Source organism: Narcine bancroftii, chromosome 1 (assembly GCF_036971445.1).
Source record: "Narcine bancroftii isolate sNarBan1 chromosome 1, sNarBan1.hap1, whole genome shotgun sequence".
NCBI classification, from domain to species: Eukaryota; Metazoa; Chordata; class Chondrichthyes; order Torpediniformes; family Narcinidae; genus Narcine; species Narcine bancroftii.
Window position 1 is genome coordinate 70304925 of NC_091469.1, and position 1153433 is coordinate 71458357.

The following is a 1153433-nucleotide window of genomic DNA, read 5'->3' on the forward strand; positions in this document are numbered from 1 at the left end:
TGTACATGTTTGTTATAAATCTTTTAATTATCAATTGGTAACAATTGAAATAGGTATTGTATGCTTGGGAAGATATTCATTTTAATGCAGTTTACCCTTCCTATCAGTGTTAGTGGTAAATCTTTCTAATGTTCTAAGTCATCTTGTAATTTCTTCATTAATGGCTGATAATTTAATTTGTATAGATGGCCTAGATTATTATCTCGTTGAATACCTAGGTATCGGATTGCTCGTGTTTGCCATTTAAATGGTGATTCTTTCTTAAACTTTGTGAAATCCGCATTATTCATTGGCATCTCTTCACTTTTATTTGCATTGATCTTGTACCCTGATACTTGTCCATATTCCTTCATTTTCTTATATAATTCTTTTATTGATAATTCTGGTTCTGTTAACTATACTATGATGACATCTGCAAATAGATTGATTTTATATTCCTTCTCTTTTATTTTTATCCCTCTTATTTTCTGTTCTTATCAGTTCTGCTAATGGTTCGATAGCTAACACGAACAGTGAGGGAGATAGTGGACATCTCTGCCTTGTTGATCTGCTTAATTTAAATTGGTTTGATATATATCCATTTACTGTCACCTTCACCAATAGTCATTTATATAATGCTTTGATCCAATTAATATATTTCTCTGGTAGGTTGAACCTCTGTAGTAATGAATAAACAATTCCATTCTACTCTGTCAAAAGCTTTCTCTGCGTCTAAGGCAACCGTCGCTGTTGGTGTCTTGTTTCCTTGTACTGCATGGATTAAGTCCGTTGTTCGTCTTTTCTTTTTTTTTCTTTTTTTTAAATTTTTTTATTTTTCACACCATAAATCACATTAGCCATGATATACACTTTTTCTTTTTCACACATATACAGTGACTTTTTCTCCTCCCTCCTCCCAAGCCACCCCCCACCCCCCCCCCCCTCTCATCCATTTTAGGTATACAATCTAGGTTGCATTAAACCAGTCAGACAATGTTGTCATTCAACAAAAATACACCAGAAATTCTACTGAGTCCATTCTTTTCTTTCCTTCTCCTTCCATCAACTTAGGTAATGTTTGTCCACGGTAGGTTTTCGCTATTGTATTTAATGTAAGGAGCCATTTTATATTTTGTTTATCTTCTCTTTCCGTTTTTCCATCATTACCTTTCCTCCTTTTCCATTTCTGTTTTCTTATTTTAAACTCTTTATAAGACAACATTCCTACAACATCCAACATTTTCCTTATTCTCCTATTTATATCTTCTTTGTCCCCAATCTCCCCTTCCCCTCCTGAGTTGTCCTTTATCCCTTGTCGGACAACCACATCTCCCCTCTCCATTTGGGTTTGCGAATCCACTCGCAAGCGTCAACTGATTTTGCAGTGACCGCTATTTCCCCCCACCCAGCCCCCCCAGAAAAGATTTCACTTTTCATATGTCACAAAGGTCACTCTTTTAATTCCCTCCTTATTCTCTCTATTCCATTACCTTCCCTTATTAATTCTTGTCTATACTATCTATATTTTCCTCTAAGTACAGATACATTCATGTATGCACATTGTCTCTATTCACTCTTATACCTCTTTACCCGCATACATATCAATCGTGATCATTTTTACTCTCATTACCTGTCTTCATCCCTCAGTCTATTTTTGTAATTGTTCTGCAAATTTTCGTGCTTCTTCTGGATCCGAGAATAGTCTGTTTTGTTGTCCTGGAATAAATATTTTCAATACCGCTGGATGCTTTAGTATAAATTTATACCCTTTCTTCCATAAAATCGCCTTTGCTGTATTGAACTCTTTTCTCTTCTTTAGGAGTTCAAAACTTATATCTGGATAAATGAAGATTTTTTGCCCTTTATACTCCAGTGGTTTGTTGCCCTCTCTTACTTTTTCCATTGTCTTCTCCAGTACCTTTTCTCTTGTAGTATATCTTAGGAATTTTACTAAAATAGATCTTGGTTTTTGTTGTGGTTGTGGTTTAGAGGCCAATGCTCTATGTGCCCTTTCTATTTCCATTTCTTGCTGTAGTTCTGGACATCCTAGGGTCTTAGGGATCCAATCTTTTATAAACTCCCTCATATTCTTGCCTTCTTCATCTTCCTTAAGGCCCACTATCTTTATGTTATTTCTTCTGTTATAATTTTCCATTATATCTATTTTCTGAGCTAACAGCTCTTGTGTCTCTTTAGTTTTTTTATTAGATTCCTCCAATTTCTTTTTTAAGTCTTCTACCTCCATTTCTGCTGCTACTGCCCGCTCTTCCATCTTGACCATTTTCTTTCCCATTTCTGTTAAGGTCATATCTATTTTATTCACTTTCTCTTCTGTGTTGTTTATTCTTCTTCTTAAATCATTAAATTCCTGTGTTTGCCATTCTTTAAATGACTCCATGTATCCTCTAACAAGAGAAAGTATATCCTTTACCTTGCCTTTCCCTTCTTCTATTTCACTGTACTCTTCCTCTTCTTCTTCCTCTGGGTTGGCCATCTGTTGTTTCTTTGTTGCCCTTTTCTTCTCTTCTTTCTTGTTTTCATTGTCTTCTGTGGTCTCTTCTTGCTGCAGGTGTTCTGCAGCTGTCGTTGCCGGCTGTGGAGATCGACTCCCCAGCTGGTCCCCCCTCCCGTCGGTGTGTTTTTTTCATGCGCATCGCGCATGCGCGATTGCGCACTTTTACTCGGCTCTGCGAGCCATTTTTGTAGTCCTATTTCTACCTACCTGAGGAAGCAGGCTTCTCTCTCCACAGCGGGCCTCTTCGGACAGGTAAGGCCTTCTCCTTCTTCCTCCGTTGTCTTCTCTTCCTCTCTTCTTACCGTTGATTTTGATTTTTCTTTTTTTGTCGCCATCTTCTTTCCACCTTTATACTCACTTTTCTTTAACTTTTTTTTCTGTGCCTTTGTATTTTCTCTTGTTTTTCCCGACTTTTCTGGAGAGTGCTGGAGTTCACCGTCCGGCCACTACTCCATCACGTGACTCCTCGTCGTTGTTCGTCTTTTCTTAATAAATCCCATTTGATCTAGTTTTACTATTTTTGGTACACAGTCGGCCAATCTGTTTGCTAAAAGTTTAACTATTATCTTATAATCTGTGTTAAGTAGAGATATTGGTCTATATGATGCTGGTGTTAGTGGATCTTTCCCCATCTTTGGTATTACTGTAATTATTGCTGTTTTACATGAATCTGACATGTTTTGTGTTTCTTCAATCTGGTTCATTACTTCCAGGAGAGGAGGAATTAAAAAGTCTTCAAATGTTTTATAGAATTCTATTGCAAGTCCATCCTCTCCTGGCGTTTTATTGTTCGGTAGTTTTTTTAATATATCCTCTATTTCCTCTATTTGAAATGGTTTTATTAATTTGTTTTCCTCCTCTTCTTGCAATTTTGGTAGTTCAATTTTAGCTAGAAACTCATCTATTTTGTCTTCTTTCCTTTCATTCTCAGTTCAATACAATTGCTCGTAGAATTCCTTGAAGTTTTCATTGATCTCCGTTGGGTTATATGTAATTTGTTTGTCCCTTTTCCTTGATGTTAATACCGTTCTTTTACTTTGTTCTGTTTTAAGCTGCCAAGCTAGTATTTTGTGCGTTTTTTTCTCCTAGTTCATAATACTTCTGTTTTGTCTTCATTATGTCTTCTCCACCTTATATGTTTGTAGTGTTTCATGTTTTATTTTTTTGACTGCCAATTCTCTTCTTTTTGTTGTATTTTCCTTTATTGCTAATTCTTTTTCTGTACTTGCTATTTCCCTTTCCAACTGTTCTATTTCCCGATTGTAGTCCTTCTTCATCTTAGTTACATAACTTATTATCTGCCCTCTGATGAACGCTTTCATTGCATCCCATAGTATAAACTTATCTTTCACTGATTCCGTATTTATTTCAAAGTACATTTTAATTTGTCCCTCAATGAATTCTCTAAAATCCTGCCTTTTAAGTAGCATGGAGTTTAATCTCCATCTATACGTTCTCGGTGGGATCTCCTCCAGCTCTATTGCTAATAACATGGGTGCGTGATCTGATAACAATCTAGCTTTATATTCCGTTTTTCTAACTCTCCCTTGGTTGTGGGCTGACAACAGGAACAGGTCTATCCTTGAGAATATTTTATGTCTACCCGAATAATATGAGTATTCCTTCTCCTTTGCGTGTTGTCTTCTCCATATATCCAAAAGTTGCATTTCCTGCATTGATTTATGAAGCATAAATTTGGTTACTTTGTTCTTTCTGCTAGTCTTTTTTCCAGTTTTATCCATCTTTGAGTCCAAATTAAGGTTAAAGTTGTTTCTCCTCCCCCCCCCCCCCCCATCAGTATATTTCCCTGTGTATCTGCAGTCTTTAAAAAGATATCTTGCATAAATTTTTGATCTTCTTCATTGGGTGCATATACATTGAGCAAATTCCAAAATTCTGAATATATCTGACACTTAATCATTACATACCTCCCTGCTGGATCTATTATTTCCTCCTCTATTTTGATTGGTACATTTTTATTGATTAATATAGTTACTCCTCTGGCTTTTGAATTATATGATGCTGCCGTTACGTGCCCTACCCAGTCTGTCCTTAATTTCTTGTGTTCCACTTCAGTTAGATGTGTTTCCTGCACGAATGTTATATCAATTTTTTCTTTCTTCAGTAAATTTAACAGTCTCTTCCTTTTCATTTGGTTATGTATTCCATTAATATTTATAGTCATGTAGTTCAACATGGCCATTTCATACTTTGTTTACCTCTCACCACCTTTCCCCCATATCCATTTCTGTTTTCTTTTTTTGAACACTCTGTAAGACAACACTTCTAAAACATAAGATATTTCCACTATTCCCACATCTAAAATTCCCTTAACCCCACTGTCCCCCCTTCTCTGAGTTGCCCCTGTCCCTTGCCGGGCAACCACAACTCCCCTCTTCATTTGGATTGCGAACCCGCTTGCAAGCGTCAACTGATTTCGCAGTGACTGTTATTTTCTCCCACCCAACCCCTTCCAGAAAGACTTTTATCTTCACATATAACAAAGCCCCCCCCATACTTCCTTTCTTCCCTTTTCTTCCCCTCCTTAGTTCTTATACATTATTTTTCTTCTTTATATGAAGTTTGTCGTCATTCTTGTTCTTGTTATATCTCCATCTCTCTTTCTGTTTTGCAGGCGTTCTGCAAATTCTCGTGCTTTCTCCGGATCTGAGAACAGTCTGCTTTGCTGCCCCGGGATAACTATTTTAAGCATTGCTGGATATCTTAACATAAATTTATAGCCTTTCTTCCATAGGATCAATTTTGCTGCGTTAAACTCCTTCCTCTTCTTCAGGAGCTCAAACGTGTCTGGGTAGAAAATTTTTTTTTGACCTTTGTATTCCAGTGGCTTTTTGTCTTTAATTTTTTTCATTGCTTTCTCCAATATATTTTCTCTTCGTATATCTCAGGAATTTTACAAAAATGGATCTTGGTGTTTGTTGTGACTCTGGTTTTGGGGCTAATGTTCTGTGTGCCCTTTCTATTTCCATTCCTTCCTGCATTTTTGGCATTCCCAGGACCTTGTGGATCCATTCTTTTATAAATTCTTTCATATCTTTGCCTTCTTCATCTTCCTTAAGGCCCACTATCTTTATATTGTTTCTCCTATTACAGTTTTCCATTATATCCATCTTCTGTCTTTCTTTAACTCTTTTATCAGATTCTTCTAATTTCCTTTTTAAGTTATCCACTTCCATTTCTATGGCTTTTCTCGTTCTTCCACCTTGTCTACTCTTTTCCCTATTTCTGTCATGACCAGCTCTAATCTACTCACTTTTTCTTCTGTACCTTTTATTCTTCTTTTTATTTCACTAAATTCTTGTGTCAGCCATTCTTTTAATGCTTCCATATATTCTTGAATTTTTTTTAATCTATGTACTGTCCATTCCCTTTATCTTCTATTTCTCTGTGCAGAGCTTGATGTTCTCCTTCTTCTTCTTCTGTGTCTGCTCTTGGGTTTTTGTCTTCTACTTCTCTTCCTTGTATCTGTGTCTCTTCTGACTTACTTGTTGGGCTGTTTGTCTCAATTTGTTGGGTATTTTTTTTATGATGTCTTGATGTTAGTCCTCTTCTTCTGGGCTGGTTATCTGTTTGTCTCTGGTTTCCTTTTTTCTTTCTCATCCCTCCCATTCCTCTTATTTTTTGTATCTTCCTGCTGGGAGCCCCGCTGTCGGGTCTTTATCAGCTGGTCCCCCCTCCCGTCGGTATTGTCTTTGTCATGCATGGTTGTGCACCTCTGTTTGGCTCCGTGAGCCATCTTTGCAGTCCTGTGTTCAGTGGGTTGCGACCCTGCAGGGTTTCCACTTACCTCAGGGTGTGGGCTCCACTTTCCATGGCGGATCCCTGCTTCTTCGTACAAGTAAACCCTTCACATTTCTCTTCCAGCGTCTTTCCTTCTTTTCTTCCCATTGTTTTTGGTTTTTCTTTCTTTGGTGCCATTTCCTCCCTAACTTTATTTTTTATTTGTGGTGATTTGTGTGTCTGGGGCTTTGCTTTTTCTTCACTTTTTTCCTTCTTTTCTGAAGAGGGCTGGTATTCTCCTACTGGCCACCACTCCATCACGTGACCGTGCCTGTTGTGTACTCTTGAAAGATCTTCGACCTACACTGTTAACTTTGTTTCTCTTTCTGCAGATGCACTCTGGTGAGTGTTTCCAGCAGTTTCTATTTTTATTTTAGGTTTCCAGCATCTGCAGATTTTAATTTTCAGGTTGTGTGTTATTGTGTGGATTGGAGCTGTAGGTACTAGAAGGTAATTCAGAAAATAAGTGGGGTTTGATTTTAGGTTGGCAATGCAGATGTGTCCATAGGATCTGAACTCCTTAAATTCCCTCATGCCAATGAAAGGAATCACTGGAGATTTTCTGTCACCAAGTTACCCATTGCTCAAGCAGCCAACTTTATTTTACCTTTCAGAACATTTCTTGCTGGGTTCATTTCAGAACTGTCGGCTGGGCAAATGACATTTTCTACATCTATCATTTCAATGTAGACCTTGTATAGCTTCAGTTACATGGGACAACAATTTTTTTTCCAAGAGGTATGCTTCCTGAAAAAAAATTGGGGATTATGAAAAACCAATCTAGTTCAAGCTGAACACGAAGATAATTTCAGATTTGTCATAACACGTAGGAAGTTGGAGAAACATGAACTTCTATTGAATTTAGCAGGTTTTATCGCATAATGTACCTCTGAGCCAAGCTCTCAAGTTGACCGCCCATGTTGCACAACGAATGTGTGGAGTCCGAGGTTTATCTTGGTCACTATTTTACAACCAAAGTAGAGCTCATAGGTTTTCTAAGTAAGTGCAGTCATGCTTTGTCTTTGAGTCTTAAGTGTATACTCGCCACAGATGTAACAATGCATTGTATCTGTTGCGACATTGAGACATTTTTGCTGAAAACAATAAATGATATTATTAAATTCACCCACTATGCTATTGCCTAACCGACATGTGCATCAACATAGATTCAGTCTAGATCAATGTAATGCAAAGCTTCTGAATAGGTGAGCTGCTTTTATAGCCTGTCTGCATCTATCCTGACTAAGTATGTCCAGGCCTAAGACACTATTTGTGTAGCACCTGCACTGAGTGCAGGCCTAGGTATGCTTGGACTTCCTTTGTGATCAATATACCAGTAGACTTAAAATATGACAGGAAATCACAAAAATAGGTTATTTTTTTAAAAATGGTAAATGATAGGAAAATTTTAAGGCGATTTTTGTGATCAGCAGTCCGAAATCCATAAAATACACCTGTGTTCAGGAAGCTAAATCTTCGTTGTCCAGAATTATTAGATACAGTGTAAAATTATTGATTTATTTGCCAATCTAAAACACTCAAAATGTATTAAATGAAAAAAATATTTTAATTTTCTTGCTATTTTAATTGTTCTATTTTAATATCTGTTGTTCCCATTAAGAATATTTAACGAGGCGAGTGGCCGAAGATTTTTGGCCAAATTGGTTAGAATGTTTTCAATCTAAAAAAAATCTGAGACCCAACCTTGTAATCGTAGATAATTTTTCTCGTAGGAAATGTGCAATGATGATCCCCGTATAACACACATGTCAAACTCAGGCCCGCGGGCCAAATTTGGCCTGTGATATAATAATATTTGGCCCGCAAGATCATATCAAATATGTATTAGAGCTGGCCCGCTGGCTACCATGCTAGTATAGCGCATGCACAGCTAATACAACAAATCCCAGAATGCTTTGCAAATGCATTGGCGTCAGCCCGCTAATCGCCCCCACCTCCTCTCTTTACTTTCATTAGCATCTGTGACCTGTCGCCGAACTCACATGCAATAAACCCCTTACGAAAAATGGCCAAACGAAAGACAGAAAACAGGACCTTTCAAGACAGGTGGGAGGCAAACTCTGTCCCCAGAGTTTGATGAACTTGCATCTAAGAAGAGATGCCAAGTATCTGGTTTAGACCCAGGTGCATCAGAGTAAATCACAGTGTATGCTTGGATTAATATTTTCTTTGGTTAACTTTGGACTGTTCATAGTTGAAAGATTGGATTTTCATTGAAGCAAGTTGGTTTTTTTTGACTTGTTGGCTTGTGGAAAAAAAATACATTTAAAAGGAGCTTAAAGGCTATAGAGAAATATTATTTATTGAATATTTTATTTCTCATTTGTTAATGCTTCTTCTGGAAAGCGTTTAACCAAAACTATTATTAAACATTTATTTTAATAAGAAAAAGTTTAACATTACATATGTTGAAAGAAGAGAAAACATGTAGATGTTGTTGAAAATTTTCAATGAATATTTAGTTTGGCCCACGACTTAGTCCAAGGTTTTAATTTTGGCCCTCTTTGAATTTGAGTTTGACACCCCTGCCGTATAACAATAAAGGGTGATATTCAATGAATAGGTCAGCGGAAGCCACAAGAAATTGAGTGCGGCCCGGCAGCCGATTGGTGTTTGTGACAGGTATTGGCCCGGCAGCCGATTGGTGTTTGTGACAGGTATTGATTGTGACGTTGACTGAACCCAGCCAGACCCAGTCTCAGTTGCGCATTTGGAGGGACACCAGTTGGGTAAGAAATTTTAGGAGTGCGACTTTCTTGCTTTTGTTCTGAAGTAGTTTCCCAGAGAATATGGGGTTCCCTTTACCCCTGCATGTTTCGCATGGCTATTTATTTGTTCTTCCACTTGTGTAATTGTCTGGAAGAGTTAAAAACAGTTCTTTACTCACCTCTCGAACTTCTCTTTTGTTCCAACTCAATTAAAAATCCCAGTGAGAGAGAAGTTTTTAATATTCATCAGTTCAAATGTATTTGAAGTAAAACTGAGTAAATCGTGTTAGGCTGAGAGAAGAGGTCTATGTCATTGTTAAACCTTGGAAACCCTGACGATTAGGGCAATTCTATGACAGCACAAGCGTCCCCATTGATCTTCGGTTGCTTGGACCTCATCGTCCGCGTTGGCACTGGTTTCACGGGCCGGAAGTGCCTTCAGCTGTGCTTTTTTTAAAACAAAATCACGCTATTATTCGCTTCTGTAGGATATACTGCTCTCTCCACTGCCGAAAAGTTGACTTTTTTTCCCCCTCTCATTGATATTGCTGCCTCTTCAAGCAGACCGTGCATGGTAGCGCTGAGCAATGCAATCGTCATGCGGGTGGGCCAGAAGAAACGCGCTCTCAAAAGTCTCTGTGATCCTGAGAGGCATCTCATTCAATTGCCACATTATCCCCCAATAATTAAAAAAAAGTTGAACAATTTGAAGGTTAACAACATTACCGCATATCCTAATTATTGCTCCCTCGCACATTCTCCTCTGAAGTCTTCAACTACTTTGGTAACAGATGCAAGTCTAATATCATAAATGATGTACTCCACTCTTTCCATTAATTCATAGAGGTTAAAAACTATCAACAGGCAACACCTTGCACCTAAAATTCACATTCTACCAAAGAACATCCTGTAAAAACAGCAAACTATTTTATTCAAGATTCCTTTATTGTCATGTAATAAAACAGTTCTAATATGACACAAAATTTGCTTTAGACAGATTACCCATCAGCAGAAATTGCCGAGCATCTCCTACACTCAGATAAAGAGCAGCAAAAGAGCCCCTCATGTCACTGAGTGTCAATGGTCTCGACTCCAGTGCTTCCACAGGCTCCATTGTCACAGTCCAAATTAGTGGCCACCCGAACTCCAGATCTGAACCTCTGACATGATCAGAAAATGCCCTCTCAAATCCCGTTCCGATATCTGGTACTCCCTTCAGTTGTTCCGTAGCCTGGTGTGAGTGTTTTGACCGCAGTGGCCAGCAGCCTGCAAGGGTTCCTCACTCGAGCCACCTGTGTGCTCTTCAGCCGCAGAGCTGCTCACTGGTCAGCTGCTGTGGTCACCGTCCCATGGGTGATCACCTCTGTTTCACCTTCTCAAACAGATTGGTCTCCCCTAACCTGATGCCCTGTGCCAGTCCTCTGCTTTCTCAGAGTCTAATCTACCAAGGTTGCTGCCGAATACAGGCGCTGCCATCTCGGGCCCAGACCCTGTAATTGCAGGATTTTTAAAATAAATTACCACTGGCTGTTTTAACAGGCCTTTTAAATCCTAATCGGAGCCATGGATAGTTGGACTGGGCTGTTGAATCCTGTGGAGGAGCTTATACTGTATTCTGATATAATTCAATCATTTTTAGGATTTTTAAAAAAAATTATCTATACTTCTGTTACAACAAAACCATTTCACACCAGCGTGTTGATAACATTAATCTGTTCATTCATTTAAGGACCTTCTTAGTTATATAGAACTTGCCAAATATTTATTCTGTGGACATAGTGGGTGGAGTAAAAATTTATATTCCTTAATGATTATTATTTGCAGAATTAATCTTAACTCAAAGATAATTTCAGGCAGGAAGTAAGCATATCAAATGTGGTTTTATAAGATGAAAGGGTATTATTATTGGGAGAAATTTGGTACATAGTACATCTACTTCATATAATATGTTTCTGTACACATTCCTTCCTAAAATTTTAAGGTTTTCTTCAGCCAGAGGGCTCCTAACTATCCTTCACTTCCCCAGCTATTGAGCGCAAATTATTTGGCTGACCCTCACAGCCCTCCCTGATCATCTGCCCAACTAATTCTTCTGATGTCCTTCCCTCTGTAATCAGTTCTCTCTCTGACCCACAGGAACATTTTTCTAATTGTTAAGTATGCAGTTGATGTAGGATTGAGACATTTCATTATTTCTGGAATAAAAGCAGAATATTTCAAAATTATTTATCAGGGCAGGTGGCATCTATGGAGAAAGAAAAAAAGGTAATGTCACCCCCTCAGTGCCACTGCCGCTGCCCCTCTTGCCCACGCCCCCCTTTGCCAGTGTGCATCTGGAATACTGTCCATAAAATTATTTCATTAATCTTTTGCAGTGTCTGTAATTACTCAGAAAGACTATATAAAACACAGTTCAACAAAATAGGTGTGTTGAATTATGGTGGTACCTTTGGTGGTTTCAGGGAGAGCTGTCAAAGTACTGAGTGAATGACGAAAATCACATCAGGAGAGCAGATGGGTTATCCACAAGACATTCCGCAGTTTTAGCCAAATCATCTGACCTGCCCATGGGATGCTGGGTCAGTTTCTGCTGGCATTTCCATGACCTTTGTGCCAGCAGGTAGCTGGACTGATGGAATCACTGGCTGTGGAATGACCATCCTACGGCTGCTCAATGGTTCCTCACCACGATGTATTTGGTTTCTTGACACATGACCAAATAAGTGGGGATTGAATTTTTGACAGTCAGTTTTTGTTCATTGTTCAGCTTACAAATGACACTACTTCATCACCTTCAGCTACATTCTACAATGGAAAACTAATTGGGCACAAGGTGCATTTTAATATCCACCACGTACATCCTTTCTTAAATGAAGAGCCCAAAATTGCTCACAGTACTCCAAGTGAGGAATTGCCAGATCACCAGTGCTTTGTAAATCTTCACAACCCTGCTCTTGTATTCTATTTCTCTTGAAATGAATGCCAGCATTGCATTTGTCTTCTTCACCGCCGACTCAACCTACAAGTTTACCTTCCTGTACGAGGATGCCCAGGACCTCTTCAGCTGGGAATTTTCATTTTTTTCCATTTAGAAAATAGTTTGTTTATTTTTTTGATCAAAGTGACTGACCGTACACCTTCTGACATTGTATTTCATTTGCCACTTGTTTGCCCATTTTCCTTATCTGTCTAAGTTCTTCTGCAACCTCCCTGTTTCCTCAACACTATCTGTTCCTCCACCTACCATTGTATCATTGGCAAAATCTAAATCATTAATATACAACATAAAAAGAAGTGGTTCCTACACTGGCCCCTGAGGTGTAACTGGCAGCCAACCAGAATATGATCCCTGTATTCCAATTTTCTGCTTCCTGGCAATCAGCCAATGCTCTACCCATGCTAGTCTGTTTTCTGTTATATCAGGCTCTTATTTTGACAAAGTGCCTCATGTATGGCACCTTGTTAAAAGGCTTCGGAAAATACAATTGCAAAACATCCACTGCGTCTCCTTTACCTAGCCTACTTACCTCCTTTATCGAGCCAATTAAAGACTTGTGTTTCCTGTATTTAGTTGTATTATTGCTAGTGGAAAAATGGTGCCAGATTGGCTTTACTTTTCATTTCCTGCGTGAAGAAGCCCTCGGATTACTCAACAGCTTTGAACCTGAGTGGCTTCCAATGTCCTGTGGTGACCATCCTGCACAGAATTGTGTTCTGCAAGCAGGGAGTTAGCTTCAGGCAGCATGTTCTCAGGCTGTGCCCACAAGCATCTGATGAGTATTTTTTTTAAAAACATGCTGACCAGGTAAATCAAACATTAATGAAAATTGAGAAGAAAAATAACTTTAAAAAAACAGCTTAATTTACCATGTTAATGAAGTTTGGCGACATACAGTATTCTAATAACAGATACATTAGCAATGACATAAAGCAGAGGGGCCTGGTAATAAAATGTATGGATCCTCAGCTCAGCTTGTGCTGGACTCTATGTTGGTGTGCAGGAGTTGAATGTGCTTACACATGATGGAACTTATTCCAAAAAATAGCATAATTATAATGTTACTGTGTACATGCATAAATAACACAAACTGATTTTCTTTTATACATTGTACTTTTTGGAACCTACCACATAATAACCCAAGAAACATTTAAATTACTCAAAACTAATTCCATTAAGTACTTTGAAGATCTTTGTTGCAAGACTGCCTGAAGAGGGCGCACAAAATCAGTGAACTGGTGCAGACTCGAAAGGCCAACGTGACCTTTTTCCGCTCCGTAAATGGTTATATGGTTAAGACGTCAATGGTAGTAGAAACATTGCTCCAGGACACCATTCCAGACTCAGCGATCCAGCTGGTTGACCTTATTGCCTTCAGAGCAGACAGATATACTGCTGCTTCTGGCAAGACTCGAGGAGGGGGACTGTACATTTACATCAATGAGAACTGGTGCACCAATGTCTCTGTTGTGAAGACCTTCTACTTAGCAGAGATAGTGTACCTGTTGGTGAAATGCAGACCTCTCTACCAGCCTAGGGAATTCTCAGCCATGCTGATTGACGCAGTCTGCGTTCCGTGTTCGGCTAATGAGGGTGAAGCCATGAAGGAGCTTTAGAGTGCCATCTATGAAGCCTAGACTTCCCACCCTGATGGAGCCATGATTGTTGCCAGCGACTTCAATTACACCAACCTGAAAACCGTCTTATCACGGTTTCAGCAGCATATAAACTTCGCCACGAGAGAGAACACCCTGGATCGAATATCCCTCCACCTTTGTTATGTGGAACACATAACTGTCTTTCTAACCCCAATGTACAGACCACTGGCAAAGCAAACTAGGTCAGTTCTCAGGGAGATCAGGACAGGGTGGGGGGGGGGGGGGGGGCGGGCATAGCAACATTGCAAGACTGCTTTGAGACCAAGGAATAGAGCTTTTTCAGGGAAGCACCACCTACAACGGTCACTTAAACATAGAGGAGTATGTGAGCTCAGTGACTGGCTACATCAGCCAATGCATTGAGGATGTCTCCAAGATTAAATGCTTTACAACCAGGGCTAACCAGAAACCATGGTTAGATGCAGAGGTCCAGGCCCTTCTCAGAGCTCGTGATCCTGCCTTCAGGACAGGGTGTAGGATAGCACTAAGATCAGCCAAGGCTGAACTCTCCCATGCAATTTGGAAGGCAAAGCAAGGTTACACACAGAAGATCCATAGAGAGCAGTGAGACACCGACGACAAGGGATTAAGATATTACAGATCACAAGTCAACCTTGCGAATTAAGGACAAAGACACCTACCTTCCGGACAGACTGAACATCATCTATGTTTGATGAAAAGAAAAGGATGATACCAAGGAAAGCTCTGTGTCCCTGTAATGATTGGGTCCCCTGCATAATCGCAGGTGAAGTGAGAAAAACCCTATCCATGGTGAACCTACACAAGACGATGGGACAAGACCACATGCCAGGTGAGGGGTACTGAAGGACTGAGCAGACCAATTGATGGAGGTCTTCAAGGACATTTTCAGCACCTCACTGCAGCAGTCTAACAGGGTTCAAGACAACCACCATCATCCCGGTACCCAAGAGGGTGACAATAACAGGCCTCAATGACTACTGCCTGTGGCACTGAACACCATTATGAAATGCTTCAAGCATCTGGTGATGGAACACATCAAAGCACATCTCTTAGAGATGCTGGATTCATTTCAATTTGCCTATAGAAGAAACCATTCCACAGATGATGGTATAGCCTTGTCACTTCACTTCGTCCTGGCCCACCTGGAGAATGACGCTTTATACGCTAGGCTGTTGTTCATTGACTTCAGCTCGGTGTTTAAAACTATCATTCCTCAGAAGCTGGTGAAGAAGCAGTCTTTGCTGAGGCTCCACACTCCTCTTTGGAACTGGATCCTGGACTTTCTTTCAGAAAGACCAGTCTGTCTGGGTTGGTAGCAGAATATTGAGCACCATCACGCTGAGCAATGGCCCACCTCAGGGCTGTGTGCTTAGCCAACGCCTGATCACACTGCTGACTCATGACTCCATTGCCAGATCCAGCTCCAACAATGTCATCAAGTTTGCAGATGATGTAACAGAAGTTGGCCTCATCGGCAGCAACGATGAATTGCACTACAGAGAAGATGGGAAAAATCTGGTGAAATGCTGTGAGAGTAACAACCTTGAGTGTCAATGTGGACAAGGCAAATGAGATGATTGTGGACTTCAGGAGGACCAGGAATGACCACCCTCCACTACACATCTACAACTCTCTAATAGAAAGAGTGGAGAGCACCAAGTTCCTTTGAGTTCACTTACTATTATTGTGGACACTCACTATCTCCTCACTTGCCAGGAAGGCGCAACAGTGACTGCATTTCCTGAGAAGACTGAAGCAGACAAAGCTACTGGCCACCATTATATCCACCTTCTATAGGAGCTTTATCGAGAGTGTGTTGTAGTTGCTGCAGAGAAATGTATCGGAGGTCAATCCACAGGACCATAAGAATGGCAGAGAGGATCACCGGAGTTTCCTTCTCCACTCCACCTTCTCCTCCCCCCCCCCAAAAAAATCAATGTGATCTACCAGGATCATTGTCTGAAGAGGGCACACAAAATCTTTAAGGTCCCTTTCATCCAGCACACAGCATCTTTCAGCTGCTCCTGTCAGAGAAAAGATACAGGAGGATCAGAGCCAGCATCACCAGGCTGAGGAACAGCTTCTTCCCATGGGCAATGAGAATGCTGAATGACCAAAGGATCTGCTCACACTAACCATCCGAGACTCTCATGTACACAAAACAATATTTATTTATTTTTCTAAATATAGTACTTGTTCTGGATGTGTGTTATGGTTGTTCTTTATATTTTTGTACCAGAGATTGTCGAGTGGTACTTGTACAATCAGATGACAATCGACTTGACTTGTATTTTAATTGCATACTACATCATTGCTTAGCAACATATTTGTTGCTTAAAAATAATTTGATGTAATTAGATCATGTTTCAAAATTATTGGAAAATGTTCTAAGAGATCGGATATTCAATTATTTGGATAGCCAGGGCCAATTGGGGATTGTCAATATGGCTTTATATATGGTAGATTGTGTTTACCCAATCTTATAGACTTTTTCAAGAAAGTTACAAGGAAAGTTGATGATGGGAAGGCTGTAGATGTTGTCTACAAGGTCCCGCATGAGAGGTTAGTCAGAAAGGTTCAAACATTAGGTATTCATGGTGACGTTGTGAATTGGATTCGACAAAGGCTGGATGAGATAAGCCAGAGAGTAGTGGTGGATGATTGCTCAACACATTCGAGGCCTGTGACTAGTGGTGTGCCTCATGGATTGGTACTGAGACCATTGTTGTTTGTCATCTATATGGATGATAATGTGGTAAATTGGATTAGTAAATTTGCAGATGACCCTAAGATTGGAGGTATTTTGTACAGTGAAGATTTTCAAAGTTTGCAGAGGGATCTGGACCAGCTGCTAAAGTGGTTTGAAAAATAGCAGATGGCATTTAATGCAGACAAGTATGAGGTGTTGAATTTTGGAAGGACTAACCAAGAAAGGAGATTCACGGTGAATGGCCAGACACTGAAGAATCAGGTGGAACGGAGGGATTTGGGAATGCAGGTACATAATTCCCTGAAAGTGGCCTCACAGGTGGGTAGGGTTGTAAAGAAAGGTTTTGGCATATTGGCCTTCATAAATCAAAGTATTGAGTATAGGAGTTGGGATGTTATGGTAAAGTTGTATAAAACATTGATGAGAGCAATTCTGGAATATTGTTTGCAGTTTTGGGTCACTTAAATACAGGAAAGCTATCAATAAGATAGAGAGAGTGCAGAGAAGATTTATTAGGATGTTGCTTGAACTTTAGGGCCTGAGTTACAGGGAAAGGTGAAACAAGTTAGGACTTTATTCCCTCAAGCGTAGAAGAATGAGGGGTGATTTGATAGAGGTATTTGAATTATGAGGGAGATAGTAAAAATGTAGATGAGCTTTTTCTATTGAGGGTGGGTGAGCTTAAAATGAGAGGACATGGGTTAAGGGCAAAAGGGGAAAAGTTTAGTGGAACATGAGGGTGAAGTGGTGGATGCAGGTTCGATTTTAATATTTAAGGGAAATTTGGACAGGTATATGGATGGGAGAGGTATGGAGGGCTAAGGACTGAGTGCAGGTCAGTGGGACTAGGAAAGAAAAAATGATTCATCACAGACTAGAGGGGCTGAAGTGACATGTTTCTGTAATTTCTTACAAGTCCAGAGGACTCCAAAACCCATCAGCAATAGAAATTCACCATGACAAATGGTTACTTAAACAAAAGTTGCTTTTAATTTTCTTTAAACATAAAAAATAGAATGAAACTTTAACTTATTACTATTAACTTCACCTAACTTAACACCCTTCTAATTCTAAGCACAGGTATATGTTCAGGAAAGTTCTTTGATTCACAGTCCAATCTCACTTCTCACTCCTTCAAGTTCACTAGTATCAGACAATTCTTATACTGTGCACAGAATTTAATGAATTTTTGCCAGGCTCTGGTGCTGAAAGGTAAATGGTTACCACACAGAAAGGTTCTAGTTGGTTTCAGAAAGAGAGATTTGTTGCTCATTGGACAAACACAAACTGATTCCCTCCGATCAGCCACTTCAGTGTCTTGCTGAAGAAAGTTGCCCCATCATGGGTTTTCCAAATGATAACCTCTTCCAGGTCACCACAAAGTTCATTTCAGGAGAAACACTCTAATGAGCCATTTCCTCTTGTAAGGACCACAAGGGTTTTGAACAGGCTGAACTCAGAACTACAACCCATCTTCAAAATGGGATTTCTCAAACTGAATTCTCTCTCTCTCTGTTTGCAACACCACATGAACCCTCTTAGAAAAGCAATTTGCAACCAGACAGATTAGGCCCTTTCAAGTGGCTGAACACCACAATGTAAAGTCGCATATTCTCCTCCATGCGGCTAAAGACATAGTCACCTGAATCCTCCGAAAGCGCCTCTGAGGCGCCAACACCAACCCTCCTCAGGGAGGGATAATCGGTAGAGTGCTGGGCTCTGTTGAGGCACCTGTATATGCAGCCGCTGTAAGCGGCCACCTGGAGGTGGGCTGATGTCTCTATCAGCCAGCGACCCAACTCACTGCTGCCTGACAGCCCCCCGCCACACAACCTGACAGACATACTCCCTGCTGCCTGACAGCCATCCCCTGCCCGGGTGGCTGGTGGGGGAACATCAGGGCATGGGCAGCCGGCGGGGGTGTGGCCAGTGCAGGTTGTCACAGCCCGGCTGGTCGCTGCTGCACCATGGCCACTCTCTGTGGCTCTAAATGCAGCATAGTAATGGCAGTCTTCCCTATCCATAATCCCCATGCAGCTGGAACTGTATGGGAAACACTGAATGGTTCCACCTGCATGGGGAATTATGGGTAGGGATGATGGCCATTGCTATGTCACATATTTATTATAGGTGGTGCTGCAGCACCAGTCATCCCACCTCCATCAGATCTGGAGGCTCTCCGAGGCACCTCTGGATATGAATAGGCCCTTTCAGGTGGACCAGGCAACGCTGCCAGCAGACTTTCAGGGCTGCTTGAAAGGTGAGTCTGCAAGATAAGATCTGCTTCTGCCGCCACCCTCAAGGCAGAGGGTCCACCTGAAAGGGCCTACTGCTGGTACTGGAATTAGTTTCTGCTTGGGGATCTGTTGCTTTAAAGACAATAGTTCATTTATTCCACACATCAGTCCAATTAACACCTACTTGTGAAGTCTCCATAGGCAATCTTCAAAGTTTCTGTGGAGTCACTGTGGACACGGTCTCTTTCAGCAAAGCTCTTGCATTTTAAATGAATGTCCTTTTAGCCCTTTTCAGATAGCCAAAAAGTGGAGATGTAAAAGCGGAGAAACTCCGCCAAAACACATAATCACATACATTTCTGAATGTGTAGAGGCGGTCTCCGAGCTGCGTATTCCAACCCCTCTTTGAGAGGGATAATCTCTTCAGCGCAGCCTTCCACCGATCAATCTGAATGTACAGCCGTGTTAAGCAGCTATTTAGGGACAGGCTGATGATGCCGTCAGTCCGCGACCCACCTCCCCACTTACCCCTCTCCCTCCAAGTCAAACAGCGGGGGCTGTCAGCAAGGACCATTGGGGCAGCGGGGGCTGTCAGTGGGGACTGTCGGAGCATCTAGGGCTGTCAGTGGGGACCGTCAGGGCAGCTGGAGCTGTCAGCGGAGGCCGGCTAGGCAGCAGAAGCCGTCAGGGGGCAGCCTGTACGGGCTGGGATAGCCACACTGGGCCACTTCGGCCTTCGGAGCCACTCTCTGTGGCTCAAAATGTGGCAGAGGAATGGCTATCATAATCCCCCACGCAACTGAAACTGTTCTGGGAACCATAGAGTGTTTTCAGCAGCATGGGGGAATTATGGGTAGGGAAGACAGCCATTGCTCTGCACATATTGATGATGGGTGGCACTACGTTACCAGTTGCCTCACCTCTGTCAGATCCAGCGGGCGCTACAAGGCGCCTCTGGATATGAATGGGACGCTGGAGCAGCCTTTTAGAGCTGCTGTCGAAAGGTAAGTTCCCATTTTTCTATCCACTCCATAGCCAGTCTAAAGGTGAAATGTTAATGTCTGTTTGTGAAGTGACCTACACTAAACCTCCCACAATCTATCTCTTTTGAGACATATTAATATATAATATAAAATATTAGGATACCCTACAACAGCTGTAATTGTACGGTTCTATTTATTTAAAGTTTTGATATTTTGGCTTCTATCAGGTAGAAGCTAATATGCATGTACAGATCTTTATTGAACATTGTGTAAATAATTAAAATGTTGACATAAAGTGTGCTTTCTGATTCATTGCATGAGATCTGTGAAAATTATTTTATCTGACTGCCTCATCAATTAGCTTCATGACATCCTGGGATTCCTTTGAAATGGTACATGAGAATAATGCATAAAAGGGATGCCTTCACCACAAATCATTAGATCTATGGAGAATTTTCTTTAAAGTTATGCTATAACAAAATAAAATGCTTCAGTTGCTAGAAATCAATAGTAAACAATGTGGTTGCAAGATTAGCAAGCACTTCAACATCTATTTTGGAAGAAGCAGAGCTGATACTTCATGTTCTGAAACTACTTTTTCTTTCTCCACTGATCCAGCTTGATTTGTTAATATTTCTAGCACATGGTTTTGTTTCACTAATTGCTTCACTTATTGCTGATTGGAAATTCTGTGCCTTTATATGGAAGGTATCCTTGATTATCAATGGAATCATGTAAAATGTTGTTAATATATTCACTGGAACATATGGAAGCAGACATTCTGGTAGCAGTTTTAGATTGGTTTGTCCTAAATCCATTTATTGATATAAAATTTCATATTTCTGGGTTATTTAAATGAGAATTGGATATTTAGCTCAAAAATTACAATTTTTCACCTTGTTAAAATCTGTTGCTTTTTGTTAATCCAAACACTCATGATTCAGTTCATTTTGAATTATAAATCTGACTTGGCTATTTATTCATAATTTTCAGTCATTATCTATAAGCGATACTGCCAATTTAAAAAAAATCAATAACCCCCCCCCCCCCACCCCCATTAATGCTGTTTGACCTCCCTCCTTTTCCCCCCGCCCCTCCCCACTGAAGATCCAGGTTGTTTCTTTGCTCCAAATTGCTCAGTCTCTTGTGTCTCCAAAAGAAAAAAAATGGCTGATTTTCTTTTATTTTGCTGAGACAATAGTGATGGAGCAATTCATTCACAGAATGAATAAATTCATTATACAGTAATTGAATGAATTAATAGTGCAAACAAATTTTCATTAACCTTTTGTGTTCTACTGATTTTATATTGGTTGCTTTCTGAAGAGGAACTGTTAAACACCTATCAATTACTGAACACTTACTCAATATTGAAATGAATGGAAATAAAGTGGAAGAGAACAGTAAAGAGAACTCAGAAAATGAATATTCCTCTTTTAGGGTAAGAATCCCACTGGATAACAATAATATACATTAATGTAGCTTCAAGGCCTAATATTTATTGTCTTTTGCATAGTGTGTTATGAAAGTCTTGGCTTTTAAACCCTAGCTTTAAAAGTAGCTTTATTCAGTTGTGTTGTTTGAACATTGGATGGGAAGAGTTAATATTACCCAGGAAACGTAGTTTTCACAACCGCTTTCAAAATGACCAATACTTCCCTAGTAACTGCTGCATTCAGAAGAGCAAAATTTCCTTACTTCCTTGTTGGATAACAATTAAACAGATGGAACTACGTAGAAACGATAATCAACTGCTCCAGATGGTTGATAAACTCTGTCTTGGTGATGTGTTGGCATTATGCTCATTTTAGAATCCCAAGGAAGCATTTACATCTCTAATTGTAATGAGTATGTGATTCCCATCCAAACCAGAAATTTGCTGTCAACATACTGGTTTTGCAAAAAAACTGGTGTTCTGGCCACGTGCCTAAAATAAATACTATACTCACATCTTTATATTTCCAAAAAAATATTCGATTGCCCTGAATGAAAACCGAAAGTGGAAACATTAAATGAATTATCGGTTAATGGTTTCCTCTGGGGAAATTGTGTACTCAAGCAAGCAAATTACAACAGCTTAAAGTACTAAATCATAGTTTGTCTTAAAAACTATCTATCAAAAGACAAGAAATTAAAATAAGAAATTAGTGTGTTTAATTCTTTAGAAATATATAATCATAATGCATCTGCTATTCAATCAATACAGCAGATGCATCTCTTTTTTGGGCTTGAGTTCAGCCTGTTCAAAACCCTTGTGGTCCTTACAAGAGGATATGATATGAAAGTTGATAGTCAAGTACATAAATCCAATTTACAGATGCATGTAACTTCTTACTTGCTGTACCATTTATTTGTACCAGTGCTAGTGTATTTTTATGATGAACAAACATAAATTTCACCTTGTTTCTAGGGCCACATCCTCACTTCCCCCTTAATTTCTATTTCGGCCCTGAGGTTTTTTTTAAATGGCTTGTTTTGTACTACAGATAAAAAAATGTCTGGTTAATTTGCATGAGTTACACGAGTTTAAGTGTGGACAATTTTGAGCAAACATTTTATAAATAAGAGAATAAAATATGTTCAAAAGTCATAGAAGATAAACTGTCATCAAAAGATATGAATACCCAATCTGTTGAGTAGTGACAACTCCTGTCATTACCTCCATTTTATTGATGTTGCTTAAAATAGAAATAGAAATGCCAAAGATGCTGTGGCGGTGGGGAGGGGAAATAGTATGAAAATGAGAGGTTATTCTCAGAGGTGTAGATGCATTGAAATTCTTATTTGCTGCTGCCACACGGTGACAACATTAGTATAAATTAAAGTCACCACAATATGCCATGAGACAGAGAGATCTTAAAAATAAATCTATAACTATTAAAGTTGCAATTAGTGCAAAATAATGTTTCAATGGTACAGACAGATCCTTTGGAGGTTTCTGGAGTAATTTGCAGAAAGGGTTAGAGTACTTTGGGAAGGTTTAAGAAAATGATAGTTATTGGAAAAACATTGAAGTTCCTGAAGGGCAAAAAGAGATTGTGACCAGCGTGTTGAAGGTTTTTTGTGATGTTGGCTGCCTACTTGATATAAGTATCTTCAATGAAAGGTTTATCACTTACTGCAGCCTTTTGCATTCCTGAGCATTAGAATTTCTCAACCAGACCGTGATCCAACCAGCCAGTATCTTTTCCACAGCACATAAAAAATTCAACAGAGTATTCACGACATGCCAAATCTCCTGACCTCTGAGAATGTAGGGGGTTTAGTGTGCTGCCTTCATGAGGTCAAAATGTGCTGATTCTGGGAGAGGTCCTTTGATCCGTGGACTCCCAGGAACTTGAAGAGACTAATCATATCACCATCCCACTGATGAAGATAGGTGTGTGGTCCTCAACCTCCCTATAATAATAAGCTTGTTGGTTTTGATGTCATTGAAAGATTGTTGTTCTGGGATCACCCAATCCAGTTTTCTATCTCCATCCTACATTTTGACTCATCATTACCCAGTATTTGCCCAACCATGGTGGTGTCAACAGCAAATTTATAGATTGCATTGGAGTTCAATTTGCTTTGTAATCATTAGTATAGTTCACCAGTATAACCTGTCTTTTGACATGAAAACGAGTCAAAGCTCATCAAGAAAGCTAAAGTTCTCACTGCACTGGGTCAATAGTAGTTATAGCGTGAACAAAAGCTCTCATGACTGGAGGGAGAACATATGCTTTTATTAGCTTGTAACTGAGGGTAGGGTCTTGCAGTGATCTTCACAGGGGCGCAGGGTTTAGACAGGAAACCAGGGTTATATATCTGTAGATGGAGCAGAGCCAGCCATCAGTATAACACACCACCAGTGAATCTCAGTTCACTGCATTCACCTCTTCCTGCAGAATTTAGGGTCATTGATTCAGAAAAAAAAACAATTATTTACAAATTTAAGCAAACTTGATGTCTGGAGATCCTGGTGGAGTGCCTAAGAATGGGAGGGCATTGGATTCCTTGAGACTCCTGGTCCCCTTGTAGGGGAGGAGTGGTGGGGGGATGCACTTTCCTCCTGAACTGGATTCCCTGAGGTCCTGACTGGGGGTGGTGGGAATGAGCTCCGTGGCTCGCAGGGCATTTGAGGCAATGGATCCTCTGCTCCAACCATGGTGGTGTCAACAGCAAATTTATAGATTGCATTGGAGTTGATGGAGACAGTGTTCTCTCTGCCATCTGGGTACTCCACATAGGTGTACGTGGGATTGGCGTGGAGCAGTTTCACCCTTTACACCAGGGGGTTAGTCTTGCTTGCTTCCTGAGAAGGACTGGACCAGGAGTTGTAAGCCAGGTTGAGAGTGTAGTTCACGATTTCTTTCGAAATTGAATAGGAGCTCGTGAGGAGTAGCATTGGTCTCAGTACATTGTAGTGACTGGATGGAATGGAGTGCCATAGGAAGGATTTCTGGAAGGCCTCTCAACTTCAGGGCTAGTTTGGTAGCCTTCCAGACTGTGGCATTTTCCTTTTCAACCTGCCTGTTGCCCTGGGGATTGTAGCTCGTAGTCCTGATGGATGCGATGCCCCTTGCATCACTCATAAAGGATGAGCCCAGTCGCTATGAATATAGTTGGGATACCCAATCAGGGCAAAAATGGAATCTAGGACCTTTATGACTGACGAAGTGGACGTGTCTGGACATGGAATGGCGAACGGGAGGCGGGAATACTCATCAATGATAGAGAGGAAGAAAGTGTTCCCATTCGTGGAGGGGAGAGGTCCCTCAAGATTGACACTGAACTATTCGAAGGGCCTGGATGACTTGACCAGGTGTGCCTTTGCAGGGTGGTAGAAGTATGGCTTGCACTCTGCGCAGACCTGGCAAGACCTGGTCATTTCCATGACATCTTCCATGGAGTACGGCAGATTGTACGCCTTGACAAAATGAGCCAGAGCTTATTATGCAGAGACTGCAGTTGACCGGTGTGTGCAGAGGCACAGCTTCCTCTGGATAAGGCATCTGGAGGGTTATTAAGCGCTCCTGGCCAATAGGCAATGTCATAATTGTAGGTGGAGAGCTTGATTCTCCACCTAGCAATTTTGTTATTTTTTATTTTTCCCCTCTTGACATTATTAAACGTGAATGTGACAGAGCGCTAGTCAGTGAGGACCGTAAATTTCCTACCAGCCAGGTAGTGTCTCCAGTGCCTCACAGCTTCTACAATTGCTTGAGCCTCATTTTCCACAGAGGGTTTCTGGAGCTTGTGGCCTTGCAATGTCCGAGAAAAGAATGCAACAGGCCTGGTTGAAGGTAGCGGCCAGGATTACGTCCGAAACGTCGCTTTCCACTTGGATAGGTACATTCTTGTCCACCGTGTGCATGGCAGCTTTCACAAAGTGATTTCTGGGGTAGTTAAAAGCCATTTGGGCTTCAGCCATGGGGAAGAATAGTGGCTTTTAAGAGAGTGTGAAACTTATCAGCATGTTGAGGGATCCACTGGGCGTAATATGAGAAAAATCCCAGGCATCTCCTCAAAGCCTTTGTGGTTCTGGGAATGGGGAGGTCTAACAGGGGACACATCCTATCAGGATCGAGGCCAATGATGCCATTCTCTACCACGCAGCCAAGGATAGGCAGACATTTAATCCTGAACATACACTTGCTAGAGTTATGTGAGGTTCAGGGCTTTTGCCGCGTGGAGAAAGCTCTGGAGGTTGGCGTCATGGTCTTGCAAGGTATGGCCACAGAAGGTGACGTTATCGAGGTAGGGGAAGGTAGCCTTCAACCCATACTCATCTACCAATCTGCCCATCTGTCTCTGGAAGATAGGAACCCCATTAGTAATACCGAAAGGGACCCTCTGGAATCGATAGAGATGACCGTTAGCCTCAAATGCCATATATGGATGGTCCTCAGAACAGATTGGCAGCTGGTGATAAGCAGCTTTCAGGTCGATGGTCGAATAGACCCAAAACTGTGCAATATCATTTACCGTGTTCACAATTTGAAGGAGGGGGTATGCGTCCAGAAGCATGTACCGATTAATGGTTTGGCTATAGTCAATTACTAGCCTGGACTTGTTTTTCCCTTTTATCAGTACCACTTGCGCTCTCCACAGGCTGGTGCTAGATTCGATTATACCTTTATCAAGCAGATGTTGTGTCTCAGACTGTATGAAATCTTGGTTTGCTGTGCTGTAGCTCCTGCTCTTGGTAGCAATAGTTTACAGTCAGAGAGAGGACGGATTCAGGAAGAGAGGTGGGGAGGGGGTTGTGCGGTCTATGTTCAGTGTGGAAAGGCTGCATGTGGGTTCTGATTTTAGAGGTCCTCCGTTCTGAACCGTTACAGGGAGAGAGGACCAGAATACTCCAAGGTCACGCTTTTAAGGTGACACAGGAAGTCCAGACCCTACAGCACCAGAGCACACAATTCATCAAGTACATTGTTGTTTGGGTTCGTGTAGGTCCTACAGGTTAAGAACCAGACCAAAGTTGAGGTACAAAGTCCACATTTATTTTGGGGATGCAAACTGAACAACAGGGTCAATATGCTAGGCAAACCTATACACACATACACACACAATACACAAGGGGTAAATGTACACTTTGGATAACAAGGGAGAAACCGACAGAAGACTGGGGTAAATTACATGAACATATACATTCAGCAGTCAGGATCAAGGCGATACTACGTGCCCCCATCCCTTGACCAGTAGGGACATGGCTCTTGCTTCTTAACCTCGGGACTCACCCCAACCCAGTGTGGAAGGTGCTTTTTACGTGCCACGAGGAGTCCAAAAGAGGCACATGGTCCTTTATAGTTCTGCAGGCAGTATTGGCTGGGCCCCATTGGCTGCTGTGGCCAATGGCTTGAAGCCGAGTGCAGGGGCTCAGCAGGGGTCAGCCAATTAGGTGAAGGCCAAGGCTGAGTCTGGACAGGCTGCCTGGACTGAAGCACCTGGTGATTTTGGAGGACTAATTGTAAGGGTCACCTTGATGGCTTGGGGTGAGTCTTTAACCTTGATTGGCAGGTAATATGTCCTTCGAACAGGAGCACAGCAGCACCACCAAGTGGTGGACACTGCCTCTCCATTACAAACATACAGGTGTATCTTACAAAATTCCCCCCCTTCAAACGACAAATGTACTATACAATGTTGTTGAATATGCGTAGAATGTGACTGAGATGCAAGGAATATGCGATAACTGGAAGGATACATCTTTAGGTTGTATTCTTGTACAGTCCATGAGTCTATGAAGCTTTCAGTAGAGCCTGTGTCGATGTAGGTATTTAATGGAATGTTCATTTACCTTCACAGTCACAATGGAGTCCCTGAGCAGGTGAGATCTGTCCTGATTTAGAATCATCGTGGCTAGGACCTGAGACTCCATATTCCTCACTCAAGTGGCCCCCACTGTCCTGGGGTGCCCATGGGTAAGATGGTGTCGACCTCATGGCATGGTAAGGTGGCCACCCTCCTTCCTCTTCTGATGATGATAGCGCTGAGTTTGAATTTGAGTCGTGGCAAGATGGCCGCCAAGCCTTTCGTGCTGTTTTCTCACTGCCACCCTCCGTTGGCGGGTAGCGCCGCAAGTGGGTTTGGATGAATTTGAGGCAGACGGCTTGGGGCTGGAATCGGATCCAGGAGCAGAGCAGGCCGCAGACTTCCCCAGGCTTTCTCTCGCATGGCAAAACCTTACCCAATGTCCTTTCTTGCCACAGCTGGAACACATTGTGTCTTTAACCAGGCAAAGCGATTGGCAATGCTGGCTCTTGCCACAGAAAAAGCACTCCCCAGCTCGGGAGCGCTCACTAGCATGGGAAGCGGCAGCTGTTAGGGCTGGGGTAGTGGAAGCAGCTGGTCCTTGGAAGGGGTCACCTGGGTGAGCGAGCTTGCTGGCTTCAAGGTCGTTGTTCTCGAGCTTGGCCTGTTCCAATGATTTGGCCAGTTCAATGTGGCTAGCCAGGCCCTTCTTGCCCGACTCGAGCATGTATCTCGAGTGGGACCCCGCGACTAGAGTGTCCCGGATCTATTCTTCTTCACAGACGTGGCCTGTAGCCACTTTGTATTTGTACTTTTTGGCTACAGATCCAGCAGGTAGTCATCAATGGCCTCTCCTGGCTGTTGGTGATGTAGAGCGAGTCAATGCCTCGCTAGGACCTCATTTTGGAACTTCAGGTACTGAGCCTGCAAAGCCTTGATGGCAGCATCATATGTAGTGCAGTCCCTGATGATTGCATATCCTTTCATTCTTACCCACGAAACGAGTGCTGACCTCCTGAGTTCATCGGTGTAGAAGACATCTCTGATTGCATTCAGGTAGGCCTGGAAGCAGTCTAGCCAGTACATGAACTCCTCAGCTGCATTGGGGGATAGAGAGTCTATCAGCAGCATGCCTGTCTTCAGTAGCGCTTCCATCGTTCAGGGAATAAGCTAATAAAATTGTAGTGTGAATAAAAGATCTCACAACTGGAAGGAGAGCATATGCTTTTATTAGCTTATAACTAAGGGTAGAGTCTTACAGTGATCTTCAGAGGGGCTCAGGGTTTAGCCAGGGTTATATATGCATGGATTGGGGTGGAGGCAGCCATCAGTATAACACACCACCAATGAATCTCAGTTTGACAGCATCGAGTCCACGCTGCTGAAGATCCAGCTGCGCTGGATGGGTCACGTCTCCAGAATGGAGGACCATCGCCTTCCCAAGATCGTGTTATATGGCGAGCTCTCCACTGGCCACCGTGACAGAGGTGCACCAAAGAAAAGGTACAAGGACTGCCTAAAGAAATCTCGGTGCCTGCCACATTGACCACCGCCAGTGGGCTGATAACGCCTCAAACCGTGCATCTTGGCGCCTCACAGTTTGGCGGGCGGCAACCTCCTTTGAAGAAGACCGCAGAGCCCACCTCACTGACAAAAGGCAAAGGAGGAAAAACCCAACACCCAACCCCAACCAACCAATTTTCCCCTGCAACCGCTGCAATCGTGTCTGCCTGTCCCGCATCGGACTTGTCAGCCACAAACGAGCCTGCAGCTGACGTGGACTTTTTACCCCCTCCATAAATCTTCGTCTGCGAAGCCAAGCCAAAGAGAGAATATATATAGTATATATAATGTCTGTGAGTATTTTTTATATATATCTATCATATATATACACACACAATATACATGTATACTGTGTGTATAAGTGTACAGTGTACATATGCATACGTATATGTATATATATGTGTCAAACATGATGTCCAAATGAAACTAAAACTTTGCTGTTGCACCTGATTAACATCCTTCCAACCCTTTCATATTTGTGTTGATCTCGAAGTCTCTTAAGTGTCACAGTTGTAACTGCTTCCACCACCTCTTCCCCATCAGCTTAAACTTTAAAGCCTATAACATACTCCCTATGGGAAATTGGTCAAGAAGAATTGCTTGGCATTCACGATATGGTAGTAAATTGGATTGGATACCGACTTTGCAGGAGAAGGCAGAGTGTGGTCGTAGATGATTTCCTCCATGACTAGAGGCCTACAACTCGTGTGTGCCTCAGGGATTGGTGCTGGGCCCATTGCTGTTTGTCATCTATATCAACAATCTGAATGATAATGTGGTAAACTGGATCAGCAAATTTTCAGATGACACTAATGTTAGGGGTGTAGTGGAGAGTGAGGAAGGCTTTCAAAGCTTGCAGTGGGATCTGGATCAGTTGGAAAAATGTGCTGCAAAATGGCAGATGGAATTTAATGCAGACACGTGAGTCATGTTGCACTTTGGGAGGATAAACCAGGGTAGGACATGCATGATAAATGGTAGGACACTGAGGAGTGCAGTAGAGCAGAGGGATCTGGGAATACAGATACAGAATTCCCTGAAAGTGGCATCACAGGGTAGATAGGGGAGTAAAGAGAGCTTTAGGCACAATGGCCTTCTTAAATCAATGTCTTGAGTACAGGAGTTGGGTTGATTTTTTTGAAAATTTTATTTATTAATCATGGTCTATCAATAAAAAATACAAATAAAGGAAAACATGAAGTAAACATGATATTTTTGTAAATATACCCCTCTATAACCCCCCAACCCACCTCTAAACTACCCCATAAAAAAATAAAAAAAGGAATTAACATATATTTATAATCATATACTTTACGCCATGGAGGAACTCCATCCAGGAAAAGAAAAAAAGATATACTACCGTATGTCTAAACCCATATGTTTCTTATATGGGTTCCATGTCTTAATAAAAAAGGAATAATTATCACGTAAATTATAAGTTATCTTTTCCAATGGAATACAAGATCTCAACTCTATATGCCATCTCTGCAGACTCAATTCAATATCATTCTTCCAAGTAATCACTATTCATTTTCTAGCCACTGCCAATGCTAAACGAATAGATGCAATTTGAAATTTCTCTAATTTTAACCCCAAAGTCAATGTCGAACTATATCCCAACAAAAATAACATCAGATCAAGTTCAAGTTTTAACTTAAAATCTTCCAAAAATACCATAATCCTACACCAAAAAGGTTTCATCTTTTCATAAAGCCATACTGAGTGCAAAAAGGAACCAACCTCTTTACCACATCAAAAACACAGGTCCGAAGAACTAAATCTGTATTTCTTTAACTTCTCAGGAGTTAAATAAAGCTGATGTAAAAAATTATAATGAACTAATCTATATTCTCACGTTTATTAATTTAGTTACACTATCTTCACACATAGTCATCCATTCTTACTGAGATATTGAAATAGACAAATCGTTCTTCCATTTATTTTTTGTTTTTAATAAATCCAATTTAGTCATTTAATGTTGTAATAAAGCATTTTTCCCCCGTCAGTAAGTAAAATTTCAAATTTAGTTCACTTAGGTAACCTTAACTCACATCCGAGATTCTCTAATAACAAAGCACAAACTTGATAATATGCAAACAATGTCTTCAACATAATTCCAAATTTTTCTTTGTCTATTAAATGACAAAAAACCCCAGCTTCATAACAGTTTCCTACAGACTTAATACCTTTCTATTCCCAGAGTTTCAAATACTGATTATTCATTGAAAAAGGAAACAATTCTGATACAATAGAGTCTTAGCTGAAAATTTGCCTTTAGTTCCCACAATTTGATCCCTGTTATGCCATATCTCCATTAAATGTTTTAACACAGGTAAATTATAATTTTGCAAAAGACAAGGATTCCATTTGTAAAAGAGTTGGGTTGTTGTGGTAAAGTTGTAAAGGGCCAGCTTTGGAGTATTGTGTGCAGATTGGTCACCTAACTGGAGGAAAAATATCAATAAGATTGAAAGAATGCAAAGAACATTTACAAATATGTTGCTGGGACCCGAGGAGCTGAGTTACAAGTAAAGGTTAAACAGGTTAGGACCTTATTCCCTGGAGCATCAGAGAATGAGGAGAGATTTGACTGAAGTACCTGTATTTTGTGAGGGGTAGTGAAAGGGTAAATGCAAGTCGGCTTTTTTTTACTGATGTTGGGTGAGACAAGAACTAGAGGATGTGGGTTAGGGGTGAAAAAATATTTAAGTGAACAGTAGGGGGCCTCATTCACTCGGGGTAGTGAGAGTGTGGAATGAACTATCAGAAGTGATGATGCTTGTTTGAATACAACATTTAAGAGAAGATTGGATAAATACGTGGATGGGAGGGGTATGAAGGACAAAAGTATGGGTATTGGAAACGCAATCTTCGCAATGGTTATGGTATGAATGACAAATAAACACGACCTGACTTGACTAGTTGATGGGTCTAGATGGAATAATTTGGCATGGACTAAAAGGCGTGTTTCTATGGTTAAATGCATATCTCTAGTGTGTGACTCTTTAGCCCCGTGGTTTAAAAAAAAAATGTCCACTCTGATTTTGTACACCTCCATCAGGGCACCCCTTAATCTCATAAGTGGCAGAGAAAGGAACCCAAGTTTGTCACTCCTGTTCCTATAATTCATTCCCTCTAAACCTTGCAACAACCTCTTCCATGCTCTATCCAAAGCCTCCACATTCTTCCTGGGGTTACTAGAATTGCACACATTATTACAAGTGTGGCCTAATCAAAATTGCTACTATCTGACCTTTTTTTTATATACTCAGAGCTCTGCCAATTAAGTCTATCATTTCATACACGTTCTTTTCCAACCTTGCTAATTGTAATTGTGCGGCACTTTCAATGAGCTATGAACATGAAGCCTCAGATTCCTCTCCACATCAACACTTGTAGCTCTACGAAGTGCAACAGCTCATATTTGTTTGGATTAAACTCCATTTGGTTGGTGGAATTGTGGACAGTGTAGAGGGTTAATAAAGAATACAACATGATAGAGATAATTTACAAATATGGGCAAAGAAATGACAAACATATATTTGCCTATGAATATGTCCCAACACTGATCCCTGTGGAGCACCAGCTTTGTTCTATTTGAGACTTTTGTCAAGAAAAGTTAAACATTGAGCCAAAGAATGCTTAAAAACATCTTGTAGAAGTCTAGGAGTAATTAATCAAAAAGCTTTAAGATGCAAATTGATGAATTTTGGAGTAAAATGTATAATTGTAATACAAGTGCATGTTTTCCAGATATTTGGATTAGTTGCCAGCTAACAAAATACAATAGAGTTGCTTTAGAATGTAACAGTTGGTAAAAATGATTAGATCATCATGATACTTGATCTCCAAGATTTTAGTTAATGGAAACATTGTTTATTTTCTTGATTGTATTTCCTTTAGGTATTAGACTTATTGCTCGCCATTGAACAGTTAACAACAGAACAAACAAAGCCTTACAGTGGACAGAAACATGTAGCAAAACCAGAGAAGGCCCTGCTACTTATTTCAGAGAAACCAACTACCAATCAAAGCCATCTTATCATAGATGAGAAATCAATGGGATACAGAACTATTGGATCTGGTTCAACTATAAAGTGTCCTCAACGAAGCACCTTTGAATGCAACATGAGTGCTTCTAAAATGTATAAAAATCCTCAGACCACACAAAAATCAAAGCTTGTATATAATTGGTTCACCAAACCCGAAGTACATAACCAAGCTGATCGGGGGATTAAGCAACCAACAAAAATGATTATGGTCAATTCATTTGATAGACCTCTAGCACAATCTCTCTCAATACCATTTTCACAAAAAAAAAGTAGGAAAAATGAGCTCTCTCTTAATAAAGCATATTCACTTCGAAGCCCTTTTTTGAACATCAAATTATCACCATTTCGTTTACACATTCAACAGTCATCACTGACAGGTAAACATGAGATTAATTTTCCTTTCTTGCTCCCCTTAATAAGGTATCACACAGATGCAACAGACAAAATCTAAGATACCTGATTTGTGGGTTTAAGTAACTGTATCTCATCTCCTTTTCTTTACCATAAGAAAAAGTTCTGTATTCCAGCTTTGTGCATGCTGTTTTAAATATGGTTAACCATTCTCTTCAAACTAATGTATCAGTTTCAGTTCTGTAGTTTTCATGCTAATGTAATAATACATTCTATAAAATCTCTTCTGCTATTTATACAAGTGCTATAATGAAATTTGATGATCACAACCCTTGAGAAATTAAAAATTTGTACCAATTCATTAATGGACTGGATCAGCAATGAAGTATTTGTAGTTATGATCAAAATGTCCCTTAGCTTAAAAGATCTCAACATTGGAACAACACTAATTGATTTTCAAACTTGCAGTACATACATTTGGGCAGAATAAATCAATGCTTCTCCATTGTTGGGTTAATGAGGGAAAATCTTGTAATCGATTTTTTTTTAATGAGGTCAGTACACTGTATATAAGCAATGACTGCTTTATGGAACCAAAGCATATGATCAAGCAAAATCACAAATTGTGAAATATTGACTTAATTGTACACAGAATATCCACCAATTTCTTTCAAGTGAGTAGTGCTGCAGTATAAAGCTATACATGTAATGATAGTAATCGTAGTTGCAAGGCAACTAGTAATGCCTGTCACCATGGGCTGACACAGACCTTGTGACACACAGTATGTTGGATCTGTAATGGAGGCTGCAACTTCATGGCATGCCTCATGGTGCTGTTTACAACAACTTTTTTAAAAATTTGTCACACTATAAACCATACTGACCAAAATACATAGACATTTTTCTCTTGAATATATACAGTGTCATTTTCTCTCCTTTTTCCCCCTCCCTTCCCTCCCTCCCTCACCCCCCCTTCCCATTTATTTAAAGTTCAATCTATAAGACACATTAAAGCCGTTAAACAATGTCGTCACATAATAAAAATAAACAAGAATTTTACTGAGTCAGTTCATTTTGTTGTCTTCTCCTTCTGTCATTTTAGGTGGTGGAGGTCCGTGGTAGGATTTCTCTATTGTGTTTCATGTATGGCTCCCATATTTGTTCAAATATTGTGATGTTATTTCTTAAATTATATGTTATTTTTTCTAATGGAATACATTTATTTATTTCTATGTACCATTGTTGTATTCTCAAGTTGTCTTCTGATTTCCAGGTTGACATAATACATTTTTTGCTACAGCTAAGGCTATCATAATAAATCTTTTTTGTGCTCCATCCAAATCAAGTCCAAATTCTTTATTTCTTATATTACTTAGAAGGAAGATCTCTGTTTTTTTTTGGTATATTGCTTTTTGGGATTTTATTTAATATCTGGTTTAGATCTTCCAAAAAATTTTTCACTTTCTCACATGCCCAAATTGCATGTACTGTTGTTCCCATTTCCTTTTTACAGTGAAAACATCTGTCTGATACTGTTGGGTCCCATTTATTTAACTTTTGGGGTGTGATGTATAGCCTGTGTAAACAATTATATTGTATAATGCATAACCTTGTGTTTATTGTATTTCTCATAGTTCCGGAGCATAGCTTTTCACATGTTTCATTCTTTATCTTTATGTTTAGATCTTGTTCCCATTTTTGTTTAGGTTTACAGTTTGTTTCGTCGTTCTCCTTTTCTTGCATTTTGATGTACATGTTATAAATTTTTAAATTATCATTATGTCTGTAATCACATATTCAAAGTTGCTTCCTTCTGGTAACCTCAGACTGTTTCCCAATTTGTCCTTAAAGTAGGTTTTCAGTTGGTGGTATGCAAACATTGTATCATGAATTATATTATATTTGTCCTTCATTTGTTCAAAAGATAATAATTTATTTTCCGAAAAACAATTTTCTATTCTTTTGATCCTTTTTCTCTCACATTCCCTGAAGGAAAGGTTATTTATTGTGAAAGGGATTAGTTGATTTTGTGTCAATATTAATTTTGGTAGTTGATAATTTATTTTATTCCTTTCTACGTGAATCTTCTTCCAAATGTTGAGCAGATGGTGCAATACTGGTGAATTCCTATGTTGCACCAATTTTTCATCCCACTTATATAATATATGTTCAGGTATCTTCTCCCCTGTTTTATCTAGCTCTAATCTGGTCCAATCTGGTTTTTCCCTTGTTTGATAAAAATCTGATAGGTATCTTAATTGTACTGCTCTATAATAATTCTTAAAGTTTGGTAGTTGTAAGCCTCCTTGTTTGTACCATTCTGTTAATTTATCTAGTGCTATCCTCGGTTTCCCCCCTTTCCATAAGAATTTCCTTATTATTTTCTTTAGCTCCTTGAAGAATTTGTCTGTTAGGTTAATTGGTAATGATTGAAATAGGTATTGTATCCTTGGGAAGATGTTCATTTTAATACAGTTTATCCTTCCTATCAGTGTTAGTGGTAAGTCTTTCCAGTGCTCTAAGTCGTCTTGTAATTTTTTTCATTAATGGCTGATAATTTAGTTTATATAGATGGCCGAGATTATTATTTAGTTGTATATCTAGGTATCAAATTGGTTGTTTGCCATCTAAATGGTGATTCTTTCTTAAACTTTGTGAAATTCGCATTATTCATTGGCATTGCTTCACTTTTATTTTCATTGATCTTGTACCCCAATACTTCTCCATGTTCCTTCAATTTCTTATGTAGTTCTTTTATTGATATTTCTGGTTGTGTTAAGTATATTATAATGTCATTTGCAAATAGATTTATTTTATATTCCTTCTCTTTTATTTTTATCCCTCATTTTATTTTCAGTTCTTATTAGTTCTGCTAGTGGTTCTATAGCTAACACGAACAGTGAGGGAGATAGTGGACATCCCTGCCTTGTTGATCTACTTAATTTAAATTGATTTGATACATATCCATTTACTGTCACTTTCGCCAATGGTCCCTTATATAATGCTTTAATCCAATTAATATATTTCTCTGGTAGGTTGAATTTTTGTAGTACTTTGAATAAATAATTCCATTCTACTCTGTCAAAGGCTATCTCTGCGTCTAAAGCAACCGCTACTGTTGGAGTTTTGTTTCCTTATACCGCATGGATTGTTAATGAATTTACAGATATTGTCCGTTGTTCGTCTTTTTTTAATAAATCCAGTTTGGTCTAGTTTTACTATTTTTGGTACACAGTCAGCCAATCTGTTTGCTAATAGTTTAGCTATTATCTTATAATCTGTGTTAAGCAGGGATATTGGTCTATACAATGCTGGTGTTAGTGGATCTTTCCCCATCTTTGGTATTACTGTAATTATTGCTGTTTTGCATGAATCTGGTATGTTTTGTGTTTTTTCAATCTGGTTCATTACTTCCAGCAGAGGAGGAATTAATAAGTCTTTAAATGTTTTATAGAATTCTATTGGGAGTCCATCCTCTTCCGGTGTTTTATTGTTCGGTAGTTTTTTTAATATCTCCTGTATTTCTTCTATTTCAAATGGTTTTATTAATTTATTTTGCTCCACTGTTTGCAATTTCGGTAGTTCAATTTTAGTTAGAAATTCACCTATTTTGTCTTCTTTCCCTTCATTTTTAGTTTGATATAGTTGTTTGTAGAATTCCCTGAAGTTTTCGTTGATCTCCATTGGGTTATATGTAATTTGTTTTTCCTTTTTCCTTGATGCCAATACTGTTCTTTTAGTTTGTTCTGTCTTAAGCTGCCACGCTAGTATTTTGTGCACTTTTTCTCCTGTCTTCATTGTGTTCTTCTCCACCTTATATGTTTGTAGTGTTTCATATTTTATTTTTTTGTCTGTCAATTCTCTTCTTTTAGTTGTATCTTCCTTTATTGCTAATTCTTTTTCTGTGTTTGTTATTTCCCTTTCCAATTTTTCTATTTCTCGATTGTAGTCCTTCTTCATCTTAGTTTCATAACTTATTATCTGTCCTCTGATGAATGTTTTCATTGCGTCCCATAGTATAAATTTATTTTTCACTGATTCCGTATTTATTTCAAAGTACATTTTAATTTGTCCCTCAATTAATTCTCTAAAATCCTGTCTTTTAAGTAGCATGGAGTTTAATCTCCATCTATACATGGAGAGAAAAAGGATCAAAAGAATAGAAAATTGTTTTTCGGGAAATAAATTATTATCTTTTGAACAAATGAAGGACAAATATATTTATATTATATTGGATTTGTGAATCCCCTCGCAAGAGTCAACTGATTTCGCAGTGACTGTTATTCTTCCCCACCTAGCCCCCCCAGAAAAGATTTTAATCTTCATATATAACAAAGCTCACTCTCTTAATTCCCTCCTTACTTCCTTTCTTCCCTTTCTATCCCTTCTTAGTTCTTACTTATCCTTTATTCTTCTTTATATATAGTTTGTTGTCATTTTTGTTCTTGTTACATCTCTTCATCTCTCTGTCTGTTTTGTAGGTGTTCTGTAAATTTTCGTACTTTTTCCAGATCCGAGAAATGTTTGCTTTGCTGCCCCGGGATAACTATTTTAAGCACCGCTGGATATTTAAAAATAAATTTATAACCTTTTTTCCATATGGTCGATTTTGCTGCGTTAAACTCCTTCCTCTTCTTCAGGAGTTCAAAATTTATGTCTGGGTAGAAATTTTTTTTTGACCTTTGTATTCCAGTGGTTTTTTGTCTTACAACAACTTTAAAGTAGATAACCTTTTCCTTCATCCATGTGTTGTCTAAGAACGCACATACGAATACAAGATGAAACAATACACAGACATGATCTATGAAATTCCAAGCCATCATGTTTAATTAAGTTTAATAAGTTGTTTTGGGCATATCCTTGAATTTGTTGGTGGTGGAGATTGGCCGGTGTTTGGAGCTGTATGTTTGCAAATTGGCTGTATAACTTCTGTAGAAAATTGGAGGAAAAAATTCATCTTTCAGAAAAATTATTTGTAACAATTTTGAGATCCATGGAGGAAAATTCCAGAATTATTCCCTAAACTATGGTGTTTATATTTACTTTCAGGGGCTCTGCGCCATGAACCCTTTATTGACTTAATGGATTTGCAGTTGAAGCTATACAAAAGATCTATGAGCAGAAGGGCTTCTGAAGTGGTAACAGAAAAATCGGAATGTTTATTAAAGCCCATTCCAATAGGAAGAAAGGATCAAGGTGCACTTCCTGTTCCTTTGATTTGTAAAGGTAATAAGTATATAGAAAAGTTTTAAGAGTACAAATCTGTCCTGATCTTTCTATTATTTGACCAGATAATAAATTATGGTCCTTTAGAAATCTGAATTGCCTGCTGAATTTCTTCTTATTTGAAACCAAGGGAAATTACATGCACCTATGGTCTGTTTTATAATATTAGTGAGATTTTTATCTGGGAGTATCCAGTTACAGACTGTCTTTTTAACACTTGTGTTTGGAAACATTTGATTTATAGAAGAATAAATGAAATGTTCATACCAAAAACAACCCATGTTTGATTTTAGTGTAAGCCAAATAAACTGATCTCAGCCAGCAAAGTAGCAATGTAACATAGCCTTCAATCCTTCAACTTGGAAATATAAAATTGCCTTAGTGTTTGCAATTGATGATTATACAGTGATACAAGCTTTTTGTAAAAGTTTGAGGATGGGTCTATTTCAATTGTAATGTTACCAACTACAAATAAAATTTCTCTTAAATACGTGCTGTAAAGGAGGAATTAATTTTAACTCATCCTGTGTAAAGTCAGATGGATTGTAGTATAAGACTATAAGCAAAATCATTCCCTTCTTCACCAAATTTCTCATAACAAAAGTGAAGATTTAATGTTTTACAGTCCTTCTACTTCTATTGTGTGTGTTGGTTAAGCAGTGACCTGTTGTATCAAATGGCTTCTAAATCATTCTCAAACATTTTCTTGAGATTAAACCTGTCTCATCTAGAGAGGTCTTCAGATTCCTAGGGGTTATTATCACTCCCTTCATCTTAAAACTGTATGAAGGCATTTATGGAAACTTACTGAAGGAAATAAAGCCAGATATGTTCAGATGGGAGATTCTCCCCTTATCATTAATTGGTAGAATTGAAACTGTCCGAATGAATGTTTTGCCCTAACTGCTCATTTTTATTCCAATCTTTTCCAGTAGGAATTAAACTTGGCTGGCTATTAGGAAAAAAAAACTAAACTGTGACGGAGTATATAGGTATATTTTTGGGAGATAAATTAGGAAAGGTTTGTTAGATTAGGTCACATACAAACACTTTAAAACAGATTTTATTTAAAATACTGGAGCTCTGCTAATGCTAGACATATCGGCTCCACAGTCTTTGCAAGAGCTTTGGAGAGTGCCCATGAGATTTCACTAATGGATTGTTGTTTGCAAAAAGGCAATAGATGAAAGATCTTGTCAGAGCCACCTTCTGTCTGGAAGAGAACTTGCTGTTCAAAGAGGGTCATGTGGTTTTGCAAGCAGAGAGTCAAACAGGCTTTATCTCTAAGAGAGAGACACACACAGAGATCACTTCTACAGTGTTACAGTCAGTAACAGCAGCTGGGACTGGAACAGGACAAGCTGGCAAGCTTGTGGAAAGCCCCATTTGGAAGACGGCCTGGTCAAAGCTTTTGTGGTTCATGCTGACCTGAAAGAAAGAGGTTATCATCTGGAGAACCCTGAAGGAGCAAGTTTCGTTAGCAAGACACTGAAGTGGCTGATGGAAGTACATCAGTTGTGGATGTCCTGGAACAACAAATCTCTCTCTGAAAACCGACAAGAACCTCCCTGAGCGGTAACTATTTATCTTTCAAGCACCAAGGCCTGGTGAACTTTATAAATGTTAAATTCTGTACACAGTATAAGAATTGCCTGCAACCAGTGAATTTGGAGGAATGAGAAGTGAGATTGGACTGTGAACCAAATAACTTTTCTGAACTTACACACACACATTACATACACGTGCGCTTAGAATTAGAAGGGGGTTAAGTTAGGTTAGTTAAGTTAAAGTGTGATTCTGTTTTAATGTTTAAAGATAATTAAAAGCAACTTTTTAAGTAATCATTTGTCTTGGTGAATATCCATTGCTGCTGCGTTTATGGGTCCTCTGGGCTCGTAACAAAACCTTTTTAACACTATATCTAGGGCATTAAAAATAGTAGCTATCCCTGAATCCCTACCTGGAAAAGTAGATAATAGTTTTAGAAAATGGGCAGCTAAAGGGCTAACTATTGTGGTCAGCTTTTTTTTTGGGGGGGGGGGACTTTGAAATCATATGAACATCTTCAGAAAGAATTTGGTTTGTCAGGGTGGATTTTTTTAGATTTATTCAAGTGCGCCACTACCTACAGACACGAGCAAATTGGGAGCAGATTTGTAAAATATCATCTATGCTAGAAAAGATTTTCATGTTGACTATGGAGGGAGTGATAAAGAAGAACCTGATAGCTCACTTATACAGTTGGCTTCAAGATAATGTAACAGAAAACACTATAGAAATAAAACAGAAATAGGAATTAGAAATAAATATTTATATTACAGATGAAATATGGGAAAAAACATGTCTGAATAGTCACAAGTTAACAAGAAGACTCCTCATGTGTTGGTGAGATACAGTCGCACCTCAGAATTATGCTGGAGAGATTGTGGGAAGATTGGCGATCATACCTATATTTTTTGGGACTGTCCCAAACTATATCGGTATTGGAGAGATATTCCGATGAAAATTAAGTAAAAATCATGGGGGATGACCTACCTTTGGAGCCAGCATATTTTATATTGGGAGTGACTCCAGAAGATAGAAATACCAAAAACCAGGCATGTTTACTTAGGGTGTTGCTGTTGATCACAAAGGTGACTACAGTATTATAGAGAAATGTTAAACCACCCACTGTCCAACAACGGAGGGAAAGATTAAAAGTGTATATCTGATGGAAAGCATAACAGCTAAACTCCAACTAAGGGCTAATGTTTTCAACATCAAGTGGTCAACTCGAATAAGATAGATTGATGCGCTGTATACCTCCGTTATGTGATTTATGTATTTTGTTTGTATGCTCACATGATATGACTGCATATGGAAATAAAAGTTACATTTAAAAAAACTGCCTCAAATATCAGTAACACAAAATTGACAAAAAAAACCTACCAATAGTAAAACATGAGTCTTGATGACCTTGATAAAGGGCTCAAGCCCAAAACATCAGTTATGTACCTTTTTCTCTGATATATAAAGTACACTATTTGACCTGCTGAGTTTCTCAAGCATTGTGTTTTTACAAAATCCTACCAATGTTGATTATTTGAAATAAAAGCATATTATGCCCCCCTCAGAAAGGATATACAGGCCATTGAGTGAGACCAACAAAGATTCTCTGGACTGATTCCTGGAACACTGTGGCTATAGTAACAATTACTTTTTATACCATTTTCTAAGAATAGTTAAAACCAATTGCTCCTATTTATTGCACTGTCATTTAAATTTTAGACATACAGCACTGTAACAGGCCATTTTGGCCTACGAGTCTATGCCACCCAATTAACCAACACCACCAGTACGTTTCAAACAGTGGGAGGAAACCGGAGCCCCTGGGGAAAACCCACACAGACACAGGGAGAACATACAAACTTCTTACAGACAGCATGGGGTTCAAACCCAGGTCCCAATAGCTGGCACTGTAAAGGCATTGTACTGAATGGTAAACTAACCATGCTCCCTGTGATATTGCTTGTGACGTTGACTTCATCAGTAACAAAAGTCTCAAATTTTCCAAACATAAGAATCTGAAACAATTTATAATGTGTTTGACTCTGCATATAGGAGCCCCCTTTTTCCCCCCAAAAAAATGGCCTCAAAAGCCACCCTGGGTCCTATACTGGAAGGTGACATTTTAGTGCCGCCATTTTGGACAAGAAGCCTTTCTCTCAGGTGGCCCGTGCTTTCCAAAGTTACTGCCACCGCTCACTTGAATGCCCACGCTCTCCCTCCTTCCTGCCCGGTTGTGCTCTTCCTCCCTCCCACTCGCTTGCTCTCTCCAACAGTGCTTTGAGGGGAATGCAGGGCCTTGATGATCAGCCTTTGTTTGATGAGCACCAACCCCCAAGTAAATTGTATGAGGTGCAGGGGTGGGTGGCAGTGAGTATGTGCCCTTCAGCCCTCGATGTTGTGCCGGCTCATATATTCCTTTTTTTAAAAAAAGTACTAAACCCTCCCTACCTTGTAACCCTCTATTTTTCTTACATCCATGTGCCTGTCTAAGAGTCTCTTAAATGCCCCTAATGTTTCAGCCTCAACCACCATCCCTGCCAAGGCATTCCAGGCACCAACAACTCTGTTTTAAAAAAAAATTTACCTCTGATGTATCCCCTGAACTTCTCTCCCTTAACTTCATACTCATGTCCTCTGGTGTTTGCTGATTTTGCCCTTGGAAACAGCCTATGATTATGCCTCTCATAATCTTGTAGACCTCTTATCAAGTTTCCTCTCATTCTTCTATGCTCCAAAGAGAAATGTTCCAGCTCTGCTAACCTTGCCTTTAAGGCTTGTTTTCCAATCCAGGCAACATCTTTGTAAATCTCCTCTGAAGCCTCTCCATAGCTTCCACATCCTTCCTATAATGAGGTGACCAGAACTGAACCACATGTGGTCTGTTTTGACCTCTCTTGAACTCAATTCCATAGGCCTTTTTAACTATCCTATCAACCCATGTGGCAACCTTTGAGGAATGCATGATTTTGAATCCCAAGGTCCCACTGTTCATTCACACTCTTAAGTAACCAATCAATAACCCAGTATTCAGCCTTCTGGTTTGTCCTTCCCAAATGCATGATCTCACACTTCTCCATTTGAAATCTATCCACTTCTCTGCCCAACTCTGCATCTGAACTTACTGGCCCATCCTTCTGCCTCTTCATCTAGGTCATTTATAAAAATCGCAAAGAGCAAGGGTCCCAGAATGGATCCTTGCAGTGCTCCACCAGTCACTGACATCTAGGCAGAATAGTTCCCTTCCACTACTATTCTCTGCTTTCTTCCTAAAAGCCAATTTTTTATCTGCACAGCCAAGGTTCCATGGATTCCATGCCTCATGATTTTCTGGAGGGGTCTCTCATGGGGGATCTTGTCAAATGCCTTGCTAAAATCCATGTAGACCACTGATACGCTGTTGGTCAGAAGCAAACACACAAAAGACTGTATAACATGCTTTATTTGATGTAAAACTCCACAGAGCCAGCTGTGAGAGTGTGCTGCTGTGAACTCTGAGAGTGACTTTGAAGGGCTGGCTCAGGCTTATATCCTGGAGGGTGATTGACACCCAACCAGGTGGTCCATTCAGGATGGCTGATTGACAGCTAGCCAGGTGTTGTCTTGTCTCCATGCTCTTCTGCAGTAGGCCAGTGGTGTACCTCCACAATCACCCCTTTCTTTAAAATTGACCGGGGGGGGGGGGGGAGGGAGTTGCAGTAAAAGCCCCAACAATATTTATAAATAGTCATGTGATGGAGTAGTGGCTGGTCGAGTGGAACCAGTCCTCTCCAGAGAAAAGAAAAAAAAGTTTGAAAAAAACAGAACTCAATAAACATAAAATACAGGAAGAGATAGATAAAGTTACAAAGAAGAGACAGAAGATGGCACCCAAAAGAGAAAAAGTAAGAATAACAGAGTAAAGGGAAGAAGGTTAAATCACTGGAGAAGAAAGAAGAAGGCCTTACCTGCACGTCGGAGCAGAGATCCACCGTGGAGAGGAGTGGCTGATCTCCGATGTTGGCGAGTCCTCAGAGGAACAGTGTCCTCCCTACTGACAAACTTCAAAAATGGCTCTCAGAGCCAAGAAGAGGTGCACAACTGCGCGTGCGTGAAGAGTTGTGCATACACAGTGTGCAAGTAAAAGAAAAGGTTAACGCCGGTGGGAGGGGGACTCAGCTGATGAGCAGCCAGCTGAGAGACACCCAGTATCGGGGCGTTCGGCTGGGGGAAGCAAACAAGAAAGAAGAGTGGTGAGAAAGAGAATGAAGGGCGGAAAGAGGATGAGCGGCAACAGGGCGACTGGCAGGGGGATGACCTGCGGCAGGAGGCCCAGCAAGGATACAGAAGCAGCTCACCAGAGAAGGATGAAGAAACACAGATACAGAGAAGAGAAGAAGATGACACAGACATAGATGCAGACACAGAAGAAGAGGAGGAAGACCACCAAGAATTTCAAAGGAAAGTAGAAGGACAAAATTTAGATAAAGCCTTTTTTGAAGAACAAATGAGGTAATTAAAAGAATGGCTATCATGAGAATTTAGTTCATTCAAAAGAAAAATGAAAAGAGCTGAAGACAGAATGCAAAGTTTAGAGTTGGTCATGACTGAAATAGGGAAAAGAGTAGAAAATGTGGAGGAACGAAAGCTGCTGTAGAAATGGAGATAAATAGTTTAAGAGGGAAGTTGGAAGAGAGTGAAAAAAAATTAGAGACACAAGATTTATTGTCACAAAAAAATGACGTATTGGAAAACTACGGTTGGCGAAACAACATAAAAATAGTGGGCCTGAAAGAAAGCAAAGAAGGGTCAGATATGAAGGAACTTATAAAAGGATGGATCCTGAAGGTGTTGGGAATGACAGATTCACATGAAGAAATTGAAATCGAAAGGGCCCATAGAGCACTAGTACAGAAACAGCCACCACATCAAAAACCGAGATCCATATTGGTAAAACTTTTAAGATATACGACAAGAGAGAACATACCAGAGCAGGCAAGAAAGAAGGTTAGAAAAGACAATAAGCCATTGGAATATAAAGGAACAAAAAATATTTTTTTACCCGGACATAAGCTTTGAACTTTTAAAGAAGAGGAAGGAACTCAACACAGCAAAAATAATCTTATGGAAGAAAGGATATAACTTTATATTAAGACATCCATCAGTACTCAAAGTATTTATTCCTGGGAAACAGAATAGACTGTTTTCAGACCTAAAGAAAGCCCAAGAATTTGCTGAACATTTGCAGAACAGGAGAAGAGAGGAGGAGGAGTGACAAGATGGAAGACCGGCAAGAAAATATACAAAAATATGTAAAAATATAAAGTAAAGATAATGTATATATAAAGATTTAAAGATGGATAAGAGAAGGGGAAGAAGGGGGGGGGGAGAAGAGAGAGCCTTGTTATATGTATATTCAGGCAGAAAAGAAGTGAAAATAAAGATATAAGATAGCCACGTTGGACTATATGACTATAAACATTAATGGAATATATAACCAAGTTTAAGTGTATTGCTTTGGAAAAAAAAATCACATATAATTTAAAAGACAAAGTAACAATGTTTGAAAAAACCTGGGAACCATATATGGAACATAACACAAAGAGCAGGCCTTGGACCACCACCACCTAAAATGATGATAAGATTAACACAATCAGATTTAATGTGTATAAGTAGATGATGCATCTTTTTTGTTTGTATTCCTTTTGTATAAAGATATTGTTTTATTGTATTTTAAATGTTCAATATTTACTGTTTTTGTAGGGGGTGGGAAGGGGGAAGGGAGAGATGGGGGGAAAAAAAGAGAAAATGTCTCTGTGAATATTTAAAGAGATGCATCTGTAAATATATTGGTTGATATGGTTCATAGTGCAATAAATAAAGAATTACAAAAAAACCCCAATATTTATAAATTAAGACGGTCCGGCGGCTGTCGGAGTCTCTGCGACCATCGCAGGACTGGCTCCTGGTCACTGGTCAGTGAGGGTGTGGGAGGGCTGGTGGCATCTGTGATATCCTGCTTGATGTGCATGAAGGCTGCCTGCGGCCTTGGGTGGGAGGGGAAATGTGGTGTCCTGGGCCAGTGGGTGGACCTTGTCTGAGAAGCGGGGAACCCACTGGGAGTAATAAGAGAATAAGCCAAGGCACCTACGGAGGGGCACCTCCATTAATGGGTGCATCCGTTCTGGATCTGGGCTGATGGCACCATGTGCCATGATGTACCCCAGGATGGTGAGGCAGGTGGTGCTGAACCCACACTTCTCTTTGTTGTGCGTTAGGTTCAGCTCCTCAGCCATCCGGAGAAATTTCTCCAGGTTGGCATATTGGTCCTGCTGGTCGTGGCCGCAGATGGTGTGGGAAAGTCACCTTTAGCTTGTGCCGGTCTACCATTTGATCCATCTCTTGCTGGAAGACAGAGACCCCATACAGAACCCGACGGAACTGGTACAGGCGCCTGTCCGCCTCGAAGATGGTATAGGGCTTGTCCCGCGGGTGGATAGGGAGTTGGTGATAGGCCAACTTCAGGTCAATTGTGGAGAAGACCCAGTAATGGGCTATCTCGTTGACCATGTCAGCTATCCTTGGTAAGGGGTAGGTGTCCAGGTGGGTGTACCGGTTGATGGTCTGGCTGTAGTCCATGACAATCCTCGGCTTTGACCACGAGGACTTGGGCTCTCCAAGGGCTGTTACTGGGCTCTATGACACCTTACGCCAGAAGCCGCTGTACCTCCGCCCTGATGAACTCTTTGTCCTCTGTGCAATAGCGCCTACTTCTCGCAGCTATCAGCTAGCAATCTGGTGTGAGAAGAGGCGTGAGGGACGATGCGCAGGGTGGAAGAGGACGCAGGTTGGCCGAGGCTGGTTAGAAGGCATGCTGTGGAGTGTGAGTGGGGGTAGGGGCCCACCGAAGGCGAGGATGATGCTCTGCAGGTGGCACTGGAAGTCTAAACCCAGGAGGACTGGGGTGCAGAGTTTGAGCATGACCAGGAGCCTGAACCCAGTGTGTTTCTCCCCCCCCCTGCAGTCAGATCGTTCGAGCAGCGCCTGAGGTTACGATAGTCCGGTCCTTGGTGGCGAAGGTAATAAAGAAGGTGGTGGGGTGGATTTTTAGCTTTAGTGAGTGGACCACGCTCGGGTGAATGAAACTCTCGGTGCTGCCACTATCAATTAGGCACTTTGTTAAATGACCATTGATCTGAATATCCATCATGGAGTGCCCGAGGTTGTGAGGAACATTCCTGGTCAGGGTGGTGGCTGCTAGGACCACCTTGGGGTCTGAGTCATCGTTTCCTGACAGTGGAGGTGAGGTGTGGTAGTTGGAGTCTACTGCAGACATTGTGAGAGGTAAGTGTTGACCGGAGGTGCTCTCCATAGTCGTGGGGTGGTTGGCGGTGTCCAGAGGCATGGGGTGCGTCAGTAGGATGGCCTGGTCACCGCCCATGTTGTCCACGTCATCATCGCTGGAAGCGTAGGGGGGGGTCCTTGGTGACGGCGGCATCCGTTTCAGTCTGGCCCAAGATGGCAGCGCCGCGTGGGAGGTTGAGGTATGGCTGGCCTTCTTCTCCAGCTTCGCTTGGTGCGTCGGGGAAAGTGACATCACTCTGCTGGCTGTCAGAGAGGGTGACGTCATCATGGCCGGCAGACGTGATGTCATTCTGTAGACTGGAAAGTAAGGTGGTTGAAGTCTTCAGCAGGAGGCGCTGGTGAGAGCGAGGGCTAGGCGCATGGCGCACACGTGGTTATCGTTGCCGCTGAGGCTGGAAGTTGGGTCACCGGAGCTGGGGAGGCTGGAAGTGGCTGCTAAGGCAATGGCGTTGCCCAGCAATCGCACATGGTGGGGGCTGTGAGTGGGGGGAACATCTTAGAGGGCCGCTGAGCTGCCGGCTGGCTTTTAGAGGCATACCTTCGCAAAGTGGCCTTTCTTGCAATACTGGGATTTGCCCGGGCAGTGTTGGTGCAATCGGCGATTGGACCCACACCGGGACCCACAGTACTTACAGGGGTGCTGGGCACCCGCAGCAGCGAAGTTTTCTTCCCCAGCTTGATCCAGGGCCACAGCAGCTGATAGGGCTGACCACTAAGAGGGCTGAGGGAGCCTGGCATTGAAGGCTGCCTCCAGGGTTCGTACTACCTCCACTGTTTTGGCCAGAGTAGATATTTTCTTCTGTTCTGCCTGGTGGCCCTCGCACATATCCCTCATATGAAGTGTCCCTGATAAGTCTCTCGACCTCCCTTTTGCTTACCCCGGGGTCAGCCAGACAACATCGGGCCAACTCACACAGGGCTCCCATGTAGGACTCAGCCACCTCCCCAGGTTGTTGGGCTCTGATACTCAGGAGGTACCTTGCAAAGACCACGTTTGTGGGAGGTTTGTTCGTGGCCTCGAGGGTGCCCATCGCTACCAAGTACCCAGTGCAGTCTTTGAGAGCCTGGAAGGCTCGGAGACCCAGCTTGGATTGGAGTAAGAGATTAGTCTCTTTCGATTGGAGTCCAGGTTGTCGTCAGCATGAGCCTCGATGATCGCTTTGACTGTGTGCCTCTAGATCTCAAAGCGTATTTGTGCTTCCGGATGGCATTGGTCGATTTTGAGGCTCCTTGCGCTCAGGAGCTTTTCCATAGCAGCTTGTAATTTTTTTTTTTGAAGACTTTATTTAAAATTTTATAACATGAATACAATAGAGAATTACATTTAAAGAAAAAAAAATAAAATAGTATGATTACAATATTACATCAGAAAACTACACAAAATAACCCCCCCCCGTTAATTGTAACACAATATTAATAGTCTAACTTAAAATTAGTCCAACCCTCCCCCCCCCCAAAATAAAGAGTGAAGAGTTAATAAAATTAACAATATTATATATGGAAAAAAATACCCACTTACAAAAAAAGAGATAAAACTTAACCTAAAAAAAATTCTAACAAAAAAAAATTGTCAATACTAAAATATCTCGCTTAAACATATATTTAAATCAAACTTAAATGCATATAATTAGCAAACTCAGCTTGTAATATTTTATGTCGAATAAATTGTGGTGCGCTGTCAGTCAGAAGCAAACACACAAAATCAAAAGACTGTACAACAGGCTTTATTCGCTGTAAAACTCCATAGAGCCAGCTGTGAGCGTGTGCTGCTATCTGCTGTGATCTCTGAGAGTGACTTCGAAGGGGTGGCTGAGGCTTATATCCTGGAGGGTGATTGACACCCGACCAGGTGGGGCTTTGTTCATTCTGATTAACAGCCAGCCACGTTTTGTCTTCTGCAGGGTCAGAGGTTGCCCCCTGCAGTAGGTGTACCATCACAACCACATCTACCACCCTATCCTCATCAGATTCTTTTGTTACCTCCTCAAAAAACTCTATTAGACTCGTGAGACATGGCCTTCCCTTCACTGATTATCCTTGAGTAAACTGTACTTCTCCAACTGGTCATAGATCATATCCTTAAGAATCCTCTCCAATAGTTTGCACACCTCAGATGTCTATAATTCCCAGCATTCTCCCTGTTACCTTTTTTAAACAAGGGGACTACATTTGCCATTCTCCAATCCTCTGGCACCTCCCATGTGGCCAAAGAGGATTCAAAGATAATAGCCAAGACCCCAGCTATCTTTTCTCCCACTTCCCACAGCAGCCTGGGGTATATCACATCTGACCCCAGGGACTTATCTTGATGTTTTTACCAAGATCCAACACTTCCTTTTCCTTAATCTCCACATTGTTCAGCACACAGGTCTGCTCAATTTCAATTTCACCGTGATTAAGGTCCTTTTCTCTACGGAATACTGATGCAAAATATTCATTCAGGACCTCCCTAACTTCCTCTGCCTCCAGGCACATGTTGCTTCCTTTATTCTTTAAAGCTCCCCCACCTTCATTCTAATCATCCTTGTGTTCTCCATATATGCATAGAACACCTTGTCAGAATAAAAACAATGAGTGAGAAATTCAACATTCCCCAAAATGAACATTTTTTTTTGTTTGGCTCCACACAGAAGTTTAAGTAACAAGATTTCGGCACATTGTGCTGATACAGGTTAGGAATTGATAAATGGACAGAAAGCAGAGTGGGAATAAATGTATTCTTCTCAGGTTGACAGGCTCTGATTAGTTGGGCATCATGAAAAGCTGTGCTCCTTTTATTCAAGGTGTAGGTCACTGATTTTTTTCCCAGGTTTGAAGATGACATAATTGTAGGTGGGATTGTGGGTACAGAGGAGGATGTAAAGAAGCTTTAAGGGGATATAGACAAGCCGAGAGAGTGCATAAGAACACTGCAAACAAAATGTAAACTGAAAAAATGTACGATCATCCACACGAAAGAAAAACATGTTTTGTTAATGGGTGAAAGAATAGGTAGTGTTGATGTTCAAAAGGATCAAATGCACAATGCCAATGTGCAAGTAATTCTGAAGCAAATGGTATGTCAGCTTTCATTATCAGAGGTTTTATTACAGGGTTGTACATGTATTATTGCAATTAATTAGGGCTCAGTAAGAGTACACCTAGAATGTTGTGGAGTATTTTGATCTCCTTACTGAAGACATCATGTTCACCCCAAAGGGAAAGGCTCCAAAGATTCAATAAATGGTTTCAGGGATGGTGGAGTTGCCATCTCAGAGTTGAATTAACCTGTGCTTCTGCAACTTTCAATTGTAGAGAATTCAAAAGATTCACCATCCTCTGATAAATAGGTTTCTCCTCAGATTGGGTACAGAACAATTTAAAGGGGAAGGGAGAACAGTCAGAAATTGGAGTATATTGGTACTAATGACATCAATGGAAAGAGATGAATTCTTGCATGGTGAATTTAGGGAGTTAGAAAGGTATAAAATAAGACCATATGAGTGCTAATCTTGAGATTACTCAATGCCACATGCAAGTGAGGATAGAAGTAGGTGGGCAGAAGGATGAATGCCTGGCTAAACAAATAGGGAGTAATAGATAAATACTTTGGCATTCAGATAATCTAGAGATAATGGTGGAAAATAGCAATGAATTGGAAGATTATCAAATAATAATCTGCATGAATGGCATAGCAAGATCAAAGATCCTACTCCTGTTCCTATTTCTTGTGTTCTTATATTATGAATTTGCATTGCCATTTCTCCCTGTTGCACAATTAGTACATCATTTATGAGTACCATAAGGTTATGATCTTAACATAAATAATAAAGGATCAAAAAAGTGCAACATGTGGGAAGGAAAATGGATTTGTGAATTGCCACAAATGACGTCCTGATTTGAACAAAACAATTCAATCTATTGTTTATGATGTTGCATTTGACACCAATTGCCCATTAAAATTGTCTCAGGAAGATTTATTTAGTAATTAAGTTTACATTATTTTAGTATTAAAATGAATCTAAAATGAAAATGAAATACTAGATCTCTGGTTCTATAATGAACATGACAGAAAAAGGCCTTGTGTGTATTCAAGTGCAAGTGTAATTTTAATTAAGGATTAAATGATTATTTACTAATACCAGACTTCCAAGTATGATTCTAGATATGTGGGGGTGTTCCAATGAATGCTTGTGTTAGATAGGTTTTGAAATAAAGTTCAACCATTTTTTCTTTAAATTTCCAAAATTCATTTAAATCTAATTTATACTTCTTGCTTCAACCTCTGTTGAGATTTCACTGATTGAGAATGTTGTTTATCACAAATGCTCTCTGAAGAGCATAAAGATGAGAGTAAATGGATCACCATTTACTATTAATGCTGAATTTCTGAAGATTTCTGTATACAGTATTTATGCCCTTCAATTGGACATTGAGTCCCACTATGAAGTGAAGCCTTTAGTACATGAAAGTACAATAGACATTGTTTCCTCAAGCAGCTGGGTCTGTGTCAGTTGGCTTCAGCCTGACGTTGGAGACCAGCATATGGAGCTCTATTGTGGCTTGAGTTTGCATTTAATTTTGAACAGTCTGAATATCTAACCTGTGCTGTTGTCAAAAGGAATGTGGTTTCAACTGGAGTTGACTTGTGTGAGAAGCATTTTACTATGGAGTGTAACTGAGGGAGGGGGATATTGTGCACTGTTTCAGAAGGCATACCAAACTGAGACATTGACAGTTTTCTCATTTGAATGTTGAAATTCTGTGGCATTCTGAGAACAGTAAGGGAGTTTAAAATTCATCCAAATTCTGGAATAAAAAGTTGATCTTGTTTTTCTTTGAGGGAACACGTTGTGTAAAATTTGGCAGTTGGGTTTCTTAAACTGCATCATTAACTACAGTACATGTCTCCTTAGGATTTTGGAACTCATAAAACACCTTGCAGCTTCTAAAGAAAGGCATTTCTTTGAATGGCCTTACCTGATGGCCCCTTTTTGAACATTGTAGCCATTATTTTTTTCTTTGCTGGGTCTTTGTGTTTCTTAACATTTAGTATTGTTTCTACAAAATCAATTTGTTACTTCCTAAAGGACAGTTTTTAAAGTATACCACTGTGTAAGACTGTGTTTCAAAACTGTTAATTCCCAACACTTGAAAAAAGTGGATTATAGGTTAAATGGCTTTTCTCATCTCTATGTATTCACAGTATTTCCCTGCTGGTTCTTGTCAAACTGTTGACCACAAACAATTGGTGGTAATATACAGGCTGGGACTTATTGCCCTGTGGCATAGGAGGCTAAGGAGTAAATTTATAGAGGTTTATAAAATCATGAGGTGTAGATAAGGTGAATGATTACAGTCTTTTTCCCAGGATGGAGAGAACCAAGAGGCATACATTAAAATGGGAAATGACTCCAGGGACAAAGTTTGCATGAAGACAGTGGTGGTAGATCTATGGAATTGGATGTCAGAGAAAGCTGTAGATACAATTGAGCTGTTTAAAAGACATTTAGATATATACTTGAATAGGAAAGGTTTAAAGGAATATAGGCTAATTTAAGGCAAAAGGCTTGAATGGATGACATTGTCAAAATGGGCTGAAGCACCTTTTTCCATTCTGTGTAGTTCTGTGACTTTAAGATCAGTCACAGAGCATGGAAACAGACTCTTCAGCTCACTAAACCCAGGCTGATCACCATGCACTGATCAACATCAAACCAACACAAATCCCACTTTATTCTCCCTCATTCCACATAGGGCAGCATGGTTGGTGTAGAGGTTAGCACAATGCCTTTTCAGTGCCAGTGATCAGATCATGGGTTTGGATCCATACTATCAGTAAGGAATTTGTACATTCTCCCAGTGTCTGCGTGGATTTTCCTCAGGGGCTCCGGTTTCCTCTCACCATTCAAAGTGTACCGGGGGTGTAGGTTAATTGGGTATAAATTGGACTTGTGAGCCGAAATGGCCTGTGACCATCCTGTATGTCAAAAGTTATAATTTTTCAAATCCCTATCAACTTCCCAGAGGCAGTTTGCAGTGGCCAATTTGTCAAGGGGTGTTGGGGGTGGGGGGAAACACCCATGCAGTCACAGGCAAAGTGTGCAAACTTCACATAGCAACTCAACTAGCTTCACCAACTATTCATGGGTTTCTGGGCTGTAAAATACTTCTAATTTCATCCTGGCATATATAATGAGTTTTTGTTGGAAATGTAATTTTTTCCCTTTGTAATAATCTTCAATATCATTCTTGCTTCCACTTTCCAATAAACCACCTATACCCAACTATACCTCAGCTCATCTGCTTAAAACTGGGCTCACCAGGTGTCCCATATATACAGCACATGCCCTGTATTTAATTATTTTGCCCTGTGACTTGCATTGACTTTATCAGGATGCCTTAAACGTGCTGCATTAGTTTTTTTTTAAATAAACTGCAAAACTCAGCAGTTTAGAGCAGTACGATTTGGAATTTTCAATAATTTTATTTGTACAATTTGAATTTTACTTCATTAAAACTAAAACATTATTTAACTCCACTATTACGTTGAAGGAAGTCACCTAAAGACAGGAAGTATTTGCAACATGTATGAACTTGTTCGAAATCGCAGCCAATGATCTCAGCCAGCCAGTCAGCGTGTTAGTAATGTGTTTGCAGTTGTTATTGATGGATCGGTGAAATAACCAGGCTTTATTTTTTTTCAATTCTTGCATTGGTAAGCTAGCAAAATATTTTTAATTTGTGTTTTGTAATTTAACCCCAACACGCCAAAATGTAAGTGTAAATTTCATGATGAATTCTCTGAAGAATGGACATTTATTAAACAAGGGAAACGTTGTTTTGAAGCTCTTTGTGGAGTATGTAATTGTTCATTCAATATCTAAAATGGAGGGAAGTTGGATATAAAGCAGCATATACAAACAACGAAGCACACAAGATGTAGGCTTTCTGTGACTAGAAAAGAAACTGATAAAATAACAGATTTCTTGATTAGGAGAAATACAGGAGAAGAAGATAAAAATAATAACTGTAGAAGTTGTAATGGCCTTCCACACTGTTCATCATCATCAGTCATTCAACTCAAATGACTGTATGAACATACTTCTACAGGAAGCATTTTATGATTCTAAAATTGCATCCAAATTTTCAAGTGTCAGGACAAAATTTACTGCACAAGTTAAAAAATATATATCTTTCTTTCTTTGGCTTGGCTTCGTGGACGAAGATTTATGGAGGGGTAATGTCCACGTCAGCTGCAGGCTCGTTTGTGGCTGACAAGTCCGATGCGGGACAGGCAGACACGGTTGCAAGGGAAAATTGGTGGGTTGGGGTTGGGTGTTGGGTTTTTCCTCCTTTGTCTTTTGTCAGTGAGGTGGGCTCTGTGGTCTTCTTCCAAGGAGGTTTCTGCCCGCCGAACTGTGAGGCGCCAAGATGCACGGTTTGAGGCGATATCAGCCCACTGGCGGTGGTCAATGTGGCAGGCACCAAGAGATTTCTTTAGGCAGTCCTTGTACCTCTTCTTCCTCTTACAGCACAGAACAGGCCAGTTCGGTCCTACTAGTCCATGCCGTAACAAATCCCCACTCTCCTAGTCCCACTGACCAGCACCTGGTCCATACCCCTCCAGTCCTTTCCTCTCCATGTAACTATCCAGTCTTTCCTTAAATGCAACCAATGATCCCGCCTCAACCACGTCTGCCGGAAGCTCATTCCACATCCCTACCACCCTTTGCGTAAAGAAATTTCCCCTCATGTACCCCTTATAATTTTCCCCCTTCAATTTTAAACCATGGCCTCTAGTTTGAATCTTCCCCACTCTTAAATGAAAAAGCCTATCCACATTTACTCTGTCTGTCCCTTTTAAAATCTTAAACACCTCTATCAAGTCCCCCCTCAATCTCCTAAGCTCCAGAGAAAAAAAGCCCCAGTCTACAACCTTTCCCTGTAACTCAAACCTTGAAATCCTGTCAACATTCTCGTGAACCTTCTCTGCACTCTCTCTATTTTGTTTATATCTTTCCTATAATTTGGTGACCAAAACTGTACATAGTACTCCAAATTTGGCCTCACCAATGCCTTGTACAATTTCATCATAACCTCCCTACTCTTGAATTCAATACTCCGATTTATGAAGGCCAACATTCCAAATGCCTTCTTCACCACACCATCTACCTGAGTATCAGCCTTGAGGGTACTATTTACCATCACTCCGAAATCCCTTTGTTGCTCTGCACATCTCAATAGCCTATCATTCAATGCATATGACCTATTTAGATTTGCCTTTCCAAAATGTAACACCTCACACTTATCTGTATTAAATTCCATCAGCCATTTCTCAGCCCACACTTCCAGCCTTCCTAAATCACCTTTTAATCTATGGTAATCTTCCTCACTGTCCACAACACCACCAATCTTTGTATTATCTGCAAACTTGCTTATCCAATTCTCTACCCCTACTTCCAGATCGTTAATATATATAACAAACAATAGTGGACCGAGGACCGATCCCTGAGGAATTCCACTAGTCACTGGCCTCCAATTAGACAAACAATTTTCTACCACTACTCTCTGACACCTCCCATCCAACCATTGCTGAATCCATTTCACTACCTCCTTATTTATACCTAATGCCTCCACCTTTTTTCCTAACCTCCTGTGAGGAACTTTGTCAAAAGCTTTACTAAAGTCTAAATAGACAACATCCACAGCTTTCCCTTCATCAACCTTTTTTGTAACCCCCTCGAAAAACTCAATCAGGTTTGTCAAGCATGATCTACCCCTGACAAAACCATGCTGATTACTCCCTATCAATCCCTGTACCTCCAAATATTTGTAAATAGCTCCATATACCATGGCAGAGATTGTCAAAGATATAAATGCCTCATCTTTTTTATGGCATATCCATGGATGCAAAGAACATCAATGAAGAAAAAAAATTCCCTTCAATTGTGCTTTTTCTCCCTAAGAAAAAGGCTTTCTGATAAAACTGTTGCGATTAAAATCCCTTTTAGATGAGACCTCAGAAATTATAGCAAGCTTTTGCAGAGAAATTCTTATTGAGTTAGGAGTTAACAAGAAAAATTGTACAACTTTTGCTAAGATAATACAAATACTAATTTTGGTGGATATTTGCATAAAGGTGTGAACAATGACTATTCAAAGTTGAAGTAAAGCATGAATGATTCTGTGGAAGGCGTTGGCTGTCCCACTCATATTCTGCATCGTGCTGCTCAAACCGCATCTGATGATCTTTCTATTGACGTTGAAGTAATTGTCATGAACTTGTTTTCCTACTTCAGCATTTATACTGTTCAAACTGAGTGATTAAAGGATTTTGTTGACATTCGGTATTCTTCAGTTCTCTCGCATTCTAAAACCCATTGGGTCTCTTTAATAAACGCAGTTGAGAGAATCGTCAGTTTATTTGAAGCACTGAAATTCTGAAGAAAAGGTTCAGAAAATTCTTGTTGACTTTTTCAATAATAAATTGAGCAAGGCCTATTTATTTCTTGTTCACAGTTTTTAAATAACTTTTTAGCAATAGGATTATACAAAATGAAAAAAGAGCAAGCAGCATTATTGAAGTACTTCATTACTTAAAGGAACTTGTTAATTGCGTAAAAGAAAGAATTGATGAAAAGTTTATCTCTTTAAGTGCCAAGGCAACATTACTTTTGAACAAAAAAAATTCCAACTTGAAATGGATAATTATTACGGCACTTGCCATAACTATCTTTTGAGATGGATTTCATCTCTTGGAGAATTCGATACTTTTACATGGATGTTAGTAAATACTCTTCCTGCATGGGAACAAGTGGAATCATCATGTGTAGTGTTAAAAAAGGGAGTAAAAATCGATGACTATGTTCCTTTTCTTCAGTGGACAACATTTAAAAAATTAGTTGATCAAGAGATGCAATGTAATCCCAAAGAATGGAAAAGTAAGTTATGCCATGAAATATGGTATTCTTTGCTTCCCCTTCAACACACTAAATTTGAAAAGCAATTCTCCAAGTTTTTAATTTCATGCAAGTACATGTTCAACATACCTGCTCATAATGTTGAGAGTGTTTTCTTATTCAATGGACAAGAGAACGAAATAAGTTGGATGCGACAACAGCAGAAGCTGTGTTATAATAATAAATGGAACATAGACTGTCAGTGCAAGGAATTTTATAAGCAAGTTCTACAAAACAAGGACCTGTTAAGGAGAGCAAATTATCAGTGAAATATAATTAAAGGTATGGCATTGAAATACATGACATATTTTAATTGGATAAGAAATGAATATTTTGGTAACAGGGTCTGGCCTGCATAAAGTTAACATGATTAAATTTTTTATTTAATCTAGATGACCGTGCTACCAATATTTTTTAGTATACTAGTTTTTCCCGTGTAGTAATATTATTTTATCTCAAATATGGAAATTAGAAATAATTTGATTTTAAATTTGAACAGGGTGTACTGTATTTCTATTTGGCAAATCAAGTGACCCTAGATTACTTTCACGTTTGAAAACAGTCATTTTTAACATATTTACACATTCTTTTAGTACAATTTTCTTCTGAGATTCAAATACAATATCAATTTACTTGTAATTCCCCTCCCTCCTCTCCAACATAAAAAAAACCAAAACAACTAAAGAGACAGAAAAAAGAAAAATTCAGCGTACCACCAGTCTTTTTAATCTACTTCCAATCTTTGAGGTGCTTCACTGCTGTTGTTTTTACATGTTTTATCAGACTTTTAGATCTGTGAGCTGTTATTATAACTGGGCACCAAAGTACTCTAGATAAGGATGCCATATTTTGGCAAAAGTGTCATATTTATTTCTTAAATTATATGTTATCATCTCCATGAGCACACAGTTATGCATCTCCATGGAGCATCAAGTGATGAGTAGGGGGAAGTTGGACTTCCAGGTGATCGCAATACATTTTTTTGCTACCGACAGGGTAATATCTAATTTGAAATTTTGTTAATTTTCTGTCCATGTCCACTATGTTTCCCAATAAATACAACTAGGGGTCCAGCGGGAAGTCTGCTCCCATAATCCTAATGAATATATTAGATAATTCAAGTCAAAAGAGTCTCACCTACATACAGGTCCATGTGGAGTGCCAATTTCTAACCCACACCTGAAGCCCATTTCCGGTTTTCCTTTATACAATTTTTGTGGGTAATCCTAGCTTAAAACTAGCAATTCCACTTTTATTTCTCGCTTTGACTATTCCAGTGCTCTTTTTTAAAATCAACCATCAATAAACTTGAACTCATCTAATGCTACACTGCTTGAGTCCTAGCTCACTCAACCAGTTACCCTTCACCACATGCTTTCCAATGCCTTAAATTTAAATTGTCATGAATGTTTCCAAATGCTTCCACAGTCTCACTTCCCTCCATCTCTGTAACTTCTTCCAATTCTGTGATTATCTCTTCTTCTCTTCTTCATCCACATTTCTGGCCACATGCAGATCCTTGATTTTAATTGACCACTGCCATCCATGTCTTCTGCTGCCTATGTTGTATGCTCTGAAATTCATCTCCTAAATCACTCCACCTCTTCAGTGTAAATACACATTTTAAGGCAATCCTTATTGGCCAAGCTTTTACTCACCTATCCAAAATCTTTTGTTAGCTTGGTGTCAAATTTTGTTTTGCAATGCTCATGATGCTTTATTATGCCAATGGTATTACACAGATATGGCACTTTCACTTTGACTTGGCTTCTACTTAACAGGATATGTATCATGTTCAAATAATTTAAAGAAATGTAGTAAACATCCTGCATACTAATCATATTTTTAATATCTGCCACATGAGAAAATACAAATGATTTTTGCTCAAGTTTCAGAAACCCTGATTATCAGCTGTCATTGGGATTTTGGTTTCTTCATCTCTGCCCAGGATTGAAATCAAAGATTTAAATTTTGATTTGTATGATCCGATTAGCATCATTTGCTATGGAGAAGCAGAAATTCTCAACAACAACTTTAAAACCACACTGTTTCAATCATGAACTTTCATTTGGTTAACTTTCTGTCAGTTGTGATTCGGGCTCATGAGAACAGAAAAAATAGGCACTTAAATGTTCAGTATTCTTTGTTGCACTTTTCCTGCATCAGTATCAGTTATAATTCCTTATATTCTTCAAACTTCCCTAACCGAATCTAAAAACAGAAATCACAACAAATGAACGACAGCTTGTAATTACACTTTGTAGTCTATGTTGGCATACTCTGTTAATTCTTGACTCAGTTTATTAATGTTGGACTGAATTTTTATTCAACCTTTTTATTCCAGGTAGATATGGGCCCTCATTTAAACTTGCGGCACTTTCAGATGGCCTAAATCCCCCGATGTAAATCCGGATATTATACCCATATGCGGCAGTCAGGATGCCACTTAAAAGGGCAGGAGGCAAATGCGAGGCGATCTTTGTAACCCTCCTCAGGGAGGGATAATCGCTGGAGCACTGAGGCCCCCCACCCCGGCACATGAATGCCGGCGCGGCCTGTCCCCATACTGATCCCGCTGCCCTGCTCTCTCCTCACAGCCCTATATCAGTCCCCACACTGTGGGGTGGCCAGCGCAGGCTGTCCCAACTCCGACAGCCAGCCGTCCCAACCCTGACAGCCCGAAGGGACAGGAGCCGGAGTGCGCTCTGAGGCGCCTCCCGTGAAGCTGTCCCTTTCAGGTGGCCAGCGCTGAAAGCGCTGTGGAATGACCATTCCACAGGTCTGAATCCGCTTCTGCAGGCGCGTTCTTGGCGGAGAATGCACCTGAAGAAGCCTTCAGAGTCATTAGTTGTTCAGCATTCTATGGAGGAACAAAATTTGTAAGATTACATTCACAGTAGCAATGAAATGTTACCTATTTACATAAATGATATCTGTACCTCTTCAGTGAATGAAAATTAACCAGCAATGCCAAAACTAAAAAAAAACCCTGCAAATCTGAAAAAAAATAGAAAATGCTGGAAACGCAACGCAACTAGAAAGAGAATTTCAGAAGCAAAGCTTGTTTGGAGGATGGCTAATAGTAGAGGAGAGATTGAATTCAACTAGGTGATGTCTTTGAGCAAACAATGAGATGCTGCAGGAAGTATTCAATGGGCGAGGTAGCAGCCACCATGAGTAGAACGGGTCGGTCAACGTTTCGTGTCGTGTCATCTCATTAATTTATAAAGCCTTTACCTTTCTGGCGTTTGCGTTTATATTTTTTGAAGCCAGATTTCAATTTCCTCAAGCCTTTGAAACATCCTTCAGCCACGCATTTTGCAGTCGGGAGGCTGCCTGCGCCAATCCCGTGGCGGAGGAGGGGCGACGGTCCGCAGGTGCTCGCCCGAGGACCAGAGTTCTTTGCCGCTGCCTCCCCGTTCAGTCTCGCGCCAAAGCTTCACCCCCTCCTCCCTCTGGCGATCGTTGGCTCGGGTTCTCTCCCGCTGCCGGACACCGAAGCGCAGGAGCCAGAGCGCTTTCCGCTGATGGTGGGCCTGGGGAACGGGCGGCGCAATGCGCGCTCGACGCCGCTCTTCTTCCTGATGCTGACGCTGGTCGCGTGCCTGGCCTTCTTCCTCAGCTACTGGGTGTCGAGTTCGCGCGGCGCCGAGCTGCAGGCGCGGATCGTCGCCCTGGACGCCAAGCTGCGGCGCGAGGACGCCAGGAGCAGAACCGCCGAGCTGGAGAAGTACCAGCTGCAAGTACAACTGCAGAACCAGCTCGAGAGCCAGCAGAAGATGATTGGGGAGCTGGAACAAATGCAACAACAGCAAATCCAGTCTGAAGCCAGGGTTTGCAATGACGACAAGGTGATTACTAATGGGAGGGAGTAAACGTCTGGCAAAGGGAGAAGGAGAGGAATAAAAACAGATGATGGAAAATAATGCATAAAAGCTGCAGGTGCTGGAATCTTGAGTCGATTTTAAAAAAAATGCAGGTCAGACAGGGTCGCTGTGGCCGGGCAACTCAGTGGGTCAGACAGCTTCTGTGGGGGAAAGAGATGGTCAGTCGTTCACTTTGATAACTTTTCACCAGAGTTAACTTTTCAGGGAAGCAGTTTCTTCCCATGTCATTTGATGCCCTTTACATACAGCAGTCTGTCCAGCGATTGGATTTCTCCAGCTTTCAGTGCAGAGAATTCCACAGATTTCTTCATCTCAGATACTGGAAACTCTTCCCTACCCTGAATGTCCAATGATAAGAAAACACGTGTGGCCAGTTTGCCTGGTTCTAGATTCCCTCCTTATAATCATCCTGTCACGCACTGGGTTTGTTTTAATGAGATTCTAAACTCGAGAATAGTGACCTAGTTTATCAATCCTCTCCCTGCCATCCCACTAATCAATCTGGTGAGAGAGACTTTGATGCACTTCCTCTATTGCAAGTATACTCTTCATTGGGTCAGGTGATCAAAACTCCTCACAGTAATCCATGTGTGATCTTACTAAGGCTTTGTATGATTGTAGGAAAGTAGCATTGCTGCGGTGAACTCAGTCTCTTGGAGTGGAGGCCAACACCATTTTTAACTTAACTGCTCGCTACCTCTCGTTTGCTACATGAATTTTTTTTTGTTTTCAAATGATTTTTCCCTTTTATAACTTCAAGTTGACTGTCTAATTATCCTGCTAACATTGCATCCTTCAGAATGGACTGACATATAGTTACCTATTTTCTTTCTTTTCCTTTAAACATCAGGGTTACATTTGCCTCCTCATGCACAGGGACCACAATTTATCAATTTTGGAAGATGTTTACTATCTCCACATGTACCACTGTTCATATTCTGGAATACATGTTATGTGCTGGGAATTTATTGGCCTTTGATTTCTCCATTTGTTAACTTTCCTTTTCAGCTTTTCTGGGAAATTGATTGTTCTCTGAACAATTAAAATAGCTTGCTGCAATTGCTACTGGGTGACTTGAATAACATCCTGTTTTATGATGTCAGATTTTTAAATATTTCTCACCACCCTAAATTTCCAATGACAAGAGAACAAGTGTTGCCAGTTTGCCTGGTTCTATATCCCCTCCTTATAATCATCCTGACGTGCACTGTGGATGTTTTAATGAGATATTATCTCATTCTTCTAAACTCCAGTGAATGCTGATGCAGTTTATCCAATCTCTCCCTGCCATCAATCTTTGATGCATTTTCTCTATCACAAATTGCTTCTTCATTGAGTAAGGAGATCTAATGCCACACAATAATCCATGTGTGATTTCACTAATCACTAATTGTAGGAAAACATCCTTGCCAGTGAATGGTTCTTCATGATTTTTCAAATGCTTTTTCTCTTGTATATCCTCATGTTGACTTTGTCTAATCATCTTAATATTTTCTAAGTGTCCTATTTTAAGAATAAACAGACATTTTTCCATGTTATATGGATTAGGCTAATATGCCTATAGTTACCAATTTTCTTTATTTCCCTTTAAATATCAGGGTTACATTTGCCTCCCTCTAATGTGCAGGACATTAGGTGTAGTGGTTAGTGCAATGCCTTTACAATGCCAATGATTGGGACTGGGGTTCGAACCCCACATTGTTGTCTGTATGCTCTCCCTGTGTCTTTGTTTTCACTGGGGCTCTGGTTTCCTCCCATTGTTCAAAACATACTGAGGATTTTGGTTAATTAGGTGTAAATTGGGTGGTATGGACTTGTAGGCTGAAGTGGACTGTTTCTGTGCTATATGTCTAAATTTAAAATTGCTACAAGGAACTTGGAAAAAATATCCTGCTTTATGGTGTCGGATTTGTTTAAAAAAAAAGATATATAACATGATGGAGTAGTGGCCGGTAGGAGAACACCGGCCATCTCCAGAAAAGAAGGAAAAAAGTAAAGAAAAAGCAAAGCCACAGAAACACAAACCACAACAAATAAAAAATAAAGGTGTGGAGAAAATGGCACCAAAGAAAGAAAAGCCAAAAACAACGGGAAGTAAAGAAGGAAAGACGTCAGAAGAGAAAGGTGAAGGCCTTACCTGTACGAAGAAGCAGGGACCCGCAGTGGAGAGAGGAGCCCACTCCCTGAGGTCAGTGGAAACCCCGAAGGGTCGCGACCCACCGAGCGCAGGACTACAAGGATGGCTCACGGAGCCAAATAGAGGTGCACGATGTGCACGACAGACACAACACCGACAGGAGGGTGGACCAGCTGTGGAGTGGAAGTCCACAGCTTGAACAGTTGAGTAAGACCCGACAGGAGGGCTCCCAGCAGGAAGATACAGAAAATAACTGGAATGAGAGGGAGGAGAATGAAAAAAGAAAATCAGAGACTCAACAGATGACCAGCCCAGAGGAAGAGGACCAACATCAAGACACCATTAAGAAAAAAAAAACCCAGCAAACTGAGACAAACAGCTCAACAAGAAAGTTAGAAGAGACACAGATGCAAGAAAGAGAGGTAGAGGACACAGGTCCTGGAGTGGACTCAGGGGAAGAGGAGGGAGAACATCAAGCAATGCACAGAGAAATAGAAGATAAAGGGAATGGACTGTACAAAGATAAGAAATTTTTTGAAGAATATATGGAATCAGTAAAAGAATGGGAGACACGAGAATTTAATGAAATGAAAAGAAGAAAAAAAGGTACAGAAGAAAAAGTGAGTAGATTAGAGATGGTAATGACAGAAATAGGGAAAAGAGTAGACAAGGTGGAAGAATGAGAAACAACCATAGAAATGGAAGTCGACGACTTAAAAAGGAAATTAGAAGAATCTGATAAAAAGTTAAAGAAACACAGGAGTTGTTAGCTCAGAAGATGGATATAATGGAAAACTATAATAGGAGAAACAATATAAAGATAGTGTACCTTAAGGAAGATGAAGAAGGCAAAGATATGAAAGAATTTATGAAAGAATGGATCCCCAGGGTCCTAGAAATTCCAGAATTACAGGAAGGAATGGAAATAGAAAGGGCACACAGAACATTAGCCCCTAAACTACAGCTACAACAAAAATTCAGTAAAATTCCTGAGATATACGACAAGAGAAAATATATTGGAGAAGGGAATGAAAAAAATAAGAGAAGACAAAAAGCCACTGGAATACAAAGGTCAAAAAAAATTTTTCTACCCAGACATAAGTTTTGAGCTCCTGAAGAAGAGGAAGGAGTTTTTTTTTTTTTTTTAATTTTTCACACCATAAATCACAATAGCCATGATATACACTTTTTCTTTTTCACACATTTACAGTGACTTTTTCTCCCCCCACCCTCCCTCCTCCCAAGCCACCCCCCCACCCCCCCCCCCCCCATCCATTTTAGGTATACAATCTAGGTTGCATTAATTCAGTCAGACAATGTTGTCATTCAACAAAAATACACCAGAAATTCTACTGAGTCCATTCTTTTCTTTTCTTCTCCTTCCATCAACTTAGGTAATGTTTGTTCCCGGTAGGTTTTCGCTATTGTATTTAATGTAAGGCTCCCATACTTGTTCGAATATTTCAATATTATTTCTTAAACTATATGTTATTTTTTCTAATGGAATACATTTATTCATTTCTATATACCATTGTTGTATTTTCAAATTATCTTCCAATTTCCAGGTTGACATAATACATTTTTTTGCTACGGCTAGGGCTATCTTAACAAATCTTTTTTGTGCATCTTCCAAGTCAATTCCAAATTCTTTATTTTTTATGTTACTTAGGAGAAAGATCTCTGGATTCTTTGGTATATTGTTTTCTGTTATTTTATTTAATATCTGATTGAGATCATCCCAAAATTTTTCTATTCTCTCACATGTCCAGATTGCATGAATTGTTGTTCCCCTTTCTTTTTTACATCGAAAACATCTATCAGATACTGTTGGGTCCCATTTATTTAACTTTTGCGGTGTAATGTATAGTCTGTGTAACCAATTATATTGTATCATACGCAGCCTCGTATTTATTGTATTTCTCATCGTTCCAGAACATAATTTCTCCCATGTTTCCTTTTTTATCTTTATATTTAAATCTTGTTCCCATTTTTGTTTAGTTTTACCATTTGTTTCCTCATTCTCCTTTTCTTGCAGTTTGATATACATATTTGTTATAAATCTTTTGATTAACATTGTATCTGTAATCACATATTCAAGGTTATTTCCCTCTGGTAAACTCAAATTGCTTCCTAATTTATCTTTCAAGTAGGATCTCAGTTGGTAATATGCCAGCGCTGTATCTCCAGTTATATTGTACTTATCTCTCATTTGTTCAAAGGATAAAAATCTACTTCCTGAAAAACAATTTTCTAATCTTTTAATCCCTTTTTTTTCCCATTTTCTAAAGGAAAGGTTGTCTATTGTAAAAGGGAGTAGCTTATTTTGCGTCAATATTAGTTTTGGTATTTGATAATTTGTTTTATTTCTTTCTACATGAATCTTCTTCCATATATTGAGGAGATGGTGTAATACTGGTGAAGTTCTATGTTGTACCAATTTTTCGTCCCATTTATATAATATGTGTTCAGGTATCTTTTCCCCTATTTTATCTAATTCTAGTCTCGTCCAGTCTGGTTTTTCCCTTGTTTGATAAAAATCTGATAGGTACCTTAATTGTGCGGCTCTATAATAATTTTTGAAGTTTGGCAATTGTAAGCCTCCTTGTTTATACCATTCTGTTAATTTATCTAGTGCTATCCTCGGTTTCCCCCCTCTCCATAAAAATCTCCTTATTATTTTCTTTAACTCTTTGAAGAATTTTTCTGTCAGTTGTATTGGCAATGCCTGAAATAAGTATAGTATCCTTGGAAAAATGTTCATTTTAATACAGTTTATCCTTCCTATCAGTGTTAGCTCTTTCCAATGCTCTAAATCGTCCTGTAATTTTTTCATTAGTGGATTGTAATTGAGTTTATATAATTGGCCTAGATTTTTGTTTATTTGCACACCTAGGTATCTTATTGCCTGCATTTGCCATCTGAATGGGGATTCCTCCTTAAATTTTGAGAAATCCGCGTTATTCATAGGCATTGCTTCACTTTTATTTACGTTTATCTTGTATCCCGACACTTCTCCATATTCCTTCAATTTCTTATATAGTTCTTTTATTGATAGTTCTGGTTCTGTTAAGTACACTATCACATCATCCGCAAATAGACTGATTTTATATTCCCTGTCTTTTATTTTTATTCCTTTTATATTATTATCTATTCTTATCGATTCTGCTAGTGGTTCTATAGCTAGCGCAAACAATAATGGTGATAGTGGGCATCCCTGCCGCGTTGACCTGCTTAAGTTAAATTGCTTTGATACATGTCCATTTACTGTCACTTTTGCTAACGGTCCCTTATATAATGCTTTAATCCAATTAATATACTTCTCCGGTAAACTGAATTTTTGCAATACTTTGAACAAGTAATTCCATTCTACTCTGTCGAAGGCCTTCTCTGCGTCTAAAGCAACTGCTACTGCCGGTGCTTTATTTCCTTCTACTGCATGAATTAAGTTAATAAATTTACAGATATTGTCTGTTGTGCGTCTTTTTTTTGATAAATCCAGTTTGGTCTAAATCTACCATTTTCGGTACCTGTTCTGCTAATCTGTTTGCTAATAGTTTAGCTATTATCTTATAATCTGTGTTTAGCAGAGATATTGGTCTATATGACGCTGGTGAGAGTGGATCTTTCCCTTGTTTTAGTATCACTGTAATTATCGCTGTTTTACATGAATCTGGTAAGTTTTGTGTCTCATCAGTCTGGTTGATTACATCCAGGAGGGGCGGTATTATTAGATCTTTAAATGTTTTGTAGAATTCTATTGGGAGTCCATCCTCTCCTGGTGTCTTATTATTTGGTAAATTTTTTATTATCTCTTGTATTTCTACTGTTCCAAATGGTTCTGTTAATTTATTTTGTTCCTCTATTTGTAGTTTTGGTAGTTCAATTTTAGTCAAAAATTCATCTATTTTCCCTTCTTTCCCTTCATTTTCAGTTCGGTATAATTGTTCATAGAATTCTCTGAAGTTTTCCTTAATTTCTTTTGGATTATATGTAATTTGTTTGTCTTTTTTCCTTGTTGCCAATACCATTTTCTTAGTTTGCTCTGTCTTAAGCTGCCATGCTAAGATTTTGTGTGTTTTTTCACCTAGTTCATAATATTTCTGTTTTGTCTTCATTATATTCTTCTCCACCTTATATGTTTGTAATGTTTCATATTTTATTTTTTTATCCGCCAATTCTCTTCTTTTGGTTGTATCTTCCTTTATTGCTAATTTTTTTTCTATGTTTATTATTTCCCTTTCCAACTGTTCTGTTTCCTGATTACAGTCCTTCTTCATCTTGGTTGCATAACTTATTATTTGTCCTCTAATGAATGCTTTCATTGCGTCCCATAGTATAAACTTATCTTCCACTGATTCCGTATTTACTTCAAAGTACATTTTTAATTGTTTTTCAATAAATTCTCTAAAATCCTGTCTTTTAAGTAGCATGGGGTTTAATCTCCATCTATACATTCTTGGAGGGATGTCCTCTAGCTTTACTGTCAGTATTAAGGGTGAATGGTCCGATAGCATTCTCGCTTTATATTCTGTTTTTCTTACTCTATCCTGCATACTAGCTGATAACAAAAATAGGTCTATTCTTGAGTATGTTTTATGTCTAGTCGAGTAGTATGAGTATTCCTTTTCTTTTGGGTTTTGTTTCCTCCATATGTCCACAAGTTTCATTTCTTGCATTGATTTAATTATAAATTTGGTTACTTTGTTCTTCCTGTTAATTTTTTTCCCCGTTTTATCCATATTTGGATCCAAATTCAGATTGAAATCCCCTCCTATTAGTATGTTCCCTTGTGTATTAGCTACCTTCAAAAAGATATCTTGCATAAACTTTTGATCTTCTTCGTTAGGTGAATATATATTAAGTAGATTCCAAAGCTCCGAATATATCTGACATTTTATCATAACATATCTCCCTGCTGGATCTATTATTTCCTCTTCTATTTTAAATGGCACATTTTTGCTAATTAATATAGCCACTCAAGAAGAGGAAGGAGTTTAACGCAGCAAAATTGATCCTATGGAAGAAAGGCTATAAATTTATGTTAAGATATCCAGCGGTGCTTAAAATAGTTATCCCGGGACAGCAAAGCAGACTGTTCTCGGATCTGGAAAAAGCACGAGAATTTGCAGAACGCCTGCAAAATAGAAAGAGAGATGGAGATGCAACAAGAACAAGAATGACGACAAACTTCATATAAAGAAGAAGAATAAAGTAAGAACTAAGAAGGGGAAGAAAGGAAGTAAGGGGGGAATTAAGAGAGTGAGCTTTGTTATATGTGAAGATAAAAGTCTTCTGGAGGGGGCTGGGTGGGAGGGAATGACAGTCACTGCGAAATAAGTTGACACTTGAGAGCGGGTTCGCAATCCAAATGGAGAGGGGAGATGTGGTTGCCCGACAAGGGACAAGGGCCAACTCAGAGAGGAGAGGGACATTTGGGGTTAAGGGAATTTTAGATGCGGGAATAGTGGAATTATTTTATGTTTTAGAAGTGTTGTCTTAAAATGTGTTCAAAAAAAGAAAACAAATGGATAAGGAGGAAAGGTGGTGATGAGGAAGCGGAAAGGAAACGTAAACAAAGTATAAAATGGCCATGTTGAACTATATGACTTTAAATATTAACGGAATACATAACCAAATGAAAAGGAAGAGGCTGTTAAATTTACTGAAGAAAGAAAAAATTGATATTGCATTCGTGCAAGAAACACATCTAACTGAAGTGGAACACAAGAAATTAAGGAGAGATTGGGTAGGGCACGTAACGGCAGCATCATATAATTCAAAAGTCAGAGGAGTAACTATATTAATCAATAAAAATGTACCAATCAAAATAGAGGAGGAAATAATAGATCCAGCAGGGAAGTATGTAATGATAAAGTGTCAGATATATTCAGAATTTTGGAATTTGCTCAATGTATATGCACCTAATAAGAAGGTCAAAAATTTATGCAAGATATCTTTTTGAAGATTGCAGATACGCAAGGGAATGTACTGATAGGAGGGGACTTTAACCTTAATTTGGACTCAAAGATGGATAAAACTGGAAAAAAGACTAGCAAAAAGAATAAAGTTACCAAATTTATGGTTAAATCGATGCAGGAAATGCAACTTTTGGATATATGGAGGAGACAACACCCAAAGGAGAAGGAATACTCATATTATTCGGGTAGACACAAAACATACTCAAGGATAGACCTATTCCTGTTGTCAGCCCACATCCAAGGGAGAGTTAGGAAAACGAAATATAAAGCTAGATTGTTATCGGATCACTCACCCCTGTTATTGGCAATAGAGCTGGAGGACATCCCACAGAGAACGTATAGATGGAGATTAAACTCCATGCTACTTAAAAGACAGGATTTTAGAGAATTCATTGAGCGACAAATTAAAATGTACTTTGAAATAAATACGGAATCAGTGAAAGATAAGATGCAATGAAAGCGTTCATCAGAGGGCAGATAATAAGTTATGTAACTAAGATGAAGAAGGACTACAATCAGGAAATAGAACAGTTGGAAAGGGAAATAGCAAGTACAGAAAAAGAATTAGCAATAAAGGAAGATGCAACAAAAATAAGAGAATTGGCGGGCAAAAAAAATAAAACATGAAACACTACAAACATATAAGGTGGAGAAGACATGATGAAGACAAAACAGAAGTATTATGAGCTAGGAGAAAAAACGCATAAAATACTAGCTTGGCAGCTTAAGACAGAACAAACTAAAAGAACGGTATTGGCATCAAGGAAAAAGGACAAACAAATTAGATATTACCCATCGGAGATCAATGAAAACTTCAGGAATTCTATGAGCAACTATATTGAACTAAGTACGAAGGGAAAGAAGACAAAATAGATGAATTTCTAGCTAAAATTGAACTACCAAAATTGCAAGAAGAGGAGCAAAATAAATTAATAAAATCATTTGAAATAGAGGAAATACAGGATATATTAAAAAAAACTACCGAACAATAAAACACCGGGAGAGGATGGACTCCCAATAGAATTCTATAAAACATTTAAAGACTTATTAATTCCTCCACTCCTGGAAGTAATGAACCAGATTGAAGAAACACAAAACATGCCAGATTCATGCAAAACAGCAATAATTACAGTCGTACTAAAGACGGGGAAAGATCCACTAACACCAGCATCGTATAGACCAATATCTCTACTTAACACAGATTATAAGATAATAGCTAAACTATTAGCAAACAGATTGGTTGACTGTGTACCAAAAATAGTAAAACTAGATCAAACTGGATTTATTAAGAAAAGACGAACAACGGACAATATCTGTAAGTTCATTAACTTAATCCATGCAGTACAAGGAAACAAGATGCCAATGAGGGCGGTTGCGTTAGACGCAGAGAAAGCCTTTGACAGAGTAGAATGGAATTATTTATTCAAAGTACTACAGAGGTTCAACCTACCAGAGAAATATATTAATTGAATTAAAACATTATATAAGGGACCATTGGCGAAAGTGACAGTAAATGGATATATATCAAACCAATTTAAATTAAGCTAACAACTAGGCGGGGATGTCCACTATCTCCGTCACTGTTCGCTTTAGCTATAGAACCACTGGCAGAACTGATAAAACAGAAAATAAAATAAGAGGGATAAAAATAAAAGAGAAGGAATATAAAATCAGTGTATTTGCAGATGATGTCATAGTATACTTAACAGAACCAGAAATATCAATAAAAGAATTACATAAGAAATTGAAGGAATATGGAGAAGTATCGGGGTACATGATCAACGCAAATAAAAGTGAAGCAATGCCAATGAATAATGCGGATATCACAAAGTTTAAGAAAGAATTACCATTTAGATGGCAAACACAAGCAATTCGATACCTAGGTATACAACTAGATAATAATCTAGACCATCTATACAAACTAAATTATCAGCCATTAATGAAGAAATTACAAGACGACTTAGAACATTGGAAAGACTTACCACTAACACTGATAGGAAGGGTAAATTGTATTAAAATGAATATCTTCCCAAGGATACAATGCCTATTTCAATCATTACCAATTCACCTAACAGAGAAATTCTTCAAGGAGCTAAAGTAAATAATAAGGAAATTCTTATGGAAAGGGGGGACACCGAGGATAGCGCTAGATAAATTAACAGAATGGTACAAACAAGGGGCCTTACAGCTACCAAACTTTAAGAATTATTATAGAGCAGTACAATTAAGATACCTATCAATTTTTATCAAACAAGGGAAAAACCAGATTGGACCAGATTAGAGGTAGAAAAAATAGGGGATAAGGTACCAGAACAATAACTATATAAGTGGGATGAAAAGCTGGTGCAACATAGGAGTTCACCAGTACTGTACCATCTGCTCAACATTTGGAAGAAGATTCACATAGAATGGAATAAAACAAATGATCAATTACCAAAATTAATATTGATGCAAAATCAGCTAATCCCTTTCACAATAGATAACCTTTCCTTTAGAGAATGGGAGAGAAAAGAGATCAAAAGAATAGAAAATTGTTTTTCGTGAAATAAATTATTATCTTTTGAATAAATGAAGGACAAATATGGTATAACTCACGGTACAATGTTTGCATATCACCAACTGAAAGCCTACTTGAAGGACAAATTGGGAAACAGTCTGAGGTTACCAGAAGGAAGCAATTTTGAATATGTGATTACAGACACAATGATAATTAAAAGATTTATAACAAACATGTACATCAAACGGCAAGAGAAAGAGAACAAGGAAACAAGCTGTAAACCTAAACAAAAATGGGAACAAGATCTAAACATAAAATAAAGAATGAAACATGGGAAAAGCTATGCTCCGGAACTATGAGAAATACAATAAACACGAGGTTACGGATGATACAATATAATTGGTTACACAGGCCCAAAAGTTAAATAAATGGGACCAACAGTATCGGACAGATGTTTTTGCTGTAAGAAGGAAACGGGAACAACAGTACATGCAATTTGGGCATGTGAGAAAGTGGAAAAGTTTTGGGAAGATCTAAACTTGGTATTAAATAAAATCACAAAAAGCAACATACCAAAAAATCCAGAGATTTTTCTTCTAAGTAATATAAGAAGTAATGAACTTGGACTCGATTTGGATGGAGCACAAAAAAGATTTATTATGATAGCCTTAGCTGTAGCTAAGGCTACAGCTGTAGCCTAAAGCTGTAGGAAATTAGAAGATAGCCTGAGAATACAGCAATGTTACATAGAAATGAATAAATGTATTCCATTGGAAAAAATAACATATAATTTAAGAAATAACATCACAGTAATGGAACAAATTTGGGAACCATACATGGAACACAACAGAGAAGTCCTACCATGGACCTCCACTGCCTAAAATGACAGAAGGAGAAGACAACGAAATGAACTGACCCAGTATGTAAAAATAGAAGACACAAATTTCTTGTTTACTTTCATTGTGTGATGACATTTTTTAATGGGTTTAATGTATCATGTAGGTTGAATGTTGAGTGAGTGGCGGGGGTGGGGGGGTGGTGAAGGAGGGACGGAAGGGAGGGGTGGGGGGGAAAGGGGAGAAAATGAGACTATATTCATTAGGGAAATATCTGTGCGTATTTTGGTCAGTATGGTTCATAGAGTGAAAAATAAAAAATTTAAAAAACCCAAAAAGATATAGACAGGATTAAATGTAAATCACAAAAATCTCTAAATACCATGGTTGAAGTAAAATCACAAAATGCTGGAGAAGCTCAGTAGGTCAAACAATGTCTTTTATGTAGCAAAGGTAAAGATGCAGAACCAACATTTCTATCTTGAGCCCTTCATCAAAGTATTAAAAAAATGCTTGCAAACGTCTGAACAAAAGAGTAAGGGAGGGAAAGGGGAATGGCATAGGCAGGGGATGATAGGTGGAGAAAGGGGATAGCAGCAATGAGGTGTTGTTCCTCCAATTTGCGGGTGGTCTGGAAGGGATAGTACACAAGACCATGGACAGACGTGAGTGTGGGATTGAGACTCGGAATTGAAATCGTTGGCTATTGGGAGGTCACTGATGTTGAGAAGAGGTGCTCAGTGAAGCGATTCTCAATCTGCAACCGGTCTCTCCAATGTAGAGAATGCCACAAAGGGTGGACCGGATGCAGTTAATAAGTTCTCTGGATGTACAAGTGAATTTTTGCTTGACTTGAAAGGCCTTTTTGGGGCTCCGGACCATGGTGAGTGAGGAGGTCTGGGCGCAAGTGTTGCACCTCCTGCTGGCACAGGGGAAGGTACCTGGGGTGTGATGGGTGGGAAGGGCACGAGGGAATCCCGGAGAGAACATCCCTGTGGAAAGCCGAGAGGGAAGGAGAAGGAAAAATATGTGTGGTGGTGGGATCCTGTAATAAATGCCAGAAATTCTTGCAGAGAATGTGTTGGATGTGGAGGCTGGTGGGGTGGTAGGTGAGGATGAGGGAGGAGGGGTTCTATGTTTGTTGCATCTGGGGGCAGAGAGGGCCAGGGCAGATGAATGGGAGTGGTGGAGGGGAAACCACTTTTGTGGAAGAAGGCAGACATTTTGGAAGATCTGGGCTGGAAGACCTCATCTGGGGAACAGATGCGACAGAGATGGAGAAATTGAGAGAAGGGATGGAATCTTTTCAGTAGACAGGGTGTGAGGAAGTGTAGTCAAGGTAGTTGTAGGAGTTGGAGGATTTGTAATATATATCGGTGACCAGCTTGTCTCCCAAGATGGAGACAGAGATCCAGGAAGAGAAAAGAGTTATCGGAGATGGACCAGGTGAGTTTGCAATCAGGATGGAAGTTTTCCATGAAGTGGATAAGCTCATTGCGAGCGCATGAGGCAGCTCTGATCTTGTCATCGATATATAAGAGGAAGAGTTAAGGAGGTCTTTCCTGTGTAGGCTTGCAGCATGGATTGCTCCACAAAGCCCACAAACACTCATGGCCACTCCTTTGATTTGGAGGTAGTGGAATGAGTAAAAGGAGAAGTTGTTTAGAATGAGGGCAAGTTCTTCCAGGTGGAGGAGGGAGGTGATAGAGGATGACTGGTAGGGCCTTTGGTCCAGGAAGAAGCAAAGTGCTTTCAGGCCTTCTGTGTAGGGGATAGAGGTATAAAGGGATTGGACAACCATTGTGAAGATGAGGCATTCTGATTCAGGGAATCTGAAATCATTGAGGAGATGGATAGCATGTGAGGTGTCGTGAATGTAGGTAGAGAGGGATTGGACTAGGGGAGAAAAGATAGAGTCAAGGTAAGGTAAAACTAGTTCAGTGGTGCAGGAGCAGGTAGAAACAATTGGTGTGCTCAGATGGTTAGGTTTGTGTTTTTTGGGTAGAAGGTAGAAACGGGAAGTGCGGGCATGGGAGAGAATGAGGTTGGTGGCTGTGGAGGGGAGGTGACTAGAGAAGATGAGGTTGGAGAAGATTCTCAGTGGCTTGATGTGTAGTGGTGGGGTCCTGTGGGTGGGGTTGATAGGAGGAGGTGTCTGAGAGCTGTCTATTATCCTCAGCAAAGTAAAGGTCAGTGCACCATGTAGAGTTGGGTGGAGAAGAGGCAGGTGAAGTTCAGTTTGGATTAGCATGAGGTGATGCATTTGGGAAGATCAAACAAGAAGGCTGAGTACAGGGTTAATGGTTGGATACTTAACACTGTGGAGGAACAGAGAGACCTTGGAGTCCAAATCCAAGGTTGCAGCACAATTTGATAGTTGAGAAGGCCTATGGGATTTTTAAGCAATTGCTCTGGTGTCAATAGAATTGGCCCTTTGTGTTTAAAAAAAAAACTGCAGTAGTATAAAAAAGACTTCAATAGTGTACTTAATTGAATAAAAGAGACAATACATATTTTAAAAAATTATTAAAATAAGGATAAATACTGGAATAGTGCTTTTGTGATATCCGAGCAGTCTATGATTAGTGCAACAAGAGAGCTGTTGGAAAGAAACTGTTCTTGGATCTAAATGTGCTGGTTGTCAAGTTCAGAAGGTAGCGGTGAGAAGAAGTTGTGACCAGAGCGATGGAGATCCTTTATGATGTTCACTACCTTCAGTGGCTGGTAGGTCAGAGACTGTGACATAACTGGCAATGTTTGCTATCCAATGAAGCTGTCTGAGTTTCTGGTCATTTGAATTCCCAAACCAGACAGTGCACCTGTAGAAGTTTGACGACATGCCAAATCTCTTCATTCTCCTTTAGAAATTGAGGTGTTGGTTTGCGTTGTTTTCCGGTTTCCTCAATATGCTAGCTCCAGAAAAGGTTTTCCAAAATATGGATTACCAGGAACTTGAAGGTTCTAACCCTCTCCACCTCCATTCCATCAATGTAGACAGATCCCTTGGCTTCTCCTTCCTCAAGTCAACAATATCTTGGTGATGTTGTTTTGACACCACCCAACCAGATTCTCAATCTCCATTCTGTATTCGAATGCGTCATTTCCAGTAATTCAGCCAACAATGGTGATGTCGTCAGCAAATTTGCAGATCAATCTGGAGCTGAATTTGGCAACGTAGCCATGAGTGTAGAACAGGGGTGGCCAAACTTTTTTAGTTGTGGGCCACATATAGAAAAATATAAGGAGTCATGGGCCAAAGAACATTAACCCTGGAAGTTTTTAACCAGTTACACTGCAGGAAAAATTGTGTTTTTAGTCCAGAAAACTCGAGTGCCCTCAAATATTCATTTTCTATCAAAATTACTATATGACACTACTGGAGTTTAATTGTTGACATTATAGTAGTTTATTAATGTGCTCACATATTACAGTAGGCATTTCTCTGCCTGCTGCTCTTAAATTTAATTTAAATGAAAACAATGAAACTCTTTAAAACTCTCATTCAATAAGCAGTGCAAAATAAAAAGCCGGGTGCAAAATAACAACAGGAGCAATGATCAAGAAAGGGTCATTCCTCCACAACTCTCAGTGAATACAGTTCATGGCCCAAGTGTCCACTTTAATGATTATGATTGCAATGTGTCAACCTGTAGATGGGCTATTAAAGATAGACTGTTAAAGTTAACAGGTTCCTTACAATTCAAACAAACACACTTCCCCTTGACTTCTGTGAAAAAGTATTCTTTTTCACACCGTGTCTGAAATTTTTGGCACTCCTTTGCTATTTTCTGTCTTTTCGGTTCCTCCAAGTTTTATCAACTGAGGCAAACGTTTTCATTGTGAGCAACATTTCAATGGTTGGTTTAGTATTGTTCAAAATGACTATGTTCTAATGGGTCATATTCCATTTTATTTTTAAAATTCACCCTGGGCCACTTAAAAATGGGCAACAGCCACAATTGTCCTGTTACCATCACTTTGAAAGAGAGTGTGAAGGGGAGATGATGTTGCTGATGAAGAAGTTGAGGATCCTGTTGCAGAGGGATGAACTGAGTTCCAGATCCTTTAGTGCGGTCATTTGTTGGAAAGATTGTGTTGACCGCTGAGCTATAGTCAATGTACAACCACTGTGGTCAAGGTAATCTAACACCTAGTGGAGGGCTAACAAGATGGCATCTACACTTGATCTGTTGTGACCATAGGTGAATGGAAGTACGTCAGAGTTCAAATTTATTGTCAGAGTACATACATCATACATCCCTGGGATTCTTTTCCCTGCAGGCTGGGCAGAATTTTTAATTATCTGTAACTGTTAACTGTACTCAAGAAGGAAGATGTGTATAAAAAGAGAAGCAAACTGCAGTACAGAAAAGGATAAATGTTCAGTGATAAGTAATGTGCAAAGCAAGAGTCCTTAAATGTGACTTTGAGTCTGTTGTTTTGGAGTCTGATGGTGGAGGGTTAGCAACTATTTCTGATCTTGCTGGTACAAGTCTTGTGGCACCTATACCTCTTTCCTGATTGCAGTAGTGAGAACAGAGCACATGTGAAAGCAGTGTTCAATGTAGATTTTCTTGATAGTGGGGAGAATTTTGCCTTTGATTTACTGGCCAGTGTCCACTACATTTTGCAGATCTTTTTGCTGTTATCAGTGGCCCTGTACCTGGCCATGATGCAGCCAGTCAACATGTTGTAGAAGTTTCCGATGTCATATTGAACCTCCGCAAATCCATGAGGAAGAAGAGGCTCTGATATGCTTTCTTCACGATAACATTGTTACAGGCCCAGAGGAACCCAAAACCTAGCAGCAATAGATATTCACCAAGACAAATGGTTACTTAAACAAAAATTGCTTTTTTCTTTTTTCTTTCTTTGGCTTGGCTTCGCGGACGAAGATTTATGGAGGGGGTAAAAGTCCACGTCAGCTGCAGGCTCGTTTGTGGCTGACAAGTCCGATGCGGGACAGGCAGACACGGTTGCAGCGGCTGCAGGGGAAAATTGGTTGGTTGGGGTTGGGTGTTGGGTTTTTCCTCCTTTGCCTTTTGTCAGTGAGGTGGGCTCTGCGGTCTTCTTCAAAGGAGGTTGCTGCCCGCCAAACTGTGAGGCGCCAAGATGCACGGTTTGAGGCGATATCAGCCCACTGGCGGTGGACAATGTGGCAGGCACCAAGAGATTTCTTTAGGCAGTCCTTGTACCTTTTCTTTGGTGCACCTCTGTCACGGTGGCCAGTGGAGAGCTCGCCATATAACAGGATCTTGGGAAGGCGATGGTCCTCCATTCTGGAGACGTGACCCATCCAGCGCAGCTGGATCTTCAGCAGCGTGGACTCGATGCTGTCGACCTCTGCCATCTCGAGTACTTCGACGTTAGGGATGAAAGCGCTCCAATGGATGTTGAGGATGGAGCGGAGACAACGCTGGTGTAAGCGTTCTAGGAGCCGTAGGAGGACCCATGATTCGGAGCCGAACAGGAGTGTGGGTATGACAACGGCTCTGTATACGCTTATCTTTGTGAGGTTTTTCAGTTGGTTGTTTTTCCAGACTCTTTTGTGTAGTCTTCCAAAGGCACTATTTGCCTTGGCGAGTCTGTTGTCTATCTCATTGTCGATCCTTGCATCTGATGAAATGGTGCAGCCGAGATAGGTAAACTGGTTGACCGTTTTGAGTTTTGTGTGCCCGATGGAGATGTGGGGGGGCTGGTAGTCATGGTGGGGAGCTGGCTGATGGAGGACCTCAGTTTTCTTTTAATTATCTTTAAATATGAAAATAGGATCAAACTTTATCTTATCACTATTAACTGAACTAACCTAACTTAACCCCCTTCTAATTCTAAGCATATGTAAGTTCAGAAAAGTTATTTGATTCACAGTCCAATCTCACTTCTCATTCCTCCAAGTTCACTGGTTGCAGGCAATTCTTATACTGTGCACAGAATTTAACATTTATGAATTTCACCAGGTTTTGGTGTTTGAAAGGTAAATGATTACCGCTCAGGAAGGTTCTTGTCGGTTTTCAGAGAGAGTTTTGTTGTTCCTGGACACAAACTGATCCCTTTTAATCAGCCACGTCAGTGTCTTTCTAAAGAAACTTGCCCCATCAGGGTTTTCCAGATGTTAACCTCTTTCTTTCAGGTCATCACAGAGTTCCTTTTTGTTTCTCTTATTTCAAGTGGAACATTAGGCAGCCAGTCGTCTCCTCTTGTATGGACCACAAGGTGGAATTAAGCACTCACATCCCGTCTTCCAAATGGGGTTTTTCCACAAGCTTGCCAGCTTTTCCTGTTCCAGTTCCAGCTTCTGCTGCTGAAAGTGTATATGCAGAACTGAATTTCCTCTTCTCCCCCCCTCAAAGAAAAGCCTGAGTTTTCTCTCTGCTTGCAAACCACATGACCCTCCTAGATCAGCAACTTCCACTCAGACAAACTGCAGCTCCAAACCTAATCCTTCGAGTTCTTTCATCTGTGGCTTTTCATAACCACAATCCATTCAGAGCTAGCCAGTTTAGCTTGAGCAGAGCTCCAGTATTTTAAATGAGAACTGTTTTTAGTGTTTGTATGTGACCTACACTAAAAAAAACCTGCCACACTTTATCTCCCAAACTCATATCTATATGCAATATAAAATACAACATATTCTGTCACATTAATTAATATGGAATAAAGCATGAAAGATTGCAGACACTATGATTGTAGTAAAAACATAAAAATGCCAGAGGAACTCAGCAGTTCTCGCAATGTCCATAGGAGTTGGAAGATAGATTATTGACATTTTGAGTCTGAGTCCTTCCTCAGGGTGTGAGCAAAAAGCAGGCAAGTGGTCCATATTAAAAAAAAATAGTGAAAAGGGAAGAATGGGAGGGGAGGAGTACAAACCAACAGAAAACTGTGTTAATTGGATATGATAAGAGGCCTGGACATAGGAAAGGTGAGAATTGATAGTGGGAAATGGGATTGGTTTTGGCTCTGTTAAAAGAGAGAGAGAGAGAGAGAGAGAGAGAGAGAGGTGGAGGAAAGGAACAAGGAAAAGTCGAGAGGTGGGGTTAGTGGAAGCCAGAGAAGTCTATGTTAATGGCATCTTGTTGGTGGTTGCCCAGGTGGAATATGACATGTTTTTCCTCAAATTTGCGAGTGGTCTTAGCTTGGCAGTGCTTGAGACCACGGACAGACTTGTCGGCAAGGGAATTGGGTGGAGATTCCCATTGCACACACTTTGAGGAAGACCTCAAATATCGGTAAGACAGTGTCCTCCATAATGTTTGGGACAAAGACACTTTTTTTCTTTATTTTCCCCTGTGCTCCACGGTGTTAAATTTGTAATCACACAATACATGTGATTAAAGTGCACATTCCCAATTTTAAAGAATATTTGTGTACATTTTGGTTTGAGCATGTAGAAATTACAGCACTTTTACATAGTCCCCTTATTTCAGGGCACCCATAGTATTTGGGACATAAAAATGGCATGTATATAAAGTAGTCATGTTTAGTACTTTGTTGCATATCCTTTCATACAATGACTGCTTAGTCTAATTCAAAGATATCACCAGGTGCTAAGTATCTTCTCTGGCGATGCTCTGCCAGGCCTCTTGTGCAGCCACTTCAACTTCTGCTTGTTCCCTTAAGTTTTCTCTTAAGTATATGGAAGGTATGTTCAATTGTATTTAGATTGGGTGACTGACTTGGCCCTTCAAGAATTTAGTTTTTAGCTTTGAAAAACTCTTGTTGCTTTAGCAATGTGTTTTGGACCATTGTCTTGATGAAGGATGAAGTGTCATCCAATGAATTTGGAGATATTTGCTTGAACTTGACCAGATAAGATGTTCCTATACACCTCAGAATTAACTTTGCTGCTGCCATCAGCAGTTACATCATCAATGAAGGTAAGTGTGCCAGTACCTGTGGCAGCCATACATGCCCAGGCTATAACACCAAGTTTGACAGATGAGGTGGTATGTTTTGGATCTTGGACAGTTCCTTTATGTTTCCACACTTTGGTCTTGCCACTCTAATACAAGTTGATCTTGGTGATCTGTCCACAAGGCATTTTTTTTTCAGAATTCTGCAGGTTCTTTTAAATACTTCTTGGCAAACTGTAATCTGGTCATCTTGTTTCTGTGGTTCTCTAGTGGTTTGCATCTTGAAGTGTAGTGTCTGTTTTTCTGTTCATGACAGTAGTCATTGACACATCCACATCTGCCTCCTGACAAGTATTTCTGATCTACTGGATAGATGTTTGGCGATTTTTCTTCATTACGATGTGAATTATTGTGGCATCAGCAATGGAGGTCTTCCTTGACCTACCAGTCCCTCTACGATTACTGAGCTCACCAGTACTCTCTTTCTTCTTAATCTTCCAAACAATTGATTTTGGTAATTGTAAGGTTGGGTGATGTCCCTTACTGGTTTATTCTTATTTTTCAGTCTCATAATGGCTTCTTTGACTTTCATTGGCACAACTTTGGTCCTTCTGTTGAAGAATTGCAACTACAGACTCCAAAGGTGATCAAAGGCTTAGAAGCAAGCCTAGCTCTCTTATGCCTGCACCAATGAAGCAATAAAGTATATCTGAGTCATCACAAATGTCTGTGAAGCCAAATGTTCTAAATATTATGGTGCCTTGAAATGGGCAAACTATGTATAAAAAATGCTGTAATTTTGACATAGTCAAACCAAATGTACACAAATAACTTTGAATATAATATGGAATGTGCGCTTTAATTACATGTGAATTGCTTGGTTACAAAATTAAAACTGGAGCACAGGGGCAAATAAAGGAAAAATGTGTCCTAAACATTATGGAGGACACTATATATCTTTCTATGGATTCTGTGAGATGTGCTGAGCTCCTCCAGCATTTCTGTGCTTTTACATTAATTTGTCTGATGGGCCCAGGAAAAGTCTTCCAAGATGGTGACTCCCAGAAATTTAAATTTGGTCACCCTCTTCACCTCTAATTTCCCCCAATGATCACAGGATCGAACACCTCTGTTTTTTCCTTCTTAAAGCCTACAATTGGCTCCTTGGTTTAGGTGACGTTGAATGAAAGATTGTAATAGTTCACGATTCAGCCAAGTTTTCAATCTCCCTCCTATATGCTGACTCAGTACACCTTTTTTACGCAGCCCACAACTGTGGTATTATCAGCAAAGTTGTAAATAGTGCAGTTGTCGTACCGAGCCACACAGTCATAAGTGGAAAGCGAACAGAGCAGGGGGCTAAGGTACTGGTGAAGATTGTAGAGGAGATGTTTTTGCTAATCCTCACTGATTTGGATCTGGAGAAGAGGAAATCCAGTATCCAATTACGGAGTGGGATATTGAGGCCTAAGTCTTTGAGTTTGCTGATCAGAGTTTTGAGAGGATGATTGTGTTGAATGCCTAACTGTAGACAATGAAGAGCATCCTGATGTATGCAACTTTGCAGTCCAGGTTTTCTAAGGTTTTGTGCAGAGCCAGTGAGATGTAATCTGCCATTGACCTGTTGCTGGGGTGGCAGGAGATGATATGCTTCAACACCAGCCTCTTAAAACTCTTCATCACTGTGGATGTGAGTGCCACTGGTTGACAGACATTTAGACAAGTTACCACACTCTTCTTGAACACTGGTATGATTGAGGCCTGTTTGAAACAGATGGGTACCATGTCTTGTTGGAGTGAGATGTTGAAGATATCCATGAAAACATTGATTTTCAGGACTCAAGTGATTATTCAAGCCAGACTGGATACTTGGACTCATTCTCCTAGGCAGCCCTCACATCATCTTCAGATACTGCCAGTAGAGGATCATCAGAGGAGATAGGGATGCACAATGGTTCTTCCTTGTTCCAGTGGTCACATTGGGTATAGAGGGCATTTGCTCACTCCTATTGCACCAGATGTAGTTTTGTAGAAAATTATGTCATTTAGATCCTGCCACAGCTGTCTTTTATCCTTTGTTGTTTCCGTTCTCGTACTGAATCTCCACTTTACCCAGAAGATGGCTTTCTATAGGTCATATCTGCTTTTTGTGTAGTGTACTGAATCTCTGGACTTAAATATCTGTGTCCTGGCTCTCACCATGTTTTGGATTTTACTGTTCATCCAGAGATCAGAGTTGATTTGCTCCATAACCGACTTCTCAAAGCACTTCATAACAGGAGACTTAGTGCTACTGTCTTTGAGGTCCTTCTCAGGCACAGAATAATTCAAGTCCTTTTGATGCATTCTTGCTGCATCTCAGTCTGACTTGATCTTGGGTTCAAGACTTGCACCTGTCATTCTAGTATAATGCTGATGCAATGGTTTGGGTGCCCGACCCTCCCCTGCCTTCCATGTGGATGTAAAAGATCCCATGGCACTAGAAGTAATAGAATTTTTTCTCATTTATATTTCTGTTAAACAGCAAACAAAAACATGATATGACTCATTGCATTACTGGTTGAAGGATTTTGTTTAGAGCAAATATGCTGATGTGTTTTAATTGGTAATAATAAGGATCTTTGTCTGAAGAGGACTTGCAAAATCGTTAAGGACCACTACCACCCCTACACAGCATCTTCCAGCTACTCCCATCAGGAAAGAGCTACAGAAGTATCAGAGCCTGAACCCCCTAGGCTGAGAAACAATTTCTTCCCACGGGCAGTGAGACTGCTGAATGATTGATGAGCTGCTCATACATTCCCTCTGAGATGCTCCCGCAGTATTCATTTAATTATTTATTCATTTTTATACAGTGACACCCCGGGGATCTGGCATCTATGGCGATTGGAGGGTGCAGATAAGTGTATTTTCCTGTTTCTTGAGACTTACTTTTACAGTGCCTAACTAAAACTTAACTGTTACCTCATGATCCGCTGATTTCTGCTCATCAGACAATATAATACACGGATACTGTGGCGAATTTGAATCTGCTAAGTCAGACATTTGAAAAAGAACACTGCGCGCCTCAATATACATCTACTTGTGGAACTCCTTTCCTTTTACTTGCAACATAGGTCCTGATATGTAACCACCTTCTGACCTTTTGAAATTAAACCATTCAAAAAGAGTCTGATAGAGTAAGTCCATTTTGGAGGTATGACGAGTGCGACGCCACTCAACACTTATTGGTGTTGAGCTTTATATAAAACTTATTAATTTTCTGAGACTGGGCCTTAATTTCGTAGATGGATGATGAGTCAATGTTAAATTCCTCCCTAAGCATTGTATGACTTTCACCTTTTTCCATTCTCTTACCTTCCTCCACCTTCTGCTTTAGGGTAAGCACCACATATCTTCGCCTGCCTGGTTGTTTTTGTTGCATCATGGTAATGGTTAGGGGGAAAGTTTGTCCAAAATAATATCCTGTGAAACGGAATCTTTGTTTACGTTGGTCATAAGTCTGGAATTGGTTTCAAGTGTTTCCTGGCATGTGAGTGGGGGATTGGCAAACTAACGGCAAGACTCACCAATTTTAATCTTGTGTATTTTTTACCTATTATTTTATTCTTATTTATTTTAAGTTTTAATTTTACTGGTTGCTTGAATTTGGTATACCAGGGGCTTTACTGTGTATGTACTGCATATAAATCCCTTGTAAATATGTGCTATATGATGTGTTTGCATGTTCTTACACCGAGGACCGAAGGACACTATTTCGTCCATTTGTACTTAGTACAAGTTGGATGATAATAATAAACGAATGTAAAGTGTTTTACATTTTGAGGTTGTGAAAAGTGCTGAATAAAAATTAATTCCATGATTGCTGAAGGATTCCCAATAGATATGCTACTCACTTGTATGTTTTAATAGAAAATGTTCAGCATGTAGTGGTACGCTTGGAGGGAGTGGGCAGAACCAGCGCTAACAGCTCCTGTCTTGTGACAGCTAGAAACAACAGCCTCCCATCTACTGGCAACTAGCCACTAAAGTCATGAGGAATAGTGACTCAGCAGCACCCGTAGATCTACTGAGAAACCCTGGCCTACTCAATGTAGCTTTGTCATGAGGTTGTTAGCACTTCAGATGTCATGATGCCAGGTCAGATGTGTGTCTATATTAAGCCAGATAACACTAATAAATCCTCTTCTCTTCACTGGCTGACATCTTCAGGTGTGATCTCATTATTTCAGACCCCAATGGGTCTAGCCAGTAGTTAGACCCTATAACGGACATGCTCAACGGCAACATGCCAACGAACCAGCCTTAAATAACAGACATCCTCAATGGCCAAGCTCAAATTAATTTGCTACAGCAACACGCCAGTGAGACAGCAATAAATAATTGACACACTCGAGGGTCACTCTGCAAGCCCAAGCTCAAATCCCTTGCAGCAACAAGCAGCTTACTTGCACTAACCCTCCAGTGAGCCAGGAACAAATGATGGATCGCCTGACCCAGCTGAACCTATTTTGCACTGCTCCGGTCAACCGTAGCTATGAATGTCTGCAAATCAATTAGTGTCACATCATGTCAGCAAATAAATAACCAGGAGACTAGTTGCTCTTCCCTTCACGGTCGACCGAATGAACAGCAAGGGGTGTCGTAGAAGGTAACTGATTGTACGATTGAAAGACTGTTTTACAACCTACTCACTCTCTTTGGTGACTCGGAGTAGGCCAAGCTGTTGTCTAGTGTGCCACGTGAACACTGCAACAAGTCTGGCCAACAAGTTGCAAGGTCAGGGGAACACTTATCAGCAACATTTTAAACTGCAGACATCAAAAGGCTGTGTGTTTTTGCTTGACACAGCATAGAATTAATGTGTCAATTTTTCCAGAATATTACCGCACCCTGAACTCCATTACGCTGAAGTGGTCGTTTATCAGCAAGTTGTCTGCAGCCTCAACAGAGACATTTAAAACTTGCCTGTTCAAAGATCTCAGCAGCAGTGATGGGAGGGAACATCCCCCATGTTTCACCAACTTCTCTCAAAGACCACTTGACCTGGGGTCGACCAGCAACCCTTCCTCGAGAGAAGAAGCCCGCAATCCAGGGGAAAACCACTCACTCCCCCACGGCAAGATCACGCAACCCAGAGGGTAGCCAGCCACCTCCCAATGGAAGTTTTGTGATCCAAATATTAGCCTGCGAACTAAAGGATAAAAAAAGCTGCCTGTCAATGATGCCACTGAGACCTTTTCCTGCTGACAAGGCAGATTGTAATAGATTTTCAGTTACTCGCTCAGTACAACATTGCCCGTCGTTGATGCTGCTGTGACATTTTCCTGCCAACCAGGCAGATAGTACAGGTTTTTCAGTCCCAGCACAGCACTGCTCAACAGAGTACAGCTTGGCCAGCCAGCAGACTTCCAGCAGCAATAGACTATTGCTCAGCACAGCGCCACCTGTCAACTCCTGTATGACACTACAGATATTAAGCAGCAATGGATAGTCACTCTGCAGAGCTCCTGTGTGTCATTGCAGACTTTAGCTGCTACTTGACTTTCTGCAGTTAACTCTTTCCTACCAGATGTTGAGATTAGCACTACAGACTCTCACAATTACCAACAACCTGCTTACAGTATGAACTTTCAGTTTTGGTAATGTATTTCAAATGTTTGCAACTGTTCTGGATTTCTCATGTACCTTAACTGTAATTATCTGTAATCAACTGACTTTTTGCAACTGTCGGTGATTACCTTTTGCATACATTAAGTGTCTCACATGATTCCTACTGTATTTATTTGTGTTGTCAATAATTGTTTGCGGCTTTCTACTTGATTAAACCCTGTTAAGATGTACGTAGATATCACTTCCTTCCCCCGGCAGCCTTCATACACGATGCTCCAGCAAGTCGGTTTTCGCTCTCCCTGCTCGGTTCTATGGTGGAACATCCGCTCTAATTTGGAACTGCTGAGCAGTTGGTTGCTTACCGCTAGTTCTGGGGTGGTAGTTGAGTAGTGGTACGCTTGGAGGAAGTGGGCAGAACTAGCACTAACAGCTCCTGTCTTGTGACAGCTAGATACAACAGCAACATGACGGCATATGGAAGCACAAACATCACCTGCCACAAGAACTAGATTTGTTATTTTACAGCAGGAAAAGAGGTGGTGAGAACTACAGGAAATCTTGCAATAGTGACCAAATTATCCAGTGAACACATTAACTTCTAGTGCTAATTGAGGGTAATAATTATTGCTCTATTGGGAGGAATGAAAATTGAGGAAGATGTTGCAAAATGAGATTGTAATGATTTGTTGAATGAGACTGCAGTGAACAGAATTTTGTTTGTCAATTCATGTAACAAATACCATTTCAAATTCTTGCTTTTGGACTTTTTTTAAAAGGAACATCTGAAGAGGAATATTACAAGTAGCACAAAGATTATACAGACACTGCAAGGTAAATCAATTCTTCATAATAAAATGCAGTTCAGAATGTCCCTGATTGTTTTATCATTAAAGAGGGATGACTTTATGGAAAAAGTGCATTAGTTTATTTGAAGTTGACAAGAGGTGCTGTTAGTGATGTTAAGATTTTGTGGGTAAAAGAAGTTTTTGTTTTGATTTTCAGTGCAATGCATTTATGTAAGATTTTGTACAGCATGCTAGTAAATAGCAGCAAAGCTGATTAAATGTGTGAACACTATTCACATCTGAATTGGCAAAATCCTGTAATAATCAATAAATAGGCAAATTTAGTAAAACAAAATTGTAGGTAAAAGTTAGTTTAACATTTTGTAAATACCTATGAATTCAAATACTGTATGTAATTTTAGGCCCTTTCAGGTGGACCCTCCGCCTTGAGCGGATCTTAACTTGCGGACTCACCTTTCAGATGGCAGCTCAAAAGGCCCTTCATATCTAGAGGCGCCTCATAGCGCCTCCGGATCTGATGGAGGTGGGGCGACTGGTGCCGCAGCACCACCCGTCATAAATATGCGGCATAACAATGGCCGTCTTCCGTACCCATAAACCCCTAACGCAGGTGGAACCGCTCTGTGTTTTCCACAACAGTTCCAGCTGCGTTGAGAATTATGGGTAGGGAAGACCGCCATTGCTAGGCCACATTTTGAGCCACAGAGAGCAGCCCCAGTGCAGACGTGGGTAGCCGGGCAGTGATAGCCCCCACCGGCTCTCCCCCGACAGCCACCCCTGCCCCAACGCCAGCCACCTCTGCCCCATGGCCATCCCTGCCCTGACATTCCCCGCTGGCTGCCCCTGCCCCAACGGACCCCGCCGACCTCCTCTCCCGAGTGGGGCGGGGGCTGTCAGGTGGCAGGGCTGGGGACTGTAATGCAGCGGGGAGTTGGGTCGCCGGCTGATCGAGTTATCAGCTCACCTCCAGGCAGTCGCTTATAACAGCTGCACATTCAGGTGTGTCGGTGGAGCACGGTACTCTGCCGACTATCCCTCCCGGAGAAGGGTTGGCGTCGGCGCCTCGGAGGCATTTCTGCTGCATTCAGGTGAGTATGTCTTGAGCTGCAAGAGGTGAGATTATGTGGGCTTTACACTGGGGTGTTCAGGCCACCTGAAAGGGCCTTTTGTCTACTTCAATTAAATGGTAGATTTATGTGACATGACCTGTTAATTTTCTTTATGATTCCTATTTTATCAGAACAATTTCAACAATTGCAAAAGGATTATGGAGCAATAAATCAAAAGTTACAGGAGATGCAGAAAAAGTTAACTTACGACATGTAAGTATGTAAATCCTCCAAAACAAAAAAATCATATTATGTCATCGCACTAGGCAGACAGTAAGCGAAAGAACCACGCAGAGTCGAAAGTGAGTTGAACTAACTGACTTTAATAGAACTTTCGCGAGCGCTTAAATCCCTCGGAATCCAATCATACTTCCGTCTCACAGGATTTTTAAGATCAGAGTCGCTAGGCTGTGGGCTTGCCCTGATCTCAGAGCTCTCACAGCCTGATCTGCTGTGTACTTGCTCATGACTCAGTGAGCTTGTTCACCTGTTGTGTGGGTGAGCTGCCACATGACCGCCCACCCCAGAATCAGAATTAGGAGGAGAAGATGTGGAATCCACAACCAACATCTCTAGTCTTTTTGGGTGGGCAATCTCATCAGCGCGGGGGTGGCACAGTCACAGGGTGTTCCAGGTCTAAGTGCACCAGCTTGAAACAGTCAATGGTGAAGGTCTCCTTATGGCCGCTCATGTCAAGGACACATGTAGTTCAGTCTGATGCACACCTTGTACAAGAGTGGAGTCCAGTGCATGCCCCTGCAGATGAAGATGTGGTCATACTCCCAGAGGTCCTTTGCAAAGGAAGGTGTTGGGCTGTGGCCCAAGGTTGGGACAGGAGGCACTGCTGCAGGTGTCTCCTCTGTGCCAACTGCTGCTGGCACAAACTCGTCTGGAACCGTTAGTAGGACACCATATACCAACTGCTGAAGACATGGCTGTCTTCTTTGGGAGTTGTATCAAGAAGCATCCATGGGAGCTCATCCATCCAATCCGGACCTCGGAGGCACACCATCAGGGCTGAATTCAGGTGCTGGTGGAAAAGCTCTACCAGGCTGTTGGACTGCAGATGGTAGATCATGGTGTGGTGCAGCTGGGTCCCGAGTAGCTGTGCTAGTGCCGACCATAGGCTGGACGTGAACTGCAACTTCACGCCCTGCCCCCCCCCCCCCCCCAACCATCTGAGGTGATGTTGGCAGGCAGTCAGAAACGTGCAATCCAGCTTGCAATGAGGGCTCTGGTGTTGGACTCAGGACCTGTCGGTGAGCAGTATGGCTCTGGCCACCTGGTGAACCTGTTGACCATGGAGAAATAGCTGGAACCGAACTGAAGTGGGGTGGTGTGCGTGTCATATGTGCGAATTCTGCTGTTGTTAGCAGTGGTGATCACTGGTCCTGATTTCCTGGCATGGGTGTTGTGGTTTGGGAGGGAGGGGCAAAACGCTAACCTCCGCTCCTTTACCTACGAGGAACATTCGTCCAGAGGGTCGGTCCCATAAGTAAAGGAGGTTATTGTATTGGCCAGCCGCCATAGCCATTAATGATGGCCGGCCCTGGTATTTCCTGGAAAAGAACAGGGTGGGTGGCAATGTGGTGGTTTAAAAACACCAACGGCTTTGTCTGTGGCATGGGGAAGGCCCAGGCCTTGAGGTATGATGCAGCAACTTGGTCGATGGAAGCCCCACCATGCTGCTTGGTGTGCCACAGGATATCTGTGCAGGTCGCTACTTCGCATGAATCACTGCAATCATTGTCAGTGATGAGGAGTGTGAGAAACAGCTCACTGATGAAGTAATTTCTCAGTCAGTCGGTGAAGCGATATAACCTTTTATTCAACGTTCTTGCAAGAGTGGGTGTCCTTTAGAGAAGGCACACTCACTGATACTCAACAACCTTTTTTTATACATTTCTTTGTGTTAATTACCACTCCTTTGTTAATTTGATTGGTTAGTTAACTGAGTAATTGATAGGTTAGTTTAACCTATCAAAAGCTGTTCCTCTCTCGTCTTAAAGCCCGCTCTTGTTTACTTCTCCCATTCCCATGAGTTTTGCGACCCCCAACTCTTATTTATTCATATCCTTATTTGGTATGATGCTTTGTCACATGTTCCCATTCTTTCGCAGTTTTTTGATACATCAAGTTGGCCTCGCCTGCGATCTCTTGTAGCAACTGTACTTCTTTTGTATTCTAGCAGACCGCACCCCCCCCCTCTCTCACGTCTCGTCTCTGTCCAGCCATTGTTAGCACTGATGGTTACATTTTGCTGAAACAGCTCTTGGGATAATTCTCTCAAGGAGTCAGCTATCTTCTGGCATCTGCTCGAGAAAGACTAGTTTGTACAGTAAACGTGGCTTATGGCTGTCTGCTAATGCCAGTATCTCGTTCATTAGGGCTGATGGCACGCGGTCGCCTAGGCTGTCCATATGGAGTAACTGTGCTGCGCACTCACAGGAGCGCCTTGTTTCATACCTGTCCATAACCGGTGGTTGGTGTAGGAAGTCGATGATGTGGCCTGCTGTTACCTGGTTGAGTGAACCGACCACATAGTAGTACTTTGTGGTGTCCGAGATGATTTGCCTGAACTAGAATTGGGCTTCAAACTATTCAAACCAGACCTGTGGCAGTGAGGTCCAGAAAGTCGGCAGTTTCAGTGAAACTGCATTCTGTGTGCTTGAGTTAGTCATCATTGCGTCCAAATGCCAATGTGGTCGCACTAGGCAGGCAGTGAGCGAAAGAACCACACAGAGTTAAAAGTGAGTTGAACCAACTGACTTTGATAGAACTCTCACATGTGTTTAAATCCCTTGGAACCCGATGATGATTGTGAACCCTGGGACCTTTATGATGTCAGTCGCTAAGCTGTGAGCTTGCCTCGCACTCGGAGCTCTCAAAATCAGATCTGACGTGGACTTGCCTGCGACTCCGTAAGCCAGTTTGCCTGTTGCGTGGGCGAGCCGCCACAATTTACAGCTTTTATTGTGAGAAATATCTAGAATCAAAAAACATAATACCTTCAATGTAGAAAATCTGAGTCTCTCCATAGAACGCTGACTAAAAATTGACATTTAGTTTTAATATAAAAACACAATGCTAGAAAAACTCAGCTGGTCAAATAGTTTACTTTATAGAGAAAAGATAGATACATAACCAATGTTTTGGACTTGAACCCTTTATCGTGGTACTTTTCTAATTTTAATTTTAGATTTAATCTGGCTTGTTAGCATATTTCATGGTTTTGGTACTTGCTATGTGCTGCATTAAAAAGGTTAATGATGCACATGTAATGTGTACAGACTAATCTCCCCCTCCTCCTTCCTGCAGTTATACAAATAATCTTGGAATTGTGATGTATTTACAAAGAAGTTAGAAATTGACTGTTTCCATGAAAGTTTATCATTTAAATAGGATTCAGTGACTAATTACCAGCAAAATTTCTGATTTTTTTTTTAAATTTAGTACTCAGTGCAGTAATCAAATAAATGATCAAAAAGAATTGTATGAAGAACAGATTAAGAAGCTAAACAAGAGACTTGCTGATGCCATAAAGTCACAGGCTGAAAACAGAAGCACTGAAGCAACTAAGCAGACCAAGTTACTGGTAAAATAATCATTATTAATCCATTGATTGCATCCTTGATATACAAGTTGTTTTGGGGGGGGGGGGAGTGGGCAGAATGGTAGTTGTTTACTTTTTCTCTCTTTGCCTCAATAAATACATTTAAAATTAGAAACTCTAGAGTTATTATTTTATTTTATTTGAATAATGGTATATTTGTCATTAAGCAGCCTAATGAATCTGACAAAATTAAAATTCATATATTTGTGTGTACAATAAAGATTTTAGATTAGAAGACAAAAATCTTGAGATGCCTATAATAATAAAATGCATTGGTGAAATGTAAGGATATTTCAGTTAGCCTCTCGATTAATTGATGGTGAAAACTTATCCTGAAATATTGGACGCAGTGTGCACAGTGGCAGAAATCTGTTTTTCTGCAGCTTTTAGGAATTTTTTTAGCTGTCTGTTCATCATCTTTGGAATTGCAGTGCAGGGGGAGGGGAACCAGAATGTTGGAGCAGTTAGTGAGAGGGAGGAGGATAAAGGTCATGTGAGGACCGCATGTATAGACACAAATCAAAGGTTTGTACGTGATAGTAATTTTCTCAGGTGTATTTATTTTAATGCAGGAGTATTGTTAGGAAGGCTGTCGAGTTTAGGGCATGGATTGACACGTGTGATTATGACATTGGTTGTAGGAGGGGCAGGACTGACATCTTAATGTTTCAGGGTTCCATTGCTTCAGATATGGTAGAGGGGGAGGGATGAAAGAGGGAGGAATGGCATTGCTAGTTAGGGAAAATATCTTAGTTGTGCAAAGTCAGGACAGCTAAGAGGACGTCTCTACAGAGGCCATATGGATGTAGTTGATGAACAGGAAAGGAGTGACCACACTGATAGGGTTGTATTATAGACTACCAAATGATCAGAGAGAATTGGAGGAGCAAATCTGTAGAGAGATAGCAGACCGATGTAAGAAGCAGAGCGTTGTGATAGTCGGAGATTTTAACATCCCAAATATTGACTGGAATTCCCATACTGTAAAAGGGCTGGATGGCTTTGAGTTTGTGAAATGTGTTCAGGAAAGTTTTCTTTTTCTTTCCTTTTAAAATATTTTTATTAAGCTTAACAAAAACCCTTTACACAAGGTATACTAATGATAACATAAATCAAATCGTATCATATACATATCAATTGTAAATTAGAAACATAACCATAATTATTACATAATTTATTTTGTTCAGAACATCAAATTCTATAATTATAATAATTAAACAATTAAATCATAACTCATACTAAGTCTAAAAATAATATTGAATTGGAAACATTTCTAAATCAATATATAGAGGTACCAACAAGAGAGGATGCAGTACTTGATCTGTGTATGTGTAGGTGAACATTTTGGGTCCAGTGACCATAATGTCATTAGCTTCAAGTTAATTATGGAAGGGGGGGGACATCACGTGATGCTCTAGGGTTAGTACGTGGAACCTAACCCTCCTAGAAAATCTTTTTTAAAAAAAAAAAGTTAAATTAAGCAATTTCTGAACAATAAAAGCTATTGAAGTACATTTAAATACAATACTTTTAAACATATCTCCAAAAAAAAGAGAAAACATCTGCTACCTTACCTGGAGCCTGATGCAATGAGAAGACAAGAGACTTGATGCCTACCATTGGTGAGAAGCAGGGAGCTAGTGTTCGAGCTGCTCCCGAGTGAGTGATCGTCTGGAGGGACCTTCTTTTGATGTCGCTGCCCCGCAGCGATGGAGAGATGGCGTCCAAGAAGGAACCGGAAGTGCATGCCTTCAGTGATGCCATCAGTGGAAGAAGAATCAGGCTCACAGCCATCTAGCAGCGAAGACGCTGAAGATCAAGAAGGAGAGCAGCAGCAGGAAGAAGAGGTAATGAAAAAAGAAGTTAAAATTGTTAAAAAGCAGAACCAAGAGTAAGGGTAAAGATATATCTAACAATGAGTTATTGTCAGATGTAAAGGGAGAAATAAAGTACGTTTTGGAGATTGTTAACAAAAGATGAAAAAAATTGGACAAATTAGAAGGTTCAATGATAAAAAAATGCAAGAAGATATGCAACATGTGGAAGACAGTGACTATAGTAGAAGATACTACCACTGTTTTAACTGTGGAGAATAAGAAGTTACAGCAAAAGGTTGATATATTGGAAAATTTTAGTAGGAGAAACAATATCAAGGTCTTAAAGAAGAAATTTAAAAAAAAAGCCCTAATTGGCTTCTTTTCAGAATGGTTTCCTGAAATGTTGGGAGCTGGTCATTTTGAGTATCCTATAGATATTGAAAGAGCACATAGAGCTCTTAAACCAAAACTGCTTCCAACTCAAAATCCACGATCTGTGTTAATTAAATTTCTTTGATACTGAGATAAAGAGATTTTATCTTTGGTAGCAGAAAAGGTAAGATTAACAGGAGGCCCACTTGAGTATGAAGGGGGCCAAAGTTTTGTTTTATGCTGATATATGTGCAGATTTATTAAAAAAGAAGAGAATTTAATCCGGTTAAGCAGATTTTATTACACCAGCCAGCGACCTTGAAGATCTTCATACCTAATGGAGAAGCTTTGTGGAAGGTAAAGAATTTGCACAGAATCTTCCAGGAGCTCAGAAGAAGTGAAGAATAAGAAAATTTGTTGATGTTTTTGTTTCTTTGATGGATTTAATTCCTTTGGAATTTTTTAATAAGGCAAAGTAATTTAGAATATTGTGAACTAATATTTTTTAAATTTTTATTATCTTTGTTTAGTCTATGGGTTTTAAATAAACTTTTAAGTAGATTTAAAGAATGAAAGGAAAATATACCGTTGGGGTTCGGGAGGGTAGGAGGTTCTGACTTATATTGGATTTTGTGTCTCTGGTCACGCCCCGTAAAATAGAGGGAGGTGGTGTTGGACTTTATTATTGCAACACCTATTGGGGAGGGTTCATTTTGTTTATATATAGTTACAAGTTTGGATATATGTATACTTGCATTTTCTTTCTATTTCTTTATATCTGGATTGCTGAGGAGTTATGTGTAGGCACGCTGGGTTTGGAATGATACGGTTGTGGGAGGAAGGTTCACAGACAGGCGAAGGAAATAGTGGTCTATTAAGATGAGTAATACAGTCAAATTTGTAAATTATAATGTTAATGGGTTAAACGGACATGTGAAAAGGAAAAGAGTATTAACACATATGAAGAAGATGGGAGTAGATATAGCTTTTTTGCAAGAATTTCATTTAACTGAAAAAAAAACCATTTGAAATTAAGAGAGATTGGATTGGACATTTAGTAGCTTATTTTAACTCTAAGGAAAATGGTGTGGCAATTTTAGTGAAAAGGCATATTCCAATTAAAATACAAAATGTGGTAATCCTGTTGGGAGATGTGTGATGGTGCATTGTCAAATATTTTTGGAATTATGGATTATTCTGAACCTGACTGCACCAAATGTAGATGATGAGATTTAATCAAGAAACTTCTTTGAATTTAGCAGATCCGTATGACAATATTTTGATAGGAGGAGACTTAAATTTTTGTTTAGACCCAATTTTAGATAGAACTAAAAGAGGAGTAGTAAGAACTAAAGCAACAAAAGCTGCATTGGTAATAATGAGGGATTTGCATTTAATAGATGTATGGATGAAAATTCATCCCAGAGAAAGATTTTTTTAAAATTCAAATAAACATGATTCTTATTGATTTATTTTTAATTATGCACAAGTACAAAGTAGGATATTAGATGTTGAATATAAAACAAGAATTTTATCTGATCACTCACCTTTGATGACTATTATAATGCCAGATAAAGAGAAAACGATGTATAGATGGAGATTGAATTCAATATTAATAAAAAAGGTTTTTGTGATTTTATTAGAGGATAAATTATGTTTCACCTCTAAAATTAAGAAAGATTATTTAAAAGAGGTAGCTCAAATGGAGCAAAAAATAAAGGTGTTGGAAAAGATCTTAAGAAGCTAAGTTCCAGAGATAAATGTAGGCAACTAATTAATAAAATCTTCAATGTAACACATTCCAAACTTATAGAATGGAAAAAAATGATTACAAGAACTAAACAGAGGTATTATGAATTAGGTAAACAAGCACAGAAAGAACTAGCATGGCAATTGAAATCAGAACAGGCTTCAAGAATGATTAATGCAATTAAAATGATTTGAATGTGATTAGTTATAAACCTTGAGAAATAAATCTTTAAAAACTTTTATTCTAAACGATATAGCTCAGAGTCTTTAAAAGCCGATAATAAAATAGACATTTATCTGGAATAAATTTACCTCGGTTGAATATGGAAGAACAAACAGAATTGAGTGCATGTTTTACACAATTAGAGGCAAAGGAGGCAATTAGTTCATTACAAAGTAATAAATCCCCGGAGGAAGATGGTTTTCTACCTTAATTTTATAAAAAATTTAAACACTTAATGATTCCTGTTTTTATGGAAATATTAGCTTAAACATCAATGACTCACTTTTCCAGACTAATTTCAACATCAATAATTATTGTAATACCAAAAAAAAATCATTTAAAACTTTCATTTTATAGACCTATCTCATTATTAAATTAAGATTATAAATACCTGAGAAAATATTGACGAATAGAATTATTAAATTATTGCCGTAATTAATAAACATGAATCTGACATGTTTTGTGAAAAAGAGACAATTGGCAGACAATGTGACTAGGTTAATCAGTATTATACATTTAGCACAAAGAAGGAAAGATTTGAGTGTTGCAAAGGTTCTAGATGCAGAAAAAGCATTTGATAGATTGGAGTGCGACTTTCTGTTTAAAGTGTTAGATAAATTTGGGTTTGGTCAATCTTTTATAAACTGGATTAAGGCACTATATAACAACCCTAAAGCAAAAGTAGTAACTAATGGACAAATGCCAGTTCCATTTCAGTTGGCGAAATCTAGCAGACAAGGCTGTTTTTTATCCCCAACTCTGTTCATTTTAGCTATAGAGTCACTTGTGGAGGTAATTAGGAGTGATTTAGAAATTACGGAGTTCAAGGTCTTCCAGGAAGAATATAAAATTAATTAATGTTTTAATATATAGGTACATGATCCTTTATCCAGACATCTAAAATCCGGAAAGCTCCAAAATCCAGCAAGTGGGGAAGAGAGGCGGCAGCGCGAGTCAGGCGGGCTGGGGGGATAGACAGCAGGGCGACTGGACGGGAATGGGGGGAGACGGCAGGGTGACTGGAAGGGGGTGGGGGAGGATACGGCAGCACAATTCGGGTGGATTTAAATCTGGCTTTCTGAAATCTGGAAAAATCTGAAATTTGGAACACTCTATCCCCCAAGGGTTCCGGATGAAGGATTGTGTACCTGTATCGTGACAGAACAAGAGATTTCTATATGGAAATTACATTTAAATTTGGAAGAATATGGGAAGATTTCAGGTTATAAAATAAATTGGGATACAAACAAAGACATTAAGCTACCATCTATAAACAAATCTGAAAAAGAGACTATTCCTTTAACTTTCCAAAAAGAGAAGACTTGAGCAATTGCAAACAAAAAAAAATCCTGAAATACTGATGATAAATGTGGCAAAAAAGAAAACTCCTTAATTAGAGTGTAGAAAGTGCCATTTATCAACCAGTCCATAATCTAACAAAGAAGAATTGATTAAGGTATCAGATTTATTAGGCAGCATCGGATTTGAAGAGGATCTGTCAATTAATTGGTTAAGGCAGTAGTTTAAGTCTCTGCCCATAAGCAGCATGTATTTGTTCAAACTCAGCAGGAAAGCAAACACCCGCCTAAAAAATTCTGGATCATCAACATTCAGTGTGTACATATTAATCAGAACAACTTTCTGATTACACAGTGCACTGTAACTATTAAAAATCTACCAGTAGGATATGTAATTGTATTAAAATGTACAAAGGGAACATTAGAGCCAATAAAAATTGATACACCTCTTATTTTATACTGAGATGAAGAGTGAATTACCAAACTCTTCCAAAACTTTAAAAAATAAAGCTATGCTTGTCCTCTTTATGAATGCGAGTGGACCATTTTAAACATTTTAAAAACCTTTTTACGTTTAGCTGGGTGATTCCAGCTGTTAATATTAAAAGAAAGCAAATTATAAGTCTTTACATCCATATTTAAAATCATTTTAATAACTATAAAATAACATATTTAATGAGCATGTGCAGACTACATTAGAAAGAAGGCAGTAAACTCTGGCTTAGATGAGAACATCAAAATAATGCAGATAGCAATATCTTCTCAAGGTTGCCCACTGAACAGTCCTTCCCCCTCCCCCCCCCCCCGCCAAAGCCCTGGAAAAAAAAATCTATCCTGGAGAAGGACAGCATGCTACAGATACTAACCCTTAACCTAGGTCTCCAACTGGCAGGACTCCAAGATTAAAACTAATGTTTGTGCCCACAATAGTAAGGCAAAACAAACTAATAGAATTTTAAAATAAAGGCAGGTTGGACTATCTTTAAAAAAAAATGATGAAACACAGCTTCCATTTTGAATTCATCAAGTAAACTTTAGTAAAAGAAACCATAATCCATGAATTGAAAATGCAGTGAAGATTTGATCATTATTGTATGCACCAGTTATTATGTTGAGGAGATTAAGGAAACAATAGGATGTTGGACACGGCGGGGCTGCCTTGTGTTATGACTGGTGTAGCATTGGTTGCAAAAATACAAACAAGGATCAGTACTGAAAGCCAGTCAATGCTACACTAGCCATAACCCAAGGCAGCCCCCCAGCTCGTTCCAGCTCAGTTGTTGATCAAGGTGTTTTAGGCTGAGAGTAGGCATGATAAAGGTATATAATGTTAGTCATATGGTAGGTAGAGTCTGTTCCTCATGGTGGGGTGTCTGAGTAGAGGACATGAGTTTGAGGTTAGATGGAGAAGGTTGAAGGGAGCAGTGGTATTTGGAATTATCTTCCAGAGGAGATAGTGGAGGTGGGAATGGGAACAACAATAAGGGGTATCTGAACAGATAATTGAATAAGAAAGGCAGAAGTATCTGGAGAAAATGCAGGTAAGTGGAATTTGTATGGATCAGCTTGATGGTCAGCATGGACGTCTGGATTCTATGGTGTCTAACTTTGTTAAATTGCTTCTTACCCATGCTCTCTAAACAATGTGTGGTCAGAATGGAAGTGAAATTGCATCTCATTAATGTAGTATAAACTAAACAGTATAGGTTTCTTTCACAGTTATCAGTAGAGCCAAGGAACCCATGTTCCACATAATGGTTTTTCCACCTGAGCTTGTACCATTAAAATATGTGTGTAGCACATCTGTCTGTTCCACAATCTTTTACATCTTTTTACTATTTAGAATAGATTCTCCTTCATTCAAAATTCATCTAGTTCTTTCTAAAATGTACATTATGCAAAAACATCTTTTCTTGACATTGTGTGATTTGCAGAACAATTTATTTTTTGAGGATGATAAAATAACACCATCAGGAAATTATATTCAGAAATAGAGTAGCTGATTGAAATAGCAATACTGTATCATTAGATAAAAAGGCTTATTATTTTCTAAGAATATAAAATTACAAGTTTTGTTTTCTCTTCCTGCCCCTCCATGTACTTCAGAACAGATAGAATGTGGCTACTGTTAAAGTTGCTGAATCTCTAATTTTTACTGTTTAGCAGAAAGATCCATCAGATGACAAGTCCCAGTTTTCAGAAGGAAGTAATCTCACAAACAAGTCAGATGTTAAAAGCAATGAAGTTGTTAACTCTACAAAGTTTGTATCAGAACTCCAAAGTAGCAAGTTAGCCAGTACAGGTGAGAATTTTCAAATATGCATTTCCAACATCCCATTGTATCTTTTAATCCTGTAAATATATATTTATATATATTTGGGTTTTCTGTTGATTGATGTACATTGGTTTAACTATTTTTAAATGTTGATCTAATGCTTTCTTGCTTGAAACTGTTTCCTGACTTTCGTTCTGTTCTAATTTGATCAATGAAATAAAATTGTGGTTTACTGTTACATCAACTGCAGGAAAATATCTTAAATATATTGGTATCTAGTGATCGTGTAATTCTTCCATACATTTTCAAGATTTTGGCTCAGGCTTGTCATAGAAGAATAAGAGCATTTCTGATATCTGTCATCCAATCTGCTAATGAATGAGATTTAACTTGTTAAAAACAAATAATTAAGCAATTCAAATTGCTATAGTTTAACTGATTTGGCACTTACAAATGAATCTCTTTCCCTTCACCATAGTCATGTTGTGGTAAATTTGCATTTATCTGCAAGAGTTGATAATTAAGTTAACACAAATCTGTTTTGCAGGTTCTCTTGAAGATGTAAACAGAATTGTTGTTAACAATGAAAAAGGTAAAGGTTCCATTATTGTCAAGTAATACTACATTTAAAATGTAACATATATGAAATTCTTTAACTTTTGTCTACCGTAAGGCAGACAGACAGTCACCACTTTGCCCAGTATCCATCAAAGAAACATACAGGACCTGGTGTTCCTAGGCGGTCTCCCCTCAAGTACTGACCAGTCCTGAGCCTGCTAAGCTTCTGAGTTAGGAGAATCTCAGGTGTATTCAGGCTATTACGTGTAGTGAAAAAGAGGTTTAGTATGATTATCCGTTGTGATACAAATCATGAATGGATTATGGTGAGGAGTTGATAATCTATTAGTAATATATGTGACATTAATTGCAGTACAAGTATACACTGCTTTATAAATACTCGAATTACAAAAATTTGCTTTTATGAAAAATGTAAGCCGTTATAGAGGCTGTGCATGCATCTCAAGCAGCTCCTTCCTGGGAATTACACCCAGCCAGCATCATGGCTTTGAACTGTGTCTGTGAGCATCTGTGCTGTATCTCGACTTAATGTGCATTTGTTAGCAGGATGTGTCCCAAGGTATTGGAAAAGCCTAAGAAAGTTCATAAGGGTGTTATACTTACCATAAAACTGGAGAGAATTAAGCCTTTGGGTTGTGGTGAACAAAATAAAGACATTGTGTGTGCGTTGAACCTGCCTGCATCCACTATTCGTACTATTTACACGCAGAGATTAAAAAAATCTTGAAGGCTGTTGAAGTTATCATTGGTTCTGCTTGCAACAAAGTGATCTCTTTTGGTCAACATCCAGCAATGGAGAAAATGGAAAGTCTATTGCTTGAATGGATTGATGGGTGTACAATGCCAAGTGTTTCATTAAGCTATCTTATATTTAAGGAAAAATCAGTCACTCCTTTTCATAAGCTGAAACAGAAAGCACTGGACCATGGTGATGAAAATGTTCCAACCGTGGAATTTAAAGGTAGTCATGGATGGTTTGATCGATTTTTGAGGTGAGGGCAGCTTTGTAGCTTAAAGATTACTGGAGAGAGTGCTTCAGTTGATGCTGAAGCTGCCGAAAAGTTCACAGAAAAACTGAAGAAAATAATCACGAAAGGTGCTTATTCGTATAAACAACTGCTCAACTGTGATGAAACTGCATTTTATTGGAAAAGATTGCCGAGCGAGTCATTCATCTCGATGGAAGAAATGGAAGCTGAGGAACACAAGACATCGAAGGATAGGTTTACCCTAATGCTTATATTTAATGCCACTGGTGATACTGTTCTTAGGCCTCTAAAAGGCATTGATAAGAATACACTTCCTGTTGTGTTTCATTCACATCCAAGCAGTTGGAACACACGTGATTTTCTCTGAGTACATGAGTGGATATGTTAGTCCTTTTGTTGAAAGATACTGTAGAAAAATTTCATTAATGATAGATGTCTTGTGATTGTCGATAATTATGCTGCTCATCCAATAGAGTATGGTGATAACATTCATGTTGTGTTCTTACTGCCGAATACAACATTGTTGCTGCAACTATGTGACCAAGGCCTAATAGTCACAATTAAGGCTTACTACATGCAAAATGTGACACTTTTTTGTGAAGACCCATTGACAAAGAGGGAAACTGAAGCATCTTTGCAAGTGATCTGGAAAGACTACATTATAAAATTGCAATCAGCACCTTGGAGATGCTCTCAATAGGCTAACAGTCTCAATAAGAAATGGTGTTTGGAGGAAATTGTCCCAAAGCAGTGAATGATTTTAAAGGCTTCGAACCAACAATAAATATGGAAATAGTGAATCTGGCTAAGGAGGTTAGTTTTGTGGAAGTTGATAAAGATGATTTTGAAGAGGTTTTGGCATCCCATGACCAAGAACTGACAGATGAAGACCTGAGTGTAAGAGGAAAGGAACAAATCAAAACCGAACGCAATAGTGAACGGCCCGAAAGTGAAGTCATCCAGGAACTGAACGTGAAGCACTTGCGTGTGAATTTTGCTACAATTGACAATGCTGCAATAATTGGAGAAAAGTATGACTTTAATTTTGAAAGGGCAAGTAGGTTTTGAGCAACTTTACTGGATGCTTTGAGTGCTTACAAAGAAGTGTATGATAAAAAACATGAGGCTAAGCAGTCAAGCATACTGTCATATTTCAAGACTTCCTCACCAGCCACATCACCACAGCAGATGATGAACTTTGACCTTCGACATTGAGGCAGGCAGTCATGGAAGGTGTAGATGTTAAGTGACTTGACAGATTCAGACGACCATAAGATATCAATAGATGACCCTATTCCTTTCTCTCCCCAACCTCCAAAGACTCAGCCTAACCACACTGTATATACATTATTTCTCCGTTATAGGCTGTGTATTAATCATATCATTCCTGCTTTTAATAAATGTTAGTTATTTTGTTTTATATGTTATTTGGTAGATTATTTTTTGAATCTGGGAACGCTCAAAAAATTTTCCCATAGAAATCAATGGTTATTGGTTCTTCACGTTTTGCCATTTCAGCTAAAGAAAGGCTCAGTAGTTTTGTGAAGTGGGGTAATTCATGCTGCTCAGGTTCCACTTTAATCAGATTCACTATTTTTGAAATAAGCTTACCTTTAATTTAAATATTGTTGGCATTCAGAAATTGTTGGATGCCACTTTAGCAAATACTCAATTGTTACAAATATTCTTCCTCAACTGAGGTTTTGGATGAAGGAAGATTTCTTCATTAGTGAATAATGTATTTGAGGCAGGGTAGAAATTCCTTTCTTCATCTAGCAAATTGTGATAAATTATTTACTGACACCTCGCAATTCACAAAATATTGCGATGTGTTGGTGCAAAAGAGATTTACTAATTATAAAGCATTTTGAAATAATGAGCAAGCACAAGATCTCTTATTTTTTTTATTATTCTCCTTTATTTGTCACAACTGGATTGACAATTTGTTCTCAAAGAATTTGTGGAATGGTTTATCTCCCCAAGATAATAAGACCACGAGGCGTAGGAGCAGATTCATCTCATCAAATCTGCTTTGTCATTCGATTCATGGCTGATGTATTTGTACTCTCAATTCTGTTTTCCTGTCTTCTCCCCATAACCTTTGATATCTTTACTAATCAATAACCAATCAGCCTCTGCTTTAAATATACCCAATGTCTTTGCCTCCACTGTTGACAATTCCACAGATTCACCACCCTCTGGCTGAAGAAATTTTTCTTCCTCTTTATTCTAAAGGGACATTATTTTAATGTTGTCCCTGATGATCCTAGATTCTCACATGAGGAAAACATCTTTGCCATGTCCACACTATCCTGCCCTTTCAATATTTGGTAGGTTTCAGTGAGATTCCCTCCCACCATCCTTTTGAATTTTACAAATATCTTCCCTGAGCCATCAAACACCTCTCATACATTAACCCACTTATCCCTGGGATCATTCTTGTAAACCTCTGGACTCTCTTCAATACCACCATATTTTTCCTTAGATATTGGGTCCAAAATTGCTCACGAACTCCAAATGTAGTCTGACCAATGCCTTATAAAGACTCAATATAACATCTTTGATATTTATGTTCCTTTGAAATGAATTCTTACATTGCATTTCCTTTCCCACTGCTGACTAAGCTTTCATGTTTACCTTCTGGGGAATCCTTCACTAGGACTTCCAAGTCCCTTTTGGACCTCTGCTTTCTGTATTCTTTCCCTATTTAGAAAATAATCAACTTCTTTATTTCTTCTACCCAGGTGCATTACCATACTTAAACAGCTTTTAAGAAGGTGCTCCTAACCTACCATCATGTCTCCTTTAACACCAGGGGATACAGCACTATAGATCTTTGTAACACTACCATCAATGATGCCTTCCATTTCATTCAGTGCCCTCTCTTTCTAAAGTTAGATCACCTGGCTGTGATGGTCCTTCCTGCATTTTTTGTAGCTAAAGAGCATGGAACCAGCAGTGAAGATTGTACAAAGATGGTCTGGAGAGCCAGAAGAGTGGCTTTGCTATTGTCTGGAATCAGTGCAACATTCAAGGCATCGGTGGAAGATCTGATGAATATGCCACAGTAGTTATTGACTTTGTCAGGAAATGCACGGATGAGTGTGTTCTGATAAGGGCTACCCCAGTATATCCTATTCCGAAGCCAAACTGCTGAAGACCAGTGGAGTTTAGGATGGAAGTTTCAGAGAGATCCAGAAAGACCAGATACAAACTCTAGAAGGTCATCAACAATGCAGAGACAATCCCAGACTAACCTGGAGTCTCAGACAGAAGAATGATGGCTGTGGCAGGGCTTGCACACCATTACATCCTCTAAGGTGAAACAAGGCCTGATCATCAACTGTAATGCACCTCTTCTGGGTGACCTCACTGCATTCCATTCTCACTTTGAAGGAGAAAATAATAAAGAACCCTCGTGAGTCCTCACGCCCCTCAGTAACTTTGTGCTCCTAATCTCAGGTGCTGATGTGAACATTCAGGAGGTTGAATCCATGGAAAGCATGGTGTACCTGGCCTTGTCCTTAAACCTGTGCGAACCAACTGGCTGAAGTTTTAATGAGCATTTTAATCTCTTGTTGAAGAGCATCCATCATTCTAGTGTCCAAGAAGATCAATTTAATGCACCTCAGTGACTATTAACCAGTGGCACTGTGTCTAGCAGGATGAAATGCTTTGAAGATGTTGGTAATGATCCGAATCAACTCTTTGTCAAGAAGGACCTGGACCTATGCCAAATCACCTATCACCATAATAGGTCCAGAGCAGATGCCACCTCGCTTACCCTCCACTCTGCAGTAGATCACCTTGGCCATAGAAATACCTATATCAGGCTGTTTTGTTCATTGACTATAGCTTAGCATTCAACAGCATCATACATGCAAAACTTATGACCAAGCTAAAGGATCTGGGACTCTGTTCATCCTTATGCAATTGGATCTGAATTTTCCTCATTGGCAGTCCCCAATCAGTGTGGATTGACAACATCACCTCTTCCACACTTGACCACCTACACAGGCACCTCAAAACTGCGCAGCCATGTTCAGTTATAACTTAATCTATAAACTTACTGATGACAACACTGTTGTTGGCCAAATAGAATGTAGTGGAAGGTGTACTGACCTGCTGCATCACGGTCTGGTATGGAAATACCAATGACTCGAGCATAAAGCCCTCCAAAAGGTAGTGAACACAGCCCAGCACATCACAAACAAAACCCTCCCCGCTCTTGAGTACATCAACAGTGAACACTGCTGCCGGAGAGCAGCAGCAATCATCAAAGACCATCACCATCCAGCACACACTCTTCTATCGCTGCTTTGATGAGCCACAAGACTCGCATCACTAGGTTCAGGAACACATGCTACCTTTCCACCATCAGACTCCTCAATGACAAACTCAGTCAGAGATTATTTCACTGGAAAAGTTAGTTCTGAGGAAAATCAGTCTCCATAGGGATATATGGGCCGACTAAACAAGGTGGCAGATAGATTTTGGTTAGAAAACACAAGTTGTGCATTTTTTGTAGAAAAGATTGAAAAATATTCAAAACTCTGGGAGGTGAGCATTTAATGTTCCACTGAGAGGTCTTGTTGACAGTTCATGACATATAATGTGAAATGCAGACAGCAAGCAGTAAGAAGATAAAATTGTCTTTATTGCAAGTTTACAGTTGGATCGAGGTAGAGAGCTCACATTGGTTCTATCTTAAAGAATATAATTGACTTGGGTTGTAATTCTGTGGATTGATTCCTGAGATGTTTAGAAAAGTGTTTAGCAGAATGAAAGAGATACCAGATTCTGTGGGGTATGATCAAGGAGATGCTAAAATAATATTTCCAGCATTTAAAGAATCTATAATTGGAGGATATAAGTCAGCATGGTTAGTGTAGCAGTTAGCGGAACACTGTTGCAGCCCCAGTGACCTGGGTTCGAATCTGGTGTTGTCTGTAAGGAGTTTGTATATTCTCTATATCTACTTGTGTTTCCTCTGGTTTCCTCCCACCATTCAAAATGTACCGGGGTTGTAGTCATTTGGGTGTAATTGGGCAGCATGAGCTTATGGGCTGAAAGGGCCTGTTACTGTGCTGTATGTCTACATTTAAAATTAAGTCTTTGATTAGGGGTAGATTGGAGATAAAGATACATTTCTTTATGCAGAGAGTTGCCACTGTTTGGAATTCTCTCACCCACAGGGTTGTATGTGCTTGAATCTTTAGTAATGAGGTCAACCTTTATTTCCTTCATTTAGGAAATAGAGCCGGTAAAAGTGGACAAGACACATAATCGGTCATGATGTTGAATGATGGAAGCAGGCCAAACCCTGTTAATCATGTTTCTATTGCTGACCTATTGAAATGTGATTGCAGCTTCTGACATTGTACATTTACAATCTGTTTCAATCAGTGTTTCCCTTGGATATATCGTATATTTCAGTGTACAAGTCAAGTCGTGAAACCCCAAAAAATCTCTTAAAAAATGAGGGTCGACTTGTATGCCAGATATACTTTTGAGACCTTAAATTGGAGACCTCACAATCCAATCTGCACTGCTCTGGCGTAAAAGTTGACCCTGGAAAAACCAATTTGGGATATGTTGACCCTCGAAAAAACAAAAAAGACAATTAGCACCCTTCAAAATTGCTATCATTATCCAAAAACAACACATTTAGAACCCTTCAAAATCATTCTTGCTATCAACTGAAGCAAAGATGGTGACAACCACATCCATACTCTCACTGTTTAAACAGTCATCATATGGATCCCAGTATGTATCTGATGAGGTGGTTTCAGCTTCTTTGTCAGTGTCCCACAATAAATTATCTTTCGTGCCATCAATTTTTAAATGCTTTTATCACAGTCTTCTTTAACTTTGTCCCATGCCTTGAGCTCGAAGTTACACAGCATATCAAGTGTTGCAACACACATTGCCCCGCCTTTTATAAATGACTTCTGCACTCGACGTCCATGTATTCCATTTCTTGTGCACATGGTCTTTGAATGGCTTGTTCAAGCAAACATTGAGAGGTTGCAATATAGATGTCAAACCACCCGGGATAACTGCCATGTAAGTACTATGCAGTGCTAATCTACTGTTAGTGTTCTCAGTTAAGTGGCTACAAAATATATCCCAGACCAGCAAACCCTGTTCTTTGCGTAAACCACCTGGTCGCCTTTTCCGCACATTGTCTATCTATAGATATACACTATTTTCATCCATCCATCCTTTTTCATGAAAATGTACAAAAAGTATGTGCAGAAAATTTTATTTTTGGTTTAATTTTGCATTTGAAGATTACTATGGATCTTAACTTTGTCCCATTGGCCATGCACAAAAACACTACAGTAAACCTTGTCCTTTCATGGCCTGTACTTCTGGTTTGCGCAGTTTTAACGCCTTTCCACTTCAAGCCTATCATGTTGAAATTCATGGAGGTTTCATCCATGTTTCCAATATTTGTCAATGCAAACTAATGTTTCTGCCAGTTCTGTATAACAAACTGGTGAAAACTTGCAACTTTATGATCAAGATCTTTTGGTAGTTTGTGCAATTTTTGTTTTTTTGGCATAACACCAGATTTTTCCTGTTCATGAAACGATTGCACCAGCCTACTGTAGCCTCAAAATCATCACCAAGGTCTGGGTGTGACTGCCCACTGAAGTGCATATGTTCTTATTTTATTTCAGGTGACCATGTAACAATTTTGCCTCTGTTCACGTACCCATATTGCAATTTGATTTTCCAACTCCGACCAACAAGTGTTTCCTTTTCTCAAAGAACATTGCCTTTTGGTGATGTTTCATAAAGTCTCTTCTTTCTACCTTCAATCTCTTTCCAACTTCTCATGTACATCAAATTTTCTTGCAGCAGTGCAGTTGTTAATTTTGGCCATTTCTATCACTTTCAACTTAAAGCTCGCTTCTTTTTTTTGTCATGTGCTGCGTTTGGTTGATGGACCCTCCATGATAGCAATCACCTCCATCCAGCCAATGCCCAGCAGATCAATACATGCGCTCTATGGGGATCAACATATACACTGGTCAGTGGCCCATCTCACTCATCACAAGCTTTGGGTTATACGCCGGTCAACGGGGCACCTCAGGCAGCCAGAAAATTGGGGTCGACTTGTACATTGGATATACCATAAAATTAGGCTGAACAGGGAGGGGCGGCAGGGAGAAATCTTATACGCCAAAATATATGGTATTTTAATTTTACCACAATAAATTCACCATTCTGCAAACATTAAATATTGAGATTCATAAGGGTTCAGGTAATACCATGGGAGAAAGATGGCATCTTGAGACTGACAAGTGATTTTGTTGAAACAATTCTTTGAGATCTTTATGGGAAGTTGCTGGATGACTTTCTCCTGACTTGTTTGGAAAGATGTGAGGTTTGTCACTTGGATATAGAGAAAATGAGATGTCGTCACCTAATATGATGTAGAGCCTCAGTCTTTGGATATTTTCTAGATTTTCTAGATTCTATTTGGATATTTTCTAAAGGAATTGAAGATGAGGATGGTACAAAAAAAATGGCATGAAGGTAAAAGAAACTTTTTTGATGGCAAAATGGAAGAAAGTGCTGAAAGGCTGCCTGCTACTTCTCATGTGTTTCAAGTGCAGTTTCTAAATTTTGTGAGAAATATTTTTATAATTTCAATGTTTTGTCATTCATGTCTGAACTTCTGAAATTTCATTTTGCATTTTTTCTTAAATTTAAGATGCAGGTGAAAATAATCATGGGGATGCGTTGAACCAGAAAAACACAGATCAGAGTAGGAATGCTGATAACCAAGCTACTGAATCACACAATAAAGAAGGTATCTAAATAAAACCTTTTTTTTTCAAAAATAAGTGCATAATGTGAATTTCTTTTTCCATTTGTTTGCACGTGTATAATAAGTCAATCCTCTACATAATTCTTGTTAGTAAATTACAGGCCATTCTCCTGTCATTAGTGACTGTTTATGGCCTTAGCATGGTTAAAGTTTTTTCTACCACATAGCACTCCAGCACAGAAACTGGTCCCTTGATCCACCTAGTCCATGCCAAACTATTTTTCTGCCAAGTCCCATCGACCTGCACCATTGCCCTGCATATCCCTCCCATCCATGTACTGAACCAAGTTTCTCTTAAATTTTGAAATCAAACTTGCATTCATCATCTCTGCTGGCAGCTCATTCCATGTTCTCCCTACCCTCTGAGTAAAGATGTTCCCCTCAAACATTTTACCATTTACCCATGTCCCTTATTTCTTAGATGAGATTTTAGTGGGAAAAGCCCGTTTCCATTTACCTTCTCTATATTCCTCATAATTTTGTATACCTCTATAAAATCTCCCTCATTCCCTGATGCTCCAGAGAATAAAGACCTAACCTTTTCAACCTTTCTCCACAACTTAGGTCCTCAAGTCTTGACAACATCCTTGTAGATTTTCTCTGCACTCTCCTGCAGGTAGGTAACCATATTTGCTTGAAACATTCCAAATTTGGCCTCACCAATGTCTTATGCCACTTCAACATAACATCCCAACTCCTGTACTCAGAACTTTGAATTATGAAGGCCAATGTGCCAAAAGCTCTTTACTACTCTGTCATTCTATGTCCCTACTCAAGGGAGTATGTATTTGTATTGCCAGATCCCTTCGCTCTATTGCACTCTGTGTAAGTTCTACTCTGATTTGTCTTCCCAAAGTTCAACATCTCACACTTGACTGCACTTAATTCCATCTGCCATTTTGTTGCCCATTTTTCTAGTTGGTCCAGGTCTGGCTGCAAGCTTTGACAGCCTTCCTCGCTGTCACAAGTTTGCTTTGATAAAGACATGGTTCATCCTCTATGCAAAAAACATTTAAAAACAGTTTTCTATATTTTGTTTTAACTGTTTTTGTTGTTCCAGTTATATTTTACATTAATCCTGTGTATTTTTAAAATTTAGTGTGATGTGAAGATGTGAAAAGAATTTTTGAATAAAATGAAGATCAGAACAGGAAATAAATACCGTGAACAAGACTGCTTGAAAGTAATTGGGTAATTTATTTATTAATATTGCACTTTTTAGTAACTAAAAATTGTGCGGTGGTCTATATCAAAATAGACCAAATTTATATTAAGGACAATGTCTGTATGGACAGGGTATGGGTCTTTTAATTAAGTACGAACTATTAAACAACAATCCAGGTTTAATTTGTACTGTAGATATAATTGAGAATGCTCTAAAATATTAACTGTTTTTAAATGGTGATTATTTTGCACTCCTCAGTGGCAGCCTTACTGTAGAATGCAATAGTTCGTGCATATTTCAACTCTACCTTCAATCCAGTTAAAGTTTACTTTTATCAACAGTCCAGAAATGTAAGGAGATGTGCAACTTCAGTACAGGTTTATATTAGTGGTGTGGTTAAACTGTCTGTCTCTTTTAGTTGGTGGGGTTTTAATGAAAAAAATGTCAAATAATTACTTTTTAATCCTGCCAATAACAGAAAATATAATTGAATACCTATCGCGAAAAATAATTAATGCAATTCTCTCTGCTTGTGTCCGAACACTGGAATTAGGATTTGTTTTTACATTTATCCTCCACTCTGGAGCACCCAATTATAACATAGCATGTGAATATCATAGCACATCTTTTCAATCCCCCTCGATATCTGTTCACTGAAAATTACATTTTCAACATCTAAAATAAAAATGCAACTTAACTGTGAGGCCAAATCTGCACAACCAAAGAGGTGGCTTGTTTAATGTTTACTGATAATATTCACTTTTTCTGTGAGAACTGAATATTTAATTCAAAATAAAAAGGACGATTGCTTCGTTTTGTTTACTTGTTTTAATTTTGCAGATGAAGACAATTCTGATGAAAGCAAAAGCCCAACATGATTTTTATTTTCCCCATTCCCCCCCCCCCCCCCCCAATTTTTGAAGCACATTTTTCTGTTTTGAGGGAGAGGGAATCTTGTTTACAAAGGATGACTTTTGGGTTGGAGTAAGTACCTTAGTTTTTTTCCTGCCATTGTAACAGCACATTCTTTGCCAGTATGCTGTACAGCTAGGGTACATTTATGATTTTTGTTGATTTAAAAACAATTTGTTCATTTGAAGGTTTTTCTCCTCATTTAATTTGAACAAGATTTTGTAATTAGTCCTCACTGAGTTGGTTACATTTCTTTTTCCAGGTAGCTGCTAAAATATATGTTCACCTTTAAGCACTTTGTGGAATTGGGTAGCTCCTTTTCAATGATAATTTAATGTTGAATTTCATATTTCCACTTCTGAATTCTGCAACTACACTATCCTTCACAAATGATTACTTAAATGAAGCAGGACCACTTTGTGATTCCGTCATCCCTTGTACCTTGTAACCACAAGAGATACAACAGTAGACATGAAAGCCTGCAGATGCCAGAATCTGGAGTAACAATCTGCTGGAGGAAGTCAGTAGGTCAAGAAGCATTAGTGGGAGAAAAAGTAGACAAGATTTTACTTTTGTGGTGTGAATTGCCTTTGCTGCTCATCTTTCATCCATGACAGCACATTGAAATATGATATTGCTAATTACTATGCTCTTGTTCTGTAAAAATATAAGAACTTGTGTGAATTTGCATTCTCACACCATACAGATGGAGTTGTTCAATAATTAAAACACTGACAAAGCAGTCCTCAGGATCAATACAAAATGGTAACTTCGATGTGGATTCCAGCTTTTTGTTGTGATTCAAGAGTATTTTCCCTACCCCGTGCAAAGAGAATACTTTGCAGATATTATTGGTACCTGGCAAGAATGGTGAGGACACTTAAAAAGTTATATTTTTATTCAGATCACAATATTAATACAGTACAACAGCATATATAAAGAACTTGAGCCTCCTGATTCTGAAACACTTGAGCCATAGCAGGAACAGTACATTTTAATGTGTTAATTAGTTCATTACACGAGAGGGTTCTTGGCATACAAATTATATTAACTTGACCACTGGAAAATATTTGTGAATTGAGAAATCAAATTCTGGAGGAACCTGAAATTTAAGAAAAAAACAAAACTTGTAAAAATCACAATGTTGGAGAAACTCAGCAGATCCAACAGTGTACTTTATATAGCAAAGATAAAGAAACATAAGTAATGTTTCAAGGTATGTTGCTTGTACGCACATTTTCAGAAATTGCACATATTCACAGTGTAGAATTGTTTTGTACACTTGTATTGCACTCTTTAGCCAATGTAACCTGTCTATCCAACTGGCTGAACTTTACACAAAGGTACTGCTTTAGTTACCTTACTCACCCTTCTGCCTTGCCCACCACCAGTCATCTTCAAAAGATAAGGGCAGATCAAGGGTACTGTTTTATGGACTGAGTAATCACTGTTAAATGGCCGTAAGGAACTTGGATTGAGCTACCTCAAACTATTGCATTCTGTTTTCATGCTGGCTAGTTTGATGACACAAGAGTGTTCCCCATGTTACTGTGAATTTGGATCTGCAAAAAACCACCTGATTAGGCTAACTGGTGTGATTTTCCCCGAAGTACAACAATTTGTCAATCACAGTTTAAATTTTTAGCGCCAGCTGCAATGTTTTGGACATGAACTTCTATCTTTAGATCTTTCGCTTAGGGCTCTAGCTTGCTAGTCCATTGATTTTGCTTGTAAGATTCTGTATACAAATATGGATTTCAAAACAAACCACTCTACTGGTGACTATTCTAATGCAATGGTATGTGAACAGTTTTGAGCATGACCCAGTTGATCTGTAGACATTTTTGGATATTGCACAATGTTAGCATAGTACCAGAATATCTATAGAACATTTTCCATAACTGTTAAAGTAGTTCTGAGAACTTTTCCCCACAAGTTCTTTTGAGTTATAGCGAGGATGCCCAATGGTTAATGTAAATACATTGCAAATTTTCAACCTTCTACGTCCACCCATGAAGATTTGCATGACAAAAATATTAATGGAAAGCTTCAACAGCACGAGTGCATTTGTTTTTCCCAATGATGTGCAAGAAAGTGTAAAATTTGAAATGGTGTGGGAAAATAATCAGTAGAAGTCTCCAAAATGAGACTTTTTTAAAAAAAAGCAGTGAAAATGGATAACTGGAATAATTTTTGAAAATAACTCTTCTGCTACTGAAAAAGTTAAAGTTTTAACATTTTCACATATTTACCTGGGGACTGGGACCTGTATCTGCAGGCCCAGTGATAAAAGAAACCTACATACTTTGTATTACTCACAAGATCTACATTTTGATTGAACCCATAGATTAAAAAAAACAGCATAATCTGAGGTGTTTTTTAAATATACATACTTATGAAATTTTTTCTCAGTTTTCGAGTGTGGTAAATCTATTCACATAAGGATTTTCAGATCCAGCATGTACAATTGATATCATGAAAAGTTCAGAATAATTTATGCAGTGTAAAGATCATTGTCCAACAAGAGTTTTAGATGCCAAATAAAGTGCCCTCACACAGGTGGTTCCCACTAGCTTGATGTGACCTGTTGAAAATCTAATTTTACAGTTTGTGGCACCTCAAACACAATTTTTTTGTTTCATAGACCATTAGGTCTCACTGATGCAGGTACATTAAGGAAGACAGGAGCATGTTAGGCAATCAACCTTTGCTTGAATTTTCTTACTGGCAGCAAGGAAACCCCTTTCATTGATAGCAAACCAAAGACTGAATTTTTTGAGTAAAATCTAGTGGTCTGTAGGGATCACACTTTAAAGTGTCACACTTTTCCCACTTTAAAATTCTATTATGTACTTCTAGTATGGATGCAACATTTTGTATTTGCCCCTCTCCATCCAACAAATTTTATCTTAGACAAGAAACAGCAAAAATATACACAAAAAAATCATGACGTGCATAGAATTGCTTACAAAAGGAAGAGTTCTTCCTGCAGGTACAGAAATTGTAATAGATATTGTCAGCTGAAGATTTTGTATGGTCAATTAATACTCTGTTGAATAACCTACATATGGATATTTGATCAAAAGAACGTCAATTCTGCATGTTCAAGCAACAAACTGCAAGTTTCAATTAGTCATTTGGAACTCCACAAAACTATACTTCACCTAACTCGTGGACCAAGGTCAATCGCAGCACCTTTGTACTATTTACATAGAATATGCTGGAAACATCAGCATATTGTTTCTTTTACCACAGATGCTACTTAGAATCAAGACTTTTTGGTTAATGACCCTCTATTCGGAAGGGTGTGGTCATGCAGGTGTGTTTTGGTTGAGTTCTCCGTGAAGAGAATGGTAAATAGATGGTCATAACTTAAATCAAGATTTTCTTTATCAAAAATGGATATAGCAAGTACAAAGAAGCCAAAGCAGCCAAGAACAAAGACTGAAGAAGCTCTTATTCAACCAGGAACATCAGGTGAAAGTGAGCTGTGCAAAAATGGCAACGGGACTGGCAGAATCAGGTAAAAATGGAGAGTCAGGCCAAGAACTGAGCATCATCCTGGAAAAAATGGAGAATATGAGTAACCGATTCATAAGTGTTGAAATGCAACTCTCTTCTAGGGAAAGCACGATGGAAGAGAGATGAACAGTTGTATTCCTATGGAAAAAAAAATGACTTAAAATCTAAAGAACAAATATGATGCATTTAACTATGGCAACCATATTTTGATTATATAGGGGCCTAAATATAAAAAGGTGCTACTATTATAAAAATGTTACCTCCCCAATGAAGATTTTTTTAAAAACCCAACTATAAGCCCTGACGGTATACGGATTTATACTGGGAAGGGGTTGTTGTGTAAGAAATAAAGTTATATACAAATACTTATATATTTTGAAAATGGAAAATTTTGATATGTATATTTATGGAAAAAAATAAAATATTTTTAAAAAAAGAGAGATTCTTTATTAGTAGCAGGGTATTTGACCTGAAATCTTAGCTCTGTTTCTCTTTTCACAGATGCTACTGGATTTATCAAATATTTCCAGCATTTTATATTTGTAATTCAGATTTTCATTTATTTTCCAGTTGTTATATCAACCCAACACAGACCACAAATTAACCCCATTCTCCTCCCTTCTGCTGATAACCTTAGATGCCCTTACTAATCAAGAGTTCAAAAAGCAGAGGATCAAAGGGACTTAGGAGACCTTGTGCAAGATTCCATAAAGGTTAACTTGTAGATTGAGTCAGTAGTAAGGAAGGCAAATGCAAACATGAACTTTCATTCTGAGAGGACTGGAATATTAAAACCAATGATGTAATGCTGACATTTGAAGTATTATGAGCAGCTTTGGTCCCCATTGCTCAGTTTGGAGTTTTGCCACAGACAGCTGTGGAGGACAACTCATTAGGTATATTTAAGGCAGAGGTTGGATTATTTTTGGTAATGATCCTCTTTGAAACTAAAGGAAATTTACTCTAATGAATATTTCTTCTATTTTAGTTGGTTTATGTGACAATCATTCTCAATGCATTTATTATAGTATTGTTAGAATTTACCTTGGATTCTTTCTTGTGGCCTCCTGCAAGTAACTTCATCACCACAATGTTAGGTTTTGCAACCTTTAAAATTTTTTTTACCTGAAAAGTGAAATTCCACAAGTCACAGAACAAAATAACAAATAAGCACATCTAATAAAAATGGCATAAATTAAACTGAGCATTATCAGTGTATCAAACTACTGCAAGATGAAGACACATCTAAAATATTTTTCAGTGTCTAAACACGACTAATTGAGAAAAAAAAAACATTTAATTCAAAGCACAAGTATTCTGCAGTCTTCCATACCTCATTATCTGGATTCGGGATATTCTCCAGTATCATCTTGGCTTGTTGGAAGTGCTTACTGGCTGCTATGTACAGGTCAGAAGATTGAGGAGGTGGAGTGTATTTGTTTAGGTCAGACATTTCCTATTTGACAGAATTTTAAAATGCTTCAGAATGTAGATAATTGAGAAAATAAATCTTTGTTTAATTAATGTTATTCAATTACAAATTTGAACACCAGGACTGAACTCTGAAACAAGATGGGATAAGGATCACAAATCAAAATAATAGCATGTCTGGACATATGACCACTGCAACAAGACTAGGATGAGTGGGTGACCCCTATTAGTGAATCATACACTGCACTTGGGACTCCGGTTTCCAATGGCAGTGTCTGATGGTGCTGTAATTTAATCAATCTGTGCAACCTCCTAACTGTAAGCCCCGAAAATACAGATGAAAAACAGTAAGTTTTCATTTATTTTACTTTTAAAAACAAAAAAAATTAAGAAAAAGTTTTTTTTAATTAATGAAAGCAATATTAATTGTATTGAAATGTGGGGCATTATAAACTCTTACAAAGCCTTATCCATGTTGATTGAAGGCCTATTAGTGTGTTCCAGGAACAAGGCTACAGCAGTTAGCTGGGAAAGATACTAGCATGGATATACAATTGGCTGATTGGGAGAAAGCAAAGAGTTGAATAAAAGGGGCCTTTTCTGGCTGGCCACCAGTGACTAGTGGTGTTCTGTAGGAGTCATTGTTGGGACAGTTACTTTCTACATTGTTTGTAAATGGTTTAGATGACAAAATTGATGACTTTATAGCCAAATTAATAAGTGATAGGAAAACGGGTGAAGGGGCAGGACATGTAGTATGTCGAGGGACTGGATAGGTTGGGAGAATGAACAAAAGAAGTGGCAGATAGAATAAAGCTTAGGAACGTGCATGATCGTGCACTTGGGTAGAAGGAATAAAGAAGTTGACTATTTTCTAAATGGGGAGAGGATTCAAAAAGCAGAGGATCAAAGGGACTTAGGAGACCTTGTGCAAGATTCCATAAAGGTTAACTTGTAGATTGAGTCAGTAGTAAGGAAGGCAAATGCAAACGTGAACTTTCATTCTGAGAGGACTGGAATATTAAAACCAATGATGTAATGCTGACATTTGAAGTATTATGAGCAGCTTTGGTCCCCATTGCTCAGGAAGGGTGTGCCGATGTAGGAGACGATCCAGAGATTTAGGAGAATGATTGCAGGGGTGACAGAGTTAACATGAGTAGTGTTTGATGGCTCTATGCCTGTACCCACTGGAGTTTAGAAGGATGCGGGAGGATATCATCTAAACATTCAAAATTTTGAAAGGGCTTGATAGAATCGATGTGGAGATGTTTCCAGTAGTGGCAGAGTTTTGGACATGAGGGCACAACCTCCAGAATAAAAGGATAGAGGAGAAATTTCTTCAGTCAGTGCTAGTAATCTATTGAATTCATTGCCACAGACAGCTGTGGAGGACAACTCATTAGGTATATTTAAGGCAGAGGTTGATAGTTTCTTGATTAGTAAGGGCATCTAAGGTTATCAGGAGAAGGGAGGAGAATGGGGTTAAAAGGAAAAATTGCATCAACCAATAATTTTAATGGTGGTGCAGACTCAATGCTGCTCTTGGACTAGTTGATAAAGCCTCACTACAATGGCTCTGCAATCATGAGACTTGTTGGGAGTGGAGGGAGGAATAAATAAGTATGATCAGTGTTGAGGAAGATGGCTTGATTACCTATGGAGTGAATTCAACCTTTATTTGTGCACATCTCCATTCTAGAAATTGTGAATGACATGAAAAGCAATAAAAAATTATATGTAAATGTACCGCGTGTTTTGGCCCATGAGCACCCATGTTTGTAACATGGGAGGAAATTTGATCATCCAGTGGAAACCTATGCGGTCATGGGGAGAATGTACAAAAATTCCTCGCCGACAGTGTGAGATTAGAACTCAGGGCAATGGGATGAACCGCTTTGCTAACTGGAATAATTTAAATTCCAAATCTGCTTTGGTGGGATTTGAATTTGGGTCTGTGAATTGTCATTGGTGTGGGCATGTTGGGCCAAAGGGCCTGTTTCCATGCTTTACAACTTAACAATGAGCCACAATTATAAATAAAAAAAAGCCAGAAAGAAATCAGAAAAAGAAAATCCACAAGAAAAATGCTTCAAAGACTAAATTAAACAGAGCATTATCGTATCTTTAGTGATGCCTCCAATAATAACTGAACCAAATATTCTTGTAACTTCCACAATTAATAGTAAATTACATAACCTGCACATTAAACCAACAATTCTTGGTTCTCACCTTGAACTGTAAATAGTGTACTGGTGGTGGAGTAAGAACACCATTGAAAGGAGCAAATCTATGTTCATATCGAACCTGTTCACTATCCAGCTCAAATTTCGGCTTTCTCACTTTTCCATCCATATCAAATGCTATCATTGTCTGTATCACACAATAAAAGTGGAAAAATGCAAGTAATTCAAATTTTAAAAATGTGACTGAACATGACCAACTTTTCATATAATGGAAAACAATGGAAGTCAATTAAATTAAATGCATTACATGCCTTAATATTACTTGGTGAAATTGGATGGTAAACTGGTATAGATCTACATATTCGATACCATCAACGTATCATGAATAATCAATTTTTAATTCATAATGCTATATTCTACCAGCACTTGACACTTTATCCACACATTTTATTTTTTATTCTATTTTGCCTTCAGTATATTCAGAGTTCCCTTAATTTAATTCCACTTTTACCTATCCACCATTTCAGTGCTGCAGCATTCTATATAGAGGTCATGTCCCAGCCTCCAACACTTCAGGGAGAAAAATGTCAGCCTTTCCAGTCTTTCATTATTCAGCCCTCTACTCCTGGCAATATTCTTGTGATGACATCCTTCCAAATGTGGGACAACCACAACTGCACACGATGCACTCCAAGTGTGGCAGCATTTCATTGTACTTACTTCCACTGACTGGTAGGATGGAATGTTGCACTCATTGATATTGACTGGTGTTCAATTGCCACATCATACAAACCTATTTCAGCTGCTTTTGGATAGGTGATTTTGCTTACATGGGAGTCCTGAAATCAAGTTCTGACTCAGAACTTGCACAGAAACTGAACATAGACTGACATGATAGGAAAGATGTGTTCAGGCTTGAACAAACCTTGCCCCCCCCCCCCCTCCAAAATCCTTTTTCAGTCACCAAAGCCCACCTCTAACTTTGCTAGCTGTTATATTGAAGTTTAAAATCAGAATCAAGCATTTTGAAAAATAATAATAAATAAGAAAGCTTGCATTCTCTGCAGTCCTGCTGAACTGATGAGTTCAGGATTCTGAGCTGGGAATTTGAGCAAGACTTCACCCATAACTGTGACTTGGGAATTTGTTACAATTTAAACAATAATTTGAGGACTTACGCAGCACTGAAGTGAGCAAAAGCCAAAGCAGTTGTGTTCCAGCAAGACAGCACCATTATCAAGGTAAGTGACACAGCTTCAAGATCAGGGTGAATATATTTAGGATGGAGATAACGAGGAACTATAGTGAATGTGGAATTCTCTGCCCAAGGAAGCACTGGAGATTGCCTCATTAAATACATTTAAGACACAGTTAAACTGGTAGGGTCACCCATGGTGATGAGGTTGAGGGTGAGGTCCCTGACAAAGAGCAATCCAACCAAGTCCTCAATGGTGGTACAGATGGATGAAGTTATTCTGAACTCAACGGCTGTGAAGATGGATGAAGGCTGCAACAAATCCATTGCTCCAATCGTCATGGTTTCCATGCCATTGGAATTAGTTGTTCGATTTGTGAACTATCATGTGCTTCTTAGAGTGCAACATCAAGTACACATTAAATAAATATGTGCACGGGAGTCTTTGGTCTATCTGATTGAAGGCCATCACTCTTGACCTCGAGGGATAGCCTTGATGACAACGAGACAACAAATTTCTGCACTGTGGGTGAATCAAAGGTAATGGGGAAAAGGCAGGAAGGTGGAGCTGTGCCCATGGCCAGATCATCTATCCTGGAGCAGGCTTCTGGGCTAAATGTTCTGTTTTTGCTCCTATTTCTTTTGTCAAATTCTGTGGCTCAAGCTAAAAGTGGTCTCTGTGCAGTTCATATTCTGGCACCTATGTCAACAACCCATAGCAGATGTGCAACGCCAATTGTTCAATGAAAGGCATTTTTTTGGGCAAGGATGATGTTTTCTTCTCTATATCTAAATTATTAGGCTTTTTAATCTGCACTTGCAAACTCTTCTTGCTTTACTGAACTATATAAACCTCATAAGTAATTATGAGAGAGTGCACAGAACCTTAACAAAACAGATTTTAAAATAAAAACATGCTCACCTTATACATTCCAGCACACATATTATGATAAGCCTGGCTCAAAGTGATTTCTTTGCTTAGTGGGCGAACTGTAAGACAAAGAAAGAAAATTAAATGCAAATCAAACATGTAATTCTTCAGTTCATAGCCTTGATTTATTTTTGAGGCTATCAATGTCTTGAAAGATTATACATTTACATTCCACAGTTTTATTTTCCAAATTAAGAGGCAGGATATCACTTAAAAAGACAAGTCGAAATTTGCATTAACTTACTGCAGAATTATACCCAAATGGAAGGCAAAACGAGAACTGATTTTAAATACCTTTCTTCTTTTTCTTTGTCTTTTTGCTGCTCCGCCCTTTCTGTTGTTCTTCCACAATCCGTTCTTCTGCCATTTGAGAGGAATCGGCACGACTCAGTGTTGATATCAACCAAGCATACAGGAATTCTGAAAGGTACCTGAAGAACAGAATGAACAAATATTTTATAAAAAAGAACAAGGATGTCTTTTGGGATACTTGATCAAAATTAAACAGTGAAAAAAATATACAAGAACTAATTTAAAAAGGAGCAATTGTACTAATCAGTTAGTGTTAAATGAATTTCATATATTTTCTTATAAACAAAAATTGTTCCAGCCGTCATACAAGATGCAAACAAAAGGATCACAAACTGGAAATTACAATAGATTGGAATGCATTATGACCAAAATTGGACGATTACATTTCAATTTCATAGTTTGTTCAATGTGCAAAGGTTATTGTGAATATTGAAATGAGGAAGTAAATAAAAATGTAAGACATTTATTTTCCAAAATGTAAAGTCACTCATCTTTAATGAAACTTTTTTTTCCCAGGTAACTTCTTAAAAATTATGGCATCTACAATGGTACTTTAGCCAGCAACTTTCAAGACAATGAAAAAATACATACATTTATTCAAAATAAACTCTGTTGAACTAGATTTAATAAAACAAATTGAAAAAGAAATATTCTTGAATATCTCATACTGATTTTCTGCATACATGAATGTAGGGAGAATGCAATTTTGAGGACTTTAGGCTTTGCTTCAAGAGGCTTCGGTTAGAGAAGGTGGAAACAAAGCTCTGGTAAGTTTATTATTAATTATGCTTTGTCCTTTCATTTATGCCAAGGTAAAGCAGTTCAAATGGCAACAGGGTTAGTAGAATGTTTGTGAGATGTAGGAATTCTGAGGGATTTGCCATCTACCGGACAGCTACATATGCATGATCTGCATTGAGATGCTTACAGACCGTGTTAAGGAACTGGAGCTGCAGCTCGATGACCTTCAGCTTGTACAGGAGAATGAAGAGTTTATGAAGAGCTAAGGAAGCTTGGTGACTGTCAGGAGAGCAAAAGGAAAGGCAAGAGGGCAGGTAGTGCAGGGTATCCCTTTGGCCATTCCCTTCAAAATAAGTATACAGTTTTGGATATTGTTTGGTGGGGGAGGGGGAAATGACCTATCAGGGCAAAGCCACAGTGATCTGGTCTCTGACAATGAGCTGGCCCTAAGGCTCAGAAGGAAAGGAGGGAGAAAAGGAGAGCAGTAGTGATAGAGAATTCAGTAGTTAGAGGGACAGACAGGAGATTCCAAGAACATGAAAGTTACACCTAAATGGTTTGCTGCCTCCCAGGTGCCAGGGTCAGAGATATCTCAGATCAGGTCTATGGCATCCTGAAAAGGGAGGGCAAACATCAAGAATTCATGGTACATATTGGTATCACTTACTTAGATAGGAAAAGGGATGAGGTCCTGAATGGACAATACAGAGTGCTAGGTAAAAATCTGAAAGACAGGACCTCAAGGGTAATAATCTCATGATCACTTACCATGCCATATGCCAGTGAGGGTAAGAATAGGATGATATGGCAGTAGAATGCGTGGCTAAAGAGGGCATGGGTTCTGATTTCTGGATCTTTGGGATTTCTTCTGGGGAAGGTACAATCTGTACAAAAAGGACAGGGTTCGCTTGAACTGGAAGGGGACCAACATCCTGGCAGAAAGGTTTGTTAAAGCTGTTGGGGAGAGGAATGGAAAACAGAATGATAGGGCAGAGAATAGAGCACATGGTATAAAGATTGAAGCAATGTTCAGTGAGTTTGTGAGGAAGGACAGGCAGAGGAGGGAGCATAAATGCAATCATTTGGAGGGTTTGAAATGTGTTTATTTCAATGATACAAACAGGATTTAGGCAGGATGCAGAGTTGGGTGGAGAATTGGCAGATGGAGTTCAATCTGGATAAGTGTGAAGTGATGCATTTTGGAAGATCTTATTTGAAGGTGGAGTACATGGCTAATGGCAGGATTCTTAATAGTGTGGAAGAACAGGAACTTTGGGGTCCAAATCCATAGATCTCTCAAGGTTGCCGCAAAGGTGGATAGGGTAGCTAAGAAGGTTTATGGTATGCTAGCCTTCATTAGTAGGGGGATTGAGTTTAAGAGTTGGGAAGTAATGTTGCAAGTAACACTTGGAGTATTGTATTCAGATCTGGCTACCTTGTTACAGAAAGGATGTGGAAGCTATGGAGAGAGTGCAGAGATTTACCAGGATGTTGCTTAGTTGGAGAGCGTGTCTTATAAGGCAAGGTTAATAGAGCTAAGGCTTTTGTCTTTGGTGTGAAGAAGGCTGAGAGGCGACTTAATAGAGGTTTTTAAGATTATGACAGGCATAGATAGGATGGACAGCCAGCACCTTTTTTTCCCCAGGGCAAAGTAGCAAATAACAGAGGACACCTGCACAAGGTGAGAGGAGGAAAATTTAAGGAAGACATCAGCTGTTATGGATTTTTCATTTTTACACATTAGTGGGTGCCTGGAATGCATTGCCAGGGTGATGGTGGAAGCTGGTACAATAGAGACATTTAAAAAAACTCTTGGACAGGCACATAGTTGCAAGAAAAATATAAAGTTATGGATGTGACATAGGGAAGGTTTAGATTTTGAGTAAGTTTATATAGGTCGGCACAACATCGTGGGCCAAAAGGCCTGAACAGTGCTGTAATGTTCTAAGCCATAAGCATTTTTTTAGGATGAAGTTCAGATCATAGGATCTCCTGAAGTAGTTGCATAATACCACCTATAATTGTACAATTTGCACACTTCTATGATTAGTTAACTTTTCCTACCAGTACACATAGTAGTACTCATGCATGCTGTAAAGTTCCAATTCAAAACCACTCAACAGGTACTGGATCATGATCCGAAGGTTATGGTAAAGGATCCAGGTGCCTAAACATGCAAGATGTTGCCTTTGTGGCTCCTGCTTTAATAACATGCTGTGGAGTGCTGCATCCACCTTCTCAGCCTGCAAAAAGAGTTCATTTATAAATTAAATTATAATCCAGCATCTTGTCTGATATTTTCCTCATTCCAATGTATGGAATAATAACTTCAGACAACAGTTTGAGACAACCTCAATCCCTTAGCTAAATCCCAAATCTAATCTCTGATTATTTGAAAGAATCATTTATTACCTAATTAAAAACTTTCTATTACCTCTTGCATCCTTTCCCTTTCAAAATCTGTTTTCTATATTCCCTATGCTTTTACATGTGAGAAGATTGCCTCAATCTCTTGTTTGGTTAACAGTAGCATCTGCAGATTATGTATCACACCATATGAAAGAACTGGACACTTCAGACCAATTTGAATCACCTGGAAGAACTATTACAGTCATTCGATTACATCTTGGAACCCTTACTTGTGTCTCCTGTAATTGCAGCTTCTGTAGGAAGCACTTTTTTTGAGAGAATGACTAAGGGTGCTTTGGAACAGATGGAGGAAATTTTAAATGTTGCGTTATTAAACCTGTCTGCTCTGGTAGTATGAAGATGAATTAGTAATCCAGCTGCAGCTGAATGAATGGCCCCCTGACCTGAAAACATGTTTGAGAAGTGTGTATGACTGACCCTGTCCCAAGTGACTCAGTGTAAATAATAAAGGAGTGAATGATGATTGGGTAAATCTTGTCTGCAAGTACAAAGGAGGAAATAAGGTCAAGCTCAGTGTGGAGGATAGACCAGAAAATAAACTGAACTTGCCTGATTAAATATTTTGTAATAATTATACTTTTCATCACTAATATTCCATGTGGGGGATTTTTCAGTCCTTGTGTTCAATTTTCTTTTTTTTAAAAAATAAATAATTAATGTTCAGATTAAATATTCATTGGCTGATTAATTCTCGAAAAAGAACAGCTACGATGAAGTTCGTTGTCAGATTAAGTGGTATTTTAAAGGAATCATATCTTTAGATGAGATGTCAAACTAATCCTGTATATTCAAACTGTCGGAAATAAAATAAAAACTACAGCACCATTCCCGAGAATAATTTACCCCCTCAGCCAATAATATTATGATATAGAACATTACAAGACAGAAACAGACCCATTCAGCCCTTCTAGTCTGGGCTGAACCATTTATTTTTGCCTTGTCCCACTGACCTGCACCTAGTCCATAGCCCTCCATACCTCTCCTATTCATGTACCTGTCCAAATTCTTCTTAAATGTTAAAATTGAGCCCGCATTTACCACCTCAGCTAGCAGCTCATTCCACTACTCTCTGTGTGAAGAAGTTTCCTCCTTATGTTACTCCTAAACTTTACCCTTTTCACTGTTAACCCAGGTCCTCTGGTTTGTATCTCACCTACCCTCAGTAGATAAAGTCTATTTGGATTTAGCCTATACCTCTCATAATTTTGTATACCTCTATCAAATCTCCCCTCATTTTTCTGCACTCCAGGGAATAAAGTCCTAACCTGTTTAACCTTTCCCTGTAACTCAGTTCCTTAAATCCTGGCAACATCCTAGTAAATCTTCTCTGCACTCTCTCTTTCTCATTGCTATCTTTCCTGTAATTAGGTGACCCAAAGCTGCACACAATACTTCAAAATTGGCCTCACCAATGTCTTATACAACTTTACCATAACATCCCAACTCCTATACTCAGTACTTCGATTTATGAAGGCCAATATGCCAAAAGTTCTCTTTACAACCCTATCCACCCATGACACCACTTTCAGGGAATTGTGTATCTGTGTTCCCAAATTCCTCTGTTCTATCACACTCCTCAGTGCCCTACCATTTACCATGTATGTCCTTTCTTGGTTTGTCCTTCCAAAATGCAACACCTCACATTTGTCTGTATTAAATTCTATCTGCCATTTTTCATCCCATTTTTCCAGCTGGTCCAGAACCCTTTGCAAACTTTGAAAATGTTCTTCACTGTTCACAACACCTCCAATCTTAGTGTCATCTGATCCAATTTACCACATTATCATCCACATCATAGATACAGATGACAAACAACAATGGTCCCAGCACCAATTGCCGAGGTAGACCACTAGTCACAGATCTCCAGTTTGAGAAGCAGTCATCCACCACTACTTTCTGGCTTCTCCTGTCCAGACATTGTCGAATCCAGTTCATGATTTCACCATGAATACCTAGCATCTGAACCTTCCTAACTAACCTCGCATGTGGGACATTGTCAAAGGCCTTACTAAAGTCCATGTGGACAACATCCATAGCCTTTTCGTCATCAGTTTCCTGGTAACCTTCTCAAAAAACAGTGATTAGTTAAACACGACCTGCCACACACAAAGCCATGTTGACTATCCTTAATCAGTTCCTGGCCATCTAAATAATTGTACATTCGATCACTTAGGACACCTTCCAATAATTTACCTACTACTGGCGTCAGGCTCACCAGCCTATGGACCCAGGGTTACTTTTGGAGCCTTTTTTAAACAATGGAACAATGTGAGCTACCTTCCAATCCTCGGGCATCACACCCCTGACTAAAGAGCCCTACAATTTCTAGACTAGCCTCCCTCAAAGTCTGAGGAGCTATCTTGTCAGACCCTGGTGATTTATCTACCTTTATTTGCTTTAAGACAGAAAGCACTTCCTCCTCCTGAATCTGTATAGGTTCTGTGACCTCATTGCTTGTTTTCCTTATTTCCCACAACTCTGTGCCCACTTCCTGAGTAAATACTGATGAAAAAAAAATTAAGATCTCCACCATCTCTTTTGGGTCCATATAAAGCTGACCACTCTGATCTTCAAGGGGACCAATTTTCCTTTTGCTCTTAATATAACTGTAGAAGCCCTTAGGATTTACCTTCACATTGTCTGCTAAAGCAACCTCATGTCTTCTTTTAGCCTTCCTGATTTCTTTCTTGAGGTTTTTCTTGCATTTTTTTTTATACTCCTCAAATTTCTTATTTGCACCTCCCTCTTCTTCTGAACCAGATCCCCAATATCTCTCAAAAATGAAGGTTCCCTATGCCTGCTAACCTTACCTTTAATCCTGACAGGAAAATACAAACTCTGTACTCTCAAAATTTCACCTTTGAATGTACTCCACTTAACTCACACATTCTTGCCCGAAAACAACATCCCAATGCAAGCATTCTAGATCCTTTCTCGTTTTCTCAAAATTGGCCTTTCCCCAATATAGAATCTCAACCTGATGCCTAGACCTATCATTCTCCATAATTAACTTGAAACGAATGGTATAATGATCACTGCACCCAAAATGTTCCCCTACACATACTTCTGTCATCCGGCCTGTCTCATTCCCTAATAGAAGATCAAGTATTTCATTAACTTAATTGCTATTTACTGTATGAGGTCTTGCTGAGGGAATATTGGTTATTGCATTCTTTTTTAGCAGGGGTGGCCAACCTTTTAATTTTTAATTTAGATAGCAAAGTAACAGGCCATTTTGGCCCACAAATCCGTGGGTTAATTGAGTGGCACGGACTCGTGGGCCAATGGCCTGTTATTGTGCTGTGTGTCTAAATTAAAAATTAAAAGGTTGGCCACCGCTGCCTAGCAACAACAGTTTGCTTTGAGTTATCCAGAGGTCATGAAAGACTTTTTAAAATTCCTTTTGGTTTTATATTTTATGGAAAATACCTCATCCTGCAGAGTGGAAAATTCCTCTAGAATGTGGCCTAGTTTATCTCTCTGTCTCGCTCTATTGTGTCCATGAATCTGGATCAAACTGCAAAAAGGCTGCAAACAAAGGAAAACAATACATTAATTGTCTGATCTAAAGCAGACCCTATAATACTCTTAACATTACAGGGAGGAAAGAATCCTCCACTTTTGGAATCTGAGGATTTGAATTCCCACAGAATGGCAGAGTTTTCTCTTTCGATCTATAATTTTTAAAATAAAGCCAATAAACTGTAACTGTTCTGTTAGATTTTACACTTTGCAATTTCATTAAAGTTCTCTTCCATACAAAACCACCTCTATCCAAGAGATGGAAATGACACCTACCTTGTGTTCTACTGATTTAAAATCAGAGTTATACAGCATGTATACAAGCTCTTCAGCCCAATTTGTCCATGCTGACCAAATTGTTCATCTGAGGTCGTCCACTTGGCTGTACTTGGTCCATAGCCCTCTAACCTTTTGCTGTCCTGTACAAATATCTTTTAAGTATCCTTGTAAGTAAACCTCCCATGCTTCATGAAAAAAATGTCTTAAGCTCTCCTTATAACTCAAGTTCTCTAATCCCCAGTAACATCTTTATGTATCTTTTCTTCACCCTTCCAGTTAATGGCATCCTTCCTGTAAGCAAGGTCAGGACTGCAACAGTATTCTCAGTGTGCCCTTACCAACATGTTGGGCAGCTTTTATGTGATGTCCAAGCTCCTGTACTCGATGCCCTGACCAACAAGGGCAAGGATGCAAAATTCCTTTTGCTGCCCCTATCAGACTATTTCAATGAATGTTAGTGCTTCATTTTATTTTAAAATTTTTAATTAAAAAAAAATTTAGACAGGCCATTTAGGCCCACAAGTCTGTGCCACCCAATTTACACCCCTTTAAACTACATCCCTGGTATATTTTGAACAGTGGGAGGAAACCGGAGCCCCCACAGAAAATCCACATAGATACGGGGAGAATGGTAAAACTCCTTACAGACAGCGTGGGTTTCAAACCCATGTCCGGTCCCCCAATCACTGGTGCTGAAAAGGCTTGCACTAACCACACTGCTCTAAGGAAATAAAATTATGGCTACAGGACTGAGCTTCCAATGGAGATCTCCACCATAGCCCTGGAAGCCTACAGGAATGACCCTCTGATTTGCATCTCCACCTCAACTCCAGCGACCTACCTCTGACACAAACTCTCAATCTGGCTCCAGTGACCCATAGGACCAAGCCTCCATGGTGAACTCTCACACTGGCCACTATCACCTGCCCCTTGGATCCTTCCTACTCTCCATCTTTTGATCCACCGCATCCTCTTCCCCATCCCCGACACCATTCACCCCATTGAATAGCCCACCTCCCAAAAAAAACTTCTGCCTGGTCTTTATCATCCCCTCCAACCTTCCCCTTTCAGCAAGTGAACTCTGTTCTCAGTAGAGGCCTCACCTTTGCTCCCTTTCCCTCATACCTCAATGAGTTCTGCGCATGCCATGATGTCGATCTCTACTTCTGCCAGCTCCATCTCCGTGCCCACTTCAACAACCAGGACTCTCCACCCCTCACTACAGACCCCTTCTCCCGCTTTAAACCTTCCTCCTTCTGGACACCTCATTCCAGCCTTCTGCATACTCTGGACCTTTACATTTCCAATGGCCGCCAAGACATAAATCATCTGGACTTTACCATTCCCCTCACTCATTCAAATCTCACCCTTTTGGAAAGCCTTGTCCTCCACTTTCTCTGGACTAATCTCAAACTCACCAAACCCGCAGACAAGGATGGTGCTATTCTGGTCTGGTACACTGACTTTCATCTGTCCAAACCCAGGTGACAATTCTCAGGCACCACCTCTTACTTACCCCTTCAACATAACCCCACCAGAGGGGAGATGTGGTTGCCCGGCAAGGAACAAGGGGCAACTCAGAGGGGAGGGGGGGACATTTGGGGTTAAGGAAATTTTAGATGTGGGAATAGTGGACATATTTTATGTTTTAGAAGTGTTGTCTTACTGTGTGTTAAAAAAAAACAGAAATGGATAAGGAGGAAAGGTGATGATGAGGAAGCGGAAATGAAAGGTAAACAAAGTATGAAATGGCCATGTTGAACTATATGACTATAAATAGTAACGGAATACATAACCAAATGAAAAGGAAGAGGCTGTTAAATTTACTGAAGAAAGAAAAAATTGATATAGCATTCGTGCAAGAAACACATCTAACTGAAGTGGAACACAAGAAATTAAGGAGAGATTGGGTAGGGCATGTAACGGCAGCATCATATAATTCAAAAGCCAGAGGTGTAGCTATATTAATCAATAAAAATGTACCAATCAAAATAGAGGAGGAAATAATAGATCCAGCAGGGAGCTATGTAATGATAAAGTGTCAGATATATTCAGAATTTTGGAATTTGCTCAATGTATATGCACCTAATGAAGAGGATCAAAAATTTATGCAAGATATCTTTTTGAAGATTGCAGATACGCAGGGGAATATACTAATAGGAAGGACTTTAACCTTAATTTAGACTCAAAGATGGATAAAACTGGAAAAAAGACTATCAGAAAGAACAAAGTAACCAAATTTATGGTTAAATCGATGCAGGAAATGCAACTTTTGGATATATGGAGGAGACAAAACCCAAAGGAGAAGAAATACTCGTATTATTCGGGTAGACATAAAACATACTCAAGGATAGACCTGTTCCTGTTGTCAGCCCACATCCAAGGGAGAATTAGGAAAACGGAATAAAGCTAGATTGTTATTGGATCACTCACCCCTGTTATTAGCAATAGAGCTGGAGGACATCCCACCGAGAACATATAGATGGAAATTAAACTCCATGCTACATAAAAGACAGGATTTTAGAGAATTCATTGAGCGACAAATTAAAATGTACTTTGAAATAAATACAGAATCAGTGAAAGATAAGTTTATACTATGGGACGCAATGAAAGCGTTCATCAGAGGACAGATAATAAGTTATGTAACTAAGATGAAGAAGGACTACAATCGGGAAATAGAACAGCTGGAAAGGGAAATAGCAAGTACAGAAAAAGAATTAGCAATAAGGGAAAATACAACAAAAAGAAGAGAATTGGCAGACAAAAAATAAAATATGAAGTACTACAAACATACAAGGTGGAGAAGAACATAAAGAAGACAAAACAGAAGTATTATGAGCGAGGAGAAAAAAACGCACAAAATACTAGCTTGGCAGCTTAAGACAGAACAAACTAAAAGAATGGTATTGGCATCAAGGAAAAAGGACAAACAAATTACATATAACCCAACGGAGATCAATGAAAACTTCAAGGAATTCTATGAGCAACTATATCAAACTGAGAACGAAGGGTAATTAGACAAAATAGATGAGTTTCTAGCTAAAATTGAACTACCGAAATTGCAAGAAGAGGAGCAAAATAAATTAATAAAACCATTTGAAATAGAGGAAATACAGGATATATTAAAAAAACTACCGAACAATAAAATGCCAGGAGAGGATGGACTCCCAATAGAATTCTATAAAACATTTAAAGACTTATTAATTCCTCCTCTCCTGGAAGTAAGGAACCAGATTGAAGAAACACAAAACATGCCAGATTCATGCAAAACAGCAATAATTACAGTAATACCAAAGACGGGGAAAGATCCACTAACACCAGCATCGTGTAGACCAATATCTCTATTTAACACAGATTATAAGATAATATCTAAACTATTAGCAAACAGATTGGCTGACTGTGTACCAAAAATAGTAAAACTAGATCAAACTGGATTTATTACGAAAAGACGAACAACGGACAATATCTGCAAGTTCATTAACTTAATCCACGCAGTACAAGGAAACAAGATGCCAACAGTGGCGGTTGCCTTAGATGCAGAGAAAGCCTTTGACAGAGTAGAATGGAATTATTTATTCAAAGTACTACAGAGGTTCAACCTACCAGAGAAATATATTAATTGGATTAAAGAATTATATAAGGGACCATTGGCAAAGGTGACAGTAAATGGATATATAATCAAACCAATTTAAATTATGCAGATCAACTGGGCAGGGATGTCCACTATCTCCCTCACTGTTCGCGTTAGCTATAGAAGCACTGGCAGAACTGATAAAAACAGAAAATAAAATAAGAGGGATAAAAATAAAAGAGAAGGAATATAAAATCAGTCATAGTATAAAATGATGTCATAGTATACATAACAGAACCACAAATATCAATAAAAGAATTACATAAGAAATTGAAGGAATATGGAGAAGTATCGGGGTACAAGATCAACGCAAATAAAAGTGAAGCAATACCAATGAATAATGCGGATTTCACAAAGTTTAAGAAAGAATCACCATTTAGATGATAAACACAAGCAATTCGATACCTAGGTATACAACTAGATAATAATCTAGGCCATCTATACAAACTAAATTATCAGCCATTAATGAAGAAATTACAAGACGACTTAGAACATTGGAAAGACTTGCCACTAACACTGATAGGAAGGGTAAATTGTATTAAAATGTATATCTTCCCAAGGATACAATATCTATTTCAATCATTACCAATTCACCTAACAGAGAAATTCTTCAAGGAGCTAAAGAAAATAATAAGGAAATTCCTATGGAAAGGGGGGGGGGGGGGGAACTGAGATAGCGCTAGATAAATTAACAGAATGGTACAAACAAGGGGCCTTACAGCTACCAAATTTTAAGAATTATTATAGAGCAGCACAATTAAGATACCTATCAGATTTTTATCAAACAAGGGAAAAACCAAATTAGAGCTAGATAAAATAGGGGAGAAGGTACCTGAACATATACTATATAGGTGGGATGAAAAGCTGGTACAACATAGGAATTCACCAGTACTGCACCATCTGCTCAACATTTCACAATAGATAACCTTTCCTTTAGAGAATGGAAGAGAAAAGGGATCAAAAGAATAGAAAATTGTTTTTTGGGAAATAAATTATTATCTTTTGAACAAATGAAGGACAAATATGGTATAACTCACGGTAAATGTTTGCATACCACCAATTGAAAACCTACTTGAAGAACAAATTGGGAAACAGGCTGAGGTTACCAGAAGGAAGCAACTTTGAATATGTGATTACAGACACAATGATAATTAAAAGATTTATAACAAACATGTACATCAAACTGCAAGAGAAAGAGAATGAGGAAACAAGCTGTAAACCCAAACAAAAATGGGAACAAGATCAAAACATAAAGATAAAGAATGAAACATAGGAAAAGCTATGCTCCGGAACTATGAGAAATACAATAAACACGAGGTTACGCATGATACAATATAATTGGTTACACAGGCTATGCACCACGCTCCAAAAGTTAAATAAATGGGACCCAACAGTATCAGACAGATGTTTTCGCTGTAAGAAGGAAACAGGAACAACAGTACATGCAATTTGGGCATGTGAGAAAGTGGAAAAGTTTTGGGAAGATCTAAACCAGGTATTAAATAAAATCACAAAAAGCAACATACCAAAAAATCCAGAGATCTTTCTTCTAAGTAATATAAGAAGTAAAGAACTTGGACTCGATTTGGATGGAGCACAAAAAAAGATTTATGATAGCCTTAGCTGTAGAAAAAAAATGTATTATGTCAACCTGGAAATTAGAACACAGCCTGAGAATACAGCAATGGTACATAGAAATGAATAAATGTATTCTATTGGAAAAAATAACATATAATTTAAGAATAACATCACAGTATTCGAACAAATTTGGGAACCGTACATGGAACACAACAGAGAAGTCCTACTGTGGACCTCCACCGCCTAAAATGACAGAAGGAGAAGAAGACGAAATGAACTTACCCAGTATGTAAAAGTAGAAGACACAAATTTCTTGTTTATTTTCATTGTGTGATGACATTGTTTAATGTATCATATAGGTTGAACGTTGAGTGGGTGGGAAGGGGGGCGGTGAAGGAGGAAGGGAAGGGAAGGAGGAAAAAAAGTCACACTGTGTATATTCAAGAGGGAAATGTTTGTGTGTATTTTGGTCAGTATGGTTCATAGTGTGAAAAACAAAAATTAAAAAAAAACATAACCCCACCCAAACTCACACACTATCTCTGAACTCATCACTTCTGGTGATCTCCATTGCACAGCCTCCAACCTCATTGTTTCTCAACCCTGCACTGCCCAATTCTATCCCCTACCCAAGATTCACAAACCCAATTGTCCCAGCAGACCCATTGTTTCCATGTGCCCTTGCCCAACCAATCTGTTACATGTATAGTTACCTCAACTCCATTTTGACCCTCCTGGCCCAGTCACTCCCACCTACATCTGTGATACTTCATATGTCCTGCACCACTTCAACAATTTTCAGTTCCCTGATCTGGACCACCTCATCTTTACCATGGACATCCAATCACTATATATCTCCATCCCCATACTGAAGAGCTTGAAGCCCTTCGTTTCCTTCTCATCAACACACTTAACAAGTCCCCCTTCACCATTGGCTGGAAGAATTTGTCCTCAATTAATTTTTCCTTTGACTTTTTCCAAGTCAAAGGGATAGCGATGGATACCAGCATGGGCCTCAGCTATACTTGCCTTTTTGTTGGCTACATGGAGAAATCCATCTTACAAGCCTACACAGGCAAGCATTCTCAACTCTTCCTCTGCTACATCGACAACTATTTTGATGCTGCCTCATGTCCCTGATGAGCTCATTGACTTTACTCATTTTGCTGCCAACTTCCTCTCTGACCACAAATTCACTTGGTCCATCTCTAGCAATACTCTCCCCTTTCTCGATCTCTTTGTCTCCATCTCAAGATGCAAACTCTCAGACATTTTCTACAAACCCACCAACTCCCACAGATATCTCAACTACATCTCTTCACACCCTGTCCCCTGTAAAGATTAAATTTGTTTCTCTCAATTCCTTAGCCTCCGTCACATCTGCTCCAGGACGGTCTTCCATGCCATATCACCTGAGATGTCCTTCCAAGAATGTAATTTTCCCTCTTCCACCATCGGTTCAACCCTCACCCACTTATCTCCTTTACTGGCACATCTGCTTTGGTCCCCTCAGCTCCTACATGTCCTAACCCAACACCCTGCCAGCCTCCACATCCATTTCCACCATCTACTACATGATCCCACCACCAAATATATTTTCCCTTCTCCGCCTTCCGCAGGGACTGCTCCTTCCATAACTCCCTCATCCACTCCTTCCTTTCCACCAATTGCTTCATTGGCACTTACTCCTGTGACCACAGGAAGTATTCCACTTGCCCCCATAACTCCTCCCTCCACCATTTGGGGTGCCAAACAGTCCTTCCAAGTGAAGCAACACTTTACTTGTGAATCTACAGGGGTCATTTACCGTATCTGGTGCTTCCGCTGTGTTCTCCTGTACATCAGAAGACTGGGAGATCGCTTCGTTGAGCACCTTAGCTCAGAATGCCGCAATTGCATGGATCTCCCAGAGGCCACCCATTTCAATTCCCCATCCCATTCCCTTGCTGACACATCTGTGCATGGTCTCATGCTCTGCCAGAGTGAGATTGCCTGCAAATTGGAGGAACAGCACCTCATATTCCGTCTGGGCACCCTCCAACTGGATGGTATTAACATAGACTTCTCTGCTTTCCATTACCTGCACCGCACCCCCACCCCCACCAAGCTCAGCATTCACAGAACCAACCCTCCCTCTATCAATTCTAATCTTCACTCTCCTGTCTTCCTTTCCATATCCAATTAATACCTTTTATCTGTTAACCTGTGCTCTTCCCCCACCTTTCTTTACTTGTCCCATCCTTTTAATTCAGGCACCTGTTTGCTTTATACTCACATCTTGAAGGTTTCAGGGCCAAAGTGTTAGTTATATATCTTTACCTCCTATGAACACTGCAAGACCTTCCAAGTTCCTCCAGCATTTCTGTTTTTACATAAAATAAGAACTCACGGGATAAATTTACTCAACAGATTAATGCAGAGTACAGATCATGATGTTCTCAACTTTATGTCTGGTCTGTGCCACTAATATTTGCCTCATCTAATTAAGACCAGTAAGGTGGGGAAAATGGCTAATTCCTGCTTTTCACACCAATCTACAGATTTCTGCTGGATAACCACATATGAAATTTAGATTTCAGAATGAACTTGGTCGCGATTTCTTGCCATCCTCCCACATATTACTCTTCCCTTGCATGACAACCACACCCCCATATAAAACAACTGTTCATTAACCTTCATGGTTTACCTATTTTCTTCAAGTACAAGTGTAAAGAGCAAAGGAAGGAACAACAAACATTTAGGGAAAAAATGGGAAAAGAACAACAGGACAGAGTTCTTAGTTATAATTATGAAAATATGAACTTGGAAATAGTCTGCAAATGTCCATTACCAGATATTCCAAGTGAAATGATTTACTTACCCGTACACAGTGAGTAACAAATGAGTCAATGTAATCCTTAGCTTGATGATTATTATAAAGACAACACCTGAAATTATCACAAAGGTGCAAGATTAGTGACAGTACATTTATTTTCACAATTAAGGAATATTTAAATTGCTAAAATAAAGGAGATCCAATGATGCAGTAGCTGGGTACACTGTGCAGGATGGAAAGGATTCCACAAGGAATTCCGTGAAGAATTTACATTCTCCCCGCATTCTTTTTGCCTCAATACAGTTGCTGGCTTAATTAATACAGAATTAATCCAAGTATAACAAAAAAAACAGCTATGCAGCAAACAACGGCACTGAGGAGCATAAACAAACATAATCTGTTTAATTTATATCCAGGTATATTTATCCTTTAGCCTTGGAACATGATAAAAAGAGGAGCAAGGATAGTGTAATTTGGGCACATTCCACAATAACCATTTACTAACATGCCTATAGTGTATGACTTGTGTTTTTGGCACATAAATACATTTCAATACATCATCTATTTGATTAGAGGAAGTGGTTAAGTGATCATTTTCACACTGAAGAAGTAATGAGCAGCATGTCAAAATACAGAAATTTGGAACAAAAACAGAAAATGTTTGGAATGTTCAGCAACTCTTGCAGAATCTATAGAAAGAAAAAAAAGGAGTTCAACATTTTAACTCTGTGTTTTTCATTAGAACAGAGAAATAAAAAAATAAAGTGAACCTATCTACATACCAAAGAACAAAGTCAGCTAGTTTAGATGATGAGCAATTGAACATTGCACAGCTGAAAGGAATAAAAAATATAGATACTGGAAATCTGAAATGCTTAGCACGCTGACAAGCATCTTCACCTGAAATGTTAACAGTTGCTTTCACAGAAGCAGGCTGACTGACTTTATTTCCAAACATTTTCTATTTTTGTTCTGAGCTAAAATGTGTATATAGAATCAGAATTTATTGTCTTGAACATGTAACAAAATTTTTTTTGCAACAGCATCACAGAGCAAACATTTATATAAACACAAAAAATGAATAAAAATATACTTTATATGATTGCAATAAATGAACATTTAAAATCATTAGATGATGGAACTCTTTTAATACAGTAAGAATTAGAGTATTCATTCAGTATGCAACTCGTGTTAGAAAGTGTGAGAAATACAGTTCTTTACTCACTTGGATGAAAGGACAGGAGGACTGACAAAGTATCTCAGAGCATCTTTGATCATATCCTGCATCAAATGTGTACCAAATACCTTCTTATTATCCACCAAGAAAGTTGCCTGTAAAATAAATATCACGATATATGTCTGTTCCTAGAAATGATAATTTTTAGTTTTAAGAACATCACTGAATCATGGAAAATTGATGGAGGAGTCAGCCATTCAGCCCTTCAAAAAGACCATGGTTAATTATACAACAGTACCCTATTCCTACTTCCTCTCTGTACTCCTTTAGCCAGTAGGGTGACATCTAACACCCCTCTGAATATATCTAATTAACTGGCCTCAACAACTAGTGCCACAGTCACTTCACAGCAGCTGCAATCTCACTGGCTCTCCATTCAGCCCCAGATCACCTGGCTAACAGCAACAAGTACAACAGGCTGCTTTATACTGACTACAGCTCAGCTTCCAACACTGTCATCCTCTCAGTATTGGTCATCAAACTTCAAAACCTGGGCTTCAGCACCTCTGAAATTGGATCCTTGACTTCCTCATCAGAAGACCAGTCAGTACAAATTGGAAACTGACAATCAGCACAGGCTCACCTCAAGAATGAATGCATAGCCCACTTCTCTTACTCTCTCTACACTCATGACCCTGTGGCTAGGCACAATTCAAATGCTATCTACAAATTTGCTGAAGACATCAAGTAGTCAGCAGAATCACAGACAGCCATGAGGAAAAGCGTACAGGAGTGAGATAGATCGGTGGTTGAGTAGTGTCAACAACCTTGCACTCAACATTAGCAAAACTAAGGAACTGACTGTGGACTTCAGGATGGGGAAAAATCAGGAAAACCAGTGCTCAATCGCATCAGCAATGGAAAGGGTTAAGAACTTCAAATTCCTGGGTGTCAACATCTCTGAAGATCTATCCATGTCTATGCAATCCTGAAGAAGGCTTGCCACTGGCTATACTTAGTGAGGATTTTGAGGAGACTCTTGCAAATTTCAACAGGTACACCGTGGAGAGTATTCTGACTGGTTACATCACTGTCTGGTATGGAGCTGCAAGACAGCTAAAGACCACAGAGAGTTGTACACTTGGCCAGCACCATCATGGGCATCAGTCTTCACTCCATTAAGGACATTTACAGAAGTGGTGTCCTTTCCTTAAGGACCTTCACCACTCAGGCCATACCCTCTTCTCACTGCTACCATAGGAAGGAGGTACAAGAACCTGCTCACGAGCACCGAAAGACATAAAAACAACTTCTTCCCCTCTGCCATCAGATTTCTGAATGGAGAATGAACCACAGCTGCAAACTCACTTTTTTTTGCACTATTATTTAAAATTTAATTTACAACATTTTGCATTTCTTATGCTGTGACAAAACAACATATTTATTGACATGTTTGTGACAATAAATTCTGATTCCGAACTTTGTGGTAGGGAGCTCCACAAGTTCACAGCTCTCTGAGAGAAGAGGTTTCTCCTCATCTTATTCCTAAGTAGCTTTCCCCTTATCCATACACTGGACTTCCCTAATATTTCCTGTATCTAACCTGTATCCCCAACATTTCCTGTATCCTGTCAGAATTTCAAACATTTCAATAAGATCACTTCTCGTTCTTCTGAATTCCAATGCTTATAACAAGATATTTCAGTTGAATACTCATAATCACAATTTATTAATTGGAACTTTTAAAATGTGCAAATGCATTTATTGTTAAAATTTATCTAAAAAAAAATCCAATGTAAACAGTTTAGTATTACAGTAAACGCCCTGTTATCTGGAATTCAAGCAACCGGCAAAAAAAAGGAAAATAAATAAATTTTAAAAATAAAATAGAAGAAAAAATTAAATCAAAGTCTAAAATTGCGAATGTAAATGTTCTCTGAAGTAATACATAAATCTTTGGTGATATTGGAAGCAAATATTCAACCAGTGGTGTTCCTTGCTCACTGCAGCTGTTTGAATAAAATTGTGTTTGAATAAAATGGCATTGCCCCAGGTGAAGAGTTGGTTGATGCTGCTTAGTTGGAGTGACTCTTCTCCTTATCCGTGCTTAGTAAGAATCTTTATTTTGATATTATTACTTGTATTAGTAAGGCTTTATCTGTAAATTTGGGGGAAGGGGAGTTAATTATCTACATTGTTCATCTTTCAAGTGGGTCTGTGGAGAGTGAGGAACATGCAGATGCAGCGATGGTTAAATGTTTTCAAATAATGTGACTGCAAAAAAAAATGCTTTAATGTTTATATACTGTATTCATGCAAGTGCTTTGTTTAGTATAAGTATAGTATTTTTATCTTTTAAACTATTTATTCATAATGCACAAGTATCAAATAATTGGAACACTCACTTATCCAGCATCTATCAATCCCCATGGGTGCTGGATATTTAATCTTGTATGTGTGAGTTCTTAGGTAAAGCATGGATGAAGGAAAAGGTTCTTTACTTTAAAGTTGTTGTAAACAGCATATGAGGCACGCCATGAGGCTCCAAGCCTCCATTACAGATCTTACATACTGTGTCTCCTGCTCTGTGTCAGCCCCGGCTGGCAGCCAAGTATAACCAAATGGTAAGGCATTGCTAGTTGCATTGCAACCATGATCACTATCATTATACTGGATACCAGGGGTTTTATTGCATTATGATGTACAAAAGCCAGAGGCCCTTAATGAAAATGTACATCATGCAAATAAAAAGGAAATAAAGACACTTCAAAACTGAAAAGAATCATACACACCTGCAACAAAGATCTTGAAAGAACACAAGGTGACTGTTCACTAAATTCACAGAAGAAGTCCTACAAAATAAAATGTTATTTAAAACCACTAATAAACCAATAAACTGTCGTGTAAAAAAATATTTAAATATATCTTAAGCATTTTATTTTAAAACATAGGCATACAGCACGATAACTGGCCATTTTGGCCCACAAATCCGTGCCTCCCAATTTACATCCAATTAACTTACACCCCCGGTACATTTTGAATGTTTCAATATGGTAATAGCATTGCTGTTGTTGACTAGCTTTCTGGAAAATACAGAATTCTTCCAAAGAAGTTGATGTATATTATTTCCACTATTTCTAAAATAACAAAAAATGCTGGAAATTGACTGGAGATATCCAGTACGTGTGGAGAGGTTTAGTTATTGAATTAACAATAAAGTTTCTTCAAGAGTTCAATCCAAAGTAACATTTACTGTTATTTTACCTGCTGTTGCTGTGTTGTGAGCCAACGTTATTGAAAGAAAGAATGGTGCCATGTGTGACAGAATATATAGATATGATTTTGGGGGAAACATTGGGAAGGGTTTGTTAGACTAGGTCACATACAAACACTTTAAAACAGACCTTATTTAAAATACTGGAGCATTTCCCCCTGCTTGACATATTGGGGCCAATAGTCTTTGCAAGAGCTTTGGAGAGTGCCCAAGAGACTTCACTAATGGATTGTTGTTTACAAAAAGGCACCAGATGAAAGATCGTCAGAGCTGCAGTTTGTCTGGAGCTGTTCTAAGAGGGTCATGTGGTTTTGCAAGCAGAGAAAGTCAAACAGGCTTTCTCTCTCAGAGAGAGAGAGAGAGAGAGAAGAGAAGAGAGAGAGAGAGAGAGAGAGAGAGAGAGAGAGAGAGAGAGATATCACTTCTACAATGTTACAGTCAGCAACAGCAGTAGGGACTGGAACAGGACAATCTGGCAAGCTTGTGGAAAACCCCATTTGAAAGATGGGTTGTGAGTGCTTAATTCCACCTTGTGGTCTGTACAAGAGGAGAAGACTGGCTGCCTAATGTTTCACTTGAAATAAGAGAAACAAAAAGGAACTCTGTGATGACCTGAAAGAAAGAGGTTATCATCTGGAAAACCCTGATGGGGCAAGCTTCTTTGGAAAGACACTGATGTGGCTGATTAAAAAGGATCAGCTTGTGTCCAGGAACAACAAAACTCTCTCTGAAAACTGACAAGAACCTTCCTGAGTGGTAACCATTTACCTTTCAAACACCAAAGCCTGGTGAAATTCATAAATGTTAAATTCTGTGCACAGTATAAGAATTGCTTGCAACCAGTGAACTTGGAAGAATGAGAAGTGAGATTGGACTGTGAACCAAAGAACTTTTCTGAACTTACACACACATTACATACATGTGCGCTTAGAATTAGAAGGGGGTTGATAGGTTAAGTAAGTCAATAGTGGTAAGTTAAAGTGTGATTCTGTTTTCATGTTTAAAGATAATTGAAAGCAACTTTTGTTTAAGTAACCATTTGTCTTGGTGAATATCTATTGCAGCTGGGTTTATGGGTCCTCTGAGCTTGTAACACATGTGACACCAGGATAAAGGAAACCTTGACAGAAGTAGGAATTAAGCAATGTTGTTTGTGTTTATGTTATAAAGCTGATTCAAGTATCTGCCAGCAGTTGGGATTGAGGAAGAAAATTAAAATAAAACTGGTGTAGTAGCATTTGCATAAAAAAAGATATTTTCCTTCCCTACCCTCAACCTTATCTACTGGATTTAGTAGGTTTTAATCTACATACGTAGAACTTATGTTCATGTAGTTCATTTTTGACTAAACTAACATAGTGCATTTGAGTGTGCCTTTCCTTCAGCTTCTTAAATCAAATGCCATAAACATTTTGAAGTTGAGAGCAAAATGTCAGGTGCTTGGAGCTTTATATGAGCAATTGTACCACTATTCAATCCATGATGGTCCAGGTTAGTCTCAGTTGATGCTGAAATCAACTAACAGTCAATAAATAAAAACACAAAACTGGAGAAACGTAGTTCTGGTCAAACAGAGTACTTTATATTGAAAGATAAAGATACATAATCAACATTTCAGGCTTGAACACTTCATCAAGGTAATGATGTTTGACCTGCAGAGTTTCACCAGCATTGTGTTTTTGCTTCAATCACGGTGTCTGCAGACTTTGTTTTTTAACTGAATGGACAATAAATGACAGGGTTTTTAAGTTGGATTATAAACAATAGAAAGCTTGCACTTACCAAAATATTATGCAGGTTTGTCAAGTTGACAACTTCACATATTGTTTTTATTCGTTCCATAAGTTTAGCAAAATAGTTAACCATATCCTCCCGTTTTATGATTTTTGCATAGCGTGGAAAAGTTGGAGGTAGCAGTCTCTGATTGACCAGAGGCTCAAATCCCATCATTATAGGGTGATCTATCAAACAGAAGTGTAAAAGTTATAGTGTTTTCTTCCTTTGAAAATATATAGAGAAGCCTTAGAAACAGAAACCTGCCGGACCAGGTCAAGGTCTCCTGCACAAAGCGTTGGGGTTTTAATCACGGTTATTTAGGATCAACAAACTGAGATATATGCATATTTACGTGTGGCATACGAGCTAAGCAGGCCTAGAACTCATGAACCAAATGATGTGTTATAGTAATTTTACATCACGTATCATGAGTCAAAAATATGCATAAAACACATGCATATGAGCTGAATGCATCAGATAATTTTCTTCAAGTATCCCAGTTTCCAATTCAGGCAAAGAAAATGGTTATGATTGGTTCAACATTATTTCATTCTTTGTAATGAAATAGGATACCTCTCTGAAACAAAACAGAAAAAGAACAGTTTTTCTTGGCATGCCAGCATTTTTCTGTATCCTTTTCAGCAAAAGAGAATAGTTTTAGGAATTTGATATGTAATTATAAAAAATAATTATCTTGTTACCTCCTTTAGTGGTATCATTTTGGGCCTGAATACCATGGTGGGTGGAGTTTTGTATAGCAGGTAGAAGATCTGCAGCTTGGGTCATAAGCTTCTGAGCTTCACTTACTGCACTCATCTAGTAAAATAACAAAAAATTAACTGTACCAAATCAGTTTTCAATGGGTAATCTTTCACTTTTAAGCAAAGTTTGTGATAGCATTGATCTTTTCTAAAACAATTCTATGCAGTACATTACTGACAATGAAGAAACTCTGCCTTCTATGCAAATGTGACCATGCTGTTATTTTTCATAGGAAGTAGGAACAGGAGTAGGCCAAAAATGGCCCATCGAGCCTGCTCCGCCATTCAATACGATCATGGCTGATCTAACTGATGACCTAACTCCACCTATCTGCCTTCTCTCCATATCCCCTAATTCCACTATCATGTAAAAATTTATCTAACCAAATTTTAAATATATCTAATGAAGCAGCCTCAACCGCTTCCCTGCATAGAGAATTCCAAACATTCACTACTCTCTGGGAAAAACTATTTTTCCTCATCTCTGTCCTAAATCTACTCCCCTGAATCTTGAGACTGTGTCCTCTCGCTTTAGTTTACCCGGCCAGCTCAAAAAACCTCCCTACATCTATGCTATCCATACCCTTCATAATCCATATGTTTCTATAAGATCTCCTCTCATTCTTCTGAACTCAAGCAAATACAATCCTAGACGATTTAATCTTTCATCATAAGTCAACCCCTTCATCCCAGGGATCAACCTAGTAAAGACCATCTCCAAAGCCAGTATATCCTTCCTCAAATATGGAGACCAGAACTGGACTCAGTACTCCAGGTGCGGTCTCACCAGTACCTTATACAGTTGCAACATTACCTCCCTACTCCTGAATTCAACTCCTCTAGCGATGAAGGCCAACATTCCATTTGCCTTCTTAATAACCTGCTGCACCTGCAACCTAACTTTTTGCAATTAGTTTATGTAACTAATTACATCCTTAGTTGGGAGGGTTTAAATCTTCAACTTCCATGCTCTATCTGCACAAAATCTAGTTGAGTTCAAAATTTTTGAATTATTTATTGATTCCCACCCCTACCTTTGGCTCTGCAGCTTCAGTATGACAGAAATGTTAACTTTTAAATAAAATTTCCTGTTCATTTTACTGCAATAATAAATGTAAAGTTCAATTAAAATACAAAAAAATTGACATGTCCAGCTCTGCAATTTATTAAATTTAGCACAAACACTTAAGAACAAATTAAAAAAAAAATTTTGGTGTCCCTCAACACTAAAACTTCAAACTTTCATGACTCCAAGTCTCTATGGAGACCCAACAGGAAATAAAACCCTCTGCCCAATAAACACATCCTTAAACAAAAACTTGAAACAATAAACACTGACATGAACCACCTTTTTTAAAAAAAAAGCCCTGGATTTTTTTTTCCCCCTCGGTCAAAAATGGCAGTGTCCTCTGCTTGGCAGCTCAGACCACAAGGGTTGCAGGTTCTGGGGGAGTAGCAGACTGGCTCAGAACATCAGATCAGGAGAACAAGATCCTGCCAAGAAGATGTCTGGGAGAGGATCCTGCATGGCAGGAGATAACAGCAGCAGACCGACGAGAGGCTCAGCAATTGAAGGGCTCTCAAAAGGCCACTGGTGGGAACCAGACATCGGGTCAGGGATGCTTGAAAGTGCCCTAGCGAGCAGAATTCCTGATCGCTATTGGGGTTCAGAAACAGGGGCTGATGAGTTCGACTTGGATGCCTCAAGTTCAGCTTCATCGTTGGACTGGACGAGAGACCGTGCCACTGTGGGGATTACGGGAGAGCTGGAGGTGGTGATATCCGAGGAGGTGGCGGAATCAATGGGCACTCAATGTCTCTGAATTGACGTTATTTTTCTCATCTTTCTTGTCTTGATATTGGCATTTCTTTGTGTTTTCAGGGCAAACAAAGAGAAATACTGTGTACATGACAATAAAGAAATTTTCAACAAAAAACATTTCAAGCCACTCAAAGTTCTGGCCTTAATTTAAGGCATCAAATCTTTGCTCCCAGAACTAATTTTATGAATTTACCTCTGAGTATCAAGGGGGTCACAATGTTTCTTTTACATTAGTTGTTATTTTTTGGCAGGAGATCAAAGTCTTGTCAGACACAAAACACTGGTATTTTCTTTTGGATGCCTCTGTCAGACTTGCTGGATAGTATTTAGAATTGGAATGGAGTTGATAACAAATTTTACAAATTCTAAAACCTACTCCGCTCAAATTCTAGTAATTCATAAAGAAGGTTCACCAAACTAACTTAATGATTTGTCCCTTTTGACAAGCCCCTACTTGCATTTTCAATACAAGATAATGAGCCTGCATGTTCTAATAAAGCATGCACCACTATAATTTCGAGGAGGTCTACGTCAAGCAAAATATGAAACATTTGCAAAATCTGCATCAAAATGTCCAATCCCAAAATAGTTTGCAGACACTCATGGTTAATTGGAAAAAATTCCAGAAATTAATATATTGGTTACGTTGAAAAAGTTCGACAAGGGGGATACTTCTTACCTCTTTCTTTGTGAAAGTAATCAGAGCAGTCAGTAGCAACCGAGTAAACTTCATCCTGCTGTAAACTGCTGTGCACTGTTGATGCTGCAATATTAAGGGTGATTGCATTAGAATACAAAGCACAATTCAGGAAGGAAGCGAACAGCAAGCTTCTTCATTCCATCTGCCTCTTTCTAAGTTTAAAAAGACGCTACAATTTATATTTATGAATGGATTTGAAAGTAAGCACTTCCTCTACTGCAGCACAATTTTACATTTCAGATCTCAGATTTATTGTCAAAGCACATACATGACATCACCATACAACTCTGAAATTCTTTTTCTGCGGGGTGAGGCATGTTAAGTCTGCTTTGTTCATGAATGAGTGAGTCAAACACCAGACTGAGTCGAAATCAAGGTTCTTTGTTCTTTATTGCCGGATTGTAACACTTGCAACTAACAGTGTTAGTTGGAGAAGGCGCATTCTGCCGTTATCAGCAAGTGGTGTTTTTTTTATACCTCAGGATACGTACTTAGTAAATTATCATACCATGACATTGTCCAATGAATAAACTTTTGCTATCCTTCTCTTAGTCTGCTGCACATCATTCTTGTTAGTGCAAAGCTTATCTTGAGTGTACAAGGTCACATCTGCATTCTGTTACTCCTTAGTACTGGGTGACTCCTTCTCCGGTCCCATCTCATGATGTTTTTATCTTACAGGCAGAATTACCATTTATTGGTGTGCAAAAGAAAACTGTACACAGCGTATACATATAAACAAATAAAACTCGAAACAGGTAACAAATGAAAACAAACTGACTGGGCAACACAGAGAATTTAAAAAAATTAATAAAGTGCACAAGTAAGAGTCCTTAAATGAGTCCCTGATAAAGTTTGTTGTTAAGGTGTCTGATGGTAGAGGGGTAGCAGCTGTTCCTGAACCTATGGCACCTGTACCTCTTTTCTTTCCTAATGGCAGCAGCGTGTGCTGGGTGGCATGGATCCTTGATGATTGCTGTTGCTCCCCAACGGTAGTGTTCCCTGAAGATGTTCTTGATAGTGAGAAGGATTTTGCCTGCGATGTCCTGGGCTGTATCCACCACCTTTTGCAGGGCTTTACGCTCAGGGGTATTGGTGTCTCCATACCAGATTGTGATGTAGCTGGTCAGCACATTATTGTCGTACTGAGTTGCACAGCCATAGGTGTAAAGTGAGTACAGCAGGGGGCTAGGAACACAGCCCTATGGTGGTCCGGTACTGATGGAGATTGTGGAGGAGGTGTTCTTGCCAATCCTCACTGAATATGATCTGGAGATGAGGAAATCAAGGATCCAATTACACAATGGGGTGTTGGGTCCCAGGCCTTGGAGTTTGCTGGTCAATTTTGAGGGGATGATAGTGTTAAATGCTGAACTTTTGTCGATAAAGAGCATCCTGATGAATGTATCTTTACTATCCAGATGTTCCAAGGCTTTGTATGGAGCCACTGAGTTGACATTCGCTATAGATGTGTTGCTACGATAGGTGAAGTGGAACGTATTCATGTCACCGCTCAACAGGATCTGAAATGCTTCAACACCAGCCTTCCAAAACATTTCATCACTGTGGATAGTAATTTAGACAAGTTACCACACTCTTCTTGAACACTGATACGAATGATGCCTGTTTGAAGATATCTGTGAATACATTGGTAATTTGGTCAGCACAAGGTTTTCAATACTCGGCCAGGTTCTCCATCCAGGCTGAATACTTTCCTTGGATTCAGTCTCCTAAAGAAAGCATGCACATCATCCTCAGATACAGACAGGATGGGATTATCAGGGGATGTGGGGATGCAGAGGGCTGGTTCTTCGCTTACTGTCATCAAATTGGGAATAGAAGTCATTGAGTTCCTCTGGGAGAGCTTTGCCGTCTGCTACTTTACTTGATTTGGTTTTGTAGCAGGTTATGGCATTTAGGCCCTGCCACAGCTGTCCCTCGTGGTTTCCATTTACACTCTCCACTTCACCCAAGAGATAGTTTTTCGCGAGTCTTACCTGATCCTTCTCTGTTGATCTGGATCTCTGGACTTAAATGTCTGTGATCTGGCTCTCAGCATGTTCCAGATTTCATTGTTCATCCAGGGCTTCTGGTTGGGGAAAACCCTGAACTATTTGGAGGGGACAAACTGATCCACAGCTGTTTTCATAAAGTCTGTGACAGCCCTGGTGTAATCATTCAGATCCTTAGCTGAGTCCTTGAACACTGCCCAGTCCACTGACTTGAGGAAGTCCTGTAACTATTCTTCAGCCTCCTGTGACCACCTTCCAGCTGACCTGATCTCTGGAGCCTCTCTTTTTAGGCTCTGTCTGTATGAAGGCAGAATTATTACATTATAGCAATAATTACATTAAATTCTACCTTGCAACATTTATTCCATGAATTGGATTCTCTTTCATTGTTAATTTTAGCCCTTCTACCTGATTTTTATTAATGGTTATAAATCAATAATTTAAGATGCAAAAATCAATTTAGTTTTAAGGTTGTAAATTATCCAATGAAAAGTCTGCTCCCTGGTTTCCTTTTGTTTTTCTCATGTACAACTTAGATTCAATATATCGTATTTCCTCGTGTACCACAGGTAAAATATGTGCTCTACACCAATATGCGGGTAGAGCACAGAAACAGGCTGTTTGGTCCATAACATCCATGCCGTCCATTGTACCTATCTGCACTAATCTCATTTACCCACTTGATTCATAGCCTCCTTTAATTTGGTGATTCACATACTTGTCTGGGTGCTTCTCAAATGTTGTGAGAGTACCTGCCTCATTCATCTTCAAGTGGTGCAGTCCAGATTCCAACCATATTCCTGAAACATTTCCTCCTCAGATCCTTCTCCCTTTCACCTTAAATCTATGCCTTCTTAGACACATAAAACACAGGAAAAATATATTTACTATCTACCTCATCAACTCCTATCATAATTTTATACATGTATCAGGTCAACCCTTCAGCCCCATCAAATACAAATCAAACTATCAGATTTCAGTTCTAGTCTTTCCTTACAAATGAGACACTCCATCCTGATTACTTCCTCTCGCCCTCTGCAGCACATCCTGGATGGGTGCATCCAATACTCCAGGTATGACCTAACCAAAATGTAAAATGATGTTCTATATTCCATGCCACAGTTAATGAAGGCAAGCACATGCCATCATTTTTATCCTCAAATCCTTTTGTTCATGAATACTCTCTGTTTATTATTCATGCCCTGCTTTGGTTTTCCTTCCCAAGTTGCATCACCTCATATTTTAGTGAGAATTAAATTCCTTTTGCCATTGTTCCTCTAATTTTCCAGCTGATCTATGGCATGTTGTAGCTTTAAATAACCTTCATTATCTTAAGAGTGCCAATTTTTTTTAATCATTTCCAAACTTACTTATCATACCTGCTACCTTCACATCCATGTCTTTATTGCACATCACAAAGGCTCCAGAACAGATCCAATGTGGTCGATCACCATCCTCTGCCTCCTGAACAGTCAAAGGATCAGTCATGACATTTGATTTTTGTTGCCCTTCCAAAAGGCCCATATCTCACTTTCGTCTTCTCTCTGCCACTCTCTGAAAAGTATTTTATTGAGAAAGCATGGAACTATTTTCCAATCACTCCAGAACCCTGAACAACTATTCAAACGTATATTAAGAAAGTTCCATTATTTTCTGAATGCATTTGGGTACCATTGATTAAAGCAATATTTGAAGAACAGAAGCATCCTTAATGTTTTCAAAACTTTATGACCAGAAATTACAGAAAATAATGCTGTAAGAGCATCGAAACTCTAAAGAATGCATTTATTTTGTCCTAATTCAGAATACTACCTGCTGTACAAAAACATTATAAAGTAAAACCCCTGGTATTCGGCACCATGGCGATTAGTAGATGCCGAATAAGTGTATTTTCCAGTTTCTTGAGATTGTGTATTGTATGATTGGCGAACTAATGGTGAGGCACGCCAATTTTAAACCCGTATTTTTTATTTTCTACCATATTTTTTGCCGGTTGCTTAAATTCCGGATAACAGAGGTTTTACTGTATACTGAATTCATCTTGAGGACTGACATATGCTTACTTCTAGTTCAACCTCTGGATTACGCTCTTCCCCTTGTCGACTCCTGGTGCTCTGCCAGAGAAGAAAGACAAACATTGGCAGCATGGATAGCATTGTGGTTAGCGCAATGCTGGTATAGCGCCAGCAATCAGGATCGAGGTTTGAACCTCGCGCTCTCTATAAGGAGTTTGTACGTTCTTCTCATGCCTGCGTGGCTTTCCTCTGAGAGCTTTGGTTTCCTCCCACTATTCAAAATGTACCAGGATTGTAGGTCAATTGGGTGTAATTGGGCCGCATGGACTCGTGGGCTGAAATGGCCTGTTGCCGTGCTGTATGTCTAAATTTAAATTTTAAAATGTCAAGTTTAAATTAATCATAATGTAAAACTGGAGACATCTTTTTCTTCTTAAACTTTTATCCACAACAAAGGTATTCCCACACTTCATTAAAATTTTGAATCTCTGGAAATTTCAGGAAGTAACAGATTTTTATGCAAATTAAATCAAACATTTATACAAGAGCTTATGCAAAATTCTAGTTTCAAGATGAAGTTTAATTTGATGAATACGTCCTTAGACTTCAAGTTTTACCCATAGTTTTAAATTAATATTTAATATATTGTAGCGGCGCGCATCTATTGTAGCGAACCGGCCTGCTTGTATTGCCGCGCTGGCAGGGCAGCTGCAGGAAGATGGCGTCGTCGGGGCTTGCTGATTGCCTCATGGCTTAGGCCACAGCTCACGCCCTGGGCAACATGATGTCACCACCGCGCGGGGCGAAACTCCCATTGGCTTTAAAGGGGCCCATGTGAAATTCAAATAAATAGTTCGACTGAAATCTCCACTGTGTCCTGTTTCTGTGTGTGTAGCAGCCGCTACATTGGTGACCCTGCAGAGCCAATACGTTATCTGGTCTCCAACCATGGATTCGACGACAATCAGCGCTGTGGCTGTGAAACTACCCCCCTTTTGGACCCATCGACCTCACACATGGTACGGACAGGCGGAAGCGCAGTTTCACCTCAGACAGATCACCTCTGACTCCACTATGTTCTACCATGTGGTGAGTGCCCTCGATGAAGAAACCGCAGCCAGAGTGGACGACCTGATCTACGATCCACCAGAGGAGGGCAAGTATGTCGCCCTCAAAGCCCTCCTCCTCGGCACCTTCGGTATCTCTCGTTGGCAGCACGCGGCCAGGCTGATGCACCTCGATGGCCTGGGGGACAGATCCCTGTCCGCTCTAATGGATGAGATTCTCGCACTGGCAAAAGGCCACAAACCCTGCCTGATGTTTGAACAACCCTTCTTGGAACAAATGCTGGAAGACATCCAACTCCTATTGGCAGACAAGGATTTCTTGGACCCACCCCGGAAGGTTGCAGCTGTTAGAACCAAACAGGAGAACGAGGCTGCCATGAATCAGGTCACCCGCCCAGGACTCAGCCTACCACAGCCCTCCCCCAGGCAGAAGCCAGAAGAGCACCAAACCATCTGGTGTTTCTACCACCAACGCTGGGGAGCCCAAGCCCACAAATACCGACAGCCCTGCTCATACCAGGGAAACGACTAGGCCAGCCGCCGCTGTGGCGATGGCTAGCCACACGAACAGCCTCCTGCATGTGGTCGACAAAATCAGTGGATGGCATTTCCTGCGGGACACCAGAGCGGAGTTGAGCATGCTTCCCCCAACCGCCCTCGAATCCCGCACGAGAACACGAGGCCCAACCCTGCGGGCAACGAACGGCACCAACATAAAGACCTTCGGCACGTGAAGCATCCAGTTACACCTTGTGCAAGATAAGTACCTCTGGAAGTTCCTGCTGGCTACTGTGGGCACTGCGCTGCTGGGAGCCGATTTCCTTCGGGCGCACAGTCTGGTGATAGACCTTAAGGGCAAGAGACTCGTACACGTCCGCACCTTCCAGACCCTCTGACTCGAGTCTTCCAGCGCACATGGCCCAGGGATAGCCATCATCTGTACACCCAAAAATAAGTAATCCCATATCTTGGACGAGTTCCCCACCATCCTACAGACACAATTCACTGCCACTATGCCTCAGCATGGTGTCCGCCACCACATTGTCACACAGGCCCCCCCCACTCCACACCAAGGCCAGACGACTGCCGCCAGAGAAGCATCAGCTTGCGAAAGAGGAGTTCTCCCACCTCCAGGAACTCAGCATAGTCCGCAGGTCGGAGAGCCAGTGGGCCTCTCCCCTGCTTAAGGTTCCAAAGGCCTCTGGGGGTTGATGCCAGTGTGGGGACTACTGCCTGCTCAACGATGCAACCACACCTGACTGATACCCCATCCCCCATATACAAGACTTCACGGCCAACTTACAAGGCACTATGGTTTTCTTGAAGGTCAACTTGGTGAGGGGCTACTACCAAATCCCTGTCCACCTGGATGATATTGGCAAAACCACCATCATCACCCTGTTCGGCCTTTTCGAATTCCTGCGGATGCCTTTTGGTCTGAAGAACGTAGCCCAAACGTTCCAGCGGCTCATGGACGCAGTGGGTAGAGTCCTGGATTTCATGTTCATTTAACTCGACGATATTTTCATCACCAGTTGAGATCACAACGAGCACAAGATCCATCTCCGCGCACTGTTCGCCTGTGTAGCAGAATTTGGCCTCACTGTCAACGTGGCCAAATGCCAGTTCGGGAAGGAGTCGTTACAGTTTCTGAGCCATACCATCTCTGTGGTTGGGGAAGCACCATCACAGGACAAGGTCAAGGCCATACAGCAGTTCCCCAAGACGGACAACCTCAAGGGCCTGCAGGAGTTCACCGGGATGGTTAAATTCTACCACTATTTCATCCCGGGGGCCGCCCGCATAATGCACCCACTGTTCGTCCTAATCTTGGTAAAACGAAAGACTCTCAAGTGGACAAAGGAGGCCGTAACAGCTTTTGCCCAAACCAAAAATGCCCTCACTAGCCCCACCCTACTGGCCCACCCACGGCCTGACGCCCACACAGCTCTCTCGGTGGATGCGTCCACCACAGACATCGGAGGCATCTTCGAGCAATCGGTCAAAGGACAGTGGTGCCTGCCAGTGTTCTTCAGCCAGCACCTCCGACCTCCCGAGCTGAAATACAGTGCCTTCGACAGGAAGCTCCTGGCCCTGTACCTCTCCATCAGGCACTTCCGCTCCTTTCTAGAGGCCAGGCCTGTCACTGCCTTCACAAACCATAAGCCACTCACATAGGCCCTCGCCATGGCAAAGGACCTTTGGTCAATGCACCAGCAGCGGCACCTTTCCTACGTCTCGGAGTTCACCACCGACATCCGACACTGGGCGGGTAAGGACTATGTCGTTACCGAACGCATTCTCCAGACTCACCATCCACAACTTACCCCCTGGCCTGAACTACACCCAATTAGCTCAGGCCCAGAGAGGGGATGAAGAGATGCAGGCTTTCCGAACTACCATCACTGGCCTGTGCCTCAAGGACCTGAAGCTAACGGGCAGCCACGACACGCTACTGTGAGACATCTCAACCAGCTCACCGCACCCAGTAGTCCCCCCCCACAATGGAGGTGAGGTATTTCGAATGGTCCATGATCAGGCCCACCTCTCCGTCAAGGCATCAGTACGCATCGCATGGTGGCGGAATGTTTCATCTGGCATGGATTAAAAAACAAGTGGCCCAGATGGCAAGGAATTGTACACACTGCCAAGCTTCTAAAGTCCAGCCATGTCAGAGCCCCCATATGACCTGCCAGTCAGAAGGTTCGACCATATCCACATTGACATAGTGGCCCCCCATGTCCAGGGATGCCCACTACCTCCTGACTATGGTTGACCGAACGACAAGGTGGCCAGAGACACTTCCACCGAGACCTGCATCAGAGCCTTGCTTGCTAACTGGGTCGCCCGGTTCAGCGTCCCAGCTCTTATGACCAACAACAGGGGCGCCCAGTTCACCTCCACCCTCTGGGTGCAACTGGCAAACCGCCTGGGGATCAAGCTCCACCACACCACAGCTCATCATCCCCAGGCCAACAGACTCGTGGAGCATTTCCATCAGCACCTCAAGGCGACTCTCATGGCGCGCCTCAAAAGACCCAATTGGGCAGACGAACTGCCGTGGGTCCTGCTTGGCATTCGAACGGCCCCAAAGGAGGATCTCCAGGTTTCATCTGCGGAACTCATCTATGTTCACCGTTGTCACTGCCAGGAGAGTTCTTCGGGAGGGGCGCAGAATCTGGAGATGAGAACCCAACCCTCCTTGCAGTCCTCCGCAACAGGCTTGCCTCGCTGGCACCCCCACCACCAACCCACCATGGCAAACATCCGTTGAACATTCCCAAGGAGCTGGCCTCAGTGGATTTCATTTACGTCTAGCATGGCCTGCACTCCACCCCCCTGCAGCGCCCATACGAGGGCCTGTACAAGGTCCTACACTGGTCGGTAAAGACTTTTACCCTGGACATTGGGGGCAGGGAGGAGTTATTCACGTTTGACAGGCAGAAGCCGGCGCATGTGGACTTAGATCAACCCGTGAGAAAAGCCCAACCTAAGCGAAGGAGTCAGCCTCCCAAGCGTTCCAGGGGGTGGGGGGGAGGGCTTGTGTGGCGGCACATATCTCTTGTAGCGAACTGGCCCCACTTGTATTGCCGCACTGGTGGGGCACCTGCATGAAGATGGCGCCGTCAGGGCTTGCTGATTGCCTTATGGCTTAGGCCACAGCTCACGCCCTGAGCAACGTGATGATGTCACCGCCGCGCAGGGTGGAACTCCCGTTGGCCTTAAAGAGGTGAGTGCGAAATTCAAATAAACAGTTCAACTGAAATCTCCACTATGTCCTGTGGTGTGTTTTTGTGTGTGTAGCAGCTGCTACAAATAGATAATAATTTACTTTTGAGAGCAATGAAGGGTGGATTCTGACAAACAGGATCTATCAGCATTTGAAAAGACAATGTCTGATTTGGGTCAGAATAACTTTGTGAGACTATGTACACAAATTTTATAGTTATTTTGAAGAGATGTTGAAAGGATTGATGAGGGCACAATGATAGATGTTATCTACATAGACTTTAGCAAAACCTTTGGAAATTCCCACATGGCAACTAGTCCAGAAGGTCAATTTGAATGAGATCTAGGGTGAGTTGGCCAATTGGATATAGAATTGGCTTGAAGTAGGAGTCAGAAGATGGTAGTAGAGGGTTGCTACTCAATTTACAGGCCTGTGATCAGTGATTGTGCCACAGGGATTGAGGCTGCGTCCACTGTTGTTGTTCTATATTAACCATTTGGATGAGAAAGCCATTGACATGAGTTGAAGGGCCTATTTCTGTACTGTAAAAACCTAGGAGTATTTTATTTTGTATTATTGTTGTACTTTATCTTTCACATATTGATCTTAGTAGATCAAATTTCCTGTAGGCAGCAGGGTGTGAGCTTTACAAAGAGATGCAATCGCCAACATACAGATGAAATCATAACATGATTTCCACTTTGTTTCTGAAAGACTCATTTCATTTTCTCTAGAGTCTTCCTTCACACTGCCCTACTGATACAAATTTTGGAGTTGGCTTTATTAACATTTCATATCCTTTGGGGATTTCTAAAACATTCACAATTTTGGGGTGTTGTTACTCCGCTTGTTAAAATGATCATCCTTTCAATTAATTGGTTTTCAATTTTATTTTGGCAATCTGCTGAATCATTGTTTAGTGTTTTTGTTTCATAATAAATTCATATTTTTAATAAATATAATTATTTCTTTGCTTGTTTTGTTCTTAATCTATGCAATTATGTATTATATATGAATGCTAAATTAAAACATAATGCTTTACACACTTGAATTAAATTACCTTCACTCTTCTTTGCAAATCATCTTCTACATCTTTCAACATGCCTGGAGATAGAATTTAATAAAAGCTGAAAAACATCAGTTTATGAAGATCAAAAAGCCTCTGTCATAAATCACAGTACATAAACAGTAGTCCCACATGGATTTATTGTGCCTTAAAAGCACTTTGTTCTTTATTAAATTTTAGTTCTCTTCCATTTCATTCAGCGCATTGAGCTAATAATATGCATTTGATTCATCATAAAATAGAATTGCAATGGCTTTAATTTTGAAAGTATTCATTGTTAACAGAGGAAGTTATAATAACTTGAATAACTTAAAGCAATTGGATCACATATAATACACAGGTGTCAGTGCTGCGTAATTGCTCAGCAAAAGAAAGTGCAAGATGTTCCTTCCATCCGATAGCCTGCAGATCACCCTTGGGCAACGTGTAGTATCCGTTTAGCCTCCCAATCAATATCACATGAAGCCACGGATTGCAGATGGTGGATGGTTTTACAAACAGATTCTACAAATTGGAATTTATAGTTGTAAAACTAAAAACGCTGGACAGATGAATCTGTTGATCAATGGGCAGGGTTACCCATCCAGTATGGACACTGCAACTGAAGAAGGCAATGGGAAACCACTTCACTATTTTCCCTTGCATAAAGATGAACTCTACATCAACTACAGTCTCAGCTCAAAGATAGAGCCTTGATTAAAGAAGAGGCAACAACTACAATTTGGGTCAGAGATTGTGACAGATGGAGAGACACGATTGCGTACATTGAGTGGCAAGGCACGCAAATGGATAATACTAATATTTTGCCATTTTGCATTCCCATTGTACTTTTCTCCATCTCTGCCTGCATGAGAGACAGTTTTTACATTCACTGATCTTTATTGCAGCTAAATAAAACTTTGATTAAGCCATATTTGGAATATTGTGCGCAATTCTGGTTGTGAAGGATGTGAAGGCTTTGGAAAGGGTACAGGAAAGGGTACCATGTTGACTGGTTTAGAGCGCATGAGATATGGGTAGAAGTTTGATAACCTTAGGTTGAGTGTAAGAGGCTGAGGGATGACCTGATAGAAGTTTATAAAACCATGAAAAGCATCAGACTGCCAGAACCTTGTCAACAGGCTACAAGTGTCAAACACTAGAGAACATGTGTTTAACAAATTTTGTTTCCCAGGAGATGTCCAAACTCCTGGGAACAGAGCTCCATCACACGACTGCTTATCACCCACAGTCCATCTGCACCAAAAATCGGCCCTCATGGTGCGCCTCAAGGGTCCGAATTGGTTGGTTGAGCTACCCTTGGTGCTCCTAGGGATCCGCATGGCCCCCAAAGATGACTTGCGTGCCTCAACTACCAAGTTGCTTTACGCAGAGGCCCTCACCATCCCAGGTCAGTTCCTTCCCACTCCCATTGGCCCAACCCAAGACAAAGAAGCTACACTCATGAGCATATGGAAGAAACTGGGTTCCCTTGCTCCTCCTCCACCCTCATGGCATGGTCAGCCTCCCACTCATAGGCACAATTTAATGTCTTGTGCTTATGTCTTTGCACACAAGGGTGGTCACAGAGCACTTTTTCAATGTTCCTACGAGGGACCCTAAGAGTGCTTTGCAGAACAAGTTTCACTTTTGCCTTAGATATCGGGGTCGGGGAGGAACTTTTCACAGTGGACCGCCTGAAGCTGGCTCATTTGGATGAGACCTAGCCAATCCAAGTACAACAACCAGCATACAGAGGCAGGCCTCCAAAGCACCAGGATGCCACCGGTGCGGTTCTGTAGCAACGCACAACTATGCTGTGACAAACCAGCCCCGCTTGTTACACGTGTTCAGCGGGGCAGTCGCAACAAAGATGACAACAAGCATCCATCTCTTCCACTCCAGAACAGAAATTGGCATGTGTTTTTGTGTCAACATGACACAAGTGGCGGGACGTATGCGCGGTCCAACTGCCGGCCTAATAAGCGAGCGCGCAAAGTTTGAATAAGCATTCTGTGTGACACTTAAGCTAACGGCCTGGATCTCCATTCTGTACAACCACTCTCTCACAACGCACCATAATACCATGTAATACCCCTTTTTGTTATTTTCAGTTAAGATCATGTTTGAGAGATAAGTTAGGACCAACAATGTTTTTGCCTAGTTTTACTGAGGTAGAACTTCTTATTTGAAGTGGGATTGTAAAAAAAATTATTTCTTTGATATATTCATTATACAAGCAGGAAATCCTAAATTAGGATTATATAGATCTAGGCAGAGATGGGAAATAGATTTGAATATTATAACAGATCAACAAATGTGGGAAAATTTATGTAGGGATTGAATAACTAATTCTAATAATGCAAGATGTAGTTTAGTTCAATACAATGTTTACATCAATTGTATCTTACACCACAGAAGATGAACAGATTGAAATCAGATTTGTCAGATCAATGTTTTAGCTGATGTTAAGATGTCAGACCTTTCATACATTCAACATGATTTTGTCCCAATGCGAGACCTTTTTGGGTGACTATATTTAACTTTTTGGAACAAGTTACAGGAGTTGTTTTTCCACTAAATCCAAATTTATTTTTATTAGAAAATATTGAAGGTACAATTCCTAAATTGAAATTTGTTAAATTAGCATTACTAGTAGCAAGAAAATGTATTGCAATTACTTGGAAATCGGATACTTCTTTAAGTGTGCCAAGGTGGCATGCTGAAATTCAACGTTGTATTCCTTCGGTAAAAAATTACTTATAATTTAGGAAATAAATACCATGTTTTTTTTTTAATTTGGTGCCTGTATACTCAAATAATGGGATTAAATTTGTAGTGATATACTTCTTATCCCTCTAGAATCCCTCGGGATTCTCCTCTGAATGTTTATGTTAGAACTAATGATTTGCACTGGACGACATCTCTCTGCTATACCTATAAAGTTTTTTAAGTTCGTATTTTTTTTTGTCAAGGCACATTTCTCCTCACCAAATGTGATGACCCAGAAAACAAAATTTGGTTTGTTTGTGATGCGAATCCCAAAGCAGATTGGCTGTGAAGTGGAAGACATTCAAGTTAATCCAACCGACAACTTCCCATATGACAAGCTGCTATTTTGGAGTGAACTCAACCTTCCAAGTATTTTCACATTGCTGAACACAGCCTAGGCAACAGAAACCCATCACATATGCTGAGAAGATGGTGCAAGCTGGCTGGAGAAATATGGAAGCAGAAATTCCTTTGCTGTTGGCCTCCGAGAATTCAAGGACATCTGGTGTTTTTCTGGTATCCACCCTCAATGAATTAGCGAGATACACTGATCTCATTATGTCCACAACCTCTGCAAAGCAGCCAGAGGCTGGTGGGAGAAAAAACAAGCTGTAACAACAGGCTACAGCCAACACCTAGTCAGCAGAAGATGACTAAGCTCGAGCAGCAAATGGCAGTACTCAGTGGACGTCCAGGCTTTAGCACCAAATGAACTACCCCATTTCCAGCCTAATTGGAATCATGTGGGTTGGGGATACAGAAGTGATGGGCAGTGTCTGTCTTTGAAGCACAGGAAATTTGGCACTGCAGCCTGGTCATGTCAGCCACCTTGTGACTTCCATAAATGGCAACCAGAAACAACGGCATGGAAACAGAGGCAGCTACTGCTTGTACAATTCAGCCATTGTCTTTTCCTCAAAGACAGTCTATCGGGTGTTCATTTCTTGTCGATTCTGTTGTAGAAATTTCTGTGGACCCTCCAAATGCTCAAGAGTGCAGACACCCTAATATGTCATGTGTTCTGTCTGCCTCAAACGATTCTCATATTTAGACATATGGACAGAGGTCACTCTTGTTGGATTTTGGTCTCAGTAAGCCATTTTGGTGGGTTTTTGTAGTCACAAATGTAATGAATTCAATTGTGAGAGTGGATTTTCTGTCACATTTTTCCCTGCTGGTGGTTTTGGATTACTGTGTTGTGGACTGCAGCAATGCCAATTGGTTTGTGAATGCAGCTGAAACATTCTAGCGGTTTATAGCCAACACTCTTTTGTATACCTACATTGACGATACTCTTGTGGTAAACACTGATGAAGAGGAACACAAGGACCATCTTATGACACGGTTTTAGATTCTAGTTTTGTTCGCATGCACCTGGACTTGATCATTCCACTTCTATCATCAAAAGGATACACATCTACTCACTTGTGAGGACCAAGCAACCAGGTGTCAGGAGGCCATTCCAAACACCAACATCTCTGCGGATAGTCTGTTACTTGGGCATTCGTTGATCATTGGATTCCAGTTTTTGTTGTTCCAGGCACCATTACGATGGACCAAGCGTCTCAGTTCGAGTCGGTGCTATTCCAAGCTCACACTGATCTTTTGGGCACCACACGGAGTCAGTCCATAGCCTACCATCTGCAAGCCAATGGCCTCGTTGAACTTTTCCACCATCAATTGAAAGCAGTATTGACAGTGGGTGGCAATGCGTCTCTATGGAGTGAGCGTGTGTGACACTGGTGTATGGCACCACACCGACTCTGCCTGGCGAATTTGTTGATCCGTGTACAGTGACTGCACTAAATGAACCATCTAATTATGTCGATTGCCTATGGGAACTATGTGGTTACTCAGACCAACATCTACCTGACATGCATCAACTGCAGTGTATGTGCCGGATGATTTACAACACTGCACACATGCGTTCGCTCGACATGATGCTGTTCACTGACTACATCAGCCTGTTTACCAAGGCCCTTATGAGGTCATACAATGTCACTCAAAAGACTTTGTGATCTGCGGAATGGGAAGGCTGACTCAGTCTCCATTGACCGTGTAAAGCCAGCATATATCGACGATCCGCTTTCTTCGTCACTACCAACACCAAAGAAACAGTTGGATCCCTGCCAGTCGTATCATCCATTGCCTGCCTTGCAGTCCCAGACTAAGTCGGGCTGGATTATCAGCCCTCTAGACTGTTATGTAGTGGGACAGATCCAGTCAGTCATCATCTTACATGGCTAGGGGGCTGTCGTGGCTGCAGTTGCATACTTATGAAGGTCAGGAGTAGAGCCAGTCCCTGCTGGTGGAGCCTCCATAGCAAGGTGCAATATCACTGGCCCTCCACTCAGCTCTGGACCACCTCAAAAACAATAATTCATACATATAGTTACTCTTCAATACCATTATTCCCTCAGTGCTGGTCAAGAAGCTACAAACTCTAGGCCTCTGTACCCTCTCTGCAACTGGATCCTTGCCTTTCTCATTGGAAGACCACAGTCAGAACAAATTGGAAACAACGTCTCCTCCTCACTGATCATCAACATGTGTGCTTAGTCACTGCTCTACTCGCAAAACGCCCATGACTGAGTGACCAGGCACAATTTCAAAGCCAACTATAAGTTTTCTGACAACACCAGTTGTTGGCAGAATCACAAATGGCAATGAGGAAGTGTACAGGAGGAAAATAAATCAACTCGTTGAATGGTGTAATGATAACGACCTTGCACTCAAGGTCAGCAAAGCCAAGGAGATGATCGTGGACTTCAGGAGGAAGTTAGGGAAACATGATCCAGTTCTCATCGAGGGCTCAGTAGTTGAGAGGGTCAAGAACTTCAAATTTCTGGGTGCCAAGGATCTGTCCTGGAGCCATCATGTTGATGCAATCACAAAGAAGGCTATACTTAGGCATCTGAGGAGATTTGGCATGTCACCAGAGACTCTTGTAAACTTCTACAAGTGTACCATGGAGAGTATTCTGACCAGTTGCATCAGAGCTTGTTATGGAGGTGCCAACTCTCAGGATAAGAATAAACTCCAGAGGGTTGTTAACTCGGCCTGAGATATCCCAGGCACCAGTCCTCACTCCATCGAGGACATCTACGTGTGGCGGTGTCTTTGAAAAAGCAGCCTCTATCCTCAAAGACCCCCACCACCCAGGCCATGTGCTCTTCACTCTGCTGCCATCGGGAAAAAGGTACAGAAGCCTAAAGACGAGCACTCAGCGGCACAAGGACAGTCTCTTCCCTGCTGCCATCAGATTCCTGAATGATCAATTGTTTTATGAACCCAGACCCTGTCTTACTTCTTGTGCACTGTTATTATTTTTTTATATAATGATGTAGTAAGATGATACAAAATGAATGTAGAACCATGAGACTGCAGCAAAACTCCAAGTTTCATGACAATGAATTCTGATTCTGGTGACATATCTGGGCTGACTCACAAATGAACTAATGTGCAGGCACAGGTCAGAAAGAGTGCGAACTGCATCGTGGACCAAGCGCATGTGTAGGGTCATAGGAGGAGAAGATTAGGAGCACTGCGGTCACCTGCATTGTAGAGAACCAATGTAAAGGGCAGGGGGCTTTGGTGAGAGGTGTTTTATTGGAAGAAGAGTGATTGTTTTTGGAGAAGAATAAAAACGGTCAATGCCATTTCTGTGCTGAAGAAAGAGTAGCAGGTTTAAGATTAAGTTTTTTTTTCATTTGTAATGTTCATGTTCTTTAACCTGAAGTCCATACACCACTGACGGAACTGCATTTTAGAAAAGTTACCATTTTCAGAAGAGAAAGCAAGACGGAAAAATAAAATGTAATTTTCAGCAGGTTACATATAATTGGAAGACTACACAAAAGAGTCTGGAAAAACAACCAACTGAAAAACCTCACAAAGATAAGCGTATACAGAGCCGTTGTCATACCCACACTCCTGTTCGGCTGCGAATCATGGGTCCTCTACCGGCACCACCTACGGCTCCTAGAACGCTTCCACCAGCGTTGTCTCCGCTCCATCCTCAACATCCATTGGAGCGCTTTCATCCCTAACGTCGAAGTACTCGAGATGGCAGAGGTCGACAGCATCGAGTCCACGCTGCTGAAGATCCAGCTGCGCTGGATGGGTCACGTCTCCAGAATGGAGGACCATCGCCTTCCCAAGATCGTGTTATATGGCGAGCTCTCCACTGGCCACCGTGACAGAGGTGCACCAAAGAAAAGGTACAAGGACTGCCTAAAGAAATCTCTTGGTGCCTGCCACATTGACCACCGCCAGTGGGCTGATAACGCCTCAAACCGTGCATCTTGGCGCCTCACAGTTTGGCGGGCAGCAACCTCCTTTGAAGAAGACCGCAGAGCCTACCTCACTGACAAAAGGCAAAGGAGGAAAAACCCAACACCCAACCCCAACCAACCAATTTTCCCCTGCAACCGCTGCAATCGTGTCTGCCTGTCCCGCATCGGACTTGTCAGCCACAAACGAGCCTGCAGCTGACGTGGACTTTTTACCCCCTCCATAAATCTTCGTCCGCGAAGCCAAGCAAAGACATATAATTCAAACCTGTTCTGTAACCATCATTGAACATTGTTCCACTCTTCTCTTACCCCAATTATAAAATCTGAATGGCAATCCAAGATTTCTGATCGTTATAATTATTATGATAACCTTTTATCCCAGTCTAATGGAAACAATAATTCAAACCTCAGATGTAACATTGAATAAAATGTAAAAGCCATGATTGTGTAATTTACAGATAACAAAGAAAAAGTCATTGATAATTGCAGACAACAATATCCAGCATAGACCAGTAAAGCAGCAAGTGCTAATTGATTTAAGGAAGCAGAAGGTTATGCTTTTGCAGTATACAATCAAGACAAAAGGCATACACAATAATGGCCAGAACCTGTTAAGTGTAGAGGAACAGAGGGAACCAGGGACTCATATCCAAAGATTCCAGAAAGAAGCAAGATAAAGGCAAGTGTTTCAGAATGGATGTGGGATATTTTAATTTATTAACCAAGAAACAGAACATAGAAAACAGAAGGATTCTTCTAGAACTCCATGAGAACAGTAATTTTACTATTAGATGACAAGTGAACTTTTTTCTGTTTTAAGAAGAAAGTACAAGAAGACATTCAAAATGATGTGGCTAGGACTGGAGAATTGTACTTATGGAGAAAGAATAGAAATAATTTAATCGTGGTGTATAAAATTGTTTGGGCACCAGAGTGTAAGGAAGAATCTATTTAACCTAAGAGACATTAATAGTTGGGCAAAGGTTAAAATGGAGAAGAGTTGAGGAAAAAAAAAACTTTGGAAGTCTGAATACACTCGTGTGTATCTATAGAGAATGGGATGCGTACCAAATATGGTATAACCATAAAATTAAGGATTGAGAGCTAGAAAGCGAGATTAGGCAGGCTACCTTCTTTTTGGGGTGGTATGATGGGCCAAATAGCCTCCATCTGTTCAATAAAGATTAAGATAGGCTAATATTTTACAAAATAGCAGATTTAAGATTTTTTTTCATTTGTTTAGATTTTTACAAAATAGTAATTAAGATGAAAATCTTTTGACACAACAGGCATTACAAGTTAGAAAACAAATCTGTAAATATTATGCCAACAATTTTAAAAGAAAAATGCTCACCTGTAACTCTCAGATCTGTGACATTATTGGCCATCTTAAAACCATAAGTCATTGACTGAAAATCCTCCTGAAAACACAAATAAAACATGCCTCTGTTATTGATTCCAGCAATATGTATTGCTCAACTTTTCACCTCCAGTGTAACACGACTTTCACAACAATTTCTTCCTTTTGAGAGAATTTCAAAAGAGGAAAATCATCAGTTAATTATCTTTTATAATAGAAGAAAACCAGTAAATGCTGAAACCAATTAACAGATCAGATAGCAAATGTGGATGTAAATAGTTTAATGTTTCAAGTTGATGACTGCTCGTCAAAAGTGAGAAACATCAGAAATAAAGGAAGTTTTAAATTGAAGAAAAAAGTAGGTAGAGCAAACATGCAGCTCCGGACCTAATCTTCCAAGTTCATTCATCTGTTGCTTTCCAAAACAATAATCCATAACTCCACAGCAGGTCCAATTAACACCTACTTGTTGTGAAGTCCTTATAAGTATTCTTAAAAGTTTTTGCAAAGGCACCTGGAGTGTGGACTGTCTGGCTTGAGCAGAGCTCTAGTATTTTAAATGGTCTGTTTTGAAGTGCTTGTATGTGACCTACACTAAAAAACCTGCCACCATTTATCTCATTTAAAATATATCTATATACAATATAAAATATAGCATAATCTGTCACAAATGCTGCAATCTTTCACTGCATCTTACAAGTATAATGGTTGAATATGCCAAAGAATGAAGTTAAGGATGCAATGTGAGGAGAGGACCTCAATACCATCGCTATGACTCGAGATAGTGCCAAGAAAACCAGTGGTTGAAAAGCACACAGGTCCTCTTGTTCTAATAGAGTGCACATAGGTGTTGTGTGTGGAGGAAATATGGCCTACCTGCCTGTCTGGAATATGTGTATTACTGGTGGTCACGTTTCCTCCCCTTCTGGAACTTATTCGAAAGTCACTTCACCTGTCAATCAGGGTTGGACTCTGGCCCCCCATTAGCGCACACCTTGCCATTGGCTACTTTAAAATCACCTAGGGTCATTATTGGCTAGAAGCACAGATTAGCACGGTACATAAACACCAATGCACAGCACATTCTTTCTCTCTGCCTCTTGATCCAAGCCCCAGATATTACTAGAATTGTCGTGGGTAAGTTGTGCACTACACTGAAGCTGCGCCATAGATCAATACTTGCAGAGAGCTGCAAGCCCCATTGATCAGGGAACCAGATGCATGTGTGAGTGGGTTGAGTATGGGTTTACTATTGTCGGAGTCCAACCAAAGTCAGAAGTGAATGTCTATATCGCCATTTGTGAAATTGTGATTGAATACCATTTAACGTTCTCCCCTGTTTATTTCCCATATATTTTCAAAAGTTATGCGTGATTGTAACACTTGTGTCCAGACTCATTTCTCTGTTAACCCACCAGACCCAATACGCTTCTCAACTCAACAAAAGGGTACTGAAAGAAATGGTAGTCATAGCATATTCCTTTGTGGTAATTTCCCAAAATTCTCTGTACAGGACCTGGTGGATTGGAAGACAGTCACGCCACTGCTTTTAAAAAAATGTAAACAAAGTCCAATTTATTTATCGTTTGTAGTCAGAAAAAATGTTGGAAACGAAAAAGGAACAAATACCAAGACATCTGGGAAGTGTTCCATCAGGCAGACGCAGCATGGATTAATAAAGGGCGGGTCTTGTTTGACATATTGTATGTACTGAAGTTCTTTGATGATAAAATGAGCTCACTGGATAGAGGGAAGCAGGTGGATGTTATATACTTGGATTACCAGAAAGCCTTTGATAAAGTGCCTCAAAAGGATATCTACAAGATCATGAAGTTGGGTAATGTAATAGCTTCAACAGAGGATTAGTTAAAATAAATGAGCATTTCTCTGGTTGGCAATCAGTGATGAGTGCTGTAGTGGGTCAGTGGTCAGGCAGTAACTGTTCACCAGATACATTAATGATTTGTTAGAGTATGAAAGTTTGCTAAAGGCATGAAGTTAAGTGGAAAACCAAATTGAGCAAAAGATCTAGAGTCTGCAGAGAGATTTATAGATATCTTAAGGGAGTCGGCAAGGATCTCACAGATCGAGGTCATGTACTTTGGAAGGAAAAAAAATCAGCTTATTATTTAAATGATTAAAGAATGCAGCATGCTGTTGGGCAGAGACACTGTTGGTTTTCAAGTGCAACAGATTATCAAGAAGGAAAATGGAATATTGGAGCGCACTATTAAAAGGATTGAATTTACAAGTTCACTAGTTGATTCAAGAGATGAGCGGACTGGTCTTTGAGAAGAGATCTAGTTACCTCAGAGTAGACTCAGGAATTCAGAAGAATGAGAGGGGATCTTATAGAAACATACAAAATAATACAGCCAGAAAAGGGATTTACACTGGTAGGTGAGACTAGAACCAGGGGACATAGCTCAGGATTCAGTGGACTAGATTTAGGATGGAGATGAAGGGGAACTGCTTTTTCCCCCAATAGCAGGGAGTCTGTGGAATTCTCTTCCCAAGGAAGCAGCAGAGGCTGCCTCATTAAATTTAGTTATATAGATTTTTGCATGGAAGTGGAATTAAGATTTATGGGGAAATGGCAAGTTGGTGAAGCTGTGTCCATAGCCAGATCAGCCCTGATTTTATTAATAGAGAAGGTTCAATGGACCAAATCTTTATAAACATTCAAAAGGTCCACTCGTAATCTCTGATGCTCCAGGGAAAAAACTCTCAGCTTTCCCAGGGCAGGAATAGTAAGCACCAGACAAGATGTGTACAAAGTGAAGTTTAGGGAAGACATCAGGTGTTTTTTTTTATATAAACACAGAGTTGTGGTTGCCTGGAATGCCCTGCCAAGGATGGTGGTGGAGGCTGAAACATTACGCCCTTTTAAGAGACTCTTATACAGAAAAATAGAGGGTTATGGGTTAAGGAGGATTTAATATTTTTTAAGGTATAGGTCAGCACAACATAAGAGGGCTGAATGGCCTATACAGTGCTGCAGTCTTCTATGTTCTATGTTCTCCAGCGGTCCTGCTGCAGTCCATGTAGACAACAGTATTACCCTGGCCTTAATCTTCTTGGCCATCTCTTTATAAAAAAAAACTCATTCAAGTTTATGAGATGTTATTTTCCATGCACAAAGCCTTGCTAATTATCCCTAAATAGTCCTTGTCTTTCCAAATGCATGCTCAACCAATTATAGTCATTTTAAAATAAAGGCACAGCATCAGTTAATATACAAGTTACTCTGTTTCTGGGCCATGAAAGTTTTTATCAAGAATCAACTGATGAAGGAGAAGGGCAACTGGTTCATTGTCCTGCTGTTTATTCATACTTTGGTGCAGGAAACATAACATATGCCTACTTCTGAGAAGATTGCTGACCATGCCCAAGGGACATTTTGATCTCCTGTTTGATAACTAATCACGTTATTAATTTCCAGTCTTAAAATGACAAAATAACCTTGTTTAGTTGCATCTCATGCATTAAATATCAAGGTTCCTCAACAGGTGAAAGTTAATTTAAACTTTTGGAGAAATATATTGTGGAAAAATTATCCAATGGCAAGTTATTATTCTTACCTCTTCAAAGACTGCTGCTTTATTAACCTTTTCTCTGGCAATGTCACATATCTTTAAGATTCCAAGAGCAAAAGCTTTCATTGTAGAATCTTCTATTAAGTCTGGATTGTGAACATAAAGGCACGTGAAGACTGTCTGGGCTAAAGAATGCCCTTCTAGCCATGTTATCTGTTAAAAGAAACAATTACCTAAGATTTCAACATAAACTGATATTTAATGCAATACAATAAATAACACAACATTCAGTCGTTTTTTTTTCCTATTGCAGAAAAAGCTAACATCACATACCTGAAAATTACTCTAATTCAAATGAATTAAACTGAGTGGTTGGTCAAAAAGAACCTAAACTTTGAAAGTACAGTTGTCGGAAAAAAAAATCCCCCTCCCCCTACTGAGGTGAATATCAACAAGTTGTAAAAGATTCTATGAATAAATAAAACACCAATTTTTAACCAATTCAGACTTTTATTTAAAAAAAAATGTGCTTATTGAGTGAGAATTTGTTTGCATCTTAAAGAACACACCTAAAAATTCAAATCTCTTGGTAAAATCGTTAAAGACTCCAGTTAGCAAAATGCTTTGAAGCGATAAATATTCTGAGAAAACAAAGGAAATGGATCTTGTAGCCATATAGTTAGCAGTTAAACTTCTACAGAGCATGGTGGGAAAAAAAAGGAAGCTTTGCACTACAACCTGTTTACTCTGAAAACTATGTGAACAAGACAACTGAATACCCAATTACCTTGTGTTAAGGGGCTAAAGCACAAAAAAAACCTAATAGGAGAATACTGAAGCAAATGTATCCAGTTTACACAACCCTTGAAAAATTATCTTAGAACTAGGAGGTCTTGAGCCTGGTATGGGGAAAATTATGTAACTAGAAGTGGTGGAAGACCACATGATGTACCTTCAGCTTAAAGGAATGACAAAAGAAGTGACAAGTTAACAACTTTGCAAGTCATGAGGAGAGGGCAGGACAAAAATCAACCCAAATTGGGATAGAAGGGTTCTGAAAACATGAATGAAAGAACATTGAGCATATGGACAACATCAGAACAATCACAGAAGGAAGACATTGAGTTTGGAACTCATTTGAAGGCTGCAGAAAGTGATCTTTGCTAGTTCATATTGCATTATGGATATCCAAGTCAAAGTTGCATGTTTTGAGATTTAATGCCATAAGCAGCATGCCAGAACAATAAATTAAAGGCAAAAACATTAAGTTACAAGTTATAGTGAATTTCCAAAAACCTTTGAATCCAGTTTCATTAAAGATCAAATTGTACCTAATATTTCAGTTTTATTTCATTGTTTGACACATCAGTTTACACTCTCTAGAGGAAAGAGGATCAACCACCTTAAATGATTAGATTTAAAACAGAATTAAGTGAGTGGAGTAAACAGCACATAAAAGTGACACAATGAAAATGGTAAGCAGAAATATAGGCCTGATGTCTAGCTCCTTAAATGTCAAATGGGTTTTAATCGGACTCCAGGTAATATTTCCAAGTCTAGATACCATTTTATTTTTCAGTTACGGTTTTTAAAAAAAATGATTTTTTTTTTAAAAATGAGAGAACAGAAAGCTATGGAATGACTAAAAAGCTTAAAGATGTAGGTAAATTGTTAGAATCCATGGTTTGGCAATGATGTTAACTGGAATGCATAAATTTGCAATAATTACAATAAAAATTGAAGGGAAGCAGGTGTAAAAAATAATATAGTCATAAAAAAAAATTAAACAGTCTTGGGGCGGGGCGGGGGGACACAAAGAAAATCATATAAAAAGCCTCTAAGAAAAACAAAATCAAACTTACCAAGCAACAGAAGCAGGTGTCTATTATGCCTATAAGTTCAGGCAAAGTTAGGCCCTTAATTGTAATTGTTCCATCCTTTAATAAGAAACAAAAGTAAATGTTACTACTAAAGAAATTAGCCATTTAAATACAAACTTCAGGGAGGGAAGCTGCATGCTGAAAAGAAAGACTTTTCCAGGACTTTCCCTGTATGTGGGGGATTGAAATTGGCAGGATTAGTTGAAAAACATTCAAACAAAATGATGGCTTGTACAGGAAATTTATCAGATCTGATTGTTGCGAGCTGATTGAAATGTGGTGCTTCTGGAGCTGATAGTTTCATCAGTGCATCCCTCTGTGTAGCTAGAAATAGGAAATTGTTACAATGACAAAAAATTAACCTCAATTGGATTCCCACCGGAGATTTATCATTGCTGAATGGATTTTTGTAAGTTGAGTCCTTTATAAATCTAGACACTGAATCACTATAGAAGATGCTTTACTTTCAGCTGTTGCAAGTACAATGCTGACTAACATCGATTTTAAGACACAAGCTGCTGAAGACATTAAATCTGTAGCAAAAAAAACAACTGCACTCTTGAAGGGGGGGGGGGAAGAGGGTAAGAAGGGGGCTTCTCAAACGCAGCATCTCACCAGGTTCCACTTGACCATCCTCCTCCAAGGCAACAATGATTGTCGGAAGATGGCAGCATTGAATAAGATGGGCTTCACCCTCAGCTCAGGCTTTGGCATGGTCACAGGTGCCAACAGTTTCAAGGAATCATGACCAGAGGTCAAGAAGGTACAATGAAGGTCAGGCAAGTAGCTACAGGAACTTGAAATCAAGTGTTGGAACCAGAATTCAAGAAGATACAGAGGGCAAGAAGGGCTCCCAAGGGGCTGAAGGCTTCCTGATCATATTGGAGGTTTGGATTCAGAATTTGAATTGCCAGTGGCTTGACTAGGAGTCTGAGGAGTCCGTGAGACTGCAGGAACGCTGGAGAGGATTCCACTGGCACTCAGTACCTCTGAAGAGACTTGCGTTTGCTTCTCTTTCTCTTATTGTTAGGGACGCTGGTCAATGCTCATGGCAACTCCTTACCTTGGGCAGACAAAAGCTGAAGTATATCATGCATTTTACATTTTTATGTATTATTACATGACAATGAAAGGAGCCTTGATACTTCCTTATTTTGCAAAATGGCACTGAAGTGTGGGGACTCTTAGTAAGCTTTAAAATGGCAAGCAAAAGAAAGCTTTTCATTGTATTTCAGTATACAGTGCCCTCCATAATGTTTGGGACAGACTCTTTTCTCTTTTACTTGCCTTTGTGCATCACAGTTTAAATTTGTAATCAAACAATTCACATATGATGAAAGTGCACATTCTAGATTTTAGTCAAGGTGATGTGTGTACATTTTGGTTTGACCATATAGAAATTTTAAGACTTTTTATACATAGTTCCCTCATTTCAGGGCACTATATTTGGGTCAGAGGTATGGATTTTATAGTAGTCATGTTTAATACTTTGTTGCATGCCTCTTGCATCCAATGACTGCTTGAAGTCTGTGATTCATGGACATCACCAGGTGTTGAGCAACTTCTCTGGTGAAGCTCTGCTGGGCCTCTACTGCAGTCATCTTCAGCTCCTGTTTGTTTTGGTGGCTTGCCCCTGATGTTTTCTCTTCAGTATTTGGAAGGCATGCTCAATTGCATTTAGATTAGGTGACTGAATTGGCCATTCAAGAATTTTACAGTTTTTAAACTTTGAAAAATTCCTTTGCTGCTTTAGTAGTGTGTTTGAGATCATTACCTTGCTGTAGGATGAAGCACCGTCCAATGAGTTTGGAGGCATTTGCTTCAACTTGACCAGATAAGATGTTTCTACACACCTCAGAATTAATTTTGCTGCTGCCATCAGCAGTTACATCATCAATGAAGATAAGTGCACCAGTACCTTTGGCAGCCAAGCCATTACAGCTCCACCACCATGTTTCTCAGATGAGGTGGTAGGCTTTGGATCTTGGGCAGTTCCTTTATACCTCCACACTTTGCACTTGCCATCACACTGATACAGGTTAATCTTGGTCTCGTCTGTCCACAAGACTTTTTTTCCAGAATTCTGCAGGCTCTTTTAAATACTTCTTGGCAAACTGTAATCTTGCCATCCTGTTTCTGTGGCTAACTAATAGTTTGCATCTTGCAGTTTAGCCTCTGTATTTCTGCTCTTGAAGTCTTCTGCAAACATTAATCATTGACACATCCACACCTGCCTCCAGAAGAGTTTCTGATCAGTCAGAGAACGGTTTGGGGATTTTTCTTCATTATGATGAGAATTCTTCTGTAATCATCAGTGGTCTTCCTTGACCTACCAGTCCTTTTGCAAATACTGAGCTCACCTGTTCACTCTTTCTTCTCAATGAAGCCCCAAAGTGTTGATTTCAGTAATCCTTAAGGTTTGAGCAAAGTCTCTTACTGTTTTATTCTTGTTCTTTAGCCTCAAAATGGCTTTTTTTGATTTGCATTGGCACAACTCTGGTCCACATGTTGAAAAATGGAAAATACAGACTCAAAAGGTGATCAAAGGCTTATAAGCAAACCTAGTTCTCTTATACCTGCACCAATTAACAAATTAAACATACCTGAGTAATCACAAGCACCTGTGAAGCCAAATGTTGTGGTGCTCTGAAATGTGGAACTATATATTAAAAGTGCTGCAGTGTCTACATGGTCAAACCAAAATGTATACAAATAATTTTTAATAAAATTTGAAATGTGAACATTAATTATATCTGAATTGTTTGATTACAAATTGAAAACTGTGGAGCACAGGGCGAATAAGGGAAAAAAGTATATTTGTTTCAAGCATCATGGAAGGTACTGTATGTGACAATAATAAACAAATCTAAAATTCTATAAACATTTGGGTAAATATCTCAAGTGGAAAGGGAATAAATTGAGTCAAGAACCCATTGTTAACATTTTATTGTGATTGCCACCTCTCTTTTGATTTAATTAACAAATGATATTAACATTACAATCTTAATAGGTGAATCACCAAAAAGTTTCTTTGGGTGCAGATGACAACTTCCTGTTTTGTCCTCGCAAGGTAACAGAAGTGGTCTCCTAGAAAACCATCACTCTGGGCAGGAGGAGTTGTTGGATCAGAAAAAAAAGTGGAGCACAAGGGAGGAAAGGAGAGGGGTGATAATGACACTTCACAAAGCCTCTCAGACTTTCACGACAAATGAGGTTAGAGGAACATGTGTCACAGGGACACAAAGCTGATATTGTATTGCAGTAGGGAAATTCTAGGTAGTTGTTAGAGTTGGCTATTAGGTCAGCACAATACTGTGGGCTGAAGGGCCTGGGCTGTAGATTTTTATATTTACCCATTATGAAAAGTACAACTTCAAACTTAATTACAAGTGCAGTAAAACTCCTATGGGGATTGGTAGATGCCAAATACGATACTTACACTGAACAAACTTCACTTACATGAATGTATAAACCTCAAAACATTTTACTTTATTTTCAGTCACATTCTTTGAAAACATTTAACCATCACTGGCTCTGCAGGTTCCTCCCCCTCCATGGAGCTGCCCGAAATATGAACAATAACATTATGGATAATTAATTTTTTAAAATGTTAGATATACAGCACAGTAAGAAGCAATTTCAGCCCACTTGTCGATGCCGCCCAATTTATACCCAATTAATCTACACCCCCAGTACATTTCAAATGATGGGAGAAAACCAGAGCCCTGGGAAAAACTCATGCTGACACAGGGAGAACGTACAAATTCCACACATACAGCGTGGGATTCAAACCTCAGTGCCGAACTCTAGCACTGAAAAAGCATGCCGCCAACCACTACACCAATCATGGCGCCACCCCTCCCCAAAGTTTACTGACAAAGCCTCTGGCCAGGAGACTCTTACTAAACAGGTATAAGAAGACTCTTTAAGCCAGTCACCCCAATGCAAGCGGCATCAACCCACTTTTCATCCTGGTGACACCATTGAATAAAGTTGTATGAAACAGCTCCTATGAGCAAAGCATAACCAAAAGACTTTACTGTCTGAACATTTGCTCCCATCTTCAATGGTTTGCGTTACTTCAGAGAATATTTACCTTTACAATTTTAAACTTATGTATTTCTTATCTATCATTTTATTCTTATTTATTTTAATTTTAAAAATGTATTTTCCTTTTTTCCCCCCAGTTGCTTGAGGCTGCTGTTTTTTTGAATTCTGGACACAAGGGATTTTACTGTATTATGGAACTGATGAACATTAGTTTCAAATAATAATGAATCATTTTTCCAAATATTTCTAAAATTGTGCTGAAAAATTTAAAGCCTATGAGCGTAACATTTCTTACTTATCTGTAAACTTAACTTTAAATTTAACCCCACTATGAGCAAATGTAAAGAGTGTGAGTTTGTGTAATTAAAGTCCCACACTGAAAAGTCAATTCTTAAAACTTCATTTTAGTCTTGCTTGAAGGTCTTAAATGCTCAGTTCAGAAATAATTATAAAAACACTTTTAAACATTATATCTTCAGGCCTCTTTTATCACAATTCTTTTGATAAGATATCTTAACAGATATTCTATAAATAGAAATGAGCATCTTTTGAGTAACCAATGTACCTCCTATGAAAATGAGAATACAATTCCTGTCTTCCCAGGATCAAATCTTTTTACTGAAGATTTTGGAATCTGTATTCCATACGAAGAATTTGCCCCCTTTTCAAAGAGTCAGCGAATGTGGCTATTGTCTTCCATGATGAATTTATAAACCCACACAAATATTAAACAAAGTGGCTATTTTCTTCCACAATTAATTCACAAACCCAGGAAAAGGTTAAACGAAGTGGCTGTACAAAAATGGACCCAGTAGAATTATGTCCTCTTTTCCAAAGAGACAGCAAAGTGGTCTTTCTTATTTCAAAAGCCACTTATTTTGTGTTCCCCTTTTTCCAGGAGTAACACACAATAGTACCTATTCTGGTTACTATAATTCAACCTGATCTTTCACAAGGTTCCAACCCCTATGTGTCACAGGGTTTTGACTTCTGTACTCTCCAAACTGAACTTGCTCTCTCATTTCGATAATATATTTCCAGTGAAGTGAGGTCGCTATGGCTACAGCTAGGATATAGCCCTAAGGCTGTAGCTTGAATCTGCAGGAGAAGAAATACACACACACACACACACACACACACACACACACACACACACACACACACACACACATCAGTGGAGTGTATTCAACACTGAGTTTATTCAGTGGCAGCTCTGCCCTTTATAGTCAGCTTGGTCATGTCACCTCCAGCTGAGCGGGCCAGCTGCCAATTGGTTACCTCAGATGCAAATTGGCCCCCCTGCGATCTACCAACAGTGATTAGCCAGTTTCGCTGCTCTGCCGATTGCCGCATTCAACAGCCATTTCCGGTGTCTGCCCAAGGCCCATTTTTCATGTCACTTGGTGTGTGACATCATTTCTGTTTTTGAAGCTCATAAGGTCTTTTGACACAAATGTGCTAAATAAGCTGATGTCCATTTATGTCTCTGAGAAGTCTGCTTTTCTCAGAACTAAAATGGGTGTGAGTTTATACAGGTGCTTCTGAACTAATACCTATTGTTTCCAATATCTCAAGAAATATCATAAATCCTTTGCGTCTTCTTGACTCTAACTTCAATCAGCATACATTTTCATCTCAAACTGTCTTCTGTCCTCTATCTCAATGCTAATGTGTTGTTTTTGTACCCCTATAACCATATTCAACCATTAACTTATTAAACCATATATGAATAAAATAAAGTTTTAACATTAAACTAAGGATTCATATTAACACAAATCCGTTACAATATCATGGAGCAAATGGAACAATTAGCACTGTAAAAATAGCAATTTACTTTCATGGATTTTCCAAAGTGAAACAGATTAAGTGAAAGTTGGAAAAGTTATTTAAAATGAGAAGCTAATCACTTTATTCAAGTAAGAGATATTGAGTATGTTTTTTTTTTGAAATGCATAAAGTCAATATGTTAATAATTCTTCTTCTTTGGCTTGGCTTTGCGGACGAAGATTTATGGAGGGGTATGTCCACGTCTGCTGCAGGCTCGTTGGTGACTGACAAGTCCGATGCGGGACAGGCAGGCACAGTTGCAGCGGTTGCAAGGGAAAATTGGTTGGTTGGGGTTGGGTGTTTCCTCCTTTGTCTTTTGTCAGTGAGGTGGGCTCTGCGGTCTTCTTCAAAGGAGGTTGCTGCCCACCAAACTGTGAGGCGCCAAGATGCACGGTTGGAGGCGATATCAGCCCACTGGCGGTGGTCAATGTGGCAGGCACCAAGAGATTTCTTTAAGCAGTCCTTGTACCTCTTCTTTGGTGCACCTCTCTCGGTGGCCAGTGGAGAGCTCGCCATAGAACATGATCTTGGGAAGGCGATGGTCCTCCATTATGGAGATGTGACCCACCCAGCACAGTTGGGTCTTCAGCAGCATGGATTCGATGCTTGCGGACTCTGCCAGCTTGAGTACTTTGATGTTGGTGATGAAGTCATTCCAATGAATGTTGAGGATGGAGCGGAGACAGCGCTGATGGAAGCGTTCTAGGAGCCGTAGAGGACCCATGATTTGGAGCCGAACAGGAGCGTGGGTATGACAACGACTCTGTACACGCTGATCTTTGTGTGTTTCTTCAGGTGGTTGTTTTTCCAGACTCTTTTGTGTAGTCTTCCAAAGGCGCTATTTGCCTTGGCAAGTCTGTTGTCTATCTCTTTATCGATCCTTGCATCAGATGAAATTCTAGGACCTACAAAAAGGTCAAGTTACATTGTCTTTTGTGGCACCTGGGTGATCCCCATGCGTGAAGTGGACCAGATGGTATGCTGTGGGGTTATAGAGAAACTACATTTTAAGTAGGTGTACAGATTAGATCTCTGAATCAGAAGGATTTACTTGCCTTCGGGATGGTGCTCTATACTTTAGGTAGTCAGGGACCAAGGATTCCAAACAGCCAGTAGCATTTTTTGACAACATCCTTGAATCTTTACCCCTGTCCATTAAGTAATATCTTACTGTGATAGAGCAGGGAATAGAGTATCTGTTTTGGGAGTCTAGTTCAGGCACACCAATAACAAAGCCTATTGAATAGAGCAGATAGAATATAATTAGGGTATGTTGGCCTGGGAGAAGGTACCAGTTGTTTTGCTTATTCTACTTGTGGAATTGAAGCATTATGGAAAAACAGCAGAGCTTGAAATGCCTTTTGAAAGATCATTGCTGCCAATAGACTCCTTTTTATTCAGGGTTTGATGTCTTGTTCTTCTGACACTTCTTGTTTCCTCAGAAGGTCAAGTGTTGAGCTGGTGCATGGAATGCTATGAAGAATTGATTCCTAAGATTTGAGAAATGGTCTAAGAATAGAATGAGCGCACTGGTATTTTGCCTCCCTGCCCAGGGTCAAACCAACAGCTACACTCTATCCTGGTAAGTCTCCTTTGCTACCAGGATAGAGAGAGGATTTTACAGGTGGCAGCAGTGGGTGTGAAGGCTGGGGTGGGGGGTCCCGGTGGAATATGAGGGGCAGAAGATTTTATTATACCCAGACATAAACGTGGAACTATTGAAAAGCAGGAGGGAATTTGACCCAATTAGAAAGACCCTTAAACAAAAAAGAATCAAGTTTACTGTCCTTCACCTGGCTTGTAAGAACCCTGCCACTGCTTCGGGATTAAATGTAAATGTAAATAAGGTGGAAAGAGGGAATCAAGGGAAAGATGGTCTGTGAATATTGTAATCGTGAGGCATATGAGGGGGATGTGTTTTTTTTCCCCCCCACACTGTTAATGTTTAAAGATGAATGTATATTAGAAGTAAGAATGAATAAGGGGAGCTCAAGGAAAGGGAGGGTACAAGTGGTAGATGGGTGCATTAGGCACATCTCAAAATGGCAGTGGGATGGGCACCAATAGCTTGGTTATTGGTCCCTGGGGGTAAAGAAAAATTGGAACGGGGGAAAAAGAGGAGGGAGGAATATATAGATTGTTTTTCGTTTTGCTATCGAGGTAAATTAATTGAGGGTACTTTCAGTTGTACAAGGGTGGGGGGATAAATCCAGACTCGGTATGTTACATGAATGCTAAAAAAGATTATAATGTTTGTTTGACAAGTCTATGAAAATTAAAATGAAATTTTTGAAATTGATTTGGTAAGTGTTCAGCGTTTTACCACAACATTAATGTTTATTGTCAGAGGATTGTGTTGTATAGTGAGATTAGGCTGGTGGATTTGCAGATGCTGAACACAAAATTGATCTTCAAGTATAATTCAATGATACCTTGGGAGCTTGACCTTGCATCTTCTGCATTCTGCAGCTGACTATCAAGTGGTGACACAGAAGTGGAGGTGACACACATGAATAGTTTCCTGTTAGGTGGAATAGTTCCACTAGTGAAAAGCTCATTGGATGAGAGTTGCAAAATTCTTTGACACCAGAAGCAACCAAGAGTGGCTGCATTATTTATCGTTAGTTAGGATCACATCTTGAATGCCATTATGAAACAAGTGCAAAATGAATATAACTTCCTTCTGGCATCCAAAAATGGAGTAGGATGCTCCAGAGTTGCTCTTTATTGATAAGAGTCAAAGTTTTCAGTGAGATTGAAAAAGGCTATAATGGCCCTTCTACTAAACCTTTGGGTTCTGGGGATTAATGAGCTCAGGATTCTGTCTCTTATTCAAATTAATGAAGACAGTCTCATTATTTTGGGCTAATTTCAACTCAATCTGCCCCACTGTCTCAATGCATTCCATCACCACAATCTTAAAAAAAAAACTAAATGGGCACATACACTCACTACTCTTCAGATATGAGCTGATGAGCTCATACAAATCCACATAAAAGTTAAAACTATCTATTAAAACCTTGTTACAGCCTTCTCTATCCTTCATACTCTTACATTTTATGATTTGACCATGAACTAGAACAAATAATTAATCACTAATGTTACAGCGTCCAGAGGACCCCTAAAACCAGCAGCAATAGATATGCACCACAACACAGGGTTACTTAAAAAGTAGTTTTTAATTATATTTGAAGAAGAAAACAGAATTAAACTTTAACTTATTACTTAACCCACTACTTAATCCCCCCTCTAATACGAAGCGCAGGTGTGTGTAATGTATATTTAAGATCAGAAAAGTTCTTTGGATCACAGTCCAATCTCACTGGTTGCAGGCAATTCTTGTTCTGTGCACAGAAGTTAGCATTAACAAAGTTCACCAGTCTTTCGTGTTTAACAGGTTACCAACGGCAAATGGTTATCACTCAGGAGGGTTCTTGCTGGTTTTCAGAGAGAGATTCCTTTTCCAGGACATCCGCAGCTAATTCCTTCTCAATCAGTCTTGCTCATAAAACCTGCCCCCTTCAGGGTTCTCCAGATGATCCTCTTTCTTTCAGGTCACCTTTCACACCGCCAGCCTTCTCCTTTGACCAGGCAGCCTTCCAAAGTTTGCCAGCTTGTCCCTCTGGAACAGATTTCTGTCTCTTTCCTCTCTGTTTCACACCCCTCCCTCTCTGAGAGCAAAACTGTTCTCCCCTGCCTAGAAAGATCACATGCTCTCCCAGGCAAGCTGCTGTCGACACTTTGTGCCTCCTGCAAAAAGCATTCTGCAAAAGTCCTGCAAATTTTCTGTGTTTTAAAATGTGTGTGCATGCAAGCTGCTCTAACAATTCCTCCCAAACCACCTCTAAATACTCTGTCACACTAACCAGCACTAGGTGCATTTGGTTTTGACCTGCCATAGAAAATACAGAAGGGCCTACAATAAATCGAAATAAGAGGCAAATGGAACATATCGAGTTTCAGATACTACTTTGGCACCTCTGTTCCAATCAGGGCCACACAACTTTCACCTATACAAAAATATGAATGTAACTCTCCTCAAGAGCATTGAACAAATACAAGAATTAAGTAACTGCTGCTGAAAGTTAGCCACACAAATTCCTACTAACTGAAGGGGGCTTGGGTGTCTGTGTAAAGAGAATCCACATTAATGTTTTGGCCAGACCTGTTGAATGTTTCTAGTATTTTAGGTTTTTAATGACAGACTTCCCACATTTGCATTTTATAGAACTTTTATTTACACGAGAACTGCACAAATGGGGCTAAAATAATGGTAATTACAAAAAAAGTGCCAAACCTTGACTGCTTGCTCAAAGTTGAACACCTTACGATTAACTTGGTTACCAATCATTCCTGCATCCATTTTTGGATCCATCATTTCAATCGCTGACATAGCTTCAAATAGGCCAAAGCTGAAAAAATATCATTTCAAAGATACAGAATTACTATTTTGTTCAGCAGAAATAAATTCTAGTAAACACATATTGAATATTCCTCCCATTGTAGAACGCATTCACACGAGACATGATTAATCTTTTATGTTCTTTATTTAATCTAAAATGGTTCTACTGTGCCCCACAATACAAAGCTATTATCTGACGTCACATGCATTCCATAACACTCTTTCCACCCCGCCCCAAACACAAAAAACCTAAAATTAAATTAAGAATACCAACAATACAAGTCAGTGGCAACAAACAGATTACTAACACGGTACTTCTCAATCAATCATGTAACATAGTCCTTCTAAAGTAACAGAGGACACTTCTCGCATTTTAGATCTCCTTGCAATGGAAGACTTGGACTTTCTGACTTCTCAGGAGGACCCTTTGGTCTTCCTGTGGAAACTCCCGGTCTCACAGGAGAAAGTACCATTTCCTCATTGGCTGACCCTAGAGATTGGGTAGTTACTGTTGGGATGTCTGGTCGTGGCTCATCACTCTCCTGTGTACCCAATGGCAAGGGTATCTCTGGAACTGGTAATGGGGGTCAGATCCAATGTCTCCTCATTTGCTTAAACCCACTCTGGATCTGGTGTGTCAAAGAGATCATGCATCTCAGAAATGGACCTCGTAGTATCTATTGCTCTCAATTGGTTGATCTGTCATTTCCTTATCATTTCTCCCACCAGTACAGAATATGAACATGGGTTCAATCTTTTCAGAAGCATTCCTCTTATCCAGGTTTCTTTATTCTCTCAGTAATCTCTCATCAATACTTGTCCAACTTCTAGAGTTCTGGTTTGTTTACCAAGAGGTGCGGATTGTTGGAAATGAAGCCCCACATTTGGGTGCACCACAGAGAGTATAATTCTCAAGTTGCATCCAAACAGCAGTTCTACCAGCATGCGTTTTGTTGTAGAGTGCGGGATTGTCCTGTATGATAATAGAAAATTTGCGTTCCTGAGATGCTACATTATGTTCAATGACTTCTGGCCCTTCATGGCTTTTTAAAAAGTCTGTATAAAGTATTCCGCTGCTCCACTGGTACTTGAATGATAGGGTGTCTTTTTTGTTGTTGCAGGAATTGGTTGAAAGCATCAAACACAAATTGTGGTCCATTGTTGGACACCAGTACTGTACATTGCAAAAATATTCCTTAGACTCTCAATTCTTTTTTCTGCAGTTACTATCCACATTTGGGATACCATAGGCTATTTGGAGTGTGCATCTACCACAATCAGAATTTTTTTTCCCAGAAATGGACTGGCAAAAATCGATATGAATTCGGTGCCAGAGGTGTGAAGGCCATTTCCAGGAGTTAGCTTTGGTTTGAGGTGCTTTAGTTTTCATTTCTTGCCAAATGTGACATCTTCTCATGGTCTGTTCAATGTCCATGACTACTGATGGCCACTAGACATGCATGCACGCTAGGAACTTCATTCAAACCATCCCTGGATGATTGTTGTGGAGATCAGCTAACATGATTGATTGCCATTTCTTCAAAATGATTGTTCTTGTTCCCCACAATAAACAATCTTCTTCAATCAATATCTCGTTGCATTGCATACAAGGTTTTAATTCAGGCCAAATCGTCTTGACTTCGGGCCATCCTTTTAACGTGAAGTACAGCATCTTTGGTAGGGTCGCTTCATTTCAAATCTTGATTAATGGCTCTGGTCTCTGCTGTCTGGTTGATCAATCTTTCTATTTGTTCTGTTTCTGGTAGAGGTAAGCATGATGAAGCATCCACATGGCAGGTTTCCTTCCCTGGACTATGTTTTAAATCATTATCATATGCTGCAAGCTGTATTATCCATCTTTGAATTATTGTGGCCACTAGTACCAGAATGCCTTTCTTCAGGCCCAAGATTGAACTCAGTTGCTTGTTGTCTGTCACTAAGGTGAACTTTCTACCATATGGGTATTGATGGATTCTTTTGACACAAAAATTATGGCCAGTTCTTGTTTTTCTAGTTGTGCATAATTCCGTTCACAGGGTGTTAAAGAGCAAGAAGTGGAAGATACAGGTTGTTCTTTTTATTTTAAAAAAATGACAATACTGTTCCTAAACCCACTGGTGATGCATCAACTGCCAGGGCCACTTCTTTGCCTGGGTCATATTGAAAGAGAAATTATCTTTAAGGGTCAGCATTTTCTTCAACCACTTGAAACCACTTCCACCACCTTGTCCTCTTCAGACACACTTAGGTCATTGCTTGGACTTTGTTGGAACTTTCCCCTTCTTCTTTGAAGTTCTTTACCTTGTCTATTTTATTTCTCAACCTGATTTCCCTTCTTGGGGTGATCCTCTTTATGTTTATTTTCCCTTTTCTTTGGGCTCTGGTCTTAATGTTCCCCTCTTTGTAGAATAGGTAACATTTGGCATTTTTGAAGGAACAGTTATCCGGACTGTGATTAACTTTTCCGCAGCGGAAACATTTTCAGCATTCCATTTTGTTTATTTGATGTTCCCGCTGCTCTCCTTATATAATACCCTGGTTGCAGTTGGCTGTTTCTAAACTCAGTGTTATTTCTTGTGCAGCTTCAATGTCTAATCGTCTTTTACTCAGTAATCATTGTTGAGCATTGTGGTCGGCCAAACCGATGACCACCATGTCCTTTAAGGCTTTCCAAACTCACAGATTTTCGATAACCTACACAATTCAGCCATATATTGGTTCACAGTTTCACTTGGTTTCTGCTTTGTAGTCCAAAACTGGTATCTTTCTGCCATCACTATTGGTCTTGGGGACAGATTTTCTCCCACTAGGGCACACAAAGCTATATACAACATAGAATCTGGGCACTGCTAGGGATTTTAATCAGGCTATATGTCCTGTTTTCTATCTCCCTTAGAAATGTCTGTTTTCTTAAATTGCCCTCTGTATCTCTTCTTCCCTGAGCAGTACAGAACAAATCGAATCTTTCAATATACTCATCCCAGTTTTCTGATTCCTTGTACTCTTCAAAACACCCTTCTGCCATTTTTTGGCTTCTCCTTTGTTTCACTGTGAATGAGCTTCGGCAGCTCAAGGTCATTGTAGATTCAGTTTAAATTCTTCTATTCTCACCCACTGGCATTTGGAGTATGAGGTAACATTTTTTTTTCCCTCGTTGCCAATTTTTTGTATATTCCTCCCATTGTAGAACACACTCACACGAGACGTGGTTAATCCTTTCTGTTCTTGATTTAATCTAAAATAGTTCTATGATGTCACACAAAACAAAGCTGTTATCTGATGTCACACATGCGTGTTCCACAGCAACATGCAAAATAAAAACACCAATGGATTGCTATTCAGCAATTTTTAAAGCAGTGCCAGGAATTCATGAATTTCAGTGATTTAAACTGAAAAATTAATAGTTCTAAATAACTAAAATAACCGTAAATGCAATTAAAATGTCATCATACTTACAGTTTGTCATGAAGTAATTCACCCAACTTAAGTTCTAAAGTAAAACAGATTTGAAATTAATTTATTTTCTGCTGCTTTTCTCTCCAATGTAGATAATAGCTGAACATATAAACTTTATAATAAATTATAAACATACTGACATATTGTCTTGTCATTACATCTTTACCATGGTGTACATGACGAACTAAATTTAACCGCATCATCAACAGTATAGAGGCATCTGGATTTGTTTCACGCAGATGCCATTACAGTGTACAGTCAGCCTAAGTCCACAATCAGGACCTGCCTGGACACTACAATGAAGCAGTTTGACACCCAATGTAGAATACATTTTCATCCACATCATAAATTGCTAAAGAATTACTAAAAGATTTTTGATGTTCTAATTTAGCTTTGCTATGAAGGTGAAATAACTCAGACAATGCTAAGCTTTATTAAAAATGAATGCTATACATAATATTTGTGCTTTAGGACCATCGCCTTCCCAAGATCGTGTTATATGGCAAGCTCTCCACTGGCCACCGAGACAGAGGTGCACCAAAGAAGAGGTACAAGGACTGCTTAAAGAAATCTCTTGGTGCCTGCCACATTGACCACTGCCAGTGGGCTGATATCGCCTCCAACCGTGCATCTTGGCGCTTCACAGTTCGGTGGGCTGCAACCTCCTTTGAGGAAGACCGCAGAGCCCACCTCACTGACAAAAGACAAAGGAGGAAAAACCCAACACCCAACCCCAACCAACCAATTTTCCCTTGCAACCGCTGCAACCATGCTTGCCTGTCCCGCATCGGACTTGTCAGTCACCAACAAGCCTGCAGCAGATGTGGACATACCCCTCCATAAATCTTCATCCGCAAAGCCAAGCCAAAGAGTCATATATTTTGGTACAGAAATCTCAAAGGAGATTTTACCTTCAACAAATTTGCCTTAATTCTTTGAAACATCAAAAACTAGTTTACTCAATCGCTCCTCACATTACACCATTGCCATCCCAGATGCAGCACACTTTAAACTCTAAATCTAAACTGACAGAAACTTCAAAATTTACATCTTTTCCTCAGTGTATTCAAAGTTGATAGAACCACAGAAAACTGCAGCACAGTGATTTAATAAAATCTTTAGATTTGAGGTATCATCTTCAATGCTGCAGTGCACCATTATAATGTACACCACTAAAGCACCACTGCAATGTCAAAAAAAAAATTTCAGTGGATGAAATTGTTAACTTATTCCAATCCCCTTATAGCTTTTTAAGAGGGGGAAAAAAAAATCAGTTTTTGAATATTTGGTCTTGTAGGGAGATTGTAAACATTGAAAGGGTCAATTATGAAAGGGGTCAATTAATGTCATTTGAGCAATAAATATGCTATACCACATAATACTCTTTTTTGTTATTTTCAAGTAAGAGGATATTTAAGGGATAAGCTTGGACCAACTGTGTTTTTAACCTAGAATTACTGAAGTCGAATTTCTTATTATGAGAGGAATTGTTTAAAATATTTACTCCTATGATATATTCATTTTTACAAGCAGGAACTCCTAAACAAGGACTTCATAGATCTTGACAGAGACTGAAAACAGATTTGAATATTACAATTGATCAATAAATATGGGAAGATTTATGCAAGGATTGTATGACTAATACTATTAATGTTAGATATAGATTAATCCAATATTTTTTTTACATCATCTATATCTCACACCACAGAAATTGAATAGATTGAAATCAGATTTGTCTTTTCAATGTTTTAGATGTGGTGCAGATATAGGATCTTATTTTTACATTCAACTTGGTCTTGTCCCAATGCAAGGCCTTTTTGGACAGATTTACAATATTTTTTGGAACAAGTTACAGGAATTGTCTTTCCGCAAAGTCCTAATTTATTTTTATTAGAAAATATTAAAGGTACAAGACCTAAATTACATCTTTGGGTATGTTAAGGTGGCATGCAGAGATTCAAATTTGTATTCATTTAGAAAAAAAATACATATAATTTGTGAAATAAGTATTTTATGTTCATGCAAATTTGGTATCCATACACCCAAATAATGGGATTAAATTTGTAATGATATCCTGCGAGATTCTCCTCTGAGTGGTTATGCAGAATTTGGAGATATGTGTTGGATGATGCTTCTCTATGCAATACAATTTTTTTTTTCCAATTCTTTCTTTTCTTTCTCTTTTTAAAAAATATTTACTGATTTCTAATAAGTATATTATCATTCTTAAGTTGGGGAGGGGGAGGGGAGGTTGGGTGGGATGGGGTGAAAACCATCATGTAACTTTATTTTGGTTCTTATGAAATCTGTATTATTACATTAATTATCATTATAACGTATGGAAAATGTTTAAATAAAATATTCAGAGAAAAATAATTATACAAGGCAATTTTTAAAATGTGCAGCACACGCCCTTTGGCCCAGTGTGTACACTATTTTTCTAGAGGTTTCAATAGCCAAATCCACACGAGGTTATTATTCTAGCATCCTGTACATAAATCAAAAATGAACAAGGCTTGCTAAATAAAACTTTGGGCAGTTTTTAAATAAAAGCATTATACTTTATTCTGAATACTAAGATAGAAGTAATTTAAAAAATTATAATTTAAAGAAATTTAAAACCAAATCAACTATTTGACCTATAAAAATGAACAATAAAATGGGATTACTTTTATCCCATTGTGTTCTTGTTTATTTGGAAGACGAAGAAGAGTAAAACAAAACAATAATAATAGTGTTAATTTTCTATATTAAAACATAAGGGCATGAAATCCTTCTGAAACACTGTGCTTTTACCAAAAGCATTCAAGATTCCAGTAGTGCATTTTTTAAATAATTGTACATTAAGAACTTTTGGTTGGATTAACAAAAACAGAACATTGAGAAATTTCTGGGAAAGGGGAACTCTAAAGAATAGATCAGCCATTCTCAACCTTTTTTTGGCTATGGCCCCCTTAAAATTTATGGGCCCCGTTTCCTGTGAAGCAGTCAAGTTTAGTTGGTTTCTTCCATACTTCTATGCTACCAATTACATAAAAACAAAAAAAAAAATATGATTTCAGTCCGTATAGTCCCCGTTTAGAATGGCTGATTTGATCCATTTTTCTATTTACAGGAGACTTTCATGTTTTATTACAGTAGTTACTTGAAACAGAAACATACTTTACCTTTACAGCAATCTTTGAATTCCTTAGTAATGTCTACCCAGTTCGTATTACTTTTTTCCATCTTTTCTGAGATGCCAAGCCCCCAGCCAACATCATCTTCATCTAAAGATGCTTTTGTGACCATGGTAACTGGAGATCAAATTATATAAATGCAAACTAAATTAGTCCCATTTCATCAGATTACCCCAACCTAGCTGAAACTTCGACATCTTTGAAAGTCAAGTGAAAAGTAGTGAAGTTTTTACACAAGACTTCCAGAGGTAATATCAATTATGAATATAAACAGTACTGTCACTTTATTATTCATAGCAAAAGAACTAACATTAAAGTTTAAACATTCAGATATTAATACATATAAAACATTTTGTATGGAGTGAATCAGGAAGTCCGCAGTGTTCTTTCAAGTGTAGGTCTTGGTTATTGCCATGTCTTGGAAAGATGAAGTGGAGTTAAATTTAACTCGATGGCATAATGAGTTGAAGTCGTGTATTTATATGGAGAAAATAACACATAATTTACATAATAATTATGATTTTTTTAAAGATGTGGACACCTTGTATGAAGAATATGAATTCAGTAATATTGTAAATTACTGAATGTTTTTGTTTAATTTTAATGCTTCCCTTGAGGAATCTGTTGTGGGAGGGGATGGGTTTGTTTTATTGTTTTATTATTAGATTGCTTATTCTGTAAAAGTCTGTTTATTCTTATTGAAAAATATTAAATAAATTTTTAAAAAAGTGTAGGTCTTGGTTCTGAATCTAGCTTAGAAGAGATAAAAATAAAAGCTAAAAATGCTGGGAATACATAGGTCAGGTCAATTAAATATAATGAAACAGACTAATGTTTGAGGTCTGAGAACTTTCATCAGAACTGTGAAGAATAAAAATAAGCTCGGTTTCAATACCTTTGAAGATGAGTGGAACAGGAAATATCTGACAGAATAAAACAAACGAGTTAATATGGCAGTTCGAATCAGTTTATACTTATTTTAAACTGTGTTATGGTTTGCTAATAGCAAGGTTGTGGGAAATGACCAAGAATCCAAAATAGTTTGGATTATTACTCTATAAAGGGAAAGGAAAATATTGCGCCAATATCACAGGATGGCAAAAATGGCCATTTCTGTTCTCAACAGAAAGTATGAGCAAATTTTATAAAGTTGGAGAATTGCATATTGAGAACAAAATGCTGTAATGTATCTGGGCAGAAGATGTGGTGTTGTTCCTCATGCTTGCTTTGGGTCTCATTGTACCAGCTCTTAAGACCATAAATGTGTCAGAGTGGGAATAGGACAGGGAATTAAAGTGGCAGGTGACAATAATCTCAGCATCACTTCTGTGGACTGAATACAGACGGTCTGCAAAGCAATCACCCAACTCGAATTTGCTTTCTCTAATGCACAAGCAATCACAAGGTGAACACCAAATACAGTACACTAACTTGGAAGTACAAGTGAATTGCTGCTTCGAATGGAAAGACCATTTGAGACCCTGAATGGAAGGAAAGGAAAAGACCATTTGCAAAAAATAAATTATTGCTATGTTGATTGAATTAGTCTCACCCGAACAGAGACGTTCATTTTTTAAAAATCTATTCTTCCCTACTACTGAACACTAACTCTCCCAGATCTGCTGATGGATTTGGTTCTTTCCACCAATTAAGCCTGATCTGCTGAGATTTTCTGCATTCATTCCAGATTTTCAGTATTGGCAGTTCAATAAAATCTCTTGACGAGGTCCTATTTCTGGCAAGGGTACAAAATGCCGGAATTTGATGAAAATCTTCTCAACAAGGTTTCAATTTCTGCACAAAGCTACTCAAAAATTCCAAGGAAACTGGGAATCTCACTTGTACATTGTCATTATGATGGCTGATGAAGGAAATCGTGTTGGTGCTTATAGATTGCTCATTAAGACTTGAACCTATACTTAGCTCTACACAAACCCCTGAAACCCTTGACTGCAAAGATGCATACATCAGGATGCTCTTTATTGACTACAGTTCAGCATTCAACACCATCACCCCCTCGAAACTGATAAGCAAACTCCAAGATCTGGGCCTCAATACCCCACTGTGTAATTGAATCCTGAATTCCCTCACCTCAAGAGCCCAGTGAGGATTGATAACAACATCTCTACAATCACATCAGTACCAGAGAACTACTCAATTTATACCTATGACTGTGTGGCTCAGTACAATAATAGCAACATTTTAAAATGTGCAAATTTGTACAAAAGGGGGTGTTGAGTCATCATTCAGAAGGGAGAATGAAAACTTGGTTGAATTGTGTACTAACAACATCCTCGCACTCAATATCTCCAAAACCAACACACTAACTGATGTCCTCCAATCAGTCACTTCAGTGCTTTGCAAAAGAAACTTTCCCTATCATGGGATTTACAAATAATAACCTCTTCTTCCACGTCACCAAAGAGTTCCTCTTGTTTCCCTTATTTCAGGAGAAACACTCTAGCCAATTATTTCCTCTCATAAGGACCACAAGGGTTTTGAACAGGCTGAACTCAGAACTCACAATCTGTCTTCAAAACGTGCTTTTTCAACAAGCCTGCCAGCTTGCCATTTTGCAGTCTCAATTGCTACTGTAGAACTGACTTCTCTCTCTCTCTTTCTGCCATTGCAGTTCCGGCCTCTGCCTGGAGACCAGCTATAGGGCGGATCGAAAATCTGGAATTTACCATTCAGTTTGCAGCCCAAAAAGGCTGCTCCAGAGTCCCATTCAAAGGAGAGGAGCCTTGTAGCGCCCTCTGGATCCCTGTGGAGGTGGGCTGACTGGTGCCATGGCGCCACTTGTCATCAACACGCGGCAGAGCAATGGCCATCTTCCCTACCCATAATCCCCCACACAGCTGAAACCGCTCTATGGTTCCCAGAAGAGTTCCAGCTGTGTGGGGGATTATGGGTAGGGAAGGTGGCCATTACTCTGCTGCATTTGGAGCCACAGAGAATGGCCCCAAAAGGCGAAGCAGCCCAGTGTGACTGTCCCAACCCACACCCGTGGTCCCCACTGCTCCAACTGCTCCTGCTGCCCCACCAGTCCCCACTGCCCTGAGGGCTCCCCACTGCCCCTAACTTGGAGGGAGAGGGGTGAGTGGGGAAATGAGTCGCAGGCTGACGGCATCATCAGCCTGGCCCCAAACAGCCGCCTAGCACAGCTGCCAATTCAGATTGATCGGTGGAGGGCTACGCTGCGGAGATTATACCTCTCGGAGATGGGTTGGATTATGCGGCTCAGAGAGGTAGGTCATTATGCGTTTTGGCAATTTTCTCCGCCTTCACATCCCGAATTTTGGGCTATCTGAAGTGGCCTTCTGAGAAAAATCCTGTTCTTTCCTCTCTCTGTAAAAACCAAAACCTCTCGCAAGGCTCCTGTATCGAACCCAAAGGACCCCAAGCCCAGCAGCAATAAACATTCACCAAGACAAGTGGTTTTTAAAACAAAAGTTATTTTGAATCAACTTTAAACATGAAAACAGAATCAAACTTTAATTTATCTCTCTACTTAACTAACCCAAATTAACCCCTTTCTAATTCAAAGCGGACGTAAATGTAATGTGTGTAAATTTAAGAAAAGTTCTTTGGTTCACAGTTCAATCTCACTTCTCCTTCTTCCAAATTCTCTGGATGCAGGCAATCTTTATACTGTATAAAGTATAATGTATAAAGTTCACCAGGCTTTGGTGCTCGAAAGGTAAATGTTTACCGCTCAGGAAGGTTCTTGCAGGGTTTGCAGAGAGAGATACGTTGTTCAGGATTTCCACAACTGAGGTACCACCATTAGTCACCTCAATGTCTCGCTGATGAAACTCGCCCCATCAGGGTTTTCCAGATGGTAACTTCTTTCTTCAAGCTACCACAGAAACATCAGACAGACAGCACTTCCAGCCATCCACTGCTTTGGAACTTTGTTTCCAACCAGCTCTTCCTTGCTTGTTTCAGCCTTGACTGTTCAGTCTCTTTTCAGTGTCACACACACTAGCTGAGAGGGCTTGTTTTTCTCTCCCTCTCTCACTCTCTCTCTCCCCAACTGAGACTGCCAGAAAGTCCATGTGACTCTCACTTGCAAAACCCCTCACCTTCTTCAGCATACAACAGGAGTTCTTCTCCTTTTGGTCAAGCAGTTGCCTTAAGTAAACAAAACCCAAGAGTGACCTTTCTGTGCACTCTGTCAAAACCCTTGAAAAGAGCTTCCAACAGCCAGAGTGTCTCCCAGTCCATTCATTTAATGACATCATTTCAATTAACACCTACTTGTGAAATGTGCTTAGCATTCTCCATTCTTTCTGCAATGTTATTGAATATGAACTCTTCAGTCTTTCAAATAAGATCTGTTTTAAAATGTGTGTGTGAGAGAGGAGTAAAACTGATATAAAAATATGAAGATGAGGAAACTAGTATAGATATATGTGTAATGAATAAAGCCAGTATGAATAGGATAAGAATAGATATTAGAATGTAGGAAGTAAAGTTAGTCTGAATAAGATAAGGGTCTTCTAGCCTTTTAGACAGAATCAGCAAGTTCACCAGTATGAATAAGATAAGGATAGATAATAGATAATAGAATGTAGGAAGTAAAGTTAGTCTGAATAAGATAAGGTCTTCTAGCCTTAGACAGAATGAGCAAGTTCTGCATGTAAGAAGTTAGTCAGCCCTGAGAGTCAGGAAGGTGTGAATAAGGACAGTGACATGATGGGACACCCACAAGATAACCCCTGGTCCTCCAAGTTCACAGAAACAGCTGGAGCAGCCTTTTTGGGCTGCAAACTGAATGGTAGGCAGACAGGATTGCCTAATGCCAAACTCATCCAGGAATAAACTGTATAAAAGTTGGGTGAGCCCCAGTATGTGTGTGTATTCCCAGGGTAAGGGGAAGCACCCAACTTTGCATTGTGGTATAATAAATGTTCTTTGTTCTCAATTTTTGTCTCGAGCAATTTCTGTGAAGGTACTTCTGTTTCTAACATGTGTATGTATGTAATCCACGAATCTTACCAAAATCCCAAATATTTTTAATCCATTACACTCCAAACCCAATCTTTGAAAGATCTTATCAGCACTTGAGCCTGGACCTTTCCAGAGCAGATCCATTGTCTTTTGCAAAGCCAACCAGAGCCTGAATGTTTAGCTTCAGCAAGCTCTTGCATTTTAAATGAGATGTCTTTTGTGAAGTGTTTCTCTGTTTGTGAAGTGACCTACACTAAATCCCCCCCCATAATATCTTTTAAAGACACATTTATCCATAATCATAATAATATAAATTGTAACACAATAAACTCAGATTCATTTAAGAACACTTACTTTGCACATTATTCATTACTGAATTTTTTTCTATATTGCACTTTGTACTTCCCTCTTGTTTACATTTCGCTCTTTTGTATACTGTACACATTTTTTCTTGAATAGTTTTTTTTGCACTACTGATAAATAGAAAGAAATTCTGCCTCACGCACAGGAAAAAGAATCTCAGGGTTATATGTGATGTCATGCATGTACTTCGACAATAAATCAGAATTTTGACTCAAGAGAGAGATTCAATGTTCAACTTAATCTGTTAAGATTCAAAATACTGACATATTTTGAAAAGTGTCCAATAGATCTTTAAAATTATTGTGGATTCCAAACGTCAATTGAGTGGCTCCATTCTCAACTGTACTACCAAACTGCACAATGTAATTTTTCAAACATATTCTTCATTCACATTGTGTTTGTGGTCTCACTTTCAAATTGTAGCAAGGATGCAAATGTTGTCAGATTAACATGGAATGGAAAAAAATGTATATTTTAAGATTAAAAGGAGAAAAATAGAAGAACAAAACAAAAGCACTGGATCACATATCGCTGATCTGATCTTGGTTGTAATCTTGCTATCTCTCTTTGTACTGCAAACAATTCCATAAATAAGAACACACACATTACTGAGGCATGCTCTCACTAATGCCCTAACCAGATGATACCATGTGTTGGAACCAAGGGGTTGTAATCATGGAAAATACTATTCATTATGTATTCATTAATCCATTACTATGTAACAATTTACCATGAAAGATCTCAACAGTGAAGACGCTGTTTACATCCGGTACCGCACGGATGGCAGTCTCTTCAATCTGAGGCGCCTGCAAGCTCACACCAAGACACAAGAGAAACTTGTCCGTGAACTACTCTTCGCAGACGATGCCGCTTTAGTTGCCCATTCAGAGCCAGCTCTTCAGCGCTTGACGTCCTGCTTTGCGGAAACTGCCAAAATGTTTGGCCTGGAAGTCAGCCTGAAGAAAACTGAGGTCCTCCATCAGCCAGCTCCCCACCATGGCTACCAGCCCCCCCACATCTCCATCGGGCACACAAAACTCAAAACGGTCAACCAGTTTACCTATCTCGGCTGCACCATTTCATCAGATGCAAGGATTGACAATGAGATAGACAACAGACTCGCCAAGGCAAATAGCGCCTTTGGAAGACTACACAAAAGAATCTGGAAAAACAACCAACTGAAAAACCTCACAAAGATAAGCGTATACAGAGCCGTTGTCATACCCACACTCCTGTTCGGCTCCGAATCATGGGTCCTCTACCGGCATCACCTACGGCTCCTAGAACGCTTCCACCAGCGTTGTCTCTGCTCCATCCTCAACATTCATTGGAGCGTTTTCATCCCTAACGTCGAAGTACTCGAGATGGCAGAGGTCGACAGCATCGAGTCCACGCTGCTGAAGACCCAGCTGCGCTGGGTGGGTCACGTCTCCAGAATGGAGGACCATCGCCTTCCCAAGATCGTGTTATATGGCGAGCTCTCTACTGGCCACCGTGACAGAGGTGCACCAAAGAAAAGGTACAAGGACTGCCTAAAGAAATCTCTTGGTGCCTGCCACATTGACCACCGCCAGTGGGCTGATATCGCCTCAAACCGTGCATCTTGGCGCCTCACAGTTTGGCGGGCAGCAACCTCCTTTGAAGAAGACCGCAGAGCCCACCTCACTGACAAAAGGCAAAGGAGGAAAAACCCAACACCCAACCCCAACCAACCAATTTTCCTCTGCAGCCGCTGCAACCGTGTCTGCCTGTCCCGCATCGGACTTGTCAGCCACAAACGAGCCTGCAGCTGACGTGGACTTTTACCCCCTCCATAAATCTTCGTCCGCGAAGCCAAGCCAAAGAAGAAGAAGAAGAAGAAGACTGTTTAAGGGAAATATTAATGCAATTAAGTAACAGGCCAGTGACAGGAAGATAAGTGTATTGCAAGGATAAGTGATAAGAGTACCATGACTGAGAATGTCAGAGACAAATAAAATGGATAAACCAATTTTGTAGGAATCATAAGGGTACACGGGAGGTGTTGATTAGAACAGAAGACTATGGCCAGATGAGAACAAAGAAATAATTAGAAATATCTGGGGTATAAATTGACTTTTGATCAAAACAACAGGATGTTCTGGCCTTGGGGATTAAGATAAGAGGTCTACACCATAGATAATTGCAGAGCAGGAAATAAATGCTTGAGATAAATCTTATGCAAGGAGTCTATCAAAGAAAGCCAACTCTTGGTCAATGTAACAATGTTGATCTATATAGACAGAAGAGACTGGACAGTTGGAGTCAGTGTTGGGGAATAGCTCACCGAGCAGGTGACCTATGAACTAATGACTGAACCAGAGCCCTGTTAAGCTTTATTCTTGTACTATGTAATAAACTGATTGTGAAACCGAATACCTTCTCCTATCACTTCATTCAACAAGCACGCTGGACTCAGACGACACATAGATCAAATTGAGGGTAGGGTAAAGCCAGAGTCCGACACATGTTAGAAAGTGTACTGATTAACTATTCTTTCAAGAACAAGTAGTTTGAAAATTTGCACTTTCTAGATTCAAACATTTACTAGGTGAGGTTCCAAATGGCTCCATGTACATCCTCAAAGGAGGTGGAAAGCAACATCAGAATTCTATAAAAATGGCTCTTCACTGTTTCTTTGAAGAGTCACTAGAATCCACTGATATCTTGGCAATGTATTCTTGTCAACTCACAAAAACTCAATAGTGTTGTTAGATGATGGGATTTGGATATCGAGGAATAAGTGGCTAGTACAGGAGAGTAAAACGGAGTGAAAAGATCAGTATCATCATATTGAACTGTTACAGGTTTTAGGGGTTGGTTAGCTTTGTTCTACTTTATTTCTTATATTGCTGATGTCACAGTGTAACCATTAGGTATGTTAATGTTTCCTGCTCATTACAACTGCAACAACTCGTCCAATATTCCCCCCCCCCCCCCAAAAGCCTTGCAATTAGATCCTTTTAAAAAAAAACCAATTACTTCCCCAATACTATCAAACCAACTGTCATGCAATCTACTTTTTCCTCTCCCATCTCTTTTGAATAGCATGGTTACTTTGACTCACTTCTAATTCATTCCAGAATCTAGAATGGTGTAGATCAGCCATTCTCAGCCTTTTAAGACTCTGCTTGAAGTTTATGGCCCCCTTTCCTGGGAAGCAGTCATGTTTTAATTGGTTTATTCTGTACTTCTCTCCTACCAACTACATAAAACATTTTTTAAAAATTATGATTTCAGTCTGTGTGCCCCCCCCACCCCCCCCACCTCCAACCCCTGCCTTAAAATGTGCTGGGACCCTGTTGAGAATAGCTGGTTGAAATGAACAAAACCAAATGCAGCATGCACTCTTTTCTTGAAATCCCGGGATTTACTCCATTATATCCAGGGTGTCTGTCAGGTTCTAAGTCCCTTAAAATGTCTCCACATAACTTTAAAAAAAAACCCATTACTAACATCAATTACTTCAAAAGAACTTTGGTTTGTAGCAAGTCTGCCATTCTCTACAAGATTATGAGAGGCATAGATAGGGTGGGCTGCCTGCACCTTCTTTATGGGGTGACAGTAGCAAATGCTAGAGGGCATTTTTATAAGGTGATGGGAAGAAAGTTTAAGGGGAGACGTCAAGCTAAATTTTTTTTATACATATGTATACACACACACACATAGAGTGTAATGGGTGCCTGGAATGCATTGCCAGGAGTGTTGGTGAAAGCTGATACAATAGGGACATTTAAAAGACTCTTCGACCAGCACATGGATGCAAGAAAAAAAGGGTTATGCTTGTGAGGTAGGAAGGTTTTTGTAGGTTGGCACAACATTGTGGGGCAAAGAGCCTGTTCTACACTGTAATGTTCAATGCTCTCTCCAAAGAATACAGCATCAGTGTAGGTGGCCATTTATTTATTTTGCTTTATAGATTGTCCTGTTTCTACCTCTAGACGAACTACATTTACTTCTGCTCATTTTAAGACATTTCTTTTTACATTACTTTTATTCCATAGTCTATCTCTAATAACTTTTTGTCATCCTCTTTTTAAAATAAAACATTTAAATCCTGTGGCACCTTACTTGTTCTTTGAAATTTTTCTCATTTGCCATGGTTGTACGGTTTCCAATTGTATTTTATTTCTCACTGATTGAAATCATAAACCAAAGGCTCATGCAATTCTACTGTTAAAACCAACAACATACACAACTGATAATATTTTCAAAGATATGTAACATACACAGAGTTTGTGCAAGTCTATGATAAAAATATAAACAAAGATTAAAAAAGGCATATTTTAGTCACTTTACTCAAAACAATTATAGTAAACATTCTCTATATTGGTATCTCGGGTGTCAACAGCAGAGATTACAAAGTCTCTACTGCTTGAGAGTTTTGATGCCACATGCTCATTAGAAAAAAGAAAATTCCCAAGCATTTGAAAGAATGTGTTGGAGGGGAGTCCGGGACGAGGGAGGGAAAGGGGGGAGGGAGAGTCCGGGACGAGGGAGGGAAAGGGGGAGGGAGAGTCCGGGACGAGGGAGGGAAAGGGGGAGGGAGAGTCCGGGACGAGGGAGGGAAAGGGGGAGGGAGAGTCCGGGACGAGGGAGGGAGAGTCCGGGACGAGGGAGGGAAAGGGGGAGGGAGAGTCCGGGACGAGGGAGGGAAAGGGGGAGGGAGAGTCCGGGACGAGGGAGGGAAAGGGGGAGGGAGAGTCCGGGACGAGGGAGGGAAAGGGGGAGGGAGAGTCCGGGACGAGGGAGGGAAAGGGGGAGGGAGAGTCCGGGACGAGGGAGGGAAAGGGGGAGGGAGAGTCCGGGACGAGGGAGGGAAAGGGGGAGGGAGAGTCCGGGACGAGGGAGGGAAAGGGGGAGGGAGAGTCCGGGACGAGGGAGGGAAAGGGGGAGGGAGAGTCCGGGACGAGGGAGGGAAAGGGGGAGGGAGAGTCCGGGACGAGGGAGGGAAAGGGGGAGGGAGAGTCCGGGACGAGGGAGGGAAAGGGGGAGGGAGAGTCCGGGACGAGGGAGGGAAAGGGGGAGGGAGAGTCCGGGACGAGGGAGGGAAAGGGGGAGGGAGAGTCCGGGACGAGGGAGGGAAAGGGGGAGGGAGAGTCCGGGACGAGGGAGGGAAAGGGGGAGGGAGAGTCCGGGACGAGGGAGGGAAAGGGGGAGGGAGAGTCCGGGACGAGGGAGGGAAAGGGGGAGGGAGAGTCCGGGACGAGGGAGGGAAAGGGGGAGGGAGAGTCCGGGACGAGGGAGGGAAAGGGGGAGGGAGAGTCCGGGACGAGGGAGGGAAAGGGGGAGGGAGAGTCCGGGACGAGGGAGGGAAAGGGGGAGGGAGAGTCCGGGACGAGGGAGGGAAAGGGGGAGGGAGAGTCCGGGACGAGGGAGGGGAAGGGGGGGAGCCCGGAACGAGGGAGGGAAGGGGGGGAGCCCGGAACGAGGGAGGGAAGGGGGGGAGCCCGGAACGAGGGAGGGAAGGGGGGGAGCCCGGAACGAGGGAGGGAAGGGGGGGAGCCCGGAACGAGGGAGGGAAGGGGGGGAGCCCGGAACGAGGGAGGGAAGGGGGGAGCCCGGAACGAGGGAGGGAAGGGGGGAGCCCGGAACGAGGGAGGGAAGGGGGGAGCCCGGAACGAGGGAGGGAAGGGGGGGAGCCCGGAACGAGGGAGGGAGGGGGGGAGCCCGGAACGAGGGAGGGAAGGGGGGGAGCCCGGAACGAGGGAGGGAAGGGGGGGTGCCCGGAACGAGGGAGGGAAGGGGGGGAGCCCGGAACGAGGGAGGGAAGGGGGGGAGCCCGGAACGAGGGAGGGAAGGGGGGGAGCCCGGAACGAGGGAGGGAAGGGGGGGAGCCCGGAACGAGGGAGGGAAGGGGGGGAGCCCGGAACGAGGGAGGGAAGGGGGGGAGCCCGGAACGAGGGAGGGAAGGGGGGAGCCCGGAACGAGGGAGGGAAGGGGGGGAGCCCGGAACGAGGGAGGGAAGGGGGGGGAGCCCGGAACGAGGGAGGGAAGGGGGGGAGCCCGGAACGAGGGAGGGAAGGGGGGGAGCCCGGAACCAGGGAGGGAAGGGGGGGAGCCCGGAACCAGGGAGGGAAGGGGGGGAGCCCGGAACGAGGGAGGGAAGGGGGGGAGCCCGGAACGAGGGAGGGAAGGGGGGGAGCCCGGAACGAGGGAGGGAAGGGGGGGAGCCCGGAACGAGGGAGGGAAGGGGGGGAGCCCGGGAGGGAAGGGGGGGTCCGGAACGAGGGAGGGAAGGGGGGGGTCCGGAACGAGGGAGGGAAGGGGGCGGTCAGGAATGAGGGAGGGAAGGGGGCGGTCAGGAACGAGGGAGGGAAGGGGGCGGTCAGGAACGAGGGAGGGAAGGGGGTTCCGGAACGAGGGAGGGAAGGGGGCGGTCCGGAACGAGGGAGGGAAGGGCGCGGTCCGGAACGAGGGAGGGAAGGGCGCGGTCCGGAACGAGGGAGGGAAGGGCGCGGTCCGGAACGAGGGAGGGAAAGGGCGCGGTCCGGAACGAGGGAGGGAAGGGCGCGGTCCGGAACGAGGGATGGAAGGGGGTTCCGGAACGAGGGAGGGAAGGGGGGATCCGGAACGAGGGAGGGAAGGGGGGTCCAGAATGAGGGAGGGAAGGGAGCGGGGAGTCCATAATGAGGGAGGGAAGGGGGTGGAGTCCATAATGAGGGAGGGAAGGGGGTGGAGTCCATAATGAGGGAGGGAAGGGGGAGGAGTCCATAATGAGGGAGGGAAGGGGGAGGAGTCCATAATGAGGGAGGGAAGGGGGAGGAGTCCATAATGAGGGAGGGAAGGGGGAGGAGTCCATAATGAGGGAGGGAAGGGGGAGGAGTCCATAATGAGGGAGGGAAGGGGAGGAGTCCATAATGAGGGAGGGAAGGGGGAGGAGTCCATAATGAGGGAGGGAAGGGGGAGTCTGGAATATGGGAAGGGCGGGGGGGAGGGTCGAGGAGAGCCTGGAATGGAGGGGGGGGGGTGGTGGGCGGGTAGAGGGGAATCACAGACAGCAAGTAATGGGCAAGCCATTTAAATGACAAAAAAAGGAAAGCAAAGAGAATTTTTTGAAATTCTCAACTCTAGATGCTGTGAAAACAAGTAATTGATTACTTTCAGGATGGAATTGATGAATTTCTCAATGCTAGAGCCATTAATGAATAGGGGTATAGTGCAAAGATTTGAAGTTGTAATTCATATATCTTGTTAAATGAGAATTAAGGCGCTAGTTCCATTATTTCGATACTTTTATTTAATCTAGAGACAGTGTTTTCATAAAACAATGGCACCTCTCAGAAATGATGATCAGTTAATCATATAAAATTTGCAATTCCTTAATTGAAATTTATAACAGTAATCTATTATAATGAAATACTAATCTTTGAACATGTTTCCATAACAAGTTATATTTTTGTCATTACCTTATAGAATGGGCAATTTTATAAATTAAAGCATATTCATGGCATCACCCACACATTTCATAGACACGAGTATAAAGTTAAGGCGAATCAATATGTCACGACGTCTGTCTTGAATAGGCGTTTCTCTCGGTTGGTATGGCTATATAATTTCAAAGTCATTTGAAAACATTACCTTACAGAGAAGCTGCTTTAATTCATCAGCCCGATCAGCGTGAAGCCATGTTGAGTTCAACCCACTCCGTCCGGCAATCAGCTGTCGCACTGTTTGCTGGGAAATGTAGTCCGGCGAAAGCAGTGTTCACCATTCCTAAATCTGGCCAACCACAGGAAGAACGTCAAATCCCATCAGACTATATGTTCGCGGAGAATCGTCGGCAATTATCGCGAGGTTTGTCCGGGGAGCCCGAGGTCAGAGCCTATTTCCGACAGCAAATGACGTTATGAGATTAATATTTCCAGCCTTCTCTGTTGGGAATTGTTGAAATCATTCGTCATAGAAATTACGTATTCATTGGTATGAGAAAAAAATATAAATTGTGTTTTGGTCAACCTATTGATTTACAGACACTGCTTGAGAGTCGGGGAACGAGAGCCCACTGCTGGCGCCCACTTGGCTAACATTGTGACTGGCCGTTGAGATAGTTCAAATCACTACCCTACTTTAGTATTAGTATTGTTAGGAATTAAAGTACCTTTAAAGAAATTGCTCGAGACAAAAATTGAGAACAAAGAACATTTATTACTACAACAATGCAAAGTTGGGTGCTTCCCCTTACCCTGGGAATACACACACATACTGGGGCTCACCCAACTTTTATACAGTCAATTTCAGTATCAGAATGCCCTCCCCCTTACATTCTTCTGCCCCCTGGATGGGTTTGGCATAGGTAATTCTTCCTGCCTACGTGCAGTTTCAGTACACTTGGAGGACCAGGGGGTATCCTGTGGGTGCCCCATCATGTCATTGTCCTTATTCACACCTTCCTGATTCTCTGGGCTACAGTCTCTTAATATGCAGAGTTGACTCATTCTATCTAGGGTTGGCTAATTTCATATGTATAAATCTGTGTATGGTTAGCTAATTAGAAATGTATGACTTGGTACTTCTGTCCAGGGCTAGGAGACCCTTATCTGATCCAGACTACCTCAACTTCCTACATTCTATTGTACCTTACCATTCCTTATCTTAGTCCTATGGTCTTGTCACAAAGGATAGAAGATTCTTATGTTAATCGTGCTGACTCTGCTTTCCTGCATCCTAAGCCCCAAACTTATCCTGTTTGAACTGGTTACAGCCATTTTACTGATGAACTTTAGTTTCTTCCATGTTCATAATTTTAGATCAATTTTCCCATCTCTCACAATCCTCACTTTTCTTTTAGATCAGTAATACTGATCTTTCACCATGATCAGTGTTACTGATCTTTGGTTACTAGTGTCAGTGTGACTGATCCCCCCCCCCCCCCCCCTCCTCACTTTTCTTTTAGATCAGTAACACTGATCTTTCAAGTGTAAGGTGTAGTTTTACCCAGCTGGTCAATAACCGAATTGTAATGTCTGTGTAAAGTCTTTAGGTAGGGGAGCACCATGAAGGTCAGGGGAGTGAGTCCAGCTGCTTATTAGGGTTTGGAGTATCAGGCTCCAGTTCTCAGTAAAGAGTCTAGTCCATCCCATACGTTGAAATATTGAAGCAGTGTCTTTGAAGCACACGACCTTTGTAAGTGTTGTCCCGACGAAGTCTGTGAGAGGCGCTGCCTTCAGTAGCGAACAAGTAGCAGTCTATGAGAAGCGCTGCCTTCAGCAGCGAACGAGTAGCAGTCTATGAGAAGCGCTGCCTTCAGCAGCGAACGAGTAGCAGTCTATGAGAAGCGCTGCCTTCAGCAGCGAACGAGTAGCAGTCTATGAGAAGCGCTGCCTTCAGCAGCGAACGAGTAGCAGTAGTCAGGCGGTTCCGTTTGATTGTGGCTCGTATCTGATGTCCTCTTCAGCCCTGAACCCTAGGGCCACCGATCTCCGAAGGCTGTTTGGAGCCTGATATTAAAGTGTCAAGCAGCTCACGTTGTTGGAAACTGGTGCTCCCTTTCATGGGGTGATGAAAAGTGACCAAGCAGGGGGGGGATTGTTTCTTGTGATTTAACTGTGTGTTGCAGCTTGTCTGCTAACATTAGCATATATATCATTGAACTTGTGAGTTGCAGCCTGTCTGTGTACATTAGCATATGTATTAACTCTCTCTCTCTCTGTTACATGTACAATGCTGACTACCATTCTGTCTGTCTTTGTCCCACCATGTCCTTTGTGCTATCGCTTCAAAACTCCTGTCTTTAATACCTGTGTAGGCTATGATACAAATTAGATGTACTCCACTAAAGCTGTTTAATTCCCCTGGTCCGTATTGGGATCCCTTATATCCCATTATGATTATACATTAAATCTATGCCCTGTCTACATTCTAAAGGAGCTGAATTGTAACCTCTGCTGCCCCTATTCCAGGGGGGCTTAAAACATTAACGAACAATATTCCAAAGAAATTAGTAAACAACAATGAACAATACATGTAAAGCTCATTAAAAACAGCATTAAAATACAATAAGAACTGAATAAAGCACAATAAATGTAAAGCTCATTGAAAACTGCAATAAAATACAATAAGAACTGAATAAAACACAATAAATGTAAAGCTCATTGAAAACTGCAATAAAATACAATAAGAACTGAATAAAACACAATAAATGTAAAGCTCATTGAAAACTGCAATAAAATACAATAAGAACTGAATAAAACCACAATAAATGTCAAGCTCATTGAAAACTGCAATAAAATACAACAATAACTGAATAATCAAAAGACAAGTAAAATACAACAATAACTGAATAAACCATTAAAGAAACGAAAAAAATGTTAAATTACGGCACTTTGTAACAATCTGACTTTCCTTTGTGTTAGTGTAAAAATTGTAAAATGAAACACAAACCATATTTGCATGGGTTTTGAATATGTTAGACCTTATTAAAATGCAGTTGGAGCTGCTTGTCTGTATGGGACACAACCCTCCAATTTGTTAGAGTGAGTACATAACAGACATTGCAGCACAAGAGCCCCTGCAAGAGAACTTGAAACATATTCAACCTTTAGTTCTGCCTTAAGTAAAATGCCTTGTGCCACAGCTCACAGGAGCTGGCCTTATTTAAAACAGTCTGTAAAACAGGCACCAAAAAAAAGTTAAAGATGTTCTTATGAAGATTGCACACACAATAATTTAAGTACAGGCTAGTTTCTATTATATTCCACTTAAAAGTTCTGCTGCATGAATCCTGGAGCTTGTGGAGTCATTATTGAATCAAGAAATATTGGTACCATGCCAATCTCATTCTAACATGCCAATTTCTCCAGTCCTTAAGTCAAGATGTACTGAATAGCATCCGGTACAAGATCTGTGAGTTCTTAATGATATTATTATTCTTATGCACCCAATTGTTCTGAACTATGCCACCAATTTAAATCATATTCCACCTATTGCAGTACTCACACAGCACCATAGACCAGTTCGCAGGTTTATTTCTCCATTAAGCTGAATCCAGTTGCGCAGGGTTTACCTCCGTGATTATTTACAATGTAACTTCCGCACTACCGGATTTAAATATAAACCTGATGAATGGGGGAAAGTTATCATGAATTAAATAACAGTGGCAATACAGAGAAATTGTGCTGAGGCATTAATTTCACTCCAGAGGAAAATGCACCAGAGAAATGAATGATTAAACTTATAGGAATCCCCATAGGAATCCCCAGAGGTATCTTTATTCTCCAGAGGTGGGTGATCTTTAAACTCACGGACCTTGACTGCTGAATGTGTAGAAGAAATGTATTAAATGTGTTGATAGGGCTCCATACCTCTTTCTTTTTCTTTGGCTTGGCTTCGCGGACGAAGATTTATGGAGGGGGTAAAAAGTCCACGTCAGCTGCAGGCTCGTTTGTGGCTGACCAGTCCGATGCGGGACAGGCAGACACGATTGCAGCGGTTGCAAGGGAAAATTGGTTGCTTGGGGTTGGGTGTTGGGTTTTTCCTCCTTTGCCTTTTGTCAGTGAGGTGGGCTCTGCGGTCTTCTTCAAAGGAGGCTGCTGCCCGCCAAACTGTGAGGCGCCAAGATGCACGGTTTGAGGCGTTATCAGCCCACTGGCGGTGGTCAATGTGGCAGGCACCAAGAGATTTCTTTAGGCAGTCCTTGTACCTTTTCTTTGGTGCACCTCTGTCACGGTGGCCAGTGGAGAGCTCGCCATATAATACGATCTTGGGAAGGCGATGGTCCTCCATTCTGGAGACGTGACCCATCCAGCGCAGCTGGATCTTCAGCAGCGTGGACTCGATGCTGTCGACCTCTGCCATCTCGAGTACCTCGACGTTAGGGGTGTGAGCGCTCCAATGGATGTTGAGGATGGAGCGGAGACAACGCTGGTGGAAGCGTTCTAGGAGCCGTAGGTGGTGCCGGTAGAGGACCCATGATTCGGAGCCGAACAGGAGTGTGGGTATGACAACGGCTCTGTATACGCTTATCTTTGTCAGGTTTTTCAGTTGGTTGTTTTTCCAGACTCTTTTGTGTAGTCTTCCAAAGGCGCTATTTGCCTTGGCGAGTCTGTTGTCTATCTCATTGTCGATCCTTGCATCTGATGAAATGGTGCAGCCGAGATAGGTAAACTGGTTGACCGTTTTGAGTTTTGTGTGCCCGATGGAGATGTGGGGGGGCTGGTAGTCATGGTGGGGAGCTGGCTGATGGAGGACCTCAGTTTTCTTCAGGCTGACTTCCAGGCCAAACATTTTGGCAGTTTCCGCAAAGCAGGACGTCAAGCGCTGAAGAGCTGGCTCTGAATGGGCAACTAAAGCGGCATCATCTGCAAAGAGTAGTTCACGGACAAGTTTCTCTTGTGTCTTGGTGTGAGCTTGCAGGCGCCTCAGATTGAAGAGACTGCCATCCGTGCGGTACCGGATGTAAACAGCGTCTTCATTGTTGGGGTCTTTCATGGCTTGGTTCAGCATCATGCTGAAGAAGATTGAAAAGAGGGTTGGTGCGAGAACACAGCCTTGCTTCACGCCATTGTTAATGGAGAAGGGTTCAGAGAGCTCATTGCTGTATCTGACCCGACCTTGTTGGTTTTCGTGCAGTTGGATAATCATGTTGAGGAACTTTGGGGGACATCCGATGCGCTCTAGTATTTGCCAAAGCCCTTTCCTGCTCACGGTGTCGAAGGCTTTGGTGAGGTCAACAAAGGTGATGTAGAGTCCTTTGTTTTGTTCTCTGCACTTTTCTTGGAGCTGTCTGAGGGCAAAGACCATGTCAGTGGTTCCTCTGTTTGCGCGAAAGCCGCACTGTGATTCTGGGAGAATATTCTCAGCGACACTAGGTATTATTCTATTTAGTAGAATCCTAGCGAAGATTTTGCCTGCAATGGAGAGCAACGTGATTCCCCTGTAGTTTGAGCAGTCTGATTTCTCGCCTTTGTTTTTGTACAGGGTGATGATGGTGGCATCACGAAGATCCTGAGGCAGTTTACCTTGGTCCCAACAAAGCTTGAAAAACTCATGCAGTTTGGCATGCAGAGTTTTGCCGCCAGCCTTCCAGACTTCTGGGGGGATTCCATCCATACCTGCTGCTTTGCCACTTTTCAGTTGTTCGATTGCCTTATATGTCTCATCCAGGGTGGGAACCTCATCCAGCTCTAGCCTTAGGGGCTGTTAACTGCAAGACAAGAGCCTGAAGCCTCAATTTCAAGTGCCACAGTGCACTTAAAGGGACATGCACACTCCCCCTTCAACTGGCTGATCCAGCCACTTTACACATCAGATCCTTTCTTTATCTCACATACACTTAAAGTTAAGATGTATAGAACTCACCCTATTTGCGCAAACATTTCTCCCTGCAAATGTTATAACATCACTCAACTCTCAGGTACTCCCTGTGCAAAATCACATTTAAATACAATTTATTTCATAAATTGGAATTAACTGGTAGTTAAATTCGCTAATTCTACAGTATTGAAAAACGATCATTTATGACATTTAATTTTTAGCATGAATTTTAATCAATATTGGTCAGTGACTGAAGTGGGAAGTCGTGATTTATGAAATTATCTCTGGTCTCTACTCTCCCACTCCCTGCACTTCTCCCAACATTCAGGAGCTGGCACACAGTCCCTGCCTTTTTTTTTTCATGTTACTCATCTACTATTCCTTTAACTGCTTGCATCAAAATGTTAGCCTTTGCTTTCTGCTTATCCTCAGATGTCTGGACAAATGCTTTTTGTGTGATCTGTAGAAGCTGGGTTATTCCCTGCTCATGCCAATTTTCTGTCTTTTGTAATTTTCTCTTAATGTCTGGGGCTGAGTTGGTAACAAAACCTGTTAGTACCAATTGTTCCCCTGCTGGGGATTCTATGTCGAGACCCCCATATTGTATATATATATGGTCCCAAAAATTGGTCTAACTGTTCAGCACATCCCTGGGGATCTTCTATCAGGGAGGTCAGTTCTTTCTTAAAGTTACACACTTCAGTACTGGTCAGGGGCACATTTACGAAACCGAGACCCTCTCTCATGGGAACTTCCCGCAGTGGTCTCATCCAATTGGTTTCTGGCTTATTAGGTCTGGGTTCCTGCTCCCTGGGAAATGAATCAAAGGGTTCTGCCCTTTCTTCCTGAAGAGTCTCACGCTGTTCTGAATTAAAGTTACCTCTCTCTCCTGCCAACAGAGGTGGTAATCGAGTGCTTTGTGAGCAAGTTATCATACCACTCCTGCTCTCTTCTCTCTTCTCTAGTGGTGGGGGAGGTGGGGAAGGTGCAGAAGGGTAGGTCATAGGAGGGGAAGGAAAGATAGGAGCTGGCATAGGAGGAACATAGGGTGGAGGGAGGGAATGTAACACATCCCAACCCTGTGATTCAGGGACAAGAGGTTCCTCCTCTCTCTTATCCCTGGATTCTTTCTCATTCAAAACCAGCTGTTCAATGGATCCCTTGAGCCAGCAGGCTGCATATTCCCTGCTCTCAACATTGTCTTTCTGGTTTTGATAGAGCCATAGGTTCAAAGCTTTACATATCCATTCATCCTCGGATCCGAATTTTGGCCAGTACACGGAGCTCCCTTTAACCGGGTATCCCACCCATTCATTACAACAATACCTGACCGTCGTCAGTTTGTCTTTACCGCGGGTCTTTCCTGTGCCCCACTCAGATAACATCATCCCAAGCGGGCTGTACGTAGCTATCTGGTGGTCACGTCCTGTGTCAGGACTCTCATCTCTACTGCCCGCTATTCCCATACTTAGGAACAAGTAAAATACTCTTACCGAGTTCTGGCAGTACTGCTCTAGCGCGCGTCCTTCCGCCGTTTGTTCTCAATGCCTCTTCTCGGATATCACTCGCTTCTTCCACTGACCAGCCACCCGTCGCCCGTGAGTCCAGCTGAATCAGCCGGGGTGCACCTACTCTCGTCGTCGGGGTACTCTGTCAGTGGAGGGAGTGTGATCCCGGACGAGCCCCCATTTGTTAGGAATTAAAGTACCTTTAAAGAAATTGCTCGAGACAAAAATTGAGAACAAAGAACATTTATTACTACAACAATGCAAAGTTGGGTGCTTCCCCTTACCCTGGGAATACACACACATACTGGGGCTCACCCAACTTTTATACAGTCAATTTCAGTATCAGAATGCCCTCCCCCTTACATTCTTCTGCCCCCTGGATGGGTTTGGCATAGGTAATTCTTCCTGCCTACGTGCAGTTTCAGTACACTTGGAGGACCAGGGGGTATCCTGTGGGTGCCCCATCATGTCATTGTCCTTATTCACACCTTCCTGATTCTCTGGGCTACAGTCTCTTAATATGCAGAGTTGACTCATTCTATCTAGGGTTGGCTAATTTCATATGTATAAATCTGTGTATGGTTAGCTAATTAGAAATGTATGACTTGGTACTTCTGTCCAGGGCTAGGAGACCCTTATCTGATCCAGACTACCTCAACTTCCTACATTCTATTGTACCTTACCATTCCTTATCTTAGTCCTATGGTCTTGTCACAAAGGATAGAAGATTCTTATGTTAATCGTGCTGACTCTGCTTTCCTGCATCCTAAGCCCCAAACTTATCCTGTTTGAACTGGTTACAGCCATTTTACTGATGAACTTTAGTTTCTTCCATGTTCATAATTTTAGATCAATTTTCCCATCTCTCACAGTATTGGGGTCGTAAATGAACATTGCACTTTTTAAAAGTAACCTTATTCACTTAAAGTCACGCAGGGTTATCAAAAGGTAGCTGCATAATGAGGTAGAGCACTTTGATCAATTGGGAGAGGAAGGAGGACTTCATTTCTGTGCTATTCTCGACCTCAGTCACCAGGAGTTCTGTTATCGATCACCTCAGAGAATCATGAACTCATAGAAAAGTATTATCAGAAGGCGAGCATTCTGCCCCTCATGTCCATTCGGAAAAATATTAATGTATGTGATTAAATATATTTATAGTTGGCCATATATGATAGGAATTCAGCCTGCTGCCATAAAGTCTTTGTAGCCAACCATTTCAATTCTGCGTCCCACTCCCATACTGTCAATGGGCTTATGTACACGTAAAATGGAGGACCAACACCTGATTTTCCATCTGGGCACTCTCCAGCCAGATAGCATTGTGAGAGATGGGAAAATTGATCTAAAATTATGAACATGGAAGAAACTAAAGTTCATCAGTAAATGGCTGTAACCAGTACAAACAGGATAAGCTTGGGGGTTAGGATGCAGGAAAGCAGAGTCAGCACGATTAACATAAGAATCTTCTAGTCTTTGTGACAAGACCATAAGACTAAGATAAGGAGTGGTAAGGAACAATAGAATGTAGGAAGTTGAGGTAGTCTGGATCAGATAAGGGTCTCCTAGCCCTGGACAGAAGTACCAAGTCCTACATATCTAATTAGCTAACCATACACAGATTTATACATATGAAATTAGCCAACCCTAGATAGAATGAGTCAACTCTGCATATCAAGAGACTGTAGCCCCGAGAATCAGGAAGGTGTGAATAAGGACAATAACATGAAGGGACACCGACAGGATACCCCTGGTCCTCCAAGTGTACTGAAACTGCTCGTAGGCAGGAAGGATTACCTATGCCCAACCCATCCAGGGGGCAGAAGAATGTAAGGGGGGGAGGGCACTCTGATACTGAAATTGACTGTATAAAAGTTGGGTGAGCCCCAGTGTGTGTGTGTATTCCCAGGGTAAGGGGAAGCACCCAACTTTGCATTGTTGTAGTAATAAATGTTCTTTGTTCTCAATTTTTGTCTCGAGCAATTTCTTTAAAGGTACTTTAATTTCTAACAAATGGGTGCTCGTCCGGGATCACACTCCCTCCACTGACAGAGTACCCCGACGACGAGAGTAGGTGCACCCTGGCTGATTCAGCTGGACTCACGGGCGACGGGTGGCTGGTCAGTGGAAGAAGCGAGTGATATCCGAGAAGAGGCATTGAGAACAAACGACGGAAGGAAGCGCGCTAGAGCATTGCTACTGGAACTCGGTAAGAGTAATTTTACTTGTTTATAAGTATGGGAATAATGAGTAGCAAGGAAGAGAGTCCTGGTTCAGGATGTGAACACCAGATAGCTACGTACAGCCCGCTTGGGTTGATGTTATCTGAGTGGGGCACAGGAAAGACCTGTGGGAAAGACAAACTGACAATGGTCAGGTATTGTTGTATTGAATGGGTTAAATACCCGGTTAAAGGGAGCTCCGTGTACTGGCCAAAATTCGGATCCGAGGATGAATGGATGTGTAAAGCTTTGAACCTATGGCTCTATCAAAACCAGAAAGACAATGTTGAGAGCAGGGAATATGCAGCCTGCTGGCTCAAGGGATCCATTGAACAGCTGGTTTTGAATGAGAAAGAATTCAGGGATAAGAGAGAGGAGGAACCTTTTGTCCCTGAATCACAGGGTTGGGATGTGTTACATTCCCTCCCTCCACCTTATGTTCCTCCTATGCCGGCTCCTATCTTTCCTTCCCCTCCTATGACCTACCCTTCTGCACCTTCCCCACCTCCCCCACCACTAGAGAAGAGAGAAGAGATCAGGAGTGGTATGATAACTTGCTCACAAAGCACTCGATTACCACCTCTGTTGACAGGAGAGAGAGGTAACTTTAATTCAGAACAGCGTGAGACTCTTCAGGAAGAAAGGGCAGAACCCTTTGATTCATTTCCCAGGGAGCAGGAACCCAGACCTAATAAGCCAGAAACCAATTGGATGAGACCACTGCGGGAAGTTCCCATGGGAGAGGGTCTCGGTTTCGTAAATGTGCCCCTGACCAGTACTGAAGTGTGTAACTTTAAGAAAGAACTGACCTTCCTGACAGAAGATCCCCAGGGATGTGCCGAACAGTTAAGACCAATTTTTGGGACCAAATATATATACAATATGGGGGTCTCGACATAGAATCCCCAGCAGGGGAACAATTGGTACTAACAGGTTTTGTTACCAACTCAGCCCCAGACATTAGGAGAAAATTACAAAAGACAGAAAATTGGCATGAGCAGGGAATAACCCAGCTTCTACAGATCACACAAAAAGCATTTGTCCAGACATCTGAGGATAAGCAGAAAGCAAAGGCTAACATTTTGATGCAAGCAGTTAAAGTAATAGTAGATGAGTAACATGGAAAAGGCAGGGACTGTGTGCCAGCTCCTGAATGTTGGGAGAAGCGTCGGGAGTGGGAGAGTAGAGACCAGAGATAATTTCATAAATCACGACTTCCCACTTCAGTCACTGACCAATATTGATTAAAATTCATGCTAAAAATTAAATGTCATAAATGATAGTTTTTCAATACTGTAGAATTAGCAAATTTAACTACCAGTTAATTCCAATTTATGAAATAAATTGTATTCAAATGTGATTTTGCACAGGGAGTACCTGAGAGTTGTGATGTTATAACATTTGCAGGGAGAAATGTTTGCGCAAATAGGGTGGGTTCGACACATCTTATTTTAAGTGTATGTAAGATAAAGAAAGGATCTGATGTGTAAAGTGGCTGGATCAGCCAGTTGAAGGGGGAGTGTGCATGTCCCTTTAAGTGCACTGTGGCACTTGAAATTGAGGCTTCAGGCTCTTGTCTTGCAGTTAGAGGTATTTCTTCTACACATTCAGCAGTCAAGGTCCGTGAGTTTAAAGATCACCCACCTCTGGAGAATAAAGATACCTCTGGGGATTCCTATGGGGATTCCTATAAGTTTAATCATTCATTTCTCTGGTGCATTTTCCTCCGGAGTGAAATTAATGCCTCAGCACAATTTCTCTGTATTGCCGCTGTTATTTAATTCATGATAACTTTCCCCATTCATCAGGTTTATATTTAAATCCGGTAGTGTGGAAGTTACATTGTAAATAATCACGGAGGTAAACCCTGCGCGACTGGATTCAGCTTAATGGAGAAATAAACCTGCGAACTGGTCTATGGTGGTGTGTGAGTACTGCAATAGGTGGAATATGATTTAAATTGGTGGCATCGTTCAGAACAATTGGGCGCATAGGAATAATAGCATTAATTACTCACAGATCTTGTACCTGATACTATTCACTACGTCCCGGCTTCAGGACTGGGAAATTGGCATGGTACAGAGAAATTGGCATGGCACCAATATTTCTTGATTAAGATTTTTTTCAACTTATGCTGGGTCTGCTGGAACGCAACCCTATCGTAAATTGAGGAGCACCTGTGATGTTCTTCTATCTAAAGCCAGCTTTAGATAAACTCTTATCATTCTGACAAATCCAGGTCTAAGTCTAATTTTCCTCCAGCCTTTGAGCAAGCGCTTCCACTGCTGCATCTTACTGATCACCTCCTCACCAATGAATCAGAAGACCATGGTGTATGGCACTCACTGCACAAGCAGTCTGAAAATGTGTACAAGCCTGTTCAACTTCATTTTACAAAATCAACAATCGGTTCCAGGCTCCCCAATGCTCTCTGTGGAGAGAAAATTGCCAGATTTTTACCCTTTTAATGCCCTTGGTTATGTTTGCCTCTTCTCAAAGATTACATGGCTGCACAGAGGAGCAAGGCTGAAAGTGCCTTGAAGTAATCTGTTGGCTACACTTGTGACCTTTAGTCAGAAAATGCATGGGCTCTTGTCTCACTTTGGGTAGTGCAGCGGTTAGTTCAACTATATTACAGTGGCACTGATGAGTACATGGATGTGAGGGGGTTGGAGGGTTATGGGCAGGGAGTAGGTAGGTGGAACTAGTTGGAGTTTCATGTAAATCGGTGCGGACTAGAAGGGCCAACAATATGGCCTGTTTCCGTACTGTTATTGCTATATGGTTATTATATGGAATATGGTTGTGAGCTGTGGCACAAGGCATTTTACTTAAGGCAGAACTAAAGGTTGAATATGTTTCAAGTTCTCTTGCAGAGGCTCTTGTGCTACAATGTCTGTTATGTACTCTAACAAATTGGAGGGTTGTGCCCCATACAGACAAGCAGCTCCAACTGCATTTTAATAAGGTCTAACATATTCAAAACCCATGCAAATATGGTTTGTGTTTCATTTAAAAATTTTTACACTAACACAAAGGAAAGTCAGATTGTTATTCATTTTATTAAAATCTAGTGATTGGTTATATGTAAAAGCATGGCAAGAGGATCAACTAAAACCTGCCTGGGATGGTCCCTGCTGTGTACTTTTAATTACAGACACCGCAGTAAGAACAAGAGAGAAAGGCTGGACCCACATTCAAAGAATTAAACCAGCTTCTGAACCACAACATCACGACACACAGATTCAACCCTCAACCTGGCGTGCAGTTCCTCATCCTTCAGACCTGAAACTTACACTGCGCCGTGACAACGTGCCGTAATGTTACATTTATTGTTGTATTTTTTAACTGTTTATACATTTATTGTTGTATTTTTAACTGTTTATTTTTTTAACTGTTTATTCATTTATTGGGGTATTGTTTGTTAACTGTTTATGTCACTTCATTACTCGCTATGTTTTAAGTCCTCCTGGAATAGGGGCAGCAGAGGTTACAATTGTGCTCCTTTAGAATGTAGACAGGGCATAGATTTAATGTCTAGTCATAGTGGGGTATGGGTTAACAAGGGATTCCAGTACGGACCAGGGGAACTGAACAGCTTTAGTGGAGTACATTTAATTTGTATCTTAGCCTACACAGGTATTAAAGACAGGAGTTTTGAGGCGATAGCACAAAAGACATGGTGGGACAAAGACAGACAGAATGGTAGTCAGGATTGTACATGTAGCAGAGAGAGAGAGTTAATACATATGCTAATGTACACAGACAGGCTGCAACTCACAAGTTCAATGATACATATGCTAATGTTAGCAGACAAGCTGCAACACACAGTTAAATCACAAGAAATAATCCCCCCCCAGCTTGGTCACTTTTCATCACCCTGTGAAGGGGAGCACCAGTTACCAACAACGTGAGCTGCTTGACACTTTAATATCAGGCTCCAGACAGCCTTCGGAGATCGGTGGCCCTAGGGTTCGGGGCTGAAGAGGACATCAGATACTAGCCACAATTCAACGGAACCGCCTGACTACTGCTACTCGTTCGCTGCTGAAGGCAGCGTTTCTCACAGACTGCTACTCGTTCGCTGCTGAAGGCAGCGTTTCTCACAGACTTCGTCAGGACAATGCTTACAAAAGTCGGGTGGTTAAAAGACACTGCTTCAATGTTTCAACGTGAATCTGCCCATGCCCATGTTCAGACGTGGCAACTTCGGACTGATGTGGGATGGACTAGACTCTTTACTGAGAACTGGAGCCTGATACTCACAACCCTAATAAGCAGCTGGACTCGCTACTCTGACCTTCATGGTGCTCCCCTACCTAAAGACTTTACACAGGTGTTACATTTCGGTTATTGACCAGCTGGGTAAAACTACACCTTACACTTGAAAGATCAGTATTACTGATCTAAAAGAAAAGTGAGGAAGGGGGGGGGGGGGGGGAATCAGTCACACTGACACTAGTAACCAAAGATCAGTAACACTGATCATGGTGAAAGATCAGTATTACTGATCTAAAAGAAAAGTGAGGATTGTGAGAGATGGGAAAATTGATCTAAAATTATGAACATGGAAGAAACTAAAGTTCATCAGTAAATGGCTGTAACCAGTACAAACAGGATAAGCTTGGGGGTTAGGATGCAGGAAAGCAGAGTCAGCACGATTAACATAAGAATCTTCTAGTCTTTGTGACAAGACCATAAGACTAAGATAAGGAGTGGTAAGGAACAATAGAATGTAGGAAGTTGAGGTAGTCTGGATCAGATAAGGGTCTCCTAGCCCTGGACAGAAGTACCAAGTCCTACATATCTAATTAGCTAACCATACACAGATTTATACATATGAAATTAGCCAACCCTAGATAGAATGAGTCAACTCTGCATATCAAGAGACTGTAGCCCCGAGAATCAGAAAGGTGTGAATAAGGACAATAACATGAAGGGACACCGACAGGATACCCCTGGTCCTCCAAGTGTACTGAAACTGCACGTAGGCAGGAAGGATTACCTATGCCCAACCCATCCAGGGGGCAGAAGAATGTAAGGGGGGAGGGCACTCTGATACTGAAATTGACTGTATAAAAGTTGGGTGAGCCCCAGTGTGTGTGTGTATTCCCAGGGTAAGGGGAAGCACCCAACTTTGCATTGTTGTAGTAATAAATGTTCTTTGTTCTCAATTTTTGTCTCGAGCAATTTCTTTAAAGGTACTTTAATTTCTAACAGCATTAACTGACTTTTCTGGTTTCTGCTAACCTGGTCTCCCTTCCCCCTCAGCTCTCCACTCACCCAGCCATCCCTCCTTCCCTTGATTGCTGCTGTGGCCTTCCTGCTTTTGCAACCACGCCTCCCCCATCACCTTTTAATTTGGACGTCTGCTGACATTTTTCCATGCCTTGATGAAGGGCTCAAGTTCGAAACGGCAGTTATGTATGCTTGACCTGCTGAGTTTCTGCAGTATGGTGTTTTTATTTCAACTACGATGTCTGCAGATTTTCATGTTTTACCTCGTCTCTGTAGCCAGTTCAGTTCCAAAATGCTGTGGGTCTGATCTACGGGTTAACTAATTGTCTGCAGTAATGTAGATGAACTTGTGTTTGTGAAATACACGGTTTGTTTGTTCCACATGTGTTAAACAGTACATGTCGATCTGTTGGGTCACTTTGTGCAGTGCGTGTCCTGAGGTGGTGGAACAATGAAATCTTTGTACTGTTACAAATAACCAAATGTAATAATTATTCACATTCCAAATGTTACTCGTTTTAGAGAGAGAGAATACTGAGAAATAAAGTTACTAAGAGAAAAAAATTCCTGTGAAACTAATGATGAGTAACAGTTTAAATTGTGGACATTTTTGCATAGCATAGATCCGTGTCTGCACTGAGTTAAGGGGTGATTTTTTTCCCTTGATCATTGTATGTACCATTTCATTGTGTATGTGTGTATATATTTTGTTTCCAAGTTCATTATTAATTGTCCGCTATTTCTGTAAACTGTGTGCGTGTGTGTGCTGCATCAGTTACGATTTTTCCACTCATGCCTCTGTAAATAAAATCCTTCACCTAAAAAAAACTGTGTTCAGAGTCTTTGCCTTTGAGACCTACCAAACCTGTTTCCTCATTCACAGCAGTACCCTTGACACCTACCAGGTTATGCAGAAGTTCCACTTGCACCCACATGTCCTCTGTCATCACCACTTGGGACCCAAAACAATCCTTCCAAGTGAAGCAACATTTAACGTGAATCTGTAGGGGCCATTGTAGTGTGTGGAGAAAGCATAGCCTCCCTGCCTGTCTGGAATATATGCAGTGCAAGTGGTCATGTATCTTCCCTGTCTGAAACTCATTCAGAAGTCACATCACCTGTCAGTCAAGTTAGGATTCTGGGCACTAATTAGTGCACACCTTGCCATTGGCTAATTTAAATCACCTAGGTTCATCATTTGCAGGAAGCATAGATTAGCACTGTATTTAGCACCAGCACAGAGCACATTTGCACTCTTTGCCTCATGGTCCAAGCCCCGGATGCTGCTCCATGACAGGTCACTACTGTGGACATCATGGGTAAGGTGTGTGCTACACTGAAGCTGAGCTGTAGTATTGCAATAGATCAGTACTTGCAGTAGAGCTGCACCCCTGTTGATCAAGGAACCGGGAGTGTGTGCAAGAGTCCCTGTTTATAATGTGTGAGCAGGGTCAAATATAGGTTTACCAGGGTCTGAGTCCAACTGATGTCCAAGATGAATGTCTGTATCATCGCTTACGTGAATGAATAATTGTTTACTGTTTAACATTCTCCCCTGTTTGTTAATAAAAGTTGCATGTGATTGTTACACTTGTGTCCAGTCTCATCTCTCTTTGAACCCACCGACCCTGATTCTCTTCTCAACGCAACAATGGGCACTGCGAACAAAGTTCAAAGAGTTACGACTAGACACACGGAGTTTTAACAATGTGGGGGTGGGAGATTATTTGTGAGTGTGGGTGTCCTGTTGGGTGCATGGTTTATTATGTATCTGCTCACCAGAGGGGGCAGCAGGTCACCCACAAATAGGGAAGGGACCCTGGGGCCGAGTATAAAATCCTTGGGTGGACCGATGACTGTCAGGGGTTCATATGGTAGGTGGCATGGCTGGCAAGCTATGCCAGTCGATTGCATTGACAGGTTTGACCCCTGTGGGCAGAAGATAGAGCACCATGTGGTCTCCTTTTTGAAGGAATTGGGCTTTCCTGGGACCAGGGAGAGTAGTAGCTCTATGGCTACTAGTATCCCCACTGAGGTGCCACTAGGATACCACCTTGGAATTAAGCAGGCAATGTGCTCAGAACATAGAGCAGATAGAATCTGTGACCATTGAGTGTGGGTCCATGCAAAAGACACATGAAAGCAAAGTACATTGAAGCTGTGTGGAATAATGTGGTCCCTGTTCCATAGGATGAAGGACAGGGATCCTGGTGGATTTGCTCAGCAGTCCTGTTGCACCCAGGTGGCCCAAGGGCCATTTATCCCAGTGGAAAAGGGGAATACCAGTGCTGGATGGTGCAAGTCAAGACTGAGACCGAAAACACAATAATTTCCGGGAATCCAGCAGGGTGAAGGGGTCCCGATGTCAATATAGAGGGACTAGGGGGTTCCATCTTCCCTGCTGGGGAAGTCACTCTCCTGTTCTTCATTGGTAACAAGCCACCCACCCATTCCTGGTTCAAGTAGCAGCCTCCCCCGAGTGCATTCTTGAAATGAATGTACTCAAGGGGCAGTCACTGTGAACCAGAAAGGGGAAATTCACCTTTTGGGTCGCCCAGGCAACCAGTGTCATCAGGGCAGCTAAATGGACTCCCCTTGTCATTCCCTCTCCCTCCCAGGTAGTTTGCACTCATTGCCCCATGGTATCTGATACTGGTGGGTGCAAACTACCTGGGAGGGAGAGGGAATGACAAGGGGAGTCCATTTAGCTGCCCTGATGACACTGGTTGCCTGGGCGACCCAAAAGGTGAATTTCCCCTTTCTGGTTCACAGTGACTGCCCCGAATACATTCTCCACGGGGAGGTGGGTGAGGGTGATAAGACCCATTGTATCCCCCTACAACATCCCAGTCTGGCCCGCCTAAAAAAAAAGGCACTTGGTGAATGACTATTGATTATTGTAAATTAAATAAATTCGCCCCCTCCCCCTTACCTCGGCCACTGCTTGGTCACATTGGTGGAGGATATCACAGTATGCCGTGGACTACCTCACCAAAGCATTCTTTTCCATCCCTTTAAGCCCCAACTCCCCAAGATCAGTTCACCTTCACCTGGGGTGGAATGCAATATACCTTTTCCCACCTACCCCAGGATATGTCCACAATCCCACCCTCTGCCACAGGTTAATAGCCTTCGATTTTAAAAAACATTGCATTTCCCCCCAATATCAATGTAATCCAGGGACCCACACAAGAGACTGTGACACTGGCTCCTCAATCATGGCTGGGCGATCAACAGGGCCACAGCCAGATGGACCTCTTCCTGGGAATCCAATGGCACTTGGAACAGAGGGATATCCTGGAGATGATGAGAAATAAAATCATCATACACTAGTGCCCACCAACAAGGCTGAAACACAAAGCTTTGTTGGACTTTTGGGCTACTGATGGCAGCACATTCCACACCTCACCATGCTGCTGTGTCTGCTGTATGCCGTCTCCAGGAAGATCACCTTTCACTGGGGCCCTGAACAGCAGCTAGCCTTTGAGATGGCAAAAGAAGCCATGGAGCACGCGCTGTTGCTAGCCTCCCAACAAAGTGGAGTCATCTTCAAATTCTAGGTCTCAGCCACCACCACAACAGTTGATTGGAGCCTATGGCAAAAAAAAATCAATGGCTGTAGAGTTCCACTCGGCTTCTGGATGAAATCCCTACCTGAGCCCACCTCCAATGCAAGGTCACTACTGTGGACTTTGCAGGAAGTGTTGTGGGCAAGGTATGCACTACACTGAAGCTGAGTGATAGATCAATACTTGCAGTAGAGCCACACCCCTGTTGATCAGGGAACCGGGAGTATGTGTAAGAATCCGTTTTAGTGTGTGAGCGGGGTCGAATATAGGTTTACAATTGTTTGAGCCCAACTGATGTCAGAGATGAATGTCTGTATCGTCGTTTACGTGAATTAGTAATATCGTACCATTCTAATGTTCTCCCATTTGTTTCCCATGTGTTAACAAAAGTTGCGTATGATTGTAACACTTGTGTCCAGAGTCGTCTCTCAGTGAACCCACCAAACCTGATGCTCTTCTCAACATAAGTCATCTACTGCATTGTCGTCACTATATCAGAGATTGTTGAGTAAATAAATACATTTAAAAATAAACAGTTTTAAATAAAAGTTTAATATTGTAAATGATCTCCAAAGCCACATACAACCCATCGATGAAGATAGGAGCAAATAGTCAGCCCCACCACAGCAGCTGTTTGAACAAAGTTTCAATGAAGTTGTGTTTGAATAAAATGGCAGCATCCAGGATGAAGAGCCGGCCGATGCTCCTCGCTGGTGAGGCAATTCTCCCAAAATATCTCCCTATTCCTGTCTAGTAAGGGTATTAATTTTTATTAGTATATTATTAAATATGTCAGTAAGGCTTTATCTGTAAACTTAGGAGGGGGGTGGGGGGGAAGGTTAATTATGACACCGGTACAGTCAGTGCCAGCAATGGGGTTCAAATTTAAAGGAAGGTGCGCTGAGGGTCTGACTGGGATACTTGTATTGAGTGTCAGTGTGAGGGGAGGAGGTTAATTATGATAATGGTACGGTTAGCGTCATGGCTAGTGCAATGCTGTTATAATGCCAGCGACCGGGGTTTGAATTTACATTTTGTAAGTTATGCGAATTCGCTGATTAGAGTGAACTCTACATAATTAAAGACTACAACACGGACCCCCAAGTCTTGAATGCATCGGTACTCTTCAAGCAGTGGGTGAAGTGTTTTAACAATTTCCTCGACGGCACTGCGGAGATGGTGGACTCGGTCGAAAAGAAGCTCAAGATCCTTCAGTCACGAGTTGGCCAGAAGGCCTATCTGACCATCCAAGGCAGCGCGACCTACACCGAGGCAATGGCTGAGCTGCGGGCGCTGTATAAGCAGAAAATGAATGTGGTTTACTCCCGTTACCTGCTGGCGTCCCAGAAACAACAGCCTGGTGAGTCCATTGAAGAGTACGTCCGGTCCCTGGTCACACTGGGAAAAGACTGTTTGGGGGGCTCCCATGGGCCCAGAGATGATATCGCTTACCCAGTGAGTGGAAGAGCTGATCAAAGACGCCTGGGTGTCGGGGTTGAGGTTGGACTACATCTGGCAAAGACTCTTCGAGGAGGACCTGCTCTCTCTCAAAAAGGCTATTGACTTGATCAGAACTCTGGACTCGGCCCAGCACCATGCATTGTTGATCGCGGGCAGAAGCGGGCCAACTGTGTATATTCCACCACGAGGGCCATTGGCCTGAGGCTCCGCGTCGGGTATCAGTGACCTGACCACGGCTGCAATCACGCCGACCACATTGGCGAGATGCAACTTCTGCGGGCAGGACAAGCATACGAGGCGCCTCTGCCCCACGAAAGAAGCAACATGCTCAGGCTGTGGAAAGAACAGCCACTATCAAAATGTCTGCAGGTCCTGATCGCAGCCTGCGTGTGCGGTGAGGGGAGCGCCGTCTTACTGGCCACTGCTCCCAACCTCGGCATCTCGGCCTACCACTCCAGTGATGTCATTTCCAACTGCCACGACTCCACTTCCACCTTCATCCGATGCTGCGTGGTCAACATGGAGGTTACTATCTTGGGCGGGCCTCCCCGCCGATGAAGAAACACCAGTCCTCGCTTCAGTGACACTGAACTCAATGATGCAGATCAAGGTGAATGGGCATAAAACAAACTGTCTTTTTGATAGCGGCAGTACGGAAAGTTTCGTACACCCCCACGTGGTCCAGACTCTCCCTCTCTCCATCCCAGTCCGACCCATGACCAGGATAGTTTCAATGGCAGCAAGAGACCAATAGACGAGAATCTGGGGGTATTGTGTAGTGTCGCTGACGGTCGGAGTGGGGGGGGAGGGATGTTATAGCAACTTTGTGTTATTAATTATGCCCTGCCTCTTCGCACCAATCCTGCTAGGCCTTGACTTTCAGAGTCAGTTTAGGAGCGTGGCAATGGCATTCAGAGGCCCAAAACCACCATTGGCCCTTAGGTCCAAGAATTTGCCAGTGTTCTGCTGCCAGGACGTCTTGCCCGAAGCTCTCCACATCATCCAGTCGTTACTGTGCACCACTATTAACACTACCTCGCATGAACAGCTCTTTTTGCATCCCTCTCTGGCTGATGACCCCAGGGCCGGTTCACCTTCAGAGGCACGTCAGAGACCATAAGACAGATACACTGGTTGAAGTGGTGCACTTCATACATGCAAACCCTCAAAACACATTTGTGAGGTACCTGGATGGCCACGAGCACACTGTGCCCATACGAGACCTAGCAAGGGCCAGAGACCCCGAGACTGCCTTGTCGCCTGCTGACCACACCCTGACCACATCCATGCATGGCCCTGGAGTCCAAGCTGCCTGTTCTGCAGCCGGACATCCAGGCCTCTACCCGTCATGCAGCTGTGGAGGACCCACTAGCACTCCAGGAGTCCACCTCCAGCACCCGAACCCCCACAGTTCCTGCAGCGGACACTGCCCCGTTAGCCATCTCTCCAGAGGAGCGCTGTATGGACATGCCCGTTCCCGGAAGTCTGGCAGTCAGAGGAGGCCGTCTGTGCGGCTCAACCTCTAGCTGGTGGGGACGTCCACTTCTCCCATCATTTTGTGCATTGATGGTTGAGTTCTGCTGTATTGTCGCTTTGTTAAATTGCCGCTGCTTTGCCTCCGGGTTTTGTCGTTTACCGATGGGTTCTTTTTTTTTAAAAAGGGGGGTGAATGTGGTCATATGATTATATGCACTGGCTGGCCCAGTCTTCGGATGTCTCCCTGCCTTAGCTCCTCCCTTAGTCCTGCCCATGTGGCCCCGGGCCATAAAGGTCGAGTCCCCTCTCCTTCCCACTCATTTTCCTAGCCTGGACCCTGGCCAGCAGTCTCTAGCTCAATAAAGCCTATCGTTCCCCTCAGTCTTCTGTCTGCGTCATTATTGGGCCTACCGAGAGCGCCCAACAATGTATATGAAAAATGACATAGAACCTTAACAACTAATGGCTCTTCTGACAATTCAGCATTTACGTACAGAGTGCTCAGTTGTCAGGCCTTGATGGACTTTGAAACTGTTAGTTCAGAAACTTGCTTGATATTATTTAACAAAAATGAAAGTTTAATGGATATCTTTTTAACAAACCATTTTGAAAAACCTTTGCATACCCTTGTCAATAGCACTGTAACACCAACCTCCAAGTAGATGATAAAGAGTCAAAGGAACTCCAATTTATAGGAAGGTGACTCATCTCCTTGAGCATTTTTCAGGTATGTCATGTACATAATAATCAAAAAGAAATTGGAGAAAATACACTGTGAGAGTAAGACAGAGTGAAATACTAAAACAAATGGTGAAAGCTTTGACACATATATAAAACGAAAGACCTGTAAATGTAAATACTGGTCCCTAAGGATGAGACTTGTGAATTAATAATGGGATATGAGAAAATGGCAGAAACTTTGAATAGGTATTTTGCTTTTTAAAAACAATAAAAGACATTAAAACATTTCAATAATCGTGGTAAATCTTGGGGGAAAAACATATAAGGAGGAACTTAAAAGCCCAGGAACAGTAAAGCCCCCAGAAAGAGGTTCAATGTTGGAAACCTGCAGTCAGACGAAGCGAGAGCAAACTTCCAGGCAAACCTCAAAGCAAAGCTCGACGATGCAACCCGCCTCACGGACCCGTCCCCTGAAACCCTCTGGGATCAGTTGAAGACTACCATACTGCAATCCACTGAAGAGGTACTGGGCTTCTCCTCCAGGAAAAACAAGGACTGGTTTGACGAAAACAGCCAGGAAATCCAGGAGCTGCTGGCAAAGAAGCGAGCTGCCCACCAGGCTCACCTTACAAAGCCGTCCTGTCCAGAGAAGAAACAAGCCTTCCGTCGCGCATGCAGCCATCTTCAGCGCAAACTCCGGGAGTGGTGGACTAGCCTCGCCAAACGAACCAAGCTCAGCGCGGACATTGGCGACTTCAGGGGTTTCTACGAGGCTCTAAAGGCTGTGTACGGCCCCTCACCCCAAGTCCAAAGCCCGCTGCGCAGCTCAGACGGCAAAGTCCTCCTCAGCGACAAGATCTCCATCCTCAACCGATGGTCAGAACACTTCCACTCTCTTTTCAGTGCCAACCGCTCAGTCCAAGATTCCGCCCTGCTCCAGCTCCCTCAACAGCCCCTAAGGCTAGAGCTGGATGAGGTCCTCACCCTGGATGAGACATATAAGGCAATCGAACAACTGAAAAGTGGCAAAGCAGCAGGTATGGATGGAATCCCCCCAGAGGTCTGGAAGGCTGGCGGCAAAACTCTGCATGCCAAACTGCATGAGTTTTTCAAGCTTTGTTGGGACCAAGGAAAACTGCCTCAGGATCTTCGTGATGCCACCATCATCACCCTGTACAAAAACAAAGGCGAGAAATCAGACTGCTCAAACTACAGGGGAATCACGCTGCTCTCCATTGCAGGCAAAATCTTCGCTAGGATTCTACTAAATAGAATAATACCTAGTGTCGCCGAGAATATTCTCCCAGAATCACAGTGCGGCTTTCGCGCAAACAGAGGAACTACTGACATGGTCTTTGCCCTCAGACAGCTCCAAGAAAAGTGCAGAGAACAAAACAAAGGACTCTACATCACCTTTGTTGACCTCACCAAAGCCTTCGACACCGTGAGCAGGAAAGGGCTTTGGCAAATACTAGAGCGCATCGGATGTCCCCCAAAGTTCCTCAACATGATTATCCAACTGCACGAAAACCAACAAGGTCGGGTCAGATACAGCAATTAGCTCTCTGAACCCTTCTCCATTAACAATGGCGTGAAGCAAGGCTGTGTTCTCTCACCAACCCTCTTTTCAATCTTCTTCAGCATGATGCTGAACCAAGCCATGAAAGACCCCAACAATGAAGACGCTGTTTACATCCGGTACCGCACGGATGGCAGTCTCTTCAATCTGAGGCGCCTGCAAGCTCACACCAAGACACAAGAGAAACTTGTCCGTGAACTACTCTTTGCAGATGATGCCGCTTTAGTTGCCCATTCAGAGCCAGCTCTTCAGCGCTTGACGTCCTGCTTTGCGGAAACTGCCAAAATGTTTGGCCTGGAAGTCAGCCTGAAGAAAACTGAGGTCCTCCATCAGCCAGCTCCCCACCATGACTACCAGCCCCCCCACATCTCCATCGGGCACACAAAACTCAAAACGGTCAACCAGTTTACCTATCTCGGCTGCACCACTTCATCAGATGCAAGGATCAACAATGAGATAGACAACAGACTCGCCAAGGCAAATAGCGCCTTTGGAAGACTACACAAAAGAGTCTGGAAAAACAACCAACTGAAAAACCTCACAAAGATAAGCGTATACAGAGCCGTTGTCATACCCGCACTCCTGTTCGGCTCCGAATCATGGGTCCTCTACCGGCATCACCTACGGCTCCTAGAACGCTTCCACCAGCGTTGTCTCCGCTCCATCCTCAACATCCATTGGAGCGCTTTCATCCCTAATGTCGAAGTACTTGAGATGGCAGAGGTCGACAGCATCGAGTCCACGCTGCTGAAGATCCAGCTGCGCTGGGTGGGTCACGACTCCAGAATGGAGGACCATCGCCTTCCCAAGATCGTGTTATATGGCGAGCTCTCCACTGGCCACTGTGACAGAGGTGCACCAAAGAAAAGGTACAAGGACTGCCTAAAGAAATCTCTTGGTGCCTGCCACATTGACCACCACCAGTGGGCTGATATCGCCTCAAACCGTGCATCTTGGCGCCTCACAGTTTGGCGGGCAGCAACCTCCTTTGAAGAAGACCGCAGAGCCCACCTCACTGACAAAAGGCAAAGGAGGAAAGACCCAACACCCAACCCCAACCAACCAATTTTCCCCTGCAGCCGCTGCAACCGTGTCTGTCTGTCTCACATCGGACTTGTCAGCCACAAACGAACCTGCAGCTGACGTGGATTTTTACCCACTCCATAAATCTTCGTCCGTGAAGCCAAGCCAAAGATGAGAAAATGGCAGAAACTTTGAATAGGTATTTTGCTTTTTAAAAACAATAAAAGACATTAAAACATTTCAATAATCGTGGTAAATCTTGGGGGAAAAACATATAAGGAGGAACTTAAAAAGAACTACTATCCGCAGAGAAAAACTACTTGGAAATAGTTAATGCAGCAAAATACTAACAGGGTGCCTGCACCAATTTGCCTGAGGCTTGGAGTGTGAAAAGGCTGCAGGGAAGTGAGATGCATTAGTTGTGGTCATCCAAAATTTCCTTGGTTCTGGAGAATTATCAGCATATTATAAAACTGCAAGTGTAATGCCCCGCTTAAAGAATGAAAAGTGATAGAAGCAAGATGCTGGCTTAGTAAGTCTGGCACCTGTAATTGAGGAAAGTGCTGAAACCTTTAAAGAAGAAGCAGAAGAACAATTAAAAATTCTGAATAATCTCAAGTAGAGTGTCAGTTTATGAATGGAAAATTGTGTTTAACCAATTTGAGTGCTTTTTGAGGAGGTAAAGAAGAACCAATATTTGCAATGCATTTAGATTCCCAAAAGGCATTCAAAAAATACAGTATGAAGAGCTCATACAATAGGAGTATATTTCTTTATAGAAGATTAACTAACTCAGTGGTTCTCAACCTTTTTTTCCACTCACATTCCACCTTCAGTAATCCCTTACTAACCACAGAGCACCTAATGCATCCTATGTGAGTGGAAAAAAGGTTGAGACCACTGGACGAAAGAAAATAACAGAAGATGACAGTTGGCAAACTATTTAGTGGAATGTCACAGGACTCAGTGGTGGTCATTAACGATCTATATTAACGATTGCGGTATTGTCGCATGTTTGCTGAGGATACAAGGATAGTTGGAAAGAAGTTGTGAGCATGCAAACGAACAATAAGAGGGTACAGAGACATTAATCAAGTGGACAAAAATTGGCAGATAAAGTGGTGACATGTGACGTTAACCACTTTGCAGGAAGAAAACAAAATATTGTAGTGGGCTGTGCTGATCCACAAGCAAACCAGGTCATGGGGGTGCAGGTTCACTTGGGGCTGAGAGCCCCAAGACATTGACAGCATTGACTGATGACACAATGGTCCCGGGGACAGAAAAGAATCATGGGGGATAAGCTCACATGGGAGTTTCAGTAAAATCAGTTAAACCGATTACTCGGTCTTTGCTTGCTACATTTGGTGACCCCACAGCCCAAATTGGCAAATTTGGACCTCACAATGAATGATGCTAATGCAGTCTTGCAGTCTCTTTGAAGCTGCCTACATTCTGGACCTCACAACCTGTTGTCTAGTTCCAGCGGGCTGAGGCTGTTTCATTGTAGGCAAATCACAGCTGATGCCACAAAATACTATTACGTGGTCAGTTTGCTAGACCAGGATACTGCCAGCAGGATTGTTGAATTCCTGCACTGAAGACAGGAATGAGGCACTCAAAGTGTTCCTCATAAGCTCTTTCAGGCTCTCCCACCATGAGTGAGCAGCGAGACTGTTGCATATGTACAGCCTGGGTGGCTGCACACCATCCACCACATGAGCGACATGCTGGCTCTGATGGACGGTCACAAACCCTGCCTGCTCTTTGAGCAGATATTCCTAGAATAGATGCCAGAAGACATTCACCTGCTCCTGACTGACAAAGATGACTTTGGCGACCCTTGCGGGTTGGGTTGCCTGAGCCATCGACCAATGACAGGCTAAGCAGCGTGCTGGGCCTGCTATCGACTATGTTGCTATGTCACAGACCAATCAATATGGCGGAGCAGCCATCAATTAGGTTAATGCATCACACCAGAGTGCCGGAGGGAAAGTCGAATACAGCTGGGAACAGCTCAGAGAAGGAAAGGTGGTGCTACTACTATCAGCACTGAGGTTCTGCTGACCACTTTGTTTGCATCCGGGAAACGCCTTGGCTGGCCATCGTTGATGGCTATGACAGTTGGCTGTAGAGACAGCCTGCTCCAACTTTGGGACCAGCATTCTGGTCAGCCTTTCCTGGTTGACACGGGAGCAGAGATCAGCTTATTGCCTCCCATGAGTCAGAACACTCGTGCCAGAAAGCTGGGAGGCTTGCCTTGCTGTGGCTAATGGCGGGAATACCCGAATATATAGAGTGCGGACCATCTTTCTGGAATTCGGCTCCTGCCAGTTTAAATGGATCTTCACACTGACAGATGTATCGCAACCCCTGCTGGGCACAGACTTCTCTTCTGTGGACCTGAAAGGGCACCACTTAGTGAACTCTAAGACCTTCCAGTTCTTCGCCCTATGCGTGGTCACTCTACTGGCACCTCATCTTGATTCGGTGACTTTCTTTCACAATGCTTACACAAAGATCCTGGGGTTATTGGGATACTGGCGACGCCATATTCCACACTTGGCATTGCTTTTATGTCCTCTATATAAGGTTACCCAAAAGAAAACAGACTTTGTATGGGGTGACGATCAGGAAATGGCATTCCAGTCTGCCAAGCAGGTTATTCTTCAGGCCCTGCCCATTGCTTCCCGCATCCCAGATACCCCCTACGAACTACAGGTCTCCATTACTGATGATGTGGCCTCCTGGAGCCTCTGGCAGAAACACGAGGGCCGCCGAGTCCCACTGGGATTCTGGTCACGTATCATGCCTGAGGCTGCCACTCGTTATTCTGCCTTTGAACAGTTACCAGCCTGTTACTGGGCCCTGCAGGAAACTGAAAGAATGACAGGCGATGCAGATGTTCAATTGCGACCTGCACTTCCAATAATGAACTGGGTCCTGGCTAATGACGCTAATCTAAAGATCGGGCGGGCTCAGCAGTCTTCTATTGTTAAATGGAAGTGGTATATTCAGAGTTGTGCAACCAGAGGGCCTGAAGGGGTGGGCCGCATACACGAACAGGTGGCTGATCTTCCGTCTCGTCATGAGGACGTTGAACCCGCCTTGCCCCCTCCCCTACCCCCTTCACCAGTTCAGTGGGGTAAACCATATGATTCGCTCATTCCAGCAGAACAAGAGGATGCCTGGTTTACTACTGATGGTAGCAGCCGGTGGGTGCAAGGAAAGCAGAAGTGGAAGGCAGTGGCTTACCATCCCAGGTCAGGAACTCACTTATTGGAGGAGGGGGATGGTGGCTCCAGTCAGTATGCTGAGTTGAAGATAGTCACTTTACCACTAGACCCCCATGATCACCCTCTTCACTTGTTTACTGATTCCTGGGCTGTGGCTAAAGGACTAGTGGTATGGATGTCTGATTGGGAAAAGAACGACTGGCTGATACATGACCGTCCAGTATGGGGCAAAGAGCTGTGGCAGCTGTTGTGAGATGCTTCCCATCATCGTGAGATAACCATATATCACGTTGATGCCCATACCAATGTGACGACGAACATGGCACAACATAATGCAGTAGCAGATCAGCTTGCCACTATCAGCCGCGCCGATACTGTCCCCCTGGCTCGATGGGCACACGAACAGAGTGGCCATTTGTGGGAGAAGGGATCAGCTATTTGGGCACATACACATGCCTTACCCGTCCATCAGGATGATGTCCGCATGGTCGTGCGTACATGCCCAGCATGCCAGCTTGTGAAGTCCCGCACCATTCCTCCTGGTCTGCATGGCCGAATAAGACGGGGAGATCGCTCAGCTGCAGTCTGGCAAATTGATTACAGAGGCCCCATGCCAGACTGTATGAGTAAACGTTACGTTCTAGTAATGGTTGACACCTTTTCGGGCCTGGTTTTTGCTTTTCCCACCAAGTCAGCTGACCAAGCTAGCACTATCCAAGGACTAAACCATTTAATTTCTCGTTATGATGTACCAGAAGAAATTCAGTCTGATAATGGCTCACACTTCTCCAGGAAGGCAATCTGACAACAGTATCTTATGGGCCCACCATATTCCTTATTACCCACAGGCTGCCGGGTTAGATGAACGAATGAATGGCTTACTGAAGGAACAAATTCATTTGTTAACACCACTGGGGATCCTGAAGGGGTGGTGCCATGTGCTGCAGCAGGCAGTCAACAATTTGAATCATCGCCCTTTGAAGGGAGGTACACCTTTCCACCGACTTCTTCACACTTCTAAACTACAGCCTATTCCAGAGGAAAAACAGTCATTGCCTCCCATTCCCGAGCCAGAGAATGCTGGACAAAAGGTATGGGTGGCACCATCAGGTAGTGGCCCTCCTGTAAAAGGGGAAATAGTGACACCTGCCCAGGGTAACACTCGGTGGGTTGCTATTGAGGGACAGGATGATTTAGTTTGTTTAAATACTGAACGCTTACGGTATCGTGAGTGACATATGTCAGGCTTCTTTGTTCCAGATCCTCCGTCTTGTGCTCCTGCTGATCTGGCTTAACAGCTGCTTTGGTGCCAGCAATTGGATTTGTAATGTCAAGGACGTTCCGAGGGAGTTGCCCATGGGGGACACCAATGAGGTCCTCGGTCACTTGCCTCAACTGCAGCTTATATAAATATGTTATTGCCGGGCATGGTTCCTTTATTCTGTTTGTGGATGGACCAACTGAAGAAGTTGATCCCTACTTCTGTGATGGTCGTTTTTGTACCCGCTTTTTGTCTTGTAATAACTCTGCACCACCTGTCACTAAATGGTGGGAGGATTCCGGTTCTGTGGAGGGTTGGTTGTCTAGTTCACCATCTAATATTCCTTCAGATTTGTCTGACAATTCCTTTCTCCATGTTTCCTATGCGTTCGCTCACCGATTGAATATATCTGATTGTTGGATTTGTACCATAGGCTCTTTGCATACCGGTATAGGCATTCCCATGATCCCCATTCCTTTCACCCGAAAGGAGGTTGCTGCCTGGAAATATTTTGATCCATCCAAAGGCAGGGTTCACATTGATGTTAATAAGCCTGTGCCTGAGGAGGCCCGGTTCTTTAGTCTGTGAAATTTTGGGTATTTTTCAAGGATGGCATATTTCTACCCCACCTTATATCACACCCCCCTATTTTATTGTTTCTCAACATGTGAAGGGCTCTATCTGCTTTTGTAAGTTCCCCGATAAGTCTGTTGATGCATTGGGATACAGTGACTGTCTGGCATATTCCCCTTTTATTTCCAAGCACCCTATGAATGGGGTTTGTGGGTCTCGTGCCTTTGCGTGGTTACCCCTTACCTGGGGTGGTTGCTGCTATTTGGCATACACCGTCCCCTACCTGCATCATATTTCCCGTTTACAGGATCATCCCTCGCTTATGCGTATGTCCCCTGTTCTTCAGCATAGATGTGCCCTCTCAGGTGCTGAGATTTTCTTTGGCGCCTTGATCCCAGGTTATGGCGTTATTCGTATTTCCCAAGAGGTTCACAAATTATATGATCTTAATGAGTTCTATTGCCAATGAGACATCCTTCGCCCTTTCGTCTGTCAGTCAGGGCCTTAATGACCTTAATCATGAGGTCTCTGCTGTCAGGACAGTGGCTTTACAGAATCGTATGGCCCTGGATTTTCTTTTAGCAAAACAGGGTGGCACGTGTGCTGTTGTCGGTTCTGAATGTTGTTCATATGTATCTGCCCTGATGAAGTCTCTGTCTGCGGCGCAATAGTGCCTACTTCTGGCAGCCATCAGCTTGCAGTCTGATGTGAGGTGTGAGAAGAGGGCAGGAGGGGCGATGTGCAGCATGGAGAGGCTGCAGGTTGGCCAGGGCTGGTTGAACGGCGCATTGTGGAGCGTGAGTGGGAGTACGGGCCCCCTGAAGGAGAGGGTGATGCTCTGCAGGTGGCATTGGAAGTATAAGCCCAGGAGGACTGGGGAGCAGAGTTTGGGCATGACCAGGAGCCTGAACCCAGTGTATGTCTCCCTGCCCACCACAGTCAGAGCGGCAGAGCAGCACCCGAGGGTATTAATAGTTCGGACCTGGGTGGCAAAGGCGATAGAGAAGGTGGTGGGGTGGATTTTGAATTTTAGGGAGTGGGCCACGCTCGGGTGAATAAAGTTCTCGGTGCTGCCACTGTTGATTAGGCACTTTGTTACCTGCCCATTGATTTTGATGTCTATCATGGAGCACCTGAGGCTGTGAGGGATGTCTCTGGTCAGTTTGGTGGCTGCAAGAACCATCTCGGGGTCTGAGTCGTCATTCCCAATGGCAGAGATGAGTTGCAGCCGGCAGCATCCTCTACAGGCATGGGGTGCGTCGCAAGAGGTGAGTGTTAGCCAGTGGCGCTCTCCGTAGGCGTGGGGTGCAGTGAGTGGTGATCGACGCATCCAGAGGCGTGTTGTGCATTGGGTGGCGATTGGCAGCGACTGGAGGTGTGGGGTGCATCAGTAGGGCGGCCTGGTCATCATCGTTGTTGGTGCTGTGCTTGTTGTAGGCCTGGGAGGGCCCAGGTGGCTGTGGAGCCTGCGCCTGCCTGGCACAAGACGGCAGCACCTTGTGGGGGTGCATGGCAGCAGCATGGCTGGCCTTCCTCCCGACTGCGCTGGTTGCGCCAGGGAAGTGACGTCATACCGTCGGCTGTCAGTGCTGGGTGGCAGAAGTGACGTCACTTCTATCAGTGGCAGCCAGTAGACCGAAAGTGGCATCATTCTAGTCCGTGGATGTGGCGTCTTAGCGGGGTGGTGCTGGCATGGTCAAGGGCTGGTCTGAGCGCATGGCGAGCACGTGGCGATCGTTGTCGGCAAGGACAGAAGTAGGGCTGCTGAGGTTGGGGACACCAGAAGTTGCTGCGGGGGCAATGGCGTCAACTGGAAATCACACGTGGCCTGGACCGGGTGGGAGGGGGCCTGGTAGAAAAGGGCAGCTGAGCTGCCGGCAGACTTTGAAAGTCATACTTTAGCGAAATGGCCTTCCTTGCCACATCTTGAGCAGTACTGATTTCTGGCTGGGCAGTTTTGGCGCCATCGTCTATTTGACCCACACTGGAACCCACAGTACTTACAAGGGCGTGGGGTGCCCATAGCAGTGATGTTTTCATCCAGCATCTGGTTTTGGGCCACAGCTGCAATCTGTGCTGACCATGTGGAGACCTGGGGAAGCCTGGTGTGCAGGACTGCTGCTTCCAGGGCTTGGACTATCTCCACTGTTTGGCCAGGGAGTAAATATTGTCCTCCAGCAGCTTCTGCCTGATGGCTCTCGAGCGTAGACCCCAGTTGAAAGCATCCCTAATTAACTTTTCGACCTCCCTAGGTTCTACCAGGCACGGTTGGTCTAACTCACATAGGGCTCCCAGGTAGGACTCAGCTGTCTCTCCGGGCTGCTGGGCATGAATACTCAGAGGGTACCTTGCGACGACCACGTCTGTGGGAGGTTTGTACATGGTTTCTAGGGTGTTAATTACTTCAGAGTACTCAGTGCAGTCTTTGAAGGTCTGGAAGACTCTGGGACCCAGCTTCGAGTTGAGTAAGACGAGCCTTTTCCTGTTGGAGTCTAGGATGTCGTCGGCGTGTGCCTCAAAGATCGCTCCGACTCTGTGCTTCCAGATTTCAAAGCATGCCTGTGCTTCTGGATGACATGGGTTGACTTCAAGGCTCCCAGCGCTCAGGAGCTTCTCCATTACAGCTTCAAATTTTGTGTGGAATAAATTGTGATGTGCTATCAAGCAGAAAAGCAGACACAAAACATAGTCAGTTCAACAGGCTATATTCCAGACAAACTTCCACAGAGCTGGCTGTGAGAGTAGTGCTGACGTTGATGGGCCGGATGTAGCTTATATCCCGGAGGGTGATTTGCAGCTGACCAGTTGGGGCCTGGTCCATTCAGGTCAGCTGATTGACAGCCGGCCAGGTGTTGCCTTGTCCTCCAGTGCTCTTCCTGCAGGTACACAGGTTGCCCCCTGCAGTAGTCTAGAAGTGTATCACCACAGCTGGAGAAACTCAGCAGGTCAAACAGTGTCGTTTATGTAGCAAAGGCAGAGATACATAACTGATGTTTCAGGCTTGAGCCCTTCAAAGTATGAGAAAATGTCGGTGAGCGTCAGAACAAAAGAGTGGGAGGGGGAAGTGAGTGCCAGGGAAGATGAAAGGTGGAGAAAGGAGGGAGGGGAAGCAGCACTGAATGGGGGGGGGGGGGAAGCAGGGCTGCATAAGTCAAAGAACTGAAAAGGCAGGAAATGGGGGAGGGGGAAGAAAAGGCAAGCAGGTTTAATGGAAAGCAGTAACGTGAATGTTCATGCCATCTGGCTGGAGGGTGCCCAGACAGAAAATAAGGTGTTGTTTCTCTAAACTGCAGGTGGTCAGGGTGGGACTGTACACAAGGCCATGGACAGACATGTAAGTGTGGAAGTTTCTCCTGGAATTGAAATGGTTGGCTACTGTAAGGTCGCTCTGTTTGCGAACGGAGTGGAGGTGCTGAGCAAAGCCATGTCCCAGTCTGCAACTGGTCTCTCCTGCCCTGCTACCCCCTACCAATCTTTTGTTCTGATGCCCACCGGCATTTTCTCATACTTTGCTAAAGTGCTCATACTCAAAATGTCAGTTAAGTATTCTGCCTTTGACCTGCTGAGTTTCTCCAGCATTACATGTTGTTACTTCCTTCCAAGGTGGAAGCTATACGCAGGTTGGCCTGGACTTCCACAGTTAAAGGGTTGCAGGAAATTTTAGGCATGATAAATTTCTACCATTGCTTTCTATCAGTGGCAGCCAGGATCATGCAGCTGCTCTTCAAACTACTTTCCAGCCACCAGCCCAAGGACCTGGAGTGGAACAAGGAGGCGACTGCACCTTTTGACAAAGCAAAAGATGTGTTGGCCAATGCCACCATGCTTATGCACCCACAAGTCAACTTGCCCCTGGCCCTCATGCTTGATGTGTCAAGCTTGGCCAGAGGCTGCATCCTGGAGCAGCTGGTCGATAGGAGTTGGAAGTCTCCTGTCTTTTTCAGTTGGCAGTTCAAGCCACCTGAGCAGAAATACAGTGCTTTCGATCTATAACTCTTGGCCCTTTACTTTTTCATCTGCCATTTCTGGTACTTCCTGGAAGGAAGGGATTTCACTGTTTTCATGGACCACAAGCCCGATATTCACCTTTGCTAAGAGGTCGGATCCGTGGTCTTCAAGACAACATCTCGGAATGCATCACTATCATCAGGCACATTGCAGGCGAGGGCAATCTCATGGCAGATACACTCTCCCATATGTCCATTCAATTGATCAGCTCTTTGGCTCCTGAGATAGACTACTTCAATCTGGTAGCAGTGCAGCAACAGGACGTTGAGATACCACCTACTGTACTGCCATTTCAGAGTTCAAACTGGAGAAGGTGAGGTTTGGATCTTCTGGGGCAATGCTTCGCTGCGATGTATCCACCAGACAGCCAAGACCCATCATATCGGTGGTTTGGAGGTATTTTGTTTATAACACTATTCATGGCTTACGTAAATTCACTTCAAAACTATTCTTCCAGGTGCAAATATTACTTTGTGTACTTGTTATGGGTCAGGAGGCCATTCGGTCTATCATATTCATGCTGACTCCTCACAGAGCAATCCCAAAAGCCCCTTTTGCCTCTTCAATTATTCTGCCTCCTATATTTATCATCCCCTTTTGCCACTAAATGAAATTAAACGATAATTAACAGTAGTCAATTCCTTATTTCAAAGATTCAACTTATCTTTGAGATACGGGAGGAAAATTAGATTACTGAATGGAAACCCAGTTGGTCATGAGGATGATGTGCAAACTCTACAGAGTCAGCATCTGAGGGGAGGATCAAATTCGGGCTGATGGATTCATGAAACAGCAGCACCAACTGCTGCACTGGCATCTATAATCTAAGTCATAAAATATTGGCTACAGCTAGTTGGGTAACCAATAACTGGTGTAAATTCATCTGTTGTTGGGGTCTTGTTTTAGTTTATTTTAAGCATTTTTTTTCACAAAAGCTTTTAATTTGCACCAAACTCAACGTCACTGGGTGTGGATATGATTACCAAAAAATGGACTGAAAACAGTCAATTGAAATAAAGAAAAGAGAAATCATCAAAGAGAAGAAAGTGAAATTTCATTCAGTGGTGGAGGGGTGGGGAACAGCCACAACTGGACATCCATAGAAGCAGAGAAATGGACAGAGCTTGCTAAAGCAAAAAAAAATTATTTCAGTACTGAGATCTTCACACAGGAGACATTCTTGGAATAAACTGGGGATAGGAAATAAATGTACAAAATCATTATGCATGTTATGATTTTTGAATAATAATGTATACAAAGAGGAATAAACTACTATATTATTAGAAGTGTTGAAAATCTTGGTTTTGATAATTTATTAGATTTTTGTCACTGTCTCTGCTGACCAGGGTTTGCCCAGCCAGCTCGTGAGAATTACAGTTTTCTCCGCCACCACAGCATGAATCTCCCAGTGGCCACCCATTTCAATTCCCCGTCCCATTCCCTTACTCACATGACTGTCCATGGTCTCATGCACTGCCAGACTTAGACCACCCACAAATTGGAGGAACAAAACCCCATCTTCTGTCTCAGCCTGAACACCCTTTAACCAGATGGCATTAACATTAATTTCTTTGGCTTTGTGGTGTGCTGTTCGACAGAATCAGACACACGAGGTAAAGACAGAACAACAGGCTTTAATCCACAAAAGCCTCCACAGAACCAAGATGGCTGTGGCTGCAACAACTCAATGTGAGGCCTCGGGAGGCCGGCGCAGGCTTATATCCCGGAGGGTGATTGACACCCGACCAGGAGGGGCTTGATCCATTCATCCCAAATGATTGGCAGCCGGTCAGGTGTGGTCCTGTCCCCTTAGACTCCTGCAGGTCCAGAGGTTGCCCTCTGCAGTAGGCCGGCAGTTCACTCCTGCAGGTCCAGAGGTTGCCCCCTGCAGTAGGCTGGTGGTTCACTCCTGCAGGTCCAGAGGTTGCCCCCTGCAGTAGGCTGGTGCTACACTCTGCAGGTCCAGAAGTTGCCCCCTGCAGTAGGCCGGTGGTACACTCCTGCAGGTCCAGAGGTTGACCCCTGCAGTAGGATGGTGGTTCACTCCTGCAGGTCCAGAGGTTGCCCCCTGCAGTAGGCTGGTGCTACACTCTGCAGGTCCAGAAGTTGCCCCCTGCAGTAGGATGGTGGTACACTCTGCAGGTCCAGAGGTTGCCCCCTGCAGTAGGATGGTGGTGTACCACCCCTCCCTTTCTTCTTTCCCGTGGGCTTAGTCCAGTTCTAGTCTCTCTCTTCCCTCCATCTCCTTTCACAAGGTGTTTTTATGCCGCGCCTCTGCTTCGAGGCCTGCTTTGAATGTGGATAAAAAAAAACTTAAACCTACCTGTTTATGGAGCAGCCCTAAAAGGCTCCTGCAGCGATGCTTTTACACAGAGCGGCGCCTCGATGCCATTGTCTGGCTCCGCTGTGGGCGCGGCAACTGTTGCCATCGCTTGTGGCCATCTTCCCTACCCATAATCCCCCAGGCGGCTGCAACAGCTCTCCATTTCCCAAAACGGTTTCAGCTGGGTGAGGAATTAGGAGTAGGGCAGACGACCCTTGGTCTGCTGCGTATTGAGCCGCTCGTGCCGATGAGCGACCCCGAAGGCCAAAGGGGCCCGAGTGAAGTTCCAGAGGCTGGAATGACCAGTGGGGCTGTCACAGCCCGCTCCGGTCACCACTGATGGCCCCCCGGGCAGCCGCCCCTTCTCTAAGGGGGTCATGGAGGGAGAGGGAGGGGGTGAGTCAGTGAATGGGGTCGTGGGCGCGACATCATCAGCCCGCCCTGAGCCCGCCGCTTGCAGCGGATGGACCTTTCTGCAGCGGGGCGGAGAGCCACGCTCCTCCTCTTGCACTACCTTGGGGAGGTGTTGGGAGTCGCCGCCTTCCAGCCGCTGACCATTTTTCAAGGTGGGGGTACTCCTTTACATTCGGATTCTTTTGCTTTCTAAAAGGCCCGACAGAGTCAAAATCAGTTCTCACCTCTCATCATATCCTGGATTCCGCTTCACCGATCAACGCTGCTCGACCGGCTGAGTTCCTCCAGCATTTCTAGTTTTACAATATAACTCACCCAAGTCACTTGTTATCCTAAAGGGGTTTGCAACGTTAGCACGTTAAGGTGGCCACTATGTCATTGCAGGGGACGTTCAGTGAGGACTAAACGATACAACTACGTTTGCTATTAAATCGACTGAATTTGCCCCCTATCGTGGTGGGCCACGGAATTTGGGATTAACAGTCCCCAGCCATTAAAAAAAAAGTCCAATAACGCCCGCTCCAGTCTCGATATCCATTCCCCGCGGGTAGAAACACCTCGCATTGGGTTCGATCTGACCCTGAGCGTCGCAAGCGCGCGCGGTCGGGGAGGGGAGGGGAGGGGGAGGGGGAGGGGGAGGGGAGGGGGAGGGGGGGAGGGGGGGGGCGAGGGGGGGAGGGGGAGGGGGGGAGGGGGAGGGGGGGAGGGGGAGGGGGGGAGGGGGAGGGGGGGAGGGGGAGGGGGGGAGGGGGAGGGGGGGAGGGGGAGGGGGGGAGGGGGAGGGGGGGAGGGGGAGGGGGGGAGGGGGAGGGGGGGAGGGGGAGGGGGGAAGGGGAGGGGGGAGAGGGGGAGGGGGGGAGGGGAAGGGGGGGAGGGGGAGGGGGGAAGGGGAGGGGGGAGAGGGGGAGGGGGGGAGGGGAAGGGGGGGAGGGGGAGGGGGGAAGGGGAGGGGGGAAGGGGGAGGGGGGAAGGGGAGGGGGGAAGGGGAAGGGGGGGGATTTTCTGGGGCTTCCGCCGCCGCGAGGTGGCGCTGACTCGGAAACGCGCTGGGGGAGGCGTCCGCGTCAGAACAGCTGGGTTCCGTCGCATTCGGTCGACCGCAGTTCCTCGTTGGAAGCGCAGCGCAGGAGGAGGAAGAAGGCAGCCACGGTCGGCATTGAGTGGACCGGGTGGACAGTTGCCTTACCATGAAATCGATGCCTTCCAAAACTTGGTGAGCCAGAGCAAGGTAGATAAATTATGAGGAAGGGAAGGAGGTGGAGTGAGATAAGGTCAAATCATGGGAACTGACTCGAATAGAACTCAAATGTTTGCAAGGACCGATTGTATGTTCTATATTCAGTGCCATAGCGACGAGCCTCTTCTGCTTCATCTTGGGCAGCGTCTTAAAAATGCTGACTGGTGGTCAGGCCCCGTTGTCTGCTCACTTGCCTGAGCTTTACTCTCAAGCCACAGGAAACCCCGGATCAATGTGGATTGTGATTGCATTAGCTTAAAATGTACATCGGAAGCATGGAAGCCAAACAATTCTAAATCCTAGCCTAGTTTATGTTTCACATTTGTCAAAATATGTCAATGTTGTCAAAGCTTGTGCATTGCACGGAGGGGATAGAGAGCGCTGTTGGAGTTGTGCACCTCCGGGAATTGCAAGCAAGTACAACGTGTTTAGAGGACGAGGGGATTCTTTAAGTCCTGTTAAAAGACCAAACTTGGTTGAATTTACTGCAGTCGCTATTATTGCAGCCATAAATTGATAGGGTTTTGTTTTCAGCTGTATTTGAATACCTGGGTTCAAGCCAATATGAATGCCTCTATGATTCGTGCTTAAAAGCTAATCAATCATAACATAGCCTGTTTGCTAATGTTAACGATTTAAATATTGAATTCGTAGAAAACATTGAGAATTTCTCCTTCGCAATCGGTTGTTCTTCAAGGATGTCATTAACAAAGAACCTCAAATTAATGATCATAAAACATTTTAAATAAAAGTAATGACCATTTAAAGCGTATTTTAATTGTACAATTTGAATGGTTTCAGTATTTATTTTTTTATGATTGGTTGTATTCACCGTGCAAAAATATTGAACAAAACCAGCAAGATGAAGTCTGGAAACCACCATGCTAAGAATCCACCTTATTTTCTGGAAGAAGGTCCCAGTGGTTCTCAACCTTTTTCTTTCCACTCATACACCACTTTAAGTATTCCCTATGCCATGGGTGTTCTGTGATTAGTAAGAGATTGCTTCGGTGGTATGTGGGTGGAAAGAAAAGGTTTGAAAACTACTGTTTTAATTGTACCTCATTGACTCGTTATGTGCAGTTTCATGACTCCAAAGGAAATGGGCCAATGACAATTTTTCTCAAGCAAAATATTTCCATAACAATTGGGTCTAGAGCAGTGATTCTCAACCTTCCCTTCCCACTTACATACCACCTTATTAATCACAGAACAACTATGGCATACTTAAAGTGGTATGTGAGTAGAAAGAAAAAAGTTTTGAGAACCATTGATAAGCAAAAAGTGTTTTCCTGCCCCTCTGCAAGAAAAGAAACAAGGACAACAGCAACAGACTTTTTTTTTTACAATATGCAGTTGAACAGAGAATGTACAGCCAGCTACTCACTGGGGTTAATGAATTATGGTGTTTGTACTCTCTTCCAGCATCCATCCTTTCCTTAGCCCTATTAAAAGGTTCAAAGATATATAAAACATTAAAGGTACGTTTTGCCCACAACAGGTTGAAATATAATTTGCAGAGTATATTTCTTGCAGTATGATAGTGGCCTTTAATCAAAATCCATACATTGACTATTAATATTGTGGATTTGTGATTCCTATTGAAGGCAAACATTGATTTTTGAAATCAAATTGTGGACACCGACAAAAATATATCATACATATTATAGTTTTAAAATGTTCCTGAACAAAGACTAAGGAGGTTTATTTCATATTAGTTGAACAAATTATTGTTAATATTAGCTTTTACAGTAATAAGCTAACAGTATGCACGATGTTAACATTTTAAAGGAAGATTTGGTTGTAATGTATTTTTTTATAAATCACCCTCTGAAAGTTGAATCATTTAGGGCATTTATGCATTTTCTTCACAATCGAACATTTCAACCCATGAGAAATTTAAATTGATCATGAACTATAAGTTCTGATTTGAGATTTTGACATACAAAAGGAGGGCGGGCAAAGATATGGCTTGTCCCATAATGACCTAAAAAGGAGTAAGGATGCTAAATCTGAAATAAAAAAAACAAGATGCTGAAAATAACCTTTTATTAGTGCTCTGGTGCAACTTGTATTTTGTACTACTTGTAGTGAGCAAGACCTAAAGTGTTTCACCAGAGCTTTACCATATGTGACAGTAGGGCAGATGATCAAAAGCTTGGTAAAAGTTGTGTGTGTAAGCTATGTTATGGAAGAGAATTCTGTAGCAAAGGACTTTTGACAACTAAAGACATGACTTACAGAATGGCGGAGTAGTCCATTCAGAGATGTTTGAGGTCAGAGTTGGTGAAAATCACCAGCATTGGGGAAGATTATAGAGATACTGAGTGGTGAGACAATGGAGCAGGTTGAAAACAAAGATGAGGATTTTAAATGAAGCAAGGTATAATGGATATTGTTGAATCAAGGAACTGCAGTAGCGCAGTTTTTTTTTAAAAAAAGAGTGATATTGGCAAAGGTGAAAATTTCAGCAGAAAATGAGTGGAGGTGGAATGTTGATTGGCATTGTCATGAAGGTAGAAATGTGATTTTAGTCATTAATATCCAACTTAGGTTCAAATATGAGAGTGGTTCACGATCAAGACACTTGCTATTGAAAGGGATGGAATCAGTAGCTAAGGAATGGAGTTTCTGACAAAAACGATGAGGAATATTTTATTCTTTCTGATAGTTCATTTCTGCTCATCCATTTAGTATTTGAAGCAGTGAAGAGGTTAGGATAAGTGATGTTGAGAGCATGTTGGTGTAGAGGTCCAAAATGATACCAAGCATTTGTCTGTTGCTAAAAGCTTGGAGTTGAGAATAAAACTGGCAAATAGCTGCAAGGTATATATTGAATTTTATATCAATATATACTATCAATATATGATAGTTTATATCGTTAAACTATCATAATGCTATTGGATAGAATGGATAAAGTTTCTTTATTTTCAAGATTAGCCATAATGTCTGCTGCTTTTCAAAACAGCACTTCATATTGAAGATGTGCTTCAGCATATTTTGAAATTCAACACTTTCCTTTCTGGTTGCTTGCTGGACATAGGAATTCCAACCATTACTGTTCCCTGTTTTTTTTTAGCTACTAGCAGGATACCTGGTGTTGCCTGGGAAATAAAACACTCAGTTGTTGATGATATGTTTGAAACAAAATACCCAAAAAACCATGGTAATTCTGCATAAATTGTCCCTTACCTGTCTGGAGGCCTGAGGACTGAGACGGGTGTATCATTGCTATTCGGTTTCCTGCTGCCTGCTTCTTGCATGTCTGGAAGCATCAATAGTGAGGCGAGACTATGTTCCTCTTTTGTCTCTTGCTTTCTCCTTTGTCTAACTCTACAGGTTTGTGAAGAGTTTCTGCCATTGTTGCTTCGCTCTTTTGGGCCCATATTAAACTGGGTTTGGTATCTGAGTGTCCATTGATGCACAGCATTGTAACTAATTGATGTGTCACTGGTGCAAGTTCAATTTCTTTTTTAAACTTTTGAACTTCATATGACGTTAAAGGTCAATCTGGTCATGACATTGAGCATCAAATGTTTCCACAATTATAATAAACAGCAACGCAAGTCAGTGCAAGCTGGTCAAAAAACACTTGAATATAATGACTTTCAATATGGTCATGACATTTAGCATCAAATGTTACCCTTACTGAACCTCCTTGGACACTTCTAGAGATCTTCATATTGATTTCCATGGAGATCAGACAAACATACATACATGCACAAATATATATAAAGATGAGCTAATATGAATAAAATAAATAAGGCAAGAAATGCACAGCAGGTTCACCAGGATTTGTGGAGAAAGTAATGGAAAATAATTTGGCTAGAACTGAGCAACATGGACTTTCTGGACCCACCAATGTTTTGTAACTTCTGAGCTACTGGTTAATACAATCCCAACTCAAGGCGGTGAGGCCGGTTTTATTGTCACATCGTTCAGTAAAGTAGAATCATCATTGAGGTGATGGTGGAGTGGGGAATGGTCAGAACAAGTGTAGTTGCAAAATTTGTGACCACAACTAAACCCCACTCTACAGGCTTTGCTGATAGTCAGAGCTGTTGTGGGCCCACAAACATGCAAAAATGATTACATATTAATTAATTAGACTTAATGACATTTCTAAATATTTAAACATCAATTTAAATCTTTCATCACTTTTAAATAATCAAAAAACATTAAAACCAACCAAATTAATTAAAGGAAATTGCAATTGTATCCAATGCAGTTCATGAAGAATTTCTACTCTGCAGAAGCATTTCATGTCATAGAGTTTTGTAACATGGAAACAGGCCCTTCAGCCCAATTTATCCATGTTGAGTTACCTGTTAGCCCCATTTTCCTACATTTGACCGATATCCCTACAAACATTGAAGTAGGAACATGGTTTGTAGGGATATCAGTCAAATGCAGGAAAATGGGGCAAACAGGTAACTCAACATGGATAAATTGGGATGAAGGGCCTGTTTTAAACATTGTGTTTGCACCTACTTCTGCCACATTCCCTGGCAGCCCATTCTAAATACCTACCACCATTTATGTGAAAAAGATGCCCATTAGGTTCCCTATAAAACTTTCTCCTTTCACTTTAAATCTTTGCCCTCTAGTTTTAGACTCTCCTCCCCTTGGGAAGGTGGGGGGGGGGGGGGTGGTGGAACTACGACTATTTATCTTATCTATTCCACTCATGATTTTCTATACCTCTGTAAAGTCCACTCCTCAGCCTTTTGTGCTCGAGGAAAAAAGTGGCAGCCTATCTAGCTCCCCTTGTAATTCAAGTCCTCCACTCCTGACGACATTCTTGAAAAGCTTTTCTGTACCCCCTTGCAGCTTATTGCCACCTTTCCTGCAGCAAGATGACCAGAACTGCACTTGATATTTCTGTATGTTTTTTTAATGAGGCTCTGGACAGAAGCACGGTCTGGAAATATCCAGAGAAGGTCGTCGAGCCATCTGTTTCCATGCAAGTCACATACACCTGGCACTTGTGAGGGAAAGTTCAACATTTGTGTGTGGAGTTGCTATTGTTTCCAGCAAATTCCAGTTCAGTGTTTCAAGCTGACGACCTTCCATTAGAACTGGCTATTCATTTGGAAGAGAAAGGTACAGTAAGAAAGCATCAACAGTTTGGAAACAAAATGCAGTATTAAACATAGTTCCAACAACTAGAGCAATTGGAATCTAACTGGTGACCATAATTTTATTTTATGTATGGTAATACTGGCAGTGAATTGAAACCGATCACAATTATATCTGAAGTATTGCTTTAAAGTTTGAATTTTGAATAAAATTGATCTTTAATGTACAAGAATTTAATGCTTTATTTTTTGGTACATAAAATCATTACACTTAATTGATCTTAAATTTCAACACCAAATACATCTTGTTTACTTGGAAGTGGTATTAAAACAATATTTTTTTGTTGGGATTCAGTGCATTTTGAAGAAACAAAAAAACAGTTTATCCATAAAAAAGAGATAAGCAGAATGCCAAAAGCAAAGTGCAGATGCTGAAAATACTTGGGGGGGGGGGGGGGGGTGGGGGGAGGGGAGAAGAAGAAAACATTGGGTCAGTGTGGTGCGCTGTTGTTCAGAAGCAAACACACAAAACCTAAAGACTGTAGAACAGGCTTTATTCGACCTAAACTTCCACAGAGCCAGCTGTGAGGAGAGCTGCTGTAAACTCTGTGTCTTCGAAGGGCCGGCTCAGGCTTATATCCCAGAGGGTGATTGACACCCGACCGGTTGGTGGTTGGTCTATTAAAGTCGGCTGATTGACATCCGGCCAGGTGTTGTCTTGTCCCCATGCTCTTCTGCAGGTACAGAGGTTTCCCCCTGGGGTAGGCCAGTGGTGTACCCCCACATTCACCCCCTTTAAAATTGTCCCTGGGGAGGGGAGGTTGCAGTAAAGAGCCCCAAAACATTTATACGCAGTATTTACAGATTGATATGGTCCAGCGGCCGTCGGATTCTCTGCCACCGTCACAGAACTGGCTGCTGGTCACTGGTCCGTGAGGGTGTGCGGGGGCTGGAGGCAGGGACTGGAGCGGCTGGCATGGTGCAGCACGGAGGAGTAGCTGGGTGGGCCGGGGTTAAGGTGTGTGTATCGCATCGGATGGGCGGGGGGATGGTTCGTCCTGCACGGTTGTAGTAAGTCCTTGGTGCCCAAGGAAGTCTTGAGTGCCCCACAGCTATCCAGGGTTGGGGGTGTGTGTCAGGCCGGTGTGGTCCTGGGCTGGAGGATGCTGTGCTGTGGTGGGTGCTTCTGCTGGTGCCAGGTCCCTGGTTGAGACGATGTCCTCCCTGCTGCTGCTGAATCTAATGTAGGCATCATTGTGGTTCGAGTGTAGGAGGAACACCTGCTCAACCAGTGATTTGGCCTTGTGTGCTCACACGTGTCTTCGTAGGAGCACCGGTCCCGGAGATGCGAGCCATGTTGCGAGAGACGTTTCCGTCACCGATCTCCTGGGGAATGAAAACAGGCATTTGTGAGGGGTCTTGTTGGTAGCCAAGCAAAGGAGTGACCTGATGGCATGGAGTGCATCCTGCCAGTACTCTATGGACTATCCCTTTGACTTAAGGGTCAGGAGAACTGCCTTCCAGATTACCCCGTGTTTGCGTTCCACTTGCCCATTACTTCTTGGGTTGTCACCAGTCGTGCGACAAGATGCAATGCTCCTTGCTGTCAGGTACTGGCGTAGTTCCTCATGAGGCTAGACTCCGGTCACTGTGGATAAATGCGGGGTAGCCAAACATGGTGAAGATCTGTGTCGGTGGCCGTGGAGGTGTCTGGGCAAGGGATAGCAAAAGGGAAGCGGGAGTACTCATCTATGACCGTGAGGAAATAGACATTCCGATTTATGAAGGCAGGGGCCCCTTGAAGTCCATACTGAGTTGCTCAAAGGGCGAAGTAGCCTTCACAACATGAGCCTGGGGTGGGTGGAAAAAGCGAGGTTTGCATTCCACACAGACTTGGCATGCCTCGGTCATGGTCCTGACATCCCTGACGGTGTATGGGATGTTCCGGGACTTGATAAAATGGTATAAGTGGGTGACGCCCAGGTGACAAAGGGGCTCGTGCAGGGCCTGCAGCTGGTCATCGTGGAGCGATGCGGAAGTCCAGGAGAGGGCATCGGGGGAGTAGTTAAGCTTCCCCAGGTGATACTGGATGTCGTAGCTGTACATTGCCAGCTCGACTCTCCAGCGCAAGATCTTGTTGTTGATCTTGCCCCTGTGGGTGGTGTTGAACATGAACGCCATTGCCTGCTAGTTGGTGAGAAGGGTGAACCTCCTGCTGGCCAAGTAGTGGTGCCAGTGGTGGACTGCTTCCATGATCACCTGGGCCTCCTTTTCAATGGCAGAGTGCCCTAGCTCGGAGTTGTGGAGGGTCCTGGAGAAGGCGGCGACCGGGCGCCCCACCCCTTGGTTAAGGGTAGCAGCGAGGGCTACATCAGAGGTATCGCTCTCCACCTGGAAAAGGGAGTCCACGTCTGCGGCATGCATTGTGGTATCTGCAACGAGCTGCCTGATGCGCATGAATGCCACCTACGCCTTGGGTGGGAGCAGGAAAGTGGTGCTGAACACGCACTTCTCTTTGTTGTCAGTGAGGTTTAACTCCTCGGTCGTCCGGAGAAATTTCTCCAGGTTTACATTGTGGCCCTGCTGGTCGTGGCCGCAGATGGTGACATTATCCAGATACGGGAAAGTCCCCTTTAGCTTGTGCCGCCAGTCTACCATCTGATCCATCCCCTGCTGGAAGACAGAGACCCCATTCATGACCCCAAACGGAACTCGGTGGAACTGGTACAGATGCCCTTCCTCCTCTAAGGGCTTGTCCAACGGGTGGATGGGGATAGGCTGACTTCAGGTCAATTGTGGAGAAGACCCAGTAGCGGGCTATCTCGTTGACCATGTTGGCTATCCTCGGTAAGGGGTGTACCAGTTGATGGTCTGGCTGTAATCCATGACAATCCTCGGCTTGCTTCTCCCTTTGACCACTAGGACTTGGGCTCTCCAAAGGCTGTTGCTGGGCTCTATGACACCTTTCGCCAGAAGCTGCCGCACCTCTGCCCTGATGAAGTCTCTGTCCATGGCGCAATAGTGCCTACTTCTGGCGGCTATCTGCTTGCAGTCTGGCGTGAGGTGTGAGAAGAGTGCGAGAGGAGTGATGCGCAGCATGGAGAGGCTGCAGGTTGGCAGGGGCTGGTTGGACGGCATGCTGTGGAGGATAAGAGGATAGGGCCACAGCAGCTGAATGTGCTGACCACGCAGAGGCCTGAGGAAGCCTGTAGTCGAAGACTTCAGTGTGCAGGGCTGCTGCCTCCAGGGTTCAGACTGCCTCCACTGTTTTGGGCAGGGAGTAGGTATTGTCCTCCAGCAGCTTCTGCCTGATGGCCCTCGTGCGTAGCCCTCTCTGATCGGCCTCTTGAATTCTCTTTCATTTATCCCAGTTTCAGCCAGACAAGGTTGGACCAACTCACGCAGGGCCCCCAGGTAGGACTCTGCTGTCTCCCTGGGTAGTTGGGCGTGGATACTCAGGAGGTACCTTACACAGACTACATTTGTGGAAGGTTTATATATGGTCTTGAGGGTGTTCATCGCTTCCGAGTACCCGGTGAAGTCTTTGAGTGCCTGGAAGGCTCGGGGACCCAGCTTGGATCAGAGTTAGATGAGCCTCTTTTGATCGGAGTCCAGGATGTCGTCGGCGTGAGCCTCGATGATCGCTTTGACTCTGTGCTTCCAGATCTCGAAGTGTGTTTGTGCTTCTGGGTGGCATGGGTTGATTTCGAGGCTCCTGGCGCTCAGGAGCTTTTCCATAGCAGCTTTAAGAATTTGCGTTGAATAAATTGTGGTGCGCTGTCGGTTTAGAAGCAAACATACAAAACCTAAAGACTGTACAACAGGGTTTATTCGACATAAACTTCCACAGAGCCAGCTGTGAGGAGAGCTGCTATAAACTCTGAGAGTATCTTCAAAGGGCTGGCTCAGGCTTGTATCCCGCAGGGTGTTTGACACCCGACTGGGTGGGGGTTGGTCTATTCAGGTCGGCTGATTGACAGCCGGCCAGGTGTTGTCTTTTCCCCATGCTCTTCTGTAGGTTCAGAGATTTCCCCCTGCAGTAGGCTAGTGGTGTTACACCACAGTCAGGCAGAATCTTTATGGGGTGGAAGAGTGGGAGCGAAAACTACAGTTTCAGTGAATTACCTTGATTACCATGATTAGCAAGTTTGTGGATGATGTGAAAGTTCCTGGTATTGTAGATGGTGAAGATGTTTGCCAAAGTTGCAGCAAGATTTTGATCAGGTGGGCAAAGTTTGATAGAATTTAATACAGAGGTGTTGGTGAGGTGTTGCATTTTGGGAGATCTAACATGGGTAGGAGCTACACAGTAAATGATTGGGATCTGGGGCCGTTGTAGAGTTGTGAGACCTAGGATTATTATAGGTGTTGAGTACCTTGAAAATGGCATCACAGGTGGATAGGGTGCGCAAAAAGGCTTTCAGCATGTTGGATTTCATCAGTCAGGGTACCAAGTACTGGAGTTATGAGATCATGTTGGAGTCGTAGAAGATGTTGGTGAGGCCCCATTTGAAGCATTGTGTTCAGTTTTGGTAGGAAAGATGTTGTCAAGTTGGAGAGGGCACAGAGAAGAATTATGAGTGTGGTGCCAAGACTTGGGGACCTGAGCTTTAGGGAGAGGTTGAGCAGGTTGGGTTTTATTCCTTGGAGGATGGTGAATGATCTAATGGAAGGATACAAAAGTATGAATAAAATAGATTGGGTGAACACAGAGTCTTTTGCTCAGAGTCGGGGGATCTGTTACCAGAGGATGTAGGTTTAATGTGTAGAGGCTGGGGGGTGGGGGGGGGGGGGTGGGGGGTGGTGGGTGTGGGGTGTGGTGGGAGAGATTTAATAGGAACATGAGGGGTATTTTTTTTTTACACACAAGGTGCTGAGTGTATGGAACAGGCTGCCCAAGGAGCTAGATGGAGGCAGGTACTACTGCAATGTTTAAGAAAAAGTTGAATAGGTACAGGGATTAGATGCCTTTTGAGGATTATGGGCTAAACACAGGCAGGTGGGACTAGTGTGGGTCGTGGAGGACAAGTTAGGCTGAAGCGATCTTCATTTATAACTAAGTTGCACAGCAAGGAAAGTGGTGTGGTGTAAGAGTACAGAAGGGGGAACAAAAGCATGGCCCGTTATAGGTAGAGATCAGGAAAGAATAATTCATGCAATTGCTGGTGGAGCTGACTGAAATAGGGTATTAAAATTGCATCTCTTTGGATGAGATGAATGAAATCAGAAATACCAGAAGAAAAGAGAAAAAATGCTGCTGGAAATGTAGCATTCAAATGTGAACAAAATGAAAGGTCAATTTCTATTCCTATCATCTTAAAGGTGGCATTCAAAAAAAAGTAATAGGAGAATCCTGGGAATCATAGACCAATGATACTTGCATCAGTGGTGGGCAAACTTGGAGAGGATTCATAAGGACAGGATTTAATGAACATTTAGAGAATTATAGTCATCTCAGTGAATAGTCAGCATGGTTTTGTGAGGGTCAGGTCATCCATCAAGAGCTGAATCAAGTTTTCTGAGGAAGTAACAAAATAAATTTATGAAGATTAGGGAGGAAGTATAGGTGTACTTAGATTTTGGTAAGGCATTTGACAAGATCCCCCATAGAAAACACTTTCACAAAGTCATTAGGCATGGAACCTTGGCTGTGTGGATTTGGAATTGGCTTGCCTGTAGAAAGCAGAGGATAGTAGTAGATGGAACATATTCTGCCTGGAGGTCAGTGACTAGTGGAATTCTGCAGTGATCTGGTACCCCTGCTCTTCGTCATTTTTATAAATAACCTGGACGAAGAAGTAGAATGATGGATCAGTAAATTTTTTTTTTAATTAATTTTTTTATTTTTCACACCATAAATCACAATAGCCATGATATACACTTTTTCTTTTCCACACATTTACAGTGAATTTTTCTCCCCCCCCCTCCCTCCTCCCAAGCCACCCCCCCACCCCCCCTCTCATCCATTTTAGGTATACAATCTAGGTTGCATTAATTCAGTCAGACAATGTTGTCATTCAACAAAAATACACCAGAAATTCTACTGAGTCCATTCTTTTCTTTTCTTCTCCTTCCATCAACTTAGGTAATGTTTGTTCCCGGTAGGTTTTCGCTATTGTATTTAATGTAAGGCTCCCATACTTGTTCGAATGTTTCAATATTATTTCTTAAACTATATGTTATTTTTTCTAATGGAATACATTTATTCATTTCTATATACCATTGTTGTATTTTCAAATTATCTTCCAATTTCCAGGTTGACATAATACATTTTTTTGCTACGGCTAGGGCTATCTTAACAAATCTTTTTTGTGCATCCTCCAAGTCAATTCCAAATTCTTTATTTTTTATGTTACTTAGGAGAAAGATCTCTGGATTCTTTGGTATATTGTTTTCTGTTATTTTATTTAATATCTGATTGAGATCATCCCAAAATTTCTCTACTCTCTCACATGTCCAGATTGCATGAATTGTCGTTCCCCTTTCTTTTTTACATCGAAAACATCTATCAGATACTGTTGGGTCCCATTTATTTAACTTTTGCGGTGTAATGTATAGTCTGTGTAACCAATTATATTGTATCATACGCAGCCTCGTATTTATTGTATTTCTCATCGTTCCAGTACATAATTTCTCCCATGTTTCCTTTTTTATCTTTATATTTAAATCTTGTTCCCATTTTTGTTTAGTTTTACCATTTGTTTCCTCATTCTCCTTTTCTTGCAGTTTGATATACATATTTGTTATAAATCTTTTGATTAACATTGTATCTGTAATCACATATTCAAGGTTACTTCCCTCTGGTAAACTCAAATTGCTTCCTAATTTATCTTTCAAGTAGGATCTCAGTTGGTAATATGCCAGTGCTGTATCTCCAGTTATATTGTACTTATCTCTCATTTGTTCAAAGGATAAGAATCTACTTCCTGAAAAACAATTTTCTATTCTTTTAATCCCTTTTTTTCCCCATTTTCTAAAGGAAAGGTTGTCTATTGTAAAAGGGAGTAGCTTATTTTGCGTCAATATTAGTTTTGGTATTTGATAATTTATTTTATTTCTTTCTACATGAATCTTCTTCCATATATTGAGGAGATGGTGTAATACTGGAGAAGTTCTATGTTGTACCAATTTTTCGTCCCATTTATATAATGTGTGTTCAGGTATCTTTTCCCCTATTTTATCTAATTCTAGTCTCGTCCAGTCTGGTTTTTCCCTTGTTTGATAAAAATCTGATAGGTACCTTAATTGTGCGGCTCTATAATAATTTTTGAAGTTTGGCAATTGTAAGCCTCCTTGTTTATACCATTCTGTTAATTTATCTAGTGCTATCCTCGGTTTCCCCCCTCTCCATAAAAATCTCCTTATTATTTTCTTTAACTCTTTGAAGAATTTTTCTGTCAGTTGTATTGGCAATGCCTGAAATAAGTATAGTATCCTTGGAAAAATGTTCATTTTAATACAGTTTATCCTTCCTATCAGTGTTAGTGGTAGCTCTTTCCAATGCTCTAAATCGTCCTGTAATTTTTTCATTAGTGGATTGTAATTGAGTTTATATAATTGGCCTAGATTTTTGTTTATTTGCACACCTAGGTATCTTATTGCCTGCGTTTGCCATCTGAATGGGGATTCCTCCTTAAATTTTGAGAAATCCGCGTTATTCATAGGCATTGCTTCACTTTTATTTACGTTTATCTTGTATCCCGACACTTCTCCATATTCCTTCAATTTCTTATATAGTTCTTTTATTGATAGTTCTGGTTCTGTTAAGTACACTATCACATCATCCGCAAATAGACTGATTTTATATTCCCTGTCTTTTATTTTTATTCCTTTTATATTATTATCTATTCTTATCGATTCTGCTAGTGGTTCTATAGCTAGCGCAAACAATAATGGTGATAGTGGGCATCCCTGCCGCGTTGACCGGCTTAAGTTAAATTGCTTTGATACATGTCCATTTACTGTCACTTTTGCTAACGGTCCCTCATATAATGCTTTAATCCAATTAATATACTTCTCCGGTAAACTGAATTTTTGCAATACTTTGAACAAGTAATTCCATTCTACTCTGTCGAAGGCCTTCTCTGCGTCTAAAGCAACTGCTACTGCCGGTGTTTTATTTCCTTCCACTGCATGAATTAAGTTAATAAATTTACAAATATTGTCTGTTGTGCGTCTTTTTTTGATAAATCCAGTTTGGTCTAAATTTACCATTTTTGGTACCTGTTCTGCTAATCTGTTTGCTAATAGTTTAGCTATTATCTTATAATCTGTGTTTAGCAGAGATATTGGTCTATATGACGCTGGTGAGAGTGGATCTTTCTCTTGTTTTAGTATCACTGTAATTATTGCTGTTTTACATGAATCTGGTAAGTTTTGTGTCTCATCGATCTGGTTGATTACATCCAGGAGGGGCGGTATTATTAGATCCTCTCCTGGTGTCTTATTATTTGGTAAATTTTTTATTATCTCTTGTATTTCTACTGTTCCAAATGGTTCTGTTAATTTATTTTGTTCCTCTATTTGTAGTTTTGGTAGTTCAATTTTAGTCAAAAATTCATCTATTTTCCCTTCTTTCCCTTCGTTTTCAGTTCGGTATAATTGTTCATAGAATTCTCTGAAGTTTTCCTTAATTTCTTTTGGATTATATGTAATTTGTTTGTCTTTTTTCCTTGTTGCCAATACTATTTTCTTAGTTTGCTCTGTCTTAAGCTGCCATGCTAAGATTTTGTGTGTTTTTTCACCTAGTTCATAATATTTCTGTTTTGTCTTCATTATATTCTTCTCCACCTTATATGTTTGTAATGTTTCATATTTTATTTTTTTATCCGCCAATTCTCTTCTTTTCGTTGTATCTTCCTTTTTTGCTAATTTTTTTTCTATGTTTATTATTTCCCTTTCCAACTGCTCTGTTTCCTGATTATAGTCCTTCTTCATCTTGGTTGCATAACTTATTATTTGTCCTCTAATGAATGCTTTCATTGCGTCCCATAGTATAAACTTATCTTCCACTGATTCCGTATTTACTTCAAAGTACATTTTTAATTGTTTTTCAATAAATTCTCTAAAATCTTGTCTTTTAAGTAGCATGGGGTTTAATCTCCATCTATACATTCTTGGAGGGATGTCCTCTAGCTCTATTGCCAATAACAGGGGTGAGTGGTCCGATAATAGTCTAGCTTTATATTCCGTTTTCCTAACTCTCCCTTGAATGTGGGCTGATAACAGGAATAGGTCTATCCTTGAGTATGTTTTATGTCTAGTCGAGTAGTATGAGTATTCCTTTTCTTTTGGGTTTTGTTTCCTCCATATGTCCACAAGTTTCATTTCTTGCATTGATTTAATTATAAATTTGGTTACTTTGTTCTTGCTGTTAATTTTTTTCCCCGTTTTATCCATATTTGGATCCAAATTCAGATTGAAATCCCCTCCTATTAGTATGTTCCCTTGTGTATTAGCTACCTTCAAAAAGATATCTTGCATAAACTTTTGATCTTCTTCGTTAGGTGAATATATATTAAGTAGATTCCAAAGCTCCGAATATATCTGACATTTTATCATAACATATCTCCCTGCTGGATCTATTATTTCCTCTTCTATTTTAAATGGCACATTTTTGCTAATTAATATAGCCACTCCTCTTGCTTTTGAATTATACGATGCTGCTGTTACATGTCCTACCCAATCTCTCTTTAATTTCTTGTGCTCCAATTCAGTTAAGTGTGTTTCTTGGACAAATGCTATATCTATTTTTTCCTTTTTCAGTAAATTTAGTAGTTTCTTCCTTTTAATTTGGTTATGTATTCCATTAATATTTAGAGTCATATACTTCAGCGTAGCCATTTTATATTTTGTTTATCTTCTCTTTCCGTTTTTCCATCATTACCTTTCCTCCTTTTCCATTTCTGTTTTCTTATTTTCAACTCTTTACCAGACAACATTCCTACAACATCCAACATTTTCCTTATTCTCCTATTTCTATCTTCTTTATCCCCAATCTCCCCTTCCCCTCCTGAGTTGTCCTTTATCCCTTGTCGGACAACCACATCTCCCTTCTCCATTTGGATTTGCGAATCCACTCGCAAGCGTCAACTGATTTTGCAGTGACCGCTCTTTTCCCCCACCCAGCCCCCCCCAGAAAAGATTTCACTTTTTATATGTCACAAAGGTCACTCTTTTAATTCCCTCCTTATTCTCTCTATTCCCTTACCTTCCCTTATTAATTCTTATCTATACTATCTATGTTTTCCTCTAATTACAGATACTTTCACGTATGCCCATTGTCTCTATTCACTCTTATACCTCTTTACCCGCATACATATCAATCGTGGTCATTTTTACCCTCATTACCCGTCTTCATCCCTCAGTCTATTTTTGTTTTTACCCACATACATATCAATCGTGATCATTTTTGCTCTCATTACCCGTTTTCATCCCTCAGTCTATTTTTGTAATTGTTCTGCAAATTTTCGTGCTTCTTCTGGATCCGAGAACAGTCTGTTTTGTTGTCCTGGAATAAATATTTTCAATACCGCAAGATGCTTCAGTGTAAATTTATATCCTTTCTTCCATAAAATCGCTTTTGCTGTATTGAACTCTTTTCTCTTCTTTAGGAGTTCAAAGCTTATATCTGGATAAATGAAGATTTTTTGCCCTTTATACTCCAGTGGTTTGTTGCCCTCTCTTACTTTTTCCATTGTCTTCTCCAGTACCTTTTCTCTTGTAGTATATCTTAGGAATTTTACTACAATAGATCTTGGTTTTTGTTGTGGTTGTGGTTTAGGGGCCAATGCTCTATGTGCCCTTTCTATTTCCATTTCTTGCTGTAGTTCTGGACATCCTAGGGCCTTAGGGATCCATTCTTTTATAAACTGGATCAGTAAATTTGAAGATGACACAAAGGTTGGAGGTGTTGTGGATATTGTAGAAGGTTGTCAGGTTACATCTGGGTACAGATAGAATGCAGAGTTGGGAGGAAATGTGGCAGATGGAGTTCATACTGGATATGCAACAAGTGAAGCATTTTGAACATTCAGTGGCAGAATCTTAACAGAACCTTCAGGGGCCTTGGGGTCTAAATCCATTGATCTCTCAAGATTGCCATGCAGGTTGATATGGTAGTTAAGAAGGCTTATGGTATGCTGGCCTTCATTAGGCAGGGGATTGAATTCAGGAGTTGTGAGGTAATGTTGCAGCTCTATAAAACTCTCTGGTTAGACCACACTTCAAATATTGTGTTCAGTTCTGGTTGTCTCATTGCAGGAAGAACGTGGAAGCTTTGGAGAAGGTGCAGAGGAGATTTACTGGGATGTTGCCTGGATTGGAGAATATGTCTTAAGAGGCAAGATTTACATATCTTGGGCTTTTCTCTTTGGAATGAAGGATGATGAGAGGTGACTTAATAGAGGTCAATAAGATTATCAAAAGCATACATAGGATGGTCAGCGAACACTTTTTTCCAGGGCAACTGTAGCAAATAACAGAGGACATCTTTATAAGGTGAGTGGTAGAAAGTTTAGGGGAGTCATCAGGGGCAATTTTTTTACACCATGAGTAGTGGGTTCCTGCAGTGCATTGCCAGGATTGGTGGTGGAGGCTGTACAATAGAGACATTTAAAGACTCTTAGACACACAAATGGCTGCAAGAAAAGTAGTGGGTTATGGGTGTGAGGTATGAAAGGTTAAATTTGATCACCAGAACATCATGGGCCGAAGAGCCTTGTTCTGTGTTCCATGAGGGGAAAGATACAGAACAAGTCAGATACTTTCTCTGAGGGAAGTGAAGAAAATTGGTAGCCTCGTAACTAATCTCATACTAGTGAAAGAAAGAAGCATAAACTCAGATGTCATCCTTGTACCTTCTAAGATGGTACTGTTAAAGAGAAGAATTAACTTTGGGGGGGGGGGGGATTGCAGTGTTACACAGTTGGAATAAGTTATTAACAATTGTGTTTGACAGTATAAAGTGTTGGAAAATTGCATGAAAGAGACAACTTCATGTTGCTTTTCATGTTTTGCTATGTGAATTTCCATGTTTTGAAAATGTGCCCTTTCTTTCTCCTTTTAATGTTTATTATTTCAAAAAATGATGCTAAAACAATCTCTGACAGACTTCATACACCTTTAAGCAAAATAATCAGAAATGCTCATTCAAATCATTTTAGAAACTTGTGTTTCCGCTTTATAATCAGTGAAGTTTTGGCTTTATTACATTTGTGAAATATGATTTTGTATGTAAGAACATTTAAAAAAAACAAAAGCAGAGGTCTGCAATTTGGCTCTCCTATCTCCCTACTCTACCATTCAGTAAAATCATGAGCTGATCTTGTACCTCAGCATCATACTTCTTGTTTTCTTTCTTTTTCTTTCTTTGACGGCTTCGCGGATGAAGATTTAAGGAGGGGGTAAAAGTCCACGTCAGCTGCAGGCTCGTTTGTGGCTGACAAGTCCGATGCAGGAATGGCAGACACGGTTGCAGAGGTTGCAAGGGAAAATTGGTTGGTTGGGTGTTGGGTTTTTCCTCCTTTGTCTTTTGTCAGTGAGGTGGGCTCTGCGGTCTTCTTCAAAGGAGGTTGCTGCCCACTGAACTATGAGGCGCCAAGATGCACGGTTTGAGGTGATATCAGCCCACTGGCGGTGGTCAATGTGGCAGGCACCAAGAGATTTCTTTAGGCAGTCCTTGTACCTCTTCTTTGGTGCACCTCTGTCATGGTGGCCAGTGGAGAGCTTGCCATATAACACGATCTTGGGAAGGCGATGGTCCTCCATTCTGGAGATGTGACCTACCCAGCGCAGTTTGATCTTCAGCAGCATGGATTCGATGCTGTCGGCCTCTGCCATCTTGAGTACTTCGATGTTTACCACAGTATTAAAATACTGAACATTTTTATTTCAATCCTGAATGCTAAACTCCTTTAGTCTGTGACCCTTTGTTCTAAACAACCTAGCAAAGACTAAATATTATCTCTATATTTACCCTATTAGCCTTTAAAAAAAATTGTTGCAATCAGCTCTCAATATTTTTCAACTCTAGCATTGAATTTGCTTAATTTTACTTCATAAAACAAGCCCATCATCCCAGGAATCTGGTGAATCTTTACTGCACTTTCACATTGGATGAATGTGTACACAGTATTCCAGATGTGGCTTCACCAGAAACGATATACTGTAATTAGAATAGGATATTTCTGTTCTTGCGCTCAAATCTTTGAATAATTGCCAACGTCACGTTTGTTTTCCCAGTCGCTTGGTTTTCCTGCACTTCAACTTTTCATGAGTTCATGTACAAGGACATGCAGCTCCCTCTGAATATTCATTTTAATCTACTATTTGCATTATAAATGCCAAACTTTCATTTATTGAACATCAGTTCAATGCTGGTGCATTTCTAGACAAAATCCCCTTCTTTGTCCCATCTAATTTCATTATTCCCCATTTAGGCCAAGACCAATTAATCTTTTCTGACCTCTTCTATAGCCTATGTTTCACACTAGAAATTGTCAAATATGTCAAACCTGCATGACAAGCAAATTATAACAACATTTTTTTTAAAGAAAGCAAAATAATGTGAACTCTGGAAGTCAGAAATAAAAGCACAAAATATTAGTGATATCCACAGAACAAGTAGTATTCTTGGAAAAATAAATAAAATTGTCATTCAGATCATTAATCTTCAGTTCTGGCAAAAAGCTGATGAGTTTTAATTTACAAGGACACGTACACAGGAAAGAGTAGAAGGTGATTGGGTGAAGGATACAAATGTTTGGTTTATCAAATGTTGATTAAAATTCATAGTTGCTTACAGAATAAAAATAATTTGTCTAATTGTACAGTGCTGTCTTTGGGTCTACCATATTTGGTAATCCAGGTAGAGGTGAACAGCATTCTTCATTTATGACTGACAAGTTAAGATTAATTTCTCATTTACTGAAGTGTTTGTCATCCAACTGCATACTTTAGTTTGATGTACTCATGTGTTAGAATACAACTCAGTTCTCCATTATAAAAGTTCATGACTTCTACTGTGCATTCCTGTGGATACACACGTTTATGAATGAAATTTGCATCTCGCAAACCTCCTTACTACTTTATACTCTCAACTGTCCAGCATCCATGGGGAATGAGAATGCCAGTTGTGTGAACATACATGTGAATTGCCTTAAAAAATCTACTTGAGTATTCTATCAGAAACTCACTGGCGTCACTAGGGGGGGAGTGTGGACCACACTGGGTGACACCATTGGAGGGGGTGACCTCAAAATGACTAAATTTTTGTGCATTTTTTCAGCAGAAATCTTTTATATTTAAAAAAAAATCCCTGTAGTTAGTTATAAGGATAAAAACATTTTTTTGTAAGCCCAGCCATGGCCGATGCTAGGAATTGCGGGGCCCAATTAGAAAATTGATAGCGGGGCCTCTACTCTACAAAAGTCGAAAATGATGTTTTATATTTCATGTAGTGTGCCAGTCTTAGCCAAAAAGCATTAAATGCTTGATATACTAAATATTGAAAGACAATATGAAAGTTTTCATTTTTTAATACAAGTTAAGACAATTACAGACATACTGTTTATGCAGGTCTTTTAGAAACAGACTTTTCTGGCTTTTTTATTTGCAAAATCTTTCAAAATAATTTCAAAGTCAATGGTTTTAGTAATGTCATTTTCTATAGATAGCATCGCCAAATTGTTTAGACTCTCTTGTGAAATTGTTGACCGTAAGTATGTTTTAATCAGTTTTAGTTCTGAAAAACTTCTTTCGCCCGATGCGACTGTTACGGGCATTGTTAAGTAAATCCTCAAAGCAATAAAAACTTTAGGAAATGCTGTGAATCGATTGTTTACTACCAGGTATTCAAACAGAGCTCGAGGCTTAACGACACTGAAGGGAAGAAAAGTTTTCAGAACTTCAAGTTCTTCGGCTAACCGATAACCATCCACATCTTTAGTTGTTCCAGTAACTACCCCTCCATCAGTTCTCTGTTTTAGTATGGTGTCAGTTAAAGCTGCTTCAAGGTCTGCTGTGTGTTTCCTTATTTCCGCCTTTTGTAAGCTCTGAAGGTTATTTAAAAATCCAAATAATTTTACATGGCTTTTAAGCTGCTTAAATCTAGCCTCTAAATATTGAATAGCTTTGTCTAGCACTAAGCTGAAGCACTGAACTCTGTAGGCTTCTTTTGGATCATCTAAAGCTTGATCTTTTGTCTCATATGAAAACATTCTCTTCCTTCTATATAGTTTTTTTTCTTGAAATTGTCTAAACTCCAATGGTAATTCAACAGCTTCAGCCAATTCATTTGTGCCTATTAGGACATCATTAAAACTGCCCTCTCTATAAATTCTTAGCCATGATTCAAATTCAATTCAAATTCAGCTTTATTGTCATTGTACAAGTTATACAACGAGATTAAAAAGACAGCCTTTGTTCCTTGCTTACATAGTTAACTTTAAAAAGTACTTCATGCCAAAATATCAAAGAAACTAAAAATTTGTAGTCTTTTAGCTGGTTTGCTAAAGATTCAGCTTTTGCTTTTACCTTGGGCTCATCTGTTATCTCTGATATTTTCACAAGTGCATCATATACTTCTCCAACCTGATAACGAATAGCTTTAACACTATCAATCTGACACTCCCACCTTGTGTTGGTCAAGGATTTCACTGATAACCCAGGTACATGTTTGTTAAAAACTGCCCACCTCTTAATTGATGCTGAGAACAATATGTAGATCCTTTGCAAGATCCCGAGTCAAAGGTTATAATTGTGACATGTACAGGGTACAAAGAAAGTTCGAGATTGAATTATCCTTCAACAGTCATGCTTGTACTCCAGATGTGTGACCTTTCATGTTGCTACCGTTGTCATAACCTTGGCCTTGAATGTCTTTCACCTCTAAATTTAATTCCTTCAGTGTGTTTAATAATGTTTTCTATAAATCTTCTCCTGTGCTACTTTCAACCTGCATAAACTTTATGAAATGTTCATGAACACCTGAAGGATCCAAGTTACCATCAGACACATACCTGATCATTAGAAACATTTGACTCATATCAGATGTACAGTCTAAAATTATGACGTAGTACTTAGTTGCTTTTACACGTTTCAGTATCTCATTCAAAACCGCTGTAGCCATAAAGTCTAGTAGTTAATTCTGAGTATCTTTTCCTAAACAGTGATTATGAATTTTGTGGGTTTTGACTTTTCACAAATGTTCTTCAAGAACAGGGTCAAACTTATCAAACAGCTCAACAAGACATAAAAAGTTTCCATTATGTACACTCTCATTACCAACTTTTTCCTCTGTTCCTCTAAATGCTAGATTTCTCTTAGCAAGAAACTACGCTATTGCTACTAGCCTTTTGAATACTTGCTGCCAGTGCTTTGCATGTTCATTGATGATTATTTCAAGTTCTTTGTCAATTGTCTGTCCACTACAAAGTCTTTGGTGTAACTCCCAGAAACTCCATGTGGCTTCCAAATGGTTTTTAGAATTTTCATGCTCACACAACCTTGTCTGAAGATTAGACCAGATGTTGAATCCACTTGTTGATAAAGCACTGGTTGTGTTCTTACTACAAAGTTTACAATAAAAGCAATAAATTCTATCAGCAGACAGAGTATATAATCCAAAGTCTTTCAACACACTCCCCATTTGAAAGTTTCCTCTTAAAGTGAAACTTTGAAAAACACAATCCCTTTTCATTTTGTGGAAAGTTGTTCACTGGAATAGGAGGACCTTTCATTGTTAAATGATCTCTTACATTTTGATGTATATATGCTGGCCAGTTGGCTGGGTAATCATAAATGTTAATTACAACTGTACTCATGGATGATCTATCATTGCGTGACGTTTGGGCTTGGTCTTTTTTGGCTATAAATGGACTTTCAGCTTTGGCACTGTCTTCTGGTGTATTGAGATCGTCTTCAATTTGATTCACAGCTGCGTCATCCTTTTCTAACTTGTTATCAATTTCATCATTGTATTCATCAACTCTAATTGGACTCAAGGCTGTATTGTCATTTTCTGAAATGTTTTTGTTTTCTTCATCCTCAATACATGGGCGCTTCAAAGATGGAGTGACAAGGAATTTTCATTTTCACCTACCTTAGCCTTGGCCAGTGCTCGTTTCTGGTTGCCGCTTAAATACTTATGCCCTTTGTCTCTATCTCTGCTTGTGCTTGCCATGTAAAATGACATATAAATTTTAAGCTGCAAATTCTCTGGGCTATATTTTTAAGGTAAAAAAGGTAAAAGAAGTATATTTTAAAATGTTTAGACTTAAAATTACACAAAAAACTTGACGTTATCAATTTGTTATAAAATTGGACTCGACATCCAACAGTGGAACAATGTTGTCATCGTCGTTGGTACAACGTAATAAACCAACGTCAATCCCACGTCATTTTGCTAGTTAGCTTTACATTGTTCCAACGTCAGCTGCTGACCTTGGAACAACGCACCCAACTCTCAACTTGTGAACGCCACAGAACAGCAAAACAAGCGACCGATTCTGGATTTGTTGAATGACGACAACTTCGAATAAGGTAAGAATTGCCTTTTTTTTAGTATCGTTAGGTTAGTATGGTCAGGTTAGTTAAGTTAGTTAGTTAAGGTTACATTCCAGAATGGGGGGGGGGGATGCACTTTAATTTTGCAGTTTTGTTGAGCTGATTTTCTAGTCAAATGTCTAATGCTAGTTTGTCGCTAGATATTTGGTTAGAAAATTGGTGGAAAATCTGATGCGTGTGATGGATGAAATTCGCCCCCGAAGAAAACAATTTCTGCATGGTCAAGCTAAACTGCACCTGTTCCAAATCACCAAAAATATGAAATAGGCTATATTAAGGCCTGGCAGTGAAATAGCATAGTTAGTAACAGTAGCCTAGTACTATTTTGATACTAAATCAAACCACTGCAAAATTATGAAACAATAACAGAGGCAGCCTTGCTAAGAATATCTGGATCTTGTAAAGATGAATAACCCCGAGATGTACAGTACATGCCCCTAGAGCTGAATAACCTTATAAACCAGCTCGTAAGTTATTCATCTTTACAAGACCCGAATATCCGAACCAATTCCATCTACAATTGCTAACATTGTCAGAAATTCTACCCTTAGGGCCTAGGCTATTTACATTTAGGCTAACTGCTTAAGCCCCTAGCCTACTATAGGCTAGGCCTTAGGCTAGCTTGACGCTATCTCAATCTCATATTAAAGTACAAGTTCTCTTATTGATTAGCCTATAGTCTGTTTTGATCTTGATAATAATAAGAGATGCTTCATCAGCTCCGGAATACATCTATCTTACTGGGTGAAATGAATACGAAACATGAAATTTTTGGCTAGGGAGACAAAGGAGGCCTATAGCCAGTAATTTAATCAAAGACATATTTCCTAAAAATATTTCACTGAGATAATACAATCAATTAGGGGCAATAACTTCACAAGTTCACTGACAAATCCCTCAGTTTATAAGGGCAAGAGTATTATTATTTTCTTACCAGTTTAAACGAAGTCCGTCACAGTGTTCTCTGCTCAAGGCCTGGGCTCAAACACGTGCACGGGTCCCCCTTGAGGTGTGGGGCCCAATTTGATCAAATTGGTCAAATAGGCTTAAAACTGGCCCTGAGCCCAGCTTGTATGTATCAATATGCCTACAAGGCTAAAACTATGCTAATTTACTTTTTGAACCTTCTAATGTGCTCTGGTCAGAGCTGTCATTATTACCCAATTACAATGACACTTCGAATCACGTGCTTTCGTCTGCTCGCGCTACAAGCACGCACCTTTGTTTTTGTTGTTGCTGGTCTTTTTAAAGTCGCTGCTTTTGTCAAATTTTCTGGTGTTTTAGCTATAATTTGGTAATTAGTATTTGTGAACCTTTGTTAATAACCTTTTTGAGAATGAAGTAGTAATTTAAGAAAAAGAAAGAGAAAAATCAAAAAAGGTTTCCGCTCAGTTAATAATATTGTAATTTAATGTAGAAAGATTTTACAAAACAATTTTGTTGTTAGTATTCATATAATTGAAGAAATATTACATTTAAGCAACATTAAAATCAACATAATTTTGATGTAGTTCTTAAATGCTTTTATTTTGAATTCTATAAACCTTACCACATTTTCACTTTAACCACATGAAACTATGTAAGTGTAAATACATTAAGGCTGTGCATATGATGTTGTAATTTTTAATTTTGCTAGTTGTTTATCTCACTACTATTGCCATTACATTCAATGATTTACAAGAATTGTGATTTACAAGTAACATTAGTACAAAAACATTACTAAGGATTCTGTATGGTCTGGTACTGGAGGGGTCACCATGAGTTACCACAATGGATGACACCAACCCTAGTGATGCCACTGCATAAGCTTCCAAATATATCACTGAACTATATGTCATCTTACCCTTTTTAAAATAATGTTTTAACAGTGCAATTCTAATATTTTAGGGCATAAGTGCTAATATATGATATAGCAAAAGTATGTCAAATGATTGCACTTGCTCGAAGTGCCAAATCTTTGAAGAAGATATTGCTGCTAATCAATCTACAACTGCACTGCCCTTGTGCATGCTTTCTTTTGACATGTGCTGTGTGTAATATTTGATGTTAACAGTTTGAGATTTTTTTTAAAGCAAAATAATCTCATCTAGGCTTTGCATAAACTTTTGCATGTAGGCTAGGCTACTATGTAAATCACAATTCTAAACTTTTGCATGTAGGCTAAACTACCATGTAAATCACAATTCTAAACTTTTGCATGTAGGCTAGGCTACCATGTAAATCACAATTCTAAACTTTTGCATGTAGGCTAGGCTACCATGTAAATCACAATTCTAAACTTTTGCATGTAGTCTAGGCTACCATGTAAATCACAATTCTAAACTTTTGCATGTAGGCTAGGCTACCATGTAAATCACAATTCTAAACTTTTGCATGTAGGCTAGGCTACCATGTAAATCACAATTCTAAACTTTTGCATGTAGGCTAGGCTACCATGTAAATCACAATTCTAAACTTTTGCATGTAGGCTAGGCTACCATGTAAATCACAATTCTAAACTTTTGCATGTAGGCTAGGCTACCATGTAAATCACAATTCTAAACTTTTGCATGTAGGCTAGGCTACTATGTAAATCACAATTCTAAGTGTCAAAATGGCATTGTGATTTACTGTATATACTCTTGAGTTTGAAGGAACCACACTGGCGATGTGCTGCTGGTGACTCAAGGCAATGAACCTATGGAGGCTGTGGGCTGCTGGAGACTGCAGTCAAGGGACTCGCACCAGGCTGTGGATTGTTGGAAACTGGCTCGAATCTGGTCGAAGGGGTACCAGTATCAGAACTGGGATGCGAGAAGGGTTCTTAATCGTATTGGAGGTTTGGATCTGGAGCCCACGTTGTTGATGGTTTGGACTGGACCCTGTGTGGCTGCGAAGGCTGTGGGAGCACTGAGGTGCATCCATTGACACTTGGTGACTGAAAGGAACTCTTCTTTTTTACTGACTGTCAGAGGCGCATCAGGCAATTTCTGTAGTTGGCAAATCTGTCTGCCTTAGATCAGACAAATGGAATTTAGTGTAATATAACACTTTTTATTACATGACAATAAATTGAATCTTGAAGTTTGTAATCGCCAAATTTTTTGCACCATTTCTTGGAGCCAAAATAAAGCGGGGGGGGGGGGGTTGACTTTTACATGGGCCAAACATGTAGCTGTGGCATTCTGGCCTTGGGAACTCTGATGGCTTGGACTTGTTGGCAAGTCTGCGGCCGGGGCATTGGGAGTTCGGATATGTGGGTGGATGGGGAATCAGGAGTTTGGACGTGTGATTGACTGGAGTGAGGATCCACAGTTGGGAGCTCGGATGGCAGCCAGGGTGTCGGGAATTCTGATGCGTGGGCTGCTGGGGTGTCAGGAGTTCATATGCGCAGGTGACCAGGATAGCTATCTGTGATCGAGAGCATGGATGGGCAGATGGCTGGGGTGAGAACCCACAGTCAGCAGTTTGGATGGGCGGGCAGCCGCGATGAGAATCTGTGGTCAGGAACTCTGGAGGGCAAGTAGCCAGGGCAAAAGTCCACTGACAGGACTTCTGGAGCTCCGATGGGTGGGCGGTCGTGGCCAAAAATGGGGGGGAGGTGGGTGGGTCGACTTGTACAAAATCACCTGAGTCAACTAATATCTGGTATCAATGATTACACAAATATGAACAGTATTTGCTGTGTTCAGGTTACTCTATTGGTATTTCATCAGTTTAAACAGTTTAACTTTTGTGCAATTTCAAATTTACATAAAATATTAATTGTTTAATATTCTTACAATTTTTTATTAGTTTCATGAGAATTCTGGATGCATGAATAACAGATAAACAAATTTACTGTATTTGGCTTTGAAGCAGCATTAACAGTATTCTCATTGACCCATGTTGTCTGAGTTCCTATTTGTGGGGAGAAGTCAAAATATTTTTAGTGGGGGGGAAAAGTATATCAACAAAATTTAACTAAGAATATGGGAACTGGTTTCCATAGAGTGTATAATAGACACGAGCACAAATGCCTTATCCTTGATACTACTGTCATAAAGTAGCTGAGTGATTGGTGTTTTTGGAATGGTGCCAGCAGTTGTTTGGAGTGGAGTTTATAATTTATAGAGCTTGATCATTTCGTGTTTTATTACAGCCATTTGCACCGATTGTGTGATCAAATTGAAGATATCTGTTCATTGAGTCCTGATGCCAGGTGATGGCATGGAAATGAATGCGTGATTGCAAATCTATTGTGATTTCAGGAGTAGTACTGGTTTGACCTGCACTAAATTTTATGAGACATGGCTGAAGCATAGGCTGGTACTGGTAAGAGGGTGGAATTTTAGTTTAATTACTTGAAATAAATCATCTGAATTTCAGGCCCAGATGCTTGAAGTAATCTAGTCTAATGGTGAACTGTGTAGATGACAATTGGAACTATACAAAGATCCTCAGTGGGGGAAACAGCCATTTTGTTTTTGAAGATACCCGTCCCTATTCTCAGCCCTGAGTTTTGCTGACGCATTGACCAAGGAAACAACATTTAAATTTAGAACCTTAGTGAGTTCATAAATATTATAGAAATATGGAACAAAGAATGCTAAAATCTGTGGATAATTAATGCATGTGACACGACTGTTCTTCCAATCTAAGTTTAGTTGGAGACTAATTTTGGTACTTAAGTTGATTGAATAAATACTTTCCCCACTTACATCAAAATAGAATGGAAATCTTTAGTGATATTTTCCCAAATTAGCAGCTATTTCCATAACCTTTAAAATGTTGGATCATTGAATACCTCGGTCTATGTTGGTATATAAACAAGATATTGAAAATACAGGTGCCTAACTTTTATCTTGGTTTCCAAACACCACCAACCTCCAAAAACTGGCACTTTTTTTCAGTAGATGACATTACACATAAGAACCTTTAAAATGTTGGATCATTGAATACCTCGGTCTATGTTGGTATATAAACAAGATATTGAAAATACAGGTGCCTAACTTTTATCTTGGTTTCCAAACACCACCAACCTCCAAAAACTGGCACTTTTTTTCAGTAGATGACATTACACATAAGTATCATTAATTTCCTGTAATAAATTTTCTGTTTTCAAAGGGAGACCCTCCCCAGTCCCTGTTATCCCCCTTCCACGCCCCTGTGAACGCCCTCTCTTACCTTCGGTGGAAAGGTGACCCTTGGCCCCCAGCACCCGGTGGAAAAGAAACAGGTGGCGACTGACTCAGTGCGGGAGCAATGGCTGTCTTCCTTACCCATAATCCTCCATGCAGCCAGAACCGCTCTGGCATTGGCTGAGCGGTTCCAGTTGTGTGGGAGATTATGGATAACGAAGACAACCATTTTACCCGCATTGAGCTGTTGCCACGATCTGGTGTGGCACTCCGTAAACTCTTGCAAAACTGCACCTCTATTGGGAGTTAGATTGGGGGTGGGTGGGCAATGGACAGTGATGCGCTGGGGTGTGCCTGAGGACTGCCCAGTCGAGCGGGTGGAGTGTCTGAAAGCCACCAGTGCTCAGCTCCCCTCAGCACTTGGCTCCACCGCCCCAAAGCCCTGCTCCTTCTGCAGTTCTGCACCTTGTGTCTTACCTTCTGCCCCACTTGGCCTCTGACTCTGAGCAGCTGACACTGGCTGACTTTTTGGTCAAGCTCCCTGGCCACCCCATCGCTTCCAATCACCACCTGATTCGTGCTGGTTGAAAGCCTCCTGTATGGTGCACAGTTAACCACCACTCAGTCTGGTCAGCAACCCCGTCCTCGCCTGTGCTCAGCCTGGCCTAGGGAACAAAATATTCTGGTACCAGCCCGGTGGGTGGGGGGGGGGGGCATAGTCATGGCGTCTAGGAGCAAGGCATTTGCTTAAAGGGTCCAAAATCAAAATGATTCCAAAATCCGCAAAATTCTGAACAACGGCAGGCGTGCAGTCCCAATGATCTTGGATTAAAGGTTAGGCACCTGTAGACATTAAATTTACAGCATTGCTTAGAAGTTCACCTTACACATTTTTAAATGTACAGCAGGGTAAACAGGACCTTTTGGTTTACAAACTGTTTTTCCTCATAATTAGGTCAAATACCTTATTCACACTCCAAGAAGCTTTCTGTGAAAGTATGAAACCAAGAATGATTAGTATGTATCACTTCAGGCGCACTTAGTCATTTAGATAGAACGTTTTCCAGTCCAGAAAAAATGAATATGTTGGTTTTAAAGTTGCTTCTCTATTCAAGCATTATTCAGCTGCAAGGTAGAATCAAATGGCTAAAATGTCCAGTAGTTGAGGAAACATTTGACAATCAGTAAAGATTATTCCCAAGTTTTCTTTTTCCAAGAAATAAGATCCACCATGTCATAGTTTTCAGATTACATTCCTTGTAAATCTTTTATACAAAATCATTACAATGTCTCTAACCATTGCGATATATCAAATGTGGTCAAACCAAAGTTTGATCTAAGTTTTTGATCTAAACTCTAGAGCTATTTTTTTTTTAAACTGTGCTGCTTGTAATGATTTGCACAGCTGTATCCCCAAATCATTTGGTTCATTGTTCCAAATTCTTGAAATCACCAAAATTTAGGTGATTTTATTTTTTTGCCAAAATATGTTTGATGCTGGACTCCTGCCCCTGAATATAGGCATTCTGTTCAGAATTCTACATAGGAGATTACGAGATAGATGAAAAATGAGGTCAAAGAATGTGCTTAAAGCTGCCTGGAAGTGTTGCCAGAGCTGCTGGAGTGTTCATGGACATATGCAATCTCTCACTGCAGCTGTCAGAGGTTCTCACCTGCTTCAAAAGGGCATCAATCATCCTGGTGGCCAAAAAGTGTTAAGTGAGCTACTTCAGCCCAGTAACACTCACATCTGCTGTGATGAATTGCTTTAAGAGGTTGGTCATGGGCAGAATTAACACATACCTAAGTAAAGATCTGGAATAGGAAGACCACAGTTAGTATGAATTGGAAACAACATCTCCTCCTCACTGACTATCAACACAGATGCACTCATGAATGTGTGCTTAGCCCACTGCTCTACTCACTATACACACACATGACTGGCCGGGTACAATTCCATTGCTGTCTACAAATTTGCTGATAACTTCTCGGTTGTTGACAGAATCGTAGACTGCAATGAGCGAGATAGATCAGCTACTTGAGCGGTGTTACAACAACCATCTTACACTCAATGTTAACAAACCCAACGTTTTGTGGAATTCAGGAGGAAATCAGGAGAGCACGAACCAGTCCTCATCAAGGGGTCAGCAGTGGAGAGTGTCAAGAACTTAAAATTCCTGGGTATCAACTTCTCAGAGGATCTGTCTTGCAGCATCCATATCAATGTAATCATGAAGAAGGCTTGCCAGTGGCTATCCTTTGTGAGGAATTTGTGGTGATTCGGTATGTCACCGAAGACTCTTGAAAACCTCTACAGGTGTACTGTGGAGAGCATTCTGGCTGGTTGCATCACTGTTTGTTGCGGAGGTGCCATGCTCAGGACAATAGAATACTTTCTAGAATTGTTAGTTTGGCCTGTGACATCACAGACATCAATCTTCACTCCATTGTGGACACCTACAAGAGACGGTGTCTTAAGAAAGCACCTTCTACCCTCATATATCCCCAACCACCCAGGCCATTACCTCTTCACTCTAACCATTGGGGGAAAAAAATTACAGGAGCCTGAAGACGAGGATTCAGCAGCTGAAGGACATCTTCTTCCCCTCTGCTGTCAGACTCCTGAATGAATAATGAATCACGGACACTGCCTTACTTTGACATTTTCTTTTTCTTTCACTATTTTTATTTATATTGCAGGGTGGTTTATATATGCACCGTGATGCTGCTATAAAACAAGAAATTTCATGATAATAAATTCTAATTCTGAAAAACATACCTTCTGACCATTCAAAGTGGTGAAGGAGTATTTGGGATGATATTAAGTACTTTGAAGCATGTGGAAGAAGAGAGGCACACTCTCTCATAAACTACCCACTCAGCTGCCCTGGCGACCATTCCTTGCCTTGCCTGAGAAAGAGTCTGCAGTTCCCAAAATGGCCAAGTTAACCATCTCTGAAACCAACAAAACTAGGTTGAAAGCAAATCCTTCTCATCCCCGAAGGAGTACCTCGAAAAGAAGATTAGACCAAATGCCCTCTAGAAATTTAGATATTTGGACAGTGCAATGCCCACGTCTGTTGAGGGTGAGGTGATACAAGTTTACAAAATTATGAGAGTTATTGATAGGGGATCTTTTTCCCCCAGAGTTAACATTTCTGATTCCAGAGGGCATGTGTTTAAGGTGGAGAGGGAATGCGCAGTGTAGGGAGATTAGAGGATGTGTGTGGCAAGTTTTTTTTTCCATCACCACACAGAGTGGGAAGTGTCTGGGATAGGCTGCTAAGAGTACTTATGGAATCAGATACATTGATAGCAGTTAAGAGGTTTCTCAATAGATGATGAATATTCAGGGAATACAGGAATATGCATCAGGTGCAAAAAATGAAGTTTTAGTTTAAATTGGGCATCAGGTTTGTGCAGATGTGGGCTGAAGGGTCTGTTCCTGTGCTACGATATAATGTTAGATCTATCTTCTTTTCAAATAGCTTTTCCTTTTGAAAGAAATGCTCGCTCTTCAATATTTTCTTTTAGTTTCTAATTTTTATTTTTTCGCCTTTTATGTTTGATTTTTGTTAACTTTCCTATCATCAAATCTAAGCTCTCTTGTTAAAAGTTCTCTAGATGTGTTCCATCTCCTTTAAAATCTTTAGCCAAATGTTGTATGCAAGTGTATGGAATGGAAGGACAAAAAAGGAATTGAGAAAATTCTCAAAATGTTGCACAAATTCAGATTAAAATAAGAGGATATAGTACTGCAGTAATTCTAATTGCTTTTGCTGTAATAAAATTGCAATGCATATTATATTGAAGGAAAAGATTTTATTATAGAGGATGAATAATTCATGAGATAGACTTTGATGAGATTGTTTTCTGCTTCAGTTACATGAGCATGTGAATGCTAAGCACTCCAGTTAATTATTCAAAGGGGAAAGCATCATGATCTCTTGAAGCAAATTATTTTAAATTGCCATCTTAATGGAATTAATTGGAAATACACACCTTTGTACTGTTCAGAACCAGGGGAGCATAGAGACATTTCAGATAATTCTTTTGACTGTTCTTTTGTATGTATTAATGGTTTATTGTCCAGTTTATTAGCTGCTTTAAGTATAGTTTTAATTGTTTTATCATAGTTCTTATCATATAAGCTTTTAATCAAGTGAAAAACGCCAAGCTACTTTAGAAAGGACTTTTTAGTGAATGAGTTAAAACAATGGTGTCTCCATGGTGTCCAGGTGATTATAAAGGAAGATGGTCACAATATTTAGTCAAAAGAATTAGGATCATTGATTCATTAATGAATAAAAGACTATTTAGTCAAAAAAATTTGGGATTATTGAGTTGTTAGTCAATAAAATGAACTAGAAGACAGAATTGAAGTCATAGAAAGTTGGAAGTTGGATTTGGAAGAGAAGACTAGAATGATTGAGCTCTGTTTAGAGCAGTTTGATAAAGGAGGAACGAACACCAACAGTACCAAGACCATTGAAGAAGTGGTGGGCCATTGGAAGTTCCTTTTGTATGTTTATTACAAATGAGAACACAGTTTGGTGCAGTTGCTGCTTGTCTATGAGGACTCTCTTGGTGTTCGAGAGATTGTTATGCAAGTTTGCTGTCTGAGTCCGACAATCAACTGAATGGAGAAAGCAGCATCTATAGCTGCTCAGGAACTATGTGTCGAGAAGATGAAGATAATGGAACCTATAGAGAAGGGGTGTCAAACTCAAATTCACAGAGGGCCAAAATTAAAAACTTGGACTAAGTCGAGGGCCGAACTAAATACTTATTGAAAGTTTTCAACAACATCTGCATGTTTTCTCTTCTTTCAACATATGTAATGTTAAACTTTTTCTTATTAAAATAAATGTTTAATAATAGTTTTGGATAAACTTTCTAGAAGCATTAAAAATGAGAAATAAAATATTCAATAAATAATATTTCTCTATAGAGGATTTGTCAAATGTTGCTAGTGTGCTGTCGAATAGTAAAATCTGAGGGCTATTGAGAATGTGGGAGAATAACATGATTCCTGAAACAATCAAATGGGTGACTGATTGTGGGCATGAACTCTAGCAGGGTTATTTGCCATGCCCTTTTTCCATTGGTACAGATATCCTTTGATTTGCACACTTTTCAAGTTTTATGCCTAATGAGCTTGTATCCAGGTGCAGGACCATTTTTAACCAGGAATATATTTATCACTGTGACATGAAACTATTGGAAGATCGTTTTATCCTGAGATTAAAGTTCATAATACTTACTCAGGCCTGTGTGGGGGAGGGCGGGGTTTGCGGGCGATCGGGTTGGACAACGACAGTGCGGAGGCATCGGCTCTCGCTGCAGGGCGGCATCTCGGCGGATCAGCGGCCCCGTCACCGTGAGTCGCGGGTTGGCCTGCGGCAGGGAGGGGGAGTGGGCAACGGTCCTGGCGAGGTCAGGCCCCCCCTGAGTTTCTGCCGGACCCCCCTTGACCTGCTGAGTTTCTCCAGGACCCCCCTTGACCTGCTGAGTTTCTCCAGGACCCCCCTTGACCTGCTGAGTTTCTCCCGGACCCCCCTTGACCTGCTGAGTTTCTCCCGGACCTCCCTTGACCTGCTGAGTTTCTCCTGGATCCCCCTTTGATCTGCTGAGTTTCTCCCGGACCCCCCTTGACCTGCTGAGTTTCTCCCGGACCTCCCTTGACCTGCTGAGTTTCTCCCGGACCCCCCTTGACCTGCTGTTTCTCCCGGACCCCCTCCCCTTGACCTTCTGAGTTTCTCCCGGACCCCTCCCCCTTGACCTGCTGAGTTTCTCTCGGACCCCCCTTTGACCTGCTGAGTTTCTCCCGGATCCCCCTTTGACCTGCTGAGTTTCTCCCGGATCCCCCTTTGACCTACTGAGATTCTCCTGGACCCCCCTTGACCTGCTGAGTTTCTCCCGGACCTCCCTTGACCTGCTGAGTTTCTCCCGGACCCCCTTTTCTTTCCGTGCCGGTGTCCCAGGACCTTTCCAGGGCAGTCTCCGCACTCAGGACCGCGCTGGGATCCCGGTCAGCGGTGGAGGAGCAGGTGAGCGCGGCTAATCCCGATCCAGCCCACGCCACTCCCGAGATTGGCGGGGGGTTCCACCCTACCTGCCCGACCAGCCTCGCTCTCCACATGTACTCCGGGCACCCGCTGCTGGTCCGGTGGGAAGGCGCAGGGCGGCCGGCGGTCGGTGCCCCCATCGCCCGGCGGGGAGCCCCAATCTTCCCTCCGGCATCACGACTCCATCTGCAGCTCCAAGAAACACTGTGCCACTGGGGTTCCGGGCGCTGGGAAGCGGCCTTGGCTTCCCCTGACACCGGCGAGGCGCGCTGCGGTGGGGGGATTGGGCGGGGGGACACGACAGCGTGTTTATAAAACCACCCACCACTACTTTTCAAGGAGCAGGGTTTTTCTCTCTCTCTCTCACCCTGGGACACAGCGGTTACTGTGCATACGCTATACTGGCGCGGCGGCCAGCGGGCCACCTCTAATACATTTTTGATATGATCTTGCGGGCCAAATATAATTATATCGCGGGTCAAATTTGGCCCGCGGGCCAGAGTTTGACGTGTGCTATAGAGGAAATGAAAAGTCACCAATTAGTGTAAAATGGAAACAAAATGATTCTTCAAGCAATACTGAGGGAGTATATAGATAAGAAGAAGGTTACAGTTGTTAGGGATACAAATCCCACAGAATTACTGCAAAAACCATTAATAGAAAATGAGATCAACCACAAGAAAGTGGCTGAAGCTGTACCACAGGATACTGGTGTGGAGGATGAGTGATCTAAAATGGATTCAGGATCAGATATTAAGGCAACATCTGATGTATAGGACAGATATTTCCAGCAGGAGAAGCAAGAGGAGTTCTAGAACAGGCTTCAGAGTTTAAAGTATTGAATTTGTGCGTTTAAAGATTCAAGTGATACGGCAGCTCTTAAAGTAGAAAAAAAAACAATGCTTCAGTTTAAATTGGACTTAGAAGATAAGGAGGAGCAGATAAGAATAATACTGGTATGGCGGCAACAAGAAGAGGAGCTACAGGAGGCGCAATAATGGAGAGAAGGGAAGCAGCTGCGGATGGAAAAGGAGCTACAGGAGGAGCAGCTATGAATGGTGGAAATGCTGCTAAAACGACAAAGAAAGCAACTGGAACTGGGCAAAAAAATGCTGTGAATGAGGCCAGGTCACAGGCACTGGAAGGCTCAGTGGTATGTGGTGCTCAAAGTAAATTAAATCAAAAGCATCGAGTTTTGAGGAAAGACTTCAGAAAAAAGAAAATATTAAATACCAAAGCTGAGCAAGTGCTACAATCACAACATTTGTTTGGTCCTGAAATAGACAGGTCTAGGCATAGAGATGAGCCAATGATAGACCACATGACATTCTTGGTCATGAACCAGGCAGGTTAAGGCATGGACCTGAGCCAAAACAAAACAACCCTTTCTCCCTCCCCTCCCTTTTTCCAATATAAATCCACACACATTTATGTCGATCATAAAAAAAAACTCAATGGGAAGTCAAAGGCTATTTTAACAAGTGAAATTTGGAGTTTAGTTAATTTATTGCTTATTTTAATAAAGTTGCCCAAAAGATAAAGATAATATTTCAGTAATATCCTGTCCAAAAGGTCTCACCTTCACATATGACCATGTAGCATGTAAAAACGTTCCTATTTCTGTTCCACACCTAAAGCACATCTCCAATATTTCAGATTTTGATTTATGCAACTTCTGTGGTGTGAGAGATAATTGGTGTAGGAAATTAATCCCTATCTTGGTTTTATAATTGATATTGTGCTATTCAAACATCATTCAGACCAACATCTTTCCATTATTGCAACACCTAGATCTGAATCCCATTGCTCTTGCTCTCTGTCTAAACCTGGTTTTGAACTTTCATTCTTGAGAGAATAGTATATCTTAGTTATAAATTTAGGTGTTTTCCCCAACCAAATAATCAAAGCAAGACATATGTGGTAAATGGGAGGGCATTGAAGAATGCAGTGGAGCAGATCTTTCTGCTCCACTGCATTCTTCAATGCCCTCCCATTTACCACTGTGAGAGATGAGAAAAACTGACATTGCAATATGAACATGAAGAAATGAAGAAAATAAAATTGATACATAAGTAAATGAATGAAGCCAGTGCAAACAACATGAGACATGGATATTAGAAGGCAGGAAGCTGACACTGTCTGAGTAAGATAAGAATCTCCTACACCAGCAAGTTCACTGAATGAAGGAGAGAAGGACAGACAATTGAGAATAGAAGTAGAGTTAGTCTGAACGAGATAAGGGTCTCCAAGCCCCAGATAGAATTAGCAAGGCTTGCATAAATAATTAGAAGACCTTAGATAGTATTAGCAAGTTATACATATATAATTAGTAAGCCATACAACAGATTTTTCAAGTATGCATATTTAACTAGTAAACCCTAGACAAGATTAACGAACCCTGCAGATGAAGGGACTGTAGCCCTGAGAGTCGGGAAGGTGTGAATAGGGACAAGGGCTAGGATGTGAATAAGGACAATGGGAATAGTGGCGCTCTAGTCACTTCATCAGGAGTGCTGGTAACTGCCTCTGCAACATCATCAGGTCTCTCAGTTTCAGCATCTCGTATTGGCCTTTCAACCTCTTCGCTCGATGTATTTCTGGACTGGTACCTTTTTACACCTGAGACATTTCTCTTATACAGGACTCCAGTCGGAGACTTGAGTGTCACCATACTGCCACTTCTGGATACGACAGAATAGAGTTGATGGTAATAAGGTGTATCTAGCTTGCCACCAGTTTCATGTCTCACTAGAATATTATTTCCTGGCATGATGTCTGAGTACTTGGCTCCACGTTTTGAATCAGTGTACAGCTTTGCTGCACCTTTCTTTTCAGCATCGTGGTCCTTCATCTCCTGGTCGTCTCGGATTTCCTTTATTTCTGGCATTTTTTTGCGGATTTTTCTCCCAAAAAATGCTTCTGCAGGACTTTTTCCAGTGGTTGCATGAGGCATTGCTCGATAGACAGCCACATAAGATAGCAATGCTTCTCGCCAATTTTGTCCTTCTGCGTGTGCAATCCTCAATCGTTTTTCAATGGACTGATTTTGTCTCTCTACTTCCCCGTTGGCTTGCGGCCATTTCAGAGTTACTTTATGATGGTGGATACCTGTGGTCCTCATGTATTCCGCAAATGTCTCTGAAATGAATTGTGGACCATTGTCAGAGTATAATGTAACAACAGGTAATCCATATCTTGCGAATATCTCTGCTAACGCTTGTATTGTTTTTTCAGTGGTTGTGGACTTCAACACCACGTACTCATAGTATCTGCTGTAGTAATCTATCACTACCATAATTGATTCACCCGTCGGTAAAGGTCCAAGAAAATCAACAGCTACGTCGATCCATGGTCCTGTCGGAAGTAGCGTACTCCGGATCGGTTCTGGCGGATTACTCCTACTTGTGATTTGACATCCATGACAAGTTTTAACAAATCTCTCTGCGTCTTTATCACAACTTGGCCACCATACCTTAGTCCTGAGGTTTTGCTTGGTACCAACAATACCTAGGTGTCCTTCATGCGCTAAGGATACAATCTTCGGTCTCAATCTTTACGGTATCACCAATCTGCGACCTCTTAATACACACTGTCCGATGCAACAAAGTTCGTCTCTAATGGGAATGTAAGCCTTGTGAGTACACTTGTCCCATTGTCCACTCTGTATGCATTCTCTTACGTCCATGAGTTCTGGATCACGTTCGGATTCTCTCTCAACTTCCTTCGTAGTCACAGCTTTCGGTGTCGCCTGAATAGCTACGAAGCATACAAAGCTCTCTGTTTCTGTTCCCAATTCTGACTTGGATTGTGGACCACCATCCTTCACCAATCTGGACAGCGGATCTGCAATGTTTGCTTTCCCTGCAATGTGGATTACTTTATATTTGTAGGGTTGTAGTCTGAGTACCCATCTCTCTATTCTGGCACATGGTTTGGATCGAGGTGCATAGATCACCTCTAATGGCTTATGATCTGTGATGAGTTCAAATTCAATGCCGTATAAATATGCATGGAACCTCTCACAGGCCCATACAAGTCCGAGTGCTTCTTTCTCTGTCTGAGAGTATCTTCTTTCCACATCTGATAACGATCTGCTGGCATAGGCAATGATTCTTGGTCCTCCATCATGCATCTGGACCAACACGGCTCCTAAACCAACTGGGCTGGCATCCGCTATGACTTTGGTTGATGCCGCCGGATTGTAATATCCAAGAGTTTTTGCATCTGTCAGGCTCTGCTTCAGCGCTGTGAACGCTTTCTTCTGCTCAGATCCAAAATGAAATGGTACACCTTTCCTGGTTAGTTTCCTTAGTGGTTCTGCCACTGTAGCAAAATTAGGAATGAACTTTGCACAAAAATTGACCAATCCCAGGAAATTCCTCACCTCTGTTGCGTTCTGAGGTGCACGTGCCTCTTCAATAGCTTTCACCTTGGCCTCTGCAGGGTTTAGTCCTTCCCGTGTAAGTCTGTGTCCCATGAAGTCCATTTCTGACACACCGAACTGGCACTTGTTTCCATTCACAGTAAGGCCTGCCTCATGTAGTCTTGATAGTACACGCCTCAACCGTTTGTCATGCTCTTCCTTCGTTGGTGCATGGACTATGATGTTGTCAGAAATGTTGGCAACTCCAGGAATGCCTTGAATCACTCGATGGATTTCATACTGGTAGATCTCTGAAGCTGCATTAATTCCAAATGATAGTCTCTTGTAACGATACAATCCACAGTGAGTCACAAATGTTGTCACATCTCGGGAACCTGGATCCAGCTCTAATTGATGATAGCCCCATTTCAGATCAATTTTTGAGAATACCTTGCTGGTAGTTAGTTCTTGAAGTATTTCCTCCACTGTTGGTATAGGGTGTCGTTCTCTAACTATAGCTTCATTGGCCATTCTCATGTCAACACATAGTCTTATGTCACCCTTTGGTTTGGGCACAATCACTACTGGACTGACCCATTGTATCGAATGTTCCACAGGTTCAATAATGTCTTGTTCGATCAATTCTTTAATTTTGGCTTCGACTTTCCCACGAAGTCCAAACGGAGTTCGGCGCATTGGTTGTGCCTTGGGTTTGACCGTTTCATCTACCGCTAGCTTCAATTGTCGACCTTTCAGCTTTCCTACTCCTTGGAAGACTGCGGGGAATTCTTGCTTCATATCCTCGTATGACTGAATTGAATTGACACAAGCTCCAATATGAAGTATTGCCAGGTCTTGCGCTGTGCTTCTACTCAGCAATGGTTCTCCTCTCTCTTCTATGACCATAAACTCTGCTTCGGTGTACTTATCTCCAGCTTCAACAGTTGCAGTAAAACATCCAATGGTCTGCAATGGCCTGGTTGCTGTGTATGGATACAGTTTCTTGGAACACTTCTTTGAGGTACAGATGATCTTTTTCCTTTTCAACTTCTCCCATAAATGTCGATCAATCACATTACTGTCACTGCCTGAGTCTACAATGACCTGCACTGTCACTCCACCAATGATCACTGGGACCTTCTCATGATGTACTTCATTCAACGTAAATTGGTAACAACTCTGTTCCTCCTGGGTATCATCATTGTCACCGTCTATCTGGCGAATGGTATCTTTCTTTCCAGGATACTTTCCTTTCCCCCAGGCTTTGCCTTTGGAAGTTGTACTCTTCCTCTTCTGGTCTGTATTGGATTTGCTTTTGCACTTCTTTGCAAAAGTGCAAAGAAGTGCCCCAAAAGTACTAAGCCAAAGAGAAAATTCTTATCACCTTGAAGTTGTCTGCAATCCTCTGTAATCTTGTTTAGTCTTTAATTTTCTTCAAGCTTCTTTCATCCTCGTCGCCAATGTTACATTTGTGGCCCGAAATGTGAAGTTAATAAAACATTAAACACTAGATTATCAGGTAAACTTCTTAGTGTCTTTTTATTCTCCGGTTTCCTTTGTTCTCCTGCTTGTGTTCTTATCTCTCTCTCATACCACGTGACTTCCGGTAGATCTCATACATATTCATTATCATGACATCAGGGTCCGCCAGTCCTGAGGCCACTCTTGCACCACTCCCTTTTGGGCTTTCACTCATATTCCTGACTGGGTAGTAACATCCTCTGCTTTTGTTTTCTGCTGCCTTGGTCTCTTGATACTTGCTTTGTCCATTTTTTTTAGGTGAAAACATTCTTAATTTTAAAATTTTAACTGACTTTTTGATACTTTTCATGGAGAGATCAATCAAAACACGTCTGCCACGTCCCCGCTAGCTTTGTATGTATAAAAGAAACATTCAATTTTGAGTTTGCTTTTGTACTGTTAAGAACCAGGGGAGCATAGAGCCAGTCCAGATAATACTTTTGTTCGAATTAATGTTTTATTGCCCATTTTATTAACTTTTTTAAGTATAGTTTTAATTGTTTTAACATCGTTCTTATCGTATAAAGTTCTAATAAACAGTGAAAAACTCCAAGCTACTTTAGAATGGATTTTTCATTTATAAAGGATTATAAAGGAAGATAATTGTTATAATACGAGTGTGTGTGTGTGTGTGTGTGTGTGTGTGTGTGTGTGTGTGTGTGTGTGTGTGTGTGTGTGTGTGTGTGTGTGTGTGTGTGTGTGTGTGTGTGTGCAGTGCCCTCCATAATGTTTTGGAAAATACATTTTTTTTTTATTTGCCCCTGTCCCTCACAGTTTTAAATTTGTAATGAAACAATTTATGTTATTAAAGTGCATATTCCAGATTTTATTCAAGATTATTTGTATACATTTTGGGTTGACCCTGTAGAAATTACAGCACTTTTTATACATAGTTCTCCCATTTCAAGGCACCATAATGTTTGGGCCATTTGGCTTCACGTGTTTTTGATTACTCAGGTAGGTTTAATTACTTTATGGATGCAGGTGTAAGAGAGCTCAGCTTGCTTCTTGAATCTGAAAAATTATGAAAAATTCATACTTAAAAGGGGTGTTCTTCCCCTTTATTCCTAATACTCCTCGCATTGAAATAGGCACACTTCAAACCCTCTTACTATCTATCTTTGCTTTGTCCCCTGCCTTCCTTCCTCACAAACTCAGAAAACATAGCATCATGTTTTTGTCCTTCTACTCTAATCTCTGCCCTTACATTCTGATTCCCACACCCCTGCCAAACTCATTTAAACCCTCCCCAACACCTCTACCAATCTTCCCACCAGGATATTGGTCCCTTTCCAGTTCAGGTGCTGCTCGTCCTTTTTGAAAAAGTCAGACCTTTCCCCAGAAGAGATCCCAATGATCCAGAAATCTGACCCATGCCCCTTGCACCAACTTTTCAGCCATGCATTCATCTGCTACATTTTCCTCTTCCTACCCTCTCTAGAGTGTGGCAAAGGCAGCAATCTTGATAATTCAACCCTTGAGGTCCTGCTTTTTAACTTCTTTCCTAACTTCCTATATATATTCCCTCTTCAGGACCTCATCCCTACTCCTATCTATGTAATTGGTCCTCACGTGGACCATGACAATTGGCTCCTCAAACCTCCCCTCATGCCCCCCACCCCCAAGAATCAATGAACTCAATCAGAGACATTCCCGATGCTGGCACCTGGGACGCAACATATCATCTGGGAGCCTCCATTTCATTCACCAAACCTATCTGCTCTCTTAACCAATGTGACCCTAGTTACCACAGCTCTCCTCCCCCTTTCCTTCTGAACCGGTGAGCCAGCCTCAGAGCCAGAGACATGACCACATCGACTTGTCCCTGATAGATTTTCCCCCTCCCCCAACAGTATCTATTGACAGTATTCTTGTCAATAGGAATGGCCACTGGTGTCCGTGCTGTGCACTGTCTGCCTCTTCCCCTTCCCTCTACTAACAGTCACCTAGTTACCAGTCTCCTTCCTTTTAGGGGTGGCTATCTCCCTGAAGCCCTTCTCTATAACTATCTTGGCCTCCTGAATGATCCGGAGTTCATCCAGCTCAAGCTTCCTATCACAGTCTCACAGGATCCTATCACAGTCTCACAGGAGCTGTGCTGGATGCACCTCATGGAGGTATAATCATCAGGGACAATCATGTTGTCTCAGATTTCCCACATCCTGCACCTGGAGCATTCCACTGTCCTAGCTTTCTACAATAACTCTTCCTACCTTAAAACCAAAGACCTTTCCTTCTTGAAATCCTGCTCGTACTCAGCCTTGTGAGGCAAACGTTGTGACTCAGAACCTCTTACTCCAACTCCTACACTGGGCCACTCATTCTTTAGCTTCCACTCCTTCTTTTTGTCCCGCTAATTATCTCAAGTACTAACTCCCACAAATCACGCTCTGTTTAACCCTTCAATTGCCATCCTCGCTCTTTTTAAAACACACTCAACTCACTTGGTTCCCTGCACTCTTCGCGAGTCTTTCACTCCTCTTGCCAAGTTGGTCTGGAGGTCGCAATGTCCCAAGGTTCCAATCTGCGCTCTTTTTAAAACACACTCACCTCAGCTGGTTCCCTGTACTCTCTGCACTCCCAAGTCCTTCATTCTTCCTCTTGCCATGTCAGATCTGAGGTCACAAAAGTCCTCATTTCATGTCTACCCCTGCCTCCTGAAGAGTGTTTCTGATCTGTCGGACTTGTATTTTGGGATTTTTCTTCATTATGATGAGAATTTTTCTGCCACCGGCAGTGCAGGTCTTCCATGGAATACCAGTCCTTTTGTGATTATTGAGCTCACCTATACGCTTATCATTTTATTCTCGCTTTCAGCCTCATAATGGTTTCTTTGATTTTTCATTGGCACAACTCTGGTCCTCGTGTTGATAAATGATAACTACAGGCTCCAAAGTTGATAAAAGCTTAGAAGCCAGCCCAGCTCTCTTCTGCCTGCAAGAATGAAGCAATGAAACATTCCTGAGTAATCACAAACATCTGTGGAAAAAAAAGTCTCCCAAATATGCCCTGAAATGGGGGAACTCGGTATAAAAAGTGCTGTAATTTCCACATGGTTAAACTAAAATGTATTCAAATAACCTTAAATAAAATCTGGAATGTGCACTTTAATTACATATGAATTGCTTGATTACAAATTAAAAACTGGAGCACAGGGGCAAATAAAGGGAAAAAAAAACTGTGTCTTTGTCCCAAACATTATGGAGGGCACTGTACATATGCAGATCCATATTTCACTGAAATGGAGGAGTTCATAAAAGAAACAATTGTGGCTGTATTGAGGATTTGTGCCTACTTGTAATCTCATAAATAGTGGATAATGTAAAAGTAAATGTCATCATATTTTTAATTGTGTAGGTTTTTCTAAAAATGAGATGCAGGAAGAATTATAGATGAATTTTCACAAGTTTTAATTTTTTCAATAACAAAAGAAACAAACAAGTGGCAAAATATGCTGAGCCTGCTGCATTTAGGATTTAATCTGAAGATGACTATTTAGCATGACAAAGGGATTTCAGTCTGCATGGATAAATTGGTCTGAAGAGCCCTTTTCAGTGCAGTCTATAAAAATGTCTCCGAGCAAGATGTGATATCAGATTAATTGCTGCTATGGAGGAATACATCTTTTGGAGTTATGATTTAAGTTTGTTTGTCAGTTAAGTGCTCCAGTTGTGGGATGTGGGAAATCAGAGACAGCACAGCTGTTCCTGATGACTACACCTGCAAAAGGTGCATCCAATTGCTTATAATGAGTGACTGTGTTAGGGAGCTTGAGCTGCAATTGGATGAACTGAGGATCATAAGGGAAGCAGATGCAGTGATAGAGAAGAGTTACAGGAAGACAGTCACCCCTAGAAGGCAGGAGTCAGGGAATTGGGTGACTGTGAGGAAGGGAGGGAGAGTGCCTGCGCAGAGTACCCCTGTGGAAGTGCCACTCAGCATCATGTATTCGGCATTGGATACTGCTGGGGGGAACAGCCTACCAGGGACGAGTCGTGGGGCCAGGTCTCTGGCACAGGGGCTGCCCCTGAGGTTCAGAAGGGAATGAGAGATAAGAACAGGATACTTGTAGTTGGGGACTCATTAGTCAGAGAGACAGATAGAAGGTTTGTGGGATGAGATCGGGGATCTAGGTTGGTCTGTTGCCTCCCTGGTGCCAAGGTCAGGGATATCTCTGATCGAGTTCATAGCATTCTTCAAGGGGAAGGAGAACAGCCAGAAGTCGTGGTCCTTGTGGGGACCAATGACTTAGTTAGAAGTGGGAATGAGGTCCTGAAACAGGATTATGTGGAATTAGGTAGGAAGTTAAAAAACAGGACCTCCAAGGTAGTAATCTCTGGATTGCTGTCGGTGCCACGTGCTACAAATAGGAGGATGTGGAGGATGAATGCGTGGCTAAAGAGATGGTGCAGGGGGCAAGGGATAAAATTTCTGGATCATTGGGATCTCTTCTGGGGAAGGTCGGACCTGTACAAAAGGGACGGACTCCACTTGAACTGGAGGGGGACCAATGTGCTGGCGAGCAGATTTGCTAGAGCTGTGGGGGAAGGTTTAAACTAGTTTGGCAGGGGAGTGGGGAACAGAGTGTGAGAGCAGTGTCAAGGGAGCATGGCCACCTAGATAGGAATAATAACGATAACAAAGGTAGGATGAAGATTAGAGTAAAAGGTAGAAAAGAGAATATAGGTGAGGGTCATTCTCTGAAATGCATATATTTTAATGCAAGAAGCATAGAGAACAAGGTAGATGAGCTTAGAGCATGGACAGATACTTGGGGTCATGATATTGTGGCAATTAGTGAGACCTGGCTACAGGAGGGGCAGGACTGGCAACTTAATATTCCAGGATACATTTGTTTTAGATGTGATAGAGCAGGGGGTAAAAAAGGGGGAGGAGTTGCTCTGCTTGTTAAGGTGAGGTGGCAGGATGGTCTGGAGGGATCGTCCAGTGAGGCTGTTTGGGTGGAATTGAGGGGTGAAGGAGGCATGAAGGTGCTAATAGGGGTGTATTACAGACCACCAAATGGGCCAAGAAAATTAGAGGAACAAATGTAGGGAGATAATGTGTATGTGTGAGAATCATAAGGTAGTGATCAGGGGGCGTGGCAAGATGGCGTAAGGATCAGACGTTCCTTCCAGTCCTCTCCTGACTCTATCTTATTGTTTTGTCTAGAAATGCCCGTTAAAATTCTTTAAAAGTTTAGATAACTTCAGTGCTGTTAATTTAACTTCTGTCGGTACAATTGGTGAAAAAGAGCAAAAAAAAACGACAACAGATCATCAAAAAACTACATTTTCTAAAAGTTCAAGTTTTGGAGCCTACCTACAGGAAAAACATCGAGACTCAGCCTGAAATGGATCCCAGGAGAGAGATACAGCTTTCGGATGTAGAGATTAATGTTACATCGGTAGAGCCCCCTAAAGAGGGCGCCAAACAGCCTTTAGAACAAAGAGTTATTCAGGTTCGTACATGTGCAGTAGCATCTGACGGCAATGATTTGAATGAACGATTTGTGAATCTTGAATCTAAATTATCTTATACAATGCAGGGATTATCTAAGATTATGACTGAACTTGGTACTAGGTTTAATACTCTGGTGAAAATACATTCTCAACAGATGGCTGAGTTTGAAGCTTTTAAGCTTGAAGTGAGAGATAAATTTAATTCGTGTGAAGAAGATATAGACGAAATACGGGATCAAGTTTTTGATGTGACCAAAAGGGTCGAAGACTTACAAACTCAAAATAAAAATTTGGTGAAAAAGATTGATTATTTGGAAAACCAATCCAGACAGAACAATATAAAGATTATTGGTTTGCCGGAAGGTATGGAGGGACCAGACCCAAGAAAATTTTTTACTGAATGGATTCCACAGGTGCTGGGTCAAGAACATTTCCCGGAAGGTATAATACTGGAACGTGCTCATAGAGCCTTGCGTAAAAGACCTATTTCAGGTCAAAGTCCAAGACCTGTTTTGGTTCGTTGCTTGAATTATTACGACAGAGAAATAATTTTACGAGTGGCTATTAGAAATGCACAACAGAGAAAATCACCCTTAATGATTCAAAATAATCGAGTTTTCTTCTATGCGGATTTGAGTCAAGAAGTTATGTTCCAACAACGGGAATTCAATCCTGCTAAAGAGTTGTGGAAGAAAAGTTACAAGGCAACCTTTAGATATCCAGTTGTTTTGAAGGTTTTCCAAGATGGTTGCCAACCAAAGTTCTTTGATTCTTCAAAGGAAGCTATAGCATTTGCTCAAGAGCTGCCAATTATTCAGTTTCAACAGAGACATAGTCCGCCGCGATCTCTAAGGAGACAAGAGATGGAAGAAAAGAGCCGTGCTCCAAGAAGGAATGGTTGTAATGGTGACTCGGTAGTTAGAGTTGATTTTAAAAAAAAAGAGTTGTCCTTTTTCTAATGTTTTTTTTAAAAAAAAAAGGAATATTAAATAATGATGATGTTAGTTTAAGATGAAGTGAGAGTTGGGGGAGAGAACTGGATAGGCACTATTTCCTGAAAGTCATCTGCTATGTGTGAGTTATCTCACACCCATTTTTTTTTGGGAGTTACCGCATTGCGCGGTTTAGACGGGAGGGGGTATTTTTAACCTCCTACCCGTTTTCTTTTTTTCTTTTTTTTGTATTATTAGATTAAAGAGTGAAGGGGTTTTTTTTTGTTTAAATATTAAAAAAAAGCATAAGAAAGTATTTGATTGTTTAAAAAACTAAAAATTGATGTGGTTTTTTTTGTAAAGTTTATTCAGTAGATAAGGAATATTTGAAATTTAAATGTGAATGGGATGGATACGTTTTTAATATTTTTTCTTTAACTTTAAGGTGAAAGGAGTGGTAATTCTGATGTATATTATTTTGCTATTTTAGTTATAGAACGAAGGGAATAATGGTGAAAGTTATAAATTGAATTGTACAATTCTTAATGAGGCTTGAATTTTGTTTGTGGTTTATACTCCATTTGTTGAAGATATAGATTTTGTTGTAGATGTGTTTTTATTATTTGGATATCTGAATTTTAACGTAATGATTGGGGATATTTAAATGTGGTATTGGAGCTTTTATTGGATAACTATTCAAGAGTAAAAGGGAAAAATGGTGGAAGAGTACTAAAATTGAATTGTACAATGTTTAATGAGGTTTGAATTTTGTTTTAAGATGGTGGTTTATGTGACTAATATGATGATAGATTTGAAGTTAGTTGATATTTGGTGAATGTTTATCTCTATAGAGAAAGTTTTTTTTCCCATTTTTTTTCATGCTACAATTTTTTTTAAGAATTGATTATTGTTTAAGAATTTTTGATAGATAATGTTACTAACTTTACTAATTTTTTATATTAATTAACCCCGTTTGTGAAATATATGCATTTAAGTTTGATTTAAATGTTTTTTTAAGTATTAATTACTTTTCTTTTTGTTAGTATTTTAATCGGTTATGTTTTTGTTGTTTTTTTTTTGTAAGTGGTTTTTTTTCTCACATATTATTAACTTTATTAATTCTTCACTCTTTATTTTTGGGGGGAAAGGGGGGTTTGGACTAATTTGAGTTGGGTTATTAATGTGTAATAATTATTGGGGAGGGTATAGTTTATTTAGATTACGGATACTGTATTGTAATTTTTATTATTCTTAATTTTTTTTAATGTAATCCTATATGTTATTCATGTTATAAAATTTTAAATAAAGTTTTAAAAAAAAAAATAAGATAGTGATCATGGGAGATTTTAACTTCCCTCACATTGATTGGGATACCCATACAGTTAGAGGGCTGGATGGGCTAGAGTTCATTAAATGTGTTCAAGATTGTTTTCTAAATCAATTAGTAGAAGAACCGACTCGGGACAGTGTAATACTAGATCTCCTGTTAGGGAATGAGCTAGGTCAGGTATCGGACATGAATGTTGGAGAACAAATTGGGTCTAGTGATCATAACTCTGTTAGTTTTCGGGTAGTTTTAGGGAAGAGCAAGGAGGGGCCTAAAGTTGAGGTTCTGGATTGGAGAAGAGCAAATTTCGAAGGAATAAGGAGGGATTTAGGGAGTATTGAGTGGGACAGGATATTTTCAGGTAAAGATGTAAATGAAAAATGGAGGATATTCAAAAAAGAAATTTTGAGGGTAGAGAATAGATATGTCCCAGTGAGGATTAAAGGAAAGGCTGGAAGTCATAGGGAGGCTTGGTTTTTGAGGAATATTGGAAATTTGATTAGGAGAAAAAGGGAGGTGTACAAGAGGTATAAAGAGCAGGGAGCTGAGAGTTTGAAGGAGGACTACAAGGAGTATAGAAAGAATCTTAAAAAAGAAATTAGAAAGGCCAAAAAAAAAGGCACGAAGAGGCTTTGGCAGACAGAGTAAAAATAAATCCAAAGGGTTTCTATAGTACATTAAAACTAAAAGATTAGTGAGGGATAAAATTGGACCCCTTGTAGATAGTGAAGGTAGGCTGAGTGAGAAGTCAGAGGAAATGGGGGAAATTTTGAATGATTTCTTTGCCTCAGTATTCTCTAGGGAAAAAAAATATTGAACCAGTTGAAGTAAAGAAAAATAGTGGGGAGGTCATGAAGCATATAAGGATAACTGAGGAGGTAGTGATGGCTGTGTTGAAAAAGATAAAGGTGGATAAATCTCCAGGACTGGACAAAATATTCCCAAAGACACTCAGGGAGGCTTGTGGACAAATAGTGGGGCCATTAACAGAGATATTTAGGATGCCACTGGTCACGGGGATAGTGCCAAAGGATTGGAGGGTGGCGCATGTGGTTCCGCTGTTTAAGAAAGGGTCCAAATGTAAACCTGGGAATTATAGGCCCGTGAGTCTGACGTCTGTGGTGGGTAAGTTGATGGAAAGTGTTCTGAGGGATGGTATTTATAAATATTTGGAGGTACAGGGATTTCTAGGATGTTGCCTGGACTTCAGGAAAGGTTAAACAGGGATTGCTGACTTTCCAAGGAGTAGGAGACGTAGACAGAGTCCATAGAGGGGAAGGAAGTTTTTATTGTGTTCAGAGCTGCATTCACTACTTCCTGTAGTTGAAAACTATCTTGGGGAAAACAGCTCCAAAACCATGTTGGGATGCATCCAGCAAGTCTGCTTTCAATGCTGCACCTGTAGAGGTTGTTGAAGAAGCATGAGGACAAGCTGATTTTCCCTCGTCTTCTAAGAAAATAGATGTGGTGCACTTTCTTGAACATCAGGTAACACTGGACAGTGATGATTTTGGTCTCTGAGCACTTGTGTATATTTTATTGATTGTGGGATGCAGATGACAAAAATTACTTTAGTTTTTCTACCACACCCTTTTTTTTAGCTATAACCTAATTTTGTGATATCCTGTCATATTTTAAGTCTACTTCAAGGATACAGCATGTCATTGAAAATTAATTTTCTGCATTTTCACTTGGAAAATGCTGATCTTGGTGCACTCAGTGACCAACATGATGAAAGATTTCATCAGGACATTGCAACCATGGAAAAGAGATATCAGGGCAACAGGACTCTGACACGAGAGTCATCAGATGCTGAGTACAAACTAAAAGCAGCAGCAAAACATTTTTAGGTCAATTGAACTAATGCAATATGTCAGCATCTTTATGGGATTAAACATGCTAAATTCAATAAAACTTAATGTTTCTCCAGCTTCTTGCGTGATGCAGCAAATCTGAAATTATCTTTGTGTTCAGCTTAAAGTTGTCCATCCCTTTTTTCCAGAAAACAATCCTTTTGAAAAAAATTGTTGACCAGTATAATTAGAGATATTTGTTGCTTAGAAGGTGAAGCTCTTTCAATCTTATTGCCATTGATGTGGATAGTAGTGTGGATAGATAATATCTTGTTGATATTGAGAGAAAAGTTGTTATTTTGGCACCACGCCAGTAGTCAGTCACTCTCCTTTACTTCATCTCATTGTTACCTGATCTTGGCTTACAACTAGTGTTGGTGAGTTTGAATTTTGAAGTTGGAATGGTATTTGGCTGTACAGTCATGGGTGTAGAGGGAGTATAGTTGTGGACTAAGTATAGTCGTGGGTGTAGAAGGAGTATAGCTGTGGACTAAGTATAGTCGTGGGTGTAGAAGGAGTATAGTTGTGGACTAAGTATAGTCGTGGGTGTAGAAGGAGTATAGCTGTGGACTAAGTATAGTCGTGGGTGTAGAAGGAGTATAGCTGTGGACTAAGTATAGTCGTGGGTGTAGAAGGAGTATAGTTGTGGACTAAGTATAGTCGTGGGTGTAGAAGGAGTATAGCTGTGGACTAAGTATAGTCGTGGGTGTAGAAGGAGTATAGCTGTTATAATCGTGGGTGTAGAAGGAGTATAGCTGTGGACTAAGTATAGTCGTGGGTGTAGAAGGAGTATAGCTGTGGACTAAGTATAGTCGTGGGTGTAGAAGGAGTATAGCTGTGGACTAAGTATAGTCGTGGGTGTAGAAGGAGTATAGCTGTGGACTGAGTACACATCCTTGAAGGGTGCTGCTGTTAAGTATGATTATGGAGGAGATTTTGTTACCCATCTCTTCACTGATTGTAGTCTGTTAGGATACGGTTGCAGAGGGAGACGCCGAGGTCTAGATCCTGAAGTTTGTGAATTCATTTACTGGGGATTATGGTATTGAAGACAAAACTCTAGTTTATGAACAGTAGGCTGATATGTCCTTGTCATCCAGTTGTGCAGGGAAATGACATCTGCTGTGGATCTTTTTGGAGATTTGGCAAATTAAAATGGGCCAAGCCTCACTGGAAGCCTAAAGTTGATGTGAGTCATGACCAGTTTCTCATAGCAGTTCCTGCTGGTGAATAACAGCCAATGGTTGGTAGTTATTTAGACCCGTTGTTCTTTTCTTTGGTACTGGTGTATGGGAATTGGGGACAATGACATTGAAGGGAGAGGTTAAAAATATCCGTGAATATATCCACCAGTTGATCTGCACAAGCTGTCATTTAACATCCCGAGATTCTGTCTGGTTCAATCACTTTTCGTGGGTTCATCCGGCAGAAGACCAACCTGACTTCAGCAGGTGCAGTAGCATTTGTAGTAGTTGATGTGGATGTCATCTCCTCGATGGTCGAAGTCAACAAAGAACATATTGAGCTCATTATGGCATTGCACTAATATATGTTTGGGGTTTTCTTGATTTCCATGTAAGCATGTGTCCCCTGCCTTAGATGCCATTTGTCTGTATTGTTCATTTGGGACTTGAGCTTCCCTGATGGACTTGCAAAGATGGTACTTAGATTTCTTATTGAAGGCCAGATTTCCTGACTTGAATACCTCTAACCTGGCTTTCAGCAGGGAGTCGAGTTCGCCATTGATTGATGGGGAACACCTTTATCAACTTGGTCACATTTTTCTACATTCTTACTGATGAAGTTGATGATGGCTATGGTATTGATATAGGTTGTTGACTGTCTACAACTCAAAACTGTTACATAGGATGTCATCTATCTCCTTAGACTATTGTTGAACGACTTTCACCACTAGGCCCAACTTCCTCAGCTTCTGCTGGCGATCTGACTTGCCTAAATGCGGGCATTGGATGGATTGGTTGCCATTCTTTATAGTTGTGTCACGGTGGTCTAGGGTGTTTGGACCTCTGGTGGGCAGGTGTCATGTGAAATGAACTTGCATAGGATGCTTTAAAAGCCTAGTTGCAGGTATACCAAATTTTCATGTTTAAATTGATTGGGATAATCAAATTAACATTCTAGTTTGCTGAACTTCTGTACGTGAACCAGCAATTTATTTGCATGTTTCTTTATTTTCAGTTTATTTCAGTTTGGTTCTGATAGAAAAGCTTATCACCTTCACTTCTGAACTGAATTTTTTGAAACTGTAAAAACTTCAATAAATTTTCATTTATGTCTGTGATGGATTATGAAGTGGTTCCATATCTATTTGAATAGTCATTTAAGAAGGAAAGATGGGAAACAAAGATAGAATGGGTTTGAGTACCTGGGGAAAAATATAAAACCAGCCTAAGACAAAATCTCTAATTATTGTTTTCATTTAAGACCCAGGGTTGGAGCAGTTATTGTTTCCATATTCATTCATTCATGAGGCATGGACATAATTGACAATGCTTACAGTTATTGACCATTTGCAGTTCCTCCAGAATTGAGATTGTCACCTCTCAACTACATTGGCAGGTCTAGAATTGCACGTGGATCAGACTGGCAGATTTCTTTCCCTAAGGACCTCAGTAAACCAAATGGAATTTTGTGACAATCTAGTAGTCCCATGGTCATGATTGTTGCCACTAGCTTTATTTAATTCAATGCAAAGATGGTACTTAAATTTCTTATTGAAGGCCAGATTTCCTGACTTGAACCTGGCTTTCAGCAGGGAGTCGAGTTCGCTGTTGATTGATGGGGAACACCTTTATCAACTTGGTCACATTTTTCGACATTCTTACTGATGAAGTTGATAATGGCTATGATATTGATATAGGTTGTTGACTGTCTACAACTCCGATTCAGTTCCTATTTTTAAATTAAATCTCTTGGTCTCCAGATGCTAACTACTTTGTAGCAATGTGTCTTGTTAATGCTTGATGATTATTAATATTGGACAAAAACACAGAAATGCTGGAATAAGTCAGCAGGTCTCGCATAGGAGGTAAAGATATATAACCAATGTTTCGTACCTGAGCCCTTCTTCAAAGTATGAGCAAAAATCAGACGGGCACCTGAATTAAAAGGAAGGTCAGGGGAAGGATTGAAAAACAAAAGTCTGCCAATGCTGTGATTGTAGTAAAAATACACCTTAATGCTGGCCAGCCTTGCAGCGTCTACAGGTGGTAAAGCTATATTGCTGACATTTTGAACCTGAGCCATTCCAAGGAATAAACAAAGAAAAAGACTGTGCTATCTGGGGAGGAGTCCAGTCCAACAAAAGATGTTAATTGGATATGACAAGGAGAGAGGTGAGAATTGATTTTGGCAGTGTGAAACAGGACAGAGGGAAAAGAGAGTGAGTTGTGGAAAGGTATGGGGGAAGAGGGGGGTGGGTTTAACAAAAGCCAGAGGAGTCGATGTGCCATCTGGTTGGAGGGTGCCCAGACAGAAGAAGTGTTGTTCCTTCAATTTATGGGGTGGTCTTAGTCTGGCAGTGCATGAGACCATGGACAAACATATCAGCAAGGGAATGGGATGGAGAATTGAAATCTCCACTGCAATAGTGGATAGAGCCAAAGTGCTCAACAAAGCAATTTTCTAGTCTTTCTCTAGTCTGTCAGACAGACCAACAGAAAAAATGTGTTAATTGGATATATGGGTAGAATGATAGGAAAGAGGAAAGGTGAGAATTGATGGGGGGGGGGTGGGTGGGTAATTGGCTATGTGAATGCAGAGCTGGGGAAATGAGAGGGAAAAGGAAAAGAGAGGGGCAGAGCAAGAGGAAAGGAGGGACAGATGGGGAGGAAAGGGGTGTGTGCTAATGGAAACCAGAGTCGTCAATATTAATGCCATCCTGTTGGAGGGTGCCCAGATGGGCGATAAGGTGTTTTCCTCCAGATTGCAGTGGTCTCAGTCTGGCAATGCACGAGACCAGGGAAAAACATGTCAGTATGGGAATGGGGCAGGTAATTGAAATGGGTAGCTAATGGGAGATCCATGCTATGCCAGTGGACAGAGCTAAGGCTCAATGAAGCAATCTCCCAATCTGTGTCCAGTTCCTCTGATGTAGGGGAGACTACAGTGGGTGCACCAGATTCAGTAGATGACCCCTGTAGATTGACTTGAAAGGACTGTTTGAGGCCCCAAATGGTAATAAGGGAGGCACAAGTGGAGCACCTCTTGAGGTCACAGGTGTAGGAACAATGAGTGACAAGGGAGGAGTGGATGAGGGAGACCTGGAGGGACCAGCCTTTGCAGAAGGTGGAAATGGCAGATGAGGGAAAAATGTGTCTGGTGCTGCAATCACATAGTAGATGGCCAAAATGGCGGATGCCCAAACTGGTGGGATAGTAAGTGAGAACAACGGGGAAATCCTGTACTTGTGCGTGGGGGCAGAGGGGGTTAGGACTAGTGGTGTGCATCAGGGATCAGTTCTGGGACCATTATTCTATGTTGTTTGTCTGTATCAATGATATGGATGATAATGTGATAAATTTGATCAGCAAGCTTGCAGATCACTCAACGATTGGAGGCATTGTGGAAAGCGAGGAAGGTTTTCAATGCTTGCAGAGGGATCTGGGCCAGCTGGAAAAATGGGATGAAAAATGGCAGATGGAATTTCATATAGACAAGTGTGAGGTGTTGCATTTTGGAAGAACAAATTAAGAAAGGGTATACACTAAAGGGTAGGATACTGAGGAGTGCGGTAGAACAGAGGGATCTGGAAATATGGGTAATTCCCTGAAAGTGCATCACAGTTAGATAGGGTTGTAAAGAGTGCTTGCGGCATATTGGCTTATAACTCAAAGTATTGAGTATAGAAATTGGGATGTTATGGTAAAGTTGTATAAGACATTGGTGAGGCCAAATCTGGAGTACTGTGTGCAGTTTTGGTCATCTAACTACAGGAAAGCTATCAATAAGATAGAAAAGGTGCAGAGAAGATTTTCTAGGATGTTGCCTGGACTTCAGGAAAGGTTAAACAGGTTAGGACTTTATTCCCTGGAGGATAGAAGAATGAGGGGAAAATTGATAGAGGTATTTAAAGAGGTGGATAGACAGATTAAATGAAAGTAGGCTTTTCCACAGAGGGTAGGTGAGATACAAACTAGGGGGCATGGGTTATAGGAGAAAGCTTAGGGGAAATGTTTTGGGGGAACTTCGTCACACAGGGAGTGATGGGAGTGTGGAACAAGCTGCCTGCTGAAGTGGTGAATGCAAGCTCAATTTTAACATTTAACATAAATTTAAACAGGTACGTGTATGGGAGAGTAACAGAGAGCAATGAACTAAGTGCCAGGTCTGTGGGACAAGGCAGTAAAATGATTCGCACAGACCAGAAAGGCTGAAGTGGGCTGTTTCTGTGCTGTAGTGTTCTATGGTTCTAAGTTAGGCAGCATCTATAGGAAGAGAAATAGAGTTAAAGTTAACTGAATTAACATTTTGATCCTGTTTAACAGTTCCTTTTTTTCCACAGAAGCTGTCTGACCTGCTGAATGTTCTTAGTACTTTCTGTTTTTCATTCAGATTGTCAGCATTTGTAATTTTTTTTGATTCTCATGTTCTGCAAAATGTTTGGCTTCCAACTCAGACGGTGAAAAATAACACCAATTCGTATCATTCTACAATAAATATTGAAGTGCTTGAAAGTCAATAATTTCATCTTCATGCAATTGAAAAGGAGAAAAACAAATATAATGAGCAGATCAAATATGATGATTAAACAGCCCCATGAAGATGGAATTGGCATACAGGAAGAAAGTATCACATGAAATCATTAAATCACTTACTTTGCATCTCAAAATCTATTGGATACATCCAATTCATTTTTCCTTACTAATTATCAAAATCAAAAATATCCAAATAACTATTAAATTTCACAACATGATTATTTGATTGATGGCAACTACAGGCCAACACAATAATTTTAATGCATACCAAATAAAATCAGGTCTTTGGATAGAAAATTATTTAAAAATCCCAAGTCAATTTATACAGAGAAGCAAGCAACACTGCACCTTAAATGATTTGCTGTCTTACATTAGTAATAATTGACCAATTCATTGGCATTATTTCATGAATCTTAAGTCAAATGGTTCAATGTTCCAAACAAACATTTATGTGCTTTTTTTTTAAAAAAGAAACTTGTTTAATAAAAAGTGCAAGTTATGAAGGATTCTCCTTTAGTTTATGACTTGTGTTCCTGAGGATTATGGTCATGTATAGGTATCTAGGCATAAAGGTATATTTTCTGTCCAAAGAGCTGGCCACATCTGCTCCAGACTGTCAGGTTAATGCTGTGGATGGACACTACCGGCTACTACTGAACACTTAATTTTATAGATCAGTGGTTCTCAACTTTTTTCCACTCACATACCACTTTAAGTATTCCCTATGCCATAGGTGCTCTGCGATTAGTAAGGGATTGCTTAAGGTGGTATGTGGGTGGAAAGAAAAAAGTTAAAGAAAAACCACTGTTATAGATGGCCTATTTTTTTTTGTTTTTGATTATTTTAGCACATTTCATAAGTTGAGGGAGATAAGATAACATGGGGCAGTTGACTTGACAAATTTACTTCCAACTTGCATACATGTCATGGTGTCAAATGAACTTAAAAAGAATGTTTGGAGACTATCACAGTACACACACACTGTACGTTTGATGTGGCAACAGTCCTGGGTCTCATTTTCCACGCATTTTATTCGGTATCAGAAATTCTACAAAACTGAAGTCAAACCTGACAAAGGAAGAGAAAAAGAATGCTTGGAAAAATCTATAAAGTTTAAAATGAAAGTGTACAATGGCAGTGATTTAAAGGAATATTTTTTTAATTTTCATTTGGAATGTTTGCACCCAAAATGACCATTCAATGTCTATAATGATATTAACAAACAAAATGGTTTGCATTTGGCAGACAGGACAGTTAAACCAATAAAAAAAAACCTTTCACTAGAAATTAGATTTATATGAATCAAATACAAAAGACAGTTAAATCCCTTACAATGCTTTAACAGTTCCTCACACATATGTCCTCACCCATCTATCTTTAGGTGCATTTGTTCACAATAACATTTGTGAAAGTGACCACCAAATAATCTTTGTGGAGATAAAGTCCTTTCCTCACACCAAGGCATAAACTCAAAACAGATCTGGCAGCCAAGAGAAATGCCAGGGATGGCCAACCTTTTAATTTTTAATTTAGATTTATAGCATGTTAACAGGCTATTTCAGCCCTACGAGAATGTACTGAGGGTATAGGTTAATTGGGTGGCATAGACTGATGGGCCATAATGGCCTGTTACAGGTTGAACCTCTATTATCCACCGCTCTGTGGTTCAGCATGTTTTGAATCTGCTGCCATTACAGACAGCGCAGGACTTGAACCCCAGTTCCGATTGCTGGCGCTGTAAAGGTTGAATCTGCTCTGATCGGGTCTAGGGTTCAAGTCCTGCACTGTCTGTAAGTAGATTGTACTAACGGCGTCAGATTCAACCTTTTCAGTGCAAGTGATCAGGACCAGGGTTTGAGTCCCACGCTGTAGTAAGGAGTTTGTACTAATGTTCTGATCACTGGTGCTGTAAAAATGTTGCGCTAACTGCTCTGCTAACTGTGCTGCCCCACAGTATTATTTCCTGTTTTAAGCTTTATTCTGCCTTTAATATGTTTACATATGGGGTCCCCATAGGGGACAATTTTTGTTTTCCGGCTTTTTCTGTGTGCCACCAATGGCCAGATCCCAATGTCGTTGGATTAAGGACATGCAACTTGTACCTTGCTGTATTTCTAAATTAAAAATTAAAATGTTGGCCACCCCTGGACTGTAGATTATCAGCGGCAGCAGAAATATACACCACCATTTGGTTCAATGAAGGGATATACCAGGATCAACTGATATGCAAAACAGGACAATGTGCATGCTATACAGCGAAAATAAGATGTAAATAGAGCAAAGAAATCTCACAACCAATGGATTAGATCAAATCTGCAATTGTATCATTTTCAGTTATAAATGATTGTGGACCATAAATATATAAAAGTAAATTACAGGAATATTCCACCCCTTGCATTTATTTTGCTTCCTCCTACCTATGTCATTGGTACCAATGTGTACCACAGCTTCTCACAGATTGTCCTTCCCACCCCCCCCCCCCCCCCTGCAAAAATGTTGTGCACTCGATCTGAGACATCCCTGATCTGGGTACCTGGGAAGCAACATATCATTCAGGAATCTTGTCCTTAGTCTTAGATCCTCCTGTCTGTTTGTTTCTGATACCTCTCTCTTTCCTTGACCTCAAAGCCTCCATCTCGTGTGACAAGCAATCTGTAAATATCTATTACAAAGCCACTGAATCTCACAGCTACCTGGATTACTTCTCTTCCATCTCATCCTTTACAAGAACCCCATCTCTTTCTCACAATCATTTTGCTGCATGATGTTTCCCGGATGAGGCCTTCCACTCCAGGACATCCGAAATGTCATCTTTGTATAATAAATGTGGATTTCCTCCTTGTGATCCCTTCACAAGCATCTTCTCCACTTTGCATATCTGCCCTTCCCCAAAGCAGGCCAAAGATTGTCACTATGGTCCTCACTTTTCAACCCATCAGCATCCGCATGTGACAATTTTTTCCCTGACACTTCTTCCTCCTTCAACGTGATCCCACTACCACATCCTCTCTTCCTTTATCAGCTTTTCGCAGAATTAAATCACTCCAAGACACTACTCTGCTCTCCCACCCACCCTTCCACCCCCTTTAAGATTTCCTGCTGCAATAGCACAAGGTGCAAAACTTGTCCCTCAATCTCCTCCATCCAGGGCCATAGACCATTTGCTTCACCTGCACATTGTCAAACCTGATCTTCTGTATTCCTCTACATTGACGAGACCAAATGCAGATTGGGTCACCACTTCACTGAACACCTACGCTCTGTTTATGGGTCTAAATAAATTGCCTGTAGCCAACCATTTTAATCCCCTGACCACTCCTGCAATGACATGTCTGTCCTTGCCCTCATCTATGGTCAGAGTGAGGCTAAACGTAAACTTGGCTGCTGCCACTTCCTTCCATTAGGTCATTCTCCCCAACAGTGTCCAAAATAGCTCCCAGAGGCAATGTGCTATCCACATTCACGCTGTCAAGGCCCATCTCAATGCCCCCCACAATGCTCTTCTCTAACTTCATGCCACTTTATTATTAGCAATTCAATGAGTTGCTTCTGGAACTTTTGACCCATTATATATTCTCTGCAAATTCAAGTCAACTACTTAGTGAAAGGTAAGATGTCCAGTAAATGTCACAAATTAACTTTAGATTTATTGGTACTATTGGTAGCTTTCATGATTTTTATTTCAAACCACCAAGTTTATCCATATTTTATTGCATTTAGGCTCAGAGGTTTAACTCTTGGTTGTCTGAAGATAGTTATATATCAAATGATCATAAAATAATGTTTTTCAGGAAGTGTTTTTCAGAATGAAGTATCTAATTTTCAAACAACCCACAATCACAGATATAAAATCAGTTTGAAATATTTCATTACAACTTTGTACTAATAATTCTCAACTCAACATAGCTTATTCAGAACACAAAAGATAATGAAAATGAGAGAAAGAAAAGCTACAAGGTGAGAAAATAGAAGATAGATGAAGAAAGAAAAAAAAACAAGAAAAAGAATCAAAGCAAAAAAAAAGATAAGAATAAATGAGAGAGATTTTAATTTGTATATGATCATAAACAAATTATTATCACTATCAAAAACCATAGAACAGTGCAGCAGGGAAACAGGCCCTTCAGTCCATCTCTGCTAAACTAACATTCCACTTGGTTCCATCGAGACCATTGTCCTCCATATGATGACATTAAAAATATTTTCAGCAATCACTGCAAAATCTTCCACTGTAAAACAGATACAGAAAACTCAGAAGTAAAAAGAGTAACAGCAGGAGGTAAATGGATTACATGTAAAGCCAAGACTGCCCCTTAGAAACCAATGCTGCCAGTACCACGTAACTAGTCAACTAAAATTAGCTGAACTGTTATCATGCAACCCCACTTCATAGATACAATTTCTAATACATTCTATAACATTGTTGGCTGTCAGAGATGTCAGTACAACTGAAAGGCAGCCAGCAGTATGTCTGGGCAGCTTCCAACTAGATGGCTTTTAGTTTCTGTTAGCTCCCCTCCCTTCTTTTCTCTAGCTCTGTTTCTCTTTTCCCTAACTATTTTCCCAAGCTCTGCATTCACAAAGCCCCCACCCCCCCATCAATTCTCACATTTCCTCTCTCCTGTTCTATCCCCATTCAATTAACACTTTTTGTCTTAATTCATGCACCTGCCTGCTTTTTATTCTCTCATACCTTGAAGAAGGGTTCTGGCGCGAAAAATGGTAATAGTACCTCCTATGGATTCTGGGAGACCTGCTCTTCTGAGTTCCTCCACCACTTCTGCGTTTTCACCACAATCTCAGTGTCTGCAGACTTTAGTGTTTCACTTCATTGATATTGGATAGTCCATAGATTATAAACAAACTAGTTGGTCATGCAGAACCATTGTAAATCATAATTATTTATCTAAACTATGAAGTTCCATCCAGTAACAATTGCTGCTCTTCTAAAGGGCATACAAAATTTCAATGTTGCAAATGATTGCAAAAAATTTTTTGTCAAAAGGCTGGTAGTCTTGGTCCAATGCAGTGGAGTTCCTAAATACTCAGTATTGAATTAACTGATTTCTGTGTGGCAGTTGCACTGCAACTACAATTATCACCAGAATATAAAACCACTTTATTAGGATTGGTAAATCAAAATTTACATCTGTGATTTCTGCAGTATAATTGCTGGCTGAGTTGTAAGCCGGTAAGCGCTGTCCGGTATGCCGGAATGTCAGGGTCTGCTTGCTGCGTATCTGCCAGGACCGTGTAGTCAATGCCAGGGGTAGGGTGGTGCACTGTCAAGATAGCCAGATGGGATAGGGTGTCGGCCACCACATTGGATTTGCTGGCTTTGTGTTCAATGTTCATTATAAATTCATAAATGTAGGACAGTGTTGCTGTTACCTGGCTGACCATGGATCTGATACCTTACTGAAGGTGAAGGTAAGGGGTTTGTGGTACATGTAAGTTTTGAACTTCCTGCCCTTCAGGAAGTAACGAAAGTGCCAAATTGCCAGATATCAAAGGCACTGTAGTTGAGCTCTGGTGGCGTGAGGTGCTTACTGAAAAAGGCCAGTTGTTCCCATTATCAGCTGCCAATTGGTTACCTCAGATGCCCGAGTCCTGATTGGGGCCCCTTGTGATTCACCGGCAGTGATTGGTCAGTTTCACCGCTCTGCCGGCGGCCTATGGAAACAAGCATTTCAGTCTTCACAGTTGCCGCGTTCGATGGCCATTTTCTGTGTCAGTAGAATAAAAATTTGTAAATGCAAAAGATACGAGTCAGACAATTTAATTGAGGTGAAGTTATAAAGTAAGAAAGTGAGTTATAAATCACCCCATAACATCTGGAATTTTATTTCTGAGTTATTAACTGAATAATGAATCTTTTTCCATATTCAAACAAGTCTCGATGGCACACAACCACTGATCATGAGTAGCTGGGATATTATCCTTCGCATGCTCGGCAAAAGAGATAGCACGACTCCGAATCAAAGACAAAGAAAAATCGTTCCCTCCTATTATACCAAAGAGGGACACCAAAGAGTTCGGTATTAAATCTATATTTTTTTTGACAAGTATAGAACACCTTGCCAGTATTTTTTCTAGACTAGGGCAAATTCAGAACCTATGAATTAATGATGCTTCTCCACTCTTACAGGGATTCGTAACAGAGTAAAAGTGAGACAAATTAACCTTAGACATATGTGCTCTATGTACTACCTTAAATTGTAATAAACAATGATGGGCACCTAACGAAGAGCTACTTACCAATTTAAAAATTATGCCCCAATTCACATCCAATATAGTCAAAATTAAATCCTATTTGCAAGCATTTTTAATTTTAGCTAATGAAGTCTGATTATAAATAATAGATATTAATCCTTTACGAGAAGACATTAAATTAAAAAAACTCATTTACAAAATTTGATTCAAACTCTCTTGGAAAATCAGATAATTGTGATTCAAGAAAATGCCAGACTTGCAAATATCTAAAAAATTGAGATTTGGACAGGTTACATTTAGCAGAAAGCTGCTCAAATGATGCAAAATATCCATCAATGAACATTCCTTAAAACTAACTACCTTCTCTATACCATCTCTGAAAAGTAGCATCATGTAAAGAGGATGAAAAAAATTATTGGATACGATAGGGCTTGAAAGAGAGTAATTACGAAATGCAAAATGTTAAATAACTTAGTTGAAAATGGAAGTGAAAAGCTAAGAAGCGCTAAATTAGAAAAAGTTTTTGTTTTGGTGGTGGTGGTGGGGGGAGGGGGGGAGGAATACAGCTTCATTGATATCCATATTGGGCGGTCAGAATTATTGTGAAAACAGGATCAAAACATAAGACTTTTTTGTATATTGATTTCCCATTAGTAAAATCTAAAGTTAGACAGAGCCATTCTACCATCTCTGTTAGATCTCTGTGGAAGAACTTTATTAAGGAAAGGATGTTTTTCCTTCCATATGTAAGGCAATATAGCCAAGTAAATCCAAAAATGATTTAGGAACAAAAATTGAAACAGATTGAAAAAGATATAAAAAATTTAGGTAAAATATTCATTTTAATCGAATTTTAATGCGGCCAACTAAAGTTGTGGACAAAGGTGACCATTGGGACAAAGGATGCTTCCCTTGTTTAAGCACAGCAAGGTAATTCTCCTTAAAAAGATATTTATGATTCTTTGTTATTGTAATACCAAGATAGGTAAATTGATTTTTAACAGTCTTAAAAGGAGAAGCATCATACAATGCTGCAGGAAGAATTCAATGGAAGAAGATCACTTTTATGCACATTCAATTTATATCCTTAAAATTTACTGAATTGTGAAAGTAATGATATAATATGGGAGAGGGAGGCAACTGGATCTGAGATGAAAATAAAAGATCATCTGCATAAAGGGAAACCTTGTGTTCAATCCCTTTCTTCTGTATCCCCAGGATGTCATTACACTCACAAAATGCAATTGTCAATGGTTCAATCACCAGATCAAATAATAAAGGACTTAATGGGCATCCTTGACAAGTGCCACATTGCACATTGAAAGGCTGATATTGTTGTAAATTAGTAAGAATTGTGGTGGATGGCCATAAGTACAATAATTTAACCCATGTAATAAATTCAGGACCAAAATTTTAAAAATTCAATGGTTGTAAATAGATGTACCCATTCTATTCAATCAAAAGCTTTTACTGCATCCAATGAAAGATACACTCAGGAGATTTGCCAGAGGGCAAGTGCATAATATTCATTAAGCGATATATATTAAAATGGGAATATCGTTTTAATAAACACCAGCTGATCTTCAAAAATAACTGACTGTAAGATGTTTTCCATCCTATCGGTTAAAATTTTAGCCAAAATGTTAGCATCAACATTCAGTAAGGAAATTGGTCTAAAGGAGAACATTCGGTTGTGTCTTCACCTTTCTTTGCAATTAAAGATACGTAAGCCACATTAAATGAATCTGGAAGCTTACCCTGTTTAAACAAATCTACAAATACCACATTCAAGTGGGGTGTGAGGAATTGAGAAAATAATTAAAAAAAAATTCCACAGGATACCCATTGGGTCCAGGAGGCTTTCCAGATTGTAATGAGGAAATAGCAACCATTTTTTCCTGTTGCGAGTAGATTCATCCAGTCATATTTGACTATCTGAAAAAAATGTTGATATTCATTCTAAATAATCCTTCATTTGTAGTGCTGGACACAGCCAAGAAAGACTCAGCCACCACATTGAAAGTCGTTAATGACTGTTTTTATTCAAATTCAGCACGTGCCCCTTTAAGGGCAGCATGAGCTCAGTCATCTCATGCATTGTGACATCATAATTGCTGCCCCAGGCGTATACTGGGCAGGAGACTTTTTTTAAAAATTTTTTATTTTTCACACTGTGAACCATATCAACCAAAATACATGCAAACATTTTCCTCTTAAATATACACAGTGGTATTTTCTCCTCCCCCTACCTTCCCTCCCCCCTTCCCACCCCCCTCCAAAACCAATAAATATTCAACATATACAATAAAATAAAACCATTAAACAATGTCATCACACAATGAAAAATAAACAAGATCAAGTCATTTTGTCGTCTTATCATTTTAGGGGGTAGAGGACTGAGGCAAGTCCTCTCTGTTATGTTCCATGTACAGTTCCCAAATTTGTTTAAATAATGTGACTTTATTTTTTAAATTATATGTTATTTTTTCCAATGGAATACATTTATTCATTTCCTTGTACCATTGCTGTATTCTCAGGCTCTTCCAATTTCCAAGTTGACATTATACATTTTTTTGCTATTGCTAAGGCTATCATAATAAATCTTTTTTTTGTGCTTCATCCAGTTTGAGGCCTAATTCCTTACTTCTTATGTTACTTAGAAGAAAGATTTCTGGATTTTTTGGTATGTTGTTTTTTGTGATTTTATTGAATATCTGATTTATATCTTCCCAAAACTTTTTCACTTTCTCACATGCCCAAATTGCATGTACTGTTGTTCCCATTTCCTTCTTACAGCGAAAACATCTATCTGATAACGTTGGATCCCATTTTTTTTTTAACTTTTGGGGCGTGATATATAACCTGTGTAACCAATTATACTGTATCATGCATTACCTTATGTTTATTATATTCTTCATAGTTCCAGAGCATAATTTTTCCCATGTTTCATTTTTTATCTTTGTTTAAATCTTTTTCCCACTTTTGTTTGGGTTTATAGCTTATTTCATCATTTTCCTTATCTTGCAGCTTGATGTACATGTTCGTTTTAAATCTTTTGATTATCATTGTGTCTGTAATCGCATATTCAAAGCTGCTTCCTTCTGGTAATCTCAGTCTGTTTCCCAATTTATCCTTTAAGTAGGCTTTCAGTTGATGGTTTGCAAACATTGTACCATGAGTTATTCCATATTTGTACTTCAGTTGTTTAAATGTTAATAAATTATTTCCCAAAAAACAATTTTCTAATCTTTTAATTCCTTTACTCACCTATTCTCTAAAGGAAAGGTTATCTATTGAGAAAGGGATTAGCTGATTTTGCATCAATAATAATTTTGGTAGTTGATAATTTGTTTTTTTTCCTTTCTAAGTGAATCTTCTTCCATATATTGAGTAAATGATGCAATACTGGTGACCTTTTATATCGTAACAGCTTTTCATCCATGTTACGGTACCTTCTCCCCTATTTTATCTAGCTTTATCTTAGTCCAATCTGGTTTTTCCCTTGTCTGATAAAAATCTGATAAATACCTTAATTGTGCTGCTCTATAATAATTTTTAAAGTTTGGTAACTGTAAACCACCTTGGTTTGGTTTATTAAACCATTTCTCTGTTAAGGGAATTGGTAACGATTGAAATAAGTATTGTATCCTTGGGAAGACATTTATTTTAATGCAATTTACCCTCCCTATCAACGTTAGCGGTAATTCTTTCCAATGTTCTAAGTCTTCCTGCCATTTCTTTATTAGTGGCTGATAATTTAGTTTGTACAAATGGCTTAAATTATTATCTAACCTAATACCTAGGTATTGGATTGCTTGTGTTTGCCATTTAAATGGTGATTCTTTTTTAAATTCTGGGTAATCCACATTACTCATTGGCATAATTTCACTTTTATTTGCATTGATCTTGAACCCCAATATTTCTCCATACTCCTTCAATTTCTTTTTTTTTAAACTTTATTTATTCGTTCAAAAAAAATAGTACATAACATACAACAATTAACCATAAACATGAGTGTTATTTTTTATATATAGAAATGAAAAAAAAGAGAAAAGAAAAGAAAAGAACCCCCATCCCTTCAGCCAACTCTCCTAAGGAGAGCCATAAAGAAAGAAAAAAGAAAAAATATAAAAAAAATTAAACATACATATTAAGATTTAATCAATATAAATTGAAATGTAAATATTCTGAGTATAACAACTACTTATTAATAAAAAAACTATAATGATTTAGCTTGGCCAATAATGAATGATGTGCTCTGTCAAGCTCCGGTGGTGTCGGAAACATCTTGTCCCCAAACACCGTTACCAACAAATCAGATAAAAATTTAGTAAGCGTACCAGTTTCAGTATTTTCAGCTGCCTATAATACTCAGGTTCTGTCACCATTTCGACTCTCCAAATCACTAATTCTTGCCGTTGGGCCCTCCTTGTTGTCTTCCATATGGCAGACCTAGTTGTTCAGATCCATTAAAGTAGATTCTACCAAGGTCAAAGGTTCACCTTGTTCTTCTGCAGAACGACAAACCTGTGGAAGTCAATTTTCCAGCCAAAAGCCTATCATCTAGATACTTAAATCCTGCATTGATAAATTCTTTGATTTGTACTAGTGCTTCAGAGGAGCCCTCAGTAATCGGCTTTGCCTGTGGATTAGCTGGAGTTTATTGTTTCTTTCCATTTTTTCCACTTTTGCTGATCTTTCCAGCTCTTGTGTCCATTTCAGAGAAAATGCAATTTGACATCACTTCCAAAGTTATTAAAAAAAGTAAACAGGGAAAAAATGTATACCAAAGGTATGGAGCTGTGATAGAGATGCCCACTCCATATTACACTCGAACCGGAAGTCCATCAAACATATAACCATAACCATGTAACCATTTATGGAGTGGAAACAGGCCATGTTGGCCTTTCAAGTCCGCACTGGTTCACTGATTTTGTGCGCCCTCTTCAGGCATTGGTGATTTTAAGTGTAGTGTATCTTTGAGAATTTTAACATTTATCCATAGGTACTATGTACTTTGGATGTGAAATCTCATTTTAAAATATTCAAAAACATTGGCTGTGTGGGAGAAGCCAGTGAGTGGCCGTGGACAATTACTTATCAGACTGGAGGCCTGTGACTAGTGGTGTGCTGCAGGGATCGGTCTGGAACCAGCGTAGCTTGTCATCAAGATCCACAATTTGGACAACAATGTGGTGATTGGATCAGCAAGTTTGCAGACAATACTCAGATCAGAAGCGTTGTGGACAGCAAGGAAGGTTTTCAAAGCTTGAAGAGGGATCTGGACCAGCTGGAATAAACAGCAAATGGAATTTAACATGAACAACTGTGAGGTGTTGCGTTTTGAAGGACAAACCATGAAAAGACGGTGAACGGTCGGGCACTAAGGAGTGCGGTAGAACAGAGGGAACTGGGAAACATCTTGAATTAAAATTTTTGAGGATGTTCTTTCGGAAAGTATACTCTTCTCAGTTTGACTTTTTAAATCAAGCTGTAATTATATCTATTACCCAGTTAGAAATGGGGTCAAATTTCATATTCGAGTCCTTGATCAAAAATCCATATATAGGAGGATCCACAAAGCAACATGACTTGAAGAAAGTAGTTTGAAGCAGTAAAGGAAACTTTACAGGCAACTGAGTACACAACTTGTGAAGCTCAGTAGTATCTCTGTGGTCCAATTTGCTGCCCAGATTGATACAAAACAAGTGACCTACAGCAATTTAACAACACAATCAACTTTACTGGATTGGTTGGGAATTGGAAGAATTGTGTTCTTGGCCTGAGGAATGAAAGGATCTCATGTGGAAAAATAGGATGTGTTTTGTGTTCTTCTTAGTGTTTAATTTCACTTTTTTTTTGCCTTGCGTCCATTCTATATCTGTTTGACATAGAAGGACAATATAAATTTTATGATCTTTTCATGATCTAACCTTGAATTTTAATATGTCAAATCAGTTGTAATATAATAGAGGAAAAACATGAAAGTCTGCAGGCACTGTGTTTGAAGTAAAAGCACAATTCTGGAGAAACTAACTAGATCAAATAGTGTACTTTATATGGTATAGATGTTGAGTTCATTCAACTTTACTGATGGCTTCCTGTGAGCCATTCAAAAATGGAATGTGTGCACCATGAAATAATGAATGATTCATTTTGCTGGAGGATAAACATGTTTTCTTACAAAACCTCAATTATGACCAATCCGAGTTGTTGATTGAAGATGTCTGGAATTCTAATATATCTGCTGTACAGGAAAAGGGAATCCAGACTATTGTTCATGTGGTTGTATTGCCATGTTTCAATTAAGTGACCAAGAATACATTTGGAAGCAGGCTTTCAAGCTTGACCTCTGGGATGTAAACAGAATATAACTTGTAAATGGAATCAAGTTGATGATTTGTTTTTTGTAAAACTGTGATGAAGACAAAGCAGGAGACCAAAGGCGAGTTAGCTCACACCTATGAAAAGGAAAATGTTAGAAACTATCATCATTAAAGATGCTTAAGCAGTAATATGCCAAAGTCAACACAGTTTTGTAAAAGAAGATTCATGATTGACCAATTTATTGGAGCTCTGCAAAAATAACAGAACAGATAGATGTATTAAAATTTCCAGATGGCTTTTAATTATTGTGGACAATAGAAGCTCATGGTAATGCATTGGCTTTGAAAGAAGATTGGCTTGCTAACAGAGGAAAACGTTTTCTACAGTGATCAGTTTTGGGGCCTACACTTTATTTAGTTTTGTATAAAGTATTTGAATGTGATTGCTAAATTTGCCAATGATGCACAGAAAAGAAAGAAAACAAGTTGGGGATTCCTTGTATCATCTTCGCAAAACAATATAGATAAGTGAATGGCAAATATGTGTTAAATTGCATATATTGTGAGAAAATATAAAATTACCCATTTTGGCTGGAAAAAGTAATAAGAATACTGACTAAATTGTGAAAGGATACAAAAGAACCTGGATGTCCCAATAAATGATACACAAAATGCCAGCGTACAAGTCGAGTAAAGAATTAAGAGAGCTAAAAAAAAATGCTCTGGTTTATTGCTGGGTAAATTAAATACAAAAACAGGGAGTTTATGCCTCAGCTATTCAGAGGAAATAGAGTCATGGATTTTCAAGGCCAGGGAGATAGATCCTTTATAATGAAGTGTGGGAAATCAGAATGTCGAATTGAGATTGCAATCAATTCTCTTGTAATTTTAAGAAATAGTGGAAGAGTTCTGAGTCCTAATTAGTATTCATGTATATGCATTTAAAAATAATGCAATAAACTTGACATTATTTGTTGTTTTATTCTGATTTCTTCTTTATGGAAATGTTTTCAGATTCTATGAAATGGCAAAGTGAAAGAGGAATTTTACTCAAGATGAACAAAGTCAAAGTATCGACAGAAAAGGGGTAAGCATATTTAAGATGGACACACAGAAAATTTTTAAAGACAAAATAATGTTAGTTTGTATAATGTGTGTATGCTTGCATATTATTATTCACAGACTTGCTTATTAAAACTGCATATGCAAAGATTCTTCAGACATGTAGCCCTTTCACCTGTACCATCATGCAAACTTCATTTAACCATTTCTAGTCCTTTCATTGTATAATTCATCAAAATGTTAGTCATGAAAGATGAAAATTATCCAGATTAGGAGATCAAAAATGCACACAACACTCAATGTCACCAAGGCCTTGTATAACTGGAGTCAGACTTCTTTGCCTCTATATTTCAAACTTCATGCTGTTTGCTTTATTTACCACCTGCTGTACCTGCATTTTAATCTTCAATGACTGTGCCACAACACTCATCTTTCATTCTACCTCTCCTTTTCCTAATTTCTTTTTTTTTTATTTTTAATTTTTTTATTTTTCACACCATAAATCACGTTAGCCATGATATACACTTTTACTTTTTCACACATATACAGTGACTTTTTCTCCCCCCCCCCTCCTCCCAACTCACCCCCCCACTCCCCCCTCTCATCCATTTTAGGTATACAATCTAGGTTGCATTAATTCAGTCAGACAATGTTGTCATTCAACAAAAATACACCAGAAATTCTACTGAGTCCATTCTTTTCTTCTCTTCTCCTTCCATCAACTTAGGTAATGTTTGTTCCCGGTAGGTTTTCGCTATTGTATTTAATGTAAGGCTCCCATACTTGTTCGAATATTTCAATATTATTTCTTAAACTATATGTTATTTTTTCTAATGGAATACATTTATTCATTTCTATATACCATTGTTGTATTTTCAAATTATCTTCCAATTTCCAGGTTGACATAATACATTTTTTTGCTACGGCTAGGGCTATCTTAACAAATCTTTTTTGTGCATCCTCCAAGTCAATTCCAAATTCTTTATTTTTTATGTTACTTAGGAGAAAGATCTCTGGATTCTTTGGTATATTGTTTTCTGTTATTTTATTTAATATCTGATTGAGATCATCCCAAAATTTTTCTACTTTCTCACATGTCCAGATTGCATGAATTGTTGTTCCCCTTTCTTTTTTACATCGAAAACATCTATCAGATACTGTTAGGTCCCATTTATTTAACTTTTGCGGTGTAATGTATAGTCTGTGTAACCAATTATATTGTATCATACGCAGCCTCGTATTTATTGTATTTCTCATCGTTCCAGAACATAATTTCTCCCATGTTTCCTTTTTTATCTTTATATTTAAATCTTGTTCCCATTTTTGTTTAGTTTTACCATTTGTTTCCTTATTCTCCTTTTCTTGCAGTTTAATATACATATTTGTTATAAATCTTTTGATTAACATGTATCTGTAATCACATATTCAAGGTTACTTCCCTCTGGTAAACTCAAATTGCTTCCTAATTTATCTTTCAAGTAGGATCTCAGTTGGTAATATGCCAGCGCTGTATCTCCAGTTATATTGTACTTATCTCTCATTTGTTCAAAGGATAAGAATCTACTTCCTGAAAAACAATTTTCTATTCTTTTAATCCCTTTTTTTTCCCATTTTCTAAAGGAAAGGTTTTCTATTGTAAAAGGGAGTAGCTTATTTTGCGTCAATATTAGTTTTGGTAATTGATAATTTGTTTTATTTCTTTCTACATGAATCTTTTTCCAAATATTGAGGAGATGGTGTAATACTGGAGAAGTTCTATGTTGTACCAATTTTTCGTCCCATTTATATAATATGTGTTCAGGTATCTTTTCCCCTATTTTATCTAATTCTAATCTCGTCCAGTCTGGTTTTTCCCTTGTTTGATAAAAATCTGATAGGTATCTTAATTGTGCGGCTCTATAATAATTTTTGAAGTTTGGCAGTTGTAAGCCTCCTTGTTTGTACCATTCTGTTAATTTATCTAGTGCTATCCTCGGTTTCCCCCCTCTCCATAAAAATTTCCTTATTATTTTCTTTAACTCTTTGAAGAATTTTTCTGTCAGTTGTATTGGCAATACCTGAAATAAGTATAGTATCCTTGGAAAAGTGTTCATTTTAATACAGTTTATCCTTCCTATCAGTGTTAGTGGTAGCTCTTTCCAATGCTCTAAATCGTCCTGTAATTTTTTCATTAGTGGATTGTAATTGAGTTTATATAATTGGCCTAGATTTTTGTTTATTTGTACACCTAGGTATCTTATTGCCTGCGTTTGCCATCTGAATGGGGATTCCTTCTTAAATTTTGAGAAATCCGCGTTATTCATAGGCATTGCTTCACTTTTATTTACGTTTATCTTGTATCCCGACACTTCTCCATATTCCTTCAATTTCTTATATAATTCTTTTATTGATAGTTCTGGTTCTGTTAAGTACACTATCACATCATCCGCAAATAGACTGATTTTATATTCCCTGTCTTTTATTTTTATTCCTTTTATATTATTATCTATTCTTATCAATTCTGCTAGTGGTTCTATAGCTAGCGCAAACAATAACGGTGATAGTGGGCATCCCTGCCGCGTTGACCTGCTTAAGTTAAATTGCTTTGATACATGTCCATTTACTGTCACTTTCGCTAACGGTCCCTTATATAATGCTTTAATCCAATTAATATACTTCTCCGGTAAACTGAATTTTTGCAATACTTTGAACAAATAATTCCATTCTACTCTGTCGAAGGCCTTCTCTGCGTCTAAAGCAACTGCTACTGCAGGTGCTTTATTTCCTTCTACTGCATGAATTAAGTTAATAAATTTACAAATATTGTCTGTTGTGCGTCTTTTTTTGATAAATCCAGTTTGGTCTAAATTTACCATTTTCGGTACCTGTTCTGCTAATCTGTTTGCTAATAGTTTAGCTATTATCTTATAATCTGTGTTTAGCAAAGATATTGGTCTATATGACGCTGGTGAGAGTGGATCTTTCCCTTGTTTTAGTATCACTGTAATTATTGCTGTTTTACATGAATCTGGTAAGTTTTGTGTCTCATCAATCTGGTTGATTACATCCAGGAGGGGCGGTATTAATAGGTCTTTAAATGTTTTGTAGAATTCTATTGGGAGTCCATCCTCTCCTGGTGTCTTATTATTTGGTAATTTTTTTATTATCTCTTGTATTTCTACTGTTCCAAATGGTTCTGTTAATTTATTTTGTTCCTCTATTTGTAGTTTTGGTAGTTCCATTTTAGTCAAAAATTCATCTATTTTCCCTTCTTTCCCTTCGTTTTCAGTTCGGTATAATTGTTCATAGAATTCTCTGAAGTTTTCCTTAATTTCTTTCGGATTATATGTAACTTGTTTGTCTTTTTTCCTTGTTGCCAATACCATTTTCTTAGTTTGCTCTGTCTTAAGCTGCCATGCTAAGATTTTGTGTGTTTTTTCACCTAGTTCATAATATTTCTGTTTTGTTTTCATTGTATTCTTCTCCACCTTATATGTTTGTAATGTTTCATATTTTATTTTTTTATCCGCCAATTCTCTTCTTTTAGTTGTATCTTCCTTCATTGCTAATTTTTTTTCTATGTTTACTATTTCCCTTTCCAACTGCTCTGTTTCCTGATTGTAGTCCTTCTTCATCTTGGTTACATAACTTATTATTTGCCCTCTAATGAATGCTTTCATTGCGTCCCATAGTATAAACTTATCTTCCACTGATTCCGTATTTACTTCAAAATACATTTTTAATTGTTTTTCAATAAATTCTCTAAAATCCTGTCTTTTAAGTAGCATGGGGTTTAATCTCCATCTATAAATTCTTGGAGGGATGTCCTCTAGCTTTACTGTCAGTATTAAGGGTGAATGGTCCGATAGCATTCTCACTTTATATTCTGTTTTTCTTACTCTATCCTGCATACTAGCTGATAACAAAAATAGGTCTATTCTTGAGTATGTTTTATGTCTAGTCGAGTAGTATGAGTATTCCTTTTCTTTTGGGTTTTGTTTCCTCCATATGTCCACAAGTTTCATTTCTTGCATTGATTTAATTATAAATTTGGTTACTTTGTTTTTCCTGTTAATTTTTTTCCCCGTTTTATCCATATTTGGATCCAAATTCAGATTGAAATCCCCTCCTATTAGTATGTTCCCTTGCGTATTAGCTACCTTCAAAAAGATATCTTGCATAAACTTTTGATCTTCTTCGTTAGGTGAATATATATTGAGTAGATTCCAATGCTCCGAATATATCTGACATTTTATCATAACATATCTCCCTGCTGGATCTATTATTTCCTCTTCTATTTTAAATGGCACATTTTTGCTAATTAATATAGCCACTCCTCTTGCTTTTGAATTATACGATGCTGCTGTTACATGTCCTACCCAATCTCTCTTTAATTTCTTGTGCTCCAATTCAGTTAAGTGTGTTTCTTGGACAAATGCTATATCTGTTTTTTCCTTTTTCAGTAAATTTAGTAGTTTCTTCCTTTTAATTTGGTTATGTATTCCATTAATATTTAAAGTCATATAGTTCAGCGTAGCCATTTTATATTTTGTTTATCTTCTCTTTCCGTTTTTCCATCATTACCTTTCCTCCTTTTCCATTTCTGTTTTCTTATTTTCAACTCTTTACAAGACAACATTCCTACAACATCCAACATTTTCCTTATTCTCCTATTTCTATCTTCTTTATCCCCAATCTCCCCTTCCCCTCCTGAGTTGTCCTTTATCCCTTGTCGGACAACCACATCTCCCCTCTCCATTTGGATTTGCGAATCCACTCGCAACCGTCAACTGATTTTGCAGTGACCGCTATTTTCCCCCACCCAGCCCCCCCCAGAAAAGATTTCACTTTTCATATGTCACAAAGGTCACTCTTTTAATTCCCTCCTTATTCTCTCTATTCCATTACCTTCCCTTATTAATTCTTGTCTATACTATCTATATTTTCCTCTAATTACAGATACATTCACGTATGCACATTGTCTCTATTCACTCTTATACCTCTTTACCCGCATACATATCAATCGTGGTCATTTTTACCCTCATTACCCGTCTTCATCCCTCAGTCTATTTTTGTCTTTACCCACATACATATCAATCGTGATCATTTTTACTCTCATTACCCGTCTTCATCCCTCAGTCTATTTTTGTAATTGTTCTGCAAATTTTCGTGCTTCTTCTGGATCCGAGAATAGTCTGTTTTGTTGTCCTGGAATAAATATTTTCAATACCGCAGGATGCTTCAGTATAAATTTATACCCTTTCTTCCATAAAATCGCCTTTGCTGTATTGAACTCCTTTCTCTTCTTTAGGAGTTCAAAACTTATATCTGGATAAATGAAGATTTTTTGCCCTTTATATTCCAGTGGTTTGTTGCCCTGTCTTACTTTTTCCATTGCCTTCTCCAGTACCTTTTCTCTTGTAGTATATCTTAGGAATTTTACTACAATAGATCTTGGTTTTTGTTGTGGTTGTGGTTTAGAGGCCAATGCTCTATGTGCCCTTTCTATTTCCATTTCTTGCTGTAGTTCTGGACATCCTAGGGTCTTAGGGATCCACTCTTTTATAAACTCCCTCATATTCTTGCCTTCTTCATCTTCCTTAAGGCCCACTATCTTTATGTTATTTCTTCTGTTATAATTTTCCATTATATCTATTTTTTGAGCTAGTAGTTCTTGTGTCTCTTTAGATTTTTTATTAGATTCCTCCAATTTCTTTAAGTCTTCTACCTCCATTTCTGCTGCTACTGCCCGTTCTTCCATCTTGTCCATTTTTTTCCCCATTTCTGTTAAGGTCATATCTATTTTATTCACTTTCTCTTCTGTGTTGTTTATTCTTCTTCTTAAATCATTGAATTCCTGTGTTTGCCATTCTTTAAATGACTCCATGTATCCTCTAACAAGAGAAAGTATATCCTTTACCTTGCCTTTCCCTTCATCTATTTCACTGTATTCTTCCTCTTCTTCTTCCTCTGGGTTGGCCATCTGTTGTTTCTTTGTTGCCCTTTCCTTCTCTTCTTTCTTGTTTTCATTGTTTTCTGTGGTCTCTTCTTGCTGCAGGTGTTCTGCAGCTGACGTTGCCGGCTGTGGAGATCGACTCCCCAGCTGGTCCCCCCTCCCGTCGGTGTGTTATTTTTCATGCGCATCGCGCATGCGCGAGGAGTCGCGCATGCGCGTTTGCGCACTATTACTCGGCTCTGCGAGCCATTGTTGTAGTTCTTTTTCTACCGACCTGAGGATGCGGGCTCCTCTCTCCACAGCGGGCTTCTTCGGACAGGTAAGGCCTTCACCTTTTTCCTCCGTTGTCTTCTCTTCCTCTCTTCTTTCCATTGATTTTGATTTTTCTTTTTTGTCTCCATCTTCTTTCCACCTTTATACTCACTTTTCTTTAACTTTTATTTCTGTGCCTTTGTATTTTCTCTTGTTTTTCCCGACTTTTCTGGAGAGGGCTGGAGTTCTCCGTCCGGCCACTACTCCTCTTCTTTTTCCTAATTTCTTGACGTTAAAACAATTTATCTTCTTGCTGTTGTCACCAAAGTGGATAAATTCACACTTATCTACATTATAGTACATTCAATGCTCTATTCAAGAAATGAGAGAGCCAAATGTAGGGAGCTATAAATTTAGCCTTGGTCTCGCCAATGTGCCAGCACCCAATATAACTGTCTTTAATGGCAATGGTAGAAATGACCATTACAGAGTTATTGTGTAGACCATCTTCATATGGATACATATTAAGTTGTATTGCTCTACAAGCGCACTAAATCTGATATGAGGAACAATTTTTTTGGAGTGAACAACTGACATTCCTTAGTTGCTGTGACCTTGAACAATAGGAGTAGAAATGTAGGCCCTACAATCTTCATGGCTTAATATATTCCTCACTTCACTATTAAGTTTAATTTTATTTGTCACAACCTATCTAGTACAGTGAGAAGAGTTCTTCTGGAAACCAATCATCAAGTAATCGCTAGTCTTGCACACAGCCATGTATAGAGCACAATTTACAGAGTATAGGATTACAATGGAAAGGAAGATCAATTAACATAAGGGCACTGTTATGTCATTCATTCACGAGCCTGATGGCTGCAGGGAAGAAATTATCTTTATGCCTGTTGGAGCATAATTTCATATTCTTCAACCTTCTCCTGAAGAAAGAAGGGAGAAGAGAGTGTGTTTAGGGTATAATGGATTATTCACTATGCTGGCTGCCTTTCCTAGGCAATGGAGGATGTAGATAAATCGAAGGAGGGGAGAGAAAGTTTAATTATGTTCTGAGCTGCATTTACTGCCTCTGTCATTTCTTCTGATCTTGAGCAGAGCAGCTCCCACATCATGCTTGGATGCATTTTGATGGTACACCTGCAGACATTGTTGAACGACGGGGGAACATGCTGAACTTAGTCTTAAAGAAAGTAGAGGCATTGGTGCACTTTCGTGATCATCAAATCAATGTGCTTGTCCCAGGTCAGATCATTGGAGATATTTATTCCAAAGAACTTGAAGCTATCTACTCTCTCAACTTCGGTGCCAATAATGTGGACGGGGCTATGGACTCTTCCCTCTCTTCTGAGGCAGTAATCATCGCCTTCATCATATTCACATTGAGAGAGGTTGTTATCTTGGAACAATAACTTCATACATTTTCTCTTTCCTGTATTCCAACATCGTTATTTGATACTTGCCCCCCTATTATAGCATTATTGACAAATTTGCTCTCATGCCAGTTCATTACCCCTATTCATTGAGAACAGCAGAAGGGCTTGCCAGGAATGGCACCAGGATTATGCTATAATCTAATGTGTGATTCTTTGGCTCATTATGTTGTCATGATGTAGTTTGCTTGTCCTATTGATGAAACCAGATGCCTTTTGTGATGAGTGTGCTTCTACCATTTTGTCAAGAGAAGAACTCCAGTGGAGTCTTTCCTTCTTCCTTGCTAATCATCCTGCCAATACCTTATGGTCCTCATCCTGGTGTTGATACCAAGACTTTTTCAAGGCCTGTCTTGAAATCCCCCTTGTCTGAATTTTCCAGGGTGATGGTTGTAGTATGTTGGTTACATTTTAGACTGAATTGAAGAGTCATAAGCCATCTCATACTTTGTTTACATCTCATTTCCGCTTCCTCACCACCACCTTTCCCCTTTTCCCCATTTCCATTTCTCAGTTTTCTTTTTTTGAACGCACTATATGAAACACTTCTAAAACATAAAATATTTCAACCATTCCCACATCTAAAATTCCCTTAACCCCAAGTGTCCCCCCCCCCCCCCCCTTCTGAGTTGCCCCTTGTCCCTTGCCGGGCAACCACAATTCCCCTCTCCATTTGAACTGTGAACCCATTCGCAAGTGTCAACTGATTTCACAGTGACTCTTATTCTCTCCCACCCAACCCCCTCCAGAAAAGACGTTTATCTTCACATTACAACAAAGCTCCCCCTCTTTTCTCTTTTTCTTTTAATTTTTTTTAACCCCTCCTCTTTTTTCCCCCCTTCTCCCTTACTTCCCTTTCCTTCCCTCCTTTAGTTCTTACTTATACATTATTTTAACTTCTTTACATGTAGTTTGTCATCGTTCTTTGTTCTTGTTACATCTCTTCATCTATCTTTCTGTCTTGCAGGCATTCTGCAAATTCTCATGCTTTCTCCGGATCAGAGAACAGTCTGTTTTGCTGCCCTGGGATAACTAAGCACCGCTGGATATCTTAACATAAATTTATAGCCATTCTTCCATAGGATCGATTTTGCTGCTTTAAACTCCTTCCTCTTCTTTAGGAGCTCAAAACTTATGCCTGGGTAGAAAAAAATATTTTGACCTTTGTATTCCAGTGGTTTTTTGTCTTCTCTAATTTTATTCATTGCCTTCTCCAATATATTTTCTCTTGTCGTGTATCAGAAATTTTTCTAAAACAGATCTTGTTTTTTATTGTGACTGTGGTTTCGGGGCTAATGATCTGTGTGCCCTTTCTATTTCCATTCCTTTGTGCATTTCTGGCATTCCCAGGACTTTTAGGATCCATTCTTTTATAAATTCTTTCATATCTTTATCTTCTTCATCTTCCTTAAGGCCCACTATCTTTATATTGTTTCGCCTACTATAGTTTTCCATTATATCCATCTTCTGAGCTAACAACTCCTGTGTTTCTTTAACTTTTTTATCACTCTCTTCCAACTTTCTTTTTAAGTCGTTCACTTCCATTTCTACCGCCATTACACGTTCTTCCACATTTTCTAATCCTTTCCCTACATCTGTTATGACCATCTCTAATCTACTCACTTTTTCTTCTGTACTTTTTATTTTGCTTTTCGTTTCACTAAATTCCAGTGGCAACCATTCTTTTAATGCTTTCATTTGTTCTTGAAATTTTTTAAAATCTATGTACTGTCCATTCATTTTACCTCCTATTCCTCTGTGCTGTCTTCTCCTCCTCCTCCTCCTCCTCTGCCGCCACCACCGCTGCTGCTGCTCTTTGGTTTGTGTCTTCTATTTCTCTTCCTTGTATCTGTGTCTCATGTGACTTTCTTGTTGAGCTGCTTGTCTCAGTTTGTTGGGTTTTTTTTCCCCACGGTTTCTTGATGTTGGTCCTCATCTTCTGGGCTGGTTATCTGTTGTGTCTCTTGCTTCCTTTTTTCTTTCTCACCCCTCCCGTTCCCGTTGCTTTCTTTATCTTCCAGCTGGGAGCCCTGCTGTTGGGCCTCTCTCAGCTGTTCGTGCTGTGGAATTTCACTCCACAGCTGGTCCCCCCCTCCCGTCGGTGTTCTCTTTGTCGTGCACAGTTGCGCACCTGTTTGGCTCCGTGAGTCATTTTTGCAGTCCTGCGGTCAGTGGGTCGTGACCCTGCAGGGTCTCCACTAACCTCGGGGAGCGGGCTCCTCTTTCCATGGCGGGTCCCTGCTTTTTCGTGCAGGTAAGGCCTTCTCCTTTCTCTTCCGGCGTCTTTCTTTCTTTTCTTCCCGTTGTTTTTGGCTTTTCTTTCTTTGGTGCCTTTTTCTCCACACCTTTATTTTTTATTTGTTGTGATCTGTGTGTCTGGAGTTTTGCTTTTTCTTCACTTTTTTCCTTCTTTTCTGGAGAGGGCTGGTATTCTAAAACTGGTATTCATGTGACTCCCTCCTGCTATGAAAGAATTCTATGGCTTATAAATCTGATAAAAGCAAAGATTTCACATATGCAGATATGTCTGCAGATTTTATTTCTAGCTTCTGAAGTTTTTTTGTATTTTTAAAAATGACTATGCGTAATATATTTGTGGCAGGTTTTTAGCCACTTGAGTCATGTTGAATATATGCCTGAGCAGAGTGTAAAGGTTAAAATCTTGTGTTTTGATTCTTAGTTAATTTTGTGCCTGTTTGTAGTGATTGTGATGTAATATGTCAACATCTAACTGTTTTCATTCAACCAGATGTGAAGGAAGCGTGAGCATGAGAAATTTTTCTTTGAATTGTGTATCTCTTTAAAGTTATGGTATTTCTTTAAGCTAGTATCTCTATATATCTTTCATATCATTATACAATAAATGCTTTGTAATTGACCGTTATGAAAGTCTTAATGCAAAGCTATTTTTATCAATGAATTAAAACTACATAAAGTAACAACCAGAGAGTTTGATTTCTTGGATTAAAGAGATTGTAATTTGGGATATCGTAGCTCACGCTTTGGAAGATGATAGTTTGAAATTACAGTATATTAGAAGAAGGAAAGTGTTGTGTATATTTTAATTCAAAGAAAAATTTAATTGTGAACTTAATTTGGAAGAAAAGCTCGTAAAATTTGTCTAAAAGAATTAGCAACTTGATTTAAAGTCCAGAGGCATCCACGCTGTAACAACAAAATATTCTAGAAATGTTGGGAAACTGTCTGTGAATTGCGCAGTTTGAAATTGAGCCAAAAGCTGGCCAGACACCTGCGACCTTGAAAGGATAAGACAGAGCCCTGGCAGCTGAATTGGCATGAAGCCCAGAATATGTTCCTATAAACATTAAACAGCCAGATAAGAAAACTTGTATAGAGCCACACAGAGACAAGCCAACCATCAGCAACTCCTTTAAAGGGACAAACTCTGATACAAAATTTGTTTACAGTTCCCAGGAACCAGAGAAACCAGGGCAGAAGCCAGGTTGCAGTGTGAAGAACCCAAGATGGATAAGAAGAAGTCTCATTGGGCTAACGACCTTGAGCAAATAGCTCCTCTTAAAGAACTGTTTGTGAGTTGAGCCACCAAGGTGGACTGACAATGCTTGGCAGGAGGTTGGAGCCAGTAGTTAAAGAAGAAGTGGCTTCAACTAGCAAGCAAGAAGGAGACTCTGTCAAGACACTGCAGGCTTTATTCACTGGCTTAAAAATTAGTGGAACTGGAACAGATGAATGTATGTCGCAAAGTCCCATAGGTGCTGTATCAAGCGAAATGCAGAAGAGAGACTCAATTAGTGGTATCTGAAAGTTCAGATGTGAATCCAGATGATAGCATTTCCAAGGTTATAAGCACAGGAAGATCTTCAAAGGCATCTATAGCAAGTACAGCATCGCATGCTTCAAGCATATCAGCTATGCATGCTCAGGCCCAAGCAGACTTGGCTACTATCTGTGCACAGCAACAGTGGTTGGAGAAAAGATATCCTTTAGAGGATTAAGAAGCTGAAATTAGGAATCAGCAACTGAAGTTACAAATGGGTAGTGAAGAACAAAATAGATTATTGAATAGAGAAAAGACTAGAGCTTGAGGAACAATATGCTATGAATATGGCCAAAGTGAAAGCATTAGCTCAGGCTTCTACAAGATTTTGTCACTTAAAGTGAAATACCCAAGGGGATAGCACCTAACCTTCCAGCAGAGCATGGGTAACACAGCCACAAGAAAAAAATATACTTGAGCAAGGAGCCACCGGTGTCACTGCTAGTGCTCCAATGACAATGACCAATCCTATGGAAAGAGCTAGCAACATTCAATCTCTCCAGAGTGCACAATATATGGATCTTCCCGAAAAGAGGGTATTTCAAAAACGTTCAACCATTCGAGTTGATGACTCTTCATATTGCTGGAGAACCAGCTACAAGTCAAGAATTCCCATCAATGCCATTACTTACAACCTAAGGATACCCATCAATGCCATCACTTACAACTCAAGGTCCTACATTTATGGCACCAGCATTGCCATTACTTAAAATTCAAGGCCCTACACCTATGGCACCAGCTCAAGATCCATATTCTCCATTCACCTCAAGACAACCAGTTGCAAGCCATGGTTGACAAGACAAAATAAAATCTCTGCTATGTTACAGCGCAGCAACAAGGTTCATACGATTTTCCTAAGAAGGAAATTCCAGTTTTTAATGGAGATCCATTACAATATCTGACATTTATGAAATCCTTTTAACATCACATTAAAAGTAATAAAAATGCTAAAGATCGTCTTTTTTACTTCGAACGGTATACTGGAGGAGTTAAAAGGCAAAATAATTATTGCATCATCATTAAGGTGATGAACATAAAATTGTAAGAGCCCACATAGACAAGATTCTTTCTTGGTCAGCAATAAAATCAGAGGACACAAAGGGTTTACAAGCATATCCACTCTTTCTGATAAAAGGTTGTAACACAATGGGAAGTAGTGCATATTTGCAAGTTAATTTGTTGATTATTATAAACAAATTCCCTTATAAGATGAGGAATTATGGAGAACCAAAATTGCAGGGCTTAAGATTCTTTCTGGGAGGGACACCACTTTTGAGGATGTTGTACAATTTTTGGAATGGCATGTGCATGTTAACACTGTACTGGTATTTGTAAATATTAAGGATAGTTCAATAGTTCCTAAAGATGTAAAAAGGTCTAAGTCATTGTCTCAACAGAAACTGCTGTGTCAGATATAAGCACAAGAAAGAACAAGGAAACAAAGGAGAAGGAAGATCAAATTGTCCAGGAAAGCTGTTTGTATTGCAAAGAACAACATGCTTTAGAAAAAATGTTCACGATTGGAGAAAAAGTCGCATGATGAGAAATTAATCATTTTAAAGAAGAATGGAATATGTTTTGGCTGCTTGTGTAAAGAATACATCAGCAAAACTTGTAATATGCGACACAGCCGTGATATATGCAGTTTAAAGCATCCCAAGTCACTCAACGAAGTCAAGTTCAAAACAATCTGAATCCAAGACTTTAGAGATAGTCAAAGTCAGCTTTGGTTCAGACAAACAGTCTTAATGGGGGCAGTGACAAAGCTCTCTGAATAATTTCTATGCAGGTTAAAGCTAAATAGGGGAGCTTCATACTGAAGACTTATGCATTTCTTGATCCAGGAAGTACCACATCATTTTGTACTGTTAAATTAATGAATAAACTTAATCTTCATGGAAAAAATATCACCGATCTTATTGAAGACAATGAATAATGAAAGGAACATTGAAACTAAAATAGTTTCAGGTTTAGAAATTTCTGGATTGAATAGCTGGTGAATAAGGAGAATATTCCATATCAGGATGATATCAGACAGAGGGCTCATCTAAAATATGTTTGTTTACCTAAGATTGATGCCAAGATTGAGATGCTAATCAGATTAGATATACCAAAAGCTCTCGAACCTCTGAAAGCAATAAAGAGTTAAAATAACAGAGCTTATGCTGTGAATGGACGATTAACGGACCATTGGGTGGAAAAATGATCGGGAGACGTTGAATGTGAATTTCAACGGAATTTCAGTTGTGAAACTTAATGATCTGTGGGAACAAAAGTTTAAAATTGATTTTCCTGAATGTCTTTCCTGAATTCAAGAACCTTCAAAGGAGGACAAGCAGTTTCTGGATTTAGTTTCAAATTCTGTAAAACATGCTGATGGTCATTACTGTATACCATTCCCTTTGAAGAAAAGGGAAATTTGTATGTCAGATAATGAAATTATTGCAGAACAGCATATGCTGAATTTAAAGAGAAAATTCAAGAGAATTTCTTCCATTCATTTGGAATATGCAAATGTCATGTTGGACATGATAGCCAAGGATTATGTACAAAAAGTATCAGAAGATATCTTGGAATGTAAAAATGGTAGAAAATGGTATTTACTTAATCGTGGAGTTAAAAATCCACAAAAGAAGAAACTCTGCGTAGAATTTTATTTTGGAGCATCATTTCAAGGAGTTACATTGAATTCTCAATTTCTTCAAGGTCCAGACTTAACCAGTACTTTAATGGGTGTTCTGATAAGATTTTCTAAAGAGCCTATTGCTGCAGATATTGAAGCCATGTTTCATCAAGTAAAAGCACCATCAGAAGATGGTGATTTTTTTTATCGATTGTTATGGTGGCCTAAAGGAGATCTGTAATAAAGAAGTTTGTTTCTTCCTTACAAAATGGATTAGCAACAGTTGAGATGTATTGACTGTTATTCATGAGGCATAAAGAGTGAAGGAAATAAAACATCTTGATTTAGATTATGATGTTCTACCTGTCGAAAGAATTCTAGGAGTGCAATGGTGTGTTCAATCTGATGTTTTCAAGTTCAATTGTTTTGAAAGAACAGCCTTTAACAAGAAGAGGTATTCTTTCGATTGTAAGTTTAATATATGATCCTTTGGGAATAATGGCACAGGTAGTATTAATAGTCAAGAAAATTCTGCAAGAATTGTGCAAAAGAAAATTTGGATAGTATGAAACTATACCAGAATCCATCGCACAGGATTGGATAAATTGGATTGAGAGACTTAAAATGTTAGAAAACTTTGAAGTCAACAGATGTTTTAAACCAGAAGACTTTGGAATTGCCACATTTGCTCAGTTACACCACTTTGCTGATGCAAGTGAAGGTGGTTTTGATACTGTCAGTTATTTAGTACTGTGAAATAGCCAAGAGCAAGTACATTGTGGATTTGTAATGGGAAAACCTAGAATGGCTCCATTAAAGCCAGTCCCTATACTTCGAATGGAATTGACTGCCACTACTATGGCGAGCAAAATGGACACTGTGTTAAGAAGGGAATTACAGATGGAGTTAACAGACTCCATGTTTTGGACTGATAGTACATCAGTGCTTAAATCCATTAATAACAAAACCACAAGGTTTTGTACCTCTGTAACTAACAGAGTTGATGAAATCGAAAAGGTTTCACATGCTAATCAATGGAGATATGTAAAAACAGTGGATAATCCAGCTGACATGGCTTCATGAGGATCAAAAGTTCAATCTTTTCTGAAAAGAGCCAACACATGGGTGTCTGTTCCTCAGTTTCTTTCACAATCTCAAGAAGATTGACTTAAAAATCTGGAAGAATTAAAAGAAATTTCAATGGAGCATCCTGAAATCCAAAGCACTAATGTAAACACTATTCAAATATCTAATGAAAATGGTCCGATCACTTTATTAATATACTATCACTCTTTCATTTGAAAAAGGTAGTAGCGTGGATTCTGAGATTAAAAACTATGCTTTTAAATCGTGTCAAGAAAGAGAATCTGAAGACTCAAATGTTGTTACCTAACATTCGATGAGTTGAAGAATGCTGAATTGGAGATAATTTGTTTTTGTCAGAAAAAGGCATTTGATAATGAGATATCAAATTTCAAAAAAGATAATTATGCAAGACACAGATGAAAACAAGTGCAATTTATTGCAGATTTATTTTGGAAAGGATGGATTAAAGAATAACTTTCATTATTACGAGAGACAAAAATGATCTAAAGCTAAATTCAATTTTGTATGTGGAGAGATTGTAATTATTATGGATGATCAAGAAATTTTTGGTTGCTAGGGAAAACCATGGATACAATTCCAAACAAGAAAGGTTTCGTTCAGCAAGTCTGGTTACTTAAATAGACCTATTACTATAATCTGTCTTTTACAGGAAGCTGAAAGTTTTGATTTCTAATCTTATATTTTCTATATTTACTTGTTCTTTTGTATAGATTATCTATTAACCATTAATGCCTATTATACAGGGGGATTATAGAAAAAAAGAAATTATAGTTTATTCGTCTCATCTGATCCAATACTGCTTAATGTTTTGATCTTCTGACCTAATTGACTATTATATGGTCTCCAATGTTAATTGAAGAAAAACTTCAGGATATTACTTTACTGAAAAAAATTAATTTTGTGATTTTTTTTGCTGGATGTCATGGACCATTTAATTTATAATGGGCATTACATTTAAGGAACCGAATACTGTTGTGAAATTTGTAGCCCTAAGCAATGGTTTGAAGCTGTTTTGTGATGTAGCTGGCCTTTGTGACATCATAACAATGGAGATATTTACAAATTTCCACTTGTCTTATTTTTCCACATAAGTATGATAGTTGATTACCCTTGTATGGTAGGCTGAGGAATACTGTTGGTAGATGGAGGACAACAGGACCACACCTGATGAGATGTACAGTAAAATTGCAGATAAATGTTGTATTTAGAAGTTTGGAAATCTTATAGTTCAGAATTATAATCACTATACCAGTGCTGGTGGAAGAAATCCAGGAGTCTTAAAGTTGTGGATGATTTCAGCTACTGATAGTAGACTTCCTAAATGTGTAAGGCCATCCACATATGGAAGTTAAATAATGCAGATTTACAGAATAGTACATCTTCTCATTTGTTCCTTGGGAATTGTTGTTTGGGAATTTAAAACTTGACTGTGGATGTGAAAGGAACACATCTGAACGTTATTGTTCAGATCCAAAGTACAAAATTAAGACTCTTCAAGACGACATGTACTTGATTTTTTTCAAAGGTTCTAATTACCTATTTTTCAACTAATTATTTTTTATTGCCTTCAGAAATTCTCGTATTCAGAGTCTACTCGCCCAGTTGGAGAAGCTGAATTCAGAGGGGCCATTGCAGGATGTAGAGAATGGCCGTTATGTCACTTACAAACTTCTGCATCTGGCTCAGACTCAAGGTAATATTGAAAGGTTATTACATTTGTACTTGCTAATTTTCAAATATTATATATTTAATTACAAAATTGTAACCTTAAATGGTGAAAGGCCAGTAAATTGTATATGTACACTAACTACTCACCATGATGTATGTGCTTGTAGGGGTTCAAATGTATTTCATACTCACAAGCAGTCCGTTTGTGGCTTTGTGATTTTAACATATTTTTATGCTGTCTCCTAGCAACATCTTTGAGCCAGGGTCATAGCAGGTCTCTGAGCTTGTTGGAGAGATAGGCTTTTAGTTTTAGTTTTCTTATGGCTGCGAAATGGAGGACACAGAATGCTCCAACATTATTTCCTATTGACTATTTAACAACGTTTAAAAGGCATCTAACAAAATTTAATGGATGTAATAAAGTTTAGCAACTTACAATAACATTAACAATGTTTCTTATCACTTAATAAAGTTTGGAAAACTTAACTTTCAAATTTGTTTGAATGAGGCTCGACAAAAACAAGATTCTTTTATCCTCTAAATGACTATAATGGAAAGTAGTCGTTACTACTGGAAATTGGATTTGGAATTTGAATTGGATTGATTCAGCTCAGTAGAGCTTTTAGAACTCTTGGAGATGCAATTGTTAACAGTAGGATCAAGGCCTTTGGAAGCGGCAAGCCTTACTTAAGGATTCCTTCTGTGTGTTTATTCCAAATTTGAACACAGTTTGGAGAAATAGCCGCTTGTCCTTTGAGGACTGTTTTGGGTTTGGAGTTATTATTAAGCTTGGTGCCTAAGAACCAGGCGGTTAGCTGGATGGATAAGGATAATATGGCAGTCGCCGCTGAAATTGGTGCCCCTGAGGAGCGACGTATCGAGAAGGTGAAGGTCAAGGAACTGAGAGAAGAATTATACAACATCAGGACTTGGATACAAGTGAAAACAAAACTGCTCTTCAAATAAGACTGAAAGAGGCAAGAGAAGCAGAGAAGGTTTTGATTGCTGGGAATACAAACCCCACAGAATTACAACAAAAAGCATCAACAGAATTTAAGATCAGCCACGAGGAAATCGCTGAAGATGTGTCACAAGCTGGTGGTGAAGAAGATGAAGATGCAAAGGATGTGCAATTCCAACTAGAGAAAAAGTCAGATATTAAGGCAATATCTGACATACCATATGATGTACCACTAAGTGATAGTGTGTCGAATTCTGGAAGCAGAAGAAGCACAAGAAGTTCCAGATTAAGCTTCGGAGCTTCCTGTACTTCAAGTACTGCATCTGCATGTTTAAAGGTTCAAGCTGACGTGGCCATTCTTAAATTGGAACAAGAATTGCTTCAAAATATGTTGGCTTTAGAAGAGCAGGAGGAGTAGATACGAAGGGGGGAGGTGCAGCTAAAGAGCTGAAAGGAATGTCTGAAACTGGAAACATAAATTGCTGTTAATAAAGCCAGGACGAAGGCACTAGAAGACTCAGAGGAATCTGGTATTCGAAGTAAATTATCTAAAGCATTTAACGTTATGGAGTCACATTTTGAGGAAGGATTACAGAAAAAGAAAATATTTTATACCAAGGCAGAGCCATTGCCACGGTTACGAAAGATGTATGTACCCAAACAAATCATGTTAACGCACAGTGGTGCCAAACCCTAGCAATGACCACAGTGGACAGAGATGTGAGCCAAATACCATCTTTCGATGCAGAATACTTGATGCTCCCATCAGGTAACAGAAATCCAGGTGAATGAAGTAATGTATGCTCAGGCAAGATGAAATGGCTGCATTGTTAATCCAGTTACAGTCTCTTCTCTCCCCCAGAGAGAGATTCAAGTTTTTAATGGTGACCCACTTCAGTTCCAAGTGTTCATGAGAAGTTTAGAACACAGTATTGAAGTAAGAGCCAACACTCAGAGGATTGTCTATATTATTTGGAACAGTTCACGAGAAGACGACCAAAAGAACTTGTAAGGAGTTGCTGTCTTGGGTAAACTTATACCTTTCATTTTGTTCATTTTAGATTGGTCACAGTGTTTGAGCTACCGAAAGAAAATAGACACACACACCAAGAGCAGTTCAGTTTATACAAATGTTTATTACTAATTCAAAAGCTGATTTCACACTATAATATGCAAGCCCTTCCCAACTATACTTATCAACGCTTGGACTGGTCCCAGCTGCCGAAGCGAGGCAACGACTGCACACTTGTAGTAGGTTGTCAGGGCGTTGGTAGCAGCTTCTCCACCTCCCCCGACTGGGACGTTGTTCGGACTCTGGCTGTTCTTCCTTCTTGACAAGGGATGTTCCCACCCCTCGGAGAGTCTAAACTTCAGCAGCAGGACCACAGGCTTATATACCCCAAAAACAATTAATCATGCGCCTACTCCTTCTAATATTTGTCAGTCAAAATCAAAACTGAACATTACATTCTACAATTTAGAAGATTAATTATTATGGAACCAGGATGTTATGATTTCCTGGTTTATCTCGTAGATACAAAGACTTATTAAAACTTCTCGAGCAAAACAGGTTGTGACCAATTCGTCAATTTCAGAGTGTTGCATTTGACAACTGCTTTCCCTGGGCCTCACAGTAGAATTCCATCAAAGTGTATCTTCAGATAAGTCCCCATGGCTGAGTTTAATTACATCTGCTAGTTCTGAAAGTAAGGTGACCTGCGTGTGGACCCAGTGTCGTTAGTTCCACATAAGCAAAAAGCATCTGAGTACATGGTTTTAATCCTCCATTACAGTTGCCATCATGTGCCTCTGATGGAGGGATTTGAAAGGCCTAAGTCTTTACTAAAGAAGCATTTTGGCATAAAATTGCTACAGCTTATTACAGAAGACTCATGGCCGTCAGTAAAATTGGATGACATGAAAGTTCCATAAGCTTATGCCCTGTTTCTAAGAGGATGTTGCAATATCGTGGCTGAGATCGGCCATCTACAAGAACTGGACATGTCTACTAATATGCTAATCATTTAAAATAAAATACCCTACCAGATGAGAGAACTATAGAGAAGTTCAGTTGTTGAATACCAGAAAAAAATATGATCAAATGGCTGCTTTTATAGATTTGGTGGAGTTCATTGAACTCTGTGGACGTTGTCACAGATCCAGTGTATGGAATTATCAAAGGCACTCAGACAGTAAGTAAAGAAGTTGAAAAGTCCAAATCATACCCTAAACCAAAGTTGGAAAAAAGTACATTTGACACCTCCGTGGCAGTTTCAGATAAAGAAATGAAGGAAAAGGTAAGTTTGCCGCTGTGAAGTAATGTTTGTTCTGTAAAGGTAAGCATTGCTCTGGAAAAGTGTACACAGTTGGACAAAAAGACCATAGTGAGAAAAATGCTTTTCTGAAGGAAAATAGAGTATGTTTTGATTGTTCGTGTAAAGGACACTAGCAAAATCTGCAAAAAGTGACTCAGCTACGATGTATGCAGTCAAAAGCTTTCCAAAATGCTACACATCTTCTCGGAAAAAAAGAATGCAGAAAAGTAACAAACAGCAAGAAAAGAAGCAGATGAAACCAGTGCTGTAGCCTCAGTACAGAAAAATGGTTTTACTGAGGCCAGTGAGAACAACTGCAAACTTTTAAATGTACCTGTACAACCCTAATGCAATAGAGCATACTTATGCATTTCTTGACCCAGGAAGCACTGCATCATTTTGTACCGTGCGGCTAATTAACAAGGAAGAAGGTCAAAATTTTATTGAAAACGATGTCAAGTTAAAATAACGGAAAACAGTGTTATTTTGGGCTTAGAGATTGTTGGATAGTAATGATTTTTGTGAACTCTAGGCGTATACATTCGGAAAACTATGCCTGAGCTTAAAAGAAACATCCTACATCAAAATGACGAACTGTGGACGCATTTGAAGAATGTTATTTTATGTGAAATCAACTGAGATTAAGTTACTGGTTAGTACCAAAAACTTTGGAACCATAAGGAGTGGGAGATGGACCTTATACTCTCAAAACTATACTTAGTTGGATGATTAATGGACCATTAGGAGGAAAAAATGAAGTTCAGGACCAGTCAGCTATAAGTGTCAACAAGATATCAATTGTTAAACTTGATGAGCTACGGGAGTGACAGTTCAAGAATGATCTTCCTGGGTGCCCCAGGGATGAACAAGAAACTTCAAGGGAAGAACAGCTGTTTTTGGATTTGGTCTCAAAATCTGCCAAGCTAGTTAATGATCATTATTGCATTGGATAACCTTTAAATAAAAAGGAATATTGCATGCCTGATAATAGAAGCATTGTCGAACAACGTATACTGAATTTAAAGAGAAGAAGATCATTCCTTTCATTCAGATTACACCAACTGCATGTCTGACATGATGATTAAAGGTTATGCAGAGAAAGTACTGTCAAGATAATGAATATGTATGAGATGTACCGGAAGTCACGTGGTATGAGAGAGAGATAAGAGCACAAGCAGGAGAACAAAGGAAACTGGAAAATAAAGACACTGAGAAGTTTACATGATAAAACTTGTGTTCGATGTTTTATTAACTTCACATTTCGGGCCACAAATGTGACATTGGCGACGAGGATGAAAGAAGCTTGAAGAAAATTAAAGACTAAAGAAGATTACAGAGGATTAAACAGACAACTTCAAGGTGATAAGAATTTTCTCTTTGACTCAGTATTTTGGGGCTGGAATATTTCCTCATGGCTGGGACAGACGGTGGCTTTCTAACACATAGTGGAATTGCTCATTTTGACCCAACGGGTGATGCAAGCACTGTAAGTGTGAAGTGGAAGGCATGGCTGGAAGAATTTGAATCCTACGCCAACAGTCGTGGCCTATTTCTAGATACCGGTACAGTTGAACAAAAAGCGCAGAGAAGGGCGTTACTTCTTTTCACTGCTGGTCCCGCAGTTCGGGAAACATTTAAGACACTTTTGAATACTGGAAGAAAGGATGAGTACCGGAAAGCGGTAGATGCATTAAATGCACACTATGTAGTGACACCGAATGCTACATTTCAACGCCATTTGTTTCGGAGAACGAGACAAGAAGATGGCCAGACAATTGCTCAGTACGTGACGAGACTACGCCAGCTAGCTGTTGGATGCAATTACATGCCAGCTGATTTGGACAACCAATTACTGGATCAAGTTGTACAGCACTGCAGATCAGATAAACTCAGAAGACGTCTATTGGAAAGAGGGAGTGAGTTGGAACTCACCGATGCTTTAGCCATTGCTGCTGCATTAGAGGCTGTTGAAGGGCAATTTCATACCATGACCCTGAAAGACAACTCAAGCCAGCAAGTTAAGAGGCTCTCACATCGCCATAATCAGCCAAGATATACGTCGACACAGGACGTGGAGTGTTATCGATGTGGAAAACGAGGTCACTTTGGAAAAGACCCATATTGCCCGGCCAAAGGCAAAGTTTGCAGAAAGTGTGGAGGTAAGGACCACTTTGCAAAGAAGTGCAAAAGCAAGTCCAATGCAGACCAGAAGAGGAAGAGTACAACTTCCAAAGGCAAAGTCTGGGGGAAAGGAAAGTATCCTGGAAAGAAAGATACCATCCGCCAGATAGACGGTGACGATGATGATACCCAGGAGGGACAGAGTTGTTACCAATTTACGTTGAGTGAAGTACATCATGAGAAGGTCCCAGTGATCATTGGTGGAATGACAGTGCAGGTCATTGTAGACTCAGGCAGTGACAGTAATGTGATTGATCGACATTTATGGGAGAAGTTGAAAAGGAAAAAGATCATCTGTACCTCAAAGAAGTGTTCCAAGAAACTGTATCCATACACAGCAACCAAGCCATTGCAGGCCATTGGATGTTTTACTGCAACTGTTGAAGCTGGAGATAAGTACACCGAAGCAGAGTTTATGGTCTTAGAAGAGAAGGGAGAACCATTGCTGAGTAGAAGCACAGCGCAAGACCTGGCAATACTTTATATTGGAGCTTGTGTCAATTCAGTTCAGTCATACGAGGATATGAAGCAAGAATTCCCCGCAGTCTTCCAAGGAGTAGGAAAGCTGAAAGGTCGACAATTGAAGCTAGCGGTAGATGAAACGGTCAAACCCAAGGCACAACCAATGCGCCGAACTCCGTTTGGACTTCGTGGGAAAGTCGAAGCCAAAATTAAAGAATTGATCGAACAAGACATTATTGAACCGGTGGAACATTCGACACAATGGGTCAGACCCGTAGTGATTGTGCCCAAACCAAAGGGTGACATAAGACTATGTGTTGACATGAGAATGGCCAATGAAGCTATAATTAGAGAACGACACCCTATACCAACAGTGGAGGAAGTACTTCAAGAACTAACCACCAGCAAGATATTCTCAAAAATTGATCTGAAATGGGGCTATCATCAATTAGAGCTGGATCCAGGTTCCCGAGATGTAACAACATTTGTGACTCACTGTGGATTGTATCGTTACAAGAGACTATCATTTGGAATTAATGCAGCTTCGGAGATCTACCAATATGAAATCCGTCGAGTGATTCAAGGCATTCCTGGAGTTGCCAACATTTCTGATGACATCATAGTCCATGCTCCAACTAAGGAAGAGCATGACAAACGGTTGAGGTGTGTACTATCTAGACTACAGGAGGCAGGCTTTACCATGAATGGAAACAAGTGCCAGTTCGGTGTGTCAGAAATGGACTTCATGGGACACAGACTTACACGGGAAGGACTAAACCCTGCAGAGGCCAAGGTGAAAGCTATTGAAGAGGCACGTGCACCTCAGAACACAACAGAGGTGAGGAGTTTCCTGGGATTGGTCAATTTTTGTGCAAAGTTCATTCCTAATTTCGCTACAGTGGCAGAACCACTAAGGAAACTAACCAGGAAAGGTGTACCATTTCATTTTGGATCTGAGCAGAAGAAAGCATTCACAGCGCTGAAGCAAAGCCTGACAGATGAAAATACTCTTGGATATTACGATCCGGTGGCATCAACCAAAGTCATAGCGGATGCCAGCCCGGTTGGTTTAGGAGCCGTGTTGGTCCAGATGCATGATGGAGGACCAAGAATCATTGCCTATGCCAGCAGATCGTTATCAGATGTGGAAAGAAGATACTCTCAGACAGAGAAAGAAGCACTCGGACTTGTATGGGCCTGTGAGAGGTTCCATGCATATTTATACGGCATTGAATTTGAACTCATCACAGATCATAAGCCATTAGAGGTGATCTATGCACCTAGATCCAAACCATGTGCCAGAATAGAGAGATGGGTACTCAGACTACAACCCTACAAATATAAAGTAATCCACATTGCAGGGAAAGCAAACGTTGCAGATCCGCTGTCCAGATTGGTGAAGGATGGAGGTCCACAATCCAAGTCAGAATTGGGAACAGAAACAGAGAGCTTTGTACGCTTCGTAGCTATTCAGTCGACACCAAAAGCTGTGACTACGAAGGAAGTCGAGAGAGAATCCAAACGTGATCCAGAACTCATGGAAGTAAGAGAATGCACACAGAGTGGACAATGGGACAAGTGTACTCACAAGGCTTACATTCCCATTAGAGATGAACTTTGTTGCATCGGACAGTGTGTATTAAGAGGTTGCAGATTGGTGATTCCGCAAAGATTGAGACCGAAGATCGTATCCTTAGCGCATGAAGGACACCTAGGTATTGTTGGTACCAAGCAAAACCTCAGGACCAAGGTATGGTGGCCAGGTTGTGATAAAGACGCAGAGAAATTTGTTAAAACTTGTCACGGATGTCAAATCACAAGTAGGAGTAATCCGCCAGAACCGATCCGGAGTACGCAACTCCCGACAGGACCATGGATCGACGTAGCTGTTGATTTTCTTGGACCTTTACCGACGGGTGAATCAATTATGGTAGTGATAGATTACTACAGCAGATACTATGAGTACGTGGTGTTGAAGTCCACAACCACTGAAAAAACAATACAAGCGTTAGCAGAGATATTCGCAAGATATGGATTACCTGTTGTTACATTATACTCTGACAATGGTCCACAATTCATTTCAGAGACATTTGCGGAATACATGAGGACCACAGGTATCCACCATCATAAAGTAACTCCGAAATGGCCGCAAGCCAACGGAGAAGTAGAGAGACAAAATCAGTCCATTGAGAAACGATTGAGGATTGCACACGCTGAAGGACAAAATTGGCAAGAAGCATTGCTATCTTATGTGGCTGTCTATCGAGCAACGCCTCATGCAACCACTGGAAAAAGTCCTGCAGAAGTTTTTTTTGGGAGAAAAAACCGCACAAAAATGCCAGAAATAAAGGAAATCCGAGACGACCAGGAGATGAGGGACCACGATGCTGAAAAGAAAGGTGCAGCAAAGCTGTACACAGATTCGAAACGTGGAGGCAAGTACTCAGACATCATGCTAGGAGATAATGTTCTAGTGAGGTATGAAACTGGTGGTAAGCTAGACACACCTTATTACCATCAACCCTATACTGTCGTATCCAGAAGTGGCAGTATGGTGACAGTCAAGTCTCCGACTGGAGTCCTGTATAAGAGAAATGTATCAGGTGTAAAAAGGTACCAGTCCAGAGATACATCGAGCGAAGAGGTTGAAAGGCCAATACGAGATGCTGAAACTGAGAGACCTGATGATGTTACCAGCACTCCTGATGAAGTGACTAGAGCGCCAGAAACACCCGAAGCCGTGGTGAGCAGTATTTTCGACGCGGAGAGTGAACAACCGAGAAGCGACGACAATATCGCAGGCAGGCCGAAACGAAACCGGAAAGCGCCCAAACGATACGAAGACTTTGTGCCATAGTTTTAATAAGAACTTTGGGACAGTATTTTAATCTTATATCATAAAGTGCATGTATGAGTGCTGCAGGAAGTAAATTTTATGTGGTTGAGTTATAGTATTACCATTAGTTACGATGTTTGTATGTTTCCGAGGGATATTGGTAAGTGAAGGTAAAGTTTATTTCTGATTAAAGGAGGGATGTCATGATAATGAATATGTATGAGATGTACCGGAAGTCACGTGGTAGGAGAGAGAGATAAGAGCACAAGCAGTAGAACAAAGGAAACTGGAAAATAAAGACACTGAGAAGTTTACATGATAAAACTTGTGTTCGATGTTTTATTAACTTCACATTTCGGGACACAAATGTGACAAGTACCATCTTGCAATGTACTGATGGCAAAAATGGTACTTACCACACCATGGAGTTTTGCATCTACAAAAGAAAAAAAAACTCTGAGTCGTATTTTAAATGAGGTGCAAATTTTCAGGGAGTTTCACTAAATTCCCAGCTCTTATGGCGTTTTGATCTGATCAGTACATTGATGGGTGTCTTAACTAGATTTTGCAAAAGACCTGTCGTCATTACTGCAGACGTTGAAGCAATGTTCCATCAGGTGAAAGAACCGAATAAAGACAGTGACTTGTTATGATTCAGTTGGTGGCCTGATGGGAGCTACAGACAGAACATGGTGGAATACAGAATGACAGGGCATCTATTTGGAGTAACTTCATCACCAAGTTATGCGAATTTTGCCCTTAGGAAGTGTGCTGAGGTCAATATGGAACAATTTAGCTCTCAAGCTATATGCACCATCAAGAATAACTTCTATGTGGATGACTCTCTCACTTCTGCAGCTACAGAAGAAGATGCAATAATTCTTTATCATGAATTGCAAGTGATCTGTATCAAGGGAGGCTTTCTGCTTAACCAAATGGATAAGTATCATGTGTTGGCTGCCTTACTTGAAACAGAGGGAGCAAAAGAAATGAAGAATCTGGACTTGACCATGACAACCTTCCTGTGGAGAGTGTGTTAATTAGTGTACAGTGGTGTGTTCAATGTGACGTTTTTAAGTTCAAAATCATTTTGAGGGACCGACTTCTCACAAGAAGGTGGATTCTGTCAATATTCAGTTCAATATAGGAGTATTGGCACCAGTTGTCCTGATTGCCAAGAAGATCCTGCAAGATTTGTGTTGTAAAAGGATTGGATGGGATGATGAAATAACAGAATACGTGTTGGAATCGGGATCTTCAAGATTGACAGATATTTCAAATCCATAAATTTTGGAACTGTGACATCTACTCATTTGCTGATGCATGTGAAGACGTTTATGTGACTGTTAGTTACCTGTTACTGCATGATAACAAGGATCACGTACATTGTGGATTTGCAATAGGAAAGGCCAAAGTGGCTCAATTAAAACAAGCCACTATCCCATGAATGGAGTTGAAGGCTGCTACCATGGCAAGCAGAATGGACACAATGTTGAAAAGAGAGTTGCAGATAGAACTAACGGACTCCATATTTTGGACAGATAGCACCTCTGTGCTCAAATACATCAACATAAAACTAAAGGTTTCAAAATTGCGTGGCTAACAGATTCACTGAAATTGTAAAGTCTCATGTCCAATACAGTGGAGATATGTTAACACAGTTCACAATCCTGCCGATCTGGCTTACAGAGGTTTGAAAGTGAAGTCTTTTCTGAAGAAAGAAATGTGGGTGTCTGGGCCTCAGAAAGAATGGCCTAAAAATCCTGATAAATTAAAAGAAATCTTACCAAAGGACCCTGAAATCAGGAGCAAGTCTGCAAATGGATCCAGTTACCCACTTAATCCATTACTTCTCATCTTGGAATCATTTGAAAAAGGCAACAGCATGGATCCTCAGACTTAAAAGATTGCTTCTGAATCATAGCAGAAAGAAAAATCAAACAAGCTGTTCTTGCTCAGCCTCATCTCAATAACATCCAACAAAAAGATCTACCACAAAAAGAGACAGGAGATCTTGAGACTCAAGAAAACAGAGCTCTCACAATTGAAGAACTGGCTAATGTTGAGAAGGAAATAATCTGGATTTGCCAGAGGAAGAAATTTTCAGATGAAATTTCAAGTCTGAGAAAGGGAATGAATATTAAATTAAGCCACATTTGTAAACTCAACCCCATTCTGGACAATGGTTGTATTAAGATTTGGGGTGGGGGGAGGGTGACTTAGCAGAGCAGCAATGCTAGAAGAGATGAAACATTCTTCATGCTGGCCAAGGATCTTTACATCTTTGATTTGATTCTTAGGCATATGCATGAAGAGGTGGGCCGTAGTGGTTGCAGCCATATATTATCCAATCCACGCCAAAAATATTGGATTCCTGGTGCCACCAGGTCAATCAGAAAAATTATGTCAACATTTATTATTTGTCAGCATATAAATATTCCTCCTGGACAACAGCAGATGGCAGATTTGCCCCTGGACAGAGTCTCTCCTGATGAACCTCCATTCACGTCTGTCGGAGTTGTTTATTTTGGACACTTTGGAGTAAAGTATGGAAGGAGTTTCGTGAAATGCTACAGTGTTATTTTCACATGTTTAGTTATAAGAGCAATTCACATCAAAGTGGCATCATTACTTGACCCAGACTCCTTCATTAATGCCCTTCGGCATTTTATTGCCAGGTGTAGTCAGGTAAAAGAACTACGATGTGACAATGATACTAACTTTGTGGGGGCTCATCACTAATTGAGGAAAGTGCTTATGGACTGGAATCAAGGTCAGATTCATGGTTAACTAATCCAGGAAGGAATCAGTTGGATCTTCCATTCCCATGCTGGCTCACACCATGTAAGTGTATTGGGAAAGATTGATTAGATAAGTGTGAAAAGGTCTCAATTCTATCCTAGATGGATAGAATCTTCGCACAGTTTTACATGAAGTTGAAACTATCCTCAACATTGTCCAATTACTAAGACTTCTACAGATCAAAATTACCTAGAAGCATTTACTCCAAACTATCTTCTGGTCCTTAAAACTAAGCCTTTGATGCCACTGGGGCTGTTTCATAAGGAAGATGTGTGTGTGTGTGTGTGTGTGTGTGAGTGTGTATATGTATGTATATGCATATATATATATATATATATATATATATATATATATGTATATATATATACATATATGTTTATATGTGTATATGTATATATATGTATATGTATATATGTGTATATGTATGTATATATGTATGTGTATATGTATATATATGTGTGTGTATATATATGTATATACATATACACACACACACACATATATATATGCATATATATATATATATATATATATATATATGCTCACTGAGGTGGAAGCAGGTGCAATTTATATCAGATTTCTTCTGGAAAAGATGGAGGAAAGAATATCTTCCACTGTTGCAGGAGCAACAGATATGGCCTAAGATTAGATACAATGTCATGCTCAGGGATGTTGTTATCATCATGGACAATTCAGCGCCTCAAAATTCTTGGTTGATGGGGAAGATTGTTGATACCAATCAGGACAAAAGGGGACAAAGGACCAATTACCAAAATCTGTCTTTTTCAAGAGGCAGAAACATTACTGTATACTATGTTTGATTTTCTTTTTCTTTTTTATGGTAATTATTTTTTTAAAAACATAATGGTTAGGGATAGGTATTGTAGGGGTTAAAATCTTTTTCATGCTTGCAAGCAGTCTCTTTGTGGTTTTGTTTAAAATATTTTTGTGCTTTCTCCGCAACATCTTTGAGCCAAGGAATCTTGGTTTGTTAGAGAGAGAAGGCTTTTAGTTTTAGTTTTCTTTAGCTCTGCACAATGGGAAACACAGGATGTTCTGGCATTATTTCCTATTGACCATCTCGCAATGTTTTAATGGCATCTAATAACATTTAATGGCTTGTTACAACATTTAGAAACTTATAATAACGTTAGCAATGTTTAATATCTAATAAACTGGAAAACTCAACTTTAGTAGAAATTGGTTTGAACGAGTCATAGACAACAAAATTCTTTTATCCTCCAAATGACTATAATGGAAAGTAGTCACTACAATGAAACAAATACCATTTCAATCATTGTACTCTACATAAGACAGACGGTATAACATAATTAACCTGTTCAATTTAGACCTTGGTGGTAATGGAATTGGAGATTTTTCAGACTATTAGATGTTATTTACATTAATATTCCAACACAACTTAATTAACTTTTTAAAGATGTGCAGTAGAATAATAAATGTTCCAGTAAACTTTGTAAGTTTGAAGAGATGAAGCAAGCAAGGCCCTGATAAGTTTCAAGAGAGTGTAGGAAACAGAACCAGCTGAGGTTCAAGTGAATGTGGGAATCAGGCCTACTGTGCGCAAAAGAGAGTAAGATCTAGATATTGAAAGATCAGGATTTTCCAAGTAATTGGATACTGTATCAATTTTTAGACTTTTACTGCTTGCTAATATTAATCTTGCAGGAAGGGCAGATGTATTTTCTTTACAAAAAAACAAAAAACAAAACAATGTCTCCCCCCCCCCCCACTTTCACAGTATGAAACCACACACCATCAGAACTCACATTTATGTTGATCATCAAGAATCCTACATTGGGAAGTCGCTTGTATTTATTCTTCAGCAGCATTTATTATCCTTTTTATTATATTTATATTTACAACTGAGCCCCTACATGATTCAAATATGGCTGCCATATCTTAATAAATATGCCATATTTGTTCTTTAAGTTGTATGTAACTTTTTTCTATGGGTATGCAACTATTCATCTCAGCAGTCCCTTGTGCTATATAGAGAGGGGAATCAGATTTCCAAGTAATTGCAATACATTTCTTAGCCACTGCTTAAGCTATTTTAACAAGTGAAATTTGGAATTTAGTTAATTAATTGTTTATTTCAATGAAGTTGCCCAAAAGATAAAGCTCTGGTACCTCCATTGAAGACCACCCCGTTATTGTTAATATTTCAGTAATATCTTGACAGAAAGGTCTCACCTTCACACCCGACCATGTAGCATGTAAAAATATTCTTATTTCTGACCCATACCTAAAACACATCCCTGATATTTGAGATTTTGATTTATGCACTTCTGTGGAGTGCAATATAATTGGTGTAGGAAATTATATTGCAGTAATCCGTATCCTGCATTTATAATTGATGTCATGCTATCCAAACACCAATCAGTCCAACATCTTTTCATTATTGCAACACCTAGATCCAACTCCATCTCTCTCTTGATCTCTGTAAACATAGTTTCACACTTTCATTCTGGACAGCATAGTACATAGTTATAAATTTAGGTGTATTCCTCAGCCAAATCATTCGTTCCATTTCACTAATTTCAAGTGGGGCTAGACTTGGCCTCCATTTTTCTCTTACGAATGATCTTAGCTGTAGAAAACAAAAGAAAGACCTGTTAAGTACTCCATATTTATTTCTTAATTGTTCAAAGGACATAAGATATCCCTCCACATAACAGTCAACAATATATCTTATTCCTTTATCATACCATGAATTCAATATTTTGTTACCCAGATTCATAGTCAGGAACACATTTTTACACATTGATGTTCTTAATGATCTACCTGCTTTTTTTCCCAATACACATTTATTTCTTGCCATATTCTAATCATATATATTAATATAGGGTTATCTGTTTTTTGTTAATAACTTAACAAAGAACTTAAGTTCTTCACTGTTTCTTCTTCAATTGAATTCAATCCCATTTGGATCCAATAAAGGGGACTGTCTTTAAAAAAGGTTGCTTGTGCCGATAAATAATATTTCTTAAAGTCCAGAAGTCTAAGTCTACCCAATTTATATTCCCATGTTAGCTTTTCCAATGAAATGCTCTGCATTTTGTTATTCCATAAAAAATTGCCTTATATAATAATTCAATAATTTAAATAAAATTTTAGGTGATGCAATAGGCAACAATTTGAAAAAAAAACTTAATCTTGGTATCACATTTTAATACAATTTACTCTTCCCACTAAAGTAATCAGCAGGTCTTTCCATTTCTGTAAATCGTTCTCTATTTTTTCTAAGAGAGGAATGTAATTAATTTTTTTTTAAGTTCTGTAAGTTGTTATCTGTCATTATTCCTAAATATTTGATTCCATTTATCTTCTATTTAAATCTACTACCTTTTTTGATATCTTTTGTAATCAAAATATTTCAATGGCATAATTTCACTCCTGTCCATATTTATTTTATAACCTGATATTCTTCCACATTTTTCTAATGTTGTTCATAATTTTTTCAAGGATTCAGCCAGGACAGACAAATATAATCAGAAAATAAACTAATTTTATGTTCTTCCTGCCTAACTTTGAAGCCTTTAAGGTCCGAATCTCTTCTTATAATCTCTGCCAGTGGTTCAATTGCTAGGATAAAAGTGCCAGAGACTGAGGACTCCCCTGTCTTCTTGATCTACTCAAATGAAAAACTGCAGACATCTGATTGTTTGTTATAATTTTGGCTTGTAGTTTATGGCAAAGAGTTCTAATCCAGTTTATAAATTTTCTACCTATACCAAAATTTTCAATGTTTTAAATAAGAAAGATCATTCTAATCGATCAAATGCTTTTTCTGCATCTGGAGATGCTTGGATTATGCTTGGATTCAACTTTGATTTTGGGATATGTATTATATTAAATAATCTACCTAAACTTTTTGAAGAATGTCTTCCTTTGACAAATCGCACCTGATCTGTATGTATTAATTTTTTTCCCAGTCTATTAACTAATGCCTTTGCCAATATTTTAAATCAGCATTTAGGAGCGATATGGGTCTGTATGATGAAGTTTTTAATGGGTTTCTACCTTTCTTCGGTAGCACTGTAATTATAGCAGTTGAGAAATATTTCGGGAGGGTCTGGGTCTCCACCATCTGGTATGATACATCGATCATAAGAGTTAGCAATAATTTTTTTGTTGAACTTGGGAGGAAACCTGGGAGGAAACCCTGGAGATTTGTTTGCTTGTAAAGAATCCAAGGCCTTCTTGATTTCTTGTGAAAGAGGTGTCTACATCAATTTGTTCTCTATTTTCTAATTTTGTAAGTTCAGTATTAGTAAAAAATTTTCATCTAATAGTTCTGATTTATGTAGTTTCATATAATACTGTCTAAAAGTATTATATATTTCTTTTTGATTATATGTTATAATATCGGCCTCTGTTTTTATTGCATTTATCATTCTAGATGACTCCTCTGCCTTTAATTGCCAAGATAAGACTTTATGAGTTAATAAGACTTAATATTTTTATTTAGGTTTTAATTTTTTTATACATTTGTAATTGTGTTATATTTCAATTTTTATTTTCTAACAGTCCATATTTTTCTTGTCTCCTTGTTCTCTGATATTCTTTTTCCAATTTCGCTATATATTTCTCTAGACCATCTAGTTCTGCAGCATAGTTTCTCTTACGATTTTTTGTATGGGAAATAATTTGTCCTCTTAGATAAGCTTTAAGTGTATCCCATATTAGAAAGCTATTATCAGTAGAAGAATGATTGGTTTCATAAAATAGTTCTCTCTGTCTCTTAATAAACTCTAAATGTACTTCCTTTTCAGCAGTGTGGCATTGAGACCCCATCTGTATACATTTTCTTGTTTTTCTATTATTGCAATAGTTAAAGTTAATGGTGAATGATCTGATAGAAGTCTCACGAGATACTCCATTTTTTTACCACTCTACTTTTTAACTGGGCAGACATTAAAAACAAATCAATCCTTGTATGTAAATCATGTACCCTTGAGTAGAATGATTAGTTTCTTTCAACAGGTTAAGCTTCCTCCATATATCAATCTGATTTAAATTCTTCATAAATGATAATGTCATTTTTGCAGCTTTTGCTTTTGTCACTGTTCTGGCTGATTTATGCAGTATTGGATCTGGACAGAAATTGAAGTCTCCTCCAACCAATATATTTTGTCTTCCCTCTGCTGTGTTTAAAAATATATATTTCATAAAGGCTTTCATCATCATAATCTGGTGCATAGATATTCATAAACATTTATGATTCTGCATAAATTTTACAATGTGCCATTGCAAATCTGACTTGGTCAATCAGTGTCTCTTCTATTATTATTGGTATATTTTTATTACTTAGAATTGTGATGGATTATATTTTATATTATATATAGATATGTTTTAGAAGGAGATGATTGTGGGAGTAGTGTAGCTCACAAACACTTCACAAAACAGATCTCATTTAATATGCAAGAGCTTTGCTGAAAGTGAGTCATGCAGGTACTAAGAGCCTTTGCAAAGACAATAAAACAAGGAGACATCTTTGCTAAAGAATTTCAAAAGCAAGTGTAAATGGATTATTGTTTTGAAAGCAACAGAAGAATGGACTCAGAAGTTTGGATCCAGTGCCACAATCTCTCTGGATGCAGTTTGCTGTTCTATGAAGGTCATGTGGTTTTGCAAGCCGAGAGAGAGAGAGAGCGAGAGAGAGAGAGAGAGAGAGAGAGAAAGAATTGGTTTCTGCAGCATGGTAAGACGGCAGCTTGTTGAAACCCAATTTTGAAGACAGGTTGTGAGTTCTGAGTTTAGCCTGTTGACAACTTTTGTGACCCATACAAGAGGAAATGGCTGGGTAGAGCTTTTCATCTGAAATAAGGGAAGCAAAAGGAACTCTGTGGGAACCTGCAGAAGAAAAGGTTATTTGGAAAATCCTGATGGGGCTAGTTTCTTTGGCAAGACACTGAAGTGGCTGATTGGAGGGTATCAGTTTATGTGTGTCCAATGAGCAACAAATCTCTCTCTGAAACCGTCAAGAACCTTCCTGAGTGGTAACCATTTAAGCACCAGAGCTTGTTGAACATTCATAAATGATAAATTCTGTGCACAGTATAAGAATTGCCTGATACTGGTGAACTTGGAGGAGTGAGAAGTGTGATTGGACTGTGAATCAAAGAATTTTTCTGAACTTATATATATTACATACATGTGTGCTTAGAATTAGAAGGGGATTACGTTAGGTTAAGTTAATAACAATAAGTTAAAGTTTGATCCTGTTTTTATGTTTCAGGAAAATTCAAAACAACTTTTGTTTAAGTAACCATTTGTCTTGGCGAATTTCTATTGCTGCTGGGTTTTGGGGTCAGCTGGGCCCGTAACATTATCGATACTCCTCTTGCTTTTGAGCCAAATGAAGACAAAATTACTTGTCCCACCCATCCTCTTTAATTTTGCATGTTCCGATTTGATAAGATGCATTTCTTGTCAAAGGACTATATCTGCCTTTAATTTTTTTTAGGTGTGCCCAGACCCACCTCCTCTTCACCTTCCTGTTTTTTCCATTAACATTAAGGATAATAAATTTTAATGTTCTATTCATATTGATTGTTAAAACAAATATTGTTTAACACTATAACATTTTCGATTGTTTAAATAATACAGTAATCTTTCCCCTTTTAAAAAAAAACATATACAATCTCTTTGCCCTCATGGTGACATAAACAGGAAACACCGAAAGCTCACAAAAAATTCCCACTGATTCTCTCAAGGATGAAGAACCCCTCCCTTTAGTGCCATCTTTTATAGATACTCTTCTTTAGGCACCATCCTTAGAACGGAATCTCCACCCTGCTGGTATTTTTCTCAAGTTTTCTCTCTTTTCTGAGCTCTCCATGAACATTTCATAAAAGTTTACTTTTCAACAATAAATATGTTTTTTTTTTAATTGCCACCTTTACTTAGTCCCATTGTAAAAATTCTTCACAGTCTTCCTCTTTGGCAGTCTTAGTCTTTTCATAAACTTCTCCGGAAGTCTTCCATCTCATTCTTAGTCTTGAAAAATTATTGATTACCTTCAACTACTTCGACCCTCAGGGTTGCAGGGTGTATCATCGAATATTTCAAGTTTTTGGAACGCATTTGTCTTTTTACATTATCAAACTCCTTCCTTTGATTAAGAAAGTAGGACTAAAATCTTGGCAGACCATTATTTTTCTTAGAGTTATTCATATGCTGCTCCTAGAATTGTCTCCTGTTCTCGGTAATTCAAAAGTCTTACCAGGACCGATCGTTGATCGCTGGTTCTCTTGATCCGAGGGTCCACTGTGCCTTTTCAATATGCAGTTTTTCTCTGAATTTGTCTTCTCCCAGCACTTGTATCTATGTTTCAAACAAGTTCACTGGATTCCTTCTTTCAGTCCAATAATTTGGATGTTATTTCATCTGCTAAAATTCTCCATGTGGTCGATCTTGTCCAGTAGACCTTGTCTGTCTGACTCCCATTTCTTCGCATCTTTCTCTATAGCTTTTGTGTGTTTACCAAATCTGTTTCTGCTTGGGTTGTTCTTTCCATTAAGTCTTCAACGATTTCTTTAATTTCAGTCATCCTTTCCATCATTGTCTCTCATTACATTTTCAACACCAACAAATCAGTTACGTGAGTTTTTCCATTTTCTCTAGGATAATATTTAGTTCTTGCTCCGACTCCCCAGCTCTGCCAGGTTCCACCGGTCCCAAGGCTACTTTTGCGCTGTTGCCGTTCGGGTTTTTGCTCAATGTAGAGTTCTTCATTTTTTGTTCTCCACTGCCTTGGTTTCTTAGTAGTTGTTTTCTCCAATTTTTAATAAAAAATTTCTTAATTTTAAAGTTTTAACTGTCTTTTTTATATTCTTCATGGAGCACTTAATCTAAACACATCTGTCTCCACGCCCTACCTTGCAGGCATTTTTCTAACATTTATATACACATCAGACTTAAATAATTTATGCCTGACTGTTTTCCATTGGCTAATATGCAATTTATTTTTTTTGTAAAATGAATAAAGTAATTGGGTTACTGTAGTGGGTTGCACGCGAGCACAGCAAAAGAACTGAGGCAGCCGGCTGTGAGCTCGTTTTACACAACTGATTTACTTTGAAGTTCACGCTGCAGCTTTTAAGGACATCCAGAGCTCGCCCCTTGTGTACTGGAACTCGCGTCACGCTGACGTATATGCGTACGCGTATTTCCGGTCTGTACCAGAAGAGAAGGACCCATGTCGCTGGTTCACCACTGCAATTATGTATGCCGCCATGTTACACTGAATTATATGGAAACTTCTCATAAGAGAAGTATTGTAGCTCAGGTTTAAATGCCTAGCTGAGACTCTTTTATGGTTTGAAAAAGGTCTTAAAGGTCACCAATGCCTTTTAAAAAAGTTTATGAATTAAAAATTCTTCATCTTTTTTTGTGGACTTTCCTAGAAAGACAAATTATTTATTTGAAATGTGTTATGTGTTAGAGCATTGATTTATCATGTCTTTATGCATTTTTTTCTCTAAAATGTATTTTATTATTATAAACTTGTTATGCGTCGGCTTGATGTCTTTTCATTACTAAGTTCTATGCAGCATTTAAAAATGGTATCAGTTGCAAACTTGTCAGTTGTAATTGTACTATTGTTCCACTGGGTGGCTATATCCACAAATCAGTGACACCACATTTTCCTCTATTTAAAATAGAGGAAAAGGAAAGTGAATTAGATAGGCTAAGAAACAGATTTTGAATGTTGCCCCATTACTTTCTCTGACTCCTTTCTGCTTCTCTCTTTCTTCTTTTCCTTTTCTCCTTTTTCTTCCTCCAGTGCTTTCTTTTTGATATCTGTGTTTCTTGCCTCATAACCAATCTATTGTGTGGTGCTGGTTCCTTTCCTTTCTCAGGATTGGGGAGTATTTTCCTCTGGTCCTTGATACAGTTAACTCCTAATCAGCAATGAACCATTGATGTTCAAGCAAAGGCGTTTAGCCTATGCAGTTTGGTTGAAAGCCACATCATTGCGTATATGATCCATGCATTGAAGGACTATTTTGTTTTAGTCACTCCCAGATGACTAGGTTGATATCAGAAGACATTGCCTTCCAATGATGTAGCCAGTGGCAAAATCCTTTGGAAAATATCAGTTAGATGAAATATTTTTCTCAATAAGAATGAAATCCCTTTCAGTATACCAAATGGTGGATTTTTTAAATCCATAGATTTTGAAATGTGCTGAAACATCCCACACAAATAAGTGAAGGAATTGGTCTTTTTTGTAAAATTTGTGATTTCTCTAATTTGTGTAATCATCTCAAGTGTTAGACTTGAAGATGTTTTTGGTTGTAATTTATAAATCAACATTTGCAGATGCTCATACCCTCAATAGGAAAATGTACACTTATACAGGCCATAGTCTCTATAGTTAACATACAAAACAAGGAAATGTTGGTACACATCATACAGCTCTTGACATCTCATTCACAATAATGAGTTAAGTCTAATATAAAAAAGTTGATCACAACTTAGTTTTAAATATTTTGAATACAAAATAAACAGTTTGGAATAGTTTATTTATATATTTTGCTGTCTATATATTAAATGTATGACACCAATGTTGTTGAGGAAATGTGTTAACAGAAATGCTTGAAACTATTTTCTACTTGAGCTGGAATGAGGTAATGTTTGGAGGCAAGTTGGTGGTGTTGGTATGAAAGTGCACATTGATTTTATTTATAATTTCTACTGGGAATATATATTGAATTAGTTTGGTCAAAAATAAATTAAATGTTTTAAGAATATAATCAAGAGTTGCCTTTCAGTTGCACTGACATCTCTGACAGCCAACAGTGTTACAGACTATATTAGAAATTGTATCTATGAAGTGGGGTTGCATGACGAAGGTTCATCTAATTTTACTTGACTGGTTATTGATACTGGCATTGGTTTCTAAGGGGCAGTCTTGGCTTTATACATAACCCATTTACCTCCTGCTGTTACAGTTTTTACTTCTGAGTTTGCTGCATCAATTTAGCACAACTGTTTTCCAAATCCAGTGGAAGATTTTGCAGTGATTGCTGAAAATATTTTTAATGTCAACATATTGGAGGACAACGGTCTAGATGCAGGTCAATGGGATCAAGTGGAATGTTAGTTTGGCAGAGACTAGATGGACTGAAGGGCCTGTTTCCCTGCTGCACTGTTCTATAGTTCTTGATAGTGATAATAATTTATTTATGATCATGTACAAAATAAAATCTCTCATTTATTCTTCCTTTCTTTTTCTGCTTTGATTCTTTTTCTTTTTTTTTATTCCCTTTCTTTCTTTATCTAGCTTCCATTTTCTCTCTTTGTAGCTTTCTTTCTCTCTCATTTATTTTGTATTTTCGCTGTTCTCTCCTGAATAAGGTACTTTGAATTGAGAATTATTAGTACAAAGTTGCGATGAAATATTTCAAACTGGTTTTGAATCTGTGATTGTGGGTTGTTTGAAACTGAGACACTTTTGCATTTCCTGAAAAACATGATCTTTTGATCTATAACTTCAGCCAACCAAGAGCTAAATCTCTCAGCCTAAATGCAATGAAATATGTATAAACATGATGGGTTGAAATAAAAATCATGAAAGCTAGCAATTTGTACCAAAACATCTAAAGTTGATTTGTGACATTCACTGGACATCTTCACTATGTAGAGACTTGTATTTGCAGAGTTTATATAATGGGTCAAAAATTCCAGAGTCAACTCATTGAATTGCTAACAATAAAGTGGCATGAAGTTATAGAAGAGCATTGACAGGGTGAATATGGATAGTATGTTGCCTCTGACCACTATTTTACCTATTTTACATCAAGGAGCTATTTTGGACACTGTTGGGGAGGATGACCAAATGGAAGGAAGTGGCAGCAGCCAAGTTTGCATTTAGCCCCACTCTGACCATGGATGATGGCAATGACAGACATACCATTGCAGGAGTGGTCAGGGGATTAAAATGGTTGGCTACAGGATGTTTGTTTAGACCCATAAACAGCGTAGATGTTTGGTGAAGTGGTCACCCAATCTGCATTTGGTCTCGTCAATGTAGAGGAGGCCCCACCAAGTTCATGGAATATGGTAGATCAGGTTTGACAATGTGCAGGTGAAGTTGATGGTCTATCTGTGGCCCTGGATGGAAGAGAGGGAGGAAATTGAGGGACAAGTTTTGCACCTTCTGTGGAAGGGTAAGTGGGGGCGGGGGAATGAAGAGCAGAGTAAAGTGTCTTGGAGTGATTTAATTCTGCGAAAAGCTGATAAAGATAAAGAGGAGAGAATGTGATAGTGGGATCACGCTGAAGGTGGAAGAAGTGTCAGGTGTCGCAGGTGGAGGCTGATGGGTTGAAAAGTGAGGACCATAGTGACCGTCTTTGGCCTGCTTTGGGGAAGGGAGGGAAGGGCAGATGTGGAAGGTGGAGGAGATGCATGTGAAGGTATCATAAGAAGGAAATCCATGTTTATTATAGAAAGATGGCATTTCGGATGTCCTGGAGTGGAAGGCCTCATCCAGGAAACATCATGCAGCAAAACGATTATGAGAAAGAGATTAGGCCTTCATAAAGGAAGGGATGGAAGAGAAGAAATCCAGGTAGCTGTGAGAGTCAGTGGCTTTGTAATATTCACAGATAGTTTGTCCCATGAGATGGAGACAGTGAGGTCAAGGTCAGAGAGAGAGGTATCAGAAACCAACTGACAAGCGATTCTAATGGCAAGACTCCTGAATGGTACCCAGATCAGGGATGTCTCAGATTGAGCGCACAACATTTCTAATGGGGGGAGGGCATGCTGCGACAAGTTGTTGTACCAATGACGGAGGTAGGAAGTGGGATGAAATCCTGCAAAATAAATGTAGGGAGTAGAATATTCCTGTATCTCTGTTTTCATTTTATATATTTATGGTCCAAAATCATTTGCAACTGAATATGATACAATTGCAGACTTGATCTGATCTGTTGGTTGTGAGATTGCTTAGCTCTACCTCTTATTTTTGCTATGTAAAATGCTTATTTTCCTGTTTTGCATCTTCATCGGAGACCTTTCTTAGATTTTAGTTTTATCTGGTGTTGATTCTACTATATCCTCTCATTGAAGCAAGTGATGTAGACTATCAACAGCAGCAGAAATATACAACAACCACCTCTGGCATTTCTCTTGGCTGCCAGATCTGTTTTGAGCTTATCCCATTTAACATGATTCCCTTCCTTGTTGTGAGGTAGGGACTTGGTCTCCATGAAGGTTATATTGTGGTCACTTTCGCAGATGTTATTGTGAACAAATGCAACTAAATGTAGTTGGGTGAGGACATATGTGTGAGGAACTGTTAAAGCATTGTAGGGGAATTGGCCTGCTTTGTGAGGTTTGTTCTTCAATATTTTTTTTTACTGTCTTTTGTATTTGACTCATATTGCATCTAATTTCTGGTGGAAAGATTTTTTAAATTGGTTTAACTGTCCTGTCTGCCAAATGCAAACCATTTTGTTTGTTAAAATCATTATAGACATTGAATGGTCATTTTGGGTGCAAAGATTCAAAATGTGAATAATAAAAATTCCTTTAAATCACTTCTATTGTACACTTTCATTTTAAACTTTATAGTTTTTTCCAAGCATTCTTTTTCTCTTCCTTTGTCAGGTTTGACTTCAGTTTTGTAGAATTTCTGATACCAAATAAAATGCGTGGAAAATGAGACCCAGGACTGTTGCCTCATCAAACGTACAGTGTGTGATAGTCTTTGAACATTCTTTTTAAGTTCATTTGGCTCCATGGCACGGTATGCAAGTCAGAAATAAATTTATTGAGTCAACTGCCCCATATAGGTTGCTGAGTTATCTTATCTCCCTCACTTTATGAAATGTGCTAAGATAATCAAAAACAAATAAAATAGGCCATCTATAACAGTGGTTCTCAACCTTTTTCTTTCCACCCACATACCACCTTAAGCAATCCCTTACTAATCACAGAGCACCTATGACATAGGAATACTGTGAGTGGAAAAAAAAGTTGAGAACCACTGATCTACAAAATGAAATGTTCAGTAGTAGCCGGTAGTATGCATCCACAGCATTAACCCGACAGTCTGGAGCAGATATGGCCAGCTCTTTGGACAGAAAGTATACCTTTATGCCTAGATACCTAAACATGACCATACCCCTCAGGAACACAAGTCATAAACTAAAGGAGAATCCTTCATAACTTGCACTTTTTATTAAACAAGTTTCTTTTTTTAAAAAAAAGCACATAAATGTTTGTTTGGAACATTGAACCATTTGACTTGAGACGCATGAAATAATGTCAATGAATTGGTCAATTATTACTAATGTAAGACTGCAAAACATTTAAGGTGCAGTGTTGCTTGCTTCTCTGTATAAATTGACTTGGGATTTTTAAATAGCTTTCTGTCCAGAGACCTGATTTTATTTGGTATGCATTTAAATTATTTGTGTTTGCTTGTAGTTACCATCAATCCAATATTCATGTTTGAAATTGATGAGTTATTTGGATATTTTTGATTTTTGTAATTAGTATGGAAAAAATGAATTGGATGCATCCAATAGATTTTGAGATGCAAAGTCAGTGATTTAATGATTTCATGTGATATTTGCTTCCTGTATGCCAATTCCATCTTCATGGGGCTGTTTAATCATCATATTTGATCTGCTCATTATATTTGTTTTTCTCCTTTTCAATTGCATGAAGATGAAATTATTGTTTTCCAAGCATTATATTTGATGTGGTCAAATGAAATTCATCAGTATTTATTTTAGAATGATATGAATTGTGCTATTTTTTCACCGCCTGAGTTGGGATCCAAACATTTTGCAGAACATGAAAATTGAAAAAAAATTGCAGATGTTGACATTCTGAATGAAAACAGAAAATTCTAGGAACATTCAGCAGGTCAGAGGAATCATTAAAAAGGATCAAAATGTTCATTCGGTTAAGTTTTAATTGATTTATCTTCCCATAGATGCTGCCTAACTTAGAACCATAGAACACTACAGAACAGAAGCAGTCCCCTTTAGCCCTTGTAGTCTGGACCAAATCATTTTACTGCCTCGTCCTACTGACCTGGCACCCAGTCCATTGCTCTCCGTACCTCTCCCATACATGTACCTGTTTAAATTTATGTTAAATGTGAAAAATGAGCCTGCGTTCACCACTTCAGCAGGCAGCTTGTTCCACACTCCCATCACTCTCTGTGTGACGAAGTTACCCTGAAACATTTTCCCTAAACTTTCTCCCTTAACCCACATCCTTTGGTTTGTATCTCACCTACCCTCTGTGGAAAACCTTACTTACATTTAATCTGTCTATCCATCTCTTTATTTTAAATACCTCTATCAAATCTCCCCTTATTTTTATATGCTCCAGGAAATAAAAGACCTAACCTGTTCAACCTTTTCCTATAACTCAGTACTTGAAGTTCAGGGCAACATCCTTGTAAATCTCTGCACTCTTTCAATATTATTGATAACTTTCCTGCAGTTAGGTGATGAAAAATGCATACAATACTCCAGATTTGGTCTCACCAATATCATATACAACTTTACCATAACATCTCAACTCCTATACTCTATACTTTGAGTTATAAAGCCAATATGCCACAAGCTCTCTTTATAACCTATAAATATAGAATTATCTATATTTCCAGATCCCTCTGTTCTACTGCACTCCTCAGTCCCTTAACATTTAATGTGTATATCCTTTCTTCATTTGTTCTTCCAAAATTTAACACTTCACACTTGTCTGCATTAAATTCCATCTACCATTTTTAAGCCCATTTTTCTAGCTGGTCCAGATCCCTCTGCAAGCTTTGAAAATCTTCCTCATTGTCCATAACACCTTCAATCTTTGTGTCATCTTCTAACTCGATGATCCAGTTTACCACATTATCATGCAAATCATTGATATAGTTGACAAATAACAATGGTCCCAGTACCGATCATTGAGGCGCACCATTAGTCACAGGCCTCCAATCTGAGAAGCAATCATCTACCTCTTCTCTCTGGATTCTCCCGTCCAGACAATTCACTACTTTACCATGAATACCGAGTGTCTGTATCCTCCTGGCTAACCTCCCATGTGGGGCCTTGTCAAAGGCATCACTAAATTCCACATTGACAATATCCACATCCTTTTTATTCATCAACATTCCTGGTACCCTCCTCGAAAAAAGTGGTAAAACACAACGTACCACATACAAAGCCATGTTGACTATCCCTAATTAGTTCTGGCTATCCAAAAAATTGAATATTCGATCTCTCAGAACACCTTCCAATAATTTACCTACTACTGACGTCAGGCTCACTGGCCTATAATTTCCAGGGTTACTTTCGGAACCTTTTTTAAATGATGGAACATCAAGCGCTACCTGCCAATCATCTGATATCACACCCGTAGGTAAGGACTTTTGAAATATTTCTGTCAGAGCCTCCCTCAAAGTCCGATGGAAAATCTTGTCAGCCCTCCTCTTTAATCTGTATAAATTCCATGACCTCACTGCTGGTTTTCAGATTTCAGATTTATTGTCAGAGTATATACATGACATCACATACAACCTTGAGATTCTTTTACCTGTGGTCATGCAAGCATTGCAGCTAAAAAACTCTACAAAGCGTAAACATGTTAACAAACAAACAGCTGCAAGTAGACAATGAATTCAAACAAACTGTGCAACAGAATAAAAATGAAAATCAATAAAGTGCACAACTAAGATTCCTTAAATGAGTCTCTGATTGAGTTTGTTGAAGAGTCTGATGGTGGAGGGGTAGCAGCTGTTCCTGAACCTGGTGGTGTGAGTCTTGTGACACCTTTCCTGATGGCAGCAGCCAGAACAGTTTGTGTTAGGTGGTGTGTGGTTTTCCTCACTACTCTCAACTCTGTGCCAGTTTTCTGAGTGAATATTGATGCAAAAAAACAAGAACTCCCCTATCTCTTTTGGCTCCATGCATAGCCAACCACTTTGATCTTCAAGGGGATCAATCTTGTCCCTTACTATCATTTTGCTCTTAATATACCTGGAGAAACCCTTAGGATTTTCCTTCACATTTTCTGCCAAAGCAACCTCATGTCTTCTTTTAGCCTTCCTGATTTCTTTCTCGAGGTTTTTCTTGCATTGTTTATACTCAAGTACCTCATTTGCTCTGTGTTGCGTCTCCCTGCTATACACCTCTCTCTTCTTCTGAACCAGATCCCTAATATCCCTCGAAAACCAAAGTTCCCTATGCCTGTTAACTTTGCCTTTAATCCTGACAGGAGCATACAAACTCTGAACACACAAAATTTCACTTTTGAAGGTCTTGCACGTGCCTCGCACATCCTTGCCTTAAAACAACTCATCCTAATCCATGCATTCTAGATCCTTTCTCATTTCCTCAAACTACTGCTGTGTTTCCAGCAGTTTCTATTTTTTCCTTTGTAGAAGATGGCTGAAAAATGTCACAAATCTCTTGGCAAAAGAAGCATGAAACTGCTTCAACTGTGTGTCTCTTAGCTTTGCAGGTTATATGATTCATTACTAGGTGCTCATACAATCAGGAGCCCATGTAAAACAATGGAGTAGCTATTGTAATAAATTTTTCCTTTGCTCAGATTGCTTTTTACCTCCTTTGTCCCAACCAAGAACAATATTTGTTGTATAAAACTTGCAACCGTACTGGTTCATAGATTGCTGATGGTTGCATATGTGTGTATAAATATGTAAATGAGCCATGTTTGTCTATTATATTACCATATTGCGCATGTGATGCTAACATATTTTCTATTGTTGGTCTGCAAGAATTTATTTTCTCAACTGAGATCATTATCTTAAATGAAATTTGGCCCGCGATATAATTATATTTGGCCCGCAAGATCATATCAAAAATGTATTAGAGGTGGCCCGCTGGCCACCGCGCCAATATAGCGCATGCACAGTAACCGCTGTGTCCCAGGGTGAGAGAGAGAGAGAGAGAAAAATCCTGGTCCTTGAAAAGTAGTGGTGGGTGGTTTTATAAACACGCTGTCGTGTCCCCCTGCCCACCCCCCCCACCGCATCGCGGCCTGGCCGGTGTCAGGGGAAGCCAAGGCCGCTTCCCAGCGCCCGGAACCCCAGTGGCACAGCGTTTCTTGGAGCTGCAGATGGAGTCGGGACGCCGGAGGGAAGATTGGGGCTCCCCGCCGGGCGATGGGAGCGCCGGCCGCCCTGCGGCTTCCCACCGGACCAGCGACGGGTGCCCGGAGTACACGTGGAGAGCGAGGCTGGTCGGGCAGGCAGGGTGGAACCCCCCGCCAATCTCGGGAGTGGCGTGGGCTGGATCGGGATTAGCCGTGCTCACCTGCTCCTCCACCGCTAACCGGGATCCCAGCGCGGTCCTGAGCGCGGAGATTGCCCTGGAAAGGTCCTGGGACACCGGCACGGAAAGAAAAGCGGGTCCGGGAGAAACTGAGCAGGTCAAGGGGGGTCCGGGAGAAACTCAGCAGGTCAAGGGAGGTCCGGGAGAAACTCAGCAGGTCAAGGGGGGTCCGGGAGAAACTCAGCAGTCAAAGGGGGATGCGGGAGAAACTCGGCAGGTCAAAGGGGGATCCGGGAGAAACTCAGCAGGTCAAGGGAGGTCCGGGAGAAACTCAGCAGGTCAAGGGGGGTCCGGGAGAAACTCAGCAGGTCAAGGGGGGTCCGGCAGAAACTCAGCAGGTCAAGGGGGGTCCGGGAGAAACTCAGCAGGTCAAGGGGGGTCCGGCAGAAACTCAGCAGGTCAAGGGGGGTCCGGGAGAAACTCAGCAGGTCAAGGGGGGTCCGGCAGAAACTCAGGGGGGGGGGGGGCTGACCTCGCCAGGACCGTTGCCCACTGCCCCTCCCTGCCGCAGGCCGACCCGCGACTCACGGTGACGGGGCCGCTGATCCGCCGAGATGCCGCCCTGCAGCGAGAGCCGATGCCCACGCACTGTCGTTGTCCAACCCGATCGCTCGCAAACCCCGCCCTCCCGCACACAGGCCTGAGTAAGTATTATGAACTTTAATCTCAGGATAAAACGATCTTCCAATAGTTTCATGTCACAGTGATAAATATATTCCTGGTTAAAAATGGTCCTGCACCTGGATACAAGCTCATTAGGCATAAAACTTGAAAAGTGTGTAAATCAAAGGATATCTGTACCAATGGAAAAAGGGCATGGCAAATAACCCTGCTAGAGTTCATGCCCACAATCAGTCACCCATTTGATTGTTTCAGGAATCATGTTATTCTCCCACAATCTCAATAGCCCTCAGATTTTACTATTTGACAGCACACTAGCAACATTTGACAAATCCTCTATAGAGAAATATTATTTATTGAATATTTTATTTCTCATTTGTTAATGCTTCTGGAAAGAGTTTATCCAAAAGTATTATTAAACATTTATTTTAATAAGAAAAAGTTTAACATTACATATGTTGAAAGAAGATAAAACATGCAGATGTTGTTGAAAATTTTCAATAAATATTTAGTTCGGCCCTCGAATTAGTCCAAGTTTTTAATTTTGGCCCTCCGTGAATTTGAGTTTGACACCCCTGAGCTAGATGATTACTCTCTAAAAACTGAAAAATTGCATATTATTTTGCATTTAAACCAGCATTGAATTGGTCACAGTTGAAGTTGACTAAAAGAATAAAATGAAAAGTGTTATGTGCAGGACCAATAAAATTCAAGCTTATCCCTATCAGGCAGGTAACAGCAGCCCACTCAATTGGCACTTTATCACTCCTTTTAAACAATTATTCCCTTGACTGAAGTCTGCACCATGCACAAAATATGCCACATTTACTCGCCTGGCTTCTCCAATAGCACTTCCCAAGCCTGTAACCTCCACCACTAAGAAGAACAAATGTGGCAGGTTTGTGGGAAGAATCATTCAAACATGTCCCTTCCAAGTTGTGCATCACCTTGCTAAAATGTATTGCTGGGTCTACTCCTGATTCAGCGGGACAATGGGAGAACTTTTACTGCAGTGATTCAAGATAGTGCTTGCTTCCACGTTGTGAAGAGAATTAAGGATGGGTAATAAATGTTGGCCTTGCCAGTGACTTCCACAGTATGAAAAATTATAAAAATAAATTCAGCTTCTGTTGTCTCTGATTTAAATTTTTGTTATTCCTCATCCTAGAATACTAATCCAATCCTTTATGATGTAATTTCTGTGTTATATTCACAGATCTCCCTGTTAATTGTTGCTGGTAGATACCTTAGCCCCTATTCTCTAGAATTCACTTTCTAAATCTCTCCAACCTAACAAATATTTTCAATGTGACAAATAAACATAATGAGAATATATTTAATCAAACATTTAGTCCCTTCTCACATCTTTCCTCCCTTTATAAATTACCCTGAGTTGTTAGCAGCTCCAAAGATGTAAATACTAATTGTTTTTGTTCTCTAACTACAGAGAAATTAAGCATGAAGACAAGTCCACTCACTATATACACCTGCTGGTCCAATCCCTAGTTTGTGTATAGGGCTGACATACTGTTGAGTTGGCATCACATGGTCCATAAAGTAATAAATCCAGACCAAGATCACAGAGGGTTAAGTGCTTTCTTTTCTGTAATTGATACCAACTTTTGCAAAATTGAACTCTCTGAAATTATTCTTTGATATTTTTGGAGAAGACTGTGGCTAAGTCATGGAAGTTTGGAATCGATTGATACTATACAAGCTCTTATTTGGAGTTTCCAGAGGAAAAACTTTGCGTCATTAAATTATCTGTTAATTGGCATTACAACCAGCTGTTTGGGTGGTGTTAAAGGAATGTTTTCATCAGACAATACAGCCATCAACAAACATCATGCCACATATCCTGATGCCTTCTCAGTCATTGGCGGAGACTTCAATCAGGCTTCGTTAAAGAAGGTACTCCTAAGCTTCCACCAGCATGTCTCCTGCAACTTCAGGGAATCGAACACACTCGGCCACTTCTACCCTTCTACCAAGGATGCCTACTGCTTCATTCCACACCAGAACTTTGGAAAGCTGGGCTCCTCCTTCCTACACACAGGCAGAAACTGAAGAGCAACGGGAGAAAAGATTGTATGGATATTGTATGGGGAGGTAGAAAAGCAACTCTGACTGGAGTTGGTAGACTGAACCATTTTCAAGAACTCAGCTGCAGATCCGAATGAATATTGCCACAGTGGTTACCAACTTTATCAGGAAATGAGTGGATGTGTGTTCCCACTGAGACTATCTGGGTGTATCCTAACCAGAATTCATGGATGAATTAAGCAATCCACAAACTAGATTTGTGACATTCTGAAACATACAGAAAGAACAGGTACAACCTCTGGAAAGCCATCACCAATGTGAAAAAATCAATTCCGTACCAAGCTGGAATCTCAGCCAGATTCTCGCAGTTCTGCCAGGACTTGCACGCTATCACATCCGATGAGGTTAAAAAAGGTAGTATCATTAATTATGATACATTTCTTTCTGATAAGCTTACTGCCTTATGTGTTCATTTTCAAAGGAAAAACAGTGAAGAGCCTTTGTGAGCTCCCAGTCGCCGGGGACTCTATGCTCCCAGTTTCTGAAGCAGATGTGAGAAGATTCCTAATGAGGGTAAATCTTTGGAAAGCAACCATCCCAGATAGTGGGATTGCTTCGATCATCCATGAATTCTGGTTAGGATACACCCAGATAGTCTCAGTGGGAATACATATTCACTCATTTCCTGATAAAGTTGGTAACCACTGTGGCAATATTCATTCGGATCTGCAGCTGAGTTCTTGAACATGGTCCAGTCTACCAACTCCAGTCAGAGTTGCTTTTCTGCCTCCCCATACAATATCCATACAGTCTTTTCACCTGTTGTTCTTCAGTTTCTGCCTGTGTGTAGGAAGGAGGAGCACAGCCAGGTGCCCCAGCTTTCCAAAGTTCTGATGTGGAATGAAGCAGTAGGCATGCCCCTGAATCATGCACACTACTGGCAGTTTTTCATCCGCTCACTGCTGGTCCCCACTTACTTCAGGACATCTATTATATCAGTGCCCAAGAAGAGCCAGCCATTGCTGAGGCAATGATCAGCTGCTGGCACATGCATCTACTGTGATGACGTGCTTTGAGTGGTTGGTTATGGAGAAAATCAGCTCTTGTTTCATGAAAGACCTGAACTTGTTTCAATTCACCTATTGTCATAACGGGCCAATAGAAGATGCCATCTCGCTGGCCCTCCACTCTGTTTTAGATCTCCCAGAAGCACCTACATCAGCTGTTATTGACAATAGTTTCTTGCTGCTTCAACGAGCTGAAGCTGATGGCTGGAAGACTATGAAAACCAGTGAGGGGAATCATTGCTGTCTGTTGTGTTAGAGTGAACTTTGTCCTGCAGGGCGGTGTTCAGTAACATTGAGTTGCCTTTGCCCTGCAGGATGGGTGGGTAGAATTTTCTTTACTCCTCTTGAAGAGTTTGTTAGCATGGAAACATGATAATGACATTTCTCCTGGAACTGAAACCCACCGAGTGTTTCCCAGTCCCCGAGCAACTACCTGCCCCTTTCTGGGTGGACCTTGTGGCTGCTGCACCCATATCCTACCAGACTCCTCAAGTTTCTGAAGATTAACTCCATCTACCTTTCTCTGTCCCATGGTCTAGAAAACGGGACCTCCTCACTGTGTGGTGAGGTGTGAATTAAGATGGTCCATTGCTTCTTGCAGCAATGGACAACACCCCTTGAGCGTGTTGTTGGGTGTCAGCATGTGCAGCATTTGCTTGAAGAGACCGTTCATTCATTCATTTAATTAACCTTGATTCTTGTAGTGGAAGGGGATGTGCAACAGCCACAAGATACCAGCCTCTTGTCACCCTGTTTTGTATTTTAAACCCCATAAAATGTGAGTCTTGTTTGGACTGTACCTCTGATGGTGTTCCATAAATGGAGGAGAGGTACTTCAGTCCCTGAATGTTGTTGTTCTGGTCTGCCCACACAGGGCACCGCCGCCAGGATACCAGATTAGGTGTCCACCTTAGTCAGTATGAAGACCTTTTTCTTTTGGCGTTGGAGAGGGCCAACGTAGTCTACTTGACAGACTTGGCCTGCTCCCGTGCCACATCAATTATGCCCCTGTATTCCCATTGGCTAGCCCCACGGTTTGATCTGCTGGCATGTAAAGCAATTATCTATTGCTATCCGCACTCGATCCTGGGTTAGGGGCACTCCCTAAGCTCTCTGCCCACTGTCGGATCCTGTCAAACCCCAGGTGACCTCTCTTTCTGTGGGATTATTTTGCCAGGGCACTGTATCTACATCATTGGAGCAAACAGAGGCTGTGCAGATTTGCACTGCTTGGTCCACGGAGACCATGTTACTGTGGGCATCCAGATGATAGACCATGAGTGCCCTGTGCCCAGCCTGCTCCTAGATGTACCTCCAGTGCTGCTAACCCCACAATGGGTGATTGCAGATCTCTCACCCCGTATCTTTCCATGGAGGCATCCAAACTGCCATCCCATTCACCACTGCCCATGAATCCATTTAGATACAGAGTCGACCAATCATTGATTTAATTGCGAGCGCTACCACAGCCAGCTCGTGGGCTGGCTGGATCCCACCACCCCTTCCTAATTTAGGGGGTACTGCTGCCTGGGTGTAGTGCTGCCACTTACCATAAATGCTTCCCTTTTTTCATCAACTGGAGCCATCTGTGAACAATGCTTGCTTCTTTTCCTCTTTGGTGAGAGAGTGACGGCTGACTCTAGTATATAGAGGAAGGATTGACGGTGGGAAGGGGATTGTGACTCTCGGGGATGGACATGACTTTCTCATGCACCCTGCTGATTCCTTCTGGCCCTGCCTCTTCCTAGTTGGCAATATACCACTGCCTAGGGAAAACGCTGCGTGCTTCCCTCTTTGTGGATGGCATCAGAGGATTTAATCCACCACATAATGATCAGATGAGGCCAGTGTATAATGGTCTTATTGGCCATTGGGTGCTCCGTGGTGAGGAGAGCGAAATAGCATGCCAGGTGCTGTTCTTCAACATGCTATAGCAGAAGGCGGGCTCAGGGAGTGTCTTTATCCAGAAGCTGAGTGGAACTCTACAGCCATTAATTTTCTGCCAGATGCTCCATTTGGCTGTTGTGGTGGTGATGGTGGCGGTGGCTGAGACCTGGAGTTTAAAGGGGACTCTGGCCTATTGGGAGGCTAGCAGCAGTGCTTGCTCCACAGCTTGTTTTGTGGTCTTGAACGTAGCTGCTGCTCAGGGCTTCAGTGGAATGTCGTCTTCTTCCTGAAGACAACAAACAGCAGGCACAGCAGCCTGGTAATGATGGGGCATGTGCTGTCAGTAGCCGATGAAATTCTGTGTTTCTGCTGTGTTGGTGGAAACTGCTGTATCTAAAATCTTATTTTGTGACACCTCCGGGATATCCCCCTGGCCTGAGTGCCATTGAATTCCCAGGAAGAGAACTGTCTGGCTGGGACCCTATATTGATCACCCAGCCACGAGCACAGAGCTCGGAGACGAGGGAGTCCAGAGCTTCTGCTACTGTCTCCTCTATGTGGCCCGTCTGACTGGGACCCTATACTTTCTCCCGATTGATCAACCAGCCATGAGCATGGAGCTCAAAGATTAGGGAATCCAGTGCCTCTACTACTATCTCCTCCATTGGGCCCTGGATTAGAGTGTCATCAGTGTAATGACTTACATCGATGTTGGGTGGAGGGCCATATTTTTAGTTCACGGGCTATTCAGCTATGGCAGAAGGTGGGACTATGGAGATATCCCTGGGGTAGGTGACAAAAAGTGCATTGTGTCCCACCTCATGTGAAAGCACATGATCCTGGGAGTTAGGGCTTAAAGGGTTAGAGAAGAATGCATTGGCAGTCCACCACAGCATACCAGAGTTCATTGTCCCTGCCTGCGATATCCTTGACCAACGTGACCACATCGGGAACGGATGCAGTGGGGGGGGGGGGGGGGGGTAGGAGAGGTGAATTAATTTAATTTGTGGTAGTCTATTGTCATGCGCCACATGCCGTTTTCTCTAACAGATGGGGCAGACTGGGCCATTGTAAGGGGACACAGCGGGCCTGATCACTCCCTCATGGAGGAGGGCATCAATCACTTCCGCAATCTCATTGCCTCCCAGCCCAGCATTGATACTGATGGGTGTAGACTGCTCGGGGTGTGGGAGGGGGGTGGAATGACAAAGGGAGTCCATTTGGCCTCCCTGATGACAATGGTTGCCTGGGCAACCCCAAATGTAAACTTTCCCCTTACTGGTTCTAAGTGACTGCCCCTTGAGCACATTCATTCTGAGAATGCACTTTGGGGAGGCTGCTGCCAGGAGCAGTATGGGGTGGGGAGTTTCCCTTCGATGGAGAAGCGGAGAGTGACCTCTCTGGCAGAGAAGATGGAGCCCCCTAGCCCCTCTATACTAACCTTGGGCCCCCTCCACCCCTCAGAATTCCTGGAGATAATTTTATGCTCAGCCCCAATGTTGACTAATGCTGGCTATTTCCCTTTTCCTAATGGGCAGCTACTGGGATAAATAGCCTCTGGTCACCCAGGTGGGACAGGACTGTTGTATGGATCTGTTGGGGTCCCTGGCCTCCATCCGATGGAAGGGAATTGTTCCACGGGGCAGAGATTGTCTAGTGTGATTGTATGCCTTTGTTGGCAATTTCCTGTCACACCAGGGAAATAATCTCTGCTCTGAGGGCAACAGAAGCCACCTCAGGTAAGGGAGAAGCAGTAGGCTGCACAGTGGGGGTTGCAGTAGGCTGCACAGTGGGGGTTGCAGTAGGCTGCACAGTGGGGAGTGTAGGTTTTCATGGCTTTTTTTCCTGCAGTACTCCTGCCACATCGCGGCCATGGCTGGGGTTTTTTTTTCTTTCTTTGGCTTGGCTTCGCGGACGAAGATTTATGGAGGGGGTAAAAAGTCCACGTCAGCTGCAGGCTCGTTTGTGGCTGACCAGTCCGATGCGGGACAGGCAGACACGATTGCAGCGGTTGCAAGGGAAAATTGGTTGGTTGGGGTTGGGTGTTGGGTTTTTCCTCCTTTGCCTTTTGTCAGTGAGGTGGGCTCTGCGGTCTTCTTCAAAGGAGGCTGCTGCCCGCCAAACTGAGGCGCCAAGATGCACGGTTTGAGGCGTTATCAGCCCACTGGCGGTGGTCAATGTGGCAGGCACCAAGAGATTTCTTTAGGCAGTCCTTGTACCTTTTCTTTGGTGCACCTCTGTCACGGTGGCCAGTGGAGAGCTCGCCATATAATACGATCTTGGGAAGGCGATGGTCCTCCATTCTGGAGACGTGACCCATCCAGCGCAGCTGGATCTTCAGCAGCGTGGACTCGATGCTGTCGACCTCTGCCATCTCGAGTACCTCGACGTTAGGGGTGTGAGCGCTCCAATGGATGTTGAGGATGGAGCGGAGACAACGCTGGTGGAAGCATTCTAGGAGCCGTAGGTGGTGCCGGTAGAGGACCCATGATTCGGAGCCGAACAGGAGTGTGGGTATGACAACGGCTCTGTATACGCTTATCTTTGTGAGGTTTTTCAGTTGGTTGTTTTTCCAGACTCTTTTGTGTAGTCTTCCAAAGGCGCTATTTGCCTTGGCGAGTCTGTTGTCTATCTCATTGTCGATCCTTGCATCTGATGAAATGGTGCAGCCGAGATAGGTAAACTGGTTGACCGTTTTGAGTTTTGTGTGCCCGATGGAGATGTGGGGGGGCTGGTAGTCATGGTGGGGAGCTGGCTGATGGAGGACCTCAGTTTTCTTCAGGCTGACTTCCAGGCCAAACATTTTGGCAGTTTCCGCAAAGCAGAACGTCAAGCGCTGAAGAGCTGGCTCTGAATGGGCAACTAAAGCGGCATCATCTGCAAAGAGTAGTTCACGGACAAGTTTCTCTTGTGTCTTGGTGTGAGCTTGCAGGCGCCTCAGATTGAAGAGACTGCCATCCGTGCGGTACCGGATGTAAACAGCGTCTTCATTGTTGGGGTCTTTCATGGCTTGGTTCAGCATCATGCTGAAGGTAGTGATGCCATATATGCGGGCACAGTCTACACCAGCATATGTTAGGGCATAATACATGTCCCTACCATTCTTGCCATCACTGCCTTAATTCCACGCAGCGAACCTGTGTGGGTACCACCTTAGTGGGTGTTTCCCATTGTAAGTGTTCTAGCCCATCCAGAAGGGCAATGACTTTCTGGATGTTTTTGCCCGTTTCTGGTCCCATCAAGGGCAAGACGATTCCTCTAAGGTTGGGGCGGATGATGGTGACTAGATGCCCCTCCAAGATGGAGGTTACCAGGACATCCTCAAGGAGGTTGCACCAGGGAGCTCCATTAAGGTCCCATTCCTTAATGACCCTCATGCCCTAGCTGACAGTGCCACTGCAGTTGTCTTACTCTAAAAGTGTAGGGAATCTAAAAGTGTAGGGAACCTGAACACTGCAGTCATCACCCAGTCCCACAAAGTGGTCCCGTCATTGATCTCTTCAGATGGCATCCACAGAGAGTTGTGTCCAGACTGCTGGCCTCTAGGTGAGAGAGGCGAATATTGGGGGGATGGGGTGGCCCTCGTCTCACAGTCAGAGTAGCTATGTAGCTAAATGCTCATCCAACCGCTGGTGGTATCTGTCCACCAGCCCCCCCATCCCCCACCCCCAACTCCTTGGAGGTGTATTGCTGGGTCTCTACCATCTCATATTAGTTACTCACCTGTCCGCTCGGACCCTCTCCATTCTCAGCAATCACCCCATTGTGGAAGGTCAACATGGGGGATCTTCATGGCGGGTCTAGGACCATGTGGTTACTGGCCAAGCTTACAAGGTCTCTGGGACGTGGGTGGGAGTGTGTAATCGGACTCTGCCTCCTCAAAGTCATCATTGTCTAGTCACACATCCCCATCTCCCAACCACACATCAGTCTCTTCCTGCACATGATGATGGTTCTGATGTTTACAGGATCAACCTATCAGCGGGATTGGCAGCCTGCCTGAAGCTGCCGTGCTTTGACTAGCTGGCGGGCAGCTTCAGTGTACCTAGCCTCCAAGATGCGCCCTGGCAGCAGGGACCCGTGATGGGGCTTTAGTGATTCAATCTGTTCATCTTCCCGAGCGCCTTGATTACTTAAATAGGATGTGATAGCCCACTGACGCCTAAGTAGGGATATCAGTAATCATAAGGCTCCCCCAATGACTCCCCCTTGTCTCGGGAAACCGCGATTCCTCCTCAAGGGAGACCACGTAATGGCCTATCTTCTCACCGTGGGGGTCCAGCCTGTTGATCCAGTCAATTGGCTTGGTATGGCTTGCCAGACACACTGCCAAACAGCTGAACCCCTGACAGTAGTTGGTCCATCTGGGTATTTTATAATGTGACCCTCTGGTTCCTTTACTAGTTGTGGGTCACCTCCTGCTGACCCACAACTGTTGGTGAGCGGTACAGAATAACACATGGACTTAACAGGACACACATGCACACACTAGCACAATCTCCCACGTGGCTAATCCTTCAGTTGAATCCAGCCGAAACTCTTTGAACCCTGCTTGCAGCTCCAATTGTTGTGTTTGGAAGATTGGTGGGTTCACAGAGAGACGAGTCTGGATACAAGTGTTACAATCAAAGGTAACTTTAATGAACACACAGGAGACAAACGGGAAGAGTTAAACAATATTTAATTACTCTACTAATAAAGAACTATATAGACATTCACATCAGACCCAGGTTGAACACCAATACCAGTAGCCACCTATCTTCTACATGCTCACGCACGTGTACACAGTCACAGACAGACTTTCAAACACACTCCCAATTTCCTGTACCAACGGGAGTGCAGCTCTCTGCAAGCACTGATCTATTGCATTACTATGGCTCAACTTTAAGTGCAGCTATGTCCACAATAGCGACCTGGCGTAAAGTGATGTCCGGGACTTGGATCATGAGGCAGAGAGAAAGAAATATGCTATGCATCCAATGTTTTATAGAGTTCTGAGCTGCCCCCCTCCCTTCATCGCATTCATCTCGCCAATGTACAATCTCAGGAGAATAGAATTGAAGACCTAAGGGCAGATTGCTGTATCAGAGGGACATGAGGAATTGCTGCATGCTCTGCTCTACAAAGGCGTGGCTCACCTCCAACTCTCATAATGGACTCCATCACCCTGGTCACAACCTATTCTCGCTGCTATCTTTGGGAACCTGAGGACCAGCACCTCTAGATTGTTTATCCATTATCTATTCCCTTCTACCCCAACCATAAATTACTTCTGGACCCTAAAAAGACTTGGCTTTTTACATGAACTGCACCAGTGAATATTTATGTGTATCTGGATATATATTTATTAACTTTTTTCATACTGGGGGAATTTAATATATACTTTAGTAGATGTTGTATCTTGCGTACTTGTTTGGCTACAGTGACAGTTTTGGTACTTATGTGTGTGGTGCTTCTGCGTATGACAATAAAAGTCAATCATTATTATTGATGCATATTTCAATGTTATATTTGGAAGCATGTAGAGGCAAGAAAACTGAAGTTATTCTATGGGTTTAATATTTAAACATTTTGTACAGTCCTTCAAGACCACACTACAAACCTATTTATAAAAAAAAAGCCATTGGCTAATTCAGTCACTTGTCTCAATTCTCCAAAGAAATAATGGGTTTTGAATATATGTCCCACCTAAATGAAATATGTTGAATTTAAATAGCGATCTGCTTTGTTTACATCAGGGAGAGATAGTTATGGCAACTTACCATTCTCATGTCCCACTGCATGAACTTGTTTATGTTATGGGAAATTTGAAATGCAATCTATAGATAGTGCATAGTTATTAACATTCAACGTAGGGTGCACTGTTACTTTACCAATTTCGTGTCCTTATTTACTGTGAAATTGGAGGAGTTATGTTTAAAAATGTGCTCTTAAAATTCAAATAGCATTGGAAGAATGATCATGATAATCTGCAAGTAGAGGTTAAAATTAAATCAGGTTTATTTACATTCTTAATCTTTCTGAGGAAAAATAGGTGAACAAGTTTGTGAAGCAGTATTCATAGGTTCTATTAGTATAGTCCCCCTACTTATAATGCATATGTTAATCCTATCTGCATTGAAAATGTTCATTCAGAATGGCTTTAAGTCTGTGTATTCAGGCAGTGTTTCATTCACACAAACTAATTGACAGTTTTTAATCTGCTTGTGTTTTGTCCAGCAGAATTCCCTTTCTCAGTCCTACAAGTGTCAGGTAGGATTCTGTTTTGGAATTAATTTTAGTGATTGCATAGCATCAGGTTTTTAAGACAATCTGGTATTATAATTCACCTTATTTGTCAGAGTTTTCTGTCAATTCTGAATTTGGGAATGAGAAAACTGAATTGATGACATGTTTGTAATGTACCATTTGAGATTATGTGTAGGTATAGGGTAATGTCATTAAAAATAGAGACTGTAATGATGAGTGCTAGTTCAAAGGCAAAAAAAAAGAGATTATATTCAGCTTTATTTTGCCAATGTTCTAATATATTGAGTGAACCGAATGATTGGAGATTTACAAATCAAACCATATATTGTTTAAAGGAGCAACATCTGCAGAAGGGGTAGATGCATTCAAGTTTTGACCTTTTCATGAAAACCTTTTCTGGAAAATGATAATGTACAAATTGTTAACTTTTTTCTAAGAGCATTTTCTGGACACTGGAGACCCTGCGTTACAGGGTTGGAGGTGGATTTTCATTCCTAGAAAAAGATCCACATTGTGATTTTCCATGACAAGAAGCCACGTCGACTGAGCAGATGTAAAGAAATGCATGTTGAATTAATTTTTTTAACATATTCTGCAAGAACGAATTTTATTCCATAACTCAAATTTTAGGTAGTGATTTGTGAATTCAGTCAAGGCAACTTTCCATTACCTGAATAATGCAGGGGGTTGCCAGTATATTATTTTTAATCTGTCAAGTCTCAGTTACTTTGCTGGTATTGAATAGTCAGTAGTACACTTTGCTTTGTAGGATTAATTCATGTGACGAGCCATTTGGATTTGAGAATCCAATCAATATGTTTTGAAATCACAGGTTTTTTAAAGATAAATATTATTAAAAGTTCTTAATACTTTTGCATTCAATTGCTAAAATTGGTAATATGTTTAATATTTGTATTAAATAAGATACATTGGTAATAATTAGAGTTCAACTTCAGCAATTGCAGTTATCGCATTTGTTGCAATTTGTATTTTGCTGTCATTATTTCATGCACATTAACATACTCATTCCATATTTTTAAAGCACATTTTAATGCAAAATCAAAAACTGTTGGGTGCAGGTTGTACTTTTTAACAATTTAAAAATGCTTCCTTCCTTGGAAATGAAAGAACATAATTAAAATCCCCTTTATGCGTTGATCCACGAGTAAACCCTAATTCAGGTGCCTTAACATCACAGTTCTTATATAAACTGCCATGTGTTCATCAATTTGTGGCAATTTCCAAACAGTTGGTTATCTGTTTGTGCAAGATAATTTCCAAGGGTTATTGCTATAACTTAGAAGTCAGATACTGATTTGGGAATGGATAGGTGGCATGAAGAAGTTCTGACATTTGAGAAAATAACTTATAATTTAAGAGATAAATATCATAAATTTTGTAAAATATGGAGCCCATATTTATAAATTGCTGGTATTAAAATTTAAATGAATCTCAAGCATACCCTTTAATATGTTTAAAGGTATTGGAAAGTGAAGTGTTCTTGTTGTGGTTTTCTTGTCCTTTTGTTAAATTTTGTAGGGGGTTGGGGAGGGCGATGGGTGGTTTATAGGAGGTTTTTTCTTTCTTTTGTATTTCTTTACTCTTTTTATTTTTTATAAAATACCACATGTATTTGGATTAAGTTTGAAATACTGTAATATGTTTGCTAAGTGGTTTTATTTAAAAAAAAAGATAATTACCAAGGGTTGATCTCTGTGCAGTAATTACACTGCTTAATAATTATCAATCAATTATCAAATAAAATCCTACCCTTCTTACCATGATCTACTAGTCGAAGAAACTTTAATTAGAACTATCATCTGTCACAGATAGAGCTGAAGTAATACAGAATTCTTAGAGAGCTGCAGAGGTTGGGCGGAAACTTTTTAAATATTTGTTTCTTTGGTTGAGGGTCCATGTTATGATAGATGAATGGTGCAAGTTGGAGTTCAGGCAGTAAGGATTGGAGGAGATATCAGGGTGGCTAAGTGGGCATTGAGGTAAAAGAGATTTCATGTGTCTTGGTTGAGGGTTTCACAAGAAGGAAGTGTATTGCAGAAACAAGTGGTGATATTACTGAGGCACTGTATATTTGTGAAGGTACATAGACAAAAACTCAGTTTGAGATAATTTTGGGGTAAATAAAGTATAAAGATAGAGTGAGAGGTGTGGTCTAGGATCAAAATAGAACTATGGCAAGTGTACAGGATTAATGATAGGGGAGGTTGCAAACATGATGGTTCAACATTCAATGGTGAATTTTGGAAAAAGGCTCACAGTCCAAAGATTTGAGCTAGGAGGAGTCACGTGATGCAATGGCTGAGATAGCTGCTTACTACAATGCTCCACGCCTGTGGTATATAATTATCCTAATCTATTACAGTTGCAGCTCTAAACTGTTACCGTTTGTGTAAGATGTCAAAACAACTTAAGATACGACTTCTGGAGATATTAAGAGGCATTTGAGATTACAGTGCTCTGGGCAGGAGGCTTTGAATCAAAATTTCGGAGGTCCGTTGTTTGGGGGGAGAACAGCAGGAGGTGAAAGATGACTTGGCTGGCATATATGTGGCTTTGAAAAAATTCTTAGATGACCTGGTAGGCCTTGAAGGCTGTACTATAATGTCAGTGGAGTCAAAGCTATCAACGCTGATAGATAGGTTTGCAGAGGGTTCACTATCTAGAAGCGATGGCTAGTGAACGAGGTTAACCCATTGGCTATCAAAGTGGACATTGAACAGCTAACAGATAAATTGGAGGACTTGGGGAACTGTAATCGGCGCAACAATCTCTGATTCATCAGCATTCCAGAGGTAAAGGAGGAGAAGGATAAACTAGTCTCGGAGCTTGTCAGTAATTGGGAAAGAAATCTGGAAATAGAATATGCACACAGCACTGGGACCTGGACCCAGTACCATACGGGTATTTTATAATCTGACCCCGGGGTTCTTTACTAGTTGTGGGTCACCTCCTCCTGGGGCCATTGGTGAGCAGATACAGACCCAGTGCCGGAGATAGGCCTTGGCCTATCCTAGTAAGATTTTGAAGGTCAATGGATCAAGATTTGGTGCTGTGAGTGGCGAGGGTCAAGGACAAGTTTTCCCAGGACAATAATCACGTTATGATTTTCCCAGACTTTTCAACACCCACACAAGTAAAGTGAGGAATGTTTAAAGAATGTAAGAAGATTCTTCGCGGGTGGAATGTGAACTTTGCAGTGGCTTACCCAGCCAAGCTAAGAATACAAACCAAGGATGGCTTTAAGCTTTTTGACTGTCCATATAAAGCAAGAAAATTTATTGAGGAGATTTAGTCAAACTACATTAGTTTTATTCGAGCAAGATGTGAGTCGGGTTATGTTTGTTAATTTAAAAAGAAATCTTGCCAAATTGTTCTGAAGCTACCTTATCCTCATTAGGGTTGACTCTAAAATTGTACCACCATAGTTTCTGAGCAGTTTCGTGGACCATAATTCTTTGTAGATTGAATGTTGGCTGTGATTTGTAGCCACTGTGGCGCGTGGGAGAATTTTATGCGCCATTTTGTTACTTTTCAGTTTAAACGCGGATTGACGAGTCAGTGTCAAAATATTGTGATGTTTTTGTTTGTCTTAATCACCCCAGAGGTCTGGAAGGCTGGCGGCAAAACTCTGCATGTCAAACTGCATGAGTTTTTCAAGCTTTGTTGGGACCAAGGAAAACTGCCTCAGGACCTTCGTGATGCCATCATCATCACCCTGTACAAAAACAAAGGTGAAAAATTAGACTGCTCAAACTACTGGGGAATCACGCTGCTCTCCATTGCAGGCAAAATCTTCGCTAGGATTCTCCTAAATAGAATAATACCTAGTGTCGCTGAGAATATTCTCCCAGAATCACAGTGCGGCTTTTGCGCAAACAGAGGAACTACTGACATGGTCTTTGCCCTCAGACAGCTCCAAGAAAAGTGCAGGGAACAAAACAAAGGACTCTACATCACCTTTGTTGACCTCACCAAAGCCTTCGACACCGTGAGCAGGAAAGGGCTTTGGCAAATACTAGAGCGCATCGGATGCCCCCCAAAGTTCCTCAACATGCTTATCCAACTGCACGAAAACCAACAAGGTCGGGTCAGATACAGCAATGAGCTCTCTGAACCCTTCTCCATTAACAATGGCGTGAAGCAAGGCTGTGTTCTCGCACCAACCCTCTTTTGAATCTACTTCAGCATGATGCTGAACCAAGCCATGAAAGACCTCAAAAATGAAGACGCTGTTTACATCCGGTACCGCACGGATGGCAGTCTCTTCAATCTGAGGCGCCTGCAAGCTCACACCAAGACACAAGAGAAACTTGTTCGTGAACTACTCTTTGCAGACGATGCCGCTTTAGTTGCCCATTCAGAGCCAGCTCTTCAGCACTTGACGTCCTGTTTTGCGGAAACTGCCAAAATGTTTGGCCTGGAAGTCAGCCTGAAGAAAACTGAGGTCCTCCATCAGCCAGCTCCCCACCTTGACTACCAGACCCCCACATCTCCATCGGGCACACAAAACTCAAAACGGTCAACCAGTTTACCTATCTCGGCTGCACCATTTCATCAGATGCAAGGATCGACAACGAGATAGACAACAGACTCGCCAAGGCAAATAGCGCCTTTGGAAGACTACACAAAAGAGTCTGGAAAAACAACCAACTGAAAAACCTCACAAAGATAAGCGTATACAGAGCCATTGTCATACCCACACTCCTGTTCGGCTCCGAATCATGGGTCCTCTACCGGCATCACCTACGGCTCCTAGAACGCTTCCACCAGCGTTGTCTCCGCTCCATCCTCAACATTCATTGGAGCGCCTTCATCCCTAACATCGAAGTACTCGAGATGGCAGAGGCCGACAGCATCGAGTCCACGCTGCTGAAGATCCAGCTGCGCTGGGTGAGTCACGTCTCCAGAATGGAGGACCATCGCCTTCCCAAGATCGTATTACATGGCGAGCTCTCCACTGGCCACCGTGACAGAGGTGCACCAAAGAAGAGGTACAAGGACTGCCTAAAGAAATCTCTTAGTCCATGCCACATTGACCACCGCCAGTGGGCTGATATCGCCTCAAACCGTACATCTTGGCGCATCACAGTTCGGCAGGCATCAACCTCCTTTGAAGAAGACCGCAGAGCCCACCTCACTGACAAAAGACAAAGGAGGAAAAACCCAACACCCAACCCAACCAACCAATTTTCCCCTGCAACCGCTGCAACCGTGTCTGCCTGTCCCGCATCGGACTTGTCAGCCACAAACGAGCCTGCAACTGACGTGGACATTTACCCCCTCCATAAATCTTCGTCCACGAAGCCAAGCCAAAGAAGAAAGAATTGTGACTTCTCTTAATTCAGACAAAATATGTTCTCCTCTGAAAAGGAGAAAAGAAATGAATAAGCTTAGGAGACAAAAATGGGATGTGGTATTTTTACAGGAAACATTTATCAGCAGAGGGATCAGTAAAGCTACTGCGTGGTTTTATATATAATTTTTTACAGTACAGGGTTAACTAAGAGCAGTGGTATTATAACACTTAATAGACAGCTGCTGTTTAGATGTGAGAAACAGATCAAAAGTGAAGCAGGGAGAATTTTTATTATTTTGGCAGAAAAACAGAAGCAACATATTATTTTAGCAAACATATTCACCTAATATAAAAATTGCAGGCTTTTTTCTGGAACTTGAAAGAAAACTACACTCTCCTGGAGTTTATGACATCATACTTGGGGGAGATTTTAATTGGTAATGGATCCAACCATTAACCATAGTAAGATATTATCTAGAACCTCAAAATCCACTGTGATGGTACAAAAAAATTGTAAGGCCCTCAGGCTTGAAGATGTTTAGCACCTTATGAATCCCAGTGAGAGGGAGTATACTTTTTTTCTTCAGATCATAAAACTTATACAAGGATTAATTTCTTTCTTATTATCACAAGGTAACTTACCCAGTTGGTGTTTCAATGTGCAATTGGTAATATAATATCAGATCATGCTTGGGTTTGTCTCAAGACAGTACCTCAGTATAAGAGAATACAGTCACATAAATGGAGATTTAATTCATTCTTGTTACAAGATTCAATATTTAGACAAGCTATGGGACGTCATATCAAGGAGTATTTGGAGTTAAAAACACCTATGGCCTCTTTGGCAGGGATTAATGGGGAACTCCTGAAGGCAGTTCTGAGGTAATATACTATTCAACATATATTAAAAATAAGTCATAAAATTACAAATTTAGAAAATAAAACATATTGAGACAAAATTGAAGCAGCAGATGTCATCCAATGACTTGAGAGAACTAACACAGCTGAAATATCAATACAATCTAATATTATTCCAGAAAGTAGAATTCTGGCTCTTTAGGGCAAGACAAAGGCAATTTAATCAGGGGAGAAGGCAAGGCGTATAAAACAGAGAGAATCAATTATGGGTTTATGCAGCCACTGCGGAATGGAAAATTTTTGAAAATTTCCCATAACGCACACTGTTTAAAAAGTTTGGAATTGAAATGAGAGATTCATTCCATTCCAAATTTTTTCCTGCAGCAGCCCTAGACATTTTTGTGGACTGCCTACAGTCTAAACTGAACTTTAGGCTGTCCGCTGTGTGACATAATTCACTAACTTCAAAATTCATTAAAATATTCACCTGTCATCTGACCACCTCCGCCTTGTGTCCGGCGCACCTTCTCACCAGCTCCCGGCTGCAGAGCTCTCTCTTGGGGTGACTGGTGGGGGAGGGAGAGAGGGAATAGGGGAGGCAGATCGTTGCAGGCTTGCAGCACTGCCTGAATCCCCTGCATTGCAGAAACTCCCTTCCCCCAGGAAACCACTCCCCCGGCAAACAAGGGCTTTCATTGCTTATTGCAATATATTTAAATTTTTGAAAACAGTCGAGGAACAATCAAAAACAAGGGCTTTTGGTAAATTATAATGATATATATTTATTATATTTATTGTAAGTTTAATTACATATAATGGAATCACAATCACAGTAATTGCCAACTTTCCTGTAACTATGTAGCAGTTTGTGTTTTTTTTAAAAGTGAGGTAGATGGAGCAGTTTCTGGAACACCAGGCATTGTAGGTAATGTGAACACAATCGCCCTCTTGTGGATCTGCAGAGACCAAGAGCTTGTTAAATGTCCTCCACAACAACAGGGGAATAAAACAGAACCTGTTCAAAATTATTGTTGCAGGGATGCAGTGGTAGTGATGACCTGGGAGGAGCAGGACAGGAGAGATGCAGGAACTGCCTGAGGAGAGTGGGACTAGGTTGTTAGAGACCAGGATAGTGGTAAGAAATTAGCCCAAAACTGGTGTCCCTGTGAGGAGGGGAACAGGAGAGGCAAACTCCCCCTTGCACATGATGGGGGTGAGGGTAGAACGGCATAGGTGATTTTTTTTTGTTGGTGAATTAATTTTGGTGAATTTACCTGTAACCATCTGCAACAATGGGCTAAATGAATAGTACAACATCGACGCTGGGACACTGTAAGTCGCATGCAGGGTTTACGTTAGAGATGACGTCAATGCACTTCCATGCTGCGAAATTACTGCAACTCAGGTATTCCTTCCTGTGTGAATGGCCATTCTGGTAGGTAAGTGTGAAAAATGTTGACAGGAAATTATTGCAGTGGCTGTATAAAAACCACAAATGTCTATCATCCCAGCTATTAGATCAGCAACTGGTGATATTTTGATGACACCTACATTTATTAATGATGCATTTCAAGAGTTATAGTTCTAGTGAGGACAAAATTGATAGTTTTCTGAGGCCATTAAGGTTCCTAAGTTTACGAAAAAAACAATACCTTGATTCTGCTATAATATTGGAAGAAATTATATCAATGATTAAGATGTTACCTACTGGGAAAGCTCCTGATCCTGATGGATTTACTGTGGAATTTTTTAAATGCTATCCGGAGGTAGTGGCCCCACTACTGTTGAATATGTATAATGAGTCTATAGAAGTAATTTGCCCCCTACTTTATCACAAATGCTAATTACGTTGATTCTGAAAGAAGGTAAAGACCCGTGTGAGTGTAAAAATTATAGACCAATTCCCCTAATTCCATTGGATGAGAAAATCTTATCAAAGATTCTTACAAACCATTTAGATACTGTAATAACATGCTTGATACAGTGATCAGGTGAGAATTATTAGGGGCTGTAGCTCATCTGACTATCAGGTGTCTCGTGAATATTATGTGGTCGGTGGCCAAAAAACAATCACCTATAACAGCTATTTCACTTGATGCTGAAAAAGCATTTGATCAGGTGCATTGGAGATATTTGTTTAAGATTCTTCAGTTTTTTTGAATTTGGACCCATATTTTAAAAATGGATTAGATTGTTATATAATGGCCCTGAGGCAGCAGTCCCAACAAGGTTCCCCACTTCCCCAATGTTGCTCTATCTAGCTTTGGAATCCCTGGCAGTAGCTATTAGAACTTTGCAGGGATATCTGTGGGAGCTCAGGTTCATAAACTGATGCCTTATGCAGATGATACCTTATTATTTGAGTGAGACCCCGGTCAGTCGCTGCCATGTCTACTGAATGTTATAAGTCTTATTCTAGATTCTCAGGTTATAAGGTTAATTGGACAATATCAGAAGCATTTATCATTGAATGCATATTGCCCCCTGTATCTGCTTTTTACCCAGACCAATAACCAAATAAGGGTATACTATATTTAAGTATTCAATTTCCCCTCCCCCCCCGCCCAACTGGAGGATTTAGTAAAAGTAAATTTTGATCTGTTATTGCAGAAAATTCAATGTAATGTCATCATTGTACTTGTCAGTGTCGGGAAAAGTAAATGCCTTGAAGATGAATAGTATTCCAAAGGTTAATTACTTGTTCCAGTCGTTACCAGTCCAAATCCTTTTAACATATTTTAAACAATTTGATAAAATAATTAACACATTTATTTGGACTGGTAAATGGAGATGCTTGGAACCTGATAAATTACAATTGCCAGTTGAAAGGGGGGCTGAAGTTTGACAAAGTTAATGTACTATTATTATACTTTTACTCTTAAGCATTTATCACATTGGTCTCTCCCTTCGGAGAGAGCATCTCCTTGGTCTGATCTTCCTCCTATCCCTCCATTACAATGTTTGTCTATTAAGTTGCCTCCTGAGACAAGATCTCACCCAATCATATTGCATATGCATTTGTTCTGGAATAAATTAGCCATATTATTTAAATTTAATTCATATTTGAACAAAGCCTCGAAAATTTGGATGAATCCAAAGTTGTGTATTGATAAGTCCCCTTTTTTCTAGAGGGAATGGTAGGGGAAAGGTATATTTAAATTGGGAGACCTTTATAATGGTGACAGTTTAAAATCTTTTAATCAACTAATCCAACAGTACGATATCTCTATGTCACAATCTTGGAGATATCTTCAGCTGCGTCATGTGCTATGTACAACTTTTGGTTCTACACAGCAACCTCAATAAGTTGTTACGATACTGTCTACTGTACTGGCTGCATATGGCAAAGGTCACATTTTATTATTCAAGCTTAACACAAATCTTTGGATAAACTCTGTTGGGTCTGAGTGTGGTTTTTGAGAAGGAAGATTGGGACAAAATTTGTAAAAAATATCAAAATAACATCAAGACCTGAGAGTGTGTGAGGGGAGTCACGTGATGGAGTAGTGGCCGGTCGGGGAACTCCAGTCCTCTCCAGAAAAGTTAAAAAAAGATAGAGAAAAAACAAAGGCACAAACTTAAAAACTAAAACAAAGTGAAAGTAAAAGTGTGAAGACAATGGCAGCGAAGAAAGAAAAACCAAAAACAACGGGAAGAAAAGAAGAAGGAAAGACGTCGGAAGAAGGTGAAGGCCTTACCTGTCCGAAGAGGCCCGCCGCGGAGAGAGAAGCCCGCTCCCACAGGTCAGTGGAGGTCCCAGGCTCGGGACTACAAAAATGGCTCGCAGAGCCGAGTAAAAGTGCGCGATGCGCATGAAAAAAAAATACACTGACGGGAGGGGGGAACAGCTGCGGAGTCGATCTCCACAGCTGAGAGAGACACCTGAAGCACAGCAGCAGGTGCAGAACACAGACAATAACGACAACAAGAAAGAAGAGGGTAAAAAGAAAACAAGGAAACAACAGATGGTCAATCCAGAGGAAGAAGAAGAAGAACAGAAAGAAGTGGAAGAAGAAGAGAAAGGCAAGACAATGGATGTATCTTTTTTTAAAGAATATATGGAATCAGTGAAAGAATGGCAATTACAAGAATTTGATGAGATAAAAAGAATTAAGAATGCAGAAGAAAGAATGAATAAAATGGAAGTGGCCATATCAGAATTGGCAAAAAGAGTGGAAAATATGGAAAAACGAGAAACATTTGTAGATATGGAAGTAAAAGACTTAAAAGAGAAATTAGAAGAATCTAATAAAAAAGCTAAAGAAGATAGATATGATAGAAAACTATAATAGAAGAAATAATATAAAGATAGTGGGCCTTAAGGAAGATGAAGAAGGCAAGAATATGAGAGAATTTATAAAAGATTGGATCCCCAGGGTCCTGGGAAGACCAGAATTACAGGAAGAAATGGAAATAGAGAGGGCACATAGAACTTTAGCCCCGAAACCACAACCGCAGCAAAAACCAAGATCCATTTTAGTAAAATTCTTAAGATATACAACAAGAGAAAATATATTGGAGAAAGCAATGAAGAAAGTAAGAGAGGACAAAAAGCCACTGGAATATAAAGGTCAAAAAAATTTTTTCTATCCAGACATAAGTTTTGAACTCCTGAAGAAGAGGAAGGAGTTCAATACAGCGAAAATGATCTTATGGAAAAAAGGATATAAATTTATGTTAAGGTACCCAGCGGTACTTAAAATAATTATTCCAGGGCAACAAAACAGACTATTCTCAGATCCAGAGGAAGCAAGGAAATTTGCAGAACAACTACAAAACAAGCAGAGAGATGAAGACATGTAATAAGAGTAAAAATGACCACGATCTATATGTATGTGTGTAAAGGGGTATATGTGTGTATATATATAGTGTGCATACATGAATGTATCCGTATTTAGAGGAAAATATATAGAGTATAGACAAGAATTAATAAGGGAGGGAAATGGAATAGAGGGAATAAGGTGGGAATTAAAAGAGTGACCTTTGTTACATATGAAAATTGAAATCTTTTCTGGGGGGGGCTGGGTGGGGAGGAGTTACGGTCACTGCAAAATCAGCTGACGTTTGCGAGTGAATTCGCAAATCCAAATGGAGAGGGGAGATGTGGTTGTCCGACAAGGGATAAAGGACAATTCAGGAGGGGGAGGGGAGATTGGGGTTAAAGAAGTTTTAAATAGGAGAATAGGGAAAATGTTTGATGTTTTAGAAATGTTGTCTTATAAAGTGTTCAAAACAAGAAAGCAGAAATGGATAAGAAGGAAAGGTAATGATGGAGAAACAGAAAGGGAAGATAAACAAAGTATAAAATGGCTACGCTGAACTATATGACTTTAAATATTAACGGAATACATAACTAAATTAAAAGGAAGAAACTGCTAAATTTACTGAAAAAAGAAAAAATTGATATAGCATTTGTGCAAGAAACACATTTAACTGAATTGGAGCACAAGAAATTAAAGAGAGATTGGGTAGGACACGTAACAGCAGCGTCGTATAATTCAAAAGCAAGAGGGGTAGCTATATTAATTAGTAAAAATGTGCCAATTAAAATAGAAGGGGAAATAATAGATCCAGCAGGGAGATATGTAATGATAAAATGTCAGATATATTCGGAGTTTTGGAATCTACTCAATGTATATTCACCTAACGAAGAAGATCAAAAGTTTATGCAAGATATTTTTTTGAAGATAGCAGATACGCAAGGGAACATATTAATAGGAGGGGATTTCAACCTGAATTTGGATTCAAATATGGACAAAACTGGGAAAAAAATTAACAGAAAGAACAAAGTAACCAAATTTATAATTAAATTGATGGAAGAAATGCAACTTTTGGATATATGGAGGAAACAACACCCAAAGGAAAAGGAATATTTATATTACTCGGCTAGACATAAAACATACTCAAGAATAGACCTATTTTTGTTATCAGCTCATATACAAGATAGAGTAAGAAAAACAGAATATAAAGCTAGAATATTATCGGACCATTCACCCTTAATATTGACAATAAAGTTAGAGAACATCCCTCCAAGAATGTATAGATGGAGATTAAACTCCATGTTACTCAAAAGGCAGGATTTTAGAGAATTCATTGAAAGACAAATTAAAATGTATTTTGAAATAAACACGGAATCAGTGAAAGATAAGTTTATACTATGGGATGCAATGAAAGCATTCATTAGAGGGCAAATAATAAGTTATGTAACCAAGATGAAGAAGGACTATAATCAGGAAACAGAGCAGTTGGAAAGGGAAATAGTAAATATAGAAAAAGAATTAGCAATGAAGGAAGATACAACTAAAAGAAGAGAATTGGCAGATAAAAAAATAAAATATGAAACACTACAAACATATAAGGTGGAGAAGAATATAATGAAGACAAAACAGAAATATTATGAACTAGGGGAAAAAACGCACAAAATTCTAGCATGGCAGCTTAAGACAGAACAAGCTAAGAAAATGGTATTGGCATCAAGGAAAAAAGACAAACAAATCACATATAATCCAAAGGAGATCAAGGAAAACTTTAGAGAATTCTATGAACAATTATACCAAACTGAAAACGAAGGGAAAGAAGGAAAAATAGATGAATTTCTTTTTTTTTCGAAATTTATTTATAGTATCTCCATACATTCATTTCAAATTGACTTAGTATAATATTATATAATAGATACTAAATAATTTTCAAATTTTCACCCCCCCCCCCACCTCCCCTAACCCCTTAGGAAACCACCTTATGGTGGTTAATTCCCAAAAACCCAAATGGGTGTGGTATAAACCACAAGTGACATATGACGTTCGGGAGCAGAAGTACCACTACCCCCCCCCCCCCAGGCAGACAAAATACACGTATAAACCGAAAAATCATCATTTCTTATATCCATAAAACCCCGGTCCATCAATTTAACCAATCTTATTCATAAACTCTTTTTTTTTTGAAAATCCAAACTTGATATTAAATTTTGCACCCTTTCCACCCTCCCAACACTGAGTTAAACATTGTTTACAATCAATAAAAATTTTTTTAAAATTTTTTTTCCAATTCTTCCTGAATTTCATCCACTGAATTAAAACCTCTGAACATCCCAGTTCAACACCGAATCTTCCATTCTTCTCAGTCTCAAGTTGAATTTGTAGCTTACTTTCAAAAAAAAAGTTTTTTTCAAATCTTTTAAAATTTTCTTGAACATAATTCCTTCGGTCTTGATCTTCTAAAGCATCAATGTTATTCATAAGTTCTTTCTTCTGTGTTTCCCAATTTAATACCAAATTTTCCACTTTTTCAATCTTCTCAATGTTAAGTTGAAATTATTGTTTATTTTCAAGAAAAACTTATTCAAAATTTTTAACTCTTCTTGGACATTGCTCCTTCGACTTTAATTTTATAAATCATCAATCTTGTTCATAGTTTCTTTCTACTGAATTTCTAAATTTAATAATAAAGTTTCCGTTTTTTCCAATTTTCTCAATATTAAACTGATCTTGTTGTTTAGTTTAAAAAAAACCTTTTCAAAACTATTAAAATCTGTTTGCAATGTATGCATACTCACAGATAATAAATTCACTCTTCCAATATTCCATCCAAAAAAAATCACTGATAAACCTTATTGCAGGTCAAGGAGTTCCATATATATGTTTATCTTCAGAAAATATTTCAAATATTTCAAATCAACATTCGTCGCCATCTTTCAAAAAGGAGTCCGAAATCAACTTTAATAAGTTCTGTTCTTGAGAAAATTCCAGCACCAACTCCGGCTCTGTCTGGGCAAATAGGTCAAATTTCTTCCAAAGTCAAAGAATGTAATTTTGTTCTGTATTTATAGATAATAAATTCATCCTTCCGATATTCCATCCAAAAAAAACACTAATAAACTTTAATGTTATCTGGATTTTTAAAACTCACGGGCAACCAATGCCAATTACTGCAATTTATCTTCATAAAACATTTCAAATCAATATTCATCACCATCTTTCAGAGGGGTGTCCAAGGCCAGCTTATCCGACAGTCCAATTAATGAGCTCCGTTCTTAAGAAATTTCCAGCCTTGACTCCGTGGTTCTGTCTGGGCAAGTAGGCCGAGTTTCTTCCAAAGTCAGAGAGTGTAGTTTTGTTCTGTATTTGAACTCTATTTTCCTTAATCTTTGTTGCCATTTTAAACATCTTTCAGAGGGGTGTCCAAGGCCAGCTTATCCGACAGTCCAATTAATGAGCTCCGTTCTTACGAAAATTCCAGCCTTGACTCCGTGGTTCTGTCTGGGCAAGTAGGCCGAGTTTCTTCCAAAGTCGGAGAGTGTAGTTTTGTTCTGTATTTGAACTCTATTTTCCTTAATCTTTGTTGCCATTTTAAACTAAAAACAATTGATAAACAAAACAAAGACTTTTAACAGAAAAGAAATATTCTTAAAACGGGTATTTATATAACTGCCTGGGGTAGACCGGGAATGCACGTCCGCTCCCTACGCCATCTTGCCACGCCCCCCCGGTAAATAGATGAATTTCTAACTAAAATTGAACTACCAAAACTACAAATAGAGGAACAAAATAAATTAACAGAACCATTTGGAATAGTAGAAATACAAGAGATAATAAAAAAATTACCAAATAATAAAACACCAGGAGAGGATGGATTCCCAATATAATTCTATAAAACATTTAAAGATTTATTAATTCCTCCCCTCCTGGAAGTAATCAACCAGATTGATAAAACACAAAGCTTACCAGATTCATGTAAAACAGCAATAATTACAGTAATACTAAAGCAAGGGAAAGATTCTCTCGCACCAGCGTCATATAGACCAATATCTTTACTTAACACAGATTATAAGATAATAGCTAAACTATTAGCAAACAGATTAGCAGAGTATGTACCGAAAATGGTAAATATAGACCAAACTGGATTTATTAAAAAAAGACGCACAACAGACAATATTTGTAAATTTATTAACTTAATTCATGCAGTAGAAGGGAGTAAAGCGCCAACAGTAGCAGTTGCTTTAGACGCAGAGAAGGCCTTTGACAGAGTAGAATGGAATTATTTATTCAAAGTATTGCAAAAATTCAGTTTACCAGAGAAGTATATTAATTGGATTAAAGCATTATATAAGGGACCATTGGCGAAAGTGACAGTAAATGGATATGTATCAAAGCAATTTAACTTAAGCAGGTCAACATGGCAGGGATGCCCACTATCACCTTTATTGTTTGCGTTAGCTATAGAACCACTAGCAGAATTGATAAGAACAGAAAATAATATTAAAGGGATAAAAATAAAAGACAAGGAATATAAAATCAGTTTATTTGCGGATGATGTTATAGTATACTTAACAGAACCAGAACTATCAATAAAAGAATTATATAAGAAATTGAAGGAATATGGAGAAGTGTCGGGTTACAAGATTAACGTAAATAAAAGTGAAGCAATGCCTATGAATAATGCGGATTTCTCAAAATTTAAGAAGGAATCACCATTCAGATGGCAAGTGCAAGCAAATAAATAAAAACCTCAGTCAACTATATAAACTCAATTATTATCCACTAATGAAAAAAATTACAGGACGATTTAGAGCATTGGAAAGATTTACCACTAACACTAATAGGAAAGATAAACTGTATTAAAATGAACATTTTTCCAAGGATATTATACCTATTTCAGGCATTGCCAATACACCTGACAGAGAAATTTTTCAAGGAGTTAAAGAAAATAATAAGGAAATTTTTATGGAAAGGGGGGAAACCGAGGATAGCACTAGATAAATTAACAGAATGGTATAAACAAGGAGGCTTACAACTGCCAAACTTTAAAAATTATTATAGAGCCTCACAATTAAGATACCTATCAGATTTTTATCAAATAAGGGAAAAGCCAGATTGGACTAGATTAGAATTAGATAAAATAGGGGAAAAGATACCTGAACACATATTATATAAATGGGATGAAAAATTGATATAATATAGAAGTTCTCCAGTATTACATCATCTACTCAATATTTGGAAGCAGATTCATGTAGAAAGAAATAAAACAAATTATCAATTACCAAAACTAATATTGACGCAAAACAAGTTACTCCCTTTTACAATAGATAACCTTTCCTTTAGAGAATGGGAGAAAAAAGGGATCAAAAGAATAGAAAATTGTTTTTCAGGAAATAGATTATTATCCTTTGAACAAATGAAAGATAAATACAATATAACTCAAGATACAGTGCTGGCATATTACCAATTGAGATCCTACTTGAAGGACAAATTAGGAAGCAGTCTGAGTTTACCAGAGGGAAGTAACTTTGAATATGTGATTACAGATACAATGATAATCAAAAGATTTATAACAAATATGTATATTAAACTGCAAGAAAAGGAGAATGAGGAAACAAATGGTAAAACTAAACAAAAATGGGAACAAAGATTTAAATATAAAGATAAAAAAGGAAACATGGGAGAAGTTATGTTCTGGAACAATGAGAAATACAATAAATACGAGGTTACGTATGATACAAAATAACTGGATACACAGGCTATACATTACACCTCAAAAGTTAAATAAATGGGACCCAACAGTATCTGACAGATGTTTTCGATGTAAAAAAGAAATGGGAACAACAATTCATGCAATCTGGACATGTGAGAAAGTAGAAAAATTTTGGGAAGATCTAAACCAAATATTAAATAAAATTACAGAAAACAATATACCAAAGAATCCAGAGATCTTCCTCCTAAGTAACATAAAAAACAAAGAATTTGGAATTGATTTGGAGGATGCACAAAAAAGATTTGTTAAGATAGCTCTAGCCGTAGCAAAAAAATGTATTATGTCTACCTGGAAATCAGAAGATAATTTGAAAATACAACAATGGTATATAGAAATGAATAAATGTATTCGATTAGAAAAAATAACATACAGTTTAAGAAATAATATTGAAATATTTGAACAAATATGGGAGCCTTACATGAAACACAATAGCGAAAACCTACCGGGGACATTCACTACCTAAATTAACGAAAGGAGAAGGAAATGAAAAGAATTGACTCAGTGGAATTTCTTGTTTATTTTTATTGAATGACAACATTGTTTGACTGGTTTAATGTATCCTAGATTTTGTACTTTAAATGGATGGGAGGGGGGAGGGAGGGAGGGTGGGATGGGAGGAGGTGGGGGGGATAAAATGGCACTGTATATATTTGAAAAGGAAAATGTATGTATCATGGTTAATGTGGTTTATGGTGTGAAAAAAAAAAGACCTGAGAGTGTTCCTAATTCAGTCTAAGATTTTGGACTAATTTTATTGGACTCCAGCAAGGTTGTATAGATTAGGGTTGAAAAATACCCCTGAATGCTGGCACTGTGAAGCAGATAAAGGAGACTTTGTACATGCACTTTGGTTTTGTTCCAGAATTCAAGAATTTTGAATTATGATCCATGTCTATTGGTGAAGTTTCACGTATTCAAATTCCTTTTTGCCCCAGACTCTATCTTTTTTTTAAAATTTTTTATCCCCAGTCTCTATCTTGAGAGACACACTCAGGTTATTTGGAGATAAATACTCTCAAAATTGGATTTAGGCTAGTATAAAAGTAGGAAGTCAATTTATTCTTGGAGGTTGGAAGAATTTGGGGGAAGATCATTTCAGGAGTGGGTTTCAGAAATGGCCAAAGTGACAGGCGTTTGAGCGCATGTCTTACAAACAGTTTTAAAAAATTGTACATCTATACACAAAATTGAGGCAAATATCTAGGTTTCCTGGGGGTATGGGTGGGGGAATGGGAAGAGAGAAATACTGGTGGATGTAGTAGTGAAGCGTATTAATGACAGGCAGTTTTTGATATTGATATTTTTTACTGCCATGTTTGTTTCTATTTATGGATAAGTTTATGTTTTGTAACTTATGATTTACATAACTTTAACACTGACTCAAGGTTTTGGAGAAACTTTTTTTAAAGAACTCAATAAAATTTAAATAATAATAAAAATTAGAGCTATTCCTCCAGAGTGAAATTCAAAATTAGTTCTGCAAACAAAGGATGTTGATAGTCTCTTAAATAAAGAGTATGAAGTAGAAAACTGAGTAATCTTGTTGGAGTGGACACCTTACAGTTTAGACTTCTTCCTTATTTGTCAACTTGAACACAATTTTCTTGAAGAAAAAAGTTGTGAATGGGGGGAACAAGGTGTCAAAAGGGTTACATTCTAAATTAGGTAAGAGATGAGAATTAAGCAGAAATGATGAAAGGGGGGAAGAATTGAAGTCAGTGAGATAAGTCTAAACAGGCACAGAAAGAAAGAAATTTTAGTCAGTATCTTGTCATCTGATTGTACAAGTACAACCTGACAAAACAGCATTCTCCAGTCCTCGGTGCAAAATACACAGACACACAACCAGACATAACACAGATACAGACAAATAATACAAATGCAGGACAAGCATTTTATCTAGAAAAATAAATATTGCTTTGAACAAATGAGAGACTCAATCTTTGTTCAACATTCTCACTGCCCATGGGAAGAAGGTGTTCCTCAGCCTGGTGGTGCTGGCTCTGATACTCCCTGCATCTCCTCTTCAACAGAGTAGCTGAAAGATTCTGTGTGCAGGGTGGAAGGGCTCCTCAATGATTTTGCGCACCTTCTTCAATGGGGCGAGGGAGACTCCAGTGATCCTCTCTGCCACTCTTATGGTCCTGTGGATTGACCTCCAATCCATTTCTCTGCAGCAATCGTACTAAACTGTGATGCAGCTGGCCACGATGCTTTCAATAATGGTGGCCAGTAGCCTTGCCCACTTCAGTCTTCTCAGGAAGTGCAGACGCTGTTGTGCCTTCCTGACAAGTGAAGAGATGATGAGTGTGCACGATAGGTCACTAGTTAAGTTGACTCTAAGGAAGTTTTAGAGAGGGAAATAAAGAGATGGGAAATTCAGTTAAATGTATTTAAATTGTAATAAGAAATTCAGTAATATATATTTGTAATGGCAGGATTATCTTTCAGTACAGTTGTTTAAATGTGTCTCCTTCTAGACATTGAGGTTGATTTCCTTTAATGGTGATTACATGCTCCTGTCATACATCATCATAATTTATGAGCTTTAATTTCTGCCAGTTAATGTGAATTTTAAATATATTAAATTAGACTTGTAACATGATAGGAGGCCCTATTGGCCCATGAGCCTGTGCCACCCCAAATACACCCAATTGACCTATAGCCCCAGTACATTTTGAAAGGTGGGAGGAAACCAGAACACCCAGAGAAAAGCCACACAGACATGGGGAGAACATACAAACTCCTTACAGTCAGCGAGGGATTGGATTCCTGGTCGCTGGCACTGTAACAGCATTGCGCAGCTAACTGTGCCATCCTCAGCAAATAAGCAAAGCGTTTGAAATAAAAGGCATTGAGGGCGATCAGCTGTTTCTATGCGACAAATGATGGAAGAAGTTATGGAGAACTACTTTGCCTACCAGTTTGGATGTCACTTTTTCCAGCAGCTGTGACCCGTATATTTGTTGATTATTATGCACTATCTTTTCAGTGATATTGTTTTTCATTTCTGAAGTCATTGATCTGGAGTGTCTGGATGAATTTTCTTTTGTTCAAGGCTTTCACCAGACATTGACCATGAATTTATCATTATATAGTAACCTAATACTTACTCAATGAAAACCAACTCAATGTGTTCGATAAAAGCTGAAATCCAGAAGCTGCTATCACGGTCGTTCTGATGAATTATACAGTGGGAACAGGTTTCTGAATGTTTAATTAAAGGTCTATCTTCTCAAATATTTAGCAAAGGAGTCAAAGATAGCTTGGAAGTTACTCCTTAAGTGTGCAAATAAGCAGATATTTTCTAATGGGATAACTGAAATTGTTTGTCTTAGTTCTGGAGTGATGAAGACTGAATAATTTCTGATGTCTGATTATCTCCACTTCAATAAATTAGGAAAGGCATCGCAGTAAGTTCAGAAGAGAGTTGTTGTGTTCATGTTGGACCCTAATCTGGATTGGAATTGTTGGGCATATTTTGTAAGGGTGATGGCTTTCAAGTTGTAGCAGGGGAGAATGATGACAAATTGTTGCAGATTGATAGAATTGAGAAACCATAACGTGATTGTTGGAGCTGGAGGCTTTTGTGCACTCAAAGAAGATTATGTATGTACAAAAACAAAGGCGAGAAATCAGACTGCTCAAACTACAGGGGAATCACGCTGCTCTCCATTGTAGGCAAAATCTTCGCTAGGATTCTCCTAAATAGAATAATACCTAGTGTCGCCGAGAATATTCTCCCAGAATCACAGTGCGGCTTTCGCGCAAACAGAGGAACTACTGACATGGTCTTTGCCCTCAGACAGCTCCAAGAAAAGTGCAGAGAACAAAACAAAGGACTCTACATCACCTTTGTTGACCTCACCAAAGCCTTCGACACCGTGAGCAGGAAAGGGCTTTGGCAAATACTTGAGCGCATCGGATGCCCCCCAAAGTTCCTCAACATGTTTATCCAACTGCACGAAAACCAACAAGGTCGGGTCAGATACAGCAATGAGCTCTCTGAACCCTTCTCTATTAACAATGGCGTGAAGCAAGGCTGTGTTCTCGCACCAACCCTCTTCAATCTTCTTCAGCATGATGTTGAAACAAACCATGAAAGACCTCAACAATGAAGACGCTGTTTACATCCGGTACCGCACGGATGGCAGTCTCTTCAATCTGAGGCGCCTGCAAGCTCACACCAAGACACAAGAGAAACTTGTCCGTGAACTGCTCTTTGCAGACGATGCCGCTTTAGTTGCCCATTCAGAGCCAGCTCTTCAGCACTTGACGTCCTGTTTTGCGGAAACTGCCAAAATGTTTGGCCTGGAAGTCAGCCTGAAGAAAACTGAGGTCCTCCATCAGCCAGCTCCCCACCTTGACTACCAGACCCCCACATCTCCATCGGGCACACAAAACTCAAAACGGTCAACCAGTTTACCTATCTCGGCTGCACCATTTCATCAGATGCAAGGATCGACAACGAGATAGACAACAGACTCGCCAAGGCAAATAGCGCCTTTGGAAGACTACACAAAAGAGTCTGGAAAAACAACCAACTGAAAAACCTCACAAAGATAACCGTATACAGAGCCGTTGTCATACCCACACTCCTGTTCGGCTCCGAATCATGGGTCCTCTACCGGCATCACCTACGGCTCCTAGAACGCTTCCACCAGCGTTGTCTCCGCTCCATCCTCAACATTCATTGGAGCGCTTTCATCCCTAACGTCGAAGTACTCGAGATGGCAGAGGCCGACAGCATCGAGTCCACGCTGCTGAAGATCCAGCTGCGCTGGGTGGGTCACGTCTCCAGAATGGAGGACCATCGCCTTCCCAAGATCGTGTTATATGGCGAGCTCTCCACTGGCCACCGTAACAGAGGTGCACCAAAGAAGAGGTACAAGGACTGCCTAAAGAAATCTCTTGGTCCCTGCCACAATGACCACCGCCAGTGGGCTGATATCGCCTCAAACTGTGCATCTTGGCGCCTCACAGTTTGGCGGGCAGCAACCTACTTTGAAGAAGACCGCAGAGCCCACCTCACTGACAAAAGGCAAAGCATGAAAAACCCAACACCTAACCCCAACCAACCAATTTTCCCCTGCAACCGCTGCAACCGTGTCTGCCTGTCCCGCATCGGACTTGTCAGCCACAAACGAGCCTGCAGCTGACGTGGACATTTTACCCCCTCCATAAATCTTCGTCCGCGAAGCCAAGCCAAAGAAGAAAGAAGAATACATATGATTAGAATGTGGCAAGAAATTAATGAATTAAGAGGAGAAAAAGTAGGGATATCAATAAAAGCACCATTGTGTTATTGCCTATGAAATGGGCAATAGAATATTAAATTTGTGGTATGACAAAAGTATAAGATATATTAAGGACTGTTACACGGAAGGAACTCTTACGTCCATTAAAAAAATTAAAACACAAATACGGAGTGGCCTTCTGTTTTCTCCAGCTTAGATCGTTCTTAAGAAGAAGATGGGGACCAACGTTAAGCCCACCTGAAATTAGTGATACAGAATGAATTATAGCAAATTTATAGCCAAAATGTACTGTTCTCTCCAGAGCAAAAATGAAAAACCAGGATTGCAGAGGTCAAGGGGAAAATGGGGGTAGGACTTGGGTGCGGTGACTTCAGAAAGAAGCTGGTCAGATTGGTGTAAGGAAAGCATGACATCAATTATAAATGCAAGATGTGGACCTGGTCAGTATAATTTTTTACACCAATTATATCTTACCCCACAAAAGTTACACAGATCAAAAGCTGAAATTTCAGAGATGTGTTTCAGATATAAGACTGAGACAGGAACTTTTTACATGCTATGTGGTTGTACGTGAAGGTGAGGGCATTTTGGAAAGAAAATGCAGAAAAATTAACCAGGATAACAGGAGTGATCTTCATGGGAGGTCTGGAGCGCGCGTGCTCTCTCTCTCTCTCTCTCTCTCTCTCTCTCTCTCTCTCTCTCTCTCTCTCGCTCTCTCTCTATATATATATATATATAATTATTATATATTATTTTATATATATATATATTGGGTAATTTCATGGCAATAAGCAACAGAATGACCAAATATCAATTCTCATTTATAAAAATAGCACTGGCAAAAAAATATATTGTGACCACTTGGAAGTCTTGACTCCCCTCTACTTACAGCATGATGGACTGCGGAAATGAACAGCTGTATACCTATGGAAAAAAAATCATATATAACTTGAAGAATAAATATGACACTTTCGTAAAGGTCTGGCTGCCATACCTGGACCACATTGGGGCCCAGAATCAGTAATGTATACTTAAAAAATAAGTAAGCTCTGATGGTGAACAGATCTATATGTATAGGAAGGACTTTTTGTTTTTGTTTGTGAGAAAAAGTTTAATATATTGTATATTTAAAATGTTACTATGTATATTTTTGAAAAAAATTTAAAAAAATATTATGTATGTTAAAGTTTCCTTTCAAGGTTCAAAGTTTCCTTTTACTGTCACATAATAATACATTCAAAATGTAATAAAATACATTTCTGATTATCAGAAAACCACTTTACCGAAATTCTCAGTTATCCACAAAGATTTTCTTCACCAGTTGAAAAAAATGACTTTTTTTTTACCTGCCATGCTAAAGTGAAACTCAGATGTGCTGTTAGTGCCATTTTGAATCTAACTAAGCTCTTGTATACCCAAGTGGGACTCTCACAAGCTGTTACATCATTTTGAATCCACTGGAGCTTTTGAGTACTCAGGTGGCACTTTGACATGCTGTTAGAGGAAAAATCCGTTGAGCAGAAATTCTAGTGCATTTATCTTTTTGTAAGCAGAGATCACTTTTTTTTTGTTAAGAATTAAACTTTATTTCATGCTTGAAAAACTTTCCCTTGTTCTCTGTTGTTGTTTTAACCCCTGATACAAGTATTATGCTGGTGGTACTGGACTGGAATCAGAGTGGGGACCTCAGGGTCCCGGGCAGGTTCGGCGATGGCTGTAGGGATGTGTCAGGGATCAGAGCGGGGACCTCAGACTCCTGGCCAGGTTTGGCAACAGCAGTGGGGAGATGTCAGGGATCCAAGTGAGGACCTCTGGCTCCTGGGCAAGTTTGTTGATGGCAGTGGAGAAGTATTGGGGATCTAAGCAGGAACATTGGGCTCCCGGACAGTTTTAGTGACGGTGGCGGGGAATTATCGGGGTCGGCAGCGGCTGATACAAGTATTCTGCTGCTTAAACTGGGGTGCTTAAAGCCATTTCTTCGATATTAGGAAAATGCAGTTAACCAATACAAGTCCGGTCCCGCGCATTTAAGATAATCGAAAATGTACTGTATACATGATATACTCTCATTTCTTTCTGCTGTAAAGCAAACAGAAAGTCGCCAGGAGCATTGCCTGGTGCCCCTAACATTAGGAGGATAAGAAGCAAAAGAGAATCCTTTCAGGATTACTGAATGACTGAATTTACCTCTTACATCCATGCAGCCGCTCAGACTCCAGTTCAAACCACAGGCAACTCGAGCTCCAGATTCAAACCTCTGATATGATCAGGAAGACCAACTCCTGAGGCCCTTTGGGAGCCCTCTTGCCCTCAGCATCCTCTTGAATCCCAGTTCCAATAACTGGTTAACAGTAGCCTGCAGCCTGTGTGAATCCTTGAAACTGCAAATTACCAACAGCCCTTCAGCCTATATGGGTCCTTCAGCTGCTGAGCACCTCTCTGGTCTGGTGCCGTGGTCACTGTCCTGTAAGGTCATCGCTGATGCTTCTCCTTCTCAATAGGGGTTGTTCCTCCTGTTTGAGGGTCCCCATAATTTGCAGATGTTCGTGATCTGATCCCCACCACAGGTGCCACCATCGTGGGTCTAGACCTCTGTGGTTGCAGGATTTAAAAAAAAAACACACCATCAGCTCTTTTAACAGGCCATTTAAGGACTTTGTGGAGCTGTCTGCATTCAGGACCAGGTGAAAAGGACCCTGTGGAGTAGCACTGTGTCTCTGCTCTCTGATCTTCAGGAAAGCCCCAGCAGCATTGCTGTCATTGCCGCACCACAGGCAGCATTGCCATTTTTGTTTTTATCTGATATTGTTCTTGCACTTTTTTTTTCGACTATTCCTGACATCTACATCCTAGACAAATTTAAATAGAACCTTTCAAACTAAAAACACAATGCTACAATTTCTACAAATAAACATTTCAATTATTTGAAGTGAAAGTGTCCTTGATGTCAAAATCTGTGAAGATAGCAGAAGAATTTCTGTTGTTTCTTTGACTATTGTCAAGTCTGTTGGTGATGAAGCATATCATCTTGTCTGAGCATGGATACGTTCCAGTTTGCCTATCATAGCAACAGGTCTACAGCAGATGCCATCTCACTGGCTCTACACAAAGCCCTGGAACACCTGGACAGCAAAGATGCATACATCAGGATGCTCTTTATTGACTGCACTTCAGCATTTACACTATCATCCCCTCAAGACTGATCAGCAAACTCCAAGACCTGGGATTTAGCTCCCCACTGTGTAATTGTATCATGGATTTCTTCACCTCAGTGAGGAATGGTGAGAACATCTCCATAATCTCCATTGGTACCGGAACACCAGAGGAATGTGTTCTTAGCCCCAAACTCTACTCACTTCACACCTACGACCGAGTGGCTTGGTACATCAATATCACCATCTACAAATTTGCCGACTGTACCATGGTAGTAGGTTGTATAAAGAAAGGCGATGAGTCAACATACAGGAAGGAGATTGAAAACTTGGCTGAATGGTGCATCAACAACAACCTTGCACTCAATATCACCAAAACCAAGGAGTTGATTGTTGACATAAGTAAGGGAAAACCAGAGATATTTGATCCAGTGATCATCAGGGATCAGAGATGGAGAGGGTGAGGAAATTTAAGTTCTTTGGAGTCACCATCTCTGAGGATCTTTCCTGGATCCAACACACTAATGGCATTGTGAAGGAAACATGTCACCACCTCTACTTCCTCTGGAGTTTGCAGAGGTTTGGTATGATACCAGAAACCCTGGCAAATTTCTTCAGAGGTGTAGTAGAAAGTGTGCTCACCAGCTGTATCAAGGTCTGGTATGTGGATACCAATACCTTTAAGTTTAAAGCCATCCAAAAGGTTGTGGACACAGCACAAAACACTTCAGGCAAAACCCTCCCCACTATTGAGAACATCTACAGGGAATGCTGCCGTCGGAGACCAGCAGTAATCATCAAGGATGCATTCTACCCAGCACACATACTCTATTCTTGCTGCTTCTATCAGGAAAGAGAAATAGGTGCCACAAGATTCACATTACTAGGTTCAGGAACCATTGCTACCCCTCAATCACTAACTCAATCAGGGACTCATTTAACTCTCTCTGTATTGCACAGTCAGTTTGCTTACATTTGCTATATGTTTGTAGTTCATTATTATTTTACATATGTACCCTGTGAATTTTTTTGCACTACCAGAAAATGGTAAATTTGCCAAGCCCACAGAAAAAGAATCTCATGGTTGTTTGAGATGTCATGTATGCTCTCTGACAATAAATCTGATATCTTTACTGGAACTACCAGAAAGTGCTTTATCAAACAATGCGTCATGTCTTCTGCTCTACACTATAACAGCAATTTTCTGCTCAAGCGCTTGTGCTTGCCACCTGAGTGGTGAGTGATGGAAATTGTCAAATTGATTTTAGTTGTTTGTGTCTGCTGATTTTTGTATTTGGCTTTTAGCAGTTTTTTTAATGATTTGTTTGTGAACCTATAGGTAACATTCAGAGCATTAGGGGTAAAGGTTGGGATTTTTCTGTCTAATGCACTGAGAACCTAAGGGCAATTTAATTGAGCAGTTATAAATTATAAAAGATTTAGAATACATTGGGGGAGTGAACTGGGAGTTGACTTTTATTTAAACCCAACATATTATGATCAGGAATGCACTGAAGTGGTGGAATTGGATTTTTTTGTATCGGTTTTAAACTAGTGTTAAACTTGACAGGTTCTGGTTGATCCATTAGGTCAATCAATTGTCAATCTTGACAATTGCTTTGGTGTCAGTCTATTCCTCGATCAGCCTTGTTGCTCCCTCTGTCACCAGTCACTGGAGTTTGCCATTTAGGGAAGCTCCAGAAAGCAGAGCTTTTACTATACCTGGAAACTAACAACTGGGAAATCTTCATGTACTTATCAGATAGATAACCTCTAGCTCTTTGCGAACCCTAATTCTAATATTGCCCATGGAATTCCCTAAATGTTTTTAATGCTTCTTTAAAAAAAAGTAATTTGAAAGATTCTGTTTATAAAAAAAGCCTTTGTGCCTGTATTAATTTGCAGTGTTAAAGTTTACTTTTAAATATGCAGTTTGAACTCATGAGCTGTACTTAATAAATGCAAAAAGTTAATGAAGATGCATAGTCAGTGAGAGATGCAGCTTGGAAAGAGGCTCTTTGTCCTACCAAGATGGTGATGGTTATCAACCACCCATTTACAATAGTCCTACATTAATCCCATCAGTTCCCCCCAGATTTTCTGACTCACCAACACATCAGGATGCATGGTTTAATTAAGATGCATATGACCACAGTAGCCTTTTTATCCTACTCATCATTGAGACCCTAATTTAAGAATGTTTTTGGATCAATTGAATATTTTAAAATAACCTCATCATATTTTTGTGGGGAAAATAACCTGTTTTTTTTCCAGTTTCATGTCATTTTTTTAACAATATCCAAGAAAATAAAATGAGAACCATTTTTCAAGTTTAGTGAAACTGACAAAATTACTGCTTGAAGGTTATTAAAAGAAAAGGTTATTAAAATTTTACTGAAGTTTTGATCTTTGGATCTTAAGTATTTCTGTCAAAATATATGGAAGAACCCAGACATTGGAGTTGGGTCAAGTATCAATTTTAATCTGAGTAACTCCAGGGGCTAACTAATATCAGATGTCAGTAGTACTCAAATGATACTCCTCATTTACTGAATTCAGTTTTTAATCTAAAGGAATTGCATCCCACATTTTTCTCTCTTGCATAGGTTGTTTAGCAATAATTAGATGTAGGACACTACTAAAGAAATTGTTAAACTTGAAAGATTATATCCTAATGTGTTTTTAAGCATGTCTAACAGTAATCTGAGATATAATCATTGCCAAACCACAATTGTCAAGTTTGTTGGCAAGAGACAGATGTTGTGTAGCAAATCGGATAGCAACTTTCAGATTTTGTTTATAATTCACATTTGGAGTCACTGAAAATTGCTATCCATTTAACTCTGACGGTGAATTCTGATTTCTCCACTGTTTTTGTTAGTACTGCAGTCAAGGCCATAATTCTTTTGTCTTTTGTAATAGTTTGCAAGAAATGTTTTTTTTATTCTGCAATATTCTTCTGCTCAGGTTGTGTTCTGCAGCTGTCCATGTTGCAGATTATGCATGTTCTATTTGCTTGAGGATAAGGAATATAAATAATGGTTTTTCTTTTCCAAAGAAATATAATTAAATTCAGATGCAAGGGTAGACAAAAATGGAATGCCAGCTACAGTCAATATTATTATTTCCAGTATATTTTATTAATCTATGGAATTTCTTTACACTAATCTCACAATCTGCAGTAAATTTCTGCATTAAGTAATTTCAAGGAGTCACATTTAATTGAGAAACTCAATTTCATGTAACTAAATTGTTTTTATCATAGCTTGTAAGAACAATATTTGATGATTGATTTTGAATTTGCAGAAAGAACGAAGAAGGATCTAACAGCCAAGGGTTCAACAGGAATGGAAATAATATTATCAACACTTGAGGTAAAGATGTTTGTCTTATTCCTTCAAATATCTTGGTTAACAATCAATACATGTTGGATTCTGTTGTCAGAAAGTAGCTTGTTTCTCATTATCAAAAATTTTCTTTTCCGTATCTCACAGAGGTGACCATAAAAATGAGAAACCAGAATCCACAACCATCTTGAATGGAGAATTTGAAAAACTGCCTCAATGAATCCCCTTGAATTTTAATCTAAATAGCTGATGCCAAATTCTAAGGTCTCCAGCCAGAGTTAAACAACATTTCATCAACTCTAGGAAAACAAGAGATGAGCAGATGCTCAGGTCTAGTGCAGTACACAAACAGACTGGAGGAACTCAGCAGGTCATGCAGCATCCATAGAAAGCAAGGGACAGTCGATGTGTTGTCCTGAGCCCTTCTACTGATATTCACGACCTGCTGAGTTTCTTCAGCAATTTTCTGTACTGCATTTCAGCAACTACTCTGTTCCTCTCAGAATCAGATGGTTCAAAGAAGTCAGCACTTATTCTTCTAAACTGCAGAGAATATTGGTTAGCCCAACTTTTTTTTCTTTCTCATGGAGCAGCATTCTGAAAGTAAGATTAAATCTAGTAACTTTGCATCACCCCAGTGCAACTTGTATCCTTTCTTGGATATGGAAACTATTGTACATGATGTTCCATGTGTCATCTTGCTTAATTCTCTCACCCCCCCCCCCCCGAAAAAAACCCAAAAGCAACAGGCATTCCTTTTGATGCCAGTGCCCTTGCAGGAATTAGTCTGTACCTACATGTTAACTATCTGCACACACAGGCACATCCGAATCTCTCAGGTAATTCCCATTTCCCTTCATTTTCTATTCTTTCGACCAAATTAAAACTTCTCACATTATGCCCCACTGTGTATTTACATCACTCACATAACCCTTTGAAACTTGACAATGACTCACCTTCCTGTATGGTTTTAATTTGTAGGTAATCATCAATATACAATCCCCTATTCTTTTAGATAAACAAGCAAGTCTGCAGATGCTGGAGTCGAGGGCAATACACAAACGTGCTGGAGGTAAAGGGTAACTAACATTTCTGGACAATCGTTACTTACCCTTTATTTCCTATGGGTGCTGTGTGACCTGATTTTCTCCAGATTTTGTTTAGTGCACCATATTCTTTCTTTTTGGTAGATCCTTTTGATATCTCACTCATAAAATACCTGTCAGTTTGAAACAGCCTGTATATTCAATTCTCTGTTTTCGATCTTTTAATATTATACCTGTAATGATCTTTTACTCCGATTGACAGCCTTTTTTAGTCTCATTTTTGACAAGTGTTTGAAAATATAAGACTACTTTATCCACTGGTTCACCCTGTTTACTAGATAATTGGTTCCTTATTAAAGTATAGAAAATTACTCTTCATCCCATAAGGTTTCTATTAATTTTTGTCAGCCATGGAAAGATTACTTTGTTATCAGGTTTTTATTCCTCAATGGAATGTACATTTGGTGACCCAAAAATATTTATTTATTTATTTGCATTTTTCTGCAATTTAAAAAAAAATCTAATTTCCCAGTATATACCAGCCAACTCATTCTTTGTATTCGTGTTTTGTCAATATTTTCAGTTAAAAGCTAAATTGTGGCATCAGGTGTTCATCATAATGTATTTCATCTTACCCCAGAAGATCCTTACGTCTGATTTCTTATTAACCTTGCCTCATTCATTACTCAAAACTGAGTTTAAAATGGGGTGTTCCATGACATATTTCTCCAGGAAGTTGCCTCAAAGCAGACTATGAAATCATCTTTCAGCCTGCTATTCCAGATTGATTTGGCCAGTCACTAAAAAGATCTAAAATTTATTATATTACCTTTGCTGCAGACTCTTTTTCTTGGTGTGGTCAGAATACATTGCTTTTCTTTCAATATATTAATTAATCTTGAAACTGTAAATTTTAAGCAACATTGCACTTGTGATCTCATCAGAGATTATTTCTATGATGGTGGCTGGCTGTTGAGTTTCTTACATGGAGCAATCTCTGGGTTTGGGAGAGCTGTGAAACTAAACAAAGGGAAAGAGAACAAGCAGCTTCTAATGCATCCCACAGGAGATGATGAGAAGGCTTAGGACCCCTCAATGGCCCACACTCACTGTGCCATCCAGGCTGCAACTCAGAGGCCCAAGTATCAGATTCCTCATGCCCCAACCTTCCAACAGCAGTCCTCCCAGGTATGCACATCACAGTGGTTCCCTCCACTTCAGCTGTGCAGAGATGTTTTTAATTTTAATTTGGAGATACAGTGTGGTAACAGGACCTTCCTACCCATGAGCCCGCACCATCCACCTACATCCATATGACCAATTAACCTATTAACCTCATATGTCTTTGGAACATGGGAGGAAACCAGAACACCTGGAGGAAACCCGCACAGACACAGGGGGAATGTACAACCTCCTTACAGGATGTGCCGGATTCGAACCTGGGTTGGTGGTGCTGTAATAGTATTGTGCCAACTACTACACTAACAGTGCTACCGTGTGATCACTGTTTTATTGCTGTGGAGCTCCTCTGGGGGGCAGGTTTCCTAGCATAGATGTCTTAAAGTACCAGATGTCTTTTTAAAGTACAAGGTGAAGAGTACTATAATGCATCCATTCTCAACTGGGGCCATATGCCCCCCTTGGGGGCCATAGCACATTCAAGGAGGGCCATAGTCTGAAATAATTAAATTTTAAAAAATTATTTACTCTGTAGGAGTGGAGTATGGAAGAAACCGATTAAACTTGATTGCTTCACAGGAACAGGGACCATAAACTTTGAACAGAGTCCTAAGGGGACCATAGCAAGAAAAGTTTGAGGATGGCTGCTATAATGTATCATGGGTAGTAGTACTAGGTGAGATGAAGTGTATTTGCACTTGAAGTGCAACTGTAAATGTGAGGAAATTTGTGGAACATTTAAAGATGCTGGTGTAGCTACTTGCTACAAGCTATGGCTCTGCAAAGCCTATAGCACAGGAGAAGTTATAGCTGCATGCAGGTTAGCTCAGAAAGAACAAGCTGTTTCCAGAAAGAATGACACAAACCCAGTTGGGTATAGTTAATACACTGCGCTTTATTGGGCTCACAGCCCTGCTTTTATTCTCAAGATGAGGGGTGTAGTCAAAACCCTCTCAACACTGATTGATGTGTTTGTGATCCGCTTTCTCTGATAGGCCTGTTAAGCTCTTTAGGTTGTGGCCAATTGGAGGGCATTGCTGCAGGCTTTGTGCATCCTTCTGGATCGCAGCGTTCGTCCTTCATTTTGTGAGGCTCCGTGGAGGAGCTGCGAAGGGCTGCCATACTGGCACAATTTAGAAATGAGAACACTGCCGCTTGAGGATGCATGTTGCTGCCAGTGGATCTTAGCATGGAGTGGCAACAAAATTGACTTGGAGTCATAAGGATGTATTTTTGCATTTGATTAGATTCTAAATCTCTCTCAACCCTATTTATCTCTTTCATCTGAGTAATCCTTCAAGATAGCGGTACTCCTTCAATTCTGGTCTCTGAATTATTTCTAAATTTAATCACTCCATTATTGATGACTGTTTTATGCTGGTAAACCGCTACACTCTTTCTTTAAGGTGTTCCTTAAAACCTACCTCTTGGACTTGATGTTTTGATTTCTACCCTAAAATCTTCTTGAGGGGATTAATATCCATTTGCATTTGATAACATTCCAAGGTAGTGCCTTAGGACACTTATGATATAATAAGGGTACAAGTTTTTGCTTTTTCATATTTTAAATTGAAGAAATTAATGAAATAAATGATTAAAAACATTTAATTATGCTTTCCCATGTCAACATGACAATGAAGTAAAATTATGTCTTGACTGGTCTTTAGTTGTGTAATTCTGATTGCTAAAATACAAAAACTGCTCATGTACTCTCGAATACTTTTCACTGATGAAGAAAAATTTGTTTTTCAGAACACTCGTGACCTACAAATTATGTTGAATATTCTCAATATACTTAATGAATTGGTGTCAGTTGGTGAGTTTGGGCAAAATTTTTTTTTTTTCTGAATTTTATTCTTGCATACCCTCCTCACATGGGATTCCAGGCATTGAGAGTGTCTGTGGAAAGGGAGCATGCTCAGAAAATGGCTCCTCCATCATAGTGGAGATTGCATTATAAATTGTACCCACAGAGGATGCATTACTCCTCCTTTCTGGTGGGGATATTCAGAAGAAGATACAATAGATTGGTTACTTAAGATATTGTCCAAAATGTTAGCTACTATGTGGGAATTCAGATATGACTAATTTCATTTTTGTTTGATCAATAAAAAGCAACAGACCTATCTTTATTCATGTGATCTGGAAGTAGATTTTCATATTGTGAAAAGTTGTATCTTAACTTTTATAGGTCATTAAATGGTAACTGAAATACTTGTGTTTTGCAATATTTATCTTTTTGGTCACTGTCTGTTTAATAATATGTAAAATCACTGAAAACACCAGACCAAAACAATTGAAACACTACCAACACATTTTGAGAGAGCCAGCTGTGATTATTGCCTGCTTGACCAACTGTTTCACACCAGCTCAATCAATGACTAGTTGCTCTGTCAAGGCACATCTTATAAAGGAGGCAACTCCGTTATTCATGGAGAACAGGGGTGGGTCGATTGTGTCTTAATGCATGAGTCAACTTTCTGAGAATGCTTTTGGAATGTATGAGATGAGCACACAAGTATTCCAAACTCAGTGAGAGGAAAAGTTTGCAGAATTTAGTTTTGAATTCTGGTGGCAATTTATTATGCAAGTAGACAAAGTGAACTTGCCAATTTATTTAAGGTATATGCTACAAATTTGGTGCATGTTAGTGAACTATATTCAATACTATTTCTGTTATCCAACTTTTTTCTTTGGCTTGACTTCGCGGACGAAGATTTATGGAGGGGTATGTCCACGTCTGCTGCAGGCCCGTTGGTGACCGATTGCAGCGGTTGCGAGGGAAAAATTGGTTGGTTGGGGTTGGGTGTTGGGTTTTTCCTCCTTTGTCTTTTGTCAGTGAGGTGGGCTCTGCAGTCTTCTTCAAAGGAGGTTGCTGCCCGCCGAACTGTGAGGCGCAAAGATGCACAGTTGGAGGTGATATCAGCCCACTGGCGCTGGTCAATGTGGCAGGCACCAAGGGATTTCTTTAAGCAGTCCTTGTACCTCTTCTTTGGCGCACCTCTGTCTCGGTGGCCAGTGGAGAGCTCGCCATAGAACATGATCTTGGGAAGGTGATGGTCCTCCATTCTGGAGATGTGACCCACCCAGCGTAGTTGGGTCTTCAGCAGCATGGATTCGATGCTTGCGCACTCTGCCAGGTCGAGTACTTTGATGTTGGTGATGAAGTCATTCCAATGAATGTTGAGGATGGAGCGGAGACAGCACTGATGGAAGCGTTCTAGGAGCCGTAGGGGATGCCAGTAGAGGACCCATGATTCGGAGCCGAACAGGAGCGTGGGTATGACAACGGCTCTGTACGTGCTGATCTTTGTGTGTTTCATCAGGTGGTTGTTTTTCCAGACTCTTTTGTGTAGTCTTCCAAAGGCACTATTTGCCTTGGTGAGTCTGTTGTCTATCTCTTTGTCGATCCTTGCATCAGATGAAATGGTGCAGCCGAGGTAGTCAACTAATGATGAGGGAATCCATTTTTTCATGGAAAGAAGTAGATTTGCATTTTTTGTTTGCAGAATTGTTGCAAAAGGAGGCACTGGATGATAATGAAAAGATAGATGGCCAAGGGGAATGAAAGAGGACTTTAGCAAAATTACTAAGACAGTAAATATTTGGCATTAAGTTCCAAAAGTTCAAACATACAATTGATGACTTCCATTGTTTGGTTGATAAAAGAATTGCAATTTTGCAATTTACCAGCAAATATATTTTGATAAAAGTTTACAATTTCATTAAAATCTGTTTAAATATTGGTGAGACTTTCCAGTTTATTTGCACAAATATTTATGTAAAAACTGTATACGAACAGTAGGAGATTTCAAACGAAATAACAGTGGAGTTTGGATTATTTTCTTACTTTTTCTCCCATTTGCTCAAAGCATTATAAAATCTCCTATCTGCAGATACATGCCACCTGGTGTTTGAAAGCAGTAAATGCATAATCTGAAAGAGGCTGCTTTATCTGCTGTTTGTAAAATTCACCCAGATTAAACAATTTTCTTTGCAAAAGAAATTATTTGTTAAACATATTGTAAAATACATTGAGAGATGATCTTTTTACACATTTGATGGTGGAAATCTACTCGGAAAAATATTGAATAATTTTTGAATTACCAGCATCAGTTTTAACCATGAAGGAGTTTGCAAGGTCACTGCCGATACTGAAATTTATACACAACCTACTTTCTTATCCTTCCAGCAAGAATTTACAAGGGAGGCCAAGCCTGATTCAGTTTTCTCACTTAACATTATTGGGAGAGTAGAAATAAAGAACAATAATCTGAGTAAAAGGTGACAAGAAGCAACAAATTTTTCATTCTTTAAAAGGATCATACAGCACTGAAACAGACCATCTCATCCATGCCAAAATCAAATGCTAACCCCATGGCTCTGATGAGGCCTATTCCTTCTATGCATTTTCCAACTGTATCAGCCTCTACTACCTTCTCCAAAAGCTAATTCCACATAACTATCACCCTCTGTTGGGGTGGGGGGGGGGGGACTTAGTCTGCATAACCCCTTTTAAATTACCCTCCTCATATCCTAAACCTTGCCCTTTAGTTCTAGATTCCACTGTGAAAAAGGCTAATTACCTTTCCTTATGCCTCTTATAATTTTACACTTGTTATTTTGAGAATAAACCCAACCTATCCAGTTTTTCCTGATAACTACAGCCTTCCATCTCATTTAATACCCTGGTAAATCTCTTATCCATTCTTTATTGGTACCAAATCCTTCCTATTGTATTGTGGCTAGAACTGTGCACATTATTTTGTTTGATCTATTATTACTCAATGCCTTGCCCTGTATAGGCAATCTAATCAAATGCCTTCTTCCTTATCATATCCTGTTTTGTCGCCATTTTCATGGAACTATGGTCATCAAGATTTCTCTGAAAATTAACATTCCAATGATCTCTGCTATATGTCCTTCAAGTTTGCATTTGGCCTTCTGATAGCAATGCTGGAGGCCACTTGTAGAAGGATCAGAGTCAATGCAAGGGATAGGCAACTGGAATCTTCAGGCCCCTCCTGAAGACTGAATTCAGGTGCTCCACAAAGCGATTTCCCACTCTGCATTTGGATTCTTAATTGTAGAGGAGACCACATTATGAACATTGAGTACAGACCAATGGATTGGAAGAGTTACAGAGGAAATGCTGTTTCACCTGGAAAAAATTATTTTGGTCTCCCCATGGTGAGAAGAGAAGTGGTGTAAGGACAAGTGAGAGGTGTAAGGGCAAATGTTGCACCTTCTGGGGTTGCATTGGAGAATGGCATTCAAAGAAGAGTGGTATTCAGGTTGGGAAGAAAGGAGTGATCTCTTTGAATGATTGAAATGGGAGGGGATTAAATATGTGATGGTGAAATCTTGTTGGCTGAAATTGCAAAGGATGATCTGTTGGAAGATGGAGACTTGTGGGATGGAAGACAAGGACCTGGGGAATTGTTTTCTTGCTCGGCTGAGAAAGAATAATAAGAGCAGAGTTGTGAAGATTGGATCAAATATGGCCAAGGACTCAGGAAGAAGGAAGACATTTCAGAGGCACCTTTGGGAAATTTCATTTTGCTCAAGCAAATGCAATGGACATGGACAAATTGGGAGAATGGAATGATCCTCACAGAAGGCGGCACGGAAGTGTTGAAATATGACTAAAGTAGATGTGGAAATTTTTGGGCTCGTGGTGAATGTTGGGCCCTAAGATAGAGATGAATAGATCCAATAAGGTAAGTATCAGAGATGGACTATGTTAATGTGGAGACACAGGTGTCTGCAGATGCTGGACTCTGGAGAAAGAAACCAACTTCTGGAGGATCTTAGCAGGTTGAGCACCATCTCTAGAAGGGAAAACTGTAGATGTTTCAAGTCTCAACCCTACATCAGCAATGATGCAAGACTTTGATCATGTTTTTGAGCAATTTGATTTTTCTATGGACCATGTAATGGTTAAAGTAGGGTGCAAATTACCAGCAAAAATGATTAAATTTTTGAAAACTGCAGGAGCCAGCAATGAAACAGTTATTGACATAAAGCAGTGGTTCTCAACCTTTTTCTTTCCACTCACGTACCATTTTTAAGTATTCCCAATGCCATCGGTGCTCTGTGATTAGTAAGGGATTGCTTAAGGTGGTATGTGGGTGGGAAGGGAAGGTTGAGAATCACTGTTCTAGACCCAATTGTTACTGAAATATTTTGCCTGAGAAAAATTGTCATTGGCCCATTTCCTTTGGGGTTATGAAACCATGGACATTAAGTCCGATTAAAACGATGGTTTTCAAACTTTTTCTTTCCACCCACATAAACTCTGTGACTGCAGAGGCTGCAGGAGAGCTAGAGCGAAGCCGTGAACATTCAGTGACTGGGGGAGATTCTCTTTTGCTTCTCTTTCTCTGGCTGTAATGGGCAGTAGGCAATTTTTGCTGAAAGCGAATTTTTGCCATATAGTTGGAAATTTTGTGAAATATCACATTTCTGTTTTATTCTTTTTTCTTTTCTTTCTTTGGCTTGGCTTCGCGGACGAAGATATATGGAGGGGTAATGTCCACGTCGGCTGCAGGCTCGTTTGTGGCTGACAAGTCCGATGCGGGACAGGCAGACACGGTTGCAGCGGTTGCAAGGGAAAATTGGTTGGTTGGGGTTGGGTGTTGGGTTTTTCCTCCTTTATCTTTTGTCAGTGAGGTGGGCTCTGCGGTCTTCTTCAAAGGAGGTTGCTGCCCGCCGAACTGTGAGGCGCCAAGATGCACGGTTTGAGGCGATATCAGCCCACTGGCGGTGGTCAATGATGCAGGCACCAAGAGATTTCTTTAGGCAGTCCTTGTACCTCTTCTTTGGTGCACCTCTCACGGTGGCTAGTGGAGAGCTCGCCATATAACACGATCTTGGGAAGGCGATGGTCCACCATTCTGGAGACGTGACCTACCCAACGCAGATGGATCTTCAGCAGCGTGGATTCGATGCTGTCAGCCTCTGCCATCTCGAGTACTTCGATGTTAGGGATGAAGTCGCTCCAATGAATGTTGAGGATGGAGCGGAGACAACGCTGGTGGAAGTGTTCTAGGAGCCGTAGGTGATGCTGGTCAAGGACCCATGATTTGGAGCCGAACACAAGTGTGGGTATGACAACGGCTCTGTATACGCAAATCTTTGTGAGGTTTTTCAGTTGGTTGTTTTTCCAGACTCTTTTGTGTAGCCTTCCAAAGGCGCTATTTTCCTTGGTGAGTCTGTTATCTATCTCGTTGTTGATCCTTGCATCCGATGAAATGGTGCAGCCGAGATAGGTAAACTGGTTGACCGTTTTGAGTTTTGTGTGCCCGATGGAGATGTGGGGGGGCTGGTAGTCATGGTGGGGAGCTGGCTGATGGAGGACCTCAGTTTTCTTCAGGCTGACTTCCAGGCCAAACATTTTGGCAGTTTCCGCAAAGCAGGACGTCATGCGCTGGAGAGCTGGCTCTGAATGGGCAACTAAAGCAGCATTATCTGCAAAGAGTAGTTCACTGACAAGTTGCTCTTGTGTCTTGGTGTGAGCTTGCAGGCGCCTCAGATTGAACAGACTACCATCCTTGCGGTACCGGATGTAAACAGCGTCTTCATTTTTTAGGTCTTTCATGGCTTGTTTCAGCATCATGCTGAAGAAGATTGAAAAGAGGGTTGGTGCGAGATCGCAGCCTTGCTTCACGCATTACTTGACAGTAAAATATTGGATCTTGAGTGTGTTGGGCCTCTTCAAGGGGGGGGGGGCTGTCTAAAGGGAGATAGAAGTGTAGATGTATCATTCAGAATCTTTACATAGTGAAGAAAAATATTGACAAGAAATAAATAAGACTCTTCTTATGTCCATTTTAATTTTCAATATTATTGGTAGAACAAGGAACTTTGAGTGAAAATTATATTGCAATGAAAACATCCAGAAAGCTTGCTTCATCTGATACATGTAAAAGATTTGGGTCCAGTTAATTTGAAAACTGCACCAAATGAGTAAATTATTTATTACAAGTAATCATGTTTTCCAGGTGGAGGGCGGAGGTGTCGCGTTCTGGTCTCCAAAGGAGGGAGTCAGATTCTGCTTCAATTGCTATTTAGTGCCAGTAAAGATTTTCCAAATGAAGAGATTATGATTCAACTACATTCCATTCTGGCAAAGATTGGACCAAAAGGTTTGTTCTTAATATTGAATCAAATATGGAGGTCCACTAACGCAAAAAAAAATCTTTAAAAATGGGAGTTACCTTTTAAGAAATGTTCCGTTCATTCTTGCAGCATACATCCGGATAATTAACTAGTACCTTCTCTTTCTTACTATCCTGCAGAACACCTTTTTTGGTTTCTCCCTGAGGCCTGTAAGCTAATGGAACAGAATGCCTCCCTGATGTGGAACTAACTCAATTTCCACTTCAATTGTTCCAGTTGAATCCAGATCAGGCATGTTATGCAATGGATCTACAATTCTCTCAACTTACAGCCCAGTTGATGAAAATGAGAATTTTCTTTGGATTCTCTGTACAATATTGGTATAGTGGTAACCTAGAACTTGGAATTAAAGTCGCATGAAATGTTGCAAAATTGAACTGAATATATCTATTATTTTGAGAGCTGGCCCTAGCTCATAATACTCATTCAGACAGTAAGCTTCTAATTGAACCCCAGCTGAATCCTTAAAGTCTTTTAGGGAAAATAATCTACTCAAACTAACATACCCATAACTGTGTATAAATATAATTGAAGTTGTAATTAAAAATAGACAAGAGCTACTAGACTAGAGAAAAGCTATAGACGCTGGAATCTTGAGCAGATGAAGAATTGCAGGAGGCACTCAGCAGGTCCAATAGCATATATGTAGAGAACTGGTCAATGTTTCAAGTCAAAACCCTTTATCAAGTCTAGTTAATTATTTTGAAGGATATTAAGTATTGTTAGTAATCACATAGGGAACAATAAATTTCAGCTCAGCAGGATCTTACAAATAGCTGCAAGGTAACCAAACATCTTTTCATGATATAACCATATAACTGTTTACGGCGTGGAAACAGGCCATGTCAGCCCTTCGAGTCCACACAGGTTCACTATAACAACTCCACTAGCTCAACCATCCTGCTCTCTACCCATAACTCCACCCATAACCCTCCAACCCCCTCACTTCAATGTACTCATCCAACCTTCTCTTAAATGACAGAAGGGACCCTGCCGCAACAATCTCATTTGGAAGATCATTCCATTCTGCCACCACTCGCTGAGTGAAAAAGCATCCTCTAATATTTATCCTAAAGTTTTGCCCCCTTACCCTTATCTCGTGCCCTCTTGTTCCAACCTCCCCTGCCCTCAGGGGAAAGAATACCTCTATCAAGTCCCCTCTCAGTCGTCCACATTCCAATGAATAAAGTCCCAGTCTCCTTAAACTCTCCCTGTAATCCAGATGCTGTAAGCCAGGCAACATCCTTGTAAACCTTCTCTGCACCCTCTCTACCTTATCTATATCCTTTCTATAATTTGGAGACCAGAACTGAGCACAGTACTCCAAACCAGGCCTCACCAATGCTTTAAACAGCCACAGCATCACTTCCCAGCTCCTAAACTCTATACTATAATGGTCATGAGACAAAGAAAACTTGAACACAACAAGTGATACCAGGGAATTGGTAAAGGTAGGTGGGTCCTTAATTTAAAGCTAATCATGGCATTTCTGGCATTTAGTCTATAAAGGGTTAGATTTATGTCTTTCAATCCTGAAATTAGGACTGACCCAGTCATGATAATACTACTATGGAGCTAAACTGATACACAAATGTCAAAACATGATATAGACAGTAATCTCATAGTTTAAAAAAAATCTGTGATATGAAAAGAGTCTTATCATATTAAAATAATCCAAAAGGTACTTCACTTTAAAATTTTTTGTTGTGAAGCACGTCTTCATGCCACTTAATACACACTCTATTACAACTACAGCCTCCAACATAGATTTCTAGTCACACTTAATAAAAACATTTGAAATTATCTAAAAGCCAGTGTCTTTTTCCTAAACAACATTTGAACTTTGTTGATTAAAAGAAATGTTGCTCTTTGTGATCAACAGAATAATAAATTCTGTGTATTTTGGTGTTTGGTGTAAACAGCTTATTATGCTTAGTGAACAGTTTCATGGAATTCTGCCAGTACATACATACCAGTATCTATGATCTAATTTTGCATTATATACCCATATTAAACTCATTCCATTTCAAATCACTCAAAATTTCACATCGATCAAAACTCCAAGGAGTTTGAGGAGGTTTGATATGACATTGGAAATCCTGGCAACTTTCTGCAGATTTGTGGTAGAAAGTGTGCTGACCAGCTGCATCATGGTCTGGTATCCGGAAAGCCCTCTAAAAGTTGGTGGACGCAGCCCAGGACATCACGGGCAAAACCCTCCCCACCATCGAGAACATCTACAGGAATGCTACTAGCGGAGAACAGCAGCAATCAGCATCGATCCACATCACCCAGCACATGCTCTGTTCTCGCTGCTACCATCAGAAAAGAAGTATTGGTGCCACAAAACTCGCAGCACCAGGTTCAGGAACCGCTGCTACCCTTCCACCTTCAGACTCCTCAACGACTAATTCAATCAGGCAGAGATTCATTTAAGGACTCTTACTTTTGCACTTTATTGATTTTTTTTCTCTGTATTGCAGTTAGTTTGTTTACATATTTTTATTTGTTTACATGTATACGTGTCTTGAGTACACTCACCTGCATGGAAAAGAATCTGGGTTGTATGTTATGTCATGTATGTATTCTGACAATAAATATGAATTTTGAACTTTAAATCTAAAATTTAGGAGTCTTGATGGATGTGAAATGTTGAGTGATTTGTTGCAGGTAAGTAATAAATGCAAACTGCTTGCTCAGTTTTGTTGAGCTCTAAGAGTCTTGCATTTTTGAATTACAAATTTAAAAAGTATGCTAGAGTTGTGCAAATGGTTTTTGTGGTTTTATTTTGAAACATGTTTTTCTGTAGTGCAGTTGAAATTTGTCCTATTCAACATTATTTTATCTAAAAAGGTCCCTTTTGGCCACCCAATGGCAAGTTGAAGACACTACAGAGGTTGAAAACAAAATCACTGGTTTACCCAATCACTTACCATCCTTCATGCTCTTTATCTCTAGAAAATTCTAGTTATTTTTCATGGCTTCTATCAAAGATCCTTCGGTCAAAGTACAGATGAACCTTTTTGCTGCACGAATGGCTCAGATTTACTTGTATGCAGTTCAATCTCTCCTTCTAAAATTGAACAGGGAATGAGGAGAATTTTGGGAAATAGCCACCAGCTTCTTTACTATTCTTGTTCAAGTTCGTTTATTGTTCAATTGCACAAATACAACACAATGGAACAACATTTTCCTGTCCTCTGTTTAAAACATGCATGCACACAACCTGATGGGAAAACCCATACAGACAAACTATACATATCCAGAACAAATATACATATATAAAAATAAATAATATTGTTTAATAAATAGTAGAGTTTTGGAGGGTTAATGTGGCAGTTCATTAATCATTCAGCAGTCTCACTGCCTATGGGAAGAAGGTTTCTCAGTCTGGTGGTGCTAGCTCCTTTATCTCTTTCCTGACAGGAGTATCTGAAAGATGCTGTATGCACGGTGGTAGGAATCCTCAACGATTTTGCACACCCAAAATGATTGCGATAGATCACGTTAATGGGGGTGAGGGAGAGCACAGTGATCCTCTCGGCTACTCTTTTTGTCCTACAGATTGATCTCTGATCCAATTTACCACTGTCGCCGTACTATATCGTGGTGCAGCATGTCAGGATGCTCTCAATACAGCACCTGTAGAAAGTTGATATGATAATGGCCAGTAGCTTTCAGGAACTACAGTCACTGTTGCGCCTTCCTGACAAGTGAGGAGATGCGTGTTGAGGATAGATCATTTGTTAAATGAACTCCAAGTAACTTGATTCTCTCTACTGAGCTATTAATGTGTAGTGGAGGATGTTAGTTCCTTGTCTTCTTGAAGTCCACAATCATCTCCTTCATCTTATCCATGTATAGACTTAGCTTGTTATTCTTGCGCCACGTCATGATATTTTCCATCTCTTGGCTGTAGTGCAACTCATTTTTGCTGATGAGACCAACTACTCTGGTATCATCTGCAAACTTGATGACAATGTTTGAGCTGGATCTGGTAATGCAGATGTGGGTCAATAGTGTGAACAGGAGCAGGCTGAGCACACAGCCCTTTGGTGCCCTAGTGCTCAGCGAGACAGTGTTCAATGTTCTACTTGTGTCTGTGGAATCCAGTTACAGAGAGGGGTGTTGAGTCCTAGCAAGGACAGCTTCTCCACCAGCCACTGGGAGATGATAGTATTAAACACCGAGCTGAAGTCATTTAATAGCAGTCTGGCACATGAGGTGTCGTTCTCCAGGAAGATCAGGACAGAGAGGAGAGACAAGACTATAGCATTATCATTGGAGCAATTTCTTCTATAGGAAAATTGAAATGAAACCATTGTCTCTGGGAGGTGTGTTTTGATCTATCAACTCTTCCTTTCATCCACGTTACTGCCTTCACCTCAAGTGCCAAGAGCACATGGGGTTCTTTGACACGGTTTTGTATCTTCATTATTTTTATCACTTTTCCTTCAACATTCAAGCTCATTCATAAGCCTAATATAACCTGAACTTGTACCTCCTTTTCTACTTCTTGCTCTTAAAATCATTATACCTTTAAATTGCTGCCCATCTAATTCCACTTGCTAATTGGAGTTGTGAATGATTCCCTTTTTTCAAGGATAGACTCCTTGTTAAAATGAGCATGGTCACACAGATCTTTCAAAGCAAAGATGTTCTAAATGACTGATTTTCCTAATCTCTACTAATCTTTACTCATCTCCAGCAGAATTTTGTCTATTGTCTCTACATTTAGGCCTTTATATCCTTAGAGATGACAATGAATATATTTCATTACTGCTCATTCCCATGCAAAAATGAGCTGCAGTTTTTAGAAATTATATCTGAAGAAGGCTCTGGTCATTTTCTCTCAGTCTCAGAATAACTTGTATCTTTCCCACTGACTGCATTCACCACATGGCTTGACCACTTTCTTGTGGTGATTGACGCTATTTTATACCCTGGTGTCCGAGACAACTTTCAGTTGAGCTTTGATCCCCATTTTTTTTTTCCCTCAATGTTTTCTAACATCAATTTCAAGATTTTCACTTTTATATCAACAGACCAGCTGCTGAAACTTGTGAATTCTGTCTTTTCCAAGCATCTGTAATCATCATCTCCAGGAAATGTACCAAGTCACTTAAAACAAATCACATTACAGTGCACTCCCTTCACTCCCCAATTTGCGACCCATGCGACTTTTGTCCATCCGCACAAATGACTGAAATTTTTAAAAAATATATAAAATTTATGTGGTTTATGTTGTATTTGAGAAACCATAACAGGGATACAGGGCATGTAAGAGCCAAAATGTGCATAATTACTTTGTTATTCGGCGTCCCCATGTCTGTAGGCTTGGTGTGGCCATCTTCATTCCCGTGCTCATGCGCAAATGTTCAGTTGCCGTATGTGTGGTTTGCGTACTGGAGTCATTTGGTGCACGCGCGAGAGTTAAGGGCATGAATGTAATATTGCCATGGTGCTTAACTCTTGTGCACAGGAATCAAGATGGCCCACCCAGCCTACAGACCCTGGGATGCCAATTAACAAGGTAAGCACGTACATTTTGGCTCTTACATTCCCTGTATCCCTGCTGTAGTTTTCAAAATACAACATAAACCGCATAAATTTTATATTTTTTCTTCATTTTTTTTAACTAATGTACATATGTCCATTCAGAGATATGACCGATCCTCCGGTCCAAATTACGGTCGAAGTCAGGGAGTACCTGTATACCTATTCTTCTTTGGCTTGGCTTCGCGGACGAAGATTTATGGAGGGGGTAAAAAGTCCACGTCAGCTGCAGGCTCGTTTGTGGCTGACCAGTCCGATGCGGGACAGGCAGACACGATTGCAGCGGTTGCAAGGGAAAATTGGTTGGTTGGGGTTGGGTGTTGGGTTTTTCCTCCTTTGCCTTTTGTCAGTGAGGTGGGCTCTGCGGTCTTCTTCAAAGGAGGCTGCTGCCCGCCAAACTGTGAGGCGCCAAGATGCACGGTTTGAGGCGTTATCAGCCCACTGGCGGTGGTCAATGTGGCAGGCACCAAGAGATACCTATTACACAATCACTATTCCCCTCAGAGTCTATAATTCTCATTTTACGTTCATCCATGTATCTAAGAGTCTTTTAAGTATTTATATTGTATTTGCCTCAATCGCAACCACCAGCAATTCATTCCAGGCACCCATCACTCACTGTGTGTTAAAAAAATTACTCCCCCAGCATCTCCCACACAACCCCTCTTCTTACTACCTCTTGCCAAGCTTTGCATTCCTTTAATACTAGTCTTTTTGTAATCCTTTATTCTCTAATTTTCCACATTAAGACCACAGTAGATTAATACATTGAATGATCTGAAGACATAATCAGATTATGAATTATCATAAATGTATGATTTAATGAATTATTAAAGGTTTCTTTTAAGTATTGAGGGAAAGCTCTTCAATTAAGGTCATTGATCATTTAACTTAAAAAAAAACTGCAATCCTTTTAGCATTATATTTTAGATAAAGGATTTGGGTGATATTTTTGATAACATTATAAATGGGTCCAAGCAAAAGATAACCTCAGTTCCACTTTGCCTGTAGTCTTAATATATAATTAAATAATCTTTTTTTTAATCTCCATGTCATTTCTCTGGATGTGGACAAACTGCTATTTAAATTTTATTTTCAAATGTTTCTCCCTGTTGGTCTCTTGCACCTGTTTATAATGTTTAATTAATTAAAAGTTTTGAAAGTTTACTCAATAGCAACTGGTCATCAAATGCAACTTCTCCATGTTACCTGGCTCGTCAAAATTAATCACCTTTCTGTGAACTCTCAAATATAAAGCCAATTAAACATAATTAAATCCACTTTTAAAACATGTAATTAGCAAATATTGTTCAGCATATTGTATACACAATTCTGTACTTCAGATTTGGATTAGGGCAAGACTTGTAAATAAGCAGAAGTACATAATGAGCAATTTTGTGCTCATTTAATCCAAATATTTGGCTAACTTTTGTATGAGTTTTTAAATCCATAAGTTTTTAAAACATATTTTCAATGCACCCTCTTTAATGAGATGTTTTACTTTCTCTTTTATGTTCAATTTTTTTTATGTACAAATATTTTTAAATCTAAGTGTTTCACAGAGCTCATGAATTTTCATTCATATAGAACTATAGAACCCTACAGCACAGAAAACAGGTCATTTGGCCCTCTAGTCCGTGTCAACCATTATTCTGCTAGTCCCAATGATTTGCTCCTATTCCTTAACTCTCCAGACCTCTTCCATCTATTTATCTATCCAATTTATTCTTAAATCTTAAGATCGAGCCCACATTCACCACGCAGCTTTTTCTACATTCCCATCACTCTGAGTGAAGAGGTTTCCCTTAAACCTTTCCTCTTTCGCCCTAAAGCCATGTCATTTCCCCCAATCTAAGTGAGAAAAGCCCTTTCACATCCACTCTGCCTATAATTCTCATAATCTTATAAACCTCTATCAAATCTCACCTCATTCTTTATTCCAAGGAATACAGTCCTAACCAGTTTAATCTTTCCCTGTAACTCAACTCTTGAAGAGCTATTCGAATGTGACATGCAAAGAATTTAGAAAGGGCCTTAATGTATAAATAATATATTATTGAGGTCAGCAGATCTTTTGTGCTGCTTAATATTTTAGTGAAATATGATGTTAGTCATGCAAAATGGAACATTGATTTTGTAATTTTGGATAATGGTGAATCTGCAACTTAATGCAGTTTTGGTTCGTTTATGACTTTTTTTTCACAGATGTCAGTGGGAGGACTTTGATCTGAAAATCAATATAATGAAACACAGGCTTGCAAATGCCATCTCTTTAAAGGTTAGGGAAAAATAATCAAATAGTCCGTCATAATTATGATGATATCTTTGCCAGATTCACAGATGGCTTTGATAAGAGGAGATGCTCAAACTTTGTGGCAAATAGATAAATTCCTACTACTGGGTGGTATGGTTGGCTTAGCATTTAGCGCAACATGTTAACAGCACCAGCAATTGGGACTGGGGTTCAAATTCTGTGCTGTCTGTAAGGAGTTTGTATGTTCTCCCATGTCTGCGTGGGTTTTCCCCAGGGGGCTCCAGTTTCCTCCCACTGTTCAAAACGAACAGGGTGGAGTGTAGGTTAATTGGGTATAAATTAAGCAGCATGGACTTGTGAGCCAAAATGTCCTGTTACCGTGCTGTATGTCTAAATTTAAATTTTAAAAAGTCTTTATAATGAGCCTTATGTTTGTGTCGAGACTTTCAAATAGAACTCTCACTGGAAATTTGTAGAAGTACTTCAGACAGAGGGAAAGGTAAATTTAGTTATGATATCCTGTATTTTGTTTAATAGACTAGTTAATTGTAGAATAATCCTGCAACAGAAAAATCAATTGCTATCAAAAAAACAGGAAAAAGCCAGTTAAATCTTTCATTCTTGTTATAGTCTAGCTTGGTATGCAGTCTGCTTAAAATCATTTGCTTTCACTCCTATTCCCATTATAAAGTCATGCAAACACCTGGGATTGCCAAAAAAAAATGGACCAACAGGGAAATTTCTCTCTGAAGCATTACCTAAATGAGCTCCTGAACATTAGGTTTTCTTGTCACAAATTAAGGGAGGGGTTTGAATAGGCAGGAAAAGGAAAGAACACAGTTCATGTCATGTGAAATTATTATTAAATGTTGCAAAACCAGCTGCATTTTATTGAATATTGTATAAAGTGACAGAATTTTAATTGCTGTTAACAATTTGTAAATAAAACACAGCCTTGAGCTGCCTCCACCATTCATTAAAATCACAGCAAATCTGATTTTGGCCCCAGATCCACATTCATGCCATTTCTACATGATCCTTAACCATGAAAATAGGGAAAGATCCATCTGTAATTCTGATAAAAAGAGTTTTGAGTCTGAAATGTTAATGCTGTTTCTCTTTCTACAGTTGCTGCCTGACATCTTGAGTGCCTCTCTTCATTTTATTTGTAGTTTTTTTTCCTTTAAGTTGGCGATGTGCCAAATAGCAGAAAATACCATGTTCCAGAAAAATCCTATAGATTTTCTCCAAGATCACTCTCAGTCTTCCAAATTCCAGAAAGTGTTGGGCCATCCTGTTCACTCTTCATTGTAAGAATCAACCTAATGAACCTCGCTGAACTGCATTCAAAGCAAGTTTTGGCTGTGCGCAGAATCTAGGGGCAATCTCACTGATGCTGTGGAGTTATAGAATCATACAACATGGATACAGACCTTTTGGCCCAACTTGTCCGTGCCGACCAAATTGGTATTCTGGGCTAGTCCCATTTGCCCGCATTTTATCCGTATCTTTCTGACCTTTCCTTTCAAACGTCATTTGAAAATAAAAATTGTTACTGCTTCTACAGTTTCCACTAGTAGCCCGTCCCAGATATGGACCATATTTTGAGTGAAAAAGTCACCCCTCAGCTACCTCTTAAATATCTCCCCCATACCTTAAATCTTTGCCATCCATTTCTGGAAACTTACTGTGGGGACATTGAGCATTGATTTTATCCAGACCTCTCATGATTTCAAATACCGATATAAGGTCACCCTTGGGCTCTCTATGCTTCAGGGCATAAAATCCAGCCAATCCTGCCGCACCCTTAAACTCAAGCCTTGAAGTCTTGGCGCCATCCAGATGATATTTTCTGCATCCTTTCAACTTAATAACGTCTTTCCTATAGCTTGGCATCCAAAATTGCACCCAGTACTCCAAATGTGGTCTAAGTTGTATCATGATATCCTTAGTTTTGGATTCTATATATCACACTCAATGAAGGTGAGCATGCCAAGTGCCTTCTTCACCATCCTGCCCAACTGGGTTACTCTACTCGGGGAACTGTGCTCCTATATCACAAGGTCTATCACTTGTACAACATTCTCCATGATTTTATCATTTGCAGTAAAAGTTTACCCAAAGTGTAACACCTCACACCTGTCAGAATGAAATTCCATGGTCCAACTTCCCATCTGATCTAGATATCAGAATTTATTGTCCTAATCAAGTCATGAAATTCATTGTTTTTCAGGAGCATGAATAAAAATAGAACACGAAAAGTCAAAGTAAGGCAGTGTTTTTGTTTCATTGATCATTGGGGAAGAAGCTGTCCTTGTGCCGCTGAGTGCTCGTCTTCAGGCTCCTGTATCTTTTTCCCGATGGTAGCAGAGTGGCATGGTCTGGGTGGTGGGGGTCCTTGAGGGTAGAGGCTGCTTTCTTAAGACACCACCTCTTGTAGATGTCCTCAGTGGAGTAAAATCTGGTGCCCATGATGTGGCAGGCCAAGTTAACAACCCTTGGGAACTTTTCCTTCTGAGTGTTGGCACCTTTGTACCAACACTCAGTGATGCAACAAGCCAGAATGCTCTGTAGAAGTTTTCGAGAGTCTTCATTGACATACCAAATCTCCTCAGACACAAAGTATACCCATTGGTTGACCTTCTTCATGATTGCATCGACATGGAGGCTCCAGGACAGATCCTCAGAGATGATATCTCCCAGGAATTTGAAGTTCTTGATCCTCTCCACTATTGAGCCCTCAATGAGGACTGGTTTGTATTCCCCTGACTTCCTCCTGGAATCCACAATCATCTCCTTAGTTTTGCTAACACTGAGCTCAAGGTTGTTGGTGTGATCTAATTCCCTCCTGTACGCTTCCTCATTGCCATTTGTTATTCTGCTGACAACCATGGTGTCATTGGCAAATATGTAGACAGCTTTGGAATTGTGCCTGGCCACAGTCATGTGTATATAGTGAGTAGAGCAATGGGCTAAGCACACATCCTTGAGGTGGGCCTGTGTTGATAAGTCAGTGAGGTGACATTGTTTTTTTCATTCAGAACTTGGGTATCCTTTAATGCAGATTTACTAATTATGTTAATTGCATTGTCATCCAAATGATTATTACGGCTAACCAATAGTGGACTCGGTACCAACCTCTCCAGCACTGTTCAAGGGCCTCCAATCAGAAAAGCCAATCCACCACTACTACCCTTTCTCTCCTTCCACCAAACTAGTTTTGAATCCATTGCCTTCTCCATCTGAATCCTATGTGATCAAATCTTACAGACTAGGCTGCTGTTTGAGACCTTGCAAAGGCTTTGGTAAAGTCTATTTAGATAATATGCTGCCCCTATTAATCCTCTTGGTTACCTCTTCAAAAACAGAACTCCATCAGATTCTTGAAACAAGAATTCTCTTGCACCAAACCCATGCTGACCTCCGCCAATCAGTAACAGCCTATCGTATGTTGGTGGATCCTGCCCCTCAGAATCCCCTATATTAGCTTTCCCATGACTGACATCAGGCTCTTCGACTTTTATTTTCCTGGTTTGTCTTTGGTGTCCATTTTAAATAATGGTACAACATCAGCTACCCGTAATCTTCTGGATATTGGATGATGATAATATTTTTGCAGTGTCTTGTGCAATTTTTTTTCTGTATTCTCTCTCCTTTAAACAAGGCTAGCATTTGCCTTCTTAATTGTTACCTTCCTCTGAGCATTAGCATTCTTTATTATGTTTCCAATTAAAAAATGCTCAACTTTCAGGTGCATAACTTCACATTTTAACGCATAACCCTCCATCTGCTAATTTTTCATCTTCACCTCATCTCCCTAATTCTTTCCCAATTCTTTGGATCTTCTTCGCAATTTGCTTTTCCACTTTCCATTTTTATCATATAGTTAGTCTGCAATGTATTCAGTCCTTTAATCAAAATTATTGGTAAACTATTTGGGACAAAAACAGTTTTTTTTCCCCCTTTATTTGCCCCTGTGCTCCACAGTTTTAAATTTGTAATCAAACAATTTGCATGTCTTTCAAGTGCACATTCCAGATTTTATTAATGGTTATATGTATACATTTCAGTTTGACCATGTAGAAATTACAGCACTTTTTTATACACATTGTTGCCTCATTCAGGGCACTATCATGTTTGGGACATTTGGATTCACAAGTGTTTGTGATTACTCAGGTACATTTCTTTGCTTCATTGATGCAGGTATAAGAGAGCTGGGCTTACTTCTTAGCCTCTGATCACCTTAGGAGTCTGTAGTTGCCATTTTTTAACATGAAGATCAGAGTTATGTCAATGAAAGCCAAAGAAGCCATGATAAGGCTGAAAAACTAGAATAAAATAGTAAGAGATAATGCCCAAACTTTAGGATTACCAAAATCTATTGTTTGGAACAACATTAAGAAGAAAGACCCTACTTGTGAGCTCAGTAATCCAACCAGAAGCCCTGGATTAATCAGAAAATCTGCAACCTGTGAGGGCCAGAACAAGGGTGTTAAAGGCTGGGGATTGAGATCTTTACAAGAAGTCCAAGTACGATCTGTGGAACGCCATCTCCGAAGCAAAGTGGCCATTTCGGAGGAAGTTAGGGACAGAGACATACACGCCAGCAATGGCAGAGAGTGCAGGATATTACAGCCTACAAAACGAAACACTAGATGGCTGCGAAGCTTCTCTACCCATGAGCTGAACACTTACTTTGCCCGCTTTGAGAAGAACCAAATAGTGCCTACTAGAATCCCTGAAAAGGCTGAGGTCCCTGTAATATCAGAACCCTTGTAAAGCATCAGGCCCCAACGGCGTACCAAAAATATGCACCAACCAACTAGCCGGAGTCTTCATGGACATTTTCAATCTCTCATTGTGGCAGTCAGACATTCCCGCCATCTTCAAAAGGGCAACAATCATCCCGGTGTCCAAGACTACCACCCAGTAGCACTAAATTCTGTGGTGAAATGCTTGAGAGGCTGGTCATGGCCAGAATAAACATGTACCCATGTATAGATCTGGACCCACTGCAATTCACCTATTGACACAATCACTCCACAGCAGATTAAATATCTCTGGCTCTCCACTCTGCTCGGGATCACCTCGAAAACGGCAATTGATGCATACGGATGCTCTTCATAGACTACAGCTCATCCTTCACAACATTATTCCCTCAGTGTTGGTTAAGAAGCTACAAACTCTAGGCCTCTGTTCCCCACTATGCAATTGGATCCTTGACTTTCTCCTCAGAAGACCACAGTCAGTACGAATTGGAAATGACATCTCCTCATTGACCATCAACAAAGGTGCACCCAAAGGAAGCGTGCTCAGCCACTGCTCTACTTGCTATACACACATGACTGTGTGACCAGGCACAATTCCAATGCCATCTACAAGTTTTCTGATAACACCACAGTTGTCGGCAAAATCACACACAGCAATGAGGAGGCATACAGGAGGGAGATAGATCAGCTCATTGAATGATGTAATGACAACAACCTTGCACTCAATGTCAGCAAAACCAAGGAGATGATTATGGACTTCAGGGGTACATGACCCAGTCCTTATCAAGGGCTCAGTAGTGGAGAGGTTCAAGAAATTCATATTCCGAGTGAAATATAGCGGCTATACTTTGTGAAGTATCTGAGGCAGTTCGCTCTATCACCAAAGTCTATCGTAAACTTCTACAGGAAAGATCCCCACCTCCCAGGCTATTTCCCTCTTCACTCAACCACCATTGTGCAAAAGGTACACGAGCATAAAGATGAGCACTCAGTGGCACAAGGACAGCCTCTTCCCTGCTGCTGTCAGGTTCCTGAGTAATCAACAAACCAAAGATACTGCCTTACTTTTCATGCACTATTATTTTTATTATTTTGTTTTTTATAGTAATGTTGTAAGATGGTTATAATATGTATGTTTGCACTGTGATGCTGCCACAAAACACCAAATTTCATGACTTGCTCATGACAAATTCTGATTCTTTGAGTTATTGCAAAGGAACTGGAAGGCCAAGGAAGATCTCCACTGCTGATGACAGAAGAATTCTCATCATTATGAAGAAAAATCCCCCAAAGCATGTTTGACAGATCAGAAACACTGAAGGCAGGTGTGAATGTGTCGATGACAACTGTGCATAGAAGACTTCATGAACAAAAATATAGAGGCTACATTGCAAGATGCAAACCATGAGTTAGCCACAGAAACAGGATGGCTAGATTTCAGTATGCCAAGAAGTACTTAAAAGAGCCTGCAGAATTCTGGAAAAAAGGTCTTATGGACAGATGAGACCAAGATTGACTTGTATCAGAGTGATGGCAAGAACAAAGTGTGGAGGCATAAAGCATACCACCTCATCTGTGAAACATGGTGGTTGGGGTGTTATGGCCTGGGTATGTACGGCTGCCACAGGTACTGGTGCACTTATCTTCATTGATGATGTAATTGGTGATGGCAGTAGCAAAGTGAATTCTTATCTGCACATGTTCAAGTAAAGACCTCCAAACTCAATGGATGGCCCTTCATCCTTCAGCAAGACAATGATCCCAAACATACTGCTAAAGCTAAAAAAGAGTTTTTCCAAACTTAAAACTGGAAAATTCTTGAGTGGCCAAGTCACTCACCCAATCTAAATCCAATTGAGCATTTATTCCATATGCTGGTGAAAACTTAAGGGGACAAGCCCCCAAAATAATCAGGAACTATAGATAGCTGCAGTAGAGGCCTGACAGAGCATCACCAGGAAAGATACTCAGCGCCTAGTGATGTGCATGAATCACAGACTTCAAGTAGTCATTGCATGCAAGGGATATGCAAAAACAAACTAAGCATGACTATTTTAATATACATGCCATTGCTGAGTCCCAAATATTATGGCGGTCTGAAATGAGGGGAATATGTATAAAAAGTGTTGTCATTTCTACATGGTCAAACCAAAATGTACAGAAGTACCCTTTAATAAAATCTGGAATGTGCACTTGAATCACATGTGAATTGTTTGATTACAAATTTAAGACTGTGGAGCACAGGAGCAAATAAAGAAAAAAATTGTGTCTTTGTCACTAACATGGAGGGCACTGTAGTTTGTAAGTAGTTGAGGCAGCAACACTGATATATGTGGCACCCCATTTATTCTCAGCCAATCTAATATCTGGGGTTATCTATTGCACTCTTTGTTCTTCTGTTGTAATGTTTTGTGAGACACTGTATAAAAATCTCTGGAATTCAACTGATCCACTGAACTGATGGTTCTTTATCCACTCTGCTTAATATTTCCTTAAGTTTTCCTCCTGCCACTTTCTTAATAATGGATTCCAGACTTTTCCAAATATCATATAACTGTTTAAGTGACGTGACGTTTCTTGCTTTGATTCTATCTTTTCTTGAATAGCAGTTTAAATTCATTTTAACTATCAGAGAGTGAAGGGAGTCTCAGTTTAACACCACATCTAAACAACATCACTTCTGTCAATGCAGTACTCTCATTTGCTATACTGGGGTGCAAGTGTGGATTTTTTGTGTTCCTATGTCTATCAGGGCTATAGTTGTATTAGGCTAGACCAGAGAAGGGTAGCAGATATCCTGCCAAAGGACATTGCATGGCCAGTTTGAATTTTATGATCTAGCAGCTTCATTCTCACATTTTATTCATATTAGTCTTTTCTTTTTTTATGTAACTGAATTTGCAAACAGGCATTATATGATCTGAAGTGAAAACACTGAAATCTCAATTGGTCTTACAATTTTGAGGAATAAATAAACCAGAATCAATGAGATAGAAATTCATAGTTGTCTGTTTTCAAGGTAAATCTAAAGATGGAAGCTGGGTACAATTAAAGAAACAAATAGCTTTTTATTCAGTATTTATAATTTCAGTGGACTGTGGCTAAGAACAGAATAAACCAATTTCTCTGAAGTGCAAATGAGAAAAAGATTTTGGACCTTTTGCATGACAAAAGCATGTTCTTAGAAATGTAATCATAGGAATAGAATCTTTTGCGATTAAACTAATTTTTTTCTGTAACTTCATTCCAATTTTAGATTGGTATATTCAGGAAATCAAAACAATATTTATGTGTATATGAAAGCAACTTGGAGATGATAAGGAAATTAATATTTTGGGTCACTGTATATAATTAAATAGGATTCATTGATATGCACATCAGATTTCCCCAGACTTCACAAAACAAGATTATACTTTGATTTTTGAAAGATAATATGTCATAATTCTTAAATAAATACATTGGGAAATGAAAAGCTTATTTAATTGAATGATAATTTAGAAAATTATTTTTGAAATGATCAGAAAGAATTTCAGAGATCTGATAGATATTAAAATTCATAGTTCTTTTCATTTTCTTGACTAGATAAAAAGTTTGGAGTCAAAGTCAGGATTAATGGAGCCTTGGGCATTACTTTGAATTTAGTGAAACAAAATCTGCAGAACTTCAAGCTAATTTTACCTTGTCTGCAACTGTTGAGAGTATATTCCAACAATGGTAAGTATAGAGTACAGCACTTACACAATTTATTTCACAGAGTTGTGAATGCAGCTCAGGCTTCACATAAACCAACCTCCTCTCTGATAACTCCATCCACATTTCCCGCTGCCTTGGGAAAGTAGCCATTGTGTTAAAAGACCCATCCCACCCCAGACATACTTTCTTCTCCCTCCAATTTGGAAGAGGATGTGGCATTGTAAAAGCCATTCCAGCAATTTAAATCCATGCCACCCAATTACACCCAATTAACCTTCTGACCCTGAATGTTTTGTAGGGTGGGAAGAAAGCAGAGAAAACCCATGCAGGTCACAGGGAGAATGTACATACTCCTAACAGCACTGGATTCGAACATGGTCACTGGTGCTGTAATAGTGTGGCACTAACCATGCCACCCATTGTAAGATGCATGAGTTTGAAACTCACACTACCAGATTCAAGAACAGTTTCTTGCTTGCTACATCCAGGCAATTAAGCAGAACTCATTTTAGTAAAATAATGATACCCTTGCACTGTTTTAACTAAACTATACTCTGCACTTTGTTCACTTATTACTTTACCTGTTGTATTTAAGTATGGATGACTTGCTTTGATAATGTGTAAAACAAATTTCTAACAGCATCTTGGTATATGTGCCAATACAATTATCAATTCACTGAAGAGTTCATGGACTGACTTCAGTTATATTCATGATTGCAGGTTCACATCCAGGAATATCTTAACTGGCTTCTGTTTATCGTTATGAATAAATACTAAGGAAAAGAACAATATTAAGACATTTAATGATGTTTAATAATTTTGAAATTATTTTGGACAGGATGAAGGAGGTGATATTAGAATATTTGTTCTTTGAGGTTTAGGTTTGGAATTGGCACAGATGGAAATTATAATGTAAGCCTGCCTTGCCTTTAATAATGTAGATCTGAAAAAAATTCTAATATATTCCAGAGTTATTTTTCAATATCCACTATACACTTTTTTTAATGTTCACTTCTGATACACTTGTGGAATTTGCTCAAGTCTTTTAACCAATGCATGATTTTGCATAATTATTTTTTGCTATTTATGTTTACAGCTGTCAATGCCGTAACCTTGGGCAAAAATGGTGTTGTGGAGCTTATGTTCAAGATTATTGGTCCTTTTAGTAGGAAGAACACAAGTCTTGTAAAGTAGGTACTATTCTTATATTGTTTACGTACAAATAAGCTAAGAATAAAAGTAACTTTTAAAGAGCTGTGCCTTTTTTTTCCCCTTGTGAAAGATTTTGAAAGTGTCTTTTGTTTCAAACTCTTGTGTAGAAGATCACCAGAGAGCAATTGTAACAGTGCACATTTTTGATCTGAGAACTTAGAAAATACTTCCATTTATCTTTCTTAAATTTCAGACAGCTAGGCTCTGTGAATGAGCAGGCAGGTTTGGAGTCCACACAGGGAAATCATTAAACGCTGATGTGCATATGTGTAAAACAATGCTAAAGATGAATTGGATGATAACCTAATCTCAAAGGAACTAGAATGGAAAGGATCAAAATAGTGCTTCAGCAATGAAGAGATATGATGTGACTATGTCTAGAAATCTGTGTTCACTTCTGCTTGTTATACTTCAGCAAATAATTGGCTTTGGAAGGATTTCAGAACAACTTCGTGTTATATGGATTAAATTTGTCTTGCCTCGAATACAGAGTGTTGGGTGATATAATTACAGTGATTGAGTTAACAGCATGTTTCCTTTCGTGAACGTATAACAGTGAGCATTAGCCTTAAAATTAGAATGCACCGAGAGCCTAAATACTGCAACTGTAGCTCATTCCTACTTTGTAAAGAGGGCTAAAGTGGAAGGATGTAAGCATTGTTTTTCTGCCTCACCTAAAGAGAACAGAACAGATGTTTGAGAAACAATTTGTCTGATGCCACAGTTATACTATTCTGGGAATGATTGAATATGACCTTCAATATAAAGTTGATTTCCTTTGCCCTGCTTGAAATGTGAATGCAGACACAGGAGAAAATAATTTTACTGTTCTTAGAACATCTGTTAATGTGTGGGATAGAAACCAGCAAAAAGAGGAGAGAAAGAGTTAATGCAAGTGATTATTTGGTGAAGTGTGACCATGTATTGGCCACCTCCTGTTGTGAGTTCTATTCAAATGAGTATTTTGACATGGTCAAATAAACCAATAACCTAAAATGAACGTCACTTGGATTACTATAAGAGATTTTCATTGCTAAATTAATGGAGACTTAATTGGCTTGAAATCTTAGACTTTGTTGTGTTTACATATTTATTGCAAACTTACTGATGAACATCACTCTCTGCTTCATTGGCTCCAATGCTGATGAGTCATCACCACTGTTCAGCAACAGACCAGTGTGCTCAGGAATTTAACAAATGTTAAGATCTTCATATGGAGCTGCACTCATGAAATAAAACGTAGAAAGCTATTTTTGGGTTTGATCAGGGTGTAGCAGCCTGCAGCCCGCGCCTTGGGCCGACACAGGAAATGGCTGTTGAACGCAGTGATCAGCAAAGCATCGTGCAGGCTGAAACACCCTTTTCCATAGGCTGCCGGCAGAGTGGTGAAACTGGTCAATCACTGCCAGTGGATCGCAGGGGACCCAATTGGGGCACAGGCATCCGAGGTAACTAATTGGCAGCCGGCCTGTTCAAGCCACACCCCGATGGTGACGCGGCTGAGCTGATTATAAAAGGCAGAGCTGCCACTGAGTAAACTTAGTGTCGAATCCACTCTACTGGTGTGTGTCTTTCTTCTTCTGTGGAATTGAGCTACAGCCTTGTAGCCATAGTGACCTTGCTACAAGGGATTAATATATTAATGTGGGGTTCTGCAGGGAAGGATACAAGTTTTTTTCAAAATTTCAGTTGATTATTAGTGAATTATATTGTTTATGATTGTAGTACAAAGAGGATCACAGTTCACACTGGGAACTGTGATTCAGCAAGTTATTTAGGAAAATTTATGTGAACAAGTCCCTAAAGCCTGCATTGATCCTGTGTCCTTCCACTTTTCAGTTGAGAGATGGGGCTATTGATTTAATTGTACTCCTGATCCTCTTGCTTTTGAAGGTCATCAGGCTCTTGTCATGGCTCATAGCTTCCAGGTCTGCATTCTGTTCTTTGTCAGGGAACAACTAATGCTCTGAGTTGACTCAGTGGTGTAGTATCCACTGCATCATGTTGAACTCTCAGTTCCTGGATGGTGACTAATTGTATTTCCCACTACAACTGTGGATTTCCTTGTATCAATGCTGACATTAAACGAGGATGCTTAGCCCCTGTCCCACCCAGGATGCTCTTGAGTTGATCATAGCTCATCCCAAGGTGTACACTTGCTTGTGCAAAACTTATCTACCTAGCAAAATTGTAAGTTTCCCAGGAAATGGCATGTCTGCAAAAATAAGACATATCTCGTCAAGTTTATTATCATCCGACTGGACAAGTACAACCTGATGAAGCAGCATTCTCATTTGAATGGCAGAGCAGACTCGATGTGTTGTATGGCCTAATTCCGCTCATATTTTATGATCTAATAGACTTCTAAAAGATGTTTTAAAAGGTTTTGGTTTTAATTTCTTGTGTTGGAGTAGACATTGATTAAGATTCAAGATTCCTTATTGTCATGTAATAGTACACGTGCAATATTATACAAAATTGCCTTCTGCCTGTCAAAAGGCAGACAAAAAGTCATCATCAGTGTTGCCCAGAACACCTTACAGTAAGAGAGAAAGAGAAGCAAAGGAGAGTCTCTTCAGAGTCACGGAGTCCAAAATATCTCCTTTGTCTTATCAACATTGAGACTTAGGTTGTTATTCTCCGTAAGCTCATGTGAAAGTGATGAACCAGGCTATTTCTCCAACAATGTGCAGCCATAGAAACACATTGCAAATGAATCAATTAGCCTGCACCAATGCTGAACCCTGCCATTTGAACTCCGCAGAAGATTAATAAACCCATTAACTCACACAATGCTCCTTAATCATTTCAGGATTGGTGGAATCATTTCACCCAATGAAACATTTTGAATTCTACTCTTTTAAAATAAATAATAATAATAAACCCAGATCCTTTTTCACTTACGGCCAAACCTTCCAACAAGCACTATGTTCAACTACATTCAATGCCAGTAATTTCAATTCCTGGTAGTTTAAAGTTCTTGCTACTTGTATGAACTCAGCTATACTGTCCCGATACCTATTTTTTAAATAAAATTTTATTTAATATAAAACCACAACAAACATATCACAATATTTCAAACTTAATCCAAACACATGTGGTATTTTATAATTATGAAAAAAGAAATAAAAAAAATTTAAAAAACCTCCTTCAAATCCCGCCAGTCCCTCCCCCAACCCCCTACAAACTAAAAAAAAGAGAAAACCACTTTCCAATACTTTTAAACTTATATTTAAAAGGAGAAATGGAATGTTTGAAACTCATTTAAATTTTAATACCGACAGTTTATAAATATGGGCTCCATATTCCACAAAAACTATGATATTTATTTCTTAAATTGTAAGTAATTTTCTCAAGTGGAATACAACTCTGATCTTCTGCATGCCATCTGTCCTTTCCCAAATCGATATCTGACTTCCAAGTTATAGAAATATATTTTCTAGCTATTGCCAAAGCAATTTGAACAAATTTTACTTGATACATATTCAATTTTCATTTAGTTTTAATTCCTCTAATAACTCGCAGTAAAAATAACATTAGATCCAGTGGGAGCCATCAGCCAGCTCCCCACCATGGCTACCAGCCCCCCCACATCTCCATCGGGCACACAAAACTCAAACGGTCAACCAGTTTACCTATCTCGGCTGCACCATTTCATCAGATGCAAGGATCGACAACGAGATAGACAACAGACTCGCCAAGGCAAATAGCGCCTTTGGAAGACTACACAAAAGAGTCTGGAAAAACAACCAACTGAAAAACCTCACAAAGATAAGCGTATACAGAGCCGTTGTCATACCCACACTCCTGTTCGGCTCCGAATCATGGGTCCTCTACCGGCATCACCTAAAACGCTTCCACCAGCGTTGTCTCCGCTCCATCCTCAACATTCATTGGAGCGCTTTCATCCCTAACGTCGAAGTACTCGAGATGGCAGAGGCCGACAGCATCGAGTCCACACTGCTGAAGATCCAGCTGCGCTGGGTGGGTCACGTCTCCAGAATGGAGGACCATCGCCTTCCCAAGATCGTGTTATATGGCGAGCTCTCCACTGGCCACCGTGACAGAGGTGTACCAAAGAAGAGGTACAAGGACTGCCTAAAGAAATCTCTTGGTGCCTGCCACATTGACATCGGACTTGTCAGCCACAAACGAGCCTGCAGCTGACGTGGACATTTACACCCTCCATAAATCTTCGTCCGCGAAGCCAAGCCAAAGAGAAAAGAAAAGATCCAGTGGGAATCTTACTCCAGTTATTTGTTGTAATAAATTACCCAAATCAAGCCACTATTTCCCTCCACCATACAGGTCATGGCACCTGCCACAATACAGCACATAATGTTTCAGGCAAGTAAGGAAGAACATCCAACTAAGGGTAGGAATTAATTAATTACACATTAGGAAATAATAAATCACCTGCCGCTTCAAGGTTCACGTTAACTTGATCATCAACAATTAAAGATGAGATTCCGGCTCCAACTGAGAATCCTTTTGACAGCTTACAATCTGCTTCAGCACAATATTCTTCAATGTAATTTGGATCTTCAGTGTAATTTAGATCTGCAGCACCTCTCTTTGAACTTCTTGTTGAGGACTTAAACAACAATCCTTGCTTCTCTTCCTTAATAGTAGCTTCTTCTTCATAAAGAACTTAGGTCATTCAAAAACATCTTTCAACATAGCTGGATATCTTAAAGTAAATTTATAGCCTTTCTTCCAAAGAATCGTCTTCACTGGATTGAATTGTTTTCTTCTATCCACCACAGCATAATCTGTATAAAAGAAAATTTTATCTCTATCAATAATCATGCTCTGCCATGCTTTCTGGACCGCCAATCGTAAAATTTTCTCTTCATCCTGATATCATAGACATTTAATCATTGCTTCAGAGGTGAAGGAAGTTAAAGCAGCAGTTCAAAGAGTTGATTTGGATCTGCAGAGAATTCAAAATGATATGGATATTCATAATGACAGAATTGTAAGAGCTGAAAATTTGGATACACTGGGAAAAACAAGAAGGAAATGATGGATAAAATGGATATGTTTTAGGTGGATATGCTGAAAATGGATATGCTCTAGGTGGTTAATTTAGCAGTGGCTTCCTTCGTAAAGCTCCATGAACCCTTTCCAATTCAATTCCATGTGGAAAATTTTCTTGTCCCCAGATTCTAGGAATCAATTTTTGAAAAAAATTCCACAAGGTCGTCACTTCCTTCAAGATCTTTTTAAGTCTAACAATTTTAACATTATTGTGTATACTTTAATTTTAAAACATATCCATTTTATCCATCATTTCTTTCTTGTTTTTACCAGAGTGAATCCAAATTTTCAGCTCTTACAATTCTGTCATTATGAATATCCATATCATTTTGAATTCTCTGCAGATCCAAATCAACTCTTTGAACTGCTGCTTTAACTTCCTTCACCTCTGAAGCATACCTGGACATTAATATTAACCCATTATTAATAAATAAAGATCTTTCATATTTGTTTTTTTTCCAAAACCCAAAGCCCCTGGTATTTCTTCTCCATCTTCTTGATCATCTTCATCTTGATCTCCCTTCTTCTCTTGATCGCCAGGTGTCAAAATTATAGGTACTCCTGGCCATTCTGGCATATCTGGTATATCTGCCTGCAGTTCCTTCACTCCACAAACACTCCTGGGGGTGGCGCCATGGAGCATCCATTCCAATGCATAATCTTCCTTTTCAGGCATGGATGGAAATAAACCTTTGCGCATGCGCATAATATTGGTGTATTCTTGAGGGGACATCTGGATCAATCTGGCGCAATCTTCCCCGGTGTCCTTGGTAAGTGGCACTAGTTTTAGCTGGAAGTAAGCTGTCATTGCCCCCTCTGGGGGCTTCAGAACTTGAGGCCCAGGCTCCAACTGTAAGATAGGCCATTCTTCCTTGATTTTTTCAGTATCTTATAATTTTCTTCTCTCTTATTGCTTTCTTTCCTTTGGTTGCCATGTCCAAGTGCTTCTAGGTAGACTGGAGGGTTTTAATATATTTAAATTTAATATCTATTTTAATTTGGACATAATATTTTAATCCTCTGGGAGAGTTGTAATTCCACCTCCTTCCCCTATGCCATAACGCTCCGACCCCTCCCATTTAATTTTGTTTGATTATTTCAGCAAAATACATAGTGCTAAACTGCAGCTTTTTTATTACATCAGGAAACTAAAATATTGTCTTCAGAATTATAATCTAAAACACTGCCCATTTGAACCAGTTTGTGACTGATTTCATGTTCAGACACATATAGTGAGTGAGCAGAAATTTGAGAGGAGGTAAAGTTTCTCAAAACTATCATCAATTGTGCATCAAAGTATTAATCCTTGGCCAAATGTTTTGTGATCAAGTAGAGCGGATAGTTAAATTAAAAGGAAATGCATTTTAAGTTAAAATGTGAGTCATAAATAATACAAAAATACTGAGCTGTTATAGAGGAGAATCCTCCAAGGATAATTTGTGGCATTTTATGATGATCACACTGCCTCTCTTACAGAGAAATAGCACTGGAGATGAATGGCGACTTTTTGTGGGGTGCAGAAATCCCTACTACCTAAATGTTTTTTATTATATTTCATAACATTTTATTCAGAATTCAATTTTTTCCAAAGTTTTTGTTGATTCTTCACTGTTTTCTTAAACCAGCCACAGCTTTTGCTACTGCTGCCCCTGGCATTTATTGAACTCTTAGTTAACAGACTTAGTTAAGAGACTTAGCAGTCTCTTCAATCTGAGGCGCCTGCAAGCTCACACCAAGACACAAGAGCAACTTGTCCGTGAACTACTCATTGCAGACGATGCCACTTTAGTTGCCCATTCAGAGCCAGCTCTTCAGCGCTTGATGTCCTGTTTTGTGGAAACTGCCAAAATGTTTGGCCTAGAAGTCAGCCTGAAGAAAACTGAGGTCCTCCAACAGCCAGCTCCCCACCATGACTACCAGCACCCCCACATCTCCATCAGGCACACAAAACTCAAAACGGTCAACCAGTTTACCTATCTCGACTGCACCATTTCATCGGATGCAAGGATTGACAACAAGATAGACAACAGACTCGCCAAGGCAAATAGCGCCTTTGGAAGACTACACAAAAGAGTCTGGAAAAACAACCAACTGAAAAACCTCACACCCAACCCCAACCAACCAATTTTCCCTTGCAACCGCTGCAACCGTGTCTGCCTGTCCCGCATCGGACTTGTCAGCCACAAACGAGCCTGCAGCTGACGTGGACATTACCCCTCCATAAATCTTCGTCTGCGAAGCCAAGCCAAAGAAAGAAAGAAGAGTTAACACTTGTATTTGTTAAGATCAGCTTTTCATTTGCTTTCCAAATAGCACATTGCAATCAGCATAAACTATAAAATTAAGTGCATTCTTTATTATGGGATTTAGTCCTGCAGTTTTCACAACCATTACATGAAATTGAATGTTTTAGTTCATGTTCATAAGACACATAAATAAGCAGCTTCTTGATAATATCCTCTTCCATGTTTTTGTGTTGTTAAATCCCTTTAATTAGCATAGGAATCACAATTTTACTTACGAGCATAACTATTGCTCAAATGAAGTTGCTTGGTTAAAAATTAATCTTGAAACTTCTGGTCAGAAGGAACATATTTGTTGTGTTGTAAAAGCACAACCACATTATATCAAGAAATCCATACAACAAAAAAAAATCACATTCATACAAATGCAGCTCCTGTAATATTCGTAAACAAGTCTTCACTGATAGTTTTTAAAAAAAAATATTTTCACACTATGAACCATATCAACCAAAATACGTACAAACGTTTCTCATTAAATTTACGCAGTGGTCTTTTCTCCCCTTTTTTCCCCCTTTCCATCCCTCCCCTCTACCCACCCCCCTCCAAAACCCATAAATATTCAACATTTACAATACAATAAATCCATAAAACAATATCTTCACACAAAGGAAAATAAACAAGAAAAAGGTGTCATCTATTACACACTGAATCTAGTCGTTTTGTCTTATCATTTTCATTCTCATTTTAGGGGATGGAGGTCGTAGGCAAGCTCTCTCTGATATGTTCCATGTATGGTTCCCAAATTTGTTCAAACATTGTGACTTTATTTTTTTAATTATGTTATATTTTCCAATGGAATACATTTATTCATTTCCATGTACCATTGCTGTATACTCAGGCTCTCTTCCATTTTCCAAGTTGACATTATACATATTTTGCTATCACTAAGGCTATCTTAATGAATTTTTCTTGCACTTTATCCAATTTGAGGCCTAATTCTCTACTTCTTATGTTACTTAAAAGAAATATCTCTGGTATTTAGTATGTTATTTTATTTAGTATCTGATTTAATTCTTCCCAAAACATATTTACTTTTGTACATGCCCAAGTTGCATGTAATGTTGTTCCCATTTCCTTCTTACAGTGAAAACATCTATCCGATAATGTTGAATCCCATTTTTTTTAATTTTTGAAGGGTAATATATACCCTGTGTTACCAATTATACTGTATCATGCATAACCTTGTCTTTATTGTATTCTTCATAGTTCCAGAACATAACTTTTCCCATACTTCATTATTTATCTTGATCTTTTCCCACTTCTGCTTAGGTTTATAGTTTATTTCATTTTCCTTATCTTGCAGCTTAATGTATGTGTTCGTTATAAATCTTTTAATTATCACTGTGTCTGTAATCACGTATTCAAAGCTGCTTCCTTCAGGTAATCTCAAGCTGTTTCCCAATTTATCCTTTAAGTAGGCTTTCAATTGATGATATGCAAACATTGTACCATGAGTTATTCCATATTTGTACTTCAACTGTTCAAATATTAATAAATTATTTCCCAATAAATAATTTTCTATTTTTTAAATTCCTTTTCTCCCCCATTCTCTAAAGGAAAGGTTGTCTGTTGTAAAAGGGATTAGCGGATTTTGCGTCAATAGTAATTTTGGTATTTGATAATTCGTTTTTTTCATTTCTAAGTGGATCTTCTTCCATGTATTAAGTAAATGATGCAGTACTGGTAAGTTTTTATATTACACCAGCTTCTCATCCCACTTATAAAGTATATGTTTTCCCCTATTTTATCTAGTTCTATCTTAGTCCAGTCTGGTTTTTCCCTTGTCTGGTAAAAATCTGATAAATACCTTAATTGTGTGGCTCTATAATAATTTCTAAAATTTGGTAATTGCAAATTTATCTAATTTATCTAATGCTATCCTTGGATTCCTCCCTTTCCACAAGAATTTCCTTATTATTCTCTTTAGTTCCTTAAAGAATTTTTCTGTTAAAGGAATTGGTAACGTTTGAAATGTACTGTATCCTTGGGAACATGTTCATTTTAATTCCCTATCAACATTAGCGGTAATTCTCTCCAATGTTTTAAGTCTTCCTCCAATTTCTTTATTAGTGGCTGATAATTTAGTTTGTACAAGTGGCTTAAGTTATTGTCTAACCTGATCCCTAGGTATCTGATTGCTTGTTCTTGCCATTTAAATGGTAATTCTTTTTAAAATTCTGTATAGTCTACGTTACTCATTGGCATCACTTCACTTTTATTTGTGTTGATCTTGTACCCTGATATTTCTCCATACTCCTTCAATTTCTTATGTAATTCTTTTACTGATACCCCTGGTTCTGTTAGGTATACTATCTGCAAATAAGCTGATTTTATACTCCTTCTCCTTTATTTTTATCCCTTTTATTTTATATTCTTATCAGTTCTGCCAAAGGTTCTATTGCTAAGGCGAACAATGAGGGGGATAGTGGACATCCTTGTCTAGTTGACCTACTTAATCTAAAGTGACTCGATAAATATCCATTTACTGTTACCTTCACCAACGGTCCATTATATAATGCTTTAATCCAATTTATATATTTTTCTGGTAGATTGAACTTCTGTAATATTTTAAATAAGTAATTCCACTCTACTCTGTCAAAGGCTTTTTCTGTGTCTAGAGCAACAGCCACTGTTGGCTTCTTATTTCCTTGAAATGCTTGGATTAGATTAATAAATTTGCAGACATTGTTTGCTGCTCGTCTTTTCTTAATAAATCCAGTTTGATCTTGTTTTACTATTTTTGGTACACAATCAGCCAATCTGTTTGCTAATAATTTCGCTATTATCGGTCTATATGATGCTGATGTTAATTAATCCTTCCCTGTCTTTGGTATTACTGTAATTATTGCTGACTTACATGAATCTCACAAGTTTTGTGTTTCTTCTATCTGGTTCATTACTTCCAGGAGAGGAGGAATTAATAACTCTTTAAATGTTTTATAAAGTTCTATTGGAAATCCATCCTCTCCTGGTGTTTTATTGTTCAACAGCTTTTAAAATATATCTTGTACTTCCTCTATTTCAAATGGTTTTATTAGCTTGTTTTGTTCCTCTTCTTGCAATTTTGGCAGTTCATTTTTATCTAAAAATTCCTCTATTTTATCATTTTTCCCCATGTTCTCAGTTTGATACAATTGTTTATAAAATTCCTTAAAATTTTCATTAATCTCTGTTGGATTATATGTAATTTGTTTGTCCTTTTTCCTTGATGCCAGTATTGTTCTTTTAGCTTGTTCTGTTTTAAGTTGCCAGGCTAATATTTTATGTGTTTTTTCTCCCAGTTCGTAATACCGTTGCTTTGTTTTCATTATATTTCTACTCCACCTTGAACGTTGGTAATGTTTTGTATTTAATTTTTTTGTCTGCCAATTCTCTCCTTTTCGTTATATCACTTACTTACTATCTCCCTTTCCAACTGCTCTATTTCCCGATTGTAATCCTTTTTCATCTTAGTCACATAACTTATTATCTGTCCTCTAATGAAGTTTTCATTGCATCCCATAATATAAATTTGTCTTTCACTGATCCTGTTTATTTCAAAATATGTTTTAATTTGGCATTCAATAAACTCCCTAAATTCCTGTCTTTTAAGTAGCATGGAGTTTAACCTCCATCTATATGTTCTTGGTGGGATGTCCTTCAGTTCTATTGCTAATAATAGGGGTGAATGATCTGATAGTAGTCTAGCTTTATACTCAGTTTTCCTAACTCTCCCTTGAATATGGGCTGACAACAAAAACATCAATCCTTGAGTAAGTTTTGTGCCTACTCGAATACTATGAAGATTCCTTCTCTCTTGGGTATTGCCTCCTCCATAAGTTTCATTTCCTGCATTGATTTAACCATAAATTTATCTACTTTATTCTTTTTACTTGTCTTTTGTCCAGTTTTATCTAACATTGGAACCAAATTAAGGTTAAAATCCTTTCCTATCAATATATTTCTTTGTGTGTCTGCAATCATAAAAAAAATCCTAAACTTTTGATCCTCCTCAATAATGCATATATATTGAGCAAATTCCAAAATTCTGAGTATATCTGACACTTTATCATTGCATACCTCCCTGCCAGATCTATTATTTCCTCCTCTATTTTGATTGGTACATTTTTGTTAACTAGTATGGCTACACCTCTAGCTTTTGAATTATAGGATCCTGCCGTTACGTGTCCTATCCAGTCTCTCTTTAGTTTATGTTCCACTTCAGTTAGATGCGTTTCCTGCATAAATGCTATATCTATTTTTTCCTTCTTCAATAAATTTAGTAGCCTCTTCCTTTTAATTTGGTTATGCATTCCATTAACGTTTATAGTCATATAGTTCAACATGGCCATCGTATATCTTGCATACACCTCTTTGACACCTCCATCCCCCTTTTCTCCATTTTCATCTCTTAGTTTTCTCTTATTACACTTAATGTACGATAACACATTTAAAACTAAAGTATCCCCGCAGTTCCCACATCCACTAATACCTTGACCCCAAAAGCTCCTCCCCTCTCTGAGTTGCTCCATATCCCTTGCCGGGCAACAATAACTCCCCTTTTCATTTGTATTGCGATCTTGTTCGCAGCGTCAACTGATTTTGCAGTTTATGGTTATTCTCCCTCTACCCAGCCCTCTCCAGAAAACACTTTAAAAAAAAAACACATATAACAAAGCTCTCTTTTTTTTCCCCTCTCCTTACTCCCTTCCTTCCCTTCTCTTTTCCCTCTTTAGTTCTTTACATATACATTGTTTTTATATCTTTATATATACTTTATCGCCATTCTTCATTCTTGTTACATCTCTTCATCTCTTCTCTTGTCCTGCAAACGTTCTGCAAATTCTTGCACTTTCTCTGGATCTGAGAACAGTCTGTTTTGCTCCCCAGGTATAAATATTTTAAGCACGGCTGGATGTTTTAATATGAATTTGTAACCTTTTTTCCATAAAATCGATTTTGCTGTATTAAATTCCTTCCTCCTCTTTAAGAGTTCAAAACTTATGTCTGGGTAAAAAAAATATTTTTTTACCCTTGTATTCCAATGGTTTATTATCTTCTCTAACTTTATTCCTTGCCCGTTCCAGTATATTTTCTCTTGTCGTGTAACTCAAAAATTTTATTAAGATGGATCTTGGTTTTTGATGTGCCTGTGGTTTCGGAGCTAATGCTCTGTGTGCCCTTTCCATTTCCATTTCTTTCTGCATTTCTGTCGTTCCCAGGACCTTCGGGATCCATTCTTTTATAAATTCCTTCATATCTGTGCTTCAGTCCCACTATTTTTATGTTGTTTCGCCTACTATAATTTTCCAACATATCAATTTTCTGAGATAACAACTCTAGTGTCTCTTTAATTTTTTGTCACTTTCTTCCAATTTTTCTCTTAAGTCATTTACTTCCATTTCTACAGCCGTTTCCCGCTCTTCCACATTTTCTACTCTTTTCCCTATTTCTGTCATTACCAGTTCTAACCTTTGCATTTTATCTTCTGTTCTTTTCATTTTCCTTTTAATTACATTAAACTCTAATGAAAACCATTATTTTAATTATCTCATTTGTTCTTCAAAAAAGACTTTATCTATTTTCTGTTCATCAGTTTTACCTTTTATTTCTCTTTGTCCATCAGTTTTACCTTCTATTTCTCTTTGAAGATCTTGGTCTTCTTCCTCCTCTTCTTCTGTGTCTGTATCTGTATTTGTGTCTTCTTCTCTTTTTTGTGCCTGTGTCTCTTTTGTTTTTCCTGATGAGCTGCTTGTATCTCTTTGTCAGGCCTCTCCTTCCTGGGCCTCTTGTTGCTGGTCTTCCCCTCCTGGGCTGCTCGTCTGTTGTGCTTACTAACATTGATCTTCTTGTCGGTCATCCTTCCATCTATCTCCCTTGTCTGTTTCATCGCTCCCTCTTCTGTTGGCTTCCTCATCCTCCAGCTGAGTGCCCTGGTGTCGAGCGTCCCTCACCTGTTTGCTATGTGATAGCCCGCTCCTTTGCTGAGCCCCCCTCCCGCCGGTGTCCTCTTTCTCCTTTGATTGCCAGTGCGCACTTTTGTTTGGCTCTGAGAGCCATTTTTGTAGTGCACCAGCTGGTGGGTCGCGACTCCGCAGTGCAGGTACTGACCTCGAGCGTCGGGCGCTCCTCGCCACCACAGTGTCCTGTTCCTTCGTGCAGGTAAGGCCTTCTTCTATCTTCTCCGGTGACTTTTCTACTTTTTTTTCCAGTTGCTTTTACTTTCTCTTTCTTGGGAGCCATCTTCTATCTCTCCTCTGTATCTTTATCTTCTATTTCTTATATTTTATTTTTGTTATGGTTTGCTTTTTCCTAACTTTTTTTTCCTATTTTCCTGGAGAGGGCTGGTTTTCCCGACCAGCCATTACTCCATTACGTGACTCCTCTTGTCTTCACTGATAGTTGAAAATGATGGTGTTTGGAATTTAGTATTTGGAATTGAGTGAAACATGAAAGTCTGCAGAGGTTGTAGTTAAAAAAAACAGAAATGCTGGAGGAATTCAGCAGGTCTCACAGCTTCCATACAAGGTAAACACACATTGGGGCCGGAGACCCTCTTCAAGGCACGAGTTAAAAGAAGGAAGGCATCTGAATTAAAAGGCTTGAGGGAATTCAGTGGCTGACCCCTGCAGATTCACAGATGTTGCTTCACATGGAATAACTGGGGCCCAAAATGGTGGTGTGGGCGTGTGTAGCACTTCATGCGATCACAGCGGTAGGTGCCAAGGAGGTGTTGGTGGGAAGAGGGGAGTGGATAAAGGAGCCACTGAGGGAGAGGTCCCCAGGGAAGATGAAAAGAAGAAGATATATCAAATGGTAGGATTATTTAGTAGGTAGAGGAAATGGCAAGCAAGGATATGTTGGACATGGAGGCTAGTGAGGTGGTAGGCAAGGACAAGGGGAATCCTTGCTGCGCATGGGGTTGGAGGGGGCCAGAGAAGATGTGTGGATAATGCAGGATATGCGGGTGAGAGCCGTGTTGATGGTGGTAGAATGAAAGCCATGTCTTTGGAAGAAGGAGGACATCTTAGATGATCTGGCATGGAAGTTCTTGTCCTGGGAGCAAATGCAACGGAGACTGAGGAATCGAAGGAAAGGAATGAAATCCTTATAGAGGCCAGGATGTGAAAAGGTGTAATCCAGGTAGCTGTGAGAGTTGGTGGGTTTGTAGAAGATGTCTGTTGAGAGTTTATCTCTTGAGATGGAGACAGAGAGATTGATAAAGGGGAGAAATGGACCAAGTGAATTTGAGGTTGGTGTGGAAGTTGGCAGCAAAGTGGGTAGAGTTGATGAGCTCATCATGGATGTATGAAGCAGCATAAAAGTAGTCGTCCATATAGCAGAAGAAGAGTTGAGGAGCCTTACCTGTGTAGGCTTGTAGTCAACAAATAGGCAGGCATGGCTGGGGCCCCATGTGAGTGCCCATGGCTATCCCTTCTATTTGGAGAAACTGGGGTGAGTCAAAGGAGAAATTATTGAAGGTGAGGACAATTTCTGCCTGCTGATGGAGATGGAAGAGGACTTGTCGAGAAAGGAACAGAGGGCTTTGAGAGCTTTGGTCTGGGGGATGAAAGTGAAAAGTGATTGGCTGTCCACAGTAAAGATGAAGAGGTTGAGATCATGGAAGTTGTTGCAGTGACAGGCCATACAAAATATGTGATTTGAACTGAATTTGGAACACTTGAAATGGAGGGAGCTACAGGATCATTTCATTCAGGCAGTGACAATTTGATTATTTTAGTTAGGACAGGAAAGTTTAACTTGTGGCATGGGAACACAAACATTTTAGAATTCAATGTAGTTTCTATTGGCACTAAATGTCTTAAACAAGTTTAAATTAATCAAGTTTAAAACAAAAACATTCAATTATATCAAGGTTATTTTAAGATGGAAAATCAACCAGAGAACAGTTTTGGCAGAGGGGACTGAGGCTTAATTAAGAATAGTCCTTAATCTTTTCCATCCAGAACCTCTTGTAGATGTCTACGTCATTTATATACCACATCTCCTTCAAATGCAGTGCCATGCACAATTTAGTTTCAAATATAACACATTTATTCAATGCTTAATAAACTGTTTCATGTATTGGACCATCTCACTTTGTAATTTTTCCTGAAAATTTTTATACGCTTAGCGATGTGCCATTTTTCAACACATTCCTAGCCTCCTGAAATGTTGGAACATGTATTTCAATTCATGCTACTTCAGATTGTGCAATCTTTTATAAAGAAGAATGCATAATTTCTTCTTGAATTCTGCAGTATTGAATAAGTACATTAAAAGAATTAAATGATAGAAAGTCAGTTGATATTAACAATTGTTTTCCCTAAAAAAATAGTAAAACAAACTATTGGATTCAAATTGTATTAGGCTGGAATGTGTTCCTGGCTAACCAGTGAATTTCTGCATAATGACTGGCTAGTTACATTGCAAGGAATTTCACTTTCCCAACTTTGGTGCCTACACACTATTGGAGATCTGCTCTGCACCATCTTTTCCTCTATCTTGAACTGGCCATCAGGTCCAGGACTATTCAGCATGTTGTTGCAACAAGGGACCAGATACATTTTGTTTCTCCAGCATTGTGTTTTAACTTAGGTGCATTTTGTTTCTGGCCCATATGGCACAGTTTCATTGATTTGATTAAACTTCATTTAAAACATTTTTGTTTTTTTTAATATTAGATTATTAACGTTAAATGTGTTTCACATTATCTTCCACATTTCACTCATTCCCTTCCAACTGTTACCAAATACCTCTGATCATTGGGCTTCTCCGCACCTTGTGCAGTGACAAACAGTGAGGCTGCTGGAGTTCAGAAGGTGGCCAGCTGCAAAAAGTCAGTGGTAAGGGGCTCATACAGTGGGTGACTGCTAGGGGAGAGCTGAGTCATGTTCAATCTCATTTATTAATTTTAACCATTTACTTACTACTTTTGAGCATGGTAATAAGTGCCTTCCTAAGTTTTAAAATGTCATTTGCAGTTGTGTTTGCTCTCCTTATTGTTATTGTTCTTTAGATATTTTGTGTGCACCACAAATTTCTGACATGTGCCATAAACATCTACTAAAAGATGTCATTTGTTGGCTTACTCAGGTTACAGATTTCGATAACAGAATGGACATAATTATTTCACAGAATTAGTTTATAGAATGTACGTAATAGCCTCACGGATAGCCTGGTATGTGCTTGTGCACCCTGATAGGCAACTCGATCAGGCTACTCAGGGAGATTGGGTAGCTCAGTGTTCCACTCTGGCAAGAAGTGTTCCTTGTGGATTTCACATATATTATGGTAGAACACAACAGGCCACAACAACTTCTGATACAAAAGTGGTACAAATATCAAGTCACTTGGCCAGGCACCTCCATCGTTTGAAAGCATTTTCTATCGCCATTCTTGCTGAGCTCAAATGGTAGTTAAAGTTTTGATGACATTGATCGAGTATGTGGTGGTTAGTGAACTGCTTCATCAGCCACACCCTGAGGGGGTAAGCTGGGTCTTCAATTAGATGCTTGGGGATTTCCAGTCCGTTAACAGTTCTGGATTTCTGTGGGCAGAGCAATGTAGAACCTCTAAAAATCACAATCAGTTCATTAATGTTTTCTAGTGGCTGTTTTACAATAACAGGATAGACCCTTTGACTTTTCATACTTTCATTTGAAATAGAGTTAGTCAGCCATTCCTTCAGTTTAAACATGTATATATTTCATTGTCATTGTATCCTATATGGTTACATGTGACAAATAAACATGACTGATTGATCCACACATGCATTACTGTACAATGGGATATGAAAACTTACTTCACGTGGAAAGAGGTACCTGTCTTGATCTTTGGCCTTTCTGTAGATGGTCGAGTTGGCTAAAACTTGAGCATCATGCATGCGGCAGGCCAACCCACATACACATCTGTGAAGCTGGAACAATGAAAAGTCTGTGTTTAGATCAACAAATGATACACATTAATTGATAAAGACAAATAATTGTAACTCAGGCCGTGATCCTTAACGGCAGTTGTGCTCAAAAATAACTTGAAGAACAATCGAGTACCACCCTTTCCGATTGCAGTAGGCTTGTGCACAGTGATGGAGGGGGCCATGATGGGAATAAGTGTGCCATCGATGGCACCAGCAAACATTGATTACCCCCTTTCTGCAAATCCGTTCATTGTCTCCTGGAGACGTGCACCATTTGGCAGTTCAACAAAACATTTAGAAAGGGCCCTCGTCAATGCTCCAGTAATCTGGCGTGCCAACACCGACACCAAAAATACAAATTATGGATTGATACTCATCTGGGGTAGCATACCACCAAAAAGCAATGGTGAGTCTAAGCTGAGGTTCCAGTGGCTGTTGCCAGTTTGTCATCTTGTGCTACTGGGGGGACTCCAAGACTTCTGATACAAAGTCAAAAGTGTTCCAAGACAACACATGAAAATGACTCCGCCACTCATCTTCATCAAAATTGTTGAGGACATTAGACAGAACACGCGCCCACGTTGTCTCTCCTCCATATCATTCTATCTGAGACCAGCACAAATTGACTCAGAAGAACCAAATGTCTCTGCCTACAGTATCTAAGGTCCTTGCACCTTTCTGCCTCAAACAGCTCCCTGCTTCTCTTCAAATACTCCTCAAACAGTTTTCTGATCGCACAAACACGTCGTTCACACAAATGCGACATCTCATGGTTCATAAAGTTGATTACGAAGTGCAGAAGATTGTTTCTAAAGAGTGCAAAATATATATAAGCAATCGCTGTTCGTCATCCATTATTGTATACAAAGAAATGTCACTGCCTGGCGCAAATGTTTTACATCATGCTAGATTCTGATGCTGCTGTGCTACACGCCCCACCTATTTTGCTCCAGGAAGCCGACTTGCTGTGTAAAAGGACTCACCAACCTGTCATTTCTTCTGTTCTGAGTGAACAAGCAAGCCGGCTTCCAGAGACAGGTATTGCATGTGGCAATAACGTGGGGTTTTTGTGTGAAAAGGGATTAAGACTGCATTAGAAAACACACAAACTTTCAGCTTTATTTATCCTGGCTGTATTTGTAACTTGGAAATTGTAACATTGATGGACAGTTGTAAAGGGACAGAGGTAATATTAAATAGACGAAAAGCCTATTGATGTGAAAGCATATTTTTAAGATTATTGCAAACTAATAAATATGTATTTGTTCATTTATCAACTTGTGTCTATTTCCTCTTTAACGGTTTATTTGTAAGATTTTTTAAAGAGATTTTGCATGTTTTTTTGGGATCCCTACCACAATTTATTAACGGTTTCATCCGATGTCCTGTGTTATTTCTTACAGGGTCTCATTAGACACACTGGCAGCTTTGCTAAAATCGAGTAAGTGTTTTAGATGCCCATGTAATTTAATTGTTAAGAATGGACATTTTCTTTGTTTGCTTAGTGAGTTAAATATTTCTCCTATTGCCATCTTTATCTTCTGGATTTTGTTTAGCATCATTCGATAGTGCTGATAGCTCCCTTTTGAACATCTGTCTGGTGTGCTATTTCATTTCACCCTTGCATTTTATTTCACTCAGTTAAGCAAGAGCCCACCACTTTTGACTTTTGTTTCAAATTGCTGGGTAATACTCCTCACGTTGTAAGGTAAAACATCATGAGATGGGAATGTGTAGGGAGTTACCCTGTACAGGGCAGTAACAAGAAGGGGAGGTGTCCTTGTACTCCTGTTAGGTAAAACATCATGAGATGGGAATGTACAGGGCTGTAACAAGATGTGAATGCATCCTTGTACTTACAAGATAAGAGAGACATTGATGGATTGAGAGGCAGGAAGCTAGCAGGGAAAGGATAGCAACAGTTTTAGTCATTGGACAAGTAATGATATGATGATGTTCTAAGCACATATCCAAGGGTATAAAAAATCACCATTTTGCTGATAACGGCAGAATGCATTCTCCGACTAACATGTTTAGTCGCAAGTGTTACAATCCGGTAATAAAGAACAAAGAACCCTGATTTCGACTCAGCCTGGTGTTTGTCTCACTCATTCATGAACAAAGCAGACCTAACAACGTGGAGACTTTTCTACATGATTTAGTTCAGAATGAGGCTTCAGCACTGGCCAGACCCAATTGACTCATCCAAAAGTTTGTTCGTAATTATTTTGCATGTAGCTGAATTTTGATTTGTTTCTAAACAGTCTCAAAATTCCTCTAGGGGTTCTCAAGCTATTTACGGTGGGATGTTTTCTTTAAAGTTAAGTTTTTGATTTCAGTTGTATTATGGATAATTCAGTAGCGTAATTTTTGGTATTGGGTATGAAGTAATGGCCTTTTTACAAGGTTCTTTCATTTTCTTATAGTTGGCTAAATTTCTAATTTTTGTTGGTCACAACATTAATTATAAACAGCGGTATATCTTCCAGAGATTTGACAATGAAATTATTTTATAACATTTGCGGTTGCCATGTGAGCATATCACTTGCAGCTGCACAAAACTGGTCAATTTGAATTGTCAGCCTTGTGAAGCTATATAATTATCAATTCATGTTGTTAGATTTTGTAATAGTAAATCTTAAAAGAGCTCTCATGAAGAAATATTTTTTTGTTTCTGCAGGAAATGATTGAAAGATCATTCTTATCTAGTCCACATTGATATGCAAATATGAAAAACACTCCTCATAAAGCACTTTTGTTATGAAGATGCTTCCTATCCCTGTCTTCTGTCCTTTCTTCACCACAAAAGCATGAAGAATATTTATATACATATAAATATTACATTAGTTCATATAGTTGAGTGACAGACTTAATAAATATATTTCCTTATTTGCATGTAGGGAACGATTTATAAAATAAATGTGAATGTATGTTTTTTTTATTTTGTAGAAACCAACGCCAGGAGATCAGTGGATAGAGGATACCTTCCTGTTCTTCTCACAATTTATATTGACTGGCATAGACATGACACAAGGCATCGGCATATGCTGATTCGTAAAGGAATTTTGACCTGCATCAAAAATATGACAAGTATTAAGTTGGGAAGAAAAGCTTTTGTTGATGCTGAAGGGATGAAAGTCTTATATAATATATCTCAAGTAAGTACCTTGATTGGTGCTGAGCTAATGCACCACTGTATGAGCAAACTTTGTGTTGAAAATGAGATGGCATCTCCCCTCAGGTGAATCTCTGAAGATGAGAATATATGTTGCATTTAAAAGAGTTGCCACTCCAATTGCAGACAACTGTTTGAAGGTAATACTTAGTCATATTTAGAAGCTTTTTAAAACTGAAAATAAAAGAAGTATTAATATTTCAGGATTTTTTTAATTGGCAAGAATGTTTTACTGTTACACAGTAATTAAATATTAAACTTGTTATCAAATGGTCAGCTTAAAATCTTTTACAAGGCTGCCATAAAGGACATTTTAGTGACAAAAGAACATTTCATTAAGAAAATCTGTGGCATATTTTCTGTATCTCTTCCTTTGCAAAAAATTGTTTAGACCTATACCTGCTACATGTCTAACATAGCACTGATGCTCCAAGAAAATGGCCAAGTACTTATAGAGCAGTCTGTCTAATATTATTTGTAGAACAAAAATAAAGGAATCCATACCAAAAATAGAAGTATCAAGTGAAACACAAAAGTCTACAGAGGCTGTGATTGTAGTAAAAACATAAAATTGCAGGAGAAACTCAGCAGGCCACACAGCATCCATTGGAGGTAAAGATATATGTTTGCATCTATACATATACACATACATTCAAGCACATATGTGTATATTGTTATGGCATAGATCGGCAGCAATAGAAAGTTACCAAGACAATGTAACAAAAAAAATATATTAATGACTATTAAATATATGATATCTTACTTAACTCTTAACTTAACTCCACTATGCGCAAGTGTGTGTGCGCGTGCGTGTGCGTGTGAATTGCCCAAACCATTACAGCTCAGGCACAATTCAGAAAAGTCAAATTTAAAAGTTTCGTCTTAGAAATCTTGCATTGAAATTCAGAACTTTTAGAACTGTTGTTCAGAAGTAATTATGCAGTAATTGAGACGCCGAGTTATCAAACTTCTCAAAACACTAATTCTTGTCGAGTTTATTTCAGAGAAACATTTCTTCATATGAATGATATGTCACAACTTCCTCTTTTCTTGTGTAGGAGTTGAAACTTGTGACCTGCACAATGGTTTTACAGACCTAAGTGAGGGTCAGACAAAGTAACCAACAAAATAGTCATGATCCAGATGCAAAAATTATGTTGCTTTCTTTACCAAGATATGGGTCAGTCAGAAGAGACAATTACAATGGCCACAGTAGAACTGCTCTCTCGTGACAAAGAGAAGCAGCTGAAGTGACCATCTTCCTTTGAAGTCACTTTAATTCTGCCTTCAGAGCACTCTGGTTTGATACTAAAGGCTGTTTTTTAAGTGCCCATAATTGCATGACTTGCTTGAGTAATACGTGGTTTTTAGGTTTCATTTTCCCAAAACAAGAGTCAACAAGCAGATGGCCCCTTCTGTTTTAACAGGTGTCTCGTTGAGTAAACAATCCATTGTTTTAGGCTTTCATTGGAACAATAATAAGGCTTTTATGGGTCTGAACCTAGGTGTCTTGGTGTCTTCTTCAAATTGGTGTTATCTGTGTCTTTTCCCTGTTTCCAAACACCCACAGTAACTCTAAAGTATATAAAAATACAGATTAAAATAAGCCTGTAAAGTATATATAAATTTGTGTGTGTGTGTATATATGTATGTATAATATATAATATATATGTGTGTGCATACCTGTGTGTGTGTCTCTATATGCAAGCACACACGCACGAATTTAAAAAAAAGCCAACATTTCAGGCCTGACCCCTTCTAGCGTTTTTGTGTTTTTACAATGAAGTATCAATGTAGACTCAAAGGTCAGGGTTATCAAACTCATTATCTCCTTTGAAGATGTAACAAGGAACATTAAAGGTAAAGTAGGAAGGAGCAATATTAACTATACTTGTCATAAAGTTGTTAGGTATCATGATGTCCATGTCATGATATATATATAACCCTGTGTGTCAGTATTAGAAGTAAAGAATGAGAAAGCATCACATCTCTGAGTCATAATTGTGTAAGTGCAAACACAACAGTGGCAACGAGGAATGAAACGAGTCCTACTCATACTCCATTCACCAACCATGAGAAAGAAAGCAACCGAAGAAAGGTAGAAAACGACTACCCAACAAATTCCCGTCAAAAGATCAAGGTGAAAGCATGCCAATATGGCAGAGGAAAAGTTCGGGGAATTGAATGAAGTAGAAGATAGTTGGGATAACTACGTAGAATGGTTTAACTACTACTGCGTAGCCCACAATATTGTGGAAGGTCCAATAAACCGCAAATGTGCCCTCTTCCTCAGTATCATGGGCAGTAAAACAAATGAAGACAATGACCTGGATGCATATCTGGTAGCCCTCCATAGACAGAGGATCCACGGACGAAGTCATTCAATGAATTATGCACAGCTCAAGGAACCATTTAAACCCCAAACCACCAGTTATGGCAGAAAGGCAACAATTCTATGAAAGGAGACAAGGACCAGGAGAAACAGTAAGTGAATGCATGGCATCGTTGCGCAAACTGGCAGAACACTGTCATTTCGAGCAGTTTCTAAATCAGGTACTGTGAGACTGATTAGTGATGGGGCTGGCAAATTGCCAAGCAAGGCAAAACATTATTGGCAATGGTTGAAGACATTACATTACAGATTGTATACAGGGCTGCCTGCAGTTCTGAAATGGCAGATAAAAACTTGGATGTGGGTCAATCAGACCTACTGGTCAGGAGGTTTTCCCGCCAATAATGCTTCCTTTGTGGGAAATATAACCACCCACCAGAAAATTGTTTCTTCAAAAATTTTAAATGCAACCATTGCAAAACAAAAGGACATTTCAAAGCACAGGTGGCCTGCAAATAAACAGGCAGCTAAAGTCAAAACAATTGCAGAAAGAGAGAGGCAACCTAGCAACGATGATGATAACAGCCCAACGGCTGACCTTCAAGCTCCTGAAATTTCAGTTCCTGGAATAAATGGAGGAAACACAGCAATCTTTATACAGCTAAAAATAAATGGACACCCCTGAAGATGGAGTTAGACACAGGCGCCGAGGTGTCCCTAATGCCGTTACATGTAAAGGAACACTTGCTACCATGCCTCTCGGTGAAAAGAACTGAAACAACTCTAAGATCTGTTACAGGAGACAGAATCAAAGTGTTTGGAAAATGTATGTCCAAGTGCAATACAAACAACAGTAACCAAAAACACTCTCTCTACATCGTAGGTGCCCAGGGGCCAGCACTTTTTGGAAGAAACTGCCAACAACACATTCCCTTAGACTGGCTGGAAATCGGTTTAATACTAAATGTGAACCACACAGGCACCTCCCAGCCAGAACTCGAGCAAATCTTCAACAACCATGCAGTGGTTTTCCAACAAGAATTGGGAAAAATCAAAGGTGGCCCGAATCTGAAGTCATTCCAGGAGATTAAAAATCTTATCACACATGCTGCCATGAACTATCAGTCAAAGAAGGATGTTTGCTATGGGGTACCCGTACAATTATTCCAGCCAAATGGCAAACTACCATGTTTACCAGAACTACACCACAACCATCCAGGAATGCTACAAATGAAGGCACAGGGCCCGGATGCATCTCTGGTAGCCCTCCATAGACAGAGACATTGAAACAACAGTAAGAGAATGCGAATTATATCAGTTAATGCATCCAAAAATCCCGCATGTCGAAGCTAACCCATGGAAATGGCCATCTAAACCCTGGCTTTGGATTCATGTAGACTTCACTGGATCATTCATGAGTGAGTCTTTCCTAATAGCTGTGAACACACAATCCAAATGGCCCACGATTGACTGTCTACGAGCTATCTTTGCATTTTGCCTCATGATTTAGTTACAGACAATGGGCCTCAATTTGCATTAGAATATTTTTAAAAGTTCATGCACAACAACAATCTCAGACATATTTTGTCCACATCCTATCACCCAAGTACTAATGGGGAGGTAGAACATTTTGTACAAACATTCAAAAAAGCAATGAAAACCATGAAACTTCTAAACACCTCCTGGACCACACAAAATGACAGATTTCCTATTGGGGTATAGAAACACGCCGCACTCTTCCACAAAATGCACCCCAGCAGAACTTATGTTTGGCCGCAACCTGCAGACCAGGCTGTCCACAGTTTATCCAGATCTAGGTCTCCAATTGCAAATAAAAAACAGCATCGCCACAGACCTCACCTAAAACATTGGAAGTGGGCGAGAGAGTTCTGATACAAGATTATAGACAATATAAAGACTCATGGGTGGTAGGAGTAATCTTACAAAAATTGAGCCCCCACTCATACTCTGTTCTAGTGGGGGATAGATTGTGGAAGTGACACATTGACCAATTATGAACATTTACTGATGCTAAGGTCCACGAACTGCCTCATGAACTGGAGGAGATGGAACCAGACCTGCTGTGGCCTGCCCTGATCATTCCACCCCTTAGGCTGAGTCAGGGGGTGGGGTGTGGGCAGAGACGATCGTGGAGCCAAGCAGTCCAGTGAGGAGTCCAGTAACTGAGACACGCAGACAGTACGGCAGCGAAGACGGGATGTCGCCACCGGAGGTCAGCGAAGGTGGGCAGTCACAGCTGACTCGACCGCCGACCAGACTATTTACAGATCCCAAGCAAAGACTGGCACAACAAACCAAAAGTGAAAGAAGACAACTTGAATGCTTTAAGGACTATGTGCCCTGATTATTATATACTTTCCCTTTTATAATTATAATTACTCTTGAGATGTATTCTAATTCTGACTTGCTGACTTGTATTCCTGGGCCCGATGTAATCTTATTAGTTGGAAGGGGCCCAGTCAGTATTTACTGCACGGGATCGGGTGGTGGGGGCGGTGGGGGGGGGAGGAGTGTTGAGTATTAGCTGCCCTCTGCTGGACATCGTGACGGCTCGTCATGATGTCACCTTTCTATATTTCTAACCCTGTGTGTCAGTAGCCATGTTAGTCTAATAGGAATAAAGGATGAGAAAGCATCACGTCTCCGAGTCTTAATCGTGTGAATGCATACACAACAAAAGTGATTCTTATCAATCTGTTCAGCATGTAAACTTAATATCACTGCTTCCTACTATAGACTCAATTAAAGGGTCCCAACATGAAGCAATGACAGTTTCGACCTGTACATACTGACCAACCCACTGGATGCCTCCATTTTCTCACTGCTTATTCATTTGTTCTTTGGCAATCCTTCATACTCAAAGGTGATCATTTCCAGGGAACATTTTGTCATCAAATCGATTCCCTTTCTGCAATTCTACTGTGTTCATGCAATTTGCTGTAAAGCTCCTTGATATTAATCTTTAAAAGTTGGAACATGGGGGTCAATCAATATAAATTGCGAAGAAAGAGTAGGCAGCTTCTAAAACGCAAGTATAATTTTTTGGATAGTGAGAGTCCTTGTATAAATAACTGTTCTTGATGTATCCATAATCAGTGAAAGCTGATGATGCAAAATACAATTACAGTACAATAGGCTGCAACTGGATTACATTCACCAGCTTGAACTTTAGCTAAATTATTTTTAATTCAATTTTCATGAAGCATTACTAAACCAAAACTATGTGGCCCTGATTCCACTTGTGTCAACTCAACAAATCTCTGAGACTTTGCTGTCTGGATTAGTATTGTGAAAAGCTACATATTTACCATTTTAGGAGTTGAGGAGTTTGGGAATCAATGAAAAATGGTTATTGACCTGGAAATTTTACATTGAACCATGTATTTCTTTACCTGTAGTGACATTTGTTTATTATATTCCAGTCTTACATATGTGGTTCCTGCATGAACTTCATTTAAAAAGTCAAGCATTCTCCAATTTTTTTTTTGAAGATTAGTACTTTTATTAATAATGCTATCTTAAACAAATATGCTATCTTTGTCTTTCAGGATTGTCTTTCAGTGAGAACTCTAGACCCTCTGGTCAACATCTCTACCCTCATTATGAGAAAATGTTTCCCAAAAAATCGTCTTCCCATTTCTACTATTAAAAGCATTTACCAGTTCCAGTTGCCGATAATTCCAAGTAGTGGTCCTGTAGCACAAATCTATAATTTAGCTCCTGAAGGTAGGTTTTTGAACTCACAACATCCTTTTTCAAATCTAAAATGAAAATGAATAGAGAAGTTTTGAAGAAGTTATGCATTAACATTCACAACTAAAGTCAGGACCAGTGGGATTGGAGGTAAAATGAGAGTTTGACCCAAGAGGGTATGGTGCAATATTCACAGATGTTTTAATGACTAGTAGGTTAAATGTACCAGAGTTCAAGGTCTCTTGATTTTTATTTTGGTATGTTTCATTGATTTGGAATTAAATGTAGGATGCATGATTGAGACTTTGCAGATAAAGCCAAAACTGAACATATGACTGTTCTTTCTTTCTTTTTTCTTTGGCTTGGCTTCGCGGACGAAGATTTATGGAGGGGGTAAAAAGTCCACGTCAGCTGCAGGCTCGTTTGTGGCTGACAAGTCCGATGCGGGACAGGCAGACACGGTTGCAGCGGTTGCAGGGGAAAATTGGTTGGTTGGGGTTGGGTGTTGGGTTTTTCCTCCTTTGCCTTTTGTCAGTGAGGTGGGCTCTGCGGTCTTCTTCAAAGGAGGTTGCTGCCCGCCAAACTGTGAGGCGCCAAGATGCACGGTTTGAGGCGTTATCAGCCCACTGGCGGTGGTCAATGTGGCAGGCACCAAGAGATTTCTTTAGGCAGTTTTGTACCTTTTCTTTGGTGCACCTCTGTCACGGTGGCCAGTGGAGAGCTCGCCATTTAACACGATCTTGGGAAGGCGATGGTCCTCCATTCTGGAGACGTGACCCATCCAGCGCAGCTGGATCTTCAGCAGCGTGGACTCGATGCTGTCGACCTCTGCCATCTCGAGTACTTCGACGTTAGGGATGAAAGCGCTCCAATGGATGTTGAGGATGGAGCGGAGACAACGCTGGTGGAAGCGTTCTAGGAGCCGTAGGTGGTGACTGTTAAGGCTGTTTAATAATGCATTCAGTTTATTCAATGTAGCTGATTGTGAAATAGGAAGTTGTTGGCTGTATGGAATTTTCATCATGTTGATTAAATATGGGGAGAAAGTGATCAATGCAATTCAATCAGGAGAAGTGTATGGGAGGGTGAAGAAGCTGGAGAATTATGTAAGTGGCAGGAAACTGAGTGTGGAGAAACAGCGGGATCTTGGAATTCATTGTCTCAATCATGGCTGTGCAGGATATTTAGATAAGGCGGTTAAAGAGGCCTAAGGTATATTTGCTTTTCAGCATGGTAGAGAATACAAAACCGAAGCAATGATGCACATGGTGAATGATGAGAATGGTATTGTCATAGCTAAACCCATCTGACTTGTGCTTCTTAGATGGTGAAAAACCTATGGATGGCAAAGGATTGCGTCATGGGCTGCAAAATATTGCTGATAATCCAACCAGGGGGTTGCCATTATAGCACATTTTAAAATTCAATATTAATAGGTTCTAAATGACCAGCATTGTTGATTGTAAATTCTTCACAGTTCTCGTTATTTGATTAAGAATTCAGATGACTTTATTTTAGTTGATGATGTTGTCGACGAAAGTGATGATGCAGAAGTGGAAACGGACAATGAAAATGAAGAAGAAGAAAATGAAAGCAAGAAGGTATTAAAACAATTTGGAACAAGTTGAATTGTGATGATAAAACATTTTCATTCAAGATGCATGAAATGTATAGTATTCATTAAAAATGCATATTAAATAAATTATGGAAATACAGTTTAAAATGGATGGAGAGGGAGAGAATCACTCTGCTTGATTTATAAACTAACTTTGCCTTTGTTAAATCTAAAAGATCATTACTGAGGTGATAAAGAGACAAAATTGATTGAAATGTTCATTCCTTGCTTTTATTCTTTTGAGTTACAACACCTAACAAGACATCCCTCCATCTTTCCTGAGTGCCTTATACCTTTGCAATGTATATTCACTTTTGTCAACTTAAGTCAACAATATTTCTGATCCTCTAATATAATTACTGGTGTTCTTTATTTTATCATTTTATTTTGAATTTTTCATGTGTATGCATTTATTGGCATTGACTTGCTCCAATTCTATCAGAGTAGACTTATGAAATAGCTCTCTGAACTCCATTGCATTCATCCCACTTGTTATAAATACAGTGCAGTATCCTTCCCTTTCTCTCCCTCATTTTTACCTTACAAACATTGTCTATTTAAGTGACCTGTGTTAAGGTATAATCACTTTTTTTTGTGTTAGCTTCCTTTAGCAGTGAAACAAACTGTTGATTGTCTTTTTTTTTGGTCTTATATCTTTCAATTTGTATGTTCACAATTGCCTCGATTCTCTAAATTTTAGGGAATGCATGAATTTTGTTCAAATGATAACCATATAGAACCATATAACAATTACAGCACGGCCAATTTGGCCCTTCTAGTCCACACTGATCCAAGTACCCTCCTCTAATCCCACCTACCAGCACCCTGCCATATCCTTTCATCCCCCTCCCATCCATATACTCATCCAACTCTTTCTTAAATGACAAAATTGACCCTCCTCCACCACCTTTCCCGGAAGCCCATTCCACACAGTAACCACTCTCTGAGTAAAGAAGTTCCCCCTCATGTTACTCCTAAACCTTTGCCCATCATCTCTCAACCCATGACCTCTTGTATCCATCTCTCCTACTCTCAATGGGAAAAGCCTTTCCATATCAACTCTCTCTATCTTAAACACCTCTATCAAATCCCCTCTCAGCCTTCTACGTTCCAAGGAATAAAGACCTAATTTGCTCAATCTTTCCTTGTATTCCAGATGCTGAATCCCAGGCAATATTTTTGTAAATCTTCTCTGCACTCTCTCTATCTTGTTAATATCCTTCCTATAAATCGGTGACCAGAACTGCACACAGTACTCTAAATTTGGCCTCACCAATGCCTTGTACAGTTTCATCACTCCTATATTCTATGCACTGATTTATATAGGCAAACATACTAAAGGCCTTCTCCACCACCCTATCCACATGCGCTCCAACCTTCAGGGAACAATGCACCGTTATTCCTAGATCTTTCTGCTCCACTGCATTCTTCATGATGAAAACAATGTGAAGCTGGCCAGGATATTTTTAAAAATCCTCAAGTTGAGCTGATCACTGATTGATTTAGAAAGAGTATAAAAGGAGGGCAGAGTCTAGTGGAGTGGCCATTTTGATTTTATATTTATTGTCAGAGTACATACATGATGGCATGGTTGGTGTAGCATTTAGTGCAAGGAAACGGGACAGGACTGGGATTCAAATCCTGTGCTGTCTGTAATGAGTTTGTACATTCTTCCCTTGTCTGTGTGGGTTTTCTCCGGCTGCTCCAGTTTCCTCCCAACATTCAAAACGTACTGGGGGTGTAGGGTAATGGGGTGTCAATTGGGCGGAATAGACTCATAGGCCAAAATGGCCTGTTACCATACCAAATTTTAAAATGGCTGGAGCAGCCAGTGTAAAACTGAGGCATTGAGGTTTCAGCTCAAGATTTGGGTAACCAAAGGCTACAGGGCTATGGCAATAAAGGTAAGAATTACCACAACTATTCTTTGCAGTAGTTAGTGCAGACAAGATGGCAGATAGGGCCATCCAGTGTTGGTCCTGATGACAACTCCTGTAGGAAGTACATGCAGCAGCAGCTCCTAATTGACCAGATCTGGGAGTTGGAGTTGCAAGTGAACATTCGGGAGGCTGAGGACATTATAGATAAGAACTTTCTTGAGGTGGACTAACCAAAGGTGCAGTCAGGGTGTCACAGGGTGACCACCTGGAAAAGTAGAGGGTGCAGCCTGAGCAGATAGAAACCTCTTGTGGCCATCCCTCTCAGTAATAGATTTTAGATACTGTTGGGGATGGGAGGGAGGAGACGTGTATGACCTATCAGGAAGAAGTCACAGTAACCTTGTCTCTGACACCAACTGTGGCTTTCAGGCTCAGAAAGGAAAGGAAGGAAAGTGATAGTGATAGGGGAATCAGTCCTCTATTCCGGGAGCGTGGATTAGGGACATCTGAACTGGGTCAACAACATTCTTAGAGGAGAGGTTCAATCAGCCAGAAGTAGTGTTCCACCAATGATGCGAATAAGGAATGGAATTAGGTCTTGAAAAATGAATAGAGAGAGTTAGGATGTAGGTTGAAAGGTCAGACCTCCAAGGTGTGAGAGTAGAAATAAGATAGACACATCAACGCAATGCCACAATTTTATTAGCTTTAAAGGAAAAGGACAACGCTGGTCTTCAAATTAAAGTTGGGGCAAGGAAATTTTGACAAGATGTTAGCAGTTATTGACTGGAGGCAAATGTTACAGGTTAAAAATGCAGTTGGCAAATCAGGGGCATTTAAGAGGGCGATAAGGAAAGTCTAAAACAAACCTGGCAAACAGTATGCATGGCAAGGTACAGAAAGAGAGGCACAGATCAGGAAGAAAAAGGAGGCATGTGTCGAATACCTTGAGGAGTATAAGGAATGCAGGTGTATAGTGAAGAAGGCTGTGAGGAAGGTTAAAAGACTTCTTGAGATGGCTTTGGTGGACAGAGAATCCAAAAAGTATATTAAGAACAAAAGGGCAATGAGGGAAAAAATGGGTCTTCTTTAGGATAGATAGAGGTTTCTATGTGTATGAAATGGAGATCTTTTTTGAATGTGTTTACTGTTGAACTGGATAAGCAGGAGGGAGAAGGGAGACAGACAACTAAAGAGAGCCAAGGGCATGTCTGAGAAACAGATTCAGAATTTATTGTCAAGATACATGTCATGAAATTCGTGGTTTTGCAGCAGCATCAAAGTGTAAATATTGCTATAAATTACACCTTAAAATCAATAAATAGTGCAAGAAGATAGGAGAAAGTGAGGAAGTGACTGTGGTTCATTGACCTTTGTACTGCTACATGCTCATATTTAGGCTCCTGTACCTTTTTCCCCATAGCAGTGTGAAGAGGACGTGACCTGGGTGGTGGGGGTCCTTGAGGAGAAAGGTTGCTTTCTTAAGGTACTGCCCCTTGTCGATGTCTTTGAGTGAAGACTGGTGCCTGTGATGTCACAGGCCAAGTTAACAACACTCTGGAATTTTTTCCTGTCCTGTGTGTTGGCACCACCATACCAGACAGTGCTGTAACCAGACAGAATGATCTCCACAGTACACCTGTAGAAATCTTTTGAGTTTTTGGTGACATACCGAATCTCCTCAAACTCCTCAAGAAATATAGCCTCTGGTGAGCCTTATTCATGATTGCATTGAGTTGGAGGCCCCAGGACAGATCCTTAGAGATGTTGACACCCAGGAATTTGAAGTTATCGACCCCTCTTCGCTGCTGATGCCTCAGTGAGGATTGGTTCATGTTCTGATTTCCTCCTGATGTCCACGATCAGCTCCTTGGTTTTGCTAACGTAGAGTGCAAGTTTGTTGTTGTGACTCCACTCAACGAGCTGATTTGTCTCCTGTACACTTCCTTGTTGCTGTCTATGATTCTGCTGATGACCGTGACGTCATCGGCAAATTTGTAGATGGCATTTGAATTATACCTAGCCACACATTCATGGTGTAGAGTGAGTAAAGCAGTGGGCTAAACACACATCCTTAAGGTGCACCTGTGTTGATCGTCATTGAGGAGAAGATGTTTTTTCCCATTCTTACTGACTGTAGTTTTCCAATGAAGAAGTCCAGGATCCAGTTGCACAGTGGGGTGCAGAGGCCCAGGGTTTGGACCAGCACTGAGGGAATAATGGTGTTTGAAAGCTGAGCTGTAGTTGATGAAGAGTAGTTTGTGTTGCTGTTGTCTAGATGATCCAGTGGAGAGCCACTGATAATGCATCTGCTGTGGAGCGATTATGACAGTAAGGTGAATTGCAGTGGGTCCAGGTCATTACTTGGCTACATGTTATTTCTAGCCATGACCAACCTCTTAAAGCATTTCATCACAGTCAATATGAGTCTACTGGGCGATAGTCATTGAGGCAGCTCATTCTGTTCTTCTTGGGCACCGAGATGATTGATTCCCTTTTGAAGCAGGTAGGAACCTCTGTCTGCAGCAGCAGTGAGATATTGAAAATGTCTGTGAACACTCTGACTAGTTGCTTGGCATAGATTTTCAGAATGCTGTCAGGTACGCTATCAGATACGCTATCTGACACCTTGTGAGGAATAACCTTCAAATAATGTTTTGATGTCAGCCTTAGAGACAGGTATCACAGAGTCATTAGCCTCTGCAGAGATTCTCGTGGGCACCATTAAGTTCTCCTTCTCAAAGTTAGCATAAAAGGTGGTCAGCTCATCAGGTAGTGAAACATCACAGCCATTTATAGTGTTCGGCCTCACCTTGTAGGATATAATGGTCTGCAATCCCTACTATAGCTGGCGAGGATCTGACTCTATCTCTACCTTCCCTCAGAATTGCCTCTTTGTTACTGAGGTAACTTTCCACAGTCGTACCTGGATTTCCTGTAGCGATCTGGATTACCGCCATTAAACCCCCTCGATCTCATCCTCAACAGGTTGAAAATTTTCAGATTCATCCAAGGCTTCTGGTTGGGGTCCTCAATGCAGATCTTATTGAAATCAGTGTTAGCCTTTGCATATTCATTCAGGTCTAAATATGAATCCTTGAATATGAAATGCATCAGTTTTGCAGAGGTCTTAGACTTAGATGGATAAATCTCTTGGGCCAAACCAGGTGAATCCCACAATATTGTGGGAATGCAGGAAGTAAATTGTTGGCAGACATTTTAACTAATTACTGAGGATAGTATAAGTATTGGAGGATGGCAAATGTGGTGCAGCTATTTAAAAAGGTCTATAAGGATAATCTAGGTAACTACTGGCCTGTTAGTCTGACATCAGAGGTAGGGAAACTGTTGGAGAAGATTCTGAGAGATAGAAGCTGTTAACATTTCAATGACCAGGGGAAAATGAAGGAGAACCAGCAAAGATTTCTGCCTGGGAAATCGCATGTCACAAATTTGATAGTTTTATTTTGAAGAAGTGACAAAGAAGGACAAGGGAGTTGATGCCATTTATATGGACTTTAGTAAATGGTTTGATGAGGTTCCACATGGTAGGTTGGAATAAAAAGTTGTGGCACACAGAAACGGAGGTCAAATATCCATTTGAATAAATAGCTCAGTGAAAGGAATTAGAGAGAGTTGTAGAGGGCAGATTTTTGGACTGGAGGACTGTGACCAGTGGAGTGTCTCAGGACTCAGTACAGAGACCTTTGCATTTTGTGATTATACACAAATGTTTTGAACAAGGATATAGAAGGTAACCTGGGTTTGCAGCGGGATCTGGATCAGATGGGCAACTGGGATAAGGATCGGCAGATGCAATTCAACTCTGAAAAGTATGACGTGCTGCATTTGGGTTAATCGAACCAAGCCAAGACTTTGTAAATGGCATGGCCTCAAAGAGTGTAATGGAGAGAGGGACAAAGGGATTCGAGTGCACAGCTCTTTAAAGATGGCAGCACAGGTGAACAGAGCATTTAGGATGTTTACCTTAATTGGTCGGATCACTGAGTGCAACTATTGGGATGCCACATTGAAGTTATTCAAGGTTTTGGTGAGGCCACATTTGGCCATATTTTTGGTTTTCTAGTTATAAGAAGGATATTATAAATTTGGAAAGGGTATTTAACAGATGGACAAAGTTGTTGTCTAGATTTTGAACTAGAAGCTGAGCTATTGTGAATACCTGGAAAATCTGGGCCTTTTTCCCATAGAATGTAACAGATTAAGGGAATCTTATTATGATCTAGAAATCATGAGGGACATTGATAGGGTGAATAATGACAGCCTGTCTCATGGAGTTGGAGAATCTAAAATGAGAGGGCATAACTATAAGGTGAGGGGAAGGATTTATAAGGGATATGAGGGAACAGATTTTCACTCAGATAGACATATTGAACACGCTGCCAGATGTGGTTATGGAGGCAGGTAGTTTAGCTTCCTTTTAAAAAAAAACTTGACTGGATAGGAGGGGGCTAGAGGGGTATTGGCCTAATGCAAGCAAGAGGGCACTTTGGTGCAAACCAGGGAGACTATGGGCCTATTTCTGTACTGTAGGATTCCATGACTCTATGGCTTGTATTCCAGAATTCTGGACAGAACAAATCTCATGATTTCTGATGTGGATTTCTCTTTTTCATAAGATTGGTTGTTGTCAGATGTCCGTTCAAGGAGATTCACGTTTTCAGCATTAATAAAGTACTCAAACTGGCATAGCTGCCAATCTCATGAAAGGATTTTTGCAGACAGAAAATCAAGAAAGACACCACTCAATTTTTAAATGTTCTTTTAAGCCTTTTATAGGATGTTATGGGCTGTACAAATACATGATTAAGGTGGAAAATGTAATATAATTGATCTCAACCCCCTTTCTGAACCACCACAGCAATTTTTATTTGTTTTAGTGAGAACATTTTTGAGAATTTTCCTTTTTTTTTGTTGCTTATTTATTACTTGTTTATTGCGTCTCTAATATTTGTCTTTCTCATGTCGCTGCAGACCCATAACAAACCTATGGACTGCCAGTTGGCTGCGGACCACAGTTTGAGAAATAAGTGTCTAATCCATTAGTAATTTCAGGTCCAGCAAATATGTAAAAAATTCACCTAAACCCCGTTTCGCGACATTTTTATTTTACAAGATCTTTTACTGAAATGCTAGTTCATAAATAATTCAATTTTTTATTGAACTGTTTTCCTTGATTACAGTGGAGGGAACTATATAAGAAAAATCACAGTTTGAGAAGAACATGTTTTCCAAGTTAAACTCTACCAGGGCAGATATGTCTATGTTGTTAGTAGTTTTTGGTGCGATGATGGAAAGTACTGAAAGCAGGCATCTTTTTCTGTATATATTTCTCTGACATTTGTGAATATTTTGCAATTCCTATTGCACTTGTATCCTTTTCCATTTCTTGTGTAGTCGAGCCTGAAGTGAAATTAGTTTTTTAGATTAAAACTTTTCATTGAATTGTTTAGTAAAATAACACACTTCCAAGTACTGAATTGATCCCTTAACTCACATTTGTTAGCATCTAATTTACAGTGGGTTATTCTAATCATACTTTTTAAGCATGGCTTGTAAAATTTGAAAACTTGCTGTGTAGTGGATATGAAACATCTTATTTTAAAAACTAAAATATTGTAAAAAAAAGTAATTTTATTAAAATTTCCAAAAGCAGGTTGGATGGCATGAGTGCAAAAATACTCTAGTTAGTTGGCTACAGAAATATTTAGAACTCTATTAATATCAGAAATAAAACATTTCTTTACATAAATATTTCTTTTCAGAATGATGATATTGAAACTGACCTTAGCAAGTTAAAGCCAGTACAGGATCTGGGGAGGCTAATTGAAGAATTGGAAATATACAAGCAGTTTTTCCCAGAGCTCATGGAAGACTTTCAGGTAAAAATTCTACTTTGTGCACTTTTCAATCAAAAACTTCAGAATTGGACGTAAATGCAGATGTTACTCTTTGTTTTCCATTAGATCAGCCAATGGCACCTTCTGCAGGTGTTCAGTGAAGTTGCAATGTGTTACATTCTACACCGAATGATGTGGTAGAGAGTTGAAAAAATGAGCAGGGTGATCTGAGTCCTATAAATAGGTTTTGCACTCAGTTTGATGTTAATTCATTTTGTTGTAAACAAAAGGTGAAACCATTACAGATTACTGAACGCATCTGTCATCTGAGTACATCTAAATGTCAGTATTTTCTGCTAGTTGTACATGGCACACATTTCAATGACTTAGGATATTAGGATAGAGGAGTGATGAGAAATGTTTATTTATTAAAATTTATTTTTGATGAACCAAGAGTTTTCTCACAAGTTCACTGCTGTAAAAGAAAAAAAAATGAGGAGTGAGTTTGGCAGGCTGGATTATGTTTAGAAAGAGATAACAGAATTGGAGTACTTGAACTTAAAGAACATCTTGTGTGCAGTAGAATCTGATCTCCTAGAATGTATGCGAAGACCCACATTAGCATGGGCATTCTACAGAGTGATGGTCATTTGGTTTTAAGAAAAGCAAGAATGGGGGGAGTCACGTGATGGAGTAGTGGCCAGACGGTGAACTCCAGCCCTCTCCAGAAAAGTCGGAAAAAACAAAGGAAAACACAAAGGCACAGAAATAAAAGTTAAAGAAAAGTGAGTATAAAGGTGGAAAGAAGATGGCGACAAAAAAAGAAAAATCGAAATCAACGGTAAGAAGAGAGGAAGAGAAGACAACGGAGGAAGAAGGAGAAGGCCTTACCTGTTCGAAGAGGCCCGCGGTGGAGAGAGAAACCCGCTCCCTCAGGTCGGTAGAAATTGGACTACAAAAATGGCTCGCTGAGCCGAGTAAAAGTGCGCAACCGCGCAAGAAGAGAACACAGAAGACAATGGAAACAAGAAAGAAGAGAGGAAAAGGGCAACAAAGAAACAACAGATGGCCAACCCAGAGGAAGAAGAAGAGGAAGAGGAAGAGTACAGTGAAATAGAAGAAGAAGGGAAAGGCAAGATAAAGGATTTACTTTCTCTTATTAAAGAATACATGGAGTCATTTAAAGAATGGCAAACACAGGAATTTAATGATTTAAGAAGAAGAATAAACAACACAGAAGAGAAAATGAATAAAATAGATATGACCTTAACAGAAATGGGAAAGAAAATGGACAAGATGGAAGAGCGGGCAGTAGCAGTAGAAATGGAGGTAGAGGACTTAAAAAAGAAATTAGAGGAATCTAATAAAAAAGTTATAGAGACACAAGAACTGTTAGCTCAGAAAATAGATATAATGGAAAATTATAACAGAAGAAATAACATAAAGATAGTGGGCCTTAAGGAAGATGAAGAAGGCAAGAATATGAGAGAGTTTATAAAAGATTGGATCCCTAGGATCCTAGGATGTCCAGAACTACAGCAAGAAATGGAAATAGAAAGGGCACATAGAGCATTGGCCTTTAAACCACAACCACAACAAAAACCAAGATCTATTTTAGTAAAATTCCTAAGATATACTACAAGAGAAAAGGTACTGGAGAAGACAATGGAAAAAGTAAGAGAGGGCAACAAGCCACTGGAGTACAAAGGGCAAAAAATCCTCATTTATCCAGATATAAGTTTTGAACTCCTAAAGAAGAGAAAGGAGTTCAATACAGCAAAGGTGATTTTATGGAAGAAAGGGTATAAATTTATACTAAAGCATCCAGCGGTATTGAAAATATTTATTCTAGGACAACAAAACAGACTATTCTCGGATCCAGAAGAAGCACGAAAATTTGCAGAACAATTACAAAATAGACTGAGGGATGAAGACGTGTAATGAGAGTAAAAATGACCATGATTTATATGTATGTGGGTAAAGAGGTATAAGTGTGTATATGTATAATGTGCATACGTGAATGTATCCATATTTAGAGGAAAATATAGATGGTATAGACAAGAATTAATAAGGGAAGGAAATGGAATAGAGGGAATAAGGAGGGAACTAAAAGAGTGACCTTTGTTACATATGAAAAGTGAAATCTTTTCTGGGGGGGCTGGGTGGGGAGGAGTTGCAGTCACTGCAAAATCAGCTGACGCTTGCGAGTGAATTCGCAAACCCAAATGGAGAGGGGAGATGTAGTTGTCCGACAAGGGATAAAGGACAACTCAGGAGGGGAAGGGGAGATTGGGGCTAAAGAAGTTTTAAATAGGAGAATAAGGAAAATATTTGATGTTTTAGGAATGTTGTCTTATAAAGGGTTTAAAACAAGAAAACAGAAATGGATAAGAAGGAAAGGTAATGATGAGAAACGGAAAGGGAAGATAAACAAAGTATAAAATGGCTACGTTGAACTATATGACTTTAAATATTAATGGAATACATAACCAAATTAAAAGGAAGAAACTGCTAAATTTACTGAAAAAAGAAAAAATTGATATAGCATTTGTGCAAGAAACACACTTAACTGAATTGGAACACAAGAAATTAAAGAGAGATTGGGTAGTACATGTAACAGCAGCTTCGTATAATTCAAAAGCAAGAGGAGTGGCTATATTAATTAGTAAAAATGTGCCATTTAAAATAGAAGAGGAAATAATAGATCCAGCAGGGAGATATGTAATGATAAAATGTCAGATATATTCGGAGTTTTGGAATCTACTCAATGTATATTCATCTAACGAAGAAGATCAAAAGTTTATGCAAGATATCTTTTTGAAGGTAGCAAATACGCAAGGGAACATATTAATAGGAGGGGATTTCAACCTGAATTTGGATTCAAATATGGATAAAACTGGGAAAAAAATTAACAGAAAGAACAAAGTAACCAAATTTATAATTAAATCAAAGGAAGAAATGCAACTTTTGGATATATAGAGGAAACAACACCCAAAAGAAAAGGAATATTCATATTACTCGGCTAGACATAAAACATACTCAAGAATAGACCTATTTTTGTTATCAGCTAGTATGCAAGATAGAGTAAGAAAAACAGAATATAAAGCTAGAATACTATCGGACCATTCACCCTTAATATTGACAGTAAAGCTAGAGGACATCCCTCCAAGAATGTATAGATGGAGATTAAACCCCATGTTACTTAAAAGGCAGGATTTTAGAGAATTTATTGAAAAACAAATTAAAATGTATTTTGAAATAAATACGGAATCAGTGGAAGATAAGTTTATACTATGGGATGCAATGAAAGCATTCATTAGAGGGCAAATAATAAGTTATGTAACCAAGATGAAGAAGGACTATAATCAGGAAACAGAGCAGTTGGAAAAGGAAATAGTAAATATAGAAAAAAAATTAGCAATGAAGGAAGATACAACTAAAAGAAGAGAATTGGCAGATAAAAAAATAAAATATGAAACACTACAAACATATAAGGTGGAGAAGAATATAATGAAGACAAAACAGAAATATTATGAACTGGGTGAAAAAACAAACAAAATCCTAGCATGGCAGCTTAAGACAGAACAAGCTAAGAAAATGGTATTGGCATCAAGGAAAAAAGACAAACAAATTACATATAATCCAAAAGAAATTAAGGAAAACTTTAGAGAATTTTATGAACAATTATACCGAACTGAAAACGAAGGGAAAGAAGGGAAAATAGATGAATTTCTGACTAAAATTGAACTACCAAAACTACAAATAGAGGAACAAAATAAATTAACAGAACCATTTGGAATAGTAGAAATACAAGAGATAATAAAAAAATTACCAAATAATAAGACACCAGGAGAGGACGGATTTCCAATAGAATTCTACAAAACATTTAAAGACTTATTAATTCCGCCCCTCCTGGATGTAATTAACCAGATTGATGAAACACAAAGCTTCCCAGATTCATGTAAAACAGCAATAATTACAGTAATACTAAAGCAATGGAAAGATCCACTCTTACCAGCGTCATATAGACCAATATCTTTACTAAACACAGATTATAAGATAATAGCTAAACTATTAGCAAACAGATTAGCAGAGCATGTACCGAAAATGATAAATTTAGACCAAACTGGATTTATCAAAAAAAGACGCACAACAGACAATATTTGTAAATTTATTAACTTAATTCATGCAGTAGAAGGAAATAAAGCACCTACAGTAGCAGTTGCTTTTGATTCAGAGAAGGCCTTTGACAGAGTAGAATGGAATTATTTGTTCAAAGTATTGCAAAAATTCAGTTTACCGGAGAAGTATATTAATTGGATTAAAGCATTATATAAGGGACCGTTAGTGAAAGTGACAATAAATGGACATGTATCAAAGCAAATTTAACTTAAGCAGGTCAACGCGGCAGGGATGCCCACTATCACCTTTATTGTTTGCGTTAGCTATAGAACCACTAGCAGAATTGATAAGAATAGATAATAATATAAAAGGAATAAAAATAAAAGACAAGGAATATAAAATCAGTCTATTTGCGGATGATGTTATAGTGTACTTAACAGAACCAGAACTATCAATAAAAGAATTATATAAGAAATTGAAGGAATATGGAGAAGTGTCGGGTTACAAGATAAACGTAAATAAAAGTGAAGCAATGCCTATGAATAATGTGGATTTCTCAAAATTTAAGAAGGAATCTCCATTTAGATGGCAAATGCAGGCAATAAGATACCTAGGTGTACAAATAAACAAAAATCTCGGCCAACTATATAAACTCAATTATTATCCACTAATGAAAAAATTACAGGACGATTTAGAGCATTGGAAAGATTTACCACTAACACTAATAGGAAGGATAAACTGTATTAAAATGAACATTTTTCCAAGGATATTATATTTATTTCAGGCATTGCCAATACAACTGACAGAAAAATTCTTCAAGGAGTTAAAGAAAATAATAAGGAAATTTTTATGGAGAGGGGGGAAACCGAGGATAGCACTAGATAAATTAACAGAATGGTATAAACAAGGAGGCTTACAACTGCCAAACTTTAAAAATTATTATAGAGCCGCACAATTAAGATACCCATCAGATTTTTATCAAACAAGGGAAAAACCAGACTGGACGAGATTAGAATTAGATAAAATAGGGGAAAAGATACCTGAACACATATTATATAAATGGGATGAAAAATTGGTACAACATAGAAGTTCTCCAGTATTACATCATCTCCTCAATATTTGGAAGAAGATTCATGTAGAAAGAAATAAAACAAATTATCAATTACCAAAACTAATATTGATGCAAAACAAGTTACTCCCTTTTACAATAGATAACCTTTCCTTTAGAGAATGGGAAAAAAAGGGATTAAAAGAATAGAAAATTGTTTTTCAGGAAATAGATTCTTATGCTTTGAACAAATGAAAGATAAGTACAATATAACTGGAGATACAGCGCTGGCATATTACCAATTGAGATCCTACTTGAAGGATAAATTAGGAAGCAGTTTGAGTTTGCCAGAGGCAAGTAACCTTGAATATGTGATTACAGATACAATGATAATCAAAAGATTTATAACAAATATGTATATTAAACTGCAAGAAAAGGAGAATGAGGAAACAAATGGTAAAACTAAACAAAAATGGGAACAAGATTTAAATATAAAGATAAAAAAGGAAACATGGGAGAAATTATGTTCTGGAACGATGAGAAATACAATAAATACGAGGCTACGTATGATACAATATAACTGGATACACAGACTATACATTACACCTCAAAAGTTAAATAAATGGGACCCAACAGTATCTGATAGATGTTTTCGATGTAAAAAAGAAATGGGAACAACAATTCATGCAATCTGGACATGTGAGAAAGTAGAAAAATTTTGGGAAGATCTCAACCAGATATTAAATAAAATAATAGAAAACAATATACCAAAGAATCCAGAGATCTTTCTCCTAAGTAACATAAAAAACAAAGAATTTGGAATTGATTTGGAGGATGCACAAAAAAGATTTGTTAAGATAGCTCTAGCAGTAGCAAAAAAATGTATTATGTCAACCTGGAAATTGGAAGATAATTTGAAAATACAGCAATGGTATATAGAAATGAATAAATGTATTCCATTAGAAAAAATAACATATAGTTTAAGAAATAATATTGAAATATTTGAACAAATATGGGAGCCTTACATTAAATACAATAGCGAAAACCTACCGGGAACAATCATTACCTAAGTTGATGGAAGGAGAAGGAAAGAAAAGAATGGACTCAGTAGAATTTCTGGTGTTTTTTTTTGTTGAGTGAGAACATTGTCTGACTGGTTTAATGTATCCTAGATTGTATACCTTAAATGGATGGGTGGGGGGGGTGGGTTGGGAGGAGGGAGGGGGGGGGGGAGAAAATGTCACTGTATATGTGTGAAAAGGAAAAAGTGTGTATCATGGCTAATGTGAGTTATGGTGTGAAAAATAAAAAATTAAATAAATAAATTTTAAAAAAAAAGAAAAGCAAGAATGTGAATTTTGCAGACTCTTAAAATCCCCTGAACATTCCGAGTTTTACAACCTCAAGAGGATAATGGGAAAACTATTTTAGATGTGCTGTTGGTTCCTGCAGCAGGTTCCTCAATTGATAGCAAAATAAGGAAACTGTTGAGATTTACTGCTGTATCTGGTCACCAGCATTTATGGAATATAACAGGTGTGGCCAAACTTGCTTAACGTAAGAGCCGCACACTATAAACTTCAGCTGTTTGAGAGCCATAGCAATCATGTGATCGCAAGCCACACCCACTAACACTATCATTAACCCCTTTCAGGTGGCCATAATACCCGAATGTAAAGCCACCTAAAATACCTGAATGCGGCTGTCGGGAGGCCACCTGAAAGCGAGCACTCCCCCTAGGCACCTGAAAGCAGCAGCCTGAAAGCGGCTACCCAACTCCCCGCGCCTGACAGCCCCCCTCCCCACTGTCCGACGACCCAACTCCCCGCTGCCTGACAGACTGCCGGGGCTGGGGTGGCCAGCGCAGGAGGTTGCCCACCCGGTACAGTTTTGTTGGGGTAAGTATTTTCCAATCCTTGTCTTGCAAATCATCCATTTGCAAAATGCTGATACACTGCAGATAGTGAAGAAGCATTGTTTCAAAGGGAGCAATTTTGCAAAAGATCTTTTTCTAATCAAGTCTACACACCAAACATCCCCCCTAGGCACCTGAAAGCAGCAAGGCAAAGCTTTCAGGTGCCTAGCAGCGGGCAGGCTGTTGACAGTCAGCTGGTAACCCGCTGACATCTACCCTTCCTGCTGCCGACAGCTACCCTCCCCGTTGCCGACACCTACCCTCCCCGCAAGCTGCACATTACATGTCAACTCTGGCCACCCCTGGAATATAACAAATTTATATTGGAGTTTCTGTGAGGCTCATGGCTTACACTTGGCATTTTCAATGCTTCAACAAAGTAAAAGCAGATATAACGTCACGATAGCTGGCTAGTTAATGCCAACTTTCTTCTTGCATATGAACATAAATTGGATCATGTCCCCATCAGGTCCCAAGTCACATGATGATATTCTGTGCTCCAGAAGGTTGGATTCCATTCTAAACAGTTCTAGTATCAGAGTTGGGATGTTATGGTAAAGTTGTGAAGCCAAATGTGGAGTATTGTGTGTAGTTTTGGTCACCTAACTACAGGAAAGATATCAATAAGATTGAAAGAATGCAGAGATTTGCCGGGACTTCAGGAACTGAGTTACAGGGAAAGGTTAAACAGGTTAGAACTTTATTCTCTGGAGCATAGAAGAATGAGGAGATTTGATAGAGGTATTTAAAATTATGAGGGGTATAGATAGAGTAAATGCTAGTAGGCTTTTTCCACTGAGGATAGGGGAGATACAAACTAGATGACATGGGTTGAGAGTGAAAGAGGAAAAGTATAGAGGGAATATTAGGGCAAACTTCTTTATACAGAGATTGATGGGATTGTGGAATGAGCTGCCAGCTGAAGCAGTGATTGCTGGCTCAATTTTAACATGTAAGAAGAATTTGGACGGGTACGTGAATGGGAGGAGTATGGAGGGCTACGGACTGGGCACAGACTAGAAGGGATGAAGGGCCTGTTTTCTGTCCTATTATGTTCTATAGTTCTAGTATACTCCAGTGGGGAAAATGTAGTATACTACCAAAAGCAAGACCATTCCACCCCAGGTAATTACTATGTTGTCAGCCAGGGTTCATACATTATCATTGATGGAAGGGGTTGTCAATAGTGGCAATATGTGCTATGTGTTTAAGGATGATCAGTGTGGCTGTCATCAAGACCACTTTCTCCAGGGTTTTTTGGAGTTTTAGTCCAAACTTGGTACTGGATCTGAATGACTTAACCAAGAGAGAAAAGTTCCAAGTAAAAATTACTTAAAACTTGTATTTTAAACTATAATGAGCATGCTGGCTGAATGCTTTTGGCCCAGAAATTTATGGGCCAGGTGATGGAATGTGAATTGGCCCAGGTTTCTACATTTGTTTGGATGTCGTGATTGCTGATGTGAAGTTAAGTGTTTAGTTTTCCTGACATTTGTTTATGGGCTCCCAAAGGGATTATTTTTGTGTTTGTGCCTTTAATTTTAATTTTATTTTTTTTCTACATTTTGTGCTTTACTCCAGAAGGCTCAAGAAAGATTTGGAAGCACAAAACGATCTTTCAAAAAAATATGATCTCCAAAAAGAATCAAAATGATAATAAATAAGAGAACAATTGAACAATTGTTTTTTTCTTGTTTTAATCTGCTTGTGTTTTAGTCAATTTTCAAGTAATAGTTGAGAATAAAATGAACTGAAGTCCTTGAGAAATAAAATTCAAGCATTTTGATTGACCTATTATTTCCTTTACTACTTGATTTTTAATCACTTCACATAGGCTGAAGTTTAGACAACCATTTGTGTAGGCTTCACATATATGGGTCATTGGGCTCTATTCCAAGGCAGGTGGGACCTGTACAAGAGGCATGGGTTACATTTCCAGTGGACGGAACCAGTAACCTCGCAGGAACGTTCGCTGATGGTACTTGGGAAGGTTTAAACTAGAGTGGAGGCGTGTGGGTGTTGTTTGTAGGAACCAGAGCTGCCGAGTAATAAGAAGAGGAATTAAAGTAATTAAGATGTTACAGAAAGTATATCTGAAAGGAAAGATAGGAGGGGACAGATGAATGGATATGGATCGACTGATTGACTCCTAATGTCCATGGGTCCATAGAGGCTTTAACAGCCTATTAAAGGAGGCAACGATGTTTTCTTTTAAACCCTGCAACCACAAGGTCTGCGCTCAAGATGGCAGTATCTGTGCAGGGCAGCGTACCACGAGGAGTTGCAAACTCCGGGGGAGCAGCGGATTGGCACAGGGCACCAGAAACAGGGAGATCAACCCTACAGAAAGGTGACATGGCAGAGGAAGGACTTGAATAGGCTGCGGCTGCTGGAAACTGACCATTGGGAACCAGGTATCAGAACCGTGATTCAAGAGGTGCTGAGGCGCGGGCTCCTGTAGGGCCTCGGGTTCTGAAGGCTTCTTGATTGTATCAGAGGTATGGATCTGGACCTTGGATTGCCAATGGTTTGAACTGGAGCTGGTGCGGCTGCAGAGGCTGTGAGAGTGCTGGAAGTGAATCAACGAATATTCGGTGTCTCTGAAGGAACTCTTTTGCTTCTCTTTCTCCTATTGTAAGGGGAACTGTGCAATGCTCATAGTGACTCTTCTATGCCAGACAAATGTTGAAGTATATCATGTATATTACATTTTTAATGTATTATTATGTGACAATAAAAGGAACCTTTGAACCCTTTGAAAGTTTGGTTATTTTAATGCAAGGTGCATTATGAGTAAGGCAGATGGATCAGTATGGAATTAAGATGTTGTAACCATTATAAGAGGCTTGGCTGCATGAGGGATGGGACTTACAGCTCAATGTACCTGGGTTTCAATGTTTTTGCTGGGATAGACAGGGAAGTAAAAGAGGTGGAGGGGTTATATTACTATCTGTCTTCTCAGAGTATCATATTCACACTCAGATAGGACCTAGGGTGTAAGTGAGTTGCTGCCCTAAGGGAAGAAGGGTTTAGATAATGGAATGCAAGTTCATAGGCTAAGAGGTAGATCATAAGGTTTTAAATTTACAATTGGAACAACATTTCCAGGAATGGAAATATTTAAAATACAGAAAAAATTGTCCTTGTGGAATTTCTGTGGTAATAAATACAATTTCTATTTTTTCAATCCTCATTTCTTGATACATGCTCATATGATGTGCCTTCATATTACGAAAAAAATGATGATACGGATGATTTTGTAGGAATACAATCCCCACCCCCCTCCTCGATAATGCAGGGGTGACTTGTCCTAAAGCCTTGCACCTCCAAGCTGCACCTAGTGTACAATTAAAATAAAACACTGGCCAATTCAATATGAAATTGTGCTAATGGTGGGAAAAAGAATGGTAGTTGATGGCTGATTTTCAGATTGGAGGCATGTGAGCAGTTATCTGCCACAGAGATCAGTGCATGTCCATTGTTGATTGTCATCTATATTAATGATTTGGGTGGGAATACAGTTGTTATGGTTATAAAGTTTATGATTGAAATGACAATTGGTGGTATAGTGGACAGTAAAGGTCATCAGAGATTAAAACAAGATCTTGATGAACTGGGAAATTAGGACAAGGAATGACAGATAGAATTTAACTCAGCCAAGTGTAAGGCTATTGAGTAATTCAATACAGAAAAGGCTCCATGGCCCATTTTGTCCATGCTGATCATGTTGGCATTCTGGACTAGTGCCATTTGGTCCATATTCTTCTCAGCCCTGAACATCCACAAATCCGTCCAAGTGTCTTTTGAATGTCAAAATTGTGCCTGCTTCTACATTTCCTTTGCCAGCTCATTCCAGATTTGGACTACCATCTGATTGAAAGCATCTCCATCAAGTTCCTGTTAAATCTCTCCCTCATTTTAAACCCTTTAGTTCTAGACTATTCTGTCCTGGGAAAAAGACTGAGCATTCATTATATCCATGCCCTAATGATTTTTTTTTTAAAAATCACCCTTCAGCTCCTATGGTCTGGGGAATAAATATCCAACCCATTTAACCACTCCCAATAATTTATGCCCTCCAGTCCTGATAACATCTGAAAGAATCTCTATGCACCCCTTCTAAGTTATTGATATCCTTCCCAGAGGCATAGCTGAGGTGGGGGGTGGGACAGGAGGAGTGACCACTCCCCTGCCTTTTCATCCCAGCAGCACTTCTGACTCCATGGCACTGCACTGCATATTTGCTCCTTCTGATCCACGCCCGGCTCCTTTGCTCCCCCTTCCCTCCCTCCTTCACGAATGGGGTTTAAATTTCACAATGCCAAAAGCAGACGCACTGACTATTCAATGTTAGATTCCAGTTGTAAGATGGCTTTATCGGTCTTTTTTTCAAAGTGGTGTTGATAACATAGTGGGACATTGTAAGTGTTCTTTAGTTTAGTACTGGATCTACTATTTTAAAAGGGTGTTGCAGCTATTGCAATTTCTGGAAGCTTTTTTTAAAATCAAAGTACAAATATAAATATTTGATCTTTTCCTTTTTTAACATCCTGGTAATGATTATCAGTCTGCTGTTGTGGGTCTCCTTCCGATGATAAGTGGTGCTCCAACCAGAATAAAATAACCAAACTTTGCATCCTTTGGATTTCATCTATGGTATCATCCCATTACACTCCTGGTACACAACTCAATCCCTGTCTGTTAAAGCAGGACATGAAAATAACCACACAGAGCTGTATGGATACCTTTGAATTCGTGGAAGAAGCAAGGATGTTAGTTTCAAAGCCTACCCTGACATTTGCATGAGACATGTGGGAGGAGCAGTGTGGGAATAAAAGGATGAGTGGAAGCCACATCAAGCGATACCGACTCACCTAACTCAGAAAGCTTTCTGAAGCAGATTTTTTTCAAATAATCATTGTATTGGATTTACAAAAGATTTCAATCTAGCTCTGTTTGATGAACAGCCACAACAAAAAGTATAATTGTGATGCAGACTCTGGAAAACTATGCTAGTTTATTGCAAAAAAAAATAGTTGATGTGTTATACTATCATGGAATTTTAACCAGATACACCAGTAACACACTTCTCAAAAGCATGGAACTACAGTACAACTCTGATTATCTGAAATCCTCATTTATCCAAAATTTTAAAACATTTTGGATACATGAGGATACTCAAAATTATTTTTGGAGCTGAACTGACCGGAGACGTTGGGCTGTCGGCAGCAGTGGGGACCTCAGTGGGGAGGTGTCGGTGATCAGCGGCGGCCAGCATTTATTTGGTGAGAATTAAACATTATTTTAATGCTTAAAAAGCCTTCCCTTGTTGTTTGTTGCTGTTTAAACATTGATACAAGTGATTTGCTATTGCTACTGGGCTGTTTTTAAAAAAAACAATAAGTTCTCCAACAAAAAACCTTTATCCGACATAGGCCCAGTCCCGACCATTTCAGATAATTGGAGTTGTAACAACAAATCTTCGGCAAAGTAATAATGAGCATTCTTAAAGTGCATTCCATTATTAACATTTGGTACCAATTCCAGCCTGATATCTTATTGAAGTGCAAAGTCAACCATAAGTGAGCCATTTGATGAAGGACCTCAGCGGAACTTTTGAAAACATTTTGAAGAGCAGTTGTGAGGTGAGCCATGAGACAGGCACCAGCGTTCAATCGGAGGGCGTCCTGTGTTCCATTGGAACAGCAGGGAATGGTCGATGGGATCCGATTGAGAGATGGAGGTTAGGTTCCCAGCACTGATGACACTAGCCCTGCCATCCTGTACAGGAATGTGAAGGCAATCAAGCTGCCGGCAGCCCTCAGCATCGAGGATTTCGTTATTATCAGACCCATCAGCTGTGGGGTGTTCGGTAAAGCATACCTGGCTTGGAAAAATCAGGCCGAGAATAAAGTCTATGAGGTCAAGGCAAGTACTGGATTCGGTGGGTCAGCTGAAATACCAAAGCTGAAGATTACTGTAATCAAGACTAAACGAGCCACATTATGTCTTTTGGTATTTAGTGTGGAGAGAAAGATTGTAATTTTCTCATGCCATTTCGGTATATGTAGGCATGCTTAGTGGGAGAGAAGAAAGGGATGGGAGGAGGGGGTGAGTGAGTTGGGGAGGGAGGAGAGGCAGGTGAATTGACCAATGTAGAATGGAGGGGGAGAGGTGGAGGGAGGATATGAAAAGAAGGGAAGAGAGAGTGAAGGGGCTGGAGGGAGAGAAGAAAGGGATGGAGGAGGGGGTGGGTGGGTTGGGGAGGGAGAAGAGTTGAAATTTAGATGGGAGGGAGAGGGGAGGGCTTAGAGCACAGGTAGAAATATTCCTGACAGAACCTTGAGCTTTGCTAGAATGAAGCCTAGATGAAAGAGGCTGTTGTAGTTGCTTTGTTAAATACAAAATAAAAATCTATAATAAATTTAAAACTGTATGTATTGCGGATGTGAGCACATTAATTTTCTTTGTACACTGGTTGCAAAATGTGTGGTCATGGTGCCTCTTTTATGTGCTCTTGCCGCCCCCCCCCCCCCCCCCCAACATCAAAATCTGGCTACATCACCTGATCCTTCTGATAGCTGGGTGACTAAAGCAGTGCACGGTAGGTCTTACCTATGCCTTGTAAAGATGAATCATGAGGTCCCAGATTTTGTATTCGATCTACATGCCCAATGAAGGAAAGTGTGTCAAATACCTTCTTCACTACTTTGTCCATCTGAATTGCCACTTTCAAGAAACCATCCACCTGTACACTTGGGTCTCTCTCTTCTACCACACTCTCTAGGGCATTGTCATTTACTCTGTAAATCCTATACTGGTTTGACTTAGAAAAGTGCAACAGTTCTACACTTGTCAGAGTTGAGTTACATTTGCCACTCCTCGGCCTACCTTCCCAACTGGTCCAGATCTAGTTGCAAACTTGGATATTTGTACTCACGGTCCACTACACCACCAATTTTGCTGTCATCTGCAAATCTACTAATTATAGATTAGTCTAATCCCGGAGGCATTGCATTTTGATAGATCAAACCAGAGCAACACTTGCATGGTAGGGCCTTGGGGAGAGTTATAGAATGAAGTGACTTGATGGTACAGGTACATAGGTCCAGGAAAGTGGCGACACAAGAAGAAGGCATTTGGTGTGCTTTCCTTCATCAGTCATCGAGTATAGTAGCACGATTGTCATGAAACAGCTGTGCAGGATGGTCGATGAGATCACACAGAGAGGATTATGCACAGATTTGGTCACTAAGCTTGCGGAGAGATATCATTAAGCTGGAAAGATTACAGTAAAGGTTCAAGAGAATATCGCAAGGACTGGTAGGTTTGAATTGTTCATCTCTCGAAGACAAAACAGTTATTGAGAAAGTGGCCCAAGTCGTCTCATCCAACTGAGGCTGACCTTTTTATTTCTGTAAGCAGTAAAAAAAGGATTAGAAATCATGGTGTACTACTGTTAACTTGTATTTGAAAATAGATTTAAGTGAGGCTATGCTCAATTATAGATCCAGCTTCATGTCTGCAGATTAATATAGAAATGATTCTCCAATTTGGTTGCTTCAAAGTTGATCCTTAGTTTATTTTACACTTTCCTTGTTCTAGGCATTTGATTTCACTGAAAAAACCAACACCAGTTCATCAAGATCTGATGTTAAGCGGACAGGACCCATTATTGTCCCCACAGCAGAAGAGCCATCTTCAAAAAGTAAAACAATTACAGCAAGTTTTAAAGATAATAATGTTCCACAAAGCCAACAGATTCTTCCTAATGTTTATCAAGGAGTTGGACAGGACCATAAACCAGCAAGACACATGGATCTGCAGAATACAGAGAAGAACAAAAGTAATGTTAATCATCAGTATTCTAAACAAAATGGACATACACCTACACAGTGCCTGAACAATGAGATTACAAAGGGCTTGGACAATATGACTCTGCACTGTAATAATGCTTCTGAAGATGTTAAATATTGGAAACCTGGCTATGATAGTGGAGTTGATAATAAGCCCAGATTTTTGACACTGGGAGAAACTTGCAGCAAAACTTGTCAGCAAATCTCTGGCTGTGGAAAGTCTTTATTTGTTTCATCATTTGGTCAGCCTCCATCTTGGCAACAGGTTGGTACCCAGCTAGGTCAATTATGCTGTACTGGAATTGACACTGATGCTGAGGATGAATCCTCTTTAAGTTCTGAAGAACCAGGATTTTCAGATTTTCCGGAGCCAGGGGTCTTGCAACCACTTCATGACCCTGACCTTTATGTTGAAATTGTTAAAAAGACTAAATCTGTTCCCGAATACAGTGAAGTGGCTTATCCTGATTATTTTGGCCATATTCCACCTGCATTCAAGGAACCTCTCATAGAAAGACCCTACGGTGTACAAAGGTGAGCAACAGTGATTGCTATCTCAGAGCATTACGTTGAGAACCATCTTTGAAAGAAGGCATTGCTAGAACTGAGGAAAAAAATGATAAAGCTGACAATCACTGTGCAAAAGTTGGAATTATAATTCTTTATGCTGTAAGAAAAAAGGAATATTGAAAGAAAATAATATGTTACATGTAAAATTAAATCTTGCTGGATTCTGGAGGAGATAAACGGTTTATATTTTGGTAGTGAAAGAATAGAACATATTTTGAAATTAAATTTGTACCACCTTAATAGATTTTGTATGGTTTAAATTCATATTTTATAATATAGATGATAAAATGAAGTAAGTAAACCAAGTTACAGTTTATAGCTCCTAGGAGGGCAATCACATTTTTATACTTTAGAATTCTTGTTGGCTGCAATGCACAGAGGTGTAAGAACAAATTTTTCTTTAACACTTCCCAAAGATAGAGTGGAGAATAGTTATTTTCAACTATTATTTCACTGTTATTCGTCTTCATCAGAAGATAAATGGAAAGGTATGAGCAAAAGAAAAGAAATCAGCATCCATATGGGATGAGGTTGTAGCAAGGAGCCATAAAGAAATTTGTAATTCATTATGTTTTATTTAATGAAAAAGAAAGCAGTTCATAATACACTATATGATAAAGAAATGTCATCTATTAATTGGTAAGGCCATTTGAATTTCAAACCAAATCATTAAATTAGATTAATTAGTTGTTTTTGAAAATGTTTAGTTGATGTTGTTTCAATAGTTTACTTTCCTGAATTTCCTATTTTAAACTGTGAATAAGAAGTTAAACAATATTTTCTTAAACCTCCATTATATCCATACACACATATATATAAAATCCCTTTATATGCATTATTTTTTCTACCACAGAACAAAAATATTCCAAGATATTGAGAGACTAATTCATGCAAATGACATTATTGACAAAACTGTTTATGATCTTGATTTTCTCAGGTGAGTTCAATAAATGTTACCAGTTTTGAGCTTTGTTGGTTAATGTTCATGTAACTTGTTACTAAGTGAATGCTCTTTTATCCACCTTTCTCACTTAGCTATCCAATACCTGAAGATGGGGAAACTCTGAGGTTCAATTCGCAATTTGAATCTGGAAATCTTCGAAAAGCAATTCAAATCAGAAAGTAAGGTTGAGTTTTATTGGGAGAGGACAAAATCAAATTCAGCCACTTGAATTAGGGCATTCCTTATTACTGAATCATTGGATTTATCAACTAATTTTAAATAATTATTCCAGAATAGAGAATTGCAGATCTTAGTTTGGATTGGTAGTTGCTCTCAGAGATGATTATCTTACTTACAGTTATTGATGTTAACAGGACTATCATCAAGCCACTCCACTTATCCATCTCTGTTACCATCACCCACTCGGTCCTCCTTAAGTACTCTCCATTTATGCCAACAATAAATTGTTACAAATGTTTTTTCTTGTTAGATAACATAGAAAACTATGTAAATTGCCTTAATTAATTTAGTTGGTGTTTTAGCCAATCCCTCAAGATAAGATTTCCTTTGAAATTCCACAGTTTTGAAGTTTATTTGATATCTTTTGGTAAAGTTTATCAAAAGCCCTGTATTATACTTTTATAATATCATGACTGACTTCCCCATTTCTCATTTCCTTTGATTCATATTTAGTACACACTTTGACTGGGCTGTCACAAAATCAAAATAAGAGATGGATCAAACTGATTTTCTAGTTTTTGTGTCCAATTTTAATCAATTTTTAAAATGAAATTATTGTTTGCTTATTCTTTGTAAACATAATCCTGTTGCTTCACTTAGTGTGAGCATCTCTGCAGTGAGATATGAGTTAGCACTGGGAATCCCAAAGATGTAAAAGCACATTCTAAAATGAGACTTGGGGATGAGTGAGGGTATGAAGTGGAATGGGTAAGTGGGAGAAATTGTGAGGTGGTGATGAGCAAAATAATTTGCAGCTGATGTATGACCTTGTGCTTATTTCTCCCACATATCCCTTCTCTCTGATTGCTGCAGTGCCAAATTTTCATTGATCTCTCTGCAACATTGATTCTCCGTGGTGGGGTGAACCATAATATTTGAAATAAGGACATATGAGTAAATATTTTGGGTAATAAAGCATTCAGAATTAATTTGTTTCTCCTTTGAAATTTCTACACATGTTCATGACCTACTGAGTTTCTCCAGTCCTTTGTGTAATGAATTCTCTTCTGAGTATGTAAAAAGAGACATTTATTATTAGACAGTGATATTCATGGCTCAAGATATTTGAAAATGATTGTTAGTAATATACATTTAGAAGCATATTTTCTAATTAAACTGGGCATAGATGTGACAATCAAGCCACAAGTCCTTTTAACAGTGCATGCTTCATGATAGAATACAATAAGGATGGTTTTCTCTTTGGATTGACATGAGCCTAGTGATGGATAGACCACTTATGTTACATGCCTGATGTATTTTCCATGATGTTTCTTTTGAGGGCCAGCGCCAATCTAGTTTGCTGATTGAGAAGTCAAAATTTCTATCATTTCCTGTGGAGAGCTGAACCAGCCATTGTACCTTAAAGGATGGGAAGTCCATGATAAAACCCAGGTTATTTTTTGGGATCAGGATGAATGTTATGTAGAAATCCTGTTTAAACAGCTTTTCACATGCATGCCTTATGATAAATATAGTATCAGTAAAACTAGGTGGAAATGCTGTCTAGACCAACCTCTTATTAACTTTCTATTGTTCTGGACCAATGGTAATTTCAGAGTGTTTCTCATAGGGAGAAGTAGTTTTTGTCAGGATGGCTTCATGAGCCAGTATTGACTTCTTAAGCTGAAAGGCCGCCTTTGTCATAAGGAAATGTGGAACAAAATACAAAGAAAATGATCAAATGCACTTTGTAAAAGGAAATTGAGAAGCTTTGAGGCCATTTCACACACCTAGCCGTTCTCCCCCAAGTTCTTTCATTTCCTGAATCTTATTCTGCAAACTTGTACAATTGTTTTGTCTATTTCTAGGTTTGAATATGATCTGATCCTTAATTCTGATATCAACAGCAACCATCATCACCAATGGTTTTACTTTGAAGTGAGTGGAATGCGGAATGCTATTCCTTATCGATTCAATATTATCAACTGTGAAAAGTCTAATAGTCAATTTAACTATGGTAAGGTATTACATTTGTCTTTTAAACTACTGATAGCTTATAATTTTTCTAATTAATAATGTACCCACTAAGGCAAAGCACAGATATGGCAAATTTGAAAAATACTCTTTTTCTCAAGCCGCCTGTGACACAAATGGGTGACACAAATTATGACCCTTTATTTATTACATGATGAAACATGAACAAGTAATCTCTTAATCACTGCTATGCTTCTTATTTTGGACTGATTTTTTTCAATTCATATTTTAGGCTTACTCATTTTTAATATGAAATAGAATAGCAGATTTTGGCTTTTCATGATCAATTCGCAAAATAGTGGGGAGTGAAGAAATTAATAGAAAGAACAGACTTGTATTCATATAGCATATAATGTAGGAACATTATCATACAAAGTCAAACTAAGTAGACAAAGTGATATAGATAACAAAAGGTGGGTTTTAATCAAATTCTTTGAGAGTGAATGATCTGGAAAGGAAATGTCAGACTCATTGTAGCATTTTACAATTGCAGATATTCAGTAACACATAACAGGTTAGAGCGTTGGAGGAGATCACAGAGCAGGAGCTGGGGATGGAAGGACAAAAGTAAAGAAGGGAATTGTAACATTAAACAAAATGCTGGGAAAACTGAGCAGGTTGGGCAGCATCTCCTTGAAATTACTGTATATACTCGTGTAATAGTCGATCCCTTTTAATAGTCGACTCCCCCTTTTTTTGGCCCAAAAATTGCACGTTTTCTGAATGACCTGTGTAAAAGTCGATACCCCTATTTTTCACTCCAACTGCCCGGCCGTCCGAGCTCCAACCGTGAACCTTCACCTCGACCATCTGAACTCCCAATGCCCTGACCGCAGATCGTCGACCAGGCCACCTGTCCATCTAAGCTCCCAACACCCCGACCGTGGACCCTTGCCCCAGCCTCCGTCTACCAGAACTTCTGATGCCCCAACCACAGACTCTCTCTTAGGCCCCAGCTGCCTGCCCATCTAAGCTCCTGACACCCCGAACATGCATTTACCACCCGGCCCCGGCCATCCGAGCTCCCAACACCTTGAATGACACAGGTGCTTACCAAGTATAACCCATGAAAAGTTGACCCGAAAAATTGGTCCAAAAAACTCGAGAATATACAGTAATATTTCAGGCTGATGATCTGTTATAAGAATCTGAAAACATTAGAAATCAAATATTTGATTGGTTGCACGTGGTGGTGAAAGCCTGTGAATCTGTCAGGTCACTGTGAGATAGAATAATTTTAATTTCACTTCTGTACCTTTCGAAATTCCTCTCAGCTTTCTGCTATACTAACCTCTTGGCGTACCACATGAGCTTGATTTTTTTTATATATGCCTTCCCTTACCTTCTTGATCTCGAAGACCTACCCTTTTACTTTGTGAGAATATGTTTACCCTGACCCCCCTTGAAACAAATTTTTAATTTTCTCCCATTACTCACTCGGAGTTAAAGTTACGTTCAGTCTACCTTTGTTAAATTACTATTCTAATAAAATTGGCCTTATCTCAATTTAGAGCCAACAATGCTTTTCCAATGTTAAATCTAAACGAAAAATTGTAATGATCAAGTACTACTTTATCTCTTGTATCCCTCCACTAATCAAGTACTACTTTATCTCTTGTATCTCTCCACTGATCAAGTACTACTTTATCTCTTGTATCGCTCCACTGATCAAGTACTACTTTATCTTTTGTATCCCTCCACTTATCGTACTTCATTCATGAAAAATAACTCCAGGATTGTGCAACCCCATCATATTGGGCTGGCAGCACACACAGGAAAAGAAAAAAAAAATTCTGTGGTACTCTAATTTATTTTACCCACTGATACTAGATCATTTATATTACAAAGTATGATGTTATCATTTCATCTATAATCAAAAGACCATTACATTCTAGTTCTGGAGTAGAATCTCCAACCTTAAGTTGAATAATTTTGTGCTCACCCTAAGATTATCTGCTCTATGAACAATAATGATTACAAAACATGAATACTTAGAATATACTAAACTTCCATTGTGCTGGGCAATATGAAACCATCTGTTAGATTAAGGATAGCAGATGGTTTAAAAAATGCGTGGTGAAATGGAAGTGTATTAATGATCCATAGTATCTACCAGTGAAGAATGATTTACCATTGAGGAAGGTCAAAGGATATTTTGCCAGAGCAAGTTCAACTTTACTGTTTAATCAGTTTTCAAAATTCATTGTACTTGTTGATGAGGGATGTTTGCTGGCTTCAACCCAATTTGGTTTGGAGATCTGTAATTCACAACAATAATGCTTTTACAGTGACTGCATCCAAAGTGACTTGCCAACATGAAAACAGCACATTTATTCCTATTTTGTTACCTGCCTGCCAATCATTTTAATCCATAATATTCCCAATCCCAAACTTTAATTTTGCATATGACATTTTATGAGGGACTTTTATCAAATGCATCATGGAAATCCAAATTTTAAAAAAATCCACCAGTTTACCTTTATTTGTTCTATCAGTTCCCCTCCTTGCCCTCTGTAGAGCTCGTCGAAAGAACCAAAGACTTGTTGATCCAAACCAAGGCTTTTATTAGCAAAAGACAGGAGCTCTTCACAGGTGGCCGACCAATCTGGAATGATCCGACCTGGCTAGGGACACAACCCTTTAAGGCGTGGCTAAGCTCTCAGCCAATCGCTGTAAGCACAGTCATTACACTCTAGATACTGTAACTATATACATTGGTGATAGGTCTGTACTATCATTCTTCTTTGCCCCTTCTTCTCCCCCTTCCTTCCCTCCCCTCCTTCCGGTCCCCTTCATTCCCTTCCTTTTCATCCCTCCTTCCCCCTTCCTTTCTCCCTCCTCCCCCCCTTCCCAGTCCTCCTTCCCCTGCCTCCCTTCTGCTCCCATCCTTCTCCCTTTTCTTTCCCCCTCCTCCTTTCCACTCTCCACACTCCCTCTTCTTTCCTCCCCCCACTTTCCCTACCACCTCCTTTCCTCCCCTTCCTTCATCCACCTCCTTCCACTCCCTTCCTCCTGCCTCCCTCTCTTTCTTCCCATTCCATTTTATCTGCCTGTCTTTGTTCCCAGTTCAACCACATTTATTATTAGAGTTATTTATTTGGTTGCTACTTACCCATCTCTATTACCAATCCAATCCTTGTCAACATTCCATTCAATTAATCTTTTCATTACTTAGAACCAGATCCATCCTCTTTCTTCCTGGGCTAGACACATACAGTTGAAGGGAACGGTCCTGAACATGTTTCCCCTCGTGCTTTATTCTGATTGTCATGGCAAAATCAGTAGAATAGAAACTATGGAAAAAAATCTAGTTGTTAAAGCTCAAAATGCACTAAGGAGCAATGCAATTCGTACTTCACTTCAGAACTTTCACTCATATTCATCACTGGAATCATATACACTTGCAATTTCTTTTGAAAGGTATGCACCCCTTAATGTATTCTGTCCAAGAAGCCATGCTTGGAAGGCCACAATGGGTTCGAACTGGAACAGACATCTGTTATTACAAGTAAGCTCTGTATAGGAACAAGAATATTTTTTATTGAACAATTTTTTTTCCTTTTTTTCAGTTCATTGTGTATTAAAAATGAGATTTGTTGTCTTGGCTTTTAAAGGAGATGCAATTTTCCATTCTTTAATTTTGCCTTGCTCGCAAGCATGAAATGGTTATTTTACCAGTTGTTTGTTATTTTGATGGAGACCATAGATCTATTTTAAAGATACTGCCATACTCATTGACAAGTCTTTGACATTCATATGCTTCTTTCAATGACTTATTAAGGTACAAAATCAGAATTTATTGATATATGACATGTCACAAAATTCATTATTTTGCGGCAGCAATACAAGGGCAAATATTGCTATAAATTACTTTAAAAAATAAATGAGTGCAAAAAGAAGAGAAGGCGAGGTAATGTCTATGGTTTATTGTCTATTCAGAAATCTGATGGCAGAGGGGAAAATGCTGTTTTAATTCCATTGGGTGCTCATCTTCAGGTTCCTGTTCCTCCTTCGTGATAGTAGCAGTGTGAAGAGGGCATGGCCTGGGTGGTGAGAGTCCTTGAGGCGAGAGGCTGCTTTCTTAAGATACAACCTCCCTTTAACCCTTGCATGAGGATATAATAGATTCTGTGGATTTTCTTTAAGATGGAGCCAACAACCCACAGGAAATTTCTGTCGGCTGCAGAATCCGTCTTAAATACTCACCTCCAAGCTGCTCTCTTTCCTCCAAAAAATATACTTTATTCACAATAAACTATTTACAAAACAAGAAATCCGTTCAAGACTTTTTACATTTATAGTGTCAGTCATAACGAGACATTCTTATCTATGTACAATACACCATTACCACCACTGTGGCACCTTGTCATTTCCATATATTGTTATTAGGCAAACCTTTTAAGAACAAAATATTTACAAACAAGGAAAGAGTTTGTCCTTTTACACTCATAATGTCAGCCTTATCTATACATCCATGTCAATGCACATTGTTACATTGTTTCATTTGTCTCTTTATCCTGTTACTACCACTGAGGCACCATGTCATTTCTTCCCCCCCCCCCCATATCTGTTGGTTGAGGGATTCCCCTTAGTCTCACTCCCTCAGAGCCCTGTAATGGGAAGATTCTAGACTGTGGTCCTTCCCCATAATGCCCTTCCATTGGCTGCACGAAGCCTCAGTGTGTCTCTCGCCACATACTCCCGTAACCTGGAATGAGCCAGTGGGCAGCATTCCCGGACTGACACCTCAGTATGCTGAAAGACCAACAGATTTCAGGTAGACCAAAGAGCATCTTTCACTAAGTTGATGGTCTTCCAGCAGTTCTGGATGTCGGACTCGGAGTGTTTCTGTGGGAACAGCTGCCACTGGGGATGAACTGTGACAAAGCCCCCTGCATCCTTCTCTACACCCTTTTTGCAAATCTGTATTCAGCAAAGAGGTGGGTGACAGTCTCCACTCCAATGCTGCTGTATTCTGTCCAAGGACAAAGTGCCTGGAGGGTGATGTTCCAGTTGTACAAGAAAGATCTCAATGGGAGAGCTCCTCTTACTGCCAGCCAGGTCAAGTTCTGGTGCCTGTTTGTGTGCTCTGTTTCACCAGATGACCTGGATGGTCTGCTCAGGGAACCATCCCACCAGATCTATCGATTCCTCATCTCAGTTTCTGCAGGACGTTCTGTGCTGACCGTTGCCTGATGGCCTTGTGGTTGAAGGTGTTTTTCTGGAAAAAAAATTTTCCTGGAAGGATGGGTTGTGTGGTAAAGTCTGGCTAACTGGGACATTCTATGGCACCGGGGCCAGGCCTGTCCTTCGCAACACCTGGGACAGGTAGAACCTTAGCACAGAGTGGTACTGGGTGCACTTATACTTGGTTTCAAGCCTGATGCAGCAACACACGAAGGTGGTCATCAGGATGAGAGTCATGTTGGGTACGTCCTTGCCCCCATTAGCTATTTGTACATGGCACTTCTTTGGACCCTATCCATTTTGGAATCGGAAAACTGCTTTAGTAACTACCACAGTGGAGGTGGATGGGCCACACCTGTTCCACGTACAGCAATACTGAGAGCACCTCGCACCTGTTGACCAGGTTCTTCCCCATTGTCGAGAGGGAGTGCCACACCCACAGACCCCATTTTTTGGTGGACCTTTGCAATATGCTCTGACTAATTCTTGTTGCACACCTTAGCCCCTCCAAACCAGATCCCTAGCACCTTCAGGTAGTCAAATCTGACTGTGAAGGGGATGTTGGATCGGTTGGGCCAGTTACCGAAGAGGAGCATTGCTTCACTCTTTTTCTGGTTTACCTTGGTGCCTGCTGCAGACTCAAAATGCCTGCATATGCTTGTCAGTCTCCAGACTGCTGGTGTATCCGAACAGAAGATGGTGATGTTGTCCACAAATAGGGAATCCTTGACCTGAATGGCTCCGCTGTTTGGCAACATCACTCCTCTTGTACCCTCATCTTTCCTGATGGATTCAGCCAAGGCCTCTATGCAGCAAAAAAAACTGGAGACAGTGGGCAGCTTTGCCTAACTCCAGACTTGATGGGGAAGCTATATTTCCCACCCATTGATTTGGACAAAGAAGAAATCATCATCATGTTTAAAATGCACTTGAATGTACTCTTGAAGAGCCATGAACTGTTGGACTTTAAGCCTTGTGTTGGAACAATGGCCAAATTTTCAAACACCAGAGGACATCTGTACAAAGTGAGGGGAGGGAAGTTTTGGGGGAGACGTCAGGGGTACTTTTTTCTTACACAGAGAAGTGTAATGTATTTACCTGGAATACATTGCTGGGGTGGTGGTGGAGGCTGGTACAATAGGGACATTTAAAAGACTCTTAGGCAGGCACATGGATGCAAGAAAAATAGAGAGCTGTGGGTGTGAGATGAGGAAGGATAGTTTGTTGAGTAGGTTTATATTGGCCACCAAAACATTGTGGGTCGAAGTGGCCTGTACTGTGCTCGAATAATATATTTTTCTATATTATTTTGTCATTTCTCAATTCCTTAACTAATTTATAAAATCATTACAAATTCATTCTCAAAACTTTCAGGAAAGGAGAACTTTTCTGAAGCTTCACAAAGCAGTGTAATGCGTATTGAAAGAACCAAAGACTTGTTGATCCAAATCAAGGCTTTTATTAACTAAAAGACTGGAGCATATCACAAGTAGGTCGACCAGTCCAGAATGACCTGGTCTGGCTAGGAGCAATCCTTTAAGACCTGCCAGTAGGAGTGGCGATTTGGCTTCACACGAGGCACTGTGTTTGACGGCGGCCATTTTGGAGCGACAGACTGCAGCAAAGTGGCCGTTTTTAAGGCACTTCTGGCACCTGGCTTTTCTCGTCGGGCACTGGAACCTGCTGTACTTGTTCTTCCCGCAGAAATAACACTTTGGGGTTGCATCGGGCAGCGTAGCGCAAGTAGTAGGGTAGAGGGAGAGCATCCTACTCACATCAGAATGTGGGGTCCAGTCCCGAGAGTACATGTCCATATTTAAGACCGTAGCCTTCATTGTCTCTGCGATCCGGATCACGTCCTCTAGGTTTTCTCTCCCGTGCTCTAGCAGGAGCTACCTCATCTCATTCGATTGAACCCCGGCCACATAGGCATCCCGAATGAGATTGTCTGTGGTCTCCGCAGCAGTTCTGTCTGTGCAGGCACAGTCCCTGCCCATTGCCCTTAGTGCCTGATTATAAACTTTACAGGACTCACCAGGCTGTTGCCTCCTTGTAGCAAGTTTGTACTGAGCATAGACCTTGTTCACTGGTCGCTCGTAGAGCCCTTCCAGCACTTTCATGGCTGCAGCTTAAGTGATCGCGTCCTGGACACTCTGGTAGACTCTCGGGGACACCATAGTCATCAATATTAGTAGTCGACAGCTGTCCTCTATCACGGCAGGATCAGAGAGCTGTAAGTATGTTTCGAAGCATCTCACCCAGTGCTTAAAGTCATTCGAGGCTGTAGCCGACTGTGGGTCGATGTCGAGGCGTTCCAGCTGTAGCATACACTCCATCCCTTCAAAATTTATTTTAGGTAATAAAATTGTAATGCGTGTCAAAAGAACCAAAGACTTGTTGATCCAAACCAAGGCTTTTATTAACTAAAAGACTGGAGCATATCACAAGTAGGTCGACCAGTCCAAAATGACCTGGTCTGGCTAGGAGCAATCCCTTAAGACCTGCCAGTAGGTGTGGCTACGCTCTCAGCCAATCACAGTCATCCTACACTACAATCTGTACATATACACATTGGTGATAGAATCACTATCACAAGCAGATAGAACTTTGTTTGAACCCAAAGCAAAGTTGTTCATTTTATACAAGATGTTAACCAGGAAATTAAAGTTTCTCATGCAAATTAGATTTCAACAAAAGACTGAATTAATTAGCTGATCCTTTTCCATGGTAAATAATGATGTCAATAACCTAGCTGTCTGCCTGCAATCAACCCCTCTAAAAGACCAGTTAATTAAACTCTTTAACATGGGTATTCCTTTTCTTTTAGAAATCATTTTTCCAGAAGTTCAATTGCAGCTGGGGGTTTGAAAGGCAAATCTTATTATACTCTGACATTCACGATGACTTTTAGTCACAAGGATGACGTCTGCTATTTTGCTTATCACTATCCATATACCTACTCTACTTTGCAGGTAATATGCATAAAATGCAATTATCGGAATTTATTGTTATGAAACATATGAATTGTTCTTTGGAAAATGTATAATGTTGCTGTTACTTGGCATATTTTATGTGTGTGATGGTTAAGCACAAATGGCCTTAAAATATAACGTGCTTTTAAGAAGCTGTGACCTATTTCAAAATTTATCTGGATGTTAGAAGTTTATTTTCAGTTTTATCCTGATTTGCAGATCTGAAAGTACTTTAAGCATTTTATTTCACATGGAGATTTTGAAAGAAGTTTGTTTATTGTCTAAGATCTTTTAAGATTTCCAGAATTTGGGATTTAGAAAAAACAAAATCAACAGGACAGCCTTCTGGCCTCAGGCTTATTCTGCCATTCAATAAGATCAAGATGGCTTAGCAGTGTGTGGCCACTAGAGCAGACCCAGGAAAAGCAGGAGTCTTGTACAAGTTTAAACTGCCAGAATGGACCAGCACTATTTTTTTGTACATCAGAGAACCCAGGGAGATCTGTGCCCAAGATGGCAGTGCATATGCTTGGCAACCCAGTCCAAGAGGATTATGGGCTCTGGAGGAGCAGCAGGCCTGTGCAGAAGCAGAAGAACTTCAACCTCACCCCCACTCCAGCCAGCCGAGAGGGAGAAACCTAAAAGAGTCAATAGATTAGGAAACAACAGTAATGGATCATCATGGGGCTCAGTGGCCAAAGGATTGTTCAATTGTTCTCTTATTTATTATCAGCAATTAGAATTAAAAATACACAATAAAAACAAACTATAAAAATAAAATAATTCTAATAACTTTATTTCTGTTTTTATAAAAGATGCATATTCAAAAACTGGAGGAACTACATGATCCTCAGCTGATTTATTTTCAACGGGATTCAATCTGTGAAACTTTAGGAGGTAACCCCTGCCCTGTACTGACGATTACATCCATGCCAGAGTCCAAGTCCTGGGAGAACCTTTACAAGTTTAGTGAGTAATTGATATATTTATCTGGGCTGTCTTTACAGCTCATTTGCTTTTAGTGTAAATGAATTTTGAATTTGATCTCTTTGACTTCTTTTTATTTGAAGTTTCTGGGAACATCCCTTCACTGGTATGGAGTTCCATTCAACAGCAGAATTTTAGCCCTCATTATTTGGTGTCAGGTTCTGTGCTTATAAATTGGTGCAGCCAACTCCAGCTCTGATCCCTCATTCGCATTTGCAATTCTGTGAATGGTTATTACAATAACAATAAATGAGAAATAGGACAAATGTTTATCTCCTTCAACATCTGTTCATTTAAGTCCATTTATAACAATGCTATCTATGATCTTGCTGTCTTAAATCAACTAACTTGGTACATTCAGGTAGCCTAGTGGTGGTACGGCTTCAGTGACCGGGGTTCAACCCTTATCTCTGGTGCTGACAATATAAGCTTTGGACAATCTCCAAAGAAATGTGGGATGGTAGGTTAATTGGCCTTTGTAACTTTCTCCTGGTGGTTAAGTGAGTGATGGAATTCAGTGGCAGCAGTTGATGTAAATATGGGGAGAACTAGATGGTTAAGGTAGGATCAGTGGGAAAATGAATGTTTGATGCTAAGCACTGTCTTACTAGATTGGGCAAAGAGCCAGTTTCCATTACAGCATGGCCAACCCTATATTCCCACTCATTGTTTCAAACTGAAGTCTAAATCAGATCCCTAAAAATATATATATATTTTTTTGTTTTGTGAACTCCTTCTTAATTTTACAAGGCTTCCGCCTATTTACTGTTGCACACTAACATGTAGTCAATACCAAGGGAATAGGATGTTTTGATTAAATTCATATTCAGAAGGAGTTACACTTGTCTTTTCTCAAGGGGCTAAATGCAATTAAGGACTGTTAGTATGGTGTATTGAACCATTGACATATCACTTCAACTTAGCTTCTGTAAATTCTATTCTGCAAGTTGTAATTGCGTTAAGTAAGTTAGAAAGCTTTTTCAAGAAAAACTTTAAAAAAAAGTTTGAGAAAAAGTTTTTATCCAAATTTGGAACATTGTTCCTATATCATTTTAATACTGGATCAGGTGTACACCAACATCCCTGGTGTGTAGAAGGCTACACCTCACCCCCACCTTGGTTATTCAGATCACATATCTGTCCTGCAAACCCCAGCTGCCAGACCGCTGGCAAACCAAAGTAGTTCTTAAATAATACATATATAAAATCCTCCAAAATGCTAAGAGAAATGGGGACTTGGCATTACCTGATCTGAGACTTTATTATTAAGCAATGACATTAGATATGTCATTATTTGGATACGTCATAATGAATATTCAGGTGCCTCAGGATGGATTGGCTTCGAGATTAAATCTATTAAAAGACGCTCTCTTATCTCAATACTTTGAGCACTTTTTCCTTTTTTTCTCTCAGAACTAATTGATAATTTAGAAGTTAAACACACTTTGCGTATTTGGTTCCAATTTAGAAACCAATTTTGGTTATCATAGATTTTTATCAATTAGTCCAATTTTACGTAATTCCTTTTTTTTCACCCTCAGTTCAAGACATTGGATATACTCAATGGTCTAGGTTAGGTATTCAATATTTTTTGGACTTGTATGTAGACCAGAACCTTGCCCTTTTTGCACAATTATCTGCCAAATTTAAATTATTTAATCAACATTTTTTTCACTATTTACAGATTAGGATCTTCTTAAACTCCTTAACATTGCGACTTCCCCAAGACTTAGATTTTTATCTTGCGTAGGAATTTTATAATATTAGATCTAATCATAAGAGACTGCTTTTAGCCCTTTATGAACCTTGCGAATTAAGGGCAATGACACCTCCCTTCCGGACAGACTGAACACCTTCTATGCAAGGTTTGATGAGAAGAACAGGATGACGCCAAAAAAAGCATCATGTCCCCCGATGAACGGCCGAAGTCGGGAGAACTCTATTCAAGGTGAACCCACAAAAGGCGGCAAGACCAGACAGTCTACCTGGTTGAGTAATGAAGGACTGCACAGACCAATTGACAGTTGTCTTCGCAGATGTCTTCAACACCTCACTGGAGCAGTCCATTGTCCCTGCAGGGTTCAAGACAGCCACCATCATCCCAGTACCCAAGGCGGTGACAATGACAGGCACTAATCTCCACCATTATGAAATGCTTCAAGCATCTGGTGATGGAATTCATCAAAGCACACCTCCCAGAGATGCTGGATCCATTTCAATTCACATATAAAAGAAACTGTTCCACAGACAATGCTATAGCATTGTCGCTTCATTCCATCCTGGCCCACCTGGTGGTGGAGAAGCTGTCCTTGCTGCAACTCAGCACCCCTCCCTTCAGTTGGAACCCGGACTTCCTATTAGAAAGACCACAATCTCACTGGGTCAGTAGCAGAATGTTGAACACTATCACGCTAAGTCCATTCCTGTTCATGCTACTGACCCATGACTGAATCAACAGATCCAGCTCCAACAGTGTCATCAAGTTTGCAGATGACACAACAGTAGTTGGCCTCATCAGCAACAATGATGAGTCGCATCACAGAGAAGAGTTGGAAAATCTCGTGGAATGGTGTGAGTGTAAAAACCTGAGTCTCAATGTGGACAAGACGAACGAGATGATTGTGGACTTCGGTAGGATCAGGAATGACCACCGTCCACAACACATCAACATCTATTCAGTAGAGAGTACCAAGTTCCTTGGAGTTCAATTAACTAGCGGCCTATGGTGGACACTCAACAGCTCCTCACTTGTCAGGAAGAGGCAACAGCAACTGCACTTCCTGAGAAGATTGAAGCGAGCAAGGTGGCCAGCCACCATTATGTCAGCTTCTATAGGTGCTCTATCGAGAGCATCCTGGCCGGCTGTACACAGTGTGGTATGGTTGCTACAGAGAAATGGTTCAGAAGTCAATCCACAGGACCATAAGAGTGGGAGAAAGGATCACTGGAGTCTCCATCCCCTCCCCCCCAAACGATGTGATCTTCTGGGAGCGTTGTCTGAAGAGAGCGTGAAAAATCTTTGAGGACTCTTCCACCTGCACACAGCATCTTTCAGTTGCTCCCATTGAGGAAAAGATGGAGGAGTATCAGAGCCAGCACCACCAGGCTGAGGTACAGCTTTTACCTTTGGGCAGTGAGAATACCAAAGGAACTGTGCACACGAACCATCTGAGACTCTCGTTCGTACAAAACAAAATCTATTTATTTATTATGGATAAAATACTTGTCCTGCATTTGTATTGTCTGTCTGTATGTGTGTTATGTCTGGTTATGTGTCTGTGTGTTTTGCACCAAGGACCAGAAAACATCTTTGTCGGGTTGTACTTGATCATTTTGATGACAATAAACTTGACTACTGAACATACATGTTTAATTGTATATTATAGTATATAATAGTATCATAGTTAATGGACAAAAAATTCTATGTATTTTGTTTCCCTTTTGTATTTGTAAATATTTAATTGAAAAGCAAGGAAATATTTTTAAAAAATAAGGCTGTGACAAGTTTTTGTCTTCCTTACACTATCAAACCTTGAATCAAAGTAGCAAATAGAATAAATGGGAAGTCTATATAGAATGTGATTATCTCTAAAGTGGCATGAGAGTTTAATGGTATTTACACTTAATAGATTAATGAATGACCCACAACAATAGAGGACTATTGGTGTTTCCGATTTACTTGTGCATTAAATAAATATAAGGAGATCCAGCTGTAATGTCAATGTGTCTGAACAGGTGAAGCTTCCAGTAAAGGTAAAACATATTTTGAGACTACTTTTGTAAGTTTATATTTAAAGCAAAAAAAATTATTTTCTGACATCATTGTGGAACATGTTGTGATTTAATGGTTTTGGGTCATCTCCAAAATTTTGCCTTAATGACCAAGGACACTCAGGGCTGCAGAAGCTATTTGTAGCAGTCCTTTGGATTATTTTTTGTGTCATGGATTATACTCTTTGATTATAGTTAATTAAAGCTGTGTTTTAAAAAAATAATGTGAATAAAAAAATTTTTGCAGGAAATCGACCTTATATTTTCTTAACATCTCGCGTCCATCCTGGGGAAAGTAATTCCAGTTGGGTGATGAAAGGAACTTTGGAGTTTTTAATGAGCAATAACTTGACAGCTCAAAGCTTGCGGGACTCGTATATTTTTAAAATAGTACCTATGCTGAACCCAGATGGAGTAATTAATGGAAGGTGAGATAATTTCTTATATCTATTAAGTTTGGAACAACACTACTGGTTGATGATGGGTAGGGGGTAGGGGTTAATCATCTTACTGAAATAGGTCCCTAATGTGTGCTTCTCCTTTATAATTCTTTAAAAATAATTTTGTTCATACTTTTTTGTAACATTACTTTTTCAGATCTCAATTGTTAGAAATCATTCAGATATGACTATGGATAATGATAGACAGGAAAATATAACAAAGATAGAATACTGTCCAGGCTGCATCACTGGGAAGGAAAACAGATAATGTTTCAGGTCTTAAAGCTTCCTGGCGAAGGGTCTTCAATTTGGAACGTGGTTAGGTTTCTCTTCACATGGAGGCAGCATATTTCCAGCATTTTCTGCTGATATTTTAGGTGAAAATTTTTATTCATCCAAGCTATCCTCTGCAATTATGTATATTTGTAAATATTGCAGGATACATGTCTTTAAGGATTGATAGATTACAAAGATACTGAACTGGAATATAAAAACAGAAAATGCTGGAAACGCTATTAGACCAGGCAGCATGTATGTAAAGATAAACAGTATTAATGTTTCAAGTTGAAGACCCTTTGCCAATTATATCAGCTGCATTTTGTTTCCACAGTGCTTCCTAAATATTTCCACTATTCTTTTGATTTAATTTGGATTTATTTGTGCATTTTGTCTAGATCTTATAGCCTGCACCCAATGATGGTAAAAGGAAATAAGAAATAGAAACCAGAGAAGGATATTCCCTCCCCTCATTCTTATAAACTCTGGGTAATCTAATTACTTATCTGCTTTCTTCTGATTCTTTAATACCTAAAAATCTATTATGCACTGTCTTTAATATGCTCATGGACTGAGCTCTACACGATCTGGAATAGTGAAGTTTGAAGATTCAATTACTTTTGGAATGAGGATATTTCTTCCAATCTTTTCCAAAGAGGCTGATCTGTTTTTTTGAGACTGTGACCCCTAGTTACAGAACTCCTAGCCAGAGGAAATTTCAACTCTACACCTACTTTATCAAGCCTCTTGAGAATTTTAGGACTGTATCATCTCTACTTAAGAAAGTAGAGAGATGGAAGAGGAAGACTTTTGTACCATGAAAAAAAAACTAAGGTTGGTATAAAATGTCAGACTGCTGAGAAAATGTAAAGCCAGCACAGACTGTTTCCAATAAATGAAGTGTAAAGCCATTGGTTGAGACAAGTATTGAAAGTTGCAAGGACATGGGAGAGTTATTAAAAAGTTTACAAAACAATCCTCTGGAAGAACTCAGCAGGTCAAATGGCATCAGTGGGGGAAACCTTTTTAAATACATCGCAGTGATCTATTCTTTATAACCACTTGGGGTTAAGAATTAGAGGTTCGCCATCCTTTATGAGAAGAAATTCCTTTACATTTCAATTATTTAATTGTCAAAGCAGTTAGTCATGCAGTTAAGGGGAAATAAAAATAAAGCATTTACATGCAAGAACAGTTCTGTACAAGCAGTGCAATGTTTTTTTTTGTACATAATTTGCAAAGCATTGCCTCACATTTTTTCTATCCGAACTGTGTTTCATGGTTTAAATGGTCAGGAAAGAATTGCTTAATCTGCAAATCTTGACAAAAGGAGTTTCTGTTCCATTAGATTGTATGAATTCCATTTGTATTCTCTTAACTTGTTTTAAAATCATAGATAACATAATGGTTGGATCAAAGAACCTGGATTGTTGATAGGTTTTCAGGATCCATAAGGAATAGTTGAAAAAAAAATTGTCTTCAAGGCTCTGAGAAAGATTTCAGATTGTTAATCTGGATCTAAAAAAAATTTGAAATCTCTTCCAATTAAAATATTTTCAGGTACTTCTGCTAAGTTAAGAAATGTTTCTTGAATAAACCTCTCATCATCCACATTAGGGGTATACAAATTTTAGAGTGTCCAAAACTCTGAATATATTTGACAAATTTACCATTATGCATCTTCAAGCTGGATCAGTCACAACATTATGAATTTTAAATGGTAAATTCTTTTTTATCAAAATTGCCACTCCTCTTGCATTAGAATTAAATGAAGAAGCCACTACATTTCCAATCCAATCCCTTTTCAATTTCAATTTTTTTTTTTCAGTTAAGTGAGTTTCTTGCAGAAAAGCCAAGTCTACTCCCATTTCCTTGGTATGTGTTAATACTCTCTTCCTTTTAACCATCTTGTTTATTCTGTTAATATTAAAATTTACAAATTTCTATGTATTACTCATCTTAATTAACCATATTCAGTCCTTTCCACCTTACTCCCTGTCCCTTCACCCCGCCCTGCAAATCTCTTCTCATCAATTCCACTACTCATCGTCCAGTGTGTCATCCTGCATCACTTCTGGCAATCCAAAGAGAGAAAAAAAAAAGCAAAAAAAATTTTTAAATGTACATTCCAACATTCATAACTATATATATTAAAACAATAATTCCCCCCCTCCCCCCAATTTGTGTTGTTTAAGTAATGCACAACAAAACTACCTCCCTCTATTTTATGGGTTGTGACCAAGGTCACAATTACACACATGATCTGTAGTAGTTAGTACCCTATCTCAACCCCGAACTCCCTTGATACATTTATCATATGGTCTTTAAATAATAAATCAGAATTATCATTCTTTTAGATTATTTTTAGAAAAAACGATTACAGCAAATATTCTTGTAACTCTTCATTCTATCTGTGACCGCAGTTATGGAAGTTGTTTCACTTGATCTTCTGTTTCCATAGAATTGATGAAAAATTTATTTTGTCCACTAGGAAGGGAAATGTTCATAGTTGCAGGATATTGCAATACAAATTTCTATCCTTTCTCCCAGAGACCCTTTTTAGCTAAATTAAATTCTCTTCTTTTCAGCAAATCCTCATTTATGTCAGGTTAAAACAAAACTTTTATCTCCTGTCTCTTGCCCCTTGCATCACAAGTCTCAAAATCTTTTCTCTATCCTGGTATCGAAGAAATTTAATCACACTGAACACGGTCTCTGACGTGGAGATGGTTTCCCTCTATGAGCTCTTGCAATCTCAATAATAGTTTGAAAATTTTCTTCTCCCAAAACATCAAGAATCCACTTTTGACAAAATGTAATAGTCTTCTTGATCAAGTCCTTTTTTAAGACCCACTATTTTAATGTCATTTCTCCTGCTGAAATTTTCCAACATAAAGAACATGTGCATTTAATTAAGTATACGTGAAATCACTAAAGTAGAAGAAAAAGAGTAATTTCTTCTGTAAAAAAATTATTTAAATTTTTAATTTAATTTAGACATGCAACATGGTGACAGGCCCTTTCGGCCCACAAGACTGTGCTGCCCTATTATACCCAATTAACCTTCAACCCCCCACCCCCGCCATATATTTTGTATGGCGGGAACTAGCACCTGGAAGAAATTCACAAAGACATGAGGATAATGTACAAACTCCTTACAGACAGCACCTGATTGAAACCCAGGTTGCTGGCGCCTTAACAGCATTACGCTAATGCTACGCTAATGGTGCCATAACTAATTATGAAAGCATACAAGTATAAATGGGATTGAAGCTGATATTTTGGCCTTGATATTGCATAATTTCTCTAGAATTTAGCAATGTGCTTAAATGAGATGGGTGATAAAGAGATGACTGCTAAACCTAAGGAGGAACAGTAACTAAACAATATTTTCATACTTCTAAATAATCTGTTTTGTAGCCATCGTTGCTCATTAAGTGGAGAAGATCTCAACCGTCAGTGGTCAAATCCTCATCCTGAACTTCATCCAACAATTTACCATACCAAGGGCTTGCTGCAGTACCTGGCCAGTATACAACGTACCCCTCTGGTATGTAGCAATGGGACAATTCTGTTACTACAGTCATAAACATTATTACAAGTGTCTTATCTTAAATCCCAAATGCATCAAGAGAAAAGTCATATTGGAGAGGAAAAAAATACCCCAATGACCCTTTAAATACTTGCATCTATTTTTAAAAAAAAAATCTTATTTATAGTTTTACAGACTCATATTAACCAGGTATTTTAGGGGAACAATTCTCCTCTTTTACAGGTCATTGTTTGCTGAGTACTCTCTTTTTCCTTTCCCCTCCCCAACCTTTCCCCCCCTTCCTTCATCATCCCTCCCACTTCAACAAGTAAAAGCACAAATATCAATTATTAAAAATAACAAATCAAATATATGAGGAAAAAAAAGATTGGCGGGGGGATGCTGGAAGGACTTCCAAATTGTCTCCTCGTTCTCAGTATTTCAGGGCTTGTGTGATCCTGTTATTCACTGTATTCCTATTGAGAAAGGTGCATCTTGTATTTTTTTGATTTTTTTGTATAAAGCTGGAAAGCTCTTAAATTTTTTTGCAGTGAATCATACATGTTTGTGCACAATTTCCCAGATGACCATAAAAGTTGTAAATGGAGTTCTTTTCAGGAAGTTAAACTTTTAAACAACATCTGAAAAAAATTATCAGAAAATTTAATCTTGATGTGCCTTTTTCTGGCATGGTTTTCATGATGTTACCTAATCTTCTTTAATATTAGTACATACCATTTGTAAATTAATCTTTCATAAATATTATTAAATGAGTTAGCTGCTTTCTTGCCAAACCAACCACTGTTTTAAACCATTCAAACAGATAGTCTTTTAAAATACATCTAATTTAAAAGCAAAGTTGAAATACTGCAATTTATATTCAAATTACAGAACATTAAATCCAATCATGTATGTATATATACACAGAGAATCAACCATATAAAGCAGGATAAAATGATGGAAGATACTTAGGCATCATTACATCTGCATTTCAGCATTTTACATTCTTTTTATATCATGGGTATCTGCATTTATTATAACAATGCCTTACATAAACTTATTATGTTGCAATTACATTCATTTGGTAGTGCCGATATCACACTACTGCCAAGCACCTGAAGATGAAATTATAATATGCAGAGTTTAAATAAAACCAAATTGCAGTGGAATTTCTAATGAAATAAGCAGTAAGGAAGTGTATGCAGTCATACAATATTGAGGATGCCACCTAGACTTCTATTCCCATGGGATTATTTAAAACAATTTGAAGGTTTCCCTTATTTAGGATGGATGTTACAGATGCATTTGTTCACAGACACTGAATTATATTTTATTTTTAATTTGTAGTTTTCATGAAGGTAATTTCCTTGCCTGTTTTTATAAATAGCTACCTAAGTATATATTTTCTATTGTGACTTAAATAATCCTGAATGTTTAACATGGGGGAAAAAAAGAAGGTTCAGGATTATACCACTGCAAAATCCTTCTGAGAAAGAAAAAAATAAATCTTGGAGAATGTGTGCCTTGACATTTCTTACCTGAGGGGATGAGACACAACGCATTAATTGTTGAATAGATGCAGTTTAGTTCTCAATTCGGAGGCCAGGTTCAGAATACAGCTGCCACAAGCTGGTTTAGAACTCTGGAGTAGGAGTGGCATACATTTATGGATGGTTGGAGGGGAGAATTGGTGGAGAAACTTGGAACGCCAGCACTGATCTTGCAGGGTAAGGGAAATTGGGATTCTGATGCTCATACTGAAATGATGTGGAAGAAGCCTGGGATATCAGTAAGGCTGCTGGCAGAGAGAAGATGGTGACCTTCTTGTGATTGCACACAAATGCACATAAAACATAACTTGCATTATATTCTCCCCGATGGCTGTGAAGGTATACTTGCTGATAGTCATAGGCTAGGTCAGCTTTGTTACAAAATCAAAAATTTTGAAAGCTACAAAGCCTGAATTTTAACTGAATTCAGGGATTTTAATTTTAACCCAATTCATTAGGTTGGGAAATTTTGCACTATATTTTTCTTTGATGTATGTTAGAACGAGCATACCATCAGGGTGGCACGGTTGGCACAAATGCTGTTACAGCACCAGTGAATCGGGTTCGAATCCAGCGCTGTCTGTAAGGAGTTTATACATTCTCCCTATGTCTGTGTGGGCTTCCTCTGGGTGCTCTGGTTTTCTCCCACTTTTTAAAACAGATGGGGATTTTAGGTCAATTGGGGTATTTGGGCAGCACGGACTCGAGGGCTGGAAGGGCCTGTTACCATGCTGTATGTCTAAATATAAAAATATATTAAATTGATAGCATTTTTTTTGAATATTTTACTTTAATTTTCATAGACTCATGAAACATTATAATCTTTTTTAACACTCAAGTAACATATAGAGTCTGTATTTATCTCCCACCTCCCCCCACCCTCATACAACTGAAAATATCTGCATCCTGTTTATGACCAGGCATGAGAGTGATCGGGGATAACACTGTAGGAGAAAGGAATAGACACCAAACACATCTGTGAATGGGTGGGGAGATGCGAGAGACGAGTGGCCCCATTCTATTTTCAGATTATTTCCAATTTGTTCCCTCCCCAGTGCATCTGCGATCCACTTTTTCAGAAACTCCATCATGTCTATCCTCTCCTTACCCTCCTTCACCCCCACAAATTTTAACGGTATACCTGCTGCTGATGTTTTCCAAGGTATCTATCTTCTCCCACATCTTTACATTATCCCTTTTCCATGCATCCATTTCTCTCTCTCTTATCCAATCTTTCTTCCACTCTCTCAATTCTCTCTTCCATTTTAGATACCCTTTCTGTCTGGTTTTCCAGTGTTTCGTTGATTGCCCCTTGTCCTGCCACCAGTGTCTTCAAAGTTCTTTTTATCTGGCCAATGGCCTCCAGTATCTCTCTGGCAAAGGGCATCAGGCCCTCTGTCCCCTTTATCTGTCTTTCACCTCCCTGTAATGTCCTTCTTTTACTCCCTCATTCTTCATTTTTCTCTTCCTCTTCCATCTTGTTTTCTGACTCCAGGCCATCCTGCCACACTATTTTCTACCAAACCCCCCCCTGGCCACACTGCTCCTGGAGTCCTCCAGGCCTAACACCTCGAATGCCCTCCAACCCCTAGGTCCCTACCTTTTCCAGCCCACGGGACTGACTCCACCTAATTTAGTTCCTTCAACCTCCACAACTCCTGTGCCTGACAGCACTCTCTTTGCTTCAGTCACATCCTGTCGCTGGCCCCCTCAAGATTCAGCCTTCTCGGGACCATCCTGTTTCTCCCACCCAGGAGAGTCCCATTCTCTTAGGAAGCTTCAGGGCTCCATTGTCACTATCACCGCTGCCGGTCCCACTAGGCCCTGGGTCGGTCTTTCCACACAGTAAGTCTCTTCCTCCATCCTGTCTCTTTGTTCTTTTTCCCATCTTTTTTCTTTCCCTTCTCACTCTTTCTTCTATTCGTATTCTTGATTGTCTTCTTTTTTTTTGGAGTCTTTTTAGTTTGGGGGATCTTCTTGTATTTATCCTTTATTCTCTTTTCCCCAGGGAGCTGATGGGTTACCCTACAAGCCCCTCACCGGCATCTTGGATCTCCGATAGAATTTTTTTATTCATTGAATATGTTGGATTGTTCCAAAATGTGTTATCTGGGCATATGTGAATGCATGTATCTAACATGTGGAAGAAAGGGGTAGTAAACAGGGTGGTTTCTTTTGCAGATGTGAAATCTTGAAGTATTTAATTGAGACAGAAATATAATTTGTACCAAAGGCAAAGAACTGGTTTACAAAACATATTCTCTATTTTTAATGCAGAGATTTAATAAATAATGAAGTTGAAATAAAAAAGGTAACCAATTGTAGGTTCATAATGTAATTATTGTGAGCTATACATATGAGGCTGTTTACATTATTGTATTGATTGAACCTCTAACAGTGAAGGGTCATTTAAAGTAATGAATGAGATGTTCATTGATTTCTGATTATGGGAACAGATGATCTGTCATGAGAAAAGTGCTAGAGATGTCAATGCAGACATTTAACTAGATTATCCTAATTATGTTGAAAATTAATTTTATTATGGAGAGGTCAAGTCAGGGAAGAACTGGTAACTGAGGTGGGTAACACTGGAGCAGTAATTTCTGTGGATAAGTCAAGGATTACAGTTCATTTAGTTTTAAAAGGAGTCTGAGATGACTATGTGTTCTGTAACTAGCAATATTTTAAGTTTGAACAGGAGACAAGAGTTGGTGCTTGGGTAGTTCATGTTAATTAGGTTGGATATAAAAGGCATAAAATTTGGCTTTGTTGATGAATGGCAGCATGTGAGTTATGGAAGGAAAGGTGCAGTAATCCACTCATTAGGAAGAGAGTGCAATATTAATATTATTAAAATATCAGACAATTATTCCAGAAATATCATTGTTTGGCTCAATGTATTTTTAAGTGGATTCCCATGGACTGCCTTAGGTCATTATTTTGTGTTTGATTGCTGAATTAATACTATTAGTTGATGAAATGAGTTATGTATAGATATATATTGCCAAGAATGTTTATGTGAAATTGTTGCTAATCCCTGTTTTCCAGTCTTCAATAGATGGTGCGAGTTTCAATATACACGTTGCTGTTGCTGGGTCTTGACAAACATAAACAATGGGTCAGAATTATATTTTTTCCAATTAGAAGTGTAATTTCTGTAGCTTTTCTTTTTAAATAATTTTGTGGAGTAAGCTTCAACCGAAATTGATGAAATCTAATGTTTTGGGTGGCTGAAGCTTAATTCATCTGACTTGTTAATATTTTCTTTGCAGTGAAGTATTAAATAAAACATTAAAAAACTGATTTATATACACTATTCTATCAATAAAATACTAACAGACATTTTCACACCAGTGTGAAGCATTTGTAATGTTCAGGTAGTTCCCTTAATCTGTAAATTAAAACCGAGATTGCTTTATTTATTCTATAAGCTTTGGTTTGTGTAGCAACTATTTTCCTTTATAATCACTTGCAGGAATTAGAATGTTGTTGTTGTCTTTGACTCATTCAAATAAGTCCATTCTAAAGTTGAATTGATTCTCCATGGTTTATTAAACATTGTTATCAGTTGCTATACATTGTTACAACCTGTTAAACTTTATTAGATGGTGCTAAACTTGTTAGAGGATGGTTAAATGATGGTTAATGGTCAATAAAAGTTGTCAGAACATTCCAAGTCCCTTATCTGTCCTGGTTATCTCTCGAAGGCATGCTTTGACCTTCAAAATGACCGTTGTCAGGAGACAGCATGAAATGTATTAAACAATGGCTTGAAAGCCACAAAATAGAATTTGCTTGCAAGAAATGCATTTTAACCTTTACAATACTGGCCCCTATTAATTACCTCTAAAAAAAATAATAATTACCATCACAAAGAAAAAGATCAAGCATAATATAGGTTAAATTTCAAAAGAAAGTGAAAGTTAATTATCAAAACTTTCTGCCTCTTGTAAAAGACAGATTTTGGTATTTATTCTGTTCAGAAAGCCAGTTTTAGTCTTGGTCCGAATTTGTTATACAAGTCCTCTTTTGTCTTGAGTGATATCAGCAATCTTCCCCATCAACCAGGAATTTTGAGGTGCTGTATAGTCTATAATGATCACACCATGAAATTACTCCTTATTTTAAGCTATTTCTGTCTCTTGCAACAGTGGAAGATATTCTTTCACCCATCTTTTCCAGAACAAATCCAATATAAATTGCACCTGCTTCTTCCTGTGGCGCACATATTTGTCTTCCTTCTGAAACTGCCCTGGTAGCAACGAAGGTTTACCTTCAAGAATATTCATTCCCTTTCTTAGACTTGAAATGGTCCATAGAGTACATATGTCTAAAGTTAAATAGTCTCGTTTTTATTCAGATATAAATTCTCTATGTGACAAATGTTAAATTGGTGAATCTTCTTTGGTTTCACATGTTCTGGACTTGCCCTAGTTTGGAAAAAAATTGGAAAGTTATCTTTAATACATTATCGATGATTCTCACATTCAAATTAGAACCTTGCTCTTTAATTGCTCTATTTGGATCACTTTCAAGAAGATGATGTTTTACTGACTCCAACTCAAAACTGAATTTTATCTTTTACCTCATTGATAGCCAGATGTGAAATTTTGATTAAATGGAAAGACAATTCTTCACCTACACATACACAATGGTTAAGTGATATTATGTCTTGTTTAAGTTTAGAAAAAATTAGATATTCCATTAAAGAGTCAAATATTAACTTTCAAAATATATGGGGCCCCTTGATGGACTATTATCATAACCTAAAGAATTAGGGTTGTTCTGAAGCTTTGGTGCTGTGCTGTTCATCCCCAGGTTGTCGTCACTTGATTCCTACATGTTAGCTTTTAACTTTGCTTAGTGGTAGGGGAACTGAATTATAAGTTTTTTTTTTTGAATTTTACAATATAACATATAACTGCTACTCAAACATCAATAAAAAATATTTTAAAAAGAAAAGAAAAAGGCTTGAAATTTCATTTATATATCTCTTCCTCTGGCAAAAGCAGATTATCTCCAATTTAGCATTAATCAATTTTTTAAATGTGAGACTTCCGTTTTCTTGAGTCTCAAGATCATCTGTTTCTTTTTGTGGTAGATCTTTTTGATGGATGTTATCCAATTTAAATTTAACAGGAACATCGTTTGTTGGGTTGTTCTTTCTGCTATGATTCAGAAACCATCTTTTCAAAAGCTGTGGACATTTTCAAACTATTCCAGGATGAGAAGTAATGGATTAAGCGGATAACTGTATCCATTTGTTCAGACGTTATTGGAGCAGCATTTGCAGTTTTATTCCTGATTTCAGGGTTCTCTGGTAAAATTTATTTTAATTTATCAGGATTTTGAGGCTGTAAAAGAAACTGAGGCCCATTAACCCACATTTCTTTGTTCAAAAAAGACGACTTTCAAACCTCAGGAAGCCAAATCGGCAGGATTGTGAACTGCTTTAACGTATCTCCACTGTATTGGATGTGAGACTTTATCAATTTCCGTGATTCTGTTAGCCTCAAAGGTTTGAAACCTTGTGGTTTTATGTTGATGTATTTGAGCACACAGGTGCTATCAGTCCAAAATATGGAGTCTGTTAGTTTCATCTGCAACTATCTTTTCAACATTGTGTCCATTCTGCTTGCCATGATAGCAACTGTCAACTCCATTCATGGGATAGTGACTGATTTCAATAGAGCCATTCTGGCCTTTCCCATTGCAAATCCACAATGTACCTGATCCTTGGTATCATGCAATAACAGGTAATTAACAGTTCCGTAACTGTCTTCATGTGCTTCAGCTAAATTATGTTATTGAGCAGATGTTACAGTTCCAAAGTTTGTGAGTTTGAAGCATCTGTCAATCTTGAAGTCTTCCAGTTTATGAAGATCCTGAATCCAACACGATCATTCTTGTACAATGGAGTCTGGTATCTCATCCTTCCAACCGATCCTCTTCGTACACAAAGCTTGCAGGATCTTCTTGGAAGTCAACACAACTGGGTGCCAATATTCCTAAGGGATCATACATTGAACTGACTGTTGATAGTACCCCTCTTCCTGTGACAGGTCGGCCATTCAAAGTGATTTTGAACTTAAAAACATCAGACTGAACCCACCATTGTCCACCTAACACCCTCCCAACAGGAAGGTTGTCAAGGTCTAAGTCCAAATTCTTCATTTCTTTTGCCCTCTCTTTCAGATATGGCAGCCAATACCTGGCGACTGTTACTTGTCCATTTGGTAAGTAGAAAACCTCCTTTGAAACAGATCACTTCTGACTCATGATAAAGAGCTTTTGCTTCTTTTACTGTAGCTGTAGAAGTGAGACAGTCAATCACATAAAAGTTATTCCTGATGTTATTCCTTGAGAGCACACTTCTTAAGGACAAAATTTGCCATGAAGTCGTTCCAAATAGATGCCCTGTCATTCAGTATTCTACCATGTTCTGACTGTAATCCCCATCAGGCCACCAAAGGAATCATAACAAGTCACGGTCTTCATTCGGTACTTTCACTTGATAGAACATTGCTTGAATATCTGGAGTAATGATGACAGGTTCTTTACGGAATCTAGTTCATACTTCTATCAATGCTCTGGTCAAATCAGGACCCTGTAAGAGTTGAGGATTTAGCGAAACTCTCTGAAAGGTTGCTCCACAGTCAAACATCACAAAGTTTTTTCTCCCCATGGTGTGCTAAGTACCATTTTTTTGCCATTTCCACTTTCCAAGATATCATCTAGTGCCTCCTCTGCATATCCTTTGGATATCATATAGGACACAGATTTGGTGCAGTCTGAATGAAAGGAAGAATCTTTCTTGAATCTTCTTTTTAAATTCAGTGTACATTGCTCGATCACACTTCTATTATCAGACATGTAGATTTCCCTTTCCTTTAAAGGTAATCCAATACAATAATGATCATTAACCAGCTTGGCAGATTTTGACCCCGATTCCAAGAACCGCTGATCTTCCTTTGAAAGTTCTTGGTCGTCCCTGATGTACTCAAGAAAGTAATTCTTGAACTGCTGTTCCCACAGCCTATCAAGCTTAACAACCAATATCTTGTTGACACATTGCCAATTAATTTTGAACCTCTTCTTTCTCCTAATGGTCCATTAATTGTCCAGCCAAGCATAATTTTGACCACATTAGGTCCATCTCCCACACTCTTTATCATATCTAGTGGTTCCAGAGCTTTAGGTACATCTGAACCAATCAGCAACACAATCTCAGAGTTGATTTTGCACAAACAAACATTTTTCAAATGCCTCCACAGTTCTATGTCATTTTGATGAGGGCTGTTTTCTTTATGCACAGGCATTGTTGTTTGATTGCATATGCCTAGGAGTTCACAAAAATAGTTACTATCTAGTCCAGCGATCTTTAGTCTCAAAGCAACGTTGGTTTCAATATATTTAACTTGACCTATAGTTCTCAATAGAATTTTTGTACTTCTTCCTTGACGATTAAGCTTATTCATCAGCCCCACGTTGAAAAATGACGCAGTGCTTCCTGGATTAAAAAATGCTTAAGTATGCACTATTGCCCTTCCTTTCTTGGCCTTGACTTGCACAAGTATTATTAAGAGTTTGCAGTGTTTTCTCTGGCCCCATTAAGACCATTTGTCAATATCGAGGCTTCAGCACTGTTTTCATCTGTTTCTTTTCTTGTCATTTTTCCTTTTTCGTATTTTTTTTTGGAAGATATGTAGCATTTTAGGATGCTTTTGGCTACATATGTCACAGCTGAATCGCTTTTTTAAAAGTTTTTGCTAGTGTGTCCTTTACACACACAGCCAAAATATACTCACTTATCCTTCAAAAAAGTGATTTTCTCACTATTTTCTTTTCCATCTCTGCACACTTTTCCAAAGTATGCTTGTCATTAGAGAACAAACATTTCTTCACAACAGGCAAATTTTCATTTTTCTTCATTTCTTTATTTGCAACTGCCAGAGAGGTGGCAAATATACTTTTAAAAAAAAATTTGGTTGAGGGTATGATTTGGACCTCACAACTTCTTCACTTACTATTTGAGTACCTTTGATATTTCCATACGATGGATCTATGGCAATGTCCACTTGCCCTTCAATGAACTTTACCAAATCCTTAAAAGTAGCTGTTTCTTTGCATCTTTTCAGGTATTCAACAACTGAACTTTCCTTAGTTCTCTCATCTGGTAGGGTAATTAATTTAAAATGATTCCCATATTAGTGGATATGTCAAGCTCTCACAGATGGCTGATCTCCCACATGACATTGCAACATCCTCTTAGACTTCGTGTTAACCGGCCTTACTTTTTTTCACACTATGAACCATATCAATCAAAATACACACAAACATTTCCCTCTTGAATATACACAGTGGTATTTTCTTCCCCTTTTTCCCCCTACCTTCCCTTCCTCCCTTCCCACCCCCCTCCAAACCCATTAAACATTCAACATATACAATACAATAAAACCATTAAACAATGTCATCACACAATGAAAATAAACAAGAAAATTATGTCATCTATTTTTACACACTGGGTCAGTTCATTTCATCGTCTTCTCATTTTATCACTTTAGGGAGTGGAGGTCCGCGGTAGGCCCTCTCTGTTGTGTTCCATGTACGGCTCCCAAATTTGTTCAAATAATGTGACTTTATTTTTTAAATTATGTAATTTTTTCCAATGGAATACATTTATTCATTTCCATGTACCATTGCTGTACTCTCAGGTTCTCTTCTGATTTCCAAGTTGACATTATACTTTTTTTTTGCTATAGCTAAGGCTATCATAATAAATCTTTTTTGCGCTTCATCCAGTTTGAGGCCTAATTCTTTACTTCTTGTATTACTTAAAAGAAAGATCTGTGGATGTTTTGGTATGTTGCTTTTTGTAATTTTATTTAATACCTGATTTAGATCTTCCTAAAACTTTTCCACTTTCTCACATGCCCAAATTGCATGTACTGTTGTTCCCATTTCCTTCTTAAAGTGAAAACATATATCTGATAATGTTAGATCCCGTTTATTTAACTTTTGGGGCATGATATATAGCCTGTGTAACCAATTATATTGTATCCTGCGTAACCTCGTGTTTATTATATTTTTCATAGTTCCAGAGCTTAACTTTTCCTATATTTCATTTTTTATCTTTTTGTTTTAATCTTTTTCCCACTTTTGTTTGGGTTTATAGCTTATTTCATCATTTTCCTTCTCTTGCAGCTTGATGTACATGTTTGTTATAAATCTTTTTATTATCGTTGTTTCTGTAATCACATATTCAAAGCTGCTTCCTTCTGGTAATCTCAGTTTGCTTCCCAATTTGTCCTTTAAGTAGGTTTTCAGTTGGTGGTATGCAAACATTGTACCATGAGTTATTCCATATTTGTACTTCATTTGTTCAAATGATAATAAATTATTTCCCAAAAAACAATTTTCTATTCTTTTAATTCCTTTTCTCTCCCATTCTCTAAAGGAAAGGTTATCTATTGTGAAAGGGATTAGTTGATTTTGCGTCAATAATAATTTTGATAGTTGGTAATTTGTTTTTTTCCTTTTTACGTGAATCTTCTTCCATATGTTGAGTAAATGGTGCAGTACTGGTGAACTTTGAAATTGCACCAGTTTTTCATCCCACTTATAAAGTATATGTTCTGGTACCTTCTCCCCTATTTTATCCAGCTCTATCTTGGTCCAATCTGGTTTATCCCTTGTTTGATAAAAATCTGATAGATACCTTAATTGTGCTGCTCTATAATAATTTTTAAAGTTTGGTAACTGCAAACCACCTTGTTTGTACCATTCTTTTAATTTACCTAGCATTATCCTCGGTTTCCCCCCTTTCCTTAAGAATTTCCTTATTATTCTCTTTAGTTCATTGAAGAATTTCTCTGTTAAGGGAATTGGTAACGATTGAAATAGGTATTGGATCCTTTGGAAGACATTGATTTTAATGCAATTTACCCTCCCCATCAATGTTAGTGACAATTCTTTCCAATGTTCTAAGTCATCTTGTAATTTCTTCATTAATGGATGATAATTTAATTTGTATAGGTGGCCTAAATTATTATCTAATCTAATACCTAGGTATCGGATTGCTTGTGTTCGCCATTTAAATGGTGATTCTTTTTTAAACTCTGTGTAATCCACATTATTCATTGACATCGCTTCACTTTTATTTGCGTTGATCTTGTACCCCGATATTTCTCCATATTCCTTCAATTTCTTATGTAGTTCTTTTATTGATATTTCTGGTTCTGTAAAATATATTAAGATGTCATCTGCAAATAAACTGATTTTATTTTCCTTCTCCTTTATTTTTATCCCTTTTATTTTATTTTCTGTTCTTATCAGTTCTGTCAATGTTTCTATTGCTAAAGCAAACAGTGAGGGAGATAGTGGACATCCCTGCCTAGATGACCTACTTAATTTAAATTGGTTCGATACATATCCATTTACTGTCACCTTCGCCAGTTAATATATTTTTCTGGTAGGTTGAACCTCTGTAATACTTTGAATAAATAATTCCATTCTACCCTGTCAAAGGCTTTTTCTGCATCTAAAGCAACAGCCATTGTTGGTATCTTATTTCCTTGAACTGCATGAATTAAATTAATAGTTCATCTTTTCTTAATATATCCAGTTTGATCTTGTTTTACTATTTTTGGTACACAGTCGGCCAATCTGTATGCTAATAATTTCGCTATTATCTTATAATCTGAGTTAAGTAGAGATATTGATCTATATGATGCTGGTGTTAATGGATCCTTCCCCATCTTTGGTATTACTGTAATTCTTACATGAATCTGGCAAGTTTTGTGTTTCTTCTATCTGGTTCATTACTTCCAGGAGAGGAGGAATCAATAATTCTTTAAATGTTTTATAGAATTCTATTGGGAGTCCATCCTCTCCAGGCATTTTATTGTTCAGTAGCTTTTTTAATATATCCTGTATTTCCTCTATTTCAAATGGTTTTTCAATTTGTTTTGTTCCTCTTTTTACAATTTCAGTAGTTCTATTTTAGCTAATGTTCTGTTTTAAGTTGCCAAGCTAGTATTTTGTGCAATTTCCATGACCTTCATCTTCTTGACATGTAGCTCCTCAGGGGCTGCGCCCCAGCAGCTTCTGCCATATTATCCATTCAGCCGACCATTGCACTCGAACATCAAACATGCAGAACAATAACTCAAAAACCAAAACAGTCCTCAAAGGACAAGTGGGATTTTCTCCAAACTGTGTTCTAATTTGCAATAAACACACAGAAGGAATCCTTAGTAAGGATTACTGCTTCTTCAATGGCCTCAGTGATGCTGTTGATGATTGTGCCTCCTTGAGTTCAAAGTGCCAAACAGCCCAATTGATCCAGTCCAAATTCCAAATCCAATTTCCAACTTTCTGTAGTCTTAAATTTCATCTTCTATTGACTAAAAATTGTAGTGAGTTTTTTCCTTTATAATCACTTGCAGAAATTGCAATGTTGTTGTTGCCTATGACTCATTCAAGCAAATTCGTTCTAAAGTTGAGTTGAGTGTTCCACGGTTTAATAAATATTATTATCAGTTGCTATAGATGGTTACAAGCTGTTAAACTTTGTTAGATGGTGCTAAACTTGTTAGACGATGGTTGAACAATGGTTAAACGAACAATAAAAGTTATCGGAACATTCTAAGTCCCTTACCATTTTGTAGAAACTAACTGACCTGGTTATCTCTCGAAGACAATGGCTGTTGCCAGGAGATGGCATGAAATATATTAAACAATCGCTTGAAAGCCACAAAATAGAATTTTCTTTCAAGAAATTCATTTTAACCCTTACTATTTGGAATCACATTGGTAATTTGCATGAGGTTTTGAGACAAGCTAGATTTGAAATGCTTCAAGGTCATTTAGTTTCCCGATGGCTTGTGAAATGTTAAATTGTAAACAGACCACAAAAATATAATATTGTAAAGCATAGAAGTAAAGAAATGACATATGCACTCACTTTCTTAATTCTATTAAAATTTTAATTTAATTTGAATTTCAATGAGGCAGCCATATTTTATGCAATTTTCTCATTATTGAATTTCATTGGGTCTAAAATTTGGAGTCTTATTTGTATTTAGAAAAGTAGGAGATAATGCAGATATTACTAGCCCATGCTGAAACATGAAGTGAATTGTTGTAGCATGAATAAAAGCTCTCATGACTGGAGGGAGAACAAATGCTTTTATTAGCCTATAACTAAGTGTAGGGTTCAACAGTAGTCTTCAGAAGAGTTCTGGGTTTAGGTGTGAAACCAGGGTTATATATGGGAAGATGGGGGTGGAACAGAGAGGCAGGGCCAGCACCCTACCAATGAATCCCAGTTCACTGCATTCACCCCTTCTTGTAGAATTTAGGGTCTGTGAATGAAGGCAGAGAACATGGGTTCAGAAACAAGTGGTTAAAAAAATTTACAGTTATTTACAAATTTAAGTGGTCCAGGAGGTCTGGAAATCCTGGTGAAGTACCTTAACTTCTTGAGTCTCCAGGCTCCCTTGTGAGGGAGCAGAGGCAAGTTGGGCAAGTGTGTCCTCCTGAACTGGATCCCCTGAGTCTCTGACTGGGTGCAGTGAGAATGTTCTGTGGTTTGCAGGGCACCTGAGGCAACAAACCCTCTGTTTGGGGGAGTGCCTGGTCCCTGATGGAGACGGTGTCCTCTTTGCCATCTGCGTTCTTCACATAGGCATACGTGGGATTGGTGTGGAGCATTTTCACCTTTTCCACCAGTAGATCGTTCTTGTTTCTCCTCAAGTGCTTCCTAAGGACTAGACCACGAGTAGTGAGCCAAACTGGGAGTATAGTTCCCGATGACGACTTTCTTTTGAAAGTGATTAGGAGCTCATGAAGGACTGGACCAGGAGTAGTGAGCCAGACTGGGAATGTAGTTCCCGATGACGACCTTCTTTTGAAAGTGAATAGAAGCTCATGAGGAGTACCATAGATTGCGGTACATAGTAGCGACCAGATGGAATGGAGCGCCAAGGGGAGGACATCCTGCTAGCATGTTTAGAAAGCCTTTGGACTTCAGGGCCAGTTTGACAGCCTTCCAGACCACGGTGTTCTCCTTTTCAACCTGCCCATTTTCCCAGTGGTTGTAGCTAGTAGTCCTGCTGGACGTGATGCCCCTCACCAGCAGGTACGGATGCAGCTCATCACTCATAAATGATGAACCCTGTTTGCTATGAATACAGCTAGGATATCCAAACAGAGTGAATATGGAGTCTAGGGCCTTCATAACTGACTAGGTGGATGTATCTGGGCATGGGATGGTGAATGGAAAGCGGGATTACTTGTCAATGACAAAGAGGAAGGTGTTCCTGTTCGTGGAGGGGAGAGGTCCCTTAAAATCGATGCTGGGCCATTCGAAGGGATTGGATGACTTGATCAGGTGCGCTTTTTGTGGGGTGAGAGAAGTGCGGCTTGCACTCCACGCAGAGCAGGCAAGACCCGGTCATTTCCCTGACATCTTCTATGGAGTAGGGCAGATAGTGCGCCTTGACAAATTGAGCCATGCAGAGACCGCAGTTGACTGGTGTGTGCAGAGGCATACCTTCCTCTGGATAAGGTATCTGGAGGATCATTAAGGGCTCCTAGCCAATAGACAATGTCATAATTGTAGGTGGAGAGTGAGGACTGTAAATCTTCAACCAGCCAGGTAGTGTCTTCAATGCCTCACGGCTTCTATAATGGCTTGAGCTCCTTTTCCACCGATGGGTTCCGGAGCTCGTGGCCTTGTAATGTCTGTGGAAAAAAATGCAACTGCCTCCCCGCCTGGTTAAGGGTAGCGGCCAAGGCTACGTTCGAAGCGTCATTTTCCACTTGGAAAGGTACATTCTCGCCCACCGCGAGCAAGGAGGCTTTTGCAATGTTGTTCTGGAGGTAGCTAAAAGCCGGTTGGGCTTCAGCTGAGAGGGGGATATTAGTGAGAGGGCGAATCTTATCAGCGTATTGAGGGATCCACTGGGTGAAATATGAGAAAAACCCCAGGCATCTCCTCAAAGCCTTTGTGGCCCTGGGAACGGGGAACTCTAACAGGGAGCGCATCCTATCAGGACCGGGACTAATGATTGCCATTCTCCACCACGTAGCCAAGGATAGCCAGCCGTTTAGTCCTGAACATGCACTTGTCAGAGTTATAAGTGAGGTTCAAGGCTTTTGCGTCGTGGAGAAAACTCTGGAGGTTGGCATCATGGTCTTCCAAGGTGTGGCCACAGATGGTGACGTTATTGAGATATGGGAAGGTAGCCTTCAACCCATACTCATCCACCATCCTGTCCATCTACTTCTGGAAGATAGAAACCCCGTTAGTAATACTGAAAGTGACCCTCCAGAATTGATCGAGACAACCGTTAGCATCAAATGCTGTGTATGGAGAGTCCTCGGATCGGATTTGGCAGCTGGTGATAGGTAGCTTTCAGGTCTGATACCTTCATCCAGCAGACTTTGAGTCTCCGAGTATATAAACTCTGTCTGCTGCACTGTACCTCTTACTCTTAGTAGCAATGGGCTTGCAGTCTGGGGACAGATTTGGGAAGAGTGGGGGGGGGGGTCAATATTCAGTGCGAAGAAGCTACATGTGGGTTCTGATTTTAGGGGCCCTCCATTTTCACGCTTTTAAGGTGACACATAAGTCCAGTCCCCACAATACCGGAGCACAGTTCATCAAGAATATACAAGTGAAATTTACAGAATTTTCCCACACCCTTCAAATGGTGAGAAAAATGTGGTAATTAGAAGATTACATCTTCAGGTTGTAATTTTGCACAGTTCGTGAGCCTATGAAGCTTTCTGTGGAGCCCATGTCGATTAGGCATTTAGGCATTCTGTTTACCTTCACAGTCACAATGGAGTTGCTGAGCTGGTGAGGTCTGTACTGATCTAGGACCATTGAGGCTAGGTCTCCGGAGACTCCATGCTCCTCTCTCGAGTGGCCCCCACCATCCTGGGTTGCTCTGCGTGGGTAAGATGGTGTCAACCTCGTGGCGCGGCAAGATAGCTGCCCTCCTTCTTCCTCTGACGATGTTGGAGCTGAGTTTGAATTTATAGAGCGAGTCGGTGCCTCACTAGAACTTCGTGCTGCGAATTCAGGTACCTAGCCTTCAACTCCTTGATACCAGCATCATACATAGAGCAGTCCCTGATGTCTGCATACTCTTTTGTTCCTACCCTCAAAACGAGTATGGACCTCCTGATTTCATTGGTGTGGAAGACATCTCTGGTCGTGTTTAGGTAAGCCTGGAAGCAGTCTAGCCAGTATGTGAACTCCTCAACAGCGTTGGGGATAGAGGGTCTATTAGCAGCATACCAGGCTTGAGTAGCGCTTCCATTGTTTAGGGAATAAGCTAATAAAATTGTAGCATGAATAAAAGCTCTCACGATTGGAGGGAGAACAAATGCTTTTATTAGCTTACAACTAAGGATAAGGTTCAACAGTAGTCTTCAGAAGGGTTCTGGGTTTAGGTGTGAAACCAGGGTTATATATGGGAAGATGGGGGTGGAACAGAGAGGCAGGGCCAGCCATCAGTACAATACCCTACCACTGCAATTGAATTAACATGATCTACTCTAAAATCTACATTTTTGTTTTGATATCACTTTCTTCCCAACTATAACCTCTTGTAATTATCCTCAGGTGAATCCGACAATGTAACCCAGTTAGATGAACTAAATAGTGAATATTTATTGTATTTTTTTTGTCTTCATCTATGATAACTGACATTCTGAAAGATGCCTATTTATTTTCTGTCGCAAATGATGTAACATTTAATTACATTTATGGAACCTTTACTGCATTTCCATTCCAATAAGCAGAACTGATGAGGTGACAAATGTATTTTAGAGATGTTCGCAGTGGAACAGCATTTACCTACCTGTGTCACTTTACAGTTATCTTTTGGATGATTACTTTCTTGCTTTATCTGTTTATCATTATACATAGGCTTGGCTTTGACACTGAATTCAAGAGCTTATTTGTCCACTTAATATTTGATCTTTTATGTGAAGACTGGCAATTGCAGTGTGAAGGTCCTCAACTGGATGTAGCAGTAATTCAGCGCAAATATGAATGCATGAGATGTTATTGGAGAGAAAAAAGAAAGAATTCTAGAAATTATGCAAGGGCAGCAGATGGATGATTCTCTAAATGTTTTTGGATGATCTAATCTGGTTATCAATGATCAAAAGGATGACTTGCATATGAGTGGTTCCTTTCATTTTCCTTTGGAACTCACAAACATTTTTCTAATTAAGTACTTGTGAAGTAATGTCTGAGATATGGCAGACAATTTGTGGCAGCAAACTCTCACAAAATGCAATGTGAAAATCTGCTTTGGAAATGCACTTTGAGGGCTAAGTATTAGCCAGGACACTGAGGTAGTGACATGGAATTTTTCTTTGTTCACTGGACAAGTTAATGAATATTTATCTATCCTTTGATGTTTATTATCATCTTTATCTGCCTTGCATTCATGATCATTAAAATTCTTACTATTGTAGTTGGTGTCTGTTTCATTCCAGAAAGCAAGAATTTTGGTGAAACTCTGCAATGTATGTATTGTATATGACAATGAACACATATTAAACATTGTTCAGTGTTTTATCTGAGGGAGAACCTTCAACAGTGCTCTGCACTTGTGCTGTGCTGGATTATCAACCCAAATCTCTCTCTCTCCTTCTGTGTGAGGAATGGCACCATAACAGATTTCAAATGGGGGAAATTGCAGGAATCTTCAGAGGTCCATTTTGTGTGATAGATCACCAAACATAATACTGTACCAATCAAATTTTGGATGTGCAAGAGCTGGCATGTCCAAAATATCTATGTACAAATTAAGATAGTATTTAATGGTTTTACCATCTTTACCTGCAAATCAGGGACCAAACTCCTTTTGGCAAGTTGGTGCGGGTGCCCTTCACTTATTCCCCAATTATACATCTCAAAGGACATTATGACTTTTTAAGCACAGTGATGTCTCAACAAAGAGAATAAAATAACCATCAAGGACATCAGTAGGAGATTGCTTTTCTCTTTTTCTGTGACGGCGCACATCCTCATGGCGAACCAGCCCCGCTTGTATCACAACGTGGTGGGGCAGCCATGGGGAAATGGTGTCATCAGAGGTTTCTTTCTTACTCCAGCATCCCTTCCAGCGCCCACCCTGGGCAGCAATTATGATGTCACAATGCACCAGGTGACTGAGCTCATGCTGTCCTTATAGGGGCGTGTTGAATGTGAATAAAAACAGTCGTTAATGACCCTCATCGTGGTGGCTGTGTTTCTTCCACTGCTCACACCGCCACACTCCCATGAAATGTGGCTCAAAAATGGCTGATACACTTGAGTGAGGATTTAAAAAAAACACAGCATAATAAGTAGATTTTTTGTGACTTTACTTTGGTTACATCACATTGTTTTCTGTGCATCGTGGTATCCTACTGAGATAGAGCTCGTCCCTTTAAGACGACAGAGCATAAATCTCAGTCAATAACATTTGGTCAGATAAGTCAATACAATCCACTTCATGCTGCAACTAAAATACACGTTTTATATCTGTATCAAAAGTTGGTGTGTGCAGCAAAACCTGGTGTGCTCTTTTGTACCACTGTTGATAAAGAATCAGTAATCTAGTAATGAGATTGATATATGTCTCTTGTGGAGTCCTTCAATTTCTCTTCATGGCATCACAGAATCTTATTTTCTTTGTCAGTTGATGTTCATTTTTTTTATATCTGAGCTTGAAAACCAGAGTTGGGTGAGGTTCTGAGCATTAAACTTATTAAAGCTGATGTTAACAACATTAAAATGGTAAGATTAGTGGTTTTGCAGCATTTTTACTTTCTCTCAATTTATCCATCTCCACTGCATCTGTTTCCAGGATGAGACCTTCCATTTCAAAAGATCTGAGTTATTCTTCAGAAAACATGGCTTCCCCTCTACTGCCATGACTCAGCCCTCACCAACATCTCCTCTATTTCCCATTCATATGGCCTGGCTCCTTAGCTCACTCCCACATATAAAATAGTCCAGGGTTTCTCTCATCATTTCTTACCACCCCACGGCCACTGAATCCAATATATTATTCTCTGCAATTTCCAGCACCTTCATAAAGATTCCACCACTAGGTACATCTTTCGCATCCCTCTCTGCTTCTGTAGGGATTGTTCCCTCCATGACTCACTCATCCACTCAAACCTTCCCACTAACACCCCCTTGATACCTAACCCTGTGACCACAAGAAGAGCTACACTTGCACTTACAGCTCCTCCTTCATCATTATTCACTGTCTTTTACTTCCTATGGATGCTGTGTGACATGCTGAATTTCTCCAGCAATTTTATGTATTGCACTAGACATCTGCATGTTTTCTTCTTTTTTAAAAATATTTTTATTGATGTTTTACAATGCAAACAATTATGCAACAATATTATTGGTATTCCTTCCATTGGAAGAAAACACCAAATAAAAAAATAATAATAAACCTGTGTGTGATAGAGTTTTAAGTGAAACAGCCATTGAGTGATCCCACTCTCTCGGCAGAAGAGACCTTGATCCAGTAACACAGACAACCATTATTGCTGGAGACCTCTCTTGCTGCAGTGATGACCAGGACGTCTAAGTATCTTATGCTCAGCACTCCACAGCACTTGCTGGGCCTGGCTTCTTGACCGTTGGACCATTAATCGGTTTCTTCTGCTCAATTTGCCAGGGCCAGACTTCACATGCTGGGACAGACAAATCCCCTACTTCACCGAGGGTCGAAGACCCATCAGTTACCCTCACCTGGTTTAACCCGACTGCTAAGATAGTTTACCAGGGTGTGTCTGCTACAGCTACTTGGAGCCACAGGTGAGAATTGAGTGGACTAGCTGCCCGAAAGTGGCATGACAGGCTCCTCCCCCACCAGAAGTGCTACCCCTCCTTCGACACCCCATCAAACAACAGAGTTTTTGTTGTCATATCAAACCTAAGGAAGTAGAGGCACTGGCATGCTTTCTTGACAATGCCATTAGTGTGTTGGGTCCTGGAAAGATTATCTGAGATTGTAACTCCTAATAATTTAAACTTGACCACCTTCTCTACCTCTGATCCACTGGCATGCTTTCTTGACAATGCCATTAGTGTGTTGGGTCCTGGAAAGATTATCTGAGATTGTAACTCCTAATAATTTAAACTTGACCACCTTCTCTACCTCTGATCCCTCAGTGATCACTGGATCGTATACCTCTGGTTTTCCCTTCCTGAAGTCAACAATCAGCTCCTTGGTTTTGGTGACATTAAGGGCAAGGTTGTTGTTGGTGCCCCATTTAACCAAGTTTTTAACCTCCCTCCTGTATGCTGACTCATCACCTTTCTTTATACATCCCACTATCATGGCATCATCAGTAAATTTGTAGATAGTTGACCACCGCCAGTGGGCTGATATCGCCTCAAACCGTGCATCTTGGCGCCTCACAGTTCGGCGGGCAGCAACCTCCTTTGAAGAAGACCGCAGAGCCCACCTCGCTGACAAAAGGCAAAGGAGGAAAAACCCAACACCCAACCCCAACCAACCAATTTTCCCCTGCAGCCGCTGCAACCGTGTCTGCCTGTCCCGCATCGGACTTGTCAGCCACAAACGCGCCTGCAGCTGACGTGGACATTACCCCTCCATAAATCTTCGTCCACGAAGCCAGGCCAAAGAAGATAGTGTTATTGTCGTACCACCGAGTCACACAGTCGTAGGTGTAAAGTAAGTAGAGCAGGGAGCTAAGAACACAACCCTGTGGTGCTCCCATACTTAAGGAGATTGTGGAGGAGATGTTCTTACCAATCTGCACTGATTGCGAGGATCCTGGAATCATTGCATTTTTAATGATTTAATCCAGAGTAGTATGGGCTCACAGGTTTGGTTTGCTTTGAGCATTTATGCTTATTTTCTATCTAGACCTGAATGCTTGTACTAAATGCAGCAATTCCAATGTAAAATGTATTGTAATGGTCCCACTGAGGAACTCAAATATACTGGAGTGAAATTATCACTCTAAATTTATTTTCACATTTTTTTCATTTGATAATCTAAATAATAATGCACTTAATCACATTAATTAACAGAATTAAAATTGAAATGGTTAAAGGAACATGGTATAAATGCAGCATGGTATAAATGCAGGAATAAATTATTGCTCCTGTATTTTGCCCATATTCCTGTCAAATAAGGCCTGCTTTTACATTTTCCTTTTTTTACAAGTAATAATTGATTATTTGTTTATGTAGCAAATCAAAATTTCAGTATTAAATCTAAGTTAAATCACTGGAGAAATTATTATTGCAGCATAGTAAATCTATTCTTTGCATAATCATAATTTATTCCATGATCATTCATTTGTAGTCTAATTAAACTTTAATTTGGAAATGCTTTACATCTGAGTTCCAGAAGCTTGAAGAACCTTGAGACTCGTGTGGTAAACACCTACGTTTCAGGGTCACATCATTGGCATTATGATTTAAGTGAAAGCTGGGTATTTCTATTCAAATCAAGGAAGTCTTCAAGAACTGTCATTTTTTTTGGTCAATCAAGCATGTAGGTAATTAAAATAGAATTGGCAGGAACAAATACTTTGCCCATGTTGATCAATCTTGGAATTAGCTACTTTGAATGTGTTTAAATCAAAAATTCAGATGCATTTAGTTCTGACTAAATTTAAACAGCTAAGCATTGATGCAGTAAATTACTTATAGTATCTTGTATCTTTGTGTCAGTATTGCAGGTCCCTTTTATTCCCCACATGTATCCATTAAACTAAATTGGTTTTTGAAGCTACATTACATGTTTGGCATAAGAAGTGGAATATTTCACACTGATGCAGTAAAAAAAAATTGGGTTCACAGCAAGATATCTGGAGTTTTTCTCTGAAACTAACTGCATTGCCTTTTCTTGAAAATTCTCAGTCCAAACATAATCCTAACCCATTTCCAAATCATTCATCTCTTAGCCGAGCAGAAAAATACACTGTTGTTTTGATAATATATTTTTAAAATCTCATTAGAATTTGTTCTGCTTTTTACTGTGGAAATAATTCTTCATCAAATTTCATTAACTTAAATTGTCAATATTGGTATTACTGTTACTTTGTGCCTCTGAAGCTGAGTGATCCTGACAATACCCAAATTGGTTATGATGACTTTCTGTATTTATTAAATAAAATTCATTTCCACTTTATTTCTTTGGCCAGTTATCTCATCCGATTAATGACTATTGTTTTGGTGGAAACTGTTTCTTCCTTTGAATATTATCAGAACTTGCTGTGCTAAAGACAGAGAGAAGCAGGAAGGTTAAGTGAGTGTACAGGAACAGAGAGTGCAGTGGCAACTCTCAATCTATTGATCTGCCTCCAACTGCCGGCATAAATATGGAGCTGGAAAATATGACAAAACATCATCAAATAAAAATGATAATAAAGTCATTATTTGTGCTGGAACAACAGGAAACAACGATTGTACCCTATTTGAGCTAAATATCTGGGAGATTATCAAGTCAAGCAGCCATTTGATGAAATTGACAGGTACAGCCAAATATAACCAAATATCAAGTGGAAATCATGGTAAGGTAAACCAAAAAATTGTGAAGTTTATGAAGAAAATTAAACAAGTTCCAGGCAAAATAGCATTGAAGAATCCAGTTGAGAAATTGGCTCACAGTCACCCTGTGGTTTAATTACGTAATGACTATAATGGTTCTCATTGGAAATAAAAGTATTGTATGATAGGAAATAATAGCACAAAAACATTGACACAAGACATCGTGCATACAGATGGAATGATTTCTCATCTAAATGAGGGAAATTAATAATTATGTTGTCTTCCATTGGTCCAACAGGTTTTTTGTGACTATCATGGCCATTCACGCAAGAAAAATGTCTTCATGTATGGCTGCAGCATAAAGGAAACAGTGTGGCAAACTGACATCAGTGCTTCCTCTAGTGACCTTCAGGAAGACCTTGGGTATAGGGTAGGCATGCATAGTACTGTCCAGATCATTATTCTTTAATTTAATACTGAGTTTCAAAACTTAAACACAATGCTACTACTACATCTGATGTGCTTTGCTGTCCATTCACTTAGTGCCATTCCTGTACTTCTCCAAATTTGACTACAAATGTATTAATTTATAAAATGAATGCAACCAAGGGCATTATATGAATATGTTTAATACACTCATTACCCATTTAGACTCCAATGGTGCCAGCGGTAGAAAACCTAGTGTTAAACATAAACAAATATGATGGCCTTTTTTTTTAGTGAAACTAAATGACATGACACTTGATATTTTTGTAGGGATGAAAATTGATTCAAAGAGGATTGGAGGAGGTGGTTCTTAAACTCTGCCTCACATAGTTTAGGTCTTTAGATGATGGCGAAGGTCAAGGTGTAGGGACAGGTATTGCACCTCCTACAGTGGTAGGGGTAAGTATCTGGGGACAGGGAGGGATACGCAAACCAGGGAGTCACAGAGAGTGGGCACTGTGGAAAGCAGAAAAGCATGGGGAAGGAAAATGTGATCGATGGTGGGATAATATTGTGGGGCAGAAATTATGAAAAATTATGTGAAGGAAGATAGGTTTAGAGACAGGCGAACTCCACCTTGCCTCAGGTGGGGTAAGAGTAGAAGTCTAGGAAATGGAGAAGATGCAGGTGAGGGAAACCTATGTTAACTGAAAAAATACTTTTTAGATGTTGTGGGGTGGAAACCCTCATTTCAAAAACAGTTGGAGAAATTGAGAGAAAGGCATGGCATCCTTTTAAGACACAGGTGGGAGAGTTGTAGTCAATGTACCTTGGGAGTCAGTGGGGTTATAGTGAAATGTCAGTGGATAATTTATCTCCAAAGATAGAGATGGAGTGATCCAGAAAGGGGAGAGAGGTTTCAAAATTGGCCCAAGTGAATTTAAGGGCAGGGTGGAAGATATAAGCAAAGTTGATAAGTTCCCTACAGGTGCAGGAGGTAGCACAAACATGGTTGTCAATGTAACTGAGAATGAGATGGAGAGTGGTGCCTGAGTAGGTTTGGAACAAGGACTGCTCCATTTTATCAACAAAAGGTGTGGTTATTGTCCTGAGCTACACCCGACTTTTTCCACGTCAGCCTGTCTGTCCTCTGCCTCATCCACTGCCAGGATAAGGCCAAATGCAAGCTGAAGGAGCAGACAGAATACGCATATTCTGACTATGTAGTCTACAACCCAATGATATGAAGATAGAATTCTTCAATTTCAGGTAACCCAGAGCTCCCTCTGTTGCTTTCTCTTTCCTTCTTATCCAGCTTGGTCTTTTCAAATACACCCTTCTTTGCAAACACCATCCCTCTGCCCCATTACTCAGTTTCTTTCCAATCACTGTTCTGGTTCCACCTGCCACTTATTCACACACTCGGTCATCTATCCCCATCCCTCTACTATTCCAATCTGGCCACCATCACTCCCTTATCTGTTTCCATCCATCACATTTATTTCCTATCAGATTCCACAACCTGTCACCCTTTATTGTCTCCACTTGTTACCCCCAGCCTCTGCCGATGCCGTCACCCATTTCTCCCCCACTGGGTTCCATCTTGACCTCAATTCCACCACCTATCACCTCCCAGCTCCTCCCTCATCCTTCATCTCTCATTTATACTCTCAGTTCTGATGCAAGATCTTGACTCAAAACTGACCACTGCTTTGCCTCCAGAAATGCTGCCTGATCTGCTGAGTTGACTCCAACAGCTTGTTTTATGCTTTTTGCTTCAATTAGACATGTTGCTTAAAATAATGTTTTAAAAATAATGTTTTGGTTAATCATGACTGCAATCCATACTATAGCAGCTATAGATTATAGAGATGTTCATAATTTTTTAGTATTATGCTATATTAGAATTTGAATTAATTCCCTGGCTTTGAGCAATTTGCAGACTCCCATTTTAATGTTGATTGAATTAAATTCTGCAGAAAGAAAATATGACAAATGTTGAGATAACTCAGTGTCACCAATTTAGTTTTGACCAGCACTGTTAATTGTGTTTAACTTAACGCCCCTTATGTCTCCTTAAGAAATCATATTTTCTCAGCTGTTCCTGTGAAGAGAGTCCTGTCCCTTGTTGGGAAAATGTCCCTTAGTCATTTGTGAATCACAAGAGCATAATTCAGGATGATTTAATTGCATCATCACTGACTATTTGTAAGATTATTGTAATGTTTCAAATACCTATAATTCAACATTCTGCTTTCATCTAAAAACATACAGTAGTTGGGTATTTAGGTTTTACAAATTTTTCCCCCAGTAGTACAACCTTGCAGAAAATTCAAATAATCTTCAGCAATTAAAATAAATTAACATGTAATATGGACATTTCTGTTAAGCTAATTGTTATATTTTCATACTGTCTGGCCATTTAGACTCTGCCAAAGGTGTTGAACCAAATTGCACCAGCGTTCTGCATGAGCAGCTGTAGTTTTGTCGTGGAAAAGTCCAAGGAATCCACTGCACGGGTGGTTGTGTGGCGTGAAGTTGGTGTGACGAGGAGCTATACAATGGAAAGCACCTACTGTGGCTGTGATCAGGGAAAGTACAAGGTAACAGAAAAACTTAAAGATTGCTGCAAAAAGAATTTAAAAATAAATTGCTTCATTTAGAATTTTGGTCCCCAAATCAATTATGAGTTGTAAAACTTGCTCAATTTTTTATCCCACTGATTCTGTTTGATCCAATTCACCTCATTGCAATCCAACAAGAGATACTCCATTACATTAAAGAACCTAAGGTTTTTCAATATCTAGTCTTCTTTATCCCCATTTTGATATTATTGGAAGATTGATAATTCTTAATTGGAGTTTACCTATGTTTAAACACTCCTTAAAATGTTCAATTCAGACATGATGTAAAAAACAATGAGATACAGGTACACAATCCTTTATCCAGAACCCCTGGGGAACAGTGTGTTCCGAATTTCGGATTTTTGCAGATTTAAGAACAAAGCCAGCTGCCCCAGATTTAAGTCTTCCTGAATTGTGCTGCCGTATCCACCCTCGCCCAACCTAGTTGCGCTGTTCTCTCTCTCTCTCTCTCTCTCTCTCTCTCTCTCTCTCTCTCTCTCCCTCAGCTGTACCAGCACCAGGAAAAAAATGCCAGTTTTTGGAGCTTTCCAGATTTTAGATGTCCTGTATTAGTAAGAGCAAACTCTAAATTTACTTTGAAAACAGCTGGTATGGATGGAATATATTGTTGGCAAGAAATAGGGAGAATTCAAGGATGAGAAATGGGTAAAATTTGACACTAAAGTTGCTTCAAGTTCAAAAATTTTAAAAAAGCAGAACACTGTAAATACACACAGGTTAGGCAACATATGTGACCTGTGAGTAAAGGGGGGAAAGTGTGCCTCCTTTACATCTGGTAACAAACCAACAGTGCTCTCCATTTTATCATCTTTGCACTTGCCCAGTGCCATTCTGTGGACATTTTAATTGTGATTTGCAACAAATAAAGATCTCAAGGGGACCACATGGCCTGTACCCTGAGGGCGCAAGTGTAAAAGGTTAGACTGAAAAATCTTTGTCAGGATACAGCTTCCCCCACCCTCAACTGCCCCAAACCCCAAATGAGGATAGGTAAATTGGAATACTGAATTCTATGCCAATCAGGCAGAGAAAGTTAAATAAAAAATGGATGAATGCGATTACATTAAAATTACGTAACATGTATTTTTAAAATGTTTTATTTTACAAGTCTTTTAACTGTAAAGGCATTTTGAGGTCCGCGAGTTTGCTTGGTTATTTATACTTAACATGTTGTTAAAATCCATATCATTATGGATGAAGAAGTCTTGGTTTTTCAGATGTGTTTTCTGTCCGGTATTGCTAAGTCACACCCTTCTTTCGATGTAAATAAAGTTATTTGCCTCGTCTCTGATATGACAAAAGACAGGGCAGTTAAATTCCCGTTTGTTGATGTTCATGGTCAGTGTATTTATAAGCACATTCTGGAGGATGTGCACTGATTTACACTTTAATAACTATGGACATTGCCACCTTCATGATTATTTGGGGGCAAAATTTAGGCCAAATTGTTTTTCGAAGATTGCAGCCATAAGCAGTATATTTTTCCATAAATGCAGCCAGAACCAAAAAGGTTTGACCAAATTTTTTAGTGTTTTAATCAATTGCTCTCAATACTCAGACCCTTGTAAAATTTCAACTGCTTTACTAATATTCCATATGGATGGAGATCTGTTGTCCTTGTTTGGCCTTGTTTAGATGTGACTCTCACTAACTGCTCCGTGAACTGGCCTAGAAACTTAATCAACTACTTCAATAATTGAAAGGAAAAAGGCTCACAATTACCTTCTCAGATCAACTAAAAACGAGCAATATGTTTTTAGTGTGTCTCCAAATCCTTGCTTTAACTTGTTTGTGTGTACTTAACAAGCTAGATCTTAGCTTAACTTTATTTTGAGCCTCCACATGTCAAGTAAAAACCATTCCAAATTGCACAATGGATCTCTGAGAATTCAATCTTTCTGGATTGATCCAAATTAATGAAATTAGCATTTTAAATGTGTTATTAAGTATCTAAATCACCTGCTTTTTTTTCCCTCAAAATGTGCACAACTTCTCTTTAGTTCAAATTGCACTGTGATTCTGAAAAAGAGAGCCATAAGATAATAAAACAGCATGAACTTAGCATGAAATAGATATTACTTCTGTGATTAAAAATGAGTCTGTTATTTTTGAAACAACCCCATTTGGTGAAAAAAAACCTCGCTCATTCGATACAATTATCCATGAAAAAGAAACCAGCTTTCATTCAAGAAACATGATAGTAGATATACTGGAGTTGCTAAGGACAGTAATCTTATTCCAGGGCTTCATTGCACATTTTAAGTGAAAAGGCATCTATTATTGGAACATTCAGATGAAGTTACAGCTTTGAAATTATTTTCATGCATTCATTATATTATTTTCAAGCATTATGCATATGGAATTGACAGACAGGTGGTCAGAAATACCACTCCCTGTGGGGGGAAAAAAAACCAGAAAATGCATTTAAAAGAAAACCACAGGGACATTTGCCTCCACAGACTGGGGCTAAAAAATTGTGTTCAGAGAATTGTGTCACAGAAGGATTGCAATTAGAGACCACTCTCAAGCCACTCTGAAACTAAAGTACAATGTTGCCGTTGTATTTTGCCTCTAGATGAGTTTCAGACCACATTTACATGCCATCATTAAACTATTCAAAACTGTCTCTGAATTTTACCTGCCTTTGTTCCTGCCTTGGCTATTTGCTTTTGAAACCTTCATCCATGTTTTTATTTTCTCTAGATTTAAGTCATCACATCCTGGACAATTGTGAGGAAAGCCTTAGCAATTTTACAATGTTAATATACTTTAAATAAGTAGCCATTATGTTCAAGTAATTTGTATGAATCTGGATTTAACAAGAGATAATGAAATTGATTGTCCATTGATTGTTATGCTAAATGCCAGTATTTTGCTAATTGTCAATGTATGATGCCAGTATCTGAAAAGATGTTACAATTTTAGGGATAAATCCTCTATTAGATACAAATGATAGGTAATCATTCCAAACGGCTTCATTATTTCTTAATGTGATGAAATGCATTGATGGAACAAAGTATTGTTAAGACGTACGACTAAAAGCTTAATCTCAAAGAAGTAGTTTGGACCTTAACAGTGGAGAAGGAGGTAGAAAGGCAGAAGAGTAATTCTAGTGTCAGGGTTAGATATCTGAAGACACAACAAAGATTGGAGTTGAATGGAACAAGAAGATTAATCTTATAAAGACATTTGAACACAATTTGAGCTGTCTCATTATCTAATTGAGGTCAGCTAAGATGGGGATGATCGCCCAGGATACGGTTTAGGAAGTTTTAAGTTTTTGACGAGGTCAAATGTGTAGAAGATGAAGATGGGTGGTTAGCTGGGAAAGTATTGCAGTAGTTGAATCTGGTTGTGCAAAAGAGATCAAGCAGAGAAAACAATACTGAAGAAGTAGAAGCAGGCCTACTCTCTGGTAGGAAGAATGCACAATCAAGCAATGGGCTGAATGTGACAATGAGATTTCATTTAATCTGAATTGGCCTGAAACAATTGCTCGGCAATGCAATCAACAATGAGTGTACAGAATTTTTGGCAGGATGAAAGAGATTAGCTTCACTTTTACCAATAATTATTTGGGAAAAATGGCAGTTTTTGCAAAGCCGTAGATTAGATAAGCAGCTTTAAAGCACTGAATTGAATTGAAGGGTCTGCTGGATTTCTGCACAACATAGTGGAAGTAGATTTGTGCAGATGATGGATGCTTGGGATTAAGAGGCCAGCAATGTAATCTGCATGCAAATAAGTGTTTGAGGGCTGCACACTTTTTTTTCATATGGCTACAGATCAACGCTAGTGAACAATAAAATCTGGTGGTTTAGAAGTATGAACTATTGTTGATTAATTTTTCTACCCTGAGATCAATTTTTCAATACATGATCAAATTGCAGTTAGCCTTTTATTCAGTAAGTACTGCAACACCTGCTTCCCCTTGTCTGGCAAGCATTAACAAGCACAATCCTTCTGAGATAGCTGAACTCATTTATTTGCCTCTCAAAAAGCTATCCCACCTCAAAGAACAAATCAACCCTACCTCTACCATAAAATGCCATCTTTAATAGAAGCTATAAATTAAAATCAAAGTTGCTGGAAAGCCAAAATTAAAACAAAAATGCTTGAAGTGCATGTGCATTTGAGCAAGCTCATGGGCCGGAAGGGCCAGTTACCATGCTGTATCTCTAGACTAAATGATCAGCAGGTCACGCAGCACTTGTGGAATGTGATTAATGTCTTAGATTTGAAATGTTAAGTCTGTTTCTCTTTTCATTGATACTGACTGACCTCTATTTTTTACTTTTGAATAAGAAGTAGTTTTGGAGTCAAAATTTGCCTATTTCCTATCCTTCAATTCTGCCTGTTGCTTGGCAGATTGAAGTGAAAGATGAAAGTCTGCAGAGGCTGTGATTGTAGTAAAAACAGAAATGCTTAAGGAACTCAGCAGGTCTCGAAGTGTCCATAGGAGGTAAAGATATATAACAGATGTTTCAGCCCTAAGCCCTTCATCAAGGTATGAGCAGAAAGCATGCAGACTGAGTGTAAATGGCCCAAAATAAGAAGGCTGGGAAGAAAGAAGGAAAGGGTAGGAGTGGGTGAGCATTGGCAAACAGACAAAAGGACGATAATTGGATATGGATAGGAGGACAGGTGAGGAAAGATGAGAATTGCTCACCCCATTCCCATGCTGACATGTCTGACCATGTTCTCATGCACTGTCAGACTGAAACCACCTCCAAATTGAAGGAATGACACTGGCTATTCCGTCTGGGCACCCTCCAACCAGATGGCATTAACATAGATTTCTCTAGTTTCCATTAGCACTGCCCCCATTTTTCCCCTTGCCCTATCCCCATTTCTCCTTTCCTCTCGCTCTCTCTTTCCTCCGGCTCTGCATTCACAGAGTCACCCCCTCCCCTGATCAATTCTCACCTTTCCTCTCCACTCCTATCTGTCCAATTATTGCCTTTTGCCTGTTGGCCTGTGCACCCCCTGCCCTTTCTTCCTTCCTCCCCCAGCCTTTTCATTCAGACACCTGTCTGCTTTCTGCTCATACCTTGAGGTCCGAAACATCAGTTATATATCTTTACCTCCTATGGAGTCCGTGAGATCTTCTGAGTTTCTCCAGTATTTTTCTGTTTTTATTTTTCAAGATTGAATTACTGTTTGGTCTCATTAATATGTCATTACCAGAATAGTATTATGGCAAGACAGAGTTATCATTTGGGTCATCCTATTTCTGTAACAGAAATGACCACAAAAAGGAAAATTATAATGTCGTTGTTTATTAAGCTGCCCGAGATTCTGCTGTACATATCCCTAATACTCTTTTATTTTGGGGGGGGGGGGGCGGGGGTTGCTCTCCTCCTCCTCTGCAATGCAAGATGTCTGATTTCTAACCTTCCAGAACTGATTCTATCCTGAACCACCAACTGTTTCTCGGTTCACAGATGATTCTTGACCAATTTCTATTTTATTTTTCGAACAACTGAATTTTTTGATTTCACAGTTTTTCTGGCTTTACTTCCTTTTCTAACCAACCTGATGAAAATATTCAGAGCTCAATGTCTGGGAGCCTTTGTGCTGGAGGATTTCATGCTCATTGCTTCTGGACATAGTTAGAAGAAGAAAATTGCTGACAATACAGCTAAGAAGCACAATGTAACCAAGTAGTAACTTGGTGCATTTACACTCTGAAATCTGCAAGAATCTTTTACTTATTAATTCTAATACAAACCATAACTAACCAAACTAGATGCATGAAAAACAAAAAGATTATGAATGATATAACAGCAGCAATGAACCTTGTAACATATGATGTTTTGTATTTTATGTATTGTAAAGGGCCAACAAATAGGGACAAGACAGTTGGAAGAGATGGGAGCAAAATTCTGCATTAGCCTTCTGCGTCTGAAGAGGATGACATCTGTGGAATCTAGGTTGCCTCCCAGCCTCCTGGATGTCGAAAATGATTTGATTGACACTAGATGCAACGTAACCAGGTAGGATATCTATCGAATTTCACTGTGGACTTTAAATTGGTTTGGTCTTGTAACCGTGTATCCTTTGAAATATAGGAAGATTTTTGGAGGTAAGTGGCCATGCTGTTTAGGAGTATTCACTGAAATAGTTCCAAGCTTCATGAATTATAAAACGTAATGATGGGAAAAAGCAAAAATAAATATATATCCCACATGTTTTAATGATATATATCTGATTTTAAGATAAGGATGATGGTTCCAAAAACAATAACTGATTTAGTGTCACTTCCAGAATCATTATTGTTCTTAATTTTGTGTCTGGGCTTCTTTCTCATTAGATGGACTCTATCACCTCAATACTACTTATTTTGTCAAAAGAAAATATCCAAGGAATTATGAAATTCTGTTTAACTCTAATCATTATGGCTGTTTGGGTTGAAGATGCAAAATTACTATTTTTCTATATTTTATTTTTGAATTTCAAAGACTCTATAAATTTAAACAAACAATATATCACTTTCAACACCAAAATGACATACAGAGTCTGTTTTTATCCCCCGCCCCCCACCCCAATACAACTGAAAATAAAGTCATAGAACCTATACATATACAAAAAACACAAATACCAATGAAATGCAAAATCCTTCAATTGATCTTTCAATCCATTACCTGATGTCAGAGTGTTATGATCTGTTCTCATCTGTGACATTTTTATAGGTTGTTTTTTTGTTCTTTTTTATCTCCCCCTCCCTCTTCCCCATTTCTGACAGGAAATCCTACACCAGGAGAATAAATGCATTCATCCATCCATCATTCATATGTCTCAGAATAGTACTGTCACTTTTCTTAGTATAACTTCAACTCATAAGTAATCAATAAACAAAAGAGAATGTGAATAAAAACAAAGTTACACTTTTAATGAAGTTGCTGATTCATGCTGGAATCCAGTTCTGCAAACACTGGGACTGTGGCTTATTCGAAGTCCAAATTGCAATTCTGTCATTATAAATCTAGGTAGTGCATAACAGCAGGATAATCATTTGCCAATGCTGAGATCTTTCTTGTCAAGCTCTATAAACCCCACAGGGATGCATTCCACAAATGATATCTGAATAGTGATCCAGTTGGAAATGTTCACTGATTTACTTACCTCATTGTTAGAGAAGCTTTGAATCCACTTGTTACAATCTTAAAATCAAAGTACAAGTATAGATGATTTTTAATTAGTGAACACGATGCAATCTAATAAAGAGAAACAAACAAAAATGAAAGATAAGCATTCGAATGTATATAATTAAATTGACTACCATCCAAGTTGAGATAGAAGTGGGTAAATAAGTTAGTTTTGTTCTTTTTAAGAATTTAAATGCACACTTGATCCATACAGTCTCAAATTTATGAGCTTTGCTTTTACCTATTTCTCAAGTTACTTTAGCCTAATGCTCATTTAACGGCTTCAGCAGTTTTTCTTCTATTCTGCATAGTGGTTGATAACCTTCAGCCTCAGACTTGTTCTGCAAGTATTATGCTAAATTCATTGCACTTATTTTATGGTGCTTTTTTGCTACATTCAAATGAAATTGAAGGCACCTAGTACAGGGAATTGGCTCAATAAGGCATGTGGAGAATAAATGTGAAAAAGTTGAAGGGAAGAATGTTCATTAATTCATTCTAGTGTTTCAAACTGTTAATTTATGTACTGGTTAGGTACTAATCCGAGCTCCAACTTTAAGATTTAGTCATAAACTCATCTCCATTTGATGTTCTTTGCCATTTTCAACTCGTATAAAAAGCCAAATATCAGATTGTTTATTTTTTATGATTTATCATGGTCCTCTTTAATGAGCCTGATTCAAATTTTCTTGATCTCTGTTTAATTTGGAATTCTAGCACTTTTGTTACCTTAGTGTGTTAACTTGATCTAAGCCATTCCACCTTTGGAAAATGTGTGAAAGGAACTATATTCACTTCAGTATCTATGAAAAGAATCATATTTTTGCATGATATTTCTGGGGAATGGGCATGCGGATTATTTCACCCTTCCCTCCTCCTCTTACTTCCAATAAAATTATTGTCAGTTAATTATTACGGTTAAGGTGGAAAAATACACACATTGCAGCATCCTAAAAATGTTATTTAAAAGGATCCTTTTTTTAGATCCTATTATTTGAAAAATAGTATAGATTTTCATAACTAATTCATTGCAATCCTGAATTATTATTTTCACTGACATTTTAAGCTATGGAATTTTATGGTCTAATCAGCCATCTTCAAAAACATTGTAACAATAAAGACTAGAGATCAGGGTCTTAATCAAGTACAAGTGATGAACAATAGATCATTATAAGACCATAAGACACAGGAGAAGAAATGGGCTATTCCGTCCATCAAGTCTGTCCTGGCATTCAGTCATAAGCTGATCCATTTTCTCACTCGGCCCCACTGCCCGGTCTTAACCTTTGATGCCTTGGCTGATCAAGAATCTATGAATCATTGCTTTAAATACACCCAATGGCTTGGCCTTCACAACCACCTGTTGCAACAAATTCCACAACTTCTGAATGCAGGTCAAGAGCCACCAAGTGCTCCTCATATGATAACCCTTTCATTTGTAGAATTATCCTTGTGAACCTTCTCTGAACCCTCTCCAACACCAGCACATCTTTTCTTACCTGCAAGTGTACCTTCAAGGTATTCTGCACAAGGACTCTGAGGTCCCTTTGCATGTGAAAATTTTTCAATTTTCTCCTCATTTATTTTTTCTACCAAAGTGCATGACTGTACATTTTTTGACATTGTATTTCATTTGACACTTCTCTGCCCATTTTCCAAATCTGTCCAAGTCCTCTGCAGCCTCACTGTTTCCTAAACACTACCTGCTCCTCTACCTACCTTTGTATCATCTGCATATTTGGCCACAAAGCCATTCATTCCATAATCTAAATCATTGATATACAATATAAACAGAAGCGGCCCTTATTTTGTCATAAGCCCATGAATGCAGACTGTTAAAGTTGCTTTAATACAGTACATTTTTGATTAACCAAAAACCGATCAACCAAAATTCTAAATATCCAAATGTATAATTTTCAGATGAGACATGATGACACAATTTGAAAAAAATGTACCCACTGAACTCAAGTGGGCCTACAGGAAATCAGTTTTACAAAGGAGACATTTGTCCACAGGTTAAAGGAAGGAAAGGATAGCACTGATTTTCTTTATATATAAATTCTTTTTTTCTTGTCATGAGTTACTTCAACTTTGTGATAAATCGCATTGTGTCATTCTCAGAATTTGAATTGAATACCGCGTTCTCTCCCCGCTCGCCCACCCAAGCCATGCTCTCTCCCGCTCCCTCTCCCTGATCGCCTGAGCCACACCCTCTCCCCGATTGCCCGAGCCGCTCCCTCTCCCCGATTGCCCAAGCCGCTCCCTCTCCCCGATCGCCTGAGCCGCTCCCTCTGTTAAATACCCTTTCAGCAGGGTTGCTGAAGTTCTGCTGGAGGACAATCCCTGTGTAATCTCCTACCACTTACAGCTGAGGTGAGACGTTGCACTTCTGAGGTAGGAGCAGGGATCTCAGGCTCCCAGACAGGATTGGTGATGGTGGTGGAGAGGTGTTAGGGATCAGAGACAGCCAATACAAGTATTCTCCTGATGCTACTGAGCTGCTTTAGAGAAAATTCCCAAATATCTGAAAATCCCCCAAGATAGATCCGGTCCCAAGCATTTTGGATAATCAGAAATGTACTGTATTTTATATTTTCTTATGATGTAGAAGGAGGCTGATCTCCCTCTCAGAATACTCCCATCAGTTCCATCCCCTGATGGGTTTACACTCCTGATAAAGCCCTCAGGCCCTAAATGTTGACTGTCTTTTACTTCCTCTGGATCTGTGCAACCTGGTGAGTTTCTTCAATATTTTTGTGGACTGCGCAAGACCCCATCATTTCCTTTGTTTACCACCTTGAGTTCCATCCCCCATTTGCTTTCCTGTAACTTATTTTCTCTCATCTGCCCATCAACACAAAATTTAGTGAATAAGTTTCCATTTTTGACCTCTGTATAATGGGTTGAAGTATTTTCTAAATGAAATAACCTTTATTTACTCTTCTTCAGCTACATAAAGAAGTCACTCAAACAATGTTCATTAAATATTGATTAAAGAGTCCATTGCATAATAATGAGGAAGGATACCCCAAAAGGTTCTTAACACTAGGCCTCATAGTTAAAACTTGAAAGCAAAAGGGGAAGATCACTTTACTTGGGATGCCACACAGGCCTCCTTCAATTGGCATGGTATACAGAAGTAGATGTGTTGAAAAATTGTTGAGACTTCTACGTGTAATTAGGGGTATGGAAATTGGGGATTTCAACTTCCCTAATATCAAATGGGACTATTTTGCTGAGAAGAATTCAAATAAGTTGGATATTTTAAAAGTTCCAGGAAAGCTGTTTGAGCGAATACATAGACTATTGTATATAGAAGGGTCAGTACTGAATCTAATCTTAGGGAATGAAGCTGGGCAAGTGGTTGGTGTGTTGGTGTGAGAACACTTCAGAAATGGTGATCATATCTATGCAAGTTTCAAGGGGAAGAGCTTGTGTGAAATTAAGGACCTGGACTTTACGGGTGGGTTGGGGGTGGGAGTGTTGGTCTTTTATTTTAATCATAAGATATGTACTTAGGAAAGTGACTCGCAGGTAAGTAAGCCAACAGCAGACAAGTGGGAAATATTCAAATCTGAAATTCATTGTTAGAGTTCAGCGCCAACGTGTTCCCATAATGGTGAAAGGAAATTATGGCAACTCCATGAAGCCCAGGATATCGAAGGCTGATTTGGCAAAAAAAGCATATGGTAAGTGCAGAGAATTGAAAGTAGACGAGGCCCTCTGGAGTGTAGAAAATTAAAAATGTGCTTGAAAGAGATGATGAGGACAAAGAGGGAACATGAAATATCACTGTTCATCGAGGATTTTAGTGAGGCTTTTGACAAGGTCCCATGTGAAAGTCTGGTCCAGAAGGTAAGATCACATGGGTAATACAAATAGAAAAATAAACTGAATGACTGAAGGCAAAACAGTAGATTCAAACTCAAATAAGAATTTAATTCACAGAAAATCACTTACCTAGGAATATTTTCTTCTTTGGCTTGGCTTCGCGGACAAAGATTTATGGATGGGTAATGTTCACGTCAGCTGCAGGCTCGTTTGTGGCTGACAAGTCCGACGCGGGACAGGCAGACACGGTTGCAGCAGTTGCAAGGGAAAATTGGTTGGTTGGGGTTGGGTGTTGGGTTTTTCCTCCTTTGTCTTTTGTCAGTGAAGTGGGCTCTGCGGTCTTCTTCAAAGGAGGTTGCTGCCCGCCGAACTGTGAGGCGCCAAGATGCACGGTTGGAGGCGATATCAGCCCACTGGTGGTGGTCAATGTGGCAGGCACCAAGAGATTTCTTTAGGCAGTCCTTGTACCTCTTCTTTGGTGCACCTCTGTCTCGGTGGCCAGTGGAGAGTTCGCCATATAACACGATCTTGGGAAGGCGATGGTTCTCCATTCTGGAGACGTGACCCACCCAGCACAGTTGGATCTTCAACAGCATGGATTCGATGCTCTCCATTGCAAGCAAAATCTTCGCTAGGATTCTCCTAAATAGAATAATACCTAGTGTCGCCGAAAATGTTCTAGGAATATTTTATTTGTTAACATAATACCAAGGAGCATTTGATAATGGGCTGATAAAGGAGCTCCAAGCAGAGCTGTACAAGTATCTGTTTGTTGAAACTGAACATCATAAAAAGGATGTTTGGCCAGGATTTCTCCAGTAAACGCAAGCTATTCTGCTTTGAATGGCTGAAAGGTGCATTAGTAAATGCCAGCAAATTTGTGACTTTGCATTTCTCTACCTTGCAAAACCTTGATGATGCTGCTAATTCAGGATGGCATCAACTGGTCAAAACACTGTGAGTAGGGAAATGTGTAAAGGCTTTATGGTTTTCCTCCACGCACACCAGAAGGCCTTTAAAGTATTTGCATGTTTTTATCACTTACGAACCTATTCACTTTTATTTGCTACAATATCTTATCCAGCTCCAGGACACCCAAGACCAGAAAGATTTAAACTTCTGCACCTAGATAATGAGAATATGGATGAAACACCATAAAATTTTGCCCATATCTTAAAATCTTACCAAATGATTTATTGGAAATACTCCACAAGACACAATAGTGCTTAAGTGATGGGATAAGGTCTGTCATAGTAATATAGGAGCAAACATCTATTTTCTAGTTGATGTTGGAGCTCAGGGCATATTAATGCAAATCTTTATCTTAGAGAATTAAAAGCAGTGCAAGTTAATTCCTGGCTTAAATGCACAATGTGAGTGGGAAAAAAAAATTATCACATGATATGTTAATTTTCAAGGAACAACAATAAATTGAATTTATTTAGCATCCTCTGTACTGGAATATATCCCATGTTATTTTGATAAATTAAATAGACAGCTGGTGGGATGAAAAAATCAGAAGACTAGCACTAAATTATAAAACATTTTAAAGCAGAAAATTATTAGGTAGGATGTAGATAACTTGAATCATTTATTATCCACTAGACTTCACCCTGTACCATTGAGATCCCATTACATTTTCCTTAGGAAGTATTAGCCCCTTGTATCATTATTTTCAATTATTTAATTTTACATAATCACAAGTTAATTAAGTTGCAATTGTTATAAATGTTCAAAATTGCCTGGGTATTCCACTTTCATTATGTGACAGTATTATTAAGTATTCTAAATATTAAAGTAGTATTCAGTTCATTCATCAATATATTCTCAGCTCTGTATCTGAAGAATCATGTGGTTCAGATACTCATTTGATAATTTTGCTATCAATAAAAACTCTGAAATGAATCTAAGCATGGAGAGCAGGAATAATGCCAATATTTGCTATATTAAGTCAGATTTGAAGTTGATAAAATGATGCGAGTATTCTGAATAATACTCATTGCACAACTCATTGACCTAAAACAGTCCTGTTTTAAACCTTTATTTTGAGTTTTGAGTCTTGAATTTTTTTTTTCAGTTTTGGCTCTGTTAAATGTATGTAAAGATTCTGAGCATGAAGATATGCTGCCAAATCTCCAACTAACTTTTGAACTCAATTATTTGCGGCGAAGTAATTGAAAACAGATTAGGATTTGACGGGTTTTAATTAACGAATGTGAAGGATTATATAGCCTGTTTAGGACAGATGTTGGAGATTGCATACCATGCGAATGATTGACCTACAAATTACATAATAATGCAGCTGTTTTCCCTGAGCAATAATCTCTTTCTGTTGTTTAGTTCGTTAGAAGCTATAGTTTCAATTCCCAATAGTATGTTTTGATTTACTTCCTTAATACGGATTTTACAATCAACATATTTGATGTTGGATGAAACAGTGAGTTGCACTTTTCCAAAAAATTCTTGTTTGCTGAACAAGGTTTACTCCTCTCCAATTTTTTTTTCAATTTTCATGAATGACTTTGTGAAGTAAATAATGTTGATTTGTATTAAATTCCTGAAGTGGAAACTAAATTTTTGTATACCTGTTTGCAGCAATGTTTCAAAAAATGTAAAAATTTGTGTTCTTTTTCTGAATGCAAACAGCTGTAGGTAAGGAACCATGAATTGAAATAAATTGCAGATGTCATATAACGTTACAAAATGCTTCAGTTTAGTAGCCTTCAGTTTAATAGCAGAATGAATGATGCAACCAATATCTCTTTCTGTAGTTGACAAGATGTCGGGGAGAGGAGGTAGGGGTAGTGATATGCAAGTCATTCAAAGATCTTATAATGTGTTAAACTGTTTCTCCTGGCAATGTATCAACTAGCTTTCACCACCTTATTTTGTATACCTAACATTTTTTTTTGTCTGCTGAAGTCTGGAAGAGGACTTCATAGAATGCATCCGTGATAGCTTTCTTGAGTAGCATGTTAAGGAACCAACAAGAGAAAATGCTCTCCTGGATCTAGTGTTGTGCAATGAGATAGGTAGAGTAAATGATGTAATAGTCAGAGACCATCATGGAAATAGCGATCATAGTATGATTGAGTTTCTCATTCAGATGGAAGGGGAAATAGTTAGATCTAAAACTAATATATTGTGCTTAAACAGGGGTGACTACCATAGGATGAGGGAGGAATTGGGCAGAGTGGACTGGGAGCACAGGCTAATTGATGAAACAGTTGAGGAACAGTGGAAGATTTTCAAAGAAATATTTTGTAATGCTCAACAAAAATATATTCTGGTTGGGAAAAAGGGCAGCAAGGGAGGGAAAAATCAACTGTGGTTAACAAAGGAAATAAAGGAGAGTATAAAATTGAAGGCGCAGGTGTACAAAGCTGCAAAGAGCAGTGGGAAACTGGAAGATTGAGATAACTTTAAGAGACAACAAGGGGTTTCAAAGCGGGTAATAAGAAATGGGAAAAAGGATTATGAAAGTAAATTGGCACAAAATATAAAAACAGAAAGCAAAAAATTTTATAAATATATAAAACGGAAGAGGGTGGCCAGAGTTAACATAGGACCCTTGGAGGATGAGAAAGGAAAACTGGTAGCAAAAAATGTGGAAATGGCCGAGGCATTGAACAAATATTTTGTGTCAGTCTTCACGGTGGAAGACACATCCAGCATGCCCAAGTGCAGAGTTAAGGATGCGAATGTTGGGGAGGGAGGGCCTTGATAAAATAGTTATTACAAAGGAAGTAGTGATGGAGAAACTAATGGGACTAAAGCCAGACAAATCACCTGGTCCTGATGATATGCATCCAAGGGTTCTGAAGGAAATGACAGAAGTTATAGTTGATGCATATACCAAAATTCCTTGGATTCTGGGCAGGTCCCGGCAGACTGGAAGACAGCAAATGTCATGCCACTTTTTAAGAAGGGATGTAGGCAGAAGACTGGAAATTATCGGCCAATTAGCTTGATGTCTATAGTTGGAAAAATGCTTGAAGCCGTCATTAAAGATGAAATAGTGAAACTTTTGGAATGAAAGGGTTCAATCAGGCAGATGCAGCATGGTTTTTGAAAGGGAAGATCTTGTTTGACAAACTTGTTAGGATTCTTTGAGGATATAATGGGTGCGGTGGATAGAGGGGAACAGGTTGATGTTGTATATTTGGATTTCCAGAAAGCGTTTGATAAGGTGCCACACAAGAGACTTATCAGTAAGTTACAGGAAAGTGGAGTCCGGGTAAGTATATTGGCCTGGATTGAAAATTGGTTGTCTGACAGGAGGCAGAGAGTCGGGATAAGTGGGAGTTTTTCAGGTTGGCAGAGAGTGGTAAGTGGGGTGCCGCAAGGGTCAGTGTTCGGCCCACATCTGTTCATCATTTACATTGATGACTTGGAGGAGGGGACAAAATGTGGTGTAGCCAAGTTTGCGGATGACACCAAATTGAGTAGAAGAGCAAATTGTAATGAGGATGTGGAGAGTCTGCAGAGGGATATAGTTAAGCTGGATGAGTGGGCAAATGTTAGTAAGTGTGAGGTTATCCACTTTGGCAAGAAAAATAAAAGAACTGAATATTATTTAAAGGGTGAAAAACTACAGCATGCTGTTGTGCAGAGGGACTTGGGAGTGCTTGTGCATGAATTGCAAAAAGTTAGGTTGCAGGTGCAGCAGGTTATTAAGAAGGCAAATGGAATGTTGGCCTTCATCGTTAGAGGAATTGAATTCAGGAATAGGGAGGTAATGTTGCAACTGTATAAGGTACTGGTGAGACCGCACCTGGAGTACTGTGTCCAGTTCTGGTCTCCATATTTGAGGAAGGATATACTTGCTTTGGAGATGGTCCAGAGGAGGTTTACTAGGTTGATCCCTGGGATGAAGGGGTTGACTTATGATGAAAGATTAAATCATCTAGGATTGTATTCGCTCGAGTTCAGAAGAATGAGAGGAGATCTTATTGAAACATATGGGATTATGAAGGGTATGGATAGGATAGATGTAGGAAGGTTTTTTGAGCTGGCCGGGGAAACTAAAACGAGAGGACACAGTCTCAAGATTCGGGGGAGTAGATTTAGGACAGAGATGAGGAAAAATAGTTTTTCCCAGAGAGTAGTGAATGTTTGGAATTCTCTAACCAGGGAAGTGGTTGAGGCTGCTTCATTAAAAATATTTAAAATTCGGTTAGATAAATTTTTACGTGATAGAGGAATTAGGGGATATGGCGAGAAGGCAGGTAGGTGGAGTTAGGTCATAAATTAGATCAACCATGATCTTATTGAATGGCGGAGCAGGCTCGATGGGCCATTTTTGGCCTACTCCTGTTCCTACTTCCTATGTTCCTATGTTCATACCGTAGAATGCTCAACAAATCAAAGAAGCACAGATCACACAATTGAACATATTCCCAGTAATGAAGCTTCTTATAAACTTAATATTTGTGGTATTGGAGTTTTGAAGGTTATTAAACATAAGACTAACATAGCACATTGAATAAAACTTAGGGGCAAAGAGTTATATCAGTAATGCAGTATGAAATCAAAGGTCAACTGCTTGTCAGTTTTAAGTTTAGGCACATAACCCAATTTTCTATTTCCCCCCTGCTTTTTAATCAGCTGATCTTTCCACTATATCCTTTGTATAATAATTTTATCATACTTTTACTTCAGTAACAAACTGCTGCTGTGTAATGCAGTGCATTTTTAGTTTATGACCAGCCATCCATATTTTTTCCTGTTCTGGACAATAATACTTGTTGATATCTTTTTGGTTCCATAACACAAGCTTAAAAAAAATGCAACTCTTCAAAAGAACAAAGTCAAGTCCTACTTTAATTTTTAGCTGTAATGTTTAATTAAGAGAAGCATACTACAAAATATTTTCATTTTTAAATATTTTTCTTCCGAGTAGCAAGAAAGCCTCCGACTGTCTACGTTCTAAATCATGATTTATTTTGCAACATAAAAGAATTAGTTTTCATGACCAGATGACCTTTGGCAGATATTGGGATGGAAGATGACTTGCTTCCCATCTAGTTATGTGGGCTGAGGAAACGACTGAGACTATTGCAGGAACCATAGGAGGAACTTGATGCAAGGGGAGATGGGCAATTTGCGAAGTGGTCCCTTCAATTCACCACGAATGCAAGGCTTTTGTGTACTCCTGATGAATGGACTCAAGATTCATAACACCATCCTGACGGTTTCATCCTTTAACTGGTTATCAGCCATAGATCCTTGGGAAATTGGGTTGTTGCATTTTCTTTCAAGAAAGTTTTGAGCAGATTCTTCCATCTTACAAATTATCACAGACTAGATAAACAACCCACCACAACACCATGAACCACTTTTAATGAAAACATATTAACTAAAATGTTTGAATCTCCATTTTGATTTGACTATTTTGAGTAATTGATCTGGATCTGTCACTATCGTTCAATGCAAAATAGATGATGCAATAATTTTAATTGATCATCAATTAAACTGAGTAGGAATTGACACTGATACAGCACTAAGGGGCTTTCATCATTTAGATTGCTCAGCAGCGGTCAAACAGCATTCAGCCAAACTGATAAAGGGATCATTTGCAATTCAGCTATTTGAAAACTGTTGAGAACAATATAATCAATATTTATTGACTTTGACAGAGTGCTTCATCACTCTAAATGGTAACCAAAGATCTTATTTAAACAAATGGGAATCAGTGCCTTATTATTATAGTTTTGGCCAGAAAAATCAGTTAAGGAAAATGTCAATGGCAATCACTTTGGAAGTAGTTATTAACTTTTAGATGTGTTTCTAGATTTAAATACCAAATTAAATTTTAAAATAAAGGCTGCCTCTTTTTCCAACTAAAAGGAATGCTAGTAATTTATGTTTTGCACAAACATAACATTTCAAATCTATATTTATTGTATATTTTGTGAAATGCAATGTTTTTTTTAAACTGGAGTCCTTCAGACTCCAAAACTCTTAATTTGCCACAGATGCATTACCAACTGCTCCTCTCGACAGGAAACCTTTTCACTCTGTTCAATAATGGAGTCCTTACGAGTATCTGAATAGATCTCACTGCTTTCCAGAATTATAACTGTGATCACTAGCAAGTCTGCTGATAGTGTAGTCAAAGTGAATATTTACCCTACGAGGTCAAGAAACTAGAATTGCTTTTCTCAAATATTTGTCAAATAGAATTATGCAACTTAAATTGCCAGACAGTTGCAGGTTTAAAGAAAACTACGTCCATTCCTAAAAATGTCGATTGTTTCCCTTGCCAAGATTTATACCCAAGTCAAGTATTTATCTGCCTGTGATAAAAGGTTTGAACATTTGCAGATCAGAAGTTGGTAAGAAGATCAATTTTCTTCTGGTACTATTGGTGAGGTAAGTTTTGTGTATATTGACAAAATAATTAAATCTATAATGTTTATAAAAGAAAGAATTTAAATTAAGATGCCTTCTCATTATCTTAAACCTCTGAGTTTCTTTTTGAGGGTTTAAAATTAGTGTTGAAAGTCATCCGTTAAGAGGAGGAAAGATTAAAACAAGAGGACATGAGCTAAGAATTAAGGGGCAGAGGTTTAGAGGTAACATGAGGGGGAACTTCTTTACTCAGAGAGTGGTAGCCGTGTGGAATGAGCTTCCGGGAGAAATAGTGGCAGCGGAGTCAATTGTATTATTTAAGAAAAGGTTGGACAGGTATATGGATGAGAAGAAGATGGAGGGTTATGGGCATTGTGCAGGGAGGTGGGACTAGAAAGGGGTGTTTGGTTCGGGATGTTATATGTTATGTTATGTGAACAAAAATGGGATGAATGAAGGATTAACCTGTGGATAATGGTTGAGGAAAGATTGCTGACCAGCACACTAAGAACATAGAACAGGGGTGGCCAACCTTTTAATTTAAAATTTTAAAAATGCGTCCGTGCCACCCAATTAAACTTCACTCTTCGGGATGGATTCATGGGCCAAAATGACCTGTTACCATGCTGTATGTCTATATTTAAAAAATTAAAATTGAAAGGTTGGCCACCCCTGACATAGAACAGTTCAGGCTCTTCAGCCCACAATCTTGGGCCGACCTAAGACTTGCCACTATTTTTCCTCACGTGGGTAATTTTATATTGTCTGAACATTTCTTTAGAGATGATATACCTCTAACTAGACAGTTATCCCTTTATAAAGTGCTAGATTGTAACATTAATCCACGACTTTCTGAATCAGAAGAGTGTCAAAATAAGATGTCATTTGAACTGTGGTCTTTAAAGTTCTTGAATTACAATATACTTTAGGTATATTCCCAACTGAATTTTACTTTCTAACCTATAGAAACCAAAATGGCAGTAGAAAATATGGATTCAAATATACCTATCCCTCGTGATTTATGGTTGTTTTTCTATTTGTATTTGCTCTTGAAACTGATGTTCTTAATGAAAATCTTTGTAACTTTATTATTATATTGCAAGCTGCCCAGCATGAATATTGGTTTTTTAAAATCTGATTTTTCCATCTAATGGGAACCTCTCAAAGTTGTAAGATGACATCATGTGACTAGAATAAGCAATGTTCAGCAACTATTTAATAAATATTTATGCATAAAGTCACTGTCTTCCATATTCTTTGGGTAGTATACGATACAAAAACAAAACGGTGGCGTACGAGGTTGCAGTGGCCACTTCGGCTCTGTGCAACGCTGAAGTCCCCAACCCATTATGTATTGTGTATGACCATGTAACACATAGAGAAACTAAGAACTATGAACTGGTCTTACAAAGTAGAGGATTTGATTGGTAAGATAATGAGCAGTTTTAATATACTGAATGAAGGAAGCCAGACTGCAGTAAACTGCGGAGTGGATCGCTGAAGATGCATGGGAGGTCATCGGAAGCACTGTGTGAGAAGACAGAAGCGTGGCAAGTGTTCTCGTACTGTTGGGAGTTAACCCATTCAGAGCTGTGCTCCTAACGATCCTACTCTCAAACGTAAGATCACTGGAGAAGAAAATGGATTACCTGAGGGTACATCTGAACCACAAAGAACTGACAGCCTGCTGTGCTCTGGTGATAACAGAATCATGGCTCCAGGACTCCATTCCAGACTCGGCAATCCCACTAGATGGCCTCATCTCCCTCAGGGCAGACAGAGATACTGCTGCTTCTGGCAAGACTCAAGGAGTGGGGTTGTGCATTTACATAATTTACATCATGTAAAGACATTCTGCTCAGCAGAGATAGAGTACCCATGGTGAAATGGAGACCCTTCTACCTGCCCAGGGAATGCTCAGCCACGCTGATTACTGAGTGTGTGCTCCTTTTTCAACAAATGAGGGTAAAGCAATGAAAGAGCTTTATGCTGACATCTGAGAAACCCAGATGTCCTACCCTGATGGTACCATCCATAATTGTAGTTGGCGGCATCACTCATTCCAACCTGAAAACTATTCCTCCACAGCATGTCCATTTCACTACCAGAGGAGAGAACACCCCAGATGGGATGTACATCAACTTTCCTGGTGCGTACAAGGCTGCCCCTTTGCCCCCACCTTTGTTACTCGGATCACATATTCATTCTGCTAACCCTACCATACAGGTAGCTGACAAAGCTAACAAAGTCAGTTTGCAAGAAGATCAGGATGCGGCTGTGGGGGAGAGGGGCATGGGAGCCACAGCAGCACTACCGGACTGTTTTGAGACGACAGTCTGGAACGGTTTCAGGGAGGTGGCCAGCTACAAAGATGACATAAACATTGAGGACTTCATGAGCTTAATGATTGGCTACATTAGCAAGTGCATCAAGTTCGTCCCCAAGATCAAATACTGCACAACCAGGGTTAACCTGAAACCGATACTGCCTTCAGGACAAGGGATAGATGGCACTAAGATCAGCCAGGGCTTAACTTTCCTGTGTAATCTGAAGGCAAAATGTGGATATGCACAGAAGATCTATTCTCTGCTGTGTGATATTTGTGACTCGAGGCACATGTGACAGTAATAGACCACAAAATAATCTTGCAAGTCAAAGACAATGTCACTTCCCTTCCAGACAGACTGAGCTCCTTCTTCGTGTGGTTCGAAGAGAAAATTAGTTGATGCCAAAAAAAAGCTCATTCTCCCCCCCTGATGAATGGGCCCCTTGTATAGCCATAGCTGAGCTGAGGAGAACCCTATCCAAGGTGAACCCACAGCATACATAGTCAGGTACTGAGGGACTGTGCAGACCAAATGTTGGAGGAACTTATGGACATCTTCAAAATGTACTGTAGCAGTCCAGCATCCCTGCAGGTTTCAAGACAGCCACCATTATCACAGATCAATGGTATCAGGCTTCAATATCTTCTGCTCAGTGGCACTGACCTCCACCATTATGAAAAGCATTGAGCGTCTGGTGATGGAATGCATCAAAGCACACCTCCCAGAGACACTGAACCCATTTCAATTCGCCTATGGATAGAACCTTTCCACTGATGATTCCATAGCTTCTTTCCTCCAGTCCATCCTGACACACATGGAGAATGATACCACAGAGACCAAGCTGCTGTTTATTGACCAACTCAGTGTTTAATAAGGTAATTCCCCAGAAGCTGGTGGAGAACATGTCCTCACTGGTACTCCACATCCCTTTCTGTAACTGGATTATGGACTTATTACAGAAAGGCCACAGTCTCTCCAGGTTGGCAGCAAAATGTCAAAAACCGCCACTGACACACCTCAGGCTTGTGTGCTGATCACTACTGACCTATGACTGTCACACCAGATTCAGTTCCAACGGAGTCAAAAAGTTTGCAGATGACATGACAGTTGTTGGCCTCATCAGCAATAATGAGGTGGAAAATCGTGTGAATAACAACTTGAGTCTCAATGTGGACAAGATGAAGGAGATGATTGTGGACTTTAGGAGGTACCTTCCACTACACATTAATAGCTTTGTAGTGGAGAGAGTAGAGAGCACCAAGTAATTCGGACTCCACTTAGCAAGTGACCTATCCTGGACATACAACATCTCACTTGTCAGGAAGGTGCAAAAAGGGCTTCACTTCCTAAGAAGCAAGGCTACCAGCCACCATCCTGCCAACTTACTACATGAGCTCTATCAAGAGCGTTCTGGCTGGCTGCATCACAGTGTGGTACGGTTGTTGTGTGGAGCATCAGATTTGAGGTCAATCTACAAGACCATAAGAGCAGCAGAGAGAATCATTGGGATCTCCCAATGATGGGATTTACCGGGATCGTTGTCTAAAGGGAGCTTACAAAATCAGTAAGGACCCTTTCCCCCTGCACACACCATCTTTCAATTACACCCATCAGGAAAGAAGTACAGTAGTATCAGAGCCAGGACCACCAGGCTAAAAAAACAGCTTTTTCCCATGGGCAGTGAGACTGCTGAACAACTGATGAATTGCTCATACAAACCTGTCATTATTCAACTATTTAGCAATAATATTTATTTTATATTTGTATATAGGTACTGTGCATATGCTTCATTTGTATGTGGGTTGTGTCTTTATGTGTGTTTGCAATGGTGTTGCACTGAGAACTAGAAAACACTGTTCCGTCAGGTTGTACTTATACAATTGGATGATTAATAACTTTGAAATTGAACTTGTTTAGCATGTTTAAGACATCAAGAGTATTAATGCTGGCATGTGTATGAGATACTATGGCTCACTGCAATACTAACATTTGCATATATTTTGTATGTTCTATTTCAGGGAAGTATAAATAGTAATGCATGTTTTAGTTGACTATCCATTTCAGTGTAACTTAAAGAACAGTACTTGGGCCTTTACCATTAGTCCGCAAAGTTGATTTTGTCAGTTTTTATTTCAGTTGGCTCTCATTGATCTGAAAGTTCAACGATATAACAGCATAAGAGAATCCTTTTCGATGATAAAATCCTGAATCAGAAGGTGTTACTGTTTTCATTTTATGGTGTATATTGGCCTTCGTTGACAGTTATCCTTGTTTAGAATGTAAATTCTGACTTCTGGCTGGCAGTTGAAAGGTGTAGAAGCAAAGATCAGGAGCTCCTGCCTACTTTCTATTTTTTCAATCACTCTATATTCACCAGAGTGATACAGATTTTGCATTTTGCTCTTCTTTTATTTGTGTTTGCCTCAAAATGGCTACAAGAAGTGGTAAAACTGGGGGGGGGGGAAGAGAAGAAACGACAACTAGCCTAACAATAGAGGCTATTTCTGAGCTACTGAAGCAACTCAGACAGGTGCTAGCAGCTGACTTCAAAACTTTTTTTTAACTTGCTAGAAATCAAATTCAATCAAGTCTGGGAATTAATGGATGAGTATGGCCAACGCGATCATCTCCAGAGCTCACTTCAGATGATCTGAGCCAGCGTCTTAATGATTTACAGGATGTTTGCTCGAACCTGTGAGAAAATAATTCCAAGCTAATGGCTAAAGTTGTTGACCTGGAAGGTCGGAGCAGACGGCAAAACCTACGTATCCTGGGCTTGGCAGAATCTATTGAAGAAGGGCACCCTACAAAATTCTCCGATATGTTATGCGAGGTTTTTGAGAATGAGACACTCCCATCTCTGCTGGAGACCAATAGAGCTCACCATTCATTGGTACCTAAACTGGCTCTGGAAACAACACCACACTTGGTTATTCTCTGTCTATCTCGCTATTAGATAAAGAACACTCTGATTTGTGAGGCTCAGCAGAGAGGGAAACTGAAATACCGTGGTCAGCAAATCCAGGTTGTGGAGGATTACAGTCCCAAAGTCCTGAATCAACAAGCAAGTACCAGGAGGTAATGTCAGATCTATATAATCAAGGACTCAAGCCCTCCCTGCTATATCCTGTATGACTCTGCATCACTCTCCTTTACGGGCATAAGAAGTGGCTGTCCTTAGTCAACGAGGGATGGAAGTATATAGATGGCCTTCCCTCTACATTGCACCCATTGTAAATGTCTCCTTTGTGACAGTGGCTAATTGATTATTATTACTTCTAATTTTTCCAGCCTATGTCATGCAGTGTTCCCTGCCTTAGTAACTTTTTATGGGATAAAATACCCACTTGAGTTGTAGTCACATTTGTGCTTTCCTCTGCCTTGAATTTAGTGATCTATTCAGTTTCTATGAGAAAATTATTGAGAAAGTATATACTTATTTTTTTTTAGTAGTAGTTTATATTTCTATTTTATAGTTTACGTTCCAGAACTACATAAGAAAGTTTAAGAAGAATTGTTTTTTTTCTTGCATGGTGGTACTTCCAACAAAGTTAAATGTTGTATTGAAAGAGTTAAATGTATTGTGAATAACAGTAATGGAGCTGAAGATGATGATTCGTGGAACAGGAAGATTTTTGGAGGTTTGGAAATGGGTATTTTAAGAGCTTGCTGCTGTGTTTTTGCCTGCTGTCTTGGTTTGGGGTAGAGGAGAGAGGGTTGGGTATTTCATTGTCGTTTCTGTTCTAGGAATCTATACTAACATTGACTATGCAGGGTTTATCTCTATTCTAGTATTTGTTTTTTGTTACTGTCTTGAGGCTGACACCTGAAGTTTTGATATAATTTGTGCTTACCAACCTACATTTTCAACCAGGGATAATGGATAGCCTTTTAAAGTTTGTCAGCAGGAATGTCAAGGTCTAAATCACCCTGTTAAAAGAAGGAAAGTGTTCTCACACATTAAGCAACTTAAAACAGCAATTGCTTTTTTACAAGAAACACATATTGTAGCTCTGATAATTCTCGCCTCATGGTGAAGGGAGAAGCATTTTCACTCCATTTTCCAGGCCAAAGCTGGGTGGGGGGTCCTCAATTCTTATTAATCAAAATATTCCTGTTATGCTTCACAATGTAATATCAGATTCAAACAGTAATTATATCATTGTATCAGGGAAGTTGTATAATAAAATGATAGTTTTTTCTGACGTGTATGCCCCTAACATGGATGATGTGGGGTTTTTTGAACATTTTTTCTTCCTTACCAGATCTGAGCTCATATTCTCTTGTGCTTGGTGGGGATTTAAATTTCTGGTTAGATCCTGTGCTAGATCTATCTTTTTCTAACCCTGACATAATGAGTAAGTCCGCCTTACTTATACAATCCTTCCTATCCAATTATGGTATCTCTGATGTATGGCTTTTTTTTCATCTAAATAGAAGAGTTTTTTTTTCTTTTCACATGTTCACCATACCTTTTCTAGGATAGATTATTTTCTTATCAGCAATCAATTAATCCCTTTGACCCGCTCTGTGATGATCAAAGTATAGTGATATCAGATCACACCCCTGTTGTATTATCTATGATTTTTCCTAACCTCCCTCAAATAAAAAGATACTGGCATTTCAATTCAACCCTATTGTCAGATAATGATTTTGTGAAATATTTGGAGGAGCAGATTACCTTCTTTTAAAATACAAATACCTCAGTAGGTACTGTGGTGGATTATATTTTGAGATGTTTTTGGGAGATAAATTGGTAAAATTAGAGTAGGTTACATACATACACACACTTTAAAACAGATCTTATTTGAAATACTGAAGAATTCATATTCAGTGACTTTACAGAAACTATGGAGAATGCTATGCACATCTCACAAGTAGATGCTAATTGAAATGGTGTCATTAAATGAATAGGCTATTGTCTTGGAAGAATCAGGTTGTCTGTGTTGGACCTTTGCAAGGCTTTTGACTTCTCTGCAAAGTGCTCACTCATAGGTTATTGAGAGGTTTGTTTATCTAAAACAACAGATGGACTAGAGGACTGACTCCTATTGTTTGCTGAAGAAGGAGGGGATTTTGCAAGTGAGAGAGAGGACATGTAGCTGGCAGTTGGAATCTCAGAGAGAGGGAGAGACTGAACTGTGTCAGCCAGGAGAAGCTTGTTGGAACTGAAACAGAAGCATCAGAGTGGCAGATGGCTGGAAATACTATCTGTCTGATGTTTCTCTTGGAATAAGGGAACAGAAAGGAACTCTGCTAGTATGAAAGAAAGAGGTTATCATCTGGAGAACCCTGATGGGGCAAGTTTCATCAGCAAGACATTGAAGTGATTAATTGTGGAAATCCTGAAACAACACATCTCTCTCTCTCTCTCTCTCTCTCTCTGCAAACCTACAAAAACCTTCCTGACCGGTAAACATTTACCTTTCGAGCACCAAAGCCTGGTGAACTTAATACATGTTAAATTCTGAGCAAAGTATAAGAATTGCCTGCAACCAGTGAACTTGGAAGAATGAGAAGTGAGATTGAACTTTGAACCAAAGAACTTTTCTTAAATTTACATACACATTACATACACATGCACTTAGAATTAGAAGAGGGTTAAGTTGGGTAGTTAAGTTGATAGAGATGAGTTAAAGTTTAATTCTGTTTTCATGTTTAAAGATAATTAAAAACAACTTTTATTTAAGTAACCATTTGTTGTGGTGAATATCTATTGCTGCTGGGCTTTGGGATCCTTTGGGCTTGTAGCAATACCTCCAGCCTGATGGTTTGGATCCTATGAAACCCTACGTTAGGGGTAAATTATTTCTTATACCATGATTATGAAAAGAAAGGCCAAAAATCAAATTTAAAAAAATAGAACATCAAATTCGCTCCAGGTAAAAGCCCAGAACTATATAAAAAGCAAATAGAACTTCAAACTAAATTCAACCTCCTTTTGCTATACCCAATTGAACATAAAATTTTGAAGAGTAAGAGTTTGTTCTATATCCATGGTGACAAACCTGGTAGGTTATTAGCTAATCATTTGAGGGGATTTGAAGCAAAACACCAAATCACAAAAATTAAATTGGATTATGGCAACGTTACATTGAATCATTCTATGATTAATGATACATTGAGGAATTTCTATTCTTGACTTTATACTTTTGAATTTCCAAATGATGACAGTTTGATGGAGAATTTCTTAAATCATCTAAACATCCCTGATAATAAAAAGAGATTAGATGAACCTATATTACAATAGGAAATGATTGCAGCTATCTCTTCATTGCAATCTAGAAAATCCCAAGTCCCTGATGGGTTTTCTGTAGAATTTTTTAAAATGATCCTCTTCTTTGCTTTCATCTTATCTGTGCTATCTGACTCGTTAAAACAAGATAAACTTCCAGCATCATTCAAAGAGGCATGTATCATTCTTGTTGTAACAAAAGGTAAAGATCCAACACGGTGCTCCTCCTATAGGCCAATCTTTTTATTAAATGTTGATATTAACATTTTGGCTAAAGATTTGGACTGTAGATTGGAGAATATTTTGACATCAATTATATCTGAAGATCAAACCAGATTTATTAAAAAACTGCTACTCTTATTTTAATATGTGTCGCTTATTTGATATTTTGTACTCACCATCCAATGCCGTTCTTGAATGTATTGTTTCTCTAGATGTGGAGAAAGTGTTTGACTGTGTAGAGTGGAAGTATTAATTTTAGTAACATCCTCAAAAAACTATAAGATTTGTTAGACATGATCTACGACATACAAAACCATGCTGATCACTCGGAATCAAACACTGGCTTTTCAGTTGCCTATTCAGAGCCAGCTCTTCAGCGCTTGACGTCCTGTTTTGCGGAAACTGCCAAAATGTTTGGCCTGGAAGTCAGCCTGAAGAAAACTGAGGTCCTCCATCAGCCAGCTCCCCACCATGACTACCAGCCCCCCCACATCTCCATCGGGCACACAAAACTCAAAACGGTCAACCAGTTTACCTATCTCGGCTGCACTATTTCATCGGATGCAAGGATCGACACCGAGATAGACAACAGACTCGCCAAGGCAAATAGCGCCTTTAGAAGACTACACAACAGAGTCTGGAAAAACAACCAACTCAAAAACCTCATAAAGATTAGCGTATACAGAGCCGTTGTCATACCCACACTCCAGTTCGGCTCCGAATCATGGGTCCTCTACCAGCATCACCTACGGCTCCTAGAACGCTACCACCAGCAATGTCTCCGCTCCATCCTCAACATTCATTGGAGCGACTTCATCTCCAACATCTAAGTACTCGAGATGGCAGAGGCTGACAGCATCGAATCCACGCTGCTGAAGATCCAACTGCGCTGGGTAGGTCACGTCTCCAGAATGGAGGACCATCGCCTTCCCAAGATCGTGTAATATGGCGAGCTCTCCACTGGCCACCGTGACAGAGGTGCACCAAAGAAGAGATACAAGGACTGCCTAAAGAAATCTCTTGGTGCCTGCCACATTGACCACCACCAGTGGGCTGATATCGCCTCAAACCGTGCATCTTGGCGCCTCACAGTTCAGCGGGCAGCAACCTCCTTTGAAGAAGACCGCAGAGCCCACCTCACTGACAAAAGACAAAGGAGGAAAAACCCAACACCCAACCCCAACCAACCAATTTTCCCCTGCAACCGTATCTGCCTGTCCCGCATCGGACTTGTCAGCCACAAATGAGCCTGAAGCTGATGTGGACAATACCCCTCCATAAATCTTAGTCCGCGAAGCCAAGCCAAAGAAGATATACCATCTTTAAGAACTTTCCATTAATTTACTCACCATCAACATCAGACTTATAGTTTCTATCCTTTGCTTTAATCCTTACAGGTACATAAAAACTCTACACTCTCAGAACTTCTCCTTTGAATAGCCTCCATTTATCAGCTACGTTCTTCCCTGAAAATAACTTATCCCAATCCACACCCTCCAAATCTTTCCTCATCCCCTCGAAATTTGCTTTCTTTGAATCAAGGATCTCAACCTTTGGCCTACCTCTATTCTTTTCCATTACTAGCCTAAAACTAATAGTATTATGATTACTAGACCCAAAGTGTTCCCCAACACAAACCTCTGTCACCTGATCTACCTCATTCCCTAATAGGAGTTGCAATTCTGCCCCTTCTCAGGTCGGTTCTTCTATGTATTAATTCAGAAAACTTTCCAGAACAAACTTAACAAACTCTACCCCATGCATCCCCCTTACTGTATGGGTGTCCCAGTTAATGTTCGGAAAGTTGAAATCTCCCACAACTACCACTTTATGTTTATTACAAATTTGCTCCTCTAACAGCCCATTTGGTGGTCTATAATACACTCCCATTAATGTACTCATGCCTCTGCCATTCCTCAATTCCACCCAAATAGCCTCATTCGACTCTGTCATATCGTCCTATACATGGAAGAGTAAGCACCCTCAACTAAATAAAGTTCATCTTCAAAAATCTAAAAGGGATGGAGGTCTAATTTCCGATTTTACTACTGGGTGGCCAATATATCCAACCTTACATTTTGGTTATACTTTCATACCAAGTTGACTATCCATTAATGGTAGCAGTGGAGTTGAATTCTGTTTAAAAACTTTTTCATTCCAGCACATCTTGGATCCTCACTTTGTCTTTCCTTAAACAAATCAATTGTTAAATCTGGTAATGAGGCATACTGTGGGAGTATGGGCTCAGTTCAGAAAATGTTTTGGTATTCGTGGTTTTTTGCTTTCAAGTCTTCTCTTTCAGTCTTTACATGATTCTGCATTTCAAGTATGGTCTAGAACAGGTTTTGAGTGTTTTAGAGATCTTTTTATTGATAACAGTTTTGCATCATCTGAACAACTTTCTGAAAAATTCAACCTGCCAAATAGTCATTTTTTTAGATATCTGCAAATCAGGCATTTTCTCCACTCTCAGTTACCAAACTTCCCTGAGATATCTGATACAAATATTGATGATGTATTTCTAAGTTTACAGCCCTCACGAAAAGGTTTAATATCTGTTATCTCTGATAAGTTGACAGGTTTAAGTCATGCCCCTCTTGTTAAAATCAAAACTGCCTGGGAGTAGGACTTAAACCTTTCACTGTCAGATGAGATTTGGGATTCAATTTTTAAGTTGATTAATTATTTTTCCTCTGTGCTCATCACTTTCTGTTGCAATTTAAAATCTTGCATATGGCTCACATGTCCAAAGCCAAATTATCTTGTATTTATTCAAATGTGGATTCCTGTTATGACAAATGTAGGAGAGGTGAGGCTTCCCTTATTCGCATATACTGGATGTGTCCTCGCCTCGAAAAATACTGGAGGGATGTTCTCCAAACCTTATCCCAAATCCTTAATTTAAATCTGGAACCCAGCCCTTTGATTGCCCTTTTTGGTACCACTGGAGAAAACAATATTTGTTTAACTCCAATCAAATGTTGCACTCTGTCCTTCACCTCTCTTTTGGCTCAACATGTGGTATAAGATGGAGGGATGCTGCCCCGCCTACCTATGCTCAGCGACTAAGGGATGTTATGTCTTGTTTCATTCTAGAAAAGATTCACAATTCAATTAGTAATACAAACAAAAAGTTTCAAAAGGTGGGGGGACCTTTCCTGAATTACTTTCAAAACCTTAGTTAAACCAAGGCCTATTTTTTTCATTCATTTTTTTTCTCATTTCCTTTTTTTTAAATTCTTCTCTAAATATAAAATCCAACTTCCAGCAAATTAATGTGTAACTCCAGGAACAAAACATTATTTTAGTTATAAAATTCCAGTTTGTAGATGGGGCGAAAGAGTTGAGGGCTTTTTGGGATAAACTTCTAAGTTGTGCTTGCATAACATGGATGTGCTTTATAAATTTGACAATTTTGTTGTCTTCTTTCATTTTTGACATCTACGTTGTGCACTTTACAAATTTTCTGTATATGCTTTGTTTATCCTGATAAAATTCAATAAAAATATTATTTAAAGAAAATGCAAATTCTATGTTCTGGAATCTGTGTGGCTGCAGGAGCACTGGAGGCGAATCCGTGGACACACAGTGACTGAAGGAACTCTTTTGCTTCTCTTCCTCTGACTGTAAGAGGCACTTTAGGCAATTTCTGCTGATGGCGAATCTGTCTGCCTAATGGCAGACGAAAGCAAATTTTGTGTAATATTGCACTGTCTTTATTACATCACAAATTATAATTGAAAGATAAAAATAAGGTGAGAATTATGACTTTAAAGGATGAATTATCTCATTCCCCTCTATCTCTTATCAGACTGTATAACCTGAGTCTGGATGGCCAATCAATAGAAAAGTCTTAACAAGTGTGTGAAATTTCTATATTAAAAGTAGTAGAAGGCTCCACCTTGGCACACTGCACCAATTTGTCCTTTCACTGGTCCTGATCAAATGCCATTCACCTATGAGCATCTGCTTCAGCCAAAATTGGTTCCTCACCAGAGTGGAAAATTTATGTCACAAACTGTTGTCAAAACAAATAATGGAAGAAGATCTTTTCCTCTTTAAATTACACAATTGATCTTTGGCTGATCTCTTCATTATTTAATTGAGTTTGAACTGTAAAAATAGCAGGATCTATTTGCAGTAAATGCATAAATCTACCATTCAATGGTTCATAATGTAGATCATTGAAGCCTACAATTATAAACATTCCAAAACAAATTTGTTATTGCAGCCGGACTGCATAACGTAGAAAAGGTAACTAATCATTCTTTGGCATGCCCTTCATACATGTTTTCCACATATATAAATGTAATTTTTTTAAATTTAAATTTTGGCATACAGCACAGTAACAGGCCTTTTTGGCCCACGAGCCTGCTCCGCCCAATTGACCAACAGCATAGTACTTTTTTTTTTGGAGGGTGGGAGAAAACCATAGCACCCAGAGGAAATCCATGCAGACATGGAGAAAGTATACAAATGCCTTACTGACAGCATGGGATTTGAAACCCTGTCTTGGTTGCTGGCACTGTAACAGGGTTGCGCTAACCACTACACTAACCATGCCGCCCTGCCTGTTCTAATGCTTTTACAATATGGAACAGTTGTGGCTCAACGAAAGATGCCTAACTGGGAAGGATATCAATAGACTGTTGAGGAGAAGACAAAAAAAAATGCTGCCTGGACTAAAATTCAGTATCAATGAAGGCCAGTAAGCAAGGTCATATACATTATGGGATTACATTCAGATTACTAGCCAACAGTCCACAGTTCAGTTTGGTTCCAACATTGGAGATAATGAATCTGACATCTGACTTCATTGCCAGACATTGCACCAAACTAAATGAGATTGTTTTTTTTAATATTTTATTTTAAATTTTCATCCACAATTCTGTCAATTAGAAAGTTGTAAATATAAACATCAGACATTAGTCATATATAATAACAATGTATTTGATCCCCTCTCCACCCCCCACAAAGGTCCCCGATAGGTCCCCAATAAAGAAAATAGGGAATAGATATAACAAAAGAAACAAAAAGAAAGTGAGGATTACCCTAGAAGTACTTTTCACAGCATGATATCATATATGTAAATATATTTCTTAAAGAGGATAATTATAAAAAAATGTCTCAAAATTAACATTTAACAATGAATACAGTCCTCCATTTTACAAAGTAGTCTCATATTAATCTCTTTTCATCTCCTAGTATTCCTTATCAATTCATTACATTTTTAAAAACTTTACTTATATATTATAAAATACAAACATAAAAAAGAAAAACTCTTACAATAATAAATCATTGTCAAAATACATAATAGTTCCCTACTATCCCTTACCCCTCCCCTCTTGTTATCTTCTTGTTATCAGGTAATGAGATCTTCAATGTAGCTGGTTAACAAAGTACAAACTTGTAACCTTTTTCCCAACCAGATTGAACTCTTCTTCTGGTCAACAATTGTGTACTAATAACTGGGTAGAAGAGAACCCTTGATCCATGGTACTCAAGTGAGTTCTTTCTTGTTCTTGCTCTTTCAGACGCCAAGGCTAAGATTTTTTTCTTTATCTTGATATTTTAAACTGTAGACCGAGGTTTTTCATCTGGTTGTGGTTGTGCCATTTCAATTTCAATAGGACTTTCAAATTTGTTCAGCCCTTAGAACTTTAGGTATCCATCTTTGTAGGAATCAAATTGTATCTTGTTTTTCTTCTCCCTCTTTCAAACCAACAATTTTAATATTTTTTCTACTAAAATTTTCTTTTTTGTCAATTTTTTCCAAACATTTCTTCCTTTCAATAGTTCCCACTATAACTTCATTCTCAGATTGCCCCACACCCTCCTGTACATTTCAACCTTTGCTTCAACTTCTTTAACTGTATGATTTATTTTACCCACATCGTGCATCTTTTTTTTCCATATCAGCTCTAAGCTTGATAAATTTTGTATTCATGTATTTTACTTCAGACCTCAGATATAGTATTTCTTCATTTATTTCTAACATATGTTGCAGTATTTCTCTTACAACCTCCTCAAATGGAGTCCCTTTAAATTTATTCTCCCCTGTAGCCTCTTGCATGACCCCATATTTAAATTGCTCTTGTTCTTGAGATACCTGTATATCTTCTTCTTGTCCTTCTTTAGTAACTTCATCATTATCATCTTCTGGCTTCATCACTTCTTCTATTCCTTGCAAGATACAAACTAAATGAGATTGTTGCTGAAGTTGTCAACCTGATTAAAAGAAAAGGATCGCAACTGTTGCCTGGAAATGTGCTTATCTTCATGCACTGCTGTCAATGGACACACACCAGCTGTTTAGTCAAGAAGTAAAATTCTTTTTACTTGTTTAAATCTAAGATCTTTTAAAACTTTAATGGGTTTAAGTAAATTTAATTTTAATATTTAAAAAAAAAAGATTAACTTTAATTTTTTTCAGTCTGATCAAAGAGCTATCAAAAGGTTAACCATATAACCATATAACCATTTACAGCACAGAACAGGCCAGTTCGGCCCTTATAGTCCATGCCGTAGCAAATCCCCACCCTCCTAGTCCCACTGACCAGCACCCGGTCCATACCCCTCGGGAAAATCTGGGCAATGGGGGCGGGAGAGGGCAAGACCTTGCAATCCACTGGCAGAAGACATTGGATGGCAGCAATAGTGAGACCTGGAGCTCAAATGGACCTGTGAGTCCTCACTAAGTTATAGAGTAGTTGGAAGAGTAGCATGTCTGGCAAACACAAGAAGTATAGAGAAAAAAAAATTACGTCCAAACTTCTAAGGCATGGTATGCTTTTCCTTCCTGAGCAGGAGATTAGGAAATAATTTTTCTGCACCCAGATGGTTGCAGGGCTCAGGAATTCATTGACAGAAAGAGCAGAATGGACAGAAACACTACATTTAAAGAACTGTTTTCATTCATTTTTTTGATCATCTGGGCTGAATGGCATTGCCCTGTGTCATGAGATGCATCATTCTTTACTTGCCAGTGCAATTAATGTAAGAGTGGGGAAGTCATCCTGTAACTGTAGGTTATATTAGGCTAATGCAGTCTCAGTTACCATATTATAGGAGGAAAGATTCAAAGGTGAGTAACATAAATGTTGATAAGGATAGAGACATTTAATTGTGAGGAACTGACTCAGCAGACTATGTGTAAAATGGGGGAAGTTGAAGAAATATTTTATTGAAGTACTTAAAATTATGAGAGGGCTTGATAGAATACACATAAGAAGGATCTATTTCTTGCAGCATCTTTGGGTGATATCAAGGTTAATTAGCTGGCAACACGTGAAGCCTGTGGGATTTGAATCATAGAATCAGAGCACAAAGATAAGAGGGCATTTGGCCCATTGTGTTGGTAAAATAGCTATCATTGCATTGCATTGTCTGCAGTTCTGGTCTCCTTACTTGAAAAATGATGTACTGGCTTTGGAGGTGGTGCAGAGGAGGTTTTGTTTTATTTTAATTCACCAGGTTGATTCTGGAAATGAGAGATTGAGTAGCATGAGAATATACTTATTGGAGTTTAGAAGAAGGATCTTATAGAAACATATTTTACACAAAAATAAACTTTACACACAATAAATTATTTACAAAGAAAACCATTCAAAACTTTTTCACACCCGAGTGTCATATCCATACATTTCCACCACTGCAGATTGGTACATTCGTTCTTTATTTAGCACTATTGCCACCACTGTGACCCCCCCCCACCCCCTGTTGTTTGAGGGACTTCCCCTCTGAAGTCAATTCCTCAAAGCCCAGTAGCAGGACTCCACACTGTAGTCCTTTTCCACAAAGCTCTTGCATTGGCTGTGCCAAGCCTCAGTGCATCCCTCAGCACATATTCCTGTAGGCTGGGATGATGTTTCCATGTGCTGAAAGATCAACGTTTCCAGTAGACCAAAATGTATCTTTCACCAAGTTTATGATTTTCCAGCAGTTCTGGATCTCTGACTCTGTGTGCGTCTTGAGGAACAGCTATAAATCAGAGAGTGATGCTGCTGCAGGAGATGAACCATGATAGGGACCCATCCCTTGCATCCTTCTCCACACACTCCTAACAAATTTGCATTCTGCAAAGAGGTGGGTGGCTGTCTCTACTCCACTGCTATAGTTCCGGGGACAATGTGGGTTGTAGGTGATATTCCTATCATACAGGAAGGATCTGAAGAACTCCTCTCACTGCCAAGTCCTGGTGCTTATTAGTGAGCACTGGCTCTGCGGCTTTCCACCAGATGAGCTGAATGGTCTGCTTAGGGAACAACCCTACAGTATCCATCGAGTCCTCGTCCCTCAGTGTCAGCAGGACATTACATGCTGAGCACTGACCGATAGACTTAGCATAAGGGTGTTTATCTGGAAAAACCTTTCCACAAAGGACAGGTAGTGTGGCAATGTCCATCTGACTTGGACATTGTGTGCATCGGGGCCAGACCTATCTTTCGCAATACTAGAACCTCAGTACCTAGTGACACTTGATGCCCTTGTACTATGGTTCTATGCACAGCCTGATGAAGTGATATATAAATTGTGAAAAAAATAGAAGCAGGAATGTTATTTCCACTGGCAGGGAAGACTAGAACTAGGGGCATAGCCTCAAGGATTGGGAGAGTAGATTTTGGACAAAGATGAGGAGAAACTGCCTCTCCCAGAGAGTAATGAATCTGAAATTCTCTGTCCAAAGAAACCGAAGACAGTCCTCATTAAATGTATTCAAGACACAGATTTTTGAATAGTAGGGGAGTTGAGCATTATGGAGAACAGCCAGTTAAGTGGAGCTGAGTCCATGGCCAGATCACCCATGATCTTTTTGAATTGCAAATCAGCTTGACAGGCCAGATGGCCTCTTCCTGCATCTCTTTCTTATATTGTTCTGCTAAGTTATATATGTCTTCCGGCCTTGCTCTTTTGGGGACCTTCATAATAAACTGCATCTCTGGTAAATCCCCTCAATGTTCTCTTTTCTGGAGAAAGCAATCTTAGTCTGTCCATTTTTTTTTTCTCTGTGTTAAACTTTCTGTAAGGATGTTTGCAATCTATTCTGTACCTGTTCAACCCTATTTCGATTCTAAGTGAGACCTGCACCAGTGCTAAGTATGTAAAAATACAATTAGGCACCTCTTTGTACTTAATCATGTATATTGAAATATATCCATTTTTATTCTGCAAGCCCATAACAGTGAAAGATTCCTTGTCAGGTCTTAAATGAAAAGTTCACTTTTTGAGTCTTAAGGGCACTTACCAGAGAACATTTATTGACTGAAATTAATTTCCGAAGCTACTATAGCGTTCTTGTTGAGGAATGGGGCAAAGATGGATTTCTGCCTCTGTGCATTTGTTTCTCCATTTCCACTTACTCTAGACAAATCCAAATAATATTGCTCTATCAGTGGAAGTACACTGGGGATATTGTCAATCAGAGCCTGTGATGCACTTGCTAACAACATTGAAGTTACCGCAACATTAATGATACAAATTAATGCAGAAAAAATGCTCCTTTGAAAAAGTGGGTAATTTTTGCCCTACACATGACGTGATTATAGGCCACTATTGTTTGTTGATTTCAGTACCTGTCGTCGATGCTGATTATTGCATATCAACTGACTTTCTCATTCTTTTGCACTTAGTAGTTCTAGAATCATAAACAAAGGAAATACCTACCCTATTAGTGTCAGATATAAAGGCAAATATCTACAGTATCAAACACATTGAACATTCCAGGCAGAAACTTTATTTCCTTCAGTTTTTTGTGATAGTTTGTGGTAGTAAGTGCTCAGGATGTTTCTCTGCCCCCACCCCCCACCCCCCATTTTCATTGTACTCCAATGCTGTTATTAATTTGTTCTTTTACCTGCTAATTCTTTTCATCTGATATAAGAGAAATCAATAAAATCTTTCAATGATCCCTTTGAAAACATCAATATTGTTTGGCATTGCCTAGCACATACATTTTCTGACAGGTTTATGCTTTATCTTCTGAGGCAAATGTCTGCTTTTCCAGGTGAGAAAAGAATTACTGGCAGTCTTTTTGTTGTAATTTTCATCTTTTGAGGTGTAACATAAGCCCACTCCCTGCACATCACAATTTGTCTTACCCAATATTTGTATATCAATGATGTGTTAATAGGCCCCATTTTTTTTTTTCAAATGAGAAATTTATTGGCTAAATTATTGAATTCTGGTGTGGTGTCTGGCCAATGAGTTGATTCATTAGGCATCAATTGTAATAATCTCTCCCATTGTATGTAATAATTATTATAAATACTTTTTCCTTGGTACTAGCTCAGTAATATTGAACCTTTAAATTGAGCCTAAGATTGTCTTGGTCCTAATTAAATTTAATTAAGACCCTCTCCTGCTCCATTTTGGGTTTAACATGGCACATATGAAGTTTTGAATGAGCAGTCTTCAGCTACATCCAAAGGTTCAGTTTTGACCCTGAACTGTACATGTTGTACTTCCATCCAACAAATTGCAGATTTTTCAAAAGTTGAAGGGAAAACCTGGCATCAACAAAGTGTAAGACGATACTGTTGGAGAACAAATAGAATGCTTTTCCAAAAAAAAAATCACCAAATACACGACTGCCTCGGGGTAGAACATTGACTGAAAATTGAGTATTGTGGGTGAGTTACAGAACCTCACATTTTTTAATCGGTTGATTTCAGCTGGCAATGTAAATTGATGAAGCAAAGAGGTCTCCATTCATATATCAATCCTTCCCTGTTCGATTTATTCTTTCTAATTCTGCTGAGGATATTTTAAAATTAATGACACGTTTGTTTCAACTTCATATTTTAAAAGGTTTTTTTTTGAAGTTAATAAATAAAAAAGTGATTATTTTCATGTGTGAGCAAGGGCACTTTATTCAACTGTGGAGGGGCCAACTGTTCAATTCTGTCCAGGCAGCATAAACTGCTAGTTCAAGCAGTGCTTTTCATCCAGTATTATCCAGGCGAGTCAGTAAAAGGAACCTGCAACTATTTTATCTTGTTCCTTTTCTGAGGTACTTGGCCAGTTTCAGCTTCCTTTGCCTCTTTGGGGGAAGCTGGTCAGGTGACTGCTAAACATTCACAAGTCAGGTATTCATCGCGACTGACCCACTTGCCTTTGTATTCACAAACTCAGTGATCAGGACAGATACTTGTTTTGATGCAATATTATAATTTTCAAACTATTTTGGAAAATTAAAAAGATGTTCCTTTCAAGTTCAAATTTATTGTCAGAGTACATGCATTATATCACATGTAACCCTGAGATTCAGGTATACCAAAATACTTCATAGCTGTGCATTCTTGTTAGTTTTACATATTTTGAAGTATATTCTACATTGATTTGAGTGTGAATGATCATTTAACCACAGAGACAAAAGGAATGAAGGGAAGGCTATTAAAGGACCCACTTTATTTGACTATAATCAATTCAAATGATGCAGAATGCAGAGGTTCTATTATGCATGGAGTTATTTTCCCCTTTTGGATCAATCTGGGTTTCCTTTTTGTATGAAACGGAAATTACCTTTATTGGCTGTAACATAGAAATGTACAGTGTGAAATTGGTCCTGGGCTACATTGTAAAATGGGCAATGGCAAAGTAGCATCCTATCTTTCTTCCAGTTCTTTTTTTGGTATTGGACTGAAGGGAATAAAACAAATTTCTAAAATTGCTTGGGTTGCTTTGAGCTGTCAATCAGCAATTGTGGATTTCAAACCAAGCAAATTTCCTATAATTACACTTGCTTTAAATGCAAATAATCTGAATAAATACTAAACTAATTTTTAATGATGGTCAGTTACCTTATGTTTCAAAGGATATATAAATAATTTATGATAATACATAATTTCCACAGAGCAATAAGATAAATATTTAAATTTCCTGCTTATAGATGGAAGAGCTCTCAGAATTTTCTTTAACTATTAAGTACTGATGTATACTGAAAAGCTCTAAACATAATCCTATTACACCACAAACATAACTATGTGAATACTCTTCTTGAGAAGATTTAATGTTGCTCCTCTCTTCTGTAGGTAAGTTAAGATTCAATAATTTAACTTTAAGAATGCAATCAGATTCATCAGTATTTCAATTATTCTACTTAATTAAAAAAGGCTGTAGAAAATCAATCATGCCTTTTGTAGAGCTCGTCGAAAGAATCAAAGACTTGTTGATCCAAACCAAGGCTTTTATTAGCAAAAGACAGGAACTCTTCACAGGTGGCCGACCAGTCCGGAATGATCCGACCTGGCTAGGGACACAACCCTTTAAGGCCCAGACAATAGGCGTGGCTTAGCTCTCAGCCAATCGCTGTAAGCACAGTCTAGATACAGTAACTATATACACTATGTACATTGGTGATAGATCTGTACTATCACACCTTTGTCTTAGTTCATGATACAATGTTGAATTGCACAAACCATTCATGAGAAATAACTGGACAAGTTGGGTAGGAGAGTCTGTTCATGCCGCATGACTGTGGATGAGGCCTTGTATCGTGGATGATCCTCTATCCACGTGTCCACCTCTGCTACCATTTTATACAGTGGAGAAGCAGTATGTCTGCTTTAATCTCCATCTCAGCATTCTTCACTTCAACTACTTGCTACCCAACTGCGGTAAGCAGTCATTAAGGTTGCCAGCCATTGCATCAAGAGTTGCATCCATATCCGGACATCGTGGAAATAGCTTTATTGCCCTGAAGGATCCAAGCAAATTCAGAGCAAAAACCATCACAAATCATGTAGTTCTCTGGTGCAGAAACACCATTATTACAAGTTTTTCATGCATTGTGGAATTTCTAGCCCATGTTGTCAGCAGCTTTGGAAAAACTTATGAAAAGTTGTTTAGGAATATCTCTTTCCTGTGCAATCATATTCTCTCAATATTGTGATACCTTAAGGTGGCAAATCAGTAATTTTTCAAGGTATTAATTTGCCCTATGTATGAAGTCAGTTTAACCCAGCAGAATCAGACTTCTTTGAAAGCTATATATAAATCCACCAACCTTAGTCAAAAGCATTTGGGAATAATATTGTTTCATTGAAGAACCTGTCACAGCAAAGAAATTTTGGGACTGTTCAGTGGGAGGGATTGATATGTTGATAGGTATAAAGATGAGCATATTCAGGTTAAACATTTTATTATACAAAAGCTCACATTTGAAGAGAAGTAAGATTGGTCTTGTTATGGAAATGGGAGAGAGTGCTATCCAGTGCAGGCCCTAATGTGCATGCTTTCCACTCAAATCTCCTTTAAAACTCATTTGACTCAACTTAAATTTTTGCCCTATTGCTCTTGAAACCTCTTCCTAGCTGAAAAAGATTTTGACTGTCGTGGCTGTCCATGCTTCTCATAGCCTTGTATACTGTACTTTTATCAACCTCCTTTGCTCCAGGTAAAACAACCCCTTTGTTGAAGCTACTGATCCAAGCAACTTCCTAGTGATTCTCCTCAGCACTCTCTCTTGAATAATTGCATCCTCTTTATAGTGTGTCAACCAAAACAGCGCTCAAAACAAGAATGGGTAAGAAGACTTTTCAGTCTGGTTACCATATAACATCCAACTCTTGTGCTCTATGCTGTGACCTATGAAGGGAAGTGTGTTTCATACCTTCTTCTCCACCCTATTGATCCATGTTGCCACTTTCAGGGAAGTATGAACTTGGATTCCCAGATACTATTCATCAGTGTTCCTTGCTCCCCTATCATTTACTATATACGTCCTTCCCCTGTTTGATTTTCAAAAATGCATCATCTCACAGTTGTCAGGATTAAATTCCATCTGCCTATACTTTGCCAAACTTTCCACATGATCTGGATAGAGATTTAGCAAGATCCCTACAATCTCCAGCAACTTTATTTTATGTGCATAGTCAGATGTAATGAAGGTTTTAAATTCATAAGGATCAGGAAAAAAAATTGCCCCTGTTTGACAACAAACAATATTCATCGGGCAGAGATTGGCTAGAGTCACTCAAGCTTGAATGGGCATAGCTATATAGTTGCAGTAGACAGTAGAGGATATTTTAGTCTGGGCAAGGTTCTGATTTTAATATGCAGATCAGTTGTAACATTGAAAGGCACAAGGCCTATTTTTGTAATGGCATGAAACCAATAAATTGCAGAGCTATATAAGTGCTAAAGCTCTCAAGACTAAAGTGTAATAAAAACTAAGGAAATCGGAAAACCATGGTACGCTGATGAAGGTGCAGCAAGGTGACTGGGTTACCAGCCACTTCCATCTCTGTGGTATCTCTGGGGTTACACTGAACAGAACATAGGATGATCAAAAATCTTCTCTGCCTATTCACAGGTTTTGGATGCAGCAAAAGGCTTTTTTTTTAAATTTTAGCCATAGAATGCCCAGCTTGAATGTAAACAATGTGTGCTAATGGTTTTGTTGGTGAATATTTGCCCAAATGCACAAAATTACCATATACTGTAAAAGATCTCCAAGGCTGTCAGATACATTTTTCATTGTCTCCGTAATCAAGAAGATGTATTGATTGCAATAGCAACTGGGGAATAGAACTTGAGAGTTCATGAAGAGGAACAAACAACCTTAAGGCAGTAATTACTCTTGCAAAGAGTGCCACACCGAACCATTTTCAAACATCACACAGAATAATATAGCTTGTATTTCATAAAGTGTTAAATGTTCAAGATTTCTATATGTCAAACTTTGTATTAAAAACATGTCTGAAGAAAATTCTGCCATAATTGTCTATGTTGGAGAACACATAAGGAGATCAGTCTTCTCACTTCCCATGTTGGAACCTCGATTTCCCTATTTGCAGTTTTTCTCCAGCAAGATTGTCTGGAAGCAAAACTGTTTTATTCTGGAAATATGTCAAAATTTATCAGTAACAGTATCAGAATTTATTGTCGGGAACTTGTGTCATGAAATTTGTTGTTTTGCGGCAGGATTGCAAGTGCAAAAATTGCTATAAATTACATTTTTTTTAAAATAAAGAAATTAGTGCAAATAAGAGAAAAAGTGAGGTAGTGTCTGTGGTTCAATATGCATTCAGAAATCTGATGGTGCAGCCGCCTATACCTCCTATCTGATGGTAGCAGTGCATGGCCTGGGTGATGAGGGTCTTTGATGATAGAGGCTGCTTTCTTGAGACACTGCTTCTTGTTGAAGTCCTTAATGGATATACTGTTCTATTTTATGCAGAGGCTGACATGTCGAAACATCTTGAACTTTTGACATTTTGCATAAAATGTAAACCAAAAAGTTATTAAGTCAAAATGTATGGCCACTATCAAATTAAATTACAGTTCAATCAGAACACTTGATGAGGTAGTGAGACTGGAAAGATTTCAACCATTGCGGGAAGTCAATTTCAAAGAGACAGTTCACACCTCATCGCTTTCATCTGCAACTTCTTGGTGCTGTTTTTATTCCATCAATCTTGAAGCTACATTCAATTGAACTGAAATCTGACTCCAACATGATGCATATATCAAATGAATACTTGAACCTGTGCCCATGTGCAAGGGTCAAAGTTCAGAGGCTGTTTCTGTGTGTAGCCAACCTGCAATATTCTTTCACAATTTTTTCACAACAATTAGCAACTAATGAAACAAAAAATATAAAAGGCAAGTTAATCAAAGAGAACACTTTGCTTCTGACTGACATTCTCTGGCTGGCTTGGGGCCATCTAATTCTTGTGCTTAACAATAAAATCATTCTGCATGCGAGCTGCTTTCACAAATTAATGTGAATTTGGTTTCATTTGATTACAATGAAAGACTGAGAAGTTGTAGACCTTAATGCCAATTGTGCTGAATTTTGAACTGCTACTCGCCTAATGAAATATTAAAAAGCACTTAGTCCTACCAAGCAATATCTTTAGCTGCTCCCTAGAGGGACTAGTGAGACCAAGGATGGGATGCGTGCTTGCTTGCTTCTTTGCATCTGTCCCAAGAAAGCTCGGGGTGTCTTGACAGGCATCTTGTTTATCAAACCTCTACATTTTCACTAATGGCTGATAATCAGTTTAGGTCCTTTTAACATGTTTTATCACTTTGCTGGAAGAACCAATTAGAATGCCTCTGAGCCATTACAGGCTTCTGAATTAGCTTGGTGCCTTGGAGATGCACAGAAGAAAATTGAGTTTTGTTAGTAAGAGATATTGGGAGCTAAAATTTGATGCTGTCACCTTCGTTCTGAATATCTTTGACATTACTGCCGAGACTGCATGGAAATTTGTAGTTGTACAATGCATCACCCTGCTGAGGAAACCTTGAGAAAATCAGGAGTAACAAACAAAATTTCATCTGTATCTCAGTACAGAGTCTGAATTTAGGCAAATGGGATAAGTGTAGATGGGCAGCATGAACGTAATGGGGTACTTCTGTGCTGTACAATTCATGGAACTACACGGAAAACTAACCACAGTTATTTCATGAAAAACATTGAATATCTACTGAACATGCTATGCAATAGTTAAATATTCATATAACCAACATGTTCTTTCTTCTGCTGATCTAGGAATCTCTGAGAAATTTATTTGAGATTTGACCTGCATTCTGAATTATTGAAAGCCTTGTGACTCTTCTGTAATCTCTTGGATGCTTTCTGTGACAGCAAGTTAATTCAGATTTTCATTAATGTTGGTTTATAGTTTTACAATTCTTCCCAGATGTGAGTAATCACCTTGTTTCAACTAGACTTATCCTCTCCCCTGTCCACCAGCCCCCAACAACCTCAACCAGAGTTGTTTGAAAAAGCAGAATATACTGCTAGTGGAAGAACTGAACTTAGATTTCCAGAGAAAAATTTGTAACATGTTTGTGAAAGGATAATGCAGAAAATAAAAGCTCATGCTGGAAATGTTACTGAAGACCAGAAGATGTTGGAGCAGAATTAGACCACTCAGCCCATTGAGTCTGCTCTGCTGCTCAAATAGTGTCTGATGTAATTTTTCCTTTCAACCCTATTTTCTTGTCTTCTCCCCATAACCATTGACACCCCCTACTAATCAAGAACTTATCAATCTTTGCTTTAAATGTACCCAATGTCGGTCATCACAGCCATCTGTGAGAACAGATTCTACAGATTCACTACCCTCTATCTGAAAAATGTTCTCCTCATTCTCCATTCTTAAGGGACGTCCTTTTATTCTAAGGCTGTGCCACTGGTCCTAGACTGTCTGACTACTGGAAACATTTTCTCCACATCCACTCTGTCCAAGCATTTCAATATTCAGTATTTTGCAATAAACCCCACCCTTCATCCTTTAAACATCAGTGAGTATAAGCCCAGAGCATCAAATGCTCCTCATACCTTATCCCTGCAATCATTCTAAACATTTTCTGGATCCTCTCCAAAACTAGCACATTCTTCCTTGGTTATGGGGCTCAAAACTACACATAATACTCTTAAATGTGGTCTGACCAATGCCTTGTAAAGCCTCAACATTGTATCCTTGCCTTTATATTCTCATCCTCTCAAAATTATTGTTAACATTGCCTTTGCCTTCCTTACTACTGACAACCTGCAAGATTACTGCCTGCCCCTCCACCATTCGTAAACTTGGCCACAAAGGCATTAAATCCATCATCTAAATTATTTGCTTACTATGTGAAAAGTAGCAGACCCAATATCGACCCCAGCCAGAAAAGGCCCCTTTATTCCCACTCTTTTTTTTCTGCCAGTCAGCCAATCTTCTATTGATACTAGTACCATTTGCAGAACATCATCGGCTTCTATCTTGTTCAACAGCATCTTGTCAAATAATATGTTGTTATACATTAAAAATTAGCTGGCTAATAAGAAATAGAGAGTAGGCATAGCAGAGCTTTTTTTTCTTGTTAGCAAGAGGTAAAGTTCAGGTCAGTGAGTGGGAAATTATGGTGGAAAGTATGAAAATTAGCAGAAAAGCAAAATAAAGTGTATTATCTAAATGGTGAGAAATCGCAGAGCTCAGATTCAGAGGGATTTGTGTGCTCCAATATCATGTGCAAAAGGCTCATTTGTAGCTACTACAGATAATTAAGAAAGCTAACAATGTGGCTGTTTATTTAGGGGAATTAAATACAAAATTAAAGAGGGTATCCATCAGCATTTAGCACATTTGGGGAATCACAACTGGAACATAGGTCTCCTTGTTTAAAGAAGTATGAAATGTGTTTGCAACAGCTCAGAGGTTTATTAGATGAATAAAAGGCAGTGCCAAATTTTCAAGAGAGCCATTGTTTTCAAGAGAGATTTGGAAGTTGGTTCGACATAAGAGGGAGGCCTACATTAAATACAGGAAGCAAGGGATGAACAAGTTGCTTGAAAGATACATAGATTGTAGAAAGAAGCTTAAGAAGGAAATTAGGAAAGCGAAAAGTAGGTACGAGGTGGCTAAACCAAATAGGGTGAACGTTAATTCGAAGGGTCTTTACAAATATGTGAATAGCAAAATGAGAGTGAAAGATAGAATTGGTCCACTAGAGAATCGGAGCGAACAAATGTGTGAGGAGCCAAATGAGATGGGGGAGATATTAAATTAATTCTTCTTGTCGGTATTCACTGGAGGAAGGGATATGGAATTGTGTAGGATAATTGAGGCAAAAGGGGTAATTATAGAAAAGATAGGGAATAGGAAGGAGGGGGTGTTAGAACTTCTGAGGGATATAAAAGTGCATAAGTCTCCGGGTCCCGACAGGATTTTCCCCAGGACCTTAAGGGAAGTCGGCGAGGAAATAGCGGAGGCTCCGACAGTGATTTTTCAACAGTCACTAGAGGAGGGTGTGGTTCCGTGGGACTGCCATGTTGCAAAAGTGGTTCCACTGTTTAAAAAGGGCTCAAGGTGTAGGCCCAGCAATTATCGGTCAGTAAATTTGACATCAGTGGTTGGTAAACTTATGGAAGGTATTCTTAGGGATAGTATGTATAATAATCTAGAGGGGCAGGGATTGATCTGGGACACCCAATATGGGTTTGTGAGGGGTAGGTAATGTTTGACAAATCTTGTTGAATTTTTTGAGGAAGTGACTAGAAAGGTTGATGAAGGTAGAGCAGTAGACGTGGTCTATTTAGATTTCAGTAAGGATTTTGATAAGGTTCCACGTGGAAGGTTGGTGAGGAAGATTCAGTCACTAGGGATAGATGTTGAGGTACTCAGATGGGTTCAACAGTGGCTAGAAGATAGGCACCAGAGAGTCATGGTGGACAACTGTCTGTCAGGATGGAGGCCAGTGACGAGCGGTATGCCTCAGGGATCGGTGTTGGGTCCTTCGTTGTTCATCATTTACATTGATGATTTGGTTGATGGGTTGGTAAATTGGGTGAGTAAATATGCAGATGATACAAAAATAGGGGGAGTTGTGGATAGTGAGGAGGGTTTTTGTGGACTGTAGAAGGATTTGGACTGCTTAGAAGAGTGGGCTGAAAGATGGTAGATGGAGTTTAATATAGTGTGAAGTGCTTAATTTTGGGAAGAATAACCAAAATAGGACATATGCAGTGAAGGGGAGGACAATGAGGAATGCAGAGGAACAGAGAGATCTTGGAATAATGGTTTAACATTCTTTGAAGGTGGAGTCTCATGTAGATAGGGTGGTGAAGAAGGCTTTTGGAATGCTGGCCTTTATAAATCATAACATAGAATATAGGAGTTGGGAGATGATGTTGAGACTGTTCAAGGCATTGGTGAGGCCAAGTTGGAATATTGTGTGCAGTTCTGGTCTCCAAATTATAGGAAGGATATCAATAAGGTAGAGAGGGTGCAGAGAAGATTTACTAAAATGTTGTCTGGACTGCAGTATCTAGAATACAGAGAAAAATTGAGTAGACTGGGTCTTTATTGATTGGAGCATAGAAGGTTGAGAGGGGATTTGATAGAGGTTTATTAAATTATGAGGGGAATACATAGAGTAGATGTGAATAGGCTCTTCCCCTTGAGGGTAGGGGAGATTGGAATGAGGGGTCATAAGATAAGGGTTGGGGCAAAACTTTAGAAGTAACATAAGGAGAAGCTTCTTCACTCAGAGAGTGGTGGCTGAGTGGAATGACCTTCCGGAAGAGGTAGTTGCAGCAGGGTCATTTCTATAATTTAAGAGGAGATTGGATGAGTACATGGATGTGAGGGGATTGGAGGTTTATGGGCAGGGAGCAGGTAGGTGGAACTAGTGGAGTTTCACTTAAATTGGTGCGGACTAGAAGGGCCAATGTGGCCTGTTTCTGTACTATAATTGTTATATAGTTATATGTGAAACAAGCAGCTTTTCTTATGAGGAACGGACAGGTTAGGTAAATAGGCTAACACATGGAGTTTAGAAGCATGAGAGGGGACTTGATTGACCCATGTAAGGTCCTGAGGAATATTGACAGGGTGGATGAAGAAAGGGTATTTCCTCTTGGGGGAAAATTAGGATGAATGTACAGTATTTAAGATTAAGATGAAGAGATTTTTTTCTCTCTGTGAAGAATATTTGAAACATTTTAAAGGTTCACGGAGTCACTTGAATATTTTTAAGGCAAAGATAGATTCTTGAGAAGCAAGGAGACGAGGGTTACTTCAATTAGACTGAATAGTACACAATTGAGGTTGCAATCAGATCAGCTATCATATTCAATGGAGAAGCAGGCTTGAAGAGTCATAAAGCTTAGATCATAGAACACTACAGCACAATACAGGCCCTTCAGCCATCGAAGTGATGCCAACTCATTATATTCCTTAAAAAAATACGAAAGCCATCCTACTTCATTTTTTTTTAAACTTTATTTAAGATTTTATAACATGAATAACATATAGGATTACATTAAAAAAATTAAGAATAAAATAATAAAATTACAATACAGTATCAGTAATCTAAATAAACTATACCCTCCCCAATAATTATTACACATTAATAACCCAACTCAAATTAGTCCAACCCCCCCTTTCCCCCCCAAAATAAAGAGTGAAGAATTAATAAAGTTAATAATATATGTGAGAGAAAAAAACCCATTTACAAAAAAAAACAAAAACATAACCGATTAAAATACTAACAAAAAGAAAAGTAATTAATACTAAGATATCAGACTTAAAAAACATATTTAAATCAAACTTAAATGCATATATTTAACAAACGGAGTTAAGATGAAACATATATTTAACTCAAACTTAATATAAAAAATTAGTAAAATTAGTAACATTATCTATCAAAAATTCTTAAACAATAATCAATTCTTAAAAAAAATTGTAGCATGAAAAAAAGATGAAAAAAAAACTTTCTCTATAGAGATAAACCTTCACCAAATATGAACTAACTTCACATCTATCATCATATTAGTCACATAAACCACCATCTTAAAACAAAATTCAAACCTCATTAAGCATTGTACAATTCAATTTTAGTACTCTTCCACCATTTTTCCCTTTTACTCTTGAATAGCTATCCAATAAAAGCTCCAATACCACATTTAAATATCCCCAATCATTACGTTAAAATTCAGATATCCAAATAATAAAAACACATCTACAACGAAATCTATATCTTCAACAAATGGAGCATAAACCACAAACAAAATTCAAGCCTCATTAAGAATTGTACAATTCAATTTATAACTTTCACCATTATTCCCTTCGTTCTATAACTAAAATAGCAAAATAATACACCAGAATTACCACTCCTTTCACCTTAAAGTTAAAGAAAAAATATTTAAAAAAACTTATCCATCCCATTCACATTTAAATTTCAGATATTCCTTATCTACTGAATAAACTTTACAAAAAAAACCACATCAATTTTTAGTTTTTTAAACAATCAAATACTTTCTTATGCTTTTTTTTTTACATTTAAACAATAAAAAACCCTTCACTCTTTAATCTAATAATACAAAAAAAAGGAAAAAAAAACGGGTAGGAGTTTAAAAATACTCCCTCCTGTCTAAACCGCGCAATGCGGTAACTCCCAAAAAAAATGGGTGTGAGATAACTCACACGTAGCAGATGACTTTCAGGAAATAGTGCCTATCCAGTTCTCTCCCCCAACTCTCACTTCATCTTAAACTAACATCATCATTATTTAATATCCCTTTTTTTAAAAAAAAAACATTAGAAAAAAAAAGGACAACTCTTCTTTTAATCAGCTCCAACTGCCGAGTCACCATTACAACCATTCCTTCTTGGAGCACGGCTCTTTTCTTCCATCTCTTGTCTCCTTAGAGATTGCGGCGGACTATGTCTCTGTTGAAACTGAGTAATTGGCAGCTCTTGAGCAAATGCTATAGCTTCCTTTGGAGAATCAAAGAACTTTGGTTGGCAACCATCTTGAAAAACCTTCAAAACAGCTGGATATCTAAAGGTTGCCTTGTAACCTTTCTTCCACAACAACTCTTTAGCAGGATTGAATTCCCGTCGTTGGAACATAACTTCTTGACTCAAATCCGCATAGAAGAAAACTCGATTATTTTGAATCATCAAGGGTGATTTTCTCTGTTGTGCATTTCTAATAGCCACTCGTAAAATTATTTCTCTGTCGTAATAATTCAAACAACGAACCAAAACAGGTCTTGGACTTTGCCCTGAAATAGGTCTTCTACGCAAGGCTCTGTGAGCACATTCCAGTATTATACCTTCCGGGAAATGTTCTTGACCCAGCACCTGCGGAATCCATTCAGTAAAAAATTTTCTTGGGTCTGGTCCCTCCATACCTTCCGGCAAACCAATAATCTTTATATTGTTCCGTCTGGATTGGTTTTCCAAATAATCAATCTTTTTCACCAAATTTTTATTTTGAGTTTGTAAGTCTTCGACCATTTTGGTCACATCAAAAACTTGATCCCGTATTTTGACTATAACTTCTTCACACGAATTAAATTTATCTCTCACTTCAAGCTTAAAAGCTCCAAACTCAGCCATCTGTTGAGAATGTATTTTCACCAGAGTATTAAACCTAGTACCAAGTTCAGTCATAATCTTGGATAATCCCTGCATTGTATAAGATAATTTAAATTCAAGATTCACAAAAATCTTTTCAATTGGAAGAGATTTTGGCTCAACAGATTCCTGCTTCTTCTGCATAACCAAAGGATCTTCTGTTCCTTCCTTCATTCTGGTTGTCTTCCTTGTAGTATGACTGCGTGTGGAAACCCCAGCCACAGCCTCTCCAGCAATGACTGGAGGACGCTGGCCGGGGTTTTCCCCAGTCCATAATGTATTAAGTTCTCCCAGTACATCAAGTTGTATAGGTTCTTCTATCTCAAGAGATGCAGTTTGCAGCGCCACCTCTACAGTTGACAAATGCCTTTGAGTAACTCTTTGTTCTAAAGGCTGTTTGGCGCCCTCTTTAAGGGGCTCTACCGATGTAACATAGAGCTCTACATCCGAACATTGTACCTCTCTCCTGGGATCCATTTCACGCTGAGTCCCGGTGTCTTTCCTGTAGGTAGGCTCCAAAACTTGAACTTTTGGAAAATGTAGTTTTTTGATGATCTGTTGTCATTTTTTTTTGCTTTTTTCCACCAATTGTACCATCAGAAGTTAAATTAACAGCACTGAAATTATCTAAACTTTTAAAGAATTTTAACAGGCATTTCTAGACAAAGCAATAAGATTGAGTCAGTAGAGGACTGGAAGGCACGTCTGATCCTTACGCCATCTTGCCACGCCCCCCAGCCATCCTACTTCATAACCCTTTTATTTCTCTTCCATCCATGTGCCTGTCTAAGAGTCTCTTTAATGCCCCTAATTTTTCAGCCTCCACCATCACCCCTGGCAAGGCATTCTAGACACCCACAATTTTCTGTATAAAAATAAATACCCCTGATGTCTCCCCTAAACTTCCCTGCCTTCATTTTGTACATATGTCCACTGGTTTTTGCTATTCCTGCCCTGGGAAAAAGGTGCTGGCTGTCCACCCTATCTATGCCTCTCATCCTTCTTGGCTCCAAAGAGAAACCTACCAGGTCTGCTAACCTTGCCTCACAAGACTTATTTTCCAATCCAGGCAACATCCTGGTAAATATTCTCTGCACCCTCTCCATAGCTTCCACATCCTTCCTATAATGAGGTGACCAGAACTGAACACAATACTCTAAGTGTGGTCTCACTAGTGATTTGCAGAGTTTAAGCATGACCTTCCGACTTTTGAACTCAATCCCCCCCATTAATGAAGCTCAACATCCCATAAGCCTTCTTAACTATCCTATCAACCTGCACAGCAACCTTGAGGGATATATGGAATTTGACTCCAAGGCCCCTCTGTCTATACACACTCTTAAGTAACCGATCATTAGCCCTGTACTCAGTCTTCTGCTTTGACCTTCCAAAACGCAACACCTCACACTTTCCCGAATTGAACTCCATCTGTTGCTTTTCCTCCCAACTTTGCAACCTGTCTATATCCTTTTGTAACCTACAGCAACCTTCAACACCATCTGTAACTCCTCCAACCTTCGTGTCATCCACAAACTTACTGACCTATTCTTCTGCGTCTTCACCTTGGTCATTTATAAAAATCACAAAGAGCAGGGATCCCAGAACAGATCCCTGCAGAACTCCACTAGTCATTTGCCTCCAGGTAGAATACTTTCTGTCTAATGCTACTTTCTGCTTTCTACATGGAAGCCAATGTTCATGCAGCCAAGGTCCCACGAGTCTCTTGGGGGACCTTGTCAAATACCTTATTAAAATCCATATAGACCACATCTACTGCCCTGTCCTCATCAATTTTTTTTGTTACCTCCCCACAAGGTTCAATAAGTTCATGAGGCATGACCTTCCCTTCACAAAGCCATGCTGACTATCCTTGAGAAGACTGTACTTCTCCAAATGTTCATAGATCATATCCTTAAGAATCCAATAGTTTGCATACTATTGACATAAGACTCACTTGTCTAATTCCCAGGATTCTCTCTATTACCTTTTTTAAACAAGGGAATCACATTTGCCATTCTCCAGTTCTCTGGCATTTCCCCAGTGGCTAGTGAGGATTCAAAGTCCAAAGCCACTGCCCCAATCTATCACCTCCCTCGCTTCCCACAGCAACCTGGGGTAGATTGCATCCAGCCCGAGGGACATAGCAATCTTAATGTTGATAAGAAGATCCATTACTACTACTTCTGGAGGAATCTAAACCAGCTGTAAAAATGGCAGATGGAATTTAATGCAGACAGTGTGAAGTGTTGCTATTTGGACGGACAAACCAAGAAAGGACATGCACTGTAAATGGTGGGGCATTGTGGAATGTGATAGATAAGAGGGATCTGGAAATATAGGTATTTAATTCCCTGACAGTAGCATCACAGATGGATAGGTTTTTAAATAAACTTTTGGCATGTTGGCCTTCATAAATCAAAATATTGAGTATAGGAGTTGGGACATTATGGTAAAGTTGTAAAAGACATTGTGGAGGCCAAATTTAGAGTATTATGTGTAGTTTTGGTCATCTAACTACAGGAAAGATATCAATGAGATAGAAAGAATGCAGAGAAGATTTACTAGAATGTTGTCCAGACTTTAGGATCTGAGTTGCAGGGAAAGGTTAAACAGGTTAGGACTTTATTCCCTGGACTGTAGACAAATGAGGGGAGATTTGATAGAGGTATTTAAAATTATGGGGATAAATAGATTAAATGTAGATAGGCTATTTCACTGAGTGTAGGTAAGATATAAACCAGAGGACATGAGTTAAGGGGGAAAGGGAAATCGTTTAGGGGAATATGAGTGGGAGTGTGGAACGAACTCCCAGTTGAAGTGGTGAATGCCGGCTCAATTTTAATATTCAAGAAAAATTTGGACCGGTACATGGGTGGGAGAGGTTTGGAGGGTGATGGACTGGGTGCAGGTCAGTGGGACTAGACAAAAAAAATGGTTTGGCACAGACTAGAAAGGCCAAAGGGGCCTATTTCTGTGCCATAATGTTCCTTAATCTCAACATCATCCACCATAAAGCCTGTTCTATTCTGACTTCACCCTGATCAAGGACCTTTTCTCTTGTGAATACTGATGCAATGGATTAATTTAGGACCTCGCCAACCACCTCTGCCTCTGCCTCCGGGTACATGTTGCCTCCTTTATCCTTAAGTGGCCCACCTTCATTCTCCCATCATTTCTCTGTTCTTAACATATGCATAGAATGACTTGGGGTTCTCCTTAATCCTACATGCCAAGGCCTTCTCATGTCCCTTTGAGCTCTCCTAATCCTTTCTTAAGCTCCTTCCTAGCTACCATATACTTCTCTTGAGCTCTTCCTGTTTCGTGCTCCCTATTTTTTTCTTCCTCTGGACTAGCTGCCTCACCTGTTTCCTCAACCATGGTTCCCTTTTCCTCCCACCTTTTCCCTGTCCCTGTGGGACAAACCCATCCTGAACTCAGCACGAGTGGTCCCTAGTTATCCTTCACATTAGTTTTGTGTCTTCACTCTTGAACATCTGTTTCTAATTTTCACTTGCTAGTTCCTGCCTCATCCCATCATAATTATCCATTCCCCAATCAAACACTCTCCCTGCTGACTCGATTCTTGTTTGAAACACTGAAATTTAAAGTGTTACTAATGCCTTCTGATGCTGTGGAATCCCACAATTTTTTTGAGACAGTTGCTAAAGCTGCACCTATCCATGTTTGAAAACTGTGCCAAGCAGTGCATCAGCTGGTTCCTTTTGCCTCCAAAGAAAGCATTATGAAATATCATATGAATATTGATGACTGTATTTTTATAAAAGTTTTGAATTATGTACAGTCCTCTTATGTTTGGCATTTTACTCTGGAGAGTGAAGCAAGTTTTGTTTTACATTTCCTTAAGTAAAATTCTGTGATGAAGGCTCAAAATTATGAAGGTCACCATTTTGGATCATTGTTCAATACATTGTTTTTCATGAGGCTGTGCAGTTCTGTTCATTTTAGAGGATTATGTTATCAGAATCATTGGTTTCCATTTCCTATTGATCAAAATATTCCTCAAATTTATTTCTGTGCAAGGATCTTTGACTAACATGGAAATCAAAATTAGTCTGTGTTAATTGTTACTTTGTGCATTGTTGTTGAAATGGAGAGAATTCTTCGCCTCCTTGATATTTTGGGACCTTCGTCTATCCAAATAGAATATTTTCGGTGGCAAACAAATGATAAAATATGTACAAACTGTGAAATGTCTCAGGATAGTTTTGATCAGCCAGTTCTTCTTGTTTACTCAGTATCCATGCAATAAAGAGGACAAGAATAGTTGGACTGAAGTTAGTTGAGGTTGTGCCTTTGGTTTTTTTATAGTACACTTCAGATTTGTTCTGTTTTAATATGAGTTAACATCAGGATCTGCCGTTTTTGTTGAAGATTGTGATCTGATAGATTTTAATACCAAAAGGAATTTTATATTTTAACATGGACCACAAGTATCTAAATCTTGCAAGTCTATTTTCTCTTGAAGGTTGCGGATTTCAACTACATCTGACTTCTATTTTGTATGTGTTCCAATCCACAGTCCCACTACGCAAGTCCTTGATGAGGATGAACCTCGTTGCCTTGAAGAGGTTGATTACAGCGCTGAGAGCAGTGATGAGCAGGAAGGTGATTTGAATGAAACAACAGACTTTGATCCCCAATACTTTGATGCAAGTATGCAGGAGGAGCAACTTTCTGATTCTGACATCCCAAAGAGAGACTGCTTTCCTTAAGTTGTAAATCACCACATAGAGGCTGAAAAAAATTACAAAATCTTAGAGTCAATCAAAGATAACAAATCCGGGTTAAAATAGTCCACCTTGAATATGTGATAGCCACTCAGGCATATTGGCTAAATTAATAATAAATTTACTGCTGGTAATAGTGGAAAGTTGAACTGTGTTATTTAATATTGACTTCAGGTGCATTTGTATAAGTCAAGGGATATTGCTGTGATGCTCTTACTTGCTGAGAAGGCAGTTGCATGGCTAAAGATTTGTCCCCATGCAATTTTATTTTCTCCCTTTTTTCTTTGTGCTTGACTGTACGCACAATTTATTTCTAAGGTATGTACCTGTATGTATAATTTGAATACTCTTAATATATTGTGGAGAAGTTGGTTAGAATTTGCTGCAACTTCAAATTAATGTATGTATTTATTTATCTTTTTATTGTTGTCTCAGACATGATTGTAGGGCTGTTTGAAAGAAATTATGCTGCTTCAGCTACAAGATTCAAATATTGAGTATGCTGTTTATTGTCATTGAACTGAACTGTATCTAAATTGCCGAAAGAATATATTGCACATTGTTGTGGGTTGTATAAAAAGTAATGGATAACCTGTATTGAATTTAAATAGTACATAATCTATCCTATTCAAAATATTGATGTGCACCTTCTTTGTACAGTGGCTTCTCATGAATAACGAAACAACGTAAAAAAAATTTCAGACCATGAATTAAAAGTTTTGTAATGTGATAGTGAATGTTAATGTGCCTGTCATTTTTTTTTCTCTATTTTTTCATAAATGGTAATAAGATAATTAAGGTTCTAATGTATACTATCATTAGGAGGGAACCCAAAGTATTCTAAAATGTAGACTACAGATTTCAGACATTAACCATTGATCCTAACCTGTGCAATTAGTTTTGTATACATGTAGTTCATTGATCCTAATCTGTGCAATTAGTTTTGTATACGTGTAGTTCATTGATCCTAACCTGTGCAATTAGTTTTGTATACGTGTAGTTCATTGGGTGTATTAATAAATTGAAGCACATGACTACAAAAAAACTGTTAAACCTAATAGCCATGATGAATTAAAATCTTGTTCATAAAAGCATATATTTTAGATTATTTAAATAAGGTATCCAAAAGTTCTCTATAAGAGCCTCAACAGTAAAGTATGCAATGAGAAATAACGTTATCACAACTGATTTCAGCTATAAAGCTGAAAATATTAACAATAGATAATTGATAAAAAGTTATAATATGCTTGAACTACATATAATGTGGCTAATGGAAGGGGGTGGTGGGTTCCTGAAGATACAACTATGGTTAAATTCCAGTGTAGAGGGTTTCATAGACTCTGAGTTTTAAAGCGTGGAAATAGACTATTCATCCCAATTTATCCATGCTGATCAATTTTGCCCACCTGAGCTTTTTAAATTGCAATTGGCTCAATCCCTCTAAACCCTTTGTATTCATGTGCTTATTCAAATGGATTGAAAATGTGATCATTGTAATCCACCCCTGTACCACATACACACCCCCCTCAGGCTGAAAAAGGTGCCCTTCTTTCATGCCTCATCTTAAATCTATGCCCTTTAGTTTTAGACCCCCCCCCCCAACTTGGGGGAAAAGATTATAACTATTTTCCTGCTCTGTTGGCCTTTTTATGGTGAAACCCTACATTATAGCTGTCTCAAGTATGTTGACGACCTATAAGGCAGATTCTGTGGTGCCTTAGGAGTCATCTTCCAGAGCTGAGGGAGGCAGGGTGAGTGGTGCAGTAGTGCCGCCTGCCACCGTGACATCAAATTTGTGCATCAAGAAGGAAAAGTGGCCTATTCTCAACAATGACAACCGAAGAGCAGGTAAGAGTATTAATGGAGATCTGTGCAAGCAGTTTTAGGACTTAGGCAGATCTCCTGCACAACATAATCACCTCTATTAACCATATGGGTTTTTTAAAATTTGGGTCCTGGGTTGTGGGCTGATGGCATCAATGCGACATCATCAGCCCTCCCCTTTGCAGCTGCTTTCATTTTATGGAGGAGGTGGAGCGTCTGCACTCTACCTTTAAATATACCCGCCTAGGCGGATGGAAGCTGGAGCATATTCCAGCAGTCCATCCACCTTCAGATCTTTTATGGAGGTAAGTGCAGCGATGTAAAGATGGAGAATCTCTGTCATTACATTTGTGTTGTTTCCTCTATAAAAGGGCCTTCTGTCTCTAAGGTCACCCCTCATCCTTCCATCCTCCAGCCTATCCAGTTTCTCTTTATAACTCAAGCTCCAATTAACATCTTTATAAATCTCTTCTGTACTTTTTTCCTTCCATTAGCTAGGTGATCAGAACTACTCACAAAACTCCAATTGTGATCTCAACAATGTCTTGAAATGTTGTAACAAAATTTCATATCTTCTACTTAACACCCTGAACAATGAAGGAAAGTGTGCCAGTCACCATTTTTACCACCCTGCCCTTCTGTATTGGCACTTTGAAGGAACCGTACACCTGTACCCCAAGGTCTCACTGTTCTACCACACTTTCCAAGGCTCTGCCATTTACTGTGCAAGTCCTTCCTTGGTTTAATCTACCAAAATGAGATGGGAGGGTTAGCACAGCATTTAGCGCAATGCCATTACAGTCCCAGCAACCTGGGTTCGAATCCAGTGCTCTCAGTAAGAAGTTTGTACGTTCCTCTGTGTCTGTGTGAGTTTCCTCTCAGTGCTCTGGTTTCCGCCCACCTTTCAAAGTGTATAGGTTGTAGGTCAATTGGGTGTAATTGGATGGCATGGACTTGTGGGCTGAAAAGGTCTGTTGCCATGTTGCATGTATAGGCCTATGTCTACATCAAGTGTCACCTGCCATACCTTAGCCCACTTTTCCAGTTGATCTAGAACTTCTTGTAATCTCAGATAACTTTTGTCACTGTCCACTTTGACAACTTACTAACAAGGTCACTTTATTCTGATCCAAATCATTAATTTTGATGACAAACAACAATGGAACTGCAGCACACCAAAAGATTGGAAAGCAGTGAATAGATTCCTAATCCTTAGTAGCATTTGTAAACTCCTAGTGTGTTGGTCCGTTCACATATGAGTACCAAAATCTCTAATTAAGCACAATTTCTGTAATTGCTTTTGGATTTTTATGCAATGGCAATAGAAGTGTCAACAATTTCTGACTTTAGTTATCCCTATAATCTTTCATAACAGAAATGAAAAATAATATTTGCATAGCACCTTCTGTCGCCTTGAAGTATCCCAAAGTACTTCACAAGGGAGAAAGTATGTAATAAATGTAATAATTGTTCAATTTTATGACATTTGCAATGATAATGTTCCTTAAAAACAATGGGGTGATTCAAATTGAGTCCATTATCTGTTGATGCTTGAGTGAGATTTTCAAAAACCTTTTGAATTAACATTTTAAAATCTCCAATAACAATTATAATTCAATTGCACAACATTACTGCTGACTATCTCCAGCACTTTCATGTTTTTCCAGAAAAAAAGTAGTCCTCAGTGCAAAAGATATTCAGCAACAAAAGACAACATAATCACATCAATGACCAGGTCTTCACTACTGCTGTCTTTAATAAACTGTTATCCATTTCCATAACTGCAGAGTTTGGGACTTAAGTGCAAAGGATTAAGTCCACAACAATTGCACTACAGATCACTAGTAGTTTCTGCAGACTTCTCAGCTGTGGCACTGTAAATTCTGCCCTCTATTCCTGCATTAGTTTGGGCCTAATGTAAGAGGAGCAAGCCAACTCATTTCAAAGGAGGAAGTGAGAGTGAAGTGTAAGTGCCTTCCATATTTACATGTTAAAAATCTTAATTCAAATGCATTCAGTATTTGAGTTTATTTTAAAGCTTTCGATTTAAAGTAATTAATTGGTTATAGGTTCCAAATATCAGGAACACTACTTCAAGGTTGCCTCTCCAAATTGCACACTGTTCTGAATTAGAAATGTGTCCGTCTTTCATTATATCCCCATCCCAATGTCCTTTATGAGTATATTCACCAGATAGACTGCAGCAGTTCATGACGCTGGCCCACCCCCATCTTAAAATACCCAGGAAATAGCAATAAAGGCCTTAATTTAGCAATTTCTGTAAAGATTAAAGAAACATTCACAAACATAAAAGTTATTTGACAGCCTGGGGCTGATCTAATTGGCTCTGTTGAGAGAAGAGTGATATGTGCCTAATGGCTTTGGAAGCCTTACCTGAGGAAGAACATGCTTTTTTTTTCAATTTTTTTTTTTGCCAAGTAACAAAATTATATATTTCAAAATCAATACATGCTTTTTGTTTAAAACACTTTCTCTCCTCTCATGCGCTCCTTCCTACACAGAAACCCCCACCCCCCCCAAAGAAAGCAAGAAAAGAAGGAAGAAAAAAGAAAGAACAGAGAAAGAAAGAAAAAAAAGAGACTAATTTTAAAACAATACTGGATATTATCTTATGGATAAATTATGACTTAACTATTCTAACACTTACAACTATCATTATATCTTTTAAATATATAGTAAAATGAAACACTACTGTGTAATACATAACACTTAATCAAAATCTAAGTATAACTCATGCTTTGTCTAATAAAATAAAATGAAATACACTAAGGTGAAGCCGGGGAGTGACAAAGTTCACACCAAATTTCTACCAATTGACATAATGTAATTACTTATAAAATTATAACACTGATCTTTTGCATATATGGCAACCAAATTTTCAAAAAATTATCATATTTGTTCTTTAAATTAAAAGGTATACAACTTCGCATTTCACCATGCCATCTATCTCATACCAAATCCATATCCAATTTCCATGAATCAGCTATACAATTCCTGGCAACTACCAACGCAACCTTTAAAAATTCTTTTTGAAACCAATCCAATTTTAAATCTGGACCAATCCTTGATATATCCCGCAAAAGAAACAACATGGGGCTTCTCAGGAGTTTAACACCTATTACCTGTTGAAGAAAATCTATTACATTAGTTCCAAAAAAAATTAAATTTGGAGCCCATGTAGAGTGTAATAAAGTGCCTGTGTCCTGTTTACATCAAAAACACATCTGAAATATCTGGCTTTAATCTATTAAGCTTTTGTGGCATAATATATAACTGATGTATGAAATTGTATTGCACCACCATTCTATATCTAACATTTATTGTATTTTTCATACTATCATAATATATTTGTGTCCAAAATTTATATGTATATCCAGGTCTCTTTCCCACCTTTGTTTAGATTTATGAAAATCTTTCTTCTTTACTCCCCTCAGAAGAAATAAATACATAACTGATGTGAACTTTTTATATTTGGATTTGATATTATTGTTTCTATTTCATCATCTTCTAACAGTAAATAAGATGTAGCTAATCTTACTCAGCAATAAGCCTTTAATTGATAATATCTGAATATTGTATTGTATTCCATATTTAGCTTTCAATTGGTCAAATATCATTAAATATCTGCCTTGATAACTCTTTAATAAATTTTATTTCTTTTTTTGATCAGTTAATAAAATTTTTGTCATTCAACATAAATGGGATCAATTTATTTTGCACCAGTGGCATCTTCACTAATCTATACCCCTTAACTCCCATCAATATATGTACCTTATGCCACATTCTAACAAATGTCTTAATATTGGTGTGCATGTTTCTCCAGTTAATAATACCTCATTCCATTTAAATAAAAATTCATCAGGTTCTTTTTCACCTATCTTATTCATTTCTATATTTACCCAAGCTACTTTTTCTCCTTCCTCAAAAAGGAAGAAAGCAATTGCAATTGGGCTGCTTTAGAATAATACTCAAAATTTGGAAGCTGTAAACCTCCCGATTCAAATGTCCAAGTTAATTGTGCCATAGAAATCCTCAATTTTTTGACTTTCCACAAGAATTTCCTTATCATTTTATTTAGATCCTCAAATTTTTTTTAGGACTATCAATGTGTAAAGATTGAAATAAATATTGTACCCGTGGAAAAGTATTCATTTTAATACCATTTACTCAGCCAATTAATGTAATTGGTAGCTCAACCCATTTGTTTCAATCCTCCTCAATTTTATTAAACAATGGTCCATAAATAATTTTAAAAAGATTCCCTAAATGATTATCAATTCTAATTCCCAAATATTTTATCCCACATTCAGGCCATTTAAATTTTATATTTTGTCTGCATTGGGTATAGTGACCAAATGTCAAAAGCATGATTTCACTTTTATCTCAATTAACTTTATATCCAGAAACTGCTCCATATTGTTCTAATTGCATATGTAATTTGCCTAGTGAATTTTCCGGTCTGTCAAATAAACAATTACATCACCTACAAATAAACTAATTTTATGTACATTAGCCCCTATTTTAAGCCATGAAAGACCTCAACAATGAAGACGCAGTTTACATCCGGTACCGCACGGTTGGCAGTCTCTTCAATCTGAGGCGCCTGCAAGCTCACACCAAGACACAAGAGCAACTTGTCCGTGAACTACTTTTTGCAGATGATGCTGCTTTAGTTGCCCATTCAGAGCCAGCTCTTCAGCGCTTGACGTCCTGTTTTGCGGAAACTGCCAAAATGTTTGGCTTGGAAGTCAGCCTGAAGAAAACTGAGGTCCTCCATCAGCCAGCTCCCCACCATAACTACCAGCCCCCCGCCCCCCACATCTCCATCTGGCACACAAAACTCAAAACGGTCAACCAGTTTACCTATCTCGGCTGCACCATTTCATCAGATGCAAGGATCGACAACGACATAGACAACAGACTCGCCAAGGCAAATAGCGCCTTTGGAAGTCTACACAAAAGAGTCTGGAAAAACAACCAACTGAAAAACCTCACAAAGATAAGCGTATACAGAGCCATTGTCATACCCACACTCCTGTTCAGCTCCAAATCATGGGTCCTCTACCGGCATCACCTATGGCTCCTAGAACGCTTCCACCAGCGTTGTCTCCGCTCCATCCTCAACATTCATTGGAGCGACTTCATCCCTAACATCGAAGTACTCGAGATGGCAGAGGCTGACAGCATCGAATCCACGCTGCTGAAGATCCAACTGCGCTGGGTAGGTCACGTCTCCAGAATGGAGGACCATCGCCTCCCCAAGATCGTGTTATATGGCGAGCTCTCCACTGGCCACCGTGACAGAGGTGTACCAAAGAAGAGGTACAAGGACTGCCTTAAGAAATCTCTTGGTGCCTGCCATACTGACCACCGCCAGTGGGCTGATATCGCCTCAAACCGTGCATCTTGACGCCTCACAGTTTGGCGGGCAGCAACCTCCTTTGAAGAAGATCGCAGAGCCCACCTCACTGACAAAAGACAAAGGAGGAAAAACCCAACACCCAACCCCAACCAACTAATTTTCCCCTGCAACCGCTGCAACCGTGTCTGCCTGTCCCGCATCGGACTTGTGAGCCACAAACAAGCCTGCAGCTGACGTGGACATTTACCCCTCCATAAATCTTCGTCTGCGAAGCCAAGCCAAAGAATACCTTAATATCTAAGTCTGTTCTAATTAATTTAGCTAATGGTTCAATTACTAATACAAGAAGGGCAGCTGATAATGGACAACCTTGTCTTGTTGATTTTGTTAATTTAACATAAGACTGTTTGTCACTGCTCTTGCTCATAGATCAATATATAATGCTTTTATCCAATTTATGACCACCACCAGTGGGCTGATATCGCCTCAAACCGTGCATCGTGGCGCCTCACAGTTTGGCGGGCAGCAACCTCCTTTGAAGAAGACCGCAGAGCCTACCTCACTGACAAAGGACAAAGGAGGAAAAACCCAACACCTAACCCCAACCAACCAATTTTCCCCTGCAACCGCTGCAACCGTGTCTGCCTGTCCCGCATCAGACTTGTCAGCCACAAACGAGCCTGCAGCTGATGTGGACATTTACCCCTCCATTAATCTTCATCCGCGAAGCCAAGCCAAAAAAGAAATGTTTGTCCTAAGCCAAATTTAGCAAGTGTCTTAAAAAGAAAGCCCCATTCTACTCTATCAAATGCCTTTTCTGCATCTAAAGCCACTGCTACACTTTAATTGTCTTTCTTTTGGGCTAGATGAATTAAACTAATCAACCTAGTTACATTATCCATCAATTTTCTTTTTTAATAAATCTTGTTTGGTCCATGTTAATTAGTTTTGGTAAAACATTTTCCAGCCTATTTATCAATAATTAAGCCATTATCTTGTAATCCACATTCAATAACATTATCTGTCTATTTGATGGTGGCATTAATGGATCGTAACTTTTTTTGGAATTACCAATATAATTGCTGTCTTAAAAGAATCAGGTAAATTTCCAGTTTCTTCCAATTGTATTAAAACTTTCATAAATACAGGAATTAGCACATCTTTAAATTCTTCTTAAAATTCTGTTGTAAATCCATCTTCACCAGGGGATTTATTATTTTGTATCGAAGCTATAACTCTTGCAATCTCTCCAACTGTAAAAGAGATTCCTAATATTTTCAGTTCATCCATACTTAATTTAGACAAATTTATTTAAGTTTAAAAATCGATCAATTTTGTTATCATCCTGCATAGATTCTGATTTATATAATTTTGTATAAAATTGCTTAAAACTATTATTGATATCCTGAGGTTTATAAGATATGTGATCGGTCTCATCTCTAGTTGCAATAATAGTTTTTGATTCTTGTTCCATTTTCAATTGTCACACTAGCACTTTGTGTGCTCATTCCCCTAGTTCATAATATCGCTGTTGATTTCTCATAATAATTTGTTCCTTTCTATAAGATTGCAATGTGTTATACTGTAACTTTTTATTCAAAAGTATTCTTTCTTCTGATGACTTTTTATAATTCCTTTTCTAATCTCTAAATTATTCATTTGAGATAAATACTCCTTTCTAAATTTAGAAGAAAAGCTTATTATCTGTCCACATATAAATGCCTTCATTGCATCCCAAAGAAGAAATTTATTATCCATAGAGTCAGCATTAAAGTTCAAGAATTGCTTTATCTGATTTCTAATAAACTTTCAAAAATCTTTCTTTTGCAACAACATGCTATTAAACCTTCCTCCTGCTTGCCTTCTAAATATAATGCTTAAAACAAAGGAGAATGATCTGATATAACTTGCCTTATATAGAACCTGTTGTACACTACCTAGAAGTCTTGCTGATAGCGAAAACTTATCAATTCTAGAATATGAATCATGTCTGTTAGTCTCTTTCTCTAGGATATAGCATTCTCCAAATAACAACCAAATTAAAATCTTGCATCAATGACAAAGTTATTTATCCTGCCTTAGATTTTGACACACTCTTTGTAGATCTATCCAATAGACTATCGATGCAAAAATTAAAATCTGAACCCACTAAGATGTTTTCATTATCTCCCCCATGTTTAAAAAGGTTTGTTGTATAAATTTACAATCATTATCCACATTTGGTGCATAAATATTCATTAATGACCACTGTTCAGAAAAAATTCTGACAGTTTATTAAAATAAATCAACCAAATGGGTCTAAGACTACTATATATTTTAATTGGAAGATTTTTATTTATCAAAATTGCCTCTCTTCTTCTTGTATTAAAATGCACTGCCACTGCTAGTTCAACCCAGTACCTTTTTAATTTTTGATGTTCTTTTTCAATTAAATCTCTTTCTTGTAGAAAAGCAGTATCTACTTTCAATTTTTTAACATATGTCAAAGCCCATTTATATTAAAACTCACAAATTGTAAACATTTGAAAACTTTTACACTTTCCCCCTTTACATGAATCCTTTCATCAGTCCCCGGATCTTCACCAACTGCATAAATAAACACAAATCCAGTAAAAAAAAAAGTACTTGATTGAATACTTGAAAAAATGAAAGTAAAATTGAATGTCATAATTGTCCCCTGACAATGCCACCACCCTCCATTTTTCAGGTTGCGAGTAAAGCCATAACATAATGTCTACAATTCGGCAGGAACCAGTCAGCATATCTCTGGCTCCTCCGAATACATTAAACTCATCTCTGCAATATTACAAACCACTTCCATATTTCTTTCACCACAAGAATATAACTTTGCAGCTTCAAGTGTCCACTCTTAGGGTCAATTCTTGACACATGTCCGGCAAACTTTCTGCATATGCTTGAGCATGTTCTGGATTCATAAAAAACCTACTAGGACCTCCTTGAACAATTACTTTCAAAGTTGCAAGATAACACAGAATAAAAGTATATCCCTTCTTCCACAATATATTTTTACTGGATTAAAACTCTTCCTTTTCTTCAATAATTCAAAGCTTATATCAGTATAAAAGAAGATTTTGTTCCCTCCAAATTCCAATGGTAGCTTTCTATCTTTAGCCTGTTTGGCTGCTAATTCCAAGACCTTTTTTCCCCTCACTCGATAATGAAGAAATTGACCAAATTAGGCTTCAACTTTTGATCTGGCTGACATTTAGGTCTAAGGACTTAATGGGCTTGCTCAATCTCAATATCTCCTTTAAAATGCTCTTGTCCAAAATTCTGAGGGATCCAATGTTGTAAAAATTGAATATCTTCTCCTTCCTCTCTTTCTTTCAGGTGAATAATTGTAACATTATTTCTTCAACTAAAATTTTGTAATGAATCCACTTTTTCAGACAGTTGCATATTCATCGCAAATACTTTCTCTAATCCTTCATCCACTTTATCTATTTTCTCTTGAAGAAATTGATTTTCCAAATTAATACTTTGAATTTTTTCTTCCTCTTCCTGGTGCTTTTTCTGCATCTCTTTAACAAATTCACATACTTTATTAACTTTAGCCTCTGATCTCTTAATATTATGTCTTAATAACTTTAACTCTTCCATAATCATAATCAGTATATCTTGAATTTTAGAGATAGATTTAACTTTCTTACCCATTCTTCTTCTTCCAACATTTCCTCTAAGCTTTGTTCTTCTTATTTCTCCTCTTCTTCTTCCTCCCCCTCTTCTTCCTCTCATCCTTTTTCTGCCAGCCCTAATGATTTCCCCTCCTCAGAAATCTCTTGGACTGCCCGGGAGCCTGTATAGTGGACTTAGTGAGCCATTCTGACAGGGCCCCCTGTTGCAGTTGACTGCTCATGCGCGACTCCTCTCACATGTGCAGTTAAGTCACTCCTTTCCCTGTTGTTGCAGGGACACTGCTGATCACTGGGAGGTGAGTTAGGAGGCCCTCTTCGATCGAAGACTAGGCTTCACCACAGGACCCAGCTTCTTCTCCAAGGTAGGCCCTTCTTTTTCTTCTAGTTTTTCTTCTGTCTTTTTTGTAATTTCTTCTGCTTCTTTGTCTTTCTTTGGCAGCATTGTGTTATTTTTTTCTTTGGTTGATTATTCAGATGAATTTCAAGCTTTTCTCCTCACTTTTTTTTAACTTCTCGGAGGAGGCAGATTTCTTGTCCTGGCCCTATGTCATCACACGACATCCCCCCAGAAAGGGAATGCTTTAAAAACCACTCCAAATAAGGGATGGGCTTATTAGCTTATGAGGTATGTGGAAAGTTCAGGCCTATAATAAGGGTACTTAGAGTGGAATGACTTATATTTTACTCTGATAAACAAGAGAGATTACAGATGTTAGTAAATCAGGAGAAATAGACTGGACAAATGCTGGAGAGACTCAGCGTGTCAGGCAGCATCCATGGAAGGCAAAAGATGACATTTTGTGCTGAACCACTTCATTGGGAACCGCAATAAACAGGCACATGCAGAAATATCTCTCAGGCCCCATTCCTCCTTCTACTTTCCTTTTCTTATCCCTCCTCATCCTCTCTACCTGCCCATGATCAAACACTTTCTTCCATCCTTGTAACTGAGTGCATCTTCCTCAACACTCTGCTTCTTCCTGGGAAATTGTCTTTTATTAGTATCAATATTAATGGAATTCAGAATCCAATAAAGAGAAAAACGTTATTATATGAAAAAACTAAAGTAGATGTGGCTTTTTTACAAGAAACTAATTTTTAATGGAAATAGAACTTGCGAAATTGAAGAGCGATTGGGTAGGAGTGGTATTGTCTTCTTCATTTAATTCTAAAGCCAGAGGAGTAGTGATATTAATAAATAAAAGTTTACCAATTAAAATATTGGATATATTTATTGATAGAGTGGGAAGATGTGTGATAGTAAATTGTAAAATTTATTTGGAATATTGGACATAGATGAATATATATGCACTGAATATAGATGATGGAAAATTTATGCAACATGATTTTATGCAATTAGTCAATGCAAAGGGGAAAATAATTATGGGAGGAGATTTTAATTTTACTTTTGATTTGAAGTTGGATAGATCAGGTAGAATTATAGTTAAAACAAGGTAGTTAAAACTGTGATGAATTTAATGAAACTTGTTGACAGTTGCAGGAAGATGCATTCTGATATTAGAGACTACTCATTTTATTCTTTTAGACACAAGACATATTTACATATAGATATATTTTTAATCTCTTCTCAACTTCAAGAAAGAGTTCAAAACATTGAAAATCAAGCAAGAATATTGTCTGATCATTCATCTTTAGTTATGTCAATTTTTTTTTAATAAGAGCAATATATAGGTTATAGATGGAGGTTTAATACTGCGTTGTTAAAAAGGCAATATTTTTGTGAATTTATAAAATAGCAGATAAATTTTTTTTAGACACTAATGAACACTGTAACCAATATATTTGTGGTTTGGGACTCCATGAAGGCTTATTTAAAAGGAAAAATAATAAGTTATACAGCTAAGATAAATATATATATGGTTAATCATATGGAAAATGAAATAAAGTTGGAAAAAGGATTACAGAATCAAGTAAATGATGAGAAGCAAAGAGTATTCAAATTTTTAAAATTGAAATTTAATGAAATACAAACATATAAAATGGAAAGAGATACAAGGCAAACTTAACAAAAATACTATAAGTTGGGAGATAGAGCCCATAAAGTTTTAGCATGCCATGTGAAGACAGAACAATTATCAAGAACAATAATAGCCATTAGAGGAATTGGGTAATCTTACTTATAAAACACAGTGCAGCGGCTACTACAGTAGATGCTACGAAATAAAGGCAAACACACACAAAGATAGTCAACTCAAGACTGGTTTATTGCAAACATACACAGACCTTTTATTCCCTGCCTGTTAATGAGCTCATTAATGTACAGCTGCTGGTCCACAGGACCAGCAGGTTAAAGCTATGAGCCATTAGCACCCTGCGCCTTTAGGCAGGATTTTCATCTGATCCACTCGCTGTACTTTGGCACCCTGCACTGCTAGCCCACTATGTGTCAGGTAAGTCTGTGAACTGATGGTGGCAGTTTGCAATACCACACTGTGCGCCAACTACATCACCTTCCCCCCTCCCTCCAGAATTGTCATTGTAACTTAAGATGCCAGATACGCTTGATTTAGGCGGATGTTCACATCGCCTGGGTTGAGAGCACTGAACTGGTGAAGTAGGGTCCATATGGGTGGGTTTAAGACTGTCCATGCTGAATAGCTGCAGATGTCCTCCAATGTCTAATGTATATACCACTCCATCTCTCTTAATCACACAAAATGGTCCTTCATATGGTTTTAGTAACAGTGGCCATGGAACCTGTCTTCATACAAATACCAATTAGGTGTTTAATAGTGATTGGGGCACCTGTTGCCTAGGTTTGCCATGCCAGTTGGTAGAGGATGGTTTGCTGTTAGCAATACCCTTGTGGAGTTGTTGCAGGATGTCCATGTCCAAGTTGATGGAAAGTGTTCTGAGGGAGGATATTTACAAATATTTGGAGGTGCAGGGATTGCTAGGGAGTAATCAGCATGGTTTTGTCAGGGGTAGATCATGCTTGACAAACCTGATTGAGTTTTTCGAGGGGGTTACAAAAAAGGTTGATGAAGGGAAAGCTGTGGATGTTGTCCATTTAGACTTTAGTAAAGCTTTTGACAAAGTTCCCCACAGGAGGTTAGAAAAAAAGGTGGAGGCATTAAGTATAAATGAGGAGGTAGTGAAATGGATTCAGCAATGATTGGATGGGAGGTGTCAGAGAGTAGTGGTAGAAAATGGTTTGTCCAGTTGGAGGCCGGTGACTAGTGGAGTTCCTCAGGGATCGGTCCTCGGTCCACTATTGTTTGTTATATATATTAATGATCTGGAAGTAGGGGTGGAGAATTGGATAAGCAAGTTTGCAGATGATACAAAGATTGGCGGTGTTGTGGACAGTGAGGAAGATTACCGTAGATTAAAAGGTGATTTAGGAAGGCTGGAGATGTGGGCTGAGAAATGGCTGATGGAATTTAATACAGATAAGTGTGAGGTGTTACATTTTGGAAAGGCAAATCTAAATAGGTCATATGCATTAAATGGTAGGCTATTGAGATGTGCAGAGCAACAAAGGGATTTAGGAGTTATGGTAAATAGTACCCTCAAGGCTGATACTCAGGTAGATGGTATGGTGAAGAAGGCATTTGGAATGTGGCCTTCATAAATCGGAGTATTGAATTCAAGAGTAGGGAGGTTATGATTAAATTGTACAAGGCATTGGTGAGGCCAAATTTGGAGTACTGTGTACAATTTTGGTCACCAAATTATAGGAAAGATATAAACAAAATAGAGAGAGTGCGGAGAAGGTTCACGAGAATGTTGACAGGATTTCAAGGTTTGAGTTACAGGGAAAGGTTGTGCAGACTGGGGCTTTTTTCTCTGGAGTGTAGAAGATTGAGAGGGGACTTGATAGAGGTGTTTAAGATTTTAAAAGGGACAGACAGAGTAAACGTGGATAGGCTTTTTCAATTAAGAGTGGGGGAGATTCAAACTAGAGGACATGGTTTAAGATTGAAGGGGGAAAATTATAAGGGGAACATGAGGGGAAATTTCTTTACGCAATGGGTGGTAGGGATGTGGAATGAGCTTACGACAGACGTGGTCGAGGTAGGATCATTGATTACATTTAAGGAATGACTGGATAGTTACAGAGGACTGGAGGGGTATGGACCGGGTGCTGGTCAGTGGGACTAGGAGGATGGGGATTTGTTACGGCATGGACTATTAGGGCCGAACTGGCCTGTTTTGTGCTGTAAGTGGTTATATGGTTATATAGTTATATGGTAATGTCTGAATTGCTTGTGAATTGAATATCTCCTGGAACCATAAAGTCCATATCATACATCAATTCTGCAAATGATGCAGACAGATCTTGACGTCCTGTTTTGCGGAAACTGCCAAAATGTTTGGACTGGAAGTCAGCCTGAAGAAATCTGAGGTCCTTCATCAGCCAGCTCCCCATCATGACTACCAGCTCCCCCCACATCTCCATCGGGCACACAAAACTCAAAACAGTCAACCAGTTTACCTATCTTGGCTGCACCATTTCATCGGATGCAAGGATCAACAACGAGATAGACAACAGACTCGCCAAGGCAAGTAGTGCCTTTGGAAGACTACACAAAAGAGTCTGGAAAAACAACCAACTGAAAAACCTCACAAAGATAAGTGTATACAGAGCCGTTGTCATACCCACACTCCTGTTCGGCTCCGAATCATGGGTCCTCTACCGGCATCACCTACGGCTCCTAGAACGCTTCCACCAGCATTGTCTCCACTCCATCCCCAACATTCATTGGAGCGACTTCATCCCTAACATCGAAGTACTCGAGATGGCAGAGGCCGACAGCATCGAATCCACGCTGTTGAAGATTCAACTGCGCTGGGTAGGTCACGTCTCCAGAATGGAGGACCATCGCCTCCCCAAGATCGTGTTATATGGCGAGCTCTCCACTGGCCATCATGTCAGAGGTGCACCAAAGAAGAGGTACAAGGACTGCCTAAAGAAATCTCTTGGTGCCTGCCACATTGACCACCGCCAGTGGGCTGATATCGCCTCAAAGTGTGCATCTTGGCGTCTCACAGTTCGGCGGGCAGTAACCTCCTTTGAAGAAGACTGCAGAACCCACCTCACTGACAAAAGACAAAGGAGGAAAAACCCAACACCCAACCCCAACCAACCAATTTTCCCCTGCAACCGCGTCTGCCTGTCCCGCATCGTACTTGTCAGCCACAAACGAGCCTGCAGCTGACGTGGACATTTACCTCTCCATAAATCTTCGTCCGCGAAGCTAAGCCAAAGAAATAATGTAAGAAAATTTATTTGGTGAGACAAAATGCTTCGGGTGGCATTGGAAAAATTAACATGGAAATTTGATCAAGAGGTACTTCGAATGCCTAATTTTAAAAACTATTATAAAGCATTTTAACTTAGATTTTTGTCTTCTTGTTATCAAATTGGTGAAAAGACAACATGGGTACAAATTGAAATGAGTAAAATAAGGGAAAATAATTTTGTATAAATGGCACAAAGAATTGTTGAAAGGGAAAAGAGATACACCAATTTTGAAACATATCCTTAAAGTGTGGAATGGAATCCATGTAGAAAGAGGAATGAAGAATTATTAATTAGCTAGAATGTTATTAAAGCAAAATCCTTTAATTCCTTTTAGAATTAATAATTCATTTTTTGATATTTGGTATAAAGGATAAAAAGGATAAAGAATGTTTTTTTGGGTTTTTTTGACATTTTACCAATTGAAAGACAAGTATAATATGCCAAATAATACTATTTTTTCTGATTATCGACTTAAATCATATTTAAAAAGAAAATTAAGACTGAATTTTAGATGACCTGAACAAAGTCAATTTGAATATTTAATAACTGATACATTTATCAAAAAATCTATTACTAATATGTATATAAAATTGCAAAAGACTACGCAGAAAAAAATCTATTTAAATCTAAATTGAAATGGGAAAGAGATTTAAATATACAAATCCAAGAAGTATGGTCAAAACTATGATATGTAAGTGTAACAAATGCAATTAATGTCAGATATCAAATGGTACAACTTAATTTTTTACTCCAATTATATTATACTCCATGTAAATTACATGGACTTAATTCTAATTTCTCTGATCAATGTTTTAGATTTAATAAAGAGGTAGGAACCTTTTTACATGTAGTATGGCTGTGTGATAAAGTAGAAAATTTTTGGGAAGCTTTCAGTATTTAATTTGGAGAAGGTATGAAGATGCAAGATTTGAATGACCCAAAAATATTTTTGTTAGGGGATATTCATGATTTGAAGTTAGATATTTATCAGAGGAAGTTTTTAAGTGTAGCGATAGCAGCAGCAAAGAAATGTATAGCTGTAATATGGAAATTAGATAATAATGTGGGGTTGAATAGATGACAAATGTAATTACAAAATTGTATATTGTTAGAGAAAATAACATATGATTTGCGGAATCAACCGTAAAAATTTTATAGGATTTGGAAACCTTTTATGGATTTTATTGGTAAAAGTTTATCTATAGGGTGCACTACTCCTGCTCCAGCTCACCCTAGTTAATTAAGGTTTAAGATCATATTTGTAAATTTGAAATTCATTTAATCAATGAAGGATATATGATCAATTCGGGCAGGCTTTTTCTGGTTTTTTTCTTACTTTTTTGGGGAAGAGGGTAGGGGGAAGAAAATATAAAATTATGTATTCTTTTTGCATCTTTTTTTTCAATTATTTTGTATGATTACGGTTAAGTTGTATTTGTTATTGAAGCAAATAAAAAATAAAATTTTCAAAAAAACTCTGCCTCTTCCTTTTATCACCTCCTAGCTTCTTACTTTATTTTCCATTTCCCCTCCCCTCCCACCTGCATTCACCTCTCACCTGCCAGCCTGTTCGACTCCCTCCCCACCCCCCACCCCACTCTTTTATTCAGGTGTCTTACTTATTTCTTGATATAAAGGGTTTTGGCCCAACACATCAATTATCTTTTACCTTCCATGAAGGCTGGCTGACCGGCTGAGTTTCTCCAGCATTTTGTATGTTTCTTTCGAGCAGTGATCCTCAACCTTTTTTTCCCCATTCACATACCACCTTAAGATGCCTTACTAATCACAGAGCACCTGTGGCATAGGGATTACTTTCGGTGGTATGTGAGTTACAAAGAAAAAGTTTGAAAACCACTGCTCTAGATTATATAGTGGTGAATTTAGAACTTGTATTTATACCATGTATGCAGCAACATTTTTAATGTTAATCAAGTTTACTGTCATCTAATTGTACATATAAAACCCGACAAAACAGCATTTATCTGGACTATAATGCATTGAACAGACACAGAGTACACCCTCCACACAAACAACATAAATACATAATGATCAAAAATTTAAATATATTAAAATAAATTACAGGTTTATAGAATTTTTCAACAGTCTCACCACCTGCAGGAACAAGTGCTTTCCAGCCTGCCATTCCTGTTTTTTATGCTCCTGTACCTCTTCATAGAACGTTACAGCACAGTACAGGCCCTTCAACCCTCGATGTTATGACAATTTTTATATTCCTACCAAAATTAAAACAAAGTAAGAAACCCTTCTTACATAACCCTTTATTTTTGTTTAATCCATGTACATATCTAAGAGCCTCTGAAATTCCCTTAATATATCAACTTCCACCACTAACCCTTGCAAGGCATTCTTGGCACCCATAACTAACTGTGTATAAACACCTCTGATGTCTCCCCTAAACTTACCTCCCTTCTCTTTGTAAAGATGTCCACTGGTGTTCGCTATTCCTGCCCTGGGAAAAAGGTGCTGGGTGTTACCCTATCTATGCCTCTCATAATCGTGTAGACCTCTTTTAAGTTTTCTTGGCTCCAAAGACCATAGTCCCAGCTCTGCAAACCTTGCCTCATAAGACTTATTTTCCAATCCAGGCAACATCCTCTACACCCTCTCCATAGCTTCCACATCCTTCCTATAATGAGGTGACCAGAACTGAACACAATACTCTAAATAGAGTCTCACTAGAGATTTGTAGAGTTACAACATGACCTCTCTACTCTTGAACTTAATCCCCCTATTTATGAACCCCAGCATCCCATCAGCTTTCTTAACTATCCTTTCAACCTACATAGTAACCATGAGAGATGTATGGATTTGGACCCCAAAGTCTCTCTGTTCTTCCATACTGTTAAGTATCTGATCATTAACCCTGTACTCAGCCTTCTGGTTTGACCTTCCAAAATGCATCAGCTTGCACTTATCCAGATTGAACTCCATCTGCCACTTTTCCACCATACTCTGCATCATGTCTATATTCTTTTGTTATAAGCCCAAAGGACTCCAAAACCCAGCAGCAATAAACATTCACCAAGACAAGTAGTTACTTAAACAAAAGTTGTTTTTAATTATTTTTAAACATGAAAACAGAATCAAACTTTAACTTATCTCTATTAACTTAACTAACCCAACTTAACCCCCTTCTAATTCTAAGTGAATTTATGTGTAATGTGTGTGTAAGTTCAGCAAAGTTCTTTGGTTCACAGTCCAATCTCACTGGTTGCATGCAATTCTTGTACTATGCACAGAAGTTAACATTAATAAAGTTCACCAGGCTTTGGTGCTTAACAGGTAAATGGTTACCACTCAGAAGGGTTCTTGTTGGTCTTCAGGGAGAGAGTTTTTCTAGTTTCAGGTCACCACAGAGTTTCTTTCTGTCTCTCCTATTACAAGGGAAACACCAGACAGCCAGTCCTCTCCTTTGACCAGGCCATCTTCCAAAGCTTTCCAGCTTGTCCCTCTGGAACCAATGTCTGTGTCTCTCTGCTCTCTCTCACACCTCCTCCTCTCTGAGAGCAAAGCCTGCTTTTTTTTAAATCTCTACCTGCAAAGATCACATGACCCTCCAGACAGCAAGTTCTGTTTTCCAGACAAAACTGTTGTTACATTTGTTGCCCTTTTTGCAAAGAACAGTCCATCATGAATCTGAGCACTCTTCCAAAAATTCTGTGTTTTAAAGTGTTTGTGTGTGACATGTTCCAACAAACCTTTCCCAATTTATCTCCCAAACACCTCTACATACTCTGTCAAACCTTCCATCTTTAAAGGAATTTTAACTCTTGAGTTAAAACTCAGTTATAACTAACCTGTCTTAAAAATCACTAAAGATGTAACAATGCAGAATATATAACATGTTATCAAATCCTTTACTAAAATCCATATAGACTACATCTACAATGCTACATTCATCAATTTCTTTGCACATGAGGCATGATCTTCCCCTCACAAAGCCATGCTAACTATCCGTGAGTAGACGGTATAAATGCTCATAAATCCTATCTTTAAGAATAGTTTTCACACCATTGATGAAAGATTCACTGGTCTATACTTCACAGGATTCTCCCTATTAGTGTTTTTAAACAAGGGGACCACATTTGCCATTCTCCAATCCTCCAGCACCTCTGTAGTCAATTTTACAGCTATATCTTCTCTCCCACTCCACAACATCCTGGGGTATATTGCATCCGCACCTGGGATTTATCAATTTTAGTGATTTTAAGACTATCTAATACTTCCTCTTCCTTAATCTCAACATCGTCCAGCACACAAGCCTCTCTATTCCAAACTTATCCTGAATGAGGTCCTATTCTCTGGTGAATACTGAAGCAAAGTATTCATTTAGGGCCTCCCCAACCTTCTCCACCTCCAGACACGTGTTGCCTCCTTAAGTGGCCCTACCTTCATTCTTGTCATCCTTCTGTTCTTAATGCACACATAGAATGGCTTGGGGTTCTCCTTAATCCTATTTGCTAAGGCCTTCTCATGTTGCCTTTGAGCTCTCCTAAGTCCTTCGTTAAATTCCTTCCTGACTACCATATAATTTGCGTGAGCCCTTCCTGTTTCCTGCTTCTTAAATCTAATGTATGCTTCCTTCTTCCTCTTACCTAGCTTCCTCACCTGTTTTGTCAATCATAGTTCCCTTTTCCTATTATCTTTTCCCTGTTTCAGTGGGACAAACCTATCTTGAACCCGGTTCATGTGGTCCATAAACATCCTCCACATTAATTCTATGATTTCTCCTGACAACATCTGTTTTCAATTTATTCCCCCTCGTTCCTGCCTCACCCCATTGTAATTAGCCCTTCCCCAATTGAACACTTTCCCATTTTGTATTCTTTTATCCTTGTCCATAGCTATACTAGATCTCAGGAACTTGTGGTTACTATTAACTTGTGGGTAGTATCTCAAGGATACTGCAGGGTAGATGGTAACAGTCCTCAATGATTCTCTTAGTTCTCTTTAAGCAGCGTTCCCTCCAGATATCATTGATAGAGGGAGGGGTACCCCAGTGATCTTAGCAGTTTTAATCTCCTCCATATTGACTTCTGATGTAATGTTTTGCATCTACCAGCTACATAATGCTGTAATTAAAAAAAAATATAAGCAAAGTTTCCATGATAACCAGATAGTAAGTTCATGTGGTAAATGTTAGAGTAAATCCTCACAATCTGAATGTAAATGAAGTTAATTATGCAGCCTGAGGTTGTACTGCTAAAGTGGACCTGAGGTTGCTTGAAAAGAAACAAATACTGCTACAAAAATAAACCTTTAATCACTTTTCAAAGCATGAGAAATTTGTTACAGCAAGAACCCCAAAAAAGTCTGCCTCTCAGACTGCTCCATATTAGTACATATTTCTTAGAATTCTCTCATTGTCCCCTACCCAAAGATTAATAGTCTTTTACTATCAGCTCTAGCTCATAACAAGAAAGAAAAGAATGCAGCTAGCTTCCCTCTTCCAGTCACCATTTTAAAATTTACATTCTCAGTACTATTTGCTGACTATATGGAAAGCTCCACCGACGTCTTTGGTACTTTGATTGGAACCTTGACAGCACATGTAAACTCTGGAAGAACACCTTTTTTTCTTTAGAATACTATCTTGGGATATTTTTATATTCCCATGTAAAAGATAAAAATTGGAAATTGAACCTAATTCTTCTCTTTCTTTGGCTTGGCTTCGCGGACGAAGATTTATGGAGGGGGTAAAAAGTCCACGTCAGCTGCAGGCTCGTTTGTGGCTGACAAGTCCGATGCGGGACAGGCAGACACGGTTGCAGCGGTTGCAGGGGAAAATTGGTTGGTTGGGGTTGGGTGTTGGGTTTTTCCTCCTTTGCCTTTTAATATCAAATACTTTTGGTGGCATTTCTACATCTTGAAAAGTAATGAACGGCAACTTTTATTCTTGTGTTTTTATATTAATGGGAAGAGTGACACAAGGTACATTTCTAAATCCACGAACCAACATGAACAACCGATGCTGCATATTATTAATTCTGTACTGCAATGTTACTCATGTTATATGTACAGACCTATTCTCAGATCATAAAATATGTATGAAAAATTGTCCGATCACCTTGTTACCTTCAATAAATGTGGTTGTGTATGTCATATTTAAATTTGTGGCTGTATAATATTTTGATCTGATAAATTGCATTAGCATCCTTTTGATGTAATTCAACTTCCATTGTTCATCTTTTTAAAAAGTGAGAATGCATCTATTTTCCAAATGGTGCCCTGTAAAAACAAGTACTGTGAAATATTTAAAATCTACGCAAGGTGCAATATTCAGAAGGTGAATTTAATTATTCATGATCAAAGTATTGCTACACAATAATGACTTTGATAGGATGGACTTAATAGAAAGTTTAAATTATCTCATAATTTTAGTAATACATTTGCTATACATTGTATAGTGCTACAGCTTGTTTAATATTCTATTTAACCATCATAAGGTATATTCATGATTTGCAGTCACACAGTGGTCAATATAACATTGAATAGTCACAGCCAAATGATGATATATCCATTAGAATTTGGTCAAGCAGAAGATCATGTATTTTTCTTGTACTGTAAATTCAAAGCATTTTTACCAGTTATTTTAGTGATTCATATTTATGGATACTTCACCAGCAATGCTGGATAAACAGAAAAAGTAAAATTTCAAGAAGATTGTTGATGTTAGATGGTTAAAAATGAATAATTGGTCATGAGAAAGTACTTTAATGACTGCGATTCATTTCAAGATGCATCATGTTACTCCAATCATGTGTATGGGGCCTGTATTTTGAATGACCTGTGGCAATTTGAGCATGTCAACTTTTCCCCAAGGAGATGCCCTGGCTGAGCCAATGGTAGCATCTCAATCTATTTTTCATCTATTGCAGCTCAGTACTTCTGAAGATTCCATTGACTTCAATGAAAAAACATTAATTTCAACCTTCATATGTAAAAGTAGCTTCCGAATGTCTGGAAAGGTCAGTAAATCATGAAGAAGAAATGGTAAATGTTTCACCCTTTGACTGTCATTTGGTTTCTGTATATCTGGATTTTTCTGACTGCAGTGTGTTTTTTTTGTCATTCTTGAGGTTACTGTTGTTAATAATGTATTAAAAATGTGATGTCCTCGAAACGAACTCTCCAAAATGCCTTATGTGTTAGACTTCTACAAATAAATTGATCCAGTTTCAGTTTTATCAGCATCATGTCATGTATTCCAGTAAAGTACTTTGACGCACAGGTATTGATTCCATTTATAAAACCTAACATCACATTTTGAAGGTCCTTTTTTTCCCAAAAGTGAATTGGCTTTTATCAGTTTCCATTTTTTCATTATTTTCTCAATTCCTTTGACTTGATCATTTAGATTGTGAAATCACAAATCTCAAATGTTTTTTTCTGGTCACTTCATAGGTATTATTCACCTAAATAAGTTTAGAATTTGTGGATTTTGAAATTTGCATGTTTATCCTGTGGCGACGCACATCCTCACGGTGAACTGACCCTGCTTGTATCGCCATGTGGCGGGGTAGCCATGGGGAAATGGTGTCGTCAGAGATTTCTCTCTGACTCCAGCATCCCTTCCAGCGCGCACCCTGGGGAGCGATTATGATGTCACAATGCACCGGGTGACTGAGCTCATGCTGCCCTTAAAGGGGCGCACTGAATGTGAATAAAAACAGTCGCTAATGACCCTCAATGTGGTGGCTGTGTTTCTTCCACTGCTCACACCACCATAATCCCATAATTTATACAAAACTGAAATATAATCATTATTATTGTCATTCAGAACAAAGATAAACATTGTGTGGTTTATTTTCCTTCCAAGTATTTGGCAGGTCTTGAGAAAACTTAAGCATTTCGAATAAGATGATTTTTGAGCGGCATGGGCTCAAGGGCTGGTATGGCTTGTTCCTGTGCTGTATGTCTAAATTAAAAAAAAATTAAATGATAAATGTTCCCTACATTAGAAATTAAGGACCAAATAAATTCCACCTCTGAATCTTCAGATATATATTTCAAGTTTTTAGCAAGCTGGAAATTCTAGTCCCAATGAGGGAATCTGAATGAAGAACAGATATTTTTGCAAAATATTTAGGTGGAAATGACTAATTGGTGAACAGTTTGGTTGTGTGCTCAGTCAGATTTACACTGCAGTCCAGTCACAATCAGAAAAGGACAGGCCATTAGCTACTAAAATCAAAAGGCAGGCAAGCTTGTTTGGATTGAGGATAGATTGGCTGTCATTTGATTTTGTTTGGGGGAGAAAATCATAATTTCATCCAAGAATATTTTTCTTGTTTTCATGTTTGAGAGAGTTGGACTGAATTGCATGTAAGCTGAGCAGGCTAATTGCTACTGTGACCTACTTCTGGTACATTAAAGCTCATAAGCAGCTCTGAAATGTAACACCATTTGAGGGTGTTCTACCATGAAAGTTTGCAACAGTTAGAAGTGGTGGTATCGAAAATATATATTTTAGTATCACACATAAAATTATGTTAAGAACTTTAGCTTATTAAACTTGGACTTCAGATCTTTGTAAGCTCATTATAAGCATCTCTGCTTAGTCACAAGCATACTTTTCATTGTGTGTTGTTTTCTTCCAGCAACTGATTTTGTTCCGAGAAGGTTATCAGCACAGTAAAAAGTAACTATGTTTTTTTTTATGGTGGAGGTTAGATGCTATTGAGACTAGTTAATTATCACCATATGCTTTAATGAAATAAAAAGGAGAGGAAATGCCTGGAATACTGAGGAATATTTGAGAGATATATGAAATATTTTAAGTGAGATTTTAATTTAATATTGTTCAATTCACTGACATGTCTGGATCATTAAGCCAGCTTTCTCTTAAGATGCCTGCATTCTATTTGAATTTTTGAGTTAAAATGCATTTGAAATAACTAAAAATATCTAAAAACAGGAGATTGATCAAAAAGAATAATTCTGCCTGCCTTTTCATAGATTCTGCCTGATCTGCAGAGCAGTTCCAAAACAATTTATTTCAGATTGAAGAAATCAAATTGAGTTAATGAAATACAATTTATAAACCTGATAATGGGGCTGAATTCAAGATGACATTTGCAGCAAGCAGTTTGGAAAGGTGTTCTGTATTGGAAATAAAACAATAAGCAGATTTGATATTGTCCAATTCTGCTCTTCATTGGATTAGGACACTGAGTTTGTGCATGAAAGAGTTTAGCCTGAATAGCCAAATGAGAAGAAACCAGAGTTCATGGAGGAGGGATTTCCTCCTCATTTGGATAAACTTTCTGTGTCTGGGGTAGAGAAGCATTAATATTCCTGGATGTGGAAGAAGGTTCATGAGTGTGCATGTAAAGGAGTATCATGCAAAGTGAAAGGACTCAGCCAAGAATGGAACTTTGTGATATTTCTGACATCTCTAGACAGGATCATAAGTGGTGCAATTGCTTTGGTGCCCACCTGAGTTTTAAGCAGTTTGTATTTCAGTTTTTGAACATATTTAGTTTTAAAAAAAATCCATGCTATCAAATGTACTAAATAATTTCAAGAATGCATTTACTTTATTCATTACATTCTTTCATGGCTGGAGTTTCATGCTTTTAATAATGTTATCCATATATTCCCTCCACGTTGATGCAATCACGAGGAAGGCTCTCCAGCAGCTATATATTGTGAGGTGATTGAGGAGATTTGGTATATCACCGAAGCCTCTTGAAAACTTCTACAGGTGTACAGCGGAGAGCATTCTGGCTGCGACATCAAAGGCACCAGACTTCACTCCATCGAGGACATCCACATTAGGCGGTGTCTTTTAAAAAAGCCTCTATTCTCAGAGACCCCCCACTAACCAGACCTGCCCTCTTCACTCTGCTATCATTGTGAAAAAGGTACAGGAGACTAAAGATGATCACTCAGTGGCACAAGGACAGATTCTTACCCACTGCCATCAGATTCCTGAATAATCAATGAACCAAAGAAACTGCCTTACATTTTGTCCACTATTATTTTTATTTTTCATATTATTGTTGTAGGATGGTTTATAATATGAATGTTTGCTCTATGATGCTTCCGCAATACACCGAATTTCATGATTTGTTCATGACAATCAATCCCGATTCTGATCTTGATTCTGCTCTCACTCAAGCTAAAATCTTAAAGCGTCTTAATATCTTCTGATATCAAGCCTCAACAGGTCATGAAATTGATCAAACTCTTGAAGTACTTACAGTAGTCTGAAGCACTGTAAGGGTGACCCTTACTTGACCTGATACTATAATTCCATTTGAAAACAGAGCAGCAGTTCTGATCAAGACTAATAATGCATTACAACTCAATGTTCCTTTAATAGTTCAGCCTTCTTAAGTATAATAATCTACTATTTCCTTGGACAGACATTTCTATTTTAACTTTAAGCATTGCCCACATGTTCAATCAAATGTTCTGAATATGCGTAAAAATCATTACTTGGTGGAATCAGTTCTGTCACCGTTTCCTTGTACATTGCTAAAGTTCTCCATGAAAACTCCTAGTATTCAAAAATTGATACCACCATTTTTATCTTGATCTTGTCTGTTTTCTGAAACCTATAAAAATTATCTTTTTTTTCAAGTCTGTCTCTGTGAGTTAGACTATTAGCCTTTTGGGGAATGTCATCCTGTTTAACATGTCAGAAGTGTTTTTGGAAGAAAGATTTTTTGGGTTTAACAATATTTTGAGGGCTGATGAATAGCATTCACTCTGGCATTATCACTTCCAAAGGCGTTGTGGATGAAACCAGATGGTGGAACTATGGTTATTACTTCTCAGTGGAGATGTGTCCATCTCTCTATCCAAGAGGCTTACAAATCCACTGAGAAGGAAGTAGACAGTTATGTTCCAAACAGTGCAGGCTGATATGAGGTCCAATGACCCTCCACTCTGTCAATACCTCGGAATAGATAGTTCTTCTAGCATTTCTTTCAGTTCATAGCTATTCTTAAAATTTATTTTGAAGAATGGCACTTTGCAATAGGGAGTTTTTTCAACTTTAATGTGTAACTCCACAAAAATGCCTGTACAGTATAGCTACATGACCTCTTTAACATTAGTTTATTTTAAGTTAAATATGCACTTATAAGTTTGGCTATATGTGTCTACCCTAAATGACTTGTGAATTAGTCACTTTTCAAGTCAACTCCTCCTTTTCTTGCTGAACAAAGAACTTTGACTTTAACTTCCTTCTGCCATCATTTCTCTGTCTCTGCTGGATATAGGAAACAAATCAGTGATCAACTGCATCACAACCAGTTAACAAGCATCCAAGGAGCTGCTTCAATAGTAATAATCAATTTTTGTAATTTCTTCCACCATGTACTGATGCTGATGTGATAATGTTGATATTTTGTCTGCCTTTACCCACTTCACTTTACCATGGCTTTAATTTCCATACTAGACGTTGAGTTACAGCAAAATCACATCAATTTTTTAACCTGAGTTTCAGCTTCAAGTACATCAATATCAGAGTCAAATTTGCTAATGTATCCATGTTCAAAGAGGATTGTTGATTAGATATGTCAGTGATATTTTCTTTTCCTAAACGTAAGACTTGCAGGATTCTGCGTCATACAAAAAGTTGGTTTTGTAACTAGTTATGTCAACTTATTTCCAAATGTGAAAGATGTTGTGTGACTCAGGGACCTGTATGCAACATGTGGACTTACACTGTTCCACATGATTGGGACAGATGTGATGGCCCAGGATAGTCCTGCAGGAGTATTTCCATCACATATCATCCATCGTCTGTGGTCCATCACTTTATCATTCTCACAGCAGTTCTTGTTGCTCTATTGGCTTTCTTTGAGATTTGTTTATGTTCAAAGTTCAGATTTATTGTCAGAATAAATGCATGACATGATATATAACCCTGAGATTCTTTTTCCTGCAGGCCAGGCAGAATTTCTACTTATCGATAGTACAAAAAAGTGTACTCAAAAAAAGATACTTGTATAAAAGAGAGTAATGTGAACAAAGAAATTAAACAAACTGTGCAATACAGAAAATAAATACTGTAAAATCCATGATCCCGCACCTAAGGTTGTTGGAAATGTGAATTTTCTGGTTGACTGAGACTCGCTCTTACAATGCCTAACTAATACACCTGCATTAAGAATACACCACTTAAAAGACAAAAGACAGCACAAAATATAAATTACTTTGAAATAAAATTCAGTATTGTGGTCTTTAATTATGTAACATTCACTTTAATCAAATAATTCCTGTAATTTATAAAATTTAAATTTAAATTTGAACCTCAATCGCTGGAGCTGTATCAATGTTGGGCTAGCCTCTACACTGCCATAATTAACCCTCCCCCTCCTCCCCTAAGTTTACAGATAAAGCCTTACTAACATACCTAATACTAATAAAAATAAAGACTTTTACTAGGTAGGGATAGAGAGATGCTTTGGGAGAGTTGCCCCAGCAGTGAGTGGCATCAACTGGTTCCTCATCCTGGTGTCCTGGTCAAACCCTCGGTGCAACCCGACTCATCTCCATGTCAGTGTCCTGGTCAGGCCTTCAGCACACCTTCCTTGCACTGACAAACTCAACTCACCCCCACTGCCATTTTATTCAAACACAATTTTGTTGAAACTTTATTTAAACAGCTGCTGCGGGCAGGGCACGACCAGGGTGCTCCACTGGCTGAATGTTTGCTCCCAAGGGGTTGTGTGTTGCTTTGGAGAACATTTACTTTAACAATTTTAAACTTCTATTTAAACTTTTATTTAAAACTTTATTTATTCTTATTTATTTAAAAAAAAAATAATTTCCTTGATTTTTTTTGCCGGTTGTTTGATGGTTGATGGAATGCCAGATAAAGGAGATTTTACTGTATTCTATAATGAATACTATGCAAAGTCAGAGTTCTTAAATGAGTCTCTGATTGAGTCTGATTAAGAGTCTGATAGTGGAGGGGTAACAAATGTTCCTGAACCTGGCAGTGTGGAGCTTGTGGCAGTGAGAACAGAGCATGGTGTAGATGCTTTATGCTCTCCAATGGCTGTGTTCCCTGTATGGTGGGGAGAGATTTATTTGTGATGTCCTTTTGCAGATCTTACCATTCTGAGGTAGTTCTCCCATACCAGGCCATGATGTATCCAGTCAGCACACCTTCCAAAACATATCTGTAGAGGTTTGCCAAGGATTTTGCTGTCAAATCAAATATGCTTTCTTCATGATGACTTTCGTGTTTTGGATTCTATGTGGAAAGTGGAGGAACATGTGGCCTCCCTGTTTGGAACATAGTGGATTGCAGGTGGTCATATAACCTCCCTGTTTGAAACATATTCGGAAGTTGCATCACTTGCCAATCAAGGTTGGGCTCCAGCCACTCAATAGGTCACACCTTACCATTGGCTCATTTAAATGATTCAGTTTCATCATTGACCAGAAGCCCAGCTCAGAACAGTATAAAACATCGATGAATGCCATATTTTAGTCTCTCTGCCTGTTGATCCAAATCCCGAACATCACTCCATGCCAGGTCACTGCTGTGGACATCGATGGAGGAGTTATGGGTAAGGTGCCCACTACATGTAAGTTGAGCCATAGTACTACGATAGATCAGTGCTTACATAGAGTTGCACCCCCTTCTCTCCGCCCCCCCCCCCCCCCCCCACCACCTTTGCTATAGGGAATCAGGATTGTGTTTGAAAGTCCCTGTCTATGAAGTGTGTACATGTGCAGGAATGTGTAGAAAATAGGAGTCCAATCTGAGTCCGTTGTGAATGTCTATATAGTTGTTTGGTAGTAGAGTAAATATTATTTAATGACTTCTTCTGTTTGTCTCCTGTGTGTTCAACAAAGTTAACTTTGATTGTAACACTTGTGACCAGCCTTATCTCTGTGAACCCATCAAACCTGATACTTTCCAAACACAACAAGTTCAGGAAAATTCCTCTGAGATAGTGACTCCCAGGAATTTACATTTGCTCACCTTCTCCACTTCTGATCCCCCAATGATCTCTGGACTGTACATCTCTGGTTTTCCCCTCCTAAAGTCCACAATTCAGACAGGTTTTCAATCTCCCTCCTGGGTGTTGTCTCATTGCCCCTTTTTTCTAAAACCCACAACCATTGTATAGTCATCAAATTTGAAGATGGTGTTATTGTCATGCTGAGCCACACAGTCATAGGTGTGAAGCAAGCAGGGACCTAAGGACATAGCCCTGTGGTGCTCCAGAATTGACAAAGATTGTGGAGGAGATCTTCCGACCAATTTTCAATGATTGTGGTCTGGAGGTGAGAAAAAAATATATATAGTTAGTAGAAACTCACTCCAATAGATCTGGGTCAAGACCTTCAGAAATCATCTTGTTCCTTATAGCCATAACAAGAGTGGATGTTGAGTCCCAGGTCTTGAAGTTTGATGATGAGTTTTGAGGGGATGATGGTGTTGAATGCCGATCAGGTCATAAAAGAGCATCCTAATGTATGCACATTTCCTGTCCTAGTACTCTGGGGGTTTGTGTAAAGCCAGTGAGATGGCATCTGCTATAGATCTGTTGCTGCCTAAGCAAATTGAGAAGAATGCATTGAGTTCATCTGTTAGTGGAACTTTGCTGCCTCTTGGTTTTGTAGCAGGTTATGTCATTTATATCCTGCCACAGCTGTCAGGAATCCTTTGTTGTTTCCATTCTCATCCACAATCTCCATTTTAGCTGAGGGATAACTTTTGTGAAATCATTTTAGCATCTTAGATGGCTATGCAGCCTACAACCTTGAGCCACAATTCACAAAAGTACTGGACAAACTCAGGAAGTAAAGGGCAACCAATGTTTCGGGCTGTGTTGCCTTTGCCTGCACTTAACATTGCCCTCAGATCCCTTTGCCTTCTTTGCACAAATGTTACCTCTTGGGAGAGTTTTCCTTGGCTATTTCTGTTCCATTATCTCTAATTTGACCAAATTCAATTTTTTGGGGGAGGGGAAAATATTGCCATATAATGGTTCTTTTCCAGGCTTCTTTTTACTCATGCCTCCTCCCTTCCTGCTCGCTTTCCTGAAACCATATATTATGTGAAGCTGAACATGCTGCCTTCCATGAGCAATGATTAACAGACAGATCATGAGCCCTTTGCTTCCATGAGATCTGATTTCACTACTCCTCTCATTCCAAATTATTAATGTGTATCTCCGCACTGACTCAATTGGTCCCACTTGTATCCAAAGGAATTTGGACACTGTGTGACCCTGCATATTTCCTGTAAACACTGTACTCTTGAAGCTTAGGGTTCACTACTTGATCAATTAGAGTCCTGTGGATCTTTTGCATGAAATGCAATACATGATGCCTCAATATCTATTTGGTTGGTCTTCTGTGGGCACAGGCATTTACCTCCAGCCAGACTTAATGCAAAATTATTTTTCCAGAGGTGCCGCATCAACACCAAAATGCAGAGACTTTCTTCTCTTTGGCTCATAAAAACCCTACATTGTAACCATCGTTTCCAAGTTGCTTTCCACATCTCCTTCCCGGCTGTCCTAAATATCTCCCTGCTCTCTTCCCTATATTTCCTTGAAGAAATGAAAAGTTCATAATTTGATACCACCAGTTGTTAGCCATTTTTGATTTTTGTTTGCTGTTGGAATTTACTCCCATTCCTCACACATTACAACATCAGATTCATTTCCTCTTTCACATTTCAATTCTTAGCTAAGAGGCACTTTTTGAAGTCCTGCATTTTGCAGCAGCACCAATAAATCTATCGGAGAGTCACCCTCACATCCCTCTGTTTCCAATAGATCTATAGGAGAGTCACCCTCACATCTCTCTGTTTCCAATAAATCTATCGGAGAGTCACCCTCACATCCCTCTGTTTCCAATAAATCTATCGGAGAGTCACCCTCACATCCCTCTGTTTCCAATAAATCTATAGGAGAGTCACCCACACATCCCTCTGTTTCCAATAAATCTATCGGAGAGTCACCCTCACATCCCTCTGTTTCCAATAGATCTATAGGAGAGTCACACTCACATCCCTCTGTTTCCAATAGATCTATAGGAGAGTCACCCTCACATCCCTCTGTTTCCAATAAATCTATAGGAGAGTCACCCTCACATCCCTCTGTTTCCAATAGATCTATCGGAGAGTCACCCTCACATCCCTCTGTTTCCAATAAATCTATCGGAGAGTCACCCTCACATCACTCTGTTTCCAATAAATCTATAGGAGAGTCACCCTCACATCCCTCTGTTTCCAATATATCTATAGGAGAGTCACCCTCACATCCCTCTGTTTCCAATAGATCTATAGGAGAGTCACCCTCACATCCCTCTGTTTCCAATAAATCTATAGGAGAGTCACCCTCACATCCCTCTGTTTCCAATAGATCTATAGGAGAGTCACCCTCACATCCCTCTGTTTCCAATAAATCTATCGGAGAGTCACCCTCACATCCCTCTGTTTCCAATAAATCTATCGGAGAGTCACCCTCACATCCCTCTGTTTCCAATAAATCTATAGGAGAGTCACCCTCACATCCCTCTGTATCCAATAAATCTATCGGAGAGTCACCCTCACATCCCTCTGTTTCCAATAGATCTATAGGAGAGTCACCCTCACATCCCTCTGTTTCCAATAGATCTATAGGAGAGTCACCCTCACATCCCTCTGTTTCCAATAAATCTATCGGAGAGTCACCCTCACATCCCTCTGTTTCCAATAAATCTATAGGAGAGTCACCCTCACATCCCTCTGTTTCCAATAAATCTATAGGAGAGTCACCCTCACATCCCTCTGTTTCCAATAAATCTATAGGAGAGTCACCCTCACATCCCTCTGTTTCCAATAAATCTATAGGAGAGTCACCCTCACATCCTTCTGTTTCCAATAAATCTATCGGAGACTCACCCTCACATCCCTCTGTTTCCAATAGATCTATAGGAGAGTCACCCTCACATCCCTCTGTTTCCAATAGATCTATAGGAGAGTCACCCTCACATCCCTCTGTTTCCAATAAATCTATAGGAGAGTCACCCTCACATCCCTCTGTTTCCAATAAATCTATCGGAGAGTCACCCTCACATCCCTCTGTTTCCAATAAATCTATCGGAGAGTCACCCTCACATCCCTCTGTTTCCAATAAATCTATAGGAGAGTCACCCTCACATCCCTCTGTTTCCAATAAATCTATAGGAGAGTCACCCTCACATCCCTCTGTTTCCAATAAATCTATCGGAGAGTCACCGTCACATCCCTCTGTTTCCAATAAATCTATAGGAGAGTCACCCTCACATCCCTCTGTTTCCAATAGATCTATAGGAGAGTCACCCTCACATCCCTCTGTTTCCAATAAATCTATAGGAGAGTCACCCTCACATCCCTCTGTTTCCAATAAATCTATCGGAGAGTCACCCTCACATCGCTCTGTTTCCAATAAATCTATCGGAGAGTCACCCTCACATCCCTCTGTTTCCAATAAATCTATAGGAGAGTCACCCTCACATCCCTCTGTTTCCAATAGATCTATAGGAGAGTCACCCTCACATCCCTCTGTTTCCAATAAATCTATCGGAGAGTCACCCTCACATCCCTCTGTTTCCAATAAATCTATCGGAGAGTCACCCTCACATCCCTCTGTTTCCAATAAATCTATCGGAGAGTCACCCTCACATCCCTCTGTTTCCAATAAATCTATCGGAGAGTCACCCTCACATCTCTCCGTTTCCAATAGATCTATCGGAGAGTCACCCTCACATCCCTCTGTTTCAAATAGATCTATAGCAGAGTCACCCTCACATCCCTCTGTTTCCAATAAATCTATCGGAGAGTCACCCTCACATCCCTCTGTTTCCAATAAATCTATCGGAGAGTCACCCTCACATCCCTCTGTTTCCAATAGATCTATCGGAGAGTCACCCTCACATCCCTCTGTTTCCAATAAATCTATCGGAGAGTCACCCTCACATCCCTCTGATTCCAATAGATCTATCGGAGAGTCACCCTCACATCCCTCTGATTCCAATAGATCTATCGGAGAGTCACCCTCACATCCCTCTGTTTCCAATAAATCTATCGGAGAGTCACCCTCACATCCCTCTGTTTCCAATAAATCTATCGGAGAGTCACCCTCACATCCCTCTGTTTCCAATAAATCTATCGGAGAGTCACCCACACATCCCTCTGTTTCCAATAAATCTATCGGAGAGTCACCCTCACACCCCTCTGTTTCCAATAAATCTATCGGAGAGTCACCCTCACATCCCTCTGTCTCCAATAAATCTATAGGAGAGTCATCCTCACATCCCTCTGTTTCCAATAGATCTATAGGAGAGTCACCCTCACATCCCTCTGTTTCCAATAGATCTATCGGAGAGTCACCCTCACATCCCTATGTTTCCAATAAATCTATCGGACAGTCACACTCACATCCCTCTGTTTCCAATAGATCTATCGGAGAGTCACCCTCACATCCCTCTGTTTCCAATAGATCTAAAGGAGAGTCACCCTCACATCCCTCTGTTTCCAATAAATCTATCGGAGAGTCACCCTCACATCCCTCTGTTTCAAATAAATCTATCGGAGTGTCACCCTCACATCCCTCTGTTTCCAATAAATCTATCGGAGAGTCACCCTCACATCCCTCTGTTTCCAATAGATCTATCGGAGAGTCACCCTCACATCCCTCTGTTTCCAATAAATCAATAGGAGAGTCACCCTCACATCCCTCTGTTTCCAATAGATCTATCGGAGAGTCACCCTCACATCCCTCTGTTTCCAATAGATCTATCGGAGAGTCACCCTCACATCCCTCTGTTTCCAATAGATCTATCGGAGAGTCACCCTCACATCCCTCTGTTTCCAATAAATCTATCGGAGAGTCACCCTCACATCCCTCTGTTTCCAATACATCTATCGGAGAGTCACCCTCACATCCCTCTGTTTCCAATAGATCTATCGGAGAGTCACCCTCACATCCCTCTGTTTCCAATAGATCTATCGGAGAGTCACCCTCACATCCCTCTGTTTCCAATAAATCTATCGGAGAGTCACCCTCACATCCCTATGTTTCCAATAGATCTATCGGAGAGTCACCCTCACATCCCTCTGTTTCCAATAAATCTATAGGAGAGTCACCCTCACATCCCTCTGTTTCCAATAAATCTATAGGAGAGTCACCCTCACATCCCTCTGTTTCCAATAAATCTATCGGAGAGTCACCCTCACATCCCTCTGTTTCCAATAAATCTATCGGAGAGTCACCCTCACATCCCTCTGTTTCCAATAAATCTATCGGAGAGTCACCCTCACATCCCTCTGTTTCCAATAAATCTATAGGAGAGTCACCCTCACATCCCTCTGTTTCCAATAGATCTATAGGAGAGTCACCCTCACATCCCTCTGTTTCCAATAGATCTATAGGAGAGTCACCCTCACATCCCTCTGTTTCCAATAAATCTATAGGAGAGTCACCCTCACATCCCTCTGCTTCCAATAAATCTATCGGAGAGTCACCCTCACATCCCTCTGCTTCCAATAAATCTATCGGAGAGTCACCCTCACATCCCTCTGTTTACAATAAATCTATCGGAGAGTCACCCTCACATCTCTCTGTTTCCAAAAGATCTATCGGAGAGTCACCCTCACATCCCTCTGTTTCAAATAGATCTATAGCAGAGTCACCCTCACATCCCTCTGTTTCCAATAAATCTATCGGAGAGTCACCCTCACATCCCTCTGTTTCCAATAAATCTATCGGAGAGTCACGCTCACATCCCTCTGTTTCCAATAAATCTATCGGAGAGTCACCCTCACATCCCTCTGTTTCCAATAAATCTATCGGAAAGTCTCCCTCACATCCCTCTGTTTCCAATAAATCTATAGGAGAGTCACCCTCACATCCCTCTGCTTCCAATAAATCTATAGGAGAGTCACCCTCACATCCCTCTGTTTCCAATAAATCTATCGGAGAGTCACCCTCACATCCCTCTGTTTCCAATAAATCTATCGGAGAGTCACCCTCACATCCCTCTGTTTCCAATAAATCTATAGGAGAGTCACCCTCACATCCCTCTGTTTCCAATAAATCTATCGGAGAGTCACCATCACATCCCTCTGTTTCCAATAAATCTATAGGAGAGTCACCCTCACATCCCTCTGTTTCCAATAGATCTATCGGAGAGTCACCCTCACATCCCTCTGTTTCCAATAAATCTATAGGAGAGTCACCCTCACATCCCTCTGTTTCCAATAAATCTATCGGAGAGTCACCCTCACATCCCTCTGTTTCCAATAAATCTATCGGAGAGTCACCCTCACATCCCTCTGTTTCCAATAGATCTATCGGAGAGTCACCCTCACATCCCTCTGTTTCCAATAAATCTATAGGAGAGTCACCCTCACATCCCTCTGTTTCCAATAAATCTATCGGAGAGTCACCCTCACATCCCTCTGTTTCCAATAGATCTATCGGAGAGTCACCCTCACATCCCTCTGTTTCCAATAGATCTATCGGAGAGTCACCCTCACATCCCTCTGTTTCCAATAGATCTATCGGAGAGTCACCCTCACATCCCTCTGTTTCCAATAGATCTATCGGAGAGTCACCCTCACATCCCTCTGTTTCCAATAAATCTATAGGAGAGTCACCCTCACATCCCTCTGTTTCCAATAAATCTATCAGAGAGTCACCCTCACATCCCTCTGTTTCCAATAAATCTATCGGAGAGTCACCCTCACATCCCTCTGTTTCCAATAAATCTATCGGAGAGTCACCCACACATCCCTCTGTTTCCAATAAATCTATCGGAGAGTCACCCTCACACCCCTCTGTTTCCAATAAATCTATCGGAGAGTCACCCTCACATCCCTCTGTCTCCAATAAATCTATAGGAGAGTCATCCTCACATCCCTCTGTTTCCAATAGATCTATAGGAGAGTCACCCTCACATCCCTCTGTTTCCAATAGATCTATCGGAGAGTCACCCTCACATCCCTATGTTTCCAATAAATCTATCGGACAGTCACACTCACATCCCTCTGTTTCCAATAGATCTATCGGAGAGTCACCCTCACATCCCTCTGTTTCCAATAGATCTAAAGGAGAGTCACCCTCACATCCCTCTGTTTCCAATAAATCTATCGGAGAGTCACCCTCACATCCCTCTGTTTCAAATAAATCTATCGGAGTGTCACCCTCACATCCCTCTGTTTCCAATAAATCTATCGGAGAGTCACCCTCACATCCCTCTGTTTCCAATAGATCTATCGGAGAGTCACCCTCACATCCCTCTGTTTCCAATAAATCAATAGGAGAGTCACCCTCACATCCCTCTGTTTCCAATAGATCTATCGGAGAGTCACCCTCACATCCCTCTGTTTCCAATAGATCTATCGGAGAGTCACCCTCACATCCCTCTGTTTCCAATAGATCTATCGGAGAGTCACCCTCACATCCCTCTGTTTCCAATAAATCTATCGGAGAGTCACCCTCACATCCCTCTGTTTCCAATACATCTATCGGAGAGTCACCCTCACATCCCTCTGTTTCCAATAGATCTATCGGAGAGTCACCCTCACATCCCTCTGTTTCCAATAGATCTATCGGAGAGTCACCCTCACATCCCTCTGTTTCCAATAAATCTATCGGAGAGTCACCCTCACATCCCTATGTTTCCAATAGATCTATCGGAGAGTCACCCTCACATCCCTCTGTTTCCAATAAATCTATAGGAGAGTCACCCTCACATCCCTCTGTTTCCAATAAATCTATAGGAGAGTCACCCTCACATCCCTCTGTTTCCAATAAATCTATCGGAGAGTCACCCTCACATCCCTCTGTTTCCAATAAATCTATCGGAGAGTCACCCTCACATCCCTCTGTTTCCAATAAATCTATCGGAGAGTCACCCTCACATCCCTCTGTTTCCAATAAATCTATAGGAGAGTCACCCTCACATCCCTCTGTTTCCAATAGATCTATAGGAGAGTCACCCTCACATCCCTCTGTTTCCAATAGATCTATAGGAGAGTCACCCTCACATCCCTCTGTTTCCAATAAATCTATAGGAGAGTCACCCTCACATCCCTCTGCTTCCAATAAATCTATCGGAGAGTCACCCTCACATCCCTCTGCTTCCAATAAATCTATCGGAGAGTCACCCTCACATCCCTCTGTTTCCAATAAATCTATCGGAGAGTCACCCTCACATCTCTCTGTTTCCAAAAGATCTATCGGAGAGTCACCCTCACATCCCTCTGTTTCAAATAGATCTATAGCAGAGTCACCCTCACATCCCTCTGTTTCCAATAAATCTATCGGAGAGTCACCCTCACATCCCTCTGTTTCCAATAAATCTATCGGAGAGTCACGCTCACATCCCTCTGTTTCCAATAAATCTATCGGAGAGTCACCCTCACATCCCTCTGTTTCCAATAAATCTATCGGAAAGTCTCCCTCACATCCCTCTGTTTCCAATAAATCTATAGGAGAGTCACCCTCACATCCCTCTGCTTCCAATAAATCTATAGGAGAGTCACCCTCACATCCCTCTGTTTCCAATAAATCTATCGGAGAGTCACCCTCACATCCCTCTGTTTCCAATAAATCTATCGGAGAGTCACCCTCACATCCCTCTGTTTCCAATAAATCTATAGGAGAGTCACCCTCACATCCCTCTGTTTCCAATAAATCTATCGGAGAGTCACCATCACATCCCTCTGTTTCCAATAAATCTATAGGAGAGTCACCCTCACATCCCTCTGTTTCCAATAGATCTATCGGAGAGTCACCCTCACATCCCTCTGTTTCCAATAAATCTATAGGAGAGTCACCCTCACATCCCTCTGTTTCCAATAAATCTATCGGAGAGTCACCCTCACATCCCTCTGTTTCCAATAAATCTATCGGAGAGTCACCCTCACATCCCTCTGTTTCCAATAGATCTATCGGAGAGTCACCCTCACATCCCTCTGTTTCCAATAGATCTATCGGAGAGTCACCCTCACATATCTCTGTTTCCAGTAGATCTATCGGAGAGTCACCCTCACATCCCTCTGTTTCCAATAAATCTATCGGAGAGTCACCCTCACATCCCTCTGATTCCAATAGATCTATCGGAGAGTCACCCTCACATCCCTCTGATTCCAATAAATCTATAGGAGAGTCACCCTCACATCCCTCTGTTTCCAATAGATCTATCGGAGAGTCACCCTCACATCCCTCTGTTTCCAATAGATCTATCGGAGAGTCACCCTCACATCCCTCTGTTTCCAATAGATCTATCGGAGAGTCACCCTCACATCCCTCTGTTTCCAATAAATCTATCGGAGAGTCACCCTCACATCCCTCTGTTTCCAATAAATCTATCGGAGAGTCACCCTCACATCCCTCTGTTTTCGATAAATCTATCGGAGAGTCACCCTCACATCCCTCTGTTTCCGATAGATCTATCGGAGAGTCACCCTCACATCCCTCTGTTTCCAATAAATCTATCGGAGAGTCACCCTACCATACCTCTGTTTCCAATAAATCTATAGGAGAGTCACCCTCACATCCCTCTGTTTCCAAGAGATCTATCGGAGGGTCACCCTCACATCCCTCAGTTTCCAATAGATCTATCGGAGAGTCACCCTCACATCCCTCTGTTTCCAATAAATCTATCGGAGAGTCACCCTCACATCCCCCTGTTTCCAATAAATCTATCGGAGAGTCACCCTCACATCCCTCTGTTTCCAATAAATCTATCGGAGAGTCACCCTCACATCCCTCTGTTTCCAATAAATCTATCGGAAAGTCTCCCTCACATCCCTCTGTTTCCAATAAATCTATAGGAGAGTCACCCTCACATCCCTCTGCTTCCAATAAATCTATAGGAGAGTCACCCTCACATCCCTCTGTTTCCAATAAATCTATCGGAGAGTCACCCTCACATCCCTCTGTTTCCAATAAATCTATCGGAGAGTCACCCTCACATCCCTCTGTTTCCAATAAATCTATAGGAGAGTCACCCTCACATCCCTCTGTTTCCAATAAATCTATCGGAGAGTCACCATCACATCCCTCTGTTTCCAATAAATCTATAGGAGAGTCACCCTCACATCCCTCTGTTTCCAATAGATCTATCGGAGAGTCACCCTCACATCCCTCTGTTTCCAATAAATCTATAGGAGAGTCACCCTCACATCCCTCTGTTTCCAATAAATCTATCGGAGTGTCACCCTCACATCCCTCTGTTTCCAATAAATCTATCGGAGAGTCACCCTCACATCCCTCTGTTTCCAATAGATCTATCGGAGAGTCACCCTCACATCCCTCTGTTTCCAATAGATCTATCGGATAGTCACCCTCACATCCCTCTGTTTCCAATAGATCTATCGGAGAGTCACACTCACATCCCTCTGTTTCCAATAAATCTATCGGAGAGTCACCCTCACATCCCTATGATTCCAATAGATCTATCGGAGAGTCACCCTCACATCCCTCTGATTCTAATAGATCTATCGGAGAGTCACCCTCACATCCCTCTGTTTCCAATAGATCTATCGGAGAGTCACCCTCACATCCCTCTGTTTCCAATAAATCTATAGGAGAGTCACCCTCACATCCTTCTGTTTCCAATAAATCTATCGGAGACTCACCCTCACATCCCTCTGTTTCCAATAGATCTATAGGAGAGTCACCCTCACATCCCTCTGTTTCCAATAGATCTATAGGAGAGTCACCCTCACATCCCTCTGTTTCCAATAAATCTATAGGAGAGTCACCCTCACATCCCTCTGTTTCCAATAAATCTATCGGAGAGTCACCCTCACATCCCTCTGTTTCCAATAAATCTATCGGAGAGTCACCCTCACATCCCTCTGTTTCCAATAAATCTATAGGAGAGTCACCCTCACATCCCTCTGTTTCCAATAAATCTATAGGAGAGTCACCCTCACATCCCTCTGTTTCCAATAAATCTATCGGAGAGTCACCGTCACATCCCTCTGTTTCCAATAGATCTATAGGAGAGTCACCCTCACATCCCTCTGTTTCCAATAAATCTATAGGAGAGTCACCCTCACATCCATCTGTTTCCAATAAATCTATCGGAGAGTCACCCTCACATCGCTCTGTTTCCAATAAATCTATCGGAGAGTCACCCTCACATCCCTCTGTTTCCAATAAATCTATAGGAGAGTCACCCTCACATCCCTCTGTTTCCAATAGATCTATAGGAGAGTCACCCTCACATCCCTCTGTTTCCAATAAATCTATAGGAGAGTCACCCTCACATCCCTCTGTTTCCAATAAATCTATCGGAGAGTCACCCTCACATCCCTCTGTTTCCAATAAATCTATCGGAGAGTCACCCTCACATCCCTCTGTTTCCAATAAATCTATCGGAGAGTCACCCTCACATCTCTCCGTTTCCAATAGATCTATCGGAGAGTCACCCTCACATCCCTCTGTTTCAAATAGATCTATAGCAGAGTCACCCTCACATCCCTCTGTTTCCAATAAATCTATCGGAGAGTCACCCTCACATCCCTCTGTTTCCAATAAATCTATCGGAGAGTCACCCTCACATCCCTCTGTTTCCAATAGATCTATCGGAGAGTCACCCTCACATCCCTCTGTTTCCAATAGATCTATCGGAGAGTCACCCTCACATCCCTCTGTTTCCAATAGATCTATCGGAGAGTCACCCTCACATCCCTCTGTTTCCAATAGATCTATCGGAGAGTCACCCTCACATCCCTCTGTTTCCAATAAATCTATAGGAGAGTCACCCTCACATCCCTCTGTTTCCAATAAATCTATCAGAGAGTCACCCTCACATCCCTCTGTTTCCAATAAATCTATCGGAGAGTCACCCTCACATCCCTCTGTTTCCAATAAATCTATCGGAGAGTCACCCACACATCCCTCTGTTTCCAATAAATCTATCGGAGAGTCACCCTCACACCCCTCTGTTTCCAATAAATCTATCGGAGAGTCACCCTCACATCCCTCTGTCTCCAATAAATCTATAGGAGAGTCATCCTCACATCCCTCTGTTTCCAATAGATCTATAGGAGAGTCACCCTCACATCCCTCTGTTTCCAATAGATCTATCGGAGAGTCACCCTCACATCCCTATGTTTCCAATAAATCTATCGGACAGTCACACTCACATCCCTCTGTTTCCAATAGATCTATCGGAGAGTCACCCTCACATCCCTCTGTTTCCAATAGATCTAAAGGAGAGTCACCCTCACATCCCTCTGTTTCCAATAAATCTATCGGTGAGTCACCCTCACATCCCTCTGTTTCAAATAAATCTATCGGAGTGTCATCCTCACATCCCTCTGTTTCCAATAAATCTATCGGAGAGTCACCCTCACATCCCTCTGTTTCCAATAGATCTATCGGAGAGTCACCCTCACATCCCTCTGTTTCCAATAAATCAATAGGAGAGTCACCCTCACATCCCTCTGTTTCCAATAGATCTATCGGAGAGTCACCCTCACATCCCTCTGTTTCCAATAGATCTATCGGAGAGTCACCCTCACATCCCTCTGTTTCCAATAGATCTATCGGAGAGTCACCCTCACATCCCTCTGTTTCCAATAAATCTATCGGAGAGTCACCCTCACATCCCTCTGTTTCCAATACATCTATCGGAGAGTCACCCTCACATCCCTCTGTTTCCAATAGATCTATCGGAGAGTCACCCTCACATCCCTCTGTTTCCAATAAATCTATCGGAGAGTCACCCTCACATCCCTATGTTTCCAATAGATCTATCGGAGAGTCACCCTCACATCCCTCTGTTTCCAATAAATCTATAGGAGAGTCACCCTCACATCCCTCTGTTTCCAATAAATCTATAGGAGAGTCACCCTCACATCCCTCTGTTTCCAATAAATCTATCGGAGAGTCACCCTCACATCCCTCTGTTTCCAATAAATCTATCGGAGAGTCACCCTCACATCCCTCTGTTTCCAATAAATCTATCGGAGAGTCACCCTCACATCCCTCTGTTTCCAATAAATCTATAGGAGAGTCACCCTCACATCCCTCTGTTTCCAATAGATCTATAGGAGAGTCACCCTCACATCCCTCTGTTTCCAATAGATCTATAGGAGAGTCACCCTCACATCCCTCTGCTTCCAATAAATCTATCGGAGAGTCACCCTCACATCCCTCTGTTTCCAATAAATCTATCGGAGAGTCACCCTCACATCTCTCTGTTTCCAAAAGATCTATCGGAGAGTCACCCTCACATCCCTCTGTTTCAAATAGATCTATAGCAGAGTCACCCTCACATCCCTCTGTTTCCAATAAATCTATCGGAGAGTCACCCTCACATCCCTCTGTTTCCAATAAATCTATCGGAGAGTCACGCTCACATCCCTCTGTTTCCAATAAATCTATCGGAGAGTCACCCTCACATCCCTCTGTTTCCAATAAATCTATCGGAAAGTCTCCCTCACATCCCTCTGTTTCCAATAAATCTATAGGAGAGTCACCCTCACATCCCTCTGCTTCCAATAAATCTATAGGAGAGTCACCCTCACATCCCTCTGTTTCCAATAAATCTATCGGAGAGTCACCCTCACATCCCTCTGTTTCCAATAAATCTATCGGAGAGTCACCCTCACATCCCTCTGTTTCCAATAAATCTATAGGAGAGTCACCCTCACATCCCTCTGTTTCCAATAAATCTATCGGAGAGTCACCATCACATCCCTCTGTTTCCAATAAATCTATAGGAGAGTCACCCTCACATCCCTCTGTTTCCAATAGATCTATCGGAGAGTCACCCTCACATCCCTCTGTTTCCAATAAATCTATAGGAGAGTCACCCTCACATCCCTCTGTTTCCAATAAATCTATCGGAGAGTCACCCTCACATCCCTCTGTTTCCAATAAATCTATCGGAGAGTCACCCTCACATCCCTCTGTTTCCAATAGATCTATCGGAGAGTCACCCTCACATCCCTCTGTTTCCAATAGATCTATCGGAGAGTCACCCTCACATATCTCTGTTTCCAGTAGATCTATCGGAGAGTCACCCTCACATCCCTCTGTTTCCAATAAATCTATCGGAGAGTCACCCTCACATCCCTCTGATTCCAATAGATCTATCGGAGAGTCACCCTCACATCCCTCTGATTCCAATAAATCTATAGGAGAGTCACCCTCACATCCCTCTGTTTCCAATAGATCTATCGGAGAGTCACCCTCACATCCCTCTGTTTCCAATAGATCTATCGGAGAGTCACCCTCACATCCCTCTGTTTCCAATAAATCTATCGGAGAGTCACCCTCACATCCCTCTGTTTCCAATAAATCTATCGGAGAGTCACCCTCACATCCCTCTGTTTCCAATAAATCTATCGGAGAGTCACCCTCACATCCCTCTGTTTTCGATAAATCTATCGGAGAGTCACCCTCACATCCCTCTGTTTCCGATAGATCTATCGGAGAGTCACCCTCACATCCCTCTGTTTCCAATAAATCTATCGGAGAGTCACCCTACCATACCTCTGTTTCCAATAAATCTATAGGAGAGTCACCCTCACATCCCTCTGTTTCCAAGAGATCTATCGGAGGGTCACCCTCACATCCCTCAGTTTCCAATAGATCTATCGGAGAGTCACCCTCACATCCCTCTGTTTCCAATAAATCTATCGGAGAGTCACCCTCACATCCCCCTGTTTCCAATAAATCTATCGGAGAGTCACCCTCACATCCCTCTGTTTCCAATAAATCTATCGGAGAGTCACCCTCACATCCCTCTGTTTCCAATAAATCTATCGGAAAGTCTCCCTCACATCCCTCTGTTTCCAATAAATCTATAGGAGAGTCACCCTCACATCCCTCTGCTTCCAATAAATCTATAGGAGAGTCACCCTCACATCCCTCTGTTTCCAATAAATCTATCGGAGAGTCACCCTCACATCCCTCTGTTTCCAATAAATCTATCGGAGAGTCACCCTCACATCCCTCTGTTTCCAATAAATCTATAGGAGAGTCACCCTCACATCCCTCTGTTTCCAATAAATCTATCGGAGAGTCACCATCACATCCCTCTGTTTCCAATAAATCTATAGGAGAGTCACCCTCACATCCCTCTGTTTCCAATAGATCTATCGGAGAGTCACCCTCACATCCCTCTGTTTCCAATAAATCTATAGGAGAGTCACCCTCACATCCCTCTGTTTCCAATAAATCTATCGGAGTGTCACCCTCACATCCCTCTGTTTCCAATAAATCTATCGGAGAGTCACCCTCACATCCCTCTGTTTCCAATAGATCTATCGGAGAGTCACCCTCACATCCCTCTGTTTCCAATAGATCTATCGGAGAGTAACCCTCACATCCCTCTGTTTCCAATAGATCTATCGGAGAGTCACACTCACATCCCTCTGTTTCCAATAAATCTATCGGAGAGTCACCCTCACATCCCTATGATTCCAATAGATCTATCGGAGAGTCACCCTCACATCCATCTGATTCTAATAGATCTATCGGAGAGTCACCCTCACATCCCTCTGTTTCCAATAGATCTATCGGAGAGTCACCGTCACATCCCTCTGTTTCCAATAAATCTATCGGAGAGTCACCCTCATATCCCTCTGTTTCCAATAGATCTATCGGAGAGTCACCCTCACATCCCTCTGTTTCCAATAGATCTATCGGAGAGTCACCCTCACATCCCTCTGTTTCCAATAGATCTATCGGAGAGTCACCCACACATCCCTCTGTTTCCAATAGATCTATCGGAGAGTCACCCTCACATCCCTCTGTTTCCAATAAATCTATAGGAGAGTCACCCTCACATCCCTCTGTTTCCAATAAATCTATCAGAGAGTCACCCTCACATCCCTCTGTTTCCAATAAATCTATCGGAGAGTCACCCACACATCCCTCTGTTTCCAATAAATCTATCGGAGAGTCACCCTCACATCCCTCTGTTTCCAATAAATCTATCGGAGAGTCACCCTCACATCCCTCTGTTGCCAATAAATCTATAGGAGAGTCATCCTAACATCCCTCTGTTTCCAATAGATCTATAGGAGAGTCACCCTCACATCCCTCTGTTTCCAATAGATCTATCGGAGAGTCACCCTCACATTCCTCTGTTTCCAATAAATCTATCGGACAGTCACCCTCACATCCCTCTGTTTCCAATAGATCTATCGGAGAGTCACCCTCACATCCCTCTGTTTCCAATAGATCTAAAGGAGAGTCACCCTCACATCCCTCTGTTTCCAATAAATCTATCGGAGAGTCACCCTCACATCCCTCTGTTTCAAATAAATCTATCGGAGTGTCACCCTCACATCCCTCTGTTTCCAATAAATCTATAGGAGAGTCACCCTCACATCCCTCTGTTTCCAATAAATCTATCGGAGAGTCACCCTCACATCCCTCTGTTTCCAATAAATCAATAGGAGAGTCACCCTCACATCCCTCTGTTTCCAATAAATCAATAGGAGAGTCACCCTCACATACTTCTGTTTCCAATAAATCTATCGGAGAGTCACCCTCACATCCCTCTGTTTCCAATAAATCTATCGGAGAGTCACCCTCACATCCCTCTGTTTCCAATAAATCTATCGGAGAGTCACCCTCACATCCCTCTGTTTCCAATAAATCTATCGGAGAGTCACCCTCACATCCCTCTGTTTCCAATAAATCTATCGGAGAGTCACCCTCACATCCCTCTGTTTCAAATAAATCTATCGGAGTGTCACCCTCACATCCCTCTGTTTCCAATAAATCTATCGGAGTGTCACCCTCACATCCCTCTGTTTCCAATAAATCTATCGGAGAGTCACCCTCACATCCCTCTGTTTCCAATAAATCTATCGGAGAGTCTCCTTCACATCCCTCTGTTTCCAATAAATCTCTAGGAGAGTCACCCTCAAATCCCTCTGTTTCCAATAAATCTATCGGAGAGTCACCCTCACATCCCTCTGTTTCCAATAAATCTATCGGAGAGTCACCCACACATCCCTCTGTTTCCAATAAATCTATCGGAGAGTCACCCTCACATCCCTCTGTTTCCAATAAATCTATCGGAGAGTCACCCTCACATCCCTCTGTTTCCAATAAATCTATAGGAGTGTCACCCTCACATCCCTCTGTTTCCAATAGATCTATCGGAGAGTCACCCTCACATCCCTCTGTTTCCAATAGATCTATCGGAGAGTCACCCTCACATCCCTCTGTTTCCAATAAATCTATCGGAGAGTCACCCTCACATCCCTCTGTTTCCAATAAATCTATCGGAGAGTCACCCTCACATCCCTCTGTTTCCGATAAATCTATCGGAGAGTCACCCTCACATCCCTCTGTTTCCGATAAATCTATCGGAGAGTCACCCTCACATCCCTCTGTTTCCGATAGATCTATCGGAGAGTCACCCTCACATCCCTCTGTTTCCAAGAGATCTATCGGAGGGTCACCCTCACATCCCTCAGTTTCCAATAGATCTATCGGAGAGTCACCCTCACATCCCTCTGTTTCCAATAAATCTATCGGAGAGTCACCCTCACATCCCTCTGTTTCCAATAAATCTATCGGAGAGTCACCCTCACATCCCTCTGTTTCCGATAAATCTATCGGAGAGTCACCCTCACATCCCTCTGTTTCCGATAGATCTATCGGAGAGTCACCCTCACATCCCTCTGTTTCCAATAGATCTATCGGAGAGTCACCCTCACATCCCTCTGTTTCCAATAAATCTATAGGAGAGTCACCCTCACATCCCTCTGTTTCCAATAGATCTATCGGAGAGTCACCCTCACATCCCTCTGTTTCCAATAAATCTATCGGACAGTCACCCTCACATCCCTCTGTTTCCAATGGATCTATCGTAGAGTCACCCTCACATCCCTCTGTTTCCAATAGATCTAAAGGAGAGTCACCCTCACATCCCTCTGTTTCCAATAAATCTATCGGAGAGTAACCCTCACATCCCTCTCTTTCAAATAAATCTATCGGAGTGTCACCCTCACATCCCTCTGTTTCCAATAAATCTATCGGAGTGTCACCCTCACATCCCTCTGTTTCCAATAAATCTATCGGAGAGTCACCCTCACATCCCTCTGTTTCCAATAAATCTATCGGAGAGTCACCCTCACATCCCACTGTTTCCAATAAATCAATAGGAGAGTCACCCTCACATCCCTCTGTTTCCAATAGATCTATCGGAGAGTCACCCTCACATCCCTCTGTTTCCAATAGATCTATCGGAGAGTCACCCTCACATCCCTCTGTTTCCAATACATCTATCGGAGAGTCACCCTCACATCCCTCTGTTTCCAATACATCTATCGGAGAGTCACCCTCAAATCCCTCTGTTTCCAATAGATCTTTCGGAGAGTCACCCTCACATCCCTCTGTTTCCAATAGATCTATCGGAGAGTCACCCTCACATCCCTCTGTTTCCAATAAATCTATAGGAGGGTCACCCTCACATCCCTCTGTTTCCAATTAATCTATAGGAGAGTCACCCTCACATCCCTCTGTTTCCAATAAATCTATAGGAGAGTCACCCTCACATCCCTCTGTTTCCAATAAATCTATCGGAGAGTCACCCTCACATCCCTCTGTTTCCAATAAATCTATCGGAGAGTCACCCTCACATCCCTCTGTTTCCAATAAATCTATCGGAGAGTCACCCTCACATCCCTCTGTTTCCAATAAATCTATCGGAGAGTCACCCTCACATCCCTCTGTTTCCAATAAATCTATAGGAGAGTCACCCTCACATCCCTCTGTATCCAATAGATCTATCGGAGAGTCACCCTCACATCCCTCTGTTTCCAATAGATCTATAGGAGAGTCACCCTCACATCCCTCTGTTTCCAATAGATCTATAGGAGAGTCACCCTCACATCCCTCTGTTTCCAATAAATCTATCGGAGAGTCACCCTCACATCCCTCTGTTTCCAATAAATCTATCGGAGAGTCACCCTCACATCCCTCTGTTTCCAATAAATCTATAGGAGAGTCACCCTCACATCCCTCTGTTTCCAATAAATCTATAGGAGAGTCACCCTCACATCCCTCTGTTTCCAATAAATCTATCGGAGAGTCACCCTCACATCCCTCTGTTTCCAATAAATCTGTCGGAGACTCACCCTCACATCCCTCTGTTTCCAATAGATCTATAGTAGAGTAACCCTCACATCCCTCTGTTTCCAATAGATCTATCGGAGAGTCACCCTCACATCCCTCTGTTTCCAATAAATCTATAGGAGAGTCACCCTCACATCCCTCTGTTTCCAATAAATCTATCGGAGAGTCACCCTCACATCCCTCTGTTTCCAATAAATCTATCGGAGAGTCACCCTCACATCCCTCTGTTTCCAATAAATCTATAGGAGAGTCACCCTCACATCCCTCTGTTTCCAATAAATCTATAGGAGAGTCACCCTCACATCCCTCTGTTTCCAATAAATCTATCGGAGAGTCACCGTCACATCCCTCTGTTTCCAATAAATCTATAGGAGAGTCACCCTCACATCCCTCTGTTTCCAGTAGATCTATAGGAGAGTCACCCTCACATCCCTCTGTTTCCAATAAATCTATAGGAGAGTCACCCTCACATCCCTCTGTTTCCAATAAATCTATCGGAGAGTCACCCTCACATCGCTCTGTTTCCAATAAATCTATCGGAGAGTCACCCTCACATCCCTCTGTTTCCAATAAATCTATAGGAGAGTCACCCTCACATCCCTCTGTTTCCAATAGATCTATAGGAGAGTCACCCTCACATCCCTCTGTTTCCAATAAATCTATAGGAGAATCACCCTCACATCCCTCTGTTTCCAATAAATCTATCGGAGAGTCACCCTCACATCCCTCTGTTTCCAATAAATCTATCGGAGAGTCACCCTCACATCCCTCTGTTTCCAATAAATCTATCGGAGAGTCACCCTCACATCTCTCTGTTTCCAATAGATCTATCGGAGAGTCACCCTCACATCACTCTGTTTCAAATAGATCTATAGCAGAGTCACCCTCACATCCCTCTGTTTCCAATAAATCTATCGGAGAGTCACCCTCACATCCCTCTGTTTCCAATAAATCTATCGGAGAGTCACCCTCACATCCCTCTGTTTCCAATAAATCTATCGGAGAGTCACCCTCACATCCCTCTGTTTCCAATAAATCTATCGGAGAGTCACCCTCACATCCCTCTGTTTCCAATAGATCTATCGGAGAGTCACCCTCACATCCCTCTGTTTCCAATAGATCTATCGGAGAGTCACCCTCACATCCCTCCGTTTCCAATAGATCTATAGGAGAGTCACACTCACATCCCTCTGTTTCCAATAGATCTATAGGAGAGTCACCCTCACATCCCTCTGTTTCCAATAAATCTATAGGAGAGTCACCCTCACATCCCTCTGTTTCCAATAAATCTATAGGAGAGTCACCCTCACATCCCTCTGTTTCCAATAAATCTATAGGAGAGTCACCCTCACATCCCTCTGTTTCCAATAAATCTATCGGAGAGTCACCCTCACATCCCTCTGTTTCCAATAAATCTATAGGAGAGTCACCCTCACATCCCTCTGTTTCCAATAGATCTATAGGAGAGTCACCCTCACATCGCTCTGTTTCCAATAGATCTATAGGAGAGTCACCCTCACATCCCTCTGTTTCCAATAGATCTATAGGAGAGTCACCCTCACATCCCTCTGTTTCCAATAAATCTATCGGAGAGTCACCATCACATCCCTCTGTTTCCAATAGATCTATAGGAGAGTCACCCTCACATCCCTCTGTTTCCAATAGATCTATAGGAGAGTCACCCTCACATCCCTCTGTTTCCAATAAATCTATCAGAGAGTCACCATCACATCCCTCTGTTTCCAATAAATCTATAGGAGAGTCACCCTCACATCCCTCTGTTTCCAATAAATCTATAGGAGAGTCACCCTCACATCCCTCTGTTTCCAATAAATCTATCGGAGAGTCACCCTCACATCCCTCTGTTTCCAATAGATCTATCGGAGAGTCACCCTCACATCCCTCTGTTTCAAATAAATCTATCGGAGAGTCACCCTCAAATCCCTCTGTTTCCAATAAATCTATCGGAGAGTCACCCTCACATCCCTCTGTTTCCAATAAATCTATCGGAGAGTCACCCTCACATCCCTCTGTTTCCAATAGATCTATCGGAGAGTCACCCTCACATCCCTCTGTTTCCAATAGATCTATCGGAGAGTCACCCTCACATCCCTCTGTTTCCAATAAATCTATCGGAGAGTCACCCTCACATCTCTCTGTTTCCAATCGATCTATCGGAGAGTCACCCTCACATCCCTCTGTTTCAAATAGATCTATAGCAGAGTCACCCTCACATCCCTCTGTTTCCAATAAATCTATCGGAGAGTCACCCTCACATCCCTCTGTTTCCAATAAATCTATCGGAGAGTCACCCTCACATCCCTCTGTTTCCAATAAATCTATCGGAGAGTCACCCTCACATCCCTCTGTTTCCAATAGATCTATCGGAGAGTCACCCTCACATCCCTCTGTTTCCAATAGATCTATCGGAGAGTCACCCTCACATCCCTCTGTTTCCAATAGATCTATCGGAGAGTCACCCTCACATCCCTCTGTTTCCAATAGATCTATCGGAGAGTCACCCTCACATCCCTCTGTTTCCAATAGATCTATAGGAGAGTCACCCTCACATCCCTCTGTTTCCAATAAATCTATAGGAGAGTCACCCTCACATCCCTCTGTTTCCAATAAATCTATAGGAGAGTCACCCTCACATCCCTCTGTTTCCAATAAATCGATAGGAGAGTCACCCTCACATCCCACTGTTTCCAATAAATCTATCGGAGAGTCACCCTCACATCCCTCTGTTTCCAATAAATCTATAGGAGAGTCACCCTCACATCCCTCTGTTTCCAATAGATCTATAGGAGAGTCACCCTCACATCGCTCTGTTTCCAATAGATCTATAGGAGAGTCACCCTCACATCCCTCTGTTTCCAATAGATCTATAGGAGAGTCACCCTCACATCCCTCTGTTTCCAATAAATCTATCGGAGAGTCACCATCACATCCCTCTGTTTCCAATAGATCTATAGGAGAGTCACCATCACATCCCTCTGTTTCCAATAGATCTATAGGAGAGTCACCCTCACATCCCTCTGTTTCCAATAAATCTATCGGAGAGTCACCATCACATCCCTCTGTTTCCAATAGATCTATAGGAGAGTCACCCTCACATCCCTCTGTTTCCAATAGATCTATAGGAGAGTCACCCTCACATCCCTCTGTTTCCAATAAATCTATCAGAGAGTCACCATCACATCCCTCTGTTTCCAATAAATCTATAGGAGAGTCACCCTCACATCCCTCTGTTTCCAACAAATCTATAGGAGAGTCACCCTCACATCCCTCTGTTTCCAATAAATCTATCGGAGAGTCACCCTCACATCCCTCTGTTTCCAATAAATCTATCGGAGAGTCACCCTCACATCCCTCTGTTTCAAATAAATCTATCGGAGAGTCACCCTCACATCCCTCTGTTTCCATTAAATCTATCGGAGAGTCACCCTCACATCCCTCTGTTTCCAATAAATCTATCGGAGAGTCACCCTCACATCCCTCTGTTTCCAATAAATCTATCGGAGAGTCACCCTCACATCCCTCTGTTTCCAATAGATCTATCGGAGAGTCACCCTCACATCCCTCTGTTTCCAATAAATCTATCGGAGAGTCACCCTCACATCTCTCTGTTTCCAATCGATCTATCGGAGAGTCACCCTCACATCCCTCTGTTTCAAATAGATCTATAGCAGAGTCACCCTCACATCCCTCTGTTTCCAATAAATCTATCGGAGAGTCACCCTCACATCCCTCTGTTTCCAATAAATCTATCGGAGAGTCACCCTCACATACCACTGTTTCCAATAAATCTATCGGAGAGTCACCCTCACATCCCTCTGTTTCCAATAAATCTATCGGAGAGTCACCCTCACATCCCTCTGTTTCCAATAGATCTATCGGAGAGTCACCCTCACATCCCTCTGTTTCCAATAGATCTATCGGAGAGTCATCCTCACATCCCTCTGTTTCCAATAGATCTATAGGAGAGTCACCCTCCCATCCCTCTGTTTCAATAGATCTATAGGAGAGTCACCCTCACATCCCTCTGTTTCCAATAAATCTATAGGAGAGTCACCCTCACATCCCTCTGTTTCCAATAAATCTATAGGAGAGTCACCCTCACATCCCTCTGTTTCCAATAAATTGATAGGAGAGTCACCCTCACATCCCTCTGTTTCCAATAAATCTATCGGAGAGTCACCCTCACATCCCTCTGTTTCCAATAAATCTATAGGAGAGTCACCCTCACATCCCTCTGTTTCCAATAGATCTATAGGAGAGTCACCCTCACATCGCTCTGTTTCCAACAGATCTATAGGAGAGTCACCCTCACATCCCTCTGTTTCCAATAGATCTATAGGAGAGTCACCCTCACATCCCTCTGTTTCCAATAAATCTATCGGAGAGTCACCATCACATCCCTCTGTTTCCAATAGATCTATAGGAGAGTCACCCTCACATCCCTCTGTTTCCAATAGATCTATAGGAGAGTCACCCTCACATCCCTCTGTTTCCAATAAATCTATCAGAGAGTCACCATCACATCCCTCTGTTTCCAATAAATCTATAGGAGAGTCACCCTCACATCCCTCTGTTTCCAATAAATCTATAGGAGAGTCACCCTCACATCCCTCTGTTTCCAATAAATCTATCGGAGAGTCACCCTCACATCCCTCTGTTTCCAATAAATCTATCGGAGAGTCACCCTCACATCCCTCTGTTTCAAATAAATCTATCGGAGAGTCACCCTCACATCCCTCTGTTTCCAATAAATCTATCGGAGAGTCACCCTCACATCCCTCTGTTTCCAATAAATCTATCGGAGAGTCACCCTCACATCCCTCTGTTTCCAATAAATCTATCGGAGAGTCACCCTCACATCCCTCTGTTTCCAATAAATCTATCGGAGAGTCACCCTCACATCCCTCTGTTTCCAATAGATCTATAGGAGAGTCACCCTCACATCCCTCTGTTTCCAATAAATCTATCGGAGAGTCACCCTCACATCCCTCTGTTTCCAATAAATCTATCGGAGAGTCACCCTCACATCCCTCTGTTTCCAATAAATCTATCGGAGAGTCACCCTCACATCCCTCTGTTTCCAATAAATCTATCGGAGAGTCATCCTCACATCCCTCTGTTTCCAATAAATCTATCGGAGAGTCATCCTCACATCCATCTGTTTCCAATAAATCTATAGGAGAGTCACCCTCACATCCCTCTGTTTCCAATAAATCTATCGGAGAGTCACCCACACATCCCTCTGTTTCCAATAAATCTATCGGAGAGTCACCTTCACATCCCTCTGTTTCCAATAAATCTCTAGGAGAGTCACCCTCAAATCCCTCTGTTTCCAATAAATCTATCGGAGAGTCACCCTCACATCCCTCTGTTTCCAATAAATCTATCGGAGAGTCACCCTCACATCCCTCTGTTTCCAATAGATCTATCGGAGAGTCACCCTCACATCCCTCTGTTTCCAATAGATCTATCGGAGAGTCACCCTCACATCCCTCTGTTTCCAATAGATCTATCGGAGAGTCACCCTCACATCCCTCTGTTTCCAATAGATCTATCGGAGAGTCACCCTCACATCCCTCTGTTTCCAATAGATCTATCGGAGAGTCACCCTCACATCCCTCTGTTTCCAATAGATCTATCGGAGAGTCACCCTCACATCCCTCTGTTTCCAATAGATCTATCGGAGAGTCACCCTCACATCCCTCTGTTTCCAATAGATCTATCGGAGAGTCACCCTCACATCCCTCTGTTTCCAATAACTCTATAGGAGAGTCACCCTCACATCCCTCTGTTTCCAATAGATCTATCGGAGAGTCACCCTCACATCCCTCTGTTTCCAATAAATCTATAGGAGAGTCACCCTCACATCCCTCTGTTTCCAATAAATCTATCGGAGAGTCACCCTCACATCCCTCTGTTTCCAATAAATCTATCGGAGAGTCACCCTCACATCCCTCTGTTTCCAATAAATCTATCGGAGAGTCACCCTCACATCCCTCTGTTTCCAATAAATCTATCGGAGAGTCACCCTCACATCCCTCTGTTTCCAATAAATCTATCGGAGAGTCACCCTCACATCCCTCTGTTTCCAATAAATCTATAGGAGAGTCATCCTCCATCCCTCTGTTTCCAATAGATCTATAGGAGAGTCACCCTCACATCCCTCTGTTTCCAATAGATCTATCGGAGAGTCACCCTCACATCCCTCTGTTTCCAATAAATCTATCGGACAGTCACCCTCACATCCCTCTGTTTCCAATTGATCTATCGGAGAGTCACCCTCACATCCCTCTGTTTCCAATAAATTTATCGGACAGTCACCCTCACATCCCTCTGTTTCCAATAGATCTATCGGAGAGTCACCCTCACATCCCTCTGTTTCCAATAGATCTATAGGAGAGTCACCCTCACATCCCTCTGTTTCCAATAAATCTATCGGAGTGTCACCCTCACATCCCTCTGTTTCCAATAAATCTATCGGAGAGTCACCCTCACATCCCTCTGCTTCCAATAAATCTATCGGAGAGTCACCCACACATCCCTCTGTTTCCAATAAATCTATCGGAGAGTCACCCTCACATCCCTCTGTTTCCAATAAATCAATAGGAGATTCACCCTCACATCCCTCTGTTTCCAATAGATCTATAGGAGAGTCACCCTCACATCCCTCTGTTTCCAATAAATCTATAGGAGAGTCACCCTATCATCCCTCTGTTTCCAATAAATCTATATGGGAGTCACCCTCACATCCCTCTGTTACCAATAAATCTATCCGAGAGTCACCCTCACATCCCTCTGTTTCCAATAAATCTATCGGAGAGTCATCCTCACATCCCTCTCTTTCCAATAAATCCGTAGGAGAGTCACCCTCACATCCCTCTGTTTCCAATATATATATCGGAGAGTCACCCTCACATCCCTCTGTCTCCAATAAATCTATCGGAGAGTCACCCTCACATCCCTCTGTCTCCAATAAATCTATCGGAGAGTCACCCTCACATCCCTCTGTTTCCAATAAATCTATCGGAGAGTCACCCTCACATCCCTCTGTTTCCAATAAATCTATCGGAGAGTCACCCTCACATCCCTCTGTTTCCAATAAATCTATCGGAGAGTCACCCTCACATCCCTCTGTTTCCAATAAATCTATCGGAGAGTCACCCTCACATCCCTCTGTTTCCAATAGATCTATCGGAGAGTCACCCTCACATCCCTCTGTTTCCAATAAATCTATCGGAGAGTCACCCTCACATCTCTCTGTTTCCAATCGATCTATCGGAGAGTCACCCTCACATCCCTCTGTTTCAAATAGATCTATAGCAGAGTCACCCTCACATCCCTCTGTTTCCAATAAATCTATCGGAGAGTCACCCTCACATCCCTCTGTTTCCAATAAATCTATCGGAGAGTCACCCTCACATACCTCTGTTTCCAATAAATCTATCGGAGAGTCACCCTCACATCCCTCTGTTTCCAATAAATCTATCGGAGAGTCACCCTCACATCCCTCTGTTTCCAATAGATCTATCGGAGAGTCACCCTCACATCCCTCTGTTTCCAATAGATCTATCGGAGAGTCATCCTCACATCCCTCTGTTTCCAATAGATCTATAGGAGAGTCACCCTCCCATCCCTCTGTTTCAATAGATCTATAGGAGAGTCACCCTCACATCCCTCTGTTTCCAATAAATCTATAGGAGAGTCACCCTCACATCCCTCTGTTTCCAATAAATCTATAGGAGAGTCACCCTCACATCCCTCTGTTTCCAATAAATCGATAGGAGAGTCACCCTCACATCCCTCTGTTTCCAATAAATCTATCGGAGAGTCACCCTCACATCCCTCTGTTTCCAATAAATCTATAGGAGAGTCACCCTCACATCCCTCTGTTTCCAATAGATCTATAGGAGAGTCACCCTCACATCGCTCTGTTTCCAATAGATCTATAGGAGAGTCACCCTCACATCCCTCTGTTTCCAATAGATCTATAGGAGAGTCACCCTCACATCCCTCTGTTTCCAATAAATCTATCGGAGAGTCACCATCACATCCCACTGTTTCCAATAGATCTATAGGAGAGTCACCCTCACATCCCTCTGTTTCCAATAGATCTATAGGAGAGTCACCCTCACATCCCTCTGTTTCCAATAAATCTATCAGAGAGTCACCATCACATCCCTCTGTTTCCAATAAATCTATAGGAGAGTCACCCTCACATCCCTCTGTTTCCAATAAATCTATAGGAGAGTCACCCTCACATCCCTCTGTTTCCAATAAATCTATCGGAGAGTCACCCTCACAACCCTCTGTTTCCAATAAATCTATCGGAGAGTCACCCTCACATCCCTCTGTTTCAAATAAATCTATCGGAGAGTCACCCTCACATCCCTCTGTTTCCAATAAATCTATCGGAGAGTCACCCTCACATCCCTCTGTTTCCAATAAATCTATCGGAGAGTCACCCTCACATCCCTCTGTTTCCAATAAATCTATCGGAGAGTCACCCTCACATCCCTCTGTTTCCAATAAATCTATCGGAGAGTCACCCTCACATCCCTCTGTTTCCAATAGATCTATAGGAGAGACACCCTCACATCCCTCTGTTTCCAATAAATCTATCGGAGAGTCACCCTCACATCCCTCTGTTTCCAATAAATCTATCGGAGAGTCACCCTCACATCCCTCTGTTTCCAATAAATCTATCGGAGAGTCACCCTCACATCCCTCTGTTTCCAATAAATCTATCGGAGAGTCATCCTCACATCCCTCTGTTTCCAATAAATCTATCGGAGAGTCATCCTCACATCCATCTGTTTCCAATAAATCTATAGGAGAGTCACCCTCACATCCCTCTGTTTCCAATAAATCTATCGGAGAGTCACCCTCACATCCCTCTGTTTCCAATAAATCTATCGGAGAGTCACCTTCACATCCCTCTGTTTCCAATAAATCTCTAGGAGAGTCACCCTCAAATCCCTCTGTTTCCAATAAATCTATCGGAGAGTCACCCTCACATCCCTCTGTTTCCAATAAATCTATCGGAGGGTCACCCTCACATCCCTCTGTTTCCAATAGATCTATCGGAGAGTCACCCTCACATCCCTCTGTTTCCAATAGATCTATCGGAGAGTCACCCTCACATCCCTCTGTTTCCAATAGATCTATCGGAGAGTCACCCTCACATCCCTCTGTTTCCAATAGATCTATCGGAGAGTCACCCTCACATCCCTCTGTTTCCAATAGATCTATCGGAGAGTCACCCTCACATCCCTCTGTTTCCAATAGATCTATCGGAGAGTCACCCTCACATCCCTCTGTTTCCAATAGATCTATCGGAGAGTCACCCTCACATCCCTCTGTTTCCAATAGATCTATCGGAGAGTCACCCTCACATCCCTCTGTTTCCAATAACTCTATAGGAGAGTCACCCTCACATCCCTCTGTTTCCAATAGATCTATCGGAGAGTCACCCTCACATCCCTCTGTTTCCAATAAATCTATAGGAGAGTCACCCTCACATCCCTCTGTTTCCAATAAATCTATCGGAGAGTCACCCTCACATCCCTCTGTTTCCAATAAATCTATCGGAGAGTCACCCTCACATCCCTCTGTTTCCAATAAATCTATAGGAGAGTCACCCTCACATCCCTCTGTTTCCAATAAATCTATCGGAGAGTCACCCTCACATCCCTCTGTTTCCAATAAATCTATAGGAGAGTCATCCTCCATCCCTCTGTTTCCAATAGATCTATAGGAGAGTCACCCTCACATCCCTCTGTTTCCAATAGATCTATCGGAGAGTCACCCTCACATCCCTCTGTTTCCAATAAATCTATCGGACAGTCACCCTCACATCCCTCTGTTTCCAATAGATCTATCGGAGAGTCACCCTCACATCCCTCTGTTTCCAATAAATCTATCGGACAGTCACCCTCACATCCCTCTGTTACCAATAGATCTATCGGAGAGTCACCCTCACATCCCTCTGTTTCCAATAGATCTATAGGAGAGTCACCCTCACATCCCTCTGTTTCCAATAAATCTATCGGAGTGCCACCCTCACATCCCTCTGTTTCCAATAAATCTATCGGAGAGTCACCCTCACATCCCTCTGCTTCCAATAAATCTATCGGAGAGTCACCCACACATCCCTCTGTTTCCAATAAATCTATCGGAGAGTCACCCTCACATCCCTCTGTTTCCAATAAATCAATAGGAGATTCACCCTCACATCCCTCTGTTTCCAATAGATCTATAGGAGAGTCACCCTCACATCCCTCTGTTTCCAATAAATCTATATGGGAGTCACCCTCACATCCCTCTGTTACCAATAAATCTATCCGAGAGTCACCCTCACATCCCTCTGTTTCCAATAAATCTATCGGAGAGTCATCCTCACATCCCTCTCTTTCCAATAAATCCATAGGAGAGTCACCCTCACATCCCTCTGTTTCCAATAAATATATCGGAGAGTCACCCTCACATCCCTCTGTCTCCAATAAATCTATCGGAGAGTCACCCTCACATCCCTCTGTCTCCAATAAATCTATCGGAGAGTCACCCTCACATCCCTCTGTTTCCAATAAATCTATCGGAGAGTCACCCTCACATCCCTCTGTTTCCAATAAATCTATCGGAGAGTCACCCTCACATCCCTCTGTTTCCAATAAATCTATAGGAGAGTCACCCTCACATCCCTCTGTTTCCAATAGATCTATAGGAGAGTCACCCTCCCATCCCTCTGTTTCAATAGATCTATAGGAGAGTCACCCTCACATCCCTCTGTTTCCAATAAATCTATAGGAGAGTCACCCTCACATCCCTCTGTTTCCAATAAATCTATAGGAGAGTCACCCTCACATCCCTCTGTTTCCAATAAATCGATAGGAGAGTCACCCTCACATCCCTCTGTTTCCAATAAATCTATCGGAGAGTCACCCTCACATCCCTCTGTTTCCAATAAATCTATAGGAGAGTCACCCTCACATCCCTCTGTTTCCAATAGATCTATAGGAGAGTCACCCTCACATCGCTCTGTTTCCAATAGATCTATAGGAGAGTCACCCTCACATCCCTCTGTTTCCAATAGATCTATAGGAGAGTCACCCTCACATCCCTCTGTTTCCAATAAATCTATCGGAGAGTCACCATCACATCCCACTGTTTCCAATAGATCTATAGGAGAGTCACCCTCACATCCCTCTGTTTCCAATAGATCTATAGGAGAGTCACCCTCACATCCCTCTGTTTCCAATAAATCTATCAGAGAGTCACCATCACATCCCTCTGTTTCCAATAAATCTATAGGAGAGTCACCCTCACATCCCTCTGTTTCCAATAAATCTATAGGAGAGTCACCCTCACATCCCTCTGTTTCCAATAAATCTATCGGAGAGTCACCCTCACATCCCTCTGTTTCCAATAAATCTATCGGAGAGTCACCCTCACATCCCTCTGTTTCAAATAAATCTATCGGAGAGTCACCCTCACATCCCTCTGTTTCCAATAAATCTATCGGAGAGTCACCCTCACATCCCTCTGTTTCCAATAAATCTATCGGAGAGTCACCCTCACATCCCTCTGTTTCCAATAAATCTATCGGAGAGTCACCCTCACATCCCTCTGTTTCCAATAAATCTATCGGAGAGTCACCCTCACATCCCTCTGTTTCCAATAGATCTATAGGAGAGACACCCTCACATCCCTCTGTTTCCAATAAATCTATCGGAGAGTCACCCTCACATCCCTCTGTTTCCAATAAATCTATCGGAGAGTCACCCTCACATCCCTCTGTTTCCAATAAATCTATCGGAGAGTCACCCTCACATCCCTCTGTTTCCAATAAATCTATCGGAGAGTCATCCTCACATCCCTCTGTTTCCAATAAATCTATCGGAGAGTCATCCTCACATCCATCTGTTTCCAATAAATCTATAGGAGAGTCACCCTCACATCCCTCTGTTTCCAATAAATCTATCGGAGAGTCACCCTCACATCCCTCTGTTTCCAATAAATCTATCGGAGAGTCACCTTCACATCCCTCTGTTTCCAATAAATCTCTAGGAGAGTCACCCTCAAATCCCTCTGTTTCCAATAAATCTATCGGAGAGTCACCCTCACATCCCTCTGTTTCCAATAAATCTATCGGAGGGTCACCCTCACATCCCTCTGTTTCCAATAGATCTATCGGAGAGTCACCCTCACATCCCTCTGTTTCCAATAGATCTATCGGAGAGTCACCCTCACATCCCTCTGTTTCCAATAGATCTATCGGAGAGTCACCCTCACATCCCTCTGTTTCCAATAGATCTATCGGAGAGTCACCCTCACATCCCTCTGTTTCCAATAGATCTATCGGAGAGTCACCCTCACATCCCTCTGTTTCCAATAGATCTATCGGAGAGTCACCCTCACATCCCTCTGTTTCCAATAGATCTATCGGAGAGTCACCCTCACATCCCTCTGTTTCCAATAGATCTATCGGAGAGTCACCCTCACATCCCTCTGTTTCCAATAACTCTATAGGAGAGTCACCCTCACATCCCTCTGTTTCCAATAGATCTATCGGAGAGTCACCCTCACATCCCTCTGTTTCCAATAAATCTATAGGAGAGTCACCCTCACATCCCTCTGTTTCCAATAAATCTATCGGAGAGTCACCCTCACATCCCTCTGTTTCCAATAAATCTATCGGAGAGTCACCCTCACATCCCTCTGTTTCCAATAAATCTATAGGAGAGTCACCCTCACATCCCTCTGTTTCCAATAAATCTATCGGAGAGTCACCCTCACATCCCTCTGTTTCCAATAAATCTATAGGAGAGTCATCCTCCATCCCTCTGTTTCCAATAGATCTATAGGAGAGTCACCCTCACATCCCTCTGTTTCCAATAGATCTATCGGAGAGTCACCCTCACATCCCTCTGTTTCCAATAAATCTATCGGACAGTCACCCTCACATCCCTCTGTTTCCAATAGATCTATCGGAGAGTCACCCTCACATCCCTCTGTTTCCAATAAATCTATCGGACAGTCACCCTCACATCCCTCTGTTACCAATAGATCTATCGGAGAGTCACCCTCACATCCCTCTGTTTCCAATAGATCTATAGGAGAGTCACCCTCACATCCCTCTGTTTCCAATAAATCTATCGGAGTGTCACCCTCACATCCCTCTGTTTCCAATAAATCTATCGGAGAGTCACCCTCACATCCCTCTGCTTCCAATAAATCTATCGGAGAGTCACCCACACATCCCTCTGTTTCCAATAAATCTATCGGAGAGTCACCCTCACATCCCTCTGTTTCCAATAAATCAATAGGAGATTCACCCTCACATCCCTCTGTTTCCAATAGATCTATAGGAGAGTCACCCTCACATCCCTCTGTTTCCAATAAATCTATATGGGAGTCACCCTCACATCCCTCTGTTACCAATAAATCTATCCGAGAGTCACCCTCACATCCCTCTGTTTCCAATAAATCTATCGGAGAGTCATCCTCACATCCCTCTCTTTCCAATAAATCCATAGGAGAGTCACCCTCACATCCCTCTGTTTCCAATAAATATATCGGAGAGTCACCCTCACATCCCTCTGTCTCCAATAAATCTATCGGAGAGTCACCCTCACATCCCTCTGTCTCCAATAAATCTATCGGAGAGTCACCCTCACATCCCTCTGTTTCCAATAAATCTATCGGAGAGTCACCCTCACATCCCTCTGTTTCCAATAAATCTATCGGAGAGTCACCCTCACATCCCTCTGTTTCCAATAAATCTATAGGAGAGTCACCCTCACATCCCTCTGTTTCCAATAAATCTATCGGAGAGTCACCCTCACATCCCTCTGTTTCCAATAAATCTATCGGAGAGTCACCCTCACATCCCTCTGTTTCCAATAGATCTATAGGAGAGTCACCCTCACATCCCTCTGTTTCCAATTAATCTATCGGAGAGTCACCCTCACATCCCTCTGTTTCCAATAAATCTATCGGAGAGTCACCCTCACATCCCTCTGTTTCCAATAAATCAATCGGAGAGTCACCCTCACATCCCTATGTTTCCAATAAATCTATCGGAGAGTCACCCTCACATCCCTCTGTTTCCAAAAAATCTATCGGAGAGTCACCCTCATATCCCTCTGTTTCCAATAAATCTATCGGAGAGTCACCCTCACATCCCTCTGTTTCCAATAAATCTATCGGAGAGTCACCCTCACATCCCTCTGTTTCCAATAAATCTATAGGAGAGTCACCCTCACATCCCTCTGTTTCCAATAAATCTATCGGAGAGTCACCCTCACATCCCTCTGTTTCCAATAGATCTATCGGAGAGTCACCCTCACATCCCTCTGTTTCCAATAGATCTATCGGAGAGTCACCCTCACATCCCTCTGTTTCCAATAGATCTATCGGAGAGTCACCCTCACATCCCTCTGTTTCCAATTGATCTATCGGAGAGTCACACTCACATCCCTCTGTTTCCAATAGATCTATCGGAGAGTCACCCTCACATCCCTCTGTTTCCAATAGATCTATCGGAGAGTCACCCTCACATCCCTCTGTTTCCAATAGATCTATCGGAGAGTCACCCTCACATCCCTCTGTTTCCAATAAATCTATCGGATAGTCACCCTCACATCCCTCTGTTTCCAATAGATCTATCGGAGAGTCACCCTCACATCCCTCTGTTTCCAATAGATCTATCGGAGAGTCACCCTCACATCCCTCTGTTTCCAATAGATCTATCGGAGAGTCACCCTCACATCCCTCTGTTTCCAATAGATCTATCGGAGAGTCACCCTCACATCCCTCTGTTTCCAATAAATCTATCGGAGAGTCACCCTCACATCCCTCTGTTTCCAATAAATCTATCGGAGATTCACCCTCACATCCCTCTGTTTCCAATAGATCTATCGGAGAGTCACCCTCACATCCCTCTGTTTCCAATAAATCTATCGGAGAGTCACCCTCACATCCCTCTGTTTCCAATAAATCTATAGGAGAGTCACACTCACAGACCCTCTGTTTCCAATAAATCTATAGGAGAGTCACCCTCACATCCCTCTGTTTCCAATAAATCTATCGGAGAGTCACCCTCACATCCCTCTGTTTCCAATAAATCTATCGGAGAGTCACCCTCACATCCCTCTGTTTCCAATAAATCTATAGGAGAGTCACCCTCACATCCCTCTGTTTCCAATAAATCTATAGGAGAGTCACCCTCACATCCCTCTGTTTCCAATAAATCTATAGGAGGGTCACCCTCACATCCCTCTGTTTCCAACAAATCTATCGGAGAGTCACCCTCACATCCCTCTATTTCCAATAAATCTATCGGAGAGTCACCCTCACATCCCTCTGTTTCCAATAAATCTATCGGAGAGTCACCCTCACATCCCTCTGTTTCCAATAAATCTATCGGAGAGTCACCCTCACATCCCTCTGTTTCCAATAAATCTATCGGAGAGTCACCCTCACATCCCTCTGTTTCCAATAAATCTATCGGAGAGTCACCCTCACATCCCTCTGTTTCCAATAAATCTAAAGGTGAGTCACCCTCACATCCCTCTGTTTCCAATAGATCTATAGGAGAGTCACCCTCACATCCCTCTGTTTCCAATAAATCTATAGGAGAGTCACCCTCACATCCCTCTGTTTCCAATAAATCTATCGGAGAGTCACCCTCACATCCCTCTGTTTCCAATACATCTATCGGAGAGTCACCCTCACATCCCTCTGTTTCCAATAGATCTATCGGAGAGTCACCCTCAAATCCCTCTGTTTCCAATAAATCTATCGGAGAGTCACCCTCACATCCCTCTAGGAGAGTCACCCTCACATCCCTCTGTTTCCAATAAATCTATCGGAGAGTCACCCTCACATCCCTCTGTTTCCAATAGATCTATCGGAGAGTCACCCTCACATCCCTCTGTTTCCAATAGATCTATCGGAGAGTCACCCTCACATCCCTCTGTTTCCAATAGATCTATCGGAGAGTCACCCTCACAACCCTCTGTTTCCAATAGATCTATCGGAGAGTCACCCTCACATCCCTCTGATTCCAATAGATCTATCGGAGAGTCACCCTCACATCCCTCTGTTTCCAATAGATCTATCGGAGAATCACCCTCACATCCCTCTGTTTCCAATAGATCTATCGGAGAGTCACCCTCACATCCCTCTGTTTCCAATAAATCTATCGGATAGTCACCCTCACATCCCTCTGTTTCCAATAGATCTATCGGAGAGTCACCCTCACTTCCCTCTGTTTCCAATAGATCTATCGGAGAGTCACCCTCACATCCCTCTGTTTCCAATAGATCTATCGGAGAGTCATCCTCACATCCCTCTGTTTCCAATAGATCTATCGGAGAGTCACCCTCACATCCCTCTGTTTCCAATAAATCTATAGGAGAGTCACCCTCACATCCCTCTGTTTCCAATAAATCTATAGGAGAGTCACCCTCACATCCCTCTGTTTCCAATAAATCTATCGGAGAGTCACCCTCACATCCCTCTGTTTCCAATAAATCTATCGGAGAGTCACCCTCACATCCCTCTGTTTCCAATAAATCTATCGGAGAGTCACCCTCACATCCCTCTGTTTCCAATAAATCTATAGGAGAGTCACCCTCACATACCTCTGTTTCCAATAAATCTATCAGAGAGTCACCCTCACATCCCTCTGTTTCCAATAAATCTATAGGAGAGTCATCCTCCATCCCTCTGTTTCCAATAGATCTATAGGAGAGTCACCCTCACATCCCTCTGTTTCCAATAGATCTATCGGAGAGTCACCCTCACATCCCTCTGTTTCCAATAAATCTATCGGACAGTCACCCTCACATCCCTCTGTTTCCAATAGATCTATCGGAGAGTCACCCTCACATCCCTCTGTTTCCAATAAATCTATCGGACAGTCACCCTCACATCCCTCTGTTACCAATAGATCTATCGGAGAGTCACCCTCACATCCCTCTGTTTCCAATAGATCTATAGGAGAGTCACCCTCACATCCCTCTGTTTCCAATAAATCTATCGGAGTGTCACCCTCACATCCCTCTGTTTCCAATAAATCTATCGGAGAGTCACCCTCACATCCCTCTGCTTCCAATAAATCTATCGGAGAGTCACCCACACATCCCTCTGTTTCCAATAAATCTATCGGAGAGTCACCCTCACATCCCTCTGTTTCCAATAAATCAATAGGAGATTCACCCTCACATCCCTCTGTTTCCAATAGATCTATAGGAGAGTCACCCTCACATCCCTCTGTTTCCAATAAATCTATATGGGAGTCACCCTCACATCCCTCTGTTACCAATAAATCTATCCGAGAGTCACCCTCACATCCCTCTGTTTCCAATAAATCTATCGGAGAGTCATCCTCACATCCCTCTCTTTCCAATAAATCCATAGGAGAGTCACCCTCACATCCCTCTGTTTCCAATAAATATATCGGAGAGTCACCCTCACATCCCTCTGTCTCCAATAAATCTATCGGAGAGTCACCCTCACATCCCTCTGTCTCCAATAAATCTATCGGAGAGTCACCCTCACATCCCTCTGTTTCCAATAAATCTATCGGAGAGTCACCCTCACATCCCTCTGTTTCCAATAAATCTATCGGAGAGTCACCCTCACATCCCTCTGTTTCCAATAAATCTATAGGAGAGTCACCCTCACATCCCTCTGTTTCCAATAAATCTATCGGAGAGTCACCCTCACATCCCTCTGTTTCCAATAAATCTATCGGAGAGTCACCCTCACATCCCTCTGTTTCCAATAGATCTATAGGAGAGTCACCCTCACATCCCTCTGTTTCCAATTAATCTATCGGAGAGTCACCCTCACATCCCTCTGTTTCCAATAAATCTATCGGAGAGTCACCCTCACATCCCTCTGTTTCCAATAAATCAATCGGAGAGTCACCCTCACATCCCTATGTTTCCAATAAATCTATCGGAGAGTCACCCTCACATCCCTCTGTTTCCAATAAATCTATCGGAGAGTCACCCTCATATCCCTCTGTTTCCAATAAATCTATCGGAGAGTCACCCTCACATCCCTCTGTTTCCAATAAATCTATCGGAGAGTCACCCTCACATCCCTCTGTTTCCAATAAATCTATAGGAGAGTCACCCTCACATCCCTCTGTTTCCAATAAATCTATCGGAGAGTCACCCTCACATCCCTCTGTTTCCAATAAATCAATAGGAGAGTCACCCTCACATCCCTCTGTTTCCAATAGATCTATAGGAGAGTCACCCTCACATCCCTCTGTTTCCAATAAATCTATAGGAGAGTCACCCTCACATCCCTCTGTTTCCAATAAATCTATCGGAGAGTCACCCTCACATCCCTCTGTTTCCAATAAATCTATCGGAGAGTCACCCTCACATCCCTCTGTTTCCAATAAATCTAAAGGTGAGTCACCCTCACATCCCTCTGTTTCCAATAGATCTATAGGAGAGTCACCCTCACATCCCTCTGTTTCCAATAAATCTATAGGAGAGTCACCCTCACATCCCTCTGTTTCCAATAAATCTATCGGAGAGTCACCCTCACATCCCTCTGTTTCCAATACATCTATCGGAGAGTCACCCTCACATCCCTCTGTTTCCAATAGATCTATCGGAGAGTCACCCTCAAATCCCTCTGTTTCCAATAAATCTATCGGAGAGTCACCCTCACATCCCTCTGTTTCCAATAGATCTATAGGAGAGTCACCCTCACATCCCTCTGTTTCCAATAAATCTATCGGAGAGTCACCCTCACATCCCTCTGTTTCCAATAAATCTATCGGAGAGTCACCCTCACATCCCTCTGTTTCCAATAAATCTATCGGAGAGTCACCCTCACATCCCTCTGTTTCCAATAAATCTATCGGAGAGTCACCCTCACATCCCTCTGTTTCCAATAGATCTATCGGAGAGTCACCCTCACAACCCTCTGTTTCCAATAGATCTATCGGAGAGTCACCCTCACATCCCTCTGATTCCAATAGATCTATCGGAGAGTCACCCTCACATCCCTCTGTTTCCAATAGATCTATCGGAGAGTCACCCTCACATCCCTCTGTTTCCAATAAATCTATCGGAGAGTCACCTTCACATCCCTCTGTTTCCAATAGATCTATCGGAGAGTCACCATCACATCCCTCTGTTTCCAATAGATCTATCGGAGAGTCACCCTCACATCCCTCTGTTTCCAATAGATCTATCGGAGAGTCACCCTCACATCCCCCTGTTTCCAATAGATCTATCGGAGAGTCACCCTCACATCCCTCTGTTTCCAATAGATCTATCGGAGAATCACCCTCACATCCCTCTGTTTCCAATAGATCTATCGGAGAGTCACCCTCACATCCCTCTGTTTCCAATAAATCTATCGGAGAGTCACCCTCACATCCCTCTGTTTCCAATAAATCTATAGGAGAGTCACCCTCACATCCCTCTGTTTCCAATAAATCTATTGTAGAGTCACCCTCACATCCCTCTGTTTCCAATAATTCTATCGGAGAGTCACCCTCACATCCCTCTGTTTCCAATAAATCTATCGGAGAGTCACCCTCACATCCCTCTGTTTCCAATAAATCTATCGGAGAGTCACCCTCACATCCCTCTGTTTCCAATAAATCTATCGGAGAGTCACCCTCACATCCCTCTGTTTCCAGTAGATCTTTAGGAGAGTCACCCTCACATCCCTCTGTTTCCAATAGATCTATCGGAGAGTCACCCTCACATCCCTCTGTTTCCAATAGATCTATCGGAGAGTCACCCTCACATCCCTCTGTTTCCAATAGATCTATCAGAGAGTCACCCTCACATCCCTCTGTTTCCAATTGATCTATCGGAGAGTCACACTCACATCCCTCTGTTTCCAATAGATCTATCGGAGAGTCACCCTCACATCCCTCTGTTTCCAATAGATCTATCGGAGAGTCACCCTCACATCCCTCTGTTTCCAATAGATCTATCGGAGAGTCACCCTCACATCCCTCTGTTTCCAATAAATCTATCGGATAGTCACCCTCACATCCCTCTGTTTCCAATAGATCTATCGGAGAGTCACCCTCACATCCCTCTGTTTCCAATAGATCTATCGGAGAGTCACCCTCACATCCCTCTGTTTCCAATAGATCTATCGGAGAGTCACCCTCACATCCCTCTGTTTCCAATAGATCTATCATAGAGTCACCCTCACATCCCTCTGTTTCCAATAAATCTATCGGAGAGTCACCCTCACATCCCTCTGTTTCCAATAAATCTATCGGAGATTCACCCTCACATCCCTCTGTTTCCAATAGATCTATCGGAGAGTCACCCTCACATCCCTCTGTTTCCAATAAATCTATCGGAGAGTCACCCTCACATCCCTCTGTTTCCAATAAATCTATAGGAGAGTCACACTCACAGACCCTCTGTTTCCAATAAATCTATAGGAGAGTCACCCTCACATCCCTCTGTTTCCAATAAATCTATCGGAGAGTCACCCTCACATCCCTCTGTTTCCAATAAATCTATCGGAGAGTCACCCTCACATCCCTCTGTTTCCAATAAATCTATAGGAGAGTCACCCTCACATCCCTCTGTTTCCAATAAATCTATAGGAGAGTCACCCTCACATCCCTCTGTTTCCAATAAATCTATAGGAGGGTCACCCTCACATCCCTCTGTTTCCAACAAATCTATCGGAGAGTCACCCTCACATCCCTCTGTTTCCAATAAATCTATCGGAGAGTCACCCTCACATCCCTCTGTTTCCAATAAATCTATCGGAGAGTCACCCTCACATCCCTCTGTTTCCAATAAATCTATCGGAGAGTCACCCTCACATCCCTCTGTTTCCAATAAATCTATCGGAGAGTCACCCTCACATCCCTCTGTTTCCAATAAATCTATCGGAGAGTCACCCTCACATCCCTCTGTTTCCAATAAATCTAAAGGTGAGTCACCCTCACATCCCTCTGTTTCCAATAGATCTATAGGAGAGTCACCCTCACATCCCTCTGTTTCCAATAAATCTATAGGAGAGTCACCCTCACATCCCTCTGTTTCCAATAAATCTATCGGAGAGTCACCCTCACATCCCTCTGTTTCCAATACATCTATCGGAGAGTCACCCTCACATCCCTCTGTTTCCAATAGATCTATCGGAGAGTCACCCTCAAATCCCTCTGTTTCCAATAAATCTATCGGAGAGTCACCCTCACATCCCTCTAGGAGAGTCACCCTCACATCCCTCTGTTTCCAATAAATCTATCGGAGAGTCACCCTCACATCCCTCTGTTTCCAATAGATCTATCGGAGAGTCACCCTCACATCCCTCTGTTTCCAATAGATCTATCGGAGAGTCACCCTCACATCCCTCTGTTTCCAATAGATCTATCGGAGAGTCACCCTCACAACCCTCTGTTTCCAATAGATCTATCAGAGAGTCACCCTCACATCCCTCTGATTCCAATAGATCTATAGGAGAGTCACCCTCACATCCCTCTGTTTCCAATAGATCTATCGGAGAGTCACCCTCACATCCCTCTGTTTCCAATAAATCTATCGGACAGTCACCCTCACATCCCTCTGTTTCCAATAGATCTATCGGAGAGTCACCCTCACATCCCTCTGTTTCCAATAAATCTATCGGACAGTCACCCTCACATCCCTCTGTTACCAATAGATCTATCGGAGAGTCACCCTCACATCCCTCTGTTTCCAATAAATCTATCGGAGTGTCACCCTCACATCCCTCTGTTTCCAATAAATCTATCGGAGAGTCACCCTCACATCCCTCTGCTTCCAATAAATCTATCGGAGAGTCACCCACACATCCCTCTGTTTCCAATAAATCTATCGGAGAGTCACCCTCACATCCCTCTGTTTCCAATAAATCAATAGGAGATTCACCCTCACATCCCTCTGTTTCCAATAGATCTATAGGAGAGTCACCCTCACATCCCTCTGTTTCCAATAAATCTATATGGGAGTCACCCTCACATCCCTCTGTTACCAATAAATCTATCCGAGAGTCACCCTCACATCCCTCTGTTTCCAATAAATCTATCGGAGAGTCATCCTCACATCCCTCTCTTTCCAATAAATCCATAGGAGAGTCACCCTCACATCCCTCTGTTTCCAATAAATATATCGGAGAGTCACCCTCACATCCCTCTGTCTCCAATAAATCTATCGGAGAGTCACCCTCACATCCCTCTGTCTCCAATAAATCTATCGGAGAGTCACCCTCACATCCCTCTGTTTCCAATAAATCTATCGGAGAGTCACCCTCACATCCCTCTGTTTCCAATAAATCTATCGGAGAGTCACCCTCACATCCCTCTGTTTCCAATAAATCTATAGGAGAGTCACCCTCACATCCCTCTGTTTCCAATAAATCTATCGGAGAGTCACCCTCACATCCCTCTGTTTCCAATAAATCTATCGGAGAGTCACCCTCACATCCCTCTGTTTCCAATAGATCTATAGGAGAGTCACCCTCACATCCCTCTGTTTCCAATTAATCTATCGGAGAGTCACCCTCACATCCCTCTGTTTCCAATAAATCTATCGGAGAGTCACCCTCACATCCCTCTGTTTCCAATAAATCAATCGGAGAGTCACCCTCACATCCCTATGTTTCCAATAAATCTATCGGAGAGTCACCCTCACATCCCTCTGTTTCCAATAAATCTATCGGAGAGTCACCCTCATATCCCTCTGTTTCCAATAAATCTATCGGAGAGTCACCCTCACATCCCTCTGTTTCCAATAAATCTATCGGAGAGTCACCCTCACATCCCTCTGTTTCCAATAAATCTATAGGAGAGTCACCCTCACATCCCTCTGTTTCCAATAAATCTATCGGAGAGTCACCCTCACATCCCTCTGTTTCCAATAAATCAATAGGAGAGTCACCCTCACATCCCTCTGTTTCCAATAGATCTATAGGAGAGTCACCCTCACATCCCTCTGTTTCCAATAAATCTATAGGAGAGTCACCCTCACATCCCTCTGTTTCCAATAAATCTATCGGAGAGTCACCCTCACATCCCTCTGTTTCCAATAAATCTATCGGAGAGTCACCCTCACATCCCTCTGTTTCCAATAAATCTAAAGGTGAGTCACCCTCACATCCCTCTGTTTCCAATAGATCTATAGGAGAGTCACCCTCACATCCCTCTGTTTCCAATAAATCTATAGGAGAGTCACCCTCACATCCCTCTGTTTCCAATAAATCTATCGGAGAGTCACCCTCACATCCCTCTGTTTCCAATACATCTATCGGAGAGTCACCCTCACATCCCTCTGTTTCCAATAGATCTATCGGAGAGTCACCCTCAAATCCCTCTGTTTCCAATAAATCTATCGGAGAGTCACCCTCACATCCCTCTGTTTCCAATAGATCTATAGGAGAGTCACCCTCACATCCCTCTGTTTCCAATAAATCTATCGGAGAGTCACCCTCACATCCCTCTGTTTCCAATAAATCTATCGGAGAGTCACCCTCACATCCCTCTGTTTCCAATAAATCTATCGGAGAGTCACCCTCACATCCCTCTGTTTCCAATAAATCTATCGGAGAGTCACCCTCACATCCCTCTGTTTCCAATAGATCTATCGGAGAGTCACCCTCACAACCCTCTGTTTCCAATAGATCTATCGGAGAGTCACCCTCACATCCCTCTGATTCCAATAGATCTATCGGAGAGTCACCCTCACATCCCTCTGTTTCCAATAGATCTATCGGAGAGTCACCCTCACATCCCTCTGTTTCCAATAAATCTATCGGAGAGTCACCTTCACATCCCTCTGTTTCCAATAGATCTATCGGAGAGTCACCATCACATCCCTCTGTTTCCAATAGATCTATCGGAGAGTCACCCTCACATCCCTCTGTTTCCAATAGATCTATCGGAGAGTCACCCTCACATCCCCCTGTTTCCAATAGATCTATCGGAGAGTCACCCTCACATCCCTCTGTTTCCAATAGATCTATCGGAGAATCACCCTCACATCCCTCTGTTTCCAATAGATCTATCGGAGAGTCACCCTCACATCCCTCTGTTTCCAATAAATCTATCGGAGAGTCACCCTCACATCCCTCTGTTTCCAATAAATCTATAGGAGAGTCACCCTCACATCCCTCTGTTTCCAATAAATCTATTGTAGAGTCACCCTCACATCCCTCTGTTTCCAATAATTCTATCGGAGAGTCACCCTCACATCCCTCTGTTTCCAATAAATCTATCGGAGAGTCACCCTCACATCCCTCTGTTTCCAATAAATCTATCGGAGAGTCACCCTCACATCCCTCTGTTTCCAATAAATCTATCGGAGAGTCACCCTCACATCCCTCTGTTTCCAGTAGATCTTTAGGAGAGTCACCCTCACATCCCTCTGTTTCCAATAGATCTATCGGAGAGTCACCCTCACATCCCTCTGTTTCCAATAGATCTATCGGAGAGTCACCCTCACATCCCTCTGTTTCCAATAGATCTATCAGAGAGTCACCCTCACATCCCTCTGTTTCCAATTGATCTATCGGAGAGTCACACTCACATCCCTCTGTTTCCAATAGATCTATCGGAGAGTCACCCTCACATCCCTCTGTTTCCAATAGATCTATCGGAGAGTCACCCTCACATCCCTCTGTTTCCAATAGATCTATCGGAGAGTCACCCTCACATCCCTCTGTTTCCAATAAATCTATCGGATAGTCACCCTCACATCCCTCTGTTTCCAATAGATCTATCGGAGAGTCACCCTCACATCCCTCTGTTTCCAATAGATCTATCGGAGAGTCACCCTCACATCCCTCTGTTTCCAATAGATCTATCGGAGAGTCACCCTCACATCCCTCTGTTTCCAATAGATCTATCATAGAGTCACCCTCACATCCCTCTGTTTCCAATAAATCTATCGGAGAGTCACCCTCACATCCCTCTGTTTCCAATAAATCTATCGGAGATTCACCCTCACATCCCTCTGTTTCCAATAGATCTATCGGAGAGTCACCCTCACATCCCTCTGTTTCCAATAAATCTATCGGAGAGTCACCCTCACATCCCTCTGTTTCCAATAAATCTATAGGAGAGTCACACTCACAGACCCTCTGTTTCCAATAAATCTATAGGAGAGTCACCCTCACATCCCTCTGTTTCCAATAAATCTATCGGAGAGTCACCCTCACATCCCTCTGTTTCCAATAAATCTATCGGAGAGTCACCCTCACATCCCTCTGTTTCCAATAAATCTATAGGAGAGTCACCCTCACATCCCTCTGTTTCCAATAAATCTATAGGAGAGTCACCCTCACATCCCTCTGTTTCCAATAAATCTATAGGAGGGTCACCCTCACATCCCTCTGTTTCCAACAAATCTATCGGAGAGTCACCCTCACATCCCTCTGTTTCCAATAAATCTATCGGAGAGTCACCCTCACATCCCTCTGTTTCCAATAAATCTATCGGAGAGTCACCCTCACATCCCTCTGTTTCCAATAAATCTATCGGAGAGTCACCCTCACATCCCTCTGTTTCCAATAAATCTATCGGAGAGTCACCCTCACATCCCTCTGTTTCCAATAAATCTATCGGAGAGTCACCCTCACATCCCTCTGTTTCCAATAAATCTAAAGGTGAGTCACCCTCACATCCCTCTGTTTCCAATAGATCTATAGGAGAGTCACCCTCACATCCCTCTGTTTCCAATAAATCTATAGGAGAGTCACCCTCACATCCCTCTGTTTCCAATAAATCTATCGGAGAGTCACCCTCACATCCCTCTGTTTCCAATACATCTATCGGAGAGTCACCCTCACATCCCTCTGTTTCCAATAGATCTATCGGAGAGTCACCCTCAAATCCCTCTGTTTCCAATAAATCTATCGGAGAGTCACCCTCACATCCCTCTAGGAGAGTCACCCTCACATCCCTCTGTTTCCAATAAATCTATCGGAGAGTCACCCTCACATCCCTCTGTTTCCAATAGATCTATCGGAGAGTCACCCTCACATCCCTCTGTTTCCAATAGATCTATCGGAGAGTCACCCTCACATCCCTCTGTTTCCAATAGATCTATCGGAGAGTCACCCTCACAACCCTCTGTTTCCAATAGATCTATCAGAGAGTCACCCTCACATCCCTCTGATTCCAATAGATCTATCGGAGAGTCACCCTCACATCCCTCTGTTTCCAATAGATCTATCGGAGAATCACCCTCACATCCCTCTGTTTCCAATAGATCTATCGGAGAGTCACCCTCACATCCCTCTGTTTCCAATAAATCTATCGGATAGTCACCCTCACATCCCTCTGTTTCCAATAGATCTATCGGAGAGTCACCCTCACTTCCCTCTGTTTCCAATAGATCTATCGGAGAGTCACCCTCACATCCCTCTGTTTCCAATAGATCTATCGGAGAGTCACCCTCACATCCCTCTGTTTCCAATAGATCTATCGGAGAGTCACCCTCACATCCCTCTGTTTCCAATAAATCTATAGGAGAGTCACCCTCACATCCCTCTGTTTCCAATAAATCTATAGGAGAGTCACCCTCACATCCCTCTGTTTCCAATAAATCTATCGGAGAGTCACCCTCACATCCCTCTGTTTCCAATAAATCTATCGGAGAGTCACCCTCACATCCCTCTGTTTCCAATAAATCTATCGGAGAGTCACCCTCACATCCCTCTGTTTCCAATAAATCTATAGGAGAGTCACCCTCACATCCCTCTGTTTCCAATAAATCTATCGGAGAGTCACCCTCACATCCCTATGTTTCCAATAAATCTATCGGAGAGTCACCCTCACATCCCACTGTTTCCAATAAATCTATCGGAGAGTCACCCTCACATCCCTCTGTTTCCAATAAATCTATCGGAGAGTCACCCTCACATCCCTCTGTTTCCAATAAATCTATCGGAGAGTCACCCTCACATCCCTCTGTTTCCAATAAATCTATCGGAGAGTCACCCTCACATCCCTCTGTTTCCAATAAATCTATCGGAGAGTCACCCTCACATCCATCTGTTTCCAATAAATCTATAGGAGAGTCACCCTCACATCCCTCTGTTTCCAATAAATCTATAGGAGAGTCACCCTCACATCCCTCTGTTTCCAATAAATCTATATGGGAGTCACCCTCACATCCCTCTGTTTCCAATAAATCTATCGGAGAGTCACCCTCACATCCCTCTGTTTCCAATAAATCTATCGGAGAGTCACCCTCACATCCCTCTGTTTCCAATAAATCTATAGGAGAGTCACCCTCACATCCCTCTGTTTCCAATAAATCTATAGGAGAGTCACCCTCACATCCCTCTGTTTCCAATAAATCTATAGGAGGGTCACCCTCACATCCCTCTGTTTCCAATAAATCTATCGGAGAGTCACCCTCACATCCCTCTGTTTCCAATAAATCTATCGGAGAGTCACCCTCACATCCCTCTGTTTCCAATAAATCTATCGGAGAGTCACCCTCACATCCCTCTGTTTCCAATAAATCTATCGGAGAGTCACCCTCACATCCCTCTGTTTCCAATAAATCTATCGGAGAGTCACCCTCACATCCATCTGTTTCCAATAAATCTATAGGAGAGTCACCCTCACATCCCTCTGTTTCCAATAAATCTATAGGAGAGTCACCCTCACATCCCTCTGTTTCCAATAAATCTATATGGGAGTCACCCTCACATCCCTCTGTTACCAATAAATCTATCGGAGAGTCACCCTCACATCCCTCTGTTTCCAATAAATCTATCGGAGAGTCACCCTCACATGCCTCTGTTTCCAATAAATCTATAGGAGAGTCACCCACACATCCCTCTGTTTCCAATAAATATATCGGAGAGTCACACTCACATCCCTCTGTCTCCAATAAATCTATCGGAGAGTCACCCTCACATCCCTCTGTTTCCAATAAATCTATCGGAGAGTCACCCTCACATCCCTCTGTTTCCAATAAATCTATAGGAGAGTCACCCTCACATCTCTCTGTTTCCAATAAATCTATCGGAGAGTCACCCTCACATCCCTCTGTTTCCAATAAATCTATCGGAGAGTCACCCTCACATCCCTCTGTTTCCAATAAATCTATCGGAGATTCACCCTCACATCCCTCTGTTTCCAATAGATCTATCGGAGAGCCACCCTCACATACCTCTGTTTCCAATAAATCTATCGGAGAGTCACCCTCACATCCCTCTGTTTCCAATAAATCTATAGTAGAGTCACCCTCACATCCCTCTGTTTCCAATAAATCTATAGGAGAGTCACCCTCACATCCCTCTGTTTCCAATAAATCTATCGGAGAGTCACCCTCACATCCCTCTGTTTCCAATAAATCTATAGGAGAGTTACCCTCACATCCCTCTGTTTCCAATAAATCTATCGGAGAGTCACCCTCACATCCCTCTGTTTCCAATAAATCTATAGGAGAGTCACCCTCACATCCCTCTGTTTCCAATAAATCTATCGGAGAGTCACCCTCACATCCCTCTGTTTCCAATAAATCTATCGGAGAGTCACCCTCACATCCCTCTGTTTCCAATAGATTTATCGGAGAGTCACCCTCACATCCCTCTGTTTCCAATAGATCTATCGGAGAGTCACCCTCACATCCCTCTGTTTCCAATAAATCTATCGGAGAGTCACCCTCACATCCCTCTGTTTCCAATAGATCTATCGGAGAGTCACCCTCACATCCCTCTCTTTCCAATAGATCTATCGGAGAGTCACCCTCACATCCCTCTGTTTCCAATAAATCTATAGGAGAGTCACCCTCACATCCCTCTGTTTCCAATAAATCTATCAGAGAGTCACCCTCACATCCCTCTGTTTCCAATAAATCTATCGGAGAGTCACCCTCACATCCCTCTGTTTCCAATAAATCTATCGGAGAGTCACCCTCACATCCCTCTGTTTTCAATAAATCTATCGGAGAGTCACCCTCACATCCCTCTGTTTCCAATAAATCTATCGGAGAGTCACCCTCACATCCCTCTGTTTCCAATAAATCTATAGGAGAGTCATCCTCACATCCCTCTGTTTCCAATAGATCTATAGGAGAGTCACCCTCACATCCCTCTGTTTCCAATAGATCTATCGGAGAGTCACCCTCACATCCCTCTGTTTCCAATAAATCTATCGGACCGTCACCCTCACATCCCTCTGCTTCCAATAGATCTATCGGAGAGTCACCCTCACATCCCTCTGTTTCCAATAGATCTATAGGAGAGTCACCCTCACATCCCTCTGTTTCCAATAAATCTATCGGAGAGTCACCCTCACATCCCTCTGTTTCCAATAAATCTATCGGAGAGTCACCCTCACATCCCTCTGTTTCCAATAAATCTATCGGAGAGTCACCCTCACATCCCTCTGCTTCCAATAAATCTATCGGAGAGTCACCCTCACATCCCTCTGTTTCCAATAAATCTATCGGAGAGTCACCCTCACATCCCTCTGTTTCCAATAAATCAATAGGAGAGTCACCCTCACATCCCTCTGCTTCCAATAAATCTATCGGAGAGTCACCCTCACATCCCTCTGTTTCCAATAAATCTATCGGAGAGTCACACTCACATCCCTCTGTTTCCAATAAATCAATAGGAGAGTCACCCTCACATCCCTCTGTTTCCAATAGATCTATAGGAGAGTCACCCTCATATCCCTCTTTTTCCAATAAATCTATAGGAGAGTCACCCTCACATCCCTCTGTTTCCAATAAATCTATCGGAGAGTCACCCTTACATCCCTCTGTTTCCAATAAATCTATCGGAGAGTCACCCTCACATCCCTTGGTTTCCAATAAATCTTTCGGAGAGTCACCCTCACATCCCTCTGTTTCCAATAAATCTATCGGAGAGTCACCCTCACATCCCTATGTTTCCAATAAATCTATCGGAGAGTCACCCTCACATCCCTCTGTTTCCAATAAATCTATCGGAGAGTCACCCTCACATCCCACTGTTTCCAATAAATCTATCGGAGAGTCACCCTCACATCCCTCTGTTTCCAATAAATCTATCGGAGAGTCACCCTCACATCCCTCTGTTTCCAATAAATCTATCGGAGAGTCACCCTCACATCCCTCTGTTTCCAATAAATCTATAGGAGAGTCACCCTCACATCCCTCTGTTTCCAATAAATCTATCGGAGAGTCACCCTCACATCCCTCTGTTTCCAATAAATCTATCGGAGAGTCACCTTCACATCCCCCTGTTTCCAATAAATCTATAGGAGAGTCACCCTCACATCCCTCTGTTTCCAATAAATCTATCGGAGAGTCACCCTCACATCCCTCTGTTTCCAATAAATCTATCGGAGAGTCACCCTCAAATCCCTCTGTTTCCAATAAATCTATCGGAGAGTCATCCTCACATCCCTCTGTTTCCGATAAATCTATCGGAGAGTCACCCTCACATCCCTCTGTTTCCAATAAATCTATCGGAGAGTCACCCTCACATCCCTCTGTTTCCAATAAATCTATAGGAGAGTCATCCTCACATCCCTCTGTTTCCAATAGATCTATAGGAGAGTCACCCTCACATCCCTCTGTTTCCAATAGATCTATCCGAGAGTCACCCTCACATCCCTCTGTTTCCAATAAATCTATAGGAGAGTCACCCTCACATCCCTCTGTTTCCAATAAATCTATAGGAGGGTCACCCTCACATCCCTCTGTTTCCAATAAATCTATCGGAGAGTCACCCTCACATCCCTCTGTTTCCAATAAATCTATCGGAGAGTCACCCTCACATCCCTCTGTTTCCAATAAATCTATCGGAGAGTCACCCTCACATCCCTCTGTTTCCAATAAATCTATCGGAGAGTCACCCACACATCCCTCTGTTTCCAATAAATCTATCGGAGAGTCACCCTCACATCCATCTGTTTCCAATAAATCTATAGGAGAGTCACCCTCACATCCCTCTGTTTCCAATAAATCTATAGGAGAGTCACCCTCACATCCCTCTGTTTCCAATAAATCTATATGGGAGTCACCCTCACATCCCTCTGTTACCAATAAATCTATCGGAGAGTCACCCTCACATCCCTCTGTTTCCAATAAATCTATCGGAGAGTCACCCTCACATCCCTCTGTTTCCAATAAATCTATAGGAGAGTCACCCTCACATCCCTCTGTTTCCAATAAATCTATCGGAGAGTCACCCTCACATATCTCTGTCTCCAATAAATCTATCGGAGAGTCACCCTCACATCCCCCTGTTTCCAATAAATCTATCGGAGAGTCACCCTCACATCCCTCTGTTTCCAATAAATCTATCGGAGAGTCACCCTCACATCTCTCTGTTTCCAATAAATCTATCGGAGAGTCACCCTCACATCCCTCTGTTTACAATAAATCTATCGGAGAGTAACCCTCACATCCTTCTGTTTCCAATAAATCTATCGGAGATTCACCCTCACATCCCTCTGTTTCCAATAGATCTATCGGAGAGTCACCCTCACATCCCTCTGTTTCCAATAAATCTATCGGAGAGTCACCCTCACATCCCTCTGTTTCCAATAAATCTATAGGAGAGTCACCCTCACATCCCTCTGTTTCCAATAAATCTATAGGAGGGTCACCCTCACATCCCTCTGTTTCCAATAAATCTATCGGAGAGTCACCCTCACATCCCTCTGTTTCCAATAAATCTATAGGAGAGTTACCCTCACATCCCTCTGTTTCCAATAAATCTATCGGAGAGTCACCCTCACATCCCTCTGTTTCCAATAGATCTATCGGAGAGTCACCCTCACATCCCTCTGTTTCCAATAAATCTATCGGAGAGTCACCCTCACATCCCTCTGTTTCCAATAGATCTATCGGAGAGTCACCCTCACATCCCTCTGTTTCCAATAGATCTATCGGAGAGTCACCCTCACATCCCTCTGTTTCCAATAAATCTATAGGAGAGTCACCCTCACATCCCTCTGTTTCCAATAAATCTATCAGAGAGTCACCCTCACATCCCTCTATTTCCAATAAATCTATCGGAGAGTCACCCTCACATCCCTCTGTTTCCAATAAATCTATCGGAGAGTCACCCTCACATCCCTCTGTTTGCAATAAATCTATCGGAGAGTCACCCTCACATCCCTCTGTTTCCAATAAATCTATCGGAGAGTCACCCTCACATCCCTCTGTTTCCAATAAATCTATAGGAGAGTCATCCTCACATCCCTCTGTTTCCAATAGATCTATAGGAGAGTCACCCTCACATCCCTCTGTTTCCAATAGATCTATCGGAGAGTCACCCTCACATCCCTCTGTTTCCAATAAATCTATCGGACAGTCACCCTCACATCCCTCTGCTTCCAATAGATCTATCGGAGAGTCACCCTCACATCCCTCTGTTTCCAATAGATCTATAGGAGAGTCACCCTCACATCCCTCTGTTTCCAATAAATCTATCGGAGAGTCACCCTCACATCCCTCTGTTTCCAATAAATCTATCGGAGAGTCACCCTCACATCCCTCTGTTTCCAATAAATCTATCGGAGAGTCAGCCTCACATCCCTCTGCTTCCAATAAATCTATCGGAGAGTCACCCTCACATCCCTCTGTTTCCAATAAATCTATCGGAGAGTCACCCTCACATCCCTCTGTTTCCAAATAGATCTATAGGAGAGTCACCCTCATATCCCTCTGTTTCCAATAAATCTATAGGAGAGTCACCCTCACATCCCTCTGTTTCCAATAAATCTATCGGAGAGTCACCCTTACATCCCTCTGTTTCCAATAAATCTATCGGAGAGTCACCCTCACATCCCTTGGTTTCCAATAAATCTATCGGAGAGTCACCCTCACATCCCTCTGTTTCCAATAAATCTATCGGAGAGTCACCCTCACATCCCTATGTTTCCAATAAATCTATCGGAGAGTCACCCTCACATCCCTCTGTTTCCAATAAATCTATCGGAGAGTCACCCTCACATCCCACTGTTTCCAATAAATCTATCGGAGAGTCACCCTCACATCCCTCTGTTTCCAATAAATCTATCGGAGAGTCACCCTCACATCCCTCTGTTTCCAATAAATCTATCGGAGAGTCACCCTCACATCCCTCTGTTTCCAATAAATCTATAGGAGAGTCACCCTCACATCCCTCTGTTTCCAATAAATCTATCGGAGAGTCACCCTCACATCCCTCTGTTTCCAATAAATCTATCGGAGAGTCACCTTCACATCCCTCTGTTTCCAATAAATCTATCGGAGAGTCACCCTCACATCCCTCTGTTTCCAATAAATCTATCGGAGAGTCACCCTCACATCCCTCTGTTTCCAATAAATCTATAGGAGAGTCACCCTCACATCCCTCTGTTTCCAATAAATCTATTGGAGAGTCTCCCTCACATCCCTATGTTTCCAATAAATCTATCGGAGAGTCACCCTCACATCCCTCTGTTTTCAATAAATCTATCGGAGAGTCACCCTCACATCCCTCTGTTTCCAATAAATCTATCGGAGAGTCACCCTCACATCCCTCTGTTTCCAATAAATCTATCGGAGAGTCACCCTCACATCCCTCTGTTTCCAATAAATCTATCGGAGAGTCACCCTCACATCCCTCTGTTTCCAATAAATCTATCGGAGAGTCACCCTCACATCCCTCTGTTTCCAATAAATCTATCGGAGAGTCACCCTCACATCCATCTGTTTCCAATAAATCTATAGGAGAGTCACCCTCACATCCCTCTGTTTCCAATAAATCTATAGGAGAGTCACCCTCACATCCCTCTGTTTCCAATAAATCTATATGGGAGTCACCCTCACATCCCTCTGTTACCAATAAATCTATCGGAGAGTCACCCTCACATCCCTCTGTTTCCAATAAATCTATCGGAGAGTCACCCTCACATCCCTCTCTTTCCAATAAATCCATCGGAGAGTCACCCTCACATCCCTCTGTTTCCAATAAATATATCGGAGAGTCACCCTCACATCCCTCTGTCTCCAATAAATCTATCGGAGAGTCACCCTCACATCCCTCTGTTTCCAATAAATCTATCGGAGAGTCACCCTCACATCCCTCTGTTTCCAATCAATCTATCGGAGAGTCACCCTCACATCCCTCTGTTTCCAATAAATCTATCGGAGATTCACCCTCACATCCCTCTGTTTCCAATAGATGTATCGGAGAGTCACCCTCACATCCCTCTGTTTCCAATAAATCTATCGGAGAGTCACCCTCACATCCCTCTGTTTCCAATAAATCTATAGGAGAGTCACCCTCACATCCCTCTGTTTCCAATAAATCTATAGGAGAGTCACCCTCACATCCCTCTGTTTCCAATAAATCTATCGGAGAGTCACCCTCACATACCTCTGTTTCCAATAAATCTATCGGAGAGTCACCCTCACATCCCTCTGTTTCCAATAAATCTATAGGAGAGTCACCCTCACATCCCTCTGTTTCCAATAAATCTATAGGAGAGTCACCCTCACATCCCTCTGTTTCCAATAAATCTATAGGAGGGTCACCCTCACATCCCTCTGTTTCCAATAAATCTATCGGAGAGTCACCCTCACATCCCTCTGTTTCCAATAAATCTATCGGAGAGTCACCCTCACATCCCTCTGTTTCCAATAAATCTATCGGAGAGTCACCCTCACATCCCTCTGTTTCCAATAAATCTATCGGATTGTCACCCTCACATCCCTCTGTTTCCAATAAATCTATCGGAGAGTCACCCTCACATCCATCTGTTTCCAATAAATCTATAGGAGAGTCACCCTCACATCCCTCTGTTTCCAATAAATCTATAGGAGAGTCACCCTCACATCCCTCTGTTTCCAATAAATCTATATGGGAGTCACCCTCACATCCCTCTGTTACCAATAAATCTATCGGAGAGTCACCCTCACATCCCTCTGTTTCCAATAAATCTATCGGAGAGTCACCCTCACATCCCTCTGTTTCCAATAAATCTATAGGAGAGTCACCCTCACATCCCTCTGTTTCCAATAAATATATCGGAGAGTCAACCTCACATCCCTCTGTCTCCAATAAATCTATCGGAGAGTCACCCTCACATCCCTCTGTTTCCAATAAATCTATCGGAGAGTAACCCTCACATCCCTCTGTTTCCAATAAATCTATAGGAGAGTCACCCTCACATCTCTCTGTTTCCAATAAATCTATCGGAGAGTCACCCTCACATCCCTCTGTTTCCAATAAATCTATCGGAGAGTCACCCTCACATCCCTCTGTTTCCAATAAATCTATCGGAGATTCACCCTCACATCCCTCTGTTTCCAATAGATCTATCGGAGAGTCACCCTCACATACCTCTGTTTCCAATAAATCTATCGGAGAGTCACCCTCACATCCCTCTGTTTCCAATAAATCTATAGTAGAGTCACCCTCACATCCCTCTGTTTCCAATAAATATATCGGAGAGTCACCCTCACATCCCTCTGTTTCCAATAAATCTATCGGAGAGTCACCCTCACATCCCTCTGTTTCCAATAAATCTATAGGAGAGTTACCCTCACATCCCTCTGTTTCCAATAAATCTATCGGAGAGTCACCCTCACATCCCTCTGTTTCCAATAAATCTATAGGAGAGTCACCCTCACATCCCTCTGTTTCCAATAAATCTATCGGAGAGTCACCCTCACATCCCTCTGTTTCCAATAAATCTATCGGAGAGTCACCCTCACATCCCTCTATTTCCAATAGATTTATCGGAGAGTCACCCTCACATCCCTCTGTTTCCAATAGATCTATCGGAGAGTCACCCTCACATCCCTCTGTTTCCAATAAAACTATCGGAGAGTCACCCTCACATCCCTCTGTTTCCAATAGATCTATCGGAGAGTCACCCTCACATCCCTCTCTTTCCAATAGATCTATCGGAGAGTCACCCTCACATCCCTCTGTTTCCAATAAATCTATAGGAGAGTCACCCTCACATCCCTCTGTTTCCAATAAATCTATCAGAGAGTCACCCTCACATCCCTCTGTTTCCAATAAATCTATCGGAGAGTCACCCTCACATCCCTCTGTTTCCAATAAATCTATCGGAGAGTCACCCTCACATCCCTCTGTTTTCAATAAATCTATCGGAGAGTCACCCTCACATCCCTCTGTTTCCAATAAATCTATCGGAGAGTCACCCTCACATCCCTCTGTTTCCAATAAATCTATAGGAGAGTCATCCTCACATCCCTCTGTTTCCAATAGATCTATAGGAGAGTCACCCTCACATCCCTCTGTTTCCAATAGATCTATCGGAGAGTCACCCTCACATCCCTCTGTTTCCAATAAATCTATCGGACAGTCACCCTCACATCCCTCTGCTTCCAATAGATCTATCGGAGAGTCACCCTCACATCCCTCTGTTTCCAATAAATCTATAGGAGAGTCACCCTCACATCCCTCTGTTTCCAATAAATCTATCAGAGAGTCACCCTCACATCCCTCTATTTCCAATAAATCTATCGGAGAGTCACCCTCACATCCCTCTGTTTCCAATAAATCTATCGGAGAGTCACCCTCACATCCCTCTGTTTCCAATAAATCTATCGGAGAGTCACCCTCACATACCTCTGTTTCCAATAAATCTTTCGGAGAGTCACCCTCACATCCCTCTGTTTCCAATAAATCTATAGGAGAGTCACCCTCACATCCCTCTGTTTCCAATAAATCTATAGGAGAGTCACCCTCACATCCCTCTGTTTCCAATAAATCTATAGGAGGGTCACCCTCACATCCCTCTGTTTCCAATAAATCTATCGGAGAGTCACCCTCACATCCCTCTGTTTCCAATAAATCTATCGGAGAGTCACCCTCACATCCCTCTGTTTCCAATAAATCTATCGGAGAGTCACCCTCACATCCCTCTGTTTCCAATAAATCTATCGGAGAGTCACCCTCACATCCCTCGGTTTCCAATAAATCTATCGGAGAGTCACCCTCACATCCATCTGTTTCCAATAAATCTATAGGAGAGTCACCCTCACATCCCTCTGTTTCCAATAAATCTATAGGAGAGTCACCCTCACATCCCTCTGTTTCCAATAAATCTATATGGGAGTCACCCTCACATCCCTCTGTTACCAATAAATCTATCGGAGAGTCACCCTCACATCCCTCTGTTTCCAATAAATCTATCGGAGAGTCACCCTCACATCCCTCTGTTTCCAATAAATCTATAGGAGAGTCACCCTCACATCCCTCTGTTTCCAATAAATATATCGGAGAGTCACCCTCACATCCCTCTGTCTCCAATAAATCTATCGGAGAGTCACCCTCACATCCCTCTGTTTCCAATAAATCTATCGGAGAGTCACCCTCACATCCCTCTGTTTCCAATAAATCTATAGGAGAGTCACCCTCACATCTCTCTGTTTCCAATAAATCTATCGGAGAGTCACCCTCACATCCCTCTGTTTCCAATAAATCTATCGGAGAGTCACCCTCACATCCCTCTGTTTCCAATAAATCTATCGGAGATTCACCCTCACATCCCTCTGTTTCCAATAGATCTATCGGAGAGTCACCCTCACATACCTCTGTTTCCAATAAATCTATCGGAGAGTCACCCTCACATCCCTCTGTTTCCAATAAATCTATAGTAGAGTCACCCTCACATCCCTCTGTTTCCAATAAATATATCGGAGAGTCACCCTCACATCCCTCTGTTTCCAATAAATCTATCGGAGAGTCACCCTCACATCCCTCTGTTTCCAATAAATCTATAGGAGAGCTACCCTCACATCCCTATGTTTCCAATAAATCTATCGGAGAGTCACCCTCACATCCCTCTGTTTCCAATAAATCTATAGGAGAGTCACCCTCACATCCCTCTGTTTCCAATAAATCTATCGGAGAGTCACCCTCACATCCCTCTGTTTCCAATAAATCTATCGGAGAGTCACCCTCACATCCCTCTATTTCCAATAGATTTATCGGAGAGTCACCCTCACATCCCTCTGTTTCCAATAGATCTATCGGAGAGTCACCCTCACATCCCTCTGTTTCCAATAAAACTATCGGAGAGTCACCCTCACATCCCTCTGTTTCCAATAGATCTATCGGAGAGTCACCCTCACATCCCTCTCTTTCCAATAGATCTATCGGAGAGTCACCCTCACATCCCTCTGTTTCCAATAAATCTATAGGAGAGTCACCCTCACATCCCTCTGTTTCCAATAAATCTATCAGAGAGTCACCCTCACATCCCTCTGTTTCCAATAAATCTATCGGAGAGTCACCCTCACATCCCTCTGTTTCCAATAAATCTATCGGAGAGTCACCCTCACATCCCTCTGTTTTCAATAAATCTATCGGAGAGTCACCCTCACATCCCTCTGTTTCCAATAAATCTATCGGAGAGTCACCCTCACATCCCTCTGTTTCCAATAAATCTATAGGAGAGTCATTTTCACATCCCTCTGTTTCCAATAGATCTATAGGAGAGTCACCCTCACATCCCTCTGTTTCCAATAGATCTATCGGAGAGTCACCCTCACATCCCTCTGTTTCCAATAAATCTATCGGACAGTCACCCTCACATCCCTCTGCTTCCAATAGATCTATCGGAGAGTCACCCTCACATCCCTCTGTTTCCAATAAATCTATAGGAGAGTCACCCTCACATCCCTCTGTTTCCAATAAATCTATCAGAGAGTCACCCTCACATCCCTCTATTTCCAATAAATCTATCGGAGAGTCACCCTCACATCCCTCTGTTTCCAATAAATCTATCGGAGAGTCACCCTCACATCCCTCTGTTTTCAATAAATCTATCGGAGAGTCACCCTCACATCCCTCTGTTTCCAATAAATCTATCGGAGAGTCACCCTCACATCCCTCTGTTTCCAATAAATCTATAGGAGAGTCATCCTCACATCCCTCTGTTTCCAATAGATCTATAGGAGAGTCACCCTCACATCCCTCTGTTTCCAATAGATCTATCGGAGAGTCACCCTCACATCCCTCTGTTTCCAATAAATCTATCGGACAGTCACCCTCACATCCCTCTGCTTCCAATAGATCTATCGGAGAGTCACCCTCACATCCCTCTGTTTCCAATAGATCTATAGGAGAGTCACCCTCACATCCCTCTGTTTCCAATAAATCTATCGGAGAGTCACCCTCACATCCCTCTGTTTCCAATAAATCTATCGGAGAGTCACCCTCACATCCCTCTGTTTCCAATAAATCTATCGGAGAGTCAGCCTCACATCCCTCTGCTTCCAATAAATCTATCGGAGAGTCACCCTCACATCCCTCTGTTTCCAATAAATCTATCGGAGAGTCACCCTCACATCCCTCTGTTTCCAATAGATCTATAGGAGAGTCACCCTCATATCCCTCTGTTTCCAATAAATCTATAGGAGAGTCACCCTCACATCCCTCTGTTTCCAATAAATCTATCGGAGAGTCACCCTTACATCCCTCTGTTTCCAATAAATCTATCGGAGAGTCACCCTCACACCCCTTGGTTTCCAGTAAATCTATCGGAGAGTCACCCTCACATCCCTCTGTTTCCAATAAATCTATCGGAGAGTCACCCTCACATCCCTATGTTTCCAATAAATCTATCGGAGAGTCACCCTCACATCCCTCTGTTTCCAATAAATCTATCGGAGAGTCACCCTCACATCCCACTGTTTCCAATAAATCTATCGGAGAGTCACCCTCACATCCCTCTGTTTCCAATAAATCTATCGGAGAGTCACCCTCACATCCCTCTGTTTCCAATAAATCTATCGGAGAGTCACCCTCACATCCCTCTGTTTCCAATAAATCTATAGGAGAGTCACCCTCACATCCCTCTGTTTCCAATAAATCTATCGGAGAGTCACCCTCACATCCCTCTGTTTCCAATAAATCTATCGGAGAGTCACCTTCACATCCCTCTGTTTCCAATAAATCTATCGGAGAGTCACCCTCACATCCCTCTGTTTCCAATAAATCTATCGGAGAGTCACCCTCACATCCCTCTGTTTCCAATAAATCTATAGGAGAGTCACCCTCACATCCCTCTGTTTCCAATAAATCTATCGGAGAGTCACCCTCACATCCCTATGTTTCCAATAAATCTATCGGAGAGTCACCCTCACATCCCTCTGTTTTCAATAAATCTATCGGAGAGTCACCCTCACATCCCTCTGTTTCCAATAAATCTATCGGAGAGTCACCCTCACATCCCTCTGTTTCCAATAAATCTATCGGAGAGTCACCCTCACATCCCTCTGTTTCCAATAAATCTATCGGAGAGTCACCCTCACATCCCTCTGTTTCCAATAAATCTATCGGAGAGTCACCCTCACATCCATCTGTTTCCAATAAATCTATAGGAGAGTCACCCTCACATCCCTCTGTTTCCAATAAATCTATCGGAGAGTCACCCTCACATCCATCTGTCTCCAATAAATCTATCGGAGAGTCACCCTCACATCCCTCTGTTTCCAATAAATCTATCGGAGAGTCACCCTCACATCCCTCTGTTTCCAATAAATCTATCGGAGAGTCACCCTCACATCCCTCTGTTTCCAATAAATCTATCGGAGAGTCACCCTCACATCCCTCTGTTTCCAATAAATCTATCGGAGAGTCACCCACACATCCCTCTGTTTCCAATAAATCTATCGGAGAGTCACCCTCACATCCATCTGTTTCCAATAAATCTATAGGAGAGTCACCCTCACATCCCTCTGTTTCCAATAAATCTATAGGAGAGTCACCCTCACATCCCTCTGTTTCCAATAAATCTATATGGGAGTCACCCTCACATCCCTCTGTTACCAATAAATCTATCGGAGAGTCACCCTCACATCCCTCTGTTTCCAATAAATCTATCGGAGAGTCACCCTCACATCCCTCTGTTTCCAATAAATCAATAGGAGAGTCACCCTCACATCCCTCTGTTTCCAATAAATATATCGGAGAGTCACCCTCACATATCTCTGTCTCCAATAAATCTATCGGAGAGTCACCCTCACATCCCCCTGTTTCCAATAAATCTATCGGAGAGTCACCCTCACATCCCTCTGTTTCCAATAAATCTATCGGAGAGTCACCCTCACATCTCTCTGTTTCCAATAAATCTATCGGAGAGTCACCCTCACATCCCTCTGTTTACAATAAATCTATCGGAGAGTAACCCTCACATCTTTCTGTTTCCAATAAATCTATCGGAGATTCACCCTCACATCCCTCTGTTTCCAATAGATCTATCGGAGAGTCACCCTCACATCCCTCTGTTTCCAATAAATCTATCGGAGAGTCTCCCTCACATCCCTCTGTTTCCAATAAATCTATAGGAGAGTCACCCTCACATCCCTCTGTTTCCAATAAATCTATAGGAGAGTCACCCTCACATCCCTCTGTTTCCAATAAATCTATCGGAGAGTCACCCTCACATCCCTCTGTTTCCAATAAATCTATAGGAGAGTTACCCTCACATCCCTCTGTTTCCAATAAATCTATCGGAGAGTCACCCTCACATCCCTCTGTTTCCAATAGGTCTATCGGAGAGTCACCCTCACATCCCTCTGTTTCCAATAAATCTATCGGAGAGTCACCCTCACATCCCTCTGTTTCCAATAGATCTATCGGAGAGTCACCCTCACATCCCTCTCTTTCCAATAGATCTATCGGAGAGTCACCCTCACATCCCTCTGTTTCCAATAAATCTATAGGAGAGTCACCCTCACATCCCTCTGTTTCCAATAAAACTATCAGAGAGTCACCCTCACATCCCTCTGTTTCCAATAAATCTATCGGAGAGTCACCCTCACATCCCTCTGTTTCCAATAAATCTATAGGAGAGTCACCCTCACATCCCTCTGTTTCCAATAAATCTATCGGAGAGTCACCCTCACATCCCTATGTTTCCAATAAATCTATCGGAGAGTCACCCTCACATCCCTCTGTTTCCAATAAATCTATCGGAGAGTCACCCTCACATCCCTCTGTTTCAAATAAATCTATCGGAGAGTCACCCTCATATCCCTCTGTTTCCAATAAATCTATCGGAGAGTCACCCTCACATCCCTCTGTTTCCAATAAATCTATCGGAGAGTCACCCTCACATCCCTCTGTTTCCAATAAATCTATAGGAGAGTCACCCTCACATCCATCTGTTTCCAATAAATCTATAGGAGAGTCACCCTCACATCCCTCTGTTTCCAATAAATCTATAGGAGAGTCACCCTCACATCCCTCTGTTTCCAATAAATCTATATGGGAGTCACCCTCACATCCCTCTGTTACCAATAAATCTATCGGAGAGTCACCCTCACATCCCTCTGTTTCCAATAAATCTATCGGAGAGTCACCCTCACATCCCTCTCTTTCCAATAAATCCATCGGAGAGTCACCCTCACATCCCTCTGTTTCCAATAAATATATCGGAGAGTCACCCTCACATCCCTCTGTCTCCAATAAATCTATCGGAGAGTCACCCTCACATCCCTCTGTTTCCAATAAATCTATCGGAGAGTCACCCTCACATCCCTCTGTTTCCAATAAATCTATCGGAGAGTCACCCTCACATCCCTCTGTTTCCAATAAATCTATCGGAGATTCACCCTCACATCCCTCTGTTTCCAATAGATCTATCGGAGAGTCACCCTCACATCCCTCTGTTTCCAATAAATCTATCGGAGAGTCACCCTCACATCCCTCTGTTTCCAATAAATCTATAGGAGAGTCACCCTCACATCCCTCTGTTTCCAATAAATCTATCGGAGAGTCACCCTCACATCCCTCTGTTTCCAATAAATCTATCGGAGAGTCACCCTCACATCCCTCTGTTTCCAATAAATCTATAGGAGAGTCACCCTCACATCCCTCTGTTTCCAATAAATCTATAGGAGAGTCACCCTCACATCCCTCTGTTTCCAATAAATCTATAGGAGGGTCACCCTCACATCCCTCTGTTTCCAATAAATCTATCGGAGAGTCACCCTCACATCCCTCTGTTTCCAATAAATCTATCGGAGAGTCACCCTCACATCCCTCTGTTTCCAATAAATCTATCGGAGAGTCACCCTCACATCCCTCTGTTTCCAATAAATCTATCGGAGAGTCACCCTCACATCCCTCTGTTTCCAATAAATCTATCGGAGAGTCACCCTCACATCCATCTGTTTCCAATAAATCTATAGGAGAGTCACCCTCACATCCCTCTGTTTCCAATAAATCTATAGGAGAGTCACCCTCACATCCCTCTGTTTCCAATAAATCTATATGGGAGTCACCCTCACATCCCTCTGTTACCAATAAATCTATCGGAGAGTCACCCTCACATCCCTCTGTTTCCAATAAATCTATCGGAGAGTCACCCTCACATCCCTCTGTTTCCAATAAATCTATAGGAGAGTCACCCTCACATCCCTCTGTTTCCAATAAATATATCGGAGAGTCACCCTCACATCCCTCTGTCTCCAATAAATCTATCGGAGAGTCACCCTCACATCCCTCTGTTTCCAATAAATCTATCGGAGAGTCACCCTCACATCCCTCTGTTTCCAATAAATCTATAGGAGAGTCACCCTCACATCTCTCTGTTACCAATAAATCTATCGGAGAGTCACCCTCACATCCCTCTGTTTCCAATAAATCTATCGGAGAGTCACCCTCACATCCCTCTGTTTCCAATAAATCTATCGGAGATTCACCCTCACATCCCTCTGTTTCCAAAAGATCTATCGGAGAGTCACCCTCACATACCTCTGTTTCCAATAAATCTATCGGAGAGTCACCCTCACATCCCTCTGTTTCCAATAAATCTATAGTAGAGTCACCCTCACATCCCTCTGTTTCCAATAAATCTATAGGAGAGTCACCCTCACATCCCTCTGTTTCCAATAAATCTATCGGAGAGTCACCCTCACATCCCTCTGTTTCCAATAAATCTATAGGAGAGTTACCCTCAAATCCCTCTGTTTCCAATAAATCTATCGGAGAGTCACCCTCACATCCCTCTGTTTCCAATAAATCTATAGGAGAGTCACCCTCACATCCCTCTGTTTCCAATAAATCTATCGGAGAGTCACCCTCACATCCCTCTGTTTCCAATAAATCTATCGGAGAGTCACCCTCACATCCCTCTGTTTCCAATAGATATATCGGAGAGTCACCCTCACATCCCTCTGTTTCCAATAGATCTATCGGAGAGTCACCCTCACATCCCTCTGTTTCCAATAAATCTATCGGAGAGTCACCCTCACATCCCTCTGATTCCAATAGATCTATCGGAGAGTCATCCTCACATCCCTCTGTTTCCAATAGATCTATAGGAGAGTCACCCTCACATCCCTCTGTTTCCAATAGATCTATCGGAGAGTCACCCTCACATCCCTCTGTTTCCAATAAATCTATCGGACAGTCACCCTCACATCCCTCTGCTTCCAATAGATCTATCGGAGAGTCACCCTCACATCCCTCTGTTTCCAATAGATCTATAGGAGAGTCACCCTCACATCCCTCTGTTTCCAATAAATCTATCGGAGAGTCACCCTCACATCCCTCTGTTTCCAATAAATCTATCGGAGAGTCACCCTCACATCCCTCTGTTTCCAATAAATCTATCGGAGAGTCACCCTCACATCCCTCTGCTTCCAATAAATCTATCGGAGAGTCACCCTCACATCCCTCTGTTTCCAATAAATCTATCGGAGAGTCACCCTCACATCCCTCTGTTTCCAATAAATCAATAGGAGAGTCACCCTCACATCCCTCTGTTTCCAATAGATCTATAGGAGAGTCACCCTCATATCCCTCTTTTTCCAATAAATCTATAGGAGAGTCACCCTCACATCCCTCTGTTTCCAATAAATCTATCGGAGAGTCACCCTTACATCCCTCTGTTTCCAATAAATCTATCGGAGAGTCACCCTCACATCCCTTGGTTTCCAATAAATCTATCGGAGAGTCACCCTCACATCCCTCTGTTTCCAATAAATCTATCGGAGAGTCACCCTCACATCCCTATGTTTCCAATAAATCTATCGGAGAGTCACCCTCACATCCCTCTGTTTCCAATAAATCTATCGGAGAGTCACCCTCACATCCCACTGTTTCCAATAAATCTATCGGAGAGTCACCCTCACATCCCTCTGTTTCCAATAAATCTATCGGAGAGTCACCCTCACATCCCTCTGTTTCCAATAAATCTATCGGAGAGTCACCCTCACATCCCTCTGTTTCCAATAAATCTATAGGAGAGTCACCCTCACATCCCTCTGTTTCCAATAAATCTATCGGAGAGTCACCCTCACATCCCTCTGTTTCCAATAAATCTATCGGAGAGTCACCTTCACATCCCCCTGTTTCCAATAAATCTATAGGAGAGTCACCCTCACATCCCTCTGTTTCCAATAGATCTATCGGAGAGTCACCCTCACATCCCTCTGTTTCCAATAAATCTATAGGAGAGTCACCCTCACATCCCTCTGTTTCCAATAAATCTATCGGAGAGTCACACTCACATCCCTCTGTTTCCAATAAATCTATCGGAGAGTCACCCTCAAATCCCTCTGTTTCCAATAAATCTATCGGAGAGTCACCCTCACATCCCTCTGTTTCCAATAAATCTATCGGAGAGTCACCCTCACATCCCTCTGTTTCCAATAAATCTATCGGAGAGTCACCCTCACATCCCTCTGTTTCCAATAAATCTATAGGAGAGTCATCCTCACATCCCTCTGTTTCCAATAGATCTATAGGAGAGTCACCCTCACATCCCTCTGTTTCCAATAGATCTATCGGAGAGTCACCCTCACATCCCTCTGTTTCCAATAAATCTATAGGAGAGTCACCCTCACATCCCTCTGTTTCCAATAAATCTATAGGAGGGTCACCCTCACATCCCTCTGTTTCCAATAAATCTATCGGAGAGTCACCCTCACATCCCTCTGTTTCCAATAAATCTATCGGAGAGTCACCCTCACATCCCTCTGTTTCCAATAAATCTATCGGAGGGTCACCCTTACATCCCTCTGTTTCCAATAAATCTATCGGAGAGTCACCCTCACATCCCTTGGTTTCCAATAGATCTATCGGAGAGTCACCCTCACATCCCTCTGTTACCAATAAATCTATCGGAGAGTCACCCTCACATCCCTCTGTTTCCAATAAATCTATCGGAGAGTCACCCTCACATCCCTCTCTTTCCAATAAATCCATCGGAGAGTCACCCTCACATCCCTCTGTTTCCAATAAATATATCGGAGAGTCACCCTCACATCCCCCTGTTTCCAATAAATCTATCGGAGAGTCACCCTCACATCCCTCTGTTTCCAATAAATCTATCGGAGAGTCACCCTCACATCCCTCTGTTTCCAATAAATCTATAGGAGAGTCACCCTCACATCCCTCTGTTTCCAATAAATCTATAGGAGGGTCACCCTCACATCCCTCTGTTTCCAATAAATCTATCGGAGAGTCACCCTCACATCCCTCTGTTTCCAATAAATCTATAGGAGAGTTACCCTCACATCCCTCTGTTTCCAATAAATCTATCGGAGAGTCACCCTCACATCCCTCTGTTTCCAATAGATCTATCGGAGAGTCACCCTCACATCCCTCTGTTTCCAATAAATCTATCGGAGAGTCACCCTCACATCCCTCTGTTTCCAATAGATCTATCGGAGAGTCACCCTCACATCCCTCTGTTTCCAATAGATCTATCGGAGAGTCACCCTCACATCCCTCTGTTTCCAATAAATCTATCGGAGAGTCACCCTCACATCCCTCTGTTTTCAATAAATCTATCGGAGAGTCACCCTCACATCCCTCTGTTTCCAATAAATCTATCGGAGAGTCACCCTCACATCCCTCTGTTTCCAATAAATCTATAGGAGAGTCATCCTCACATCCCTCTGTTTCCAATAGATCTATAGGAGAGTCACCCTCACATCCCTCTGTTTCCAATAGATCTATCGGAGAGTCACCCTCACATCCCTCTGTTTCCAATAAATCTATCGGACAGTCACCCTCACATCCCTCTGCTTCCAATAGATCTATCGGAGAGTCACCCTCACATCCCTCTGTTTCCAATAGATCTATAGGAGAGTCACCCTCACATCCCTCTGTTTCCAATAAATCTATCGGAGAGTCACCCTCACATCCCTCTGTTTCCAATAAATCTATCGGAGAGTCACCCTCACATCCCTCTGTTTCCAATAAATCTATCGGAGAGTCAGCCTCACATCCCTCTGCTTCCAATAAATCTATCGGAGAGTCACCCTCACATCCCTCTGTTTCCAATAAATCTATCGGAGAGTCAACCTCACATCCCTCTGTTTCCAATAGATCTATAGGAGAGTCACCCTCATATCCCTCTGTTTCCAATAAATCTATAGGAGAGTCACCCTCACATCCCTCTGTTTCCAATAAATCTATCGGAGAGTCACCCTTACATCCCTCTGTTTCCAATAAATCTATCGGAGAGTCACCCTCACATCCCTTGGTTTCCAATAAATCTATCGGAGTGTCACCCTCACATCCCTCTGTTTCCAATAAATCTATCGGAGAGTCACCCTCACATCCCTATGTTTCCAATAAATCTATCGGAGAGTCACCCTCACATCCCTCTGTTTCCAATAAATCTATCGGAGAGTCACTCTCACATCCCACTGTTTCCAATAAATCTATATGGGAGTCACCCTCACATCCCTCTGTTACCAATAAATCTATCGGAGAGTCACCCTCACATCCTTCTGTTTCCAATAAATCTATCGGAGAGTCACCCTCACATCCCTCTGTTTCCAATAAATCAATAGGAGAGTCACCCTCACATCCCTCTGTTTCCAATAAATATATCGGAGAGTCACCCTCACATATCTCTGTCTCCAATAAATCTATCGGAGAGTCACCCTCACATCCCCCTGTTTCCAATAAATCTATCGGAGAGTCACCCTCACATCCCTCTGTTTCCAATAAATCTATCGGAGAGTCACCCTCACATCTCTCTGTTTCCAATAAATCTATCGGAGAGTCACCCTCACATCCCTCTGTTTACAATAAATCTATCGGAGAGTAACCCTCACATCCTTCTGTTTCCAATAAATCTATCGGAGATTCACCCTCACATCCCTCTGTTTCCAATAGATCTATCGGAGAGTCACCCTCACATCCCTCTGTTTCCAATAAATCTATCGGAGAGTCACCCTCACATCCCTCTGTTTCCAATAAATCTATAGGAGAGTCACCCTCACATCCCTCTGTTTCCAATAAATCTATAGGAGAGTCACCCTCACATCCCTCTGTTTCCAATAAATCTATCGGAGAGTCACCCTCACATCCCTCTGTTTCCAATAAATCTATAGGAGAGTTACCCTCACATCCCTCTGTTTCCAATAAATCTATCGGAGAGTCACCCTCACATCCCTCTGTTTCCAATAAATCTATCGGAGAGTCACCCTCACATCCCTCTGTTTCCAATAAATCTATCGGAGAGTCACCCTCACATCCCTCTGTTTCCAATAAATCTATAGGAGAGTCATCCTCACATCCCTCTGTTTCCAATAGATCTATAGGAGAGTCACCCTCACATCCCTCTGTTTCCAATAGATCTATCGGAGAGTCACCCTCACATCCCTCTGTTTCCAATAAATCTATAGGAGAGTCACCCTCACATCCCTCTGTTTCCAATAAATCTATAGGAGGGTCACCCTCACATCCCTCTGTTTCCAATAAATCTATCGGAGAGTCACCCTCACATCCCTCTGTTTCCAATAAATCTATCGGAGAGTCACCCTCACATCCCTCTGTTTCCAATAAATCTATCGGAGAGTCACCCTCACATCCCTCTGTTTCCAATAAATCTATCGGAGAGTCACCCACACATCCCTCTGTTTCCAATAAATCTATCGGAGAGTCACCCTCACATCCATCTGTTTCCAATAAATCTATAGGAGAGTCACCCTCACATCCCTCTGTTTCCAATAAATCTATAGGAGAGTCACCCTCACATCCCTCTGTTTCCAATAAATCTATATGGGAGTCACCCTCACATCCCTCTGTTACCAATAAATCTATCGGAGAGTCACCCTCACATCCCTCTGTTTCCAATAAATCTATCGGAGAGTCACCCTCACATCCCTCTGTTTCCAATAAATCTATAGGAGAGTCACCCTCACATCCCTCTGTTTCCAATAAATCTATCGGAGAGTCACCCTCACATATCTCTGTCTCCAATAAATCTATCGGAGAGTCACCCTCACATCCCCCTGTTTCCAATAAATCTATCGGAGAGTCACCCTCACATCCCTCTGTTTCCAATAAATCTATCGGAGAGTCACCCTCACATCTCTCTGTTTCCAATAAATCTATCGGAGAGTCACCCTCACATCCCTCTGTTTACAATAAATCTATAGGAGAGTCACTCTCACATCCTTCTGTTTCCAATAAATCTATCGGAGATTCACCCTCACATCCATCTGTTTCCAATAGATCTATCGGAGAGTCACCCTCACATCCCTCTGTTTCCAATAAATCTATCGGAGAGTCACCCTCACACCCCTCTGTTTCCAATAAATCTATAGGAGAGTCACCCTCACATCCCTCTGTTTCCAATAAATCTATAGGAGGGTCACCCTCACATCCCTCTGTTTCCAATAAATCTATCGGAGAGTCACCCTCACATCCCTCTGTTTCCAATAAATCTATGGGAGAGTTACCCTCACATCCCTCTGTTTCCAATAAATCTATCGGAGAGTCACCCTCACATCCCTCTGTTTCCAATAGATCTATCGGAGAGTCACCCTCACATCCCTCTGTTTCCAATAAATCTATCGGAGAGTCACCCTCACATCCCTCTGTTTCCAATAAATCTATCGGAGAGTCACCCTCACATCCCTCTGTTTCCAATAGATCTATCGGAGAGTCACCCTCACATCCCTCTGTTTCCAATAAATCTATAGGAGAGTCACCCTCACATCCCTCTGTTTCCAATAAATCTATCAGAGAGTCACCCTCACATCCCTCTATTTCCAATAAATCTATCGGAGAGTCACCCTCACATCCCTCTGTTTCCAATAAATCTATCGGAGAGTCACCCTCACATCCCTCTGTTTTCAATAAATCTATCGGAGAGTCACCCTCACATCCCTCTGTTTCCAATAAATCTATCGGAGAGTCACCCTCACATCCCTCTGTTTCCAATAAATCTATAGGAGAGTCATCCTCACATCCCTCTGTTTCCAATAGATCTATAGGAGAGTCACCCTCACATCCCTCTGTTTCCAATAGATCTATCGGAGAGTCACCCTCACATCCCTCTGTTTCCAATAAATCTATCGGACAGTCACCCTCACATCCCTCTGCTTCCAATAGATCTATCGGAGAGTCACCCTCACATCCCTCTGTTTCCAATAGATCTATAGGAGAGTCACCCTCACATCCCTCTGTTTCCAATAAATCTATCGGAGAGTCACCCTCACATCCCTTGGTTTCCAATAAATCTATCGGAGAGTCACCCTCACATCCCTCTGTTTCCAATAAATCTATCGGAGAGTCACCCTCACATCCCTATGTTTCCAATAAATCTATCGGAGAATCACCCTCACATCCCTCTGTTTCCAATAAATCTATCGGAGAGTCACCCTCACATCCCACTGTTTCCAATAAATCTATCGGAGAGTCACCCTCACATCCCTCTGTTTCCAATAAATCTATCGGAGAGTCACCCTCACATCCCTCTGTTTCCAATAAATCTATCGGAGAGTCACCCTCACATCCCTCTGTTTCCAATAAATCTATAGGAGAGTCACCCTCACATCCCTCTGTTTCCAATAAATCTATCGGAGAGTCACCCTCACATCCCTCTGTTTCCAATAAATCTATCGGAGAGTCACCTTCACATCCCTCTGTTTCCAATAAATCTATCGGAGAGTCACCCTCACATCCCTCTGTTTCCAATAAATCTATCGGAGAGTCACCCTCACATCCCTCTGTTTCCAATAAATCTATAGGAGAGTCACCCTCACATCCCTCTGTTTCCAATAAATCTATCAGAGAGTCACCCTCACATCCCTATGTTTCCAATAAATCTATCGGAGAGTCACCCTCACATCCCTCTGTTTCCAATAAATCTATCGGAGAGTCACCCTCACATCCCTCTGTTTCCAATAAATCTATCGGAGAGTCACCCTCACATCCCTCTGTTTCCAATAAATCTATCGGAGAGTCACCCTCACATCCCTCTGTTTCCAATAAATCTATCGGAGAGTCACCCTCACATCCCTCTGTTTCCAATAAATCTATCGGAGAGTCACCCTCACATCCATCTGTTTCCAATAAATCTATAGGAGAGTCACCCTCACATCCCTCTGTTCCCAATAAATCTATAGGAGAGTCACCCTCACATCCCTCTGTTTCCAATAAATCTATATGGGAGTCACCCTCACATCCCTCTGTTACCAATAAATCTATCGGAGAGTCACCCTCACATCCCTCTGTTTCCAATAAATCTATCGGAGAGTCACCCTCACATCCCTCTCTTTCCAATAAATCCATCGGAGAGTCACCCTCACATCCCTCTGTTTCCAATAAATATATCGGAGAGTCACCCTCACATCCCTCTGTCTCCAATAAATCTATCGGAGAGTCACCCTCACATCCCTCTGTTTCCAATAAATCTATCGGAGAGTCACCCTCACATCCCTCTGTTTCCAATAAATCTATCGGAGAGTCACCCTCACATCCCTCTGTTTCCAATCAATCTATCGGAGAGTCACCCTCACATCCCTCTGTTTCCAATAAATCTATCGGAGATTCACCCTCACATCCCTCTGTTTCCAATAGATGTATCGGAGAGTCACCCTCACATCCCTCTGTTTCCAATAAATCTATCGGAGAGTCACCCTCACATCCCTCTGTTTCCAATAAATCTATAGGAGAGTCACCCTCACATCCCTCTGTTTCCAATAAATCTATAGGAGAGTCACCCTCACATCCCTCTGTTTCCAATAAATCTATCGGAGAGTCACCCTCACATACCTCTGTTTCCAATAAATCTATCGGAGAGTCACCCTCACATCCCTCTGTTTCCAATAAATCTATAGGAGAGTCACCCTCACATCCCTCTGTTTCCAATAAATCTATCGGAGAGTCAGCCTCACATCCCTCTGCTTCCAATAAATCTATCGGAGAGTCACCCTCACATCCCTCTGTTTCCAATAAATCTATCGGAGAGTCACCCTCACATCCCTCTGTTTCCAATAGATCTATAGGAGAGTCACCCTCATATCCCTCTGTTTCCAATAAATCTATAGGAGAGTCACCCTCACATCCCTCTGTTTCCAATAAATCTATCGGAGAGTCACCCTTACATCCCTCTGTTTCCAATAAATCTATCGGAGAGTCACCCTCACATCCCTTGGTTTCCAATAAATCTATCGGAGAGTCACCCTCACATCCCTCTGTTTCCAATAAATCTATCGGAGAGTCACCCTCACATCCCTATGTTTCCAATAAATCTATCGGAGAGTCACCCTCACATCCCTCTGTTTCCAATAAATCTATCGGAGAGTCACCCTCACATCCCACTGTTTCCAATAAATCTATCGGAGAGTCACCCTCACATCCCTCTGTTTCCAATAAATCTATCGGAGAGTCACCCTCACATCCCTCTGTTTCCAATAAATCTATCGGAGAGTCACCCTCACATCCCTCTGTTTCCAATAAATCTATAGGAGAGTCACCCTCACATCCCTCTGTTTCCAATAAATCTATCGGAGAGTCACCCTCACATCCCTCTGTTTCCAATAAATCTATCGGAGAGTCACCTTCACATCCCTCTGTTTCCAATAAATCTATCGGAGAGTCACCCTCACATCCCTCTGTTTCCAATAAATCTATCGGAGAGTCACCCTCACATCCCTCTGTTTCCAATAAATCTATAGGAGAGTCACCCTCACATCCCTCTGTTTCCAATAAATCTATCAGAGAGTCACCCTCACATCCCTATGTTTCCAATAAATCTATCGGAGAGTCACCCTCACATCCCTCTGTTTCCAATAAATCTATCGGAGAGTCACCCTCACATCCCTCTGTTTCCAATAAATCTATCGGAGAGTCACCCTCACATCCCTCTGTTTCCAATAAATCTATCGGAGAGTCACCCTCACATCCCTCTGTTTCCAATAAATCTATCGGAGAGTCACCCTCACATCCCTCTGTTTCCAATAAATCTATCGGAGAGTCACCCACACATCCATCTGTTTCCAATAAATCTATAGGAGAGTCACCCTCACATCCCTCTGTTTCCAATAAATCTATAGGAGAGTCACCCTCACATCCCTCTGTTTCCAATAAATCTATATGGGAGTCACCCTCACATCCCTCTGTTACCAATAAATCTATCGGAGAGTCACCCTCACATCCCTCTGTTTCCAATAAATCTATCGGAGAGTCACCCTCACATCCCTCTCTTTCCAATAAATCCATCGGAGAGTCACCCTCACATCCCTCTGTTTCCAATAAATATATCGGAGAGTCACCCTCACATCCCTCTGTCTCCAATAAATCTATCGGAGAGTCACCCTCACATCCCTCTGTTTCCAATAAATCTATCGGAGAGTCACCCTCACATCCCTCTGTTTCCAATAAATCTATCGGAGAGTCACCCTCACATCCCTCTGTTTCCAATCAATCTATCGGAGAGTCACCCTCACATCCCTCTGTTTCCAATAAATCTATCGGAGATTCACCCTCACATCCCTCTGTTTCCAATAGATGTATCGGAGAGTCACCCTCACATCCCTCTGTTTCCAATAAATCTATCGGAGAGTCACCCTCACATCCCTCTGTTTCCAATAAATCTATAGGAGAGTCACCCTCACATCCCTCTGTTTCCAATAAATCTATAGGAGAGTCACCCTCACATCCCTCTGTTTCCAATAAATCTATCGGAGAGTCACCCTCACATACCTCTGTTTCCAATAAATCTATCGGAGAGTCACCCTCACATCCCTCTGTTTCCAATAAATCTATAGGAGAGTCACCCTCACATCCCTCTGTTTCCAATAAATCTATAGGAGAGTCACCCTCACATCCCTCTGTTTCCAATAAATCTATAGGAGGGTCACCCTCACATCCCTCTGTTTCCAATAAATCTATCGGAGAGTCACCCTCACATCCCTCTGTTTCCAATAAATCTATCGGAGAGTCACCCTCACATCCCTCTGTTTCCAATAAATCTATCGGAGAGTCACCCTCACATCCCTCTGTTTCCAATAAATCTATCGGAGAGTCACCCTCACATCCCTCTGTTTCCAATAAATCTATCGGAGAGTCACCCTCACATCCATCTGTTTCCAGTAAATCTATAGGAGAGTCACCCTCACATCCCTCTGTTTCCAATAAATCTATAGGAGAGTCACCCTCACATCCCTCTGTTTCCAATAAATCTATATGGGAGTCACCCTCACATCCCTCTGTTACCAATAAATCTATCGGAGAGTCACCCTCACATCCCTCTGTTTCCAATAAATCTATCGGAGAGTCACCCTCACATCCCTCTGTTTCCAATAAATCTATAGGAGAGTCACCCTCACATCCCTCTGTTTCCAATAAATATATCGGAGAGTCACCCTCACATCCCTCTGTCTCCAATAAATCTATCGGAGAGTCACCCTCACATCCCTCTGTTTCCAATAAATCTATCGGAGAGTCACCCTCACATCCCTCTGTTTCCAATAAATCTATCGGAGAGTCACCCTCACATCCCTCTGTTTCCAATAAATCTATCGGAGAGTCACCCTCACATCCCTCTGTTTCCAATCAATCTATCGGAGAGTCACCCTCACATCCCTTTGTTTCCAATAAATCTATCGGAGATTCACCCTCACATCCCTCTGTTTCCAATAGATGTATCGGAGAGTCACCCTCACATCCCTCTGTTTCCAATAAATCTATCGGAGAGTCACCCTCACATCCCTCTGTTTCCAATAAATCTATAGGAGAGTCACCCTCACATCCCTCTGTTTCCAATAAATCTATAGGAGAGTCACCCTCACATCCCTCTGTTTCCAATAAATCTATCGGAGAGTCACCCTCACATACCTCTGTTTCCAATAAATCTATCGGAGAGTCACCCTCACATCCCTCTGTTTCCAATAAATCTATAGGAGAGTCACCCTCACATCCCTCTGTTTCCAATAAATCTATCGGAGAGTCAGCCTCACATCCCTCTGCTTCCAATAAATCTATCGGAGAGTCACCCTCACATCCCTCTGTTTCCAATAAATCTATCGGAGAGTCACCCTCACATCCCTCTGTTTCCAATAGATCTATAGGAGAGTCACCCTCATATCCCTCTGTTTCCAATAAATCTATAGGAGAGTCACCCTCACATCCCTCTGTTTCCAATAAATCTATCGGAGAGTCACCCTTACATCCCTCTGTTTCCAATAAATCTATCGGAGAGTCACCCTCACATCCCTTGGTTTCCAATAAATCTATCGGAGAGTCACCCTCACATCCCTCTGTTTCCAATAAATCTATCGGAGAGTCACCCTCACATCCCTCTGTTTCCAATAAATCTATCGGAGAGTCACCCTCACATCCCTCTGTTTCCAATAAATCTATCGGAGAGTCACCCTCACATCCCACTGTTTCCAATAAATCTATCGGAGAGTCACCCTCACATCCCTCTGTTTCCAATAAATCTATCGGAGAGTCACCCTCACATCCCTCTGTTTCCAATAAATCTATCGGAGAGTCACCCTCACATCCCTCTGTTTCCAATAAATCTATAGGAGAGTCACCCTCACATCCCTCTGTTTCCAATAAATCTATCGGAGAGTCACCCTCACATCCCTCTGTTTCCAATAAATCTATCGGAGAGTCACCTTCACATCCCTCTGTTTCCAATAAATCTATCGGAGAGTCACCCTCACATCCCTCTGTTTCCAATAAATCTATCGGAGAGTCACCCTCACATCCCTCTGTTTCCAATAAATCTATAGGAGAGTCACCCTCACATCCCTCTGTTTCCAATAAATCTATCAGAGAGTCACCCTCACATCCCTATGTTTCCAATAAATCTATCGGAGAGTCACCCTCACATCCCTCTGTTTCCAATAAATCTATCGGAGAGTCAGCCTCACATCCCTCTGTTTCCAATAAATCTATCGGAGAGTCACCCTCACATCCCTCTGTTTCCAATAAATCTATCGGAGAGTCACCCTCACATCCCTCTGTTTCCAATAAATCTATCGGAGAGTCACCCTCACATCCCTCTGTTTCCAATAAATCTATCGGAGAGTCACCCTCACATCCATCTGTTTCCAATAAATCTATAGGAGAGTCACCCTCACATCCCTCTGTTTCCAATAAATCTATAGGAGAGTCACCCTCACATCCCTCTGTTTCCAATAAATCTATATGGGAGTCACCCTCACATCCCTCTGTTACCAATAAATCTATCGGAGAGTCACCCTCACATCCCTCTGTTTCCAATAAATCTATCGGAGAGTCACCCTCACATCCCTCTCTTTCCAATAAATCCATCGGAGAGTCACCCTCACATCCCTCTGTTTCCAATAAATATATCGGAGAGTCACCCTCACATCCCTCTGTCTCCAATAAATCTATCGGAGAGTCACCCTCACATCCCTCTGTTTCCAATAAATCTATCGGAGAGTCACCCTCACATCCCTCTGTTTCCAATAAATCTATCGGAGAGTCACCCTCACATCCCTCTGTTTCCAATCAATCTATCGGAGAGTCACCCTCACATCCCTCTGTTTCCAATAAATCTATCGGAGATTCACCCTCACATCCCTCTGTTTCCAATAGATGTATCGGAGAGTCACCCTCACATCCCTCTGTTTCCAATAAATCTATCGGAGAGTCACCCTCACATCCCTCTGTTTCCAATAAATCTATAGGAGAGTCACCCTCACATCCCTCTGTTTCCAATAAATCTATAGGAGAGTCACCCTCACATCCCTCTGTTTCCAATAAATCTATCGGAGAGTCACCCTCACATACCTCTGTTTCCAATAAATCTATCGGAGAGTCACCCTCACATCCCTCTGTTTCCAATAAATCTATAGGAGAGTCACCCTCACATCCCTCTGTTTCCAATAAATCTATAGGAGAGTCACCCTCACATCCCTCTGTTTCCAATAAATCTATAGGAGGGTCACCCTCACATCCCTCTGTTTCCAATAAATCTATCGGAGAGTCACCCTCACATCCCTCTGTTTCCAATAAATCTATCGGAGAGTCACCCTCACATCCCTCTGTTTCCAATAAATCTATTGGAGAGTCACCCTCACATCCCTCTGTTTCCAATAAATCTATCGGAGAGTCACCCTCACATCCCTCTGTTTCCAATAAATCTATCGGAGAGTCACCCTCACATCCATCTGTTTCCAATAAATCTATAGGAGAGTCACCCTCACATCCCTCTGTTTCCAATAAATCTATAGGAGAGTCACCCTCACATCCCTCTGTTTCCAATAAATCTATATGGGAGTCACCCTCACATCCCTCTGTTACCAATAAATCTATCGGAGAGTCACCCTCACATCCCTCTGTTTCCAATAAATCTATCGGAGAGTCACCCTCACATCCCTCTGTTTCCAATAAATCTATAGGAGAGTCACCCTCACATCCCTCTGTTTCCAATAAATATATCGGAGAGTCACCCTCACATCCCTCTGTCTCCAATAAATCTATCGGAGAGTCACCCTCACATCCCTCTGTTTCCAATAAATCTATCGGAGAGTCACCCTCACATCCCTCTGTTTCCAATAAATCTATAGGAGAGTCACCCTCACATCTCTCTGTTTCCAATAAATCTATCGGAGAGTCACCCTCACATCCCTCTGTTTCCAATAAATCTATCGGAGAGTCACCCTCACATCCCTCTGTTTCCAATAAATCTATCGGAGATTCACCCTCATATCCCTCTGTTTCCAATAGATCTATCGGAGAGTCACCCTCACATACCTCTGTTTCCAATAAATCTATCGGAGAGTCACCCTCACATCCCTCTGTTTCCAATAAATCTATAGTAGAGTCACCCTCACATCCCTCTGTTTCCAATAAATATATCGGAGAGTCACCCTCACATCCCTCTGTTTCCAATAAATCTATAGGAGAGTCACCCTCACATCCCTCTGTTTCCAATAAATCTATAGGAGAGTTACCCTCACATCCCTCTGTTTCCAATAAATCTATCAGAGAGTCACCCTCACATCCCTCTGTTTCCAATAAATCTATAGGAGAGTCACCCTCACATCCCTCTGTTTCCAATAAATCTATCGGAGAGTCACCCTCACATCCCTCTGTTTCCAATAAATCTATCGGAGAGTCACCCTCACATCCCTCTTTTTCCAATAGATTTATCGGAGAGTCACCCTCACATCCCTCTGTTTCCAATAGATCTATCGGAGAGTCACCCTCACATCCCTCTGTTTCCAATAAAACTATCTGAGAGTCACCCTCACATCCCTCTGTTTCCAATAGATCTATCGGAGAGTCACCCTCACATCCCTCTCTTTCCAATAGATCTATCGGAGAGTCACCCTCACATCCCTCTGTTTCCAATAAATCTATAGGAGAGTCACCCTCACATCCCTCTGTTTCCAATAAATCTATCAGAGAGTCACCCTCACATCCCTCTGTTTCCAATAAATCTATCGGAGAGTCACCCTCACATCCCTCTGTTTCCAATAAATCTATCGGAGAGTCACCCTCACATCCCTCTGTTTTCAATAAATCTATCGGAGAGTCACCCTCACATCCCTCTGTTTCCAATAAATCTATCGGAGAGTCACCCTCACATCCCTCTGTTTCCAATAAATCTATAGGAGAGTCATCCTCACATCCCTCTGTTTCCAATAGATCTATAGGAGAGTCACCCTCACATCCCTCTGTTTCCAATAGATCTATCGGAGAGTCACCCTCACATCCCTCTGTTTCCAATAAATCTATCGGACAGTCACCCTCACATCCCTCTGCTTCCAATAGATCTATAGGAGAGTCACCCTCACATCCCTCTGTTTCCAATAGATCTATAGGAGAGTCACCCTCACATCCCTCTGTTTCCAATAAATCTATCGGAGAGTCACCCTCACATCCCTCTGTTTCCAATAAATCTATCGGAGAGTCACCCTCACATCCATCTGTTTCCAATAAATCTATCGGAGAGTCACCCTCACATCCCTCTGTTTCCAATAAATCTATAGGAGAGTCACCCTCACATCCCTCTGTTTCCAATAAATCTATCGGAGAGTCACCCTCACATCCCTCTGTTTCCAATAAATCTATCGGAGATTCACCTTCACATCCCCCTGTTTCCAATAAATCTATAGGAGAGTCACCCTCACATCCCTCTGTTTCCAATAGATCTATCGGAGAGTCACCCTCACATCCCTCTGTTTCAAATAATTCTATAGGAGAGTCACCCTCACATCCCTCTGTTTCCAATAAATCTATCGGAGAGTCACCCTAGCATCCCTCTGTTTCCAATAAATCTATCGGAGAGTCACCCTCAAATCCCACTGTTTCCAATAAATCTATCGGAGAGTCACCCTCACATCCCTCTGTTTCCAATAAATCTATCGGAGTGTCACCCTCACATCCCTCTGTTTCCATTAAATCTATCGGACAGTCACCCTCACATCCCTCTGTTTCCAATAAATCTATAGGAGAGTCATCCTCACATCCCTCTGTTTCCAATAGATCTATAGCAGAGTCACCCTCACATCCCTCTGTTTCCAATAGATCTATCGGAGAGTCACCCTCACATCCCTCTGTTTCCAATAAATCTATAGGAGAGTCACCCTCACATCCCTCTGTTTCCAATAAATCTATAGGAGGGTCACCCTCACATCCCTCTGTTTCCAATAAATCTATCGGAGAGTCACCCTCACATCCCTCTGTTTCCAATAAATCTATCGGAGAGTCACCCTCACATCCCTCTGTTTCCAATAAATCTATCGGAGAGTCACCCTCACATCCCTCTGTTTCCAATAAATCTATCGGAGAGTCACCCACACATCCCTCTGTTTCCAATAAATCTATCGGAGAGTCACCCTCACATCCATCTGTTTCCAATAAATCTATAGGAGAGTCACCCTCACATCCCTCTGTTTCCAATAAATCTATAGGAGAGTCACCCTCACATAACTCTGTTTCCAATAAATCTATATGGGAGTCACCCTCACATCCCTCTGTTACCAATAAATCTATCGGAGAGTCACCCTCACATCCCTCTGTTTCCAATAAATCTATCGGAGAGTCACCCTCACATCCCTCTGTTTCCAATAAATCAATAGGAGTGTCACCCTCACATCCCTCTGTTTCCAATAAATATATCGGAGAGTCACCCTCACATATCTCTGTCTCCAATAAATCTATCGGAGAGTCACCCTCACATCCCCCTGTTTCCAATAAATCTATCGGAGAGTCACCCTCACATCCCTCTGTTTCCAATAAATCTATCGGAGAGTCACCCTCACATCTCTCTGTTTCCAATAAATCTATCGGAGAGTCACCCTCACATCCCTCTGTTTACAATAAATCTATCGGAGAGTAACCCTCACATCCTTCTGTTTCCAATAAATCTATCGGAGATTCACCCTCACATCCCTCTGTTTCCAATAGATCTATCGGAGAGTCACCCTCACATCCCTCTGTTTCCAATAAATCTATCGGAGAGTCACCCTCACATCCCTCTGTTTCCAATAAATCTATAGGAGAGTCACCCTCACATCCCTCTGTTTCCAATAAATCTATAGGAGAGTCACCCTCACATCCCTCTGTTTCCAATAAATCTATCGGAGAGTCACCCTCACATCCCTCTGTTTCCAATAAATCTATAGGAGAGTTACCCTCACATCCCTCTGTTTCCAATAAATCTATCGGAGAGTCACCCTCACATCCCTCTGTTTCCAATAGGTCTATCGGAGAGTCACCCTCACATCCCTCTGTTTCCAATAAATCTATCGGAGAGTCACCCTCACATCCCTCTGTTTCCAATAGATCTATCGGAGAGTCACCCTCACATCCCTCTCTTTCCAATAGATCTATCGGAGAGTCACCCTCACATCCCTCTGTTTCCAATAAATCTATAGGAGAGTCACCCTCACATCCCTCTGTTTCCAATAAAACTATCAGAGAGTCACCCTCACATCCCTCTGTTTCCAATAAATCTATCGGAGAGTCACCCTCACATCCCTCTGTTTCCAATAAATCTATAGGAGAGTCACCCTCACATCCCTCTGTTTCCAATAAATCTATCGGAGAGTCACCCTCACATCCCTATGTTTCCAATAAATCTATCGGAGAGTCACCCTCACATCCCTCTGTTTCCAATAAATCTATCGGAGAGTCACCCTCACATCCCTCTGTTTCCAATAAATCTATCGGAGAGTCACCCTCACATCCCTCTGTTTCCAATAAATCTATCGGAGAGTCACCCTCACATCCCTCTGTTTCCAATAAATCTATCGGAGAGTCACCCTCACATCCCTCTGTTTCCAATAAATCTATCGGAGAGTCACCCTCACATCCATCTGTTTCCAATAAATCTATAGGAGAGTCACCCTCACATCCCTCTGTTTCCAATAAATCTATAGGAGAGTCACCCTCACATCCCTCTGTTTCCAATAAATCTATAGGAGAGTCACCCTCACATCCCTCTGTTTCCAATAAATCTATCGGAGAGTCACCCTCACATCCCTCTGTTTCCAATAAATCTATCGGAGAGTCACCCTCACATCCCTCTGTTTCCAATAAATCTATAGGAGAGTCACCCTCACATCCCTCTGTTTCCAATAAATCTATAGGAGAGTCACCCTCACATCCCTCTGTTTCCAATAAATCGATAGGAGGGTCACCCTCACATCCCTCTGTTTCCAATAAATCTATCGGAGAGTCACCCTCACATCCCTCTGTTTCCAATAAATCTATCGGAGAGTCACCCTCACATCCCTCTGTTTCCAATAAATCTATCGGAGAGTCACCCTCACATCCCTCTGTTTCCAATAAATCTATCGGAGAGTCACCCTCACATCCCTCTGTTTCCAATAAATCTATCGGAGAGTCACCCTCACATCCATCTGTTTCCAATAAATCTATAGGAGAGTCACCCTCACATCCCTCTGTTTCCAATAAATCTATAGGAGAGTCACCCTCACATCCCTCTGTTTCCAATAAATCTATATGGGAGTCACCCTCACATCCCTCTGTTACCAATAAATCTATCGGAGAGTCACCCTCACATCCCTCTGTTTCCAATAAATCTATCGGAGAGTCACCCTCACATCCCTCTGTTTCCAATAAATCTATAGGAGAGTCACCCTCACATCCCTCTGTTTCCAATAAATATATCGGAGAGTCACCCTCACATCCCTCTGTCTCCAATAAATCTATCGGAGAGTCACCCTCACATCCCTCTGTTTCCAATAAATCTATCGGAGAGTCACCCTCACATCCCTCTGTTTCCAATAAATCTATCGGAGAGTCACCCTCACATCCCTCTGTTTCCAATAAATCTATCGGAGAGTCACCCTCACATCCCTCTGTTTCCAATAAATCTATCGGAGAGTCACCCACACATCCCTCTGTTTCCAATAAATCTATCGGAGAGTCACCCTCACATCCATCTGTTTCCAATAAATCTATAGGAGAGTCACCCTCACATCCCTCTGTTTCCAATAAATCTATAGGAGAGTCACCCTCACATCCCTCTGTTTCCAATAAATCTATATGGGAGTCACCCTCACATCCCTCTGTTACCAATAAATCTATCGGAGAGTCACCCTCACATCCCTCTGTTTCCAATAAATCTATCGGAGAGTCACCCTCACATTTCTCTGTTTCCAATAAATCAATAGGAGAGTCACCCTCACATCCCTCTGTTTCCAATAAATATATCGGAGAGTCACCCTCACATATCTCTGTCTCCAATAAATCTATCGGAGAGTCACCCTCACATCCCCCTGTTTCCAATAAATCTATCGGAGAGTCACCCTCACATCCCTCTGTTTCCAATAAACCTATCGGAGAGTCACCCTCACATCCCCCTGTTTCCAATAAATCTATCGGAGAGTCACCCTCACATCCCTCTGTTTCCAATAAATCTATCGGAGAGTCACCCTCACATCCCTCTGTTTCCAATAAATCTATCGGAGAGTCACCCTCACATCCCTCTGTTTACAATAAATCTATCGGAGAGTAACCCTCACATCCTTCTGTTTCCAATAAATCTATCGGAGATTCACCCTCACATCCCTCTGTTTCCAATAGATCTATCGGAGAGTCACCCTCACATCCCTCTGTTTCCAATAAATCTATCGGAGAGTCACCCTCACATCCCTCTGTTTCCAATAAATCTATAGGAGAGTCACCCTCACATCCCTCTGTTTCCAATAAATCTATAGGAGAGTCACCCTCACATCCCTCTGTTTCCAATAAATCTATCGGAGAGTCACCCTCACATCCCTCTGTTTCCAATAAATCTATAGGAGAGTTACCCTCACATCCCTCTGTTTCCAATAAATCTATCGGAGAGTCACCCTCACATCCCTCTGTTTCCAATAGGTCTATCGGAGAGTCACCCTCACATCCCTCTGTTTCCAATAAATCTATCGGAGAGTCACCCTCACATCCCTCTGTTTCCAATAGATCTATCGGAGAGTCACCCTCACATCCCTCTCTTTCCAATAGATCTATCGGAGAGTCACCCTCACATCCCTCTGTTTCCAATAAATCTATAGGAGAGTCACCCTCACATCCCTCTGTTTCCAATAAAACTATCAGAGAGTCACCCTCACATCCCTCTGTTTCCAATAAATCTATCGGAGAGTCACCCTCACATCCCTCTGTTTCCAATAAATCTATAGGAGAGTCACCCTCACATCCCTCTGTTTCCAATAAATCTATCGGAGAGTCACCCTCACATCCCTATGTTTCCAATAAATCTATCGGAGAGTCACCCTCACATCCCTCTGTTTCCAATAAATCTATCGGAGAGTCACCCTCACATCCCTCTGTTTCCAATAAATCTATCGGAGAGTCACCCTCACATCCCTCTGTTTCCAATAAATCTATCGGAGAGTCACCCTCACATCCCTCTGTTTCCAATAAATCTATCGGAGAGTCACCCTCACATCCCTCTGTTTCCAATAAATCTATCGGAGAGTCACCCTCACATCCATCTGTTTCCAATAAATCTATAGGAGAGTCACCCTCACATCCCTCTGTTTCCAATAAATCTATAGGAGAGTCACCCTCACATCCCTCTGTTTCCAATAAATCTATATGGGAGTCACCCTCACATCCCTCTGTTACCAATAAATCTATCGGAGAGTCACCCTCACATCCCTCTGTTTCCAATAAATCTATCGGAGAGTCACCCTCACATCCCTCTCTTTCCAATAAATCCATCGGAGAGTCACCCTCACATCCCTCTGTTTCCAATAAATATATCGGAGAGTCACCCTCACATCCCTCTGTCTCCAATAAATCTATCGGAGAGTCACCCTCACATCCCTCTGTTTCCAATAAATCTATCGGAGAGTCACCCTCACATCCCTCTGTTTCCAATAAATCTATCGGAGAGTCACCCTCACATCCCTCTGTTTCCAATAAATCTATCGGAGATTCACCCTCACATCCCTCTGTTTCCAATAGATCTATCGGAGAGTCACCCTCACATCCCTCTGTTTCCAATAAATCTATCGGAGAGTCACCCTCACATCCCTCTGTTTCCAATAAATCTATAGGAGAGTCACCCTCACATCCCTCTGTTTCCAATAAATCTATCGGAGAGTCACCCTCACATCCCTCTGTTTCCAATAAATCTATCGGAGTGTCACCCTCACATCCCTCTGTTTCCAATAAATCTATAGGAGAGTCACCCTCACATCCCTCTGTTTCCAATAAATCTATAGGAGAGTCACCCTCACATCCCTCTGTTTCCAATAAATCTATAGGAGGGTCACCCTCACATCCCTCTGTTTCCAATAAATCTATCGGAGAGTCACCCTCACATCCCTCTGTTTCCAATAAATCTATCGGAGAGTCACCCTCACATCCCTCTGTTTCCAATAAATCTATCGGAGAGTCACCCTCACATCCATCTGTTTCCAATAAATCTATAGGAGAGTCACCCTCACATCCCTCTGTTTCCAATAAATCTATAGGAGAGTCACCCTCACATCCCTCTGTTTCCAATAAATCTATATGGGAGTCACCCTCACATCCCTCTGTTACCAATAAATCTATCGGAGAGTCACCCTCACATCCCTCTGTTTCCAATAAATCTATCGGAGAGTCACCCTCACATCCCTCTGTTTCCAATAAATCTATAGGAGAGTCACCCACACATCCCTCTGTTTCCAATAAATATATCGGAGAGTCACCCTCACATCCCTCTGTCTCCAATAAATCTATCGGAGAGTCACCCTCACATCCCTCTGTTTCCAATAAATCTATCGGAGAGTCACCCTCACATCCCTCTGTTTCCAATAAATCTATAGGAGAGTCACCCTCACATCTCTCTGTTTCCAATAAATCTATCGGAGAGTCACCCTCACATCCCTCTGTTTCCAATAAATCTATCGGAGAGTCACCCTCACATCCCTCTGTTTCCAATAAATCTATCGGAGATTCACCCTCACATCCCTCTGTTTCCAAAAGATCTATCGGAGAGTCATCCTCACATACCTCTGTTTCCAATAAATCTATCGGAGAGTCACCCTCACATCCCTCTGTTTCCAATAAATCTATAGTAGAGTCACCCTCACATCCCTCTGTTTCCAATAAATCTATAGGAGAGTCACCCTCACATCCCTCTGTTTCCAATAAATCTATCGGAGAGTCACCCTCACATCCCTCTGTTTCCAATAAATCTATAGGAGAGTTACCCTCACATCCCTCTGTTTCCAATAAATCTATCGGAGAGTCACCCTCACATCCCTCTGTTTCCAATAAATCTATAGGAGAGTCACCCTCACATCCCTCTGTTTCCAATAAATCTATCGGAGAGTCACCCTCACATCCCTCTGTTTCCAATAAATCTATCGGAGAGTCACCCTCACATCCCTCTGTTTCCAATAGATATATTGGAGAGTCACCCTCACATCCCTCTGTTTCCAATAGATCTATCGGAGAGTCACCCTCACATCCCTCTGTTTCCAATAAATCTATCGGAGAGTCACCCTCACATCCCTCTGTTTCCAATAGATCTATCGGAGAGTCACCCTCACATCCCTCTCTTTCCAATAGATCTATCGTAGAGTCACCCTCACATCCCTCTGTTTCCAATAAATCTATAGGAGAGTCACCCTCACATCCCTCTGTTTCCAATAAATCTATCGGAGAGTCACCCTCACATCCCTCTGTTTCCAATAAATCTATAGGAGAGTCACCCTCACATCCCTCTGTTTCCAATAAATCTATATGGGAGTCACCCTCACATCCCTCTGTTACCAATAAATCTATCGGAGAGTCACCCTCACATCCCTCTGTTTCCAATAAATCTATAGGAGAGTCACCCTCACATCCCTCTCTTTCCAATAAATCCATCGGAGAGTCACCCTCACATCCCTCTGTTTCCAATAAATCTATCGGAGAGTCACCCTCACATCCCTCTGTTTCCAATAAATCTATCGGAGAGTCACCCTCACATCCCACTGTTTCCAATAAATCTATCGGAGAGTCACCCTCACATCCCTCTGTTTCCAATAAATCTATCGGAGAGTCACCCTCACATCCCTCTGTTTCCAATAAATCTATCGGAGAGTCACCCTCACATCCCTCTGTTTCCAATAAATCTATAGGAGAGTCACCCTCACATCCCTCTGTTTCCAATAAATCTATCGGAGAGTCACCCTCACATCCCTCTGTTTCCAATAAATCTATCGGAGAGTCACCTTCACATCCCCCTGTTTCCAATAAATCTATAGGAGAGTCACCCTCACATCCCTCTGTTTCCAATAGATCTATCGGAGAGTCACCCTCACATCCCTCTGTTTCAAATAAATCTATAGGAGAGTCACCCTCACATCCCTCTGTTTCCAATAAATCTATCGGAGAGTCACCCTCACATCCCTCTGTTTCCAATAAATCTATCGGAGAGTCACCCTCAAATCCCTCTGTTTCCAATAAATCTATCGGAGAGTCACCCTCACATCCCTCTGTTTCCAATAAATCTATCGGAGAGTCACCCTCACATCCCTCTGTTTCCAATAAATCTATCGGAGAGTCACCCTCACATCCCTCTGTTTCCAATAAATCTATAGGAGAGTCATCCTCACATCCCTCTGTTTCCAATAGATCTATAGGAGAGTCACCCTCACATCCCTCTGTTTCCAATAGATCTATCGGAGAGTCACCCTCACATCCCTCTGTTTCCAATAAATCTATAGGAGAGTCACCCTCACATCCCTCTGTTTCCAATAAATCTATAGGAGGGTCACCCTCACATCCCTCTGTTTCCAATAAATCTATCGGAGAGTCACCCTCACATCCCTCTGTTTCCAATAAATCTATCGGAGAGTCACCCTCACATCCCTCTGTTTCCAATAAATCTATCGGAGAGTCACCCTCACATCCCTCTGTTTCCAATAAATCTATCGGAGAGTCACCCACACATCCCTCTGTTTCCAATAAATCTATCGGAGAGTCACCCTCACATCCATCTGTTTCCAATAAATCTATAGGAGAGTCACCCTCACATCCCTCTGTTTCCAATAAATCTATAGGAGAGTCACCCTCACATCCCTCTGTTTCCAATAAATCTATATGGGAGTCACCCTCACATCCCTCTGTTACCAATAAATCTATCGGAGAGTCACCCTCACATCCCTCTGTTTCCAATAAATCTATCGGAGAGTCACCCTCACATCCCTCTGTTTCCAATAAATCTATAGGAGAGTCACCCTCACATCCCTCTGTTTCCAATAAATCTATCGGAGAGTCACCCTCACATATCTCTGTCTCCAATAAATCTATCGGAGAGTCACCCTCACATCCCCCTGTTTCCAATAAATCTATCGGAGAGTCACCCTCACATCCCTCTGTTTCCAATAAATCTATCGGAGAGTCACCCTCACATCTCTCTGTTTCCAATAAATCTATCGGAGAGTCACCCTCACATCCCTCTGTTTACAATAAATCTATAGGAGAGTAACCCTCACATCCTTCTGTTTCCAATAAATCTATCGGAGATTCACCCTCACATCCCTCTGTTTCCAATAGATCTATCGGAGAGTCACCCTCACATCCCTCTGTTTCCAATAAATCTATCGGAGAGTCACCCTCACACCCCTCTGTTTCCAATAAATCTATAGGAGAGTCACCCTCACATCCCTCTGTTTCCAATAAATCTATAGGAGGGTCACCCTCACATCCCTCTGTTTCCAATAAATCTATCGGAGAGTCACCCTCACATCCCTCTGTTTCCAATAAATCTATAGGAGAGTTACCCTCACATCCCTCTGTTTCCAATAAATCTATCGGAGAGTCACCCTCACATCCCTCTGTTTCCAATAGATCTATCGGAGAGTCACCCTCACATCCCTCTGTTTCCAATAAATCTATCGGAGAGTCACCCTCACATCCCTCTGTTTCCAATAAATCTATCGGAGAGTCACCCTCACATCCCTCTGTTTCCAATAGATCTATCGGAGAGTCACCCTCACATCCCTCTGTTTCCAATAAATCTATAGGAGAGTCACCCTCACATCCCTCTGTTTCCAATAAATCTATCAGAGAGTCACCCTCACATCCCTCTATTTCCAATAAATCTATCGGAGAGTCACCCTCACATCCCTCTGTTTCCAATAAATCTATCGGAGAGTCACCCTCACATCCCTCTGTTTTCAATAAATCTATCGGAGAGTCACCCTCACATCCCTCTGTTTCCAATAAATCTATCGGAGAGTCACCCTCACATCCCTCTGTTTCCAATAAATCTATAGGAGAGTCATCCTCACATCCCTCTGTTTCCAATAGATCTATAGGAGAGTCACCCTCACATCCCTCTGTTTCCAATAGATCTATCGGAGAGTCACCCTCACATCCCTCTGTTTCCAATAAATCTATCGGACAGTCACCCTCACATCCCTCTGCTTCCAATAGATCTATCGGAGAGTCACCCTCACATCCCTCTGTTTCCAATAGATCTATAGGAGAGTCACCCTCACATCCCTCTGTTTCCAATAAATCTATCGGAGAGTCACCCTCACATCCCTTGGTTTCCAATAAATCTATCGGAGAGTCACCCTCACATCCCTCTGTTTCCAATAAATCTATCGGAGAGTCACCCTCACATCCCTATGTTTCCAATAAATCTATCGGAGAATCACCCTCACATCCCTCTGTTTCCAATAAATCTATCGGAGAGTCACCCTCACATCCCACTGTTTCCAATAAATCTATCGGAGAGTCACCCTCACATCCCTCTGTTTCCAATAAATCTATCGGAGAGTCACCCTCACATCCCTCTGTTTCCAATAAATCTATCGGAGAGTCACCCTCACATCCCTCTGTTTCCAATAAATCTATAGGAGAGTCACCCTCACATCCCTCTGTTTCCAATAAATCTATCGGAGAGTCACCCTCACATCCCTCTGTTTCCAATAAATCTATCGGAGAGTCACCTTCACATCCCTCTGTTTCCAATAAATCTATCGGAGAGTCACCCTCACATCCCTCTGTTTCCAATAAATCTATCGGAGAGTCACCCTCACATCCCTCTGTTTCCAATAAATCTATAGGAGAGTCACCCTCACATCCCTCTGTTTCCAATAAATCTATCAGAGAGTCACCCTCACATCCCTATGTTTCCAATAAATCTATCGGAGAGTCACCCTCACATCCCTCTGTTTCGAATAAATCTATCGGAGAGTCACCCTCACATCCCTCTGTTTCCAATAAATCTATCGGAGAGTCACCCTCACATCCCTCTGTTTCCAATAAATCTATCGGAGAGTCACCCTCACATCCCTCTGTTTCCAATAAATCTATCGGAGAGTCACCCTCACATCCCTCTGTTTCCAATAAATCTATCGGAGAGTCACCCTCACATCCATCTGTTTCCAATAAATCTATAGGAGAGTCACCCTCACATCCCTCTGTTTCCAATAAATCTATAGGAGAGTCACCCTCACATCCCTCTGTTTCCAATAAATCTATATGGGAGTCACCCTCACATCCCTCTGTTACCAATAAATCTATCGGAGAGTCACCCTCACATCCCTCTGTTTCCAATAAATCTATCGGAGAGTCACCCTCACATCCCTCTCTTTCCAATAAATCCATCGGAGAGTCACCCTCACATCCCTCTGTTTCCAATAAATATATCGGAGAGTCACCCTCACATCCCTCTGTCTCCAATAAATCTATCGGAGAGTCACCCTCACATCCCTCTGTTTCCAATAAATCTATCGGAGAGTCACCCTCACATCCCTCTGTTTCCAATAAATCTATCGGAGAGTCACCCTCACATCCCTCTGTTTCCAATCAATCTATCGGAGAGTCACCCTCACATCCCTCTGTTTCCAATAAATCTATCGGAGATTCACCCTCACATCCCTCTGTTTCCAATAGATGTATCGGAGAGTCACCCTCACATCCCTCTGATTCCAATAAATCTATCGGAGAGTCACCCTCACATCCCTCTGTTTCCAATAAATCTATAGGAGAGTCACCCTCACATCCCTCTGTTTCCAATAAATCTATAGGAGAGTCACCCTCACATCCCTCTGTTTCCAATAAATCTATCGGAGAGTCACCCTCACATACCTCTGTTTCCAATAAATCTATCGGAGAGTCACCCTCACATCCCTCTGTTTCCAATAAATCTATAGGAGAGTCACCCTCACATCCCTCTGTTTCCAATAAATCTATCGGAGAGTCAGCCTCACATCCCTCTGCTTCCAATAAATCTATCGGAGAGTCACCCTCACATCCCTCTGTTTCCAATAAATCTATCGGAGAGTCACCCTCACATCCCTCTGTTTCCAATAGATCTATAGGAGAGTCACCCTCATATCCCTCTGTTTCCAATAAATCTATAGGAGAGTCACCCTCACATCCCTCTGTTTCCAATAAATCTATCGGAGAGTCACCCTTACATCCCTCTGTTTCCAATAAATCTATCGGAGAGTCACCCTCACATCCCTTGGTTTCCAATAAATCTATCGGAGAGTCACCCTCACATCCCTCTGTTTCCAATAAATCTATCGGAGAGTCACCCTCACATCCCTATGTTTCCAATAAATCTATCGGAGAGTCACCCTCACATCCCTCTGTTTCCAATAAATCTATCGGAGAGTCACCCTCACATCCCACTGTTTCCAATAAATCTATCGGAGAGTCACCCTCACATCCCTCTGTTTCCAATAAATCTATCGGAGAGTCACCCTCACATCCCTCTGTTTCCAAAAAATCTATCGGAGAGTCACCCTCACATCCCTCTGTTTCCAATAAATCTATAGGAGAGTCACCCTCACATCCCTCTGTTTCCAATAAATCTATCGGAGAGTCACCCTCACATCCCTCTGTTTCCAATAAATCTATCGGAGAGTCACCTTCACATCCCTCTGTTTCCAATAAATCTATCGGAGAGTCACCCTCACATCCCTCTGTTTCCAATAAATCTATCGGAGAGTCACCCTCACATCCCTCTGTTTCCAATAAATCTATAGGAGAGTCACCCTCACATCCCTCTGTTTCCAATAAATCTATCAGAGAGTCACCCTCACATCCCTATGTTTCCAATAAATCTATCGGAGAGTCACCCTCACATCCCTCTGTTTCCAATAAATCTATCGGAGAGTCACCCTCACATCCCTCTGTTTCCAATAAATCTATCGGAGAGTCACCCTCACATCCCTCTGTTTCCAATAAATCTATCGGAGAGTCACCCTCACATCCCTCTGTTTCCAATAAATCTATCGGAGAGTCACCCTCACATCCCTCTGTTTCCAATAAATCTATCGGAGAGTCACCCTCACATCCATCTGTTTCCAATAAATCTATAGGAGAGTCACCCTCACATCCCTCTGTTTCCAATAAATCTATAGGAGAGTCACCCTCACATCCCTCTGTTTCCAATAAATCTATATGGGAGTCACCCTCACATCCCTCTGTTACCAATAAATCTATCGGAGAGTCACCCTCACATCCCTCTGTTTCCAATAAATCTATCGGAGAGTCACCCTCACATCCCTCTCTTTCCAATAAATCCATCGGAGAGTCACCCTCACATCCCTCTGTTTCCAATAAATATATCGGAGCGTCACCCTCACATCCCTCTGTCTCCAATAAATCTATCGGAGAGTCACCCTCACATCCCTCTGTTTCCAATAAATCTATCGGAGAGTCACCCTCACATCCCTCTGTTTCCAATAAATCTATCGGAGAGTCACCCTCACATCCCTCTGTTTCCAATCAATCTATCGGAGAGTCACCCTCACATCCCTCTGTTTCCAATAAATCTATCGGAGATTCACCCTCACATCCCTCTGTTTCCAATAGATGTATCGGAGAGTCACCCTCACATCCCTCTGTTTCCAATAAATCTATCGGAGAGTCACCCTCACATCCCTCTGTTTCCAATAAATCTATAGGAGAGTCACCCTCACATCCCTCTGTTTCCAATAAATCTATAGGAGAGTCACCCTCACATCCCTCTGTTTCCAATAAATCTATCGGAGAGTCACCCTCACATACCTCTGTTTCCAATAAATCTATCGGAGAGTCACCCTCACATCCCTCTGTTTCCAATAAATCTATAGGAGAGTCACCCTCACATCCCTCTGTTTCCAATAAATCTATAGGAGAGTCACCCTCACATCCCTCTGTTTCCAATAAATCTATAGGAGGGTCACCCTCACATCCCTCTGTTTCCAATAAATCTATCGGAGAGTCACCCTCACATCCCTCTGTTTCCAATAAATCTATCGGAGAGTCACCCTCACATCCCTCTGTTTCCAATAAATCTATCGGAGAGTCACCCTCACATCCCTCTGTTTCCAATAAATCTATCGGAGAGTCACCCTCACATCCCTCTGTTTCCAATAAATCTATCGGAGAGTCACCCTCACATCCATCTGTTTCCAATAAATCTATAGGAGAGTCACCCTCACATCCCTCTGTTTCCAATAAATCTATAGGAGAGTCACCCTCACATCCCTCTGTTTCCAATAAATCTATATGGGAGTCACCCTCACATCCCTCTGTTACCAATAAATCTATCGGAGAGTCACCCTCACATCCCTCTGTTTCCAATAAATCTATCGGAGAGTCACCCTCACATCCATCTGTTTCCAATAAATCTATAGGAGAGTCACCCTCACATCCCTCTGTTTCCAATAAATATATCGGAGAGTCACCCTCACATCCCTCTGTCTCCAATAAATCTATCGGAGAGTCACCCTCACATCCCTCTGTTTCCAATAAATCTATCGGAGAGTCACCCTCACATCCCTCTGTTTCCAATAAATCTATAGGAGAGTCACCCTCACATCTCTCTGTTTCCAATAAATCTATCGGAGAGTCACCCTCACATCCCTCTGTTTCCAATAAATCTATCGGAGAGTCACCCTCACATCCCTCTGTTTCCAATAAATCTATCGGAGATTCACCCTCATATCCCTCTGTTTCCAATAGATCTATCGGAGAGTCACCCTCACATACCTCTGTTTCCAATAAATCTATCGGAGAGTCACCCTCACATCCCTCTGTTTCCAATAAATCTATAGTAGAGTCACCCTCACATCCCTCTGTTTCCAATAAATATATCGGAGAGTCACCCTCACATCCCTCTGTTTCCAATAAATCTATCGGAGAGTTACCCTCACATCCCTCTGTTTCCAATAAATCTATAGGAGAGTTACCCTCACATCCCTCTGTTTCCAATAAATCTATCGGAGAGTCACCCTCACATCCCTCTGTTTCCAATAAATCTATAGGAGAGTCACCCTCACATCCCTCTGTTTCCAATAAATCTATCGGAGAGTCACCCTCACATCCCTCTGTTTCCAATAAATCTATCGGAGACTCACCCTCACATCCCTCTGTTTCCAATAGATTTATCGGAGAGTCACCCTCACATCCCTCTGTTTCCAATAGATCTATCGGAGAGTCACCCTCACATCCCTCTGTTTCCAATAAAACTATCGGAGAGTCACCCTCACATCCCTCTGTTTCCAATAGATCTATCGGAGAGTCACCCTCACATCCCTCTCTTTCCAATAGATCTATCGGAGAGTCACCCTCACATCCCTCTGTTTCCAATAAATCTATAGGAGAGTCACCCTCACATCCCTCTGTTTCCAATAAATCTATCAGAGAGTCACCCTCACATCCCTCTGTTTCCAATAAATCTATCGGAGAGTCACCCTCACATCCCTCTGTTTCCAATAAATCTATCGGAGAGTCACCCTCACATCCCTCTGTTTTCAATAAATCTATCGGAGAGTCACCCTCACATCCCTCTGTTTCCAATAAATCTATCGGAGAGTCACCCTCACATCCCTCTGTTTCCAATAAATCTATAGGAGAGTCATCCTCACATCCCTCTGTTTCCAATAGATCTATAGGAGAGTCACCCTCACATCCCTCTGTTTCCAATAGATCTATCGGAGAGTCACCCTCACATCCCTCTGTTTCCAATAAATCTATCGGACAGTCACCCTCACATCCCTCTGCTTCCAATAGATCTATAGGAGAGTCACCCTCACATCCCTCTGTTTCCAATAGATCTATAGGAGAGTCACCCTCACATCCCTCTGTTTCCAATAAATCTATCGGAGAGTCACCCTCACATCCCTCTGTTTCCAATAAATCTATCGGAGAGTCACCCTCACATCCATCTGTTTCCAATAAATCTATCGGAGAGTCACCCTCACATCCCTCTGTTTCCAATAAATCTATAGGAGAGTCACCCTCACATCCCTCTGTTTCCAATAAATCTATCGGAGAGTCACCCTCACATCCCTCTGTTTCCAATAAATCTATCGGAGATTCACCTTCACATCCCCCTGTTTCCAATAAATCTATAGGAGAGTCACCCTCACATCCCTCTGTTTCCAATAGATCTATCGGAGAGTCACCCTCACATCCCTCTGTTTCAAATAATTCTATAGGAGAGTCACCCTCACATCCCTCTGTTTCCAATAAATCTATCGGAGAGTCACCCTAGCATCCCTCTGTTTCCAATAAATCTATCGGAGAGTCACCCTCAAATCCCACTGTTTCCAATAAATCTATCGGAGAGTCACCCTCACATCCCTCTGTTTCCAATAAATCTATCGGAGTGTCACCCTCACATCCCTCTGTTTCCATTAAATCTATCGGACAGTCACCCTCACATCCCTCTGTTTCCAATAAATCTATAGGAGAGTCATCCTCACATCCCTCTGTTTCCAATAGATCTATAGGAGAGTCACCCTCACATCCCTCTGTTTCCAATAGATCTATCGGAGAGTCACCCTCACATCCCTCTGTTTCCAATAAATCTATAGGAGAGTCACCCTCACATCCCTCTGTTTCCAATAAATCTATAGGAGGGTCACCCTCACATCCCTCTGTTTCCAATAAATCTATCGGAGAGTCACCCTCACATCCCTCTGTTTCCAATAAATCTATCGGAGAGTCACCCTCACATCCCTCTGTTTCCAATAAATCTATCGGAGAGTCACCCTCACATCCCTCTGTTTCCAATAAATCTATCGGAGAGTCACCCACACATCCCTCTGTTTCCAATAAATCTATCGGAGAGTCACCCTCACATCCATCTGTTTCCAATAAATCTATAGGAGAGTCACCCTCACATCCCTCTGTTTCCAATAAATCTATAGGAGAGTCACCCTCACATCCCTCTGTTTCCAATAAATCTATATGGGAGTCACCCTCACATCCCTCTGTTACCAATAAATCTATCGGAGAGTCACCCTCACATCCCTCTGTTTCCAATAAATCTATCGGAGAGTCACCCTCACATCCCTCTGTTTCCAATAAATCAATAGGAGTGTCACCCTCACATCCCTCTGTTTCCAATAAATATATCGGAGAGTCACCCTCACATATCTCTGTCTCCAATAAATCTATCGGAGAGTCACCCTCACATCCCCCTGTTTCCAATAAATCTATCGGAGAGTCACCCTCACATCCCTCTGTTTCCAATAAATCTATCGGAGAGTCACCCTCACATCTCTCTGTTTCCAATAAATCTATCGGAGAGTCACCCTCACATCCCTCTGTTTTCAATAAATCTATCGGAGAGTCACCCTCACATCCCTCTGTTTCCAATAAATCTATCGGAGAGTCACCCTCACATCCCTCTGTTTCCAATAAATCTATAGGAGAGTCATCCTCACATCCCTCTGTTTCCAATAGATCTATAGGAGAGTCACCCTCACATCCCTCTGTTTCCAATAGATCTATCGGAGAGTCACCCTCACATCCCTCTGTTTCCAATAAATCTATCGGACAGTCACCCTCACATCCCTCTGCTTCCAATAGATCTATCGGAGAGTCACCCTCACATCCCTCTGTTTCCAATAGATCTATAGGAGAGTCACCCTCACATCCCTCTGTTTCCAATAAATCTATCGGAGAGTCACCCTCACATCCCTTGGTTTCCAATAAATCTATCGGAGAGTCACCCTCACATCCCTCTGTTTCCAATAAATCTATCGGAGGGTCACCCTCACATCCCTATGTTTCCAATAAATCTATCGGAGAATCACCCTCACATCCCTCTGTTTCCAATAAATCTATCGGAGAGTCACCCTCACATCCCACTGTTTCCAATAAATCTATCGGAGAGTCACCCTCACATCCCTCTGTTTCCAATAAATCTATCGGAGAGTCACCCTCACATCCCTCTGTTTCCAATAAATCTATCGGAGCGTCACCCTCACATCCCTCTGTTTCCAATAAATCTATAGGAGAGTCACCCTCACATCCCTCTGTTTCCAATAAATCTATCGGAGAGTCACCCTCACATCCCTCTGTTTCCAATAAATCTATCGGAGAGTCACCTTCACATCCCTCTGTTTCCAATAAATCTATCGGAGAGTCACCCTCACATCCCTCTGTTTCCAATAAATCTATCGGAGAGTCACCCTCACATCCCTCTGTTTCCAATAAATCTATAGGAGAGTCACCCTCACATCCCTCTGTTTCCAATAAATCTATCAGAGAGTCACCCTCACATCCCTATGTTTCCAATAAATCTATCGGAGAGTCACCCTCACATCCCTCTGTTTCCAATAAATCTATCGGAGAGTCACCCTCACATCCCTCTGTTTCCAATAAATCTATCGGAGAGTCACCCTCACATCCCTCTGTTTCCAATAAATCTATCGGAGAGTCACCCTCACATCCCTCTGTTTCCAATAAATCTATCGGAGAGTCACCCTCACATCCCTCTGTTTCCAATAAATCTATCGGAGAGTCACCCTCACATCCATCTGTTTCCAATAAATCTATAGGAGAGTCACCCTCACATCCCTCTGTTTCCAATAAATCTATAGGAGAGTCACCCTCACATCCCTCTGTTTCCAATAAATCTATATGGGAGTCACCCTCACATCCCTCTGTTACCAATAAATCTATCGGAGAGTCACCCTCACATCCCTCTGTTTCCAATAAATCTATCGGAGAGTCACCCTCACATCCCTCTCTTTCCAATAAATCCATCGGAGAGTCACCCTCACATCCCTCTGTTTCCAATAAATATATCGGAGAGTCACCCTCACATCCCTCTGTCTCCAATAAATCTATCGGAGAGTCACCCTCACATCCCTCTGTTTCCAATAAATCTATCGGAGAGTCACCCTCACATCCCTCTGTTTCCAATAAATCTATCGGAGAGTCACCCTCACATCCCTCTGTTTCCAATCAATCTATCGGAGAGTCACCCTCACATCCCTCTGTTTCCAATAAATCTATCGGAGATTCACCCTCACATCCCTCTGTTTCCAATAGATGTATCGGAGAGTCACCCTCACATCCCTCTGTTTCCAATAAATCTATCGGAGAGTCACCCTCACATCCCTCTGTTTCCAATAAATCTATAGGAGAGTCACCCTCACATCCCTCTGTTTCCAATAAATCTATAGGAGAGTCACCCTCACATCCCTCTGTTTCCAATAAATCTATCGGAGAGTCACCCTCACATACCTCTGTTTCCAATAAATCTATCGGAGAGTCACCCTCACATCCCTCTGTTTCCAATAAATCTATAGGAGAGTCACCCTCACATCCCTCTGTTTCCAATAAATCTATCGGAGAGTCAGCCTCACATCCCTCTGCTTCCAATAAATCTATCGGAGAGTCACCCTCACATCCCTCTGTTTCCAATAAATCTATCGGAGAGTCACCCTCACATCCCTCTGTTTCCAATAGATCTATAGGAGAGTCACCCTCATATCCCTCTGTTTCCAATAAATCTATAGGAGAGTCACCCTCACATCCCTCTGTTTCCAATAAATCTATCGGAGAGTCACCCTTACATCCCTCTGTTTCCAATAAATCTATCGGAGAGTCACCCTCACATCCCTTGGTTTCCAATAAATCTATCGGAGAGTCACCCTCACATCCCTCTGTTTCCAATAAATCTATCGGAGAGTCACCCTCACATCCCTATGTTTCCAATAAATCTATCGGAGAGTCACCCTCACATCCCTCTGTTTCCAATAAATCTATCGGAGAGTCACCCTCACATCCCACTGTTTCCAATAAATCTATCGGAGAGTCACCCACACATCCCTCTGTTTCCAATAAATCTATCGGAGAGTCACCCTCACATCCCTCTGTTTCCAATAAATCTATCGGAGAGTCACCCTCACATCCCTCTGTTTCCAATAAATCTATAGGAGAGTCACCCTCACATCCCTCTGTTTCCAATAAATCTATCGGAGAGTCACCCTCACATCCCTCTGTTTCCAATAAATCTATCGGAGAGTCACCTTCACATCCCTCTGTTTCCAATAAATCTATCGGAGAGTCACCCTCACATCCCTCTGTTTCCAATAAATCTATCGGAGAGTCACCCTCACATCCCTCTGTTTCCAATAAATCTATAGGAGAGTCACCCTCACATCCCTCTGTTTCCAATAAATCTATCAGAGAGTCACCCTCACATCCCTATGTTTCCAATAAATCTATCGGAGAGTCACCCTCACATCCCTCTGTTTCCAATAATTCTATCGGAGAGTCACCCTCACATCCCTCTGTTTCCAATAAATCTATCGGAGAGTCACCCTCACATCCCTCTGTTTCCAATAAATCTATCGGAGAGTCACCCTCACATCCCTCTGTTTCCAATAAATCTATCGGAGAGTCACCCTCACATCCCTCTGTTTCCAATAAATCTATCGGAGAGTCACCCTCACATCCATCTGTTTCCAATAAATCTATAGGAGAGTCACCCTCACATCCCTCTGTTTCCAATAAATCTATAGGAGAGTCATCCTCACATCCCTCTGTTTCCAATAGATCTATAGGAGAGTCACCCTCACATCCCTCTGTTTCCAATAGATCTATCGGAGAGTCACCCTCACATCCCTCTGTTTCCAATAAATCTATCGGACAGTCACCCTCACATCCCTCTGCTTCCAATAGATCTATAGGAGAGTCACCCTCACATCCCTCTGTTTCCAATAGATCTATAGGAGAGTCACCCTCACATCCCTCTGTTTCCAATAAATCTATCGGAGAGTCACCCTCACATCCCTCTGTTTCCAATAAATCTATCGGAGAGTCACCCTCACATCCATCTGTTTCCAATAAATCTATCGGAGAGTCACCCTCACATCCCTCTGTTTCCAATAAATCTATAGGAGAGTCACCCTCACATCCCTCTGTTTCCAATAAATCTATCGGAGAGTCACCCTCACATCCCTCTGTTTCCAATAAATCTATCGGAGATTCACCTTCACATCCCCCTGTTTCCAATAAATCTATAGGAGAGTCACCCTCACATCCCTCTGTTTCCAATAGATCTATCGGAGAGTCACCCTCACATCCCTCTGTTTCAAATAATTCTATAGGAGAGTCACCCTCACATCCCTCTGTTTCCAATAAATCTATCGGAGAGTCACCCTAGCATCCCTCTGTTTCCAATAAATCTATCGGAGAGTCACCCTCAAATCCCACTGTTTCCAATAAATCTATCGGAGAGTCACCCTCACATCCCTCTGTTTCCAATAAATCTATCGGAGTGTCACCCTCACATCCCTCTGTTTCCATTAAATCTATCGGACAGTCACCCTCACATCCCTCTGTTTCCAATAAATCTATAGGAGAGTCATCCTCACATCCCTCTGTTTCCAATAGATCTATCGGAGAGTCACCCTCACATCCCTCTGTTTCCAATAGATCTATCGGAGAGTCACCCTCACATCCCTCTGTTTCCAATAAATCTATAGGAGAGTCACCCTCACATCCCTCTGTTTCCAATAAATCTATAGGAGGGTCACCCTCACATCCCTCTGTTTCCAATAAATCTATCGGAGAGTCACCCTCACATCCCTCTGTTTCCAATAAATCTATCGGAGAGTCACCCTCACATCCCTCTGTTTCCAATAAATCTATCGGAGAGTCACCCTCACATCCCTCTGTTTCCAATAAATCTATCGGAGAGTCACCCACACATCCCTCTGTTTCCAATAAATCTATCGGAGAGTCACCCTCACATCCATCTGTTTCCAATAAATCTATAGGAGAGTCACCCTCACATCCCTCTGTTTCCAATAAATCTATAGGAGAGTCACCCTCACATCCCTCTGTTTCCAATAAATCTATATGGGAGTCACCCTCACATCCCTCTGTTACCAATAAATCTATCGGAGAGTCACCCTCACATCCCTCTGTTTCCAATAAATCTATCGGAGAGTCACCCTCACATCCCTCTGTTTCCAATAAATCAATAGGAGTGTCACCCTCACATCCCTCTGTTTCCAATAAATATATCGGAGAGTCACCCTCACATATCTCTGTCTCCAATAAATCTATCGGAGAGTCACCCTCACATCCCCCTGTTTCCAATAAATCTATCGGAGAGTCACCCTCACATCCCTCTGTTTCCAATAAATCTATCGGAGAGTCACCCTCACATCTCTCTGTTTCCAATAAATCTATCGGAGAGTCACCCTCACATCCCTCTGTTTTCAATAAATCTATCGGAGAGTCACCCTCACATCCCTCTGTTTCCAATAAATCTATCGGAGAGTCACCCTCACATCCCTCTGTTTCCAATAAATCTATAGGAGAGTCATCCTCACATCCCTCTGTTTCCAATAGATCTATAGGAGAGTCACCCTCACATCCCTCTGTTTCCAATAGATCTATCGGAGATTCACCCTCACATCCCTCTGTTTCCAATAAATCTATCGGACAGTCACCCTCACATCCCTCTGCTTCCAATAGATCTATCGGAGAGTCACCCTCACATCCCTCTGTTTCCAATAGATCTATAGGAGAGTCACCCTCACATCCCTCTGTTTCCAATAAATCTATCGGAGAGTCACCCTCACATCCCTTGGTTTCCAATAAATCTATCGGAGAGTCACCCTCACATCCCTCTGTTTCCAATAAATCTATCGGAGAGTCACCCTCACATCCCTATGTTTCCAATAAATCTATCGGAGAATCACCCTCACATCCCTCTGTTTCCAATAAATCTATCGGAGAGTCACCCTCACATCCCACTGTTTCCAATAAATCTATCGGAGAGTCACCCTCACATCCCTCTGTTTCCAATAAATCTATCGGAGAGTCACCCTCACATCCCTCTGTTTCCAATAAATCTATCGGAGAGTCACCCTCACATCCCTCTGTTTCCAATAAATCTATAGGAGAGTCACCCTCACATCCCTCTGTTTCCAATAAATCTATCGGAGAGTCACCCTCACATCCCTCTGTTTCCAATAAATCTATCGGAGAGTCACCTTCACATCCCTCTGTTTCCAATAAATCTATCGGAGAGTCACCCTCACATCCCTCTGTTTCCAATAAATCTATCGGAGAGTCACCCTCACATCCCTCTGTTTCCAATAAATCTATAGGAGAGTCACCCTCACATCCCTCTGTTTCCAATAAATCTATCAGAGAGTCACCCTCACATCCCTATGTTTCCAATAAATCTATCGGAGAGTCACCCTCACATCCCTCTGTTTCCAATAAATCTATCAGAGAGTCACCCTCACATCCCTCTGTTTCCAATAAATCTATCGGAGAGTCACCCTCACATCCCTCTGTTTCCAATAAATCTATCGGAGAGTCACCCTCACATCCCTCTGTTTCCAATAAATCTATCGGAGAGTCACCCTCACATCCCTCTGTTTCCAATAAATCTATCGGAGAGTCACCCTCACATCCATCTGTTTCCAATAAATCTATAGGAGAGTCACCCTCACATCCCTCTGTTTCCAATAAATCTATAGGAGAGTCACCCTCACATCCCTCTGTTTCCAATAAATCTATATGGGAGTCACCCTCACATCCCTCTGTTACCAATAAATCTATCGGAGAGTCACCCTCACATCCCTCTGTTTCCAATAAATCTATCGGAGAGTCACCCTCACATCCCTCTCTTTCCAATAAATCCATCGGAGAGTCACCCTCACATCCCTCTGTTTCCAATAAATATATCGGAGAGTCACCCTCACATCCCTCTGTCTCCAATAAATCTATCGGAGAGTCACCCTCACATCCCTCTGTTTCCAATAAATCTATCGGAGAGTCACCCTCACATCCCTCTGTTTCCAATAAATCTATCGGAGAGTCACCCTCACATCCCTCTGTTTCCAATCAATCTATCGGAGAGTCACCCTCACATCCCTCTGTTTCCAATAAATCTATCGGAGATTCACCCTCACATCCCTCTGTTTCCAATAGATGTATCGGAGAGTCACCCTCACATCCCTCTGTTTCCAATAAATCTATCGGAGAGTCACCCTCACATCCCTCTGTTTCCAATAAATCTATAGGAGAGTCACCCTCACATCCCTCTGTTTCCAATAAATCTATAGGAGAGTCACCCTCACATCCCTCTGTTTCCAATAAATCTATCGGAGAGTCACCCTCACATACCTCTGTTTCCAATAAATCTATCGGAGAGTCACCCTCACATCCCTCTGTTTCCAATAAATCTATAGGAGAGTCACCCTCACATCCCTCTGTTTCCAATAAATCTATCGGAGAGTCAGCCTCACATCCCTCTGCTTCCAATAAATCTATCGGAGAGTCACCCTCACATCCCTCTGTTTCCAATAAATCTATCGGAGAGTCACCCTCACATCCCTCTGTTTCCAATAGATCTATAGGAGATTCACCCTCATATCCCTCTGTTTCCAATAAATCTATCGGAGAGTCACCCTCACATCCCTCTGTTTCCAATAAATCTATCGGAGAGTCACCCTTACATCCCTCTGTTTCCAATAAATCTATCGGAGAGTCACCCTCACATCCCTTGGTTTCCAATAAATCTATCGGAGAGTCACCCTCACATCCCTCTGTTTCCAATAAATCTATCGGAGAGTCACCCTCACATCCCTATGTTTCCAATAAATCTATCGGAGAGTCACCCTCACATCCCTCTGTTTCCAATAAATCTATCGGAGAGTCACCCTCACATCCCACTGTTTCCAATAAATCTATCGGAGAGTCACCCTCACATCCCTCTGTTTCCAATAAATCTATCGGAGAGTCACCCTCACATCCCTCTGTTTCCAATAAATCTATCGGAGAGTCACCCTCACATCCCTCTGTTTCCAATAAATCTATAGGAGAGTCACCCTCACATCCCTCTGTTTCCAATAAATCTATCGGAGAGTCACCCTCACATCCCTCTGTTTCCAATAAATCTATCGGAGAGTCACCTTCACATCCCTCTGTTTCCAATAAATCTATCGGAGAGTCACCCTCACATCCCTCTGTTTCCAATAAATCTATCGGAGAGTCACCCTCACATCCCTCTGTTTCCAATAAATCTATAGGAGTGTCACCCTCACATCCCTCTGTTTCCAATAAATCTATCAGAGAGTCACCCTCACATCCCTATGTTTCCAATAAATCTATCGGAGAGTCACCCTCACATCCCTCTGTTTCCAATAAATCTATCGGAGAGTCACCCTCACATCCCTCTGTTTCCAATAAATCTATCGGAGAGTCTCCCTCACATCCCTCTGTTTCCAATAAATCTATCGGAGAGTCACCCTCACATCCCTCTGTTTCCAATAAATCTATCGGAGAGTCACCCTCACATCCCTCTGTTTCCAATAAATCTATCGGAGAGTCACCCTCACATCCATCTGTTTCCAATAAATCTATAGGAGAGTCACCCTCACATCCCTCTGTTTCCAATAAATCTATAGGAGAGTCACCCTCACATCCCTCTGTTTCCAATAAATCTATATGGGAGTCACCCTCACATCCCTCTGTTACCAATAAATCTATCGGAGAGTCACCCTCACATCCCTCTGTTTCCAATAAATCTATCGGAGAGTCACCCTCACATCCCTCTCTTTCCAATAAATCCATCGGAGAGTCACCCTCACATCCCTCTGTTTCCAATAAATATATCGGAGAGTCACCCTCACATCCCTCTGTCTCCAATAAATCTATCGGAGAGTCACCCTCACATCCCTCTGTTTCCAATAAATCTATCGGAGAGTCACCCTCACATCCCTCTGTTTCCAATAAATCTATCGGAGAGTCACCCTCACATCCCTCTGTTTCCAATCAATCTATCGGAGAGTCACCCTCACATCCCTCTGTTTCCAATAAATCTATCGGAGATTCACCCTCACATCCCTCTGTTTCCAATAGATGTATCGGAGAGTCACCCTCACATCCCTCTGTTTCCAATAAATCTATCGGAGAGTCACCCTCACATCCCTCTGTTTCCAATAAATCTATAGGAGAGTCACCCTCACATCCCTCTGTTTCCAATAAATCTATAGGAGAGTCACCCTCACATCCCTCTGTTTCCAATAAATCTATCGGAGAGTCACCCTCACATACCTCTGTTTCCAATAAATCTATCGGAGAGTCACCCTCACATCCCTCTGTTTCCAATAAATCTATAGGAGAGTCACCCTCACATCCCTCTGTTTCCAATAAATCTATAGGAGAGTCACCCTCACATCCCTCTGTTTCCAATAAATCTATAGGAGGGTCACCCTCACATCCCTCTGTTTCCATTAAATCTATCGGAGAGTCACCCTCACATCCCTCTGTTTCCAATAAATCTATCGGAGAGTCACCCTCACATCCCTCTGTTTCCAATAAATCTATCGGAGAGTCACCCTCACATCCCTCTGTTTCCAATAAATCTATCGGAGAGTCACCCTCACATCCCTCTGTTTCCAATAAATCTATCGGAGAGTCACCCTCACATCCATCTGTTTCCAATAAATCTATAGGAGAGTCACCCTCACATCCCTCTGTTTCCAATAAATCTATAGGAGAGTCACCCTCACATCCCTCTGTTTCCAATAAATCTATATGGGAGTCACCCTCACATCCCTCTGTTACCAATAAATCTATCGGAGAGTCACCCTCACATCCCTCTGTTTCCAATAAATCTATCGGAGAGTCACCCTCACATCCCTCTGTTTCCAATAAATCTATAGGAGAGTCACCCTCACATCCCTCTGTTTCCAATAAATATATCGGAGAGTCACCCTCACATCCCTCTGTCTCCAATAAATCTATCGGAGAGTCACCCTCACATCCCTCTGTTTCCAATAAATCTATCGGAGAGTCACCCTCACATCCCTCTGTTTCCAATAAATCTATAGGAGAGTCACCCTCACATCTCTCTGTTTCCAATAAATCTATCGGAGAGTCACCCTCACATCCCTCTGTTTCCAATAAATCTATCGGAGAGTCACCCTCACATCCCTCTGTTTCCAATAAATCTATCGGAGATTCACCCTCATATCCCTCTGTTTCCAATAGATCTATCGGAGAGTCACCCTCACATACCTCTGTTTCCAATAAATCTATCGGAGAGTCACCCTCACATCCCTCTGTTTCCAATAAATCTATAGTAGAGTCACCCTCACATCCCTCTGTTTCCAATAAATATATCGGAGAGTCACCCTCACATCCCTCTGTTTCCAATAAATCTATCGGAGAGTCACCCTCACATCCCTCTGTTTCCAATAAATCTATAGGAGAGTTACCCTCACATCCCTCTGTTTCCAATAAATCTATCGGAGAGTCACCCTCACATCCCTCTGTTTCCAATAAATCTATAGGAGAGTCACCCTCACATCCCTCTGTTTCCAATAAATCTATCGGAGAGTCACCCTCACATCCCTCTGTTTCCAATAAATCTATCGGAGAGTCACCCTCACATCCCTCTGTTTCCAATAGATTTATCGGAGAGTCACCCTCACATCCCTCTGTTTCCAATAGATCTATCGGAGAGTCACCCTCACATCCCTCTGTTTCCAATAAAACTATCGGAGAGTCACCCTCACATCCCTCTGTTTCCAATAGATCTATCGGAGAGTCACCCTCACATCCCTCTCTTTCCAATAGATCTATCGGAGAGTCACCCTCACATCCCTCTGTTTCCAATAAATCTATAGGAGAGTCACCCTCACATCCCTCTGTTTCCAATAAATCTATCAGAGAGTCACCCTCACATCCCTCTGTTTCCAATAAATCTATCGGAGAGTCACCCTCACATCCCTCTGTTTCCAATAAATCTATCGGAGAGTCACCCTCACATCCCTCTGTTTTCAATAAATCTATCGGAGAGTCACCCTCACATCCCTCTGTTTCCAATAAATCTATCGGAGAGTCACCCTCACATCCCTCTGTTTCCAATAAATCTATAGGAGAGTCATCCTCACATCCCTCTGTTTCCAATAGATCTATAGGAGAGTCACCCTCACATCCCTCTGTTTCCAATAGATCTATCGGAGAGTCACCCTCACATCCCTCTGTTTCCAATAAATCTATCGGACAGTCACCCTCACATCCCTCTGCTTCCAATAGATCTATAGGAGAGTCACCCTCACATCCCTCTGTTTCCAATAGATCTATAGGAGAGTCACCCTCACATCCCTCTGTTTCCAATAAATCTATCGGAGAGTCACCCTCACATCCCTCTGTTTCCAATAAATCTATCGGAGAGTCACCCTCACATCCATCTGTTTCCAATAAATCTATCGGAGAGTCACCCTCACATCCCTCTGTTTCCAATAAATCTATAGGAGAGTCACCCTCACATCCCTCTGTTTCCAATAAATCTATCGGAGAGTCACCCTCACATCCCTCTGTTTCCAATAAATCTATCGGAGATTCACCTTCACATCCCCCTGTTTCCAATAAATCTATAGGAGAGTCACCCTCACATCCCTCTGTTTCCAATAGATCTATCGGAGAGTCACCCTCACATCCCTCTGTTTCAAATAATTCTATAGGAGAGTCACCCTCACATCCCTCTGTTTCCAATAAATCTATCGGAGAGTCACCCTAGCATCCCTCTGTTTCCAATAAATCTATCGGAGAGTCACCCTCAAATCCCACTGTTTCCAATAAATCTATCGGAGAGTCACCCTCACATCCCTCTGTTTCCAATAAATCTATCGGAGTGTCACCCTCACATCCCTCTGTTTCCATTAAATCTATCGGACAGTCACCCTCACATCCCTCTGTTTCCAATAAATCTATAGGAGAGTCATCCTCACATCCCTCTGTTTCCAATAGATCTATAGGAGAGTCACCCTCACATCCCTCTGTTTCCAATAGATCTATCGGAGAGTCACCCTCACATCCCTCTGTTTCCAATAAATCTATAGGAGAGTCACCCTCACATCCCTCTGTTTCCAATAAATCTATAGGAGGGTCACCCTCACATCCCTCTGTTTCCAATAAATCTATCGGAGAGTCACCCTCACATCCCTCTGTTTCCAATAAATCTATCGGAGAGTCACCCTCACTTCCCTCTGTTTCCAATAAATCTATCGGAGAGTCACCCTCACATCCCTCTGTTTCCAATAAATCTATCGGAGAGTCACCCACACATCCCTCTGTTTCCAATAAATCTATCGGAGAGTCACCCTCACATCCATCTGTTTCCAATAAATCTATAGGAGAGTCACCCTCACATCCCTCTGTTTCCAATAAATCTATAGGAGAGTCACCCTCACATCCCTCTGTTTCCAATAAATCTATATGGGAGTCACCCTCACATCCCTCTGTTACCAATAAATCTATCGGAGAGTCACCCTCACATCCCTCTGTTTCCAATAAATCTATCGGAGAGTCACCCTCACATCCCTCTGTTTCCAATAAATCAATAGGAGTGTCACCCTCACATCCCTCTGTTTCCAATAAATATATCGGAGAGTCACCCTCACATATCTCTGTCTCCAATAAATCTATCGGAGAGTCACCCTCACATCCCCCTGTTTCCAATAAATCTATCGGAGAGTCACCCTCACATCCCTCTGTTTCCAATAAATCTATCGGAGAGTCACCCTCACATCTCTCTGTTTCCAATAAATCTATCGGAGAGTCACCCTCACATCCCTCTGTTTACAATAAATCTATCGGAGAGTAACCCTCACATCCTTCTGTTTCCAATAAATCTATTGGAGATTCACCCTCACATCCCTCTGTTTCCAATAGATCTATCGGAGAGTCACCCTCACATCCCTCTGTTTCCAATAAATCTATCGGAGAGTCACCCTCACATCCCTCTGTTTCCAATAAATCTATAGGAGAGTCACCCTCACATCCCTCTGTTTCCAATAAATCTATAGGAGAGTCACCCTCACATCCCTCTGTTTCCAATAAATCTATCGGAGAGTCACCCTCACATCCCTCTGTTTCCAATAAATCTATAGGAGAGTTACCCTCACATCCCTCTGTTTCCAATAAATCTATCGGAGAGTCACCCTCACATCCCTCTGTTTCGAATATGTCTATCGGAGAGTCACCCTCACATCCCTCTGTTTCCAATAAATCTATCGGAGAGTCACCCTCACATCCCTCTGTTTCCAATAGATCTATCGGAGAGTCACCCTCACATCCCTCTCTTTCCAATAGATCTATCGGAGAGTCACCCTCACATCCCTCTGTTTCCAATAAATCTATAGGAGAGTCACCCTCACATCCCTCTGTTTCCAATAAAACTATCAGAGAGTCACCCTCACATCCCTCTGTTTCCAATAAATCTATCGGAGAGTCACCCTCACATCCCTCTGTTTCCAATAAATCTATAGGAGAGTCACCCTCACATCCCTCTGTTTCCAATAAATCTATCGGAGAGTCACCCTCACATCCCTATGTTTCCAATAAATCTATCGGAGAGTCACCCTCACATCCCTCTGTTTCCAATAAATCTATCGGAGAGTCACCCTCACATCCCTCTGTTTCCAATAAATCTATCGGAGAGTCACCCTCACATCCCTCTGTTTCCAATAAATCTATCGGAGAGTCACCCTCACATCCCTCTGTTTCCAATAAATCTATCGGAGAGTCACCCTCACATCCCTCTGTTTCCAATAAATCTATCGGAGAGTCACCCTCACATCCATCTGTTTCCAATAAATCTATAGGAGAGTCACCCTCACATCCCTCTGTTTCCAATAAATCTATAGGAGAGTCACCCTCACATCCCTCTGTTTCCAATAAATCTATAGGAGAGTCACCCTCACATCCCTCTGTTTCCAATAAATCTATCGGAGAGTCACCCTCACATCACTCTGTTTCCAATAAATCTATCGGAGAGTCACCCTCACATCCCTCTGTTTCCAATAAATCTATAGGAGAGTCACCCTCACATCCCTCTGTTTCCAATAAATCTATAGGAGAGTCACCCTCACATCCCTCTGTTTCCAATAAATCTATAGGAGGGTCACCCTCACATCCCTCTGTTTCCAATAAATCTATCGGAGAGTCACCCTCACATCCCTCTGTTTCCAATAAATCTATCGGAGAGTCACCCTCACATCCCTCTGTTTCCAATAAATCTATCGGAGAGTCACCCTCACATCCCTCTGTTTCCAATAAATCTATCGGAGAGTCACCCTCACATCCCTCTGTTTCCAATAAATCTATCGGAGAGTCACCCTCACATCCATCTGTTTCCAATAAATCTATAGGAGAGTCACCCTCACATCCCTCTGTTTCCAATAAATCTATAGGAGAGTCACCCTCACATCCCTCTGTTTCCAATAAATCTATATGGGAGTCACCCTCACATCCCTCTGTTACCAATAAATCTATCGGAGAGTCACCCTCACATCCCTCTGTTTCCAATAAATCTATCGGAGAGTCACCCTCACATCCCTCTGTTTCCAATAAATCTATAGGAGAGTCACCCTCACATCCCTCTGTTTCCAATAAATATATCGGAGAGTCACCCTCACATCCCTCTGTCTCCAATAAATCTATCGGAGAGTCACCCTCACATCCCTCTGTTTCCAATAAATCTATCGGAGAGTCACCCTCACATCCCTCTGTTTCCAATAAATCTATCGGAGAGTCACCCTCACATCCCTCTGTTTCCAATAAATCTATCGGAGAGTCACCCTCACATCCCTCTGTTTCCAATAAATCTATCGGAGAGTCACCCACACATCCCTCTGTTTCCAATAAATCTATCGGAGAGTCACCCTCACATCCATCTGTTTCCAATAAATCTATAGGAGAGTCACCCTCACATCTCTCTGTTTCCAATAAATCTATAGGAGAGTCACCCTCACATCCCTCTGTTTCCAATAAATCTATATGGGAGTCACCCTCACATCCCTCTGTTACCAATAAATCTATCGGAGAGTCACCCTCACATCCCTCTGTTTCCAATAAATCTATCGGAGAGTCACCCTCACATCCCTCTGTTTCCAATAAATCAATAGGAGAGTCACCCTCACATCCCTCTGTTTCCAATAAATATATCGGAGAGTCACCCTCACATATCTCTGTCTCCAATAAATCTATCGGAGAGTCACCCTCACATCCCCCTGTTTCCAATAAATCTATCGGAGAGTCACCCTCACATCCCTCTGTTTCCAATAAATCTATCGGAGAGTCACCCTCACATCTCTCTGTTTCCAATAAATCTATCGGAGAGTCACCCTCACATCCCTCTGTTTACAATAAATCTATCGGAGAGTAACCCTCACATCCTTCTGTTTCCAATAAATCTATCGGAGATTCACCCTCACATCCCTCTGTTTCCAATAGATCTATCGGAGAGTCACCCTCACATCCCTCTGTTTCCAATAAATCTATCGGAGAGTCACCCTCACATCCCTCTGTTTCCAATAAATCTATAGGAGAGTCACCCTCACATCCCTCTGTTTCCAATAAATCTATAGGAGAGTCACCCTCACATCCCTCTGTTTCCAATAAATCTATCGGAGAGTCACCCTCACATCCCTCTGTTTCCAATAAATCTATAGGAGAGTTACCCTCACATCCCTCTGTTTCCAATAAATCTATCGGAGAGTCACCCTCACATCCCTCTGTTTCCAATAGGTCTATCGGAGAGTCACCCTCACATCCCTCTGTTTCCAATAAATCTATCGGAGAGTCACCCTCACATCCCTCTGTTTCCAATAGATCTATCGGAGAGTCACCCTCACATCCCTCTCTTTCCAATAGATCTATCGGAGAGTCACCCTCACATCCCTCTGTTTCCAATAAATCTATAGGAGAGTCACCCTCACATCCCTCTGTTTCCAATAAAACTATCAGAGAGTCACCCTCACATCCCTCTGTTTCCAATAAATCTATCGGAGAGTCACCCTCACATCCCTCTGTTTCCAATAAATCTATAGGAGAGTCACCCTCACATCCCTCTGTTTCCAATAAATCTATCGGAGAGTCACCCTCACATCCCTATGTTTCCAATAAATCTATCGGAGAGTCACCCTCACATCCCTCTGTTTCCAATAAATCTATCGGAGAGTCACCCTCACATCCCTCTGTTTCCAATAAATCTATCGGAGAGTCACCCTCACATCCCTCTGTTTCCAATAAATCTATCGGAGAGTCACCCTCACATCCCTCTGTTTCCAATAAATCTATCGGAGAGTCACCCTCACATCCCTCTGTTTCCAATAAATCTATCGGAGAGTCACCCTCACATCCATCTGTTTCCAATAAATCTATAGGAGAGTCACCCTCACATCCCTCTGTTTCCAATAAATCTATAGGAGAGTCACCCTCACATCCCTCTGTTTCCAATAAATCTATATGGGAGTCACCCTCACATCCCTCTGTTACCAATAAATCTATCGGAGAGTCACCCTCACATCCCTCTGTTTCCAATAAATCTATCGGAGAGTCACCCTCACATCCCTCTCTTTCCAATAAATCCATCGGAGAGTCACCCTCACATCCCTCTGTTTCCAATAAATATATCGGAGAGTCACCCTCACATCCCTCTGTCTCCAATAAATCTATCGGAGAGTCACCCTCACATCCCTCTGTTTCCAATAAATCTATCGGAGAGTCACCCTCACATCCCTCTGTTTCCAATAAATCTATCGGAGAGTCACCCTCACATCCCTCTGTTTCCAATAAATCTATCGGAGATTCACCCTCACATCCCTCTGTTTCCAATAGATCTATCGGAGAGTCACCCTCACATCCCTCTGTTTCCAATAAATCTATCGGAGAGTCACCCTCACATCCCTCTGTATCCAATAAATCTATAGGAGAGTCACCCTCACATCCCTCTGTTTCCAATAAATCTATCGGAGAGTCACCCTCACATCCCTCTGTTTCCAATAAATCTATCGGAGAGTCACCCTCACATCCCTCTGTTTCCAATAAATCTATAGGAGAGTCACCCTCACATCCCTCTGTTTCCAATAAATCTATAGGAGAGTCACCCTCACATCCCTCTGTTTCCAATAAATCTATAGGAGTGTCACCCTCACATCCCTCTGTTTCCAATAAATCTATCGGAGAGTCACCCTCACATCCCTCTGTTTCCAATAAATCTATCGGAGAGTCACCCTCACATCCCTCTGTTTCCAATAAATCTATCGGAGAGTCACCCTCACATCCCTCTGTTTCCAATAAATCTATCGGAGAGTCACCCTCACATCCCTCTGTTTCCAATAAATCTATAGGAGAGTCACCCTCACATCCCTCTGTTTCCAATAAATCTATATGGGAGTCACCCTCACATCCCTCTGTTACCAATAAATCTATCGGAGAGTCACCCTCACATCCCTCTGTTTCCAATAAATCTATCGGAGAGTCACCCTCACATCCCTCTGTTTCCAATAAATCTATAGGAGAGTCACCCTCACATCCCTCTGTTTCCAATAAATATATCGGAGAGTCACCCTCACATCCCTCTGTCTCCAATAAATCTATCGGAGAGTCACCCTCACATCCCTCTGTTTCCAATAAATCTATCGGAGAGTCACCCTCACATCCCTCTGTTTCCAATAAATCTATAGGAGAGTCACCCTCACATCTCTCTGTTTCCAATAAATCTATCGGAGAGTCACCCTCACATCCCTCTGTTTCCAATAAATCTATCGGAGAGTCACCCTCACATCCCTCTGTTTCCTATAAATCTATCGGAGATTCACCCTCACATCCCTCTGTTTCCAAAAGATCTATCGGAGAGTCACCCTCACATACCTCTGTTTCCAATAAATCTATCGGAGAGTCACCCTCACATCCCTCTGTTTCCAATAAATCTATAGTAGAGTCACCCTCACATCCCTCTGTTTCCAATAAATCTATAGGAGAGTCACCCTCACATCCCTCTGTTTCCAATAAATCTATCGGAGAGTCACCCTCACATCCCTCTGTTTCCAATAAATCTATAGGAGAGTTACCCTCACATCCCTCTGTTTCCAATAAATCTATCGGAGAGTCACCCTCACATCCCTCTGTTTCCAATAAATCTATAGGAGAGTCACCCTCACATCCCTCTGTTTCCAATAAATCTATCGGAGAGTCACCCTCACATCCCTCTGTTTCCAATAAATCTATCGGAGAGTCACCCTCACATCCCTCTGTTTCCAATAGATATATTGGAGAGTCACCCTCACATCCCTCTGTTTCCAATAGATCTATCGGAGAGTCACCCTCACATCCCTCTGTTTCCAATAAATCTATCGGAGAGTCACCCTCACATCCCTCTGTTTCCAATAGATCTATCGGAGAGTCACCCTCACATCCCTCTCTTTCCAATAGATCTATCGTAGAGTCACCCTCACATCCCTCTGTTTCCAATAAATCTATAGGAGAGTCACCCTCACATCCCTCTGTTTCCAATAAATCTATCGGAGAGTCACCCTCACATCCCTCTGTTTCCAATAAATCTATAGGAGAGTCACCCTCACATCCCTCTGTTTCCAATAAATCTATATGGGAGTCACCCTCACATCCCTCTGTTACCAATAAATCTATCGGAGAGTCACCCTCACATCCCTCTGTTTCCAATAAATCTATAGGAGAGTCACCCTCACATCCCTCTCTTTCCAATAAATCCATCGGAGAGTCACCCTCACATCCCTCTGTTTCCAATAAATATATCGGAGAGTCACCCTCACATCCCTCTGTCTCCAATAAATCTATCGGAGAGTCACCCTCACATCCTTCTGTTTCCAATAAATCTATCGGAGAGTCACCCTCACATCCCTCTGTTTCCAATAAATCTATATGGGAGTCACCCTCACATCCCTCTGTTACCAATAAATCTATCGGAGAGTCACCCTCACATCCCTCTGTTTCCAATAAATCTATCGGAGAGTCACCCTCACATCCCTCTGTTTCCAATAAATCTATCGGAGATTCACCCTCACATCCCTCTGTTTCCAATAGATCTATCGGAGAGTCACCCTCACATCCCTCTGTTTCCAATAAATCTATCGGAGAGTCACCCTCACATCCCTCTGTTTCCAATAAATCTATCGGAGAGTCACCCTCACATCCCTCTGTTTCCAATAAATCTATCGGAGAGTCACCCTCACATCCCTCTGTTTCCAATAAATCTATCGGAGAGTCACCCTCACATCCCTCTGTTTCCAATAAATCTATCGGAGAGTCACCCTCACATCCATCTGTTTCCAATAAATCTATAGGAGAGTCACCCTCACATCCCTCTGTTTCCAATAAATCTATCGGAGATTCACCCTCACATCCCTCTGTTTCCAATAGATCTATCGGAGAGTCACCCTCACATCCCTCTGTTTCCAATAAATCTATCGGAGAGTCACCCTCACATCCCTCTGTTTCCAATAAATCTATAGGAGAGTCACCCTCACATCCCTCTGTTTCCAATAAATCTATCGGAGAGTCACCCTCACATCCCTCTGTTTCCAATAAATCTATCGGAGAGTCACCCTCACATCCCTCTGTTTCCAATAAATCTATAGGAGAGTCACCCTCACATCCCTCTGTTTCCAATAAATCTATAGGAGAGTCACCCTCACATCCCTCTGTTTCCAATAAATCTATAGGAGTGTCACCCTCACATCCCTCTGTTTCCAATAAATCTATCGGAGAGTCACCCTCACATCCCTCTGTTTCCAATAAATCTATCGGAGAGTCACCCTCACATCCCTCTGTTTCCAATAAATCTATCGGAGAGTCACCCTCACATCCCTCTGTTTCCAATAAATCTATCGGAGAGTCACCCTCACATCCCTCTGTTTCCAATAAATCTATAGGAGAGTCACCCTCACATCCCTCTGTTTCCAATAAATCTATATGGGAGTCACCCTCACATCCCTCTGTTACCAATAAATCTATCGGAGAGTCACCCTCACATCCCTCTGTTTCCAATAAATCTATCGGAGAGTCACCCTCACATCCCTCTGTTTCCAATAAATCTATAGGAGAGTCACCCTCACATCCCTCTGTTTCCAATAAATATATCGGAGAGTCACCCTCACATCCCTCTGTCTCCAATAAATCTATCGGAGAGTCACCCTCACATCCCTCTGTTTCCAATAAATCTATCGGAGAGTCACCCTCACATCCCTCTGTTTCCAATAAATCTATAGGAGAGTCACCCTCACATCTCTCTGTTTCCAATAAATCTATCGGAGAGTCACCCTCACATCCCTCTGTTTCCAATAAATCTATCGGAGAGTCACCCTCACATCCCTCTGTTTCCTATAAATCTATCGGAGATTCACCCTCACATCCCTCTGTTTCCAAAAGATCTATCGGAGAGTCACCCTCACATACCTCTGTTTCCAATAAATCTATCGGAGAGTCACCCTCACATCCCTCTGTTTCCAATAAATCTATAGTAGAGTCACCCTCACATCCCTCTGTTTCCAATAAATCTATAGGAGAGTCACCCTCACATCCCTCTGTTTCCAATAAATCTATCGGAGAGTCACCCTCACATCCCTCTGTTTCCAATAAATCTATAGGAGAGTTACCCTCACTCCCTCTGTTTCCAATAAATCTATCGGAGAGTCACCCTCACATCCCTCTGTTTCCAATAAATCTATAGGAGAGTCACCCTCACATCCCTCTGTTTCCAATAAATCTATCGGAGAGTCACCCTCACATCCCTCTGTTTCCAATAAATCTATCGGAGAGTCACCCTCACATCCCTCTGTTTCCAATAGATATATTGGAGAGTCACCCTCACATCCCTCTGTTTCCAATAGATCTATCGGAGAGTCACCCTCACATCCCTCTGTTTCCAATAAATCTATCGGAGAGTCACCCTCACATCCCTCTGTTTCCAATAGATCTATCGGAGAGTCACCCTCACATCCCTCTCTTTCCAATAGATCTATCGTAGAGTCACCCTCACATCCCTCTGTTTCCAATAAATCTATAGGAGAGTCACCCTCACATCCCTCTGTTTCCAATAAATCTATCGGAGAGTCACCCTCACATCCCTCTGTTTCCAATAAATCTATAGGAGAGTCACCCTCACATCCCTCTGTTTCCAATAAATCTATATGGGAGTCACCCTCACATCCCTCTGTTACCAATAAATCTATCGGAGAGTCACCCTCACATCCCTCTGTTTCCAATAAATCTATAGGAGAGTCACCCTCACATCCCTCTCTTTCCAATAAATCCATCGGAGAGTCACCCTCACATCCCTCTGTTTCCAATAAATATATCGGAGAGTCACCCTCACATCCCTCTGTCTCCAATAAATCTATCGGAGAGTCACCCTCACATCCTTCTGTTTCCAATAAATCTATCGGAGAGTCACCCTCACATCCCTCTGTTTCCAATAAATCTATCGGAGAGTCACCCTCACATCCCTCTGTTTCCAATAAATCTATCGGAGAGTCACCCTCACATCCCTCTGTTTCCAATAAATCTATCGGAGATTCACCCTCACATCCCTCTGTTTCCAGTAGATGTATCGGAGAGTCACCCTCACATCCCTCTGTTTCCAATAAATCTATCGGACTGTCACCCTCACATCCCTCTGTTTCCAATAAATCTATAGGAGAGTCACCCTCACATCCCTCTGTTTCCAATAAATCTATAGGAGAGTCACCCTCACATCCCTCTGTTTCCAATAAATCTATCGGAGAGTCACCCTCACATCCCTCTGTTTCTAATAAATCTATAGGAGAGTCACCCTCACATCCCTCTTTTTCCAATAAATCTATAGGAGGGTCACCCTCACATCCCTCTGTTTCTAATAAATCTATCGGAGAGTCACCCTCACATCCCTCTGTTTCCAATAAATCTATCGGAGAGTCACCCTCACATCCCTCTGTTTCCAATAAATCTATCGGAGAGTCACCCTCACATCCCTCTGTTTCCAATAAATCTATCGGAGAGTCACCCTCACATCCCTCTGTTTCCAATAAATCTATCGGAGAGTCACCCTCACATCCCTCTGTTTCCAATAAATCTATAGGAGAGTCACCCTCACATCCCTCTGTTTCCAATAAATCTATAGGAGAGTCACCCTCACATCCCTCTGTTTCCAATAAATCTATATGGGAGTCACCCTCACATCCCTCTGTTACCAATAAATCTATCGGAGAGTCACCCTCACATCCCTCTGTTTCCAATAAATCTATCGGAGAGTCACCCTCACATCCCTCTGTTTCCAATAAATCTATAGGAGAGTCACCCTCACATCCCTCTGTTTCCAATAAATATATCGGAGAGTCACCCTCACATCCCTCTGTCTCCAATAAATCTATCGGAGAGTCACCCTCACATCCCTCTGTTTCCAATAAATCTATCGGAGAGTCACCCTCACATCCCTCTGTTTCCAATAAATCTATAGGAGAGTCACCCTCACATCTCTCTGTTTCCAATAAATCTATCGGAGAGTCACCCTCACATCCCTCTGTTTCCAATAAATCTATCGGAGAGTCACCCTCACATCCCTCTGTTTCCAATAAATCTATCGGAGATTCACCCTCACATCCCTCTGTTTCCAATAGATCTATCGGAGAGTCACCCTCACATACCTCTGTTTCCAATAAATCTATCGGAGAGTCACCCTCACATCCCTCTGTTTCCAATAAATCTATAGTAGAGTCACCCTCACATCCCTCTGTTTCCAATAAATATATCGAAGAGTCACCCTCACATCCCTCTGTTTCCAATAAATCTATCGGAGAGTCACCCTCACATACCTCTGTTTCCAATAAATCTATAGGAGAGTTACCCTCACATCCCTCTGTTTCCAATAAATCTATCGGAGAGTCACCCTCACATCCCTCTGTTTCCAATAAATCTATCGGAGAGTCACCCTCACATCCCTCTGTTTCCAATAAATCTATCGGAGAGTCACCCTCACATCCCTCTGTTTCCAATAGATATATCGGAGAGTCACCCTCACATCCCTCTGTTTCCAATAAATCTATCGGAGAGTCACCCTCACATCCCTCTGTTTCCAATAAATCTATCGGAGAGTCACCCTCACATCCCTCTGTTTCCAATAAATCTATCGGAGAGTCACCCTCACATCCCTCTGTTTCCAATAAATCTATCGGAGAGTCACCCTCACATCCATCTGTTTCCAATAAATCTATAGGAGAGTCACCCTCACATCCCTCTGTTTCCAATAAATCTATAGGAGAGTCACCCTCACATCCCTCTGTTTCCAATAAATCTATATGGGAGTCACCCTCACATCCCTCTGTTACCAATAATTCTATCGGAGAGTCACCCTCACATCCCTCTGTTTCCAATAAATCTATCGGAGAGTCACCCTCACATCCCTCTGTTTCCAATAAATCTATAGGAGAGTCACCCTTACATCCCTCTGTTTCCAATAAATATATCGGAGAGTCACCCTCACATTCCTCTGTCTCCAATAAATCTATCGGAGAGTCACCCTCACATCCCTCTGTTTCCAATAAATCTATCGGAGAGTCACCCTCACATCCCTCTGTTTCCAATAAATCTATAGGAGAGTCACCCACATCTCTCTGTTTCCAATAAATCTATCGGAGAGTCACCCTCACATCCCTCTGTTTCCAATAAATCTATCGGAGAGTCACCCTCACATCCCTCTGTTTCCAATAAATCTATCGGAGATTCACCCTCACATCCCTCTGTTTCCAAAAGATCTATCGGAGAGTCACCCTCACATACCTCTGTTTCCAATAAATCTATCGGAGAGTCACCCTCACATCCCTCTGTTTCCAATAAATCTATCGGAGAGTCACCCTCACATCCCTCTGTTTCCAATAAATCTATCGGAGAGTCACCCTCACATCCATCTGTTTCCAATAAATCTATAGGAGAGTCACCCTCACATCCCTCTGTTTCCAATAAATCTATAGGAGAGTCACCCTCACATCCCTCTGTTTCCAATAAATCTATATGGGAGTCACCCTCACATCCCTCTGTTACCAATAAATCTATCGGAGAGTCACCCTCACATCCCTCTGTTTCCAATAAATCTATCGGAGAGTCACCCTCACATCCCTCTGTTTCCAATAAATCTATAGGAGAGTCACCCTCACATCCCTCTGTTTCCAATAAATATATCGGAGAGTCACCCTCACATCCCTCTGTCTCCAATAAATCTATCGGAGAGTCACCCTCACATCCCTCTGTTTCCAATAAATCTATCGGAGAGTCACCCTCACATCCCTCTGTTTCCAATAAATCTATCGGAGAGTCACCCTCACATCCCTCTGTTTCCAATAAATCTATCGGAGAGTCACCCTCACATCCCTCTGTTTCCAATAAATCTATCGGAGAGTCACCCACACATCCCTCTGTTTCCAATAAATCTATCGGAGAGTCACCCTCACATCCATCTGTTTCCAATAAATCTATAGGAGAGTCACCCTCACATCCCTCTGTTTCCAATAAATCTATAGGAGAGTCACCCTCACATCCCTCTGTTTCCAATAAATCTATATGGGAGTCACCCTCACATCCCTCTGTTACCAATAAATCTATCGGAGAGTCACCCTCACATCCCTCTGTTTCCAATAAATCTATCGGAGAGTCACCCTCACATCCCTCTGTTTCCAATAAATCAATAGGAGAGTCACCCTCACATCCCTCTGTTTCCAATAAATATATCGGAGAGTCACCCTCACATATCTCTGTCTCCAATAAATCTATCGGAGAGTCACCCTCACATCCCCCTGTTTCCAATAAATCTATCGGAGAGTCACCCTCACATCCCTCTGTTTCCAATAAATCTATCGGAGAGTCACCCTCACATCTCTCTGTTTCCAATAAATCTATCGGAGAGTCACCCTCACATCCCTCTGTTTACAATAAATCTATCGGAGAGTAACCCTCACATCCTTCTGTTTCCAATAAATCTATCGGAGATTCACCCTCACATCCCTCTGTTTCCAATAGATCTATCGGAGAGTCACCCTCACATCCCTCTGTTTCCAATAAATCTATCGGAGAGTCACCCTCATATCCCTCTGTTTCCAATAAATCTATAGGAGAGTCACCCTCACATCCCTCTGTTTCCAATAAATCTATAGGAGAGTCACCCTCACATCCCTCTGTTTCCAATAAATCTATCGGAGAGTCACCCTCACATCCCTCTGTTTCCAATAAATCTATAGGAGAGTTACCCTCACATCCCTCTGTTTCCAATAAATCTATCGGAGAGTCACCCTCACATCCCTCTGTTTCCAATAGGTCTATCGGAGAGTCACCCTCACATCCCTCTGTTTCCAATAAATCTATCGGAGAGTCACCCTCACATCCCTCTGTTTCCAATAGATCTATCGGAGAGTCACCCTCACATCCCGCTCTTTCCAATAGATCTATCGGAGAGTCACCCTCACATCCCTCTGTTTCCAATAAATCTATAGGAGAGTCACCCTCACATCCCTCTGTTTCCAATAAAACTATCAGAGAGTCACCCTCACATCCCTCTGTTTCCAATAAATCTATCGGAGAGTCACCCTCACATCCCACTGTTTCCAATAAATCTATAGGAGAGTCACCCTCACATCCCTCTGCTTCCAATAAATCTATCGGAGAGTCACCCTCACATCCCTATGTTTCCAATAAATCTATCGGAGAGTCACCCTCACATCCCTCTGTTTCCAATAAATCTATCGGAGAGTCACCCTCACATCCCTCTGTTTCCAATAAATCTATCGGAGAGTCACCCTCACATCCCTCTGTTTCCAATAAATCTATCGGAGAGTCACCCTCACATCCCTCTGTTTCCAATAAATCTATCGGAGAGTCACCCTCACATCCCTCTGTTTCCAATAAATCTATCGGAGAGTCACCCTCACATCCATCTGTTTCCAATAAATCTATAGGAGAGTCACCCTCACATCCCTCTGTTTCCAATAAATCTATAGGAGAGTCACCCTCACATCCCTCTGTTTCCAATAAATCTATATGGGAGTCACCCTCACATCCCTCTGTTACCAATAAATCTATCGGAGAGTCACCCTCACATCCCTCTGTTTCCAATAAATCTATCGGAGAGTCACCCTCACATCCCTCTCTTTCCAATAAATCCATCGGAGAGTCACCCTCACATCCCTCTGTTTCCAATAAATATATCGGAGAGTCACCCTCACATCCCTCTGTCTCCAATAAATCTATCGGAGACTCACCCTCACATCCCTCTGTTTCCAATAAATCTATCGGAGAGTCACCCTCACATCCCTCTGTTTCCAATAAATCTATCGGAGAGTCACCCTCACATCCCTCTGTTTCCAATAAATCTATCGGAGATTCACCCTCACATCCCTCTGTTTCCAATAGATCTATCGGAGAGTCACCCTCACATCCCTCTGTTTCCAATAAATCTATAGGAGAGTCACCCTCACATCCCTCTGTTTCCAATAAATCTATCGGAGAGTCACCCTCACATCCCTCTGTTTCCAATAAATCTATCGGAGAGTCACCCTCACATCCCTCTGTTTCCAATAAATCTATAGGAGAGTCACCCTCACATCCCTCTGTTTCCAATAAATCTATAGGAGAGTCACCCTCACATCCCTCTGTTTCCAATAAATCTATAGGAGGGTCACCCTCACATCCCTCTGTTTCCAATAAATCTATCGGAGAGTCACCCTCACATCCCTCTGTTTCCAATAAATCTATCGGAGAGTCACCCTCACATCCCTCTGTTTCCAATAAATCTATCGGAGAGTCACCCTCACATCCCTCTGTTTCCAATAAATCTATCGGAGAGTCACCCTCACATCCCTCTGTTTCCAATAAATCTATCGGAGAGTCACCCTCACATCCATCTGTTTCCAATAAATCTATAGGAGAGTCACCCTCACATCCCTCTGTTTCCAATAAATCTATAGGAGAGTCACCCTCACATCCCTCTGTTTCCAATAAATCTATATGGGAGTCACCCTCACATCCCTCTGTTACCAATAAATCTATCGGAGAGTCACCCTCACATCCCTCTGTTTCCAATAAATCTATCGGAGAGTCACCCTCACATCCCTCTGTTTCCAATAAATCTATAGGAGAGTCACCCTCACATCCCTCTGTTTCCAATAAATATATCGGAGAGTCACCCTCACATCCCTCTGTCTCCAATAAATCTATCGGAGAGTCACCCTCACATCCCTCTGTTTCCAATAAATCTATCGGAGAGTCACCCTCACATCCCTCTGTTTCCAATAAATCTATAGGAGAGTCACCCTCACATCTCTCTGTTTCCAATAAATCTATCGGAGAGTCACCCTCACATCCCTCTGTTTCCAATAAATCTATCGGAGAGTCACCCTCACATCCCTCTGTTTCCAATAAATCTATCGGAGATTCACCCTCACATCCCTCTGTTTCCAAAAGATCTATCGGAGAGTCACCCTCACATACCTCTGTTTCCAATAAATCTATCGGAGAGTCACCCTCACATCCCTCTGTTTCCAATAAATCTATCGGAGAGTCACCCTCACATCCCTCTGTTTCCAATAAATCTATAGGAGAGTCACCCTCACATCCCTCTGTTTCCAATAAATCTATATGGGAGTCACCCTCACATCCCTCTGTTACCAATAAATCTATCGGAGAGTCACCCTCACATCCCTCTGTTTCCAATAAATCTATCGGAGAGTCACCCTCACATCCCTCTGTTTCCAATAAATCAATAGGAGAGTCACCCTCACATCCCTCTGTTTCCAATAAATATATCGGAGAGTCACCCTCACATATCTCTGTCTCCAATAAATCTATCGGAGAGTCACCCTCACATCCCCCTGTTTCCAATAAATCTATCGGAGAGTCACCCTCACATCCCTCTGTTTCCAATAAATCTATCGGAGAGTCACCCTCACATCTCTCTGTTTCCAATAAATCTATCGGAGAGTCACCCTCACATCCCTCTGTTTACAATAAATCTATCGGAGAGTAACCCTCACATCCTTCTGTTTCCAATAAATCTATCGGAGATTCACCCTCACATCCCTCTGTTTCCAATAGATCTATCGGAGAGTCACCCTCACATCCCTCTGTTTCCAATAAATCTATCGGAGAGTCACCCTCACATCCCTCTGTTTCCAATAAATCTATAGGAGAGTCACCCTCACATCCCTCTGTTTCCAATAAATCTATAGGAGAGTCACCCTCACATCCCTCTGTTTCCAATAAATCTATAGGAGAGTTACCCTCACATCCCTCTGTTTCCAATAAATCTATCGGAGAGTCACCCTCACATCCCTCTGTTTCCAATAGGTCTATCGGAGAGTCACCCTCACATCCCTCTGTTTCCAATAAATCTATCGGAGAGTCACCCTCACATCCCTCTGTTTCCAATAGATCTATCGGAGAGTCACCCTCACATCCCTCTCTTTCCAATAGATCTATCGGAGAGTCACCCTCACATCCCTCTGTTTCCAATAAATCTATAGGAGAGTCACCCTCACATCCCTCTGTTTCCAATAAAACTATCAGAGAGTCACCCTCACATCCCTCTGTTTCCAATAAATCTATCGGAGAGTCACCCTCACATCCCTCTGTTTCCAATAAATCTATAGGAGAGTCACCCTCACATCCCTCTGTTTCCAATAAATCTATCGGAGAGTCACCCTCACATCCCTATGTTTCCAATAAATCTATCGGAGAGTCACCCTCACATCCCTCTGTTTCCAATAAATCTATCGGAGAGTCACCCTCACATCCCTCTGTTTCCAATAAATCTATCGGAGAGTCACCCTCACATCCCTCTGTTTCCAATAAATCTATCGGAGAGTCACCCTCACATCCCTCTGTTTCCAATAAATCTATCGGAGAGTCACCCTCACATCCCTCTGTTTCCAATAAATCTATCGGAGAGTCACCCTCACATCCATCTGTTTCCAATAAATCTATAGGAGAGTCACCCTCACATCCCTCTGTTTCCAATAAATCTATAGGAGAGTCACCCTCACATCCCTCTGTTTCCAATAAATCTATATGGGAGTCACCCTCACATCCCTCTGTTACCAATAAATCTATCGGAGAGTCACCCTCACATCCCTCTGTTTCCAATAAATCTATCGGAGAGTCACCCTCACATCCCTCTCTTTCCAATAAATCCATCGGAGAGTCACCCTCACATCCCTCTGTTTCCAATAAATATATCGGAGAGTCACCCTCACATCCCTCTGTCTCCAATAAATCTATCGGAGAGTCACCCTCACATCCCTCTGTTTCCAATAAATCTATCGGAGAGTCACCCTAACATCCCTCTGTTTCCAATAAATCTATCGGAGAGTCACCCTCACATCCCTCTGTTTCCAATAAATCTATCGGAGATTCACCCTCACATCCCTCTGTTTCCAATAGATCTATCGGAGAGTCACCCTCACATCCCTCTGTTTCCAATAAATCTATCGGAGAGTCACCCTCACATCCCTCTGTTTCCAATAAATCTATAGGAGAGTCACCCTCACATCCCTCTGTTTCCAATAAATCTATCGGAGAGTCACCCTCACATCCCTCTGTTTCCAATAAATCTATCGGAGAGTCACCCTCACATCCCTCTGTTTCCAATAAATCTATAGGAGAGTCACCCTCACATCCCTCTGTTTCCAATAAATCTATAGGAGAGTCACCCTCACATCCCTCTGTTTCCAATAAATCTATAGGAGGGTCACCCTCACATCCCTCTGCTTCCAATAAATCTATCGGAGAGTCACCCTCACATCCCTCTGTTTCCAATAAATCTATCGGAGAGTCACCCTCACATCCCTCTGTTTCCAATAAATCTATCGGAGAGTCACCCTCACATCCCTCTGTTTCCAATAAATCTATCGGAGAGTCACCCTCACATCCCTCTGTTTCCAATAAATCTATAGGAGAGTCACCCTCACATCCCTCTGTTTCCAATAAATCTATATGGGAGTCACCCTCACATCCCTCTGTTACCAATAAATCTATCGGAGAGTCACCCTCACATCCCTCTGTTTCCAATAAATCTATCGGAGAGTCACCCTCACATCCCTCTGTTTCCAATAAATCTATAGGAGAGTCACCCTCACATCCCTCTGTTTCCAATAAATATATCGGAGAGTCACCCTCACATCCCTCTGTCTCCAATAAATCTATCGGAGAGTCACCCTCACATCCCTCTGTTTCCAATAAATCTATCGGAGAGTCACCCTCACATCCCTCTGTTTCCAATAAATCTATAGGAGAGTCACCCTCACATCTCTCTGTTTCCAATAAATCTATCGGAGAGTCACCCTCACATCCCTCTGTTTCCAATAAATCTATCGGAGAGTCACCCTCACATCCCTCTGTTTCCAATAAATCTATCGGAGATTCACCCTCACATCCCTCTGTTTCCAAAAGATCTATCGGAGAGTCACCCTCACATACCTCTGTTTCCAATAGATCTATCGGAGAGTCACCCTCACATCCCTCTGTTTCCAATAAATCTATAGTAGAGTCACCCTCACATCCCTCTGTTTCCAATAAATCTATAGGAGAGTCACCCTCACATCCCTCTGTTTCCAATAAATCTATCGGAGAGTCACCCTCACATCCCTCTGTTTCCAATAAATCTATAGGAGAGTTACCCTCACATCCCTCTGTTTCCAATAAATCTATCGGAGAGTCACCCTCACATCCCTCTGTTTCCAATAAATCTATAGGAGAGTCACCCTCACATCCCTCTGTTTCCAATAAATCTATCGGAGAGTCACCCTCACATCCCTCTGTTTCCAATAAATCTATCGGAGAGTCACCCTCACATCCCTCTGTTTCCAATAGATATATTGGAGAGTCACCCTCACATCCCTCTGTTTCCAATAGATCTATCGGAGAGTCACCCTCACATCCCTCTGTTTCCAATAAATCTATCGGAGAGTCACCCTCACATCCCTCTGTTTCCAATAGATCTATCGGAGAGTCACCCTCACATCCCTCTCTTTCCAATAGATCTATCGTAGAGTCACCCTCACATCCCTCTGTTTCCAATAAATCTATAGGAGAGTCACCCTCACATCCCTCTGTTTCCAATAAATCTATCGGAGAGTCACCCTCACATCCCTCTGTTTCCAATAAATCTATAGGAGAGTCACCCTCACATCCCTCTGTTTCCAATAAATCTATATGGGAGTCACCCTCACATCCCTCTGTTACCAATAAATCTATCGGAGAGTCACCCTCACATCCCTCTGTTTCCAATAAATCTATAGGAGAGTCACCCTCACATCCCTCTCTTTCCAATAAATCCATCGGAGAGTCACCCTCACATCCCTCTGTTTCCAATAAATATATCGGAGAGTCACCCTCACATCCCTCTGTCTCCAATAAATCTATCGGAGAGTCACCCTCACATCCCTCTGTTTCCAATAAATCTATCGGAGAGTCACCCTCACATCCCTCTGTTTCCAATAAATCTATCGGAGAGTCACCCTCACATCCCTCTGTTTCCAATAAATCTATCGGAGAGTCACCCTCACATCCCTCTGTTTCCAATAAATCTATCGGAGAGTCACCCTCACATCCCTCTGTTTCCAATAAATCTATCGGAGATTCACCCTCACATCCCTCTGTTTCCAGTAGATGTATCGGAGAGTCACCCTCACATCCCTCTGTTTCCAATAAATCTATCGGACTGTCACCCTCACATCCCTCTGTTTCCAATAAATCTATAGGAGAGTCACCCTCACATCCCTCTGTTTCCAATAAATCTATAGGAGAGTCACCCTCACATCCCTCTGTTTCCAATAAATCTATCGGAGAGTCACCCTCACATCCCTCTGTTTCCAATAAATCTATCGGAGAGTCACCCTCACATCCCTCTGTTTCCAATAAATCTATAGGAGAGTCACCCTCACATCCCTCTGTTTCCAATAAATCTATAGGAGAGTCACCCTCACATCCCTCTGTTTCCAATAAATCTATAGGAGGGTCACCCTCACATCCCTCTGTTTCCAATAAATCTATCGGAGAGTCACCCTCACATCCCTCTGTTTCCAATAAATCTATCGGAGAGTCACCCTCACATCCCTCTGTTTCCAATAAATCTATCGGAGAGTCACCCTCACATCCCTCTGTTTCCAATAAATCTATCGGAGAGTCACCCTCACATCCCTCTGTTTCCAATAAATCTATCGGAGAGTCACCCTCACATCCATCTGTTTCCAATAAATCTATAGGAGAGTCACCCTCACATCCCTCTGTTTCCAATAAATCTATAGGAGAGTCACCCTCACATCCCTCTGTTTCCAATAAATCTATATGGGAGTCACCCTCACATCCCTCTGTTACCAATAAATCTATCGGAGAGTCACCCTCACATCCCTCTGTTTCCAATAAATCTATCGGAGAGTCACCCTCACATCCCTCTGTTTCCAATAAATCTATAGGAGAGTCACCCTCACATCCCTCTGTTTCCAATAAATATATCGGAGAGTCACCCTCACATCCCTCTGTCTCCAATAAATCTATCGGAGAGTCACCCTCACATCCCTCTGTTTCCAATAAATCTATCGGAGAGTCACCCTCACATCCCTCTGTTTCCAATAAATCTATAGGAGAGTCACCCTCACATCTCTCTGTTTCCAATAAATCTATCGGAGAGTCACCCTCACATCCCTCTGTTTCCAATAAATCTATCGGAGAGTCACCCTCACATCCCTCTGTTTCCAATAAATCTATCGGAGATTCACCCTCACATCCCTCTGTTTCCAATAGATCTATCGGAGAGTCACCCTCACATACCTCTGTTTCCAATAAATCTATCGGAGAGTCACCCTCACATCCCTCTGTTTCCAATAAATCTATAGTAGAGTCACCCTCACATCCCTCTGTTTCCAATAAATATATCGGAGAGTCACCCTCACATCCCTCTGTTTCCAATAAATCTATCGGAGAGTCACCCTCACATCCCTCTGTTTCCAATAAATCTATAGGAGAGTTACCCTCACATCCCTCTGTTTCCAATAAATCTATCGGAGAGTCACCCTCACATCCCTCTGTTTCCAATAAATCTATAGGAGAGTCACCCTCACATCCCTCTGTTTCCAATAAATCTATCGGAGAGTCACCCTCACATCCCTCTGTTTCCAATAAATCTATCGGAGAGTCACCCTCACATCCCTCTGTTTCCAATAGATATATCGGAGAGTCACCATCACATCCCTCTGTTTCCAATAAATCTATCGGAGAGTCACCCTCACATCCCTCTGTTTCCAATAAATCTATCGGAGAGTCACCCTCACATCCCTCTGTTTCCAATAAATCTATCGGAGAGTCACCCTCACATCCCTCTGTTTCCAATAAATCTATCGGAGAGTCACCCTCACATCCATCTGTTTCCAATAAATCTATAGGAGAGTCACCCTCACATCCCTCTGTTTCCAATAAATCTATAGGAGAGTCACCCTCACATCCCTCTGTTTCCAATAAATCTATATGGGAGTCACCCTCACATCCCTCTGTTACCAATAATTCTATCGGAGAGTCACCCTCACATCCCTCTGTTTCCAATAAATCTATCGGAGAGTCACCCTCACATCCCTCTGTTTCCAATAAATCTATAGGAGAGTCACCCTCACATCCCTCTGTTTCCAATAAATAGATCGGAGAGTCACCCTCACATTCCTCTGTCTCCAATAAATCTATCGGAGAGTCACCCTCACATCCCTCTGTTTCCAATAAATCTATCGGAGAGTCACCCTCACATCCCTCTGTTTCCAATAAATCTATAGGAGAGTCACCCTCACATCTCTCTGTTTCCAATAAATCTATCGGAGAGTCACCCTCACATCCCTCTGTTTCCAATAAATCTATCGGAGAGTCACCCTCACATCCCTCTGTTTCCAATAAATCTATCGGAGATTCACCCTCACATCCCTCTGTTTCCAAAAGATCTATCGGAGAGTCACCCTCACATACCTCTGTTTCCAATAAATCTATCGGAGAGTCACCCTCACATCCCTCTGTTTCCAATAAATCTATCGGAGAGTCACCCTCACATCCCTCTGTTTCCAATAAATCTATCGGAGAGTCACCCTCACATCCATCTGTTTCCAATAAATCTATAGGAGAGTCACCCTCACATCCCTCTGTTTCCAATAAATCTATAGGAGAGTCACCCTCACATCCCTCTGTTTCCAATAAATCTATATGGGAGTCACCCTCACATCCCTCTGTTACCAATAAATCTATCGGAGAGTCACCCTCACATCCCTCTGTTTCCAATAAATCTATCGGAGAGTCACCCTCACATCCCTCTGTTTCCAATAAATCTATAGGAGAGTCACCCTCACATCCCTCTGTTTCCAATAAATATATCGGAGAGTCACCCTCACATCCCTCTGTCTCCAATAAATCTATCGGAGAGTCACCCTCACATCCCTCTGTTTCCAATAAATCTATCGGAGAGTCACCCTCACATCCCTCTGTTTCCAATAAATCTATCGGAGAGTCACCCTCACATCCCTCTGTTTCCAATAAATCTATCGGAGAGTCACCCTCACATCCCTCTGTTTCCAATAAATCTATCGGAGAGTCACCCACACATCCCTCTGTTTCCAATAAATCTATCGGAGAGTCACCCTCACATCCATCTGTTTCCAATAAATCTATAGGAGAGTCACCCTCACATCCCTCTGTTTCCAATAAATCTATAGGAGAGTCACCCTCACATCCCTCTGTTTCCAATAAATCTATATGGGAGTCACCCTCACATCCCTCTGTTACCAATAAATCTATCGGAGAGTCACCCTCACATCCCTCTGTTTCCAATAAATCTATCGGAGAGTCACCCTCACATCCCTCTGTTTCCAATAAATCAATAGGAGAGTCACCCTCACATCCCTCTGTTTCCAATAAATATATCGGAGAGTCACCCTCACATATCTCTGTCTCCAATAAATCTATCGGAGAGTCACCCTCACATCCCCCTGTTTCCAATAAATCTATCGGAGAGTCACCCTCACATCCCTCTGTTTCCAATAAATCTATCGGAGAGTCACCCTCACATCTCTCTGTTTCCAATAAATCTATCGGAGAGTCACCCTCACATCCCTCTGTTTACAATAAATCTATCGGAGAGTAACCCTCACATCCTTCTGTTTCCAATAAATCTATCGGAGATTCACCCTCACATCCCTCTGTTTCCAATAGATCTATCGGAGAGTCACCCTCACATCCCTCTGTTTCCAATAAATCTATCGGAGAGTCACCCTCATATCCCTCTGTTTCCAATAAATCTATAGGAGAGTCACCCTCACATCCCTCTGTTTCCAATAAATCTATAGGAGAGTCACCCTCACATCCCTCTGTTTCCAATAAATCTATCGGAGAGTCACCCTCACATCCCTCTGTTTCCAATAAATCTATAGGAGAGTTACCCTCACATCCCTCTGTTTCCAATAAATCTATCGGAGAGTCACCCTCACATCCCTCTGTTTCCAATAGGTCTATCGGAGAGTCACCCTCACATCCCTCTGTTTCCAATAAATCTATCGGAGAGTCACCCTCACATCCCTCTGTTTCCAATAGATCTATCGGAGAGTCACCCTCACATCCCTCTCTTTCCAATAGATCTATCGGAGAGTCACCCTCACATCCCTCTGTTTCCAATAAATCTATAGGAGAGTCACCCTCACATCCCTCTGTTTCCAATAAAACTATCAGAGAGTCACCCTCACATCCCTCTGTTTCCAATAAATCTATCGGAGAGTCACCCTCACATCCCTCTGTTTCCAATAAATCTATAGGAGAGTCACCCTCACATCCCTCTGCTTCCAATAAATCTATCGGAGAGTCACCCTCACATCCCTATGTTTCCAATAAATCTATCGGAGAGTCACCCTCACATCCCTCTGTTTCCAATAAATCTATCGGAGAGTCACCCTCACATCCCTCTGTTTCCAATAAATCTATCGGAGAGTCACCCTCACATCCCTCTGTTTCCAATAAATCTATCGGAGAGTCACCCTCACATCCCTCTGTTTCCAATAAATCTATCGGAGAGTCACCCTCACATCCCTCTGTTTCCAATAAATCTATCGGAGAGTCACCCTCACATCCATCTGTTTCCAATAAATCTATAGGAGAGTCACCCTCACATCCCTCTGTTTCCAATAAATCTATAGGAGAGTCACCCTCACATCCCTCTGTTTCCAATAAATCTATATGGGAGTCACCCTCACATCCCTCTGTTACCAATTAATCTATCGGAGAGTCACCCTCACATCCCTCTGTTTCCAATAAATCTATCGGAGAGTCACCCTCACATCCCTCTCTTTCCAATAAATCCATCGGAGAGTCACCCTCACATCCCTCTGTTTCCAATAAATATATCGGAGAGTCACCCTCACATCCCTCTGTCTCCAATAAATCTATCGGAGAGTCACCCTCACATCCCTCTGTTTCCAATAAATCTATCGGAGAGTCACCCTCACATCCCTCTGTTTCCAATAAATCTATCGGAGAGTCACCCTCACATCCCTCTGTTTCCAATAAATCTATCGGAGATTCACCCTCACATCCCTCTGTTTCCAATAGATCTATCGGAGAGTCACCCTCACATCCCTCTGTTTCCAATAAATCTATAGGGGAGTCACCCTCACATCCCTCTGTTTCCAATAAATCTATCGGAGAGTCACCCTCACAGCCCTCTGTTTCCAATAAATCTATCGGAGAGTCACCCTCACAACCCTCTGTTTCCAATAAATCTATAGGAGAGACACCCTCACATCCCTCTGTTTCAAATAAATCTATAGGAGAGTCACCCTCACATCCCTCTGTTTCCAATAAATCTATAGGAGGGTCGCCCTCACATCCCTCTGTTTCCAATAAATCTATCGGAGAGTCACCCTCACATCCCTCTGTTTCCAATAAATCTATCGGAGAGTCACCCTCACATCCCTCTGTTTCCAATAAATCTATCGGAGAGTCACCCTCACATCCCTCTGTTTCCAATAAATCTATCGGAGAGTCACCCTCACATCCCTCTGTTTCCAATAAATCTATCGGAGAGTCACCCTCACATCCCTCTGTTTCCAATAAATCTATAGGAGAGTCACCCTCACATCCCTCTGTTTCCAATAAATCTATATGGGAGTCACCCTCACATCCCTCTGTGACCAATAAATCTATCGGAGAGTCACCCTCACATCCCTCTGTTTCCAATAAATCTATCGGAGAGTCACCCTCACATCCCTCTGTTTCCAATAAATCTATAGGAGAGTCACCCTCACATCCCTCTGTTTCCAATAAATATATCGGAGAGTCACCCTCACATCCCTCTGTCTCCAATAAATCTATCGGAGAGTCACCCTCACATCCCTCTGTTTCCAATAAATCTATCGGAGAGTCACCCTCACATCCGTCTGTTTCCAATAAATCTATAGGAGAGTCACCCTCACATCTCTCTGTTTCCAATAAATCTATCGGAGAGTCACCCTCACATCCCTCTGTTTCCAATAAATCTATCGGAGAGTCACCCTCACATCCCTCTGTTTCCAATAAATCTATCGGAGATTCACCCTCACATCCCTCTGTTTCCAAAAGATCTATCGGAGAGTCACCCTCACATACCTCTGTTTCCAATAAATTTATCGGAGAGTCACCCTCACATCCCTCTGTTTCCAATAAATCTATAGTAGAGTCACACTCACATCCCTCTGTTTCCAATAAATCTATAGGAGAGTCACCCTCACATCCCTCTGTTTCCAATAAATCTATCGGAGAGTCACCCTCACATCCCTCTGTTTCCAATAAATCTATAGGAGAGTTACCCTCACATCCCTCTGTTTCCAATAAATCTATCGGAGAGTCACCCTCACATCCCTCTGTTTCCAATAAATCTATAGGAGAGTCACCCTCACATCCCTCTGTTTCCAATAAATCTATCGGAGAGTCACCCTCACATCCCTCTGTTTCCAATAAATCTATCGGAGAGTCACCCTCACATCCCTCTGTTTCCAATAGATATATCGGAGAGTCACCCTCACATCCCTCTGTTTCCAATAGATCTATCGGAGAGTCACCCTCACATCCCTCTGTTTCCAATAAATCTATCGGAGAGTCACCCTCACATCCCTCTGTTTCCAATAGATCTATCGGAGAGTCACCCTCACATCCCTCTCTTTCCAATAGATCTATCGTAGAGTCACCCTCACATCCCTCTGTTTCCAATAAATCTATAGGAGAGTCACCCTCACATCCCTCTGTTTCCAATAAATCTATCGGAGAGTCACCCTCACATCCCTCTGTTTCCAATAAATCTACAGGAGAGTCACCCTCACATCCCTCTGTTTCCAATAAATCTATATGGGAGTCACCCTCACATCCCTCTGTTTCCAATAAATCTATATGGGAGTCACCCTCACATCCCTCTGTTACCAATAAATCTATCGGAGAGTCACCCTCACATCCCTCTGTTTCCAATAAATCTATAGGAGAGTCACCCTCACATCCCTCTCTTTCCAATAAATCCATCGGAGAGTCACCCTCACATCCCTCTGTTTCCAATAAATATATCGGAGAGTCACCCTCACATCCCTCTGTCTCCAATAAATCTATCGGAGAGTCACCCTCACATCCCTCTGTTTCCAATAAATCTATCGGAGAGTCACCCTCACATCCCTCTGTTTCCAATAAATCTATCGGAGAGTCACCCTCACATCCCTCTGTTTCCAATAAATCTATCGGAGAGTCACCCTCACATCCCTCTGTTTCCAATAAATCTATCGGAGATTCACCCTCACATCCCTCTGTTTCCAGTAGATGTATCGGAGAGTCACCCTCACATCCCTCTGTTTCCAATAAATCTATCGGACTGTCACCCTCACATCCCTCTGTTTCCAATAAATCTATAGGAGAGTCACCCTCACATCCCTCTGTTTCCAATAAATCTATAGGAGAGTCACCCTCACATCCCTCTGTTTCCAATAAATCTATCGGAGAGTCACCCTCACATCCCTCTGTTTCCAATAAATCTATCGGAGAGTCACCCTCACATCCCTCTGTTTCCAATAAATCTATAGGAGAGTCACCCTCACATCCCTCTGTTTCCAATAAATCTATAGGAGAGTCACCCTCACATCCCTCTGTTTCCAATAAATCTATAGGAGGGTCACCCTCACATCCCTCTGTTTCCAATAAATCTATCGGAGAGTCACCCTCACATCCCTCTGTTTCCAATAAATCTATCGGAGAGTCACCCTCACATCCCTCTGTTTCCAATAAATCTATCGGAGAGTCACCCTCACATCCCTCTGTTTCCAATAAATCTATCGGAGAGTCACCCTCACATCCCTCTGTTTCCAATAAATCTATCGGAGAGTCACCCTCACATCCATCTGTTTCCAATAAATCTATAGGAGAGTCACCCTCACATCCCTCTGTTTCCAATAAATCTATAGGAGAGTCACCCTCACATCCCTCTGTTTCCAATAAATCTATATGGGAGTCACCCTCACATCCCTCTGTTACCAATAAATCTATCGGAGAGTCACCCTCACATCCCTCTGTTTCCAATAAATCTATCGGAGAGTCACCCTCACATCCCTCTGTTTCCAATAAATCTATAGGAGAGTCACCCTCACATCCCTCTGTTTCCAATAAATATATCGGAGAGTCACCCTCACATCCCTCTGTCTCCAATAAATCTATCGGAGAGTCACCCTCACATCCCTCTGTTTCCAATAAATCTATCGGAGAGTCACCCTCACATCCCTCTGTTTCCAATAAATCTATAGGAGAGTCACCCTCACATCTCTCTGTTTCCAATAAATCTATCGGAGAGTCACCCTCACATCCCTCTGTTTCCAATAAATCTATCGGAGAGTCACCCTCACATCCCTCTGTTTCCAATAAATCTATCGGAGATTCACCCTCACATCCCTCTGTTTCCAATAGATCTATCGGAGAGTCACCCTCACATACCTCTGTTTCCAATAAATCTATCGGAGAGTCACCCTCACATCCCTCTGTTTCCAATAAATCTATAGTAGAGTCACCCTCACATCCCTCTGTTTCCAATAAATATATCGGAGAGTCACCCTCACATCCCTCTGTTTCCAATAAATCTATCGGAGAGTCACCCTCACATCCCTCTGTTTCCAATAAATCTATAGGAGAGTTACCCTCACATCCCTCTGTTTCCAATAAATCTATCGGAGAGTCACCCTCACATCCCTCTGTTTCCAATAAATCTATAGGAGAGTCACCCTCACATCCCTCTGTTTCCAATAAATCTATCGGAGAGTCACCCTCACATCCCTCTGTTTCCAATAAATCTATCGGAGAGTCACCCTCACATCCCTCTGTTTCCAATAGATATATCGGAGAGTCACCCTCACATCCCTCTGATTCCAATAAATCTATCGGAGAGTCACCCTCACATCCCTCTGTTTCCAATAAATCTATCGGAGAGTCACCCTCACATCCCTCTGTTTCCAATAAATCTATCGGAGAGTCACCCTCACATCCCTCTGTTTCCAATAAATCTATCGGAGAGTCACCCTCACATCCATCTGTTTCCAATAAATCTATAGGAGAGTCACCCTCACATCCCTCTGTTTCCAATAAATCTATAGGAGAGTCACCCTCACATCCCTCTGTTTCCAATAAATCTATATGGGAGTCACCCTCACATCCCTCTGTTACCAATAATTCTATCGGAGAGTCACCCTCACATCCCTCTGTTTCCAATAAATCTATCGGAGAGTCACCCTAACATCCCTCTGTTTCCAATAAATCTATAGGAGAGTCACCCTCACATCCCTCTGTTTCCAATAAATATATCGGAGAGTCACCCTCACATCCCTCTGTCTCCAATAAATCTATCGGAGAGTCACCCTCACATACCTCTGTTTCCAATAAATCTATCGGAGAGTCACCCTCACATCCCTCTGTTTCCAATAAATCTATAGGAGAGTCACCCTCACATCTCTCTGTTTCCAATAAATCTATCGGAGAGTCACCCTCACATCCCTCTGTTTCCAATAAATCTATCGGAGAGTCACCCTCACATCCCTCTGTTTCCAATAAATCTATCGGAGATTCACCCTCACATCCCTCTGTTTCCAAAAGATCTATCGGAGAGTCACCCTCACATACCTCTGTTTCCAATAAATCTATCGGAGAGTCACCCTCACATCCCTCTGTTTCCAATAAATCTATAGTAGAGTCACCCTCACATCCCTCTGTTTCCAATAAATCTATCGGAGAGTCACCCTCACATCCCTCTGTTTCCCATAAATCTATCGGAGAGTCACCCTCACATCCCTCTGTTTCCAATAAATCTATCGGAGAGTCACCCTCACATCCCTCTGTTTCCAATAAATCTATCGGAGATTCACCCCCACATCCCTCTGTTTCCAAAAGATCTATCGGAGAGTCACCCTCACATCCCTCTGTTTCCAATAAATCTATAGGAGAGTCACCCTCACATCCCTCTGTTTCCAATAAATCTATCGGAGAGTCACCCTCACATCCCTCTGTTTCCAATAAATCTATCGGAGAGTCACCCTCACATCCCTCTGTTTCCAATAGATATATCGGAGAGTCACCCTCACATCCCTCTGTTTCCAATAGATCTATCGGAGAGTCACCCTCACATCCCTCTGTTTCCAATAAATCTATCGGAGAGTCACCCTCACATCCCTCTGTTTCCAATAGATCTATCGGAGAGTCACCCTCACATCCCTCTCTTTCCAATAGATCTATCGTAGAGTCACCCTCACATCCCTCTGTTTCCAATAAATCTATAGGAGAGTCACCCTCACATCCCTCTGTTTCCAATAAATCTATCGGAGAGTCACCCTCACATCCCTCTGTTTCCAATAAATCTATAGGAGAGTCACCCTCACATCCCTCTGTTTCCAATAAATCTATATGGGAGTCACCCTCACATCCCTCTGTTACCAATAAATCTATCGGAGAGTCACCCTCACATCCCTCTGTTTCCAATAAATCTATAGGAGAGTCACCCTCACATCCCTCTCTTTCCAATAAATCCATCGGAGAGTCACCCTCACATCCCTCTGTTTCCAATAAATATATCGGAGAGTCACCCTCACATCCCTCTGTCTCCAATAAATCTATCGGAGAGTCACCCTCACATCCCTCTGTTTCCAATAAATCTATCGGAGAGTCACCCTCACATCCCTCTGTTTCCAATAAATCTATCGGAGAGTCACCCTCACATCCCTCTGTTTCCAATAAATCTATCGGAGAGTCACCCTCACATCCCTCTGTTTCCAATAAATCTATCGGAGATTCACCCTCACATCCCTCTGTTTCCAGTAGATGTATCGGAGAGTCACCCTCACATCCCTCTGTTTCCAATAAATCTATCGGACTGTCACCCTCACATCCCTCTGTTTCCAATAAATCTATAGGAGAGTCACCCTCACATCCCTCTGTTTCCAATAAATCTATAGGAGAGTCACCCTCACATCCCTCTGTTTCCAATAAATCTATCGGAGAGTCACCCTCACATCCCTCTGTTTCCAATAAATCTATCGGAGAGTCACCCTCACATCCCTCTGTTTCCAATAAATCTATAGGAGAGTCACCCTCACATCCCTCTGTTTCCAATAAATCTATAGGAGGGTCACCCTCACATCCCTCTGTTTCCAATAAATCTATAGGAGGGTCACCCTCACATCCCTCTGTTTCCAATAAATCTATCGGAGAGTCACCCTCACATCCCTCTGTTTCCAATAAATCTATCGGAGTGTCACCCTCACATCCCTCTGTTTCCAATAAATCTATCGGAGAGTCACCCTCACATCCCTCTGTTTCCAATAAATCTATCGGAGAGTCACCCTCACATCCCTCTGTTTCCAATAAATCTATCGGAGAGTCACCCTCACATCCATCTGTTTCCAATAAATCTATAGGAGAGTCACCCTCACATCCCTCTGTTTCCAATAAATCTATAGGAGAGTCACCCTCACATCCCTCTGTTTCCAATAAATCTATATGGGAGTCACCCTCACATCCCTCTGTTACCAATAAATCTATCGGAGAGTCACCCTCACATCCCTCTGTTTCCAATAAATCTATCGGAGAGTCACCCTCACATCCCTCTGTTTCCAATAAATCTATAGGAGAGTCACCCTCACATCCCTCTGTTTCCAATAAATATATCGGAGAGTCACCCTCACATCCCTCTGTCTCCAATAAATCTATCGGAGAGTCACCCTCACATCCCTCTGTTTCCAATAAATCTATCGGAGAGTCACCCTCACATCCCTCTGTTTCCAATAAATCTATAGGAGAGTCACCCTCACATCTCTCTGTTTCCAATAAATCTATCGGAGAGTCACCCTCACATCCCTCTGTTTCCAATAAATCTATCGGAGAGTCACCCTCACATCCCTCTGTTTCCAATAAATCTATCGGAGATTCACCCTCACATCCCTCTGATTCCAATAGATCTATCGGAGAGTCACCCTCACATACCTCTGTTTCCAATAAATCTATCGGAGAGTCACCCTCACATCCCTCTGTTTCCAATAAATCTATAGTAGAGTCACCCTCACATCCCTCTGTTTCCAATAAATATATCGGAGAGTCACCCTCACATCCCTCTGTTTCCAATAAATCTATCGGAGAGTCACCCTCACATCCCTCTGTTTCCAATAAATCTATAGGAGAGTTACCCTCACATCCCTCTGTTTCCAATAAATCTATCGGAGAGTCACCCTCACATCTCTCTGTTTCCAATAAATCTATAGGAGAGTCACCCTCACATCCCTCTGTTTCCAATAAATCTATCGGAGAGTCACCCTCACATCCCTCTGTTTCCAATAAATCTATCGGAGAGTCACCCTCACATCCCTCTGTTTCCAATAGATATATCAGAGAGTCACCCTCACATCCCTCTGTTTCCAATAAATCTATCGGAGAGTCACCCTCACATCCCTCTGTTTCCAATAAATCTATCGGAGAGTCACCCTCACATCCCTCTGTTTCCAATAAATCTATCGGAGAGTCACCCTCACATCCCTCTGTTTCCAATAAATCTATCGGAGAGTCACCCTCACATCCATCTGTTTCCAATAAATCTATAGGAGAGTCACCCTCACATCCCTCTGTTTCCAATAAATCTATAGGAGAGTCACCCTCACATCCCTCTGTTTCCAATAAATCTATATGGGAGTCACCCTCACATCCCTCTGTTACCAATAATTCTATCGGAGAGTCACCCTCACATCCCTCTGTTTCCAATAAATCTATCGGAGAGTCACCCTCACATCCCTCTGTTTCCAATAAATCTATAGGAGAGTCACCCTCACATCCCTCTGTTTCCAATAAATATATCGGAGAGTCACCCTCACATCCCTCTGTTTCCAATAAATATATCGGAGAGTCACCCTCACATCCCTCTGTCTCCAATAAATCTATCGGAGAGTCACCCTCACATCCCTCTGTTTCCAATAAATCTATCGGAGAGTCACCCTCACATCCCTCTGTTTCCAATAAATCTATCGGAGAGTCACCCTCACATCCCTCTGTTTCCAATAAATCTATCGGAGAGTCACCCTCACATCCCTCTGTTTCCAATAAATCTATCGGAGAGTCACCCACACATCCCTCTGTTTCCAATAAATCTATCGGAGAGTCACCCTCACATCCATCTGTTTCCAATAAATCTATAGGAGAGTCACCCTCACATCCCTCTGTTTCCAATAAATCTATAGGAGAGTCACCCTCACATCCCTCTGTTTCCAATAAATCTATATGGGAGTCACCCTCACATCCCTCTGTTACCAATAAATCTATCGGAGAGTCACCCTCACATCCCTCTGTTTCCAATAAATCTATCGGAGAGTCACCCTCACATCCCTCTGTTTCCAATAAATCAATAGGAGAGTCACCCTCACATCCCTCTGTTTCCAATAAATATATCGGAGAGTCACCCTCACATATCTCTGTCTCCAATCAATCTATCGGAGAGTCACCCTCACATCCCCCTGTTTCCAATAAATCTATCGGAGAGTCACCCTCACATCCCTCTGTTTCCAATAAATCTATCGGAGAGTCACCCTCACATCTCTCTGTTTCCAATAAATCTATCGGAGAGTCACCCTCACATCCCTCTGTTTACAATAAATCTATCGGAGAGTAACCCTCACATCCTTCTGTTTCCAATAAATCTATCGGAGATTCACCCTCACATCCCTCTGTTTCCAATAGATCTATCGGAGAGTCACCCTCACATCCCTCTGTTTCCAATAAATCTATCGGAGAGTCACCCTCATATCCCTCTGTTTCCAATAAATCTATAGGAGAGTCACCCTCACATCCCTCTGTTTCCAATAAATCTATAGGAGAGTCACCCTCACATCCCTCTGTTTCCAATAAATCTATCGGAGAGTCACCCTCACATCCCTCTGTTTCCAATAAATCTATAGGAGAGTTACCCTCACATCCCTCTGTTTCCAATAAATCTATCGGAGAGTCACCCTCACATCCCTCTGTTTCCAATAGGTCTATCGGAGAGTCACCCTCACATCCCTCTGTTTCCAATAAATCTATCGGAGAGTCACCCTCACATCCCTCTGTTTCCAATAGATCTATCGGAGAGTCACCCTCACATCCCACTCTTTCCAATAGATCTATCGGAGAGTCACCCTCACATCCCTCTGTTTCCAATAAATCTATAGGAGAGTCACCCTCACATCCCTCTGTTTCCAATAAAACTATCAGAGAGTCACCCTCACATCCCTCTGTTTCCAATAAATCTATCGGAGAGTCACCCTCACATCCCTCTGTTTCCAATAAATCTATAGGAGAGTCACCCTCACATCCCTCTGCTTCCAATAATTCTATCGGAGAGTCACCCTCACATCCCTATGTTTCCAATAAATCTATCGGAGAGTCACCCTCACATCCCTCTGTTTCCAATAAATCTATCGGAGAGTCACCCTCACATCCCTCTGTTTCCAATAAATCTATCGGAGAGTCACCCTCACATCCCTCTGTTTCCAATAAATCTATCGGAGAGTCACCCTCACATCCCTCTGTTTCCAATAAATCTATCGGAGAGTCACCCTCACATCCCTCTGTTTCCAATAAATCTATCGGAGAGTCACCCTCACATCCATCTGTTTCCAATAAATCTATCGGAGAGTCACCCTCACATCCCTCTGTTTCCAATAGATATATCGGAGAGTCACCCTCACATCCCTCTGTTTCCAATAGATCTATCGGAGAGTCACCCTCACATCCCTCTGTTTCCAATAAATCTATCGGAGAGTCACCCTCACATCCCTCTGTTTCCAATAGATCTATCGGAGAGTCACCCTCACATCCCTCTCTTTCCAATAGATCTATCGTAGAGTCACCCTCACATCCCTCTGTTTCCAATAAATCTATAGGAGAGTCACCCTCACATCCCTCTGTTTCCAATAAATCTATCGGAGAGTCACCCTCACATCCCTCTGTTTCCAATAAATCTATAGGAGAGTCACCCTCACATCCCTCTGTTTCCAATAAATCTATATGGGAGTCACCCTCACATCCCTCTGTTACCAATAAATCTATCGGAGAGTCACCCTCACATCCCTCTGTTTCCAATAAATCTATAGGAGAGTCACCCTCACATCCCTCTCTTTCCAATAAATCCATCGGAGAGTCACCCTCACATCCCTCTGTTTCCAATAAATATATCGGAGAGTCACCCTCACATCCCTCTGTCTCCAATAAATCTATCGGAGAGTCACCCTCACATCCCTCTGTTTCCAATAAATCTATCGGAGAGTCACCCTCACATCCCTCTGTTTCCAATAAATCTATCGGAGAGTCACCCTCACATCCCTCTGTTTCCAATAAATCTATCGGAGAGTCACCCTCACATCCCTCTGTTTCCAATAAATCTATCGGAGATTCACCCTCACATCCCTCTGTTTCCAGTAGATGTATCGGAGAGTCACCCTCACATCCCTCTGTTTCCAATAAATCTATCGGACTGTCACCCTCACATCCCTCTGTTTCCAATAAATCTATAGGAGAGTCACCCTCACATCCCTCTGTTTCCAATAAATCTATAGGAGAGTCACCCTCACATCCCTCTGTTTCCAATAAATCTATCGGAGAGTCACCCTCACATCCCTCTGTTTCCAATAAATCTATCGGAGAGTCACCCTCACATCCCTCTGTTTCCAATAAATCTATAGGAGAGTCACCCTCACATCCCTCTGTTTCCAATAAATCTATAGGAGGGTCACCCTCACATCCCTCTGTTTCCAATAAATCTATAGGAGGGTCACCCTCACATCCCTCTGTTTCCAATAAATCTATCGGAGAGTCACCCTCACATCCCTCTGTTTCCAATAAATCTATCGGAGTGTCACCCTCACATCCCTCTGTTTCCAATAAATCTATCGGAGAGTCACCCTCACATCCCTCTGTTTCCAATAAATCTATCGGAGAGTCACCCTCACATCCCTCTGTTTCCAATAAATCTATCGGAGAGTCACCCTCACATCCATCTGTTTCCAATAAATCTATAGGAGAGTCACCCTCACATCCCTCTGTTTCCAATAAATCTATAGGAGAGTCACCCTCACATCCCTCTGTTTCCAATAAATCTATATGGGAGTCACCCTCACATCCCTCTGTTACCAATAAATCTATCGGAGAGTCACCCTCACATCCCTCTGTTTCCAATAAATCTATCGGAGAGTCACCCTCACATCCCTCTGTTTCCAATAAATCTATAGGAGAGTCACCCTCACATCCCTCTGTTTCCAATAAATATATCGGAGAGTCACCCTCACATCCCTCTGTCTCCAATAAATCTATCGGAGAGTCACCCTCACATCCCTCTGTTTCCAATAAATCTATCGGAGAGTCACCCTCACATCCCTCTGTTTCCAATAAATCTATAGGAGAGTCACCCTCACATCTCTCTGTTTCCAATAAATCTATCGGAGAGTCACCCTCACATCCCTCTGTTTCCAATAAATCTATCGGAGAGTCACCCTCACATCCCTCTGTTTCCAATAAATCTATCGGAGATTCACCCTCACATCCCTCTGATTCCAATAGATCTATCGGAGAGTCACCCTCACATACCTCTGTTTCCAATAAATCTATCGGAGAGTCACCCTCACATCCCTCTGTTTCCAATAAATCTATAGTAGAGTCACCCTCACATCCCTCTGTTTCCAATAAATATATCGGAGAGTCACCCTCACATCCCTCTGTTTCCAATAAATCTATCGGAGAGTCACCCTCACATCCCTCTGTTTCCAATAAATCTATAGGAGAGTTACCCTCACATCCCTCTGTTTCCAATAAATCTATCGGAGAGTCACCCTCACATCTCTCTGTTTCCAATAAATCTATAGGAGAGTCACCCTCACATCCCTCTGTTTCCAATAAATCTATCGGAGAGTCACCCTCACATCCCTCTGTTTCCAATAAATCTATCGGAGAGTCACCCTCACATCCCTCTGTTTCCAATAGATATATCGGAGAGTCACCCTCACATCCCTCTGTTTCCAATAAATCTATCGGAGAGTCACCCTCACATCCCTCTGTTTCCAATAAATCTATCGGAGAGTCACCCTCACATCCCTCTGTTTCCAATAAATCTATCGGAGAGTCACCCTCACATCCCTCTGTTTCCAATAAATCTATCGGAGAGTCACCCTCACATCCATCTGTTTCCAATAAATCTATAGGAGAGTCACCCTCACATCCCTCTGTTTCCAATAAATCTATAGGAGAGTCACCCTCACATCCCTCTGTTTCCAATAAATCTATATGGGAGTCACCCTCACATCCCTCTGTTACCAATAATTCTATCGGAGAGTCACCCTCACATCCCTCTGTTTCCAATAAATCTATCGGAGAGTCACCCTCACATCCCTCTGTTTCCAATAAATCTATAGGAGAGTCACCCTCACATCCCTCTGTTTCCAATAAATATATCGGAGAGTCACCCTCACATCCCTCTGTTTCCAATAAATATATCGGAGAGTCACCCTCACATCCCTCTGTCTCCAATAAATCTATCGGAGAGTCACCCTCACATCCCTCTGTTTCCAATAAATCTATCGGAGAGTCACCCTCACATCCCTCTGTTTCCAATAAATCTATCGGAGAGTCACCCTCACATCCCTCTGTTTCCAATAAATCTATCGGAGAGTCACCCTCACATCCCTCTGTTTCCAATAAATCTATCGGAGAGTCACCCACACATCCCTCTGTTTCCAATAAATCTATCGGAGAGTCACCCTCACATCCATCTGTTTCCAATAAATCTATAGGAGAGTCACCCTCACATCCCTCTGTTTCCAATAAATCTATAGGAGAGTCACCCTCACATCCCTCTGTTTCCAATAAATCTATATGGGAGTCACCCTCACATCCCTCTGTTACCAATAAATCTATCGGAGAGTCACCCTCACATCCCTCTGTTTCCAATAAATCTATCGGAGAGTCACCCTCACATCCCTCTGTTTCCAATAAATCAATAGGAGAGTCACCCTCACATCCCTCTGTTTCCAATAAATATATCGGAGAGTCACCCTCACATATCTCTGTCTCCAATCAATCTATCGGAGAGTCACCCTCACATCCCCCTGTTTCCAATAAATCTATCGGAGAGTCACCCTCACATCCCTCTGTTTCCAATAAATCTATCGGAGAGTCACCCTCACATCTCTCTGTTTCCAATAAATCTATCGGAGAGTCACCCTCACATCCCTCTGTTTACAATAAATCTATCGGAGAGTAACCCTCACATCCTTCTGTTTCCAATAAATCTATCGGAGATTCACCCTCACATCCCTCTGTTTCCAATAGATCTATCGGAGAGTCACCCTCACATCCCTCTGTTTCCAATAAATCTATCGGAGAGTCACCCTCATATCCCTCTGTTTCCAATAAATCTATAGGAGAGTCACCCTCACATCCCTCTGTTTCCAATAAATCTATAGGAGAGTCACCCTCACATCCCTCTGTTTCCAATAAATCTATCGGAGAGTCACCCTCACATCCCTCTGTTTCCAATAAATCTATAGGAGAGTTACCCTCACATCCCTCTGTTTCCAATAAATCTATCGGAGAGTCACCCTCACATCCCTCTGTTTCCAATAGGTCTATCGGAGAGTCACCCTCACATCCCTCTGTTTCCAATAAATCTATCGGAGAGTCACCCTCACATCCCTCTGTTTCCAATAGATCTATCGGAGAGTCACCCTCACATCCCACTCTTTCCAATAGATCTATCGGAGAGTCACCCTCACATCCCTCTGTTTCCAATAAATCTATAGGAGAGTCACCCTCACATCCCTCTGTTTCCAATAAAACTATCAGAGAGTCACCCTCACATCCCTCTGTTTCCAATAAATCTATCGGAGAGTCACCCTCACATCCCTCTGTTTCCAATAAATCTATAGGAGAGTCACCCTCACATCCCTCTGCTTCCAATAATTCTATCGGAGAGTCACCCTCACATCCCTATGTTTCCAATAAATCTATCGGAGAGTCACCCTCACATCCCTCTGTTTCCAATAAATCTATCGGAGAGTCACCCTCACATCCCTCTGTTTCCAATAAATCTATCGGAGAGTCACCCTCACATCCCTCTGTTTCCAATAAATCTATCGGAGAGTCACCCTCACATCCCTCTGTTTCCAATAAATCTATCGGAGAGTCACCCTCACATCCCTCTGTTTCCAATAAATCTATCGGAGAGTCACCCTCACATCCATCTGTTTCCAATAAATCTATAGGAGAGTCACCCTCACATCCCTCTGTTTCCAATAAATCTATAGGAGAGTCACCCTCACATCCCTCTGTTTCCAATAAATCTATATGGGAGTCACCCTCACATCCCTCTGTTACCAATAAATCTATCGGAGAGTCACCCTCACATCCCTCTGTTTCCAATAAATCTATCGGAGAGTCACCCTCACATCCCTCTCTTTCCAATAAATCCATCGGAGAGTCACCCTCACATCCCTCTGTTTCCAATAAATATATCGGAGAGTCACCCTCACATCCCTCTGTCTCCAATAAATCTATCGGAGAGTCACCCTCACATCCCTCTGTTTCCAATAAATCTATCGGAGAGTCACCCTCACATCCCTCTGTTTCCAATAAATCTATCGGAGAGTCACCCTCACATCCCTCTGTTTCCAATAAATCTATCGGAGATTCACCCTCACATCCCTCTGTTTCCAATAGATCTATCGGAGAGTCACCCTCACATCCCTCTGTTTCCAATAAATCTATCGGAGAGTCACCCTCACATCCCTCTGTTTCCAATAAATCTATAGGAGAGTCACCCTCACATCCCTCTGTTTCCAATTAATCTATCGGAGAGTCACCCTCACATCCCTCTGTTTCCAATAAATCTATCGGAGAGTCACCCTCACATCCCTCTGTTTCCAATAAATCTATAGGAGAGTCACCCTCACATCCCTCTGTTTCCAATAAATCTATAGGAGAGTCACCCTCACATCCCTCTGTTTCCAATAAATCTATAGGAGGGTCACCCTCACATCCCTCTGTTTCCAATAAATCTATCGGAGAGTCACCCTCACATCCCTCTGTTTCCAATAAATCTATCGGAGAGTCACCCTCACATCCCTCTGTTTCCAATAAATCTATCGGAGAGTCACCCTCACATCCCTCTGTTTCCAATAAATCTATCGGAGAGTCACCCTCACATCCCTCTGTTTCCAATAAATCTATCGGAGAGTCACCCTCACATCCATCTGTTTCCAATAAATCTATAGGAGAGTCACCCTCACATCCCTCTGTTTCCAATAAATCTATAGGAGAGTCACCCTCACATCCCTCTGTTTCCAATAAATCTATATGGGAGTCACCCTCACATCCCTCTGTTACCAATAAATCTATCGGAGAGTCACCCTCACATCCCTCTGTTTCCAATAAATCTATCGTTGAGTCACCCTCACATCCCTCTGTTTCCAATAAATCTATAGGAGAGTCACCCTCACATCCCTCTGTTTCCAATAAATATATCGGAGAGTCACCCTCACATCCCTCTGTCTCCAATAAATCTATCGGAGAGTCACCCTCACATCCCTCTGTTTCCAATAAATCTATCGGAGAGTCACCCTCACATCCCTCTGTTTCCAATAAATCTATAGGAGAGTCACCCTCACATCTCTCTGTTTCCAATAAATCTATCGGAGAGTCACCCTCACATCCCTCTGTTTCCAATAAATCTATCGGAGAGTCACCCTCACATCCCTCTGTTTCCAATAAATCTATCGGAGATTCACCCTCACATCCCTCTGTTTCCAAAAGATCTATCGGAGAGTCACCCTCACATACCTCTGTTTCCAATAAATCTATCGGAGAGTCACCCTCACATCCCTCTGTTTCCAATAAATCTATAGTAGAGTCACCCTCACATCCCTCTGTTTCCAATAAATCTATAGGAGAGTCACCCTCACATCCCTCTGTTTCCAATAAATCTATCGGAGAGTCACCCTTACATCCCTCTGTTTCCAATAAATCTATAGGAGAGTTACCCTCACATCCCTCTGTTTCCAATAAATCTATCGGAGAGTCACCCTCACATCCCTCTGTTTCCAATAAATCTATAGGAGAGTCACCCTCACATCCCTCTGTTTCCAATAAATCTATCGGAGAGTCACCCTCACATCCCTCTGTTTCCAATAAATCTATCGGAGAGTCACCCTCACATCCCTCTGTTTCCAATAGATATATCGGAGAGTCACCCTCACATCCCTCTGTTTCCAATAGATCTATCGGAGAGTCACCCTCACATCCCTCTGTTTCCAATAAATCTATCGGAGAGTCACCCTCACATCCCTCTGTTTCCAATAGATCTATCGGAGAGTCACCCTCACATCCCTCTCTTTCCAATAGATCTATCGTAGAGTCACCCTCACATCCCTCTGTTTCCAATAAATCTATAGGAGAGTCACCCTCACATCCCTCTGTTTCCAATAAATCTATCGGAGAGTCACCCTCACATCCCTCTGTTTCCAATAAATCTATAGGAGAGTCACCCTCACATCCCTCTGTTTCCAATAAATCTATATGGGAGTCACCCTCACATCCCTCTGTTACCAATAAATCTATCGGAGAGTCACCCTCACATCCCTCTGTTTCCAATAAATCTATAGGAGAGTCACCCTCACATCCCTCTCTTTCCAATAAATCCATCGGAGAGTCACCCTCACATCCCTCTGTTTCCAATAAATATATCGGAGAGTCACCCTCACATCCCTCTGTCTCCAATAAATCTATCGGAGAGTCACCCTCACATCCCTCTGTTTCCAATAAATCTATCGGAGAGTCACCCTCACATCCCTCTGTTTCCAATAAATCTATCGGAGAGTCACCCTCACATCCCTCTGTTTCCAATAAATCTATAGGAGAGTCACCCTCACATCCCTCTGTTTCCAATAAATCTATCGGAGAGTCACCCTCACATCCCTCTGTTTCCAATAAATCTATCGGAGAGTCACCCTCACATCCCTCTGTTTCCAATAAATCTATAGGAGAGTCACCCTCACATCCCTCTGTTTCCAATAAATCTATAGGAGAGTCACCCTCACATCCCTCTGTTTCCAATAAATCTATAGGAGGGTCACCCTCACATCCCTCTGTTTCCAATAAATCTATCGGAGAGTCACCCTCACATCCCTCTGTTTCCAATAAATCTATCGGAGAGTCACCCTCACATCCCTCTGTTTCCAATAAATCTATCGGAGAGTCACCCTCACATCCCTCTGTTTCCAATAAATCTATCGGAGAGTCACCCTCACATCCCTCTGTTTCCAATAAATCTATCGGAGAGTCACCCTCACATCCATCTGTTTCCAATAAATCTATAGGAGAGTCACCCTCACATCCCTCTGTTTCCAATAAATCTATAGGAGAGTCACCCTCACATCCCTCTGTTTCCAATAAATCTATATGGGAGTCACCCTCACATCCCTCTGTTACCAATAAATCTATCGGAGAGTCACCCTCACATCCCTCTGTTTCCAATAAATCTATCGGAGAGTCACCCTCACATCCCTCTTTTTCCAATAAATCTATAGGAGAGTCACCCTCACATCCCTCTGTTTCCAATAAATATATCGGAGAGTCACCCTCACATCCCTCTGTCTCCAATAAATCTATCGGAGAGTCACCCTCACATCCCTCTGTTTCCAATAAATCTATCGGAGAGTCACCCTCACATCCCTCTGTTTCCAATAAATCTATAGGAGAGTCACCCTCACATCTCTCTGTTTCCAATAAATCTATCGGAGAGTCACCCTCACATCCCTCTGTTTCCAATAAATCTATCGGAGAGTCACCCTCACATCCCTCTGTTTCCAATAAATCTATCGGAGATTCACCCTCACATCCCTCTGTTTCCAAAAGATCTATCGGAGAGTCACCCTCACATACCTCTGTTTCCAATAAATCTATCGGAGAGTCACCCTCACATCCCTCTGTTTCCAATAAATCTATCGGAGAGTCACCCTCACATCCCTCTGTTTCCAATAAATCTATAGGAGAGTCACCCTCACATCCCTCTGTTTCCAATAAATCTATATGGGAGTCACCCTCACATCCCTCTGTTACCAATAAATCTATCGGAGAGTCACCCTCACATCCCTCTGTTTCCAATAAATCTATCGGAGAGTCACCCTCACATCCCTCTGTTTCCAATAAATCAATAGGAGAGTCACCCTCACATCCCTCTGTTTCCAATAAATATATCGGAGAGTCACCCTCACATATCTCTGTCTCCAATAAATCTATCGGAGAGTCACCCTCACATCCCCCTGTTTCCAATAAATCTATCGGAGAGTCACCCTCACATCCCTCTGTTTCCAATAAATCTATCGGAGAGTCACCCTCACATCTCTCTGTTTCCAATAAATCTATCGGAGAGTCACCCTCACATCCCTCTGTTTACAATAAATCTATCGGAGAGTAACCCTCACATCCTTCTGTTTCCAATAAATCTATCGGAGATTCACCCTCACATCCCTCTGTTTCCAATAGATCTATCGGAGAGTCACCCTCACATCCCTCTGTTTCCAATAAATCTATCGGAGAGTCACCCTCACATCCCTCTGTTTCCAATAAATCTATAGGAGAGTCACCCTCACATCCCTCTGTTTCCAATAAATCTATAGGAGAGTCACCCTCACATCCCTCTGTTTCCAATAAATCTATAGGAGAGTTACCCTCACATCCCTCTGTTTCCAATAAATCTATCGGAGAGTCACCCTCACATCCCTCTGTTTCCAATAGGTCTATCGGAGAGTCACCCTCACATCCCTCTGTTTCCAATAAATCTATCGGAGAGTCACCCTCACATCCCTCTGTTTCCAATAGATCTATCGGAGAGTCACCCTCACATCCCTCTCTTTCCAATAGATCTATCGGAGAGTCACCCTCACATCCCTCTGTTTCCAATAAATCTATAGGAGAGTCACCCTCACATCCCTCTGTTTCCAATAAAACTATCAGAGAGTCACCCTCACATCCCTCTGTTTCCAATAAATCTATCGGAGAGTCACCCTCACATCCCTCTGTTTCCAATAAATCTATAGGAGAGTCACCCTCACATCCCTCTGTTTCCAATAAATCTATCGGAGAGTCACCCTCACATCCCTATGTTTCCAATAAATCTATCGGAGAGTCACCCTCACATCCCTCTGTTTCCAATAAATCTATCGGAGAGTCACCCTCACATCCCTCTGTTTCCAATAAATCTATCGGAGAGTCACCCTCACATCCCTCTGTTTCCAATAAATCTATCGGAGAGTCACCCTCACATCCCTCTGTTTCCAATAAATCTATCGGAGAGTCACCCTCACATCCCTCTGTTTCCAATAAATCTATCGGAGAGTCACCCTCACATCCATCTGTTTCCAATAAATCTATAGGAGAGTCACCCTCACATCCCTCTGTTTCCAATAAATCTATAGGAGAGTCACCCTCACATCCCTCTGTTTCCAATAAATCTATATGGGAGTCACCCTCACATCCCTCTGTTACCAATAAATCTATCGGAGAGTCACCCTCACATCCCTCTGTTTCCAATAAATCTATCGGAGAGTCACCCTCACATCCCTCTCTTTCCAATAAATCCATCGGAGAGTCACCCTCACATCCCTCTGTTTCCAATAAATATATCGGAGAGTCACCCTCACATCCCTCTGTCTCCAATAAATCTATCGGAGAGTCACCCTCACATCCCTCTGTTTCCAATAAATCTATCGGAGAGTCACCCTAACATCCCTCTGTTTCCAATAAATCTATCGGAGAGTCACCCTCACATCCCTCTGTTTCCAATAAATCTATCGGAGATTCACCCTCACATCCCTCTGTTTCCAATAGATCTATCGGAGAGTCACCCTCACATCCCTCTGTTTCCAATAAATCTATCGGAGAGTCACCCTCACATCCCTCTGTTTCCAATAAATCTATAGGAGAGTCACCCTCACATCCCTCTGTTTCCAATAAATCTATCGGAGAGTCACCCTCACATCCCTCTGTTTCCAATAAATCTATCGGAGAGTCACCCTCACATCCCTCTGTTTCCAATAAATCTATAGGAGAGTCACCCTCACATCCCTCTGTTTCCAATAAATCTATAGGAGAGTCACCCTCACATCCCTCTGTTTCCAATAAATCTATAGGAGGGTCACCCTCACATCCCTCTGCTTCCAATAAATCTATCGGAGAGTCACCCTCACATCCCTCTGTTTCCAATAAATCTATCGGAGAGTCACCCTCACATCCCTCTGTTTCCAATAAATCTATCGGAGAGTCACCCTCACATCCCTCTGTTTCCAATAAATCTATCGGAGAGTCACCCTCACATCCCTCTGTTTCCAATAAATCTATAGGAGAGTCACCCTCACATCCCTCTGTTTCCAATAAATCTATATGGGAGTCACCCTCACATCCCTCTGTTACCAATAAATCTATCGGAGAGTCACCCTCACATCCCTCTGTTTCCAATAAATCTATCGGAGAGTCACCCTCACATCCCTCTGTTTCCAATAAATCTATAGGAGAGTCACCCTCACATCCCTCTGTTTCCAATAAATATATCGGAGAGTCACCCTCACATCCCTCTGTCTCCAATAAATCTATCGGAGAGTCACCCTCACATCCCTCTGTTTCCAATAAATCTATCGGAGAGTCACCCTCACATCCCTCTGTTTCCAATAAATCTATAGGAGAGTCACCCTCACATCTCTCTGTTTCCAATAAATCTATCGGAGAGTCACCCTCACATCCCTCTGTTTCCAATAAATCTATCGGAGAGTCACCCTCACATCCCTCTGTTTCCAATAAATCTATCGGAGATTCACCCTCACATCCCTCTGTTTCCAAAAGATCTATCGGAGAGTCACCCTCACATACCTCTGTTTCCAATAGATCTATCGGAGAGTCACCCTCACATCCCTCTGTTTCCAATAAATCTATAGTAGAGTCACCCTCACATCCCTCTGTTTCCAATAAATCTATAGGAGAGTCACCCTCACATCCCTCTGTTTCCAATAAATCTATCGGAGAGTCACCCTCACATCCCTCTGTTTCCAATAAATCTATAGGAGAGTTACCCTCACATCCCTCTGTTTCCAATAAATCTATCGGAGAGTCACCCTCACATCCCTCTGTTTCCAATAAATCTATAGGAGAGTCACCCTCACATCCCTCTGTTTCCAATAAATCTATCGGAGAGTCACCCTCACATCCCTCTGTTTCCAATAAATCTATCGGAGAGTCACCCTCACATCCCTCTGTTTCCAATAGATATATTGGAGAGTCACCCTCACATCCCTCTGTTTCCAATAGATCTATCGGAGAGTCACCCTCACATCCCTCTGTTTCCAATAAATCTATCGGAGAGTCACCCTCACATCCCTCTGTTTCCAATAGATCTATCGGAGAGTCACCCTCACATCCCTCTCTTTCCAATAGATCTATCGTAGAGTCACCCTCACATCCCTCTGTTTCCAATAAATCTATAGGAGAGTCACCCTCACATCCCTCTGTTTCCAATAAATCTATCGGAGAGTCACCCTCACATCCCTCTGTTTCCAATAAATCTATAGGAGAGTCACCCTCACATCCCTCTGTTTCCAATAAATCTATATGGGAGTCACCCTCACATCCCTCTGTTACCAATAAATCTATCGGAGAGTCACCCTCACATCCCTCTGTTTCCAATAAATCTATAGGAGAGTCACCCTCACATCCCTCTCTTTCCAATAAATCCATCGGAGAGTCACCCTCACATCCCTCTGTTTCCAATAAATATATCGGAGAGTCACCCTCACATCCCTCTGTCTCCAATAAATCTATCGGAGAGTCACCCTCACATCCCTCTGTTTCCAATAAATCTATCGGAGAGTCACCCTCACATCCCTCTGTTTCCAATAAATCTATCGGAGAGTCACCCTCACATCCCTCTGTTTCCAATAAATCTATCGGAGAGTCACCCTCACATCCCTCTGTTTCCAATAAATCTATCGGAGAGTCACCCTCACATCCCTCTGTTTCCAATAAATCTATCGGAGATTCACCCTCACATCCCTCTGTTTCCAGTAGATGTATCGGAGAGTCACCCTCACATCCCTCTGTTTCCAATAAATCTATCGGACTGTCACCCTCACATCCCTCTGTTTCCAATAAATCTATAGGAGAGTCACCCTCACATCCCTCTGTTTCCAATAAATCTATAGGAGAGTCACCCTCACATCCCTCTGTTTCCAATAAATCTATCGGAGAGTCACCCTCACATCCCTCTGTTTCCAATAAATCTATCGGAGAGTCACCCTCACATCCCTCTGTTTCCAATAAATCTATAGGAGAGTCACCCTCACATCCCTCTGTTTCCAATAAATCTATAGGAGAGTCACCCTCACATCCCTCTGTTTCCAATAAATCTATAGGAGGGTCACCCTCACATCCCTCTGTTTCCAATAAATCTATCGGAGAGTCACCCTCACATCCCTCTGTTTCCAATAAATCTATCGGAGAGTCACCCTCACATCCCTCTGTTTCCAATAAATCTATCGGAGAGTCACCCTCACATCCCTCTGTTTCCAATAAATCTATCGGAGAGTCACCCTCACATCCCTCTGTTTCCAATAAATCTATCGGAGAGTCACCCTCACATCCATCTGTTTCCAATAAATCTATAGGAGAGTCACCCTCACATCCCTCTGTTTCCAATAAATCTATAGGAGAGTCACCCTCACATCCCTCTGTTTCCAATAAATCTATATGGGAGTCACCCTCACATCCCTCTGTTACCAATAAATCTATCGGAGAGTCACCCTCACATCCCTCTGTTTCCAATAAATCTATCGGAGAGTCACCCTCACATCCCTCTGTTTCCAATAAATCTATAGGAGAGTCACCCTCACATCCCTCTGTTTCCAATAAATATATCGGAGAGTCACCCTCACATCCCTCTGTCTCCAATAAATCTATCGGAGAGTCACCCTCACATCCCTCTGTTTCCAATAAATCTATCGGAGAGTCACCCTCACATCCCTCTGTTTCCAATAAATCTATAGGAGAGTCACCCTCACATCTCTCTGTTTCCAATAAATCTATCGGAGAGTCACCCTCACATCCCTCTGTTTCCAATAAATCTATCGGAGAGTCACCCTCACATCCCTCTGTTTCCAATAAATCTATCGGAGATTCACCCTCACATCCCTCTGTTTCCAATAGATCTATCGGAGAGTCACCCTCACATACCTCTGTTTCCAATAAATCTATCGGAGAGTCACCCTCACATCCCTCTGTTTCCAATAAATCTATAGTAGAGTCACCCTCACATCCCTCTGTTTCCAATAAATATATCGGAGAGTCACCCTCACATCCCTCTGTTTCCAATAAATCTATCGGAGAGTCACCCTCACATCCCTCTGTTTCCAATAAATCTATAGGAGAGTTACCCTCACATCCCTCTGTTTCCAATAAATCTATCGGAGAGTCACCCTCACATCCCTCTGTTTCCAATAAATCTATAGGAGAGTCACCCTCACATCCCTCTGTTTCCAATAAATCTATCGGAGAGTCACCCTCACATCCCTCTGTTTCCAATAAATCTATCGGAGAGTCACCCTCACATCCCTCTGTTTCCAATAGATATATCGGAGAGTCACCATCACATCCCTCTGTTTCCAATAAATCTATCGGAGAGTCACCCTCACATCCCTCTGTTTCCAATAAATCTATCGGAGAGTCACCCTCACATCCCTCTGTTTCCAATAAATCTATCGGAGAGTCACCCTCACATCCCTCTGTTTCCAATAAATCTATCGGAGAGTCACCCTCACATCCATCTGTTTCCAATAAATCTATAGGAGAGTCACCCTCACATCCCTCTGTTTCCAATAAATCTATAGGAGAGTCACCCTCACATCCCTCTGTTTCCAATAAATCTATATGGGAGTCACCCTCACATCCCTCTGTTACCAATAATTCTATCGGAGAGTCACCCTCACATCCCTCTGTTTCCAATAAATCTATCGGAGAGTCACCCTCACATCCCTCTGTTTCCAATAAATCTATAGGAGAGTCACCCTCACATCCCTCTGTTTCCAATAAATAGATCGGAGAGTCACCCTCACATTCCTCTGTCTCCAATAAATCTATCGGAGAGTCACCCTCACATCCCTCTGTTTCCAATAAATCTATCGGAGAGTCACCCTCACATCCCTCTGTTTCCAATAAATCTATAGGAGAGTCACCCTCACATCTCTCTGTTTCCAATAAATCTATCGGAGAGTCACCCTCACATCCCTCTGTTTCCAATAAATCTATCGGAGAGTCACCCTCACATCCCTCTGTTTCCAATAAATCTATCGGAGATTCACCCTCACATCCCTCTGTTTCCAAAAGATCTATCGGAGAGTCACCCTCACATACCTCTGTTTCCAATAAATCTATCGGAGAGTCACCCTCACATCCCTCTGTTTCCAATAAATCTATCGGAGAGTCACCCTCACATCCCTCTGTTTCCAATAAATCTATCGGAGAGTCACCCTCACATCCATCTGTTTCCAATAAATCTATAGGAGAGTCACCCTCACATCCCTCTGTTTCCAATAAATCTATAGGAGAGTCACCCTCACATCCCTCTGTTTCCAATAAATCTATATGGGAGTCACCCTCACATCCCTCTGTTACCAATAAATCTATCGGAGAGTCACCCTCACATCCCTCTGTTTCCAATAAATCTATCGGAGAGTCACCCTCACATCCCTCTGTTTCCAATAAATCTATAGGAGAGTCACCCTCACATCCCTCTGTTTCCAATAAATATATCGGAGAGTCACCCTCACATCCCTCTGTCTCCAATAAATCTATCGGAGAGTCACCCTCACATCCCTCTGTTTCCAATAAATCTATCGGAGAGTCACCCTCACATCCCTCTGTTTCCAATAAATCTATCGGAGAGTCACCCTCACATCCCTCTGTTTCCAATAAATCTATCGGAGAGTCACCCTCACATCCCTCTGTTTCCAATAAATCTATCGGAGAGTCACCCACACATCCCTCTGTTTCCAATAAATCTATCGGAGAGTCACCCTCACATCCATCTGTTTCCAATAAATCTATAGGAGAGTCACCCTCACATCCCTCTGTTTCCAATAAATCTATAGGAGAGTCACCCTCACATCCCTCTGTTTCCAATAAATCTATATGGGAGTCACCCTCACATCCCTCTGTTACCAATAAATCTATCGGAGAGTCACCCTCACATCCCTCTGTTTCCAATAAATCTATCGGAGAGTCACCCTCACATCCCTCTGTTTCCAATAAATCAATAGGAGAGTCACCCTCACATCCCTCTGTTTCCAATAAATATATCGGAGAGTCACCCTCACATATCTCTGTCTCCAATAAATCTATCGGAGAGTCACCCTCACATCCCCCTGTTTCCAATAAATCTATCGGAGAGTCACCCTCACATCCCTCTGTTTCCAATAAATCTATCGGAGAGTCACCCTCACATCTCTCTGTTTCCAATAAATCTATCGGAGAGTCACCCTCACATCCCTCTGTTTACAATAAATCTATCGGAGAGTAACCCTCACATCCTTCTGTTTCCAATAAATCTATCGGAGATTCACCCTCACATCCCTCTGTTTCCAATAGATCTATCGGAGAGTCACCCTCACATCCCTCTGTTTCCAATAAATCTATCGGAGAGTCACCCTCATATCCCTCTGTTTCCAATAAATCTATAGGAGAGTCACCCTCACATCCCTCTGTTTCCAATAAATCTATAGGAGAGTCACCCTCACATCCCTCTGTTTCCAATAAATCTATCGGAGAGTCACCCTCACATCCCTCTGTTTCCAATAAATCTATAGGAGAGTTACCCTCACATCCCTCTGTTTCCAATAAATCTATCGGAGAGTCACCCTCACATCCCTCTGTTTCCAATAGGTCTATCGGAGAGTCACCCTCACATCCCTCTGTTTCCAATAAATCTATCGGAGAGTCACCCTCACATCCCTCTGTTTCCAATAGATCTATCGGAGAGTCACCCTCACATCCCTCTCTTTCCAATAGATCTATCGGAGAGTCACCCTCACATCCCTCTGTTTCCAATAAATCTATAGGAGAGTCACCCTCACATCCCTCTGTTTCCAATAAAACTATCAGAGAGTCACCCTCACATCCCTCTGTTTCCAATAAATCTATCGGAGAGTCACCCTCACATCCCTCTGTTTCCAATAAATCTATAGGAGAGTCACCCTCACATCCCTCTGCTTCCAATAAATCTATCGGAGAGTCACCCTCACATCCCTATGTTTCCAATAAATCTATCGGAGAGTCACCCTCACATCCCTCTGTTTCCAATAAATCTATCGGAGAGTCACCCTCACATCCCTCTGTTTCCAATAAATCTATCGGAGAGTCACCCTCACATCCCTCTGTTTCCAATAAATCTATCGGAGAGTCACCCTCACATCCCTCTGTTTCCAATAAATCTATCGGAGAGTCACCCTCACATCCCTCTGTTTCCAATAAATCTATCGGAGAGTCACCCTCACATCCATCTGTTTCCAATAAATCTATAGGAGAGTCACCCTCACATCCCTCTGTTTCCAATAAATCTATAGGAGAGTCACCCTCACATCCCTCTGTTTCCAATAAATCTATATGGGAGTCACCCTCACATCCCTCTGTTACCAATTAATCTATCGGAGAGTCACCCTCACATCCCTCTGTTTCCAATAAATCTATCGGAGAGTCACCCTCACATCCCTCTCTTTCCAATAAATCCATCGGAGAGTCACCCTCACATCCCTCTGTTTCCAATAAATATATCGGAGAGTCACCCTCACATCCCTCTGTCTCCAATAAATCTATCGGAGAGTCACCCTCACATCCCTCTGTTTCCAATAAATCTATCGGAGAGTCACCCTCACATCCCTCTGTTTCCAATAAATCTATCGGAGAGTCACCCTCACATCCCTCTGTTTCCAATAAATCTATCGGAGATTCACCCTCACATCCCTCTGTTTCCAATAGATCTATCGGAGAGTCACCCTCACATCACTCTGTTTCCAATAAATCTATAGGGGAGTCACCCTCACATCCCTCTGTTTCCAATAAATCTATCGGAGAGTCACCCTCACAGCCCTCTGTTTCCAATAAATCTATCGGAGAGTCACCCTCACAACCCTCTGTTTCCAATAAATCTATAGGAGAGACACCCTCACATCCCTCTGTTTCAAATAAATCTATAGGAGAGTCACCCTCACATCCCTCTGTTTCCAATAAATCTATAGGAGGGTCGCCCTCACATCCCTCTGTTTCCAATAAATCTATCGGAGAGTCACCCTCACATCCCTCTGTTTCCAATAAATCTATCGGAGAGTCACCCTCACATCCCTCTGTTTCCAATAAATCTATCGGAGAGTCACCCTCACATCCCTCTGTTTCCAATAAATCTATCGGAGAGTCACCCTCACATCCCTCTGTTTCCAATAAATCTATCGGAGAGTCACCCTCACATCCCTCTGTTTCCAATAAATCTATAGGAGAGTCACCCTCACATCCCTCTGTTTCCAATAAATCTATATGGGAGTCACCCTCACATCCCTCTGTGACCAATAAATCTATCGGAGAGTCACCCTCACATCCCTCTGTTTCCAATAAATCTATCGGAGAGTCACCCTCACATCCCTCTGTTTCCAATAAATCTATAGGAGAGTCACCCTCACATCCCTCTGTTTCCAATAAATATATCGGAGAGTCACCCTCACATCCCTCTGTCTCCAATAAATCTATCGGAGAGTCACCCTCACATCCCTCTGTTTCCAATAAATCTATCGGAGAGTCACCCTCACATCCGTCTGTTTCCAATAAATCTATAGGAGAGTCACCCTCACATCTCTCTGTTTCCAATAAATCTATCGGAGAGTCACCCTCACATCCCTCTGTTTCCAATAAATCTATCGGAGAGTCACCCTCACATCCCTCTGTTTCCAATAAATCTATCGGAGATTCACCCTCACATCCCTCTGTTTCCAAAAGATCTATCGGAGAGTCACCCTCACATACCTCTGTTTCCAATAAATTTATCGGAGAGTCACCCTCACATCCCTCTGTTTCCAATAAATCTATAGTAGAGTCACACTCACATCCCTCTGTTTCCAATAAATCTATAGGAGAGTCACCCTCACATCCCTCTGTTTCCAATAAATCTATCGGAGAGTCACCCTCACATCCCTCTGTTTCCAATAAATCTATAGGAGAGTTACCCTCACATCCCTCTGTTTCCAATAAATCTATCGGAGAGTCACCCTCACATCCCTCTGTTTCCAATAAATCTATAGGAGAGTCACCCTCACATCCCTCTGTTTCCAATAAATCTATCGGAGAGTCACCCTCACATCCCTCTGTTTCCAATAAATCTATCGGAGAGTCACCCTCACATCCCTCTGTTTCCAATAGATATATCGGAGAGTCACCCTCACATCCCTCTGTTTCCAATAGATCTATCGGAGAGTCACCCTCACATCCCTCTGTTTCCAATAAATCTATCGGAGAGTCACCCTCACATCCCTCTGTTTCCAATAGATCTATCGGAGAGTCACCCTCACATCCCTCTCTTTCCAATAGATCTATCGTAGAGTCACCCTCACATCCCTCTGTTTCCAATAAATCTATAGGAGAGTCACCCTCACATCCCTCTGTTTCCAATAAATCTATCGGAGAGTCACCCTCACATCCCTCTGTTTCCAATAAATCTATAGGAGAGTCACCCTCACATCCCTCTGTTTCCAATAAATCTATATGGGAGTCACCCTCACATCCCTCTGTTTCCAATAAATCTATATGGGAGTCACCCTCACATCCCTCTGTTACCAATAAATCTATCGGAGAGTCACCCTCACATCCCTCTGTTTCCAATAAATCTATAGGAGAGTCACCCTCACATCCCTCTCTTTCCAATAAATCCATCGGAGAGTCACCCTCACATCCCTCTGTTTCCAATAAATATATCGGAGAGTCACCCTCACATCCCTCTGTCTCCAATAAATCTATCGGAGAGTCACCCTCACATCCCTCTGTTTCCAATAAATCTATCGGAGAGTCACCCTCACATCCCTCTGTTTCCAATAAATCTATCGGAGAGTCACCCTCACATCCCTCTGTTTCCAATAAATCTATCGGAGAGTCACCCTCACATCCCTCTGTTTCCAATAAATCTATCGGAGATTCACCCTCACATCCCTCTGTTTCCAGTAGATGTATCGGAGAGTCACCCTCACATCCCTCTGTTTCCAATAAATCTATCGGACTGTCACCCTCACATCCCTCTGTTTCCAATAAATCTATAGGAGAGTCACCCTCACATCCCTCTGTTTCCAATAAATCTATAGGAGAGTCACCCTCACATCCCTCTGTTTCCAATAAATCTATCGGAGAGTCACCCTCACATCCCTCTGTTTCCAATAAATCTATCGGAGAGTCACCCTCACATCCCTCTGTTTCCAATAAATCTATAGGAGAGTCACCCTCACATCCCTCTGTTTCCAATAAATCTATAGGAGAGTCACCCTCACATCCCTCTGTTTCCAATAAATCTATAGGAGGGTCACCCTCACATCCCTCTGTTTCCAATAAATCTATCGGAGAGTCACCCTCACATCCCTCTGTTTCCAATAAATCTATCGGAGAGTCACCCTCACATCCCTCTGTTTCCAATAAATCTATCGGAGAGTCACCCTCACATCCCTCTGTTTCCAATAAATCTATCGGAGAGTCACCCTCACATCCCTCTGTTTCCAATAAATCTATCGGAGAGTCACCCTCACATCCATCTGTTTCCAATAAATCTATAGGAGAGTCACCCTCACATCCCTCTGTTTCCAATAAATCTATAGGAGAGTCACCCTCACATCCCTCTGTTTCCAATAAATCTATATGGGAGTCACCCTCACATCCCTCTGTTACCAATAAATCTATCGGAGAGTCACCCTCACATCCCTCTGTTTCCAATAAATCTATCGGAGAGTCACCCTCACATCCCTCTGTTTCCAATAAATCTATAGGAGAGTCACCCTCACATCCCTCTGTTTCCAATAAATATATCGGAGAGTCACCCTCACATCCCTCTGTCTCCAATAAATCTATCGGAGAGTCACCCTCACATCCCTCTGTTTCCAATAAATCTATCGGAGAGTCACCCTCACATCCCTCTGTTTCCAATAAATCTATAGGAGAGTCACCCTCACATCTCTCTGTTTCCAATAAATCTATCGGAGAGTCACCCTCACATCCCTCTGTTTCCAATAAATCTATCGGAGAGTCACCCTCACATCCCTCTGTTTCCAATAAATCTATCGGAGATTCACCCTCACATCCCTCTGTTTCCAATAGATCTATCGGAGAGTCACCCTCACATACCTCTGTTTCCAATAAATCTATCGGAGAGTCACCCTCACATCCCTCTGTTTCCAATAAATCTATAGTAGAGTCACCCTCACATCCCTCTGTTTCCAATAAATATATCGGAGAGTCACCCTCACATCCCTCTGTTTCCAATAAATCTATCGGAGAGTCACCCTCACATCCCTCTGTTTCCAATAAATCTATAGGAGAGTTACCCTCACATCCCTCTGTTTCCAATAAATCTATCGGAGAGTCACCCTCACATCCCTCTGTTTCCAATAAATCTATAGGAGAGTCACCCTCACATCCCTCTGTTTCCAATAAATCTATCGGAGAGTCACCCTCACATCCCTCTGTTTCCAATAAATCTATCGGAGAGTCACCCTCACATCCCTCTGTTTCCAATAGATATATCGGAGAGTCACCCTCACATCCCTCTGATTCCAATAAATCTATCGGAGAGTCACCCTCACATCCCTCTGTTTCCAATAAATCTATCGGAGAGTCACCCTCACATCCCTCTGTTTCCAATAAATCTATCGGAGAGTCACCCTCACATCCCTCTGTTTCCAATAAATCTATCGGAGAGTCACCCTCACATCCATCTGTTTCCAATAAATCTATAGGAGAGTCACCCTCACATCCCTCTGTTTCCAATAAATCTATAGGAGAGTCACCCTCACATCCCTCTGTTTCCAATAAATCTATATGGGAGTCACCCTCACATCCCTCTGTTACCAATAATTCTATCGGAGAGTCACCCTCACATCCCTCTGTTTCCAATAAATCTATCGGAGAGTCACCCTAACATCCCTCTGTTTCCAATAAATCTATAGGAGAGTCACCCTCACATCCCTCTGTTTCCAATAAATATATCGGAGAGTCACCCTCACATCCCTCTGTCTCCAATAAATCTATCGGAGAGTCACCCTCACATACCTCTGTTTCCAATAAATCTATCGGAGAGTCACCCTCACATCCCTCTGTTTCCAATAAATCTATAGGAGAGTCACCCTCACATCTCTCTGTTTCCAATAAATCTATCGGAGAGTCACCCTCACATCCCTCTGTTTCCAATAAATCTATCGGAGAGTCACCCTCACATCCCTCTGTTTCCAATAAATCTATCGGAGATTCACCCTCACATCCCTCTGTTTCCAAAAGATCTATCGGAGAGTCACCCTCACATACCTCTGTTTCCAATAAATCTATCGGAGAGTCACCCTCACATCCCTCTGTTTCCAATAAATCTATAGTAGAGTCACCCTCACATCCCTCTGTTTCCAATAAATCTATCGGAGAGTCACCCTCACATCCCTCTGTTTCCCATAAATCTATCGGAGAGTCACCCTCACATCCCTCTGTTTCCAATAAATCTATCGGAGAGTCACCCTCACATCCCTCTGTTTCCAATAAATCTATCGGAGATTCACCCCCACATCCCTCTGTTTCCAAAAGATCTATCGGAGAGTCACCCTCACATCCCTCTGTTTCCAATAAATCTATAGGAGAGTCACCCTCACATCCCTCTGTTTCCAATAAATCTATCGGAGAGTCACCCTCACATCCCTCTGTTTCCAATAAATCTATCGGAGAGTCACCCTCACATCCCTCTGTTTCCAATAGATATATCGGAGAGTCACCCTCACATCCCTCTGTTTCCAATAGATCTATCGGAGAGTCACCCTCACATCCCTCTGTTTCCAATAAATCTATCGGAGAGTCACCCTCACATCCCTCTGTTTCCAATAGATCTATCGGAGAGTCACCCTCACATCCCTCTCTTTCCAATAGATCTATCGTAGAGTCACCCTCACATCCCTCTGTTTCCAATAAATCTATAGGAGAGTCACCCTCACATCCCTCTGTTTCCAATAAATCTATCGGAGAGTCACCCTCACATCCCTCTGTTTCCAATAAATCTATAGGAGAGTCACCCTCACATCCCTCTGTTTCCAATAAATCTATATGGGAGTCACCCTCACATCCCTCTGTTACCAATAAATCTATCGGAGAGTCACCCTCACATCCCTCTGTTTCCAATAAATCTATAGGAGAGTCACCCTCACATCCCTCTCTTTCCAATAAATCCATCGGAGAGTCACCCTCACATCCCTCTGTTTCCAATAAATATATCGGAGAGTCACCCTCACATCCCTCTGTCTCCAATAAATCTATCGGAGAGTCACCCTCACATCCCTCTGTTTCCAATAAATCTATCGGAGAGTCACCCTCACATCCCTCTGTTTCCAATAAATCTATCGGAGAGTCACCCTCACATCCCTCTGTTTCCAATAAATCTATCGGAGAGTCACCCTCACATCCCTCTGTTTCCAATAAATCTATCGGAGATTCACCCTCACATCCCTCTGTTTCCAGTAGATGTATCGGAGAGTCACCCTCACATCCCTCTGTTTCCAATAAATCTATCGGACTGTCACCCTCACATCCCTCTGTTTCCAATAAATCTATAGGAGAGTCACCCTCACATCCCTCTGTTTCCAATAAATCTATAGGAGAGTCACCCTCACATCCCTCTGTTTCCAATAAATCTATCGGAGAGTCACCCTCACATCCCTCTGTTTCCAATAAATCTATCGGAGAGTCACCCTCACATCCCTCTGTTTCCAATAAATCTATAGGAGAGTCACCCTCACATCCCTCTGTTTCCAATAAATCTATAGGAGGGTCACCCTCACATCCCTCTGTTTCCAATAAATCTATAGGAGGGTCACCCTCACATCCCTCTGTTTCCAATAAATCTATCGGAGAGTCACCCTCACATCCCTCTGTTTCCAATAAATCTATCGGAGTGTCACCCTCACATCCCTCTGTTTCCAATAAATCTATCGGAGAGTCACCCTCACATCCCTCTGTTTCCAATAAATCTATCGGAGAGTCACCCTCACATCCCTCTGTTTCCAATAAATCTATCGGAGAGTCACCCTCACATCCATCTGTTTCCAATAAATCTATAGGAGAGTCACCCTCACATCCCTCTGTTTCCAATAAATCTATAGGAGAGTCACCCTCACATCCCTCTGTTTCCAATAAATCTATATGGGAGTCACCCTCACATCCCTCTGTTACCAATAAATCTATCGGAGAGTCACCCTCACATCCCTCTGTTTCCAATAAATCTATCGGAGAGTCACCCTCACATCCCTCTGTTTCCAATAAATCTATAGGAGAGTCACCCTCACATCCCTCTGTTTCCAATAAATATATCGGAGAGTCACCCTCACATCCCTCTGTCTCCAATAAATCTATCGGAGAGTCACCCTCACATCCCTCTGTTTCCAATAAATCTATCGGAGAGTCACCCTCACATCCCTCTGTTTCCAATAAATCTATAGGAGAGTCACCCTCACATCTCTCTGTTTCCAATAAATCTATCGGAGAGTCACCCTCACATCCCTCTGTTTCCAATAAATCTATCGGAGAGTCACCCTCACATCCCTCTGTTTCCAATAAATCTATCGGAGATTCACCCTCACATCCCTCTGATTCCAATAGATCTATCGGAGAGTCACCCTCACATACCTCTGTTTCCAATAAATCTATCGGAGAGTCACCCTCACATCCCTCTGTTTCCAATAAATCTATAGTAGAGTCACCCTCACATCCCTCTGTTTCCAATAAATATATCGGAGAGTCACCCTCACATCCCTCTGTTTCCAATAAATCTATCGGAGAGTCACCCTCACATCCCTCTGTTTCCAATAAATCTATAGGAGAGTTACCCTCACATCCCTCTGTTTCCAATAAATCTATCGGAGAGTCACCCTCACATCTCTCTGTTTCCAATAAATCTATAGGAGAGTCACCCTCACATCCCTCTGTTTCCAATAAATCTATCGGAGAGTCACCCTCACATCCCTCTGTTTCCAATAAATCTATCGGAGAGTCACCCTCACATCCCTCTGTTTCCAATAGATATATCGGAGAGTCACCCTCACATCCCTCTGTTTCCAATAAATCTATCGGAGAGTCACCCTCACATCCCTCTGTTTCCAATAAATCTATCGGAGAGTCACCCTCACATCCCTCTGTTTCCAATAAATCTATCGGAGAGTCACCCTCACATCCCTCTGTTTCCAATAAATCTATCGGAGAGTCACCCTCACATCCATCTGTTTCCAATAAATCTATAGGAGAGTCACCCTCACATCCCTCTGTTTCCAATAAATCTATAGGAGAGTCACCCTCACATCCCTCTGTTTCCAATAAATCTATATGGGAGTCACCCTCACATCCCTCTGTTACCAATAATTCTATCGGAGAGTCACCCTCACATCCCTCTGTTTCCAATAAATCTATCGGAGAGTCACCCTCACATCCCTCTGTTTCCAATAAATCTATAGGAGAGTCACCCTCACATCCCTCTGTTTCCAATAAATATATCGGAGAGTCACCCTCACATCCCTCTGTTTCCAATAAATATATCGGAGAGTCACCCTCACATCCCTCTGTCTCCAATAAATCTATCGGAGAGTCACCCTCACATCCCTCTGTTTCCAATAAATCTATCGGAGAGTCACCCTCACATCCCTCTGTTTCCAATAAATCTATCGGAGAGTCACCCTCACATCCCTCTGTTTCCAATAAATCTATCGGAGAGTCACCCTCACATCCCTCTGTTTCCAATAAATCTATCGGAGAGTCACCCACACATCCCTCTGTTTCCAATAAATCTATCGGAGAGTCACCCTCACATCCATCTGTTTCCAATAAATCTATAGGAGAGTCACCCTCACATCCCTCTGTTTCCAATAAATCTATAGGAGAGTCACCCTCACATCCCTCTGTTTCCAATAAATCTATATGGGAGTCACCCTCACATCCCTCTGTTACCAATAAATCTATCGGAGAGTCACCCTCACATCCCTCTGTTTCCAATAAATCTATCGGAGAGTCACCCTCACATCCCTCTGTTTCCAATAAATCAATAGGAGAGTCACCCTCACATCCCTCTGTTTCCAATAAATATATCGGAGAGTCACCCTCACATATCTCTGTCTCCAATCAATCTATCGGAGAGTCACCCTCACATCCCCCTGTTTCCAATAAATCTATCGGAGAGTCACCCTCACATCCCTCTGTTTCCAATAAATCTATCGGAGAGTCACCCTCACATCCCTCTGTTTCCAATAAATCTATAGGAGAGTCACCCTCACATCTCTCTGTTTCCAATAAATCTATCGGAGAGTCACCCTCACATCCCTCTGTTTCCAATAAATCTATCGGAGAGTCACCCTCACATCCCTCTGTTTCCAATAAATCTATCGGAGATTCACCCTCACATCCCTCTGTTTCCAATAGATCTATCGGAGAGTCACCCTCACATACCTCTGTTTCCAATAAATCTATCGGAGAGTCACCCTCACATCCCTCTGTTTCCAATAAATCTATAGTAGAGTCACCCTCACATCCCTCTGTTTCCAATAAATATATCGGAGAGTCACCCTCACATCCCTCTGTTTCCAATAAATCTATCGGAGAGTCACCCTCACATCCCTCTGTTTCCAATAAATCTATAGGAGAGTTACCCTCACATCCCTCTGTTTCCAATAAATCTATCGGAGAGTCACCCTCACATCCCTCTGTTTCCAATAAATCTATAGGAGAGTCACCCTCACATCCCTCTGTTTCCAATAAATCTATCGGAGAGTCACCCTCACATCCCTCTGTTTCCAATAAATCTATCGGAGAGTCACCCTCACATCCCTCTGTTTCCAATAGATATATCGGAGAGTCACCCTCACATCCCTCTGATTCCAATAAATCTATCGGAGAGTCACCCTCACATCCCTCTGTTTCCAATAAATCTATCGGAGAGTCACCCTCACATCCCTCTGTTTCCAATAAATCTATCGGAGAGTCACCCTCACATCCCTCTGTTTCCAATAAATCTATCGGAGAGTCACCCTCACATCCATCTGTTTCCAATAAATCTATAGGAGAGTCACCCTCACATCCCTCTGTTTCCAATAAATCTATAGGAGAGTCACCCTCACATCCCTCTGTTTCCAATAAATCTATATGGGAGTCACCCTCACATCCCTCTGTTACCAATAATTCTATCGGAGAGTCACCCTCACATCCCTCTGTTTCCAATAAATCTATCGGAGAGTCACCCTAACATCCCTCTGTTTCCAATAAATCTATAGGAGAGTCACCCTCACATCCCTCTGTTTCCAATAAATATATCGGAGAGTCACCCTCACATCCCTCTGTCTCCAATAAATCTATCGGAGAGTCACCCTCACATACCTCTGTTTCCAATAAATCTATCGGAGAGTCACCCTCACATCCCTCTGTTTCCAATAAATCTATAGGAGAGTCACCCTCACATCTCTCTGTTTCCAATAAATCTATCGGAGAGTCACCCTCACATCCCTCTGTTTCCAATAAATCTATCGGAGAGTCACCCTCACATCCCTCTGTTTCCAATAAATCTATCGGAGATTCACCCTCACATCCCTCTGTTTCCAAAAGATCTATCGGAGAGTCACCCTCACATACCTCTGTTTCCAATAAATCTATCGGAGAGTCACCCTCACATCCCTCTGTTTCCAATAAATCTATAGTAGAGTCACCCTCACATCCCTCTGTTTCCAATAAATCTATCGGAGAGTCACCCTCACATCCCTCTGTTTCCCATAAATCTATCGGAGAGTCACCCTCACATCCCTCTGTTTCCAATAAATCTATCGGAGAGTCACCCTCACATCCCTCTGTTTCCAATAAATCTATCGGAGATTCACCCCCACATCCCTCTGTTTCCAAAAGATCTATCGGAGAGTCACCCTCACATCCCTCTGTTTCCAATAAATCTATAGGAGAGTCACCCTCACATCCCTCTGTTTCCAATAAATCTATCGGAGAGTCACCCTCACATCCCTCTGTTTCCAATAAATCTATCGGAGAGTCACCCTCACATCCCTCTGTTTCCAATAGATATATCGGAGAGTCACCCTCACATCCCTCTGTTTCCAATAGATCTATCGGAGAGTCACCCTCACATCCCTCTGTTTCCAATAAATCTATCGGAGAGTCACCCTCACATCCCTCTGTTTCCAATAGATCTATCGGAGAGTCACCCTCACATCCCTCTCTTTCCAATAGATCTATCGTAGAGTCACCCTCACATCCCTCTGTTTCCAATAAATCTATAGGAGAGTCACCCTCACATCCCTCTGTTTCCAATAAATCTATCGGAGAGTCACCCTCACATCCCTCTGTTTCCAATAAATCTATAGGAGAGTCACCCTCACATCCCTCTGTTTCCAATAAATCTATATGGGAGTCACCCTCACATCCCTCTGTTACCAATAAATCTATCGGAGAGTCACCCTCACATCCCTCTGTTTCCAATAAATCTATAGGAGAGTCACCCTCACATCCCTCTCTTTCCAATAAATCCATCGGAGAGTCACCCTCACATCCCTCTGTTTCCAATAAATATATCGGAGAGTCACCCTCACATCCCTCTGTCTCCAATAAATCTATCGGAGAGTCACCCTCACATCCCTCTGTTTCCAATAAATCTATCGGAGAGTCACCCTCACATCCCTCTGTTTCCAATAAATCTATCGGAGAGTCACCCTCACATCCCTCTGTTTCCAATAAATCTATCGGAGAGTCACCCTCACATCCCTCTGTTTCCAATAAATCTATCGGAGATTCACCCTCACATCCCTCTGTTTCCAGTAGATGTATCGGAGAGTCACCCTCACATCCCTCTGTTTCCAATAAATCTATCGGACTGTCACCCTCACATCCCTCTGTTTCCAATAAATCTATAGGAGAGTCACCCTCACATCCCTCTGTTTCCAATAAATCTATAGGAGAGTCACCCTCACATCCCTCTGTTTCCAATAAATCTATCGGAGAGTCACCCTCACATCCCTCTGTTTCCAATAAATCTATCGGAGAGTCACCCTCACATCCCTCTGTTTCCAATAAATCTATAGGAGAGTCACCCTCACATCCCTCTGTTTCCAATAAATCTATAGGAGGGTCACCCTCACATCCCTCTGTTTCCAATAAATCTATAGGAGGGTCACCCTCACATCCCTCTGTTTCCAATAAATCTATCGGAGAGTCACCCTCACATCCCTCTGTTTCCAATAAATCTATCGGAGTGTCACCCTCACATCCCTCTGTTTCCAATAAATCTATCGGAGAGTCACCCTCACATCCCTCTGTTTCCAATAAATCTATCGGAGAGTCACCCTCACATCCCTCTGTTTCCAATAAATCTATCGGAGAGTCACCCTCACATCCATCTGTTTCCAATAAATCTATAGGAGAGTCACCCTCACATCCCTCTGTTTCCAATAAATCTATAGGAGAGTCACCCTCACATCCCTCTGTTTCCAATAAATCTATATGGGAGTCACCCTCACATCCCTCTGTTACCAATAAATCTATCGGAGAGTCACCCTCACATCCCTCTGTTTCCAATAAATCTATCGGAGAGTCACCCTCACATCCCTCTGTTTCCAATAAATCTATAGGAGAGTCACCCTCACATCCCTCTGTTTCCAATAAATATATCGGAGAGTCACCCTCACATCCCTCTGTCTCCAATAAATCTATCGGAGAGTCACCCTCACATCCCTCTGTTTCCAATAAATCTATCGGAGAGTCACCCTCACATCCCTCTGTTTCCAATAAATCTATAGGAGAGTCACCCTCACATCTCTCTGTTTCCAATAAATCTATCGGAGAGTCACCCTCACATCCCTCTGTTTCCAATAAATCTATCGGAGAGTCACCCTCACATCCCTCTGTTTCCAATAAATCTATCGGAGATTCACCCTCACATCCCTCTGATTCCAATAGATCTATCGGAGAGTCACCCTCACATACCTCTGTTTCCAATAAATCTATCGGAGAGTCACCCTCACATCCCTCTGTTTCCAATAAATCTATAGTAGAGTCACCCTCACATCCCTCTGTTTCCAATAAATATATCGGAGAGTCACCCTCACATCCCTCTGTTTCCAATAAATCTATCGGAGAGTCACCCTCACATCCCTCTGTTTCCAATAAATCTATAGGAGAGTTACCCTCACATCCCTCTGTTTCCAATAAATCTATCGGAGAGTCACCCTCACATCTCTCTGTTTCCAATAAATCTATAGGAGAGTCACCCTCACATCCCTCTGTTTCCAATAAATCTATCGGAGAGTCACCCTCACATCCCTCTGTTTCCAATAAATCTATCGGAGAGTCACCCTCACATCCCTCTGTTTCCAATAGATATATCGGAGAGTCACCCTCACATCCCTCTGTTTCCAATAAATCTATCGGAGAGTCACCCTCACATCCCTCTGTTTCCAATAAATCTATCGGAGAGTCACCCTCACATCCCTCTGTTTCCAATAAATCTATCGGAGAGTCACCCTCACATCCCTCTGTTTCCAATAAATCTATCGGAGAGTCACCCTCACATCCATCTGTTTCCAATAAATCTATAGGAGAGTCACCCTCACATCCCTCTGTTTCCAATAAATCTATAGGAGAGTCACCCTCACATCCCTCTGTTTCCAATAAATCTATATGGGAGTCACCCTCACATCCCTCTGTTACCAATAATTCTATCGGAGAGTCACCCTCACATCCCTCTGTTTCCAATAAATCTATCGGAGAGTCACCCTCACATCCCTCTGTTTCCAATAAATCTATAGGAGAGTCACCCTCACATCCCTCTGTTTCCAATAAATATATCGGAGAGTCACCCTCACATCCCTCTGTTTCCAATAAATATATCGGAGAGTCACCCTCACATCCCTCTGTCTCCAATAAATCTATCGGAGAGTCACCCTCACATCCCTCTGTTTCCAATAAATCTATCGGAGAGTCACCCTCACATCCCTCTGTTTCCAATAAATCTATCGGAGAGTCACCCTCACATCCCTCTGTTTCCAATAAATCTATCGGAGAGTCACCCTCACATCCCTCTGTTTCCAATAAATCTATCGGAGAGTCACCCACACATCCCTCTGTTTCCAATAAATCTATCGGAGAGTCACCCTCACATCCATCTGTTTCCAATAAATCTATAGGAGAGTCACCCTCACATCCCTCTGTTTCCAATAAATCTATAGGAGAGTCACCCTCACATCCCTCTGTTTCCAATAAATCTATATGGGAGTCACCCTCACATCCCTCTGTTACCAATAAATCTATCGGAGAGTCACCCTCACATCCCTCTGTTTCCAATAAATCTATCGGAGAGTCACCCTCACATCCCTCTGTTTCCAATAAATCAATAGGAGAGTCACCCTCACATCCCTCTGTTTCCAATAAATATATCGGAGAGTCACCCTCACATATCTCTGTCTCCAATCAATCTATCGGAGAGTCACCCTCACATCCCCCTGTTTCCAATAAATCTATCGGAGAGTCACCCTCACATCCCTCTGTTTCCAATAAATCTATCGGAGAGTCACCCTCACATCTCTCTGTTTCCAATAAATCTATCGGAGAGTCACCCTCACATCCCTCTGTTTACAATAAATCTATCGGAGAGTAACCCTCACATCCTTCTGTTTCCAATAAATCTATCGGAGATTCACCCTCACATCCCTCTGTTTCCAATAGATCTATCGGAGAGTCACCCTCACATCCCTCTGTTTCCAATAAATCTATCGGAGAGTCACCCTCATATCCCTCTGTTTCCAATAAATCTATAGGAGAGTCACCCTCACATCCCTCTGTTTCCAATAAATCTATAGGAGAGTCACCCTCACATCCCTCTGTTTCCAATAAATCTATCGGAGAGTCACCCTCACATCCCTCTGTTTCCAATAAATCTATAGGAGAGTTACCCTCACATCCCTCTGTTTCCAATAAATCTATCGGAGAGTCACCCTCACATCCCTCTGTTTCCAATAGGTCTATCGGAGAGTCACCCTCACATCCCTCTGTTTCCAATAAATCTATCGGAGAGTCACCCTCACATCCCTCTGTTTCCAATAGATCTATCGGAGAGTCACCCTCACATCCCACTCTTTCCAATAGATCTATCGGAGAGTCACCCTCACATCCCTCTGTTTCCAATAAATCTATAGGAGAGTCACCCTCACATCCCTCTGTTTCCAATAAAACTATCAGAGAGTCACCCTCACATCCCTCTGTTTCCAATAAATCTATCGGAGAGTCACCCTCACATCCCTCTGTTTCCAATAAATCTATAGGAGAGTCACCCTCACATCCCTCTGCTTCCAATAATTCTATCGGAGAGTCACCCTCACATCCCTATGTTTCCAATAAATCTATCGGAGAGTCACCCTCACATCCCTCTGTTTCCAATAAATCTATCGGAGAGTCACCCTCACATCCCTCTGTTTCCAATAAATCTATCGGAGAGTCACCCTCACATCCCTCTGTTTCCAATAAATCTATCGGAGAGTCACCCTCACATCCCTCTGTTTCCAATAAATCTATCGGAGAGTCACCCTCACATCCCTCTGTTTCCAATAAATCTATCGGAGAGTCACCCTCACATCCATCTGTTTCCAATAAATCTATAGGAGAGTCACCCTCACATCCCTCTGTTTCCAATAAATCTATAGGAGAGTCACCCTCACATCCCTCTGTTTCCAATAAATCTATATGGGAGTCACCCTCACATCCCTCTGTTACCAATAAATCTATCGGAGAGTCACCCTCACATCCCTCTGTTTCCAATAAATCTATCGGAGAGTCACCCTCACATCCCTCTCTTTCCAATAAATCCATCGGAGAGTCACCCTCACATCCCTCTGTTTCCAATAAATATATCGGAGAGTCACCCTCACATCCCTCTGTCTCCAATAAATCTATCGGAGAGTCACCCTCACATCCCTCTGTTTCCAATAAATCTATCGGAGAGTCACCCTCACATCCCTCTGTTTCCAATAAATCTATCGGAGAGTCACCCTCACATCCCTCTGTTTCCAATAAATCTATCGGAGATTCACCCTCACATCCCTCTGTTTCCAATAGATCTATCGGAGAGTCACCCTCACATCCCTCTGTTTCCAATAAATCTATCGGAGAGTCACCCTCACATCCCTCTGTTTCCAATAAATCTATAGGAGAGTCACCCTCACATCCCTCTGTTTCCAATTAATCTATCGGAGAGTCACCCTCACATCCCTCTGTTTCCAATAAATCTATCGGAGAGTCACCCTCACATCCCTCTGTTTCCAATAAATCTATAGGAGAGTCACCCTCACATCCCTCTGTTTCCAATAAATCTATAGGAGAGTCACCCTCACATCCCTCTGTTTCCAATAAATCTATAGGAGGGTCACCCTCACATCCCTCTGTTTCCAATAAATCTATCGGAGAGTCACCCTCACATCCCTCTGTTTCCAATAAATCTATCGGAGAGTCACCCTCACATCCCTCTGTTTCCAATAAATCTATCGGAGAGTCACCCTCACATCCCTCTGTTTCCAATAAATCTATCGGAGAGTCACCCTCACATCCCTCTGTTTCCAATAAATCTATCGGAGAGTCACCCTCACATCCATCTGTTTCCAATAAATCTATAGGAGAGTCACCCTCACATCCCTCTGTTTCCAATAAATCTATAGGAGAGTCACCCTCACATCCCTCTGTTTCCAATAAATCTATATGGGAGTCACCCTCACATCCCTCTGTTACCAATAAATCTATCGGAGAGTCACCCTCACATCCCTCTGTTTCCAATAAATCTATCGTTGAGTCACCCTCACATCCCTCTGTTTCCAATAAATCTATAGGAGAGTCACCCTCACATCCCTCTGTTTCCAATAAATATATCGGAGAGTCACCCTCACATCCCTCTGTCTCCAATAAATCTATCGGAGAGTCACCCTCACATCCCTCTGTTTCCAATAAATCTATCGGAGAGTCACCCTCACATCCCTCTGTTTCCAATAAATCTATAGGAGAGTCACCCTCACATCTCTCTGTTTCCAATAAATCTATCGGAGAGTCACCCTCACATCCCTCTGTTTCCAATAAATCTATCGGAGAGTCACCCTCACATCCCTCTGTTTCCAATAAATCTATCGGAGATTCACCCTCACATCCCTCTGTTTCCAAAAGATCTATCGGAGAGTCACCCTCACATACCTCTGTTTCCAATAAATCTATCGGAGAGTCACCCTCACATCCCTCTGTTTCCAATAAATCTATAGTAGAGTCACCCTCACATCCCTCTGTTTCCAATAAATCTATAGGAGAGTCACCCTCACATCCCTCTGTTTCCAATAAATCTATCGGAGAGTCACCCTTACATCCCTCTGTTTCCAATAAATCTATAGGAGAGTGACCCTCACATCCCTCTGTTTCCAATAAATCTATCGGAGAGTCACCCTCACATCCCTCTGTTTCCAATAAATCTATAGGAGAGTCACCCTCACATCCCTCTGTTTCCAATAAATCTATCGGAGAGTCACCCTCACATCCCTCTGTTTCCAATAAATCTATCGGAGAGTCACCCTCACATCCCTCTGTTTCCAATAGATATATCGGAGAGTCACCCTCACATCCCTCTGTTTCCAATAGATCTATCGGAGAGTCACCCTCACATCCCTCTGTTTCCAATAAATCTATCGGAGAGTCACCCTCACATCCCTCTGTTTCCAATAGATCTATCGGAGAGTCACCCTCACATCCCTCTCTTTCCAATAGATCTATCGTAGAGTCACCCTCACATCCCTCTGTTTCCAATAAATCTATAGGAGAGTCACCCTCACATCCCTCTGTTTCCAATAAATCTATCGGAGAGTCACCCTCACATCCCTCTGTTTCCAATAAATCTATAGGAGAGTCACCCTCACATCCCTCTGTTTCCAATAAATCTATATGGGAGTCACCCTCACATCCCTCTGTTACCAATAAATCTATCGGAGAGTCACCCTCACATCCCTCTGTTTCCAATAAATCTATAGGAGAGTCACCCTCACATCCCTCTCTTTCCAATAAATCCATCGGAGAGTCACCCTCACATCCCTCTGTTTCCAATAAATATATCGGAGAGTCACCCTCACATCCCTCTGTCTCCAATAAATCTATCGGAGAGTCACCCTCACATCCCTCTGTTTCCAATAAATCTATCGGAGAGTCACCCTCACATCCCTCTGTTTCCAATAAATCTATCGGAGAGTCACCCTCACATCCCTCTGTTTCCAATAAATCTATCGGAGAGTCACCCTCACATCCCTCTGTTTCCAATAAATCTATCGGAGATTCACCCTCACAACCCTCTGTTTCCAGTAGATGTATCGGAGAGTCACCCTCACATCCCTCTGTTTCCAATAAATCTATCGGACTGTCACCCTCACATCCCTCTGTTTCCAATAAATCTATAGGAGAGTCACCCTCACATCCCTCTGTTTCCAATAAATCTATAGGAGAGTCACCCTCACATCCCTCTGTTTCAAATAAATCTATCGGAGAGTCACCCTCACATCCCTCTGTTTCCAATAAATCTATCGGAGAGTCACCCTCACATCCCTCTGTTTCCAATAAATCTATAGGAGAGTCACCCTCACATCCCTCTGTTTCCAATAAATCTATAGGAGAGTCACCCTCACATCCCTCTGTTTCCAATAAATCTATAGGAGGGTCACCCTCACATCCCTCTGTTTCCAATAAATCTATCGGAGAGTCACCCTCACATCCCTCTGTTTCCAATAAATCTATCGGAGAGTCACCCTCACATCCCTCTGTTTCCAATAAATCTATCGGAGAGTCACCCTCACATCCCTCTGTTTCCAATAAATCTATCGGAGAGTCACCCTCACATCCCTCTGTTTCCAATAAATCTATCGGAGAGTCACCCTCACATCCCTCTGTTTCCAATAAATCTATCGGAGAGTCACCCTCACATCCATCTGTTTCCAATAAATCTATAGGAGAGTCACCCTCACATCCCTCTGTTTCCAATAAATCTATAGGAGAGTCACCCTCACATCCCTCTGTTTCCAATAAATCTATATGGGAGTCACCCTCACATCCCTCTGTTACCAATAAATCTATCGGAGAGTCACCCTCACATCCCTCTGTTTCCAATAAATCTATCGGAGAGTCACCCTCACATCCCTCTGTTTCCAATAAATCTATAGGAGAGTCACCCTCACATCCCTCTGTTTCCAATAAATATATCGGAGAGTCACCCTCACATCCCTCTGTCTCCAATAAATCTATCGGAGAGTCACTCTCACATCCCTCTGTTTCCAATAAATCTATCGGAGAGTCACCCTCACAGCCCTCTGTTTCCAATAAATCTATAGGAGAGTCACCCTCACATCTCTCTGTTTCCAATAAATCTATCGGAGAGTCACCCTCACATCCCTCTGTTTCCAATAAATCTATCGGAGAGTCACCCTCACATCCCTCTGTTTCCAATAAATCTATCGGAGATTCTCCCTCACATCCCTCTGTTTCCAATAGATCTATCGGAGAGTCACCCTCACATACCTCTGTTTCCAATAAATCTATCGGAGAGTCACCCTCACATCCCTCTGTTTCCAATAAATCTATAGTAGAGTCACCCTCACATCCCTCTGTTTCCAATAAATATATCGGAGAGTCACCCTCACATCCCTCTGTTTCCAATAAATCTATCGGAGAGTCACCCTCACATCCCTCTGTTTCCAATATATCTATAGGAGAGTTACCCTCACATCCCTCTGTTTCCAATAAATCTATCGGAGAGTCACCCTCACATCCCTCTGTTTCCAATAAATCTATAGGAGAGTCACCCTCACATCCCTCTGTTTCCAATAAATCTATCGGAGAGTCACCCTCACATCCCTCTGTTTCCAATAAATCTATCGGAGAGTCACCCTCACATCCCTCTGTTTCCAATAGATATATCGGAGAGTCACCCTCACATCCCTCTGTTTCCAATAAATCTATCGGAGAGTCACCCTCACATCCCTCTGTTTCCAATAAATCTATCGGAGAGTCACCCTCACATCCCTCTGTTTCCAATAAATCTATCGGAGAGTCACCCTCACATCCCTCTGTTTCCAATAAATCTATCGGAGAGTCACCCTCACATCCATCTGTTTCCAATAAATCTATAGGAGAGTCACCCTCACATCCCTCTGTTTCCAATAAATCTATAGGAGAGTCACCCTCACATCCCTCTGTTTCCAATAAATCTATATGGGAGTCACCCTCACATCCCTCTGTTACCAATAATTCTATCGGAGAGTCACCCTCACATCCCTCTGTTTCCAATAAATCTATCGGAGATTCACCCTCACATCCCTCTGTTTCCAAAAGATCTATCGGAGAGTCACCCTCACATACCTCTGTTTCCAATAAATCTATCGGAGAGTCACCCTCACATCCCTCTGTTTCCAATAAATCTATAGGAGAGTCACCCTCACATCCCTCTGTTTCCAATAAATCTATAGGAGAGTCACCCTCACATCCCTCTGTTTCCAATAAATCTATATGGGAGTCACCCTCACATCCCTCTGTTACCAATAATTCTATCGGAGAGTCACCCTCACATCCCTCTGTTTCCAATAAATCTATCGGAGATTCACCCTCACATCCCTATGTTTCCAAAAGATCTATCGGAGAGTCACCCTCACATACCTCTGTTTCCAATAAATCTATCGGAGAGTCACCCTCACATCCCTCTGTTTCCAATAAATCTATAGTAGAGTCACCCTCACATCCCTCTGTTTCCAATAAATCTATAGGAGAGTCACCCTCACATCCCTCTGTTTCCAATAAATCTATCGGAGAGTCACCCTCACATCCCTCTGTTTCCAATAAATCTATAGGAGAGTTACCCTCACATCCCTCTGTTTCCAATAAATCTATCGGAGAGTCACCCTCACATCCCTCTGTTTCCAATAAATCTATAGGAGAGTCACCCTCACATCCCTCTGTTTCCAATAAATCTATCGGAGAGTCACCCTCACATCCCTCTGTTTCCAATAAATCTATCGGAGAGTCACCCTCACATCCCTCTGTTTCCAATAGATATATCGGAGAGTCACCCTCACATCCCTCTGTTTCCAATAGATCTATCGGAGAGTCACCCTCACATCCCTCTGTTTCCAATAAATCTATCGGAGAGTCACCCTCACATCCCTCTGTTTCCAATAGATCTATCGGAGAGTCACCCTCACATCCCTCTCTTTCCAATAGATCTATCGTAGAGTCACCCTCACATCCCTCTGTTTCCAATAAATCTATAGGAGAGTCACCCTCACATCCCTCTGTTTCCAATAAATCTATCGGAGAGTCACCCTCACATCCCTCTGTTTCCAATAAATCTATAGGAGAGTCACCCTCACATCCCTCTGTTTCCAATAAATCTATATGGGAGTCACCCTCACATCCCTCTGTTACCAATAAATCTATCGGAGAGTCACCCTCACATCCCTCTGTTTCCAATAAATCTATAGGAGAGTCACCCTCACATCCCTCTCTTTCCAATAAATCCATCGGAGAGTCACCCTCACATCCCTCTGTTTCCAATAAATATATCGGAGAGTCACCCTCACATCCCTCTGTCTCCAATAAATCTATCGGAGAGTCACCCTCACATCCCTCTGTTTCCAATAAATCTATCGGAGAGTCACCCTCACATCCCTCTGTTTCCAATAAATCTATCGGAGAGTCACCCTCACATCCCTCTGTTTCCAATAAATCTATCGGAGAGTCACCCTCACATCCCTCTGTTTCCAGTAGATGTATCGGAGAGTCACCCTCACATCCCTCTGTTTCCAATAAATCTATCGGACTGTCACCCTCACATCCCTCTGTTTCCAATAAATCTATAGGAGAGTCACCCTCACATCCCTCTGTTTCCAATAAATCTATAGGAGAGTCACCCTCACATCCCTCTGTTTCCAATAAATCTATCGGAGAGTCACCCTCACATCCCTCTGATTCCAATAAATCTATCGGAGAGTCACCCTCACATCCCTCTGTTTCCAATAAATCTATAGGAGAGTCACCCTCACATCCCTCTGTTTCCAATAAATCTATAGGAGAGTCACCCTCACATCCCTCTGTTTCCAATAAATCTATAGGAGGGTCACCCTCACATCCCTCTGTTTCCAATAAATCTATCGGAGAGTCACCCTCACATCCCTCTGTTTCCAATAAATCTATCGGAGAGTCACCCTCACATCCCTCTGTTTCCAATAAATCTATCGGAGAGTCACCCTCACATCCCTCTGTTTCCAATAAATCTATCGGAGAGTCACCCTCACATCCCTCTGTTTCCAATAAATCTATCGGAGAGTCACCCTCACATCCCTCTGTTTCCAATAAATCTATCGGAGAGTCACCCTCACATCCCTCTGTTTCCAATAAATCTATAGGAGAGTCACCCTCACATCCCTCTGTTTCCAATAAATCTATATGGGAGTCACCCTCACATCCCTCTGTTACCAATAAATCTATCGGAGAGTCACCCTCACATCCCTCTGTTTCCAATAAATCTATCGGAGAGTCACCCTCACATCCCTCTGTTTCCAATAAATCTATAGGAGAGTCACCCTCACATCCCTCTGTTTCCAATAAATATATCGGAGAGTCACCCTCACATCCCTCTGTCTCCAATAAATCTATCGGAGAGTCACCCTCACATCCCTCTGTTTCCAATAAATCTATCGGAGAGTCACCCTCACATCCCTCTGTTTCCAATAAATCTATAGGAGAGTCACCCTCACATCTCTCTGTTTCCAATAAATCTATCGGAGAGTCACCCTCACATCCCTCTGTTTCCAATAAATCTATCGGAGAGTCACCCTCACATCCCTCTGTTTCCAATAAATCTATCGGAGATTCACCCTCACATCCCTCTGTTTCCAATAGATCTATCGGAGAGTCACCCTCACATACCTCTGTTTCCAATAAATCTATCGGAGAGTCACCCTCACATCCCTCTGTTTCCAATAAATCTATAGTAGAGTCACCCTCACATCCCTCTGTTTCCAATAAATATATCGGAGAGTCACCCTCACATCCCTCTGTTTCCAATAAATCTATCGGAGAGTCACCCTCACATCCCTCTGTTTCCAATAAATCTATAGGAGAGTTACCCTCACATCCCTCTGTTTCCAATAAATCTATCGGAGAGTCACCCTCACATCCCTCTGTTTCCAATAAATCTATAGGAGAGTCACCCTCACATCCCTCTGTTTCCAATAAATCTATCGGAGAGTCACCCTCACATCCCTCTGTTTCCAATAAATCTATCGGAGAGTCACCCTCACATCCCTCTGTTTCCAATAGATTTATCGGAGAGTCACCCTCACATCCCTCTGTTTCCAATAGATCTATCGGAGAGTCACCCTCACATCCCTCTGTTTCCAATAAATCTATCGGAGAGTCACCCTCACATCCCTCTGTTTCCAATAGATCTATCGGAGAGTCACCCTCACATCCCTCTCTTTCCAATAGATCTATCGGAGAGTCACCCTCACATCCCTCTGTTTCCAATAAATCTATAGGAGAGTCACCCTCACATCCCTCTGTTTCCAATAAATCTATCAGAGAGTCACCCTCACATCCCTCTGTTTCCAATAAATCTATCGGAGAGTCACCCTCACATCCCTCTGTTTCCAATAAATCTATCGGAGAGTCACCCTCACATCCCTCTGTTTTCAATAAATCTATCGGAGAGTCACCCTCACATCCCTCTGTTTCCAATAAATCTATCGGAGAGTCACCCTCACATCCCTCTGTTTCCAATAAATATATAGGAGAGTCATCCTCACATCACTCTGTTTCCAATAGATCTATAGGAGAGTCACCCTCACATCCCTCTGTTTCCAATAGATCTATCGGAGAGTCACCCTCACATCCCTCTGTTTCCAATAAATCTATCGGACAGTCACCCTCACATCCCTCTGCTTCCAATAGATCTATCGGAGAGTCACCCTCACATCCCTCTGTTTCCAATAGATCTATAGGAGAGTCACCCTCACATCCCTCTGTTTCCAATAAATCTATCGGAGAGTCACCCTCACATCCCTCTGTTTCCAATAAATCTATCGGAGAGTCACCCTCACATCCCTCTGTTTCCAATAAATCTATCGGAGAGTCACCCTCACATCCCTCTGTTTCCAATAAATCTATAGGAGAGTCACCCTCACATCCCTCTGTTTCCAATAAATCTATCGGAGAGTCACCCTCACATCCCTCGGTTTCCAATAAATCTATCGGAGAGTCACCCTCACATCCCCCTGTTTCCAATAAATCTATAGGAGAGTCACCCTCACATCCCTCTGTTTCCAATAGATCTATCGGAGAGTCACCCTCACATCCCTCTGTTTCAAATAAATCTATAGGAGAGTCACCCTCACATCCCTCTGTTTCCAATAAATCTATCGGAGAGTCACCCTAGCATCCCTCTGTTTCCAATAAATCTATCGGAGAGTCACCGTCAAATCCCTCTGTTTCCAATAAATCTATCGGAGAGTCACCCTCACATCCCTCTGTTTCCAATAAATCTATCGGAGAGTCACCCTCACATCCCTCTGTTTCCAATAAATCTATCGGAGAGTCACCCTCACATCCCTCTGTTTCCAATAAATCTATAGGAGAGTCATCCTCACATCCCTCTGTTTCCAATAGATCTATAGGAGAGTCACCCTCACATCCCTCTGTTTCCAATAGATCTATCGGAGAGTCACCCTCACATCCCTCTGTTTCCAATAAATCTATAGGAGAGTCACCCTCACATCCCTCTGTTTCCAATAAATCTATAGGAGGGTCACCCTCACATCCCTCTGTTTCCAATAAATCTATCGGAGAGTCACCCTCACATCCCTCTGTTTCCAATAAATCTATCGGAGAGTCACCCTCACATCCCTCTGTTTCCAATAAATCTATCGGAGAGTCACCCTCACATCCCTCTGTTTCCAATAAATCTATCGGAGAGTCACCCACACATCCCTCTGTTTCCAATAAATCTATCGGAGAGTCACCCTCACATCCATCTGTTTCCAATAAATCTATAGGAGAGTCACCCTCACATCCCTCTGTTTCCAATAAATCTATTGGAGAGTCACCCTCACATCCCTCTGTTTCCAATAAATCTATATGGGAGTCACCCTCACATCCCTCTGTTACCAATAAATCTATCGGAGAGTCACCCTCACATCCCTCTGTTTCCAATAAATCTATCGGAGAGTCACCCTCACATCCCTCTGTTTCCAATAAATCAATAGGAGAGTCACCCTCACATCCCTCTGTTTCCAATAAATATATCGGAGAGTCACCCTCACATATCTCTGTCTCCAATAAATCTATCGGAGAGTCACCCTCACATCCCCCTGTTTCCAATAAATCTATCGGAGAGTCACCCTCACATCCCTCTGTTTCCAATAAATCTATCGGAGAGTCACCCTCACATCTCTCTGTTTCCAATAAATCTATCGGAGAGTCACCCTCACATCCCTCTGTTTCCAATAGATCTATCGGAGAGTAACCCTCACATCCTTCTGTTTCCAATAAATCTATCGGAGATTCACCCTCACATCCCTCTGTTTCCAATAGATCTATCGGAGAGTCACCCTCACATCCCTCTGTTTCCAATAAATCTATCGGAGAGTCACCCTCACATCCCTCTTTTTCCAATAAATCTATAGGAGAGTCACCCTCACATCCCTCTGTTTCCAATAAATCTATAGGAGAGTCACCCTCACATCCCTCTGTTTCCAATAAATCTATCGGAGAGTCACCCTCACATCCCTCTGTTTCCAATACATCTATAGGAGTTACCCTCACATCCCTCTGTTTCCAATAAATCTATCGGAGAGTCACCCTCACATCCCTCTGTTTCCAATAGATCTATCGGAGAGTCACCCTCACATCCCTCTGTTTCCAATAAATCTATCGGAGAGTCACCCTCACATCCCTCTGTTTCCAATAGATCTATCGGAGAGTCACCCTCACATCCCTCTCTTTCCAATAGATCTATCGGAGAGTCACCCTCACATCCCTCTGTTTCCAATAAATCTATAGGAGTGTCACCCTCACATCCCTCTGTTTCCAATAAAACTATCAGAGAGTCACCCTCACATCCCTCTGTTTCCAATAAATCTATCGGAGAGTCACCCTCACATCCCTCTGTTTCCAATAAATCTATAGGAGAGTCACCCTCACATCCCTCTGTTTCCAATAAATCTATCGGAGAGTCACCCTCACATCCCTATGTTTCCAATAAATCTATCGGAGAGTCACCCTCACATCCCTCTGTTTCCAATAAATCTATCGGAGAGTCACCCTCACATCCCTCTGTTTCCAATAAATCTATCGGAGAGTCACCCTCACATCCCTCTGTTTCCAATAAATCTATCGGAGAGTCACCCTCACATCCCTCTGTTTCCAATAAATCTATCGGAGAGTCACCCTCACATCCCTCTTTTTCGAATAAATCTATCGGAGAGTCACCCTCACATCCATCTGTTTCCAATAAATCTATAGGAGAGTCACCCTCACATCCCTCTGTTTCCAATAAATCTATAGGAGAGTCACCCTCACATCCCTCTGTTTCCAATAAATCTATATGGGAGTCACCCTCACATCCCTCTGTTACCAATAAATCTATCGGAGAGTCACCCTCACATCCCTCTGTTTCCAATAAATCTATCGGAGAGTCACCCTCACATCCCTCTCTTTCCAATAAATCGATCGGAGAGTCACCCTCACATCCCTCTGTTTCCAATAAATATATCGGAGAGTCACCCTCACATCCCTCTGTCTCCAATAAATCTATCGGAGAGTCACCCTCACATCCCTCTGTTTCCAATAAATCTATCGGAGAGTCACCCTCACATCCCTCTGTTTCCAATAAATCTATCGGAGAGTCACCCTCACATCCCTCTGTTTCCAATAAATCTATCGGAGAGTCACCCTCACATCCCTCTGTTTCCAATAAATCTATCGGAGATTCACCCTCACATCCCTCTGTTTCCAATAGATCTATCGGAGAGTCACCCTAACATCCCTCTGTTTCCAATAAATCTATCGGAGAGTCACCCTCACATCCCTCTGTTTCCAATAAATCTATAGGAGAGTCACCCTCACATCCCTCTGTTTCCAATAAATCTATAGGAGAGTCACCCTCACATCCCTCTGTTTCCAATAAATCTATCGGAGAGTCACCCTCACATCCCTCTGTTTCCAATAAATCTATCGGATAGTCACCCTCACATCCCTCTGTTTCCAATAAATCTATCGGAGAGTCACCCTCACATCCCTCTGTTTCCAATAAATCTATAGGAGAGTCACCCTCACATCCCTCTGTTTCCAATAAATCTATAGGAGGGTCACCCTCACATCCCTCTGTTTCCAATAAATCTATCGGAGAGTCACCCTCACATCCCTCTGTTTCCAATAAATCTATCGGAGAGTCACCCTCAAATCCCTCTGTTTCCAATAAATCTATCGGAGAGTCACCCTCACATCCCTCTGTTTCCAATAAATCTATCGGAGAGTCACCCTCACATCCCTCTGTTTCCAATAAATCTATCGGAGAGTCACCCTCACATCCATCTGTTTCCAATAAATCTATAGGAGAGTCACCCTCACATCCCTCTGTTTCCAATAAATCTATAGGAGAGTCACCCTCACATCCCTCTGTTTCCAATAAATCTATATGGGAGTCACCCTCACATCCCTCTGTTACCAATAAATCTATCGGAGAGTCACCCTCACATCCCTCTGTTTCCAATAAATCTATCGGAGAGTCAACCTCACATCCCTCTGTTTCCAATAAATCTATAGGAGAGTCACCCTCACATCCCTCTGTTTCCAATAAATATATCGGAGAGTCACCCTCACATCCCTCTGTCTCCAATAAATCTATCGGAGAGTCACCCTCACATCCCTCTGTTTCCAATAAATCTATCGGAGAGTCACCCTCACATCCCTCTGTTTCCAATAAATCTATAGGAGAGTCACCCTAACATCTCTCTGTTTCCAATAAATCTATCGGAGAGTCACCCTCACATCCCTCTGTTTCCAATAAATCTATCGGAGAGTCACCCTCACATCCCTCTGTTTCCAATAAATCTATCGGAGATTCACCCTCACATCCCTCTGTTTCCAAAAGATCTATTGGAGAGTCACCCTCACATCCCTCTGTCTCCAATAAATCTATCGGAGAGTCACCCTCACATCCCTCTGTTTCCAATAAATCTATCGGAGAGTCACCCTCACATCCCTCTGTTTCCAATAGATCTATCGGAGAGTCACCCTCACATCCCTCTGTTTCCAATAGATCTATAGGAGAGTCACCCTCACATCCCTCTGTTTCCAATAGATCTATCGGAGAGTCACCCTCACATCCCTCTGTTTCCAATAAATCTATCGGAGAGTCACCCTCACATCCCTCTGTTTCCAATAGATCTATCGGATGGTCATCCTCACATCCCTCTGTTTCCAATAAATCTATAGGAGAGTCACCCTCACATCCCTGTGTTTCCAATAGATCTATCGGAGAGTCACCCTCACATCCCTCTGTTTCCAATAGATCTATCGGAGAGTCACCCTCAAATCCCTCTGTTTCCAATAAATCTATAGGAGAGTCACCCTCACATCCCTCTGTTTCCAATAAATCTATCGGAGAGTCACCCTCACATCCCTCTGTTTCCAATAAATCTATAGGAGAGTCACCCTCACATCCCTCTGTTTCCAATAAATCTATAGGAGAGTCACCCTCACATCCCTCTGTTTCCAATAGATCTATAGGAGAGTCACCCTCACATCCCTCTGTTTCCAATAAATCTATAGGAGAGGCACCCTCACATCCCTCTGTTTCCAATAAATCTATAGGAGAGTCACCCTCACATCCCTCTGTTTCCAATAAATCTATAGGAGAGTCACCCTCACATCCCTCTGTTTCCACTAAATCTATCGGAGAGTCACCCTCACATCCCTCTGTTTCCAATAGATCTATCGGAGAGTCACCCTCACATCCCTCTGTTTCCAATAAATCTATAGGAGAGTCACCCTCACATCCCTCTGTTTCCAATAAATCTATCGGAGAGTCACCCTCACATCCCTCTGTTTCCAATAGATCTATCGGAGAGTCACCCTCACATCCCTCTGTTTCCAATAAATCTATAGGAGACTCACCCTCACATCCCTCTGTTTCCAATAGATCTATAGGAGAGTCACCCTCACATCCCCCTGTTTCCAATAAATCTAGAGGAGAGTCACCCTCACATCCCTCTGTTTCCAATAAATCTAGCGGAGAGTCACCCTCACATCCCTCTGTTTCCAATAGATCTATCGGAGAGTCACCCTCACATCCCTCTGTTTCCAATAAATCTATAGGAGACTCATCCTCACATCCCTCTGTTTCCAATAGATCTATAGGAGAGTCAGCCTCACATCCCTCTGTTTCCAATAAATCTATCGGAGAGTCACCCTCACATCCCTCTGTTTCCAATAAATCTATAGGAGAGTCACCCTCACATCCCTCTGTTTCCAATAAATCTATAGGAGAGTCACCCTCACATCCCTCTGTTTCCAATAAATCTATAGGAGAGTCACCCTCACATCCCTCTGTTTCCAATAAATCTATCGGAGAGTCACCCTCACATCCCTCTGTTTCCAATAAATCTATAGGAGCGTCACCCTCACATCGCTCTGTTTCCAATAAATCTATAGGAGAGTCACCCTCACATCCCTCTGTTTCCAATAAATCTATAGGAGAATCACCCTCACATCCCTCTGTTTCCAATATATCTATCGGAGAGTCACCCTCACATCCCTCTGTTTCCAATAAATCTATAGGAGAGTCACCCTCACATCCCTCTGTTTCCAATAAATCTATAGGAGAGTCACCCTCACATCCCTCTGTTTCCAATAAATCTATAGGAGAGTCACCCTCACATCCCTCTGTTTCCAATAAATCTATCGGAGAGTCACCCTCACATCCCTCTGTTTCCAATAAATCTATCGGAGAGTCACCCTCACATCCCTCTGTTTCCAATAAATTTATCGGAGAGTCACCCTCACATCCCTCTGTTTCCAATAAATCTAAAGGAGAGTCACCCTCACATCCCTCTGTTTCCAATAAATCTATCGGAGAGTCACCCTCACATCCCTCTGTTTCCAATAGATCTATCGGAGTGTGACCCTCACATCCCTCTGTTTCCAATAGATCTATCGGAGAGACACCCTCACATCCCTCTGTTTCCAATAAATCTATCGGAGTGTCACCCTCACATCCCTCTGTTTCCAATAGATCTATCGGAGAGTCACCCTCACATCCCTCTGTTTCCAATAAATCTATCGGAGTGTCACCCTCACATCCCTCTGTTTCCAATAGATCTATCGGAGAGTCACCCTCACATCCCTCTGTTTCCAATAAATCTATCGGAGTGTCACCCTCACATCCCTCTGTTTCCAATAGATCTATCGGAGAGTCACCCTCACATCCCTCTGTTTCCAATAAATCTATCGGAGAGTCACCCTCACATCCCTCTGTTTCCAATAGATCTATCGGAGAGTCACCCTCACCTCCCTCTGTTTCCAATAGATCTATAGGAGAGTCACCCTCACATCCCTCTGTTTCAAATAGATCTATCGGAGAGTCATCCTCACATCCCTCTGTTTCCAATAAATCTATAGGAGAGTCACCCTCACATCCCTCTGTTTCCAATAGATCTATCGGAGAGTCACCCTCACATCCCTCTGTTTCCAATAGATCTATCGGAGAGTCACCCTCACATCCCTCTGTTTCCAATAAATCTATAGGAGAGTCACCCTCACATCCCTCTGTTTCCAATAAATCTATCGGAGAGTCACCCTCACATCCCTCTGTTTCCAATAAATCTATCGGAGAGTTACCCTCACATCCCTCTGTTTCCAATAAATCTATAGGAGACTCATCCTCACATCCCTCTGTTTCCAATAGATCTATAGGAGAGTCACCCTCACATCCCTCTGTTTCCAATAAATCGATAGGAGAGTCACCCTCACATCCCTCTGTTTCCAATAAATCGATCGGAGAGTCACCCTCACATCCCTCTGTTTCCAATAAATCTATCGGAGAGTCACCCTCACATCCCTCTGTTTCCAATAAATCTAAAGGAGAGTCACCCTCACATCCCTCTGTTTCCAATAAATCTATCGGAGAGTCACCCTCACAACCCTCTGTTTCCAATAAATCTATCGGAGAGTCACCCTCACATCCCTCTGTTTCCAATAGTTCTATCGGAGAGTCACCCTCACATCCCTCTGTTTCCAATAGATCTATCGGAGAGTCACCCTCACATCCCTCTGTTTCCAATAAATCTATCGGAGAGTCACCCTCACATCCCTCTGTTTCCAATAGATCTATAGGAGAGTCACCCTCACATCCCTCTGTTTCCAATAAATCTATCGGAGAGTCACCCTCACATCCCTCTGTTTCCAATAAATCTATAGGTGAGTCACCCTCACATCCCTCTGTTTCCAATCGATCTATCGGAGAATCACCCTCACATCCCTCTGTTTCCAATAAATCTATCGGAGAGTCACCCTCACATCCCTCTGTTTCCAATAGATCTATCGGAGAGTCACCCTCACATCCCTCTGTTTCCAATAGATCTATCGGAGAGTCACCCTCACATCCCTCTGTTCCAATAGATCTATCGGAGAGTCACCCTCACATCCCTCTGTTTCCAATAGATCTTTCTGAGAGTCACCCTCACATCCCTCTGTTTCCAATAAATCTATAGGAGAGTCACCCTCACATCCCTCTGTTTCCAATAAATCTATAGGAGAATCACCCTCACATCCCTCTGTTTCCAATAAATCTATAGGAGAGTCACCCTCACATCACTCTGTTTCCAATAAATCTATCGTAGAGTCACCCTCACATCCCTCTGTTTCCAATAGATCTATCGGAGAGTCACCCTCACATCCCTCTGTTTCCAATAAATCTATAGGAGAGTCACCCTCACATCCCTCTGTTTCCAATAAATCTATCCGAGAGTCACCCTCACATCCCTCTGTTTCCAATAAATCTATCGGAGAGTCACCCTCACAACACTCTGTTTCCAATAGATCTATCGGAGAGTCACCCTCACATCCCTCTGTTTCCAATAAATCTATAGGAGACTCATCCTCACATCCCTCTGTTTACAATAGATCTATAGGAGAGTCACCCTCACATCGCTCTGTTTCCAATAAATCTATCGGAGAGTCACCCTCACATCCCTCTGTTTCCAATAAATCTATAGGAGAGTCACCCTCACATCCCTCTGTTTCCAATAAATCTATAGGAGAGTCACCCTCACATCCCTCTGTTTCCAATAAATCTATAGGAGAGTCACCCTCACATCCCTCTGTTTCCAATAAATCTATCGGAGAGTCACCCTCACATCCCTCTGTTTCCAATAAATCTATAGGAGAGTCACCCTCACATCCCTCTTTTTCCAATAAATCTATAGGAGAGTCACCCTCACATCCCTCTGTTTCCAATAAATCTATCGGAGTGTCACCCTCACATCCCTCTGTTTCCAATAGATATATCGGAGAGTCACCCTCACATCCCTCTGTTTCCAATAGATCTATCGGAGAGTCACCCTCACATCCCTCTGTTTCCAATAGATCTATCGGAGAGTCACCCTCACATCCCGCTGTTTCCAATAGATGTATCGGAGAGTCACCCTCACATCCCTCTGTTTCCAATAGATCTATCGGAGAGTCACCCTCACATCCCTCTGTTTCCAATAGATCTATCGGAGAGTCACCCTCACATCCCTCTGTTTCCAATAGATCTATCGGAGAGTCACCCTCACATCCCTCTGTTTCCAATAGATCTATCGGAGAGTCACCCTCACAACCCTCTGTTTCCAATAGATCTATCGGAGAGTCACCCTCACATCCCTCTGTTTCCAATAGATCTATCGGAGAGTCACCCTCACATCCCTCTGTTTCCAATAGATCTATCGGAGAGTCACCCTCACATCCCTCTGTTTCCAATAAATCTATCGGAGAGTCACCCTCACATCCCTCTGTTTCCAATAAATCTATAGGAGAGTCACCCTCAGTTCCCTCTGTTTCCAATAAATCTATAGGAGAGTCACCCTCACATCCCTCTGTTTCCAATAAATCTATCGGAGAGTCACCCTCACATCCCTCTGTTTCCAATAAATCTATAGGAGAGTTACCCTCACATCCCTCTGTTTCCAATAAATCTATCGGAGAGTCACCCTCACATCCCTCTGTTTCCAATAGATCTATCGGAGAGTCACCCTCACATCCCTATGTTTCCAATAAATCTATCGGAGCGTCACCCTCACATCCCTCTGTTTCCAATAAATCTATCGGAGAGTCACCCTCACATCCCTCTGTTTCCAATAAATCTATCGGAGAGTCACCCTCACATCCCTCTGTTTCCAATAAATCTATCGGAGAGTCACCCTCACATCCCTCTGTTTCCAATAAATCTATCGGAGAGTCACCCTCACATCCCTCTGTTTCCAATAAATCTATAGGAGAGTCACCCTCACATCCCTCTGTTTCCAATAAATCTATAGGAGAGTCACCCTCACATCCCTCTGTTTCCAATAAATCTATCGGAGAGTCACCCTCACATCCCTCTGTTTCCAATAAATCTATCGGAGAGTCACCCTCACATCCCTCTGTTTCCAATAAATCTATCGGAGAGTCACCCTCACATCCCTCTGTTTCCAATAAATCTATCGGAGAGTCACCCTCACATCCCTCTCTTTCCAATAAATCCATCGGAGAGTCACCCTCACATCCCTCTGTTTCCAATAAATATATCGGAGAGTCACCCTCACATCCCTCTGTCTCCAATAAATCTATCGGAGAGTCACCCGCACATCCCTCTGTTTCCAATAAATCTATCGGAGAGTCACCCTCACATCCCTCAGTTTCCAATAAATCTATCGGAGAGTCACCCTCACATCCCTCTGTTTCCAATAAATCTATCGGAGAGTCACCCTCACATCCCTCTGTTTCCAATAGATCTATCGGAGATTCACCCTCACATCCCTCTGTTTCCAATAGATCTATCGGAGAGTCACCCTCACATCCCTCTGTTTCCAATAAATCTATCGGAGAGTCACCCTCACATCCCTCTGTTTCCAATAAATCTATAGGAGAGTCACCCTCACATCCCTCTGTTTCCAATAAATCTATAGGAGAGTCACCCTCACATCCATCTGTTTCCAATAAATCTATCGGAGAGTCACCCTCACATCCCTCTGTTTCCAATAAATCTATCGGAGAGTCACCCTCACATCCCTCTGTTTCCAATAAATCTATCGGAGAGTCACCCTCACATCCCTCTGTTTCCAATAAATCTATAGGAGAGTCACCCTCACATCCCTCTGTTTCCAATAAATCTATAGGAGGGTCACCCTCACATCCCTCTGTTTCCAATAAATCTATCGGAGAGTCACCCTCACATCCCTCTGTTTCCAATAAATCTATCGGAGAGTCACCCTCACATCCCTCTGTTTCCAATAAATCTATCGGAGAGTCACCCTCACATCCCTCTGTTTCCAATAAATCTATCGGAGAGTCACCCTCACATCCCTCTGTTTCCAATAAATCTATCGGAGAGTCACCCTCACATCCCACTGTTTCCAATAAATCTATAGGAGAGTCACCCTCACATCCCTCTGTTTCCAATAAATCTATATGGGAGTCACCCTCACATCCCTCTGTTACCAATAAATCTATCGGAGAGTCACCCTCACATCCCTCTGTTTCCAATAAATCTATCGGAGAGTCACCCTCACATCCCTCTGTTTCCAATAAATCTATAGGAGAGTCACCCTCACATCCCTCTGTTTCCAATAAATATATCGGAGAGTCACCCTCACATCCCTCTGTCTCCAATAAATCTATCGGAGAGTCACCCTCACATCCCTCTGTTTCCAATAAATCTATAGGAGAGTCACCCTCACATCCCTCTGTTTCCAATAAATCTATCGGAGAGTCACCCTCACATCCCTCTGTTTCCAATAAATCTATAGGAGAGTCACCCTCACATCCCTCTGTTTCCAATAAATCTATAGGAGAGTCACCCTCACATCCCTCTGTTTCCAATAGATCTATAGGAGAGTCACCCTCACATCCCTCTGTTTCCAATAAATCTATAGGAGAGGCACCCTCACATCCCTCTGTTTCCAATAAATCTATAGGAGAGTCACCCTCACATCCCTCTGTTTCCAATAAATCTATAGGAGAGTCACCCTCACATCCCTCTGTTTCCACTAAATCTATGGGAGAGTCACCCTCACATCCCTTTGTTTCCAATAGATCTATCGGAGAGTCACCCTCACATCCCTCTGTTTCCAATAAATCTATAGGAGAGTCACCCTCACATCCCTCTGTTTCCAATAAATCTATAGGAGGGTCACCTTCACATCCCTCTGTTTCCAATAAATCTATCGGAGAGTCACCTTCACATCCCTCTGTTTCCAATAAATCTATCGGAGAGTCACCCTCACATCCCTCTGTTTCCAATAAATCTATCGGAGAGTCACCCTCACATCCCTCTGTTTCCAATAAATCTATCGGAGAGTCACCCTCACATCCCTCTGTTTCCAATAAATCTATCGGAGAGTCACCCTCACATCCATCTGTTTCCAATAAATCTATAGGAGAGTCACCCTCACATCCCTCTGTTTCCAATAAATCTATAGGAGAGTCACCCTCACATCCCTCTGTTTCCAATAAATCTATATGGGAGTCACCCTCACATCCCTCTGTTACCAATAAATCTATCGGAGAGTCACCCTCACATCCCTCTGTTTCCAATAAATCTATCGGAGAGTCAACCTCACATCCCTCTGTTTCCAATAAATCTATAGGAGAGTCACCCTCACATCCCTCTGTTTCCAATAAATATATCGGAGAGTCACCCTCACATCCCTCTGTCTCCAATAAATCTATCGGAGAGTCACCCTCACATCCCTCTGTTTCCAATAAATCTATCGGAGAGTCACCCTCACATCCCTCTGTTTCCAATAAATCTATAGGAGAGTCACCCTAACATCTCTCTGTTTCCAATAAATCTATCGGAGAGTCACCCTCACATCCCTCTGTTTCCAATAAATCTATCGGAGAGTCACCCTCACATCCCTCTGTTTCCAATAAATCTATCGGAGATTCACCCTCACATCCCTCTGTTTCCAAAAGATCTATCGGAGAGTCACCCTCACATCCCTCTGTCTCCAATAAATCTATCGGAGAGTCACCCTCACATCCCTCTGTTTCCAATAAATCTATCGGAGAGTCACCCTCACATCCCTCTGTTTCCAATAGATCTATCGGAGAGTCACCCTCACATCCCTCTGTTTCCAATAGATCTATAGGAGAGTCACCCTCACATCCCTCTGTTTCCAATAGATCTATCGGAGAGTCACCCTCACATCCCTCTGTTTCCAATAAATCTATCGGAGAGTCACCCTCACATCCCTCTGTTTCCAATAGATCTATCGGAGAGTCATCCTCACATCCCTCTGTTTCCAATAAATCTATAGGAGAGTCACCCTCACATCCCTGTGTTTCCAATAGATCTATCGGAGAGTCACCCTCACATCCCTCTGTTTCCAATAGATCTATCGGAGAGTCACCCTCAAATCCCTCTGTTTCCAATAAATCTATCGGAGAGTCACCCTCACATCCCTCTGTTTCCAATAAATCTATAGGAGAGTCACCCTCACATCCCTCTGTTTCCAATAAATCTATCGGAGAGTCACCCTCACATCCCTCTGTTTCCAATAGATCTATCGGAGAGTCACCCTCACATCCCTCTGTTTCCAATAAATCTATAGGAGACTCACCCTCACATCCCTCTGTTTCCAATAGATCTATAGGAGAGTCACCCTCACATCCCCCTGTTTCCAATAAATCTAGAGGAGAGTCACCCTCACATCCCTCTGTTTCCAATAAATCTAGCGGAGAGTCACCCTCACATCCCTCTGTTTCCAATAGATCTATCGGAGAGTCACCCTCACATCCCTCTGTTTCCAATAAATCTATAGGAGACTCATCCTCACATCCCTCTGTTTCCAATAGATCTATAGGAGAGTCAGCCTCACATCCCTCTGTTTCCAATAAATCTATCGGAGAGTCACCCTCACATCCCTCTGTTTCCAATAAATCTATAGGAGAGTCACCCTCACATCCCTCTGTTTCCAATAAATCTATAGGAGAGTCACCCTCACATCCCTCTGTTTCCAATAAATCTATAGGAGAGTCACCCTCACATCCCTCTGTTTCCAATAAATCTATCGGAGAGTCACCCTCACATCCCTCTGTTTCCAATAAATCTATAGGAGCGTCACCCTCACATCGCTCTGTTTCCAATAAATCTATAGGAGAGTCACCCTCACATCCCTCTGTTTCCAATAAATCTATAGGAGAATCACCCTCACATCCCTCTGTTTCCAATAAATCTATCGGAGAGTCACCCTCACATCCCTCTGTTTCCAATAAATCTATAGGAGAGTCACCCTCACATCCCTCTGTTTCCAATAAATCTATAGGAGAGTCACCCTCACATCCCTCTGTTTCCAATAAATCTATAGGAGAGTCACCCTCACATCCCTCTGTTTCCAATAAATCTATCGGAGAGTCACCCTCACATCCCTCTGTTTCCAATAAATCTATCGGAGAGTCACCCTCACATCCCTCTGTTTCCAATAAATTTATCGGAGAGTCACCCTCACATCCCTCTGTTTCCAATAAATCTAAAGGAGAGTCACCCTCACATCCCTCTGTTTCCAATAAATCTATCGGAGAGTCACCCTCACATCCCTCTGTTTCCAATAGATCTATCGGAGTGTGACCCTCGCATCCCTCTGTTTCCAATAGATCTATCGGAGAGACACCCTCACATCCCTCTGTTTCCAATAAATCTATCGGAGTGTCACCCTCACATCCCTCTGTTTCCAATAGATCTATCGGAGAGTCACCCTCACATCCCTCTGTTTCCAATAAATCTATCGGAGTGTCACCCTCACATCCCTCTGTTTCCAATGGATCTATCGGAGAGTCACCCTCACATCCCTCTGTTTCCAATAAATCTATCGGAGTGTCACCCTCACATCCCTCTGTTTCCAATAGATCTATCGGAGAGTCACCCTCACATCCCTCTGTTTCCAATAAATCTATCGGAGAGTCACCCTCACATCCCTCTGTTTCCAATAGATCTATCGGAGAGTCACCCTCACCTCCCTCTGTTTCCAATAGATCTATAGGAGAGTCACCCTCACATCCCTCTGTTTCAAATAGATCTATCGGAGAGTCATCCTCACATCCCTCTGTTTCCAATAAATCTATAGGAAAGTCACCCTCACATCCCTCTGTTTCCAATAGATCTATCGGAGAGTCACCCTCACATCCCTCTGTTTCCAATAGATCTATCGGAGAGTCACCCTCACATCCCTCTGTTTCCAATAAATCTATAGGAGAGTCACCCTCACATCCCTCTGTTTCCAATAAATCTATCGGAGAGTCACCCTCACATCCCTCTGTTTCCAATAAATCTATCGGAGAGTTACCCTCACATCCCTCTGTTTCCAATAAATCTATAGGAGACTCATCCTCACATCCCTCTGTTTCCAATAGATCTATAGGAGAGTCACCCTCACATCCCTCTGTTTCCAATAAATCGATAGGAGAGTCACCCTCACATCCCTCTGTTTCCAATAAATCGATCGGAGAGTCACCCTCACATCCCTCTGTTTCCAATAAATCTATCGGAGAGTCACCCTCACATCCCTCTGTTTCCAATAAATCTAAAGGAGAGTCACCCTCACATCCCTCTGTTTCCAATAAATCTATCGGAGAGTCACCCTCACAACCCTCTGTTTCCAATAAATCTATCGGAGAGTCACCCTCACATCCCTCTGTTTCCAATAGTTCTATCGGAGAGTCACCCTCACATCCCTCTGTTTCCAATAGATCTATCGGAGAGTCACCCTCACATCCCTCTGTTTCCAATAAATCTATCGGAGAGTCACCCTCACATCCCTCTGTTTCCAATAGATCTATAGGAGAGTCACCCTCACATCCCTCTGTTTCCAATAAATCTATCGGAGAGTCACCCTCACATCCCTCTGTTTCCAATAAATCTATAGGTGAGTCACCCTCACATCCCTCTGTTTCCAATCGATCTATCGGAGAATCACCCTCACATCCCTCTGTTTCCAATAAATCTATCGGAGAGTCACCCTCACATCCCTCTGTTTCCAATAGATCTATCGGAGAGTCACCCTCACATCCCTCTGTTTCCAATAGATCTATCGGAGAGTCACCCTCACATCCCTCTGTTCCAATAGATCTATCGGAGAGTCACCCTCACATCCCTCTGTTTCCAATAGATCTTTCTGAGAGTCACCCTCACATCCCTCTGTTTCCAATAAATCTATAGGAGAGTCACCCTCACATCCCTCTGTTTCCAATAAATCTATAGGAGAGTCACCCTCACATCCCTCTGTTTCCAATAAATCTATAGGAGAGTCACCCTCACATCACTCTGTTTCCAATAAATCTATCGTAGGGTCACCCTCACATCCCTCTGTTTCCAATAGATCTATCGGAGAGTCACCCTCACATCCCTCTGTTTCCAATAAATCTATAGGAGAGTCACCCTCACATCCCTCTGTTTCCAATAAATCTATCCGAGAGTCACCCTCACATCCCTCTGTTTCCAATAAATCTATCGGAGAGTCACCCTCACAACACTCTGTTTCCAATAGATCTATCGGAGAGTCACCCTCACATCCCTCTGTTTCCAATAAATCTATAGGAGACTCATCCTCACATCCCTCTGTTTACAATAGATCTATAGGAGAGTCACCCTCACATCGCTCTGTTTCCAATAAATCTATCGGAGAGTCACCCTCACATCCCTCTGTTTCCAATAAATCTATAGGAGAGTCACCCTCACATCCCTCTGTTTCCAATAAATCTATAGGAGAGTCACCCTCACATCCCTCTGTTTCCAATAAATCTATAGGAGAGTCACCCTCACATCCCTCTGTTTCCAATAAATCTATCGGAGAGTCACCCTCACATCCCTCTGTTTCCAATAAATCTATAGGAGAGTCACCCTCACATCCCTCTGTTTCCAATAAATCTATAGGAGAGTCACCCTCACATCCCTCTGTTTCCAATAAATCTATCGGAGTGTCACCCTCACATCCCTCTGTTTCCAATAGATATATCGGAGAGTCACCCTCACATCCCTCTGTTTCCAATAGATCTATCGGAGAGTCACCCTCACATCCCTCTGTTTCAAATAGATCTATCGGAGAGTCACCCTCACATCCCGCTGTTTCCAATAGATGTATCGGAGAGTCACCCTCACATCCCTCTGTTTCCAATAGATCTATCGGAGAGTCACCCTCACATCCCTCTGTTTCCAATAGATCTATCGGAGAGTCACCCTCACATCCCTCTGTTTCCAATAGATCTATCGGAGAGTCACCCTCACATCCCTCTGTTTCCAATAGATCTATCGGAGAGTCACCCTCACAACCCTCTGTTTCCAATAGATCTATCGGAGAGTCACCCTCACATCCCTCTGTTTCCAATAGATCTATCGGAGAGTCACCCTCACATCCCTCTGTTTCCAATAGATCTATCGGAGAGTCACCCTCACATCCCTCTGTTTCCAATAAATCTATCGGAGAGTCACCCTCACATCCCTCTGTTTCCAATAAATCTATAGGAGAGTCACCCTCACATCCCTCTGTTTCCAATAAATCTATAGGAGAGTCACCCTCACATCCCTCTGTTTCCAATAAATCTATCGGAGAGTCACCCTCACATCCCTCTGTTTCCAATAAATCTATAGGAGAGTTACCCTCACATCCCCCTGTTTCCAATAAATCTATCGGAGAGTCACCCTCACATCCCTCTGTTTCCAATAGATCTATCGGAGAGTCACCCTCACATCCCTATGTTTCCAATAAATCTATCGGAGCGTCACCCTCACATCCCTCTGTTTCCAATAAATCTATCGGAGAGTCACCCTCACATCCCTCTGTTTCCAATAAATCTATCGGAGAGTCACCCTCACATCCCTCTGTTTCCAATAAATCTATCGGAGAGTCACCCTCACATCCCTCTGTTTCCAATAAATCTATCGGAGAGTCACCCTCACATCCCTCTGTTTCCAATAAATCTATAGGAGAGTCACCCTCACATCCCTCTGTTTCCAATAAATCTATAGGAGAGTCACCCTCACATCCCTCTGTTTCCAATAAATCTATCGGAGAGTCACCCTCACATCCCTCTGTTTCCAATAAATCTATCGGAGAGTCACCCTCACATCCCTCTGTTTCCAATAAATCTATCGGAGAGTCACCCTCACATCCCTCTGTTTCCAATAAATCTATCGGAGAGTCACCCTCACATCCCTCTCTTTCCAATAAATCCATCGGAGAGTCACCCTCACATCCCTCTGTTTCCAATAAATATATCGGAGAGTCACCCTCACATCCCTCTGTCTCCAATAAATCTATCGGAGAGTCACCCGCACATCCCTCTGTTTCCAATAAATCTATCGGAGAGTCACCCTCACATCCCTCAGTTTCCAATAAATCTATCGGAGAGTCACCCTCACATCCCTCTGTTTCCAATAAATCTATCGGAGAGTCACCCTCACATCCCTCTGTTTCCAATAAATCTATCGGAGATTCACCCTCACATCCCTCTGTTTCCAATAGATCTATCGGAGAGTCACCCTCACATCCCTCTGTTTCCAATAAATCTATCGGAGAGTCACCCTCACATCCCTCTGTTTCCAATAAATCTATAGGAGAGTCACCCTCACATCCCTCTGTTTCCAATAAATCTATAGGAGAGTCACCCTCACATCCCTCTGTATCCAATAAATCTATCGGAGAGTCACCCTCACATCCCTCTGTTTCCAATAAATCTATCGGAGAGTCACCCTCACATCCCTCTGTTTCCAATAAATCTATCGGAGAGTCACCCTCACATCCCTCTGTTTCCAATAAATCTATAGGAGAGTCACCCTCACATCCCTCTGTTTCCAATAAATCTATAGGAGGGTCACCCTCACATCCCTCTGTTTCCAATAAATCTATCGGAGAGTCACCCTCACATCCCTCTGTTTCCAATAAATCTATCGGAGAGTCACCCTCACATCCCTCTGTTTCCAATAAATCTATCGGAGAGTCACCCTCACATCCCTCTGTTTCCAATAAATCTATCGGAGAGTCACCCTCACATCCCTCTGTTTCCAATAAATCTATCGGAGAGTCACCCTCACATCCATCTGTTTCCAATAAATCTATAGGAGAGTCACCCTCACATCCCTCTGTTTCCAATAAATCTATAGGAGAGTCACCCTCACATCCCTCTGTTTCCAATAAATCTATATGGGAGTCACCCTCACATCCCTCTGTTACCAATAAATCTATCGGAGAGTCACCCTCACATCCCTCTGTTTCCAATAAATCTATCGGAGAGTCACCCTCACATCCCTCTGTTTCCAATAAATCTATAGGAGAGTCACCCTCACATCCCTCTGTTTCCAATAAATATATCGGAGAGTCACCCTCACATCCCTCTGTCTCCAATAAATCTATCGGAGAGTCACCCTCACATCCCTCTGTTTCCAATAAATCTATAGGAGAGTCACCCTCACATCCCTCTGTTTCCAATAAATCTATCGGAGAGTCACCCTCACATCCCTCTGTTTCCAATAAATCTATAGGAGAGTCACCCTCACATCCCTCTGTTTCCAATAAATCTATAGGAGAGTCACCCTCACATCCCTCTGTTTCCAATAGATCTATAGGAGAGTCACCCTCACATCCCTCTGTTTCCAATAAATCTATAGGAGAGGCACCCTCACATCCCTCTGTTTCCAATAAATCTATAGGAGAGTCACCCTCACATCCCTCTGTTTCCAATAAATCTATAGGAGAGTCACCCTCACATCCCTCTGTTTCCACTAAATCTATGGGAGAGTCACCCTCACATCCCTTTGTTTCCAATAGATCTATCGGAGAGTCACCCTCACATCCCTCTGTTTCCAATAAATCTATCGGAGAGTCACCCTCACATCCCTCTGTTTCCAATAAATCTATCGGAGAGTCACCCTCACATCCCTCTGTTTCCAATAAATCTATCGGAGATTCACCCTCACATCCCTCTGTTTCCAATAAATCTATAGGAGAGTCACCCTCACATCCCTCTGTTTCCAATAAATATATCGGAGAGTCACCCTCACATCCCTCTGTCTCCAATAAATCTATCGGAGAGTCACCCTCACATCCCTCTGTTTCCAATAAATCTATAGGAGAGTCACCCTCACATCCCTCTGTTTCCAATAAATCTATCGGAGAGTCACCCTCACATCCCTCTGTTTCCAATAAATCTATAGGAGAGTCACCCTCACATCCCTCTGTTTCCAATAAATCTATAGGAGAGTCACCCTCACATCCCTCTGTTTCCAATAGATCTATAGGAGAGTCACCCTCACATCCCTCTGTTTCCAATAAATCTATAGGAGAGGCACCCTCACATCCCTCTGTTTCCAATAAATCTATAGGAGAGTCACCCTCACATCCCTCTGTTTCCAATAAATCTATAGGAGAGTCACCCTCACATCCCTCTGTTTCCACTAAATCTATGGGAGAGTCACCCTCACATCCCTTTGTTTCCAATAGATCTATCGGAGAGTCACCCTCACATCCCTCTGTTTCCAATAAATCTATCGGAGAGTCACCCTCACATCCCTCTGTTTCCAATAAATCTATCGGAGAGTCACCCTCACATCCCTCTGTTTCCAATAAATCTATCGGAGATTCACCCTCACATCCCTCTGTTTCCAATAGATCTATCGGAGAGTCACCCTCACATCCCTCTGTTTCCAATAAATCTATCGGAGAGTCACCCTCACATCCCTCTGTTTCCAATAAATCTATAGGAGTGTCACCCTCACATCCCTCTGTTTCCAATAAATCTATAGGAGAGTCACCCTCACATCCCTCTGTTTCCAATAAATCTATCGGAGAGTCACCCTCACATCCCTCTGTTTCCAATAAATCTATCGGAGAGTCACCCTCACATCCCTCTGTTTCCAATAAATCTATCGGAGAGTCACCCTCACATCCCTCTGTTTCCAATAAATCTATAGGAGAGTCACCCTCACATCCCTCTGTTTCCAATAAATCTATAGGAGGGTCACCCTCACATCCCTCTGTTTCCAATAAATCTATCGGAGAGTCACCCTCACATCCCTCTGTTTCCAATAAATCTATCGGAGAGTCACCCTCACATCCCTCTGTTTCCAATAAATCTATCGGAGAGTCACCCTCACATCCCTCTGTTTCCAATAAATCTATCGGAGAGTCACCCTCACATCCCTCTGTTTCCAATAAATCTATCGGAGAGTCACCCTCACATCCATCTGTTTCCAATAAACCTATAGGAGAGTCACCCTCACATCCCTCTGTTTCCAATAAATCTATAGGAGAGTCACCCTCACATCCCTCTGTTTCCAATAAATCTATATGGGAGTCACCCTCACATCCCTCTGTTACCAATAAATCTATCGGAGAGTCACCCTCACATCCCTCTGTTTCCAATAAATCTATCGGAGAGTCACCCTCACATCCCTCTGTTTCCAATAAATCTATAGGAGAGTCACCCTCACATCCCTCTGTTTCCAATAAATATATCGGAGAGTCACCCTCACATCCCTCTGTCTCCAATAAATCTATCGGAGAGTCACCCTCACATCCCTCTGTTTCCAATAAATCTATCGGAGAGTCACCCTCACATCCCTCTGTTTCCAATAAATCTATAGGAGAGTCACCCTAACATCTCTCTGTTTCCAATAAATCTATCGGAGAGTCACCCTCACATCCCTCTGTTTCCAATAAATCTATCGGAGAGTCACCCTCACATCCCTCTGTTTCCAATAAATCTATCGGAGATTCACCCTCACATCCCTCTGTTTCCAAAAGATCTACCGGAGAGTCACCCTCACATCCCTCTGTCTCCAATAAATCTATCGGAGAGTCACCCTCATATCCCTCTGTTTCCAATAAATCTATCAGAGAGTCACCCTCACATCCCTCTGTTTCCAATAGATCTATCGGAGAGTCACCCTCACATCCCTCTGTTTCCAATAGATCTATAGGAGAGTCACCCTCACATCCCTCTGTTTCCAATAGATCTATCGGAGAGTCACCCTCACATCCCTCTGTTTACAATAAATCTATCGGAGAGTCACCCTCACATCCCTCTGTTTCCAATAGATCTATCGGAGAGTCACCCTCACCTCCCTCTGTTTCCAATAGATCTATAGGAGAGTCACCCTCACATCCCTCTGTTTCCAATAGATCTATCGGAGAGTCATCCTCACATCCCTCTGTTTCCAATAAATCTATAGGAGAGTCACCCTCACATCCCTCTGTTTCCAATAGATCTATCGGAGAGTCACCCTCACATCCCTCTGTTTCCAATAGATCTATCGGAGAGTCACCCTCAAATCCCTCTGTTTCCAATAAATCTATAGGAGAGTCACCCTCACATCCCTCTGTTTCCAATAAATCTATCGGAGAGTCACCCTCACATCCCTCTGTTTCCAATAAATCTATAGGAGAGTCACCCTCACATCCCTCTGTTTCCAATAAATCTATAGGAGTGTCACCCTCACATCCCTCTGTTTCCAATAGATCTATAGGAGAGTCACCCTCACATCCCTCTGTTTCCAATAAATCTATAGGAGAGGCACCCTCACATCCCTCTGTTTCCAATAAATCTATAGGAGAGTCACCCTCACATCCCTCTGTTTCCAATAAATCTATAGGAGAGTCACCCTCACATCCCTCTGTTTCCACTAAATCTATCGGAGAGTCACCCTCACATCCCTCTGTTTCCAATAGATCTATCGGAGAGTCACCCTCACATCCCTCTGTTTCCAATAAATCTATAGGAGAGTCACCCTCACATCCCTCTGTTTCCAATAAATCTATCGGAGAGTCACCCTCACATCCCTCTGTTTCCAATAGATCTATCGGAGAGTCACCCTCACATCCCTCTGTTTCCAATAAATCTATAGGAGACTCACCCTCACATCCCTCTGTTTCCAATAGATCTATAGGAGAGTCACCCTCACATCCCTCTGTTTCCAATAAATCTAGAGGAGAGTCACCCTCACATCCCTCTGTTTCCAATAAATCTAGCGGAGAGTCACCCTCACATCCCTCTGTCTCCAATAAATCTATCGGAGAGTCACCCTCACATCCCTCTGTTTCCAATAAATCTATAGGAGAGTCACCCTCACATCCCTCTGTTTCCAATAAATCTATCGAAGAGTCACCCTCACATCCCTCTGTTTCCAATAAATCTATAGGAGAGTCACCCTCACATCCCTCTGTTTCCAATAAATCTATAGGAGAGTCACCCTCACATCCCTCTGTTTCCAATAGATCTATAGGAGAGTCACCCTCACATCCCTCTGTTTCCAATAAATCTATAGGAGAGGCACCCTCACATCCCTCTTTTTCCAATAAATCTATAGGAGAGTCACCCTCACATCCCTCTGTTTCCAATAAATCTATAGGAGAGTCACCCTCACATCCCTCTGTTTCCACTAAATCTATGGGAGAGTCACCCTCACATCCCTTTGTTTCCAATAGATCTATCGGAGAGTCACCCTCACATCCCTCTGTTTCCAATAAATCTATCGGAGAGTCACCCTCACATCCCTCTGTTTCCAATAAATCTATCGGAGAGTCACCCTCACATCCCTCTGTTTCCAATAAATCTATCGGAGATTCACCCTCACATCCCTCTGTTTCCAATAGATCTATCGGAGAGTCACCCTCACATCCCTCTGTTTCCAATAAATCTATCGGAGAGTCACCCTCACATCCCTCTGTTTCCAATAAATCTATAGGAGTGTCACCCTCACATCCCTCTGTTTCCAATAAATCTATAGGAGAGTCACCCTCACATCCCTCTGTTTCCAATAAATCTATCGGAGAGTCACCCTCACATCCCTCTGTTTCCAATAAATCTATCGGAGAGTCACCCTCACATCCCTCTGTTTCCAATAAATCTATCGGAGAGTCACCCTCACATCCCTCTGTTTCCAATAAATCTATAGGAGAGTCACCCTCACATCCCTCTGTTTCCAATAAATCTATAGGAGGGTCACCCTCACATCCCTCTGTTTCCAATAAATCTATCGGAGAGTCACCCTCACATCCCTCTGTTTCCAATAAATCTATCGGAGAGTCACCCTCACATCCCTCTGTTTCCAATAAATCTATCGGAGAATCACCCTCACATCCCTCTGTTTCCAATAAATCTATCGGAGAGTCACCCTCACATCCCTCTGTTTCCAATAAATCTATCGGAGAGTCACCCTCACATCCATCTGTTTCCAATAAATCTATAGGAGAGTCACCCTCACATCCCTCTGTTTCCAATAAATCTATAGGAGAGTCACCCTCACATCCCTCTGTTTCCAATAAATCTATATGGGAGTCACCCTCACATCCCTCTGTTACCAATAAATCTATCGGAGAGTCACCCTCACATCCCTCTGTTTCCAATAAATCTATCGGAGAGTCACCCTCACATCCCTCTGTTTCCAATAAATCTATAGGAGAGTCACCCTCACATCCCTCTGTTTCCAATAAATATATCGGAGAGTCACCCTCACATCCCTCTGTCTCCAATAAATCTATCGGAGAGTCACCCTCACATCCCTCTGTTTCCAATAAATCTATCGGAGAGTCACCCTCACATCCCTCTGTTTCCAATAAATCTATAGGAGAGTCACCCTAACATCTCTCTGTTTCCAATAAATCTATCGGAGAGTCACCCTCACATCCCTCTGTTTCCAATAAATCTATCGGAGAGTCACCCTCACATCCCTCTGTTTCCAATAAATCTATCGGAGATTCACCCTCACATCCCTCTGTTTCCAAAAGATCTATCGGAGAGTCACCCTCACATCCCTCTGTCTCCAATAAATCTATCGGAGAGTCACCCTCATATCCCTCTGTTTCCAATAAATCTATCAGAGAGTCACCCTCACATCCCTCTGTTTCCAATAGATCTATCGGAGAGTCACCCTCACATCCCTCTGTTTCCAATAGATCTATAGGAGAGTCACCCTCACATCCCTCTGTTTCCAATAGATCTATCGGAGAGTCACCCTCACATCCCTCTGTTTCCAATAAATCTATCGGAGAGTCACCCTCACATCCCTCTGTTTCCAATAGATCTATCGGAGAGTCACCCTCACCTCCCTCTGTTTCCAATAGATCTATAGGAGAGTCACCCTCACATCCCTCTGTTTCCAATAGATCTATCGGAGAGTCATCCTCACATCCCTCTGTTTCCAATAAATCTATAGGAGAGTCACCCTCACATCCCTCTGTTTCCAATAGATCTATCGGAGAGTCACCCTCACATCCCTCTGTTTCCAATAGATCTATCGGAGAGTCACCCTCAAATCCCTCTGTTTCCAATAAATCTATAGGAGAGTCACCCTCACATCCCTCTGTTTCCAATAAATCTATCGGAGAGTCACCCTCACATCCCTCTGTTTCCAATAAATCTATAGGAGAGTCACCCTCACATCCCTCTGTTTCCAATAAATCTATAGGAGTGTCACCCTCACATCCCTCTGTTTCCAATAGATATATAGGAGAGTCACCCTCACATCCCTCTGTTTCCAATAAATCTATAGGAGAGGCACCCTCACATCCCTCTGTTTCCAATAAATCTATAGGAGAGTCACCCTCACATCCCTCTGTTTCCAATAAATCTATAGGAGAGTCACCCTCACATCCCTCTGTTTCCACTAAATCTATCGGAGAGTCACCCTCACATCCCTCTGTTTCCAATAGATCTATCGGAGAGTCACCCTCACATCCCTCTGTTTCCAATAAATCTATAGGAGAGTCACCCTCACATCCCTCTGTTTCCAATAAATCTATCGGAGAGTCACCCTCACATCCCTCTGTTTCCAATAGATCTATCGGAGAGTCACCCTCACATCCCTCTGTTTCCAATAAATCTATAGGAGACTCACCCTCACATCCCTCTGTTTCCAATAGATCTATAGGAGAGTCACCCTCACATCCCTCTGTTTCCAATAAATCTAGAGGAGAGTCACCCTCACATCCCTCTGTTTCCAATAAATCTAGCGGAGAGTCACCCTCACATCCCTCTGTTTCCAATAGATCTATCGGAGAGTCACCCTCACATCCCTCTGTTTCCAATAAATCTATAGGAGACTCATCCTCACATCCCTCTGTTTCCAATAGATCTATAGGAGAGTCACCCTCACATCCCTCTGTTTCCAATAAATCTATCGGAGAGTCACCCTCACATCCCTCTGTTTCCAATAAATCTATAGGAGAGTCACCCTCACATCCCTCTGTTTCCAATAAATCTATAGGAGAGTCACCCTCACATCCCTCTGTTTCCAATAAATCTATAGGAGAGTCACCCTCACATCCCTCTGTTTCCAATAAATCTATCGGAGAGTCACCCTCACATCCCTCTGTTTCCAATAAATCTATAGGAGCGTCACCCTCACATCGCTCTGTTTCCAATAAATCTATAGGAGAGTCACCCTCACATCCCTCTGTTTCCAATAAATCTATAGGAGAGTCACCCTCACATCCCTCTGTTTCCAATAAATATATCGGAGAGTCACCCTCACATCCCTCTGTTTCCAATAAATCTATAGGAGAGTCACCCTCACATCCCTCTGTTTCCAATAAATCTATAGGAGAGTCACCCTCACATCCCTCTGTTTCCAATAAATCTATAGGAGAGTCACCCTCACATCCCTCTGTTTCCAATAAATCTATCGGAGAGTCACCCTCACATCCCTCTGTTTCCAATAAATCTATCGGAGAGTCACCCTCACATCCCTCTGTTTCCAATAAATTTATCGGAGAGTCACCCTCACATCCCTCTGTTTCCAATAAATCTAAAGGAGAGTCACCCTCACATCCCTCTGTTTCCAATAAATCTATCGGAGAGTCACCCTCACATCCCTCTGTTTCCAATAGATCTATCGGAGTGTGACCCTCACATCCCTCTGTTTCCAATAGATCTATCGGAGAGACACCCTCACATCCCTCTGTTTCCAATAAATCTATCGGAGTGTCACCCTCACATCCCTCTGTTTCCAATAGATCTATCGGAGAGTCACCCTCACATCCCTCTGTTTCCAATAAATCTATCGGAGTGTCACCCTCACATCCCTCTGTTTCCAATAGATCTATCGGAGAGTCACCCTCACATCCCTCTGTTTCCAATAAATCTATCGGAGTGTCACCCTCACATCCCTCTGTTTCCAATAGATCTATCGGAGAGTCACCCTCACATCCCTCTGTTTCCAATAAATCTATCGGAGAGTCACCCTCACATCCCTCTGTTTCCAATAGATCTATCGGAGAGTCACCCTCACCTCCCTCTGTTTCCAATAGATCTATAGGAGAGTCACCCTCACATCCCTCTGTTTCAAATAGATCTATCGGAGAGTCATCCTCACATCCCTCTGTTTCCAATAAATCTATAGGAGAGTCACCCTCACATCCCTCTGTTTCCAATAGATCTATCGGAGAGTCACCCTCACATCCCTCTGTTTCCAATAGATCTATCGGAGAGTCACCCTTACATCCCCCTGTTTCCAATAAATCTATAGGACAGTCACCCTCACATCCCTCTGTTTCCAATAAATCTATCGGAGAGTCACCCTCACATCCCTCTGTTTCCAATAAATCTATCGGAGAGTTACCCTCACATCCCTCTGTTTCCAATAAATCTATAGGAGACTCATCCTCACATCCCTCTGTTTCCAATAGATCTATAGGAGAGTCACCCTCACATCCCTCTGTTTCCAATAAATCTATAGGAGAGTCACCCTCACATCCCTCTGTTTCCAATAAATCGATCGGAGAGTCACCCTCACATCCCTCTGTTTCCAATAAATCTATCGGAGAGTCACCCTCACATCCCTCTGTTTCCAATAAATCTAAAGGAGAGTCACCCTCACATCCCTCTGTTTCCAATAAATCTATCGGAGAGTCACCCTCACATCCCTCTGTTTCCAATAAATCTATCGGAGAGTCACCCTCACATCCCTCTGTTTCCAATAGTTCTATCGGAGAGTCACCCTCACATCCCTCTGTTTCCAATAGATCTATCGGAGAGTCACCCTCACATCCCTCTGTTTCCAATAAATCTATCGGAGAGTCACCCTCACATCCCTCTGTTTCCAATAGATCTATAGGAGAGTCACCCTCACATCCCTCTGTTTCCAATAAATCTATCGGAGAGTCACCCTCACATCCCTCTGTTTCCAATAAATCTATAGGTGAGTCACCCTCACATCCCTCTGTTTCCAATCGATCTATCGGAGAATCACCCTCACATCCCTCTGTTTCCAATAAATCTATCGGAGAGTCACCCTCACATCCCTCTGTTTCCAATAGATCTATCGGAGAGTCACCCTCACATCCCTCTGTTTCCAATAGATCTATCGGAGAGTCACCCTCACATCCCTCTGTTCCAATAGATCTATCGGAGAGTCACCCTCACATCCCTCTGTTTCCAATAGATCTTTCTGAGAGTCACCCTCACATCCCTCTGTTTCCAATAAATCTATAGGAGAGTCACCCTCACATCCCTCTGTTTCCAATAAATCTATAGGAGAGTCACCCTCACATCCCTCTGTTTCCAATAAATCTATAGGAGAGTCACCCTCACATCCCTCTGTTTCCAATAAATCTATCGTAGAGTCACCCTCACATCCCTCTGTTTCCAATAGATCTATCGGAGAGTCACCCTCACATCCCTCTGTTTCCAATAAATCTATAGGAGAGTCACCCTCACATCCCTCTGTTTCCAATAAATCTAACGGAGAGTCACCCTCACATCCCTCTGTTTCCAATAAATCTATCGGAGAGTCACCCTCACAACACTCTGTTTCCAATAGATCTATCGGAGAGTCACCCTCACATCCCTCTGTTTCCAATAAATCTATAGGAGACTCATCCTCACATCCCTCTGTTTCCAATAGATCTATAGGAGAGTCACCCTCACATCGCTCTGTTTCCAATAAATCTATCGGAGAGTCACCCTCACATCCCTCTGTTTCCAATAAATCTATAGGAGAGTCACCCTCACATCCCTCTGTTTCCAATAAATCTATAGGAGAGTCACCCTCACATCCCTCTGTTTCCAATAAATCTATAGGAGAGTCACCCTCACATCCCTCTGTTTCCAATAAATCTATCGGAGAGTCACCCTCACATCCCTCTGTTTCCAATAAATCTATAGGAGAGTCACCCTCACATCCCTCTGTTTCCAATAAATCTATAGGAGAGTCACCCTCACATCCCTCTGTTTCCAATAAATCTATCGGAGTGTCACCCTCACATCCCTCTGTTTCCAATAGATATATCGGAGAGTCACCCTCACATCCCTCTGTTTCCAATAGATCTATCGGAGAGTCACCCTCACATGCCTCTGTTTCCAATAGATCTATCGGAGAGTCACCCTCACATCCCGCTGTTTCCAATAGATGTATCGGAGAGTCACCCTCACATCCCTCTGTTTCCAATAGATCTATCGGAGAGTCACCCTCACATCCCTCTGTTTCCAATAGATCTATCGGAGAGTCACCCTCACATCCCTCTGTTTCCAATAGATCTATCGGAGAGTCACCCTCACATCCCTCTGTTTCCAATAGATCTATCGGAGAGTCACCCTCACATCCCTCTGTTTCCAATAAATCTATAGGAGAGTCACCCTCACATCCCTCTGTTTCCAATAAATCTATCGGAGAGTCACCCTCACATCCCTCTGTTTCCAATAAATCTATCGGAGAGTCACCCTCACATCCCTCTGTTTCCAATAAATCTATCGGAGAGTCACCCTCACATCCCTCTATTTCCAATAAATCTATAGGAGAGTCACCCTCACATCCCTCTGTTTCCAATAAATCTATAGGAGAGTCACCCTCACATCCCTCTGTTTCCAATAAATCTATAGGAGGGTCACCCTCACATCCCTCTGTTTCCAATAAATCTATCGGAGAGTCACCCTCACATCACTCTGTTTCCAATAAATCTATCGGAGAGTCACCCTCACATCCCTCTGTTTCCAATAAATCTATCGGAGAGTCACCCTCACATCCCTCTGTTTCCAATAAATCTATCGGAGAGTCACCCTCACATCCCTCTGTTTCCAATAAATCTATCGGAGAGTCACCCTCACATCCATCTGTTTCCAATAAATCTATAGGAGAGTCACCCTCACATCCCTCTGTTTCCAATAAATCTATAGGAGAGTCACCCTCACATCCCTCTGTTTCCAATAAATCTATATGGGAGTCACCCTCACATCCCTCTGTTACCAATAAATCTATCGGAGAGTCACCCTCACATCCCTCTGTTTCCAATAAATCTATAGGAGACTCATCCTCACATCCCTCTGTTCCAATAGATCTATAGGAGAGTAACCCTCACATCCCTCTGTTTCCAATAGATCTATAGGAGAGTCACCCTCACATCCCTCTGTTTCCAATAAATCTATCGGAGAGTCACCCTCACATCCCTCTGTTTCCAATAAATCTATCGGAGAGTCACCCTCACATCCCTCTGTTTCCAATAATTCTATAGGAGAGTCACCCTCACATACCTATGTTTCCAACAAATCTATAGGAGAGTCACCCTCACATCCCTCTGTTTCCAATAAATCTATAGGAGAGTCACCCTCACATCCCTCTGTTTCCAATAAATCTATAGGAGAGTCACCCTCACATCCCTCTGTTTCCAATAAATCTATAGGAGAGTCACCCTCACATCCCTCTGTTTCCAATAAATCTATCGGTGAGTCACCCAAACATCCCTCTGTTTCCAATAAATCTATCGGAGAGTCACCCTCACTTCCCTCTTTTTCCAATAGATCTATCGGAGTGTCACCCTCACATCCCTCTGTTTCCAATAGATCTATTGAAGAGTCACCCTCACATCCCTCTGTTTCCAATAGATCTATCGGAGAGTCACCCTCACATCCCTCTGTTTCCAATAGATCTATCGGAGAGTCACCCTCACATCCCTCTGTTTCCAATAGATCTATCGGAGAGTCACCCTCACATCCCTCTGTTTCCAATAAATCTATAGGAGAGTCACCCTCACATCCCTCTGTTTCCAATAAATCCATCGGAGAGTCACCCTCACTTCCCTCTGTTTCCAATAAATCTATAGGAGAGTCACCCTCACATCCCTCTGTTTCCAATAAATCTATAGGAGAGTCACCCTCACATCCCTCTGTTTCCAATAAATCTATAGGAGAGTCACCCACACATCCCTCTGTTTCCAATAGATCTATCGGAGAGTCACCCTCACATCCCTCTGTTTCCAATAGATCTATCGGAGTGTCACCCTCACATACCTCTGTTTCCAATAGATCTATCGGAGAGTCACCCACACATCCCTCTGTTTCCAATAGATCTATCGGAGAGTCACCCTCACATCCCTCTGTTTCCAATAGATCTATCGGAGAGTCACCCTCACATCCCTCTGTTTCCAATAGATCTATCGGAGAGTCACCCTCACATCCCTCTGTTTCCAATAGATCTATCGGAGAGTCACCCTCACATCCCTCTGTTTCCAATAGATCTATCGGAGAGTCACCCTCACATCCCTCTGTTTCCAATAGATCTATCGGAGAGTCACCCTCACATCCCTCTGTTTCCGATAGATCTATCGGAGAGTCACCCTCACATCCCTCTGTTTCCAATAGATCTATCGGAGAGTCACCCTCACATCCCTCTGTTTCCAATAAATCTATAGAAGAGTCACCCTCACATCCCTCTGTTTCCAATAAATCTATCGGAGATTCACCCTCACATCCCTCTGTTTCCAATAAATCTATCGGAGAGTCACCCTCACAACCCTCTGTTTCCAATAGATCTATCGGAGAGTCACCCTCACATCCCTCTGTTTCCAATAAATCTATAGGAGACTCATCCTCACATCCCTCTGTTTCCAATAGATCTATAGGAGAGTCACCCTCACATCCCTCTGTTTCCAATAAATCTATCGGAGAGTCACCTTCACATCCCTCTGTTTCCAATAAATCTATAGGAGAGTCATCCTCACATCCCTCTGTTTCCAATAAATCTATAGGAGAGTCACCCTCACATCCCTCTGTTTCCAATAAATCTATAGGAGAGTCACCCTCACATCCCTCTGTTTCCAATAAATCTATCGGAGAGTCACCCTCACATCCCTCTGTTTCCAATAAATCTATAGGTGAGTCACCCTCACATCCCTCTGTTTCCAATCGATCTATCGGAGAATCACCCTCACATCCCTCTGTTTCCAATAAATCTATCGGAGAGTCACCCTCACATCCCTCTGTTTCCAATAGATCTATCGGAGAGTCACCCTCACATCCCTCTGTTTCCAATAGATCTATCGGAGAGTCACCCTCACATCCCTCTGTTCCAATAGATCTATCGGAGAGTCACCCTCACATCCCTCTGTTTCCAATAGATCTTTCTGAGAGTCACCCTCACATCCCTCTGTTTCCAATAAATCTATAGGAGAGTCACCCTCACATCCCTCTGTTTCCAATAAATCTATAGGAGAGTCACCCTCACATCCCTCTGTTTCCAATAAATCTATAGGAGAGTCACCCTCACATCCCTCTGTTTCCAATAAATCTATCGTAGAGTCACCCTCACATCCCTCTGTTTCCAATAGATCTATCGGAGAGTCACCCTCACATCCCTCTGTTTCCAATAAATCTATAGGAGAGTCACCCTCACATCCCTCTGTTTCCAATAAATCTATCGGAGAGTCACCCTCACATCCCTCTGTTTCCAATAAATCTATCGGAGAGTCACCCTCACAACACTCTGTTTCCAATAGATCTATCGGAGAGTCACCCTCACATCCCTCTGTTTCCAATAAATCTATAGGAGACTCATCCTCACATCCCTCTGTTTCCAATAGATCTATAGGAGAGTCACCCTCACATCGCTCTGTTTCCAATAAATCTATCGGAGAGTCACCCTCACATCCCTCTGTTTCCAATAAATCTATAGGAGAGTCACCCTCACATCCCTCTGTTTCCAATAAATCTATAGGAGAGTCACCCTCACATCCCTCTGTTTCCAATAAATCTATAGGAGAGTCACCCTCACATCCCTCTGTTTCCAATAAATCTATCGGAGAGTCACCCTCACATCCCTCTGTTTCCAATAAATCTATAGGAGAGTCACCCTCACATCCCTCTGTTTCCAATAAATCTATAGGAGAGTCACCCTCACATCCCTCTGTTTCCAATAAATCTATCGGAGTGTCACCCTCACATCCCTCTGTTTCCAATAGATATATCGGAGAGTCACCCTCACATCCCTCTGTTTCCAATAGATCTATCGGAGAGTCACCCTCACATGCCTCTGTTTCCAATAGATCTATCGGAGAGTCACCCTCACATCCCGCTGTTTCCAATAGATGTATCGGAGAGTCACCCTCACATCCCTCTGTTTCCAATAGATCTATCGGAGAGTCACCCTCACATCCCTCTGTTTCCAATAGATCTATCGGAGAGTCACCCTCACATCCCTCTGTTTCCAATAGATCTATCGGAGAGTCACCCTCACATCCCTCTGTTTCCAATAGATCTATCGGAGAGTCACCCTCACATCCCTCTGTTTCCAATAAATCTATAGGAGAGTCACCCTCACATCCCTCTGTTTCCAATAAATCTATCGGAGAGTCACCCTCACATCCCTCTGTTTCCAATAAATCTATCGGAGAGTCACCCTCACATCCCTCTGTTTCCAATAAATCTATCGGAGAGTCACCCTCACATCCCTCTATTTCCAATAAATCTATAGGAGAGTCACCCTCACATCCCTCTGTTTCCAATAAATCTATAGGAGAGTCACCCTCACATCCCTCTGTTTCCAATAAATCTATAGGAGGGTCACCCTCACATCCCTCTGTTTCCAATAAATCTATCGGAGAGTCACCCTCACATCACTCTGTTTCCAATAAATCTATCGGAGAGTCACCCTCACATCCCTCTGTTTCCAATAAATCTATCGGAGAGTCACCCTCACATCCCTCTGTTTCCAATAAATCTATCGGAGAGTCACCCTCACATCCCTCTGTTTCCAATAAATCTATCGGAGAGTCACCCTCACATCCATCTGTTTCCAATAAATCTATAGGAGAGTCACCCTCACATCCCTCTGTTTCCAATAAATCTATAGGAGAGTCACCCTCACATCCCTCTGTTTCCAATAAATCTATATGGGAGTCACCCTCACATCCCTCTGTTACCAATAAATCTATCGGAGAGTCACCCTCACATCCCTCTGTTTCCAATAAATCTATAGGAGACTCATCCTCACATCCCTCTGTTCCAATAGATCTATAGGAGAGTAACCCTCACATCCCTCTGTTTCCAATAGATCTATAGGAGAGTCACCCTCACATCCCTCTGTTTCCAATAAATCTATCGGAGAGTCACCCTCACATCCCTCTGTTTCCAATAAATCTATCGGAGAGTCACCCTCACATCCCTCTGTTTCCAATAATTCTATAGGAGAGTCACCCTCACATACCTATGTTTCCAACAAATCTATAGGAGAGTCACCCTCACATCCCTCTGTTTCCAATAAATCTATAGGAGAGTCACCCTCACATCCCTCTGTTTCCAATAAATCTATAGGAGAGTCACCCTCACATCCCTCTGTTTCCAATAAATCTATAGGAGAGTCACCCTCACATCCCTCTGTTTCCAATAAATCTATCGGTGAGTCACCCAAACATCCCTCTGTTTCCAATAAATCTATCGGAGAGTCACCCTCACTTCCCTCTTTTTCCAATAGATCTATCGGAGTGTCACCCTCACATCCCTCTGTTTCCAATAGATCTATTGAAGAGTCACCCTCACATCCCTCTGTTTCCAATAGATCTATCGGAGAGTCACCCTCACATCCCTCTGTTTCCAATAGATCTATCGGAGAGTCACCCTCACATCCCTCTGTTTCCAATAGATCTATCGGAGAGTCACCCTCACATCCCTCTGTTTCCAATAAATCTATAGGAGAGTCACCCTCACATCCCTCTGTTTCCAATAAATCCATCGGAGAGTCACCCTCACTTCCCTCTGTTTCCAATAAATCTATAGGAGAGTCACCCTCACATCCCTCTGTTTCCAATAAATCTATAGGAGAGTCACCCTCACATCCCTCTGTTTCCAATAAATCTATAGGAGAGTCACCCACACATCCCTCTGTTTCCAATAGATCTATCGGAGAGTCACCCTCACATCCCTCTGTTTCCAATAGATCTATCAGAGTGTCACCCTCACATCCCTCTGTTTCCAATAGATCTATCGGAGAGTCACCCACACATCCCTCTGTTTCCAATAGATCTATCGGAGAGTCACCCTCACATCCCTCTGTTTCCAATAGATCTATCGGAGAGTCACCCTCACATCCCTCTGTTTCCAATAGATCTATCGGAGAGTCACCCTCACATCCCTCTGTTTCCAATAGATCTATCGGAGAGTCACCCTCACATCCCTCTGTTTCCAATAGATCTATCGGAGAGTCACCCTCACATCCCTCTGTTTCCAATAGATCTATCGGAGAGTCACCCTCACATCCCTCTGTTTCCGATAGATCTATCGGAGAGTCACCCTCACATCCCTCTGTTTCCAATAGATCTATCGGAGAGTCACCCTCACATCCCTCTGTTTCCAATAAATCTATAGAAGAGTCACCCTCACATCCCTCTGTTTCCAATAAATCTATCGGAGATTCACCCTCACATCCCTCTGTTTCCAATAAATCTATCGGAGAGTCACCCTCACAACCCTCTGTTTCCAATAGATCTATCGGAGAGTCACCCTCACATCCCTCTGTTTCCAATAAATCTATAGGAGACTCATCCTCACATCCCTCTGTTTCCAATAGATCTATAGGAGAGTCACCCTCACATCCCTCTGTTTCCAATAAATCTATCGGAGAGTCACCTTCACATCCCTCTGTTTCCAATAAATCTATAGGAGAGTCATCCTCACATCCCTCTGTTTCCAATAAATCTATAGGAGAGTCACCCTCACATCCCTCTGTTTCCAATAAATCTATAGGAGAGTCACCCTCACATCCCTCTGTTTCCAATAAATCTATCGGAGAGTCACCCTCACATCCCTCTGTTTCCAATAAATCTATAGGAGAGTCACCCTCACATCCCTCTGTTTCCAATAAATCTATAGGAGAGTCACCCTCACATCCCTCTGTTTCCAATAAATCTATCGGAGAGTCACCCTCACTTCCCTCTGTTTCCAATAGATCTATCGGAGTGTCACCCTCACATCCCTCTGTTTCCAATAGATATATCGGAGAGTCACCCTCACATCCCTCTGTTTCCAATAGATCTATCGGAGAGTCACCCTCACATCCCTCTGTTTCCAATAGATCTATCGGAGAGTCACCCTCACATCCCTCTGTTACCAATAGATCTATCGGAGAGTCACCCTCACATCCCTCTGTTTCCAATAGATCTATCGGAGAGTCACCCTCACATCCCTCTGTTTCCAATAGATCTATCGGAGAGTCACCCTCACATCCCTCTGTTTCCAATAGATCTATAGGAGAGTCACCCTCACATCCCTCTGTTTCCAATAAATCTATCGGAGAGTCACCCTCACATCCCTCTGTTTCCAATAGATCTATCGGAGAGTCACCCTCACATCCCTCTGTTTCCAATAAATCTATAGGAGAGTCACCCTCACATCCCTCTGTTTCCAATAAATCTATAGGAGAGTCACCCTCACATCCCTCTGTTTCCAATAAATCTATCGGAGAGTCACCCTCACATCCCTCTGTTTCCAATAAATCTATCGGAGAGTCACCCTCACATCCCTCTGTTTCCAATAAATCTATCGGAGAGTCACCCTCACATCCCTCTGTTTCCAATAAATCTATAGGAGAGTCACCCTCACATCCCTCTGTTTCCAATAAATCTATAGGAGAGTCACCCTCACATCCCTCTGTTTCCAATAAATCTATAGGAGGGTCACCCTCACATCCCTCTGTTTCCAATAAATCTATCGGAGAGTCACCCTCACATCACTCTGTTTCCAATAAATCTATCGGAGAGTCACCCTCACATCCCTCTGTTTCCAATAAATCTATCGGAGAGTCACCCTCACATCCCTCTGTTTCCAATAAATCTATCGGAGAGTCACCCTCACATCCCTCTGTTTCCAATAAATCTATCGGAGAGTCACCCTCACATCCATCTGTTTCCAATAAATCTATAGGAGAGTCACCCTCACATCCCTCTGTTTCCAATAAATCTATAGGAGAGTCACCCTCACATACCTCTGTTTCCAATAAATCTATATGGGAGTCACCCTCACATCCCTCTGTTACCAATAAATCTATCGGAGAGTCACCCTCACATCCCTCTGTTTCCAATAAATCTATAGGAGGCTCATCCTCACATCCCTCTGTTCCAATAGATCTATAGGAGAGTAACCCTCACATCCCTATGTTTCCAATAGATCTATAGGAGAGTCACCCTCACATCCCTCTGTTTCCAATAAATCTATCGGAGAGTCACCCTCACATCCCTCTGTTTCCAATAAATCTATCGGAGAGTCACCCTCACATCCCTCTGTTTCCAATAATTCTATAGGAGAGTCACCCTCACATACCTATGTTTCCAATAAATCTATAGGAGAGTCACCCTCACATCCCTCTGTTTCCAATAAATCTATAGGAGAGTCACCCTCACATCCCTCTGTTTCCAATAAATCTATAGGAGAGTCACCCTCACATCCCTCTGTTTCCAATAAATCTATAGGAGAGTCACCCTCACATCCCTCTGTTTCCAATAAATCTATCGGAGAGTCACCCAAACATCCCTCTGTTTCCAATAAATCTATCGGAGAGTCACCCTCACTTCCCTCTTTTTCCAATAGATCTATCGGAGTGTCAACCTCACATCCCTCTGTTTCCAATAGATCTATCGGAGAGTCACCCTCACATCCCTCTGTTTCCAATAGATCTATCGGAGAGTCACCCTCACATCCCTCTGTTTCCAATAGATCTATCGGAGAGTCACCCTCACATCCCTCTGTTTCCAATAGATCTATCGGAGAGTCACCCTCACATCCCTCTGTTTCCAATAGATCTATCGGAGAGTCACCCTCACAACCCTCTGTTTCCAATAGATCTATCGGAGAGTCACCCTCACATCCCTCTGTTTCCAATAGATCTATCGGAGAGTCACCCTCACATCCCTCTGTTTCCAATAGATCTATCGGAGAGTCACCCTCACATCCCTCTGTTTCCAATAGATCTATAGGAGAGTCACCCTCACATCCCTCTGTTTCCAATAAATCTATCGGAGAGTCACCCTCACATCCCTCTGTTTCCAATAGATCTATCGGAGAGTCACCCTCACATCCCTCTGTTTCCAATAAATCTATAGGAGAGTCACCCTCACATCCCTCTGTTTCCAATAAATCTATAGGAGAGTCACCCTCACATCCCTCTGTTTCCAATAAATCTATAGGAGAGTCACCCTCACATCCCTCTGTTTCCAATAAATCTATAGGAGACTCATCCTCACATCCCTCTGTTCCAATAGATCTATCGGAGAGTCACCCTCACATCCCTCTGTTTCCAATAAATCTATCGGAGAGTCACCCTCACATCCCTCTGTTTCCAATAAATCTATAGGAGAGTCACCCTCACATCCCTCTGTTTCCAATAAATCTATAGGAGAGTCACCCTCACATCCCTCTGTTTCCAATAAATCTATAGGAGGGTCACCCTCACATCCCTCTGTTTCCAATAAATCTATCGGAGAGTCACCCTCACATCACTCTGTTTCCAATAAATCTATCGGAGAGTCACCCTCACATCCCTCTGTTTCCAATAAATCTATCGGAGAGTCACCCTCACATCCCTCTGTTTCCAATAAATCTATCGGAGAGTCACCCTCACATCCCTCTGTTTCCAATAAATCTATCGGAGAGTCACCCTCACATCCATCTGTTTCCAATAAATCTATAGGAGGGTCACCCTCACATCCCTCTGTTTCCAATAAATCTATCGGAGAGTCACCCTCACATCACTCTGTTTCCAATAGATCTATCGGAGAGTCACCCTCACATCCCTCTGTTTCCAATAGATCTATCGGAGAGTCACCCTCACATCCCTCTGTTTCCAATAGATCTATCGGAGAGTCACCCTCACATCCCTCTGTTACCAATAGATCTATCGGAGAGTCACCCTCACATCCCTCTGTTTCCAATAGATCTATCGGAGAGTCACCCTCACATCCCTCTGTTTCCAATAGATCTATCGGAGAGTCACCCTCACATCCCTCTGTTTCCAATAGATCTATAGGAGAGTCACCCTCACATCCCTCTGTTTCCAATAAATCTATCGGAGAGTCACCCTCACATCCCTCTGTTTCCAATAGATCTATCGGAGAGTCACCCTCACATCCCTCTGTTTCCAATAAATCTATAGGAGAGTCACCCTCACATCCCTCTGTTTCCAATAAATCTATAGGAGAGTCACCCTCACATCCCTCTGTTTCCAATAAATCTATCGGAGAGTCACCCTCACATCCCTCTGTTTCCAATAAATCTATCGGAGAGTCACCCTCACATCCCTCTGTTTCCAATAAATCTATCGGAGAGTCACCCTCACATCCCTCTGTTTCCAATAAATCTATAGGAGAGTCACCCTCACATCCCTCTGTTTCCAATAAATCTATAGGAGAGTCACCCTCACATCCCTCTGTTTCCAATAAATCTATAGGAGGGTCACCCTCACATCCCTCTGTTTCCAATAAATCTATCGGAGAGTCACCCTCACATCACTCTGTTTCCAATAAATCTATCGGAGAGTCACCCTCACATCCCTCTGTTTCCAATAAATCTATCGGAGAGTCACCCTCACATCCCTCTGTTTCCAATAAATCTATCGGAGAGTCACCCTCACATCCCTCTGTTTCCAATAAATCTATCGGAGAGTCACCCTCACATCCATCTGTTTCCAATAAATCTATAGGAGAGTCACCCTCACATCCCTCTGTTTCCAATAAATCTATAGGAGAGTCACCCTCACATACCTCTGTTTCCAATAAATCTATATGGGAGTCACCCTCACATCCCTCTGTTACCAATAAATCTATCGGAGAGTCACCCTCACATCCCTCTGTTTCCAATAAATCTATAGGAGGCTCATCCTCACATCCCTCTGTTCCAATAGATCTATAGGAGAGTAACCCTCACATCCCTATGTTTCCAATAGATCTATAGGAGAGTCGCCCTCACATCCCTCTGTTTCCAATAAATCTATCGGAGAGTCACCCTCACATCCCTCTGTTTCCAATAAATCTATCGGAGAGTCACCCTCACATCCCTCTGTTTCCAATAATTCTATAGGAGAGTCACCCTCACATACCTATGTTTCCAATAAATCTATAGGAGAGTCACCCTCACATCCCTCTGTTTCCAATAAATCTATAGGAGAGTCACCCTCACATCCCTCTGTTTCCAATAAATCTATAGGAGAGTCACCCTCACATCCCTCTGTTTCCAATAAATCTATAGGAGAGTCACCCTCACATCCCTCTGTTTCCAATAAATCTATCGGAGAGTCACCCAAACATCCCTCTGTTTCCAATAAATCTATCGGAGAGTCACCCTCACTTCCCTCTTTTTCCAATAGATCTATCGGAGTGTCAACCTCACATCCCTCTGTTTCCAATAGATCTATCGGAGAGTCACCCTCACATCCCTCTGTTTCCAATAGATCTATCGGAGAGTCACCCTCACATCCCTCTGTTTCCAATAGATCTATCGGAGAGTCACCCTCACATCCCTCTGTTTCCAATAGATCTATCGGAGAGTCACCCTCACATCCCTCTGTTTCCAATAGATCTATCGGAGAGTCACCCTCACAACCCTCTGTTTCCAATAGATCTATCGGAGAGTCACCCTCACATCCCTCTGTTTCCAATAGATCTATCGGAGAGTCACCCTCACATCCCTCTGTTTCCAATAGATCTATCGGAGAGTCACCCTCACATCCCTCTGTTTCCAATAGATCTATAGGAGAGTCACCCTCACATCCCTCTGTTTCCAATAGATCTATCGGAGAGTCACCCTCACATCCCTCTGTTTCCAATAAATCTATAGGAGAGTCACCCTCACATCCCTCTGTTTCCAATAAATCTATAGGAGAGTCACCCTCACATCCCTCTGTTTCCAATAAATCTATAGGAGAGTCACCCTCACATACCTCTGTTTCCAATAAATCTATAGGAGAGTCACCCTCACATCCCTCTGTTTCCAATAAATCTATAGGAGGGTCACCCTCACATCCCTCTGTTTCCAATAAATCTATCGGAGAGTCACCCTCACATCACTCTGTTTCCAATAAATCTATCTGAGAGTCACCCTCACATCCCTCTGTTTCCAATAAATCTATCGGAGAGTCACCCTCACATCCCTCTGTTTCCAATAAATCTATCGGAGAGTCACCCTCACATCCCTCTGTTTCCAATAAATCTATCGGAGAGTCACCCTCACATCCATCTGTTTCCAATAAATCTATAGGAGAGTCACCCTCACATCCCTCTGTTTCCAATAAATCTATAGGAGAGTCACCCTCACATACCTCTGTTTCCAATAAATCTATATGGGAGTCACCCTCACATCCCTCTGTTATCAATAAATCTATCGGAGAGTCACCCTCACATCCCTCTGTTTCCAATAAATCTATAGGAGACTCATCCTCACATCCCTCTGTTCCAATAGATCTATAGGAGAGTAACCCTCACATCCCTCTGTTTCCAATAGATCTATAGGAGAGTCACCCTCACATCCCTCTGTTTCCAATAAATCTATCGGAGAGTCACCCTCACATCCCTCTGTTTCCAATAAATCTATCGGAGAGTCACCCTCACATCCCTCTGTTTCCAATAATTCTATAGGAGAGTCACCCTCACATCCCTATGTTTCCAATAAATCTATAGGAGAGTCACCCTCACATCCCTCTGTTTCCAATAAATCTATAGGAGAGTCACCCTCACATCCCTCTGTTTCCAATAAATCTATAGGAGAGTCACCCTCACATCCCTCTGTTTCCAATAAATCTATAGGAGAGTCACCCTCACATCCCTCTGTTTCCAATAAATCTATCGGTGAGTCACCCAAACATCCCTCTGTTTCCAATAAATCTATCGGAGAGTCACCCTCACTTCCCTCTTTTTCCAATAGATCTATCGGAGTGTCACCCTCACATCCCTCTGTTTCCAATAGATCTATCGGAGAGTCACCCTCACATCCCTCTGTTTCCAATAGATCTATCGGAGAGTCACCCTCACATCCCTCTGTTTCCAATAGATCTATCGGAGAGTCACCCTCACATCCCTCTGTTTCCAATAGATCTATCGGAGAGTCACCCTCACATCCCTCTGTTTCCAATAAATCTATAGGAGAGTCACCCTCACATCCCTCTGTTTCCAATAAATCTATCGGAGAGTCACCCTCACTTCCCTCTGTTTCCAATAAATCTATAGGAGAGTCACCCTCACATCCCTCTGTTTCCAATAAATCTATAGGAGAGTCACCCTCACATCCCTCTGTTTCCAATAAATCTATAGGAGAGTCACCCACACATCCCTCTGTTTCCAATAGATCTATCGGAGAGTCACCCTCACATCCCTCTGTTTCCAATAGATCTATCGGAGTGTCACCCTCACATCCCTCTGTTTCCAATAGATCTATCGGAGAGTCACCCTCACATCCCTCTGTTTCCAATAGATCTATCGGAGAGTCACCCTCACATCCCTCTGTTTCCAATAGATCTATCGGAGATTCACCCTCACATCCCTCTGTTTCCAATAGATCTATCGGAGAGTCACCCTCACATCCCTCTGTTTCCAATAGATCTATCGGAGAGTCACCCTCACATCCCTCTGTTTCCAATAGATCTATCGGAGAGTCACCCTCACATCCCTCTGTTTCCAATAGATCTATCGGAGAGTCACCCTCACATCCCTCTGTTTCCAATAGATCTATCGGTGAGTCACCCTCACATCCCTCTGTTTCCAATAGATCTATCGGAGAGTCACCCTCACATCCCTCTGTTTCCAATAGATCTATCGGAGAGTCACCCTCACATCCCTCTGTTTCCAATAAATCTATAGGAGAGTCACCCTCACATCCCTCTGTTTCAAATAAATCTATCGGAGAGTCACCCTCACATCCCTCTGTTTCCAATAAATCTATCGGAGAGTCACCCTCACATCCCTCTGTTTCCAATAAATCTACCGGAGAGTCACCCTCACATCCCTCTGTTTCCAATAAATCTATCGGAGAGTCACCCTCACATCCCTCTGTTTCCAATAAATCTATTGGAGAGTCACCCTCACATCCCTCTGTTTCCAATAAATCTATCGGAGAGTCCCCCTCACATCCCTCTGTTTCCAATAAATCAATAGGAGAGTCACCCTCACATGCCTCTGTTTCCAATAGATCTATAGGTGAGTCACCCTCACATCCCTCTGTTTCCAATAAATCTATAGGAGAGTCACCCTCACATCCCTCTGTTTCCAATTAATCTATCGGAGAGTCACCCTCACATCCCTCTGTTTCCAATAAATCTATCGGAGAGTCACCCTCACATCCCTCTGTTTCCAATAAATCTATAGGAGAGTCACCCTCACATCCCTCTGTTTCCAATAAATCTATAGGAGAGTCACCCTCACATCCCTCTGTTCCAATAGATCTATCGGAGAGTCAGCCTCACATCCCTATGTTTCCAATAGATCTTTCTGAGAGTCACCCTCACATCCCTCTGTTTCCAATAAATCTATAGGAGAGTCACCCTCACATCCCTCTGTTTCCAATAAATCTATAGGAGAGTCACCCTCACATCCCTCTGTTTCCAATAAATCTATAGGAGGGTCACCCTCACATCCCTCTGTTTCCAATAAATCTATCGGAGAGTCACCCTCACATCACTCTGTTTCCAATAAATCTATCTGAGAGTCACCCTCACATCCCTCTGTTTCCAATAAATCTATCGGAGAGTCACCCTCACATCCCTCTGTTTCCAATAAATCTATCGGAGAGTCACCCTCACATCCCTCTGTTTCCAATAAATCTATCGGAGAGTCACCCTCACATCCATCTGTTTCCAATAAATCTATAGGAGAGTCACCCTCACATCCCTCTGTTTCCAATAAATCTATAGGAGAGTCACCCTCACATACCTCTGTTTCCAATAAATCTATATGGGAGTCACCCTCACATCCCTCTGTTACCAATAAATCTATCGGAGAGTCACCCTCACATCCCTCTGTTTCCAATAAATCTATAGGAGACTCATCCTCACATCCCTCTGTTCCAATAGATCTATAGGAGAGTAACCCTCACATCCCTCTGTTTCCAATAGATCTATAGGAGAGTCACCCTCACATCCCTCTGTTTCCAATAAATCTATCGGAGAGTCACCCTCACATCCCTCTGTTTCCAATAAATCTATCGGAGAGTCACCCTCACATCCCTCTGTTTCCAATAATTCTATAGGAGAGTCACCCTCACATACCTATGTTTCCAATAAATCTATAGGAGAGTCACCCTCACATCCCTCTGTTTCCAATAAATCTATAGGAGAGTCACCCTCACATCCCTCTGTTTCCAATAAATCTATAGGAGAGTCACCCTCACATCCCTCTGTTTCCAATAAATCTATAGGAGAGTCACCCTCACATCCCTCTGTTTCCAATAAATCTATCGGTGAGTCACCCAAACATCCCTCTGTTTCCAATAAATCTATCGGAGAGTCACCCTCACTTCCCTCTTTTTCCAATAGATCTATCGGAGTGTCACCCTCACATCCCTCTGTTTCCAATAGATCTATCGGAGAGTCACCCTCACATCCCTCTGTTTCCAATAGATCTATCGGAGAGTCACCCTCACATCCCTCTGTTTCCAATAGATCTATCGGAGAGTCACCCTCACATCCCTCTGTTTCCAATAGATCTATCGGAGAGTCACCCTCACATCCCTCTGTTTCCAATAAATCTATAGGAGAGTCACCCTCACATCCCTCTGTTTCCAATAAATCTATCGGAGAGTCACCCTCACTTCCCTCTGTTTCCAATAAATCTATAGGAGAGTCACCCTCACATCCCTCTGTTTCCAATAAATCTATAGGAGAGTCACCCTCACATCCCTCTGTTTCCAATAAATCTATAGGAGAGTCACCCACACATCCCTCTGTTTCCAATAGATCTATCGGAGAGTCACCCTCACATCCCTCTGTTTCCAATAGATCTATCGGAGTGTCACCCTCACATCCCTCTGTTTCCAATAGATCTATCGGAGAGTCACCCTCACATCCCTCTGTTTCCAATAGATCTATCGGAGAGTCACCCTCACATCCCTCTGTTTCCAATAGATCTATCGGAGATTCACCCTCACATCCCTCTGTTTCCAATAGATCTATCGGAGAGTCACCCTCACATCCCTCTGTTTCCAATAGATCTATCGGAGAGTCACCCTCACATCCCTCTGTTTCCAATAGATCTATCGGAGAGTCACCCTCACATCCCTCTGTTTCCAATAGATCTATCGGAGAGTCACCCTCACATCCCTCTGTTTCCAATAGATCTATCGGTGAGTCACCCTCACATCCCTCTGTTTCCAATAGATCTATCGGAGAGTCACCCTCACATCCCTCTGTTTCCAATAGATCTATCGGAGAGTCACCCTCACATCCCTCTGTTTCCAATAAATCTATAGGAGAGTCACCCTCACATCCCTCTGTTTCAAATAAATCTATCGGAGAGTCACCCTCACATCCCTCTGTTTCCAATAAATCTATCGGAGAGTCACCCTCACATCCCTCTGTTTCCAATAAATCTACCGGAGAGTCACCCTCACATCCCTCTGTTTCCAATAAATCTATCGGAGAGTCACCCTCACATCCCTCTGTTTCCAATAAATCTATTGGAGAGTCACCCTCACATCCCTCTGTTTCCAATAAATCTATCGGAGAGTCCGCCTCACATCCCTCTGTTTCCAATAAATCAATAGGAGAGTCACCCTCACATGCCTCTGTTTCCAATAGATCTATAGGTGAGTCACCCTCACATCCCTCTGTTTCCAATAAATCTATAGGAGAGTCACCCTCACATCCCTCTGTTTCCAATTAATCTATCGGAGAGTCACCCTCACATCCCTCTGTTTCCAATAAATCTATCGGAGAGTCACCCTCACATCCCTCTGTTTCCAATAAATCTATAGGAGAGTCACCCTCACATCCCTCTGTTTCCAATAAATCTATAGGAGAGTCACCCTCACATCCCTCTGTTCCAATAGATCTATCGGAGAGTCACCCTCACATCCCTATGTTTCCAATAGATCTTTCTGAGAGTCACCCTCACATCCCTCTGTTTCCAATAAATCTATAGGAGAGTCACCCTCACATCCCTCTGTTTCCAATAAATCTATAGGAGAGTCACCCTCACATCCCTCTGTTTCCAATAAATCTATAGGAGGGTCACCCTCACATCCCTCTGTTTCCAATAAATCTATCGTAGAGTCACCCTCACATCCCTCTGTTTCCAATAGATCTATCGGAGAGTCACCCTCACATCCCTCTGTTTCCAATAAATCTATAGGAGAGTCACCCTCACATCCCTCTGTTTCCAATAAATCTATCGGAGAGTCACCCTCACATCCCTCTGTTTCCAATAAATCTATCGGAGAGTCACCCTCACAACCCTCTGTTTCCAATAGATCTATCGGAGAGTCACCCTCACATCCCTCTATTTCCAATAAATCTATAGGAGACTCATCCTCACATCCCTCTGTTTCCAATAGATCTATAGGAGAGTCACCCTCACATCCCTCTGTTTCCAATAAATCTATCGGAGTGTCACCCTCACATCCCTCTGTTTCCAATAAATCTATAGGAGAGTCACCCTCACATCCCTCTGTTTCCAATAAATCTATAGGAGAGTCACCCTCACATCCCTCTGTTTCCAATAAATCTATAGGAGAGTCACCCTCACATCCCTCTGTTTCCAATAAATCTATCGGAGAGTCACCCTCACATCCCTCTGTTTCCAATAAATCTATAGGAGAGTCATCCTCACATCCCTCTGTTTCCAATAAATCTATAGGAGAGTCACCCTCACATCCCTCTGTTTCCAATAAATCTATCGGAGAGTCACCCTCACTTCCCTCTGTTTCCAATAGATCTATCGGAGTGTCACCCTCACATCCCTCTGTTTCCAATAGATATATCGGAGAGTCACCCTCACATCCCTCTGTTTCCAATAGATCTATCGGAGAGTCACCCTCACATCCCTCTGTTTCCAATAGATCTATCGGAGAGTCACCCTCACATCCCGCTGTTTCCAATAGATGTATCGGAGAGTCACCCTCACATCCCTCTGTTTCCAATAGATCTATCGGAGAGTCACCCTCACATCCCTCTGTTTCCAATAGATCTATCGGAGAGTCACCCTCACATCCCTCTGTTTCCAATAGATCTATCGGAGAGTCACCCTCACATCCCTCTGTTTCCAATAGATCTATCGGAGAGTCACCCTCACAACCCTCTGTTTCCAATAGATCTATAGGAGAGTCACCCTCACATCCCTCTGTTTCCAATAGATCTATCGGAGAGTCACCCTCACATCCCTCTGTTTCCAATAGATCTATCGGAGTGTCACCCTCACATCCCTCTGTTTCCAATAGATCTATCGGAGAGTCACCCTCACATCCCTCTGTTTCCAATAGATCTATCGGAGAGTCACCCTCACATCCCTCTGTTTCCAATAGATCTATCGGAGAGTCACCCTCACATCCCTCTGTTTCCAATAGATCTATCGGAGAGTCACCCTCACATCCCTCTGTTTCCAATAGATCTATCGGAGAGTCACCCTCACATCCCTCTGTTTCCAATAGATCTATCGGAGAGTCACCCTCACATCCCTCTGTTTCCAATAGATCTATCGGAGAGTCACCCTCACATCCCTCTGTTTCCAATAAATCTATCGGAGAGTCACCCTCACATCCCTCTGTTTCCAATAGATCTATCGGAGAGTCACCCTCACATCCCTCTGTTTCCAATAGATCTATCGGAGAGTCACCCTCACATCCCTCTGTTTCCAATAAATCTATAGGAGAGTCAACCTCACATCCCTCTGTTTCAAATAAATCTATCGGAGAGTCACCCTCACATCCCTCTGTTTCCAATAAATCTATCGGAGAGTCACCCTCACATCCCTCTGTTTCCAATAAATCTACCGGAGAGTCACCCTCACATCCCTCTGTTTCCAATAAATCTATCGGAGAGTCACCCTCACATCCCTCTGTTTCCAATAAATCTATCGGAGAGTCACCCTCACATCCCTCTGTTTCCAATAAATCTATCGGAGAGTCACCCTCACATCCCTCTGTTTCCAATAAATCAATAGGAGAGTCACCCTCACATCCCTCTGTTTCCAATAGATCTATAGGAGAGTCACCCTCACATCCCTCTGTTTCCAATAAATCTATAGGAGAGTCACCCTCACATCCCTCTGTTTCCAATAAATCTATCGGAGAGTCACCCTCACATCCCTCTGTTTCCAATAAATCTATCGGAGAGTCACCCTCACATCCCTCTGTTTCCAATAAATCTATAGGAGAGTCACCCTCACATCCTTCTGTTTCCAATAAATCTATCGGAGAGTCACCCTCACATTCCTCTGTTTCCAATACATCTATCGGAGAGTCACCCTCACATCCCTCTGTTTCCAATACATCTATCGGAGAGTCACCCTCACATCCCTCTGTTTCCAATAGATCTATCGGAGAGTCACCCTCACATCCCTCTGTTTCCAATAAATCTATCGGAGAGTCACCCTCACATCCCTCTGTTTCCAATAAATCTATCGGAGAGTCACCCTCACATCCCTTTGTTTCCAATAAATCTATCTGAGAGTCACCCTCATATCCCTCTGTTTCCAATAAATCTATAGGAGAGTCACCCTCACAACCCTCTGTTTCCAATAAATCTATAGGAGAGTCACCCTCACATCCCTCTGTTTCCAATAAATCTATCGGAGAGTCACCCTCACATCCCTCTGTTTCCAATAAATCTATAGGAGAGTCACCCTCACATCCCTCTGTTTCCAATAAATCTATCGGAGAGTCACCCTCATATCCCTCTGTTTCCAATAAATCTATAGGAGAGTCCCCCTACATCCCTCTGTTTCCAATAAATGAATCGGAGAGTCACCCTCACATCCCTCTGTTTCCAATAAATCTATAGGAGAGTCACCCTCACATCCCTCTGTTTCCAATAAATCTATCGGAGAGTCACCCTCATATCCCTCTGTTTCCAATAAATCTATCGGAGAGTCACCCTCACATCCCTCTGTTTCCAATAAATCTATCGGAGAGTCACCCTCATATCCCTCTGTTTCCAATAAATCTATCGGAGAGTCACCCTCACATCCCTCTGTTTCCAATAAATCTATCGGAGAGTCACCCTCATATCCCTCTGTTTCCAATAAATCTATAGGAGAGTCACCCTCACATCCCTCTGTTTCCAATAAATCTATCGGAGAGTCACCCTCATATCCCTATGTTTCCAATAAATCTATAGGAGAGTCACCCTCACATCCCTCTGTTTCCAATAAATCTATCGGAGAGTCACCCTCATATCCCACTGTTTCCAATAAATCTATCGGAGAGTCACCCTCATATCCCTATGTTTCCAATAAATCTATAGGAGATTCACCCTCACATCCTTATGTTTCCAATAAATCTATCAGAGAGTCACCCTCACATCCCTCTGTTTCCAATAAATCTATAGGAGACTCACCCTCACATCCCTCTGTTTCCAATAAATCTATCGGAGAGTCACCCTCACATCCCTCTGTTTCTAATAAATCTATCGGAGAGTCACCCTCACATCCCTCTGTTTCCAATAAATCTATCGGAGAGTCACCCTCATATCCCTCTGTTTCCAATAAATCTATAGGAGAGTCACCCTCACATCCCTCTGTTTCCAATAAATCTATAGGAGAGTCACCCTCACATCCCTCTGTTTCCAATAAATCTATCGGAGAGTCACCCTCACATCCCTCTGTTTCCAATAAATCTATCGGAGAGTCACCCTCACATCCCTCTGTTTCCAATAAATCTATAGGAGAGTCACCCTCATATCCCTCTGTTTCCAATAAATCTATAGGAGAGTCACCCTCACATCCCTCTGTTTCCAATAAATCTATCGGAGAGTCACCCTCACATCCCTTTGTTTCCAATAAATCTATAGGAGAGTCACCCTCACATCCCTCTGTTTCCAATAAATCTATCGGAGAGTCACCCTCACATCCCTCTGTTTCCAATAAATCTATCGGAGAGTCACCCTCACATCCCTCTGTTTCCAATAAATCTATAGGAGAGTCACCCTCACATCCCTCTGTTTCCAATAAATCTATAGGAGAGTCACCCTCACATCCCTCTGTTTCCAATAAATCTATCGGAGAGTCACCCTCATATCCCTATGTTTCCAATAAATCTATAGGAGAGTCACCCTCACATCCCTCTGTTTCCAATAAATCTATCGGAGAGTCACCCTCACATCCCTTTGTTTCCAATAAATCTATAGGAGAGTCACCCTCACATCCCTTTGTTTCAAAATTCAGGAAACATTGTATCAATCTGGAAAAATTTGGTTCAGCTTCAAAATGAATTATAACCCTGTAGAGCACGTTGAAAGAACCAAAGACTTGTCGATCCAAAGCAAGGCTTTTATTAACTAAAAGACTGGAGCATATCACAAGTAGGTCGACCAGTCCAGAATTACTTGGTCTGGCTAGAAGCAATCCTTTAAGACCTGCCAGTAGGTGTGGCTACGCTCTCAGCCAATCACAGTCATCCTACACTACAATCTGTACATATACACATTGGTGATAGAATCTGTACTATCACAGACCCAATGTTCCTTTAATCCTTATCCCGTCAGAATGTTGTTTCCTTAGACTTTAGAGGTTACTCAAATGTACTGTTCTCTTTTAACTCCACATGTTTTGAATGCCACTCATCCAGAGGAGTCTGACTCAGACACAGGGAATCAATCCTAAACCTTGTTTTCTTGCAAATTTTTGAACTTTGACCTGAACAGTCTGTGGTAAACCACTGTATGTATATATTTATCTGTTTGGACACACCCATTGGCCGGCTGACCCTGTGGCCCCTCTCCCACAGGCTCCTGAATAAAGATGACTGTTCCACAGCTCTCTCCCCAGTGCAGGACAGTTGAGCAGCATGGACATGCCTTTGTTCTATAGCAAATAAAAGACTATCAGTTTGCTCAACTTCAGTCTTTTGGAGTTATTGATGGGACTGTAGCTGACTGCTACAAAGAAAAACACACTCACAGTGTGGAAGGTTAAGCTCTGAGATTTATTGAGGCTGGAAAGGCTCCTTTTATACAGTTAGAGTTCCCGCTGTTTGTTTGATTGGCTGACATCAGCTGCATGTATAACAATAGTGGGCGGGAACATTCTTGCATGTGAATACCCTTCTTCTCCAGCCTGTTATTGATCTGTTAGCTGGGCAACTTGGTCAGCACCATTTTAGGGCTGCTGGTCTTATACTGCTCCAGCTTTCAACCGTGCCAGTTCGCTATGTTAAAGGATGTGTGTTATGCTGCTGTTTGCTCCCACACGATGTGCTGGCTCGATCTCCACAATGGCGGGACGCCACATGACCCTCTCCCCCAGAACCAGCGCTACAATTCATAGTGTCCTTGGATGCAGTCCCCAATGTGGTCTGCCTCTGTGTTGAGGTACTAGCGTCTCCACGGGTTGTGTTAGGTCTATGTGAGCCAGCTTGAGCCTGTCTGAGGTGAAGACCTCTGGTTTGCCACCGACATCCAGTTCAAAGATGATCCCGTTGTTCTGGATGACTCAGAAAGGGCCTTTGTTGGGCTTCTGTAGTGGTGGACGATGTGGCCCTCTGCACATGAACACATACTCACAATCTTGGAGTTCTTTAGGGATGTTCAACTTGGTTTGGATCAGAGCCAGGTTACCAACCTTTTCCCGCAATCTGTCCAGGAAGGTGGTTGTATCCTCCTGTTGACCTCTGGTGGGTGGGAAGAAATCCCTGGGACTGTGAGTGGAGTTCCATAGACGAGCTCGGTGGAGAATGTGCGGAGGTCTTCCTTTGGGGCTGTACAAATCCCCAGCAGTGCCCATGCCAGTTCATCCATCCAGTTGGGGCCCTTGAGTCTAAGTGCAGCCTTGAGGTGCCTGTGGAAGCACTCAACCAGCCCGTTAGACTGAAGATGGTATGCTGTCGTGTGGTGTAGCTGAGAGCCCCACAGGTTGGCAACGTCGGTCCACAGTCTGGAGGTAAATTGTGTGCCTCTGTCGGAGGTTATGTGGTATGCTAGCCCGAACCTTGCTACCCAGGATGGGATGAGTGCCTTGGTGCAAGACCTGGTGGATGTGTCAGCCAGGGGGATTGCTTCTGGCCACCGGGTGAAATGGTCGACCACCGTGAACAGGTAACAGAAACCCTGTGAGACTGGTGAGAGTCCTAATATCTCCACATGAATGTCGTCAAACCTTTGTTCCGTTGGCTCGAAAAGCTGCGGGTGGACTTTGGTGTGCTGTTTGGCACTGCGTGCATGTCTTGGCCCACCCGCTGACATTTTTCTGCAACCTATGCCACGCATACTTGCTGGCCACCAACTGGACTGTGGTCCTGATTGGATGTGCCAGCCTGTGGATGGAGTCACAAACTCGTCGCCGCCATGCCGTTGGGACGATAGGTTGAACCTGCCAGGTAGCTATGTAGTACAGGAGGGTAGTATTACCTGTGCCGATTGGGATGTCCTGAAGCTGCAGCCCTGTGACGGCAGTTCTATACTAAGGTATCTCCTCGTTCTGCTGCTGTACTCTGCCAATGCCACAAAATCCAGACTGTTAGCCAGAGAGTGAATGCTCTTTCTCAACAAGGCATCCGCGACCATGTTGTCTTTTCCCAAGATGTGCCTTGCGTCGGTGGTGTACTCCGCGATGTAAGACAAGTGTCTCTGCTGGCGGGCTAACCAGGGGTTGGAGATCTTGGGCAGGGTGAACATCAGTGGCTTGTGATCTGTGAAAACCGTGAAAGCCCTTCCCTCTAGGAAGTACCTGAAATGGCAGATGGCTAAGTACAGTGCCAGTAGCTCTCTGTCAAAAGAACTGTACTTTATCTCAGGGGAGTCGCAGATGTTTGCTGAAGAAAGCTAGCGGACACCAACTTCCTTCTATCTGCTGCTCCAGAACTCCACCAATCACCGTTCCTGAGGCATTGAATGTGAGCGCTGTGGGTGCATCTGACCTGGGGTGGGCCAGGAATGCAGCATTAGCCAGGGATTCTTTCATTTCCACGAACGCTTTGTGTGGAGTCGTCAACCCAGGTCAAGTCCTTCGCCTTGCTGGTCATCAGGGTGAAGAGTGGGTGCATGGTTCGAGCCACTATGGAGATGAATCTGCAATAAAATTTAACCATCCCCATGAACTCCTGCAGTCCTTTGGTCATATTGGGCCTCGGGAAGTTGCGGGTAGCCTCCATCTTGCTGGGTAGTGGTGTGGCCCCACATTTAGTAATCCTGTGGCCCAGGAAATCAATCGTGCTCTGCCCCAACTGGCATTTAGTAAGGTTGATAGTAAGGCTATACACACATAGGCGACTGTAGAGGCTTCAGAGATGTTGTAGATAATCCTGCCGGGTTCTGTTCACCATCAGGATATCGTCTAAGTAGACGAAGGTGCCTTCCAGTTCTCGGCCTACCATGCTGAAAGGTCTGTGCCATGTTCTTGAGCCTGAATGACATTCTCAGGAACTTGAACAGCCCGAATGGAGTGATGATTGCCGTCTTGGGGATGTCGTCAGTGTGCACCGCGATTTGGTGGTACACTTGCACCAAGTCCACTTTGGAGAAGATCGTTGCTTTGTGCAGGTTTTGCTGAAAAGTCCTGGATATGCAGCATGGGGGTAACAATCTGGAATGATGATCTCATTAAGCCAACGGTAGTCACTGCATCTCCAGCCCCCAGATGCTTTAGGCTCCATGTGCAGGGGAGAAGCCCATGGACTGTCCGACCGCCGAATGATGCCTAACTCAAGTTTGCGGAACACCTCCTTGGACAGTTGGAGCTTCTGACCCTTGGATGGAGAGGTGGACCTTTAGTAAGAATGTGATGCCTGATGCCATGTCAGGGCACCTCCACCATGAACTGAGGGGAAAGGATTGGTGGGAACTCGGACAGCCCCTTGAAGAACTCATCGTCTGAGCTGTGGACAGAGTCCAGGTGCAGTGCTGGGAGCCCGGTGCCCCTCAGTGTGAAGGTTTGGAACACCTCTGGGTGCACAAGTCTCTTGCCCTTGAGGTCTACTAGGAGGCTGTGGGCCCTCAGGAAGTCCACTCCGAGGAGTGGCTGTTCCACTGTGGCCAGTGTGAACTCCCACGAGAAGTGACTGCCTCCAAACTGCAGCTCTGCCCTATGCGTGCCATAGGTCCATATGCTGCTGTTGTGGGCAGCCCTCAACGTGGGGCCCACTTGCCTGCATCTAGTGTCCAAACCTGTCTGGGGCATTACACTGACCTCTTCTCCTGTATTCACCAAGAATTGTCTATTGGAAAGGCGATCTCATACATACAGGAGGCTCTCTCAATGGCCAGCTGCCGTGGCCATCAGTGACGGCTGGCCTTGTCGTTTCCCTGGAACTCGCAGGGCGACCAGCATCGGTGGGCTTCGGAGCCCCATCTTAGGTGTTAGAAGCACCATCTCTCCTTGGACTCATCCTTTCCTCTTGCCTGCCTTGGTCTGGTTATGAGACTTCTTGACGAGCCCCACGGTAGCCAAACACTTCTGTTTCTGTTTCCACAGAATATCTGCCTGTGCTGCGACTTTTTGGGGCTTGCTGAAATCCGTGTCAGCCAGGAGCAGTTGGATGTCCTCGGGCAGCTGCTCCAAGAACGCCTGCTCGAATATGATGCAGGGCTCATGGTCTCCCAGGAGGACCAGCATCTCGTTCATGAGTGCTGACAGAGATCTGTCCCCTAGCCCATCCAGAGGCGAAGCAGCTGTGAGAACTCAAAGGTCTTGATTATTAGCTCTTTGAAGGCAGTGTAAGTGACTTCCAATGGTGGCCTGTGGTTGAAGTTGGCCACTCTGTCTACAGTCTCTGGATCCAGGGCACTGACCACGTGGTAGTACCGTGTGGTCTCAGATGTGATGCCCCGAATCTGGAACTGAGCCTCAGCCCGGTTGAACCACATGCCAGGTTGAACTGTCAAGAAGTACAGGAGCTTGAGGCCGACTGTGCTGATTTGCTGGGTTTAGATGCCGTCTAAACTGTCAAGGTCACCAATTGTAGCTGACTGCTACAAAGAAACGCACACTCGTAGTGTGGGAAGTTAAGCTCTGAGATGTATTGAGGCTGGAAAGGCTCCTTATAACTTTTTATAATGGAGCAGACCCTGAACCCAGAGAAGGTGGAAATTGACCCTCAATGACCTGAGGCATCTACCAACGATGAACTCTGACTACACTGTTTCGAGGCATTCCTGCAGGCGTCTTCAGCCATTGTATGTCAGATACCGACAAATTACAGGTACTACACTCCCGAGTTGGCACCCTGGTGAAGTCAATGATCAGGGACACCGCATTGTATCAGGAGACCATGGACATTCTAAAGGGCCAGTACTTGCAAAAGATGAACAAATTCTACAGCAGGCACCTCCTGGTGACCTGAAAGCAGAGACCTGGGGAGTCAAACAGCAAATTCTTCTGGGCCCTGTGAACCCTCAGGAGGGCCTGTGAATGTAAGGCCATGACGGCTGCGGATTACATGGAGGATATGATCAGGGATGCCTACGCTGCAGGGATCAGGTCAAATTACATCCACCAAAGACCATTGGAGTAAGGGGAGCTCAGCCTATGTAGAGCAGTCGAGCTAGCAGGTGGCCCTTCAGAATATGGAGGCCTACTCAACCGACAATGTGGCTGCCTTGTGGTTGCCCCATCTTGGGACTCCCTGCCACCCCATCACCCCACTAATAATCCAACCACAGTGGCAGTACTCTGCCTACGCCTTCTACCACCAATGCTAGGTTCCGTCAGTGACAGACCATGGCTGCTGTACTCCGGGAACACCCAAAGTGCTACTTCTGCGATCTGGGCAAGCACCCAGCAAAAGACATGGTCTGCTCCATCTGTGGGAAGAGGGAACACTATGCTAAGGTGTGTAGAGCCAAACCCCTTCCCAGCAGCACCACATGTGGGTCATTGGGACCACCATCTTGGATGCCACCATTGCCAGGAATTAGCAGCACCATGTGCGAGTCATGGGGGATGCCATCTTGGGCACCATCTTTGGGACTCAGCAGCGCCATGTGTGGGTCATGGGGACTGACATCTTGGACACCGCTATCTTCTGAATCAGCATACGATCTTCCTGGCACAGTGACAAGCAATGCTCCAACACTGGCCTCCATCATATTTGACAAAGACAGCCTGCATCAGCTTGCCAGGTCAATGATAGATACTCAGGTAAACACGTGACGAGTTGCCTGTTCAATAGTGAGAAAATGAAGAGATTCATTCACCCCAACATGGCGCAGCGCTACTCCCTTGTGATATGACCTTTAAACTGAAAGGTCTCCTTGGCTTCAAAGTCATATACAACAGATGTCCGTGGCTACTGTGTAGTGACTCTAACCATGTGGGGTACAGAGTATAAAGACTTTAAACTTTTGGTGATGTCGCAGCTTTATGCTGCTGTGCTACTGGGATTTGATTTTCAATGTCATCTTAAAAGCATGACGTTGGAGTTAGATGGCCCCATCCACCCCTCACTGTCTGTAACCTGCAGCTCCAAATCACCCACTGCACTCCATATACCTTTCAGCCACCTCCTCCCCCCCATTGCACACAGCCAACAACCCAGTCGCTCATCATGCATGATCTGCAGAATCTCCACAATCAAAATTACACCCCTATCATTGTTCACCAATCTCACCCCTGACTGTAAACCCATCGCTACCAAAAGTAGCCGGTACAGTGCTGGGGATAGGGCCTTTATTTGGGCAGAGGTGCAGCAGCTACTTAATGAGGGATCATTGAGGCCAGCACCAGCCCTTGGAGAGCACATGTGGTGGTATTGAAGAATGGGGAAAAGAACACGATGGTCATCGACTACAGTCAAACTATTAATAGGTACATACAACTAGACGCACACCCTCCCCATATATCCAATATGGTGAACCAAATTGCACAGTTTTGGGTCTTTTCTACCATCAATCTGAAATCCACATATCATCAGCTTCCTATTGGCCCAGAGGACCACCAATATACTAGGTTCAAAGTGGATGACTGCCTCCACCACTTCCTGTGGGTCACCATCTGCGTCACCAATGGAATCTCAGTCTTCCAGTGGGAGATGAACTGCATGGTAGATCAATATGAGCTGCAGGCCACATTTCCATATCTCAACAAACCCTAGGCTAATGGGCAGGTGGAAAGGGATGGACTGGAAGACTGTCCTCCTAGCCCTGCAGTCTAGGGGGTTTCCAGTCTCCCGCTGGCAAGAGGTCCTCCCAGAGGTGCTCCACACCATCATATCCTTCCTATATACTGCCACATATGCTACACTGTATGCGACAGGGACCACGCTGCCAGCATGGCTGATGTCCCCAGAGCCAGTCCTATTCCGAAAGCATGTGAGGAGCCATAAGTCTGACCTTCTGGTTGAAAGGGTCCACCTCCTCCATGCCAACCTCCAATAGGCCAGACTCGTTGCCACTTACCCACCAGCCCAATGCCAATAATTGCAGAGGTACCCTAGACTGCCCAGGACCTCATCACTGTGCTGCAATCACAGCTGGTATTGCGACGGTCACAAACCCAGACCACCTGAAAGACTTAATTTTTAATTGTATCATCACCACTTCATGCCTCCAGACTCTTTTGGAAAAAAAACAAGAGGTGAATCTGGTAAACCACTGTTGTATGTATTTGTCTTGTTGGGCACACCCATTGGCTGGCTGTACCTTTGGCTCCTCCCACAAGCTCCTGTATAAAGGTGGCTGTTCCACAGCCCCCTCCCCAGTGCAGGACAGTCGAGAAACACAGACGTGCCTTTATTCTATAGCAAATAAAAGCCAATCATTTTGCTCAACTTCAGTCTTTTGGAGTTTAAAAAAATATATATTTAATTGTTTGCATCATTACAGGAAAAAAATGAATAAAACATTAATCAAATATCCATATTCAATGATACAAAAATTTTTTTTATATTTTTCTCTCCATCCTCCTCCCACCCAAAAGTAAGAAAAGGAAAGTAAAGAAACACCTACCAGTTAATATACAATAATATTAACATAGACAATCATTAATTGTTATTAAAAATTACTAATTAAGAGGAGTGGATAAGATAGAAGAGGTGGATGGAAAATTATCCATAAAATCCATATATTGTTTTCAAATACGATAAAAATTTTCAACTCAACTCCTTAAACTATGCGTAATTTTTTCCAAAGGTAGACAATTTTGCATCTCATTATATCATCTACTTAATAACACTTCTCTATCATTTTTCCTTGATATCACTAAACATTTCTTTGCAGTTGCTATTGCAGTACTTAAAAAATGTCTTGGTATTTGCCTAATTTCAATTTTATATCCTTTTCATAAATATCTCCAAGTAAAAATATTCTTGGATCCTTTGGTATCTTTATCTTCAGTCTTTTGGAGTCATTGATGATGCATCACAGTCCCTTTTTTCAGTTTACAAATACTGCATGTGACCATTTGAATGGCAAAGCCCTCTCTCACTTACCTCAATCATGTCTATTAACTGTGTGGTTATGGTTCTATCCTGCTCTTGTGTCATTGAATGAATCTATTGACCTATCAAGGAAATGTCATCCTGTTTTAATTTTGTGTCCATCACTCTTATCTTTGGATGTGAAAAGCTCTGGCTTATTCCACATTTGAAAGGTTGAATGGGTATCTCTCCAGCATTAACATTTCCAGACCTACATTTGGAGATAAATCCAGGTGGTAGAACAATGCTTCTCTACACACTTCTTATGGGCAACTGGACCAGAGCGAATGAAAGAAGAAAACAGACAATTCCATTCCAACAACATTGAAGATCAATATAATCCAGCCCATTTTCTTCATTTCATTAATTCCAGGGCTAGAAATAATTGGAATCTATTTTTATTCAGGGTCCAGGTCCTTGAAGTTACTGCACAGATTGCATCCCAAGATTCAAGGTTCAATTTACTGTCATGTAATAAAGACAGTACAATATTACATGAAATTTGTTTTCATCTGCCGTAAGGCAGACAGATTCACCATCGGCAGAAATTGCCTAAAGTGCCTCTTACAGTCGGAGAAAAACAACCAAAGGAAAGTCCCCTCAGATTCTCTGTGCGTCCATGGATTTGCCTCCAGAACTCCTGCAGTCTCTGCAGCTACATAGAGTCCAGTCTAAACCATCAGGAGCCTGAGCTCCCGATCCGAACCTTTGACACGATCAGGAACCCTTCAATGTCCTTGGCACCCTCTCACATCTCATTTCCGATACCTGGCACCCCTTTAGCCAGGCTCCAGCAGCCCACAGCCTGATGTGAATCTCTCGACCGCAGTCACCAGCAGCCCACATCTCCCCATTTTCTGACTGATGCCCTGTGCCAGTTCTCTGCTTCTCCAGAGTCTGCAACCCCTTGTGGCTGTTGCCGATCTTTGGAGCCGCCATCCTGGGCACAGACCCCACGATTGCAGTATTTTTGAATAAAACCACCTTTGGTTCCGTTTACAGGCCAATTAAAGCCTGTATGGAGCTGGCGGCAGTGGACTGGACAGTCGGACCCCACGAGAGCGCTGTGATTCTGCTCCTCGCTCTCCATGGGGTCTGCACCAGAGGCAGCGCTGCCGTTACAGCAGCTATGGCAGTGCGGCCATATTCATCTCATCTTTATTCCAAAGAATCCACATACTGATTTCAATTTCAATAGACCAAATAATTTCTCTCAAGACAGTTGATAGTAATAATTTGCTTCATGTAATTTAAAATTAACAGCAAAAGGAAACATTTTAATAATGATTTTCCACTTTTTTATGCATTTTCTTCCAATATTAATTCAATATTAATCAAGTCTCGTGCTCTGCCTATAATCCTTCCCTCTCCCATGTTTACTCTATTTTAGGAACCACTGTGTGCTTCACTTTAAAATCCACCTCAATGGTTAATATAATTTGGTATTAGAATAATAGAAGCAAATAAAAAGGTTGTAGCGGCGGCTACACTGCTAACTGAAGGATCGCACAACCAGATGGGTTGAGTTCAGTGAGCAAAAACTGATTTATTGCAGGCTGCCTGGCTGGTTTTCTACTCCCAGCCCCGACCTGGCTGAGAACCGCACTGGGGGCCCCCAACGTCACTTGGGTGTCACGTGGGTCCCCAAGCGCGGGCTTCTGAGCCTGGTGCTGAGGTTGGGAGGAAACCTCCGATGGCGCCATTTTGGCCAGCTGCCCCAACGCGTGCGCGACAAGTGGGGCTGGTTCGCCTGCCTAATGGTGTACCACCACACAGTCCCCCCCGGAACCAGCGCAAATTACCTTTTTTGCTGGGCGGCCTCGCTTCTTGGGATGGGCCACAATTACTGGTTCGGTGGGGTTGAGGTGGGCTGGCTTTAACCTGTCCACCATAAACATTTCCCTCTTACCACCGATGTCCAGTGTGAAAGTGGATGTTGAATGCTGGATGACTTTGTACGGCCCTTCGTATGGTCTTTGTAGAGATGCTGTGGATGGGCCCTGCCTGATAAAAACATGCTCTGCAGAGTACAGCTCGCTGGGGACATAAGAGGCCCTTGTGCCGTGTCTGGGAGGTGGCGGGGGTGTGAAGGAGTCCAACTGGGCCCGGAGGTGGGGAAGTAGATCGTACGGTGACTGCTGGGGGTTTTGACGTGCGTTGACAAATTCACCGGGTAGGGCTAGGGGCGCACCTAGACCAGCTTGGCTGATGACGCCTGTAGGTCTTCTTTGGGTGTCGAGCAGATGCCCAGGAGCACCCAAGGCAACTCATCTACCCAGTCGGGGCCGGTGAAGCAGGCCATAAGTGCCGACTTAAAGTGGTGGTGCAATCGCTTGACTAGCCCATTGGCCTGTGGGTGATAGGCTGTGGTGTGATGTAGCTCGATCTCCAGCCTGTTGGCGAGCTGTGCCCAGAGTGCAGAGATGAACTGGGCACCCCAGTCACTGGCGAGGTGGTTCGGGACGCCGAACCGGGCAACTCAACCATTCAAAAGTGCTCAGGACCAGGAGTTCGTGGAGGCATCTGGCATTGGGATCGCCTCGAGCCAAAGAGTGGTGCAGTCTACCACTGTGAAAAGGTTAACGGTTACATTGGGAAACTGGTAAGGGTCCAGTAACCGTTCCCGGATGTGTTTGAAATCTTGTACAGGTGCTCTGGTGTGCTTGTGTTCTTTGGAAAGCTGGCAATGGGTGCAGGTTCTGGCCCAGTCCGCAATCTGCTTCCGAAGCTCATGCCAGATGAAACATTCTGCCACCTATGGATTGTGGACCTAATGGAAGGGTGGGAAAGGTCATGGATATGGTGGAAGACTTGCCTGCACCACTGCTGAGGAACCACTGGTCGCAGGGTGCCCATGGAGACATCGCACAGGATGGAGCCCTCACCATGAGGAGTCAGGAGGTCTTGGAACTGTAGGCAAGTGATGGGAGTCCTGAAGGCCCATGTCTCCTTGTCGGACTTCTGGTCCCGGGCGAGCTGGTCGAAGTCAAGGCTGGGTGTCAACACGCAAATGGCCAGTCGTGAGAGTGCATCAGTGACCATGTTGTCTTTCCCCACCTTGTGCCGAATGTCGGTGGTGAACTCCAACACAAAGGAGAGGTGCCACTGTTGGCGGGCTGACCAGGGATCTCTTGCCAGAGCGAGCGCCTGAATGAGGGGTTTGTGGTTGGTAAAAATGGTGAAAGGCTTCCCCTCCAAAAAATAGTGGAAATGACACAACGCCAGGTACATGCCCAGCAACTCGTGATCGAAAGCACTATACTTGCGCTCTGGTGGGCAAAGAAGTCGGCTAAAGAATGCTAGTGGTTTCCACTGTCCATTCACCTGCTGCTCCAGGACAGCGCCGATGGCTGTGGCAGAGGCACCGATGGAGAGCGCCATATGCAGGCCGGTGCATGCGTGGTTGAGCAGGGTATCCTTTGCAAGGGCATCTTTCGTGCCTTTAAATGCCCTGAAGGCCTCTGGAGTGCAGGCGAGAGTCTTGTCTTTGGCCTCAATGAGGGCAAAGAGTGACTGCATGATGCGCGTACCTGGAATGAAGCGGTTATAGAAATTGACCATACCCGCGAACTCCTGTAGCCCCTTGAGGTTGTCCGGGTGTGGGAACTCCCTGATTGCAGTGACTTTGGCTGTGATGGTATGGCCCAGGAACTGCATGGACTCTTTCCCGAACTGGCACTTGGGCAGATTGATCGTAAGGCCGAAGTCGGCCAGTCGGGAGAAGAGGGTGCGCAGGTGAGACTTGTGTTGTGCCTGGTCTCTGCTGGCGACAAGGATGTCGTCCAGGTAAATGAATACGAAATTCAAATCCCTGCCCACTGTGTCCATAAGGGCACTGGAAGGTCTGGGCAGTTTTCTAGAGCCCGAACGGCATGCGTAGGAACTCGAACAAGAAGAAGGGGGTGATGATGGCTGTTTTGTGTATGTCCTTGGGGTGCACCGGGATTTATTAATACCTGCACACCAGGTCGACCTTGGAGAATACCCTCGCGCCATGCAGGTTGGCCGTAAAGTCTTGGATGTGAGGGATCGGGTAACGGTCAGGTACTGTCACGTCATTAAGCTGTTGATAATCTCTGTAGGGGCGCCAGCCACTAGAGGCTTTTGGGACCAGGTGGAGTGTTGAGGCCCAAGGACTGTTGGAGTGTCGAATGATCCCCAGCTCCTGCAGATGCAAGAACTGTTCCTTCACTATCTAGAGCTTATCCAGTGGGAGTCATTGTGCCTTGACATGGACTGGCGGGTCTTGGGTGGGGATGTAATGAAACACTCTGTGGCGTGGTGAGGCGGCGGAGAACTGCGGCTTGAGGAGGGATGGGAACTCGTCCAGGATAAGCTGAAACCTGTCCTTGGGCCTGATGACCGTGGCCATCTGTGGTTGCTCTGTGCTGGAGGTGTTGAGGCGAATGGATTTGAAGGTACAAGCATCTACCTCGAGTCACCTACCTCGAGTGTTGACCAGGAGTCCGTGGGCGAGGAGGAAGTCGACACCCAGGATGGCGGTTGGAAGGGACGAAACGGTGAACCTCCACGAGAACTTCCACTGACCAATCTGGAACTGGACGGTCTTGTCTCCATACGTTTGGATCTCCATTGAATTGTCTGCACAGAGGGGAGATCCTCGAGGCCGGTTCCGGGACTCGATGGCTGTGGCCGGGATGACGCTGATCTTGGCCCCGGTGTCGACGAGGAAGCATTGGCCACTGACTGAATCCCACAGGTAGAGAAGTCTATGTTCTTGGCCAGCTGCCGCAGCCATTAACAGCGGCCAGCTTGCTCGCTTTCCTGGAACGAGTAGGGCTGACGACACTTCTGAGCCTTGGCTCCACAGCGTTGGTGGAAGAAGCAGAGGCCTGAAGTGGATGACTTGCTTCTGGCTATGCTTTTTGAGGCCCCTGCAGGGGCTGGGTGTTCCACTGCAGCGCTAGAGGAAGGCTTGGGGTGGTCATGCCCATGACTCGTAACCTGCTGGACTGCTGAGCTCTGGGAATTGTTCGAGCCATAGCTCCTGAGCCTTTTGAGCGACCTTCCTAGGGTCAACAAAGCTCTCCTGGGCAGTAATGGCCAGATGTCTTCAGGCAGATGGTCAAGGAAGATGCGCTTGAAGAGTGGGCAGTTGGTGTGATCGCCTATGAGCGCAAGCATCTCGTCCATCAACTCAATTGGAGTTCTGTTCCCCAAGGCATCGAGGCGCAGCATCCGAGCTGGAGCCTGGAGAGGCCAACGGAGCCGGTGAGCACCCGCTTGATGAACCCGTACTTATCTTCCGCAGGTGGGTGCTGAACGAGGTGCAGCACTCGTTTGGTGGTGGCCTGGTCCAGGGTGGCGACCACATGGTAAAGCTTTGTCGAATCTGATGAAATCTGGCGGAGGTGAAACTGAGCCTCTGCGTGGCTGAACCAGGTCTCCAGCTCCTGAACCCAGAAGTCAGGAAGCTTGATGGCTATAGCGTTGATCGAAGGGTCGTTCATGTTGGGTTCAAAGACATTTGAACCTGTCAGGATCACCAATTGTAGCGGCAGCCACACTGCTAACTGAAGGATCGCACAACCAGACGGGTTGAGTTCAGTGAGCAAAAAACTGATTTACTGCAAGCTGCCTGGCTGGTCTTATACTCCCAACCTTGACCTGGCTGAGAACTGTCACCGTGGGTCCCCAAGCCCCAAGCCCCCAAGCCTGGGCTTCTGAGCCTGGTGCTGAAGTCGGGAGGAAACCCCCGATGGTGCCATTTTGGCCGGCTGCCCCACCACGTACGTGACAAGCAGGGCCGGTTCACCTGCCTAATAGTGTACCACCACAAGGTACCACTTAAATGAACTACCATCATAGATTTGGCAGAGTTACAGATTCATGTAATGAATTCTAATTTTTCCATTTCTAATCCAAAGTGTGGATCTGGAAACCACCAAAATCACACATAGCAGCTTCAAGTTTTCAGAACTGCTCCAATTATGTTTCAAACCTCTGAGGTACCATGGCAACAGTAGTCATGCTAGATGGTAATCATTCTACTTTAAATCAGTGTTGCTGTCAGACTGCCAGTGAAAGCAAAAGTCTGTGAAAAGAATCGGATGTGAGCAAGGGTCTTTTTGTCATTCTTGGCTCTGTCATCTTTTTATATAAATTAGAATTAATCAATACCATTGAAGTGTTGCCATGTCAAAATGAATATTTTGCTGAATTCTGAGCATAACCTTGTTCATTTCTCTGTTGACATATTTATGTTTGATGGCTGACCTGCTCCTCTTGTCCACTGCAAATGCTAGTTTAAAACAAGGCACCAGAGAAGGAAAAAGCAAAAGCTGTAGGTTCTAGAAATGTGAAATAAAAACAAAATGTGCTGGAAATATTGTGATGTATAGTAACCTATATGAAATATTAACTTTTTCTTTCTTCTCTGATTCTGCCTTACCTCTTAGTATTTCTCGCGTCTGCTTTTTTTTTCCTTTGGGTTTTACAGGAGAAAATGAAATACAAGGAAAGATTGACCCAGAATGAACTTACCATGTAAGTTAAGTTCTAAATGGTTATTTAAACTCAACCCACTACCTTATGGTAAGGCAAGGTCAGAACCATTGGGTATCATTCAAACTCGTTAACGGACATTTTAAAAGAGAAAATGGAAAGACTTCCTTCATTATTGAACCCTCAAAATTATTTTCTAGTGAGAGAGAGTTGAAATCCTTGGATGTATTTGAGATTTAAATAGATTCCTATATATTCCAAGTGAGAAAAAAAGAATGGCTGGATTCAAATAGGTTGGAACTTAGATTGGAGCTTGTTTTGGGAGAAGTAGGTAACATGTCTGAGGTTAATATTGTGGCCAGTGAAGAAAATCCCCATGAGCGTATCTGAATGAGAACATAAGAACTAGAGAACAGGAGTGGACTACTGGGCCCCTCAGGCCTGCCACTATTCCATACACTTCAGTTAAAACATAAGTGGGTGGACATCTGAACTAATACCTGCTCCAGCAGTCCTCTTCCTTCCTGACTTTCTTAGTACAGAATGAACAGAAGTACTACACTGAGAGTTAGAACCATAGAATACTGCTGTACAAAAACAGGCCCTCCAGCCCTTCTAGTCTGTGCTGAACTATGATTCTGACTAGTCCAACTGACCTGCACCTAGTCCATAGCTCTCCATACACCTCCCACATATATAACTGTCCAATTTTTTCTTAAATGTCAAATTGAGCCTATGTTTACCAATTCAGCTAGCAGCTCATTCCACACTCCCACCAATTTGCGTGTAGAACTTCCCCATAATAATCCCTTTAAACTTTTCCCCTTTCACCCATAACCTATGCCCTCTAGTTTTGATCTGACCTAATTCAGTAAAAAAAAGCCTGCCTGCATTTACTTTATCTATACTCATCTTAATATTGAATACCTCTATCAAATCTCCACTTATGATTCTGCGCTCCAGGGAATAAAATCCCATCCTGTTTAACCTTTCCCTGTGACTCAGTTGTTCAAGTCCCGGCAACACACATGCACTCTTTCAATCTTATTGATATCCTTCCTGTAGTTAGATGACCAAAATGGCGCACAATACTCCAAATTTGGCTTCAGCAATGTCTTGTACAACTTCACCATAACATCCTAATTTCTAAACTCAATGCTTTATGAAATCTAATGCGCCAAAAGCTCTCTCTATGGCTCTATCTCCTAGTGATGCCAACTTCAGGGAATTATGAATCTAAATTCCCAGATCCCTCTGACCTACTGCACTCCCCAGTGCCCTACCATTTACAATGTATGTCCTACCTTTGTTTGTCCTTGAAAATACAGCATCTCACACTAGTCTGCATGAAATACCATCTGCCATTTTTCCAGCTGGTCCAGATCCCTCTGCAAGCTTTGAAAGTCCTTCTTCACTGTCCACTACACCTCCAATCTTTGTGTCATCTCCAAACTTGCTGATCCAATTTACCACATTATCATCCAGATCACTGATATAGATGACAAACAATAATGGACTCACCACTGATCCTAGAGACACACCACTTGTAAAATTATTTTAAAAAGCTGGCCTCACCTGCTCTTCTGTGCCAGTTTCCATAAACCTCAATTCCTTGATCTTTTAAATATTTATACATCCACCTTAAATACATCTAATAACATGAACTCTACCACCTTTGGGGGCAGAGAGTTCCAGAGATTCACTACCTTTTCTGCATTTCTGCACCTTCAGTTTTAAATGACCGGTCCTTCAATTTGTCCCTATGTTTGTGGCTGTTCCACAAATAGAAACATCTCAACACCTGCCCTGTCAAGCCTCCATAGGATTTTGTACATTTGAATAAGGCCATCTCTCATTCTTCTGAACTCCATAACCCAAATTCTCCATCCTCTCTTTATAGGACAAACTTGTATCCCTGGAATTAACCTGGTGCATCTTCTTTTGATTGGCTCCATCATTTCTAATTCAGCTTTTAGGTAAGGGGTCCTGAACTGTGCAGAGCATTCCAACTGTGGCCTCACCGACTCCTTGTACAACTAACAGAATTTTCCTTAAACTCCAGCCCCTTTTCAATAAAGGCCTTTATGTATTTACCTTATGAACTGTTTGTTGAACCTGCCTATTAACTGTATTGTTTCCCTGTCTTCGAAGAAGACTTTGTAATATCTTGGCAATTTCTGAGTCAATGAAAATGTTTTACTGCTGAGACTAAATAATGTGGTTCATGCTCTGTGAGTATTAGGCAAAAAGAAAGTTGCATAATCGGGGCCATTCTTTTCATTCATAGCACTTCTCAACTCCAGCATAAATTTTTCATTCACATTTTAAAAATAATGTGTAATTTTACTATTACCAAGACAGATCTCTCCTTGTAGTTAAACAAGAAAATCTGCCGACACTGTAATTGTAGTTTGCACAAAAGGCTGGAGAAACTCGGCAAACTACTTTCTTTATGTCGCAAAGATAAAGACAATGGACCACTCACCAAGAGATGAGCAAAAATCAGACAGGTGTCTGAATAAAATACTGTGGAGAGGGGCAAGGGAAGGAGCACAGGCCCACAGGCAAGATATCAGAGGTGGCTATTGAGTTGGAGGGCACAAGTTATGAAAGCTGAGAAGTGATATGGGGAGGGATGGGGTAGAGAGCTGGAGGAAAGGAAACAGAGGGATGGAGAAAGAGAGAGAGAGAGGGAGAGAGAAATGGGAGAAACCTAATGGAAATTGGAGAAGTCTTTTTTAATGCTATTCAGTTGGAGAGCGCCCAGATAGACTTTTAGGTGTTACTCCAACAATTTGCAGCTCACCTTGGTTTGGCAGTGGATGAGGCTGTGGGCAGATGTCGGCACGGGAGTGGAGCACGGAATTGAAATGGTTGGTCAAAAGATTCCCACCATTGCTGCGGACAGATCAAAGATGCTCAGTGAAGCGATCTTCTAAATTGTATCCAATCTCTCCAATGTATGGAAGGCCACAATGGGAGGACCCGATGCAGTAGATGATTCCTGCAGATTCACAAAGTGTCTTTAAATTTAAGTAGCTATTTTGATCTTTGTGAATGAAAAAAATGACTATACAGAATCACTCTTTGAAAGAACGTAGCCCTAACATAAGGGCAAGCACTTCAATTGAACAATGAAAACAGTGTGGGGCAGATGTTCTTCCATTCTGCCCAGCTCTGATGCCAACTGAGTGGACGGTGATCCTCATGGCCGGGTATGCAATCATGAGCGCAGCTTCCATATTTGCTCGTGAATTGATATTTGATGTTAATGATCCAGGATTTGCTTAGTGCTACAGCAGATTGGTCAGGGGTTCATCATTAATGGGCTTCAGACCCCATTTATGCCTGGGAATGCAAAAATACAAGAGAAAATTGTAATTTTTTTATTTTAAAAATTTAGACATACAGTACTGTAACAGCTCATTTCGGCTCTACAGGTCCGTGCCACCCAATTCACACCCCTTTAACCTATATCCCCGGTACGTTTTGAAGGGTGGAGGAAACCGAAACCCCCTGGAGAAAACCAATGCAGAAAGGGAGAATGTGCAATTTCCTTACAAACAGCACAGGATTTGAACCCAGGCCCAGTCCCAATTGCTGGTGCTGTAAAGGCATTGTGTTAACGGCTACGCCAACCATGCCGAGACGTAATAATTAGGGGATGGTATTGTAGGAGCCAATCATGTGTTGTTTATTTTTGTTGGTTTGGCTGTGGGCGTCATTGGCATCCTGGGATCTGGAGGCTGCATACGTTCAGTTTCTTCCAGTGTGCATGCACTATTTACTTCAGTTGTTGGCTCAAGCGCGGGGTTTCACAGGATTGGAGAGTCATTAGCTGACATTGAATGGTATGGCAGGATAGAGACGAGGAGGGTGAGTAGGACTCCGATATTTTTTGTTGTCCATTATCACATATGATAGATGTTACCACAGTCATTACCACATTATCAGGAATGTTGTCACAGTTGTTACAATAGCTCATGGACATTACCACAGTTGTTATCACATACAATAGACATTATCTCATTACCATGGATGCTATGAGTCCTTTTGTGTTCATTAATAAAATGTTTAAAGTGCATCCGGACCTTGCTATGTATTTGTTCTAACGCGTCACAGTTAAGAGCCTACTTAGCCTCAGAGCGCCTTTTTTATGGATAGTAATCGCCTCATTTTAATCACAGAAAATAGCCACATCTATGACAGACTGCTTGAATGCAGTGAATCTTGGAGTTATGGATTGAATGGACATTGTTGGAACATTTGGACTGTTTCCCCTCTGCGGTTTGGAGCGATACTGAAAACAATATGGTGGCCATTTTGGAAATGTCAAGCGCAGCTGGTGATAGCAATCAGTCCATCAGTCTGAGCATTGGCCACAGAGGGGTCCAAGGCTTCTAACCCTAGAGCAGAATGTCCTACATACCAAGACAGGTATGAGTCATTTGCCAAGAATCACAACAATATTATTGACTGCTGCCATGGTGGAAACTCGGTCATTGACAGCAGTGCATCACAGCCATCAGAAGCAGTTGGATTACATTTGGGGATTCCTTCTGTATATTCATTGTAAGTTTGAACACATTTTGGATGTGCTGCCGCTTATCCATTGGGGACTGTTGATTTTAGGCTTGTGTTGTGCATGCTTGGTCTTGAGCTCGGCGGATGGTTGGAGGGAGGCGCGTAAAATGGTGCAGGCGTCACCGCTGAGGCATGAAGGGACAAAGATCTCAAATCAGAATGAAGCGGCAGAATCTAGGTATAAGTGGTGTCAAAAGCGTTCTCATTGCAAGGCAATAGAAGAAGAGGTGGCTTTGGTTGATGGAAATGAAGACCCTGTAAAACCATTACAGGTGATATTGACTGAATTGAAAGTCAGCAACATTGAAATGGCTGAATACATGTCACAAAATGGTGGTGAAGAGAATTAAAATGCAAAGAATGTGCAAGTGTCAGACAAAATGAGCTGTATTTTGACAATAGGTCTATAACAGTTCCGATGTAGAATTTCACTGTTTCAGGCAATGCACTCAATATCCATGATGGAGATCATCTGTTTTATATTAGCATCAAGAAAAAATAAAGTAGAATGTAAGTGGAGTTGAACTACTCTACAGACATGATATTAAAAGTCTGAATAGGTGCTGGGGCTGAATAGCCAAGTTGCAACATTCCATTAAGTTAGGAAGTTTACTTCTTCCTGTACTTCTTAAGCAACCCTATGCTCTGAAAGTACTTCGCAGGCATTATTTTTAACAAACTTTTCGAATGTGACGGAACTGGCAAGATAAGATTTTATTGTCATTAAGAATATTTGGTGAGTTTCCACAGTCAGTGTGATGAAGATGCTGTCACAGGTAAGGAATTCCAGGAGTTGGACCTGTCAACAGTGAAGAAACAGCAACAATTTGAAACCATGTATGACTTAGAGAGGATCTTCTGCCCTGATATTTCAGGTGGCAAGTTCAGAAAGATTTGACAAAAACAGCCTTGGTAAGTTTCCACATCACATAATGTACACACCACAATCTCTGTCCACTGGTTGCTGTGTGAGAAAATGCTTTGATTGTGGGATCACATACAAATCCAGTGGGGCTTTGTTCCAGATGTTGTTGTGCTTCTTACTGTCAATATCCTTTCACCTGCAAGTGGAGAATATTCCATCAAACTTCTGATCTGTGGCTTATGAGTGTCTTCCTTATCACGAATTTCTGTGTAAAAAAAAAAGTATCTTTCTATGGCCCAGCAGCATTTGGGTCACGGCACTACCAGATTTCCTTCATATCTCCACAGATATGTGATTTATGTGTTTGCCACTCAATTATGTTGTTTTACACAGAAATTTCGTGATATTGCCATAAGGAAGATCCATCATTAAGTCAGCTTTGTTCATTTACACTGAAACGAACAAAGCCGGCATTGTCTTTTTACACAGCAAGCTGGCATTCCGCGAGCAAATGAGGCAGGATATGTAACTCAACAGCGTTGGCAGTGGTGGCTAGTGTCACATATAACATACCATTTTTGACAGTAGGTTGGACCCATTTTTTTCCCCCAAAAATATTCCCCCAGTCTTGTATGTGATGTTGAAATCAGAGTGATAATTAGTGGTTATTGCTGTGTTGAGAAAGTGTCAGGTTCGTGAGAGCCAAGTCTGGACACTAGGGTGTGCAAGGAAATTTTACTTTTATTAACATACAACAATTAATAGAAGACTGTGGGAAAAGGTTATGGGACTAAAACACACATGCACAATTTATAAAAGAGCGTGGGACCTAATGCACACAATTTAATAAAATGCACGCAAATGTATAAAAGAGTGTGGAAAAATCTACTGCAAGTATTGATCTATAGCAGCGGATTTCAAACATTTTCTTTCCACTCACATACCACCTTAACTAGTCCTTTTCTAGTCACTGCTTGTCTAAGTTTTAAATGTTTACTCATAAATACACTAAAAAAAATTGTGGTACATATGGTACATAATTTGACACAGCTGGCATTCCGGAGCTAATATTGGGTCAGCTGCTAGAAAAAAACGGGATTGGAAAGACAACCCCAAACCCTCCCCATTCCGTCTCGGTGCTTATAGACAGCATGTATTCTGTTAAAAAGGAGCAAATGTCCCAGAACTAAAGGGCTGTGTAAAAAGCATAAATGCCAAGCACACAATGAGTGAAAACTATAAATTATTATAGACAAATCTTGCAGCTGAATGCTTGAATAATATGTTTGTGGTATGATTTTCATGTCAATTGAATTGCATTTACTTTAATATCTGGTGGACTCAATAAAACTGGAACAGTTGTAGCTGCAATCATAATGCTACTATCATATTAATCCAGCTTGGTCATGCCCTGATCACTCTGTATGTCCTGATCACTCTGTATGTCCTGATCACTCTGTATGACCTGATCACTCTGTATGACCTGATCACTCTGTATGACCTGATCACTCTGTATGCCCTGATCACTCTGTATGTCCTGATCACTCTGTATGACCTGACCACTCTGTATGTCTGATCACTCTGTATATCCTGATCACTTTGTATGACCTGATCACTCTGCATGTCCTGATCACTCATATGCCTTGATCACTCTGTGTGTCCTGATCACTCTATATGCCCTGATCACTCATATGCCTTGATCACTCTGTATGACCTGATCACTCTGTATGTCTGATCACTCTGCATGCCTCAAACTCCTGGCTAATAACATGCATAGAGCATTAGGGTAAATCTTTTCCCGGCCAGGTAGCGACATCAGTGGCACATGACCTCAACTTCCTTCTTGACTGAGGATTGCCATGTGTTAGGCTGTGGAAGGTGCGGGAAAAATGCTACTGGCCTGCCCGCCTGGTTGAGGATGGTGGCCAGTGGGAAGTCAATGGCATCACTCTCCACCTAGAATGAGATGGATTCATCCAAGGCATGCATTGTGGCTTTAGCAATGTCTCCTTTGATTTCGTTGAATGCCACCCAGGCTTCTGCTGATAAGGGGAAGCTTGTAGACCTTACTAAGGGGTAGGCTTTATTGGTATAATTGGACACCCACTGGGCATAGTAAGAAAAGAACCCCAGGCATCGTTTCAGTGCTGTGAGGTTGTGTGGTATTCGGAGCTCCATGAGGAGATGCATGGGGTTGGGGTTGGGGGCAATGACACCATGCGCCACAATGCATCCAAGGAGGGCCATGCGAGTGGTACTAAACACACACTTCTCCTTGTTATGTCAGATTCAGGGATTTGGCTGTGCTGAGAAATTTCACCAGGTTTGTGTCATGGTCCTGCTGGTCATGGCCACAGATGGTGACATTGTGAAGGTAGAGGAATGTCACTGTCAGTTTATGCCTGTCCACCATCCGATTCATCTATCTTTGGAACATTTGTTATGAGCCCAAAGGACCCCAAAACCCAGTAGCAATAGATATTCATCACAACAAGTAGTTACTTAAACAAAAGTTGTTTTTAATTATCTTTAAACATGAAAACAAAATCAAACTTTAACTTATCACTATTAACTTAACTACCCAACTTAACTCTCTTCTAATTCTAAGGGCACATGTATGTAATGTGCGTGTAAATTTAAGAAAAGTTCTTTGGTTCACAGTTCAATCTCACTTCTCATTCTTCCGTTCACTGGTTGTAGGCAATTCTTATACTGTGTACAGAAAGGTTTGGTGCTCGAAAGGTAAATGTTTACCACTCAGGAAGGTTCTTGTAGGTTTGCAGAGAGAGAGAGAGAGAGAGAGAGAGAGAGAGAGATGTGTTGTTCCAAGATTACCACAACTGAGGTACCACCATTAGTCACCTCAATGTCTTGCTGATGAAACTTGCCCCATCAGGGTTCTCCAGATGACAACCTCTTTCTTTCAGGCTAGCACAAAGTTCCTTTCTGTTCCCTTATTCCATGGGAAACATCAGACACCTAACACTTCCAGACATCCACCACTCTGGAGCTTCTGTTTCAGTTCCAACAAGCTTCTCCTGGCTTGTTACAGCTTTCTGTGTCACACACTGTCAAAGACTCCCTTCTGTCTCTCTATCTGAGATTCAAACTGTCAGCAGCCATGTCCTTCTCTCTCTCAGTTGCAAAACCCCTGACCTTCTCCAGCAAACAATAAGAGTCAGTCTTCTAGTCCATCTGTTGTTTTAGGTAAACAATAACCTCTCAATGACCTCTGAATGTGCATTTTGCAGAGAGGTCAAAAGCCTGGCAAAAAGGTGCAAAACAGACAACCTGGCTCTGGCTGTTCTTCTAAGACAATGGACCATTCATTTCATGACATAATTGCAATTAGCACCTACTTGTGAAATATGCATAGCATTCTCCATAGTTTCTGTAAAGTCACTGAATATGAATTCTTCAGTATTTCAAATAAGATCTGTTTTAGAGTTTGTGTATGTAATCTATTCTAATTTTACCAATTTATCTTCAAAAACCATACCCAAATATTCCCACACACTGAGACTCCAATGGTAACTCCAAAGGGAATTCTAAGGCAATGATAAAGCCTGCCATCCATTTCAAAGGCAGTGTGTTTGCAGTCCCCCAGGTGAAGGGGGAGTTGGTGGTACGCCGATTGCAGGTCAATTGTGGAGTACACTTTGTACTGGGCTATTTTATTGACCATATTGGCTATCCGGGGGTAAGCATCTAGCTGAATGAAGTGGTTGACTGTCTGGCTGTAATCTATCACCATGCGGGATTTGCTTCCGCCCCTGATCACCACGCCCTGGGCCTGCCACTGGCTCTAACTGGGAGCTATGATTCCCTCCGTCAGGAGTCGCTGAACCTTGGACTTTTTAAATGCCCAATCCTCAGTGCTATAGCACCTGCTTTTTGTTGCAATGGGCTGGCAGTCCGGGTCAGGTTCTTGAATAGTGATGGAGAGGATATGCGGAGGGTGGAGAGGCCGCAGGTGGGGTCCGACTGTTGGGTGAGGGGGTTGTGAGTTGGGGGTTGTGTTCCGTTATGGGTGCTTGCAGTCCTCCGAACACCATCATTGCTCTTAAACTGGCTCTGGAAGTTGAGGCTCAGGAGTATCGGCACACAGAGCTGTGGCATCACAAGCAAATGAAAGTTATCATAACATTCACTCCCCCACTGTTAATGATGCTACACAGTACTCCAGGATCTCAGTGGATTGGTCCTTTGTGGCCATAGAGATGGTGCCACTTGTGGGTCTGACAGAGAGAGAGAGTAAGTTTCTGGGCAGTGTCTGGGTGAATAAAGCTCTCTGTGCAACCACTGTCAAACAGGCAGTTCGTCCTTTTTCCGTTTACCTCGATCTCCATCATCGAGTGGGCGATTGGATGAGGGCTGCCCTGGTTCAGGGTCACGGAAGTCAGGATCAGGTCATTGTCATCACTGTTTTGAGGGGAGGCCCGACCAGTAAGATGGCGGCCTCCATGTTGACCACGCTGTTGCATCGGAGGAAGAAGGAGAAAGTAATGTCGACCGGGTGGCAGAAGGTGGGGATGATGTATTATTTGTTTAGTATTTCTTTTAAATAACCTATATATATTAAGAAAGGAGGTAATGGAGTCAGCTGGGGTAGTCAAGTGCTCCAACTGTGGGATGTGGGAAATCAGAGACAGCACAGCTGTTCCTGACGACAACACCTGCAAAAGATGCATCCAATTGCAACTCATGAGCAACTGTGTTAGGGAGCTTGAGTTGCAATTGGATGAACTGAGGATCATAAGGGAAGCAGAGGCAGTGATAGAGAGGAGGTACAGGGAGACAGTCACCCCTAGAAGGCAGGAGTCAGAATTAGTTGACCGTGAGGAAAAGAGGGAGAGTGCCAGTTCAGAGTACCTCTGTGGAAGTGCCCCTCAGCAACATGTATTTGGCATTGGATACTGCTGGGGGGAACAGTCTATCAGGGACCAGTCATGGGGGTCAGGTCTCTGGCACAGGGGCTGCCCCTGAGGCTCAGAAGGGAAGGAGGGATAAGAACAGGGTAATTGTGGTTGGGGACTCACTTGTCAGAGGGACAGATAGGAGGTTTGTTGGATGAGATCAGAGATCCAGGTTGGTCTGTAGCCTCCCTGGTGCTAGGGTCCGGGATGTCTCTGATCGAATTCACAGAATTCTGCAAGGGGAAGGTGTGCAGCCAGAAGTCGTGGTCCATGTGGGGACCAATGACTTAGTTAGAAATGGGGATGAGGTCCTGAAACTGGAATACATAGAATTAGGCAGGAAGTTAAAAAACAGAATCTCTAAGGTAGTAATCTCTGGATTGCTGCCGGTGCCACGGTAGTAATAGGAGGATGTGGAGGATGAATGCGTGGCTAAAGAGTTGGTGCAGGGGGCAGGGGATAAGATTTTTGGATCATTGGGATTTCTGGGAAACGTCGGACCTGTACAAAAGGGACGGACTCCACTTCAACTGGAGGGGGACCAATATCCTGGCAAGCAGATTTGCTAGAGCTGTGGGGGAGGGTTTAAACTAGTTTGGCAGGGGGGTGGGGAGCAGAGTTTGTGAGCAGTGTCGAGGGTGCATGACCACCTAGTTAAGAATGATAAAGATAACAAAGGAAGGATGGAGGTTAAGGTAAAAGGTAGAAAAGGGAATATATGTGAGGGTCATTCTCTGAAATGCATGTACTTTAATGCAAGAAGTATAGTGAACAAGGTAGATGAGCTTAGAGCATGGATTGGCACTTGGAATCATGATGTTGTGGCAATTAGTGAGACCTGGTTACAGGAGGGACAGGACTGGCAACTAAATATTCCAGAAAACAAATGTTTTAGATGTGATAGAACAGGGGGTAAAAAAGGGGGAGGAGTTGCTCTGCTTGTGAAGGAGGATATTACTACCGTGAGGTGGCAGGATGGTTTGGAGGGATCGTCCAGTGAGGCTGTTTGGGGTGGAGGACACTATAGAGGTGTTTTAAAGACCACCAAATGGGCCAAGAAAATTGGAGGAACAAATTTGTAAGGAGATCGCATATATGTGTAATAAACATAAGGTAGTGATTATGGGAGATTTTAACTTCCCTCACATTGATTGGGATACTCATACAGTAAGAGGGCTGGATGGGTTGGAGTTTGTCAAATGTGTGCAAGATAGTTTTCTTAATCAATACGTAGAGGAACCGACTCAGGATGGTGTACTACTAGATCTCCTGTTAGGGAACGAGATAGGTCAGGTGTCCGAGGTTAATGTTGGAGAACAAATTGGGTCTAGTGATCACAATTCTATAGTTTTAGGGAAGAGCAAAGAAAGGCCTAAAGTTAAGGTTCTGGATTGGAGAAAAGCAAATTTCGAAGGAATAAGAATGGATTTGGGGAGTATTGAGTGGGACATGATTTTTTCAGGAAAGGATGTAAATGAAAAATGGAGAATATTTAAAGAAGAAATTTTGAGAGTACAGAGTAGATATGTCCCAGTGAGGCTCAAAGGAAAGGCTGAAAGTCATAAGGAGCCTTGGTTTTCGAGGAATATTAGAAATTTGGTTAGGAGAAAGAGGGAGGTGTACAAGAGGTATAAACAGCAGGGTGATGAGAAATTGAAAGAGGACTACAAGGAGTGTAGAAAAAATCTTAAGAAATAAATTAGAAAGGCCAAAAAGAGACACAAAGAGGCTTTGGCAGGCAGAGTAAGAATAAATCCAAAAGGTTTCTATAGGTACATTAAAAGTAAAAGATTAGTGAGGGATAAAATTGGACCCCTTGTAGGTAGGGAGGGTAGGCTGAGTGAGAAGTCAGAGGAAATGGGGGAAATTTTGAATGATTTCTTTTCCTCGGTATTCACTAGGGAAAAAAATATTGTACCAGTTGAAGGAAAGAAAAATAGTGGGGAGGTCATGAATCATTTAAGGATAACCGAGGAGGTAGTGATAGCAGTGTTAAAAAAGATAAAGGTGGACAAATCTCAGGTCCGGACAAAATATTCCCAAGGACATTCAGGGAGGCTAGTGTACAGATAGTGGGGCCATTAACAGAGATATTTAGGATGTCACTGGTCACGGGGGTAGTGCCAGAGGATTGGAGGGTGGCTCATGTTGTTCCGCTGTTTAAGAAAGGGTCCAAATGTAAGCCTGGAAATTATAGACCTGTGAGTCTGATGTCTGTGGTGGGTAAGTTGATGGAAAGTGTTCTGAGGGATGGCATTTACAAATATTTGGAGGTACAGGGATTGATAGGTAGTAGTCAGCATGGTTTTGTCAGGGGTAGATCATGCTTAACAAACCTTATAGAGTTTTTCAAGGGTGTTACAAAAAAGATTGATGAAGGGAAGGCTGTGGATGTTGTCTATTTAGACTTTAGTAAAGCTTTTGACAAAGTTCCCCACAGGAGGTTAGGTAAAAAGGTGGAGGCATTAGGTATAAATAAGGAAGTAGTGAAATAGATTCAGCAATGGTTGGATGGGAGGTGTCAGAGAGTAATGGTAGAAAATTGTTTGTCGAATTGGAGGCCGGTGACTAGTGGAGTTCCTCAGGGATCGGTCCTGGGTCCACTATTGTTTGTTATATATATTAACGATCTGGAAGGGGTGGAGAATTGGAAAAGTAAGTTTGCAGATGATACAAAGGTTGGTGGTATTGTGGACAGTGAGGAAGATTACTGTAACTTAAAAAGAGATATAGGAAAGCTAGAGGAGTGGGTTGAGAAATGGCTGATGGAATTTAATACGGATAAGTGTGAAGTGTTGCATTTTGGAAAGGCAAATCTAAATAGGTCATATACATTGAATGGTAGACAATTGAGGAGTGCAGAGCAACAAAGGGATTTAGGAGTTATGGTAAATAGTACCCTCAAAGTTGATACTCAGGTAGATAGAGTGGTGAAGAAGGCATTTAGAATGTTGGCCTTCATAAATCGGAGTATTGAATTCAAGAGTAGGGAGGTTATGATGAAATTGTACAAAGCATTGGTGAGGCCAAATTTGGAATACTGTGTGCAGTTTTGGTCACCAAATTATAGGAAGGATATAAACAAAATAGAGAGAATGCAGAGAAGGTTCATGAGAATGTTGACAGAATGTCAGGGTTTGAGTTACAGAGAAAGGTTGAGCAGCCTGGGGCTTTTTTCTCTGGAGCATAGAAGATTGAGGGGGGATTTGATGCAGGTGTTCAAGATTTTAAAAGGGACAGAGAGAGTCCGCATGGATAGGGTTTTTCAATTAAGAGTGGTGGATATTCAAACCAGAGGCCATAGTTTGAGATTGAAAGGAGAAAATTATAAGGGGAACATGAGGGAAAATTTCTTCACACAAAGAATGGTTGGGATGTGGAATAAGCTTCCAGCGGAGATGGTTGAAGCAGGAACATTATTTACATTTAAGGAAAGACTGGATAATTACATGGAGGGAGAGGATTGGAGGGGTATGGACCAGTGCTGGTCAGTGGGACTAGGAGGGTGGGGATTTGTTCCTGCATGGTCTAGTAGGTCCAAACTGGCCTGTTCTGTGCTGTATATGGTTATATGTCACGCAGGAAGGTGGAGGAAACACTGGGTAAGATGGCAACTCCTGGGTCCCGCATGCGGTTGAGCCATTCAGGGCTGGATGTGATGTCAGTAATGCGCTGCTCACTTGGGAGGGCATGGATGGCTTACATACATGCTGGTAATTCCCTTTCTTTCCATACCCTGAGCAGGTTGCCTTCTTAGCCGAACAGAGTCATTTGGGGTGCTTCAGCTGGCTACAGAAGTGGCACCTTGGTGTCCGATTGTGGCGGTGGCAGTGGTTGGGTCATGATTCGCTATCAGAGAGGCCGTCTGTGATTCTGGTTCCAAACATGGCAGCACCCGCGGTCTGCATGTGGAAGCCTTGTTCTTACCGGCGATCTTGTTGGCATTGCATTGGGCTGAGTTGAGGGTCCTGGCAAGCTGGAAGGCTCTCTTCAGGGGCACCTTGTCCTCTTCAAGCAGTCACTGATGAATGTAGTCAGACCTCACTCCAGCCACGAAGCCATCTCGCACCAGCTCCTCCACGCACTGGGCTATGGGCACAGGGGCTATAGCAGTGCCCCAGCAGTCTCTCCCCAGGTCATACTGAGCTCAGAGGAACTAGTTCATTGACTCACTGAGTTGCTATCTCCTCGAGGCCAGTCAATACCATGAGTACACTTTGTTCACCCGGGTTGGTAGAGGTTGCTGAGCTCAGCCATGGCTTCCGGGTAGGTCATGCAGTTCCGGATCACCAGGAATGCTTGGTGGCCCACTCTAGCTTCCAGGACCTTGTGATTCTTCTCATCAGAGTCCACCAGGCCCACTGCAACTTTGAGAAAGTTTGTGAAGAAGGTGATCCACTGCTCATACTGTTCGGCAGCTCCAGGCATCAGTGGATCGATTTCGAGTCTGTCAGGTCTCAGCAGCTTGTCCATCCCGTGTGAAAAATTAATGTGTATTAAATTGATCTGCACTATCAGTGATTCCAAAGACTGAGTGAGGAACGATAGGCTTTAATACACATTAGATTTCGACTGGCCCAACACTATGTGCTCAAATGAATGGAAGGGGGCAGGGTAGTCGACCTTTATGACCAGGTCACAGGGGGATGGGTTACATGGGGTCGACTCATCAGTGGGCGGGCCAGCCACTTATGTACAGAGTAGCAGCAGTCTATACGTATCACTACAACCTGCACAATGTGTCTGTTGTCAAGTGTTACATGTCAGTGTGCCCTTTCTGTAAGAACATAAGAAATATGACAAGGCTGGTTCACTTGGCCCCTTCAGCCTCTCCCACCATTCCATTTAATCTGCACCTGGCCTCATTTCCTCTTCTATGCTAGTTTCTTAATCAATCAAAAATGTCTCTACCCACTTTGAAACAATAGGAAAGGAAAGGAATAAAAAATTTATCTGATTGTTTTTTTGAAGGACATTTTTGTTCTTTTGAGGAATTACAAAAGAAATTTGGTATTAGTGGAAATTCTGTATTTGTGTATTATCAGTTAAGATCATTTGTAAAACAAATATGTGGTCGTCAAATTATTTTATTGCCCAAAACTAGTTTTGAGAAATATGTACTTTCAATACCAGAAAAGGGGTATATATCTGATTTGTATTGTATTTTACAAGAAATTGAAAGTAAGAAAGATTGGGTTAAAGATAAGTTGAAATGGGAAAAAGATTTAGGTTCTACAATAGCTGAAGAAGCCTGGATGGAAATTTGTCAAAATAGTATTCGGAAATTGATTAATGCTAGATTAGCGATGATTAATTATAATTTTATACATCAATTATATCTAACACCAGAAAAATTAAAAAAATTTGGTCTTAGTAAGTCAGATTGTTGCTTTCGTTGTGATCAGATAGCTAGTACTTTTTTACATACTGTTTGGTCTTGTGACCGACCGATTGCAACAGTTTTGGAAAGGTATTCAATCTATATTTAATAGACTATATAATATTTGTGTTGTATTAGATCCTGATATATTTTAATTAGGGAATATGCAATCATTAATTGATTTAGGATTAAATGATTATCAGATTTCTTTTATTTATTTAGCTTTAGCAGTGGCCAAGAAATGTATAGCATTACTTGGAAAGATAGAAATATACTAACTTTGGATAGGTGGTATTTAGAGATGAAGTTTTGTTTAATTATGGAAAGGATATCTTTTTCAATTCAAGATAAGATGTCTTTTTATAAGTTGAAGTGGACTCCATTTGTTAAGTATATGCAATTAAGTTTGATTTAAGTATGTTCCTAGATGTGATATTTTAGATTTGATAAATCTTTTTATTAATTATTTTTATTTGTCATTTTTTGTGTGTGTGTGTTTTTTTTTAATATATAATTCTTCACTCTTTATTTTGGGGGAGGGGAAGGGTGGGTTTTTTAATAGTATTTTTTAGTTCTTATATATGTAGGGGGATTAGGTTGAATTAAGTTATGTTATTAATGTTGTATTGTAATTATATTATTTTATTTTATATTTTTTCTTTAAATGTAATTTTTCTTTTTATTCCTGTGATAAAATCTTTAAATAAAGTTTAAAAAAAAATGTCTCTACCCGCTCATGAAAGCGATCTAGTCTCCTAAACCCCTGGCAGAAAATTCCAAGAGTCACCACCCTTTGCAAGGTTTTTTTATGCACATCTGCTTTGAATGATTGCCTCTAATTTTGTAGCTCTCTCTCCTCATTTGAGATTTTCCCATCTCAACTATGACCCTCAGTGTCATAAGTTTCAATGAGATGACCCATTATTCTTCTAAACTCCTAAGAATATAGGTCGACTTTCTTTTACTATGTGATACGGCAACCCTCTTAGCCCAGGAATTAGCATCGTGAATCCAATGAGTCTCCTCTGAAGTCAAATCCCAATATTTATTTTTCTTTTGTGAAACACAAAAACTGCAGATGCTGGAATCTTGAACAAACAATGATCTGCTGGAGGAACTTTAGTAGGTCACACGCAGCATCCATCATTAGAAAGACTCAGTTAACAATTTATGTTAGGATACTTTATTGAGATGAAAGTAAAAAGGGAGTGGTATTTTGTGCATGAAGGGGAAAGAAATGTCTTAAATTGGGGATCAAAACTGTGCACAGTGGTTTTGTATATTTGTGAACTGCAAAGGCAGAGCAACATTTGTGAAACCCACTTCCACGTTAATTAGAGTCCTGAAATTAGAATATAAAGTGGAAACACAGTGGGAGCTATCAAAGCAGTATGAGAAGTAGAAAATAGCTCTTCAAACTGGAAAAAGGTGCAACAACTTATTCAGCATTTACATGACCAAATTGGAGACTGCAATTGGAAGTATAATATAAAGGTTTATGAACAGCATACAATTTGCAGTGGGGTAGGGGATTAAAAAAAAAGGATTACAACAAAATGCAGGAGGTTTTGGGTTGAATTTGACTGAAACTGATAATTCTACCTGGGTTCTAGCGCAGACACAGAAATCAAGACACATTGGCACATTTGTCATGGTTTTCTAGAGAACTGTTGGGTGATCCATTTCTTGAATAACCTTACAAAGTGTCCACATCACTGGCAAATCAGCTTCAATATGTGAATGTGTGGGATGAAGAATAAGAAAACTTCACACTGCTTGATGACAAACAGTAAATAAAGCGAGAGGCTGAGACCGAGTTACTGATCTGCAGGCTTTTATACCTAATGGACAGGGTCCTCATCCTGTGCCATAACCCAGGCTTTCTGGGGAAGGGTCAAAGTGTTTGAGGCTTTATACAAGGTCAAAAGAGAAAGAGGCCACAGGTACAGTCACAGAACGGGGCAGAACCAGGTAATCAGGAGTACAGCAGTTCACCACATTGGAAAAGTAATGTCCAAAAAGGGTTGGGCAAAGGGATTAGAGGCATAGATCATTCAAAGTGAAAAATAATTTACAAAAAAATTAAATCAACAAAATTAATGAGTTCATCTTTATAGGAATGAGATTGAAAGCAGACAAATTACATTAAACTTTTACATTCCGTTTCTTAAATCACAATTGATTACTCAAAACTATTTTGGGTCTCTAAATTATGAAAAAGATATAAAGATACTGGAAAACGTGCAAGAAGATTCTGGGATAATGCTAAGACTGGAAGTTAATGCTCACTAAGTAAATCTTTAACATGCGAGTGTCATTTTCCCCTGAAAGTATAAACAATGGAAGGACAAATCAATGCTTTAAAGATTATGGAACAGTTTTTGTGACCAGACTGGAACTAGTAGTCAAATGAATGATAAGTTGATAAATGATAAATATGATGGATAAGGGGATTCAGAGAAGGCAGTCCAGAGAATGGTTAGTATATCAAGTGTCTACACATTTAAAGAGAAGCTGAGTAAAGATAAACAAGAAAATAAATTTAGGGATATGTTGACAGAGTAAGATGGAGGAGGGTAGGAAGATCTCAGTTGGATGAAAACACCCGCACAGATTTGTTAGACAGGATAATGCTGTATTATGTCAAAACACCATGAAAATTTTTCACTAGGCAATTGTACAATGTCATAGACTCATTGCCACTTCCCACTGTGCACTGCAAAGTGGTAGTACCTAGAATTGACTATTAACTATTCGCTCCCCTTGGGGAAGGGGGAGTACCGGGACTTGATCTTACTGTCACTTTTGCAGTGCTCCTGCATAACAAGGTAGAATGGTGGGCATTGGTCTGGAGGGAAAATACACCATCAAGCCAACTCTGCCCAGAGTACACAGATATATACTTTATCATGAAAGATGCTTTTTCCACTGGTTATTACTTTCTATTATTTAAGGCAGAATTACTTTCCTTACTCTACTTTGGGGAAAGATAAAGAATTATAAAGATAATTTAAGTAGAAAGTTTTACTAACAGCTGGAGCTTATGTAGAAAATATAACAAATAGCTGGAACTTTCTACTACTGAGAACAACAAATAAATAAAATATCAAACATGTTATTTAGAAATTCTCCATATCTTCTAAGGAAGATTACAAATTACTAAATGCAATAAATGTAAAAGGAATAATTTTGCACTGACATCATACTTAATCTGAAGAGTGTGGAATATTACTATCTGAGATGAATAATGTTAATATCTGCCTAACAGCTTCTCATCTTTTTGTGAGGGGTATGTCATCCTTATCCAGATCTTTATTTGAATGCATTCAGGAAAGTAAAAGGCAAAGTCAAGAGTAAGCAGTAGGCAAGAAAGAGAATGAACTAAATTTTTAACATAAAACAAGAACAGGTCAGGCAGCGTCGGTGGAAAGAACTGACGTAAATATTTCTGAGCCATTGGGAGCTCCACACCCAAAATATTTCTTATAAATTCCTACCAGAGATATGCCTATCTTGCTGAGTTTTTTTTCGCTGTTCTTACTTCATGTTATTTTAAAGAGCCAACGTATTGCATTGGTTTTGAAGGTTATTTCCTTAATTACCCTGAGGGTGGCCTTATTGAAGTATACTATCAGGCTGACAAAATTGCTCTTTTTGCTGGAATACAACATCAGAGGTTTTGATGCATCTGATTATTCAAATGTTTCTTTTCTCTTCATCCAGCTGGAATCAGAAGAATGAGAGTGTAACTGGTGAGAGATATCTGAAAGATGGTAACATTCTCTGAGGTGTCATTTCTATAGCTCACCCTATCTCCAATTTATAAAGGAAGGCTCAGATGTACTATACAGACAGCAATACTCTCCGGAACAGAGCCATCTTCACTGTGCAGTACATGTGAATAATGTACACAATAGATTGAAGTCTTGAATATAGACAGAGGTAAAGGACTAACCAGAGGGTTATCTGTTGATTAGGTGGTGAACATGTCTATGGAAGGGTGGATAAAGAGAATTCCTTTGATCTGGCCTGCTTTAGCATCATTCTATTTAATGATTGAAGAAGCCTCTAAATATGAACATTTGGTGAACACATTTAATAAAATCACACCTTTATCTTATTTAATCCCCATTCATAATGTGTTCATCCACATACCTTTCTCTTTGATATGTAGCACTATCTAGTTCAGTGGTTCCCAACCTTTTTCTTTCCACTCACATACCACTTTAAATATTCCCTATGCCATAGGTGCTCTGTGATTAGTAAGGGATTGCTTAAGGTGGTATGTGGGTGGAAAGAAAAAGATTGAAAACCACTGTTTTAATTGTACCTAATTGACTCATAACTCCAAAGGAAATGGGCCAATGACAATTTGTCTTGTGCAAAATATTTCAGTAACAATTGGGTCTAGAGCAGTGATTCTTAACCTTCCCTTCCCACTCACATACCACCTTAAGGAATCCCTTACTAATCACAGAGCACCCATAGCATTGAGGTTCCTTAAAGTGGTATGTGAGTGGAAAGAAAAAGGTTGGGAACCACTGATCTAGTTGATCAAAAAGGCCACTTTTATGTTTTCCTTGTGCATGGCTTACAATTGAAACAAAAAGCTCATAGTGATTTTTTTTTTCAAATTTGGCAGCCTTATTGACCTATTCTTTATTGTATCCTTCCTTCTCCAGTCCACTTTCCTGTGTCAAATCTCTCACCATTCCATTAACAACAGCAAAAGGTGATGAGTCAGTTAAACCATCACAAGTTATTGGAGATGAAACTGCATAGAACTAATCTGCAGGCACAAAATGGGCACAGGAAGCAATTCCTTTTCCCAAGATTGCAATAATTTAGCATCTGGGATTCATCTAAATATTCAGGAAAAGTTTCAAGCCTCACCCAGCAGAAGCTCTGTAGTACATGATGAGCACCATGTTAAGAGAAGAATATTGAAAATAAAATAAAATAAAATAATTTCCTTTTATGATGACAGCCACTGGCCAGGATATGCCCATGTTCCAAAATCTTGATTGATACAAAGGTAAAGATTGATCCTCTCATTTCAGTTTAGTTTCTTTTATGGTCCTTTAAACAGACACGGGCCCTTTATTAGCCAAAGTACCTGATTTAAATGGCTACCCTGGGCACCTGGAAACTGTCTGGGCACAATTAAGTTTGGCCAACTTCCAAATTTCCATTGACGTCAAGATATTTGTCCTTTTTTGTGTTTGTTTTATGTCCATAAAAGGAGAAATATGAGGACTAATTCCTACGCCACAGGACTTTGGCAGAACCTTTACCCAAAATAACTGGCCACCTCAACCATGGAGATCTAAGTTAATAACAATTTATATATATATATATATATATATATATATATATATATATATATATTCGACGTTAGGGGTGTAAGCGCTCCAATGGATGTTGAGGATGAAGCGGAGACAACGCTGGTGGAAGCGTTTTAGGAGCCGTAGGTGATGCCGGTAGAGGACCCATGATTCGGAGCCGAACAGGAGTGTGGGTATGACAACGGCTCTGTATACGCTTATCTTTGTGAGGTTTTTCAGTTGGTTGTTTTTCCAGACTCTTTTGTGTAGTCTTCCAAAGGCGCTATTTGCCTTGGCGAGTCTGTTGTCTATCTCATTGTCGATCCTTGCATCTGATGAAATGGTGCAGCCGAGATAGGTAAACTGGTTGACCGTTTTGAGTTTTGTGTGCCCGATGGAGATGTGGGGGGGCTGGTAGTCATGGTGGGGAGCTGGCTGATGATCCAGCTGCGCTGGTTGGGTCACGTCTCCAGAATGGAGGACCATCGCCTTCCCAAGATCGTGTTATATGGCGAGCTCTCCACTGGCCACCGTGACAGAGGTGCACCAAAGAAAAGGTACAAGGACTGCCTAAAGAAATCTCTTGGTGCCTGCCACATTGACCACCGCCAGTGGGCTGATAACGCCTCAAACCGTGCATCTTGGCGCCTCACAGTTTGGCGGGCAGCAACCTCCTTTGAAGAAGACCGCAGAGCCCACCTCATTGACAAAAGGCAAAGGAGGAAAAACCCAACACCCAACCCCAACCAACCAATTTTCCCTTGCAACCGCTGCAATCGTGTCTGCCTGTCCCGCATCGGACTTGTCAGCCACAAACGAGCCTGCAGCTGACGTGGACTTTTTACCCCCTCCTTAAATCTTCGTCCGCGAAGCCAAGCCAAAGAAGAAGATATATATATATATATTTTTTTAAAAAAAAATAATTTAGATATACAGCATGGTAACAGGCCATTTCAGCTCACAAATCCATGCTGCCCAATTTACACCCAATTAATCTACACCCCTGGTACATTTTAAATGCTGGGAGGACACGGGGAGAACATACAAACTCCTTACAGACAGCGTGGGATTCGAGCCCCGGTCCCAATCACTGGCACTGTCGAGGCATTGCACTAACCACTGTGCCAGTTGTGCCGCATCATATGTCAGGCTGCTCTTCATCGACCAGCTCAGCATCTAATATGATGATTCCCCAGTGGCTGGTGAAGAAGCTGTCATTACAGGGACTCAACAACCTTCTCTGTAACTGGATTCTGGACTTCCTCATGGAAAGACTACACCATGTCTGGGTCAGCAGCAAATCGCTGAGCACTGGCACACCTCAGGGTTGTCTGCTCAGTCCACTTCTGTTCACACTACTGACCCATGACTGGAATGTCAGATTCAGCTCCTGCAGGATCAATTGGCTTGTAGATGACATAACAGTAATTGGCCTCATCAGGTATAATGAGTCGCAATATAGAGAAGAGGTGGAAAATATCGTGATATGGTGCGAGAATAACAACCTGAGTTTCAATGTGAACAAGATGAAGGAGATATTCATGAACTTAAAGAGAACCAACAATGACCACCCTCCACTACACATTAATTACTCGGTAGTGGAGAAAGTGAAGAGCACTAAGATCCTCGGAGTTCACAAAACATCTCCTCACTTGTCAGGAAGGCACAACAGTGACTGAATTTCTTGAGAAGACTTGGGGGGGGGGGGGCGGGCACAAGACTACCAGCTACCATCATGTCAAATTTTCACAGGAGATCTATCGAAAACATCCTGGCAGGCTGCATCACAATATGGTACAGTTAATGCAGAGAATTGGATTGGAGGTCAACCCACAGGACCCTGAGAGCATCAGAGAGGATCACTGGGGTCTCCTTACCCACCATTGATGTGATCTACTGGGATTGTTGTCTGAAGAGGGCATGCAAAATCATTAAGGACCCCTTCCATCCTGCACACAGCATCTTTCAGCTATTCCCACCAGGAAAGAGATACAGGAGTATCAGATCCAGAACCACCAGCAATGTTCCCTCTAATTTTTAGTCAGTGCGCACAAAATTTTGTTGTGCAAATTTTTTTCCTGCGACAAAAGTATGTGTAAACTTGAAATTGTTTTAAGATAATTTTGGCACAGCTTATCTCCCATGGCTATTAAAACTGTATTGGCATGTTGTAATATAATACAAGTACTGAATGATTAACTACTTGTTTAACCGACTAACTAGTTAACAGGAACAGTTAGTTAAGAGATTATTTTCAGTAAGTATAATTATTAATTACAACATTATTTTAGTTAACTAACCTTTTGTGTGCACATTAATTTCCTTTGTGCGCTGGTTGCAAAATGTGTGTGTGCACACACTCACTCTTTAGAGAGAACAGTGACTACCAGGGCAAGAAACAGATTCTTCCCAAGGGAAGTAAGAAGGCTGACTGACTAATTGAACTGCTCACACTATCTACCCAAGTCTTTACTACTTAATAAACAATATTTCTTTCTCTCTCTCTCTCTCTCTCTCTCTCTCTCTCTCTCTCTCTCTCTCTCTCTCACTATATATATATGTATATAAAATTGTCATGCATATTTATTGCATGCATGGTTGTGTGTTTTCATGTTTTGCACTGAGGATCGGGTTATATTTGTGCAATCTGATGTGAGATTAACTTTGGGTATCTTAATTTCTCCCCATTAGAAGTCTTTTTCACCACCTCTTCATCCTGCACATCCATTCTGAACCTCCTTGAATTATCGAAGTGCCCCAACACGAGTACATAAAATTCAGATGCAAGATTAAATGTTCCAGTTTAGAATTTTTAAAAATGAGGTTATTCCAACATGTCCCTCATCCAATTATGTGGCAGGTCAAATCAAGGAGGATGTCATTGAAAAATGTAACTTGGCCTGAAGTGCCTTGAAGGTACCTATTTCTGATTTAACCATCATGGGTTTCAGAGTACCAGAGTACCCTGCCCAAGAGAGATGGATAGGAGACTAGTACATTTAAATAAGGTGCCATTCCTCACATTTTGGAAGACATTAATGTTTAAAGGTTGTGTCCTGAGTTACCCAAGGCTTTGCACCTGGGAAGCCCAGGATAGATGGAAGATACCAATCCAACATGTTACCAAAACTGAGATAAAAACAGTAGACACTGAAAATACTCAGCAAATCACGCAGCATCTTTGAAAAGACAACTAGAGGCAGCATTTATTATTTTTCTTTCCACAAATACTGCCTGAACTATAGTGTTTCCATCATCTTCTGTTTTTATTTTAAATTTCCAGTGACTGCAGTTATATCTGATTTTACTTTCCTACACAGTGCATTCACTAGCCACCCAAGCAAATCTCTGCCACATGCTCTTCCAGCCACATCTGCCATCCTGTGATCTCTCTCCTCGAGGGTTGTCTTCCCCGGGATCTTTCTCTCTCTCTACAATAGTGCCCTAGGTACTACAATAGGTCAATTAATTTCTGCTCTTGTGAATCTTGCACAATGATTTCTCTATCACTAAAACCTCTTTCACTTCATGGTTATTCTCCTTCTCTGTGATCTCTCCCTCCATTCTATCCCTGCCCCTTGGATACCACTTTGATCTGTTCTTCCCAGGAACACTTCCTGTGAGATTTCCCTTCCCAGCCATTCCTTCCTTACGATCCATTACTTCACCCACCTCACACATCAGTGAGCCCTCTCACTGAAATTTTATCCAATATCTGGGAAGTGTTTGCATTATTTTTTGCCAGACAATAGAAGTGTGAATTTCATATGCCTTCATGATAAATAGTAATCTCTAACTAAATAGAATGATTATAGCAGTAGATGGATAAATATAATATTTTGTGAAGATAACCACTGATTTTTCAAATAACTAGAATTTTACTTGAAAAATCAGGTGGCGACACAAGAGATTTCAGGCACACAAAAAAAAACTCTGTGGGAGGAATCTATTTGAGCAACATCAGTGGGAGAGAAGGAACTGTCAATGTTTTGGGTCAGAACCCTTCATCAAGACTTCATAAAAGGTTTCGACCCAAAGCGTTGACAATTCACTTTCTCCCACTGATGCTGGTCAATACTCTAAGTTCTTCCAGCAGATTATTTGAGGCCTGATGGTTTAAAGTAGATTAACACAGTCATTGTCAGTCAATAAAACAGTAAGAGGAACAGATAAAGCTGGGTTTTCAGTGAGGCATCTGTGAATATTGAGAACACAATTTCATCAATAATAAGATTTTTTCCAGTTTTTGTTAAATCACAGCCAAGACCAGAAGAAATGAGAACAAGTACACTGGAAGAGATCAGGCAGGGGAAAAAAAACAAAGAAATAATGGGAAGCAGATTTGGTAATCAATATCTTGAGATTGAAGGAGAAAATGACTGTCTATTATCTCAACTTGGCTCAGGAATCAATCAAGTGTGCTCCATTGTAATCAGTATTAGTGTTAAGAGTTCCTGCTATGTCTCACTATGGGCAGAAGGAGATGCTGTTGTTACAGATGACTGAACAGATCTCAGGAAATGTCCAAGGATAATACACAAATACAAATATTCGGTTTATGTTCTACTTGCTTCTATAGGCTCTCAGGTTCACTTAACAGTCATTTTAATTATTCAACATTAACAATTTTAATTTTTTAAGAAACAAGTTCTTAAATTGTCTTTAATAGAGTACAGCCACAAGTCACTACCTCTTGTCAACCACAGTTATTTTTCATTCTTAATGTGGGCTAGACATTTGCACATTGGCTTATTTGTATAATATCCTGATTCCCTCACTTGATAGGCTACTGTAAACTGTTAAGCAGAGAAATGTTGCTTCCTTTTGTGAGGCTGTAATGAGGCATTATTGTCACTGGGAAGTTTTTTCTCTTTTAATGCAATTTACAAGTGTAAGTAGATGTTACTAATTTTGCTTTGCATTCAAATTCAGATTCTTTTAATTTAAATTTTAGGTGTCACTACCTGGGCCAGCATTTATTGCCCTCCCTACCGTCCTCCCTACTGTCCTCCTGGTGAAGGTACTCCTTCAATGCACTCTGTTAGAAATGTTGAAAATCAAGGAGGAAAAGGTACCATGGGTAGAAGGAATGTGGAATCAGTTGTGTGTGGCCTCCATTGGTCGTGGTCGACCATGGATACTGTGCCTCTGGTAGTAGCTGGAGTGGCCTCTCCAGGGTGCAAATCAGGGTGGAGTTGATATGGAGATCCATCTGTTGCCCATGCAGTAAGACCCCCCACCCCCCCATGCTAATGACATGTTCAAAGGAATGATGAAATTTGGTGCCAGCATCATCGCAGAACTTGTCAAGTCAGTGCTGAGTACAGAAGTCATCTGCCTTCGAGACTCCCACTCTGGATTTTTCTTGGGATTTACTTCCAAAGCTTTTCATGAGTGGGTATAGCCACAAGACAGCAGAGGTTTGAAATTGGACTTTTCCCTCTCCTAGATGAGTTACCATCCATGGTTGATGGGTCGCATCTGCCCGGAGCAACTGGTTTCAATGCGCCAGTGGCTCACCTTTGCCCCTTCTCCTGTCAGTGAGAATAGCTCGCTGGGCATAAGAACTATGCCACATGTGAAAGCCAAGAGTTGTTCTTGGTTGTCAGAGGTTGTTTGAGACACATGCCATGAAGAGCATTCGTGTAGCAGTGGGAGCTTGACCCCCACGCCCACCCTTTGGCTATGATCTTAATAAATGGTGGAGCGGCCTCAAGTGGGCTTTTCCTGCTCTAACTTGGAAGTTCATTTTGTATACAGTTCAACCACAGTATGACACCAGAGGAGGGAGTGAATGCTTTGGGTGGTTGATGAGGAGCGAATCATGTGAGTCTCTTTGATCTAAAAGGGATGAAATGTTTTGAATGTTGCTGCAACTGAGCTCATTCATGCAAGTGGGGAATATTCCATGTTCCTGACATGTCCTGATGTGAGATATTGGAAAGATTTTAGGCAACCAAACTGATCTTTTAGCCACATATTTCCTTGTCAATAGTTACCCATCAAACAGGAGGCTGATGGTGGGGGTCTCAATGCTGGTTGGCTGATGGATATAATTTCTCTAGTTGGATATGGTCATAGCCTAGCACCCCTATGATGTAAACTTTACTTGCCACATGTCAGTCCATACTTGAATCTTGTTACATGCTGATATAGACTACATCATTAGCTGAGGTTGCAAATAGATCTGAACATTCTGCAATCATGAGTGAATATTCCCAAATCAGATCTTATGATGGAAGGAAGGTCATTGATGGAACAATATAAAATGGATGGTTCTCAAAAATGTAGGGCGTTTGACCTCCAACATCACATCCAATGCCATGACTCTAACATGGGAGTGCTTCAGATGTCCATTGACTTAAGTTTTACCAAAGTTCCTGAAGCCAACCTGATTAAATTCTACCTTAATTTAAAGCAGCCACTTTTACTTCACCTCTTGACTTCAGCTGTTTGGTCTGTATTTGGATTAGGGATGGAAAGAGGGCTGGATTTGAATGGCCTTGTCAAAGCCTGAACTAGACGTCAGTGAACAGATTACTGAACATTAGAACATAAGAACTAAACGCAAGAAGAGGCTAATTCCCCTTCAACATTCAATAAGATCAAGGCTGATCTTTAACTTCAGCATCATTTTCTTGACCCATTTACAAATTTCTTGCTTTCTTTAATATCCAAACTTGTTTTTATCTACCATATATATGCGAAAAATAGTCAATTCCATGTAAACGTTTCCCCCCACCCCCATTTTTGGCCCTGGCTGCCTGACCACAGATTCCCATCTAGGCCCTGGGCACCCACCCACAGGAGCTCCCAACACTCTGATAGTGGATATTTGCCTAGGTCCCTGATGCCCACCCACCAGAGCACCTGATGCCCTGACCACAGACACTCGCCTCGGCCAAGGCCGTCAGCTGGATTTCCCAATGCCTCAACCATGTGCCTTCACCTAGGCCCTGATCACACACCCATCTGAGTTCCAGATGGCCTGATCACCATCTCTCGCCAAGGCCCTGCCTGCCTGTTCATCTGAGCTCCTGATGCCCTAACTGCAGACTTACCATCTGGTTCTGGCCACCTGCCCATCCAAAACCTGACACCCTGACTGTTGATCTTGCCTAGGCCTTGGCTACCCATTCATCCAAGCACCCAATGCCCCGATCGCAGACTTATCACCTGGTCCTGGCTGTCTGCCAACTCATCTGAGTGTGCAATAGTCGACCCCCCTAAATTTTACCCTAAAAATTGGATAACAAAATTCGACTATTACAGAGATATATATGTTATAATTCAGCCTCTAATTCCCCCCCCCCCCCCCCCAGATTCTTGGATAAAGAATTCCAAAGATTTGCTACCTGCTTGTCTCAGTTTTGAACAGCTGAACTTTTACTTTCAGACTGTAACCCCAAATTCTAGAAACCAGCCAGGGAAATGTCATCCCTGCATCTATCCTGACAAGCCCTTAAGAATTTTGTGTGCTTCAATATTACCTCTCATTCTTTAACTCTTTGGAGTATACAGATGCAATCAGCTTAACTCTTCCTATCAAAGCAACTCCTTTCTTCAGTATTGCAGAAGTCAATCTGGTAAACCTTAGCTCCCATCCCTCTATTGCAAATATATTCATCTCAAGAATGAGTTTCTCTTGGACTGAATGGCTCAATGTCACATGCACTGATATACAGTGAAATGCATCGTTTTGGATGCCATCCAAGCAAGTCAACTCTTCCAGTAGATAGTGAAGTAATAAACAATTAAATAAATAAGTGTAGGGAGTAGTGTTGCAATAAGTCAATAGTACAGGGTGTAATGTTACAAACACAATTTGCAGTGCATAGAGAAAGGTACAGACAACAACAACACTATTTACTAATGAGAGATCCATTTAAGTGTCTGGTAACAGCAGGAAAGAAACTGTCTTTGAATCTGTCCATGGTTTTTTGCACATGTATCTTCTTTTTGACTGATGGATAGTATACAAAGACCGTGGCCAGAATAGGAAGGGTCCTTTAGTATGTTAGCAACTTTCTTGAACCAGTGGGAGATAGAGACAGAGTTGATGGAGGTGACTGGACTAGGTTGGAGCCTTCAGTTGTCTGGACTCACATTTTCTTCTAGATCCAATACTCCCAGTTATTTCTTCATGGGTCACAAAATAAATTGAATTGGCTGAAGATGGTGGGAATCTCAGGAGGAGGTTGAGGCAGATCTTAAACCTGATATTACCAGATTAATCAACAGAAAACATTATCCTTTTCCTGATGTCTTGTCCTGTTGTACACAATTTTTTTTAACTATCACTGTGAGCAGAAGGAGATGCTTTAAATTATAAAGACAATGTTGTTGAGGGTTTATGCCATCAGCATTAGTCTAATTTTTCTTTCATATGTTGGTTGATTTGATAAAGGGGTTTGGCTCAAAATGTTGACCATGTTCTCTCTCGGTGAAGGCTCCATCTTTGAGCTGAGACTATAGTTGATGTGGAGTTCATGATTATACATGGAAAAAATAGTGAAGTTGTTTCCTATTGCCTTCTTCAGTTGCAGTGTCCATCGTGGATGGGTAACCCTGGCCATTGATCAGCAGATGAATCTGCCCAGTGTTTTTAGTTTTACAATCATAAATTCCAATTTGTAGAATCTGCTTGTAAAAACCAAGGGTGATCTGCAGGCCATTGGACGGAAGGAGTGCCTTACACCTCCTTTTGCTGAACAATTGCGCAGCACCGACTCCGACAAAGGGAAATTAGTGATAATAAATATTTCAAAATTTCTTGTGGTCATCCTGTAAACCTGCAGGAAGTTTGCTTTGGATAGGAAAAGGACAAAAGTGAAAAACTGATCAATTTTATGCTTATTTTAAGCAAATTGCCATCTAATGCTAGCAGGCTAGTTTATTATTTCAACCACAAGTACCAGACAATCAGCAAACACTGAAATAGATTTTAATAAAATGTCATCCAAATATAGGACAATAATGCATATAAATTATACAGTAAGGAGAAAATTCTAAATAGTGCTTTGACCTTTTAAATTTTTTCACTAGTGAACTTAAATTGATAGGTAATGGTGAGCTGATGTAATCCACAAATCCAGATTATCATGAGTTATTTTTCTCTACCAGTATCTGTATTGTTCGTGGACATCAGAATAATTGCACCGTGCTTTACAGTAATAGAGAGAGAGTAGCGATGGCTTGAGGATATTCCAAATCTCAAAATTTGAGGCCCGCTTTAATGGATTTCTTTAACCACTAACCCCAGGCCTAAGAAAATGTGCCCAACAACTCTTTTTTCTGAACTTTAGCATCTCTTTTATCACTCTAGAGCTTAAGGGTTACTCTTTTTTGAACTATTAATGCCTGGTGGTGTTGGGATGAAAGTCAAAAGAAGACAGAATAATTGCATTAAATAGTTATAGAGAATCCATTGTGATTACAAAGTCAACACTACAGGAAATCAATTTGCTTGGTTATAATTGTTGTTTTAAAGGTATCCATATGAGGAGAAGACTGGTCAGAATTGTTTGTACAGGTATCGTGGAAGCATCCAACCTGCATGGGAAATTTTCAGTGCTCTGGTACCAATAGAAATATACTTTTTAGTGTAATTTTAATTTACTACCTAAGTACAGTTCTACAGTTGCTACGATTGATCATCAAAAGAGTTCTAATTTGGGGTGCCCACCTTTCAGCACCATCTTAAGTCACTGGACCTCTGGGCAATGTTTGTAACTCTTCCTAAAATCTCACAACACTTTATCATTTTCCAAATCATTCCCCTTGGGCCACTTCCAAGTAAGTGCAGTGCCTGCAAATCTTTAGTCATTACACTATTGTGGGAATGTCATAAAGGTTAGTACAGCCGTCAAAAAACCAGACTACCTTTTAACGATATCCTGGTAATAAAAGAGCCTTCTATAGAGAAATTGAATCAAATTTAAGAAAAAAAAGCAGGGAAACAATTTAAAATGCTAACATCTGTGAATTTTAACCATTTGATTTAACGTATTGTCATTCTTACTCTTTTTAAGATGACTTTATCTTATGGCTTTGTCTTTCCTAACACAGAAATGCTGATTTCTCGCTTATGTTGCACACATTGATGACATTCCTTCCACTTCTTTCCGCACACTTCAAGGCTGATTGATTTTTGTCTCACTTTCTCCTCCCGTCTGAGATTTCTCTGGGATTAGCACTGGATGCCATAAATGCTGAAGCATCCTTCTAAATCCATGGTTTTGAAATGCTTTTTCCTCTGTTCTGTAAAATGGAGATGTGATTTATTCAGGTTCACCATTAAGTGAGGAAAGAGTGCAACTTTCTTTCGCTGATTAATGATTCTAGGCAGATTTACAGTGCTCAAAACCTCCTAATATTAAGAAATCTAGCTATATTTGGTGTCTAGGATCTGAATGCAGTGAAAAAAAACCTGGATTAGAGAAACTCATCAGGCCAAAAAGCGTATTTTATATAGCAAAGATAAAGATACAGAACCAATGTTTTGGACTTGAGCTCTTCATCGAGAGTCATTGATGGGTTTTACATTAGTTTTGTAACAATGGAGCTGTAATGATTTTTGACATAATTATGCCAACACAGTATATTTAAATGATAATATATTTCTCTTCTTTCACAGGTAACTCATTTGAATTATTTCCTTTGCTAATTTATTGTATTGAATTTAGCTCATGATCAAGGATCAAGATCATTGCCTCAAATAAACAGTTAATACTCATATCAAATGCTTCTCTGCTCATTTAATTGGTGCATTATCAGATTTATTTCTGTTGAAAGTTCTGTTACAATAGCGAAAGATTAAGTTGCTATGCACATTAAGATCACTGAGTGTAATGATTGTCATATTTTTCAGCTCTGAAATTGCACCGTGATGTTAATGCACAAGTGAAGAGTGTATCTGCTTGGAATTCCTCTTGTTATTTTGGCAGAAACTTTACTTTGTTATAAATACATTAGTATTTCATGGTCTCCTGGGATTGAAAAATATTTCTTGGCCCCCTTGTTGCTCTTCCTACATGCCCCCAGTTTCCCCCATTAGAATAGCAACCAAAATTAGGTGCTGAAGAAGTGAGTTGCTCGTCACTTATTAAATTGAGGCTTGTGACTCAAAGTTCATTGAGCCTCAGGCTTTCTGGTTCAGGCAATCAGTATTCCATTAATTAATTTTTATGCCAGAATCTATTTTCAATCCACCCAATAAATTTCTGTGTTCTATTATGGATTATAAATTATGAATTCAGGCACCCAATGCTTGGAAATATTCAGTTTATTCTAGTCTTTTTTCCATTGTCCTTGCTTCTTGTAACTGATCAATTTTAAGTAATCAATGCTTTCAAATGAAAAAATTAGAATGAAATATTTGGAGAGAATTCTTTCACAGCTCTTAAGTTCTGCAGTACCCTTTGAAACCCAACTGGGGCTCTCCCTTCTTACTGAGGTGACAGTCCTCTTCAAAGTGCAGATGTAAGCAACTTTTACACACAGTGGGAGACATGGAGATACTGGCTATCATCACATTCCGTTTGAGAAGGGTCTCAACCTTAAAAATCAACATTTCCTTTAACTTCACAGATGCTGCCTCACCCGTAAGTCTTTCTTTTATATGTATATATTTGCGAATATAAACAGCAGTTTGCCAGTAACAACTGAAACTTTGAACAGTTTTATATGTGTTAGAATTGACTTGCTAGACTGTTCAGGGAAGAATCTTTCTCACTGTATCAGATATAATGTGACAATAAACTTGAACTTAAACAAAACTAAAATGTAACTTCCTGCTTATTTTATTTAAGGTATTTTTAATATTTTAGATTTTAATTTTAGTTTGAATATTGTTAATTTATGACATGATGCTAAATGGAGACATTAAATTGTAACATCGGACCTAACAATTCAATATATGAATGAGATTTTCAAAAGGGTGATGAACCAACTATATAGAACCTTTTAGCTATGAAATTTGCTATATCTTTGAAGCAATGCAAAAGGTTCCAGGAACAAAGCAGCTGTGAAACAATGCATCGGCTGAGAATGGTTCATTCAATGTCAACCACAGGCTTCACAGGGGGAAAGGAATTTCTGACAAATCACAAAACATCCACATAATAATATCCTTGGTGTACTGATATAGTTAGAGATGATTAGACACGAGATTAAAGATTTTCTTAGTTCTGTTTTTGAGCAAATGCTTAACATAGGAAAGCATTTCGATTGACTGATAATTTTTGATTGAGAATGATGAATGCCGATCCCTCATATCTACAGTTAGAGGTGATTGTAGGAGGTCTCAAATAGTCATAGAACTTAGAACATTGCAGTACAGTACAGGCTCTTCAGCCCTCGGTGTTGTGCCGACCTGTACATTCCTACCAAAATATACTAAACCCTTCCTACATTATAAACCTCTATTTTTCTTGCATCCATGTGCGTGTTTAAGAATCTCTTAAATGCCCTCAATGTTTCAGCTTCCACCACCATCCTTGGCAAGGCATTCCAGGCACCCACAACTTTCTGTGTAAAAAAAACTACCTCTGATGTCTCCCCTAAACTTCCCTCCCTTCACTTTGTACATAGGTCCTCTGTTGTTTGCTATTTCAACCCTGGGGAAAAGGTGATGGCTGTCCACCTTATCTATGACTCTCAGAATCTCGCAGACCACTATTAAGCCTCCTCTCATCCTTCTTCACTCCAAAAAGAATAATCCCAGCTCTGCTAACCTTGCCTCATAAGACTTAGTTTCCAATCCAAGCAACATCCTGGTAAATCTCCTCTGCACCTTCTCCATAGCTTCCACATCCAATCAATAATGAGGTGACCAGAAATGAACACAATTCTCTAAGTGTGGTCTCAACAAGAATTTGTAGAGTCGCAACATGTCCACTTGACTCTTGAACTCAATCCTCCAACAAGTGAAACCAGCATCCTATTGACCTTCTTAACTATCCTATCAACCTGCATGGCAACCTTGAGAGATGTATGGATTTGAACCCCAAGGTCTCCCTGTTCCTCCACACTCTTAAGTATCTGACCATTAACCTTGAACTCAGCCTTCAGGTTTGACCTTCCAAAATGCATCACCTCACAGTTATCTGGGTTGAACTCCATCTGCCACTTTTCCGTCCAACTCTGCATCCTGTCTACATCCTTTTCTAACTTACGACCACCATCAGCACTGTCCACAATTCATCCAATCTTCATTTCATCCGCAAACCTACTGTTTCTTCATCTCGGAGATCATTTATAAAAATTACAGAGGTAGGTTAATAACAACATGCATCCATACTGTTGAAACAGAAAAACTAGCAAACTAGAATTTCATGTTCCTATCCCAAATTCTATTTTCAGTGTAACCTATGATGAATTCTCTTGATCTTATGTTTCATGGATTTTCCAAGTCAAAATTAACTAGTCAAAAACAAGTCAAAAAGACAACTAGATATCTTAATCACCTTATGATTTTTATGAAATTGGATACTTCATTTCATTTTAATCCAAACAGAATGAAAGATGTCCACATGATACAGAACAGCATTGCCTTTTCCACTCAATCTTGGTACCATTTATTTTCCCTGTATTTGTTGAATCTTCATGCGCTAAGCAACAGTTAAAATACCCCAAATAAGCTGTTTTGTTATCCATTACATTTTTGAATAACATTGTTTTTGCCAAATTTATCTTGGTTCTTGGACGAGAGTAGTTACATTTTCTCAGTTCTGGGCTGTGCTTGTTTGAATCTGTTTTATTAGTGCTGCCTTATCCTGTTGCTTGTACTCTTTCACATGAGTCTTCATTGTTATGGCTCAGGTTTAATTTCCTTTTACCCTCAAGCTGTTGGCTTTCAATTTGCTTCTGACAAAAACTGTCTGTTTTGGAGATTTTTTTTCTCTCAATAATCATACAATTTAAAGGGGTTTGCATCCATGGGACAGATGGCAGTTGTGAAAGCAGGTGAAATTAAATATTGGAAGGTATAAGTTATGAGATTTTCTAGAAGATACAACAAGATGGAATACACTTTTATTGGTAACATTTCTCAGGTAACAGAACAGGAAGTGTTTTAATAGATCTGTTTTTACAACTGTCATTTCATTATGTGAAGGCAGTCATAAAGGATAAAACTTATGGACCTGTGTATGGACCAGGTGAAAATTTGATGGGAGATCTGTAGCAGTCTGGGGCCTGTTTATTATATAAATTAGGCAAGAAAACAGATGGGGACTAAATTATGGGGGAAGATCATAAATGCTGGAATTTATTCTCTTGAAGGGGCTGCATCTTTACAGAACTAATTAAATTTAGCATAATCATTGAGAAATTCGACCCATTGTTTTGTTGGCAGCCACATAATTTCCACACAGATTACCATAAGCCATGTTAAAGATAATGGTATCAAAACAAAAGGACACAATTATTTTTTTCACAGTAGAAAGTGCAAGGATGTGATTTGTTCTTTGTGTGAACAGGAAAAAAAGGTTAAGTATTGTCAAAGAAGGAGTAGATGAACAGAACTGGGAAAGCCACAGAACAAATGAGGAAGGAATAAAAGTGGTTTTAGTGCCAAAAACAGAGTGTGTCTGTTTGGCTGTCAAAGTGAAGAGGGACAAAACTGAGGAGAGAGTGAGGACTGTCTGACAGCAAAACATCTGGAATGAAAGAAGAAGCCATGCAGATCCTTTTTCCATCTGATTTTTGGGTTAAAAACAGGAGCAGATGAAATCATTTTCAAGAATCATATCAGCAATGAATGCAACAAAGCTGAATGCAAATTTTGAGAACTTGGTAAATGTAAGAAATTCAATTAAGAGATGGGAAGGGTTGCTGCTTTGAATGCTAGTTTAATTTTGGTGCAGGTGGAAGTATTTACATTTTGTCCCATGCTTGTATGTAAGTTCAGCTGTTTTATTTACAGTTTATAAAAGACATATCTTACTAAAGCAGTATAGACTGCTTAATTAGTTAAGTAAAGAAAATAGATATCTAATTAATCGCAATGTACATTAGTTAAAAATACAAATGAAAATTGGCTCAGGATGTCAACTCAAATAAAGTGTTACAACTTGTGGGGGCGAAGATTAGTGAGATCGTCATGAAAGACATTTGCAGAAGGTGTTTGAATCTTGAAGAATTTAACCCACGTTTTTTGAAATGGTCTGTGGTGCAGATGTTGTGGTGAGTCCAGGAGAAGTGGACATGTGGATATGATTTATCTACTCCTTTGTGTCTTAGTTTCTCCAACAAAATTGAGAGATGAACAAATGCCTAGTGGGGTTCCTTAAAGTTATGCAAATTAATGTAGGAGTGTGTAAATATTATATGAAATTGTACAGTCAGTATAAGAGAGTGGAGGTGATAAATGGCCATTGTTTTTATTTGTCCATTCACAATTAATACACACTGATATTAAAGCAATACTTACCAACAATGAAACAGAGTTTAGGCTTTATTACCTATTTATCAGCTATTTTACTCTGAAATAACTAAATAAGAAGTAAATAAAACAATGCATCAATTATGTCATTTTTACTTGCAAAAAGAAAGCCTGATTTTCCTTTCATTTACAGCAATGAAAATATTCACTTACCAGTGGTTCGTGAAGTTTCAGCATTTTTCCTTCAATTCAAGTTCACAGCTTTTCAAACTCTCATTGCTTCTTTCCCAGATTTCACTTCAGCATCCCCATTTTGAGGTTCCAAGTTTTATCCATTTATTTTTTATGCCAGCGCTTGGAAACATTGAATTGGAAAGTATCATGTGTGGTTATTATCTCAAATGCAGGTCCTTGGATAGGAAAGGCGCAGAGGTCTAATGCCGTCAAGTGGAATTAGTGTAGACAGGCATCGTGGTGGCCTTGCTTAAGGTAGGCTGAGAGGGCCCATTACTGTGCTGAGCGATTCCATGAATGACACTGAAATTAACTCCATTGGGTAAACGTTTGTGGGTGACAGGAGCAGACTGGTCATTTGGGATTTTTGGCAAACTCCAGAACACCTGATGAATTCAAGGGCTGATGTATTGGATTTTCTGAAAAAATAACTGCACATGGTTATTCTCTCTGATTTGTTGGCATTAGTGATGATATTTCTGTGTTTTTTAATTATTTGAAGTCTTTTCTTTCAACAAGACTTTTAGTGATTTCCGTTAATTCACCTCATTTATTGACAGGGGAAGCTTCATAAATCTCTATGGAACCCGAACAACTACCGCAAATATGGACAAAAAATAAAAGGGTATCTGAGAAAGTCTGTGGATAAGTGCAAAAGTCTCAGGAGACCTATGACACTCAATGAGTGAACATAACCCACTTCTTCTTTCCTATTCCACCAAGTCAAAGTCAGCCTATAGCCAGCCTGAAAGGAGGCCCATTTACTGATTATGTTCCTGGGAACACATGCACTCAAGAGAAGCCCTGAAACACAAAATGATCAGCAAGAGGTAAATATTGTTGCAAGCCTGAATAGGAGAGGAAAATTGTTAGGAAAATGAACAAGTAATGAGTTAAAAAGGAAAGTCTGCAGATATTGTGATTGTAGTACATTACACATATGTACTGGAGAAACTCAGCAGGTCACGCAGCAAAGAGTTAAAACCAACGTTTCTGGTTTGACCCCTTCATCACCCCGGCTGCCTACCTACCTGAGGTCCTGTCTCTTTGACCACCATCTCTCAGCTGGGTCCTGGCCAAGCTTGGGCCAAAGCTTCCCATGTTGATTTCCACTAGGTTGTTCCTGACATAGATACCTAACGTGGTCCAGATCTAGCTGCTGGATCCCACTGGCTCATCCCCCCCCCATCATCCCTTACCCTTCCAAATCTCCCTAGTCTACCCACATGTCCCCCTCTGAGCTCCCCTCTTCTTGCCAACTCCCAAATCCTCAGACCCTCTCACTTCCCCCCCTCTCTCTAGTAACCCCCTACCCCCAACCCCACCACACTGATTCCCACTGACGCCTGCTTGGTCTTTACCATCCCCTCTAACCATCCTGTCTCCAAGATGGATCATTTGGTCCTCAGTAGATGCCTTATCTTTGTCCTTTTCTGCCTATACCTTGATGAGTTCTGCACACGCCATGATACCGAATCCTTCTCCCGTTCCCTCCTCCTCCAGGGCTACTTCCATGACCATGATTCTCCAGCCCCACCCTAGATTCCTTCTCCCACTTTAAGCCTTCTTCCTCCTCTTGGACACCTCGCTCTGGCCAGGTGCCTGCTCTGGATCTTTTTATTTCGAACTGCCGCTGAGACATCAACCATCTCAACTTCACTACTCCTCATATTCTAATCTATCTTCCTCCAAACGCTCCGGCCTCCACTCTCTCTGCAACAATCCCAATCTCGCTATCAAACCCGCAGGCAAAGGTGGTCTGTTGCACTGACCTCTACCCTGCTGAGACCAGATGACAGCTCTCAGACACCTCTTCCTACTCACCCCTTCCACAAGACCTCACCTCAGCTCATCAAGCCACCTTCTCCAACATCATCACCAACCCCATCACCTCTGGTCATCTCTCTCCCACGGCCTCCAACCTCATTATTTCCATCCCTGCACTGCCTGTTTCTACCAAGATACATAAACCCAATCATCTGGGTAGACCCATTGTTTCTGCTTGCTCTTGCCCCACCAACTTAGTTTTCTCTTACCTTGATCCTATCTTTTCTCCCCTGGTCCAATCCCTCCCCATCTACATCTGTAATGCCTCACATGCCTTCCATCTCTTCAATGACTTCAGATTCTCTGAACTGGACCACCTCATTTTTACTGTGGATGCCCAATCCATTTATATCTCCACCCCCCATTCCCACATACAGAAGGTCTCAAAGCACTTCGCTTCTTTCTGGACCAGAGACATGACCAGTCACCTTCCTCTACCTGGCAGAACTTGTCCTCACTTTAAATAACCTCCTCTAACTCATCCCACTTCCTTCAAATCAAAGAATTAGCCATGAGTACCTGCATGGGTCCTAGCTACATCTACCTGTTTGTGGGCTTTGTGGAGCAATCCATGCTGCAAGCCTACATAGGTAAGGCCCCTTCAACTCTTCCTCCATTATAATGATGACTACATCAGGGCTGCCTCATGCACCCATGATGAGCTTGTCAACTTTAATTCGCTGCCAACTTCCACCCTGATCTCAAACTCACCTGGTCAATCTCCGACAACAGTCTCCCCTTCCTGGATCTCTCTATCTCCATCTTGGGAGACAAGCTATCCACTGACATATATTACAAACCCTCAAACTCTCATAGCTACCTTGACTACACTTCCTCACACCTTTCCCCTGCAAGGATTCTATCCCCTTCTCATAATTTATCTTCACCACAATCAACCCAGTCTTCACCTGCATCTCCTCCATTTCCCATTCATCTGCCCTAGCCCCCTCTGCCCCCAGTCACAACAAACATAGAATTCTCCTCATCCTCACCTATCATCCCACCAGCCTCTGCATCCAACACATTATCCTCAGGAATCTCTGGCGCTTACAACAGGATCCCACTATAAGACACATCTTCATCTTCCCCTCTCTGCCATCATAGGGTCCGCTCCCTCTGTGACTTCCTCATGCACTCATAACTCCTTACTTATTGCACCCCCCCCCCCCCACCCCGAGCACCTTCCCATGTTGCCACAGGAGTTGCTACACCCACCCATACCTCCTCTCTCACCACAGACTGGGGCCTCAAACAGGCCTTTCAAATGAAGCCACACTTTACTTGTGTATCCATAGGATTGATTTACTGAATCTGGTGCTCCTTTTGTAGCCTTCTCTACATCGGAGAGACTGGGCGCAGACTGGGAGATCACTTCACTGAATTCCTTTGCTCTGCAGCAGTAATAGGGTCCTCTCAGTGGCCAACCATTTCAGTTCTGCATCACACTCCAATACTCATAGGACTGTCCATGGCCTCATCTACCAGTCCACTAAGACCACCCGCAAATTGGAGGAACAACATCTGATTTTCTGCCTGGGCACTCTCCAGCCAGATGGCATTAACATCGACTTTTCCGGTTTCCTTTCTCTCTCCTTTCCCTTCCCACTGACTTCTTTCCCTCAGCTCTCCTCCCCTTCCCTCTCTATTCACCTAACCATTCCTCCTTCACCTTGCCCACCCTCCCTCCCTTCTCTACCTATTACCTCCTGCTTTTGCAACCATGCTGCTCCCACCACGCCTCTCCATTACCTTTTAATTCGGGCCCTTGCTGATAATTTTCCATAGCTTTATGAAGTGCTCAACCCCGAAAGGTCGGTTAAGTATTTTTATTTTTGCTCTATAAAGGACACTGTTTGACCTGCTGAGTTTCTCCAGCATTGTTTTTACTTTAACTATGCAGACTTTTTTGTTTTACTTTCCCTTCATCACAGTTTGAGCAAAAAGGAGGCAGGTGCCTAAATAAAAATGTGGGGGGAGAAGAGGAAAGGAGGGAGGAAGGGGCAGGAGGAGGAGCACAGGCCAACAGGAAATAGGATATGGGTGAGAGGGTACAAGAGAAAATAACCTGAGAATTGATGGAGGAGGGAGTAGCTCTCTGGAGAGGGAAGGGGTGGGCACTGGAGGGGAGAGGGATAGAGAAAGAGAGGGAGACAGGGCAGGGGCCTAATAGAAATTGGAATGGTCGATGTAAAACTGCTATCTGGATGGAGAGTGAACAGATGGAATATTAGGTGTTGTTTCTTCAATTTGGGGGATTGCTTCAGTTTGGTATGCATGAGGCCATGGGTAGACATATCTGTGTAGAAATAGAGTATGGAATTGAAATGGTTGGCCAATAGGATGTCCCCATTGATGCAGCGGACAGAGTGAAGGTGATCAACAAAACTATCTCCCATTCTATGTCCAGTCTCTCTGATGAAGGCCACAAAGGGAGCTCTAGATGCAGAATATGACCTTTTTATATTACACAAGTAATGGGGACAGGTTGAGGACTATTCAATTATTTTCCGTGTTTATATGCCTGGAATAGTGTGGAAGCAGTTACAATGGTAACAACCCTGTCAACCTTCATGAATAGTCAAAGAATGGAGGGAACACATGTGCAAGCAGCAGATTCTTAGTATAAACTCTTCTCTGATCAATCTGCAGATTCAGTATAAATTGGACATCATGTTTAGTGCAGACACATGGTCTGTTCCTGTGCTGTTTTGTTTAGAATAAAAATCACAAATTATATAAATACATGAAAATTTACTATTACAGGTAAGCCTGGATATTATAAAATGTTAAAATATTTGAAAACATGAACTATGTTCAATTATTTACAGTTTATTTTATTAAACAAAAGGAACACACACAATTGAAGCATATGAAAATAATTGGGCAAAGTGTGTGTATCACACATTTGGCCAGGTGTGCCTTTAGTACCAGTCTCAATTTGTAGACCCAGTCTATTATTGATGGATGGGACTTGAGGTTTGCCAGTAGTATTCCTTACATTATAACACTAGTCTCAAAATTGGAACTTACCTCCCTTGCTTTATCTGATCTCTATAGATAGTTATTTAATCCCAGATCTATAGGGATCAGCAAATCATTATCTTTGGATTTACTTATCAGCTCTGTGGAGTGGTTGTATAGATTGTTCTGCAGCTGGTCTCCACTTTTAAAGAAACAATGTCCCATAGAATTGATCCTGGAGGTCACCAGGATCACAAAACAATCAATGTATTTACATTTGTGTTAGGAAGGGAAGAAATTGTTCACATATTAGTACATGCAGCAATAATCCAGTTCCCATAGTGATAGTTAATTCTACTTTTACATTTTCTTGGAAGGAGAGGGTTCAAGGTAACGGCAAGGAGAGACGGAGACCTACAGACACATAGCTGTAAGATTCTCAGCACTGGCGCTGAAACAAAGTTAACCTCATGAATTATACATTGTTAATACCCAGCACTGATTTGTTCACAGTGGAAGCTCACTTTTAGTGGCAGGCCAGGAAATAGCTTGCAATTACAGCTCTCAAAGTTGAGGGCTATGATTTAAAGAGCTTCCTTAATTCTTTTTGGGCCCAGACCTTGAAAAAACTGGACAAAGATGTCAATTATTTTCATTATTTCATGCAGATTTGTATTGTAAAGTGTTATGGGAATGCACATGTGGGCATTATGTCATAAAGGGAGTTTCATTCACATTGTGTGTTCAGTTAGACACCCTCTTTTTTAATATTTTATTTTTGATTTCATAGACATAAAAATTCAAACAACTAATACAATCTCTTTCAACGCTCATATAATGTACAGAGTCTGTATTTACTCCCCCCCCTTCTCCCCTCCCCTCGCCCCCTACCCCAATTAAACAAATACTAGTGGGGTCCACGACTCATACAGAAACCAAGGGAAAAACCTGTAGAAACCTAGGGAAAACAGCCAGGTTGACTAAATAACAAAAGGTAAGGAATAAAAAGAAAGAACTAAAAACAAAACTAAAAAAAAGCACATCGTATACATTATGTCCCACTTCCTTAATTCCACTCATTTCCCTGCTGGGAGGGATTGTTACAGTGCCCATATTTAGAAGGGGGGGGGGAGGTAATCAGATCTGCGTGCCCATGTATTTCAAATAGGGTTGCCAAATTGTAGCAAATGTGTCATATTTCCTCCTTAGATTGTATATGATTTTGTCCAAGGGAATCCAATTCTGCATTACTATATTCCATTGTGTGGAATTTAATTAGGAGTTGGACTTCCTCGTAACTGCTATACATTTCCTGGCTACCAACAAGGTGAACTTCATAAACTGAATTTGATATTTGGATAGTCTAAAACTCACGTCCCCAATATCTCCCAGAAGGTACATTTCCTGATCTTGTTGAAAATCCACTTTTGTAGTTTTTTTCAGAATGTCCCCCAGGTCCTCCCAGAAGGATCTCACCTTTGTACACAGCCAGGTTGAGTGGACAAAGGTTCCAATCTCCACACCATATCTGAAGCACATTCCCAAGATTTCAGGCTTTGATTTATGTAATTTTTGTGGTGTGAGGTACAGCTGGTGCAATAAATTATACTGCACCAGATCTGTATCTAGCATTAATGACCTCAGTCACACTGTTCATACACAGGTCTTCCATCACTTTTCATTGATTGTTGTGCCCAAGTCCGACTCCCATCTCTCCCTCGACCTGTGTAACCCGAGCTTTGGCCCCTCACTTTGGAATATGTAATACATCTTACAGATAAATTTACACACATTCCGCTGACGAATTAGAATCTCCACATTACTACATCTAGGCAGGGCCATACATGGTCCCAATTTTTGCTTTTAGAAAGATATTATTTGCAGATAGCAGAAGAATGTTCCTTGGACAAAATGTATTTGATCCTCAACTGCTTGAATGACATAAGCTGCCTTCGCTTGTAACAGTCCTTGATGCACCTGATCCCTTTCTGGCTCCAGGCGTCCAGGATTTTATTACCAAGAGTCAAGGGTATTGTTGTTCTAAATCAAGGGCATTTTGGGAGATATCCCACCTTCAATCCAATATATTTATCTGTGGTGGCCAGCTGTGGCAGCGATTGAGCCAATGCTCCAGGCGGCGAGCACAACCAAAGGTCAGCAGCCCGCGCAGTGGCACTGGCCCCAACAAGCAAACTGGCGGGTAAACAGCAAGGGCAGCTTAAAAGCCAGAGACCCGAAAATGATGCTGGCCTTGCAGCGCAACCAACAGACAAGGGCAGCGTGTGGGGAAGAAGGGCATTGTTATGCAGGAAAGTACCCATGCGCGGGAATCCCATTTTTATTATGCATGTTGTGACATCAGTGAAAAGAGGACATGGCCGGAACAGTGCAAGTATAAAAGTAAAACTCAGAGCTTAACCTGACTACACTACGTGTGTGTGTGTGTGTGTCTTCTTTCAAGTACCGCGCAGCTACAATTGGTGACCCCCATGGTTTAGATGGCATCTAAACCCAGCGATGAGCGAACAGGCAGCTGCTGACCTTCTGGACAAATCAACCACGTGTGTGGTTTGACCAGACTGAGGCACAGTTCCAGATCCGGCAGATCACAGCAGAATCCACCTGGTACTATCATGTGGTGTGCACCTTGGACCAGAACACATCAGGCCAGATGGCAAATTTCATTCAGGAGTCCCCATCGGAAGTTGTGTACACTGTCTTCAAGGACTTGCTGATCGAGACCTTCAGGCTCTCATGGTGTGAAAGAGGGCACGGCTGCTCCAACTGGACAGGCTAGGGGACAGGCCCCTGTCAGCCTTCATGAATGAGATGCTGGCCCTCCTGGGCAAACATAAGCCCTGCATCATATTTGAGCAGGCATTCTTGGAGCAACTGCCCGAGGACATCCAACTGCTCCTGGCTGATGCGGATTTCAGCGACCCAGGGAAAGTCGCAGCATGAGCGGACGTTCTGTGGAAACAGAGGAAAGTGTGCTTGGCATCTGTGGGGCTCATCATTAAACCCTGCGGTCAGACCTGTGCAGAGCTGCCGAGAGAATAGCAGCGCCCCAGAAAAGGTGATCCAGATGAGCAGTGGTGTTTCCACCACCAGAGATGGGGCACTGTAGCCCATCGGAGTAGGCCACCAGGCATGATTCATGGAAATGCCAGGGCCACCCATCAGTAATGGCCACATCGGCTGGCGACCAAGACGGCCTCCTGTACATTTGGGACCGCCAGTCTGGATGACGCTTCCTTGTGAACACAGGAGCAGAGGTCAGCATACTGCCCCATTAGGACTAGACACTTGGAATAGGCAGTTGGTGCCCAGGATGAGGGCTGCCAACAACAGCACAATCTGGACCTATGGTACCCTCAAGATCCAACTGCAGTTGGCAGGCAGCATCTTCTCTTGGGTGTTCACGCTGGCTGCAGTGACATGCTGGCCGCATGCCCACAGTGTGCTAGTGAACCTCAAGGGAAAGAGATTCATCCACACCAAGACTTTTCAAATCTTCCCCCTCAAAGATGCTAGGCTCCCAACACTGCATCTGGACTCCATACAGAGATCGGACAATGAGTACACCAGGGTCCTGGCTGAGTTCACTGCTGTTCACCACAGTAATGCCCTGACGTGGAGTACAGCACTACATTCTGACCCAGGACCCACCGTTCCACGCAAGGGCAAGACCCCTTCCATCGGAGAAGATCCACCTGCTGAAGAAGGAATTCAGGAAGCTAGAGGAACTTGACTTCGTACGACGGTCGGACAGCCCATCGGTGATGGCGAAGGACATCACCTGGGATGAGGAGTCAGTGGAAGCCTCCGTGAAGGCCAAGGAAGCCCTAGTGTGTGCTGCTCTCCTGGCACATCCCAGGTCAGATGATCCAATGGCCCTAACAGTGGATGCCTCAGGAATGGAGATCAGCTGAGTTCTGGAGCAGGAGATCAAAGGAAGTTGGTGGCCACTGGCTTTCTTCAGCAAACATCTGTGACCTCCAGCGTTTTTGACAGAGAGTTACTGGCACTGTACTTAGCCATCTACCACTTCAGGTACTTCCTAGAGGGCAGGTCCTTCAAGGCTTTCTCAGACCACAAGCCCCTGACTTTTGCCTTGGAAAAAATCTTGGACTCCTGGTCGGCCCACCAGCAATGACACCTGTCTTACATCTCCGAGTACACCACAGATGTAACTCCATCCACGGTCTGGCTTACCCATCCATCAGGACCACGGTCTTGGTGGTGGCCAGCAAATACTTATGGCATGGATTGTGGAAACAGGTTAGTGGGTGGGCGAAGGCGTGCACGCAGTGCCAAACAAACAAGGTATAGTAGCACACCAAGACCCCACCTCAGCATTTCAAGCCTGCAGAATGAAGGTTCAACCACATCCACATGAAATCCCAGGGTTTCCGCTATCTGTTCACGATGGTCAACCGCTTCACAAGGCGGCCAGAACCAGTGCTATTGGCAGACACATCCACGACCTCATGCACCAAGGCCCTCATCTCATCCTGGGTGCCACGGTTCAGGTTACCATTCCACATCACATCCAACAGAGGGGTCCAGCTCACCTCCAGTCTGTGGTTTGACCTTGCTAGCCTGTGGGATGCCCAGCTGCATTACACAACAGGTTACCACCCACAGTCCAATTGGTTGGTGGAGCGCTTCTATAGACACCATAAAACCACACTCATGACCAGTCTCCAAGGACCCAACTGGGTAGACGAACTACCAAGGGCGCTGTTGGGCACGGCACCCAAGGAGGACCTCAACACCTCTTTGGCCGAACTTGTCTACAGAGCTCCACTGGTAGTCCCGGGAGAATTTGTACCATCCCCAGGTGGACAGCAGGATGACTGCAGCGATACTCAGCAGGCTAAGGGACAGAGTTGGCAACCTGGTCCCAATTCCACCTTCCAGGCATGGACACGCGAGGACCAACATACCCAGAGACCTGCAGGACTGTGAGTATGTTTTCATTCTCAGGGGTCCACATCATCCACCATTTCAGAGGCTGTACAAGGGTCCATTCCGGGTTATCCACAACAACGGGGCCATGTTTGAGCTGGAAATCAGAGATAAGACAGAGGTCTTCACCACAGACAGGCTGAATCCAGCACACCTGGACCCGACACACCTGGTCAAGACACTAGCACCATGCCAAAGAGTCAGGCCACCGTAGGCTGCAGAGACGTTGTCTCCACGCACCAAGGACAATAACGAGGACAATACTGCCAGTTCTTGGGGGGGGGGGGGTCATGCGATGGCCCATTGCTGCAGTGATCAAGCTAGCGCTCTGGGTGGCGAGCACAACCAAAGGCCAGCAGTCCCCCAGCAACTGCTGCCGTCAGTGTCGGCCAGGCCGGAGGATGGGGAGCCGATCATTAAAAACCTCAATGAGGTGGGCTGCAGCTTCTAGGGAGTGGACCACCTCCATGATCCTGGCGAGGGAAGCATTATTCTCCTCCAACAGCCTCTGTTGGGTCGCCCTCTACCACAGCCCTCACACACAGGCATCTCGAATGAGTCGCTCCACTTTCCCAACAGTCACCTCAGCTTCGATTATGCACGGGTATGCCAGCTCTCGCAGCGTCCCCAGGTAAGCGTCTGCTGTCTCACCTAGTTGCTGTAGCCTGATGCTGAGCAGGTACCGGGCATAGAGTATGTTTGTTGGGGGCTGGTACATGCCTCCCAGGGTTGCCACGGCTAGTTCAAACTCCATTCACTTGGATTTCCTGGAAAGTGTGGGGTCCCATCTTAGTGCATAGTTTCTTCTAGTTGGAATTGATGACCTCAGCCTGTGGGTGGATGATCACCTCAATTGCATGCCTCCAGATCTTGAAGTATGTTGGAGCATTCGGGTGCTGAGGGTTGATGTCCAGCCTCTCGATGGTGAGAAACCTCTCCATGGTCCTTTTAATTTTAAACTGATTAAATTGTGTTGCGCTGCAGTGTGAAAAAACAAGCACAAACAACAAGAAGACTGTACTAGAGGCATTAATCAGCTTAAACTTGCACACCAGGTCTATGTAGCCCCTGTGCCCAACTGCTCCCAAAGGGGCCAGCTCAAGTCTTTATATAGGCCGGTGATTGACAGCCAGCAGGTGGGGCCAGCCTCCCAGGTTTCCTACCTGCAGGTACAGTGGTTTCCCCCTGAAGTCAGCTGGTAGGAGTGCAGCTAGTGTAGTGGAGGGCAGCCTTGTACCCAGCAGGGACTTTGATGTACATCTAATCCAGGTGCTCTCCTCCGGAGAGAACACCACAGCAAAGTTGATGTGCTTTTGAAATATGAATGTTTTCAGGTCGGCATAGTTGAACACCAGCTACAATCATGGTAGTGTCAGGGTGAGATGCCTGGGCTTCTCAGATGGCACTATAAAATGGCTTCATTGCTTCGCCCTCATTATCTGAAGGCAGAACATAAACTACAGCAATCAGCATGGCTGAGTATTCCCTAGGCAGGTAGAAGGGTCTGTATTTCACCAACAGGTACTCTATCTCTGCTGAGCAGATAGTCTTTACCAGAGAGACATCTGTGCACTGGTTTTCACTAATGTAAATGCCCAGTCCCCCTCCTTGTATCTTGCCAGAAGCAGCAGCAGTATCTTTGTCTGCCTTGAAAGAAATAAGGCCATCCACCTGGATCGCTTAGTCTGGAAAGGAGTCCTAGTGTCATGGTTCTGTTATCACTAGAGTACAAAAGCACTGCAGTTTTCATCGGTTCAGATGCAGCTTTGGGTAATCCATTTTCTTCTCCAGCAATCTTACATTTGTGAATAAGATTATTGGGATTGTGGGTCTGAAGGGGTCAACTCTAAGTCTAACCACTATGCTTTCTGTTCTTCTATCATCTTGCACAGTGCTTCTGATGCTTCAGCATTTTGCCCCGTGATTTTCTGCAGTCTGTGTTCCCTGCTTCAGTAGTTAAAAGCGCTCAGTATCTTACCAATCTTATCCGCTAGTTTGAAAGTCCAATTCGTATTTCTTAGTTTCACAATCATAGACAATACGTAATGAATTGATGATTCTAACATTGTAAGGAGCCAAAGTGGCCACTCCAACCTCTTGCACCATGTAATGGAAGATTCTAACCTATTTTTTTTAACCTGTTTTTTCTTAATTTCCAGCTCTTGGTTCTGCAGAGCTGAGAACCTTTTTTTTTAAAACTTGCAGCTTTGGGTTCTGCAAGGCTGAGAACCTAATTGTTTTTAGACTCAGCAGACATAAGCAAAATTCCACCGAGGGGCCAGAGATGCTGTTATCTGAAGAAAGGACATCTGTGTACCGAGAACATTTAATCTTCCTGCTTGTTTTGGTCACAGACTGTCAGAGCCTAGCCTTGATGTAGAATAAACCATTGCATTAAAAATGATAAGCTGAAAATTATGTTATTCGTTAATTTACCTAGCATGCTAGCTTGCTTGCTTATCTTTCTTCCTGTGCTGGGAATAGGTGCTTGGGTAAGCAGTTTTTGGGTAATAAAAGGCAAGGTCCCGCTGCCGAAGGGAGAGACTCTCCGAGAGGTGGCAACATCTCTCAGCAAGAAGAAGAAGAACTTCTGAAGTCCAGCCAACGTCCCGGTCAGGGGAGGTGGAGAAGTTACTACTGGCGCTCTGACAACCTACTACAAGTGTGCAGTCGTTGCCTCGCTTCGGCAGTTGGGACCAGTCCAAGCATTGATAAGTATAGTTGGGAAGGGCTTGCATATTGTAGTGTGAAATCAGCTTTTGAATTTGTAATAAACATTTGTATAATCTGAACTGCTCTCGGTGTGTGTGTCTATTTTCTTTCGGTAGTTCAAACACTGTGACCAATCTAAAATGAACAAAGTGAGAGGTACAAGTTTACCCAAGACACACCACCATTTATTTTTCAAATTAAATGGCTTCATATACAGAATGACACAAGGGTTAAATTTTCTATCACCCATGCTGTTCTTATTGATGCATACAAGAACATCTCATGGTCATGTCAGTGCTATTGTTCTGATTGACTATCAGAAGGAATGAAGACCAAGAGGAGTCTTTCAGGACCAAGTCCTGGTCGCCTTACATGAAATATTGGGATTTTTTTTCTCTGTATTTCTTGAACATCATGGTTTACTGAAGTCAATTTGAATTTCACAGATATAAATCAGTTGTGTCCTCAGATAGGGAAGTCAAGAAATCTCATCTGGTATTTTTTGATTTTTTTAATAGTCTGATCAATATGAAGGATACGCATCATGATTGAATGTGCAGGAACAATGGAATACTCTTTAACTGCAGGTGGGATTAGAAAGGGTGACAGTCATTTTATTCTTATCTAAAGGTGTTGCAAGTTTAAGTTGCTCCAATCCTTGCTTGCTTCAGCCAAAATGAGAGAGCTAACTCATCTGAAAAGATAGCTCAACAGGAATATCATATCCCGAGTCCTGTAGTTCACTGGTAAAATCCATTTTCAAATGAAACTGTTGTGAATGTTGTCACCAATCAGAAGTAGGTTGTTAAACTCTATAAGTATAGTGGAAGCTTCATGAATATTTTGCTCAATTGGGGTGTTTCTGGAATCAAAGAAATCTGCTGAGTGAGGAGAAACTGAATTTTTTAAAAAACTTTATTTATTTGTTCAAAAAACAAAAAAATAAAAACATATACATCAATTAACCATAAACATGAATGTTATTTTTTATATATAGAAAAAAGAAAGAAAAGAAAAGAACCCCCCCCTTCAGCCAACTTTCCTAAGGAGAGCCATAAAGAAAGAAAAAAGAAAAAATATTAAAGAAAAATTAAACATACATATCAAGATCTAATCAATATAAATTGAAATGTAAATGTTCTGAGTATAACAACTACTTATTAATAAAAAAACTATAATGATCATGCAAAACATATGTCATTTTTTCCATTATTAAACAATATTTCATCTCATTATGCCATCTATTAATATCAATCATATTTGTATCTTTCTGCGTACAAGCAATACATTTTTCACTACAGATAAAGCTAAATATACAAAAGCAAGTTGAAACCTTTCAAAGGTTGCAAACTACCCAATAAAAATACTGTCGGATCTAAAAGTATTTTAATCTTATACAGGTATTCTAAAAACAATTGAATTTTCTTCCAAAAAGATTGTATATGTATACATGACCAAACAGCATGAAAAAAAGTTCCAACAGAATTATCACATCTAAAACACAAATCTGATTCATGAAAACCATACTTTTTAAATTTTTCAGGTGTTAAGTATAATTGATGTAAAAAATTATAGTTAATCATTGCATAACATGCGGCTTTCGCGCAAACAGAGGAACTACTGACATGGTCTTTGCCCTCAGACAGCTCCAAGAAAAGTGCAGAGAACAAAACAAAGGACTCTACATCACCTTTGTTGACCTCACCAAAGCCTTCGACACCGTGAGCAGGAAAGGGCTTTGGCAAATACTAGAGCGCATCGGATGTCCCCCAAAGTTCCTCAACATGATTATCCAACTGCACGAAAATCAACAAGGTCGGGTCAGATACAGCAATGAGCTCTCTGAACCCTTCTCCATTAACAATGGCGTGAAGCAAGGCTGTGTTCTCGCACCAACCCTCTTTTCAATCTTCTTCAGCATGATGCTGAACCAAGCCATGAAAGACCCCAACAATGATGACGCTGTTTACATCCGGTACCGCACGGATGGCAGTCTCTTCAATCTGAGGCGCCTGCAAGTTCACACCAAGACACAAGAGAAACTTGTCCGTGAACTACTCTTTGCAGACGATGCCGCTTTAGTTGCCCATTCAGAGCCAGCTCTTCAGCGCTTGACGTCCTGCTTTGTGGAAACTGCCAAAGTGTTTGGCCTGGAAGTCAGCCTGAAGAAAACTGAGGTCCTCCATCAGCCAGCTCCCCACCATGACTACCAGCCCCCCCACATCTCCAACGGGCACACAAAACTCAAAACGGTCAACCAGTTTACCTATCTTGGCTGCACCATTTCATCAGATGCAAGGATTGACAATGAGATAGACAACAGACTCGCCAAGGCAAATAGCGCCTTTGGAAGACTGCACAAAAGAGTCTGGAAAAACAACCAACTGAAAAACCTCACAAAGATAAGCGTATACAGAGCTGTTGTCATACCCACACTCCTGTTCGGCTCCGAATCATGGGTCCTCTACCGGCATCACCTACGGCTCCTAGAACGCTTCCACCAGCGTTGTCTCCGCTCCATCCTCAACATCCATTGGAGCGCTTTCATCCCTAACGTCGAAGTACTCGAGATGGCAGAGGTCGACAGCATCGAGTCCATGCTGCTGTAGATCCAGCTGCGCTGGGTGGGTCACGTCTCCAGAATGGAGGACCATCGCCTTCCCAAGATCCTGTTATATGGCGAGCTCTCCACTGGCCACCGTGACAGAGGTGCACCAAAGAAAAGGTACAAGGACTGCCTAAAGAAATCTCTTGGTGCCTGCCACATTGACCACTGCCAGTGGGCTGATATCGCCTCAAACCGTGCATCTTGGCGCCTCACAGTTTGGCGGGCAGCAACCTCCTTTGAAGAAGACTGCAGAGCCCACCTCACTGACAAAAGGCAAAGGAGGAAAAACCCAACACCCAACCACAACCAACCAATTTTCCCCTGCAGCCGCTGCAACCGTGTCTGCCTGTCCCGCATCGGACTTGTCAGCCACAAACAAGCCTGCAGCTGACGTGGACTTTTACCCCCTCCATAAATCTTCGTCCGCGAAGCCAAGCCAAAGAGATATCTCAACCAAACGTACGTTTTACCAAAGATCGAATTTGATAATAGAGAAACAAAGAGTTCTTATCAATACCAAAACTGTCCCTCATCTGATTAAAAGATAAAAATTTACCCTCTTTAAGACAATCTCCCAAATTTTTCACACCTTTAAATCTCCAATGCAATAAACTTCGATTATGTATTGAAAAAGAAATAAGTTGATTATTATACAACGGAATCAAAGCTGATAATTCACCCCTAGAGCCTATCATTTTATTATTCTTAATCCATAACTTCATTAGATGTCTTAATATAGGCACATTATATTGCTGTAACAAATTTATATTCCATCTAAACAAAAATTGATGTATTTCAAATTCAGAAATATTTGCCATCTCAATTTTGGCCCAACTAGGGGGCCGTTCCAAATCCATCAATGAACTAATAAATTTAAGTTGGGCTGTTGCATAATAATTTTGAAAATGTGGTAAACGTAGTCCCCCTAGATCATATTTCCAAGTTAATTTATTCAAAGCTACTCTCGAAAATTTACCTCTCCATAAAAACTCCCTAACCATTTTATTCAAATCTCGAAAAAAAATATTATCCAGTAAATACGGAATAGATTGAAACAAATATTGCTTACGCAGAAAAATATTCATCTTAATTGTATTTATCCTACCCAATAAATTAATAGGTAAATCTTTCCATTTAATCAAATCAGTTTTAATTTTTAAAAAATTAACGGAACATAATTTAATTTATATAAAGATTGATAATTAACATTCAAAATTATACCCAAATATTTAATTTGATCAGTCCATTTCAAATTAATAATATTCTTATAAACTGAATAATCTTCACTTACCGGTAATATTTCACTTTTTTCCCAATTAACTTTATATCCAAAAAGACATCCATATTGTATTAAACACTCCTTCAAGTGCAAAAGTGATTGAGCTGGGTTTGTTAAATACACCAATATATCATCAGCAAATAAATTAATTTTATACTCCTCATCTAAAACTTTCATACCTTGTATCTGTGTATTTTGTCTTATCAGCTGTGCTAAAGGTTCAATCACTAATGCAAACAATGCTGGTGATAAAGGACAACCTTGACAAGTTGATCAAGTCAATTTAAAAGGTTCCGAAATCAAGCCATTCATCAATACTCTTGCTAACGGTTTACTATATAAAGCCTTAATCCAACCAATAAAGAAAGGACCAAAATTAAATTTCTCCAGAACTTTAAACAAAAAATTCTACTCAAATCTATCAAATGCTTTTCTGCATCTAAAGATATCACCATCGGGTGATCTGAAGATTGTCGAAATCTATTAATCAAACTAATCATGCACAGAATATTATCTGAAGCATATCTATTCTTTATAAAACCTGTTTGATCCATATGAATCAACAGGTAAAAATTTAGCCAATCTATTCGCTTATATTTTCGCTATTATTTTATAATCTACATTTAACAACGAAATTGGTCTATATGAAGATACTTTCAAAGGAACTCTATCTTTTTTTGGGATTACTGTAATTAAAGCACTAGAACAAGACTCAGGTAATTCATAATGTTCTCTAACTTGACGTAATACATCCCCAAACACTGTAGAGAAATCATCATGAAAAATTTTATAAAATTCAACCGAAAATTCATCATCACCAGGCAATTTACCGTTTGGCATTTCCATCATAGCCATTTTAATTTCCGAATCAGTAAATGGTTCATCTAACTTCTGTATATCTGCATCCTCTAATATCGGTAAATTCAACTGTGATAGAAAAAGATCAATTGATCCAGTTTCTTGTTTTTCTTCAGATATATATAACTTTTTATAAAATGAACAAAATTCATCATTAATCTCATGAGGTTAATTGCCACGCCAATACCTTATGTGCTTTCTCTCCCCATTCATAATACCGTTGTTTAGTCCTATTAATCACACATTCAAATTGATAAGATTGCAAAGTATTATATTCCAATTTCAACCTAGATAATTCTATTTTCTGATCTTCTGTAGCATCTTTCTGGAATTCCTTTTCTAACTCATCAATCTGTTTCTCTAATTCAAGACTCTGATTTAATCGGTTCTTTTTTATTTTAGAAGTATAAGTAATTATTTGTCCTCTCAAATAAGCTTTCATAGCATCCCATAATACAAACTTACTTTGAACAGAATTAGAATTTTCTTTCAAAAAAAATTAATTTGTTTTTTCAAAAAATCAATAAATTCCATATTTTTTAACAACATTGTATTAAACCTCCAACGATAGGCCACTTGAATTTTCTCAGAAGTTGTATATGTAAAATATAACAAAAAATGATCTGAAATCACCCTACTTTTATATTCCGCTTGTTGTATTTTCCCTTGTAAATGTTCCGATACTAAAAAAAAGTCAATCCTTGAAAATGATTCATGTCTAGATGAATAAAAGGAGAAATCTTTCTCTGTCAGATTAAGACATCTCCAAATATCTACTAGATTAAGATCTTTCATCAATGCTTGAACCTGAACTGCCATCTTAGATTTATCTAATAAATAATAAAGGTTCAAACAACACAATTAAAATCTCCACCAACTAAAATATTATCATTAGCCTGACCCAAATATAAAAATGCATCTGAAATAAATATTTCATCATCTACATTTGGGGCATAAATATTAAGTAAATCCAAAATTTGCTAAAAATCTTATAATTTAATTTAAGAATACATCCTGCCTTTTCCTCCATTGATTGTAATTCAAAAGATAAATTTTTATGTATCAAAATTACTATTCCTTTAGCCTTAGAATTAAATGAAGAAGAATATATATGCCCAACCCAGTCCCTCTTTAATTTCATACTTTCCTTCACATTCAAATGTGTTTCTTGTAACAAAACAACATCAATTTTCATTTTCTTAATATACGCCAAGACTCGCTTACACTTCATCGGACTGTTTAAACTCTGAACATTAAAAGTAACAAACCTCAACTTTGACATATCTACTATTGTTACTAAATACAAATAATATTTTTATATGAAAACTCAAATCCTTCAGTAGGAGAAAAAAAATCACAAATTAAAAGCTAACTAAAATGAAAATAAAAAAAATTATAAATAAAAAAATCCCCCCCCCCAAAAAATTACCAAAAGTTAGTGATCCCTAAGCAAAAATTGGGTGTGGGTCACCCACCAGTGGCTGATGACTAATAAAGAACTTAGAGCAAATCTCTCCCTCCCCAGCCAAACAATGAATAACATCAAAATATCATAATAACAAAAAAAAGTAGAATAAGAATAAGAAAATTATTTTATTCATTCAAAAGACTCCAATCTTGGAGATCCCATTTCAGAAGAAGTTGAACTCTTTCCATTCCCGTTTTTCCCATTTCTGTCATTTCTTCCATTTCCAGAACAACCAGATTTTTCTTTAGGAGATAATGGTGGACTAGGTCTTTGTCCTCTTATGTCTGCCAATGAATCAGCAAAAATCATTACTTCACGATCATTCTCAAAAAACCGAAATTGATGGTCTGCATAAAACACCTTCAACATTGCCGGGTAGCAAAAAGTAGACTCATAACCTTTACGCCACAAAACTTCTTTAACTGGATTAAATGGACGTCGACGTTGAATAACCTCTTGATTCAAGTCAGGATAAAAAAAAACTCTGCTATTCTGAATCAATAATGGAGTTTGTCGTTGTCTCGCATTTTGCACTGCTAGTCGAAATATTGCTTCTCTGTCCAAATAATTCAAACATCAAATTATTACCGGTCTCAGTGGTTGACCAGGTAAAGGTGTTCTTCTTAAAGCTCTATGAGGTCTTTCTAGTACCAAGCCTCCAGAACAAAACTCTTGCCCTAATACTTGTGGGATCCAGTCTTTAAAAAAATGAAGAGGATCTTGTCCTTCTATACCTTCTGGCAAATCAACGATTTTCACATTATTCCTTCTACTTTGATTCTCCAAGTAGTCTATTTTCCTCTCTAACTCCTTCTCACGTTCTCCCAATTCTATGACTGATTTTTCAACCTTCAACACTTTTTTTGTGTTAGAAACCACTTGCTGTTTACAGTCCAAAAAAGCAGTCTGAAATTTTAAAAATTCTTCATAAGATGCATCCACACATGCTTTAACTGTATTCAATTCTAAGCTTATCATTTGAGCCATCTCATTCATTAAAGGCTGAATGACTGCATTTAGTTGCTTACACTGTAAATCAGAAAAGCTCAGCCCTGCTTTCTCTGATGTAGTGGCAGAACCAGGTAACTGCAGCTCCTGCAGCAACTCAACAAAAGGCATTTTAAAAGTTTTACTGAAGGTCTGGACTCCCAGCAACAGCACTCCGACTTCCTCAGGGGGTCGCCGCTGGTCTCCCCCCGCAGCTCGTTGTTTTTCGCAAAATCACAAAGGAAAGCAATATCTTCAGGTTGAAATACTTCCTGATGCATTTCAAACAATGGAGTCGTCTTCCTGCGTGCTCCCTCCGTTAAAATTGAAAGGCTTCCAGAATCGGGATCCACTTCTTGGGAACATGCACCTTCTTCCAGAGAACGGGTAATTCCAGCGCCATCCTTCACTTGGTGAGTAGTAGACATTTTTTTTCAGTTCCCACAGGCAGTCTTTGTGGTTTAGACACTGAAGAAATTAAACCTGAAGCTGTATCAAGTCGTCTAGGCCCCAAATCTTCAGCACTTCGAAAATGTAACTTCTTCTGCACTTGAGGTTTAATCTTTTTACCATTAATGGCCATAATAGTTCCTTAATACTTTAAACTAAAATTTAAAAAGTTTAAACTTGAAAACAAAGAGTTAAAAAACTGATACTTAAAAGTCTGGCCAGAGAGGTCAAGATTACACGTCTAGACTCTACACCATCTTGCCACACCCCATGAGAAACTGAATTTGAAGCTCAATATTTATTTCTCGATGGAACCAACTTGTACAGGATTTGAAAATATTATCCAACAAAGGTTCAGTGTCTTAACTGTTGGGGGAAACCTCGACAATGTTAGGGATTTTTAGCCATGGAAGATTCTTTAAGAATGATGTGGCCATTGGGTATTAATACAAACAGAAACGAGTCCTTTAAGCTACAAACAGTAAATCGGTTTTGAAATTAAATGGATAGCTTTGTGCACAAACAGAATTGTCTACAAAGCTTAGGCTACTGGACTACCATAGCAGGTTGTTCATGATATGTGGTTGGCAACCTGAGATTTTCTCATATGGATCAGCCATACAGAAGGCAGCACAGTTAGCACAATGCTATTATGGTGCCAGTGACCTGGGTAAGGAATATATCTGTTTCCCCCATGTTTCCCAATGTCTGTAACCATAGAGTCAGCCTTCACAATTTTAATATTGGGTCACTGGGTTTTTTGTCCCTATAAGATTTTGGATTACCCCTTTGAATTACATTGTCCTGCTTTTGAACATTCAGAGGGGTCTTATCAATTACAATGTGCTTCCATTGTAGATGTATAATTCAATGGAAGCATTTGTCAGACTCAAAATATTGAAATAAATTATGAGTTTGTAGCTATTGAAATTGTAGCGAATTATTACTATTATCTTTGTTCTTATGAGTGTAAAAACTCAATGTACTTTGACTTCCAAGAGATTCTTCAGAGAGTGTCTCCAAGGTAATGTCTGATGTCATGACGATAAAGATCTTTGACATCCACCAGCTTAATTCTCTGTGTGGCTTTGTCATAGTCGCAACATGTAGCATCATTTGAAAATGAGAACTATTTGAAGAGGAGATTTTATTGCTGTGGCACCACACAACATCAAGCTCATACACCCAGACACAGAGTTTGTTTGCTATATTTGATATACTTGAAGGCAAAGGAAGATCAGAGCAAACTGGAGTAACTAAGCAGAGCAAACCTATAAAAAAGACAAGCAGTGAGTATCCTCTACCTGAGTTAAGTGAAGAAAGTGGGGAGCAATGTAAATTGAATGGACTATTGTGCTAAGTCAGACCACTCAACCAGTAAGAAGAGAGTAGAAATAGAAACTTATCCAGGACTGAGCAAGAATGTGGACAACATTTGTGAACTGGTAAACTGAAACCCAAAAGATTGAGGTGCTAAGTCCTTTATATGTAGTTAGATTAAGAAGTAGTGAAAGTGAAGTAAAGCTAATTTGAATATTTTATTTATGATTTTCACAGACTCGCAAAAATTAACAAATCCTTTAATTTCCCAACATTCCTGCATATATACAGTCTGCATTTATCCCCTCCCTCCTTCCCACCCCCCCCCCACATATAATGTAAAAATGCATCGAACAACTTATGTTAATACAGTAATACACACAGGAATGGGGACTTCAACCCTAAACAGGAAGAAAAAAAGGAGCTCATCACCTGCATCATATTCTTCTTCATTAGTTACACTCCTTTTCCTTCTAGGGACTAATTATTACATGATCTTTAACTTTAGAAAGTGGGAACTAGTCCAACTGGGTGCCGACATATCTCAAATAAGGTTGCCATTCTCCAATGAAGGTGTCATGTTTCTTCCTTAGGTTATATGTGATTTTCACCAGGGGAATGGAATTCTGCAATTACGTATTTCATCATATAGTATTTAGTTGGGAGTCAGACTTCCACGAAACTGCTATACACTTCCCGGCTACCGCCTAGGCGACCTTTAAAATCGACATTTGGTGTTTGGTCAGTTTAAACTGTACACCTCCAATATCCCCCAGGTGGTACAACTCTGGATCCCGTGGAAAATCAACTTTTGCAATTTTTCCCAGAATATTCCCCAGGAAGTAAAACTAATTCTTCAGAGTAAAGATCAAATTTTATCGGATACTATGGGTGAAAGTTTTATAGAAAAGAAAGGGTCAGGAGGAACAGCCTTTTTACACAGTGGTGGGTAGATGCAATGAGTTGCTATAGGAAGCTGTAAAGATTGGGGCCATTATGGAGCTTACAAGACATTTAGACAGGTACTTGGATAGAAAGTGTTTAGAGGGATATGTCCCAAACAGAACCTCATGGTTGGCATAGAAAACTTGAGCCCAAGGGACCTGTTTCTGTTCTGCGTCGTTCAATTGCTCTGTAGATTTCACTGGCTCATTTATGGGAAAATTATTATAATCAAAGTTAATGCACATTCTATTTGGATGGAAGGAATTACTACAGTTCTTAGAGCTGAGAATAATCTTCCTGATACATGGCCTTCCAGGGTTTCCTCTAATGGGCAAAGGGAGTAACTTCTCTACTACTGAATTTGCTGATTTCCTCAGAAGGAATAGAGTCAAACACAAATGCCCAGCTCCTTATAATCAGCATGTAAAAGACCACAGCAGAAAAATTGATACTAAAGTTTATTGATCATACATCATATATAAAAGTACCGGATAACTACAATCCACAACTCCTCCACCATGTTGTTCAATGATGACATCTTGTTGTTCAGCACCATCACACCAGCAAAACTTATAACCAAGCTAAGGGATCTGGATCTGTTCATCCCTCTGCAACTGGATCCTCGACTTCTTCAGTGGATGATCCTAATCAGTGCAGATCAGCAATATCACCTTCTCCACACTTGGCACTCCAAGGCTGTGTACTTGTTCCCCTGCTCTGTTCCCAGTACAATAGTGATGACATAGCCAAATTCTGTTCCAATTTATGTTTGCTGATGACATGGCCTTTGTTAGCCAAATAACTGGAAATGATGAGTCAGAATTAAGGATGGAGATTGAGAACCTGGTTGAATGATGACATAACAACAATCTTGTTCTCAATGTCACCAAGACCAAGGAGCTTGTTGTGGATTTTTGGAAAGGGGTCTGAAGGACTACATACCTTTCCTTGTTGATGAGATGAGTTGGTATCCACCCATTGGAGGACCTCTTCTGGAGTCAGCGTATCGAGACAACTTTGAAAAATGCACATGAACAACTATACTTTCTAACAAGTCTGAGGAGATTTGGCCATGTCATTGAATATAGAATCCAACATCTACAACTACACTGTGGAATGCATACTGACTAGCTGCATCATGGACAGGTTTGGTAATTTAAGTGCGCAGGAATGCAGAAGGTTGCAGTAAGTATTGCAAGGTTAATCACAAAATCTGATGCCCCCACTGTCCATCGATGTGAGGCACCACCTCAAGAAGGCAGCCAACATCATAAAGGAGACCCATCACCCTGGTCACATCCTCTTCTTGCTGCTAATTTCGGGAACAGAGTACAGAAGCCTGAAGTCCAGTACCTCTTGGTTCAAGAGGTTTTTCCAATGGCTATCAAGTTCTTGAACTTCCCCTTACTGCCCTAATCATAAACTACTCTGGCACCATAAAAACACCTGTCTGCCCCGATCCGGGCAGGAGCAAGGGGGAGGCGGCGGCCCCGGCCTCGGTCAAGTGAGGCAGGCGGAGGCCCTGGTCCGGGCAGAGAGGTGGAGGAGGCGGCCCCAGGCCGGGCACAGGGAGAGCAGTGGCGGCCCCGGCCCCGGTCCGGGCTGAGGGTAGGCGGCGGCAGCCCCGATCCGGGCAGGAGCAATGGGGAGGTGGCGGCCCCGGCCTCGGTCGAGTGAGGCAGGCGGAGGTCCCGGTTCGGGCAGAGAGGTGGAGGCGGCAGGCCCAGGCCGAGCACAGGGAGAGCAGCAGCGGCCCTGGCCCCGGACCGGGCTGAGGGTAGGCGGCGGCGGCCCCGATCCAGGCAGGAGCAAGGGGGAGGCGGCGGCCCCGGCCTCGGTCAAGTGAGGCAGGCGGAGGCCCCGGTCAGGGCACAGGGAGAGCAGCGGCGGCCTCGGCCCCGGTCCGGGCAGTATGGACCGACCTAGGAGGGGAGGCAGACCCCTCCAGCCCGGGTAAGAAACCTGCATTAGGAGAAGGCCACTCCAATATAAAACCTACAACCCAAGGACCTCGCTGCCACGTCCCAGCTTGCTTGGCCATGGCACACGAACCATGGGTGTAAAGGGTGGGGCCAGTACTGCGCAAACTGCACTCCACCTAAAAGCTCCATTGCGCAGGCCTTAGGACAGGTCTACGTCCTCCCCCTCCACGTTCTCCCCCTCTAAAGATGCTCACAAACTCAAGCTAGCATGCTGGAACATCAGAACCATGCTAGACAAGGCTGACAGCCACCGACCTGAACGTCGGTCTGCCCTCATTGCACATGAACTCCTCAGACTTGACATCGACATAGCTGCTCTCAGTGAAGTCCGCCTGGCAGATGTTGGCAGCCTCCAAGAACGCGGCGCGGGCTACACATTTTACTGGTCTGGCAAGCCTTTGGATGAACGACGCCTATCTGGTGTAGGCTTCATGGTCAAGAACTGTATTGCCTCCAAACTCGAAAACCTTCCAACAGGCCACTCAGACTGAATCATGTCCATGCGACTCCCCCTTCAAAACAAGCGTCGCATCACCCTCATCAGTGTCTATGCTCCAACCCTCCAGGCGGAACCAGCAGAAAAGGACAAGTTCTACACTGACCTGCGCAACCTCATCCAACGCACCCCTACAGCCGACAAGGTTGTCATCCTTGGCGACATCAACGCTCGCGTCGGCAAAGACTCAGAAACCTGGCCAGGAATCCTGGGCAAGCATGGCGTCGGCAAGTGCAACGACAATGGGCGCCTCCTGTTGGAGCTCTGCGCAGAACAGCGGCTTGTCATTACAAACACCCTTTTTCAGCAGAGGGACAGCCTGAAGACTACCTGGATGCATCCCCGATCCAAACACTGGCACCTCCTGGACTACATCCTGGTGCGAGAAAGTGACAAACGAGATGTGCTCCACACCAGGGTCATGCCCAGCGCAGAATGCCACACTGACCACTGGCTGGTTCGCTGCAAGCTCAACCTTCACTTCAAGCCAAAGCCCAGGAACAGTAAAGCCCCCAGAAAGAGGTTCAATGTTGGAAACCTGCAGTCAGACGAAGTGAGAGGAAACTTCCAGGCAAACCTCAAAGCAAAGCTCGACGATGCAATCCGCCTCACGAACCCGTCCCCTGAAACCCTCTGGGATCAGTTGAAGACTACCATACTGCAATCCACTGAAGAGGTACTGGGCTTCTCCTCCAGGAAAAACAAGGACTGGTTCTGCGAAAACAGCCAGGAAATCCAGGAGCTGCTGGCAAAGAAGCGAGCTGCCCACAAGGCTCACCTTCAAAAGCCGTCCTGTCCAAAGAAGAAACAAGCCTTCCGTCGCGCATGCAGCCATCTTCAGCGCAAACTCCGGGAGCTCCAAAATGAGTGGTGGACTAGCCTCGCCAAGCGAACCCAGCTCAGCGCGGACATTGGCGACTTCAGGGGTTTCTACGAGGCTCTAAAGGCTGTGTACGGCCCCTCATCCCAAGTCCAAAGCCCGCTGCGCAGCTCAGACGGCAAAGTCCTCCTCAGCGACAAGATCTCCATCCTCAACCGATGGTCAGAACACTTCCAATCTCTTTTCAGTGCCAACCGCTCAGTCCAAGATTCCGCCCTGCTCCAGCTCCCTCAACAGCCCCTAAGGCTAGAGCTAGATGAGGTCCTCACCCAGTATGAGACATATAAGGCAATCGAACAACTGAAAAGTGGCAAAGCAGCAGGTATGGTGGAATCCCCCCAGAGGTCTGGAAGGCTGGCGACAAAACTCTGCATGTCAAACTGCATGAGTTTTTCAAGCTTTGTTGGTACCAAGGAAAACTGCCTCAGGACCTTTGTGATGCCACCATCATCACCCTGTACAAAAACAAAGGCGAGAAATCAGACTGCTCAAACTACAGGGGAATCACGCTGCTCTCCATTGCAGGCAAAATCTTCGCTAGGATTCTCCTAAATAGAATAATACCTAGTGTCACCGAGAATATTCTCCCAGAATCACAGTGCGGCTTTCGCGCAAACAGAGGAACTACTGACATGGTTTTTGCCCTCAGACAGCTCCAAGAAAAGTGCAGAGAACAAAACAAAGGACTCTACATCACCTTTGTTGACCTCACCAAAGCCTTCGACACCATGAGCAGGAAAGGGCTTTGGCAAATACTAGAGCGCATCGGATGCCGCCCAAAGTTCCTCAACATGCTTATCCAACTGCACGAAAACCAACAAGGTCGGGTCAGATACAGCAATGAGCTCTCTGAACCCTTCTCCATTAACAATGGCGTGAAGCAAGGCTGTGTTCTCGCACCAACCCTCTTTTAAATCTTCTTCAGCATGATGCTGAACCAAGCCACGAAAGACCTCAACAATGAAGACGCTGTTTACATCCGGTACCGCACGGATGGCAGTCTCTTCAATCTGAGGTGCCTGCAAGCTCACACCAAGACACAAGAAAAACTTGTCCGTGAACTACTCTTTGCAGACGATGCCACTTTAGTTGCCCATTCAGAGCCAGCTCTTCAGCGCTTGACGTCCTGTTTTGCGGAAACTGCCAAAATGTTTGGCCTGGAAGTCAGCCTGAAGAAAACTGAGGTCCTCCATCAGCCAGCACCCCACCATGACTACCAGCCCCCCCACATCTCCATCGGGCACACAAAACTCAAAACAGTCAACCAGTTTACCTATCTCGGCTGCACCATTTCATCAGATGCAAGGATCGACAACGAGATAGACAACAGACTCACCAAGGCAAATAGCGCCTTTGGAAGACTACACAAAAGAGTCTGGAAAAACAACCAACTGAAAAACCTCACAAAGATAAGCGTATACAGAGCCGTTGTCATACCCACACTCCTGTTCGGCTCCGAATCATGGGTCCTCTACCGGCATCACCTACGGCTCCTAGAACGCTTCCACCAGCGTTGTCTCCACTCCATCCTCAACATCCATTGGAGCGCTTTCATCCCTAACGTCGAAGTACTCGAGATGGCAGAGGTCGACAGCATCGAGTCCACGCTGCTGAAGATCCAGCTGCGCTGGGTGGGTCACGTCCCCAGAATGGAGGACCATCGCCTTCCCAAGATCGTGTTATATGGCGAGCTCTCCACTGGCCACCGTGACAGAGGTGCACCAAAGAAAAGGTACAAGGACTGCCTAAAGAAATCTCTTGGTGCCAGCCACATTGACCACCGCCAGTGGGCTGATCTCGCCTCAAACCGTGCATCTTGGCGCCTCACAGTTTGGCGGGCAGCAACCTCCTTTGAAGAAGACCGCAGAGCCCACCTCACTGACAAAAGGCAAAGGAAGAAAAACCCAACACCCAACCCCAACCAACCATTTTTCCCCTGCAGCCGCTGCAACCGTGTCTGCCTTTCCCGCATCACACTTGTCAGCCACAAACGAGCCTCCAGTTGACGTGGACATTTAACCCCTCCATAAATCTTCGTCCGCGAAGCCAAGCCAAAGTAAGTAATATTTATCACCTCTTTCCATGTGAGGTAATTTAATATATACTCTGAGATTTTTTTCTTACGAAAATTCCTTTTGGCTGCATGTGCATGTTGTACTAAGTGAATGACAATAAACGTTATCATTATCATTTACTGTTGAGTTATTAATGGAAAAACATTTTAGGCTGCATCTGAACTTGGGGAAGCAGAGCTTAGTTTTATAGCCTGCTCTAAGTAAGTGAAGCAGGAGAAGGAACATAATATCAGAGCACATGCTTACTCCTTCGAAGTGGATGCTGGATACAGAACGTTCCTCTCGTACTCAAACTGACATAGTAAAGGGGACACACCTTACCTTGAGGTGTTTCCAGCTGGTGCAGATAATCCAACACAAGCCATTCACAACATGTAAAACACCAGATAGATGGGATTTGTAAATAGTGAAGAAAACATTTCTTCCTCTTTTATGGACGCTATCTGTGTTTGTATTCAAATTGAGGGAAAAGATATGTGAGAATCCCATATTTTAAAGCCAGTTTAGGAATGCCCTTTATTGGAAAAGTGCTCAAAATAAAGATGACTTCTTGCACTCATGAGCTTTGCATTTACTTGATATTTGAATATACTTAACATCTGAGCAATAAAAAATTCTTATATGTACTCCAATTTAAAATTGGCTTGATAGCTTTTATCTCCAAGATTTGGTGATTTATTGATTTAACTGGTATTTATTGTTCTTATGCATGGAGTACATTGCATCAAATTACATTTTACTTTGTGTCTGCCCCTGCAGATCGATTCAGTTATTATCTTAATTCAGATTTAATCTGTAATCTCTTGAAGTTGTGGTCAGCCATGACATTAACTTGTGTTCCTGTATCTAAAGCTGTTTCATTTACTAATGAAAGCCCCCAAGGAGTAGAAAGACAAGTTGGGCATTAATGCAGAGCAGGCAGCATTATTTCAAGTGCTTGTTTTACTCCCTACTTAGCACTCGGTTCTATTGGAGTTAATCTCACTCATGACACCCTCGTATTCATGATTATCAGTTCGTGGGTTGTCATTGGTCAAGATATAGGACTGAAGGAAGGCTTTTTATGTTATGTTCATTTGGACCATTGAATCAACACTTTGTGAGGACTTGATACCTTAAATGGTTCTGAGGAAAAAAATTGAATAATTTGCCAAATTTATGTATGTATATGTATATATGTGTGTGTGTGTGTGTGTGTGTGTGTGTGTGTGTGTGTGTGTGTGTGTGTGTGTGTGTGTGTGTGTGTGTGTTTGGATATGTTTACATATGTGTACATAAATATATATACACTCATTCATTCATTCGGCAATCATGTCTCTCCATCTGTCATGATCTTTGACCCTCTGAATTTTAGATGTTGCCTCCCTGTTCTCCTTCAGTGAAGGCTCCTTCTTTGAGCAGAGACCATAGTCAATGTTTAGAAATGGAATCAGAATCAGAATTTATTGTCATGAAATTCTGTTTTTTGCGGCTGCCTCATAGTGCAAACATTCATATTATAACCATTTTACAACATTACTATAAATATAAAAATAATAGTGCACAAAAAGTAAGGCAATGTCTTTGGTTCATTGATCATTCAGGAATCTGATGGGAGTGCCGATGAGTGCTCATATTTAGGCTTCTGTATCTTTTTCCCAACGGTAGCAGAGTGAAGAGGGCACGACCTGGGTGGTGGGGGTCTTTGAGGATAGAGGATGCATTTTTTAAGACACGGCATCATGTATATAATCCTTGATGGAGTGAAGTCTGATGCCTGTGATGTTGCGGGCTGAATTAACAACCCTCTGAAGTTTATTCTTGTCCTGAGACTTGGCGCCTCCATGCCGGACAGTGATGGAACCAGCCAGAATGCTCTCCAGGGTACACATGTAGAAATTTTCAAGAGTTTCAGTGACATACCGAATCTCCTCAGACACCTCACAAAGTAAAGCTGCTGGTAAGCTTTCTTTGTGGTTGCATCAACATAGAGGCTCCAGGACAAATCCTTGAAGATGTTGAAACCTAGGAATTTGAAGTTTTTGACCCTCTTCACTACTGAGCCCTCGATGAGGACTGGATTGTGTTCCCCTGACTTCCTTCTGAAATCCACAATCATCTTGGTTTTGCTGGTGCTGAGTGCTGAGTGCAAGGTTGTTGTTGTCATTACACCATTCAGTGAGCTGATCATTGCTTCCTCGTTGCCCTTTGTGATTCTGCCGACAATTTTGGTGTAATTGGCAAACTTGTAGATGGCATTGGAATTGTGCCTGGCCATGCAGTCGTGGGTATATAATGAGTAGAGCAGTAGATTAAGCACACATCCATGGGGTGCACCTGTGTTGATAATCAGTGAGGAGGAGACATTTCTGATTCATACTGTCTATGGTCTTCCAATGAGAATGTCAAAGATCCAGTTGAAGAGGGGGATACAGAAGCCTAGAGTTTGTAGCTTCTTGACCAACACTGCAAGAACAATGGTATTGAAGGCTGAGCTGTAGACAATGAAGAGCAACCATATGTATGAACTGCTGTTTTCGAGGTGATCCAGAGCTGACTGGATCCACCCATTGGAGGACCTCAAATGGGTCCAGAGGTTTGGGGTGTGTGTGTGTTTTTGTGTGTGTGCACACACACACACACACACACACACACACACAAACACACACACACACACACACACACACACACACACACACACACACACACACACACACACACACACACACACACACACACACACACACACACACACACACACACACACACACACACACACACACACACACCCTGGCAGATGTAGGCAGCCTCCAAGAAAGCGGCGTGCATCTTTTATTACCTGCACATATACCCTGGTCCCTTTTACCTTCATGCACAACAAGGACAGGGTTCATCTTGTCCTCACCTACCACCCCACCAGCCTCTACATCCAGTCTGAGGGTGGCCAGGGCCCAAATGAGAATCAGCATATAAGTAATTGGGACCTCTGGAAGGTGGGCTGCCAAGGCCCAAGTTAGAGGCATTAGGATTTCTACTAGGCAGATGACCAGGTTCCAGACTAGAGTTCGCGGCCAAGGCATCAGTAGCTCTGGGAGTAATACTCTGTGACTACAAGATAGTCCTTCCCTTGACATTCGAATAGATGAGCACCTACCTTCTGGTAAATTCTGTATGATGCTGGATGTAGCTTTAGTGGTTCTGCAGGATTTCTTGCTTGATATTTCCAGCATATTGTACAGTTTGACTCTTCATTTGTTATATCATTGTTGATTCTTGGCCAGTACATCACCTGTCAAGTTCTTTTCTTGCATATATATATATATATATATATATATTTCTGTACACATATATAAACATATCCAAATACACACACACACACACACACACACACACACACACACACACACACACACACACACACACACACACACACACACACACACACACACACACACACACACACACACACACACTCATATATATATACATACATAAATTTGGCAAATTATTCAATTTTTTTTCCTCAGAATCATTTAAGGTATCAAGTCCTCACAAAGTGTTGATTCAATAGTCCAAATGAACAATGGTCCAAATGCATAAGAACAATAAATAGCAGTTAATAATTTTCAATGATTAGAAGTTCTCCATGGATCCTTTTTAGCATCTCTTTTCTCAGACTGTTTGGGATAAGAATTTTGCTTCCTTTTTGCCTTGCAGTTCCAGTACTCTGAAATGTCTGGTGAGCAGTTGGGCCATCATGTTGGGCCATCCATCCAAGATGTTTTCTTCTCAATTGTCTCAGTGTTTCATCTTTGTCTCTGACTTTATGAGCTCCATTTTTCCATCTGATATGGGCAGTGCACATGATCATGTCCACGAAGGCACTCACGTCTTCATCCATTTTGGTGTTTGCGGGCTCTCTCATGTCAACAGTTCTAGACAAGATGTCTGCTGTGTACATTAGCTTACCCAGAGTGTAGGCCACATTCAGTGCATAGTATTGCAGCCTAATCATCATTCTTTATATTCTAAGTGGACATTCATTTAATGGCTTTTGGAACTATGCAATCAAGGGCATTGCTTGTCCTAACAAAAACTGATGAAATCTTTTACAGATGTATGTGATGCTGAGCAACTCCTTTTCAATTTGAGTGTATTGCGTCTCTGCGTCTGTCATTGAGCGTGATGCATACACAGTGGGTTGCCAGTCATCATATTTTTGCAGAAGAACTGCACCAAACCCACTATATGATGCATCTGATGATATCTTGATGGGTCTCGCTGGGTCGTAAAACCTCAGAACTGGTTCCTCTGTGAGCAGTTTCTTTAGTTCCCTCCATGACTTTTCATGGTCATGATGCCACTCCCATTCAATGTTCTTTTCTGTTCATCTTCTCAATGGAGCCATCTTTTCTGAGTGGTTGGATATGAATTTACCCACATAGTTGACCATTCCATTAAATCTCTGTCTCCTTTTTGCATTGTGGCCTAGGTATGTTCCCAATGGTGGACACCCTTCTGGGCTCTGGTCTGATGCCCTCACTACCAATAATATCTCCTACAAATGTTAGTTCTGTCACCCGAGCTAGCATTTCTCTCTATTCAGCTTCAGGTTTGCTTTCCTTGTTGCTTCCAGCACTTTCCTTAGTCTCTCATCATGCTCCATTCTCAGAGTTCCCTATACTATGATGTCATCCATTGAGTTATCAACTCTGTCTAGGTGCTCATAGACCATATGGATAGTTTTGTGATACACTTCAGGAGCTGAGCCAATTCCGAATGATAACCTTAGGAATCTGTATCTGCCAAATGGACCTTTGAACGTGAACAGTCTTGAACTTGCTTCATCCAATATCACTGCCAAAATCCTGATGATGCATCTAACTTGATGAAAAACTTTGCATTTGCAAACTGTGACATGATTTCTTCATGTGTCGGAAGCTTAAAGTGTTCTCTCTTTATTGCTCTGTTTAGATCTCTTGGATCCAGGCAAATTCTAACCTTTCCCTTCTTTTTCTCCACAACAACAAGTGAACTCACCCACTCTGTTGGCTCATCTATCTTCTAAATCACGTTCAGGCTTTCCATCCTGTCCAACTCTGCTCTTAGTTGCTTTTGAAGCGCAAATGGAACTTTTCTGCATGGATGAATTATCGGTGGCACACATTTATCCACTCTGATCGTGTGTTCTCCTGGAAGGCAGCCTAGACCCTGAAATAGGTAATTGTACTCTTTCATGAGTTCATCATAGACTGTCTCTCCTTCACTTTCCACCACAAGGACTTTTTTTACCAGGTTCAGTTTCTCACAAGCTGTTAAACCTTCTATGGCCTGTACATCCTTTTGACCACGATAAATACTAGCATATGCTCTTTGTCCTTGTGCTTCAATTTGACCATGCATTCCCCTTGCACTGGTACCTGAATATCCTGCCACCTTTACTTTTGTCCATACATCTTTGGTCTCAGTCTAATCTTCTTAAAATCAGTCTCTGATGTTACATTAATTTGTGCTCCAGTATCCAATTTAACTGAAATATATATGTTATTCACTTTTAATCTCAACATCCAGTCTTTGTTTCCTTTCTTGTTTTCAGTCACAACATCTATATAGAATTCCTCTATCTCACTTTCATCTACTGCATGAACCTTGCTTTGCTGCACTGGGTTCCTACTGCAATAGGCATAATGGTTGTTTTTGTTGCATATATTGCATGTTTTACCATATGCTGGACACTTTTTTTGGTAGGTGTTTTCCGCATCGGTTGTCCCTTCCACTTTGGTGTGCTTTTTTGAAATGGTTTATGTCTGTTCTTGCTCACTGCATCCACGTTGCAGCTAGTTTCACTGAACAGCTCTTTTGCCTCCATTTTTATAGTTTCTGCAGCCCTATAGAGTGCTATGGCTTTTTCCAGGTCTAGATTTTGCTCTCTTAGCAGTCTTTCCTTAGTCAATTGTCTGGAATAGCATGCACATCTGTCATTTATCAGTAAGTCCGTCAGTCCACCAAATTCACACGTTTTGCCTCTGTTTTTCAATACAATCACATACTGATCAATACTTTCTTCCATTTTTTATATACATGTGAAAAATCTGTGCCTCTCAAACATCATGTTACATTTAGGTATGGAGTATGCCTCAAACTGTTCCATTATTTTTTTTCCAATTTCATTTTGTCTCCTTCAGCAGCAAATATGAAGTTATTATACACCTCCAGGGCTTCATCACCCACGACATGTAAGAAAACTGACTCTTTCACTTTATCACTTTTTTTGTCAGCTCTGACTGCCACTAAATACAATCCAAAATACTGTTTAAATCTGTTCCAATATTGAGCCTCATTACCTGCCAGCTGAATTTTCTCTGGTGGATGTAATCCTTGCATTTTTCACTGTGTTAGCTTCTCTTCACTGATCAGTTGCTGACTTTAGATTTTACTTTTAAAGTATTTCCTTCATCCCACTTCTGACACTATGTTTCATCTTGTATTCATAGATGTGAGTTCTTAAGTCAACACATGAATGAAGGAAAAGGTTCTTTACTTTAAAGTTGATGTAAACAGCACCATGAGGCAGGCCATGATGCCACAGATCTAAATACGGTGTGTCAGCCCCCTGCTGGCAGCCAAGTCTAATCAAACAGTAATGCATTGCTAGTTGCTTTGCAACCATGATCATTATCATTACTGATGCAGATTGGGAAAATCATCTTGTAAGCACCTCAGCTCTGTCTGCCACAATAGCGGGAATCTTCCAGTGACAACCCATTTCAATTTTCCACCCAGTTACATGCCGATGTGTTTGTCCATTGCTCTTGCACTTGCAGACTGAGACCACTCTTAAACTGGAGGAACAACACCTCATATTCTATCTGGGCACCTGCCAACTGGATAGCATTAACATTGACCTCCAGTTTCTGTTTTCCCCCCACATCTTTCCTATTTCTCTTTTCTTCTAGCTCTGTCTGTCTGTCTGTCTGTCTCTCTCTCTCTTTGCTTTTCCCTCTATCTCCTTTCCTCCAACTTTTCATTCACAGAACCACCCACTTCCTCAATCAATTTTCACCTTGGCCTTCATCGCTAGAGGAATTGAATTCAGAAGTAGGGAGGTAATGTTGCAACTGTATAAGGTACTGGTGAGACCGCACCTGGAGTACTGTGTCCAGTTCTGGTCTCCATATTTGAGGAAGGATATACTGGCTTTGGAGATGGTCCAGAGGAGGTTTACTAGGTTGATCCCTGGGATGAAGGGGTTGACTTATGATGAAAGATTAAATCGTCTAGGATTGTATTCGCTCGAGTTCAAAAGAATGAGAGGAGATCTTATAGAAACATATAGGATTATGAAGGGTATGGATAGGATAGATGTAGGAAGGTTTTTTGAGCTGGCCGGGGAAACTAAAATGAGAGGACACAGTCTCAAGATTCGGGGGAGTAGGTTTAGGACAGAGATGAGGAAAAATAGTTTTTCACAGAGAGTAGTGAATGTTGCTTCTAACCAGGGAAGTGGTTGAAGCTGCTTCATTAAACATATTTAAAATTCGGTTAGATAAATCTTTTCATGATAGAGGAATTAGGGGATATGGGGAGAAGGCAGGTAGGTGGAGTTAGGTCATAAATTAGATCAGCCATGATCGTATTGAATGGCGGAGCAGGCTCGATGGGCCATTTTTGGCCTACTCCTGTTCCTACTTCCTATGTTCCTATGTTTCCTCTCCTTTCTTATCTATGTCCAATTCTCACCTTTTTTCTGTTGATCTGTGTTCATTCCCATCCCTTTTATTCCCTTCTCCACAGCCTTTTAATTCAGGTCCCAACCTACTTTTCACTTATACCTTGGGTGGCACAGTTAGTGTATCAGTTAGCACAATGATGTTACAGTGACAGTGACTGTTGTGCTTGTAAGTAGTTTGTACATTCTCCTCATGTCTCCATAGGTTTCCTTTGTGTGCTCCAGTTTCCTCCCACCATTTAAAATAAAATGTACTTGGAATTGCAGGTCATTTGGGTGTAATTGGGTAGCACGGGCTCATGGGCCAAAAATTTTAAATTATACTTTTTTTTAAAAAGACTTTGGCCTGAAATGTCGGTTATATATCTTTACCTTCTGTCAATGCTTTGAGACCTGCTGAGCTCCTCTAGCTTTTCTGTTTTTTACTACAATCACAGCATCCGAAGACCTTCATGTTTCACTTTACCCTTCCTTATCCATGTGGAATGTTTTGCTCATCTGCATCATTTCCACTTGCCCACATTAGGTCTATATCCTATGATGGCTTTCCTTTGTAAGTATCTTTTCAAATACCATATATACTCATGTAAAAGTTGATTCCCCCCATTTTTTTGCCTCGACCACCCACCCACCCCGACCATGAACCCTTGCCTCGGCCGTCCATCCATCTGAGCTCCCGACACCAAACTTCCCATCCATCCAAGCTCCTGATGCCCCGACCACGGATCTTCACACTGGCTGCCTGCCCATCCGAGATCTCAATGTCCTGACCCTATCTAAGGCTCTTAAAATTTTAGAACCCACTATCAGGTCACCCCTCAATGTTCTTCCCTCCAGGAAAATCATACCCAGCCCATCCGATATTCCCTATAACTAAAGTATTCCAATCCAGCCAAAACCCTGTTGAACCTCCTCTGCACTCTCTCCAGCACAACCCTTACTTCCTATCATGTGGTGACCAGAATTAGACACAGTACTCCAAGTACAACCTGACCAGAGTTTTACAATGAAGCAGTAACAATGCAGCCCCCTTATCAAGACAAAAAAGAGAAGCAAAAGAGAGTCCCTTCAGAGATGTTCTGTGTCCTTGGATCCTGCTGCCTCCTCCTATGCAGCCACATCCTGTGCCACTGTAATATCTGCACCCACATGGCTTCCTTTCCAGGTCTGAGGTGAAGTCAAGCTCGAGACATCCAAGTCCTTGTGTTTTGTTTCAAATTCCTGAAGCATTGTCCTTGGGGAACCCTGCTTGCCTGTGCCACCCTCATGAATCCTAGTCCCCATACCTGGTTTCCACAAGTCAATTGCCAGTGATGTTCCCTCACTCTGGTGCACTGCACCAATCCATCGCTTCCTTGGAGCCTATACTTCAAGATTTTCTTAAATACTTCCATTGGCAAATGGTTCACTGAATGCTTATTGGTTTATTCTTCTTGCCCTTCTGAAACAAAGAAGCAACCTTAGATCTATTCTGATTCTCAATATTGTTGCATTAAAACCATATATTTCTCTGGAAGTTGAATAAATCATGGAACAGGCTACTAACACATATTTTTCCCAAGCAACTGTAAGTTAGTTAAAGTCCAAATTTTATCTTAGCAGTTGATGACACATCACTTTCTCATAGGCATCACATCATTTATGAGCTGGTTTCTCTTGAGTCCTTTAAAGAATCTATTTTGAATAACAGAGAGAGGTTTATGATTTCCCAAGTGAATTCTTATTGGTTCATCATTCTGGTAATTTTACCACTTAAAGTGCAATGACATGGAAATGAACTCCAGCTTATCATTGCATATCTGGTTTCAATGTGGCTGAGTAAGATGGTTCACTGATGGCTAAACCAGCTGAGTGGAATGAATGCATGATGTCTCAGTCTTGATCCTGTGACCAAAGTGGGTTTTAACTTTAAAACTCTGTAGTTTTTAATTTTAAAAACAACAGGAAAAGTAAAATTTAAAATTTAAAGTTATATATTCATGATCTCAATTTAATAGCAGGCTGTGATCATCTGCCCTAACTTGGCTCAGTGTCAAATTTTTTTTGGTTACTGTGGTGTTTATCAACATGAGTGGATAATATTTTTATTCTCAAAGGAAGGATGCTAAAATATCTCTAAAATGCTCCAGAAATTATTTCACTTTAAAAGATCAGGTATTTAGAAATTCAATCACACACCACGTGTATCTTTGAACCTGATGCCATTGATTTTTTATGTGTGTAAGATCGATTGTGAAACAAAATCAAGATGTTATAGCATTCATTACCCTTCAAAATGGGGTTTAAACAAGCTGCAAGCTTTGAAAAGCCACTGCAGAACTCAAACTGAATTTTCTCTTTCTCTCTCCTTTTCTCTCTCTCTCTCTCTCTCTCTCTCTCCCTCGCTCTCAGAGAAAACCTGTTTTGTCCTTCTTCTCTCTCTGCTGGCAAAACCACATGACCTTCTTAGAACAGAAAACTGCAACCAGACAGACTGTGGGACCAGACTCAATCTTCTGAGCCCGTTCAACTATTGTTTTCAAAACAATAATCCATTTAAATCTGCTTTTGACGTTCCTTAGCAAAGCAGACTCATTGTTTCATTGTCTTTGCAAAGGCTCTCGGTGCCTGCATGACTCACTTAAAGCAAAGCTCTGCATTTTAAATGAGATCTGTTTTGTGAAGTGTTTGTTTGTTTGTGACTTACACACTAAACCCCCACAATCTATTTCCTTTAAAACATATCTATATACAATATAAAATAAAATATATCTATCACACTTCAAAATGTACTTCAACTAAGGTGTCTGCAAAAATCCCACACTGTTACAAATTGGTGTGGATCTCTCAAGCAGGATTATTTTAGTGCATGTTATCATGGATTTCCAGCCCAAGGGCATTTGGCTGTTTTTAAAACTGCCTGTCATACCCGTGAGTAACCACATAATTTAAATTACTTGGATGAAGATGGTTGAATAACAATTCAATTCCCTTGAGGTCTTTCTCAAATGGACTTCATATGATACAGCTCCTTGACTTGTATCCATTGGGACATTATTTGGCTGCTGCAAATCTCATATTCCGTTCCTTTAAAACCCACGACCTTTCATTGTTCCAGTAGATCCTGCAGGGTGGGAAATGAGAAATAATGTGGAGATGTTAAATCCAATTCTTCTTTTGCTTTGAAACTGCTATGGTCTCTTGTACATTTTTTTCATAGTAGCTAATACAATTGTTTATTCTGGATTCTTCAGAATGTTAAGAATTATGTTAATATACATCCCCTTCCAAATATGAAGAATGAGTGACTATTTTTCCCATTGGTCTTAAATAAATTTCTGAGTGTATACCCAAGGAAATGAAAATGGCCATTCCAGGAGCCTCAAACAGAGAACATATGTCTACCAATTCAAAACAAATGAGAAATGAGCCAGGGCAGTAATTACTTGAATCAAGAGTTATCTCTCGCATGGACTTGGCAATATAATGGTTGCTGTGATGCCAAGTACACAGTAACAAGTTGAAGTTTATTTTAAGAGTACATGGACCCACCTTTGGAGTTGTATCAACTCAACAATTTGGACTCATGGGATTTTTAAATTGTTTCATTGTTTCACACACACACACACACACACACACACACACACACACACACACACACACACACACACACACACACACACACACACACACACACACACACACACACACACACACAGAGCTATTCATATCACCTTTATGTGGGTTAGATGATGGGGGTGGCCTAGCTCAAGGGATCTAGGTATTAATGATATATCTGGGTGTGTGCTCAGTTTCCTTCCATGTAAATTAATAGAATCTAACAGACTCTGGTAGAATGAGTGTTGAAGGGTTTGATCCCAGAGTAGATAACAGAATTGCCAGCTGAAGGATTGTGGGACCCATCTTTGTGACTTGGGTAATAAGAGCCTCTGATCCAACTCCACCATTTCCTTTCCCATTAAGCACCACTTCCCTCTTTTTTGGTCTGATGATATGCATGACGCTTATGTTGACTATTAGGTTCTTGAGACTGATGCACTTACCCAAAGAGCACTCTCAAAAAAAGCATTTTGGCAGATTTATGTTTACAATTTAACAGAGTCACTGCAGCACAGTCAATAATAAATCATTTAGATCAACTTTCAATACACTCATTGTCAGAGAAACCAATAGATCAGAACTCAGAAAAAAATCTGCATTCTCCTCAATGTAGTCATAATCAGTCCCAACTAATCGTATATAGAATAATCCTTGCTCCATGCTTCAACCTGTATCTTTGCAATTATCAAAGAAATGTTAGTTAAAACTTGTTTCAAAAATTTTCCCTGTTTCTTTATTAAAACTCTTTGCTTCCTGAAGGCAATCCTTCTTGATCCAAATTTTGATCTGCTACATTATTTGTGATTTTAATGAACCTTTTTTTTTTGCCACAAAAATATTAGAATTCATCTTCCTCCCATAATCCCTTCAAAAAGCAGCCATATCAGAGAGGTGTTTTTTAATAGGATAAAAGATGAATGGATTTATCCAAAAGTAAGTTTGCATCATGAATGATGCAAATGGAACATAAGAAAATAACAACAATAAAATAGTGGATTGCAGACCAGAAATTTGTAAATTCTCCATAAAAAGACAAACAAATCACAGCTCTCAATTCTTATAGAAATTGGTACAAAGGTTCCACTGTGAAAGGAACTGATCATTTTTGTTCTCAAGTAAGACCAAAATTCAACATTGAGAATGATCCCATTAGCATGACCTTATGGATATTCATTCATCTGAGGCTGTCTTTCAAAGTATACCGTCTCTTCTGAATGTGACTGCTTTGGAAAATAAATGGTTCAAGTGCAGTGGAAAATTGGCAAGGATTTGTGGTTGTCCGCATGTGGGACCTAATTTTCATTTCACGGTGTGAATCCAATCTAATTGGGGTTTCACTTCTTCAAGAACACTGAAGCCGCAATACTCCCTTTATGGTTCATCCGCAACTTTACAATTCCATCTGCAGGTTGGAGTGGATCTATGGATGACATCTCTGATAGGAGAAAGACATTGCATCTACCAAATTTAAAGGGGGATGGAGGAACAAAGGGTATGATAAGGAAAAGAGTAGTTCATGATGGTATTAAAATACCTTTCCATCCAACAATAACCTTTGCCAAGCTTGGAGGGACAGGAGAGTACTGTCAAAGATGAAGTGTGTGGACAGATTTATTTTGTCAGTTTGACAAAATGAAATTGGCACCATCATAATGAATCATTCAGAGAAACTTTTAACATGGTTATCATGGTAATCGACAAATTAATGAAGGGAAAAGGGCCAAGAACTTGCACTGCCTTGTGAGATGGATATTGAAGAATGTCCCTAACAACTCTGTTGGATTTCTGAGCAGAGAATGTAACGTCACAACATTGCCAATTGTTTGTTGTGAATTCTCAATGAATTTCTCCTGGAAACTATCTTGGAGAGGCTGCGTTCACTATTTTTGGTCAGATTTGAATCCTTCTTCCAAGTATAACAACCTTCAACTCCAATCATCAGCCTATGTAAAGGAGCATTAACCCTTTCCAGAGTCAAACATAATTGTGACCATTTCCTGAATGACATCCTCCCTGAGCAATACTCCCTTGAGATGAGTTCTAGTTAATTAGCACTCCTGGAACAATCAAGTTTTAAGGTGCAGCAACAACCTGAATTGAAGCAATTCACAGTTTACCAGCTTAGGATAGATACTTTACTGGATAACCTACACTTATTGACTCCCCTGCCACCCCTCCAGTCTACTGGCCACTCAAAATTTCCCAGTTGTCTACTCATCTAATATCAACCCCAGCACCAAATACTAGCCACCTCTCCATGCAAAACTGAATGGATTTCTAATCTTTTCCTCCAGAGGCTGATTATTTTTCCAATTACTGGCTCTCTCCTTGGGTTAAGTTCTGGTCCCTGGTTTACCTTAATTTTCCTTTATCTGCTGCAACATCATGCAGAAAAAAAGAACGCAGGACCTTTCGGCAGCAGCCAATGCCTCGAGAGTCAAGCACGTCTGGGTTTTGCAGAATTGGGCTCACAACCTGGTGCTGCACACAATAAGTCTTTACGCCATCTGACCCAACAAAATATGAAACTTCAGGCCAACGTTTTGCATCGTCAATGTTCTTGAAGGCTGCTGATATTTGATATACACCATTAAACAATGAATAAAATCTGAATATAGTAGAATAAGAACAGATAATGGCCAGAGAGGCCCTCAAGGTTCAAATCATTTACTTCAATTACAACTTTGAAGTCCTCATAGACCAAATCCTGGCCCTGTTAGTTATAGTAAAACAAAATTGGAGATGATATGATAGATAAGACAGAGGTGGCTAAGTTATTTTCGTTGGTTGGGCAGATTAAAATTATGGGTTATAACCTCAGGATTTAGGACAGAGATGAGGAGCAACTTCTTTTGCCAGAGAGTGGTGAATCTATGGATTTCTCTGCCCATTGAAGAAGTGGAGGGTACCTCAGTAAATATTTAAGACAAGGTTGGATAGATTTTTCATAATAGGGGAATTAAGGGAAAGGGTAAAAAGCAAGTAGATGGAGATGAACTATCATCAGATCAGCCATGATCTCATTGGCTGGCAGAGCAGGCTCGACAGGCCAGATGGCCCACTCTGATTCCTATTTCTTATGTTCTAATGCACTAACTCCAAAGTGAGAAGTTACTTGACTGACAAGCTTTTATTACCCTAAAATGACGGCACATCTCATGCTGTTGACTCAAGACTCTAGCTTGTTCTGGGGGAGGGGGTATGGAATCAGCACCTTTATTAGGGGAATCAAGGGGGAGGGGTCACAGGTACAATCAGAAAAAGGTGGGCCAGCCATACATGTACAAACAATATTAGCAGTGGTCCACCACATTCACCTCCTATTTTTAAAAGGAGTGTGGTGGGGTGGTGGGTTCCATGTCCATCACAGATTCAATCCATCCAGTGGCCTTGTCTGATGTTGTGACCATCGTAATGTTGGCTCTGGCTCAGCTGTTGACTCCTCGATGGTCTGGTTGTTGTCGATGGGTGGGGTCTCTGGCAACTGAACTGAGATAGCTGGGTTGGGGAATGGGGTCAGGTAACATGGTATGTGATGGGTGATCGGCGGGATGGATATATTGGTTGGTCAGCTGGGATCCCATGTCCTCCCACATGCACCAGGTCTTGGATGGACACGGTGTCCTTGCGCACAACCAGGTATGTCACATAGGTTTATTGAGACTGGGCATGGAAGAGGTGGACCCTCTCGACCAGTGGGTCGGACTTGTGGCTTCTCCATGCTTCTGGAGCAGGATTGACCCTAGGAATGTCAACCAGAATGGCAGCGTAGTTCCCGACGTGGACTCCCTGGGGAAGGGAAACTACCTTTCTGAGGGGTGACATTGGTGGCAGTGCACAGGAGGGATCTGATTGCATGGATGGCATTGGGAAGGACCTCTTACCAATGGGAGACAGGCAGACCTTTCAGTGTCAGGGTGAGGAGATCGGTGTTCCAGATAGTGGCGTTCTCCCTTCCCACCTGTCCATTCCCTTGGGTGTTGCAGGTAGTGGTTCTGCTTTTGACCATACCTCTGGCCATCAGATATTGGTGCAGCTCATCGCTCATGAAGGAGGATCTCCTGTTCGGTATGAATATAGCAAGGATATCCATACAGGGTGAAAAGGTTGTACAAGGCTTTGATGATGGTGGCATTCGTCATTTCCAGGCAGAGAATGGCAAATGGGAAATGTGAGTACTCTTCAATGATGTTGAGGAAGTACATGTTGCAGTTTGAAGAGGGCAGGGGCCCCTTGAAATCTATGCTCAGGCCCTCAAAGGAGAGGGTGGCCTTAATTTGGTGTTACATGTCTGGTTGGTAGAAGTGTGGTTTGCACTCTGCACAGACCTGGCAGTTTCTGGTCATCATCCTGATGTCCTCAACTGAATAGGGGAGGTGTGGGCTTTGATGATATGGAAGAACCTGGTGACCCCAGAGTGGCAGAGATCAGTGTGGAAGGCTTGTAAGTAGTCTATGTGCACACTGGCGCAAGCCCCTTGGGACAGAGCATCAGAAGGTTCATTGAGCTTTTCAGACCAGTACAAGATATCAAAGTTGTAGGTGGAGAGGGGGTGTGGCCTGATGGCAAAGGAAGAAGAAGTGTAATTCCGTTTTCCCTCAATTGGACTAATAAATACCCGAATTAAAGCACTTAAAAAAGTCTGGAAAGTTTGTTTGGAAGTTGTCTGAATGTTAAAAGACTATAATGGCTGCTAATACAAAGAAGTCGAGAGCACGAATTCAGAAGAAAATTCCTTTTAAAAGTACAGAAGAAATGAGGCCTACTTACCAAGTGGAATCCACTGAATCAATTGGACAGCCACCTAAGCAGCAATGCACTCCAGCTTGTTTAAGTATTACCCCGGTGCCCTCGCAAGATGGCGCCGGGCTTCCAATTTTTTCTTCTTATCTTGATCAGCGCACCGTGATGTCGGGCACACTGTAGAAGTGTTGGAGTTAATAGTGTCGGGCCCGATGCGCGATACTGCTGCGGGTCTCGGTGGCATGGAGGCCCAAGGCAGTGCATCAGAAGACGCACATACGCAGGCCCTGGCACTGCTGGGCATGTGCGGTGCATCACGAGTACGTGATCTTCTGGATAGGGTCTGAGCTGTCAGCGAAGTTGGCCGGCAGTGGCCTGAACATGTCAGGTCTGGGTCTGCTGGTGTGCAGACCAGAAGCAAAGTGATGAAAATGGCAGAATCAAAAGTACAAGAAGAAAAAGCTTTGTGCCAAATTGAAGAAATAGAAGAAGATTCACTGACTTATTGAAGGGAAAGAAGGTAGGCCTCATGGAGAGTCTAGAGATACTACTTTGATGCTGTTTTTATAATTTTAGAATCTATAGCTCATCAAATGGGTAATATGTCAACACAAATGTCTACTCAGATTGATCATGGATTTATGAATTTGATTGAAAAAATGAATAATATTTGTGAAGAAGTTTCTTCTGTTAAGAAATTTATTTCTGTAGTTAAAGCTGATGTCAACAGATGCTTGAATATAGTGAATACAGTTCAAGACAATTTTAAGAAGATGGAAGAAAAAAATAGAAAAAGTGGAAGATTCTTTTGTCAGATGGGAAATTCAGAAGGATTTATTGAAGAAAATCAAAGGCATCGGAATAATATTAAAATAGTGAGAATTCCTGAAGGAATTGAAGGTTTGGATCCAATAAAACATTTTAAATAGTGGATTCCTGAAGCACTGGGATTGGAATTTTTTCCAGAAGGTTTGTAATTAGATAGAGCACATAGGGCTTTACGAAATTAACCATATCCGGGCCAACTTCCATGAGCTGTTTTGATTCGTTGTCTACGCTATCAAGTAAGGAAACTATTTTGAGATTAGCAGTCCAAAATGCACATAGATATCAATCCCCGTTGATGGTACAAGGAAATAAGGTGTTTTTCTATCCAGATCTAAGTCAAGAAATTATTAAAAGGCATTACGAATTTAATTCTGCTAAAGAAGTGGTTTTGAGGAAGGGTTATAAATTTTCTTTTAGCTGCCCTGCAGTTTTGAAGATCGAAGATCTTTTATGGGAACTTCCAATCACAGTTTTTTGAGAATGATCATGATGCTTTAATTTTTGCCAATTCTTTGCCAGACAGGACTACTGGAAGGCATTTTTCGCCTAACAGAAAGACATCTGATAAGAAGAATGGAAATGGGAATGGGAAGACAAATATGTCAAAGAACTTGAATGATATTGATGATCTGGAACAAGTTTTGGGTTTGAATTCATTGGGGTTGTGAGCTGATTTAGACATAATTTTAAGTCCGGTTGGGGGGGGGGATGGAGGTCGCTGAAGCTTTTGGAAGTCGTCTGCCACTAGCGGGAAGGATTTTATTTCTTTCCACACCCAGTTAAGTGGGGAGATACTACTTTTGTAGTTTCTTTTTTATAAAAAAAACCCCACATTTTTATTAGTGTAGGTTTTATTTTGTTTAGAGAGGGGTTTTGTGATTGCTTAATTTAGATTACTTAGCAAGGGGAGCTTTAAATTTTGTTATCAGAGAAGGGTTTTTTTCTCTCTGTGAATAGAAGGAATAGAAAGAGGGGTTTTCATTCTGTTTTATTTTATTTTGATAACAATGTCTAATTTGAATTTTGCAACATTTAATGTGCAGGGTTTAAATAATCTGATTAAACAAAAATGTGTCTTAGCCTATATAAAAAAGATGAAAGTTGATATTGCTTTTTTGCAGGAAATTCATTTTACTGAAAGAGAACATTTGAAATTGAAGAGGGATTGGGTCGGTCATGTCTTTTCATCTTCCTTTAATTCGAAAGCAAGAGGAGTGGCGATTCTGATTCATAAGAAAATACCATTCGGACTTAAATCTTTGGTGGAATCAGCTAGCTGAATTTTAATGATTAATTGTAAACTCTTTGCTGAGCCATGGACTTTGTTGAATGTGTATGCATCTAACGTCGATGATGAACAATTTATGTCTGAAGCTTTTTTAACTTTAAGCCAAGCTAAAGAAAATATTTTGATTGGGGGAGATTTTAAACGTGTATTAGAACCATTATTAGATAAATCTTCGAAAATCAAAAGCAGCAGTTCAATTGGTTTCTTTGAATTTGATAGAGGTTTGGAGAAGGTTAAACCCTATTGAGAAAAATTTTTCATTTTATTCCTCGCGCCATGATTCATTTTCAAGAATTGACTTTTTTTTGGTATCAGCACATTTGCAATCATGTTTTATTCAAGCTGAGTATAAGAGTAGAATAATTTCTGATCATTCATTGTTACTCATTTCTTGTGTTGGACCGGAAGTTGTTCAATCAACCTTTCGTTGGAGGTTTAATGTAATGTTATTGAAAAAAACAGAATTTGTAAAATTTATTAAGGATCAAATTGTTTTTTTTTAGATTTGAATAGCAATACAGTTCAGAGTAATTTTACTGTATGGGATACTTTGAAGGAGTTTTTACGTAGTCAAATTATTAGCTATGCATCAAAGGAAAAGAATAAATTTTTGGCAGAGACTCAGTTATTGGAAAAACAGATAGCTGATTTGGAAAAAGAACTTCAGAGGAATTGTATGGAGGATAATAAGGCAGTTTTGACAAATTTGAAGTTATGATATAATACATTACAAACATACTAATTTGAATGTTTGATTCAAAGATCTAAACAGCATTATTATGAGTTAGGGGACGGAGCCATAAAGATTTGGCTTGGCAATTGAAAACAGAACAAGCATCAAGAACTATTAATGCTGTAAGGAAAGATAATTCAGTTACTTTTAAACCTCAGGAAATCAATGACCAATTTTTGTCATTTTATCAGAAATTATATGCTTCTGAGGCAGTTTGAGAAGCTGGTTCTATTGAATCTTTTTTTGTCAGGAAAATTAGATTCTCCTTTTACAGATTTAGAAATAAAGGATATTATTCAACAAATGTCTAATGGGAAATCTCCAGGAGATGATGAGTTCACTGTTGAATTTTATAAAGTTTTTTATGATGATCTGTCCTCTTTATTTATGGATGTTCTTCATCAAGTAACTCAAGAACAAGCCTTACCAGATGCATGTTTAAGTGCAATAATAACAGTTATACCAAAAAAAGATAGAGACCCTTTGAAAATAGCTTCATATCAGCCAATTTTTTAATTTAATGTTGATTATAAAATAATAGTGAAATTATTGGCCAATAGACTTGCTAAGTATATACCACAATTGGTACATGCTGATCAGGCTGGTTTTATTAAAAATAGGTATGCTTCTGATAATATTCTTAGAGTGATTTCACTGATCAACTCTTCATGACAGGAACCTGACCTACCAATGGTAGTTGCATTAGATGCTGAAAAAGCTTTTGTTAGGGTTGAATGGAATTTTTTATTTAAAGTGTTAGAGAAATATAAGTTTGGATCCTTTTTTATTGGTTGGGTGAAGGCATTATATAATAATCCTGTAGCTAGGGTGGTGACAAATGGTCAAACCTCTTCTTTCTTTAAATTATCGTGTTCAGCTCATCAAGGTTGTCCTCTGTCACCAGCTCTATTTGCATTGGTCATCAAACTGTTAGCTCAGGCTATTACACAAAATACAAATATTAGATGTATAAAGTTAACAGATGACGAATATAAGATTAATTTATTTGCAGATGATGTTTTGATATATTTAACTAATCTGGAACGATCTTTAATTTACTTGCAAGAATGTTTAGAACAATATGGTAAATTATCAGGATATAAAGTGAATTGGGATAAAAGTGAAATATTGCCAATTTCTGAAGGAAATTATGACTAGTGTAGACAAATTACTAAACTTTGTTGGATTGATAAAATTAAGAATTTAGGATAATGATTGATGTAAATATTCAATCATTGTATCATTTAAGCTATGTACCATTGATGAGAAAGATCAAAGCTGATTTGATTAAATGGAAGAATTTACCTTTGTCATTAATAGGTGGAGTAAACTGTATTAAGATGAATATCTTTCCACAAATTTTTATGGAAAGGAAAACTAGCAAGAGTAGCAATGCATAAATTGACTTGGAAGTATGCTTTGGGAGGTTTGCAATTACCTCATTTTCAAAATTATTATGAGGCAGCTCAATTAAGATTTATTAATCATATGATGGATGTTTCGTGTCCCCCTAGTTGGGCCAAGGTAGAATTGGCTGGTATACTGGAACCTTGTCCATATCAATTTGTATTTAAATAAAATTCTGTTTTACTACAAAGATATAATGTACAGTTTTGAAACACTTATTAGGGATTTGGACTAAAAGGAACTTATTAATAGGCTCAAAAGGTAAAATATGGGTTCAGGCTCCAATATATCAAAATAAGTTAATTCTTTTTATATGGAATAATAGATTTTTAAGAAATTGGCAGATTAAAGGAATAAAGTTATTTTAAAGAGGGTAAATTTTTATCATTTAACCAACTTAGAGAGAAATTTGGAATTTCATGGAATTCTTTGTTTGTTTATTATCAAATTAGAGCATTAGTGAAAGAAAATTTTGGAAGAGAAATGAAAATTCCCAAGTTAATGAAATTTGTTTATGATTTATTATTTTTTGGATAAGGGTTTTATTTTGGAGATGCATGCGTTGTTACAAGATACTATGGATAAAATAAACTTTTTTTGCATCAGTTATATTTAACCCCTGAGAAATTGAGAAAATATGGATTGAGTAATTCAGAGTTGTGTTTTAGATGTGGATCATGTGTTGAAACTTTTTTTACATTTGGTTTGGCTTTGTGATAAAGTTTAATCATTTTGGCATAAAATCAGGGACTTTCTTCAATATTTGTTTAAAATTCAATTTTTATTAGATCAAAAAATTTTTTGTTGGGTTATATTGTTCCATTTATGGACTTGGAGTTAGATAAGTTTCAGACAGCATTTCTGCATTTAGCATTGACTGTGTAGCGCGTAAATGTGTTGCGATTTCTTGGAAAGACGAAGTTTAGATAATTGTAAATTGTTGGCATAATGAGTTGAGGTTCTGTATTTATATGGAAAAAATAGCATATAATTTGCATGATAATTATGATTTTTTTTTGTTCAGATGTGGTCGCCTTATTTGAAATGTATGAATTTAGTAATATCTTAAACTGTGATAACTATTTTTTTAATGCTTCCCTTGTGGGGTTTGTTGGGGGGGAGGGGTGGGATAGTTGTAGTTCTAATTTTTATATTATGGATTTTGTAAAAGTTTTTGTTTGGAAAATATTAAATAAAGTTTTTAAAAAAGAGAAAAAAGTTGTAGATGGAGAGTTAGATTCTCTATTTCAGACTCTTGATGTTCTTGTTTTTACCCTGCTGCAGTTATTGAACATAAAAGCGACTGCACATTAGTCAGTCAGCAGGGTAAATCATTTGCCGGCAAGATAGTGCCTTCAGTGCTATACCACCTCAATGATGGCCTGGGCTCCTTCTCGATGAGGTAGTGCTGAATCTCAGGGCCTTGGAGGATGCAGGAGAAAAATGCTACATGTCTGCCCGCCTGGTTAAGTGTGGCAGCCAGGGCAAAGTCTGACGCATCGCTCTCCACCTAGAACGGGTGGATTCGTCCATGCATGCATTGCGGCCTTGGCAATATCACCTTTGATGAGGTTCACCATATAACCACTTACAGCACAGAACAGGCCAGTTCGGCCCTACTAGTCCATGCCATAACAAATCCCCACCCTCCTAGTCCCACTGATCAGCACCCGGTCCATACCCCTCCAGTCCTCTCCTATCCATGTAACTATCCAGTCTTTCCTTAAGTGTAACCAATGATCCCGCCTCGACCACATCTGTCGGAAGCTCATTCCATATCCCTACCACCCTTTGCGTAAAGAAATTTCCCCTCATGTTCCCCTTATAATTTTTCCCCTTCAATCTTAAACCATACCATCTAGTTTGAATCTCCCCCACTCTTAACTGAAAAAGCCTATCCACGTTTACTCTGTCTGTCCCTTTTAAAATCTTAAACACCTCTATCAAGTCCCCTCTCAAAATAAATGGATGGGGGGGGAGGTAGGGAGGGTGGGATGGGAGGAGGGAGGGGGGGGAGAAAATGACACTGTATATATTTGAAAAGGAAAATGTATGTATCATGGTCAATGTGGTTTATGGTGTGAAAAATAAAAAAAATTTAAAAAAAATCTTCTACGCTCCAGAGAAAAAAGCCCCAGTCTGCACAACCTTTCCCTGTAACTCAAACCTTGAAATCCTGTCAACATTCTCGTGAACCTTCTCTGCACTCTCTCTATTTTGTTTATATCTTTCCTATAATTTGGTGACCAAAACTGTACACAGTACTCCAAATTTGGCCTCACCAATGCCTTGTACAATTTCATCATAACCTCCCTACTCTTGAATTCAATACTCCAATTTATGAAGGCCAACATTCCAAATGCCTTCTTCACCACACCATCTACCTGAGTATCAGCCTTGAGGGTACTATTTACCACAACTCCTAAATCACTTTGTTGCTCTGCATATCTCAATAGCCTACCATTTAATGCATATGACCTATTTAAATTTGCCTTTCCAAAATGTAACACCTCACACTTATCTGTATTAAATCCCATCAGCCATTTCTCAGCCCACACCTCCAGCCTTCCTAAATCACCTTTTAATCTACGGTAATCTTTCTCACTGTCCACAACACCACCAATCTTTGTATCATCCGCAAACTTGCTTATCCATTTCTCCACCCCTACTTCCAGATCGTTAATATATATAACAAACAATAGTGGACTGAGGACCGATCCCTGAGGAACTCCACTAGTCACCGGACTGCAATTGGACAAACAATTTTCTACCACTACTCTCTGACACCTCCCATCCAACCATTGCTGAATCCATTTCATTACCTCCTCATTTATACCTAATGGCTCCACCTTTTTTCCTAACCTCCTGTGGGGAACTTTATCAAAAGCTTTACTAAAGTCTAATTAGACAACATCCACAGCTTTCCCTTCATCAACCTTTTTTGTAACCCCCTCGAAAAACTCAATCAGGTTTGTCAAGCATGATCTACCCCTGACAAAACCATGCTGATTACTCCCTAGCAATCCCTGAAAGCCTCCCGAGCCTCTGCTGACACGGGAAAAGAGATGGCTTTTTTGAGGGGGTGGGCCTTGTCCACATAGTTGGGGACCCACTGGGCATAATAGGAAAAAAACCCCAGGCCTTGAGGCTGTAGGGAAGTGGGAGCTCCAACAGGTAGTTTTTAATGCAAAATAATTATTCAACATATCTTCCTTTTTTGTTGTAATTTTGAATATCAGAGTTCTCAATCTGCATGGGGCCACAATTTCCCTTTATCATTAAATGTATTCTAATGTAAATGTGATTTTTTTGTGTTAAATTTAATATCTCTTGCAAGTTTGTTTTCACACCTCTTTATCTCATTGTAATTACTATCTGTTTTATCTTTTGTTATTCTTCCAGTTCTTAGATTTGTACTGTTCTTGTTTGTTCTTTTTCTTTTGGTTCCATGAAATTATTGATTTATTTTGTTATCCGAGGATGTTTTCTTTATGACAAGTGATAGTTAAGGTGCTGACTCTTTTTCCAGTCACAAATAGTTCAAGTTTAAGTTCACTTTCAGAAAGATGGTGTAGTTAGTGCTCTCTTGAGAGAATTCTGTCAACTTGCTTAAGTGGCAGAGATTTCCCAAAGATATGCTAGTTTAAAAAAAATAGATGCAGATGATTATTGAGAAAATTATTCACTTGCGTGTAACTTGCTATACTAGTGGTCCCAGCACACTTGATCAGTGCTACAACTAGACAAGGAAGGTCCTGTATCATTGCTAAAGGCAGAGCTGCTGAAATAAATGCTGTCCACACCAAGCAAGTAAACCAATTTATTTGTCATCTGATTGTACCAGTACAACCTGATGAAACAGCGTTCTCTGGGTCACAGTGCACAACAGTGAAAAACTCGCGTTACAAATATTACACATATACACAGTACATAAGTATATATATTAAAATAAATATTCTTAATAAATAGTGGCATCATGTAGAGTTGTTTTAGTAGTCATTCAGCAATCTCATTGCCCATGAGAATACAATTGACCCCTTATGGTGTAAGCTGATTCTGAATTGCATTGGGCTACTTTTACAGTTAGAACAGAAATGGTCAATGTTCACTGCCTGTAACTTCAACACGTCTGCACTTGTGCAGTTTAACGAGCAATTCCAAAACTTGCTGTTGGTGATTTAAAGCACTCCTGAGCAGTTAGCAACATTATTTGTCCAATTACAAGAATAGATACGGACTAAACTTCTTATGAGCTTATCCTACCATAGAGCACTCTCAATGCTTTCCCCTTTGCTGGTTGAGATGTAAGAGACTAAACATCCTGCTAAGCCATAATCACTGCTTAACAAATTATCTGGCTCTAAACCTCAAAGCTTATGTATATGATTTGTGACTCCTTCAGAAGAATATTTCCAAATATCAGAGAATTATATTTTTTGAATGATTATTTATGAAATTTCAGCTTCTATTTTTTAATCACATGCTTCAATTTTATATCGGATTCTAAAAAATGTTTAAGAAATTAATTAAAATTGTATTCTTTGCTTCCTACTCTGCTAGCCGTAACATCATTTTAAGTGTTTGGCTGGTTTACCAGCTTGATGACATTATATCTGTCAGATATCTGGAATCTCTCCAAACTGATACCTGACAACAGTAAGAATCAAAGCAGAGTAAATACTTTATCGAGATTATTAGATTGTTATGGGAAGTGTTTATTTGCGGTCAGTCAGACAAATTCTGGGCCATGGAGCTTATTTAGGGTGCCATGTTTAGCATAGGAGATTGTACGTTTTCACTGCGTGAATTTCATCTGGGTGCTTTTGTTTCCTTCCACCCTTCAAAACATACAGGTGTTGTTGGCTAATTGGGATATTTGAGTGGCATGGGATTGTGAGCAAGAAGGGCCTGTTATAGTGCCGTACGTCTAAATTAAATTTAACCTTCTACTTACCATCTTTCAGCCTATCTATTGACAGGTTAGCCTTGTTTGGTGCAGATCTTCTAATTCCTTGTACTAAAAATAGGTTTGCTTAAATCAAGGATTCTGTTTCCTCATTTCTCCTCCTGCACTCAATCATTATTGCCCTTGGATACCTGTTCATGTTCCTCTAATTTGTTAACTCAATGCCATTCATTCTAAATCAAATATGTCCAGCTCCTTTTGTGATTCTCAAGCAGATTATCCTGAACCCATATCAAAAATTTCTAACCTTTTAAAAAAGAGTCTGTTCATGCCAATGTAAATGAAAGTTAAAATCTTTCATTAACATCACACCATTCCTTCAGCCATTCGTCTATTGATTTATCTGTGTACTAATTTTGAATGCAGGTTGGATAAAACAAAATCATAGTCCTGCAAACTGTGTAATTCTAAAAGCGAAACATGTTGGAAATCCCCAATGTGTCATGCAACAAGAGAGGAGAGCAGAACAGAGCTAACCATTCAGATATCACCCAAGCAGTGGAAGGCTGAAGCTGCAGGTTATTTAGTGTTCAATAAATGAGAAGTTTCAGCCTTCTGTCTCACTCGTCAGCATTCACGAATTTTTTCCACATCTTCTGATATTTTCAAAATGTATTTGACTTTTCCAACCTTCACTCCCTGCAGACCCTACACCTTATTTCTCATTAATGCCTTTATCAGTCAATTTCACCACCACTTGTGTCAGCCAATCAACTGACACAATTCAGCTCTATCACAGACCTTCCCTGCTACTGTAACTTTCTCTACATCTCAAAATTCTCCTCACTTTTAACTTTTCATATGAAGGCTCAGAAACTAAAACTTGAACTGTTATCTCTGTTGCTCTCTCTGCAGATGTTGCCTGACCTGCTGAGTTAATTATTAAGAGAAAGGAGTTGCACATTGTCACCTTTAAATGCAGGTTGGTTGGTACATTTAGCTCAGTTCAATGGACTGTTTTTTGATCTGCTAACTATAGCAGTCTGGTATATGCCAACATTCTCATGACAGCTGGCAGTTTAGAACATAGAACAATACTGCACAGTACAGGTCCTTTGGTCTTAGATGTTGTGCCGACCAATATATTCCTTAAAGAAAATACTAAACCCTCCCAATCCCGTAAACCACTATATTTCTTTTCCATCCATGCACCTGTCAAAGAGTCTCTTAAATGCCCCCAGTGTTTCAGCCTGCACCATCATCCCTGGCAAGGCATTCCAGGCATTCACAATTCTTTGTGTAAAAAACCCCTGAAATTTTCTCTAAACTTCCTTCCCTTCACTTTGTAGAGATGTCCTCTAGTGTTTGCTATTCCTGCCTTGGGGAAAAGATGCTGCATGCCCACCCTATCTATGCCTCTCATCATTTAAGCCTCAATTAAGTCTCCTTTCATCCTTTTACGCTCCAGAGAGAAAAGTTCCAGCTCTGCTAACCTTACTTCATAAGTCTTACTTTCCAATCCAGGGAACATCCTGGTAAATCTCCTTTGCACCTTCTCCATAGCTTCCACATCCTTCCTAATGAGGTGACCAAAACTGAACGCAATACTCTTTAAGTGTGGTCTCACCAGAGATTTGTAGATTTGTAACATGACTTCTCCACTCCTGAACTCAGTCCCTCTATTAATGAAGCTCAACGTCCCAAAGGCCTTTTTAACTATTCTATCAACCTGTGTGGCGACCTTGAGAGATATATGATTTTGACCCCAAGGTCCCTCTGTTCATGCACATTGTTAAGTATCCAACCATTATCTGACCATTAACTCAGCCTTCTGCTTTGACCTTCCAAAATGTATCACCTTACACTTATCCAGATTGAACTCCAATTGCCACTTTTCTGCCCAACTCTGCATCCTGTGTATATCCTTTTGCAACCAACGAAAATCTTCAGCACCATCCACAACTCCTCCAACCTTCCTATCATCTGCAAACCTACTAATCCATCCTTCCGCCTCTTCATTTAAGTCATTTATAAAGTTAACAAAGAGCAACGGTCCCAGAACAGTGTCCTTGCAGAACTTCACTAGTCACTGACCTCCAGAATACTTCCTGTCCTCCACTACTCTCTGCTTTCTACATGGATGCCAAAGTTTTATCCACACAGACAAGGTTCCACTGATCCCACGCCTCATGACTTTCTGAACAAGTCTATCATGGGGGACCTTGTCAAATGCCTCACTAAAATCATATACACCACATTTACCACCCGATCGTCATCAATTTCTTTTGTTCCCTCCTCAAAAAACTCAATTAGGCTGGTGAGGCATGAGCTTCCCCTCACAAAGCCATGCTGACTATCCTTGAACCCTAACCCTAACCCTGAATACATAGTATCATGCTTTTGACCTTCTCCCCTTTTCTCTGCACTCACATTCGAGTTCCTCCACCCCAAAAAACTAGTTTAAACCTTCCCTAACAGCTTTTGCAAACCTGCCTGCCAGGATATTGGCCCCTTTCCAGTTCAGGGGCAGCCCATCCTTTTTGTTCAGTTTCATCAATCAGCTCTCTAGCAACTATAATGGAGTTTAAAAAAATATAATTTAGACATGGAGCACTGTGATAGGCCAATTTGACCCTACAAGTCCATGCTCCCCAATTTACACCCCATTAACCCATACTCTTATGCTTTTGAAGGGTGAGAGGAAACCGGAGCCCCCGGAGACACAGGGAGAACTCCTTACAACCAGCATGGGATTTGAACCCCGGTCCAGTTCCAATCACTGGTGCTAATTCTTTCTAGGTTTTGATAACTGCACTGAGTGGACCTGGGCCCAAAAAGCTCAGTCCCCAAGATAATAAATTGTTATGAGAAATGCAATGGCTGGTGTAATTGCTCTTTTCCTTTTCACCCCCCAAGCTGGCTCAGCTGTGGTAATCTCAACTACACATCAAAAACAAAGAGACTGTTTGAAATTTTAGTGAATAAAGAGGACAGATTTGATAATAGTCACTTTAATTTCTCTGAATCATTAACTGAAAATGCTTGCCAGAAGATGATAATACTTCAGCATTAAATGCTGCACTTTGCAAGGTGTTAAAGCCAACCTCAAAAGATTGTCTGTAACATGAAAGAATCCCTATGGCATTAATCACATTGCAGGTTGACCAGGTATTGATGTACAGTCTGAATAGGGTATCCATAATAATTATATTCGTTAGACAATGAAAGTCCATGGAAGATTTGATCCATGTTAAAACATCCCACTTGTTAAAATGTAGAGGAGGACAGTTAAATTATTGGGAACCGATTCTGCCCTTTGCTGATTTTTAACACTCTCGGCATCTTGCTCCACACCGTTAGGATCACTTTTAACCTCGTGACTGCTGTCCTCAAATGTGGATTGAGAGCCTTATTGTTCTGTTAACTATGACACGCAGAAAACGCTCGAAACACTCAGTCGGTCAGGCAGCTTCTGTGGAAGGAAAAAGCAGAGTTAACACTTCAGATCCAAGGCCCTTAGTGCAGTTCTGGCATAGGATTTTTGACATAAATGTTAACTTTGTTTCTCTTTCCAGAAATGTTGCCTGACCTTTTGACTGTTTCCAGGATATTCTGCTTTTTTAAATTTCAGATATCCAGTATCTGCTGTTTCTCTAATCTTTCCATTCTGGAAAGGATCCACAGCTGAGTTTCCACTCTTGTTTTTGATTGGAGGTTTCTTTTAATATTTTCCAGACTTTAGAGTCACAATTGTCTTTTGAAGTTGGAAGAAGTCAGACCAAGTGTTATGATTTTTGTTGGGTCAGCAGGGGCATTCATGTAACACAGCTAATTCCTTGCCCAGGATTTGCCTGCAGCATTCTCCACTGCCTTTCCCCACATTCATCTTCTAGAGCACACATGTCAAACTCTGGCCCGCGGGCCAAATTTGGCCCATGATATAATTATATTTGGCCCGCAAGATCATTTCAAAAATGTATTAGAGGTGGCCCGCTGGCCGCCGCGCCAGTATAGCGCATGCACAGCTAATACTATAAATCCCAGAATGCATTGGCGTCAGCCCGCTAATCGCCTCCACCTCCTCTGTTTACGTTGCAGGGTCTCACCGTGGACTCTGGTTTTGGGGCCTGGCCGGTGTCAGGGGAAGCCAAGGCCGCTTCCCAGCGCCCAGAACCGGAGGCCTCGGGCCTGACCTCGCCAGGACCGTTACCCACTCCCCCTCCCTGCCGCAGGCCGACCCGCGACTCACGGTGACGGGGCCGCTGATTCGCCAAGATGCCGCCCTACAGCGAGAGCCGATGCCCCCGCACTGTCGTTGTCCAACCCGATCGCCCGCAAACCCCGCCCTCCCGCACACAGACCTGAGTAAGTATTATGAACTTTAATCTCAGGATAAAACGATCTTCCAATAGTTTCATGTCACAGTGATAAATATATTCCTGGTTAAAAATGGTCCTGCACCTGGATACAAGCTCATTAGGCATAAAATTTGAAAAGTGTGTAAATCAAAGGATATCTGTACCAATGGAAAATGGGCATGGCAAATAACCCTGCTAGAGTTCATGCCCACAATCAGTCACCCATTTGATTGTTTCAGGAATCATGTTATTCTCCCACATTCTCAATAGCCCTCAGATTTTACTATTCGACAGCACACTAGCAACATTTGACAAATCCTCTATAGAGAAATATTATTTATTGAATATTTTATTTCTCATTTGTTAATGCTTCTGGAAAGAGTTTATCCAAAACTATTATTAAACATTTACTTTATTAAGAAAAAGTTTAACATTACATATGTTGAAAGAAGAGAAAACATGCAGATGTTGTTGAAAATTTTCAATAAATATTTAGTTCGGCCCTCGACTTAGTCCAAGTTTTTAATTTTGGCCCTCCGTGAATTTGAGTTTGACACCCCTGTTCTAGAGCTTTACAGCTCACCAACTCAGTGGGCTTATTTCTGTCATGTGTTCAATGTCTTAAGAGGAAGGATAGAGCTGTGCCACCCAAAATGTTCTTCATCCTGAAGCCAGGGATTCTTGAGGCAAAAAAAAAATAGTAATAGAATCAGATGATACAAAATTTGGAGCTGTTGTGAATTGTGTAGAAGGTTCTCGTAGGGTTACAACAGGATGCAGAGTTGAGAGGAAAAATGGAAAATGGAGTTCAATCAGGATAGGTCTGAATTGATGCAATTTCCATGGTCAAACTTGAAGGCAGAGTACATGGTTAATGACAGAATTCTTAACAGTGTTGAAGACAGAAGGAACTTAGTGTCCAAATCTCTCAAGGTTGCTGCACATGTTGATAGGATTGTTAAAAAGGCTTATCGTATACTGGGGGATTGAGTTCAAGAAGTGTGAGGTAATGTTCCAGCTCAATGAAACTCCAATTAGTCCACACTTGGCATACAGTGTTCACTTCTGAATGCCTCAGGAAGGATGGAGAGGGTGCAGAGGAGATTTACCAGGATGTTGCCTGGATTGGAGAATGTGTCTTGAATAGCAAGGTTAACAAGCTAGGGCTTTTCTCTTTGTAGCAAAGAAGGATGAGAGGTGACTTAATACTGGCTACAAGATTATGAGAGACATAGATAGGGCAGACAGCCAGCACCATTTTCCTGGGATGAGAGGAGCAAACATTAGAGGATATATGTACAAAGTTAGGGGAGGAAGGTTTTTGGGAGACACCGGAGGGAAGTTTTTTTTTACACCGTTTACACCGGCAGTAGTGGGTACCTGAAATGCATTGCCGGGGTGGTGGTGGAGGTTGGTATAACAGGGACATTTAAAGGATTCTCAACCAAGCACCTTGATGCAAGATAAATAGAGGATTATGGGTTTGAGGTAGGGGAGGTTTAGTTTGTTGATTAGGTTTATATAGGTGTAGCGCGACTAAGAAAACTCAAGACCAGAGAAAGTTTAACACACTTTTATTCAGTAAGAATAACGCCCAATGGTCTTTGGACTGAACTGGGGTTTTGGTGGGGATTCAGAGTTTATATCAGGATACACAGGGACGAAGTCAGGGGAGGAGCCAGTCCTTAGAACATCACATCAAGGTGAATTCCCTGTTCACTACAATAGGTTGGCACAAAATTGTGGGCTGAAGGGCCTGCACTGTGCTGTAATGTTCTATAAGTCTGAAGTATCTCTGCTAACCTTTATGACTGCAAAGTATTTTTTATTCTTTTTCTGTCTTAACTCATCATGTAGCTCACAGAAGAAAGCTGAAGAAGATTAGGACCAATATTTTCAGAGCCAACAATAGTTTAAAATATATGGGGGTAGGGTCGGGGGGTGGGGGGGGGAAGATGGTTGTTGCTATGACGTGGATAACAGGCCTTGTATCAGTTTCACTTGCTGTTTGATCATGTGTATAAACCACTTTGACAGCCCTTAGAGTGCTGGCTGGTGGGGAGTCATTGGATCTTAATGTATCCATTATTTCACTTTACAAAAAACCTGCTGACAGGGCAGAAGCAACAGAAGAAGTTGGAAAGAGAATGGGTTTTGAAGCTGAGCTAAATCCCAGGTCATCCTCTGAAGGCTTCTGGAGACAGATCTCAAGCTGAGCTATTAAAAAGCTGCATAAGAACAGGGTATTACAGCTGCGCTCAATTGAACTAGCTGAACAATTTCCACCATTCTGTGAGAATTCACATAATCATTTAAATCCAAAATGAGAAGGATTTAGAGTTTGCATCTTTGTATTTGTTCTGACTATGAATTGAACTACTTTCTACTTTCTCCCTTCATCTCCTCAATGGCTCCACGCAGCATTTCTTCCTCAAGTAGATGCTGAACTAATTCTCTTCTAGCAATACACTCCTTTTCCTGATCAAACTTGTTCTCACACTATTCAGCATTTTCTTCAACTTCACTCACTGACTTCATTCTAGAGACATAGCTATGGGCATTTAAAGGCAAGCTATGACTCAGAGGGTGGTGTGAGTGTGAAACGAGCTTCCAGCTGAGATGGTGAATGTGGCCTCAATTTTAACATTTAAGAAGAATTTGGACAGGTACATGATGGGAGAGATATGGAGGGCTATGGACTGGGTGCAGGTCAGTGGGAGTAGGCAAAGAAAATGGTTCAGCCCAGATTATAAGAGCTGAAAGGGCCTGTTTCTGTGCTGTAGTGTTCTATGATTGTATGGTTCTAAACATTCAATGAAACTCAGAATTATACAGCGCTCAAATAGGCGCTTTGACCCAAATTGTCCAGGCTGACTGAGAAGCCAATCATAATTGTACCTGCCTCTACCACCTCATCTGCCAGCTCATTCCAAAAATCTAATTCCCTCTGTTTGCAAAACTAGCCCCTGCATGACCGTTAGTTTAAGACTCTCTTATCCTGGTGAAAAGACCATGACAATCTACCCTAGCTATTTTCTCAATGATTTTAAGGTTATCCCTCTGCCTCCTTGGCTCCAAGAAAACAATTCCAGCCTATCCATTTTCTCCTTACACTCTAACTCAAGCACTCCAGTCCAAGATTTTTTTTTTTGTACACTTTCCCACTTAATTCTTCTAGCATGGTAACCAGAACTCAGTACACCAAATATAACCTAATAATTTTTTATATTTGTAATATAATGTACCAACACTTATACTCATTACCATGGCTGATGAAGTTAGACACTCTGTCTATCTGTGCTTCTTCTCCTATGGAAAGGGTACATAGTTGTACCCTTTCATCTCTCAGTTCAACAACACTCCCTAAGGCCCTTCTACTGACTGTTTTCACCATGGCCTGATTGCCCCAAAATACAACACTGTACATTTGTTTCAGTTAAATTCTATCTGCCATCCCTTTGCACACTTTTCCAGCCTTCTTCATTGCCATTCACTGACAATGTTGGTGTCATCTGCACAACTGCCCATCGAGCCAAAGGAGAAAATGATCTCTGAAGTAATAATTAATAACCTGTTAGTCTGGAGTGAAACTACGTGCATTAGATTTCTCACAAGATGAGGAATTTGACATGAATAGTCAATGTTGAAATGGCAAAGCATAATGATTTTTGCAAGCTTGTGATTAAAAAATGCAAAAATTCGTTGGCACAACTGTAAAAAAATAACATTGCTTTGCTGTTGAAGATTTCTCTAAATTGAACAAGAACAATTCAGCATGCATTTTATTTTTATTTCCTGTTAAAAAAAAGTTTCTTTTTTTTTGGGTGCAACCTGTAATTCCCTTATTACCTTCTTTCCAAGATAAAAATCCCCTAAATGATATCACGGTAAAGCAACATGCAACATTCATCTATGGTGATATTTGACCCCAAATGGGCTACTTAACAACAGTCATACAGTATTTCCTCACAGAGCATCAAGTTTTATGAAATCTGCTTTTCCTGAAACCAAGCTTTTGAAAGGTTCAACTCTCAAATTATAGTCTTTGACCTCTGTGACTTCCTATGACTTATGACAGAAGTCATCATCCTGAAATGTTTTTCTTACCACTTATGATGCCTGACCTGCTGAGTGATAGCAGCATTTTTGGTTTTCATTGTTTCCCATGATTTGACTGTGTTACTTGAAGAGTTCAGAAGTACAGTCACGGGTATTTTTCTCAACTCATCTCTGTAGCTTGGTATTTACTGCTGCATTACAGAGGTCATGTTAGCTTCATATTCAAGGAAAGAAGACTCTTATCTACACCCCACAAGAGGAGGTCATGTGGCCATGGAGATTTTCCTCCATTGTAGGCTTCCCTATAATTTACTCTCTCTGAGAATGCACACGTTTTCTTAAGTTTCCTGCCAGAATTACCTACCTTAGCCCTACTGCACTATTCTAACCATTTTGTCCAGGTACCTCTAACCCCAAAGAAGATGCCCTCTCTCAGTATGTTGGACCCATCCATTCAGCAGGGAACAGAATAATGTAGTTGGAAGAATGTTCCCCTAACAGCTGGCCAGAGGATTGTATTTACTGGACTATTAACTGAAAAATCCCAGCCCAACAGAAGAGATGTCACAATGAAACCAACTATTTCAGTTTTAGCATGGTCTTACCCAGGGGAACCTAGCAACACCATTCTTTCAACTATATCGTTGAAGTTCTGTCTTTATGAGAGTTTCACAAAGGTTTAGGTTAACCTGGCAAGCTCTCCCCATGTCAACAAACCAATGTGGAACAATTTACAGGCCATAGGTTTCAGGCAATGCTAATCAATGATTCTAATCTGTTAATAATAGATTGGAAATAATTATAGTGGTGAGATATGATTATAGAGGTGAGGCAGTTGTTCTGCTGGTATCTTAGAATGGGATATGAATTATTCTTAACTATAACTGATTGCCCAGGAGCAATATAAATAGAAAAAAAGATGCATGAGGGGAGCAGATAAAACAAATAAAAAATGTTGTAACTGTGAGATGTGGAACTGTGAATGAGAAGAATCTAGAAATACTCAGCAGACCAAGCACCATCTCTGGAGGGAGAAAAAAATAAGGCTAGTGTTATATGTGGATGCTCTGACATCAGAACTGAATAGTTCTGACACAAACTGGAAAATCTAGTGATTTGAAATCATTGAATTCAGTATTCATTCTTAAGGGTTGCCACATATCTTGACTGAAGATGAGATGCTGGTCCATGAGTTGATTTGGAACAGTGTCAGAGGCCCAGGGCAGAAAGGTTAGAGAGGGAATGAGATGGAGAACTAAAGAGACAGACAAATGGAAGCTCTGGGCTATTCTTGTAGACTGAATGTGATGTTCTGGAAAGCCAAAACTCAATCTGTGTTTGGTTTCTTCAGTCTACCGGAGACCTCATTATGGACACCCAATGTGTTACGCTAATTTGGGAGAAGTGCAAGGAACATGCTGCTTCACTTGGAAAGCCAGAGTTGGTCACTGGATGGTGGAAGGGATAGTGTATGAGGGCTGCTGCATTTGAGAAGGGGAGTGACTGGTGGAGGTGGAAGAGTAAACCAGTGCGCAGCATAGGGAGTGGTCCCTTTGGAATATTTAAAGAGGAGGGAAGAGAAAATTGTGTCTGGTGGTGGCATCATCGTGAAGATGAGGAAAATGATGGAGTATTATCCATTGAATGTGAAGTCCAGAGGAAGACTGTCCTTGTCCTGACTGTGAAGAGAGAGGTTAAGAATAATAATCTGGCAAATGAAGGAGACGTGGTTGGGAGTGTTTGACCCTAACAATCTTTTCCTCCACTCTATCACAGACACTCCTTTTGTTCTCTTCATCCTCCCCCTCTCTGCAACATAAAACACTCTTGTGCTATCACTTTTCCTATTCTAATGAAGGGCCATTGATCTAATGCATTAACTCTTTGCTCCATCACTTACACTGTTCGATCTCCACAGTTTCCTGGGTTCTTTTTGTTTTTATTTCTGATTTCAAGCATCTGCTCATTTGGTTGCAACTATAGGTTTAGGGACAAATGATGAAGCTTGCAGATTGATGTGGAATTGTTTTTAATAACATTTTCTCTGATTTTAACAACTCAGTTAACCATTTTGTCTTAAATTGGAAATATTTTCTGACATTGCAAAGCTTTGGAAAGATTTTGGTTTCTAGGAGAAGATGGCTTGGCTGGCAATGATCTTTTATCCACCCAGGAGATGGGAAGAATAAATCTGGCCTGCTGTGAAATTAGCGGTTATTGAACAAGCACATCCTGAACAGTGATGACAATAAAAACCATTATTAAAGATCTAACTACAGTGATCAAGTGCATTTATTGCAGATTTAAATACCAATTGCACCCTTTCTGAAGCAGAGAATAACTCATGGTCAAATTAGACATAAATCATGTGTGAACTGAAAAAATGGGCTTGTATTCTCTTTGCTTTGGAGCTGCCTGACAACAACATGGAGTCCATTTTGAAGCTTCATGTTGGTTGTAAACAAACATTAAAATTCTGAGCATATGCACAGAGCTTACAAGCACCCTCTAAAACAGCTGCAGACTCCAATTCAACAGATGGTGTTTAATAATAGTCATCTTTGTGGTAGAGGTGCTTTCATTCTGAACCCCAGAATAATATAAAACAGTTTTTTTAATCAAATTGCTTGCAATTATATGAACGTTATAGAGGTGACCCTTTGAACAGGTTGCCATGGTAATGCTGATCTTTTATTTCCTAATAGCAGCACAGAAAAGGTTTTAGAAAAATCTTTCTCACTTGTCCTACATCTATTCCCATAGATTTAAAATGTTTCTTTTTACATATAATCAACTTGCCTTCTTAATATAAATTAACTTGTTGAATACTGATCATATATTCTTTAAGATAGATGGTATGGTGCTTTTTATCATTAGGAAATTAGCGTAAAATGCTTTTCTCAAAGCCATTCTTTCTGACTGTAATCAAAACAAAAAACCTTTTGTAATCAAAAAAAGAAAACTAACCATTGAAGCATTGGTATTTCTGTTTAAATGAAATAGTAACTCAGCTTTGTTTTATTGCTAGATACTAAAGAATAAAGCCCAGAATAAAAACGGGGGAAAAGAAAGCAATAAAAACAGCCTAATGAACTCGACCAACCAAATGTCTTGACTGCCAAACAACTAGCTACCTTCAAATGGCATCGAACAAGTGGAATTTATTAAAATGTGTCTAATTTTATGCTTACGTGAAAAAAGGCATATTCAACATCCTTTCTTATACCAATTTGTCATGGGCACGGTTAGTTTACAGTGTCAACTTTCCTCCGATGTAATAGAGTGTAATGTCCTCAGCTTTACACTAAGATGGCTGTGGTTCCCATCCACTTCAGGGAATGCTGATCTAAGTGGAGGTAAATTGTTTGCTTATTTTTATTTCACTTACTCTATGTTTTTAACTAATTATTAATTAATTAAGATTATTTATAATAAATGTATTACTTTTAGCCTTTTTTTCATTGAATACAGTTAAAACATTTTTTAAACATTTCTGATCATTAGAAAAATGTTAAAAATTGTTCACAGGCCATCAGAGCAGTCTGAGATCACAGACTGAGGTTCAGTCATGGCTCAAGGATTGCCCTGCCTGATGGGACAGAGGCGATGCCAGACTGCTGTTATGATCCAACCCATGAGATTGTAGAAGTTCATTATTTTCTGACCGTACAAATACAACCAGTCCAAACAGCATTTCTCCAGACCACAGTGCACGCATCTACACACATAATGCATAGCACCTAATAATCTCATATATAGTTAAATGTAATATTAAATAAATATGAATAAATATTACAGAATAATTTACTCATTTCATTTATGAGACCCAAGATGATAGGATAGTGTTCATCAATCTGCAGGAAGAAACTATTTCCTTGCTTGGTGGCTCTGATTTTGATGCTCCTGTACTTCCTTCATGATGGTAGAAGGACAAAGATCTTGTGTGATAGATGGTAGGGATCCTCATTATTTTTTTGAAACCTATTTAAACAACACTCTCTGTGAATGTTGTCAAAAGAGGAAAGGGAGACCCCAGTTTTGATTATTGCTCTGGACTGACTTCCCATCCTATGCTTTGCAGCTACTAAACCACACAACGATGCAACGTGGCAGGACACTCTCAATTGTAGTCTTGTAAAATGTTGTCAATATGGGGGCCAGTGGCCTTGCCCTCCTCAGTCTGCTTAACAAAAGTAGATGCTGCCATGTTTTCCTGACTAATGAAGAGGAGCAGTGGGTCCAGGATAGGTTGTCTGTTGGATGTACACCAAGGATCTTAGTGCTCTCCCCTAACAGAACCATCGATGTGTCATGACCTCAAATTCCTGAAATTCACAATTATCTCCATTCTCTTAACCACTTTGAGACTTAGGTTGTTGTCTTTGCACCATTTGACGTAAAAGCGCAGCACATGAGTTCAGACAGCACTGAGCATGTTCACACTTCTGATTCCATGTGGGTTAACTGGCTAATTTTGTGGTCTGTTCCCAGTAATTGTGTGGAGTGCAACATCCCAACCTGGGGGCAAGTGTCAGAGCCCAGCCGAGTTAACTCACTAATCATTTCCTGGTGGTGTGAAATCACAACCTAATCTCACACTGTCACCACTGGAGATGGTTAACCAGGTAAATCATGGTGTAGTGGGAAAGGCCCGGTAAGTTTACCCACTTCCTAGGAAGGTTGGCAGTGTGAAAAGGACTTTTAACCACTTGGTTAAAGAGGTAGATTTAATGAAGGTTGTTAATAGGAGAGCGAAGTAGTGAAGTGGAAAAGTTTAGATAGAGAGCTTCAAGTTATTCCTGTCTGAATGGATAAAGAAATTGATGTGTACTAGAAGCCAGAATTGGAAGAACACCTAGGATTTGTAAAGGTGGAGGAGGTTGTAGTAATAGGAGCTATGAGTAGTCTTAAACATGGAAATGTATTTTGATTGGGACTCAATCAAAGTCAACAAGTGCCAAGTCAACAACATGGTGGAGGGAATACTGTAGGTCCCAAACTATTCGATCAATTTAATGGAGGGTGGAAAATGGAAGACTGTCCACGAGAACACTGGAATAGCTGAATATGGAAGTATTATGAATCAGAAACACATTTTGGTAATAAGATAAGGCAAGGGTGAATGAGGTGATGTAACAAAGGTGGATTTTGTAGATCTTTGGGATGGAGAGGACGAGGACTTGGAACTAGAAGCTAATTTCAATGTCAAAATCATGCTACATCTGTGAAAATCTGGCTCAGTAATCATGGGGTGGACAGGAAAGCGGTGGCAAGGATCAAGGACAGTATTCAGCCCTGAGTTTTAAACTTTATACACTCTCAATCACATTGACATATTTCTTTCCAGGTGTCCCCACCTCAGCCTGACTGATGCCTTTGTCTCCTTCAAGCTTCATTGTTCCAGTATTCCTCTGGCTCCAATCACATCTTCCAACCTGGATAAACTTCCATGCAACAATAATTTTTTTGTCCCTGCTTTAGCTTGTATCACTCATCATCACCACTTTGACCATCCTCACTCACCTCAATTTTTTTGCCAATTACTATTTGAAATTTTCACTTTTTCCTTCAATGGTCTCACTCCTAATCTACCTGCACTATAAATGCAAAATTTTCCATTGATCTGGACTTATGTTATAACCTCCAATTGCTTTGTCGCACCAGAAGTAACTAGGTCCTGCAAAGGAGAATCGTATCTCTAAATACACCACAACAAAAATATAGGGCTGTTGATGCTAATTTTTGGGCACAATAGGTGTACTTACTAAGAATTCAAAAATAGTACAGTTTGTACACCACACCATTGTAATGTGGATTATAAAAGCACTACATCGTTAAGAGCTTTACTGCAGAAATGAGTGGCACAGGAAGACTACACACAAGTACTGGAGGAACACAGCAGGCTATGCTGCAGCCATGGAAAGCAAAATGCAGAGCAAAAAGATTAATCAGAGAGGTCAATGAGACAAGGTGAATATTCTCATTGATGGGCTTAGTGTTTTGTGACTTCCATGATTTCTGCATCTACTAAATGCCCCTAGATGTGGTGGCATTTGGAGACATTCGCTTCCAAAACAAGCAGGTGGAGGAAGGAACAGTGCAAGCTGCAGCAAGAGAAAGGAAAGGGTGGAAGAGCAGAATGGAAAGTTCCTCAGCAGAAAGTAACAAGGAGCAATTGTTCTTCAAAAATAAGAATGAGAAGGGTCATTGTTTCTCCCTGTGAGTGGCCTTTCCTCAATTAAATCTGCCACCTGTTCCTGTCTCAAATTTAATCTCAGAAACAATTGGGAGGTCATTGACACCCTCTATTCCAATTAAAACGCAATCTGCTGAAGGACCTCAGTAGGTTGAGATATATCAGTAGAAGAAACTTAATTGTTAACTTTTTGGGACAAGTCCTTCATCAAGACTTTGGGTCCAGATTCTAGCATCTGCAGTTTCTCATATGTCTCCTTCTATTCAAATACTTCAGAATCAGAATTTATTGTCATGACATTTAGTGTTTTGTGGCAGCATCATAGAGCAAACATACATATTATAACTATCTCACAACATTATTATAAAAATGCAGTATTCTATACTGAGCTACTAAAGGCATTAGTGTATATGTTGCTGTATGCACTAGTGAAAGACTGGGCTTATATACATCACTGCTTCTGTCACATGGACAGGAAGTGATGTCATCAGCTCAGATTAAAAACCTGTGTTGGATGCAGGTCAATTTCTCACATTTTTACAGCACATCTGCCATTTTGGGAGCTGGCTCACTGGTAAGTGGGTCACCACAATAAACTAAAAATAACAATAATAGTCCACAAAAAGTAAAGCAGTGCCTTTGGTTCATTGATTATTGCAGTCATTAACATGACTGCGGTTCACACTATATTGCAGACTACTCGAGATGGAGTGAATAAGGGAATATAAAATAAATGTCAAGAATTTGAGTGGTGTCGATGATCAGAGGGATGCTGGAGTTTATGTCTATAGGCCTTTAACATTTAGCAAGACTGTTCAATAAGGTGGTTAAAAGGGAAACCGGATGCTGAGCAGGGAGGTTATACTGGAACAGCATAAAATGTTGGTTAGGCCATGATTTGTGTGTTGTTTACAGTTTACAGTTCTAGTCACATTTTAATGGAAAGATATAATGGCATTGAAAAGATTGCAGAGATTTCCAAGAAGTTGCCAGTATTGAAAAATTCTAACTAGAAGGAAAACTTAAAAGAGCTGACGCTGTGGGCAATCTTTAAGTGCATGGCAGCATAGAAAAAGTGAAAAAGGAAAATAAGTTTTCCTCATGGCAGGAAAATAGATTTGGTGGGTATAGATTTAATGCTGGAAGGATTAGATTAGAGAGGAGGAAGAAGAATTCTCTCAGGAGAGTGTAGCGATCTGGAACTCCCTGCTTGAAAGGGTCATGGTTGCAGAAGCCCTCATCACATTTAAAAAAAAATTTGGATATGCACTTGAACAACAATACGCTGCAGGATTTAGGATGAGGTCTACAGTGCCACTGACTGCTTGCACATAATTTGTGAGCAATTGTGCCCTTAATCTGAAGTGAAAGGGACCTGTCCCTTCAAAATCTAGCTAATGTTAGACCTTTACAGTAGGACATGCAGGTATTCTAGCAATAGTCATACTGTATTGGCTATAGAGAACTTCAGAACATCTTGAAAGAAAACACAAGTGTAAGATGAAGTATTTTGCTTTTCATTATGATTTAACCCATGATGCCCCACCTTGCCAGCAGTAGTTGTGTCTTCTGAGCAACAAGGTTATCTTCTGTTTGGATAAGTGACATACTAATGTGGCAGATTTGCTATGAAGTGTGAGAACAATCTCCAAACAACTGAGCAATGTAAGTGTGAGGAAGAGGAAGGGTCACCATTTGTTATATATGGATTGCAGAGGATCATGTGACTCTCCTGTCTGGAACATAATCAGAGGCCACATCATCTGTCAATCAAAGTTTGACTCTGCCTACCCATTAGTGCACACCTTTCTGTTGGCTCATTTGAATGATGCTGCAGCATCATCAGTGGCCAGACGCCAAGCTCGGAACCATATAAGTACTAACACGTGTCTTCTGATCCTATCCACGAACACTGCTCCACACCATTTCGCTACTGTGGACATTACTGGAGAAGTCGTGAGTGAGGTGTGCACCACACTTTGTTGGGCCGTGGTACTGCGATAGATCAGTGCTCGCAGAGAGCCGCACCCCAGAGTGTGTTTGAAAGTCCCTAACTGTGAGTGTTTACATATGCAGGAAAGTGTTGTAGGGTAAGCAGCCACTCTTATTGAGGACCCTTCTGTCCGATGTGCCTGCTTACACCATTATAGTATTTAAATCTTGTAGAGAGCAGGTGGCACTGGAATCAGAGTCTAACCTGGATCCAATGTGAATATCTATATAGTTATTGAGTGATAAAGTACTGTTTGACATCTTCCCCTGTTTGATTCACGTGTGTACAATAAAGCTACTTTTGATTATGACACTTGTATCTAGACTCGTCTCTCTGTGAATCCATCAAACCTAGTAATATTCTGAACACAACACCTTTCTTCATTGTTAGACAGGTCATGCTGCTCTTGGTTGGCTGCTAGAGTTTTCTGCATCTACAAAGCATTTCTATTTTGGGAAAATATCAGGCAGTTGAGCAGATAGCACAAGGCAGGTGTGTTCCCACAATTGCAACTAGCAGGCAATTGGTGCTCTCTTTTCATCCTCTTTCCTCCATATATTTGTCTAACATCATCTGTGATTTGTTGAGGTATTTTTCAGCATTAAACTTACTGTACATATACAATTTAATGGAGTGCTTTTGTCATGACTGTCTGATAACCATCACTGAAAAAATTATACTTCCTCTGGGTGTTATTTGGGGTAGCAGCAGGCTTGGGTTTACTCTACCACATAATTCAACCTCATTATTATAAATTCAAGTGAAGACCATTTAGGGCTGAACCACCTTAATTATATATTTAAAAAAAAAGCCCTTCTTGACCTTTCATTGCTGGTGAGAACCAATCCTAGGCCATCTCGAATTGGGCTAAGGACATGGATGCCTGATTCCAGCCTTGCAATGGAAGACTGTACCTGTGATGGAGGAGGAAGATATGATATGGCCCAGGGCAGCATATTCACTCAGCTCAATAATCAGCATATAATCCCATCCTTCATGCACAAATAGTCAAGCTTTTCTTACTTACTCATTTTTCAAAACTTTGATGTTTCTGGTAAGGCCTGCATCTCTTCTTAATTGATCTTGATAAGGTTATCTTGAGCAATGCAGTCCAGTACTATGGAGAAGGAAGCACCAGGATCTGGATCCAGCAATAATGAAGGATCAGTTAATATATTTCCAAGTTAGGTTGCAAACTGGAGGAGAAAATTGCATTTGATTGCATTCCCTTCTCCCTGAGGCCCTTGTCCTTCTTGATGGTAATGTTTGTGAGTAACTGAAGTGCAGTTTGTAGATGGTAGACAATGCAGCGACTAGGTGCCAGTCATGGAGAGAATGAATGTTGATGATAGTTGATGAGCCAGTCAAGCTGGGTCCCATGGATTGTAGTGATCTCTTGAGCAGCACCCATACAAGCGAGTGATCCTGATGTGCCATGCAGATGTTGGAAAGACATTGGGAGGTCAGAGGACAGTTGCACATCACAGAATACCCAGCCACTGACTTGTTCTTGCATAACAGTCCCAAATGGCTGGTTTATATGGATTTTTGGTCAATGGAGTACTTGGTAATGACAATTCCGTTGAATTGCCATGGTAACTATTAGACCTATTGTTTTTGGAGATGGTCATTACCTGCCACTTTTGTGGGACAAATGTTGTAGCTAGAGATGTGACAAGTTCCAGAGTGTAGCACTCCAGATGAAAGGCTGTCTGCTTCTTTAACCTTTGCTGCCTATCATGTTCTCAGGCACTTCTTGATATGCCATGCAATGGGCTTGTCTAATGGTGAGAATCTTGCAAGGAAAATGAGATGGATCAGACATTCAGCACAATTGGTTGCAAATGCCTCAGTCTTGTTTTTTTAATGACTCCCATGTTGAAGATGGGGATGTTCTTAGAGCCTCCTCCTCAAGAAAGCTGTTCCAAGTACAAATCAATAATTATTAAAAGTGCTCTTCTTTGAAGGTAGACAGTGTTTTAACACTTAAATGACTCAAACACATTTTAAAGACTTCACAGTTTCACTACCTACTGAAGTGAACTGATTTTCTTATGTTCCTTCATTAATAGACAAAAGGCCAGGTTGGTTAAAAAAGATTTGAAATGCCAACATTTTCTGGGCATAATTGTAAAGATGATACATAGCTTAATTGTTCCTTCAATACATTGCTAGAAAAAGTTTTATAAAAAAGGAAAAGACAAAAGATGCTGGAAATCTGAAACAAAACATCTTCATTCTGAAATGTTTTGTCTATTTCTTGCATTTTTCCATGAAGGAACATCATTACTTTTTTTTAAGCGACTGTCCCAAAGTTCCCTTAAGTTATGTTAAATTCCATTAAAACATGAAAGTGTAAGGAACTGTACATGAATACTTGGCTAACTGCACATTCATTATTTAATATCTCTTTGTCCAGCTTTCATGTACCTCCCTCAATAAAGAAGCTCAGACAGAAAAATATTAGTTCTGAACAAAACCAACGATAACATCTACTGAGTTAGAAAAAGAACCACAGAAACTAAAGTGACACAGCAATGTGTTCAACATCTGAGATTGTCACTGATTGACTGTGCATGTATACTAAGCAAAGTCCCTACTCTTGCTGGTATATGCCTGCAACATTGATTGGAATTAGTGGTTTCATCTATTTAAATAGAAATCCAGGGTTTCAGAATCAGAAGATCTTGTTCTGTAATGGAGATGAAGGAATTGAAAGAAAGGAATGGAATTCTTACAGGCAACAAAGTGTGAAGAAGAACAGTCGATGTAGCTGTGGGAATTAGTGGGTTTGTATTCCTCTGTCTCTGTCACATCCTTTCCCAGGATGAGGTTTTCCCGGCCAGATTATCAGAGATGTCCTGCTTCTTCAAACAAGGTGGCTTCCTCTCTAACACCATCAACTCAGCCTTCACCCACATGTCCTCTATTATCTGCATATCTGCCCTGGCCTTCTTTGCCTCCATGCACAACAAGAATAAGATTTTCCTTGTCGTCACCTACCATCCTACCAGCCTCAGCATCCAATATATCATCCACTGCCATTTCTGCCACCTACTACATGATCCCAGGACTTAACACATCTCCCCTGCTCCTCCCCTCTCCACCTTTCACAAGGATTGCACCCTCTATGACTCCCTCGTCCACTCCTCCCTTGCCACTAGTCACCTATTTGCCACCTACCCCTGTGAACACAGAAGGTGGTCGGTCCACTTACATCTGCATCTCCTCCCTCACCACCATTCAAGGCCTCAGGCTCTCCTTCTAAGTGATTTTGCAGGGTCCTCTACTGCATCTGGTGCTCCTGTTGTGGTTTCCTCTACATCAGAGAGTCTATAAGCAGACTGCTAGATCGCTGCATTCAGCACTTCGGCTATGTCCACCGCAACAGTGTAGATTTTCCAGTGGCCACCCATTTCAATTCCCCATCTCATTCCCTTGCCGACTTGTCTGTCCATGGTCTCATGCTCTGTTAGACTGAGACAATCCACAAATTGGAGAAACAACTCCTCATATCCTGTTTGGCTACCCTCTAAATGTATGGCATTAACATCAACTTCTCTGGTTTCTGTAAGCCCCCACCCACTGCCCCCTCCCCCCATCTTTCTTTCTATCTCATTTTCTGTAGTTCTGTTACACTCTATTCCATTTTCCCTCTGTCTCCTTTACCCCACCTGTGCATTCACAGAGCCACCTCCCCCTATTAATTTTCACCTTTCCTTTTTCCTGGCTTCTTTTTCATATTGTAGCTCCATGCTACTCAAAAGAAGATGCACACAAGTAGTGTCGTCAGGTAAAACTCTGAATTTTATTAGGGCTTGGGCCTGATTTTTATACTTACACTGTTCCTCCCATAGCCCTCCTGGCTGATGTCCCAACATGCATAAAAAAAGCGGATTTTCCACACGCGGGTACTTTCCTGCATAACAATGCCCTTCTTCCCCACGTGCTGTCCCTGTCTGTTGGCTGCGTAGCAAGGCCAGCGCCATTTTGGGGTCGCTGGCCTTTGAGCTGCCCTTGCTGTTCACCCACTGGTGCGCTTGTTGGGGCAAGCGCCGCTGTGTTTGCTGCTGGCCTTTGGTTGCGCTCACCATCCAGAGCGCTGGCTCGTTGGCTGCGGCAGTGGGCCACCACAATATTCAATTAAAATGTTTTCAGATTTATTGTCATTCATGACATCACATACAATTCTGATATTCTTTTTTCTGCATGCCAGGCAGAATCACCAGTTATTGGTAGTGCAAGAAACTGTACATATCATATACATGTAAACAAATAAAGAACTGTAAACAGATAATGAATATTAACAAACTGTGCAATACAGAGAGAATTAAAAAATCAATAAGTGCACAAGTAAGAGTCCTTAAATTAATCCCTGATGGAGTTTGTTATTGAGAAGTCTGATGATAGCAGGGTAGCAGCTGTTCCTGAACTTGGTGGCGTGAGTCTTGTGGTACCTATACCTCTTTTCTGATGGCAGCAGCTAGAAACGAACATGTGCTGGGTGGTGTTGATCCTTGATGATTGCTGCTGCTCTCCAACGGCAGTTTTCCCTATAGATGTGCTCGATAGTGGGGAGGGTTTTGCCAGTGATGTCCTGGGCTGTGATGTCCACTATCGTTTGGAGAGATTTCTTTTCTTTTTTTTTTGGCTTGGCTTCGCGGATGAAGATTTATGGAGGGGTATGTCCACATCTGCTGCAGGCTCGTTGGTGACTGACAAGTCCGATGCGGGACAGGCAGGCACGGTTGCAGCGGTTGCAAGGGAAAATTGGTTGGTTGAGGTTGGGTGTTGGGTTTTTCCTCCTTTGTCTTTTGTCAATGAGGTGGGCTCTGCGGTCTTCTTCAAAGGAGGTTGCTGCCCGCCGAACTGTGAGGTGCCAAGATGCACGGTTGGAGGCGATATCAGCCCACTGGCGGTGGTCAATGTGGCAGGCACCAAGTGATTTTTCTAAGCAGTCCTTGTACCTCTTCTTTGGTGCACCTCTGTCTCAGTGGCCAGTGGAGAGCTCACCATATAACACGATCTTGGGAAGGCGATGGTCCTCCATTCTGGAGATGTGACCCACCCAGCGCAATTGGGTCTTCAGCAGCATGGATTCGATGCTTGCAAACTCTGCCAGCTCGAGTACTTTGATGTTGGTGATGAAGTCATTCCAATGAATGTTGAGGATGGAGCGGAGACAGCGCTGATGGAAGCATTCTAGGAGCCGTAGGTGATGCCGGTAGAGGACCCATGATTCGGAGCCAAACAGGAGCGTGGTTATGACAACAGTTCTGCACATGCTGATCTTTGTGTGTTTCTTCAGGTGGTTGTTTTTCCAGACTCTGTCGTGTAGTCTTCCAAAGGCGCTATTTGCTTGGCGAGTCTGTTGTCTATCTCTTTGTCGATCCTTGCATCAGATGAAATGGTGCAGCCGAGGTAGGTAAACTGGTTGACCGTTTTGAGTTCTGTGTGCCCGATGGTAGTCATGGTGGGGAGCTGGCTGATGGAGGACCTCAGTTTTCTTCAGGCTGACTTCCAGGCCAAACATTTTGGCAGTTTCCACAAAACAGGACGTCATGCGCTGGAGAGCTGGCCTGAATCGGCAACTAAAGCGGCATCATCTGCAAAGAGTAGTACACAGAGAAGTTGCTCTTGTGTCTTGGTGTGAGCTTGCAGGCACCTCAGATTGAAGAGACTGCCATCCGTGCAGTACTGGATGTAAACAGCGTTTTCATTGTTGAGGTCTTTCATGGCTTGTTTCAGCATCATGCTGTAGAAGATAGTAAAGAGGGTTGGTGCAAGGATGCAGCCTTGCTTCACGCCGTTGTCAATGGAGAAGGGTTCGGAGAGTTCATTGCTGTATCTGACCCGACCTTGTTGGTTTTCGTGCAGTTGGATAACCATGTTGAGGAACTTGGGGGGGCATCCAAGGTGCTCTAGTATTTGTCAAATCCCTTTCCTGCTCACGGTGTCAAAGGCTTTGGTGAGGTCAACAAAGGTGATGTAGAGTCCTTTGTTTTGTTCTCTGCACTTTTCTTGGAGCTGTCTGAGGGCAAAAACCATGTCAGTAGTTCCTCTGTTTGTGTGAAATCCCCACTGTGATTCTGGGAGGACATTTTCGGCGACACTAGGTATTAATCTATTAAGGAGAATCCTAGCAAAGATTTTGCCTGCAATGGAGAGCAGCGTGATTCCCCTGTAGTTTGAGTAGTCTGATTTCTCGCCTTTTTTTTTGTTCAGGGTGATGATGATGGCATCACAAAGGACCTGAGGCAGCTTTCCTTGGTCCCAGCAGAGCATGAAAAACTCATGCAGTTTGGTATGCAGAGCTTTGCCGCCAGCCTTCCAGACCTCTGGAGGGATTCCATCCATACCTGCTGCTTTGCCACTTTTCAGTTGTTCAATTGCCTTATATATCTCTTCCCAGGTAAGGACCTCATCCAGCTCTAGACTCAAGGGTTGTTGAGGGAGCTGGAGCAGGGCGGATTCTTGGACTGAGCGGCTGGCACTGAAATGGGATTGGAAGTGATCCGACAATCGATTGAGGATGGAGATCTTGTCACTGAGGAGGACTTTGCCGTCTGAGCTGCGCAGAGGGCTTTGGACTTGGGGTGAGGGGCTGTACACTGCCTTTAGTGTCTAATAAAAACCCCTGAAGTCGCCAATGTCGACGCTAAGCTGGATTCATTTGGCAAGGCTAGTCCACCACTCATTTTGGATCTCCCGGAGTTTGCGCTGAAGATGGCTGCATGCGAGACGGAAGGCTCGTTTTTTCTCTGGCCAGGACAGCTTTGCAAGGAGAGCCTGGTGGGCAGCTCACTTGTTTGCCAGCAGCTCCTGGATTTCCTGGTTGTTTTCGTCAAACCAGTCCTTGTTTTTCCTGGAGGAGAAGCCCAGTATCTCTTCAGTGGATTGCAGTTTAGGCATTTTCAGCTGATCCCAGAGGGTTTCAGGAGACATGTCCATGAGGCAGTTTCCATCCTCGAGCTTTGCTTGGAGGTTTGCCTGGAAGTTTCCTCTCACTATGTCTGACTGCAAGTTTCCAACATTGAACCTCTTTCTGGAGGCTCCACTGTTCTTGAACTTTGGCTTGAAGTGAAGGTTGTGCTTGCAGCGAACAAGCCGGTGGTCAGTGTGGCATTCTGCACTGGGCATGACCCTGGTGTGGAGCACATCTCGTTTGTCTCTTCCTCGCACCAGAACGTAGTCCAGGAGGTGCCAATGTTTGGATCGGGGATGCATCCAGGTAGTCTTCAGGCTGTCTCTCTGCTGGAAAAGGGTGTTAGTAATGACAAGCTGCTGTTCTGCGCAGAGTTCCAGCAGGAGGCGCCCGTTGTCATTGCACTTGCCAACACCATGCTTGCCAAGGGTTCCTGGCCAGGTTTCTGAGTCTTTGCCGACGCAATCGTTGAAGTCGCCAAGGATGACAACCTTGTTGGCTGTAGGGGTGTTCTGGATGAGGTTGCACAGATCAATGTAGAACATGTCCTTTTCTGCTGGTTCCGCCTGAAGGGTTGGAGCACAGACACTGATGAGAGTGATGCGTCGCTTGTTTTGAAGGGAGAGTCGCATGAACATGATCCGGTCCAAGTGGCCTGTCAGGAGGTTTTCGAGTTTGGGGGCAATGGAGTTCTTGACCATGAAGCCAGCATCAGATAGGCATCGTTCAGCCTGAGGCTTGCCAGACCAGTAGAGTGTGTAGCCCGCGCCGTGTTCTTGGAGGCTGTTTACATCTGCAAGGCGGACTTCGCTGAGAGCGGCTATGTTGATGTCGCGTCTGAGGAGTTCATGTGCGATGAGGGCAGACCGACGTTCAGGTCAGTGGCTATCAGCCTTGTCTAGCATGGTTCTGATGTTCCAGCACGCTAGCTTGAGTTTGTGTGCATCTTTTGAGGGGGTGGTCATGGACATGTCCTTGGGCCTGCGCAAAGGGACTTTTAGGGGGAGTGCAGTGTGCACAGTACTCGCCCCAACCTTTACACCCATGGTTCGTGCGCCGTGGTCAACCAAGCTGGGACATGGCAGCGAGGTCTTTGGGTCGTAGGTTTTATATCGGAGTGACCTTTTCCTATGCAGGTTGCTTAACCGGGCTGAAGAGGCCTGACTCCCCTTTTAGGACGAACCATTTCTGGTTTCTTACACTTAAGTGTATTGGTGTCCCCATACCAGGCTGTGATGTAGCTGGTCAGCACACTTTATACCAGACATCTGTTGAAATTTGCTAGGGTTTCTGGTGTCATACCAAACCTCCGCAAACCCCTGAGGAAGTAGAGGTGCTGATGTGCTTTCTTCACGAAGCCATTAGTGTGTTGGGTCCAGGAAAGATCCTCTGAGATATTGGCTCCCAAGAACTTGCATTTGCTCACCCTCTCTACCTCTGATCCCCAAATGATGACTGGGTTACATACTCTAGCTTTCCCTTCCTGAAGTCAATAATCAACTCCTTAGTTTTGGTGATATTGAGTGGAAGGTTGTATCCTTTATACAACCTACTACTGTGGTATCATCAACAAATTTGCAGATGGTGTTATTGTCACACTGACCATTGTCTGTGGTCTGTACTCCTCCCCCTCCCATTTCTTTTATTCAGGCACCTGCTTAATATTTCTTATACCCTGAAAACTCAGTAATATGTATTTACCTCCTATGGATGCTATAGAATCTATTGAATTCCTGTGTTTTTTCTGTGCAGCCTTTTCCTGTCCTGTGCATTGGCACCTCCATACTAGACAACGGTGTAAACAGTCAGAATGCTCTTCACGATACACCTGTAGAAATTTGCAAGAGTCTTTGGTGACTTATCAAATCTCCTGAAACTCCTCACGGAGTATATCTGCTGGGGAGCCTTCTTCATGATTGCATTGACATTAAGACCCTAGGATAGATCTTAAGAGAAGCTGATACCCATAAATTTGAAGTACCCTTTCCAATGCCGACCCTTTGATGAGAACTGATTTGTGTTTTCCTGATTTTCTCTTTCTGAATTAGTTCCTTAGTTTTGCTAATGTTGAGTACAAGGCTGATGTTGTGACACCCCTCAACTATCTGACCTATCTCACTCCTATACACTTCTTCATCGCCATCTGTGATTTTGCTGATGACCATGTCCTCATTCAAATCTGAATCTCTTCTGCCTCTGGATTCCATGTGGGCATCAGCAGCTGAGGTCCAGTTTGCTGCAGGTTCTAATAGATAGATTACCTTTATTGTCATTGCACAAGTATAATAAAATTGAGCACACATCCTGACGGTGCACACATACATCAAACAATAAAATATTAAAACAACAATACAATAAAACAGCCCAATATTCAATGTTTGGCGGTATTCAGTTCACATGTGGCTCTGGGGTAAAAACTGTTTTTAAGTCTGTTTGTTCATGATTTAATGGACCTAAAACATCTACCAGAGGACAGTAGTTCAAACACATGGTGACCAGGGTGGTAAGGGTCCTTTAGGATTTTGGCTGCTCTACTGAGGCAGCGAGATCTATACAAATCCTCCAGAGGGCAGTGAGCAGCTGATAATCTTTTGGGCCATACTGATGACCCTCTGAAGGGCCCTCTTGTCTATTGTTGAGCTGCTGGTAAACCATGTTGGAATGTAGGAGGCCAACACACTCTCCATGGAGCAGTGATAAAAGGACACCAGCAGTTTCTTTTGCACTTTGACCTTCTTCAAGATCCTCAAGGCATGGAGTAACTGCTGTCCTTTTTATCGACTGTGATTGTACTGGTAGTCCAAGAGAGATCTTCAGCAAAGTGTGTATCCAGAAACCTGGAAGCAGTGTCTATTTCCACAAAGTCCCATTGATGTATAATGCATCTGGAACTATACTGTTCCTCCTGACATTTATTATAAATTATTTTGTTTTTGAAGAGTTCAAGATGAGAATGTCCTCTGAACACCATGCTGTCAGTCTTTGGACTTCAACCCTGTCGGCTGTCTTGTCTCCTCTTGAAATTAGTCCAATCACAGTTGTGCTGTCCGCAAATTTGATGATGGTGTTGGGTGAATATGTGGAGGCACAATCATGGGTATAAAGAGAGTAGAGGATGGGACTCAATACACACCCCTGTGGGGAGCCAGTACTGAGTAAAAGGGTTGAGGAGAGATGAGTGCCAATTTTAACAGTCTGGGAGCGGTTCATTAGAAAGTCCTTAATCCAGAGACAAGTAGATTTGTAAAATCCTAATTCAGCAAGTTTTGTAACCAGTCTGCTTGGGATGACGGTGTTAAATGCAGAACTGAAGTCTATAAACAGCAACCTCACATAGCTCCCCTGGTGTTCAAGGTGAGATAGTGCAGCAGCCTCCACTGTAGATCTGTTTGCCCTGTAGGAAAACTGATGTGGATCAAAGGTGAGTGGTAGGCTGGCTTTTATTTGGTGCAAGTCGAGCCTCTCGAAGCACTTCTTGATGACCAGTCTAATGCTACCGGACTGTTGTCATTGAGACTGCTGACCATATTCTTCTTTGGCAGTGGGATGATGGTGGTAGATTTCAGGAAAGGTGGGATGATGGATTTAGACAGGGACAAGTTGAAATTCTTTGTAAGACCTCAAAGAGCTGGAAAGCATACTCCTTCAACACCCTTCCTGTCACACCATCAGGGCTGGCAGCTTTCCTTGGATTCACCGCCTTGAGCATCCCTCTCACGTCATAATCCTGCATAGTGAAGACATGGCTGTTGGACGCTGAGGAGGGTGTCGTGTTAGTTTCCACTACCTTCACCTTAAATTGACAAAGAAACAATTAAGATCCATGGCCAGCATGGCGTCACCACTAACAGTTATACCATTGCTGGTTTTGTAATTGGTGAGATGTTGGATACCCTGCCAGACTCGCTGCGGGCCATTATTGATAAAGTGCTCCTCAATTCTCATTTTATAAGCCACTTTATGTAAGGTAAAACATCATGAGATGGGAATGTGTAGGGAGTTACCCTGTACAGGGCAGTAACAAGAAGGGGAGGTGTCCTTGTACTCCTGTTAGGTAAAACATCATGAGATGGGAATGTACAGGGCTGTAACAAGATGTAAATGCATCCTTGTACTTACAAGATAAGAGAGACATTGATGGATTGAGAGGCAGGAAGCTAGCAGGGAAAGGATAGCAACAGTTTTAGTCATTGGACAAGTAATGATATGATGATGTTCTAAGCACATATCCAAGGGTATAAAAAATCACCATTTTGCTGATAACGGCAGAATGCATTCTCCGACTAACTTTGTTAGTCGCAAGTGTTACAATCCGGTAATAAAGAACAAAGAACCCTGATTTCGACTCAGCCTGGTGTTTGTCTCACTCATTCATGAACAAAGCAGACCTAACATTTAACATTCCTGACTCCTCTCTTCAGGTTGGCTCTAGCAGCACCAGATCGTCCTGAAGGTGGAGTTACGACCCTTAAGAAGATTTTGACCTCCTTTATCATCCAAGGCTTCTGGTAGGAATATACATCCGAATACATCTGTCAATAGTGACATTGTCAAAAATATAATAGAATACAGGTGCCAAATCCTGATCTTCAAAGATGTCCCAATTTCGGGAGGTCTGCCTTTAAATCTGAATGATTAAAATCTCCAGCTATAATGTGGGCTGCTTTGGGGTATAAGCTCTGTTGTAAATTTATAGCGTTGAGAAGATAGCCTAAAGCTATACACTCATTAGCATCTGGTGGAATGTAAACAGCTGAAACTATGACAAAAGTAAGCTCCGGTGGAAGGTAAATAGGGCTGCATTTAACTGTCAAGTACTCCAGCTCAGGAGAACAATGATTGTCTATGAATAGTACTTTGGGCATTAGTTTCTCAGATCCAGTATTGGATCATGCCTGTTGTTCGACCAGTAATTCCATAAATTTTAGCGGAGATTGTTACATTGCCAATATAAAACAAAGGGAAGTTTCTTTGGACTAATTATTTCAGTTAAGTTTAATGTTTTACATTATTTATGTATTTTGTGTACATTAGACATGATAAATTCTAGCTAGTTCCTTAACTGTTGAACTCAATGCCACATAGAGCAGTGAAAGCCAGATCACTGGGAGTTTTTAAACAAGAAATAGACAAGTATCTCATTAGTGAGGGTATCAAGGGATATGGGGAAAAGGCCGGAATTTGGAACTAGTGTAGAATAGCTTAGTGTAGATTTACAGAACAGTCTCGATGGGCCTAGTGGCTGCCTTCTGTTCCTTTGTCTTGTGAATCTTTTGAATCTTGTGAATCACATCCAATTAATACCTTTTGTTGGTCTGGATTCCACCTCCATTGTTTGAATTCTGAGACTTTCTGATATATCCTCCTTCTGCCTCATCTGATTTTTCCTTGAAAGGCTCAGGCCTGAAGAGTCGGCAATGTCTCCTATAAATGCTGAAAAGACCAGCTGAGTTCCTCCAGCATTTTGGTGTTTTTACTGCACAGATACTGATTGACAACTCCAGAAAGTGGGTCTGAACCAGTGAGATTCAGATACACTTTCAGGGACAGGCGAGAAAATGCCTACAATTGTTTATTCCTATTTCAGTTTAGTTTCTCATTTGTAATCAGTTCCTTTGGTCTTGCCAATAATTGTCAGAGTGTCCATTCCTCTCACTGACCATTGTTTGAAATTTGAATCAGACTGTTTACTATGTGTATCCTCTACATATGTTTATATCTTAATATTCCTGATTATTGCTCATAGAATAGCATTTGACAGGAAAATTCAAATAATTAACATACAAATACTATTATATTGCAAAGTTTAGGGTGAATGGAAACACACATATGTATGAAACAAAAATAAAAAAAATACTAAAGAAAGATCATTGACCTAAAATATTGTTTTCCTCTTTTCACAGTTCATGCCTAATTATCTCCATCATTTCGTGCTTATATGTCAGGTTTCCAGCATTTGCAGTATTTTGCTTTCAAATTCACATTATACTTTGGTTGAGTTCTTCCTTAGAATACTCAATTAGAATGCAAATTTACTCAATGACTGACAGGTAGTTTAGTTCGAATTGATAGCCTGGGAAAACCCTAATAAAATTCATATAAAAGAGACAAATAATTTTGAACAAGAGGTTAGCAGCGTGATTTATTGTTGTCCCAAGTAATCAGGTCTACACTCTTGTTGACTGCAGAGAATAGGTAGACAATGTGAGATTGCGTAACTGCCCCTGAATTGGATTGTGTGGCTTTCATACAATATCAGCAAATTCTTCCAGTGAATAAATCTTCATATAAAAATATACCTACCAATAGATTTTAATAGCAATAATAAAATCAGAAAAATTCTTATTGTTTTTAATTTTATTTCTAATACTTTTTTGTAAAAATTCAATAGATTTTACAATACTTCCCTTTGTAACATTTTGGTATGTGCAGTATATTTAGTATTCCAGTGAACAATTCAACTACATATCCAACATGCACTGTACAGAACAAATACATTCAATGAGAATTATTTTTAAAGCCATCCAAAAAAGCTCTCTTAAAATCTAAATTCAAGCACTCCTTTTCATCCGTTGTCATGGTACACTTGACGTGCAAGCCTAGGCAACATAGCACTAAGATAGGAGGCTGATTTATTTTTTGCCATTTTGCGTAAATGTGGCAGGCAACAGTTATTAGGGAGGCAGTCAGTGAAGACCAAAGCTTTTGTCTTCCATTTCAGACCTTTCATTAGCGCTGCCTGTCACTTCTCTTTCCTAACTGCAGTCCTAGTCAGATAATGTATGCCTCACGTCACCTCCACTGAGGAGAACCAAGTAAAGAGCTGCACAAAATAGCCTTGGCATCTCATCAACACAACTAAACACTGCTCGTGGTTACATTTTATCACCTTGAATTCGGCAGGAGCTTAAATCTCTGTCTCCCAATTTGAGATGATGTTTCTTCAGGTCTGTACTGTGATCTGAAAAAGTGTTTTCTGATGCACCATATTGATTTCTGTTTCCACTTTGTTCCTTACACAGCTGCACTAACAGCTCCTCAAGTTTGCATTCAAGGACAGTCAGAGGCAAACAGAGCTAATTATTGTACTGCTAAGGTTAACAGGCTGACAGAATTTTCTTGAAGAAAGAATAGTTGATTTTTAAATGCAGGCTGTTATTATCAGCATTTTAACTCTGTCACCAGCAGGATAAAAGGCTGAGCAGAGAGTTCAAAATAAGGATTTTTAACATTAAAATATAATAAATGCTTTTGCATTCAATTTTTTTTGCTGATTAATATTTAGTTTTAATCAAAGTTACACATTTTAAAATTGCCATCTTAATAGGTTATAAAATGATATGTTCATTTTTCTAGCTTTTTTCAAGTAGATCAATTGCTGGAGAAAAGATGATTATTTAAAAATTCCAGTTTTCTATAATACCATAAATCACAGGAGCAAAAATTGGCTATTCATCCCATCAAGTCTGTTCTGCCATTTACTCATGAGTTGATCCATTTTCCCACAGCCCCACTGCCTGGCCTTCTCCCCATAACCTTTGATGCCTGGCTAATCAAAAACCTATCAATCTCTGACTTGGCCTCCACAACCACCTGTGACAACAAATTCCATAGGTTTACCACCCTCTGGCTGAAGAAATTCCTCCACATATCTGTTCTAAGCAGACACCTTTCAGTTCTGAAGTTATGCCCTCTTGTCCTAGAATCTCCCACCATAGGAAATAACCTTTCTACATTTGTTACAACCTTCTTTTGTGTTTGCGCTCTTTTGTATTATTACAGAACATTAATTTAGTGCTTAAAGATTTTTTTACATTAAAAATATAACAAGAAATCAATGTGAACTTATAATTGTTAGTGCAGCATGAGGACACTGGGTAGTTTCTGTCTGTCATTGATGACTGTGATGGCTGTCCAGTTAAATCTATTGCTTGTTTTCATGATACATCACCACTGGGGACAGGCAAACACTCAATTGGAAACTGTCACAAGTAAATGAGATTTCCCTGATTAACAAAGAAGCACAATAAAATGCTGCACAAGAAAAGCCATACTGTTTGTCTTCCTTCTCACAACTTGCAACATTGATCAGAAAGAAATGGATTTTAAGTGAAATTTACAGTTGGCAGTTCCAAAAGTCTTTGTATCAGCACATAATGTTTGTAACATTTTATTTACTTTGTAATGTTTTCCCAGACAATGTGTTGTTTTGAGTACCCCAAAAAGCTTCAGCAAGAATGATATTGTTACAATGTAACTGCAGTTTTATAGATTGTACCTAAATTCTGCCCCAGTTCCAGGCAAACAGATACATAACTTCCAAACAGGTGTGGGTGGGGTGGGGGGTGACAGAAAGAAGAATGAAGAATGGTGTTCTGTCCTTCCAAATATGTGTTTAATGAGTTGAAATTTCAATTTTGCAATATGGAACTTCAAATTGACACATTGCTGCTTAGAACTTACAGAAAAAAGCTGATTGATTCTGTTCCCTTCTCCAATGTCCATATTAATTATATTGGAATATGTTAAAACATAACTGAAAACACACAAATATCAATATAATAAAAGATATAATAAAACATTGTGTGACTTTTTTTTCTCCTGTTTATAGCATTACCCAACTGAGCACTAGAAAACCCTGCTTAAAATTGTTAGTGAAGATTTAGCTCAGTCACATATAGGATTTCATTTCTGGTGCTCTTTCTGAATAGATTAGATTATAGTGTGATTGATATGAACTCTGGGATTGGCTAGTATATTGCTGTAATTCCCTTGGTAGAGTTACTGAAGGTTGCATTAGTGAAGGTAATGCTGCACTTTAAAATCTTTAACTAGACTAGTCATTGTCTAGCACTTACCCAAGTCTGAGATGTTGTCCTTGTAAGATACTACATATGATACAAGAGTTCTGCATGTCTCCAATGCATTTTGCTTATGACATCTCAATAATTGTTTTAAGATCACATCAATTTCCTCATGTGACAGGGGAAGGTACTAGAAATTATTTTGGGTTGGTACGGCTTTGTTGGCTGAGTACATTTTATTATGTGTACTTAAGTGTGTTAGTGAAAAATAATACCTCACTGCCAAATCATGGTGTAATTCATATACTTAGTCATGAATGTGGCCTTACAACTCCTTTTTGACAGTTATGTATGGATCAGTCTGAATTATAGAAATGTGAATATTACATTATGATTTCCTGTATCGTTTAATGCACATGGTCTTTTTATTCATTATAATGAACAGATTTTACATTGTTACTTGCTTTTAGATTGTATGGGTGGGAAATTCTTCAGTGAATTAAATCATGGACTGTATGGAAGTCCATTGGCAACTTGATGCTAATTCCACGGTTTCAATAGTGTACTGTCAAAGGCGTGGTGTACATTAAGTTCTTCATGATTATTTGCCACTTCATCGTGTAGATGCAGGTAGTGGGTATGATTTATAACAAAGGAGGAGATGAGGGGAAGGGCATGGTTGAGTATATGACCCTGGAGGCTGGGGTAGAGGTGTAGTGGATGGGAATGACCACCGAAGAGATGTTCAGAATGATAAGCTGCTGATGAGGTTCAGGACTTTGAACCATTTTGATTAGATTTGCAAAGGAGGTCAGAGGTGCTGCCTCATAATGGGGTGACACATCAAGAAGGTCAATAAATGGAGCCATTATCGGGGTTGGGTTGAAGAGGAGCTCAGAGAGTGAGCTGAAGCATTTGAGGGCTTTGATGAAGTATGATTGGAGTATCATGGAGGTGACCAGGTGTTAATGTAAGATCAGACAGGGATATTGAATAATTGAACAGGGTGCTGAAAAGCTATTAGAACTGCTAAGGTATGACTGGGGGTGGGGTGGAAATGCTGCAAAGTGATATGGGGTGGTTAAATGATTGAGGTGTGCAGAAGAGATGGTGCACAGACTTAGGCAGCTGAGATGACAATCCGATTGTAATCATTAACAGTGGTCTTTCTGGTGTCATGGGCCTTTAATTGATGTCAGATTCAATCTCCATTTAAAACTTGCATCAGCATCCAAACATTGAGCATTGAATGTAACCTCGCCTCACCTGTGTGTCCATCTTATGCATGTAGGGTCAGACAGAATATCTACAAGTGCAATGCACATGCATTGCACATCCAGTCATTTTTTTCTTAGGCAATACTTAGGTGCAGAGGCTGAGTTGGTGGCTGATCAATTGTTAAGAAGGGTAGTTTGTGTTCTCCTTCTGCCATTCATGCCGATCTTCTGAGTACTCACTGAAGTTCTGAATAACATCGCAAACTGCCATTCTTAATTTTGATCAGTTATGGGCTTGAGATTACCACAATGTAGAGGCGGAACAGTGGAGGAGCTGCTATTTCACAATATTAGTAGCCTGGGTTACATTAGAGCTGCTGATGTTACATAAAATATACAAGAAAAGAGAAGCCAGAGAAGGACATCAAGCCTGTCAATGCTGCCCACTATTCAATATGTTCATGACCTCAACTCTCCTTCCCCATAACCCTCAATTCCTTGATCTGTCAAACGTTGAGCTATCTTCACCTTACATTCGTATTTCTAATGATCTGGACTTCACCATCTGGGGGAGAGAATTCCAGAGAGTCACTTCCTTCTGGGAGAAAAAATTCTAAGCTCCTCAGTTTTAAATGAAGGATTCTATATTTTGTAGCTCTGTCCCCTTGTTTGTGACACTCCCATGAGTGAAGAGCAGGGATGTAATGTTGAGACTCTATAAAACACTGCTAAGACCTCACTTGGATTATTGTGCACAGTTTTTGATGCCTTATTTGAGAAAAGACATATTGACATTGGAAAGGTTTCAGAGAGGTTTTAATACCAGGAATGAAAGGGTTAGCATATGAGGAGTGATTGTCAGCTCTTGGACTGGACTTGTTAGAGTACAGAAGGATGAGAGGGGCCCTCATAGAGGCATTTTGAATGCTGAAAGGCCTGGACAGAGCAGATGTGGCAAGGATGTTTCCCATAGCAGGGTCTCTCAGACAAGGCAGCATAACTTCAGGATAAAAGAGTGTCAAATTAAAACAGAGATGCAGAAAAATTTCTTTAGACCGAAGATTGTGAGTCTGTGGAACTTGTTGACACAGGTGGCTGTGGAAGCAAGATTGTTGGGTGTATTTAAGGCAGATATGGACAGGTATTTGATTAGTCAGGGCTTCAAGGGTTACAGGGAGAAAGCCGAGAAATAGGGATGAGTGGGTGGATGGATCTGACGATGAGCCAATGGGCCATCTTCTGCAACTATATCTTGTGAAAACATCTCAACAACTTTCCATCATGACTCCATGCAATTTTATATTTAGTTAGACAAAAATATGTGCAGATGCTGTGGTTCGGCTGGGAGTCGGAGGAGGAGCTTGGAGAGAGTCGGGCTATGAATCAGAGGAGGAGGAGCTTGCTGAAAGTGACAGGGTTAATTGGTCAAGGGGCCAATAAAAGGAGTGAAAGGGGAGGGAGTGGCCAGCGAGGAGTGGCTCAGTGAGTGAGTGGAGCAGTGAAGGAGTGAGACTTCCTGGCTTTGGCTTATCAGGCTTCGGCGAAAGCAGGCAAGGAGAAAAGGTAAGCTGAGTTATTTGCCTTCGTATTCAGAGTCATGCCAATAGGGTTAGTGCTCTGTACTGGGTGTCAGATATGGGAACAATGGGTGACCTCCACCCTCCCAAATGGCCACATCTGCACCAGGTGTACCGAGATGCAGTTACTAAGGGAGCGAATTAGGGGCATGGAGTTGCAGATTGATGACCTGCGGCTTGTAAGGGAGAGTGAGGAGTTAATCGACTCAACTTTCAGGGCGATAAATACTCCAGAACCTGTGTCAGGTAAGTGGGAAACCGTCAGGGGGGGAAAGAAAAAAGCGAGAAAAATGGAGAGCACTCCAGTGACTATCCCACTCAGCAACAGTTAAGTTGTGTTGGATTCTGTTGAGGGAGATGACCGGACAGAAGATGGCCAAGGGCACCAGGTCAATGGCAATGAGCCTGGCAGAGTGGTGCAAAAGAAAAGGAAAAGGAGAAATGCAGTAGTTATTGGGGACTCCATTGTCAGGGGTACAGACAGGATGTTCTGTGAGCCAGATAAATATACCCACATGGTGTGGGTAACCCTGGTGCAAGGGTTCAAGATATCACAAATTGGGTCCAAAATATTCTGAGAGGAGAGGGAGAGCATCCTGATGTCTTGGTACATGTGGGTACAAATGACATTGACAAGAAAAGGGAGGAGGTAATGAAAAGGGATTACAGTGAGCTGGGACGAAAGCTGAAAGACAGGAATGCTAGGATGGTGATCTCTGGATTATTACCTGTTCCAAATGCAGTGATGAAAAGAATGTAAGAATAAGGAAAATGAATGTTTGGCTGAGGTGCTGGTGTACAAGGCAAGGATTTGGCTTCTTGGATCATTGGGATCTCTTTTGGGGCAGGCATGATCTTTACAAGAGGGACGGGTTGCACCTAAATCCAAAAGATGTCAACATTTTGGCAAGTATGTTTGGTACTGCAGTGGGGCAAGGTTTAAACTAATTTGGCACGGGTATGGGAACCAGAATGATAGGGAAAAAGGTAGGGTAGATAAAGTAATGGCCAGGAAAAGTAAAATAGGAAAAGTAATGTTGGGAGGAGAAAGTAAAAAATCAGATGGTGCAGTGAGTTTTCGGGTCAATGATAGTGTTAAGAAAATTACAAAGAAAAATAGTGGGCAGAAAAATCAAAAAAGGTTACAGAAGTCACTAGATATTAAAAGGACAAAGAGCATAAGGGCACTTTATCTGAATTCCCGCAGTATTAGAAATAAGGTTAGTGAACTTGAGGCGCAAATCAGTACCCATGCCTATGATTTGGTAGCAATCACGGAAACATGGCTACAAGGTGACCCTAAATGGGAATTAAACTTTCAAGGGTAGCAGGTGGTGCAAAGAGATAGACAGGATGGTAAGGGAGGTGGAGTTGCACTCTTAATCAAAGATGAGCTCCAGGCAGTAGTGAAGAATGATATAAGATCTAAAGAGCATAATGTTGAGTCCATTTGGGTAGAGATAAAGAATAACAAAGGGAAAAAATTATTGGTGGGTGTTATCTATCGCCCACCAAATAACAATAGTTTAGTGGCACAGGAAATAAATAGAGAGATAAGTGAGGCATGTAATAATGATACGTAAGTAGTCATGGGGGACTTTAACTTCCACATAGATTGGGAAAATCAAGTTGGTCGTGGGAGTCTGGAAGAGGACTTCATAGAATGCATCCGCGATAGCTTTCTTGAGCAGCATGTTAAGGAACCAACAAGAGAAAATGCTCTCCTGGATCTAGTGTTGTGCAATGAGATAGGTAGAGTAAATGACATAATAGTCAGAGACCATCTGTGAAATAGCGATCATAGTATGATTGAATTTCTCATTCAGATGGAAGGGGAAATAGTTAGATCTAAAACTAATATATTATGCTTAAACAGGGGTGACTACCATAGGATGAGGGAGGAATTGGGCAGAGTGGACTGGGAGCACAGGCTAATTGATGAAACAGTTCAGGAACAGTGGAAGATTTTCAAAGAAATATTTTGTAATGCTCAACAAAAATATATTCCGGTCAGGAAAAAGGGCAGCAAGGGAGGGAAAAATCAACCGTGGTTAACAAAGGAAATAAATGAGAGTATAAAATTGAAGGTGCAGGTGTACAAGGCTGCAAAGAGCAATGGGAAACTGGAAGAATGGGAAAACTTTAAGAGACAACAAAGGTTTACAAAGCGGGTAATAAGAAATGGGAAAAAGGATTATGAAAGTAAATTGGCACAAAATATGAAAACAGAAAGCAAAAAATTTTATAAATATATAAAACAGAAGAGGGTGGCCAGAGTTAACATAGGATCCTTGGAGGATGAGAAACGAAAACTGGTAGCAAAAAATGAGGAAATGGCCGAGGCATTAAACAAATATTTTGTGTCAGCCTTCACGGTGGAAGACATGTCCAGCATGCCCAAGTGCGGAGTTAAGGATGCGAATGTTGGGGAGGGCCTTGATAAAATAGTTGTTACAAAGGAAGTAGTGATGGAGAAACTAATGGGACTAAAGCCAGACAAATCACCTGGTCCTGATGATATGCATCCAAGGGTTCTGATGGAAATGGCAGAAGTTATAGTTGATGCATTGGTGGTCATATACCAAAATTCCTTGGATTCTGGGCAGGTCCCGGCAGACTGGAAGACAGTAAATGTCACACCACTTTTTAAGAAGGGATGTAGGCAGAAGAATGGAAATTATCGGCCAATTAGCTTGACGTCTGTAGTTGGAAAAATGCTTGAAGCCGTCATTAAAGATGAAATAGTGAAACTTTTGTAACGTAACGGTTCAATCAGGCAGACGCAGCATGGTTTTAGAAAGGGAAGATCTTGTTTGACAAACTTGTTAGGATTCTTTGAGGATATAATGGGTGTGGTGGATAGAGGGGAACAGGTTGATGTTGTATATTTGCATTTCCAGAAAGCATTTGATAAGGTGCCGCACAAGAGACTTCTCAGTAAGTTACAGGAGTGGGCAAAGATCTGGCAGATGGAGTACAATGTTAGTAAGCGTGAGGTTATCCACTTTGGCAAGAAAAATAAAAGAGCTGAATATTATTTAAAGGGTGAAAAACTACAGCATGCTGTTGTGCAGAGGGACTTGGGAGTGCTTGTGCATGAATCGCAAAAAGTTAGGTTTCAGGTGCAGCAGGTTATTAAGAAGGCAAATGGAATGTTGGCCTTCATCGCTAGAGGAATTGAATTCAGGAGTAGGGAGGTAATGTTGCAACTGTATAAGGTACTGGTGAGACTGCACCTGGAGTACTGTGTCCAGTTCTGGTCTCCATATTTGAGGAAGGATATACTGGCTTTGGAGACGGTCCAGAGGAGGTTTACTAGGTTGATCCCTGGGATGAAGGGGTTGACTTATGATGAAAGATTAAATCGTCTAGGATTTTATTTGCTTGAGTTCAGAAGAATGAGAGGAGATCTTATAGAAACATATGGATTATGAAGGGTATGGATAGGATAGATGTAGGAAGGTTTTTTGAGCTGGCCGGGGAAACTAAAATGAGAGGACACAGTCTCAAGATTCGGGGGAGTAGATTTAGGACAGAGATGAGGAAAAATAGTTTTTTCCAGAGAGTAGTGAATGTTTGGAATTCTCTAACCAGGGAAGTGGTTGAGGCTGCCTCATTAAACATATTTAAAATTTGGTTAGATAAATTTTTACATGATAGAGGAATTAGGGGATATGGGGAGAAGGCAGGTAGGTGGAGTTAGGTCATAAATTAGATCAGCCATGATCGTATTGAATGGCGGAGCAGGCTCAATGGGCCATTTTTGGCCTACTCCTGTTCCTACTTCCTATGTTCCTATGTTCCTATTGTAGTTTACACAAAAATGTTGGAGAAATTCAGCAAGTCATGCACCATTCAGCTCCTTCTCCCTCTGCATGATTCGGGGCCCCAAACAGTTCTTCCAAGTGAAGCAACGTTTCACTTGTGAATCTGCAGGAGTCATCTACTGCGTCTGGTGCTTCCGCTGTGCTCTCCACTACATCAGAGAGACTGGACGCAGAATGCGAGATTGCTTTGTTGAGCACCTTGTCTCTGTCCGCCGCAATAGTATGGATCTCCCAGTGTCCACCATTTTAATTCACCATTTTAATTCTCATGTACTGCCAGACTGAGACCACCTGTAAGTTGGAATAACAACACCTCATCTTCTAACTGGGCCCCCTCCAAACCAGATGGCATTAATATCGACTTCTCTGGCTTTCGTTAAGCCCCTCCCGCCTCCTGCTTCCCCATCGTCTCTCCATTCCCTGAGTCCTTTTGCACAGACATGATAAATTCTACCTAGTCCCTTATCACATCTAATTAACACCTGGTTTCCTCCCCCATTGTTTGAATTCTGAGACTTTCTCTTGTATCCTGTATCTGCCTTTTCTGATTTTCCTCGTAGAAGGGCTCAGGCTTGAAACATCACCATTATATCTTTGTCTCCTATAGGTACTGAAAAGACCAACTGAATTCGAGTATTTTGGTGTTTTTACCATAGAACATTACAGCACAGAAACAGGCCTCCTTGTCTGTGCCAAGCTATTATCCTGCCTCATCCCACTGACCTGCACCCAGCCCATTGCTGTCCATATCTCTCCCATCCATGAACCTATCTAAATTCTTCTTAAATTCTTCTGGTTCCACACTCCCACCATTCTGTATGAAGAAGTTCTGCCTCATTTTCCCCTGAACTTTTTGCCTTCCATCCTTAACCCATGTCTTCTATTTTGTAGTTTTGCTGGGAAACATTTTTAAAATCTGCTGAGTTTCTCCAGCATTGTGTGTTTACTTCAACAACGGTGTCTGCCGACCTTTGTGTTTTATTCTTGTCTACTGAATAGAACTGAGAATTCTCTTTGAGGGATACTTGCCCTGAAGAAGTTCTCCTTTGTTCTCCAAAGGGAGTTCTGTGGGATTCTCTCTCACTGCTCCCTGCCTGTAATCCCTGTTGTTCTAAAGTTCTATGACCATGTACTACCTTGATGAAGGGCTCGGGCCCAAAACTTTGGCAATATATCTTTGTCTCCTATAGATGGTGAAAAGACCAGCTGAGTTCCTTCAGCACTTCGGTGTTTTTACTACAATTACAGTATCTGTAGCCTATTATTTTTCAACAAATGATTCAGACTTGAACTCGATGAAGGGCTCAAGTCCGAAATGTCAGTCATGTTTCTTTATCTTTGCTACATAAAGAACGCTGTGTGACTTGCTGAGCTACAATTTTATATGTTTGAATTTTATATGTTTGAATAAGCCCACGCATCATTTTTTAAAAATTCCAGTTACAGACCCACATTGATTTACCTCTCTTGAAATCCTTAGAATTAGCCCGGTGAATCACCTTTGGGCTATTTCCAATGATATGATATCTGTTTTTAGGTCAGTGACCAAAACTGTGTAAGTATTCCAGGTGTGGCTTTACCAATACCTGATACATATGGCCTTCTTTCATGGAATCTGGTTTTCAAAATGACTAATTTTGTCCCTTGCTATCTTATTGATCTTAATATATGTGTAGAAGCCCTTAGGGTTTTCAATCACCTCATCTGGCAGAGCAATCTCATGCCTTCTTTTATCCCTCCTGATTTCCTTTGTAAGTGTTTTCTTGCATTTCTTATACTCCTCAATTACTGCATTTATTCTTTGGCGTCTTTACCTGCTATGCACAGCCTTCTTCATCTTAACCAATGCCTCAATATCCTTCATAAACCAAGGTTTCTTGTTACCTTATTGTCTTGCCTTTAATTCTGATAGGAATATATAAATTCTGCACTCCCAACATTTCACCTTTGAAAACTTCCCATTTACCAAGCACACCTTTGTCAGAAAACAACCTGTCCCAATCCACACTTGCCAGATCTTTTCTGATACCATCAAAATTGCCCTTTCTCCAATTTAGAATCTCAATCCAAGAAACAGGTATATCCTTTTCTATAATTATCTTGAAACATGGCATTACAATCACAAGATCCAAAGTGTTCCTTTTTGCATACTTCCATCACCTGCTCTGTCTTGTTCCTTGATAGGAAATCCAGTATTACACTCTCTCTGGTTGGGACTTGAAACAATTATTTTTTTTCTTATTTTTTTTAGATTAACTTGTTCAGCATGGGTTTAAATATGGTGTCAAAGACCATATCATTAAATAAGATACTAAATTATTTCTTTGTTTAGATAAAGGATTTGTTTAATTTAGTCTTATTTATTTTCTATCCAGAACTATATTGGAATATACTATAAGAAACAGATAGACGGTTAATTACCAAATTGATAGAATTTGATGATTTAATGAAATATTGTTAAATAAACAAATATGGATAGTCTTTCTATTTGCATTTATATTTAATTTGTGATATGCATATGACATGACCTGTTGTTTGTTATATTAGATGACTTTGTATGTAGGATTTGAATGTTAAACTAAAAAAAAAATTAAAAAGAAAGGAAAAATTCCTGAACACAATTCACAAATTCTAACCCAGTGGTTCTCAACCTTTTTCTTTCCACTCACATACCACTTTAAGTAATCCCCATAGGTTCTCTGTGATTAGTAAGAGATTGGTTAATGGGGTATGTGGGTGCGAAGGGAAGGTTGAGAATCACAGCTCGAGACCCAATTGTTACTGAAATATTTTGCTTGAGAAAAATCGTCATTGGCCTATTTCCTTTGGAGATATTCCAATGGAAGAGCTAACCAGATGGACAGAGGAAAATATTCAAGGATGTGTTCAGATCTTCCTTGAAGAAATGTATCATCTCCATAGGGTCAGTGGAATCTCTGGCCAATGAATACACAAAGTGAAGAAAAAGCATCAAATTCATGAATCTGGAGCACACAGAAGTTCTGTGTAAGTGCTGGTAAAACCACAATAATTCACAAGCTATTCATCTGCCTGTTCTATCATTCATACGATGAGGAGGAGCCTATTGGCCTCATCATTAACCGCAGAACCCACAACGGGAAAGCCGAAAGAAAAGAGGACTTCATTTATATGAATCTTTGTTCATATCTTCATATTATTTCCAGCAGCTCCTTTAAACAATATGACAATGGTATCACTCTGAACAAGTTTTATAATTGAACCTCAGCTTTTTCAAGCAATCACTTCCTATCAGAGTAGTTTTTTTTTCATATCCTCAGCCTATCCTTTGACCATTATAGAGGACCACACACCATTTTTCATAATATTTTCAGGGGCACATCAGAACATGTTCTCAGATTTCTTCTCTTTCTTGTCAATGCATTTTTCCAGACTTCTAATCATATGTTTATGAGTTACCCACGTCCATCTCAATATCGATATCAATGCCTTGATTATTTATCTATAATATTCAATGCACTGGTTATTGTTTATACATCATTAGCTTGTTAAAATGCTCTCCTTGCATTCATCATTCTCCTTAATTTTAAGTTAACTTATTTTCTGTGGTTTTCTCCTGTAATTGTCTTCCTTCCATTGGCATACTGCTTTACTGCGACCACTTTGTCTTGCAGACCTACACGCAGAGAGTCTTGGATCAAATTTTTTATGATTACAATATATACATCTAGTTATCTGAAATGATTTATTCAATTTGTCCTATTGCCACAGTGACAGATTCTGACTGGGCTCATTTGTTCTGTCACTAGTGCTCGGGGGTCCTGGATTTAACTCCTGCCGATGTTCCTTTTGTTGGTCCAAACAGCACAATTAACAGTAGTTCCATGCCAATTAAAGTTCCTTTTCACTTTTAGAAATCATTTTCGTGGATGAAATTAACTTGCATGCTCATTGGTAGATCAGGTGTTCTTAGAATATAGCACCGCCAAAGGTTAGTCCACAAAAATATTTATTGCTCAGCATTCATTCCAAGAACACACTGAAATTCTTTTCTTTTCTTTCTTTGGCTTGGCTTCGCGGACGAAGATTTATGGAGGGGGTAAAAGTCCACGTCAGCTGCAGGCTCGATTGTGGCTGACAAGTCCGACGCGGGACAGGCAGACACGGTTGCAGCGGTTGCAGGGGAAAATTGGTGGGTTGGGGTTGGGTGTTGGGTTTTTCCTCCTTTGTCTTTTGTCAGTGAGGTGGGCTCTGCGGTCTTCTTCAAAGGAGGTTGCTGCCCGCCGAACTGTGAGGCACCAAGATGCACGGTTTGAGGCGATATCAGCCCACTGGCGGTGGTCAATGTGGCAGGCACTAAGAGATTTCTTTAGGCAGTCCTTGTATCTCTTCTTTGGTGCACCTCTGTCACGGTGGCCAATGGAGAGCTCGCCATATAACACGATCTTGGGAAGGCGATGGTCCTCCATTCTGGAGACGTGACCCACCCAGCGCAGCTGGATCTTCAGCAGCATGGACTCGATGCTGTCGGTCTCTGCCATCTCGAGTACTTCGACGTTAGGGATGAAGTCGCTCCAATGAATTTTGAGGATTTCTAGTGTCTCAGTATTTCTTCTGGAATCATTGCATAACTGCTAATTATTTATTGCTCTGTAAATCCTATTCTCTTGTATGCTTTGTGAATCAGTCAAGGACTTGGAGCTTGGAACTTCAATGCAAGCATAAGGAAGCACTAAATTGGTTTGACCTTGGTTCTGGAGTGATGGTGATATAGGTCCAGCAATTTGCTATTTGTCTTCAGATTACCTGCACTCCAGCATAAAGTTTGTTAAACCTGAAATGCATCATTGTTTGGAGAAAGAACGCAGCCTTCCTTGACACAGATGTGCATGTTGTATGGACTTAGAGATTTCTGAATGATTAACATATATTTTACCATTAAAAGAAAGATATTGATAGACTATCAATTGTATTAATCATTAAGTGCATGAAAGGGAAGAGAAAGTTCTTCATTTTTAGCAACCTATGGATGAGCTTGAAAAACAATGAAAAATGAATGAATGGTAGAATACCAATAGATTCCAAGGACATAACCTGACCTTCAACAGAATACAAGAGTTTGCTCTAATGACCCAGGAATCTCAGTGGGGCTTAGATTTTGATTTTGAACCAGGATAAAGATAATATAGATATCATTTGGCAAATCTGTAGGAGATCACTTCCATACAGGTATTATTTGCAGACCACACCATGAATTACTCAAGTGAGAATAAAACTAAATTGATCCTTATGGAAACAATTATAATTTTCAGCCTTTGAGCTTGGTGGGTGGACGACTTTTCAATTAGCTATTCTCATCATTAACAGATGGAGGCACCTGGGAGCAGGCTACAAATTTACACAGAATCTGGCCTGTATTGTGGTTTCTTCATCATTGTCTCATTTACATTAAGAAGCCAACTTTGCTTAAAGAAACCAGCGGCAGTTATAAAAAGTCCATGTCACTTCAGCTTGGAAGGGAGTAATTGTGAGAAGAGTGAAGTTGGTCTTGACCAGAGAATCAGGAGCCCATCTTAAACTTTGCCTCATAATTGTCAGGACAATCAATAGGCTAATGATACACTATTGTATATTTTGCGATTCCATCTAAGTTTATCCTCACATAGGTATCTGATATTTCCAATGAGTTATTTTTCCAGATCCAACTATCTTGATGAAGTTAATTAACCTCTTACCTACACAAGCTATATTTAGGTTGAGGCAGATGAGCATTTCAGAATGTAATCGTTTGCTTTCATTATGTTTTGTGCAATAATTATACATCTGCATTGGAATGATTGTAATTGGCTTACCTTCCTTCCCTAAAGTTATTTCCTAACATTAGTCTTTTCAGTTCCCAACATATACACTAGCTAAATGTGCCCTCACATCACTGTTAAGTAAGTAATTGAACAGAGTTGAGGAATGAACAAGAAAAGAAATCCATATTATCTTGCTTGCTCTCAAATGGAACTTTAAGTGAACTAGTCTTCACTGATTGATCTGCCAAGCTCATGTATATTTAAAACCTGCTAACAAGATATTTCTGTTGACAAACCTTGTCCTTCCATTTTAGATTCGATCACGGACATCATATTTTCTTTTCTATTTCAACCTAATAAAAATGTTTACAATCGAGTATTGTTTTATAGTTTCTTGCAATCTGTGCATTTATTTCCAAAACTCTCTGATGATTTAGCATAATTTTTCATTCTCTTTTCATGGTCATTTTATTTCTACCCCTTTACGGAATGTTAAAGCTTAAGGCTTTTAGTTTCTGTAAACATGGAATGGAATTTATGGTAGTGATAATTACAGAGCTATTGATATTAGTGTGTGATATTCCTTTAGCTGTTATCACAGACACTAATCCACCCCTGCAACTGTGCCTGCCTGTCCCGCATCGGACTTGTCAGTCACCAACGAGCCTGCAGCAGACGTGGACATACCCCTCCATAAATCTTCGTCTGCGAAGCCAAGCCAAAGAATCCACCCCTAATGAAAGAACCAATGACCGCATTAAAGAATATAATCACATAAATGGCTTAAGTGTACTTCCACTGAAATTGGCTGAGAATTGTATGGGAATTTGTTGTCAAATGAGGAAATTGTCATACATATAAGTACAATGTATATATGTATCCATTGGAGCGCTCACACCCCTAACGTCGAGGTACTCGAGATGGCAGAGGTCGACAGCATCGAGTCCACGCTGCTGAAGATCCAGCTGCGCTGGATGGGTCACGTCTCCAGAATGGAGGACCATCGCCTTCCCAAGATCGTATTATATGGCGAGCTCTCCACTGGCCACCGTGACAGAGGTGCACCAAAGAAAAGGTACAAGGACTGCCTAAAGAAATCTCTTGGTGCCTGCCACATTGACCACCGCCAGTGGGCTGATAACGCCTCAAACCGTGCATCTTGGCGCCTCACAGTTTGGCGGGCAGCAGCCTCCTTTGAAGAAGACCGCAGAGCCCACCTCACTGACAAAAGGCAAAGGAGGAAAAACCCAACACCCAACCCCAACCAACCAATTTTCCCTTGCAACCGCTGCAATCGTGTCTGCCTGTCCCGCATCGGACTGGTCAGCCACAAACGAGCCTGCAGCTGACGTGGACTTTTTACCCCCTCCATAAATCTTCGTCCGCGAAGCCAAGCCAAAGAAGATATATGGATAGAATATAGAACATTGCAGCACAGTAAGTCCTTTTGACTCATGATGCTGTACTGACCGATATAAACCTACTCTACATTCTAAACCTTTCCTACCTCATACCCACAACCCTTTATTTTCCTTGAATCCATGTGGTTGGCTGAGAGTCTTAAATGTTCCTATTTGACCAGCCTCCACCACCACCCCTAGTAATGCACTCCAGGCACCCACTACTCTCTGTGTAAAATATTTACCCCTGATGTTTCCCCAAAGCTTTGCTCCCCTCATCTTATATAGACATCCTCTGGTATTTGCTACTGTCACCCCAGGAAAAACGGTGCTGGTATCCACCCTATCTATGCCTCTCATAACTTGTAGACCTCTATCAAGTCACTTCTCAACCTTCTTCACTCCAAGAGAGAAAAATCTAGCTCTGTTAATCTTGCCTCATAAGACATGTTCTCCAATCCTGGCAACATCCTGATAAATCTCCTCTGCAACCTCTTCAAACCTTCTTCATACTTCCTCTAATAAGGTGACTGGAATATTCCAAGTGTGGTCAAACCAGAATTTTATAGAGCTACATATTACCTCATGACTCTTGAAATCAATCCCCCAGCTAATGAAGGCCAACATACCATAAGCGTTCGTAACTACCCTATCAATCTGCATGGCAACCTTGAGAGATCTATGTATTTAGACTCCCAAGGTCGCTCTATTCTTCCATACTGTTAAGATTCCTGCCATGTACTCCACCTTCAAGTTCAACATTCTAAAATTCATCACTTCACACTTTTTCCAATTGAACTCCATCGACCATTTTTCCAGCCAACTCTGAATACTGTCTTTATCCTCTTGTAGACAACTTTCTATTCTATCCACAACACCTTCAACCTTTGTGCCATTGCAAACTAACTGACACAGGTCATTTAAAAAATCACAAAGGGAAGAGGTTCCAGAACATATTCCCTGCAGAACTCCCTTAGGCACTGACCTCCAGGCAGAATACTTTCCATCCACTACTACCCTCTGCTTTCTGCAGGCAAGCCAATTCTGAATTAACACAGCCAAGGTTCCATGGATTCCATGCCTCATGATTTTCTGAATGAGTCATCTATGTGGAACCATGTCAAATGCCTTTCTGAAATCCATATAAATCACATCTACCACCCTACCTTCATTAATTTGTTTTGTTACCTCCTCAAAAAATTCATGAGGCATGGCCTGCCCTTTACAAAGCCATGCTGACTATCCACTGAGTAGAATATGCTTCTCTAAATGCTTGGTACTCATTTATTCTGACCCTAAGAATCCTCTTCCATCATTGCCCATCACTGACGCAAGACTCACTGGTCTATAATTCCCAGGATTTTCTCTATTAACTTTTTTAAACAAGGGACTCTATTTGTCATTCTCCAATCCTCTGGTACCTACCCTGTGGTCAGGAAGGATCAGTGCCAACACCCCATCAATCTCTTCCCTCACTTCCTGTAGTAACCTGGCATATATCATATCCAGTACCAGAGACTTATCAATACTAACGTTTTTAAGAAGATCCAGTACTTTCTCTTTCTTAACCTCCACATGATCTAGCACATCTGTTTGATGTGTGCTGAGTTCACATTGCCCAAGGTCCCTCTCTCTCTTGTGGACACTAAAGAGTAGTATTTATTCAGAACTCCCCTACCTCCTCTGCTTCCAGACACATTGCATCTTATATCTTTAAACAGCCCTACCTTCACTCTTGTCATCCATCTGTTCTTCAGGTTTGCATAGAATGCCTTGAGGTTCTCCTTAATCCTACTTACAATGGTCTCCCTATGCCCCTTTCTAGCTCATCTAATTCCTTTCTTAAGTTCCTTCCCTACTACCATATAATTCTCATCAGCCCTTTCTGTCTTTTGCTTCCTAATGTATCCTCCTTCTTTCTCTTAACCACAGTTCCCTTATCCTACCAACTTTTCCCAGTCTCTGTGGGTCAAACCTATCCAGAATCCCAAGCAAGTAGCCCAAAGCATCATCCACAGTACTTCTCTACTTTTCCCCAATAACATCCATTCACACTTTACTCTCACCACTGTCTTGGGTAAACTTATATCTCTCATTTTGTTAATTTTAGATTGGTCACAGTATTTGAGCTACCAAAAGAAAGTAGACACACACACACACCGAGAGCAGTTCAGTTTATACAAGTCTTTATTACTAAATCTAAAGCTGAATTCACACTACAATATGCAAGCCCTTCCCAATTATACTTATCAACGCCTGGACTGGTCCCAACTGCCGAAGCGAGGCACACTTGTAGTAGGTTGTTGGGGTGCCGGTAGCAGCTTCTCTACCTCCCTCGACCGGGACGTTAGCTGGACTCTTGAAGTTCTTCTTCTTGCTGAGAGAAGTAGCCACCTCTTCCAGAGTCTCTCTCTTCAGCAGTGGGACCATGGCTTATATTACCCAAAAGTTGTTTACTTCAGATCTTATCTCTTTGAACAAATGGTTTAATTATCTTCAAAGTCTCTTGACAGTCTGCAACCAACAAAAGAAAACTGCATCTCTGGGCCTCATAAGTGTAAATTAGATAATGTCTTCTCAACTGCATCCTGGGCCCCATGGTGGAATTTAGATGTGTCTATTAAATATGTATCCTGGGCCTCATAGTGTAAACCAGATGTGTCTACTAATTCTAAAAAAAACAGGCAAGTTCTCAGCCTTGCAGAAGCAAAGACTGCAAAAGTAAGAAACACGGTTTAAATCTTCCATTACATTTCACCCCTTCATCAGGAGCACAAGATGGAGGACCTGGAACAAAGAAGCCTGACATATATCACTCACGATACCGTAAGCGTTCAGTATTTAAACAAACTAAACCATCCTGTCCCTCAATAGCAACCCACCGAGTGTTACCCTGGGCAGGTGTCACTATTTCTCCTTTTACAGGAGGGCCACTACCTGATGGTGCCACCCATACCTTTTGTCCAGCGTTCTCTGGCTCGGGAATGGGGGGCAATTTCTGTTTTTCCTCTGGAATAGGCTGTAGTTCAGAAGCATGAAGAAGTCGGTGGAAAGGTGTACCTCCCTTCAATGGGCGATGATTCAAATTGTTGACTGCCTGCTGCAGTACATGGCACCACCCCTTCAGGGTCCCCAGTGGTGTTAACAAACGAATTTGTTCCTTCAGTAAGCCGTTCATTCGTTCAACTAACCCGGCAGCCTGCGGGTAATAAGGAATATGGTGGACCCATAAAATACTTTTAATTATCTTCAAAGTCTCCTGACGGTCTGCGACCAACAAAAGAAAACTGCATCTCTGGGCATCATAGTGTAAACCAGATGTGTCTACTAATTCTAAAAAAAACAGGCAAGTTCTCAGCCTTGCAGAAGCAAAGACTGCAAAAGTAAGAAACACGGTTTAAATCTTCCATTACAACCACTTCCTGCTTAATCATAATTAGCCCTCCCCAAATACAATACTTTACCCTTTTGTCTACTTTCCTTGTCCTGAGCTAGGATAAAGACCAGGGAGTTGTGATCACAGTCACCAAAATGCTCCCCCACTGAGAGTTCTGTCACCTGACCAGGTTTGTTACCTCATACTTGATCCAGTATGGCCTTTCCTCTAGTCGGCTTGTCCACATACTGTAAAGAAATCCTTCTTGGACACACTTGACAAATTCTACATCTATCCCTCTTGCAGCAAGGAATTGCCAATCAATATTGGGGAAGTTAAAGTCTTCCATAACCACAAACCTGTTATTTCTGCACCACTCCAAAATCTGATAACTTATCTGTTCCTCAGTGTGCACAGGGCTCGTTAGGGGACTATAGAATACTCTCAATACAGTGATTATTCCCTTTCTCTTTCTGACTTCCACCCTCATTGACTCAGTAGACAATCTCTGCACAATGTCCTTGTTTTCTGTAGATATTATAGTATCCCTGATTAGTAATGCTACCACCCCCCCCCCCACCACCATCCCCTTTAACCTCCCTTCTTCCTGAAGATAGCAGTGAGGAGAGATTGTAACCAGGGAGTTGGGGTCTTTTGTGATGCTGGCTGCTATTTCTTGATGCAGTGCCTCTCATAGATGGTTGATCACAGCCTGTGATGGACTTGGCTATGTTTGCTAAGTTCTGCAGCCTTTTGCATTCCTGGGCCCTAGAATTACCAAATCAGGCTGGGATGCAACTAGTCAGTACACTTTACACAGTGCATCTGCAGAAGTTTGATCGAGTATTCAATTGACGTGCCAAATCTCCTCAGACTCTTTGAAAAGTAGAGACATTGGGGTGCCACTTTCTGGTTACCTTGATGTGCTGGCTCCTCAAGAGGTTCCCTGTTATGTGGGCTCCAGGGACTTAAATGTACTAGCCCTCTCCACCTCTGTCCCATCAATGCAGATAGGTGTGTACTCCTTTGGCTTTCCTTCCTAAATCCACTGTAAGCTCCTTTGAGGGCAAGATTGTTGTTCTGGCACCACCAAACCCGAATCTCGAACTCCATCCAGTATTTTGACTCATTATTTCCTGTTATTCGGTAATCAGTGGTGGTATTGTCAGTGAATTTGTAAATTGAAACTGAACTTGGCTATGCAATAATGAGATTATAGAGGACAGAGCAGGGGGCTAAACACATGGCTTTGCAGTTATGAATAAATGCATCAACTTTTTTTTACTGTAGCAGCTAAACAGGTACAAAAGATATATTAATTACAAATGGTGTAAATTGAATTGGCATAATGCTAGGACATAAAAAGAGATAATAAATGTAAAAATGTCCTACTCCTGCCCTTATTCTTTATGGTCTTATGTTGTCACATAATGAAGCCAGAAGACAGGAAATCTGACCTGTTGGACAGTTGGGTTGCTACTGGAGATGAAAAGTTTCATGCTGGTGAGCCACAGTTTGCTGAACCATTTGAGTCCATGAATAGGGAAGGAAAGAATTCCAGGATTGGAAAGACCCAGAATTCTTTCAGCTTGTAGAGCTCGTTAAAAGAACCAAAGACTTGTTGATCCAAACCAAGGCTTTTATTAGCAAAAGACAGGTGGCCGACCAGTCCGGAATGATCCGACCTGGCTAGGGACACAACCCTTTAAGGCCCAGACAGTAGGCGTGGCTAAGCTCTCAGCCAATTGCTGTAAGCACAGTCATTACACTCTAGATACTGTAACTATATAAATTGGTGATAGGTCTGTACTATCACATTCACCCCTTCTTGGAGAACTGACCCTGGGGTGGAAGGGCTGAAGAGGGAGAAGGGAAGGAAAAAAAACGAGGGATAGAATGAATGGAAGGGGTAGGTTAAGGACTGTAGCGGTTCAGGGGATCTGACCATCCGGCGTGACCGCCGTGGTGCCAGGATTGGGGTCGCCAGAGTGGTGTCGCCAGCAGACTCGTCAGGTGCGACCGCTCCTTCGCTCAATTCCCCAGCCATGTTGTCGGCAGGGTGGCTCGGGTCGTAGGGGTGCTGTTGGTCCTTCTGTTCCGGCACGGGGCTTGGGGAATAAGGAGTTGGGGAAGGTTGGGTTGGGGGGGGGGTTGCTGGGCCTACCGCATCCTGAGCTATGTCCCGCACCGAAACAGTGTCCTCTTGCCCGTCTGGGAACTCAACGTAGGCGTAATGCGGGTTCGCGTGGAGTAGAGTCACTCGGTCGACCAAGCGGTCGTTCTTTGAGTGCCGGACGTGGCGTTGCAAAAGGACGGGGCCATGGACGGTGAGCCATGCTGGTACAGTGGTTCCTGATTCGGATTTCCTTGGGAAAAGGAACATCCTTTCATGGGGGGTGGCATTTGTTGCGGTACATAGGAGGGAGCAGATAGAGTGTAAGGCACTAGTGAGAACCTCCTGCCAGTGAGAGGTGGGGAGACCTTTAGACCGGGGAGCCAGTGTAACCGCTCTCCAGATGGTGGCATTCTCCCTCTCGACCTGGCCGTTAACGCGTGGGTTATAGCTAGTGGTCCTGCTTGAAGCGATACCACACTCCAGAAGGTACTGTTGCAGCTCTGCGCTCATGAATGAGGACCCCGTTTCACTGTGGATAGAATTGGGGTACCCGAAAATGGCGAAGATACTGTGAAGGGCCTGTATCACTGAGGTGACGGTGGTGTCTGGGCAGGGCACAGCGAACGGGAAGTGGGAGTACTCGTCGATGGCTGTAAGGATGTAGTTATTATGGTTGGTCGACGGTAGGGGCCCCTTAAGGTCTATGCTAAGACGCTCGAAGGGGCGGGTGGCTTTGATAACGTGGGAGTTATCCGGACGGAAGAAGTGGGGCTTGCATTCAGCACACACCGAACAGGCTCAGGTAATGGAGCGAATCTCCTCGACTGTGTAGGGTAGGTTACATGCCTTCACAAAGTGGGCAAACCTAGTGACCCCTGGATGACAGAGCACCTCATGGAGTTTCTGTAGTCTGTCCATCTGAACGCTAGTGCACGTCCCCCTGGAGAGCGCATCAGGCAGGTCGTTGAGCTTACCAGGCCGGTACAGGATGTCATAGTTAAAGGTGGAGAGTTCAATTCTCCATCTGGCAATTTTGTCGTTTTTTTATCTTACCTCGCTGGGTGTTGCTGAACATGAAGGAGACCGTGTGTTGATCAGTCAACAGTGTAAAGCGCCTCCCAGCGAGGTAATGTCTCCAACGATGCACCACTTCAACTATGGCCTAGGCCTCCTTCTCGACCAAGGAGTGTCTACTCTCTGGACCCTGGAGGGTTCTGGAGAAGAAGGCTACAGGCCGACCGGCCTGGTTCAAGGTGGCTCCCAGGGCTAAGTCAGATGCATCGCTCTCGACTTGAAACGGGACAGACTCATCGATCGTGTGCAGCGTTGCAGCGGCGATGTCGGATTTGATTCGATCGAATGCCGCTCTGGCTTTGGTCAAGAGGGGAAAGGAAGTGGTCTTTTTAAGAGGACGTGCCTTGTCGGCATAGTGTGGAACCCATTGGGCGTAATATGAGAAAAAGCCCAGGCAGCGTTTGAGTGCTTTCTGGGTAGGGGGGGTGGTGGGTAAGTCCATTAGGGGACGCATGCGGTCAGGATCTGGCATCACTACCCCGTTCTCCAACACGCAACCTAGAATCGCGAGTCGTGTGGTCCGGAAGACACACTTGTCAAGATTGTAGGTCAGGTTCAGCCGACCCCGGAATGATCCGACCTGGCTAGGGACACAACCCTTTAAGGCCCAGACAGTAGGCGTGGCTAAGCTCTCAGCCAATCGCTGTAAGCACAGTCATTACACTCTAGATACTGTAACTATATACATTGGTGATAGGTCTGTACTATCACATTCACCCCTTCTTGGAGAACTGACCCTGGGGTGGAAGGGCTGAAGAGGGAGAAGGGAAGGAAAAAAAACGAGGGAGAGAATGAATGGAAGTGGTAGGTTAAGGACTGTAGCGGTTCAGGGGGTCTGACCATCCGGCGTGACCGCCGTGGTGCCAGGATTGGGGTCGCCAGAGTGGTGTCGCCAGCAGACTCGTCAGGTGCGACCGCTCCTTCGCTCAATTCCCCAGCCGTGTTGTCGGCAGGGTGGCTCGGGTCGTAGGGGTGCTGTTGGTCCTTCTGTTCCGGCGCGGGGCTTGGGGAATAAGGAGTTGGGGAAGGTTGGGTTGGTGGGGGGGTTGCTGGGCCTATCGCATCCTGAGCTATGTCCCGCACCGAAACAGTGTCCTCTTGCCCGTCTGGGAACTCAACGTAGGCGTAATGCGGGTTCGCGTGGAGTAGAGTCACTCGGTCGACCAAGCGGTCGTTCTTTGAGTGCCGGACGTGGCGTTGCAAAAGGACGGGGCCATGGATGGTGAGCCATGCTAGTACAGTGGTTCCTGATTCGGATACATTGGTGATAGGTCTGTACTATCAAACAGCTTTAAAAAGCAAGAATGTCTTGGTCAGGAATGTAGAAAGTCTCAGAAAGAAAAAGAAACTCACATATCTGGGCAATAAAGAAATTGGAGAAACTCAGCATGTCACTCAATATCTACAAGAAGTGAAGGTATGAGGAGAAAAAAAACAGACAGGCACCTGAATTAAATGATGAGGGTGGGGTGGGAAGGGGGGAAGGAGGGAGGAGGAGTCAGGGGGTGGAGCACAGGCTAATAGCGAAGAGGTGAAAGGTGGACACACATGGAAGGATAGGGAACCTCTCTGATAAGAGAGGGACAGGAATGGGAGAAGAGCTGAAGGAAAGGAGACAGAAGGATAGGGGAAGAATGAAATAGGGGAAGGATGTAACAGAAATTGAAGAACTAGATGTTAATGCTGTCTGATTGGAGAGTGACAAGACAGAATATAAGATACTGTTCCTGTAATTTATGGGTAGCCTTGGTTTGGAAGTGCATGAGACTATGAATAAACATGTTGGTGTGGGAATTAAAATGGCTGGCCATTGGGAGGTGGCAGAGTAAAGGTGCTTTAATGAAACTACCTGCATTCAGACTCACCAATGTATAGGAGGCCACAACAGAAGCACCAGATCCAGAAGCTGACCACTTTGGATGCACAAATGAAGTGTCTAAAGGACAGTTTGGGGCCTCGAATGGTGATGGATATTTAAATAATAAAAAAGGGATTGTGGATTGATCAACACTGACGACTATTGTACTAGAGTGAATTAAATTGCTTAATTAAGGAATAATTAATATTAATACAATATTAATTGTATTATTGAAATATATAAGATTTTGATCAAAAAGTTGAATCTTTTTTATGTGACAAATGTAAAAAAAAGGTGATGCTTCTTTAGTTTATATGTTCTGAACCTGCCAGAAAATCCTAGAAGGATTTTGGAAAAATGTTTTTCAAATGCTATCGGTAATTCTTAAGTTGGAACCTTGCAGTTTAATGACTCTTTTTGGATCACTTCAAGATGTTGATGTATTACTATCTCAATTCAAAGCCAAAGGTTATCTTTTACTTCATTGACAGCCAGACGTGCAATTTTGATTAAATGAAAGGTAACGTTCCATCTACACATGCACATGTCTAAGGGATATTGTGTCTTGTTTAACTCTATAAAAAATGAGATGTGCTGTCAAAGATTCAAATATTAAGTTTCAAAAGATTCAGGGCCCATTTATGGACTATTATCATAAGGTTTAGTTTTGTTCTGGAATTTTGGCGCTGTGCGGCCCCTCTCCAAGTTTGTGTCACTTGATTTATACATGACAACTTTCAACCTTGCTTAGAGGATGGGGTTTTGAAATTATTTTTCTCTTTCCTTTTTTCATGGGATTTTTGTTTTTAAATTGACATGATTATGTTCTGAATTTCCTTATCATGAGAATTTTAAAAAATCTTGTAGCATTTTGTATAATTGTACTGTAAAATATAAAAAAAATTAAAAAGTAAAAGATGAAACCTTAAATGAAAGGACATAATATGTGGCCTGCCTTGCTTTTCCTACTGCTTGTACATCAAAGATCATAGAACTTAACTTCTTCTTGGTTGTTGTGTGTATTCTTCTGTCTAAAAATGCAGTTGCTGCATTATTGATTTCCAGGATATGTTTTTAAAAGCATTTAGCATCAGCCAATTAGTTACTTCTTAATGTAGAATGTCAAAACAGAGCTATTGATCCATTAATTGATCAATTGATTCATTATTTTCCCATGCCAGCAGTGGGATTGAACCTAAACTGTGGGAAGAAAAGTAGCAGTGCATTTTGAAGTCTTGCAATTTGTGACAATTTTTGATTAAAAAAAAATTGATAAACCAGATTCCGGCATGGAAATTTACTTAATACACTATATTTTAACAATGAATGTGTTCGTGGTGGGCTGAATTCTCTCACTCCAAACAATGACCACTAAATTGTGCAAGGCATCCAAGGCTTCACCGTTTTGAATCATGGTGACATCAGGCAACAAGTTCAAAGAAATTTGGCTCATAGGTCATCAGTAACTTATCACAAGCAGTCAGTTCTGGCAGAAAGGATCTGGATGTCAACAGCCGAATAAATAATTCAAATGCTAATAATGTGTTCTCAAAGATAGAGATTAGAGGCGAAATTGTTTTAGGAAATTATTTTATTTGTGTTCAACATACCTGAGTAAGAAATATTAACAGCAGTTTAAAAAATTGGCTTCAGACTGACCATCACAATCATTTGATTTTCTTTAAATTTTTTGAGTAATGTAATGCACAAAATAAATTGAACATGAACAAGACAAATGTAATTAGTGACGGGTGTTTTTTTAAAAATTAAGTCCACAGGTACACAAGCATTCAGTGCCCAAAGCTGTTGATGGGAAGCTTTCAGTTGCTTTAGTAAAGCTATGCTTGTGAAGTTTGGGTTGTGACTGGATGGTACCTGAATAAAGTGATTCAATCAAGTTTTGGAATCATTCCATTCTGTTTGTTGTTTATGATTTATAACAGGAAATATTGCTTTTCTGACTATAAGACCTTTCCAGTCTTTGGCTGGAAACTGGAGATCAGGATGTAATCTTGGAAAGATTTTGTGACAGCAAGTATTTTACTTTGGCTTTATTTTTAAAAAAAAGCTCTCTGATATTCCACAGTCAGTCCAGGTCGGAAGCCGAACATCGAACACTGTCACACTGAGCACTGGCGCACATCAGGTTTTTGTGATCTCCTGTTCACACTACTGACCCACGACTGCATCGCCAGATCCAGGTCCAACAGAGCCATCAAGTTTGCAGAGGACACAACAGTAGTTGGCCTCATCAGCAACAACAATGAGTCTCAATACAGAGAAGAGGTGGAAAATCTCATGATATGGTATGAGAATAACAACGTGATTTACCGGGATGATTGTCTGGAAGAGGGTGCACAAAATTGTTGAGGACCCCCTCTATGCCGTACACAGCATCTTTCAGTTGCTCCCATTGGGAAAGAGATACAGGCATATTAGAGCTGGCACCACCAGGCTGAATGCTGAATGATGAAAGGAACTGCTCACACTAACCATCTGAGACTCTCATATTCATGAGACAATGTTTGTTTATTTGTATATATGAATACTTGTGCTATATATGGATTGCTTGTCTGTATGTGTGTTATGTCTGACTGTGTGTATGCATGTTTTGCACTGAGGACCAGAGAACGCTGTTTCGTCGGGTTGTATTTGTGCAATCAGATTATGTTAATTTGACTTGACTTGTTTGGATAAAATGTTGCTCTCTTCCCTGGATGAAAACTGGATTAACAGACACCAGGTAATTAATATTTTTGATTTTGCTATTGCTTGTAAGATAGGACTTTTTTTTTCAAATGTTTTGAACTACACTACCAGTGGACCAGTTTAGGTTATAATCTGGTAAAGTGACTCAGTCTTTTTTTTAAAGAACAAATACATATTTATGGAACACTGAGCTAAGGATTGCCTGGAGTATATTTGCTGTCAAGTTTACATGTCAACATTCAATGCATTTCTTTGCTGGATATGTATCATAGAAAAGCAATGCCATGCATTTGTACTGGTGTGAGAGAATTAGATGACACTGGGTTGTTCCTTTGAGCGGGTAATAAGGCTGCAGGCTGATGACGCATTTTAGCCACAAGATCAAAGTCCAAGCAGTTTATCTGAACACTGGAATTTTATAATGTGCTTCTATTTGAAAATTCAATGTGGCAAAAATGATCAATACAATTAGGTGTTAAGTTTCTAGAAGCAAGGATCAGCAGACAAAAGGATAATGTTTTCAATGTGCTTCTCAACTCAAGTTAATGTGACGTGAACTATTTAATGTGACAGTAACACATGGAAATATATCCTAGTTTGTGAATATCAAAGGTATATATTATAAATTGTGCTTTTGCATTCTGCTCAATTTATTACCAGTTGAATTTTATTGAATTTGAATGGAGAAAATCTTAAACCTAAAGAATTCTGGCAGTTTGGACAGTCCAAATTTAATAAAATGTAATTGATGTATACTTTTATATATGAAAACATGACTGCTCCATGTATAGATCTGTGTTTCTTAGCAAGATGAGTACTGGCAACACAAATATTGCAAAATGATCGGCTGATATTGATGGTGAGATTATCCGTTCATGTTTAAATCAAATGGACATAAACTGAGCTCAATGGTACAGAAGAAGAGGTGCAGTCAAGCTTTCCTGCATAGCAACCTGAAGTGCTAAGGAGATGCTGCAAAAATATGACCTGCCTACCTCCGATTATTAAGCGACCACATCACAAGCTCTTTACATGACCCTATTGGATATTCCTATCTCTGTCTGAGACAAGCAGATATACTACAGAAGGAGTGCTGGAAACTTTACATTGTACTTCGTGCTTGGGCTGTCCTGTTGCTAAAATTTTCATTTACGCAATGAAATTCCTACTTGGTGTTGCCGCTCCACAATTCTGAAATCTTTTCTGGCCCTACAGCTCTCCAAGAATGCTGTACTTCTCCAAGTTTGGCTGCTTTCTCATCTGGACCCTCACATCACTTTTAGTTCTTTTGCCCAATTACTTTTATCTTTAGTCCCTTAGTTCTTGATCCCCTCATCAATGGGATTTGATTTCATAACATAATTTCAGAAAAAGTCATGTCTTTCAATTCTAATTAGTGGTACACACTCATTGTTGATAATGAGGGTTTAATATTATTACATATGTACAATGTACAGATGCACCAAAATTATGAACCAACGTACATAAGATGCATCAAAGTCAACAGTATAAATTGAATCACTATAATGGCCAAGAAAATAAATCATAAATGTAAAAGAAAGATAAATATTCACTATGTAAGAAACAGAAAATGATTTCAATAAGGCAGGAAGATCTTTTGATCTTCCTGAAGTACCTTCTGGTTAGGGTTAAAATTATACAGGGAGGGCAAGAGTCTGACAGTTGCTGGATAAATAATGTTCTTGAGCCTGGATGTGCTGGACTTCTGGATTCTGTACCTTCTGCCTAATATTAGAAGAGAGAAGGTATTGTAACCTCTCCTTGATTCTTCAAAGAGTAATAAATATGCCAAAATCAAGGAATAGTAGAAAAATCACAAAAATGCTCGAGGAACTCAGCTGGACTTACAACATTCAAAGGAGGTAAAGATATATAACCAACATTTTGGGCCTGAGCCCTTTGTCAATATTTGAACAAAAAAGCAGACGGGCTGGTTCTGTGAATGAAGAGCTGGTGTGAAGAAAACAGAGGGAAAGGGGAGGGAGAGAGAGAGAGAGATGGACAGAAAGAGAGACAGAGAGAGATAACGCTAGAAGTAATGAGACATAGGGATAGGATAAAAGAACAGGGGAAGAGGGGTGGGCTAATGGAAATTAGAGGTTGATGTTAATGTCATCTGGTTGGAGGGTGTCCAGACGGAATATGAGGCGTTGTTCTTCCAGTTTACAGTCTGACAGTGCAAGAGATCATAGACAGAGATGTGAATGTGTGCAACATTTTCTGCAGTAATAGGGGTAGTGCCAAGAGGGCAATTGGTGGGAAGGGAGAAATGTACGAGAGACCCATGGAGGGAGTGGTCCCTGAGGAAGATGGAGAGAGGAAGAGTATATGTGTCTGGTAGTGGGATCATGTAGTAAGTGGTGGAAATGGCAGAGGATGGAATGTTGGCTGCTGGGGTCATAGGAGAGGTCAAGAGGAATTCTGTCCTTGATGTGTGTGGGGCTACATGTGAGAGTGATAGAGGATATCTGGGTGAGGGCCGAAGTTGATGGTAGTAGAAGGTAAGCCATGTTATTTTGAAGAAGGAGGACATCATGGATGATCTCGCATGGAAGACCTTATCCTGGGAGCAGATGTGATGGAGATGGAGGTATTGCGAGAAAGGAATATGTGGTGTAGTCAAGGTAGCTGTTTGAGTTGGTGGGTTTGTAGAAAAGAAATAGCAGAAGGAATTTTACACAGAATTTGCCTAACAGCTTCTGAACACAATGAGAATGTCATCATCATTCAAGTGCTTTGCTGTTTGGCATGGAATCATGTATCTCCATCATCACAATCTCTGACCCTCCGAACTGTAGTTGTTGCCTACCCTGTTCTCCTTTGGTGAAGGCACAATCTTTGAGTTGTTTAAGTAGTCGATGTTGAGTTCATGATTGTACAAGGGAAAAATATTGAAGTGGTTTCCTTTTGCCTTCTTCAATTGCAGTGTCCATACTGGACAGGTAACCCTGGCCATTGATCTGTAGATTCATCTGCCCAGCATTTTTAGTTTTACAACAATGAGAATGTAAGACTTGTAACTACATTTTATATTTAAATAATGCTCTTTGAGGAAGGTCATGTGATGCAGCGGAGATAGGAGGACGCGAGCCCTGGGTTCCTCAGAAGAATTCAGTTAAACACCATTAAGAAAACTCAAAATTGCCTTTAAACTAGCTGAATGGCTAAGCCAAGAGCAAGAAATGAAGAATCAAGCAAAGAAATACAAGTACTGACCAGAATTTAACCTTAATTCAACCTTAATAGTGAAGTTCATTCCAGCAATGGGATGTTGGCAAAACAGCAAGATGGCCACTGCAAAAACCTTGAGGTCTGCAGAGAGATCCATCCTGGCACAGGGCCAGCTCAGAAGCAACCACTGAAGGAGGGAGATTTAAATATCCTCCTTCAGGAGATTCAAAGAGGTAATGAATCCCTCTCTAATAAATTAGATGCCAAAACAGAGATTAATCAGTCCATCTCAGGACTTAAAGTTATATTCAACCAGTTGATCACCCGAGTAGATGCTGTGGAACAACACATAAGGAGAGTAAAGGACCAAATGGAAGAAGTGGATGCCTCCCTTGAGACTCTAAGGAAGGAAAATGACTCTGCTGGGAAAAGTGAACCAGCAAGAAAATTACAGCAGGTATAACATTGTCTGTATCGTTAACCTGAAGGAAGACTCTGAGGGAAAGGGTCCTGTAGAACCTTTTAAAGGCTGGATCCCAGACATTCTGGGATGAGAACATTTTAGTGAACCAATAGTGATAGAAAGGGCCCATCGAGTCTCTACGTTTTTGAGTCTGCAGGCCAGAGACCAAAACACGTCCTTGTATATCTGTAAAGGTATCAGGACCAGGATAAAATACTCCACACTGCCACACAGCAAGAGAGAGGACAAGGGCCCCATTACGTAGGACAACAGGCCAGTGTTACTTTTTCCTGATCTGATTACTGGTCTAATGAAGCAGAGGAGGGAGTTCGTCCAGGTAAAGAAGCAGCTCCGGTCTAAAAATAATCCATTTGCCTTGCTTCATGAGGCAATACTGAGGGTGTACTCCCTGATAGAAGGAAGAGATCCTTCAAGGTCCCTCATGAAGCATTAACTCTCTTACATCATTGGTGAGGAGGAAAATGGAATAGCGAGCAAGAGCAGGAGGAGAAACATTGGATAGGCAGTTGTGGACCTCACAAAGTGCTATGGATATGTGCTTTAAACTCTAGTCACTTTTTTACTCCTATAATAGATAAGTCTGTTCCAATTTAAACTGACTACTTTTTTATGGCAAGTAACTGCATCTGATTTGAGTGTTTTTTTAAAACTTAATGTTGTATTCAGCTTAATGAAGGAGGTAATGTTGAACGTTCAGATTTCGGCATTGGGAGCGGAGAGGGAGGGCTTTTTATATTTATTTTTATTCTTAGTTTTATTTTTTTTTAATTTGTCAACCACATCAGGGTCTTATTCAATGTTTTGCTACTTTGTCACAGGAGACACATTTTTATTTGATATGGAGATTTTACACCAAGTTATAACACTTCGGTATATATATGTGATTGTTATTAATGAATAAGGTAGTGAGATTTGTCAGCTTTAATATGAATGGGCTGAATGGACTGGTTAAAAATAAACGAGTGTTGTCACACTTGAAAAAAATGAGAACTGATTTTGCCTTTATACAAGAAACCCACCTTACTGAACAGGAACATAAGAAATGAAGGAGAGAGTGGGTATGACATGTAATATTGTCATATTTTACTTCCAAAGCCAGAGGGGTAGCCATCTTGATAAACAAAAACATCCCAGTAATGAATGGAGAAATGATAATTGACCCATTATTGTCAGCTTTCCTCAGAGTCCTTTTAAACCTATACACACCTAACTTTGATGATTAATCTTTTATTCAAGATATCTTTCTTCAGGTAACAGGGGGATGACAAAACATACTTATAGGGGTAACTTCAATTTTTGTTTGGACCCTATCCTGTACAAATCAACTCAAACAGTATTCAAAATAAAAGTGGCCAAACAACTCCAGCTTTTATGAAAGATCTAAATCTGACAGATATGTCAAGGCAAACACACCCTGAAACCAGAGACTACTCCTTTTATTCCACACCTCATGACTCCCATACTAGGACCGACCACTTTTTGTTATCAAAACAGTTAATCCACAGAACATCTGAATCTGAATACCTATCGAGAACCTTGTTGGATCAGTCACCTCTGACTCTCTCTATTCTGATGCCAGAAAAATCAACTCATACAGACGGTGTCTGAATCCTACCCTATTCCAAGATCCAGAATTTTGCAAATTCATTAGAGACCAGATAAAGCTGTTCTGCAAGATAAACTGTCCCTCTGCTCCCAATAGTTTTATTCTATGGGACACATTAAAAGCCTACCTTAGGGGACAGATCATTTCATTTACAAAGTTATTAAGAAATACATGGCAGACATAGAAGAACTGGAAACAGAAATTCTGAAATTGAAAAAAAGTTTCAACAATCCAGCTCCAAAGTGCTTGTAAACAACAACAACAAAAAAAAACTCAAGTACAACAAACCGGACACTTACAAAATTGGAGAGAAAAAAACAGTCCTAAGAACTAAACAAAGATATTATGAACTGGGAGAACCACCACATAAAGTCTTGTCCTTGCAATTGAGGACAGAGGAGAGGTCAAGAACAATAAGTTCAATCCAGACTGAAGTGGGCTCAATTTCACATAATCCAATGATACATTTAAACTGTTTTATACAAATCTATATAAATTGGAGTCCCCAGAAGCCCTGACTAGGATTGATGAATTGTTATCCACTGATGAACTACCCAAAGTTGACAAAGAAGATCAAGTAAATTTGGACCTTCTCTTTACTTCAAAAGAAATTGAAAATGCATTGGGCTCATTACAGTCCAATAAATCACAAGAGGAGGATGGTTTCCTTCCAGAATTTTACAGAGATTATACCCCTCATCATGAATGTAATTAACTTAGCATTTAAACCCAAACTTTCCCTGAATCAGTTTCTATTGCCATAAAAAGAACGGGACCCATTGAAATACTCCTCATTTTGACCAATTTCATTACTAAACTCAGATTACAAATGGATTTCTATGGCCCTTGCTTTGCCAATACTTGCTGAAATTACTAAATCCAGACCAAAATGGCTTCATTTTGAAATTCAGGTCAGCCAACAACTTCTGTAGGTGACCCTGGATGCTGAGAAAGCCTTTGACAGGCTGGAATGGCCATATTTATTTACAATTTTGGTCAAGCTCAGATTTGGGCAACTGTTAATTAATTGGGTTAAAACTCTTTATTACAGACCCAAACTAGGGTCACCACTAATGGACTGATCTCGCAGCATTTCCTTTGAGCAGATCAAACCAACAGGGCTGCCTCTTGTCTCTGGGACTTTTTGTCTTGGCTATTGAGCCCTTGGCAGTGGTAATTAGTCAAGACCCAGAGATAAAGAGTTTTATGGTGGGTCAGACAAGCCACAAAATTAATCTTATGGTAAACAATGTAATCCTGTATTTAACAGATCCAATGAATTAACTTACTAAATTTCAGATTCTATTAAAAGCTTATGATAAAGTTTCAGGATACAAAGTGAACGGGGAAAAAGTGAAATCATCCCAATAACAAATTTTGATCATGCTGAGTATCAGCAAACAAGTCCATTCAAATGGCCCTTGGGTGGCATCAAATACATTGGAATAATAGTGGATGATGATCTCCAGAATTTATACAAGCTCAATTACCTCCCACTACTTAGTAAAATTGAACAAGACTTGAGTAGGTGGATGAACTTACCCATCACTCTAATTGGCAGGGTCAACTGTGTAAAGATGAATACATTGTGAAGATTGCAGTACCTTTTCCAGTTTTTTCCAATTACACTACCTCAAACCTTTTTTAAAACCATTAATAAGCATGTTGGGCAATTTATTTGGAACTGTAAGGTACCTAGAATATCTGTGGGAAAGTTAACATGGGATTATAGGTTAAGAGGTATCTGGTTGCCTAGTTTCAAAAAGTATTATATGGTGGATCAATTGAGATTCATTTCTTCCTTTTTTGAGAGGGGTGATTTCCCCTTCTGGACACAAATTTGATTGCACTCTCTGAAAGAGAAGATGTAAAATGATTTCACGTATAAATGGAATTCCAGAATTATAGCCAGCAGAGCAGACAACCCATTTTAAAACACTTGGTTAAAATATGGAGTGAAACCTGTAGAGGCTCTGGATTGAAAAGAAGATTGTCCCTGAAGACACCTTTAAGACAAAATGAATGTATTCCCATGACTTTGAACAATAGAATTGTGGAAGCCTGGTGTCATAAGGGGATACAGTGTCTGGAGGATTGTTATGATAAAAGACTTTTCATGTCATTTGAACAGCTGAAGAAGAAATATGACTTGTCCAATGAGACTTTTTTTTTAACCTTCAGTTATGATCTTTTCTTAGGACCAATTTAGGCCCTGAAATGACTCTACCAGGACTCAATGAAAAGGAAAAAAACTACTCCATGAAGGAAATGTACTTTGTATTGATGAGTGAGAGCCCAAAGCCACATTTGCATAAGTCTAGGGTGAGATGGGAGTCAGACCTAGACTCAACAATTGACAAGCAACTGGTCAGATCTATGTCAGGGAAGTATGTTGGCTACAATCAATGCCAGGTATAGATTGGTCCATTATAATTTTCTCCATCAACTACCTCACCAATAAAAACCTGAATTTTCAGAGATGTTTTTTATGTGCGGCATAGAGGTTGGTTCCTTTTTACATTCTACCTGGCTTTGCATGAAGATGAGGCTCTTCTGGGATGACCGCTGTGATACTCTCACTAAGATCACAGGAGTCACCTTCCCAGTAGGCCCAGAGCTTTGTCCTCTGGGGATCTTTACCATGGTTGGCAGATTACTAATTAATTTTCAAATTAAATTCATAGAAATTTCCTTAAATAATAGCAGTAACATGGAAATCTGACTCCCATTTACTCATGCAGAGATGAATAGCTGCATCCCACTTGAAAAGGTTACATATAATCTCAGGAAAGGATACAACACATTGATAAAAATCTGTCAGCCTTATTTAGAGCAGATAGGTGCCTCACTGGTGCCAATATAGAGTTACGATTGCTACTGGCTAGCCAGTAGACCTCTGTAAAGATTTTAACAATGTGGTAATTGCATCTCCTTATGTTTTATTATACACACTGTCAATGGGACGATTTTTTCTTTTTCTTCATTCTTTCTCAGTTTAATAGGACATATAGAAGGGAGGGGTGGAGGGAGGGGTTTTCTTGATGTTTCATATTTGGTGTGATTGATGATCATTAAATATATTAAAATAATAAATAAAATATACAAAAAATGCTCTTTGATAAACTCACTGAAATAATTATAAATAAAAATAGGTGGAATTCAACTATTTTGAGATCCTCCGCAGCTCACTCCACTGGACCAAACTGATGAATTTATTCTGAAGGGAACTATTCATCCTTCCACATTTGGTTACACCTGTGCTGTGATCATGACATGGAGTTTATCTATCTACAACATCAAGACAGGTCCTTCAGCTCAGTTCCTGTATGTCAAACAAAATTCCCATATGCACTAATTCCATTTTCTTGCCTTTAATCCATATTCCTGTATTCCCGTTCTATCCATGTACTTGTCCAAATACTTTTAAAATGCTGTAATTGTACCTGTCTCTACCACCTCCTCTGGTAGCTTGTTCCATATGCACATCACTCTCTGTGTTGAAAACTTGATCCTCAAATCTCCTTTAAATAATTTCCTTCTCACTTTTAATCTATGTTATCTAATTTAGGACAACCCTGGGAAATAACTGTGACTATCTGAACTTCAATAACACCAATCCCCAGCCCATCCAAACATTCCTTGTAACTAAAGCCCTCCATTCCAAGAAACATTCTGGTGAATCTCTTCTGCACACATTATCGTGCTACTACATCCTTCTTTTGACCAGAACTGTGCACAATATTGGTTGAAGACGCCTATCAGCTTCTCTCAAACTCCCCAACCTCCCTCCTGGCTGCATCTGCCCTCCCTTCATTTAGTTTAATCCATCGCCTATCAGTGTCTGTCTCACTTCTATAGGCTGGCTATTTCTCTTTCCTGATACAAGATCCCAACTTGAAATGTTGTCTATTCTTTTGCCTCCTCATGTGCCGTTTGACCCATTGAGTCATTTAATTTTTATCTCTTCTCTTATGCTCTGTTTTATCAAATGATCCCTTCAGGAATGAACCCTGCTCACTTCATTTCTGTCATCTAATTCTTCCCTTGTATACATAAATACTGATGACACCTAGCTTTATCTCACCATCATCTCTCTCTCTCTCTCTCTCTCTTGCATTATACTCTCTTTCAGTTGTCTGACAGCAACAATAGTGCAGAATTTACTCCAATAAAATTTTGGGAAGGCCAAGTCATTTGCTTGGAAACATCAGCTAATCCACATGTAACAGCCAGTGGTAATGCCTTGTTGTAGAAATAATGAAGGAATATCAAGTTCACTCATGTGCCAGAAACTTCAATCAAATTTCAGTAACTATATTTTGTGAGTAAATTGTTCAGTAATGCATTTTTGAATTGCTTCCATCTTCACCATTTGTGTCATTGTTTCATTGATTTTCATTATTTACTGTTTGCTTTAATGTTGCTGAATATCTGGACTATTCAATATACCTGCCAGCTTTAAAAGCAGGCTAAGATGGAAGACATGGTTCAAGTGGTTATCAGACATTTTTTTCCCCAGCCATTTAATGGCAATGTTTGTTTAGACCAGCCATTCTCAGCCTTGTTTTCTTTTCACTTCATGTAGCATAAATATTTTTAATTTTTATGTAGTTGGTAGAAGTATGGAAGAAACCAAAATTTAACTGCTACTTAGGGAAGGGGTGTATAAACTTAGAGCAGAGTCCGGGGGGGTGTGGGTTGTTGGAGAGAAAAAAAGGTTGAGAATGGCTGGTTTAGACCATTTAGGATTGGGATGGCTGTGGAGAGCAAGTTGCAACCAGCTGATCTGGCTAGGGAGGATTATAAATAGTTAGGTTATAAGATTTGCTTTTCTTTGAGTAAGTCTACTAAAAACATTTTGTGCACTTTTCCTCAGCCAGATCATCTTGCTCATTCCCCTTTTTGACCAAACATCTTCAGACCTGGTAAACCAACATACTGGTTTAAAATGTCCCATCCTTCCTTTCAAATTCCTTCATAGCCTCCATGCCGTACTGAGAATCTCCATTCTAAATGGCTTCACCATTGACAGCTTCAGGTCCAAAGACCATAGACTCTAGAATTCACAAGATCACAGGAAAATAAGAGCAGGAGTAAGTAGCTAAGCCCCTCAAGCCTCCCACTGCTTTCAATATGATTGAGGCTGATCCATGCATGCCTCATCTATGCCATAACTTCGATTCCTTGATCTTTCAAATATTTACCTATCTCCACTTTAAACATATCTAATAATCTGATTTTTGCTACCCTGGGTGGAGATAATTCAAGAGACTCACTATGCTCTGAAAGAAGAAATTTCTGTGTACCACTCTTGTAAATCCATGGCCACTTATTTTGTAGCTGTGCGTCTTTGTTTGTGACTCCCCCATTTGTAAAAATAGCTCAACATCTACCCTGTCAAAACCTGTTAGGGTTTTATTTATGCAATGATAGTGATCATGCTTACATTTGCTACTAGATTATAGCTCCTGCTTGATTAGACTTTGCTGCCAGCAGGGGGTGGACACACAAAGGGAGACTGCAGTATGCAAGATCTGTAATGGAGGCTTGCAGCCTCATAGCATGCCTCATGAGCTGTTTAAATTAAGTTTAAAGTAAAGAACCTTTTCCTTCATCCATGTGTTTTCCTAAGAACTCACACATACGAATACAAGATTAAACCTAGTGTCAGAAGTGGGATGAAGGAAATACTTTGAAAGGTAAAATCTAAAGTCAGTGACTGATCAGTGAAGAAAAGCTAACACAGTGAAAAATGAAAGGACTACATATATCAGTGAAACTTCAGCTGACAGGTAATGTGGCTGAAAATTGGAACAGATTTAAACAGCATTTTGAATTGTATTTAGTGGCAGTCAGAGCTGATGAGAAAAGTGATAAAGTGAAAGCGTAAGTTTTCTTACATGTCATGGGTGATGAAGCCCTGGAGGTGTATAATAACTTCACATTTGCTGCTGAAGGAGACAAAATGAAACTGGAAATAATAATGGAACAGTTTGAGGCATATAGCATACCTAAACATAACACGACGTTTGAGAGGCACAGATTTTTCACATGTACAGAAAACGGAAGAAAATATTGATCAGAATGTGACTGAATTGAGAAACAGAAGCAAAATGTGTGAATTTGGTGGACTGACTGACTCGCTGATTAAAGACACTTGTGTGTGGTATTCCAGATAATAGTGTTATGATCCCAGAGGTCCCCAAAACCCAGCAGCAATAGATATTCACTACGGCAAATGGTTACTTAAACAAAAGTTACTTTTAATTATCTGTAAACATGAAAATAGAATCAAGCTTTAACTTATCTCTATTAATTTACTTAACCCCCTTCTAATTCTAAGTACATGTGTATGTAATGTGTGTGTAAGTTCAGAAAGGTTCCTTGGCTCACAGTCCAATCTCACTTCTCATTTCTCTAAGTTCACTGGTTGTAGGCAATTCTTATACTGTGCACAGAAGTTAACATTTATAAAGTTCACCAGGCTTTGGTGCTTGAAAGGTAAATGGTTACTGCTCAGGAAGGTTCTTGTTTGTTTTCAGAGAGCGATTTGTTGTTCCTTTTTAATCTGCCACTTCAGTGACTTGCTGATGAAACTTTGACCCTTCAGGGTTCTACAGATGATAACCTCATTCTTTCAGGTCACTACAGAGTTCCTTTTAGTTATTCTTATTCCAAGTGAAACATTAGACAGCCAGTCCTCCCCTCCCACAAGAGCCTTGACCAGGCTGTCTTACAACTGGGATTTTCATAAGTTTGCCAACTTGTCCTGTTCCAGCCCCAGCTGTTGTCCGCTGACTGTACACTGTACAAGTGATATCTGTGTCTCTCTTTCTCTCTCACTCTGTGAGAAAAAGCCTGTTTGACTCTCTCTACTTGCAAAACCACATGACCCTCTCAGAACAGCAAGTTATCTTCCAGACAGCAGCAGCTCCTGCATGCTCTTTCATCTGTTGCCTTTTGTAAACAACAATCCATTAGTGAAGACTCGAACACTCTTCAAAAGCTCTTGCAAAAGCTCTGGAGCCAATACATCTACATGGGGCAGAGTTCCAGTATTTTAAATATAATCTGTTTTAAAGTGTTTGTATGTGACCTAATCTAACAAACCTTTCCTAATTTATCTCCCAAAAAAATATATATATATACATACACACATACATACTCTGTTACAATAATCTAAGGGATAGACTGCTAAGAGAGCAAATCTAGACTGAAAAAAAGCCATAGCACTCTGTAGGGCTACAGAAACTGTAAAATTCCAGGAAAAAGAGCTGTTCAGTAAAATGAGCTGCAATGTGGATGAGTGAAGAAGAACGGACTTAAACCATTTAACAAAAAAGACCACCAAAGTGGAAAGAGAGAAGTGGCCAGTGAACAAAATGAAAGGGTCAATCGAAAGCCATGTTGTCGATGCGGGAAACACCTACCAAAAAATTGTCCAGCATATGGTAAAAACATGCAATATTTGCAACAAAAGCAACCATTAAGCTCATTGCTGTTGGAACCAAGTGCAACAAAGCAAGGTTCATACAGTAGATGAAAGGGAGATAGAGAAATTCTACATAGATGTGACTGAAAATAAGAAAGAAAAGAGAAACTGAATGTTGTGATTAAAAGTGAATAACATATACATTTCAGTTAAATTGGATATTGGAGCACAAATTAATGTAATATCAGAGACTGATTTTAAGAAGATTAGACCAAGACCAAAGATGTATGAAACAAAAGTGAAAGTGATAGGATATTCAGGTACGGATATACCAGTGCAAGGAGAATGCATGGTCATAGTGAAATATAAAACAAAGAGCACATGCTGGCATTCATTGTGGTACCAAAGGATATACAGGCCATACTAGGTTTAACAGCCTGTGAGAAAATGAACCTGCTAAAAAGAGTCCTCATTGTGGAAAGCGAAAGAGAGAGAGAGAGAGAGTCTATAATTAACTCATGAAAGAGTACAATGACCTATTTCAGGGTCTAGGCTACCTTCCAGGAGAACACACCATCAGAGTGGGTAAACATGTGCCACCGATAATACATCCATGGAGAAGAGTTCCATTTGCACTTCAAAAGCAACTAAAAGCAAAGTTGGACAGAATGGAAAATCTGAATGTGGTTCAGAGATGGATGAGCCAACGGAGTGGGTGAATTCACTTGTTGTTGTGGACAAAAAGAATGAAAAGCTTAGAATTTGCCTGGATCCAAGAGATCTGAACAGAGCAATAAAAAGAGAACACTTTAAGCTTCCGACACATGAAGAAATCATGTCACAGTTTGCAAATGAAAAGTTTATCATCAAGTTAAATGCATCATCAGGATTTTGGCAGATGAAATTAGTGAAGCAAGTTCAAGACTGTGCACGTTCAATGGTCCATTTGTCAGATACAGATTCCCAAGTTTACCACTTGGAATTGGCTCAGCTTCTGAAATGTATCACAAAACTATCCATATGGTCTATGAGCACCTGGACGGAGTTGATACCTCAATAGATGACATCATAGTATGGGGAACCATGAGAATGGAGCATGATGAGAGACTAATGGAAGTGCTGGAAGCAACAAGGAAAGCAAACCCGAAGCTGAATAGAGAGAAATGCCAACTCGGGTGACAGAACTAACATTTGTAGGAGATATTATTGGGAGTGAGGGCATCAGACCAGATCCCAGAATGGTGTCCTCCATTGGGAACATGCAAAGGCCACAATGCAAAATGGACATTCAGAGGTTTAATGGAATTTCAACTATGAGGGTAAATTCATATCCAACCTCTCAGAAAAGATATCTCCATTGAGAAGACGAACAGAAAAGAACATTGAATGGGAGTGGGATCATGACCATGAAAAGTCATGGAGGGAACTAAAGAAACTGCTCACAGAGGAACCAGTTCTGAGGTTTTACGACCCAGCGAGACCCATCAAGATATCATCAGATGCATCACATAGTGGGCTCGGTGCAGTTCTTGTGCAAAAATATGATGACTGGAAACCCATTGTGTATGCATCACGCTCAATGACAGACACAGAAACACGATACTCTCAAATTGAAAAGGAGCTGCATACATACGCATCACATACGCCTGTGAAAGATTTAATTAGTTTGTGTCAGGACAAGTAATCAGTGTAGAGACTGATCATGAGCCCTTGATTGCATTGTTCCAAAAGCCATTAAATTAATGTCCACTTAGAATACAAAGATAAGGCTGCAACACTATACACTGAAAGTGGCATATACTCCGGGTAAGCTAATGTACAAAGCAGACACATTGTCTACAGCTGTGGACACAAGAGAGCCCGCAAACACCAAAATGGATGAAGACGTGCATGCTTTCATGGACATGATCACAAATGCAGTGCCCATATCAGATGCAAAAATGGAGCTCATAAAGTCAGAGACAAAGATGAAACATTAAGATAACTGAAAAAAAACATCTTGGATGGATGGCCCAACATGAAGCAGGACTGCTCACCTGACTTTTCAGAGTACTGGAACTGCAGGGCAAAACTATCAGTGGTTGAAGACATTATCTAGAAAGGAAATAAGCCTCTTATCTCAAAGAGTCTGAGAAAAGAGATGCTAAAAAAGATCCATGGAGGACATATTGGAATCGAAAAGTGTAAGAAAAGAGCAGGAGAGGTGATGCACTGGCCAAGAATCAACAATGATATGACAAATGGAAAGATCAAGCAAGCAATCCTACAGAATCACTAAAGCCACACCCAGCACCATACAGACCTTACCAGAATGTAGGCGCTGACCTACTTGAATGTCAAGGGAAGGACTATCTTGTAGTCACAGACTATTATTCCCTCTATCCAGAGGTGTGTAAATTGAAAATCACCACTGCAGATGCTGTAATAACAGGTATGAAAGCCATATTCTCCAGATATGGTGTGGCAAGCAAAGTCTCCACAGACAATGGACCCCAGTTTTGCAATTTAAAGTTCTGACAGTTTGCCAAAGAGTGGGACTTGGTACATGCCATGTCAAGTCCTAATTTTCCATGGTCCAATGGTCTAGTGAAAAAATTGGTACAGACAGTGAAAAGACTGATGAACAAGGCAAAAGACAGGGTAACAGACTTCACCCAGAGCATGTTAGTATACCGCACAATGTCGCTCGAGTGTGGTATGTCACCAGCACAATTCCTTATGGGACGTAGTCTAAAATCAAACCTATCCATTCAGGAGAACCTCCTAAAAACAAAAGATGGGGAGAAAGTAAAGAATTCAAAAAACAACAGAAAAAAAGCAAAGGTATTACTTTGACAGAGGAACAAAACACCTACCAGAAATCTGCACTCATGACCAAGTAAGGCTAAAAGACCAAACAAATTTATGGGCTCAGAAGGGAACTGTCCTTAGTGAAGTCCAACCGGGATCATACACCATTCAGACAGATGAAGGTGCTGTTCTGCTAAGAAATCATCGAGATCTTCAAATGGGACCACTCACAGTAGATGGAAAGACCGATATTTTTGAACAACCTGAATACACGGCTGAGAATACATCATCTGAGGCAACAACTCAGATACAAGGACAGTCAATCAGGAGATCGTCAAGACACGTGAATCCTCCTAAGAGACTCATTGAGCAACTTTAAAGACTTCTGTTATAGAATGAAGTAATGTTATCTTAGTCGCTCTTCACGTTTTAGTGTATGTAAATGTGAACACACAAAATAAGTTTAAAAAATGTTAACAATGTTGATAATAATGAAATTGTAAGTTCCTGGTGTTAAAGTTAAAATTTCAGAGTTAGAAAAAGAAAAAATGTTAATTAAAAGTAAGCTACTTTTGTTTTAAGAAAGGGAGATGTAATAATAGTGATCATGGTTGCTTTTGCTACTAGCAAGGTCTTAAGGATTATAGCTTCTGTTTGATTAGATTTGGTTGCCAGCCAGGTGCTAACACACTAGGAGAGACTGCAGTATGCAAGATATGAAATGGAGGCTTGCAGCCTCATGGCATGCCTCATGAGCTGTTTAAATCAAGTTTAAGTAAAGAGCCTTTTCCTTCATCCATGTGTTGTCTAAGAACTCACACATACGAATACAAGATGAAGCAGTATGTTTGAATAAGTTCATAAGATCATCCCTCATTCTTCTGAACTCCAAGAAATTCAGACCCAAACTGTCTAGCTCTAACTTTATCCTTGTTGAGGTTAGAGGACTAAAATTGTGCACAATATTCTAGGTAGAACTATAGAACAATTACAGCCCAGAAACAGATCTCTTCGACTCCTCTAGTTTGAGCCAAACCACTTTTTCTTGCCTGGTCCTACTGATTTGCACTCAGTCCATAGCCCTCCATACCTCTCCCATCCATATATCTGTCCAAAATTCCCTTAAATGTGAAAATTGAGACTGCATCTACCATTTCAGCTGAAAGCTCATTCTGCACTCCCACCACTCTCTGAATGAAGAAGTTTCCCCTCATGTTCCCCCTGAACTTTTCAACTTTCATCCTTAACACACATCCTGTTTGAATCTCACCCACCCTCAGTGGAAAAAGCCTATCTACATTTACTCTGTTTATCCCCCTCATAATTTTAAAAACATTTATCCAATCACCTCTCATTCTTCTATGCTCCTAACCTGTTTAACTTTTCCCTGTAACTCAGTCCCTGAAGTCTGCACAACATCCTAGTAAATCTTCTCTGCACTCTTTCTATTTTACTGATACCCTTCCTGTAGTTAGGCTAACAAAACAACACACAATACTCCAGAATTGGCCTCATCAATGTCTTATACAACTTTAACAAATATCCCAACTCTTGTATTCAATACATTGATTTATGACGGCCTATATGCCAAAAGTTTTCTTTATAACCCTATCCACATGTGATGCCACTTTCAGGGAATTATGTATCTGTATTCCCAGATCCCTCTGTTCTAATTCATTCCCCAGTTTGTCCTTCCAAAATACAACAACTCACACTTGTCTGCACTAAATTCCATCTGCCATTTACCAGCTGGTCCAGATTTCTCTGCAAGCTTTGAAAAACTTCTTCGCTGTCTACAACACCTCCACTGTTAGTGTCATCTGCAAATTTACTAATCCATTTTACCACATCATTGATATAGCTGACAAACAACAATGGTCACAGTACCAATCCCTGAGGCATACCACTGTGATCTCACCAACTGTAACAAAACCTCTCTTATCCTTAAACATCATCCGTTTGACAATAAAGGCTGACATGCCATGTTTCTCCTTTGCAATTACCTGATAACCTTTTGAGATTCATGCTCTAAATATCGAGATCCCTCTGAACTTTACTCATTTGCAGCGTCTCTCTAGTTGGATAATAATCTGCCTTCCATTTGTTTTATTCAAAAGTATAATCTCACACTTCCCCAACATGAAACTCCTTTTGCTAGTTTTTCCCTTAATCCCTCAATCTAGTCATACAGTATTGCAGAATCATTATGTTCTTATCACCACAATTCCTTCCTTTAATCTCTCCTTCTTTAAACCACTTCTTAAAGCCTATTTTTTTGTGCTATCTGCTTATATGTCTTACTGCAAAAATGATCTGTTGAAGCACCTTGAGATGTATTTTTGCTTCAAAATTATTGTATGAAGGAAGTTGAAAAAGCATATTTTTGTCCTTTAAGATCAATAGTTTTTTTTTAGCAATTATATTGCACTACACAACCAAATATCACTATGAGAAGACAAACATGGTCGTGCCTAAAATATATATCAGTTAAAATTTGATCTCATGTAAATGTCAACCCTCTACATTTGGCTAAAAAATCTGGAGTTTTCCATATATCCCACATAAAAGTTGACCGCAGTTCTTCACAGATAACAGATAAACAATTGCAAGTACCTGTACGTAAATGAGGAATTTTCTTTGTATTATTATGTGTTTTGATGTACAATTTATACAAATATTAGGTTAAGGATTCCTTAAGTTCATTATCGACCAAGCACTATAATTACCGACAGTGTTAGTTGTGTGAGTATCGCAAAGTATATCACATCACCATTTCTTATATAAGGTAGACCGAATGAATTTATATTGCTGAATTTACTGTATCCCTGAATGGGTACCTAATATCATAACTACCATAAAATTATGCAAGCCTTAGCACAACACTTTGTCTGCTTGCTGTTAACAAATATAAACGGTCATGGGTAGGACTATTAACATTATATTACCCTTATACCGAGTCAGTACCATATCACACCATCATTCCTTATGCATGGTAAGCTAGGCTGATAAGCATTTACATTACTTCACTCTGAATGGGTACTTTACATTAACACAGTGCTTGGTCTGCCTACTGTTCACAGATGTAAACAGAGGTATGCATTTTAGCTAGGCCAATTTGGCTGAAATGCATAATTGTTATATTATTACTCCCAGTTTCAGATTCTCAAAAACTTGTTAATACCAGTAAAATATTACTGATCTACCACTTTGCTCTTGTTTCACAACCTAACATTTTCACTCCTTGTTTTGTGCAGGATTCAATTGTACGTGGAGTTGTTGATGATTTCTTTCAGCTACAAGGATCAGTGAGACTGTATGTGAGTCAGGTGTCTGATAACATTTTTATCAGAAAAAAACTGCTGAACATATTTGTTTAAACATGAATCAAAAAAAATGTAGATGAGCAATCAGAGGGAAAGGGAAGAATGTGGCAGGAAAATTTAAAAACCGTCAGGTTAAGGTAGGGTCACAACTGGCTTCTGTTCTCATTCATGGAATGTGATCGTACAGTTGAGGTTTTAAAATTGTGCTGCCATTTTTTGCAAAAGTGCCCTCAAGAAAGGACAACAAATATACAGCAGCATTTAAGCTAAAAGTCATTGAAGTTGCTGAGAAGACAAATAGCTGTGTAGCAGCAAGAGAAACTCGTGAGAGACTTGAGAAAGATACAAACAAACTTCAGACAATATCGAAAAGAAAATGTGCCTGAGCAAGTGGCCACAATTGGGGAAAAAAGTTGCTGAGTGGGTGATTGAAAAGAAAACCATCAAGATGGTAAATGTGTTAAATGTGGTAAATGGTGCCATTCAAATCCATGCATGAAAGAAATCAAGGAAGGGAGGAATTTGGGATTTTACAGCAAGTGCTGGATGGGGCACTAGGTTCATGAGATCGTAGGGCACAACACTTCGGCTGAGAACTAAGATTTCACAAAAATTGACTGCTAATCTAGATGATACGATATTACAGTTTCATCATTTTGTAATCAGGCATAGACAGAAGAGGATCCGTGCAAAGGTATCATTCGTTATTATGTTGCTGTTGGATAGGACATCATTGTGTGTACGCAATGACGTGGGGAATTGATTTATACTGAATGCTTTGTAGTAATGGTTGTAGTACGTTTATTAGTAAAGCATTGAGTTAGTCTGCTCTGACATTGTGGCTGTCATTATTTACAACATGGTGGGGGGCCTCAAACATAACAGTGGCAATGAGGACTCAAGAACTCACTCAACCATTACACATTTATTAACTTTAACTACAGAAGACAGCGGAAAGCTGGGAATCCCAAGGGATAGCAGCAGCAGTTCCTGAAGCTCACTTCAACAAATTCAGTGAAGACGAAGACACTTGGGAAGCATAGGTAGAACATTTTGATAATCATTATATTGCACATGATATTACTGAAAATCCTCCATTGGACAGGCATTGTTTTTAACTGTAATGGGAGGAGGCACCTATGAGTTCTTACGGTCACTTTCAACGAAAACATATGCTGAAATCTGTCAAGGTACTGGTCAACAGCTTAACCCCCCCCCCAACCTCCAGAAATGACAGAAAGACATAAATTTTACCGACGTAAACAACAGCACGGAGAGTCTGTCCCAAATTTCATGGCTGCGTTACATAAACTGTCTAGATACTGTGCATTTGGACAATATAGAGACAGTGTGTTAAGAGATCAATTAGTAATGGGTTTAGCTGAACAAACTACCTGAGAAAAACTAATCGCAACACAAAATTTGACACTTGAACTGGTGTTAGACATTGCTACTGCTGCCAAGACAGTGGCAAGCAATGCAGGTGTCTGCCAGAGAGACTTGGTCATCAATAAATCTTGTCATCAAGATTTTTCCTGCCGGGAACCTGCCCGCCAAAAATGTTTTCACTGCAGGAAGATGAATCACAGTCCCGATAATTGCTATTTCAAAAACAGCCAAATGCCACAAATGCATCGAGAAGGGGCACTTCAAAGCAAGATACCCAATGATTAAACTAAAGAAAGGTTACCAGCCAAGCTCCAGAAAAATACAATTTGCACAAGAGACATGAGAAAGCCCAGACACTGATAACACGGATACCAATGAAACAGAAGAGGAACCAAATGAAAGTAAACATGATATACAAGTAATCCACATTTGTGGACTGAGCTACAAAGAGCTGAATTTTTACATCCATGTCCACATTAACAACAAACTGATATGATGGAACTAGATACGGGAGCACCAGTTTCCCTAATGCCCAGAACAATGAAGGAGGGCCTGCTACCGTACACAAAGATGCTTCAAACAGACACCATCTTAAAAACTGTTACGGGGTAGGAAATACAAGTTTTGGAAAGTGCAGTGTACACGTTAAGTACAAGGATCAATCTAACCGGTTGCCCCTCTATATCGTGGACATAGAGAGGGCAGCATTGCTCAGTCACAATTGGTTAATCAACCTTCAGCTGGATTGGCAAGAAATAGGGAAGATAATCAGCCAAAAGAACAAAGAAAAGTGGGGTGAACACCTGCAGTGAACCATGGACCCCAAACTGGATCCAATTTTAAAACGTTACAGCACAGTTTTTGAAAATGGTTTGGAGAAAATTCATGGGGTTCGAGCCAAACTACACGTGAAACCTGAAGCAGAACCCAAATTTTGCAAAACCCAGAGCCATACCTTTTGCAATAAAGGAAAAAAATCGAATTGGAACTTAATAGTCTGCAGAAAGAAGGGATATTAGAAAAAAATCCTGTACTCTGATTGGACAACTCCAATCGCACCAGTACACAAGGCAAATGCAGAAATACGTATCTGCGCTGATTACAAAGTGACCATCAATCAAGCACTACAAATTCCAGAACACCCCATTTCAAAGGCCGAAGAACTATTCCAAACATTAACCAGAGGACAAAAGTTCACTAAACTGGACCTGTCGCAGGCCTACCAACAGGTGGAGTTAGACTACAGCTCCTGGAAATTTGTAACCATAGACACACATTTGGGATTATATACATGTACCAGGATGCCGTATGGAATATCGGCAGCACCAGCCATATTCCAAGCAATTACGGACAAGTTACTGCAAGGACCCAACATAGGCTGCTACTTAGATGACATCATGATTACCGGCAGGGACACCGCCGAGCATCTAATTACCCTAGAGGTCATTCTGAATCGACTACAACAGGCAAACTTCTGATTACGAAAAGACAAATGTGTGGTCATGGCACCATTAGTGACCTATTTAGGTTTCACCATCAATAAGGGAGGGGTACAAATGGACAACAAGAGTATAGAATGCTCCCTACCCGACCAACAAAACAGAACTACAATAATTTCTGGGTCTAGTAAACCATTATTGCCGACATATTCCAAACATATCTATTTTATGTAAACCCCTGAATGAACTACTTAAGAAGAATCAGAAATGGCGCTGTTGAAATTTATTAATAGGATGCTTGAAGTGGATAAACCTTTGGTTTGGGCCAAGGTCGAATTATCTCAGATTGATGAGAAGAGGGTGGACTATTTTATTTATAAATGGAATTCTCAGCTTTTACAGAGTTATAATTTACTGGTGTTGAAACATTTAATGGAGTTATGGACAAAGAAGAATGAATTATAGGTACTGAAGGTAAAATCTCATCTAAAACTCCTTTATTTCAAAATAAGCTTTTTTATTTTACATTAAATAATCAACAGGAACAGAAAGGAATTGGTAGAGGATTGTGACGAGGCTGGATATTTTATTTTGTTTCAAAGAGTGAAAGAGAAATATGAAATTTCTTCAAATACTTTGTTTACTTATTATCAAATTAGATCCTTATTGTTGGATAATTTTGGGCATACATTATGGTTGCCTAGGTGGTCTAAATATGAAAGTTTACTTACTCAAGGGGGCAAGAGAGGATTTAAATCTGAGATGTATGCTTTATTAAAGAATGAAATGTCTAAGCCGGAAATTCAAAAATCTAAATTAAAATGGGAAAAAGATTTATCCATATTTATTTCTCAAGATGATTGGATGACTATATGTGATGATAGTATGACTAAAATTGTAAATGTAAGGTATAGATTGGTTCATTATAACTTTATTCACCAGTTATATTTAACTTTTGAGAAGTTAAGGAAATATAAGTTTATTTCTTCTGATTTATGTTTTATGTGCATAAGCAAGTTGGCTCTTTCTTGCATTCTATTTGGTTATATGAAACAGTGAAACCTTTTTGGAATAGAATTAAGGAACTTTTAGAAGTTTTATTTAACTTTAAAATTTCGCTTGATCCTATGGTATTTTTATTGGGTTAAGAAATTGAGTTTAGAATTAAAAATTAGATAAGTCTCAAATTGCCTTTTTGAGATTGGTATTAGCTGTGGCTAGAAAATGTTTGGCAATTACTTGGAAAAATGAGACTGATTTGAGTATTCAATGGTGTTGAATTCAGAAATGAGGTCTTATATTCCACTGGAAAAAATAAAGTACAATTTACATAATAATTATCCTTTGTTAAAGTTTGGAGCCTTTATACGAGATATATGGGTTTGAATTTGTAATAGTTTTTTTTCCATACAATTGTTGGGGTTGCACTAAACCATGGCAATGTTATGTAAGTTGATCTCCTCTTTTATTTTATCCTTTCCGTTCTTTTCTTTGGGGTAGTTTAGAAAGGGGTTGGGAGGGGTGGGTGGTTAGGCTTGGGGATTATATGGGATAAAATATTATGTATTTACTTGTATTCTTATTGTATGACTTATTTTGATTAATAAATAGAATTTGCAACAAAAAAAAAGAATCAGAAATGATACTGGAGCACAAGCCTAACAAGCTATAGATGAACTAAAAACAATTTTAACAAGCAATAACCATGTCTTAATTCATTACAATCCAGATGAAAAACTAACACTGGCAGTAGATGTGTTGACCATGGGATTAGGTGCCGTACTGTCAAAGAAAACTGAAAGGGAGAACAACCTGTGCATACGCCTCCCGATCACTAACTGCTTGTGAGCAGAACTATGCTCAATTGGAAAGAGAAAGACTACCCATCATCTTCAGGGTAAAAAGATTTCACCAATACTTGTACAGATACAAGTTTACATTGGTGACAGACAAAAAACCACTGAGTCTAATATTGGGATCAAAAAAAGAATACCAAAGGTGACGGCAGGCTGAATTCAAAGGTGGACGAAACTATTGGCAGCATATGATTTATGTGGTATGGAAGATGATGAAGATTTGAAGAGTGTGATATTACAGGATGTTAGTTAACTTTTGTCTTTGAAATGTTTAAGATGTACATTGTAATTGTAAGCCTTAGTACAGTAAACTTTTAGTTCACTTTTTTATATTGTGATGGAATATTTGTAGATGTATTTGGGAGATAATTTGGTAAAATTAGAGTAGGTTACATACATAAACATACTTTAAAACAGATCTTATTTGAAATACTGAAGAATTCATATTCAGTGACTTTACAGAAACTATGGAGAATTCTATGCACATTTCACAAGTAGGTGCTAATTGAAATGATGTCATGAAATGAATGGACTGGATACACTCTGGCTCTTGAAAGCTCTTTGCAAGGGTTTTGATAGAGTGCACAGATAGGTCACTCCTGGGTTCTTGTTTATCTAAAAACAACAGATGGGAGCAGAAGACTAACTCCTATTGTTTGCTAGAGAAGGAGGGGGTTTTGAAAATTAGAGAAAAAGGACATGTGGCTAGCAGTTTGAAATCTCAGATGGAGAGAGAAAGTCACAGCTGAAACAAGCAGGAAAAGCTTGTTGGAACTGAATCAAAAGCTCCAGAGCGCCGGATGGCTGGAAGTGCTATCTGTCTGATGTTACTCTTGGAATAACAGGAACAGAAAGGAACTCTGTGGTAGCTTGAAAGACAGAGAACCCTGTTCACCCTCTAGATGAACGGGAGGCGTTCATCTAGAGAACCCTGAGGGGGCAAGTTTCATCAGCAAGACAATGGTAATGGTAGTACCTCAGTTGTGGAAATCCTGGAACAACAAATCTCTCTCTGCAAACCCTATGAGAACCTTCCTGAGTGGTAAACATTTACCTTTCAGGCACCAAAGTCTGGTGAACTTTATACATGTTAAGTTCTGTGCACAGTATAAGAATTGCCTGCAACCAGTGAACTTAGAAGAATGAGAAATGAGATTGAACTGTTAACCAAAGAACTTTTCTTAAATTTACACACACATTACATACATGTGTGCTTAGAATTAGACGGGGGTTAAGTTGGGTTAGTTAAGTTAATTGAGGTAAGTTAAAGTTTGATTCTGTTTTCATGTTTAAAGATCATTAAAAACAACTTTTGTTTAAGTAACTACTTGTCTTGGTGAATGTTTATTGCTGCTGGGTTTTGGGGTCCTTTGGGCTCATAACAGTATGCATACTTTAAATAAAAACTTATTATTTTGTCTTTCTATTGTCATAATTTTGATAATTTTATTATATTTTGTGGCTTAAGATGCATTGAATGCATTAAAACAAAAATGAAGTAAAGAAAATGATACCATAGTCTCGAATCCAGCTATGATGACAATGAAGAAAATGTGAAGATACCTTTGTTGTTTGGGTGGAGAGGGGTGTTATGTTTCTATGAAGCACTGTGTGTCTTTACCATTTTGGTATTACCGGTATAGCCTTAAGTTGCATTGAATTATGGACATTAGAAATGAAAATGCATCACTGATATACTGGGTACTATACTATACCTGTAATAGAGTGTGACTTTAACCACGAATATGAAATTGTGATAAAAGGTTTTGTGATGCAAGCAGGTACTCTACAGTTGCAGCCATATGCACAATATTAGGGTAAGTACCAGTAATGGTAATAAACTGTAATCATGAGTTTCAAATAGATTTCACTAAGCTAATCTGTTGGATATGATGGATACATATAAAAGAGCAAGTGTAGGAAACATTTCTAAGATCTTCAACACCATATTTATTGTTTTTATTACTTGGTAGGATGTGTGTTTTGATGAACAGACTCTGTGTTCTTACTTTAATTAATTGTGTTTTTGTTTTATATTCATTCAGAGATCTGTTGGACTTTTGCTACTGATACAGTATTTTGGATCCTAGTGTAATTTCAACCCCTCAAAAACTGTAGTCGACCCCATAAATTTAACATTAAAAAATGGTCTCAAAAATTCAACTTTTACACAAGAATAGACAGTAATAGATTTATTTACTTGTCCAAGCAACATATATATATGTAGATAATTTTTTTCATTAAGATTTTATCTTTACTCAGGTAAAAGTAAAATCTGATTATGAATTTTATTCTTGATCAAAAATATTTTCAACTGAATTATCTAAATCCAAAAACACTGCTGGAATAATATAAAAATGGTATTTACAGCAGAATCTTATTTTTATAAAGAATGTGTTTGAGTTTTTAGATGAAAGTGCTTTTAACGAATTGGCTTTATCAATGCGTGATGTGCAACCTTATTTTGTACCATTCCTTTGTATTTTCCCCTGGCCTTGCTTCACATAAATTGCTAAGCTGAATGTTGAGTTGATGGGCTGCTCTCTGCAGTGTTATTAAGTGTATTGTAAACTACTGCTGGAGAACTGCTGCAGCTAGATTCTGCTTTTTAAACAACTCTGTTATGACTACTTCAAAAACATGCACAAAGTAAAAGCAAAGGATTTCTCTTTAAATAGAAGAACAAACATGAGGATCGCACAGCCTTATTCAGTTTGATAAACCACAAAAGTAGAAACTTTAATTTAATTTATAGCTTTTAATATTTTCTAGCTTTAATAGATTCTCATTAATGCACCTTTATTTTCTGTAGATCCTTTAAAAAGTAAGCAAATAACGGCATAACTGTTTATTTTGTAATTTGATAGTTTGTTTCGAGTGAATGTGCCTGTGTAATTGAGCGTTCACAAGATTTGTTAATTTAAGTAGGTCCCTCAGGTCTCACCACATTTTCCACACAGACTGTGCATTGTCAGTTGGAGTGTGTGGTGAATTCAAGCTGCAGCCTCTTTGAGGGACCACTATTTATGAAGGTAGTCAGGCTTTGCTTACCTAAATTCCAACTTTTCAGGAAGTGATGACTACTACTGGAATCTGTCAACAACTGCCACCTTCACTATTGGAGCAGTGTGCATGGAAAGTGGCCATCTATGGAGCAGAGTAGAGTTTACTAATTAGAGCTGGCAGCAGAAAACAGCAAAGGATACTCAGCAGAGACAATGGGCTGTTAATGTGAATAGACCATTGAAACAAATGTAAAATGTGATTCTGACTGAGGGAGAGGAAGTCTTTAATAATAGACGCAAAGGAAAGGAACAAGCAGCTATGATTTAACAACATCACTTGAATGCAAAATTATTATGGAGCATATTGTAACCATTTTTTAAAATAAGTCATCCTAGTGTAATTTCAACCCCTCAAAAGGCATTGTCGATTACCTGATTCTGTGTTCCTCTCATGTCTTACAGATGTGGACATTTTGAGAGAACTGTCTCACAACTATTTAAAGCAGTTATTCATCCTCAGTATTTTCTTCAAGTTTGCCCTCACATTACAGTATCTTTGACATATTTATTATCTCTTTTAATCGTAGCATGTTTGATGGAAAATTGTCTCACAAATGCTTGGGTAGAAAGCTTTATTTGCAGCACATACTAACACCCTTTCATGTCAGCACATATTAGGACACTGTCTGTGTAGGAAAGGATCTGCCTTACTCCAAGCATTCTTTTTTATGACAGACCCATCATAAGAAGATAATGTCACACTGTGTATTAACATCTACTGTTACTCTGTTTGTCTCTTTCAGACACACCCTTGCATGGTGCACATTGAGTATGAGAATTACATGATGTTACATTACCAATTACCTGTTAAAAATTACTCACCAAATTATACCCTAATCCTTGACCCTCTCCATTTCTTCATTGTTAGTGCCCTCTAGATTGCTGAAGAGAGCTCAGATAACAATCCGACAAGAATTGCTCTTGTGTTACCAAGCATCAGCATTAGAAATAGCCATCCGAGAATCTTCTACAGGACTTATCTGGAAAGTGCACAAGGGCAGATGGAGTTGGCAAGGAAGGTCAAACAAGAGCCATCTGAGAGGGCCTGCTCCTGTTCTAGTTTGGATTTACACCAGAGCCAAAAGGGAATCTTTAAACACCCAATTATAACAAAATGGCTGATCAGCTGTCTGATTTTAATTTCCATTGTTTAATTGGGGCCAAGTTGAAAAGCTAACTTTTCCTAGATCAGTTCTCAAAAGGAACCGTATGCTTCTGTATCACCAGTTGCTAAAGGCATTGGATTTCTTGTTTGTCTGCAGCTCTTCCATGATGAGAGCAGTTTCCTTAGCTGATGAACTGGTGATACCACCTCTCAGGAATGCCCACGTGTAAACACAATTTTTTTCAGCTAAACCACTTCTCCCATTTGGGCAGGAAAGAGGTTGAAAGAATAGGGAATTAAGTTATTAATCATGGCGGCAACCCAAACCAATGTCTACCCTGGTTCCAGAAAATGAGTGTGGCTGACCACAATCCTCTAATGTGCTCTTGAATGAGCCACAGCAGTTTCTGATACTGCACCAACACTGCACTCCCTGCCATTCTCCAATGAAGGGCATGTGCATGTAAAACTGCATTTCAATGAGGTGCAAGAAATATAACTGGGAATGTAATAACTGATCACTTCTATTGTAAAGCAGAAAACTCAAATATTTAAATTTTAAAAATATATTTTCAGGACTCAAAAGGCATAATTTTTCTCCACATTATAATTGATAATAATTCATTGTTGATTCCCAGCTCAAATAGGGTAACAGAAGCAAGTTAGCAGACATAAAAATCCTTTTTATTTCATTGCCAGGGCTCAGGCCTGAAATGTTGGTTATTTAAAAAAACAGCTCTGTGCAGGCTTTAAATGACCTGTTAAAGGAGCCGACGGTGTTTTTTTAAAAAAAATTCACAACCATGGGGTCTGTGCTGGGCAGTGCACCACAAGGGGTTGTAGACTCTGGGGAACAACGGACTGGTGCAGGGCACCAGATATGGGGAGAATACACCCCGTTGAGAAGGAGAAGCCTAGGAAACAATCCGACAGGACAATGACCATGGCAGTGAACCAGTGAGGGGCTCAGCGGCTGAAGGACCCATGTAGGCTGCAGGTGTTTTGCTAGTTGCAGTTGAAGGGCTCAGACAGGCTGTGGCTGCTGGCAACTTGCAATTGAAGGACCTATACGGTGTGGACTGCTGGAGACTGGCTCATGGAAGTTATGAATTGGAACTGGAATTAGAAATGGTGCTGCAGGAAAAAAGGGCTCCCGAAGGGCCTTGGGTGCTGAAGGCTTCCTAATTTTATCAGTGGTTTGGATCTGGAGCTCAGGTTGTCATTGGTTTGAACTGGAGTTGGTGTAATTGCAGAAGTTGTCAGAATGTTGGAGGCAAATCCACAGACAGTCAATGTTTCTGAAGAGACTCTCTTTTGGTTTTCTTTCTCCTATTGTTAGGGATGCCGGGCCCATGATCTTTGCCTTATGGAAGAGAAAAGTTGAAGTATATCATATACATTAAATTTTGAATGTATTAATACGAGACAATAAAATAAAACTTTGAACTTTGAAAGTTTGACTTTTGCACCTTTTGATATATCTTTTCCTCCAATGCATGCAGTGGTACCTGCAGAGTTTCACCAGCACTTTTGCATATAAACATTAAAGGTTTCATGTTTACAGGATCTTTTGGCTGGTATAAAGTTCTTCCTGGTTTTATTTCTGAACCTTAGAATGTTGTTCTCTAGAATATGTAACATAAGTAGACATTATTTGAAACCAATACATTACCTATGAGTTATTTTTTTACTGTAAGAATACTATTTCCTAATGGATAGAATATTCAATTTTAGATGAATAGGAATTCACTATTGGATTCCCAATCTAGATTTCTTCATGCTCTAATTATTTTAACACTGACTGATGTTTGCAAAAACATAATAATGAATCTGAAGAAACAAGCCTGAAAGAATTTTAGTTTTAGCTGAACCAGGCTTATGGAGATAAATATATAAATAGACTTAGATCTGTCAATCTTTTCCAAATATAAAGTTTAATTTCTCTTCAATGCATGCTAAAAACAGAGTTTTCTAAATACGATTAGATATAATGATTACTTACATTTACATTCCAATACATTATCTTTAATCACACAGTTGATCATTCAAAATGTACATTAATTAGTGATGAATGCACTTTATTAACTATTAACATTATTAACTATTAACTTTATTAACTATTTTCAAAGCCAGCATGCTTCCTGTTCCAGACTGACGTGGATGGAAGTTATTATTAACTCATAATTGTCCATTCATGAATATTTAACCATTTCTCAGCAGCAATTGTTTTGGTTTACATGGAATCTCAATCAAATAATTATTGTTTTGCTCAGTGTAATAATGCATGATTTTAATGAACCATCATAATGGATATGTCATTCATATCTTCTTCACCAAACCACATAATAGGTTCTTTTATTTTTCTTGTTAATTACAAGAACCTGTACTATGAAAATCTCTCACCCTGCAAAAAAGAACTTAATGCTAATAATAATGTTTCCCTCATCATTTATTATTCTGCTACAAAAATGTTTGCATCTTTCTCGAATGCTGATTGACTGAAACAAATATCTAATATTTGTTGCAGCTGAAAGATTGCATATTTTCTTACACTACTTTTCCTGTCACATCTGGTGACGTGTGACATAAAGGCTGGGATTCAGACACCTTAACTTCCTGCCTAACCCTGGGATTTCCACATTGCCTTAAAGGAACAAAGTCTTCATGTGCCCTTAAAGAGAAGAATCGTAATAATGCCCCTAACCCTAATATCTGGAGTTCCTAAAACTCTTGTCTTTAATTTTACTGATGAGGCTAACGTCACCACTTCACCAAAGAATGCATGAAGGACCCACGATGGATCCAATGAAGTTTTGCAGTTCAGTGCTAATAATGGACCAAATGCTTAGACCATATATTGGCTCTATAAGAAGGAGTACTGGGGTCAGGTATTGTTCTTCTGTGATGATCTCTGACATTTGCCTTGAAGAGGTGAATTTTTGCTATATTTGACACCCCTGACTGAAGCTGAGTGACTGATGTGCATTCACATAGCTGGACTCCTGCCTGGATTTTGCTGGATCTCTTTGAGAACTCCAGGCTTTGCATCAGAGGCTGTCAGAAAGTGTTTCTCGGCAATCATGCCAAATTTTTAGATATTCTAATTTGATCTTGACCAAAAGGTTTCTTGTTTAAATGACTGTTCTAATTAAGTAATCGTCGTTAAGAAAGAATTAAGTTTCATTCACAGATATTATCAAGTAAGTACTATACTTGTGTTTACAACTACAGAGTATTTGGAGAAAAAACCTTTTGATTGATTCTGTCATAAACTAGTTCCTCCTGTGTGTAATGGCAAACTTCAAATTGCAATCTCTTTTCTAGTGTGTGGTCTTCCTGTAATCCTTAAAAACAGATGCCCTTACTTTAAATACCTTTCAATATTTTTCTCATTACGACTTTTCTAATCGCTCACAGAATTAATTGATTATTTTCTCGAAGACAATTTACCCTTTGATGTCCAGTAACTTGGCAGTTTTTTTTAATGCAGTTTTGTATTCTATACAATTTAAACTAAGCCCAAGGGGGAAAGAAAAGTCAGGCATTTTAAATGTTTGGTTAAGGCAGAAAGTCAAGTCTACCTTGGGAGAGATTTCACTTGAGTAAGGGAGACTTTTGTTTTCTCAAAGAAACTTGTTTTATTTTATATAATGACAGCATCTCTCAAATAACCCAAGTCTGTGTGAAAAGGACAGGGAATTAGCTGATAATAAGGCATAAGTTATTTTGTTGGTTTCATTGTCAAGTGAAGTACAGAAAATTAACTACAGATTGGATTTTGGAGATTTAAAAATCCTTGATGTATTTGGTCAGTAGTTCTGTAGTAAGCTATCTGTGATATCCTTATTGTTCATCAAATTGTGTCTGTCTTCTGCATCAGGCAGTAAAATGTGGAAGTTAATGATGGAGATCAAATGCTGGCACATCTGACCACTGAGTCCAGCAGTGAAACATAAAGGTACTGAGCTGAGGGGCTGCAAATGCACAAACTACATGGTTACATCATGATGACAAATTGTTTGGAATAGGATTTTGATATTTGGAGATGAACAACATAATGATAATTAAGAGAAATGTATCACTTTGGTGCAAGAATTTAGAACCACTGTACAGTTAGAATTAGGCTGCTCAGGGAGGATTTGAAACAGCTCTTCTAAAACATGATTAAAGTCTGAAACTCAATACTGAAGAAAGCTTGTTGAGGCTGTGTCATTTGAAAATGACAGAATTAAGACAGATTATTTTTTTGGTAGACTTCAGAATCAAAAAGAACAAAGGATATTGGTCCTGAAGCATTGCCCCTGGGTCTCTTTCCATATTGTTGCCTGAGTGTTTCCAGCATTCTGTGTGGGTAGTTAAGGGTTCTTGGGGAAATTGACAGGATAGATGCTGGGAAGTTGTCTCCTTCAGTCAGGGAAGCTCAACTAAGTTTATAATTTCAGAATATGGTGTCTCCCATTTCAATCTTGTGAAACTTTGGAATTTTCTACCAAAGAGAGTACATTGAATCATTGCCAATATTGACAGATGATTGAACTACAATGAATCATGGGATATGGGAAGAGGGTAGGAGCATAATGGTGGGGCCAAAACTGGATTGTTTGTGATCTTATTGAGTGACTGAGCATGTTCAAGAACTGTGGTGGTGCACTACTGGCCTACTGCAGGGGACAACCTCTGTACCTGCAGGAAAGTATGGAGGACAGGACAACACCTGGCCGGCTGTCAATCAGCCGACCTGAATGGATCAAGCCCCACCCAGTGGGGTGTCAATCACCCTCCAGGATATAAGCCTGAGCTGGCCTCCCAAAGACTCCCTCAGAGTTTACAGCAGTACAGCCAGACCTGCTCTGTGGATGTCTGCCGATTAAAGCCTGTTGTACAGTCTCTTTGGTTTTGTGTGTTTGCTTCTGTCTAACAGCACCCCACAAGAACTAACTGGCCTATTCCTGCTCCTGGTATTTGTGTTCATAGAAATGTTCATTATTTAATTCTTATCAAAAGATATCCAATGTCCTGTAAAACTGAATTAAACAGGCTGTATATCAAAGTGACTGATGTCCCTGAACCCAAGGCCTTACCTAAATCAACCATGAGTTGAAAACAAACAATCTTGAGATGTTTTTAAACATTGGAGATGCTCCATAAATGCAAATGATTGCCAGTTGTGATTGAGATCCCTTTCAAACAAGTTTATAGTTACATTTGTGTTTGTTTTTTTTGAATTAAAGATCTCCAACATCAGTCTAACTAAAAGTTGGTTGTTTTTTTTTCTAGATATTATCTGAATGCAGTCAGTACCATATCCTGGAGATAAGTTCAGAAGTCAATGATATCCAACCCACCCATGTGGCTTGCTAAGTGCTTTTTTTTATCAGTAGGAATCTAAGGACTGCATTTTGTGTAACTTTTTCAAATTGGGCAACGATTTAGGGTCATGTACTTTGGGATGTAAAATATAAGGCTCTTTTGTTTCTGGTTATAGTTAACTTTCATGGAATTATGTCAATTTAATAATGTTTGAATAATTCAACCATTTATTAGTTATGTCATCTTTGATGCTTTTATTTCTTGGATAGAAATCAATTGCATTATTATGAAACCTCCATGTAAAATACATAATGTTTGGCTTTGTTTGGGAATGAAAGACTTCTAAATTTGAGAATGAAGTCAAATACAAAATGAAAATATTTACTAATCCAAAGATCTGTGGTAGTTTATTATATTCCAATTATTAAGGAACAAAGGCTATGAATTTATGCAAGTTAAACAAAGGGTTGTTTTATTTCTATATTTTGATAAAGGACTCATTTAAATGTTGACAATTTATTAAGAAAACACAATGATTTGATCTTGCATGAAAAATGGATGCAAGTTTATGCCATGTGCTTTGTCATTGATGGATATGAATTCACTTGGAGTTAATCCAAATATAATCTTGGAAAATAAATCCTGCAGAAATTTTAGGCTGACTAATTTTTAAGATGAGAGACAATAGAAGAAATATTTACAAAACAGTTGATCATAAACGGCAATACCTTTTGTAAAGAGATAGTAGTAGGATATCATGTTAAAAGCAAAGGAAAAAATTACAACCCATTTACTGTTTTGGTTGATCCATCATATGTGAAAAGTAATAGAATGGTTGATAATCAAGTCTGTTATTACATAACCTTCATGAAACATGAGAGTTTTTATAACTTTGTCCAGTGAGAGTTGGTGAGATGAATTTTTGTGTACTTGACTATGTCATTTCCAATGTGCTTTTAATGTTATTGTCACTTCATAAATATATGTACATTCTATGCCAGACATATATCCTCTGCATTTATGAAAATGTATCCATTCTTTTTTGATTTTTTGAGGTTTCCTTAAAGGTTTAGTATTATTATGGTCAACAAAAGAAACTGTACTGGAATGGTTTAAACGAAGCAGGGGTATAGATATGATGTTGGAGTGTTACTTGGCTACATATATACTTATGATTGTATAGCCATTTGGCTCCAATGCAATCTATAAATTCTTAGTCAAAACCACTGTTTTTGAAAAATTAATGAGAAATAATGAGTTAGAATACAGAATAGAGATCAAAAATCTGGATGGGTATTGCCAGAAAAGCAATCTTGTTCTCAATATCAAGAAGACCTAGGACCTTATTGCAGATTTTAGTAAGGGGAGACTGAGTGATCACACACCTGTCATCTCTGATGGGATGAAGATAGAGACAGTTAGTACCTACATGTTCCTGGAAGTCCACCTATCATTAGGACCTCTCCTGAAGCCAACACCTGCAGTTATCTGTGAAGAAGGCACAGCAACACCTCAACTTTCTCAGGTGACCGATGAGATTTGACATGTCATTAAATCCTCCATCAAAACTTTTCAGGTGTTCTGTGGAAAGTATACTGACTGGTTGCATCACAGCCTAGGTTGGTGATTCAAATGCTCAGGAATATGGAAGGCTGTAGAAATAGCAAATGCAGTCAAGTCAATCATAAGCTTCAACCACCCACCCATATAAAGCCAGGCGCTATCCTCAGGAAGATAGCCAACTTCATCGATGACCCCCACCCCCCCACCCCCGTCATGCGGGTCACAACCTCTTCTCACTGCTACCTTCAGGAAGAAAGTAGAGAATCCTGAAATCTAACATCTTTAGGTTCAATAAAATGTTTTTTACAATGGCTATCAAGCTGTCGATCCTTTACTTTCTTCTTTCTTCTTTCTTTGGCTTGGCTTCGCGGATGAAGATTTATGGAGGGGTAATGTCCACGTCAGCTGCAGGCTCGTTTGTGGCTGACAAGTCCGATGCGGGACAGGTAGACACGGTTGCAGCGGTTGCAAGGGAAAATTGGTTGGTTGGGGTTGGGTGTTGGGTTTTTCCTCCTTTGTCTTTTGTCGGTGAGGTGGGCTCTGCGGTCTTCTTCAAAGGAGGTTGCTGCCCGCCGAACTGTGAGGTGCCAAGATGCACGGTTTGAGGCGATATTAGCCCACTGGTGGTGGTCAATGTGGCAGGCACCAAGAGCTTTCTTTAGGCAGTCCTTGTACCTCTTCTTTGGTGCACCTCTGTCTCGGTGGCCAGTGGAGAGCTCGCCATATTACTTACTACCCTAACAAACTATTCCAGCACCACAAAAAGAGTTGTCTGCATTAGTGAAGTACCACTTTTTTCTTGCATTAACTGTGAATAATTATATCTATCTATCCTTTATATTTATTATCTCTTTCCATATTGGGGTAATTTAATGTACACTATTGGAATCATTTTTTTAACAAAGTACCTGTTTGGCCGCAGCAATAAAGAATTTCTGTTCTTATATACATTGTACTTATGTGTATGATGGTAAACTCATTATCATTATGGTTGGCATGATTAGCATAGTGGTTAGTGCAAGGCTGTTACCTTGCCAGCAATCAGGACTGGGGTTCGAATCCCATGCTGTCTGTAAGGAGTTTGTATGTTCTCCCTGTGTCTGTGTGGGTTTTCCCCAGGGGCTCCGGTTTCCTCCTACCTTTTGAAACGTGTTGGGAGTGTAGGTCGATTGAGAGTAGTTGGACAGCATGGGCTTATGGGCCAAAATGGCCTGTTACCATGCTGAATGTCGAAATTTAAATCAAAGTGATTGTGCATATAATAAGCACAAAGTTATTTCTTCTCCTTTGATGGTGTTCCAATGTGAAGAAAGTTCAATGGAGATCCACTAAGTGTTGAACGTGATTGGTAAACTTTCATGGGTACCTGGTACTCTTGGATGGCTGCAATGTGACAGCAGGTTTCTTGTCTGTAATACCACCCCAAGTGCTCCTGTTTCACTTGGAGTTGTCACGGGCCAAAAGTTCTCAGGATTCAGTGAGGTAATTGTATTTCTTCAAGGTTCTTGAATTTCTTTCTCTTTATAGTAGCCAGGAACATTCATATAACTTCTCTCCTGAGTAAGTTTCAAGAAAATACAAGATAATTATTGGATTTCAATAATAGCCTAGATATTGGAGCACATTCTATTTTATAAGCATAAATTATACCTAAAAGCTATTTTACATATGTTTCCACACTTAACCAACCATTTTCAACAGAAGTCCCATCTAATGGGAGATTGGATCAGAAACGTCTGGAAACAGTTCATCTTAGTGTATCTGATCTTTCTCAATGTTTCTCCCACATAAGATGATATAATCATTGAGTGACTGATCAGCTGTTTGCCAAACTTTGTCTTTGAGAGAGTGGCTTCAGCAAGACTTCCAAACTCCTAACAGTGAAACGGTCTCTTCCTCCAGTGCATCCTGGATTGTGATGCCTCATCAACACATTCAGAAGGTTATGTGACTGGCCCTCGCAAGTGCTGATGATCTAAATTTTAAATGCTTGATTTGTTACATTTTCAGAGAATGCCTATTGTAGCACGTCGAATGACTCAAAGTCTTGTTGACTCAAACCAAGGCTTTTATTAACAAAAGACTGGAGCGTTGCACATCGAGACTGACCTGGGTCTGGTTTGGAGCAGCCCTTTATGATCTGCCAGTAGGTGTAGCTATGGCTCTCAGCCAATCACTACTACTATATGTAAATATATGCAAATATATACATTAGTGATAGAATCCTGTACTATCACATATGGACACCCAAATTCCCTTTATTATTAAGGACAGGAAAATAAAAATATACAAAAGTTAAGCAAGACAATTTATTTTAATTGGTGTATTAAACACAATGCCCATTTGAATTGCAATATAAATTCTGGATTTGAAATTAGTCCAATCATCGAAAGGAAGCCACATAATCTTTCCTGCAAAATTATGGACATAACAAAATAAATGTTCTGTGCTTGGTACTGCTAGATCTGCAGATCTGAAATCACACAAGTTCTTATTATTCTGACGTGGACATTTACCCCTCCATAAATCTTCGTCCGCGAAGCCAAGCCAAAGAAGAATTACAGAAACATAAACGAGGCCAAATATGTGGTCAAATGCATCTTTTTTGGTCAATGAAATTACATTTGATCTTTCCAGCATCAGCAGTAAACAGCAAAAAGGACTTCAGTGTAGGATGATTCAACTTGAGTGAAGTGAGTGCTGGTCAAGCTATGCCGGTGGTGGAAGCAGAGACACCTCAGCAAAGATTGACACCCACCATCACTTCCATCAGTGTTATTGGCCTACTAGGAACAAGTTACAAGTTGCAATTAGTGTGACGCTATTACAGCACCAGTGAACCAGGTTTGAATCCAGCGCTGGATTCAAGGAATTTGTATATTCTCCCCGTGTCTGTGTGGATTTTCCTTGGGTGCTCTGGTTTACTCCCATCTTCAAAAATATATGGGGTTAATTGGAGTATAATTGAATGGCAGGGGGTTATTTGGTTGGAATCAGCTTCTACCACATTGTAAATAAAAGAAAATTTAAAGTATGGTAGATCAATAACTCTTCCAGGATTTCATTCAGCCAGAGAACTGAATTCTACACTCCTTAATCTGTTTGATTATCCCCCTCAAACATCTGGCTGAACTCCCCCAACTATGCTCACACCTGAAAAGAAGGTAAGTGCCAGAAACAGCTTGTAGTAAACCACTGTTATACCGCGATTGGCTACTGTGGGCTGGACTCGCCTCCCGAGACCATTACCCCTTTGCATGCTCCCCACTCTTCCTACCGTGATCATTCAATGAGATTAGATGCTGCTCCAGTCTATAGTCAATAAAAGCCTATCAGTTTCACAACTTCAGTCTTTTGTAGTAATTGATGGTGCGTCACAGCCATAACACTTCCAGCCCTTAATGAAGAAAAGGTGTCAAACAGTGGTCAAGGGGTCTGTGTGATTTTTGACTTGGTTTTGCATTAAGGTAGTAAGTGAGGCTTTTCTACATTTGATAAAGTATAACATGACAATTATTAAAAGTGGGATAATTCATTTTATAAAACACAAGAGTACTTAGTAGATCAGTCAACAGAGTGTGAAACAGACTTAATTGCTTTAAAATACTAGTGCACAAAACTGTCCTGCCTGCTGTTTATCTGACAGCAAATCCTTAATAACTCAATATTATAGTTAGCCAAGAAGTGGAAAAACCTTAATGATTTACTTGGCTTCACAAATGTGCAAGATGTGTCAAACCTAACTTGGATCAACTTTCTTGGAAGCTGTTTTACAAAGAGGTCCAAGATTCAGAGTCTCTTATTGTTTCTCGACATAATCACCAATAATGTGGTACAGATGTAGCTCATTTATCAAGAGTATGGGATAGAATTATGCGAAATTTCATGTTCAAAAACTAGATCAATGTAACAGGTACGGATTTCCAAGATAACTTCACATTGAGCAGAGGGAAAAGTGGAAGTGTGAGCATTTGAGAGCCGGACAAAATGGTCAGAAGTTGTTCATCAAAACTCAATTTCTTACAGCATTATATTTGTGTGATTGAAGAGTGAAAATGTGTAAGTTAGAACTCACAATGATTGCATTTACAATTTCAATTTTAATGTTATTTATGTGAGATAATTCCAGAATCAATATTATTGTCAGAAGAAAGAAAATTTAAAAAAAGAACAGAGCTATTAGATGCAAAGCGAATTAAAAGGAGTGTGCAATGCGTGTTGAAAGAACCAAAGACTTGTTGATCCAAACCAAGGCTTTTATTAACTAAAAGACTGGAGCATATCACAAGTAGGTTGATCAGTCCAGAATGACCTGGTCTGGCTAGGAGCAATCCTTTAAGACCTGCCAATAGTTGTGGCTACACTCTCAGCCAATCACAGTCATCCTACACTACAATCTGTACATATACACATTGGTGATAGAATCTGTACGATCACAGGGTGTAAGTATGCAAGGGGAAAATGGTGTATCTATATTTTTTTTATTAGTGGTTCCTTGAGAACACTGAACAAATATTTTAATAAAGAGACACTGATTCCTCTTTATAATTTATGATGATTCTGTAACAGAACATCTAACAGAAGATCCAGTCTCATAAATGCAAATTGTTTCTTTCTTTCTGTATCAGAATCATGTTTATTGTCATGAAAATGTGTCACGAAATTTGTTGTTGCGTGCATGCAAAAATGGCTATAAACCACAATTCCATAAATACAAGGTATTAAAAAAAAATTAGTGTAAAAAAAAAGAGAAAAAGTGTGGGAATGTCCATAGATTCCATTCAGAAATTTGATGGTGAGAGTTCTTGTTGATAGAAGCTTCTTTCTTGAGACACTGCCGCTTAAGGATGTCCTTAAAGAAGTGAAAACTAATACTTGTGATGGCTCTGGCCAAATTCACAACCCTTTGTAGCCTTTTCCTGTCCTGTGCATTGGCACAGACAGTGAAGCAACCAATCAGAATGCTCTTCATAGTACACCTGTAGAAATTTTGGTGATATATCAAATCTAATCAAACTGCTAATAAAATAGAACTGCTAGCTTGCCTTTTTCTTGATTGCCCCAGGATAGGTCTTCAGAGATGTTGACACCCAGGAATTTGAAGTTCCTTCCTCTCTCTACTGCTAACCCCTCGATGAGGACTGGTTTTTGTTCTCCTGGTTTCCCTTTCATGAATTTAACAATAATTTTCTTGGTTTCGCCAACATTGAGTGCAAGGTTGTTGTTGTGACACCACTCAACTAGCTGATCTATCTCTTTCCTCATTGCTGTCTGATTCTGCTGACAATTATAGTGTCGTCGGCAAATTTATATCTGTCTTTTGAATTATACCCAGCCACACAGTCATGAGGGTAAAGAAAGTAAGAGCAGAGGGCTAAGAACATATCCTTGTTGTATGTCAATGAGGAGGGGATGTTGTTACTGATCTGCACTGACTGTAGTCTTCCAATGAGGAAGTTAAGGAACCAGTTGAAGAGGGAGGTGCAGAGGCCCAGGCTTTGAAGCTTGCCAACCAGTATTTATGGTGTTGAAAGCTGATCTGTAATCAATGAAAAGTAGCCTGATGAAGTATTGCATTTGTCCAAATGAACCAGAGCTGAATGGAGAGCAGTTGCCTATGGTGTTCTACAGGGATCGGTGTTGGGGCAACTTCACTTTATGTTGTGCCTTAATGATTTGAATTATGGAATGAATGGTTTTTGTGGCCAAGTTTCCAGTGGAGGAGCAAGGAGGGTCGTGGAAACACGAAGGAATTAGACAGATTAGGATAATGGGCAGAGAAGTGACAAATGAAATATAAAGTTACAAAGTGTACAGTCACGCACTTTGGTGTATATATTAAAAAAAATGAGCAGACTATTTTTTAAATGGGGAGAAAATTGAAAATACCCAATTGCAAAGGGATCTGGTAGTCCTCATGCAGGATAGTCTGAAGGAAAACTTGAAGATTGAGATGCTGGTGAAGAAGGCAAATGTAGTGCTGGTATTCATTTCAAGAATAAGGGATGTGATGTCCAGGGTCCATAAGGCACTGGTGAGTTCTCACTTGCATGATTGTGAGAAGTTTTGGGCTCCTTGTTTAAAAAGGATGTGTTGATTTTGGAGGGGGTTCAAAGGAGATTCACCAGGATGATTCCAGGAATGAAAGGCCTATCATACGAAGAGTCTTTGACAGCTCTTGGCCTGCATCCATTGAAATTAGGAGAATGGGAGGGGGGGGGGGGGGGGGGGTTAGATCTCATTGAAATATTTTGAATGTTGAAAGGCATAGAGAGAGTAGATGTAGAAAGCTTGTTTCTCATGGAGGGAGAGTCTAAGCCAAGAAGGCACAACTTCAGGATTTAAGGGTGCCCACTTAGAATTGAGATGTGGAAGAATTCCTTCAGCCAGAGGGTGATAAATCTGTGGAATATGTTGCCACAGACAGTTGTGGAGGTCAAGTCATTGGGTGTATTTAAGGCAGAGATTGATAGGTTCTTGTTTAACCAGGGCATCAAAGGTTATGGGAAGAAGGCCAGGTAGTGGGGCTGAGTGATCATGATTGAATGGTGGGGCAGACACAATGGGCTGTACAGCCTATTTCTGCTCTTATGGCTTACGGTCTTATGGCACGGATTCTCAGTAATCTCCCAGGTATGCCATAAAGGCCTGCTGCCTTGTGGGAGTTCACCCTCATGAAAAATGTTCTGATGTTGACCTCTGAAGCAGATAGCTCAGGGTCACCAGCTTCTGCAGGGATTCTCACTGTTAGAGTTGAATTCACCTTTTCAAAGTGAGCATAAAAAGTGTTCAGCTCATCACGGCGTGAAGCATCATAGCCATTTATGATGTTAGGCTCTGCCTTGTAGGATGTAATGGGCTGCAATCCCCGTCATAACTGGTGGGCCTTGACGGTGTTGCCAGTACCATTATAGCGCTGTAGCAGCAGCGCTGCCGCTGGTACAGACCCACGGGGAGGGAGGGAATGGAAATGCAGTGCTCCCGGGGTTCCAGCCATCCTATTGACTGTCATTGACACCACACAGCTTTGAACAGCACATTGAGGGAGCTGACGGTGGTTTTATTTGAAATCCTGTGACCATGTGTCTGTGCCAAAGATGTTGGTGTCTATTAATCGGCAGCAACCATGGGGAAGCGGAGGAGTGGAGCAGGGCACCAGAGGATGGGAAGATGTGAAGAAGATGATCTGCGGGGATGGTAACCATGGTGGCAAACCAGTGAGAGGCCTCTGCGGCTGAGGGACCAGTGCATGAACCAGGCTGCTGGCGACTCAAGGTGAGGAACCCAGGAAGCTGTGGGTTGCTGGAGACTGCTGTTGGCGGGCTGCAAACTGCTGGAGACTGGCTCGAACTGGCTGAAAGGGGTACGAGGTATTGGAAATGGGATGCGAGGAGGTGCCAGTGGTTTGTGTCAGAGGTTCTGATCTGATTTGGAGCTCAGGTTGCCAGTGGTTTGGACTGGACTCCGTGTGGCTGCGGGGGCTGTGGAAGCGCTGGAGGCAAATCTACAGACACTCAGTGACTCTGGGGGGCACTCTCTTGCTTTTCTCTCTCTGATTGTTAGTCTGACTATAAGAGTAACAAGAAATTCCTGCCGGTGGCAAATATGTCTGCCTTACAACAGGCAAAAAGAAATTTCATGTAATATGACACTGTTTTATTATGATAATAAATTGAATCTTGAGTATTTGATTCTTTTTCTAACTTTACTTGCTTCTTTACTGTTAAGATATCTTTCTGTTGGTTGTACCTGGATCACTGGTTTTAAACGCCACCATCCTAGCCCTCACAGGTTGTGAATCATTGGTTCATCCACGGCTTTTGATTGGGGCACTCATGGTATATGCGTTTGGGTACCCACTCATCCACACAGGTCTTGATGAAATTGGTGACATCATTCAAGTTTGAAGATAAATCCTTGAATATGGCCCAGTCCACTGATTCAAAGCAATCCTGCAAGCACTCCTTCACCTCCCTCAAGCACCTTTACCACTGGTGTGTAGTCCTCAGTCTCTGCTCGTATGCTGGGATTAGAAGTATAGCCAATTGCGTGTGTGGGATGGCACAGTAAGCATTCTTGATGGTGGTTTAGCAGTGGTTCAGTATTTTGGCTTTTCTAGTTGAACATGTGTTAATGGTAGTTTGTCAGAAGCTTCTTCAGGCTGGCCTGGTTAAAGTCCCCTGCAACGTTTGGGAACGCATCAGAACGTGCTGACTCGAAGCTGCTGACTTCAGTGCTCAGGCCCTTCAGTGGCAGCCTGATGTTAGCCTGGGGTGGAATTTGCACCGCAACCAGGGTGATGGCAGAGAACTCCTTCGGTAGATAGAAATGAAGTCACTTGATCCCCAGATGTTCCAGGTTGGGAACACAGGACTGGGACATGACCATTATATTTGTGCACCATGACTAAATGACGATTAAGCCTCTGCCTTTTCCTGACACTGGTGTCTGGTCTGTGCAGTGGAAGGTGAAGCCCCTGGGCTGCAGCTCTATGTTCAGAATGTTTTCATTCATCCATGCTTCCATGAAACACATCATACAGCAATCCCTAATGTCCCTCTGCTGCTGTAATCTTGCTTAGGAGTTCATCAAGTTTATTTTCTAAAGACTGTACATTAGACTAGAAGATGGTAGGGAGTGGAGGCCTTAGGACCCAGCATTTTAGTTTAACCTGTAGCCCCCCACCACCCCCCCCACTGCATCTGCATGGTCAGGTTTTTCTTAAGAGCCCTTAATTTTTATTCCCTATAATGTTTAGCAAAGATGGAATTATGTGGATCCACAGGCAGATGAATGCAAATAAAGAAAACGGACAGAAGCGTTTTTTTTCTATATTCACGTTTGAATCATTGCAAAAGTTATCCCACTGAAACAAAAGACAATATTGCATCTAGGGGCTTCGCAATAAGCATGAACCTCAGTACTCAGTGTAAATTGGGGTTCAGTTGTATAAGAGAAGGTAAATTTTCATATCTTAAACTAAATAAGAAACAGAATTAAATGATCTGATGGGATGCTTTCATGTGGATCCAGGGTCCATTGCTAATTATTCCATCAGAAAGCAAGGCTTTGAAATGGCAAGAATGGTGAGGTAAAAAGTATGGGAAGCAACTTATACCATACAATGTGATGCTGCAATAAATGTTGTCTCACAGAAGACAGTGGTTAACTAAGCTCAACCTCAGCAGAAAGCTTGTAATTATGGTATACAATCCTGTACAATATAATTTATAAATTGAGTCAAATTTCTGCACATGATGTAAGATTGAGCAAATATCATCACTGCAGCCATTCAAGAATGGAATGGCATTGCTCAGGAAAAGTAGTTGATTTTATTCAATGAGTTAATAGTATTTGAATGAGTGCATTCTAATGTGTAGGCATGGGAGTATGCATGAGAAGAGGCTAACTCTGTCCACCCAATCCCCATGCACCACCTGAGAACAGGTGTAACCAAACACAGTATAATGCTGGATATTATTCAGTAAATGTGTGGAGTAAGGCCATATTTGTGGTTGGAAACATGAACGTTTGCAGTTGCTTTGATGTAGTCGAAACACGGAAATGCAGGAGGAATTCAACTAGTCTTGCAGTGTCCACAGAAGGTAAAGATATATTACCGATGTTTCTGGTCTGAGCCCTTAAGGAAGGGCTCAGGCCTGAAATGTCGGTTATATATTTTTACCTCCAATGGATGCAGTGAGACCAGCTGAGTTCCTCCCATATTTCTGCATACTTGTGGTTTAATTGACATGGAATATCTATGATTCAGCCCACATGATTTATTTGGGTGCACGCTATCCAAAGTGTTTTGCATGAAAAAGAGCAAAAGTGCAAGAAAACATTGTCCTCGTGAGTTGCCAATAACATACAAGTCACGGTGGACTGAAATACAAGATTTTCTGCGAATAAAACATTTAGCAAGCCAGTGATAACTTGGCCTTCAGTAGCATTTGTGAATAGTAAAACAAAGACTTCTACTTCCATTGTATTTTTCATGGCATCAACTGATGAAATAGTTTGAATTGTTGTAATGAAGTGCAGGAGGTCACGTAAATGGTAAATTCCCCAAAATAGTCGTGATATTGTCCACCAAATCTGCATTTTGTGCCACTGATTAAGGACACCTTGCTCCTTTTCAATAGGTTGCCACAGGACCTTTTTGATCCACTTGAGAAGGTAAACAGTCTTCATTTAATGGCTCTCTCAGCATCCTCCGTGAGGACTGCAGTGAAGTGCTGGCTGGATTTCCTGCACTCTGTGGAAACCCACAAAGGAAAGTGTGCTCTCATCTGGGCCAGAGCTTGCATTGAATGAGGCTGTGCTCATTTTTCCTGCTGTGCTTATAACTCCAAATCATAATCATCTCTACAGCTGCAGGCAACTAATTCAGATATTTTGCTCCATAACCCTAGTCTTCCTATATCCTCTAATGAAAAATTGTCCAATTAGCATCTCTTTTCAATCTGCAGCTGTTCTTTTTTCAGTAGATGCTTCATTTTCAACATTTTGCCACGTGGCTGCCTCATTTGTATCAGTCAATATAATGAATGCAGTGCCTGTATCCAAGTGATAATGCCTGGTGATGTATGAATGGAGTCAAAGAGTTTCAAAGAACATGCATCTAGGTCTTTTGACCCAGCTCATCTATTCCCATCCAAGTTGCCTACCTGAACTGGTCCCTTTTTGCCTGCGTTGCCCCATATCCCTTAAAACCTTTCCTATTCATGTATCTTCCAGATATCTGTTAAATATTGTAATTGTAGCCATCTCTAACACTTCCTCTGGCAGCTCATTCTATGTATCTAGCAACCTCTAAGTGAAAAAGTTACCCCTCAGGTTCCTAGTACATCTGTTCTCTCTCACCTTAAACCAATGCCCTGTAATTTTAGATTCCCTTATCCTGGAATTAAAAGAATGTGACCATGCCCTCTCACAACAATCAGCAGCTGGGTCAAGCTGAGCAAAACTGGGAGCGCTGAGGCCTGCTACTGAATCTTCTTCCCACATCTGCTCGCTCTCCTGATCCTGCCACTAAGAAGTTTGAAACAGTATTTGACGACTTGCCAAATCTCTTCAGACTTGTTGGAAAGTAGAGAAAAAGGTGTACCTTTTACATGGTTGCCTCGATGTGCTGGTCCCAAGAAAAGTCCTCTGATATGTGAACTGCCAGACCATGAAGGTATCAACCATTGCAGACAGGTGCATGGTTCTTTGGCTTATTCTTCTGAAAATGCCTTGTTGAAAGTGAGAGCAAGATTGTTGGTCCAGTACCACCCCAACCAGTTTCATGATTTTCTTCCTGTATTCAGATTCATAATTTCTCATTATTCGGCTAACAACAGTGTTGTCATCAGAAAACTAACAGGTTGCTTTGGAACCAAACTTGGGTCATGACTACATAAGAAATATGTAAGCACGCAGCCTTGAGGTGCCCCTGTGTTGATGGTCACCAAGGAGGAGGTGATTTTGCTACTCCGCACTGATTGGGGTTTGCCGATGAGGAAGTTGAGGATCCATTTGCAGAGGATCCCTCATTTTGATCATAAGTTTTGCAGGTATAATGGTGTAGAACACCAAGCTGTTGTCAATGAACAACAGTCCAATGTAAGTGCTCTTGAGGTCCATCTTTAGCTTCCTAATATTGGACTACCCTCAATATTTTTCAAAATACAAACTTAAATACTTTATTAAAATGTATAATGGTTCCTCAAAGTGTTTTCATATTTTTAATATACTTCCAGACATTGTAGCGTTCCTTAATTCTCTGTTTTTCTAAAGTCTTTTAACTGTCTTAAATTCTGTGGATTTTCTTTTAATTATTTTAGTTTTTTTTAAAATTTTCTTATTTGTTTCTGAAATATTTCAGGAGTTATGATATCTTGATGGTGGCATTATGGTGCAGATGGTAGCGCTGATGCCACGTAGCTCCAGAGACTTGGTTCAAGGTGGTTTGTGTGGAGTTTGCACATTCTCCAAGTTGGCCATTGGGCTTCCTCAGGTGCTCCAGTTACCTCCGCATCCTGGGTATTCTAACTGGTCTCCAGTGTTCAGTGTGGTGAAATCAGAGGGGATGATTTGGGAATACGGGGAGTATAGGGACAGGGAAAATGGGGGCTAGATTGCACTGTAAGCCAGCATTGACTCAACAGGATGAATATAATTTTTTTTTAAATCTCAGAAGAAAATAGAGGAAAGATGTGAACAATTCTGGTTAATAGAGAGAATGACATTTATTCAGGTTCCTTGCTGTTCGGCTTGGGCGATCATGTCTCTCCATCTGTCACGATCTCTGACACTCCAAATTGTAGTTTTTGCCTCCCCTGTCCTCCTTCAGTGAAGGCTCCTTCTTTGAATTGAGACCATAGTCAATGTTGAGTTCATGATCATACAAGGGAAAAATATTGAAGTGGTTTCCCTTCTTCAGTTGCAGTGTCCATAGTGGACGGGAAACCCTGGCCATTGATCAGCAGATTAATCTGCCCAGCATTTTTAGTTTTACAACCATAAATTCCAACTTTTAGAATCTACTTGTAAAACCTATCCACCATCTCCAATCCATGGGTTCACGTGACCCTGATTGAGAGGCTGAACAGGTACTACACCTTGCCCAAGAGTGGCCTGTAGGCTATAGGACAGAAGGAGCGTCTTACACCTCCTTTTGCTGAGCAATTCCGCAGCACTGACACCTGGAGGGAGAATGATGGCTGTCAGTTAAAGTTTTTGTTGCTTTTCCATCATGTTCCCAGATTCCTGCCAACATTTTCTGGAAGTCCTGCTGGGAGATTTATTGCAGAGTGGAAATGAGCACTGAGGTCACCACCACAATGACCCCAAATACTGTACTAACATCTTTAACAAACTAAAGTTAATGCTGACTGACACACCAGACTAAAAACCTTCAATCAAAGTGAGAAGCTTGGATTTATAACAAGCTTTAAGTAAGTATGCAGGTAGGAAAAGAATAGATAGAACAGAAAAAGGAAGGAGATGAAAATAACAAAAGGGAGGATCTGTGATAAGATGGAAGGTAAGAGTGGTGAAAGGATTGTTCTGGAAATGATCGAAATTTCTGGTGTTTAACAAGCAGAACCATTAACAAGCTATGCCTGGATATATGTGGCAGCAACAATAGCCTGAAATTCAAAATTAATGTTCAGCCTAGAATGCAGTAAAGTACCCAATCAAAAGACTGTGCCAAGAATAGAAGAGACCAGAGTGAGAAGTCAACTGAAAGATAACTTGAAGAAGCTTCTTGCTTACGAAATGAGTGAAGGTTCATCTGAAAGTACTCTTCTTTGGCATCTCCATGGAAGGAGAGTCCTGTTCTTAAAGATGTCCTTATCTAGAGTAAAGGTCACGATGGTATCTTTGTGCATGGTGGCGATCAAACTCGTGCAGAGAGATTGGTTTGAATTGAATTCGATAATTTCGCATCAAAATTGCTGCCATTTTTTTTATTGCTGTAAACTCCCATTTACCAAAACAGCCATGGACTTTCAGCTGTTCTGCTTTTACTTTATTTTTTGCTTTTGCTTTACATTCATTGCCTAATAAATGCTGCTGATGTAACTGTGACGTGTCAAAAATGGATTCATTAAGATGTTTGATCTAATCAGGTACCTCTCAGCTTTCCTGTCTTTTTTCAAATGATGGAAATTTGCTAATGTGTGATGGAACTAAGGGTACAATCTAGCTGGGTCTCTATTCGTTTTCTGAAATTCAGTTCTCATGAAGAGTAATGCGGCTTGCTTTGGAATGTGACATTTTAATTGTTATTATTCCTGCATAACAGACTGGATATTTGTCATTACCCAACAGAAAGGCAGAGGAAACTTGAAAGCTGAGTGTCTGTTGTGTTGAGAAAGAGAATCAGGTTCAGTGGGTTCACAGAGAGATGAGTCTGGACACTAGGGTTTGCAATCACATGTAACTTTCTTAACACATAACAATTTATAGAAGAGCATGGGAAAATCATAACAGGAATAAAACACACATGCATAATTAATAAAAGAGCATGGGAAAGCGTTAAACAGTACACAATTACAAATTCACACAGGTAGTGCTGAAATTCACACACCATTAGCAGGAGTTTTACACATTCTCCAGGATCCCTGATCTTGGGGAGGTGGCTCTAGTACACACTGCACTCAGGGGTATACACACATTCTGCGATCCTGATTGTTGGAAATGATGGCTCTTCTGCAAGTATTGATCTCAAGCAGTATTATGGCTCAGCTTCAGTGCCGTGCACACCTTACCAGCGACCCTTCCAAGTGACGTCCACAGTAGTGACCTGGCGTGGAGCAGTGTCCAGGGCTCAGGCCACGAGTCAAAGAGAGTGAAATGTGCTCTGTGCTGGTGCTAAATACAGTGATAATCTGTGTATTTAGCCAATAGTGACGCTGAATAATTTGAATTATTCAATGGCAAAGTGTGCCCTAATTAGCGGCCGGACTCCAACCTTGACTGACAGGTGATGTGACTTCTGAATTAGTTTCAGATGGGGAGAACATGTGACCACCCACAAATTCCAGACAAGCAGAGAGACCACATTTCCTCCACACACAACAGTATCCTGCTCCTGCTGTTATGTTCTACTATTTCTTTTAATGATGCGATAATCCACTCACTGGCTCTTCAGCGCTTGACGTCCTGCTTTGCGGAAACTGCCAAAATGTTTGGCCTGGAAGTCAGCCTGAAGAAAACTGAGGTCCTCCATCAGCCAGCTCCCCACCATGACTACCAGCTCCCCCACATCTCCATCGGGCACACAAAACTCAAAACGGTCAACCAGTTTACCTATCTCGGCTGCACCATTTCATCAGATGCAAGGATCGACAATGAGATAGACAACAGACTCGCCAAGGCAAATAGCGCCTTTGGAAGACTACACAAAAGAGTCTGGAAAAACAACCAACTGAAAAACCTCAAAAGATAAGCGTATACAGAGCCGTTGTCATACCCACACTCCTGTTCGGCTCTGAATCATGGGTCCTCTACCGGCACCACCTACGGCTCCTAGAACGCTTCCACCAGCGTTGTCTCTGCTCCATCCTCAACATCCATTGGAGCGCTTACACCCCTAACGTCGAAGTACTCGAGATGGCAGAGGTCGACAGCATCGAGTCCACGCTGCTGAAGATCCAGCTGCGCTGGATGGGTCACGTCTCCAGAATGGAGGACCATCGCCTTCCCAAGATCGTGTTATATGGCGAGCTCTCCACTGGCCACCGTGACAGAGGTGCACCAAAGAAAAGGTACAAGGACTGCCTAAAGAAATCTCTTGGTGCCTGCCACATTGACCACCACCAGTGGGCTGATAACGCCTCAAACCGTGCATCTTGGCACCTCACAGTTTGGCGGGCAGCAACCTCCTTTGAAGAAGACCGCAGAGCCCACCTCACTGACAAAAGGCAAAGGAGGAAAAACCCAACACCCAACCCCAACCAACCAATTTTCCCTTGCAACCGCTGCAATCGTGTCTGCCTGTCCCGCATCGGACTTGTCAGCCACAAACGAGCCTGCAGCTGACGTGGACTTTTTACCCCCTCCATAAATCTTCGTCCGCGAAGCCAAGCCAAAGAAGAATCCACTCACTGTCTGAGTGTGCAACATACCATTTATTCTATTTATCTATTAGAAGCAACGTTTTTGATGTAAAAATACATTTCCAAGGACAGTACCTATGTTCCTAATTGTTCACATTTGGCCAGAATTATTTTAACACATTGCACAAAGTAAACTGACATTGATATTGCTACCAAACAGTGAAGTGTTTTGAGAATATTGAAAATTGGAGGGCACAATACTCAGTCCGTTTATTCACAATAGCTTACGGTTAGTTATTCATAATACTTTCCTTCTCTGCTATTGATTTTTTTCGATCCCACTAAATTTAATTGCAAACAAATCACAGGGCCTCATGAATCCTTGGACAAAGCCATATTTTGTGGCATCTCTAAGGAACGCAACCTGTCAATAAAATAACCACCTCATCTCCAGATTGTTCATTTGGCCTTCCTGACATAAGTGGCAAGCCTCATAATGCATTTTATAGACCATAAGCAAAGCACAAAATGATCCTGAGGTTTTGTCAATTTCATTTTTTTTGAATATTTTCTTTTTTGATTTTCAAAGACTCAGTATAAATTCAAACAAACAATACAATCTCTTTCAACACCATTATGACATGCAGAGATCAATTTCATTTTAAACAACATCCCACAGCTTAATAGATTTTAGCAAGATGCAGCTTTTAAAGGGAAAATTGCAATCCTGATTGGGATACTTAGGAAATCTCAAGTCCATGAAATTAATTATTGGCAGAAACAAATCATGAACCGGCTCATGTCATTTGATCACCACTCGCCATGTACTAATATTGACAGAGATAATGTAACCTACATTTATTCTAAATCAACCCAATTGGTCCAATAAAGAGTTCTTCCCCTTTATTGAATTTTTAAGTTTTGCTCTTTTTAAATCAATAGAAAACTGACCTCACAACTCTCAGCTACATGGGTAGATTACAAACACAATTCATGTTATGTAAGTTGCTAATTTTATACCGTAACTTAAAGCAACAAAATAGGTAACATGTTTCCCTCTCGAGCCAGATTTGAAAAGAGGTAATTTCACTATAACGTAATCTGAATAACCTTTACTTAACAATTTCAGACTTTTTATTCACAATTCTGAGGTAACAAATGGCCAAACACAATGAACCTTCTCCATAGGTTCGGAACTGGAGCTCGGGCTGCCGATGGTTTGGACTGGACTGTGTGGCTGCAGAGACTGTGGGAGTGCTGGAGGTGAATCCACGGACACTCAGTGACTCTGTGGGGGTGGGGGGGGGGGGGGGTGGGAAATTCTCTCTTTTGCTTCTCTTACTTGTACTGTAAGAGGCTCTTCAGGCAATTTCTGCCAATGGCTAATTTGTCTGCTGTAAGGCAGACAAAAGGCAATTTTGTGTAATATGACACTTTTTATTACATGACAATAAATTGAATTTTAAATGTTGAATCTTGAATTGAGCATGGCTCCAAACAAGATGAATGTGGCACAACCAGATCAGATTAGATATCAGATCAGACACTATTTATTGTCACATAATTGCCTTTAGTCTGCCATAAGGCAGACAAAGATTCACCATGAGCATTGTGTGGCACACCTTACAGCAAGAGTGAGTCCTCTCAGATCAGAGTGTCTGTGGATTCACCCCCAGTGCTCCCACAGCCTCTGCAGCCACACATGACTCCAGTTCAGTTCAAGCCTTTGGCAACCCAACCCAGATCCTAACCTCCAACATGATGAGGAAGCCTTCAGCGCCCAGGAACCTTGGGGAGGCCTTCTTGTGTTCAGCACCCTCTCGAATCACGGTTCCAATGAGCCAGTCTCCAGAAACCGCAGCCTGGTGTGAATCTTTGACCTCAAGTTGCTAGCAGCCCCGAGACTGTGTGGGTTCTCCGCCTGTAAGTCACTTTACTGTCTCTGTGTAAATATCAGCTGCTGAGCCCCTGGCTGGTCCACCACAGTGATCAACGTCCTTGGGTAAATTCCTTTGCTTCTCATCAAAAGGGCATGATCTCCTCCATACAGGATTCTTGCACCAGTCCACTGCTCCCTCGGAGTCTGCAAACCCTCATGGCCGCTGCCAAACACAGGCGCCACCATCTTGGGCACAGAGCCTGCAGTTGCAACATTTTAAATAAAATAGCATTGGCTCCTTTTACAGGCCGTTTAAAGCCTATATGGAGCTGTCAGCTGTCAGATTGGGTGGTAGGTCCCTTTTGAGGAGTGCTGTGTCTCCGCACCCCACTCTCACAGGTCTACATCACTGCAGCACTGTTGTTATAGCAGCTCCAGCAGTACTATCAATTTTTTGTTCACATGTATTGTACACATGTATTGCCTTTTTGTGGTGATACAACCACCACCTAGCTGCACTCCTACCGGCCTACTGCAGGAGGCAATCCCTGGACCTGCAGGTAGGCAACCTGGGAGGCTGGCCCCACCTGGCCAGCTGTCAATCACCAGCCCGTATAAAGCTCCGATCCAGCCCCTTCCTGATCAGTCGGGCACAGGGAACCAGAGACGAGAGACCACACAGACCATGGTGTTCACCCGGTGTTCTACTTTAAGATGATTAAAGCCTGTAGTACAGTCTTCTCGAGTTTTGTGTTTGTTTGCTGTACCACAGTGCCCCACAATTTAATCAGCTTAAAATTTGAGGACCATGGAGAGATTCCTCACCCTTGAGAGGCTAGATATAGCCCCTCAGCACCCAGACACTCCATACACTTTGAGATCTGGAAGCATGTGTTCGAGACGATCATCCACACTGAAGTTGAGGTCATCAATATGAACCAGAAAAAGCTCATGGTCCTATGCACTAAGCTGCCTCCCTGCCCCGAGACTGCACAGACTTTGTACCTGCAATGGCCACCCTGGAATGTATGTACTGGCCCCTGACAAATATACTCTATGCCTGGTACCTACTCAGCATCAGAGTACAGCAGCCAGATGAGATGGCTGATGCTTATCTGATGGCCCTACGAGACCTAGCATGCCCGTGCCCCATTGAAGCTGGCATGACAGCTGGGGAATTGGAGCGGCTCGTCTGAGATGCATGCGTGCAAGGGCTGTGGTCGAGAGCAACCTGCCAGAGACTGTTAGAGGAGAAAAATGCCTCCCTCATCAGGATCATGGAAGTGGTCCACTCCCTAGAAGCTGCAGTTCATCTCCCCCACTCACTGGCCTGGCTGACACTGATGAGAGCAGCAGTCGCTGAAGGGCCCCACAAGTAAGAGACGATTGTCGCTGCCAACACCTGTCTCCGCTGTAAGTACTGTGGGTCCCAGTGTGGGTCAAACAGGCATTCCCATAAGAACTGCTCCGCGAGGAACTCACACTGCTCCCAATGCGGGAAGAAAGGCCACTTCACTAAAGTGTATCTCTCCAAACAAATTTGGAGTGGTGCAGTCTTCTGCAACCAGCTGGGAGTGCCACCAAACACTCTGGGCCCATCCACATGCGAGTTCCAGATGATGCTATTACCCTGCCCGTCGCTTCCGCCTGCACCAACGTCATTTCTGGTCCAGCGGTCGAACCGTACTACTGCCTTATGTTCACCACGGGTGCCTCCATCTTTCACCACCCAACTTCTGCCTACACCAATGACGTCACTTCCAGCTGGGCTACCAGGCCGAGCCGACGACGTGTGCGTCCTCTGGGCGCCGCCATCATGGGCCAGCTGATCCCCAGCTGCACTGACCCAAACTGCACTGGCATGCTGACCAGATGTTGTGGTCAACATGTGCATGCACAGGACCGCACACTCGTCACACCCCAAGCTCCAAAGGCCACCCACTAGCTGCTGCTTACCACAACCATTGGGGAGCAGCGACTCAGGCCCTGAGGAGGCCTCTACCAGTTCCGTCGGGTCTCGATTGGGGTCACAAATGAAGTCTCTGTTTTCCAGCAGGAGATGGACTGCCTGGTAGACTGGCACAAGCTAAAAATGACCTTTCTGTACCTGGACAATGTCACCACCTATGGCTTCGACCAGCAGGACCACTATGCCAACCTGGAGAGATTTCTCCTGGCGGCAGAGGTGTTAAACTTCACCTATAGCAGGGAGAAATGTGTGTTCAGCACCACTCGCCTTGCCATCCTGCGTTTAATCGTGGAACATGGTGTCATCAGTCCCGACCCAGAACGCATACGTCCTTTAATGGAACTTCCCCTCCCCCACATGCTCAAGGCCCTCTGCAGGTGCCTAGGGTTTTTTTATGTATTACTCCCAGTGTGTCCCCCACTTCTCCGACAAGGTCTGCCCACTGGCCCAGGCCACCACCTTTCCCCTCTCCACAGAGACGCAAGCGGCTTTCGCCCGCATCGGACAAAACATTGTTATTGCAATGATGCATGCCATGGAGGAGAACACCCCATTCCAGGTGGAGTGCGATGCCTCTGACATTTCCCTTGCTGCCACCCTCAATCAAGAGGGCAGACCCATAACCTTTTTCTCCAGGACCCTTCACGGTTCGGACCTCGGGCATTCTGCCATTGAAAAGGAGGTCCAGGTGATCATGGAAGCAGTCTGCTACTGGCCCCACTACCTGGCAGGCAGGAGGTTTACCCTTCTCAATGACCAGCACATGGTGGCATTCATGTTCAGCACCACCCACAGAGGCAAGATCAAAAACGACAAGATCTTGCACTGGAGAGTTGAGCTGGCCACATTCAACTATGGCATCCAGTAGGCCGGGGGAATTCAATGAAACCCTCAATGCCCTATCCCAGAACTACCCCAGCCTGCAGTCTGACCAACTGCAGGCGCCGTAAGACACCCTTTGCGCCCGTACCACCTCATTAAGTCCTGGAACTTCCCCTTCACCATCCCAGGTCCAGATCATGACTGAGACCTGCAGGATCTGTGCAGAGTGCAAACTATGCTTCTTCCACCCACCACAGGCCCACATGATGAAGGCCACTTGCCCCTTTGAGCAGCTCAATATTGACTTCAAGGGACCACTGCCTTCCACGAATAAGAATGTTTATTTCCTCTCGGTTATGGATGAATACTCCCATTTTCCCTGCACCATCCCTTGCTCTGAAACCTCCACCACCACCATTATCAGGGCACAGACACAGATCTTCACCATGTTCGGGTACCTGGCATTCATACACACCAACTGGGGTCCAGTTTCATAAGTGAGGAGCTGCACCAGTACCTGGCGGTGTGAGGCATCACATCTAGTCGCACAACTAGCTACAACCCCAGGAGTTTAAGTGCTTTAATTACATATAGGTAATGGAACCTGCCAGAACAGTGGGGTGCTTTGGTTGTGGGATGTGGGAAATATGGGATGTAACACTTGTCCCTGATAACTACACCTGCAGAACTGAAGCTAGAGATGGATGAAATGCCAATCTTGGGGGAGGCAGAGGTAGGTGGAATGTGAAAACGGGGTAATTAGAAGGAAATCCTCCTGGCCCTGAGGTTGAAAGGATTGTCCACCAACTATTAGCAAGAGGACCTCTCCAAGGTGCTTTACGCCATATGGTGGCTCTTGAGCATGGCTACTAATCAGACCCCTCACAAATGCCTTTTCTCCTTTCCTAGGAAATCGGAAACTGGTGTCTCCCTGCCAGCATGGCTGATGTCTCCGAGTCCAGTGCTCTCCTGTAAGCATGCAAAGACCCCTAGGTCTGAGCCCCTGGTTAAGCAAGTGCACCTTCTCCACACAAACCTAAACTATTCCTAAATCAGGTACAAATGGATGGGAGGACACCATTTCAAACAGGGATCTGGCAACAGCAGGGACCCAGCCTCCTCCCCTACCACGGCCACCCCTGGCCCAACCAGAACTTTGGCTTTGGCTTGAGAGGCTTTGTCGAGTAGAGACTGAGGATGAGCCTACTACAAAGAAAGGTACGGCTAGAGTGATTTAAGTGCTTTAATTACATATAGGTAATGGAGCCTGCCAGAACAGAGGTGTGCTCTGGTTGTGGGATGTGGGATATAACACTTGTCCCTGATAACTACACCTGCAGAACTGGAGCTAGAGATGGATGAAATGCAGATCTTGGGGGAGGCAGAGGTAGTTGCAGGCAGGAGTGTCGGGGAAGCAGTCACCCCTAAATTTCAGGAGGCATGTAGATGGGTGACTGTCAGGAGAGGGAAGGTACCGTACAGGATTTACCTGTGGCCATTCAAGTCAACAACAGGTACACCCTTTTGCATTCTGTTGATGGAGATGAGCATCCAAGGACAAGTCGAGAGTTGATGTTTCTGGTACAGAAGCTGGCCTCCCAGCTCCGAAGGTAAGGGGGAAGAAGAGAAGAGTGATAGTGATTGGGGACTCTTTGATTAGACGGGTGGATAGGGGTTTCTGTGGATGAGATTGAGGCTCCCAACTGGAGTGTTGCCTCCCACATGCTAGGGTCAGGGATGTCTCTGATTGAATTCTCAGCTTTCTGGTGGGGGAGAGGAAGCAGGCAGATGTAGTAGTCCATATAGGGACTAATGTCATCGAGAGGAGCAGGGATGAGGTCTCAAAAGGAGAATACAGGGAGTTAGGTAAGAAGTGAAGAAATAAGACCTCAAGGGTGGTGATCTCAGGATTTCTGCCAGTGCCATGTGCTAGAGAGGGTAGAAATAGGAGGATGTGGTAGATGAAGGCGTGGCTCAAGAGTTGGAGCAGGGGGCAGGGGTTCAGATTTGTGGATCATTGGAATCTCTTCTGGGGAAAATCTGACCTCTACAAACAAGATGGGCTGCACCTGAACTGGAGGGGGACTAATATCCTGGCAGGCAGGTTTGCTAGAGCTGTTGGGGAGGGTTTAGACTAGTTTGGCAAGGGGGTGGGAATCTGAATCTCAGTGCTGAGATTAGGGTAGAAAGAAACCAGGGTGTAATGGTAGACAAAGTTAAAATTGGAAATAAGTTGAAATTGATGTGCAGCAAAAAAGACAAAGGAAAAGTGAAGATAATTTGGTGAACCATGGAACTACCGAAAAATCAGATCTCGGTCTAAGGGCATTATACTAGGAATAAGGTAGATATGGCCTAGTTGTGCAGATGCAAATGGAAAGGTATGACCTTTTGGCCATCATTGAAACATGGCTGAATGAGAGATGAGATTAGGAACTGAATGTACAGGGTTACACCTTGTATAGGAAAGATAGGCAGATAGGTAGAGGGGGTGGCCTGGTCCTGATAGTAAATAATGCTATTAAATCACTTGAAAGAAGGGACATAGGGATAGAAATTGTGGAATCTTTATAAGTTGAAATAAGAAGTGGTAAGGGTAAAAAGCCCTTACTAGTGTAATATACGGGCCACCAAACACCAGCCGCGACGTGAACTGCAAGATGCAGCTGGAAATAGAAAGAGTGTGCCAGAAGGAGAAGGTCCAGATAATTATAGGAGATTTTAAAATGAAAGGGGATTGGGAATGTCAGGAAGGTACAAGATCTCAGGAGAAAGAGTTTATAGAATGCCTAAAGGATGGCTTTTGGGAACTGCTAGCCGATCAGCCCACCAGAGGATCGGTGGTTTTGGATTGGGTAATGTGAAATGAACCTGAGGTGATTAGGGATTTAAAGGTTGTGGAGCCCTTAGGAAGTAATGATCACAACATGATAGATGTCAGCTTCCAATTTGAAAGGGAAAAAAATGATATCAGGTGTGTCAATATTTCAGCGGAACAAAGGGAATTACAGTGGTATGAGAGAGGAACTGGCCCGAGTTGACTGGAAAAGTATGCTGGATGGAGAGAATTAGTTGATATTTCTACAAGAAAAAAATAAAGCTCATGATACATTTATTCCAAGGAAAAAGAAAACTGAATGGTAAAATGATGCAGATGTGACAAACAATAGTAGTTAAAGCTAAAACAAAACCAAAAGGGAAGGCATACAGGGTAGCAAAAATTACTGGAAAAGCAGAGGACTGGGAAATTTTAAGAAATGTAGAGAGACAAAGAAAGTCATTGGGAATGAAAAGATAAATTATGAAAGGAAATTGGCAATAACATTCAAAAGGATACTAAGAGTTTCTTCAAATATATGAAAAGTAAAAGAGAAACAAGGGTAGATATAGGGCTGATTGAAAATGAAGCTGGAGAAATTATAATGGGTAACAAAGAGATGGAAGAGGAACTAAATGGATCTTTTGCATCAATCTTCACTGTTAGCAATATACCTGATATTCAAAGACCTCTGGGAATAGAATTAAGTACAGTCAGGATTACAAGAGAGATGGTGCTTAGTAAGCTAAATGGTCTAAAAGTAGATAAGTCTCCAGGACTGGATGAGGTGCACCCATGGGTTCTGAAGGAGGTGGCCTTGGAGATTATGGAGGCATTAGAATTGATTTTCCAGAAATCAATAGACTCAGGCATGGTTCCCAAGTATTGGAAGTTCACAAATGTAGTTCTGCTGTTTAAGAAGGGAGGGAGGCAGGAAAAAGGAAATTATAGGCCTATTAGTTTTACTGGTAGTTGGAAAGATATTGGAAATTATCCTCAAGGACAAGGTTAAGGAATACTTTGAGGTGCATGGCATGATAGGTCCAAGCCAGCATGGAACTTAAGGAATTTTTTGAGGAAATCTTAAGTAGGATGGACAAGGGAGAGGTTGTGGATGTAGTGTATTTGGATTTTCAAAAGGCCTTTGATAAGGTGTCGCATAAGGGGCTGCTTAATAAGATGAGAGCCCATGGAATTACTGGAGAAATAATAGATTGAGTAGAGCATTGGCTGATAGGCAGGAAACAAAGGGTGGGAATAAAGGGATCCTTTTCTGGTTGGTTACCTCTTACTAGTAGTGTTCCGCAAGGGTTGGTGTTGCTTCTTTTTACAATATATATTTATAATTTAGATTGTAGATTGAATGGTTTCATGGCAAAGATGATCCTGTATCCTTGGACATAAAATCTTCAACAATGGCTAGCTAACTACATGCACAAAAAAAAATCTGAATTATAAGAACAATGGCAGTGATATCAGTATAAAAGATGTACATACAAGTAAAGAACCTAGTCTATGTTTAATACCTCAATGAGCAAATAGATTTTCTCATAATACAGATGGTACCATTCAGTTATTCAGATTCTGGAACAGTGGAACCTGTTGGACCAGACTGCCACCAAATAGATAAGTTATTTTAAGATAGTGCCAAAGTAACATATGCTTGAATAAAGAAAGTAGTTTTTTTTAGAGCTGTTTTAGTTCTTATATTAATACATAAAATGCTGTTGATATTACAATAGATCAAGAAGAATCTGAGGAGAGAAAAATAGAGTTAATTATGTGCTGTATCAATGACCTTTCATCAGTATTGCTCTGAGTACCTCCGGCATCTTCAGTTTTTATTTTAGATTTCCAGTTATTTTTTGTTTTTTAGTTACTTACGTTACTCAAAGCAAAAATAATAGATATTTGACTCCTTGTCAGTCTTTGGGGCAGAAAACAGTGACAACGACCCATGGGTCTGTGGATAACTGCCACTTAGCAGCAGTGTGCAGGTCATAGAAACACAGAACCTGCTGCAAGGACAGATCTGACCTTGAGTTCTATCACTGGACTTGACATTAATATCGAAATACATCTAAAATCCAATGCCTCCGCTTGTTATCAATAATCACTCACCATCTCACTCAGTTGAATGGAGTCAATAAAATTCCAACTAGTAACACTAATTTCTACTGTGATGAAATGCTTCAAGAAGCTGGTCATGGCCTGAATTAACACGTACCTAAGCAAAGATCTGGACCCACTGCAATTTGTCTATTTTCACAATCGTTCCACAGCAGATGTAATTTCACTGGCTCTCCACTCAACTCTGGATCACCTTGAAAACAGCAATTCATACATACAGCTGCTCTTCATAGATTACAGCTCAGCCTTCAATATCATTATTCCCTCAGTGCTGGTCAAGAAGCTACAAACTCCAGGCCTCTGTACCCTCCTCTGCAACTGGATCTTTGACTTTCTCATGGAACACCATAGTCTGTACGAATCGGAAACAATATCTCCTCCTCACTGATTATCAACACAGGCGCACCCCAAGGATGCATGCTTAACCTACTGCTCTACTCAATAGACACCCATGACTGTGTGGCCAGGAACAATTCCAATAGCTATCTACAAATTTGCTGATGACACCACAGTTGTCGACAGAATCACAAACGGCAATGAGGAAGCTACAGGAGGGAGATAGATCAGCTCGTTGAATTGCGCTTAATGTCAATAAAACCAAGGTGATGATTGTGGACTTCAGGAGGAAGTCAGGGGAACATGACCCAGTCTTCGTTGAGGGCTCAGTAGTGGAGAGGATCGAGACCTTTAAATTCTTGGGTTTCAACTCCGAGAATCTGTCCTGGAGCCTCCATGTTGATGCATCACGAAGAAGGCTTGCCAGCGGCTATACTTTGAGAAGTGTCTGAGGCTGTTCGATATGTGACCAAAGACTCTCGAAAACTTCTACAGGTGTACCATGGAAAGCATTCTGGCTGGTTGCATCACTGCCTGGTATGAAGGCGCTTCAGGACAAGAATAAACTCCAGAGGTTATACACATGCAGTTTCATCAAGTTAATATGTCCATGTACAATGTCTCCTTGAACACATCTCATTTCATGTTTTGTATGGCCGATACACAGGGTCTAGAGCCCTAGAGTCCAGTGTCTGCAGGACCCTAGGTTGCACCACAAAACCTTTGGGCAGGGAGCATCAAGCTTCATTGTGTCCCTTACCACGTAGTGCTGAAAATTGGAATGTGCCATATACTAACTCTCTCTTGTTCTGGAAGTCAAACAACTTTTTGTAAGAACAAAGGGCATTTTTCTCTGAGTTGATAATACAGAACATGGAACACCACAGCACAGTACAGGCCCTTGGGCCTTTGATTTTGTGCCTAAAAAAAGTACTAAACCCTCCCTGCCCCATAACCCTCCACTTTTCCTCCATCCATGTGCCTAAGGGCCTCTTAAATGGCCCTAATGTTTCAGCCTCCACTACCATCCCTGGCAAGGCATTCCCGGCACTCACAACTCTCTGCATAAAAAAAATACTCATGATGTCTGCCCTAAACTTCCCTCTAATCTTCCAGCAGCACTTGATTCCTGTGTTTAGCCATGTCACCTCTATAGTTCTTCCTCTCCAAGTACCTTCCAAATGTCTTTTAAACATTGTAATTGTACCCTCTTTGACAGCTTCCTCTGATGGCTTGTTTAATATATCTTACCCTTGGATCCTCTTTAAATTTTCCATTCTCACAAACCTTTGTCGTCTAATTTTAGACCCATCTGACCTGAGAAAAAGACTGTGACTATTTATTATATCTGTGGCTCTCATAATTTGATATATCTCTATAGGGTCACCCATCAGTCTTCTAAGCTCCTGAGAAAACAGTTCTATTTTATCCTGGCTCTCCTTATAACTTGAGCCCTTCAGTCCCAGTAATATTATTATAAATTTACCTGCATCCTTAATGACATCTTGTACAGTTGTGACATGATGAGCCAACTCTTGTATTCAATATCCTGACCAATGAAGGCAACCATGCCAATCACCCTCCTCTCCATCTTCCTGTGACACTACTTTCAGTGAACTATGTATTTATCTCCAGGTCTTTTTGATCTACAACACTCTCCAGTGCCCTGCCATTTGATGTATAAGTCCTGTCCTGGTTTAAATGGCTGGTTAGTCTGGAAGATGGGATCAAAGGGGAGCTGGCCAAATAGATTCAAAACTGGTTTAGTATAAGGAGTTGGGGGGGGGGGGGGGGGGTGGGGGATCATAGAGGGGCGTTGCTTTTCTGATTGGATACTTGTGATCAGTGGTGAGCCGTAGGGGTTAATGTTGGATACACTGTTGTTCGTCTATATTTATGATTGGGTGATAATGTAGTTAACATCATTAGTAAGCTAAGAACTGTTACTAAAATTGGACAATGAGGAGGGATATCTAAGTTTACAAAAGATCAAGATCAGCTGAGAACTTAGTCCAAGGAGTGGTAAATGAAATTGAACTCAGATAATTTTGAGGTTTGCACTTTAGTGAGACTACTATATTAAACTCAAGATGGAATTTAAAAAGATAATAAATATATAAAATAGATAGATAATACATATTCAAAGTAATCCTTATGGAAAAATAGTGCAGGCAATCCTTTTGTTGTGTTGGAGCAGTCCATGTTTAATGCAAGAGGTTGATAGCTATTGGAAAGAAACTTGAACCCAGAAGTGCTGGTCATCAGACTTCTTCACCTTCTTCCTGAAGATAACAGTGAAAAGAGGTTGTGAGTAGGGTTATGAGGGTTCTTTATGATGTTGATAAACACTCATACAAGAGAATGCGAATCAGGCCAGGCTATACATTGCTGCATGCAGCCCTGGATGAACAATGAAATCCAGAACCTGTTGAGTGTCAGAATAGAAGCATTTAAGTCCAGAGATCCAGAAAACTACACAAGAAGCAAGTACGACCTATGAAAAGCCATCTCCTAGGCGGTGGAGATTCCGGTCGAGAATAGAAACAATGAAGGATAATTGACAGGTGTGGAAGGGCATAAATGACATAAACTGCTTAAAAACCAATTCTGGGGTGACAGGAAGCAGCAGCCTCTATGCTGATTTGAGCGCCATATCAAGGAAAATCCACTGCATACCTCCATATTTCCTAATGGTCCTTTACTGTCAATATCTGAAGATGAGCAGTGGCACTCACACCCACAGTGATCAAGTGCGTTGAAACATATCCGCTCCCGTCTGAGCCGTGACACGGATCCATTCTAATTTGCCTAGGTGTATGGCAAATGCCATCTCACTGGCTCTACACAAAACTCTGGACAGTAAAGACACATTCAGTATTCAACACCCAAACCTAATAAACAAACACCAAGACTTGGGCTTCAACACCTCACTGGATCCTGGATTTTCTCACCTCCAGATCCTAATCAGTGTGGCCATCTTCTCCACAATCTCTATCAGTACCAGAGCTCCACGGGGCTGCGTTCTTATCTACCTGATCTACTTGACTATGACAGTGTAGCAAGGTTCTACAACAACATAATTTTCAAAATTGCTGACAATACCACAAAGGTGGGCTGTATAAGAGGCAGTGATAAGTCGTGATACTGGAGGGAGATTAACAACTTGACTGAATGGTGTATTAACAACTGCCTCTTACTCAATGTCACCAAAACCAAGGAGCTGGTTGTAGACTTTAGGAAAGGAAAACTAAATATGTACGATCCAATGATCATTGGAGGATCGGAGGTGGAGGGTGTGAGCAAATTTAACTTCCTGGGTGTCAATCTCTCGGAGGACCTTTCTTGGACCCATCATGAAGAAAGTGCAACAGCGCCTTTACTTCTTAAGAGCTTGCGGAGGTTTGATATGGCATCGGAAACCTTGGAAAACTTCCACAGATGTATAGAAGAAAGTGTGATGACTAGTTGCATCATGGTCTGGTATGGGGGCACTAATATTTCTGATCAAAAAGCCCTGCAAAATGTTGCGACGCAGCCCATGACATCACAGGCAAAACCCTCCCCTCCATCGAGAACATCTGCAGAAAACACTGCCATCAGAGTGCAGCCACAATCGTCAAAGATCCACACCACCCAGCACACGCTCTGTTCTCTCTGCTGCCATCAGGAAAGAGGTCTAGGTGCCACAAGACTCACACCACTAGGTCCAGGAACAGTTGTTACCCATCTACCATCAAACTCATAAACAACAGACTCAATCAGAGACATATAAAAACTCTTACTTTGCGCATTATTTATTACTGAATTTTATTTTTTTTCTGCATCGCACCATCAGTTTATTTACATGTATTTCTTTGCATACATTTCTCTTTTTTGTATTAGTATCTTTTTCTTGAGTAGAGTTAACAGTTCCTGATAAGTAGAAATTTTGCCTGGCTTCTAGGAAAAAGTATCTCAGGGTTGTATGTGATGACATGTATGTACTCTGACAATAAATTTGAACTTGATCTTGATTGCAGTGCTGGGGCAATGATTCTCCTTAATATCAGTCACAGTACATGCACTTAATATAACTGATGGGCATGTTGGGTTATCGCAGCATTTCCATTGATATTAACCATTAAATAAACCTGCAGAAATGTGAAAATGCAGTTATTATGTTGGAGGGTCTGAGGACTGTGCCAGCTTGTGAAGAACTTTCTGTGCCTGAGAAACGCAGAACATGGAAACCAACAGATTGAAGGAGTTGTTATTCTGCCAAGACAGCTCGTCCAGACCTGCCTCACTGTTGCCATTGGAAACATTACTATGTTGTTTTCCGGTTTTTCTTGTTTAGAATAAAAATGGCAATCTGCTTTGAAATAATCCCCATCATTTAAATTGTACACATAAAAGTTATGCATTTGTGGTTATTGGTCAAGCATCAAAACTACCTGCTGTGAGCATGAACTCAGCAGGGGCAGAAATTAAAGAGTAGTTCACACCTCATTATGTTGCAATCATCCATTCATGTTTCTTTGTTAAACAGACCAGGTCAGTGGTTGTGAGGTTGCGGTTGTAGGAGGAGTTCAGGGTTCCATCTGAAGGGAAGCCAACACATTTCTGTCTGTAGGAGCAAGTGAAGTATTCATCAATCTTTGCCATGTCCTGTGACTCAATAGTTCCCATTGATTCTGAAGCAAGAAACACCAGAGAATGTATGACCAGGTCAGAAATATAGAGCAACATCACCTCCTCTCTATCTGATTAGGACAGGCACCACAAAAGGAAAACATAATGAACTTTAAAAAGAACTCTGAAAGACGTTAAAGAAAAAAGGTTACAATTTAGGATTAGAAATAAACAACATGACCTCTTGTGATGGAGTATAATAGTCGTATTGCTTTAACACCACAGTGACCATCATACAACCTTGAGATTATAATACACATTAAAATGGTGTTAAACTCTAGGTTCTATCCAGCAGTGCCAGATTAACCATTAGGCTGAATAGGCTGAAGCCTAGTGGCCTGAAAGGTAAACTGACTGACACATAAAGGACACTGTTTGACCAGCTGAGTTTCTCCAGCATTTTGTATTTTTACTGGGAATGATTAATCTTTTGGCCAACATAAAAAGCAGTGATTAAAAATATCAGCTTCACACTCCCAATAAATTCTCAGCTTCATTCAGGGAAGCTGTAAACTATTCTTTCCAATGTTGCCACTGCAATTGCAATTTGGATATACTATAAGACAACTGGGTTCAGTGCAAAAGCACACTTTTAACTTGCAGAATCATTGAAATTATTGTGGAAGGTCTCACCTCACAAACAAATAAAGTGAGAGATGGGAAAGGAGTCAAAAAATAAGCTGATAGTGAGATATTCTGAATCAATGAGATTTTAACTCCAAGGCACACTGTCCAATCAGATTGACAATCACATTTAGGAGGTGTGAAACTCAAGAGGGATTGCACAGTATTTGGTATATTGTTCCCCTTGACTGGTTTCCACCATGAAGTCAATGCAGCAAGGAATAATCTCTTCATAATTTCTCTCTCCTAGGGTTGAATTTTTGTTATAGTCATCATGAAGTTGCAGATTGAATCTCCAGTTTTAGGATCTCCCAGTTTTTTTGTTTTAATGAAATTAACGATTGGTGAAATGCATCTGTTGTTTATTAATCCACGAGCCTCCCACATATCAGTTGTGCTTAGACATTCAACAACTTTCTCTGAGGAAGGAAATCAGCAACAAAAAGTGATCACCAACTTCCAGAGCAAATGTACAAGAAAAATCTCAAAAAACCATCAGCAAGACTACAGACATCACTAACTGCAACTGTGAATATCTTTCCTTTAAAATCTTTCCTTCTATATTTTTTTTCCGTTTGGCATATTGTGGTAATTTAACATATACAATTGTGTTGGCACATCTTCCATAGCAAGTAATAGTTTCTGTGAATCTACATCTGGCATCTGTGTATATGACCAAAAAACTCTCAGCATCTTCCTCAAGAAAGCCACATGTAGAGAAGTGCAAGGTGAGAGCTAGATGAGTTGGAATTTGAAATGACATGTACAGGGAGAAGGATGCCAACACATTGAATGTACCAAAACTGCAGAAATGAGATATGATAAGAGATGATGCCTCCTGAAATACCATCTACTGGAGATCATATCATACCATAACCAGAGCAGTATATTGTAGTGTAGAATACTATTTCAAATTTCCATTCATCCAAAGAACAAAAACATTGATAGCAGCAACTATTAATCATGAATCATGTGCTGAGCAAGAGATTTCTGAGACTGGCAACTAATTCACTGCTAGAGAACATGGGAAGTTAGCAGAATTGAGTTTTTGCCATTGCAACCTCATCCCTGCGAAGACCAGGATGATGCAGTTCCCTAACGTCCAAAGAGAAACAAAGTAACACCCAAGTCTTGCATTATTGTCATGCTGGGCTATGATCAACACCAATGTGAAGTAACCAAACAAGCAACAAAATTGTAAAATGTAGAAAACAGCTTTCCCAAGGAAAATACCTCCTGCATGAGATCAAAAAGAATAAGTCTGTTGCATAAGTACAGTAAAACATCCAGAATCCGGCACCTATGTGGATAAGTAGATGCCGGACATGTAAATTTTCTGGTTGCTTGAGATTCAGTTTTACAATGCCTAACTAATACACCCATATTAAGAATAAAGAGTTTAAAAGACAAAAATAATATACTGTACTTAAATTTAACAAACTTCACTTGCATGAATATATAAACATTAAACCAGTTTACTTTATTTTCAGTCGCTTTCTTTGAAAACATTTAACCATTGGTGCAGTTCCATTGAGCTACCTGAAAGACAAACAATAACAAATAAACCCTCTCCCCCAAGTGTACAGATAAATCCTTACTAATATACTTAATAATATACTAATAAAGATAGAGACTCTTACAAAGCAGGGAGCGAGTCTCTTACTAAGACTTTTACTAAGCAGGCAGCCAACAGCGAGCAGCATCAACCAGCTCTTTATCCTTGGTGATAAACACATATATTCAAACTTTATTCAAACAGCTGCCAAGAGCAAAGGATGGCCAAATATTTGCTCCCATCTTCACCAAAGGTTTATGTGTTACTTCAGAGAACATTTACTTTTATAATTTTAAACTTTTCTTTAATTTCTTTTTATTTTTATTTGTTTTAATGTTATTTATTCTTGCCGGTTGCTTGAGGTTGCTGGTTGCTTGAATTCTGAATAACACGGATTTCATTGTAAAAGGAAGTATATATGTCACATCATGATAAATGAGTGAGATGTTGAGAGGGCAATTGGTGTTTATTTATGAAAACATACAGGAACTAATGTTATTTATAAAATTGATGTCCAAGGTTGTCATGAAGATCAAGACAGGCCAGCAAAAGACAAAATATAGAATGCACCTGCAGCTACTATGAACTGATAAGAATTAGAAACTGCAAGAAAATCTGCACAATTACTTGCAACATCAAATGTAATAATACAACAATAAAGGTTCCACATCACCAGTGCTGAACATCAAAATAGAAGCACCACTTACATTATCACCAATACAGCACACCACATGAGCAACACAGGACACCCCATCACTACACACATTTCTTCACTGGTACAGTACATCACATCACCAATATTCATGAATTGATCACAGGGTTCATTTAAGTTCATGAAATGACACTCCAAGGTAGCAATATTGGAAAAGTGCTCTGAGTCATCAATAGTAACAGAGTTTAAGGTTTAAACCAATGGTTCTCAACCTTTTTCTTTCCACTCACTTTGAGTAATCCCTATGCCATCAGTGCTCTGTGATTAGTAAGGGATGGCTTAAGGTGGTATGTAAGTGGAAAGGGAAGGTTGAGAATCACTGCTCTAGACCCAATTGCTACTGAAATGTTTTGGTTGAGAAAAATTGTCATTGACCCATTTCCTTTGGAGTTCTGAAGCCGTGCACATAATGAGTCAATTAGGGATGATTAAAACAGTGGTTTTCAACCCTTTACTTTCCACCCACATACCACCTTAAGCCATCCCTTACTAATCACAGAGCACCTATGGCATAGGGAATACTTAAAGTGGTATGTGAGTGGAAAGAAAAAGGTTGAGAACCACTAAATCATCCAAGTTAATCATTTTATGAAATTGATTTTTTAAACTAAAAGGAATTTTATGATTGCAAAAATAAATAGGGATTTATAATGTTATAAGCACAAATACAAATATATAGATATAATGCATTATATAATTCACCAGCACATGGTCTATAGTGTCCTCTGCATCTTAAAGGAATGACCTCTATGGGGAGAGTTGAAATTATCCTTCCAAGTGAAAGATGTAAAATGGACTGGGATGTTAATGAGGCTCTCTCTGGTCCTTTCTTACCAAGGATTTGGCTCTTTCAGTGCCTTTCAATCATTAGGATTTTGTGGTACCATCTTACTATATGCTTGAGTCAATCTGAAAATGGAACTATAGTTATCTCCCCAATTACTTGATAAAATATCTTATCACGGAATGAAAGAGCCATGGAACTACTGCACGGAAACAGTTTCTTAGGCCCATCTGGACCACGCATAGTCCCATTGATCTACACCTAGACCATAGCCCTTTATTCTCCTCCCATTCATATACCAATACAAATTTCTCTCACGTTGAAAATGAACTCACATCTACCACTTCTGCTGACAGCTGATTCCGCACTCCACCACCCTTTGAGAGAAGTTATGCCTAAGGTTCCCCATTAAAAGATTCATCTTTCATCCTTAACCCATATCCCCTGGATCTTGTCTCATGGATAAGTGCTGGGTCCATTGTTTTTTTTTCTATATCACTGATCTGGATTTGGAATAAAGCCTGGATGCATTTACCCTATCTATACCCCTCATAATTTTTCATGCTTCTATCAAATCTCCCCTCATTATCTCACAGAATAAAATCCTAACCTCTTCAACCTTTCTCTATAACTCAGATCCTCAAGTGTGGCAATACCCTTGAAGATTTTCTCTGCACCCTTTCAATCCTATTGATAGCTTTTCTGTAGATAGGTGACCAAAACAATACTACAAATTTAACCTCACTAATGTCTTAAACAATTTCAACATAATACTTTGATTTGTGAAGACCAATGTGCCAAAAGCTCTCTTTACAATCCTATCTACCCATGACATCACTTTTAAGGAAATATTTATCTGGATTCACTGGTCCCTCTCTTCTACTGCATTCCTCAGTGTCCTAATATTCACTGTTTAAGTCCTACACTGGTTTATCCTCCCAAAATCTTTGAAAACCTTATGACACCCTAATTTTAGAGTCATCTGCAAATTTGCTGATCCAATTTCCACATTATCATCCAGATCATTGATATACCAAAAAAACAATGGACCCAGCACTTATCCATGAGGCATTCCATCAGAGAGATAATCATCTAATAACACCTGCTGGCACTTCCTGCAAAGCTAACATCTAATCCAATTTAGTATCTCATCCTGAATGCCAAGCTACTGAACCTTCTTGACCAATATCTTATACGAGACCTTGACATGTCCATGTACACAACATCCACTGCCTTTCCTTCATCTATTCTCCTGTTGACCTCTGCGAAAAATTCTAATATTGCAATCTGGTCAGAGCCCAGGTTCAGGATTCAGAATCAGAAATTATTTACATGAACATGAACATAGGCAGCATTACAGTGGAAATATTGCTCTAAATTACATTTCAAAATTAAATGAATAGTGCAGGAAAATAAGGATAAAGTGAGGTCATGGCTGTGGTCATGGTCCATTCAGAAATCTGATGGCCTTGGGCCAATGGGTGATCATATTCAGGCTCCTGTACATTTTTTCTGATGGTAGAAGTGAAGAGGGTGTCCTGGGTGGTGGAGGTCCTTAGGATAGAGGCTACTTTCATAAGACACAACCTCTTGTAGATGTTCTTGATGAAATGAAGACTGATGCCCATGATGTTTCTGGCTCTTTTAATAGCTCTGTAGTTTTTTCCTGTCCTGAGTATTGGCACCTCCATACCAGCAGACAGAATGCTCTCAATGGTATACCTGTAGAAATTTTTGAGGGTCTTTTGTGGCAAACCAAATCTCCTTGAACTCTTCATCAAGTATAGCTGCTGGTGAGCCTTCTTCGTGATTGAATTGACATGGAGGCCCCAGAACAGATCCTCCGAAATGTTGACACCCAGGAATTTGTATATGTATCCCCTTGAGTACAGTTTTGTGCACTACCAATAAATAGTAATTGTGCCTTACTCATAGAAAAATAATCTCAGGGTTGTCTGTAATTTAATATATGTATTCTGACAATAAATCTGAACTTCTGAACTTTGAGGTTGTTGTTATGACACCACTCAACTGGCTGATCTATCTCTCTTCTGAATGCTTCCTCATTGCCATCTGTGATTCTGCCAACAATCATGGTGTCATCAGTAAATTTGTGGATGGCATTTGAATTGTGCCTAGCCTGTCAGTCATGGGTGTCAAGTGATTAGAGCAGAGGGTTAAGCACACATCCTTGAGGTGTGCCTGTGTTAATCGTCAGTGAGGAGGGGACGTAGTTTCCAATTCGTACTGACTGTGGACTTCTTATGAGGAAGTCAAGGATCCAGTTGCAGAGGCCCAGAGTTTGGAGCCTATTGACCAATCCTGAGGGAATGATGGTGTTGAAAACTGAGCTGTAGTTGTCAAAGAGTAGCCAGATGTATGTGTTCCTATTGTCTAGGTGATCCAATGCTGGGTGGAGACCCACTAATGTTGCAGCGATTGTGACAGTAGGCAAATTGCAGTGGGTCCAGTCCTTTGCTTTGGTACATGTTAGTTCTGGGCATGAGCACCTCTCAAAGCATTTCATCACAGTAGATGTGAGGGCTTCTGGGCGATAGTCATTGAGGCACCTCACACGGGTCTTCTTGGGCACCAGGATGAGTGATGTCATTTTGAAGTAGGTGGTAATTTCTGACTGCAGCAGTAAGACATCGAAAATATCCATAAACACTTCGGCTAGTTGGTTGGCACAGATTTTAAGTATCTTGCCAGCTATGCCATCAAGGCCTGTTGCCTTGCGAGGGTTCACACTCTTAAATGATGTTCTGGCGTCAGCCTCAGAGACAAACATCACAGGGTTGTCAGCCTCCATAGAGATTCTCCTAGGGACTATTGGGTTCTCCTTCTCAAAACATGTATAAAAGGTGTTCAGCTCATCAGGTAGTGAAGTATTGCAGTAGTAACCCAAAAGAGGAAATCTGCCAAACATTAGGCTATTCAATTCACCAAAGGATAGTTGAAGATCCAAGAGTGCCCAGTAGGAGATATTATGATCCAAATAGAAGGAAAGTGCATCTGAGTTGCAGTTTAATAATTAAACATTAAACCTTTTGATGGAATAATTCTGGAGAACAGTAACAAAAGTAGAATTGCTGCACTCAGCAGCAGTCAAATACCTGATGAGCATAAAAACTGCTTAAAAGCTCATTTCTTTGACTTTCAAAACAGAATTATTAATAACTCCACCACAGAAAACACATTTACAACTCATCAAAACTATCCATTGTATATTTGAAAACCTTAGTTGTGAATTACTTCCTCTTCTGATTCTCCATTCCCTTCCTGCATTATGAAACATATTGCTTTCAGATGGGAATTGCCTCTGACGCTTGCCTTGGGAAATAGCTGACAAAATACTATCAAAGAATAATACGTGACTCTGTAGGAACAGCTTCATCTGATTAGGTGGAAACAAATGTAACATCACTATTCAAAAAGGGGTGGTAAGAAAATTGGGAAGCACAGAGCAATTATCCTAACAATACTTACCTGGAAAATATTGGCAGCAGGGCACTTAGAAAATTCTAACAAGGATTAGACAAAGTCAATATGGCGATATGAGCAAAAAAATCATGTTTTACAGGCTAACATTCCTTCTTTGTGTTGTAAACACCTGAATAGATAAGAAGAGAATAAATGAATGTGTTTTATTTGGTTTTTAGAATTACAGGACACAGAGGATATGGCCTAAGGAGTAAAACATGAAAGTCTGCAGACGCTGTGACTGAGTAAAAACACAATGCTGAAGAAACTCAGGAGGTCAAAAAGCATGCTTTATATGGCAAAGATCATTAATACATCATTAATTTTTCAGGCTTGAGCCCTTCATCAAGGCAGTCACCTGAATAAAATGGTGGAGGGCAGGGGCAGGGAGAGGAGCACAGGCCCACAAGCAGGAGGTAATAGGGTGAAAGGGAGGGTCGGCACAAGAAAAACCAGGGGGAAAGGGGAGATAGCCCTGTGAATGGAGAGGGAAGGGGTAGAGACCTGGAGGAAAGAAGACAAAGGGATAAGGGGAGTAATCCAATAGAAACTGAAGAATGCCATCCTGGTTTGAGAGTGCCCAGACAAAATATTTGGTGTTGCTCCTACAATTTACAGGGGCTTTGGTTTGGCAGAGCACCACAGGATTAATGCTGATCTTTTAGCTAAATTATGATTTCAATGAAAGGAAACTCTGTTGTATCTAAGTTTGCTGATGGTATGAGTTGTGAGGGAAAGAGGCATCGAAGATTATGGGCAAATTGAGTGGTCAAAAAGGAGATGAAGTCTAACATGGGAAATTGTGAAGAGGCAATAAAAGATAAACAAAATATATATTTAAACCAGCTATTCTCAGACTTTTTGGTAATAGCCCCCTTGGGACTCCGCTCAAATTTTATGGATCCTTTTCCCTGTGAAGCAGTCAAGTTTTAGTTTCTTCCATACTTCTCTTCTCCCAACTACATAAAAAAAAATTAAAATATCTATCTTATGTGAGGTGAAAAGAAAACAAGGCTTTTACTTAAATGTGTTGTGCGCTCCCCCTCCCCCCCCCCCCCCCCACCCCCCCACCACCACCGCCAGGGTTCATAGGGCTCCCATTCAAAAAGACTTTTTTAAACAGTGGGAAATAGTAAATATCGGACAGGATTAGACATACTATTTTAGAAATGCAGCATGTTAACAGGTCATTTCGGCCCACAGGTTCGTGGCACCCAATTTACACCCAATTAACCTACACTGTTTCAAACAATAGGAGGAAATCTTAGCTCCCCCCCCCCCCCCCTATCCCAAGGAAAGCCCATGCAGACACAGGGAGAATGTACAAACACCTCATAGACAGCATGGGATTCAAACCCCAGTCCCAATTGCTGGTCCTGTAAAGGTGTTGTGCTATCTGCTACACCAACAGTGCCACCCCAAAGATTTATAGATACTAGATATCTGAAATTAAAAACAGGAACACCACCTTACTTGCTGAGTGTTTACAGCATTTTAAATTTTAGTTTTAAGGAAATGCTTTTCTACATTGGAGATAAGGCCTTCGATAAGGTACCACATGGAAGGTTAGTTAAGAAGGTGCAGTCTTTAGGTCTAAATTTTGAGATAGTCAAATGGATTGAACATTGGCTGAAAGGGAGAGGCCAGAGAGTGGTAGTGGATAATTGTCTGTCAGGTTGGAGGCCGGTGACCAGTGGTGTGCCTCAAGGATCTGTATTGGGCCCATTGTTGTTCGTTATATACATTAATGATCTAGATGATGGGGTGGTAAATTGGATTAGTAAATATGCAGACGATACTAAGATAGGTGGAATAGTGGATAATGAAGAAGGTTTTCAAGGATTGCAGAGGGATTTGGGCTGCTTAGAAAAGTGGGCTGAAAAATGGCAGATGGAATTTAATGCTGATAAGTGTGAGGTGCTTCATTTTGGTAAGAAGAATCAGAACAGGACATACGTGGTAAATGGGAGAGCATTGATGAATACAGAAGAGCAGAAAGATTTAGGAGTAACGGTACATCGTTCCCTGAAGGTAGAAACTCACGTGAATAGGGTGGTGAAGAAGGCTTTTAGTATGCTGGCCTTTATCAATCATTGCATGGAATATAGGAGTTGGGAGGTGATGTTGAGATTGTATAGGACGTTGGTGCGGCCTAATTTGGAGTTCTGTGTGCAGTTCTGGTCGCCTAATTATAGGAAGAATATAAACAGAGTGGAGAGAGTGCAGAGAAGGTTTACCAGAATTTTACCTGGGTTTAAGCATCTAGAGTATAGGGAGAGATTGGACAGATTAGGTCTTTATTCTTTGGAGCGTAGAAAGTTGAGAGGGGATTTGATAGAAGTATTTAAGATTATGAAAGGGATAGACAGAGTGGATGTGGATAGACTATTTCCGTTAAGAGGAGGAAAGATTAAAACAAGAGGACATGAGTCAAGAATTAAGGGGCAGAGGTTTAGAGGTAATATGAGGGGGAACTTCTTTACTCAGAGAGTGGTAGACGTGTGGAATGAGCTTCCGGGAGAAATAGTGGCGGCGGAGTCAATTGTATTATTTAAGAAAAGGTTGGACAGGTATATGGATGAGAAGAAGATGGAGGGTTATGGACATTGTGCAGGGAGGTGGGACTAGAGAGGGGTGTTTGGTTTGGTGCGGACTAGAAGGGCCTCATGGCCTGTTTCCGTGCTGTAAATTGTTATGTTATGTTATACTGGATGCTGACCTGCAAAAATATAGAACATTGCAAACGGAGTGCCGTGCACTCTGCACCAAAGAAGAAATACATTTAGTCATTTGTTTCAGGTTAAAGAGGATTCTCCTATGAAGAAAAGTTGATTATAATTATTCTGAAGATTGAAAGAGTTAACTCCATTTAAAGAGACTGAAAGGTTTTGAAAGTGCGCATGTTAAGTGGCTGTTTCTGCAAGCTGAATAGTTTGATCCAAGTGGTAATATTATTGATTGACAGCTGCAACAAAAGACAGGGAGAAATGTTTTTACTTAGTGAGTTGTAAATCTTCAGAATTCTCTGCCCATAGGATCAGACAGCATCTTCTGAGATGGTGGACCAGTTTTTCAGCCCAAGGCAAGCCACTATTCCTGTTTCTTAAATCTTATGTATTATTTCGGTTTTCATCTCTTCACAAAAAAAATTCGAAATAGTGTGTAATGTGAAAGAAAATAAACCAAAAGAGGATGAAACATCCTGACTGGAAACAGACAAATAGGAAACTTGCTGTGTCCATTTTTAAAGCAGGAGTCAATTCTTTTGGTAATTATTCATTCCATTATGTTTAATCAAATTGACTGATTAATTGCTCATATATACATAAAGAATGTACGAAGAAATGAGAGGTGATCATACAGAAATATACAAGATCCTAAGCCTGTGAGGCTGCATGGATACCAAGATTTTTCAAACAACTGGATGTAGATATTTGGTTGGCTATTTAAAACTGAAGTGCATAGAATTTTTTTCTTGCTAAGGGTAGTGGATCTCTGAAATTTTCGACTCCAGAGAATGGTGGATGCCAATACATTGGAAATATTTAAGGTGGAAGCAGGTAATTTTTTTGAAAGACTGGGAAATAGAGGGCTATGAGTAATTGGCACAGCGGAGCAGCTGAAGTCTGGGGCATGCTGAATGGTGGCTCAGACTTCAGGGGCCAGGTGGCCAACTCCTGCTATGATTTTTTTCTGTCCTTGATGAAAATGCCATGAGAAAAGAGAAACACAAAGACAGCAGATGCTGGAATTTTGAACAAACAGCAAATTGCTGGAGGGACTCAATGGTTCAGACAGCATCCATGAATTGAATTTAGGTTCCACTTTTAGCTTCTTTACCAACTCCTGAACTTACTTTTTTAGCGTTTTGTCATCCACTGGTCTCTCCTTACCTGTCTCTCCACCTCTCATGGATCCTGTTTCATGCCCAATCACCTCTGGGGCCCTCCCCAGGCTTCTTTCCCTCTTTATATATGTAATTTCACCTTTCTCAGCTTAGTCATGATAAAGACTCAAAATGTTGATTGATTATTTCTATCCACAGATGCTGTCTGGTCTGTTGAGTTTGCCATGAGAGCATATTACTATAAAGAGGAGGGTGAAGAGGGTGCAGCTGACTTCTGCTATCACATCTTGTGCTGTCCCCCAAGCGCCGTGGAAAATCATTTAGGAACTTCCAGAAGTCAATGTATGAGAAAAGATAGAAATCATTTTAGGGATTGTCTGGCAGCATTATGATAAGCCCAGGAAGCTGACCTAACAATTTTGAGGCACAAGCTGTTATCTCAGCAGAGCAGCTGCAAAATTTAAATCCAGTCTGTTAAGCAAGTTCTGTACTGAAAGGCGAGTGCTTTGCTCACTCTTTGACATCACTACACATGCCTAGCCACCTCCATACATATCTCAGACATGGGGAATCAGTGCTGAACTTGTGCCAATGTGCACAAAAATCACTTGCAGGATTCTCAATCAAATAAAAAAATATATACAATGAGAAAGTATTTCTATGACTATAGCTGCTTCCTAAGTAACATGGGCAGGTGTATTTATGATCCTATGACAATGTGCATGTATTTATTGTGGAAGCACAAGACCTTCTTTTCACCAAGGGATTGCTATCATATCCCCAGGTGCCATGGGAAGATTAGCATTGTTGCTTTTCTCCTAATGGAATTCCATATCCATCAAGTTGCTGCCTTCATTTGACAAGGTAACATCACTTTCCAAAATTGTTTCTGGAATTTCTATCAGGTTTTTCAATGGAAATAGGTGCATCTCTGGAAGACATGGCATAAATGACAGTAAGTGCTGGATTTTGGCCTCGATGGAACCATAAGAAGAGAATGATAGATCTTTTGGAAATTCAGGATTGTAAATTGGTACAATAGTGAAATTTAAAATACTATTAGATAGGCACTTGGGTGTTGTAAAAATACAGAGTTATTGGCTGTGTGGTCGGGAAGGGCTGGATTGGGGAATATCTTTATATAGATTGGCACATGTGCGCTGAAGGGTCCTTGTTGTGTTGTACTGTGTAGTGTGGTCTAATGCTTGTCATTTAAGTGTTATATCACTAAACTGGAGTCCACAATTCCTGCAATGGCCTCATCAGCCACAGAAATGAAGAGGAAGCAATTCATCCTTAGCCCAAAGGTCCATTCAAGTCAACAAAAATTGCATTTGTTTAGAAAGAAATTGAAGTATTTATGTTTCTCTTTTGATGAGGAGCGAGTGAAAATTGGTCTACATTATAAAACCATGCTTTGATTTGTTAAGATCAAGCCCTGGAATAACAGTCAGACTTAAATCCAAAATTATAATTTTGATTTATTAGAGTGAAATATAAGTTATTTGTACAAAAATTATATATTAACCAAAGATACATTGATCAAACTATCTCAATAAAAATAATAATAATAATATGCCCAATGTTTGGCCCAATGCCCAATTTAAATAACTATGCCCAAAATTGCAGTATAAATTTGAAAAAGTTGGCAATAACTATTTGCCTCTGTTGACTACAACTATCTTGGTTGTAGATCCGTTGAGCCTATTTACCAAATCAATATCATCTTTCTGATTTCAGTAACATGCAGGACCAGTCCAAGTGGTCATTTCAATTCTAAGTTCTATTCCCAGTAGCCTCTCATATTTAGAAAAATCTCTAACCATGGAAAGAAGAAAGCAGTAGTACAGACAAGTCTCAGGTACTAGGTATTGGTTCTTTTGGCTCCACCTTCCTAAGTATGTAATGATTTGGGAATACAAAGGAATTCCCAACCTTAACTTAGTATACAGAGTTATTTAAATGGCTACTCCAGCCAAAAATATTGGGAAGAATGCAAAAAAGGCAGATAACTAAAGTTATGTAACTTGGAAATGATAAAAAGAATTTCAGAAGTAAAGGGGCTTGATTTTCTCAGTTATACACTACTTGTCTGCACCCACAAAAAAATAATTTTACTCAGCTTGCTGGTTGAATCCCCCCCACTCTCATACTTCTTTCATTTATATTTTAGAGCTAAAGAACAGTTCCAGCCTTCCTGCCAGGTGTGTCCTACTCTGCTTTTCACAGCCCTTGCATTCTCTTGCCCATATACTTACTAACTGATTGGTCACATTCCCTCACTGATTAGGGAATCTCACTGACTAGATAATCTTGTATATAGTTTATCCCCATTGTTACCCTGGTTTTACCTTATCAGAGACATTTGCCACCTCCACCCTACCTGCTTCCTATGTCTCCTTCTCAGTTCTGATGAAGGGTCTTCGAGATGAAACATTAGCTCTATTTTTCTGTTGAGTATCTCCAGCATATTCTGTGCTTTTTTTCACATTTAATATATTTCACTCTAATGTTTTAGGGCCCACTCAGCAGTTCTATAAGTTGGAACACTGCACAGAAAAGATTTTAGGTGGGAATTTCAAGGAGGTGCATGGAGAAAATTGTGACTGCCTGACACCTTCCAAATCAATGGAACCAATTACTTTGACAAAAAAAAAGGAAAGAAAACTTAAAAGTTACAAATCTTTGGTGGCAGAGGTGGTATCTTTGCTTTGCCAACATTACAGCACCTTTCTACTGATAAGAAAATTTCTTTCAGACTAGGATTGTAATTACCAGTCTGGTAATTATTTCCTTCACAATCTCCACCTCTCCAGTTCCTCTCTCCCCCATATTGCTACAAATGAACACTTCTGGAAAGAGGCTACCTCTTTTAATATCTGCATAGGGAATTGATATCCCAGGCAAAATCCCTACAAAAATCATGGGGTCATCTGAACTTCAGCCTGGGTTTCTGCTAGTATATGTGCCTGAGAGAGGCCAATTAGGACTGCAGGCATTTCAGAGAGCATATCTTGTTGCTTTCCTTAGAATTTTCCAGCAATCTGCCTAATAGGTCATGATGTCAGTAAAAATCTTGGGCTGCTCTTGAGAGGCATTGACAATTGACCATTGTCAACCTGTACCTATTCACAAATGCTCTTTGCTGGGGGGAGGGTGGAAATTGTAGATGTTATTAGTTGAAACAAATAGATCCTGCATTTGAAAAAATAATCCCAGAATACTGTGAATCTCCATGTTTATGAATAGATGTGCTTGCATTGGAATGATCACTGGGTTGATTGCTGAGGAGATTGAGAAGGAGAAGCAGTTAATGTATGAAAAAACTTGAGCAGAATTGGTCTAAACCCATTGGAATTTGGAAGAATGAAAGAAAATGACAAGGCATGGAAGATTCTGAGGAGGATTTACAGCGTGGATGCTGAGTGCATGTTTCCCCTCGTCGTGGTCTGAGGCATAATTCCAGAATCAGGGTTTACCCATTTCAGATGGAGATGAAGAGGATTTTTTTTTCTCTTAAAGCATTGCAAATCATAGTATTCTCCACCCTAGAGAGCTGTGCAGGCAGAGTAAGTGAATACATTTAACGTGAAGGTGAAAGACATTTAAATTCTAAGGGGTGAAGGACTGCTGGGAGAGTGCAAGAAGTAAGTATTGAATCCAAGATTGAACCAATTGTGGCCTTACAAAATAGCAGAGCTGGCTCGAGAGGTTGATTCATGTTCATAAATGTATTCTTGTACCTTTAGGTAGCCCTGGATCCTTACTTTGTAATCATACATATAAACACATATTTTTATATATAGAATCTACAGACTACATGTTCATGCATTTATTCCAAGTATATGTCATTGCTAAATAATATAATTCACCCTGTATAACAGTTACATCAGAGTTCCACAAATGTTACAAAGTGACCACAGCTGAATTAAAGATTTTTATGTATTGAACATTTGTTTCTTCCTGTAAATATATTTTAACAGCAGGCCAAGGTTAAGTACCTAACCTTATAAATATTTATTGATAAATAAATGGCCAGAACTTCCCTTTGCGCTGATCTCAGCTGGGTTGAGGAGAACTCCCTTTCATTTCTTCAGGTAATGGTTTTAAATACTCCTTGACAAAATGACCATATTACACATAGCAATGAAAGTCTAATGCACACGAAACAGTGAAGAATCTGATGTTTCTTAAATAATCACGTTCTATAATCACAACATGGTTAATGTTATTTCTGCTTAATGAAGTATCCATGTGAAACAATTAAAATTTCATAGTAGAATCACATCCAATCAGGAAAAAACATACTCCCTTTGTCATGTAACATAGCAGAATGAGTGAGGCATTTCAGACACTTCCTCTCTTCCTCTCTACCCATTCATTGTAGATCACTCAGCAACTTAGATTTTTTTTACCATTTGGACTGTTCTCAATTGGGTCACATGAGAACCAAGTTGCGAATGTGTACAATCTTGATGTCTTCTGACACCAACATTTGACATGCAAGATCTGAGCAATATAATCCAAGGAAATGCACAGGCCAGGATGCTCTTAATTAGTGTTTAGGGAATAAAGCAAGTACATTTCTGGGCATAGAGACTACATGGGGCTTTCTGTCCCAGGAATGCACTACTCCAGGCTTCATTGTCACTTCAGAACTATCAAGGAGGAGTTTGATTGGGTTTCAGAACCAGAGACCACACCAAAGTGTCAAGTGGAAAGAGTTACAGTAAACTCCCCAGTATCTGGCACCTATGGAGAATGGTAGATGTCAGATAAGTGAATTTACCATTTGCTTGAGTTTGTGTATTGCATGGATTGGTGAACTGACCTTTGGGGGCCACCAATTTTAAACTTTTGTACCTTTTATCTATTATTTTCCGTGATTTTTTTTGTTGGTTGCTTGAGTCTGCCAGTTGCTTGACTTCTGGATAATGGAGATTTTACTACATATAGCATCTCAATGATACATAGACACGCTGTAAGTTTCAAGTAAAAGTACAGCAGTTCTCTGCTCTTCTGATTGCAGTTAATGCTTTCAAAAATATTTGACATTTCATTTTTAGATAATGAGTAGGAGCATTATGTTGGTGCATGTAGGGTAGAGTATCTAAATAATGGCTTATTACTGGGAAAACGATTCATATTAATCCCAAAATATATTGCCCAGTAATGCCAAATAGAAATTCAAAACAGCACTGAGCAACAGATGGCTCTCCCGTTCAGTAGAGGATAGTTGAAAACTGAAGTTGCACAATAAGAAATATTCTGATCAGAATGGAATAAAAATATATCCACATTCTCATTTAATAATTAAACATTGAACCCACTGAGATTATTCAAACTCACAGGAACAAAAATGGAAAGGTTGCTGCACTCAGCAGCAGTCAAATACCTGATGAGCATAAAAACTGCTTAAAAACAGAATTATTAATAACTCCAGCACAGAAAATACATTTACAACTCATCAAAACTATCCATTGTATATTTGAAAACCTTAGCTGTGAATTACTTCCTCTTCTGATTCTCCATTCCCTTCCTGCATTATGAAACATATTGCTTTCAGATGGGAATTACCTTTGACTCTTGCCTTGGGAAATAGCTGTCAAAATACTATCAAAGAATAACATATGCCTCTGTATACGAGCAGGAACAGCATCATCAGATTGGGTGGAAACAAATGTAACATCACTATTCAAAAAGGAGGTGGTGAGAAAATTCGGAAGCACAGAGCAATTATCCTGACAATACTTATCTGGAAAATATTGGAATCTATTAAGGATGTGGCATCAGGATGCTTAGAAAATTATAACAGGGATTATGCAAAGTCAACATGGTGATATAAGCAAAAAATCATGTTTGTCCAGTGCAATGATTTTTCTGGGTGGGTGGGATGTGACCAGCAGAAGAGATAAGGAAAGAATGAATGAATGCAGTATATTTGGATTTAGGATAAAGAAAATTGAGGATGTAGCATATTTGGGTTTTCATAAGACATCTCAGAAAAACCAGTTAAGTAATTTTAGGGTACAAGGCCTGGGGAAATGAACAAATAAGTTTTTCAAAGAGCAGAAAATGGAGCAGTCTTTTTCAATTTACAAACATTTACTAATTGGGCACCACATGCTCATTGCTGGGGCTTTAGCTACTTTTAAACATAATTTGATTAAAATAAAAGGGTGGAATGTTGCCCACCTCAGTTTGCCGATGGTACAAACTGTCAAAGACAGACAGACGTAAGGAAACAAGTGCCCAAAAAGGTGCTGGAGTACCACTGGGAAAATGTGAGGTAATGCTAAAATATAAAGGATATATATTTTAAACAGAGGGAAACTATTAAATGTTATGGCATAGAAGGATCTTGACATACTGATTAATGAACCATGGAATATATAAGTTCAGCAATTAGTTAGGAAGGAAGGGGGAATTTTAAAATTTATTGCAAAGAGGATGGAATAGAAGGTCAAAGAAACCCTGTAGCAATTATACAATGGTTTTGTATGCTCACATCTCGAGCATTGTGTGCAGTTTTTTTTGGTCTCCATGCTGTAAGTTTCTTGCTACCTTTTGTAACCAGAAATATTTTGTGGAAAGAATAATTAAGATTAATCACTGCTAACTGAAAAGATGGTAAGAATGAGTTTATTCTACTGAAACATGAAAAGATCTGAAATGGTTTGATAGCTGTTCCTTCATGCTGAGGATGTCTTGAACCAAGTAACTTATTTTAGCAAAAGACATTGGGAATTTAGGAGTGTGGTAAGGCAAAAATTCTCTGCTCACTGAGTTTTAAATCTCAGGTACCCCATCTGAGTCGGTGTGCACCAGGCTCGATGACCTAAGACTGCAGTTCTTTTTATTTTTAACAAACTTAATAGTGATGTTGAATTGAGGATGTAATTAAAATCTTCATTGCAAAATGATTTAGACATGCATGGTAACAAGGAAATATTCCATAGAAGACTGAAAGAAAAAAAAGAATAAACTTGCATTTAAATAGCAATTTCTACCATCAATTATGTTTTTGGAAACGTGCTTACAGCTCCAGTAAATAAAACATGGCAGTTAATTGTGGTTTTAGATACAGCATTAAAATAAATGCCCCATTTGCTCGGAGAAATTTATCCATAGTCACATGCATTGTGTGTGAGTTGTGTTTGTGCCTTATCTTTCTTTGGCTTGGCTTCGCGGACGAAGATTTATGGAGGGGGTAAAAGTCCACGTCAGCTGCAGGCTCGTTTGTGGCTGACAAGTCCGATGCGGGACAGGCAGACACGGTTGCAGTGGCTGCAGGGGAAAATTTGTTGGTTGGGGTTGGGTGTTGGGTTTTTCCTCCTTTGCCTTTTGTCAGTGTGGTGGGCTCTGCGGTCTTCTTCAAAGGAGGTTGCTGCCCGCCAAACTGTGAGGCGCCAAGATGCACGGTTTGAGGCGATATCAGCCCACTGGCGGTGGTCAATGTGGCAGGCACCAAGAGATTTCTTTAGGCAGTCCTTGTACCTTTTCTTTGGTGCACCTCTGTCACGGTGGCCAGTGGAGAGCTCGCCATATAACACGATCTTGGGAAGGCGATGGTCCTCCATTCTGGAGACGTGACCCACCCAGCGCAGCTGGATCTTCAGCAGCGTGGACTCGATGCTGTCGACCTCTGCCATCTCGAGTACTTCGACGTTAGGGATGAAAGCGCTCCAATGGATGTTGAGGATGGAGTGGAGACAACGCTGGTGGAAGCGTTCTAGGAGCCGTAGGTGATGCCGGTAGAGGACCCATGATTCGGAGCCGAACAGGAGTGTGGGTATGACAACGGCTCTGTATACGCTTATCTTTGTGAGGTTTTTCAGTTGGTTGTTTTTCCAGACTCTTTTGTGTAGTCTTCCAAAGGCGCAATTTGCCTTGGCGAGTCTGTTGTCTATCTCATTGTCGATCCTTGCATCTGATGAAATGGTGCAGCCGAGATAGGTAAACTGGTTGACCGTTTTGAGTTTTGTGTGCCCGATGGAGATGTGGGGGGGCTGGTAGTCATGGTGGGGAGCTGGCTGATGGAGGACCTCAGTTTTCTTCAGGCTGACTTCCAGGCCAAACAGTTTGGCAGTTTCCGCAAAGCAGGACGTCAAGCGCTGAAGAGCTGGCTCTGAATGGGCAACTAAAGCGGCATCGTCTGCAAAGAGTAGTTCACGGACAAGTTTCTCTTATGTCTTGGTGTGAGCTTGCAGGCGCCTCAGATTGAAGAGACTGCCATCCGTGCGGTACCGGATGTAAACAGCGTCTTCATTGTTGGGGTCTTTCATGGCTTGGTTCAGTATCATGCTGAAGAAGATTGAAAAGAGGGTTGGTGCGAGAACACAGCCTTGCTTCATGCCATTGTTAATGGAGAAGGGTTCAGAGAGCTCATTGCTGTATCTGACCCGACCTTGTTGGTTTTCGTGCAGTTGGATAATCATGTTGAGGAACTTTGGGGGACATCCGATGCACTCTAGTATTTGCCAAAGCCCTTTCCTGCTCACGGTGTCAAAGGCTTTGGTGAGGTCAACAAAGATGATGTAGAGTCCTTTGTTTTGTTCTCTGCACTTTTCTTGGAGCTGTCTGAGGGCAAAGACCATGTCAGTAGTTCCTCTGTTTGCGCGAAAGCCGCACTGTGATTCTGGGAGAATATTCTCGGCGACACTAGGTATTATTCTATTTAGTTCTCTTATATTATATTCCTCTTCCAAATCCCATCCTATTGAAGCTGTCACATGTTTCTATTTAACTTTTTAAAAATTTAATTTAGATAGGCAGCACAATAACAGGCCCTTCTGGCCCACAAGCCCCTGCTGCCCAAATACCCAGATTAACCTACAACCCCTGACACTTTCAAGGAAACTGGAGCAAACATGGGGAAAACAGCCAGCACAGATTTGAACCTGGGTCACTGGTGCTGCAATAGCGTTGCGCTAACTGCTACGCTAACTTTGTCGCACTTTTATTTACCAGATATTGGCCTCACTAGTGCTGTCAACATTAGTGCCTCTTCATCACAGAATTGAGGAGACAATTCAGAGCCAAGAAGATTGGTGGGTCTGGAGTTACAGCCCGATCAGGTAAGGAAATGTTTTCCCTGAATAACATCAGTGGACCGGAAGGATTTTAACAGCATTCTATATGCTTCACAGTAACTATGCTTAGCCATTTTAAATTCAAGATTCAATTAATTACCAGAATTTAAATCCCCCAGATGCTACAGAGAGATTTGAAGTCATAGCCTTGAATGAATATTTTGGAACTCACACTGCTAGTCCAACAACGTATCCACTATTATGCTTTGCATCTCATTTCCAAGTTCTGTTCTTTAATTGTGGATTACAAGGTTGAAATTGTATTGTATTGCACCATTGTCTGAATAAATATTTCTATCTGATTCTAATAAACTTCCAGGTGTCAAGCTCCACACATGAATGTTTACTTGGGTGTCAGTGATTTCAGCACATGAGATACAAAGGATGATAGGAGAAATGTCTCACAGATAAGAGCATTCGGATTATTTTGCTCTAGTTAAGAGATATTATTACCATAATGTAGAAGGAAGCTCAAACACATCAATGCTTTACAATTATCCATAACTGGTTGAGCTTGCAGATAATGACCTGCATTCCAAAGCACACAACAATAAATGAAAGATGACTTAATACATTAAATCCTAAGCCCAGAGGATCCCAAAACCCAGCAGCAATAGAAATGCACCAAGACAAATGGTTACTTAAACAAAAGTATTTTTTTATTTTCTTTAAACATAAAAACAGGATCCAACTTTAACTTATTACTGTTAACTTAACCTAACTTAATCTCCTTCTAATTCTAAGTACACATGTATGTAATGTATGTATAATTTCAGATAAGTTATTTGATTCACAGTCCAATCTCACTTCCAAGTTCATTGGTATCAGGGAATTCCAATACCGTGCACAGAATTTAACATTTATGAATGTTCACCAAGCTCTGGTGCTTAAAGGTAATTGGTTACCACTCAGGAAGTTTCTTGTTGGTTTTAGAGAGAGATTCATTGCTCGTTAGACACTCATAAACTGATTTACTTCCATCAGTCATTTCAGTGTCTTGCTGAAGGAACTTGCCCCATTATGGGTTTACCAAATGATAACCTCTTCTTTTAGGTCACCACAAAGTTCCTCTTGTTTCCCTTATTTCAGGAGAAACACTCTAGCCAGCCATTTCCTCTTCCAAAGTGTTTAACAGGCCGAACTCAGAATTCACAGTCCATACAATCCATCTCTCTCTCTCTCTCTCTCTCTCTCTCTCTCTCTCTCTCTCTCTCTCTCTTATAGAAAGCCCATTTGGTATTTTCTCTTTCTCTCTGCTTGCAAAACCACAGGACCTTCTTAGAACAGCAAACTGCAACCAGACAGATTGCGGCACTGGACCCAAACTTCTGTTCCCGTTCATCTGTTACCTTCAAAACAATAATCCATTACTCCACAGCATGTCCAATTAACATCGACTTATGAAGTCTCTTGAGTTCGGGTTCTTCTATTTGCACCTCGAGCAAAGCCGTTTTCATTGTCCCTACAAAGGCCCTGGGCCTGGAGTGTCTGGTTTGAGCAGAGCTCTTGCATTTTAAATGAGTTCTGTTTTGTGAAGTGTTTGTGTTTGTTTGTGACCTACATTACTCCCACAATCTATCTCCTTCAAAAATGTATCTATATACAATACAAAATATGATATAATCTGTCACGACAGCAGTGGTTGATTTGAGTATTGATTACTACCATAAATGAACAAAGGAAAGTTTTTTGCCATGTGCAATAAACAGATGAACTGAATTTCATGCTTGCTGCACGTAATATACATAATCTAACAATAAGTATGAATTAAAGTAATAATCAATAAGTGTGGTGTATTAGTTGTGCTGTAATGCTACAAGCAATGACCATTTCAAGTCTTATCAAATTGTCATGTTTTTGAATTGAATTGAAAAATTGCTGTTTCTTTATTTAAAAGTAAGCTATATTATTTTTGCAGTAAATGGAAGATTTCTGATCATTTTATCATGTTGAGATTTAACCAGACTTTTAACTGGAAGATTATAAACTAATTGAAAAGAAGTATTTTCCAGGCATAAATGGGTTAGCAGCTAATGAGGCTCTCAAAGATCTGCGGTGGCCTGGCTCCAGAACAAGTACTAGAGCTGTGATTGTTCAGTGCTGTTTGTTCAAACCCCCCCTATGAAATGTGCCTTTGACCTTTGTTGCTCAATACATAATGATGATATCTGTTCATTTCTGTTGTGGACTTTCTTAGTTCTTGGTTTTTACAGCTTATAAAAGAAAGGCAGAGAAAGAAGGAATTTACCACATGCGATTAACAAATAAGATGAGAACTTTACAGGATAAGGTTTATTTGTTCTCACAGTAATTTCCCAGGCCTGTGCCTGCATTTTATCAATTAGGATAAAGAACATCAACGAGCAAGCTGGTTGAGCTGTTTCCATGGAGGCAGCAAATGCCCATTGCTGCTAATTTTGATGAGAACACCTATAAATGGGTCACTGTGTATTTAATTGGTCATTCTCATCCTTGTTGAGCAAGTATGAAAAGGCTTAATGTATTATGGTAATCTGCCTCTTAATTCTTATTTTTCATTCAAGGTAATCTGCAACCAGAGTGCATTGAATTGTTGGTCCAAAACAGTGAGACTTACTTATGAGAGAACAAAAACATCAATCGAAACCACTATTTGGCCATTAAATTCTTCCCTTAAACACTTGGCATGGTTTGCCAACCCAAAGAATTTCCTAAAGAAAGATTTTGCAAGGGTTCTCATTGTTTCTTTGTGATTAGTACAGAAATGATCTGACCTTAGATCTTGCATCTTCCATTCTTGATCATCTTTTGTCATGGCATGCGAGTTCCAAGCTTCCAGCTTCAATCTGCTTTTAAACAGATTATCATGTATTTATTTTGTGATTATTCATCTTCTTCCTTATCCAATATTTACATAGTACTTTATTATCTTCATAATATTTTCATTTTATATGTAATCCTAATTTAGAAATAAATAATTTCCAGCCTCAAATCTACTATGAGACAACTGTGTCTTTTATTAGAAACATAGAGCCATAGAACATTACAGCACAGAAACAGGACCCTTCGGCCCTTCTCATCTGTGCCAGACTATTTTTCTGCCTAGTTCCACTGACCTGCACCCAGTCCATAGCCCTCCATACCTCTCCCTTCCATGTACCTGTCCAAATTCTTCTTAAATGTTAAAATTGAGCCCACATACACCACTTCAGCTGGAAGCCCATTCCATACTCCCACCACTCTCTGTGTGAAGAAGTTCCATGTCATATTCACCCTAAACTTTTCCCCTTTCACCTTAACCCATGTCCTCTGGTTTGCATCTCACTTATCCTCAGTGGAAAAAGCCAACATGTTTACCTGTCTATCCCCCTCAATATTTTAACTACCTCTATCGAATCTCCCCTCATGCTTCTATGCTGAAGGGAATAAAGTCCTAACCTGTTTAACCTTTCCCTGTAACTTGGCTCCTGAAATCCGGGCAGCATCCTTTCTATCTTATTGATATCTTTCCTGTAGTAAGGTGACCAAAACTGCACACGATACTCCAAATTTGGTCTCACCAATGTCTTATACAACTTTACCATTACATCCCAACTCCTATACTAATGTACTTTGATACATGAAGGCCAATTTTGCAAAAGCTCTCTTTACTACTCTGTCTACCTGTGATGCCACTATCAGGGAATTATGTATCTGTATTCCCATATCCATCTGTTCTACTGCACTTCCCAGTGCCTTACCATTTACCATGTATGTCCTTTCTTAGTTTGTCCTTACAAAATGCGACATCTCACACTTGTGTGTATTAAATTCCATCTTCCATTTTTCAGCGCCTTTTTACAGCTGGTTCAGATCTCTCTGCAACTTTTGAAAGCCTTCTTCACTGTCCACAATGCCTTCAATCTTAGTGTCATCTGCAAACTTGATTATCCAATTTACCAGATTATCATCCAGAGCATTGATATAAAAAATAAACAACAATGGTCCCAGCACTGATCCCTGAGGCGCATCACTAGTCATAGGCCTCCATTCTGAGAAGCAATCATGCACTACTACTCTATCGCTACTCCCATGCAGCCATTGTCAAATCCAGTTTGTTACTTCACCATGAATACCAAATGTCTGAACCTTCCTGACTAACCTCCCATGCATGACCTTACTAAAGGCCTTACTAAAGTCCATGTAGACAACATCCACATGATTTGCTTCATCAACTTTCCTAGTAAACTCCTCAAAAAAACTAGATAAGTTTGGTTAAACACGAACTTACCACGCACAAAGCCATGTTGACTATCCCTAATCAGTCCCTGGCTGTCCAAATACTTGTATATCCGATTTCTTAGAACACTTCCTGATAATTTATCTACCACTGACGTCAGGCTCACTGGCCTATAATTTCCAAGGTTACTTTTGGAGCCTGTTTTAAACAATGAAACAATGTGAGCTACCCTCAAATCCTCTGACACCACACTAATAGCTAAGGACATTTTGAATATTTCTGCCAGCGCCCTGTAATTTCTTCACTAGTCTCCCTCAAGATCCAAGGGAATATCTTGTCAGGCCCTTGGGATTTAGCCACACTTATTTTCTTTAAGTCAGCAAGCACTTCCTCCTCATAATCTGTATATGTTCCATGACCTCACGCCTTGTTTTCCTTACAGCAGCCTTGATCTATAATTTTACAGATCTACATATGACCAGCAGAATAAAATCAGGGTCCAATCGGGTCTGGATTCTCACACTATGGATGGCAACCATCTCCAAAGAAACCATCTTCCCAGCTAATTGTAGCCCCTTAGCCATTTCATTTGCCAATAGTCTCCAATGCTGAGTTGGTGAATCAGCTCTTTGGATGTGTTTCTTGTACTTTCAAAGGGAAACAGAATCATAAAGACCTGCTCCATCTAAGATAATACCTCTCTTCGACTTGAATCCGGTTACCTCGGGCCAATCAGGGTATTCATGTAGCTTCTGTACATGAGGCATAGGGGGAACCACATATCCCAATTAGCTGGACCATGTCCAATTGGTAGACAGCTGTGGATATGTCCTATGTCAAAAATAAAATAAGTTCCATTGTATGCAGGAAAAAATTTACATCAACTTTCTCCCAGCTTCGGTATGGTCATGTAATTGTAGGTACCATTTAATAAAAGATATCATGTTACCCTGCTGTCCTCCACTTGTTTATCTCCTTGCTTTTACTTGCCTTTGATCTGTTTAGTCTTAAAAATCCATTCTATCACTTACTGGACAGGGTAGAAGCTGGGTTTTGGGGGCATACCACCCATTGGGTTGGTTAGAATATGGGAATAAATTCAACAGCTATAAACATTCATCTTAACATACAAGTAAGACACATTTATAAAGATATTCTTTCTTTGGCTTGGCTTCGCGGACGAAGATCTACGGAGGGGTATGTCCACGTCTGCTGCAGGCTCGTTGGTGATTGGCAAGTCTGATGTGGGACAGACAGGCACGGTTTCAGCGGTTGCAAGGGAAAATTGGTTGGTTGGGGTTGGGTGTTGGGTTTTTCCTCCTTTGTCTTTTGTCATTGAGGTTGGCTCTGTGGTCTTCTTCAAAGGAGGTTGCTGCCCGCCGAACTGTGAGGTGCCAAGATGCACGGTTGGAGGCGATATCAGCCCACTGGCAGTGGTCAATGTGGCAGGCACCAAGAGATTTCTTGAAGCAGTCCTTGTACCTCTTCTTTGGTGCACCTCTGTCTCGGTGCCCAGTGGAGAGCTCGCCATAGAACACGATCTTGGGAAGGCGATGGTCCTCCGTTCTGGAGATGTGACCCACCCAGCGCAGTTGGGTCTTCAGCAGCATGGATTCGATGCTTGCGGTCTCTGCCAGCTCGAGTACTTCGATGTCTCAGGACCTTCGTGATGCCATCATCATCACCCTGTACAAAATCAAAGGTGAGAAATCAGACTGCTCAAACTACAGGGGAATCACGCTGCTCTCCATTGCAGGCAAAATCTTCGCTAGGATTCTCCTTAATAGACTAATACCTAGTGTCGCCGAAAATGTCCTCCCAGAATCACAGTGTGCCTTTCGCGGAAACTGAGGAACTACTGACATGGTCTTTGCCCTCAGACAGCTCCAAGAAAAGTGCAGAGAACAAAACAAAGGACTCTACATCACCTTTGTTGACCTCACCAAAGCCTTTGACACCGTGAGCAGGAAAGGGCTCTGGCAAATACTAGAGCGCCTTGGATGCCCCCCCGAGTTCCTCAACATGGTTATCCAACTGCACGAAAACCAACAAGGTCGGGTCAGATACAGCAATAAAGATATTAAAGTCACCCAAAATTTCTCTTTTCAGTCACAACTCCAGCATTCAGTTCAAATGTCAAGGTGACAAAAAAATCATACAATAATGTTCTCATGTTGTAGGTAGGCCCCTTTTTTTCCCCTCGGTATGTTAGAATAAAAAATCTTTAGTTTTTAGGTGGGCCTTTTTCCTTCAGTCTGTTCGTTGTATCCAGTGAGGCTGTCTTTCAAGCTGTACTGCAGTCAGTGTTGTTTAACAGCATCTGGAATGGAGTTCCCAATTTCTTTACCAGGGTGTAATTTTCAAGTACAATGTTAGGAAATTCACCACTTCGATCTGTTGTAAAGAGAGTAAAACACAGGATTCTGTTAACACCATGGTTGTGAAAAAACTCACAATGGTGGAGAAACTCAGCAGGTCAAACTTCAATCTGTTGAATCACCCTACTTTAGGTGGGCTTGATGTACCTGTGAATGCATTGCTTGAAAAAGTCTTAGTTAGGTTACTCAGATATTTGTCCATGTCATTGCCTAATGATAATAAATCCATCCCCACTGACAGTGCAGGCTTGGCTCCCTACAGAGTCCGTAATAGCTGTCCGAGGATCATCTCTGAAGCAGATAGCTGCAACTTAGCCTGTAGTGTCACCTGCATTTTAAACAATGCAAGGGGTAGCAATTTGTTTAGCCAATTTTAGCCCTGTTTTGTCAGTAAATTTTGCCGGTTTAGTTTTTTTTAAATGTTCTATTCGCACATTCCACCATTCCTGCTGTCTGGGTTGGATGGGAGCAATGGAAACATTGCAGGATCCCCAATTCCTTATACTATTATTTATCTTAGTTGCAAAGCGACGACCTTTATCTTAATTCAGTGCCTCAGGCAGTCCAAAGCAGGGCATTCTGTATTTAATAAAAACAAAATCAGTGGTGTTTTTTCTCTTAACTGTAATGTTTGGACATCATAGTAATGTAAACTTTAACACTTTCTGCTATCTCTCTACAGATTTGGTCCTCCAATTCTCATTGACTATTGGGCAGTATATAATATAACTCCATGAGTGTGGTCATGCCTTTCCCTTTCCTCAGCTCCACCCATATCACGTGAGTAAATGAGCCCTCTGGTCAGTCCTTCCTGAGGATAGCTGTGACATTGTCCCTGAAAAGTAATGCCACTCCTCTCTATTTCATCCCACCACCCACCCCATCCCCACCCCATTTTTTTCACATCTGAAGAAACGTAAGCTTGGAACATTGAGCTGTCAGTCTTGCCCACCCTGCAACCAAATTTCACTAATGGCCACAATGTCATAATTCCACTTGCCAATTCATGCTCTAAGCTGGTCTGCCTTTCCTACAATAGTCCTTGCATTGAACCTCCTTGCTCGTGAGTACATTCCACCAGGTACAACCCATTGAATTCTAATATCACGTAATTTTCACATCATCTTTTCCCTCCTCTACTTCTCTGTCTGCTCTGGCACTACTCCCAGCAATTCTAGTTTAAACCTTCAAGAGCCGCATTAGCAAACCTACCCGCAAGGTTATTAGACCCCCTGGAACAGGTTCCACCTTCCCTGGAAGAGAGCCCTATGATCTAGAAACATAAAGCTCTCCTTCCTTCACCATGTCTTTAACCACATGATAATCTGCATTATCCTCCAATTTCTAACCTTACTAGCACATGACATGGGTAGCAATCCTGAGATCACAACCTTAGAGGTCCTGTCCTTTAAACTTGCACCTAACTCTCTGAACTTTCCTTCAGGACTTCCTCATCCTTCCTACCCACATCATTGATCCTTACATAGACTATGACATCTGGTTGCTCACTCTCCCTCCTAAGAATGCAATGAACTCAATCTGAGATATCTCAGACACTAGCACCAAGGAGGCAACATACTACCCAGGATTCTTGATCCCTTCCACAGAACCTCTTATATTTTCCCCTAACTATGGAATCCCCTATCACTACAGCTTACCTCTTCTTCTCCCTTCCCTTCTCAGCCACAGGACCAGGCTCCACACCAAAGACATGATTGCCTTGATTTGTCCCTTGTAGGTTGTCCACTCAACAACATCCAAAATGGAATACTAGTTATTGATGGGAATGGCCACAGGGTGCCCTGCATGGCCTATAGACAATATTTTCCAAGTTCTAGTATTTCCCAATTTCAAAACGTGTCATCTTCAGGAAAACGTAAGTGATGATATTCCGAATTATTATCTTATTAATCCAATAAACCAAACTTTGTAGTTGCAGCTTTAAGTAGCTTTAATTCAATTAAAATGAGAAACATTTTGTATAACTTCGCATTGAGATTTTCATAAAGATGAATAAACAAAGCATACTGTATAATGATATAACAATATTCAACTTTAAACAGATATAAGAAATAGACAAAATTAAGTCAAAATAAGATGAATTAAGACAAATTCAAAGAAAAGTATCTCAAGCTAGCATCCCATTCATAATTCTTTGAAGAATGAGATGCAAGCTCTTGATCCACTCGGATATTACGACATATGATGTCATGGTCACTATGGTAACATTACAAACAATTTTTTTAAAGGGATAGGCACAAAATTAACTAAGAATCAAAAACACAAGGTTTTAACCTTCACACTGTCTGCCTGTTTCCTTTCCCTCTTCTGACTGTCACCCTCCTCCTGCCTTCTAGATGTGATAGCATCCCTGTAACTTCTGTCTATCACCCCCTCTGCCTCCTGAATGATCCGGAGTTCATCCAACTCCAGCTCCAATTCCTTAACTCGGTTTGTGAGGAGCTGCAACTGGATGTATTTCTTGCAAATTAAGTTGTCAGGGCTTACCTGATGACCACATTCTGCAAGAGGAGCATTTTCCTACCTTGTCAACCATTCTTACTGTCTATGACAACAGGAAATAATATATGATACATAAAACCTGGGCCTATCTGATGAATCCTTTTTGTCCCTCAAATAGAGTAGCCCTTTCTTACTTCAACTCCTGCACCACTGCCTCAGCCCCTATTTGCCAAAGCCCCTTAATCCAAACCTTTTAATCTGCATTATCCTCAGATGATGCTCACTCAGCCCCTCACTTTTATAGTGATGTTTGGGCCACCTGAACGTGATTTCCCTTCCATTGTTGAACTCAATTGGTCCATCAGCTGCTATCTGTTGAGCCTCTCCTTTTCAACCCATTTGTCTTCAACTGTCAGAATCAGAATTAGAATCAGAATTTATTGTCATGAACAAGTCACGAAGTTTCGTGTTTTGCTGAAGGATCATAGTGAAAACCTTCATATTATATTCCATCTTACAACAATAATATATATAAAAAAGTAGTGGAAAGAAAGTAAGGCAGTGTCTTTGGTTCATTGATCATTCAGGAATCTGATGGCAGCGGGGAAGAAACTGTACCTGTGCCGCTGAGTGCTCATCTTTAGGCTCCTGTACCTTTTTCCCAATGGTAGCAGAGCGAAGAGGGCATGGGCTGGGTGGTGGGGCTCTTTGAAGATAGGGACCACTTTTTAAAGACACCGCCACATGTAGATGTCCTCGATGGAGTTAAGTCTGGTGCCTGTGATATTGCAGGCTAGGTCCTACTCTGCTGCGGTATTTTATTGTCCTGAGATTTGCCGCCTCCATACCAGACAGTGATGCAACCAGCTGGAATGCTCTCCCCTGTACACCTGTAGAAGTTTTTGAGTGTCTTAGGTGACATACCGAACTGCCTCAAACACCTCACAAAGTATAGCCGTTGGCGAGCCTTCTTTGTGATTGCATCAACATGCAGGTTCCAGGGCAGATTCTCAGGGATGTTGGCACCCAGGAATTTGAAGTTCTTGACCCTCTCCACTACTGAGTCCTCAAATGAGGACTGGGTTGTGTTCCCCTAACTTCCTTCTGAAGTCCACAATCATCTCCTTTGTTTTGCTTAGTTTGAGCGCAAGGTTGTCATTACACCATTCAACGAGCTGATCTACTTCCCTCCTGTAGCTTCCTCGTTGCCATTTGTGATTCTGCGGACAACTGTGTGTCATCGGCAAACTTGTAGTTAGCAATGAATCTGTTGAACTCTATTGTCCAATTGACTTGTAGGATTTCAGCATTTCATGGCATGAATGCTATTTTCTTTCAAGGAATGGGGATTGTGTTCTGTAAATCTCTCTTCCCAATAGGAAATCTTAAGCCCTAGAATAATTATTATTCTCTAAATTATTCCTAATATCAGCAGTGTTTTGTCAGTGTAAAAGAGGTATGCTTGGTTGTTTTTTTAAACAGATTCATTATTCTGCTGCACCCTATATACACAAATAAAAACACATTTGACCTAGGAATACACTGTGGCTTGTAAGGGTTGATTAGTGTAGTGATGCATAGCAGGAAAATGAATGATTTATTTGGGGACTGAATTCGGCATAATTTAACAGTGTCCAAAAACCCAATGTCACTGAGTGCACAAAAGGAAACCAAGTAATCTGTAACAGTAGACAAAACAGCTGGTGAATCTCAGTAGGTAATGCAGTATCCATAAGAAAAAGGCAATCAACCTTTTGGGCCTGAGCCCATTTAAGGAATCTGGAAAAAAACAGGCAGATGCATGAATAAAAAGGTGGGGGGTGGGGGAGGAGGAAAGGAGAGGAGCATAGGTTAACAGGCAAGAGGTAATAGGTGAATAGAGGTGGAATGGTAGAAAAGGAAGAAGCTGAAAAGTGATAGTGAGAAGACAGAGGGCCAGAAAGGGTAGCTCTCTAATAAGAGAAGGGAAGGGAGTGGGGAACTGGAGGAAAGGAGATAGAGGGGTAGGGAAAAAGAGAGGGGGGGGGTAACAGGAATTAGTGAAGTTTATGTTGATGCCTTCTGGTTGGATTCTGCTGAGACAGAATATAAGATGCTCTTCCTCCTATAAACTGGTGCCCTCAATTTGGCAGCGCATGAGGTCATGACGGCTATGGTGTGTGGAATTAAAATGGTTAGCCTCTGGGAGGTCCTTGCTATTGCAGTGGATAGAGATTACATTGGGGAGACTGGATACAAACTGAGAGATTACTATTATTGAGCACTTTGATTCTGTCCATCTACCTGTTAATTGAGATTCCTGACAAGGTAATCTGGTCCAAAATGTTAATTGCCTTTCTTGCTATGAATGCTGCATGACCTGCTGAGTTTCTCCAGCAGTTTTGTGTATTACACCCTGTGATAGTACAGATTCTTTCACCAATGTGTATATGTACAGATGGTAGTGTAGGATAACTGTGATTGGCTGAGAGTGTAGCCACACCTAATGGCAGGTCTTAAAGGATTGCTCCTAGCCAGACCAGGTCATTCTGGACTGGTCGACCTACTTGTGATATGCTCCAGTCTTTTAGTTAATAAAAGCCTTGGTATGGATCAACAAGGCTTTGGTTCTTTCGACGCGCACTACACACCCCACCTCAGTGTCTGCAGATTTTCTTGCTTAACAGGTAATCTGTGAGTCTGGTACTGGATCACAAGGTTGAGGATCATGGTGAGTGGCCTGGAGAAGTTCATGGATTGTCATTAATTCTGTTCCCATTTTGTAAGTGATATCTGCACAGCTGAGGAGAAATTCATATGAATATCAAGTTTCACTTCATATGAAATATGCTTGTTCAATGCATCTTTATATTTAATGATAAACTAGATCATAGTGTCAGGTCACTTGTCAGAGTGCTACTAGTACCATGTAACCCAGAACTACCTGTCACATGATCAGTTGGTCGGCGACTAAACCAGCTCCCTCCACCTGGCTTGCCTGGTGAGGATGGTGGTAGACACCTTGCAGGATGAAAAACAACACCAGTCAGAGTGCAGACGAACCCTCTTGAACCATCTAGCAAGCAGGTGCCATAAAACTTGGAAAGTGCATCTCTTGGAATGAAGCTTGATCTGGCCATTCACTGCAACAGAATTTCTCCAGCCATCTTGGACCTCACCATGCCGCTGGATCCGGGAGGGGATGTCGAGAGGATGGGTCTGGACCTGTGCGACCCCTACTCAACTATATCCATTCACGCACATGCTGTTCTTTTCTGAGGAGTGGGGTATCCTCATATCAAACCAGAAGAAGAGAGTAATCATTATTTTAAAATAACATGCTTGTTGTTTTTCCAAACATAAGAGTGATGCCTTCTGACTATGTTAAACTTTTAGTGGTGGTCACTATCAGTAATTTCTTGATTTTGTTTTCTCATTCAGCTATGATAATAAAAATATGATGAGCTTTGTTACATTATAAGAAATAGATATTTTTATGGTCTTTAGGATTCTGTGAGTCATAGATAGGGTGGACAGCCAGCATATTTTTCTTAGGGTAGCCAATACCAGAGGATATCCATTAAAGGTGAGTGGAGGTAGCTGAGAGGAGATGTCAGAGCTAAGATTTTTAAACAAAGACTGGGTGATATCTAGAATTCATTGCCAGTCTGGTGGTAGCCACTAGTACGACAGGGACAAAAGACTCTTAGATAGGCACATGGATATAAGAAAAATAAGGAGTTATGAGCTGGAAAGGATAGAATGATAGTGGATTAGGTTTAAATAGGTCACCACTGCATTGTGGGCCAAATGGCCTACACCATGCTGTGCTATTCTATTACTTTTGATTTATTCATATTCCAAATCCTTCAAATTGTCTTGAAAATATTATATTTCTGTCTTTTTTTGGTTTAAAATCCTATGGCCATCTCCTTAGAGATCCAAACTTTTCTACATGCAGTTATACAAAGACAGAGTTTTGTTATGTTTGGCAATGGTGTTAATTCCATCAAGTCCATGCAGATTTACTTTCACTTCAGATGAAAAGCTGACAGGAGGTATTAAGTAAAGTCTATCCTCATGTTGTTGTGACCTTGAAAGAGAAATATTAAAATTTATGCTTTTGCATGTCTATATTTTTGCAGGACCATGAAATGCTCTTAATCACAGTCCGATTGTCTGAAGCCTTCCTAACTTATCTGAACCGTTGTGCTCATCTTGTGCTGGTGGTCATTAGCAGTTTTTAATTATAATTTTTACAAATTAGATTCCACAATTTCTAATTGTATTGTTGTTTAATATTTCACAGTGTATTTATTTATCGAATTTTATATATACATATAACAAAACGAGTAAGAACAAGAAAAATATGCAGTACAGGGACAGTAATTACAATGTTCCCTTGAATAAAAATGAACATCGCAATTAATGATAAACAAACAGACAGAATTCAATATTATATCTCTTGTTCCTGCAAATAAAAAAAACCAAAAAAATCTCTGTAACTAACTTATAATAAATCTATAACCCTTAAACTAAGAAGAAAAAGCCACTGGGTCGTCTTAACCCACCGAAAGGGTAACAGTAAAAGTACCTTGATGAATTGGTTTATATGTAAATATAAGAATATAAGTAAATTCAGGAAGAATTATAAATGTTTCGTATGTTAAATACAAAATAGTAAACCACTATGTAATTCATTAAACATTAAAATATTCCATAAAAGTGTGCCACATTTTATCAAACTTAACCTCAGTTTTCAAAACATCTAATCTTCTCAAGGTTCAAGTATGATAAGGTCAATTATCGGTGTTGGATTGCCATTGATAGATTTTGCTACTTTAATGGTTAGAAGATCTATTTTGTTAAGACGGAAGGAATCTATTTCACCTTTCTGACCTATGCATTATCCCTTCCTGCTAATGGCACACCATCAGGTATCAACATCATCATCCTTTGAGTAGTTGATAACACTTTTGCTTCCGCGTCTGCAAATTGTGAGTTCATGTTCTATTCTGGAAACTTAAACACAAATACAATGCCCTCCATAAGGTATGGGACAAAGACACTTCTTACTTTATTTGCCCCTGTGCTCCACAGTTTAAAATTTGTAATCAAATTCCAGATTTTATTAAAGGTTATTTATATACATTTTAGTTTGACCATGTAGAAATTACAATACTTTTTATACATAGTTTCCCCCATTTCAGGACATCATAATGTTTGACACAGTTTCTCTCCAGGACCTGGCCTGCGCAAGAGAGGCCGAGACCACCACTCACCCTGCACCACCTCCCACACCAATTGACCTCCCTGCATCCAGGATCCCTACCCAAAACCAGGCATCAGCTGCTATGACCCCACAGACAATCCCCACCACCCCATCATGACTCTCACACTGCCCAACCCGGCCTCGCCCCTGGGTACACCAATTGCCAACATATTCCCACCCAAATGGGACCACAACTTTCCACAAGGAACAGAAGACCACTGGACTGGCTGAATTTGTGATGGACGCTGGACCTTTCAACCCCAGGACTTTTCTTTTAAAAGGGGTTGAATATGTTGATACACCACTGTATACATTTACTTGATTACTGGCACAGTGTATAGGTATGGTTCATATATCTATCTATCTATCTATCTATCTATCTATATATATACCTTCCCTCAGTGACTCCATGCCCTGGAATCCCCTAATAAAGGCAGTTAAGCCCAAGTCACTCCCTCAGTATTGTGACAGATTATGTAATATTTTATATTGTATATAGATATGTTTTAAAGGAGATAAATTGTGGCAGGTTTTTTTTATTGTAGGTCACAAACAAACACTTCAACACAGATCTCATTTAAAATGCCAGAGCTCTGCTCAAGCCAGATAGTCCAGGCTCCAGATGCAGGCTTCAGATGGGGCATGTTTCTTCGGCAAGACACTGAAGTGACTGATCAGAAGGAATCAGTTGTGAGTGTCCAACAAGTAACAAGTCTCTCTCTGAAAACTGAAAAGAACCTTCCTGAGTGGTAACCATTTACATTTCAAGTGCCAAAGCCTGGTGAAAATCATAAATATTAAATTTTGTGCACAGTATAAGAATTGCCTGCAACCAGTGAACTTGGAGGAGTGAGAATGAGTTTGGACTGTGAATTAAATAACTTTTCTGAACTTATACACAGATTACATACATTTGCACTTAGAATTAGAAGAGGGATAAGTTAGGTTAAGTTAAGTTAATAGTAATAAGTGAAAGTTTGATCTTGTTTTCACTTTTAAAGATAATTAAAAACAACTTTTGTTTAACTAACCATTTGTCTCGGTGAATTTCTATTTTGGAGTTCTCTTGACCCATAACATTATGAATCCTGGGATTGAGCCAGAACAGGAGTATGGTCCAAACCTTATGGAATTAAAAGCCTGTCATCCAGCAACTCCACCATTTTTGAATTATTGATAGTGTTTAAAATCTGAAATCTGCACTTTAATCAAATGTGAATTGTTTGCTTACAAATTTAGAACTGTGAAGCACAGGGGAAAACAAAGGAAAAAAGTGTCTTTGTCCCACACATTATGGAGCACGTTATGGTATCTGCCCTTTTGTATTGGGGCAAATATTATTTTGTCAGAGATGTGGTCTTTAACATTGGATATAAAATCCATACTCCATCTGGCCTTTAAGATGATTCTTCTTTCTTTGGCTTGGCTTCGCGGATGAAGATTTATGGAGGGGGTAAAAAGTCCACGTCAGCTGCAGGCTCGTTTGTGGCTGACAAGTCCGATGCGGGACAGGCAGACACGGTTGCAGCGGCTGCAGGGGAAAATTGGTTGGTTGGGGTTGGGTGTTGGGTTTTTCCTCCTTTGCCTTTTGTCAGTGAGGTGGGCTCTGCAGTCTTCTTCAAAGGAGGTTGCTGCCCGCCAAACTGTGAGGCGCCAAGATGCACAGTTTGAGGCGATATCAGCCCACTGGCGGTGGTCAATGTGGCAGGCACCAAGAGATTTCTTTAGGCAGTCCTTGTACCTTTTCTTTGGTGCACCTCTGTCACGGTGGCCAGTGGAGAGCTCGCCATATAACACGATCTTGGGAAGGCGATGGTCCTCCATTCTGGAGACGTGACCCACCCAGCGCAGCTGGATCTTCAGCAGCGTGGACTCGATGCTGTCGACCTCTGCCATCTCGAGTACTTCGACGTTAGGGATGAAAGCGCTCCAATGGATGTTGAGAATGGAGCGGAAACAACGCTGGTGGAAGCGTTCTAGGAGCCGTAGGTGATGCCGGTAGAGGACCCATGATTCGGAGCCGAACAGGAGTGTGGGTATGACAACGGCTCTGTATACGCTTATCTTTGTGAGATTTTTCAGTTGGTTGTTTTTCCAGACTCTTTTGTGTAGTCTTCCAAAGGCGCAATTTGCCTTGGCGAGTCTGTTGTCTATCTCATTGTCGATCCTTGCATCTGATGAAATGGTGCAGCCGAGATAGGTAAACTGGTTGACCGTTTTGAGTTTTGTGTGCCCAATGGAGATGTGGGGGTGCTGGTAGTCATGGTGGGGAGCTGGCTGATGGAGGACCTCAGTTTTCTTCAGGCTGACTTCCAGACCAAACATTTTGGCAGTTTCCGCAAAGCAGGACGTCAAGCGCTGAAGAGCTGGCTCTGAATGGGCAACTAAAGCGGCATCGTCTGCAAAGAATAGTTCACGGACAAGTTTCTCTTGTGTCTTGGTGTGAGCTTGCAGGCGCCTCAGATTGAAGAGACTGCCATCCGTGCGGTACTGGATGTAAACAGCGTCTTCATTGTTGAGGTCTTTCATGGCTTAGTTTAGCATCATGCTGAAGAAGATGATTAGATAACCATAAAAGATCCCATGACACTCTTCTAAGGTAGAGCAGGAGCATTAACCCTGATTTCTGCCCTGTAGTTATCGCACAATCTATTTTTCATTTGTATGGCTATAACAAGCAGAAGTGCAGCAGACGCAGCTAAGTCTCAAGCTGTGACTGAAGTTCTGAATTCCAGCCAATGACATCCAGACTGGTTGAATGGGTTGCTTCAGTCCATCCATGTAGTGGAAGTTCAGGACAAGAGCTTGCAATGTGGCCCTCACCACAGACAAGGTTTTACAAGACTTGATATGCTACCCACTTTTTCCTTTTTTTTTGAAGAATGAAGAGGTTTTGTGTGGTGAAATATTGTTGTTTTAAAGGAAATTTTTCCATGGGAGTCGGGGGATGTGATTGTCGATTTCTGATGGCTACATGTGTTTTTGTAGTTTGTGGAGGGTGGTTATGTTAGTATGTCTGGAATTTTGTGGGGGGGGGTGTGTGTTGTTTGTTTTATCTGTTTTTCTTTCTTTTTGTATAATAATATTTTATAATGTGTTTACTTTGAATAACTTTGATGTTTTTGGATTGCAGATGTTAACACCTGGGACCAAATTAACCTGTGGGAATTCTTCCTGGATAGGAGTGATAGATAAGATTAAATTTAAAAATGTATAGATAAAGATAATGAATAAAGAAGTTAAGATTTTGATTTTTAATATTAATGGGATTAACAGAACAATAAAAAGAAAGATTTTTATCTTATATTAAAAATTGGGAGAGATATTACTTATTTACAAGAAACTCAATTAACTGAAAATAAACATTTGAAATTGAAAAGAGATTGTGGAGGCCAGGTAGTTTTTTTCTACATTTAATTCTAAAGCTAGAGGAGTAGCAATTTTATTTAAGAGAAATTTATGAGCTAAAATTCAAAATGTTACTACATATACAGCAGGAAGATATGTAATGGTAAATTGTCAGATATTTTCTGAGGAGAGGACTTTGTTAAATATATATGCACCTAATACAGTCGATCAGAAATTTATACAGGATTTTAAAAAAAATTTAGTAGATATACATAAAAATGTTTTAGTAGGTGGCGATTTTAATTTCTGTTTGGAACCTTTGTTAGATAAATCATCGAAAACTATAGTCAAAGCAAATATGGCTAAAATATTGTTATCCTTTAATTTAATTGATATATGAAGAATGATGCATCCTAAAGATAGGGATTATTCTTTTTTTTATTCTAGTAGATTTTATACTTATTCTATAATTGATTGTTTTTTTTGCTTTTGTCTCAAAATCAATCAAGAGTTATAAATGTTGATTGTAAAACAAGAATATTATCTGATCATTCTCCATTGTTCATTGAATTGGATATAGATAAATTAAAAAGGGAATAACAATATTGGAAAAAGAAGTTCAAAAAAATAAACATAGAATTTTAGTTATTAAGAAATTGCAATATAATACAATGTTAACATATAGAACAGAGAAAATGATATTACAGTTGAAGCAGAAATACTATGAATTAGGAGAATTATTGCATAAAGTTTTAGCTTAGCAACTAAAAGCATAACATTCCTTTAGAACAATTAATGCAATACAACAGAAGTGACATTCAAACCACAAAAAAATAAATGATGTATTTAAGATATTTTATGAAAAATTATGTACATCTGAATCATTACATGATGAGGAGGCTATAGATGAATATTTGTCACAAATGGTATTACCAAGTTTAACTGAAGTCAGTGAAGATGATTTAGATAGTCCTTTTGCTTACATAAAAACTTCATAAAAGAAGTTTATGATGCACCTAATAGTTTACAAAACAATAAATCTCCAGAAGAAGATTGGTTCCAAGTTGAATTTTATAAATAATTTAAAGACGTTGATCCCTTTATCTATGAATGTAATAGAACAAGCCTTTAAATTGGAGTATCTTCCAGAAACTTTTTCCCATGGAGATAATTACAGTAATTCCTAAAAGAAATAGAGATCCATTGAAATCAGCTTCATATAGACCTATATCGTTATTGAATATTGATTATAAAATTATAGGAAAAGTATTAGTGAATAGGATTAATAATTATCTTCCTGAATTGATGAATATGGACCAGATAGATTTTGTTAATAATAGACAAACTTCCGAAAATATAGTAAGGCTATTAAATATGATTCATTTAGCACAGAAGGAAAAAAAGATGAGTGTAATAATGACTTTAGATGCAGAAAAAGCCTTTGATAGATTAGAATAGAACTTTTTTATTTAAGGCTTTGAGTAAATTTGGTTTTGGTTTGAATTTTATAAATTGGATTAAGGCATTATATAGAAATCCTAATAACAAATGGACAGATATATCAATCATTTAATAACTAGATCTTGTAGACAAGGATGCCCTTTATCACTGGCTTTGTTTACTTTAGCTGTAGAGCCACTTTCACAAATGATTAGTGATGACTGACAGATGAAAATGTTTGTAATAAATCAGACTGAACATAAAATTAGTCTATTTGCTGCTGATGTATTAGTTTATTTAACTCAACCACAATTATCATTACCAAGACTTTATCATCGATTGTTAGAATATGGGAAAGTCTCAGGATATAAAATAAAATGGGATAAAAATGAAGTAATGGAATTGGTACAAGGAAGGTATTCACAATGTCGACAAGAAGTTCAATTTAAATGGACAGATAAGATTAAATACTTAGGTATGTCATTACAAGATCAAACTAACAACCACAAACAAGGCATATCACACAGGAATAAAGATGACAATATTTTATTAACAAAAATTCACCTTCAAACTTTAATTCAAAATCCCCCCCCCCCCCATTTATAACAATACCCATTGGTTACTATGCAAATTTCTATAACAATGTAATTCCCCAGCCTAAATATAACATATGCAATTAAAGTCTGTTATATTTCCAACCAGCCCACAGAAAAACGTAGACACAAAACACACAAGACTTCACAAAACTTTGATCTCAACCAAAGCAAAAATCATAAACAAAATTCAGTTTGTTTGGTAAACTGAAGCCAAAAGATATTTGAGAGAGAGAGAAAGCACAACATTCGAAATTGTCTTCTTGTTTTGCTTGCAGCGAGAGGAACAATGGCTTGGTCCAGATCCTTCTGGCTGCCTTTGAAATGTTTATCCCTTTTTAAAATACCCAGCATTCTAAACTGCCTCCCAGACAATGACTCTGCTTGGGCCTCCTTCCACTTCACAGCCACACCCAGTGGTGGTTTGTCTTCCAAGTCCAGAAATTTCTAGATCATCTTCTGCACATGCCCAGTCCGTCTCCCTCTCTCTCAGCAGTCCACCTTCACCTTGGGTCTCTAAGGCAAACTGTCACTTTCCAACACAAAACCACTCAACACATAGGCCAATGCACAACACAGAACTCTGTAACAATGTGCATTGATAATAACATGAAAAATTTATATAAATTAAATTATATTCCAATATTCAAAAAGGAAGATGAAGATTTAAATGGATGGGTAAATTTGCCTATTATGTTAATCGGGAGAGTTAATTGTATTAAAATGAATATTTTTTTCCAAGAATTCAATATTTATTTTAAACTTTACTTATTTTCTATACCCCAAATATTTTTTCAAGATTTAATTAAACAAGTTAGGAAATTTCTTTGGAAAGGGAAAATGGTAAGAAAGTCATGAGAAAAGTTAACATGGAAATATGAACAAGGAGGTTGACAACTTTCTAACTTAAAGAATTATTATAAGGTAGAACAATTAAGATTCTTAGTATCTTTGTTTATAAAAATTAAACCATCTTGGGTGGAAATTAAATAAAATAAATTTCATGAAATTATAACAGAAGCATTTATTTATAAATGGGAACCAAAATTAATAACAATGGATAAAGATGGTCTGATATTAAAACATTTGCTTAATATTTGGAATAAAGTTAAACTAGAAATTGATAGAAACCTTCTTTCATTAAAAATGTCATTAATTAACACTATTTTTTTAAAGATAATCCTTATTAAATATTTGGAACAACAAAGGAATTTTAAAATTGGGAAATTGTTATGATAATGATAGATTGATGTCTTTTGATCAAATAAAAATTAAATATGATATTCCTCATAATACATTATTTTGCTATTTTCAATTAAGTGTGTATTCACGAGAGAAATTAGGACCTGATATGTTTTTAACAAATCTTACAAATTTGGAACAAATCATAGTGGATGGAATGACTAAAAAATGTATTTCAATAGCTTATATCTTGATACAAGAACAGGTACCGAAAATAGATTTGTTTATTTCAAAAGAAAAATGGGAACAAGATTTAAATATAATAATAGATCAGTAGATTTGGCAAGATTTATGTAAAGAAGTTATGTCTAATACTATCAATGCAAGATATAAACTATTTCATTTTAACTTTTTACATTAATTATATATTTACACCTCAGAAAATGAGTAGATGGAGATTGAATTTATCAGATCAATGTTTTAGATGTGGAAAAGAAGTTGGAACTTTTTTTCATTCTACATGTGTCTTGTTTGAAGGTTAATTCTTTTTGGGTTTCTATTAGTTAGTTTTTACAATGAATTACTGCTGTGACTTTTCTGTTAAATTCTGAAATATTGTTGTTTGAAATTTTGAAAGTATTATTCCTAAATTACCTTTGTCAGATTCTCAATTGAAATTTGTTAAATTAGCCTTAGTAATAGCAAGGAAATGTATCACTGTTACATGGAAATCTGATGTCTCATTAACATTAAAAAGATGGCATACAAAGATTCAAAGTTGTATTCCTTCAGAAAAAAATACTTGAAATTTAAGAGGTAAATATTCTGCATTTTTAAAAATTTGGAGCCCAAATGCTAGAATAATGAGATTGAAATTATGGATTTTTAATCCTCCAGACCAGTGAAGTTTTCCCTGAATGAATAATTTTTGGAGTGATATTTTTAAGATCCTTGAGTGTCATCTAATGCAATCCAAATTACTATGTAGCTATGCTATTATGTATTTTATAATAGATTTAGATCAGTTATAGGGTTAGACTAGGTTAAGCGGGGGGGTGGGGGGGGGTGGGGGGTGGTGTTAGTTTTTAGGTTTTAGGTTTTTTTCTCTTCTTTCTTTTTATATATTTTCAAGATATATTTGTTAACATTATAATATTGTTATTATTATTCTATATATGTTGTTTTAAATAACATATTCAAAAAAGAGAATGAGGGGAGATTTAATAGAGGTATACATAATTATGAGGACAAAAAACTAGGTAGATGCAAATAGGCTTTTAAAACTAAGTTTGACTGAAACAAGAACTAGGGGCCATGGGTTAATGGTGAAAGATGAAATGTTTAGAGTACATTGGGAGAACATCTTCACTCAGAGAGTGGTGAGAGTGTGGAACAAGCTGCCAGAAGAAGTAGTGGATGTGCATTCCATTTCAACAATTAAGGGAAGAATGAATAGGTACATGGATGAAAGGGAACTGTAGTGCTATGGTCCAGATGCTGGTCAAAGGCAGAAAAATATTTTGGTATGCACTAGGTTGTCCAAAATACTTGTTTCTGTGAAGGAGTGTTCTATGGTTCCATGCTTCTATGTTGCTGGGTCCACTTCTGTATCATCTGTAATTTTTTTTCATGTAGGTGAATTAAAATTGAATCCTCTCTTACTTTCAAGGAAATACTTCTTGATTTCAGTGTATCATTTACTCCTTCTCCACTTGTTCAATGGTTGAGGGTTCCTTAAAGGTGAAGAAGGCTTTTGGTATGTTGACCTTTATAAATCATTGCATAGAATATAGGAGCTGGGGAGTGATGTTGAGACTGTTTAAGGCATTAGTGAGGCCAAGTCTGGAGTATTGTGTGCAGTTCTGGTCTCCAAATTAAAGAAACAATATAAATAAGGTAGAGAGGGTGCAAAGAAGGTTTACAAAAATGTTGCCTGGATTGCAGTATCTTGAATATGGAGAAAGATTGAGTAGATGGGGACTTTATTATGAAGGGATGTGAATAGGCACTTTCCCCTGAGGGTAGGGGAGATTGGTACAAGGGGGTCATAAGTTAAGGGTTAGGGGCAAAACTTTAGGAGTAATATAAGGGGATGCTTCTTCACTCAGAGAGTTGTGGCTGAGTGGAATGATCTACTGGAAGAAGTAGTTGCAGCATGGTCAATTCTGTCATTTAAGCAGGCTCACCTTACAAAGCCGTCCTGTCCAGAGAAGAAACAAGCCTTCCGTCGCGCATGCAGCCATCTTCAGCGCAAACTCCGGGAGATCCAAAATGAGTGGTGGACTAGCCTCGCCAAACGAACCCAGCTCAGCGCGGACATTGGCGACTTCAGGGGTTTCTACGAGGCTCTAAAGGCTGTGTACGGCCCCTCACCCCAAGTACAAAGCCCGCTGCGCAGCTCAGATGGCAAAGTCCTCCTCAGCGACAAGATCTCCATCCTCAACCGATGGTCAGAACACTTCCAATCTCTTTTCAGTGCCAACCGCTCAGTCCAAGATTCCGCCCTGCTCCAGCTCCCTCAACAGCCCCTAAGACTAGAGCTGGATGAGGTTCTCACCCTGGATGAGACATATAAGGCAATCGAACAACTGAAAAGTGGCAAAGCAGCAGGTATGGATTGAATCCCCCCAGAGGTCTGGAAGGCTGGCGGCAAAACTCTGCATGCCAAACTGCATGAGTTTTTCAAGCTTTGTTGGGACCAAGGAAAACTGCCTCAGGATCTTCGTGATGCCACCATCATCACCCTGTACAAAAACAAAGGCGAGAAATCAGACTGCTCAAACTACAGGGGAATCACGTTGCTCTCCATTGTAGGCAAAATCTTCGCTAGGATTCTACTAAATAGAATAATACCTAGTGTCGCCGAGAATATTCTCCCAAAATCACAGTGCGGCTTTCGCGCAAACAGAGGAACTACTGACATGGTCTTTGCCCTCAGACAGCTCCAAGAAAAGTGCAGAGAACAAAACAAAGGACTCTACATCATCTTTGTTGACCTCACCAAAGCCTTTGACAGCGTGAGCAGGAAAGGGCTTTGGCAAATACTAGAGCGCATCGGATGTCCCCCAAAGTTCCTCAACATGATTATCCAACTGCACGAAAACCAACAAGGTCGGGTCAGATACAGCAATGAGCTCTCTGAACCCTTCTCCATTAACAATGGCGTGAAGCAAGGCTGTGTTCTCGCACCAACCCTCTTTTCAATCTCCTTCAGCATGATGCTGAACCAAGCCATGAAAGACCCCAACAATGAAGACACTGTTACATCCGGTACCGCACGGATGGCAGTCTCTTCAATCTGAGGCGCCTGCAAGCTCACACCAAGACACAGGAGAAACTTGTCCGTGAACTACTCTTTGCAGACGATGCCGCTTTAGTTGCCCATTCAGAGCCAGCTCTTCAGCGCTTGACGTCCTGCTTTGCGGAAACTGCCAAACTGTTTGGCCTGGAAGTCAGCCTGAAGAAAACTGAGGTCCTCCATCAGCCAGCTCCCCACCATGACTACCAGCCCCCCCCACATCTCCATCGGGCACACAAAACTCAAAACGGTCAACCAGTTTACCTATCTCGGCTGCACCATTTCATCAGATGCAAGGATCGACAATGAGATAGACAACAGACTCGCCAAGGCAAATAGCGCCTCTGGAAGACTACACAAAAGAGTCTGGAAAAACAACCAACTGAAAAACCTCACAAAGATAAGCGTATACAGAGCCGTTGACATACCCACACTCCTGTTCGGCTCCGAATCATGGGTCCTCTACCGGCATCACCTACGGCTCCTAGAACGCTTCCACCAGCGTTGTCTCCGCTCCATCCTCAACATCCATTGGAGCGCTTTCATCCCTAACGTCGAAGTACTCGAGATGGCAGAGGTCGACAGCATCGAGTCCACGCTGCTGAAGATCCAGCTGCGCTGGATGGGTCACGTCTCCAGAATGGAGGACCATCGCCTTCCCAAGATCCTGTTATATGGCGAGCTCTCCACTGGCCACCGTGACAGAGGTGCACCAAAGAAAAGGTACAAGGACTGCCTAAAGAAATCTCTTGGTGCCTGCCACATTGACCACCGCCAGTGGGCTGATAACGCCTCAAACCGTGCATCTTGGCGCCTCACAGTTTGGCGGGCAGCAACCTCCTTTGAAGAAGACCGCAGAGCCCACCTCACTGACAAAAGGCAAAGGAGGAAAAACCCAACACCCAACCCCAACCAACCAATTTTCCCCTGCAACCGCTGCAACCGTGTCTGCCTGTCCCGCATCGGACTTGTCAGCCACAAACGAGCCTGCAGCTGACGTGGACTTTTTACCCCCTCCATAAATCTTCGTCCGCAAAGCCAAGCCAAAGAAAGAAAAAAGATGAGTACATGGATGTGAGAGGGTTGGAGGGTTATGGGCATGGGAGTGGGTAGGTGGAACTAGTGGAGTTTCATGTAAATCGGTGCAGACTAGAAGGACTGATATGGCCCGTTTCCATACTGTAAATTGTTATATGGTTATATGCAATCAGAGATATAAAAAAGAATGTTGTTGTTAGCTTAAAGCTAAGAAGTCAGATGAAACGTTCAAGCTCTTCAACTGACAATTTGGGACACAGTGCTGAATCCAGTAAAAGAATTGAAGGTAAGAGCCAATGGATCACAGCTCCAGCCCATTTTCTGACTTTCACTCTTTAATGCAGAGGTGCGGTATTCAGAGATAAGCCAACCATTGGAGGAGACACTGGAGAACCATTGGCAAATGGTAAGTATATTTCTGGCCAATATCCTTCCAAATAAATATTCTACTCTTGACAAACTTATTTCTTACATTTTCTTCTTCCTTCTTTCCATACCAACCAGCCCTCCTGCAGAAGCCTTTCACATTTTTATTTCCAGGGTCTTAATTACAATTCTTGTATACCCTATCCAAGTAACATTTATTCTGAGGAGAAAGAGGGTTATAGTTTCACCTACACACATTCAGGTGATCCTTATTAGCAGAAAAAGGGAGTAAGATGATTTTGATTTACAATAACCAATTTAGGATAACTAGAGTGAGTAGTGCATAGTTCTTTACTGATATTAAACACATTAACATCCTCCATCATGGGTCAGTGAACATTGTTAGAAATAAATAAACCATCCGAACTTCCCTGTACATAGAGGCACAAGATTCTGTAGATGCTGATACTTGCAACAAAAATAATTCAATTTGCTGGAGGATCTCAGTGGGTTGAGCAGCATCTCTGGGGGAACAACTCCATTTCCCCTTATGAAGTTTGTTTGACCAGTTGAGTTCTTCCACCAGATCCTATACTTGGCCGGGGGAGTAAGCCAATTTATTTATTTCAAGTGCAAAATACAAATTGTTGGAGCAACATCTGACCCCACCCAGCTGTATCTTCACCATCCCAACTCTTGCCACCTTCTCCTACCCTCCAAGCTCCCAGTTCTCTCGTTTGGTTACTTGGTTATTCCAAATGATGTCTTGGCTGGATCAGTTAACTCAGATAAACTAGCACTGACCTGAAAGATTCTGCTTTGGATGGGCAATGTAAAATTTTACTAATTGAACAAATGAAGCACACAACTGCACATGTTTATCTTATATGGCAGATTCTTGTCTACAGTAATAACCCTCTCATGCCACCCAGGATTAGAGATGGCAGATCCAAATCGTCAGGTTTCTTCTCCTGTCAAGTATTTTGTTTTGTTCTGATTGTACTATCCCAAGTTTCAGACACAATAGAAGCTTACCTGTCACATTCGTTCAGCCAGTAGGTAAATAAAACTGATTACGTGCATGTCATGTGATTTCAGCATGCTTATCCAATTCACATGAAATGCTGTAGGGAAACCATGACAATTACATGAAAGCACCAGATTTACCATCTGGTTAACAAAAAAGCAGCAGAACTTTTATATCTTTTTCCTTTTATTCACTAAACTCGCCATGAGTACATTTCTGTAATTTATTAATCATTAACAACAGTCAACCATGGGCAACCAATTCCATTTTAATGGTTCAATCTTTCATTAATAATTTATGTTTTAAAAGCATATTTGACTTGGGATTCATGTACCACTATCTATCAGTATCTATGAGATTTTTTATTATTTGATAGGGGGCTAGAAATGACCAAAATATATAAATCGTTAGAAAAACATCAGTTGTTGAAAAATGGCTGCATAATCTACATATTGACTCCATAATGAGTCTATACTTTGTCTGTTTAATGCACCAGTTTGATAGAGAGTCATAGGATAAATTTCATTAGATTAACATGTATATCACATATCAGATGCCATAGTATTGCTTATGTACAGATAATTGAAGGAGGATTATGTTGATAAAGTGTATTTGACAGGTGACAATGTGTTGACTCAGGTGTATAAAACAGTTATTTTCAGATGTAAATGAAAATAAATTCACCAGCACTGTTGCAGGACTGTGGAGTGAACATGGACGTCATGTTTAATTGCTATCTTGGGGTCAGCCAGAAATATTATGACTAAATTTTATTTAAAATTGCACAAAGATATTCCCCTTCCTTGGAGAAGTAACAGAGATAGAATTAATGATTGGATCAGTGTATTGAAGGTGTAAGCTCTGTTGAGCAAATTCCATACATACTCCTGTAATTGTTGACTCCCCCCACCAAAAAAATTTGGCCTAAAAATCTTGTTTTCATAAGACCCATGTCAAAGTTGACACCTCTATTTTTGGCAACGCCCACTTGCCCATCTGATCTCTTGACTCCTTGACTGCCCGCCCATCTGAGCTTCCAACACTCCGACCGTGGATCTGTGCCTGGCTGCCTGCCACCAGAGTTCTCTACGCCCGACCATGGTCACCCGCTCACCGGAGCTCCCGATGCCCTGACCTTGGATCGTTGACTCGGCCGCCTGCCCACTAGAGCTTTTAACGCCCCAACCACAGACCCTCACCCAGCTGCCACCCCACCAGAACTCCTAGCACCTCAGGCACAGACTCTCTCCTAGGCCCCAGATCCCCTCCGAGCTCCTGATGCCCCAAAAGTGGACTCATCACCTGGTCCTGGCCATCTGAGCTCCCGACACTTTGAACATCGCAGGTATTTACCGCAGTCAAAAGTATGATCCATACTTAAAATTCAAACCCCCAAATTTGACCCCAAAAATTTGATGATTATATGAGTATACTGTATAGAGTAATATCCATTCATGCACATTCTCATGAATCTATACAGGTAAATCAGACTGTGTTGTGGACACACCAAAGAATTATTCAGCAAAAACAAAATTTAAAAGAATTATGGGCTGCTGCAATATAGTCTAAGGTTGAAACTGTTCAGATACAATATTGCCATTAATAGCTGCAATATAAGGAACAGCAATCCACTGACTGTAAAAGAAACATATCTAAAATCTGCATCTTAAACCTACAGTAGCTGGGAATAATGTGGAAGATCTTTTTCCCCTCAATTTTTCTTCACTGTATTATTGTAATTGTTCCTGTCTCACCTTTTTTTCACGTAATCAAAGACTAAAGCAAACTGCAAATAATTGAAATCTCCAATAAAAACAGAAATGTTGTGAATACTCAATGGGTCAGGTGGAACCTATGGAAAGAGAAACAATGTTAATGCTTCAAGTTCCTTCCGAACGAGGAATGATTCTTCCTGTTTCATGGATAACCATGCAATCGCTTCATCACTGATAAAGGGCTATCGCAATCATTAATAACCCACAGATCATCATTAGTGAAAACCACCAAACCAGAACACACAGCACAAAACCCATCTGAGAAACTCTGGGCCCAGATTAATTGGCCAGATAATTGTTAAAAGCAAACCACAGGATTAGAAATATCAGCATGGGAGCAATCGTGGGAAACTATGGGACAAAGGTGATCATCATTTGATCAGTGGAAATGGTGGACCCAAGAAAAAGAATAATTTGCGGAATAAGTGAATGAGTAATGTTGCTTGTGTTTGTTGTTTAGTGTGTGCAACACACTTGGATCAATTTATGCTTGCGCTCAAAATGGACCATGGGGACATGAAGTAATATAAAATTACATAGATTTAAATTATGAAGGTTACTTTAAGTATGAAAGGCAGATTACAATTTAAATCTTAAAACACAAAATATTACAACTGAAGAACAGTAGTAAAAGTGATGTTCTGAAGGAAGGTCACTGACCGGAACTTTTAACTTTGCTTTTCTCACCACAAGTGTTACTTGACCTCCATTTTCTGATTTTATTAAAGAAAAATATGAAATTGAAATTGGGTATTTGATGAAATGTTAAAGATCAAAAGCATCAAATGCCTGCTAATGATGTTGGAGGAGTTGTATGAGAAACATTACCTCACCATTGATGGAGGTGAGGGGGCAAGTATAGGGTCAGGTGTTAGTCAGTGGAAAGCTCATTAGTTCCGTAGAGTCAATTCCCTCCATTTAAATCAATGGAAATATTAGTCCAAAATCTTATTTATCTGATGCAAGTTGTGGTCAGGAATTTCCACAAATGCATTCCTGAAAATGTTGGCAGCTTCCCAACTAATGCTGAACTGAAAGTAAGTTTTAAAAATTTCCAAAATAGACTTTATTCTCAATCTAATATATATTTGAGCATGTATGTGTATTTGTCTCTTCTCCATGCAAATCAATATGGAGCACCCTAGAAATGTTCAAGGAGGTTCAGTAGGGGTAACATTTGACACTAAATGTCATGACCATATTGAATTTCATTGAATTTTACCTAAGGTCATATAAAGTTCAAAAGTGTTTTTTGACCAGCTTGCACTGACTGGCATTACTCTTCATTATACAAGTATTTACTAGCACTGACTTTCATTACTGTTTACAATAATTGTGGTAACATTTGATGCTGAATGTCATGACCACATTGAATTTAACGTTTAAGGCCATATGAAGTTCAAAGGTTAAAAAGAAATTGAACTTGCACCAGGGACACCTCAATTAGTTACAGTGCTGTGCACCAATGGACATTCAGAAGCCAAACCCACTTCAATATTGGCCCAAAAAAGTGAAGTAACATTGGCAGAAGCTCTTCGGAAGCCCGTAGATTTAGACAAAGGAGAAAGAGACAGCAGAGGAATGTCAGTCTTGTCTCACTATTGATGCTTCCAGACATGCAAAGAGCAGGCAGGAGGAAACAGAACAGCAACAATACGCCCATCTCAGTGCTTAAGCTGCCAGACAAACAAGGAGCAGGCAGCAGGAATCAGAAAAATATATATATTTATGCAAAATTTCCATAAAGTTATTTGGGTATTTTGTTTCAATCATGTAGCCAACAACTGGGTGTTTCATTTCCCGGTCAATGCCAGGTATCCTGCTAGTACATAATATAAAAAGGCAAACAAGAGAAGGCAAAAAAAAAAATTAAATGGTTTTAAAGAGTTTTAATGTTATTGCAATCAAGTTTTCTGGTGAGTTTACATTTATTTTGCATCAGGTCAGAAGTTACAGCTGTTCAAATGCAAATGAGCTTGCAGGAAACTTGCACGGAACATTGGCATGATTTTGTGGCAGCCTCTAACTTTACAGCATAACTGATGTCAAAGTAATTCAGAGACTCCATTAATATGGTTACAAAAACTTGTCAATTTCATCAACTTAACCCAGCCCTTAAATTCACTTGCACTTCTCAACTTTGGATTTCCCTGATCCATTTCAGGAAACTAAGCTTCCACTGACATTTATTACAAACTCACAGATGCCATCTCTTTCAGCTTTACTTTCTCCAATGGATTCCACTCTAGGGCACCTTTCTTTAGAAACAATAGCTTCACACCCTCTGTAGTTGATATAGTCCTTGTCTCCTTCATTTTCTGTCCTTCAGTCTCACCCTGCCTCCTCCCAAGACTGTTGGTCCTTACTGATTAATGATCTAAATATCCAATATTTAATTATATGATCATGTAAGCCAGGGAATATAATAAAGACCCAACATTTTATGACAGCTCTGAGTTAGTTGTGTCAATTGCTTCCCTATGCACTAATCGCATAATAACCTTGTGTGAAATTCTATTGTCAATTTTATCAAACAACCTGTGTAATTGCCAACAGGGAAGGAGAGGGCGAGGTGGTGGGATGTACAGGAAGCGATGGGGATGCAGAATGAAGGAAGGAAAATCCTAAACAAGACCTCCCATATGTTAATGCTGAAGAATGTGGCAGCCAGCTAAGCCATATCCCCTGGCTGAGCTAGGTACCAAAGCTGCAAAATACATGACTTTCAGCAATATTAAAAATTCCGATCTTAAAAATTAATCAAATGAGAAGTTTTAAAATTGGGGAGTTAAAAGTACTTCAAAATATATACCATAAATACACTTAATTATTCTAAACAACAAATAATTCATGTTGTCATTCGTAGCAACCACTTCTGTCCAAAAACATGAAAAACTAACTGTTCAGTCTATCAGAGCTGTTGAATTCATGTTCTGATAGTTCTGGCTGCCAGCTATTTTAATTCACCATCCCACTTCCATTCTGTCTTTTCTGACTGTACCTCCTTCTTCCCGTGGACTGCTGAACGATTCAAAGAACTGCTCATACAAAACCTCCGAGACTCTACTATATATACTGTAATATTTATTTATTTTGATATACAGTATGTATATACAAACTGCATGTATATCATCTGTCTATATGTGTATTAGTATGTTTTTTGCACCAAGGACTGGAGAATGCTCTTTTGTCAAGTTGCACTTGTACAATTCCATGATAATGAAATGCAACTTCAACTTAAAATAGGCCCAATAGAAACTTTAAAAAAAACCTCACCTTCCATCTAACTGTGTTACAGCCCTCTAGAATCGATATTGAATTCTCCAAATTTAAGCAACTCACTCTTGCTTTCTGGTAATATCAGACTTAACATTGACAAAAATATATGACACAGATGGAAAAAGTTTAATGTGCTGGTAACTGCTCTCAGTGCCCAATTTGATGCAATCTTTTCAGATATTTCCTTTCTTCTAACCCATCCCATTCCCACCTATTGAAAAATAACATGGTTTCCCCCTCTCTTTCCTACTTCTGACAAAGTGACTGATGTTAACTCTTTCTCTTTCCGCAGCTGCTCCTTGTCCTGCAGCGTGTTTTCAGCACTTTCTGCTTTGAGTTACAGATTTCCAGAATCTTTTCCTCAGAGCAATGCTTCCAGATGTGGTGGCATTGGCACACTCTTTTTCCACAGCACTTCATTTGTAGGAAAAAGAAGAGAGGGCAGAGAGTGAAGTACTCGCTGCTGAAGGTGGGAGAGTGAGCATGGGGAAGCCTGGCATATATGGTATGGTCAGGAAGCCTGGCATATTTGGTCTGTCCGATCAAATGCATTGAAGCTCCCATGGCAAACCAGAAGGCAACTAAAGCCGCGTAATCAAGTTTCAAAAAAACTCAAGTTTTAAAAAATAAGTTTTAAAAGTTTTAAAAAATAAAATAAAGGAAAATTTTCCTTTTATGCAGAGGACGGAAAAGTCGGATAGCACAGTCCTTTTAGGTAGCCCAGAGCAGCGAGCCAGTTTCTTAGGGCAAAAGGGGGCGGGATGTGTAACACAGCAGTGGGTGCCCTCTGACAGCCCCGCCACCCCCTTGGCTGACACCCCCAGCGCCACTGCTTGACAACCCCCCCTGCCCTGCTGGCTGACAGCCCCTCTCACCCCACTGCCTGACAACTCCATCACCCTATTGCCTGGCAGGCCCACTGCCCTGCTGCCTGAGAGCCACGATGACCCATTGCCTGATAGCGCCATCAGGAGCGGGTGGTGTGAGAGAGAACAGTGGGGGAGCAGCTCGATGGAGCGGGGTGGCATGAGGAGCGGTCAGTGTGATGGAACAGGCAGCGTGAGGGAACGGGAGGAACATGGCTGTGGGGCAGGGGAGTGGCACGAGGGAGCGGGGTGAGAGAGCAAGAAGGAGTGAGCGAGCGAAGCCTGACAGCTCTGTGACAGTGCAGCAGGGCAACAGGGCTGTCAGCACGATGTTAACCATCTTACTTTCCTGTTTGGAGCCACTTTTAGCAGCAATCCTTTTATGCAGGAGGCAGAGTGACTTCACTCCACCTCTAAGTGTACCCTGCTAGGCGGATGGAAGCTGGAGTGAGTTCAGTCCTCCTTCAGTCCTTTTATGGAGGTAAGTGCAGTTATGTTAAGACAGAGAATCTCTGTCTTTACATTCACTTTTGTTTCTCTATAAAAGGGCCTAGTAACTGTCTATCATGTTGTTGACACTATTGCAATGTTATTAGTCTGGCTCTGACTAGATAGAATGACATTTCTGTCCTCTGAATCTTTTCATTATTGATGACTGTAATCTCATTCCAAAATGGAATCTTACACATAACATTGTGGGAAAATAGACGAATATCTGACTAAACATCTTAAACAATCTGTAACTTTGCCAGTCATCACTATAAACAGGAATTGCCTCGAATTCTGATATGGACAACTTGTTCGAAAAAACGACATTGAAGAATCAGAATCAGAATTTATTGTCATGAACAAGTCATGAAACTCAGTGTTTTGTGGAAGCATCATGGTGCAAACATTGATATTATAAACCATCTTATAACAGAGAATATAAAAAAAATAACAGTGCATGAAAAGTAAGAACGTGTTTTTGGTTCATTGATTATTCAGGAATCTGATGGCAGCGGGGATGAAGCTGTCCTTGTGCCATTGAGTGCTTGTCTTTCAGCTCCTGTACCTTTTTCCTAATGGTAGCAGAGTGAAGAGGGAAAGGTCTGGGCAGTGGGGTCTTTGAGGATAGAGGCTGCTTTTTTAAGACACTACCTCAATGGAGTGAAGTTTGGTGCCTGTGATTTAGCAGGCCATGTTAACAACACTCTGGGATTTATTCTTGTCCTGAGCGTTGGCACCTCTGTACCAGACAGTGATGCAACCAGCCAGCCAGAATGCTTTCCATGCTACACCTTAAGAGGCTTTTGAGAGCCTTCGGAGACATACTGAATCTCCTCAAATACTTCACAAAGTATAGCCACTGGCGAGCATTCCTACAACAATCTGATTCCAGCACAGGCCATGTCAAAAGTGTGTTTCAAATGAAACTCAGTACTTTTAATCCATTTGTTTGCTGTCTGTGAGTATTTCAGAACTGCAGGATTAAAGCGAACACATTCCTCCTCACCTTAAATTGTTAGGTCCATGGTCCCAGTGATATGCACATATCCATCCTGTGGATTCCACTTTCCCTTGATGAATGGTGTGAAAGTGTTTATGTCTTCTATTTAGATAGTTAGCAATCTAGAGGAACCTGTGGAAAATATGGGACTAGACCTGTGGTTTTCAAACTGCCCCCTAAACTCACATTCCACCTTAAGCAATCCTTCTGCCATAAGTACTCTGTGATTGGTAAGGGATGTGAGTGGGAAGGGGTTGAGAACCACTGCTCTAGACTCAATTGTTACTGAAATATTTTGCTTGAGAAAATGATGAAAATGTGCACATAACGAGTCAATTAGATACGATTAAAACAGTGGTTTTCAAACCTTTTCCTTTCCACTCACATTCCACCTTAAGCAACCCCTTACTAATCACAGAGCACTTATGGCATAGGGATTGCTTAAGGTAGAATGTGAGTTTAGCAGGGCAGTTTGAAAACCACTGGCCTAGATCTGAGGCTGCCTGATTCTAGAGCAGGATATCTGACTGCCCCTTTTCACGTCTTTGTTAAACATGGAAGTGGAACAAGTGAAGATGAATGAGTAACAGGGTGTTAAAAAGTTGAAATTTCAACCTAATCAGCCCCATCCTCATGTCTTTATAGGTTAAAATTCTCCCATTATTTCTCAGGTCTGAAATCTTTCCCCATTATTTCAAGATATTAAAAATAAATTACAGTCTCTGTGCTAATGACTTAAGTACTCAAGTTGCTCTCCACTGCATCAAAAAGCTATTTTACTGAGTGTTCAAGGCAACAACAATCAATTAAGACTGACAATTTTCTCCAGAAAAATGTCTCAGAGTTGGCTGATGGATATCTTTAAAATCATGTAGAGTTTGGTGAAGAAACAGTATCCACTTATGCAGTGTTTCAAATCTAGAGTTCATCAGCAAAACTAAAAGGAATTCACAAGAAGCATCTTTATTTCGATCTTTTTGCCTGGTTCATTCACGTCTGGTCTGCTTCTTGTTGGTGCCTGTTCTCAGCCATCCAGCAAATTTCAGGCCATTCATTTATTTTTTTCTCCTGTATCGTTCTTGAAGATTTTTTTGTGGTTTCCTATTAATACAGCATCTTATGCATTATTTCTTGTACATCTGATCAATGCGACATTGTAGTTTGTCCCAATATTGCAACCGGTATGTGAACATGTTGAAGGTCAGGATTTCTCCTGGTGCAACTTTAATCAGGCACTGAATAAACGCTGTGATTAGCTTTGAAAACCAATGACTACAAGTGGCTGCAGCCTGTGTAAATGTCATGCATCTGCTATTCTAATCAATGGTGGTCTTTGTTGACACAGGTGTTATCTGGTGATTTCAATTGTTGATTTACTACTCACAACATCAATAGCAGATTGGGATCTGTGATTCAATATAATTCAATTGAATTCTGCCAAAATTTTCCATTTGCTTATTATCAATAGTTCCTACTAACTATACCAGGGGTGTCAAACTCAAATTCACGGAGGGCCAAAATTAAAAACCTGGACTAAGTCGAGGGCCGAACTAAATATTTATTGAAAATTTTCAACAACATCTGCATGTTTTCTCTTCTTTCAACATGTGTAATGTTAAACTTTAGGATATAACTTTAGGAGGATAATGTTACAGGTCAGGAGTAGGTAGCTCAAGTCCACCCTTTGCTTGACCTGAGGGAAACCTATTTGGTCCCTGTGGAGATGTAGTCAGCATTCACAGGCTGTGTCCATTTTGGCCTCAGCATTTCCTGCTCACTCCTCAGGCTCTAGGCCTCTATTCACCCTCGACCCACCATCCCTCTACCTGACCAGTCCTTTACCCAACCTCTACTCGCCCCTCACTCCGCTCGCTCTGCCTCTACCCACCCCATCCTATACACGCCCCTCTACTGCCTCTCCCCTCAACCTGTTCCTCCCTCTACCCGTCTCTTACCCTCTAATCACCCCTCCCCTACTCGCCCTGCCCCTCCCCTTTTACCTCTTCCCTATCCACCCCTCCTTCTACTCATCCCTCCCTCTAACTGCCCCTCGCACCACCATAACTTCCCCTGCCCATTACTCCTCACCTACACCCTCTGCCCACCCCTGCTTACCCACCCACTCAGGCCCAGCGCGCTGCCAATCAGCCTTTGCGGAACAGCGGGGACCATGCGCAGCCTGCCATGTCCGTCGCGCCGACAGGAAATCACAGGCGCTCGCCAATCTGCCGCACCGCTCGACAGGTGGGAGAAGTGATTGGTTGTGCGGGGAGCCTTCCAACTGGCTTGCCGGCTGATGACATCGACAGACTTCTCGTGTTACAATTTTGTTTTCCCTGTTCTCAAAGTTTGCACGGTCAACCTGCAACACTCTTGCTCCCTCCGCATCCCGTGGATCTGATGCCCGGGTGTTGTTAGGATTTCCAGCAGAAGGTTTGTGGAACTTTATCATTCTGGATTCCTTTTTGAGAATATTCTGGCCATCTTTTAAGGGGGGTGGTTTTAGGGGAGAGGGGATAGTTAGGGGGTGGGGAAGGATGTGCAATGAAGGGGGAGGATGGTGGGGGTGACATTACCAAAAAACAACATCGGCTCTCGCTGCAGGGCGGGCCACCTCTAATACATTTTTGAAATGATCTTGAGGGCCAAATATAATTATATCGCGGGCCAAATTTGGCCCGCGGGCCAGAGTTTGACATGTGTGAACTATACTATCTGACTATATAGGTTTGGCCACACACTAATAAATATTCTGTGCCTTGTTCACTTTTTCATCTGAGTCCAATATCCTCTGATTCCTAAGTGATCAAAGATCCATCAGTCTTAGCCTTGAATATACTAAGTGACTGAGCAACCTTCCATGGCATAGAATTCCGAATGTTCACAATACATATTTTTTGTAATGTTTTTCTTTTCACAATGCAGTGCAGTAGAAACTCCTTCTGGCCCATAAATACCATGCAGCCCAATTACATCCAATTAAAGCCATACATTTTGGAGGATGAGCGGAAATCTGAGCACCCAGAGAAAATGCACTCGGTGCATGGGGAGATTGTGAGAATATACAAACTCTTTACAGTCAGTGGTCCATTCAAAATAATGTAATGGAATATTTGGGAGAGTTTGGTAAAATTAGAGTAGGTTACATAGATACAGACATTTTAAAACAGATCTTATTTGAAATATTGAAGAATTCATATTCAGTAACATTACAGGAACGATGGAGAATGCTATGTAGATTTCACAAGTAGCTGCTAATTGAAATGATGTCATCAAATGAATTGACTGGAGAGAGGTCATCTGTATTGAGCATTCTTACAAAGCTTCTGGCCTTTCTGCAAAGTGCTCACTCAAAGGTCAATGAGAAGTTTTGTTTACCTAAGACAACAGATGGGAGCAAAAGACTAACTCCTATTGTTTGCTGGAGAAGCTGGGGGGAGTTTTGCAAGTGAGAGAGTCACATGGACTTTCTAGCAATTGGGAGATGAAAAGAGAGAGAGAGAGAGAGAGAGACTGAACAGTCACAGCTGAAGCAAACAGGAAAAGCTTGTTGGACTTCAAACAGAAAGCTCCAGAGTGGCAGATGGCTGGAAGTGCTATCAGTCTGATGTTTCTCTTGGAATAAGGGGAACAGAAAGGAATTCTGCAGTAGCCTGAAAGAAAGAGGTTATCATCTGGAGAACCCTGATGGGGCAAGTTTCATCAGCAAGACATGGAGGTGACTAATGGTGGTACCTCAGTTGTATAAATCCTGGAACAACAAATCTTTCTCTGCAAACCTCTAAAGAACTTTCCTGAGCGGTAAACATTTACCTTTTAACCACCAAAGCCTGATGAACTTTATACATGTTAAATTCTGTGGACAGTATAAGAATTGCCTGCACCCAGTGAACTTGGAAGAATGAGACATGAGATTGAACTATGAACCAAATAACTTTTCTTAAATTTATACACACATTACATACACGTGCGCTTAGAATTAAGAAAGGGGGGGGGGGGTTAAGGACAGTTAAGTTAATAGAGGCAAGTTAAAGTTTGATTCTGTTTTCATGTTTAAAGATAATTAAAAACAAATTTTGTTTAAGTAACCATCTGTCATGGTGAATTTCTATTGCTGCTAGGTTTTGGGGTCCTTTGGGCTCGTAACACTAAGAAGTTGCTGCCACTTGGATTGCTTGAAACAAATGTCACAAAAAATCAAAATGGAAGTTGCATTAGAACATGAGGGAGAAAGGAGTAGTGTGAGGTGGTGAAGAGGTGAAAGTGGACCACAAAAACTAATGTAGATTGGTTGGGCTGAATTACTTGTTTGTTTATTTTTGTGTTTATCTCTCTCTCTCTCTCTCTCTCTCTCTCTCTCTCTATTATATATATATGGAAATTGTTAAGAGTATACAGCTCTCCAAAGTATCTGTTTAACAAACAGGAGAGGTAATGATTTGCTACTTGGAGACAAGGATCTTTTATTTAAAAGTGGCAAATGACCATTTTGCAACCCAGAGGATAGAGGTTCTGGAGCAAAACAGTAAATGCCGCTTGACCACCAGATATCCACTTTGGGCACATTGACAGATCTGAAATAATCCATCTTCCTATATATGTAGTAACCATACAAACATTAGATTTTAATCAAACTGTGCATGGGTGAGGAAACCTTGGACTAAAATGGTAATAAAAAGACTGTTGTGAAAAGCTATTGACTGATGAATTGGATTTCCCAGGCATTATGGAAATCACCTCCTTCCAATCTCCCTTTCTCCTAACCTGTCAAACTTCCAAATCCTGCCCTTTTTTGAGTCATCACCACATGCTTGGAAATTCCGTTGGTAGCCACAACAAATAGCAATAATATCCAGAAAGCAGCCGACACTGGGATGGCAAGCAAAGTCAGGCTCCTAGCTTTAAATCCCAGCGACCTTCCTCGTTATCATTACCATGAGACAACATCAGAGCAAGAAAAATAGAGTTAATTTTCCTTCCTGTTTAGCCCAATTCCCTCCAGGCAGAGAGAGCAAAAACTGCTGACCAAGTGTCACGTACTGTATACTGTATACGGTGAACAGAGGCTGAGGTCGAGCTTGTCAAGTTAAGGTAAGACTGTTTAATTGCTTTCGTATTCTTTAGTAATTTCTACTTATTCGAGAAAGGAGGAGAAAGAAGAGATGAGTGTGAGAGCAGTTTGCTGATCTCTATGTCAGATGTGGGAAGTCATGGAGTCTTCTAGCATCCCTGACATCCATATCTACACCAGGTGTGCTGAGCTGCAGCTCCTCATGAACCGTGTTAGGGAACTAGAGCTGCGGCTCGATGACCTTGCTCTGGTCAGGGAGAGTGAGATCGTCATTAGTTGCAGCCAGGTGGTCATGCCAGGGCTACGGGAGGAGGACAGGTGGGTCACGGTTAGGAGAGGGAAGAGGAATAGTAAGGTGGTAGAGAGGATCCCTATGGCTGTGGCCCTCAACAACAGGTACTCCTCTTTGGGTACTGTTGGGGACAACAGCCCAGCTGGAGAAAGCGTCAGTGGTTGTGCCTCTGGTACTTGGTCGGCCTCTGAGGCTTAGAAGGGTAGGGAAAGGAAGAGGAGGGCAATAGTCATAGGGGACTTGATAGTCAGGAGTACAGACAGGGTATTCTGTGGACAGATCAAGGAGAACTGGATGGTGGTTTGCCTCCCTGATGTTGCTGCTCGAGTCCAGGACATCCCAAAGGGGGAGGGAGATGAGACAGAAGTTGTGGTACATGTAGGTACCAACGACATAGGGAGGAAGAGAGAAGAGGTCCTGAAAAGTGAGTACAGCGAGTTAGGTAGAGAGTTAAAAAGAAGGACCGCAAAAGGAAGTAATCTCGGGATTTCTGCCTGTGACATGCGATAGTGAATAGAATGAGATGGAGGATGAATGCGTGGCTGAAGGGGTGGAGCAAAGGGCAGGGATTTTAAGTTTGTGGATCACTGGGACCATTTTTGGTGTAGGTGTGACCTGTACAAAAAGGATGGGTTGCATTTGAACCCCAGGAGGTCCAAGATTCTGGCAGGGACGTTTGTTAGGGTTACTCAGGAGACTTTAAACTAGAATTGCTGGGGGGAGGGAACCAAATGAAGGAGAACAGCAAGAAGAAGGTTAGAGTGCAATCAGAGAAAGCTTGTAGACAGTGTTTGAGGGGGGGAAAGGCAGGTGATAGAAAAGGCAGGTGATGCTCTATAGAAAGATGGACAGAGGTCGATTGCAAAAGATCATAAGAGAGCTGTTGGTAAAGATTGGGGCCTACAGGAAGTAAAAAGTGGGAAATCTCTAAAATGCATATATTTCAATGCTAGGAGCATTGTAAGGAAGATGGATGAGCTGAAAGTATGGATTGACACTTGGAAGTATGATGTGATAGCGATTAGTGAAACATGGTTACAAGAGGGGTGTGACTGGCAGCTAAATATTCATGGATTTAGTTGCTTTAGGTGTGATAGAACTGGAGTGGGGGTGGGTGGCAAGAGGGGGTCGGGTTGCACTACTTGTTAGAGAAAATATTACAGTGGTACTTAGGTGCGATAGAATAGAAGGTTCATCTAGGGAGGCTAGATGGGAGGAATTGAGGAATGGGAAAGGGGAAGTTACAATTATAGGGGTGTATTATAGACCACTGAATGGGGAACGCGAATTAGAGGAACAAATTAGTAGGGAGATAGCAGATATTTGTAATAAGCACAGGGTAGTGATTGTGGGGGATTTTAATTTTCCAAATATTGATTGGGAAACCCATTGCGTGAAAGGGCTGGATGAGTTGGAGTTTGTAAAATGTGTGCAGGATAGCTTTTTACATCAATATGTGGGGGCACCAATTAGAGAGTTAGCAGTGTTGGATTTACTGTTGGGGAATGAGATGGGTCAGGTGACAGAGGTAGGTGTGGGGGAGCACTTCAGGTTCAGTGATCATAGTGCTATTAGCTTCAAGGTAATTATGGAAAAGGATAGGTCTGGGCCCAGAGTTGAGGTTTTTGAGTGGGAAAAGCTAGGTTTGAGGAGATGTGAAAGGATTTACAAGGGGTGAATTGGGACAATTTGTTTTCTGGGAAGGATGTAATAGAGAAAGGGAGAGTCTTTTAAAGGAGAGATTTTAAGAGTACAAAATCTTTATCTAAAAGGTAGCTGTTAGGTTGAAAGGTCAGGTCAAAAGTTTGAGAGAGCCATGGTTCTCAAGGGATATTGGAAACTTGGTTTGAAAAAAGGAGTACTACAATAAATATAAGAAACAGGGAAAAAAGGAGATGCTTGAGTACTATATTGAATGTAAAAAAAATTTTAAGAAAAAAATTAGAATAGAAAAAAAAAGTATGAGGTGGCTATAGCAAGCAGGGTGAAAATAAATCCAAAGGGTTTCTACAAATATGTAAATAGCAAAAGGAAAGTGAGAGATAAAATTGGTCCAATAGAGAATCAGAAAGGACAAATGTGTGTGGAGCCAAAAGAGATGGGGGAGGTCTTGAACAATTTATTTCCTCAGTATTTACTGAGGAGAAGGATATTGAACTGTGCAGGGTAAAGGAAGCAAAGGGGGTAAATATGGAGACTATAGTGATTAAGAAAGAGGTAGTACTGGAGCTTTTGAAACATATAGAGGTGGACAAGTCTCTAGGTCCTGACAGGATTTTCCCCAGGACCTTGAGAGAAGTTAGTGAGGAAATAGCGGAGGCTCTGGCAGTGATTTTTCAAATGTCATTAGAGACGGGTATAGTGCCGGAGGATTAGCGTGTTGCGCATGTGGTTCCTTTGTTTAAAAAGGGTTCGAGGAGCAAGCCTAGCCATTATCGGCCTGTAAGTTAGATGTCTGTGGTAGGTAAATTGATGGAAAGCATTTTTAGAGATAGTATATATAAGTATATGGAGGGACAGGGTCTGATCAGGGACACTCAATACGGATTTGTGCGTGGAAGGTCGTGTTTGACCAATCTTGTTGAATTTTTTGAAGAGTTGACTAGGAATGTTGATGATGGTAGAACAGTGGATGTTATCTATTATGGGCTTCAGTAAGGCATTCGATAAGGTTCCACATGGGAGGTTAGTTAGGAAGGCTAAGTCCTTGGGTATTAATTTGGAGATAGTCAAATGGATTCAACAGTGGCTGGAAGGAAGATGCCAGAGAGTAGTAGTAGATAATTGTTTGTCAGGATGGAGACCAATGACAAGCAGTGTACCTTAGGATTCGGTATTGGGACCGTTGCTGTTTGTCATATATATTAATGATCTGGAGGATGGGGAGGTAAATTGGATTAGTAAATATGCAGATGATACTAAAATAGGGGGAATTGTGGATGATGAAGAAGGTTTTCAAAGATTGCAGAGGGATTTAAACTGCTTAGAGGAGTGGACAGAAAGATGGCAGATGGAGTTTAATGCTGATAAGTGTGAGGTACTTCATTTTGGAAAGAATAATCAAAGCAAGACATATGTGGTAAATGGGAGGGCATTGAAGAATGCAGTGGAGCAGAAAGATCTAGGAATAATGGTGCATTGTTCCCTGAAGGTAGGAGTGCATGTGGATAGGTTGGTGAAGAAAGCCTTTAGTATGCTTGCCTATATAAATCAGCGCATAGAATAGAGGTGTTGGGAAGTAATGATGAAACTGTACAAGGCATTGGTGAGGCCAAATTTAGAGTACCGTGTGCAGTTCTGGTCACCGATTTATAGGAAGGATATTAACAAGATAGAGAGAGTGCAGAGAAGATTTACAAAAATGTTGCCTGGGTTTCAGCATCTGGAATACAAGGAGAGATTGAGCAAATCAGGTCTTTATTCCTTGGAACGTAGAAGGCTGAGAGGGGATTTGATAGAGGTGTTTAAGATAATGAGAGGGATAGATAGAATTGATGTGGAAAGGCTTTTCCCATTGAGAGTAGGAGAGATGGATACAAGAGGTCATGGGTTGAGAGTTGATGGGGAAAGGTTTAGGAGTAACATGAGGGGGAACTTCTTTACTCAGAGAGTGGTTACTGTGTGGAATGGGCTTCTGGGAAAGGTGATGGAGGCAGGGTCAATTTTGTCATTTAAGAAAGAGTTGGTTAAGTATATGGATGGGAGGGGGATGGAGGGATATGGGCAGAGCACTGGTAAGGGGGATTAGAGGAGGGTACGGATCAGTGCGGACTAGAAGGGCTAAGTTGGCCTCTTTCCATGTTAAGAAATAAACAAAATTGTACACTTTTTGTTCGCAGATGATAAACTAAACACATTTGTACTTTGGTAATGAATGTGAACCCTTGGTGGTGTTATTTATAATGTTCCAGGCAAACATACTATAAAATAGATCAGAATCAGAATCTTCTGTCATGAACAAGTCATGAAATTCATTGTTTTGTGGCAGCATCACAGCGCAAACATTCATATTAACCACCTTACAATAATAAATAAAAATAGTGCACAAAAAGTCAAAGTCAGGCAGTGATGGCAGTGGGGAAGAAGCTGACCTTGTGCCACTGGGTACTTGTCTTTAGACTCCTGTACCTTTTACTTGATGGTAGCAGAGTGAAGAGGGCATGGCCTGGGTGATGATAGAGGCTGCTTTCTAATACACCGCTTCTTGTAGATGTCCTCGATGGAGTGAAGTCTGATGCCTGACGTTACAGGCCAAGTTAACAACCCTATAGAGCTTTTTCTTGTCCTGAGCATTGGCACAGTGATGCAACCAAGATGCTCTCCACAGTAGTCCTGTAGAAGTTTTTGAGAGTCTTCTGTGACGTACCAAATCTCCTCAAACACCTCACAAAGTATAGATGTTGGAGAGCCATGGAGACTCTAGAACAGATGCTGACACCCATAAATTTGAAATTCTTGATCTACTGAACCCTCAATGAAGAGTGGATCATGTTCCCTTGACTTCATCCTGAAGTCCACAATAATTTCCTTGGTTTTGCTAACATTGACCATCAGGCTGTTGATGTGACACTACTCAACAAGCTGATTTTTCTCCCTCCTGGATGCTTTCTGCCGACAACTGTGATTCTGCCGACAACTGTGGTGTCATCGGTAAATTTGCACATAACATTAGAATTGTGACTGGCCACAATCCTGCTAGTTGGTTGCCACAGAATTTCAGTCCCCTGCCAGATACGCCTACAGGGCCTAACGACTTAGAGGCAGATATCACAGGGTCCTCAGCTTTTGCAGGGATTCTCATAGGTACTGTTAGGTTCTGCTTCTTCAAGTGGGCATGGAAGGTGCATCACAGCCATCTATGTTGTTCACTCTCGCTTTCCAAGCTGTAAATGTCTGCATTCCCTGACATATTTCCTGCATGAATCTGTCTCTGTCTCAAGCTTTTAAAATTAAAAATGATAAAGGTTTGCTCTCAAAATTGCTCACAAATGTGAATTAATTTTATCACCCCCTGATCTTTCCAATGACTCTCAATCTCTGGATTATAATTCCACAGAGATCATTTTGTCCAAGGGTCAGATTTTTTCATTCTTATATGGAGTCATCACATTGAACATAAAATCCACAAATTCAGGTGTGATTCTCTCAGGACTGCTTAGCAAGATTGCTTAATCCCGCCTTTCCAAGAAAGCTCATTTATATCCAGACAGATTGAAAAAAGGAAATTAAACATTTTGAGGCTTCCCCAGAGTCTCTCCTGCTGTATCTCAATAACTCCCCAAACATTTGATGGACAGCTAAATGTACCAGGTGCAGCTGGTCTTTGATGCAGATGTTCCACATTTTTGAGCTCATTTTCATCTTTAATTCTTTTTCAATGTGTTTAATGATTATATGTACTGCAATGCAATATTTTTTAAAAAGGAAATGGCTTCTGTTGTGGAACAGGAGGCACAAGAGACTGCAAATGCTAATAAGTGGAGCAAAAAACAATTGATAGATGAATCAGGGGTGAAGCAGCATCTATGAAGGCAAGGAGATAGTCAACATTTCAGGTCGTGATGCAGTAGCAGGACAGAGTGTAGAGCAGTGGTTCTCAACCTTTTTTCTTTCTACTCACTACCATTTTAAGTAATCCCTATGCCATCAGTGCTCTGTGATTAGTAAGGGATTGCTTAAGGCGGTATGTGAGTGGGAAAGGAAGGTTGAGAATCACTGCTCTAGACCCAATTGTTACTGAAATATTTTGGTTGAGAAAAACTGTCATTGGCCCATTTCTTTTGGAGTTATGGAACCGTGCACAAAGTCAATCAGGTACTATTAAAACAGTGGTTTTCAAACATTTTCTTTCCACCTACATACCACCTTAAGCAACACCTATGGCATCAGGAATACTTAAAGTGGTATGTGAGTGGAAAGAAAAAGGTTGAGAACCATTGGTGTAGAGGGAAGATAGATAGTATAAAGAATTGAGAGGGTTGGGTGAGATGGCATGTAGGTGATAGGTAGAACAAGTTGAGGTGGAGATGATGAATAGATAGAACCAGATGAGGGAAATTGAGGTGATATGCAACCAATTGTTCAAAATGGCCATTGTGTCCTCTGCAAAATAGTTACCTATTCTATGCTTGGTCTCTCTGATGTGGTGAAGGTCACATCACAAGCACTGAATATAATTGATAAGATTGGAAAAGATGGTGTCATTCTAATTTCTTCTACATGAAAAAGCAAAAATGAATTTTCTAATAATGCTGTCAAAAACAAATTAACACTACAAAATTGAGAATGTTCTCTCCAGACATATATTGTACCTATTAATGTGAAAAAAAAGATCCTTCCTGTTAATTTTTCAACATAAATGAACAAGCATCCAATATCTTAAGGTGTAGTGCTAGAAATGCATTCACCAAGTATTCTGTTAGACTCACCTGACTTGCAGCTGAAGCAATCTTGTTTCAAGCTGAGAATGCAATCCTTAGTGGGAAACTATGAGATCATTACTCCAGGCCTGTCCTCTTCCATGACTGCTGAATCATTCCCATATGATCTCAGCCACTCAAGACGTTGATTGGGCTCACTTGTTGACTAACTCGCCTGGCTTCTCCTCCCAGCGATGCCTTGGATTTAATTGTAGCCCCCAAACATGCAATTCCTCTCATACATCTTACACTGCTGGCTAATGAAAAAGAACACAAGAGAATCGGAGCAAGAAAGTCTACTTGACATCTCAAGCCCCTTTATCACCATTTAACATGGTCATGGCTAATCTATCCTGGCCTTAACTATACCATTTCTCCACACTGTTCTGTAATTCCATCAATCAAGTATTTATCCACCTCCACTTTAAATACTTTCAATGGATTATCCAGCTTCTGCAAGCCACTAGGGCAGAGGTCCTCCTTTTATTTCCAATAAGTAAAAGTCTTACGGATAATTCAAGAGCACAAGCCACTTTGAGTCTTCTGAACTACTGAATATTGCCAGCAGCAAATTAGCAAGCAAAATGTTTGTTAGCCTGTTGTGGTTGCGTCAGGAGCAGTGGTGATCACTGTTGATGATGTAACTAAAGCAATGCGCGAGAGTAGTATCATGCATGTGCGGGTGATGGATCTTGGATGCAGGAGAAGGAGAGTGAGAGTGTTAGGATCACCCGTGTGGTGGTGTGCCAATGAGAAGGTCAGAGGGATTTGGCTCGGTGGTGTTTGGAGTGTTGAAGAATGCAGTGTTGTGTCTGAAGAGAATAAAGAAATTTGATTCCATTGTGTGCTGAACGATTAGTTCTTTAATTGTTTGTAAACTCGGGTAAATCCATGCTGTTACAAGCCTGTGCAAAATGATTGAGTAATGTAACTTTCTAACAATTTCAAGGCAAATGAAACTTCTGGATGTCAGCCAGCGACTTCCAACAGTAGGAAAGAAAGGCTGAGAATGAGTTGTCACTAACACTTCAGTAATCGAAATGACCAATGGAACTGGATAAATAGCAAACTTGTCCAGTTTTGAATAGCTGGGAGACTAATGATCCCTTTCAGGGAAGGTTATTGAGAGGAGGCAGGATTGTGATCAGGAGCATGGTGTGTGGGAGGCAGCTGGGAATATAATAATCCCTTCCACCATACTATCTACAGCAAAAGGGATAAATTCAGGCTGATGTAGAGAGCTGAAATGAGGTGGGAAATCAGACAAGTACCAAGAGTTTAGGATTTTCATCTTAAAGAGCACAAAGTAAGATTTTTTTTAAAGGACCCATTTACCCACAGAGCTGTCACAACACAACAGCTGTTAACGACCTGGATATCAGCACCACATTTAGTCAGTGAAAAGGCCTTCTTCTTTGCTGAAGTTTAGCCATGTAAACCAAGGATATAATAGTTTAATTCGACCATGTTATTAAAGAAAAAAGGTTGAGAATGAACAATTACATTTGAATCTGGACATTTCCCCACATTATCCAAGTAGCACATCTTCCCCATTTCACAAGTACCTACTCTCTTTGCCAGCAGGTATTTAGGAAGTGCACATACTAGCACATCATCTCCATACAATGAGCTCTCCTGCCTTTAGCTCAATAGATTTGTCCATGAATCATCAGGGAATTTATTCCATCACAGTTAAAATAGTGGATTCTTGTTTAGGATTAATTCCTTATTATTTTGGCACCCAGAATAGCACGAGGCATTTTCAATAAAAAAAATCAAGATCAGGTCATTTATTTCTTAAAAGTTATTGTTTGATATGAACTCATTTGATTACATAACTTGGCCTTTATTGCATGTGTATATTCATTTATACTCATAAAGTAGATTCGCAGTTCGATATCTGTCAACTGCAGTGGTTTTCAAACTGCCCCCTGAACTCACAATCCCTATGCCAATAGTGCCATTCGTAAGGGATTGTATGTGAGTGGGAAGGAAAAGTTGAGAACCACTTAAGTATTCCCTATGACATCGGTGCTCTGTGATTAGTAAGGGACTGCTTAAGGTGGTATATGGGTGGAAAGAAAAAGTTTGAAAACCACAGTTTTTATTATACCTAATTGACTCCTTATGTGCATGGTTTCATAACTCCAAAAGAAATGGGCCAATGACAATTTTTCTCAAGCAAAATATTTCAGTAACAATTGGGTCTAGAGCAGTGGTTCTCAACCTTCCCTTCACATTCACATACCACCTTAGTTCATCACCTTAAGGTATGATTAAAGCAGTGGCCTGTGGCCCGTGCCTCGGGCTGACACAGGAAATGGCTGTCGAATGCGGCGACCGGCAAAGCATTGTGCAGGCTGAAATGCCCATTTCCATAGGCCGCCGGCAGAGCAGTGAAACTAGTCAATCACCTTCGGTGGATCACAGGGGGCCCAATCGGGTAACCACTTGGCAGCCAGCCTGCTCAAGTCACATCCCAGAGGTGACGTGGCCGAGCTCACTATAAAAGGCAGAGTTACCACTGAATAAACTCATTGTCGAATACATTCTACTGGTGTCTGTATCTTTCTTCTCCCATGGATTTGAGCTACAGTCTTAGGGCTATAACTGAGAGCTATAACCTACCTGTAGCCATAGTGACCTCGCTACAGTGGTGATCCCAACTGGTTCAAACAGTATTTTTGATCCAAAGATGAAAAAGCAACCTGCGATCAATGCTGTAGTGTTGAGGCTGCTTGGCTTCTGGACGTCACAACCACGGGTGTGGATCCAGAAATCCAAGGTGCAGTTCGCCATTTGACGGATCTCCAGTGACGACATACATTCCTACCACATGCCCTCGATCAGGACACTGCATCCTGCATCATCAACTTCCTCCAGCAGTCCCCTGAACAAGGAAGGTATGTGGCCATCAAAGAGCTGTTAACCTGCACTTTTGGACTCTCAAAGCACGTGCACACTGCCCCCGGCTGTTGCATATCAATGGTTTGGGGGACAGGGACTCTTTTGCCCTCAAGAAAGACATGCTTGCTCTCAACAATGGCCACTTCTCCTGCCTGCTGTTCCAGCAGATCTTCCTGGAGAGGATGCCCGAAGTCATCCGGCTGGTCATCGTGGAGGAAGACATCGATAACCCCAGGAAGGTGGCTTGTTGAGCAGACCTGCTATGGGCAATGAAGAAGAATGCCTGCACTTTGCTCGAGCAGGTAACAGCACCGTGTCATCAGCGCCCGGCCAGGAAGACCACCGACTGACCGTCCGACTGACCGTCTAACCCAGGGATGTCAAACTCAAATTCACAGAGGGCCAAAATTAAAAACTTGGACTAAGTCGTGGGCCAAACTAAATATTTATTGAAAATTTTCAACAACATCTGTATGTTTTCTCTTCTTTCAACATGTGTAATGTTAAACTTTTTCTTATTAAAATAAATGTTTAATAATAGTTTTGGTTAAACTCTTTCCAGAAGAACCATTAACAAATGAGAAATAAAATATTCAATAAATAATATTTCTCTATAGCCTTTAAGCTCCTTTTAAATGTATTTTTTTCACAAGCCAACAAGTCAAAAAAATAGCAACTTGCTTCAATGAAAATCCAACCTTTCAACTATGAACAGTCCAAAGTTAACCAAAGAAAATATTAATCCAAGCTTAGCTTGCTACACTGTGATTTACTCTGATGCACCTGGGTCTAAACCAGATACTTGGCATCTCTTCTTAGATGCAAGTTCATCAAACTCTGGGATCAGAGTCTGCCTCCCACCTGTCTTGAAAGGTCCTGTTTTCTGTGTTTCGTTTGGCCATTTTTCGTAAGGGGTTTATTACATGTGAGTTGGGCGACAGGTCACAGATGCTAATGAAAGTAAAGAGAGGAGGTGGGGGCAATTAGCGGGCTGACGGGCCGGTGCCAACGCATTTGCAAAGCATTCTGGGATTTGTAGTATTAGCTGTGCATGCGCTATACTGGCGTGGCAGCCAGCGGGCTATCTCTAATACATAAATATAATTATATCACGGGCCAAATTTGGCCCGCGGGCTGAGTTTGACATGTGTGGTCTAACCGATCGATAAGTCAAACGCCACACCCCACCGGTGAGCAGTACTGTTTCTATCACCAATGGTGAGGTTCCGAGGCCCATCGATGCCGCTCCCCTTGTGCGTTCCAAGGAAACGCCCTGGCCGGCCATCATTAATAGGTGTGAAGATTGGCCAACTGCATGAATGTGTTGCAGACTCTCTGTGGCTGACATTTCTTGGTGGACACTGGGGCACAATACAGTGTCATTCACCCGACCAGTCTGTAGGCCTGCTGCAGCAAAATGGGCCAGGAGCGCCGACCGGCAAACGGCTCCAACATCCGAACATTCGGCCCTCTCACTATTCCACTATGCTTCGGGGACAGACTATTCACTTGGAAGTTTACAATAACAGCTGTGCAACATCCATTACTTGGTGCAGATTTCCTGCGGGCCAACTCACTCCTGGTGGATATCAAGGGGTGCCAGCTGGTGTATGCCCAGACATTTCAGTCACTCTCAATCAAGGGCACTGAACTCACAAGCCCCACCTGTTCTCAATGAGTATTGCTGACAACAAATTCACTCAGGTCCTAGCAGAATTCCCTTCCATCGCCATGTCTCACTTCCGTTAGGCAGAATCCAAACATGAGTGAGGCACCAAATCGTTACAGAGGGTCCTCCCCTCCATGCCAGAGTGGGGCATCTACCCCGAGAAACTCAACCTAGACAGAGACAAGTTCAAAAAGATGGAGGAACTCAGCATTGTGTGGCGCTCCGATAATCTTTGGACCTCCCCTCTCCAGATGGTCCCCAAGGTAGTGGGTAGTTGGAGGCCATGCGGAGACTACTGCCGTCTTAATGAGGTCACCATACCGGACAGATTTCCAGTGCCTCATATCCAAGATTTCACCACTAACCTGCAAGGGGCATGGATATTCTCAAAGATGGACCTCATCAGGGGTTATCACCAGATCCTAGTACACCCTGAAGACATCCCAAAAACTGCCATCTTAACCCTCTTTGGATTGTTTGAATTTCTCCACATGCCCTTAGGGTTATAAAACACAGCTCAGACTTTCCAGAGGCTGATGGATCCATTGGGCCAGGATTTGCATTTTGCTTTCGTCTACCTCAATGACATATTAATCGTTTCGTTGGTCATTTTGGAGGGTGAAAGTAAGTTGGTTCCAAAATATTTAAAAAAAGGAAATGAAATACTTATGCTGTGGAACTTTGATTTAGAGAATTTCTGTGAATGTCTGGGGATCTTAAATAATATGCACACAAGTTTGATGGGCAATTGATAATCCTTGATTCTAATTGCCACACCTGCTCCAAGGATGCCACCCACTTAAACAATTATTCTCTAAGCTGAGGGATTTTGGCCTAACCATAGCCAAGTACCAGTTTGGCCGAGAGACTATTGCCTTTCTAGGCCATCGTATTGGCCAACATGGAGCCAGACCATTACCCACTAAGGTGGATGCTATTCACTCTTTCCCCATGCCATTGACAGTGAAGGGGGACTACAAGAGTTTGCAGGATGACCAAGTTTTATCACAGCTCCATATCTACAGCAGCCTGCATCATGAGTCCCCTCCTTTCCCTCATGGCAGGACCCAGTAAAAGCATAAAATGCACCCAGGAGGTGACCGAGGCTTTCCAGGCCACCAAAAACACCCAAGCCAACACCACCCTCTTCGTGCGGACAGATGCCCCGACCCCCCTCACAACAGATGCCTCCAGCACAGAGGTCAGGGGTGTACTTGAGTAACTCTGAATGGACAATAACAACTGCTGGCCTTTCTCAGGCCACCAGAGCTCAAGTATAGTGCCTGTGATAGAGAACTGTTAGCCTTATACCTGGAAATTCAGCACTTCCTGAAGGACAGGGTGTTCAAAATTTACATGGACCACAAACCTCTTATCTTCATCTTCAGTAAGGTATCAGATCCGTGGTCAGCCAAGCAACAGTGGCACCTGAGCTACATTTCCAAATTTAAAATGGACATTGAATACATAGCTGGCAATCCAACGTGGTGGCTGACACCCTATGCCATCCACCTATTTTGGCAGTGCATGACCCTACCCCTTGCAACCACTACATAGCCCTGGCTGATGCGCAGCAAGCAGACCCTGACATTCCGGTGTACTGGACAACCCTCACCGGCTTACAACTGGGAGCTATCCAGATCGTCCCCGGAAATTGCACGCTGCTCTGTGACACCTTGGCTGGTAAACCTCACCCTGTCATTCCGGCTGCATGGAAGAGGTGGGTTTTTGACTCGATCCACAACTTGGCTCACCCCGCCATCAGGACTAGCAATATCCTGAATAGACAATTGTTTACCAGTAAGCAGCTAATGATTCCTTCAATTAGCACTAGATGGATTTCCTCCTGCTACTGAACAAGGTTCAATTGTGCACACTTCAAGGATTCTTTGGTGCATCATTCAGCTCAGAACTGCAGCATCTCACAGGAGTATTTAATGATTGGCTATTCTTAACATATTTAAAGAATGTAATTACAATCAAGGATTATCATTTGCCCATCAAACTTGTGTGCATATTATTTAAGATCCCCAGACATTCACAAAAGTTCTCTAAATCAAAGTTCCACAGCATAAGTATTCCATTTCCCTTTTTTTAATATTTTGGAACCAACTTACTTTCACTCTCCAAAATGACCAAGCCTCAAAACGATTAACCCTCAAAGTTTTCCATCAGCTGCATAAATGGAGTTTTAAATGCTCTCTAATTTTAAACAGTATTGTAATCGTCACACATCTCACATCTCTCATCCTAACTTTCTCATACCACTCAACACCTGCATCCTAACTGCCCCTTTTTAAAAAAAAATTAATTGTTCGCGTCATAACAGGAAAAAAATGAATGAAACATTAATCGAATATCCATATCCAATGATACAAAAAATACATTTATACTTTTCTCCCCATCCCCCTCCCACTCAAAAGTAAGAAAAGAAAGAAAATCCTACCATTTATGCAATAATATTACCATAGACAATCATCAATTGTTATTAAAAATTATTAATTAAGAGAAGTGGATAAGATAGGTGGATGGAAAATTATCCATAAAATCCATATATGGTTTCCAAATACGATAAAAATTTTCAACTCAATTCCTTAAACTGTATGTTTTTTCCAAAGGTAGACAATTTTGTATTTCATTATATCATCTACTTAATAACACTTTTCCATCATCTTTCCATGATATTGCTATACATTTCTTTGTAGTTGCTACTGCAGTACTTAAAATTTTTTCTTGGTATTTGTCCAATTTCAATTTTACAGGTCCAAAATCCTTTATCTGGACATCTAAAATCAGGAAAGCTCCAAAATCCAGCAAGTGGGGAGAGAGACGGCATCACGAGTCGGGCGGGCGAGGAGGAGAAACCAGCAGACCAGCAGCGCGAGGCTGGCGGCCGAGAGATAGGCAGTGCAAGGCAGTTAGGTAAGGGGAGAGACCAGCAGCGTGAGTCAGGCCGGCTGGGGGGTGGGGCAGGGGAGACTGGCAGCGTGTGTCAGGCCGGCTGGGGGGGGGGGGGGGGGAGACGGGAGACCAGCAGCGTAAGTCAGGTGGGTGAGGGTGGAGGAGACAGGCAGCACTACTGGGAGGGGGTGGGGTGGATGTGGCAGCACAATTCGGGTAGGCTTGAATCTGGATTTCCGAAATTCAGAACACACTGTCCCCCAAGGATTCTGGATAAAGGATTGTGCACCTTTATATCCTTTCAAAAATATCTCCAAGTAAAAATATTCTTGGATCCTTTGGTATCTTTATCTTCATAATTTGCCTTAATAATAAACTCTCTTCATTCCAAAACCTTTCCACTTTTTCACAAGACCACATGAATGCAAAAAAGTCCCTATTTCTTTTGCACATCAAAAACACTTATTTGAATAATTAGGATTAAGTCCATTTAACTTATGTGAAGTGTAATACAATTGATGAAGAAAATTATATTGAACCATTTGGTATCTAACATTTACTGTATTCGTAACACTTTCATAACATAATTTTGACAAAATCTCCTCCTGAATTTGTATATTTAAACCTTTCTCCCATCAGATTTTTGATTTATATAAATCTTTTTTTCTTTACAGTCTCTTGTAATTTTATATACATATTAATAATAAATTTCTTAACAACAAATGTATCTTATTATATGTTCAAATTGACATTGTTTAGTGAGTCTTTTTCAAATACATTTTTAATTGATAATATGCAAAAATTGTATTATGTATATTGTATTTATCTTTTAATTGATCAAAAGTTAAGAAAAAAGATCCTAAGAAACAATTTTTTTTCTCTTTATACCTTTACTAGACAAATTATCAAATCAAGAATTACTCAAAGTAAAAGGAGAGGTTGATTTTGTTTTAACCACATTTTTGGTAATTGATCATTTTTAATTCCTCTCTCAATATGAATTCTATTCCATATATTTAAAATATGTTTCAATGCTGTGATTGAACTGGTGCTTTTAGTTACATGAAATGTTAGATGTGAACCAGAAGTGGTATGGCAGATGCTGAAGACTTTTGGTGGTTTCAAGGTTTATCAAAAGACATTGTCTTGGGGTTGGTTTGTCTGAACAGGGGCTGTGGAGAGCAGAGTGAGGAGGGGGTAGATGAAAAGTGCAGTTGGCCACCCAGGAGTTAAAGGAATAATTCTGCAACTCTATCTCTATGAGAATCAATGCCTGATATCTTCGTGGATCAGGACATTCCAAATGAAATGACCATTTGCAGCATGGACATGATATCCTGCCCTTTAAATCTAGGAGTGAATCTGCACCAATGTATAACTGAATAAATGTAAGAAAAGAATGAACTTGCCTTTTTAATGTGATTTGAATGAGCTGTGGGTTATGTACATGAACCAAACCTTGGAAATGGACCAAGCAATGAATAATGTTTTTTTTTTAATGGCAGTTCTATATGTGTACTTAATGCTCTGCTAGGCCTCTGCATGTTGTGCTGGTCCTCCAAAGGTGAAGTAAAACAGTGCTCTAGTATCTTCATGTGAAGCTTGGGGGAGAATCCCTGAATTCCGTTACTCTGAAGCACTCTTCACAAAAGCAAATTAAAACTTGATGACCTTTACCTTCTGGATGACTTTAAACCTGTCGTACTCCTCAACTTAGCCCTGTGTGCATCAAATGATTTTGGCAATGAGAGCTGGGTTGGAGCAACACAATTATGTGCTAAAACATATGACCATGCTATGAACTTCCATAAACTGGAGAATGCAAAGTTCCTGTTTTATATCAAGGAGGTGGAATCAGAGGATTGTGCCTCAAGTTTTATTTCCATGTGCCATGCTAATTCTGCAATCTGATTTGTTCTTGGGTGATACGTTAAAATTGATCCTGCAATTAAAAGCATTTTGAAAATGATTAATTTTGGTATCCAAGCTGTACATGTTTTGCAGTTACTATTTCAATTATAATGGCAACTTTTATTTTTAAAAAAATGGTGGCGAACAGGAATGTCTGGCATGGCCTCTGCAAAGAGGTTGCCCTGTGAGCAAAGACTTGTACTCAGTTCCAGTCATCCAAAATCCAGACTCATATCAAAGCTCCACCACAGACATTCGAGCCAGTACGTTGCCACTTCAGCTACATGCACATTGAGGGTCCCCTACCCATATCCAGAGGTGCACATTACCTTCTCACAATGGTCAACTGGATGACCAGATGGCCAGAGACGTGCCATTATCAAAGGCTTCCATAGAAGCATGCACACGGGCTTTACTCAAACTTGGGTAGGGCATTTCAGGGAACACAAACACCTTATATCAGAGGTGGGGGGGGGCCCAATTCACTTCCAGTCTGTGGACCACCTTAGCCCACTCCCTGGGGACCCAACTCCACTACACCACAGCATATTACCCACCTGCCAACGGGTGGAGAGGTTCCAAAGACACATTAAGGCAGCCTTAATGGCATGGTTTACTGGACCTAACTGGGCCGATGAGCTCCCTTGAGCCCTGTTAGGCATCTGCACCGTACCCAAGGAGGACCTCGAGGCATCTTCTGCCGAGTAAGTCTATGGCACACCTTCAGTTATACTGATAAAATTTGAGATGGCCCCTGAGGACTTGGGGAGCCCCTGGCAACCACATTGTCCAGACTATGTGAGTGCCTAGGCACCCTGGCCCCCGCTAAACCTAGACTCCATGGCAAACTCTGCACTTACGACCCAAAGAACTTTACTGTCTGTAAATACATGTTTGTTCAGTGCAGGACACACCGGCAACCTCTACAGCGGCTTTATGAGGGGCCATACCATTTTCTCAGACACAATGGCTCCACCTGTGGTTTGGACATTGGCAGCAGAAAATAGACTTTCACACTCGACCGGTTGAAACTGGCCTACTTGGACTTGAACCAGCCCGTCACTCACTCGACCCCGCGGCGCAGGGGTTGGTCTCCTAAAAACAGTGCCCCAATCACCAATTCTGGGGGCGAGGGTTGTGTAGTGGCCTGCGGCCCGTGCCTCAGGCCAGCACTGGAAATGGCTGTTGAATACGGTGACCGGCAAAGCATCGTGCAGGTTGAAACATTCGTTTCCTTAGCTCACTGGCAGAGCAGTGAAACTGGTCAATCACCACCGGTGGATCACAGGGGGCCCAATTGGGGCCCGGGCATCCGAGGTAACCAATCGGCAACCAGCACACTCAAGCCACACCCCAGTGGTTATGAGGCCGAGCTGGCTATAAATGGCAGAGCTGCCACTGAATAAACTCAGTATTGAATACACTCTACTGGTGTGTATGTGTCTTTCTGCTCCTAAGGATTCGAGCTACAGCCTTAGGGCTATAACCAAAAGCTATAACCTCGCTGTAGCCGTAGCACCCCGGGCTACAGGTTTTCAAACTTTTTCTTTCCACTCACATATAACCTAAGCCATCCCTCACAGAGCAGTTATGGCATTAGGGATTTCTTAAAATGGAATGTGAGTTTCGGGGAGCAATTCAAAATCCACTGGCCTTCTGCAACAGTTTTTGCAGTTTGGTTCTCCTCTTTGTCATACTTTTAACTGCTTGATTTAAATTGTTTGGTAATGCCAATTTAATTTAGTTCAACATTGTTTTTGATGCTTTGTTGTATTTTATTTGAGAATTATGCAATATTTTGAGTTGACTAGGACTTTCTTGTTGATTTAAATTAGTTTTTAACTAAATAATTGTTGCTTATTCCATGTAGCTAAATTAAAAACTGTGTGTAAGCAATTTCCATTTCTTCAACATAAATTATGTTTCCAAGAAATCAATTTAAATATTTTGTACCTTGACATTGTGTCACATTGACATCATATGTATGAAGTACTTCAATTTATGACCATAATACTTAAATAATCACCAGTAATAGGCAATGGGGTAATGCTGGATCTTTTACTGTAATACAGATTAATGACAACTCAGAGACTAACAGTATTTGTATATGGGAAAATATGCTTTTTGCATATTTTCTTCTTCTAAGTGGTTTAAAATGTAGCATAATGCCATTACCACCAGCAGTATATCACAGAAATTGCTGCAAACTGCTTCAGATTATAGCAGAGTTAAAAGTAAAACAGAAGGTTGATTTATTTTCATCATAGATTACCTTGATTCGGTGCAATTTATTGAAGACTAGGCACCTATGAACTCATGGGATTACTTAATAAACACAATTAAATCATGTTGAATGGTACTTTGGATACCAATAGTCAGATAGCTATGTTGATACCCTATGATCTTTCTATCGCCGAATGACATGAAGAATAAAATATGTGTTTGAAATTTCCAATAAATAAACCAAGCAATTTCAAACATCTACACACTTGACTAATATCTCTTCAACAAATAGTAAAATATCCTATTATATTTAGGCAACTAGAAAGGAAGAATTTTTCAAAATAAACTTGTTTATTTACATCAGATGCAAAGTTATATTGGGAATACTTTGTGAAGTGTCTGAGAAGATTTGGTCTGTCGCTGAAGACTCTCGTAAACTTCTATAGGTTTACCATGGAGAGCATTCTGACTGGTTGCATCACTGTCTGGTGTGGAGGCACCAACTCTCAGGACAAGAATAAACACCAGAGAGTTGTTAACTCATCCTGCGACATCACGGGCACCAGACTTCACTCCATTGAGCACATCTATATAAGGTGGTGTCTTAAAAAAAGCAGCCTCTATTCTCAAAGACCCCCACTACCCAGGCTATTCCCTCTTCACACTGCCACCATTGGGAAAAAGGTACAGTAGTCCTAATGATGAACATTCAGTAGCACAAGGTCAGCTTCCACCCTGCTGCCATCAGATTCCTGAATTATCAATGAACCAAAGACACCCCCTACTTTTCATGCGCTATTATTTTTATTTTTTATACTGTAATGTAAGATGGTAATAATATGCATGTTTGCACTAAGATGCTGTGCATAACCCCGAATTTCATATCTTGTTCATGACAATAAAATTCTGATTCTGAAATAGATTACCCAGATCCACCTTAGTCACAAATCTCATCTCTAATTTACCTGCAGTGGTGTTCTCCACTTGTCATCTCCTGCCTATCAATGGGTTCAAGAATTCCCCACCAGGGAATGGAATTCATGTTATAAATTTTATTGGATTAGCTAGCCAGGGTGCCTCAGGAAAATGAAAAACAAGAGGAATACCTCTACAACTTTTCTATGACTTGGATTTTTCAACAAGTAAATGGAATAGGAAAGGAATGAATGGAGACAGCTGGAATCTGGAATCCGGAGCAACAAACAATCTGCTAGAGGCACTCGTTGGGTTGAGCAGCATCAGTGATGGAAAAGGTATTGTCAATGTTTCAGGCTGGGAACCTTCATCTAGAAAGGAACAAATGGTTTTGTAGTGGAATATATGACATAAAGCAAACATATGGAATAATGACAGGTCAATCAATTGCTCAAACTGATGATGATTCAAAGCAGGCACTTGCGGAGCTGCATGATGTGGTCAGTAAATAAGAGACGGCCCAGCCCGATGGACTACAAATCTTAGTCGGTGATTTTAACCAGGCCTGTGTCAGAAAACCCTGCCCAACTAGTACCAGAATGTAACCTGTTGTACCAGAGGTCCCAGCACATAAGGAAGGCCTACGTTCTTTCCCAAGACTGCATTTTGGCAAGTTAGATCATGTGGCTGTGCTCCTTCTGCCTTCATAAACACAGAGGCTAAATAGAGAGGCTCCGGAGGTCAGGACAGTGTTGTGGATTTTTGATGTCCAAAAATGAGTCAGGAAATGCAGAGAACTCTTCAGAAAAGTTTAAACCTTTATTTACAAACAAAAGCTGAGACAAATAAAAGCCTGGACTCTGAAATGCTTGTCTCTATGAGACACTGCTCTTTTTTTATACAGATTTTCAGATACTTATCAATGTTTGACTTTGATTGATGTTTTGTACTAATTAGCTCATCCTGGGTTCGTTTCTCGGTCATGGTATTTATATCACTTCTTCTTGCGCTACACTTATCTTCTTGTAACTGGCCTGTTTTGGAATAAATCACTCGCCACCATGGTTCCCCGACCTTGTCCTGTCTAACTTCTCCAATCTGATCTCCTGTTACTCCCCTGATCTCATCCTGTTTGAATGCTTAATCTCCTGGTGCCTGTAACCACTATTATTTTCTTAGATTTGAATGTATGACCTGATGTTTTCTCTCTGGACTTGTGTTTTAAAGTTAGCAGGTTTGGTGTCTGCAAATTCTGCACATACTATAATCAGCCAACTTTTCTACATACTGTGGCTGTTACTTAATTACATTAATATTTTCCATTAACAGTGTAGTTGAAGTACAAAGTAAATTGTTACTTAGTAATGGATTAATGAATACATAATGAATAGTACTTAGTATATTTTCCATAACAGCTAGAAGGTGGTCACAGGAGACTGAAGAACAGTTAGAGGACTTTCTTGAGTCAGTGGACTGGGCAGTGTTCAAGGACTTAGCTGAGAATCTGAATGATTTCACCAGGGCTCCCTCACATACTTTATCAAAACATCCGTGGACGAGTGTGACCTCACCAAATTGTTCAGGGTTCTTCTCCATCCAGAAGCCCTGGGTGAACAATGAAATCTAGAACCTGCTGAGAGCCAGATCACAGGCATTTAAGTCCAGAGATCTAGATCAATGCAGAAGGAGCAGACATAACCTGCAAAAAGCCATCTCCCAAATGAAGTGATTTTGGATGAAAATCGAAACAACAAGGGACACCCAACATCTGTGGGTGCCATAACCTGCTACAAAACCAAATCCAGTGAAATAGTAGATGGCAAACCTTCTCTCCCAGAGGAACTCAATGCCTTCTACATCCAATTTGATGACAGTAGCAGTGAAAAACCACCCTTCTGCACACCCAAATTCCCTGATGATCCCATCCTGACCGTATCTGAGGATGGCTTACATGCTGCCTTCAGAAGAATGAATCTGAGGAAAGCATCCAGCCTGGATGGAGTACCCAGCCGAGTATTAAAAATCTGTGCTGACCAACTTACCAATGTTTTCACAGATATCTTTAACATGTCACTCTGGCAGGGTATGGACCACCCTGTTTCAAACAGGCATCAATCATACTGGTCCCCAAAAAGAGTGTAGTAACCTGCCTTAATGACTATCGGCCAGTAGCACTTACATCAACAGTGATGAAGTGTTTTGAAAGGCTGGTGCTGAAACATAGCAGCTCCTGTCTGAACGATGACATGGATACATTCCAGTTCGCCTATTATAGCAGCAGATCTATGGTGGATGCCATCTCAATGGCTCTGCACAAAGCCCTCAAACACCTGGATAGTAAAGAAGCATTTATCAGAATATTCTTTATTGACTACAGTTTGGCATTTAACACCATCAGCCCCACAAAACAGATCAGCAAACTCCAAGACCTTGGAATCAACACCCCACTGTGTAAAAGGATCATGGATTTCCTCATCTCCAGACCACAATCAGTGAATATTGGTTATAACATCGCCTCCACAATCTCCATCAGCACCAAGAACCACAGGGCTGCATTCTTAGCCCCCTGCTCTACTCACTTTACACCTACGACTGAGTGGCTCGGTACCAAAATAACACCATCTACAAATTTGCTGACAATATCACGTTAGTGGGTTGTATAAAGAAAGGTGATGAATCAGCACACAGGATGGAGATTGAAAACTTGGCTAAATGGTGCACCAACAACAACCTTGCATTCAATGTCACCAAAACTAAGGAGCTGTTTGTTGACTTCATAAAGGGAAAGTCAGATGTGAACAATCCTGTGATCATTGGGGGATCAGAGGTAGAGAGGGTGAGCAAATTTAAGTTCCTGGGAGTGCTAACTTTGAGAATCTTTCCTGGACCCAACACGCCAATTACATCATGAAGAAAGCACCTAAGCACCTCTACTTCCTTAAGAGTTTTGGTACAACACCATAAACCCTGGGAAATTTCTTTAGAGGTGGGGTGGAAAGTGTGCTGACTGCCTGCATCATGGTCTGGTATGGGGAAACCTACGCTGCTGAACATAAAGCCCTCTAAAAGGTAGTGGACACAGCCCAGGTCATTACAAGCAAAACCCTCCCCACTCACGAGATGATTTATATGGAATGCTGCTGTCGGAGAGCTGCAGCAATCATCAAGGATCCACACCACCCAGCACATGCTCTGTTCTCGCTGCTGCCATCAGGAAAGAGGTATAATTGCCTCAAGATTCGCATCATGAGGTTCAGGAACAGCTGCTACCCTGCTAAAATCAGACTTCTCAATGACAAACTCAATCAGAAAATCATTTAAGGACTCTTACTTTTTCACTTTATTGATTTTTTAAAAATTCTCTTTGTATTGCAGTTTGTTTACATTTGTTATCTGGTTTTGTTTTGTTTACTTGTTTACGCTGTGTACAGTTTTTTTGCACTACCAATAAGGGCAACTCTGCTTTGCTTGCAGACAAAAGAATCTCAGGGTTGTATGTGATGTCAAGTATGTGCTCTGACAAAAAAATCTAAAATCTGAAACAATAACAGCATTGCCTTGAAAGTCTTTACCTGGGGTAGCACTATGGCACACTTGGTGGAGCTCCAGCATACTGGGTACAGTCCTAACATCTAGTGTTGACTGGGTGGTGTTTACAAGTTCTCACTGTGACCATGTGAGTTCCTGCTTGGTACTCTGGTTTCCTCCCACATCCCAAAATCCTGTTGGTTGGTAAGTTAATTGGACACTTCAAATTGTTCAAATTTATTTAGATAAGTTGTAGAATATTAGGAAAGCTAATGGAAATGTGAGGGCAATAAAATAAGATTCCTGAAGGACCCCAATGTGAATAAAAATGAGTGCGAGAATCAAAACCAGGTGAGCCAGCATCCGAACCATTAGAATCGCCTTATAATAAGAAAGCAAATTATTGAAGTACTAGCGTACTTTGTGTATAGTGTAGAAAACAAAAGGGTTCAGGATGAAGGACCTTACATTTGATTTGCCATGTAGGCTGGCAAATTCAATGGAAGAGTCAGCTGAAACTCCCAGAGAATTCAATTCAGCATAAATGTAACAATAGCTTTCATTAAAAGACAACACGTAGAGATTTGGTCCAGCAACAAGGCAGCAACTAATGGCTGCAAATGAATCAATGTAATGGATGTCATTTCCGAAGTAATTCTTCTCTTAAGGTGTCCAAGTACCGCTCAAACCAAAGTAAAGTGAATATTACAGCAGCCTGCATATTTAAGGCAACAGACAGGAGAGCTGTTTTGAATGTAATAACACACAGAGCAAGGATCCTTCATGAGGAGCCACTAAAAGGGAATTTATACAATGCTACAACTTGGATGATGCAGATTTTAATTTGTTTATCGTCTGGGCCACATTTCACCATGGTGCAAAGCACAGAAGTTGAAGGTGTGACTTATTATGTATTTCCAGCATTCTCTTTTATTTCAAATTACACTGGACAATGAAGATTTTGCTTCCTGAACACTTCTGAGTGAATTTTATGGATTTTGGCTGCTGATCATAAAAATCACCTTAAATTTTCCTATCATGGATTGCTTTTAAGATACAACCTATTTTTGTGATTTCCTGTCATATTTTAAATCTACTTTAATCGTACAAAACCATGAAGTCCAACATGTTATTGAAAATTAATTTACTGCATTTGCACTTGGACTTCTTCCCTGCTCATCTTGGTACAGTCAGTGACAAACATGGTGAAAGATTTCACCAGCATATTGAGACCATAGAAAAGTGGTATCAGAGCAACTGGAATCCACCAATGCTGGTTGACTATTGTTGGACCCTGACATGAGAGGCATCAGATGCTGAGTACAAATGAAAATCAGCGGCAAAACATTTTTAGGTCAGTTGAACTGATGCAACGTATCAGCGTCATTATGCGATTGAACATACTAAATTCAATAAAAGTTAATCTAATGTTTCTCCAACTTCCTACATGATACAGCAAATCTAAAATTATATTTGTGTTCAGCTTGATACACTGTCTATCATAATCTCAAATTTATTTTTCAGGAAGCAAGCCTTGAAAAACAAAATTGTTGTCTAGTGTTATCAGCAAATGCCATGTTTGAGATCTCATTGTTCTGGCATTGGTTTTGTTTACTATTTCTCATCTATTCTCATCCATTTCTGCTTTTTATAATCTAACTCATTTTTTTTCAGTTCTGATGAAAGACATTCAACCTTCATAGGTGCAAACTAATTTTTTGAGTACTTTCAGTAATTTTCAGATTTCCAGCATTTGCACATTTTTGCTTTTGGATTCTGGGGATACAGTTCTGATTGACAACAAGTCAGAAGTAAAGCACAAAAAATTCAGGTGCTGGAACATTGAACAAACACTGAGAAGCTGGAGGAACTCATCAGGTCAGGCAACCACAAGGAGAAATAGCAGTCAACTTTTAGAGTCAGGATCCTTTTCTGAGACAGATGCCCAGAAGTAAGACCGTTTAATGCAAACATAGATTATTCCATTGAGAATAGACACAACAAAGCGTTCTGTCTCCTACCCTTAGCAAGGAGCACCAACCATATCAAAGCTTATTCAGGAGAAATTTTAAGGACACAGTGGATGATCTTTTAGAATGGTTAGTATCTTGAGTTACTATTAGTTGAAAATAACTAAACTGAAGGACTGAGATTATTGGTTATGTTCTGTAATTGTGGATAATGCATACAATTATACAGCATAGAAATGAACACCTTGCCATTTCTTCTGAGACAACATATTTTTAAAAAAAACATGACCTTTAAGGGAACCTCTTCTTTCCTTTGTTACCACTTTGCTCTTAATAAATTTATGGAACCTCTTAGGATTATAGCAATTCAATTTCATGGGGTCCTGAAATAATCACAGTTGTTTGAGTGAGGATAGAAAGCAGGAAAATCCATGAGGGTGAAGATCAGTTCTTGGCCAGCTACTCACAGAGGGCAGGTCTAGGATAAGAAATATGGATATAATCTGTCCTGGATCAGTCAATTGAGAGAAAGCCACAATGATAAGTTTGAGTAAATGTGGATGGGCAAGTAACATATTTAAGGTAGATTACTAAGGAGATCCAGGCACCTATCATCAGGCTGAGGGACCAATTTATACAGCTCCCCTTTAACTGGACTGCTGCAGACCAGTTGCCTCTTTGCATATGTGTGGTGGAGCCAGAATTAATCTGGCATTATTTCGGAACCATACAATGAATTGGTTTTCTAATAAAACTTTATTGTGTCACATCTAAACATCGAGATTAGTGATTGCCATGCAATTTCCACGCCTGGTTTCTTGTGTTTTTTTTAGTTTAAGTTATCAAATATCCGCTGTGAATATTCATCTTACTAAAACACTTTAGAATTCTGTGCAACTGGCATAGTCAGTATTCAAAGCCATTTGAACACTTCTGAAAATGAACTGCAATTGAATGTTAAACACTTTTGATTAGTCAAACATTGGGGCCATATCTGTGCAGTTTGACCTCAGGTATGTTGATCCTTCACTATTCAGCTCCTCCATTTTATACAAATCTAAAGGAATCAGTAAAATCAGAAGATGGCAGTAATGGTGCAAATTTTTAAGTTAATTATTACTGAAGCACTCCTTAGGAGAGTTGGCTGAAAGGGGGGGGGGTTCTCTTTTTTTTTCTCTTTTTATTTTTTTCTTTCTTTTTTCTTTTAAATATATAAAATATATCATTCATGATTAGTTTATTGTTATATCTGTATTTTGAACAAATAAATAAAGTTTAAAAAAAAATTATTACTGAAGCTACATTGCAGACATCAAGCCTTCTGCAATAGGATATGAAATAGGACAAAGTGAAAAATATGAGCATTCCATGATTTTAAATTGCTTGTCATCCCATTAATAGCAATGGAATTTCCTAACAACTCTAGTCATTTAGTTTCCAGCTAACACTCACAAAAAGGTGCACAAAAAAAATCATTGCACTGCGTGTTTGACCAAATCTGTGCAAAGATTATTGGATATCATCTAAGCACTAAAGAGTTGTAAACATTAATTTAGCTCTTAGCACATGCAATTCCTTCTATTTAATTTTCAATGTGAAAAGTACCTATTCAGTATTCTGCCACACAGCAGAGAGGGTAGGAACAGAAAGTTGTGGCAGATGACTGCATGGATGAAGATTTGGTGGAGGGGACAAGGGTTCAGATTTCTGGATCATTGGGATCTCATCTGGGGAAGATCTGACCTGTACAAAAAGGACAAACTGCATCTGAACTAGAGGGGTACCAATAGCCTGGATGGCAGGTTTGCTGGAGTTGTTGGGGAGGGTTTAAACTAGTTTGGCAGGGGCATGGGTATCAGAATATGAAGGCAGAGATTAGAGTAGAAGGTCAAAAGCATGATGCTATATGCTCTGAGATGGTGAGGAAGGACAGGCAGGGGACAAAAGATAAAGGCAGCTAGAGGGTTTGAAATATGACTATTTCAATGCTAGAAATATTAGGAATAAGGGCAATGAATTTAGAGCATGGATCAGTATGTGGAACTATGATATTGTGGCCATTACATGGCTGAAGGAAGAACAGGATTGGCTGATACAAGTACCTGGGTTTAGGTGTTTTAAAAAGAATAGGATGGGAGGTAGAAAAGGAGGGGGGAGTTGCATTTCTGGTCAGGGATAGTATCATAGCTATAGAAAGGGAAGACACTGCAGTTAGTGTGGGTGGAAGTCAGAAACCAGAAGGGAACTATCACTGTGTTGGGAGTAGTCTATAGGCCTCCAAATAGCTTTGCAACACCAAAGAGTAGATAAGCAGGCAGATTTTGGAATGGTGTGGGAAATACAGGGTTGTTGTTATGGGTGATTTCAACTTCCCTAATATTGACTGGCACCTACTGACTGCAAGGGATAGATGGGGTTGAATTTGTCAGGTGTGTCTGACTAACATCAACCACTCAAGACAGAGTGCAAGTTAAACACTAGTTTTAATAGGCTAATATATACAGCTAGGTCTTGCCTCTGTGCAAGCCTAGGTCAGAATGGAGGAGCCTAGCTCCGGCCGGCTTTATATACAAGCATATCACCACAGTGTGTACAAGAAAGATTCCTAACACTCCACATGGAACGGCTGACAAGAGCAGAGGCCATACTGGATCTGGTTCTGGGGAATGAACCTGGTCTGGTGGTGGACCTCTCAGTGGGGGAGCATTTTGGTGAGAATGACCACAACTCTCTTAGTTTCAATATAGCTATGGAAAAGGATAAAAGCAGACAAACTAGGAAAGTGCTTAACTCTGGAAGGGATAAATATCAAGCGATGTGGCAGAAACTAATGACAAATAAATTGGAAACAGTTGTTCTAGCGTGAAAGCACAGAAGTAATGTGGAGGAAGTTGAGGGACCATTTGTGCAGGGTTCAGGATAGGTTTGTCTCATTAGGACAAGGAAAATATGGTAGGAAAAGGGAACTGTGGCTGATGAACTAGGTCAGGCAATGTCAAGAGGAAGAAGGAAGCATACATTAGATATAGGAAGCAGGAAACAGGAAGGCTCATGAGAAGTATATGGTAGCCAGGAAAAAGCTTAAGAAAGGACTTAGGAGACCTCAAAGGGGGTATGAGAAGACCTTGGCATGTAGGATTAAGGAGAACCCCAAGGTCTTCTATGAATATGTGAAAAACAGAGGATGAAGAGAATGAAGGTGGGGCTGCTAAAGGATAAGGGAGGCAGCATGTGCCTGGAGGCAGATGAGGTTGGGGAGGTCCTAAATGAATACTTTGCATCAGTATTCACAAGAAAAAAGGACCTTGATCACGGTGAGGTTGAAATTGAACAGGCCTATGTGCAGGACAGTGTGGAGATTAAGGAAGCAGAAGTGTTAGATCTTCTTAAAAACATCAAGATTGATAGGTCCCTGGGACTGGATGCAATATACCCCAGGCTGGAAAGTGAGAGATGAGATAGCTGGGACAGTAGTTATGATCTTTGAATCCTCTTTGGCCGCAAGGGAGGTGTCAGAGGATTGGATAATGGCAAAAGCAATCTCCTTCTTTAAAAAAGGTAATAGGAAGTATCCTGGGAATTATAGACTGGTGAGTCTTATGGCTGTGGTGTGTGAACTAATGGAGAGGGTTCTTAAGGGATAAGATCTATGAATATTTGGAGAAGTATAGTCTACTCAAGAATAATCAGCATGGCTTTGTGAAGGAAAGGTTGTGCCTCATGAGTCGAAAATAGTTTTTTGAAGAGGTAACAGAATGCCATGAGTTACTGGATCAGTGGAAAATTAGCTGTATGGATAAAAAATTGGCTTGTTGGGAGAAAGCAGAGAATAGTAGTGGAAGGAAAGTATTCTGCCTGGAGATTGGTTGAGTACCGCAAGGATCTGTTCTGGGACCCCTGCTCTTTGTAATTTTTATAAATGACCTGGATGAAAAGGTGGGTGGGTGGGTCAGTATGTTTGCGGATGACACAAAGGTTGGAGGAGTTGTGGATAGAGATGAAAGTTGTTGAAGATCAGAGTTGGGCTGAAAAGTGGCAGATAGAATTCAATCTGTATAAGTGTGAGGTGATGTATTTTGGAAGGTCTAACCAGAAGGCTGAGTACAAAGTTATTGATTGGTTACTTAATAGTGTGGATGATCAGAGAGACCTTGGGGTTCAAATCCATATATCCTCAAGGTCACCATACAGATTGATAGGATAATTAAGAAGGCCTATGAACTGCTGGACTTCATTAATAGGGGGATTGAATTCAGGAATGGAGAGGTCATGTTACAACTCTACAAATCTCTGGTAAGATCACACCTCGAGTATAGTGTTCAATTTTGGTCACTTCATTACAGGGAGGATGTGGATGTTATGGAGAGGGCACAAAGGAGATTTACCAGGATGTTGCCTGTATTGGGAACAAGTCTTATGAGGCAAGGTTAGCAGAGCTGGGATTTTTCACTTTGGAGCATAGAAGGATGAGAGGAGACTTGATAGAGGTCCACAAGATAATGAGAGGCATAGATAATGTGGACAGCCAGCACTTGTTTTCTAGGGCAGGATCAGCGAACAGCAGAGGACATATGTGCAAAGTTAAGGGAGGGAAGTTTAGAGGAGATATCAAAGGTAAGTTTTTTACACAGAGAGTTGTGGGTCCCTGGAATGCCTTGCCAGAGATGGTGGTGGAAGCTGAAACATTGGGGGCATTTAAGAAATTCTTAGATGGACATATGGATGAGAGAAATATGTTATGGGGTAGGGAGCGTTTAGTACCTTTTTCATAGGAAAAGGTATACTGGTCGGCAAAACATCAAGGGGCGAAGGGGCTGTACTGTGCTGTATTGTTCTATGTTCTATGTATATGAATTAATTTTTGTCAAGTCATGGAAAATAAATAAAAGTACATTTTGTGAAGATAACTTTTGTTTGTTGGGAAAAGGTGTGGAAATGTGCACTTAATTTCTTTCATGCTCAAGATGTAATAATTTGGTGTTTCATTGCAACTGGAGATAGGACAAATGGATGGTTCATGTGGGAAAGAAATTGTGATCCACTTGGATCAGTATTAACACTTTTACTTCTTGTTAAATGATTTTTTTTAAGTGGCAATTAGCAGGAACCATATAAATGACCGAGCATTTACTGGAAAGTATTCATATTCACACTCAAAGGAAATTTGTGGATAGAAGCAGCAATCACTCAAGAATAGTCCCCGCTGGGGATGGTTTTAAGTCACTACAGGCCCAAAGGACAGTGAATCAGAAACCAAAAACAGTCATGTAAACTTGGAAAAAAGTGAAGCCCAAACTATTTTAATGTTCAAGCCTCACTTAATTTTTTTTATTAAAGTTGGTTCCCTCAAAAACTGGTTACCATGATGTTAGGTTTGACAGGAGTGGGATGCTGGCAGGAATCTGAGACAATTTTGCCCTAACTTGAGGAAGGGCTCAGGCCCGAAACTTCGGTAATGTATCTTTACCACCTATGGATGTTGCGTGACCTGCTAGGTTCCTCCAATCACAGCATCTGCAGACATTTTTGTTTTACTGCCTAAAATAGAGCTTAGAAATCTATAGCACAGTATAGGCACTTCAGCTCACAGTGTTGTGCTGACCTATTAACCTACTCTAACAGCTGTCTAGAATTTCCCTACAGCATAACCTTGCATTTTTTTCAATTATATTTACCTATCTTTAATAGTTTCTTAAAAGATTCCATTGAATCTGTCACCTCCACTCTCTGTGTGGAAACACTTGCCTCTTACATCCCCCTGTACTTACTGCCAAACCCCTTAAATCTATTGCCCCCTCGTGTTAGCCATTTGAACTCTGGGAAAAAATCTCTGGCCATCCACACCATCAATATCTCTCATCATCTCTCATTCTCTGTCAGTTCAAGGAGAAGAAACTGACAGAGTTCATTCAATCTATCCTCATAAGGCATGCCCTCCAATCCAGGCAGCATCCTTGTAAATCTCCTCTGCACATTTTCCATAGTATCCATATCCTTCTTGTAATGATGTAACCAGAAAAAAGCACAATATTTCAAGTGGGGTCTAATTAAGGTCTTTTATAGCTGTACCATTACCTCACGGTTCTTGAGTATGATCCTATGGTTAAAGAAGACCAAAATACCATACACTTTCCTTACAACACTATCAATTTGGGCAGCAGCTTTGAGTGCTCTATACACTCAGACCCCAAGATTGCTCAGTTTTTCCACTCTGCTCAGAGACCTCCCATTAACATTGTATTCTGCCTTCAAATTTGAGCTACTGAAAGAAATCACTTCACACTTTTCTGGGTTAAACTCCATTTGCCACTTCTCAGCCCAGCTCTGCAACCCCTCAATGTACCTCTGTAACCTTTGGCAACTCTCCAGACTATCCACAACACCATCAACCTTCGTGTCATCTGTAAATTTACTAACCCACCCACCTGGTCTAAAAAAATGTACAGAGAGAGAGAGATTGCACAGCTCATGCCTTCATTATCAGTGGAAACAAAATACTGCTGAGAAAGAACAATAGAGCCTCTGGCTTCTAAGTAGATTTGAATGTCTCAAACGGCTCCTGGTCTCCATTTCCACTGGTGAAGGAGGGAGTGGAGTTTATAACAAACCTTCTTTCAAGCAGCAGAATCACACAGTACATTTAATGCATTATGAACGTTTTGTTATAAAAGAGATGCCAGTTGAGTTTGGAAACTCTAGCAAAGAGATAGCTAAAAGCTGAGAAATAAGAGTAATGTTGAAGAGAAGAGAGCCTTTGTGAGATATATAGATCAAGAAATGGAATTCCAGAATCAAGGGCCCAGGTTGTCATGGGTGAAGATCTGATCAGTTCCCTGTCATTGCTGATATAATTCACTGAATTTCCCTCTATTTGCCCTCTGAGACATAGTTCTGATCTGTACCAGTTTACATCTGTAGGCAAATGAGGCCTCATCTGCTAAGGGGAGAAGAATTAGAACAGAGAGCTAAAGAGGCCAGGATTAGAGATGTGCAGATATCTCCAAGGGTTTAGGGGCTGAAAGTTATGCAGAATTAGTGGCGGGTGATTTTACTACAAATAAATTTTTTAAAAATCAATGGCTACTGTATAATTGATCAGATCACCTCAAAACTAAGGATCAGATGCACAAATAAGGACCAGAATTGAGATGATATTAAAGCATTGGGCACTGAAGCCAACCACATACCTACCAGCTAATTGATTTGCTCTGGTTCCAAAGTGTGATCAGAAACACTCAGGCATTTTTAGGTTCACCTCTATTTTCCTCAACAAACTGGCTGACTAAATTTGATGTACCAACAAACTGTATTTCAAATTAATAAAATAAATTTCTAATGAGAGCTCGCCAATCCAAAACTTTGTTTCTCTCTTTACAATTGTTGCTGAATCTGCTGAGAATATCCAATTTTTAAGCTATTATATCCGTTTTGCAGCATCTGCCTTTGTACACTGAAACAGAACATCAGAAATAAGAGAAGGCCCTTCAAATCATTTCCACCATCCATCAAGATCAAGACTGTTCTTCAGCCTCAATGCCATTGTTCTGTGTAATTCCATACTTTTTAATTCTTTTAATGTCAAGAAATCTATAATCCCTGATTTGAATGAACTTAATGCCTTGAATACCTTCTGCTACAGAGAACTCAGAGATTTTCCAATTTCTGAGTGAAGAAATTTCTCCTCATCTTGGTTCTGAATGGACTGTCCTTTATTTGCATTGTTCTAAACACTTGAGCACTTAAACACTTGTCCAGCCCTGAAAAATTAGTTCTCCTTTCATTCTTCTCCATCTATCAGAAACACATATTTGTGTTTGCTTATCTTTCTATTTTTACATACCTTCCAAAAGTCCCATGGATCATCTTTACGGGCTTGGCCAGTTCTATTGTTCTATTTTTTAAATTTTTTTATCTTCTTGCCATTTCTAATAGTTTTCCATTTCTCATGCCAACTGCTATTTCTGGCAACATTATAAGGCATTTCCTTTGATTTAATATTAACTTTAACTTCTGTTAGTCACAGATGGACAAATTTACCTGTTGATTGTTTTTGCACCCTTAGGATTATACTTTTTCTGAAAATTATACAGTATTTCTTTAAATTCTAGCCTTACAGTCAGACTATTTGATGTAGTACTGTGGCTAGTTCCAATGTATGGTCAGAAGACACAACTCGACGGGGCTGCTCATTGTCACCAGCCTTATTTGCATTGGTTATTGAACCGTTAGCTCAGGCTATAAGACAAAATGAAGAAATTAGAGGGATGAGAGTTAAGAATGAAGAATATAAAATTAATTTATTTGTGGATGACGTGTTGGTGTACTTGATGGAACCGGAATGGTTGTTGAAACAACTGCAAGAGTGTTTGTTGCAATTTGGAGAATTATCAGGATATAAAGTTAATTGGGATAAAAGTGAGATTTTACCAGTTGGAGTTGGAGATTATTCTGAATTTAAAACAATTACAAAATTAAGGTGGACAAGTAAAATTAAATATTTAGGTGTGTTTATGGATACAAATTATCAGTTCCCCACCTGCTGCAGCTTCTCCTCCCAATAACTGTCTGCATAGCTCAGGTCCAAATGGCAAATTGCGGAGGAGCTAGTGGAGTTGTTCAAGTGAACCGGTACGGACTTGAAGGGCTGACATGGCTTGTTTCCGTGCTGTAAACGGTTATATGATTATATATATAAATCATTATATCAATTAAATTATGTACCTATATTAAGATGGATTAAAGCAAATTTGATTAAGTGGAAAGATGTTCCATTAACTTTGATTGGTCGGGTTAATTGTATTAAAATAAATATTTTTCCTCGAATTCAATATTTATTCCAGTCACTACCTTATTTATTTTCTAAGGGTTATTTTTTTTCAAGATTTGAAAAAATCTGTGAGAGTTTTTATGGAAAGGCAGATTAGCTTGAATGGTATTGCATAGACTTACATGGAAGTATACATTGGGTGGACTACAACTACCACATTTTCAAAATTATTATGAAGCGGTCCAGTTGAAGTTCATTAATAGATTGATGGATTTAGATCAGCCTCCTAGCTGGGCTAAAGTGGAGATGGCATGCATTCCTAGGGTTGAAATACATTAATTTATATTTCGTTGGAATTCAAATTTGTTATAGCAATATGATATGCTGATATTGAAACATTTATTAAAGATTTGGTTTAAAAAAATAGAGTGTTAGGGTCGAAAGATAAATTATCTATTTTAACTCTATTGTATAATAATCAGCTTGTTCCTTTTTCAATGTTTAACAATCAATTAAAGATTTGGGATTCTAAGGGTATAAAGACAATACAAGATTGTTTTGTCGAGGGGCAATTTCTTTCTTTTAACCAATTGAGAGAAAGATTTGATATACCTGTAAATTCTTTGTTTGTGTATTATCAGTTTAGGGCTTTGATAAAAGATAATTATGGTAGAGAGATGATTTTGCCTACTTTGTCAAGATTTGAATCTTTGATTTCCTCTATACTGAAAAAGGGTTATATTTCAGTTATGTATAATTTGTTACAAGATAGTATGGATAAACCAGATTGGGAGAAATTTAAACTTTAATGGGAGAGTGATTTAGTATTTATTTTTCCTGAAGAAGATTGGGTGAATATGTGTCAAGACAATGTAATTAAATTGACTAATGTTCAATATGGAATGGTTAATTATAATTTTTTAAATAAATTATATGTGACCCTGGAAAAGTTAAAAAAAATATGGGTTTAGTAATTCGGATTCTTGTTTTAGACGTGGTTCGTGTATTGGAACTTTTTTTCATACTGTATGGAATTGTGTTAAAGCTCAATCATTTTGGCAAGGAATTAAAGTAGTTTTGGAGAAATTATATAATTTTATACTACCGTTACATCCAACGATTTTCTTGTTGGGAAATTTATATTCGTTAAAAGGAATGAGATTGGATAAAATTCAAATTGCTTTTGTACGTTTGGTATTATCAATAGCGCGTAAATGTGTTGCTAGTACTTGGAAAGATAATACTGAGATTAATATAGCTCATTGGCATAATGAATTGAAAGTATGCGTTGTTATGGAAAAAATTACTTATACTTTACATGATAATTCTTCTTCTTTTGTTAGTAAGTGGTCTCCGTATATATGCATTTAGATATACTTTGAAATGTTGTTAACCTGTATAATTTATATATGTATAAAAATATATATATATATATATATATATATATATATATATAAAAAATCAATACACATATATATATTTTTTTTTTTTGGCTCCCTTAAGGGAGCTGGCTGTAAGGGGGGAGGAGGGATGGGTATTAATGAAAAATTTTCTTTGACTATTTTTATATTGTATGCTATGTTTTTGTTATCTTTTAAATAAATTTGGAAAAAAAATGGTCAGAAGACATATATTTTTGTGCAATCAACCATCAACCATTCAAAATCAGGATTGAAGCCTTAACATTGATCACTTTTGGAAGATGTAGAATAACATGGACTGTACATTTGTATCCCAGAGTGCAAACTCTGCCCCTGGATTTGATGGAAATAATGTTAATTAAAGAGTCATGGGGCAAAGGCTCAGATGATCATATAAAATTTCTGATGTTTGGGATACTTGAGAGAGTGTGTGGCACGTGACTGAAGGTGCCATGTTTACACAAATGAAATAAATTCTGTTATGTTGACTGAAAAAGAAATCCCATGAGGAGAAGAGGAAATATGAATCCTTAATTCTGCTTTGAATAATACATCACCATTGGTCCATGAGTTTTATTTTCCCTTGAGGCTGGAAAATGACACGGTTGGCCTAGTGGTTAGTAC

The 1153433-nt window shown here is 41.0% G+C and overlaps 3 protein-coding genes and 3 long non-coding RNA genes across 29 annotated transcripts; 3 read left to right on the plus strand and 3 right to left on the minus strand.

Annotated features, from left to right (window-relative positions):
* Positions 1 to 8981: 8981 nt before the first annotated feature.
* On the plus strand, positions 8982 to 33889 carry LOC138759399 (uncharacterized). Its single transcript, XR_011354815.1, has 3 exons — positions 8982 to 9045; positions 20919 to 21033; positions 32298 to 33889. It is a non-coding gene; the product is annotated as an uncharacterized lncRNA (long non-coding RNA).
* A 13382-nt stretch (positions 33890 to 47271) lies between these two features.
* On the plus strand, positions 47272 to 110307 carry LOC138739282 (Golgi membrane protein 1-like). Its single transcript, XM_069891450.1, has 9 exons — positions 47272 to 47352; positions 60123 to 60704; positions 86431 to 86485; positions 87701 to 87782; positions 91023 to 91164; positions 98805 to 98943; positions 99464 to 99508; positions 108211 to 108309; positions 109427 to 110307. The coding sequence occupies exons 1-9, from the start codon at positions 47272 to 47274 to the stop codon at positions 109429 to 109431; spliced, it is 1230 nt and encodes a 409-aa protein (XP_069747551.1). The 3' UTR covers positions 109432 to 110307.
* Positions 110308 to 111284: 977 nt separating this feature from the next.
* naa35 (N-alpha-acetyltransferase 35, NatC auxiliary subunit) lies at positions 111285 to 234756 on the minus strand. Of its 4 annotated transcripts, none has more exons than XM_069929687.1 (24): positions 234498 to 234756; positions 198029 to 198169; positions 185102 to 185230; positions 181935 to 181968; positions 178374 to 178488; positions 168182 to 168256; positions 166365 to 166532; positions 162778 to 162844; positions 154372 to 154415; positions 148563 to 148613; positions 144467 to 144550; positions 141906 to 142020; positions 141211 to 141389; positions 138947 to 139006; positions 136203 to 136309; positions 135023 to 135089; positions 126582 to 126680; positions 122787 to 122965; positions 119964 to 120100; positions 119661 to 119728; positions 117590 to 117730; positions 115260 to 115382; positions 114971 to 115051; positions 111285 to 111506 (listed from the first exon to the last, which is right to left on the minus strand). In XM_069929687.1, exons 3-24 carry the CDS (start codon positions 185223 to 185225, stop codon positions 111447 to 111449), a joined length of 2178 nt encoding a protein of 725 aa, XP_069785788.1. In that variant the 5' UTR covers positions 185226 to 185230; positions 198029 to 198169; positions 234498 to 234756; the 3' UTR covers positions 111285 to 111446. The 4 variants fall into 4 exon arrangements, with proteins under 4 accessions (XP_069785788.1, XP_069785780.1, XP_069785798.1 ...); XM_069929679.1 differs by lacking the exon at positions 234498 to 234756 and adding an exon at positions 233860 to 234096; XM_069929697.1 differs by lacking the exons at positions 198029 to 198169; positions 234498 to 234756 and adding an exon at positions 233860 to 234098.
* A 549-nt stretch (positions 234757 to 235305) lies between these two features.
* Positions 235306 to 571338, plus strand: agtpbp1 (ATP/GTP binding carboxypeptidase 1). Of its 19 annotated transcripts, XR_011354825.1 has the most exons (29): positions 235323 to 235486; positions 304049 to 304121; positions 320829 to 320950; positions 361668 to 361700; positions 390116 to 390183; positions 394134 to 394197; positions 400385 to 400528; positions 416724 to 416855; positions 417931 to 418024; positions 436691 to 436728; positions 438237 to 438445; positions 444364 to 444541; positions 446027 to 446109; positions 453790 to 453906; positions 468555 to 469339; positions 470229 to 470312; positions 470411 to 470497; positions 472367 to 472515; positions 475953 to 476040; positions 480547 to 480691; positions 481507 to 481660; positions 485697 to 485877; positions 489586 to 489715; positions 513108 to 513239; positions 515662 to 515838; positions 521719 to 521876; positions 548426 to 548500; positions 553477 to 553624; positions 570399 to 570480. XR_011354825.1 is itself a non-coding variant. In XM_069929750.1 (28 exons), exons 3-28 carry the CDS (start codon positions 304054 to 304056, stop codon positions 570589 to 570591), a joined length of 3813 nt encoding a protein of 1270 aa, XP_069785851.1. In that variant the 5' UTR covers positions 235306 to 235501; positions 251851 to 251929; positions 304049 to 304053; the 3' UTR covers positions 570592 to 571338. The 19 variants fall into 19 exon arrangements, 15 of the variants coding, with proteins under 15 accessions (XP_069785851.1, XP_069785837.1, XP_069785908.1 ...); XM_069929750.1 differs by lacking the exons at positions 548426 to 548500; positions 553477 to 553624 and adding an exon at positions 251851 to 251929 and having other exon boundaries at positions 235306 to 235501; positions 570399 to 571338; XM_069929736.1 differs by lacking the exons at positions 548426 to 548500; positions 553477 to 553624 and adding an exon at positions 251851 to 251929 and having other exon boundaries at positions 235306 to 235486; positions 570399 to 571338.
* LOC138759447 (uncharacterized) lies at positions 276048 to 321130 on the minus strand. 3 transcript variants are annotated; one of them, XR_011354839.1, is made up of 6 exons: positions 321073 to 321109; positions 301049 to 301219; positions 295189 to 296221; positions 294643 to 294724; positions 277755 to 278138; positions 276048 to 276218 (listed from the first exon to the last, which is right to left on the minus strand). It is a non-coding gene; the product is annotated as an uncharacterized lncRNA (long non-coding RNA). The 3 variants fall into 3 exon arrangements; XR_011354838.1 differs by lacking the exon at positions 301049 to 301219 and having other exon boundaries at positions 296090 to 296221; positions 321073 to 321130; XR_011354837.1 differs by lacking the exon at positions 301049 to 301219 and having other exon boundaries at positions 321073 to 321130.
* LOC138759442 (uncharacterized) lies at positions 494768 to 508419 on the minus strand. Its single transcript, XR_011354836.1, has 2 exons — positions 508115 to 508419; positions 494768 to 495677 (listed from the first exon to the last, which is right to left on the minus strand). It is a non-coding gene; the product is annotated as an uncharacterized lncRNA (long non-coding RNA).
* Positions 571339 to 1153433: the final 582095 nt, after the last annotated feature.

Excerpts from the sequence above, each read along its gene's own strand:
- LOC138739282 (XM_069891450.1), top strand. The coding sequence starts at position 47,272 with ATGGCGCACACGTGGTTATCGTTGCCGCTGAGGCTGGAAGTTGGGTCA. Across the intron at positions 91,165-98,804 it reads CTAAGCAGACCAAGTTACTG|CAGAAAGATCCATCAGATGA; the intron begins GTAAAATAATCA and ends TTTACTGTTTAG. Across the intron at positions 98,944-99,463 it reads TAGCAAGTTAGCCAGTACAG|GTTCTCTTGAAGATGTAAAC; the intron begins GTGAGAATTTTC and ends TCTGTTTTGCAG.
- naa35 (XM_069929687.1), bottom strand. The coding sequence starts at position 185,225 with ATGGTCACAAAAGCATCTTTAGATGAAGATGATGTTGGCTGGGGGCTT. Across the intron at positions 141,390-141,905 it reads AAATGATACCACTAAAGGAG|ATCACCCTATAATGATGGGA; the intron begins GTAACAAGATAA and ends TCTGTTTGATAG. Across the intron at positions 126,681-135,022 it reads TTGTTACTCACTGTGTACGG|CCTTTTTGCAGTTTGATCCA; the intron begins GTAAGTAAATCA and ends CTTTGTTTGCAG.
- agtpbp1 (XM_069929750.1), top strand. The coding sequence starts at position 304,054 with ATGAAATGGCAAAGTGAAAGAGGAATTTTACTCAAGATGAACAAAGTC. Across the intron at positions 394,198-400,384 it reads TAATGAATTGGTGTCAGTTG|GTGGAGGGCGGAGGTGTCGC; the intron begins GTGAGTTTGGGC and ends CATGTTTTCCAG. Across the intron at positions 472,516-475,952 it reads TAATAGTCAATTTAACTATG|GTATGCACCCCTTAATGTAT; the intron begins GTAAGGTATTAC and ends TTCTTTTGAAAG.